We start from the raw sequence: 980,000 nt of genomic DNA, 5'->3' as shown, positions 1-980,000 counted from the left end.
TGCAGGACATGCAATAGAATTCTTTTAGAACCTTGAGAAAGTAGTTCCAGACCAACTATGGTGAGAGCAGTTATTTGACAATATCATGTTAACATAGTATGGCAGAATGTATATCGAGTTTAAGGTCAAAAATCCTGGTTTTCTTCCCAGTTGTAAAAATTACTATGACTATAGTAAAATCAATTAACTTGTTTTTACCTTCATTTCCTAGGGGAGAATTCAAATCATTCAAAGAGTCTTGATTAAGATTAAAGAGAGAGAATATTTGTGCAAACACATTATAAGCCATTAAATGTTTTATAAATGTCTGAATTTGTATTATACTTTTATTATTATTATTATTAATATTATTATTATTATTACATTTGCTTTTGAATGTAGAGGTTATTTTCTTAGTTTAATTTTGATTATTATTTTGAAATTAATTGCAAATTCATAAATGATTTATTTGAAGTAAATGACTTGTTCTGCTCAACATAATATCTTTCAAAAAGCATTTACAAAATGACAAACAGAAATCTAAATGATTGAAGTCAGAGGATAACATAGCTCACCACTGTAACTTCATAACCCTCCTAAAATGCATATAAATGTGAATTTTAAATAATTTTATGTATCTAAAATTAACATTATATTGACTTTATAAAGGAGGGCTATAGTTTGAAAGTAAAATACTACAGAAAAAATTGAATGCACTCCCCCTATTGGGGATTGAGCCCGCAACCCGGGCATGTGCCCTTGACTGGAATCGAACCTGGGACCCTTTAGTCCACAGGCTGACACTCTATCCACTGAGCCAAACCAGCTAGGGTGAGAATAAATGCTGTTAGCTAAATGCAGATGAATGAAAAATCGTGAATACCAAGGTATTGAATGTGTACAAATTCTAATGCCTTGAAGAATGATTTAGATTATATTAGTATGGGATAGAAATATTGATAATACAGATAATTTCAGCTTAAAGAGGAAACTTTCCTGCTGGTTTTTGAAGCTACTTATCCTGGAAATATATATGATTTTTAAAAAAGTTATTCAAATTACACATTTTCTGTATAACATTTTCTGTACATGTTTACACATTACGTAGGCTCTAGAATCTAGCAAGATAGACTCCACCACATCATTATTTTACACAGGCCAGTGCTTCTCAAAATAAGACCCTCAGACCACCAGCAATAATATCACCTACACCGAATTTGTATTATAATTTTATTATTATTATTATTATTATTATTATTATTATTATTATTACATTTGCTTTTGAATGTAGAGGTTATTCAAAATAACCTAATGAACATCCTAATGAAGATGCATTTTCTTGTAAAGCCCACTGCTTCACAGGTGATGAATTCTCATTTTATGTGTAATCTATGAATTTGTTATTGGTGCAAGATGTCCCCACCTTCCTCAGAAGGAAGACTTTAGTGGTTCACATAACATTCCTATTGTTTAAAGTATGACATATAGTATTACGCATGTCTCCCTTTTTCTCCATTGGTGACTCCCAATCCCCAACATATGCCCTCACCCCCCTAGTGTCTGTGTTCATTGGTTAAGCTTTATATGCTTGCATACAAGTTTTTTGGTTGATCTCTTACCCTCCCCTGCCTTCCCTCTGAGGATTGATGGACTGTTCAATAATTCTATGTCTCTGGATCTATTTTTGTTCATCAGTTTATGTTGTTCATGATATTCCACAATTGAGTGAGGTCATGTGATATTTTTCTTCACTGCCTAATTTGGGGATGCTGTGAGCAGCATGGGGCTCCCACCTCCTCAATTTTCTCCATTAATTGCTGGTAGTTGAATATAAAGCTTCTACAAACGATTGAAATACAAATTCCCTGTTTTCCATGACTTGTGATTCTCCTACCCTGATTCTACCCCTGAGCGAAGTGATTATAGAGTTGTCTTATTGCAACAATCAATTTAGGGATGATGAAATGTAGGGGATAATTATAAGAAGGATTCATTAAACAAAATTAAAGCAGGGTCTATAATAAATCTCATAATTTGCACAGCACTTGACTTTCTAGACTACTTATATGGATCTTTAATGGCCATATATTTTACTCCAAATGCTTAATTGGATAATAGGACTTTCTAGTGATGGTTACAAGGAAGATCATTTAAAAGTAAACTGATAAACCTTCAGTAGATTAGGAAGATTATCAAAGATAAGATGAATCTGAGTCTGTTTTGTTAATGTCTCTAATCATCTGACCTGCATTCTTTTTCAAGGAAAACATCTCTCTCTCTCTCTCTCTCTCTCTCTCTCTCTCTCTCTCTCTCTCTCTCTCTCTCTCACACACACACACACACACACACACACACAATGCCAAATCCGAGTGAAATGTACCAAAATGAAACTCAATATATAGTAGTGTTCAAATTTAAAATGTAACCTAATGTCAGTACAGAAGTTAAGAGCTCAGTTTATTTAAAAAATGGGGAAAGAGCCCTAACCGGTTTGGCTCAGTGGATAGAGCGTCGGCCTGCAGAGGCAAGGGTCCCAGGTTCGATTCCAGTCAAGGGCATGTATGTACCTTGGTTGCTGGCACATACCCAGTGGGGCATGTGCGAGGAGGCAGCTGATCCATGTCTCTCTCTCATTGATGTTTCTGGCTCTCTGTCCATTTCCCTTCCTCTCTGTAAAAAATCAATAAAATACATTTTTTTAAAAAAAAATGGGGAAAGAAATACTGTGCAAACAGGTAGGGTAAGATGCTAAATAGGGTTAGTTTTAACTTTACACTCATAGCGATTCATACCACTTCATTCTTCATGTATTGGAGAACTATCTAAATGCCTTAATCTCCCCAAAGGGGACAATTTGTTTTATAATAACAATTGGCAGGCTTTTCTGCACTTCTAAACTTATTGAATCACGTGTGATGGCTTTTGTAATCAGCAATTCTCCTTTTATTGATAATATAGAAAAGTCCCTTTATAGAAGTCAACTTTTAAAAAAATATTATTTTAATGAAAGATTTTAAAAATCAAGATTAATGCAAAAGGTGCACAATAAGAAAAAAATTAAAGCTTTAATAAAGAGAGAACTGTATTACTTTATTATTATTTAGCAAGAACTTGATTCTTTATTAATAATTGTTTTATATAAATTGTTTTGGTCACTCTGCAAGTTAAATATTTTTTAATTGAATTTCCACATGAAGTCTAGCTCCAGACAATAATTCTATTTCACTTTAGTATCTTTTCTTCTTTGAATGAATGCCTATTCATTTCTTATAAACAATCCAATTAAAAAAATGGGCATAGGACCTGAATAGACACTTCTTCAAAGAAGACATACAAATGGCCAATAGGCATATGAAAAAATGCTCATCGTCATTAACCATAAGAAAAATGCAAATGAAAACCAAAATGAGATAGCTCCTCACACCTGTCAAAATGGCAATCATTAATAAATCAACAAACAAAAAGTGGTGGTAAGGATGTAGAGAAAAGGGAACCCCTTGTGCACTGGTTGGGAATGAAGATTGGTGCAGCCACTACGAAAAGCACTATGGAGTTTCCTCAAAAAATTAAACATGGGCCCTGGCCAGGTGGCTCATTTGGCTGGAGCATTGTCCCATACACCAAAAGGTGATGGATTTGATTCCCACTCAGGCACATATCTAGGTTGTGGGTTGGATCTCCGGTCAGGGTGCATACAGGGGACAACTGTTCGATCTCTCTCTCTCTCTCTCTCTCTCTCTCTCTCTCTCTCTCTCTCTCTCTATCTTTGGGTGAGGATTTTAAAATGAGTGGGTTAAAAACACTGTGGCATACTTACATGATGGGATACTACTCAGCCATAAAAAAAAAGAAAATTTTACCCTTTGCAACAGCATGGATGGACGAGAACCATATTACTTATTTGTTCTTTTGTGTCAAGCTCCAATATTGACAAAGCACTATTTTTTTGTTTTCCTGGATTTGAAAGATTATCCGATATCCAATTTATTTATCTTGTTATTTTTCCCCAGCTTTGGGATAAGTTGACATATAATATTCTATAAATTTAAGATATACAGTATAACTTTTCATATTGTTGGTAAATACATATTTTAATTAATAGAACGCTTCTGTTATAATGTTTAAACATATTAAAAATTTAGTTCTATGCAATGGCATTCACTATATTATAATAGACAAAACAGGAAATCAACAGGTTCTGGACAAAAGTTAAAAGAAATTAATGATATTAAAACTTAGGGTTAGCACATTATGTATGTACTCTACCTACATCCTACATGAGAGATTTTTAACCTTTTTAATCTCATGGCATACATAAACTAATTACTAAAAGTCTGCATCACAGGGGAAACATGTTTTGCTGTTGCGACAAAAATAGGTATAATTTTGATTTATTCACACTGAACAGTTATTTTTGTGTTGGCTCTTGTCACTTATTTTTTTGACAATGTAAGGGAAGAGAGGTCGGTGCCCCTGACTAAATTGTCAGGTATTGCATGTTTTAAAAATTCTTGCAGCATACTGGTATGCCTCTTGCTGCACACAGGTTGAAAATCACTGTTCTAATAAAATCGATAATCACTTTATAAAAATAGTTTGCTAAAGTTAAAGACCAATAGATTACTGACAGAGTAAAATATGGTCAAATTTTGCCAAAATTTTATAATTTGTTTTAATTAAAATGTTATCATTTTCTTAAAATATTAGAATGTTTAAGAAATTAGAAAATTTCACTCTCTCTAGCTACTCTGCAGTCACTTTCCATTCTTTGCTATACTTGAATTATGTTCTTTATACTCACTGTACATATTTATCTTTTCTAGTTTGTTGCTTGTATATATTTTTTTACTCAAGACACTTCCCCTATTTGTTTTTGAAACCTGGCATACTAATTATACTGAACACTTCTTTTGGCTGTGGCTGCTGGAATATAGTCTTGCCTTATGTTATTTCTCTCTGGCCATTCTTTAGAGAGTGTCTCCTTTTATCTGACTCAAAAATCTGTCAGTTTCCTCCTGTTCCACCTTTGTTTGCTTATGTTTATGTTTCCATTCCTATGATATTGTGGACTGGCTTATTTTTGTACTATGGCCATCCCCTTTCCCCCAAGATAATACATGGAGTCAAGTACAGAACAATTGGGAGGTGAAATTGTAAGAAATCATAAGAGGAGGGAATCAGGCTGGTGTCTGATGGATAATATTTCTTTTATAGTGGGGGAACATCATGACAGAAGGAAGTGTTCCCAGGGGAACTTAACAATAAACAGTAGCAGCCAAAACAATGGAGAGGGTTCATGTGGACCAAAAGGCAGAGACCAATAGACCAGATAGTCTTTGATAATTATATTCTATTTTCCACAGAGAAAAATATGCACTTGAATTACAATTGGGTAGCCAGTGGTAAACCAATGTATACTCAGAAAGGGATCATCTCTTTTCTTTTCTCTGTGACTTTTGCCCTGAAAAGAGAATGCAGAATCATGATTTATTTACAAAAAGGAGAACTTAACAGACTAAAAGGCTGCGTGATCCCCTGTGGATCCCTTAGGTTTGTGGCCTGTATATATTGCAGTTGAACTCACATCTATTAGATCAGTGGTTCTCAACCTTCCTAATGCCGCGACCCTTTAATACAGTTCATCATGTTGTGGTGACCCCCAATTTCATTGTTACAAATTGAACATAATTAAAGCATAGTGATTAATCACAAAAACAATATGTAATTATATATGTGTTTTCCGATGGTCTTAGGCGACCCCTGTGAAAGGGTTGTTCAACCCCCAAAGGGGTCGCGACCCACAGGTTGAGAACCGCTGTGTTAGATACTTGCCACTTTCCAAGTAATATGTGAGGTTCTGAGGAGACAATGATTTTAGGGCATGCTCTCTGCACCTTAGAACATAAGAGTCCTATGAGGAAACAGACATTTCTATAACGTACTGCCTGCTTTACTGGCAGTCTGCTAGAGTATGTGTTGCTTCCAAGATGGAGAGATTAATATTGTCTTTTTGAACACTTTTAAGCAAAAAAACACACAAAAAAAGCAAAAAAAAAAAAAGCATTTTTCCTATGCATATAACAGGAAGTGAATGTTTATATGACCGAAGAAAAAATATCAAATAAGATAAGGTTCTATGTATAGTTATCAGTAACTACATACTTGCTGTGTAGTAGTTTATTATACCAGAGTGTACTTTTACTGATCATTTCCCCTTCCCTTTTGTATTCCCCCAAATTGAAATATTTTATTGCTGTCATATACATATATACTACAGGCCCAGTGCACAAAATAGGTGCACTGTTAGGATCCCTAGCAGATGTTGGCTGCTGGCCAGGGCCTCCCTTCCCTCCCCAGGCCAGCCCGCCCCCTGGTTGAACTCCCAGAAAAACTCCGGTTGAGGGGACAATTTGCATACTATGCTTTTATTATATAGGATGAATATATATGACATATATACATATATATATACATATATATGTATATGCATTTATATAGTCATGTCTTTATTTAATTTAACTTGAGCTTGGTAAAATAAGTAGCTGTTTTGGAATTGAAGTATATTTTAATTGTTGCAGTCGAAATTGAAATGAAATTAAAATGATCTGATGAATTTCTACTCCCTTTAGACAGGATTGTGTTTTATTTATTTTAACATATTTTTATTGATTTCAGAGAGAGGAAGGGAGAGGGAGAGAGAGAGAGAGAAACCTCAATGATGAGAGAGAATCACTGATCCACTGTCTCCTGCACTCCCCTGACTGGGGATGGAGCCCGAAACCAGGGCATGTGCCCTGACCAGGAATCAAATTGTGACCTCCTACTTCATAGTTCGATGTCCAACCACTGAGTCACGCCAGTAGGGCAAGGGCTGTATTTTAAAGAGCACTTCCAGAGAAGATAAACCTAGATCCTGTACTATTGGTAATCCTGATGCAGACATTCAAGGACATTGACAGTATTCTGCCACAGTTTAATTACATATGGGGCACAGGGTTCTCTTTGCTATGTGGGAAATTCTTGAAGTATCCACTGTTGATTTCTCTCCCCTGTTGCTTAGGGAATATCATGTTGTCAGTTTAATGCTGGTAGGAATCTTACTTTGACTTTAGGGTGAAGGAAATTATTTCTCCGCTTATGCACATTGTTACCACATGTGAAGCTAAATGGGATTAAACATATTAGCTTAATCTGAATATATTTAGAAAGTAAATCTGAGTGTATTTAGAAAGCAGATCTGTTCATCTGCTGCATTAAACATGGTTTATGTTAAAATGAAATGTCAAGGGGGAGAAATTCTGGATTCAGGATACAAATGCTACATAGTTTTGCCAGAACATCTTTGCATGAGCCAAAGCTCTTCACCCCTGTTTATTCCCACAGGAGAGAATTACCTCATGCTCATATCGGAAAGGAAACTGTCCAGCTTCCTAAGGATTACTAGTACAGCAGTACTCTCTTTCACATCATGACCTAGTTTCCTTGAAAAGCTTTGCCTTTCCGCACTTCCTGTAACTGCCCTAGGACTGGCACTTCCTGTGTTTGCAGGTAATCTGACATTGTCTGAACTTTTGCAAAGCTGCAGAAATGGATCCCAAAATCAGCCAGTTAACTTGTTGCATTAGACATAAAGGTTGATAGTGGACAATTTTATAAACGCCTGTTTTTGTTTCTTCCATATCATGCTTGGAAACTGCACTAGCTGTGTTCATCGCACAATTTCTCAACTGAATTCATTTGATAAGCCAGGATTTTATGTGTTTTGGTGAAAAGAATTCAACATTGTGTACATGGATCTATGATGATAAAATAATAGCTAAAAGGACTTAAGTGATTCAAGCCTGGGTTCAGCTCTGGACAGTAACTTTTTGTTAATTCTTTGCTTGAGGGAAAGGAAAAAGAAATGTTTTTGATATTGTTCTTTCTATTTCAGTGTGTCAATCTTTATAAGATGGCAATGTACAAGTGAGAAAGTAACTTGGGCTTGGAGGCCAAATCTTGGCCTTGTCATTTATTTATTAACTGTGGAATCCAGGACAACTTCTCTGAGTTTGAAAGGGTGATAATTTCTGTTTCTTCCTGTAGTTGTGGCACTGAAACCAGAATAGATAATTACTAAGTGCTTAATATGCAATATCTATAATAATAAAAGTGTAATATGCTAATTAGACCATATGTCCTTCTGGATGTCCTTCCTTCTAGATAAAGCCGCAGTGGGTGGGGCCGCAGCAGAGGCAGCAGAGGCCTCTGGCTGCGGTGGGTGGAGCCAGGGCCAGGCCAAGGCCCTTGTATAAATTTCATGCATTGGGTCTCTAGTATGTTCAATAAGCATTTATTTCCCCTGTATTTTATCATAATTATTTTATATTTTTAAATTTATACTCACCCTCTTGTCTTATATTAATACTTTAACTCTTTCCCTTCTAATGAGCCACGATACCCAAAATGTCTCATAGAAATATGATATCAAAGCTAAGAAAGCAGAGTGTGGCTGTAATGGTGCAACATAATTTGAGGATTGTTAGAAAATCATTTAGGTTTTTTTTTGTTTGTTTACTTGCCTAAATAGTATTTATTTTCAGTTTTTTTTTTTCCTTATTTTAAGGGACCAGAGTGCTTTGGTCCACTTTGATGACAGGATGAGATAAAACTATGTCTTTATGTTTTATCCATTTTGCAGTTATATAGATATATTATTGTAAATATTGCTTAATAGAAGTTATAGTAAGAATAGTTATTAAACTATTTTGCTACATTATTATGTAGATTTTGCTTCAGCCTCAGATTTTTAAAGATACATTGTATTCTTAAACCTAAACCAAGTTAATTTAGAAGGATGGAATATTTAGAATATATATATTCTAAATATATATATTCTGGCTGCAACAATCAAAGATACAAGTTGTAATTAAGTATCATCTTTGCTGCTTAGATTTGAATAGAATATAAAATTCTATGAGATGCATTATCTAAACTACAGCCTCACATAAATGAACAGAAGTCAATTATTTTAGAGTTCTTTTCTACTTTAAGATTTAATCTTGAGGTGTAATTTAAATAGAATAATACTAATAAAATAACATTAAGTATATTTTTACTGCAGTTCATTTAATAATTTCACAAAGCTCAAGTTAAAAAGAAGCAAAATGGACTCATAGGGCAAGGATTTCCAGTTTTGCTTTGCTTTTATATATTTTGTTAATTTTAGAGCATGAGATTACTTTCCAGACATATATCAAATTCAATAAACGCAATAAACTGAGGCATCAATATCTTGTTGAAAACAATACAATAATATCATAATTAAAACCAGGCAAAACATATTTTCCAAAAAGGGTAATTATGTTTTATTTTTAGTTTTTTTTCCTTATTTTAAGGGGCCATCTAATCTGTTTGATGGGCTAGATGGCACTGGGAATAAATGGTGTTGCCAATTATACACCCTCTAATTATATGTAATTTACTTGTTTGATGCTTATTGTCTATTGTTTATTTTCTGTCTATTGCAATATTGTAATTGCTATTTTAGAAGGCTTTTTAAAAATGTTTATTAATATATTTCAGGTGCCTAGAAAAATGCCAATGACACAAGCTACAGTGATCAATAAATATATATTAAATGAACAAATAAAATATTTAAACAATTAGCAGCAATGATACAAGTGTTAAGAAACTTTGAATTTTTTTCAAGTTCAATAGGAATCATTTTTGAAAAATGTCATGTTTGATAAGTTACAAGAATACAAATAGATATTAATTTGTCTTTAATATGAAGTGGAAGTAAAAAAACATCCAGTGTTATATTTAAAAACATTTAAATCTGTTTTGCTCACTCTTCAACTGAAAAACAAAGATGAAGCTCTTGAATCAGTAATAAACTTTTATTTTTGTATCCTTGTGATGAATAATAAAATTAAAAAATATTAAGCTAAGACATTAACGATTTTAAAAACATGTTAAGGAAAAGCAATTTCAGCATCAGACCTTTGCATCAACTTAACAGTAGGACATAACTTAGATTCACTTTATATTCATCTGATTCCCTCAGGTAGATATTCTAAGTCCAGCAAGTGAATTATTTACAGGAACTTCATGCAGTTGAATGTCTTTTCATGGAATTTCATATAAACCACACCATGCAGAGCTCATGTCATTTTTTAAAATGTGACAGTAGTTCCTTTATGATGGGTATTAATTTCAGTCCTGTTACAAATGTGCTACATAACCTTAAACAGTCTTTTAAGGCATTGTTTTATACCCCCATAAATATGGTTTCAATTTCTATAACTGCTGAGTTTCTATTTGCTTCTAAGATTGTGTACCTATGTGTTTTCAAATTCTACAAATATGTATCTTTTCTTATTTCACTATATTTAATCTTGTTTTTATGTTAAAACATAATATTAACAAATATGTCTATTTTTTATTTACTATTTCTACATTTTAAAGAAGTGAACACGTTATATTGAAGCAATGGTTAGTTTTAGAATTAGACAATCTTGTATTATTTAGTATCTTTGTATAGACTATATTATAAAGATAGTTTTGTAAAATATATATATATATATATATGAGATAAAACATCTGTATGTTTGTCCTGGGGCTATAATTGAAAATGGAATGCACTATACTATTTATCAGGTGCTTGCCTTATTCTAAGTATTGAATTAGGTATTTTAACTTCCACTTTTTCATTTACTGAGAGAAGTTAGAATTTTCAAGAAAACCTGACAAATTTAAAGATAATATATTGCTAATGTGATCTTATATTAACTTAGCTCTCTTGTCCCAAGTCAAACAATGAATTTTACTTTTTTCAAGATGTGAAATATAATGCTAAATAAATTATTGTTTTAATCATATTGCCCCAAACTTCATTTCAATATTTTCCAAAATACCAAATTATTGCAATGTGAACTGTATTACCCTTGCATTTTTTACTCAATAAACGTATTGAGTACATGTATAGAAAGGAGGAATTTTTTCTATAAACTATTTTATTCTTCAGGTGCGCATTTAGTGCATATATATATATATATATATATATATATATATATATATTTATTATCCAGTTTAGTTAAACCATCTCTTGTATCAAATTTAAAAACAGTATTCCTTATGCATTATATCCACATTCATTGTGAAATTTGAAGAATTAGCTTCCAAAATGATCCAATATCTGGACCTGAAAGTTTTGTTAACATAAAGTTTAATCAGAAACAATTCTTTTTTAATGGTATAAACAAGCATTGCATTAGTTTCTGCCTGTAGTAACATATAGATCACTTCTAAAACTTAAATCAGTAGCAGATTTTATAAGGAAATAATTGATATGTAACAATAGTTTTCCCTTAATTACAAAACTTTGCTCAGATTCAAATCTGAAAATGCATTTGCCTCATCAGTTTTTTTCTATTTACAGGAATTTGCAGTGTCATGTTTCTGAATACGATGCACAAGAGCTACAAATAAGGTACAGTGCATAGTATTTTATATTGAATTTCATATTTAAAGCATCATGTCAATACTTTAGTAACTAAGAGTTGTATCTCATAAAAAATCTTAAATAACTTGTAGGTTTGGGAACCCAAGTTACAACCATCATCTCCTTAGGGGCAATTATTTTCTGATTATTGTTTGTTCTATTGAAACCCATTTGTATGGATATGTCTACTATGCTGCTTTTCTCAAGTACCAGTTATTAGCGGGGGCAAAAAGAAGTCAACTTAATTCTCTAGGTAACTGTGATGAAGCAATTGATCTACTGAAAGGACGTCATATAGAAACATGTGTTCTAGTCCAACAGCCACAAGGACAAAACCATGGGAAACTTGAATTTCTCAATGTCAAGAAAAACATAAAATCTAAAATCTGAGTGTGGAGCGGTGTTAAGAGACTGAAAGAGTTCATTATTTTTTAGTACACAACTCTTCATTCTTAATATACAATGATTTATGTGAGTCATTCAAAGTGAATAATGTCAAACAGAGTTCATGTACTAAGACTATAAATTAATGCTAGAAATATATTGTTTATTTCTTGATATATTCTGGAAAATTTTGTCTTTGACATCAAAAGCATTTTGATATGCAAATTCATTTACTTGCAACTCTGTTTCTCTCTGAAGAGACTCTTGTTTTTGGGTACTTCTGCCTGAGTGCTTGTTAAAAGGAAGGAAGGAAGGAAGGAGGCCAGGGAAGGAAGGACAGAGATGTTGAAATCTGAAAAGTAAATGCCAATCCTCGAGGCCCTGGCTTTTAGGAAAGTTGATTGACAGGACATGTATTTTTTTTAAAGGTCTTATTGGAGTGACTTGGGGTTCAAATTGCAAATAAAAATCCAGTTCAAGGAGATGAGCTACTTTATTTGCTAGGAAAGCGAATTATTTCTTAGTGTAGGAAATAAATCTAGCAACAGCATTAAGGTTCATTATTTTAGTCATGATTTCATTCTTAGATTCTCACTAGAACTTTCATAAGAATCAACAGCTGGGTAGAAGAATTTGGAATCTGTTCAAGGCTCATACTTTTCAGCTGTTTATCCTCATTTTAGAAAGAGGCAAAATTACTCATGCATGCTTTATGAGTGTGGCTCTAAATACATATTTCTAATTGAATATAGTAAAATAAACTTGAAGGTTAAATGACAAATAACTCATTTGCATTTACATGCAATTATTTTTGCTTTAAAAAAAAATCTTTGGTAACCTTAGATATTTTTTTTAAATTAATCTTGCTCATGATAATATAAATTTTAAAATAACAGTAATGTGTGTGACTAAAAAAAAAAAATCTTAGACATATTCAGGATGTCTTTTTCTGGTGAACATGTTACAGGAGAAGAATTGCGCAATGCTTTAGAGAGCTGGAGGTCCACTTTGTTATATGCTAGCGAACTCAGAGAAAAATGTCTTTTACAAATTCTGAGCACAACATGGAGGAAGTTGTCCCTTTTTATATATTTTTCAGTCCTTTGTCTTCCAAATATGGGGTTTTCCAGTCCCCTTTGCAAGTTCTTAAAGAGCCCTATGTGCTGGGGCTTTGAGACCTCAACCAAAGGAGTAGCCTTGTGCCAGCACTGATAACTCCATCTGGGGAAGGTTTATGGCCTCTCTAAAGTGGGAGTAAACAGGTCTTGCAGGACCAGACAATTAAAGGGGCAGTGACTAGATTCAGATTGCTAGCTCCCAAAATGTTTCTTTTCCCCCCAAAACACACCTTAAAATAACAATTAATTATTCCTTCAATCCGTGACATAATTAATGACAGAAAGTAAAAACAAACAAACAAACAAACAAAAACCCCATCTTGGAATAAAACAATCCAAGGTTAACCAGAAAAAGGTTGTACAGAAGAAATTTTTTATCTTCTTTAGGAATTCTATCAGATGGCATCATATAGTTATATTTTTAAGGGAAGTCTCTGATAAATGAAGTACACCAAGGAATGCAAAGTGGCAAAACCCTCTTTTCTAAGATGTTCAGAGAAAAGTAGTTGTAAAAGTTCAGTCGTGTTATAAGAATCAACTCTAATATAGACATAACTCGTTCCCTGTCTTTGAGGTCTCTCTGAGTGTACAGTGAAGGCTCATGCAGACAGTCAGTTCAAGCATTGCGCTGACTTCAAAAGTGTTTCTCTGTGTTTGGACCAATCTTCCTATTGCCACATTCCACTGGCAGTGGGGTAGGAATAATTTATAGAAGTGTAATTTCCTAGGCAGTAAATCTAGGAATTTTATAGATGGGTGCTTTTGTTATTGGCTTTTAGGAGATGAAAGAGAAATAAAAAATATCCACCACTCAAATGATCAGTGAGTGCCTTTGCTCTATGCTTATGGGGATAAACCTGAAGATACACTGCGTGCGCTTATTTTTATTGTTACTTCTAAGAAGCTGTCTTTGTATGTCTATTTTTATGTATGTCCCATATTTTAAAAGATAAAGCAATGCACAGCATGTTTTCTTATCTGAATTCTTATACCTGATTCTGCTGTCAGAGTGATGAATATGTATAGATAGGCACATAGCAAGAGAACTTCTGAAAGTGATGGAGATAAGAAAATACTTAGTATTCAAAGAAGCAGATAAATGATAATGAAGTTTGGTGGTTACATTTGGTATTCAGTTCTTTTAATCAGCGATGGAACTTACAGTAGGCTTACAGAGTTTTTTAGAATATAGTATTAGACATTCACTACTTCTTACATGCAAGCCCAAAAGACATTAACTAAGCAGAATATGACTGCTTTGGCTAATTCCATCTATTCAATTTTTGTAATGCTTCATTATAAAAAGGCTCCCTTCATTAGGTGTCATGATTTAGTTCTTCTTGGGCCTTTGTTCCTAGTTGATCTTTGAGATAACTGTATTTTAACACTGAAATAACAATCATCTTCATCTCATGCTAGTTATAGCTTGCAGTACAATCATATAGTAGACATTTGAATTCCAGAATGTTTTTACTTTAAAGATTAACCTTCAGGTCAGCCTGAATTACCTTTTGATTCTGTCTCATTTTTCCTGTGTTATATCCCTCATCCCTTAGTCTGGCTAGCCCACATTACCTGTGCTTTTTTCGCTTATGTTGTTTATAAAGTGATTTCTAGATTCTCCTATACCTACACTGCCCATCTCTTAAGGCCTCATTACAGTGCTTCTTAGTGAAAGCAAAATGTGGGGTGTTTGAGTCCAAGTTCATTGTCTTGCAAAACTGAAGAATGGATTCACAAACAAAAAATGGTTAGTGGAAGCAAAGATTATTGAGAGAAGTCAGTCCTGGAAAAGGTGCAGGCGGGGTTCTAAAAGCAGGCCAGTGTCCAGAGCTTCCTTTCCGTGTTGCACCTGGGTGTAGTTCAGCATCCAAGTGCATTAAAGTCCATTAATCCTTGTATAGAGTTCCACATGGCCATAAGCCATGTAGACACAGGGAAATAGATATCCTGAGATAGGAGAGCCCAGTGTGCTGGAGAGGGGGGACAAAAGGGGAGAGAGAGGGGAGAAAGAGAGAGAGAGAGAGGGAGAGAGAGAGAGAGAGAGAGAGAGAGAGAGAGAGAGAGAGAGAGAGAGAGAGAGAGAGAGAGAGAATGCACTTTTAAGTCTAGGGAGTAGATACATGACCTGCTAGCTCCCTTAGTAACATCTGCCTTAGTAACATCTTGGGACTGGTTATATGCCTCACTGCCTTGGACTGGGTATCTGCAAGCTGCCTGTCTTAGCAACATTCATACATTTTAAAGCTCATGTCTCCCACATGCCCTTCTTTCCCTGCCTAGCTGGGTTGCCTTAGTAACTCCACCTAGTTGGATTCCCCTGTTCTACTTCCTCCTCCTATGGCCCCGCCCCTGTCTGCCTAGCTTCCTTCTCTCTGCTCACTAGTAATTCTTCCCTATACACTACAGCCTTGGTAACCCAAAGTAATTATTATCATTATCATGTATACTCTATAAATAAACACACATTATAAAGCCTTTGTCATTTAATAGCACTGAGTAATGTATTTCTTTATTAATACATTTATTGTATTATTGTTGTCTACCCAACTAGATGAGAAGTTTCTGTCAGGATTGGCAATGTTTTTATGAGAAGAGTTAGATGAGACAAAAATGCTTCGAAATCCAAATAATTAAAATGGCCATGCTTTATAAAAGTAAAAGGAGACATATGTAAAAAATTAAAAAATAAAATAAAATAAATAAAATAAAAATAAAGTTGAAAAAAATAAAAGTAGTAGTTAAGAAATTAATTAAAAAATAAGTTAAAGGATTATCTTCTTATGAGAAGCATACAGAGAGGTTCTTATAAATGTTGCTTTTGCAGTGATTAGTCATGCAATGCCACAGTGAGAAGAGAAATGTTTGATAAATCATAGCAAAATTACATATCTAGAATTTTTAAATTGGTTTTCTTCTCCACATAGTTACATTCTAAGCTTCTGTCATGAACCAGATTTGATTTGATGGCTTGTTTAAAACGTATCCATATTCAGAATTATACATATTTTGATAGTTAAAATGTTATGAATTTTTTCACACAAATAATTTGTAGATTGACTCTGTTAGAGAGCTTAACAAAATGTCTGATACTTAGTAAATGATTAATCAATAGTATATTCAATTAATAGCAATCACAGAAACATTTGTTAACTTGATTTTTAATTATCTTTCTTGGTGTTCAAGTGGATTATTTAGAAAGAATGCCTTATTCTTTTATTGGGTGTTTGATTATCTCAAAATGTCTGTCTTTTATGAGCATAACAACACATTTGCTAGAATAAAATTTTAAGCTGAAATGTCTTTCCTTATGAATTCTGTAGATGTTTGTATTTTGGTGTTTAATGATCTAGTTTGGGAGCCGATCTAATTATTATATGTCTGGCTGTTTTTTCTCTCTCAAGTTTCTATCTTTCTTTGTCATTAACATTTGCAAATTCCAGGAGGATGTGTCTTGTGTAACACTTAAGTTGTCTGGAAACTCATTTTTTAAAATGTGATCTTTAAATGTGATCTTTTAATTAATTTTCCATGTTCTTTCTGTCCACCCTTTTCCTTTACTTTCTTTAAATCATGGACTGAATCTCCCATATAAATCTTCTATCTCATTATTTTTCTTTTTTGATTTATTTTCCTTTTCTTTAAATTTTGGGGAAATTTTATGCATTATCTTCTACCTAGTAGATACTTATATTCCTTCTTCCAACTGCTTTATATTGCTTTTGTCATGATTTTTAATTTGACAATCTTGTTTTCCCTTATCACATTAGTTTTCATTAGTTCACATTATTCTTATAATTAGATCGCATGATTTTACCAACAAAATTAAACTTGAATCTTCCAAGAAACTAAAATTTATTTCCTTTACACTGTAAGTAATCTGACCTACATCTTAAGCCTCCATGTTTTTCTTAGCTAAAGGAAATAAATAAGTACAATTTAAAAAGCAATCAAAATTTAATTAACCTACCTGTTCAGTCTCTCTTGGATAAAAATTGCTCAGTGTTTTGGTGATGCCAATTCCTCCTTTTACTTTTCTCCCTTAGTGTCTGGGTGTGCTCTATGTTTGTGCGGTGGTATATGGGACAGCCTCTCCTATCATCTGGTTTTTCTTCTATCAAATATCCTAAATAGAAAAGGGGAAGGCCAACCTTTTATTTCCCATTTTCTCTCTATCAGTCAGATGGGAGATTAATAAATTTGAACCCTATAGGTTAGTAGCTCGTATGCTAAATTGAGTGGGAAGACTAGAAAATTCTCCTCCAATACAGAAACCTAACTCGAAGGCAGCCAACTCACTTATCAAATTGATTGGTATGTTAGAAGCTAGAATTCTCTGTGTTCCTTCTCGCAGCATCCTCTCTAAAATACAGCCTACATTTTCTGAGATATACTGATGTCTTAGATTGACTAGAGGTGATAGTCTAGTATCCAGAAGACATGAGAGAAGCCCCAAGCAATTTTCAATTAATGCTTGAATTTTGCTAAGAGTGTTAATAAATTATTTTTTAATTGCCTGCTTTATGTCTGGAGTGAATCTACATCAAAAGGACTACTCATTTCTAATCTGAGATGTTATACATTCTGATAGCATTTTTTCTAATCAATCCCTTTTCTTTATTTGACTTGTTTATCCTTTTGATTTTGAGAAAATATTTTAATATTATCTATTTATAATTAATAATAGCGAAGGTATGCTTTATCTAAAGTTGGATTTCTTGCAGCTGTAATCTTTCAGAGAGAGAGACTTTTAGGCCCAGATGAGTTGCAATAAAATGTCTCTGGAATTGAGCTAAGTAAAATATATCATTTAAATAAAATAAAATATTTCTGGAATAGTTGCAAGCACCAAAGGCAAAAATACAATTAGTTTTGATGGTCACCTATGACAGCCCAACCACTGTGTGTTATGTACAATGCTGGGAGATTATGAATATTGTTGATGGATAAAGAAAAATGCTATCTCATGTAGTATGCTACCTCTTTCCATCATGGTCTCTTGGAGTGTTCTGTTCTGTAATCATTAACTTCAGAAAGATCTGTTCTGATCAGCCATGTAGCATGAGAGAAATGTTTTTCAATAAGCTGTATAGTACATAGGGCTTAGAGCAGGGGTGGGCAAACTTTTTGACTCGAGGGCCACAATGGGTTCTTAAACTGGACCGGAGGGCCGGAACAAAAGCATGGATGGAGTGTTTGTGTGAACTAATATAAATTCAAAGTAAACATCATTACATATAAGGGTACTGTCTTTTATTTCAATAGTTTTATTCATTTCAAATGGGCCGGATCTGGCCCGCGGGCCGTAGTTTGCCCACGGCTAGCTTAGAGCCTTCCTCTAATATTTTTCCCACCCTCATTGTACATATACAAAGATGTAATATACAGTCCATGTACCCATGGTTATATAATTCTAGAAATCACCAACTAACCTACAGTAACAGAAAGGAGATCAGTGACTGGGAATGGAGAGAGCAGGGAGGAGTTTGAGGAGAGAGTGGTTTTCCATGGGCATAAGGAAACTTCTAGAGATGATGTTCTTTATCTTGCTTTTGATGATAATTTCATGGTGATTACATATGTTAAACTTGTCAAACTATATAATTTCTGTATATGGAATACGTTTGTATATCAATTAAAACTCCACAATGCTGTTTAATCAGTATTTATTGCGGACAGTTATCCTATATAATAAAAGACTAATATGCTAAGTGTCTGGTCGATCGGTTGTCCATTGAACCAATCAAAGCGTAATATGCTAATGATATGCTAAGGCAGCTCAACTGCTTGCTATGACATGCACTGTCCACTAGGGAGCAGATAGTCAACCAGTCGACCAGTCGCTATGATGTGCACTGACCACCAGGGAGCAGACGCTCTGACAGGTAGGTTAGCTTGCTGCTGGGGTCTGGCAGATAAGAACTGAGGGAGATGGCCAGACTTGCCCTGGAGCCCTCCCGCAGTCCCTCCCCTGCTGGCCAACCTCCCAATTCCCTCCCCGGCCCCAATTGTGCACTGGTGGGGTCCCTCGGCCTGGCCTGCGCCCTCTTGAAATCCAGGACCTCTCAGGGGATGTCAGAGAGCTGGTTTTGGCCCAATCCCACAGACCAGGCAGAGGAACCCAACTGGTGCATGAATCATGCACTGGGCTTCTAGTTATATAATAAGTGGCATGGACAAAAATTCAAAAATGGAATTCTTGAATACCAAATCTTGATTGTGGGACCCAGACTATGACTTCTAGTTGCAATTTTTTTATATATACAAGATAAAGTAAAAATTAATTGTTTTCTATTGTTGAATGGAAGTAACTTTTCTTTTCACCTGGAGTATGACAGCTTTATATTCTTTTTCCAAAATTCACTGAAGGAAAAACTAAGACTGAAACCAAAACAGAAAAAGGCTATTTTTTAATTCTTATATATGAACTCCATCAGTTTTAAATAACTTTGCAATAATACACTTTGTAAATATTAAAATGGAACTTGTATTACTGTCTCCCAAATTAATGTATTCTTGGTATATTTAATATTTAGATAGTATTACGTAATTTGTTTCATATAATTAAAATTATGTTGCATTTTTGACCCATATTTTCTTTTTTAACACATATATATATATATATTAATTTTTTATTGATTAAGGTATTATAAATGTGTCTTTATCCCTCCATTGTACCCTCTTCCCCCCAGTCTTGCCCTCACCCTCATCCCTGTTGTCTGCGTCCATGGCTTATGTTTATATGCATGCATACAAGTACTTTCGTTGATCTCTCCTCCTTACCTCCACCCTCCCCTACCTTCCCTCTGTGGTTTGAGCATCTGATCGATGCTTCTCTATCTCTAGATCTGTTTTTGTTCATTGGTTTATGTTATTCATTATATTCCACAAATGAGTGAGATCATGTGATATTTATCTTTCTCTGACTGACTTATTTCACATAGCATAATGCTCTCCAGCTCCATCCATGCTGTTGCAAATGGTAGGAGTTCCTTCCTTTTTACTGCAGTATAGTATTCCATTGCATAGATGTGCTGAAGTTTTAAACTTTATATGCTGTTTGATCAGACTGGATATTCAATAGGAATCAATTAATTGACTTGAAAGAGGGATATATTTAGAATTTTAATTTATGAGCTTAAACACTTTATCTGTATCAAGTTGTTTTATATAAATCTACATGTAATAATAACTATAAACATGTATTTTTTATAAAGGTATGTCTTGCCCGGCTGCCCATTCTACTTCCTGGTATAGTCCTTCTTGGGAAATCTGTTAGCAATTTGACATATCATAAAATAAGTGCTGTATAAAGTACATATGAAATCTTTAATGTAATGTAATGCAGAATTCTAAAAATAGGAATTTGATATTTGTCTTAAGTCAGATATTAGTTAATGATAAATGCCAAGTCTTATAGTTCTGAAAGCTTAGACATTAATTTAAGGAAATATTTTTATGGATGATGAAAAATGTCCTTAGTACTAAAAAGTAAAATAAAATACAGAAGGCATATTTCCCATTATTATCTATATATGGGTTGCTGTATTTCTGTAGATCTCTTAATATACTGGCATCCATGTGAATTTCATTTAATGTACAGTATAACAACCTGGCTCTATATTTGTAATATATAGAAATAATACCAGATAATGTAACTTACTGAATTATTTATTCTGATAACTTCTCACTAAATTAAACAACTGGTAGAGAGAGAGAGAGAGAGAGAGAGAGAGAGAGAGAGAGAGAGAGAGAGAGAGAGAGTTTGATTGTGTAGATGTATGTGTTCTTTGTTTGGGCATGTTTAGGTGAAGTTAGCCAACTCTCCCAAACACTCTAAATTGACGAAAAATTCTGTGTGACTTTTCTTTTTACTATTTATAAGATAAGCATAGAGAAAAATAGAGCATTCACATTTTCCTTTAACACCTGAACTATGTATTATGTCCTTGACACTAGTTCTCCCTTTATGTGGGAACTTAGTTTCCACTGGGGTTGCTTTCTAAGTTCGTCTTAGGGAATCCTACTGTCAAGAATCAAAATGTATGGAATAGTGAGAAGCAAAACCCACTACCAAAAAGAACACTATCTCTGCCTTACATTTTGCTAAATATGAACATATTAGTGTCTGGATAAGTATTTAATTATTTTAATTTTTTATTATTTATATATTAATTATTATATATGTATTTTTTAGACTTTATATAATACCATGGTCTTTATTATTACTTTTTCCACTTTTCTCCTTTTATTTCCTTCCTACTGGGTTCTGTTTTCATCCTGCCTATCTCCTTATTACCAAACCTATCAAAAATCAATATATTCTAAATCATGACTTTCTTCCCACTGTAGTAGTAGTTACAAAACAAGTGTGTGTGTGTGTGTGTGTGTGTGTGTGTGTGTGTGTGTGTGTGTGTGCTACATTGATAGCTTCATATAACATGAATAACTGGGTGTGGCATTATTACATTGTAGTGCAATTCAAAAGTTTTCCAAGTAGCTCATCCAGATTTCAGTGACCTTAGTGCTGTATGAGAGTCAAGCATTCTAACTCAGGTTTGTTTTCCCTCCCTGTGGGGACCTTATTCAGAGTAAACCAGTTGCTCAAGGCCAATTAGAATGTAGAGGCCCTCTTCAGAGTACACCGGATGTTTAACGCCACTCTGAGCATGGGAATCTTAATCAGGCTGTCCAAGGAGTATACACAGGTACAAGAGCAAGGCCACACTAACCTGTATGTGCAGTGTACAAGCATGCTCTTCTATAACTCACAAGACTGCAGTCACTATTTGGCAAGAAGCCTCTTTTGTCTAAATACGGTGCCGGCTGCATTATGGGGAAGATGTATGACTGACCAGCAGCAGGCTGCTGCTGTGGGTACAGAGGCTGCTATTGCTGTGCGGGAAAGAGGTATTGTTACCTAACTGGTGTGCGACTACCATATGGTACTTTGCTTTGAATAACTGTTTTGTCTCATGGTTCCTTGTTAGTGAAACATTCTTTATCCCTTACATGAGATGAAGGAGAAAACTCTCCAAATTTTATTAAATTAGATTCTATGGTATTTACACTAAAATCGAAGAATATATATATATATATATATTTAGAATATTCATCCTGTTAATCCAGAAGAAATTTATTTTTCTTTAAGATAGCAATGACTGTGTGTGATAGAAATTTTGATCGATCTTACTTCTATTTGTGTTACCAATGGCAAGACCTTGGTTCTCATCTTCTTGAAGGATGATGGGCTAGGTACAGAAACTCACCAGGTCAGAAAGCCCTGGGATGCCTAGCAAGGTGCAAAACTGGGAAAACAAGAACTTTGCCCCCAAGGTAACCTATCCTCCCCTAGCATATCATGAGCCATGCAGTTTGCACCCCTCATCTTTCATATCACTGGTCATGCGGTTGGGACCCCTGATCTTTTATATCGCTGGTCAGGTGATTTAGAACGCCTGACCTTTTCCTCCCTAAAGATAACATCGAGGCCTGTAGGACTTGTATTTCAGCTCCAAGTACAGAAAAGCAGCAAAACCAAACAAGTTACACCTTGGCTGCCTCAGGACCAACTGTATTGACTAATAACCCTGATCTGGCGCTGGCCAATCAGTGGAGACCACGATCCTGAAAGAGCACACCTGGAAAGCTGATGCACATTCTTTTGAAACCCTCCCCTGTGATTTCCACCTTCAAGAGAGAGACAGATACCTGCAATGCAAATGGGGTCTAAGGAACCTCAAGAGACTTGCAACCCTGGGAGCAAAGGGCAGCAGCAGCTCCTCCTGGGCTAACCCACTGAACCTGTCTCCAAGCCCCCCTCTTCTCTGACTTCTCAGTCAGAGCCAAAGCAACCCAGCCTAGGCTCTCCTGTTACTTCTTTGATGCCCTTCCTTGCTTCACTGTCCGAAATATATTTTTGCTGAGGCCAATAATTTCTTATTTTGCTGCACTTTATCTCATGATTGAAACCTTTCCTTCAAAAAGATAAGAGGTGAGGTCTGGTTGTCTCGTCGGTAACATTTGGAAATAAGAATTTGAAATATTATTTATCTAGTGTGTTCCAAAGTTTTTCATCAAATGAAGCTTAAGAACTTTTTTAGGGCTATGGTTTAGTTTTGGAATATATGCAAGAACAAATTCAAGAGGATTGCTATTATTTTCAGTCTTCCCTGGGTGATTATTTGACAGTAAGATAATGTTGGGTCTAGAAAAAAACAACAACACTTCCTCTATGGTCTTAAATTCCAATTTGGGAAGTCAGAATATATCACAGAAGTTCCCCCTGGCAGCAGTATTTGCAGCTGGTTTTCAATGGGTTCCCTTGCATCTCATTGAACTAGATTATAAACAAAATCAATTTGGCATGAACTACATTCACTCTGAGGACAGTAGTGCTCCCAAGTGCATACTTCGATTAAATGTTTAAATTGACTGCTCATGGCTATGGTGACAATGCATCCTACTAATTCACTTTCAGTTCCATTGTCCTCTCATGGAACTTCCTGCCAAGACTGCAACAAGGGAGCTTTGGGTTGCTATATTTTAATTAGTTAGAAGAAAATATCACTACTCTGAATAGGGTTGCCTTTTGAGGACTTTGCTCTACATTTTGACTGTAAAGCAATAAAGTAGAAAATTTAGTGTAATTACTGAACAACAGATTCTTTTAAAAAAATTATTTGTTGCCCTAACCGGTTTGGCTCAGTGGATAGAGCGTAGGCCTGCGAACTGAAAGGTCCCAGGTTCGATTCCGGTCAAGGGCATGTACCTTGGTTGTGGGCACATCCACAGTAGGAGGTGTGCAGGAGGCAGCTGATCGATGTTTCTCTCTCATGGATGTTTCTAACTCTCTATCCCTCTCCGTTCCTCCCTGTAAAAAGTCAATAAAATATATTTAAAAAATTATTTGTTTATTTGAGGGAGGAGGGAAGAGAAAAACATCAATTTGTTGTTCCAGTTACTTATGCATTCATTGGTTGATTCTGTATGTGCTCTGACCAGCGGTTGAACCCACAGTCATGGCATAATCTGGATAGTCAGCTGAACTATCCAGCCATGGTGAACAACAGATTCCTAAACCCATGTTACATCCACTTTTTCATAAAAAAATATTTCTAAAAGAAAAGTATTTGATATACACCTATAGATACTAAATAACTGGAAAGAATATGATTCCTAATACTAGATTGCTTATGTGAAAATCCAATCATTTGGGGGCAGGTGGTGATGAAATTTTCTTTTATTTATTGCCCTCTTGAAGAATTAGAAGTTTAGTTAAGTTTTGCAGGTTTTTATTTATTTTTTTTTTAAAAAAGAGTATTCGGTCCTTTGCTGGCTCTTTAAAACATCAGTCAGAACATAACTGTGGGGAAGTAGATATTTTCTGAGTTTATGAGACTATGGGGAAAATTCAACAATTGAGACATGGCTCCTATGATATTACTTTTAAATATAAAAATGAGATACTATAACAAGCTCTATGAAATAAATTTTAATTAATTTGGCTGAAAAGATAAAAATAATTATTTAGTGTATTATAACACTAAGAAAAGCGATATTGTTGAAAGTTTGTTTCTCACTAGTATATATATATATATTACTAGTAAAGTATGGACCTTTTCTGTAATGATTTTTTAATTCTTATTTAATGCTAAACTAAAATAAAATTTTGTCTTAAAGATTTAATATCCAATAATGCAGATTCAATTATTCAACAAGTGACCAAAACTAGGAGCCAACCACTGTTCTAAACTCTGATGATATAGTCATGACAAAACAAAAATACCTGCTCTGATAGCCTTTACGTTTAAGTGATACTAATATTTCCCAACTTGTGTTACTAATGCATTCTAACTCAAAAATTTAACTGGAATATTCCTGTCTATTACTTCAACACACCATTGAGAAAACATTTAACAGTAAAAAATGATACATTCTTTTAAAACTTTGCTTTAAGACAGATATGTGAAAAAGAACCACCAGTTAATTGACTTAGATTTTAAATTGTTCTAATAAGTCAAGTTATTCTTGACAAATGGAGGTGCCCCCTACTTCATTTTGGTTATTGGTTAATAGGTTCTAGTGCCAGCCGTGGGCAAACTACGGCCTGCAGGCCGGATCCGGCCCGTTCTGCTGTTCTATCCGGCCTGTGTAGCCAAAAGAGCGGAGGGTTCTCTTGCTCTCCCCTCTGCTTCTTCATCAGCAGCAGTGTTAACATGGCAACGTCGGGAAACACGGCCACAGCTCCTTCTTCTGAGTCCAGTTTAAGAACCCATTGTGGCCCTTGAGTCAAAAAGTTTGCCCACCCCTGTTAGTCACAGTGGCTATTGAGGTAAAAACTATCATCTCTGTATAACTATCCTGGTGTTAATTATGGTGCCCATTTACTACTGAATTAATTTTGAAGTCACCAGGAATCCAAATCTAGGGGGTGAGAGACAAGAAAAAAATTTTAAAAATGTTTTTTTGCTGAACAGTGGTTGAAACACTTTATGCTATTTCTATACCCTAATATGAAATTCCCAAATTATTTTAGTAATAAAACAAAAGCACACCCTTTTAACTGTTAACTAAAATCCCATATCTCTGAGCTCAAATAGAAAGGAAATTAAATATTGCTTCTGAAAAACTCTGTGGAGACCATTGTCATATGCCCTCAGGCATCGAATAGGCAAAAGCACATTCTTACTTCCATTCTCTCAGAGGGCAGTACAGATCTATTTGTCACTCCCCTTTAATTCCTCCAGACCCCACTGAGCTAGTCCTCAAAGGGCCCCTGCCAGGAAGCTGCTGGGGCCACCTGGAAATTAAACTATGTTCTCCTTTTACCCTGGAGAGACACCACAAGTATCAAAGACATTTAAAATCATCATAAATCACAGAGAGCTTCTTTCCTCTTTTCTAAAACGTGCCCTTTAAAAGTCAGAAAACATGCTGGAAGTCAATGCTGTATTTAAATTCAATTCTGCCGATGTGTTTTCATCTAAAATCTCAGTGGTATTTTTATTGCAAATATAAAATATTCTCTGTGAGAACCTAGAAAATTATTCTTTTTTTTTTCTTGTACATAATTTACCTTTAAATTATATACAGAAAAATTTCATTTGTACAGCATCAACAGGAAGTCAACCACGTGTTACATAAATTTTTTTTTATCTTGTATTTGATCCCATTAAATACTGAAAGTTTTCCTTCACATGTCATTTAAATTTAACATATATATACTTATATGTGTGTGTATATAAAATCTAGTATGTGTCTCTAATTTCTTATATGGAAACATAATATAACATGTTTTTTCTTCTGATTAAGGGCCATCATTAAAAATTTGATTAAAATTTACCCATTTTTATCTATACGAAAAGATAAAACAATCTACTTAAGTAGCCATGTAAATAGAAGTTTGAGGAACTTCACAATGCACATTCTGTTTTAGCTGTTGTTGGTTGATGGAAATGAGAGGGGTGGTATCTGAGATATTTAGTATGGAATATGATTCTAACAATATTTAATCAGGATTTGGGACTTAAACATACATGGACCTACTTCATACATCTGACCTTAGGAAAGGGGTAACCATTGAAGATGTGGGGAAGAAGCAGTACTTTAGCTGAATCTTTACTGTTTTCTTTGTTGTTTTTCTTTTAATTTTTAATGAAATCTGGAGCCAATTTGGAAAATGTTAATAGTTTTTAAAATCATGGTGGTTATAGTATTGATCTGAAAACTTTTTTCTCAAAGAGCTATTGAACCTGTATAGTTATAAATATAAAATCAATGTATTAATATTCATTAATTGTTTTATACAAACACATTAGTTATGTTATTGGTGGAAGTGGAGTTCTTGGGGTGCTGTAGGAAATGAATTTCCTGAGGCCCCCATGGGAGGATGGGGTTTTGTGGGAAGCTTTATTGATGATGTAAAATTAAGGGGGTTCCCTTCCAAGGTCCCATCTCTGTCCATCTTCCCATGGAGGACGCCCATTTTTGTCAGAATAAAAGCCTCTGCTCAGAGTTTCTGGGACGTATTAAAGTCCAGTCCAGTCCAGGATCCGGCATGGCCAGGCTCCTAAGGCCATCTGGCTTTGGAACAAGAACAGGCAGGCGCATGGGCCAGTGCAGCCACAGAGCAAGAGACAGAGAACAAGAGCACAGAATCTAGCAAGAGAGAGGGCACTGTTTGACTGGGATTTTCATCAGGAGCTTCTTCAAACTGACCAATTCACAACTTTCCAAGATTTTGTGCACTTCTGATGGGGTCTGCCCCCTAGTTAATCCTTGTTCCACAGGCTGACAGGCAGGAACATTCCCTATGTCATCCTGACTTCTACTGCACATGTGCCCATCCCCCGCTTTGTTCAATCCCTTCCCCCAGTGATCTGCAGGGAATGGATCTGTGGTTCCCTGGGAAGTATGGAGATGTAGCTTCCTGGTGAAGCCGCCCTTTGCTTGCTTCCTATGTTAATATCAACTAGCTAATTATGACCATAGTAATTATGTTGGTTATATATATATTAAAGTATAACTTCACTTCTTCATAAATCATATTTTAATTTAAAAACAAACAAGTTAAAGAATATACTTAATTAAATTAAGTCTTTTATATTTAAAAGAAAAACAACACTTAGTGTTTTTTCAAACAGCGGCTTATAAGAATCATGACTTTCTCTGCATTTCAATAGCATTTCTCTGTTATAGCTTATTTCACTAAATACTGTACTATTTCTGTCTTCATATTTTATTGAATAACATATATTTTCTAGTACCAAAATAGCTCTTAGTTTGAACCTAATCTTTATGAAGTTCTAAGTAAGCATCTTTGAAAAAGTCAGTTTAATGCGGTGCGCTTCAGTTCCTTCAGGTTAGATGGGATGTAGTAACATCTACCAGGACTTTTCGTTGAACAGATTTCAAGATAGTTTCAGTGAAAGGTCAGGAGTGCATAAATATCTTGAAAAGTGAGGAGTTATTAATACCACGGCTGATGAATGTTCTCATTATACCTGAAGGCAAATGAAGCAAATTCACACACATATATGGTCTCTTTACTTTGCACCCTAATACACATAAATTTGTTTGAAGTAAATACATTTGAATCCAAAGTTTTTAGAGACCCATTGCAATTGTTAAATATCCATTTATTGCAATTGTTAAATATCCATGTGATGTTATAATCTGTTTGCTCATTCTCATCATTACCTGTCATTTTGATGCTAGAATGTAGTTTGAAAATAAAAATAATATTGATTTACAGAACAAAATTATATATACACATCTAGATCAATGAATATGTGTGATGCTCAAGAATTATAATATTATTTTACCTGTAGCTCTCATCTCTATGATATAGGTGCTATTATTATACACATTTTTAAAAAGAGAGATCTGAGAAAGGCAGAGTTTGAGTAATTTTCCTAAAGTCATAACAGTGGTTTTAAAGACTTAAGAGTTTTTTAATCCCCCAAAGCAGAAGCAATACAATGAGCTCTTCGAAGATAAATAAAAATGGAGAATGATTCTGGTTTGATCAAGTAAAGAATGTTCTGACTCTATCCCTACAAAATATCTTTGTGCTTGTAAATGCCAATAGGGCCCTCACTGGTTTGGTTCAGCGGATAGAGCATCAGCCCATAGACTGACTGGTTGCAGGTTTGATTCTGGTCCAGGGCACCTACCTTGGTTGCAGGCTCGATCCCTGTCCCCTGGATGAAGGAAACAACCAAATTAACCTTGACTATTTGGCTCAGTGGATAGAGCGTCCGTCAGTGGACTGAAGGGCCCTGGATTTGATTCTGGTCAAGGACAGTTGCAGGCTCAATCCCTGGTCCTGGGTAGAGTGCATATTGTAGACAACCGATCGATATGTATCTCTCACAATGATGTTTCTCTCTCTCTCTTTCCCTCTCCCTTTTACTCTCTCTAAATATCAATGGAAAATATCCTTGGGTGAGGATTACAAAAAAAAAAAAAAGCACATATTTCATGCAAACTGGTTTGTTTATGTATATATGCTCATACCATTATTAAGTAGTAATACATTATTTGTTTTTCTGAGATGCTCAATGCTTAACAGTGCATATTATGTTATTAAAAATTTCAATCATGTTGACCTCAGGGATATCATTCATCAGGCATAGTTTCTTTAGTAACAACAAAATTGGTTAAAAATAACATGCATCATAAACATGAGCCAGTATCATAGAGCTTGTAATTTTAATTTGTGTTATGGAAGTTAGATAATTGTAAGTTTAATCTGTCAGTTGGTATTTTCATTAGATGCTAGATTTGAAAATGTGTTGATTGTAAATAAATTAGCTAGTTGCAAATCTGCGTACAGTATTACATTGACAACATAATCAGAAAGCTCCAACTATCTTTCCATAAACAATGAGATTTCTAACAGCCATGGCTTTACTAGGAGAAAAAACATAAATCACATAAATAAATTATAACTGTAGAACATGAATTGAAAATTGGCCAACGTTGTGAAGAGTTGTTTAAGTAAAACAATACTTTGGAAATTTAGGATATTCATTATTTTTATTGGATAATAATTTATTATCGAAGATACTTTACATTCTAAATGGGAAACAAAAATTCCTGTGACATTTCCCCCCATAGTATTTTATCGTTTAGATATTGTAGTTAAAGGGAACTGAGCACAATGAGGTTATAATTTATTAATTAGCATGAAGTTTTCATATCTGTTTATTGTCTGAAATGTACAGATGATCACTTGACTTATATGTAGAGTTTCACTCCATTAACAATTGTTTTGTTACTTGTAACAGTAGAGCCAGCTTAGATAAGAAAAAAATAAGAGGAGTTTCTTTATATTTGAGTCACAAAACTATGACCTCAAGGTAAGTTTTTTGGAATATATTAGAAGATTATAATTAATTTGAAGCTACTTAACCCAAATTACATTTAGTCCTTTTAACAACTTACCAAACTACATTTCACAAGATGATCTTTGCTTAGGTATATTACATCACTTGGTTATCCTCATTAAAAGTTTGTAAATATTCCTAACCTTGGTATGTGATCCTATATAATAAAAGCTTTATATGCTGAGTGTCTGGTCGGCTGGCGGCCGTTCAGCCAATCAAAGCGTAATATGCTAATGATATGCTAAGGCCGCTCAACTACTTGCTATATTGTACAGTGACCACCAGGGGGCAGACAGTTGACTGGTTGGCCAGCCGCTTTGACATGCACTGACCACCAGGGAGCAGATACTCTGACCAGTAGGTGAGCTTGCTGGTGGGGTGCGGCCAATCGGGACCCATTGAGATGGGCTGGACATGCCCTGGAGCCCTCTCTGGGTCCTTCCCTGGCTGGCCAACCTCCTGCGTCCCTCTGTGGCCTTGATAGTTCAGCAGTTGGGTCCCTCACCCTGGCTTGCACCCTCTTGCAATCCAGGACCACTTGGGGGATGACAGAGAGCTGGTTTTGGCCCAATGGCAGAATGACCGGTCACTATGACTCACACTGACCACGAGGGGGCAGATGATAAGTGCATGGAAGCTGCCCTTGGTGGTCAGTGTGCTCCCACAGGGGGAGTGCCGCTCAGCTAGAAGCTGCGCCCACAGCTGGCGAGTGCAGCAGCAGTGGCGGGAGCCTCTCCCACCTCTGGGGCAGTGCTAAGAATGTCCACCAGAGCGGGCCTAAGCCGTGAGTTAGACATCCCCCGAGGGCTCCCAGACTGCGAGAGGGCACAGGTCAGCCTGAGGGACCCCTGCCACACACATTTTGTGCACCAGGCCTCTAATAATATAAATATACAGTGTTGTTAGACATTACTAAAATATCTGAATATGTTATAAATATCAACAGATTCATTTTTTTAAATTTATAACTTTAATAAAAGTATTTCCATTTATTTTATATTTTGTAGCATTTATAATATATTCGACAAGGTCAAATTTATCACTTGTTGAACACAAAGATGCCCAGAAAATTAGGGTAACTTCTGGAATTTCTCACCTTTAGAAATGGTTCAATTTTTTCTTTAATGGTTGGTAGCTTTTAGAATCTGTAGAGTACTCCTTGAACATTTCCAATGTGACAGGTTTGTCCTCTGAGACCTTGGTTTGTTGCCTCAACACCGTGAGCTTCACTTGCCTAGGAATGAATTCTAAAGTGTTTCTCTCCCATGGATTTCTTAGAAATGAGATGTCAAAGATTACATTTTATAAGCTCTACTAGAGGCCCGTTGCAGGAAGATTCCTACAAGAATAGGGCTTCCTGCGTCTGGAGCGAAGCAGAGAAGGGAGCAAAACCCACTGAGGCGGGTTGCACATTGCAGGCCCAGATGGCGGCCAGGCGGGCCAGTGGATCGCTGCTGTCCCGCCCGGCCGCCCCGGGTCACACGTGGGATCGCCGGATGGCGGCCGGGCAGGTGGCGGATGGCGCTGTCCCGCCTGGCCACCCTGGGTTACAGATGGCAGGCCCAGATGGTGCTGTTTCGCCCTGCCTGCAGTGTGCAAATTTAATGGCCATCTTTGTTGGGTTAATTTGCATACTCTTCTGATTGGCTGATGGGCGTAGTGAAGGTATGGTCAATTAGCATCTTAGTCTTTTATTGGTGTAAATGTGTTTTGCTAATCTGGCCTATTGGAGATTGATAACTTGATCAAGTGATTGTTTTCTAATCTCAAGTGTTGCAAGATACTCTGTGACTTCAAGAAATAGTTCACTAATAACACAATCTCATAATCTGACCATACCTACCATGATACAAGGATATTTGTTGGTGAGGGAATCACAGTTTTTATCATTTTCATCAAAAGTGAAGACGGGGACTGTAAAACCTATTCAGGAAGCTTTTAGGAGTACTCTGTAAAGTATCATTTGATGAGACAAAGTATCACTATCTCTTAATGAGATAAAAATAATCTAAAGAAAATTAGTAGTTATATTAAACATATGAACTTTTATTATGTCAAATAATCCATATAGAAATATAAATCCATATTTATAAAAATCTATAAATATCCCCCAATACATACTCACTAATAGGATTATGATTGATAAAGTAGATATAAGTTGATTTAAAGTACATAGAGTAGACATAGATTTTCTTTAAAAATTTCACTTGTGACCTATGCTTTCAGAATGTTATTATGCAATCATCCAGGTCAACTTTATCTAAGATCAAGTGAGTCCCTTTCCTTGCAACTAGGAGAAACTGATAAAAACATCAAGCAATTGCTTTCTCACCATATCTGAGAAGCATTTATAATTTTTTCTCCTCTCAGCCCCGCTGGAGTCCCCCAGTCCTGGTGTGTGTGTGTGGGAGGGGAGTGGGGGGTTGCTGAGAGAGGACAGCGTGATCAGCCTGGTGGATGAGGCAAGCATTCTGTGCCTGGCCACGGATGGGCCTCTGGCCATGCCGGGGCATAGAACACTTGCATAAGAAGAGAAGGAACCAGCGAGCTGAGCAGAGTTCAGTGGCCCGCGACTCCTGTGCAAGGTCAAGTCTGGGTGGCCAGAGGGTGGAGGGTGTGGAGGATAGTGTGACAGGAGGGTCTGGTGGCGGAGGCACAGGGGTGAAAGCTGGCCGAGAAAGAGGAACGAAGCCCTTTATTGGAGTTCCTGAGAACAGGAAGGTAAGTTGTTTGCATTTCCTGGACACTGATAGGCCTCTGGGCCATGGAGAGCCTCTGGGGAGGGGGCGCGGGGCGGCCAGGCCCCGCAGAGAGCTACTGGTGCACGGATTCGTGCACAGGGCTACTAGTATAATAAATAAAGAGTGTAAGACAATATATTTTAAGCCTTTTTAAACATTACCACTTGTTTATATTAGATTTCACTAGATTGAGTAGATTGGGATTCTAATTGTTCTTCCTGATACATAGCCATGCCCAAAGTTTGCCTGCCCCAATTTGTTGGAGCAAAATCCATTCTTTCCTTACCCATCTTACCTTGATAGTGTTACATTTAGAGTAGTTTATTTAATGCTACCTTATTTTCTATCCAGATACTTTCTTGGGAAGATATGCAAGGATGTATGTGTATTTATGCAGAGGCCACTGGGGTAGCTCTTCAATCATGATAGCCTTAAGTGTTTAATCTTTCTGAGGATGAAAATATGTTGTTAAACTTGGGAATAAAAATAATTTATAAGTTTGCTTATTAATAGTATAAAGTAATATTGCTTCATTTAATAAGAACAGTTTAGTCTAAGCCAAATCATATTCAGTGTCTAAACCTAAGCATATAGAATATGACTTTTTAAAAGAATGTTCCCATTTATTAACTTTATTATTTGAGAACAGGTATACTAGAATTCTCAAGTTTCTTTTTATTTCATCTAAGCTTTTATTCTTGGTATGTTAAGCTAATTATAAGAGGGTTGTAATGTTTTTTTCCTCTTAGATTTTATAGTAGGCCATTTTTTTCTAATCCTTTGTTTCTAAAATTTGGAATACATTGGAGTTGCTCATCTCACTGTGTACAGGTCCATGCTTACACAGTAATTCTGTGAAGAATCCTGAGGTAATGGGAGTTCCAGGCAACCAGAGGAGTTTTCTTCTTATTGTCACACAGAGGCCTTGTTCATTTAACCTACGATACATCTATTCAGTTCAAGCCGTGCTTTTCAACCCAGCTTGAGAATTAACTTAGGGATCCCTATGTCTCAGGACTGAACCAGAAGTTTTATTTTAATTGGTTTGAGGTGCGGATATGTTAAAACTCTATGCACAATTCTAATGTGCTGCTGTGGTTAAGAGCCACCCTTAAAACAGAGCAGGTCCTAAGACTGCCATGGAGCTACTTTGCAAAGGTGTGCTTTTTGCCCAGTAACCATGTAGGTAGAAGCTTGAGGATTTTTATTTTTATTTTTTAATTTTTTCCTTTTAAATCTAGTTGAATAGGGGATAGGATTGAAAGAGTGCTATGGGAAATATATCCATGTGGAGATTTGATCTAAGAGCTTGCAACCCATTTAGGTGATTTTAGAGGTTTATAACTTTAGATACGTTTCAAAAATATTCTTAAAGCAAAACTGTTAGGCTTTAGTAAATCACCGTTTTATACATGACAATCTTTCTAAAGATGTGACTCCCAGACCTCCTGCAACAATATCACCCAGGGAACCAGTTGAAATCTTAAATTTCTCGGCTCCAATTTTGACTTTGTCAATCGTGATCTCTTGGGGACAGTAACTGAGTTTTCCAGGTGATGGCTAGACACACTTAGCTTAAGAACCACTGATGTCCACTCAAGCTCTGAGGGCCGCTCCTCATATCATAACATCTCTGGGTAAAGTTCGCTTGTAGATCCTAATGTTATGTAGATTTTGTTTCCAGTTCAGCAAATTCTTAATATTCAGCCATCTGCAATGCCATATGCTCACCAGGAAGATATACAGGGCAAGAAAATACAGAGATGATGTGAATATAATGATGGTGTTACTGGAAATGGAAAATGAAAGGGTAAAAATGTCAATTTCCCTCCAAGCCCATTCATGTATGAGGTATTATATAACTCCTCCTTTTCAAGAGGATGGGTGTTTCTAGAGAAAGTTACCTGCATCTGGCACTACTGAAAGTGTGGCTGTTGGGTGACTTGATGGGAAAATGTGCCAGTGTGTGGAGCAGGATGCACCTATGGAGCTGCTAGCTAGTCTGTGGGAGAAAACCAAGAGATTTATTGGTTATGTTTTACATCCTTCAGGCCATCTCACTGGGCATGCTTCTGATCTTTCGGACCTCTCTTCTGGGTCACTATAACTAAATACATAGGGAGATAACAGTTATAGAGCTCTTACTGTATACCAGGCAATGTGACATGTGTTTTAAGTATGTGTTTGTGTTTTCTTTCATGCTACAAATGAAGACAATTTTTAATTCCATTTTCTACATGAGGAAATTGAGATTTGAAAAGGACTTAGTAGTAGAATTGAGATATAAGCCCATATTTTGATTTAGAATATGAACCCCCATCTTTCAGATATAATGCATACTCTCCAGTGTAGAATGACTCACAACACTTGGATGAGTTTCCTGGGCGACTGTAATAAAATAGGTGGCTTTAACACTAGAAAGACTGGAAACTTAGTATATACCTATATTGCCCAAAAGCAGTCAAAATGACTGCATTGTGAAAGAATAATATCGGAGCACTCTTCACTTATGTTCCTTAGCTTTTCCAATAACTCACTTCTGTTCGACATTTCTTTCATGAATTTAAGGCGCAGAAGAAATAAAATAAACAACTTATTAGAACAAGTATCACTGCATAAAGATTCGAATAACAAGTACTAGTTTAGCTTATTGAGCACCTGCAACTTATCAAGTATCGACAATTTATCATGTACTTGTATGTTATCATGTGACGGTAATCGAAAAAAAAAATGAAAACTGTTATTTCAATACAGAGCCGAACTGGTCATATAAGAAATTTACTCAATTCAATAATAAGAGTCCAAAATTTCCCAAGCAGTCAAAATGACTGCTTTTGGGCAATATAGGTATAACACACATATATATATATATACCGGAAATGAAGGAAGGGGAGGTAACTACAATTATTAATAAACGCATTTATATGTTGTACAAAAAGTCACAAAATTCTAAGACATTGTGTCCTTATATACATAATTGTTTTTCTAATTGAAATTAAAAAGCAGTCAAAATGACTTCCTTGGGCAATCTAGTGTTAAACTAAAGAAATCTGTTCTCTGGTAGATCTCTGTATGCTAGGACTTTGCAATCAAGATGTTGCTAAGAGGTTTGGAGAAACAGCCTGATTTACTGTATTGTGGATGAAGAATATAAAGATGATGAGGTAAAGTGGGAGGGAAGGGAATCAAAATGATTCATAGTTGGTCTAGAACAGTGGTTGGCAAACCGCTGCTTCCGAGCCACATGTGGCTCTTTGGCCCCTTGAGTGTGGCTCTCCCACAAAATACCACATGCGGACGCACGCATAAGGTGCTATTGAAACTTCGTGGCCCATGCGCAGAAGTTGGTTTTCGGCCTGAGCAAGTCTATTTTGAAGAAATACTGTTGATATTTGGCTCTGTTGACTAATGAGTTTGCCGACCACTGGTCTAGAATGTCGAATGTAGTCTGATGCAAAACCTAGAATTTTAACATCCTAACATGGAAAGAAGTGGAGAGGTTAAATCTTATCTGTAGGACCAGGTACCAGAGGAAAGGGAAAGAATTCAAGGAAAATTAAATTAAGCCATTTATCCAAAGATGTTAATTATCCAAGAAAAGGAGACCAGGTGCTTTAGAGAAAAAGGTGCCTGTGCATAGTTCTCAACAATCGAGGACTGCAGTGGTGCTAGGTTGACAAGCACATGGTACAATGTTACAGTAACCTACATCTGCAAGTTGGGAATTATGAGCTTTGGGGAGCATAGATGAAGATACCATTTGCAATGTATATCATACTCTTGAGGTCGAGGATGAGTGTGTTGGTCTAACCCAGTGATGGCGAACCTATGACACGCGTGTCAGAGGTGACACGTGAACTCATTTTTTTTGTTTGATTTTTCTTTGTTAAATGGCATTTAAATATATAAAATAAATATCAAAAATATAAATCTTTGTTTTACTATGTTTGCAAATATCAAAAAATTTCTATATGTGACACGGCACCAGAGTTAAGTTAGGGTTTTTCAAAATGCTGACATGCCGAGCTCAAAAGGTTCGCCATCACTGGTCTAGCCAGTAATACAGCTACAAGGATGCAAACTACAGAAACAATAGCTTATTTTGTTTGTTTGTTTGTTTGTTTGTTTGTTTTGTACCTTAACTTTTCCCCAGTAAGCATGGTCAAAAATAAGTAGGAAAAGGGAATTAATTATAATATGTTAAAATATCTGGTATAGTTTTATCAGTAACCATTACATTTATTCCTATTTGTTATGGAGTATGTGCTATTTAGAGTTCACATGTTCTCATAAATAGGGATTTAAAGTTAAATTCTAGCTCTCTTTGCCATCCTCTGTTTAGATTATTGTCATTAATGAGTTTGTCTATTAGATAACATCAAATATGATGAGGGTGCACTATAAAACAGCAAAATGTGAAGTGCCTATAATGAGGATACATCTATTGCAGTAATTTGCACATAATAGACATAAAATAACTATTTGCCAAATGATTGAAAGTAATCCGAAGTCAAACATTCACCAACAGAACAGCAAACAGAAGGGCCACACAGTGATAGTGTTTGGAGAGATGACAGCTCAGAGTCCCCAGAGGTGGAATCCAGTGAACAGTGCTATACCGTGAAAGCTCTGAGAACTGCTACAGAAAGCACACTGTTTATTTTCATTCCTGTATCGCCATCAACGTCAGCTGCCCGATACTTTTCCAGCTCAGTAATGCAAAGGCATTAGTGGTTGGTAGCTGCATGGGTCATGTGATCCTATATCACAATTTATTTATTTATTTTTTTGGGGGGGGGTGGTGGGCAACGGAATTTAGGACTTTTAATTTGTCCCATAGCTGCTGAAGCAAAATTATGATAAGACATTCTGCTTTCCTTTATACCCCAACGCACACACACAAAAACTATTTGTAGGAAAAAAATGGTTTTGTACACGGGAAGAAACAATATAAATTCAAAACTTACAGATGAGGGTTAATTCTATCACTCATCTCTTTTAAAAGTTTACACAAATATCCAATCAGAGCCAACAGGGTATCTCCTTTGAAATGTTATCTAAATGGATTTACAAGTAGAACACAGGACTGTATACTGTCTTGGAATGTCCTTAGAAGGCTCTGTCATTGATCAGGTAACAGAGTAAAAACACCAGAGTCCTTTCTTTCAAATGGAAGAGGGAAAGACAGGGATAGAAGGAACTCTTCAAACTTCATCTTCTTTCCTTGTGGCTTATGGTCTCCTCCTCCCCAGAAGCCTCCTCGACCTCCAAAACCTCCCCTGCCTCTGCCACAAAATCCACCTCGGCCTCCCCTGCCACCACCTCTTCTTCCAAAGCCACCTCTGCCTCCACCAAGACCCCCAAGCCACCTTCACCCTTAGGCTCGTCCCCGTCCATAGTAGCTTTGTTTCCATCAATTTCACCATCTCCCATGGCCTCCTTGGCGGCTTTGGCGTCTCCCTCAATGTTGAAGTCTGCAAATCCTCTGGAAGAGCCCAGTCAGTGACTGTCCTTGCCCGGACAGAGCCATCAAGTGACTCCTTCAATGTCTCTTCTGTAGTCTCCTCAGACGACCCTCGGCAAACAGAAATTTTGCATGGCTGGCTTCTTACATTAGATGATCCTCTAGATCCTTGAAATTCCAGCCTGATTGCTCTGTCCTCGGTTTCTCTTTTATTTCAGGAATTTAAAGCTTCTTTAGCATCTTCAAATGAAGCAAATCCTATAAATGCATACCCTTTAGATTTGCCATTTTTGGGGGGCACTTTGATAAAAGTTGCCTTCTTAAATACTTGGTGCAGAGTTGCTTCTGTTGCACTGTAGGAAAGGTTGCTTAAAACCAGAGTTGTTTGATTCACCACTCCAAGTGCTATTCTTTCCACGTCTATCATCTTGATTTTGACCTTTCTCTCCGGTATAGTACAGGAAAATGGATCGCCCATCTATTTCTGTTCCCTGCCTTTCTTCCAAAATTTTCTCTGCATCAGCTTCTGTCTTAAATTCAATATAAGCAATCCCTTTACTCTTCCCATCCTTGCTGACTAATCTGATCTCCATAGTATCTTCAAAAGTTTCTTTTAATTCATCCTGAGTAACTTTTTTTTAAATTTTTTTATTGCTTAAAGTATTACAAAGGGTATTACATATGTGTCCTTTTTTTCCCCCCGCCCTTGACAGTCCCTTGGCCTCCCCCTGAGTAACTTTATAAGGCAGTTTTTTTCAGCCCAAAGTGTTCTTGCATCTCAATCTTTTTTTATTATCTTTTCCCTTTGTTTTTTTCTAGTTTAATTTCATAGCCAAAGACTTTTAAACCATTGAGTTCTAAGGCTTTTTCTGGGTCCTCAGCAGATTCAAAATCCACATAGGCAAACTTCCTAGACACACCAATTCTGACATCCACAACAGTAAGATCATTTTTAGCAAAAACATTACTGAAACTCGTTTTTAATTCAGGAGCAGATTTGCTGAAGTTCAGGTTTCCAACAAAGAGATTGAAATCCATGGTTGGTTCTCTGGCTTCCACTTTCTATTTCTTAGTCTCAGGAGCAGCATTCTGTTTGGCCATTTCCTTCTTTCCTTTCCCAGTTGCTTCTTTGACAGGCTCTTCCTCCTCCTCCTCCTCCTTTTCCTTCTCCTCCTCCTCGTCATATTCCTCATCATCATTCTCTTATCATCACCTTCTTCATCCTCATCCTCAGCTGTGCTCTTGGCCTTCACAGGAACAGCTTTTATGGGAGCTTTCTTGCCTTTGGCTGGTGTAATCTCTATAGGTTCTTTTTCAGAATCATCTTCTTCATCATCATACTCATCATCATCATCTTCTTCTTCATCATCATCATCATCATCATCATCATCATCATCATCATCATCTGAGGCAGGAGCAGCTGCAGCAAGAGTTTTCATCATTGCTGGCTCAAATGCATCCTCATCTTCATCCTCCTCATCATCATTATCTTCTTCACTGTCATCATCATCTTCCTCATCACTGTCTTCCTTCTTGGCATTCTTGCCATTCTTTGCTCTCTTGACTGGGATGGCTCCCTTTTTACCAGGGGTTGCTACTAATGCTTTTCCTGTTGTGCCTCCCTTCTTGCCAAGTGTGGCTAATGCTTTAGCTGATATAACTGTTGCCTTTTGACAGTGGTCAGCAGAGCCACTGCCTTTTTGCCAGGAGTGGCAACTGCTTTCTTGCCTGGTGTGGCAACTGCAGTCTGTTTTGTTGGGGAAAACATCACCTTCTTTCCTGGAGTTGTGACAGCCTTCTTGCCTTTTTTGGAGGAATGATAACCTCTTCTCCACAGCTTTCATCTTCTTCATCTGACATTTCCTCATCTTCACTATCTTCTTCTAACTTCTTTGGAGGAGAAGCCATTTTCTTGGAATCACCTTGATTTTTACTATCCTTTGCAAGCTTCACCATGCAGGTGGCTTATGATGGTGGAGTGTGTGGCCATTGAGTGGTGCAGATGTGCCCAGAGGAACCAAATGGCATCGAAGGCGGTCACTGGTACTCTTAGCAATTTAGTTTTGATAGGAAGTATGTCCAAACCTTGAAGATATGACAATTACCAAAATAAGTGTTTATTTTTCTTCCACAAACAAGAAAGCAAAAAGATACTGTGTTCATTTCTTGTCAAAAAAATAAATATTCCTAAGAGAACATTTTTCTTGTTCAGTACAAGCACTAATAAAATTTGTAAACAAAAAAGTGTTTTTCTTTCAGTAAATATTTGGCAGTAAGTAGATATCTGTTGCAGATGCCAGGTTGTTAATTTCATACCACCAATCTACTGTCTTTCTATGTTTGCATTTCTTTTTCTATTTAGAGGTTAAAGTGATATAAAATATTTTTTCTGTCTTGCAAAAAAAGATGAATAACTTGTAATATATCTTGGATTTTTATTTAGTATTCTTCTCTCTAGAATTAGTGGGAGGAAAAGAAAAGAAAGTAACTTTTAAATAAAAATGCTGGGTTTTGGAAAAATTGAAATTCATGGTATGTTTTTATCTTAGAATAATTTATTCTGAAAGTACTACTATAGCATTAATAATTAGAAACATTGCCATCTTTTTTGTTGAGTTCATTCTTTGGCTAATAATGAGAAACAGCTTCTCTAAAGCATTCATTATATGCAAACTTGACAAAGTCCCGAAGAAGAACAGACATCTAGTATCCTACCAATGCTCTCTTAAGAAAACGTCTTTTCCAGATGACTAAAGTATACTTCCCTGAGATCATTTTCCAAAAAGGGATATAACCCACCCCTGAACTAATTGGCAGCAAAGGGATCGGACTTAGGATAAATGACTTAAACTACTGGAATAATAATAGGTGTTAGGAAGTTGGACAGAATGCCTTCTATAATTCCTAACACTTTTTGAAGTAATGTTCTAATTAAATAAGAAAACTAAAATATTCAAAACTATGTCTGAAACATCACAAGGGCTAAATGCATGGCTGGTGTTCTTAAAATGCACAGTTCTCAAAACACAGATCCAATTGACTGCTAAATTCTGTTTTATTGACTCACATTTTGGAGAGAATTTTCTTATTTTCAGAAAATTTATAAACATCTTGATCTTATCCAATTTGTACTACTGTAGTTTTTTATTCACTGTCTTTCTGAATCCAGTTTCAAGCCTTGTTTCATTTAAACAGAAGTATTACTGTCCTGCCAAATTTATTTTTCTTGGCTCTCTGAAGGATACACTGACATTACCCTTCATCGGTTCCTTTATAATAGCTCTAAATTTTCTATTCTCCTTATCCCAGGTGCCCAAACCATTACGTTATTGGATTGAATCTATTTCCTTTTCTGTTTATTTTTGAAATTAAAAGATATTGTTCTCTTATGTGCTAACCATATTACTATTTCTTTCCTCTAGCTTTGTTTTTTCCTTTTCACTTGAGTGATTAGATTGCCTATAGCACAATTCATAGTATTCACTCATGTCTATCATGGAAAAGAACCTCTGCGATAGCCCCCTATGCTCCTTGGCTCCTGGAACTTACACCAACCAAGGTTAATTTTCTCATCTTGGTTGTAGGCTGGACATACGGAATTGATTATAATGAACATATTGTCACTGATGTGATGGACTGTCCCTTCTGAGATTAGTTTGTCAAAAGACCATCATGGCATCTGTCGTGGGTGCTGGCGTATGTGTGCTCTCTTTCTCTCACTGGCTCTTGCTCTCGCTCTCACTCTCCCTCTTTCTCAAAATGCTCACTCTGGGAGAAGCTAGCTGACAGGTTGTGAAGCAGCACAGTGGAGAAGCATACATAGCAAGAGACGGAGGACATTAGTGTACATTTAGAAGCATCCTTCCCGCTGCCACACCATTTGAACTCTTGGATTAGACTGTAGCAGTCAACAGCTTGACTGCAACCTGCTGAGAAACCTTAATGTAAATTAACTCAACTAAGAACCTGTAGAAACTGAGATATAATAAAAGCTTGTCATTAAGTCTCTAAATTTTATGGTCATTTGTTACATAGTAATAGACAATTAATAGATCTATTTCTTATATAGATTTTCTCCATATTTTGCCATAGCATTTCCATATTTTAACCTATTTCTTCTATTCATACTTATGTAAATCTTAAAGTTGAATAATACATTGTAGTTTCCTTCAGCAATTTTATATATGACATTTCCTATATGAAAACTGTCTTTCTATTAGGAACAAAAATGATTTAGGCTTTCTCTCTTTATGGTTCTTGATCTACTTTCTCCTAATTTCCACTTCAAGCCCTGCAGCCACCAGTATCTTCTTTTTGCAAGACCTCTAATTTTGTGGGCTATTAGTGCTTTGTATTGTTTTTCTGATATGTTTACCTCTTGTATGCAAAAACTGATATGTGTATCACTGTATCATGGCACGGCATTTCTCTCTATTTCTAAATAGCTTTAGATATATTAGTGAAAATAGTTTATTTGTTAGACTTAATTGGAGCTACCTGTCCTCTGAAAATTCTTTGGATTTGTACTGATATACATGGCATGATGGATTTTTAAAGAGACTTCATTAATGAGAGCTTTAAATATGATCACTTATTTAACTGATGAAGTCTAATTAGGCAACAATTCAAACATAACTGCTATATTTTTGACAGTGTTAGAATTTATTACAGTGGCGGAACTATCACTCGAAATTTTGTTATATCCTTCATACAGCCTCCTAAACAACGTCATGGCTTTCCTTCTGACTGGAGGTTTGATTTGAGGGTCAGATCTAATACTGACTCTAACATAGCCCATCAAATATATGAAGCTTCACAGATACAGCTTTAAATCTCTTCTTCTTCTACAGTATTTGTACCCCCAATGCTTTAGTTCCCTTGTATTCTCTATTCTGGCTCTGATTTTCTGAATAAGAAAAAAGTTGGCTCACTTATATATCTTATATAACAATAGTCAATGAAATATATTTTTATAAAAATGCATCTTAAAAATAGGGTCCCTCTTTCAAAGCCAGCTGTCGATCATTTATTTAAAAAGTAATATCATCATAATGAAAGAAATGTTATTTTAACTTTGATCATTTATAAATGCATAAAACAGGATAAAAATTCCATGAGCTATATGGCTTACACATGTCTTCATAATGTTAATGATAAGAATATGGGAAACTAGAAAATAAAAAGTGAAATACTTTAGTTCTTTCCATTACAATATGTGTATAATTAATGCAATTGAGAAATGTTTATTTCTTTCATTTTCAAAACTGGCTATTTTTATATATATATAAAAATTATATAAAAATTATACCTCTTCACCTAAAAGAAATTAGTTTTTTCTCTAAGTTCCCCCTCCTTCTATAGACAAGTTATTTGACTGAGCCTGACTTTTTTATTGTTGTACTTTATGTTATTTTCAGCCTTTTATCAACATACTGTAAACTTGCAAATTATTTTAAATCTTTGCAATTTTATTTATTCAAGACCAAAAAGAACAAACTGAGTCAAACATTTTCTGGAAACAGTAATGATGCTGATCCCAATATTTGCATTTTCACTGAATTTGTTTGCAATTTTCTGTAGAGTCGTTGTTAAAATCTAATTTTCACACAAAGATGAATGTATTGTGTAAATGCTTAACACTAGTACAGAATTTTATATATTATTTATATCTGATGATTTTTTAAAAGTTGTTATATATTTAGTACTTGGGCAAATTGACTCTTTAAGCTACTTGACATTCTACTTAATGTCACTGTAGCCTGTCCTATCAGGATTACTGCTAAAAGAACATTTAACTAGAAACTTCACATAATGTCCTAAAAAGTCACACTAAATCTTATTTCCTGAAAGGAGTAGCTATAAAGCATGTTTGAATCTGCATTTTTAATTCCATAAGTCTGTTACTCCAGAAGAACAGAGATGAAAGTTATAGGGAAGGAAGAATTTCAAATCCTTCAAGAAAAATTGAAACTAAAATTACATTATTTTCTAGATTAAGGATAATATATACAGAACTCTCAATAAATATCATAAAATAAATAAATCAGACCTATTGAACAAATTTGATTAAAATGTTAGGATATATAGAATATAGTGTTACATTCTATATAATAATTTCATTAATTAGAAGATTTTCTACTTGGTTTCTAATAAATCAATTCTGTATGGAAAGCACTAGGGAGAATTGCCTTAATAATCAGGCATATGGTACAAGTAGCCAGAAAATTAAATTACTCGTAAAGTTAATTTAAGGAAATAATTTTCTGAGTCTGAAAATAAGCAACATATTAGACAAATATCCAAATAGTGACAAAGTAATCATTATATTAGACAGTGTTAAAATCTGTTTTAAATTTTGAGTGGGAAAAGGTAAGAAAAAATAATGGCAAATGTAAATAAATGTATATTGTTCAAAACTATAGAAGAAATAAAGTATTTCTTCCCCTATCAGATCATAGCAAGAGCCATGTGTTATGTCTGAGGTGTTATAGTTTATAAAATACCTCAACTAATGGTGCATGATGAAGATTGTGACCAATGTAGTAAAAGGCTAGAAAATCATATTATTTGGAACTAAGACTTTTACATAAAAAGAGAGAACGAGATAAACATGAATAACATTACAGGTTTATTTTACTATATTCAGCATTAGATATTTGTTGATATTGTGAAATTGAACAAATTACTTCATCATTTGGAGTTTTCAAGTTACCTAACTGTTCTTTGTAAAATGATGCCTACATCAGAGGCACACAAAGAACACAGTTGTCACTCAAGAAATCTTACCTTCTTCATATTTGACTGAAATATGAAACCTACCTGATTGAGAACTAGAAAAGATAGATTTGGGCATGAGCTGCAATGATGTACTGTAGAACTTGGCAATTATTTCTCAGTTAAGTACATATAGAAAATGATGACTTAATAAAATAGTTTTAGGGGTAAAAGGAGAAACTTTACAGTAAGGGGTTTAATTTTTTTCTTTTCAGAAAGAAAATGGAAGTCTTAGAAAAAACTTAAATTACTTTCTAGGGACAAGTATACAGAGAGAATTGGAAGGAGAAAGAAGATATAAAAAGTGTGGTTGAGAAGGGCAAATATGAAAGGATTATGTTCATTGTAGTGGAAATTCACTATTACTAGTTTGATTTGGGATTTATGAATATTAATTTGGAGGGAATTAAAATACATAAAGGAGTGATATTAAGTTGTCTTTTCAAATAGAAGCAGCTTCATATTTCTTCCCATGTAGGAAAAACAAAAGGGTAAGGGAGCCTGGCTGATGTGGCTCACTGGTTGAGCATTGATCCAAGAACCAAGAGGTCACTGGTTTGGTTCCTGGTCAGGGCACATGCCCAGGTTGAAGGCTCGATCCCCAGTAGGGGGGTGTGCAGGAGGCAGCCAAATCAGTGATGTTTCCCTCTCATTTTTCTATCTCTCTTTCCCTTTCCCTTCCTCTCTCTTTCAAAATTAATAAAATATATATATTTTTAAAAGGTAAGGGAGACCCATAAAGAAAAGATGTGGTGGGATGAATTCAGTTGAGACATAGCTAGAAGAAGATAATAAATGGAGGGCTTTACCTTTAGGGGTAATGGTACACTCCTAAACTGTGGCCATGCTGATTTAACTACCATATTAAAATCACACAATATACAAGGCTATATGTATATATCTCCTTCAAAACTAAGAGGAAAAGCCTGAAAGAGGAATTATCCCATCATGGTTCTATCATTTTGTTTTATTATTCAGTGTATGTACAATCATCCAGTAATTTTTGATTTTAAGTAAGCTGTTCTATTTTGAAACTATAAGGAATAATGTCATCACCACAAAAGACGATTTTTATTGCAAATTATGTATTTAAACATGCACATATCTACATTTACACAATTATTTTATCAAAAAGACTTGGAAGTCTAAACTAGGTATAATAAAATATTTATTACTTAGATACAGAGATTTGTATCCTATATAATAAAAGCCTAACATGCTAAGTGTCCAGCTGTTTGTTCTATCATTCAACCAGTTGCTATGACGTGCACTGACCACCAGGGTGCAGACACTCCGACCGGTAGGTTAGCTTGTTGCTCTGGTCCAGCTGATCTGGACTAGGAGAGATGGGCTGGACATGCCCTGGAGCCCAGTCCCTCCCCACCCTGATTGTGCACCAGTGGGGTCCCTTGGCCTGGCCTGGGCCCTGTCGCAATACAGGACCCCTTAGGGGATGTTGTAGAGCTGATTTTGGTCTTATCTCTGCGGGCCAGGCCAAGGGACCCCACTGGTGCACAAATCTGTGCACCTGGCCTCTAGTAGTTTATCAAAAGAATAACAATATGAAGATTGCAAATCTTCATATCTGGTAGTTTTAGTAACTGTTGGCATTACATTTCCATGCTGGTGTTCAGAGAGGGCTTCCAACCAATCACGAAAAATATAATCATATAGAACATCAAAAAGTAAGTTGGAAAAATAGACTGAAGCTTAGAAAAATGATTCCAATTTGACGGGCGCCCTCATTACCTACTTCCCAAACCCAGATCTGAAACTAGGACACTAAAGATAGGGACAGAAAATGAATTTTAAAGAGTTTCATGACAATACAAATAAGTAAAAGCAAGGATATTCTAAGAGTGGAAGACTTGCTTGTAAAATAGAACTTTACAATATATTTAAATCAAATAAAATAATCAACATTTTATGGGGAATTATTAGATTTAAGATTTAGGAACTTTAGATTATAACTTTGATTCAGCTGTTATTAAATGGGGGACCTACTGAAAATCCTTAAAGGTGTCATAATTTTTATTCTCTATACAAAGCAGGGATTGGATTAGTTTATATCTAGGATTTCATTTGACTTTGGTAGTATATCATTCTAAAGAGTATTTTATGACTTCTTTTTTATCTAGCAAATATGACGTTATTTTTTTTTTGACAGTTGCTAATGTGATAGAGATTCAGAGGGAAACTCATTGTCCACTAAACCCCCAGTGCAGAGGCGATGAGTGAGTGACAATCTCTGTACAGAAATCTCTGCACACCACAGATCTGTAGGTTAGTTCTGACATCCCTCCCCTAGTAAAATCCTCAGAGGGTTACATCGGCACTTTTATTTAGTTTCAAGGATGGGAAGGCAACATTCAGCACGAGGAAAAGACGCCTTAAGAGATGTCATTCGAACTTGTTAGAATAAAGTCCAGGGTCTGCCACAGGAGTTTTTAATCATTGGATTTCATGTGATTTTGATTTTTTTACATGATGGGATTGTGATACATCACAGAGGACCAAAACTACCACTTTCAGACATGGCAGTATTTATGAAAGTGTACATAGGATCAGTAGGAGGGCATTTGATTAAGCTGGTATCAGGCGTAGAGCTAGGAATCAGAATTCTGAAATCAGGATCAGATAGATTTTTTATGGATTAATGTGATGAACAAGCAGGGGTGGATGGTCAAGGATGAATGCATAGAGATCAGTAAGGATCATGGAATAAACTATGAGACAAATTATGTTGCAGGTCTGAATTGCACAAGCTTTTTTTTTTTTTTTTTTTTTTTTTTAATAATGTATTTCCAGGGAAAACAGGGCATGCTGTGAAGAAAGCTTCCAGTTCCACAGGGTTGAAGATAAGGGAAACTAAGAACTAAGGGCAATTTTTTTTATAATTGCCACTGTGACTATGTTATTTTTTAAAAATATACTTTGAAGCTATGTGAAACCCCTTGGGGTCTATATTTTTTGGGTATTTTCTATCAGTTTTACAGTGATGAAGTCTTTTGATTAGGTCTTAAGCAAATTATATTTTACTAGAGGCTGGGTGCACGAAATTCATGCACTGGGGGGGGGGGGTTGTCCCTCAGCCCAGCCTGCACCCTCTGCAATCTGGGACCCCTCGGGGGATGTCCGACTGCTGGTTTAGGCCTGATCCACAGCAGTCGGACATCCCGGGACTGCTGGCTCCCAACTGCTCTCCTGCGTGACAGCCTGATCACCCCCTAACTACTCCCCTGCTGGCCTGATTGACACTTAACTGCTCCCCTGACGGCCTGGTCCCCCATAACTGCCCTCCCCTGCTGGCCAGGTCACCCCTAACTGCTCTCCCTTTGCCAGCCTGTTCGCCCCCAACTGCCTTCCCCTGCTCACCTGGTCACCCCCAAATGCCCTGCCTTGCTGGCCCAATTGCCCCCAACTGCCCTCCCCCGCTGGCCATCTTGTGGCAGCCATCTTGTGATGTCATGGGCACGGCCATCTTGTGACCACATGGGGCGGCCATCTTGTGAACACATGGGGATGGCCATTTTGTGCGAGGGCATGATGGTCAATTTGCATATTACTTTTTTATTATATAGGATGGTATTCTACATAGGTGCCTGCCCTGTACTGCTTCCTGAGTTAGAGGTAAGATGACTTGTCCCTTTTCCACTGAAATGGCTGTTGTTGAAGATCTCTCTGCTCCCAATCTTCATACAACAAAGTTTCTAAATCATTGTGTATGAATCTCAATTACTCCATACTGAAAAGAGAAGAGAGGATTTCTAGGCGATTCATGAGCAGTTTATTTGCTTGGGCAGCATGCCAGTTTTACAGGGGAACTTTTTTTTTTTTCTCCAGAAAATAATTAATAGTTAATTTCAATGTATGTACACCCAGTATATCTCAGATCCACATCTTCTGGTTTCAAGAGCCACATCTTAATTCAGACATTGAAAAGCATGTAAAATAATGTAACCTGTGCTATCCTGTGCACAGAAACAAAGGGGAAAAAAGACCAAAGGACTTGATTAAATTTTCATAATAATGCCCTGGACCTTCTTCATTAAGAATATTTCTCAGAGTGGAAGATATAGTCTTAAACAAAGTTTTAAATTCTTGTTTATGTCTCTTACTGCAATAGTCACATCTCATGGCTAATGATTTACAATTAAAAGATCCTCAGATAGTAATACTTATGATATATCATTTGAATTAGTCTCAGAGTAATTTAGGAATTCCATGGACTGGTAACTTTGTTGACTCCATTATGCACAGTTGGGAAAATGTTTTAATATAAGCTAAAGATGACAAAGATTGCTTAGAAGAGAATGCTGTGGGATCAATCAAGTCCACAATCTCTTTTCTTAAACATTTGCTGCCAAAGCTTATATTAAAAAAAAAGTTATAAAGGAAATATGATGCATATCCAGTAAATTATTTGATACCCCTGGTGGATTCTAGACAAATATGCCATCATCACACACATTAATATTTTTCCAATGAATGTGTCTGCTTAGTTCAGATTTTGCTGCCAAATGCCTTTACACCAATCTTAAATAAAACAGCTTTTTCTCTTTTTAGAGCTTTTTAGATTGGAGGAATTCAAATAAGGTATGATTGTTATAGTAGCATCTTACTATTTTTATTTATCTATCTCTATACTAAGTTACCTAAAATTCAATAAACTAAAAAGAACTTATTTTGAATACATTATCACAGTATTTTTTTTTTCATATATCTTATAGGAGTTAAAATAGAAAGCTCAGGCATCATTTTCTCTGCAAAGGTTTTCTATAATATCAGTGTGTGGCCTGGGCAATTTTACCACCTCCATATTCTCATGGCCTCTCACTGAGCACTTTCTACCTACTATCATAGCCGTCTCTTTATGTTTGTGGCTCTCCATGTCAATCAGTTGATAGGAGTTTTCTTATGAGAACCATTCAGCAAAAGCAGAACCACTGGAAACAATTTACTTCATTTACACATGTTATGCTTTTCATTCATAACTTGTAAACTCACTAGAAACCAAAAACAGTTCAGCAAACATTTCTCTTTGTCATTTGTGACTGCTGAGCTACAGTGCTTGTTTTTCTATTTATGCTAATCTAACAAAGACTTTATAAAGAGTAAAAAATATACTACCACTTGGGTTAGCAGCAATGTGTGTGTTGCATTTAAACTCTTGTTATAAAGATTTGATCAGTATAAGAGTAAACCAGTTCACAAAGTGAGCAATATACCAGTTTTAAATGAAAATGTGTTACTTTCAAATACTCATTTTGATTACCGCCATTTATGTTAAATATGTACAATACTCAGACATATGTATTTAGTAATCTAATAAATTCAGAATGTCTTATGGGACTATGTTAGTTTACATTAATTATTGTTAAGTAATCTCTACAGACACATGTTCTATTATCTCATCTTTGTGCTTTCTAAAAATTATCCCAAGGATTCTTTTGCCAATGTTTCAAACAGCATATCAACTTTAATTTGTCATTTATAATAATAGAAGTTCAGATTTACTATGATAGTCTTCTTGTCATTTACTAATTTATCATACTTGTCTAGTTTTTACTTTTCTTCAGCATATTTATCCTACTTAATGTGTTATCCTTTCATCATAGGCTATTTATGGATGATATATAATTTAAGATATTCATGTTCATTATATAATACTGCCTTTTACTGCTTTGATCATCTTACCCCTTCATGCTAAAGTTGTCTGTAGTCAGCTACCAAGGAAATATATTCCACTGTTCCTTGTTAGAAATCAATATTTTAACATTTTATCTGACATAGGGTTGTTTCAGTGACTTCTTTTTTCAGATGTTTTGAGTATCACTTTTTTGGAATCTCAAGTCAACCACTTATAATGTAATTTGCCAAAACCACAGTAGTACATGTGATTTAATTCTATATTCTATGGTGATTAATCAAAACTTTGGCATTTTAATTTGATGTGGTGTTAGAGCCCTATTGTTTGATTTTATATGTATGTTTTCTTACAATTTTTATATCTTTGTTGAAATTCTCACTTTGATTATGCATTGTTCTCCTTACCTGAGTAAACATCTTTATGGCCATTACTTTGAACACTTTATCAGGTAAATCTCTTATCTCCATTTTATTAAGTACTGTTTCTGGAGTTGTATCTTTGTTTTATTTTGTTTGAAACATAGACCTCTACTTCTTCCTTTTTCTTGATTATGTGTTGGTTTTTCTGCATTAAGAAAATACAGCCACCTCTGCCAGTCTTCACAGTGTGGTCTCAGAATGTGAAGCTTATCATTCAGACTGGCCCTAACTCTTTGTTGTTTCTCAAACCTTTGCCATGGTCCACGCTGGCTTCTTTGTTGTTAGTGGCTCCCAGTAGGAAAGGGTATGCCAGGACCTGTCCGAGTCCCACAGGGAAGGCTCTCAGTAAGCACCGTTACTTGTCCGAAGTCCTTGTGCCCAGTGCTTTTAAAGGCCAAAACTCAAACATCAGAATTTGGAATTAACAAAGGTTTATTGATTGAGAAAGTTCCAACAGAGAAGGCGGGTGCCCTAGTAGTATCTCAAATTTATCTTACCAAAGTATAGAGCTCAGGCTTCTTTTATGTCAAGGGAAGAGAAAATGGGAGGGGCAATGAGTAATCTATAAGTACAGACAGCTGAGCACCAGCAGGGTCCTAGAAGACCATGAAACCTCTTATTCCCAGTTTGTTGACCTCAGTTGATTTGCGTTCGGTCACCAGGCACCTGCAGATTTTGATAAGCAATTATTATTTTAGTACTTGTTTCCCCCATCTCCTCAGGAGAGGCATCTTCCAGCAAGGGACTGTTTTTGTGCAATCAGGCCTCAAACAGTATTCCTCTAATGATTAGCCTGCCTATATGCAAAACTAAGCAGAATCTTAAAGGCCCTGTGAACAAAGCAGGCATGAGCAACATGCAGTCAGAGAGACCTAGCCTTTCATTTGGTTACATACCTGTTGTAGGCTGATTGGAAGCCAGATCCTCAGGGTTTCTTCCATGCTGAATTCTAATAAAGTAGCCTATTAAGAACTAGAGGCCCAGTGCAGGGATTCTTGCATGGGTGGGGTCTGACAGGCCCACCCAGATCTGGGCTGATGGGGCCAGGCCAGCCAGGTGGAGGGGCCACGGGTGGTTGGCCGGCCCTGCCTCCTGGTCGAACTCCAGGTGGAACTCCAGGTAGAGGTGACAACTTGCATATTAGCCTTTTATTATATAGGATTGTTTCTTTGTTTCGTACACTCCTGTGGGCCTGTGAGCACAAGCCCTGCTGGCCACCAGCACGAGATTAATAAGGGGTGCCTCCTCTGGGTGACAGCCTTAAAAGCCCAGGTGCCAACTGTGAGCATAGACTCCTTCCCAGGAGATACTGGTGACTTGATGTGGGCTACAGGGAGAATATGGAGATAGTATCTGCTAGGAGGATCTCAATTTGTCCTTAGATGAGGGATAAATTACAAGCCCCTCAGGTTACAGCTTTTAAGATATGTCCTTTCAGAAAAGACTGGGAGAAGGCATTTCTGTCTGCTCCCTCTGTGCTGGACCTGGGCAGGTAGGAAAGTGGGTCTTTGATATTCAGCCAAGAACCCTTTCTTTTCTATAGTCTTTGGGTCTTCTCAATGCAAACTCTGTTGGCTTTCAGAGTTAGGTGTTTAGTATGTGGATGTCTTTAATGGGATAGATATTGGGTCCAAACCCTTCCCTATACAGGGTTGGAGGAATTAGAGTTTCCTTTCACTTATATGTTTCTCCCCATTTTGACATGGGAATTTTCTCATTCACCAGGCATGTAAGAATTGCTCAGCTACTTCATGGATTTCTTCCAGAGGGAATTGTTCCATGTGTAGCTGTAGATCTGGTGTGTCCCTGGGAAGAGGTGAGTTAAGGAACCCCCCATGTTGCCATCTTAGACCAGAATATGTCTCTTCAATTTAAACCATCATTCCTTACAAAGTCTTGACTCAAGCATTTCAGATCCCAGAGCTCAAAAGTAAGCAGAAGACATAGAAAGGTCTTTGGATGGATTTAACCACTTGCTAAAGACCAAGATGTGCAGATATTCTACAAGTATAGGGTGTTTTTTTTTTTCATTAAAACTGTTAAAATTTACTAAGCTTAACTACACATTTCACTGAGCATCATATTGAAAACAATAAAGAATATTCTCTAATGTACAGGCTGACAAATAAAGAAAAAAATGTAATTTAGCAAAATTAATTACCCAACATAATTTGGCTTTTTAAATTTTTTTGAAGATAAGAGCAAATTAAGATATGTAGGCGCTAAAACTGGTTTGGCTCAGTGGATAAGGCGTCGGCCTGCGGACTGAAACGTCCCGGGTTCTATTCTGGTCAAGGGCATGTACCAGGGTTGCGGGCACATCCCCAGTGGGAGATGTGCAGGAGGCAGCTGATCGATGTTTCTCTCTCATCGATGTTTCTAACTCTCTATCTCTCTCCCTTCCTCTCTGTAAAAAATCAATAAAATATATTTAAAAAAAAAAGATATGTAGGACAATAAAAAGAGTTTATGTTCTGGCCATATCAATGTCCTCTGGATCATTAAATAGTTTTACACGGCATTTTCTCACTGGAATATATTTCCATTTTCTGCAATCTTCACTTGGCTAAATCCTAATAATGCTTTAGGACCCAGCTTAAATATACCTTTTCATCAGACTCTCCTCTAACCTCCCTTTCTAAATTAGTAAGATGCTTCCATTTTAAAACAGATTTCTTAAGAGTGAGATACATGTAATGAGCCCTAAAACATCTTATTAGGCCTGGACAGTGTTGCTCAGTGATTGATCATTTGACCCATGAACCAAGAGGTTGCCAGTTTGATTCCCTGTCAGGGCACATGCTGCATTGCAGGCTCAATCCCCAGTAGGGGCGTGCAGGAGGCAGCCAATCCATGTTTCTATCTCTCTATTCCTCTCCCTCTAAAAACACCCATAAAAATGAAACAAAACAAAACACCATTTTATTAGTAGTAATGTTATTATCAGGATCAATATTGTATCATATAAAGTATATGGGTTTGGAGATCAGATAGTAGCATATTCAAATCCTGACCGACATGGCTTAGCAGTCTGCTCCTTGAATAATTTTCTTAAAATTTCTGAACATCACTTTTTTCATCTGTAAATGAGTCAGCGGAGTTATACCTAATTCTGAAAGGCTTAACGTGGAAGACATTTATGTGATGTTCAATAAATATTTATTCACACACACCCATTCTGCTGGCCCTCTCTACTATTTGCTTCAATTATTTAATTTGGTGCAGGAAAGTAAAAATTTGAACAATTTCAGTTTGCTGCCCACTGAGGAGTGGAAATAAGTATGTGCTTGAGGATACTTTATGATGTGAATGTTATAAATGCTACAAGTAATCAATTTAATTCCAGGTAAATTGTAATCTTTTCTTCATAATCTGCAGAATATGAACTTATAGAACAAGGTAACCCTGACTGTAGTTAAAGAGTAAAACTAAACTACAAAAGGAAGTTTAGTCTTAATGGGAAAGACATGATAAAATATCCATAAAAGAGCTCAATATAATTCTAGAAAACAAATGAAAATATAAGACAATTAAAATACATATTAAGACTATAATGTACATGGGCAATAACACATCAAAGTAATGCACTGTTGCAAGACTCTTTGTAAGACTACAGTTAGAGACTTTGAAGTTTGGTTCCTGTCTTTTAGCACAGGCATTATGTAAATTAAATGGTATAGCAGAAGGAAAACAATTTGCTTTAGTAGTCATGATTATGAATCATGAAGATTAGACAGCATCTTTGCATCTTTAACAGATTCAAGAAGAATTAAGAGTAGAGAACAGTGAGGAAAATCCTGAAAGGGTAAGTCAATGACAAAACTAAAGATATTTACTAATTTGAAGTTGATATCATAAATTTTAAGCAATAAGCTTTGTGCAAATTGTCTTTTAAACAGTAAAGTTTAATGTTTAAATAGGATAAATAATATAGGTGATAAAAGAAATAAAAAATAATACAAATGTAGCATTACCTTAAATATTATATCATGCCTGAATGCTATGCTATATAACATCTATTCTGATAGCTTTCAACAACTCACTCTCTCTCTCTCTCTCTCTCTCTCTCTCTCTCTCTCTCTCTCTCTCTCTCTCTCTCTCTCTTTCTTCCTTTTTTCCTGAAGAAGTAGTCAGGTTGGGCAGGGATCACTTAACAAACTTGTCACCTAAAGCAGTTAGTGTATTGACAGGGAAGAATTTTGGCTTAATAATTGGATACAGGTGAAAGAGAACTAATGTCAAGGTTGATTCATTAGCACTGATTATATGTCACTCCACAGCCCTTGTTTCCTCTTTCCTTGCAACATCTACCTAAAAAAAAAAAAAAAAAAAGTAAAGAGCTATTTTGTTAGGAACCAAATGATAAGCAAAAGCAAATTTTTCATATTTTGAGAGGAAGTTGAGCATGGCTAGTATCAGATTGCTGGAGATGACTATGTTGATAATCTTTTTTCTTTCCCACCTCTGTGACCCTCCTACCCACCTAAAAAGCTTCCAAAATATAGATCCTGATATAGGTGAGGTACACAGTTATCTTCAATTTGGAACAGAAATGTTCTTTCATTCATCATTCATTCATTCATTCATTCATTCATTCATTCATTCATCAAGGATAAAGCAAATCCATTCCCTACTGGAGTGACTCAATTTGTTGATCATATTGTGCACTGAAAGGTTGCTGGTTCCATCCAGTCAGGACACATACAGAAGGCAACAGATCAATGTTTCTCTATCACATAGATGTTTCACTCTCACGTGATGTTTCAGTCCTGTACTTCACAAAGTCTTCTCTCTCCCATCCTCTCTCTAAGCATGTCCTCAGGTGAGGATTAAAAAAACAAGAAAAGTTTAACAAACCCTGAGGGATCTGGAATTGAATAGGCCATAGACACACAAATTTGCATATTTTAAATCAATGACCTTGCAACCTTTTTCTATTTGACTATCCATTCCTCTGATTGATGAATAGATTTGGTTATATTGAAGCTTTATGTCCAGTATATCAGGTTGAGGTGGTGGTATTAATGAGGTGGTTAATAGTAGAACATTAATAATCAAGTTAGAGAAAAGAGCATTTTCAGCCATTACTGGATTTTCTCTGGTGTTAACACTTAATATGAGGTAAAAATAAATAATTTGTATAAAAATACAAAACTGCATGGAATGATTTAAAAAAAATAAATGATGTGCTTGATTGTTTATATGAATATATAGTTTTCCACAGTTTGGGAAAGTTCCTGTGTTTCAAGTTGCTTACCTGGTACTTGAGCACTGGAATTGGTTAAAATATATTGAGGAAGTTATAATTATTTCAAAACAATTTCCAGTCATTTTCACTTCCAAAAATTCTGTGTATAAGGACAAGAACATTACCCTTTACTCTTACAGCCCATGCCTCATTTTCCTCTAACACTGAATTCTGGGCAGCCACAGTAGAAATCTACTGAGACTTCATTAAGAATATTAGCATAATAGATGATAAGGCCTTCTAAGGCCTTGGCTATATTTTCACTGCTTATATGCAGAATCTTGACTACATTATTCATTATAGCAGTTAGCACCAATAGAATTTTGACTAACTTTCAAAAAGGCAATCTTTTGGGTGGGCTAGAATTGAAAAAATGCTCCATTCCATAATTTGTCTCAGCTTGATTCAGGAATCAGACACTAGGGAGTGAATCTCCATGTAGATTTCAGTTCCACTTGCTGTCTCACCCGCCTTTTGTGTGGTGCACACACTGACCCACCCTGCCAAGGGATCCTTGGTTTTCTCAAAGGTGCTGTGTGGAAATTTGGAAATAGCAACTCCATTTGCATATGCTATTTTCTTGCCAAAATGAGTTAAACCTCATTTAAAGTGTTAATAACAAAATATGCATTCCAGGAGGTAATTGAGCACATTGCAAAAATTTACTAAAAATTTTTTAAAAATCCTTTTAAAAATCCTTATTCAATGTGACTTTAAATTAAATATATAAATCTTTTCAAGCATTTTTTAAGTAGAATATTATACACAAGCAGAATAAAAGTAAAAGAGAACAACAGTAATTTAAAGTGTACTTTTATTCCTGCTCTGGAGGCTAAAAATAAAATAATTGCTCTGATACATTTAAGTTCAGGTACGTTTTAAAAACACTATTGTATCACAATTTTCTGGAACACATCAAGTGCATAAAACAATAGTCATTAGGTTCACAGTAAAAATCTATTCAAAAGTTTCCACAAAATTTACAAAGATATTAGATATTTGAATAACTAACTGATGCAATAAGTTTGAACTTTATTTCTAAATTTCCTATCAATGATTTTTGAATGTGGATATGTATTTCAACAGATGTTATAATACCCCTCGAAAAAAATTTAAGAAAAACCTTTCTCTAGCCATAGATGCTTCCACCAGAGTGGGAGTCAGGAAAGCAAAGGTGTGGGGCATTATGAAGGCGCATGTCGAAATTTATGTTAAAAAAAAAATAAGGAGGGTATTTTGTACATGACAGGGCTCCAGTTCACAGGAGATGATGTCTTGAGTTCAGTTATTTCCCTGAACTGTATCTTAACATCTTGACTTGAACACAGTTTCTCTCACCGTCCTTGCTCCCCTCCCCCTTCTCTAGACACACACACACATAAACACACATTTTATAAATTAAGATTTCTGACAGTATTATTGTAGCTTTCTACATCATCTAAATAATATAATACCTCTTTTCTAACCTATGTTCATTATGTGTGCATGCCATATGGAACTGGCTCTTTACGTAACATTAGGATTCATAATATTTCAGCTCTGCTTAGTGATGAGCAGTTGGATATATACACTTATTTTTACTTATTTTAAATTCCATCTTTCTAATCTCAGTGGAGTAACACTGAAGTATGTATGAAAGTTTACCCCAGCCAGACTCTGTATTATATTATGAAATAAGCATACTCAATTCTGTATTGAAAATATTTTCTTGTTTTCACAAACAGTCATAGATTTTTTTTTTTACCCGTTTTCACTTTACAGGTATTTTTAAATTGGGGACACATAACCCTGATCCCAATGTTTTGAGTCTGAGATGCATCAGGGACTGTTTCTGAAATTTTCATTGCTCATCTGGAAATTTGACTCCATTTGTGGAAGGAAACGTGTTTAATAAGCTATATCACTGAACAACTCTCAAAATATTTTAATGGAATTCACTCTTTGTTACACAAATGCTAAAACATAAAGTGAGTAAAAGTAAGGTATGCAATATAGAGAAAATCTTAGTAACTATTAAAGTATAAAGTTGAGAAACAAAACCTCTCATTTGAGGAGGTTTTACATCCTTTGTATCTCTCAGGACATACAAAGAACATTTAGCCAGTAAGAGTAAGGACAAGTGTCAGCCTGTCAGACATCTATAAATCACAGTTAAGTTGGTTTCTAGTTATAAATGCCTTCCCTGGCATTCAATTCCAGCTCTAAGCATGTCAGGAAGAAATATTAGTGTTCTGACCCAGAGGTCTGGCACGTTAGACTTGCCTGATTGTTAAGCTTACATAATAATATAGGATGTACCTTTGTTTGGCTCAAATCCGTCTCCCTTGAAGCACAATGCAATTATTTTCCTTGCCAGTGTTTCAACTGGAAGGGCACACTCTACTTGTTCAATTCCCCCTGAAGTTCATGAAGGCAAATGATGCAAAAATAATGAAAGGAATGCATTAGGTAGTCTTTTTATTTATTTTTTTTATGGGCTCTCTGGATACTGCTGAGGAGATGGGCTCCAATATTACAATTCAAAACCTGTATGTTAAATGTCCCTGACTTTGTTAGAATTGTAAAATCTGGTAATGAGCTCTTTCAACTGTGCTACCTGTGTTCCACTTTACAGGCATGAAGTTTCATTACATTTACATGTCTTGACACCTCCCCACCCTACCTCCCAGTGATGTCAACCTGCCTTCCTCTTTCTTTGGCTTCAAATGTTATTTACTCTGGAATGTCTGGATGATAACTACATGCTATTGAATAGTTAAAGTACCCCTGGTCAAGGTGCTCAGTTGGTTGATATCTCTCGCTCTCTCTCTCCCTCTCCCTCTCCCCCCTCACCTTCCTCTTCCAGTGTAAATATCAATAAATCAAATATATTTTTTTTAATTGTAGAAATAATTTACATTCTTTGGTATCATTCTGTACTATGGAAAGTGAGAGTTTAATTTATCCAAAACTCCAGTCTGTTTCAAAGAGATGTGTTTAGATGAGATACTACATAAAAAATAAAGTTTCAATTTACTGATTGTATACCAAAATAAGTAAGATATTCTTTGATATAGTTATAGAATTGGGTCGGAGATTTTAGGCAGGCTCACAACTGCAAAGTCCATGCCTATACTAAGACCAGTTTTCTTGCAGGTAGAAATCATGTTCTTTGATGAAGTTGCATAGGAAATTGTGGCTTGGTAAGATTTATTTTGGGTGGAAATAGAAGGCTGCCCCCAGGTTCCCAATGTCTCAGAAAAAGCCCAGCCTTGCCTTCATCAAGCCCAGAACAAAGACCAGTGTCCAGATATTCGGTGCCAAATGAAAGCTTAGTCCTATGTCTGCTGTTGACCCAGGTGGCTACTAGACCCATGTGGCTGCTACAAAACATGTGAACGAACAGAGAGAGTGGTGTATATTACCAGGAGAGAGAGAGAGATCTTTGTTAGACCGATTATATTATTTCAAGTTTGGGAAGAACAAGGTGCTTTTTTCAAAATAACCAATCCACTTCTCAATCTTTCACAGGCTTCTGTTGGATCCACCCCCTCACCAATCTATTCCCTAGAACTTCTGAGGTTCTGTGTCCTGATTCAAACTGATCCTGTTCTCAGGCTAGACTGACAGGCCTCTATGGCTCCTGCTGTGCATGCCTGAACACGGAGTACCTTCCCCTGTGCCTTCTTGACTTCTATTGGGCATGTGCCCAGCTGTGGAGTGTCCTCTGCTGTTTTTATTCCTCCCTGGTATGCCAGCTTCTGGGGATTAGGTCCTTAGGGCAGGGGTGCCCTGGAGAGTATGTGAAGCTGTAACTTTCTATGGAAGCAAGCAGCCATAAGCTCCATACTTTATTAGGCTTAATAATGACTGATTTTTTTTGCTCATTTCCTTTATTAATATCTAGCTACCTATGCTAACAGTTTGACATTGTATATAGTTATAGCTCTTCACATTATTCTTAATCTAATAAGCCAGTCAATGAAGGAAAAATACCACATGATCTCACTCATTCATGGATAATAAAGACCATTATAAACTTATGAACAATAATAGATACAGAGGCAGAGCTGCCTCAAACAGATTGTCAAACTGCAGCGGGAAGGCCAGGGAGGGTTGGGGGGCAGGAGGGAGGTGGGTAAGAGATCAACCGAAGGACTTGTATGCATGCATATAAGCATAACCAATGGACATAAGACACTGGGGGGTAGGGGAGGCCAGGGGATTGTCAAGGGTTGGGGAGAAAAAAGGACACATATGTAATACCCTTTGTAATACTTTAAGCAAAAATAAATAAATAAATAAATAAATAAATAAATAAATAAATAAAATAAAATAAAATCTTAGTAAAATTCCATAACATATATTTTAAAACTAGAAATGTAGATGAGTCCTTGTAGGACTTAATGACAAATTTTCTCCTGATGTTTGAACCTAAATGCATTAGCAAAAATACATTGCTATAAGACAGCAATTTTCAACCTTTTCCATCTCTTGGCACATATAAACTAGTTACTAAAATTCTGAGGTACATGCAAAATATATTTTTGCCAATCTAACAAGAAATAGGTATAATTTTGAATCATTCGCATCTGATAGCTATTGCTGTGTTGGCTTTTGTAATTTTTTAAAATTTCACAATCTGAGAGAAAAAAGATCAGTGCCCTTGACTAAATAGTCAGGTATTGCATGTTTTAAAAACTCCTGGGGCACACGGTGTGCCTGCAGCAGCACACAGGTTGATAATTGCTGCTATAAGAAATGGAAATAAACAGCAGGTCACAGATTACTAAGCACAAGTTCCTAGAATCAGAAAAAAATGTTCAGAGTGGCAGAGAAGATACCTGAAGAAAAGATACCTTGCAGAAGGAGAAGATGCTAATAGTTTTAAGAATAAGCCTGAATGGAGGGAAACTATAAAATTACAAGGATTCTGCTATTAAATTATTCTCATTTGTTCATTCCCTCCTCTACCTCTCTTTGTGTCTCTGTTTCTTTTTGTCCCTGCCTCTGTTTCCTTCTCTCTCTCTTGCTCTCTCTCTCTCTCTCTCTCTCAATAAACAGTAAACACACACACACACACACACACACACACACACACACACACACAATACAGAGTACACACACACACAATTCCCCTTTCCCTTATCTGCCACCTTGAAATTATTGAGGAATTTTATGAATCTTATAGTAACATAAAGAGACTAAGTTCAAGTTCTTTGATATAAATAAAGCTTTTCACCTGTGACATGATTTATTCTCTTAATTCAGATCATCTCCCTTTGGTAAAAATTACATATAATTATTAAAATAAATTTAAACGATGCAGAATATACTGTCATATCAAAATAAACATGGTTTACATATGATCTGTCTAGACTTCTCTGTAAGCATGTATGTAGGTAGAAAAAGAAATAGCTACAAATGTAGGTGGTTAAGTAAAATAAAAAAAATATGTTTATTAAAATGGAATATAATATGTATGCTACATTTAAATAAAATATTAAATTTAATTCCATTTTTATTTATAAAAATGTTAAACAGAAATTAAAACAATTGATTAACTTCAGATAATAATATTGAAACATTCATTTAAGATTAAGGTGATGATTGCAAGTGTATTACTAAGCTAAAGCAATTATGTTTTAAACTACGTTTTAAAAGTACATAGTATACTGCCGAAACCGGTTTGGCACAGTGGATGGAGTGTCAGCTGCGGACTGGGAGGTCCTGGGTTCGATTCCGGTCAAGGGCATGTACCTGGGTTGCAGGCACATCCCGGTGGGGGATGTGCAGGAGGCAGCTGATCGATGTTTCTGTCTCATTGATGTTTCTAACTCTATCTCTCTCCCTTCCTCTCTGTGAAAAATCAATAAAATATATACTTTTTTTTAAAAAAAGGTACATAGTATAAATTGACTCCTTGATATTAAAAACTGAGGAGATAGTAAATTACCATTCTTTTCAATTTTACCCATCACATTATTTAAAAAATGTTTTAATAGTTTGCCTGAGCCAGTTTCGCTCAGTGGATAGAGCATTGGCCTGCAGATGAAAAGGTCCTGGGTTTGATTCTGGTCAAGGCCCAGTACCTCCGTTGTAGGCTCCTCCCCTGCCTGGCCCTGGTCAAGGCTCCTGCAGGAGATAACCAATGGATGTGTTTCTCTCACATCAAAGTTTCTCTCTGTCTTTCCCTCTCTCTTCCACTCTCTCTTAAAAAATCAATGGAATAAGTTAAATAAGCCAGTCAGAGAAAGATAAGTATTACATGATCTCACTCATTTATGGAATATAATGAAAAACATAAACTGATGGACAAAAACAGATCCAGAGACAGGGAAGCATTGATCAGACCATCAAACCTTAGAGGGAAGGTGGGGGAGGGTGGGGGTAAGGGGGGGAGATCATCTAAAGGACTTGTATTCATGCATATAAGCCTTACCAATGGACACAGACAACAGGGGGGTGAGGGTATGGGTGGGGGGTTGGGGGGTAATGGGGGGATAAGGACACATATGTAATATCTTAATAAAGAAATAAAAATAACTTTAAAAAATCAATGGAAAAGTATCCTAAGGTGAGAATTAAAAAATAAATTTATAACAGTTTGTAATAATTACATTCAGCTTTTCAATCTTATTTTTAGTTTTTATTTTTATTTAATAGTATTCAATTCTCAATACTTACTTTTTAAACACAGTTCTTCCAATACTGCCTGAGTTCATTATTTTTCTTAATTTTTAATTGGTTTAATCTCTGTGTGTGTGTACTAGACTCATGATAATTATATTAACTAGTTTTTCACATCTAAGAATGCTTTCATTGTGTTTGTTTTATTTATGCATAAACATTATCTTGTCTGGGTGTATCTTTAGGGCATATTTGTAAACATTGTCTGGTAATTTCTAGTTCTGATTGTTATTTTGAATAACTCTCAAGCTGGTTAAATTTCTCATGTTTTTTTTTTAAAGGGAATTTAATTTTTTGGCCTGTATGACAAAAGAAAATTTAGTCTATATTCTTTTTTTTTAAATATATTTTTATTGATTTTCTACAGAGAGGAAGGGAGAAGGATAGAGAGTTAGAAACACCGATGAGAGAGAAACATCGATCAGCTGCCTCCTGCACACCTCCTACTGGGGATGTGCCCGCAACCAAGGTACATGCCCTTGACCGGAATCGAACCTGGGACCCTTCAGTCCACAGGCTAATGCTCTATCCACCAAGCCAAACCGGTTTTGGCTATTCTATATTCTTAATTTTTAATATCTTAATGTGGATATGTTATTGTATTGGTCATCTTCATCTACTTTCCTAGAATGCATATTTTTATCAATTTTTAACAGTTTTATACCTCAGTGATAACAGTTACTCTTATGTTGCCCTGTTATTGCCCTATATGTGTTATCTTCTAATTTTTTGATGTTTTCTGCTGTACGTTCACTTTTATTACCTAAAACTTTTCCAGTGTCATTATTTTTTCATGTTTATTAATTATTAGTTTTGCAATGCTATGCCTTTTATATCAATTAGTAGTTTTGCCATTTTTTCTTTATCAATCTATCATTATTCTTTTTTTGAGTTGACATATTCAATTTCTGATATTATTGAAGTAGTCAGTAATGTGAAAAGTACTGGTGAGATAAATTATTTTGTTTCCAGGACAATGGCATACTTTGTATTAGATACCTAATATATAAATTTCATGTCATAGATGTTGAATTTCTAGGTTTGTAGATAAATATTGACACTTTTATCAAAGCTGGTATTAACTCTAGAGGTAATTAATTAGAACCATGACGATGTTCTTATCTTCCTCCTGCAGTATAGATCTACTCTTTGAAAATCTTAATCATGCTATTGTTTTTATTCATAACATCATACCATACTATTATAATATTGCATATAACATAGAATAATATTTTAATTCAGTAGTCAACTAAGTTGTCATATTTTTTGCTCTTTAGACTTTAATAGCACTGAACTTCCCCAAGACAGTTATGCACTTCCAGTTATATCTTTGCATTCTTCAGTAAGACACCACTGGGCATGAACAACACAGTCCATGGACATTTAACTATAGTTTTCTACCCTGCATTAAATAAAAGTCCTGGGTCAAGGAGGTAAGGAGGGAGAGAGAGAGGAGAAAGAGATTGACTCTACGTGATTGGGGTTAGAGGTGCCAAGTACCAAAGTTATAGGTCAGGTTCATAAATTGGAAATTCTAGTAACAGTCTTGAGTCTGATAACCACAGTGCAGGACAACAGGTAGAAACTCAGGTAGGATTTATCTGTCTTAGTCTTGGATAGAATTTCTTCTATTCAGGAAACCTCAGTCTGTGTTCTTAAGATCCTCAAATGATTGGATAATGCCACTCGCATTGTGGAAAGTAGTCTGCTTTACTCAAAGTATACTGATTATAAGTGTGGCTCACATTTAAAAAATTTCTTCACAGCAACATCTAGAACAGCCGTGGGCAAACTACAGCCCGTGGGCCGGATCCGGCTGTTTGAAATGAATAAAACTATTGAAAAAAAAGACCATACCCTTTTATGTAATGATGTTTACTTTGAATTTATATTAGTTCACATAAACACTCCATCCATGCTTTTGTTCCAGCCCTCCGGTCCAGTTTAAGAACCCATTGTGGCCCTCGAGTCAAAAAGTTTGCCCACCCCTGGTATAGAACAACCTCTGACCAAACAACAAAGCAGCATCCCCTAGCCAAATTGACACAGAAAATGAACAGTGATACTTTCAATATCTGCATCTTAATAATGGTGCAATCTTGAGATAGTTATCTTCTCTGAGACTGTTTCCTACCACTAACATGTAGCTAATGACACATATATCACAGCATATATTAGCTACTAGAGGCCCAGTGCATGAAATTCATGCACTGGGGAGGGGGGGTGTCCCTCAGCCCAGGCTGCACCCTCTCCAATCTGGGACCCCTCAAGGGATGTCCTACTGCCCATTTAAGCCCGATCCCATAGGCAGTCGGACATCCCTCTCACAATCTAGGACTGCTGACTCCCAACCACTTGCCTGCCAGCCTGCCTGATTGCCCCCTAACCACTCCCCTGCAAGCCTGATTGATGCTTAACTGCTCCCCTGCAGGCTTAGTCGCCCCCAACAGCCCTCCCCTGCCGGCTTGGTTGCCCCCAATTGCCCTCCCCTGCAGACCTGATCGCCCCTAACTGTCCTCCCCTGCAGACCATCTTGTGGCCACATGGGGGTGGCCATCTTTGACCACATGGGGGTAGCCATCTTGTGTGTTGGAGTGGTGGTCAATTTGCATATTGGTCATGACTAATTAGCATATCCGGTTGTGACTGTGAGGGTGTCGTGACCAATTTGCATATTACCCTTTTATTAGTATAGATCAGCCGTGGGCAAACTATGACCCGCGGGCCGGATCCGGCCCATTTGAAATGAATAAAACTAAAAAAAAAAAAAGACCGTACCCTTTTATGTAATGATGTTTACTTTGAATTTATATTAATTCACACAAACACGCCATCCATGCTTTTGTTCCGGCCCTCCGGTCCAGTTTAAGAACCCATTGTGGCCCTCGAGTCAAAAAGTTTGCCCACCCCTGGTATAGATGATATATATATATATATGTACTATGCATATGTTGAATATATACACATATAGTTTATAGATACCAAATCTATATATATAAAAGCCTAATATGCAAATTGCCCCCTCGAGAATTCGACCAGGAGACTGGGAGTTCGATCACCCACTGTGACGTGGGCTGACCATCAGGGGGCAGCGTGGAATGAAGGAAGGCCCCAGCCAGCAGCCAGAATGCCCCAATTGTTCCTGATCGCCAGCCAGACCTACCGACCCTACTCGTGTATGAATTTAATGCAGCAGGCCTCTAGTGTATATATAATTGGTTTCTTATTACCTTCTTCTTACATTTACATTGAACTGCTACTCATTAGCTGTGCAGTCCTACTAACTTCTCCCTCATTACTCTTCAGCTTTCTCACCTGTGAAATGTAGCATTTTGGAATAGAAGTCATTGAATTCTGTTTTAGCTGTAAAGTTTAATCAGCCTACGAGGTCACCACTTCAGTGACATTTGTGTATTTCATCATTCACAAAACTCCTAACTGATCTCTCTATTCATCTGTTGACAGAAGGAATGTTGCCACCATGTGGCATTCATGATCAGGCCAAAGAAGGTCCTTGTTTTTCTGTTAGTGGGAATAGTTTAAAGCCTGACCATCCACATTTTCTTGTCTGGTTGCCCTGGAGACTCAAGTCATACATTTCTGGGAAATAAGGTCAGTGCTCCAGAGAAAACATTTTTTTTTTTTAATTTCAGTACAAATGTACTAGCCAGGATTAGGACTGAGTGGCATATTAGTTCTTTAGGATGCACATGGGAATGTATGAATGTCAGGAAAATAATCTAAACTTTTCATAAAAGGGTTATACTGCAAATGCAATTGTTTACCACTTCTAATGTTTTCATTTATCTGATTAAAACATATCCACATAATCTCTCTACATTTATGCATCTAAATGAAATTGGAATTTTAAATAGACATGTTTAAAAAATTGAAGACTGGTGCCTACTTTATGTATTCCATTGTTTGTTTGTTTTTTGTTCTGAGTTAATTTAGGTCTGACTAGACTACTGTGCTGATTTGGATGGTCAGTGATGGAATATCATTCATTGCCAGTGCTTCTCCTAGGATTCCTCAGCCTGTTCCAAATCAGTATCTTTGTGTTAACAGCCAAGAGGGACATCAGCTTTATGAAGAGGTTTTTCATGAGCCCACTTTGGCATCAAGTTAGAGAATGCAAACATAAAGGAAGCTTTAGATGTGTAGATACTTCAAAGGTATTAAAAATCTGTAAACAAGTTTTTATTTCCTGAATTAAGAGTATTTACACCCAGAGGAAAACACACCTAAGTGAACATACAAATACGCACTTTTCACTTTGTGCATTAGGTAACTTTTTTTTGCTGCTATTTTCCCTAAACCAATATAAGTGAATGTATCTGTCTTAGATGTGAAGCACTCTAGAAAAGTTCTTATGTCTTTTCTATGTTAATGGGGTCTAGTGAAGTATTATTCCAAGATGACCACTTAATGAAATAAATGTTTTGTGATGATAGAACCCCTAAATTCTTCCAACTAAACAACATTGAATTCCACTCTTTCAAAGGCAATTTGTGCCCAGAGTGAAAACATATCTATAATCATGTAGAGTTCAAGATTATTTTCTTCTTGTGTGAATTAGCTTTTGTTTGTGATGCCGTGTGCTTACATAATGCCAGGTTTTAGAAAAAATCTGTATTGTTGAAAGTATCACATGTCTCCTTTTTCACCCCCATTGACCCTTTCTATCACACCCCACCCCAGTTTTCACCACCCTATTGTCTGTGTCCATGGGTTATGCATATATGCATACTAATTCTTTGATTGATCTCTTCACACCCACCCACCCACCTGGCCTTCCTTCTGAGATTCCACATTCTGTTCGGTGCTTCTATGTCTCTGGATCTATGTCTCTTAATATGTTTATTTTGTCCATTAGATTCCACATATAAGTGAGATCATGTGAAAGTTGTCTCCCTCTGATTTGCTTATTTCACTTAGCATGATACTCTCCAAGTCCCTCCATGCTATCTCAAAGGCTATGAGATCCTTCTTTTTTATGGCTGCATAGTATTCCATTGTGTAAATGTGCTACAGCTTTTTTATACACTCATCTACTAATGGGTACTTCGGCTGTTTCTAGATCTTAGCTATTGTAAATGATAGTGCTGTGAACATAGGGGTACATACATTCTTTCTGATAGGTGTTTCTGGTTTCCTAGGATGAATTCCTAGAAGTGGGATCACTTGGTCAAATGGCAGTTTCATATGTAATTGTTTTAGGGAACTCAATACTGTTTTCCATAGCGGCTTCACCAGTCTGCATTCCCACCAGCAGTGTACTAAGGTTCCCTTTTTTCCACATCTTCGCCAGCACTTGTCGTTTGCTGATTTGCCATTGGTAGCCATTCTGACAGGTGTGAGGTAATGCCTCATTGTCGTTTTAATTTGCATCGCTCTGTCAATCAGTGACTTAGAGCATTTTTTTATGTCTCTTGGCCATCTGCACAAGCACTTTGGAAAAGGCTAGTTTGTTTCTTAATCAGCAATTCTGTTGCTAATGCTACAGTTTGCACAAGTGTTGAAAAGTTGAGTTGTGAGTAAACCAAATCTTCACTCCTAACAAATTGTTAATGAACTTCCACAAAGTAGTAAGCATTAATCACATTGTGAAAAACTGGTAAAATGGAAGAAAAGTGGCTGTAAAAATATCCGAGGTAATTGTTTATTGAAATTAACAAGGTACAATGGTGCTTCTTTTGTAATGTATTTGATATTTGAACTGCATGAGATATTTCAAGTGTTGAAAATATTTTTTGTAATTCTCATTCCAATAATCTGTTCTTTTATTCCCATAAGTCTCATGAAAAATAAATTCTGAAGAACATGGAAAAAGTCAACACAAATAATTTTTTGTTAGCTCAGGAATGAAAAAAAATACATTATAGTTATCTTTTATTCCAAATCTCTGTTTTCAGGAATTCAAATAGCAGTGCTTCTGTGAGTGATTATATTTATCAGAATTTATTGAATTAAGCAGTGGCTACATATGCTTAGTGATAACCTACTTGTTCCAAGAATAAATTAACTTTCCATAAGAACAATCACCCTCTGCTAAGGAATACAGATTATTTCATATCTGTGCATAATTTTATTGATTCTGTTGGTAGGGACTCCATTACTCAGCCCTTACCTGTTCATTTTGTGAGGCATTAGAAGTTGAGGAAAAGCAACAATTTATTTGCTGTATTCTCTCCCCATTACAAAAGAATATTTTTATATGTGAGTTGCTAAGTTGGGCAGAGCTTGCTGTTTTCTTTGAACATTTTTTTCTGAGGTAAAACCATCAGTATAATTTAGGAGGAAAATAGATTTCAGTGTCTCAATTTAGAAATAACAGAATTGGATGACCTGAATGAAATGGAAGCCCCATCTATGAGGCTCTAAATATGCTGGAGCAAAGGAACAAATTAATGTTTGCAGATAAATGAGGGGCTTTCTCCACATATCAATAGGTGTACTCCATCTTTTGTTGGGACAATGTACAACCAAGAAAAAAAAAAAAAAGGTCCTGGGAGCTTTGGATACAGTGGCCATATAATCTAGGATTAAGCTGGAAAGGAGAGCTTTATTAAGACATAGAAATAAGCCAGAACTGCCAACTGGTCCATGAAGTCTTTCCTGTAGGCAACTAAGAGACTCAGGGACATTTAGAAGCCTGGCAATGAGATGCACAAATGCCATTTGTACCACAGACTAGGCACTCAGTACCTGCCTTTTCGGTTAAGCATGAGGATTTAATTTGGGTTGACTACAGTTAATTCTGGGCTTCACCACTTCCTAGGTGTTCAACTTTGGTCAAGTTATTTAACCTCTTTCTACTTCAAACTTCTTACTGAATCATGGGGATAAGGATAGGACCCATCTCCTGGTATCATGTGGTAATTTTATAAGATTGTTTACATGAAGCACGTAGAACAGTGCAAAACATCCATTAGTGAATCCACAATAGTTACCTCTACCAGAATACTTTTTGTTGGTGCTTGTGTTATTATTGGTTACACATCTGCAATGAGAGGTTTAGAATGAGAATCTAGGATCTAAACTGACCTCATAATGAATCTCTCTGCTTTCACTTTTACCACTGTCACTGTTCCACTATTATTTACTAGGTCTTTCTCTTCACTGAAAAACAGCCAGAGTAAATCCTTTAAAACCTTCCAATGCCTATCCATCCTACCTGAAGCAAAATCCAAGTCTTGACCTACAAGATGTGTGTATACAAACTAGACCTAGATATCTATTTTCTTATTCCTCTTTTCCTGGCTCATCCCTGCACATCACACCATGTCTTAGAGCTTTATAAAACTTGCTAAGTTCACAGACCTACTGGGCCTTTACACTTGAAGTTCTCTCAGACTGGGACTCTCTTCATCAGATCCGCAATATAATCACTACATTCAGGTCTCTGATTTAATTCCCATCTGAAAAAGGACTTCCCTGAGCTCCTTTTTGACTACGGTTTCTTTTTCTGCTTTATTTTTCTTTGGGTCATGTGCCACACTATCCAATATTATGTATCTGTGTATTTTCTGTCTCTAGTGATAGAATGTAAGTTAGTTTTCCAAATAAACTATGCAGTTTTTCAAGTGTGCTAGAAAAAGTTGTTTATTCGAGGAAAGTATAAGTAACTTATATGGGAGATTTTTTCCATCACATGCAGCAAAGCTGTTTGAACCCTCATCCCAAATCACCCGTATTGCAAATCTGCTTCCTCATACATTGTTGAGCATCATGTTCAGAGAACTTGGAACATGGTCGATGCAATAGATATTTGTTGTCTCTGCCAGCTAAATGAAAATGACAATTAGCGCCGTAATAATTTTAAAGGTTTCAATAAGCCCAACAGGCATTTTAATAAGATGCAATTGTTTTCCACCAGGTCTTCCATGTTGAAAATCAGGACTTGGCTCCCAAAGGAGAGAAAAGCAATGAAATGTAGTTGATTTCAATGACTCTCTACTGAAAATTGCTTTTCCTCTCACTGTCTATCTTGCACACTTTAGGGAAAAAATAAGTAAAACTAAAAAGTACAATATTGCAAATTTAGCAGAACAAAGACACTTTGAAGGTTGAGACTCAGGAGGCTAATAATTTTTTTTTTTCAATGGACCATCTTCTGGTTATTGGTTCTATTATTGCCCAGTTTAGGGTTATTGGATATTACCATCTGTTGTTTGTTTGACAGTTTGTGGGAGAAAAACAAAACATTCACTCCAGTGTTTCTTGAGTACACATTTGGAAACCATTATAAATATTTGTGTTCTGGCTAGTGAGCTCAAGAGAGACAGCAGCATTTTCATACTGAGTGGCTGTCTTTCAGAGAGCACATGTCAATGACAGTGCTAATGCAGACATCACTCTCCTGTTAGAGAAGACACTGTCATCCAGAGGTGAACTGGCTCTCTGGCCATCTGCTGCCACAAGGCATTTCCTGGCATCCATTCCCTACAACACATGTATTCCCATATGTGCACTTGGAACCCCACTCCTGGCATGTCTAAAAGTCCAACCAGAGTCTTCTTAGTGTGTTTTTAGTAGGGAAAGCAAGTAGCTTTTGTCTCAAGAAACAAATTCTGGTGACTACTTGTGTTTGTAAATCCTGAGTCTGCGTTCGGGGTCAGTAGAAAGGAATGCTACCATTAGTTAGTTACACCCTCTACAGAAGGAAGGGTGGTCATATACTTACTTTGTATCTGCTTTCTATGGTACAAATTAGCCTATATTTTATAATTTACCAAATGGGAAAAATGAGGACACTTCCATGTCTTTCTCTTATATTTTTACTATGGATTTTAAGATTGTGTCCTGACATGCTTAAAATCTTGTGGGCTACTTGTAAAATACCATTGAAAATTATGGCTCATACTTGACTTTTTTAACCCAACATTGCCATTTTATTTTTAAATGTAAACCAAATTGGATTTTATAAAACCCTTTATTCCATATTTCATATACATGCCTGTGATTTTGCATAATGCTTCAATAGATCCAAAATTGCTTGTTTGGGGAGGCTAATGTCCTTTCAGTGTTTTGTTTGTTTCTGTTGTGTCTTGCCATTTTATATTCTATTCATACATCTACCATTTTAAATTTGGGTTGAATATGTTAACTTTGACTAACTTTGATGTGATTAGTCATATTTTTAATTAAGTATCTATACAAATAAAAGGGTAATATGCTAATTAGACTGGATGTCTTCTGGACGACCATCTGGACGTCCTTCTGACAAAGCTGGGCCTGGGCGAAGCCGCCTGCCCACAGTCCCCTGCGGCTGCGGCCAGCCGGAAATTAGGCTCTCTGCTGTCTCTCTTCTAGGCTCCTGTGATACAAATATAAGGAGATAAAGTCTCTACAATTAGGGGGTAAACATTTTAAACACTAACGTAAGGGTATACAGAAAGAAAAACTAACTCTATAAAGACATCAGGCAATGTTTTACTAGAGAGGGATACTCTGTCATGGAATTTGATTCTTAATTGAAAGCTGTATGTGCTCACTGAAAATTTAAAACTGATATTATGGTGGACTTAGATGTTCAAGAAACCACTGAAGATAACAGGCTATAACAGTAGGGTCTAATATATTATAGAGAATACTAGAGGCCTGTTGCATGGAGAGATTATTGCAATAGGCCTTCCCTTCCCTTGGCTGCTGGCACCAGTTTTTCTCTGGCACCCGGGAGCCAGGCCTTCACTCTGGCTGGGCTCCAGCCAGAGCGCCCCCCCCCCCCCCCCCGCCAGCCGTAAGGCTTCGCTGCTCCACTGATTCCGGGGCTGTGAGGCCTCGCTGCTCGGTTGGCTTTGAGGCCATTTGGATTGGCTCCACTGCTTGGAGCCTACGTATGCAAATTTACCACCATTTTTGTTGGCGGTTAATTTGCATATCACCCTGATTAGCCAGTGGGAAGCATAGTGAAGGTACGGTCAATTACCCTTTTCCTCTTTTATTAGATAGGATTGTGCTTCCTCATGTTTTATGTGGCTAGTGCACTATGTAACATTTCTATAATATCATTATCAGTTTTATATTGTGACACAAAAAAGAACATATTAAATTATATGTGATGATTAGCCAAGATGATTGGGTTTAGGATTTACCAGACACAAAGGATATTTAAATCGTGTAAATAGGGCATTTTCAAAACAGAATGTTTTCATGTGTTGAGGGGAAAAATGGGTGATATTATTTCCACCCATACTCCTGTGTATTTTCTGTGAGATTTTGGGTTCAATGAATATCTATTTTTTGTTTATTTATTTTCCATGGGAACCAATAAGAGTATATCTGAGCTGCTGAACCATGCTCAGTCATGGGCACAAAGCTAGGTAAATAAGGCAAGACAATATCTACTGCCTTCTTGCTTTCTGTATCTTCTCTTTCCCATTTCTTCATAGTCTAAGAACTGTCTATTGACATACATGATAAGAAATAGTGGAGGCATTTGGGTACTTCTTCTTTAGACCAGAGACCACAGCAATGGGCAGAGAGTGCCTCCTGATGCACTTGTGAGGTCAGTTTGTTTTTGCTCTTTCTTCAAAGTAACAGGTGGGGAAAAGCCCCAATTAACCTAGGCATCTAGCTGCCTGCCATCTTTTTCACAGTTGTTGCCTTTGTTCTATTTTGTTTTGTGTTGGGCCTTGAGAAATGACAACTTGGGATTTTTACTTCTGGTTTCTGGCTCATTATATCAATTATAATTTAGCAATCTCTGCAGAAGTGGACTTTAATATATGGTAAACATCAATATACATACATTTAAGTCCTGTCACAGCACTTTGGGATCCATAGACAAGTGATAAATTTACCCATGGACTGAGAGAACTGGAAAAAGGAAATAAAACCTCTAGAATTTGATGATAGCACCCCTGTGGAAATTCTTCCACAGGCATTTACACAGAAGATGTAAGACTTTCCTTGGAAGCCTGGGAACAATAAAGAGACAGTACTAATACACTTTAATAGTGGGAATATGGCAGTGTGGGATGGTATGTGAGACAAGGTGTAGATTTATAAGCATTGAAAGTAAATTTTTTGGGTCTTTTCTGTTATATCCCTGGGCATGCAGGTAAGAAAAATTGCAGACTGTTCAAAGAAGAGTCTTCAAAACTCTAAATCCAGTCTCATTTATCAGGTTGCACAAAGCTTTTCAAGAACAAGTATTTTTAACCTGTGTGTTTCTAAGACACAAACACTTCTGTTAGGTTTTCCTAATTTTAAAATTCTACGCAGGAGCAAGCTACCATTTCATAAAATGAGGTAGAATAGTATAATTTGGTACAGGATTTGTTATCAGGTGGTTCATTTTTCACCGACAAAGATACCAACAGGATAGGAAAGCCATCAGTAGCTCTGAGTCTAAGATCAGAGAAAACTGGATTCAAGTCTGATATCTCCTGCCTCTGATTAATCAGTCTCTTTTATGCTTCATTTAATGTAACATGAAAAAAAAAAGAGTGAAGATAGAAGGCACTTACTTCACAGGACTGTTGTAGGAAGTAGGTGTGAAACGTCTATGAAGTGCTTAGAACAGTGCGGGAATGTTACCAATGTCCTTAGCTTTTGCTGTGAACTACTCTATTTCCTCAGTTATAAAATAATCACAGTATCATTCTCTCTTCAAAGGTAACTTTAACACAGAGCTCCTCAAGTGGAAGTGTCAGAACATTTTATTCTCATTTGAGGCCATGCCAAACCAAATTAGGTTCTGAGGGAAAATGTACACCTGTGTGCGTGCGTGTGTGTGTGCGCAGATGTGTGTGTGTGTGTGTGTGTGTGTGTGTTTGTTTTTTTTCTTTTAATACTGTATCAAAATATTATTTATCGTATTACTTGTCTTGATTAGTGAGAGATTGGTGGATCTGAAATTTTGTGATCAAGGTGAGTGCCTCACTCATTTTGCCTAATTCTGGCCCTAATCTCAACGACCCATCCAAGGACTTGGGGATAGTGGTTGATGAATGTCAATAAGGCAAAGAATATTTATGATTACTCATCAGGGCAAAAACAAAACAAATCACACACACACACACACACACACACACACACACACACAAACACACAAACCTACTTTAATTTTCCTAAAACCTTACAGTTCCTACAAAGAAGAAACTTGATAGAAAATTTACCAATTTTTATAATAATAAACACAATTTATAGTGGCGAAGCCATGGAAACTTCTGAACGATCAACAACAACAATAAAAAGATTAATCATAGTAACTAGAAGACTTAATTATCTTCCAATTATCACTAGAGATATTAATTATATAAAGCTGATCTCCTATTAAGAAGCAATCAAAGATGATGAAGCCTAAATATGTAAGAAAAATAAATATTATAGGTCTGTATCATGTGTGCTTATCTACTTTGAAAATACAGTTCTGGATACAGTGATGCTAGTGGCATAGATCAACTATTGAAAAGTGTAATTAGTCATAATTTGTTTTCTCATGGCAGATACATATCCACATATTTTAAAGCAGAATATACATTAGTTAATTAATTTTTCAATTAAAATTGACATTAAATATGATCTAAGCTTCAGGTGTACAGCATAGTAGTTAGACATTTCTATAACTTACAAAGGGACCCCCCCCCCACGAAGTCTAGTGCCCATTGGTACCATACATAGTCATTACAATATTATTGGCTATATTCTTTATGCTGCACTTGGCTTGCCTGTGACTGTTTTGTAACTGCCAGTTTGTGCTTCTTGATATTTTTACCTTTTTCACCCAGTCCTCCCATCTGTTACTTTTGCTCCTGATTTCTCATTTGTAAAGTTTTACTTAAATGGAGTCAGAAAATGTATATGTTTTAGGCCCTACAAAAATGGAACTGCCTCTATACCTCCTACATTGAGCTACTAATGTATATAGGTCAGCGACAAAGGTTGTGATAAAAACTAACACATTGTGATATGTTGAGCTTTGGTGCTTACCTACACTATTGTAAATATGCAGGGAAGCAAAGAACTTGAAAATATTGATATAATTTATCAATCATAGGTTGTATGCTTATGAAAAAGGCACATGTACCCTCTCTCTTCATTGGAAAGCATAATATAATTACATTGTATTTTGTTGTCAATATTTTTCTGGAATGAATTAAGATTGGCTAAGTAGAAGTGGAAAGAAATGATATTAGCTTCATGAGAAAGGTTGGGTATTTGTCAGATATATTTTACGTCATATGTAGTATTTTCCATAAAAATACTTAGCTATTTATTTAAAAATGTCCAAGAAACATTGAGCAAATACTTTTTTAAAGCCCTTTTACATAAAATGCTTACATTATTCTCTCTTTTCTGAGAAAATTTTACCATTTGTATATATATGAAATTAATAGATCTCATTAATTGGGCGGGAGTTGAATTGATGACATGGAGCTTTAACAGCAAATGCAGATTTGTCTATTTGAACACCATGATACAATCAATGATCCTCAAACTTCAGATTCAACAAACTTTCCTTTCCTAAACTATATATAGCCTATCTTACAAAAACTAAAAATAAATTTTTAAAGAAACAGGAGCAGGATCTTTCAGTTATATTTGTAATAAAATGGATAGTTTCTCTTAAAAGCTATATAATAAAAATATAGCTTATAAAGCCAACAAAGCAGAACATGAAAATCTATTTATTGTCTTGAAAGAAAAACTTAATGATTCAACCAGGGAAGACTAATTTTAGCATGATTACTTTCAAATTTAAGAACACTTTTTATAATAAAGGAATCAAAGCAAAGGATGAGAGAATGTCACACTCTTCTAAAAACACTGAGCAAGAATGTGGTAAGGAGTAGAGTTGGCAACAAAAGGAATGTCAGTGCACTCTAAGGAACAAACAGTTCATGCTAATGAGCAAATCCATTCATGTGGAACATGGTGATTGGAGAAAGTAACGTTAGGAAAGCCATGAGATTCAGAATGTGAATGCATATTTGGGTACATGTCTCCATGGGATTTGTCATTCCTCTCATTGCACCAGATGGATATATTCAGTAAGTTCTTCTTTCATGAGTATATTCAGTAAGTTCTTCTTGATTCAGTAAGACTACCTTCCTTATCATAGGTAGAATGATTTCTGTGGGGGAAAATAGTAAACCTTTTCACACAATTAGCATACTCATGGACCTTGATAATGATTTCTTGGCCATCACTTGAATTTGTTTTAGAAAACTTATTTTGGTAGCAGCTGATACTACCACAAAGTATGCTTTCTTAGGAGGTTAGAGGACATTCACTTGCATTAGCAAGGCATAGGGAAAGGGGAATAGAAAAAGTACTCTAGAGAAATGTATAGTTTTTCTTTCCCTGTGGAGGAAAAGAAACTAATTGATCTTAGTCACATGGCATGTGTTTGACATTTAAATGTATTAAATTTATCACTTCCCAAAAGCACTCATAAGTCACACAATAAAGGGGGATGATCCCTCTGTCATGAAGTGATATCTTGCTATAATTTTCCTATGGTATATAGTCTCCTTTATATCTATGCCTTTATTTCATAGTGAAACTAAGAAATGTTAAAAAAAAAATGAAACACTTTACCTAAAAAAAAATCAAACCCACACATATAAAACACTTTACTTAAAGAACTCTGTGTTATTACTGAAACTTAAGAAAACAGCCTTCAAAATCATGGGCATTGTAATATCTAGAATTCTTTTAAAACAAGAGAAAAATGTAACAGCTTTGTTTTTTTTTTAACTCTACTATCACTTCTAAGAATGAGACAAAGAATTTCAATTTATTTTTAATTTAAACTAGTAGGAAATTATGTGTTAAACAAAACACAACAACAAAAACTAAACAAAATCTTTTTTAGAAGAAGTGGTTTATTAGGCCATTGCTAGAAGAAAAAATCAGGTCTTGGGCATGCGGTTTTGTTACTGAACGCCAATATTTGAGTCTGTCTGCTGCACTGGCTGAAAGATGCATGAGCAGGAGTTTGCAGTATAGAATGGAGGTCTATTAGGGAACTGGCAAATCCAGAGTGTGGGCAAACTCATGTTCTAAGACCCATCTCCCTAATGGCATGTAGGTACAGGTTATATAGGGCAGAATCACACACAAGAAACAACAAGCAAATTTAGGGTTTAGGGTAGTGCTGGGGTCTGATTGGTTGGAGGTGAGGTAAGGGTAATAAATCGCTTCTTCAGGTCATGAAGACAGCTCTATGGTATGCTCTGGTGTCTCTCTGGTCTCATGGAAAAGTAGTCAGGAGTCCTTCCACCTTAGGGCTCAGGCCTGAAACCTATCTGAAGTCAATAGGTGTTCTGCAGCTTGCCAGAGGTCCAGACCTTGTGACCAGGTCCCCACTATTATCTTCTGCCTCCAGGCGTGGGGTGGAGGAGAGGACTTCTAAAGCTAGGATTCACATGTAAATTTAATCAAAGTCTTAAGGACCCTTAGTTTCACTATGAACCGACACAAGCAGGGGTAGATAGAAAAGACAGTCATGTTCAGTGCCCTGCAGTTGAGATCTTTCATGGAAGCAGTTGGGGAAGAAAGATATAAGTTGTTTTGAAAGAATTTACATTGGCTATAGATAAAGGGGGTGGAGGAAGATGAAGCGGGGCTAATTTAGGGGTAGGTGCACAGTCCTAATGAAGAAATGTCCGCTCCCATGGATTGGTTGTAGGTAACAGATTAGAAAGTCCACGTGTAAGCAAGAAGTGGGGGCTCCCACGGTGGGGTGGCACCTGGCTATTCTCTTTTAGATAATTGCGGAAATAGTCACTTGGAAGTTAATTTAAAGTCCAAGCATACTTTCAGAAATGCCAGCTGTCTTTTGTTGGCTTTGCCCTGCAGTTGTTAACTGATTAACTTCTCTTGTATCTTTCTACCCTCTGGCTCACTGTAATTTAATTTAGTTCATCTCAGAATTTTCTCATTGTCAGTGGAATATGAGTTAAAGACCCAAAATATGAACAAGAAAGATAAGGTGCACTAATTGAATTTATTTTTTTTTCATGTAAGATTTTTGAGAGTGGTATTTCCTTAGTTTAGTAGTATTCGTTATCATGAATTTTTAAACTGTAATATGAAGGACCTTGCATGTCCTAAATGCATTGGACCCGATCAAACCATTAAACACTATTTTTTAAAAAAAATTAGTGCTTGCAGATACTTAATTGTGTCCTTGATGCTGTCCTAAAATAATTTATGTTCTCAGAAAAGCCTGCGTTTTAGTTACTCTGGTTGTGTAACAACCTAAAAACATAATGACTTAAAGCACAGATAAAAAAATGATCTCTCAGGAATTTTGAAAGTTTCAGCTGTCAGTTCTGTCACAGTGTGTCCAATACAGTTGTAGTGAGTGAGACAGTAGGTGGAGCTAAATACTGGGGGGATGCAGCAACTGAGAGAGGTGTCCAGGTGTATCTTTTTATGTAAGTAATCTCACAGATTCTTCATCTAGTCCAGTGGTTCTCAACCTTCTGGCCCTTTAAATACAGTTCCTCATGTTGTGACTCAACCATAAAATTATTTTCGTTGCTACTTCATAACTGTAATGTTGCTACTGTTATGAATCATAATGTAAATATCTGATATGCAGGATGGTCTTAGGTGACCCCTGTGAAAGGGTCCTTCGACCACCAAAGGGGTCACGACCCACAGGTTGAGAATCGCTGGTCCAGTCTATCTGGGAGGCCTAATTTGGACTTCCTGATAGCATGGCCTTAGTCAGACTGCTTACATGGCAGTTTAAGATTTGGGTGAGGATTTCAAGAGAACTGGATGGGACATATATAGCCTTTTATCAACTAGTTTCATAAGTCACACAGTATCTCTTCCACTGGAGTCAGAGTAACAAACCAACATAGATTCAAGGAGAAGGATCCTACACTCTTAATAGGAAGAGTGCCAAAGAGATATTATAAGAGGAACATGTGTGATAAAAGATACTGATGCGGCTATCTCTGGAAAGCACAATTTGCCACCATGAGTAATCACTACATAATTTTAATGAACAGACCCCCTTATAATTCTTCAATTTCATTCTCATGCTGAATGGAGACTTGTCATAATACATTTTGAGCTAGATATTAATAAATGCATTATGATGGGTAGGTAGATTAATCTAAACAAAAACAACCTAGACTACATGGATAGATGGATGAATTAAAAAAAGAAAAATGGGATGTGAATTATACCTAACTTTGGAGTAACAACTCTGTACTAAGTTGTATGCTAGAAACTAGGCAGATATAAATAAGAATGAAACATTGTCCCTTCCTTGATATAGTTTACCATCTTCTGAGGTATTTAAGCACATCATTATAATTAAAGACAATAAAATATATGATTTTAACATATGAATATAAGGTGAATTATAATATTAGTAACAGATAAAGATAAAACTAATAAAATGGAAAGATCTTCCAGGTGTTCGTGTCACTGTGTGAATGTTTTCACTCTCTCGGTAACTTTAGCATTTCAGGTATGGAAATGGGATGATGAACATGCTTTCTTCTTTTAAAATATATTTTATTGATTTTTTTTACAGAGAGGGAGGGAGAGGGATAGAGGGTTAGAAACATCGATGAGAGAGAAACATCGATCAGCTGCCTCCCGCACACTCCCTACTGGGGATGTGCCCACAATCAAGGTACGTGCCCTTGACCGGAATCGAACCTGGGACCCTTCAGTCCTCAGGCCGACGCTCACTGAGCCAAACCGGTTAGTGCTGAACATGCTTTCTAAGAATACCTCATGTTAGTGAAATATGTGGGTCTCATAGTAACCTCAAAGGCATAGTATATAATTCATGTGAGAAGCATTTAATGCAAATGAATTGATTGGAATTACCATAAGTTTCTCATCTTAGTACCATTTCACTTATAATTTTAGCAACAGAATTGTCTCAGTGGTGGAGATCCAGGGCCATGATGTTAAGTGATGTGCTGGGCCGAGGATTTATCTTTCCCTTTTTGACAAATGAATACTCATTTTGGATTTAACATTCAGGCAATTAATAGAGATGATTAAGAATGTGGATTTTAGAGGCAGGCAGATTGATCACCTTTCTCTACCTTTTAGTGGTTATATGATCCCAGGTACTTAATATAGCATTATTAAGTCTCGATTTCCTCATTCTTAGAATGGAGATGATAATATTTACTTTAAAAGATTTATGATAATTATCTTATGAAAGATAGCTCTGCTATTATTATCATTATAGCTTCTAAAACTATTTTTATATGTAGGGTACTATGAACACTTTGACACAGATATAAGGTTTTATTACATTAGGTTCTCAGATTGATATTTCTGGAAATTTCTTTTAACCTACTTTAATATATTTAATATTAGGACTTTAATGATTTCTTTGGATATTAAATAGTATTTTAATGATGTAGATTACAGCTAAGGCTAGTCGCCTACAAAGACTGGCATGAATGATAGCTAAAGTTTAGGTCGCTTTTGCTTCAGTTTAAGTACAGAGGAACCTACACATTAATTCAAAGAATAGTGAGAAGGATTCACCTAATTTTATAAAGATAAAGTAAGTATATGAACTTCTCTTAAGTAGCACTGCAGCCCATGAAGTATGAGGAAGAACCTGTGAGGCCATTATAGCTCAGAACTGTCAAATTACTACATTTCATACCATCAGATAGTAAAGCCATGTAGGGACAGGGCCATCATTACTTAAGAATTCATCCTGTAACCAAATTAGAAACATTAGGTTTAGGTGAGTTCATGAGTGTAGATTCCCCATGTTGGGATTGGTAGCCCTATGCATGGATGAAGAGAACAAAGCTCTTTCTCTCTCTTTATCATGTAAGTATGCAGAAAGAAAGTAGACATCTGTAAACCACAGAAGGAAGTTGACCAAAAACCTGAACAATTAGGACCCTGATCTCAGACTTCCAGCCTCTAGTCTGGAAATATGAGAAACAAACGGTTTTTATTTAAGCCACTCAGCCTATGGTGTTTTTGTTGTAGCAGCCCAGACTGATTCATACAACCTCATTGAAAGATTACCGTGAGGCCCAGCTGGCGTGACTCAGTGGTGTCTTCCCTTGACCAGGAAGCAAACTGGTGACTGACACTCTAACCACTTAGCAACACTAGCCAGGGCTAAAATCAGTTATTTATACCAGAAATAATATCATGTGAGTAGGACATGAGTCTTGAGGACAGATGCCATGCTTTACTAAGTAAATAGAACTCAGATTTGCTAACATGTAGATGGTCACGAGGGGAGTGAAATGAAATAAAATTAAAAGAGAAGAATAAGGCCAGGTTTTCAAATATTTCAGCAAACATTAATGGTGTCTACATGGGTGAGATCTAGAAAGTTGTGTCAAATATCACTTTGATTGTGATATGCAGAGTAGATTGAAGGAAGAATGGAAATGATGCGTTAAAAGACTCTTGCTCTTGTCTTAAAGAGAAATGATGCAGTACAGATAGTCTAGAGCAGTGGTCGGCAAACTCATTAGTCAACAGAGCCAAATATCAACAGTACAACGACTGAAACTTCTTTTGAGAGCCAAATTTTTTAAACTTAAACTATATAGGTAGGTACATTGTTATAAACTTAATTAAGGTACTCCTAAGCTGGCCTTTGCTATAAACGTCCTCAATCTGATTGAGGTATGTTTTCTGAGGTCGATCCCTTCCAACTCTCCCATCCACACTCATCTTGTACACTTGTTTCGTCTATCTCATTTCATTCATCCTCTCTATATGTCCAAACCATCTCAACATACCATTCTCAATCCTCAACACTACATCCTCTTTCACTCCACAACATTTCCTAAAATTAACTTAATAAGCTTTACTTAAAGTTTTAAGTCTTAGTTAAACTATAGGTACATTGAATAAAATTTGATATCATACTTAATAACAATATTATTTATTGATAAAATTAAATTCTTTACAATTTACCTTATAATATCCATAAATTAAATCATGACAATGACTGACAAATACTAATGTGAACAATGGCCTTGCATCTCCTTGGAAAGTTTGGGTAAGGCAGGTTTGTATGTTGTTGTTTTTAATTTTAGGCACGATTCCAGGTTCTCATCAATAAGACGACTTCTCAATTTACTCTTGATAAGGTTCATGCTTGAAAATGATTGTTCGCATAAATATGTAGACCCGAATTAGGAAAGAACAGCAAATGCTAGGTTTTTTTCAGTTGATTATATGAGTCAGGAATACTATTCCAGGTGTTAAAAATCAAAATATCTTCCTTTTCCAGGTCTTTCAAAGCAGACCACTTGTGCTGTGAACTAAGTTCACATTTGTTATTCTCCAATATTTCTATATCAGCACAAAGACGTTCAAATTTCGAGCTCCACAGTTCTTTGTTTTTTAAATCCAGCTATTGCATTTCAAAGTTGCCAATGTCAATATTAAAGGGAGAAAAAATTAAATTCTGTTACAGTAGCATTGAGAGGTTTTTTAAACAAAGGGCCAATGTCGCTTTGCTGTTTCTGAATTCCTTAAACCTGTTGAGAAAAGCTTCCCTCATATTTAAAAGTGTTGTTTTGAAATAGCAAATGTCAATATCAGAATTATTTTCTTGGCAATGCTTCAACAGGCTTGGAAAGTGAATCAAAGTTTCTCTTTCAGAATCTTGAGCAAAAAGAGATAATTTGCTTTCGAATGAAATAACTTCTTCTAACATTGAAAAAACTGTGTTTCCTTTCCCCTGTAGTTTACGATTAAGCTGATTTAGATGAGACGTAACGTCTACCATGAAATAAAATTTTTGGATCCACTGATCATTCGTTAGTTCTGGATAGTGAACACCCTTCTCAAGGAGAAATATTTTAATTTCTGTTAATAAGGAAGCAAAACATTTCAAAACATTTCCTCTTGATAACCAATGTACCTTGTTATGCAGCAGAAGATCTGCATACTTGTTCTCCATTTCAACTAAAAATTCTTTAAATTGGCGATGATTAAAAGCTTTAGCTATAATGGAGTTGATAATCTTAATCACCAATTCCATAACTTTGCGAATTTCTTCTGGAAATGTCTGCGCACAAAGTGCTTCTTGATGAATGATGCAATGGTAAGTAAGTATCTCGTGATTAATTTTTTTCTTTCAAAATAGCAATAAACCCGTTTCTTATGCTGGTCATACTTTTCGACCCATCTGTTGAAATTGAGACAATTTTATCAAGTGGAATATGATGTTTTTCAATGCACTCAATTGCAGCATTTGCTATATCCTCTCCATGTGTTTGACCTTTGAATGGCAATAATCCTAAAAGTTCTTCTTTAGGACCTGTAGATGAAATAAATCATACAAAAAGTGAAACTTGTGGTGTATCATTTATGTCACAAGACTTGTCAACTGCTATTGATAAAGCTGAAACCAATTTAAGATCTTCGACTTGCTGGTTGGTTATATTCGAAGACATTTTGACTGTTCTATCTTTCACTGTTTTAGCAGACAATGGTAACCATTTATTTATTTATTTATTTTTTTAGAATATCTGCTTTGTTCTTAAAATCCTGAAATAGCTCTTTGGATGCATTTATAAAACAACTTTGTATGTATTTGCCGTCTGTATATGGTTTTCCTCTCTTAGCAATCTCTTGACTAACCACAAAACTTGCACTATTAACATTGTTGGAAGATTGCATCCAGTATTTAAATACAGAACTTGATTTTTCTTGACTCTTCTGAAGTTCCTCAACTGCTTTCTTCCTTGCATCACCAATAGGATATTTAGTACTAAATGACACCTGTTTAGTTGTAAAGTGTCTCTCCAAATTTGATTTCTTGTTATGTGCCAATTTTTCCTGACAAATAAGACAGGTCGGAAGGCCATTTAAGTTATGAATAAACACGAAATTCTTGGTCCATTCAACTTTAAATTCATGGTTTTCGTCTTCCCTTTTTCTTTGCTTCTTCTTTGTAGCCATGTCAAACAGGGCACCTAAAAAATGTTTCATTTGATAATAATAAAGCCACCAACACAAAATAATTACAATTCTTAAATTGATGACAAAAATACCTGTAGGATTTGCAGCTGGTTGGAAAAATACAGGTAACTTTATGCTTCGAGTAGATACTTTGGTAACCCGTGCGCGATTTGCGGACGCAACTAGCACTAACCACTGCACAATGAGACTGCTGACTGACTGGCTCACTCAACTCGTGCATGAATCGCGTGCGCCTCCCCTGCGCTGCGCTCTGAGTATCCTGCGGGCCCGCCTGTGTCGCATCTCTGGTCGCCTGACCGACCGACTGACACTCCCCACTTCTTCTAATGCCACTTCTTCAAAATAGACTCGCCCAGGACAAAAACCAACTTCTGCGCATGGGCCATGAAGTTTCCATCACACTGTACGTGCGCGCCCGCACATGGTATTTTGTGGAAGAGCCACACTCAGGGGGCCAAAGAGCCTCATGTGGCTCGTGAGCCGCGGTTTGCCGACCACTGGGCTAGAGAATGAAGAATAGATCTGAGGTATGTTTAGGAGTTATAACTAACTAGTGAGCCAGTGCATGGATTCATGAATATTGAAAGGAAATTAATTTGGCTTGCGGGGCAGGGCTGGGCAAGATGCTCTGGAGTCAACCTCCTGTGGTCCCTCCTCAGTGTCTACAGAGTCAACGGGGGTCCCTCCAGCAGCTGAGGTCCCTCGGCCTGGCCTGTGGGGATTGGGCTAATACTGGCTCTCTGACATCCCCTGAGAGGTCCTGGAGTGTGAGAGGAGTCAGGCTCCCTCTTTTCTGGTTGCAGGGTGTGTCACCAGAGAACCACCACTGCCAAGTCACTGCAGCTCAGCAGCTCCTACATTGACCCCTGGTGGTCAGTGTGCATCATAGCTACCAGCAGGGGGGGACACTCATCACAGGAGAAACCAGGAGAGTGTGTTTTCTAGTGATAGAAGAGAACAGACTCTAATAGGAAAAATTGTCAGAGGTTCTGAAAGTATTGTAAAGGCAAGGAAAGAAAATACTGAAAATTAAGACATCTATCAGAAGTGAGATGTTTGATAGGTGGTAGAACCCACATTAATGTGTTTGAGCAGTAAGTGGTAGAAAAGGATAATCTTCTTGAAAAGAGTTTTCTATTTAAGGAGGAGAGAGTGATAGCTAGAAACAACCAATTAGTATTACTTTTTCCTTTATTTTTTGTTTTTGAGCTGGGATTGGGAGAGAATGTGAAGAACAGAGAAAGATACCTTATTCTTGATTGGGTATAATTTTTGATATTTGGGCTTGTGGTAGAAAACATTTTATAACTGATGCTCTTATAATATTTTCATTATTTCTGTTAGTTACCTATCTTAATTAATTAAGCATTATGAAGATACCTTTAGCCTTTGGTGAAGAACACATAGTTAAGTTTCCTTAGCAATTTGAGATCTATTCAAGTATGTTTATAAATGCTCCAGAAGATTACAAGTTAAATATTTAAAAAAAAAAACAACCTACTCTAAGCATGGTATTTAAAACTACCATTTTGAGAACAAGTGATTGCATCCGTGTCTTTCAACTCATAGGACTATCAACTTTAGTTACTTTTTTTCTGAAATAACTTTAAGGGTACCAATAAATTTTTAAAATGTTAATCATGTAGCTATCCGTGAGTTATTGCTAACTGCATTATTTTATAAAAATGCAATATAGTTAATGTAAAAATAGAACTGTAAAAGTAAAGGAACCCAGAGTTTGGGTGTCCCATGAAATCCAATAAATCAAACACTCCATCAATGCTTGGATCCCTATACAATTTATATGTGTGTGTTTTTCCTCAGAAGTTATCCTAAGATAAAATAAATATCTCTTTTTATTTAATTATGTAAAAACGCTGTTAGAAACAAGTGCCTAAAGAAAATGTTCAGATTAGTTTATGTTGCCAAGACTATGTTTTACTTATTCTTTATATATTTTATGTAGTTCCAATATATTTCAGACACTCATTAAAAACATAGAACAACTATGAGAAAAATTTTATAGAAAAATAATCTTTAAACTTACAATTATAAATGCATAATTGCATAATTTGCATAACACATAATCGTACTTATGTGTTAATACAGATCCTTTTTGTTATTCTATTTTTTATTAACGTGCTACAAAATTGTAAGCTTATTAAGAATGGCCAAGCTGCCCTGACCGGTTTGGCTCAGTGGATTGAGCGTTGGCCTGCGGACTCAAGGGTCCCAGGTTCGATTCCTGTCAAGGGCATGTACCTTGGTTGTGGGCACATCCCCAGTAGGGGGTGTGCAGGAGGCAGCTGATCGATGTTTCTCTCTCATAGATGTTTCTAACTCCCTATCCGTCTCCCTTCCTCTCTGTAAAAAATCAATAAAATCTATTTTTTAAAAAAAGAATGGCCAAGCTGTTTTTATATTTCCCTTAGATTTGAAAGAATTACAATAGAAGATCATCCTCGAGGTACTTTAATCAGCTCTGTTTTCCCAGTCATTGGCCTGAGTTTTCAGAAAGGCTAGCCAGTGCAGGATTCAGTTAGGTTGCCAGTTCAAATTCTCGTTCTACTAGTAAAATTCTGTTACCAGTGCAAAAGGAAATCAGCTCCCAGGCGTATGTTCACATTAACAACCCTCATTAATATAGGTAAGCAGAATATACTCACTGTCATTCTGGAGGTTGATCTTTGGTTGTTTTCCTTTATATTGGTTTACTTATTTTAGGGTGAAGTCTAGAGTAGAAAATTTTAAGATCATCTAAAGAGATTTAGGTACCAACAAAGTTAATAAAATTATAATTCTGATGATATATTTTAATATATGAATCATATAATATAAATGCGTATGTGTTCCTTCAGAAGGGGGGATTATTTGAATGTGCATCATGAATCTCTTCTAATAATGACAAGTTCTGATCAAATATTTTTAAAAAATATATGAATTGAAAGTCTGTACAATGTTATGTCTAGAAATATGTATATTGTCCATGTCTGATAGATGGGCAATCAAACCACCAAAACAATGATGCCAGAGGCACACACTCCTTAATAGAAATCTAGGATTGTACAGTAATAACATCTCACACCTTGGATAAGAAAAAAAAATTATGTGTCAGAGCTGTGATAATAGATGGAAGTGTTCTCTGGCATATGATGGGATATTTTTATATTAATCTTTAATTAAAAAATATTTAAATTTTTACATATATTACAATAGTGCTTCTGTGATGTAGAATGAGAGCCTGAGATTTATTATGCCTCAGGATTGCACATAGATGATCTTGTCACAAGAGGTCCGAAGTTGACAATGAAGAGAATCCAGAACTGTTTTCATCATTGATTTTTGAAAATTGAATAAAGTTCCTGATTGTTCATGTTTGGGGGAACCATTTGGGGACTATTTAAAAGCTCACATTGTTTGAGAAAAATTCAACAAATTATTAATTTTCATTAGAAAGTATATTAAATGTTTGATCATATTGAAACTGAGAAATATTATCTGCTTTGAATATGACTTCTCTTCCTGAAACTGTATTTTCAACTCTTACAACCATTAATGGTGAGAGTTAACCATTTCTAATAGCAGAGGTAACTGATTAAGAAATTATTCCAACTTATTCTATTCAAAGGGAGAATTCTGGCTTGAGCAAACTGACAATAGCAATGACTTCCTTTTCTACCACACACACTCCCTATCTTCCTTTTCCTATGATCCAGCCTCATTTTTAGGAATATCTGCTCTTTTACATGCTTTGTTTACTGGTTATTTTCTTTATTTTCATCTATAAATGTAATTAGTGACAATCTAGGAAGATGTTACTGACAGAGAATGTTGATGGGAGCTTGAATAATATTTTATCAACCTCTGACAATTCTAGAATCTAACAGCTTTCCCAACATGCTTGACCAAGAGGCTCTGTTGTTAAATAACTTACATATAATATTCATACCTTAACAATGGGCAAGGGCTATTCTCCAGTGTGATCTATACTCTCCTACTATTGCCGTACTTATATCCATTTTATCATCTAGTCTAGGAATAAAAATACTGTTTTTCAGGCTGTCAGGATAATTTTTAATGCAAGTTGATTTGTTGTTTGTTTTTTTGTTTTTGTTTTTCAATTGTTTAATTTTTCTTTAGAGCTAAATCAACATAAAATGAACATGAGTATAGTTAAAGGTATACGTGTCTCAGAAGATATTCCTGGTTCTATATTTTTACATGTTTCTATTCACTGGCAGTATTATTGTCATATCACGTTGAGTCTAAAGTGGAACTTGAACTTGTTCCAAAATATATGACATGGTAATCAGTTGCTATGGAAATTATGAAGCTCTAATAAATGAAGCTATAAAGCAGTTAGAAATTCCTTCACTCCAGCAGGATATAGATTTGAAGGAAGAATACACATTTTGGACATATGAATGATGGCCAAGAAGTAAATCAACTGTCCATAACCTTTAAGATCCAGGTGCTGGGGGGGCTCTAAAGGTGGCAGTCAGAGCTAAAAGATGGGCTGCCTGGCTTATTGACTTCCCTGATTCGGTGCCAGTGAACAGAATGGCTGCATCCCTTCCACACTTATTAGCTCATTTCAGTCTGCTCTGTCTGTGAAGAAGAATCTTTCTGGGCTCAGAAATAACTCTGACTCCACATTTCCTCTGCCTGCGAGTTTGTTTGTTTGAAAACTTGTGTTCTCTGCGTTGAATGAATGGCAGTTTTCTGCCAACACATTTGTCTATGACTGCTTTTGAAGAACAGGCAAGAGGCAGAGAAGGACAGAAAGACAGAATAAATTTGTTTGCACAGTGAGGAAAAATTTTGTCTTCCCAAATTTTGCTCTTTGAAATGGGGTAAAATACTAGCGATTATTGGGTGAAAAATAAATCAGTATAAATCACAAAATAAAGGTTTCAGTTATTGTAAACCTTAATGATTTGTCTTACTCCATCTAAAAATAATATTCATTTATACAAATGTATCTAATGTTGGGTCTGGTATAGAAAGTACCAACAAATATTTACTGAAACTTGAACTCCTGAAGGACAATAAAATGTGTATAAAATTTAAATATATTATTTTACAATTATAGATAACTGAGACCATTTGAAAATCAGCAAAATATATTGAGGATTACTTATAAGTTCCAAGGTAGCAGAGTGAGGAAGGTGATTCATAAAACTTTTTCCCTATCACCTAAAGTCTAGTGATGAAAGCTTTAAGTGGCTAAAATAATTTCATCATTACTTGTTGAATAGCTTTATGTGTGTGTGTGTGTGTGTGTGTGTGTGTGTGTGTGTGTGTGTGTGTTTTGCAGTGTGAGCAATTATTTTACTCATGCACATTTCCCTATGAGAAATGACAGTGAACATGATGGTGGTCCTTGTGTGGCTTTTAAAAAATCCCCTTCTTCTATCCGAGCCTTTCCCCAGGTGGGTTCCCTCATAAGTGAAAAAGTGTTTTGTTTGGAAGGGTACGTGGAGCTGGTCCATATTCAAAGGAGTGGGAAATAGGATTTTAAAAAAACCCAAAAAACTAAGCAGGGGTCTTGATGAGAGGACTTTGATGCTTATTACTTTATGCTTCAATGCTTATGACATGTACACACACACACACACACACACACACACAGGATATCTATATTACATCCTGTGTTTAGTATAGGCTTAGGCTCAAGAAATCTAAGAAGACATCTTGGTAAACTTCCCTCAGATTTACTATTATAGGCAGAAGACAACACAAAGCTGATTTGTTTCATTTTACTATTGAAAGAAGTTCCCTAGTCATTAGCAATTATAAGAAAGTACAATGCATGGCAAGTACTACCTATCCTACAATATTCCTGAAGTTCCTCTGCACATGTAGCTTAAGATTATGTTGAGATTCTTTTACTTTTTTTATTTTGGAAAATCTTTTTCTAAACTACTCTGGTTATAAATATTTCAATTACTTAAGTTATCAAATGCTTGTATTTATTGGAGTTATGTTTTTCCTCTGATAAAATCCTATCTAATAAAAGAGAAACATGGTAATTAGCATACGACCGCTACCCTTCCCATTGGCTATTCAGGGCGATATGCAAATTAACTGCCAGCCAAGATGGCGGATGGCAGCCAGGCAGCTGGAAGCAAACATGAGGCTTGCTTGCTTCAGTGACAGAGGACTCCAATGTTCCCCGCCTGCCTTGCCGGCCTCTGAGCCTGCAGTTTGAAACATTGTAACAAATATAGAAGCTAAACAAAACCCCAGAAACCTGCTTTCAGTGAGCTGGGATCTCAGAGCTGGAGTTATACATTCTTTTGATTATAGAACCCAAACAAACCAGATACCTGCTTTCAGCAGCAGAGGCCTCAGAGCTGGAGCCAGAGCTAAAGCTGGCCCAGAATAAAAAGAAAAAAAGGAGCAGTTGGGAGCTTCAGTCACCTGCCAGCCTGAAAACACCCCTCAGCCCCTCACCCAGACTGGCCAGGCACCCCAGTTGGGACCCCCACTCTGAAGGGTGTGTGACCAGCTGCAAACAGCCATCATCCACTCATCCAGGATGGCCAGGCACCCCAGTGGGGACCTCCACCCTGCTTGTGCGTGACAGGGGGCAGTGCCCCAACCCCCTGATCGACCCTGCTCTGTGCATGACAGGGGGCAGTGCCCCAACCCCCTGATTGGCCCTGCTCTGTGCGTGACAGAGGGTGGTGCCTCAACCTCCCCATGGACCCTGCCTTGAGTGTGACAGGGGGCGGTGCCCCAACCCCCCAATCAGTCCTACCCTGAGCATGACTGAGGGTGGCATCACAACCTCCCAATCTGCCCTGCTCTGTGCATGACAGGGGGCAGCGCTCCAACTCCGCAATGGGCCCTGCTCTGAACCCGACCAGGGGCTGCACCTAGGGATTGGGCCTGCCCTCTGCCACCCGGGAGCGGGCCTAAGCCAGCAGGGCGTTATCTCCCGAGGGGTCCCAGACTATGAGAGGGCACAGGCCGGGCTTAGGGACCCTCCCCACCGCTCCCCCCCACCCGAGTGCACAAGTTTTTGTGCACCGGGCCTCTAGTAATATATAATTTTCCATTTTGAAAAGTCTTATAAGGTTTTCAAAAGTATTGAAAATAAGCTTTGATAGTCCAGAATCTTCAAATACTTTATTTTATTAAATTATTTCTGCAGAGATAAATATAATTTGGTGTCTAGCTGAATATAGTAAATAGATTACAAGTTAATTCAGTTTCGTTGGCAGAACTCGAAGATGTCCCCTTGATCACCACCTGGAGATATTTGCTATATCAGCCTCTCCCATTGAATGTGGGAGGAACCTGTAACTTGCTTATAACCAATAGCATGTGATAGAGTTTAGGGGATATCAATCTTGTGATGATGTAAAGCTGTGTCACAAGAGAGATGTAAGGTTTCATCTTGCCAGCACACATCAAGAGCTTCTCAAAGAAGCGAACAGTGTGTTATAAATTGTTTAAGAAGAAAGTCATCTGGCAGAGGGTACAATGGGCCATCTAGAATCTGAAGGCATCCGCCAATCAATAGTGAGTAAGAAGTCAAGGCAGGACCCTCAGTCACACAGTCACAACCAAATAGAGTCTGCCAAGGAAGCTGAAGGAGTTTATACACAGATTCTTTCCTACCTGAGCCTCCAGAAGATAGCAGCCCAGCCAACACCTGATCATAGCTTTGTAGAACCTGACCTGGACCTGTAGGTCATAAAAGTATGAGATAATAACTACATACTATTATAAGCTGCTAGTTTTGTGGTGATTTGTTATACAACATGCAATACAAATATATCCAGAATATAAGAATTGGAATTGAGAGGTAGCATAAATAGTTATTTTTTCTATTTATACCAATTAAACTACTTTGTAATGTCTCAACTCTCTCTTTAGAAACATAAAATATCTCAAGACAAGTGTGAAATAGTTAAAAAATAAGCATGGGATTTAAAAAAATATTTCATAACAATTATTATCTACACTTTTTTGCTTTATTTTTCCTGGTTTCAAAAGTTTTTGGAATATATGAACTAGTCAAATCATTTGACCTTATAATGTCTATTCTCACCCAAGCTTAAAAATTGTTCCTATATTTTCAAGTCCATCAGATGTACGTGGAGATAAATGTCTCATCCTAAATCCAATACTCTTTAAATATTAAGTTTTAAAAATGGTATAAACAGTTCAGCATCTTCTTCACATAGTTTACCTAGTAACATTGCATATGTGCATGCACAACTAACTATATGTTTATGAAATTAGTTATTCCTTTCAGCATTGTCATAGAACTACTGTATTATATCCCCAAGCTGCTCTTTTAAAATAATAGCCTGCCTGTTTGAAATCTCAGCACAGCTAAGTATTAAATACAAATTGTACTGTTTCTTATTTCTCAAGCTCACGCTGTAAAACAGGCAAGTGCTGGGTTAAAAAATAAATAAAATAAGGAAAGATACTGATGGCAAAAAAAAAATTAATTCTAGATACTTTGAATCCTGATGATAAAGGGGTGTCCAAATAAAAAATAAAGCTGAAAAAAAAGAGCTGTGCAATATGAAATTTAACAGACTTATTGGTGAGACAAATCACTCCTCAGACCCCAGGTGCCTGGTTGAGGTTTTACCCAACAGCTTTGATTTTCAACTCGAAATGACAAGCCTAGAATGGCTTGATCCCAGGCAACTTGGTGAGACACTGCGTGCAATGAGCAAGGCTTTTTTGATAATACTGCAGAGGCTTTTGTTCGCTAAAGCTTTAATGTGGGTTAAAAAAAAAACACAAAAACAAACAAACAAACAAAAAAAAAAACAAAGCCGCCTCTACTTCTCTTTACTTTGCAGTTCCTATTGACTCAAGGACTCAGTCCTCATTCTGGAAGGATAGATGAAATCCTCTTCTGCCTTACTTTCTTAATGAGATACATTTGAGAATAGTATAGGAGTAATGGTTTATTTAACTTTACTTTGATATTCTGAAATGCTCCCTAACATCAGCCTGCTGTCTAAGGCTATAAGAATTATTCTATTCAGTTAATATGTTAATTTGCCAGAGCTATTGAATGGAGTAAGAAGTGTTATCAGAGAAGTAGCTTTGCATTATAATTAATATAATATAATATAATATAATATAATATAATATAATATAATATAATATAAGCCTTCTATTTGTAAGTATAATATAAACCTCCTGTTAAAACAAGTCAAGATTCAAAAAAATTAAATACAGAAAATAAAATTTCTATCGTTGACCAGCTATTTGCTTTTTATTGCTCATTAAGTACCAGTGCACAGATGAACTGGCATGAATACAAAAGTTGATGGCAGTCTTCACAGCTGTATGTAGGATGTAACTGATTTTTGGCATGCAGCTAGAACATTATGTGTTTTGTTCCATTGCTCTGTAAAATGTGTAAAATCCGTGTTTATGAAAACTTCTCACAGGGTACAAATACAATTAGTTTTATGAAATATTACAATAACACACAAAATATTCATTTTGTACAAACACCAACAAAACTACTGAAGTAAACATGTTCAATGTTTATCTCTGAAAGGAAATGGGGAATGAGAATAAGATGTGCTAAAAAGGAATTTCAGAAGTATAATTTCATTCAAGAGACAATATGGAGAAAATTTACCAGTTTTTCTGCAATGATAATCATCAACTTTATATTCATGTGATATTGCCAGTCAGTACACACGTATCTACACAAACTGGAATGCATTTTTTAAGAGAGAGTGAATACTACCTTTTTTCACTTAAAAAATTAGACAATTTTTTTTATTTTTCCACATTTTTATAGATTTCATAATTAATAGTTTAAAGGCTACATAACTACTCTTAAAGTTATGTAATATAATTTACATGTCCACTTCTCCATTTTGATTGACTTTGTATTTAATGATTCATTTTAACTGTATATATGACACTTTTCATTTTCTAGAATAGATGAAGTCATAATCTTCAATGTTAAAACCAAACCTAATTTCACATGTGTGATTGACTGCTATGCTTTGAAGAAACTCCTCCCCCTCAGCCTTTGTGTTATGCGGTTGAAGTATGTTACCTCATATAACAGACTGCCCTATTGCAGGCAACAAATCTAGCCCATTTACACTTTCATGAGATGTAGAAAAGGACATCTTTGTGTAGATGTAGACTGTGGATGGCACAGCATTGCCTTTGTGGGAAGAAAGGGTACGTCTTTCTCCGGATGAACACTGGACCAAGCCAGAGCACAAAGACTCACAAGGTGAGCATATTGGACTTTAGCTGCAACTGCCTCCTCCCCAGGCACCGTCACCCATGACCGTGGCTAAAAGCAGCAGAATGGAAGTTCAGGAAGTTAAAGTGTCTCCAACCAGTATTCAAACCCAAGTCTTAACTTTTAAGGCCCTTCCTTCTCTTCTCTTCCCGTTTCCATGAAAGATGGTCATCACTATCTGATTAACTTATTCGGCACTTCCTATATGCCTTACATGCATGCAGTATGTCAAACATCCTGATATATATTGCCTCATAGGCACCTTCTATTTACTCTTAAAATACTAGTTGATCCTATTTTACATATGAGAAACCTGAAGCTTCAAAAGGAAGCAGCATGGTGAAGGTCAGCTGGCTGGTAGATTTCAGGATGAAGTTTCCAGTTCCCACAGTTGACTGCAAACCACAAGTGCTTAACCATGGTAGTGTGTGGTATCACTGTGAACCTCATGAGCTGGGACTGTGGCTTAGGATCGCGCTGTGCTTCTGTGTACAGTGAATGGACATAGAGGTAGCTTCAGTTTCATACTCCTAGGCCACTCCAGAGCCTTTGATTCAGAATCTCCACAGCAATCTACATTTTAACAATCACCCTATGACCCTTAGACAAATAAAAACTTAGAACACCTAACTTACCATAGGACATGCTTGCCTGAAATTCTATGGTGACTTTCTTCTGCCTGTATCATAAAAAACTAAACTTGAAAGCATTGCATTGCAAAAGTTTGCTTTATCTGAAGCTTGGTCTCTCATGTTTGTACCTATTACCTAATCATACCAAACTTTGTGTTAAAATGATAGTACTAATACCTAAAATTTCCAAGTAGATACCATATTCCATTTACTATTATGAGTATTAGCAAAATATATCACATTTAAGTATCTTCATATGCCTATGGGGTTAGGTATCATTACTATTCTAATATCCAGATTAAAATTCAATTAATTAAATATTTACTTTATATATAAGACTCTTGGCTAGAAGCAGTAAGGTATGCAAAGATAAATTAAACAAGGTCCTTTATGAAACTTAAGTTATTAAAGGTGCTAAGATTCACTAAAAAATCATCATGTTACCTACAAGAGTTCACTTGATAATAATGACTGGCCAGCTCCCGTAGACCAATATTTCCCATTCCTGGAAGTTATGCAAATGACCACCAGATAGAATAAAATATATTTCTCTAAATACATTGAAATTAGAAACTACCCAAAAGTCAAAACTTAAGTGTTACATAAATTATATGTATGCACATGTAATGAAACATCATTAATACTTATTATTTAAAAAAAGATTTATTGTCAAAAGGAATGCCCATGATATTTTGTAAAAGAGAAAAAGGAGGTGAAAATGTGATGCTTACAGCAGGATTTAATTTGGTTTTAAAAAATATATGAGAGAAGAGAAATATACAGAGAGAGAGAGAGAGAGAGAGAGAGAGAGAGAGAGAGAGAAAGAGAGAAAGAGAGAGGGAAATTTTGAGACATCTAGAGAATTATACACCATATTTTTAAGAGAAATTATCTCAGGTTATTGAATTTTTCAGTCACCTTTTTCCTTTTCCTTATTGTCTTTTTAAATTGCTTCCCTAAAATCTACCTATATTTATCCTAGACTATAGTGCATTTTTTATTTCTTATTATAGTTTCCCTAAATCCAAATTTGGTGATATAAAAACTCAGCTATTGTAATCCATAGAGATCAACTGTTAATGATCTAATTCCTCACAGGAGGAGAGAAGAGATGTTTTTTTCCACATATGTGATATTTCAGTGAAGTGAAAAAGTCTTCCCAAACAAAATGTGCATGACTTTGTTTAAACACTTATTGATAAAGATATCTTTATTAAAACATAATTTCTGAGCTTTTAAAGCTTCAATTTCTACAACTGTAAAATATCTCTGTCTCTTACATTCCTCACCACGGCTTCCTCCCCTCCTCCTTCCCCTCATCGTCTGGGTTTTGAAGAAAGCAAATTATTCAGTTTCTTTGAGTCATCTATAAAACTAGAGCAAGTAGGATCTGTTGAAGGGCTCTAGGACTTCACCTATCATTTATCTATGATTAGCTCATACACATCTTACTGCTTGACATTTGTGACACATTTGGCCGACCTCAGATTATTTCTACATTCTTCAGAATTTTCCCTTTCCTCTGGAAAACTGAGCTTGCAAGATAAATTAATTTTGTATAAGTGAGATGTTACTTTCTGGGAATGTATGTGTATAAATATGGCAACACTCCAGAGGCATTCTGTGCTATTTTTTTCTTGAATGAGATGAGTGTATCATCATGATAAATAACCCACTTTGTCCATGAAGAAAACATGTGCTATGGGGGCTTTGTCTGTGTATTCTTCACCTTGTCATTTCTAAATAACCTCAGGATATCTGCTCTGTCACAAACACTATGATAATAACATTCTGAAATTTTTCAGATTCTTATATCTCAGATGCTCAGATGAATGTGTGGACAAAATCTGATAAGGACCTGAATAAATCCTAGGCATGGGAGATTCCTTAGACAATGTGTACCTGATTTAGACATCAGAAAGCCTTTTTTTTCACCAGTTTACCTGGCCATTTTCAGAACTTTATTGGGAGGATCCTATGTATCACAATATTTAAAAACTACAGTATAACTTTTTTTATAGTATGTTTTTCCATTATGCCCTAAGTCATATGTGCCCATAAAGGCCTAAAAGCCTTGGCCAGCATTGGCCCATGGACTGAATGGTCTTGGGTTTGATTCCCAGTCAAGGACATGTACCTGAATTGCATATTCAATCCCTGGTCCCATGGTTGGGTCGTGTGCAGGAAGCAACCAATTGATGTGTCTCTCTCACACTGGTGTTTCTCTATCTCCCTTTTTTCTCTCTCAACCCCTCCCTTCCACTCTTTCTAAATAAAAGCAATGGGGGAAAAATATCCTCAGTAAGGACTAATAATAAAAAAGGACCTACAAAGTCTATTTTTTAACTCCTGTAGAATGTATGCAGTTTCCTCATGCTCCAAAAATTTGGGGATATATAGGGCTTGATATAAGAGGGTGGACTGAGAGGGAGAGAAAGAAAGAGGGCTGCATAGAGGGAGCATGATGGGAGGAGCTTAAGGGATTATTTTGACTTGTCACTAATATTGTCCTTGACTGTAAACCGCTAAACTTCTTAGAACTGATGAAGTAAAACGGTCAAAACAACCACACAAAAGAGAGCAAAGGATCACCAGACAGGCTGACAGGACACCGTACCCATAAGGCAGCCAAGGGCAGTGATCAGTGGGCATCAGTTTGTCTTTGGGGCTGAAGCACCTGCTACTAATTGCTGCAAAGAGCTCAGCCATCACTGTGTGGTTTAGCACACTCAGCTCTCTCCTGTATGTGCTGTGAGAAGCAGGACAGCTAATTGCTGTTGCTTCAGCGCCAGTGAATCGACATGCTGAGCTAATAGCGACAGATAGAGGGCAGACAGATTCCTGCTAGCAGCTTCCAGTTAGTTGCTTGTGATAACTAAGGCAGTTGGCATACCTCTCAGAACGGGGAGAAAGAAAGATAGTATGCCTCCTGGGTTGGTTATGTTGAGGTGATTTTTTTTTCTCCTCTAACATTTTCCTGATGATACAAGACTGGATATTAATGCCTCACAGAATCAAGAAGTGTAACGTGTGAAGGAATAGCCTTGGACCTAGGTGATGAACACGGGTTGTTTCGGAAGGGATGTGCAGGAGGCAGCCTTGGCAAGAAAACTTGCTGCATAATCTCAAATGGGCTAAAGATGAAACTTTAAACTGGCAAGTAAGTTCTTTCTCCCCCTCCCTTCTGCTTTATTTTCTTACTCTTTCACATGCAAGGCAGCAGCAAAGTACAGAGAAAGTTAAGAGCTTGTTTCAGGGCAATTGGTCTCTGTCATGATATCACTTTCTGTCATGCTCATTCAAAGAACAGAGTGGTGATGATGTGTGAGTAATTATCTTCTGGAAGAACCAGCACCACTCCTTGTCCTCTCAGTTTTCTAATTACTGTGTGGTCTTGTAATTTTTTTGAGGTGTCAGTGTAATACTTAGACACACACTTTTAAATGATAACTCTGTGGTGTTTTTTTTTTTTTAATATCACTCTTCAACCACTTTCTTTGCTTCTCTCTCTCTTCTCTCTTCTCTCTCTCTCTCTCTCTCTCTCTCTCTCTCTCTCGACAAAATATGGAAAAAAGGGCAGAGGTATTGGCATTTTATGTTATTTTTTGTGTGTGCAAATGTGTGTGTGTGCGTGATGTTTTGTGCATGGTAGTTGCTGGAGGGTATAGTCAGTGGATAAGTTAAGGTGGCTAACTCTGCCTCACAATGAACAACATTATCTGTTGGGTTTTGTTATAATATAGAGTATCCTGAGGTTTTCACAACAGATGTTTTAGTGTATTAGAAAATCTGCTCCTTTATGAAAGTGTCTGGGAGCAGTTAGAAAGCAAATCCAGATGGATTTATCCTGATAATACAAAGTTAATACCATCTAGAACTAGCAACTTTCCCACTTTGTGGTGTAGCCTTCACTTTAAAAACACACTTCACTTTGTTATAGGGAAGGAGGGCCCTGAGTAACAAGTTTCAGGCCCCATCTGCTGCTACTCTAATGCATATCTCTCATACGCACAGGTGGCCACCGATGCCATGGACTAGTAGTTGTCTGTCCAGAACTGCCATGGACAATGTATGCAGACAGCCATTGTTAACTAGAGGATAGTATGACGGCCTCATGTAAGGTTAACTCCAAGTCCTTACTCATTGGCTTTCACAAATAGAGCTAATTGTCAAACGTAGTAACCAAATACTTAAGGGGTAGAGTCATTGGGTTGCTTAACATCAGAGAAGCAAATAATTTGTGGAAGAAGCATAAAATGCTTGCTGTAGCTTTTACTGCACATTTGAATCTTTTTATACAGGTTCTTGTGAACTTATTTTTTACTGCAACTTGACTCTTCTGTAAGTTTCTTTAGTTTTCTGTAGTTGTTGGTGTGTGTGCATTTATCTGTACATGTGAGTCTTCAAATTTCAGCAACTTAATCCCCATGACTGTGGGCTCACTTTCCTATGAAATAAAAGAGCAATTTAATGTGTACCCAGTTGCGCAGACTGGGGAGATCCTCACCTCTCAGCTGATGCAATAACAACTGAACATGGAATGTGAATCCCCTCACTTTGCCACAAAAATGGCCCTTAGGCATTAACCATTCATTAACAGACCTGAATTGACCAGGGTGTGTACTAAATTACTGATAGTTGTTCTAGTTTTGCATCCCTGGTGTTTTTGAGCTACTTGTCTAAAATATTATGAAGTAAAGTTTTGAGTATTTTTCATAAAAAGGTTTAAATAAAATCATTTTCTAAGAAAGGTTTTGGAATAATAATATTAGTGATATTATTTGATTAGCTTAGTGAGTCTCTGAACTATAAGAGCAGTCCCCAAAAACACTAATAATTATAATTCTAAGAAGAAAAGAACTTAGAGTTCCAGTTAAGTGCCCATTATCTACTTTCTTAGTGTTTCCACATTTAAATTTTGTGTAGTAGGCATTTTGCCTTTTTATCACCCAACTTTCTAGGCAGAAGGAGACATACGCTGAAGTCATTTGTAAAAATTCTCCAGTATTTTGGTACATAGCCTAAGTTTGAAGTTAAATACAAAAGGTAATTATTATTTTCTTGTCAAAGGAAATAGCTATTTTTCTTTGATCACAAAATGTGTGCCAGGCAAATATATGTTGACCAATTAATTGCACCTTTCTAGAATCATTTTATCATGGGGGCTTTTTACCTCCTGAATAAATTATTAGCCTTTATAGCAAAAGTAAAAAAATAAAATAAACAAAATAATAATAAAGTAATCCCCTAAATGTGAATGTCTTCAAGGATAGAAGAGCATACTATCCCTTGTAAATGCGCAGGTGTAATTACAGACAATAAGAACTTTTGTTTCTATTTACAGGGTTTAAAATAATATAAAACTTCTCTCATCAACCAGCTGTTATCTTAACTGTTTTAGCATGGAAGCCCCTGTATAGATTTACATTTTACTGTAGCCTTAACAGTGGGGATAAATATATGGTTTTAAGTTTTACCAAGGATTCCAACCTATGAATAGATTCAAGTTGGCAGAAAAATGATCCCCAGCAAGAAATTGCTTCTAAATCAACTGGGTGTATTTATCATCTAAAAGTTTAATTTTGCTTTGGACTCCATGTTAAGAGTAGGTTTTGGTAACAGTCATTTTTATTTCTTGTCTACTATTTTTTAAAGAGTTGTTCTTACTTCAGCGTCCCTCATGTTTTTGAACTATTTTGTCACCCTATGTCTCTCTCATATATATGGAAGGCTTACAATTATAATATTTATTATAAATAACAGTTTTACTTGATGGGGTCAGCTTTCTACAAAGGTTTCGGTTACTCTCAACTAAAGGTTTAGTTTGGATATAGATATGTTTGTTTTGTGATGGGATTTTTATTTATTACTTTACAATATAGTAGATGGTAGATTCAAAGTGATGATGACATAGGGGGCTTTACATAATAGTTTTATGCTCAAATATCATTGGATCGCATGAGGAGATATTGGAAGGAATTATAGGTATTCATTAAGGCTCACAGTCAATTTTGAGTGAAAGAAATAACTACTATGCACAATGTATGGCAAGATTACGTCCTCTAGTCTCTGTACAAATTTCAAACACTCAGAAACTAATATGTAACTTCCAGTTAACTTGAATATTAGAGTCACTTAGATTGAAATAGTGACAGGACCATGGAATATGCCCAGAAATTCCAAATGCAAGCATACTTTCTTGCACATAAGAATGAGGGGGAGGGAGGTAAGAAGGTCATTTTGAACATGGCTATGAATAGCATGACCTAGCACTGGAATAGCATGACCTACCAACAGTAATGAATAAATCAAAGTGCCAGATTTACAGGACTATGAAGATGAGTATGACTTGGTCTCAGTCTGCAAATAAGTCACACATTATCGCATAAGATACGCACACACACACTTTATTCATTGAAGTAAGGAGCAAAGAAACCTGAAATTCTGGTATAGACAACAATTATTTACCTTGGGAAATTTGGCACATTCCCTAAGCATTTTTGCCTCAGTGCCCTCAACCTACCAGAGTTTTTGTAAGGATCAGCCAAGATAATGAATAAGAAACCTGTAAATTGCTAAATAATCTAATGTACAATTAATCATTCTGGTATTCTAGCAGTTAATTCTCAAGATGATTTCTATGTGTGTGTGTTTTCTATCTGCAAACAGTAACAACAAGAAGATGATTTCCAATCTAAAGAGTAAAAGTTTCTACCTGAGCAGGGTCATGGACCAATTTCCTTTTATCTCACAAGTTGTTTAAAGGTTGCACTCAACCTTAAATATCAGATCATGGCTATTGAAGCCATAAATGTAAAAGGCAAAAGCAGTCATTACTTCAAGAAGCTAAAGCATATAAAGCACTTCTTCCCTTTGACCTGGTAAATGGAAAAATTCAAAACTTGTTTATTGTGTTCCTTGATGGATATGAAATTGACAGGAGGTGTAACTTCTCTGTGGCTTTTAGAGTGTAAACATTCTCAGGCCATGGCAGATGTGTAGTTCCCATTACTTTGAAAAGTCATTCATTCTAATGCTCAGTGAAAGGACGGGTTTCAGACAGAATTAGGCACCGTTTCCTGAACGGGGGGAAGACAGTGTGTGCAATGAAGTGCATCATTCAAACGCGAACCTAGCTAATGAATGCTCTCCCTGTGGTTTTCATGGAGGTGTCAGAATGAGCCTTTTCTGATTCTGCATCACTGGATCCTTATGGAAATGCAAATTGTTTACCCAAGGACAGTGACTTTCCTTTTTGCTTTATCATTTAAGGGACTGATTTCTTCAACTTTGCAGCACACCACTGGAATCCAGAGAAGGTTCATTAAAATGGGATCAGCGGTTGTTATTTCTTTAGAACCTTCAGTCACTGAGAGGCAGAGACACAGAGAAGTGAAAGAGATAGATAGAGAGACACAGACTAGGTGAAGAATGGGAGAATCAGAGACTCACAAAAAGAGAGAAGAAATAAAGTTAGAGACAGAGTAAAAGATGAGCTAAAAAAGGAACGAGGGCTGAGAGAGAAACTGACATACACACACAGAGAAAGAAGAGTCAAGTCAGAGTCAGACAGACAGAAATGAACAAAAAACCCCCCCAAACTGGCAGAAAGACAAATGGTTGAACAAGATATATAGATGGGGAAAGGGGAACAGAGACAAAAAGACTAAAGACAGTGATCAGAAAGGGTGGTTGAGAAAGACAGACAGACTAGACAGACAGCCAGAAAGAGAATCAGGTAATCAGGTACAAAGACAGAGGAGGAGAGATCCTGTGACCCAGAGGAGAAATGAGATACAGAGTGTGAGAGAAGATGAGAGGAGAGCAGAGGGCACTGAGCTTCAGTTCTGCTCTAGTCCCTTACTAGTGATGAACTTGTTATCTAGCATCTCAGCCCAGTTTCTGTCTGTAACGGTTTAACAATGGATTAATTCCCATCTACACAGCTCTCTAGCACAGGGCCCAGAACCAAGAAATGTCTCAGTAAACAGGGACCAATATTTATCATTTTCATCATCACTTAGGTGGAATTCCAGCAGCAGAAGTTTCTGAGGTCAAATCCTTGTCTCAGCCCTTATTCCACATAGAATATAGTAAATGATTGAGCATTCATAAACTGTAGTTGTTTCACCTATAAAACCCAGGTATTATTTTCTACCTCACAGCCATACTCTCTGAATTAAATGAAAGAGTATATTTCATTTGGGGCTTTGCACAGCATATTTTAGTAGTTTCACTAGCTCTCTCAGTGTCCAGAATTTTGTAAGTGCTCAATAAATATTTAATCAATGAATGTATATTTGCTCTGAATATTAGTTTCTGTGAAGTAAGGAAAAGCTGAAATGATTTTATGGCATTTTTATATGAAATATTAAATAAAACAGTCAGTTTTCTCCTGTCTGCTCTGGAGAGAACGGTGGTATTGATTTGCAGAAGTCTTCCTGCTATCCATCCCCTTTCTTAAGAACAATTAAAGCAATAGTTGTGATCAGGAAAATTTGTCTTTCCTGTTGGTGACTTTTAGTCATATTTACTTACTTGCTTACTTACTTACTTACTTACTTACTTACTTACTTACTTACTACAGGGACTATTTGTAGAAGAGAGAGGTGGTCAGGATGTGGAAAAAGTGAATGACTATAAGAAGAGGAGCTGACCTAGGAGAAGTTAGAACAATTAAGTTAGAAAAAGGTGTGAGATAAAGGATTTGGAAAAGTGAGATAAACATGAGCTTACTATTATGAATTTCAAAAGGAGATGGCTTAAAAGAGCATAAGAAAGAATATGTAGCCCTAGCCAGTTTGGCTCAGTGGATAGAGTGTCAGCCTGAGGACTGACAAGTACAGGTTTCATTCCAGTCAAGGGCACATGCCTGGGTTGTGGGCTTAATCCTCAGTTGGGGGCATGCAGGAGACAGCCCATCAGTGATTATCTCTCATCATTGATGTTTCTATCTCTCTCTCCCTCTACCTCCCTCTCTGAAATCAATAAGAAAATATTAAAAGAAAAAGAATATGTATGGTTCATAAATGAAAATCCTACATAATAAAAGCCTAATATGCTAAGTGTCCAGTCATCTGGTCAGCCTTTCAACCAACCAAAGTGTAATATGCTAATGATATGCTAAGGCCACTCAACCGCTTGCTATGATGTGGACTGACCACCAGGGGACCGACAATCAACTGGTCAACCAGTCGCTATGATGTGCACTGATCACCAGGGGCCAGACGCTCTGACTGGTAGGTTAGCTTGCTGCTGGGGTCCAGCGGATTGGGACTGCTGAGCAAGATGGGCCAGACACTCCCTGGAGTCCTCACGTGCCCCTCCCTGGCTGGCCAACCTCCTGCGTCCCTTCTCAACTCCTCAACCCCGATCATGCACTGGTGAGGTCCCTTGGCCTTGCTTGTGCCTTCTCACAATCCAGGACCCCTTGGGGGATGTTGGAGAGCCAATTTTGGCCCGATCCCACAGACCAGGCCAAGGGACCCCACTGGTGCACAAATTCATGAACCAGGCCTCTAGTGTAGATTATAAAAGCACTAAAGCTATTTGTAGCTATAAGGTAGAGTATGGGAAAGTAAAGTACATTGTCAAAAAAATAATTGAAGTGTTCAAAATTATATATATACATATATATGTATATATATATTATTTCTTTTTTTAATTTTTAAATACTAAGTTCTCTTCACTAAATATATTCCTTACACATGGCTATATTTAGAGGAAAGCAGTCTAAAAATGTATGCAAGAGTTTGATTCAAATGCTCTTTTTCTTCTGTCTTTGATGTGTTGTTAAATTCGTTTGATAAATGAATAAAGAAAAGAATAAATATTGAGCATCTACTTTGTGCCAGAAATGTTTCATGGTACTTTTCTTTTTAATATATATTTACTGATTTCAAAGAAGAAGGGAGAGGGAGAGAGATAGAAACATCAATGATGAGAGCTAATCATTGATTGGCTGCCTCCTGTACGCCCCACACTGGGGATCAAGCTCACAGCCTGGGCATGTGCCCTGACTGGGAATCAAATCATGACTTCCTGGTTCATAGGTTGACACTCAACCACTGAGCCATGCCAGCTGAGCATAGTACTTTTCAATATGTCAGTCATTTAACCTGTTCAAAATAGATGATGTAGAGCAGTTTTCCCCTACCTCATTAATTTTATTTCTGAATATCTTTGCATGAGTCCCTTCATCTAATAGGTGTTGACAGTCTGTTAAAAAAACCTTACTTTTTACCTCATGCTATTAGCATGGGATAGAATGCTCTGTTTTGGAGCTAGTGTTACATAGATTTGCTAATATTTTGCAGAAAAGGGCAGCAAGAATTTTAGGGATCTTTACAAGGATTATTGAAAAATTTTTACTCAAGATATACTGAGTTCTGAATAGCATACATTATATGAATTTCTATTTACATTCATATATCAAGGTTAAGAATAGAATAAAATTCAGCAGAGCTTTAGATAACAAGGCTACACTTTAACATGGTGGCAGATAATTTTTTCCAATGATGGTAACATCAGTGGAAAATGTGTGAATGATAAAATGCTAAAGCAGAGAAGATTTCTAGCTTTTATGTGTCACAGATGACGAGGCCCTGAAATGCTCTTTGGTAGTCGTTTGTGTAGGTGGGCTTTACTGCGCTGTATTCAAACTGTGCCAGAAGTGGCCTTGTATTCAATGACCCAAAATCTGGGGGAATCTGTGAAAATGGCTAAGCTCTGGAGCAGGAGAAAGTTTAAGGGAAGGTTTCTCAGCACTGGGAGAGGGGATCCTGATAATTAAATCAATACCCTGGTTTAAGGGATCTCAGCTAACATCACGTCCCTCCCCTGCTTCTCATGGTACTTAATTCGATTTGCTAAGCTTTTCACATATTCTGCTGAGTCCATAGGCTTTATATTACCACTGTCTCCCCACTTTTGCCATTTGCTATGTAGTTTTCTGTAGTCAGCTATATACGTTACTGGTCTTCCACTTTCAAACATCGACAAACTTGTTGAAATTAACACATTTTCTTTTGCCACTACTTTATCCACGTGGCTTAATATTTCTTCTGCTTCTTATACTGAGCTGAGTTTCTGGAAGATAACAGCTAGTACTTTTGATCATCCTATATCTTAATGTCACAAATTTATACTTCAAAATAAAGGTAAGCAAACTTGGTTTTTGGAATAATAGGTTTGTAAACTAGTTATATTTAAACATGCACTAAAATTAAAACATTCATTGCACATCGTCATAATGGCAGTGTATCAGAAATATAGCAACTGCTCTCTGTAAAATGGTGATTATAATCATTGCTCCTTTGGAAAGATTTGATTTTTAACGTATTAAGTATATGCTTGTTTCTTGTCACTGAATTATATTTGCAGCAATTAAATCACCTCAAGCCTTTATCTTTTGCTTAAAGCAAGCAAGCACGTGTGTGCACACACACACAGGCACACACACACACCTCAAGCTAGGTTTACTATCACACTCACTTCTGCTGCAGTGCAATTTAATGACACATATGAATGTTGGAGACATAGCAGGAAGGAGGAATAAGCTGTTACATAGCTCATCAGGAAATTCTATATCCTGCAGTTTTTCAGCAAATCAAAGGGTAGGGATTTAACAAGGGACAAAATAGAAACAAGATTTTGCGATAAAGTACTACATTCACACAAAAAGTATATCTTAGGGTGTTTTGTTTTGGGGGCGATCATATCAAAGAGATTCTTGTAAATATTATGAAATATCTTGATTGTGAATTTAATTTTAGGTTAAGAATATTTTTGAAGCCACCCACTATGTTAGAGGTGCTTATTTATCATATAGGAAGAGTCAGCCACAGTGCTCACTGTCGCCTCCTTTCCTGAGTAGTTAGGATCTTTCTTTTATGGAAAGTGATATTCTTTTTTGTGCATCTCATATAGGGAATGACCTGGTTTCCAGTGGTCCTTGATTCTACAAAGAATTAGATTAGTAATTTTGTATTCAAATTCAATGACCCATTAAGTGATTTATTAAAGCAGTTTCACTGTTTCCATTGCAATCCAGCTCCCACCCCTACTTCTTATCTGAAATACCAAATACCAATATTACCAACTACTTACCTGAAATGCCAAATACCAATATCACTACTGACCTCCTTCCTGCTGAATTCAATAGAAGATTTCAGGCCTTGTCTTACTTTCTGCTTTATTCAATATTGCTGACTATGCCTTAATCTTTGAACCTCTCTCTTCTCTTAATTTTTATGGCATAGATTTCTCTTTTGTTTTATTGTTATCTTTGCTTTTTACATCTTATTTCTCAAGACAAATTTCAGGTTCATTTTCAGGCTGATCTTCCTCTGTGTATGTCATACATGTTAATGTGCTCAGTTATACCCACCTCCTTCCTTCTCTTCTTTCATTTTATATTACTTCTGATTTATTTCATTTACAGTTAAATTAATAACCAATTTATTTCTGCAGATGACAGCTAAAATGATATCTCTGACATCTACACATTTCATTCCAAAGCTCAGATCTGCAAAACCACCTGCCCCCCTGGAACTTTCATTTGGATATCTTATGGGTATTTCAAATCCATTAATCCTATGACTGAGTTCATGATTTTTTCCCCACCCCTTCTTCCCAGCCTCTCCTTCTTTCCTGTAATGTACTCTTATTTCAGGGACTAATGACAACTAACATCAAATTGCTCAAGCTTAAAACCAATTTATCAGACTTCTAGTTCTCTCTCACCCTTTATGCTCATGTCGTATCAAATACCACAATGTTTCTGTCAATTCTACCATGTTAGTAAAATTAGAATCTAATCCTTCTTCCATCCTTTCCTTTATGTTATCATCATTTCCCACCTAATACCCAACTCATCTGTTTTCCATTTCATCACTTGCTGTCCCTCTGTTTCCCTTTATACCACCTCCATCTTTTCTCTATAATGTTATCCATTTCATCATGTCACTGTCTTGCTAAAATATTCCAAACTTTTCTCATTCTATTTATTCAGGTTCTCCCTTGGATCAACTCTCTCTCTCTGCCTAATCAAGTTTATTGAAAGGGAAAAAGAAAGAAACATATCATTCTATGTAACTGAAAACCCAAAAATGTAGATATGGTTTACTGCAAGGATTTAAGGCTCACATATAACTTTCAGATGCATGTCTTCACTTGCTTTCTCTACTAGTTGGATCTCTTCTCAAAATCTTTATATATCTTCTATTAGTAGCTTTGAGCTCACACCATTACAGCACCTAGTATAAGAGAAAATAAGAAAGTTCATAATCTGATAATTCAACCAAATATATCTATGTTAAGTCTGCTTGGCTGTGATTTACCTGAATGGCTCATCCACTCCATGAGGGGAAAATGAAAATTGTAGATTGGCTCATTTTAAATTATATGCTATACTGTTGGTTCCTGCATAAGGGTCAGGTCTAGCAAGTAAAGACATGGTATGACTCAGCTCGCAAAAAAAGAATACTTGAATGTAACTAAAGTGGGAAAATTTTAATTGCCTCTTACCTAGAACCACATTGTTTAGTCTTTTGGACACTAATGTTGATTATCACACAATGACTGTGAAATCCTTAGACATATTCCCTAAAAAGTTAAATGTAAATATTCAAAAAATACATCCTTGTAAAGTGAAGGACTGTACCACGCATCATATATAGTTATCTATGTAACAGTCACAAAGAGACTATCTTAAGAGATATAGTATAGATTTTCATGTTTGATCATTTCAATTCTTGTGTAATGGATTTTTAAATATATTTTTACTAGAGGCTCAGTGCGCAATTGAAATCGTGCAAGGAGGTGCCCTGCCTCCCGTCTCCCGCTGCTGCAAGGAGGTTCTCCACCTCCTGCCTCCCGCCTCCTCTCCTGGCCACTGTGGGCCTCGCTGCGCATGCAGCCTCCTGCTGATCGGTCATTATGGCATGAAGGTGTGATGACTGTTAACATATTAGCTCTTTATTATATAGGATTCATTTCAGAGAATAAAGGAGAAGGAGAGAGAGATAGAAACATCAATGATGAGAGAGAATCATTGATTAGCTGCCTCCTGCATGCGCCTCACTGGGGATCGAGCCCTCAACCCTGGCATGTGCCCTTGACCAGAATCAAAACCAGGACCCTTCAGTCTGCAGGCCAACGCTCTATCCACTGAGCCAAATTAGCTAGAGCTGTATTTTTCCTCTTTCCATCTTTATGTTGGATAGATTTTGAAATTTATCTTTATTGTTGAAAATATTATAGATGTCCCCTGTGTGTTTTTGCCCCATTGACCTCCTTCTACCATCCATCTGCCCCACCGAGGCCTTCACCACACTGTTGTCTGTGTCCATGGGCTAAGCACATGTGCATATAAATTCCCCAGTTAATCTTCCCCCGCCCCCGACTTGCTCTGAAAGTAGGATATTTTTGAAACCCTTTAAACTTTTGTATATAATTTATAAACTGCTTTTAGCATGCATTTGTCATCCATTTCTTAGACACTTCATTCTCATTTAAAAAATGAACAGTGTAATCAAATAATTAATATTATGCAATTCACTTATAAAAAGGAGATTAAATATTAATTTTTACATCAAAATTGACATTATATCTGAAGGTAAGATCTACAAACACAGATAGTTTAACGACCAAGTTTTTGATGTTACATTTCTAAGTTAGATGAGCAAAATGCATATCAAACAACCCCAATTATGGTACATAGAAATATGAATATCTTTACATAGTTAACCTTGGGAGAGTTTGCAAACATAATTGCAGTGGTTATAAACTGTAAAAGTGCTGTTGTAGCGGTAAAATAATATCAGGGACTGCCATTCCACATTTTATTTTATTCTCATTGTTTTAAAGTAATAAGAATTGTTGACTTAGTAATAGACATGCTGAAGGGAAGAAAACTCTAAAGTCACATAGTAAAGAATAAATCATAAGAAATTGTGGTTTGTCATTTCATCATATTAACATAGATTTAGGAATCCATAATGCATTATATTCCAGAAAGCATCTCCTTTATTAGAAATTCTGCTACTATACTTATATTTTTCATATTTACATTCCCAACTCAGCAGTGACCTGTTCAGTGCCAACAATTGCTTCTTAAATGAATAAATCAGATTTATTTTTCAAGACAGCTGTTATGACTAATCTATGCTTCATATCTTTGATTTATGTAACAGAGTAATATTAGATATTTGTAGTCTGACTTGTGTGAATTCTTAGAAACTGTTGTTGAGAATATTTTTTCCGTGTTTTATCTGGTCTTTTAATTAATAGAGTGTTTTATTATGGAATATATTTTGAGAAGCCTTTATTTATAATTGGTAGTATATAATGAAGCAATATCATATTCAAGTGCCTATGCTTGGTGATTATACATCGTATATGATTCATTCAAAGTTACATTAGAGGGTTTAACTATGGATTTCCCTAATGATGTGATTCCTAAGATCTAATACTGATATACTGATGGGAACATAGAAATCATGTTCTCCTCTAGTTGTCAATTTTGCTTCATACATTTTTAACTCACAGAATGATGACTGATGGCCATGATGTACTATATGTAAACATATAAAGTATGATGTCCTTATTGTGCAGTGGCAGTAAAAATGAGGTCCTCATTTAAAAGACTTACTATGATGTTATATATATATATATATATATATATATATATATATATATATATATATATATATTCTTTCCTGAGCCTCCCAAGGATTCTAGTTTAATAAGTATAATCTTCTTTAACCCACAAAAAAATGGATAATAGATTTGAATGAGATTAATATTACCTATTTTCCCCCTATTTTGCTCATTTACTTATAGTTAATTTCCCCAAGCACAGATTAGACTTGGCTGGTAAGAATTCTGAAAGGAAAAACTGGCTTTTTTGTGTATACCTTACTAATGATTCTTTTATGTATATGATGTAAATAAGTATGAATTAAATACCTCACTGCAAATGAAGCTGTTTATAATAATTGCAGTCACTTATCATTTTATAATTTTATTGGCATTTTGATTAGCATTTTTATATGAATATTTTGAAGAGCAAAAGTAAAGAAACTTTGCCATACATTGCTTCTAATTTGATTTGTTTACCCTGAATAGTGTATACAGTAATACCTACAAACTTTATAAGTAATGTTTTGAGTTATAATTACTTTGATCATTTTTATCATTTTCCTATTTTTTTTCTGTTTCTACCTATTAATATAATTACATAGCTATATACCCAATAGTTGATTCATTATTTTTCAACTAATTTTTGAAAATTCTGACTTGACATGGTAAATAATAAATTGCCCTTTTAAGGAATGTGGACATAGAAGTGTGATGGGTGATCAGATATTAAAAATCAGTGTATAGGTCATGTATTAATCACCTACTCCCGAAATAATGCTTTGTAACAAGTAACCTCAACACCTCAGTGACATGAAAGAACAAGCAATTATTGCTTATGCATCTAAGATAGTCACTTGAGATGGAGATGAAGAAATATAAGTTAGGTGGATATTTAATCTTTTCTAAGATTTCTGTCCCTGAAGAGATAGATGGCAGGATTTAAGATTTCTCCAGAGTACAATATACTTCTAATTTTTTTTTTGCCTTAACCTTAGTTTACAGAGGACTGGAATAGATAGTCTTGTAAGATGAGCAGCCATTTAGATTTATGTTTATTTTTAATTTTTTATTACTTTTATTTTTTAATCCTCACCGAAGATATATTTTCATTGATTTTTAGAGAGTGGAAGAGAGAGGGAAAGACAGAGAAAAATATTGATGTGAGAGAAACACATTGGTTGGTTGCCTCCTGCAGGAGCCCTGACCAGGGCCCAGGGCCCAGGGCTGGGGAGGAGCCTACAACCAAGGTACATGCCCTTGATCAGAATCCAACACAGAACCCTTCAGTCTGCAGGCCGATGCTCTATCCACTGAGCCAAACCAGCTAGGGCCATTTACATTTATGTTTATATGCAAGCTGATTACACAGAGGAATTTTGAAATTCTTCCTTGAGGGTTAAAGAATGTTGGGGAACCAGTACTCCCTTATGAATATTTATTCAGACCAAAAGGGGACCTAATTACACTTATCCCAGGTGTGCAGGGAGTAACCTTGCCAGTTGCTTCTTGAATAGGCTCTCATGTAGTATATAAGGTGCTTATTAGACATTACCATAACTGGGAGCTTTAATTAAAGGGCAAGAAAAGGAAGGAAGAAAAGGGGGAGGAGATTGGGGGTCAAAAATGAAGCACCTTTTATTCAGGTATTAATTTTGAGGTATAGAGCCAGATAGAACAACAAAGAGGGAAAGGTTGATGCAGAATCCTGTGGATCAGAAAGGATTAAACACTTATTTCTCTGAGCACCTAAGATCCTAGAATAGGTGGTTATTTTGCAAGGGGAATAAAAAGGGAAAGACATTTTTATACACTAGAGCTAGCTTTATGCTGTCTTTGATTATTGTTTCTCCTTCTCTTTGTTTCCTGTGACCTGATTTTGAGTCACCTTTGGATACCTGAAGGTTAGTTTTGTTCTGAAATGCAGACATACTTTTCTTCTTGGTCAGAGTTGTTCTGGGTTAAAGAAGGATGAAGACTGGAGTGACAGGTGGGAGGCAATGGGGGGCGGGGGGATGAGCTGAGTGAATCAGAGGTGGAAAAATTAAAATCATATCTTATGTAAAATAACTTATTAACCTAAATTCAGCTTCTAATTACTCAGGGCCAAAACTTGTATGGTATAAGGATATGAGGAAATTAAAAAGTATTAACATCCTGTAATATATATTTGTATATGTTTATACATACAAACATGTGTCGCTTTTTGCTTTGTATCTGTTTTCTTGTCTTAAAATACTACACCACTTTTCCTTTGGGACAACCCTCTCCCGTCATTGATTCAAATTCATGTCATTTGATTTGTGATATCCCACCCAGCTGTTCCATTAGTTCTCACAAGAAGAGGCATGAATAACCAGAAGCACATTGTTTGCGTCCTAATCCAGACTGATTAGACCGGAAAGGTTTTTTTAAAAAAAACAAAATGCAGTCTTTTTGTGTCACACCTGGGAATTTTGCTGTAATTCCAAGGAGAATGTTTGTCTATTTATACTAGAATATATGCACACAGATACATGCATATGCCATGTTTTAAAAAATAATGAGTACATTCTTTGTGCATAGTTATTTACTTAAAAATGTGCCAGAGCTGGGTCAAATTTGTTGGTAGGTACAGTGCAACCCAGATCAATGTTGTAAATTCAGAATGGACCCCCATATCTGCACATTAACTTTATTTTTTGTCTTTGTATAACCCCATGAGTCTGAGTTTGTAAAGTTAGGACTGGATTTATTCCAGATCTCCTGAGGCTGGCTGTGTCCTTAGGGATGGTTTAGTGCGGTTCTGAGGAGAAGCACTAAGAATTATAACTGTGGAGTCCAACATGGGACACTCTAGGAAGAAACTGGAATTGAGAGAATGAGTTCTTTGTCCTCAGAGAAAACTGGAGATCCTTCCAGGAAAATGGGGAACTGAAGCATCTTCCTAGAATATGTACTCCAACATCATCTTTTCAGACTGTAGTGCTCTCCCTGCCTGGTTGTGGGAGTTAGATTAATTTTCCTTTGGACTATCAGAGCCTTCAGGAGACTGGAAAAGTTCAGCAAGAAGGGAGAGACTAAGTGAGAGATACCAGACCTCTTTGCTACTCACATTGGTGAATTTTTCTGTAACTAATTAGAATAAAAGAGCTTTGATGATTTAGTACTTTTTCGTTTTACTTTGACATATATTAATTGAACAGCGCTTTTTTTTTTTTTTTTTGCTAGAAGATGGGAAAATACTGGTGTCCATTTGGAGCTAACATTTCTGTGCATTTAAGAAAATGCCTACATAGGCATTATTAGCCTAATTTTAAAGATATGGAAACTGAGACTCACAGTGCTTAAGGAAGTGAAATACGCTAATACTAAACTGTGGAGTCAGGATTAGAACTCAGGTAGGTCTGGCTTCAAAGTCTATGTTGTTTTCAGTGTCATATAATTAAATCAGGAATTCATATGGCACCCTCAAAATGTACCTTTCCACTGGATGTATCATCACTTCTATTGAATGATAACCAATAGTTCTTTCCATCTGTCCTATCCATAAGGCTTCCGAAGGCTGGTCAATTCTGGTTGAGAGGTTTGTTTCATACATCAATGATTAAATATCACACTTTGTTTTCTAAAAGCTCCTTATCTCTGAGAGTTACAAGTTTATTTGAATCATTTCCCGGTGAACTTTCCCTGTACTTTGACAAATCTAAATTACTCGAAGTTGTACAACATGTCTTTGTAAGGTTTCTTTAGTCTCAATGTAAACACATAATGCCATCTGTTGAGATAATTGAAAGAAGGAAAATTATGTTACAATTTCTTCATGTGGATAATATTCTTTCAAAAACACTACCTTCCTTCCTAAAAGCCGTGTTTGGAGGAAGCAGATGGTGAGTGAGCTATCATACTTTAACCCAGTAGTAAGTACACAAATTAGAGAACTGGTATTTAATAGTTCAAATGTTAAAAATAATAAAGTTCAAATATAATAATAGTTCAAATAGAATAATAGTTCAAATATAAAAATAAAAAGGAAAACTGATATTTTTGTTTAAAATATTTTTTCATGGGATCAATAATTCATGTATATTTATTAGAAAACTATGTTAGTGTGGTTGCTCCTTAAGGATTACCACATTTCAATGAATAACTGTGCTTTAGTTGTCAAATAAAGTATCATTCTAGTAATTACATTATATGGAAAGATAATATGGGTTTTGTGGGGGATGGGGTAGAGGTAGAAGAGGGTATGAGGGGTTAAATGGTGATGGAAAAAATTAAATAAATAAAAAATTAAATGTATTTTGATAATAGCTACATTATCACAAAGGCATTAAAATATGAAATGGGCACATTATATTCAAAGAAATATGGTAACTTTCTTCCTATAGTTGACAAGTATTTACATAGATGTGTTAATTTTTGTGAGTGATGTGCAAGTCATGTAACCTATGTTTGATATTTTCCATATGGCCTAGATTTCAAATGTCTGATGTTGTAAAACTAATGATGGCATTTATTTAAAAGGAGGTTCAGCTAGAAATGAGGAGGAAAGTAGGCTCTGAGTTGACTTTTCCATATCACAGCTGTCATTATCCTTTACTAGAGATAACATGTCAAGTTATCTCCGCCTGTCTTTATATATTTGGGGAATTATGGCAATGCTGTTTTTCTAAAGAGCTTTCTGTTTTGCTGGAGCATGTTAGGTTTTTTCTCTGATTTTGATCTTTGTTGCCAATCAAATGTCTATATTTTTCAGTGTTATTGTGTGATCAGCTAGCAAATGTCTCCCAAATAGTGGGTTCCCATTTGTTAAAAGAGAATTTACATTCCAGAATTTTCTTTTGCAATTGCCCTAACAACTTATGAATACAAAAGTGGCCAATTTTTATACAGCTTTATTGAGATACTAGAGGCCCGGTGCACAAAAATTTGTGCACTTGGGGGGGAAAGGGGAGTCCCTCAGCCCTGCCTGTGCCCTCTCGCAGTCTGGGACCCCTCAGAACATAACGACCTGCTGGCTTAGGCCAGCTCCCAGGTAGCAGAGGCAGGCCCAATCCCTAGATGCAGCCCCTGGTCGGGCTCAGAGCAGTGCCGATTGGGGAGTTGGGGCGCCGCCCCCTGTCATGCACAAAGCAGGGCAGATTGGAAGGTTGTGATGCCACCCTCAGTCATGCTCAGGGTAGGGCCGATTGGGGGGGTAGGGGCAGCGCCCCCTGTCACACTCAAGGCAGGGTCAATGGGGAGGTTGCGGCGCCACCCCCTGTCATGCAGAGAGCAGGGTCAATCAGGGGGTTGGGGAGCTCCCCCTGTCACTCACAGAGTAGGGCCGATAGGGGAGTTGGGGCACCGCCCCCTGTCACACACAGAGCAGGATGGATCAGTGGGTTGGGGCACTGCCCTCTATCACCCACAGAGCAGGGCCGATCAGGGGGTTGGGGCACCGCCACTGTCGCACTCAGGGCAGGGCCGATGGGAGGTTATGGCTCTACCCCGTCACACACAGAGCAGGGTCCGTGGGGTGGGGAGGTTGGGGTGCCTCACCCTGTCACACACAGAGCAGGGCTGATCAGGGGGTTGTGGCCCCACCCCTGTAACACACAGAGCCGCAGGGCGATCAGGGGGTTGGGGAGCTCCCCTGTATCAGGCACAGAGCAGGGCCTATCAGGGGGTTGGGGCTACTTCCCCTGTCAGGAACAGAGCAGGGTGGATAGGGAGGTTATGGCCCCGCCCCCTGTCACACACAGAGCCGCAGGGCAATCAGGGGGTTTGAGCGCTGCCCCCTGTCACGCTGATCCCAGTGCCAGGAGGCCTCGTGGCTCCGCTGATCCTGGTGCTGGGAGTCATATTACCCTTTTACTATATAGGATAGAGGCCTGGTGCATGGGTGGGGGCCAGCTAGTTTGCCCTAAAGGGTGTCCTGGATCAGGGTGGAGGTCCCCACTGGGGTGCCTGGCCAGCCTGGGTGAGGGGATGATGGCTGTTTGCAGCTGGTCACACACCCTTCAGGGTGGGGGTCCCCACTGGGGTGCCTGGCCAGCCTGGATGAGGGGATGATGGCTGTTTTCAGGCTGGCGGGTTACTGAAGTTCCCAACTGCTCCTTTTTTTCTTTTTCTTTTTTATTCTGGCCCAGCTTTAGCTCTGACTCCAGCTCTTAGGCCTCTGCTGCTGAAAGCAGGTATCTGTTTTGTTTCGGTTCTATAATCGAAACTCTGTATCAATTCCAGCTCTGAGATCCTGACTCGCTGAAAGCTGGTTTCTGGGGTTTTGTTTAGCTTCTATATTTGTTACAATGTTTTTTAAATTGCAGGCTCAGAGGCCGGCAAGGCAGGAGGGGAAGGTTGGTTTCCTCCATCACTGAAGCAAGCAAGCCTCATGTTAGTTTCAAGCTGCCTGGCTGCCGGCCGCCATCTTGGCAGGCAGTTAATTTGCATATCTCGCTGATTAGCCAATGGGAAGGGTAGTGGTCGTACGCCAATTACCATGTTTCTCTTTTATTAGATAGGATAATTGGCACATAGCATTGTATAAGTTTAATAAGTAAAATGTGTTGATTTGATACATTTATATATTGCAAAATGATTATCACCATAGCATTACCTAATGCCTCCACCCTATCACTGACTCTCTTCCACTCTTTCAAGCATGATTGAAATGCACATCAAGAGTCCTGCTCTCACCAGCCCAAAAGGTATGCTGGTAAAAGCAAGGGAGTCCGTCAGTAAATTACCCTAAGATCAAATCCCCACATTGAATTTACCAAATTGAATACCTGGCATTTGTTTTAGCAACAGTTTCCTTTGCCCTGCCTATTGTCAGTAGCTCACTGCGAGATCTGGTGAAGGGCACCTACTGTTTGCGTGTGGGAATTGAGATGTTTCTAATAACTCTTTCCTGTGTCAGTGTCCTGGCTAGTATCTTCTCATCCTGTCTGCACACAGTACGCACACGATTAATAACTCTTTCAGGGTTATCATTCTTTTGCTAACTCAACTCTAATGATTTCATTCTTTCCAGCAGGATTGATTATAATAAAGAAAATATTTAAAACTCCTTGGTTCTAACTGACATACTTTCGAAAACTCTTAACCGGTCCTCATTTTGAGCTTTTCTATAAATTACCTATATTGTCTATTGCCAAAAATAAATCCATTTTAATTTTCTCACTTTTTTATTTTCTGTTATTCTTCAAATAAGTGCAAAATAGAGTTACATAAATTATTTAAAATGAGAAACTGAATGAAAGTTTGTGTGAAAATGAGCAATGACAGAGGAAAAAGGGCACCTTGAAACTGCAAAATGTTAATACACTTCAATTGGATGGATTATTGAACTGACGCAATTTAAGGTTCATTTAAGTCCCTATTACCTTCTTTACCTCTCCTTTATTGTGAGGAGAGCTCACCATATCTAAACAAAGTGACTGACTCTCTTGTAGACAGACTTAGCTCTGGCTTCAACCCCCTCATTGAAGTATTTCTTCACTTTTTTCTTAATGGATACCTCAAAGATTGCTTTCTTTTTTTCAATTGCAGGATATTTGACATATAACATTGTGTAACTTTAAGGTGTACAACATGTTGATATGATATATTTATATATTGCATTCTAATCTATAATACGGGGATTGTTGTTGTAGCATCAGCTAGCTCTTCTATAGTCCAGCAGAATAATTATCATTTGTGTGGTAGAAATAATTAAGACATAGTGTCTTAATAAGTTTGATGTTGATGATAGTATGGTATTATTTTCTATAATCCCTATATTGAGCATTGGATCTCCACGACTTATGTATCTACCAGTTGCAAGTTTGAACCCTTAAACATTTCTCCTCTCCCCAACCCCTCAGCCCCTTTATTATCACCATTCTACATGTTCATTTTTTAATATTCCACATATAAGTGTTATACAATACAGTTGGGCCTTGACTTATGAGTTTAATTTGTTCCACGAAGGAGCTCGTAACTCAAATTACTCGTATGTGAAATCAACAGTGATCGAGTGAAACATGTGATGCTGGGCTGATGTTGTGGCATTCACTGTGACGTTCGCTGCGCCAACTAGCAGTGGGTATCTGAAGCTGGCTCGTAACCCGAATTTTAGCTCATAACTCAAAGCAAAGAATCAGCTGAGAGACGGCTTGTATCTCGAAAAACTCGTTAGTCAGGACACTTGTAAGTCAAGGCCCCACTGTATTTGTCTTTCTCTCTCTTACTTATATCACTTAGCGTAATGTCCTAAAGGTCTATCCATATTGTCACAAATCACAGAATTTCCTAATTTCTCATGGCTGAATAATATCTCATTGTAATGTATATATATATATATCACATTTTTAACCTATTCATCTGTTGATGAACATTTGGGTGTTTAATAGACCAATGGAACAGAAGAAAGCCAAGAATTGAACCACTGTATACACAGTCAACTAGTATTTTCCAAGGGAGACAAGAACACAAATGGGGAAAGGATAGTTTCTTAGGTAAGTTTTTTGGGAAAACTGGATAATGACATGCAGGAAAATGAAATTGTACCCCCGTCTTACACTAATCACAAAAATTGACTCGAAATGGATCCTAATGTAAATATAAGACACAATACCTTAAAACTCCTAGAAGAAAACAAAGGAAAGAAGATTCTTGATATTAGTCTTGGCAGTGATTTTTTTTTCCTATAATATCAAAAGATCAAAGAACAAGAGCAAAATTCAACAAGTAGGACTACAGCAACATAAAAGCTTCTGCACCACAGAAGAAACGATCACCACAACTGACATTTCATTCCCCATAATTGTAAGCAGTGATGACTGCTGACAGCCTCCACTAGTTCTAGTTTCGAAACTGGCTTCAGGTGAAGGGAGCCACTGTGACCAAAATCCCACTCACCCCCTGCCAGGTGGCCAGCACTTCATGACTGGTCTCAGGGTGGTGTTGGTTGATAGAGGAGCTAGCTGATGGTAGAGGGTGTTATATAAAGATCCTTAACAATTTCCTCAAGGTGAGACTGCTCATAGGTGTTCACTCTGAAATAACTGCATCCAAATAGCTATCTTAAAGTCTGTTTCCAGAGCAATCAACCTATATCACCCTTCATATTCCCCCCCACAAAAATAAAACATCAACCAGAATTTGATTATTTTAATAAAGTTTGAACAAAAGATTGAGATTTATGTTGTACTCTACACAACATAATCTTAATTTTTTTTCTCTTAAAAATGTATTTCTTCTTCTCAGGCTCTCATTCTTTCTCCCTGTAGACCTCCTTTTGACATGTTTCTCTCTCACATTGCCTCCAATCTCCTGTTGTTATACCTGAACTGTCTCCTGTTCCTCAAAATACAATGGTAGCCTCACCTATCCCCACCTGCAAGAGACATATGAAACAAACAACCAAACCTAATAAATCAAGCCTAGCTATCACCTGACAAAATGAAACCTTTTAGGGAAAATTATTCTTGTCAGACTATTTCAGTTATTGAGCTTGTGTGTGTGTGTGTGTGTGTGTGTGTGTGTGTGTGTGTGTGTTTGCATTCCCTTTAATCTGAACCAAAACTAAAGCTTTCCATGAGGTATCCTCTCATGCAGGAATCCTCTCTACCAGAAGTTACTCTTATTCCTCTTGTACACCAGTATTTACCTCCATGCAAAAACTTTATAAAATATTGTTATAAAACCATTGCCCTAATACTTAATTAGAGGCTAAGCTAAAGTCTAAGGTCTACAGGCATAAGCTTCTATTGATTTTTTTGTTTGTATTTGATAGGAAGGTTGCAATTTGCATTCTACACTAATAAAAGACAAAGATGCTAATTGACCGTACCTTCGCTATACTCATCAGCCAATCAGAAGAGTATGCAAATAACCCAACAAAGATGGCCGTTATATTTGCATACTGCAGGCAGATCCCACTGCGCTGCCCCAGGGCAGGCAGTAGTGAGATCCCAAGCCGCTGCCGGCCCCAGCGCGGGATCCGGGCCTGCCATCTGTGACCGGGGGAGATGGGGCAGGCACCGCTGGATCAGGCATGCCATCTGCCACCAGGGGAGCGGGCCTAAGCCAGCAGGTGGTTATCTCCCGAGGGGTCCCAGGTTGGGCTGAGGCACCCCCGCCCCCGACCAGTGCACAAATTTTTGTTCACTGGGCTTCTAGTAGTATATAAATAAATTGTGCTTCTAGATCCCAGATAACTTAGCTTGAATCACTCAATTTTAGCAGCTAGTTTGATGAATCATTCCCTTGAATTAAAATGTTAGTTGATAAAGTAATTTCACTGGTTTGAGATCCTATAAATGGAAATTGCAATAAAACCTCAGTGTTGTTGGGATAAAATATAATAATGGCAGTAAATAAAATTATTTCTGTAATTACTCTTCTGCCCAAAATTTTGCCATTTATTTATTATCAAGTCTTTGAGACATTTATCTCCCTTGAATTCTCAGTAGGTTAAATGATGTATTTATTTAATAGGTAGGAACAACATCTATAGATTTCCCACATACTTAGATTATACTTTGTCCTAAGTTGCATTCAGAGTTAATAATACATTGTTAATAATAATTGGATATAATACAGTCCAATAGCCTTAGAGGACATATTACAAAGGTAATTCTTGTGTATAAGAAAACCTCTATGAGAAAAGCACATTTAAAAATATATATTAAATAGAGGAAACCAAGATGGCGGCATAGGTTAACACCGGAGATTGCTGCCTTGAACAACCACTTCAGAGATATAACTAAAGGACAGAACGGACATCATCCAGAACCACAGGAAGGCTGGCTGAGTGGAAATTCTACAACTAGGAGGAAAGAGAATATCATACCCAGACTCAGAGGAGGCACAGTGCTGAAGAGAAATACTCAGGTGCGGAGTGCGCGTGCAGAGCGGGCTGGTGGCGTAGGGCAAGGTTGTTGTTTTCAATCGGGAGGGAGTTTCAGACTCTGAGCTCCAGATTCGGGCGAGTCTTTAGGGACCCAGACTCAAACGGGAGAAGCGGGACTGTCTGGCTTCGGTCAGAACTCGAAGGCAGCTTTCTCTCCGAGGTTTGCAGGGGTTGCTGGGACTCTGACAGGCAGGGCCTCTGCGGACTGGACTGAGAGCAGCCATAACTGCTTGTTCCGCCTGCCTTGTAGATCCCCAGGGACCCGCCCCACTCAAGCCCTGCACAGAGCCATTTGCCAGATAGCCTCAGGCAAAGGCTAGATTAGCACCGCCCTAGAGATCCAGCACAGAAGCTCTCCCACTGCAGAAACAGCTGACTCTCATAACCAGTTAGCCTGGAGGTCAAATCACCCCTGGTATTGCCGACAATCAAGGCTTAACTACAACAAGACTGCCCACAAAGACCACTAGGGGGTGCACCAAGAAAAGATAAAAAAAATGCGGAGACAAAGAAACAGGATGCAAATGTCAGAAATGGAAGATATAGAGCTCAAAACCACACTTTTAAGGTCTCTCAAGAACTGTCTAGAAGCTGCCAATAAAATTAGCAAGGCCCTCGAAAAGACTGGTGAGACCGCCTATAAATGTAGTGAGATCCTCAAGAAATCTAATGAGACCCTCGATGTTGTTATAAAGAACCAACTAGAAATTAAGCATACACTGACTGAAATAAAGACTATTATATAGACACCCAACAGCAGACCAGAGGAGCGCAAGAATCAAGTCAAAGATTTGAAATGCGAAGAAGCAAAAAACACCCAACTGGAAAAGCAAAATGAAAAAAGAATCCGAAAATACGAAGATAGTGTAAGGAGCCTCTGGGACAGCTTCAAGCGTACCAACATCAGAATTATAGGGGTGCCAGAAGAAGAGAGAGAGCAAGATATTGAAAACCTATTTGAAGAAATAATGACAGAAAACTTCCCCCACCTGGTGAAAGAAATAGACTTACAGGTCCAGGAAGCGCAGAGAACCCCAAACAAAAGGAATCCAAAGAGGACCACACCAAGACACATCATCATTAAAATGCCAAGAGCAAAAGACAAAGAGAGAATCTTAAAAGCAGCAAGAGAAAGAAACCCAGTTACCTACAAGGGAATACCCATATGACTGTCAGCTGATTTCTCAACAGAAACTTTGCAGGCCAGAAGGGAATGGCAAGAAATATTCAAAGTGATGAATACCAAGAACCTACAACCAAGATTACTTTATCCAGCAAAGCTATCATTCAGAATTGAAGGTCAGATAAAGAGCTTCACAGATAAGGAAAAGCTAAAGGAGTTCATCACCACCAAACCAGTATTATATGAAATGCTGAAAGGTATCCTTTAAGAAGAGGAAGAAGAAGAAAAGGGTAAAGATACATATTATGAACAACAAATATGCATCTATCAACAAGTGAATCTAAGAATCAATTGAATAAATAATCTGGTGATCATAATAGAATCAGGGACATAGAAAGGGAATGGACTGACTATTCTTGGGGGGGAAAGGGGTGTGGGAGATGCAGGAAGAGACTGGACAAAAATCGTGCACCTATGGATGAGGACAGTGGGTGGGGAGTGAGTGCGGAGGGTGGGGCGGGAACTGGGAGGAAGGGAGTTATGGGGGGAAAAAAGAGGAACAAATGTAATAATCTGAACAATAAATATATATATATATATATATATATATATATATATATATATATATATATATTAAATAGATTATCTTCAAAGCAGAAGGTAATTAATACAAAATAAAACTAGTATGAAAAAAATGAGTAAATGTCATATACTAAAACTAATAAACCCCTAATAATGATTAACCTAAGATTTCAAGAGCAGTGGTTTCTAATATATATTAACTTATTAAACATTGTGCTAAATTTTGACATTTGGATTTTGCCTACTAGTGGAACTGAAATGAAAATAATGGTCTCTGAGGCCTAGTGGGTAGGTAATACTATTGGAATAATTAATCATTGGTGACTTTAAGTATGTAGGGTTTGCTACTAATATTAATTTATATGTGTGTGTGATTTTTTAAAAAATATATTTTATTGATTTTTTTACAAAGAGGAAGGGAGAGGGAGAGATAGTTAGAAACATCAATGCGAAAGAAACATTGATCAGCTGCCTCTGTACACCCCCTACTGGGGTTGTGCCCGCAACCAAGATACATGGCCTTGACCGAAATTGAACCTGGGACCCTTGAGTCCACAGGTCAACACTCGATCCACTGAGCCAAACCAGTTAGGGCTGTGTTGTAATTATAGTATAGATATGCCTCTGTGTGGGGGGATTTATTTTTGGAGAAATATATATTTAAAATTTGTGAGACTTGTTTCTTCTTGGTCTTTAGTTTCATAATATATATATATGAGAGAGAGAGAGAGAGAGAATATGCAAATTTGTCCCGGAAGCCATAACAGTCACGACTGGACAAATTTGCATATTACCTCTTTATAGGCTGTGTGCGCAGATGGTGGGGAGGGGACTGCTGCTTGGTGAGGAAGGCAATGAGCAGGGCACAGAGAGCAGGGTGGAGCAGGCCCACAGAGAACAGGAAGCAGGGCATGCCAGTCACTGCAGCAAAGATCGGGTCTGCAGAGAGCAGGGCGGAACAGGCCCACAGAGGGAGCAGGAGCCAGGAGGCTGGGGGCGTGCCCAGGCTGCTACCTCCACTGGGAGACAGCGAGGGCCCCAGCAGCCCCACCTCTGCACGTGAGCTGCAGAGGAAACACCTTTTCTTACAGCTCATTGGCTAAGCTCTCTGTATGGCATTGGCAGCATTCTTAATAACTTTGGTAATAAGAATCCAAGAAGGTGCTCTAGGGTTTTCCACCTCACTCCTGGAGGGAAAAACGAAGGTCTGCTGCTGGAGGGGCTAAGAAATGTCATAGCCTGCCCTAGCCGGTTTGGCTCAGTGGATAGAGCCCGGCCTGTGAACCACAGGTTCTGGGTTTGATTTTGATCAAGAGCATGTACCTAGGTTGCAGGCTCCTCCCTGGCCAGGGCACATGTCAGGGCTCATGCAGAAGGCAGCCAATCAAAGTATCCCTCTCACGTTGATGCTTCTCTCTGTCTTTCCCTCTCTCTTCCATGCTCTCTAAAAATCAATGGGAAAATATCCTCAGGTGAAGATAAAAAAAATAAAGAAATAAATGTCATATCCTATGAAAGACATATCTTGAAAATGCCTAAAGAATGTTGTCATTTTTTCATGGTGAAGGGACTGGAATCCATGTTGATGAAAACACCTTGGCGGCCGGCAGTGGCAGCAGCAGTGGGGGGGTGGGGGTGGTGCCTTCCCCTGGTCTGACCACAGAGGGAGGCCAGACTGTAAGGAGAGGGCCTAAGCCATCAGTAGGACATCCCCTGAGGGCTCAGAGACTGTGAGAGGGGGAAGGCTGGGCTGAGAGACCACCCCCCTCCCCCAGTGCACGAATTCCATGCACTGGGCTTCAGTACATTTATGTGATCTCATTCATTCCAGATGCCAATGTCAGTTTATAGTAAACTGATTTTTTTTTTTTGCTCTTTAATGATTATGACAGTAATGTATTAGTAAGAATATGAAGAATGCCAGCTCATCTGGACTTGACTTTATTGAAGTGTTAAGCATCAGGTATTAAGCAATAGATTGCAGGGTTAGAATTGGCTCTTACACAATTACAACACTGGCTACATAAGAAATCAGCTTATTCTTATTGTATGTTATAGCTGGGGTTGTTTTTCTTCCATAGATTATATTGGCAACAGCATTAAATGATATTTTCTTGTTATTTTTGAAAGTTATAAAAATAAAAACAGCTAGAAACACTCAATAAGGAACTTTGAAAAAAGTGTTTTTAATCATAGGTGAGAAGGGCAAGTTATTGACCTACTCGTAATGATCTAACATATTTATAGAAGAATCAAGAAGTGCTAGAAGCAACATGTCTCCATGTGACAACATGACAATCATCTCTGCCACCTCCAAAGCACTCAGAGTTAAAAGGTTCTCAACCTTCCTAATGCTGTGACCCTTTAATACAGTTTCCTCATGTTGTGGTGACCCCCAACCATGAAATTATTTTCGTTGCTACTTCATAACTGTAATTTTGCTACTGTTATGAATTGTAATGTAAATAAATATCTGATATGCAGGATGTATTTTCATTGTTCGCGACCCACAGGTTGAGAACCGCGGGTACATCTCTCCTAATGTGATACTGAAAATCATTGGGGATTGCGACCGCATCCACAGATGTGGGTGATTGATGACAAAAGCTAGTGGCTAATTGTCAGGGGCATAGATGCTAGCTATACCCACTTTGTGAAGATGAAAAATTAAGACCTCTCATTTACATGGTTTGATGGCCCACTAGTGCTGATGAACACAGTCCTAATTTATAGGAAAAACCTACAGAGTAGGACAAGTGAACGCCTGTGCACATTTGTATTTCATTTGTAATGCATGGATCATTTAGATCTCATTTCTCCTTCTAACACAATATTTCTAAGCTTAACTGTATTGTACATTATGAACGTGGTAAACATACCAGGGCTAGTTTATTTCTTTGGAGAAGTAAATATTTAATTATTGAAAAATGCTTGAATATGGATAGTACAGATGATAAAGTTTGCTTGGGGATGTGCATTTAAAATTTCTTCCAAATAAACATGCTTAAGCTTTGAATGTGGCTGATAAATTAAAAATAACTTCTTAAATTTATATAGTATGTAGCTATAAAAACATGTGGGATACTTCATTGATTTCAGATGCTTAAACTTCTTTTTCTTTCAAATATTCCTAAAATATCTCTTATCAAACAGGGAAGAGGAGAACACACCTTGTGAATAGATTAATGAGAGGCTTTTCCTGTTAGCTGTTTTCTATTTAACGGCTGACATTCATAGCATGTGTTTTACCCTGACACTTCTGCCAAATACTTAATATGCAGAATTCAAATCCTCTTTCTTTTGCAAGGTGGTGTGATAGCAGAGATTTTTAGATGTGACTTTGCTGGAATTTACATACACAGATGCTTTCCACTTATTAATTTTTATTCAAATATTGAAGCAGACCAGTGTGCATGTATGAATAAATAGAAGGTGCACTTTGTAAACCTTTTAGGATGGATGTGTGAATTTAAATCAAACTTTAACCTAACCTGTCTTCTGTATCCTGAGGTTAAATCTCAGTATAACAAATATTTGTATTTATCAAAATAAATGTCTATTTGCTTGGTATTACTTCACATTGGCAATTTTTAAAGCTCTGAGCCCTTTAAATTTTGGAATTATTAGCTTTCCAAGTTTTTCATAATGTCATTTTACATATTTTAAAAATGATTGAGACACACTGGTTGAAAATTGCTGGTTTAAACCAATAGTTTTTAGAGTAATTTATATCTTATATAATAATGATCTTAAGATGGTTCAGGAAAATATATTATCAAATATCTAACTTAATGCTATTGGACCATATGTTAACACAGAAAATAAGAGTTAAATATATGTTTTTGCCAAACGGATCACTTTGACAATATGGTTTTTAAAAATTTACAATGAATTTGACAAGTTTAAATTTTTCTAAAATAAAAGTTCTTTCATTTCCCTTCTATTTGCCAACATCTCTCATAGCACAAACAGGTGGGCATTTAACTTCAAATAGAGTTAACATTTGTGGGGAGGATTAAAGCAGTATTCTGGCAGAAGGAGGCTTTGTTGTGGTTAAATCATTCCTGGGAGCTGAATTCAAAACCCATGGGGATTATGATGGGTGTGAAGCTACCCATCAACAGTCTGAGAAGTTACCATGGCAGAGGGCAAGGAGGCACAAATGGCTTTTCAGAATATCAAGTAGACATCCCAAGAAAATCCCACTATGGATTTTCATCAATATTTAGGACTCCCTCCTGTCTTAAATGCTTTCCCCAAAACTAACTGGCTATCTTGAAAACAAAGGTAAACAAATGATTACAAGCTAGAAGGAAGATACACATTCAAAGAAAAATAAAAGGTTAAACAATTAAATTTCAGGAAGTACAAAATTAGGACAGCTCTAGGGGTCTAGAAAAGAGGAACCCATGAGGATTTGTTTAGGTAACTGCTGTTGGGATGTATTCCTTCCATTTAATTTTGCTCTTTGTACTATGTTCTGCAGCATGAAGCAATTGGTTACCTGTTTCCAAACCCAAGCTCTAGGCCAGGGGAAGGAGGGTGGGTGGATCACCTTGATTTACAGAAGCACCAAGGTTGTATATGACAGGGCATATTTGAAAAACTATAGGACCCTTAGCAAAAGGAGGAGATGGGTTTGCTATTCAGGCAAATACGCTAAATGCCCACCTCCCATGTTGCATTTCAGGCATCAGTGAACCAAAATGAACACTCAGACATAAGCCAAATGTATTTTGATAAAAGATCGAGTCTGTTAGTGTCAGCCTTTAGATTGTACTAATAGAGTTTAATATCATTCATGAGGCGGTAGCAGGGAGGAAGCCTTCAATGTTTAGTATAATGAGCGCTAATGAAATTTGGTTTCTGTTAGTCTAAAATGAAGTGAGCTCTGTTTCTAATTTGATCCTTTGTAACCTTAATAGCAAAATCAAATAAAATAATGGAGCGAGGGATGACTATAATATCACAGAGTATCAAGGTCATAACTTGAAACTGTTAATAGAATCAATCAATCCATTAAGAAAGGCTTCTCTAATCTGAAGGCAGTCACGCATGTCTGAGGTAAGTTGTCTATGTCTCAAGTAGCACTATCAACAGAACTCTCTTCATTGATGGAAGTGTTCTATAACTGCATTGTGAAACACTATAGCTGCTAGCCACATGTGACTAATAAGCTCTTAAAGTGTGTCTGATATGACCACAGAAACTAATTTTTAAGTTTATTTCATAGCTAATTTAAATAGCAACAACCAGTACGGACCACAGTTTTAGAGAGCAGATACTTTGAGTATGTACTTTCATCTGGTAATCCAACCAAAAGTAGAGACCCGTATAAGAAACTGTATTTGGTAAGCAATTCAAGAAATATATTAATGGAATAAGAGAAGGATTCTTTCTTTTTTTTTCATAGCCCCACAATCACAATATAGACCAGGCAAAGGACCCAGGTTGGGGTGTATATGCGGTAGGTTTACTCCCCCTCTTTCGGTACAATCAATGTGAAAACACAGCCTTGGTAAGCACCAGGGTGCTAGGAAGGATTATTTATGTCGCTGCTGTGAGGTGCAAACAGATAGATTATACGCAAATAGATTGTGTATACAAATAGATTATACACTAACATGTTTATACAAAAGAATATATTATTGAGGGATACCAATGCTACATCTTGCCTGCTGATTCTTTGGCACTGGATTCTAGAAACTTTTTCACAACTGCTTCCAAAGGCAGGGTGCTTCTGCTCACCTTCACCAGAACAGATTTGACACGTGTTGTATTGTTGTCTCCTGTGAATATGCCACATTTGTGAAACCATGTTGCCTGCCAGACTTGTAGCCATAAGAAAATCTAGGGTGTTGAGTTTCTACATTTTATTGGGACATACAGAATCATAGGTAAATTTACAAGGGAGCTAAGTTCTCCTCAAATCACTAATGTTTACAAACATCAGAATGAGTAAAACTTCATCTCAGTATCAGTCATCATATCCTGAGAAACATTCCTGCAGAATGCCCCTTTTATGTAACCAAAGTTCAATTATATGTGCTTGGTAAAAAGTAAAAGTAGTGGGAGATGAAAAAAACACATAATTGGTTGACAACTGTGCCTGCCATTCTAGTCAATAAGTGTATGGCCTGGAGTGATTCGTGATATAAATCCACTATTATCTTCTTCGATGCCTGTTTCCCATAGCTCTCAATGTGAAATATCTTGCAACTTTAATTAGGAGTAGGGTTTACAGATATATATTCTACTTAGTTCCTATAGAAGAGATAAATACTCACAGAAATTTGATTTCTTATATACAGAAATTTCATTTATCTTCAAATTATTTGGTTGATTGAGAGAAATGATGAATTTGTCATTTCTGCAGGCTCAAATGATCCAGATAATCTGAGGAATTAAAATTAATGAGTATTTCCACACAAGTCTTAAAAGTTTTCATCTTTTCCCAGCCAGACTCTTGTCCTTGGTATAGCTGTCTCGCTAGGTTTCAAATGTAAACTTCTTTGGTTTTCTAGAGTTTTGAGATTAAATCTTAGTTCTGATTTTTAACTTTCTCTGCTTTGTGGCTGCAGGAGATGAGCTCTTCTTCATATGCTATCAGGAGACTATCACACATAGTCCTTAGGCTAAATCATCCTCAGCCCATCATGGTGTGTCTCAAAGCATGGATTGCCCTGAGCAAGAACTATCTCATTTTCCTTGGTCTTTTAATTTCTATGCTCATATAATTCCCAAACACTTGATACAATCCACCTTATAGAGCATTTTCTTCCATTACTGCCCTATCTCAGTTCACTGCCACTGAGAAAAATGTTATACTCATCAACCACCGTGTTTCACAGGTTCCGGTGATGGCTTCGTCATTGCCTGCAAGGCAGCACACATTCCAGCGACAGAATCTCATCTTCATGTCAGTTTTCTCTGGTCATTTGTGGAACTATTAATTGTGACTGGGTTCCCCATAAAGCAGACTGTAATGGAGACTAACTTAGAGTGTATGAGGAAGTTCTTGCAGGACCAATACTCATTAGTCTATATCTGACTGTCTTGTTTATTTTTGTTATGTTGTCTTTTCTCCTCATGTACCTGGTGTGTGTGTGTGTGTGTGTGTGTGTGTGTGTGTGTGTGTGTGTGTGTGTGAAAGAGAGAGAAGTAAAACTATTGCAGAGAGAATTTGAGACTTTGGGCGATGCTGTTTTTCTACACAGGAATTTTACATTTGCTTCTGCTAGGAAAATAAGGATAGTAACCACTAGGATCACAACAATCCAATTTCTGGAATTGACAGAATTAGGAGCTGAGCTGCAAATTGTTTGCAGGGCTGTATACCTACGCTTCATTCTACCTTGTGGGTGAAAACTTTCAGATTCACAGCCGAAAGTAAAGAGTTCGTCATTTCCTGTTTATCAGGCCATGGGCTGCAATTTTTCTCCCTAGATCCACAAATATGGTAAATATTTCACTTTACCCTTTTAACCTCTCAGTGGCCCACTGTGGAATCTGGAAATGTCCGCGGGATGGAGTCATACCCAAATGCTCAGCTCACCTCCCAGGACTGCTGGCCTACCTGTCACTCCCCAAATCCAGGTCTTATAATTTTTTCACTAGTTTGTTACTCTGCGATGCCTTCAGGCAGACTTTTTAAATATCTTATCCAGCTTCCCTAATAATTCTCAGAAGATAGGTTTATGCAAATTACTTACTTCACCATTAACCAAAGTCCAAGTTGGTATCTTTCAAAGTACATTTACATAGTAATTGACCTTCAGGGCACTAATCTTAAGAATTTTTGGCTGGGAATGTGCTGTACTTATTATCATACAGCTTATAATGCCATAATGCAGATGTGAAGAAATGCAAATTCCAAAGATAACAATCTACACTACTAGTATACATACTAAAATTTATCTGGGTATGTGGGTATTTGTTTAAAAGCCATCAAACCAGAAAAGAAATATTTTGTGAATCGCACATCTTACATGTATGAAAGGTAACTGTGATATAGCTATAAGTTGCTTTAGAAAAGTAAATTGTATTTGAGTAGTTGAAATTTTGAAGAAGTCCAAAGCAAATTAAAAAAAAGAGATGAGCCGAAACCGGTTTGGCTCAGTGGATAGAGCGTCAGCCTGCGGACTGAGAGGTCCCGGGTTCGATTCCGGTCAAGGGCATGTACCTGGGTTGCGGGCACATCCCCGGTGGGGAGTGTGCAAGAGGCGGCTGATCGATGTTTCTCTCTCATCGATGTTTCTAACTCTCTCTATCTCTCTCCTTTCCTCTCTGTGAAAAATCAATAAAATATATATTTAAAAAAAAAAAAAGAGATGATAGGGAACTATCACTCTAATGTCATGTTTTTTCTCTGTAAGAAAGAGATATGGTTCTCCCTCTAGATTATGCTGAAGAGTATTGTCCCTGGGAATCAAATAGAGAAAATATTATCAGTGGCATTTCTGTATTTCTTTTGTGAATAGAATAAAAAAAAAAAGTACTTTTCTGACTTAAGGACACATGTTTGCTTTCAACTTGTCCCTCTTACCTAACTCCTCAAGTACCGCCATTAAAAAGAAAATTAAGATACAAATCAAGAAAGATGCATTTCAGTTGTATGTCATAGGAAAGAAAAGATCAATGAAAGTATGATCTTTGAGGGAGAACAATACAAGGAGGAAAATATACAAGCTGTTCATTTAACTTCCTTGGTATTTGCTGATTCCTGTTTGGTGTAGTTCCAGAGAGGTTGAATAATATAAATACTAGAAAGATGCAAAGATTTAGAAAATAATATCATAAATGTATCATAGCATGGAGAGGTGGAATCTTCATACTTATCTAAGGCAGTGGTCAGCAAACTGTGGCTCACGAGCCACATGCGGCTCTTTGGCCTCTTGAGTGTGGCTCTTCCACAAAATACCGACTACTGCGCATGGGCCACAAAGTTTCAATTGCGCTGTACGTGCGCGCCCGCATGTGGTATTTTTTGGAAGAGCCACACTCAAGGGGCCAAAGAGCCGCATGTGGCTCACGAGCCGCAGTTTGCTGACTAAGGATCTAAGGCATTTACCCATTAGTCCATATGCATTTATCTATATGATTAACAAACATATGCTATTCATGTGACCTTTTCTTTGTGATTCCTAGATGTCCATTACCTTTTTTCATTTAAGTAAGATTTTATAGAATTAACTTCCTCAGCTCAACTTTAACAAATATTTATTAGGCATGTATATCTGTTCAACAGACAAGTTTTATAAAATAAACAGGGTCATAAAACTTGGTTTTAATTCAAAATGCAGTTCATGGCACAAAACCAGCCAATCAATAACAGAAGTCATTCAGTCTTCACAACAGCCGTCAACATCATCATCATCATCATCATTACTTGCTGGGTAGTGATTTTAGTGTAATGAGTCATATGACATGACCTCTTTCATTGAATGGAAGAGGGAAGTGTGCCCATGTTTGCAATATTTAGGGCAGGGATAGATGCAGTCTGACCAATGTGAGAAGCTAAATGAGGGTATTCAGTGGTCTTGATGGAGGGAAACTCTAGAGCAGTGGTTCTCAACCTTGGCTGCACATTAGAATCACCTGGCAATCTTTTTAAAATCCTGATTTCTGGGCCTCATCCTCCGGACATTCTGTTTCTTTGTTACTAATGTTGTGGCCCCACCCCATAACATGGCTTTCGAATGACCCTTTCACAGGGGTTGCCTAAGACCATGCTGCATATCAGATATTTACATTACGATTCATAACAGTAGCAACATTACAGTTATGAAGTAGCAATGAAAATAATTTTATGGTTGGGTCACAACATGAGGAACTGCATTTAAAGGGCCAGAAGGTTGAGAACCACTGGTAGAGGAGGGAAAGAGCTTTTCAAAATTACAAGGTTATTTGCCAGTATACCTTGAGCAGGAAACTTCAAGCAGTTTAGAGCTGCATGGGTATTAATCACTTCCAGACTTACGTGACATGTGTTTGGATTGTTGACAAGGGCAAGATCAGGAAAGGTTGGATATGCCATGAAAGGCCCCCTGGCTTGCTGTTATAGGGAATGATGAGGAATCAGGAGATTTTGAAGGAATGGTTTATCTCTGCCAAAACTGGAAGAGGAAGAAAATGAGAAATTAATCTGAGTTAGATTCCAATTATTTGAGATATAGGGTACTCTTCATTCATCCATATTCATTCATTTTTCAGAGTGGTCCTTCAGGCTCATCCACTTCTTCATTGTTTCACAAAGCTGCTCAGGCCCTCTGGAGCCCCCTACTGTAAACACACAGAATATGACCTCAGCCTGTAGCTCCATTCCTAAATTTGTTGTTTCATTTAGTTTCCATGTTGGCAAGTATAGTTTTCTCGCATAGATTATAATATCTCTGAGGGTTACATCTTTAATAAATAAAGTAATAGAATAATAGAGGTAGGTAAGGCCTTAGAACTCTCATAGTTCTTTTTATTCATTTAATAGTGAGCTGGTTCTTTAGGAGTGTCCACATACTTATGTGTAATTCTTTATTGGAAATTTGTATCTTCTCTGCCATTGTTAATTCACTCAATCAGTTATTTATGTTGGTGTAAACTGATATAAATAGATACTTGTTTTATACTTTGGATAATCATCTGATATTTATAGATTTCATGCTTTATTATTAGAGTTAAGCATTTTCCCTAGTCCTTTTAAATATTTATGATAATTCTTTTCAATTTTCTAAATTTTTATTCAATATTTTAAAATATTTTAGCATTTTAATACATTTTAGCCAATTAATTATGATTTTTTAAAAGCCTAAAACGATGTCTGCAGCCCTGACTGGATGGCCCAGGTGGTTGGAGCATCATCTGGTACACCTAAAGGTGGCGGGTTTTATTCTCAGTCAAGGCACATATCTAGGTTGTAGGTTCCATCCCCAGTCGGGATGTATACAGAAGGCACCATATGGATATTTCTCTCTCACATTGTTGCTTCTGTTTCTCTCTCTCCATTCCTCTTTCTCTAAAAAAAAATAAATAGAAAAATATTCTCAAGTGAGGATTAAAATAATAGTAAAAATATATTGTCTGCAAATTAGAAAACATAAAGGTGTTATCATGTATCCTGTTTAACTAGAAATGCTATTGAATCCTCAGTGTTAAAATATAGCATTTATAATTGCAACAGTTAGCAAATATAATTTCATGTTGAATAGGAAGTTTATATTAAAAGCAAAATAATTGTGTAATTGATATATTTTTATATACATTTTATACCTTTAAAATTAACTGATTTTTATCATTTTAATTCATATTATTGATCCAGGAAATATTCATTAAATACTCAGTATGGTCCCTTCCCTTGAAGAGCTCATACTAGAGAGAGATAAAATATATAACCCTTTTTATAGTGTGATAAATGCAATAATAGAAAGATATTTAAAATCCCTGCTAACAATCTTATAGACTTTTTAAAGCTGGGTACAGGTTAAGTATTAATGAGATAAAATGTTAGAAATGATTGATGATTCTGATCAAAGTGGAAATATTTGCTGTTGCTACTGTTGTGATTTTTTTCTCCTAACTAGAACAGACCTTGTTTTACATACTTGATAATTGTGCAATAAATGAATGAGCGGACAGGTGAGTCTTCATGCAGTTAAAAGTCACATTTCAGATATAATTAAAAATTTCAGGTCAGATATAAAAGAAAATTGACCAAAGTGCTCACTTAGTCCTTATGTAATAGTTTTATGAATCTTAAAAAATACTTATTTCAGTTGTTTTGCTATTTTAAAACATTTTCCCCAAGACCACTTAATTAAAGCACTCTTCATTAATCCTTCAAACTCACACACCCAAGAGGATTTAATCTTTGTAGTTCTCATTAAAATAAAATAAAATTACAAGGGGATATCACACTGTGCCATAATTTTTAAGTTTAATTACAACCAAATATATAGATGACAGCATATAGGATAAGTTGAGAGAAAGCAGGCGCTTAAAGGAATTTATAATGATGTCTTGTATCACAGATCAGCTAACAGCTGAGCAGGGCTCCTATTTCACAAAGTGTACTGTTTCAGATAATAAGGCCTGGCCATTTATTACATACATATGATTTGAAACCTTAAAAATACCTTTTTACATTTTTAACCAAAATAATAAAAAGTATAAATATTTTATAATGATTGATTTTCATACATATTTAACAAATGTGCATATATAATGTTCTAAGCAAAGTATAAAGTAATGCATTTCCCCATGCCTAATTCAAGCATTGTTTTTGAAACACAATGGAGGAATTCTTGTTATTCATACTTTCTGAAGCGTCCTGGCCGATCACATAGAGGCTTATGCGATTTGTGAAATCTCTTTTAAAAATAGCAAGGTGATGTCATTCTAATTACTTTCAGACTTGGCTTTATGGATTATGTCCCTGTGTGATTATGGGCTTAACTTCAGTTTGAAGTTCACATAAGATTTTTGAAATCTCAATAATATCAGTAGGTTCCTGATTTCTATTGAGGGTTTTTTTTATTATTATTATTTATCTGTGCTATAATGTTGAGATTATTCTCATGAAGGCCAAATTAATTTCCATTTTTTTCTACTAAACGATAAATATTTTCCTACTTAATAGAAATATTTATCCAAGTTCTGTCTCTCATATGTAGTGCAGAATTACAATAGGCACTGGAATAGCTGTTCAGATCTGAGGGAGGGAACACAAAAAATGAAACTTGACCAGAACATCCAAAGATGCCAGATTTGCAGTGTAAGTTCTCATAATGGAGGTAAAATCACGTTGCTGTTGTTATATTAATAGTGTACATCATAAATTAATGACACTAGTTAATATATACTATGAAATCTGTACCAGGTACTTTTTTTTATTGAGAATTTTTAAGGTAATGTAGTGAGAGGTATCTCATGCACACTATCTCAACTGCAAACCACCCTGATAAATATGATGTATTACCACAAACAATGATATAGTTAAATAATTGAATTCTGTTTGGTGGTTCATAACTGGCTTTAAATTCTCTCAGCTCCCTGAACTTTAAAATGGGGAGATTTATGGATTAAAATACATTAATGATAATTAGCTCAATAAATACTAACAGATTTTATTATTTTATAGATGACAAAACTAAGTATCAGATGAGATAGGCAACTTGCCTAAGATTTCATAGCGATTAAATGTCACAGTTGAGATCTGAACATATATCTTGACTAGATCCAAAGTGAAATCTAAATGACAAAAATGCAAAGAAAGTTTAAAATAAAAATGTCATAAACAGAAGTTGGAGTCAAGGGTAAGAATTTCCTAAGGAACTCAATTGCATGGGACCATATAAAAAAGAAGCAAAGATTGTTCTTTATCTTCAGTACATTTTATTTTGAAATTTGGAGCTTATTTGTGTGAGTGTATCAGATTGATTTAAAAGTCAAGTATGGCAAAAATCTAACTTTGTTTATATTTGTTAACTAACATACTGTTTGGTAGCTATGATCACTCACTTCTCTACATAGGTTTTGAGATGGTGAATACTTTGGTTGTTTGCCTCCAGTAGTTCAAAAACCATTCTTGGAATAGAGGAATTGTAAAGGTACAGTGTTGTCTTTTCATAGCAGTTATTAAGGATTGACACACTTCAATCTAATTTTTAGATCTAGACTGCCATGTCTACTCTTATTGACTCTATCCTATATAATAAAATCCTGATATGCAAATTTTCTCCTCGATGGACAGTTTGACCAGGAGTTCGACCCAGAGTTCGAACAGAGGGCAGGACTGGCCACCCAACTGTGGGAAGGGAGGCCCTGGCTGGTGGCAGTGGCAGGCAACCTGGGGAAGGGAGGCCCCGGCCAGCTGCGGGCAGCTGCTAGGGACACTACTCATGCATGAATTTCATGCACCGGGCCTCTAGTTTCTCTATAATTCCCTGACACTAACACTTCTGCATGCTGAAGGAGTCATTCCATGTTCACTATTAAATAAATATATTTTATATGGCATCTGACTAAATCCAATCCATTCTTATTTGTTTAAAAACACATTTGCCAATTTTGAAATATACTATTACAATTTTATAAATATACACATTTCCTTATGTAATAAATAAATAAAATACTCATTTTTATCATGATGGGACTCAGACACTTGGATCAAATGATTTCAATGGTATGAATTTTACTAGATAGCCTCTGAGATTCTATTAAAATCAGGATTCTTTGAATTTAAAATTCCATACTTTGATATCATATAATATGTGCAAGTTGGTGTTTTTCATTTTTCTTTAATTTGTATAATTTTTCTTCTTGGATCTGAAATATAGTCATAGTGATCTAAGACTAGGTTTCAATGTTCAATTTTAAAAATAGAAACAGCAAAAAAAAAAAAATGCTAAAATATTTTCAATTTGACCTGCCACAAAATATTCACAAGGTCTACCAGAGGAAAGGTGATATTTAAGGTTTTAAAACTCTCATATGCATGCATGATTTTTTTCATCTTCTGATATCCAATTTAATTTGAATATATTAATTTTTTGGATCAAGTGCAATAAAACATAAATGTACTAAAAAGTCAGAGAGGCATTTATGAAGGAATTCTAACCAAATCAATCGCGATTCTATTGAGTAAAATGGTGTTCTCTTTGAGTCCAGTTGAGTTGTGATTATTATCGCCAAACCTTTTGTGTTTTTATCTTTAAAATTTATTTTTTTGCTAAACATGTTTGACAGCAGCTCATAGAAGTCATTGTCACTCTGAGGTGTATAACAAATCTGAAAGGAAATAGGTGAACAAGCTTTTCCTACACTTCTCTCCCAAAGCAGGTTATAAAAATATATACTTTCCTTTACCTTGTTCTCTACTCCAGTTTGCCACAATCATAATGGTTGAACTCAGGACAAGGGAATCTTGGAAAAGGTTCTCTCTCTTCTTCAGGGTGATTGATAATGTCTCTTTTCACTTTTAAAACTGGTCCTAATAGATCACATGTGCATGTTAATAAGCCAATATCCATTTTTCCCTCAAGGAAATATAAACATTTCTCTTAAAACTTAGAAAAAGGCTAAATAGCCTATATTAACATTTTAATGTAAGTACCACCCATTCCAATAATTACTTCCAAGATCTCTTCTTTTGCAGTTAGCGATGTAAGTACAGGCACTTTGAGAAAGGGAGGATTTCATGATAGTATTAGATTCGGCCCAATTTGAACTTTGAAACATCCTAACATCTGTGTTTTCAGTGCCTCACAGAATTGAGCTGCAATTTGTGAATCATATTCAGACTTTGTAAACATATATGACATAGAGATCGCACTGTTTGCCACCTGTTGTGGTGTACAGACATCCTGCAAGGGTTTGCTGGCAAAGTCCTAGTTGTTTTTTTTTTCCTCCAGTATCATTCTTTGTGTTTATCTGTACCAACCACCTGGCACTCTCCTGTTTTCACAGAAAGCCAGGGTGGGCCCATCCTCAAAATGAGCCTCCTTATTCCCTGAGCAACAGATGAAATAATGTCCTCTCACAGATGGTCTGCGGTGTATACCTAGGTAGAATATCTAATCATGACAAGCAGTCAAGGATTAACTGCAAGTTGCAAGACTCAACTTTAATTGTGACACAAATCTATTCTCTAAAAGCATAGAGCAAAAAGAATATTTCAAGATGACAATATTGGCACTATCCTCTATTTGAAATGTGTGTTTGGCAGTTGCATTTCATTTCATTGCAATATGTCTAAACAGCTCAAATGTGTGACTGCAGTTTAGAAATATGCCTGTTCCATGATAAAAACATTAGTTTGCATAATTGTATATTTTTAATGCTATTTACGATGGTAAACACTTTTTTATATTTATAAGACTTTCATAAATGCTTACTCTAAGAATAATGTATTAATTATTAGGATGGTCAAATAATATACATATATAATGAATTTTTCAAAATTATTTTTAAATTAGACAAACTTATAGCTAACCTCTCAACAGTATGGAATTTATATTGAGAGATTCAAGAATGTTTTCGTTTGTGTTTACTGAATGATTCATCTACCATTATATAATAACTAGTAGCCTGGTGCACAAAAATTTGTGCACTCGGGGTGGGGGGGTGTCTCTCAGTTATTAAACATTTATTGGCACAACACTGACCACATTGGTGGTGGTGGTGGTCTTGTCAGAATGCGTTATATTATGCAGATGAAAATCTATTTAAACAGATTTGATGTAGATATTTTCAAAGATGGAAGAATTGTCCCTGTCAACTATTTTAGTTGATTCATATCTTCACTAATTGTCATCATTGCAAAGTTTTCAGTCCCCATATGGATTGCTGGATATAATAGGTCATGCGCTGTCCCTGTCCTTTGTAGCCTTTGTTACCTTAAGGACTCTAGTTTTCCATTTATATGTTTAAGTACCAACCTTACTGGCTTAAAAATGTAAGCTTTTAACACTGCTCTCTCTGTTCTGTATCCTTCCGATGAAAAGTGGAGTTGGGTTGCAGCACAGGAGAGAAATTCAGAAGGGGAATATTGAAGTAATGACTGCAGTAGGAGAAGAGGGGATCTATTTCCCTGGCCACAGGCACTGGCGCTCTGGACCACTGAGCTGGCAGCTTCTCTGGGTGGCTGCAGCCTGGGACCTTGGGTGGGTGGCTTTCCGTCTCCTGGGCTGCAGCTAGCTGCAGGCACTGGAGCCTGGACCAAAGGTGGTTGGCTTCTTCTGGCAGCTTCTTCTTCTTCTGTGTTTCCAGGGAGGGCAGTCAGTTATGTGTATATGTGTGTGCATGCAAACATAGGCGTGTGCATGTGTGTATGTGGAAATCTGCTGGGCAAGTCAAAACCATAGAAGAGTTGCCTCCTATCTCTTGAATCTTCCAGAGATATCCCCCACTTTTTTATTCTATCACTACTGGAGAGTCAGTATTTGCAGCCAGCCAGCCAATGACTCTCTCAGTGTCTATTTCTGACTTCTTCTTCCTCTATCTTCCAACCCCTAATCATATTTCCACCTGGATGCATCATTTTTACTCCCAATTTGCTGTATAGAGAAGGAGTCAGGATGCTGTCTTCCCATGAATAGTACTCAGTAACAAACCAATTGCATTTTAGTTGGGCAATGACCCTACCCACCCTTCAAATTCCTTCCACCATGAATTTCTGTTTCCCTTTTTGTTTGTTGGATTGTTCTGCTGCTCCTTCTCCTCACCCCACCAGCCTTGGATTGTAATGTACAATTCTTTTACCATGTCAAGAAATTATTAAAAATACAGGTACTTTGAAAAAAAAAATACAGGTACTTCTCCGAACACTGGCTGGTGGGGGGCAGGGAAGAGGCGGCTGCTGGCAGCCGCCTCTTCCCTGCCCCACCCAGCTTCTCCAATCACCATCCGGGGGGCGGTTCTCCGAAGGCCCCTTTGCCCTGTAACCCGGCTCTTGCCTGCTGCCTGGGTTTCCGATCACCTTCAGCGGCAGGCGGCTTCTTCCGTCCTTCCCCTTTCGCCTCCCAGCATTGTGCCTAGGTATGCAAATTAACCGCCATCTTTGTTGGCAGTTAATTTGCCTTTTGTTCTGATTAGCCAACGGGAAGTATAGCAAAGGTACGGTCAAATACCATGTTTGTCTATTATTAGATAAGATTAGAAGCATCAGGTCTTGGATTTGTGATATAGGATAGGAAAAGATTTTTCTTGCCCTTGGGGTCCTGATTACTCTGAATATTAAACTGACAAAAAAGCATGCAAATGTATTTAATGTAAATTTTCTGTGATATGAGAGTCTTTATGGGAAATGAAGACCAGAAGAAACAGACCTACATATTTTATACTAAGTTTGATGAAAAGTAGACAGTCATGGAGAAATATAATACATGTCAAGGACTAGGAGGTGAATGTAGTAAACTGGGAGAAACTTAATAAGACCTGTTTGCTAAGATACTTTTCATTGTCCCTTTGTCTTTAGAAATAAGGAATCTCTGAGTGCAGAGAGGGTACCTCTCATCGGCAGGTTTTCTGACCTGTTTTAGGAGAGAAGGGTAGGGGAAGAATGGAGTAACTTTTTGCTTCTGCTTTTTTCTCAGATTCTTTTCTTTTAAAATACTCAATATGCCAAGGTGCCATATTTGGGGGTAGTGTGTTCTAAACCCCATCAGTGAGAACATTTTAATGTCTTCATTGTCATCAGATATTACTGCAGAGATTTTAACCTCATGTTTTCTACCAAGGACTATCTTACTCATAACAATATTCAAACCAGTTTAGACCAAATTCATGTTGTTGTTTTTTTGAATTTGCAACATGCTAATATCTCCAGCAGTAATTTTTCTTGAAGTTATTTACATGTAAAGATGTTGAACATTAATTTTCACTCTAATTACCATTTTTTAAAACTAAAAATAATGAACTATGAAAATTTCACTGTGACATTCTTTCTAATACTTTTGATTATATGTGATTCTGACATTATGCTGTAACTCACAAGTAGGTAAAATGTGAATTAACCTTAAATTAGTTGGACCGTTGGTCTGAGTCCTCACTTTCCTAGAAAGAAGATTGGTCTTCTAATCATTGTTAAGGCCTGATGTCAGTGGTGTGAACACTTTGTTTGGACTAATATTGGGATATACATATTTTGTTATCACTATCTAGCCTTTTATACCCTGAACTTTTACTGCTGTCTAGTCCCTGGGAAGAATGTTTCATTTCTTTATTAAACATTTCTCAGTAAGACCTACATTTTGATTATAGAAACCAGTTGTTTTTGACTGACCAGAATCCATTCTTCATTATTGGGGAAAAAATGCTTGTTTTTCTTTGGTGAATTACCTCTCACCTGTTCTAAACCCATTGCTTTCAAAGCGTTACTTCACAGATCCAGAGAGGGTATTACCTTGGTCATTCTGTTCCCTGATAAATATACCTATTTTATGTGTCATCCAAGATAGGCAAAACAAGAGTGAAAATGAAGATTTTTGTCATAAATGCTTGGAAAGAATTTCTTTTGTGGTAGGGCCATAGGGAGGAGGGCAGGGAGTGCAAGATGTGAGAGTTTGTGATGAGCATCTTTGCTACCATTAGGGGATTGCCAACCTGTAAATAAAGCTCGCATGGAGGGAGCCAGAGAAATAGAGAGGTGAGTCTCTAATGACATTGAGGCTCTGAACACAGTTTTTCTTCATTTGAACTACCAGTAACTTGAACCACCAGTTATATGAGTCAATATGTTCACTGTATCTTATGAACTATCAGATATCTACATGCAAAAGTAAGAGATATGTTTACTTTTCTATTTTAGCATTGATAAATTTGAACTCAAATAGTTCCTCACCTTCTCCCACCACTTCCATTCATCTGGGAAAGAACATATCTATTAACAAAGAGATCATGAAAGTTATACTAATACATGTTACCCAAGTTTGCATTTCTCTGCATTTAAACTCAACATTTAATTCTAAACATTTTAAATTCTTTATGAGGTTCACAGTCCTATTAAATAAAAATAATGGATGGATCATTGAATTCAGTAACTTTAAAGACAGAAAATGATCAAGAGTGCCCAAATCATCAAGCACGGCTATTGTAATAAAACATGGGCTGGGGCAGCAGTTAGTGAATGGCACGGATACTTCCCCATTTGCACTGGGATTTGAGTTGACTTAAATAAGATATTTAGTAGCCACTTCTGCTCTTCTCATTATCTAAAGTGTTAACAAATTACATTAGGCACTGGATGGTCTGCGGGAAAGGAGACATTCCTCACTTCAGCCAGTATGTGTGTGTGTGTGTGTGTGTGTGTGTGTGTGTGTGTGCATGCACGCACATGTTGGATTATCCAGATGCTATCCTGTACACCTGAAACTAATACTAATATTGAATGTAAATTGTAATTAAAAAAATAAATTAAAAAGCAGCTTTTCAAAGAGGCATTGGTAAATAGAACTTTAAAGAACTAGCAAGAAAAGCATAGAGAGAAGTGGGCTCAATGATTTACTTGATAAATTGTAAAAGATGTTCAGGGAAAACAGATCAAGGTATTGTTCCCTTGATAACTTGTGTATCTATGCTTACCACTTCAGAAATTATTATCACGGTTTTCCAAACCCTGTAGCACGTACTCATGAAAAGTCCTGAAAGTAAATAGAGGTGAAATTTTACCTCGTTTTTTGTGGGGGGAACATGTTTTGGTCTTAAATATAAGTTATGTGACCTGAAAACCAAGTATCAATTTCTCTTGCTAACTACTGAGCTGTGTGAACATACTACCCTTCCTTTCCCCATACATGTGAGGAGATCATGACATGAAGAGTATCTCCTTCTAAAGCAGAAGCAGAAAAGAAGGCATTTGTCCATTTCTGTACCTCAAGGCTCTCTTTCCTTGGGAATAGCAGTGAACGGATTGTTCTGGCATGTAGCTCAATGGAGACACTCACAGCCCCAACAAATTCACCTGCAACATGAGATAAGTATAGGACATATGAAAGAACCTAAGCCCAAATCTATTCGATGAAGGAAACTTTAGAATTTCTCAAAACATTGGGGAAGAGATTATATCTCGGTGGTTTGTATTATTGCTAAAGGTGAGTGCACATCTTAATAGGCTGTTGTCTGTTTCTTCATTCATGCAAATTAACAACATACACTAAGAACCACATGATGTCCTAATTCTGCGCCAAAGCATAACCTTGATATTTTCTAAATTAGGCCAGGATGAGAATGAGGTCATATGTGGTTGAGAAATTTAACTATTTTTTATGAAAATTAGTTCTATACTAGAAGAGAGAAAACAGCAATATCAAAGGAACTATAGAAATGGAAATTTACCTACAATTTATATGTTGTATGGAAAGCTTAGATCTTTGTTCTTTAACATATCATTTTAATGAAAGTAATTCCTATTAAATTTTTATACATATCTTAAAAACTGGGTTCTGCACTAGTGCTAAATTCACAGCAAATTTTATACTTATGTTTTGCAACCTGAACAATAGAAAATTCAGAAAACTACAAGACGTTGAATAAAGACATAGAGGAAGACATAAACAGATGGAAGAACATACCATGTTCTTGGATTGGTAGAATCATCATAATTAAAATGCCCATACTACCCAAAGCAATCTATATATTCAATGCACTCCCCATTAAAATACCAACGGCATATTTCACAGACCTAGAACAAACTCTCCAAAAATTCATCTGGAATAAAAAAAAGACCCAGAATAGCTGCAGCAAACCTGAGACGGAAGAACAAGGTAGGTGGGATCTCAACACCAGATATCAAGCTGTATTACAAAGCCACTGTTCTCAAAACTGCCAGGTACTGGCACAAGAACAGCCATAGATCAATGGAATAGAATAGAGAGCCCAGAAATCGACCCGAACCAATACGCTCAATTAATATTTGACAAAGGAGGCAAGAATATACAATGGAGTCAAGACAGTCTCTTCAATAAATGGTGTTGGGAAAATTGGACAGATACATGCAAGAAAATGAAACTAGACCACCAACTTACACCATACACCAAAATAAACTCAAAATGGATAAAGGACTTCAATGTAAGATGGGAAACCATAAAAATACTAGAGGAATCCACAGGCAACAAAATCTCAGACATATGCCGTAGCAATTTCTTTACCAATACAGCTCCTAGAGCATTGGAAACTAAAGAGAAAATAAACAAATGGGACTACATCAAAATAAAAAGCTTCTGCTCAGCAAAAGAAACCATCAACAGAACAACAAGAAAGCCCACTGCATGGGAGAACATATTTGCCAATGTTATTTCCAATAAGGGTTTAATCTCCAAAATTTATAGGGAACTCATACAACTTAACAAAAGGAAGATAAACAATCCAATAAAAAAATGGGCAAAGGACCTAAATAGACACTTTTCAAAAGAGGACATACAGAAAGCCAAGAGACATATGAAAACATGATCAAAGTCACTAATCATCTGAGAAATGCAAATCAAAACAATAATGAGGTACCATCTCACACCTGTCAGACTGGCTATTATCAACAAATCAACAAACCACAAGTGCTGGAGAGGATGTGGAGAAAAAGGAACACTCGTGCACTTTTGGTAGGAATGCAGACTGGTGCAGATACTATTGAAGACAGTATGGAGTTTCCTCAAAAAGTTAAAAATGGAACTCCCATTTGACCCAGTGATGCCATTTCTAGGAATATATCCCAAGAAAATAGAAACACCAATCAGAAAGGATATATGCACCCTTATGTTCATAGCAGCACAATTCACCATAGCTAAGATCTGGAAACATCCTAAGTGCCCATCAGCAGATGAATGGATTAGAAAACCGTGGTACATCTACACAATGGAATACTATGCTGCTGTAAAAAAGAAGGAATTCTTACCATTTGCAACAACATGGATGGAACTGAAGAGCATTACGCTAAGTGAAATAAGCCAGTCAATGAAAGAAAAATACCACATGATCTCACTCATTTATGGATAATTAAGACCATTATAAACTGATGAGCAAAAATTGATACAGAGGCAGAGCAACATTGAATAGACTATCAAACTACAGCGGGAAGGCTGGGGAAGGTTGGGGGCATTGGTAAGAGATCAACCGAAGGACTTGTATGCATGCATATAAGCATAACCAATGGACACAAGACACTGGGCGGTATGGGAGGTTAGGGGAAGTTCAATGGGAGAAAAAAAAAAGGAGACATATATAATATTCTTTGTAATACTTTAAGCAATAAAACAAAACAAAACAGCAAAAAAAAGAAAATTCAGGTATCTGCCTGGTTGGTAGTGGTTGAGTGGAATTAAACACTTTTAGAAATAATTTGCTTTAAAAATATTGATTTCGGGGGGATGACATTGGTTAATAAAATTATGTAGGTTTTAAGTGTACAATTCTATAATACATCATCTGTATATTGTATTGTGTGTTCACCACCAAATTCAAGTCTCCTTCCATCACCATATCCCTCCTTTACCCTCTTCTACCTCCCTCTAACTGCATTTCCCTCTGGTAATCACCATACTGTTGCCTGTATCTCAACCTCTAAAAAGGTTTTCTTCTTCTTCTTCTTCTTCTTCTTTTTTCTGGAGGGGTGGGGTGCTTAATCCCTTCACCTTTTCACCCATCCCTCCCACCCTCCTCACCTCTGACAGCTGTCAGTCTGTTCTCATGAGTCTGTTTTTAATTTTTGGCAGTTGATTAGAAATAACTTTCTTTTAATATCACACATCACAGTCTGCTTGTAAACACGGATATAGTAATATCTTTTGAATGCCTTTTTAAAATCTAATTTATTATATAAAAATATTTTTTCTGTTTTTAAGTGTGCTGATGAGAAGTAAGATAGACGGAGGGAGAAGAAAGAAAGAGTTAGAAACAGAAGTGAAAGCAACATGGTAGTCAGTGAAAGAGATGCCTCCAGAAGAAGCCAGACCTAGGAGACAAGGGGAAGAGCAAAAATCCAGCACAACGACAGAACCTTGGAAGGATAAAACCATGCAGAGAAATAATATAACTAGGAAAGCCTCTGCTGAATAGAAGGCTGACAGAATATAGTCTAATATTTATCAGATTAAAAAAAATTATAAAAATGCATTACTTTAGTAAGAAGAGTTCAAAACTCAAGCCAAAAGTTTAAAGCGTAGATTTGTATTTGAATTTTTACTTGTAATACTACCATGCAAGCTTCTCTACGGTCTAAATCAATTGAGTATTCTCATTGATCTGGTTCTCCTTCCTTTAGATGAAGGAGAAAAGCACCCACGATTTAAGTATAAAAGAAAGGTTTGCATTAATATTTGAAGATGCTGAAAACTGAGTGATTTTTGTATATTTACAAATGAAGAAATTTTAATTTGATGAACTACTCATTACATTCAGTGAACTACATAGTATATAGCTTATAATTTAAAGTTTTCAAATAATTTTATTTATGTCAAAAACATTCATGTTTCAGAAATGTTCTCATCAACATTCTACTCACCTAGAATTTGTTAGGGTTTATTTAGTTGTAAGGGAAAGAAAACCAGCTCAAATAAGCTCAAGGAATGAAAAGCGTTATGAGGACTTACTGAGGCTTAGCTACATCCAGTGACTCAAACAGATTTCTCTTTTGACATGGCTATTATAAATCATGCAGAGAAATAATATAACTAGGAACATCTGCACTGAAGAGAAGGCTGAAATAATATAGCCTGATATTTGTCAGATTAAAAATTATATAAAAATGCATTACTTTATTAAAAAGAGTTCAAAACTCAAGCCAAAAGTTTAAAGCTTAGATTTTTAAAATTTTATCCTTTCAAGTTACCTTTGTTGTGCTGGATTATTTCTTTTATTCTTGCCTCCTGAGTCTGGCTTCTTCTATAGGCAAAAAGCTTGAGGGAATAACCTAATTCGTCCTGTATAGGTCCTGTTATTGTCAGCGGTGGTAGGCATGACACTTGGACAACTGTAAGGACAACAAAGGAAGTGGTTCCCAAAGAAATATCAATTAAAAAATAAAAGAAGGGATACTACACAGAGAAAAGCGAAAGGAACTATATACATCTCAATTATTGACAACTGAAAAAAAAAATATATGTGTGTGTGTGTCTGTGTGTGTGTTTCTAATAGGGACCATTTCAAATCGCCCCCCACATAATATGATAAAACTATCTCAGCTACAACTGAAATTACCCCTGCCCAGGAGAACATTCAATTTTGTGTTTTATATTTCTTATGTATTTTTTCTTCTATCTAAAAGACATTTATTATCAACATGTATTGAAAGTTATGGTAATTCTATTAAATGAGAGTTGCTTACTAAAGCTCAAACTTACCAAAGCCTTCTCTATCATCAAACAAAATAAAACAAAGTTCAAATAGTAAATGAATGTCCTATTTATGAATTTTATTTTTATTAATATAAATTTTACAGTGCAAATAACAAAGAGACTATTAGTTAAACTGCTGAATATTAACTTACATACACATAGGAAAACTGACTGTGAAGTCATTGGCCCTGACCCAAGGCAAAGCCAGGACTTTGAAAAACAAAATACAAAAAGTTTTACGCACGAAAGAAGTGATGGGTTTGTTTAAGGAATCATGGATTTGTCAGATGGGTTGCACTGTATCTCTCTATAAGTCTTTGACAATTTCACCAAGCCCATTGAATTGATCCGTGTGAACCCATCTGGCCCATTAGGCTGCGGGTTTTTTTTTTGTTTGTTTGTTTGTTTGGTTTGTTTTTGTTTTTTTTAGAAACCATGCCCATGTATGGCTTGTTCTCACCTCATGGCAAAAAAGTGAAACTGGAGAGTGAGCCAAACATATATGGAGTCTAGCACTGCAATCAGGAACTTTCTATTTACGTTTTCAAAAAATCCCTGTTGCTGGTTTCTTATTGTGTACCTGACACTATGGAAGGAATAGTACTCGTAAAGTAGATTTGTTCTTTCACTCATGTAGTTTACATAATAGGAAGAGAGCAAGTAACATTTACTTAGAATCCACTATGCTCTATGCTCTGACATCCTCACAAGATGGCCACCACAAGATGGCCAGCAGAGGAGGGCAGTTGTGATCGATCAGGCTGGGAGGGGAGGGCAGTTGGGGGAAAACAGGCCAGCAGGGGAGGGCAGTTGGGTGCTATCAGGCTGGCAGGGGAAGGAAGTTGGGGACAAAATCAGGCCAGCAGGGGAGGGCAGTTGGGAGCAACCAGGCCTGCAGGGGTGGTTAGTGAGGGGCAACCAGGCCTGCAAGGAAGGGCAGCTGGGGGCGATCAGGCCAGCAGGGGAGCAATTAGGCATCGATCAGGCCAGCAGGGGAACGGTTAGGGGGCAATCAGGCTGACAGGTAGAAGCAGTTAGGGCAGCAGTTCTCAACCTGTGGGTCGCAACTCCTTTGGGGGTCGAAAGACCCTTTCACAAGGGTCGCCTAACACCATTGGAAAACACACATATAATTACATACTGTTTTTGCGATTAATCACTATGCTTTAATTATTTTGAATTTGTAACAATGAAAATATATCCTGCATATCAGATATTTACATTACTATTCATAACAGTAGCAAAATTACAGTTATGAAATATCAACGAAACTATTTTTATGGTTGGGGGTCACCACAACATGAGGAACTGTATTAAAGGGTCGCGGCATTAGGAAGGTTGAGAACCACTGAGTTAGGGGCAATCAGGCAGGCAAGAGGACGAGCGGTTAGGAGCCAGCAGTCCCAGATTGTGAGAGGGATATCCACAGGGATTGGGCCTAAACCGGCAGTCGAAACTTCCCCAAGGGTTCCCAGATTTGAGAGGGTGCAGGCCAGGCTGAGGTACACCCCCACACCCCCCATGCACAAATTTCATGCACCAGACCTCTAGTAATATTCATAATAACCCAATGAGGAGATCACTGCTTTATCCTGATGACCCAGCCAATACCTTTAGTTCATTATTACTAATCCTAAGTAGTAGATTATAGAGCTAATTTAACTTTTTTTAAATGGAAAATACCAGCTAGATCTTTATATATGGGGCTCTGTTTAGATTCATTCATATTTCATACATATGTTTAATAAGGTGCCAATAAGACCTGTAAACATAACATATACCTTATTTATAATTTACGACGATATATTTTTCTCTTCCCTGCTTTCTCTATTCATACTTCTTTTTCTAAAACATGTCTTTGATTTTAAGTAATTTTATTCTTCAATTATTATCCTTTGCACTGAGGCATGACTAAATAATGGATCTGACTGGAGCTGAAGCCTTAAGCATTTAAAGAATGAGCATATTAACTCAAGAAAATTTATGCGGTATTTTAGCTAGAGTAAATTTAATAAATTTTATTCTCTAGACAAATCAATATAATATTAAGATATGTTTTTAAGAAAAAAATGTATTAATAATTTCCTGAGCTTGGTACTTCATGAAAAAATTAAACTGACATTGACAATGCTTTCTAAGTAAAATAAAATATAAGGATGAACAAACATGACAAATAATTTTACCTTAATCTACTTAAAATATTTCTCAGATTTTAGTTTGAATCTTGGAAGAACATACATATGTGAAATGGCTGGGTAATATTTTCCTGGCATATTTTCAGTAATCTGATAATTGTGTAAACAGCAATACACTATAAATGACTATATAAACTATTTTGAAAAGAACTAAAATAGACATGTCATGCTATCTTTACAATGGAATATAAGTTAATAAAATCTGATAAAGTATAATTTTAAAAAAATTATAAACTAGTAATAAATTATAAACAATATATAACTTTCAAAATTTCTTGATTAGAATTTGCTTCCAGTTAAAATCTCTTTCCTCATTATCAAGAAAAATAAAAATAAAAATATATTTATATGAAATACAGTTGATCCTTGAAAAACAGAGGAAGTGAGGAGCCCCTACCTAACTTGTGCAGTCAAAGATATGGTTGACTGGAAGCCTTATTGATGCCATAAACAGTTGGCTTACCCATATTTTGTACATTATATGTATTATATGTTGTATTTTATAATATAGTAAACCAAGGAAAATAAAATATTATTAAGAAAATCATAAGGAAGAGGTTGGCAGTATTTACTGAAAAACAATCTGCATATAAGCAGACATGTGTAATTCAATCCCATGTTGGTCAAAGGACAACTGTAACTTGATATGTATCATATTAATGGTACATATTGCTGTTAGTCTACCAAGGCTTAATAGTGATTTTATTTTGAGTATCCTAGGGTCAAATTATATTTAGTTTGATGTGATATTGTATATTTTTAATATGAATTTCAAGCCTTATGAAAAAAAAAGTAGTAGATCCATTATTTGCTAAAGAGTATCTACCAAGAATAACAATAATGCATCCTTGGCTCAAGGTTGATTGCACTATCTCAATCCACTAGAAAGAATATCACTTCCAAACTAGAATTTTATAAAGAATTATTGCCATTTGCAACAACATGGGTGGGGATCTTAAGAATAGCATGCCAAGTGAAATACATAGGACAGAAAATATCAAGAACAATATGATTTTACTTATATGTGAGTTATAAAACTGAAAGCAACAAATGAACAAACAAGACAAGCAAACAAAATTACATGGACACAGACAAAACATTATGGTCGTTATCAGAGAGAAAGGTGGCTGGGGAAGGGGGCGGTAGTAAAGGGTAAAGGGTGTCAAATATATGGTGATGCAAGGATGTTGGACTCTAGGTAGTAAACAAAAACACACTTGAGAGTTTCATAATTTTGTTATTTAATGCCATCCCAATAAATTTAATTGAAAAAAATTAAAAGCAATTTTCTGGTGTTTTTAGTCTGAAGAATCTAATCTAAAGATTCTATATTAAAGAATATAGGATATATTTGGACATGACCAGTCTTGTCCGAAACCCTAGTGTATCACTCAGTCTGCCACTTTGTTTGACAGTAAAGTTCTGGGTACAGAGCAGATTAGGAAAATGAGCCAGTACCCTAATGCTGAGGTCACCTTTTCTGCACAGGGACAAGCTATCAAGGGAGACCATTTTTGCCATTTTTTAGTATGAATGTATTAGCATATTGCTTCTTGCTATTCAGAGAGTTTTTATATGTATATCATCCTTAAAATAGTACAGTGGCAAGAAAGACAAATGTTCTTAAATTCTATTAAAAACATGAAAACAGAAATTATGTGACTTGTAAAGATCAAATAAATAGTTGGGGTGAAAATATAATTCAAATGCCATTTTAATTCATGCCTCCCTTTTATTAATCAATACCAACCAACATCCTCTGATACTAAATGTATCTAAATAATGTGAGTTCCATATATTTAACATACATGGATGAGATATTATGTGGATAACACTTCACTTCAGTATATCACTACTATGTGATAAATATTAGGCAGTCAATATATGGCTGCTGGATTCAAAACTAACCTTTGAAATAGAATTATAATATGAGTGTATTTATGGGATGGATTTTTAAAGACCTTTTTTGTTTTTCTCTATTCAGGTGTCTCTGTTGCTAATTTATTTGAACGCAAATAGTGGGTTTACTTGTATATGAATTACTGGTATACACCTATTTTACATATTCAGACTACGCACTATCCCTCATATTTTTCAACCATGTATGTCATTGATTATAAGGGATGACAGATGAGAAGGTTTGGATGAAATGTAAATCTCTCATGACTACTGAAGAAACAGCAGAATACCAATGCTTTTCTGTCAGTTGACTATAACATTTTTATTGTTTACAAATTCTAAAGATGCATCGGCAGCATTTTGTTTGAAGCAGAGAAGACATCAAAGAATGTAATAGAATCAGGCAGTTCAATGTATTCCTTGAGGGATTTGTATACCAGGTAAAGACTGTAAAGCAAGAAAGATTTGTATGACACAAAGGAAAGATTGTATTATTCTTCAGGGTGTTTAAAGAAGAATGAGTTTTATACAACTTTTGCAACAATTGCTAGTGCTTATACATAGTCTTGGTAATACAGATGTATCTTCAAAGCAAACTAACAGTACTAGAAATCTTTGATTTCCATTTATCTGGATAAAACATTTTAAATAATAGTTTTATAATGAAACAAGCCTTTTCTAGTCATTTTATTAATTATAGGCTTTGAAAGAAGACCATGAGACTTAGCAGTATTATGTATGATTTTCTTAATTGTACTAAGAACATGATTGATATTCTTCATAAAATATATGCACAAAGTTTTATAACTAATGTAATCACTTATTCAATATATATCTCCTTCCATCACTCTTTATCCCTGCTTTACATTCCTCCATCTGCCCCACCCCTTCTCCCTCTGGTAATCTCCATACTGCTGTCTGTGTCTATGAGATTTTTTTTTTTCACTTAATCCCTTCACCTATTTCACCCAGATCCCCAACCCCTCTCCCCTCTGACAGCTATTACCACCTTTTAAAAAGCTCCCTATTTAATTTCATTAACCAATGAAACGCAATAAATTCAATAAAAAAGCTTTTTCTAATATAATGGGAGGTGATAAAAATATTCAGTAGTTCTGAATATTTTCTTTATGTTGATTATGGAGAATTAGCATTTTTGCCTTCTAGATGGGGAAAGAAAACACTGTAAACATTATAACTAATTTTGTCTCCTTGATATAATATGGAAAGCTCTAGAAAGGAATTTAAGAAACATGTCAATTCTTGACTTTGAAATTTTCTAGATAGCAAATTGGCTAATTTTTTCTAACATAGAGTGATGAAGAAGACTGTTTTATAAGGTCCTTACTAGGTACAAATATTACATTTCAAATTTCTCAGCTCTTTCTCTGTGCTAGATACATTTGAGTGTTTGAAAATATCAGAATATTATTGTCAGTTATATGCTCACAGGTGCCATCTGTTTGTGCATAGTTCATAAGCAATTTTAAAAGCACACCTGTTTGCACAACAGCAAGATATAGTAGAATAATAATGGACTTAGAGTTGAACAAGCCTAATTATGAATTCTGGAACTCCTACCAAGTAGTTGAATTTATCATGGAAATTTTTAACCACCTCGAGCCTCAGTTTTAATTCTTAGCATAGTAGAGATAATAATTCTTATCTGGCAAGAGTGTAAAGAATAAATGAGCTAGTGTGCTTATTCATGGAATGCTCCTTACTGTTTCTGAATGATACTTTCAAGCCCATCTATGTAATTTAAATAACATTTATGGGAACTCATACAACTTAACAAAAAGAAGATAAACAACCCAATCAAAAAATGGGCAATGGACCTAAATAGATACTTTTCGAAAGAAGACATAAGGAAGGCAAAGAGACATATGAAAACATGCTCAAAGTCACTAATCTTCTGAGAGATGAAAATCAAAACAACAATGAGGTACCATCTCACACCTGTCAGAATGGCTATCATCAACAAATCAACAAATGACAAGTGCTGGCGAGGATGCAGAGAAAAAGGAACCCTCGTGCACTGCTGGTGGGAATGTAGACTGCTGCAGCCACTGTGAACAGTATGGAGTTTTCTCAAAAAAACTAAAAATGGAACTCCCATTTGACCCAGTGATCCCATTTCTAGGAATATATCCCAAGAAACCAGAAACACCAATCAGAAAGGATATATGCATCCCTATGTTCATAGCAGCACAATTCACCATCGCTAAGATCTGGAAACAGCCTAAGTGCCCATGAGCAGGTGAGTGGATTAGAAAACTGTGGTACATCTACACAATGGAATACGATGCTGCGGTAAAAAAGAAGGAATTCTTACCATTTGCAACAGAATGAGTGGAACTGGAGAGCACTATGCTAAGTGAAATAAGCCAGTCAGAGAAAGATAAATATCACATGATCTCACTCATTTATTGAATATAATGAACAACATAAACTGATGAACAAAAACAGATCCAGAGACAGAGAAGTATCAATCAGACCGTTAAACCTCAGAGGGAAGGTAGAGGAGTGTGGGACTACAGGGGAGAGATCAACCAAAGGACTTGTATACATGCATATAAGCCTAACCAATGGACACAGACACCAGGGGGGTGAGGACATGTGTAGGGGGGGTAGGGGCATGGGGCGATAAGGGCACATATGTAATACCTTAATTAACAAAGAAAAAAATTAGAAAATTATTAATATTCAAAAATAGTGTAGTATTTAATAGAGACTATATGTCCCTAAGTGCTATTAACTCTCTTGCTATTTCTCTTTAATATCCTTTTAACCCACTTGTTTATTATAAAGATGTCAAGTTTTTATCACTGTTGCCATTGAATGTAGACCTGATATTTTTAAGCAAGTATAAACTAGATATAACCGCCATAAATAAAATTGTGAAATTACTAAATTTTTACTCCTGGTAATGATGATTGACTTGGGAAAAGCATTTTAAATTTTAATTATCATTGAATTTGCTGCTGGCAAGTCTCAATCTTTTGTTATGTAAATTAACAAAAATTTAGATATTATTGGATGTGAAACAAATATAAGACTATGACACTATTTTTACCAGTTTTTTTATTCTAAATAAAATAGCATTCAATTTGAATTTAGTGCCAGCAATATTTACTAGTATATTGATTTAAAGTAACATAAAAAGATAGTAATTCATAACAAATATTGTTTGAATTGTCTCCAAAATTGTTGACTTTTTAAAATTGAAGTTAAAATAAGAATAGCTAAAATTAGAAAAAAATATCCAGTATGAATAACACAGTGAAGTAAATTCTTTATAACTTAATTCATCACAGTGGAATTGTAAACGCTCACTGCCAAATCTTTGCCTAATTGATCTGTATTCATTGAGGAGACTGTTTTCTTTAGCTGGTTGACTAGCTTGATTAAAGAGGACAAACTATTGTGGTGGTGATTAGTTATTTAGCCTATCTTTAACTTGTATTTATCCTGTGAATAAGCTACGAATGTCACATTAAAAACATGAGCTATTGCTTTCACATTACCAATATAATAAAATAGTTTTTAAAAGTTAAAATATATAAAATGTAAAAAGATATAATGAAATTTTCTTGAGAGAATGGTAGTTGAGAAATTAATTTCTCCAATCATATTTTCAATTACCCTGAAATAAAGACAGAAAATAAAAGAGGAAGGAGGGAAAGAGAGAGGAAGAAAGGAAAGGGAGAGCAATGAAAGAGATAGCACATTGCATTTATCTGGGTAGTGGTAACTTTGATAATATGATGATGACATTAATATTTGTTACTAATGAGCGTACTGATATCCCTTCCATCCAACACACACACACACACACACACACACACACACACACACACACACAGCTTTCTTTAAGCAATGGGGTGATAAGGACAGATATGTAATACCTTAATAAATAAAGAAAAAATAAGATATGAATAAACTGAGATCAGAAAAGTTAAAAATAGGTTGGGATTAACCAAATAACATATATTCATATATCATAACTCATGGACACAGACAGTTGTGCCCTGAAGGCATGAGGAGGGTGTGGGTGCAACATGGACACGGCCAATGGGGGAAAAGGGGAACATCTGTAACACTTCCAACAATAAAGATATATATTTTAAAAATAGATGTTCAAAGTCACTAATGTAGGTAGTGGTAAAACTAGGTTCATACTCAGATCTGTGTTACTCCAGAGACCTGTGATTTTAACTGTACAGTGCAGGCTTGGTAGTAATCATTTACTCAAGAAAAAACAAACACCTAGGTTTTTAAACCTCAGACTCTGCTACCACGTATTTATTGTGTCACTTGCATTGACCTTTCTGACCTTTGCTTAAAGGTGCAATGAAATTGAATAATAAGCAAAAATACTTGGAAAGAAGTACCTGGCTGATTAAATATTCTGTGTATATCTAAGAAGAATGTATAGAGCCAATTTGAAGAGCTTCCAAGAAAGGATAGCCATTAAAATGAGTAAGTGGAGCTCTGGATTTTATAAAAGGAACCGGAGATGCTATAATATTAAAATATTTCAAATATAAATTACCTTCTTGTAATCAGGCCAAAGAATGGCTAGAGTTTTGGATTCTTCTAATATGCTCCTTAGTGTTAATGAGGTGAACTTCTACTATAATTTAGCATCCAGGAAATAGTTTACTTAAAACCATCTACTTTAAAATGTATGACTTCTTAGTTTTGAAAATAAGTTTCTGAAAATTATTATTCATTATTATCATCAAATCATTGCATTTTATTTATATTTATTAAATAAAAAGTTATTTGTGTAGTTACTAAAGCACCAATGTAAATGGTGGGGAAACGTTGGTCTGAGGATTAGAAGGTTGTTTATTTGTTTGTTTTTATATAGTGTACTAGAGGCCTGATGCGTGAAATTCATACATGGGGGGCGGGCGGTGTGTGTGTGGGGGAGGTGTCCCTCAGCTTGGCCTGTGCCCTCTTGCAATCCAGGTAGGGTCCCTAGGCCTGGATGGCAATCAAGGCCTATATGGGCTTTCCTTCCCCCAGCTGTCAGCAGCTGGCCCTGCCCCCACTGCTGCCACTGTTTGCCATCTGTAGGATGCTGCCCCCCTCCCACTGCCACCAGTCACCTCCCTATGTGGGCAACAGGTGTGGGGTGCCATCGGTTGGCTGGCCTGGGCTTCCTTCCGTGGGGCTATCACTGGCCAGCCCTGCACACCAACCACAGCATCGTTGGCCGGTGGCCTGGGCCTCTTTCTGTGTGGCCATCATAGCAGGGCCCCAGATCGATCACCGCACAGAGGGAGGCTCCACCCACCAGCTGCAGTGCCGCCGGCCAGGTAGCCTGGGCCTCCCTCTTCCTAGCGATCGATCATGGGGCTCTGTGATCAATAACCCCGGAGAGGGAGGCCCCGCCCACCCCACCTGTGATTGATTGCTGCACAGAGGGTGGCCTGGCCTCCCTCTCTGGGGCAGTGGGGTGATGGCAGGGTCCCCTGACCAATCACATGGTACCCGCCTTGACTGGCCTGGCACCAGTGCATGTCATAGCGTGGCCATCCAGAAGGTCATTTGGATGGTTATTCTGCTGTTTGGTTGTTCAGTCGATTTGCATATTACACTTTTATTATTATAGATTTTCACTTATTTCAAAGAGGAAGGGAGAGGGAGAGAGAGAGAGAAACATCAGTGATGAGAGAGAATTATCTATCTGCTGCCTCCTGCACATTCCCTACTGGGGATCCACAACCCAGGCACGTTCCCTGAGCAGAAATCAAACCAGCAACCTCTTGGTTCCTGGGTCCATGCACAACCATTGAACCACACCAACCAGGCTAGAAGGTTGGTTTTTATTGGCACATCTAACTAGTTCTTACTTCCTGAAGCACTATGTTAATTTTGTGATTTTGGTCAAGGTATCCTTACAGACATTAATGTTTACTGATTTCTTTTCAGCTTCTGGAAAATAATGCGGACAGAATAGTTCCCTAAAGGTACAATTTTTCACAAAGAAACAAAATAACTAGCTCAACACCCACACACACATATTGAAAGAGGGAGAGAGAGAGAAAGAGAAACAGAAGAATTAATACACAAACTCATGGTCAAGGGCATGGAACCAATGCATCTTATCTGTCTAACCAGGAATAATGATACATTAAAAGGTGTGATGTTGAAATTTAAAAGTTAAATGCTCCAGTTTAGGAATGCTTTCCAAACCTGTACTTAAACATTACAAACGCAGAAGACGATACTTGCAGGGCATCCTATGGAAAATGTCTGCGCCTGTTTATATCAGCAGTATCTGGTACAGATAAGGCCTTGCTGAGCCCTGATTAAAATCTTCTGAATGGCATTAAGGTTCACAAGAAACCCACTGTTCGCATGTCTTAGTATCAAGGAAACAAATCTGATAATTCATTGTTTTGTCTTTATTATAGCTTTTTAAAAATATTCTGGCCCTAACTGTTTTGGCTCAGTGGATAGAGCGTCGGCCTGCGGACTGAAGGGTCCCAGGTTCAATTCCGGTCAAGGGCATGTAACTTGGTTGTGGGCACATCCCCAGTGGGGGGTGTGCAGGAGGCAGCTGATCAATGTTTCTTCTGTTTCTCTATCCCTCTCCCTTCCTCTCTGTGATAAATCAATAAAATATATTTAAAAAAATTATTCTGTTTACCTTTAATTAAGGACCTAAAACACCCTGAGATCCCATGCACTCTGGAGTGTGATCCCTTTAAGTCCTTATTTTTAAATTTTATTTCCATAAATAGTTGTTAAGTATTATTTGTCACATACTGTGCAAGGTGCTCGCAAGACCAATGTGTGTGTGGGGGGGGAAGAACAAGGACACTCTTCTCACTAAAGCTTACATTCAGGATAGAGGAGGGGTGAGGACCAGACAATAGTCCAAAAATGCAACCTAAACGAACTCTTCGGACAAGTGTTATAAAGGAGGGTCGCATAATGGTGGGAAAGTTTTTGGACTGAGGAACACTAGACACTCAATTATTTCAAAAAATAGAATGTAACTAATGATTGATTTTACTTTTAGAAACGACATGGTCTTTTTGGCAGAAGGGTGGTTCATATGCTTTTAGAGTCTATGCTAACTCCTCATTCTCTTAGTGGTTGCATTTTGAAATGATATGACCAGACATTATCATATGCCATTTCACTGAAAATGGACTCCTCCATGGCCTAGTGAGTTGTTTGAAGATTTTATGGAAATGCTTTTCAAGGCTGGCACAATTTAATTAACTCATAGCTTCTAAATGTTAATTCTAAAATGTGTGATAATACTTCATTGCTTGGAACATTTTCTTTTATTTTGGGCTAAGAATTTCCAAGTAGACTGTTTAATGGATTCTTACAGAGAACACGACAGATTGAGTCCTTTGTTCACTCAACTATTATTCTTTAAGTCTTCGGATGACTTAAATGTGGTTGATACTTCAGGAAAACTGTGTAGGGAAACACGCAAGAAGAGGAATCCTAGGACCACTGTTCACCTGCTTGCAAGGTTTTCTTGACAATTTTCATGATAACTAACTACAAAGTGTGGCTCATAGTTACATAAATTGTACAAACAATGTGAATTTGACTAAACACCTGTTTGCCTTCTCAGAGTCTGGGGTTTTTTATGTGCTAGGATGTGAGCATTAAGTCTCTAATGAGCTTCTCTGATGAACTAAATTTCACACCTGTTGTTACAACTCATTGCTGAAGGAATTACCTACATCTGTGGGGCTCCAAAGGGAAAGGGTTCTTGGAAGCTTGCACCTGGTTTCTTCTAAACCAGTGGTTCTCAACCTTGGCTGCACATTAGAATCAACTGGGAATCTTTTTAAAATCCTGATTTTTGGGCCTCATCCTCTGGAAATTCTATTTCTTTGTTACTAATGTTGTGGCCCCACCCCATAATGAAGAAATAGAATTTCCAGAGGATGAGGCCCAGAAATCAGGATTTTAAAAAGATTCCCAGGTGATTCTAATGTGCAGCCAAGGTTGAGAACCACTGCTCTAAACTTTGCCTATGTGCCTTGTCCCTTTGCTGATTTTGCTTTGCATCCTTTCACTGCAACCAATCATAGCTATGCATATGCTGAGTTTTGTGAGTTTCAGTGAATCATTGAATCTGAGAAAGGCCTTGGGATCCTCTAACACACACAGGAAAGATACATATTTCTATATATACTAGTTGTGATCTCAAAGATGATATAGTCTTATTTGTGCATGAGACTCAGAAGCAAAACCTTGAAGATCAGTGGTTCTCAACCAACAGCAATTTTTCCCAAAGGGGGCATTTGGCAATAGTATCTGGAGAAATTTTCAGTCATCACAACTGGGAAGGGGGAGTCATTCAGTGGACAGAGAGAGGCCAGGGATGCTGTTGAACATTCTACAATGCGTAGGACATCCTCTACTACAAAGAATTATGTGGCCAAAAATGTCCATGGTTCTTTGCTTGAGAAACCTCATATAAGAATGCAAGATAATAGTCAATTAAATATCAAAACTAAAAATGTGGAAAATAAGTACAAAGGCAGAATGCACAAAGGAAAAATAATTTAACCTGAATTGAAGTTGCTACCAAGCCTAAAAACTCTTCAGAATGCTTATGAAACTACTGGAGACCTGAATATGAATAGCCCTCTCAAATGTATAACTACATTACCCCCAGTGTTTAAAGAATGGATTGTTTGAAATAGAGAATGTCATTTTCAATAGGAATAGGACCAAATTTTCCCTCTTGCAAGATGTGTACAACTCCACTACTACTTTCAATTATAGTATGTAAATATTACACGAATGTCTTACTGTTGCTAGCAAGAAATGCATTTGGAACACATAGTTTCAGATACCTATTATCTCTGCTGCAATTCTGGTAGTGGTTCTGAAAATTACACTCTTCATATCAACAAGAAGTGGACAATAAAGAGATTACCTTACATTACTCCTTCACATCTTAAATTCTTACATTCTGGAGAAATAATATTATAAATGACAATGGTAGGGCTCTGGGGACAAAACAAATGCATAAGAGTCACTCAGACTTCAACTGTGCCCCAAACCAGGTTATTCTCAGGATGTTAATATGATAGGTTTAGAGGGATAGAAAATAAGATAAGGCTTCCTGTGCTTCTAGATCAATAAAAAGTTGGTCTCAATTTTAAATTAGACAGGAGTATGACAGACAAATCTTAAGAAAATAGGAGGGGTCCAGGTGGTATTGCTTGTGGTTGAGCATTGAACTATCAACCAGGAGGTCATGGTTTGATTCCTAGTCAGGACACATGTCTGGGTTTCGGGCTCGATCCCTAGGGGGGCCGTGCAGAAGGCAGCTAATCAATGATTATCTCTCATCATTAATCATTCTGTCTCTCTCTCCTTTCTCTTCCTCTTTGAAATCAATGAAAATATATTTTAAAAGTAGGAGGGAATAGGAATTCTTAGGGTCTACTACATTTATTTAAAAAAAAAACTGTTGCAATATATAATATATATGGGCATTTTGAGAGAGAGTAAGTCAGAAATTCACTATAGTGTGTGTGTGTGTGTGTGTGTGTGTGTGTGTGTGTGTGTGTGTGTTTTCTCTTGGCAATGAAATTGTACCACATGAACCTTGGAATCCATCCATGGCATGGGAGAGCAATATCCTTTATATGTTGTTTGCTGATGGTTTGAGCAAATTAAGCATTTTGAAGTCAAATCTGGAGTTAAATTCCAGTGTTTCTACTTACCCTGTGGCTTGAGATATGTTGATTGAATCTTAATAATTTGTAAAATTGTGTAATTATTAGGGGAACGTATGGAAGCTTGATGTGGAATTCAAAGTAACTGCTGAATATCATATTTAGCTCCTGTTTTGGTGACATTTTTTTCCACTCAAATGATGCACTGGAATGAAAAGAGAAGTATGGAATACATTCAGCACTTCCTGGCAAACTGAGTTATGTCATTTATCTTTGTGGATACATGGGAAGGAGAGCACATTGAATTCAATGACTTAAGGATAACCGAAGCTGACAGATGACAGAAAGAGACTTAGTTCACCCCAATCACTCTGGGAAGCGGGCTCCTCACTTAGAATAAGTGATATTTTGAAATCGTCAAAAAATGGATGAGAGTGAACACATAGCAGAGGGTCAAGAAAGTGGCATAGGGAAACAAAGTAATTGCCTCTTCGTACAACCCCATCAAAATTACAATTAAACCATAGGACAACCATTATTTAGAACCATCTGAAATCTGGCTGAATGGAAGACCTACAACTAGAGAATTAAAGAAGAAGCCACATTGAGACTGTAAGGAGGCCATAGGCATAGAACAGGCTAATTTAAAACCCTTGTGTGGCTTTTTTTTAATTGGGAGGAATATCTTGGCTGCAGAAGCCCCCATGAGGAGCAGGTCTACTAGACCCCTCAGCCCAGGATTCTAGTGCCTGGAAGAGAAGTCCCTGTAACTTTGGGCTATAAAAACCAGCTGAGATTGTGGCTGAGAAAGACGAAGGCTGCTAGAGTCCGAGTCAGCTCCTCCTAAAGGGCTGGTGCAGGGACTTACTTGGACTCATTCCCTCTGCACTTCAGTGCTGGGGCAGCAATTTGAAAGGATTTAGGAGCATATGGGAAGGAACAAAATTGTCTGGCATCAGAGCAAGAACTGGGGGGCAGCTTTCTCCCTGATGAAAGTGCTGGCAGAGATCATTGTTCCTTTGCTGAGGCCTCCCCCACCACAGCGCTGAAAGGCAGTCACCATATCTGAGTCGCCATCAGCCTGGCCCACACTGTTCACCTTTTCCTGGTAACTCCCTGAGACCCCACCCCACCCTACCCAATTTTCAGCCCACGCAAGCTGCTTGCAGTCACTTTTCCATATAAATAGCTGTCTTGACTCAGGCCTCAGACTTCCATAAAATCTCTCAAACAAGCAGCATCTGGCCTCAGCATGTCCCATTCCTCTTGATAAATTGCTCCAGGCCCAATACTAGCAGCAGCCTACCTGGGTTCACAGATTGGTCTCTCCTAGACACTTACAGGCCCAACACAAGTAGCAGCCATATGGGTGGTCACTGGTGGGGCACAGTCAGAAGATGGTTTTGCACTACCCTGGCGGTCAGCTTCAGACCACACCAAAATACAACCCTACCAAATCCATGAATGGCACACTCAAGGGGAAGACTTGGTAAACACCAAATCCCCATTGAAGCAAGTCCTGCTCCACAGTGGTGCTCCTGCACAGCAGCTCGTCCACTGTAGTTGCAACTTGCCTGGGGCCGATCTATTCCAGTGATGCCAATAGCAGTCAAGGTTCAACTACAGCAGGACACTGCACACAGCTCTTACAAGGGGACATATAGAATCCCCAGCTCAAGTGACTGGGGAGGCTGAGCCACTGGACCCTATAGGACACCTACTACACAATGCCACTTTACCAATTCCAGAGACATAGCAGCTCTACCTAATAATATAAATAAACATAGTGAAGCATTCAAATGCAGGGATGAATAAACATGTTGCAAATGAAAGAACAGAAGAAATCTTCAGAAAAAACTGAATAAAATGGAAGCAAGCACACTACCAGATACAGAGTTTAAAACAATGGTTATAAGGATGCTCAAGGAACTTAACAAGGACTTCAAGGAACATAGTGAGAACATCAAAGACACAAAAAAGGACCAGTTAATAATGAATGATACACTAATTGAAGTGAAGAATAATTTACAGGGAATCAACAAATAGGATGGAGGACACTGAGAATCAAATCAGTAATTTGGTATATGAGGGAGCAAAAAATACCCAATCAGAAGAGCATAAAGAAAAAAAGAACAAAAAATAGTGTAAGGTGCATCTGGGACAATTTTAAGTGTACCAACATTTGCATCAAAGGGGTATCGGAAAAAGAAGAGAGGGTGCAAGAAATTGAAAACCTATTGGAAAAAATGACAGGAAACTTTCCCTACCTGGTAGAAGAAATAGACATTCAAGTTCAGGAAACATAGAGTACCAAAGAAGATGAAATCAAAGAGACACACACCAAGACACATCATAATTAAAATGCCAAAGGTTATAGACAAAGAGAGAATCTGAAAAGCAGCAAGTTACCTACAAGGGAGCGCCCATATGACTGTCAGCTGATTTCTCAACAGAAACTTTACAGGCCAGGAGAGAGTGCCAAGAAATATTCAAAATAATGAAAAGCAAGGCACTACCATCAAAATTATGCCACCCAGCAAAGCTATCATTTAGAATTGTAAAACATTAAAGAGCTTTACCGACAAGAAAAAGTTAAAGGAGTCCATCACCACCAAACCAGTATTACATGAAATCTTTATTTTTAAAATATATTTTATTGATTTTTTTTACAGAGAGGAAGGGAGAGGGAGAGGGATAGCGAGTTAGAAACATCGATGAGAGAGAAACCAATTCAGCTGCCTCTTGTACGCCCCCTACTGGAGATGTGCCCACAACCCAGGTACATGCCCTTGACCGGAATAGAACCTGGGACCCTTGAGTCTCCAGGCTGATGCTCTATCCACTTAGCCAAACCAGCTAGGGCTACATGAAATCTTAAAGGGTCTTCTTTAAGGAGAAGAGAAGAAAATAAAGATTAAAAATATGAAAAATAAAATGGTAATAAATACATATCTATCAATAATTGAATCTAAAATCAAAATAAATGAACAAAATAAACTGATGAATAAAATAGAGGCATGGAAACATGGAACAGACTGATGAATCTCAGCGGGAAGGGGCGTTGGGGTGGGAAAAGATTAACCAAAGATCATATATGCATATATGCATTACCTATGGACACAAACAATAGGGTGGCGAAGGCCTTGTGTGGTGTGGGAACCAGGTTGAGGAGGTAATAGGGGGAAAGCGAGGAGTATCTGTAATACTCGTAATAATAAAGAGTTAAAAATAATGGGTGAGAGACCCTGCTCAAAAATAACTATTTTCAGTGAATAAAAAGCAGCACAGACTTCTCCATAGCTGGAAATTAAGGACTCCACAAAATAGTCCTAGAATTAACTATTTTTTATGTGCTATAGAGCTATGTGGTTTATGGTTTGAACTTAAGGTATTGAAAAAACAATTTAAAGGCAAATATGTAAAAAAATCTGAAACTTGCAGTTGGGGCATGTTTTGAAAATTTTAAAAAGTAATAGTGAAGATTTTTAAAAAGAAGATTTAGTGAATTTGGAGAAATTTATCTCACTTTACAGAGAAGACGTTTTTCTACTATTCCTATTAATAAAAATAATTTCTTGCTAAATGACCACAACTACAAGAAAATATTACATAAAAATATCTTATTTTCTATCATTTTTGTCTCACTCAACAATATTGTAACTAGTGATTAAGTATCCCAGACATTTAAAAACTATTAAAGAAATGTGCTGGCCAATATTTGAAAACACTTTGGCCTTCACTTCAGATTAGTTCTACATTCTGCTTTTATTTATTGTCAGTTTCTGAATAAGTTCTGTATTATACCAGAGCAATCTTGCATTAACTGATCAAAAGTGAGTTTCTAAACCTGTCTAAAACTTGGAAATCCCATGAAGTATTAGCATTATGTGGAATCCAGGCAGAAACCACCTGTCAATCTTACTAATTGAGTTCAAGTTCAGTGCCACATTTAGTATGTTGTGATACACATTCAGCCAGCATACATCAGTAGACTAATGCCTACCACAAGAGCAAACTTGTTTACCCTTTTAAGACATATTATATATTTGTCGATTATTTTTGTTTGTTTTGTGCAATGTTGATTAGATCACTCTCCTTTTTGTGTTTTTTTCACCATTTATGTAAAAGGATTTAGTTGTTTTGTTTTTTTTTCATCTTTCTTTGAATAGTGTTTCCTTGGCTAAAGGTAATTAGCAATCTAGCTTTCAACTGAGCTCCAATCACATGCAATTTATAAAATCTTAAAAGAACACAGGTAGGTACGAACTAGTAATCAACTTAGCTTTGGAGAAAAAGTTTAATTTTTTAGTATCTGCCACAATCATAAGCCCCTTGAGTTGATTGAAATCGTTGAGGTATGATTGCTGTCAAAAGATTTTTTTCCCCTTCTCATGATGTGCTTATAAACAAAAAGAAAAAAATATTCAAAAATTAACATAATTTATGGCACGATAGAAACTTTCCTTATATAATTTAATTAGTGATCAAATTAAAAAATAAACTGGTAAGAATAGGGACCTTGTGCAGCTGTGTGACTCAGTGGCTGAACATCAACCTATGAACCAGGAGTTCATGCTCCAATTTTGAGCTCAGTCCCCAGTAGGGGGTGTGTAGCAGGTAGCCAATCAATGATTCTCTATCATCATTGACATTTCTATTTCTCTTTCCCTTCATCTCTCTGATGTCAGTTTTTAAAAATCATAAAAAAAAGTTTAGGGGCCTTTGTAATTTCTTGGAAATATTTAAAGAAGAAACCTTTGTAACCAAATATATCATTTTAAAAATTAAATCCATTGGGCAAAAGTGATTAGTGAAATTATCTAAGTTTCATAGTTCAACTATATAATAAATCATCTGTAAATTACATCTTGTGCTCACCACCCATAGTCTAGTATTCTTCTGTCACCACATATTTGACTCCCTTTACCCTTTATACCTCCCTCTGCTCCTTTCCCCTCACAACATCACCATGGTGATATTGATATCTGTGAGTTTATTTGTTGGTTGCTTTCTGTTTTAAATCCCACCCCATACTAGAGGCCTGGTGCATGAAATTTTTGCACTGGGGGGGGGGTGTCCCTCAGCCCAGCCTGCACCCTCTCCAATCTGGGACCCCTTGGGGGATGTCCGACTGCCAGTTTAAGCCCAATCCCTGCAGGATCCGGCCTAAACCAGCAGTCGGGCATCCCTCTCACTATTCAGGACTGCTGGCTCCCAACCACTCACTTGCCTGCCTGCCTCATTGCCCCTAACCGCTTCTGCCTGCCAGCCTGATCGCCCCCTAACCAATCCCCTGCCAGCCTGGTCACCCCTAACTGCCCTCCCCTGTTGGCTCGGTCACCCCCAACTGCCCTCCTCTGCTGGCCCAATTGCCCTCCCCTCCTGGCCTGTTTGCTCTTCGGTGTGTCCATATTGTGACCACATGGGGGCGGCCATCTTGTGTGAGAGCATGATGGTCAATTTGCATATATTCTCTTTATTATGTAGGATATGCATGAAATCACATGGTTGTTTTCCTTTTCCATCTGACTTATTACACTCAGTATGATACTCTCAGGATCCATCCACATTGTCAAAAATGGCAGTATTGCATCTTTTGTGATGGCGAAGTTGTATTCCATGGTACATAGGTATCACATCTTCTTTATCCAATCATCTATTTAAATACACTTCCTTTGTTTCCATGTCTGGGCCACTGTGAATAATACTGCACTGAATATAAGAGTGCATATAACTTTGTGAACCAATGTTTTCAATTTTTTTAGGTGGATGCCCCCCCCCAAAAAAAAGGGTCACTGGGTCATATGGTAACTCTTTTCTTAATTTTTTGAGCATCCTCCATAATGCTTTCCTTAGTGGCTGCATTTGTTTACATTCCCACCTGCAGTGAATGAGAGTTTTTTTCCTTCACAACCTCTTTCTCCAACAATTGTTAATACGTGTCTTGTTATGAACAGCCTTTCTAACAGGTGTGAGGTGGTATCTCATTGTCGTTTTGGTTTACATCTCCCTAACACACAAGGATAAAAATATATTTTAGCATCTACCATGTCACCCTTAATATTTAGGAGCAATATTTAGGGATACAGCATAGCATATGTTATGGTAAGGATTCCACTTTTGCCTGTATATTATATTGTAAAAGATATATACATCTCTTCCTCTTTTTTTCCTCTCTCTCTCTGAAGTGGTGGCAATTTATAATAACTGGATTAAAGTATACTTAGAAACCAAATTAAGAAGTATGCTTTGGGTTATTAGTATAAGCTTGTTAAAGTATGACTAAGTGGTCCTGTGAGAATTTTTATAATCTACAAATGTTTGCTTTCCCTATTTTGTCAAGGCTTTATATTTGCATGAACTAAATATGACTACTGAAATAGGCACTTTTGGATAAAATACAAATCAATAGTAACATGCCACTTCAAAGGACTTATGTAGTCTGCATGTGTCGCAAATTCCACTAGTCTGAAAAGCCCGAGACCAATTTTACTTGATTATATGTAATGACTTAATTATTTACTCGGCACCCAGCGATTTCCAGGGTCATGTGTCTATTCCAAAATCTTTCCTGGTTTTCACTTCCCACCTCTATTCACCATCTTTTTCTGGATTCAAATCTATAACCAACTGTATGCAAGTTATTCACGTCTAGCTTTCTTCATGCTTATGTAGCTCTTTTCTAAATGTTTCAACTGAACTGTGGACACCTATCCATTCTTTCCGCAAATATAGTAAGAGGAGAGGCAAATTTGTAAGCTTTAACAAAATTATCTTGAAGATTTTTAAATAGTGATGAAAATTTCACCAAGAGGACAGTTAAAATCCAGTATACAATATGGCTGTTCTCAAAGAACATAAACCCATTAATTTCTATAGTCATCTACTACTGGGTAATACATTACCAGTTTAGTTCTCTGTTGTGGTTTTTTCTTCTTATGGCATTACTTATCTGTGACAGTGACATTTTCACTATGGATCCCTGGAGAAAGTAATGTGGGCTTTTTATTTTTTATTGTTTAAAGTATTACATACGTCTCCCTTTTCCTTGATTGACCCCCCTCCAGCCAACCCCCAGGACAAGCCCCCACCACCCTAGAGTCCATGTCCATTGGTTATGCTGATATGCATGCATACAAGTCCTTTGGTTGATCTCTTACCCCCCACCTTCTCTCAGAGGTTGGATGGTGTGTTCAGTGTTTCTTTGTCTTTGGATCTATTTTTGTTCATCAGTATGTGTTGTTGATTATATCCCACATATGAGTGAGATCATGTGATATTTATCTTTCTCCAACTGGCTTATTTCCCTTAGCATAATGCTCTCCAGGCCCATCCATGCTGTAGCAAATAGTAAGAGTTCTTTTATACAGCAGTTTAGTATACCATTGTATAGATGTACCACAGTTTTCTAATCCACTCATCTGCTATGGGCTCTTAGGCTGATTCAAAATCTTAGCTAATGTAAATTGTGCTGATAGGGGTGCATATATCCTTTCTGATTGGTGTTTCTAGTTTCTTGAGATATATTCCTAGAAGTGGAATTACTGGGTCAAATGGGAGTTCCATTTTTAATTTTTTGAGGAACCCAGTACTGTTCTCCACAATGGCTGCATCAGTCTGCATTCCCACCAGCAGTGAAGAAGGGTTGCTTTTTCTCCGCATCCTCTCCAGCACTTGTCGTTTGTTGATTTGTTGATGATAGCCATTCTCACAGGTGTGAGATGATACCTCATTGTCCTTTTGATTTGCATCCCTTGGATGATTAGTGACCTTGAGCATGTTTTCATATGTCTCTTGGCCTTCTGTATGTCTTCTGTTGAAAAGTGTCTATCTAGGTCCTTTGCCCATTTTTTTATTGGATTGTTTATCTTCCTTTTGTTAAATTATATGAGTTCCCTGTAAATTTTGTAGATTAAACCCTTATCTGAGATAGCATTGGCAAATATGTTCTCCCATGCAGTGGGCTTTCTTATTGTTTTACTGATGGTTTCTTTTGCTGTGCAGAAGTTTTTATTTTGATGTAGTCCCATTTGTTTATTTTCTCCTTAGTTTCCATTGCTCTAGGAGCTGTATTGGTAAAGATATTGCTACAAAAAATGCCTGCTACTTTGCTGCTTATGGAGTCTTCTAAGATATTTAAGTATTTTTGTGTATGGTATAAGTTGGTGGTCTAGTTTCATTTTTTTTACATGTATGTGACCAAATTTCTCAGCACCATTTATTGGAGAGACCTGACTCCATTGTATGCTCTTGCCTCCTTTGCCAAATATTAATTTTGCATAATGGCTTGGGTCTATTTCTGGGCCTGTTTCATTGGCCTATATGTCTGTTCTTGTACCAGTATCATGCACTTTGAGAACAGTGGCTTTGTAATATAGCTTGATATCTGGTATTTTGATCCCTTCAACTTTGTTCATCTTTCTCAGGATTGCTGTGGCTAATCGGGGTCTTTTTTTATTCCATATGAATTTTTGGAGAATTTGTTTTAGGTCTGTGGAATATGCCGTTAGTATTTTAATGGGTGTTGCATTGAATCTATAAATTGCTTTTGGTAGTATGGACATTTTAATGATGTTGATTCTACCAATCCATGTATCATATGTTCTTCCATTTGTTTATGTCTTCCTCTACCTCTTTTTTCAATATCCTGTAGTTTTTCAAGTACAGGTCTTTTACCTCCGTAATTAAGTTTATTTCTAGGTATCTTAATTTTTTTGTGTGTGCAATGGTAAATGGGATTGTTTTTTTAGTTCCTCTTTCTGTGAGTTCATTATTGGTGTATTAAATAAATTGATTTCTGGGTGTTGATTTATTAAGTCTAGTAGTTTTTTAATGTAGTCTTTAGGGTTTTCTATGTACAATATCATATCATTTGCTAATAATGACAGTTTTACTTCTTTTCCAATTTGAATGCCTTTTATATCTTCTTTCTGTCTGATCATTATGGCTAACACTTCCAGTGCTATGTCAAACAGGAGTGGTGAAAGTGAGCATCCCTGCCTTGTTCCTATTTTTAGGGGAAATGGTTTTATTTTTTGCCCATTGAATATGATGTTGGCTGTAGGGTTGTCATATAAGGCTTTTATTATGTTGTGGTATGATCCCTCTATTGTGGGCTCTTTATTTTTTAAAGGAAAGTAGTCAACTTTAGGATAAATAGAACTTTTAAGCCACTCTGCTGGTCACAGCATTAAAAAAAGACTAAGTTAAAACATGCGGAGTCATCATCATCATTTTAACCAGGTGATTAATTTTAAAGGCATTATTGTGAGATGTATCTTTTATAAACTATTTATTTTCATCTCCCTGTTTACGTCCTTGCCACATTGTAATCTCCTCTAACACAATGACTGAAGAGATGCTTTTAAAAATCTATGTCATACCACATCGTTTCTCTGCTCCGAATTCTCAATGCCTCTTTACCTTATTCTGAATAAATGACAAATTTTTTAGATGTCCTACAGGTGCTACATGGTCTAACCTCCCCCTTCACTCTCTGAAATCATTCACATAATAGTCTCCACTTCCATCACTTGGCTCAAGTCACAGAGTTCTTTGTCAGTTTTCTGGAACCTGTGAGGCCCACTCCCTTCTCTGGATACTTGCAGTGTCCTCTCTGCCTTGCATTCTCTTCACCATTATCCATTTGGCTGGATTCCTCGCCTCAGCTTTTCAGTGAGGCCTGCGCTGGACACCCTATTTAATACTATAACCCACATCCCTGGCCTCCTTTTGTACCTTCCCTTCTCTTTCTCTGTAACTGATCACCTTCTAGTAGACTGTACACTTATTTATTTTGCCTTGTGACTCATTACACTACAATTTAGACTCCAATGGGACAGGATATAAGTATCTTTTGTTCATTACTATGTCCTGAATTGCCTATTTTAGATTTTGTCAAATTCATATAAATAGATTTTTAATATTTCTAATACTTTTTAATATTTGCTGATTCCATCATGATTTTCTTTCTTTAATCATAATATTGATAGTTTGGCTTTCTCTCTCTTTTGTCTGTCTGGCTGGGAGTTCATGTTTTTATTGATTTACTGTGTCCTGGGTCATTTACCTAGATATCAGCTGATAGAAAGAATTTTAACTTAAGTTTGTCATCCTCTCTGTAGTACACTGTGCTGCTCTGATCACTTTAAATATAAAATTTCCTACCCATACCCTCTCATCATTATTTTTCTGAAGCATTCTCATCTACTTTTCTATCACTTTCTTTCTATAGCTAATCACATTCTCTCTACACACACACACACACACTCACACACACACACACACACACTCACACACACACACACACACACCTAATAATATTATAACAATAATGAGATTGATTTTGAGGTGTGATATGTAGATTCAAGCTCAAGATCATTAGTTAATAAACATATCAAATGCTTACCTCTCTTCTAATAAGTGCTTATCTATAATGATACTTATTTTCTTGGGAGATTAAACTAAGTCAAATAGTGGAATTTGGTCTCTTATTAAATATTTCTGAGCCTGTAGTCATTAAAATATGTAAAATACTTTTAATACTGCCATTTTCCTCAACCCTAAGAAAGGAAAAAAATAATTAAAATGTATTAATAGACACAATAAAAAGTTCTTACTCTTTAGCTTGATCTCGAGTAAGTCCTCGTTAAAAAGGGAATCTATGCCCTGAGGTTTCCACACATATTTGTTACTGTGGCCTCCATGAATTCAGATGGATTTCCATTTAAATCTCTCTAGTTCACACGCTGACCTCTGACAACCAAGTCGGTGCATATCATCAGTTTTTGTAACCAGAAGTGAAGTCTGACGTGCAACTGGCCAGCATTCTTAGCCCAACCTCGTATGCTTGTCTTTACTGTCAAGTATTATTAAGCTCAGCCATTCACATGGATGCTATTATTACCTCTTTCTCAGTTTTAACTGGAGACTGCCCTTTGTTCTTAAAAAAAAGATAAAGCTGCAAAAATAGAATTTTCTAGTTTTGAAATAACATCTGAACTGTCTTAGAGTGAAATGCAAGCTGCAGACTACTTATTTATGAATAGCACATATTTCTGCTCATATCAGAAAAGGAGCTGCTAAGTTGTAAATTTGTATCAAGCAAACTTAAGTCAATTGCTTTCTCATAGTGCATTTAACTCTTCACTTTACAATTTAAACCTTTATTCATCGTCTAAGAACAAAGACATTCTCCTAGAAATGGCGAGAGTGGTAGTATCCATTATAGTTATCATCTATTTTTTAATATGACTCATACATCTCTACAGTTGAATCGTACAGTTTTTATACATAATCATTCAGTGAAGGTATACTACTCTACAGCTAATAGTGATTTATTAATGGATAGGAAAGTCAAATCTATTCAAATAGTTCACATAGTGACCTTTGGAAAAGATAACTATTTTATATTCAAATTCATTTTAAGCATTGTATTGGGAATAAAGTTGTGAATTAAAACAGACATATATCCTGTCCTCCTGAGATTCACTATATATATATATATATATATTCCTGGTATATATTTAACTTGAGGACAGGCAGAGGAAAAATAAATTGTAGAAATTACCAATCTCAACGTCTTTCTTAACAAACATGTGTTTAGTAATTTCTATTAGGTTAATCATGAAAACATATTTTTTTTCTAACTTAAAAAAATGACTTCTCACCCCAAACTGAATATAATAGAATGCGACACTACATAAGATGTTAACATGGACTTGGGTATATTTGCATGCATCCCAAGTATGGAAATTACAAAAATATTACAGTAAGTGAACAGAAAATATGAATACATAAAAGGCTTTGTGTGTGACCTGGAAAGGTTATGGTTTGGGAATGATAGGAGGACTTTTTTAAACTTTGAAGAAGTGTCAAAGGACACTCTTGAAAGTTACCCCTCTTAGACAAGGACTGAAAGAATTTGACTTCCCATTAATATGGCCAGTTAATGGAGCAAAGTCACTGTGAAATGACGTGCTGGTCTTAATGAATCACCTAACTTATTTAAGAAGCCGCCAAGATTCTTTTATTTTGTGTTTGGGAAAAGTTATTCTGTCCAATGATTCCTAAACTGGAATATGATCCTAATGCTATGAAATTTAGTGATGAAGGGTTTTTAGAAACAACTTTGTTGAGTCTTACTGAGGATAAAGATTGGCTGTTTTACGGGACATCTGTGTACACCACTGATCTTGTTTATAGCACATTGGACACAGACACAGTCTGCATGTGTGCAGTAGGCTCTATTATTTTATGTCCCTGTTTCTCTGCTCACCTCTACACCACTGAAAAGGGCTGCTGCTTTGGTGTTTGTGACCAACGGAGCTATTTACAGAACCATGATGTTTGCGATAGACCATGCACCTCACAGGATACCTGACACCTTTCTCGAAAAGAGATCTCCTTCTCTGATTACAGTACTGTGTCCCACTTTAGTCTGCCTCGAATTGTTCTTTCTAACTGGTGTACAGCTGTGAAGTTGTGAAAGAAAATATAACTGAAAAATAAAAGGGCTGCTTAGTGGACACATTTGCTGATGAAGCTTAAAAATTGAAGCTCATGAAGGTTAAATAACTTCAGCCGGAGACACTGTCAGCTTCACAGGCCCTGTTGTTTACCACACTCTAGTGCTTCGGGGGCAAGCCTCAGACATGAGATGAAATGAGCTGCTTGATTCTTCTGGGAAACCAAAGTACAAAATATAATTCTAAGCTTGCTCAAGTCAAAGTCAAAATGGAGTTGGTAGGCTAAAGGTTCATTCTTTGTGATAAACTTAATGTGTTTTGCTTCTTTGACTCAGTCTAAGCAATAAAACTGGTTTGGTAAATTGTTTTTAGTTAATTTCTCAAGCTAAATAAATAAGATGCTTGTAGACTAAAATAAAACCAAATTGATATAGGGCCTAATAAATTCTAATGTTCTTAGACATTTATCAAGAAATAATTAAGTATTTCATAATAGCTATATATATATACTTTACACAGACATTGATTATATCCCACATATGTATGAAATCACATGGTTCTTGTTCTTTTCTCTCTTAGCATGATACTCTGAAAGTCCATCCACGTTGCTGCAAATGGCAGTATTTCATCCTTTCTTATGGCTGAATAGAATTCCTTGTATATATGTACCACATCTTCTTTATTCAATCATCTATTGGAGGTTACTTCTATCATTTCCATGTCTTGGCCACCGTGACTAATATTGCAACAAAAACAGAGGTGCAAAAATCTTTGCAAATAAATGTTTTCAATTTTTTTTTTGGATAGAAACCCAGAAGAGAGGTTGCTGGGTTTAATGGTTACTCTATTCTTAATTTTTTGAGGACTCTCCATACTATTTTCCATAGTGGCTGTACCAGCAGTGAATGATGGTACCTTTTTCTCTACAAATTCTTCAACCCTTTTATTAGTAGTCTTATTATTAATAGACATTCTAACAGGTGTGAGGTGGTATCTCATTGTAGTTTTGATTTGCATTTCCCTGATTGCTAAAGAAGTTGAACATCTTTTCATATATCTGTTGGCTATTTGTTTTTCTTCTTGGAAGCAGTATCTGCTCATGGTCTCTGCCCATTTTTAACTGGATTGATTGTTTGATTTTGAGTTGTATGAGTTCTTTATATATTTTGAATTTTAACCCCTTGTCACAACTCTTGTTTACCAATATCATCTCCCATTCACTTGGTTGCCTTTTCGTTTTGTTGGTGCTTTCTTTCTTTTTTTTTTTTTAAATATATTTTATTGATTTTTTACAGAGAGGAAGGAAGAGAGATAGAGAGTTAGAAACATCGATGAGAGAGAAACATCGATGAGCTGCCTCCTGCACATCTCCTACTGGGGATATGCCCGCAACCCAGGTACATGCCCTTGACCGGAATCCAACCTCGGACCTTTCAGTCTGCAGGCCGACGCTCTATCCACTGAGCCAACCCGGTTATGGCTGTTGGTGGTTTCTTTTGCTTTGCAGAAACTTTTTAGTTTAATATAATACCATTCATTTATTTTTGCCTTTACTTCCCTTTCCTTTGGGGTCAAATTCATAAAATCTTCGCTAAGATCAAGGTCCACAAGTTTGGTATCTGTGTTTCCTCTATGTAATGTATTGTTTCAGGTCTTATATTTAATTCTTTGATTAATTTTAGTTAATTTTTGTACTGTAGTTTCCTTCCTTTGCATGTGTTTTTTCAATTTTTCCCAGCACCATTTATTGAAGAGATTTTATTTTCTCCATTTTATGGTTCTGGCTCCTTTGTTAAAACTTATCTGCCTGTGTGCATGCGGGTTTATTTCTGAGTTCTCAATTCTGTTCCATACCATTCAGTTTCGATTATATGACTTTGTAATATAATTTGAAGTCAGGGAATGTGATATCTCTAGCTTCATTTTGTTATTGTTGTTATTTGTTTGTTTACTTGCTTTTCCCTCTTTCTCAGGATTGCTTTGACTATTCATGTTTCTTTGTGATTCCATACAAATATGATTTTTTTTCTGTTTCTTTAAAAAATTCCATTGGGATTTTATGGAGAATGCATCTCTATGTTGCTTTGGGTAATATGAACATTTTTACTATGTTGATTCTTGCAATCCATGAACACAGAATGCCTTTCCATTTCACTGTGTCTTTTCCAATCTCTTTTAATAATGCTCTGTAGTTTTCAGTGTATTGGTCCTTCACATTTTTAAAGTTTATTCCTAGGTATTTTATTCTTTTTGTTGTAATTGCACAAGGAAATGTTTTCCTTCATTTCTTTTTCTAAGGTTTCATTGTTAGTATATAGGAAATCAGTGGGTTTTTGTACATTGATTTTGTATCTTGCAACTTTATTTGTTTCTTGTTTCCAGTAGTTTTTTGGTGGTTAGTAGGGTGTTCTATATAAAGAATCATGTCATCTGCAAAAAGTAATGCTTTTACTTTTTCATTCCCAATTTAGATGCTTTTTATTTCTTTCTCTTGCCTGATTGCTCTGGGTAGGGTATCCAGGACTATATTGAATAAGAGTAGTGAGAGAATTTATATGTATATATGCATAACCCATGGACACAGATAGTAGTGGTGAAGGCAGGGCAGGGAGTGGGGTAGAGTGTATCAATGGGGGACACAAAGGAGTACATCAGTAATACTTTCCACAATAAAGAAAATTAAAAAGAGAGAGAGAGAATTAAAATCATACACCTGTCCTTTTTTCTGATCTTAGAAGAAAAACTTTCAGTTTTCACCATTAAGTATGATGTTAGCTGAGGGTTTGTCACATAGGGCCTTTATTATGTTGGGGTACTTTCCTGTTATACCCATTTTATTGAGTGTTTTAATCTCAGATGAATGTTGCATTGTATCAAATGTTTTCTGTGTCTATTGATAAGATCATATGATTATTTTCTCTTAGTATGTTAATGTGGTGTATTACATTAATCAATGCACATATGTTGAACCATCCTTGTGACCCTGGAATGAACCCCACTTGGTCATGAGGTATTATGTTTTTAATTTATTGTTGTATTAGATTTTCTAGCATTGAAAGCTATGTTTGTAAATCTCATCCATGCCACCTTCTTTTATCAGATGTCTATGATATGTCTATTTTAATCATGGGCTGCTACAATCTCTTTTACCACATAGTGAGATTCAAAGTTCACCTAAACTACCCATCTATTTGATGATTATTATAACAAGTAAAATTAAGAAGGTGAATATTGATTGATACACTATAACTCATAATGTGAATAATTCTATACAGTTTAATAGCTTACACATGTTAATTCCTAAACTAATTGGTTAACTGTTTACCTCTGTTTTCACAATTTTGGAAATTAGAGCCTCCAATTCTAGTTCAGAATATTTATTCTTCACAGAGTAGTACTTCATGTAAAGTCTTACTGCATCGCTAAAGACAACAGAACTGAGGCTGAAAAAAATAACATACTAATATATTTGGGTTTTAAGTTAAGGCTAAATTATAAAAGTAATAAATGTGTATATTTTAACACTGCTTTCTTTTGAGGAGGTAATCTGATATTTCTGGACATTTATAAACAGAAAACGGCTTACTAGAAATAATGTATGTTGCAAAAGTGGTTGTTCTTTTAGCGTAACATTGGATTATATAATAGACTCTAAGCTCTATTCTTTGTTCTTTGGTTCAAATCAATTTCAAAGTATTTGGTTATTTAGTTTTCATCTATGTACTAGCCAAGACCTTTGATTTGTTTTGTTTTCCTTGTTGTATTGTCCTGGGAATGGACATCTATGGCTTGTAGAGTCCATATGAGTTTCAGAAACTCATGGTGATGATTTGTTCCATGTCAATAATGAAGTTCACTTGTCTCCTAGTGTTAAAGGTGCAAGGTTGTCAGATTAAATGTCTGAAAGGAAGGACAATAGACCTAGTCAAACTATCATTATTAGAAAGAAATGGCGTCAGGCCCTCCTTAAAACTGTTTCAATAACATGTTGCATTGACCTGAAGTATCAAAGGGAAGGCATTTTCTTCCTTTAGAATGATAAGTAATTGCATGGGTCATAGAAGTAAACTTTAAAAGAATCCTAAGGTACTTGTAAGTATAGTGTTTGTAAACTATCGACACTGGAAAGTAGTTTCTCATAACAGGTGACCAAATATCCTGGTTTTCCCAAAGCAGTCCTGGTGTACGTCTGCGGTGCAATTATCAGCAGCACCCCCTTTCACTCTCAAAAGTATTCTGCTTTGGAACATAAATGACACAGTCATCTTACTGCTAATTATAACACTTGAAATGAAAATAATTAGGTAGGTGGTAGATTAAGAAAAGTATTGAAAAACCAGGCCAGTAAGTGAATAAGAGAAATAATATTATTTTTTTTTGCTTTGTGTTTTTATTTATTTTTTTCTGCTTACATAAACGAAAGTTTCATTTTGTTCTTGACTGAGTATTTATTGCAACACCAATTACAGAAAACTTCTTTCTCATCCACTTTATGGCAACAAGTTATGGTGTTGCAGAAGACCAGAGAAAAACCAAGCAATGCTTAGAGAAATGGAGCTACACTTTATTATTATTACACGCGAGCCCAGAAATAAATATCTTTTAAATTCTGGGCAACAACATGGAGGAAGTTGTCCCTTTTTATATCTTTTTCAGTCTTTGTCTCCTAAACATGGGGTAATCCGGTCCCCTTTGCAAGTTCTTAAAGAGCCCTATGTGCTGGGGCTTTGAGACCTCAACCAAAGGCCTGACCTGGCGCCAGCACTGATAACTTCATCTAGGGACGGTTTATAAACAGGTCTTGGGGGACCAGACAATTAAAGGGACAGTGGCTAGATTCAGATTAGTAGCCCTTTCCCGCCCCCCCACCCCCCCAAAAAAAAGTCTCATTTTCCCCATCCATGGCAGGGTGTGAGCAGGGGCTAGAAAGGAAGTGTAATCAAAATCCTTTTGACACAAACAGGTTGAACTCTCATCTGTGGCCAATAATAAATGAGCTAATAATAGCACAGTATATTGATATTCTGAAGCTCTGAATGGGGAGTCATATAGTCTAGAGAGGCATGTTTCACTCAGAAGTTTCACCAACAGTGAGAATCATATCATGTGTTATTAAATAGCATTAAACTAAACATGATTAATTTTAAAACTAGCAATATCCATCACAATATTTCTCTAGTGCTATTTATTGCTTTCCCAGTGTTTGTAACGCTCAGAGGAAAGCTTCTCACTAGGTAACTGATGTTCTGTTTACTGGTTTTAGAAAGAATCATCTCATGAGTCTCCTCTGGAGAGCAGACTGACAGCACCGATTGGAGTTAGTGGAGTCAGGGAAAGAAGGATTACGCAGGCTCTTGCTTGTTGGGATTATGTCAATTTCTTTGCGAATTGCTGTTTTAGGCAAGATATAATATACAAGTAAGGGTTCTTATTAATTGTTCAGACTTCTTGAACATTTCCTCTTAGCCATATCCCTAAGGGCTGTTTCTCAGGAAATCCTTACAAAAACCAAAGAAGGGAAAAACTATTATTTTTTATCATAAATTTTTAAATTGATTTTAGAGAGGGGGGAGGAAAGACAGTGGACCACCTATTTGTTGTTTCATTAGTTTTGCATTCATGGTTGAGTCTTGTAGGTGCCCTGGCTGTGAATAGAACTCACAGCCTTAGAGTTATCTGGATGACATTCTAACCAGCTGAGCTGCCCTTCCAGGGCTGTCATAATAACTTTTAATATTATTATCTTCATATTTGTTTTACAGAAAATAAAACTGAGGCTTAAGGAGATTAAGCAATGTATCTTTTGAAGGAAATGTATAGTTTTGTACAAATATACAGGATAGGGCAAAGGTAGGTTCACAGTTGTAGGTGAGTTTATTATTTATTAATTATTGCATTTTTTCTATTTGAACAGTTGTAAGCCTAACCCTGTATGATAATGATTAAAGTAGATTTATTTCCTACTCTCTTCAAGCCATCCAAGGATAAGTGCAAAACATCAGAACCAAGCATAATATTCTTATTTACTAAAAATGGATCAAGAGGTAAATCAGCTGTTTCCATAGCATATGATTCAGAGCCTATGAGAAATATATTTGCAAATATTGTGTTCACTGGTTAAGCAACTGCTTTCTAATTATAACCAAGGGTAACATTCATATAATGCATTGTTTGCCTTTCTTTTTCCTCAGATTGAAATAAGATACTCAATGATCATGAAAATATAAAGCAAAAAATTCAGTTATGTTTTCTAGTCAATCCATAATTATTCTGCAGGGCACTTCACAACATGATGCCTTGCTAAAGAGGTGAAAATGTAAAGCCCTCTGAGGAAATGGTAAAAGCAAGTGTATGCTTCAGCGGTTTTGTTTCTATTTTGTCAGTGATCTTTAGAATTATTACAGCTCACTATCTGAGAGGACAGTTATGAAATTCTATTCAAGTACACCAGGAATAAGTAAGATGACTACACACACACACACACACACACACACACACACACCACTTTATTCTGGCCTGATGCTACTTACCTGAAGTTAAGGGTATATGATTAGGAGGAAAATATTGAAAGTCGTTCAATTTAAAGCCAAGAAGAAAGCCAATAATGTGGGATTAATAAAATAAGAGGTCAGACACGCTGGATACACAGGTAAAATCCTGATTATGGAAAAAGAAAAAAGAAAAGAGATTTATTACTAATGGCAATAAAATTTATAGGTCTCACAAAGGAATAGGAATGGGCAGTAAATGGATTAATAGTGGGAAATAAAATTCATTTTACATCTGAAACCTTCGTCAAAATAATTTAGATTTGTATTGTTTTTAAATGTATTTTTATTGATTTCAGAGAGGAAGGGAAAGGGCGAGAGATACAGAAACATCCATGATGAGAGAGAATCACTGATAGGCTGCCTCCTGCACACCCTGAACGAGAGATTGAGCCCACAATCCAGGCATGTGCCCTGACCTGGAATCGAACTGTGATGCTCAACCACTGAGCCACTCTGGCCAAACAAAAATGCTAACTTTAATAAGTTTGGAAAAGTAGCAGGATACAAAATTATGCATATTTTTTGTATGAGAGCCACGTTTTTGTCATACTTTTTTTTTTATTTTCTATTTTACAACGTAAGCTAGGCTTGTGTTAAACAAAGAAAGATGTCCAATTTCCTAATAATAGGGTAGTTTTATTTAATTCCTAGCAATACATAACCAATATCTTCATTATAAGATGGGCTAGATTTGTCTAGTGATCATAATTCCATACCCTCTCCTTCTTACTACTTTAAGAGAATTCATTCATTTGTTCATGTATTCATTGTCTTCATCTGTTATTTATGTAACTGTTGAGCAGGGAGTCTTAGTCTTTGAAATTGTTTCTAACTGTAACTGGTTTCTAAACCAGCAACTCAATTCTAATAAGGAACTGTACCGGGAGGTGCTTTATTTAGACCTCTTTCTTTCTGATGTCCGTGTGGGCATGGGTGAGAACTGTGGAATCTTAGTATTAAGATATTGCTGCTGATGCACTATTTATTTCTCCTATGAGATGCTACTTTCTCTGAGTTTGAGACACATTTCATTAATTGTCCTACTTAACAAGTTCTCTGTTCCTCCTTTGGGTCTGATCAGGCCTGCCTGTCAATTCACATAGCTGTTAGGTCAAGGCCAGGGTAGACAGCTTAAGGCCTTAAGGCCCAATTCCTTTCATCACCTAGAGAGATCAGCAATTAGGAGTGCACCAAGTTCAAGTGCTCCATGTCTCTTATAAACATGTTGAAACCCTTTTAGAATTGCATTAGGAAAGCAGATCTGTATAACATAGTGAGGTTTGGTTCTGTCTTATGAGCAAGATTGTATGCTCCCTTTTATCTAAGTTCTAGCATATATTCTCTGATTTTGTATTTCATGAGAGGCCTCAAATATCTGCATGCTCCCCAGGGAAGGTGGTTGAAAACAAGAATTAAGAACTATGACAGTAATTCCAAATTTTATATAATCTTCTCCTAACCATTTAAGCTTTTGCCTCAAGATTCCAATGCAATTTAAATTCTGACAATGACTCTGGGTAAAGTTTAATCATTAAACCAATTTTTAGCATTATACATAGAGATCTTCCTTTTTTCAAATAGACGAGGAGTTCCTTGAGCACAGGAAGTAAGTTTGATAATAGTATATGTCCTTCACCGAAACTAGTGGAGATTCCTCACTACTACATATTTAGCAATTTGGTTCTTTCAAAAAGATAAACTCATATTGTATAGAATGGCTAAAAACTGGGAGAATGGTTTATTGGATTCCTATATTTGTTTCTAGTAGTATCTAATAATTTACCTTAATAATCTCAAATATATTTGGGGATAAATTTATGAAGTGATGTGACTACAGATAGCTTTGCATCTTTGTATAATTTGAACGTGTTTTTAATCCTTTTTCTCCTTTTAACGTTATTAGCAAATGGGGATGAGTTGAACATTGTTATAATTAACTATAAGTGACACATTATAATTCAGTAGCACTGTATTTTAAAATAATTTTTATGACACTTAATCCCATTAGTTTTTGTAGAAGTAGTAGTTATTATTCTATTAGAGCTCCAAAAAATGGTGAAAAATAAATTTTTAATGATTTTTTTATTTATAAAATTTCTCTGGAGGTCAAAAAGTTAACGGGCTTCTGGCACACCCCTTTTGTGTAGTCATCTTCATATCACTCTAATAACAGATTAAGAAATTGCTCACATTACATGATATTTTTAAAAATAAAATTTAAAAATCTTCAAGTATCAACACTTGGTGTCTAGTCAATTTAGTATTACAATTATTGATAAAGCATTGCCATTTAGAATTAATTTTTACAAACCTGTGGAATTTTACTTTAAAAGACCTGCATTTTAAACAAGAATTCAGTGTAATTCACTCTGACTCATTACTCCTTTACTTATTACTAGCTCAGAGAACAATCAATCTTCAATTATCCTCAAAAGCAGTACCTCTAAGTCATATAATTTATTACATTACAAAGTTATTATTAAGTCTCATGTAGTCATCACTATCTCTTCAGCTTAATCTGTCTACACTACTGCTCCAAACTGTTTCAGCCATAACTCATTTTATTTCAGTTTCTGTATAAATTATTTCTCCATACCCCTGGGCTTTAACATCAGCTATTTCATATTTGCATGGAAACTCACTTATGATATAGAGTATTTTTTGCCTTCAGCACCTCCCTTCCTTACACTGCAGGTGGTTTGTAGACTTACTGCGGATTCTGGAAGATTCCATCGGAGCACATCCTCATAAGCATGATTTCTTATATGGGAAACAAAATACTTAACCATGATGAAAAGGTAGATACATTGTTCTAAGTGAAAATTAAAAATGCTCATCAAAATATATAAGTAAGGTGGTGAGGAGGCAATTCATACAGTTAAAGGATATATTTGTAACACATGTAACCAGAAAAGAGCTATTATAGATAATGTAGAGGAAACCCCAACCAATCAGTAAGAAAATAATATGAACCCCTGGGGGGAAAATGGGCAAGAGGCTTCAACTACAACCTCACACAGAGTCTATCCCAGTAGGCAGTAAACTTATGAGGAGTCCAACTTTATGAGGGAAATGCAAATCAAAACTACAGCTAGGTATCACTGCACACCCATGAGAAGGGCTAAAATTGAAAGAAAACTAACGCAAAGTAGTTTAAAGGAGGCAAATCATTCAGAATTATCAGACTGCTTCTAGTATAAATGTGTGTAATCACTTTAAAACATGGTTTGACATTGGCATCTAAATTGAAATGGATGCATATATTATGACCTCAAAATTTTCCTCGTAGGAAGGTAGCCATCAGAATTGATCCAAAATACCAGCATGTTCTCAGCAGCATGTACACAGCCACAAACTGGAAACAACTTAGATGACGATCAACAATAGAATAAGTGAATAAACTGTGGTAAATGAATTATATATGGTCACAGATTATGTTACAACTAAGTTAATGTTCTACATCCTTCTTCAAGAATATTGATTGATCTTACTAACAAATGTTCAGCAACATTAGCCACATACACCAAATACCATTTTATACCATTTCCGTAATATAAAAAAGTAGACAAACTATTTTATGCAATTAGAAGCCAAATGAGAGGAGATATGACAAATATTTTTGGTGGACTATAATATCATTGTTCTTTACCAACATAGTGTTTTCAGGCTGTACTAATTTACTGATCGGCACTCTTCATTTTCTACATTTTTGTAAAGTATGCTGTATTAGAACAAAATCAATGGGATAGATAGAAATACAGATAGAGATGATAGAGGTAGAGGTAGAGGTAGAGATAGAGATAGAGATAGAGATAGAGATAGAGATAGAGATAGAGATAGAGATAGAGATAGATAGAGATGGTGATAGAAACAGATATGTATAAGAGGAGATTTATTATAGAAATTGGCTCACGTGGTTATAAAGGCTGAGAAATTCCATGATCTGCTATCTGCAAGCTAGGGAACCAGGAGAGTTGATGGTCTAATTCAGTTCAAGTTCAAAGGTCTAAAAATTGAGAAGCAAATGGTGTAATTCCAAGTCCGAAGTAGAATTTAAAGTAGAAATTTAGCATAGAAATTAAAATGCTAAGAATTATTTATCATAATAAATACCACTTATTTATCAGGTTAGATTAGAGGTGATTAATAGAAAGGTTTTAGCCTTCAGCTGCCCAGGTGTTTTTTTGTTTTTATTTTTTTAAATATATTTTATTGATTTTTTACAGAGAGGAAGGGAGAGAGATAGGGAGTTAGAAACATCGATGAGAGAGAAACATCGATCAGCTGCCTCCTGCACATCTCCTACTGGGGATATGCCCGCAACCCAGGTACATGCCCTTGACCGGAATTGAACCTGGGACCTTTCAGTCCGCAGGCCGACGCTCTATCCACTGAGCCAAACCGGTTTTGGCTGTTTGTTTGCTTTTGTTTTACTTTTTTTCTGACACCAATAGCAGGATGAAAAATGTTTTAGAATGAAATTTTTATGGCTAATTAATAAAAAAGGAAATGTCTTGTGAGTTACTTTACCTTAAAAATAATTTATAGCGAAGTATTATTAATGTAATTTATTTGGCAATTATAGTGTTCTTACTGACTCTTGTTTTATTATTTTGAACTATTTGATTCACTTATTTTTCATTAGATATATTTAAACACATTTTCCCCAGTTATGTCCCTTTAAAATGCTTAGCTCATGTAATATTGGATTATTAATTTATTTTGATAATTTATTTAAAGCTCTCCCTGGTTTAAAAAGAGAGATATAAAGGGAAATGCCATGATAAGAGTGGCTCTCATTTACTTGAGTAGGTATTTTGTGCCTGTGTTTATGTTAAGCATGTGGCATCATTATCCCATTTAATCTTTACTATACCATTTTCATTTTGGTGGTGCTGCACCTGAGATTCAAGTTCTTTCCTGATTGATGAGCTTATTATTTTGAGTTCTTCATCAGAGATGTTTGGAATTATTCCCTTTTGGAAATTAAGAGAATCTTAGGTATATGACTTAGTTTAGAAATTATGGAACTGATATTACTAGATCTTACATACTGAAATCACAAGCCTTAACCATTTCTTATTCGTAGCTATTTTTTATGCAAGAGCTGGTTCGGGAAAGTCTAAATCAGAGAACAAAAAGAATATTTAACCAAATTATATTTCATATACAAAGCATCTGACTTGAGAGAAAACAAAAACTTAAATGCCTGAGAAATCTTTTTGATTTTTAGAGTTTAAGTAGTATGCCATAATTTGAATCTCTAAATTTTAGTAGAATTAAAATCCTGCTGGAATCAAGTGTATACTAATTTGAGAGTTAAAAAGCAGTTATGATTTCTATAGATAGACTGAATTATTATTTTGTATCTCATATATATAGGCAAGGAGCAGAGAACAGTATAGATATGATCTTGCCTTTGAGGTGTTCTTCACTTGTCTGTCTGCCAGTCTGTATATATGTATGTACTGATATATTTAAATGTGCAAGGATGCACAGTAAGAATTGAAAATACTGAAAGTACATGTAACAAGTGGCATATCTTGTGAGCTTGATCTACACCAAGAAAATAGTCTATAATTTTAGTTCAGTGTATGCAGATAAATAAATAAAGCTAACAGCACTATCTATGAACAATGTTTTAAAATTATATGTATATTGCTATTTCTTTCATGGCAGCAAGTAATTTGGGAACAAATAAAATTATGGGAGACAAAGTTATTTTTTTGAAATATAGTAATTATTAAATATTACCTTGCATTTCATATAAATTTTAAAATATATCCCTAATTTGGTGATTTTCCTGCCTCCCCCATAAAAAAAGATTATAAAGTCAATAAAGCTAAATTTCTGGGTGATTTATAATTTCTAAGTAGAAAGCCTCAGAAGGCATAGGATAGTCTCTTGAAATCTTTCAAATGCTGTCTCTGCATCTTATGTACAAATCACAGCTAGAGTGTAAAAAAAATGTATTAAACAGAAATTAAATTTTCTTGAGGGGTGATGTTCATATCTATAGTGTCTGTAAAGTACAAACAAATTTAGAGAGTAGTGTTGTTGAAAAGTTTTGCATTGTCATTTGTTGGCATTTTAATGTTCTCACTTTCATACCTAGAAGAGTCTTTCCCAGCTCCTATAGCAGAAACCTTTCATGATTAATTGATGCAAAAGGTCATTCTTAACTCCCAATTTATCACTCATGAGGTTCAGAAGAGTTTAATCTGGGGCTGTGGTATTGAAGCAGAATTATAGGAACACTAGAGGCCCAGTGCACAAAATCCGTGCATGGGGGCGGGGGTCCCCTCAGCCCAGCCTGCACCCTCTCCAATCTGGGACCCCGGGGATTGGGCCTAAACTGGCAGTCAGACATCCCTCTCAAAATCCGGGACCACTGGCTCCTAACTGCCCCCCTGCCAACCTGATCACCCCTAACCCCTTCACAGCCCCCCCCCCCACTGGCCTGGTTGCCCCAGGCAGCCTGCTTGTTCAGTCGTTTGCTCATCCCTTACTAATCCCCCTGCCGGCCTGGTTGTAGGCAGCCACCGTGTGAGGGTGTGAGGGATAATTTGCATATTACCTCTTTGTTATATAGGATATTCCCTTTTGATTTTATATACCTGGTTATTTTGTATGTGTGTTGTGTTGTTGTTTTTGTCTCAGTAGAGGTGAAGAACACACCAAAAGCAATACAGTGGGGCCTTGACTTACGAGTTTAATTCTTTCTGAGACCAAGGTTGTTAAGGAGCTCATTAAGGAGCTCGTTAACTCAAATTACTCTGTCAACTCAATGCAAAAAATCGACCGAGAGACAGCTGGTATCTCAAAAAACTCGTTAGTCCGGACACTCATAAGTCAAGGCCCCACTGTATTAGAGCCTCACTGCTATCTGCTCTATAACTTACATAGTCATGCCACTAGAATTTGATAATTGCATTTTTGCAATGGCCATCATGATTTTAATATTGTTATTTAATTAATGAATGAACAATGATAAAAATATAACAGATATATCCAATATGATATATTTATCTCATCAATATATTCTTTGTCCCCTAATTACTCATGTAAATTGCTTTCCATGCCTGATAAGTTAACATGGAAATGATTAGAAGCAAGATGTAGATTTTAATCTAGAATGTTTATCCTAATTGTGAATTGATGATAAGTTATTGGTTTAGAGACCAGTGCTTTCTATGAACACTGCATAATAATTAAACTCGTTGCTTCTGGGGATTTTGTAGTTACCACATCTAAAGAAGTATACTTTGTATTTGAATGTTTTAACTAAAGAACACATTTTCTATGTATTTGTAGAATGGCTTATATTACCAACATGTAGCTCAAATACTTGTATACCCATTTGAATTTATTACTTATGTAGATAAAGAAATATAAATATTAACAGTAGGGATTCTTCTTGTAAGGTTTTGGTAATTTCGTTTACACCGTTATCAAAAACAACAACAACTGTGATTAGAAGATATTTTGGAAATGTTATTGATAAACAAGAACTCAATCTAGTAAATATAAAAATATTGAATTACTATTTGAGCACCAGAGCTTCTATTTTTAGATACCTTTGTCAAGTCATCTAATTTTTTAATTATTAATTTTCTTGTGACTTTATAAATGCTCTTAATATAAGCATTGCCAGAACTGGTTCACATTTGTTTAACAATGGTAAAGTATAAATGTTAGCCTGGTTCTTTCTTCTGTGGAGACACAGCATTCTACGACTATTTTCCTCATGAATTTTTCTTATTGAAAAGGTAATTGCCTTTCATAGTTGATTTAGAGATGCTGCTTTTGGAGTTTAACTCCTGTGCAGATCTTGAGTTGTAATAAAAATTTTAATAAGGGTTAGCTTATCTCTGCATCATCACTAACTAGCAACTCTAATTTCACATGCTTAGTTTTTCTAAACTAAAATATAAGGAAAAATCAATGTAAGCATACTTATCTAAGCATATTCTGAAACATCTAATAAGATGTCTATTTTTTGAAAAGTGTATACTCATCAGGCAATGCATCTTTAACATCTAGATCTATTAAACTTTGGATTCAGGGAAGTAAAGTCTGTGCTGTAATTCTACTTATATGAAAATTTAGTAGCTATTTTATTCAGTCTGTACCCAGAATTAACTGCCCTTTGTTAGTGACTATGTTTTAACATCATAGTAATTCTCTTGGTTTATTATGATTAGCACAACTCTAAAGGAGTAAAATGGAGGCTTAGATGAGTACATAATTTACCCAGACTACCAAACTAATAGATACAGCTGTAAGGCTCAAACATAAGTTTTATAATTTCAAATTCTATCTTTTTCATTCTACTCTTTCCACATGTATCCTCATTTTAAAAATCATGCTTTCATTGGGCTGACATTTTTTTCCAATTTAATGAACACCTCAGAAATAGATTTAAAAATAGTAAGTTTTAATACAATGAAAACTTCATTTTGCTAAACAAAGTAGTTGAAAATAACTCAGTAAATATTGCCTATTAGTATTTCCTTAAAAATAATAATATAAAGCCAAACTCATTAAATTCAAATTTTCAATAAAGCCTTCCAAATACCTACCAAAATAATAAAGAGACTTTCAGCTTTTTTTCTAGGAAAACAAACTCCATACATTTGTAATAATAGTTCAATTAAGAGTAGACAATTTTAATTTTCTAAAACATATCAGACCTAGGTCATTATTTAAACAGGATCGACCGTTCTCTGGGACTTGGATTTTCATATAAGATTTGGAACAGAAAGGATCTTAACTTGAAATATATGTAATTACTGAATCATTACATATTACATATCATATAACTGATGCATATGAAAGATAAGAATGCACATATGTATGTATATATACATATACATATGCATGTGTGCATGTATACATACATGGTGGTTTATTTGGAAATTGAGTGAATTGGATGAGATTAGGGTCTACTTGGAAAGTAGAAAGCATATAACTTCATGAATATATGGAGTAGGGCAAAATATGATAGACTTATAAGGGGGATAGATGGATACAGCGAGATAGGGAGACAAAGGACCAAAGAGTGAGAATGAGTACATATCCCAGCATGATGAGCAATGCAAAACGTTATGGATAACAGAAATTGTAATTAGCTTTTATTGTCTATACTGTTGTTCATGTTGAACAATTTAACACTTTCAATTTAAACTATTATATAAATGTAAGTGTAAAACATAAAGGAATTGCTGAATTATTTATTCTGATACTTCTGTTAGTTTTTTTTTTTCTATTTCTCTTTTTAATGTATATTGACATACTGTTCTCATACATTTATTCTCTGAGGTAGCACACTGTGAAAATTATTTGATTTGGGGATAAGGTGTAAATTATTGTTGCTGCTAGATCTTCTACAAAGGAAATGAAAACTTTGAAGATATAATTTAAATATCCAGCTGGCATTGACCTAAATGATTTGTCCACCCTCTTGAGTATTTCTTAAGTATAGAAAATGAAATTTGAAACATCTCTATTACAATTTTATTTTAATAAGTTTGACAAGTTCAAAGCTACTTTTCTTATTATATATCCTAATGCATACAGATTAAATGGGGAAAAAAGCTTCTTTTATTATCATGGTGTTATATTAAATGGCTTCTGTTCAGAGAATATACACATGAACTTGACATTGGAGTGTAAAAGAATTTTTTCTTTAACTGATCAATACCTGGCTTTGTAATAGTTTCAGCTTATGCCATTAAAAGATAAATACAAATAAATTACTTTGGTGATTTCAGTAGTATATGCCTTAGATGTACTTATGTGAAATAAAAATATATATCTACATATATTTAATGAGATGGGACATATAACTGTTGTTAGATTTTCCTGTAAGGTCATGTAAGACTTTGAAGATTCAATATAAACATTAAAGTTGTATTAAAACAAAAGATTTATCTCATTAACAATATAACTTTTAAAATATATTTCATTATATAAATATGGTTCTTTTAAAAATAGATACATATAGTATATTACATATGTAGTATAAAATTTCACCTATTTATCCATCTATCATCTATTTCTATTGCTAATTGGAAGACATTGTGATCACTTCCAGTGTTTTGTTATCACAACTGATACATCATACCTCATATACAGTTATTTGAAGACATATGTGAATACACACATAGGATAATTTTTAAATATTGAATTGCTATTTATTATAACACATGTATTTTAATATTTGTTAGATATTACCAAATTATTTTCACTACAAATTATAGCATTTATGTTCATTAGCAAGGTATGAGAGAGTGCCTGTTTTCCCACAGTTTCTTCTTCCCCGTAAATAACCAAATTTTACCTTTGACAATGGTACATAGAAAATGGTATCTTCTGGTTTTGTTATATACTTTTCTCATTACTGTTATATCAGTTTGTGTGTGTGTATCTTGATAGATAAGCATAATTCATAAATATATTAATATGAAACAATGAAATATATAAATGAGTGAAGGCTCTGTGGGAAAACCCATCTTTGTGTCTTCTAGCTTCTGATAATTCTAGGCATTTTTTGATTTGTGGCAGCATTACTCCAATCTCTGCTTCCATGTTCACATGACATTCTCCTGTGTCTCTATCTGTGTGTCTTCCTCTTGTGTTTCTTATAAGAACACTTATCATTGGATTTAGGGCCTACCCAGTTAATGCAGTGTAATTTCATCTCAATATCTTTAATTCAATTATATCTACAAAGACAAAAATTATAGTTCTGTTTTGCCCAAATAAAGGTCATGCTCACATCTTCTAATTGTTAGGATCTAGACATATTTTTTGGGGGGTCCCTATTCAAAAACTATAAACATTTAAAAATTTTTGATCTTGATGTAGAAGAAAAGCATATTGCCTAACATGAGAGTAATTAAAATTTAATCAGGATGCTATGCTTATATCACTCACAGTTTCTGCTTTTGTAAATATCTGCCCTTATATGTGCCAATACTACCTACATTTGTATATTTTCTCTTTTCTCACAAAAATATGAGCTCCATAAAGGGTTTGTTAGACAATACTTTTCAAACAAAGTAAGAAGAAGTTCAAAGGAGACAAAGATGCCTGACCATTGTGTTTTAAGTATCAGTATTGAATACAAGGAGAAATGCATCTCAGCATGAGATGGCAAGTATACACGTCCGGTTTGTTTTCATAAGTTTTAGAATTTCACTGTACGAAGGAGGAAAAATAACCTCAGAGCTGACCCTGAAGAGTATTTCTATAGACATAGTGCTGAATTATTGATCTTTTAGTTCTACTTATTTTTCATTCATCTCCAATCATTATATTTACCATGCTATGCAGGAGAAATAGGTAACTCATCACTATTATCCTGAGAGAGAAAACCTAACTTGCTTTTATAATTGAAAGAAATCTGTAAAACAGTGAATATATTTGATCAGAGTTTAATTACATAGGTTTTGATTAAATATTATCTTGGAAATTTAACAGACATATGCAAATATGTCAAGTGCACAAGTAAATACACATGGAGATATCTTAGAGAAATGTTCTTAATCAATCACATATGTGATATTCCCAATAATTACAGTTATATTTAAGTTTAGAAGTTACTGGAAAATGATTGTCTATTTTATTTGGTTTTAAGGAACTAAGTAACAATAATATTTTCTTGTTGTTGTTGTTTTTGATCCCCATTGGAAGATATCTTTTCCACTGATTTTTAGAGAAAGTAGAAAGGATGGGGAGAGACAGAGAAACAGTGTGAGAGAGACACATTGATTGGTTGCTTCCAGCTCTCGCCCAGACCTGGCCAGGGATTGAGCCTGCAACCTAGAAGTGTGCCCTGACTGGAATTGAACCTATGGCCAATGCTCTAACCACTGAGAAAACCAGCTTGGGCAATATTTTTTTAATTAATAGAGTTTAATTTCAATTTGCCAGAAGTGTTTTACTTCTATACAGAAGTTTAAACAAAACTTTCCTTATCGGACTGAGTTATGTTCTTTCTCTTATTAGTTTTTTTCTTTGTTCTATAAACAAGTAACGATTGCCAGACTCTTACCTCTTCTGTAATTACTGTTGCTTACGAAAGCTCCATTCAGAATGAGATTACAAGAAAAATTAGAGACTTCAGCCACACTTAACGTTTTTAATATGACAGTTAAAATAGCTTTCACTCTGCATGTATTATTTGGCAAGTGGAAGATAATGCATGATACAATTTTAGTTCTCAGGTGTTTTCAAGAGAAGTGATTTTTAGAGGCTAATCTCTGTGCACAGTATTTCCCACTTTAATTAGCAATCCCTCATAAAACGGTACTTTTTGCTAGTGCTTCTGTTTGGATAAAGCCTCTTTTGGTAAGCGTTATGGCATAATTTGTTTTTCTGTTTGATACAGCAATATTCACAAAATAATTTTTAGTCTATACCAGTGGTCGGCAAACTGCGGCTCGGCAAATCGCGGATCGCGAGCCACATGCGGCTCTTTGGCCCCTTGAGGGTGGCTCTTCCACAAAATACCGGCTCTTCCACAAAATACCGACTTCTGCGCATGGGCCATGAAGTTTCAATGGTACTGTATGTGCGTGTCCGCACATGGTATTTTGTGGAAGAGACACAGTCAAGGGGCCAAAGAGCTGCATGTGGCTCGCTTGCCGCGGTTTGCCGACCACGGGTCTATACTAACAAATTCCACTTATTCTATATTTTATTATCTATCATACTAGAGGCCCAGTGCACGAAATCGTGCAAGGTTAGGGTCCCTAGGCCTAGTCTGCAATCAGGGCCATTTTCCGCCTGCTTGCCAGTCTCTGGCTGCTACTGCCACTGCCAGCCACCCGGTTCCCCTCGCAGGTCCATGTTCCGCTCCGCCACCACTACCACAAGCCATCTGGTTTTCCTCACCGGCCTGGGTACTGCCCCGCCGCTACTGCCATCCAGCTGGTTCCCCTCGCAGGCCCTCATATCGCCCCACCGTCTCCTCCAGCCAGCCGGTTCCCCTTGCCGGCCCCTACCTCATAGCGACTGGTCAAGCGGTTGTTCCAGTAGTTAGGCTTATGGTCTGGTCTCTTATTATATAGGATGTTTTGAAATTCACATTGATGGCAAAAGTAGTAAGCAGAAGTTTCTAGAATTCCAACTATATCATCAGTGCTTTATTCAATTCAGTTTTATATTAATACTAGAGGCCCAGTGCACGAAATTCTGCAATAGTAGGCCTTCCTTCCCCTGGCTGCTTGCACCGGCTACCCTTTGGCACCTGGGACCCAGTCTTCCCTCTAGCCGCTGGCACCCAGGACCCTGGGCCTCTTTCTTTGGGGTGATCGTGGAGCCCCACGATTGATCGCTCAGCTGGTGGATGGCCTGGGCCGCCCTCTGCAGGGCGATCATGGGGCAATGGCCAGACCCCCAACCAATTTCATCTCACCTGCCTTGGCTGGCCTGGCGCCAGTGGGTGTCCTAGCATGGTCCTGCAGGGTCATCTGGATGGTTGTTCTGCTGTTCTGCCGTTCAGTCAATTTGTATATTTTGCTTTTATTATTTAGGATTATTTCCAGCCACATTTAGATATTATTTCACTATTAAAAATTTATATTTTCTCCAAGTATAATATCCACCATTATGGTCACATACAAAATTTTGGTATCAGTCTGAAACTGATTTAGGAAGGCTTAATTGTAATCCAATTTATTAAAAATTAGAAACAAGTTTTATGATTGCAATTATTTCTTGCAAGTCTTTCTTTTTCTCTTTCTTCCTTTTATATGTTTTAGCAAGGAAAAAACTTGCATAACCTTACATCCAAAATAAGGCTTTCATTAGAAGTTTAAATGCAAATGTTGACAATGCTTACAAAAAGATAAGTAGCAAATACCAAAAACTGATTTAAAATATTGTTGCAAACCATCTTTAAATCCTAAAAGTAATAGAACAAAGCATATGGGAATGTCATACATATGAATTTAACCTGGAATTTTGTATGACCCTTAAAATTTCTCACATGATTAGAAAATTTAGTACATAAATCAATACTTGAGGCAAGAATGAAATTTGAAATGATGATGACTGTGTCTTAAATGCATACTTCCCTGGTTAGGTAGATGTTCATTTAAGAAAACTTTAGTGGATATATATTCATACATACTTTGTATTACTTTTTTCTAGTAACTACCTGGCATTTCTGCATATTCTTTTTGAGAAAATCCTGACAATTGAAGTACTAAAATGTTCATGATGGGCATCCCAACATTGTAGATATTGCATATATTACTTAGCTCGATTTCTCCCAGGCAGAAAGGCACTCCAAGCTATTAAAATGTTCAAAGAATGTGACTATGAAAACAGGTACTGTGAAATGCGGTGTTAGTATTGTGGTCCTAAATACATAGAGAGCTATGATTATGTAACTGGCAGTTCATTATATACTCATTTTGGAGGTTTCAAATTGTTGTACCATGAACTAGACAGCACAAGCAGTTATATTTTTTGATCAATACCATATGTTAAAAATGTTTAACTAAAACAATTTACTTTTCATAATTCTTATTAAAATCTAATAAGAAAATATTTTAAAAGATCAAAACTGGGAGATTATATTTGCACAAAGAAGTTAATATCAGTTTAATTTCAGCAAAGTCTTTAGCTACCCCCCCCCATTATTTTCTTGCCCAGCTTCACTTATTTACAGTATCTTCTTAAATCTTATAGTCTTACTCATTTTTGATGCCTTCTTTAAACAACTGTGGCTACTTACAATACATACAACCTAACACACACACACACACACACACACACACACACACACACACAAACTACTTTTTCCAATTTCTCTTTTCTGTACCTTAACAATCATTTTATCCCACCCACCACAATTGTATCTGATTATTTTTTAATCCTTATAAACCCTTTGTATATCAGCTTTTAGCAAAATATGCTTTTGAAATTTATGACAGATTGGTGCATATGGACGTAGGGATGGAATTTACTTTTTCTTCAGTTTTTCCTTTCACTATACACTAATCATTATTAAAATTCAACTTCAAAATCATCCATAAGATCTGATTTCATCTTTGCCTATGGGCATCATATTAATAAGTAGAATCTTAAGACTTCTACTTCCTTTCATCCACAAAAGATTCCTGATTCTGATTTATTCATCCAAGTCCCAGACTATAAAGTGTGTGTGTGTGGGGGTGGGAGGGGTGGGGGGGTAGTTCCTAGCCATTAATTTGCATGAAAGTTAATACTTTTCAATGATATATTTTCTAAGAGAAATATCCTGCTGAATCATGTAAAATTGGAGACTTTTCCAAGTTTTAAAAGTCACATTTTATGCTTTATGAGTAGTAATTAAAACCTTGAACCTATGAACTTTAGCAATAATTCTAAGTAGAAACTTTATGGTGACTACTGCTTAAGTAAACAAGAATGCTAATTAAGTAGAAACAAAACTATAATTCATGTTTCTCTCATGATTTGTTTTAGACTTTGTTTTGTTTTTCAAAAAAATCATTTTAAAGAAGGTACTTATTTAACACTTTCCATTAATTTTGCCAGTCCAACAAAATATTAAAATAGTATTATGTGGCTTAAGTTCATTTCTTTTATAGTGATTTTTCTATGAAGACCCATATTAAAAATAGACATTATATATTACAAAGGGCTTTACTAATGGCAGTGCACTCAGACACAGAGGTGAAATTTGCTTATTTTAGTACTCATAAAGCATAACCTGTTTGAGAAAGAAAAAATATATTTTAATTGTATTTGCTCCTAAAACATACAGAATCCAATACAGTAAATCATATTGAGTTATCATTCACTGATAGGAAATAATTTTTTAATCATAACACTGCATATATATATATATATATATATATATATATATATATATATTCCCCCCCCACACACACACACACACATATATTGAGTGTTCAGATTATTATGACCACCTGACGTTTGTAGGCAAATTAGCTATAATTTTGTGCTGAAGTTGCTAGAGGGCCAGACCATTATAATAGGGAAGCAGGTTGTTTACCACAACGGTAGAAGTGATTTTTTCTGAAGATATGGGTAAACAATGCTATTTAACAGCCTTTGAACGTGGGAGATATATATATATGTATTGATTTTCAGAGAGGAAGGGAGAGGGCGAGGGGTGAGGTAGAAACAAACATCAACATCAACAATGAGAATCATTGATCAGCTTCCTCCTGCATACCCTCTACTGAGGATGAAGTCTGCAACCTGGGCATGTGCCCTGACTGACAGGAATGGAACTGTGACTTCTGGGTTCATAGGTCGATGTTTTTTAACCTATTTCTTACATTTGAGTGATTTTCCCCCTTCCTTTTTTTTCCATGTAGATCTTATTCAGATATCAATTCTCTGTAGAAGTTTTTATTATATTCATGAAAAATGACATTCCCGTTTTCAGTGACACTCCCATCCATATCTCCATTGAAGAAACATCTTTATTTCTTTTCTCTACTGCATTCTATTGTTTATCATGTTTTGACATATATATATATATATATATATATATATATATATATTTCTCCAACTTAGTAATTCTTAAACTAAGTCATCATTTTTTAATAATTTGCCACAGTACCTGTGTGACCATTAAAAAATTTACCAAGTATTGATTGATTGAAAATGCATCATTTCTTTTTTTACAAAGTTTTTTCATAGCCTTAATTTAATTTCTACTTATTTTATTTTTAATGCTATAGGTAAATATCCAAAACTTTACATTATCAACTTATTGCTGTTATTTATAAATATCCAAATGTTCAAGGCATTTTAAAACTTATATCTCTTTTCAGCTGTTTCAGCCACATATAAATTGGATCTATTTTGAAATAAATTCTATTATGGTTATTTTTCTAGTCTCTAAAGAAATTATTGCTTACCAGACTTCTGTATGATCAAATAAAACTCAGTATTACATTAAATATAGTCAGTTTAGGAAAGATCATAATTGCCTTGATGGATTTGAAGAACCTAAATGAAGAGCTTACATAGCTCTTAGATAATGTTATTTTTCTAAATCGAATTATTAACCTCCACATGTTTGGCAGTTGAGAAGATTAAATACTTCCTTAATCATATAGATTTATAAGATAAAATGTAAAAGCATAAATAATTGCATCAAAAATGTATAAATATTTCTAGAAAACACTGCCTTATCTGTATGTTTTTCACTATTAAACTATTATTTAAGATGATATTTCTGCAACTAACTCATATTACAGATTTCACACATAATTTCTTAATATAATAAAAAAGCACAAACTGAAATTGTAAAGAACAGTCTACCATCTGTTTGTAAAAATTAGTTAAATATTTCAAATTATTTTAATAACAGTAATATATGTCATACTCAAAATAGTCATCTTTAACAATATTTATTTTTTATCATCATCAATCATACAGATTTAGTCTTTAACATATTTTAAATTTTTAAATAATTATAACTGAACTTTTCCAATTCAGATTGCTGAGGACTTTACTTAAAAAGTCCTGCAATGACAATACAAATCTGTAGAGTATGTAGTTTCTGTACCTACATAGATATAGTATTCACCTTTGTGATCCCTGGTTAGCATGCATATAATGTGACTTATAAATGAATCTTAGAAAAGGTGCAACCCTAAGTTCATGGTAAGAAGAGGGGCAATGGTTAATTTACTTGTTTTTAAATAAACTTCTTATGAAAATGTAATTCAAAACCTCCCAAATAGAATACCGTAGTTAGAATCGACTATCTTTTACTTTTTATCCTTTATTCTTATCTTACAACTTGAGGAAAACAGCTTTTGTACTTGAGATTTTTGTGAATATCTGACCAAAGGAATGTGTTACAGAAATGCTTACTTGTTGTACCACAATGCTGAAGACTATGTTCCATCTATATTTCAAGTCATTAAAAATATAACTGTTGTTCTGCGCAAGACCACTCTCTTTTTTGTTTAATGTGTATTTTCTAATTTATGTTCAGCACTTCCATTCTCATCCTCAATTCCATAAGAAGCCGTCATCCAAAGATTTAGAGCAAACACTAAACTGTTTGCATGCATAATTTTTTTTATCAGATCCTTCCACATATTAATGTGTTGTTGCTGGATCCAAAGTACCAGAAACCTGGTGGCTTAAAAAAACATTAATATTTTCACAGTCTCTGTGGCTCAGGAATCTGGCCACAACTGAGCTGCATCTTTTGCTCAGTGTCTTACAAGGCTGCAATCAAAGTGCCTGCAGATCACCATGTTCCCGGGGATTGACTGGAATCCCCTGCAAAGCTAATCAGGTTATTGGCAGAATTACTTCATTTTTGATTGTGTGACTGAGGGCTGTTGGCAGAGGTCACCCTCAGGTGCAAGAGGTTACCTGTAGTTCCCTGGCACCGGTCCTTCTCCATAGGCTGTCTGCACCGAAAACATTCCCATCTTCAGGCTCAGACAGAAAAATATCTCTCGTTCCAATGTGCTAAGGCTGAGTTTTACATCACCTCACTGAATCAAGGGCATGGCATCTTGTTACCTTTACCATATTCTATTAGAAACAAATCACAGATTCCACCTTCACTCTGTAGGAAGGGATCACACAAATGCATGATTCATTCTGGGGCACTTTAGTGTGTTATTCTCACACCCTGTTAACTGAAAACTTTGCTTGGACCTTTATCATTCCCTCTCTTCTTCCTCCCTCTCTTCCTTTATTTCTCACTTCCTTCTTTCCTTCCCTTTTTTTCTCGCACTGCTCTAGCCTCTCCACCTTATAAAGTGCCTGCCCAGAATCAGCACTCAGAATTTACTATGTAGTAAATTTCTAAAATTAATGTTCTTTAGTGCTCCTATTATTTTTTATTGTTCAAGTTTTTATCTATCAACTGCAGCAGAATAAAATGGATTTTATTAACCTGATTTTAAACCGAGTCTCAGAACTTTTCACTAGTTTTCTATTCATACGGCAAAGAAGAGGCAAAACTAGGAATGCACCAGGAGTCTCGCCCATCCCAAAGCCTGGACTTTCTATTCTAATCCAGAAAGTCACTGGCATTATCACAATTTCAACTCTAATCACTCCTGACTGACTTAATACTTTGGCTTTTGTTAATGGATTTTCTCTAAGAGAAGAATAATTTATTCATCAATTTATTTGTGTTTCTTGGGAAATTCAAACTTCACCAAACAGGATTAGTCATAATCTGTTTCCTATGCCAGAGAATGATATTATACAGGACTCTCCTTCAAGCTTCCTTTTAAAAGCATGCATGTACTTGCCTGAGCTTTAAAACTCATTTTAAATTTACTTGGTTATACTTTTAAGTTTCCGCATAGATGAAATAAGACTTGGTCTTGGCCCTGGCAGCGTGGCTCAATTGGTGAGAGCATTATCCTGATACACCAAGGTTGTGTGTCTAATCCCCGGTCAGGGCACAGACAAGAATCAACTAATGAGTGTGTAAATAAGATGATGTCTCTCTCTCTCTCTCTTTCTTTCTCTCTCTCAGGCAAATAAATATAATAATAGTACTACAATACTTGGTCCTTTCTCATTTCAGAGTGCTCACCGCTTTCAAACTAAACATTTACCTGTCATTTTCTAAAACAATATGGGAAATATATTTACGTCTAAGACTAGTATTGAGATGATAGTTCAGAAAATATAGATTTAATAGAAATTCATTATAATTTGAAATTAAATTTTAATACTCCCCTAATTTGAAATCACATTACTAAAGTACTTTGAAATGACATATTAAGCAATAAATATGAAATATGGTATTTGCTTAATAATAAAGTCACAAGGAAATGGAATTGATTTATTTCTTCAGAAGCAGCAGTTTCTGATGTGCACTAAATATATAATAAATTCTTAAATGCATGTATAATCATTCAAACAAATATCCAGTATGTATAGCAATAGTAAACATAGGTTTTTAAATCCAATCTCTTTCTAAAACTTTGACTTATTTATTTTATTAAACTAACTAGTATGGCTAGGTTATTATAACATGTGGTTTATACCTATCATTGATTAAATTGAATGTTTTATTAGGATACACTTTTTTAATGTAAATTTAATATGCTAATTATATTTGTCAGTAATTTGTTTTCTTGGTGAGGAGTATTACCTAGAAAGAAAACCAATGTCCCACTTTCCTTTATTTAGAATTTTGTGATTAAACTATCATTAAAAGAAAAGAAGAGTCTGGCTGATGTGGTTCAGTGGTTGAATGTTGACCTATGAACCAGGAGGTCACAGTTCAATTCCTGGTCAGGGTACATGCCCAGGTTGCGGGCTTGATCTCCAGTGTAGGGTCTGCAGGAGGCAGTTGATCAATAATTTTCTCTCATCATTGATGTTTCAGTATCTCTCTCCCTTCCTCTCTGAAATCAATAATAAGAAGGAGACACTCACTATAGACATGTTAAGGTACTGGGTGAATTTTGTAAAGTCCACCAAAGTTTGTAGAAGAAGAATTTCTGAACTTGTACTCTCTTTATGAGTATCATGTGGTTTCAGAAAATGTGTTTTAACTTAAATCAGTCTCATTTAATGTTTACAAATGTTTAGTATATATTTAAAATGCACAAAGCTGAAATGCAACACATTGTCTATAAACAGTATATCTACACTAATAAAAGAAAAAGATGCTAATTGACTGTACCTTCACTATGCCCATCAGCCAATCAGAAGAGTATGCAAATTAACCCAACGGAGATGGCCATTAAATTTCCGTACTGCAGGCAGGGCAGGGCAGCGCCATCCGCCGCCCATCCCGCTGCCATCCAGGCCTGCAGTGTGTGACCCGGGGCTGCAAGTCGGGCAGCTCCATCCGCTGTCCACCCCACCGAGGGATCCGCCCCACCGCGGGATTGGGCCTGCCGTGGGCAACCCTGGGTGCCCAGCTCGGCAGGGCAGCAACATCCGCCACCCGCCCCACTGTGGGATAGGGCGTGCCATTTGCCACCCGGGGAGTGGGCCTAAGCCAGCAGGTGATTATCTCCCGAGGGGTCCCAGACTGTGAGAGGAGAGAGGGCACAGGTCGGGCCGAGCGTCACCCGCCCACCCCCAGTGCACAAATTTTTGTGCACTGGGCCTCTAGTATATATATATATATATATATATATATATATAGAGAGAGAGAGAGAGAGAGAGAGAGAGAGAGAGAGAGAGAGAGAGAGAGAGAGGACTACAAATAATTATACATTTCAAAGTGGACATCAACCATGCCGAAACCGGTTTGGCTCAGTGGATAGAGCGTCAGCCTGCGGACTGAAAGGTCCCAGGTTCGATTCCGGTCAAGGGCATGTACCTGGGTTGCGGGCACATCCCCAATAGGAGATGTGCAGGAGGCAGCTGATCGATGTTTCTCTCTCATCGATGTTTCTAACTCTCTCTATCTCTCTCCCTTCCTCTCTGTAAAAAATCAATAAAATATATTAAAAAAAACAAACAAAAAAAAAAACAAAGTGGACATCAACCAAGGCTCACTCAAACATTATGGCATATCAGAAAACTCTAGCCTGGATAGTCTGGGACACATTGGAGAGGTATGTTCTCACAGTGCCAAGTGAAAACATATGTTATTTTTCTGCCTTTACATAAAATTATCTACAATTTAACCATTTCTGTCTTTAAAGTATAATTCTGCTCATGACTAAAATAAATATATGACTAGGAATAACATGAATATTTATATGTGTAGTATAAATAAAACCTAAATGCATCTCTTTACATGTAGATTTTATGTCTAAGTATGTAATAAAAAATATATAAATATATTTTTATTGTACTTTATTTTTATGCAAATATATTTCATCATATTTCTACATTACACAAATACAATGTACTTTATAAATACAATATATTTCATATTATAATAAACTAGTGCCCCAGTGCACAGACTCATGCACATTGACCAGAAATTAATTAGAGGGTGGCCGGCGGGCCGGGACTGGGTTAGATGGGCCAGGCACACCCTCCCGTGGTCCCTTCCTGGCCTGCAGCACCTGGGGTGGCACTGGGGCTCCAAAGGTGTCTGCAGAGTGAGCAAAGTCCCTCCAGCAGGTGGGGTCTCTCAGCCTGCCCTGTGGGGATCAGGCTGAATCTGGCTCTCTGACATCCCCTGAGCGGTCCTGGATTGCAAGAGGGCGGTTCTCAGGTGATGCAACCCAGAATCAGGCTCCCTTCTCTCTGGTTCTGGGATGTTTCACCTGAGAACCGCCACTACCAAGTCATCACAGCTAAGCAGCTCCTGCATTGAGCGTCTGCCCCCTGGTGGTCAGTGTATGTCATACATACCAGCCTGTCAGAAAGTCGGAAAGTTGCTTAGCCTTTTATATATAGACTAGAGGCCCGGTGCACAAAAATTTGTGCACTGGGGGGGGGTGGTCCCTCAGCCCGGCCTGTGCCCTCTCGCAGTCTGGGCCCCCTCGGGAGATAACGACCTGCTGGCTTAGGCCTGCTCCCGGGTGGCAGAGGGCAGGCCCAATCCCTAGGTGCAGCCCCTGGTTGGGCTCAAAGCAGGGCCAAATGGGGAGTTGGGCGCTGCCCCGTCATGCACAGAGCAGGGCAGATTGGGAGGTTGTGATGCCACCCTCAGTCACGCTCAGGGTAGGGCCAATCGGGGGGTTGGGGCACCGTCCCCTGTCACACTCAAGACAGGGTCGAAGGGGAGGTTGCAGTGCCACCCCCTGTCACGCACAGAGCAGGGCCTATCAGGGGGTTGGGGCACTGCCCTCTGTCACCCACAGAGCAGGGCTGATCAGGGAGTTGGGGTGCCGCCACTCTCACACTCAGGGCAGGGCCAATGGGGAGGTTATGGCTCTACCCCATCACACACAGAGCAGGGCCCGTCGGGGGGGGGGGGGGTTGGGGAGCTCCCCCCTATCAGGCACAGAGCAGGGCTGTTCAGGGTGTTGGGGCCCTGCCCCTGTCACACACAGAGCCGCAGGGCGATCAGGGGGTTTGGGCGCTGCCCCCTGTCATGCTGATCCCGATGCCGGGAGGCATATTACCCTTTTACTATATAGGGTAGAGGCCTGGTGCATGGGTCTGGCCCGCTGGTTTGCCCTGAAGGGTGTCCTGGATCAGGGTGGAGGTCCCCACTGGGGTGCCTGGCCAGCCTGGATGAGGCGCTGAGGGCTGTTTTCAGGCTGGGACTGACTGAAGTTCCCAACCGCTCCTTTTTTCTTTTTTTTTTCTTTTTTTATTCTGGGCCAGCTTTACCTTGAGGCTTGGCTCCAGCTCTTAGGCCTCCGCTGCTGAAAGTAGGATTCTGGCCTTTGGTTACAATGTTGCGAATCTGCTGCTGAGCAGTATTTGTTACAATGTTTCTTAAACTGCCCGCTCAGAGGCCTGCAGCGCCCTGCGGGGAACGTTGGTTTCCTCCGTCACTGAGGCAACAAAGCCTCATGTTAGTTTCAAGCTGTCTGGCTGCAGGCTGCCATCTTGGCTGACAGTTAATTTGCATATCTGGCTGATTAGCCAATGAAAAGGGTAGTGGTCATACGCCAATTACCATGTTTCTCTTTTATTAGTGTAGATAGATATGTAATATATTATTTATAAACAAATATTTTCTTAATAGAGATATTTAATATAAATGTATATATATATAAACTATAATAAGAAAATATAAAGTGATCTAGAAAGACAGAATATATCTGAAAGAATCTTTGAAATTTTATTTTCTTGAAGTTTATATTACAAAGGTAAAAAAGAAACAGAAGATGATTCATCAGGTCATTCTTATGCATGATAACTATTCTCTGTAGCAATGAAACATTCTTGAAGTTTCCCACTGTGGTCAGATAAAGGAAAGGTTACCCACCAGTCAGTTATGAACGTTCATATTTGGTGTGGTGAGAAGTGATGACTTTGCAAAGCCTTGTGTCTTCTACTTGATAATTGAGGCTGCTTTGAAAGGAGGTTTGCTTTTTTCTAGTTGATAGTATACATTTCTACCAAGAAATGCAGAGCAGTCAGAAGTTACATTTATATATATATCTACACACACGCACATACACACACACACACACACACACACACTAGCGGCCCAGTGCACAAAAATTTGTGCACTCAGGCGGTGGGGGGCTCACCCTGGCCTGTGCCCTCTTGTAGTCTCGGACCCCTCAGGGGATCACTACCTGCTGGCTTAGGCCCGCTCCCGGGGGATCAGGCCTAAGCTGGCAGTCAGACATCCCTCTGGCAGCCCAGGAACCCTCGGGGGATGTCCACTTGCCAGCAGGGAGCAGAACTAAGCTGCAGTCAGACATCCTTAGCGCTGCTGAGGAGGCGGGAGAGGCTCCCACCACCACCGCTGTACTGGCAGCCATCAGCCTGCCTTGTGGCTGAGCAGAGCTCCCCCTATGGGAGCGCACTGACCACCAGGGGGCAATTCCTGCATTGAGCATCTGCCCTCTGGTGGTCATTGTGTGTCATAGTGACCAGTCATTCCCAGTCATTCTTCTGTTAGGGTCAATTTGCATATTATCATTGTATTATATAGGATAGAGGCCTGGTGCACGGATGGGGGCCGACTGGTTTGCCCTGAAGGATGTCCCGGATCAGGGTGGGGGTCCTGCTGGGGTGCCTGACCAGCCTGGGTGAGGGGCTGATGGGTGTTTGCAGGCTGGCCACGCCCCTTTCAGAATAGGCGTCCCCACTGGAGTGCCTGTACAGCCTGGGTGAGGAGCTGATGGGTGTTTGCAGGCTGGCCACACCCCTTTCAGGGTGGAGATCCCTGCTGGGGTGCCTGGCCAGCCTGGGTGAGGGGCTGAGGGCCGTTTTCAGAATGGCCAGACCCCCTTCATAGTGGGGGGCCCTGCTGGGGTGCCTGGCCAGTCTGGGTGAGGGGCTGATGGCTGTTTGCAGGCTGGCCAAGCCCCCCAGCAGGGTCCCTCACCTCATGAAGGTGTGACCATCCTGAGTAATAGGCTGATGGCTGTTTGCAGGCTGGCCAAGTTCCCCAGTGGGGATCCTCACCTCATGAAGGTGTGACCATCCTGGGTGAGTAGCAGATGTCTGTTTGCAGGCTGGCCAAGCCCCCCAGCGGGGACCGTCACCCCATGAGTGTGTGGCCATCCTGGGTGAGGGGCTTATGGCTGTTTTCAGGCTGGCCATGGCTCCCAGCCACCCAAGCTCCCAGTGTAGGCTGGCTGGAAGCAGGTATCTGGGATTTATTTATCTTCTATAATTGAAACTTTGTTGCCTTGAGCGGAGGCCACAGCCCACCAGGGCAGATGGGAAGCTTGGCTTCCTCCATTGCTTACTCTAGCTCTGTGCCTGCTGGCCGCCATCTTTGTTGGGTTAATTTGCATATAGTCGCTCTGATTGGCTGGTGGGCATGGCTTGGGGCATAGCATAGGTGTGGTCAATTTGCATGTTTCTCTTTTATTAGAATGCAAGTATATATTATTTCAGAGATAAAGAGAGATAGAAACATCAATGTTGAGAGAGAATCACTAATCAGCTGCCTCCTGCATGCCTCACACTGGAGCCCTGAACCCAGGCATGTGCTGTGACCAGGAATTGAACCATGACCTCCTGGTTCAACCACTGAGCCACACCACCCAGGCACAATTTTTTATAGCTCTGTCTAGATGTTAGAAATGAGAAGTACCAAAGTTTGAGTGAACACATTGTTGAAGGGCAGATGCATGTGTATAGCTCTCACTTCCCTGAGAGATTCCAGCTTGCTTCCTGACATGGCATTGATTTGGGATTTCTCTTCACAGTATTGGCAGTGGGTTCCAAACTTTGATATATCAAAGAAGTTAGTGGTTAGTCACATAGCAGTCAGAGACATTCTTTAAAAAAAAATTAAAAAATGATGACATTGTCAAAAATGTGCCAGAGGAAAAACTGCCATGATGTCAACCTTGGCTGCCTTTGCCATGTGTCACTGCAACCAATCCAGATGCAGGGAGCATGGATAACCAAGTCAAGGGCAGAACATTGTGTGTTCCTCGTCTCCTTCCAAGGGGTGGAAGAGCAATCTGTATTCTGGCAGTGGATGTCTTTGAAGGTGCTTTCAGCTAGAGTTGCAGGAATAAATACATTCTTCTTGTGAAAAAATTTTAATTAGGTTATGAGAAAGCATTCTGGTTTGGTTATAATCTTAATTTCTGAATGATAATTAAGTGTGAAGTGGCAGTATAAAGTTTAAAGAATGCAAGCAGCTATTTTCATGGCACTTATTATTTAACAGGTTATATAGCTTGTTTGTTTATTGTTTATCTCTCTTCATGTTGCTAGTATATAAGATTCATGAGAAAGGAGATATGAGTGGGCTTATTTTATTGATATTTTTCAATGACCAAGAAGAGTGAGTGGTGCCTCAGAGACTCTCCATAAATGCTTATTGAATAAATGAATTTCTGGGAACACAGAATATCAGAGAAATGAACCTCAGCTTTATCTAGTAAGGAACATAAATGGTGTGAAGTTCAAAATTGATAAGTTAGGAAATCAAGTTGATCGTCTAAGGACCCACAGAGTAACATACTTTGTTCTCTTATCATTTGGTAAGATATTGCTTTTCCTTTAATTTTTTTAGAATAATTGTTCTTTGAGTGTTTTCTCTTTGTTTTTAAACACTATAGTGTGTTTATTCATATTCTCATTTTTAAAAAAGGAGTTGAATTCATTATTTGCATAAATTTAGTATACTCTTGGCTTTGGAAAGAGGAATGCAATATCCCTCCCTAAGGTACAGGGAAGCAATACAGCAGACTTTACAAGACTTCCTTAACCCCTGAAGCCTTCTGAGTCACGTATTCTCTTAGTTTTCTATCCTTTTCTTTAATGAACTGAACAGAGGTATCAGCCTTGTAAACTGCACCCCTTCTTTAGTCACACACCAGTTTGTAATCTTGAGCCAGGGAATGTGATGTTTCCACCACAGAATGGAGTTATAATACCAACCTCAGAGGCTATGCTACACACAGATTAGAAAATATATGTTAAAGCACTTTCAAGAGTTCATAGATGCTGAGTCAAAAATCCTCATAGTAAGCCTATGGAGTGCTCACTTTGTTTGAGTCACTCTTCTGAACATGTAGTTACAGCCATTTACTTATTTAATCCTCAAAACAAACTTATGAGGTAGGGACTATGTTATCTCCATCGGAATAATGAGGAAAATGAGACATAAATGCTATTTAATTTGCTCAAAGTCATATAATAGTTAAGCTGAAGAACTTGAATTTAAAAAGAAGCTTTACTCGAATTCACTGACTCCAACAACTAGTAACATTGATCTACTTTATTTTTATTTTACTTTCAAGTAAGCTTGGATTGCTATATTCTTTTAATATCTAAATATGGGCTCTTTGTGCTAACTGTGTCTAGAAGTTATAAAAGCAGAGGCTCAGCCTTTTACCAGTTAGAGTGAAAACCAGTGTGAGGGTCAGGTAAAACGAAGGTGTTATTTTTTTTTTTTTTTAATTTTGTTAATCCTCACCTGAGTATATTTTTCCATTGACTCATTGACTTTTAGATAGAGTGGAAGGGGGAGAGAGACAGAGAGACAGAGACGAGAGAGAGAGAGAGAGAGAGAGAGAAAGAGAGAGAGAGAGAGAGAGAGAGAGAGAGAGAGAGAGCCTTTGACCAGAATTGAACCTGGGACCCTTCAGTCAGTGGGACAATGCTCTATCCACTGAGCCAAACCAGCTAGGACTTAAAACCCCAATGCTGAATGAAATAAAATGCATGTAAAAGCAGAATGAAAATATTTTCTCTGTGCATTCTAATAAACATTTTCTCTGTCCATTCTAATGAACATTATCCACAACTAGTATAGTAGAGCGAATCCTGGACAGGAGTCGTAAACTGATGGGACTCAGAGAACAATATGGCCTGCCAGAAACATTTAGTTTATAAAGAGGATTGGACAACCATCTAAACACTGAGCAACCTCACATTTAGATTTGGATTTCTACCATCTTCTGGAAAATCAGAAGACCTGGCAACACTGGTGTTCATTCCCACATGAAAAGCATTGACAGAGGCTGAGCACCAGCTGGTCATTCACACAAACCCTGTGGTCTGCAGTTTCTCACAGCCTTCACCATTCTGTCGTCCCCTTAGGCTCATTCACTCTTCTCTTTTGTCTTCCTGTTCCCTGTAGACATTGGAGTTTGGAACTGCTGAGGTAGAGGAACAGATTTCCTACCCCTCTTCTATCTCCTTATTAACAAGGCCATTTCGAGCAATTTTGTGTGAACAAATTCTTCAATTTACCAAAAAACTGAGCACATCATTCTCTCAATAAGACTTACTATTCTGCTCACTGGCCACTGATATCCCATTCGGTTTCTTTATTTACTGAGAGGTTGCAAAGGAGAACAAAGGAAGTAAAACGAAATTCACCCAAGTACTTCAAAAGACAGATGTGGTAAAAATTGATGGTTTATTCTTAGTCTTACTTGACATAGTTAAGTCAATCTCCTAGCATGTTAATTATACTAAAAAGGATTAGCATTTTAATAATGGGTTTTTCTACTTTAATTGTGTAACACATATGCCCAATAAAATGTTCATGTACAATACTAACAACTGGTTTACCATCTTAAATGGTTGCAGAACAACTTACACTGTATGACTGAATTATGCTATAGACAAGTTTAATAACTTAAACTGATTAACCATTTGATTCAATTTTAAAGAAAGTGTGGTTCTGATATTATCAATGTGTTAAATTCTCAACTGACTTGCTTACAAAGTAAGAAACAGAGGAGATGGCTTTCCTTAGAGATTACTTGTCTGCAAATTCATGTGGATAAAGAGTTCCGGCACATTAAACAAGTGTGTTACTTGGTTAATGGATAGTGTGGCACAGGTAATTAACTATGAAGTCATTAAGACTCTTCTGTGCCCTGATAGTCGTGTTTACCTATAACAGATTGATGAACTTGTCAAATGTTTTTTTCTTCCCTTTTGTTATTTCAGATCAGCCTTGAGTGGAACTTGACAGAAGATGTTACAACAGTTTTATCTCTGGAAATGGTTAGCTTCGGGGATCATCCTTGGTTCTTTCTTCGGAATCTGCTTTGGCCAGTATGAAGATGGTAAGTAAAGCTGCTTTTAGTCTGACCTTTATAGCTAGTCAGGGTTTCTGTGGTTAAACGGTAAATGAAACACACCACAGAAATGAAGAATGTTAATTTGTAGTTCATTTTCAAAGGTTAGTAGCTCTGTATAATAATTTGCCTTAATTAATATAATCCTACAGAAGTGGCTTCCAATGCACTTTGTTTATTAATAAGGATTGCAGTATGATACAAAATCCAATGCAAGGCCTCTATTTGAACAGTTACTAATTGTCACTGAGCAAATTCTTAGTGGCTATCAAAGAAAACGAAAAATAAATAAATAAATAAATCCTACTTAACAACCCTTGAACTAGCACAAGTATAGTGGCCTTAGAGAAAACGTAACAACAGAAAAGATACTAGCCCTACCTGGTTTTGTTCAGTGGATAGAGCATCGGCCTACAGACTGAAGGGTCCCGGGTTTGATTACAGTCAAGGGCACATGCCCAGGTTTCAGGCTTTATCCCAAGTAGGGGGCATGTAGGAGGCAAGCAATCAGTTATGCTATCTTATCATTGATGTTTCTGTCTCTCTCCCTCTCCCTTCCCTTTTGAAATCAATAAAAATATATATATTTTTAAAAAGATACCAGAATTTCCTATAATAAAAGATCCCCAATAGGGTCAAAAGTAGATGTTATTAGTGATTTTAGTGTTAGCACTTTAACTGTTTTGTATTAGTTCATTCCCCACTCTTTTATTTGGAAAGAGTAAAAATATAAAAGACTTGACATTAGGCTTTGTAAGTCATTTCCTAATAGTAAGTTAGTTACTTTAGAAAGGTATATTTATCATCAAACTCCTTAGGAACTATTTAACATATTATGTCTACAGTGGCCCAAATATGCCTATCTTAGATATTTCAATATTGAAGGAATATGTCTTAGAATACTATATAATGAGAGTTAGGATATATATAATGTTAAGTTTAATAGAGAAAAAAAAAGAAAACAAAATGGGGAGGGGGAGCTCCTCACTCTAGAATTTGCTATTTAAGAAAAAAAAAAAGAGTTTTGTCCTTTTATTATTTTTTTTTATTGTTTTTTCCCAACATTTGTTTAGCATTCAGAGTACACAGGTAAATAACTGTTACCAATTGGGGTTACTGACTGGGATCTTGGCAACTGGGATCTCGGTTCTTTTTATCAATGCAGAAAAGATTTTAAGGCCAATGAAAATGAAATATAACTGAGGCCTAGATGTTATCTTTATGGAGAAAAAGGTCGGGGTAGGGGTGGGGAGGTCCTAAACCACCTGACTAGTGATATGCTCTGGGAGGAAAGGTTACCCTGGGGGTGAGGTTCTTGTTTTCCCAGTTTTGCCCCTTGCTAGGCTTCCTGCCCTGGTGAGTTTCTGTACCTGGCCCATGGCACTTGCTCTGCTCATGTCTAACATAAGCATCTCCTCATCTTTATTGCCCCTTGAACTAATTGCTCTTAGTGGCATCAGAGATTGTGAATTGTGTTTATGCTTTGCTTGGTTATATTGAATGATCTATTGGTCAATGAATTACTTTTGCTTTATCCCAAACAGTGTTCAAATGTGCACATATTAGGATATTCTCAGCCCTCCCTATTTAGAAAAAAATATGCCTCTTTGGGGATTCGCAGAACAGTTCACAATAGCAACTATTTTCATAAAGTCAACAGCCTGTTCCCCTGAAAAGTTCGCTAATTAGCACAGTGTTTACTTCAAGTGCATCTGAATTTAAAATTCACGCCAATGCTATTTATGGAGATTGTGAATCTCCAGCCTAACCACACATCTAAAAATGTACTAATAAAATAAATAATGTAACCACTACTTTTAAACAAAAATAAAAATCAGTGCAACTTAAAAGAGCATGCCTTTATATTTAAATAATGCATTTGAAATTGTGCCCAGGAATATATGACACATTAGTGTGTTGATATTTCCTTATCTTATCAGACATTCTATTTTCTATTTATATTTCGTGCTCACGTGGAGCAAGCAGGGGAGAATTCAGTGTCGTTGCTAACATTAGACCTTATAAGCCCTGTACTTCTTAGAAATGTAATTTAGGCTATCAGAGGAAATCACTACCAGTTGAGCCTGTAATGCTATAGATTGGGTTTCTTAATAATCCCATCAAAGCCCGTGGTCTTTCTAAATGTGCTTGCGTAGCTTCCCAAACAAGATTCTCAGGGCACTGTTGGCCATCACATAATCTACTCTCTGAGCAGAGTGGAACTTCACACCTGCTAATTGGTAGTTTATAGGACTGCTGCCCCATAAAGCACTGCCCTCATGGATGACTTCTTTATAGCCATGGCTAGAAAGCCTTCCCAGGTCTCTCCTGGGGGCAAGTGACTCAATACTTAGAAAGACTGAAGGGAGCCCTAACCTGTTTGGCTCAATGGATAGAGCGTCGGCCTGGGGACTGAAGGGTCAAGGGCATGTACCTTGGTTGCGGGCACATTCCCAGTGGGGAGTGTGCAGGAGGCAGCTGATCAATGTTTCTCTCTCATCGATGTTTCTAACTCTCTATCCCTCTCCCTTCCTCCCTGTAAACAATCAATAAAATATATAAAAATAAAAATAAAATAAAATTTTGAGTCCATACTATGCAGGAATGAAATCGGTACTAGGCAAAGTATGGCTAACACAAAAAATAATAACACTTGACTGGAATATGTGATCTGAATTTCTTGAACAGTTGTTTTTTGTTTTTGTTTTTTGTTTGTTTGTTTGTTTGTCTTTTGTCCAAGTGCTTGGGTATGCAAGTACATGGATAGATTGAAGGAAGATAATGGTAATAGTCAAAATCAAGATAGATACAAGGAAATTAAAAATAAAAACACCTTGCCATAGATAATCCACTGGTTGGGTTAGCCCATTTTGATAATTTGCAACTGATTTATATAGAGTTAAGAGCTTTACATAGAAAAACATGAAAGAGAAAATGTTAAAATACACTAAGGCTATTAGTATAACAATCTTGGGTCTTCTTAAATTAAATGATGGGATTCTTCTGGATTTTTAATTAAGAACAGCATCCTTATGCTTTCCTATTTATATTCTCAAGCATAGAAGCGTTGGAAGGACAAACAAATATAAAGTTTTATTTCATAAATACTTTTACTGAAATGGAATATTCTAGTTTTAGACAAATATGTGAAACTGTTTCAAAGAAAAACATATTATATAATTATTTTAATGTTTTGTAACAAAAACTTTACATGAAAACTTTGGCTAGGTTTTAAATCATTTTATATTTCTCATTCTAATTGCTGGGATAAGCTTTTAGATTCGGTAATAAAATTTGTAGCATTATATTAAATTAAATTAAAATGTAATAATTTAGCTAATTGACAGAAACTTAGAGAACCTAATAGATTTGTAGTTTATGGTCTCCCTCCCCTTAACAGAGCATTAGGATTGATGTTTTATCTATACTTCAATGCATTACCAATAATGACAATTTTGCTTGAATGGAAATATGTTTCTTGATCCCAAATTGAGTGAGGAGAGCCTTAAAAGGAGGTGACATGGGGAACAGAGGAAGCAGGACCATCTGCTGAATTTTGTGTTGTGTGGGCAAAACATCTATAAAATACTAGAGGCCCCGTGCAGGACACTCATGCACCGGGGTGGAGGGGCCCTCAGAGGGGCCCCCTGCGACCTCTCGCAGTCCAGGACACCTCAAGGGATGTCCACCTGCTGGCTTAGGCCCGATCCTCCTGGGGATCTGGCCTAAGCCAGCAGGTGAACATCCCTCTCACAGTCCTGGGCTCTCGCAGTCTGGAACCACTCGCTCCTTACTGCCCACCCGCAGTGGAGGCGGGAGAGGCTCCCGCCACCACCACTGCGCTTGCCAGCTGTGAGCCCGGCTTCTGGCTGAGCAGCACTCTCCCTGTGGGAGTGCACTGACCACTAGGGGGCAGCTCCTGCATTGAGCGTCTGCCCCTTAGTGGTCAGTGTGTGTCATAGCGGCTGGTTGTTCTGCTGTTTGGTCAATTTGCATATTAGGGTTTTATTATATAAAATATTATTTGTTCTTACAAATACTATGATTCACAATGAGGTAAATTAACTAAGTTGTGCACAGAGTTTGTGTTTTTGTTTATTTTGTTTTGATTTTGAGTTCATAATAAATGATGAAAAGGAAAGAGAGAGGGGAAAAAGGGAAAATGATTATGGGTAATGGGTATGTGTTATTATTTCTTCTGCATTTTAAATTGTTCATATTAAATCCTTTTAAAACATGTACCATAATCATATAGGAAATGTGTTATTTAAAAATAATTGTATGTCACAATAGTATGACTAAATTTGAGCCAAATGTTAGCAAGGTGTATGCACAATGAGTGTGTATGTGTATGTGTTGGGGGGTGGTGGTGGGGTTTTTCCTAAGTGTATACAAATCATGCACGCCACATGACCTTTTAAGGAAATGGTTCTCCCTGGCTGATTGAGTGTTTAGTCTTCTGTCCTTCCAAAAATCTTCTGTCCTTCCCTTGAGCTGTTGAATAAATCAGTATATATCTCTGGTGTGACTGGAATCCTTATGTAGTGTACAAGCAGAACAACTACATGAAGAGACCCAATTTATAATCTGATAGAGTCCCAACATTTCCTGAGGCTCAGTGCCCTATAAACTAGTAACTCTGAAACTCAATTTTATACAGTTTAGCACAGCACCTGACATATATGGCCAATGTTTACTCAAACCTATTTTATTGCTACTATGACCCTCATTACTTATAAATAATTATACTTCTTTTTCATAAATTTATACATTGATTTATAAATGGGTATTTTGTATTCCTGAAAAGTATATGCTTATTCTTTCTTTATATCTCTCCAAATTTACCAAGCAATTTGAAGACTTAACTTTGTTAAATTAAATTTTATACCTACAACTGTAAATGACTTTTCCTTTTCTTGGAAAGCTTACTGATTCAAATGAAACATACAGTGAACTTTGGGGAACATTTTCAGGTTCATTTTCATGCTTATTGTTACATAATCCACGGAAGGTCAGTACTGAGATTGACATGTCAATCAATCAAGGCTATAACCAAGTTCTAAAGTCTGATGCTAAGTTTCTGACACTAAAAACGGCGAACTTCATTTTTATCAACGCATCCCATGGTCATGATGTAGAGTACCAGTGGCTTGTACTAATTAGCCTGGAATTAGAAGAGAATGGCATATAAAGTATAGTGTAGATAACAGAATTATAAGAAAAATGTAGCTGAAGTACTTGTGTGTCTGAGCAAGATGTTTCCCCCTTTAGATGCTTTAATAAGAGGTGGTTAGGTAAACTGAATAGCTCTGCAAGAATAATTAAATGATCACCATGACTCATGTTGCTCTTCTATTATAGAATCTTACACGGGGCTCTGCTACAGCAGCATCTCTCCCCCATGGACTGTATATTCTAATCGTGGGATACTCATTGACTCACCCAGATCATCTTTTAAAATTTTCTTCTTCTTTGAGTTTGTTATTTCTAAACTTAATTCTGTATCTTCCTCCTCTTAACATGACCTTTCTCTGAACATAGTACAATGCAATCATTTCTTTATACTATTTCAATTATAATTAAATTAAAGATAATTATTGGAGACTATACCTAAGTAATTTTCAGCAAATATGGTTGTCTTTGAAGCTTAATTCCTCATTTAAATATGATCTTATGGCAACATGCATATAGGAAGAAATATAGCAAATATACATGAACTCAGGCAGATACACATATATAGTACATAGATATTACGCATTTTAGACAAAAGTAAAACCATGCATAGCATATATTGTTATTCAAAATTTGTATATAATTATAGACATCTGTCCTTGTTTACACCTTTCACTTATTCTTATAGCGTGTATTTACTGTGTTTTTATTCTGATAAGTTAAATTCAAGTTTTGAGAGTACCTTTGTTGCCCTAACCAGTTTGGCTCAGTGGATAGAGCATCGGCCTGCGGACTCAAGGGTCCCAGGTTCGATTCCGGTCAAGGGCATGTACCTTGGTTGTGGGCACATCCCCAGTGGGGGGGCGTGCAGGAGGCAGCTGATCAATGTTTCTCTCTCATTGATGTTTCTGGCTCTCTATCCCTCTCCCTTCCTCTCTGTAAAAAATCAATAAAATATATTTTTAAAAAAATCAATAAAATATATATATTTTTAAAAAGAGTACCTTTGTTGTTTTTCCTATAAGCAGCCTTAAAATCCTAAAAATTTGTCTTTTATTAAGCTTTATAAACTATTAAATTCATATACATTAAGTAGATTACATTATTATGTGACAGCTATAGTGGGATGATACAAACAGGGCATTGTTATTCTCAATACTTCAATACAACTTTTGTAAACTAAATTTCATCTTTAGATGATATGTTGAATGAATACTCTATATAAGGCTTCCCCACACTTGCATTTTTTGTCTCCTCTTTTGAAGGTGAGTGATCTTGTGGATCCTTCTACCCCTAATATGAATTTAGTTTTAGAGCGAAGGTTGGAAAGCATGTCTTTCTTCCTTCAGCAACAATTTCCCACTAAGCAAGTTTAAAAACATGAACTCTATGACTTGTCTAAGGTCTGACCTTGTACCTATAATGATTACCTCAATAGTTTTTTTATACTCTAGTTAGGCTCAATTAAAACCTATCTATATATCGTGCAAGGACAGAGAGCTAAAGGGCCAGAAAAAAAACAAACAAACAAACAAACAAAAAAAACACAACAACAACACTCTGATAATCAGAATATCAATTATTGTACTTAGAGGATTCTCTCTCTCTGCGAACACACACACACACACACACACACTTTTTCTTCCCCCTCAGTGTAACAGAATAGCATAATATTGAGACTTTGGATACTCTCATGTGTCCTATTAAGGCAGGGAAAAGAAGTAAAAGGTCTAATTCAGTGCCCAAGCGATTCAGATAAAATTAATGATACGTGGCAATGTGGGCGACTCCCTTCGTGGTTTTGACAAACTGGAAAATTTGAACCCACTATAAAATAAATGGCTCACACCCTAACCGTGTTGAAAGACAGAACTGATTTTAACTGTTTTTTAATAGAAATTGAATTTGGGCAAAATGTAATTGTAATCTAGCTTGGTCTGAGTCTTTATTGACTCAGACAACTCAAAATAGAGCGGCTTTCCTTTGTTGGGTCCTTTCTTGTCAAATCTCTATATCTGTTAACACCACTTTTTCTTCAATTTCCTTAAGCTCTGCAATTTTGTGTTGTTTTTTTTCACACCTCCACTAAAACTGCACTCTCTAAGGCCTCCAATGACTACTTTCTTGGGCAAATCCTATAATTTTCTACCATTTGAGCAAACAGCATTATTGATCTATCTTTCTGCAAGTTTTTCTCAGAGACTGACTTTTTCTGATTATGTTTATGTCAGACTTCTCCATCTTTCTGGTGGATAGTCTACCTTTTGCTATTCTGTGAGTTCAAAAGTGCCCCACTTTTGTTTATATTTCCAAAAAGAGCTATATTTTATAATAAAGAAATATGGATATTTTCCATTATTAAGCCCTGGTCTTGGTCATTTTCTGTTCCTTCTGAATTTCCTTACACAGTCCATTCATCTAACTATATATCCACTGCATATATCACTATTTTTTCTCCAGCCATTTTTATTTTTTTATAGAAGATTTATTTAGTTAACACTTTATTGAATACCAACTCTGGGAAAAACATCAGAGAAACAAAATTGAGGCCATCCCTTAATTCATGTATAATAATGAAAGAGGTAATCAATACAGTGTGATCTATGGAATAATCAAATTAGGTATAATGTTTGTGCTTTGGGACAATACACATGGAAAATCTGACAAAGAATTTGAGGTAAAGATATTCAAAAATGCTTTTAGGATGAATTTTGATTTTTCAAGTTAAGAAACTTAAAAACATGTGGAAATTTCAAAATCACTGAAGAATACTGAATTGTTGTTCTATGCAGCTTTGAGGATTGTACATGATGTTTTATTATTCATCTAGGGAATGTTCAATATTAAATACCAAAGATAACAAAACAAGTACTTGATTGGGATCATCATCTGGCTGAAACTTACTTATAAGCTTATTTCTTTCACAGAACTCCAGCTAACAGCAATCATATCTCTTTCTCTGTCTCCATCTCTCTGTCCCTGTCTCTCTGACTTTGTCCCTGTCTCTGTTTCTATCTGTCTCTCTCTTTGCATCACACCATTAGAAGCTATTGTTTTATTGTTTGTGGTCCTCAGTTTTTGCAATTGATTGCATTTAATGCCTTATTACATACTATTATTATTTATTTGTATATATAGTATATTGCATATGCTTTATTCTGACATGTTCTAAAAGTTTCTTAAAATGATGAATAATACCACTGTTCATTTTATGTGTAAACAGTATCTTACCTAATAATAGACAAACATGAAAATTGATCATACCTTCGCTATACTAACCAGCCAATCAGGAGAGTATGCAAATTAACCTAACAAAGATGGCGGTTAATTTGCATACATAGGCTCCAAGTGGTGGAGCGAAACCTCATGGCCCCGGGGCTGGTGCAGCGAAGCCTCATGGCCCAAGGGCCAGCTCCGGCTGGAGCCTGGCCAGAGCGAAGGCCTGGGTTGCTGGATGCTGGAGGAAAACCGGTGCCAGCAGCCAGGGGAAAGGAAGGCCTATTGCACGAATCTCTTCATGCAACAGGCATCTAGTCTCTTTATAATAACCACTAATGTCTATTTAGCACTTATTAAATAATTCTTTCACATATATTATCTATATATATAAAAGCCTAAGCGGCTGTCACTACTGAACAACCAGTTGACTGGTCACTATGACACACACTGACCACCAGGGGGAAGACGCTCAATGCAGGAGCTGCCCCCTGGTGGTCAGTGGACTCCTGTCGTGGGAGTGCTCAGCTGACTGACATGTCCCTGTGACCCACCATCCCGGTGGCACCCACCCATTCCCTTAGCTCCACACGCAATAACCAATAACAGCAAAATCTTAACCTTTCTTTCCAGATGTCCCTCAATTCTACTTACTCTTTGATATTAACTAATTCATTATCTTTTGATATTCTTGCTATTGGCACCCAATCAAAATTAAATGAGTATTTTGCTAAGCGAAATAAGCCAGTCAGAGAAAGATAAATATCACATGCTCTTACTCATTTGTGGATTATAATGAACAACATAAACTGATGAATAAAAACAGATCCAGAGACAGAGAAGCATCAATCAGAACATCAAACCTCAGAGGGAAGGTGGGGGAGGGTGGGGTAAGGGGGAAAGATCAACCAAAGGACTTATATGCATGCATATAAGTCTAACCAATGAACACAGACACCAGGGGGTGAGGGCATGAGTGAGGGGATAATGGGGGGATAAGGACACATGTAATACCTTAATAAAGAGAGAAAAAAAATTAAATGAGAAGTGGTTGGCAAAGAATACAAATTTATTTTCACTTATAAGGTGAATACATTAACACATCCTTCTCCTCACATGGTTACCATTCTTTAGTGTGGCGAGCACACGTAAGATCCAATCTCTTAGCAAATTTCAAGTTTACAATACAGTATTACTAACTATACTCAGGTAAAAGGTAGAAGCAATACATAGGAAAATATAATTATAAAGGATAATGTGGGAAGGACATGCTTAGAAGATACTCTTTGCGTAAAGTTTTGAAAACAATGAGGGACAAAGCCATGGAGACTCCTATGGATGAGCTTCAAAGACAGAGCACACAGTGACTAAAAAATCCTTGAGATGAGGACATGACTGGTGGTTTTCCTTATTTTGTTTTGTTTTAATTTTGTAAACTTTTAATATTATTTTGTATTGGTTTTAGGTGTGAATCATAGTGGTTAGAAATCATATACCTTACCTAGTGTTCCCCCTGATATTTTCAGGACCCAACTGGCATCATACATAGTTATCGCTGAGTCTGTTTCAATTTTGTTTGTATATATTGTTCTTTAGATTCCACCTAAAAGTGAAATCATATGGCGTTTGTATTCTCGGACTGATATTTCACTGAACATAATACCCTCTAGGTTCATCCATGCTGTTGCAAACGGTAAAATTTCATTCCTTTCTATGGCCCAGAAATATTCCATGGTATATATAGTGTGTTCGAAGAACACAATCAGAAGCAAATGTTGAAATGTTGAGCTGATTGAGGGAGAGAGGGAGAAGAGATAGAATCAGAGAGGTTATGGGGGAAGTTGATTAACAAGGCATTGTAGGCAACTCTAAGGACATAGAAAGCTACCAGTGCTTCAAGCAGAGGAGTTAAAGGATTTTAGTCAATTTTTAATAAAATTGCTTTGGCCCTTGTGTTGAGGATCAGCGGTCAAGGTCAGGGTGACCAATGAGAAATTTACTAACAGTATTCCAGGCAGAAAATGAAGATAGCTTAGACTAGGTCTTCATGACACCAGTGGTAAAATTGGTTGCCATGGATGTATTTTGAAGGTGTAGACAAAAGAGTTTGCTGGTGTTCGATATAGAGAAGACAAAAATATAGGATTTAAGGTTTGCTATTAATATATTTGGTATGACCATCCGGAGAGACTGGGCAACTGCATCCATCAAAGGAATAAATGTAGCTAGAATAATCCTGGCTCAGGCAGCCTAGTTCAAGCTGCCACACTCTCAAACACTGTATTTTATAGCCTTAATACAGAGTGTTATAGGGCTTATGAAGTACAATAGTATAAACACTGATCCATGAAACCTTAGGAGAATGAGGCAAGCTATGCTCATTTCTGATTATATGACCATTTCTTTAATATATAATTATTAACATCTACTACATCCCATTTTTATGCTAAGTTCTGGGGATGAAAACATAAAAGATATATTTTTCAACCTCATGAATGTTATTGCCTACTTCATATGAAATATCAGCAAAAGGGACAAAAATGCATGGCAAGTATAAATCAATCTACTGTACATTTTGAGAAGCTGAATTTAAATGGATGGCATTTATGCTGCCAAATTAGAAGGGTGGTAAAGCCCAAGTCAGTTGTGCTTTAGTCATAAACATATTTTAATTTAATTTATTGGGGTGGCATTGGTTAATGCAACCATACATGATTTGAGTATACAACTCTATACCACATCATCTGCATACTGCCTCATTCCCTCACCACCTAAAGTCAAGTCTCTGTCTACCACTTTACCTTCTTCCACCTACACTCACCCACCTTTTCCTCTGGCAAGAACGATTTTTTAAATCAAACAGGTTTGAGTGACTTAGAAAATGCATGAGGCACTACATTAGATTTAAATGGGACACATATAAATTTCATGTGTATGCCAAAGCAAAAGAAACATAAGAGGATTAATAGGTGATAAAGCACTGGTATTCTTGGATATGGGAGATTATCTATGGGATGAGCTTTAGAATCAGATAGAACTTTTTCAAATCCTGGCAAAATCAATATATAATTTTTGATGAGCTATATAACCTAAGACTTAGATCTCCATCAGTTAAACAAGGATAATAGCAACTTTTTATTAGATTGCTGTTAGGATTAACTGATGTTATGCATGTAGATAGCTTAGCATGCTTTCTGGTATATAGAAAAGGATAAGTACATATTTTACCTATTATAGTAGTTATGTTTTCAAATTGAAGGTAGACTTAATGTTTGCTCATCATTAATCAATATTTTTCTTTAATTTTCTTAGAACAATCAAACAATCACTATAACTTCCACACACTCCTTTCTGTGTACTATAATTCTTTTTATGATTTTCTGTTCATCTAGCCTGTGAATTTCTCAGCTGCATTTATTTATTTATTTATTTATTTATTTATTTATTTATTTATATTTTTTTAAAATAGATTTTATTGATTTTTTACAGAGTGGAAGGGAGAGAGATAGAGAGTTAGAAACATCGATGAGAGAGAAACATCGATCAGCTGCCTCCTGCACATCTCCCACTGGTGATATGCCCGCAACCCAGGTACATGCCCTTGACCAGAATCGAACCCGGGACCCTTCAGTCCGCAGGCTGATGCTCTATCCACTGAGCCAAACCAGTTTCGGCGAGCTGCATTTATTAAGGTTTCTGGCATAGCATACAAACTCAGTAGCCATTGGTATCTATATCTCTTTCTTCTTCTTTTTTTTATTTTACCTTCTTCAACTTTAGGTCAATTTTCATTAGTTTTTCTTTACACAGAGGAACTTTTATTAGTTCCTTCTTATTAATCTTTATTTACTAACTAGAGGCCCGGTGCACCAAAGTTTGTGCACTCAGGGGGGGGTCCCTCAGCCCGGCCTGTGCCCTCTCACAGTCTGGGACCCCTCAGGGAATGTCCACCTGCAGTCTTAGTCCCGCTTCCCTGGGGATCGGGCCTAAACTGGCAGTCAGACATCCCTCTGGCAGCCCGGGAGCCCTCAGAGGATGTCCACTTGCCAGCGGGGAATAGGCCTAAGCTGCAGTCAGGTATCCTTAGCACTGCTGAAGAGGCGGGTGAGGCTCCCACCACCACTGCTGTGCTGGCAGTTGTCAGTCTGGCTTGTGGCTGAGCAGAGCTCCCCCTGTGTGAGCACACTGACCACCAGGGGGCAGCTCCTACATTGAGCGTCTGGCCCCTGGTGGTCAGTGTGTGTCATAGTGACCAGTCATTTCCAGTGGTTCTGCTGTTAGGGTCAGTTTGCATATTACCCTTTTATTTTATAGGATAGAGACCTGGTGCATGGGTAGGGGCCAGCTGGTTTGCCCTGAAGGATGTCCCAGATCAGGGTGTGGGTCCCTCTGGGGTGCCTGGCCAGCCTGGGTGAGTAGCTGATGGCTGTTTGCAGGCTGGCCAAGCCCCCCATCGGGGACCCTCACCCCATGAGGGTGTGGCCAGCCTGGGTGAGGGGCTGATGGCCATTTTTAGGCTGGCCATACACTCCGGTGACCCAGCTCCCAGCCTCTCCTTTTATTCTTTTTTTTTTCTCTGAGATTTATTTAACTTCTATAATTGAAACTTTGTAACCTTGAGTGGAGCCCATGTCCAGCCAGGACAGGCATGAAGCTTGGCTTCCTCCATCGCCAGGGGAAACCCAAGCCTCCTGCTCGCTCTAGCTCTGTGGCCACCGCCATCTTAGTTGGGTTAATTTGCATACTTGCTCCTGATTGGCTGGTGGGCATGGCTTGTGGGTGTGGCTTGAGTGTAGTGGAGGGATGGTTAATTTGTATGTTTCTCTTTTATTATATAGGATATGCAGATGTTTCTTCTCTTTCTCTCTCCCTTGCTTAACTCTTGTTATTTATAAAATGAGTATTTTTTTTCATAACAGATTTCTAACTCATGCATCTACTTTAAAAAGATAATCTTAACCAGATTTCCCAGAACGCATTCTTATAAAAATTTCCAGAGTGATCATGTACCTATTTTAATGCCTCCAAAGCTTTCTTCTGTTATCATATGGGAACATTTTAAAGATATGCCATTCAGTTATCTTCCCAATGAGAGTGAAGTTTAAAAATATTTTCAATTCTTGAAATTACTAAGACTTAAATTTGATGTAGGACCTTTGTCAAATAGTATTTATTAAATTTTATTTCCGTTGGAGTTCATTTGAATATATAAAGTGAGATATAGTCCCAGAAAAAGAAAACAAGAAAGAATATTGTCCAGTGAACTGCTGATACTGGCACTGAGCCAGTTCATGCAACATGTATTTATTACTGAGAGCTTCTTAGATACATTAAACCTGAGAGGAGCAGCCCTTTCCATCCTCTTTAAGGATGCTTTTTGACACTCTAGGTTCCCAAACAATGACATTTGAAAACATCATGATGTATTTCTGTTCATTGTATAATATTAATGCTTCATTCCAAAACAGAAACAAAAATACACTTAAAGACTAATTTACATATTAAAGACTAAAAAAATCAGCTTCTATTTACTGAAAATTCTTTAAGATTTTTTGAAGTACAATGCCCATGCTAATGTTAAAAGATATATTATGCAAATATACTTGCAGAGAAACTCTGTAATTTTAAATTTTCTACCAGCCCTATCTCATAAGTAGAAAAAAATGAATGGACATAACAACTGGCCAAATGATGGAGTTGCTAATAAGGGTAACTAGAATCTTATGAGAAAGAACTTTGAAAACAGAGGAGGTTCAACCTCGTTCCCTAAGAATGGAAAATGTCAATAGTATTACATCTTGTTGACTTTGGACACATGTATTATGATATGAAATGCAACAATTTAAGATTGCTGACTTATTTTGTTAGAGTAAAAGTAAAGAATATTTTTTTAAATCAATGACTTAGAATATTAAAAACATATTAAGTGAACTTTGACCTCATTTAGAATTCTATGCTTATGTGATTCCTGTACCCAGATTTCAAATGGACATTTTTTGGATCTATACCAAATTATAAAACATATTTCTCTAACAGAGAAAAAAGTCTGCATTTAAAAAATATGTGACATACTCTTTTAAAATTAAAGATGCAGAGAAATAAGTGAATTTAAAAGCATATACAGAGGCAAAAATGATATTCTAACCTCGGAGAATTTCAAAATAGAATTTTCTCATAATGCTGGATATATTCCAAGTTTTTCAACACATGCATTGAATCTATTAGCAAATTATATTAACCAATCAAATCTGTTGCAGAACTTAATAATATGAGCTAGAAAAAGTAAAAATATTCTTTCTGGAAATTCTGCAACGTTTTCATTATTATTATTATTTTTTATTTTTTTAGCTTTGTAGACACTATTACAGATATACCCAGTTTCCTGCCTGCCTTAACTCACCTTCACCCAGCCCCTACACCCTTCTTCCCTCTGGCCATCCACCGCACTGCTGTCTGTGACTGTGTGTCATATATATAGTTCCTTCACCTTCTTTCATCCAGTATCCCCTCTCTATGCTGCTCTGATAGCTGTCAGTCTGTTTCATGTATCCATGCCTCTGTTTTTGTTTTGTTCATCGGTTTATTTTGTTCATTAGATTCCACATATGAGTGAGTTCTTATGGTATTTGTTTTTCCCCAACTGGCTTGTTTCACTTAGCAGTGTATTTTTCTAAGTATTTGGAGAACATCCTTTCAGATTTGAGCTTTGGAAATCATTTTGAAAATGTTTAATATAAGGAATTATTGGAAGATATGATTCTAAAATAAATAAAAGGACTTATGTTAGAATAAGTTTACCAAGCTTTATCATAAATCCTCTCCTTCAGGTTGTGAGGTTACAACAGACATTTATAAGGAATAAACTTGGGTAAAAATAAAAACTGATACTTTTTATATAAAATATATTTTTTGTCATTTAGTGCCGAATATATACTTTTGACTTTTTATTTTTCAATGGATTTTGCTTTAAAATGTAAGGACATAAGAACAACGTAAAATGAATTGCCACTGCTATCCTGATCCGAGTCCATTATGACTATTCTGGTTTATGACATAATCATAATTGCTTCAGGCATTGAAATGGATTTTCATATAAATCACAGCATCGTTGCTAGCGGATATTTTTCCTATTCCATTAGATCTCTGTTAATACACATGTAATATGTCTAATGCATTAATTGCTTTATACACTATTTATTCACTTAATTATTTATTCACTCAACAAATTTTAATTGGGTCGATTTTATATGCCAGGTACTATGAAAAGGGTTGGGCAAGGAGTTCCATCTGAGGATGGAAGAAGTAATATGTAAGGCTTCATGACCAGAAGTTAGGATGGTGTGATCAAGGGTCTGAATGAAGGCAATTTAAATCAAGTGCTGATGCTACTGAGGAAACCTATAGGGACCAACCTTTGTTGGCCAATGACAGTCATTTTAGTCTTAATTTTAAGTGAAAATATTGGAGTTTTAAAAGAAGGAGCAGAAGTAGGGGAAAAGGTGTGACAATATGATTCAATTTATTCTAAACTAGATCACTACCTATAGTGAGAAGCAAGGCTTTGTGTGAAGACTGATGGGAAAAAAATAGCAACTTAAGATAAACACCTATGGCATAGCCCTGCTGGCATGGCTCAGTGGCTGAGCACTGACCTTTGAATCAGGAGATCATGGTTCAATTCCTGATCAGGGCACACGCCTGGGTTGTGGACTTGTTCCCCAGTGTGGGGTGTGCAGGAGGCAGCCTATCATTGATTCTCTCTCATCATTGATGTTTCTGTCTCTCCCTTCCTCTCTGAAATTGATAAAAATATATTTAAACACACACACACACACACACACACACACACACACACACACACACACACACACCCCTATGGCATAATCCAAGCAAGAGATGATGGTAGTTTAAACTCTGAGGGTGTTGAGGGTGTGTGGGGAATGAAACTGGATCTAGAGACTAGTTGAGAGATTTAAAAAGATGAAATTACACACAGAAAGACACATACACACATGTGATGTGTTATTTATTGGAATCCCGGAAGGAGTAGAATAATGGGAGGCATAGGTGGGTGTAAGTAGTTATAGAGTAGGATCATTCACTGATAGAGAAATTTTAAAAGGACCACAATTAGAGGGGACATCATGAATTTAGTTGTGGGCTTATTGTGTTTGGAATTGCAAGCAGTTAATTCAAAATGATATTGAATTTTTACAATATTAATAGTAAATAGTTCTAAATGTTTGCCCTGATTTCCTAAAAAATCATCAATGTTAAAATGTTGTCAGTTTTTTACTTTATTCTAACTTTAATTTTTATTGAAAGATAAATTATATTTAATTATGATTACTCTCTGGATCCTTTACTCAATGTTGCATATAATTAAATGAATCACATCCAAAATATAATTGGTAAGATAATTATATATTGGGCATTCCTATAAAGAATAATAATTAAACCTAATTTTTTCAACAAAAATGACATTGATATTTTGTATTTAGTTAACTTGTATAAAAAAATCATAAAGCCAAAATGATACAGAAATAAAAGAATGTCAGTCTAGCATTCTAGAACAGATAAGTTTTCTCTAAAAAAATCGTTTCTAGGCCTTTTTTCCCCCTTTCGATATTATAAGGAAAACATTTAGACTCTGCTTCAAAAAACACCTTTTCAGTTTCAGTCCTTTGACTAAATAATATTTTAAGAATCTAAAGCCAAATAATATATGTTCCTCCTCGTAGACCTCTTCTTCTGAGGTTGTATTTCTATGACCCTCTATACATCAAGTTACAAACTATGGAAATTGCAAGTAATTTCAAAATTATTGATGGCTCCATTATACAGTACAACAAATTTGAATTTTTAATTTATTCATAAGCATATGTATGCAAACTTTTGAAAAGAAGTTTAAGGAAAATTATTATTCATTATTTATCCACATCCATGTGTAGGTCAATATGAAAACACAAAACACAGCTATTAGTTTTGGACTGTTTAGAGTAATATTCACCTGAGAGTTGTTCTCCTCCTCAAGGGACACAGGAGATAAAGGGACAGTAGGCTCTTTATTATAGGGTAGGGTACAAGTGTGAAGGAGGGAAACTAGGCACTATCCGGATCCCATTAGCTGTCTCAGTTTTTTTTTCTTCTTCATTGTTTCTGTCTGGGTAAATTTTTGCCTAAAAAATATAGAATCTTTATTATTAAATACTTTAACTGTACCATATATCCTCTAGACACATTAACACTGTAGGGAGACATTACTTGTTGTCATTAAGTTTGTTATTATTTATTGTTATTAGCTTTCCATGACAAAAGCTTCCTCTTTGACAAAAGTTTAGTCATGCTCTTCTGAGCCTTCTTCTCAACTGGGCCTCACACTTGGCCCATGAGAACTACTAACTCGCAACTCGAACTGTTTCATATACCTCACATACTAAGAGACTTGAACACACACTGGTGTAGTTCCGAAGAGCTCAGCTCTGCATCCCTAGGTTGACTCCCACAGCCTGCGTGAGGAAGCTCCTGTACTGCCAAAGAATTGGCTGTTTTTTCCAGGCAGAACCTGACTAAAGGCTTCTGACTTACCTTTTCTTAGAGCATTTCCTTTAGAAAACTTGCAGTTGTAAATCCATCTCTTTTCCTCTGTAATGCATCTGTCACAACCCAGAAATATCTTTCTCAAGGACCTGGGAGCCATCGTTTTGAAATGTAATCAAGAAAAATAGGCCCCTGGCTCCCAGGCTCTGAGGGGGAGTAGGAACCTGACTTCGATAAGCACCCCTTACCAAACAGGTGGCCCAGTCACACTGACCACCCCCTTAGAGTCCTCCAGCACTTGTACTTTTGCACACCTCAGCATTTAAAAAGAATCCTTCCTTTTGTTTTAGCAAGGTTGAGCCCAATTTACAGTAAAGTCAGTCTCTCACACTGTGGTAGTCTGAATAAAATGTCTTGCCATTTCTAATGTGTTCAGCTTTATTTCTCACTGGCATTGGGATATTTGTAATTTGTCATCAGGTGACAAATGTAAGGCCCTCAGCAGTTTTATGTTTGCACTATTTTTAATAATTAATATTTTAAATAACAAGCTCTATCCAAATTTTTCATCATACGTCTCTTTCTTGTTCCTCCACTATGAACCCCAAGAGTGAAAGGTGGCATATGCCAAATTACATTTAGAGAATTATAATTAATTTGTTTACCCTGTTTTAAGTAGCCAAACTTATATACAAATCTCTCATAGAAAAATAGTATTATACACTTAATTGACATATTTTTAGCATGAATAAAAAATGGCTTGTTACTTTATGGCTCTTCATAATATAAATATTTTAATGTAATAAATGTAATATTTTTAGGCTTGTAAAAAAATGTTAAATTTTCAAACATGTAACCACCTTTTTTTTTTTTTTTGTAATCACTGTGCAGATCCTGGCAAATTAACTTCAAGTTATTTAATTTTAAGCAGTACTACTTTGTATAGTCGATGTATAAATCATCAGTAGTTTCAGGATTTTCCTGTTTCTGACAGCAACTATTAGAGCAAGTTGCTAATGGGGTCCAATGTATAACAATGAATCAAATATACTAGCAATACATGCTCTTGTGGAGAAATGTTTATGAACATTTTAATGGATTTAGAACCTCACATACCTAAGCTTTATTATGATTAAAAAGATGGATTTATAATATCATTCACATTGTTACTGAGGGTCAGCTCATGCAGTTTAGTGTTATTGAGAATAGAGACTTGATTTTAAGAGCTCCAAATATGGCATTACTTATTTCTAACTAAAAAATAAGTCAACATTGTCCCCACTAATTTTATATAAAATTAAAAATGATGAGATTACACATTATGGTCTAAGGCTGTGTTATACATCAAATTTTAGCAAATAAGTGAGGGGGGAAATGGAAATTCTGATTTTATTTTTAACCTGCTTCCTTGAGGTAGCTAAGAAAAAAATGAATAATGAGAGAGAGATTGGATATGTCAAATAAATTGATGTGTGAATAAGAAGAAAATATATTTGAATATTCAAAAGAAACTTCCAGTTACTATTTTCTCTGTATTACTTAAATATGAATACTTTAATTAAGCTCTATTTTGAAGGGTTAGTGTGACCAGTACTTAATTATTGAGATCATACGTAGTCATTTCCCATTGTCCATAGCTCATTTAAAACACTGGGATAAAACAATAATAATCACATGATAGCTTCTTGCAAACCACTAACAAAAATAGATGTAATTTTATGCCCTTAACAGCTTGAATGTTTCAATAATATCATAAGTGTGCCATTTGTAATATTTTAAGATGTTAAAATTCAGCTATATTGAGTGGCATTCCAGTGATTATCGACCATATAATTTGCCTTTGATTGAATATACATGTAAATAATTGATAAAGTAATGTGGTACATTATATTTTTAGTTGTTTTTTTAAGAACAGGTGATATGAAAGTATTTATCCACTCTAGAGATAGTTTCAAATCCTTTAAATCAAAATAAATTATGGAAGATGACAAAAAATTGAAGTAAAATGAAAATTGAAGGAATACAATCAAAATTGATAGACAGTTCACTGAAAGGTTTTGTGATTTGAGTGGATGTTTTAAGTAAAATTATTTCAGTCTGTTTTTGGTTATTTGAAATTATCCCATAGGTCCTTAATCTAATCTCTAAAATTAAAAGATAATTATCCCATCCACTCTTCTCTGTTCATTTTCTACCTAATTGCTCAAACCAAATTTTGAGATGCAACCTGGATTCCCTTTCTTTATCACATTTTTTATATTTATACCCATTCAATAGGTCAGTTCTATCTATGCTACTTGTTAGTTATACTAGCATGTTGTGTCAGTCCCTTTCTCTATACTAGTGCCTTACTGTTTCATCAGTTAAGGCTCTCATGTTCTAATATTTTGACAATTATAGTGGCCTCTTAAGTGGTCTCACTTCCTCCCTGAACTTGCATTTTTCCCCAAGAGTACTCTTTCTGAAAAATAAACGATAGAAACAAGTAATTCTAAAGTGATCAAATGTTTTAGCCTGGCCTGAAAGTGCTCCTTAATTCACCCAGCTTTCCTATGCAAACTCACCTACTAAACTTTTACCCGATTAACAAACATGGCAACTTTAAAAGCTACTCAAACAAAACATGCATTTTAAGCTTTGTCCTGGTGTTTGTCCAGTGTGTCACCTGAAGAAGTTGTGCTCGTTAATGCAGAGCCAACTTGGGCATCCTTCCCAGTAGCTTCCCTTGATCTTCATCTCCTGTAGAGTTCTTCCCTCTCCGCTGTCTGTGCCTGGTATGCCTTGCATGTCATGTTTCATTCATCACCCTAAATTAATTGCTCATCTCTGTGTTTTTTTTCTACCTAGACTACCAAGAACTGGGTCATATTTTATATCTCTCTATATGGGAATTTTGAATGTGTTTTACTATCCAACTTGGTAGGTTATCTTTAAGGACTACTTATTTTGCCTGTGGGCTTGGCTGTTAGCCCTCTATTTAAGATAGATCCCTCCCATCTGTTTCAGCCAACTTCTCCATGGTTGGAATCATGAAATCATTTGCTTTTTGTGCCTTTTCTTTACAGGAGACCCTTAAACTTGGTTTTGAAATTTTTTTATTGCATAAAGTATTACAAAGAATATTACAGACGAAACTGGTTTGGCTCAGTGGATATAGCGTCGGCCTGTGGACTGAGGGGTCCCAGGTTTGATTCCGGTCAAGGGCATGTACCTGGGTTGCGGGCACATCCCCAGTAGATGTGCAGGAGGCAGCTGATCGATGTTTCTCTCTCATTGATGTTTCTGACTCTCTATCTCTCTCCTTTCCTCTCTGTAAAAAATCAATAAAATATATATTTTTTAAAAAAAGAGTATTATATATGTTTCCTCCTCACCCCCCTTTGACATTTCCCCGGCCTCCCTTACCCCCGCGTGTCTTGTGTCCATTGGTTATGCTTATATGCATGCATACAAGTCCTTCGGTTGATCTCTTACCCCCACTCCCACCCCCCAACCCTCCCCGGCCTTCCCACTGTAGTTTGACAGTCTCTTCGATGTTGCTCTGTGTCTGTATCTATTTTTGTTCATCAGTTTATAATGGTCTTTATTATCCATAAATGAGTGAGATCATGTGGTTCAACTTGGTTTTAATTCTTGTTTCTGGTATGCCTTCTTGGACATGGCTATTTAGACTGTCCCTTTTTCTTGAGCCTTCCAGTGTTCAACCTTGCCAACATAGCCATGTACATCCATTTTTACTCTTAGGTGACATTCAACCCTAGTCTCATATTGCTAGGTGGATAAAATACACATTCACAACTATACCAATAAATGTGTTAAATAAGTTAATAGTTAGATGAAAGATAGTATGTGTTTATAAATAACTTAATTCCTGAATATTTTCCCTAATTCCAGAAGCAATTTTATTTTCTATCACTCAAAACATTCTTCTTATTACAGTACATGAATGGGTAGTAAAAATCATTTAAATTCTGAATTTATATTTTCTCTCATTCCTTTGAGAGATAACTGCACAGTTATCAAATCCCTAGTTTTATTTTTTAGACATGCTTTATGACATTTCAAACATTGAGTACAGATAACAAACAATAATAGTTAATCAAAGTTGATTTTCGTTGCCTGAAGCATTATCTGTGAAGAATATGGCATAGCAAACGTTCTTATAAAATGTGTTGATAATGCGCTACTGAAATACAATAATAAAACAAAAGATTAAAGTTTTCTTCTTTATCTTTTATTTCAACCTTTTATATTGGTTGGTTTCTTTGCCGGATTTTGACAGTTCTTTTTAACATAAATGATAGTTTTTATAAAATTCTGGGACTCAATTATAATAAAGACAAATAATTTGATAAATAGGATGCATAGATAGGGTAGTTAGTAATTTTAATCTATATTTTGCAATTCATTTCTTTTGCTATGAAAAAATTAATTTAAAATCTTCTAAGATGTGTTTTAGAATAGTTACTTGTGAACTGACTGAGAGTTTCCACTCAAAGTCAAGTTAAATGGTTAGTAATGTTTACATGTAAAATTTAATAAATATTAAGAAATGTTTAACCAGTTTAAAATAAATTATACACATATATTATTTTCCAAATGTAGGAAAGACAACAAAAATTGAGAATAAAATTGTTATTATCTAACCCAGCCAGCTTGGCTCAGTGATTGAGTGTTGACCTATGAACCAGGAGGTCACAATTAGATTCCAGGTCAGGGCACATGCCTAGGTTGCGGTTGTGGGCTTGATCCCCAGTAGGGGACAAGCAGGAGGAAGCCTATCAGTGATTCTCTCTCATCACTGATGTTTCTGTCTCTCTCTCCATCTCCTTTCTTCTCTGAAATACATAAAAAATATATTAAAAATTGTTATTATCTACAAATAAACACATCATATGGTTTATTTTATTTTCAACAACATTAAACACTTAATAAAGTCAATGTTTTAAAATATTACCAAAATCATTTAGGAAACATGGAGTCTTAACAAACTTTCAATTTTAGTATTTCAGTAGACAGTTATATTTTAGTAATTATTCATTAGTTTATCAATTCATTTAGTCAACAGGCACTCATTCCCTATATTCTAACAGACACTCTACCAAGTACAAATGTGATAGTAATAGGACTTTTGAATGATCAAAGGTTACTGTTTTTCAATGATCAAAGGTTACTGCTTTTTTACTAGAGTCTTTACATTTGTTAACTTTAATCCTAATTAAAATCATGGAAGTACCTGAGGTTTATAGAGACTAAACTATCCTGTTATTAGATGAGACACCCCTGATGCAAGTACAGGAACGTCTTATTCTGAAACTCCTGATACTCTACTGCACACCACGCAAGCTCAGCTCTCCATTTGCAAATGAGTTCCACTCATCTGCCTCGCTTTCTTCCTCCCTCCCTTCCTTCCTCTCTCTTTGTTTTATCTTTCAATTTTTTCTTTACATTTTTATTTCTTTCTTTCATAACTCTTAGCAATAAAACAACCAAAATACAAAAAGTACATTCGTGATCACATAATGAGGTTTTCTGTGGATACATTTTAGCCCCATCTATTAAATATAGCAAATGCTACATAATATTAAATTTCTATTTTCACTCTGAATTATCTTCTTTTATATCAATTCATTATAATTTGGAATCCAAAGTTTTCCAAGTAAATTTCAGTAATGAATGTTTTGTTTTACTTATTTTTTATTATTAATTTCTAAATATCACTTTCTTTAGTAAAATATTGTGAATATATATGGTGTTCTTAATTCTGATAAAACATTAGTTTAAGCTAAATGTGTCTTTATTTCCAAGACTGTAAAATATAGTTAAAAATTAAAAATTGAAATATTTCAATAAATTTATGCATGAGATAAGATATATAATCTGAGGCATGATCAAAATATGCAGTGCTCCTGCCATCAACTCACCTGAAGGGTCAAAGAAGGCCAATGGACAACCTGAGACTTGAGTTTTACTGGAGTAGTTTATGTCATTTGCTTAGATGGCAATTTCAGAGAAGTCAACACCAGGAAACTAGTCTACTTTCAAAAGCATAATAGAAAGTCAGGCAAAGAAAGTAAAATAAATTGAAGTAAACTGAATAATTAGGCTCGGAAGATTGGACTTTATTCTAAGTTAATGGGAGTCTAATAGGCATTCAATCAAGAACTAACCAGAAAGGAATTGTGATGTTAAAGAAAACGTATCTGATAGTAGTCAGCAAGATGCATCAGGTCTTGAAACAGAAAATAAATGACTGAAAGAAAGCACAAGTTAAGGGGAGGTTATAGGAGACACTGGTGGAAATGGGAATAGAAAGGAACAGACATGCAAGGCAGTATAGAGGAAAAATCGACTGCATTTACTCATGCATTTTCAATGAGTAAAGAAAAAAGATACACAGATTACACTGAGACTTGACAGTGGGATTTGGGATAATGAAAAAGAACATTTAATTGAAGTCTTGCAGAACAGGTTAAAAGCATTAGGATAAATGACACCAAACCAACTGAAATTCCCATTGCTCAGGACCTGTGAAAAATGGAAATTAAAGTCTTGTCACTGATTATTGTATTTTTTCAAAATCCAGAGCATCAGTAAATTCTTTCAAGCACTGAGTTTCCGTGGGGATACAGTGTCTCTCTTCAGAGATAGTGAAAGCCAAGGACATCTGATATCTCACTGTCCCCCCTCCCTCAGCTAACTTTCTCTCTCCTCTCTAGTCCTCTCTCTCTCTCTCTCCATCTCCCACCCCTGGTAGAAACAGGCAGCTTCGGCCATGACTCTCACCACCCCCCCACACTTACAAATGTAAAAAGTAATCTATCTCTTTTTACATCAGGGAGATGACTCCATAATGCCCTCTTTTTTCATCTATACTTCCCTTAGAGCATCAACATTGTCAACCAATCCCTTTCTCTAATTTCACTTCTGTGGGTATGCACCCTTGTTAGTGTCCTGTTTTCTTCCTTTTTCTGTGGAGCCATACCCCACAGCACCACCTTTTAACATTCATTAAGTTTTCTATGTGACTTTATTTATTGAATCACTATTATTACTTATAAGGATGAGATTACACAGAGATTGGGACTTGAGAAGAAAAGATAAGGGGTTTGAAAGTCAAGATAAAGCTGAAGGACTGTACTTTTAAAACTATTTTCTTTTCTTTTTAGATTTAAAATAAGAAAAATGGGTAGAGGTTGAGTAGTCATAGGCAGAGAATATAAAATATATTGAGTATTTTCCATTTCTGAAAGAGGTAGATGGAAACATCTGCTTAAGATATCTGATTAGGTAGATAAGAGAAATCATAAAAACAATCCTCATATTTTGTGAATTCCTTGTAAACAGTGTTTGCATATATCATCTTGGTATTGTCACACATAATAAACTTTTCTTATGAAATAATCTTGGAGAGGTATGCAGAGGCCAACATATTTAATAAATATAATATGCATTCACAGCTATATTTTATTAATACTAGTAATTATTGCTGCTAGCAGAAGGTTTGGAAGGTCACTCATCCACAGATTTTTATTTACTTGAAATAAAATAATCCTAGCATTAATCCATTTTAAGATGTTTTGTTATGTAAATAATTAAACCAAATTTAGCTTTTATGAGTGACTCTTACTCTTCAACTTATATTAAGCACTCTACTTGGATTTTCTTGTTTTGTGCTCACAACAATCTTGTTAAAACATAACTTCATAATCATTATTTCATTGCTATTAAGAATGAGTTTAGTGTAGCCACTGTGGAAAGCAGTATAAGGTTACCTCAAAAAAAATAAAAACAGAACTGCCTTGTGAGCCAGTGATTCCACTTATGAAAATGTATCCAAAGAAATCCAAAATACTGATTCAAAAGAATATATGCACCCCTATGTTCATTGCAGCATTATTTATAGTAGCCAAGATCTGCAAGCAGCCCAAGTGCCCATCACTAGATGAGTAGATAAAAAAGCTGTGGTACATTTATACCATGGCACACCACTCAGCTGTAAAAGAAGGAAATCTGACCCTTTGTGATAGCATGGATGAATGTGGGGAATATTATGCAAGTGAAGTAAGCAGGTCAGAGAAAAACAAGTACCATGTGATTTCACTCAGATGCGGAATCTAATGAACAAGATAAACATAAAAGCCGAATAGTGACAGTTTCATAAACAGCAGGCTGACAGCTGTGGGGGGAGTGGGGGGAGGTGTGGAGGGATTGAGCAAAAAAGGAAAAAAGCAAAAACTCCTGGACACAAACAATAGTGTGGTATTTCCTGGGGGAGGAGCCAGTGGAGGGAGGTGGAGGAGGATATAGGTGGGATAAATGGTGATTGTCAGAGACTTGACTTAGGGTGGTGAACACACAAAACAGTGTGATATGTTGTGGAATTGTGCACCAGAAACCTGCATGGTTTTATTAACCAGTGTCACCCTAATAAGTTCAGAAAGAGGGAAAATGGGGGTTTACTTGAAATAATTCCGGGGCTCTTCCTCACGATGTATGTCCTAGGCCTAGGGTGAGCCTAGCTGGCCATGAATATCTGCATTTGGGAAATGTACCAAGTGAGGAAAGAGCTGAACACAATAGGGCTATTGTTGTAGCCCAAATATTACTGCAGGAAGGATGTGCATGTTTCTTTGCTCCAGCTAAACAGATACTTATGCTGTGTTTTGATAAATACATTGCAACCTCTAATACTCATGTATTTTGTTAATAGACATAGTTTGTCTCTAGCAAAACTAGAGATATCAAAATGTCACTTCTCATATCATGCTAAAATGACAGGAGTTTAAAGCACATTTAATTGGGAAATAGCTTATATAGCTTATATTATTCTTTTCCTGAAAACAAAAAGTTAGAATGGGCTGAAAACTGTCATTTTAGCTACTTATTTGGATCATCCATAGCCCTCTTCTAGTTCCTAATACTCTTCTTTCTCCTCCTACTCTCCCAAATTCTCTCTTACTTCTGCTTTATTATATAGTAGAGTCCCAGTGGACGAATTTGTGCACGGGTGGGGTCCAGCCAGCCTGGCCCCAATCAGGGCTGATAAGGGCTGGGCCAGCTTGGGGGAGGGGCCATGGGTGATTGTCTGGAAGGCCCCCTCCCGATTGGGGGGGGGGACTGATTGGGGGCGAGAATGGCTGTTGGGAGGTGCTGTGGGTGATGGGCCAGCCAGCCCCACCCTCAAATGAGGTAGGGGGGCTGATCAGGGGTCAGCAGCAGGGGGAGGGCTGTGGGAGATTGACTGGCCAGCTCCACCCCAATTTGTGTCGGGGGGACGGATGGGGGAATGGAACTGGTGGGGGGAGAGGCCGTGGGTCAATAGGGGTGGTGGGGCCTGATTGGGGGTGCGGCTGGCCATGGGGAGGGGCTGTGGGCAGTGGGCCAGGCGGTCTCCCCCAGATTGGGTTGGGGTGGCCGATCGGGGACCAGAGGCCTGGGGGAGGGGCCATGGGTGGTTGGCCAGCCAGCCCTGCCCCTGATCGGAGTGCTGGGGCCAATCGGGAGCAGAGCAGGCTGGGGGAAGGGGCCACAGGCCAATCTGGGTGATAGGGGCCAATCTGGGGTGGGGCCAGGCAGGGGGAGGGGCTGCAGGAGGTTGACCGGCTGGCCATACCCCCTATTGGGGTGAGGGGGAAGGGCCGCGGGTGGGTTTGCCACTGGCCCCACCCCCAGATCGGGTCAGTTCACTGGCCACAGTGGGCATCATAGCGACTGGTCGTTCTGGTCATTATGGTGTTCCGGTGGCTGGCTTTTTATATATATATATAGATAGTAATGAAAGTTACATTGCATAATGCATTGCTTATCACTGACATGGGATTATAATCTCATTTGGATGAGATCCAGGTACTAGGTCACAAAGTTGTAGCTATATGGGCCTATGATATAGTTATTTTCCACATATGTAGTAAAATGTAGGTTTTCTTTATTTTATTTTAATAAGATATATTTCTGAGAAAGATTGTTCTAACATACATATTTACTCTTGCTCTAAGACAAGTTCACATATAAGTTAGGCAATTAATTGCTAAATATATTATCTTGAGGATATAAAATTTCATCCATGAGTCGCTCAGTGGCTACCATGCCAACATAAATAATCCTGGTGATATTCTTAGGCCATTCATAACTTTTATCAAATATTTATGTTTCCAAAAAAAACCCATTTTTGTTTCTAAAGTTGCAATCTATACTAATAAATGGGTAATATGCTAATTAGACCAGATAGACCGGATGTCTTCCGGACATCCTTCCGGTCATCCTTCCGGACAAAGCCACAGAGGCTGCGATGACCGAGGAGGGCCAGTGGCTGGCAGTGGCAGCAGGAGCAGGGTGATGGGGCGGCACCTTCTCCAGATCGGCCTGGTCGCCTCCCACAGTAGGACATCCCCTGAGGGCTCCCAAACTGTGAGAGGGGGCAGGCTGGGCTGAGAGACACCCCCGGGCCTCTAGTTAAATTATATTTGCAATAATGATGCATTGCTTATAAAATAGGTTTTCTTTGTTTTATGCTTCATGTAAATAAACTCTGTGTATAGAAATGTTTCAAATAAATGATATACTTTCAAATTACCAAAATTTCTAGAGCATACTTCCACGTGGAACAAATTACAGAATCATCCCCATGTCCCACATACTGTACAGCCTTAGTGTCACCACTAGAAATCATCCACCTCCCATTTTCTACTTTATGTGTTCAATTCGTTTTACTTTACCACATACCTGCTGCACTTAATAATAAACATTGAAGTGTTTATTCTCAGTTAATTAAGATTATCTGATCACTCACCTCATGTGTGCTTATTCTTTTAAGTAATAATCACCTCCCATTGTGCTTTTACCCATACTTTTAGCAAGCATGATGAACGGTTAAAAAATGTGTGAAGGAATACAATAAAAAATAAATTAAAATCCAAACCCAAGTGAGCCATGGTGAAAACTATCACCGTTTGCTGAGTACTTATATGTTAGGCAGTAGACTAAGAAATCCCTGCACTCTATCTAATTTGATCCAATTACAAGCCTTCAACATGAGAATTTCTCGTGCACGCAGGAGAAAGTATAGGTTCGAGGAAGAAGTAGTAATTGTCAGAGCTCAGGATGGAATGCTTGATTCCAAACCTTTGTTCTGTCCATACTGTTCTGTAGAGGGATTTGGCCTCCTGCTGGCAATTTCTTTGGAAAAGTGCAGAGGAATTCAGGAAGGTCCAAGGAGAAGGCTGAGGAAGGTCAGCCTGACAAGACATCCGTGGTGACAGAGCACTTTATCAGTGCTAATTTAGTTTAAAGCTTTAATATTTAGGTCAGATAGTACAAGTAAACATGTAATGTGAAATCATTGTCTTGTGGTTATTTTGATCATGAAAAATTTTCAAGTTTCAATTGCTTACAATGTCCTAAAGGAAAAAGTTCTGACTTTCAAAAAGAATTAAAATTTAAATCATTAATATTCCTTTAAAGAGCAATATTGCCTTAATAATAACCCTTAGAGATGGATAAAACTTCCAACATTTCCAACAGTTTTTACATTTATTTTTTTTTAATTCTTGGAGGAAGCAACACAGCATAGATTTGCTACTGGCAGGGAGTTGTAAAATGCTTGAATGCTCAAACAGATGGTAAAACTTAAAGTCTCTTCTGACTTCACAGCCCTTGTAGAGCTGTGATGGCTCAGCATTTGTGTTGTTACATTTGAAATATTTCAAGAATTATTTTCTGTTATACTACATCTATCTATCTATATAAAATCCTAATATGGAAATAGACTGAATGGTGGAACAACCGAACAATTGGTTGCTATGACGTGTGCTGACCACCAGGGGGTGCACGTGGGACATGGCAGGCATCGTTAGCAGGTGGCAGAGTGTGGATCATGGTGGGCATCAGCCATGGGAGGATGGTGAAGGAGGTGAGTGGGGGCACCAGACGAAGGTGGGCCTCTGGTCACTGTCATTGGGGCAAGCCTCTGCTGTTTACTAAAAATGCTTTGTTCCTGCATGCCATGGTCCCACCCAGCACTCACACTTGCTGCAGGCACCAGCCCTAATCAGGCCCTGATTGCTGGGCACCATCAGCAGGTGCAAGCAGTGGCCACCGGACCCGATCACCTCTGAGGGCTTCTCCACCTTCCCCTGCTCCTGAGGGGCGATCGGGGCAGTAGCTGCCACTCACACCTACTGAAGGCGTTGGTCCCGCTTTCACCCACTGCTGGCAACAGCCACAATCTCTCCTCGCCATCAGCAGGTGCAAACAGGGCTGGCACCATCAGCATGTGGGAGCGGCAGCGGCAGAGAGGGGGCCGGTGGCCATGGCAGGAGGGGGCGGGTGGGGTTGCAGAGGATGGGCTGAGACCCATCCCTGTGCCCACTGCAGTCTTGTGGCCCACAGTTCCTTTCAAGGTGCGCAAATTCGTGCACTGGGCCCCTAGTATAGTTATAATATATAGTTGTAACATATATGTATTTACATGTATGAATGAATATATGTGAATTTATGTATATATGTGTATGTATGCGACTATGTATTGGTTAATAATTCTTTTGCAAATGGTTCTTATTGATTTTTCATATATATATGTAACTAGAGGCCCGGTGCACAAAATTCATGCACTGGGGGCTGTTCTTCAGGCCAGCCTGCACCCTCTCCAATCTGTTACCCCTCGGGGGATGTCTGAGTGCCAGTTTAGGCCCGATCCCACAGGGACTGGGCCTAAACTGGCAGCCAGACATTCCTCTCACAATCCGGGACTGCTGGCTCCCAACCACTCACCTGCCTGCCTGTCTGATTGCCCCTAACTGCTTCTGTCTGCCAGCCTGATCACCCCCTAACCACTCCACTGCCAGCCTGATTGATATGATTAATACCTAACTGCTCCCCTGCGGCCCAAATGCCCCCAACTTCCCTCCCCTGCCAGCCAGACCTCCCCCAATTGCCCTCCCCTGAAAGCCCAGTCATACCCAACTGCCCTCTCCTGCAGACCTGGCCCCCCCCAACTGCCCTCCCTTGCAGGCCTGGTCACCCCCAACTACCCTTCACTGTAGGCCTGGTCATCCCTAACTGCCCTCCCCTGCAGGCCTGGTCGCCTCCAACTGCCCTCCCTCCCCTGCAAGCCTGGTCACCCCAACTGCCCTCCCCTGCTGGCCTGATTGCCCACAACTTCCCTCCCCTCCTGGCCATCTTGTGGCGGCCATCTTCTGCCCACATGGTGGTGGCCATCTTGTGCGAGGGCATGATGGTCAATTTGCGTATTACCTCTTTATTATATAGGAAGTAGTTGTCTTTTAAATAAGTAGCAATATCTTATGAAAAATAATAAAGCTGATAACTCTGGTGAAAAATTATATAATTTTAAAGTTAAAGTGGTCTTAGATTTCTTATCTGCCTCCATTGCAGGACTCATCTAAGCAAACCCAAAGTTGAGGACCTCACACACTCACTTGTATCTCTGAATCATGGACTTTTTCTGCACACAGTTCCCAATAATTAATCAGCCCTTTTCCTCTTCTGTTTGGGGGAATGCATTAAAATCTTTTTCTTCTCCCCTTATGATCCTAGTCAAACTCTGTTAATCTGCTAAAATATTTAAATGATCACATATTTGTATAATCATCTTCACAGATTATTCCAGAAAATATCAAACACACAGAGCCTCTCAACCATAGTATTCCACATTTCTCCCTACCTAGCCTCAATTATCATGTCTGTGGTGTGTGTGTGTGTGTGTGTGTGTGTGTGTGTGTGTGTGAGAGAGAGAGAGAGAGAGAGAGAGAGAGAGAGAGAGAGAGAGAGAGAGAGGAGACGCTATTTCATCTGGAAATTGTGATGGCATATGCATCCTTTTTATTTATGCCACAAAATTAATGGCATTTGCTGTAAAATTATTATTATTCCACAAAAGTAGGTTCTCCAGGATGATAGTCTTTCTTTTTTTCTTTTTCTTTGTTCGCAATATCCATATATTTTAAAACTTGCCTTTCGGGGATGGGAACATTTTTTCTCCCTTTTGAACTGAATGGGCTTTATGAAATAGTGTTGCCTTCTTTATCTGAAACAAGCAATAAAAAATATATACATATATTGCTTCTAGCCCTAAATCCATATTTTGTATAATCATCTGTATTTCCTTCCTTTTTCAAATAGTATTGCTGTTTTAAATTGAAATATAAAATTATACTGTACCTCTTATATGTTAAAAGTATAATTAAGTGAAACACATTCTTTTTTGTCTAACAGTAGTATTTTTATGTAATGAAGAAACATAAAAATTATAACATATTTAAATACATTTATTTGATTTTTAAGTATCTGCTGCCATTTTAAAGGAAGCAATTAATAGTAAGTAAATAAATATTATTTCTAGGAGACTTTGTTAGTAGCTAAGTTTGGTTAAATCTCTAACATAGAAATTTGATCATTAACAAGTATTCTAGTTAAAGAATAAATAGATCTTCCTCATTGATTTAATTCATGTTTATGGCCAGCATTATTCTTAGTAATAGCTCAATGAATCAGTCAAAATCCCCTGCCCTCTCTTGGCTTACAAATGATGGAGTTTCATTTATTATTTTACAACTAGAGGCCCGGTGCATGAATTCATGCGCTGGTGGGGTCCCTAGGCCTGGCCTGCGGAAGCAGGCTGAAACCAGCTCTCCAACATCCCCTGAGGGGTCCCAGATTGTGAGAGGGCACAAGGCCAGGCCGAGGGACCCCACCAGTGCACGATCAGTGCTGGGGAGGAACACGGGAGGTTGGCAGCTGGGGAGGGACTGCGGGAGTGTTCCAGGGTGTGTCTGGCCCGTCTTGCTCACTCTCAATTGGCTGGACCCCAGCAGCAAGCTAACTTACCGGTTGGAGCATCTGCCCCCAGGTGGTCAATGCACGTCATAGAGAGCGGTTGAGCAGTCTTAGCATATCAATAGCATATTACAGTTTGATTGGTTGAATGGATGATAGAACAACTGGACACTTAGCATATTAGATTTTTATTACATAGGACTAGAGGCCTGGTGCACAAAAATTTGTGCACTCAGGGGAAAGGGGGGTTCCCTCAGACCGGCCTGTGCCTTCTTGCAGTCTGGGACCCCTAGGGAGATAACGACCTGCTGGCTTAGGTCTGCTCCCGGGTGGCAGAGGGCAGGCCCAATCTGTAGGTGCAGCCCCTGGTTGGGCTCAGAGCAGGGCCGATTGGGGAGTTGGGGCGCCTTCCCCTGTCATGCACAGAGCAGGGCGATCGGGAGGTTGTGATGCCACCCTCAGCCACACTCAGGGTAGGGCCGATTGGGGGCGTTGGGGCACTGCCCCCTGTCACACTCAAGGCAGGGTCGATGGGGAGGTTGCGGCGCCACCCCCTGTCATGCACAGAGCAGGGCCAATCAGGGGGTTGAGGAGCTCCCCCCTGTCACTCACAGAGTAGGTCCGATAGGGGAGTTGGGGCACCGCCCCCTGTCACACTCAGGGCAGGGCGGATCAGGGGGTTGGGGCGCCACCCTCTATCACCCACAGAGCAGGGCTGATCAGGGTGTTGGGGCTCCGCCACTGTCAAACTCAGGGCAGGGCAGATGGGGAGGTTATGACTCTACCCCATCACACACAGAGCAGGGCCCGTGGGGGGGGAGGGGAGTTGTGGCCCTGCCTCCTGTAACACACAGAGCCGCAGGGAGATCAGGGGGTTTGGGTGCTGCCCTCTGTCACGCTGATCCCGGTGCTGGGAGGCATATTACCCTTTTACTATATAGAATAGAGGCCTGGTGCATGGGTGGGGCTGGCTGGTTTGCCCTGAAGGGTGTCCTGGATCAGGGTGGGGGTCCCCACTGGGGTGCCTGGCCAGTCTGGGTGAGGGGATGATGGCTGTTTGCAGCTGGCCACACACCCTTCAGGGTGGGGGTCCCCACTGGGGTGCCTGGCCAGTCTGGCTGAGGGGCTGAGGGCTGTTTTCAGGCTGGGACTGAAGCTCCCAACCGCTCCTTTTTTTTTTTTTTTTTTTTTTTTTTATTCTGGGCCAGCTTTAGCTCTGAGGCCTTGGCTGCTGAAAACAGTTTTTTGGCCTTTGTTTACTGTCTGTATTTGATACAATGTTGCGATCCGGCTGGCTGAAGCTCCGCTGAGTAAAGCAGGTTTCTGGGTTTTTTTTAGCTTCTATATTTGCAACATAGTTGCTGAGAGTTGCAGCTGAGAGGCCGGCAAGTCAGGCTCCTCCATCACTGAAGCAAGCAAGCCTCCCTGTTCGCATCAGCTGCCTGGCTGACGGCCGCCATCGTGGCTGCCAGTTAATTTGCATATCTTGGCCCTACTCTGTGAGTGACAGGGGGATTAGCCAATGGGAAGGGTAGCGGTCGTACGCCAATTACCATGTTTCTCTTTTATTAGTGTAGATGTGTTTGTTCATTCATGGTATTGCCTTCAAGGGCCAGAAAAGTAATGTTCAATATAAATATTAAAAATTTCAATATCAAGATGGACTTTACAAAGTAAATCTAATTAATAGTAGTAAGAAACTTGCTTAAAACACTGAATATATTTAAATAGTTTTGTGGGCTTTTTGCTTGTAAGTTACTTTATATTCCACCTCAGTACAACCTTTGTCCCACTGTTAGGTCACACACAATATTAAAATACAATATTAAGGTCTAGTTTTATAACCAGGCTTATTTATCTCATAGAAATAAGTCAAAGTCAAAATTTCCATCTCATAATTTAGAACATAAAGAGAACCACACACTATATATCGTTCTCTTTGTTTTCTAAATGTTTAAATTATGATTTTCTCTAAACTTTGAAACTTTACTTTGAGGGTCTATCAATAAAGACAATATCATTTATCCTCTGAACCGAACTTAATCCAAAATTATTCTAGGTAAATAATAATTAGTCATTTTCTTTTAAGAAAGTATAAGTATTATACATTTAACAGTGCAAACAGTAGTTTTTTGTTGATAATGCAGTTTTGTATTAGTTAATAGGTGAGTATAAGTGCTTCATTTTCCCATGTCACTCTCTGTAATACCAATTTAATTTAATAAATATATTTTATAGAGCTTTCAAAATATGTCCCTTATTTCATTATGCAAAAGGATCTCATAAGATAGGTGCTTTTTTTTTGGTTTGTTTGTTTGTTAACTGAGGATTTCTGATTTTACCTTATGTATTCATTTTATCTCATATTTTTGCCTCTTCTAATTTTAGGATTAAGGCTTCTGTTTCAAAAGTGAGTTGTTGTGTTCCCACTCTTCCAAATTACTAGAGTCACTGTATAGAAACAGCAAAAGGGTTTTAAGACAAATGTACCTAAAGAAAAAAAAATAATAAAGGAAATGAAATTCATTTCTATTGATTTTATTTTTTGAGTTCATTTTTATGGTCGTTTTCATCTTTAGAAGAGTAGAATACTACGGAAAAGGGACAACTAAGAAAAGGAATTATGAATCATATCATTGCTTTTTCAGTCACTTTTCTTCTTGTCCTTTTCCTAGTTAGAGAAAGTTTTAAGTACAAAAGTTGTAGGAATATTGATAAACTAGGGAGGTTGATGACAAATACAGGAAGCAAAGAAGGTGATTTACTAGGTTATTTTCAAATCTGCTTTGAGTATAAATTCTCGACTGCCCTTTAAGTGCTTGGATTAAATGCAGAGTAATGAAAGCCTGATTGGGTTGCACTTACTTTTATCTCATTGTTTCTTCAGATACTCAGCTGCCTCCTGTGTTCTATGACTGAGCCAAAGAACTAGACCCTTTAAATTCTCCTATTCACACATGTGTTCCTTACTGGCTAGTGTGCTGTCATCTCAGCTTTCAGAGTTAGTTATTGACAAAATTCGTTGGGCAAAATAGTTCTCCCAAGGTATGAATATGTTTAAATGTCTAATGAGAATTTTTATTTTCAGTAGGATTTTTAAAGTACATGCTAACAGAATTCTGAAGGAATTACTCTTTTGGGGATAAGTGCATTTGTGCCCTTTGTTCCTAGTTCAGTCATTCTCATTGCTTTCACTTAAATTACTCAGAAGTTAAAAACACACACACATAAAAACATTGCTATTTCTGGTGTATACGTACCATCACTTCCTTGTGCTGCAAAAAGACAGCATAGTATCTGAGGACACAAGACTTGGGGAAGATATGGTAGTTGCCAAGAGACTTATAGACATTCAAAGTGGGAATCACAAATATTCAGCATCAAAGTTTCACCTCTGGAATTGTAAGAAAACATGCTATTGTGTTTGTTTTCTGGCTTTTGTGCACTGGGATTTACTATGGTCACCTATATTTTACATCTGTGGTCACTTAATCCAATTAGATATTTTTATTAAAAAATAGTTACAAAATCTATAAGGCATGCACCCATAATGTTTTATCCTGGAGTAGTGTTGCTATTTTAAAAAGCAAACAGCCATGACATAAAACAGAAACAAACTTAAGCAAATAATATCATGTGTTTTACATGTATTTTTCAAATGCAACCAGCAGCATACATTCTCCTAGAATATACACTTTTCATTTCTTTGCCCTTTCCTGGCTGCTTCTTTAACCCATTCTCTTCAATTCAAGTCATCTTCAGGAAGTCTTCTCCCGGGCCTCAGGCCTCACCGCCTCTCATTCTTTTTGTATAGTTATTATTTCTTACCATATTTATTATTACAAAATCCCCAAAGAAGTGGAATAGCAAATCATAACTCTAATTGAAGGGCACAATAGTGGAAAGATTAAGCATGCTAAGCCAGAATGTTTTACAGAGAGAAGTGAATGATAGCTTGGGAGTGCTCTTGGCTGAAGAGACCGAAACATGAGGGTAGGACAAGTATACAGTTTACAATATAAATTTTGGAATCATAAATCTGGATTTGAATCGTACTCTGCAACATACCGGCTATGTGACCTTGAAACAGTTAGTTAACCTCTTGAATCCCATTTTTTAAAATTGTAAAATGTCCGAAAGGTACTATCTCATGGGCTTGGTGTGCAGATGGAATGAGATAATGTGAGTAAAATGCTTCCTACTAGATGGTCAGTGTAAGAAGAGAATTTTGAGTTACCAAGTTTTTATAAGCAAGCTCAAGAGTTAAAACCATTGGAAAAATACAAAGCCAGTCATTTCCAAGGCCTAGGAGCTAATACACAGTGTTTGTGAAGAGATCCTTTGAAAGAATTAGGATCTTAGTGGACAAAGGTCTTTCAATTCTAAGGCTCTGATTTGAGCAGGCTCTATATACATTCCCTAAAAGGAATACTGACACTGATGTTTATCAGGACAGCTAAATTCGTGGAATAAGGTAAATAAAGTGTTTAAAGTTATTACTTTCATGTAATAAAAGTAAATAAAGATAAAGTAAAGATTTTTCCTATGACATACCCACAGTATCACTGATGGAACTATTAATACACAAGGAAATAGAGTTTTTAAAAGAACAGAGACATTATTTTAATGACAAATATGTTTTAAAAATTGAATTACAAAACAGATTCAGAGACAGAGAAGCATCTATCAGACAGTCAAACCTCAGAGGGAAGGCAGGGGAGGGTGGGGGTAAGGGGAAGAGACCAACCAAAGGACTTGTATGCACGCATACAAGCCCAACCAATGGACACAGACACTAGGGGGGTGAGGGCATGAGTGAGGGGGTGGGGAGGCAATGAGGGGATAAAGACACATATGTAATACCTTAATTAATAATGAAAAAAATTAAAAGAAACTTTTGGTTAAACACTATTAAGAAGGTTACTTTAATGTAGAACATCATATAAACTTAAATATGCTAATAGGCATTGTGAATATTCAAGCCAACAATAAAGTTTGTATTATTTCTCAAAAAAAAAGTTACATAAGTAAAGTTAAACAAATATTTAGCTATCTAATACAGGGTGTGGCAAAAGTAGGTTTACAGTTGTTTGTATGGAAAAGAATACAATAATTAATAAGTAATAATACAATAATAAACTCTGTGTTGTGTATACTCAAAACTGTAAACCTACTTTCATCCAACTCTGTATACTATAAGCAGCTCTGCCTTTATACACATTTTCTCTAGAGGGCAAGTTGAATTTTTTACTTTCTATAGATATTCAGTGTTCTTCAAAATGTCTTTCTTGTGAAAATGTTAAATTAATTGTGGGGGTGGTGGTTGGGTGTGTTTAAGAAAACACAGTGCTTATATCAACATGTATAACTGTTTGATTTATGTAACAAACACAACTGCAGCAGCAGTATATTTTCTGGATGTTAATACTCTGAAGATCCTTTTAGAAGTAGCATTAATCAGTCAAGGATGGCTTATTTTATGATCTTTAATGGCCTTTCTTGATAGATGGAGATTTTGTTTACAGATTATTCTTCATTGAACTGCCATCTATTGCAAGCTATGATTCTTTTTTTTTTTTCTGAAAGATATGATTCTTAAGAGATGCTCTCAAAATAAAATTGTGCTGCTGAGAAATCTGTTCACAGCAAATTAAATTAGATAGCTGCATTCTTTATGAAGCATAGGTAATGGAGCAGTATGCTAAAATGCCTTTCTGAGACATTAGTGAGGAATGTCTTAAAAATACAATTTTTCCCTAAGAAATATTTCTTTGCTTTCGTGCAAGTTTATGAGCCTACTTGTTGTTGCTCCACAGTAATTTATGTAGAATACATAACATTTGAAATTTACTTTAAGATGTTTGGCTATTATAATGAATATCTGCCTTCAGGTCAGACATTACCAACAATTTTCATTTTTTTAACAAATGAGCAAAAAGAACAGTGCTCATTTATATTTTCTAAAGGTTTTAATAATGTTGAATATATTGAGAGTGCAGTGGCAACAATTTTTATAATTGTCACAGTTAATGTTTTGTTTCACAGAAAATAATTGTTTATTGTACCTTTGAGGGCACCATTATTCACATGCTTTTAATACATTGATTATATTTCATCTTGTTGCTAATATTTTGCTCACAGAAGTCTTGTAAATTGAGTGTATAGTATAAAAGTTTGGGTATATTATTTTGCTTCAGAGTACATTTTTATTTCTCAAGCATTCCTGACTTTTAAAATCTCTACCTAGGGATTTAATGTGTTACATGCTATTGTTTTTCTTATTTATTTATTTATTTATTTATTTATTTATTTATTTATAGCAATAGCTGTAAAAACAAAATGTTGTATCTGACTGAACTAAACTAAATAAGTCATCCCTCAATGTGGAAATTGGGCTTCTAAGATCATTTAAATGCTTGGCTTTCTAAAGCATATCATCTGGCTAGACATCATTTTATTTGATGATTTTATTTTATTTTGAGTGAGGTATTTATAGAGAGACCCTATACTGATCTTCATAAATCGTTCTCTTTAACTCACGTTGGTATATCTCTTTTAAAAAATATATATTTTTATTGATTTCAGAGAAGAAGAGAAAGGTGGAGAGAGATAGAAACATCAATGATGAGAATCATGGATTGGCTGCCTCCTGCATGCCCCCTACTGGGGATGGAGCCCACAATCAGGGCATGTGCCCTTGACCAGAATGGAACCTGGAACCCTTCATTCTCAGGCCAACACTCTATCCACTGAGCCACCAGCTAGGGCTATCTCTTTTTGTTTTTCGTTTTGTTTATATCAGTCTTGTTATAGGTATTTGCAACCATCCACCATTTTCCCTTAAAGTGACAACAGCTGGGAATTGGGAATTGAAAGATGTAAACCAGAAGACAGAGTAGGGTTTTCTTGCTTATGTCTGTTCATTCTCTCATCCTTCCCTTAGAAACTCTGCTGTATCTTGGTTTCTCATTGAGTTTGATATGACTTTGCCTTGACTTTTTACTGTCCTTTCAACAACCTACCTGTATTCCCTTTTGCATGTGCTTTCTGAACAGCAAGAAGTCTAACATGACTTCTTTGCTTGCCTGATTTCTAATGTCTTCATTCTAATTAGGCTCTTGATTGCTGATTTTATTCAAGGGCATTTCTGCTTTTCCTCTCTCAGGTCTAAAGTCTGACCTTTCCCCTATAATCTTGATCCTGATCTATTGCTTTCATATTTAAGACAGCATAGAGTATAACAATGTTTATTCACTTTCCTTCTGTTTTTCTGATAGCAAGAGAGACACCGGCTAGAGAAGCATCTACAGCTAGTATGAGAGTTGAAATTATTCTCATGTATCTCACAATTAAGATGGTTTTTATCCTCTGTGAAAGGTTGCTGGTAGTTCTTAGAATTCTTAGTTTGTCTTCTTCTGTCTTCCCACCCAAAGCAGGCATACTCTTACAGCAGGCTCCACCTGTCAGAATTAGTTGTCACACCTATGACCAACTCCTGCAGACAAGTTTAGGTTCATCAAGCATAAATCCCAAAGAAACACAAACTGTAATATAAAGTAAATACTTATTTTCTATGCTTTAGTGCATTTAATTTTGAAACTTAATCTTTCTAAGTCATAGTTTCCACACTTTTAACATGGAAAAAAAACTGGCCTATATTATAAGTTGTTAAAAAGATTAAGATAATGCATGTAGAATAAGCACTTGATAGGCACAGAGTAAATACACTATATATGATATTTATTTGGATTATTATTTTTACTTCATCAGACTGTGAGCCCAAGGATTAATCCTCAATACCTGGCACAAGGCCTGGAACATAGTTGGCACTAGATCAAACTAGTTTAAATGAATAAAAGCTACTTTCTCTATTCTCAGGACAACATCATAAATAAATAAAACTGCATGACACTTTTTTTTCTTACTCTCTCCAAATTTATTTTCAGGAAAATTTCAAGATTTATTCTACAACCACACACATGCATCCATTAAGTAAAGAAACTGCAATAACTGTTCTCTTTAGAGTGAACGTATAATAAATACTTCGAAACTGGGTTGAATTTTCCAGAAAATTAATCTGAAAGGAAAACTGGGAGTCATTTTGTGTCTGACTTGATTTACCAATCAGTTTTATTTTATCTTGTTCTCCCTTCTTGGTACAAGACAGTCTTAGCACAAAGCTTTGCCAGATTGGGCTTTTCCAGATACCATCAGACTAACTCACCTGTGGCTTTGAGGCAGAGGGAAATGGCAGTTTTTGAAATTTCACAGGAAAGCAGTGTCATTTTTCTACTTAATGAGCCTCCGCACATGAACAATTAAGCACACCCAATTGAATGGAGCTAATTATCCAATGCAAGTGGAAGTTGATTGCAGCTCTTATCTGCGGTGTCATCTGTTAAACTGATAGCATTAATGAGGAGAAAAGTAGAGACTGGGAATTGTACAGCTTTGGTACCCCCATGCTATGAAATTACTTATTAAAATAAATATTTCTAGGAAGACTAATGATGCTGATAATAAGAGAATGAGACTATTGGTTGACCTACAACTGTGAGATTGCTATTTAAGAAGGAAAGTCAAAAATATATTTTCTTTATCTGGTTATGAGTGACTATTCTGAGATTTAGCTTTAATTACTGTAAGAAAACTTTTCTTGTTCTAAGGTAGGGAGTCAGCCATTTAGTAAAGTATAGATGGATTAGAAATGTTGTTCAATGCTTTAATAAGGGCTGATTTTTAAAATATTCAGCTCCCTTAAGAAACTGGGAGTGTCTGCCTATCTTAGCTGGGAAATGGGAATTTATAGGAAATTGCTATATCGGGATTACCAAAATCAAGAGCTGAAAAACCTCACAGGATTGATGTTTCAATTAAAGCAGTTTAGCTCACAGTTGGGGTATATACTGGTTTAAACTAAACCTTTAGTGCAGCCAACTTCATTGAGTCATTTATAGCTTTTAAGTGCCTTAGTGAACCTATGTAGAGTTTCTAAAAGTGGATTTCTTAAAAGAGGCCTTACATTAAAGTGTATTTATAAATTGTTCTTGTGATATTTTTAGGTGTACAATTTAGCGTATTTTATATTTTGATACTATAAAAACATGCTAATTAGCTTTTCATATAATGGGAAGACACCTTCTATTGCTCAATACATTTTCATATTTTTAACTGCTCCTGACATTTCCTTTTTTAAATCTTTCAATAATAGAATAAATGTTACTATACTTTTCTTCCTATATATCTAAAATAAATATCTTATACTGTAAGAGATGATAGAAATAATATTTTAAATGGCATAAAGTTTTCTTCTTCCCAGTAAAGTCCCATCTATTTAACTCCAAAATACAAACACTATATCTCACAATACTGTCCTGGAATACAGTTTTTATAAGGGGATGATGTTTTCTTATAACCTCCTTGCGACTTTATGGATGTAAGTAGGCATTGACATGATTTCTGGAGAGATTTCTATTGTAGTTTCAGTTGTGGTTGTTTAATCAGACAACGCCAGACAGAAAGCTTTTTAATGAATCTTTTGATAGCATCTTTTCAGTTGCATTATTCCCATCTAAGATAACTTATGTTCACAACCTGGGGACGGTTGTCTTTTGGAGTTTACCTTACTTACTTGTTCATTTTATTAATTCTAATTCTCAGAACAAAGAAGAGAATGGGGGGAAAAAATATATATATATATATCTCCTATCTAATAATAGATAAACACGGTAATTGACCGTACCTTCGCTATGCCTCCCATTGGCTAATCAGCAAGATATGCAAATTAACCGCCAACAAAGATGGAGGTTAATTTGCATGCGTAGGCGCAAAGCAGCGGAGCAGACTGAAGGCGGCTCCGGCCAGAGCGAAGGCCTGGGTCCTGGGTGCCAGAGGAAAACCGGTGCCGGCAGCCAGGGGAAGGGAAGCCCTTTGCACGAATCTTTTTGTGCAATAGGCCATATATATATATATAGATACATATAGATATATATACATCTATATATCTACATATATATATATATATATGTATCTATATATATATATATATATATATATATATATATATATATATATATGTATATATGCATGCCAAATTATGGCAGTAGAGGTGACTCCAAAATTGTTTAAGTCTCAAGATAAAAAAAAGAATATATACTGTATAAAGGCAGGAATTTCCCCACCACCACCAGCACAACTATATCCATAAGGGCTAGAATAGAAGGCACTAATAAATGTATATTGAGTGCATGAATGAATTTATAAACTAGATTAAATTAACCCTGAAAATGTGATTTCTAAGAATTTGTGAAACTTAATCATAAAGACTTTTTTAACAGTCATTCCTCAGGTGATATTTTGTATGCACTCTCCTGACTCTGACATCAAAAACTGAAATAAAATTGTACAGAGAAATGAGGCCAGTTGGAAGAACTTGGGAACTGAAATAGATCAGTGCACTTCCCACATTTCACAATGTGTCTTCAGCTATTAGAACCATTGTTTGTCTTCAGAGTCCCCAACCAAAATGGGAAACATTTAATCAGGTTGCTTTAAACAGATGGTTCAAAAATTACTCTTTAACAACGTTTTTTGTGAAGAGGGGGAAGCTAAAAATTAAATATGATTTTAAAAATTACATCTGTTTATTTTTAAAAAATATTTTATTGATTTCAGAGAGCAAGGGAGAAGGAGATAGAAACATCAATGATGATAGAGAATCATTGATCAGCTGCCTCTTACACAAGTCCTACTGGGGATCGAGCATGCAATCCAGGCTTTTTCCTTTGACCAGAATCGAACCCAGGACCCTTCAGTCTGCAGGCAGATGCTCTAGCCCATGGTGGTGAACCTTTTGAGCTCGACATGTCAGCATTTTGAAAAACCCTAACTTAACTCTGGTGCCATGGCACATATAGAAATTTTTGATATTTTTGCAACCATAGTAAAACAAAGGCTTATATTTTTGATATTTATTTTATATATTTAAATGTCATTTAACAAAGAAAAATCAACCAAAAAAAATGAGTTCGTGTGTCACCTCTGACACGCGTGTCATAGGTTCGTCATCACTGCTCTAGCCATTGAGTCAAACCAGCTAGGGCTACATCTGTTTTTTAAATATGTTGTTTTCTGTATCAAAATCAATGTTCTATAAATGTCACTTTCCCTTATTTCTTTATATTTTATTTCTTCATGACAACCTATAAGAAAATATAATAAAATACATCTGTATATCATGCAGGAGAGAGATCTTGGGTGATTACACTTTGGTGTTATTTTTAAAAAGTACAAAGCAGCTAATAAAGTGTTAAGTGCATTTTACTCCATAAATACTGCTTAGTATTTTTATATTACCAAAACAAGTTTGTGTAAAAGTGAGAGTATGATGCAGACCAGAAGTCCCTGGCACCTATGCTAAATGGGTTAGAGTGGGCACTTAGGAAGTTTTTTTTAATTTCTGTATTTTTCAAGAAGATCAGCAAACTTATGATAGTTGTCATGATTATACTGTAAGAGCAAGTCAATATTTCTTAAAAGTGATAAATAGTGTTCAGTTTACTTTGTAAAATGCACTGTTATCAGCAGCAAGTCTGCCTTTAGGAGTAGGCTGAGGAAACGTGGTGAGATGTGGGAGCATGTGCACAGCCTCCCAGTTTCTGCTCTTTCTCCCTTTGGCATGCTGCCTATTGCTCAATATTAACGTTTTATTTCTTAAGGTCTCATTGTTTAAGCAGGTTTTCCTGATAAAAATACAAATTTTATGAAACCTTGTAACTGAAATTTTATTTTTTATTTAATTTATTGGGATGACATTGGTTAATAAAACCATACAAGTTTCAAGTGTACAACTCAATGAAACGTCATCTGCACACTACATTGTGGATTCATTGCCCAAAGTAAAGTTCCTTTTGGTCCCCACTTATCTCTCCGTTGCCCACTTTAACCTCTCCCCACCCTCCTTTCCCTCTGGCTTTTACCATACTGTTGTCCATTTCTATGTATTTTTTTTTTTTTGCTTAATCCCTTCACCTTTTTTCACCAAGCCCCCAAACCCCCCTCCCCTCTGAGAGCTGTCAGTCTATTCTATGTATCCATGTGTCCATTTCTAGTTTGTTTGTTATTTTGTTCATTGGATTCCACATATAAGTGAGATCATATGGTATTTTTCTTTCTCTGACTTGCTTATTTCACTTAACATAATAATTTCTAGGTTCATCTATAGCTGTTGCAAAAGGTAATTGAGAGTACTTTGTCATTCATCCATTCCTTCCTTCATTTATCCATCATTTGTATTTGAAAAATGCTGGTCTGATGGTGAGGGGTGAATTTGATTCATGTATCAAATCTCAGTTGAGTCAATGCTATTGTGAAACCTTCCACAGGTAGCACTTTTCAGTCTCAACCTCCCTTTATTAGTCAATCACTTCCTGATCATGAGTTGAGTTTATATTAAGTTTTCCTATGATTCATGCTGTATGACATTATTTGGTAAACTAATTACTTGTCTTTATCCTAAAATTGAATTGAAGCTCTTCATGGGCTGTGCTGGTGTCCATTTGGATACATCTATTATCTAACTAATATAGTGCATAACACCTAGTGTTAACTGTTAAGTTTTTGTAGATTAATTAAACAAATGCATGAATAATTAATAATAGATGAGTGATTGGGTGTCTGCTTTAAAAGCACTGCCTTTGGGGACAGATATATAGCATAAACATGTATAACTATTGCATAGAAAGACATTAATGCCACAAGAAAGAGCTCAGAGGAAGGCATTATTGACTACTTCCAATCCAAGCAATAATTCAGAGTCAGGTCTTCTCCATTCTCATAATTATGACGTGTACAACTTTCATACGTACAACAAATGAACAATGCAACTCCTTAAGATAAAAGAATTAGAATGTTATTATATATGAAATAAATATATATATATATATATATATATATATATATATATATATATAGAGAGAGAGAGAGAGAGAGAGAGAGAGAGAGAGAGAGAGAGAGATTTAGTTTGTTGGCTACTTGTCTGGAAAGGTTGAACTTACACAGTTGCAAAGCAAAGTAAAAATAGTTAAAATTTCAAATAATTATAAAGACTTATTTTACCTTTGATTTATATCTTTGTTCAACAGAAAGTGAGTCACGTCGTTTAATGATATTTTCTAAAATAGGAATGGAATTTGCTATACAAATGGATTTATTACAGCCATTGTGCTTTTGACATCAATTGAAGTTCTCATTTAAATATTTCCAAATCATTTATCCCATTCTAATTTTGTAGAGAATAGGGAATGATAAATAGGATTTTAGAAATGGTTTGTATTACACTTTTATGAAGAGTTTAACTGCTTCCTTTTAGCCTTTAACAGTTAAAGAGCTGAATAATCCCATTTAATACTTTCATGTTTCTGACCAAGAAACTGACACCAACTGATAATTTGGAAGAACAAAATTAAGTAGTTTCAATGTTTGAACACACTAAGTTCTCTATTATTATTTTTAACTGTGCTGGTTATTTCTTAAACCTCAAAATACTGACTATTCACTAAAGAGTTCTGATAAAATAATTTCCTTTAGCATTTCCTATAAGGTTAATTGTTCTGGGAAAGTTTCTTTAAATTAAAATACAGCATCTTAATCGGATTTTCCAAATATCAGAATGTTATAAAGAGCAGTTTCTTTACCAATCAAGGGTTTTATATTCACATTTATATAAATGATTGATGGCAATATAGTTATCAGAGTAAAGGCTAATTTGTATACCCAAGATCAATGGCTTTCAAGTTTTTGGAAAGCATAAAAATTGTCTGCAGAAATTTTTTCAAGAAACACATGCCCAAGTTTACTTAAGGGATTTAGAAATTACTTTAGAACAGGTGTCCTCAAACTATGGCCGGCGGGTCACATGCGGCCCACCGAAAACATTTATCTGGCCCGCCAGGTGTTTTTGCCACTGCTGCCTGTTGCTTAGCAGCCGGCTAGTTTTGTTCTAAACTATAGTCCGGCCCTCCAACGTCTGAGGGACAGTGAACTGGCCCCCTGTTTAAAAAGTTTGAGGACCCCTGCTTTAGAAAGTACAAGGAATAGATGAGTAAATATTTTTAAAAGGTTCTACAGATAATTCTAAAAATACACTAAGATTAAAATCCACTGTGATCAAGTAAAAAGTTTTCAAAATGTCCATAAATCAGGCACGTCAATGCATTAATCCATGTTATAAATTTGAGTTTATATTAATTTTATGTAGATCTATTTAATTTAATTATGAAATACTCTTCAGAAAGACTCATCAAGGCTGTGGATAAACTGCCAAAAGACTCTTAGAAAGAGTATTGAGGCCAGAAGCCAATGAATTTCTTTACCCAATGGAGCTCTTCTGAGTTAAGGAACCCTGCCTGGAGGTGAGGAACTTGTGCAAAGACATTATCAGCATGCATATGAGCTAAGTAATCTAATCTGTTTATTGGTTTCTGTAAGGGTTATAACCAGCAACTTAATTATGCTGAGATATCATAATAGGAATGGCTGGCCTTGAACTTCATCTTTATAATTTGAGAGTTCTTGGTTTTCCTGGAGAAATTATATGTGATAGGTTAATCTAGACATTATTTTCTCTTTTATATTCTCTTCAATATACCATTTCATCATGAGAGAGTTTCTCAGCGCACTTTTTGAGCCCTGACTTTTTGACAAGAGAACTACTGACATTGAATAATAACTTCCCACCACATTAATCTTGGAAGCATTGGAATGCTTAGAGCAGGGTGAACCAAAGAACAGGAGTCAAGAAATTATTTTTTTTTTCTTCAGATTTTCCCAGTTTCCTTTCTTTGCCTCCTATCTTGGCTGCATCTCAGTCTTTCAGGTTTCCAGGATTCAGTCCAGACATTTTTATTCATCTTTATATCAAAATTTCCAGGAGGAAAATAATTAATTCTCCCAGAGTTCAAACTCCCTGCAAGGACAGGACTACTAATATAACTTTGGTAAGTGCTTGACATACAATAGATATTTAACAATATTAACTCGAAATAATAGATGAGCTCTTTATGCTAAAGTGTAACGTATGTGATTGTGCTACATTTTTATGTGTACACATTAGTTGAAAGAGATATAACTTAGGGTTTTGATTCAAGTGGATGAAGTGTGGAAAGAAAGAGGTTTAAAGACAGATCATATTGATTATTAAAAGGACTGAAAGTCTTATAAAACATCCTCATATGTTACCAACCCCAAATTTTTAGTGATGTGTACAATAATGCATTGATAAGTTTTCTCAAATTTGGATGGCAATCTCCCAAGACTTGGCATCTTTTAACACTGACTGAGTTTGACTGAATTCCCTATACTTTAAAAATCATAGAAAAAGCACATATAACCTAGAGATCACTTTATGATTTTTCTCTATGATGACCTCATGGTATTAACAGAGAGAATTTCCCCAAACAGATGCAAGATGAAATATAGTCCAAGAAAGCCTTACCCTGAAGTATGGCAATAGATGGCTTCCCTCATCTTCTTTTTCATTTTCAATAAGTTCTCTTTAAATATGTCACTAGTCCAGTGTTTTCATCCTAGCTAAGTATTTGTTTCTTCAAGTTCTGGTCCTAACTGTAATCCTTAACCAAAGCAGTAATCTAAATATTCAATGCTGATTTATATAAGGAGTGGGCCATTATTTTTTACCCAAGCCATGTTTTAGTAGTTCTAACTCATGCAAAGATAACAGAAAGACTTATATTTAAAAATGCATACCAAAAAACTATCAGCAAGGCATATTTCACCCTAGTGTATTATGGCTACAACAGTGTTTATGCAGTATTTTATTTTATTTTTGACAGTACTACAGATGTCCTCCAATTTCATCCCCTTTATACCCTTCTTCCCAGCACCTGCCCCATCCAAGGCTTTCACCACACGATTGTCTATATATGTAGGCTGTTTGATTAATCTGTTCCTGTCTCTCCCTGCCTTCCCCCAAGATATGTTAGTTTTTCCCATGCCTCCGTGTCTCTGGACCTAATTTGTTAGTCAGTTTATTAAGTTCATTAGATTTCACTTATAAGTGAGATCATGTGATATTTGTCTTTCTCTGACTTGACTTATTTCACTCAGCATAATAATCTCCAAATCTATCCATGCTGTCACAAAGGGTAAGAAATCCTTGTTTTTTACAGCTGCATAGTATTCCATGGTGTAAATGTACCACAGTTTTTTTACACACTTATCTACTGATGGGCACTTGGGCTGTTTCCAGATCTTAGCTATTGTAAATAATGCTGAACATTGGGTGCATATATTCTTTCTGACTGATGTTTCGGGCTTCTTAGGATATATTTCTAGAAGTGGGATTGCAGCAGAATCTCAGACATCTCGCATAGCATAATTTTCACTGATACATCTCTTAGGGCAAGAGAAACAAAGAAAAAAATAAACTAATGGGACTGCATCAAAATAAAAAGCTTCTGCACAGCAAAACAAACCATCATCAAAATGACAAGGGAACCTAGTATATGGGAAGATATATTTGGCAATGACACATGTGATAAGATATTAATTTCCAAAATATTTAAAGAATTCATACAGCTCAACAAAAGGAAGACAAATAACCCAATTAAAAATGGGCACAGGCCCTACCTGAATAGGCACTTCTCCAAAGTGTGCATACAGATGACCAAGAGACATAGGAAAAAATGCTCAATGTCACTAATTGCTAGAGAGTTGCAAATTAAAACTACAATGAGATATCACCTCAAATCTGCCATAATGGCTACCATCAATAATCAACAAACAACAAGTGTTGGTGAGGATGTGAAGAAAAGGGAACCCTAGTACACTGTTGGTGAGAATGTAGATTGGTGCAGCCACTATGGAAAACTGTATGAATTTTACTAAAAATGTTAAAAGTGTAACTATGCTATGGCCCAATGACCCTACTTCTAGGAATATATGCCTAAGAATTCTGAAACACCAATCAGGGGAACATATGTACCCATATGTTCATAGCAGCATTGTTTATTCAGTGTTTTAAATTTGTACACCTAAAACTTTTATACCTAAAAACTAATAAAAAGGACTAATTGCATTAACATACAATTTTATTAGGATTAAAATGGAAAAGCAATCCTAATTAAAATAAGATTAGTAAAATAAATAAATTTAAGTCACTAAGAATTTCAGGGATTTTAAAAAAAATTTCTTAGGTAAGAGTTTTGTGTTTTTTAATCCCTTCCAATAGAGGAGACAGCAATACAATAATAATTATAAAGGACATAAGTACCCCACTTTCAACAATAGATATATCATCGATACAGAAAATCAATAAATATTGGACCTAAATTACATGTTAGACCAGATGGTCTTACAGGACAATCCATCTAAAAGTAGCAGAATACACATTCTTAAGTTCACATGGAACATTCTCCAGGACTGATTGTCTGATAGGCCACAAAACAAGTCTTAATAAATTTAGGAGGATTGATATCCTATCACGCATGTTTTCTGACCATAATGGTATGAAGCAACACATTAATTATAAGAGAAAAACAGAAATTCACAAATGTGTAGAGATTTACCAACATGCTCCTGTACAACTAATGCAGCTGTTCTCAACCTGTGGGTCGCGACCCCTTTGGGGGTCAAACATCCCTTTCACAGGGGTCGCCTAAGACCATCAGAAAACACATATATAATTACATATTGTTTTTGTGATTAATCACAATGCTTTAATTATGTTCAATTTGTAACAATGAAATCAGGGGTCACCACAACAGGAGGAACTGTATTAAAGGGTTGCAGCATTAGGAAGGTTGAGAACCACTGAACTACTACATGTGATAAGATATTAATTTCCAAAATATTTAAAGAATTCATACAGCTCAACAAAAGGAAGAGTCAAAGAAGAAATCAGAAGAGAAAGAAAAGTATATTGAGATAAATGAAAATGGAAACATAACACACCAATACTTATGGGATGCAGCGAAAGCAGTTCTAAGGGGGAAGTTAAGAGTGATTATACACCTACATTAAAAAATAAAAAAAGACCATAAGTACACAGCATAACATTGTACTTCAAGGAACTAGAAAAAGAAGAAACTGAAGGAAGTTGAGGGAAGGAAAAATATCAGAGCAGAAATAAATAAAATGAAAAAAAAAAGGCAATAGAAAGATCAATGAAAGTAAAAGCTTTAAGTCATTTTGCGAAAAATATACAATATTGACAAACTTTTAGCTATATTTGGATATTTCGGGGGGAAAGGCCCTGGCCAGTTTTCTCAATGGTTAGAGCATTAGCCTGCAGACCCAAGGGTCTTGGGTTTGATTCCTGGTCCAGGGTATGTACCTTGGTTGCACGTTCCCCAGCCTGGTAGTGGCATGGGGGAAAAGCAACCATTCAATGTGTGTGTGTGTGTGTGTGTGTGTGTGTGTGTGTGTGTGTCCCTCCCCTTTCTCCCTTCAACTCTGTCTCTAGAAATCAATGGAAAAAATATCCTTGGGTGAGGATTAAAAAAAGACAGCACTCTCAAGTAAATAAAATCAGAAATGAAAGAAGAGACTTTGCAACTGATAACACAGAAGAATCTACTATGAACAATTACAACTTAACAAATTAGATAACCTAGTAGAAATAGATAAATTCCTAGAAACATAGAATCTAATAAAATTAAATTATAGACAACTGAATTAAGCAATAGAAAAGCTGAGCAGACAAATAACAAGTAGAATATGGAATCAGCAATCAAAAACTTCCCAACAAAGAAAACTTGAGGACCAAATGGCATCACTGATAATTTCTACAAAACATTTAAAGAATTAATCACATTATTCGCAAAACTCTTTCAAGAAATAGAAGAGAAAGGAACACTTCCAAACGCATTTTAGAGAGCCAATATTACCCTGATAGCATAGGACATATAACAAAAGAAAAGTACAGATCAATATCCCTGTGTATGCAAAAATCCTCCACAAAATATTGTCCAACTGAATTCAGTAGTACATTAAACGAATCACAGGCTATGTTCAAGTGGAATTTACTTCTGAGATGCAAGAATGGTTCAACATGCACAACTCAAAATAATGTGGTACATCACATTCACAAAATCAAGGATAAACATCAGATGATCATTTCAATAGATGCCAAAAAAAGCATTTGACAAAATTTAACATCCTTTCATGATCAAAATTCTCAACAAATTTATAAACCCACAGCTAACATCTTACACAATGATGAAAAGCTGAAACCTCTTCTAAGATCAAGCACAAGACAAGCATTCCCAATCTCACCACTTGTATTCAATATGTTACCAGAGAGTCTAGTGAGAGCAATTAGGGAAGGAAGACATTCAAATCAGAAGGGAAGAATTAAACTTATTGCTGTTGGCAATTAATATAGTATAATATATAGAGAATCTCAAGATTCCACCAAAAACAAATAACAACAACAAAACAAAACACAAAACTAAGCAGCACATTCACTCAAGTTTCTGGAACAAATCAATATACAAAAATGCATTGTGTTTATGTATACTAACAGTAAGCTATCAGAAAGATAAGTCAAGAAAGCAATCCTATTTACAATTGCATCAAAAAGAATAAAATACTTAGGAATAATTTAAATAACAAGGTGAAAAATCTATACAGTAAAAAGTATAAAAATGAATGAAAGAAATAGAAGACACAAATGTATTGAAATATTCTGTGCATATAGAGTGAAAGAATTAATACTGTTAAAATGTCCACACTACTCAAAGCAATATATAAATTCAATGTAATCCCTATAGAGATTCCAATGGCATTTCTCACAGACCTAGAAGAAAACAATTCTAAAATTTGTATTGAACCACAAGGGACCTCAAATAGCCAAAACAATCTTGAGAAAGAGAATAAAGATGGAGAAATTGCACTCTTAATTTCAAACTATATGAGAAAGTTATAATTATCAACACACTGTAGTACTGGCATAAAATCAGACAAAATAATCAGTAGAATAGGACAGAGAGCCTAGAAATAAGTCCAGGCAATTTTCCATTTAATGATTAATTAATTACCACTTAATTGCATTTAATATTATCCTTAAGAGGAAGGAAATCCTGTCATTTGCCAGTATGAATGAAACTAGAAGGCATTATGCTAACTGAAAAAATCCAGAGGGAGAAAGACAAATACTTCTTGGTCTCAATTATATGTAGAATCAGGGGCTGGGAGGTGGAGGAATGGGGAGAGGCTATTAAAAACATATAAACTTACAGTTGTATATGAATAAGGTCTGAATGTCTAATGTAAAACATAGTAATTATAGTTGATAATTATAACATCTATTTGAAATTTGCCAGGAGAGTAGAATTTGTGTTCTCACCATAAATTTTTAAAAAGGTAAATGTGTGAGGTGATGGTTGTGTTAAGTAATTTGATGATGAGAATCATTTCACAATAGATACATTTATGGGATCATCACCTCGTACACTTTAAACATATAATAATTTTAGTAGCCAATTATATTTCAATAAAGTTGAAAAAATAGGTAAAGGATATTTATGTAACTGGAAATTGGCCATTGGCCAGGACAATTAATTGACTCTTGCTCCTGCAGAAACGCTGTTGTGACTTTGATGACTATGGGCAAAACTTGTCACCCACTAGCAAGCCCCATTAAAATCAATGTTGTATAGAATTAAAGGTGGCACAGAAATGTGTACTGTTGCTCCAGGGCCAGCCTTCTGTTAATATCGGCTAGTCCCCATGTGAAAGCGCCTGAGAATTTCTTTAGAACTCTGTAAGCAAGCAGCTGACTTGTTTCTTACTACACACACGGTCTTCTGTTCAGCTTTTTATCTCTTTATTACATTTTCCTTTTCTACTCAGTGATTATCAATAGACCAAAAGACACTTGAGAGTAAATAATACACAGGGAGGCATTTAAGATAACCCTTTAAAAATTAGGGGAAATAGAAGCATCTAGATATTGTTCTGATATACTACATGGAAAAGGTTTTACTTTCCAAGATATACTGTTAAATTTTATTGTCACTCATGTAAAATATATTTTTTTCATAACTTGTATTTTAAAATTATGGCCAAATAATGTGCCATAAGTTTAGGCTATAACATTTCTTTGTAAATAATAACTTGGTTAATACTTAGGAATTTGTTTTAATGAGATCAGATTTAGGGTATTATATCAGACAATGATTAGACAAAAAAGATGAAATAATCAGATAGGGCAATTTAGGATAGGTTAATAAAGGGATATTTTATCTATTTTTTATAAGAATACAGTTTGGGGACCACTACAAAGGATGATGTCATCAGTGCATGAGGCTACTCTTAGGAGGGTACCCATTCCATCCTGTAATCCAGAATCTGGAGGCAGAGAAAGCTGTTAAAGATGAGGCCACCTAGTAGGTGCTGTGATCTCGAGATTGACCTATACATTAATGAAGTCTGTATAATTATTTACAGTGTTTCTAAAAGCCTTTAAAATTCAGAGAAATTCACCTTAAAGCAGTGACAAAAACTTTAAAAAATCAAAATTCACCTTTACAGAACATGAACCAGTAGAAATGATCCAAATGATATGCTTTGCTAGAAAAAGAAAACATTAATATAGAATACTGCATGATTGTGAACACCCAGTTGTGTTACCTAACTTTATTTCCTAAATTTGTTTGTGTGTGCTTATTGATAGTGCAGAAATAGAAGAAAAATAGCTGATTGTAGAATAAGCCTCAGCACTCATATTTAATGTGTTTCATTAAAAATCATTAAAATTTTTAAGAAAAATAAAGGAAAGACAGGCCATATTTATTTTTACTAAACTAATTCTATGATTTCTTCAATTTGGAATATGTGGTACAGTACTTCTTTGGGGAAGAGATTTGGCAATATTATGGCTCAGGGTCCTCATTTATCCACTCTTCCTAAAATTAGATGGATCACCGAGCCCCAGCCGGGTGGGTGGGGCCTCCCTCTGCTGGGTGATCCAGTGTGGAGCCCCAGGATTGATCGCCCAGTAGAGGGAGGCCCAGGCTACCTGGCCAGTGGTGCTGTGACAGGTGGGCAGGGCCTCCCTCTGAAAGGTGATCGATCATGGAGCCCTGCAATTGATCGTCCCAAAGAGGAAGGCCCAGGCTAACCAGCTGGTGGTGCTGGGGTGGGTGAGTGAGGCCGGCCAGTGATCGCCCCATAGCTGGAGGCCCAGGCCGGTCAAGTGATCACACCTTATGCCTGTAGCCTGTAGAGGGAGGTGACCAGTGGCGAGGGAGGGGGTGGTAGCACAGCACAGATGGAAAGCAGTGGCAGTGGCTGGGGCGGTGCCAGCTGCTGGCAGCTGGTGGAAGGAAAGCCCCGATAGGCCCTGATTGCTGGCCAGGCCTAGGGACCCTACCCGAGGGGTCCACATTGGGAGAGGGTACAGGTCAGGCTGAAGGACACTCTCCACCCCGTGCATGAATTTTGTGCACCGGGCCTTTAACACACACACACACACACACACACACACACACACACACACACACACACACACACACACTAGTGGCCCATTGCATGGAATTCATGCACATTAAAAGTTAATTAATTAGAGGAAATATTTTAATATTGCTATTTGCCCTTTCTCTATAATAGAAGTGTCAGTGATGAAAGAAAATTAGTACAATGTATATGAAAATCTCCCTCCTGTCAGAGTCTGGGGTGTGCCGCGGGAACCAGAGTCAAGTCCCCACCCACCCATGTGCACCTCGAAATTGCGTGAGACCCAGACCAGGCCAGCACCATCCCCATCAAGCCCCACTGGGCAGGGACCATAGCCTAAGGGCCCGGTCAAGCCCTGCTGGGCAGAAGGCATAGCCTCAGTTCCCCCGTCAAGCCCCGCTGGGCAGGTGGTGCAGCCTCAGGTCCCCAGGTCTGGCTCTGGGCAGGAGGCACAGCCTCAGGTCCCCTGGCCCAGCCTCAGGTCCCCCGGCCATGGCGCCGAGGTGGGGGGGCACGGCCTCAGGTCCCCTGGCCCGGCGCTGGGCGTGAGCGCACCAGGGTGGGACAATCATTTGCATATTAGCTCTTTATTATATAGGATATATATATCCAAGTAGAAAGTGAGGCTATAATTATAATCTTTGATTTGCAGATGAAGAATTAAATGTAAAATTAAAACTTGAAAAAGTTTGTCATTTCATCAAGGATACAAAATTTGCACCAGAGTTGAGCTTTTACTTGCCTTTCCCAGCTTTGCTGGATCTAATCCCATATAGAGGAAATAGAGGAATTACATTAGAGACGAGAATAATTCTCTCTTTTTCTTGTCTGGGTATCAGTTTGAACTCATCACTTTTTCATTGTGAATTTTTAGAATGTTTCACACAGGCCAGCAAGTAAAACATTGATTTATTAAGTAGTAAAAAACTAGAATTCATTGTAATAATACTTGAAGCAGCAGTATAATTGATTCAATTTGGAAGGGCCTACTATGATTATTGTAATTATCATCAAAACATATTTAATATGTTTCCATAGGTAGAGCACTTGACATCCAGGAGTGTACCTCTACTTATATTTAAAGAGAACTTCACAGGATCAAGTATGTGCACAGGGAGTGACCTCCATTTTAAATTTTCTTCTTTTTACTGCCCTTTCAAATTGTTATTTCATTTGGAAATTTCTAAAACTCACAAATTGAATCTTTTCATTTACTCTATAGAGATTAGTATTAATGATGGTATTCTGCTCCTAGAAGGTGAACTAAGAGATAGCTTTGTGATTCTCCTAGTGTTTGCTGTTATTAACAGTACTACTAAATACAACTAATGCCCACAGGTATATAAGTGCTAAAAAATGCAGGAGTTTTGGCCTGGCTTCTTAACTACTTTATCCTAACATATAACAGGTAGTCTTTTTAATTACCAACAAATCAATAAATCTATTACTCCTTCCTATTTTGAAGACATGCATTTTGACGTTTAATTCTTATAATAAACCTGAATAGCATTACTAGTCCACATTTATTGATGAACGAACTAGGTTTCAGTAGTGGAAGAAACTTGTCCAAATTTTCTAAATAATAAGTTTCAGGAACTATTTGAAACTAGCTGTGTATTATTCCTAAAACTTATGTCCTTAACCAGTGTTCTTCAGCTCAGCTCTTACCCTGTTTTTTATAGGCAGAGAAATCATGCCTTCATTTACTCTGGACATTTCCAGATCATTTATACTCAAAATTGATATATTGGTCCAGAGCCTAAGACTTTCTACCTGAGCTAATACAATAGCAACTTTTGAGTCCAGACCTAGTCAAATATGAAAAAAAGATGAAGCATGTATTTAGTAAAATAGTAGCTTCTCATTCGGTACCAAGCTTACCCCCATCTCCTTGTACCTGGCTATTCATGAATGCCACTTATTTCTCAGCCTCTGAAAACTGATTTTGTAGAGCTTATAATATTTCCCATTTCATCATTTTTTGTAGCTCAGTCTAGCTTACTAAACCATGAGTTAAAGAAGTGCTAATGAGTTAGTATGTTGCCTTTCCAGGTGTTATAATTGTATTTTAATGAGGGCATTATGGAGGTAATTTATTAATCCTTTGCACTGCTTTTAATGATGAGATTTATCAGACACTGAAATATTTAACAGAAAACCCATTATATTTACTCTAATCATACTCCCCCCTCCAAAAAAAAATCGTTGCAGCTTTTTCAAATTGTGGTTATTCTCTCATAGTCGCTGCATCAGAGACCAGTGATAAAATTGGTATTGTTCTTTTCTACCCACTTGCTAATGTCCTAGCTTTTTTAAGCCCCGTATTTCCCCTCCCTTATTATTGCCTACACCTACCAACTTCCTAGCAGTCCCTCCTTATTCAAAGTTCTATCTCAAACGTAATCCTCCCAACTTCAAATTCTCCCATAATCCTAGTGCCTTTCCTATCCACATGGGTTATCTGAGGCATTGGACTCTCAGATCCGTCATCTTGGTCTGATGGCCTTCATGCCATCTTGGGCACCAACAATTCAATGTCAAGCCTTAGAACTGTTGTTGGACTGGCAAAGGGATTCTGTTGTGTATGAAAGATTAGCCTGACTGGGCCCACATTTCCATTTCATAGTCAGAGTTACTGATCTTGAACTCCCAGATCTTTTCTAAAAGCCTGAGGATTAGAACTAGCATACTCTCTGACTCTCTGACTCTCCCTGTGTACTGAGGTCACCAACTACCAAGAGATCTTAAAGAAACATGTTTGTGTATTTCAACATCTTGTCCAAGAAACTCTGAAAGGATCTTGTGTGTGAAAAATTATTTTATGGAAAAATTCTCATTTCCCAACATATTGGTGGTTACCAAGAAATATATAGTATTCCAATCAGACCTATTGCTCAAGCCTTTGGCTTCTAACCAGATCTGGAAATCCCCCTAAACCCAACTTTTGACTTAAATATGCACTATGTTTCCTTTTGTTAAAACTCTTATTAAAAACTTATTTTGACACAGTCTCAACTTTCCCAACATTTGTTTAGTGCAATAGAACACTTAAAATAATAATCATTCTCTGTGCTATTGACTTTAATGTTTTGGGAAAATAAATATCTAGTTTGTGTGTTTTTCTTATATATTTTTTTACAAAAATGCAAGAAATGTTGATTTTAGGGAGTTTTGTGCCACATACTAAAATTCCATGTTTTCTACAATCATAATTATTGTAACATAAAAAGCGATTTAAAATTACCTTAAAGCAATCTCTTTCAAAGAAACTGATTTTGAATTTAAGTCCCACAGAAAGGAAAACAAAATTATGTATTACAAAATATAAAATAACAATAGCAATTTTTTTTAAAGAATAGTTTCCTGATTTTTTAGAGAGAAACATCGATATGAGAGCTCAAGAGTGATCTGTCTGCATCCTGGGCAGGTGCTCTGAATGGGAATCAAACTCGCAACCTTTAGGTGCACAGGATGACGCCCAACCAGCTGACCTACACTGGCCAGGGCAACAATAGCAAATTTTAAGAAATGGTTTATGAAGTTTAGTAATTTATTAACTTTCACCAATGGTTGAGTTCTATAGTTTAATAATGGTAAGTTTAAAAATATTCTCATATTTGTTTCTCTAGATCTTTTAATTAAAATTGAGAATAGGGGATTATATTTAGCATAAACTTACACTGAGAAAATGGTAAAATTTCATTTATATGAATTTTGACAAAATGAAAAGACTCTATAGTAAAATAAATCATCCTTGTGGGTAGGGGTTGTATTGCCTGTGGAGGAGCATGAGTTGACCTTCTGGGAAGATGAATGTGCTCTGTATCTTCCTGGTGGAGTGAGCTCAATAGGTGTACACATTTGTCAAACTATTCAACTGTAATACTTAAAATCTGTGTGCCTTTACTGTATAATTAATATCTCTCTATATAAAAGGCTAATATGCAAAGTGTCCCTTTGGGAGTTCGTATGGAAGAATGGGAGTTCCATCGCTCACTATGCCATGCACCGACCACTAAGGGGTGGTGCAGAACATGGTGGGTGACCAGCAGCAGTGGCGGGATGCTGAGGGAGTGAGGGAAGGAGGAGGCAGGGAGGGTGGGAGGCAGGGGGAATCACGCAGTGGCGGCACACAGCAATGAGGGAAGGAGGACGTAGGGAGGCAGGGAACTTGATCAGCCCTGATCACCAGCCAGGCCTAGGGACCCTACCCGTGCATGAATTTTGTGCACTGGGCCTCTAGTATAATAATAAAAATTAAAAAAAAAAATCATACTCTCAGTTGAAGAAGATATTTTACTGATATTTCTTAGTCTACCAACTTCACTTTTTGAATGAACACATAACTACATAATATCTCAGATTGTGATATGTAGTATTAAATAGAAGAAGATTCATACAGGCAGTCCTCAGGTTACTCTGAACTCAACATATGTCTTTTCATGGTTACGTCTCCATCTCCCATTTACAGTATTTATAAAAAAAATGTTCCATCATTTTGACACCTGTACATATGTGCTTTATGTTTTTTATTATTTATTTACCACAAGTAAAGGTCAGGAATTGTTATCTTTCTTTTATTTTATTTTATTTTTTACTGTTTCACTTCATTACTGCTGTGTACGTGGTCCATGTGAGTGACATAGGTACTTATGTAGGTGGATTCCAACTTACGGCAAAAATCGTGTTAAGTCGCACCTTAGGAATGGATCTCTGAGGTAACCTGAGGACCTACTGTATTTGGGTGGTGGGCACACAATGCAATTAACAAATGATGTGTCATAGAATTGTATACTTGAAACCTATATAATTTTACTAGCCAATGTCACCTCGATAAATTTAATTTAGGAAAATTAAAATAAGAGAAGGGTAAGACTGAGAGAATGCGTGGTAGGCTATTTAAGACCAGGTGGCAAAATAGGCTTCTTTGAGAAAGTGATACTTGAGTAGAGACATGAAGTGTGGCCCTGAGGCATGCAGGCATCTGGAAGAAAAGCATTTTAGGCAAAGGGAAATCCAAAGGCTTTGCTAAGGTTGGAAAATGATTATCATATTTAAATTGCCGGGAAAATGGCTGAAGCCAAGGAAGTGAAAGAAGGAAAAAAAGCTAACATTTGAAAATATGTTTTTAAATGTAACATTATCTTATGAGCTAAAGAGTACAAATTAGCCCTAGCTGGTTTGGCTCAATGGATAGAGTGTCAGTCCTCGGACTAAAGAGTCCCAGGCTTGATTCCGGTCAAGGGCATGTACTTTGGTTACAGGTTCCTGGCCCTGGTCCAGTTGCATGTGGATGGTAACTAATTGATGTATCTCTCTCACATTGATGTTTCTCTCTGTTTCTCCCTCTCCCTTCCACTCTTTCTAAATATCAATGGAAAAATATTCTCGGGTGAGGATTAACAAAATAAAAGAAGAACAACAACAACAAAAGAAGAAGAAAGAGTACAAATAAATTATCTCTATATATAATTTAGCTTTCTAAGTGGGCACCAGGCTCTATTTCTTATAAGTTTGCTTATGTGTTCAAATAAGTGTGAAACATACTTTTAACAATGAAAGTCACTCACAGTCGTTTCAGCAGATTCAGAAAACCATGTAGGATGAGGCTTATCTTTCTGTAGAAGGAAAGAGCACAGCAGGAGTGCCTTCCATGACATGACTACAATTTATCTGTCTTCTGCTGGTTGCCTCTTGACATCTTAATAACATTACTTATATGTTCTGACCCTTGGCTTCTTATCATTGCTTCTATAAATATATTTATAGGTAAGATATAAAAAATGTTTTTGGAATAATAAAAAATTCTGCAAATAGTGAAATAAGTTTGACATTATAAGGCTTGATTATAGAACTTAGAGTCCTTGAACTACTAAAATTGATACAAAAGGTTATGCTAAGACTTAGTAGAAATTTCTTTAGCCTTGCCATATCAAAAGCTAAGTCATCATTTGATTTTATAACACAATGGAATTATGACCACTTCACAATGGTTTGTAAGAATTAAATGCATTGATAGAAAATGAGAAATATATTTTCAGTGCATTTATTTTTAAAAGCATTTCTTATTAAAAATAATTATGCTACATAGTCCATAGTCTTTATCTGAATCTTCATAAACCATTTTATTTGTACATTAGTTTCCCAGTGCACAAAATTTATGCACGGGGTGGGGGAGGGGGTCCCTCAGCCCAGCCTGCACTCTTTCCAATCTGGGACCCCTCCAGGGCAGTCGAACATCCCTCTCACAATTCAGGACTGCTGGTTCCTAACCGCTCACATACCTGCCTGCCTGATCTCCCCTAACCACTCTGCCTGCTGGCCTGATCGCCCCCAAATGCTCCCCCTCGCCAGCCTGATTGTCCCCAACCCCCTTCTCACCAGCCTACTCACCCCCAACTGCCCCAAGCTGGCCTGCTCACCCCGAACGGCCCCCGCCACCAGACTGCTTGCCCACAACTGCCCTCCCTGCTAGCTTGCTTGCCCACAACTGCACCCCTTTCTGGCCTGCTCACCCCAGCTGCCCCCCCTGCCAGCCTGATCAACCCTAACCACCTCTGCCTCAGCCCCTCCACCATGGCTTTGTCCGGAAGGACATCCGGAAGGTCTCCTTGTCTAATTAACATGTTACCCTTTTATTAGTATAGACAAGGTAAGTTATAGATATTTCTTCTGAATGAGCCCATTGAGACATAATTTACATGAAATAACATGCAAGAAACTAAGTTTTCAATTTCATGAGCTTTGAAATTACATACTCCCGTGTAAATACTACCCTCAAGTGAAGAATAAAACATTTTTATCATTCCAGTAAATCCATGCCTCTTTCCAGTGAATTTTCTCTTCTGCTCTACCATCATTATCATCTTCATCATCATCCTAATCATTCAGAAATTTCCTGGATAGTCATATTGATACTCAGTTTCTGTTTCACAATTTTCCCAACCTGCACACATAGCTCTGCAAATAGAGAAAGACTGGCTATCCCCAATGTTTAGAGAAACCGATTGACAGTTCCATTCAGGCGTCCGTGAAGGGAAATCAAGGGCCAGAGGCTGACCCACATCTAGAAATGCAATTTTTGTCCATATACTAGACATTGGACTCAAGAGAAGAGGTCGCACTAGCCAAACCAATTGTAGACTGATCCATGTGACAAAAAGCCAATTTGTTCATTAAAGTAAGAATATAACTGACGTGGAGCTACGATGTTTGAATGTCAGGCAATAGAGTCCCTGCTGTAGGGACATAGAAATGGGAAGCCAAATTTCAACTCAAGAACTGCGATTAGAATCAGATTAAATGAAATGAGTTTGATGCTTATAATGGTTTGGGTTCATGAAATTTTGGTAGCCCAATGCATCCACTGCGTTATAGAAATAGATGTCTTAAGGTTTTTACTTGTTATTGTTGTTGAAATTATTCTTTCTCTTAATAGTGCTGTAGAGGGAGTGACACATTATTTTTCTTCAATTTGTGTACTTTTGTTAAAGTATGTGGCATTTTTGTTAATATAAAATATTAATATTTAAAAATATATAGTATAGAAGGTAAGTATATTCCAATTTTATATATATATTTTATATAGATAGATAGATAGATAGATAGATAGATAGATAGATATAGATAAAGCAGGCTATATCTGTTACACTAAAGATAAATCTGAAAAGAGCTTTCAAAAGACTGTCTTCTGCTATTTTTTAAATATGGATCAATTTTAATACAATTCTGTTAAAGTAAAGATTATGCCAACTTTAACCTAATTCCTATTGACTCATACTTCTTATTTTTTTTTTAAATTTATTTTATTGATTTTTTACAGAGAGGAAGGGAGAGAGATAGAGAGTTAGAAACATCGATGAGAGAGAAACATCGATCAGCTGCCTCCTGCACATCTCCTACTGGGAATATGCCCGCAACCCAGATACATGCCCTTGACCGGAATCGAACCTGGGACCTTTCAGTCCGCAGGCCGACGCTCTATCCACTGAGCCAAACCGGTTTCGGCCATACTTCTTATTTTTTAATTCTCACCTGACAATATTTTTTTCCATTAATATTTAGACAGAGTGGAAGGGAGAGGGAGAAACAGAGAGTGAGAAACATTGATGTGAGAGAGACACCTCAATTGGTTGCCTCCAGAACATACCCTGACCAGAGACTGGGATTGAGCCTGCAACTGACTTATGTGCCCTTGACTAAAATCGAACCCGGGTTCCTTCAGTCTTCCAGTCAATGCTCTATCCTCTGAGCCCAACCAGCTAGGCTAGCTATACTTCTGGATACTCTCAAGATGATACAGCATTCTACTTTGCCTTAAAGTGGATATTCTAATTCTTTCACATATAAATGTATAACAATTTAATATTGGTTAGAAACATTTTCTAATATATAATTATTTGGAATGAATAGATTAAACAAATAGCAATCTCTAAGATTTTGGTGGATTCACTAGAGTGTGGATAAAATCATCTATAGACATTACTGTGGACTAGTGTTTTATTGTAGGTGACTCTGCAGTAATTAATGAATTTGGAATTAGGCGACAGCACTATTGTCCTCTCCACCATTTACTTTCTGTGTTCTTGAGAAAGAGCCAATTAGCCTCTGGGTTTTTTTCCTTTGCTTTTGTGTTTATTTTTTTCTGTAAAAACCAGCTGAATATTTGTTCTCTCTCAACATTGACCATAGCAACAAGACCTGTTAAATATTTAATTTAATAGGGTGATGGTTACATTTTTTAAAGTATTTTGCTTTGGTAGGGTTGTGCCGCTTTTATTGCTGCACTACACACAAGAACAGGAGGTGGTCCTGTCACTGACACATTGTCAGGTCTGAAGCTGAAACCCCAATTTGATAGATGCTCTCTCTTGCTGCAGTGAGCCAAAGCTTTGTCTTTTCAAAGGTATCGCTGATTAAGCTACATCCCACTGACATAATGACACCTTCCTACCTTATTTCTAGAGAGTTTTTGTTGAAGACTCTGTCTGCACTGTTCAATTACTCTGTTTCTCTATTGCCAATAGAGCAGATCTCTTGGCCTCTAGCAGGCACACTGATATCTCATTGGCCTAAGTATTGTCTTTGGCTGAAAAAGTAATACTATAATTTGAGTGGGTTTGCATTTGGAGCTGTTGGCAGTAATACCTGGCAAATCCAGATGCTAATACAATTGCACATTTAAATCCATAGTGCTGTTCAATTGCTAGTACAAACCCACCAGGATAAAAATGTTGCAAAAGCAGAGCGATCTCTGGCCAGAGGAATGAGGGTCTGCAATGTTACATTCACAATGCACCCAGATTATAGCTGGTGCCATTAGCAATAACTGGCTTTACTTCCAAACCTAGTAAATAATATAGAATTAAAAATATTTTTAAAGAAATGTACCAATAATAAAAGAAGGATCAGAATGGTAACTAAAATGTAAATTGCTTTAAAATACATCTTGGTAGTACCTTCCCCCCTCCACCATAATATTTGTCAATTTTGGTTAATACCTGAAAGTTCAAAAGTGAGTTTATTAGCTGACTGAGACATGCTTCATTAATCTTTTTTCTCTAATACAGGAGTAAATAAATACATAAAAATTCTGTATTGTTTCTTAAAAGCCGGGATCCAACAAACTTTAGGGTTCTATATATTACTCTTCAGCAATTCGCATATATAAGTTCATACAGACAAATTTAATAAACTACTGAGTCTAATATTGGCCTATCTGAGCTAAAAAAAGGTCCTATATTGTTCTGGACTTGAAATTATTTAATTATTTAGCTTCTTACTCTCTCTCCCTCTCACACACACACACACACACACACACACACACACACAAATTACATATATATATATATATATATATATATATAGAGAGAGAGAGAGAGAGAGAGAGAGAGAGAGAGAGAGAGCGCTATATAATTTATTGTGTGTATGTATGTGTTGGTATGCATATATGTGTACATATAATGTATACACACATTTATACATCCTTATTGTTTTTAAACTTTCCTAGATATTTGATATGTCAGACATAGGCTACGCTGTATAGCATGAACTTGTACACCATGAGATCTTTTTTAAAATATATATTTTGTTGCCTTTTAGAGACAGAGCAGAGAACTATCAATTGGCTGTCTCCTGCACTCCCCCTACTGGGGATCCAGCCCTCAAACCAGGCATGTGCCCTGACCAGGAATCAAACCAGTGACCTCTTGGTACATGGGTTGACACTCAACCACTGAGCTACACCAGCTGGCCCACCATGAGAGATTTTTGTAAAGCAACTTATTGGCTTCATTATACATAATGATGCATTTTGTTTTCTCATTTCTTGACATACAATATGGAATTTCTGGATTCAATTCTAATATACCTCATTGAATCATTACATTTCTTACAAGATTCAATGAGATGATACAATCCTGAAATGATACAATAAGACATTACCATACAATATTAAATCAATGCATTAATGTTTTTTTGTTGGAAAAATGATCCCCTGACCAAAAATTGACAAAAAACACCTACAAAGTACTGTACTTATGTATTTTATTTTATTGCATAAAATAAAGTGTCTTTTTCCATTTAAATTTACAGTTTTATAGAGCTGATGAAACCTAGGAAGGGGAATAATATCAGTTTTGCAGAGACGTCTTCCACCCATCCTTTTTCTAAAATTATCACAGTGATCACTGCGCATTGGCGTGTCTGCCTGGAAGCAGAAAACAAAACCAAACACACTGTTAGATCTTCATGACCTGATTCACTCTGACCAGCTGCTGAGATAAGCCAGGTGCCCCTGCTTCGCTAACGTAGTGTTTCCCACAGCATGCTTTAGTTTAATTGAAGATGACATATACTGCTTGTTTCAGGTCTTACTTGCTTTGACGCTTGCTCACTTTTACTTGCATTTCTACGGTTAGCATTTTATAGTATATACATATTTTCAAGTTGTAATCCCTCACTTGGAAGATTCATGGTATTCTCTTTCCAGAAGATGCCATTAAAAGTTCATTAGATCCTATGTAAATAAACTTCCAGGTCACTTGATATTATGAGTGTCCTTACTTATTATTTTCTAGATTGTTTCTGTATTGACACATGATGAGCAGCTAAAACATGCTTGTTGGAATTTTAGTTGCGTTTTTTGAGCATCATTACATTTTTTTTTTTCATAAAACTGAGCTTGTCAATCTATTTTCATAGATTATTTACTTTTATCTTTTTACCTTTGCCTATTTCTTCAGGTTGATTTACTATGCTTATGTTGTCAGGGTTTCTTAACCAGTAACGAGAAAAATTATTTCAATAGTAGCTTATTCAAAATCATAGTGCAGAAAGTAAAGAAGTTAGAGATTTTCCAATGTATTTACTAGTTGGCAGGAACACATAGGTAAGCCATTTGATGTCTTTAGAGGAAACACATGTGAATCAATTTTTTAAAATATAGCATTCCTTGCTTATTTATTGGATAAAAGAGAAAGGGGTGTTTTTTATTATCAATTTTATTATTATCAATTTTATAAAATTTTAAATTAAGTATATAAGGCATATTATTTATAGCAATAATTTAGAGCAAAATTTATAGAATAAAAGTCAAAATTATAAAGCAAGGTTGTTTTCACTTAAACTGTTATGAAAATACATGTGACATGTCACATATGATTAATGAAAAATTAAATATGTACATCTCTTTAAGAGGACAGTTTGAAAGATTCTAATGAAATTTTATACCTACATATTATTTGATATAAAGAGCAGCCCTAATATAGGCATATTTATAACAGAAATGCTTTCATATGAGCACAAAGCATTATATATTAAAGATATTCCTTGCAGCATTGTTTTAGTAAATATTGGAAACAACCTAAATATCCATCAGTGGGAAAATAGTTCAATACTTGGCAGTGATTTTAAAGAATTAGCTTCATATCCGTGTACTTTGCTAAGTATCATCCAAAACATTCTCAAGAACACTCACTTTTAGAAATCCCCATCTAAGCCAAGAAATAGAAACAACATTAATCATACTTGAGAATTTGGAGAGGAAATTATTATGATAATTCAAGTGTTTTCTGATGTAGATTAATCCTCAGGTCATTATGTGCCTAAAATACTTTATGAGGACACATGAGGACTGTTCACTGAGAAGCTAGAGCAGAAGCTTAGATAAGGTCACTTCTATAACAGGGTTACTTGATGAGTCAGCTAGAATACTAAAAGCTCAAGGCTACCAATTTCTAGCTTGAATACAGTAACACACTCCTCAAAAGGCAAGAACTTGGGTCACATAATTGGTTTTCTTCTTTCATTCAACAAGGTGATGTAAATAATGACATATAGGCAATATTATATAGAGTGACAAAACTTTATGTATAGGATTAATTTAAAATGCCCTAACAACTATCTTTCACTATAAGACAATTAGGATGTTGAGGAAACTTATTGCCCCAGGAACATAATTCTCATTTAAGTCAACCATGTCTAAAGTCAGACACTAGTTTTATCTTTAAAAAACAACAACAACAAAAGAACATGCATATTTTGTTTTGTTTACAAGAAGAGGTCACCATCAAACTATGCATATATAAAGTGGCATTTTCTCATTGGTGATCTTAGAGGACATTCATGTTGTACCAAATCCACCTTTGGTTAGTCACCAAGGGCTTTTGCTTGAAAAGTATTCAACCTTACATTTCATTCCTGAAGGGGACTCAGAAAATATGGCCTTGGTGATTTATCTTCAGAGTAATAATCAGATCACAGAACAAACACATACTTAATACCTTGTACTTGGCATTTTATGAGCTATGACTTATTTTGCTGAAAGTGAATCATTGAATTTTTGTAAACTATTTTGAAAAACTCAGCAGGTGATTTCATTCATACAGAGGTTATTGAACCACATGGGGTTCTGGATGTATTAACAGCAATAACAAGATTAATAGATGTTAAAAAGAGGGTGCCCCTGCTCGGTGCGGCTTAGTTGGTTGAGTGTCGTCCCATTCACTGAAAGGTTGTGGGTGGTTCAATTCCTGGTCAGGGCACATGTCCAGGTTGTGGGATAGATCTCTGCGAGGGGGTGTGCAGAAGACAGCCTATTGATGTTCCACTCTCACATTGATGTTTCTCTCCCTGTCCCTTCCTCTCTCAAAAAATAAATTTAAAATCTTTTAACAAATAAATAAAATAAAAGAGGGAACCTACATGGAGCTTTAAGTACATTATCTTTTGGGCTCACAGGTGCATTACAGAGTAATGAGACCCATTATTGAGTAGATAGGATGTGGCAGGACCTGTGCTAAACTCTATCTTCATTACATATTTTAATTCTCAAATATAACCTGCATAGTAGATAGTAAAATTTAAAAGAAAAAAACAGAAGCAGACTAAATTAGGAGGTGAAAACAGAAGAGTTGATGTCGAATAGCGTGTGAACAATAATCTCTATATATAAAAGCCTAAGCAACTGTTTGCTCAACTGTTTGACTGAAAGCTATGATGCACACTGACCACTAGGGGGCAGAGGCTCAACACACAGGCATGGAAACATGGAACAGACTGATGAATCTCTTAGGGAAAGGAGCAGGGGCAGGAAGAGATTAAGCAAAGATTTTACATGTATACTAGAGGTCTGGTGGGGTCCCTCTGCCTGGCCTGTGCCCTCTCGCAATCGGGGACCCCTTGGGGGATGTCAGACTGCTGGTTTTGGACTGATCCCTGCAGGCCGGGTCAAGGCACCAGGCTTCTAGTCAGAAAATAAGTGTAAATGAAGTGAGTCTTTGGGAGTACATAGGCAAGAGATAAATACTAGTTTTAGTGAATGAAATATATACAGATTTTTTCCCCTCACAATTTCTATAATCACAAATGACAGAGAATTACCATAAATCTAGTAATAAAAATCATAGAAATAATAACAGCTATTAGAGTTTACTCTGAAGCAGATACACTGCTGAGAAAAATCTAAGTTTATTGGACATTACTGCTGTAGGGATGTCAGAAGTGAGATATTTATGGGCTTTGAGGATTAGGCTAAAGTGATTTAAGCTTGTCAGTTGAAGCAGAGAGCTAACTTAGATTGGACTAAGTTCATGACAAAGTGGTTGAAGATTGGTGGGCACAGAAGATTGGTGGATATGGTAAGATGAGGGCCTTGGTAAGTCAACTGTTGTTTGATAATGAAGTGGTTTATTCAGATGAACAAAGCGTTGTCTCCAAAAAAATGAACTAAGGGAATTTCCTGGAGCAAATAGTAATTTATTAGACTACTAGAGGCCCAGGGCATGGATTCATGCAACTGTGGGGTCCCTTGGTGTGGCCTGTGGGGATTGAGCTGAAACCGGCAGTCCAACACCACCTGCTGCTTTTGCCTGATGCTCCCACTCATCCCTGCCCCTCTGTGCCTGCCACAGGCTCATGCCCAGTCAGTTCCTGATTGGGAGAGGCTCGCGCCACTGCAGCAGTGCTCTACAGCTATGAGCCCTACCTCTGGTGCCCGTCGGTCAGCTGAGTGGTGCTCCTGCTGTGGGAGCTCACTGACTATCTGGGCGCAGCTCCTGCACTAAGTGTCTCCCCCTGGTGGTCAGTATGCATCATAGCCACTGGTCAACAGGTTGTTTGGTCGCTTAAGCATTTATATGTATACTAGAGGCCCAGTGCACGAAATTCATACATGGATAGGGTCCTTAACGGCTGCTGGCTGCTAGCTGCTGGCCAGGGCCTTCCTTCATTCTGCACAGCCCCCTGGTGGTCAATACACATCATAGAGAGTGATCGAACTCCCGGTCAGTAGAACTCCCAAGGGGACACTTTGTAGATAGATAGATAGATAGATAGATAGATAGATAGATAGTCTTATCTTTCCATGGAAAAGATTTTCTGAAACAAAGAAAACAAGGAAACAAAAAAGTTGTGCTAACATGGATGGTCTGTTATTTCTCAGAATTACCTTCAGGTCCACCCTAACCTGGAGGATAAACAAATACCATCTGGATAAATGATCCCTTGATATCCACACCACTGTTTGAAGGATTATGATTGCGCAGCAGGTTCTTGGTGGGGAACATTTCAACTATCATATACATCAGATTTGTCTGTTCTTTTGCTGGAGGATTATTTGTTGAATCTTTTATGGCACAGTAGTTACATAGAAATATTGAAGCCTAAGAGATCACACATGTGAATGTTGGATTACAGACAGAGGCCAACAGAGGGATTATGCCCAGAGTATTTTTCATTTATAAGCCAGGAGACAAGAGTACCAACATTAAAACAAGATATGTGAAGATATTACCCACATTATCTCATTTTATTATTATTTTTGTTTCCTTTATCTTAGTTACATAAAAGATGCCTGAAAGATCTGTAGGGGTAGGAGAAGACATTCTCCTCCTAAAATGCATCATGCTTCACCCTGGGAGACTGATATTATTTATGGGACTGCTCTGTCTTAAAGCACCACCTGCCCAATATTGCGAAATTCTCAGATGATGAATTTTATGGCCTCGCTGTCATTGCCCAGTGCCTCCTGACAGTGTCTGAACCACAGCATGGTTTAAAGACAGAAGAAAACTTCTCAGAATCATACATACATTTTTCATATGAGATCTATCTTTACAGCACCCACCACCTCACGAAGTTAAATAAGCTGTTAATTACTTTCAGTTGAGATTTTTTGCTGAGGTCAAAAGCCCCCTTGTTCCCAGTGGATTCCATAATCATGAACTAGTCCAAAAGGTATAGGTGCACTCTCCTTTAGCACTTGCTCACTGACAAGCTCAGGTTAGTGTAAGAAGTTCTGTCACCTGGGGTGATGTTATCCCTCATATTCAAGACAAAGTCAGATTTGGGGCAGACACGTACTCGTGGAATTTCCCTACTTAATGGAGAATACAGTGATAGGATTTTCAATATTGCAGTGGTGGCTAGCAAGGGAAAAAAATTGTAAAACTGTATAGGAGGTAAGCCTGCATGCTGAGAAATGTATATTTTCGGCAAAAACAAACAAAAATAACCAAGTATTATACAGCAAAAGGAATCAAGTCAGTATAAGTCTCTATTAGAATGTTAGCTGAAATTGTTGCACTTAGACAAGGTGAGGAGTCTTTTGCCAAAAAAAATCTAAGAAAATATTGTAGTAAACAACAGTTCCTTAAATATTATGGTAAGGCTAAATATCAACCAGTAGCTTGCCCAGATTGCTTACATACAAACTGGTAAAAAGATTCAAGATAATTAGGCCAAAGAGCTTATTTTATTTTATTTTCTTATTTTGTTATCTTTGTTGACAATATTACAGATGTTCTCCCCCTCTTCCCTCCTGTTGCTCCCCTCCACCAGGTTCCCATCCAGTCCTAGGCCTCTACCACTTATTGTCTGTGCCCATGGGCAATGCATATAGGATATATGTTCCAAGAGCTAATTTTAAATCATGGGTGCACGCATATGCGCGCACGCGTGAGCACACACACACACACACACACACACACACACACACACACACACACACACACACTGATCATGTTAGAAATCCAGGGAAGAAATTCAGTTACTAAACACTAAGTTAAATCTTATAGGTGTGGAAAATGCAGACACATTGGGAATCTGTTGTATGCAATAACCTGAGATTAAAAAGAACAACTCTCTTTAAAAAAAAAAAAATGTTTTCTCAACAATCCTAAGAAATTTTTAAATGGTTTGAAAGATCTCAAAACTGATGTAATTTTTCCTCTAGGATAAATTATTTCCTAGACAGCACATTTTGTCTGGACAAAATTGTAAGTCTTCTTTGGAAACTTTTCTGTGCTCTCTGAGCTATTAACTAAGAGTTGGAGTCAGTCTCAAAGCTCATTCCATTGTTAGAATGTAGCAAATATTTGCCTGTCTTTTGGATAAGGGTAGATTTACAGGGAGATTTTATGTCCTTCAGATTCTGGTTGAAAACTCGTGAAAAGTAGAAGGGTGCCCTAGTGTACCCTTGGGGATAAAATCTCCAGGTATATTGATTTTTCCAGGAGAATGGTGAACAAGTATTTACTATATTGATCTAAGAGGGACAGTAGGGAAAACAGAATGTGAAATTAGAATCATAAAATATATAGCTTGAGGTGGCCTGAAAATCAAAATAACATAAGGTGTGTTCACCACAGAGAAGTGAATGAACATTTTATTCATGGCCCTGAGGTCCTAAACAAAATTTTATTTCTTGAGTAGGAGAAGGGGATTGTGGCACAGACTGGTGCTAAGTGTATTTAATTATTTCTCAGATTTTTAGCTGCTGGTTTTTGTGTTTCTTTTGCTCCTGGCTTACCAGTAGATTTGTCTCTAAATCAAGCCCAAATTGAATTTCTCCAGAAGGTTTCAACTATTTGGGGACAAAAAAAAATGACCTGATATTGGCAGAATAATGAAAGAATTCATCACATTCTGATTGATCCATCTAATCCTACAAAATTTTAGCTCCTTTCTAATCTAAGACAACTCTCAAATCAACAATATTGTTCATATTAAAATTTTGGAGAGTGGCCTATATAATTTTAAATTGTTCTTGGTGAAACTGACTCCTGAAAGAGAGTCACATGAAATAGATCATCGTGTAAATACATGTAAGAAACAAGGGTCTAACCTACAGAAGGCAAAAATTTAGATTCCGAATGAGACAAAGCCAGGGAACTATGGCAACAGTTCCTTGTAAATTCGGATTTTACACATTGTTTCTCAGGTCCCAAAGTTGATGTTTGTTAGCTTTTTAAAAATCCCAGACCCAGTAATCCAGTATTCTTCATGGAAAGAAACTTTTTAAAGGAGATTTTTAGACAGAACCATATTTTCACAGATGAAACAAGATAGGACTCAAGAATATTCACTTAAGGTTTTGTAAAGTTAGCCCAGGCAAAGTTTGTCCAAAGGCAAATGAACCTTCTGAACTTGTCTGCCGTGGGACTATAAGCATCAGTTTATCAGATGCAACATCCGTTTTTCCCCCCTAGAAACTTTCTCTTACAGACCCATGAAAATAATAAGGGCAGAAGCAGACAATGAGTCATATTGGTAATAAGGCATATTACCCTTAAGATTTTCAAACCTGATTAGATTACACAAGATGTCCTAAAATATATCCTATTTCCTAGCAGACAAAATAAAATCAGCACTTGGGAATTAGATGAGAGCAAATCAAAATTTAAACTTGATGTTGATCGTTATTCCCGCCCATCACAGTTGAAGACTCCTCCGAGGGTTCTCCAGTGACTCACGATATTTCCAAGTCAAAGGCCTTGGACTGCAGAACAGAGGGTATCTCAAGGGGATGACAGTTCTGATTCCAGGTCATTGATCTCAAAATATCACCAAATATTCTGTTAATAATCTATACTTTAGAATGTTTAGTAGTCAGATCACCCTGAAAGAACCTTAGCAATGTCTCAAAAGGGTAAGTCAGAGCTGGCTTTTTATAGAGCTTTAGGTTCTGGGCTGAAATGATTTAATGCAGGTCTCTCCAGTGAAGGAACTAATTGGAATTGGAAAAGTTGATATGATAGTTTAGGATTGCTGTTCATGCTGAAGTCAATATCTTGAAGCAGTAAACTGCACTTTGATAAGTGAACTTTTGGCTCAAATGAGCAGTCGATTATCTCCAGTAAATTGATCTGTAGGAATTTCATGGAAAAAACAAACAAACAACAGTGAAGTTATTTAATGGTTCACAATAAATTGGCGGGCAATAGTTTCCTAACAACAGCTAAGTCATTGGCATGCACTCTTCCGTGAGTAGTTTTGACATAACTGATCCGGTGATTTCAGTACTAACAATCTGACATAATAGGCTTGAACACTGAACACTTACATGGCACTACTGTGTGCCAGATATCCTTCTACCTGCTTTACAGCTACACAATTCAATCCTTGCGGTGAGAGTATGAAATGGCTGAAACCCAGAGGTATACATTACTTGCCCAAAATAAATCAGGAATGAGCTGTCAGTTGGGATTCAAACCCAAGAAAACTAGTGCTAGAGGCTATGTTCTTAATTACCACATTTTAATGCCTCTACTATCTTAATAATGCCAATTATGTATTACAGACAATAGATAACTCAATATCATTAAAGGTTTTCATGTAAGAGAGAGCATGGACCTATATGTCAGATAGAAGCTTGACTTCTCACTGCCATTTGCCATCAGTCTAACAGTGGAAATTTTGCTTCATTTGTATGAGCTGTCTTTTCTTGAACTATTAACTGAGGGTAATATTGTTTACTTTTCTGGAATTCTGGAAGGTTTCATAATGGAGCTGGCAAATGAAGAAAAGAGAAGATGTAGTCCAAAATTGTATATAAGCCAAAATCTTCAGAAGAATTATTTCTAACTTGAGCAAAATACTCATACTGAAGAACACAAAAGAGTAATAGGTGCCAAAGTAGTCCAGTTACATGTGTCTTGAAGTGCTTTAGCAGCAGCTCTAATTAATGGGCTAAAAGGGAAAGTCCAAATCATATTTCTATTACTTCTTCTTTTTGCAAATTATATTAGCATTCCTTATATTTATTTTATCTTTAATTGTCTGCTGTGCAAGATTTAAGAATAAATTACAGACATTAATATAAATGAGTTTATGATTTCTTTGTGAGCTGTAGGTCAGATCAGATTCTTTTTGAGATACAGCAGGTGCTTGAATAACATCTTTTTGTTCAGAGTCATTTAGTCCTATGCCTTTTGTTAGTATGTTCATGAGGTGCATTAATAATTTACTTGTTGTTTATATTAATTAACCTGTGGTAAAACAGATTTCCTTATGTGCCATTTTGCTTAAAGTCACAGAATCATTATCTATGAATTTTAGGACATATTGGTGATCTTAATATTTTTCTGTACAGTTACTTACATTTTTTCATAAAGAATATGCAAGCTTTCACAATTATAAAAAGAGTTTGTAGTCATTTTTATTATTTATTTTTTTAAATATATTTTTATTGATTTCAGAGAGGAAGGGAGAGGGAGAGAGAGAGAGAAAGATCAATGATGAGAGGGAATCATTGATCAGCTGCCTCCTGCACGCCCCCTACAGGGGATTGAGCCTGCAACCCAGGAATGTGCCCTGACTGGAATCAAACCCGGAAACCTTCAGTCTGCAGGCCGACACTCTATCTACTGAGCCAAACTAGCTAGAGCTTTTTATTTTTTACTTTTTAAAACTTTTCAATTCCAGCTGACATTCAATATTTTTTTATATTAGTTTCAGGTGTCATAGTGGTTAGACATTTATATAATTTATATGTGAATTTAGTTGTATCATCAAATGCAAATAGATGCCTCATGTAGATTTGCATTAGTATTGAGATCCTAAACAGCAATATCACTCCACAAAATGTCATACTTGAAAAATGCTGGGTTTTTTTCCTAAAATCTTAGGATAAGTTAGCTAAAATTTTAGAGGCCTTTCTGTTTCTAGGATTTTGGTTGACTGGAATTTCAGAAAACTCCCTAAAAATGCTGATTTAAAAAAAAAGGAAGAAAAATATATCTTTTGAAAAATATGGTGACAGCATGGAGAAGTAAAGGAGAAGGAAATAAAATTACCCTGAGGCCTGATCAGAGAACAAACCATGAGTCTACTGATGTAACCAAGCTTTGAAGTCCACATTTGTTTTGGAGCATCTGTAAATCACTTAGGGTTGAGATTCTCAGTTTAAAGATTTTAAGAATTTTGAGTGTTTACAGGAGTCAGAATATAAAATCTGATGTCTGAGTAGGTCATGAAGCATTAAGGCAAAACTGTATTAGCCATAAAGATGGCTAATAATTTCACAATATATAGTATATTAAATCATCACGTTGTATATCCTAAATATATATCATTTTAATTTGTCAGCCATTCCTCAGTAAAGCTGGGTGGGTAGCCGGAAGGTCACAATGATCATTTATTAGCTTTTAATATTGAATGGTTTCATATATACTGACTTAAAATATCAGAAATTACACAGAGCTCTAAAACCAGCTTTAAAAAACAAAACAAAAGACTTTTCATGATTGTTGGTCATTGCATTAGAATTTCTTAAACACGATGGATGTATTTTTGGATGGCTGATTTCAAATTGTCAGATTTTATAGTAGAGACAATAGAACCCAAATAGAATCCATTCTTTTTATCTGGAATGTATTTATTAACTTAAACTAGGTGATTTAGAGGGATCAGAAAACTATTCTACAGAGGTAAGATCCAGAGAGCCAGAGAAACACCTACCTACAACTCTGAACTCTCTAGTTTAAAACTTCATGGTGTACCATCCTCCATGGCACCTAGGAATCCCTGGGCCCGAAACTATTTTATCGACCACAGTTACTTCCAAAGAACCACGCTTCTTTCATTGTTACTAGAGTTCCCTTTGGCTCAGACAGTCCTTTTCTTCCAAGTGTCGTGAGAGGGTGTTCTATTTGTCAGGGTATGAGGCAAAGTTCACCTGCAAATGAATGTGGAAGTGCCATTTTAAGATCTCCAGCCACTATGGTACAGAAGTGTTATGCTAGAAAAGTGGTTGGAGTGGGTGGACCAGTCTACAATATCCACCACATCTGTGAAGTATGTTCAGGTCATGATTTAACAATCTTCTCTATTGGTTTACCGTTATATGTACTTTTCACAACACTGGTTACTTGTCTGATTATTTCTATATTAGAATATCCTCCAAAGTAAAATTTCCCCGTCAAGGGAACATTCTTTTAAAATTCTTGCCAAAGTGCCTTTCAATTTTTCTTTTTTTTAAGGTATAGCTCCACCAAAATTACCTAATAATTTGTATTTCCTTTCTCTCTAACCAACTCTGGCTATTGTTCTTTTAATAAATTTTTAAACAATTTGACAGGACAAAGCATCACTTTATTTTAGTTAACAAAATGTATATTGTAAGTCTCGTGCATATAAATGTTTCTAAAATGTATGCTTTTCATTATTTAAAGAGTTTGCATAAGTTAAAAACTATGGTTATTAGTTAAAGTCATTAACATAATTATTAAATAGCACTGTGTGCCTTAAAGCAGTACTTGAGCTTTTAGTATAGAAGGACATTATTTGCTCCAAACTCCTATGCTTTGTGAGTTCTTGATCTACTATTAACAAATTTTACTTTCTCTGCCCTTGCTTTCAAATAGAAATTGTGTCTTTCCCCAGGCATATCTCCTTTCCCCCCATAATTCTCTACTTTTACTAATGTTGTATAATCCATTTTATGTTAGGAAAGAAGAAAATAAATTTTATTACACAAGGATGGGAAAGAAAGTGAGTTGGAAGATGTAGGGCTTTCTCTAAGTGTCAGGTTCATGAGCTTTAGTGTATAGATATTTGGAGTCTCAGGGACTGTTTATTTTATTTATTGGTTCTTTTTTTCTAATCATTATTGTCCAAAGTATTACATATGCCCCCTTTTACCCCATTGATCTCTCCCACTCACCCCCGACCCTCACCACAGGCCTTCACCACCTTATTGTCTGTGTCCATGGGTTATGCACGTATGCATATGAGTTCATTGGTTGATCTCTTCCCACCCTCTCACTCTCCCCTGCCTTCCCTCTGAGGTTTGACAGTCTGCTCAATGGTTCTGCGCCTCTGGGTCTATTTTTATTCATCAGTTTATGTTGTTTATTAGATTTCACAAATGAGTGAGATTATGTGATACTTACCTTTCTCTGACTGGCTTATTTTGCTTAGCATAATGCTCTCCAGGTCCATCCATGCTGTTGCAAATGGTAAGAGTTCTTTCATTTTTACAGCTGCATAGTATTTTACTGGTTCTTGACTCTGACTAAGATAATAGAAAATTTTCAAAAAAATAACAATCTCCTGATGATAAATATTACCAAAGTTTATGGAGGTAAATATAACAATAGAATAATAAGTTCCTCATATATTCAAGTAAACTCATTTGAAGAGAGGTATAATAAAATGCTCTTGATATAATGGAAATTCTGAAAAAGATTGTTTCCCACTATTTGCAGCATTGCTCTCTTTGTGAATACCATATAGAAAGCTGCTATGTGTATACTGTTAGACACACAATACTGAGAATGGAAAGCTGATTGTAAAATAAAAAAAATCTTGTAGCTTAGAAAGCAACAAGGGAAGTAGTTATAACTATAAAGTGTTTTGGGGCTCACTGTTGGCAAAATGTGTGATATGAACAAATATAAAGAAAAAAATATGGAGTCCTACCCTTGAGAAGTTCTCTTAAATAGCAGCAGATCTTCAAAACCACAGGTATCTGTGGAGAGAACTGTCAAAAAATGAACCTATGAGTGGTAAACTGCAGAGCATAAAGCTTTATTCATCACATGTTGTACACGAGGATAGCAAACTGTCAAAAATATCATGTCTAAAGTGCCTGGGTGGTAAAATTCTTGTCTTCTGTGCTTTATTCATTTCATTTTTTTAAAAATGTGAAAGAAAACTTGCAATCCCAAAAAATCAGTTTGTCAATAATATGCTTTCATTCTTATGGCCATGGTCAAACTGTAGTCCAAGCTCATTTTTCTTAAAAGAATTAATTTGTAGATATACATGTTTCAACCTGGAGCCAGCATGCCTTCGGCCAAACTTGGCAACAAATGTCTTCTCTCTGCCCAGTGTATGTCAGATCATATTACTATCCTGACTTGGCTTCGATATCACTCTCTGCAAGGATTACAATGCAGTAAGGGAATATTTTTTAAATAAAAAAAATAGAATTTTAAAAATAGTCGGCACATGCAGACATTCCCCCTATTATACTTCATATTCACTGTGAAACAAATCACATAAGTTCATTTGGAGCTTGTGTTTCTATGTTCAGCTTTCCTCTCGTTTGACTTCTGATGTGTGATCCAAAGGAAATTATGTTTATAAGTGGAATTGTATCCGAAGAAGCACTGGGAAAGCAAGATGAGACAAATGGAAAAGTCGGAAATAGATGTGTTTTGTTTCATTGTTGTTATTTTTAGGTGCTTATTTTTTCATAACTGTCAGTTCCATCTCCCTACCCGTTTCACTGTTAGACTTACCCCTTTGATAATAAAACTGCAGACCAACATTTTCCATGGAATTGAGAAAATAAGGCAATGGGAAAATGTTGCTGAATTTTCCATTATCTTTGTAAATTTAAATAAGCTTTCTGTGCCAGACAGTGAAACTTTTCCCTGCTTCCTCTAGCAGTTCTTCTGCTTCACTTTGAAGTATGTTACCCTTGAAAAACATGCGAGGGTCCCTGCTCTCCCAGGTGCTGGCTGGCTCCCATAGCCCCAGGATTCACGTGGGCATGCAGGGACTCCTGCAGACCCAGACTTTTGGCTTATCGCAGTTCCAGCAGGATACTGCTGCTCTAGTCAGCTCCTGTGACCCTAGGCTCCCAATTAACCCAGTGAACTCAGGCACTAGATGGGCACCTGCACACCCAGATTCCTGGCTAGATCCCACTGTAGGCCAACTACCACAGACTGAAACTCTCAACCCACCGGTGTGCCAGACCAGCCCCTGTGGGCTTGGCCTCCCAGCCCATTCCACCACCACACAGGCCTCCATGGAACCAACCTTCAGGCTGGCCACCACAGCCCCAGGTTCCAGGCTCACTCTAGCACAAGGCCTACCCTCATTCCCCCAGCTCCCAGGACATATCTCATTTCAGTCCATTTTACTTTACAAAAAAACCTTTGGTAATATTTATCATCAGGAGATTGTTATTTTTTGAATCCTACTAAACTGAAGCCTGGGGACCCAGATGCTGTACATACCTCACTGGCAACTGCTATCTGGTTGGTCCCTGTGGATCCAGAATTGAGGTCCTCTCACACATACCTAGACCCAGGGTATCATTGTAGGCTCCAGTTTCAGGCCCATCACAATGAACGAGGCTTCCACTTGCCCTAATAGGCCCAACCACCAGGCTGGTCCCCATGTACCAAGCACCAGACCTGTCCTCCTTCTGACCCAGGCACCAGACCTGCCTAATCAAGGACTTCAACAACAAACCTGTATATAGATGCCACCAGGCAGTTCAACCAGAATCTCTAGGTGGGCTGACTGATGAAGGACTTTCCTGTCAAAGCTCATATGTAAAGACTTGAAGAGGTTCTTACTTCCTCAAATGCACAGGCACCAATTTAAGGCCACAAGGATCATGAAGGTACAGTGAAACATGACACCACCAAAGGAAACAAATAAAAATCTAATGACTTACCCTAAAGAAATGAAGATCTATGAACTTCTGCCAAAGAATCTACACTAATAAAAGAGAAACATGGTAATTGACGTACGACTGCCCATTGGCTAATCAGGGCAATATGCAAATTAACTGTCAGCCAAGATGGCGGCCGGCAGCCAGGCAGCTTGAAACTAACATGAGGCTTGCTTGCTTCAGTGACGGAGGCCTCCAGCGTTCCCCGCCTGCCGCTGCAGGCCTCTGAGCCTGCAGTTTCAAACATTGCAACAAATACAGATGCTAAACAAAACTCCAGAAACCAGCTTTCAGCCAGCTGGGATCTCAGAGCTGGAGTTCATACAGAGTTTCGAGAACCGAAACAAACCAGATACCTGCTTTCAGGAGCGGAGGCCTAAGAGCTGGAGCCTCAGAGCTAAAGCTGGCCCAGAATAAAAAAGAAAAAAGAAAAAAAGGAGCAGTTGGGAGCTTCAGTCCCAGCCTGCAAACAGCCCTCTGCCCCTCACGCAGACTGGCCAGGCACCCCAGTGGGGACCCCCACCCTGAAGGGTGTGTGACCAGCAGCAAACAGCCATCATCCCCTCACCCAGGCTGGCCAGGCACCCCAGTGGGGACCCCCACCCTGATCCAGGACACCCTTCAGGGCAAACCAGCCGGCCCCCACCCATACACCAGGCCTCTATTCTATATAGTAAAAGGGTAATATGCCTCCCAGCACCAGGATCAGCGTGACAGGGGGCAGCGCCAAAACACCCTGATCACCCTGCGGTTCTGTGTGTGACAGGGGGCGGGACCACAACCTCCCTATCCGCCCTGCTCTGTTCGTGACAGGGGAAGACGCCCCAACCCCCTGATCGGCCCTGCTCTGTGGGTGATAGAGGGCAGCGCCCCAACCCCCTGATCCGCCCTGCTCTGTGTGTGACAGGGGGCAGTGTGCCAACTCCCCTATCGGCCCTACTCTGTGAGTGATGGGGGGAGCTCCTCAACCCCCTGATGGGCCCTGCTCTGTGCATGACAGGGGGGAGCTCCCCAACCCCCTGATTGGCCCTGCTCTGTGTGTGACAAGGGGTGGTGCCACAACCTCCCCATCGACCCTGCCTTGAATGTGACAGGGGGCGGTGCCCCAACCCCCAATTGGCCCTACCCTGACCGTGACTGAGGGTGGCATTGCAACCTCCCAATCCGCCCTGCTCTGTGCATGACACGGGGCGGCGCCCCAACTCTCCAATTGGCCCTGCTCTGAGCCCAACCAGGGGCTGCACCTAGGGATTGGGCCTGCCCTCTGCCACCCGGGAGCAGGCCTAAGCCAGCAGGTCGTTATCTCCCAAAAGGTCCCAGACTGCGAGAGGGCATAGGCCGGGCTGAGGGACCCCCCTCCCCTCCCCGAGTGCACAAATTTTTGTGCACCAGGCCTCTAGTCCTATATAATAAAACCCTAGTATGCAAATTGACTGAACAGCGGAATGAATGGATGCTATGACATGCACTGACCACCAGGGGGAAGATGCTCAAGGCAGGAAGCCTGGCTCATGTCTGGCGAGCTCAGTGGTGGTGGCAGGAGCCTCTCCCGCCTCCATGGCAGTAGGACATCCCCTGAGGGGTCCTGGACTATGAGAGGGCATAGGCCAGGCTGAGGGACACCCCCCCCTCCAGTGCACGAATGTAGTGCACCGGGCCTCTAGTATATTATAATCCTCTGAAAGAAATTTAGTGGACTACAAGAACATACATCTTTCTAATATTTCTTTTTGGTTTTAACTTTGACCTGTTGCATGAGGTTATTTAAAAATGTATGGCTTATTTTTAGCTGATGACAAATTAGAAGAAATAACTCACACTGAACATTCAGACATTTGTAATCATATCTTGCACTTTAAAACAAATTGGATGTGGGGATCAGGTAGGGACCTGAGGACTTAGAAATTTGAGTCATGAAGACAATGAATCTGTGATTGAACCAAATCAGTCAAGGGTGAAATTAAATAGATTAAGGAAATCAGTTTCTAAGGTACAGGTGTCATCAGCTAACATGTTTGTTTTCCTGTGGCAGATTACCCATAGTCCATAGAGAACAGGATCACCAGTCCCCAAATTGCCTTTTAGTCTTCACTTTGATCTCCATTTGGATATTTTGCATACATAATGGTCCCTGGCTATTCCACCCCATATTTACTTTTATCAAGACAATTCTGAATATACTGGTTATTAACATTTTTTGTACATGTCAAAACTAATTATACTTTCATGAATGCATTATTTCAAAACAAACACTCTGGCTCTTGTGAACGATGTTATTAATAGATTAATTTTATGTATCTGACTAATCTCTCTTCATTATGTTGTGAGTCTTTAAAAATTAACTATACTTGGTTTGATCCAGAATAGATAAAATAATTTTTGTACATAAAAGCATATTACGGGAGGAATGTGGAACCTACTGGATCAATAAAGCTTAGTAGGAGGCATTTGAAAGGGACTGATTGAAAGGAAATGGCCTTTACTCTTGGGCTGTTTTTTTATCTGGTGAATACATAATGAAAACCGACTTCTGAGAAGCTCTCATGGAAGGATGCTCATGGGAGTTTGTAGTTGGGTAGATTGTAGCTCAGAAAATGTTCAACAAACCTTCTTTCAGGACCAACTTCTTGCTAGGTTCTGAGGTTACTGAGATGAATGTGACACAGACTTGGTCTATGGGAGTTCTGAGAAAGATTCACTATTTTCCAGTGGAATACATTAGAATACAAAGAAGGGACATTTAATCTAGACTGAGAAGAAGGAAGGTTTGTTAGAAGAGGTGATGCTTTGCCAGATTCTTAAGAGAAATAGAAGTTCACCAGGAAAATCAGAAGAGGAAGAAAGTTTCAGCAATGGCACAGCAAACATAAACTTAGTTTGTTATGGTAGACAATAAACTATAAGAGTGGAAAGGACAGGGGAATTAGACAGGGATGAGGTATCAGGAGTTTAACTTGGATTAGTTATATAAAGAAAGTATATCCATCAATTTAATAATAACCAACTGGAAAAAGTTTAAATATTTATATCAAACTCCCACCTTCTTTTCTTTTCTTTTCTTTTCTTTTACCTTTCCTGCCCCTCAAACTTATTGATTATATACCTGTACCTCTACCAATACTCACACTCAAATACATGGTTTTTGTCTACTCTATCTAGCAATGATGGACTTAATTAAGGCAGTGGCCATATATATAAGAAGAGGGAATAGTCCAAAAAAGTTACTTCTCTCTGAAATATGAATGGAAGCGATGTTTGATAATTCAAGAATTGCTTCTAGTAAGAACTGGCCAGGTTTTCTTTATGAAGACATGGGAGGAAGAAAAAATTCTGATTACAGTTTGGGTGAGTTTTCATGGTTACAGGTGAATTATGGTTTTACCAAGAGAAGCATAGATTTGCCAGGCAGAAGTAGAAGCTGAAATTAATCTAGGTAATAAAACTTCCCCCAAAATACAAGGTACATTTCAGCAAGAATAAGGTTTCTGATGTAACAGGAGGGCATAGTGCTTCATTCTAAAGGATGTAGATACCATAACATCCTTGGGAATGTTTTCATTACCATTTAGTTCAGAAAAGCTATGTATTGGGAAACATGTAATGCTTTTATGCCAAGAAGTACCATTACTTTACCTTTGATTTGGGTGCATGAAAATAATTCTCATGGAATGAACAGATGAATGCAAGATGGAAATAGGTGAGGAAACCATTGTAAGAGTAAGAGTGACATATAGTGAGCAGCTGTGCTATATGGGGAGGGGAGAGAGGAGGTGGAGGAAGGGGTGTTAGCAACAGGGCATATTTTCGATCTAAAAATGCTGTGGCTTGAAACTCCTTGCACAGTGACAAGGACAGAAAACTGTAGATCTGTGCGATTTTAAGCTTCATTTGAGAGAGCACATGCCTTACAGTATAGAATAGTGCTTGCCAAAGGCTTTGTTATTCATGCCCATCTGCATAATAGATAGAATTTTCACAAATAAATAAGTAATAAGCCTTGAAGTCATCTCCCAAGAAACACCCATACTTGGATGGCTTTAAGCAGTTTTGATTTATGCCTCCGTCTCAGGAGTGCGCCTCGTGCATTTACCTGCACAGCACAGCTATCCCAGGGACTGCCTGGAGAGTGCTTTCTGCCTCAGATATGTGCGGTGGACATCTCGCATGCGGCACCTTCACATTTTAATTATCGTGGATATTACAGCTCATGATGCTACTTATATGTTCATTATCATGAGATTCTTGGCAGGGTATTAGTATTGTTTAACATCACGAATTAGTCACCAGTGATTGACAGGCGTTATGCTTAAGGTGTGTTCAACATGGAATAATAGTTCATAAGTAATTTGTATTTACTTTTTTCAGGAAACATATAAACGTACTTTATATCAGTTTCAAGTGGCATGTAATATTGCGTTAATGTGTTAATATTATATTATCATTTCAAAAATTTTTGTAAGGATTTTACACATTTCTTTTTCCACAAACCATTTGGTGATGTATCTGTTATTATATAATGCTACGTATATCTGTAAATCTTCGCTAAATATATACATATATTCTTTCTTCCTTTCTTTCTTCCATTTTTCTGATCTGCTTCCCTTGATGACTCTATACTTTTGACTCCAGACTGGCAATATGAGGGTAAGATGACAAAAATTAAAATTCCAAACAGCCTCATGAGCATTGCTTGTCTGTCTTTGTTTCATTCTCTTTAGAACATCGTTAAAATTTTATCCACTTCCTTTAATTAGACTCTTTATCACAATTAAAGTCTAATTATGTTTGTTTCTGTTGTGAAGCTTTAATTACAACTCATCCTTGTTGATCATTCCTTTATGTTATTTCTTTGGGTTATATTACCATCCCATTATCTCTGTCCTGAAAGACTTTTGCTCCCCTGTGGTCTCTGTGGGTGTTTTCTCATTCAGATTTGAATAGCTTCACAATATACAAAGTAACTATGTTATGATGTGGTAAAGTAATCTATGTGGTTCATATGGATTTATTTTTTAATAATTAAAAGCTGTTAAAAGTAATGACCCGTATTAGTTTGACTGTAGGATTTTCCTTTTTAACTGTCACTGCCCATCTCAGTGAATTTGATCTCAGGGTGAGTGCTCCCATAGTTGTAACTTATTACCTTTGGTTGTTTTCTCTCTTTAGATTGCAAACTAGCTAGGGGAGGACCACCAGCCACCATAGTCGCTATTGATGAAGAGAGTCGGAATGGTGAGTGAGCCTTCTGTTTGCAAGTGACGTATCGAAGAGGGATTTCTCCCCATTTTAATGCTATGTTTGTTATGTGTGGAAGTACTAAATAAAAGCTTCAACCCAAATTCACAAACAACTCTCCTTTAGCTTTTCCCAGGTAAGAGTTTAAATATAGACATTCCCTGGTAATGCTTTACTTGGATTATACTATGACAAATTCTAGATAGTTGCTTAGTTTTTATTGTGAAGGATTTATTTGATTTAGGAGCAGTCCAGGAATGCATTCAGGTACTGGCTGGAATTGTTCTTTGTCAATAGATAGAGTTGATTATTATTTCATCTAACTGAAATATATTACATTCCTCCAAAAGAAGGGTATCACAAGGTAAGTCTTACACTGCTAACTTAAATTGGCTGGAATCTGGTAAGGATTAGGATCCATCGTTTATTAGACATGGCTATTAAGAAATGGTTAATGGGAAAACTGAAAGTGTATGGGAACAGAAAAACTGACAGAAAGTCTAGGGCAGACAAATAAGTATGAATTTTCATGCAGGTTGTCTGCCATATTGAATAACTAATTCCTAATTCATATTAAGTACTTTGAAACGATGTTTTCTTATCAGAACCAAAAATAGATATAATTAGCACTTTTTTTCACACCTCTTTTAGCATCTCAAAACGTTAATGTACAAATATTTAAAGACTAGAGGCTCGATGCACGAAATTCGTGCAAGAGTAGGCCTTCCTTCCCCTGGCTGCCAGCACTGGCTTCCCTCTGGCACCCGGGACCCAGGCTTCCCTCCAGCCACCGGTGGGCACCCAGGACCCAGGCTTTCCTCTCAACCCCAGCTTCGTCTTTAAGGTCGTCCGGAAGGACATCTGTTCTAATTAGCATATTGCGCTTTTATTATTATAGATTCTGCTCTATTAGGTAGGAGTGAAATAATCTATTGAGTGCTGGTTTCTATTTCAAACTAAGTGTGGGAATGTGCTTTGTGGCTTGTTTTGTCTACTGATTCTATAATGGAGCTTCCATTACTCTTCTTTGACTTGTACTTTCTATTTATTCTAAGCGTTGCATTTTCCAAATTTATATTTTTTAAAGAAAGAATTGTCAATTATTTAAAAAATGAGTTTTTAATAGAATTCAACCAACATAAATTTTGAAAACTTCTATAATATACATAATACCTACATTATTCTATTTACTTCATCATGGATTTATTGTGCAGCATTAGAAATATTCATTTTACTCCTTTGAAGAGTTGACATAAACTTTTTGTGTGTGTGTACATCCTTTAAAATAAGCCCAAAATGTCTGCAGATTTGCTGGCCTCTGTTTAAACAAACTTAGGTATCTATTAGCAACACTTAAGAAATCACAAAAAGTTGAGGTTCTTTTTTTAAGTCAATCCCTAGTAAGCATGAAAGCATATTAAGTTAATTATAGTTATTATGATTCATTTAAATAAATTGAAAGTAAACCCTACATGTGTCCACAGAAAAGGAAACATATACCAAAATACTATACCAGGAAAATGTTCTACCTCACGTGTAGAATTATGGTTTATTTGTGGTTAACTATTTTTCTGTGAATAAGTCTGTATTTTCTAAGTGTTTTGCAATGAAAACAGTTTGCTTTTTAAAACAGAGATAAAAAAATAAATAAAAAGACAGAAGTCCAATCTATATTTTTTTTCATATTGTTCACCAATTCCCTTGAACATATAAGCTGAGCTGAAGTAAAATATTTGGTTTAATAAATATTTGTGTTTTAATGTGTGAGTCTATACAGAGCTTATTCTGCCAAGTGGATAATTATAGCTATAGCTTTTATGATATTTTATCTCCTGTCATGTATATTATCCCACTTTTCAAAGAACTTAGGAACTCTGCAAAGATGTTGCTATAGTATATTGCAAAGATGCTGCTGTTTGGTGGCATATTGTGAAAGATTAATATTTTAGTTTTAGAAGAATGTGACTTGATATAGTGCAGTAATGTTGTACTCTTTAATTGGCTTATTTTGAAGAGACTGCCAACTACTCAGAATGCTGCCAAAGTTATTTGCGTGTCATCACCGTGTATCAATAAACAACCCAGAGACTAAATGCTTTACATTTTTCTTTTACATTTAATTTCTAAAATATGGTGATTAAATGAACATCTGCCAGATATTATAATGTACTGTGCAATCGTCCTTATCTTAAAAGTCTAAAGGAAACAATCCATGCAAATGTTTTCTCTAATTTTTTAGGCAATCTAAGGAACTTCCCAATAAGACCATTAATTCTAGTCTTGCTCTTAAAATACCTTAATTTCTCTTTTCTTGCATTTTAAATGGTAGTAATAAAACATGTGGGTGTCATATCCTACCGGTATAATAAGCATTCATTTTTAAAGGTTCCAGGGCTTCTGTTTAAAATATATTTTTATTGACTTCAGAGAGGAAGTGAGAGAGAGATAGAAACATCGATGCTGAGAGAGAATCGTTGGTTGGCTGCCTCCTGCACACACTCCACTGGGGATCCAGCCCACAAACCTGGGCCTGTGCCCTGACCAGGAATTGAACCATGACTTCCTGGTTCATAGGTCGATGCTCAACCACTGAGCCAAGTTGGCCGGGGCGTCCCAGGGCTTCTTCAAAGTATTAAGCCACACTAGTAAGTTTATTGTGTGTCTACTTGCCTTTGGCTTAATTTATTGATGGGTACTGCTAAACAGTCTCAATTGCTAAACACATCCTCTACTAAAGTAGAGCTTTTAAATAACTCAGTTTTTAAAAAATCCATACTTAATTTTCTTTTAGAAATCATTGGGGTACATTTACAAAATGTTCATAATTTATCATATGCATCAGCATATTTCAACATTTTTATACTCTGTTAGATGGGAATAGCTCCTTTATTGTGACTATGTATGCTATATGCATTTGGAGATGTGTTTATGTTTGAAAGAACTTAAAATTAGCACGTGGAGATTCACAAACTTCTTCATCACTCTGTATCCTACTAGATTTTTTTTCTCCTTGGTCATTTTCCTCAGCAACATATTGATAACAGATTCATTATATCACCCTCAGTCTCAGCCAGGAGTTTGTTTTCATCACAGCTACCAGAAAGCAAGCTTATGTGGTAAGGACACAAATTCAACACATAAAAAGACAAACATCCGTTCCCAGCAACTACCAGCAAGCTCTTAAGCTAATATGTACAACATGGTTAGTGTGTAATTACATGTAGAGGGGAGAATGTATACAGAGAAAATAATTTAGAACATATTATCTTATTTAATGAAATAATAATTTCTGAAAATTCTTTCTAGTAAACATGTAAATCCAAAATCCTGCACAGGGATATTTATAGCAACCTTATGAAAACTGCCCCAAATTTGAAACAAACAAGATGTTCTTCATTAAGTGAATGAGTAAATAAATGATGGTGCATTCAGACAAATTCAGTGCTAAAAAGAAATGAGCTATCCACCAATGAGAAGACAGAGGAATCTTGAATGTCTAATTACTAAGTGAAAGAAGCCAATCTGAAAAGGCTACATACTGCTATGTACTGTATAGTTTCACTTTATGATACTTTGGAAAAAAGAAAAACTACAGGTAAAATAAAAAGATCAGCAGTCATTAGGGTGGGCAAGGAAAAGATGAATAGACAGAGCTCAGAGGATTTTTAGAGCAGTGAAAATAGTCTGTATTTTACTGATGGATATGTCCTTATTCATATGTGAAACACAAAGAATGTGTAACAGCAAGAGTGAAATCTAAGGTAAACTGTAGATGTTGGGTGATTATGACATGTCAATGTAGGTTTAACCTTGGTAATAAATAAACAAATAAATATGCCATTCTAGTGAGTGATTTTGATAATTGGGGAGGTTATAATATGTGAGTGGCAAGGGATATATAAGAAATCTCTGTATATTTCTCTCATTTTTGTTTTGAACCTAACTCTGCTCTAAAAATGAAGTCTTAAAAAAATAATCTTTCTGGAAACATATGCCCCAGTTTCACTGGTCTCTGGGTGACTTATGCCAGTGAGTCCTTCCTGGAAGGAGAGAGCCAGGCGCAGTTACACGGAAACTAGGTAAACACTGCCTCTCAGGGCCTGCCAAGTCAGAGTCGGGGCTGCTGTACAACAGCCATGGAATGGCATTCAGATGGGCCCTGGGATAACTGGTTCAGGCTCCTTCTCAGGAGCTGGGTGGATACATAGGCAGTGTTGAGTCAAGGGAGCCAGACAGTTTTTAACTTGCGGTTTGAACATAACACTACAGTCATATGAAAATGGACAGATCCAGAGGCAAAAGGATATCACTATCTATGGGAGAGAGTAGAAGGTCCTTGCTAAATGTCCTTTATGGATGTAAAGTTAAAAAGATATTGTGAGCTCCCAGCCAATTTGAGAAATGAAAGGTGATGCGGAGTGTCTTCACAATCTGAAAGCAACCGCTAACAAATGATGCCACAGCACATTCCGTGAGAATGTTTCCCCGTCCTTGTCAGAGCCAGAGCGGGAGCTGAGTTCAGAATTACAGACCCGCACATGCTTCCAGGGAGGGAGAGGGCACCACGGAGAGAAACGATGAGTTCATATGGTCACTCCTCCCCTGCAGTTTCTCTGGTGGAAGCATGCGGCTAGGAGAGGGAGGGGAGGGAGGGAGAGGTTGGCTATTCATTTGAAGCAGTTATCTTGTCTGCCATTGTCAAAATCACTAGGCTTGGCCAAGTGGAGGATTACATTTTTATTTTGCTGTTTTTCATTCTTTATAGTTTGGAAGTACCTATCTCTCGGATTTATAGTAAGGAGTTAGCCCAACTCTACCCTGCAGACCTCCAAAGCGACCCTGGTAGAGGCACACAGTGCTGGTAAAAAGAGCCTTGTACTCATTGAAAGAGAAACCTTAAACAAACAACACGCCTTTAGGAATATTCCCAAGGTTCAAACAGAGTGTCATGTGACAACATTTTTTGACATTAAAGTGTTCACAACACTCCCCTTTTTGTCTATCTTCATTCTTCTTCATTCTAGATAGGGAGCAAGGTTGAAACTGGTAGAGCATTTTTGCTAGAAGGGCTATCAGAGTAGTTGTAGAGTAGACTGCAGAACACCTCAGAGTAGACCAGCGGTTCTCAACCTGTGGCTCACGACCCCTTTGGGGGTCGCACGACCCTTTCACAGGGGTCGCCTAAGACAGTGGTCAGCAAACTCATTTGTCAACAGAGCCAAATATCAACAGTACAACGATTGAAATTTCTTTTGAGAGCCAATTTTTTTAAACTTAAACTATATAGGAAGGTATATTGTTATTAACTTAATTAAGGTACTCCTAAGCTGGCCTTGGCTAAAAACGTCCTCAATATGATTGAGGTACGTTCGCTGAGGTCGATCCCTTCCAACTCTCCCATCCACACTCATCTTGTACACTTGTTTCAGATAGAAGAGTGTGGATGGGAGAGTCGGAAGGGTCGACCTCAGCGAACGTACCTCAAAACAATGTACCTCCCCTGTGCTGCGTATCCCCCGGCCCATCTCCCATTGCCCGACTGACCAACACCCCTCCACTTCTCCTAACGCCACTTCTTCAAAATAGACTCGCCCAGGCCAAACACCGACTTCTGTGCATGGGCCACGAAGTTTCAATCGCATTGTACGTGCGCACCCGCACGTGGTATTTTGTGGAAGAGCCACACTCAAGGGGCCAAAGAGCCGCATGTGGCTCGCGAGCCGAGGTTTGCCGACCACTGGCCTAAGACCATCCTGCATATCAGATATTTACATTATGATTCATAACAGTAGCAAAGTTACAGTTATGAAGTAGAAACGAAAATAATTTTATGGTTGGGGGTCACAACATGAGGAACTGTATTTAAAGGGCCAGAAGGTTGAGAACCACTGGAGTAGACGATGACTAGAACCCCAGATGTGAGACTGAATCAGATGTTGAGAAGAGTGGGAACCGAGGAACCAAGATGGCAACTATCAGGCAGCCCGGATGATAGTATCCCTCTGGGATACCATGAAAAGGTTGAGGGTGTTGCCAAGAGGTTAAAGGTGCTATGAATATATACAGCATGTCCTCCCAAAATGTTTGCACACTTTAATAGCTGATAACTCAATTATGAAAATGAAATATATTTTAATAAACACGGCCTTTATAATTATTCAAAGTGTGTGCATACATTTTGGGGGACACCCTATAGTAGATAGAAAATGATTCAATAAAAGATGCTGTAGAGTCCCAGGCTTATGTAAATGTTTGAGAGAAATGTTATTGAAGGTTGAAATGCTTATCTGGGCTTGCCTCAGGCCATGCTTCTTGTTTCTTTCAATGTGACTAAACTAGAATACCTGTTTAAGATCTCTTGTATTTCATTCTCAAGCTCTCTCTCTCTCTCTCTCTCTCTCTCTCTCTCTCTCTCTCTCTCTCTCTCTCTCTCTCATTCTTTGATAGTATTTTGATTGTTTCAAACAAGGCACAAAACACAGTAATAAAGTGTGTCCCACATAATTTATATATTAAATAAAATACAAAATACAGGATATGCTCTTAGCTATTAAGCTTTGAAAAAGTGTACAGCACTTTACTCAAACATTAAAGGGATGGGGAGATCTGGTAAATATTTCTTATGGGAGGGATAGTTCTAAGTATTTGGTTATTTATTTTTTAAATTGGGGGACAGTATATAGGTTTCAGGTATACATTCTACAATACATCACCTGTACATTGTATTGTGTGTTTACCACCCAAAGTTAAGTCTCTTTTCTGTAAGTCTTACCTCTATTCTGAGTTACTGTCTTATTGCTAAGGTAAATAGTGTTTGTCACTTCCTTAGACAGATCTTATCAACAAATCCCAGAATTCTGTATCTGAAATATGAATAAATTAAAGGGCAAATTTACTACAAATAAAATAAATTATAGTTTTATGCAGCAGGCTATACACTTAGGGACACAACAACTCTAACAATAAGAGTTTTATATAGGGTAAGGTAAATTTATAGATGATTGTACAAGGTTATAAAATATTAAAGCTTATTTTAATGGAAGTCTTACTATTTTATATTAATCTTAACTAATGCTTTGTATAGGACTATATCAGATCATCAGTGCTGACACCAAGTAAATGACTTTTAGCTCCATACGGCAGTTTCATTTTTCTGAATAAAAAAAAAGTACATACCTTTAGTTCTATAATTTTATAACATCCTAACTTGATTTTTAACTGCCAAAATATTAAATCTTTTTTAAGCTTGGCTGGCATTGATCAGTGGTTTCAAGGAGCGTCAACCTATGAACCAGGAGGTCTGGGTTCAATTCCCGGTTAGGGCGCATGCCTGGGTTGCGGGCTCGATCCCCAGTATGGGGGCGTGCAGGAGGCAGCTGATCCATGATTCTTTCTCATTATTGATGTTTCTATCTCTCTCTGAAATCAATAAAATTATATTTAATAAATAAATAAATAAATAAATAAATAAATAAATAAATAAATAAAATCTTTTAAAGACATTAGTGTCCTTCTGGCTAGACTGCTTGTGGATGTTGCATGGCACTGAAATCATGATTCCAAATTTCTTTGTCATCCTATTGTTTACTGTTCCCAGTCATTATCAAATCATTGTGAGTTATTTTTGATGGAAGGTATACACCTTGATGAGGAAATAGAATTTTTTTCATAACTTATGAAGGAGTTAAATGATACTATCCAACATACATTTGCCAATGCCTAGTTTATGTAAAAAAAATCATGTCTATTCTTCACATATTTTAAAATCTTACTATTGTGACTGTAAGACAAGTTTTATGGTAGCAAACAATTTGGCTCTGCTCATTACTGTTGAAGCTGTATGTGCAACAATGCATTCTGCTTCGCTTATGCCAAAGAATCATTTTCTAAAAGGTCAGCAGCTGCAAACCTTCTGAATATATAACTTCAAAGGGATAAGTAAATAGAAAAGTTTCTAAGCATTAGCAAAATAGTTTGTTACTTAACTCCTTAAGCTACCTAGATTTTTTTTGGCATTTAATCACATATTTAATTTATGATCTTCCTTTCCTCATTTGTTTACTAAATAGTGCCCGACATGGAAAGCGACTACTGGAGTGAACGGAATGATCATAAAACAAGGGGCAGGAGAAGTTCACAAAGCAGAGGGAAGGCAGAAAAAGCCAGCAAGCTAGGGCATTTTATACAGGAAAACAATTCTAAAAGTTAGTGACTCCCCATTTTAAATTTCAGAATGCCAATGTTATTAACAATAACGAAAAGATTCAATCATGCAAAATAACCTCTGGTTTCCAAAGAAATGAAAAACACATTTAAGAAAATACATCCTAGTTCTAGCCATTTTGCTCATTGGATAGAGCATCAGCCTGCAGACTGAAGGATCCTGTTTTTGATTCTAGTCAAGGGCATATGCCCAGGTTGAGGGATCAATCCCTGGTGGGATGCGCGTAGGAGGCAGCTGATCAATGGTTCTCTCTCATCGTTGATGTTTCTATCTCCCACTTTCTTCCTCTCTGAAATCAATAGAAAAATTTTTTAAATAAAAAGAGAAAGAAAGAAAGAAATAAGAAAAGACATTGTACTCTAATTGTACCTTTTCTTTTTGTTTAAATCCTATATTGTAATCTTATGTCTAATAGGAATAAATCTGAATTTTATAGAATTAAATTACATCACACACACATTTAATCCTAAATGAACCATTTTTCTATAGAAAAAAACTTAATTATACCTTATTAAGGCAAACAACTGAAGCTATATTAATTTCATTTGCATAGACTGTTGGAACATAGGCCATGGGCCTTGAAGGGCAGTAAGAATGGCCCTCTGTAGTAGAGGTGAGAAGGCCTATAAGGTGCTATCCATTTGTGAACATGAAGAAAATAAGATCCTACAATTTTTTTTCAGAATAATAGGAAATCCTACATATTAAAGATAAGTCATTTTAAGTTAAATGTTGATACCTTTCATGAGCCAAACAAGACATAACTGTGTGTCTCATCTGTCCCACCAGTGTTTTGACTTCTAATCCAGGCAACAAGGATGATAGAAATGAATTAGGATGATGAAAAAGACAAAGATTATACTACAAGGTGGACAGAGCATCTGTAGGGAGATACTCTTTAAAAGGGAGTGAGAGGTCTTGGCTTTGAGTCTTTTTTGCATATCCAACACACTCTTGTGTAATTTTTAGTTTAGTTGGGGAGTGAGGCCCCGGTGGAAATTATTTAGGAAATTATGGGTGGACGATGCACTAAAGTTCAATTACTGGTTTTAGAATAAAGCTCCTGGGTTTTTCTCTATCCAGGACCTTTCCTAAGCAATGTCTGCATCTGCTCTTCCCCTGCGTGTTCTCTGAGGTTTTAGAGCCCAGCATTCCTTGTCCCCCAGAAACTTTCTCTCCAAAATGCCCCTTTAGCACGAATGGTCCTATCACTTCTTCTGTTCCTCATGATGGAATATTGACTGGTAGATCATTGATCATTCTTCTTGAAGCTATAGTGCTAAGAACTTTCTTCTCTGTTAGGACCCTGGAAATCTGAAATAGGTCACTATTACTACTTTTGAATAAAGTAATCAGCAGTGTAAAGGTTCTTAGCAATACTGGATGAAAACAGTAATCCCTAGATGATTTGAAACTTTCTTGAACTTAAAATCCCTCCTACAGAAGTTTTCAAAACAAATGGTCAAATGCCACATATTTCTAACTGGAATTGTTCATGTAATTTAATTAAATATGCTTTAACTGTGCTATGTTGATTCATAAATATGAAAGTAGTTGTTATCACCCCATCTATAGCTACTTCCTAAACTGTGAAGCATACACTAAGGCTAGTATGATTTATATTCATATCAGGTGGAGCAATTTAAGCAAATAATACATGTTTATTCCTTAGAACAAATGAAAGTGGATTTTTTTTTTAAATATATTTTTATTGATTTCAGAAAGGACGTGAGAGGGAGAAAGAGATAGAAACATCAATGATGAGAGAGAATCATTGGTCAGCTGCTTCCTATATGCCCCCTACTGGAGATTGAGCCCCAAACTTGGCAATATGCTCTGACTAGGCATCAAACCATGTCTTCCTGGTTCATAGGTCAATGCCTAACCAAGCAGTTAGCTAGAAAATGTCCATTACAGACAGAAGAAAAAAGAAATTCAAAGGCTCCAAGAATGAATATTGCTGGTAAGTTTAAGATATGGAAAAAAGTCAACAGAAGAAAATGAGTGATAGCAAATATGGTTGAAGAAGATGAGAAGATGAATGTTGGCTGAATATATGTATATCAGAAATGTTTTTTATTGATTTGCTATCAAATTAGTTGATAGTGACTTCATCTAGTAACCTATAGTTTAAGAATAATTTTCCTTCCCATCCCTAGTTTGCATAATTCAAAATTTGAATAGACAACTGTGAATGTAGCATGTATGTTTATAACCTAAGATCATTTTATCATTTTAAAAATGTGCTCCACTAAAAAAAAAAAAAAAAAAAAAATCAGAAAATACATTAACTCATGCAGTTTGCTTGGTGGTATCACTGCCTCATCTTACCTAATAATAGACAAACATGTAAATTGACCATCCCTCCCCTATGCTCACCAGCCACTCAGGAGAGTATGCAAATTAACCCAACAAGGATGGCGGTTAATTTGCATATGTAGGCATGAAGCAGCGGAGTGAATACTGAAGGCTCCGGCCAGAGCAGCGAAGACTGAGGTCTCTAGCCGGAGCGAAGGCCTAGGTCCCGGGTGCCGGAGAAAAACCAGAGCCAGCAGCCAGGGGAAGGGAAGGCGTATTGCACGAATCTCTTTATGCAATGGGCCTCTAGTCTATAATAATAAGAGTGTAATACGCTAATTAGATTGGACAGCCAAACGACCTTCTGGACGTTGGGCGGGGGGAGGGGGGCGAGGCAGTAAATATCAATAAAAATCCTATATAATAAAAGTCTAATATGCTAAGTGTCCAGTCTTCTGGTTGGCCGTTTAACCAATCAAAGCATAATATGCTAATGATATGCTAAGGCTGCTTAACTACTCGCTATGATGTCCACTGACCACCAGGGGGCAGACAGTCACCTGGTTGACCAGTTGCTATGACGTGCACTGACCACCAGGGGCAGACACTCCAACCAGTAGGTTAGCTTGCTGCTGGGGTCCAGTCAATCAGGACTAAGCGAGATGGGCCAGACATGCCCTGGAGCCCTTCCGCGGTCCCTCCCTGGCTAGCCAACCTCACGCGTCCTTCCCTGGCCATGATCATGCACCAGGGGGGTCCCTCCGCCTGGCCTGCACTGTCTCACAATCCAGGCTGAAGGACCTGGCAGAGGACCTCCCCCCACCCCCAAATGAACAAATTTCATGCACCAGGCTTCTAGTAAATAAAAAAATGAATTATACTACAGGCCCGGTGCATGCAATTCTGCAATTCATGCACTGAAGGATTGGAGGGGGGGGGGGCTCAGGCCGGCCTGTGACCTCTCACAGTCCAGAACTCCCTGGGGATTGGGTCTAAGCTGGAACTCAGACATCCCTCTTGCAGTCTGCAGCTCTCTCAGTCCAGGCACCCTTGCTCCTTACCGCCTGCCTGCTGTGGAGGTGGGAGAGGCTCACATGACCTCCACTGTACTTGCCAGCCATGAGCGCAACTTCTGGCTGAGCAGGGGCGGGGGGAGTGCAGTTTTGATCCCTGGCCCCAATCCAGAGGGTGCAGGAAGCAACCAATCAATGTCTCTCTCTCACATTGATGTTTCTCTCTCTTTCCCTCCTTCCCTTCCACTATATCTAAAATGTAAAAATAATAATAATAAATAAAATAAATGCAAAAATATCCTTGGGTGAGAATTAACAACAACAACAACAAAAATGCTTCTGATAATACCATGAGATATTCTCATAAGGAAGAACTTGATATATTTCTTTATATATGCATGAGAAAAGCAGTAGTTTATTATCCATGTAATTATTAAAGGGGTCCTAAAGGCATGCATTAGAATTATGCTCTTGATAAGAAAAAGCCTATGCATGTTCAGAAAGAACCATTGCTTTGCTTTTTTAATTTTAAAAATTATTTTAAATATTGTTTAATAGAGAACATCTTTTGGACTACTGAATTTATGTCTACATATTTATTTGTTTCCAAATAAGTACCAGTACCTATACACAATCATTAAAATAAAAGTAGGAACTTCTGTGTACTTACTTTATTATTTCTTTTTTTAATTTTCTCCTACACTTGGGAAGTATTGCTGAAGAATACTGATGAGTTGATAATTGGCTATATTGTTTATATTCACTTTGCTCACACACGAAAATTTTTTTTCTAATTCAGCTTTTTAAGGCAATTCAATATAAATTCACAGTTTAGTCAACTGAAGAATATTTTAAGAGTGTTTCTACTACGTTATTCAACTAAGCTGAAAGGTACCAACCTTTAAACTTTAAGGGCTGAGCAATGACCATTTATTATAGGATTGCAGCTCTATTTTAGAAATTACTAAATTTAGGTATAAGGTTGTGTTCTTTACATTTGCGGATATATTGCTCTAATTTAAAAATTCCAAACATTAATACTTTCTCACATAAAGTTTCATGTAGCATGGATATTATTTGATTTCCATTTAATATGTCAAACAGCTCATCTAAAAATTTTGAACATGAGATAACCAATGTGGTAGTAATCATATTTTCTTCCTTAGTCTATAATATTCATATTGTATAAGGTGCAGTCCCCTTAATTACCTGCCAACACACTAAATTATTTTAAACAAGTTTGCATATTTTCAATATGCTTTATTTGGGCTAAAGAAAAATAATGTTCTATTTCTTCACTAGTCTCTCAAATGTCCAGTGGCTCAAAGTTAATTCTCCAATTTGAAGGTTTTAGGCTAATAAATACTGAATATTTAATCACTATGGAATATTTAAAAAAGCTGATTTGAATCATGCGCTGTGCATTTGACATAGTAAAGAGTGTGATGGACAGTGTAAGATGAAAAATGTCCAAAGATAAAAGCTACACATTGGTATTTAGTGTCAATAAAATTTTTCCAAATGGTAGTTCAAATATGTTTTGTTAACTGATTTCTTATATCATAAACAATGATCATGTTAAATAATAGGTACTATAGAAGGAAGACCTTGCAAATTAATGAGAAGTTTATTTTTGTTACACTTTAGTAGGCCAACTTTGCCAATTTAATTTTGTACCTCCTTAAAAATTATTTAAATCCTCAAAGTGTCATTCCTCATTTTAGTTTGCATAAAAACTGTATTAAATTATTTAAGTTATATTTTTATGATAAAACTAGAGAGAACTTGAGGGGAAAATGTATTGGCATATGATGAAAAGCTGTCTGGGAAGTATGTAAATGTTTGCATATTTTACATGGACAAATAGATTTTATAATAAGGACTGAGGGAAATATATGTTTCCTTCCTTTCACTTTATCCTAAATATGCATATAGATAGAGAAAGAGATAGATGTATAATAGAGATATAAAGTAGAATATATGAAGAACTGAAGGGGACTTTGGAATACTGTACTTAATTAGTTTCCTTGATAAAGGGCAGTTGGCCTTGGGTAAGAGAGCGAGATACAAATTTTCTTAAAGCAGCTCATTTTAGGATGTAGCTAAACTTCTCAATTCGAAGGTACTGTGTTATCCTTGATAACTCCATGGTTTTGAAACAATGGCTTCAGGAGTTGTAGAGATTTAGGAAAAGCAGCAAGGTATTTTATTTTAAAGACATCTTCATTTCTGTGATTCCCAGGACTTCGCCAAGCAATCCCCACCCCCGTTTCTCTTTAATAAGTATTCACAATTTCAGAATGCCAATGTTATTAACAATAATGAAAAGTTTCAATCATGCAAAATAACCTCTGGTTTCCAAAGAAATGAAAAACACATTTAAGAAAATACAGTCTAGTTCTAGCCAGTTTTCTCAGTGGATAGAGCCTCGGCCTGCAGACTGAAGGGTCCTGTTTTCGATTATTGACAGTTCTGCATGTTCATAAATTGCCAAAAATTTATTTTACATTATAAATTAGTTGAACATAGGGATTTTTTTCAGCTTGATTTATTTACTGATGGTGAGTTCTAGGCTTATATTTTTCTTGATTAAAAATCATGGAGTACAGCCCAGCCTGTGTGACTCAGTGGACTGAGCACCTTCCCATGCACCAGGAGGCTGCTGGTTCAATTCCTAGTCAGGGCACATGCCTGAGTTGCGGGCTCAATCCCAGCAGGGGGTGTCAGGAAGTAGTTGATCAATGTTTTTCTCTCTTCAGTGTTTCTATCTCTTTCTCCCTCTCCTGTCCTCTCTCTGAAATCAACAAAACTTATATATTAAAAAAATATATCATGGAGTACATAAAATAATGGCAACTCTACCTTTCCAACCATCCAAGCCTCTCTCCTCCCTATTAATTAACACTTGGACTAGGAGAACCGTATGTAGAAATTGATATATGTGCCAGAGATGAAAATAAAAATGTTATAGAACCAAGACACGCACTTTACTCTTAGGGTCAGCATAAGAAATGCTGAAGTTAGCCCCAGCTGGTTTTTGCTCAGGGGATACAGCGTTGGCCCATGGACTGAAGGGTCCCAGGTTCACTTCTGGTCAAGGGCAGGCAACCAATTGATGTATCTTTCTCACATTGATGTTTCTCTCTTTCTCTCTCTCCCTCCCCCCCTTCTCTCTCTCTAAAAGCCAATGGAAAAATATCCTTGAGTGAGGATTAACAGCACAACAACAAAATTCGGAGGTTAAATAATCATTTATTATTCAATTTATTTAACATGTGCCAGGCACTGTGACTACAAACAGTCATTAAGACATCGTGTCAAACCTTCTAGAGCACTTTAGTTGTAAAGATAACAATTAGGACAGTAAAATAATTATCTACAAGGCACAGATTTACTACAGAGGAGAAATTATTCAACCATCTGGTAGAGAGAAGGAGTACAGGAAAGCTTGATGAAAAGAGCAATTCCTGAGCAGGATTGAAAAATGTATGGGTTTTTGTTGTTTCCAAAGTAAAAAGGATGAAGGGGGAAGGCAACAATTCTAGGTAAATAGTCATGAAATATGTGGTGTATAGAGAACCTAGTAGTTCTCACATGGTGTTTTATCTCACACCCTGGGGCATGTGTTAAAAATTAAATTGCTAAGTTCCACTCCAGAAATATGAAATTCTAATCTTGGACTTTGAGATTCACAGTTCTGCATGTTTATAAGCTTCCTGACTTAGTAGAGGGACTTCTCACCGGCAACAGAGAGGTGTTACCGGACAGCCCCCTGAGTTCGTGGCAGAGGCTGTCCCCAGCCTCGATCCTTGTCTTCTCATATAAATGAATTTTTATGAGAGACCTTGACTGCATTGTGAAAAGCCTATTTATTAAAGCAATTAAAGCACGTGCCTTTATTGAAAAAGCAGAGGCAAACCTATACATCTGGCTTATGAAGCGCAGACAGGCTCAGCTAATCTGAAGAGAAAGATGGGTCTGTTCCATGCTTCTGTGTCTCTGAATCAGTTTTGTTCATCCGTTTATTTTGTTCGTTAGATTCCACATATGAATAAGATCACGTGATCCTTGTCTTTCTCTGACTGGCTTCTCTCTCAGTGTCAAATAGGACACAAACCGTAGCTTTGTCAACCTGATGATCTGAAAGAGGGCTGGGGATATTCTTGTTTGTCTTGGAAGAAAAGTTTCTGCGATCTCTTGGTGTATTTTTACCTCAGTACAGCTCTGTGAGTCAAGCTTGTTCCAAGCACTAGTTTTCTAGATGTATATATATTTTTTACTAGCATTACTCTACTCTTTTTCTATCCTTGTCTATTTTTGGCTGTCTATCTCTTACCTATTTCCTTCTACTCTGTTTCTATCCTTGTCTATTTCTGGCTGAACTATTCTACCTGAACTCCCTTGGCCATCATAGACCCAGCACAGCACCTGTCCTAGTTTCCCTTACCTCGCACACAGGGACTGTCCCCTGCTCCTGAAGTGCTGTAGTGTTAACTATATGTTCTTCCCATTGACTTCTGTCTCTCATTTCCTTGCCTGTGATTCACTGTTGATCTGTTATAAAGATTGATGTTCAGAACAATCAATGTTTACTAAGAGTGCCATCAATATTCCTGCATAACTGTTGCCAAATTAAATGTAACCACAAGCACCCACACAGACAAGTAAGCTTAGAAAAAGTCATTTTAATAGACACAGGAGACAATAGCATAAACCCCTGAAAGAGAGACAATCATCACCAGCACCAAATGCTCATTGTGTACTTACTGTGAGCTAAGTATTGTTACATAAACTAAAAACAGTAAAATGCATGAATTGAGGAGGTTTACAATCTCACTGAAGAGGCTGGATGTGAATATGTTAGTATAAATAACATTTAAGAAACAGTGGAAAGAACATGACATTCAGAAAAGAAAATTGGATTCAAGCTGAATTCAACAGCTTAAATTTTAACTTTCAAAAAAAGCATCTAGCCTTATTATCATTAGTTATGGAATCAAGGAACTAATACCTATTTTTATGGCTTATACTCTCAGACTAAATAGAAAATGAAAAAAATGCATTTATTCAACAAGTACATGTTAATTGAGCAACTCTGTCTCATGTATGATATTAAGGAATAGAGACGTAATACAGAACAAGAAGACCTAGCTTCCCACTTGCTTCAGGCTTACATTTCAGTGGGCAAGATGAGAAAGATGCATAAATAAGTATATACAGAAAGATGGAGGAGTGAGACAACCAGTGCTAAAGCTTTGCGGAAAAGCTTCGTCTGTTTAAGAAACAGAGAGAAGGCCAGTGTGGCTGGAATACTGTGATCCAGGTGGAAAATGTAACAACAACAACAGCTGGAAAGGTAAGTAGGGGACAGTCAATAACAGCTCATCTTGTTTGATTTCTTTTTCCCAGACAATGTATTAAACATCTTTTGTATATAAATAGTCCTAATACAATAACCCTAGTGTAGGGGCTGCTGTTATCCTCATTTTACAAATGAGGGGGATGATATCGTACTTTAGGCTATATATCTAGTGGACCCAAGATTAGAATTTAAGCATTCTGTTTCCAAACTTGATGTTGGTTACTGGAGGGAGGAGTAGTTCAACTAAAGCTGAAAGCTAAGAAGATAGAGGAGGAGGAAGCAGAGAAGAAAGGAGAGGAGGAGCGTGAGAAGAAGGAGGGAAAGAAAAAAAAAACACCTAAAAGATTACAATAAGAAAACCAATCTAGTATCCGTTATTTATTACAATTAGTGCAAAACTATATATGGATATGTGTATGCAGAAACTGGAAAATACAAATGTTTGCTTACCTTGCAATGACCATAACATATTTTTTAATAAGCTATTCATAGACTAATATATATAGAATGGTTTCATTTTAGTTACCCAAAATCAAACAGAACAAATTATATATAGGTTTGTGCTTAAATATTGAATACATATGATCATGGAGAAACATACAAATTTAATAATACTGGATATCTCTAGAGAAGGAATTGAAAACATCCCATTAAGAAATAAAATAAAAACAGAAAAATAAAAGTGGAAGGGAGAATGTAAAACACAAACAACCTTTCTTCTCATCTGTCATTTGGGTGTGTTTGAAAAATATACGTGCATCAAAAAAAAAATAGAAAGAAGCACAAGGATTTTGGCATTAGATTGGACTATGAGACTATTTTCAAAAGTGTGGAATAAACATTGCAAAGTAGTTATCATTTTAGATGCAATGAGGTGGCATTTACCTTATTAGTTGTGAATTGTTAACAAAGCACTACTATTGGTTTGCAAAATTGTCTGCCGCAGGCAAATGAGGGAGATATTTTTCATCTGTTCTGAACATCATTTCTTTTTAATTTCCCACTGTTCTCAAGTTTTTTTTCCCATCTCTAAACCCTTCAATAGCCAGTCTACAATCCTTCCATTATAGCCATCTTGCTTTGGTTTTTGCCTATACCATGTGGAAGCTTCCCTGGAGGGGTCATCTCATCCTAGAGTACTGATTTTTCCTAAGTGACAGAAAATGACTTTTGGGTTGATTGATTTAAATGTTTATCACTAATGCAAACATATCTCTATTTAAGTAAAATAATACTTTATTCCAATTTGTACTTGTAAGATAAATCATTTTGATACCTGGTTATTATTTAACAGGAAAGGAGTACAGGGAAGGCCAGATAATACAGGCATGCCACTTGTGCCAGAAAGCTGTAGTTTAACATTCTCCAGGCCTGCTCCCCACAGATCACTGAGGAAAGGAAATGGTGAATAGACACATGCCCATAAGGTCTGGGTGATGTGGGAAGGTGCTTGCCTGTCAGTCATACCTGGGAACAGGGCATTGGCCAGAGTAGACATGTAGGTGTAGCCACTGCAAGCATGGGAAGAACTGATCATTAAACTCCTAAACAAAGGCAGTTCTTCTCTTAGCTCTCTTGGGACTCTGGAAGGGGGAGCATTCTCTTGTATTTGCTCTCATGGCCCACAGTTATGGGGAGCCCACATGATGGGCTACGATTAGCTTGGTGCTTTGCTGGACTCAGTTCCACCATGGAATGGAAACTCTGGGCACTGGCATTGCTTTTAGTTCTGCTGAAACCCCAGCTGCATATTTTCCAGGACTGGACTAAGGGAAATGGGACTTTGGAAACCAAGGGATATCATTTCATGCAAATAAACCTTTCTAGCTCATCTCAGTCTCTCATGCTAGTCTTAGAAAATTCTTTTTCTCAAGATATTGCAAGAACCCGACCCCCAGCTCCCAGTGGGGAAAGGGATACCCCACTCCCACTAAGACCAGAGAAGTTCCACCTGTGAAATCCCCTGAGACAATTTCTGATATGCTTAAAAAACACAGCAAGTGTTGGGAGTGGGAGCAGAGTTGGTGAATTGTGGGTAAAATGAGAGTGGACATGGTTTGATCATCTTGAAACTGGGTAATGTATAAATGGAGCGTAGTACAGTATTTGCTGCTTTTGTGTACGTTTGATTTTTTTCCTCTTAAAAATGTTAAAAAGAGAAAGCAAGAGAGAGAAGTCTTGAGAGACTGATACAAACCCTTATAAGGTTTAAATTTCTATCATTATAGGGTTCAGGGCTGAGCTTAGTGGAATTGTTGGAGAAAAGCTGAAAATATTGATGAGAATTATTAGGGTATCCCTGGGTGTTTTGGAAAAAAAAATGAATGAACAGAGCACCTCAGAAACAGTGACTTAATTGAGTAAAGTATTCTCTTTTGACAGGTGAGAAAAGCCTGGAGGTGGGCAGCTGAGGGCTAGTGCAGCAGCCCCATGCTATCACACATGTCTTATTATCTTTCTCTCTTTCTACTCTTCTCTCCTTAATGTGTGGCCTTTGTACTTATGGTCACAAATAGTTTCTATATCTCAAAGCACAACTACATTTCAGGGTTTAAAAGGAAGAACAGCCGGAGCCGGTTTGGCTCAGTGGATAGAGCGTCGGCCTGCGGACTCAAGGGTCCCAGGTTCGATTCCGGTCAAGGGCATGTACCTGGGTTGCGGGCACATCCCTAGTGCGAGATGTGCAGGAGGCAGCTGATCGATGTTTCTCTCTCATCAATGTTTCTGGCTCTCTGTCTCTCTCCCTTCCTCTCTGTAGAAAATCAGTAAAATATATTTAAAAAAAAAAAGGAAGAAGAAAGTAACAGAAGGAAAGTGTAGTGCTACATGAGGAAAACAAAACTCATTGCAGGCTTTCTCTTCATGCCCATTGTCCAGAAGTGTGTCACGTGGAAACTTAGTTCCAAGGCAATCTAGGAAATTTCATCTCATGTTGAAAACTTTGCCAATACCCAGTGAAATGGCAGTAATACTAGTGACTAGGAAAAGGATAATGTACCTCGAGTAGGCAGCAATTAGTACTTGCCAGAATCTACCTCTTTGGCTAGATAGATTACATCCTTCGGCAAGCTTCTTTCTAAACACAGAGCATAATCCTCCTCTCTCATCTCCCTTGTGAGAGACAATGGCCTGAAATCCAATCTGGTTTTTATATCTCACCCAAAGTCCAGAAGTTTACCCTTTTCTGAAACAAAAACCTATTGTTAAGATTCCGGCAATAATTTTTTTTTTAAGTAATAGGGAGATGCTCATAGATTGCTTATTGGGAGGAGAGCACATTCAGAGGAGTGTGTGGAAGAAAATGACCAAGGAGCAAGTTACTGAAAAACCCAGAGAGACAGTTAGATAATGTGAGACCGAACCCTATGACTATATTTACAGATCAGGCAATGTGTAGTATAAGGTTGGATTATATTATGCACTTTTACGTATAAACAGCCTTTTTCAAACATGTAATTAGATTGTCAGTTGGTTACATGTAATTTCTCAATACGATTTTTCATTTTTCATTTTGCAAAGGAATTATAATGAACCAATAGGGAGACTTTAAAAATATATCTCTAGCCCGGCTAGTGTTGCTCAGTGGTTGAGCGTCGACCCATGAACCAGCAGGGCATGGTTTGATTCAGGGTTAGGGCACATGCCCAGGTTGCAGACTCAATCCCCAATAGGGTGCAGAAGGCAGGCAATCAATGATTTCTCTCACACTGGTGTTTCTATCTCTTTTTCCCCTCTCCCTTCCTCTCTCTAAAATCAATAAAAGCATATTTAAAAACAAAAGAGAACAACAAAAAACATCTTTAAACCTGAAAGCAAAATTCAGAATTTTGGCTTTCCAGAAAACATAAAAATTATGCCAGGGTCACTTTGATTTTTATAGGAGAACTTAATCACTTTTACTGAATGAATTTTGAGGTTTCAAATACTTAGAGACTTGAAGTGTTTAAGAAAAGGCCTTTTTATTTTTTTTTTATTTTATTATTATTTTTTAAAAATATATTTTATTGATTTTTTACAGAGAGGAAGGGAGAGGGATAGAGAGTCAGAAACATTGATGAGAGAGAAACATCGATCAGCTGCCTCCTGCACACTCCCCACCGGGGATGTGCCCGCAACCAGGGTACATGCCCTTGACTGGAATCCAACCTGGGACCCTTGAGTCCGCAGGCCGATGCTCTATCCACTGAGCCAAACCAGTCAGGGCGAAAAGGCCTTTTTAAATCATTTTTTTTCAAGTGTACAATGTCCACAAAAAATTATTTTAGCAAAATGTGTTCTAAAGTAGTAAAAAACAATGACTAAGAGAACACTCCTATTGAATCTTCTTTGCATTGCTCTTGAGGCTGAAAAAATAAAAATGTTATGTCTGTTTCCAACTACACTGCTTTCCATATTTTTCCCTAGCAATATTAAAGGAATTTGATCACTTTCTTTTCTTAACTTCTTAAAATGTATTACTTTGTAAGCATCTACTCTATAAATATGACACATGGGAGGATTACTAGGTAGTAGTTTAGATTTTTAAAACTATGTGGATTACTGAAGAAAGAACTCAGAACTTGAAAGCACTAAGTTTAAATCATTAATGTACCACTTGCTGGCTGTGTGAACTTACAAAAAATTTCTTAGGTTATTTTGTTTTACTTATTTGTGGAGGGAGGTTAATATTTGTCCAGGGGCTTTTGGTAAGAATTTAAAAATATACAAAGACCCTGGCAGAGTAGATTAATAGTTACATAGGAACTATTAAAATTCAATCTTCAGTTTTGAACTTGTCCTACAAATTGCCCATTTACTGATGACTTTCACACTTCATGAAAAAAGAATCTGGGGGACCATGGATTTGAGTTTTTGGTGGAGTGGTAGGCTTTACTGAGGCTGGAGCAAACACAGAGGGCTACCCAGTTCAGCTCTATCCCACTGTGGAAAAGTTCAGCCATGTTTTTATCAGGCCCAGGAGCAGAGCCAGTGTCCAGAAACTCTGTGCCACGCTAAAGCTTAGTCCAGTGTAGTCTTTGTCCCCATCTGGCTAGCTTAGTCTGTTCCCAGCTGTGCTCTGGCTGGCACTATACCCAGGCCTGTGCCTGGAGCCCCTGCTTGGACTTCACTAGGGAGAAAGAACTTGCAAACAAAAGGGGCAAGTGTGGAGAGAGAGAGACTTGGTTCGTTTGCCTCCCCTATGCACCCCCACCAAGGTTCAAACCGACAACCCGGGTATGTGCCCTGACTGGGAATCAAACTTACAACCTTTCAGTGTATGGGATGATGTTCCAACCAGCTGAACCACATGAGCCAGAGCAAAATTTATAATTACTTTAAAAATATAATATTTTCTTAAATATTAGAAGATAGCAAATATCCACAGAATCCACACATTAATACTGTAGTGTGGATTGCTTCAATATCTGTACATATAGCTCTAAATCTTTCCAGGGTAAAAAAGGAATACCCATTCATGACCACCCTTTTGTATCTTGTGAACTGTTTTGGAGGACTTTCTTAGGCTATGCTTGCAGTTTCCTTCTCAGCATAATGAGGTTTTCTAATGACCAGCCAGTTCCAGACAAGGCTGCTGACTGTATTGTTCTCTGTGATGTGACTCACTGAGACCCATTTAATGTTCTGATATTGGTGTGGCTCCACATTCTGTATTGCCTAGATACAAATGATTAACTACCTGATTGGTCTGACCACTCCTGGAAGACGAAGGTCCGCAAATTCCACCCACGGTGCTACATCATTAACACGACTGTACAATTGTCTTCCCATTAATCATTAAAGATTTCTCACATGGCTTTGTCTTTGTTTCAAACTTAATGCCATTTTACTATCAGAGAACTTTAAAGGATTACTTCAGGCTTTTTTTTTTTTGGTTGCCAAGGCATACTTCAAGAATATGCTTTTACCTGGCCGGTATGGCTCACTGTTCAATTCCCAGTCAAGGCACATCCCTGGGTTGCAGGCTCAATTACCAGTAGAGGGTATGCAGGAGGCAGCTGATCAATGATTCACTCCCATCATTGATGTTTCTATCTCTCCCTCTCCCTTCTTTTCTAAAATCAATTTTAAAAATAAACTTAAAAAACAATACACTTTTGCCAGATTTATCAACAATCTTGTTTAAGAATTGAATGTGAATTGCAAACACTCATATGGAAGCTTTCAACTGGGAACTAAACTTTTGAAAAGTAAATGGTTAAAAAACTCATGGTCTTTAAAAAGGTAAAAAACAACTCCATCTGTTCTGTTTAATCCAGGCTGAAATTCCCCAGCTTGTCTCTTCCTGTGAATATATCACAGTTGAAGTCCAGCAACTGGCTAATATCAAGGTTTATGAAAAATACAACTAAATAGTCTATTGTTTTTATTTTCCAATAGACAGAGACCTAGGTCCTCCTAGAAAGTGACTAACATAAAATGTAGCAATCAGTATACAGTTTTACATTTTTTTTCCTAAACATCTATATATATAAAAGGCGAATATGCTAAGTGTCCATCTGGGTAATGATGTCACATAACAACTCCCGGCTTCCTCTCCCTAACGACTAGCCTCCTTGGAGTTTCTTTAGCCCAGGAACACAACTTGCTTTATAGCCAGGTGGAAACATTTTACACTGTAACCAAATGTCTGTGAAGCATTTTCCTATGCCTCATCTCATTTGATCCTCACAGAAGGCCTGAAGTAGGTAGATAGGTGACTCGGTAGAATCCTATTTTCTTTTCATTATCTGGAAAACAGAGATTTAGAAAGCTTAGAGACTTGACCTGATTGAAAAGAAGAAATGGTGGACCTTGAAAATGACTTCATGTTTTCTCACTGTGCACAATATACTCAAATACTGCTACAGTTAAATATTTTATCCTTTGTTCTCCCTTCATGATCTACAATAATAATTTGCTTCATGTTGATATTTACTGCTGTGTTGCTGACAGTTACCTGAAAGAGAAGTTGGGGTGCTTCACTGGGCTGGAAAAAGTTTAGCTAAATCAGAAAGCATGTTGCCCTGACTGGTTTGGCTCAGTGGATAGAGCGTCGGCCTGCAGACTGAAGGGTCCCAGGTTCGATTCCAGTCAAGGGCATGTACCTTGGTTGCGGGCATGTCCCCGGTGGGGGGTGTGCAGGAGGCAGCTGGTCGATGTTTCTCTCTCATCGATGTTTCTAACTCTCTATCCCTCTCCCTTCCTCTCTGCAAAGAAATCAATAAAATATATTTAAAAAAGAAAAAAGAAAGCATGTCTAATTAAGCAAGTTTATTCTATATCTATAAAAGGCTAAGTTGACTCATGCATCGGCGATACATATAAAACTCTCACTGACGCCAATCGCATGCGTTTCCATCTGTCATTGTAGACTGAATTTGGTTGACATTTCTATGATAGAAAGAGGGCGAATAGTGATATTAAAATATTTGTTCTAATTAATTTCCTTTCAATGTGGACAAATTTATGCACCAGGCTACTAATTACATATAAGTGACTTCACTCACTTCTTTCTCAGTAGCAAACTTTGGGTCTTCAGTACACTCCTAATAAAAGTCAAAGAGGTTCCTTTGCTTGGCTGAGGAGCTAGCTAGACTCTCACATAAGATATTTTGGAAACCTTTTCTAGGAGCCCATTTTCAAGGGACCCCTTGATTTACTAAGGTAACAAGGAATATGAAAAGTTTGGGCATACAGAAACTTAGAATAATTTTATTACTCAAAATTTCTGACTATCAAGAGCACTATTGGCAGGCCTTACTGTGCTTGATTCAAAAAATGGCTATACTGAACAAAATTTATGAGCGGTGGTGGGGCGGAAAATTGTCTTTTTCTGTTGTGGAATCTCAAAGTCCCATTCCAGTTTCATTCCCATCGGCTCACTATTACAAGTAGGTGTTTCCTCGGAGAGGAATCCGGCTTTCCCTATGGCCTGGACTCTCTATGTTTGGACTGAGAGATTACTATTTATGCATTCTTCTTTACTTCCACCAAAATGGCCACATACAACTATGCATTCCTGATGTGATATTTGAAAAAGCTTTATGGACATGTTCATTCTGGATGAAGTTCACACCATCAACTGAGACTTTTTGGAGCTTAGAGACTTGAAGTACAGAGGTATATATACATTTTCTCTTTCCTTTAAACTTTTTTCTAATTCTCTACATTGTCATGCATTTTTAAATTATGAATCTGTTATACTTTTTATTGATTTTAAATTCATCCCCAAATTTAAAGAAACCTTCTCATTTTTCTCTGGGAACTGGAATTGATTTTATTTCACACATCTTATCTCCATGCATTAATGAGATCTGCCTCTGACTAGGGCGAAGGTTCCTTCTTCTGCACAGTGCCTTCCTGACTGCTGCGACTTGTGAATTTCCCATTTAAGATATTCCAGCTTTCCTTTGAAGATTCTTCCAATTCATGTGAACCATATTAGAATGTTTTTGTAGAGGCTGCAGCTGGAGCCTCTACCCAGGCAAATGAAAGCACTCTAACTGGGAATTCCATTAGGAATGCATTAAAGGCAGAAAAGTGCTATTAGGTGTTTGAATGAGTCCCTTGAGAGCATGAGAAGGAAAAAGCAATCTCCTTGCTTCATGCTCTGCAAAGGCCACTTCAGTGCCTCTCTACACAGGGACTGTCTAGCAGCCAATTTGCAAAAATGCCACTTATTATGCTGTGTTCACATGCTAGAGATGTTTCTCTCTCTCTCTCAACAAATCATTATTGCCTTTCTGCTAAATGCAAAGGTTTAGCATAACTTATTTGGTACTATCGCAACAGAAAGTCACAACTTTGGACTGCATAAGCTACTTTTTCTATTTAAAGGAGCGAAGAAACTTTTCTAAAATCATGAAGAAGATAAAAAACAAAAACAAAAAAAACACTGGATGGTTTGGACATTCTAAAACCTAGCAAGTAAAGACTAGTACCTTTATTTTTCAAAAGAGGTTCATAATATTTATTTGATAGGGCAGATGGTAGAAGTAAACTGGAAATAGTTTTAGAGTACTTGGCATAAAAGAAAGACTAAAATAGTTTATTCCTTACCCACATTTTTCTTTTTAGTTAGAAGGGTAACTTTCAAAAGTAAAGGTGAGAAAAAGAATGAAAAACCTGGAGGGAACCAAAGTGCAGCATTCATTTCTTTTGGTTTCGATTGTTTGTGAGCTTCCCAGCAGCCCTATCCTCTCCCTTTGGTAGATACTACCATTTGCTTGTGAAGAGCATCCTTCTCCCCCACAGTGTGACCCGAGTGGGACTCTGAATTGCATGTCATCTTGGAATTTAATTAAGAAACAGTCACAAAAGGATGGAAAAAATTAGGAGCTGACACAACCTGATGGAAGCTTCCAAAAAAAAAAATTCCATGAAATGCTGAAAATGGAAAGGCAACTAATTTTTTTTTTTATCGGTTCTTTCTTTTATATATAAAAAAAAGTTGTTCAAAATTCCACCACTTCTTTGGAACTTATACTTTTAAAATAAATAATTTTTTATTGTTGAAAGTATTAAACCTTTACCAGATGTATCATTGCCAAATATGTTTTCCCATACAGTGGACTACCTTTTCGTTTTGTTTATGGTTTCTTTTGCTAGTCAGAAGCCTTTTATTTTGATGTAGTCCTATTTGTTTATATTCTCCTTATTTTTCTTTGCCCTAGGAGATGTATCTGTAAACATATGTCTGAGATTTTTCTGCCTATGGTTTCTTCTAGGATTGTTATGGTTTCACAACTTACATTTAAGTCTTTTATCCATTTTGAGTTTACTTGTATTCTTGTGTATGGTGAAGTTGGTAGTCTAGTTTCTTTTTTTTTTTTTTTTTTTTTTTGCATGTATCATGTATCCCAACACTATTTATTGAAGAGACTGTCTTGACTCCATTGTATGCTCTTGTATCCTTTATCAAATATTAATTGAGCTTGATGGCTTGATTCATTTTGTGGGGTCTCTGTTCTGTTCATTGATCTATATGCCTGTTCTTGTGTTAGTACCAGGCTTTTTTTTTAATTGCTTAAAATATTACAACGAGCAGTACATTTGTCTCCTTTTTTCCCCCCTGACCCTCCCCCAGCCTCCCCTACCCCCCAGTGTCTTGTTTCCATTGGTTATGCGTATATGCATCCTACTGTAGTTTGACAGTCTGTTTAATGCTGCTTTGCCTCTGTATCTATTTTTTTTCATCAGTTTATAATGGCCTTTATTATCCATAAATGAGTGAGATCATATGGTATTTTTCTTTCACTGACTGGCTTATTTCACTTAGCATAATGCTCTCAGGCCTTTTTTTTTATTATTATTATTACAGTGGCTTTGTAGTATAACTTGAAATCTGGTATTGTGATTCCTCCAACTTTATTCTTCTTTCTCAAGATTGCTGCAGCTATCTGGGTCTTTCTGGGTTCCAAATAAATTTTTGGAGTATCTTGGAATTTATTCTTTATGTTCAGCAATATCTTTAAGCATTTGACTCTCCCACACTCCAGAATTCAATCAATCCAAGATAGATCCTGTAAATAGGAACCTCTAGTGCTGCTTCCTCCCATATATCCCTATTCTTCTTGACCACCACTTTTCAGAGTCAAGAACCATAATTGTATAGTCCTCATATTAATGTTTTTTTTTCCCCCATTGGACTTTCTCTAGTATATAGGAATCTGGAAAATGATGCCTAGTAGCATTGTTTCTTATTGTTTGATTCTTTTTATGATATTTGATTGCTGATTCTTTGGCCTGCTTTTCCACCTGCAATCTATGTGCATATCTCTGATAGCTGGTAAACATATAACTGCTTATTATTTTTTTGATCTGGCACCTGTCTAGAAATTCATATTTTACTTCTGTACACAGTCCCCCTGCCAGCCAGTACCCAAGCTTTATTCTTAGCTCCATTTCCTCCATCTTGGAGCCTGGGCCACAAATGTTTGGAGAACCAGGTGAATCCATGTGACCTTCTATCACAAACACATGCTGCTCCACACAACCCAGCTCTTCTGCTCCAGATACTCATTCTGTCCATTTCTTTTCCATGTCCCAATTAACTCACTGTTTTGTTTCTGCTTTGTTGAGAAATGTTAGGCCATGTCCCAAAGCATGTGCATGGGGGGGCATATCAGAAAATAATGTAATTTTGCAGAACAAGCAGGTTTGGGTCTCCTACACACTAGGTATGGAATCTCAGACAAGTTACTTAACCTCCTTGAGCTTTTGTTTTCTCATCTGTGAATAATAAATTACCATAAAGCATTCTTGTTATAACCTCCTTACATACCGTGGCTGTTTAACACATTTTTGTCCCCAAATTTTTGTCCTGTGGGAAAGGAAAAATATTTCTTCCTCTACTGCTTCCAAATATTCATTTGAGGTTTTATCTGCAGTCCCTGTAATTAAAGACAGATTAGTAAGATAATATAATCAGAAGTTGTTAAGATGTATACCTCATGTATACATGGGAGATAGAGGAAAATGAGGAACTCTCCAAGTTCACTTAGAATTCAGGTTTAAATATCATCTTAATAGGGAAAGGAGGAGAGATATGGGCCTATTAGGGGAGAGTAAATGTTTTGAGGAAAGACAAGTGGACCCTTAGAAGAATAGTTAGGAGGTATTATTATTTGTGATAAAGTGTGGTATCCACTTCTTGTGTCCTCTCCTGCGATGAGTGAATCGTTTCCTTGTTGACACAATTCTCTGGAAGGGGGCTATGACAATTGAGTTCCTTTTGAAGGATCTATCTTTAGGCAGATAATCCCAGTTCAGAGAAACACTCTGCCTGCATTGGCTGTTTGTGTGTTTGTTTAAGTGAATACAGCTCATAATAATCAATATACCAAATTGGCATATTTTGGGGTGGTATATTCTGCTACCCTTCACTACCTTCACCTCACATCCTCACGACTTTATTCCTTTTCCTTCCAACATATATAGTTGTTTGTAATCTCTGTGTGTTGCGGGTACATGAAGGGAAATCTGAAGTCAGTTGACTCAGTTAGGGAAAACAAGTTGGTATCTAAATCTCCTTACAAGTGTTTTAGTTAATCCTTTTAAAAAAAAATCCTAACCTCACCCACATCACCTCCTGAAGAACTCAATGCGTTCTGTTCCTGAGACCTTCCTGGGAGATTGGGGTGCATGTACTGTTGCTTGTTGTGGACTCTACCCAGTAGTTACTTTGGTTTCAGTTCTTTCAGCTCTGCTAACTATTTTAAACACTAGTTATTATTATCTCCCAGTCCTCCTTAATTTTGTTGACATCTTTCAATCTCAGATATCCCTTTCCGAATCCCTTTGTTCTTTTAAGTTATATATTTTTGTTCCTTGATATAAGGCATCTGGAAGAAGTTCTGGTAAGTTCATGTCTCATCTGGAATTCCAAGGAGAGAATACTTTAACAATTCTACATCTGAATCTATCATAAATTATATTCAGTAATTTTACCATACCTATAGTTTGATGCCTTTATTTTCATGCCCTTATTACACATTTAACTCATTTATTAAATATTAAGTATATGATATAACACATACATATTAAAATGTGTTATTGCTTTGGGAATTCAATAGAAAGTGCTTTCTTCCATTATTTTATCATGTATTTAATTTTCATAAAATAATGATGTTATAAATTTGGTTAACACTTTTTTTGTTATATAAGCATAGAAAAATTTGAGAGGAAAGGTAGAGTTCAATTACACTGTGTTTATTTCATTGTGCTTTGTGCTCCAGAATATATGCAGACTCTAAACACTGGTTATTAGAATAGTATAATGCTGAACTCTTTTCGTAGAATGTGGTTCATATTCTTATTATAATTTTAGAGTTATAGCGAATATTAAATGGCATGCATTACTACAGAGATGCCAGTAGGGTGCACCTGAAGAAATATACTCTGCTTGTCTACTCATAATAATTTGGGGAAAATAGCCTTTTTTTTTCCGGATATTGTTTTTAGGGCAACATTATAATTTAATTGGTATATCAATCTTTATTGCTTGAACCTGTATTCATATGTCTGGAATTTAACATCTGTTCATATAATGTACTTGACATTGCACTTGTCCCACATTTTCAACATTATTTTGTTACTAAAGATAGTACTCAACTTTGAGTTTTCCTGATAACTTATCAAAAAAACATGTTAGGATTCCATCCAAAATGTTATAAGTAACTTTATTAATTAATAACTATTCAAAGTACAATTGATTGCACTTTCTTTTGTTTTTAAGAAACTCAAATGTAGATAACTGTATTGCCCAAAATAAGTTTATTCCCAATGAATCATACTCTGGAAAATCGCTGTGCTGCTTAAGAAGACTTTGCTTTTGCAATGCAGTGGTGATCTTTGTGATACTATATGATTCTTGGAGTCTGGTCCCAAATAGGATGTTTCATTTTTCATCTATATTAACATTTGCCTCTGCATTAATGTTAAATTCCAATTGATAGAATTTTCAGATATGTGATATGGACTAACTCACTTTGGGCACTGAAATCTAAAGACTCTGTTGGAAGCACCATTACTCACCAAAGCTTATATGAAAACTAGTGCCCGGGTGCATGGATTCATGCACATTGAAAGGAAATTAATTAGAAGGTCGCTGGTGGGGCAGGACTGGGCGAGACAGGCCAAATACACCCTGGAACCAATCTCCCGTGGTCTCTCCCCTGCCAACCACACCTGGGTATCGCCACAGCTCAAAGGGCATATGTGGAGTGAACAGGGTCCCTCCGACAGTTGGGATCCCTCGGCCTGGCCTACAGGGATCAGGCTGAAACCGGCTCTCCAATCTCCCCCAAGGGGTCCCAGATTGTGAGAGGGCAGTTGTCAGGTGACGCACCCCAGAATCAGGCTCCCTCCTCTCTGGTTCTGGGCTGCGTCACCTAAGAACCGCTGCTACCAAATCACCGCAGCTCTGCAGCTCCTGCATTGAGTGTCTGTCCCTGGTGGTCATTGTGCATCATAGCTATTGGTCAGATGGTCTCTTAGCCTTTTATATATACAAACAACTATTAAACAATAAAAGCACAAGAGAAATGAGATACTTTATTTTATAACATCTTAAAATCTTTATACTTGTTTACTGTAGAAAAATCAGGAAAAACAAAATTAAATCAAATGCAGTCCCATGATCCAGAAATTTCCAATGTTAACCTGTGAATGTATATCTTTCCAGATAAAACATTCATTCAATATATTGGAAGTTATTAGAGTAAGCTCTTCCCATTAAAAGTAGCTATTATTACACATTGCCATTTTTGGTACAAAAATATACAAAATCATAACATTGTAAAAATTCATAATTAATTGTATTTCATTTCTTAACATACTTTTGGTATTTTTTTAAATAAAATTGTGTGATATACTTATATATGAGTAATATTTATTTCTTTGAAAATTATGGTTAGCTCAAGCAAATCACTATTATTGAATGTTAATTTTCAAATAATTGAAATGAAGAAATTTCAAGTAGAGCCACACAGAGTAAAAATTAAGAGGTTTTGTTTTGTTTTATATTGTTTGTTTGTTTTTCAAATTCTTCTTTCTGATGGGGGAGAGATTTTTTGTTGTTGTTCATTGAGAGTTAGAAATTTCAGTAATAAAATTGCAAAGTTGCATGTCAAAGGGCATGAGCAGTGGGAAGGTGGATAGACAGAGCCAGTAATTTTACCAAAAATACATAAAAATAATCTTACCAAAAAAATTTATATACTAGAAGCCCCCTGTGCACGAATTCATGCACCTGTGGGGTCCCTTGGCCTGGCCTGCAGGATCAGGCCAAAACCATCTCTTGAGGGGTCCCAGATTGTGAGAGGGCACAGGCCAGGCTAAGGGACCCCACTGGTGCACAATCGGGGCCAGGGAGGGATGTGGGAGGTTGGCCAGCCAGGAAGGTACTGCAGGAGGGCTCCAGGGCATGTCCGGCCCATTTAGCCTAGTCATGATCGGCCAGACCCCAGCAGTAAGCTAACCTACCATCGGAGCGTCTGTCCCCTGGTGGTCAGTACACATCATAGTGAGCGGTTGGGCGGCCTTAGCATATCATTAGCATATTATGCTTTGATTGGTTGAACAGACAACCAGACACTTAGCATATTAGGCTTTCATTATATAGGATATATTTTCTTTTACATTTTCTGTTTATCTTCTGTGGAACAAGGGGGTTCTTCTAATTTCTCGTGTGAAAAATAAGATTTATTATTATAGATATAATTTCTTCTGGATTACAATCAACACAAAACTCAGGTACATAGTGGATTACATATTACACACAGATTAGGTGAATAATAAAATATATCATTAGAAACATTACATTGAATTATTTATTTAATAAATTATACATGCACTTAATTTTCAAATATAATGTATTTGACTTAGTTTGTTTCCAAAACCAGACCTGAATACCACTAAGGTGTGAATAACACAAGAATGCTCCTCTATGAATACCTTTAGGATAGAATTTAATTAGGTTCATTCAAACAAGCATCACTAAATTAAAATGGAGTTCGAAAAGTCTCACAATACAAAAAACATTTTACAGGACCATATTGATATAGAAGTAATTTTTCTTTATTTAAAATTTTAATAAGAAATCCAATTAGTATACAATGTTTTCCCAAAATTTATTACCAAATCATGATTAAAATATTGTTCTCCATTTATATTGTTGGTTCAACACCCCCTCTCCTCCTCTTTCTTTCCTAGTCGTTTTTTAGGTAGAGCATATTTTGCTAATTTTGTGAGACTGAATTTTAGTATCACACACATTAACTCTGAATTTTTATTTCATCTATTATTACTATTTTGCCTCTAGACTTCACTGTGATTCCAAGCAACACAATATGTTACATTCAATTTTATAATATGCCATTTGCATTGCTCTTTTTTAAATTTGTAACAGCTATATTAATGGAACTGCTAGAATAAGTATTTTCAAGACAGGCAAAAGGAAAATGATGTTACCAATGAGGATTTAATTCTTCAATTATTTTACAATTGTTTGTTGGGTTTGCGCTTAGATGGAAATGATGAAAAGATAGTGTGGAGAGAAACACCACTTATACTGATGACTGAATAAACTCTCCTGAAATTAGGCAAATGCTCATTTTTATGTTAAATATGGGCTTCTGTCATTTCTTTTTGAAGCTGAAACTTTTGTGTGGGAAGATTTGGCTTAAACAAATGAGATATATGTCTACATTTCAAATTTGGCAATATATGCTTCTTTCTGGAAAAAAATAAAATATTAATAACAGATGGGATTTTGGTGTTACTAGGCATCATTACAACTTCTGGGCATTTAACTTTTGGGGTTTACTAACTTACTGGTTTCCAAGCTTTGCTCCTTAGGACATGTTTTAATTATTTTTTTTCTCTGTGGACTTACACTTTAAAATATTTATTCAAAAATTTTTAAATCTACATATGCCTGCCCATCAGATTTTCTCATCAGAATGAGATTAGTGACGTTACTATAAGAAAAGAAGCTGAATAATTATTTATTATTATTATTATTATTATTATTATTTTGTCTATTTAGCTCTCAGTGAGTGGTGGGGAGTGATTAGTAAATAAATGGTCAATATCTTGAGGATTTTGTAAAAATACTGAAAACATTATTTGGGTGACTAGATATTTGGCCTCTTTAAACTTGACTACCTCTAAGGTCCTATACAGAAATCTATGAAAATGAATTTTGACATCCACAATTAGCCTCAGGTTTTAAGGAAGACGTAATTGTGTAACAGTAGGTGGTCTCTGCCAAGTGAGCATCTCATTTTTGTCTGTATTCTATTTGTTCATTCAACACAAATAGTTGCACCAGGCCCTATGCTATCCTCTATGAGCAAAGCACACAGTCACTGTTCTAAAAGAGCTTATGTTTATTGGTGGACACAGATGCATAGAGAGGCAAATATAATACATTATAATGAGTGCTATAACAGGAACAGTAATATTAAAATGAAAGGAACACCTAAGAGTGGCAACCAACACAGAGTTGAAGGATCAAGGAGAGAAGTAATTTCTCAACTGAGGGCATACAGGACTTTGTCAAAGAGGAGAGATATTTGCGAGGGAGGTGAAAAGGGAGACAATTTTCAGAAAATTGAAACAGGAACTACCTGATGAAAACTGAAGATTGTTCAGTGGGCTGTAATATATTTAAGTATACAAACTGTGAGAGACAAGACTAAAGTGATAAATTAGAATTGAACCATGAAGGACCTCACCTTATTGAGAAAGTGGCCATGCAAAAGGTTTAGCAGGTGCTGTGTCTTGACTCCCTTTGTGAAACTGAAAGCTTACCCAGCACTAAGGATTCAATGAGATAGGCTACAGGCAAGGAAACGAGTCAGAGCCTATTGTAGAAACAAGATCAAGAGAAACAGAGTCTGAAAGAAATTAAAGAGTGTTTGGGAATGGAAAGAAGTATACAAATTTAATATATATTTAGATATTGAAGGTAGATTGAAGGTAAAAGGGGAGCGTGATAATGTAGGTGATATTATAACTTTAGCACCATTATGGCCCTTTACGCTTGTTCATTCATAGATGTCCACAGACCAATAGACAAGTACAAATGACCTCAACAAGAACTTGGATTGTGAAAAAATACTGGAGTCTACACCAGCGAAGAAATTTTGCTCTCTAGATCCCTGAGATCTTCTGTTGGTTTAAGAATGCAAAGATAGAAGAACTAGGGACTCAATCAAATATGGTGGATTCTTATTTACCTGTGTTCTTTCTATGCAGCCCCTTGAGGCGGCCTGAGGGACCTTCCAGGAATAGGTGGAAGAATTAGACCACCTCGTTTAAAATCTGGTTCTCCTACTTGTTAGCTTAGACCAGGAACTTAAGTACTTCATTTAATAAGTAAGTAAGAATAATAGCCTCCTCAGAGTGTTATGAAAAGAACATACTGCACATTATGAAAGTGTTAAAGCACTTAACACGGGTCCTGGAACTACCCTAGACATTTTATCACCAAGCATATTTATACATTGCTAAGGCCAGGCCTTGAGGGAATTTGGTGACAGTTTGCATACAGATGGACCAATGTAAGTTTATTACCACTTTTGAAATAATTCCCATGACATGTCCTGCAGTAATAAAGAATCATCTTTTCTATCTGCTGCTATGTACACAAATTATAGGCATCAGTTGTTCCTTAGAAGTTTCTTCTAAAGCAATGCAGATAATAAGTTATACTGATTTTTGTTTTTGCTACTTGACTTACATTTTGCTTATCCAAGTAAGTATGTGTAAAGAATATACATTTTAGAAAAAAAATTATATATCTATAGTGATGTTTAAATATCTTTGTAGGTCCACAAAAATAGAATGCAAGTAAATTAAGATTTATTAAGTATCTACTATGTGCCAGACCCCTTGCTAGTTGTTATAAATGTATTATCTATGTGTAAAGATATTGGAGATAGGAATTATCAGAATTTTAAAGATAAAGATATTGGGCTTCAAAGATATTAAATAAATTATCCAAACATATACTCTTAAGACAATGATGACATTAGGAGGAGGCAAACTGGCCAGTTGGGCCTTTAGATAGTTTAGGTTCCAATGAAAATAAATGATGAATATTGTAATAATTTAATTTTTAATTTCCATACAGTAATCATTGACATTAACTATTTTTGAAATATTAAGTAGAATCAATAGTTCAGAACTACCATAATTGCTGCAATGTAGCTTATATCTGCCTAATAAAATTTTAACAAATACTTGAAACATAAATTATGATAAAGTATGTATCATGTTCCTTGTGTGAATGCCCCAACCTAAAACGTAATTTATCTATATTTAAAAAAAAATTGCAGCCCTAGATGGTTTGCAACAGTGGATAGAGCACTGGCCTGGGGACCAAAGGGTCCTGGGTTTGATTCTGGTCAAGGGCATGTACTTCAGTTGCAGGCTCCTCCCTGGCCTGGGCCCTAGTCAGGATCTGTGCAGGAGGCAACCAATCAATGTGTTTGTCTCATATCCATGTTTCTCTCTGTCTTTCCCTCTCTTATCCACTGTCTCTGAAAATCAATGGGAAAATATCCTCGGGTGAGGATTTAAATAAATCAATAATTAATTATTAAAAAAATAAAAACATTGAAGAAGAATAATTTCTAGGTTATTTAAAGTTGTAAAAAGTCACCAGTCAGTATCATCTTTATTTTGTATTACATTCCATGTAAAAGATTGGGCTTATTTATAAAAAGTAATTAAATTTCATTTTTAGACATGTGCATAATTTATTTTACTGATGAAGGAATTGGGCACTTTCTATCAAAATCAGTGTTCTGCAGTTTTTCAAATAAACTGTGTCAGAGTTTCAGTCAGATACCATTTGCGGCTTGAGAAGTATTTACACTGTGTTTTTTTTTTTATTGTTGTTCTTTTTTGCTAATAAATGATATATTTCCTGAGTATGGAAGAAATATATGTGGAGAATACTTGGTTTATTAGCTAACTCAGTCTTGGAATGTTCCTTCTTCTGGCCTACCATTAGACTTTATCTATTCCTCAGCAGCCAGCCTATCTATCCTGAGAAGCTGTTATATGTGCCACCCTGTCCCTAGGGGATATTATGTTAGTTGATTTAATTTAAAAACCTTGATGATCATAAAAATAACTAAGCTAAATACTTTCATATGGAGGATCCAATTACCTGAGAGAAGTTACTCTAAGGTATGTAGGGGAGGAAAAATAATTTGTTCTCTTATCCTTTTAGGTATTTCTGGCTGGATTAAGAATCAAGTTAACATGGGACAGATTAACAGGAGAAAATGACCAGATTTATTATGTATGTACATATGGTGGCTCCATACAAATATGAGATCTGAGTTCAGTTCAGTTAGTTAAGGCTTATATGCCATCTTGAGTTAAAGAGAAAGGGTGGAGATGTGATTTGGGACTTCACGGTGCAAGAAGGCAATTCACATAAGGATAGAAAAGCCAAAGTTTGGTAAATACATGTTTGTTGGGCCATCTTTAACAGTGGGACACAGAGGACTTTGATCAAACAGGCCTTGACAGGTTCTTCCCTATCTATCACACCTAGTTCATGTTAAGCTACAGTTATCTGTGATGAAAGCTCCCTTCCTGGAATGGTTTTCTATCTAAATTCTTTTAGGAAGGTAGGGGGAAGGTCAAAGGTTTTCCTTGAGTATTTTGTTCCTTGAAAATAACCAGCTTAAATAATCAGTATCCCAAAACTCATATTTTGGGGTAGCAAACCCTGCTCCCCCTCAGATTCGATACAAGAAGTCCTGGATCTTACTGACCCTGAAATTTATACCTGGGAGGGAGAGTGCCAGAATTTAAGTTTTGATCTGCCTCTAACTTTTCATTTTTATGCCTAAGATTTCTTCTATTTCAAAATCAAGATACTATTGTAAGTGATATATTCAGCAGATATCCTGGGTGAGTTTGGGAAAATCGCTTAATATTTCTGGATCCATTTTTTTCTTCATCTGTTAAACAGAGTTATTTTGAGACTATTTTTTCTTCATGTCTAAGAATCTAATTTTTTTCTTTTACTTTTTTTGAAAAGTAAGCAATAATTTATTGACCACAACAAAAATATACTTAGTCTGGGTGGGCTGCTTTGACTCACTGGGAAGTCAGAGAAAAGGGGGCCTTGGAGACAGGTTCAGGGGATTAGCATGGGGCGACCTGTAGAGGTTAAGGAATACATGCCTGTGGGGAAAGGGAAGGGAAGGGAAGAATGGCATGGGCATGCTCCCAGGGGGGAGAGTGCCAGAATCTAAGTTTTGATCTGCCTCTAAACTTTCATTTTTATGCCTAAGATTTCTTCTATTTGAAATCAGGATACCATTGTAAGTGATATATTCAGCAGATATCCTTGTGCATATTTCATAAGCAATATAAACAGTATATTTGCTATTGCCAAATTTCTTGCAGTTTGAACATAGCAATGAAAGTTTCATTTCCTTGTATTTCTGTTTGAGTTTACTTTAGGTTTTAATTATTTGAGAGCTTATGTAGTTAATTTAAGGTATTGCCTTGCTAGCTTATAAATTATTAGGGCTACTTAACCAATTTTATAATTATGTTTATAGATACCTTTAAAATAACTAAATACATATGTTGCAAAATCTAATAGCATTTGAGATAATTATATTATACTTTGATATACAGAAAAATGATTAATTAGAATTCTACATTTATAAATATTCTGTAAATTTAGAGACACATTTTATATGCTCCAAGATTTATATACTCATTTATTCTTTATTTGGAGGTGATAAAACAATGCACTGAGACAAGATACAGTGGGGCCTTGACTTACGAGTGTCCCGAATAATGAGTTTTTTGAGATACCAGCTGTCTCTCGGCCGATTGTTTGCATTGAGTTGATAGAGTAAATTGAGTAAATGAGCTCCTTAACAAGCTCGGTCTCGGAATGAATTAAACTCGTAAGTCAAGGCCCCACTGTATTTAAAGATACCATTTCAATGGTCTATTATTTTCTATAGATTTTGATAATCCAAAGAGGGTGTTATTTGAATATTACATGTGCCAACAAGTAATTAAAGCAGTTATCTTGCCAAGCACATGAGTCAGTGCTAAAGTGTTAACAATAAAATAGATAAAATAATAAAACTTCAATCCAAGTAATATTGTTCTCAGTAGAAAAAGAGAAGAGAGAGATATGCATCCTTATTTCAAATGCCCATGTGTGAAGAAACTAAATTTCAAACACATGAAGGCACAAATAAGACTTAGGGTTATGCCAGTTCTTGGAGCACTTCCCAAAATGTCACCTGTGCTCTCAACTGACCTAGGGCACCAGGGCAAGTGCTGGTGGAGCCCTGATCTTAGCATAAAGGCCATCCTTCCTAAACCACCAAGACTGCCTGTCCAGAATCTTCTCTCACCCTCCCTCTGGCTTCCCCTACATCCAAAAGCACATTTGCCCTGAATTTGTTACTTGACTACCTTTATTTATTTTTTAAGACAGTGTTCAAATATCACTTCATATACAAAGTCTTCTTTCTCTAACGCTCTCAGTGTTTTGTCGGCACTTTGCCATAAAAACAACAAACATTTAATGAGGCCCTCTATGGGGTAGGGATGTGAGGCATAGCCAAGTAAACCGTAATCCTTGCCTGTGAGGATGTTACAACATAGTGAAAAGCTTATTGCCTGGTGGATGTGTTTATCAGTCTCATACAATACTTAGTTTTATTTAAAAGCGTATGTTTACTTGGCTTCCCACTAGAAGTTACTGAGTTCTACCTAGCAAGGATTTGGCATATTGTTAGAAAATAGTTTCTGGACAGATAAAACAAAGATTGGGAAGTCAGACCACCTGGGTTCAACTCCTGGCTCTGATAAACTAAATATAAGGCCTTAGTTAAATTACTTACCTTCACTAGGTCTCAGTTTTCTCATCGGTAGCAGTGGCTTTCTTCTTATTCTTACTATTTGTATGATAGTTGTTGCAAAAATATTATTATTAATTGTCTGGTTCAGATTGAAAATGATATTTAAAGTTACATTATATATTTTAAATTTTATCTTATAAACTATTTCTAAAATAAATATGAGTAAGATCAAAACAACATTTTAAAGACATTTCTACATTAATATTTACTGACTACTTCTATTAAAGTTTTAGCTTTTCTCTATAAGACACCTTTTATTATTTGGAATATATTGTGTATAAGCTTCTTTAGTGGATGAGCAAGTTGGGCATGAGTCTCTACTCCTCTGAGAGTTTTGTTGTGGCTAGGGTGACCATTTAACAAATTTGTTTTCCTTAACATCTGATGTGTGTAGAAACTACTGTTAAATTACTTAGAATGTTGTTTTATGTTTAATGTAAGTTTTAAATCCCTCTAATAAATCAGCACAATGTAAGCTGAAGGATAAGAATGTGAAAAATGTGTCAGCCCACACAGATGGGATGTAACAACATCCAGGTGTACAGATAGGGGCTGAAGAAACTGAGGAAAAGGAGTCTTAGGAAAGGTTTACATTCAGATGGAAGAGAACTGGCATTACACAAAGAAAACACCAACAGATAGGTCCAATGTGAAGTTTTGGTTTGGATAAAATAGGACCTCATGAAAGATGTACATTTCTTCCAGAAGTTGGGATGTATATGTTACATAGAGTAGTTGAGCTCATTAAAAAACAACTTCACGAAACTCCTAAAGCTTTCCAACATTGCCAAGAATTATAACATATTTGGAGGAGATTTCTCAGATTCTGAAAGTTGAATACTAGCTACATTTTCTTTGAGACACTATAAGAAATAGAGACCCTAAAACAGAAAGAACACCCAGTTAAGTTTATTTATTTTAATTTTTTTAAAAAAATGTTTATATGCATTTTTAGAGAGAGGAAGGGGAGAGGGAGAAAAAGATAGAAACATCTGTGATCATTGATTGGCTGCCTCCTGCACACCTCTACTGATCGAGCCTGAAACCCAGGCATGTGCTCTGACCGGGAATTGAACCCTTGACCTCTTGGTGCATGGTACATGCTCAACCACTGAACCACACTGGCCAGGCAAGTTTTTTCTTTTCATTAACAAGTACTTCAACTCATATAACATGTTTATATATTGAGCAAATTACTGCATGATGTAAATAGCTCAACTTTACTAAGTTTCATCACATGCTAATCAGTATTGTAAGACTATTCCTGTGCTACCTTATTTAATTTTCACAGTAGCCCCATGAGGAAGGTTCTGTGTTATCATTGGTTTAATTTTACACATAAGTTATAAGATACAGGCAGTTGAAAAAGATTGTTCCAGGTAAATTAGTATTTAAGATTTACATATAGTTCATCCAATTCCAGAACTCTTGACCTATATGACATGTAAAGGCATGTTGTTGTTAACATGGGTTTCTGTATATACATGTGAAAATCTCAGATAGCTTTGATATTCTAGGCATAGAGTCATAAACCTAAGACATAGTCTAATCTTAAGTTATGAGGACTAGGCAGTTAAAGCCAAACATGGAGAAACTCATATTATTGTGATTAGTGGCTGTGCTAAGAATGTTTTTTTCTATTTCTGCTAATTCATATAAAAAAGTCTGCAAAAGGTAAAGAAAGTCTATGGAGTCTGCTATACATGAAACAAATTATTGCACATAAATTATTTTCTAAATTCAACTATGTTATATCTAGCGCTGAAATAACCCAAATGTGTACCCTTTTTTGTAGAAGAGTAGTTGTCAGAAGAAGCCACCAGGCATTGCATTTATTTATTTATTTATTTATTTATTTATTTATTTATTTATTTTAGGACAGACTTTATGAACACATGCAAAAAAATCCTTCAGTATTTCTACTGAAAGGCATAGATTAGTATAAATGCCAGTGACTATTATTTTATCACTCTTAGGTGACATTAAGTAGCAATTCTATGTTATAACATTTAAATAATGAATAACTAAAGTACAAAAAAATAATCATTTAGGCACCTGGTATAACTGGTATTGATTCAAAATAATGTTTCTTCTATGACTAAACATTACTCTTCTTCCTATAAATATGTTTTCCAGTGAATACTGCTAATTACATTTGATTAGAAGTGTGTATAAAACTATTTTAACAACCCCCTTGGATTTCTCAAGTGCACTTCCAACTAATTTGTTGAAAACACATAATTTTTAATATCCTCAACTCCCCCCAACACACACAGAGATTTTCTTCCATTTTCCTTATTTTATTGTCACCATCTTTTACCAAGTTCTTCAAGCAAAACAGATGAAAGTTATTTCTGAAGTTTCCCATTCCCTCATCTCCCTTCTAAAATGCATTAGGACATCTTGTCTATGATATCTGCCCTGTGTCACTCAATGTTTCTTACTTTCTAATCTAGCACAACCAAGATTCTGTTGAATGTTTTCTGTTCTGATTCATGTTTTCTTATTTGTTTTTTGTTTTGCTTTGTTTTTATATATGTTTTTTATTGATTTATGAGAGGAAGGGAGAGGGAGAGATAGAAACATCAATGATGAGAGAGAATCATTGATCAGCTGCCTCCTACATGCCCCACATTGGGGACTGAGCCCGCAACCCAGGCATGTGCCCTGACCAGGAATCCAACCATGACTTCAGTGATCGATGCTCAACCACTGAGCCATGTTTTGACCAAGATCAGATCAGACATGTAGGAGGTGTTTAGTAAGTTTATTAAACAAATGAATGGATGAATCTTGTCAGGAAATCACAATTTTCTAACAGTTTAGTATAGAATTATGAATGTCTTAATAGGCTTCCTCAGACCCCATTGAATTCCTCTGTTTTAGTGAAACTGATGTCTCCTTCAATATTGAGACTAGATTGTATTATTCCACCTTTGTTATTCGCCAAACTTTCTGAAAAACTAGTACTTGAATGTTTTTATTTTTATTTTATTTTATTTTCAATGCAAGGTTATAATATACATGTGAAATGGAAATAGCTAAACCAAGTGGCTAACACAGGGTCATAAAATGCCCCAAAATATTAATAGCAAGATTTGTCATGAATAAAATGTATTGCATATTTTAATCAAGGACAATACGGAAGTCTGGGTGAAGAGACCACTGACATAGGAACTTAGTCTTAAATCTACTTCTAAACATCATATATGACATGATATTATAGATATTCTGTTTCCTCATCTGGAGATTGGAGAAGATTTAGTATGAAAACCCTCCAATACTATAATTCTATGACTACTTATAAAAGAATTATTCTGTTATAGGAATAATGTTTGTTATATTTATTTCCTTTATTTCAATTCAGTTCCTCACTCCTGATTCCCAGTAATAATATTCATGAATCACTGACTACACACCAATCTCAGTTCTAATATCTTTACATATATTAAGTCATTTGTTCCTCAGAATAACCTAATAAGTATCTATTATTATGAGTATATCATTGACTAAAATAAGACACTAAAAGCTTCAGTCACTTGCCCAAGGTCAGTGTAGCTAGTTCATGGCCCTGAGATTCAAAGGCAAGAATCTTTGCTCCAGAACTTCTTGTCTTAATGACTAGTCAACACACCGTGCTGAGTTCAGAAACTGAGGTATGCCTTGGAGGCAGTCAGAAAGAGGCCGTCAGGAGGGTGCCTGTCATCATAGTGTAAGTTCTGCATGCATATAAATACTTAAAACATGAGAGAACCTACAATAAAATATGTTTACTTAAGGTCTTAGAGGTAACAAGAAGATACTTTTCTCTCTACAAGTGTCACAGAGTATGTTGTGAAAGAGATGGCACTGGAACCATCTAGCTAATGTGAAGCACAAGTTAGAAACAGCCTAAAGGGGCAAAGTCATGGGAAGGCAAGGAACAGTGAATGGATATAAAATGTTATGTTTTGAGGTTGAGTGAATAGTTAGAGTGTGAAAGGCTTTATATAGACGTGTTGTCAAAAGTAGGTTTACAGTTGTACAAATAAATAATATAATAATCAATAAATAATTATACAAGAATAAACGATGTTTTACATACATCTATAAACTTACTTTTTCCCACCCCCTTACCTCAGGCCAGGTATTTAATCTCAATGCCAAAGGTAATGTCAAATTATTAAAATTTTCTAAGCACTACACTCACACACTTGGAATTTTTGAAGACAGTAATTTTTATGGTAGTGTGGAAGAAAGTAATTGTCCCTGGATTAAGGGCTGCTATTGGACCTGCCTTTTATATATAACAGTGATGGGTAAGAAGCAGATGGGAAGAGTCTATAGCATAAATCATAAAATGTAGTTGCCCAAAGGTAAGGAGAACAGAATCTACAGCTCTAATAAGAGACAAGCAGATGGGAAAACACATCTTTTAAATAATAGAGGTACATAAAACACACATAAGAAGCACACATACTATCGTCAAACTGAAGTCTCACTCTGCAGTAGTGATTCCAAGAATGCCTTCATGAAAACCGAATGTGAGTTTCATTGTTTTTCAGTAGTCATTGATGTATGGTAACAGCATTCAGGACACAGCCCGACTACTTGCCCTGAGACAGGGATATTGCTTTATGCTTGTGCATAAAACAGGGCTGAATGAATATAGAAACTAGATGCATAGGTTTAATAGACTTTGTAGAGTGTTGGGGAACTTATACATTACATTTGCCCTGTAGCATATATTTTTGTGTTTATAATTATCATTTTGATGCCTTTTCATTTTATGTGCTTACAACTATGATTTATCATTAAGTTTTAAGTACATTTTTAAATGTTTAGCAACTTTAAATGTGGTTGTATAATTTTTATGCCTAGAATTTTTCCTAGAAACACATTGTAAATTAGTTTTTACTTACCAGAAGGAAAAAATAAAAATTTAGATAAACCAGTTTTCTCTAAATATGAGCTGAGAACAACAGCAAGTGGTCCACACACTGGGGAACATCTGATAATATTCCAGCTGCGGGAGAGGAAATTCTGAAATGGTGCAATATAGGAATGAGGCATAAAGGCTGATGAGAAGTTAGTGGGTTCAACAGTCAAGTTCATCTCCTTTTGAAAAGAAGAGACATAAAAGTTAGCTGAAAAATAAAGTATCAATAGATAATAGAAAGGAGAGGACAATGTAAGTCCTTGCCTGTCACCCATTACATTACATTATGTGTTTCAGCCTCCCTAACGTTACTCAGTGTGTGTTTGTTACTGTTTGTCAGCCACATATTGCACACCTATGTGAAGAAGGCTAACTTGATAGCTCATTTTATTGTCACGTTGACAGTCGAAGTTGAAATAAGTCATCTGCTATATATGGTTTTGTTCCATGCACAATATTATGATCTGAATTAGCTGTTGAATTCATGGTTTATATAAGTCTCTACAAGGCTGATTTATACTTCATTATTCTTGCCTTGAATTGTGTCCCTAATAAAAGCTAAGAAAGATATGAACAAAAATTGTCAAATATATTACATATTTTAAAATTAATGTAATGTAGTCAAGATAACCTTGTAAGGTATTGCTTAGAATAGTTAGAAGCCAGATGAAAGTAAATGTATTGTAATAGCTCTCTTGCACTTTACAGATGTGTTTGTTTGGTTTAATTTTTAGAAAACAAGAGAATTTTATTTCAACATAAATAAGCACTCTTTTTACCTGGAAATGATAGACTAAGAAAAGAGCACCACATTGATCCACATATGTACATGTATGTCTGTGCATGTGAATAATTTAACAAAAATATTTCAGAAGAATAATCTATTCAAATTTTTCTTAAACCTTGATTGGATTACATTCTAAGAGTATCATATTAAACTAGAGGCCTAGTGCACAGATTCATGCACTGGTGGGGGTCCCTCGGCCTGGCCTGTGGGGATCGGGCCAAAACCTGTTCTCTGACATCCCCCAAAGGGTCCCGGATTGCAAGAGGGTGGTTCTCGGATGATGCACCCCGGAATTGGACTCACTCCTCTCTGGTTCTGGGTGCATTATCTGAGAATCATAGCTGCCAAGTCACCGCAACTCAGCAGCTCCTGCGTTGAGCATCTTCCCCCTGGTGTCATAGCTACCAATTGGACAGTCGGACAGTCACTTAGGCATATATATATAGTCCCTTACCTCTATAAATTATTCTTAATGTTACCATGTACTACTTTCTCTTTTGCAATTTATACTTTAGTATTTGAGAATTCTATTTTTTAAATATAAATTTATAATTTTATACACTGAAAAAAGTACCTGATTAAAATAAAAGCCTAGATTTTAAAAAAGTTGAGTACAGAAGTAAACAGTAAATATATTAAAGGATGACAATAAAATCCTACATTTTATATAATTGTAATAGAATAAATAAGTTCAAACAAGAAATATCCCATTATATTATTTTAATGCTATTTTTACTGTATGCTATTTTTTGAAAAGGTTTTTATCTAACTGCCCATTTATAATCTATAAATGAAAAGTAGTATTATATAACAAAGAATTAATATTATTCTGTTTGGTAATTGTGTTTCACCCTATTAATTGGGATTCTACTTGAAATATTTTAATAATTCAAAAATTAAATTTATATTTGAAAAAATGTTAATTATACTTATATTTACATATATGTTCACCTTTTAATAGATATATATGATCTTAAGATCAATAGTTTGTAAAAAAAATACCATCTGTATGACTTTTCTAGGACTGCCATAAGAAATTACCACAAAATTGGTGGCTTAAAACAACAGAAATGTATCCTCTCACAGTTCTGTAGGCTTGAAGTGTTGCAGGGCCATGCTCCCTCTGAGGATTCTAGGAGAGGGAACTTCCTTGATTCTTCTGAGCTTCTGGTGGCTCCTTGGAATCCTTGGCATTGCTTAGTTTGTAGTTGTAACACTCCACTCTGCCTCTCTCTTCCCAGGTCCTTCTTCTCTTATATGTTTATGTCTCTGTGTCTGAATTCCTCTCTCCTTTGTTTTATAAAGACAAAGTTATTGGAATCAGGGCCCATCCTAATTCCAAATAAGGTCACATTTTGAAGTTCTGGGTGGACATGAATTTGAGGAGTGGGGGTTGGAACTACCTAACCTGGTACCCCATCTAAATGTGTATGTGTCATTATTTAATCATGACTCAAAAAAATCTAGTCCTAAACTCCAGCCTAATCTCATTCCTTATTTCTACTTTGAGTTCCATGAAAAAAATTGACCCTCTGAAAAATTCTAGTCTTTTCTTACCTGTGGTATTTCCATTAAGAATAACTTTTTGGAGAATTTAAGGAAAATCTATTTCACTGTTTAAAGGATCCCTCTGCATCAGCCCTAGAATAGAAGATAAAAAGTGAGGGGAAAGATAGGAAGGAAAGAAATCTGGACAACAACTTTATTCCTAGGAATTTATTGAGCAAGTGGTCTTAGGAGTATGTATAAATTCTTTAAAATGTTGCTGGTTAATTCATTTATTATGATAAATTATACATTAAATTCCATCAGTCATCACAAGACTAAGATAAATGTGAAATTCTGCATATAAATGCAAAATGTTGATTATTCAAGTATAGGATGAAGGAAAATCATTTTATATGCACACAAGTAGAAATGACTTAGGTGTGTTCTTTGGCTGAAAGATAAACAAGTCAACAGTGTATGTATATGTTTATTTTCTTACAATCACAAAAATGTTTCAGCTATTTCAGTTAAGGAAGAGTGTTTAACTTGACTCTGTCTCTCTGTGAAGTCAGAATATGCTTAAAAACTGGGTTCCAAATTGGAACTGTTACATATTCAGGAAAAAAAAAATGGTATGTATGTGTTCTGTATTATGATGGGCATTCGTAAAATGATTTACACACAATTTAGAGCTCTCAACATTAAGAAATCTAACAATCATTTGATGAAAGTGTGGACCTCTAGCCTGGATAATTTAAATTAAATTTGTTGGAATGACATTAATTAATAAAATTATATAGGTTTCAAGTCTAAAATTCTATGATATTTCATCTGTATATTGCATTGTGTGCCCACCACATAAAGTCAGATTTTCTTCTGTCACTGTATATTTGACTCCCTTTACCCTTTACTACATCCCCCCACACTCCTTCCCTCTGATAACCACCATGCTATTATCTGTGTCTTTGAGTTTTTGTTTGTTCATTTGTTGCTTTCAGTTTTATATCCACATATGAGTGAAATCATATGGTTCTTGACTTTTTCTGACTTATTCTGCTTAGCATGAGGCAAATTCTTACAGCCATATTTTATAGTTATTCTTAAATATCAAAGACTGTCATGAATGACATTAATTTGTCTTACTCTGGGCCTATGACTGCATTGCAGAATCAGTTTTCAACTAGATGTAATGTGATGGGGAACACTCCTATTGGAATTACTCCAAAGTCTGGTGGATATTTTGAAACAAAATAAATGTGATGGTCACATCTAAGTAACATATTTCTATTTGTATTATATGATTTTAGAGTAGGACTAACTTTATATTTTCTATTAATTCTTCTTAGCCATTAAACATTGATGAAGATAGGTTAAAAATCTACACATGGAAGTGCTATCAAAACTTATTTTGAACAACTCTAGTATTCCAGTCAGTTTGTTTAAGGTCAATTATAGTTACCTAGTTCCCAACCTATTTGGGAAAGTGACAAAATAATTTCTGGCTTAACTTTCCAAAACACAAATGTTAATTGTATAAATAAAACTTTATCCAAATCATGTGACCAAAATCCATAAAACAGAAATATCTATTGTTCATATTCTTCCAAGCTGTACCTCATTCTCTGTTCTGTATTTGTAAACCACAAAAGATAATGCACACTAGCTGTTGAAGTCTATAGACTTTCATGCATTATTTATAAAGTCAGTAAAAATTTCAAGTATTTACATAATAATTGGTGTTAGCAATAAGAGTTTGAGGTTATAAACAGTTCCCAAGTGCCAATAAATGCCTATAGTGGAGATAAGTATAAAAAGGTTCTTTTTATCATATTTGATTTAATGCCGTGTTTTATATATGCACATGTATTTCTACAAAGCCAACAGGATCTTGGAAATGAAAAGAAAGATAAATAGGAGCACATTTTACATCATTAGAAATAACATTTAAGTTTTACTTGTGTATGTGAGCAATGTACAGATAATGAATGTAAATATTCTAAGTTTTGAGGCTTTAAGTAAATTTAGGTATCTTTTGAATAATTTAAGTTTATTGACAAGATTTCACTCAAGTTAAATTTAACATTGGATTGCTCATCTCTTTTTTTCATTAGTTAGTAAATCTGATTGACAATTTAGGGATATACCCTGCAGCAGACCTGTGTTGCTATTATTTAATTGTATTGTATTGAACAGGTCCAAGAGGCATTTTGTGTACAGATAATTAAAATAAAACATGATCAGATTTATGGATGATTTGAGTTTATTTTGTTTGCCTTTGAATGTGGAGAAGATGAAAGTAAATATAGACTCCATAAGATTTATTTTTCATTGAAGCTTGTAATATCCCCATTGTTATGACTATCTCTGTAAATCTGAGCAAAGTTATTCTTTGTTAACTTTATTCATAACTTTGTAAGTTGATTATGAGTACCTGTAAGTGTCTTTAGTAGCTAATTGTCTAATCATAAACAGACTCATGCTCCCCAGTTGATTATGCTCAATCCCTTTGCTTTCTTTCTTTTATTAATATCTAGCTCTCTACACTAACTGAAGGACCTTGATAGGTGCAAAGGAAAATGTGTAGAGAAAATGAATAAATCTGTTTTTATAAATATTGATCTGGAGACACAACAGAAAGAGTTAAGGATATACCTAAATGTAAAAACATGTAGCTCAATATTCATTTCCAAACTGGAATTGGAAAGTATTGACATGTAGGAAAGAATCAAGCCTTTAATAACAGACATTTTCTATAGAAAAATATAGATTAAAAAGTAGCTGAAAACTGATAGTCATACTTGTGAAGAATCATCATATCTAATGTTTGTGTACTAGTTTATTTATGGAAATATTGGGCCTAAAAGAATCTGAAAAAAAAAAACAAATGAAGGCTCCTCATTTACTTCAGGTGAGACGATGCTGTCTTTGTCATGGGTCACAAGGAAACAAAGAACTTCAAAAGAGGAAGAAGGGTCTGTGACCAATGTATTATATCCCATATGAAGGAATAAGTAGTAAAATATATTGTCTAAAAGAGCACTGAACAAATTGGAATACAACTTCCTGCTAATGGAGGTATATATAGAGAAGAGATAAGAAATAAGTCAAATGGAGAGGAAAAACACAATAAAAGTATTTTGGAGGAAAACCTAAGAAATAAAATAAGGTTAGATAAAAATCTTGGACACCAGCTGCATGTTTTTTAAGACTTGGTGCAGGAGAATTACAAGGAAGTAATTAGGAACAAGAGCCTAGAAAAATAACAAGTATACAAACATTAAGTAATAGTTTATAGTTTAATTTCAACAAAAAATTTAGGCATTCATTAGTGAATACACTTATAAGGCAAATCAGAGAATGCAATCATTAGCTTTACTTAACTTTAAAAATTATTATACATTGGAATGTGAATGAGATTTTTATTTTTTAATCCCCAACCCAGGATATGTTTTTGTTTGTTAGTTCATTTGTTTTATTTTTAGAGAGCGAAAGAAAGAAACATTGATGTGAGAGAGAAAAACCAATCAGTTGCCTCTCCTATGAGCACCTTTAGGTGTACCAGATGGCGCTCCAATCAACTGAGCCACCTGGCAAGGGCATAAATGAGATGTTCTGATGGCAGAATTAGTGATGATATTTTTCTAAGAGCAATCTAGCCTACACTATATCATCCTCCATTCTTTCTTATATTCTTTTTAAGATCCTCAATTATATACAGTCACAAGCTTATAAATAAAAACTTATGATTTGGGAATTCTGCAGCATGTTAGTTCTATCAGGCTCATGATGAGATTTCCTTCTTTGAACCTAAACTAAATTTCACACTTTCCTATTACAGTGAGAAATTGCTTATATTCATTTTTTTGCATGGTTTAGTATATGAATAAAAGCTGAGAGCAAACATAAGATAAAAGGAGGGCAAATTTGTACTTGGACTCATAGCATCTATGAAGTTAGAAAAATAAAGAAAAGCAAGAACAAAACAAAAAGCACAAACAAAACAATTGACACATGCAAGTCCAAGGTACTTGACTCAGAGAAGATGAATACAGGACTGAAAATCCTCAAGAGATATAAAAGGATGGAACCCAGGCCACAGAATAGACAATTGATAGTTGAGAAAAGAAGAAATATCCCCATGGAAACAACAGGAAATGATTCTTTCCTTGATACAAGAATAAAGAAAGCTGTATACATTTTGGCAGATTAAATATGGGTTTCTGTAGCCATGTGAAGACATAATGCAGTATGGGAAGCTATACTTCTACTAGAGGCCCAGTGCACGAATTCATGCATGGGCGGGGTCCCTCTGGGTGGCCTGTAGGGATTGGCTGAAACCCACAGTCCAACAAGGCCTGCATCTCCTACCTGCCACTCCCACTCATCCCTGCCCCACTGTGCCTGCTGTAGGCTCGTGCCCAATTAGTCCCAATTAGGAGAGGCTCGCACTGCCACATCAGCACTTGCCAGCTATGAGCCCTGCATCTGGTGCCCTCCCAAGGGGAGTGGCCTGTGGGATTGGGCTGAAACCAGCTCTCTGACATCCTCTGAGAGGTCTCAGATTGTGAGAGGGTGCAGGCCAGGCTGAGGGTCCCCACTGGTGCACAATCGGGCTGGGGAGGGACCATGGAGGGATCCAGGGCTTGTCCGGCCCATCTCGCTCAGTCCTGGTCAGCTGGAGCCCAGGAGCAAGTTAACCTACTGGTTGGAGCATCTGCTTCCTGGTGGTCAGTGCATGTCACAGCAAGCAGTTCAGCAGCCTTAGCATATCATTAGCATAGTACACTTTGATTGGCTGTTCAGTTGTTGTGCCATTCGGTCTATTTGCATATTACCCTTTTATTATATAGAATGTGGTTGAACATGGAAGACTTTGCTGATGAAAAATATGCCAAGAGCTAAACATACTACTAAGCTTCAGAAAATCAGTAGAATGGTCCTTTTAAATGCTAGCTGCTATGATTAAACCAAGGCCTTCATGTCATCACTGGCACGTAGTAAGCCCGCCGTCATCTCAAATAAATAAACACCAATAACTGTTTAAGGAAAGAGTGGATGCATTACTTAGATAAAAAGCTAAACATTTAACAATTAACAAGCTTCTATGCCTAATTTACAGTCCCTTATCTTAGACAAAGTTAGGACAGTCTGTCAGGTACTTCCCAGAGCAGAAAATGTAAGAAATTAAAATAATCAGATTTCAGAAAAAATGTGCAGTGTGATACCAGTTACAGAACAAAATTCTTATATCCGAAGGAACATAAAATTGATATGCCTGGATAATGGTCTGTAAAGAAAAATCAATACTACTTGTTATTTGGTTACTGATAGGGGAGCAGGAATCATCTTTGTGTTTATCTGCAAAGAAGGAAAAGGAAATAGAATTGCTTTTGCCATTTATGTTTTAGCCTATGTGAAGAGCGCTCTCTGTAACTATACAATGCACAGTCTGCATTTGTGTAAAGGGAGTGAGTAGTGGTTATGATCTGAAGGCAGCCATTTTCATTGTACCTTCTGTAGTTGATATTTTTAAAATTTTTACATCAAGGATTTCTGCAGGTATATCTTTTATGAGTGAAAATTGTATTGAAATAATTATCAGATATTTCCCTACTTCCTGCTTGTTCCAGAAGGTTAATGTTATCTATACAGTTTGAATTAATTATGAAAAAATGTAAAGGTTTTCTTCTTAGAATGCTATTATTTTGAGGAGGAAGACACACGGGGACTTTGTGGATAGGATCAATGACAAGGTCCCCAACATGAGCATGTGTACTTGGCAGACACGAGCCCCTTGAATCTGGAGCGGTGGGTAGCACACAGTAGTAACGTAACAGAGTTTACAGCTCTGTAAAAGAGAATACCAAGCTGGGGCAAGAGACTATGGTGATCTGGGGGAGATCAGAGCAGCCAAAATAATTAGGATTCTCAATAAACACGTGAACAAAAATAGATGATAAGGTAATCCAGGGTTTTATTAAAATAGTTGTAAAGGAGTCATTACTGAGACGCAGCCCCATTTAACAAAATCAACACATTTTATATGAAAGTCAGAAGCAGGAGAGAAAGTAGCATCTTAGGGAAAGAGAAGGAGTTTGTGGTCAAGTAGAAGGAAGTTTATTCTTCAGTTCTCTGTTTACCAGGGCTAGCTTACGTCTCCAAATTTCAGCTTCCTCTTCCATCAAATGGGTGTTTAAAGAAAAAAATAATTATTATTTCATATGGAGTTTTTGCTGTGTTGTTAATACACCTGGGTTGGTTACATGAATAATGTACTCAAGTACCCTGTACATTTCCAAGTACATAGATGTTCATTAAATAATAGTTTTCTGTTTGCTCCACCATCAAATCTGGAAAAAAAAAATCTCATTTCTTAAGGACTTCGGAAGATGAGTATGAAGTCACCTTAGAGTTAGGAGAATAGTGTGTATCAGTTGGGCAAGTTTCCATTAGGAAAATACAACGCTGTGCATTTCAAATTTAGAAAAGCATTGCATACAAGGGTTTAGAGACAATGCTTTGATGGTCTGTGTGGGTGAAGAAAGGAAATAGTGCTGCTATTTTCATAAAAGCTGGAAATGACAGCATTACAGGGAAGTTGCCACCAATGATCTCAGGTGCCTGTCAAACCTGAACAGATCACACACACACACACACACACACTTATCCTTTTCTCTGTGCCTTGCACATCTCATATTAGAAGTTTTATTTGGTTACTAGTAATCAAATCATTTGCATAGTAGTAATCAAATCGTAAGCAAATAAGAGAGGGGGGGGTGAGGGCATGTGTGGTGGGGGGGGAGGGGGAGGGTAAGGGAAGCTGGGGGAAGGTCAATGGGGAAAAAAAGGAGACTTATGTACTATTATTTGTAATACTTTAAACAATAAAATAAAATTTTAAGACTGAGAAACAGCAATCGGGCTATCAATCCCCAGAAGGAAAGTAAGGGAGGGCGGGGGTAAGGGGAAGAGATCAACCGAAGGACTTGTATACATGTATATAAGCCAAACCAATGGACATGGACAACAGGGGGATGGGAGCATGAGTTTGTGTGTGGGGGGGAGGTTGGGGGTTAATGGGGGGGATGAGGACACATTTGTAATACCTTAACTAATAAAAAAAAAATTAAAAAAAGATTATTAGCATAATCTCACCTGGAATCTTCTGCCAATAGATACTAGAAAATATAGTTGTCTGCTGTCTCCCTTGCAATTCAAGAGGTATTTTAGAAGTTGGAAGAGATTTGGTGATATGCAATCTGGTGCCAACAACTAAATGTCTTTCCTTAGTATTTACCATAGTAACAGTTGAGCAATTAATGGTGTAATTCTTTGCTTAATGCCTGAATCTTTACTACACATTTAAACTTGAGGACAGAGACTAGGTCTGTGTTTTTCATTACTGTTTAGGCCTCCAACACTTTAGTTAATAACAAAAGCCATGATTTTGTTTCTCTAAAATGACATTCTGCAGGTAAAACTCCATTCTGAAGGAAGGCAACTGTTTACATAATTATGCAGCAATGTTCTAGTCCAGAATTGGGTTTTTGCTATTTCTTTTCATAAATTATCTTTAATGTTTTTTAATAAAAAAATAATAGAATACTATCCCTCCAAAACGTGATTTGTAGCTTCTACGTATTATATAACCAAGACTTTCTGAAATGCTGAATGCCTTGTTTTTCCTCAAGATTTTGAATATTTCAAGTCCAATATAGTCAAAGTTCATGATCAACCCTCTCCCCCTAACTCTTGACTTCCACACCTCATCAAATACCACACCAAGAAGTTTCACTAGACAATTTACCTAAGTACATGGCCATGAAGTAGGATAGAGTTCTAAGACAAACTGGAGGAAAAATATAATACCCTAATCCAGGACAGGTATTTTAAATTAAATGTCCAATGCTATTTTAAGAATTTGATTTTCCAAATTAAAGAATGTGGATAAAATTTGATAGCACATTACTGAAAGAGATGCTGAAGAAATAGATCTAGACTTATATAAAATTTCCTAAATTATTGAACAAATCAAAAGGAGAAAAATTTTCATAGCAACTGCAATATTAAAGGATAAGTGACTTAGTATTCAGTACACTCAGGAAACAGCATACTAATCTGTAAGAAGTTTTCCTGAAGCTGTTAATTTTTAAGCACAGAAAAACTTGACCCAGTTTTTAAAAATATTTCACCTTCTGTCTAAAACCACCTGCAAATAGCTTATTTGCATGGGGATAAAACACAAGGACCTTCATCTTCCTTTTCCTCATTACTGGGATAACAAACCTGTGTTTATGAAGTACAGCATCGTTTTTGTTGCCATTGAAGAATCAGCCAACTTTCTGCCACATCTGGCTGCTGAACTATAAGCTATGAATAAACAGTAGACATTCAATTGCCAGCAACCGCTCTTTAAAAATGGAGAGCTTCTCCCCCACCCCCGGTCAGGTTTCCCTTTACTGTAAGTGCATTTCATCTTTGAGAACAACCAAGACTTTAAAGAGAGATCAGGTTTTGTGGTGCAGGCAGGAAAACATTTATTAGATAATATAAGGAAGCACAAATCTATATGTAGTTTATATACAAAATCTTTTCCCAATGTTCAATTACCTATAAATGTTAAAATCGTTACTACAGGAAGAACATTTTCACAGTGTCAAATTTAACATTTTCAATGTAAGTTAATTTCTATTCCTTTTCGAGAAACTTAAAATAAAGTGATTAATTTTATGAAGAATCTGGAATCAGCCTGAATGAAATCTTAATGACTCTCCCCTGGGCAAAGAGGACGATGACAGTTTAAACACAACAATTAAAAGTATGGCATTTAAAAATATATTTAACTGAAAAATAAAGAATAACTAAAACATCTATAAAATTCAAAGCCCCATATGAACATTTTTTTCCTATAACTTCCAAATGGACCTCATTCTCCTAACCGTAAACTTTCAAAAGAGTTGCCTATCTATATACATATATAAAACCCTAATATGTAAGTAGACAGAACAGTGGAACAACCAAACAACTGAACAACCTATTTCTATGACGTGCGTTGACCACGAGGGGGCATGCATGGAACATGGTGGGCATCAGCAGCAGGCGACAAATTGTGGAACATAGTGGGCGTTGGCCGCGACGGGATGGTGGAGCAAGTGAGCGGGGGCACCAGATCAAGGTGGGGCACAGGTCACTGTCATCAAGCCAGCCTCTGGTGGATACTGAAAATTCTTTGCTCTTGCATGCTGCAGTCCCACCCGGTGCTTGCACCTGCTGCTGGCACCGGCCCCGATCACTCGGCGTCGTCATTGGGTGCAAGCAGCAGTTGTGGCCCTGATTGCCCCTCAGGGCTCTTCTACCTCCCCCTGCTCCTAAGGGGCAATCAGGGCAGCAGCCACGACTTGCACCCGCTGCTGGCGCCATCCCTGATTGCTCTGCACCATCAGCAGGTGCAAGCAGGACTGGTGCTGTCAGCAAGTGGGAGCAGTGGCAGTGGAAGCAGGCCTGCCAGCAGAGAAGTCACCAAGGGCTGCGACCAGAGGGGCTGTGCAGGGGCATGGAGGATGGGCTGAGACCGGACCCTGTACCCACCACAGCCTTGTGGCCCACAGTTCCTTTCAAGGTGCATGGATTCGTGCATGGGGCCCCTAGTATATAAATATAATTATTAGTCACAGATATATGAAAATGTCTATCATTGTGGCTACATAAAAATTTACTACAGCCGGGAGTAGCACATTCTTCTTATAATAGAATAGATAGTAATGCCTATTGAAATATGTCAGCAGATTGTATGTAACCATAAAATATAATGAGACTGTTCTTATGATTTTTGTTTTGCTTTTATTAGTAGATTCTCATAATGTTAGCCTTTTATTTCTTAGCAGCCATAATAAAACTGCTGACCCTTATTGCACTTGTAACTTAAATATATATATATATATATATATATATATATATATATATATATATATATATATATACTTTTGTTCCTAGTCATCTACGTAGATGAGTTCTTCCCATAGCATTCTTTTTTTTTTCCTTTATTGATTAAGGTATTAGATATGTGTCCTTAACTCCCCAATGCCCCCCCCCCCACTGGTGCCCTCATCCTCCTAGTGTCAGTGTCCATTGGTTAGGCTTATATGCATGCAAACAAGTCCTTTAGTTGATCTCCCCACCTTACCCCCTCTCTCCCCTGCCTTCCCTCTGAGGTTTGATGGTCCATTTGTTGCTTCTCTGTCCCTGGATCTGTTTTTGTTCATCAGTTTTTGTTGTTCATTATATTCCACAAATGAGTGATGTCATGTGATATTTATCTTTCTCTGACTGACTTATTTCACTTAGCATAATGCTCTCCAGGTCCATCCATGCTGTTGTAATTGGTAGGAGTTCCTTCCTTTTTACAGCAGCATAGTATTCCATTGTGCAGATGTACCACAGTTTTCTAATCCACTCATTTGCTGATGGGTACTTAGGGTGTTTCCAATTCTTAGGTATTGTAAATTGTGCTGCTATGAACATAGGGGTGCATAATATCCTTTCTCATTGGTGTTTCTAGTTTCTTGGGATATATTCCTAGAAGTGGGATCACTGGGTCAAATGGGAGTTCCATTTTTGCAGACTGGTATAGCCACTGTGGAGAAGAGTATGGAGTTTTCTCATTCTTTTTTTTAAATATATTTTTATTGATTACAGAAAAGAAGGGAGTAGGAGAGAGAAATAGAAACATCAATAATGAGTTAGAATTATTGATCGGCTGCCTCCTGTATGCCCCTTACTGAGGGTCGAACGTACAACCCAAGCATATACCCTGTCCGGGAATCAAACCCGTGACCTCCTGGTTCATAGGTTGGTATTCAACCACTGAGCAACACTGGCCAAGGTTCAGTATCATTCTTTTATAAAAAATATTTTAATTGATTTCAGAGAGGAAAGGAGAGGGAGAGAGATAGAAACATCAATAATTGATAAGCTGCCTCCTGCACGCCCTCTACCAGGATTGAGCCCGCAACTCAGACATATGTCCTTGACTGGAATCGAACCTGGAACCCTTCAGTCAGTAGGCTGATGCTCTATCCACTGAGCCAAACCAGCTAGGGCTCCAGTAACATTCTTCAAGTTCAGGTCTCTGTTTCAAACTGTTGAATTCATATGCATATTTATATTCTTGTCTATCACTCCCAGTTTAAGATCTTCTGAAAATTGATATTAACTCCTTTTATCATTGATCTTTCTATCTATAATTTATAATTTTTATAGAAAATATACAAAATGTTTTCTAATGTCTCAGAATTTTTGTTTAAACCCAAATAAATGATGGCTACTCATAAATTCTAAAGAAGAATGAACAGTCTTTGCAGATATAAAAAATAATAGTAGCCAGATGAATTCTGTTACTCCTAAACCTTCACTTACCTCAATCAATTGGACCTTTATGTAAAGAGAAGACTAGACATTTAAAGACCAATCATACAGAAATTGAATTGTCTGCCTAAATGAGAGTGATTTTAATCATTTCCTTTGGGGGTGTGGGGTGGAGGAGGTGAAATTAAGCTTTGTTTCTCTCCTACCACTGAGTAAGAAGAGAGTTCAAAGACACTGGAGTAGTTTCAAGGAGGAGAACATGGAGAAGAACCAAGATGGCGGCATAGGTTAACACCGGAGATTGCTGCCTTGAACAACCAAATCAAAACACACCTAAAAGACGGAATGGACATCATCCAGAACCACAGGAAGGCTGGCTGAGTGGAAATTCTACAACTAGGAGGAAAGAGAATATCATACCCAGACTCAGAGGAGGCACAGTGCTGAAGTGAAATACTCAGGTACGGAGTGCGAGCGGAGCGGGCTGGCGGCGAAGGGCGCAGTTGGTGCTTTCAATCGGGAGGCAGTCTCAGATTCTGAGCTCCAGATCCGGGCGAGTCTCTAGGGACCCAGACTCAAACGGGAGAAGCAGGACTGTCTGGCTTCAGTTGGAACTCAAAGGCAGCTTTCTCTCCGAGGTTTGCAGCGGTTGCTGGGACTCTGTGAGTCAGAGCCCCTAGGGACGGAACTGAGAGCCGCCATAACTGCTCTCTCCGGCCCACCCTGTTGATCCTGAGCCCGAGCAACCCACCCGCCCTGCCCAAGCCCTGCACAGAGCTATTTGCCAGATAGCCTCAGGCAAAGGCTAGATTAGCACCTCCCTAGAGGACAGAAGTTTTCCCACTGCAGACACAGCTGATTCTCACAGCCAGCTGGCCTGGAGGTCAAATCCCCCCAGTATTAACTACAACAATCAAGGCTTAACTACAGGAGGACTGCACACAATGACCACTAGGGGGTGCACCAAGAAAGCATAAAAAATGCGGAGACAAAGAAACAGGACAAAACTGTCAATGGAGGATATTGAGTTCAGAACCACACTTTTAAGGTCTCTCAAGAACTGTCTAGAAGCCGCTGATAAACTTAATGAGATCCTCAACAAATCTAATGAGACCCTCGATGTTATGATAAAGAACCAACTAGAAATTAAACATACACAGACTGAAATAACGAATACTATACAGACTCCCAACAGCAGACCAGAGGAGCGCAAGAATCAAGGCAAAGATTTGAAATGCGAAGAAGCTAAAAACACCCAACCAGAAAAGCAAAACGAAAAAAGAATCCGAAAATACGAAGATAGTGTAAGGAGCCTCTGGGACAGCTTCAAACGTACCAACATCAGAATTATAGGGGTGCCAGAAGATGAGAGAGAGCAAGATATTGAAAACCTATTTGAAGAAATAATGACAGAAAACCTCCCCTACCTGGTCAAAGAAATAGACTTACAAGTCCAGGAAGCACGGAGAACCCCAAACAAAAGGAATCCAAAGAGGACCACACCAAGACACATCATAATTAAAATTACAAGAGCAAAAGACAAAGAGAGACTCTTAAGAGCAGCAAGAGAAAGAAACTCAGTTACCTACAAGGGAGTACCCATACGACTGTCAGCTGATTTCTCAACAGAAACTTTGCAGGCCAGAAGGGAATGGCAAGAAATATTCAAAGTGATGAATACCAAGAACCTACAACCAAGATTACTTTATCCAGCAAAGCTATCATTCAGAACTGAAGGTCAGATAAAGAGCTTCACAGATAAGGAAAAGCTAAAGGAGTTCATCACCACCAAACCAGGATTATATGAAATGCTGAAAGGTATCCTTTAAGAAGAAGAAGAAAAAGGTAAAGATACAAATTATGAACAACAAACATGCATCTATCAACAAGTGCATCAAGTGAATAAATAATCTGGTGATCATAATAGAATCAGGGACATAGAAAGGGAACAGACTGACTATTCTTGGGGGGGGGGAGGGGTGTGGGAGATGCGGGAAGAGACTGGACAAAAATCATGCACCTATGGATGAGGACAGTGGGTGGGGAGTGAGTGCGGATGGTGGGGCGGGAACTGGGAGGAGGGGAGTTATGGGGGAAAAAAGAGGAACAAATGTAATAATCTAAACAATAGAGATTTAATTAAGAAAAAAAAAAAGGAAGAGAACATGGACTATCACTCTCCTGTTGAATTGCAGGCACTTACAGGTTCCTTGTCGTGCAGTGGAACCATGCATGATGGCATAGTCTTATGAAAGTTTTCTGTATGTCCTCAAGGGTGTGAGAATGAAGGCAAACATGGACAGATCAGACATGGTGCATGCTTCGTGCTTTCAAAATTTTAAAGGCTAAATGTCTATAAATTCAATAAAGAAATAAAAATAAATGCCTGTTGAGGAATTGTGATGACAGTAAGAGGAAAAAGAAAATCTATCAGAATACACTTCCACATTTTGGATGAGCGACTACCCTATGGGCCAAGTAAATGCCATACAAGATATAAAACCCTTGTACCCTCACCTTGAATCCACTGGCAGACTGTTGCAATCAGTCAGTAGGAGAACAAATTGTCCAGATTGGAGAAAAAGTTGAGGCCGAGTTCCAAAGAACTCGCAAATGCACTCTATATCAGAGCCAGCATTTGGGTGCCTGCCTCTCAAGAGAAACAATGGTCATATTATTTAAAATGCTCTCTGCTCTTTTCCTGAAATTTTTCCTGCTATAATCTTCCTGCTTTTCCTACTGTTACCAGAGAATAAACTCCCTTGTGGCTTGTGGGAGGGAGGTAAATGGTGGAGGTTCTTGTGGAAAATTATATTGACGTGGAGTTCTCAGGTTGTCATGCCCCATTTCCCCCAAGTCAGTCCTAAAAGATGGGCAGCTGGGAGTTCAGCAGAGCCAGAAGGAGGGCCAGTGTCCAGAGTTTTCGGTCCATGTTGCAGCCAGGTGTGGTTCAGCTAATAAAGTCTTAGTCCATATGTGAGTTACAACAGGGGAGCCCATCCCTCTGCCATGGGAGAGGCAGGAACTCCAGGAACTCAGAGGGTGAGAGGGGGGGAAGAGAGAGAGAGAGAGAGAGGGAGAAAGAGAGAGAGAGAGAGAGAGAGAGGGAGAGAGAGAGAGAGAGAGAGAGAGAGAGAGAGAGAGAGAGAGAGAGAGAGAGAGAGAGAACTTTCTTTTTCTTTATTTGGAAGCTTTTGCGTGGCCACATTCTGGCCACTGACTGGCTCTCAGGTGTGATGATGAGCAAACAGGTAGGCACCTTCCTACCTTATTGAGACCTTTCTTGGGCATGAGTCTAAATTGCCTTTGTCCAGACCTTTCCCCCATGGATCTGCATGGAGTGGGCTTGGAAAGTTGCTAAAGGCAGCTTTTTGGCAAAGCTGTATAAATGACATGCCTATATTATCTGGTCTCCCCTTTCACTCCTTTCCTGTTATGTAATAGTCAGGTTATTGCAACAGCGTCACTACTGCAGTCCCGAGAGAGCCAGAACAACTAAAGTAGGCCTGGATAAGCAAGGAGAAGTGGGAGAGCTGACCATGCCACTTCCTGTTGCATAACAAGTCTAGGTTAGGGGTTGAAGAGCAGGAGGGAGGATGTTTGGATTTGGTTTAAGATTGTAGTTTTGATTTACATTTAACTAGACCTTTTAAAACATGAAAATAAGTCAAATTTACCAAAATTAAATATGTTTGTATACATTAAAATGTTGTTGAAAATTACTAGAAAGCAAGAGATTAGTTGTAGTTATTTTTAAGGAGTAAGGTAAAGCAATTTTGATGAGTATATTTGAAGGTAGCAATGAGAGGTGGAAACATTATTTCTCCCTTAACATCAGTAATCTCAGACTGCCTGATGAACCTGCTATATAAGAATTATGAAATTTTAACCAGTACCCATTTGCTTCTTTAGTCATGTTTCCTTCTCTAACCTATTAAAGCTGACAACATGATTTGACAGTTGGTTATAGCTTCTTTCTCATATAGTATAGATAATCTTTGTATTTCTTTTCCTTTTTTGCTTGTTTGCCCCATATGTTTAAAAAAAAATACATCCTGAGTTTCCTTCTTATCGATGGCAAAAAGTTAGGTTCTAAATCTACAAGATAATCTACTTTCTGAGGAAAGTCTTAAGCTAGTTAAAGGCTAATGAGAAAAGAAATAGAATGGAACACCCTCAACCATGGATCTGGATATGACTTTTATTCTATTCATCCATGCAGGCTAAAATATCTCCATTTTTATCAAACATACTGTTTATTTTTTTATTTTTTAAAAATATATTTTATTGATTTTTACAGAGAGGAAGGGAGAGAGATAGTTAGAAACATCGATGAGAGAGAAACATCAATTAGCTGCCTCTTGCACATCTCCTACTGGGGATGTGCCCGCAACCCAGGTACATGCCCTTGACCGGAATTGAAACTGGGACCTCCGCAGGCCGACGCTCTATCCACTGAGCCAAACTGGTTTCGGCTATTTTTAAGGTGGGATGATGCTATATTTGTCTCACATTCGTGTGCCTGTGTGTGTATATATATGGATTTGTGTTTTATTGTCATTACAGTATTTATGGTTTGTAGAAAACTATGCTTTGGGTAATAAGTTTTACCAAAAGAATGGTACAAAATCTATTTCTTCTATTGAATTAAAGAACTAGAGAGCATGCTGATTGTTGTTTCCACAATGATTATAGAGAGAACACAGCCATTTAAGAAATAAAATAAATTAAAATTTGCTTCTATTTTAGTTATGACTATATGTGGCTTACAAGGAAATCCAAATTATATTAATGAAGGAGATGCCCTAATTCTCTGTAGCTTTATGTGTTTCTCTTCCCTCTGTTGCCTCTTCATCAATTAAGTATCCTAGGAATTGCCTTGAAAGGATTATGAAATAGATAAATAGAAGAAATGCAAGGAAACTTTGGGTCCCTAGAGCAGAAGACCAATCAGCTGAAAAATGAAAGTTGACCCTGAGTAAGGGTTGGGTTGTTTGGAGAAACAAGACAGGACACGAGACAACATAGAACTATTCCCTTTTCCTTATCTCCTAAGAGATAATTATTAATTTTAATTCTTAACAGACAAATTAAAAATACAGATTTAATGGATCAAAGACATAGAATTATTAGAATTATAGGAGCAAATACATGTAGTCTAGTGGAATATATTTCCCAATTTATTCTTGTATTTTTCTAAAAACTGGAGGGCATTTCAGAACCAAAATGAGATTAGTATTCTAGTTCTTAGTTTACAGGGAGCAAGTAGAAACTACCATGGCATAAAAAACAGGAGAAAAACCTAACATTAAGAAACATAATTATATTAATTATGTATATAAAAAAGTTTCTCTTGATTTTGATAACTATTTTGATTTCCCAAACACCATCTTATGGTAGCCTCTATTTTAGATACATAATTTCTGAATTTCTAAAGTCTCCTTGACACCACAGAATTCAAACTGTTCTCATTGGTTAAGTTCAGGATGAACTTCAAAGATTCAGTTTTTCAGATAGTATTAGGACATTGATTATGAAGTCCATTTAAAAATGAATATATAATTAAAACAATCTTGTTAAATAGATTATACCCCATTAACTACTCTTATTGATAGAGACTTACTTGAATCTCTATATTGAAAAGGATTCTGGGAGTGGGAAGAGAGTAACCAAAAAACTTATATTCATCTATGCATAACCCATGGGCACAGAAAATAGTGTAGTGAAGGCCTGGGGGGTGCATCAAGGCGGGGTGGAGGGGGTCAGTGGAGAAAAAATGGGACATCTGTAGTTCTTTCAATAGTAAAGATAAATTTTTAAAAGAATTTTAAAAAAGACAAAGATTCTGATGTCTTATCAAGACTCAAGCTGTCACTGGCAAGAGAAGGGAAAGGGATGTCACATATCTATTCCATTCTAGACAAAGTTAACCAGAATATGTTAGATAAATACTTTCTTGAAATTGTCTTTGTTTACCTAGTTTGGCTCTATGTGTCTTAATTTACTCATCCAAAAAAGAGTGACTAATAGATCATTCTTTGAGTATTAACTGAGTGAATATATGTAAGGTTGTTTAGAAGTATGTCCGTGCATAGTAAGTACTCAATAAATGGCATCTGGTGGTGGTGGTAATAGAAGTAGTAGTAGTAGTAGTAGTTTCCTCTTCTTGTTTTGGACAATAAAGCATATATATACATATATATATATGAATTGATCTTTCCGTTAGTTTTGACCATTCTGTCTCTCCAAGTTCATGATATCTTCTAACCAGAAGTGCCTCTAATGCCAAATGAGATATAATTTTAATCTGACCTGTAATTAAATCTAATAAACTCTAAGACATTATATGATTTAAATAAAAGACCACATAAAGGCCGAAACCAGTTTGGCTCGGTGGATGGAGCGTCGGCTTGCGGACTGAAGGGTCCCAGGTTCGATTCCGGTCAAGGGCATGTGCCTGGATTGCGGGCACATCCCCAGTGGGAGATGTGCAGGAGGCAGCTGATCGATGTTTCTCTCTCATCGATATTTCTGGCTCTCTATCTCTCTCCCTTCCTCTCTGTGAAAAATCAATAAAATATATTAAAAAAAAAACACATAAAGATGTCAAATGAGGTACTCATAATATGGGGAAATATTGCATATTTAGCAAATAATGGATTTTTATTAATGCCTAAAATGCTACTTAGAGCAGTGTTTTTCTCCTCTGTCAAATGCAGAAGTGATTTGTTAGTGATTTGTGAAGTTAGTTAGTGATTTGTGATGTTGAAGTAGCTAATAATAAAAATAGTTGCCAGGGATATTGACAAAATTTAGAGTTTATTGGTTTATTGTTTTGGTGATGGTGGTGTGTGTGTGTGTGTGTGTGTGTGCGCGCGTCAATGTCAGGCAATTTTTAAATTTGTTTTTTGTTCAAGACAAAAGACAGGAAGCTTGTTTTATGGACCAGTGAACAATGTTCAGAAAGCAAACAACTAAATTTATTAAAGTGATTGGATTAAGACATTGCACATTAAAGCAATGGTTCATATCTGTAGCATTTCCCTCTCCATCTGGTCTGAAAGATAATATGTGCATCAACAACATAACTTACAGATGATTTTGTTCATCATCTTGGCTGAATGTTCTTGGTCTGATATTTAATGATTTGTGCCTATCTTCTCATTGAGCAATTCCTACGTTTTTTTGCTTTGGATGCTTGTCAACTGTGCAGGGTATGTGTAGCAATCTTTACTTCCAGTGAAAGAGATGGGATCTTATTCCAAATAAAGATTATGTTCTGTTTCTTGATTGCTGGTAAAGGACATTAATTTTTATAGAAACAACAAAATTCCTTTTTAGGGCTTTCCTCCTCAATTTGGTATCCATGTTATCTAGCCCAGAGAGAAAAGAGAGATCTCATTCAGGTCTCTCATGTCTTCAACCAGGAAGTTATGGGTTTTGACATAATTGTTTTCTGGTCCACTTTTAATAACCATTCTCTGTGGATCAAGTGGTTTGATGTTGGCAGGTTTACTGAAGAATACTATGTCCCACTGAAATATAAATGAGCAGTGTTCATTTTCAATATTTATGTTTATATATGTATTAACAAAAGACTGCTTTTTCACCTATGCTGAGAATTTTAGCAAATCCAACTATTCTCACGACTTCTTCCTTTCTCCATCTGCTGCTACAAGGACAACATTGTTTCTTGCTTATAGTAGTAATAGTCTCTATCTCTTCCCATTTCTGCTTCTCTGCACTCTGTTCTCCATAGCGCAAAGAAAACTATGAAGAACATAAGTCAAATCATACCACTCCTCAGCCTAAAACTATCCCATGCTACTCATTCACTTAGAATAGCACCCAAACTATCTATTGTGACTTGCCCCATGAAATTAAACTTCTCTGGATTGCTTTTCTCCAGCAAAGTGGTCCGTTTGTTCCTCAAACATCTTGGGCTCATTCTTGCCTTATAACAAGTACTCCAGCTCTTTCCTCTCCCAGAAATATCCTTTCCCCAAATGTTCTGGCTGACTCCCCTTGAGGTTTCAGCTTAAACAAAATCTCCTTGGCATCTCTCATAAAGTATAACAGAAACGCCATTATAGTAGGCTTTAGGGAGACCTCCCAAGAACCCATTTTATGTGTCGTGTGTGTGTGTGTGTGTGTGTGTGTGTGTGTGTGTGTGTGTGCTATTTTCTAAAATAAAGCATAATGGCCAACATACTAAGTAACTAAAATGTGGAAGTAACATTATTCATGTCTTAATTCCACACCTTATTTCAATTATTTTCTCTGTACTTATCCCCTGTTGTTTGCTTAGAGGTTTGTCAGGATTTCCGTGTAGGCAACATGCATATTGAGTTTAATTCTTCTGATCAGATTCAATTTAATAGTTTTATTTTATAACTCAGAGTGGTTGGTTTGTACCTCTCATTCCCTTAGGATTCTGGAGAAATAGCTACAGAGTCATACCTCCTAAGCACACCTCTGCTCTCTCCTTCCTCAGAGCCACAGGGGGCCTGTTAAACATTTGCTCTACCACAAATTTCTTATTTTCTTTCAAGGCTTGGTGATAAAAATCTGCACTCCTGTTCTGCCATCTGCTTTTACTCTTTCTTTCTTCATCCCCCAATTGCCACTTGTACTGATTATCCCCAGCAGGATAAAGCTGTTTTTAGTAAAATTCTGCTTAAGGGAAATTGACGGTTAGGGAGAAATAACTGTACAGTGTTGATAGTATTCATCAGAAGGCAATTTTTTACATTAGAGGACAGAAACCATTTCTGAGTTCCCCAGTCTCTCTCTGATCACATGCCTTTAATCCCCAAGGCACACTCTTCTGTTTTTCAACTTACAGCTTTTCTCTTCAGTCACTTCAATCATATCCCAGGTAGCTATTAGAAAATAATAAACACAAGCTTTGGCATCAAAGAGCTGGATGGTCAATGAATATACTCCCTCTACTGCTATTAGCTGAAGTAGAAGGAATGGGCAATAAAAGACATGAGATAAATAATCTAGTCCAAGTAATGTGGGTAACCTGAGGATATGTCCATGGTGGACTCAATATTGGTCTCTCTGATGAGTCATATCAATTCAATAAAGCTTTGTGTGTCACTGCTGTGTAACAGGCATTTTTTTTATACCGGGGACCCAGAAACGAGTAAGACAAAGTTATTCTAATCAAGGAATTTACTTACCATCAAGTCTTACATGAAATGTATGGGTAGCTATTCACAAATATACTGATTTTTATGATAGTAACAGCCAACACTTATTAAGTTCCAGTTATACTGCCATGAGATATACATGTATGTGTGATTATTTTATTTTTAGTGTATAAATCTATACACCATGGGTAAAGAGATTAAGTAACCTTTTCAGTATCACATTGCTAGTGAATAATAGGGTTATGATTCTAACCCAGCAGTCTGATTATAAATCCTAAAGTATTAAACAATATTTTCTAACCTATGCATTGTAGTTATACTGGTCTTTTTTATTGTATTAGAAAAATACAATGAAACTCTAACATCATTTATAATTCTTTCAATTTGATTTTTTGTCTAAAAATATTCTGGAATATATATTGCAAACTGGTGTTTAAATCTGTCTAAAAAAGGAGTCTAGTACCTCGATTCAGAAGTGTGGTAGGACCTATAGAATTGAAATAAAATCATTTTTATTGTTAAATATTCTATTATTAGAACCCTGTTACTCATACAAACAGCATAGATCAGCCTATATCATGAACTTCATGATAATTCCAAAAGTTTTCCTTTGAATAACTTTCAAAGCTTTCCATAGTATATGTGCACATGCACACACAAACACACACACACATACAACACACACTTAGACTCTTTATATTTTCTTTGCAAGTTTTACTCGTTATACTGTAGAGCAGTATTACTCCAGCTTTTCCTGTAACTGAAGCCTGAGGAGCCAACTGTTGAGCAGCAAATCAGAGCCCTGTTCCGACACTGCCAGCTCAGCCCGACTCATTCATTTGTCTTCTTTGCTCACAGTGTGTCTGCCATTTGTGAATGTGACTGTTGCCTTTGCATTTCTAATAGAATCCTCACTAAAATTTACATTTAGCCTAACATGCAGGAGCCTACCTTCAGGGTTTGAAATGAAAGGTAATCATGTTATATTGTATCTTCAGGAGGCCTCCTGTTTCCATTTTCCTTAGAAATTTTATATATTGTGACTTTCATCAAAAAGTGAATGAGACTATTTGGACATAGATAAAATGGGATTTTGAGTAACTTATTCAAAAAGAAGGGCATTTCTGTGCAATTATTTACATAAATGGTAGCATTTCAAAAGCTTTTATAATACCTACAGGAATTATTATAAACCCATTGTTCTCTGCTAGAATATTCCCAGATAAGTATTTTTTTAAACACACAATTGCATTTGAACTCTAGCTCTCAGAGCTTCACAGTCAAGCAAAGGCTAAAACAAATAAACGAAGTTGTGGCCAAATTCAAAGTCAAGATAATTCTGCATCCTGACTTGTTTTGTTAAGGAAGATAAGTCAGAGGCTGTGATGGGCTTTTAAGCCATCAAATAAATAAATAAATAAATAAATAAATAAATAGCTCATTTCCCCCCTTTAACTTTGTGTATAAATTAAGCCAGAGCTAGATAGGTAGGCAGAAAACTCTTCTTCAAACCCATGCCTTCCCTGATTCTGAGAGGCAGCAAGATTAACGAATGAACATATTATAAGTAATTGTAGCAGTAAATACCATTATAACGTGTTTTTTTTAAAACATATTTTTATCGATTTCAAAGAGGAATGGAGAGGGAGAGAGAGATAGAAATATCAATGGTGAAAGTCATTGTTAGGCTGCCTCCCTTATACTCGAGACTGGGGATCAAGTTTGAAACCCCAACCAGGAATTGGACCGTGAACTTCTGGTTTATAGGTTGAAGCTCAACCACTGAACTACCATTATAATGTTTTGAGTATGTTATTGGTAATGCATACAGCAGCAGGTAATTAATTCCTGGAAATCAAAATCTTGGCCAGATTGCTGACTCTGTTTCATATCATATGTTCCTAGGAAAAAAGTCTTCTACTTCTAGTTACTCATCTTCAAACGAATGATTGTATGTGAAGTCTATTGATAAGCCACGGCCCTTGTGGCCTCGGGTTCAAAGACTTGGAGAAAGGGCTGATGCACAAATTAATTACACAAGACAAGAAATATAAATTTGGAAGTTATGGGGGAAACCAGTTGTGATCTTGGTGCAAGGGACCAAGTTCCACTGAGTCTCTGTTCTCATCTGCGTTTATTTACTAGAATACACAATTGCCTTTCAGAAATGCAAACAGACATATGGAAGGTGATGTTTGGTAAACAGTAAGACTACCAGGTTGGGGGAGTTTGTTTTAGGCCATTGAGTCAGCAGTAGGTAATAAAATGCAGATATTCATCCCTGTGAATATCAAAAAGCCCCATTCAGCCTTCATACAGGACTTCTTGCATTTATATTAATTGCTGTTGCTATTGGTTCCCAGCAGTCTATAATATTGGTCAGTGATCATGGCTATAAAAAACAAGAGTGCACTCTAGCTTCTTTAAGCAGAAGGGGCTTATTAAGTGGCATAAAAAGCTCACATAGTGTTGAAAGGGCAGAACAGGTGGACTGTTTTGGAGGCTGCACACCTACTGCATAACTGGCCTGCCATGGGAAATTCTGACTTTACGCTGATCCAGAGGAGTGGAGACAGAGAGCTTCTGCCACAGCTGCTGACTCCAGAACCATACACTTCTGCTATGATCCACGTCTGCAGAAATGGATGTGTAACATCAGCTTTTCCTCATATAAGTCATTCTGAACAATGTCTTATGCAAAGAGCATCTTGTCAGGGTAACTTAAATCATACATAGATCTTGGCTGCAGTTGAATCTTTTAAGTATAGTTTCTAATTTCCCAGCTTTTGCATGTCAGGAACATATGCAATGAGGGTGTTTGGAATAAATATTGTATGAGCTTATCCACAGCATCAGCTGCATCTGTCACAAGCTGACATTTGGCCATTTGTCTCATAGATAGTGGTATAAGTAGTCTAAGTAACCTGCAACATTGTGTTAAAAGCACTGGGAATAACAGATTTCCTTTTCAAAATCACTTTGGACTATAAAATATGTTAGAAAAAATATTAGCATTGAATTGGCAACATTTATTTTTACAACAAATGATACCAGTGCATATTTTACAGAAATGGGATAATCATCCTTACTGTTTGTAATGGAATGACATATGTAATCACTGTATATTTAGACATACAATAGCCATCTCTAGTACTTTGAAGAGAGGAAATTGTTTATTATAAAAAAAAATCTTCATCTTGCAAACATCAGGAAAACCTCTGCATAATGTATCTTCCTATACAGAGAAGATAAGCATGGGTGAGTTTTTTTGTGTTTGTTTTTAATTGAACTTATTGAGGTGACATTGGTTCACAAACCCATGCAGGTTTCAAGTGTACAGCTCAACAAGACATCATCTGCACCCTGCATGTGACTTATTTTTAAACACAGTGAAGGAAAATATTTAGCGTTATCCTCTAGAAAGCGAGTTTTCTATTTGTTCCTTCACAAAAGACATTGGAAGATAATTTAAGGCTCAGGGGGAAAAAATAATCCTAGATGACTGTTTTCCATAGTGACACATTAGATAATTGCAGTCCCATTTTTCTGGAAGTAAGCGAAGTCACCTTTATAAGTCTTCTTTAAATATTAAAGAGCAAGAGGATCCAGTATTGTAACTAAATTATACAACAAAGACTTTTCCCTTGAGGAGTCTTAACATTTTAAATATATACAATGTAAATCGAATGTCATGTTGAACCCGCATTTCCCCATTACTTGGCTTCCCCAGTGGCTTTGAACAGTGGTCAACGCAACTGTTTTTACGTTTTACCTTCACCTATTCCCCATCTCCCGTGTGGCTATTATTTTTATGGCTATTTGAGGATACGTTTACTATATTGAAAGACACGAACATTAACTATACATTTTTGACAAATTGTTTTCCTCTAAATCAGTGGTTCTCAACCTTCCTAATGCCATGACCCTTTAATACAGTTCCTCATGTTGCGGTGACCCCCAACCATAAAATTATTTTCATTGCTACTTCATAACTGTAATTTTGCTGTCGTTATGAATCGTCATGTAAATATCTGATGTGCAGGATGTATTTTCATTGTTACAAATTGAACATAATTAAAGCAGAGTGATTAATCACAAAAACAATATGTAATTATATATGTGTTTTCCGATGGTCTTAGGCGACCCCTGTGAAAGGATCATTCGACCCCCCAAGGGGTCGCGACCCACAGGTTGAGAACCGCTGCCCTTGGTCTTAGTTTATGAGTCTCCCAAATCTGGGGTGATACACAAAGATGCCTGCCCGAAGATTCAAGTCCCAGTCTAACCACTTCAGTTGACGCCTCTTGCTGGTGTCTCCATAGTACACTCAGGTAGAACTTCTCAGTCCAGTGTCCCCCCGCAAAGCCTACCCCACAATAATTCAAACTTATGTGTCCTTCTCTACCTTTGTCTGAGTGTGTTGATCTTTCCACTCTTCAAAATTTCTTCCCTTTCCAACCACACTCTTTTGTTTATACTGGTATCCGCGTCTAGCATTATTTTAAGTTCTTCTTTGAGTGCCTATTAACTTGACCAGCTTTCCAAATGTTTTCTTTTGGAAAAGAAGCTTAATCTTTTAAAATATATTTGATTGATTTCAGAGAGGAAGGGAGAGGAAGAGGGAGAGATAGAAACATCAATGATGAGAGAGAATCATTGATTGGCTGCCTCTGAAATGCCCCACACTGGGGAACTGGCCTGCAACTGTAGCATGTGCCTGACTTTGATTTTGGGGAATCAAACCTGTGACCTCCTGGCTCATAGGTCAACACTCAACCACTGATCCACTTGGGCTGGGTGAAGCTTAATCTTTACCATGACAGCGTGCAAGAATTGTTAGAAACATTGGTGAACGTATCCGATTGTGAAATAGAGCAATTTTAAATTAAGAATCTATTCTTTTACTTTCTGGTTTTTATCAACCTGAGGGTGTTGTTTGTTTCCTTGTTTGTTTAACTGGAGGCAGAAAAGACTATTAGTTTCTTGGGTATTCGTATTAAGTTATTAAGAGTTATAATAGCAAAATCATAGTTTTCTTATGGTCTTATTCAACTTATACAACTTTTAACTTATTTATAGTGCCAGGAAGCTAAATATAAAAATTAGACAATGACTTTCAATTGGATTTATGATTAGTAGTGGATCAATTCAAGTTGAACAACCCAACCAGCCTCTACCTTAAATAAGAAAGTGCCATGTAACGACAGATTATGCAAATGCAGTTTCGGGGGTTTAAAATAGCTTCTATAACACATACAGCATTTCTCTCTGACTTTCATCGTGGACACTAAGCAGACAGGTCTCTTTGGGGTTAACACGTGTTGATTAATTTATCCATTTATTTCCATGAAATATTTCTTGTTATGAATAATATTCCTTGTTCTGATTTACTCTGTCTTCTAAGTGCTGCATAGTGTGTCCTATCCTTTTATTTTTAACCTATCTGTGTCTTTATATTTAAAATGGAAACAAAAGGTCTTATGGACAAAAAGGGAAGCTTTCAAAATAGAGAGGAGGCAAGGGGGCCACATTCTTTCTCTGTGCCCAGATATTCTGCTGGACAACTACTTACCAGCATTGTCTCAGACATCGTCTACCAAATCTGGAAATCCTTGGACCTGTGGGAAGTTACAGTCCCCTCTGTTGGGGTGGAAATAGAGTTTTGGAAAAGCCCATGGCTTAAAGTGAACTTTAGCTTGGTGGTCCCGACTGTTCTGAGAGGAGAATGAGGACAGGGTTGTTCAGGCAAGCCAGAGTCAACACCCATGTTCATTTTAAAAAAATTATTGCCTTCAGCATCATGTAGGCCTTAGCTGTGCTCTCTTCTATCTCTTACCCAAACTTTTAGTCTGGAGAAACATGACATATGAAAATCTGGAAAGATCTTTGACAATGTGAATAGAGTATTTTACTGAAAGAAAAACAGAGATATTACTTTTCCAACACACTGGTGCTAGAAACATTTACAGTTGAGTTTCAGTCATTGAAGAACACAGGGTTAAAGGCAAGAGCAAGAAAAAATATTTAGATCATTTCTATGAAACTAAAAATATCATTAAATAATATATAAGTCAAGATACAGTGTTTTAGTTTCAATGATTTAATAGTGATTAAAATAGCTATTACAGACCTCTCTGGTTGTAATGTGTCTGTATTATAAAGGAGAGCTCATTAGCCCCTTTTCTTCATGTGCCTGTGGGGTGTGTAGACTGTAAAAAGTTCTGCTGTTATGTACTGTTGAATCAAGACATAAATATTAATGTTAGTTGACTTAACTGTTGTAGATTTCTTTGTGTGCTTTTTATCAGAAAAGAATCCCATTTAATTTTAAATTAGATATTGAAATACAGGCAAAATAATTTTTCAAAGGTTAATGTGTGAAGTATTTGTAGACGAGTGTGTATCAGGCCTTAAAATATTTGTAGATCAGAAAATGCCATCATTAGCTAATCTGTACTAGTGTATGTATTATCTGTAGGTTATCTGTTTGCCATTTCAGTCAGAAAAATAGAAGGATAAGTTTCACTTTACATATACATATGTGTGTGTCTATGTACTAGTATGTGTAAAAGTAGAAAAAATAATCTGCCATTTAGAAAAGTATGTGTTCATGACAGTATGCATATTTAAACATTATTTAGATCAGCAATTTTCAACCTTTAAAATGTCATGGCACACATGAACTAATTACTTAAATTCTGTGGCACACCAAAAAATATTATAATTTGCCGATCTGACCAAAAAAATTGGTATAATTTTGATTCATTCACATCAGACAACTATTGTTGTGTAGACTATTGTCATTTTTTTATTTGATAATCTAAGGGGAAAAAGGTCAGTGCCCTTGACTAAATAGTCAGCTAATGCATGTTTTAAAATTTTTTACAGCACAGTGGCTGAAAATCCTCGCCTTAGATTATTAATATAAGAGACCAATGGTTGCTTCAGCATTTCCTAGGTATATGTAGCTCATTAGAAATAATATGAGAAAGAAATATTATAGATTTATAGATTATTATTATTATTTATTTGCTGAGAAAATCTTGTAAAGGGGCCACCCTTTTATTTGCAATTATGCAATGATATAAAATTTAGGCCAATTTTTTATTGTAAGAAAATGCAACATATACACTTCGCATGATTATTTTTCAATTTAGATTCAACATTATGGATTATCTATATATTCTTGTATGCTATCCCAGGGCATGAGTTCTCTAGATATATGCCATTTATCTTAATGTCTTTAGGAGGACACATTTTTATTTGCATAGGCACATCTCTTCTCTATGCCATAAGTTTAGTAAAAATGGATGAGCTGAAATTGGCTTCCCTAAGCAATATTGCTTTTTGTTTAGAAAAGAGACTATTGCTGAATGGGGAGGAAAATGAGACCTGATTTGCATCAGTGCTGTTTGTGTTCAAATTGTAAAATTCATGGACTCTTTAACAGAATAGGGAAGATTAGAGATGTACTCTATTTCAGCTCTCATTCAACGAATGTCTACAATTCAGCCCACTAAAGAATTATGAGAAAGCAAGCATTGAAATGTTACATTGGAAGAGTGTGTGCTCCAGTCAGGTTCCCTAGACAAGTCTTAAAGAAGAATGGCTTCTATTGTGTGTCTGTATGTTAATTTTGTCTTTCACATTAAGATTTATATTTTATAGATTTGCTTTAAGATAAAAGAAAAAATAAGCAGTTCTCACCATGGGATACTCGGTAACTGCTTTTTCTCTTCCATTCTCTTATTTTGGGGATTTCTCTTTCTTAACAACAGTCTTACTGAGTGAACTGAAGTACCAGCCTCTGTTATTATAGGCATTTCGTTTTGTTCAGGATAAAATTCAGTGATAAATCCTGTGGGAAGTGATGGACAGGGAGGGCAACCGATTGCTGTTGTTAAAGGTAAATTAGAAATAGATGATAAAACTCACTAAGTGTTTGAATCTCCGCCTCCCAACTTCATCTCCCCAAATAACAGTTATTAGTATAATAAAAGTTTTATGTTTTTGTCTTTTTGAAACAGGACATTTTCCATATCTTGCCAGATATACAGTTAATTTTTTTTATTTAAAAAATAAATTTGCAAATCAGCTCGCATATTGTCTTTGTTAAAGAATGCATACAAGGAGAATATGTATTCAAATAACTTTCCTTGGTTCCCAGGTACCATTATAGTGGATAACATGCTGATCAAGGGGACTGCTGGGGGACCAGACCCCACCATCGAGCTCTCTTTAAAGGACAACGTGGACTACTGGGTGCTGCTGGATCCCATTAAGCAGATGCTGTTCCTGAACAGCACGGGCAGAGTTCTGGATAGAGATGTCAGTGATTCCTTTCTTTATTAGACTTTACGTATCTGCATGTGTTTGTTGATATGTTATCAAATTTTCTTTATATAATTTGAGTTTACTTTTCGTGTCCATCAACAACAAAAATTTTTTTTAGCTCCTTGAAAAATAGGAAAGTGAGGGGCCTTCCATGTCTGAGAGAACCATTATATCTTTTATCTGTCATCCTGGAAGCTTGTCATATTTCTGAACAAGAGGCTAGAGCAGGGGCGGGCAACCTTTTTGTGAGTGCATGCCAAAACCAGCAAAAGCTCTGACTCAAAATTCTTCTGCGTGCCAACCCTAATTTTTTGAGAACATGTTACACCTACTTGATTTCTCTTAAGGTGTACATTTGTGAAGAGCCTTGAAGAAATAATAAAATTCATTTGAGCGACAAAAACACAGTATATGATGATGAAAAATACATTTATTTTTTAATGATACATGTACACCAATAGTCCGACAGAAAACTTTATGACTCTGTTTGATATTATCAGTGGGACTTTTGCTGCTGCATCACTGATGACAGATTTTACATCAGGTTTATATTTCGTGACCTTCAGAGATATGCACGAGCTCCTACTTTCATCTGTCAGGCTACTCCTATTATGAGGCTTAACAAAATTCATCACTGAGAACAAAGATTCACAATTGTAAATGGAAGATTATAAGAGAGGGTTTTGTGTGCCAGCAAAAGTTACTGGCGTGTCATGTTTGGCACGCGTGCCAGGGGTTGCCCACCCCTGGGCTAGAGTGTTCAGAATAAAGGAGTGGTAACCTTGGAAAAGTAGGATAAACACAGTGATGATCCAGGGCGAGGGCTGGACATGCAGCTAAGTGTTGACCTGAGGACAGAGAGTTTGGTGGGAACACTAATGGGCGGCTGCTCTTAGCAGCAATAAGCATTGGTTGAGAGAGGAGCTTGTGGCGACGTGCCTGTAAACCTGTAAAAGAACTAAAAGAAGGTGGGCACAGGTCTCCCGGCAATGTTCCTGTCGAATCCTTCCAGTCCAGTCATTCTCAGGCAGCACGACCTAAGTAGCACTATGTTAAGAACAGCTCAGTTACCAAAGTCATTGAATGTCTCATCCCTGAAACAGTTTAAAAACCTGAGTGTATTTATTTTAATGTAACTTTATTCTCATGTATTTGCAGTTCAGTCTTGTGAGCAGGGAAGAGTATGTGGGGAGTAGGGGTTTCAATACTAGTAGTAATGTGCAGGACCTACATGCCTACTCCAAACTTTCTAGTTTATGAAATTCAAACATTAGATATTCAGTGAACCTGAATGATCTCACCACCTCATTCAGGATTTATGATCCACTTTACAATATGGTATAGAGTAGATGATCCCTAACCTATTTCACATCTAAAATTCAGAGTGTTTAAAACTTTGTGGTGAGGTGGGCAATACGTAGGATTCTCCCATCAGGATTGTTTGTCTTCATATACTTGCACATTTTGTATACGTGGGTATCTTTGTATACTTGGGGAGATCCATAATTTAGCTATAATTGAGCAGTGGTGGCAGATTTGAAATGTGGGTAGCAGTAGAGAATAGGAATAGAACTGTTGGGCTCAACTTAGGGACAATAAGTCATCCTTAATGCTGTCCCCATCCCCCCGCCCCTTCACAGCTCCCCACTATGTCCTTTGATCACAGCAACATGCATTATATACCACAGTGTACAATTTTGGCTGGGTGGCTAAGAAGTTGTAAATGGAATAAAGACATCTACTGTCCTCAATTGTATCTTCTTAATTTACCTTATCATAAATCCTACTTTTATAAAACCAATCTGGACAATGGCACAGATTGGCAGACTGCAAGATTCCCCCACCCCCCAGCTGCATTACTCACAGGCATCCTTTACTGGCCCTATTTAGGGACATCCATATCCACGTCATATGAATTTTATAACATGTTAGAGGAATTATAGAATATTTATCCATTTGAGACCACTGTCATTTTATATTTTGAATCCTTTAGAAAATCACCTTATAACCCAGCCAGTGTGGCTCAGTGGTTGATCATCAACCCATTAATCAGGAAGTCATGATTCTCTTCCCAGTCAGGGCCCTTAACCCTGGTGTGGGCTCCATCCCCAATAGGGGGCGTGCAGTAGGCAGCCAGTCAATGATTCTTTCCTCTCCCTTCCTTCCTCTGGAATCAATAAAAACATATATATTTTAAAACACCTTACAGCTGATTATGATAATTACTGGTTCACTACTAAATCACTTTCTTTTGGGAACCTATTTTTTATATTAAAATAACACTAATAGGTCTGGATTATGAGTAGAGAGAAAGGATATCCTTCTGTATAAATAGTCTTCCATCTCTCCAGCCTATAAAACTGTTTAAATATTAATTATTTACCAAAAAATATATTATTTTTTAAGATAAATATCTATTTTCTTAGTATTATTTTTGTTATTTCTAATATGGGCATTGTTTATTGAACATTGGCTAAACTGAATGTACACCATGGGAATACACTTAAAATTGATTTGGCCTGAAAGTAACAATGCAAAAATATGCACATGCATCATTTAAAGAAAAATCCAGACTGATTCATTAACATAATAATGAACATTAAGTTCCTTTCCATTTAAAATGTTATTTTGAATTAGGAAAGCTATGGCCAAGTTAAACTTGCAAAGATAGTTTGCAAATTGAAGTGCTGTCAGTGGACAGTTCATTAAAATTAGCTAAAGATGATGGAGACCAGGTCATCTAAGAATATGAAATGTAAAATGAATATTGCAGAGGAAAATCTGTGCATTTGAAAAAAAAAGACCTGCTCACATTCTTGCAATGTATTTAGCACTTAGCAAATGCACTTACTGAAATAATGGCAAGACATTGAGTAGAAGATGCTCTAAACCTTAGTAATATGAAAATTTAAGCCTGTATAGTTAAATAAAGCCACGCCAAAGATTTAACATCACCATCTTGCACAGGTACTGTCTTTTGATGGTTGGACTTACAAAACCTGAATTAGAATAGACACAGGGCTTGAGGCTTCCTATGGGTACGGACATGGTAGCCCTCCAATGGCTTTGTTTGTTTTTTGTTGTACTTTGTTGCTATTGCTGTTTGCATTGTTATTGTAACATATTTCACTGGTCCACTGTTCTGGTGTACATGGTGTTTACATGAGGACAGTTTAATCTAGATAATATAAATGAAGCCATGTCACCAATTAATAAGGAACCAGGTTGCCGAAAACTTGTTATTTAATATCAGAGAATTCTTCTTGAATAAATGTGTGAATTGAATTAAGTTAAGAGTTAGAAGTGTAAGTGTAAAAACAGTATGAAGAGTCATGTAGAAGAAATAGAAGTATAGATGTAATGTAGAATAAATTGACTAGACGTAGTAGCAAGTGTCAGAAGAATAAGAAGAGTGTAAAATAGTGTCAAGTTTAGACCTGCTAGCTGGTAATGGAGGCCATCAAGTTAAAGAGCAACCCTAAAAGGGGGAAAAGACAACCTGAGGTATAGAAACTGTTAAATGTTTATAGCATGAATATAATGGATCATTAAGAAATATTTCACCAGCATTAGATTTCCAAGAGTCAAGGAAAGAAAGGTAACAGGCTGAATGCACTTTTTGACGTATAGATTTGTCAGTAAGACTTCATCTTTGGGAGGTGGAGCACTTAGTCAGTATTCTGATCAAATCTATGAACTCATTTCTCAGGGAAAAGTTTATTTGCACATCAAGAAATTATTTGCAATTTCAAGAGTTTCACTAACTACTAAGATTGCACAGAGCTCAGGTTACAGAACTTGCCTTGGGTAAATAATCTTCTTTTTTTAATTATGAAATTGTTAGAGAATCTTATATCTTTAAATTATTATTTCCAAACAGAACTAAGAGAAGGAATGATTATGTACCATATATGAATTTTTATATCATATCATACTGGAGTAACTTTATATATATATATATATATATATATATATATATATATATATATATATATATATATATATAAATTTTTTTTTCAGAGAGGAAGGGAGAGGGAGAGAAAGATAGAAACATCAGCTATGAGAGAATCATTGATCAGCTGCTTCCTGCATGCCCACAACCTGGGCATGTGCCCTGACGTGAATCTAACCATGACCTCCTGGTTCATAGGTAGACGCTCAACTACTGAACCATATCAGCCATGACTTGCTGCAGTCTTAATGATTTCTTTATATTTTAGATACCTGCCATCTTTTTCATAACAGGAAGTAATATTCATGTGAATTTGGGGAAAATAAATCTTAATTTAACCTCTTATTTCAATACATTTCACTTTGTCCTGTATTACCTTTTTTTTTTTTTTTTTGAATTGTGAATTTATCTTTCTGCTGCTTTCAGGGCTTTTATTTTTCTTTTAAATCAAAATGTAAATGCTTTTTTCTAAAAATTCTCAACCCAGTGTCCATCTGGTATGTGTGTAGTATAGATTATTGCTGCTGGAAAAGTTGTATCTAATCACAACTGGAAATTAGTTTCATTTAATTGTAAAATAATATAAACCTGGTGGTAAACATATCAAAAAGAAAGCTCAAGTCAATAGAGGCTTTAAAATAGTGAGTAATTTAAAATTTCAATAAGATTTTTCATTTTGTGAAGATAGTAAATACATAGAAAGAAAAATCTTGACAAAAACCTTTTATTCCTGTGAGAATTGAATACATTTTGCCTTTGCCTTATGAGAAATAAAATCAATTCTTATACAGGTTTGCTAAAAACTTATTTCCCTCTAAATTATTTAGCCCATCAAATAACATCATTTCTAGAAAAACTCAATTCCCCTTAGATTGAAGATGTATGCTATAATCAATACCATAATATCAATAAATTCACTATAATAAACTTCACTGTACATGTTGAATCCTAAGTGGTTTTCTGAAAAACTCCAAACACCATTTTCTATTTTTGTCTTTTTACAAATTACAAAGTTCATACATATCTGTTAGAAAGTTTTATTCCTTTACTTTCTACTTCAACTGTACTTTTCAAAAATAACCCCCATCAACTGTCATTACCTATTATCCCTGTACTTTATGTGTATCAAAACCTATACACAAAGATATAAATATGCAAATATACATTCAAAGTATTATGTTAAACATTCATTTTTAAACTGGGAGAATAGTTGGCATGTCTATGAATGTATAAATTTTAGTTGTTTTAAATAATTACCCCCTAAATTTATACACACTCTTTTCTTTTTTGTTTAATGAATGAAGCAACTTAAGAGAATTAGAGAAAATAAAATTGCCATGACTTATTTTTTCCCACCAGTTAGGAAAGATAAACCACCATTTCCCTAACTCATTCCTAAGGAGTTTGGATTCCCTAAACTCTCACTAATGGACTTAGTAGAACTACACTTGATACATTTATGACCTTCTTAAATAGCAGAATAGAATCTATTCCAATGTGAGATTACAATGTGTGTTATATATTAGCTGCAGGGAATTCTTGGCTTCAACATGATCCATTATGGTTGAAATTTATTGTACGCTAAGTTCCATCCATACTACTAACAGTTGCATAGGGAGCTGAAATTGAGAGTGACAAGAGTTCCAGATGACCTGGGTATGTCTAATTTATGGGCACTTATAGGACTAAGTGGGCTCAGTGCAGCATGCACATGATCCTCTACTTGCAGAGATTGTGACCTTTCTGTCCTAGTGTTTCTACTCATAGAATTAGAGGTTGAGATGAAATGTTTTTATAGGTCTCTCTTGCAATATTTAGAAGACAAATAACCTTAGAAGAACATGATTCAACTGATTGTCTTCCAAAAGGTGTGCCAAAGGCTAATAGTACAGGTATTTATTGTTTTTTACTTTACGATTGAAATATGCAGGCCAATAAAGCAAACACTTTAAAATCGGTAGTAAAGAGGTCGTCTAATTCAAATTATTTCCTGAAAACTTCGAAGACCTAGTCTTATCAAAAAATCTTTTTGTTCTCCTCAAGCTTGCAAATTTTAATGATGGAGCTTGTTTTATAGGATAGTCTATTCTATTCTGCACCATTATGGATTACTAGAAAACCACTACTTACATTGAAAACATATACTTTGTAAAACTTTTTATTCATCATTCTTATTTCAGCTCTCTAGGACTGCAATGAATAAACTAAAAGATCCTAGTTCATTTCACAACAACCATTCAGATGTCTAGCAAATACTGTATTTCTTAGCTTAAACATCCTCAAATTTTAACACATACTTGAAAGTGTTCAGATTTCACATTTTATTCACCCAGAATATGGTGCTTATTATAATCCACCTATCTCTGCATCTGATATGATTAATGAATATGAAGTATTATTTTTCCAGCAGCCCACTCACAGTGTCGACATATAAACTTGATGTTCATTTTGCATCTAGATCATACAGTTATAGAACTAAGTTTGAAAACCAAGTAGACTAAGGTATACAGTCATCTGTCCTAGGCACAGTGCTGGTGCTTGTGTAGAGAGATGTAGCCAGGATTGAAACAGCACTCCAGGTTTTATAGAACTTTTAGTTTAGGGTAGGGAGATCAACTAAAACAAATATGTAAAATATGTACTATGTCAAGTGGTGGATGAAAAATGCAACAAAGAAAAATAAATGCCAAAACCGGTTTGGCTCGGTGGATGGAGCGTCGGCCTGCGGACTGAAGGGTCCCAGGTTCGGTTCCGGTCAAGGGCATGTACCTGGGTTGCGGGCATATCCCCAGTGGGAGATGTGCAGGAGGCAGCTGATCGATGTTTCTCTCTCATCGATGTTTCTAACTCTCTATCTCTCTCCCTTCCTCTCTGTAAAAAATCAATAAAATATATTTAAAAAAAAAAGAAAAATAAATAATGAAGGGACAAGGAGAAAAGAGTGATCATGCTGGAGACATGGTACTTTAGATGGTATAAGAACAGGTCATTCTGAAAATGATATATTTAGGGAGGTAATTTTATGAGCTTGGAAAAGATTTTTAAAATCACAAAGGTACATGTTTTAGTGTTAAACCTTTGACTCTAGAATCAAAGAGCTGCAGGTGTGCAACCCAATTCTGCAAGCCCTAAGCTCTGGGACCCGAGTAAGTGGGTTCCCCTTTGAGGACACTTTTCTCCTTCAACAAATTTATCATAGAAATAATTAATTAATTTAGTACATATTTAGGTATAGAATGTTTATTGAAGTATCATTTATAATGATAAAAACTGACAACATAAAACATCTCATTATAAGTTTTTAATTAGACAAATTACGCTATAGACTTAAAGTGGAGTGAGTACTCTTAAATTACATAATGTAGTTTCATAGTAGTATACACCAAGATGTTATAGTAAATCTATATTTATAAATATGGTATGATATTCATTCTGTGTATGGTTATGTGTATAATATATATATTTAGAGAGGTGGAAAGATTAGAAAAATAATCATTTAAAGGTACAAAATGAGTACGTTTGATTGAATTGTGAATGGATTCTCTTGCTTATCTACATTTTGATTTTTATCAGATATCAACATATAATATTTTAGCAAAAATATAGACACAAATGTTAAATATTCCTTCCCCAAGAATTTTATCGTTAACATATCGTTTTTATAAATTAGAAGTTCATATCAAAATTTGATTTATCCCATCCAATCTCAGCATTAATTTTGTGGTTGTATTTATCACCATTCGTCTAATTGTGAGCACAATGCTATTTAAGACACTATGTTTTGAGGCACAAAATTGAACATGAAGTAATCTTAACCATTTTCTTTTGTTCTTAAAATAGTACAAATTGGATCAATTTGTGTAGATTATTATCATGTAAAAATGAACAAGCATAGAAAATTTTATTAAATAAGTGCTTTGACAGCAATAATAATAGGTGTTTTTTTTTTTAAATGTACAATTTCTGCATTGCAGCCACCAATGAACATACACTCCATCGTGGTGCAAGTCCAGTGTGTCAACAAAAAAGTGGGCACCGTTATCTACCATGAAGTTCGAATCGTGGTGAGAGACAGGAATGACAACTCACCCACATTCAAACATGAAAGCTACTATGCCACTGTGAATGAGGTCAGTTTCTAAATGTTCTCTTTTTGTGTCCTTTTTTATACAAATAACTAAATATGCTATAAATGTTTTGAAATGAGTCTTCTTATAATAATAGGCTTACCTGTTTAGAAATATCAAGAAAATATTTCAAGGAAGAGGGCTTTAGAAGGAATAAGGTCTGGACAACTTCTGACATGCTTTTAGGAATTTTCTTTGCTACAGGAAAATTTTTATTTATTTATAGTAATGACCAAAGTATTAATGCTCATGATCATTATGCACAATTTTATACCTGAATTCACCTGTATGCCTACTGATGCTCAAGATAAGCTATTTATTTTCATTGCAAGGAGAAGAACTAATTTATTTTCATATCTCTGAAGTGCTAGCAGTAATTAAATACTGGAAGAAAATGTCTGTTTAGGATTCTATCAATTTAAACTCTTTCCTCAATTTTAAAATCATTTTGGTGTATTCAAAATACTTAAATACTAGAAGCCCAGCACGTGAAATTTCTCAGCCCCGCCCACCTGTGCCAGTCTTTGGTCTTTAGGGTGTTAGGGCTACAGGCCTTTTATAATATAGATAAATCACAACTAAATTCTTATAAGAAAATGCTGAAAAAATTATTAAAAATATTCAAAAAGTAATATTATTGCTCTAATATCATCTATTATGTGTACTTTAACAACAACAGAAAAAGGAGCCACATTTTAGCAGTTCTTCTTTACCTCCAAGATGCTCATTAAACCTTAAAAATATGTATCTACTTTATAGGACGAAATCAGTGTAATTAGGGTATTAGTTACACAGCACTGGATCTTTAACCTCTGCAAGCTTTCTGAAATTGTTAGCATGTATCCTATTTATCTCAGCATTCTTCTATTCATAAGAAAATTAAGAAATGATGTTTTTCACAATCAGACTGTATAGTTCGTATTACTTTAAAATAAACACAGTGTAAACTCCTCTTTTAAGTTTTAACAAGACAAGTTACTGGTTAGTCAAGGCTTAATCTTTCTGAGTTACCTTGATTTAACAGCTTTCTACTAAAAGAGACAGATGCTAATTAATGTAATTAATCAGGTTACATTATTAATTATTATAGCATCTGAAGTATACTATTTCAATGAAATTTTGCTTTCTTTATTTCAGTGTTAATTTCATTTGGGCATAAACTTATTTTCAGGTGAATTACGTTAGGCACAGATCTAAATGTAATATCTACTTTTGTACCATATTTAAACTATTTCTGGATCCACATATTTAATTTTTGTAAATAAATATATAATATTTAAATTGAAGTTCAAAGTATTAAATATGAAAATGTGATTTAACTACTTCCACTTACCCCACCCAAACTTTTCAGCACCTTGCTGAAAAATAACCTTCTCAAATACTATTTTAATCATGTCATTCTCCTATTCAAAAATTGTATAATTTCAAATTATTGTCAGGGGAAAGGCCATCTATCTCCGTTGACTGACTAAAGGCCTTCCATAATACAACATTTGTCAATGTATTCTTAACTTCAGATTCTCTCTGATAAAGCCTCACTTCTTTCAGAATAATTTCCGCATCTCACAAATATTTCCACTTCTTGGGCTTTGCTCAAGAAAAAAAAAGTCTTCTTATAATAATAGGCTTACCTGTTTAGAAATATCAAGAAAATATTTCAAGGAAGAGGGCTTTAGAAGGAATAAGGTCTGGACAATAAGGTCTGACATGCTTTTAGGAATTTTCTTTGCTACAGGAAAATTTTTATTTATTTATAGTAATGACCAAAGTATTAATGCTAATTAATGTTAAATTAACATTAAATACTGGAAGAAAATTTTTTCAGCATTAGCATTAATTAACATTAATGCTAATTAACATTAAATTAATGTTAATTTTACTTAGAATGGCATCCGCCTTACCTTGCAAGTCTACAAGTTTTATTCATCTTTTAAAGATTAACTCAGACTTATTTCTATTTCCTATTTCTAAAGTTGTCCCCAAATATTCACATTCATTTATCTTCAGTTTTTCCAAACTCTAAAATCCTGCAGCACATGGATAAATGTCAATTACAGTGACAAAACTTATAGAAAAGTCAAACATTTTATCTGCATAGGTTCAGGGTTCTTTACAAAGCTGTCCATTATATGGTTTTCTCTCAATGCATTTCCCTATAGCCAACTAGACAATCCTATTTCACTGGTACTGTGGTCATATTTTCCATAGTTTGATAATTATATCCCCATTGGATTTTGCTCATAATCTTATATCTATTTTCTTGAAAAAAAAAAAGTTTATTTAAACCTAAAAACATAACTGCAAGGAAATAAACAAATTTAACTGTTCTTCTGATCTTTTATTTATTTGAGTATTTCTTCCATAGTAGTACTTCTCTTAGTTTCATTGGCTGGAATGCATATGTATTTCCATTGGAAAAATACATTGACATTATATATACTTATATGTATATACGTGTACGTTTATGTGTGTATACTCCAACTACAATGCTGCCTTTAAAATAAATTTAAATGAAATACATTTTACTCTTCTGTGAAACATTGCAAATTATTTTCTATGCTATCTCTTTTTATTTTGTTTTATTTTAAAAATATATTTGTATTGATTTCAGAGAGGAAGGGAGAGGGAGAGAAGGGCAGAAACATCAATGATGAGAGAGAATCACCAATTGGCTGCCTCCTGAATGCCCCGCACTGGGAATCGAGCCCACAACCTGGGCATGTGTCCTGACCAGGAATCAAACTGTGACCTCTTGATTCATAGGTGGATGCTCAACCACTGAGCCTGTCACCTTTTACTATAGGCATGCAGTTAATGCAGAATGATCTCAATGGTGTGTATATTTTTTTGATCACTCAGGGTTTAATAGATTGGTGTTGTCAAAATATTTTACACTTCATTAAAATCCATAAGACAGGTATAAAGTCATTATAACAGATGTATAAAAGAAGTTTCCAAAATTAAAGTCCCGATTAGTCACTTTCCTTGTTCACTATGAGAACACTGAGCCCTGATCGGCTACATTACACATTAAACTGGTCACAACGTTGAGAGTAAAACCTACATTTTTGGTTCAATCATCCCTTCATTGCTTATTGATAGACATCTTATTAACTAAATTACAACCATTTTCATGTAACTGATTTAAAAATAAATATCAGGGTTTATACTTATAATATTGTATCATAATATTATAATTACAATCAGTGCTTTTATGAATGCATGAAATATTAGTCTTTTACAGCCTTTGTAAGCATGTTCTTCTATTAGTATGTCAAAAATTCTAATGCCTATATCTAAATGCTGAGCAAGGACTATAATGAGGTTTATATTTCCTTGTTTGTGAACAAGACATAAGATATCACAAGTATTTTTCTCTGGGTAATTTAAGACTCTCTCTCAAAATGAACGTCTTGCTCAACTACATGTGTAATAGTTGTAATAGCCAGCATAACATAGAAGGTATTTAATATTAGCTGATATATTAGCTGATATCATATGCATGTTTAATGAACATATTTATTTTACCCGACTTCAAGTGCTGTTATACTTAGTTCTCTTAACATGGCATGATAATGTCCTTCAACAATACTCATTAGATTAATGTGCTCATTAATTTTTAAAAATTGGATTATAAAATATTTTAGTTTTTTTAAGGTTTAACGGAGTGATTTAAAACATTTTAATGATGCTCTCAATAAGCAGGAACCAAAAGCTGAATTTCATTCAAATTAAACCATAGAAATGTATGAGAATCTCTCTCTTGTTTTCTCTCTCTCTTTCTTCCCTCATACACACACACACACACACACACACACACACACACACACACACGTGCATGCACATGCACACACACATGCAAACTCTAAGTCGACCTTATTTGATTTTTTGACTAAGTGTTAGTTCAAATGTTTATATATTTGTAAAAACTAAATGTAATATAAGTGGATAAATATTTGTCTTTAGAAATATGCTTCTTATAATAAATAATATGTTCAAAGCTTAGACTTTGTTATAATGAAAGTGATTCATGAAATGGAATGATTATATTTTTATTATTTATTTAAACTATATCAGAGCTATTTGTATATAAATAATATTTAATAAAAGTAATGGAATACCCATATAGCCCTCATCCAATTTCCCCTGCTGTTAATATCTTTCATTAGTATGATACATTGTTTTGTAATAACTAATGAACCAACAGTGAAACATTATTTACTTGAATCAATATTTTATTCAGATTTTCTTTTTTTATCTAATATTTTAGTTCCTTAATATTTTCTTGACTTTAATGACCTTAATAATTTCCAGGAGTAGGACGGTTTATAGATTATTTCTTATTTTGGGTTTACCTGATATTTCCACATGATGATAGATTTTGTTCAGGAATACCACAAGATTGATGCTGTATTCTTCCCAGTACGTAGCAAGAGAGACATACAATGTCAATGTGTTCCATTACTAGTAATGTTAGCTTTTTATTGCTTTAATAAGTTAATGTCTGCCTATTCTTTTCTACTGTACTTACTAATTATTTTTAATTTATAATTAATAAGTAATTAAAACTATTTGGTGAGGAATGACTTTAAGACTTGATAAATATCTTGTTTCTCATCATAGCTTCACTCACACTTTTTTTTAGTGATTTATGAAACAATGATTTGTTGCAAAACCATTGATGACAATGCAAATTATTGCGGTGTATATATTTTCTTCATTTTATTTTATTGCCCCTTGCTCATTTAGTGGGTGTTTTTTCAGGCATTATGAAATGCACTGGCAATAAATGTTTGGCTACTAATGAGAAGGTTAGCATACTGAAATCATAGTGAGTATGGGAATTTATGAAATAATTTGCTTGCTGAAAACCAACCTGTTTGCAATAGCAGTTATTATTCAATATGAGTTTTCTAAAATGCAGGCAAGAACTAAGTTGAATTTATTTGTTTTTCTGTAAAATATCTCAAAAGCATTTTTCCTTAGGGCTAAACATAATTTATCTTTGATGGAATACATCATCCAAATTGCATAATTTCATATTATCTGTATATCTTGGGTTCCCTTATGTGTCAAGTTCTATTTATTTCCTCTTGTTTCCCCTCTTCTCAAACGTTTGTTATTAGTAAATTATGAAATTTCTGAAATAATATATTTCATAGTACTTGAGACAATCTGTGTTGCAGTCTTTATCTACCAAATATTAGAATCATGACATCAAGCAGAAGCTCTCTTAGCCTAAAGTTGCTTGACTATAAAGTAAGTATAATAACAAAAAATAATGTTACATGGTTATATTAAGAATTAAAAATGATAATGCTTTTTTAAAATACTTAGTACAGGTTTTGGCCTTATACTTTATAACTAGTGATGTATTTAAAAATCAAGGGGATCTTCACAAATGAAATGCAAGAAAAAATACATTTGTATGCAGGCAATAATTAGTGGCATATCATTAAGAACTTCACCTTTCCTCAGTGGTGAAAAGACATTATCTTTGAATCTATCCAATTTGAGCTTTAAACTTTCCTGATCAAACTTTTTCAGCTTTGTGCTATTCTTTCACAATGTATAATGACTGTATCATCTTCTTCCATTTAAAATATGCAGTTTTGAAATCCGTTCTTATCAAAGTAATTCTGGTAGATTGAAGAGCACAGATGGTCTTCATGATGAAGTATTACAATGAAATTCCATATATAGCTAAGTATTTGAAAAACATTTTATTTGTATTATATATTTCATATATAATTTAGATGACTTTTTATTCAAGTTAAATATTATCTTTTAGAAATATAGTCCATGGCATTAAAAACTTGATGAATATCTCCAACTATTCATGGAATAAACATCAATGGACCTTCAGAGTTTCTTTGAATAGACACTACTAGCATTTACTCTAACATCAAAAGCTTCTGAGGGAAGAAATAAGACTAAGCCCTAGTTCCTTTTACTTGTCCCAGTTCTTCTCCTCCAAGGGATTTGCACATTCTTTCTAGAAAGCAAGATATATACAGTAAGGGAAGAAAAAAGAGACGAAGAATAAAGTAATGGAAAGAATCACATAAAATATTTTTTCTAATTTAAACATGTAAATATAATCAATGTTTCAGCTGACCTAAAGAATTTAAGTATTTAATTATTTAACCTTTTATTTTTTTAATACTCCCACCCAAGGATACTTTTTTCATTGATCTTTAGAGAGATTGTGGAAGAGAGGGAGAAGGGGAGGAGAGGGAGAAGAGAGAGAGAGAGAGAGAAAGAAAGAGAGAGGTGTGAGAGAGACACATTGACTGGATGGCTCCTGCATGCACCCCTGCTGATCAAACCTGCAACTGAGGTACTTTCTCTTGGCTGGGAATTGAAACCTTGATCCTTCCATTCTTGGCCCTACACTCCAACACTCTGACCACTGAGCAACTGGCCAGGGCTAAACTTTTCAAATTTAATGGGTTATTGCATATATTATATATTCAATCTAAAGCTAATTGTTCTGTAGCTTTTACTAATGATGAGTAGAGTTATTTGTCACCCTCTCTAATAAGCTATTCTCTTATTTTGAAGATACTTATGAGTTTGCCTTTAATACTTTCTTCAGAGGAAGTGATTTTCAATATTAATTATATAACTTCCATAATAGACATGGAGTGAAGATTTTAATCACAGATGCAAAACTATTTGTAGTAAAGGCACATGAAGAACATGTAATTTTCTATTTTTTCTCTTTGATTTTAATAACTCACTGCATGATAGCATCCACTGAATGTGAATTCAAAAATGTGTATTATTTGCTATCAATGATAGAAAGATTTAAGATAAACTTCAAAGATACATTTGATTTGGATAAATGTTTGAATAAAATAAATATTATATTAGTGAGTTAATATATATCCAATATAATGACCACAGAAATAATGATTTGACCAATAATATGTTACCAATAAATAATTATAGATTCAGAGATAATGTAATTTCATCATTGTGAGAAAAAGCTTAAGTTCTCAACAAAATTCCACTAACCATTATCTGTTTACAAATTTATCACTCCATTTTATTTGTGGGGAACCCTTGTCTTTCAAACATATCAAATATATGAGTATTTCTAAAGCATATTAGAAACAATAGGGTTGACTTTTGAGAAGAGGAGGTTAAACCTGAATCATAGTCATAGGATGAATGGCTTATAATTTGGAAAAATTATTATCATATGGAAGCTGATCTTTAGACCATACAGTATAATTGAGAAGACCCTGAAAATAAGTACAGGGGTAAGAAGAAGAGAATAGCTAATTATTTTTAAATACGGCTATTTTGCAGCACTACATAAATTAGAGTTCAGGAATTGGCAATGCCAGGCATAGATTACTAAGAAAGCACTGTGGGTAATCATCAAAGGATCACAGAGGGTGATCGAAGTACTAACAGATTGTATAGCCACTGTTTTGGTGATAGTAGCAATTGTTCCATAGAGTGCCATATAGTATGTATATAGGCATTGATAAATGATAACATGGAAATCTAATCCTACCTCTGCAGAAGCAAATACTCAATTTTATTTGTTTGCTGGAGAAATGGGATCAGGGGTGTATTATTCAGTTCTTCAGAGAAACAGAATTGATACATAGATATAGATGATAGATAAATGATAGATAGATAGATAGATAATAGATAATAGATAGATAGATAAATAGATAGATAGAGCAAGGAATATATATTATAAGGAATTGGCTTATGTAATTATGGAAGCTGAGAGATCCCAAGATCTCCAGTGGGCAAGCTGGAAACTCAGGCATGCTGATGGGGTAGCCCCAGTCCAAAGTCTGAGAACTAGAAAAATGGATGGTATAAGTTCTCACCTGAGTTTAAGTCTGAAGTCAAGAAATGACAGATACCCCAGCTCAAAAACAGACAGTGAGAGTGAATTCATTCCTTACTCAGCCTTTTTGTTCTATCCAGCCCTTCAACAGATTGACGAGGCCTTCTCATATTTGGGAGGGCACTCTGCTCTACTCAAGCTCCTGATTAAATGTTAATCTTGTCCAGAAACACCTTTACAGACACATCCAGAACAATGTTTAGTCAAATATCTGGGCATCCCTTGGCCCAGTCAAGTTGACACTTAATATTAACACCCACAAGAGATATGGATTCATGCTACGCAAATGTGAGAGAAGATCATAACATTGATGTCTCATTGCTCATTAAACTTGGGGGCGTGACACCAGTTGATAACAGAATGTTATCTTTTATTGGGTGTCCTTTTCTTAAGAGTGTAATTGGTATGAAATGTCTTCTGGCATACACTAAATCAGACAAAGATATTGGCGATTGAAAAATAAACGTGTGCCAATCTAATGTAGACTGATATTGCATTTGATCCTCTAAAGATAATGTGTCTTTTTTAATAATATCTATTACTAAAATAGAAATAGGGCACCTGCTACCATTGATAGCATTGTCATGAAATCATTAATATATGAAAAGTTTCATGTAGTGAATTCTAGTTCAACTTATATATGTCTGTGACTCTTTAGAGATTCTATCATTTTTTAGAAGATAGAGAAGAGAAACAAAACCCTTGTATTATGATGAAATTTGTAAGAAAGTAAAATCTCATCCAATGCATTTTAAATCATTCCTTAGGGTAGCTTTGTCTTGGAAAGGTTTTTTTTACTCTTTTGTATCAATTATTTCCCAGTGAATTGGTTCTATATTAGTTGTACTTTTATTTAAAAAAATGCTCTTTTCTTCTGGACTCTAGTACAATTTCTCTTTAAAGCCATTAAACTTATCTGAAGGAATTGTTTTCAAATATATGGAAAAGATTATTTTGGATATTCATAAATTATATAGTTTACCAAATTATTTCTATCAATGTGTTTTTATGAAAATATAGTACATGTGACTCTAGGAAATATTCAATATATATATATATATGTCATAAAATACAAGGTCATTAATGCTAGTGGCATGCATATATATATATATATATATATATATATATATATATATATATATTTAACACAATATTGTGTTTCATGGAGTGCTTTCCAACATTCATCCTTCTCAATATCTTCTTCAAAGTGAACAACATACCATTTACTTTCTGAATATTAAGTTGGTCTACAATGACATTAGCATCATGATTGTGTAAGATATCCTTCCTTTAAATCCTCCCTTTTAGCAAATAAAAATAAGCATCCAGCCCTTCCACTTTCAAAAAAAAAAAAAAAATTATGGAAAAAATATCCTCCATGGAGGATTAAAATAATAAAAGGTCACAAAGTACCTCTGTGGTGATTGTGGGAGCCAGCATACACCAAGAGACCTGGAAGTAGTCCCAACCACCTATGCATCAGGTAATCAGGCCAATCTCATTGGGGCTATGGAACCAACAGAAGCCAGCAAACTGGTCCCAAATCTTCTGGGAAATGGTCTGGGCAGCCTGGGAAACCTTGGGCAGATAGCCATGGATGATAAAGACTTTGTTAAAGTCCAGCCTGCCTGAAGAGAGACTCCAGCACTCCGTTTGCAACAACAGCAACAACAAAATAATACAAGTTTGGAGTTTGGATGCATTAAAGAAGAGGGTAAGACAAACTTTGTCAGTGCCCATCCTCCTTCCAAGGCTGTATGTACAGTGCCTCTCAAGCTAGCAGGACCTCTCCTGCAGGGGAACAGAACAGTCAGCAGCTGCCTCGTTTACCCCAGCTGTGTGACATGCTGCTGAGTTGTATCCGATGGGGAGAAACAAATTTCCTCCACCTCCATGACTCAGGAGAGGGAGGCGATTGGAAAAGAGGCAGATAAGAATTCAAAGGACACTACATGGATGAGGTTCCTGCTGACTTTGTTTAGAACTCCAGTAGGAAGCCGGCCCACAGGCTACTTGGAGGACACCATACAAGGATCCCCCAACCTGATCTGTGGACACTGTAACACTCCAAGTGCTAAACCCACGCCACCCCCCCATTTTGTGACCAACTTCTTGTGTGCACTCACCAGTGTAATGGTGAGAGAGACCTCTTTGGTAAACAGGGAATATGCTCAGAAAATCAGGCCAAGGGCTGTGAGCAAGGGCAAAACCACAAACTTGACGGCAGCACCATCTACTGGAAAATCAAGTTTCCAGCAGCCAAGCTGGCGAGTTATATAAGAACCAGAGAAGATACACAAGCTTAAGAATTAGACGCAGAAGTAACCAAAAGTCTGAAGCAGGTATATTAAACAAGGTTGCAGAAAATTCCAGATGTAAGCTGTACCAACAAAAATTATCTCCAACTCAGTGACAATTAGGAAAATATTGAGATGTCTGATACTTCAAAATGCAAAAGCAGCAACACAAAATTTCAAGGAACATGAAGAACCAAAGAAAAGTCATCACCAAAAGAAACAATCTACAATAATCGAACTAAAAAATATGGGTATTGGTGATTTACCTGATAAAAAATTCAGAATAGCTGTTTCTAGGAATCTAAATGGGCAACAAGAAAGCATAGAAAGACAATTCAATGAAATCAGAAAACGATACATAAACAAAATGAAAAATTTAACAACTAGAAATCATCAAAATGAAACAGACAGAAGTTTTGGAGCTGAATAATTCAATGAACAAAATGAAAACTACAACAGGAAGTATCTGCAATAGAATAGAACAAACATCTTACCTAATAATAGACAAACATGTAAATTAACCGCCCCACTGCTATGCTCACCAGCCAATCAGGAGAGTATGCAAATTAATCCAACAAAGATGGTGATTAATTTGCATATGTAGGGGCGAAGTGGCGGAGCCAAGACTGAAGGCTCCATCTGGAGCCAAGAGGACTGAAGGGTCCATCCAGAGCAAAGGCCTGGGCCCTGGGTGCCGGAGGAAAACTGGTGCCGGCAGCCAAGGGAAGGGAAGGCCTATTGCACGAATCTTTTCATACAATGGGCCTCTAGTATTAAATAAGGTGTCTTTAAACAAAAACATACATAAAATAAGGTTAGGTATTGATCAATTCATAAAAACTTTATAACTGGAGGCTTACAAGAACTTAACCCTGTATTCTCCTAGCAATGCAATAACCTTGTATTCCCCTAGGAGCAATGATTTAGTCTTTGTTCATTCAGTGTTTGTGGTAACTTTATAGAAAATAACTACCTAGTGTAATGAAAATCAACAGTATTTATATGAAAATGTGAATACAATGCTTCTGTGGGGAAATATTGCCAGTTGAGATTATTAAGGACAAATGTTTGCTTTTGGGAGCATAGTTCATAATTTTCAGGTTGGCTTGAGTAGCTATGGGTCATAAGATATCTAGACAGTTAACTGAGAACTGCTCACTTTTTACATTCACATTCTAATTTCTCTCATGCATCTTTTTGAAATATTGAATTTTCTTGCATTGGTTTTCTTTAATGTTTACATATTTTGCATTTATTTATACATTTTTTTTGTATCTCCCAATAGCTGTATAAAATTGTTTGTGAAAGAACACATGAACTAAATAAGTTATACCCTCAGGCAGCTACCCAAGCTAATAATCATCCCATACATAAAATGCCCTTCAGAAAAACAAATTTATTTTTCTGAGACTTGTTGACATGTTAAAGGCCATAGACCATGGCTATTTGCATGGTGGATGTGCCCTGAAACTGTGAATAATAAAGTATAGGGCAATACATTATAATAAACTACCTGACTGTCATGTGAAGAATTAAACTTCCACTTACTATTTAAAAATTCACAAAGCACCAGTGTGCAATGTCGCCTGTGTTGAGAATAAGTTAGGGTAATGTGTGTGTATTTATATTCATCTAATATGTGTGTGCTCATAGATATGTATATATTTCTATTGGTTGTACATAAAGAAAATTAATGAAGCAGGATTCTGAAATCTACTATTTTTAAAAACCATTTTGTGTATTCAACTCTCTATTGTTTATGTGCATCTAGTATAGATTATTTTATTGGAGCCCTTTTTGTCTTGCCAGACTTTCCATATTAGCACAACATATTTTATCTTCTTTTTTCCTTAGCTATTTCTGTTATACTAGTTTCAAATATTCCACACGGTAGTGCATATCTGAACAGGCTAACTACCTGAGTCGTAGATTGTGTTTATAATGTGTAGATCCATTTTAGTTCTGATGTTTTAATTCAACCCATGACAGTGATTTTCTTTGCCAACAAAGATGTTTGAATAAAAAATTTTAAGTTTTGTTTTATCAGATATCTGGAAATAAATTGTTGTCATTCAATTTTAAAATTTACATAATTAAAAAATCAAATCATAGCTATATAAGAATGATAGAAGTTTCATGAGAGAGAACAATGTCCTTTGGGACAAAAATTACACTAAAAATATATAAATTTTACTTGGAAGCCTTTTAGTTAACTAACATTTCCACTAAACCCATCCCCCAATGGTCTTTTAGTGCTACATGTGCTATTTTTTTCATTGGGGTAACTTTGGTTAATAGGATCATATAGGTTTCATTTATAGATTCCTATGATACAAGATCTGTATATTGTACTGTGTGCCCTCCACCCAAAGTCAAATCATTGGTCACCATACATTAGGCCGAGTTCATCCCCCACCTTCCCCACCCCGTTCCCTCTGGCAACTACCACATTGCTGTTTGTGTCCATGAGCTTCAGCTTTATATCCACATATGAGTGAAATCATATGGTTCTTATCTTTTTATGACTGGCTTATTTCACTTAGTATCATATTCTAAAGGTCCATCCATGTTGTCGCAAATGGCATTATTTCATCTTTTCTTATGGCTAAATAGTATTCCATTGTGTATAAGAACCACATCTTCTTTATCCAGTCCTCTATTGCAGGACACTTTGGTTGTCTCTAGGTCTTGGCCAACGTGAATAATGCTGTAATGAACATAGGGTGCATATATCTTTGTGAATACATGATTTCCAGTTTTGGGGGATATACCTGGTATACCCAGGAGAGGGATTGCTTGGTCAGATGGTAACTCTACCAAGTAAAGGCTACATATGCTATTTAAGCTGTATCCTCTCACTTCATTCTCAGGTCTCTTTGACCTGCAGAAAGTAAAAAAATGTGCCTTTTAAAGCTGCCTGCCTGGAGGATTGATTTTATAAATACCCACTGAATGAAATGGGATGCTGAAATCTACCACTGTTGTACTTTGCACTTTTGGTATATTTTTAAAATCATAATTGTATTGTATTTTTCTAAATCGGAGGCTATAAACTGCAGGAGTTACTGTGCCACTGGATGTATTTTGTTTCTTCATTAAATGTGCCGGGGTTTAGCCCCAGCTGGTCCAGGGTTCCCAAAGGTGTGGACGGAGACGGCGAAGAATGAAGGACATGAAGACTGCTGATCAGCATAGCCAGATTCTCTCTTTATTGTCCTGTTACATCTGTATTTATACCATTTGATCCTATAAGCATGACTCTATAATCACATCATGGTATGTTTTGAGTCCTCCCTTGACCTACAGTTCCTTGTTTCATGTCCATAGTTTCTTATCTGACCTTTGCCAAAAACCCCATCTCCATCTAGTTCTGTTGAGTTTAATCCAATCCATTCTATTCCAAAGGTTTAGGGCGTTTGTTATCTCCATTTGAAGGTCACTACTCTACTGTTCTGTTAAACTATGAGGAAGTAACTGAAGGAGATTATCCTAAGTAAAGATTATGTAGTTTAAGCGTGATTGTTCGTAGTTAAGGTGATTAACTACTCGCCTGGCACTTAGTTAAGGGGTTTTACTGATTTATTCCCTTCCTTAGTCCTGTTAATCCCTAACTCCAGGGAAAAACCCCTACCTAGGGAAACAACCTTTCTATCTAGCTAGAGGTGGCCTTGGTTAAAACACATAGCACTAAGAGGGGGAGTAAACATATTAAGAACAGTATGCAATATACGTCAGGTCCCTTGAAACATATGCTGTGTAGATGTTTCTTCCCTGCAGCGACTGTGTCAAGCAGCAAGGGTGGACCGGCTTCCGGCATAAATGTATAATTTATTTCTCTAAAATCTGTTGCCAACCTTAAAATGAAAAGGTTACTTATAAAATTAGACTATTAGAAGACCCAGTAACAATGACTCCTTATTCCACTATGCCAAGAATTTGCTGGGGCTGAGGAGCAAATACCACCTCAGAGAGGGTCCATGCTCCCCAGATGGTATCATTCCCATCAGGCTGTTGAAGGTGATCTATAAATAAGTTGGACTATAACTAATGGGAAGGGATACTCAGGTAAAGCTTGAGGAATGGAGACTCTGGATGCAGGGTCTCATTGTGCAAAGACCTACAGGTAAGACAAAATCACAGTGATTCTGTGGTGGAGATGAATCTATAACAATAAAAGCATAATATGCTAATTAGACTCTACGTCCTTCTGGATGACCCTCAGGACAACCTTCCGGATGAAGCCTGGGCTGCCAGGGGGGGAAGCAAGCTTCTGCAGCTGTGAGGGCCGAGCCCCTGGCACGAATCTCGTGCATCGGGCCTCTAGTAAGAAGTAAAGCCAAACAACAAATCCTGGTTGTATTTGCCTCATTAAGTTTTGTGGTGGTTGTTTTAATCCAAATGAAAATATATGACCAACTCCTGTCACATAACAGCTTTCTACTCAAACAATCTCGTGAGCACGAAGAAATGCCCAGCTTTCTTTCTCCTTTGCTAGCTGGGGCATCTGTTGTCTTCGACATTCTTGCTTAAACTTACCACTTGCATGCAATTACCAACCTGAACTTTATTGAGCTCTCTGAAACGCTTTTTGTTTTTAAATAGAGTAACTCACTTGCACATACAATTTAAATCCTAGCTTGTAGATAACTTAATGCATTAAGGCGTTTTTAAGGAGGAACAACAGATGCATTTTCTCCACAGGGGCTAAGACGCTAATAGTCATAAATTGGCCCAAATGTGCTGCAGACTGAATCTGGGTCTTCTATTTCTTTATCCCAATGCAAGGACCCTGATGTTGGTAATTGTGGACTTTATACGTTTTTATGTAAGGCTTGCAAGGGTTCTTTTGAGTCACTTTGGGTCTGTGATTGTGGGCAGCTGTCCACTCTCCTTTGTGTAATAAAGGACTGTGTTTTGCTCTGGCACAGTTCTGGTGTGCTACTGATGAAGTGAGAATCGACAGATTTCCTCTTCTTTTATTTTCAGCTCACCCCAGTTGGCACCACGATATTTACAGGATTTGCAGGAGACAATGGAGCTACAGACATCGATGACGGCCCAAACGGACAGATAGAATATGTGATTCAGTATAATCCAGATGATCCGGTATGTAAATAGCTACTTGCAGGGTGACTTCACTCTGAGTTAATAACATCGATGCTTACTTCTCGTGATATTTATTATTTATTCTATTAGAACCACATAAGTAATAATAGTATAATCAACTACTGTCTCAAAATGGCATTCTTTTAAATGTGGGCTATGCTTTGAAAAACTAATTTTTGGTGGTATTTGGAGGTAATAATTTAAAATGTGTTTTAGGCTTAATATGGCATTTTTACTAAATCGCCATGATGTTTGTGGATTTCTAAGCATTCTAAAGAAACCATTGGATGTGGTACAACCAGTGTGATTCACACGCTCTATGGAACTTACGAATGAATGCCACCGCTGCCACTTCCCTGCTAAGGAAACCTGAGGTGGAGAGGAGGACAGAGCCTCTGGCTATGGGTGTTTTAGGCTGTGAACTTATTTCTTCAAATCAGCTATTTAACACAGATGAAATCAGAATTGCTTTGCTGAAGCTAAAGCTGCTGTTGTGCCTGCCATCTTGTCTTCCTCTTTTCCCAAGACAACTCCTCACATCATGGGCTTCCCAAAGCATAGTTTTAAACTCACTTCTTAAATGAGATTTCTAAAGGAATGCTTCTCCTTTACGTTAATATTAGGGATATAAAAAGTGGTGAAGATAATATTATATCTTTATTTTTATATCATATATTTCTTACGTAAGCTTATACAAACAACAGAAATGCCTGTGCTTGTTCAGGCTAAAAATTCACAAAAGATCTCCATCACAAGTTTATTGTGAGAATTAAGTGAATTGTGAATGAATTTTCTCCTTTTATTCTCACAAATCAATCAGTTAATTCTCTTGCAAAGAAGAGAGAACAGGCTCATAGGTGAAGTGATGTACCTGGTATCACGCAGCCACTTCTCAGCTATAGAGTCAGGACTCTGATTTCAGAGTAGTATGTGCTCTCTTTCTCTGTTGTGTTCTAATAAAATTTTCCAAAAAATTGGAGAATGAAAAATGAAAGAAAAAAAAAAAAGCCCATGGGCATAGTAGGGTCAAGGGAAGTCGGGGAGGGCGTGGAGTGGTTTGTTTTTCCCCTAAGAAGTATGTCTCCACGTGAAACCAAGAGATGGGGAAGTAATGAAAAAGTGACAGCGAAGGACAGTAAGGATGAAAGGTTACACAAGAAATGGAGTGGAAAAGATCAAAGAAATAGAGGAGAAAAGGGCAAGAGAAACAGGTTTTCCTTAAAAGTACAAACAGACAGCTGACTGCACATTTTATTTCTAATCCATTTATTTTCTTTACTGTTTAGGTTTTTAAAAGAATTAATTATATGTGCGTGCCATGTTCCTAGCCTACAATTTATGAAGGTCATTTCCTAATCTTTACTCCTCAAGTTGTATAAATGAAATCTCCCAGCCAAGTATGGAATGGCCAAACCAGGAAAACATTTCTTACATTGCTTTAGAAAAAACTATTCAAGGTTTGGATATAGTGGGAGATAAAATGTATTGCTTAGAAGCCATCTTTTTGAAGTTTTGTGAGGCTGAAATTCCTTGTTAGCTGTGCAGTAATTCCTTCTGAATGCTTTTCCCTTTCAGGGAACTGTAGGCTTGGAATAAAATACAATATATACATTTTACTGCCTATAGATTGGATAAGCCAATCAGCCACATGCAGTTTCCAAATTACAAAAAAAGGAAAAAAAGAAAGAAAAATGTCTTTCAGCAAGCTGGTAGTACAGTGGAATAAAGACATTCTCTGTGCACGGTTCTAATTCAATGAGGCAGAATAAGACATCATGACAGCACTTAACTTAGGATCTATTGGGGGAGAAAACATTAACCCAGTCATATCCTTGCAGAGAGAATCTATCTTTAGCATTATAGAAACTTGGTGTAAACCTCAGAACCAGATTTTTCTCTTGTAAGATCTCTGAGAGAGAAATGCCTGGTGGTATTAATAATCAGCCACTCTTCTTTTTTATATAGTAATTCTCCTCAACTAGAGGCCCAGTGCACGAATTCGTGCATGGGTGGGGTCTGGCCCACCCGGCCCCAATCGGGGCCGGGCCTGTCGGGAGGAGGAGACGGTGGGAGGTTGGCCGGACAGCCCATCCCGATCAGGGCCCGATCAGGGCCAGGCTGGCCTCAGGGAGGAGCTATGGGCAATTGGCCAGTGGGCCCTCCCCCCGATTGGGGTGGGAGGGCCCATTGGGGGCCAGCGGCCAAGGGGAGGGGCCACAGGCAGTTGGCTGGCTGGCCCTGCCCTGATCTGGTGGGGGGGCAATCAGGGGCAGGCTGGCTGAGGGGAGGGGCCATGGGAGGTTGGCCAGTTTTCTGGCCACAGTGGGCGTCACAGTGACTGATCGTTCTGGTCATTATGGCGTTACAGTCGCTGGCTTTTTATATAGATAGGTGGCATAATAGTCACCTACTAACTTCTTAATTTCAAAAAATTGTATATACTACCAACATATTTAACCTAAAAATGTGGCTACCTCTGGTTTTTGCAACCACAATTGTAATTTCTTTTAGATTAATATTACACTGTAGGATGAACCGTGAAAAGAGTAGATTGCTCTATTCTACTTAAAAATCTTAGAGTTTTATTTGTTGTTGTTGTTGTTGTTGTTGTTGTTGTTGTTTTAATATGATACTACATTAATCGTTAACAGAAATTACAAATTAGTGACCTAGATTTCAACATTTGGTTGGCCACAAATCATTTTAAATAATTTTTGAGCCAATCATGAAATTTCACATTCAAAACATGATTTCTCTTCTCTCTTAAGAAATAGAAATAATTCCAAAAAGATGATCAAATAGAGTTGCTTTGCTGTGTTCTCATGAGGAATGAATTTCCACCACTCAGAAAATATATGTATAGCTGCTTATACTCCGAGGGGTTTCATTCACTTACAGAATCTGCTTTATCCTTATAGAAATTTGCAAAAGTCACTTCTGCCTTACAGTAATACAAATTATTTAAATCAGTTCTTCCCATTATTTCAAACAATAGCCTTCAGAGTTTCTGATAAGAGAAGTCAATAGAAATTTGAATCATATTTCTCAGTATGTTTTCAAGATTCTTTTTTAATCTTGAGTGTTTGGCAACTTAACTATGGCCTGCCAAATTGTAGTTTTGTTTGTGTGTGTGTTGTTTTGTTTGTTTATTTGTTTGTTTTTTATAATTATCTATTTTGAAATAGGTTACTGAAATTCTTTTTTTTTCTTTATTGATAAAGGTATTACATATGTGTCCTTATCCCCCCATTATCCCCCACCCTCCAACTCATGCCCTCACCCCCCTGGTGTCTGTGTCCATTGGTTAGGCTTATATGCATGCATACAAGTCCTTTGGTTGATCTCTCCCCCTTACCCCTGCCCTCCCCTACCTTCCCTCTGAGGTTTGATGGTCTAATTGATGTTTCTCTGTCTCTGGATCTGTTTTTGTTCATCAGTTTATGTTGTTCATTATATTCCACAAATGAGTGAGATCATATGATATTTATCTTTCTCTGACTGGCTGATTTCTCTTAGCATAATGCTCTCCAGTTCCATCCATGCTATTAAATCTCTGCATTTTTATTTCACCAGTTAAAGAAATTATCAGTCATTATTTGTTTATATTTTCAAGCCTATTTCCCTGACACTTCATCCTCTGAGATGGAAATTACAGGAATTTCAGGCATTTAAATATTTCTCCATAGGTACAGGCTCTGCTCAAATATTTGTAATAGATTTTAATCACTTATCTGCAACTGTCAATTTTCTGTTGATCTATAGTTAAGGTTACTGTCTTCTCTGTCATCCCCATTCTGTTATTAAACATATTCAGTGTGTGTGTGTGTGTGTGTGTGTGTGTGTGTGTGTGTGTGTGTTTTAATTTCAGATAGTATAATATTCAGGTCTTGATTTTCTACATTTTTATAGTTTGTTTTTCTTGGTTGTGCTTTTCTCAGCTCTTCACCTACAGTGAGAATATTATTTTTACATCTCTTAATATAGACATAATTATGAATAGTTGATTTAAAAGTCTTTGTCTACTTCTTCAAACATTGGTCTTCCTTGATACTTTCTCCTCTTGAAAAGAGATCACATTCCTGGTTCATCGTATATCAACTTGTTTTAGACTCTATCCTGGACATTGGAAATGTTACATTGTGGAGAGACTCTTGGTTTCATTATATTCCTCCAAGAAAAAATTTGTTTTGATTGTTTGTTTGTTTATTTTAGCAGAGAACTTGGTTGGACCATTTAATCAATCTTCTAAATGGCATTAAAACACAGAGTGAGTGATGTAAGGACTTTTTTTATGGATAAGAGATTGATTTTATAAGTTATATTCTTTTGAGTTATGAATACACTGCCTTACACTGAGGGAAAGAATGTTGGAAATTGCCCTTATGATATGCATGTTACCAGGAAAAAACTCAATCCCTAACAGGGCAGGAGATTTAACTAATGAGCAGCAGTTCCCAGGTATGATTAAAAAGTAAAGTATAACACATGATTTTTCACAACAACAGTGTTTCAATTTAAAAGCTGGATTTAATACTTGAAAAAGCTTAGAATACAGAGTGGACACCAACGTTGAAAAGGGATATTATGTAGAATGATTGGGATGTTTGAGCGATGATAAAAACAAGTGCTGAAAAGGTAATATAATAACAGGGAAATTTTTCAGATACCTAGACTTTGATTTAGAAATAACCTAAGACTATTTTTTAAACAATCACAAGGAACAGGATTCCTGGTTACCATTATCAAAAGATTGATAAAACCCATTAATCAAAATGAAAAGTTTTCAGAAATAAGAATAGTAAGTCTGAAGTGTACACTCACATTCTATTTTCAGGTAAGAAGCATGCTCTCTGTAACTTTCAAGGGGACTAAACTACACTATCAAAATCCCTAATGCATTTTGAATCTTTGTCTTTACATATTTTCAGACATCCAATGACACCTTTGAAATCCCCCTCATGTTGACTGGAAATGTAGTGTTAAGGAAAAGGCTCAACTATGAAGATAAAACACGCTACTACGTCATCATTCAAGCCAATGTGAGTATTCAGTTCCTCTCACTGTTCTCCTAGGAACTTATGAAGTCAATAAGTTGCTTAAAATGTGTAAGTTCTCTGACAGTGCTCAGTATAGTTTGCACTTCCTCCTTTGGGAAATGACGTAGCCCTGGCCTCAGTGTAATTTGTATAAATATTCTTCTACCTGGCAAACGGGATGGAATAGGGGAGAAGATTGTTTCCACTCACTGTAAACTTCACTCTCTCAACCACTTGCACCCTCTGCTCTTCAATGATTGGTTCTTACCTCATACGAAGTATCTCTCAAAGCAGGATCCACCAAACAATTTATGCCAAATCACCATGAGAGCACAGTAAAAATGCAGATTCCTTGACCCAACCTCAGGTTCTCTGAATGAAAATTTCAGAGGGTAGAAGTGCATTTTTATTAGTTCCCCAGGACACTCCATAGTGCACTAAAAGGAGAGAACTACTGAATTGGTAATCTTCTCCCTCATGGCTATCATTTATTGTATAAATATTCACTAAATATTAGCTACAATGACCATAACCATGGTATGTGGACAGTAGTAACAGAAAGCCTAAAAAACAGTTGCTTATATAACTTTAACATTTATTATTAATATTATTATTATTTAATAAAAGCCTTAGATTGATGTGTCTCAAGACTTGGTATGACAGATTAAGTATATAAACATAACCTGAAATTTGATTATGTTTCCCATGCCTTGTCTGTTGGCTGCTTGTGAATATTATACGCATTAGCAAAACTGAGTGTAAGCAAGTAGAAAGAGTGCTAAAGACTTTTTTTTTTTAGAGGTTGATTCTGTCTCCTTTTATTTGAGTGAGCGCTGTCCCAGTGTCCTTTCCCACCCAACTTCTCCTTATAGACCTTTATCACATGAGCCGGCACAGCAGAAAGGAAAGTTGAAGAAGTCTATCTGTGGTTAAGGGGGAGGAGATAATCATCTCTGGATGACAGCAACTATGGTTCATCTCCTGGGGCTGGGCACATTGATGCCCTGAAAAAATAATATTGGTACTAAGAATACATTTTAGGAATAAAAACTAACAAGGCTGACCAGAGATAGCTTTAAACATTAAAAAGAAAAGAACCATAACAAGTGACAGGGATATTCTGAAAAGATAGTGAGACTCCGAAGCCATCTTGTGTCTTTAAGGACCCCTATGCATTGTAATCTTATTCATATAGCAGAACAAAAAGACAGGAGGGAGTGGAAAAAAGGGAAGTATCCTCCATTAGCTACTCTGACAAGGTTATAGTGGTCTCCCCTTATCTGTAGTTTCCCTCTATGCCATATGCCATATGTATATATAAATATATACACATATATATTTTAGAGAGGAAGGGAGAGAGAGAGAGAGAGAGGGAGAGAGAGATAGAAACATCAATGATGAGAGAGAATCATTGATTGGCTGCCTCTGCACACCCCCTAGTAGGGATGAGCCCACAACCGGGTCATGTGCCTTTGACCAGAATCAAACCAGGTACCCTTCAGTCTGCAGTCCAATGCTCTATCCACTAAGCCAAACCAGCTAGGCCCTTTTTCTGTGGTTTTGATGCCAAAACTTCTGGTCTGAATGGTCCAAAACTTTCTCCCAAAACTAAAGAATTGGTTTTACAGGCAAAGATGGTAAAAAGAAGCAAAGTTTATTGAAAGATGGATGGACTCCCTGCTGCAGGGAGCAGCAGGAAGGGGGCCCATGTGGGTTGCTGGTTAAGATTCTTTGTCTGAGGGGAGATATACATATATTTTCTGGCTTCTGATTGGTTCTTTCAAAGAATTCTGCCTTAGCAACATCCCTACATTTTATGAATGAATGGAATAGATGGACAGGATGGACCTGAGGACTTGATTGAGGACTGCCACTTCAGGTCCCAGGTGATGTCACTGTTCCTGCCTAGCTGGGTTGCCCTAGCAACTCCCTCCTAGCTGGGTTCAACTCTAGGTCATTTTGTTTGTCCGTGTGTGTGTGTGTGTGTGTGTGTGTGTGTGTGTGTTTTCTTAGAGCAAGGTACAGTCAGCAGGCTGCAGCCTATCCATGTCTGCAAGGTCCAGTTATTCTAGGTTTTCCCTATTCTCCCTCTCTCAAGGTCCAATCCCTGACTGCCTAGCCCTCTTCTATCGCCTTATTTTCAGTTACTCTTGGTCAACCACAGTCAGAAAATATTAAATAGAAAATCAAAATAAACAATTTAATAAGCACTACATAAGTTTTAAATTGTTTGCCATTTTGAGTAGTGTGATGTCATGCTTTCCCACTTTGTCCTACCCAGGAAGTAAATCATCCCTTTATCCAGTGTATCCTTGCTGTGTATTCTACCTTTTAATTAGTCAATAGTAGCCATTTCATTTTCACAGCATCACAGTGATTATGATCAAGTAATCTTTATTTTAGTTAATAATGACCCCAAAGTCATTCACACAACTTTTATAGTAATTTCTAGTTTATTATTATTGTTGTTAATCTCATAATGTGGCTAATTTATAAATTAAGCATTGCCATTGATATGTATGTAGAGGAAGAGGCATACCATATGCAGGATTTGGTATTATCTGCAGCTTCAGGCATCCACTGGGGGAGGTGCAATGTATCCTATGTCAAAACCCAAAATTCAGTCAAGTTCATTTCATGATCTAATTAGCTTTATTAAGCAATTTATGAATCTGGCAACATCCCATCCAGCAAGTAGAAGGGTGCTTGGAGGAGTTGTCTAAAATGGATGATTTTATAGGAAGAAAGGTGGGGCAAATAAGCTATTAGCAAAAGAAAAGAAATAATTATTTTTAGAGCAGAACATCATCTTTTTAGAGGCAACAAAAAAGCTAGGGCTTGTTCATGCAGATTGCTTCTTCCTCCTTTGGAAAATGAAGAGAGTCCTTGTGATGGATTACTTTACCAAAATTCAAAAATCCCGGACTGATTAAGATTAGATATCTGGTGAAGGTCAGAACTGCAATTAGGTCAGGTTATAAAACTAGATTTGATATCATGGGCTTTAGCACAAGTGATGCCATTCTGGATCTGTGCTATTTTTTATTTGTTTTTAATAGGAGCAAATTGTCTATGTAACAAGGCATCACTAAATGGCCATTTCTCTCTTTCTTAGAGTATTCCATCAGAAAGGGGAGAATATATATATATTTACATGTGTTTGAGTAGATATAAATAGAACTCAAAATTTTAAAGCCAAGCTTTTAGACGATCATTGAAAATTTTTAAGGTTTGTTTTGAATTCATTGTGTGTTGTCTTGATGTCCAGTGGAAGAAACAAGAGTGAAAACTATGGACACAGGAAAAAGGAACATCTATAAGATCTCAATACTGCTCCCATAATACTGAATTTTTAAAAAAGAATTTCTATGCAAATAGATATATGAACAAAAGATACAATCTCCCTTTCAGACTCAAAATCTCTAATATAATTCACAAAAAAAGTCAGAGTGCTACGGCATGTATCTGAACGCTAGTTTGTATTGTGCTCTTTAAAATGAGCTAATTTTTTAAAAAAGAAATGCAAGCTAACAAAAACCTTAATCGCTGTCTAAACTTAAATATTTATAAAGACATCTGGAACAATTTGTATTCAATTTGCTAGACTACTCATAACTAGGGAGAGAGTGATACGTTTTTAATGTGTCAGGGATAAAATTATGAAATAGAAGTATATACATGAATCATTGAAAGAAAGGAATGGAATAGATGAGAGGTTGAAAGATTTTAATTGATCTGAAAAAGAAATTTTATATAAATTTAGAGCATACAGTATTAAATGTGAACAGTAGCTATAGAAGATAATAACTTTGGGGTATTTTAAAAATTTTTCAGAAATATATATATGAATCTATATATATATATTTCTGAAATATATATATTTCTGAAAAAATTTTAATATATATATATATATATATATATATATGTATATATATATATATATATATATATATATGATGTTAGAGAGAGGGAGAGATAGAAACATCAATGATGAGAGAGAAGCATTGGTCAGCTGCGTCCTGCACACCCCCTATCCAGCAAGATGCTCAGGCATCTGCATTGACTTCAGATCTAACCGCGACTTCCAGGTTCATGGGTTGATGCTCCACCACTGAGCCACACAGGCCTGGCAGAATATATTGTTTAAAGTTGTAGAACATACTGAAGTTAGTATCTATCACAATTTATTCAACTATACTTAGATTCTGTTTGTTTGTTTTTGCATTTGGGTATGGAATTGAGAGTTCCCCTCATGACTATCATGAAAGGCACTGAGTGAAGTTTAGTGGTAAAAACATGAACTCTAGAACCACATTGGTTGGATTAAAATCCCAGCTCTGCCATTTACTAGTTGTCTGACTTTGGGGATACTCTGTCAGTTTCCTAACTAAAATGAAGATATTAATGAAACATGCCACATAGGGTTCTTGTCAGAATTATCACGTTAGCAAACAAAAATGAACTTAGATTAATGCTTGGAATATATTTTGAGATCATTACAGTATAACATAAGCCACTAAAGTACTTCTAATTTGTTTAAAATGGGTAATTTAGAAATAGAATGACTATGAATATATATGTATATATATATATATATATGCATATATATACATATATATTCATTTACTTTTAATGTTAGTAGATAATATATTATTTTCCAGTGTTGCAATATATAACAGTCCCACAAATTATAAAGAAGACTGTCTACAGTCTCTACTTTTTTGATATGTAATTTACTGAAGACACTGGTTTATTAGAGCTGAAAAGCTGACTCAAACTTGTTTGAGGGTCAATTGTGAGTACTTCTTCCCAACTCTGAGTTCACTGACCTCACATTTGTGGCCATAGTGGAAGAATTTACAATATTGCAAGTGGCAGATATTACAAATCAGTGTTTCTTACCTCAGAGAGCTGGTTGTTAAACATTTTCTAGTTTGTATATACCAATATCTATATAGTTTAATTGTTGTGTTTATATAGGATAATGATATCATATATAAAAATTATCTTTCTTATTCTTTTATATTTTTATTACTTTATTGATAGTATGTAAATAAATGTAGAAACTAAACTATGAACATTAAAAACTTCTGCAAGTTGCCTGGTTGGTGTGGCTCAGTGCTTGAGCGTTGACCCATGAACCGAGAGGTCACAGGTTGGATTCCGAGTCAGGGCACATGCCCAAGTTCTAGGCTCCATTTCCAGTGTGGGATGTGCAGGAGGCAGCCAATCCAAGTGTTTCTCTTATCAATGTTTCTATCTACCCCTCTCTCTTTCTCTCTCTCTCAAATCAGTATGAATATTTTCTTAAATATATTTTTATTGATTTCAGAGAGGAAGGGAGAGGGAGAGAGAGACAGAAACATCAATGATGAGCGAGAATCATTGATCATCTGCCTCCTGCACACCCCACACAAGAAGATCGAGTCTGCAACCAGGCATTTGTCCTGACTGGTAATTGAACCACAACTTCCTGGTTCATAGGTCAATGCTCAACCACTAAGCCACACTGGCTGGGCAAGAACATATTTAAAAAATAAAAATAAATAAAGCCTCTTCAAGTTATAAGGAGAGTTTAAATATGAACTATACATTTTGACTTTAAAGTATATGGTATCTAAGAGGCTAGAAGTCTGGTGAGAAATACTGAAAGTTACTCAGCTTTGGCCTGGCTTTGTTCATGGTACAAATATTTGATTGCTTTGCAAAAAGAACCACTCAAATTTTGAGGGAAGTTATTTTTATCCATGTGAACATGTTATATTCTTGAGTAAGTTAGAAGAGTTTTGGTTGGCCCACATTAAAAAAATATCACTTGTTTTCTTTTTATTTTATTTTATTTTATTTCATTTTATTTTATTGTCTAAGGTATTACAAATAATAGTACATATGTTTTCTTGATAGTATTTAAAACATTATCACCCACACTTTTTTATTTTCCATATGAATATCAAATGAAGAAATGATTAGTTATAGAGAAAAGAAGAAAAAATCTCAGAAAGGAATTTCAGAGAAATATAAAAATCAATGGGGTTTTCTTTTATTGAAGTTTCCAATACATTCTATTATCACAGATTCTAATTTTGATGTTATCCTAAGTCACAAAGGAATCAAATTCATCTCTATACATAGATTTTCTTCCAAGCTACTGTCTTTTGTATTACTTTAATCCTGAGGAAAGGAAAATACTAAGGGCTATTTACTCAAAAGCACTTAAATAATTGTCAGAATAAAAGTTTACAGTATTTTCTCCTAATGGCTAAGCATATTTTTTAAAAAGTGTGTGAACTGTAGGCGCAGAAACGTTTTACCTCATTCCCTTCTAGTTTTTTTGGGCTAGTGTAATAAGACATATTAAGAGGAAAACAAATTTAATTTTATATGTACATGAGCCCCATAAAAACTATAAGACTAAAAAATCAAACAACTTCTATAACTTTAGACAAGGAAACAGTAAATTTGTAAAGAATTGGGAAAACAAATGCATTAGGATTTAGGGTAATAAATTAGTGAGGATTAAGAAGGCCTGTTTAGAGCCATCTGGGTCCTAAAATCCCTATTTCTGGTGATAAGGATACTTTCTATGATCCTAGGATGGATAGGTTACTTTTCATTTGAAAGTTTATTTTCTGCTTTCCGGAGTTCAAAGGAGGGTCAAAGTGTTGTTCTTGTACCAGCTGTTTCATATGTAATGTTAATTCAAAATAAATAGTATGCCAAAATGGCATATGCCAGCTCTCCTTCAACACATTGCAATTATATGGGCTTGGATATAAAAATGATTTCTGTAGTTTTAGATTCAAACTATGTAAACAACTTTTCAGAAGTAACCCCCACCCTGACCTATCGACTGCCTACTGATTATATGTGGAATAAGTGCTCATTTTACACCCATTTTTTGGAGCTCTGCCCATTTCTTGGTCATATTCTTGTGAGGGGAGCTGAAATGGGAAGATGGCAGGTTAATGGTTTAGCATTTATAAAATGTTCAAGTAATGAAGATAGGAAAGCATCTGGACTTATAAACTATGATACTATTCTGCCTACTAGAATGTATAATTTTTTAAAATAGGTAAATATTTCAAATAAAAATACTATTTCAAGAAGAGAAGAAAAAGAAAAAGGAATACTTTTTAAAGTGATTTAGACCAAGGCAATCTTGTTACAGCTGTTTTTCTTTCTAAATATAGAAATTTAACAGAATCTTGTTGCTAAGATAGGTTTTAAATTTTCAGTCAGTGATAGTCCATCTATTATTGGTGAGCAGAAGAAAGAAAACCCCTCTGAGGTCTTGGTTAACTGAGTTAGGGTCAAAAGACTCAGGGCAACTCTAAATATGTTGCAATTTTTTTTTCTTTCTCTACTGCTAATACCTGATAAGGAAATAAAAGAGTCTTTAAAATATGTATCTATGAGTGAGTTTGGTAAGCGCTTCTAGACATTTTATTAAATTATAAACTAATTGAATACTGAATATGTAAATGTTAAATGGCTGACTCTTTATTCCAAGTTTCCTATGACATTGCCTCAAAACTAAATCCAAACTTTGACATGTTTGCCTCACACTCATTTTAAAAGCAGGTCACACATAATTTCATAGTATTTGTTAGAATCCACATCTTTCTGGCCCCACTCAATACAATCAATATTACACTTAATATACTTCTAAATATAGAGCAGGACATGATTGAGTTAGAAACAAGTATTTGTCTCTAGTTTGATCATAGAATAGTGGGCGCTTAAACTATTTTACACAAATCCTTTCCCTTGAGATGAAGGAATTGACATATACTCATCTGACGGTTAGATGTCTTATCGCCTTTATATGATCACAGTTGAAATATTTTTAGTTTTATAAAAATGTGCTTTGTAAAAAAGAATGGATTGTGACAATGATTTAGTTCTCTCTGAGCTATTTTTTATACATATTTTTATTGATTGTAGAGAGGAAGGAGAGAGAGGTAGAAACATCAATGATGAGAATCATCATCGGCTGTCTCTTGCACGTCCCCTACTGGGAATTGAGCTCACAGTAGATTCTCTGGCCTTTTCTTTTTTTTCCCTCCTACTTAAAAACTCACATTTTATAGATCAACACTTTGTAAGAAATATATTTTTCCAGTATGAGATAAAAACCTACATTATGTATGTCGGTAAATGCACACCCTCTGTTATGCACTTGTATTTGTTTTATGGAATAGTGACAATGACCCCACGAGTAGAGAACAGTGAGAGATTTGTAGCTAACAGAGTAAAAGTAACTAAATAAAAACACCTTAAGATAGGAAACACTCCACTTTGTTGATTACAGTGACTTAGCGGTGACACATAAGGTATAAGGTGCAAGGCTGAGTAGCATGCAAATGTAGAAACACTGCTTCTGGGATATTAAAACAGTCTTTCCACATTCAAGGTCATATTTAATGTTACTTGTTCAATACTTTTTTATTAAATTGAGATTGATTCAGTCTTTTGTAAAAGTTCATCCTTAGCAATCATAATTTTAAAATGGGACATTTGATGAAACAGCTGTGTTTGCCAAAATGTAAAAGAAGCCCATGGATTTATGTTCAATAATATTTTTCTCTATATACTCAAACATTTAAACTCATACATTTAAAGTATAATTTTAAGAAATAAAGAAAAATTAAACACATAGGACTACATCAAGCTAAAATGTTTTTGCACAGAGAAGGAAACCATCAACAAAATAATAAGACAACCCACTGAATGGGAGAAGATATTTGCAAACCATACTTGCAAGATATATAAGGATCATACAACTTAACACACACACACACACACACACACACACACACACACACACACACACGATCCAATATTAAAATGGGCAGTTAGACATTTCTCCAAAGAGGACATACCAATGGCCCCAAAACATATGACCAGGTGCTCAGCATCACTAATCATCAGGGAAATGCATATCAACAGAAAGGAGACCAGAATGCAGTCAACTCTAATGAAAGGAATGGCTAGGGAGTTTTTAAGAGCCGGAATGGGAGTTCTCATGACAAGGATACAAAACTTGCAAAAAACTTTTTTAGTATCTATATGACATCATGTATATTAACTAAACTTACTGCAATAATCATTTAGTAGTACATGTAAGTTAAGTCATTATGTTATATTCCTTAAACTTAAACATTGCTGTATGTTAGTTATATTTCAACTAAAAAAAAAAACAGCAACAAAAAATAACTGTTCTCTTGGCAATATATGTCAAATGAAAAAGAGAAAAAGTTGAAACATAACTCCCATTACTTTTACAAGTTCACTCTTCTTAGCAATTGTAACTTTATAGAGTCCCAAATAATGGAGAAATAAAATAAAACAGGTTTCACTTAGAAATTTGGAACAATAGATTATTATTTTGTTGTTGTTGTTGTTGATCCTCACCAGAGGATATTTTTTTTTCTATTGGCTTTTAGAGAGAGTGGAAGGAGGGATTGAGGGAGGGAAGAGAGGGGGGAGAGAGAAAACCATCTACGTGAGAGAGATCCATGGATTGGTTGCCCCCTGCACATGCCCCCACCAGGGCCAGAGATGAAATCTGCAACCCAGGTACTTGCCTTTGACAGGGAATCGAACTCAGGGCCCTTTGGTGCTAGGGCCAATGCTCTATCCACTGAGCCACATCAACCAGGCACACGATTATTTTAATGATGTCACGAGACTACACGGAGATAAGTAATGCTTTCAAAATAGAATAAATTATGAGAGACATGCAAAACTATTTCTTTAATAAGAGTATGGCAGACCTAGCAGGTTTTATTTTCTTTTCTTCCCTTTATTTTCCTCTTCATTTTTCTTTAATGAGGTATGTTCTTAAAATAACCCAATTTTATCTAAAAAACCTAAATCGCTTAAAGCATAATAAAAGTTAGATTGGAGAATCAAAGATCATCTTTATTTGCTAATTGGTCTTCTCAATGGAGAAGAAAACTTTTTTGTATCTTCGTAATGGGAGGTAGTTCCGCAATTTGGAGCAAGCCTCCTCTGGAAGTTATGGTCCTATCCTCCCAGAGTGACTCGGATATAGAAGCTCTATCTTCCTTGATGATTATATTTCAAAGGGATGATTCTTAGGTCATTGAGAAGAGTCTCGGATCATAAAACTGGAAAAAGTGTGAGCTGGGATGAACCATGGGGGTGAATATAGCTTTTTGAATTAATGTTTTAATTTTCTTTAGATAAATAGCCAGAAGCAGAACTAATTGTTCAGTTCTGTTGTAGTTCTGTATTTATTTTCATTTTTGAATCTTTATAGTAATATTATAATAACTATACTGTGAAAGATGGTTGCTAGACTTATTATCACGGTGATTATAAAATGTGGAATCATGTTGTACACTGAAGTTGAAATAAAATTGTATGTCAACTATACTTCAAGAAAAATTGAATTGGGAGAAGATTCACATTTCAAAAGGGCAGAGAAAATTTCTCAATTGCAAGTTTTCTAAAGTAAATGCTCTGGAGAAGTAGAGGTCAGGTGGCTGTCATCAGCAGCACCTGTCCAGAGCTTAGCCAAAGTGAGGGAAACATTAGTCCATTGTGTTGGTCGTTTGTGTTTCTTGTTTTTCTCTCTCTCACAGGACCGTGCACAAAATCTGAATGAACGGCGAACCACCACCACCACCCTCACGGTGGATGTTCTGGATGGAGATGACTTGGGCCCAATGTTTCTTCCCTGTGTCCTGGTGCCAAACACTCGTGACTGTCGTCCTCTCACCTATCAAGCTGCCATACCCGAGCTGAGAACTCCGGTAAATAGACCATGTTCTTTTCAGCTTCACTTTCACCTACTTAACTGCAGTGACATTCTGATCAAGTATTTTGCAGACATTAAGTGAGAATAGCAAACTTCATTCACTCTATGGGTGTTGAAAATACTGAGGCCCAAAGCCTGTTTTGGGGACTATGTGCAAACTTTTGGTCACAGTGCATAATTATGTTATTTACAAAGTAGAAAGTATGTTATGAAGCAACAGATCAGTTTACACTGAGTTCAGTTCCCAATATGGTCTGTGAAACTCGGAAAACTAACTCCAGCATTTCCTTAAATTCATATGTAAAAATGCAGTCCAAAATCAGAGGACACACAGGTCAAAAAGATTCTTTAGCCTCTTTAATTGTTACTGGAGGTTATGCGTGGCTATTTGGAGATGGAAGCTAATGAATCCTGAATGCAAATATTTATTCCTTAAATATATTTTAAAGAATTAGGAAGGTAAGGTATGAATACATGTTTCCTACACTTGAGTCTGCATCTGACTTATAAAATTCTAAAGGAGCTATATCATTGATGGAGAACATTAAACTTTTATTTGAAAGGCTTAGTTGAAATAATGAGAAAAAAGTAATACGTTCAGTATTATTTTATTTTTCTGAGTTAATGTGTATAGCTGGTGTACCAGTGAGATCCCAAGAGAAGGACGCACTGTTATAATAATGACTAAAACCAATGATCTGTCTGACTGTCTAACAGTGCTTGATGTATTGAAAGAAGTAACAGAAGACAGAGGATGCGTTGGGAAGCATTGGATTGATTTCATAAAGGATTTTTGAGCCTCCCCTCCTCTTTCTTCCAGATTACAGATTAAGCATCTTTCATAGTTATATAGCTTCATGCTAAAGACAAGGCTATGCTCCAGATTTGGGGTAAAAATATAAATTATAATAATGACTAATGGTTCAGTTCATCATACACTGTGCTCAACTCTACAAAAATATTAACTGCAATCCATTTGCATAGTAACCATTGTTGTGGTATGTTACAGATGAGCTTTCTGAGGTACAAAGTTTAAGTAACTTTCTGTGGCCTTACAACTAACAAGTAAGAAGTGTTTTCCTTTAAAATCATGCATCTGGAATTAAATGTTATGCTATAAATTCCAAAATGGTCAAATTTTATGCTTCATCATAATTTTAGCAGATTGACCCATTCTTTGACATTCTGTGAAACAAAGAGGATTTTAATTTTACATACTTAAATAATTATGGCAAATGTTTATCCATTCAAGGTATGTTTTTATTGCCAAAAAATGTAAATATGCATACTTGGAAAATTAGGCAATTGTTCTGATTATTTGTGGCTGCATAACAATTCGCCTAACGTTAATAGGTTCAACAAGAATTTCCAAATTTACTCATAAAGTTGCAATTTTGGCAGACTTGAAGGAACGCCTTGATTCTGCTCCACATAGCATCGCCCAGGGCACCTTGACTGAGAGCTGGGTCCCACTTTCAGAGTGCTAACTCAGCAAGTTGATTCTGGCTGTTGTCACAAGCTCAAGCATGGAGTGAGCTCCAGGCTTTTTTCCACTCAGTGTGGGCCTCTCCCAGGCTCTCTGAGTTCCTTCCCAGCCAGGCGCTGGGTTCCAAGAACACGCTCCCTGAGAGAATTAGGCAGCACTTTTATGAACTAGCCTTGACATTTACTTTGCTCTTCTGCTGTTGTCAAACCTCTGCCAGATTCAAGAAATAGAATGATATGCCATCCCATAATGGGACATGTGCCTCAATCACACACAAGAAGATTACATGGGGAAAGAAATTTTACTGTGGCAATCTTTGGAAAATAAAATCAGTCATTGCCCCGCCGGTGTGGCTCAGTGATTGAGCATCGGCCTATGAACCAGGAGGTCAGGGTTCGATTCCCGGTCAGGGCACATGCCCCGGTTACAGGCTCAATCCCAGTGTGGGGTGTGCAGGAGGCAGCTGATCAATGATTCTCATCATTGATGTTTCTATTTCTCTCTCCCTCTCCTTCTTCTCTGAAATAAAATGTGTTTGGTTTTTTTAATCAGTCATAGTGCTGGTAATGAGTTTCCCTGTGCTCTTCCACATGCTATCTTGAAACCCCTCTGATTACTTATCGTTTAAGAACTGGAGCCAGTTTTTGAGTTTTATTTTCAGATTGCTGTGTTTATCTCAGTCCTTTCATTCTTTTCTTTTCCATTACATATTTTGCTAAAATTGCTGGAAATTTCCATAACTAAGATCTTGCTATTTAGAGCGAGAGGACTAACCATTTATGTCAGCTTAACAGGACATGATGACTCTAATTACATACTTGCTGATCCTTTCCTGAATTAATTCTTTAAATTTTGAAGCTTTGACACCTGCTCACCTTCTTTGTAAAATTTTTCACCAATTACCTCAGTGGTATTATTGACTTGAGAAACCATTCTAAGTTTCACTACAATGCTTGTAGAATTTATGAGTTCAGAAAAACTTTGAAAGGTAGACTAATACAGTTTTCCATTCACGAAGCAGGACATACTAAAAATTAAAATCTACTGTTTATTAAAATGCAAATAATCATGTGTTTAGAGATAAACTTATCTAATAAGTGTTTTATATGTTTTTCTACTCCTGTAAGTATCTTCAGAAAAATTAATGTCTTCACAAACACTAAGATTAATATTGTATGAATATGTAAGTATATAAATCTGGTGTCTCAAGGGTTCTAAAGTGAATTTTAGTCTTATGCTAATTATTTCTTTACTAGAGGCCCAGTGTACAAATTTGTGCATCAGTGGGGTCCCTCGGCCTAGCCTGCGGGATCGGGCCGAAACCGGCTGTCTGACATCTTCCGAGGGCTCCCAGATTGAGAGAGGGTGCAGCCAGGCCGATGGACCCCATGGTGCACAAATGGGGGTTGGCCAGCCGGGGACGGACCATGGGAGGGCTCCAGAGCATGTCTGACCCATGCACTAGTATCTCAGTCTTGATCAGCCAGACCCCAGCAGGAAGCTAACCTACCAGTTGGAGTGTCTGCCCCGTGGTGGTCAATGCACATCATAGCGACTGGTCAACTGGTCGACTCTCTGCCCACTGGTGGTCAGTGCACGTCATAGCGACTGGTCAACTGGTTAACTGTCTGCCCCTTGGTGGCCAGTGCACATCATAGCAAGTGGTTAAGTGGCCTTAACATTTCATTAGCATATTATACTTTGATTGGTTGAACAACTGACCAGACACTTAGCATATTAGGCTTTTGTTACTAGTATATAGGATTATTTTGATAAGTATCTATTTGACCCTAATGGATGTTGTATTGTATGCTACTTGAGGAGACTTGACAACTAGGATGAGATAAAATGCTTCTCATACTGGTATATTGTTTGTATTCTCACTTTCTGACTCTTTTAAAGTTATTATCCCTAAGTAGTTGAATTTTTCTCATACTGTGAGAAAATTCTGCAGAATTTGGAGATTATAGAATCCATCCCTCTATGTTCTCCATTTTCTATTGAAGCACAGAGACATAGTAAACCCTTACACATTTTTTTTTTTTTTCAGAATTGAACACATGTATACTGGTTGGTTGGTTGGTTGTTGGTTTGTTTGTTTGTTTTTTCTGAGTAATTTGTTCCTGAAGAGAAACAAAACAGTATGAATATGAAAATATTGGCATACTATCTGTGTTTACTGTGCATACCTTCCTTTATTTTGCCTGCATTACTTGCCTCCCAGACAAGTCAATTAGCAGATAGAAAACACACTCTGAGTTTCTCTCCATCCCTGTTTTAAAGCCTGGGGTTGGATACCAGGATCGTTTAGCTACAAATACCCACACTGTACTCTTTGCCATAAAGAACTCCGGTTTTCATGTAACTGTCGAACCTACCTCCTCTGCCTTATTTATGGTGCTCTATCCTTCCAGGGAAGCTTTCTCAGTGATTACAAGAGGGGCGGTGATTTGCAGTGATGTACAACATAATTACCTCTTGGCTCTTGCTCATTAAATGTGTTCCAACCCGGGAACTCCCTCCTCTCTTCTGTTTTATTAAACTACTGGTTCTTTTCCTCCCCAGGATGGCCCCGGGTTTCTCCTCTTAAATCATCAATGCCTTTTTTTTAAACTGAATTTCTCTTGGATTGATTGATTCATTCATTCATTATTAAGTCTTAGGGATGCATTTAGATTTCTATCCTTTACAACTCTTTTGTAAACTAAATCTGTATCAGTGAGTGTTATTTTTCTCCCTATAGGGATGATTTAGATGGTCTAGATATGTTTTCTGACTTGGAATTTCGCATGAATTCCAACCTTATCTTTACTACTTTTTCTATATGCTTTTAACTATATTTCCCAGAAATGCTGCATCATCTTCTCTAATGCATTCTGATGAATGCATGCTTATTCTTATGTTGTTACTGCTTTGGGGGTCGTTGTTGATTTGGACCTAGACTTCCATGACCCCCTAACCCAAACTCAATCAACCTCCAAAGATACTCTCTGCACTGCCTCTAAAATGTCACTCAAATAGTTACACAGCCAAAATACCCACTTACGGATACGCTCTCAACTCCGGACCCCCGGCCTCTGGTGTCTCCCACCTTCCAATATCATCTCACTGAAGGCAGTTCTTTGTTTAAAATACAATTGTGATCTGAGTGCTCACTGATTAAAATTTTAAAACTTCATTTTTTTTATTATACATCAAGTAAGTCCCAAGCTTTTAGCATATTTTTCAAAGTAATTTTATGTCTGACCACTTTATAATCTCATCTCTAATTTGCATGATGCAACTTGTCTTGAAACACAGAGCTTTGTATGTAGATACTTAACTTCTATAAGAATTACCCTCCCTTTTCTTCACTTTCTTTCACATATTGATATTTGTTATTCAAGTTGCTGAAATAATAGGTTTCAAAATTAAGCTTTTCTCTGTGTCCTCATGTATTCCTGCTATAAGTATTGAAATTCTCCTTGTGTTACAGTTGTTTACTTGTTTCTCTTTCACTAGACCATATGTTTTTGAATTTTGTATTTGTCATTATATCCTGAGAACCCAGTCAGGTCACATAGTAAATGTTCAATGTATGTTGAACTGAATTAAATCATTGATTAAAAGTTCAAGAAATATATATTGTGCACTTAGCTACTGCATATAAATAAGCTTGGCTTTTGATTGCTCATTCAGAGTAGAGTGTATTTATCATAAATATGCAGATATAAAGATCACATACATATTTATTATATGTAACAAATAATATACTTATATATTATTTATATTTATTTTATTACCTATACATGGTAAAATATGTTTATTAAAATTATATAACCTTCAAATAATATATAAGATATATATATATATGCATATACATAGATACTTATATTTATACTTAATTTTAATATACTTTTAGTGTTTTCAAATAAGAATAGAGTAGCAAGCATTACCATACTTGGCCATTGTCTAGTCAAGGATATCCTTCAAATAGGAGTCTAATAGGTGGTTTAGATGAAGTAAACATATTTCCCAGTTGCCATATAGAGTCCCAGTTTAAAATTATTGTACTAGCATATTACCTTCATAATACCTTCTTTTCCATAATGTTACAAATATTAAATTGCATCCCCCCCTCAGACATTAATCCATTTAGTTTCAAAATGTGTATTATGGAGCTCTCTTTGGGCCAGCAATGTGATGGATGGAGAACAAAACAATTGACAATTTTCAAATTGCCCATAACTTTTTTAAAGAGAATATTTTTCTCAAAGTAGATTGAAAAGAAAAATAACATATAACTATAGTCAAAAATGCATTATCTGTCATTTTTCATCTCATCAACAATCATGCCCACATACTACCAGCAGTAAATGATCACAGAAATTTTACATCCAAGTTGGGAAAATAATGGCTAAACACCAAGAAAAGATATAAAAACTAGAACCCAGCAAACATTGTTTAGAGTTTGAAATTATAATAATAGTAATTCTGAAAATGGTGTATGACATCATAGTAGAACCAACAGGTCATTTATTCCTTTTATCTCTAGTCAAAATTTACATTGAATAGGCTCAACTAATATAAAAATGTCCATCAATAGACAATATGAAGATATTTTCATTTTTTTGTGGAACAATTAAAGTATGAAAAACAAAAGGAGGAATTGAATTTGTTGATATTAAATGAGCAAAGTCACTATTCTGCTCAGTAATAAGATGGAAATCCAACTCTTTTTACAAAATATTAGTCTTTCAAAATAATTATTTTTCAAAATATTTACTAATTTTCTTTATTTTTAGAGAGAGTGAAAGGGAGGGAGAGAGAGGAAGGGAGAGACAAACATCGATGTGTCTTGGTTGTCTCCTGCATGTGCCCTGCCCAGGGTAGGAACCCACAACCCAGGTAAGTGCCTTGACTGGGAAACGAACCCGTGACTCTGGTGCTTGGGTTGATGCTCTATCCACTGAGCACACCGGCCAGTGCTCAAAATATCATTTAAAATTAACTTTAGACATGTGTTTTTCTAGGAAACACACATTAAGAGAAAAGGCAGTCACTCAATTTGGACTTAATATTTATAACTTAACATAACCATGTCTTCTGCAACTCCCTGATGGCTTACTAAACTGTGTAGAAAAAAATTTCAAAGGTGTTTACTACCATAATATAGGATAATATGTAAAAAAAATCAAGTCCAAGTTGAAATCTGTGTGATGTTGTGAACATTTTTTAATGTCTCTAAACTTCCATTTGGATTATTATCTATAAAATGGGAAGAAAATATCTAATATATGGGATTTTTAGTACTAGAAAAGTTTCATGTAGCACATTTAACTTGTTTTTAGCAAATACTGAGAATCTAATAATATTAGATATGCTATTATTATAATTAATGTAATTTCTTCTCTGGCTGGGTTTTTACCCTGAGACTCATGGGAGGTAGTAGCTAATTCAAATTAGTTATTGAATAGCTATGTTTAATTGAGATCTATTTTGTGATAGCCTAATTTATTCTGATTATGCTATTCCTAATTAATTCAGTATGACTTTGGTCCTGTAACAGAGTGCAATACCTTTATTGAGAAGAACAGTAGAAGCCCTATCTTTTAATAAACAGATTTGGCATAGTCACTGCTTGTGCTGAATTAATTATGCAATATATTATCGCTTTGGGAAGAGGCAGCAGCTGATGTAAAATGCCACAAGGTAATACTGTGAGCCAAAAATATATCAATGAATCAAATTTTAAATGTCCTCCGGGGAAGCAAGTACCCTGCTCCCTTTCTTTTTGTTTTATGAATTCAAAAACAATGACTATCAATACAGGTTTCAAACTGTCACACAAAACTTGCAGTTCTCCAGAGGCACCCCGAGGCTTCTACTGCTAATAAAGATAGGACTTCCACTCCCAATAATATTTAAAATTCTGCTTTTGTCCCACTTGCTAATTTAGAAAGTTTTTCATTATTCACTTTAATTAAAATAAGTATTGGCTGCTAATTGTAAATTATACAGAAAATATTTTTAAAAATTATATACACTGAAAATTGCAACCCTCAATCCTCTAGGAGGGCCATTATTAATTTGATGCTTGTCTTTCCAAGTATCTAAAGCCCGTTTGAAACCATTATAGTTTATTGCATTTCAAACAAACCAATGAGTTTGACCTACATACTAGTGAACTATTAGATGTTCACGAGGCTAATAGTAATTTGTGTAAAGGGATAGATGGGAGAAGTGTGTATTTTGTGTGGAGGGGCAGGATCTTGTGGTCTGGATGGGACAAAAAGGACAGGATATACTTCTGCCCTCTACTAAATGCATACTAGCATTCGAGGTAGAAAATATCTAATTGATTTAGTTTGAATAGAGGAAATAAGGAGTCTGTGATGGTTAATTTTATATATCAACTTAGCTAGTTCATGGTACCCAAATAGTTGATCCAACACATTTGGATGTTACTGTGAAGGCATACTGAAGATGAAAATACAATTTTAATTAGTAGACTGAGTAAAGCAAATTATCCTCCATAATGTTGGTGGGCCTCATCCAATCAGTTGAAGGCCTTAAGAGAAAAGACTGACCTCCCCCAAAAGAGAGAATTCTGCCAGGAGAGTGCCTTCAGACTTGAACTGTAATGGGAGTTTTTCCCTGGGTCTCCAGCCTGCCAACTTACCTTGCAGACATTGAGCTTGCCATCTTCCATAATGACAGCATGAGCCAATTCTTTAATATGAATCTATTTCAACCTCTCCATATAGATAGATAGATTGATAGATAGATAGATAGATGATAGATAGATAGAGTAGATTGGTAGATAGATAGATAGATAGATAGATAGATAGATAGATAGATAGATAATAGATAGATGATAGATAGATAGATAGATAGATATAGATAGACACATAAATACACATACACATGCACATTCTATTGGTTTTGTTTTTTTGGACCACTCTAATACAGATTCCCTGATGAAATTGTGTTCAATGGGCAAAGGTAATTTTTCTAAGAAAACCAAGAAACTGTAAGGAATGGCAAGTGGATTCTGAAACCTAAAATATTAAGGCAAATATATAAATACTAGAGGCCCGGTGAACAAAAATTTGTGCACTCGAGGAGGAGGGGGTCCCTCAGCCTGGCCTGTGCCCTCTCGCAGTCTGGGACCCCTCGGGAGATAACAACCTGCTGGCTTAAGCCTGCTCCTGGGTGGCAGAGGGCAGGCCCAATCCCTAGGTGCAGCTCCTGGTCGGGCTTAGAGCAGGGCCGATTGGGGGGTTGGGGCACCGCCCCTGTCACACTCAAGGCAGGGTCGATGGGGAGGTTGTGGTGCCACCCCCTGTCACGCACAGAGCAGGGCCAATCAGGGGGTTGGGGAACTCCCCTGTCACGCACAGAGCAGGGCCCATCAGGGGGTTGGGGAGCTCCCCCCTGTCACTCACAGAGTAGGGCCGATAGGGGAGTTGGGGCACCGCCCCCTGTCACACACAGAGCAGGGCCCATCAGGGGGTTGGGGAACTCCCCTGTCACGCACAGAGCAGGGCCCATCAGGGGGTTGGGGAGCTCCCCCCTGTCACTCACAGAGTAGGGCCGATAGGGGAGTTGGGGCACCGCCCCCTGTCACACACAGAGCAGGGCGGATCAGGGGGTTGGGGTGCCGCCACTGTCACACTCAGGGCAGGGCCGATGGGAGGTTATGGCTCTACCCCATCACACACAGAGCAGGGCCCATGGGGGGGGGGTGCACTGCCCTCTATCACCCACAGAGCAGGGCCGAACAGGGGTTGGGGCGCTGCCACTCTCACACTCAGGGCAGGGCCGATGGGGAGATTATGGCTCTACCCTGTCACACACAGAGCAGGGCCCATGGGGGGGCGGGGGTTGGGGCCCCGAACCTTGTCACACACAGAGCAGGGCTGATCAGGGGGTTGGGGCGCCTTCCCCTGTCACGAACAGAGCAGGGCAGATAGGGAGGTTGTGGCCTCACCCCCTGTTACACACAGAGCCGAAGGGAGATCAGGGGGTTTGGGCGCTGCCCCCTGTCACGCTGATCCCGGTGCTGGGAGGCATATTACCCTTTTACTATATAGGATAGAGGCCTGGTGCACGTGTGGGGGCCGGCTGGTTTGCCCTGAAGGGTGTCCTGGATCAGGGTGGGGGGTCCCCACTGGGGAGCCTGGCCAGCCTGGATAAGGGGATGATAGCTGTTTGTAGCTGGTCACACACCCTTCAGGGTGGGGGTCCCCACTGGGGTGCCTGGCCAGTCTGGGTGAGCGGCTGGGGGCTTTTTTCAGGCTGGCGGGTGACTGAAGCTCCCAACTGATCCTTTTTTTCTTTTCTTTTTTTTATTCTGGGCCAGCTTTAGCTCTGAGGCTTGGCTCCAGCTCTGAGGCCTCGGCTGCTGAAAGCAGGTATCTGGTTTGTTTGGGTTCTATAATCGAAACACTGTATCAACTCCAGCTCTGAGATCCCGGCATGCTGAAAGCAGGTTTCTGTCATTTTGTTTAGCTTCTATATTTGTAACAATGTTTCAAACTGCAAGCTCAGAGGCAGGCACGGCAAGCGGGGAACACTGGAGTCCTCCCTCACTGAAGCAAGCAAGCCTATGTTAGCTTCAAGCTGCCTGGCTGCTGGCCACCATCTTGGCTGGCAGTTAATTTGCATATCTCGCTGATTAGCCAATTGTAAGGGTAGCAGACGTATGGCTAATTACCATGTTTCTCTTTTATTAGATAGGATATAATCAAATCATCACAAATTCTTGCTTGGATTCCTGCAATAGCTGTGTGTAATTCTGCTTGAAATCTTATCAGAATGTTATTAACAAATTGACATCAGATCCTGTTACTTCCCTGCTTCAAGTTTAGCTTCTTCTTCTTCTTTTTTTTGTGTGTGTAATAACAAGTTATTGATTTTATTTTATTTGTTTTTTTTCTCCCTTTTTTATTGATTAAGGTATTACATGTGTGTCCTTATCCCTCCATTGCCCCTCATCCCCTGGTGTCTGTGTCCATTGGTTATGCTTATATGCATGCATACAAGTCCTGTGGTTGATCTTTTACCCTTACTCTCACCCTCCCCTACCTTCCCTCTGAGGTTTGAGCATCTGACTGATGCTTCTCTGAATCTGGATCTGTTTTTGTTCATCAGTTTATGTTGTTTATTATATTCCACAAATGAGTGAGATCATGTGATATTTAACTTTCTCGGACTGACTTATTTTGCTTAGCATAATGCTCTCCAGGTCCATCCATGCTGTTGTAAATGATAGGAGTTCCTTTCTTTTTACAGCAGCATAGTATTCCATTGTTTTTTCACCCACTCATCTGCTGATGTATCTTCCTATAACATCCTATATGGCCCCCTGCACAGTCCTTTATCCTTGACTGCTATAGATGAAATGCTTGTGTCACCCCCAAATTCATTTGATGAAATGTAACCCCAAGGTAATAGGTATTTGGAAGTTGGGCCCTTGGGAAGTGATTAGGTAATGAGAGTAGACCCCTCATAAAAGGGACTCCAGAGAGACCCTCTTCTCTTGCATCATGTGAGGACACAGTGAGATTGCCATCTATGAACCAGGAAGTGGGCCCTCACCAGACACTGATTCTGCCATTACCTTGATCTTGGAATTCCCAGCCTCCAGAACTGTGAGAAATAAATTTGTTTTGTTTATAATCCTTCCCGTTTATGGTATTCTATTACAGCAGCTCAAATAGATTGACACTAACCCCATCCCTACTCTCTCTCACCTGCTCCCTGACCTTCTTCCTGTCATTTAACATGTCAGGCTCTTTCAGCTGAAGACATAAGCCTTCATGTGCTACTTTCTGGAATATTCTCACATATTCCTTTCTTTGGTTCTTCTTGATTGAAATGAATACTGAAGGACATGATCTTGATTTTTATTAGTTTAAACTATGTTGATTCTTATATGTGGCCAAAAGATGAAAATGAAATGTATAGTTCAACTCAGGCAGGTCACCACAAAAATAATTAAGTAAATAATACTAGGAAAAATGATAACTACAGTTTGTAAGTTTATTTACATACATCTTCAATTTTTAGAAACTATAGTAAACAGAGTTGGCTTTTAGGTAAATCTTGGTTTTTGATAAAGCTTTTTCTAAAAATCTATTATTTTCTACTGTGATAGCTCCAAACCAATTTGATTTGTTTACTAACGTCGTCCGCAAAGACACTCTCAGAGAAGGGGAATAAATAGACCATGGGCCAAGCAACTGATTTATTTACTTCCCAAATAATGTTAGCTCATGATGCCTTCAAGACCTTTACAGGAAATCTTATATGAGCCTCTGTCACCTTTTGCCCCTACTTCTACTTTTGGTTCCTTCAAGCCATTATTCACACAGCAGAGTAACTTTTAAAAGCATACAAGCTACTTCCTGCTTAAAATATTCCAGTGGCTTCTGATCAAGGTGAAAATAAAATCCCAAACAGCACAAGGGATTTACAAGGCCACACAAGATTTAACTCCTGGCTATTACTATTATCTCCTTCCCTGCAGGACTTTTTCCTTATTGCTTGGAACTTCTGAGTCTCAGTCCCTCTCTCTCTTTCTCTCTCTCTCTCTTGTTTTTAAATTTTCCTTATTGATCTGTTTTTATCAGCTTATGTTGTTCATTATATTCCACAAATGATTGAGACCATGTGATATTTATCTTTCTCTGACTGACTTATTTCGTTTAGCATAATGCTCTCCAGGTCCATTTGTGCTGTTACAAATGGTAGGAGTTCCTTCCTTTTTATAGCAGCATAGTATTCCATTGTTTAGATGTACCACAGTTTTTTAATCCACTAATCTGCTGATGGGCACGTAGGCTGTCTCCCTCTTCATGTGAAGATTTTGCTGCTTTCTGTGTTGTAAGACACTTTTGTCAGACCTTCCAATGGTTGACACATTCTCATCGATCAAATGCAGGTTTCATAAAAAATATCACATCTTCAAAGAGACATTTCTCTACAACCCTCCCTCATGTTGAATTTCTTCAAAGAACAACAAATGCATACAGGTTAATAGAGTGGTTTTATTTGTTTTCAATTGCTGCAGAAAGGCAAATACAATTTATAATAGCTCTGTTTTATTTTCAGTGAGATTTCCTTGAAGCTCATAGCTATTTTGTGGCAACCTTGATGACTTTAGTTGAGACAATGGCATACGCTAGTAAATAATGCACAAGGTAAATGTTTTTATTTTAGGGAAATTGAAAAATTTTTTTTAATGTCAAGATAATCAAAGAATAATTATTATAGGTACTATAAACACATATATTGATAATGTCAAAGCATTGTAATAAATACCTAAAGAATTCTAAACCCCCAGTTAATAAGACCTTGGCAGACAACTTATCTGAAGACATACACAATGAAGAAAACACTAATTCCTAAAAATATATATTTTAAGGTGACATTTTTACATTAAAGGAAATGGGGGAACTGTGGAATGACTTAAATATGTCTCTGCCAGCTAGCATCTCTTTCATATGATTTGGAGGTCTTATGAAGAGTTCACATTTATCAGCATGGCATACATGCAATGGGCTCAAGAGTTATTTTAAACTTTACTTCCGACTCTGAATGCTTATTTCTCAGTGTGATTGCTTTGTAATGGATTATCAGAAATAAGGAATTTTTTGGGTTATATTCTTAGGTTATAAATATATTCTGTGTTCATAAGCAATTTTAAACCACATACTGTCCAAAGACAGTATATATCAGATTGATGACTCACATTAGATCCTTATAAATTATGTTTTGTTGTATACATTGAAAAATATCCTACTATAAAGAATGTGTAATATGCCTTTCACTTATGTGCCTGTGTGCCTTTAGATTGTTGAGTCCTAATTATTTTTACTATAAAATAGCAATACGTTTCCGCATGTTGAAAACTTTAGAGCAGTGGTTCTCAACCTGTGGGTCACAACCTCTTTGGCGGTCAAACGACCCTTTCACAGGGGTTGCCTAAGACCATCTTGCATATCAGATATTTACATTATGATTCATAATAGTAGCAACATTACAGTTATGAAGTAGCAACGAAAATAATTTTATGGTTGGGTCACAACATGAGGAACTGTATTTAAAGGGCCAGAAGGTTGAGAACCACTGCTTTAGAGGAATTTAGGCACACGTGCACAAAAGAGAGTAAGTGAGCATCTGCTTTCAAAATAATTGTGCCCCAAACATTGGTTTGTAATTAGTTGTTTAGATCATGGATTTTTTTTTCTAAACACTATGTTATTAATGATAATTAGGGAAACATTCTAGAACATATAAGTTGATTTATCTTCAGGGTTTTGTCTAGGTCTGTAGAAATATAGAGGCATTTTTTCTTGGGGAAAGAAAATACACATAGAGATTCATTCACCTTGGAGAGACAGCAGTAAATTTATCTCAGCAACTCTGAGTAGTAATTGGCCTTGTATTGTACTGGTTTGTATTGTACTGGCGGGTGGTGGGAGCAGCTCTGAGCCAAATATAACCATCTCTTAAAGCAGCCTCCCTCTGGAAACTTGATACTTGCCATGGGAACTACATATAAAAGCTAACTCTAATGTATTATTCTATTTTTTTTTCTTTTTCTTATTACCTGTGTGGAATTGAACTAAATTTAAACAGGAGGAAATGATTTTGCTTTGCTTTTTTTAAAAAGTGGAAAAGCATTTGAAATAACATAGTAAATTTTTCCTAAAGGGTTGTCTGGGATCACTAGTTGAAAGCCTACTATGTGTTTGGTATGTTATATAAACTATCTGATCACAACAAAGGAATTGTTAGAACTTAGAGTCTAGGGCAGTGGTTCTCAACCTTGGCTGCACATTAGAATCACCTGGGAATCTTTTCAAAATCCTGATTTCTGGGCCTCATCCTCCAGAAATTCTGTTTATTTGTTATGGGGTGGGACCACAACATTAGTAACAAAGAAACAGAATTTCCGGAGGATGAGGCCCAGAAATCAGGATTTTGAAAAGATTCCAGATGATTCTAATGTGCAGCCCATGTTGAGAACCACTGGTCTAGAGTAACATAACTAAAGTGTGTATCACACATGCTTTATATATGCTACATTTTGTCTGTATTTGACATTTAATGGCCAAGGATCCAACATAAGTTATTGACCTGGCATTTACTCTCTTGAAGTAACATGATTGATACCACCTTTCTAGGAAGCAGATGAATAGGGATTAGGTTAAATGTAGCTAAACCAGTAAAAATTATCATGAAATAAATCATAGAGAGAATTCTTTGGGAATTCAGACTGCTACTTGTCATTATCTGTGCACTTATAGGTACTCCTATTGCTATGACAAAGAGTATGTTGCATTGATTTTGAAGAAAATTTTAAAAAGTGTTGGTTTTATGTTATTCCTGAGAGTGATATTTAAGTTAGGCACATCATAAAGAATCAGACACTACAACGTGGTTGTTGTAATAGCCATTGCAACATTTCTGTATTGATTTGAAAGGGTGTGTCAAGAAAAATGAGAAAAGATCAGAAAGAATTTCTGTAAAAATAGTTCAGCCCTTTTATATATGTTGGGTGCTATGAAACATCATCTAAGAGAACCCCTTCAGGATTGAGGCACTTAATCTTCAGTTCACAACTACCTCCTTCCCCAGGTGCTAAAACTGTCAGTGACTAACAGAAATCCCTGAATCCCTCTCATTACCCTTTGTTTAAAGAGAACAACTTCACCCAACCAAACCTGATGCCCGGGGCAGCAGTCACATCCAATGGCTTGTCAATGGGACTGGGGCAAATGTACAAAAGCCCAGTCATCTGGCCTGAATTCAAGAAAACTCTCAGAGTTGCCACCTTGATATCCTCTCTCTTTATATTGTATTTACCTGGACAGTGTTGTTTTTCAACATTTTCCTCTGCCTAATCCTACTTTCCATATACATTTACATGGTTATTCCTCTTTTTAAGAGTCTGTTACCCAGGAGACCACACAAAGACAGTGACTATATTTATGTTGGTCCCTAAAAAAATAACTAACTCTAGAGAGTTAGTTTATTTTATATAAAAGAATGATGGAAGACATATTCTGGACACAATTAGCATTTTAACTGCTTCATAAGACTTATGGAATGAGCTTATTAATATGCATCTAGGACTCTCAAACTCTGATTTCAAATGTTTTGGATGAGACCTGAGAATTTAAGGTTTCAACCCTAGGGAATTTTGATTCAATGTCCAAGATGGGGCATAAGACTTTGTAATTATTACTTTTTAGTGCAGAAAGTTTTAGATATATACAAAAACAGAGAAGAGTGTCATAAACTCACTATTCAATTAAAAATGCATGAGTATTCTTGGTTCACCTATAATATTTCCTTAGCCTTCTCTCCCTGATTATTTGAAGAACATCTCAGGTATCACATCATTTTATCTGAATATGTTTCAGTGTGCAATTTGAAATGATTCCATACCACAATTCCGCTATCACAGAAAAAATAAGTTAAAGTTAGGAATTTTTACTTTAAAAAAAATCTTTATTGTTTAAAGTATTATATATAGTATTACATATGTCTCCTTTTTCCCCCATTGACCAACTCTCCCAGGCCAGCCCCATCCCCCGGCACAAGCCCTCACCCCCCTAGTGTCTGTGTACATTGGTTATGCTTATATGCATGCATACAAGTCATTTGGTTGATCTCTTACCCATTCCCTCCCCTGCCTTCCCTCTGAAGTTTGACAGTCTATTCGATACTTCTCTGTCTCTGGCTCTATTTTTGTTCATCAGTTTATATTGTTCATTATATTTCACAAATGAGTGAGTTCATGTGATATTTATCTTTCTCTGACTGGCTTATTTCGCTTAGCATAATTCTCTCCAGTTCCATCCATGCTGTTGAGAATGGTAAGAGTTCCTTCTTTTTTACTGCAGCATAGTATTCCACTGTGTAGATGTTCCACCGTTTTCTAATCCACTAATCTGCTGATGGGCACTTAGGCTGTTTCCAAATCTTAGCTATGGTAAATTGTGCTGCTATGAACATAGGGGTGCATATATCTTTTCTGATTGGTTTTTGTGATTTCTTGGGATATATTCCTAGAAGTGGGATTACTGGGTGAAATGGGAGTTCCATTTTTAATTTTTTGAGGAAACTCCATACTGTTTTCCAGGAATTTGTACTTTTAATGTGTCAAAATAATTTCAATGATCCAGAAATACTGAAACACAAGAACTAATAAAAGATTTGGTGTGCATTTCTTGCATGATAAGAGAGAGAGAGAGAGAGAGAGGAGAGAGAGAGAGAGAGAGAGAGAGAGAGAGAGAGAGAGAGAGAGAGAGAGAGAGAGAGAGAGAGATATTACTCTTACTTTCAGGTGAGCATATTGGAATTATGGCAAGTTTCTACTTAGTCATGTCCTAAAACATCAATTATTCAGATTGCCTTCTGATTATACCTTTTAATTAGTGGATTTAAATATTTTGCCATTTTGATGAGTTCTGATTTAATAAATTTAATATACATAAGGTCTCTTTGAGATATAATAACAATATTCAAATTATACCAGAAAAGTTTAGGATAGGTCAGTTTATCAGTTTCAACCCTTTCATTTGTTATTATTCTGTCAATATTCCTTACCTTTTAATATCATAGCAGTATCCTTCAACTTCTATTGATTTGAGAAGTTATTTTTATCTGTTACTCTGTCTCTCTGTCTCTCATTAGAATCATCATCACAAATAATTAAAATATTCTTATCATGAACAATAGTTCAGTTCCCAGTTCTCCCCTTTTTTGAACCATCTAGGAAGATGAACTCTAAGGACAGTTTTAAATGTTATACATTTTTTGCAGTGTCTAGAATTCATCTGTAGCCAGAATTGATAGTATGTATGTCATTCCTGCTCTAATTGTGGAAATACCTCAATTATCTTAAATAAATTTAAATCCCCAAGTTTTTATTAATTTAGCATTTAGATTAAAGTAGAATAATATCTGTTAATGAAATGAATGGCATGGAAATTAGTGATATCAATCTTATCTGAATTGCATGAATACAAAAACAACAGGAAGTGCCTAGAAACATCCTTTTTCATCCTCAGTTCCTAAAAAATCATGTCCTGCCCAGCTGGTGTAGCTCAGCAGTTGAGCATGGAGCCAGGAACCAAGAGGCCACTGGTTCGACTCCTGGTCAGGCCACATGCCTGGGTTGTGGGCTCGATCCCCTGTGGGGGGCGTGCAGGAGGCAGCTGATTGATGATCTTTCTCTCTCATAATTGATGTTTCTATGTCTCCCTCTGCCTTTCTCTCTCTCAAAAAACAATAAATAAAAATAAAATAAAATCAATAAAATATATTTTTTAAAAAGCATGTCCTGACTAGCCTCAGAACAAGTAAAATAAGCAAGTTTAATTTGTTTAAAAATAGATAATAGATTCCCATCGGTTAAATTGGATTCCTGAGATTATAAAAGACACCCTAATGAGGAAGAACATCAGTATTCACCTAAAAAGAATTCCAGGCCCATGAAATTAGCAAACAGAGAAATTAATTATTGGGAGTTAACTCTGCAGAAAAATGACCTTTTAAAACACATTTTTTAAAAACATGCCCTTCACCAGGCATAACTTTAATATTCCTATATATCCTCATGTACAACAAAGCAAGCGAATAGGCAAAATAGTAGAATTGTTCTGTAACAAAAAATCCTGATGAAGAGTTAAAGAGAAGCCTAATTATTTTCAGATGCTAAGTGCATGCTAAGGTGACAATATTCTAAAATATTTTTTTCTACTCAATGCATAGATGGGTGTGTAGCTCATTAAAACTTGAAAAAAGGCTTTGAGAAGTCAGTAAATGTAATGAAAAATATAATAAATGTTTGAAAATGAGCAATTCCTAATAATGGCAAAAGCTTTAGGAGTATTAGATATCTTGAGTACAAATAAAATAAAATATTTAATGTATACCATATTGATCTGGGTCAGACTTTATACCGGTAGTGATCGTTTGTTTTTCATGTTATCTTTATTCTAAAAGGAGATATAAGGAAAACTAACTCTTTACTAAGCACATCAAAAGAGAATGAAAAAATATAATGATAGAAAAATTTTAATAAGCAGCATAAAACTATTTTATTTGTGTTGCTTTGTTGGGTACTATGGATCAATCGCTGTTTTCAGTCTTTAAATTTGGGGGGTAGATAAAAAATGCAGGCATGGTGAAGACGCTTGTTACCCCATGAAGCAGGGACTGGATCCTTTGGAGACCTTACTCCTGAATGATTGTCTAGTTCCCTTTCAAGGCCAAGGTTTTAGGTAATGTTTGCATTATGAATGCTTAAGTTGGAATGAGGAAGACCTAGTGTGAATGCTGATGGTGGTGTAGCTATGAATCCGCTTCTAACTGTGGCCAACCTGACCGGGATGGGTAGCTTTGTGAGACTGGAAAAGCCGGCCAATGCAGCAGAGGCTGAACCGCATCTGAAAAATCACAGTATTACTTTTCCGGTGAAGCATTCAGCCTTTGATTTATGTCAGACCTTTATGAAAACTGAATGACTTGGGCGTCAAAAGTGATCTGTGGGATAGGGTAATTAATCACTCAGGTAATTCTTGTCAGTTCTGCTCAGAACCTTAGAATACCACTTTGTTAATATGTTTACAACATACTGCAGGTGAATCTTAAAATGTGCCACAAAGTACCTACTGGTAAGAATAATGACGAGTATGTTTCCATGTTCGTCTCTGATTAAAAAACAAAAGAGATTTAACAAGCATCCACACACAGACACATACTTATAACTACTCAAAGCTCTGACGGTACTGCCTTCTCTGGTTCATTTCCATCCATTTTATTATTTTTTATTTTTTTTAAATATATTTTATTGATTTTTTACAGAGAAGAAGGGAGAGAGATAGAGAGTTAGAAACATCGATGAGAGAGAAACATCGATCAGCTGCCTCCTGCACACTCCCTACTGGGGATGTGCCTGCAACCCAGGTACATGTCCTTGACCGGAATCGAACCTGGGACCTTTCAGTCCGCAGGCTGACGCTCTATCCACTGAGCCAAACCGGTTTCGGCCATTTCCATCCATTTTATTGAAATTCTTTTCAAATTCCTTTTTTAAAGTATGATTTTATTGATTTTAGAAAGAGAGGAGGGGAGAGGGATAGAGAGAAACATTGATGAAAGAGAAACATCAATCAGCTGCCTCACACATGCCCTGCACCCGGGATTGAGTCTGCAACTAGGGCATGTGTTGTCTCTTAACCACTGAGCCACACAGGCTGGGCTAAATTCTTTACTATGGTTTTAATTTTGACATCTTACCTATGCGTTCTCCCATTTCCCCTGGAGTCTGAAGAATTGGGCATGAAGTATCATACGTTTCTCAGATGATAATCTTTAGATCTCATTGCTCTAGTGAGACTTGACCTCTGAGCCACCTATTACCTACACTAATCTCATTTTCATAAAACCATCAGTACCAATAGTTTTTACACAGCCTGACAGGTAGCTTTCTGATTTATTTAGCAGGTATGGTTAAATGACTCATGAGCAGGACTGGATGTTTCTGTTGGTCATTTCCTGAGAATTATAAAAGGAGTAAAAAGGGAGACATTCAAGATGAAATAGGAATAAGAAATCCTCCTCTTATTCCTCCTCCTCAAAAAAAAAAAAAATGATGATACTGCAGAGAGCCCAGCTTTACTGAAATAGCAGCTGATAGTGATGCAATGAAATTACAGCCTTCTAAAATACTGCATGAATGTTGTGCTAGTTTTTCTACTTCATCAGCCTCTGTTGGTTACCTATAGCCTTCAATATGTTGGGCCACTTCACACAGGTTCAGTTAGTAAAGACTACACTTTCTGTCCTTTGCAACATTTTTCTCTTAGTGAAGTCTGCTTCTTCTAACTGTATCCAATGAATCTATATTTTCATTCATCTTTCAACTTATTTATCATAATTTATTATAATTATTTTAAAACCTCACTCAAGGATATTTTTAGAGAGAAGTCCGGAGAGAGAGAGAGCATTGATCCATTGTCTCCCTTATGTGCCCCGATCAGGGACCAAACTCGCAACCAAGGCATGTGCCCTGATGGGAACCGAACCCACAACCTTTTGGTAGAAGGAACGACACTTCAGCCAACTGAGCCGCCCAGCCAGGGTTATGAATCATTTTTTTTTTTCACAATCTCATATAGTTTTTCTTTTGCATTCTACCCCCAAATGCACTGACCATTGGTTACCCACAAAAAATATGAACTGCAGCATAATATAATTTGATAAACTTTCTAAATTCTCTCTGAATACTTTCATGTACAATATAGGCACTTGTATTTAACTTTGGTATTCATTAATGCTTCTAACATCATATTTAGCAGGATTCAAAAAATCCAGAATTTATCATAAGTATAATAAGAATATTTATTTTCACCAGAGCTGTCACAGTGACTTTCAGTTTAGTGTGCATCAGAATCACTTGGAGAGCTGAATAAAACAGTGATTGTGAGACCTTAACCCTAAGTTTCTGAATTCAGTAGGACTGACGTAAAACCCAAGGTTTCTAGGTTTCTAGGTGATGCTGAGACCAAACTGAGAACCACTGCTCTAGTCATAAATAACTACCAAAATAATTTACATCACTGATAAAAAGAGCAGATACAAGAGTCTTATTGAAGTCTGAACTTAAAGGTTTTCAGTAGTAAATATGAATAGCACCAAGCCTGCCCACAAATTTAAATGTGGTGGTTGCCTCCAGAAATTAAAATGTTATTTAAGACTTTGATTTTAACACCTTTAGAAAACTGAATTACTCTCTTTTGACTAACATGGGCAGGTGGTATTGTTTTTATTACCTTGATAAAAGTATATTCTGATGAGTTACTAGATACCTTAATTCTTTAATATTTGCAATATTACTTTAAATTAAGGGCCTGATAGTTACCTGAAATTATATAACAGTTATGTTGTATTGGCATGGGCAAGAGTTACAGTTTAATTATAGAGTGCCTTCCTTCCAGATTTATTAATCTCTTTTATAGATGGTAGTACTAAAATTATCCTTGCTGGTGTACAGTTATCTTGGAACCTATTATAGCTAAATATGATTTAAAATATTACACTGTAGAATAGTATAAAATAAATTGAGAACAAAAGGTCAGTTTCTCCTAGAGACAGATTCTGCTTTCATTGTGCACCCTGAGTACATTTAGTTATGACTTATATTGTTATTGACCACATGAAGTTCTTTCCTGGAGAATATTCCAAAGATAATTTTACTTTAAATATTTTTAAGAGAAGATATTAATAGAATCAGTGCATCTGTTTTCATTTAGTTAAGTTTTACCCCAAAAAATATGAGCATAAATTAAGTTTTGGAAGCAAATAGAATCATGGCCTTATCTATTTTGCCTTTTTACAGTTTTAGTCATGATTCCAGGTGGTGGTCTTTCTGAAATTGTTATTTTCTTTCCTCCGCCCCCACCCCCCAATGTGGAACATATGAACATTGATGTTATAGTTTATTTCACTAAAAATATTGCAAACTTGTTGCTAATGTAAGAAACTAGAGGCCCGATGCACAAAATTCATGCAAGATCAGGCCTTCCTTCCCCCGGCTGCCAGCACCACCTTCCCTCTGGCACCCAGGACCCAGGCTTACCTCCAGCCACCAGCAGGCACCCAGGACGCGGGCTTCTCTCCAAGCCCCGGCTTCGTTTGGAAGGTCGTCTGGAAGGATGTCCAGAAGGACATCCAATCTAATTAGCATATTACACTTTTATTATTATAGATTTAACCACCACTCCCCACGTGTGTGTGTGTGGGGAGGGGGGGTATGTTTTTAAGTTAGAAAGTCAACAACCCTTGTTTTAAATAAAGGCATTTGTAATATTTTTAATATTTCACATAACTTTAGAGATTTATTTAGGCAAACATTGTGAGGTTATAGACAAAGATTTTACTATACCTTCCATGGTTACTTTTATATTTGCTCTTTCTATAGGCAAGCAGAAATTGAGAACCTGGACAATTCATTATTTTAAGGTGCCAATATGCAAGACCCCCTTTTAGCAGGATCATCAACAAAAACAGATGATGACAATTCCTTGATGGGGATCAGTAGATCTGGGAACATTATAAAAGTCAACTACAAATGAAATTTAAAAGGAATGTAAAAATGCAAAAGTATATAATCTATATGAAGATAATATATGGTCATTAAAAGTAAACTTTAAAAGCAAACCTATCAGATTTAGAGCTCGAGAACAAGTGGAAGGAATAAAAGTATTATCATAGACCACTCAGTCCCATCTTCAGTAGTTAAAGAAAAAGATTGAAAGTTAAGGTCAAGAGTTGAGATCACGTGTCAGAAATCGGGGATTGGTGAAAACAAGTAGGGATGGCACAGAGAGAGACATGAGGAGTAGAGACTTGAAACTATCTTTTAAGATAGAGACGCCCAGCCCTAGCTGGTTTGGCTCAGTGGATAGAGTGTCAGCCTGTGGACTAAAGGGTCCCGGCTTTGATTCTGGTCAAAGGCACATGCCCGGGTTGCGGGCTCGATCCCCAGTGGGGGGTGTGCAGGAGGCAGCCAATCAATGATTCTCTCTCATCATTGATGTTTCTATCTCCTTCTCTGTTCCTCTCTGAAATCAATAAAAATATATATTTTTTAAAAAGATAGAGATGCCCAGTTGTGGTTAGAGGCATAGCTTAGAAAAGGTCTTTCATTCCACTACACTTCTGGAGAGTAATGCTAGAAATGTTGCTAATTAATTTATAACAAAAATATAACATCTACAGGATAGTCATCTTAATTTCCTTCCTAAAATGCAAAGGTATTTAGAAGGAAATAAGGTAGACAGTTAAATTCTGTGACCTGTAAGTGACCTTGATTTTATTTTGAATTAGTTGACCATAATTTGCAAGGCTTTTTATCATAATTAGAAGTTAGGTGAATGGGAGCTTCCAACACATTTTCACCATAAATGTGTAATAAGTATGTGATGGCTTAATAACAACGGTGATCTTGCATTAGTATCATTTTAATAGGATGTGTCCTGGAGTTTTGTCAAAACCAGCTTGATGATCTAATAATTCCTAGGAAAGTCTCAAAACACCATAGAAAGCTTGATGTCCTTTATTGTTTTTTTCTGCTTCCCTTCTTTGATAAATCAGTCACCTGGCAACTGTTTTAAATAAGTGTCATTGTAAACAAGTGAAGCATTAAAAGTTTAAAGTTATGAAGATGTGCATTATAGGTAATTAATTTTATGTATATCTGAGACTATTCTCAGAAGGGCAGAGATAATTAAAAGAAACTACTGCTAATTATATTGGGAAATAAGTAAGATTTGAAATGGCAATTAATAACATCTTCTTTAAGAAATGTGTTATATCTGGAAATCTTTATTAGAAATAAGAGCTATCTCCTATCGTATTAGAACAAGTAAGTAGCATGTTGACTTAAAATGGTAAAATAGCTTTCTTGTTATCTAAAACTGGTATCATTTAATGCCCTTCACCACCGTAGAGCTTTAACCACAACTAGAACCAAATTTTGTAGTGTGTTTCCAAAGTTTTTCAATTATTAACATAACACTATATGTTTTGCGCTTTATTTGGAGAGATGAGAAGAAATTTAAAATATATATTTTTCCCCAACCAGGGCACATACAAGTACCAGTCAATGAATGCCTAAATATGTAAAATAAATATTTTTATAAAACATATATAGGACAGACTGAATCTCAGAGGCAAGTGGGGCTGGAAGAGATTAACCAAAGAATTTACATGCAGATACGCATAACCCATGGACACAGACAATAGTGTGGTGAAGGCCTGGGGTATGAGAAAGAAGCAGGGTGGAAGGGTTCAATGGGGGGAAAGGGGAATGTCTGTAATAATTTCAAAATTAGTAATACATTAAAAAAAATAGAGAGAGTTGCCAGGTTAAATATGGGACTCCCAGTTAAATTTGAATTTCAGATAAACTACATTTCTTCGTTAGTATAAGTACAGCTATTTAACATAATACTACATGGGGCATCCACTAAACACATGATTTGTTGTTTATCTGAAATTCAGATTTAACTGGGTGCCTTTCATTATTAGCTGAATATGGCAGTTCTATTCCTAAACTACAGCTTTATTTAGGGTGTTATCGATATTCTTTCAAATGAAGGTCTTATAAAATATTTTGCCACCAGAGAACATGGACCATCCTGCTTCCAGCCTCAATAATAGCTTTAGGATTTGTGGTAGGAATTTTAATATCAGTCAGGATATGCTACGTTATGTTATGACAATGAAACCTCCTAAAGCTCAGCGGCTTAATACAACTCAAGGTTATTCTGACTCATGCTATATTCTACCGCCAGGTCAGGGAGGGGACATTTCTCGATGTTGTGCTTCCTCAGAACCCGTGAGGAGGAGACAGCACCTCTGTGCCCCCATGCTTGCTGAAGCAAGAAAAAGATGTGCTTAATTTCAACCAGCTCTTAAACTTTAAATCAGCCCTGACCGGCTTGGCTCAGTGGATAGAGCGTCGGCCTGCGGACTCAAGGGTCCCAGGTTCAATTCCGGTCAAGGGTGTGTGCCTTGGTTGCAGGCACATCCCCAGTGGGGGGTGTGCAGGAGGCAGCTGATCGATGTTTCTTGCTCTCTGTCCCTCTCCCTTCCTCTCTGTGAAAAGTCAATAAAATATATTTTAAAAAAATCTTTAAATCAGATCGTTTTAATGTTTAAGAGAATAATTACAGAGATACGTGTGGCCATCACCCTCTCTTCCTAATCTTGTTTTCTCCTTTCAGATATAACAGACAACAACTGTCTGGAAATTTGTATTTTTTCTTCGTATGTTAACACTTCTACAGTCCATTCAAATATATAAAAAATGGTAATATTTATTTTGTTGATTTGCATAAATGATCATCTGAATGTGTCTATTGCATCTTGCTTTCTTGACTCAACATTATTTTGGGGGTTTTATCAGCTTATTGATTTTCATCATATGAATATATTTACAATCTCTCTATTTTCTTATTATGTAGCATTTAAAATGTTTAAATCTCTTTATTGACTAAAAAATGCTGCAAAATATATTCTTATGTAGATTCAATTTGCACATGTGCACAGGGTTTTCTAGGATAAACAGTTGTGGAATTAGTTGTGGAGCATGTACAATCAGTATATATAATGCTGCCAGTGTACTGTTTAAATTGCTACCTACTTATTTACTCACACTCTCAAAATCACCACGTATTCAGAATTTTAATTGTTGCCAATATGCTGGTAATGAAATATTTTTCATCTTAATTAGCATTGCTCTTATAAGTTGTTAGCTGAACGCCTTTAGTACTTCTTTTATGTATTCTGGACACAGAGTCTTTGCTATTTTCTACTACCACTCTGTAGCTTCCTTTTCACTTTGCTTTTGATATTTTTTGTGAAGAAGTTTTAAATTTGAACATCATCTAAAGTATCAGTTTGTGTTTTTATGGCTTTCACTCTTTTGTGTCTTGTTTAAGAAGAATTCTTTATTGAGATATGAAAAGATAGTTTCCTATATTTTCTTATAAATAATTCAGTTTTATTTCTTATATTATGGTTCTAAGTCCACATGGAATTGATTTTTGTGTACTGTATGTGGTAATAACCCAACTATTTTTTTTTTCACATAAATAATAGGTTGACCCAACTATTTTATATTTCCTAATTTCTCCTCTAATTTTTTAGGCCACTTCTGCCTATGTGGGGCTGTTTGTTTCTGAGATTTTTGTTGTTGTTGTTCTGTCCTATTTCTCAGTACTTGATGCAATCTAGCATTTCAGTAAGATTAGGTGTTAAGAAGGAAGATACACTGCTCTCTATTCTTCAAAATATTATTGTATTTTCTTCCACATTAATTTTATAATCAGCCTTCAAAATTCTGGGGAAATTGGGTTATAATGACCACATTTTAACATTAACTTCTGGAGAAAATTACTCTTTATATCCTTGACATATCTCCAGTATGCATTAATTCAAATGTGTATTTCTGAAATTCTTACACAACATTTAAATATTGATGGTATCTAGAGACAGAGTATATTGCCATGTATATGAGCAGATACAGTATATGAGCATCTACTCTTGATCTAGAGTCTTATTTTTTAATCCCACCTGCACACTTGCTAACTTTTGTCTTATACAAGTTAATTAATTACTCTCTGATCTTCAGTTCCTACTCTATTAAAAGAAAATAAATGTGACATTTACCTCATGGAGTCACTGCAATTGGCATTAATCTAAAATGAGTAAACAGCCGAAACCGGTTTGGCTCAGTGGATAGAGCGTCGGCCTGCGGACTGAAAGGTCCCAGGTTCGATTCCGGTCAAGGGCATGTACCTGGGTTGCGGGCACATCCCCAGTAGGAGATGTGCAGGAGGCAACTGATCGATGTTTCTCTCTCATCGATGTTTCTAACTCTCTGTCTCTCTCCCTTCCTCTCTGTAAAAAATCAATAAAATATATTTAAAAAAAATAAATAAATAAAAAAAAATAAAATGAGTAAACATTTTCACTTTAAATAAGTAAAACACGTCAGCAGGAGTCTGGCACAATAAGCACTATATATGTGAATTGTTATTTAGACACACTTGGCAAATAAAATGGTATATATTTACAGTGTACAACATGATTTTATATACATATACATTGTGAACTGATTGCCACAATCAAGTTAATTACTATAATCATCACCTCAGGTAGTTACCCTTTTTGAGGGAGGTGTTGGTTAAAGACACTTAAGAATTCTCTCCACAGATTTCAAGTATACAATGCAGTATTATTAACTATAGTCATTATGCTGTACATTAGATACTCAGGATATATTTAATTTGTAATGGAAAGTTTGTACCCTAGGACCAACATCTCCCCATGTTCCTCACCTCCAGCTCCTGGTAACCACCATTCTGCTGTCTAATTGTAGGACGGTTTGTTTTTGGTTTGTTTTTAGATTCCACAAATAAGTGATTCCATATAGGGTTGTCTTTCTCTATCTGGCTTATTTTAATTGGTATACTTTCTCATGGCTCTTCCATGTGAGTCTAGAGAATGTCCCATTACTGCTTGAGAAGGATGTGCATTCTGTTACTGTTGAATGGAATGTTCTATTTTATAAAATTGTCGTTTATCTATATGTTCAAAAGTAGGTGGATGATTGATTGTGTTCATGCCTGTGATTATTTTTCAAATCTCTGCTATATGTATAGTTATGGACCTCTTTTTATTCATCATTTGATATCTTGCTGTCTATTTCTCCTTTTTCTTTTTAAAATAATTTGGCTAAAAGCTTATTTATTTAGTTTATATTTTTAAAGAATCATCATGGTTTTCTTTTGTTTTTTGTTTTTACTGTTCAATTTCCTTTTTTCCTCTTTTACTTATTTCTGCTTTTACATTGTTATTTCTGTTTACTTTTTGTGTTTATACTTTCTGTATAATTGGCGGTTTTGCTGTATTTGCAACTTTTGCTCTTTGCTGTGTTCAATAGGGTGTTTTGTTTGTTTTTAACACTTTCAGCTTTTGCTGTAGCAATATGCTTTTCCTTCTTTATGTTGCATTTTCACTGTTATTCAGTTTAAATATAGCATGGTTTCCATTGCAATTTTTCTTTTGCTACAATTATATGCAAGTGTCTATTGAAGTTTACAAACATAATACTATCTGATTTTCTTTTCTTAATGCTTTGTAACCATCTTGCACTTATACCAGATAGGTTTAGGATTACATGATAGAATATACCATGATTATCTATATGCCCCACTTTATAAAACCTATCTTAGATTTTAAGGCTGGCTTTATTTACTGCACTATCAAATTATTTTAATTTCAAATCTATATTCTATAAGGATCTACATTGTGTTTACTTAATAATATTCTTTGAGTGACCATTAAATTATCAAAAAATGGTCCCCTCTTCCTCAAAATATTTCTTCTCTCTCAAGTCTATCTATTGTCAGTAAAAATCATTCCAAGTTTATAGTGCATACTCAAAAATATTTTTCAATAATATCCAAGAAAAATATTCTGCATTTTTAGTTGATTTTGTAATTTTCTGTAGGGATCAGTAATATAATTGTATGGGTATGAGGACTTGTCGTAAAATATTCAAAAATTCTATTCACCTCTTTCATCTATGTATAATATTTTAAGAATAAAAAAGTTATATTTTAAAATATTTTTCCAGTAACTACTTATCCATTAATTTTACTTTAGGAATGTATTATTCACTTCAAATTACTGTAGCTGATAAAAATAATTTTAATTTCAATATCATATGCCACAATATTAATTTAGACCAAAAATAGCTGTATATATACAGTTATTAAAAACTATTTTCCCACTGTTGTTGAAAGAGTGAGGGCCCTGAATGATTTGATAACTATATAATTAATCAAATAATAGGCTACTTAACTGCATCTGAGTGAGCTATAAATAGAAAATATATCTGCAGATAGCTATAAACAAAATTAATGCTATAAAGACCAGCAGGCATTATTTTAAATGATAATCCACATTTCTTTGCTACTTGGTAGGAGAACTGCTTGCAGGTTTTCTTTTTTACATGGGAATAAGAATGGTACAATCTGGCTGGAAGGATGATCATCAGTTACAGGGTGGGCAATAGAAGAGCAAAGGATTCTGTTCTCTTTGGCTGTGCCCCCAGAATATTCTAAAACAAAGATTAAGTTTTCTAAATAAATAAAAATAACCCACAACTATGTACATATGATGTAAGAGCCCATAGTTAGGAGGATAATCTTTTCATTTTATTTATTTTTTATATACTTCCTCTATGGTTAAGTGGGTTAAGAAAAGGAATAGATAAATAATAATTGCTAAGTCCAATACTTGACTAAAAATAAAATATTGCATCCATGAAGAAACATACAATGCTTGTGATGCAGAGAAGGGAATGTGATGATACCTGATATGAATATGTAAGAATATTGTGTGTTAATATGAATGAAAAATAAATCATTTAAAATTTTATGGTAACTACAATGGCATATCATACCTGTACTTCTAAGAGTGTGGTTCGAATTCAAATAAGTTATCTGTCTATTCTATTCTCAGTTCCCAACTTTTTTTTTAAAAAAAACTAGGTGTTTGCATAGAATTTATAAATCATTTCAACCATTTATTTTCTCTATAATGTGATGGAGATTATATATATATATATATATATATATATATATATATATATATATATATGTAATAATTTAGAACCAAATATAAAAACCAGCCAATTCATCTACTATTGAGATTGTGAATATTTGGAACCAAAAAATACGTAATAGAATATCCATGTAAAGAAGATAGGTTTAAAGTAGGTTACATTTTCATTAGTAACTAATGTCTAATTGGTGTTCCTTTTAGGATAATCTGGTAAATTTTAAGGATCAGTGGAAAAGTATGTATATACAACTTGACTATTCTGGTGTTTTGAAAAGACTGAAGACTATGACATTAAATGCTAGGCAAGGACATTTATGCATCCAAAGGCAATGCTAAAGAAAAAGAAAGTTTTCCAGGATGCCCTTTACCTCTTCACTTCTTTTTCCATAACATACTAATGTATATTTATATTTTGTTTGTCATTTTCTTACTTCAACCATAATTTTTAAAAATATATTTGTATTGATTATTAGAGAGAGAGGAAGGGAAAAGTACCGAGAGATAGAAACATCGATGAGAAACACCCCTGTTGGAGTTCTAGCCCACAACCCAGGCATGTGCCCTGACCAGGAATCGAACTGGGGACTTCCTGGTTCCTGGGTCCAAGTTCAATGCTGAGCCACACCAGACAGGGCATAATTTTTTTTTTTTTTTAAATAACTTTTTCTTTTTTTTTAATGCAGGGCCTACTTTGTTTATTACTATTGTAGCTCAAATATCTAAAAAGGATTTTGGCACTAAGTAGTCACTAGGTAATTCTTTATTGAGTTAATAATTATTAGGGGGAAAGAAGAGGCCAAAGTCAAATCCTTTACAATATTTGTTTTTCTTTCAAAGTGATAGAATGTGATTGATGATGATGATGATGATGAGGTATCACATAAATTAGAATCATTGTGAAGGAATCAAATTGCTACAATTCTTATTATACTATATAGTGAGAGGTCCTTTAAATATCAAACCAACAACAATGAAGATATTCTGATTGAAGTTTTGGGAGCTTCACTCCCACCCCCACATGGATCCCCACCCTTTTCTAAAGAATTCCTAAGACTAGTCAAAAAATATTCACACAATTCCCAAAGCGTTTTGTTTGTTTGTTTGTTTGTTTTGGCTTCATGTTATTTTTTATTAAGATATCAAGAATAAGGACTCTCAAAATTCTGAATATGTTCATTTATTCAGTAGACAATCACCAGACACCTACTATGTTTTAAACAATGTGCGATTGCTGTAGGTGGCACAAATATAGAAATAAGACTAACTCCCCTCCTTTAAAGGAATAGCTATCTAGGAAGGAATGTAAGACCAAAGATAAATGACTATCTAATAAGCCAGGTTTCTTTATTACCACACACTACCATGTGCTAAAAGAAACCAGAGATAGAAATTACTTTTCTAAGATAAGACATGTAATAATTTATGTCAACTGTCATATTTTAAAAGTACAGGTTAATCATGGGCATAATAATAAGAATGCTTATTTATATATTTATTATGTATATGATTTAAAATATCTATAGTACATTTTGAATTTTTAAAATATTTCTGGACTTTTGTCAATAAGACCCAGAAATAGTTGATTGTAGGTTTCTTATTTCTAAAAGAGAGAAATTCAACATCGATACAGAACACCACCGTTAAGAGGAAAGAATATTGGAGAAATTGCAGTAGACTGCTCTTGTATAGGAAACATGAAATGTCAAAGAGGAAATTTTTATAGTTCTTAATCACAATTATCAAATTGTAACAAATGGAAGTTTCTATTGAATTTTACTTTTGCCTGAATTGCACATGAGATTATACCTACATACTAAGTGAAAAACCTTATTTCATAATGTGTTTCATTTGGCTTTCATAAGAGCTATTCTATTGGAGAAGTTGTCAGATATAGAAAAACCAATTTAATGAACATCACAATCAGATGCCTATGCAATTCTTTTCAGCCTTTTGAAAATATTTCAGTGCCTAGAATATCATTGCTAAAATAAAGTGTTCTGCTTCCCTTTTCACTCTGATTCATTAAATTATATTTATTGTTCTTTACAAAGTTGTTTTGACACACCTCACTAACTATCAATTTGAGGAAAAGGTCAGTTGCTTTGTTCAGTAGAAAACACTTGCTTTTTAATAATAGTGTTTCTTAAAAACACATACTGGCTTGTTTTCTTTCAGGTTCTCATTTATCTTCATTTGTTCACCTTCACAGAAAGCTGAACATATGCTACCTAACAACAACTTGAACTAATTAAATATGCTTCTTTTACATACTTCAAATTAAGTTTTCAGTTGCTCACTTTACTATGATTATGATATTGAGAAATATGGCTATACTGGCTAGTGTAAGAACAATTGCTGAGTTATTCAGATTTAATGCAAGGTATGTTATAAGAATCTATGGAAATGAAGTGTCAGGTCCTAGATTGGATCAAAGCAAATAGGAGATGAAAGTGTCAGCTTCAAGCCAAGTAAGATATGCTCTTAAAGTAAGTTATAGACATTTTTCAACTGATACTTTTTGGAAAATCTTATTAATCAAAGAATAGCTTAAGTCAGTGATGATTTCCTTGACCACACGACAAAATTAGTGGTGTTTTTAACTCTTTCAGTCAACATACATTTGTGATGGGAAGTTTAGACATGTGTGAAATATTTCTCTTGTGTCCTAGATCCATCCCAGTGATTAGTATGCTAGGCTCCAAAAAATAATTATTCAGTTAGTAAATCAGTAACTAAGTTAGTAGACTGAAATATCTCTCTTGAATACAAACTCCTATAGAGATATACACTCTCTCTGTAGTGCAACCTGGGAAGCCATGGGAGGGCCTCCATCAGCTAAATCACTATGTGATATCTTGAACTTTCGGTGAGAAATGAGCATTTATTATAATGGGCCACAAAAATTAGGTATTTATCTTTTAAGCAGAGAACATCACTTTGACTAACACAGGATGTCTATCTATCTATCTATCTATCTATCTATCTATCTATCTATCTATCTATCTATCTATCTATCTAGTGGCCACTCAATCATTCAACCATTCGACTGGTAGCTATGATGTGCACTGACCACCAGGGGGCAGACACTCAAAGCACAGGAATGGAAACATGGAACTGATGAATCTCAGAAGGAAGAGGAGAGCAGGGATGGTGGGAAGAGATTAACCAAAGATCTTATATGCATACTAGAGGCCAGGTGCACCGATTCTTGCACCGGTGGCATCCCTTGGCCTGGCCTGAGCCCTCTCACAATCCAGGACCCATCGGGAGATGTTGGACTGCCAGTTTCATCCTGATCCCCACAGGCAAGGCCGAGGAACCCCACTAGTGCAAGAATCCATGCACCAGGCCTCTAGTTAGATTTATAAGCAAGAAAGAAGAAATTATAGCAGTGATGCTTAATTCCCATACCTCATCTACCTCCTTTGATTTTCACTGGACTGTCAGCATTGAAAGACATAAATCAGTGGTCATCCTGGCTTGTGACTCAGATGAGTAGAATTTGTTCTGAACATCTAGCATCCTGTAATGATTAATATAGAAACTGTTCTCTGACTAGCATCCAACATTCTGAGAGGATGAGTGTCATGCTAAAGACAACAATAAAAAATGCATAAAGCCATAGCTGGTTTTGCTCAGTGGATAGAGCATCAGCCTGTGGACTAAGGGGTCCTGGGTTGGATTCTGGTCACAGGCACAGGCCTGGGGTTGTGGGCTCAACCCCCAGTAAGGAGTGTTCAGGTGACAACCAATCAATGATCCTCTCTCATCACTGATGTTTCTGTCTCTCTCTCCCTCCCTTCCTCTCTGAAATCAATAAAAATATGTAAAAAAACAAAAATGCATAAAGATGCCAATCTGTTTCTAGGGCCTACTATGCAAAATAAATACCACCTTTTTGGCTAATCTCTTCACCTTCTTTGTAATAGACATTTGCTATTGATTTTTATTCATTGGGTATAGATAAGCTTTCACAGATATGTAGTGATTTACATTTCATTCTAATGTTTTTCTTTATAATTTTACTTAAATGGTTTCCAAATATTTTGTAGATTTTTTGTATCTAAAAGTCTAAGGCCATTAACATAGTCAAAATTCAAATAGAAAGAATGCTCATAAAGTAACTGCTTACATATTACAAAGGTTAACTGTCAAAACCAATAAAAGTCATCATTATAAACAATGAAAACAAAAGCCATTGAAAGCATAGAGCATAAAAATCAACACAGAAATACACATTAAAACCATATTAAGACAGTTTTGAAAGTTCAAATATATTTAATAAATTTTAAGAAAGTAAACATAGAATAAAGAGGCAAATTTTGGCAATGATATGACGGTATATCTGAATATCCAAAAATCTTATTAAATTAATAAAAAGAATACATTTAATAAGAATAACCTTGCATTAGTAACCCTCAGCTACATACAAATCAAACATTTTAAAGAATAGTTAATGGGTTTCCTAGGAATGGACATGTATATAAATCATAATGGTGACAAACCTATAATAACTTTTTTAATTTAAATTTATTTCATTACTAAGAAAATTGAACATTTTTTATCTTTCTTAAAATTTCTTTATTGATTAATTGATTAAGGTATTATTATGTGTCTTTATCCCCCCATAACCCCCCAACCCTATAATATTTTTAACAGGGAAAATTAATCTGATATATGGTAATCTGGTATTTATTGTATTATGAAATATTATTTATCCTTCAGTATTTGTTTAAAAGCTTATTGTGAATTTATTTTACCTGCAAATATCATTGCTGTCATGTAAGTAATGATCCTTCAAATAAATCGAAGTACCTGGTTCCTGTGTTTCCCACGGCTGTCCTTGCTTCTTTTGGCATAAATTTAGCAGCCATGCTCCTGACACTATCACGGAAATGCAATCTTCAGCTTTACAATTCTGAGGAAAAAATTTATTTTAGTCTAGATTAGGTTGTATTTATATTTCCTACAGAATAATCATCATTTTCATTTCTTTGATCTCTTTCTAGAAAGGACCAAACATTACAGTGATTGCTTCTTGCCCCTTGACCCAGGGATTTCTGAAAGTGCTACAAGAATGGAACAGAGGATAAGTTTCTATGTCCTACAGCTTCCTCTAGGTCTCAGGAAACACCAGAGAGGAATCAATCTATAGCAATGTCCTTGTCCATTCCACCTTGGCTCATTTCAGTGGCCCACCATATTAATGGAAAGTTGTAAGAATTATAATTAAAAATTGCTGAACTTTACTCAAATTACTCCATGTTACTCTCCCTCTAGTTGCTTCTTATCTCTTTTATTATCCCCTCTCTGTCTCCATCTCAGTTAGCGCGATGTAACTACTTTCCTGATCTGCACAGTTGGAATTGGTTACATTCACTTCGCCCTTACGTTGATGTGACTTTCCTGTACTATCCATGATAATTCCTTCCCATCTTTATGCTGCCACCACAAACAAAATGCATTCTGATTTGGAACACATTCAGAGCCCTCAGGACACAGCTCTAGCTAAAGTGGAGGTGACTTCTGACAGGGGCAAGGAGAGGAACACAGTACATTGGCAAGAGGACCAGTGTTGAAAGTAATATTCTTTCCAAAGCTGTGGCCTGTGTAGTCAGGCCTATTATATGAAGTGCAATTTGTCATGTTTTAAAAGTGAATCTTTTAGCCTCCCTGCAACATTCCATATGGCGAAGGTTACTTTTAATGTGATTCTAGGTCACTGTCTTCTCAAATGCAGAAGTTCTATCATTATTCAAGAAGCTTTCTATAATGTAAACATTATGTAAGATTTAAAGTGAACAAGAAAATTTTAAAGGATATATGACAAAAAAGCAAAGTGTTATTTTAATTTGCTCATATTAGAGAGCACGCTTTTTTATTTCAAGTAAAATTAAGGAACACAAATGCTAAATGGAAAATAAAGAGGTTCTTAAATGTTTTATATCAGGATTTTGTCATGCGAGCTATAGCGTTAAAATAGAGTTTCGTGGTATTATTTTCCAGGTATGATGTTTGGGTAAATATGGCTATAAAATTATTGAAAAATGTTTTCCCTTTTGTATTGTGGGACTTTAGCCAGATGATGTGTTATTATTCTATTGTTTATTTATTTTATCAAATTATTCTAGTTTTATTAGAAAATACTAAGAAACAAATGTTCAAAATATAAATTTAAGGAGTTATCTGTGTTGTTCACTTTATACGTAAAGGTTGTTTGTAAAGAGAGCTCAGAACTTAGCTTCATTGTACTTCTGGCTCTGCAGCAAAACCAGTATTATGATGTAATTCTGCTTAAGCAGTAGCAGTCACTTATACTTAAGGTTAGTTTGGGATTTTTTTCTCAACTGAAATTCTCAATCTACTTGGGTAGAAGAAACAGTACAGTTTCTTCTAGTTTAGTTTCACAGTCCCTCTCTTCTAAGTGTATTGTTATTATAATAATAGTCACTGTGCGTCTTATAGCTGTGATTTCTTAGTGAATTTCATTCTATAGCCAACATAATGTCTTCCCTTCCTTGGCTGTCCATATTTTCCTACGCTGTCAGCAAAACAAATAAATTCTATTTTCAAACAAGAGCAAGACATCAATCTAATTCACTCTTTGACCTTCAGCTTCCCCTTGGCTATCCAGGATTTGCTGTATCTAAGCAACCTTGTTTCTAGTTTTTCATCGCTGACAGAAGTGGCTCTGGAACACTGGGTAAAAATCAGAGCACAGACAGATGTCCCAAAAAAGGAAAAGAATCACCAAGGGACTTTGAATTTACTAATTGACCAATTATCTTTTACATGTAAACCCTCTGAGATTGGTTTTGTTGTTGTTTTTTTGTTTGTTTGTTTGTTTTATCTCTGGGCTCTTTTAATACTACACAGATGCCATCTAATAGGTCAGTTCTGGCCCGGGCCCCAGGCACAAGACTATGCATACAAAGTTATCCCTCAACACATTCAAATCGAATAGTTGCTCATACAAGCAGGCAAAAATTGTTTTCTTCCATTTGATGTCAGTTTGGCCAGTATGCTGTTTGAAAACAAATGTTCCTGTCATATGATTTATTTTAAATCCGTGGCTAAATATATTTTATGACATCTCACTGTAGCTCCATTGATTTACAAGATTATCCTGAAAGCATATGTATAGACCCTCCACCCATTTACATGCAAACCAATAAATGTTCTCATTTTAGGAAATAGTCTCTGATGCTTTCAGCAAGCTAAATACCAACCAATATAATGCATGTTGTAACAGTGGCATGCTCTTTTATTTTTGTCTCTTCATGTGGCCTACTTTTTCACAATTAAAAGTTGTTCGCATTTCTAAAAAATAAACAAAAGATAGTAGTATTTTCACAAGTTCTATCTTCTTTAGGGAGCTTTATCTCACTGCTGGATTTATGCTTTTGATGTAATTTAACCTCTCTCTATAAAATAAAAAGGATAATTCTCTTCACATTATATGGTTCCCGTGAGGCTCATTTGAAATAAAATACACTATGGGCTGTAAAACTTTGCAGAAATGTGAAGTAGTATTCGCATTATTCAGGTCCACAGTTATCACCCAATCCCCTGCCTTCCGTATAACTCTAGTAGGAAGTTAGTGCTACCTAGGATGCACTGTTTTTAATTATTAGCTATCACACATATTAGTTGATCTTGTCTTATAATATATTTTAATCTCCCTGGCAAGGGAAAGCTTGTCTTTTACTGTCCAGAGAGAAATCAGTCCATCAGATATATGTTATATCACTGTCTATCTACCAGAATGAGAGAGAGAAAGACTTTTATTACAAGACAATTTAAGACTTTTATTGCAAGACATTTTTTTTGTGTGTGTGGAGCTAGTGAAATAGAGATTGCCATCATATACCTCCTGGAAACTTACATTTTAGTTTACAGAGACCAAAACTTACACTTTATCTGTCTTGTTTAAGAAGGTGGAGAAAGAAAGAAAGGTCCGAAGTAGGAAGGGTTGTCAGAAAGTATAGATTAGAAGGTATGAGAGCCGCATAAATCATTATTGTATATAAATTATCAATGAGATAATTTCAGACATCAGACGTTTTCTAAAGAGCATGACATGTAGTGAATAATATGAACTCATGAATGTGAATAAATGAAGGAGTTTTCTTAGGTCGAGGAGTCAGGGAAGGCTTCTCTGAGGAAGCGGCTTTTGAGTTGGGATCTGCATTATGAGATAGAAGGCTAAAGAAATAACAAATGCAAAAACCCCAGAAATAGAAACGTTTGCCATATTTTATTAAGAAAAAAATATCGTGTAGAAAACTCCTATTTAACGTACTGCTTTAGGGACTTGTTAGTCTCAGTGCCCTACTTCCTTGTAATTTAATGGATGATTGAGTGGCAGTAATTCTCCCGGTTTTATATGCAGTGAAGTGAAAATAATCTAGCACAGGGAGCTAGCTTAGCTACAAGCGGCTTGGGAGTGGGAGAGAGGATGAGGGAACAACATCCGGAAGCCTCGAATGTGAATCATTCCCCCTCCGTGTTCAGTCATGAGCTATCCGTTGCATATCTGTCCGTGCTAATATACTGAGGCAGTCACAGAAATGAACAAGGCACAGTTCTTGTGCTCAAGGACCTCAGGGTCTAGTATCAGAAATAAAGCATGAATGGCTGACTGGAAATAGGCAATACCGGTTCTCCGTGTATTCAGAGGAAGAAAGGATCCATTCTAGATGCAGATTCAGGGGGGAAATCTCAAAAAGGAGGTGGCATTTGGGCAGATCCTTGAACTATTTGATGGGAGGTGAACAAAGGAGCAGACTGGGGACTGCAGGTGATTAATAGAGAGGATGAATACCTTAGTTTGGGTAAAGCAGCATATGAATGGAATTAGTGAGAAATGTGGATGAAAAGCTGTAGCCACATCTTGGAAACACTCTCAATACCAACCTTCAGGATATAGACTTCAGGAATTGGGCCATGTGTTAGCAAACTACAGCCCATTGGCCAAGTCTGGACTGATGCCTGTTTTTGGTAGGCCCATGGAAAAAAAAATATATATATATATATTACAGATAAACATTTGCAATCTATCCTATGATAAAGAACACTAAGGTTGAACTCAAATTAAATGAAATCTTACCTTCACGAAAATAATTCCATTCAGCTGATTGGCAGACCTATGTTACAAAAAAAAAGGTTCTCTTATTATTATTATTTAATTTGCCACTAAAATATTTTGAAAAACAGAGAAAAAGAAATCCAGAGATGCTAGTGGTCTGTGAATGAGAGACACAGAAGTGGGAGGTACAGTCAGGCAGGAAAACAAGGACCAGAAATAGTGGCCTCACCCACATAAGGGTGGAAAGTCAAAGGGTTTCAAAAACCAGCCTTTAAAGTCAGATACTGACCTAAACTATACCACTCTGGAGATTTTTGAGAGGTTTTGTAACAATGCCTTTATGAAAATTCAATATATAGAGTCAGGCACAATAAGTGTTATTCTACTTTCCATCTTTTTCCTTCTTTGAATAAGTAGCTGTGTTAAATTGATTATGACAAGCTATCTCCAGTATTTTCTAAGTAAAGCTGATCATCTGATTCCTTTTTCACATAAATTTAATTGTTTTTAATTCCCTGTTTGTTTTTTTTTAAATTAGGTCATTATGAAATAGTTTAAATTTTTTTCCATTTTAAACTTAATTTTTCACTGTACTTAATTACTCATCTACTTGTTACTGAATTTGTTCACCACTTAACTGAATTCAGTTGAAAAACAACATATACATTCAGTTCAGTTGTGGGTCTGTGGATGCCTTTTGAAACCTTTCTACTAGTTTGAATACTTTATTTTGGAAAGGTATTTTTGCATATGAACTTAGCAATAGGATTCTGAAAGTGTGCTGCCCAATTATTCATATTTTGAGATTTGGAAATATTTCACCACAAGTGTTGCAATCATGGTTTGCAACCATAAGAATAAAAGGAACACCTAAGGAAGTCCTAAGTTGTGAAAGTTGGCCAGTACAAGTTTAAATGTAATGTGAAAAGTCATAAAAGAGTTAAGGTTATAAAAGAGGTAATTTGCATATACTTTTTCCTGTAAGACATTTCCCATCATCTCTGTCTTATTTAAGAAGGTGGAGAAAGAAATAAAGGTCCAAAGAAGAAAGGGTTGTAAGAAATAATTAGAAGGGTATGTGATTCACATAAATCGTTATTTATACTAATAATAGAGGGATATGCAAATTGTCCAGGACGCCATCACGTTACAACGGTTCAGCAGGCAGTGTCCCCACCCCCTGCCCAGGCCGCTGTGAGGCCCAGGGTAGGTAGGATAGGATGTGATAGGACGGGATAAGAAAGGAGAGGGAGAGGAAAGCAGGCCTGCATGCAGACAGGCCGAGAGGAGAAACAGAAATACAGAAAGGGAACAAGAAAAAGATGCAGGAATGGAAAAGGGAAGGAAATGCGGGGCTGCACACAGGAAGGGGTGGCAACCATGGGGGAGGAGTGGAGAAGCTGCGCCCAGTGAGGGGCAGGGCGCAGGTGGCACAGAGTGGTGAGCCTAGCCCAGATGCAGGAGGAGGGTGGTCACCCCGGCGTGGGCCACTGGGACGGAGGGGTGGATGGTCAGTGGCCTTCTGGGCGGAGGCACTCCTGCTCCACGGCAGCAGTGCCCGGGCCATGCAGGCCTCGGCCACCCTCACTGGGCTGAGCGCCCTGCACTGGGAGGGGAGGCACAGCTTAGCTGGGGTAGAGTTGGACACTAAGGAGGATACTGCTTTCGCCCCCAAGAGCTGAACCCCAAAAACACTGTCCAGGGTTAGGATGGTGGTGTGTTAAGTGTACTTTGTTGACTAGAAGTTGGGGCATCCTGGACAGGGAATGGGAGGAGGATGACAGCAGGGAGGCTGGGGAAGGGGGGTTGGTGAAGGCCTGCTGGGGCTGGGCCCTGGAGTGGGGGTTAACACCTCCCAAATGGAAGCTTTAATATCAAAGTGCACTCAGGCAGGGCTGGAAGCAGGTCCCAGAGAGGAAAGGGGAAGGTTTAAAAGAGAAATCAGTGAACATGGCGAGGGGCAGGGGGTAATAATAGGGAAGGAGGGAGGGAGGCAGGGTTCAGGCTCACAAGGGAAAGACGAATAGGGGGAGGAGTAAGAAGGAGACAGACACAGGGAATGAAGGGAGAGAAGGGAGGAGGGAGGGAGGGAGAGGGGCCATGGAGGTTCAAAGGGAGAGAGGGAAAGAAAGCAGGAAGGAGAAGGATGCTAAAATGGAGTGAGGCCGGGAAAATCTAATCTAATAAAAGAGAAACATGCAAATTGACCACACCTCTGCCAAGCCCCAAGCCATGCCCACCAGCCAGTCAGAGCGACTATATGCAAATAAACCCAACCAAGATGGCGGCCGGCAGCCATGGAGCTGGAGTAAGCAGGAGGCTTGGTTTCCCTGGTGATGGAGGAAGCCAAGCTTCCCGCCTGCCCTGGCCTGCTATGGGCTCTGCTCAAGGCAATGAAGTTTCAATTATAGAAGATAAATAAATCCCAGATACCTGCTTCCAGCCAGCCTTGCTGGGTGCTTGGGTGGCTGGGGCTGTGGCCAGCCTGCAAACAGCCATCAGCCCCTCACTCAGGATGGCCACACCCTCATGAGGTGAGGGTCCCCGTTGCAGGGCTTGGCTAGCCTGCAAACAGCCATCAACCCCTCAACCAGGCTGGCCAGGCACCCCAGCGGGGATCCCCACCCTGAAGGGGCTGTGGCCAGTCTGCAAACAGCCATCAGCCCCTCACCTAGACTGGCCAGCAACCCCAGCAGGACCCCCCAGCCTGAAAGGGGTGTGGCCAGCCTGAAAATGGCCCTCAGTCCCTCACCCAGGCTGGCCAAGCACCCCAGCGGGTACCCCCACCCTGAAGGGGCTGTGGCCAGCCTGCAAATAGCCATCAGCCCTTCACCCAGGCTGGTCAGGCACGTCAGTGGGGACCCCCACCCTGATCTGAGACACCCTTCAGGGCAAACCAGCCGGCCCCTACCCATGCACCAGGCCTATATCCTATATAGTAAAAGGGTAATATGCAAACTGACCCTAACAGCAGAATGACTGGGAATGACTGGTCACTATGACACACACTGACCACCAGGGGGCAGACGCTCAATGCAGGAGCTTCCCCCTGGTTGTCAGTGCACTCCCACAGAGGGAGCTCTGCTCAGCCACAAGGCAAGCTGACGGCTGCCAGTACAGCGGTGGTGGTGGGAGCCTCTCCCGCCTCCTCAGCAGTGCTAATGATATCCGACTGCAGCTTAGGCCTGCTCCCTGCTGGCAAGTGGACATCCTCTGAGGGCTCCCAGGCTGCCAGAGGGATATCTGACTGCCAGCTTAGGCCCAATCCCCCGGGGAGCGGGCCTAAGCCAGCTGGTGGTCATCCCCTGATGGGTCCCAGACTGTGAGAGGGCACAGGCCTGGCTGAGGGGACCCCCCCACCCCAAGTGCACAAATTTTTGTGCACCGGGCCTCTAGTAGTTAAGTAAAAAGAAGAAACAGAATGTGAGACTGAGGGGTTTTTAAAAGGAGGAGTTAGTAAGAAAATTAAGTACAGGGTGATTTTTTTTAAATGTAGTCAGACATTTCCTGAGGGCTCCTGGACTGTGAAAGGGTGCAGGCTTGGCTGAAACCCCCATTCCCCTGCATGAATTTTGTGCACCGGGCCTCTAGTTGTACATAAAATTTTCCTGAGGTATTTTTTCAAAATTCAGATTATTTAGAGCTATCCAAATGCATTATGATTATATTCGCTTTCTGAGATCTAGCCCAACAACTGCATTTTTGTTTTTACTTTTTAATTTTAAACAAATGCTTCCAATGCAAGTGTTATGGTCAATACAGCGGGAAATAAATGCATTCTATGTGAAAGGCAAACTTACTGCTAGCAACAGGGGAGAAAAACTATTACATTGAACTTCTGGAGAAAAATTGAAAAGTTTAGCAGATGTTTCCAAGAGACCCTGGGGGCACGTATCAAGAATGCCACTTGAAAAAAAGATTTATGAAGCATCTATCAGTACCCTGCAGGCATCAGCATCCAGAGTTATCAAAGGCTCCCCTGTAGTGGTTTAAGGTAGTAGTCCTACTTCAAGGACAAATAGAAGTCTGAATACAAGCCTGGGTCATACTCCTTTCAAACATGGAAAACAAGTGTTTCAGTTTGTGGTTCCACTAAATGAACCAAGTCTTCCTGGGTCCTTCAGAATGCTAGAGGAATTAAGTGTTGCTAATGGTTTCGTTTTGGGAAATTTTATATTCTGTTTGTGATTCAGAAGCTAGCTGTGGGAGTTCAGTACTAAAGTGTGCATGGGAAATAAGGCTATAGGCTGGTATTAAACGTGTTCTGGCAAGTGTTTTTACTGTTCAGTGAGGTAGATACAATCCCGCCAAGTCTATCTATCACAAAAGAGAACCTTTATTTTTTGCTCACCTTATATTTTTAAGAAATTCAGGTGATACAGTACTATAAAGCATTAGAACCTTATTGTACTGGTGTATCCTGCTGTGAATTTCCATTTGAGTGTTGTTCTGTAAATTTTCTGTGTGTTAAAAGAAGGCTTGCATAATCTTTACACTTCTTCTCCTCACTGTTTAGGTCATGCAGAATAACTTTGGGGTGAGGCCTAGGTCCTATTGGTTACAAAAGGATGCTTCTTTTTCTTCACCCAACATTCAATAACATGAAAGGAATCAAAAGTTTAAAGTATTTTATGTTCCAAATCAGCATCCAATAGGATAAGTTTAGTCTTTTCAATACCTGGGATATAATATGCATGGTGATACTGTTCTTCAAAAATTACTTATAAATAGTCCCCATTTTATTAATTTCATAAGAATACTGGGAGTGTGAGTATAATTACTGCTAGTCTACTTTTCCTAAAGCTGATCCACAAGTGGATTCTATGTTTAAGAATTTCAACATATCAGACTAAATATAATGGGAAAATGCCATTAACATCTTTTTATCTAGCTAGTATTATATGGCTATAGGGTCTGCTAAATTAAAAATACATTATTTGATATCTATGAGCCAGGTTAAAAAGTAATGCACTAATAGTTTCTTAAAAAGTCATGAAAAATTCCTTATGCCATTTAATTATTAGCAAAATTTAATGTATACCTATAAATATTTTAATATAAATAAAGATGACAAAATTAGTTAATACATATTTCTAAAAGTTAAATTGTGCATATAAAAATCAAGCTACTAATCACTAATGTTTCTTCATTAGTCGAGATTTATAAGACAACAAAAACAATTTATATTTTTGTTTTTAAATAATAAAATAGTTTATCAATGTTCTTGCCAAGTCTCCATTTGACAATAACTTGCAGATAGGGATACATAGGGCTCAAATATCAAAATAATACTATGAATTATTATTTGCAATAAACATTTCATAGTGAACATATCCACCTTCTTAGAAGCATCTGAAAATGAAATTCTTTTTCATTGAAATTTGTATTTCCATTCAATTCACAATAACATTGTAAGAGCAGAATTTGGAAACGAGGGGAACAAACACAGAAGCTAAATGCTGCTGCTAGCTAACATAGTTCACCCTGTGGCAAAGTTCAGGAATGATTCCGTAAGTGACACTGTAAACCATGTCATTACTTCAAATAGCTAGAGTGCATTTTGTGGATCAATTATTATATGGTCTATACTATGCATTATATAGAACTATAAATGAATAAAAGATATGATTCACTGCTGTCACCAAATTGCCAAGATCCTTAATGTTCATGAAGCATCTACAAGGTGCCAGGCATTGTGCTTTGTCAAAGATATTATCATTATTACTACTATTAACAGTAGTTTTTTAATCTGCTGACCGTAAAGTCTACTTTGTCAAGACACACCCAAAAATATGTAGGAAAAATGTCATAACTTTGATATTCTCATATGGAATAAATGTCTAATCAATGAGATTCCAAGTAAGTCGCTACAATGCGAGAGATAATAATGGTCCTGTTTAATGTATTTATATAGCCTATTTCAGAACACATAAGTAGAATAATTAGACCTTTAACAACTGATATTTATTGAATGTTAATCTGGGACAGTTACTGCAAGGGAGCCTAAAAAGTTACTTTATTTTAAGTTGAGAAGAGTTCTGTGATTAAATGAGTATGACATTAATTCATATAATTTGATATAAATTAATGTTACTATTATGCACTTAGAATACTGAATTTCAAAAAGATTAAGTATTCATATACTTAATAAGCTTAGAACATAATTTCAGACTTTGGTCTTTCTCGCTCTGAGGGCAGCCTGCTTTCCTCTGGACTGCACTGCTCTATAATATACTGTGATAAACTGAGAATGTGCAAGTTCTGAGCAACAGTCTAATGCAAGTGAAAGAATAATGCGAGAATAGTGAGAAATGAGCAATTATCCTTCTATTGGGAAAAGTTGGAGTAGAAATATTTACCTCAAAGTGTCAATCTCATTCACAGATAAAAATGTAGCTTTATCTAACACCTCTTTTACCTTGTCATTTTCCTGCTCATAAACCGAGAGTAAAAAGGTCTTGATTGATATGGCAGATAGCTTTGGGTATCTGCTTTATCTTTATTCATGGCTTTACTAAAATACTTGTCGGGGTATAAAAAAAGATGAAAAGTTGCATCAATACTAAAAACAAGGAATCTATGTCCGTAGTAGTATAAGATTGCTGCAGTCTTGAAAGAGAGGGTGGGAAAAAAAGTTCAGACAGTGATAAAGGTTGATTTTCAGGTCACTCCCACAGAAATATGGGAGCTTTCCAATTGCACAGGCATCAGTCATCTGTCTCAGACACTATTCAAACATACTTGAAGGACATGAAAGATTCTGTAGCATTTGAGGAGAACATTTTTAAAAAAATATGTTATTATTGATTTTAGAGATAGAGAAAGGAAGGGAGAGGGAGAGAGAGAGAAAGACTGATCAGCTAACTCCTACATACTCCCAACTGGGAATCCAGCCCTCAATTCAGGTATGCGCCCTGACCAGGAATTGAACCAGTGACTTTGGTGCATGGGAGGATGATCAAACAACTGGGCCACACCAACCAGGGCTTGAGGAGAGCATTTTATATTAACGATAAAAAGAGAAAAAAGTCTTTTAGAAGATTTATTGGAAAAAATACAAGTTATTTATTTTTAAAAAGTATGAGTTGCAAGTAAAACTCAATAAAGAAGAAATAAATATACTGATAGAGAAGGAAAAACATAAATGAAATAATAAAATTAAAGAGATTAAAGATAGAAAACATAAAACCAAAAATTGCAATATTGTTAGTAACTAATAATAACTAATACAGTTTTTAACTTGCTAGGAGTTTTCAGTAGGTTTTTACAAGCATTTCTTTAGTTAGTTACCAAACCTCTTAGTAAAGAAGGTAATAGTACTTTCTTTATTTTATAGATCAGAAAGGGGGAAGCTCACTCACTAAAGCTAGCTCACTTGAAAGGCAAGACTCAGACTGTATTAACCTGCTTAAGGCTCCGGTAGCTCGCCGTGATCGTATAGTGGTTAGTACTCTGCGTTGTTTATTAACCTGGTTAACAAAAGAATATTCTTACCATATTGAAGTACACCATTATATGTTTGAGAATTCTACTACACTACAGAATAATTGACAGGGGGAATGGAACAATTAATATCAGATGGAAAGATAAAAGTATAATCAATTTGTGTTAATAAAGAAAACAGGCAGTGTGAGCTACTGCAATAACAAAGATATAGTAGAAAGAAAAAAATCCATTGGAATTTTACAAAGCCCTTATGCATGCATATTGAAAGTGTTCAAAGCATGAAACAAAGTTAAGGTAAAGAGACTAATACTTTAGGAAATTACAATATCCTATGTTTATTTCAAGACAAAAGCAAATTTTTACCAAATAAAAAAAAGTTAAAGGAACCAAATATTAGGTAGAACTTTGATTTATTATCCCTAGTAATTGAAGATAGAAGACAATAGAGGAAGGTTTGCAAATGGAGGAAATGTTTATGATTAGAGAACCTGAAATTTAGTCAAATTTTCAGTTATGAAGTAATTAATATTCTTACATAAAAGAACTCACATACTTTACTGAAAAAAACTTCAAAGACATGTCACTTGACTGTTGAGTAAAAATGAACTACTTTAAAAATAACTAAATAATGATATATATTTAGATATGACCTTTAAAACCAATAAATCAAAATAAAATCTAAACATAAACCAATAAAACTTTACTATCTATATCTAAGCCTATAGCTATATATGTAATTGAATACAGGAATCTAAAATAATTCTTAAAGAAAATATAATATAAAAAAATAGTAGCATGATTCTGAATTCTCAAATGTTATTTATAAGGGTGGTCGTTTTGTGGTGCGTGCGTGTGTGTGTGTGTGTGTGTGTGTGTGTGTGTGTGTTCATGTTCATTAGAAACATTAACAAATGCAGTTAGATAGTATTTCCTTGTTTGGCATTGTATCATCTTCATCTCCCTTCCCTTAATTTTGTGCTTAATTTTCCATAAATCCAAAATTTTAGAGATCTAATTTCTTTTTTTAAGTCAATGCATGTCTTTCAAATATCTAGTTTTCACCTACACACATACAATCCTAAACTTCACAGGTCAAAAAAGAACTAACACCTAACCTCAAACTATTCCAAAAATTCAAGAGGAAGAAAGACTCCCAAGCTCATTTTTGAGCCCAGCATTATTCTAATTCCAGAACCAGATCAGGACACTACAAATAAAGAAAATTATAGGCCAACATCCCTGATGAATGTAGACACTAAAATCCTCAATAAAATATTAGCAAACCAGATCCATCAATACATTAAAAAGATCACACACCATGGTAAAGTGCAATTTATTCCTGGGATTCAATAGTGCAAGTCAATTAACATGGTACATCACATAAACAAAATTTAGAATAAAAATCATAATCATATCAATCTAATCTAATAAAAGAGAAATATGCAAATTGACCATACCTTTTTTACACTCCAAGCCATGCCCACCAGCCAAACAGAGCGAGTATGTGCAAATTAACCCAACCATGATGGTGGCCGGCATCCACGGAGTTGGAACAAGGAGGAGGCTTGGTTGCCCCAGCGATGGAAGAAGCCAAGCTTCCGGCCTGCCCTGAGCTGGCTGTGGCCTCCGCTCAAGGCAACAAAGTTTCAATTATAGAAGATAAATAAATCCCAGATACCTGCTTCCAGCCAGCCTTCACTGGGAGCTTGGGTGGCTGGGGGCTTAGCCAGCCTTCAAACAGCCATTAGCCCCTCACCCAGACTGGCCAGGCACCCCAGCAGGTCCTCCCACTCTGATCTGGGACACCCTTCAGGGAAAACCAGCCGGCCCCCACCCATGCATCAGGCCTCTATCCTATATAATGAAAGGGTAATATGCAAATTGACCCTAACAGCAGAAAGACTGGGAATGACTGGTCACTATGACACACACTGACTACCAGGGGACAGACACTCAATGCAGGAGATGCCCCCTGGTGGTCAGTGCGCTCCACAGGGGGATCTCTGCTCAGCCACAAGCCAGGCTGATGGCTGCCAGTACAGTGGTGGTGGTGGGAGCCTCTCCCCCCTCCTCAGCAGCACTAAGGATGTCCGACTGCAGCTTAGGCCTGCTTCCTGCTGGCAAGTGGACATCCCCCAAGGGCTCCTGGGCTACCAGAGGATGTCTGACTGCCCTGGGGAGCAGGCCTAAGCCAGCAGGTGGTCATCCCCCAAGGGGTCCCAGACTGTGAGAGGGCACAGGCCGGGCTGAGGGACCCCTTCTAGTGCACAAATTTTTGTGCACCAGACCTCTAGTATATACATAAAAAGCATTTAGCAAAATCCAGCACCCATCTATGATAAAAACTCTCAGCAAAGTGGGAAAAGAAGGAACATATCTATAAATATAAAATCCTAATATGCAAATAGACTGAACAGCAGAACAACTGAACAAGAAAATGACCGGTCGCTATGACGTGCACTGACCAGCAGGGGGCACATGCAGAACATGGCAGGCATTGGCAGCAGGCGGCAGAGCGCAGAACATGGTGGGTGTTGGCTGCAGTGGGATGGTGGAGCAGGTGAGCAGGGGAGCAGTGGTGATGGGTACAGGGCTGCTGGCAGACAGGACTGGGGGGCCACAGCAGGAGGGGCCAGGCAGGGGCACGGAGGATGGGCTAAGACCCGCCCCTGTGCCCACTGTAGACTCATGGCCCACAGTTCCTTTCAAGGTGCATGAATTTGTGCACTGGACCCCTAGCCTCACCATAATGAAGACCATACATCACAAAACCACAGATAACATCATACTCAATGGGGAAAATTAAAACATTTCCTTTAAAATCAGGGACAAGACAGGGATGTCCATTTTCACCACTCTTATGCAACTGAAAGAATATATGCACCCCTATGTTTATAGCAGCATTAATTATAATAGCTAAGATCTGGAAGCAGTCCAAGTGCCCTCAGTAGATAAGTGGATTAAAAAAAAGCTTTGGTACATTTATACAATGGAATACTATGCAATTATAAAAAAAGGAGCTCTTACCCTTTGAGACAGCATAGAGAGACCTGGAGATTATTATGCTAAGTGAAATAAGCCAGTCAGAGAAAGACAAATATCACATGCTCTCACGTATATGTAGAATCTAAGTAACAAAATAACCTGACCAATAATATAGATCCAGAGACATGGAAGCGTACAACAGACTTATGGTTTTCAGAGAGTAGGGGAGTGAGGGGAGGGCGGGAAGAGATTAACCACAGAACTTATATGCATATATGCATAGCCCATGGACATAGACAATAGTGCAGTGAAGGCTTGGGGAGGGGGACGAGGGGAGGAGAGAGTTAATGGAGGGGGAGGGGACATCTGTAATACTTTCAACAATAAAGATAAATAAGTAAAAGTAAAATAAAAAGTTATATGCAAATATATATATATATATATATATATATATATATATATGTATAAAAGAGACTACAAAGAAAGCATGTTTGCTTTTGAGGCAAGGTACAATAGAATTCTAATATCTGGATGGCTTTTTTATGGATCTTCTGGAATTCAACTTGATTAAGAAAATATGCTGAAAATTCTCAGGCTCTAGGTTGTGGGTTATAAAGACAGTTAAGATATTTTCTGCCCACAAGCCAATAAAGCTTTAGGTAAAAAGGTAATTATGACAATTATACCAGGATGGAGGAACATTGTGATTTATTCCTTAAGGATACCCAAGCAAATATGAGCCATGGGTAAGTTTCTAATTTCTTCAGTGTATTGTTCCTCTGTAATCCAAACAGTAAAATTTGAAGCTAAGTGAAATGAGGGGGATAGGAGAAGAATAAGGAACAGTCATTGCTATCCACATGCAGATAACCTGCTCTTCAAAAGAAATACATTTCTGAATTACTTTCATTTTCACAAGAATTGAGGATGTTGTTCTTTTAGTAATACCACTGTACTATTTTCTTAGTAGTAGGTAGAATCAAGTCTACTTGAGAGTAGTGATCTCTTACCAGGTTGGATATTTCACTAAGAATACAAATTGATAAAAGTGTATTAAGTATGGACTATTTGGTAAACATTGCAAATAATTACAATGACATTGGTTTTGAAAGGAACTATGTCATGATCTTACTCTAATGTGAAATCTAATGGGATACAAACAAACAAACAAAACAAAACAAAACAAAAACAACTGATGAACAAAATAGATCCAGCAACATAGAAACATGGAACAAACAGGAATTTCAGAGGGAAGACAGGGGTGGGGGATTAGGAAGGCAGGGGTGGGGGATTAGGCATAGGGAGGGCAGTTGATTAACAGAGAACTTATATGCATATATACATATATGCATAGCCCAGGGATGCACACAATAGAGTGGTAAAGTCCTGGGAGGGGTAGGTGCCGGGTGGAGGGGGTCAATGGGAAAGCAAACAAAGGAGACATCTGTAATACTTTCAACAATAAAGATAAATTTAAGAAAAAAGACAGGCTATGTCTGTGGGCAGCTCTATGGGTCCAGATGAGTGCCCTCAGGCATTTACAGCCCTATTACTATTATAGACTGAGAAGGCACAAATTAGAAATACTTGCACTATGATGTTATGGTGGGCTACTACATCACTAGGCTATAGGAATTGTTCAGCCCCACTATATTCTTTTGGGACCACTAACTTATATGAAGTCCAGTGTTGATTATAATGTCATCCTATCTAATAAAGACAAAATATGCAAATTGACCGTCACTTCACAACAAAGATGGCAGTGCCCATAGTCAACAAGGAGGGAATATGCAAATTGATGCAACAAAAAACGACAGCGGCCGGACGAGGGCACTTGCCTTGTTGCGACACAGGCGTGCTGCCCCATCCCGGCCGCTCCGGGCCTCTGGTCATCGCACGTGCACACGCGTGGAGCAGCTGGGTAGGGGCAGGACACCCGCTATGAGAGGGCCGGCGGGGGGTGGAGGGAGCTACAGGATGGCGGCAGGGCCAGAATGAAGGCAGATGGTGGTGGCGAGAGTGAAGGCCCAGATCCTGGGTGCCGGAGGGAAGCCAGTGCCAGCACCTAGGGGAAGGAAGGCCTATTGTTGAACGAATCTTTGTGCATCAGGCCTCTAATTATATAATATATGACTGTATTACTAGTGTCAAAAATTCTCAAGATTCAAATATCACAATTGCCTTGGGAAATAATCTTCAAAATCATATTTGAGAATGTATTATTTTTATCTTTAACTCTGGTTTTTCTGAAAAACTCATAAATAGTAGCATAAGAAAAAACCTTTTTTGTTTTTTAGATTAGCTGTTAGTATTATAGGACAAAATTTCAGTTCTAATAAGTTATTTAAGACAATTATAGTTAGTTTTCCAAACTAACTCTCCTGAGATGTTTACAGTTTTCTATTTCCATTTTTAATTTTTCTGATGATTATCAACACAGTTCTAAATAGCACACATATTTCTTTTATTTCTTCAGTTTTCACTATATGACATATGAAAAAAAATGAGGAATTTAATTAGCACTTTTTCCTCCCTCTTGGTTGTTTGCTATGTTATTTGTACTTTGTATTGTTTATGTAACTCTAAAGAATATGATTAAAACTCCATTATTTATTCCAACAATTTTATATCGTATAGAAAGAGGATTTTTAAACTACATGACTGCCAAAACTCTAATACCTCTTATGTCTTGGCTACTTAACAGTGCCACAGCAATAAGCACAGTGAAGGGCATTAGCAGGGACAGCCTAACATCATGATCTGTTCACATTTAGCTCTAACAGACCAGCTCAGAGTCAATCTAAAAAATATAGGTAAGTAATTAAGTTATTTCAGAAAGTTGGAGTTTAATTAGGAACCCTTGGTATAGTGCCCTGACCCATGGGAAGTAAGATGGGATTTCAGAAACTCCTGAGATTTGTAATGTCTCTCAAGATCTGAGAAGATTCACACTTTTGGAAAAGTTACCGCAGAGTTAACTAGTTGAACCAGGAGTAATGTAGCTCAGCTATAAGCTGACATTGGCTGACACCATCCGATTCCTTTGAGAAATGGCTAGGAAGAGTTGATCAACCCGCAACTCCTACATTCAAACATATGTACTTTGAACAGCATTGGATTTTTTTTTTTTTCATTTTATAGAGAAATACAGGTACTATAAAGAAAGTCAACAGATAATTGGAAAGGTACATGTGTGGCGGGGTGGAAAAGCGTGTAGAGAAGTGAAGGGGTAGGGAGAAAGTAAAATGGAGAGGAAGAGGCACAGAAACAGGTAGTGAGGGAAAGAGTTTAGGAAGAGTGTTGTGTGAGAACAGTAGTTATCTGGATTTAATTGAGCAAATTTGATATTGATTGGCATTTCATAGTTCCAAATCCACAGTTAGGGAAGTGAATGGAACATTGGTAAGTTATCCCTACCTAGAGCTCTATATTTTTAGTAAAATATTGATAGCATGTAAACCACTGAGAACCCATTAGCAATTATGATCTCAACAGAGCTACTAAGATATATAAGAGCTCCAAATTATTGGTCAATGATTATCTTTAATTATTCCAACTTCAATAACTTAATGCAGTGGTTCTCAAACTTCTAGCCCTTTAAATACAGTTCCTCATGTTGTGACCAAACCATAAAATTATTTTTGTTGCTACTTCATAACTGTAATTTTGCTACTGTTATGAATCATAATGTTAATATCTGTTAGGCAGGATGGTCTTAGGCGACCCCCGTGAAAGGGTCGTTCGACCCTCAAAGGGGTCGTGACCCACAGGTTGAGAACCACTGACTTAATATAACTTAGTTGTATACTTATACTTAATATATATGTATAACAATAATAATGTAACAATAAAATTTAATTTTGTAAATAATGGTTTAATATCATTACTCTTTCTTAGCACACGAGAATTGTATGTTTCTGCTGGGATTGTAAATTACTGATTTTGTATAAGAGTACATATGTTTCAAGGTCTATTACTTGCGAAGCACTAATAGAAAAGAACAGTATACTAATTTGTTAGAACGTGAAACTGTCAGATATTGAGATGCAGTTTATTTTCCTTTATAATTACCACTTACGTATTTGGACTAAAGGTTTCAAAGACTTAAATCCAAACTGTATACTAAGGGTATTAGTTCAAAGAGATGTTAATGTGTGGTTCTAGAAAATGTGCTAATAATACCTTCTTCTTAGGTAATCATTATGCAAATTAACACACTTAAGCCTCTGAAAAGACCTGTAGTAGATTAACTTTTTCAAATTATATTTTATAAAATATTTCCCAAGCTTATCTCTGCAGAGTGCACATTTGTTTTTTCAGCATACCCATTATAATCTAGTACCAGTGTTAACAACCTATGTCCTATTCACCACTGTTTTTATAATTAAAGTTTTATTGCAACACAGTCATGTCCACTTGTTGCTCTTCTGTTACAATGGCAAAGTTGAGAAGCTGCAACTGAGACTGTATGCTGGACAAAGCCTACACATTATTATTATCTGGTCCTTCATAGAAAAATGCTTGCCAATCTTAAATAAAAGATAATAGCAATACTTGGTAGTTTTATATTTCTTTTGATAAGATGATCTAGAGAAAATTCAAAATTTATTGATATCTCTCTCCCTTGCTTTCCTTTTAGGAGAAATTCCTAGTATAAAGTTCTATGCATGTAATTACTATGTCTTTTTATTTTGACTTGGATGACACCTTGCTCTTTCAGATTCAAAATTAACCAGCCTAAGGTGTTATATTACCAATATTAAAACCTGAGTTAAACTACTGGCTCAGTGCTCATTTACCTGTCCACACTCTAATACCTGAATGTCAATTTTTCATAAGGTATTAGGAATGAAGCTGAACTAAGCTCTCTGACTTTATCTTTTTCAGGAAGAACTGAACCCCATCATCGTTACCCCACCCATCCAAGCCATTGATCAGGACCGGAATATTCAGCCGCCATCAGATAGGCCGGGCATCCTCTATTCCATCCTTGTTGGTTTGTATCTGCTAACATTTTATACTTTCAGTTATCACTCTGGAATCATGTAGGAAAAAAAAACTTGTCTCAAATCAGAGTAAACAACTTTAATAAGAAATATTTTCTTTTTGGAAATTATTTTTATTATTAAGTACAAATAAATGTACAGATATTTTTCTCTCTCAGAATTAGTTTCAGTGAAATGTGTAGAACAAAGAGAAAAACTTTTACTGAAGCAGTAAAACAACTTTAAAAAAATAAGAGATTAATCTACATATTGGTGTTTTCTTCAATATCACCTCCTAAAAAATTCTCTGAGAAAAAGAAAATGAAAAACTTACACTGTTTGCTCTACCAGTATTTTATCATTGGTGGGTGCAGATACATAATTCTGAAAATATATGGCTGATTAAATAAGGGTATTTGGAGCCATATGGGAGAAAGAGAAGGATTCTACTTAGCCCAAGGGTACATAATAGATTATTCCCTTGGCTAATTTTTTCTTGAAAAATTTCACAGAAGCTGTCTTAATCCATCCTTGTGCAGATACTGCTAATTATACAAAAGAAAAAATGATGAGAACTTGATTATGTTACCCACAATTGCTTTTTTCCCCACACGAAGTGCTTTTGCTAAAATATGGATGCTGCTGCTTTCAGGGTTTTTAGTCTCTGGATAGACAGATGTGTCTGAGACAGACCATACATCTCTTTACAAAGGAAGAGTTGCTTTTGAAGTATGCTTGAAAATAACTATTCAATGGAATTCAAATTACCCTCAACCTCTTTCTATTCCCAGGCCCCAGCTACATGTATGCACACATACATAAGAACACAGCAACCTGCAGACCTTAGATTTCAAAATATGATGCTACAGTCTACTTAAAAATGCTATCGGTAAAGAAAACTCAAGTGATTTTGTCCCAGGTCTTTGTTCTCTAGAATATATCATACACCAGTGGCTGAGATTAGACTATTAAATCTTTAAAAAGCTCTTCTGAGCATAGGCATAAGCCTGCTTTAAGTCTATAGGACTCTTGTCATAGGTAAACAGAAACAGGCATTTTTCATGTAATTAACTGAAGGCTTGAGAGTATGTCAACCATGGCACTAGATGCTATAGATAGGACTGTGAGAGTTAACTGTTCTAAGCTAAGGTGCGATAGAGCATATGACTGAAAACAGGTCAAAGGGTAAAATAATGCGCATAGCTTTAAGCACTATCAATAAAGTATGAGACATATCATGTGGGCTTATGGGAGGAGAGTGCTAAGGTTTTCTAAGAGAATTACTCAGGAAGAGTTATTTCAGTAGAAAGACGGATTTCTGGGCAGAAAATGGCAGACAAATGATCTAGATAGATAATGCAGTATGTGTGAAGTCCATGTGTGAAGTCCAAAGGATGAAATTTAAAGATAGTCTTGGGAGGCATGTTACTCAGAATGGGCTGGTATCCACCGGCATTTGTAAGGTTTTTCACATTTAATAATCACATATATTGCCCTAGCCAGTTTGGCTCAGTGGCTAGAATGTTGACCTGTGGACTGAAGGATCTCGATTTTGATTCCAGTCAAGGGTGTGTACCTCAGCTGCAAGCTACATCCCTGGCCCCAGTCAGGGAGTGTGCGGGAGGCAACCAATCTATGTATATCTCTCACATTGGTGTAACTCTCTGTCTCTCCCCCTCCCTTTCACACTCTCTCTAAAATAAATGGAAAAAATATCCTTAGGTGAGGATTAACAAAAATCAAATTCAATGTATTCTTTCTTTAAATAAAATAGCAACTACTCTATAGAGCAAGACACATTCCTTATGTTGTAAAGTTGGTTTTCTGGCAGCAGAGACAGGCAATGAATAATTCATATAATAAACAAATGAATAAATTACATGTATTTATAAAAGATATATGGTGGTCAGAGCTATGGAAAATATAAGAGCTGGGTGAACAGGATTGGAAGTACAGAAGAAGTGTTGCAAAATAAATTGCAGTATTAAATAAGATGATCAGGATATGCTTCATTAAAGAGGTGAGATTTGAGCACAGTCTTATAGAAGTTGAAGGAGTTAGGGATGTTGATATGTGGGAAGGCAGAGATGAAAGCTGGAGTTTGCCTGGTTTGTTTCAGAAACATCAAGGAGGCCAGGAGCACTGAAGAGTAGTGAGTGAAGAAGAAATATAAAACGGGGGTGAGCAATTAGAGGAAGTCAGAAAATATGGAGTTTTGAATATTAATGATCTCTGTATTTTGCTCTGAGTGCAATGAGGAACCAATGTAGAAATCAGAGCATAAAAATGACATAATGATAAGTTCCATCAATCTCTAATTATAGGATGCTGGATAGTCCTAAAGAATGAACATAATCTCTAACACAGCGGTTCTCAACCTGTGGGTCGCGACCCTTTTGGCGGTCGGACGACCCTTCCACAGGGATCACCTAAGACCATCCTGCATATCAGATATTTACAATATGATTCATAAGAGTAGCAACATTACAGTTATGAAGTAGCAACGAAAATAATTTTATGGTTGGGTCACAGCATGAGGAACTGTATTTAAAAGGCCAGAAGGTTGAGAACCACTGCTCTAACAGTAAATTTGCTTTCACAGCTATGTTAAGTAAAATGATATCCTTTCATAGTACTTACATTTCTAGACGGCAGGCATAATAGGTGTAGAGAATGCAGCTTCTGTATTTTTACTGCCTATGTTCAAATTCTGACTTTAATGCTTGCCAACATGTAATATTAGTTAAATTACTAACCACTCTGCTTCAGATTGTTCCTCTTTAAAATGGGGTTGATCAAAATTTCTATAAAAAGGTTTGGAGGATTTGATCTAATTATACAAATATGCTAGTATTTGGAAAAAGTTAGTGCTCAAATAATGTCAGTTGATGTTGTTATTACCATTAGGAAAAAAATAAAGCATGTTTCCTAAGTCATAAAAGAATGGTAAGAGAAGCAGCACACACACACACACACACACACACACACACACACACACACAGATTGTATCAATATACTTTTCCACATTCTGGCCTTTTAAACATTAAGTAACCTTGCACATAGCCTAATGGTGCATTTCTTCATGACTTCTATTCTCTATAATTTTACTCTAATTTTAAATAAACTCCACCAATTTAGCAACTGCTTTCTTCTTTTTCTTTTTGGAATTCTGGCTTATTTTTCTCTTTTACCTGGAACTCATTACTAGCAAATAAGATGGAGTATTGTGGATTATTTTTATTATTATTATCCTTTAAGTGAGAAAAAAAGTTTGATTTTATGGCACACATTATTGGGAGATGTTTCTTCAACTCTACATGTAATATTTACTGAGATCAATGCCAGTCATATTTTTTATAGCTTCCTCTGAAAATTCTTGTAGAAAACTATTAATTTCTGAACACTTTTTAAACTTCTTGTACTTTTGCACAGAAGGGTCACATAGTACAGAATAATAAGCCACAAAAACTGGAACTCATAAAAATAGATTCCCAAAAATTAGAGAATAGAATGAATTCATAGGTGAACATATTATTGACAGTAATGAGATAGGTAGGACATATATTAGTAAAGGACAAAGTTGAAATGCTTTTATAAAGAGCCTCCAAAACTCAGTGACTTAAATCAAATATGTACAGTAAGAAGTTATTTTTTTCCCATGTAGTGGCACAGATGTTTATGGGCAGGGTTTATAAGAAAGATTTATCCTCCTCAATACTTGGTTTGTTATTCCAGTCATTTACATATGACAGCCAATGGGAAAAATGGTAAGTCCAGGATAAGTAACTGGAAGTGAACCAAAATTTGTCAAAATATGAAAACAATGCAAGTTGGAGAATTATAGGGGAAGCTGAAGAGACAGTGGGTGGTGTATTAGTGATCTGTTACTGTACAATAAACCACTCCAAAGATTAGTGACCTGACATGACAAAGATTCATTATTTCTCCTGTTCTTGTAGGTTGATTGGAATCAACTGAGTAGTTCTGCTTTATTTACATGGTGTAGTTGAGGCTACTCTAATGTTTGCGTTCAGCTGGAACTGAACATCCAAGGTGGTTACTAGCCCCTTCTCTCCATTTGGCCTCCCTCATTCAGTAGTCTTCTTTACAGCATTGGTTGTTGGCTTCTAAGAGAGTAAAAGTGAAAACTGCGGGTTCCAGCTTAGTCCAGGAACTCGAACAGAATCATTTCCACTACCATCTAGTGCCCAAAGCAAGTGAGGTCATCTCAGATTCAAGGAGATGGATAATAGATTGCTCCTTGATGGGAAGCAAAAAAAACTGCAGCCATTTCTGATCTGCTTCAAGTAATTTCTTTTTGCGAGTATGTTGTTTTTTCATAGACAAGAACCCTCTTGTTTATTTTATTAAATAATTTGTTTTGATCCTTCATCCCAAGCGTTAAAAATAAGTTTGAGTAAGCCCTCTAATATTTAAAACTATACATGCATTACTATCATTAGTTAATATTTTAATGCTTAATAATTGCATAGAGCACTGATTATTATTTATCACATTAGATATAAACCCACATTTCCAATAATTCTATTAATAGGTTAAAAATTGTCAGTCTAACATTATTTCAGGACTGCTTGAATCTTTATGATTTGATTTAATAACTTGATGATTAAGCCCTTACACTAGGAGATGGGAAGTAAGTCTCCCACCACTTTCTTGGTATTTACTTTTAGTGTTATATTTAATCTCAGGTTCATTGAAGAAATTTCCCAACAACTTATTCATTTTGTGCGTATTAGCTTCGTGGAAAATGGATACTACAAAACACAGATCACTTAAACTTGCCAAATGTAAACCCAAACCCACAGCAATGTGCTGCAAGCAAACAGATGGGAGAGAGCATCTGTCAACCCTTCCACGCTGTATAATTGCCTCACCTCCCTCAAGACTTCTTGCCTGTGTCCCTACAAACATACCACAAACAGTCATTCTGCATATTAATTATTTAAGCTGATTTTGTGGTATTTTGGGATAAGATAAAATTAAAGTTTTAATAAGGGTGGTAGTTACATCGGTCCATACAATTGCTCAAAAACATTGAAGCTAGCATGCATTTTATTGTATGTAAATTGCATCACTAAATAAAAAATAGTAATTTGATGTTTTGTTTTAATTGCACTCAATTACACTTTGGGGATGACCACAGTAAACAATGAGTAACTTTTATCTTAATAATTGAGAGATTAAACTGGATTTTTGACATTTATTTCAGTGATTATAACTGAATGGAATATTAGAAGATTTAGGAGGTTATAATAGTGATACAAGTATGAAAGGACAAGACTGAGTAAGGAACTAATGACATAGGCAAGGTAGAATCACATGGACGATATATGGAAAAATGTAGGGGAGAGATTTGGTGATTTGAACCCATCTAGTCAGCAAAATGATAGTATGATTTACAAAAATTCAGTTCATGGTTTTGTATTTGTTATTATTTGTAAGTCACAGATGTGAATATTTCATCTACCCTAACATGGTGGTTCTCAAACTTTAGAGGGCATGAGATTCGCCTGAGGTTATTCAAAGTGTACATTCTTGACCTTCCTTTTCAGAGATTCTGAGATAGGATCTTGGTCTTTCTGATGCATGCAGTACTCTTTGAAGTCCTGCCATTCAAATGCATGAGAAAAACAACCCAGGCAAATCTTTGTAGAATTCACCTAAGTTGAGAATTGGCAACTTATATAGTAATTTAGTTTTCTTAAGAGACAAGTAAAAGAGAATTTGAGATTTTTTTGAGAGAGGATTATAGAATTGTTGGCAATATTTTGCATAAGAAAATGGAGTTTGTTATTTGTCAAGAATAGCTTAAAAGTAAGTTTGCAAAGGGAATGGACTTTTACCTAAGGTGATATGAAAAACATGGAATTATGAGAAATGGAGTTTATTGTTTTCCATTAGAATTATCAAAAATGCACAAAGAAAATTGAATAGCTTAAAGAATAAACAATAAACCTAAAACTAATGGGAGAAAATAACAAGAAATTAGAGGTAATATCTATCATAGGAATAATATAATACAAAAATGTGCTTTTAAAGCATAGAGGAAGCCATGATTAAAATTATTGACATAAGTTCTGTTATATGAAAGGGGTAGCCAAGGAGTTGACTATCAGGGGAATGGAATACTTTTAACCCAAAAATCAAAATCAAGATGAGAACTAGATGAAGAAAACCCAAAGCTTTGGAGGTGTTCTGGAAGAAGCAACATTTTAGATGAATTATGTGTTGATTATAGAGTTTGATTCATTTACATTTAAAATAATTACTGAAAAAAGGGACCTTTGCCATTTTGCTCTTTGTTTTTAATGTCTTATAGCTTTTTCATCCTTCATTTCCTGTGTAACTTCTGTTTTGTTGATTTTTTGTAGTGCAATGTTTAAATTCATTTCTTATTTCATTTTGCATATATCCTATAACTATTTTCTTTGTCTTTTCTATAGGGATTGCAATAACATCCTAAAGTTATAACACTCTAACTTGAATTTATACCAGTTTAATCTTAGTAATATACCAAAAAAAAAAAAAAAAAAAAAACAACTTTTGTCCTTTAAATTCAATCTCTACTCTTTTCAGTTGATGTAACAAACTTACACTGAGTGGCCAGATTATTAAAACCAGCCAGATTATTATGACCACCCCATCAGTACTTCATTGACACTTCCAAAAATACTGAGTATTGAAAACTTCCTAAGCAAATACTCTCATGGTTTTATTATTATTATTATTTGCATAACTAATTGCTTCATTGTACTGATGGGGTGGTCATAATAATCTGGCCACTCAGTGTATATATTTATAGATTGTGTGCCTGAAAACATACATTAATAATTATTTTCAATGCATTAGTTCTTAAATTATGTAAAAAACACAAAGCGACATGACAAAGCATTGTTACTATAATACTGGCTTTTATAATTGCCCATGTATCTACCTTTACCATGTTCTTTATTTCTTCCTATGCTTCAAGTTCCTTTCATTTCAACCTGCAAGAATCCTTTGAGCATTTCTTGAAGGGTAGGCCTAGTCCTTATGAACGTCCTTTAGTTTATCTAGGAGTCTCTTAATTTCTCTGATATTTTTGAAGGACAGTTTTGCTAGATATAGGATTATTTTTGAAAGATTTTTTTTAGCACTTTGAATATATTGACTCACTGCCTTAGGGCCTCCAAATTTTCTGATAAGAAATTATGCTGATAATCTTATTGGGGATAGTTTGTATGTGATGAGTCACTTCTCTGTAGTTGCTTTCAGGATTCTCTTTTTGTCTCTCTTTTGAGTTTGATTATAAAGTTTTGGTGTGAGTCTCTTTGAAGTCATTTTACATGGATTTCATTGAGCTTCTTAGATATTTATATTTATGTCTTTCATCAAACCTGTGAAAATTTCAGCCATTATTTCTTCAAATAGTCTCTCTGCCCCTTTCTTTCTTCTCCTCCTAGGATTCCAACAGGTATATGTTGGTTTACTTGATAATGTTCTACAGGCCTATTTGAAACCTGACACAATGGGTCTGAGGCCACCTGTCACTACTTGAGCCAATTTAAGCAGATACAGGGTTGAATCATATATGAGTGTTTAATCCAGTGATGCTGGCAATGTGGGGAGGGCAGACATTTACCCTAGAAAATCTGCTGTGACCTCCTATTGAGGTACCTTATCTATTTACAGTCTTGTTTCATCCTCCAGTTTCCCAGGGTCTGTAAAAATACTTATCTATACTTAGTAAGGTGAATAATTATTAAACAACAGTGGCTCTATTCTTATCTCATGCTCTTCCCCACTTTTATATTGGGCACTGTTGACTTTTGTTCAAACTTTTTTTTTCTTTATTTCTATTGCTCAGACACAATAATTGCCAATGCCCTATCTTTATTCTTTTTTTTTTTTTTACCTGCTCAAATCTATCTTTGAACCTCTCTGATTAATTTTTATTTTAATTATTATACTTTTCAATTCCAGAATTTCTTTATAAGTTTTTGTAGGCTTTCTTTCTAGTGATATTTCCATTGTTTTCACACATCATTTTCTTGACTTTCTCTACATTTCCTTTAGTTCTTTGAGTAACTTTAAGACAGTTTATTTAAAGTATTTCTCTAGTAGGTCATTTTTTCAGGTGTTTTTTAGGAGCAGTTTCTGTTAATTTATTTGTTTCTTGAATGGGCCATCCTGTTTCTTTGTGCATCTTGTATTTTTCATTATTGTTATTGAAAACTGCACATTTGAACCTGATAATGTGATAACTCTAAAAAATCAGGTTCTCTAATTTCCCCAAGTTTTGCTGTTTAATGTCACTTTTGTTTATTTATTTTTTATTGTAACTATTTTGGAACTCTGAAGTCTATTGAAGTCTTAAAACTTCCTGGGGAAGGATTGAACAGTAAATTGTAATTAATTTCTGTCAATTACAGATCTGAGCACAGTAACAGTTAGCCAACCCCCATCCCTCAGCCTCTTGGCAGGAAACTGTACACATGTTCCTGAAGCAGCTTGCACCATGCTTGTGGGAGCCAGGCCCTGGAAAAAGGACCCAGCCCTCCACATAGCAGAGAACTATACCATGATGAGTATTTGCTGCTTCTGCTCACAGAAGTGCAGGACTTCAATAGACTTCAGAGTTCCAAAATAGTTACATCAGACAGATTCTACCAATGTAATTGTTGTCTAAGTAAAGAGATGAATTCCTAGTCTTTCTTTCACTGCCATTTTCCCAGCATCCTTCAGTACTATTGTGATTTGGGTAGATTATGCCAAATTCTCCATCACAGGTTTTGTCATACCCTTTTACCAACACCAGAAATGTCTAAAAGTTCATGTTTTCTCAAAGACTCACCAATAGAATGTGGTATCCATCATGGAACATTGCTAATCTAACAGTAAAAAAGGAATTTCAGTGTGGCTTTAATTTCATTTTTTTATTCTTATGTATAAAAATGAACATCTTGGTTTATGGTCAAGAGTCATTTGCCTTAATCTATCTGCTCGTTGTCTATCCCAAACCTGTTTTAAATTTATTATTGATATTTTTCTTTACTAATTTGTGAATGTTAATACATTAGGGATATAAACCTTTTGCCTCTGATGTAAATTACAATAATCTCCCCTACTTTGTCACCTGTGGTTTTACTTTGTTTATTTTGTCTTACCATGTAATTTGGTAATGTTATCAAAATTATCTCTTTTCACTTACTGCTTTTGTATTTTGAGTCATAGAAAAGATAAGCCCACTCTCATTTGAGAATAGAGTTCATGTTTTTATCTATTACTAGCACTTGTATTGTTTCATTGTTCATTATGCATGAATGCCTTCTCCATCTAGAGTTTACTCTAGTATTGTGTATGAAGAATGAGGCGATTTTTGTCATTTTCTGTATGGCGCTCCTATTAGATGAAAGCTTTCATTAAATTGTTCCTACTGTTTTAAGTGACTCTATTATCACATGCTAAATTTTCATGCACAATTTTGACTTATTCTAAATTTTCAAGTCTATTTTACTGGTATAATTTTTTTCTTCTATTTTTGTTTGCGTGTTTCAGAATTTCTTTTCTTATCTCATAGTTGAAGCAAAGGAAAATTTCTTATCTCAGAGTTGAAGCAAAGGAGAATTTCTTTTCTTATCTCAGAGTTGAAGCAAAGGACTGGTAGCAATTAACTCATTTTTGCATATGTTTGGATTCTGGCAAACTGGATTGATGCAAGTTCTATATTACATTGTCTCTGTGACTTTGGACAAGTTATTTAATATCTCAAAGCTCCCTAGTCCTCCACTGCGAATGAAAATGATTTACAGAGTTATTAGTGATTACTTCCATAAAGCATATACCACAGAGTATGCTTCAATAATTGGAAGCCATGTTATTTTATTCTTATGATTATTGTTTGGCCAAATTCATATACTCTACAGTTCTATGATTTAATGTTTACTTTTTCTTCAAGTTGGGAAAAATATTATAATAATGTTGCAGTATACAAAGGTAGATAATACAATTGAAGGACATTTCTGTAAGAAGAAATGTATTTCAACTCATTAAAATATCTACATTGAAGAAATATCATCTCTAGACATTAAAAGTATCATGAACATATTTTATGTAGTATTTAAAATATTTTTAAAATATATTTTTATTGATTTCAGAGAGGAAGGGAGAGGAAGAGAGAGATAGAAACATCAATGATGAGAGAGAGTCATTGATTGGCTGCCTCCTGCATGCCTTCCCCAACTGGGGATCCACCCCTCCCCGCACTCTGAAATGTGCCCTGGCCTGGAATCTGTGACCTCCTGGTTCATAGGTCAATGCTTAATCACTAAGCCATGCCAGCTGGGCTAAAATATTTTGTATATAATTGATGTAGTTAGCTTGATTCTTATCTTTAAAAAAATTTGGCCAGCTGGAACAGAATATGCTGATTTTAATTTCCATGCATCTTGCTATTTGGTAGAAATTACCAGTCATTTTTTGTTACAAGATAAGTTGAAAGACCCATGCAAGCTATAATTAAGATTTATGCACCATTAAAATACAATTTTAGAATTCAAAATTTGCTCTCTATACACTTAATATCTCTTTTTATGTGATGAAGTTTCAAATAATTAAAGAGCCCTCTTAATAAAGGATATTTGGAAAATCAGCCAAACATAACATATTTTTCATCCTCTTGCTCATAAACTAATTAATTATATACCACATTTGCATCTGCTTTCCCTAGACTGCATAATTTTGAAACTTAATTTACTAATGAAATTATGATTTTGTTCCTCAGTTAATGAAGGGAAATAGATATAGCAGATAAACATATTACTGATTGTTCTCCATTATGTGCTGAAACCTCAATGTCTTTCAGGGACTCCTGAGGATTACCCGCGATTTTTCCATATGCATCCCAGGACTGCAGAACTTAGTCTCCTGGAGCCAGTAAACAGAGACTTTTACCAGAAATTCGATTTGGTTATTAAGGTAAATTAATTTCTTATTTCCTTGTGTTTATAAATTGCTAATAAAAAAAACCTGTAGAGGCTACTGCAGGCACTTTAATGTTATAAAAATTAAAATGAATTTGGACAGCAGTTAACCAATTTTTTATTTAAACAGTAAAGTACAGCAGTTTTAATCCATTGTTGCTTTTCTTTAACTTTTTATATTACAGTGCGATTCAAATACTGAATATTTTTATATGTAATAAATGCTTTGGCCAAATGTATATAATTCTACATGCTGCCCTTTATTACATCTTTAACTTTTTTTTACTAAAAGGAGTTGATTTTTATTCATGAAACTTAACCAATGAATATATTTAAAATGTGCATGGATTTATATTTTATTGTATTAAAATATTATTATTATTATTTTATATATATATTTTATTGATTTCAGAGAGGAAGGGAGAGGGAGAGAGAAATAGAAACATCTATGATGAGAGAGAATCATTAACTGTCTGCCTCCTGCACACTCCACACTGGGGATTGAGCCCATAACCCAGGCATGTGCCCTGACCAGGAATCGAACTGTGACCTTCTGGTTCATAGGTCGATGCTCAACCACTGAGCCACACCAGCTGGGCAAAAATATTATTTTTATATGACATTTTTTCTAGCATTAAAAAAAAAGGATCTCATGCCCTAACCGGTTTGGCCTGCAGATTAAGGGTCCTAGGTTCAATCCCGGTCAAGGGCATGTCCCTTGGTTACAGGCACATCCCCAGCAGGGGTTGTGCAGGAATCAGCTGATCAATGTTTCTCACTCATCGATTTTTCTAACTATTCCTCTCCCTTCCTCTCTGTACAAAATCAATAAAATATATTTTTTTAAAAATCTCAGTTGTCTAGGAATTCTTTTAATATATTTCACTATTTAAAATTTTGATAGATGATCCTAGACTGAAAAAAAATTTCAATGAGGGAAATCCATTTGGCATTATAATTTTGACATAATAACATTTCATTTTTCATGATAAAATCATTTGAAGGTACTGTGAACATGCTGATGATCTGTCAATTAATTCTGATAGGCTTTGTTAATGTAACATTTGAGCGGGTCAGTGAAGGAAGATATTTACCAAGTAGAAATGGGCTGAGAGAAGGGCATTCTAAGTAATAGAACAGACATAAGAAATGAAATAGAGGAAGTCTACTGTGTGTTATATAGCTTTTTCTTATCTATACATATAAAACATGATAGACTGCCCTAACCGGTTTGGCTCAGTGGATAGAGCCTCAGCCTGCTGTCTTAAGCGTCCCAGGACCGATTCCGGCCAAGGGCATGTACCTTGGTTGCAGGCATATACCCAGCAGGGAGTGTGCAGGAGTCAGCTGATCGATGTTTCTCTCTCATCGATGTTGCTAACTCTCTATCCCTCTCCCTTCCTCTCTGTAAAAAATCAATAAAATGTATTTTTTAAAAAAAAACATGATAGATATGCAGCCTTATGGAATTTTTAAAATTTAAAATTGGTAAAGGAAAAGGAAGTACTATAAGGAAGCTTACTGAGCATTTATGTACGATTTTCATTGAATTGTAGTCACAACCTTAGTAGTATGCTAATCAGTGCAAATGTGGAAACTAAAGATCAGAGAGAGGAAGTGATTGGCTCAGAGTACATCACTAAGAAGCAGCAGAATTGAGATTCAAATTTAGGTTTATCTAAGCTAAAGGTGTACCTTTTTTGCTTTATCAAGATGCAGTTGCTAGGAAATGGTTGTCTGGCTTAACTATCTGTCAGTGAAACGACAACAAGTATATGTAGACACACAATTTTATATCTAATTTGAACATGTTTTGTTAGGACCTCATTATCTTTTACATACCAGATCTTTTGTTTACTTAGTGGTCCTTTGTCCTTAAAAAAAATATATTATTGTCTCGAATGGAAAGTGTCATATAACCCAATAAATCAAATATAGCAAACATATCAACTGCTAACAGAAAGACACCTAAGGGCTGATGAAGCAGAGAATAGGCACATTTAAATGAATCTGCGGACAGACTTGGGGAAGATTTTTCTAGTAATTACCCCAAGCTAAATTTTGCTGTATTGCAAGTGTTTGGCCAATGAATAGAAGGTAGGAAATATGTTTGAACATAAGGAAGAGCAGAAGTAAAAGCTTGGAGGCATGATGTAGCTGGCTACAAGCAGTTAACAGGGAAATGAGGGATAGCGCCAGACCACAGGGAGGGCCTTATGTGCCACTGCAATTTCCTTGGATTTAATTCAGTAGGGGTTTAGGAGCCATTTAATAAAGAAAGACTCCTCTTACCTCTTATGTATAATGGTCATGCATGAGATAGTTCATCTCCTTGCATTGACCACATTTTTTAAAATCATAGGACTGTAGAAAACTAAAAAATGTGTATCCATTGTCTACTGTCTACCTACCCTCAGACCTGCGGTGCAGCTTTCTGTGGGAACTAAGAAACTTGACAAAGCATTGTTTCCAAATCCCTCATTTGAAACCTGAAATCCATTATTTTTCTTTATTCTCAAAGTCAGTTGCCCTAGTGTGTTGTTTACAGTGAAACCCATCAATTATTAGAAACAAAAAACAATTAGAATAAAATACAGGATTTTTTTATTATTTTGTAAATAATACTTTATATTTTTAGTGGAAGTTTTTCCAGACATTATTAGGTTAAATTTATTGTTTTTTTGTGTGCAGTCAAGAGGATAATGAGCAAAGGTATCAATCTGTAAGAATCACAGTGTGGTACCTGTGTGAATAATAGCTGAATACTGTGGCTTTGGGTAGAGGTCCATTGACCTGTTACAATCCGGGAGCTCTCTTCCATAGCAAGGCTATCACCTCCTTCCGTTGTCCTTATTTTCATAATGCTTCATTTTTTTACTGGCTATCAAAGTTTTTATTGGATTTGATCCCAATTTCTGTATTGGAAGCTAAAGTAAAATGAAATATCTTCTCCTGGACTTTGAAGAATAATTCTTCTTTGAAAAGCTATATGTTCATTTAACTCCTGGTGAATGTCATGAATTAGAGATTTATCATCTTCATTTTATCTCTTTCTTCAAGTGATTTATTCAGTATTCTGACGAATAAAGTGTAAAGGTGAAACTAAAAGGACAAAATGGAGTCATTCTCCAACTTTAGATTATTAGAGGATTAACACATACCAGTTAAAAGAGGAAAAAATGTTCCAGATCAAATCTATTCCAAATTTTAAATAATAATAATCACTTAACCATACTTTTAAATTAAATACGTATATTAAATAAGAATTTTACATTTGGTTTGCCCAGTACAATTCATATTTATTCCTTTTGTTCTTGTATAATTATTCAGAATACCTCTTTCACTCTCAAAAATGCCCCAGTTTGGATGAAATGTGATGTGATCATCATAGTTATTTAAAAAAGCATCTATGATATAGAAATATGAAATCCCATTTTAGATTCTAGTTATAGTGAATTAGTTCATGCATGAAGTGTTGACAACAAAGTCCAGAAAACTCACCTCCATTATCATAAATGCACCATTTCTTTAAAAAATTTGATTAGTTAATACTCTAGGCATCTAATACAAAGATTAAATGGATAAATTATTAATAATTCACTGCCTTTTAGTTGCTCAAACATAATTGTGTTTTTAATCTATATCACTCTGATAAACAACTAACAGTAAGGGCCACAATGATATCACAACCATCATTGTATCATGGTCTCTCTGATTTACATGTTGTGACTCAGTGTCCTACTCTATCAGGCTAACCTTAAACTTCTTTTCCTTCCACGTCATGGGCACGTAAAGCATCAGCTACCACTTGCTGTTCCAGCCATACGAGACCACTTGCAGTGCCCTAAACTCACCATGCTCTTTCCAAGCTCCACGTATTTACAGATGCTGTCTCTCTTCCTGAATTAGTCCTCCCTTCCTTCATCAACAGTCTCATTCACACTGACGCTTCATTGAAGCTTTAGATGCTGAGATGACACTTCTCGAAAGGCAGGGCCCCTGGTTGGAAGCCCCTCCTTGCATTCTGCATGTCCCTATTAGCCTGTTTATTTTAGCCTGACTTTTATAAGAGGGAAGATTGTAATATTTTTCTTCACATTGTGGCTCAAGCTCCTACCTTTATGCATGAACAGTATATGTTGTAATGGTTTCCTCTATGGTAAGTAAAGCTTTTAAAGCTGCTGGAATCGGGTACCTATGCCTACATTATATTTCAATACATACATTTGAAAGTATATGTATTTGATACAGTTTCATCTGTGTCTCTATTCCCAATAAATATGCATTGAACTTCACAAATTCAATCTCTGGAAAAAGTGCCAAACCTTTATCAAAGCACAGTTTAAAGCTATGTATGAGTGTATGTTAATACAGTATCCTTTCTTCTAAAGAAAAGATATATTTTTGACACACAATTGAAACTGAGCCACAGAACTGAAACTGGTGAGCTTATATATTAGTGGTGATGTGCAGGTTTTTCTGCATGTGACTTTGCTTTAGTAATTTGGGAGTCAAAGGACAGCAGCATCTGAGAATGATTGAGGCCTAAGAGAACAGCTACTGCAACCCCTGACCACATACGTGAATCTCTGGTGCCACTAGAAAGCATTTAGCTTCCATTTGAATAATGATCTCAATTATACATTACCTCACAAGGACACAGTGGAAACAATTTTAAAGCATTTGGCATTTGCTAGTTTCAGTTTGCCAAATCCTTTCTTATTGCTTATTAGGTGCCTGACATTTTCCTTGGTGTTGAGGAGACATAGATGTATGAAAGCTCTATTCTCAAGGAAACCTCAGATATGGAAATTATAGTTTCAGGCCTACTTCCCTTCTGAATTCTGCATTCATATTTCCTATTACTGGCTGTATAACTTCTCCTAGTGTTATACAATTGTGTCAAATTAAGAATGTAGTAAACTACATACATCCTTTTAAAACGTTAAGCTTCCTTCTTTCCATTAATAATATTATAATCAGCCACTCACTCACCAAGCTTGGAGCTCCCAGTGTCTCTTAGGTATTTGCTTCCATATGTCCCCATCCAGTCAGTTTTCAAATACTGTCTGGAAGCCTCTGGAATTCATTCTCAAAGGTCTTCCCAACTCTCCATGCTCACAGCAGTTCTCTAGTTCTCGTCCTCATGGCCATCATCTCACACACATCTCACAAACATAAGTCCCCTTTCCTTGCACCCTGCCCTCTCCCCACATTGCCTACTAAGTATTGCTAAAACAAGTAAACCAAAACAGATCATGCAGCTGCATATTGTCTTCAAGTCACTTGACAATGTGTCCCCTATGTGAATTTCCAACAGAGAACTTGATCAATTGACCGAACATGGTTGTCAGGGACAGACAGACAGAGTGACAGGTCACAGATCATCCGTCATTCCTTCTAAAATAAAAAGGATGACATCTCCCATGAAAATGAAAGTCCTATCAACACTCATTGACTCTGTTAAGAAGATTGTGAAGTGTAAGTTATGATTCTTTCTGCTGTAGTGTGAGTATTGACAGTGTATCTAAAAGGAGAGAAATAAAGGGGAGAAAAGAAAGGGATGGACTCCCTTGGGGAAAGATTGAATAGGAGCCTTCAGTGAGCCAGGATTAGGAGAAGCAAAAACTATCAGAGCTGATGTTGTCCAGGCACAGGAAGCAAGGCAAATGCAGTGGATGATACACTTTCATAATCCTGGAACTCCTCTAGTCATGCCCTCTCCCAGTCCCTGAGGATTCCTGTTGAAAGAATGAAGCACACATATACCATACATCTTAGTTCAGCAGGACAGTAAAGAATAAGCTCACTTCCTTTGCCCAATAACAAGGTCTCTAAGGTGAGGAAAAGAGAAAGTCCTCTACATTTTAGAGAAAATTACCCCACAGAAATGTCAGGCATTAGTTCTTATCTACACTAATAAAAGACAAACATGCAAATTGACTGTACCTTTGCTACGCCTTAAGCCACGCCCACCAGCCAATCAGAGCGACTATATGCAAATTAACCCAACCAAGATGGCGACCGGCAGCTACAGAGCTGGAGCAAGCAGGAGGCTTGGTTGCCCCAATGATGGAGGAAGCCAACTTCCCGTGGCTGGCTCTGAGCTCCACTCAAAGCAACAAAGTTTCAATTATAGAAGGTAAATAAACCCCAGATACCTGCTTTAAGCCAGCCATGGCCATGGAGCTGGAATAACCAGGAGGCTTTCCTCCCGCGCGCCCCCCCCCACCCCCCAGCCGGCTCTGAGCTCCACTCAAAGCAACAAAGTTCCAATTATAGAAGGTAAATAAACCCCAGATACCTGCATTCAGCTGGCCTTGGCCAAGGAGCTGGAACGAGCAGGAGTCTTTCCCTCCTGCCTGCTCTGGCTGGCTCTGAGCTCCTCTCAAGGCTACAAAGTTTCAATTATAAAAGGTAAATAAATCCCAGAATAAAAAAAAAGGAAAAAGAAAGAAAGAAAGGAGAGCTGGGAGCTTCTGTTGTCTGGGTGGCTTGGCCAGCCTGAAAATGGCCCTCAGCCCCTCACCCAGACTGGCCAGGCACCCCAGTGGGGACCCCCCCCCCACCCTAAAGGGTGTGTAGCCAGCCTGAAAACAGCCATCAGCCCCTCACCCAGGCTGGCCAAACTTCCATGGGGTAAGGGTCTCCACTGGGGGGGGGGCTTTACCAGCCTGCAAACAGCCATAAGCCCCTCACCCAGGCTGGCCAGGCACCCCAGCGGGACCCCCACCCTGATCCGGGACACCCTTCAGGGCAAACCAGCTGGCCCCCACCCATGCACCAGGCCTATATCCTATATAGTAAAAGGGTAATATGCAAACTGACCCTAACAGCAGAAAGACTGGGAATGACTGGTCACTATGACACACACTGACCACCAGGGGGCAGATGCTCAATGTAGGAGCTTCCCCCTGGTGGTCAGTGAGCTCCCACAGGGGGAGCTCTGCTCAGCCACAAGGCAGGCTGACAGCTGCCAGTACAGCGGTGGTGGTGGGAGCCTCTCCTGCCTCCTCAGCAGCGCTAAGAATGTCCGACTGCAGCTTAGGCATGCTCCCTGCTGACAAGTGGACATACCCCAAGGGCTCCCGGGCTGCCAGAGGGATGTCTGATTGCCAGCTTAGGTCCAATCCCCTGGGGAGCGGGCCTAAGCCAGCAGGTGGTCATCCCCTGAGGGGTCCCAGACTGCGAGAGGGCACAGGCCGGGCTGAGGGACCTCCCCCCTCCCCCCACTGAGTGCACAAATTTTTGTGCACCAGGCCTCCAGTTAGTAATGAAACAGCAACCCTCCCATGGATCTCTGAATGAATCACTCTTTTGGATATCCATTGAAAGATTTGATACATTTGCTAAATGTTCATCTTTTATTTTAATTTTATGTTCTATTTGTTTAAAATGTGTTAGATTGCCACACAAAACATTATTTTTGTTTCCTCAAAAAGAACACTGTATTCTTTTATTTCATTCTGGTTGTCTACTACAAATTTTAAGTACTAGGTTGAATTCAATGTCTGTTAGGCCACTTATGGAAATTAGTAAAAAGAAGGTTTGGTGTCCTCTTGTCTTATGCTGTTACTTACCCAGCTAGGTTAGTCAGAACAGAAAGAGAACACAGCCAATGAATACAGTGACTGTCCAAAATGCAAGCTGACAAAAGACACACAGAGGTAATATTTTACTTACACTCTTTCCTTCCTCACAAGGTGACCTGCAACTGCTTGGCAGAAGAATAGCAATATATTCATTCTCGTCACAGTACTTTGATTTTGCCAAAGCCTTCTTGTCTGCAAAGGTCATTGTAAGAGTGCAACATCAAGTCCAACTACCAGTATTGTACAATGTTCAATGAACAGTTCAGGGCAGTCCTTACCCTATCTCCCCACAGCACACCCCTTCATACACATACACTATCTCAGCCCTCCTACATGAGTCTTGCCAAGTAATCTTTCTTCATAAGCTTCTTCTTGTTGCATAGAATACTAAAATTAGAAGGGAATATCTAAAAGCTTTCAAGCTAAATAGGGCTAATCACTATGATTTTTCTCAAGAACAGCCTGGTACAAGGAGAAACATTAAACTCTATCTTCCAGGCTCTGAAAAGTAACCTGCGTAAAGATCTATTTTTTGATATGATGATTTATTGATATTACAATATTCCAGGATGGACTATTCCAGCTGGCCAATTCACATAAGATGCTTGAGTGTGTTTCCCCTCAGTTGAGAAAACTCTGGGATTGGGATCAACCCAGCATAGGCCTTTGCTAGATGGGGAGGCATAAGGCAGGGCAAAATAAGGGGAATAAAACATGACCGGAAGCATTCCAGAAAAAAAGTTACTATTTTGACATTCCCATAATTTTGTCTCCGGCCTGCCTTGCCATCTATAGCCAAGTTGATTCTCATGTTCAAAACATTAGCCAAATAGTCGGATGTATGTGTGAAAAGACAGTTTTTTGAATTTGTGGTTTTCCCTGAATTGCTTGAGTTTTTATTTTTTAAATCATTCAAAATTGTGTTAATCATTTTAGTGCCAGTTACTGCTCTAAGAAAAGAAAAAAATATTTTTATTATTTAAAGGTATATTGGAGCTTCGAGGATTCATGTTTTTATTGCAATGAATTATAAACAGAATGGGCATATTCTTACAAGTGAAAGTAAAATATACTTCACTTTATTAAAATATTCTCTAGGGAAGTATGTCGATATTATTTTGTTATCATAAATCCTTTTTGGGAGTGTGTTGTCTATATTTTGAGTAGGGACAATATTTTTTCTCTTTTGTCAACCAGAAAGTGTATTTCTTTCCAACTAAGAGTATACTTTGTTGCTACATTTGTGGCATTATAAACAAGTCAGTTATATGATACACATAAAAATTTGTTCTATTTTATCTGATAAATTATTGTGTAGTTTACAAGTTCTCATATTTTTGGTAACTATCATAAATAGGCTAGCTGTCAAACTCTGTACATTCTTTAATTTTTAGAGTATTCAAGTTTAAATAAATAAAGTCCATATAGGTTTTAAGGAAGTATAACTTTATTAAGAAAGGTCAAGAAATAATGAAAGCACTTATTTATAATTATTAATTAATTAGTAATATTAATATGATCTTTGATCCAGCAAATGCATACTTCTCACAGCCATCTCTCCCCAAAACCTCCCTAAAGAAAAATGGAGGGGTACGCTCTCTGCACATTTTGGGGGAGCAAGTATATAGCAATGTTTGGTAACATTTTTATTGAAGTGCTACTTATATACAGAAAAGTATACATCTAGATAAGTAAAACACCCAGATATAGGGAAAAAAATATCTATTACAAATATCCCTGATGTACCATCACTCTCTCCTAGTCAAAATTGCTCACACACACCTAAGAACTCCACTACAAGATTCTAACATTATAGATTATTCTTGTCTGTTTTGAAAATATTTTAAGTAACTGAATTAAAGTATCATGTTTTAAATCAGAATCTTAAGAGTTTTATGCACTCTCCACTGTTTTTTTTAAAATATATATATATTTTATTGATTTTTTACAGAGAGGAAGGGAGATGGATAGAGAGTTAGAAACATCGATGAGAGAGAAACATCGATCAGCTGCCTCCTGCACACTCCCCACTGGGGATGTGCCCGCAACCAAGGTACATGCCCTCGACCAGAATCGAACCTGGGACCCTTGAGTTCACAGGCTGATGCTCTATCCACTGAGCCAAACCGGTTAGAGCATCTCCACTGTTTTTGTTTGTTTATTTGTGTTTTTATTGAAAATAACTTAGGAGGTTATATGTTCCACAGCCACGTATTTTCTGCTAGTGAAAGAACTCAATAACAATGTATTGTCTTTGTTCAAGGAAATGTTTTGACTTTTATGAACATTGGCTTTTAAGTAAAAGTCCAAGTAATTCACATTTGAATCCAAGGCAAACGTCTGAATGCCTGGCTGTTTGAAATTTGTGAACTAATCATAATGTCAGTGCAGTATACTAAATAAGTTGGTAGAAAGCTTAACTAAATATGTTGTAAAAATCTAAAGTGATTAGGGAAGAATGTTAAGGGAATGTAATTTCTAATCAAAAAGTCAAAATGGCCCTGGCCAGTTTGGCTCAGTGGATAGAGCGTTGGTCTGCAGACTAAAGGGTCCCTGGTTTGATTCTGGTCAGGGGCACATGCGTGGGTTGCAGGCTCGATTCCCAGTAGGGAACGTGCAGGAGGCAGCCGACCAATGATTCTTTCATCATTGATGTTTCTACCTCTCTCTCCCTCTTCCTTTCTCTGAAATCAATTTAAAAAAAAAAAAAAAAAAGACAAAATGGAATTGTAAATTTAGTCACCCAGTCAAATTCTCCAAACCAAATATTTTATTTCTACTTGAGAGTTAAATTTTGAATTACAAATAAAGGGTTAAGAGATCTCCATGAACCCTGGGTAGCTGGGTAGACTTGCCCCTATTTCAGTCAGATAAGCAGCCTGCTATTAGCTAGGAAAGGCAACCTTGAGACATTTCATTCTTTGTGTGTGAAAAGCTTTACTGACAGCAAGGGATGTGGCGTCCAGGAAAAGAACAGAGAATATTGACTGTGAAGAGGCATATGATAAAAGAAGTAATAGATCAGAGCCCTAGGGCCTGAGACAAGTTGAAAATTATTGAAGGGTTTTAATGAAATAACTGAAATCACCTGGTTATTATGTAACCAAAACACTAAATTGCAATCAGGGAACAGGATACAGGCACGGTTGGAAGCTGACAGAGCAATTCAAGTGATCCAGGTGAACATGATAACAGGTGAGATCAAGATGGTGACGGTGGAAGGGGTGAGCAGTGAGATCCTGCATATATTTCAAAGTTATCGTCAATAAGAAGTCTTTCTTGATTACATGTGAGTTATGAAAAGAAGCAAGGGGTGCAGGTGACCTCCAGGTTCTTGGCTTGAGCAAGTGTGAAAGAATAGAGCTGCTACCAAGTGGGAAGACTGTGGAGCAGGTTTGTGATGGGGAAGATGAGAAGTTCATTATCACAGAGGTTCCATTTGAAATGTTTATTAGCTATCTAGGCAGAGTTGCTATGTACTCAGTGGGATATAGACTCTGGAGTTTCCAGGAGAGGTTCAGGCTGGAGATGTATATTGGGAGTCGTGTTACTAACATTTTTAAGGCCATGAGAAGACTACCCAGACCCGACTTTAAGAATTTGGAAAGAAAGCGTAGAATCCAGCACTTGAAAATGAAAAGAAATACATAATAATGTAGAAAGAAAAGCAAGAGAAAAAGTTGTCGTGAAAGCCTAGTGAATCAAGTGTTATGTGCAGGCCAAGTAAGATAAAGTTTGAAAGTAAATATTACTTTAGCAATGTAGGAATCACTGGTGATTTTGACAAGAAAAGCCGTGTTTGAGTGGTGCGGGCGAAAGCCTGACTGAAGTTGACTTGGAAAAAATTGTGAAGCATGAGTATAGACAAAATGAGATGAAAAAAGCGGGCACTATAGGTGCACAATAAATAAAACCCCTGACTTTCTAGGAGAAAGGGATTCCTTTATTTTTTTCCTAGAATTTACTTAAATATCTTGATCTGTCTCATTTCCTCTTTCCTTCCTCCCCCCAAATTTATATCTACTCGACAGACCTCATATTAGAGATTGTGGAATTTAAGTTGCTCGCCAAGCCAGCAGGAAAAAAGTTATTCTGTATTCTGTCCTCTTGAGCTAAGAGATTATTATTACTTGTTGTTTTAAATTGAAAATGGAATGGTTTGTCTCTTTCAATGTTTTCCCTCCAAAGTAACTAGGTAATGTGATTTTTATTCTTCTGCTTGTTTGGCTTAAGTTTCACTTTGGTCTTATTTTACTGAAAATGGGACTCATGCCCAGAAATTCTCCAAACAAAAGCTGGCTTTTAAATATATTTAACTTGTAACTGCAGACTTTATAGATATAAATAACATTATAGGATGAAATTATTTTTTAAAATACCACCTTGTTTCACTTGACCTGCTTTTTTATACTTATCTCACACACTCGTGGTTACAGTAGAACAAATTAAGTTAGATTTTTATGAATTCCTATTTATATTACATCAAAGAAGAGTATTGGCTGAAAGATTTGATGCATGGGGCCATTAAAGAGCAAAGTATAATAATATTAACTTGTTTTAAGTGCCATATTTAAACTCTAATTCTATCTGAAGTATCTATGTTATTAATATTTTTCCTACCACTAATCTCTCCCATCATCTTACATTTGGATATTCATTTATATTCTCTGAATTAGAGAAACATGTGGTGAATTTCCCTGTATAGGTGTCATGAATCAGGACACCTGTGTCTGGGCCCTCGTCTTTCATTTACTTACAGACAGTGGGGCCTTGAACATTAAACCAACTGTTTGCTTCTCCATCATAACAAAAGTATGTTTTCACATTTAGAGGCAAAATAGCATAGAGGTTAATTAAGACTGTGGACTTTGGCGACAGATATCTGACAAGCACCTCTGAAACACCTAACACAGGACAAACCATGTGTAGCAAACCAAAAATATTAGTCATATTAACAACAAACTGATGTTAGAGCAGTAACAGGCAGAGCTTTCATATGGTGTTTTTAAAGATAAGGGGGATTAGATTCTTTTCGTCTAATTTGACTTTTATTTCTGTTTTATTGACTCACTTGTTTTCATGATGAAAACAATACGTTTGTGTGTTTTGTTTTGTTTTTGGCTTCCCAGCTGGTAGTAAAAATTAACAACGTATGTGCTGACTGTAAAAACTAAACAAAAAACCATACTAGTATGAGCTGACTGTAACAATATCAGCCTCTTTCATGTTTTAGAATGTTTTCTGCTTTCCCCTCACCATTCATACATTGTGTTTGTGTGTGTTTATTGAGGAAAGGGGACAAGTGATCAATTCTGTTACTTTCCATAGCATTATTCGTATGTCCAGGATATGAGATAATGGCTTGTGGACTAGAGACAAAATAAAGGGATAGAGGGAAAAAAATGTCCTGTGCAGAAGGATCTGCATATGAACTGATCCTGCTTTAATCAGATCAAGGTCATTGGGTTGGGACCTCATATGGACTAAGTAATTTCATTTACTGTAAAAGTGATGTTTTCTAAGCATGGACCATCTCTTGTCCTGGTTAACTGTGTTCAAAAGCCTGTTGTATGTCACAGAGGTCACTCCCAGAAGAGCTCCCATGCACACATTAATCACGGCCACTGGTTGTAGAATGAACGTATCCATATGTATGTTGTCAGGAGCAATATGGTTATGTGTGAAGAATGCATGATTCTAGAAATGGCTACACATTACTTCAGTATGGTTGACCTTAGTGCCGAACTCATAAACCTTTTGTGCACTGGATCACTTTGGCAATCTGCTGCCAAGTGAAAATTTAAATGAATAAAGTAAACTATATAACCTTAAAATGGAAATCTAATATATTGAAATAGAGTTATCAAAGATTCATTTTTTCACAATGCTTTATAGAACATTATTTCACAATGGGTTTAATAATTACCATAATTTTAAAATATTATATGCATAAATTTATATTTCAGAGTATAGCTTCAATAGTAACAATAATGTGACGTGATAATGTAATTTTTCTTGATGCAAAGTCGCCAGTGCTTTCAAACACCACTGTGATTGTTACCTACCCTCTTAAGTGATGAAAATGCTAAATTGCAGTGAGAATTATCTTCTGGAGACCTTGCTATAGGCTCTGGATTAAATAATCTATTTAACCTAGAAAAGCACTCCAGGGTTTAATATAAAGGATTTAACTTTTACATTGAGTCGATTTCAAAATACAACTATTGCAACAACTGGGAAAACATCAATAAAAGTTTATGAAAAATACTTTGAATCTATTTCAGTAAATTTGCATACTATTGACTTATGTCAATGATTTCTCCTAAAGTTTGAAGTAAAATGTGATGAAATCTTCCCTTAAAAAAAAAAAAAGTTGGAATGCATGATTCTAGAAAAGGCTATACATTACTTCAGTATGGTTGTATAGTAATATACATTTTTTTAAAAAAAGAATAGCAAAGGTTGGTGTTTCCCACCCACAACATGATCATATGGAGATTTTCTAGGAAAATTTCTTAGAAATATAAATTGTCATCATTTAAAAAACTAAACAGAAAAAATACAAGAAAACATATTTCTAATACATAAATATTAATTTTACTTGAATAACATTGCTAGCTAAATATATTTGAAATTCTACAAGTATTAAAATATTTTATTGAAATTATCTCTGTTCCTTATGAGAGCTCAAATAAGGCCTAAATATATTAATTTTATATAGAATTATGAATTATTTGGGGACTTAATCATTAGTGTGGAATGAGAAGACATGGAAGAGATAAAAATAAGTATCATACTTTGACTAATGAATCTTTTTTGTCTTTTATTTAAATATTTCATCAGCAATTTACTGAAACATCTTCACTTCTCAATTTTATGTCTAAGTGCATGTAAGCAGTTATCTCCTAACACTATGTACTAACAGCTGCAATAATTTATTGCAATTATTATTATTATTATTATTTAAAAGAATACAGTGATTTTGATGACAAAAGACCAAAAAATTGATGAAACCATTTTCTCATTGGTTTTCTAAGTCCCTCTTACTTTCAAAGCATTTTTTCTTTCTGTAATGATACCAGTTCAAAAGCGATTCCCCATTCAGCGGTTCTCAACCTGTGGGTCGCGATCCCTTTGGCGGTCAAGCGACCCTTTCACAGGGGTCGCCTAAGACCATCCTGCATATCAGATATTTACATTACGATTCATAACAGTAGCAACATTACAATTATGAAGTAGCAATGAAAATAATTTTATGGTTGGGTCACATGAAGAACTATATTTAAAAGGCCAGAAGGCTGAGAACCACTGCAAAAGTGACACTCAGAAAGATCCCATCATTTAGAATTTTTAAACCTGTTTTTATTCTTTTCTAGGCTGAACAGGACAATGGTCATCCTCTCCCTGCCTTTGCCAGTCTACATATTGAAATACTGGATGAGAACAATCAGAGCCCGTATTTCACGATGCCCAGTTATCAAGGCTACATCCTAGAATCTGCCCCAGTGGGATCAACTATTTCCGACAGTGTAAATTTGACCACCCCTCTAAGAATTGTGGTTCTAGACAAGGACATAGAAGATGTAAGTTAAATGTAAAACTTTCTCATTTTGTTAACATGTCTCTTGTTATACTTATGTCAATAAGGAATGTTATAAAAACCTGGTTACATGAGCTATAGAATAGAGAAAAAATATACATGAGAGTCTTATTATTGTCATTTAATTCTATATCAAAGATAAGATTTAACAGGTATGTTTAATTCAGCTGCTGTTTTTTCTCAGTTTACAGATATTCAGTATAAGGAAGAAAATGAATGTTTCTTCAGTAGTTTGTTAAATTATCAGGACACATTTGTTTATTCATATGGGTTAAAACAGTTTACATAATTGTTAATAGGGAAAAATTATGGCATTATGTAATAAGTACAAAAAAAAATCATGCTGGCAGTCCTGGGATGGGATTTGGGGGACTTTTCTGGTAGTACGTTATTACAAAAAAAAAAAAAAAGCATTTGAGGCAGCTGACTTGCTTACACTTCTGTCTGTAACTGTGATGCTAACTCCACTCCACTCATCATTGCCCTCTGTTTTTCTGGCACTGATACTGGCACTGATACTAGCCACATAAATGGGGAATGGTCCTGACTGGGTAGATCATAGTATTTTGCCTTTTTAGCCAGAGTAATTGCTTTGAATGGTGGGCAGAAAATCTATACCACGCCAGTCAGAGTCCTCCCAAGAAATGAAAAACTGCAAAAAAAAAAAAAAAAAAAAAAAGAAAAAGAATCTGGAAGACTTTAGCATTAAAGAAGTGCGAATGAACCTGAAGCCATTGGAGCCATGGTTGCTGACATCATAGAGAAAATCTGTTATCGCTGAGAAAGAATGAAGCCTGACAGACAGAATTCTATGGGGTTTCTGTGTTTTTCTGTTTTGTTTTGCTTTTAGGTTATGATTTCCCCAAAGCTATACTAATCCTAAAGATATTCCTTTGATTCTGTGACTACGACAATATTTTCCAGTGTATCTTTTTTTTTTTTTAGACATGCTGGACATTTGATTTGTCACTTACAACTCAAAAAGTCCTGGTCGGCACTGTATCCCTCTCCAGTTGTGTTGTCCAGTAGAACTTTTGTGATGATGAAAATGTTCTGTGGCTACGCTATTGGACAGGACAGGTCTTGATTGTCCCTGAAATCTCATCACGTGGAGCTTTTTTTTATCAGTTTAGTAAAAAAGAGGACACTTTCAGATTTGTTTTCTCCTGGGGGAAACTCCTGGGTCTAAAACCTTTAGAAAACAGCACCTAGAATTCTACTGCTGGATTTAATGCCAGTCAAGTTCTTAACTCCCCTGAGCTGTTTCCAAGGGTGGGACAGCAAGGGGTGGTCCTTAGGTGTTTGTATTCTGGAGTGAGTCAGCCCTGGGTCTGATTTCTGGTTTTATCACAATAGATGTATAATACTGTGACCACCAATTGCCCCCATTTTATCCAATCACCTGTGATCCAAAAGGTATATGGTGGTAACCACTGCTTCCTTGACCTGTTCCTTCATTTGGGGATAGAGGGGTTGGGCTTGGAGAGTAACTTTTCCTTATGTGCTGCCATGTACAGGGACAGAAGCATGATTAATATGTTGTGTAAAAGAGTCAAGTAATTAAATAATGTGTGTCTGGCCACTTATTTATTATTTAAGCCCATCTTTTATCTAAAATTACCTACAGTGAATACTTGTCATTAGGTGCCCAGAAAGTAAGCAAATATATCTAATCCCAAAGTGACAAAGATTTTTTTAAATATCCTATATAGTTTCTTTATATTTATAATTTAAATAAGCGTATAGAATGAGTATATCTAACATATATATCAAAATTTCTAATTATATAGAATTAACTTTCACAATATGGCCCATCCCTTGGTTGGGCAACTAATTCTTAGAAAGCTCTTTATATAGAGTTTAAAACAGCCTTTTTGTAACTCATCCATTATTCCTTATCTCTTCCATTTGTCAGCACACAGAATAAATCTACAAAATGGTCATTAGTGTGTTTGAAGATGGGTTTATGCTCTTCTGAATCATTTCTTTTTCCAGGTCAAACAGTCTGTAAATCTTAAAATAAAATATGGTCAGTATGAGGTTAAAGATCTCAATTAACAACATAAAACTTCAAGGCCTTTTTCACTCACGGGCAAGAATTTTACTCTATGGTAAAATCTTGCTGATTTTGAGTCAGAGTTAGTAAAATTAATCAAAATAGGGATAGCAGGTTAAGGATATAGACAGAGACAGTTCCCCTCATAGAGGTGTCAGCAATGGAAATGGAGAATAAGCATCAGGCCGGAAAAGAGAAGTCCTCACAGCAGGAGTTGGCTCTCCAGAGTTCCTCCAGAGCAGCCACGCGTAAAGACAAATGCCAAGCACAGGTCAGACTTGGATTTATTTGTCCAAAAATTAAGTGGAATTCCTTTCTTCAAATGTGTGTAAAGTTAAGACAAGGTTTTAAGAAATAGTAACAGAGATTGATGAATTGTGGTGTTATTCACAATATATTTTGAGTCAGAAGGGTCACTGTGAAACTGAAAAAAAGTAAACAAAATGTTTTTACTAATGTTTCTTTTCTACAGACATTAGAGATATAAACATACAGATAGGAGAATCATAATTAAATATTTTAAGTACTCTTCACAGTTTTAAAATAGTTTAGAATATAGGTATAACAGTAATGCACAAGATTTTTTAAGTCATGTCTGAGACCAAGTTTCCAGTGGCAGAACCATTGAAAGTTGATTATTTAATCTTGGTTATAAAAAGATAACAGGGAATAGTAATAAAAAGAGGTTACACTTGAAGATTCACTTATAATTTCATGTCAATTCACATTCCTACATATTGTGTTATTTCAAAATAAAAATATCTTTGAAATTTAATACAATACAATGTCAAAAATATATGTTTTATAAATATTACTATACTATCATGTATGTTATGTTTCTTTTTCAGAATATTAAGGAATGACTATTCCTTGGAAAAAGTTGTTACTTTAAATGTACTAACTAGAAAAGGTGTTTTATTTATTTTTATTTTATTTTTGTGTTTGCTTGTTTGTTTTATTAGTGTATACCTGTATGCCTTATCTCCATTTGTGGTTATTTACATTTACGTTTTTTATTTCATATTTAATTTGCACATAGGTTCCACCTGGTGGAGTTCCTGTAGGTACTAGGTGTTGATTTTGTGTTTGTTCTTTTGTTAATTGCTGTGGTTCGATTTCTTGTTCTTTTCCTGTTCAATTAAACAAGTAGGCAATTACTTGTTATCACCTACAAAAATTTCTATAACTACTTTAAATATATATGCATATAGATTTAAACTAAGTATATTTACATTATATTATAGTTTTAGTACTATGAAATTGTGTAGAATCCAAGTTGCAAGTGACTTAAAGATTATTTAATTATTAAATGATCTTTTAGTCCATGACAAACCTTGATAATTCATCACTGCATCCTTTCTCAAAGCTTGCAAGGTTGGGGTCAAACCCTTTTCAACAAGGAACCTCAGAAAATTACTATCAACTGATTCGAATTGGCAGATGAGATAAAATTTTTTGTCATTTTTGTATTATGGTTTTTAACTTATGTGTGTACATAAGTATGCACGTATATATGTGTACATATATATGTTTCTGTGTTGCATGTGCATATATATGAGAATGCATATAATCTTGTGTGTGTATGTGATATATTTTGGTGCCCATTGATTTCAAATGCAATGGTCTTTCCATATTTAAACATACTTCTACTCTATATGACTAAATTTAAAAATTTTTACAAGTCATATCTTTGTTTATATTTGCAATGTAGATATGTTTACTTTTTCATTTATATTTTTGTGCTGTGAGAGAATATAAGCTTTTTCACCCTCCAGAAAAGAATACACAAACCATTGCAGTAATATGTCATACTTTTAGTGTATATTAAATGTATACTTTAGAGTAAAATAGTATTACCTTATGTTAGGGGGAAAAAAGAACATTTATTAATCAGCCTTCTGTGCAAATATTGATTTAGAGGACTAATATTTACTTTAAATAAATTAATAGACACAGGACTGCATAAAATTTACTGTCCCCATAAGATATTAAGCCAAAGCATTATCTGCTTATGGGTGTCTATTTATACTCATAACATGCCATAAATTAAACTAGCATTATCTTTAGAAATATATCTAAAATATTAAATGAGTGAATAATTGGCTGAACATTTCCCAATCTGCCTTAAGTTTTGTACTTAAAGAAATGCACAGATATTCACCAATGACATCTATGTATGCAATACATAGATACAAAAAAATTACTATTTTAAATATTCATAAATATCAAAAGCTATATTTTAATCAGAGATGCACTATGCAAAATAGATTACTGTGTATTAAATATACCTTGTACAATACTTCTCTACATAAAACAAGTAAGCTGCAGTTCTGGGAAATGCTATTTTAGTCTCTAGCTAGTTATTATAAAAGGATCCAAGAAATGGAGGTAATTAAATTATCAAAAGTCTTTAATGTTTCTGGTTATCAATTATGAGAGAGTCTGTTTATGGAGTCCGGGTGTTTATTTCATCTTCAAATGGGAAGTATTTGACAAAGAAAGTCTGTGGCTTTCATAAAATCAGTACAATGAGTGGTCTTATTTTGACACACCATATTACACTAGCCTTGTACATATGTGCTGCTTCACAACTCAACATTCATTGCAATATTGTCTTATCATAATATCTGACATTAAAAAATGCTTAAAACATAAGGTGAGTATTTAAATTAATATCTAACAAAATTATCTAACAAAAGTAGAGAGTGACTGAAGGATTTTAATAAAGGGAAAGGAGAGGAGTGAATATTTGGTAAGCATGTCACATAGTAATACTTGCTCAGCTTGGATGAATAGTGTACAGGTGAATAAAGGAAGCTGTCCTAACTGTGTTCATTGGCACAGTTGTTGCAACATGCAGACAATAGAAAAAAAACAAAAACAAAAAACACTGTTAATTTGAAAACCTTGTAATTACATAAAATCAAGAATAAACACTAAAGAATGGCACTCATACTTATTTAGTTTTATTAATTGAAACTGCATGCTAATAGTTTTGATTTTTAAAATATAATTGAATTTTATGATTGATTAAAGTATAAAAAAAAGAATCCTCAAAATGTAATTCAAATATGTTTATGTGGAAATAATTTGTAATTTCATTTTCTAAATAAATTAACTTTTTATTAACTGACATATTTGATTAATTAAAATACCCCATTTTCTACCCATGCTGTGCTATTTGAGTCATGACATTGAAATAAAAACAATGAAGTGCCCATTTGAAAGGATCAGTGTAAATCTTCTTGACCTATTACATCTGTTAACAACTTATTATTTTATAACTAGACCAATGGAAATTTTCTGTAGTATTAATTTATTTTATTCTAGAATAAATGTAGCACACTGACCTTATATCAAAATCATGAACAGAGAAGCTACCATGATATATCTAAGTAACAGCTTGTTATGAGATATTATGATTATACAATTTGTGTCAGTTTCAAATAAAACCATTCATTTCAAAGTTATTTGAAATAAATACATAATGAAATTTAAGATATATAAAATATATTGTGGATTAAATTATGCACACTTTTTAATGTGCATTGTGCATTTCAACTTCTCATTTTTACATAGAATTTTCTTAAATGTGTTCTATTTTTCTCAAATTAGCATGTGTTTAATGATTCTAAGCTCTCTACTGTGCCCTCAGGCCTTGATACCAGATTTAGAAAAGCAATCTATGATATTAAATTAGATTTCACATTATACTATGCATAATATTTTAAAAGTTGCCATAATCTATGAAAACACCTTACCTTCCTGCATACCTTCTTGCTGTTTTTATAGCCTTCCTGATAATCCCACCTCACAGTATTCCCCTTTTACTTGCCCACCTGCCCTCCTATCCCACTATGCAGACACCAATCCAAACCTCCTACTTCACCTCTCTGTTCTCGCTCTGCACAGCAGACCTTAAAGCCTTCCATTTCAGGGATGGCAGTCAGATTGTGAAGGGCTTCCAATTCTTAGTTAACAATCTCCCTTTTGAACTTTTGCAATCACTTCGTCTTTATGTAGTTATTTTTTCCTAGACTCTTTTATGAGACACATGCAGTGAATTCATATATTTTCAATCTAATAATCTGAAATAAGTTAATTAAAATAAGCATGCTTAGGAACAGTATAATATGCATATGTGCAGATTACATATCATATGTGCATACGTACAGCTAAAACTGCTCCATTTTCATTTTTTTTTTGCATTTCTTATTTTTTGAGCCCAGTGAAGTTCTGAAAAATATTTACATTAAATAAACAATAAGACTATATTTAATTGGATTGTTTTCTATGTTATCCTTCTTTTTACAATTTTCCTTTTTATTCACATTAATTTTACTAGTATTTATTTTATTACTTTGTTTTCCATAAAATTAACCATTGTCTTTGGACTTTTTAGCTTAATGATGAGTAAATATTTAGTGAAATCTTATTTTTTTCTTTAGAAATCCTCAAGATGGTTATGCTTATTTTGTAATAAATTTGAAAAATTGTATTTCAGGTAACGAATTCATAGCTGTATCAATTAGTCAAAAATTTAAATAACAGCCTTTTTTCCCCCCCAAAGACGAAAGACCCAGAGCTTCACCTTTTCCTGAATGACTACACCTCCGTGTTCACCATCACACCAACTGGAATCACCCGCTTCCTCACCTTACTGCAGCCAGTGGACAGGGAGGAACAGGACACTTACATCTTCTCGGTAAAGAGACTTTTGTGTAGATACATATGTAGCAGGACATGATGTCTGTTTAAAGCTGAAAGATCAGTTATCTGAGAGAAAAATCTATAATGATTTTAAGTAATGCCATAGGGACTATCATACTTCAAGTGGACATTTCTTCTTTCTGTTTATACGTTTATTTAGCTTATATGACCATTCTTTCCAAACATTTTTAATTTTCGAGATGAAGACAAAAATATGGGCATTTCCTTCATCATACCCTCAGGATTGACTTCAGTTGAGATACTATAAACCAGAATCCACAAAGGAATTATTTCCTAAACCTTTTTTACTACTGTTATTTTTTTGCTCTTGCGTTTTTAATTTTGTCATAGGGTTAGGCTAGTCAATGGATCTCAACTGGAGATAACCCTTGCACCTCCCTTCCCATCCCATTGCCTCCCTTCCTTCCGGGAACATTTAGACATGCCTGGAGACATTTCTGGCAGCTACTATTGTGAGTGGGTGCTGTTGGCATCTGGTGGGTAAGAAAGCATGCTGCAGATCTTATCATGATCTTACAAGACACATGACAGCGTCTCCAACGTCCCACAAAGAATTATCTGATTCAAAATAACAGTACTACTGAGATGGAGAAATCGTGGGTTAGGTTAATGAAGAAAAGGAAAGCTTATTGAAGCCGTGAATCCAAATTTCTTAACTAGATTTAGTTAAGATGTCAGAGGTAAATGATCTGATAGAAAAGTACTGGTTTTAGGACTTTTAGCATTCTTTCTGGAGAAGTCTGCACAGCAGAAGACCTTAAACCAGAGCTTCCAGAAAACCCAAACTGACAGTTAAAACTTTGATAGAGAGTGGATATCAGAAGTCATTCAGAATTAGGAGCATAGTGTTACAACACTATTTTTTTTTATCAAACCTTCTTAAAGTGTTAATATTTTAATTAAGATATTACTATTAACTAATGTCAATGTGTCCTTCAAAAATTGTCATTTTGTGAAGAGATTCTGCAAATCTAGGGCACTTACTTCTTGACTTATAGTCAGAATTTTGGCTTTAAAAGCAACTATTGAATTATATACAAAATATGTAAAACTGGAGAAAATTTTCTGATCAGTTTTATAAAAATTAAATAGTAGTTAACTCCTAAGAATCAGCAATGTTATTGGCCCACTTCAAGACTCTACAACATTTTACATATCGGCTTATTTAAAAGGTGTTTGGCATTGAATACATTGAAATTAAAACAGAATCTTCTATAATTGCTTCTGAGCACATTAAAACATTCTAATTATATAAACTATTATAGCTTTATTTCTTTTATTGACAAAACATTAGCACCCTTTTAAATGTGTAAATTACATATAGAAAACTTAAAATATAAGAATGAATTCTGAACTGCTTATGTTTGCCTGACATCTCTATTAACTGTATTTTTCTACCCCCAAAGATGACGGCCTTTGATGGTGTGCAAGAAAGCCAGCCAGTTGTTGTCAATATTCGGGTGATGGATGCAAATGATAACACTCCAACATTCCCTGAAATATCCTATAATGTCTACGTTTATACAGACATGAGCCCTGGGGATAGTGTCATACAGGTAACTACCCATATAATTTGAGGATATATGTCAAGTAGTTATGTTCATGGGCATATTAACCAAAGTAACCCAATAACTTCACTAAAAAAAAGGGTAATTTGAATATGCCAATGAGATATCGTACAGTGCTGCTTTTCCAGAAAAGGTGAAAGTTCTTGACTTAGTAAGGGAAGAAAAAAAAAATTGCAGACAGATTGCTAAAGCCTAGATAGGAATGAATCTTCTAGCTGTGAAATTGTGAAGAAAGAAAAAGAAATTCTCACTAGTTTTATTGACACACCTCAAACTTCAAAAGTTATGGACACAGTGTATGATAAGTACTCAGTGAGGATGAAAAAAAGCATAAAATTGTGGCTGGTAGACATGAAAAGAAAACATTTTTTCGATTAATGGCAACATGCTGTGCCAGAAAGCCTTGAGCCTATCCAAGGACTTCAGCAAGAAATGATACATTTCCTGCCAGTAAGTGATGGTTACATAGAATGACTTTGGACTGAAAAAAATATAAAACTTACTGGGAGGCTGTGTCTGAAGATGAAGAAGCTGCTGCCACATTTCCAGTAGAGTTGAAGTTGATTAGAGTTTCATATTCTCTGAGGTTTCAGGCATCCGCTGAGGTTCTTATAACATATCCATCACAGATAGAGGGGGACTACAGTATTTCTAGTCATTGATTGACTCAAAGAAATACATTTCTCTTTACTAAGGCACTCTTTCATAGGAAACAAAATTATAGTTTGCACAGATAAAGAAATGCCAATTATTGTCATGTTCTTAATTTAGACCTGATTCTCATTCTATATAAATAAAACCCTAATATGCAAATCAACTGAACTGAGGAATGCCAGGTGGACCAACCTGTCCCTATGATGCACACTGACCACCAGGGGGCAGACGCTCAACGCAGAAGCTGCCTCCTGGTGATCAGTGTGCTCCCACAGGGGGAGCACCACTCAGCCAGAGGCCAGGCTCACAGCTGGCAAGCGCAGTGGCAGTGGTAGGAACCTCTCCCGCCTCTGCTGCAGGCAGATGGTAAGGAACAAGGGGTCCCAGACTGCAAGAGCCCTACACTGTGAGAGGTATGTCTGACTGCTGGCTTAGGCCTGATCCCCTGACTTAGGCTGGGGGGATCGGATGTAAACCAGCAGGCGGACATCCCTCAAGGGGCCCCAGACTGAGAGAGGGTGCGGGCCGGGCTGAGGGACCTCCTCCAGTGAACGAATTTTGTGCATTGGGCCTCTAGTCTCTATCTATACTTATAAAAGGGGAATATGCTAATTAGACCAGATCGACTGGACATCTTCCGGATGTCCTTCATCCTTCCAGATAAAGCTGGAGCCTGGCCCTGGAGAAGCCACCCCGGGCCGGAGGCAGGGAAGCTGCCCACGGTCGCAGTCCCAGGTGCCTATGGCTGGCGAGAGGGAGGGAAGCCCAGGTCCCTGGTGCGGGGGCCAAGGCAGAGGTGGTTAGGGGCGATCAGGCGGACAGGCAAGTGGTTAGGGGCAATCAGGCAGGCAGGCAGAATGGTTAGGGGCATTCAGGAAGGCAGTCAGGAGAACGGTTAGGAGCCAGTGGTCCCAGGTTGTGAGAGGAATGTCCCAGGGGTCCCAGATTGCAAGAGGGTGCAGGCCGGGCTGAGGAACCACCCCCCCCCCCCGCACAAATTTCATGCACTGGGCCTCTAGTAAAAACATAATTAGAAATAAGATGGAGTCCTAGATTAAGCTGATTATCACCTTACCCCTTTCCATTCTTTTACTCTTCAATTTTTATTTTCTTCTCTCATGCTTCAGACTCCTATTTATTGCTTTACACATCTTCCCCTCACATTCACCCCATACTCTACTAATTATTCCATTTATTTCCTTTTTTTTCCCACTACAATAAGCTTCTGTCTATTGATTCTTTCCCCTTTGGCCTATAAACATCCTTAAATCTTCCCAGGCCCTGGTTGAAGCACTCCTCTCATATAACACTTCTTGCTGCTATTCCACTCTGATAATCCACTGTGATGTTTTCAGGCTCTTGGGCTGATTGATCAATTTATAAAAATGTATTAATTTATTGTTATTTATTAATTTATTACATATTTATATACAGGTCTATAATCTCTCCTTTACTAACATCATACCATTAAAATCATATAAAATCATAGATCGAATTAAGTCTATCTCTAATAGTCAAATACACAAGCATTTCCCAGTCCCTAATCTATGTAAAACTCAACTTTACCCTTTTATGGAAAACTTTCTGGTGACTGAGGGACTTTGTTGCTGGTTCTTCATTCAGTTATCACTCTTTAAATATTAACATTCTCCAAAAATCAATATGGGGTTCCTCTTCATTTTATCTGTTCCCAAATTTTTAATCATCACCTCTATGTATTCTTGTATCTCCCAAAGTTGAATGCCCTGTGATGATCTGAGGGCCATGCTGACATTACGGTATCTATTGGACATGGCAATGTGGATTTTTGACAGGTGCTTTAAATTGTATATATTCCAAGATAAATTAATTATTCCATTCATTATCTTTCTTCTAACACAGAAACACACAGATAAAGACACACACACAGACTCAAATGTGCATGTCCTGTTTTCTTTTGAGGCACCTGTATTGTGAAGGGCCCAATTAATCTTAGGCTACACAGGCTTTAGGCTAGCAACCTCAGAACCATGTTTCTTATTTTCCTCCTTCATTTGCATACATCCAGATGATAGTGCAGTTTCTGAAACTGCTATTTCAAAATGTATCTGTCATTTCCTTTACCATGCCTTGCACTGCTATAAATTAGGCTACTACAGTAGACTGATTGACAACATTACTTCTGCATATTCAGTACCACACTGCTACAAATTATTATTCTGAAACACGAGTCAAAACAGCTCCGCATTTTTTCTGGAAAACCCACCCAAGAAAGTATACCCATACAGGTGCATGCAGTTAAGACTATCTGGGTAATAGTTCAAATATGGGTGTCTTACCTCCTGCTACATACCTCTAGGTGATTGACTTTGAGATCACATTTTTGTTTTAGCATGGGATATCCTTTCTATCCTTACTTATTTTCACCTCACAATCTGTTCGAAAGTCTTACCAATTTTCCTCATATACTTTTATTTATTTATTTTTAATTTTATTTTCTTGTTTAAAGTATTACAAATAGCAGTCCATATGTCTCATTTTTTTCTTCATATACTTATTGTATAAATGTACTTGGTGTTCTTCCCAATGCCACTATCCTAGTGAGAGCCACTGTCAGCTTTTACTTGGATCAGTGTAATGCCCTTCTTTGGGCTTCATTTACATTTCCTCTCTCCTCCTTCTCCATTCAGCAGCCACAGGATTATTTAAAGTTTGAAAGAAAATCAATAATTCACCTGCTTGATCCCTTCAATGATTTTCCAGTAATATAAGAATAAAGTCCATAGTCAGAAACCTGCATAACCAATCTCCTGGTTACTCTCCAATTTCATTACTTACTATTCACCTTTCTCTTTTTAATTTTTTCTTTCTTTTTCAATTGAAATTTACATTCAGTATTATTTCATTTTTGTTTCAGGTGTACAACATAGTAGATAGACAGTCATATACTTTTTATTAAATTAAATTTATTAGGGTGACATTGGTTAATAAGATTTATAGGTTGGAGTATACAATTCTATGGTACATCATCTGTATATTGCATTGTGTGCCTACCACCCAAAGTCAAGTCTTCTTCTTTACAAAGTGAATCCTGCCAATGTTTCAAGTAAACACTTGACACCATATGTAGTTTTTACAATATGACTATATTCTCTGCTGGACTTTACATCCCGGTGACTATTTTGTAACTACTAATTTGTTCACCAATCCCTCAATAATGCTCCCACTCTAACTAGAGGACTCCTACTCAGATGCTTTTCATCACTGGATCTCAATTTAAATGCCACTTCGAAGGATTCTATAACTCCTTTGATGAGTTTTGCTCTTTATTATCCCAAAGCATCCTCGTGGGCACATTTAAAATTTCTAATTTTAACTAACTTTGTCAGTTTCTCTCCTTAACTCCTTTCCTTTTTCACTACTATTGTGTACTCAACACCTTGCATAGCACTTTAATAAATTTTTGTTAAATTAATGAATAGATAAAATGATAGATGTAGGTTAAGGAAGTGTTAATGTAACTTCTGAATGAGTGTTGGGAAATAATCTATATATCAAGTTAATGCATTTTTAAAAATTAATCTACTGGACTGCAGGTGTATATTGATATCCTTAGAACAGCACTTCCAACCTTGATTATCTGGGAGAATCTTTCCAATGAAGGCCTTGAGAGGCTCAATAGTCTCACTGAAAACACATCTGAGAAATTAATTATATATGCTTTGGAGAGGCAAAGTTGAACAATTAGCACATTTATTTGAAGATGATATTGTGTCAAGTGTCAAAACTTTTGGGCACTGTGCCAAATCATAGGTATTCAAGTAACTACTAACATTTATTTCTGCTCTTAATAACTACTATTGTAATAGGGAAGAAAGTTATATTAATTTAGTTCTATCATACATGAAAAATATGACTCACCTCCTCAAATTAAACATTATGAAAAATTTTAACATCTAAGGATCTCTCAAAAATCTAAAGAGATATGGTCTGTAGATTAAGCTTTTCCATTAGATAAACTTAGAAATAATATTAATGATATTAATACAGTAATCACACACACCTGCATTTTCAGTATGTATAAGTAAAAAAAGAATTTTCATATCTGGCTTTTATATTATTTTTCAGCCATCATCCCCTTTCTCTGATATATTTAGAAGCACAGCTTTTCAGAGGACATGCATTTGTAAATGCAATTAAAAATTATTTTATATTTATATAGCATGCTTTCAGGTTATCATAGTGAAAACTATTTATGGTACAATTTTAATAATGAATGCCTGCACTTGTTATGAAGTTTCTATTTAATTGTATGTGGTTATATGTTTTTAAAATCATATAAGTTGTGCATTTTTAATGTCAAAAATTATTTTCTCATTATTATAGTTCTAGATATTGCTGGCTTACTGGAAGTTGACTTGAAATTTGATAATACACTAGAATATACAAAATGTACAATATATTTTATACATTTTTTCTTTATTGTATATAACCAAAGTATTTTAGGTTTTGTCAGCTATTGTTTCAAAAAAGTTCTCTTTCCCTCTCAACTCCCTTTTATACTAAAGTATGTTCAATGTCAAAGCATAGTCATCTGTATAAAAAATACTTACATATTGAAATGTTTCAAATACAGGTTATCTTAGAAAAAATCAGTATAATAAATAGAGCAGTAGGGAATTCTTTAAAACCTAGTAAACTTCCTTATTAAGGTTGGCAAAGGACACAAACAAAAACATTTGGCAAGTCCTAATACATATAGTAGGTCCATATATACAGGGTATCACAAAAAATTTTATTTACACTTTAAATAATTATTAATTCCAATGGGTTAAATCTGAAAAGAAAGAAACATCAACTGAGCAATCAGAAAAAAAAAGTGTGTATACATTTTTAGGAGACACATATTTATACACACACACATACACACACATATATATTTTTTCTTGGACAAATTATAATTTAATGTATAGATTTTAATGTGCTTAGTACTATACTAGATCAGAAAAATGCATAGGATGAATTAGACATAGTCAAAATTCTTACAGAGTTTCACATATTTTGTAAGAGATAAGTATTATTCACAGTGAAATAATCAGTAAATACCACAAACATTGTTGAGTTGTTAAATTAGATGGAACACACTAAAATGTTATGATAGTTCATTAAAAGTGAGTCAGGAGGAATATGTGTTAGAACTAGTATTTTGGGGAAGGCTTCATTGTTGATTACAACTACATGAATCTGTATGGATGTTTTAGACAGCAAGAGAAGGTTATATGATGTTGCTGGATGAAATGATGTAATGGAACCAAAGGCATTATAATTCTGTGAGGCACTAAGGCTTTACAGAATTACAGGCTTTTCTGTCCTTTGTAATTTCTTATCCTTCTCTATTAGCACATCTGTTACAGATGTGTCTCCTCTTCCAGACTACAAGCTGTTGGACAGAAATTATTCTGTCTCTATTTTCTGCACACTCTGCATTTTTCAAAGCCCAGTGTCTGGCACAAATTAAGGTCTGAATTATGTATCAGTTTATGTATAAAATAATTAAAGAAGAAATATCCTGCATAGCAGAATAACTTAAATTTGGCATTATATTCAATAGAAGTAATTCCTCCTAGATCCTTAAATCGATGTGTTAAAGCCTTTGATATGGGAATTGATGGAAACCGACTTTGAGAAAATCTTTGTTTGAGGTAATGAGGGTAGACGTTGAGCAGGAGCGAATGCAATAGCATTAAAGCAATTAAGGTTCCAGTTTCCAGTGTCAGAGTTTGAGTAATGAGATTCAATGAACCTCTACAAAAGGATCATGAAGTTGCCACAGAAAAGAAACAAACACTTCAAATTCTCAAGCACTGTAAAGAAATACTTTAAAAAGTCCTGTTGTTAATATTTTATTCTTTGACTTTTTATAAGGAAGTGGAACTCCTAGATAAAAGAGATTCATCTCCAGTAAAAACAACAACAAAAACTTTTAATGGTCCATAAAAAATTGATGATGGTAGTGTTAACAGTGTTGATACCATTTTCTGAAATATACACAACTTACCAACCATTTATTCTACTGAGGTGCTCACCATCTTAGATTAATCTAGGATATGTTGAACAGAAGGAGGTAACCATTAGCCTAATATGGTTTTTAGCTTCAAAAGATTACAGACTTACATCAAAGCTCCAGAGAGCATAAATCTGGAGATGACTAAATTATTCATTACCCTATTTGCCTAACCAGCAAGAGTGGTCTTGGGTTCAGTCTCTAGATATAACTTCTTAATCATCGGCACTCGATGCATTGCTCCCTTGCTACATATTTCTGAGGCATTTTCTTTAAAGTTTTGCTATAGCAACTTCTATAATATCTAGTGCAAAATAGTGAACTTAACTAAAACTCTGGTAATGACCAGAATATATTTTATATGGTAAGGAGTTGTAATTCCCTCTGCAAAATATATTAACAGCCATACCTTTACCTAAGTTGTCTGATTATTCTTTAATATTTGAAGGATTATTTCATTCCTTCACCCTCTTATAACCTATTATAAGTGTTGATAGAGACATTCAACTGTGCATGTTAAGTTTTCCAAATGAAATTCTTCCCCTGGCAAATCTGTCTCCATAGTTATTACCTAGTTTGTGAGTTTTAGGTTGCCTTCCCAAATACTCTTTCTGTCCTAGAGATTAGTGCCTACTTGTTTCATTTTTATTTAACAGTAAAAGTGAGTCCAAAATTCTTTTTTATATCAGAGAGCTGAGACAGAGATGTTAAATGTTTAGTACAACACACTTCAATTAATATCACTGTGTTAATTTTTAACTTTCCCAAGAAAGACAGATCTTTCTCACATATCATGCATTTCTACTCCTAGAGTAGGCATTAGGGACTCAGGGTTTGGTCTGGCTTTATAACAATACACTACCCCCTACGTATAAATTTTTACTGATACAAACTTCCTGGGTATCATTGCATTGCATCAGCCATCTATCTCACATTTTCCTAATGACTAATGATTTTACAATTTTTTAATATTCTTATTAACCCTTTCTCCATTTTTGGTGAAATATCTGTCCCAATTCCTGCCCACTTTTATCTGTATTGTTTGTCTTCTTAGTATTGACTTGTCATTGTTTTTCTTCAATAAATTATGAATTCAAGTCTCTTATCAGATATACTAGATGCCCAGTGCACGAAATTCAGGGTTTCCCTCAGCCCAGCCTGCATCCTCTCCAATCTGGGACCTCTCGGGGGATGTCCACAGAGACCAGGCCTAAACAGGCAGTTGGATATCCCTCTCACAATCCAGGACTGCTGGTTCCAAACCACTCGCCTGCCTGCCTGCCTGATTGCCCATTACCACTTCAGCCTGCCAGCCTGATCACCCCTAACCACTCCCCTGCCAGCCTGATCAACGCCTAAATGCTCCCCTGCCAGCCCAATCACCCCTAACTGCCCTCCCCTGCTGGCCTGGTCACCCCCAATTGCCCTCCCCTGCTGGCCTTATCGCTCACAATTGCCCGCCCCTGATGGCCATCTTATGGCAGCCATCTTGTGACCACATGGGGGCGCTATCTTGTGAGAGGGCATGATGGTCAATTTGCATATCACCTCTATTATATAGGATGATTTGCAGATATTTTCTCACAGGGTATGTGTTTTGTTTCTCATATTCTTAGTAGTGTTTTTTTGAAAAGCATAAGCTTTTAATTTAAGAAAGTTTAATTTATTATTTTCTTTCTTTTCATATATTACTAGAGGCCTGGTGCACAATATTTATGCACTGGGGGAAGGGGGGTCCCTCAGCCCCGCCTGCGCCCTCTCACAATCCGGGACCCCTCAGGGGATGTCAGTCTGCCTGCGGGGAGCAGGCCTAAGCTGGCAGATGGACATCCCCCGAGGGGTCCTTAACCCTGCTGCTGCTGCCGCTGCACTCATCAGCCATGAGCCCGGGTTCTTCCACCAGGGGGAAGCTCCTGAGTTGAGTGTCTGCTCCCTGGTGGTCAGTGCATGTCATAGCAACTGGTCAGTCTGCTGTTCAGTCGATTTGCATGTTAGCCTTTTATTATATAAGATTATACTTTTGGTGTCATATCTAAAACTTTTGTGAACCTATATTCTGCTCCTGATAGAATTTTGATAGTGATTACATTGAATTTACAAATCAAATAAATATGGAGAATTTCCACCTTAAAATATTGAGTCCATCCATGAATATGTATTCTTTCAACATATCCTTAAATTTCTTTCAACAATGTTACAGATTTTGCAATTATTTTTATTAAATTTATTCCTGGTTTATCATTTTTGATGCTACTGTGAATGGGATTGATTTTATTTTTGGGTTGTTCATTTTTAATACGAGCATATGAAAAGACAATAGATTTTGTTAACCTTGTTATTTGTTAGTTCTCATAGATTCTTGTAGATTCCTTAATATTTTCTTTTTTCTATCACCATTTATCCCCTCTATGCCCTCTTTCACCTCCCCTGCAATAACCGCACTTAGTATTTTTTACATAGATGATTATTTCTTCTGCAAGTGTAGTTTTACATCTGCTTTTCCAATCTAATGGCTTTTGTTGTTGTTCCTTTATGTGTATTATTGCACTGACTAGAACATCAAGTACAAGGTTGAATAGAAGCGGTGAGATCATCCTTTTCTTGTTCCTGATCTTAGGGAAAATCATTCAGTCTCTCATAATTACATATAATGCTAGCTGTAGGTTTTATTGTAGATACTTTGTATCAAGTTGAAGATATTCCCTTGTATTGCTAGTTCACTGAGAATTTTTTTCATAAATGGATATTTGGTTTTATCAATTGCTTTACCTGTATTTTTTTAGATTATTATGTGCAATCTGAAAATCCTCCTACCCATGATGTCACCTATTAAGTAATTTTCTATCCTCAGACCTCCTAACTCTGCTCTTGACTATCAATCCTGTGTTAACTGGATTTGGAGTTGAATTGAGTCTGATCTCTCTCCCCTATTGTAATAGTCTTGACATCTGTTGCAAGGGTCCTGAATAAAGTCTTCCTTACCATTTTTTAAATATGTTTTTATTAATTTTTAGAGACAGAGGAAAGGAGGGGGATAGAGTAGAAACATTGATGAGAGAGAAACATCATCTATCAGCTGCCTCCTGCATACCCTCTCACGTTATGTGGCTTGACTGGGAATCGAACTGGTGATCTCTTGGTTCCTGGGGTGACGCTCAACCGCTGAACCACACCAGCTGGGATTCCTTACCATTTTTACAAATATCAGAATAGTTACTTATATAACAATCTCTAGATTTATTTATATTTTAATTACCAGGGTTTTTGTTTTGTTGTTTTGTTTTGTTTCAACTGGATATCATAGTACCTCGGGATTTTGAATGTTGGCCTTGAGGATTTATTTTATAATTACATGTCTGGAATTTACTTGCTGTATCTGCTTCTCTTAAGTGTGCAGCTCCTAACGTCACTGTATGATTTTTGCTTTGATTCGTATTTTTAACGTTTACCTGGCTCTTTATAAGTTGTTTCTATTTCTGCATCGCTTGATGTCAGCTAGTCACTTAGACCAAGATTTGCACAAGCACCTCAAGACCATGAGGCGTCCACCTCGGCGAGTGGGTCTGGGTTTAGTCTGGGGAGAGCACTGACAGCCCAGGCGCTGCTCAGGACCTCTGCCTGGCATTGACCTTTCCCCAGGCCTTGTCATGTGTCCCCTCTGCACGTGTGTGGTTCCAGAGAGGAGCAGGAAGCTTATTCTGCCCTTCTGCGGAGCTCTTATTAGCTGGTTCTTTCTGCTAAACTTCTGGCTTGTTCACTGCTTCTCCCCACGGGGACCACAACCTGTATTGGCAGAGGTGAGGTTGCTCTCCGTTCAGTCCCCACTGTGCCTGACTCCTGTATTAACTCCACATTAAATTCAGTCTATTTTCTCTTAAGGCAAACCTGTTGCTGTCCACGGCCAGTCCTCCCCTTATAAGTAAACCTTACATGGTATCTGCACTTGGGGGGGAGGGGAGGGGGGGTGGCAGTGCTGGGGAAGTAGGAGATAGGATGACACTCAAACATGGCCCCTGACCCCTGCTTTTTCAATCTAAAGTGACAACAATCTTCATGAGTAATTTCTTTCAATATGGGCACTTCACTTAATCTTTATAGTCCCAAATAGTGGGCTTTGACTGTTTTGCTTGGATTTTTACTTACTTTTTGGAAAAAGAATTGTCTGACCTCTTCATCCCACCAGAACCAGGGGTCCTACTTCCTAGCTACCCCTTGTTACCATTTTTAAAGAGCACCTTCACTCATCTGCTAGTGAGGGGACCAGATATGGTGTACAATGAAGGGGACAGAGTATTGAAAATAAGGATTCCTGTGATTAAAGTGGAGGGAAGCAAATAAAATAATGACACTGTATTGATAGGGTAAAATGCCTCTTCTTTTTACTGAAATAAGTAAAATGAATATTTCCAGGCATCAATTATAGTTTGTAGTTTGTTTTTATAAAAAGAGAAAATTTCCTATGGTTTTACATCATTATCATGTAAGTGTATTCATTTTATAAGACCTAAAATTTTATATTGCGTATCAAAAATTATAAGATAATAGATATGTCGGTGTACTGAATTCTTGCTTTTTCAAATGAAAATAAAGGAAATACTGTCTGAAGGAACTGGAATATCACAAATTGTTTAATGTGACAGTCATTCTGAAAACTATTCCACAGGTCTTTAACTGTGCTTCTTATATTTTCACAAATAGACAAAACAAGAAAGAGGACAATTCTACCTTATTAAATGCAAAATACAAAATTAAAGATGGCAGCATGACATACTTGGAGATAACTGTGAATGTCTTAAATTACAGTATGTTCTTTTTTTCTACCAAAGCTAAAAATCAAAATAATACAAACCCTAGACACTATCTGAGTTTCTGGAAAGTGCAGAGAATGTCTCCTTAATGAGTATTTTTTAAGCAAGTCCTCTGCACAGTACTGTCTCTCACCTTTTATGCTAAGTGAAATTAATTCAAAGTTAGAATAGACTCCTGCTTTTTAAATCTAAAGTTACAGAAATCTTCAAGAAATCCCTACTAATAGACAATCTCCCTTAATAGTAAAAAGCACTAGATTGAAACAAATATGTAGATGATGAGGTTTCCAACATAGTTTGTATCATTAAGTGTGCCCCATTTGTGTCTGTATAAATCAGAACCTTTCATAATAGCAGAAGTATCCTGTGTGTATCATAGAAATCAATATTGCTTTGTTCTTTATTGTGTGACTGGTATTTGTGCTGTTTATCAAAACTTTTTTTTCTTCAACTTTATTTTTTTTTACCCATATTAGGGGGGAAAAAATATTTCAGTCCATTTTTTTGAAGACCAGCACAGTTCTATCATGATTTTTATTATAAACTAGAGGCCTGGTGCACAAAATTCATGCATGGGTAGGGTCCCTAGGCCTGGCCAGTGATCAGGGCTAATCTGTAGGCCAACCAGTGGTGCTTGTGGGCTGGGGGCAGCTCCTGAATTGAGCATATGCCCCCTGGTGGTCAGTGCGTGTCATAGTGACAGGTCGTTCTGCCAGTCATTCTGCAGTTTGGTCTATTTGCATATTAGGCTTTTATTATATAGGATAAGAACCATTAAAATAATTTACTGCCATTCTCTTGTAGCCTTCTTATCTAAAATCATGTCACTCTCCCTAGATTTTCTGCCCTCAAAACCAAGAGAGAATAAAGGATGCAGAGACTACTTTACATATTAAATATATCAGCTATAAGTGAATCCTTTCATTATTTATTTGCCTCACACTGATTCTCAAACTTTCTCACAGCCTATAAAACCCTCTACCATGTCTCTGCAACTTCATCACATGTTAGCCTTTCTCTAATTTATCATAGTCAGCTTTTCTCAGAGCCTTATTCATTCCCTTTCCCTCAGGGTTCTCACAAGGCCCTTTCCTGTTCCATGAACTGCTCTTAATCCATACTCTTCCATCATGTTCTCATCTGTGAGACCCAATTTAAATCTAATCTACGCCAAAAGACTTTGATATCTACTCTGCATCACACTCATTGTTTTTTATAATTATTTTTCGAATACCACTTGTTAAAACGTGTCAGTATGGATTCCCTTTCTAACCAATATTTTTTTCATATATAGTGAATTTTAAAAAAATAAGCAGGACCTAATTTTATTTACCAACTTTAGTCTACAGCCAGCTCCCAGCACAGTGCCTGAGGTCACGTAGGTTCTCATTATATTATCTTGAAATGAATGTTTTCCTCCAGATTATTATTTTCCCTAAATTAAGTTTGGAAAATAATTTTGGTATTATGATTACCACCAAATAGATGGAGCTAGCATACTTCCATAACTCCCTCTTTACAGAAAGGATACAATATTTTCCATACTTTTCTAAACTCAGGTGTACATGCCAGAGTCCATTTTACAAATTTAACTTCATTTAAAAGAGCAAACCTGAATATTCATGACCTTATTGTGTACTAAAAATGATGAGATTTTACTTGTGACTCCTTTGACTACCTAGTTTTAGTTAGCCTGAATAATAAGAGACTAAAAAAGCATTCTAATTAACATGTATTTTAAAAAGTGCTAATATTTACAATTTAGGTAATTACTTTGTTTAAAACTCCAGCTGTTATTACATGAAAAATATTTGTTATTTTTTTGTATGCATATCATTTTACTACTTGTTACATAACTTCATCATGATTTCTACACAAGGACAACTCTACCACTTTCATAGCATTATATTTGCTCATACATTGAATCAAAGATGATTTGATGTATTAACGACTCTGTGGAACTATATAGGCAAAACTCAAAATGCAATAATCCTTGATGAATAGTCATAAAGCAAGTAAGAAGAATCATTAATTATAAAACTCTTTTTCTGTAATATTTAAGATTCTTACAGTTGAAGTGAAATAATTGCAAAATAAATTAGCTTGGTTTATTTTTTAAGTTTACATTTGTTTCATGTATCAGAAAAGATCAGTTGTGAATTTGGGACTCAGGCATACCCGGAAACAGTAATGTCAGTGATATTTTTTCTCTTATCCCTGGCATTGTCTTCTTTTGGGCCTTAGTCTTAGGTGGACCCAATGCAGACAAGAAGATCTTCAAAAACAACAGATGTATTTTTTTTAGTCTAAACCTAGAGAAAATAACCGCCACTCTTTTCTAGTAGTTCCTAGAGTCATCATGATTATAGCAACTTAGGTAACTGCCATTTCTTAAACCAAACAAGTCCAGGCCTAAGTCTCACTGCCATGGATGGTGTTAGGTGTCAGCCCTACCCAAACAAGGACTATGAAGGGGATGAATTACTCCCCAGAGGAAAATGAGGGGCTCTTCCTAGAAACAAGGACCCAGGATGCCCAGGAGGCAAAAATGCCAAATGATTAACACACTCGTGGTCAATTCAATCATAACTCATTTCTAGTGAAAATAAACTTATTCATATAAGAAGACTACATTTACACTTTTATTTTATAGTTTAGGTCTGTGATTATTTCTATGTTAACTATGACTTTTATTCTATCCCTACTTTATTTTTGAGACTCCAATTTGTTTTTGGCTTATTTATTACACTACTCCTTGCTAGTGGTTTCTAGCACTAGAAAAAAATTACCTTATCAGTGGTTTGCTGGCCATGCAGTTTCAAGGTGTTTTTGTCACGTGTGTTTTGTGGTTTGTTTTGTTTTGTTTTTTGGTATTTATGGCACCTCCCAGATGAGTGCCGCCTTCACTTCAATTACAATCCAGCTTATCCTTCCTTCCAACATCATTTATGAAAATGTTAAATAAGACCAGCCATAATACCTACATCCCTGAAGCATGCTCCTCTATCCTTTTTAACTTGATGCATTGCCATTTATCATTAAATTCCTTTAGCCAATTTAAGTCCCAGAAAGAATGTTAATATTGAGTGCAATTTGAGCTAAATTTTAATTAAGATTCCCTGAGACACGTGTTAAGTGATTTACTATAATCAAAATTGATATCTCCTTTGCTACCCATGTCTTCCAATTTTCTAATTTTATCCACACACAAAAGGGAATGAGTTTGTCTGGCTTGAATAGTTCTCCATAAATATACATCATTCATTTTGACAGGTTCTGGAAATAGTTTCCTTCTCCTTTGCCTTTAGGACTATGTCTGTCATTCTCACATAAGCCTTTCCTCTGGCAACCACATCTATCTAGCACCAAATACCTAAGCTTAGATTTAGCTGAATTAATGCCAGCCTCCCAAATTCTCAAATTTTTTCTCTCTCTCAAATTCTCAAATTTCTCCTCTCTCTCTCTCTCTCTCTCTCTCTCTCTCTCTCTCTCTCTCTCTCTCTCTCTCTCTCTCTCTCTCCTGCTATTTCTATACATATTATCACTCTAAATGCAGTGGGTAATAAAACTAGAAATAGAATATGCACAATATTTTCCGTAGATGGCATGATGGGGTGTGTAAAGCACTTTGCACTTCATCAGGACAATAAATATAAACATTTGGAAGGGTCATTAGTGCCCTAACCAGTTTGGCTCAGTAAATAGAGCATCGGCCTGCAGACTCAAGGGTCCCAGGTTCAATTCGGTCAAGGGCATGTACCTTGGTTACGGGCAGAGAGTGTGCAGAAGGCAGCTAATCGATGTTTCTAACTCTCTGTTCTTCTCCCTTCATAATATATATCTAAAAAAACCAAAAAATAACAACAACAACAAAAAAAAACTTGCTATGCAAGATTGAGTTGGTTTTTTTTGTTTTGTTTTTAAAAAAAGAAAGGGCCATTAGTTAAAATCAGGTTCCTGAATTTGAATTCAGCTTCAGCTTTCAAGGTGAATGTGCACATTCACATTTTATCTGAGTGTCCAGCAGTCCCCCCCAAAGGAGTCTGTTAATGATAAAGAACCACAGTTTTCTAGAAGTGGCATTCATGGATGAAAATATGTAAGAAAATGTCAGTAAATGAAAACATTTTTCTGCAAGTTTATTTATTAAAATCATGTGTGTTTTTTTTTTCTTTAGTCAATAGAACACTTTTAATTGCATTTTTCTTATGTGTAAAATGGGGCTACCTTTCTTTTCTCATCCATCACTTTTGGTAAAAACAGAAATTTTTGTGAATGTTTATAAAACATTTATATGATTTTCCACTAGAATTTATTTCCCCTCCTTGAGTAAATGTATTTTTATCAGGAGCCTTATTTGACGTTAAGTTATTATCTTAATTATGCCATGTGAAACTAATAATGGTTACTCTGTTTACACACAAAAAATGACCCAAATATAGCATTTAACTGATAGATATCATTTTCTCTAAAGTAATTATAAATATGTGCAAATTTGCCTTATAGATGCTTATGAAGTATCATTTCAGGTACTCTGAATTGAATCCCTTTCCTAAAAAAGAAGAAAGTTTCTTGTGCTTCTTATTCTAATTTTTTAGTTATTCTACACTTACAGATGCATTTGTTTGATTTTAAAAAGCTAATACTCTAGGCCTAGTTAATGATTTATAAGTCAGTGTGAACAGATTATAAGAATCTTTCCTAAATCCAATGTACATAAAGGGACTTGAGAATAAAAGAATCTCTGGGAGACAAAAGGGAAAACATTAAGAATGGGCGGGCGGGGGGAGGTGAGAAATGAGAGCAAAAGGAAGAATGAGAGTAATAAAAGCCAACCCCACCCGCTTCCATTTCTCCAGGCCTCGGTCTGTGTAATATGTGTGTATGTGTCAAGAACAGGAGGTAAAATAGAGAAAAAACATTACATTTTCTATAGGGATATTAGATTTACTTCGGAGCTTTCCTCTTTCTGCCTTTATTAAGTTAAAATAAAGGCAGTCTTCAAGATCCAAAAACTTTTTCTTCAATCACCCTTACAAGAAAAATAAAAGAGAGAGAAATCCTTCCTGCTGCGATTGCTGCAGCAGCATAACCAAACCTGGTCGCCTCGATTCAAGAAAACAAGAGAATATACGCCAAGAAAACTTCCCTCTCTTATTTTCTGTCTTTGAAAGCAAGCTGCTTTTGCTGGGGGGGAAATAACACAGTAGTGAAAAGTTAAGTCCCAGAGGATTGATGTTGTGATTTTCAATTCCAGCTCACTGCAGTCGACGCAGACGAAGGGTCAAATGGGGAGATCTCCTATGAAATCCTGATTGGGGATCAGGGAGACTTCATCATCAATAAAGAAACAGGGCTTATCACCATCGCTCCGGGGGTGGAACTGATAGTTGGGCGGACCTACGCGCTCACCGTCCAGGCCGCGGATAATGCTCCCCCTGCAGAGAGAAGGTAATTCACCTGAGAACCAAAGCAGTCTTTTCATCGCTCCCATTTAACCCCGTAATTAAATTTATGAAGCACAGCAAGCATCCTTTCATCCTATGAACATCTAAATTAGATCAGAAAATCAGAGAGGCCGGATTCTTAGGAATTGCATATCCTTATTCGGTTCAGTTGTGGGAAGAGGAAAGTAAAGAGATTAAACCACAAAATAATTAACTATAATTTCACAGATATGAAGATGCAGGTCTCTGTTCAGGGGCAGGGGGAGTGCAGAGCGGAAACTGGAAAATATCAGAGACATTTATCTAATTTACTACTGAAAAGCAAGGTTGGTGATAGTGAAACCTCAGCAGCAATATGGAATGTCTCAGATTTGAAGCCATGTCTCAGTGTCTGGGTAATTATTTTATATATATATATATATATATATATATATATATATATATATATATATATATATATTCTACCTATATACAAATAAATACACAAAGACATATATAGATTCTACCTATAGAATTTATCATTTATCTATAGAGTATATCAATACACACTGAGTGGCCAGATTATTACTACCGGCCAGATTATTATAACCACCCCATCAGTACAATGAAGTGAATTAGTTATGCAAATAATAATAATAATAAAACCTCGAGAGTATGTGCTTAGGAAGTTTCCAATATTCAGTATTTTTGGAAGTGCCAATGAAGTACTGATGGGATGATCATAATAATCTGGCCGGTCATAATAATCTGGCCGGTCATAATAGCCTGGCCACTCGGTGTATGTTCTCTGTGTACATACTCAGCTACATATTGTGAGAGGGTAAAAAGCAAAACTTCTCACTGCAGTGGGGCCTTGACTTAGGAGTTTAATTTGTTCAGAGACCGAGCTCCTTAAGGAGCTCGTTAACTCAAATTACTCTGTCAACTCAATGCAAAAAATCGGCGAGAGACAGCTGGTATCTCAAAAAACTCGTTCGTTGGGACACTCGTAAGTCAAGACCCCACTGTATTACAATTGCATTTATCTAGTCATCCACCTGAGCTATCCCTTTTATTAATGTCTTGCTTATTTCCAGATTGTCCGTATGCATTTCAAGAAAATGTGAATGAATATAAATGCATTTCTGCACCTTGCTGAGTATTTTTCTCCCTCACAATATATCCTGGATTATCTTTCCTTATGAATACTGAATACTTCCCTTAAAACTTTTTCACAGCTACATAATATTCCTTTATATGTAGATAATACTCTTTAAAAAAATTCACTGCAGATGTGTTTTTACATTTCAGTTGCTCTTTTACTGACAATAAAGAAATAAATAGCATTGAAAATGCATCATCTTCTATGTGGGCACGTATATCAATAGAGTAAATTCCCAGAAGCGAAGCCAAAGGGTATATGCACTTGTAGGTTTTAGCAATAACTGCCAAATTGTATTTTGTAGGTCTTAAAACAATTTACAATTCCAGTTGCCAAGTTGAGAATGATTAATTTTACACAGTCTACTAGATGTGTGTCACATCAAATATTTGGGTTTTTGCAAATCAGATCTGTAAACAATAGCACATTTCATATCCATTTGTTTATGAGTTTGAGTACAATTCTTATGTTTAAGAGCCAGTTCTATTACTTTTTCTGTAAAATCTGTGTTCCTAGTCATTACCCATCTTACTATTGATATGTAAGCCCAGGTAACAATTATTGTAGGTGTTCTCCTAGTGATTTATTAGCTTCATGCCGTATGTTTAAATCTTTGTTGTATTAGGGATTTATCCTACTGTACAGTAAGAGGTATTGATCCAGCAAGATTTTTTGGGGAAATTTTGCCATTTTCTCCACTCAGTACTGGGTGTAGCTAGAGTAGGTTTACAGGTGTGAGTACATGAAATAGCTTATTTTTGTATTATTATTAATTATTGTATTATTTTACATATGAACAAATGTAAACCTACTCTTGTCCCACCCTGTATATTAGATAGTTCATCTTTTTCTCACTGATTATAAATGTTACAGCTATTTATATCATGTATTTTCTTATGTATATGACTTTGGCTCTAGACTTGTTCTTCTATTCGATTAGCTGACCTATTTTTTCATGAGTAATTGTCACACAATTTTAATTGTTCTGGTTTTTAACTATGCTTTATGATATGGTGGTGCTACCTTACCTGAATGCTGGTTTTCCTCAAAAATTTCCTGGTTAATCTTTCTGTTATTTTCCTTTCCTTTAAGCTTACACAAGGTAGTTCAGTGTTGTTGTTTTTTAACTATCTATGTATGTGTATATGTGTGTGTGTGTGTGTGTGTGTGTGTGTGTGTGTGTGTATTTAAATATAGGTATTTTTGAATACATTTTTATTGATTTCAGAGAAGGAGAGAGATATAGGAACATAAATGATGAACAAGAATCATTGATTGGCTGTCTCCTCCATACCTCACAATGAGGACTGAGCCTGCACCCTGGGCATTTGCCCTGACCAAGAATCGAACGCCGACCTCCAGGTTCATAGGTCAACGCTCAACCACTGAGCCATGCTGGCCGGGCTTACCTATATTTTTATTGAGAACATATCAAATTTATAAATTAATTACTTAGGGTTAAATTATAGCATTTTGATAATGAATCTTTCTAACCAAGAACTTTCTGTCTCTTTATTTGTATGCTTTATTTATGTCCTTTAGTAGTTTTTATTTTTTTAAATGTTTTCTTTATACAAGTCCTATACTTTTTTTTGTTGGTCTGTTTCTGTATCTTGTTATTGTAAATAGAGTTCTTTGTTCTTATTCTTTTTTTCTGGTTGATGTTTGTATATATGGAAGCTATTAGTCTCTTTATATGTTTTTTTAATCTACTTTCTCATTTAATTATCTTATTTTTGTAATTTCCAGTTGATTTCTTTATATTATCCAGGATTGTATTTTATAGTGATACTTTTATATCATTCTATCCATTATTTTTCTTTTAATTTCACTTGCTAGTTCTTTTAATAAACATGCTTTTTCTTTTTTTTAATGAGTGGGAATGTTTCCCATGCTCCCTCATTTTATTAGAGTCTTGGTTTAAAAAAATATATTTTATTAGCTTAAACTATTTTGCTATTTCTATTTTATTAACTTTTTGAAAATAAGAATGGTAGCCCTGGCCAGTGTCCCAACGGTTAGAGTGCCCCCCTGCACATGGAAGGGTCATGGGTTTGATTCCCCATCAAGGGCATGTAACTGGGTTGGGTGCATGCAGTAGGCAACCAATATATCTCTCTCTTCCCTTTCCTCCTTCCCTCCCTTCCACTCTGTCTTAAAAAATAAAATAAAAGTAAGGATGATGGTTAATTCAGGTCAAATAAATATCTACCATCTATGCAGACAGTAATGACTTTTCTTCTTGAGCTAATGGTATGATGGTTGACCTTAATATATGTTGTTTCTAAATAAATCTATTTTACATTTTTGGTATGAATTCCACTAGGTCATGAAATTTTAATTTTAAAATTTAGTTGCTGGATTATGTTTGTTATTTTGTTTACTGAAAGTAGTGTGTGTTTTTCTTTTTGAGAATTTTGAGAAGATTTTCTATACTTGTTATGATATATCATAAAATAAATAAACAAAACCCACAAATAAATACAAGTCTTAACTAGTGTAACAGCAAGTATAAATGAATTATAAGAATATTAATAAATAAATCCAAATTTGGTTCTCTGAAAAAAAAAGAAACAGCAACAAAAATGAAAACATAATAAAATGAATGAACCCAGCTAATCTACTAAAAAAGGAAGAAAGTACAAATTTACATAATAAATTCTAAGATGGAAATAATACAGAAACAAAATAAATTAAATTTATTACAAGAGACAGTTCTGTTTTAATCATGTAAAATTTGAAAACATGAATGAAGGGAATAATTTTTAAAGAAGATAATAATTTACCTAAATTGATCCCCCAAATTAAGAGAATAATCTTATAGACGAAATAGCTAAAGTGCTCAAAGAGCTACTACCTAAAATTACACCAGAGCCAGGCAAATTGGCAGAACTGTAACAAAACCAAAACCAAAAACAAAACAAAAAAAAACAAAACATTGGGAGTGAGTCTTTTCTCTCCTTTTTGCTCTGTTCCAGAGCAGATAAAAAGTCAATGTTTTCCCTGCAGCACAAAGGGCAGATTTTTCTCTTCACACCCCTCATATCTTTGATCATGGAGATTTGGGAGGTGGACCCCTAGTTTCTCATTGGTATTTCCAGACTCTTCTTTCTAATTCTCCTTATCATCCTCCCTTTTAATCTCCCAAGAATGTACCATCCTTTACCCTTCCTTGATACTATCAGCTACAGATGACAGGTTCCTCTTCCATTACCTCTTCTTCCTAACCTCACCTCCCACTGTTGTCTGCAGATTTTCAGGTCACTCTTACAGAGTTTAATTTCTGTCTTACTGGCATTTACTTCCACAGTAGTTGGGTCAAAATTCTTGGTGACTTCAATATTCAGTATGTGCTTTAAAGTATCTGCAAACTTGTAGTCACCCTAGTCAAATATCCTTGTAGACATGCTTAGTGCCTGCCTTCTTTCAAACTCCAAACATGATCTTGAGCAACAGCTCTAAGCTCGAACTTGAAAACATGCTCAGAAGGCAATGATTCCCACCACTTTCATTTTGAACATCCCAATCCAAGCTACTGTTCTCTCTACTTCAAGGCTCTGAAAACCTTCTCTAATTAGAACTCTAATTAGACTTTTGCCTGAGCCGCCTTCAGTGGACTGCATGATTCTGGTAACAATGTCATCTTTCCCTTTGCCTAAAATTTTTAGTGGTTTTACATTTCATTTTGAAGTAAAAGGCAAAATCATTAAAAGGCCAATGGGGCCCAGCACAATTTGTCATCTGCCACCAGCCGCAGGACACTCCCTCTTGTCATATCTTGTTACCTGGTCTTCAGCTTAGTCCACTCCAGTTAGCTCCCTGGTCGCCTCTCTGTCCTTGAGGCTTGCAGCTACGTTCAAACCTTTGAACTTCACTTTCATCTCCTCTCGGACTATACCAGCTACTCCCTCGGCTTTCTCCATGGCCTCATTTCCTCCAGGTTTTTACCCCATTTTTCACTTTCTCTGTGAAGCCTTTTCTAACACCTATTTACAGTTGCAAGAGCCTCCCAATACTGTAAGATCCCTTTCCTGTCATTTTTATCTTCTGCACTGATCACTATGCAAGTGCTATATGTGTTTTTATTTAGAGTATGACGTGCATTGTCTGCCTCGCCTCCTCCCCTCTAGAGTGCTAGTTACCAAGGACAAGAATCATTGTGGTTTGGTTGTCTCATATGTGCAGAGGCCAAAGCAATTCCTGGAATATCCTATATTCTTAACAAACATGCTTTTGTTTTGTTTTCCTAGGTTCTTAATGAATGTCATTTTTAGTTTTCAAATAAATAAATTGGAATAAGGGACAGTATAATACAAAACTCACATCTAGTTTGGGGTTCCCAAAATGTGCAGGCAGCTTTGAAATTGTTCTCCTTTCCCTTATGGTAAACACTAATTCTATCTAATTTTGTTTCTAATAAGTGGGGGGAAAAAATAGCTGTCGGTGAGAATAAGATTTTCAATGCAGCCCAACAAACCAATGATTTATTATGTAACTTCCATTTACTATGCTATGGGAATACAAAGATAAAAAATAGTAACATTTGCAGGTTAAAAAAGTATGGAAATAGAAGTATAAAACAATTGCATTTATTTAACATGATAAATTTGATATTGAGATAAATACTTGGTTTTTGGGCCTTTGAGGAGGACAGTTGTCCTAATGACGGAGTACTTCGCAGGCTTCCTATACAAAATTAGTTTAGGAATATGAGTAGCGGTTAACCAGGTGAAAAGAGTATGTCACATTTTTACCAGCCTTCGAGGTCTGAAATAGCTGGTACTTATGGATAATCACAAGTCAGTCAGTGTTACCTACCAGTGCATACTAGTAAACTGTGATTAAAGGAGAATTACAGTCCAACTCATGAAAAATTTAATTTGCCTTGTTAAGAAGCTTAGATTTATCTAGTCAATGGAAGGAATCCTTGGAAGAACTTTACATTAGAAAGTCATGTGGAATTATTTTAGTCTTAGGAAAATCACTCTGTTGACCCTATAGAAGACACGTTTCTGGGGGACAAAATTGTAGTCAGAGAAATTAGAAAGAACACCACCAGAGGAATCAAGGAAAAACGTTGCTACTGATGGCTTGACAGAGAGCATGTTGGGAAGAACGGAGAAATGGAATTGTCAAAGTAAGAACAAAATTCCAAGGTTTTTTCTACATGCCTGGGTGGTGGTGATGTTAAACAGTGTACATGGTTTGGGTGAAGGGGATGAGTTCTGTTTTGAACATATTTAGTTGGACATGGCCATAGTTCATATATCCAAATAGCAAGTGGATGTATATTCCTGAAGGTACTGTTTCTTGTGAAGAAGCATATTGAATATTTTTATGTAGTGAGTAATTGCAGGATCTAAACTAAGAGTCAAAGTTTGAACAAATTTTAAATAATAGCTTCATTCATGCTGAGCTTGCCTGAAGAGGAATTAAACATGATTGATGCTATTTAATTACCATGCACTAGGGCCAGAAACCATGCAAGCTACTTTATATACAACATTTCTAATTTTAACAACATTATGATTCCTGTATAATTATATTTTTGCAGACCAAAAATTTGAATTTGAAAGAGAATAATTGACTTAGCCAAGTGACCCCTTGCTTACCCTCCCTCCCACCAAGTAAACAAGTACTAGAATCATAATTTGAACTCAAGACAATTCGATTCTAAACCTTCTCCTCCACTCTATTTCATATCCATAACCTTATGTAATAATTATTTTGGAGAAAGACATACTACAATTGCTTAATAACAGTGGTAATAATGCTAATTATAAGAATAACGGCACCTGCTGTGTTATCACTTAAACTTTTATTAAAGTCCTTTAATAGTCATTATTTTATTTTGTAACTTTTTCATTAAAGACAGTACTATCCCAGTCTAAACTATATGTGCTTATATATTATGATGAATGTGTTTTTAACCACTTTATTATTTAATGAATGAAAATTTATAATCCACTCTTATTCAGTTCCTATTTGCAAGTTACATCTCTGATTTGCCTATATAAGCCTACGATAATCAGTACAATACAGTTGATTGTTTAACAATGTGGGCTTTAGGGGAGCTGACCTCCAACATAGTGGAAAATCTGCATATAATTAATCTGTTCTCTTCATATATGGATTCCCAACCACAGAGTTAACCCTGGATCAACTCAGGCATGAACTGTGTGGGTGAATTTAACTGTTGGCAAATTGAAAAGAAAAAAAAAAAAGCATATAAATGGATTCACACAGTTTAAACATGAGTCCTTCAAGGTCAACTGTAATAGGTTTTTACTTGCATGAAATTGTACTCCACTCCAGGAACCAAAGTGCCACCTTCAGAATCTGAATATACAGGACTCGTTGATGACACTAGGAATTTAGTTGACCTAGTGTCATTGTTTTCTTTATGGACAATGATTGATCACTAAAAGCTCACTAATAATGTTTGGTCAAATATCAAATGGGACCTGCAGAGAATATACCTCCATTCTACCAGCTTGGATAGTGTCAAATTCCTTGTAGGATAATGGCATATGCTATTTTCTAGAGGAAGATTAAGCCTTCAAATTGAGCTGATGAATGAACTGAAGAGTGAGGTTTTGCTTCCAGTATTTCCTTACAGAAGGCAGATGCTATTGAAAAAGTATTAACACAAAAGTATAGATTGTGATATCATGTACAAATGCCAGCAACCGTGGCATGTAAACCTAATTAAATAGTAACATTAAAAAACAATCATTTATCTTAATTTTTTATATTGGTGACCTCCATTCATAAGTTTAAATAAAACTCTCAGAATAAGAATTTTGTTGTTGTTGTTATGCCGTTTGAGTAGACTAGCTAAATAGTAAGAGTAAAAGGAGCAATAGTCTATAGTGTTTTTACTTTTTTAAAAGCTTAAAAACAAAATATTAAAAAATAATTAAATGCTAAGATATAGCATTTTTTGTTATATGTAGGTCTCATGTGCTTGAATTAATTTACATAAATATGTTTTTGCTCTTAATATGAATAAAGTACTACTATTAAGTATTTATGAAGACATAAAGAATATAAGACAGTCTCCCCCAAATATCTTATAATGGAAGTATTATAAAACCATTGATGCATGGCATGGCATACTTTTTTGAGTCCCGATTTTTCTCATGGAATCTAAGGCTATATCTAATTAATGCAAGATTAAATCATCCATTTGCAAATAAAGTATTTTTCTATTCTAAATATATATTCTTTAAAATAACTTCACACAATAAATATATTTAATATTAATAACAAATGAAGATGGTATTCGTTTTAGCAAAAAATTCCTGAGGTTCCACAATCCCTAGTCTCTTGTGGAGGCACTGAAAATATAAGATTTCTGCCCTTGTAGCATTCACATAGAGGCACAGGTAAATCTGGACATGTAGATGATTATAAGTGTAGGATAACTTGGATAGGAATGATAATGGTATTGCCAAGCAGAGGGAACACTAAAAGCAAAGACACAGAGACATGATAAACCATGCTGTGTTGTGGGTGCTATGTATTACTTGGCACATCTGAGCATATTATTAAACTTCTGAAAATCTTTCAACCAGTTTCCATTGTTGTTAAAATGAAGTATAAGTATAGTACATGAGTACCTGTCCCTTACCCATCTCTCTTTGCCCAATTTAGATCCCTTTCTTAGTCATACAAATTTTATAGTTTTTTATTGCTCTGTAAATTTGCACATTTCCCCCTCTCTGTAATGCCCTATGCATTTTATATCTAAGTTCATCTTGCATCTTAAGACTCTGTCTTTGTAGAAGTCCCTGAGAAGTCTCTCTGAATCTCTTATATTCATTTTATTATGAAATCTTTGCTTCCTATAGAATCCACTCTGAACTTCCAAAATAGTAAAATAGAACCCATTAGCATTGAACTAAAAATATAGCTTTTCTAACACAATATTGCTGGGAGACAAAGTAAAAAAGAAGGTAATTTCTCTGTTTTTGATCTAACAAAGAAAGCAAAATAAACACTATAACCTTCACTTTAGAAACAAGGTAGAAGTGTAGAGTTACAACTAAACACCTTGTAGGATATGTTGACACATACGATAGAAAATTACAATCTTCTGCGTGCATTTTATTACTGAGTATTATTGTCATATCAGAAAATGACTTTTTATCATTTTTTTAAAATATATTTTTAATATATTTTGTTTATTTCTTACAGAGAGGAAGGGAGAGGGACAGAGAGTTAGAAACATCGATGAGAGAGAAACACCGATCAGCTGCCTCCAGCACATCCCCCACTGGGGATGTGCCTGCAACCCAGGTACATGCCCTTGACCGGAATCGAACCTGGGACCTTTCAGTCCGCAGGCCGACGCTCTATCCACTGAGCCAAACCGGTTTTGGCTATCATTTTAAAGTATACCATTTGCAGGCTTAAACATCTTAAGTCTATCCTCCCAACTGCTTCTTTATTCATATTTTATTTGGTCTTAGAAAAAAATAGTGCTATGGATGATGCTTCATTCATGATATAAATAATTATCAAGACTTGAAATAACATGATTTCCTACAAGATAACATCCATCATTACAAACTAAGGATGTTTTATACTCACACAGAAACACACATCAGATAAGTAAAAATTCTCCAATTTACTCCCCAAATTTGTTCTTGTGAAACATGGGGAGAAAAGACAGGCAGATTTTGAATTCAGGAGCCTTGCCTTTTCGTTTATCTAATTAACTTTATAATTAACTTTATAACCTGAATTCAGTCACTTAATCTTTTTTTACTTTCTAATCCTCTTTCATAAAATGAGAGAGTTAAATTAATGGGTTTCAAGGGTCTTTCAAAAATCTTAAGATTATTTAAGAAAGTAGATTACATGTCTTGTTCTACTCTGACCTTCATTGCCATATGAGAAAGAGAAAGGCGTTACAATTTTCATTTTTAGAAATATTCATCCACATTTTATGGGCTACATTATAAAAATAAAATTTGTATTATACAGGTGCTCAGCTTTATGCATTGAATACTAGCTATAAAAAATACATATAAAATGTTCACATAAAACATTATCTAGTGACTGTCCTGTTTTAATATGTACTTACCTGATGCTGTTGAGTTACTACAGCATATTAACACATTATTGATACCATGTTATTGTAAATCCTATTATCTAGTTTTAGGAAAGCTAACTCTGACACTATGCTGACATTAGGGATAAAAAGGAGATAGCATCTTACAAAGCAAGAACTCTCAAATAGGTCAATGCTTATTTAAACACATTGTAGGGAAGTGCCAGTATTTCCCAGATGAAAAATGCAAGACCTTGAAAAATGCAAGACTTGGAAATATGATCTTCCTCAAATAACCCTAAGATCACAATCTAAGGGGGTAAAAACATAATGAGTTCTTCTAGTATTTGAGTTATTGTGGAAAGGAGGAGCGGAAGCAAAGGAGTGAAGGCAGATGAAGGTGACAGTCCTATTGGACCACAGAGGCTCTCTGTTCCAGGGTCTAAGGTCTTTGCATTTTGCGTTTTTTTAGTTTCTTCTCTATGACAGGTACACATGCCTCATCTGAGTTGGAGGTCCTTGCTGTAGTATTGGGGATGTAAAGAATTTCGCCTTCCAATGGGAAAGTTGTCAAAGGGGGAGGAATAAGGAAATACACAAAGTATAGTAAGTTTAGTGTAAAAGATACTTTCACTAAGTGGAAAGAGATTCATATTCTGGTAAGTATATTTGTAAAGTATTCCAGATCAGTGAGCTGAACCTTTCAGCAGGAAGGATCTCACTTTTTGAAAGTCAGCTTTGAATTTGGAGTACAGTGAGTTCTAAGTTATTTTTTTCTTTTCTTTTTAAAAGGGAATCTTTCACCTATAGGGTTATTGAGGAGAGCTTTAGGTCAGTGTGTAGAGAAAACCTTGGGCTACTAATTTAGAAAGAAGTTGAGCCTGCTTAGTTTTACTTGCCAAGAGCTTCTGGAACAGTGGTCTCCAAAACTGAGTGTGTGTGTGTAGAGCCTTGTATATCTATGGAAAATGTAGATTCTTATGCCCCACACCAAGGGATTTTCATTCCAAAGGTCCAATCCCTAAGACTCATCACACTGTATTCTGGGGAGTGCGGAGGGGATACCAGGCCTGTAGGTATTTAATCTAGAAAAGTGAAAGAATGCAATTAAAACCTCTAAAATATGATGACTAAGGTAAGTACAAGCTTATTTACCCCATTACATAAAGTACAGTTTAAAAGCTTGTTTTGAAAATTTATCCATAATAACTGATAAATATATTTTTACAGGTATTACATATCCTATATAATAAAGAGCTAATATGCAAATGGATACCACACCTTTGTGCCCTCCCACTGGGGACAGGGGAACTGAGGCCACGCCCCCCGCCCAGTGGGGCTTGTTGGGGGAACTAAGGCTGCCCCCCCCCCCACCCAGCACCAAGCTGGGGGACCTGAGGTTGTGCCCCCTGCCCTGCAGGGCTTGACGGGGATGGGGCTGGCTGTGTCTGGGTCTCATGCAATTTCGAGGCACACGTGGGTGGGTGGGGATTTGACTCTGGGTCCCGCGGCACACCCCAGACTCTGACAGGAGGGAGATTTTCTTATACATTTTACTAATTTTCTTTCATTTCTGACATTTCTATTATAGAGAAAGGGCAAATAGCAATATTAAAATATTTTCTCTAATGAATTCCCTTTTAATATGCACAAATTTTGTACACCAGGCCACTAGTACATATATAAACATATGCATGCATGCACCACACAAGTGAACACGCCAATATAAATGTGTAATATTATATAATCCTTATGCTAACTTTAGATATTATTATTCTCATTTCACAGGCTTGGTTAAAATATTTTGAAGTGAAATGAAATTAGAATTTGATTAAAGTGATAAAATCAGAGGCAAAAATTAATACAGATAGTTTAATTATAAAAACCTAAAAGATTTTAGTTTTAATTTAAAATGTGATTGATTTATATTGCAGTAAACATAAGTATATTTTTTTAAAGTCACTACAGTTTTTCAAAAGTTCTTAATGTTCTATAGGTATGTAGAAACTATTTAGATTTAGGCATAATACACTTCGACAAGCTATAAAAAACATATTTAGTGCCCATGGTCTGTATTTATCTTAAAAGCTTTTCAAAAAGTAGACTATCTATATATATATAAAAGCCTAAGTGAACGTTAAGGTGGAATGATTGGAACAACTAGAATGACCGATCACTATGATGCACACTGAACAGGCAGGCAGGTGAGTGGTTAGGTGTGAGCAGGCAGGCAGGAGAGCATTTAGGGACAAACAGTCCTGGATTGTGAGAGGAATGTCCAACTGCCGGATGTCCAACTGCAGGGATCAGGCCTAAACTGGTAGTTGGACATCCCCCTAGGGATCCTGAATTGCGAGAGGGCAAAGGCTGTGCTGAGGGACACTCCCCCCACCCCTGCCACGCACAAATTTTGTGCACCGGGCCTCTAGTTTTATTATAATAATCTTGGAAAAAAATGTTCTGGTGATCATGTCTTTTAATTGAAGCATTTAATAAAAAGAGCTTTGATCTGATTTAAAAAAAATTCTAGCCCCCAAAATAAAAATGATATGTGTTTTGAACAATAATTCATGATATTGTTACAATAAGGTTAAATCATACAACTCAAGCAGTACTAGAGTCCTTCAACATTGAAGAATAGTTTTGTAAATTCCCAGGTCTCATTAATACACTTTAGCCAGTATTTCATCTGAACAGACCTTGAACAACTTGCTTCTTTAGCTTTTGCTGTGTAAAGAAATTTCAGTGTTGTCAAAAGTATTGATTCTGTCAATTTAATATTTTTGTTCTTGTAATAATAGATTACCTTCTTATCCTCCAAAAATTCCCCCATCAATGGAAGGTTTTAATGAAATTTAATTTTAACTGTTTGCATTATACTCCTTAAAGATTTAAAAATGTTATTGTGTTTGCAACTATTTTCTGCAATGATCACTGTATGATCCTGAATCTTGACGTGCATTTACATTAAGTCATTGATGTGAGCACCCAAACTAATAAAACACAGCCCCTATTTTGTTTTGTGTGTTATTTTAATCAATACATCCTCTCCTGGTTTAATAGGAAGTGAGCCCCAAGGACTGCTCATATTAGCAGATATTTACAGAATGGGTTTTTTTTTTTGCTATTAAAGAGGCATTACAAAATAATGTCAGAGGTTAAAGCAATATAATTTATTCACATTCTTTGGATCACTATTTCATTTTAATTCACACTATCAATATAAGTGGGTGGGTGGGGGGAACAGTACCTGAGGCATTTCCTTTCATCTTAATAAGATAATTTCATAAAAACTTTACATTTTGATCATAGCTGTTATTATCCTGCCCTTTGATTCTGAATTATATCATTATTTTCTACAAAAATTTCTAATTTTCTCTCTTGTAAACCCCACAACAGAATACCAGATGTAGTCTGTCATTAAGTGTGTAGAATTTTACCCATCTTGCTGGCTTCTCTTTCTCTGCAGGCACTCCATCTGCACTGTGTACATTGAAGTGCTTCCTCCAAACAATCAAAGCCCTCCCCGCTTCCCACAGATGATGTACAGCCTAGAAGTCAGTGAGGCCATGAGGATTGGTGCTGTTTTATTAAATCTACAGGTATGTTCTTAATATATATATACATATATACAAGTATATATGTGTATATATTTCCACAGCGACAACCTTGAAGACTAATGGGCTTATATTTGTGCCTGGCAAAGGGGGGGGGGGGAGCAGTGCGGTAGGAGCTCACATGTATGCATACACTTGAGTCAATGAAAATTCCATCTGGAAAGGAAAGCAGGGGTACTATGGTTGGAGGGTTTCCACAGCTAATCTACTCTATTGATTGCCACAATTGAAGAAATAATGTGAGCTGGCAGGGATTAGCTGCAATCATTACAAGAGAGAATGAAGGGAGTGGAAACAGGCACTTGAATATATTTTACGTTGCAACCAAAGAGCCTGCAGCTGACTGTTATTTTCTGTCTTGGCTTTCTTTGCCCTAGCAGGATTTATTTTTGCTGCAGAGTTCTATGGAGAGAATAACTTTAGGTGCACAGACTGATGGTAGGCAGTCTAATTCTGAGGCACACTTCTTCTATGCCATAGAATCTATGGCCATGGGCAAATCATGTAATTGCTGTGCCTTGGTTTATTTATTTAGATGAAAGGGGTAGGTTTAGCTAATATTTTCATTTGCAGCTTCTGATTCATATGGATTACTTGCAGGATGATATTTTGGTTTTCACTTTGTATATATTCCTAACTAAAGCATATTTTCCCAGAGAAGGCTGTGTCTTCAAATGATTTGATAGCTTCAAGTTGGACTACATATGGTGTTGGTAACTGTCACTTGCTGTAAAAGTTATAAGGTCCATGACATGACTTATTGCTTTACCTATGGATATTCATAGGACAGAGAATTTATCTTCCTCTGGAGTTACGTGGGAATGACAGGAGTTGCTGACATGAGAATTCAGGAAGCTGACCTTGAAGGTTAGGAGAGCTTTCAATAGGATGATTTCGGAAAATCCCAGGATCAACGTTTACCATCAAAAGAGTTGACATAAGGCATAGCTATAAATTGTTCAAATTCCATTTGAATATTGACATCATTTCCCTGATGATAGAAAAGTGAAGGTTCTAAAGGATGTTTGTATTGGAAAGAACATAAAAATAATGAAACACAGCAACCTCATTATCCAGATGTGGAAAGTGAACCCCATAGAGAGTAAAAGACACCTAAGAAGAGTTGATTGAATTCTCATTTCCAAAATACGGCTCATTCCATTATATCCCACTTATTTTTGAGGCTGCTAAAAATTTGGTTGGCATTATCAGATACTTTTCTGTGCCTCTGTTCTAGGCCCTATTGTGTCTCTTTTCTCTAGTAACTAGAAAGGGTTTGCTTTTGGTATTCATTTACCATTAAAACATGTGGAAAACAAAATTATATGAAAGTAGACTTATTAGTAATATAGAAATTTGGAGGATTTTAATGGATAAAATAAAAGTAAGAAAAAAAATTGCAGTTTCTTTAGGGAGGGGAAAACAGCTAGTTAAATCATTAAAATGTTGCCCTAACCAGTTTGGCTAAGTGGATAGAGCATTGGCCTGTGGACTGAAGGGTCTCAGGTTCGATTCCGGTCAAGGGCATGTACCTTGGTTGCGGGCACATCCCCAGTAGCGGGTGTGTAGGAGGCAGCTGATCGATGTTTCTTACTCTTTATCCTTCTCCCTTCCATTCTGTAAAAAATAAAATATATATATATATTTTAAAAATCATTGAAATGTTGAAATATCCAAAACCAAATATTAAGACAAGTGCATTTAATGAAATTCTTTTATTTGCATATATGAAGATTTATTTATTTAAACAAGAAGAAAAGAATAATAAATATTAGATTTGTTAGAATCAGGCCAAGAAACTTTAAATGTTTTACATTTAAATATGCCTGAAGAATGTGCCTATATGTTATTTAACTTTCTATAAGGTAAGACATAATTTTAGTTGTGAGGTAGCTCAGATTTCATTACAATATATCCCAGAGAGATTTTGGAATCATATTATAGGAGAATAATTCCACTGGAGAGTTAAAGATGAAAGGAGCTGGCCTTTTTCATATTTCAGATTTCTCTAGTACAAAAGCTGAGAAAATGGTTGAAATGACATTTCTATTCACCCTTTGTGCTTCTGATAGAAGCAAAAGAAAGGGTGCCAATCGCAGTGGCATCTCTATAGAAAGAACTGGGGTGACACAATCAAGGTGTCTTTCATAGGCCACTAGCCATCCACTTCTGCTCATGATCAACTGAGATTGAATTTAAACCAGAGACCTAAAAACCCAAAAGCTTCCATCAGATTACTCTTCCAAAGACTTCTAACAACAGAAGCATTAGAGGTCTTCCTAGCTGCATCCCAATTTTTTTTTTTTTTCCACACATAGGTCCACTACCCAGTGCTGACTCACTGCTCAATTTAGGAAAACAGAATTTGTGGGGAAATATTTTCAAAGATAAGAGCAGACTGACTTCAAAATAATCTGTTTTGACTGAGATCAAAGTGGTTTCTTTCAAGATAACAATCTTTGTGTCTCCCCTCCCCCTTTTAAGTGTTTTCTTTGCATTTTATATAAAAGTTGTTTGGGAGGCTGCAATTTTTCTCAGTGAATTAATGCTGTTTTGCCTGGCTGCTTGATTGATGGTGTTCTGTAAAGGAAAGTGCTACCCAGAGCTCTTCTCTTTCAAATGCCTTATGCTGACTGGGGTTAGCAATAGGTGAGATTTTTTTTGTTTGTTTCCCAGCATGTTTCTATATCTTTCTGATCTGTTGCCAGTGAGACCAGTTAGAATGGTGCGCTGGAGCCACATTGTGCACTTGAGATCACAAGAGCCCGTTGTGTGCATCGCTCTCCAACGGCACGTTCAGTTATGTGTCATTGTTAGCTTGCAGTCGGCCATGGCGGGTGGATTTATGTCATAGAGATGGACAAATGCAACAAATCATGCATTCCTACTCCAGAGCTGGCTGTTAAACTTTTACCAGCACACCCATGGATATGTTGCCAATTTCCCCAATATTGAAATGCTTAACATGAGTTAAGTCCAACAGCGTTTTCCATCTTTGTCCCTCTGAAATGGTAATCTACTTGCATCACTCTAAAAATGAGCCAGTCCTTCCAAATGGACTATGTGTTTTACTCCAATATAAGGTCTCAGCTGTCTTCTCTCCTCACAAGAGCATTATTTCCTTCCAAATCACCCTTTTATCTGACTCATATTCCACCATTAGCATAATCCTCCTTTCTTACATAATCCTCCTCTCTTGTATCATCACCATCCTCCTCATCCTCATATAATAATAATAATATCTAATACTTGAGTGGCAAATTGCAGGTTGTACAGAGCCAGGCACTGTTCAAGTTCTTTACTTATTTAATCAGTAAAGATAGCTAGATTATATTTGCACACATGCTCAATTTCAGAATTCAGTGATCTATAACTAAAAGGTTTACATCTTACCCTGTGTCTATTGTTGACCATTTCCAACTCTTTTCTTCATCATTGTCACTCCACTCAGAAGGATGGAGCAGGCTCTATCTGTGACAGTGTTGTTCTCTGACAGAGTGAAAAGCAAGGCACAATAAACCATAAACCGGCTCTTACTGCTTCTTCCAGAAGTGACACACAGCCCTTCTGCCTCCATTTCATTTGCCAAACCAAGTCATAAGATTGCTCCTGGGCTAATCAGAGTAGGGATCTATAAGCCTTCACACTAATCACATAGCTAAGTCTGATGCCAAGATCTATGAGGTCCTTTGGTACATAGTTTTTGTTTTAAGTCATTGCACACACAGTTTTGCTAAATGATTCATCCCTGCCTATCATGGCTTTCCATCCTTATAGCATTCAATGGCTGTTTCCTCGCCGTCCTCTACACTCTTGAAGCTCATGCTATTTATATTCTGGGTGTTTGTTGGGGCACACTCACTTTTAAGTACCAAATTATAGAATAGGCTAGCTAGGTTTTTGTTGCCAAATTTCACATTCAAAAAGTTGGCACTCTTTGCTCCACAACCAAGGCCAATGAAGCAGCCTCTGTCTAGAGTGCTTTACTGATCTCTTGACTGCAGGCAATGTTTTCTGTGAGCAAGAAAACAAAATAAAACCTAATTCATTGCTGTTACCTAGAAGTAATGCATATAACATCTACCCCCACTTTTATTTCCATTAGCCAAAGCAATTCATTTGGCTACTCCTCAGTTAATAAGTCAAGAACATTCAATCTCCCAGCAGTTCTCAACCTGTGGGTCGTGACCCCTTTGGGGGTCGAATGACCCTTTCACAGGGGTCGCCTAAATACATCCTGCATATCAGATATTTACATTACGATTCATAACAGTAGCAAAATTACAGTTATGAAGTAGCAATGAAAATAATTTTATGGTTGGGGGTCACCACAACATAAGGAACTATATTAAAGGGTCGCGGCATTAGGAAAGTTGAGAACCACTGATAGACAAATGGTTCCACAAGTCACATAGCAAAACCTGATGTCGGTAGGGCAGGGAAAAGGGGGGGGGGGAGATTTGTATTTGGGGTAGGGAAGCAGATATTAAATGAGATAGCATGTAAGATGTACAGCTCAGTGGCTGAAATGAAAAAGAAGGTGCTTAAATTATGGTAGCTATTTTTAATTTTGGTCTCTTGCAAACAGCAAGAAAATGTAAAGCAGCTAGACACAAATAGCAGGAGAAAAGGGAAAATGCTGAGAAACAGACTAAAAAGTTGTATGTTGCTATCTCTGGTTACCTGAGAAAAAAATCATAAATATTACTAATAAAGCTACTTGAGTATAAACATAAGACTGCTTTAGTCAGCTTGCAACGTGCATTTTATTTTTATCTTTATCTATTCTTCTCATTATTTATAGTTTCAAGAGCTATAGATTTTAAACTGTATGCCTCACGGAATTATTATTTTTAGTCCTGAAGAAAAAATTCTGCTGCCTTGATCTTAACTACATAATTGATCCATTTCCATAACAGTTTGAGTGAAATGCAAGCTTTCCTATAATAGCCTGCCATTCTGCATCACCAGGTCTTGTCTTAGGTGCTAATTTGTTTCTCTTGCATCCTTCAGATGTTCTAAATATTCCTCCCTCCCTCCCTCCCTCCCTCCTCCTTCCTCCTTCTTCCTTCCTTCCTTCCTTCCTTCCTTCCTTCCTTCCTTCCTCCCTCCCTCCCTCCCTCCTCCCTCCCTCCCTCCTCCCTTCCTTCCTTCCTTTCTCCTTGTAAAATAGTATATATTTTCCCCTGAAGATGATAATAGAATTTTGTGATTCAAGAAAGGTTTGTAGCTGGAGCAGTACAAATTGGCCCTGCACTATAGAATTTGCTGTGTCATTTATATTATGGGGATCACTTTGAATATATTACTTGAAGATTTTCCCTTTTGCCACTGAAGAAGCACTTTTTTTAAGCATTCTGGTTCTTTAATGTGTTACTGAATAGATTAACACTGCAGTACCAAAAAAATGACAATTTCCCCTTTAATTTCATAATATGTTACTTACTCTATTTAGTAGGTTACCCCAGTTTTGATAAATGTGAGAAATGACAGTCATTTATTCCCCTCTTCATTTTCAGTTCATGAAGTGGAAAGTACACTTTCTCATCTTTCTTTGCACTAGACTTCAGGTGGTTCTTTCATCATTAGCATTATATCAAAAGAATAATGTCACTGTGAGTATACATAAGAAAGTTGACATACATTGAACACTGATTAGTTACCTAGTGCCAAAGTATAATTTCTATTTTGTATGTAGGATAGATAGACAGATAGATAATTTGAGAGAAGGAGAGATATATGTGTCTTACAGTTCCAAGCATCTGCTTATTGCAAAAATTAAATCAAATTTGTAGTAAACATTTTCTCCTTTATAGCAGATGTGCTATTATGTCTAAGTTTCCAAACACAATTTTGGTGCCCTTGACACTAAGGGATACACATTATCTAGGGATGATTTTTCATCTCTAGGAATATAAAGCTGTCCAACATGAGGACAACATATATTTTATGTATTTTCTATTCATATGTGTACCTTCCTCTTCCCAACGTATAACAGAGCCCCATGTAAATCTTTCATAGACTACAGTGTGTTTATAGGAATAAAGGCAGGGAAATAACAGGGAGGTTAGGGAAAGCAGAACCCTAGGTCTGAAACATTTAAAACAGTTATCTCTTAAATTATCTTTTCTTTGACCCTTGCTTTCTTAAGAAGAAAGTAAACATGATTTTAAAAATGCGCAATTTTGCCCTAGAACAGCTGTACGCTATAACTCAAATGCATGTTTTAATAGAGTTAGACTTCACTTCTGTCTCTGATTTACACTTTAACAAGAAGTAGGACACCTAAGAAATGGGTGAAAATAATCTTATTTTTCCCTCAGAGGGGGCTAGTAGCTTAGAAAACTTGATATGGTGCCAGAAATACAGCCATATTCTCAAGTTCTTTTGAACTTCAAAATAAATTAAGATGCAATAGCCTCTTCTGATAGTACAGAGCGTAAAGCAGATGTGCTGTACCTGGTGGGACAGGTGGACACAAGTAACAATTTGTGGTTTGTATTCAGCCTGGAGGTAGAGGTTCACTCACAAGGAGAATAGCTCTCGTGGGCACATCCTGCTCCCAGTTGTCATCAACACTTGGATGAAGATGTTTACAGCCTTCCATCACCACATGTACCAAGCCTCTTTGCACCTGTATTCATGTTTTGTTTTTAATTCTCTAAAAGTTCAGCCCAGCCAGTGTGGCTCTGTGGTTGAGCATCAACCTGTGAACCAGGAGGTCACAGTTCCATTGCTGGTCAGGGCACATGCATGGGTTGCGGGCTCAATCCCCAATGGGGGGCATACAGGAGCCAGCCAATCATTGATTCCCTCTCAAGGATGTTTATATCTCTCTCTCACTCTCCCATCCTCTCTATTCTTATCTAAACTGTTTCCTCCATTTGCATACTAGATCAATGCTTCTCAAGCCCCTGTAATGAAGGATGCACTTAAATGAATTACTAGAAAAATAAGAGACAAAAGACAAGGAATAAAAGCCCAATTTTCACCATTAGATTCAACAGATATAAAATCATCCTGTCAAATTATTTTAAAGTTTTCTGATCTACTCTAAATTTTACTCTAGATAAATTGAGTCTAAATTTTTTATATCATTACTAGGGGAACAGTGCAGGAATTTGTGAACCTTGAAAGGAACTGTGGGCTGTGAGGCTGCAGTGGGCACGGAGGCGGATCCTGGCTCATCCTCTGCACCCCTGCCCAGCCCCTCCTGCTGTGGCCTTCCAGTCCCGTCTGCCAGCAGCCCCGCTCCGGCCACTGCCGCTCCCATGCACTGATGGTGCTGGCCTGCTCACATCCGCTGACTGCACGGAGCAATTGGGGCCAGCGCCAGCAGTGGGTGTGAGTGGCGGCTGCTGCCCTGATCGCCCCTCAGGAGCAGGGAGAGGTGGAGAAGCCCTCAGGAGCAATCAGGGCCGGCAGCTGCCGCTCACTCCATGTAATCAGAACCAGCGCCAGGCACTGGCAGCAGGTGTGAGCTGTGGCTCCAGCATTGGCAGAGGGTACAAGCAGTGACTCCAGTGCTGGAAGCAAGTGTGAGCGGAGCCAGCACCAGTGCGGGAAGCAGATGTGAGCACTGGGTGGGACCGCGGCGGTGCAGGAGTAAATAATTTTAAGTAACCACCAGAGGTTTGCCCTGATGACAGCAACCAGCGCCTCCACTCACCTACTCCATCATCCCGCTGCAGCCAATACCGCCATGTTCTGCACACATGTCCCCTGGTTGTCAGCGCACATCATAGCGACTGGTTGTTCGGTAGTTCCACCGTTTGGTCTATTTTCATATTAGCCTTTTATTATATAGGACTAAAGGCCCAGTGTGCAAAAATTGTGCACTCGGGGGAGGGGGTAGCTCAGCCCGGCCTGTGCCCTCTTGCGGTCTGGAACCCCTCAGGGGATGACCGCCTGCTGGCTTAGGCCCGCTCTCCAGGGGATTGGGCCGAAACTGGCAATCAGACATCCCTCTGGCAGCCCGGCAGCCCTCGGGGGATGTCCACTTGCCAGCGGGGAGCAGGCCTAAACTGCAGTCGGACATCCTTAGTGCTGGTGAGGAGGCAGGAGAGGCTCCCACCACCACCGCTGTACTAGCAGCCATCAGCCTGGCTTGTGGTTGAGCAGAGTTCCCCCTGTGGAAGGGCACTGACCACCACAGGGAAGCTCCTGCATTGAGCGTCTGCCCCCTGGTGGTCAGTGTATGTCATAGTGACCAGTCATTACTAGTCGTTCTGCTGTTAGTGTCAGTTTGCATAGTACCCTTTTATTATATAGGATAGAGGCCTGGTGCACACGTGGGGGCCGGCTTGTTTGCCCTGAAGGGTGTCCCGGATCAGGGTGGGGGTCCTGCTGGGGGCCTGGCCAGCCTGGGTGAGGGACTGATGGCTGTTTGCAGGCTGGTCAAGCCCCCCCCAGTGGGGATCCTCACCCCATGGAGGTTTGGCCAGCCTGAGTGAGGGGCTGATGGCTGTTTTCAGGCTGGCCACACCCCCTTTAGGGTGGGAGGTCCACTGGGGTGCGTGGCCAGTCTGGGTGAGGGGCTTAGGGCCATTTTTAGGCTGGCCAAGCCCCCCGGTGATGGAAGCTCCCCGCCTCTCCTTTTTTTTCTCCTTCTTTTTTTTTTATTTTGGGATTTATTTACCTTCTATAATTGAAACTTTGTAGCCTTGAGAGGAGCTCAGAGCTGGCCAGGGCAGGCGGGAGGGGAGCCTCCTGCTTGTTCCAGCTCCATGGCCATCGCCGGCTGAAAGCAGGTATCTGGGGTTTATTTACCTTCTATAATTGAAACTTTGTTGCTTTGAGTGGAGCTCAGAGCTGGCCATGGCAGGCAGGAAGTTTGCTTCCTCCATCATTGGGGCAACCAAGCCTCCTGCTCTCTCCAGCTCCTTGGCTTCCGGCCGCCATCTTGGTTGGGTTAATTTGCATATAGTTTCTCTGATTGGCTGGTGGGCGTGGCTTAAGGCATGGTGAAGGTATGGTCAATTTGCATGTTTGTCTTTTATTCATGTAGATGATTGATAATGCCCACTTTGCAGAGTGGACCTCACTGCCCCATGGGCCACACTTTGAATAGCACTCAGGATTCCTAGATAGTATGCAAGGCCCAGTGCAAAATGAAAACACAGCACCTTTTAAGTGTGGGTCCTTTCCACCAATTCTAGGTTCTGCCCACTCTGGCCTGCTCAAGAACATTGCTCCAGAATCACCAATTTACTTTTTCTGTATCATGAGCTTTCTTGCTGAGTGATCATTTCCATTAGCATGAAAATCTTCGTGGTATCTCCCAATTAAAATACAAAACAAGAACAATGAAAATAAAAAATGGCCCTTCATTCCATAAACCACTCTTGCAACTTACCCATTTCTCTGCTTTCCTTCATTGTGGAAACCATTCAGATATGTTACCCATATTTTCCTGAAGGAAGTTTTGCTGATTTCTTTCTCCTATTGTCCATTGACCTTACTATAATCATGATTACAATCACATCAAACAATTGACATGGTTCTTTTTGTGGTCCCAATTCCTATTCCATTGTCAAATCAATTCTTACTCTATTCATCAGTAAGACTTGAAAATTCATTCCTTATTAAAAACTTATTTTGTCAACTAGCAGAACACCACAGTGTCCTGGTATTTTTCTCCACCCTCTCTGTCTATCCTATCTCTTAAAAGTTGAAATGTCCTAAGGCTTAAGTTTCTAATCTTCAATACCTATTTACAATCATTCCTAAGATTATTTCATCTTGTTTAATAGGTTCAAATTGTTATGTGCTCACAAGTTCTAATTCACATATCCAGTTTAGCTCAATGCCCTAACACTCCAGACCCACCTCCAAGGGTAATATCAATATTTACTTTGGGATATGAAGTAACCACTGTCTTAGGTTAAGTTTCCAAAGAAGAAGACTTTGAGATAAAAATTCAGTTGCAGGGTGTTTATTAGAGAGTCTTTTTGGAATCAAGTTCTGTGGAAAGGAGAGGAAGGAAGCAGGATTAGGTTTAGGGAGAGGTTGAGCTTCAGAGCAATCCAAGTAAAGGCTTCAATTGAGTCCCTAGAAAGCTCTAGGGCTGCGATAGCCCTTTAGAGTCAGAAGGTTGGTAGAAGGAGGTAGGCCCTTTATATACCTGTACCCATGAGTCAGATGCAGGTTGTCCCAGAAAGCAGTTTGAATTTTTCAAGGTAGGCATTCTCTGAATAAGACAAGCAGCTGAAACCCCTCAGCAGTCAACATTTTCAACATATATGGGAATAATTTATTTATCCCTTGAAGGGAGGATTGGCAGCCAAATCATAGTATTATCACGGCATCTCAAAATTAATGTGTCTCATACTCAACTCCTAATACTTACTTCTCCAATCCCCTAGAAAAACAATGGCCCTCCTTCATTTTCATATATTCAGTAAGTTATGACTTCATTTTTCCAAATTCTCAGTCCAAAGCCCTTCAAATCATCTCTGACTTTTCTCTTTCTTCATTGCCCCCTTCTCATTTCCTATCAATTAACAAAGCTTCTTGGTCCCAAAATATATCCAAAAGTTCACCATTTCTTACCACTCACACTTCTTTTATCGTGATCCTAGCCACCATCAGTGTGTGCCTGCATTACTGGACTTTACTCTCATCGCACCATGACACAACATCCTTTCATTGGCACAACAGACAGATATTTAAAAACTAACTAAGATCACTTCTTTCTGAAAATCTTCCAGCGGCTTCCCCAGAACACACAGAATAAAAGAAAATGTCTGATACCCACCTGACTTCACCTCCCACTTCTCATCCTATATCCTCTCAGGCTTTCTGTTCTAGTTGCATTGGACAGCGGTCGGCAAACTCATTAGTCAACGGAGCCAAATATCAACAGTACAACGATTGAAATTTCTTTTGAGAGCCAAATTTTTAAACTTAAATTATATAGGTAGGTACATTGTTATTAACTTAATTAAGGTACTCCTAAGGCTTAGGAAGAGCCACACTCAAGGGGCCAAAGAGCCACATGTGGCTCGCGAGCCGCAGTTTGCTGACCACAGGCATAGGACATTGCTTTGCACATGGGGCCATGCCGGCCTTGGGACCATTCCACTTGCTGTTTTCACTGCCTGAAATGCTCCTTTCCAAGACATTCACATGGCTTATGTCTTGTCTTCCCTTCCCATAGGTTGCTCCTTAGCAAAATGGTCCTTCCTCATTACCTTATATATTAAAAAATAACAATAAAATGTCTCAGAATACATACCTACTTTACTTTTACCCTATGTGCACTCTATTTATTTTGTGTTATCTTACCTATCAGTATGCCAAACATATTAGTTTCACAATGACAGATACTTTGTTTTATTCACTATTGTATCTTCAGCAACAAAAATTATACTTGGAATATACCATGCAATCAATAAAGATTTATTGAAAATCCGATGGATCTGATTTCAAGAAAGGCTAGAACTAAGGTTTCAAACAGGGTCATCAGTCTCAGGCATGTTCCCCCTCTCTCTATTGATTAGCTCTGTGTGGACTTTTTCTGTCACACAGCCTCTGTAATTAGGACATAGCGATGATAAGAACCATCTTGTTCTTGATTAAATCTGAAATGAAGACTTGAGGTCATGCAGCCTCAAGATGAGGTAAAAAGGAATGGATGTGTGGGAAGTTTTCTGCAAGACAATCTACTCAAGTGATGAACTGTAATAAATACCCCTAGGTATTGTAATGAAATTAAAGCATAACTTATTTTTAAAAAACTGCTTGCATATATTTAGAAGTAGAAAGACACATTTAAAGATGTATTTTAGCATTTTCTTCAGATATGTTTTGCTGTTCCAAGAATTGTATGCTTTTACAAAGCATTTATTGATTTGTATTTCTAAACTGATATGTAGGGGTAGAGGTGGGGGATAGAGTAATGCAGAATTACCTAGCTAAGATGTTGGTGGTGCTGAAACTGAGAAACCCTGTCTTAGCAGAACATAGTCACCAGAACAATAAGGTAAATTATAAGATATATATTTTTAATGAACTTTTTATGAGGGATTGTAGGAATAACAAAGAGATATTTTGGAGATAATGGCAAAAGACAACTCAAAATGATCTTCATTACCTAGTTGGTGCTGTTTCTAATCTTTCCTTTCCTTATTTCTATCTTTCCTTAAAGCCTTAGAGAATTCTTTCTAATTTTCTAGATGATAGTTAACTAATATACCTGTGCAGGTGGGGTTTTTGTTATCAAATTTTGTGGAAGTGGTAGAGACGACCTTTTAACAAACTCCTTCTTGTAACAGATCTTGAAACAAAAATGTATAGCCATAGCAGAAAATAAAATTCTGTATTAACTTCAATGTCAGAAGACTACGTATGACCCAAAGAGAAGTTTACAATTTCTAAACCTGCTTGGTAAAAAGTTTTTGTTGTTTCTTGTTTATTTTTATTGACCTAAATTAAGCCATTCTGCTCTTCCTAAAAGGTAAATAAAAGAGGACTAATCTGAAATATGGGCTTGAATGTGGAGTACATGTTTGGGCAATTTTTTGATAGCTACTAGAATTTTAATAACAGTAATCAGTATTACCTTTAGTAATTTGGCAATAAACCTGTGTTTACTGCATTCCTTAGAGCTATTTATTGCTTCACATACTGGCAGCTAGTGTTGTTTAAAGCTTAACTATGCAAATGCAGTTATTTCTGTGAGATTTTGATAAGTAGAAAGAAACAAAAACAGTGTTACTGAAGTGTACTCAACAAACTAATGGGTGTCATTTGTCTAAGGAAAACAATAGGATTGCAGTTGATGTTGAGAAGTGCCTGTGGTGATTCTACACTTACCTACCAAGAAATGGTTGATTTGGAGCTAAGAAAAAAAATTAGTTTAGATTTAAACATAAGCAAAAAAATATATGCATTGAAATAATTACTGAAAAACTCTGAAGAATTCAATGTCCTGTATTTCAGTTTTGAATACATATTATTTTACTTGGGTTCCCCAAATCCCATAACAGTTTTAAAAAGAAAAGAAAGGTGAGTCAGCTGGTTTTTCCTGAGCAGGATGCAGGGATGATTTCTTTCCTGGGTTCTTGTCTGCTTGAGAGTCCGGTTCATGTGCTCTACGTACTTTCCCTGAACTCTGAGGCCTGTAAGCTGTATGTAGGTTCCATTTAATTCCTAAAGCCTTGGCTACCTGTTGTACTATTTCCGCTACAAAGGCTGGGCCATTATCGGACCCTATGGTCAGAGGCATTCCATACCACGGAATTATGTCCTTCAGCAATAGTGACTTCTCTCGCCTTTTCTGTGCGAGTGGGATATACCTCGACCTAGCCTGAGAAGGTGCAAACAAAGACTAGCAGGTATTTATTTCCTTTGATAGGCCCTATTTCTGTAAAATCTACTTCTAAGTCCTCAAAGGGAGCTTGCCCACAGTGCTGAACTCCTATCAGTTCTATAGGACCCTGTTTGGCATTGTTCTGCGCACAGAGGAGGCAACGCTGAGAGACTGAGGCACATAAGGAGGGAAGATGGGCAGTTAGGTAGTATCTGCCTAACAAAGCTTCTAGGGCAATCTTCCCTAAATGAGTGAGTTCATGCTGCTGGAGGACTATCTTATGGGCTAACTGTTCTGGGACATAGACCCTATGATCTGGGAGTATCCACCAGCCTTCCTTCGTTCTCTTGCCCCCTAGCTTCCATTAGGGTAACAACAGAATGAGGTACTCTTACATTTAAGTTTTGTCCCAGGGTTAGCTTATCCGCTTCTTTGACTAATAATACCATGGCTGCAAGGGCCCTGAGACATGGGGGCCACCCAGAGGCAACTGGGTCAATCTGCTTGGAGAGATAGGCTACTGGTCTTTGCCAGGGTCCAAACTCCTGGGTTAGAACTCCTAGGGCTACCCCGCTGTTCTCGAGAGCAAAAAGATTAAAGTCTCATGTCACTTCTGGTAGCCCTAGTGCTGGGGCCTCAGTAAGTTTTGCCTTTCTGGTGATGAAGGCTTTCTCCTGCTTGGCACCCCATTCAATTGGTGCCTTCTCTTCTCCTCTTAAAGCTTCATAGAGAGGCTTAGCCAGCTCTCAAAACCCTGGGATCCAAATTCGACAGAACCCTGCTGCTCCTAGGAATTTCCGAATCTGCCGCTGGGTGCTAGGGACTGGGATGGCGCATACTGCTTTCTTTCAGTCCCTAGCCTTCATTTCCTTTGGGTGATATGGAAGCCTAGATACTTGACTTCTTTCTGATAGATTTGTGCCTTTTTCTTGTACACCTAGTAACCTGTTTTAGTTAAGAGTCTCAGAAGGGCTCACGTTCCTTCCCAGCACTAAGTTTGCATGGAGCTAGCCAGTAGGAGGTTGTCTACATATTGAAGTAGAACACATCCCAAGTCCTGTCCTGGGAACTTAGACAGATCAGATGCTAGTGCTCCACTAAAGAGAGTAGGGGGGTTCTTGGATCCTTGTGGCAGTCTGGTCCAGGTGAACTGCTCCTTGGCCCCATAGTTGGGGTCCCCACTCAAAGGCGAACAGCGGTATCTTTTTTCTCTCAACATTAGAACTAATTGAGAGAGATACACATGGAGTATATAAGAGGAAGACCAAATCAAATCCTATATAATAAAGAGCTAATGTGCTAATGGTTCGTGACGTCCTCACGCCGTAACAACCAATCAGCAGGAGGCTGCGTGCGTGGTGAGCCGCGTGCACAGGGACATGACACTGTGTCCCCCACCAGCGGGGCTTGAAAGGGGTGGGGCTGGCCAGGGCTGGGTCTTGCCCAATGGGGGTAGGGCCAGCTGGGTCTGGTTCTCTTCTCTTTTAATGTGCATGAATTTCATACACCGGGCCACTAATTTAAATATAATTAATTAAAACACAAGACAAACCTGGTTCACTGTTTTTCCTTCCTTACAGTGAATTTACCCTCTTGGTTGTAGGAAGTGCAAAGGCAGGCCCTAAGTATAAGTACTAAGGCATATCAGTAGCAAAAATGGACAATAGGTTTGCCACATGGAGCGTGCATGCTAGTAGGAGGAGGAGAATTATAACTGAATATATCAGTGAGTTATACAGAATTTGGAAGATGATGGATTCTATGTGGAAAACGTGCAGGAAGGAAAATGGAGAGCATAGGTAGGAATTGCAGTTTGATCAGTGACAGTTTCACTGGGCTGACATTAGCAAAGAGTTGAAGAAGGGGAGAGGATGAGCCATGTGGGTATCTGGGGAAGAGTCTATCAGGTGCAAGTACAGTGGCCCTGAGGTTCAGGCCTGCCTAGTGTATTTGAGGGAGAATAAAAAATACTCATGCAGTAAAGAAAGAGAGGAGGAAAATCATAGAAATGATATCAGTAATGCTGGAGGTGTGAAGATAACTTCTCTAAGTGAAATTAAGTACTAATGGAAGAATTTGAGTAGAGCAGTAAAAGAGTTAAAATTTAAGAGACAATAGGGTGGTGAAGGCTGGGGTCAGGACCAGGGGCGCGCTAGAAGGTATTAATAGGGGGACATAATGTAATATTTTCAACAATAAAGATTTAAATAAATACATATCATTCCCAGCCTTAAAAAAAAAAAGAATCATTATGAATTCTTTTGAAAAATCTTCTGTAGTGGAGATATATAAAAAATTATGGGAATTAGTTATGGAGCTATTTTAGTAAACAAGACAAAGCCTAGAGTGATATTCTGGAGATGGTGAGAAGTGGTTCCAATCTTGTTATATTTTTACTAGGGGCCTGATGCATGAAATTTGTGCAGAGTAGACCTTGGCAGCTGTGGCTGCCTGGATCCTTACCTCACAGCCAGCAGCTGCCTCAAGTCTACAGCCGCAGCCCAGCTTTGTCCTGGAAGGATGTCCAGAAGGACATCTGGTCTAATCAGCACATTACTCTTTTATTATTATAGAAAGGTAGAAACTAAGGATTTGTTGATGATGGGATATGGGGAAGAAGATAGAAGTTGAAAATGCCTAGTAAAATATAGCCTGAGTGACTGGAAGGATTGAATTTCCATTAACCTGAATGAAAAGGTTGAAGGAGGAGGAAGTCAATTTTTTAAATATTTAATTGGAAATATCTTTTAACATCTAATAAAGGCTGTAAAGTAGACATTTGGGTATGAGTTGGGGAAGCAGTATGGGCTAGAAATATGCATTTGCAGTTTTGAGCATTTAAGTCATGTTTAAATCTTTGAGATTTGATGACATTCTTAAGCAAATGAATGTGGAAGATAATCAAAGATTGATTGTAAGGTGCTGAGGAGAAAGAAGAACCAGGAATGAAGACCCAGGAGTACATATATCCTGAAAGCTAAGGAAAGCTTTTGGAAAATTGCTTCCATTTTCTGAGTTAAACAGAAATTAGGGTCACTAGCTGAGGATAAAGATGGGGTAGGATACATTGGAATCCTGAGGAGAAAGTGTTAAATAACCACACAGGGAAGAGGGAGAAGGAATAAAGTAGCAACATGAATCATAACAGAGGGATGGAATTTAAGGATTTAGGGTATTCTCATGCATTACAGTGCCATTCTAGATTAGCTGCATTTCCAAGTTTCAGCTCTGTTATATTTGCATGTTATTTTTCATAATACTTGACATATTTTATAAAATTAAATAAACTGACATTTTTCCATAAATAAACTGATTTCAAAAAGGGAATTTTATATCAGAATCATAAATGACAAAAACAATACTACTTGCCATAAAACATACACAGTAATTAATATTAAAATATATTATTAAACATTAACATTTTGTTAAAGGGCCAACAACTTATTACCAGGGATACCCATCCACACTTTGGGAAACTCTGCTATACAGAACTTCAGTACTTACTCTCAGGTAGTTTAATAACATAAATCAGAACTTGTTTGCCTAAGTGAGAAGAGAAAAGATTATCTAAACCTATTGATTTTGATCTATGTTAGAATCCCTAAGGGCAGGTACTTTGTCTTAATGTCCTGTGAAATGTGTAGAATCATTCTGTGTATAGAGTGCATGCTACCTAGTGGTATTTGATGGCTGCATTTGTCTTTAACATGAGCAGAATATTAGATTAGTGAAGATTTGTTTCTTGAGCAAAATTCCTACTTAACAGTGTCTAAACACACTGCTTAATACTTTTATGTCCGTATTGGTGGTTCTGAAAAATGGGTGGCTTCAATTTAGATGCAGTGATTAATTTGGTGGAGCAGGCTAGAAAGAATAGTTGCTTTGATCTTTAAAGATAGTTTTTGTCCTTCAAGCAAAAAGAAAGGGAAAACCAGCTTTGTCTTAATTTATCATGCTGCTAAACGTGTGTCAGCACACCAATGACTAAATTCCATTACTGCTAGCTATTCAAAGTGAGCCTCATTCAATCATGACCTCGGGTTGTTTATCTGAGGCTAAATACAACAGGAGCTTCTTGTTCCTGCTCTTCAATTCACTGGACATGTTCCTACCACATGGCCTTTTCACTTGCCAGGCCCTCTGCCTAGAAAGCCCTTCCCCATGTGTCTTGCTCTCTCACCTTTTATAAGTGTTTACTACATTTTCCTGATAGTCTATAAATAAGTGAAAATCCGTACTCTGTCCTCCCTATCTGTCCTTCCTGAATCATTTTATATTTTAATAACACTTATTTGGATCTGAAACTATAAACTTTAATTAATTGCTTTTTTCTTTCTCCAAGTTTCAATATAAACTGCACAAAGGAAGAATTCTTTTTTCTTCTGTTGTTCACTGGTTTCTGTTGTTCTGGTGTTTAAAACAGTAAAGATGTTCAATAAATGTTTATTGAATTAATGAGTGAAAACTATTGGTGTTATTGTTATTATCTTCCTTTTGTAGGTAGGTATCTATCCTGAGAGGAGATAGAATAGCCAGGACTGGAACCAGGTGGCTGGCTCCAGAGCCTACCCAGTAAAATGTAGGGAAGATGAGTGCTCCCATACTTCTCTCAGACATTTAGTGAAGGGCTCAGATTTGACCTGACTGATGAAAATAAAAATATAGGAATGTTTTTGTACTAAGGATAAGTGATTCTTTAAAAATTAAACAGTTACTATTATCTCTAAATTAAAAAAATATGTATTTTCCAATTAAGAAAATTATAAAGAACTCTAATTGGAATGGTGTCAGAATAGTAATATAATTGAAATACTGTGTATTTTGCATTCACCTATTAGGTTATTATGAGACTTAAATGAGAAAAGGCATGCAAATATAGTTTCTAATTTTAACTTGAAGATTCACTATTCAATAACATATATAAATTTCTGTCGATCATTTAGAGAAGGCTGGCTAGAATCATAATTAAAAAATTTTTTTTAACGATTTTACAAATGTGTTTTAGGACACATATATGCACATGATCAAATCTTAATACTTTAAGAATCCTTGCTTCTGCTGAGTTCTCCAATTACTTGTTCTCTGTGTTATTTCTCCCTTTAGATATTGGCAAGTAGATATATATGGTATTTATACTAGAACTAACACTTGTAATGGATAGATTTAAGAACTCTGAGCCAGATGACATCATTTCCCCTTGTTTAGTTGACTGAGACATTATGAATCTTCTCTAATTACTACACCATTTGCCACAGATCCTGAAATAACAACAAAGAATTTCCTAAGAGGATAAAAGAAAGAAAACAATCAAATGAGGATTTCCTTCTAAATCCTGGGTCTTCAAAGCTTCCAATATGGGCATAACCTCATATGAGAATCAAGTAGGAAAATTATTGGCTCCCACAATCCTTAAAAGCCTGACATTTAAACCATCAAATAAAACTAAAGAAATACTTTAAAGTATCTCAGGGGTGGAAGTAATTAATTTAGCAGGAGGAAAAATTAAGAATCCTCTAAGAATTATTCTCTATTATCATTTTAGTAACATAACAAAATAAGGATGTATATACATAAAATGACACCACAACCAAAGTGACCTCATCCCACAAAAGGAATAAATATTAGAGTAGACCTATTAAGAAAGAATCAACCTTAATCTGGACTTAAAAGTATTTGCGCAAAGCTATCATGCTTCAGAATCTATTTCTTCTGGCATTCATGAAAACACAAAACAATAAATTGTCTCTCTCAAAAAAACCCACATACCAATGAGCAAGCAAACAAAAATGACAGTATTGATAGCAATTTGACAGGTAAAAATGACTGAAAGAGAAAAACAGAAAAATTTAATGTGAGCTTTTTAATGATAAAACACAGTCTCCAGATATGGCATAAATAATCTAGCAAAGCTTCTCTCATAGAACCTGGCACCTTCTAAATATTATCTGTTCTTATTCAATTGTTTCAGGACTCAGGTTGTGGTAGTCTGGGAGAGATTTCTGTCCATCCATTCATTGTGGTAGCTGATAGAGTTGTTTATGACCAGGGCTATATAATAATGCATGGCAAAGCCATCTGATCTACCAGTGGAAACAGCACCCGCTGTTCTGGACATGGGAGTTCACAAGCGTCTGCTGGGCCAGTAACCTGTAAATAAAATTATTTTAGCCATTTCTCAGATACATCCTCTCTCCTGGGTCATACTTAGGTAGATCCTTCTTATATCCCTTTTATATCATCTACTAGAGGCCCAGTGCATGAAATTCGTGCAAGGGGTTCGCCCTCACAGCCCCAGCTGCCTCAGCCAGCCCTCACAGCCCTGGTTTCATCTGGAAGGTTGTCCGGAAGGTCGTCTGGACAGTTGTTCTGCTGTTCGGTCTAATTAGCATATTAGCTCTTTATTACATAGGATATTTATATTGTTTTTACTCATCTCTTCTGTAATGGGTGTAAGGACTCATTGGAAAAGGAAATTATTGAATGCTTTACATTTTTTTAAAATTTTTTTATCCCTCCCCAACCCATCTCAAATGCTTTACTTTTTAGATCAAATTCCCTTCTCCAGCGCCACAGAGTAGAGTGTGTGTCTTTATTTTGGGTAAGAGAAACCCAGAACTCAAAGTCAGAAGCTATAGGTTTTAATGTTCCCTGACTGGAGTGACAGGAGGAGGGGGTAGGCAGGATAATATTTATTGGAAACTTAGAATGTGGCAGATGCCAGCCTGTGTGCCTTGGCATAGATTGTTTCAGTTAAACCTTCTAATATCTGTTAACTTTTATATTATTATGCATTTCATTTTGTCAGTGAAGAAATTGAGAAATAATCACACAATAAGTGGAGCCTGGTTTTAAATTCAAGCTGTCTGGCTCTATTATGCTTTCCTGACTTGATATATTCTGAGTAGAAAAAAGAAAAAAGTGTATTAAATAATCTCTGTACATGTAAACATTTATGTAGAGTTTAATACATTCGTTTAAATTATAGATTCGGGCAAAATTAAATACATAAACCTTAGGAAAATTTCTACTGTGTTTCCCCACCAGGTAAGATTATATATGAGTTTAGAATTTATTTTTCTTATTCACAATTATGACTTTCAGATAAGATAAAATGACAGAAATTCTGGAATCATATATGAATTTTTTTTTATTTTATATCTTGCCATTAGCTCATGTTTAATATTTATGCTATTAGTCATGGGTATTCTGTGCTGTTAGTTTCAAGTTTCTATATTACACTGTACTGAATAGGAGCCATATCCATTAGTTGTTAATTGAATTATGTTTTCTCTCTGAAGGCAACTGATCGAGAGGGAGACCCAATAACATATGCCATTGAGAATGGAGATCCTCAGCGAGTTTTCAATCTTTCAGAAACGTAAGTTGAAAGTGATTTCTGAATTTATTTTTTTTTCTTTTTAAAATGTTAAACAATGTACTAGTAGTAAGAGAACAGACTTCTAATTAAAGGCTTTCAGCAGTTTGTAGTTTACTTTAGATTTTTCTATGGATATTAAGAAGAAGCTGGGGAGGGGGTGGCAATTCTGAATCCAGAAATTTTACCCAGGAGACTATTTATTTTAAACATTTTCACTAGGTAAAATCCATTGAGGTGAAAACATTTTATTTGCAGGAATAACTTGGCATTAATTAGATCCCTTTAACGTTGTCAGCTACTCATAACAATGACATTTCTATAAAGAGTAAATTGTTCATTCAAAGGGAATTTTGTAAAACAAAGTACTTTAAATTCAAAAAAATTTAAGGTACCAGCAAAGTCCATCATTCAATTTGTGGATAATGTAGGTATATACAAAAAATGTTAACGCAAAAATATTGCTTGTCTGTATGTTCCTTTGGGGTCTATATAAGTGTCATTCTACTCACCTCTCTGAACATATCAAAGATAATGTTAACTAAAACCATTGAGAAAACTGGTAGCAGGCGTTAAGAAAGGATTGAGGTTTGTGGAGAGATCAATCGCTGTCTTCTGTAATTGCAAAGTAGCTGTTCTGTTGTCACATGTGGCTGGTTGTTCAAGAGCTGTACTTGCTGCCTGTCTGGTGTTTTCTGTGTGGTTGTGAGTGGTTTTACACCCTGAAAGAATGTAAACCTAAACTTATCCCATGATTATAAAATGAACAATTTGACAAATGGGCCACACATTGCTTCAGTCTCAGAGACATTGGTACATGATGTCAAACCAAGAAAACATATGTGGTCACTTAGTCTTGTGAGGAATAGTTGCAATTTCACATTGAATAGGATGTTACAACCATGAGCCAATATGCCCAGAAACTGGATTTTCCAGACTTCAGATTTTACAGGTAAAAAAGCTTCCATTTAAAAATGGAAAGACTTAACTATTTTGAATTTTGCCCTATAAGTACATACAACTCAAAAATTAGCTATAACTTAAAATCATCATTAAATAAAGAAAAAAGTCTATAGAGGCACTTTAACAGTAATCAAGCCGATGTGGTACTGATTTAAGAATAGATGTACGAGTATAAATTATTAAGGATGAAGCTTAAGGGTCCAGAAATAACTCCTAACATTTATGGCCAATTGATTTCCAGAAACAAAGGGCCCAGGCAATCCAATCAGGACAGAATGATCTTCTCAACTAATGACGCTGGCACAGCATGCAAAAGAATTAAGTTGAATCTGTACCTCAGACTATTCACAAAAATTAACTCGAAGTGGATAGACCTAAATATGAGATAAAAATATATAACTCTTAGAAGAAAATACAGAAGTAAATCTATATGGTTTGGACTAGGCAATGCTTTCTTAGATATGCCACAAAAGCACAGGTGATTAAATGAGAAGACTGATAAATTGGACTTCATCAAAATTTGAAAAGAAAAAAAAAAAGTGCTTCAAAGTATGCCATTAAGAAAGTGAAAGCCCACAGGTTGAGAGAAATTATTTTCAAATAATGTGCATGATAGGGACATATATCAAGAATATATTAAAAACAATTAAAACTCAAAAATAAACAGAATTAATCCAAATAAAAACGGACAAGAACCTGAATAAACACTTCTCCAAAGAAGATATATCAATGACCAATAAGCAGATGAATATGCTTCTAATCACTAGTCATTAGGGAACTGTAAATTAAAATCACAAGATACCACTTCACACCCACTTAGAATGGCTATAATGAAAAGGAAAGGAAATAACAAGTAAGGGTGAGGATGTGGAGCTGTCAGAATCTTCACACTGTTTCTGGTGGAATGTAAAATGTGCACTCTGCAAAACAATTTGTCAGTTCTCTAAATGGTAAACAGAGTTACCATATAACCCAGCAATTTCACTCATATCTACTCAAGAGAAATAAAAACATTCATTCACATAAAAAGTTGCACAAACAATGTTCATGACAGAATTAGAATTATTTACAACTAGAGGCCTGGTGCACAAAAATTTGTGCACTCGCGGGGGGAGGAGGGGAGTCCCTCAGCCCGGCCTGTGCCCTTTCGCAGTCTCGGACCCCTCGGGAGATAACGACCTGCTGGCTTAGGCCTGCTCCTGGGTGGCAGAGGGCAGGCCCAATCCCTAAGTTCAGCCCCTGGTCGGGCTCAGAGCAGGGCTGATTGGGGAGTTGGGGCGCCGTCCCCTGTCATGCACAGAGCAGGGTGGATCGGGAGGTTGCGATGCCACCCTCAGTCATGCTCAGGGTAGGGCCGATTGGGGGGTTGGGGCACTGCCCCCTGTCACACTCAAGGCAGGGTGGATGGGGAGGTTGCGGCACCACCCCCTGTCACGCACAGAGCAGGGCCAATCAGGGGGTTGGGGCGCTGCCCCCTGTCACTCACAGAGCAGGGCACATCAGGGGGGCTGGGGCTCCGTACCCTGTCACGCACAGAGCAGGATCGATCAGGGGGTTGGGGAGCTCCCCCGTGTCACACACAGAGCAGGGCCGATCAGGGGTTGAGGAGCTCCCCCCTGTCACTCACAGAGTAGGGCCAATAGGGGAGTTGGGGCACCGCCCCCTGTCACACACAGAGCAGGGCCGATCAGGGGGTTGGGGCACTGCCACTGTCACACTCAGGGCAGGGCCAATGGGGAGGTTATGGCTCTACCCCGTCACACACAGAGCAGGGCCCATTGGGGGGGGGAGGGTTGGGGCGCCGCACCCTGTCACACACTTAGCTGCAGGGCGATCAGGGTGTTGGGGAGCTCCCCCATATCAGGCACAGAGCAGGGCTGATCAGGGGGTTGGGGCGCCTTCCCCTGTCACAAACAGAGCAGGGCGGATAGGGAGGTTGTGGCCCCGCCCCCGGTCACACACAGAGCCTCAGGGCGATCAGGGGGTTTGGGCCTGCCCCCTGTCACGCTGCTCCAGGGGCCAGGAGGCCTCATGGCTCCGCTGATCCCGGTGCTGGAAGGCCTCACTGCTCCGTTGATCCCGGTGCTGGGAGGCATATTGCCCTTTTACTATATAGGATAGAGGCGTGGTGCATGGGTTGGGGCCAGCTGGTTTGCCCTGAAGGGTGTCCTGCATCAGGGTGGGGGTCCCGCTTGGGTGCCTGGCCAGCCTGGGTGAGGGGATGATGGCTGTTTGAAGCTGGTCACACCCCCTTCAGGGTGGGGGTCCCCACTGGGGTGCCTGACCAGTCTGTGTGAGGGGCTGAGGGCTGTTTTCAGCCTGGCGGGTGACTGAAGCTCCCAAGTGCTCCTTTTTTTCCTTTTATTTTTATTCTGGGCCATCTTTAATGCTGAGGCTTGGCTCCAGCTCTGAGGCCTCGGCTGCTGAAAGCAGGTATCTGGTTTGTTTGGGTTCTATAATCTAAACACTGTTTCAACTCCAGCTCTGAGATCCCAGCTGGCTGAAAGCAGGTTTCTGAGGTTTTGTTTAGCTTCTATATTTGTAACAATGTTTCAAACTGCAAGCTCATAGGCCGGCAGCGGCAGGCGGGGAACGTTGGCTTCCTCCGTCACTGAAGCAAGCAAGCCTCATGTTCGCTTCAAGCTGCCTGGCTGCTGGCTCTATCTTGGCTGGCAGTTAATTTGCATATTGCCCGGATTAGCCAATGGGAAGGGTAGCAGAGGTATGGCTAATTACCATGTTTCTCTTTTATTAGATAGGATAGCAAAATATGGAAACAACCCAAATGACTGTCTACAGATGGACGGATTCACAAAATGTATATCCACACCATGTAATATTATTTGTTAATAAAGGAGAATGAAGCTCTGAAACATTCTGAAGCATAGATGAAATTTAAGAACTTTATGCTCAGTGAGAGAAAACATTCACAAGACCACATATGATAGGATTTCATTAGTATGAAATGTCCAGAAGAGGCAAATCTGTAGAGATGAAAAGTAGACGAATATTTGCCTGAAGCTAGGAATCGGGGAGAGAGGAGAGTGACTGCTAATGGATACAGTGATGAAGATTTTTTTAAATTGATTGTGGTGATGGTTTAGTAACTGCAAGAATACTAAAATATATTGAATACCATACTTTAGGTGAATTCTATGATATGTGAATTTTACATTAATAAAACTATTTCAAAGAGAGACAACCGTGAATAGTTCACCTACCCTGGTAAGCAGGAAGCCCAGATCTTTCTTTCTTACACTCTCTCTTAAAAATTTATATTTCTGTGTTTTTCCTTTGATGCTGAAGGATTTTATAGCTCCTGGTTGGGAAATCTGATGAGCCATCCATTTTATAAAAGAAATTCTCCACTTGTTCTGGTACCCTGGAAACCATTTCTCTACTGTTTCTCATTTCTGCTTTTGAAATCAGAGACACATAGGTGGGGTCACAGAAATTCTTTAAGGTGTGGAAGATGTCAATACAGCATCCTCTTCGACTAAACTGACCACAATTCTTAATGCTACAGCTCTTAGGTCAATTCAAACAGTCATCTCCTTAAATACAAACTGATTCTAGGAAGTGATAGGGAATAGAACATTCCCCCCTTTCCCTTCTTAGTTCTTCTGGCTGGTCTAAGAATTAAATTGCCATGAGACAAATGAGAATATAACCAAATTTAAATTTAATTATGTATGTACATAGAGAGATTCCGTAAGAATATAGGGCCTGATGACCTGTTAGGCAGTTGAGATTTGTATGCCACCTTAAGCAATGGGGAAGAGGGTGGGGATAGTTGTTTGGGACTTTAAGTGGTGGAAGGTAGTTCACATGGAAATGGGAAGGCAAATGTTTAGTAAACAAATATAAGCTCTAACCTAATAATAGGGCACAAGGAGGACTTTGAGCAAATGGACCTTGCTAGGTTCCTGTGTCTATCACACACTAATTCATATTAAACTATAGTTACTTGTGATGATATCTCCCTTCCTGGAGCAGGTCATCTATCTAAATTCTTTGAGGAAGCTAGAAGGAAGGTCAGAGTTTCTTCCTGAGTCATTTGTTTCTAAAAAATAAACAGCTTAAAATAATCAATACCCAACGAGGCATATTTTGGGGCAACAAACTTTGCTCCTCTTCAACAGTGAGTAGAGGGCAGATCCCTGTGATGATTGCATCCTTTTTTTCCCCCTTTGGCTGTTCATGCCTTTGATGTCATATTTACACATCCGTTGTCAAATCCAGAATCATTAAGATTCTCCCCTATGTTTTTGTCTAAGTGTTTTATGGTTTGAGTACTTATATTTAGATTATTGTTTCATTTTTACTTAATTTTCACATATGGTGTAAAATAGTGCAATTTCATAGTTTTACAATTTCCCATTGCCTCAGCACCATTTTCCCAGTTGAATGATCCTGGCATCTTTGTTGAAAACCAATTGATCACAGATGTATGGGTTTATTTCTGGACAATTCTGTTCTATTCCCTAGGATACATGAGCTGTTTCTAATGCCCTAATTTCCCATGAAACCCTTTACCCCCTGGCTTTTGGAGCTCTTTCTATGCCTCAACTGTATCTTTTGCCTCAGGTGGTGTCAGGCTACTCCTTTCCTTATATAATGTTTTCCAAAAATTTCCCCTGCTTTTCTGCCTTGAGTGAGTTCTGAGTTACACAAAACAAAGAAAGCCGTATTATATCTTAGGACAGCCTCCAGATCAGTTGGATAGACAAACACAATCCTTTGGGAACTAGGATAGCTCTGCTCCCTCCAGAAACAGGGACCAGAGTGTCATACTGGGAATGGTGACTCCCATCTTCAGGACTACTCCAGGACAGGGCGTGGAGACAAGGACAAGTGTAAATGCCACAAAGCTTTCCCATCATTTTTAAGTTGCCTTTTTCTTGACTCTGCCTTTATGAGGTCGCTGTCCACCTTTGACTGTTCTCCAGAGTTCTATCAAAGTTGGCTCTGACCCTTTCTGCTTCATTTTTTCAAGGCTTTTGTGGAGAGATCATCTATCTCTTAGAGCTTAACCATTTTCACCGACATCCCTCTTCTGCAATACATTTTCAATCCTGTAAATTTTAAGTGGCACTATTATTGATGTTTCGAGGTGATTCTTACATATATTTTATATATATACATACACATACATACACAAGATTTCCTGAATCTAATAAATGTAGCCCAATGTATCCTGTTCTACAACTTTGATCTAACTGGTAGAAAGACTATACAGACCATGCTGGTCTGCCTCTCCCATGTCAGAGACCCCGTGACACTCCAGAAAGGGAGTTAAGCCAGTTTCGGAGCAAACTGGATGCAGCTTCATTCAACATTCCTACCAGTCATTTGATTACAACAAAGCCTTGACACATCATGCCTTACATGGGAAGGATAGCAATTCCAGGGGAATACTGTCATTGTGGAGGAGATGTCTAGCCTTTTGTTCCAGAAAATCCAGCAGAACAGCATGGTGCAGGACCCTCAGCCTACACCAGATAGCTGCATCCTCAGCATGGTTGTGGGCCAGCTTGTGGCTGATGAAGACCATCATGTGTTCCACCAGATGTTCCTATTAAAGAACATCTGTAATGCTTGGGTTTGCACCAAAGACATGTTCAGGCTTGCCCTTCGTTGATCACCTCCCATCCAGGCACTCATTGTGTTTCCTCTTCCCCATACTATTCACACTCCTCCAGATACTCCAAACATCACACGAAAGAGCGGAGCCAGGGTGGGAATGGCCACAGTGCACTGTGTGATGGTGCTTGGATGCTAGTCTACTTCCATCTGACATGAGAAACCTGTGTTGTTCCAGCACACGCTTTAGAAAGACTTGAGTAATGTAAAAGGTTGTCTTTTTTTTAACCCACTGACAAGTTGCTCTAGTAGCCCAAAGTGGTAAAGGAGAAAGCAGCTGCGTCACTGCCCAGATAATGATTTGTTCAGATCTCTCAATGGCTCATGATACAATGAAACCACAAAAATTCTCTTTAAAAAAACAAAAAGAAGACTCTTCCCTACTAGTTGTTTATGGACTTCATGAAAGGATGCTTTTGTAAACACCTAAATAGTCTTTCAGCAATGAATACCAAAAGACACTAGCTATTCCTTCTTTCTCTTCAAAATAGCCTGCCACTGCCTACTACAATGGGAAACAGGCACATGTTGTCTTAAACAGAGAACTATCTCCATGATATTCACCAACCCATGAAAAAATTGCTATTTATGTATAACATGGCTTTACATGGAAATATTATATAAATTTCTAGTGGTTTTTCTGGTTCATTGTGTAAGAAAGAGTATAGAGAGCCTTGATCGTTAAACTGAGGGGGAAATGAAAAACAATGTCTCAGTTTTCTTTATTTTATTATACTGCGGCTAGGTTTTCAGATTTCCTATTTCTTTAATTACTTGCAAATAAGTCTCAGAAGCAATAAATGTCGTACTTTTCTCTGAATGTCATTTTAGAATGAGATTATCTGAACCATGTGTGTTGTGGAAAGTTGATCCAAACCTGTTATGAACTACTCTAGTAATTGGTTTACAGTTATTTCGATTAAACCTTTAAAAATGTACAAGAGGCAGAGGCAGTGTTTTCATAACCATACCATATGTTCAGAGCATTTATTACATCTATGTCAACAACAGTAACAGAGACTCTGATTTTGATTCATTGGTGTTGACTTTCTATACCCCACTACCATATGTGGTGTTAATTGCTTGAATTCCACTATCACAGTAAAAGTAGCTGCATTAAAATTATGTTATTTGGTTAGGTAATTTTTCATTCTTGCTAAGGAACTCGACAACCTTAAAAGACTTATGATTTTCAGCATGAATCTTAGAATCATACATCTTATATACTTAAGATGTGTTTGATGAAGGGGAAATGCATAGCAGAAGTAGTTCAGGATAGCGGGGAGACTCCCCTGTGGTAACATTCCTCTCTGTCTTACCTGTTTGTTTGTTTTCTCTGTCACTAGAACTGGGATTCTAACCTTAGGGAAAGCCCTGGACAGGGAGAGCACTGATCGCTACATTCTAATCGTCACTGCACACGATGGGAGGCCAGATGGGGTGAGTACTCTCCCTGGGAAAGGGTTTAAAAATAGTATTAAAGAAACCGAGAGAACCTTGTAGTTTTACACTTTAAAAAATGTATCACTCTCATGAATTCATGAATTTCTCTCTCTCTCTCTCTCTCTCTCTCTCTCTCTCTCTCTCTCTCTCTCAACTATTATAATTATTCACAGTGCTCTTTTATGGTGTTAAACAACTTTTGACCTGACAGAATAGATACTTGTGTTTGATATTCTTACCCAATTTCTGGGGAACATGAAATCTAACATAGTCTGGGAAGTATTCAGTTATCTCCATCAGCAACAGAGCACTCTGGGAATTTCACTATGTTGGAACCTGTTTCCTTTAATGTCACTTTGTGGGGTGGAGAAGTATTAAAAGGGAATTTGTGGATACATGCCTTGAAGCACTTAGGAAAACAAATTGATTCCACAGTGGATTTGTAAGCAGCACTCAGAATCTGTACTAATCCTTGATGATTGAAGTGGTTTAAAGGGACCCTTAAATCTAGAGAAGATAAATTTTATTTTCTCTGCACTCAAATTAGTTTTAAGAATAAGTAGTTGAGTCATTCTGAATTGTTTTAAGAGAATTCAACTGTATTCTTTAAACAATGCCAGGCACAACCACCACTATTCTGATTTTTAAGCATGGTAACATTTCAGTTTTTGGCAACATATCATTAGACTATTTTTTCACCATTTCTATTCCATAGCTTTTTGTCTTTGGGCGTCCTTTTGGGGGGTAGGGAAAGTGTTTGTGTGTGTGTGTGTGTGTGTGTGTGTGTGTGTGTTTCTTTTTTAAAAGTATATATATATTTTATTTATTTCAGAGAGGAAGGGAGAGGGAGAGAAAGATAGAAACATCAATGATGAGAGACAATCATTGATCGGCTACCTCCTGCACGCCCCACACTGGGGATCGAGCTCACAACCCAGACATGTGCCCTGAACAGGAATCGAACTGTGACCTCCTAGTTCATAGGTCGATGCTCAACTGCTGAGCCACACTAGCCAGCTGTGTGTTTCTTTTCTCAAGTGCATCTAGACTCACTCAGCACTGTCCTCTGGGAATAATTTCAAACTCTGTATAGGTATATAGGCAAGAATTATCCAATTCAAATGGTAAAAAAAAATCTACCATTTTCTTGAAATGTCTTATTTGATCAATATGATAAAATGTTTGGGACCATATAATGATCTTCTCACACTTACTTGAGGCTGATAGCTGAGAGAATTTCACCGTGATAAAAACATAATCAAATTTACACCTGGAATGTGTTATCACCTTAGTTAAAAATCAGAAAAATAGATAGAGATAATTAATTAAATTTGGTTATTATAATTTGCCATTTATAAGCTATTTGTCATTTTTTCAAACATTAGATAAACAGCTAATATAGAAAATAAAATTTACAGAACAGTTTTAGTAAATAGTGGGGTCAATAGAAGATACTTAAATATTAGATGTGAAGAAAAGTGAAATCTAAGAATTATTTATATTTATGCAATACCCTTGATTAACATAGTGTGCCTGTGATAAACATGTATAACAAAGTTAGTGAGAAACTCGAGAAGAAAATAATTGAAGAACTTGACTTATGGTGAAAGTTTAATGGGTAACTTGGCTAGGAAATAACAGAGGGAAAAATTCTAAAGAGGAGGAGGAATTATTTATTCAGCATAGAATAAGGGGTATAATTAGAGTGAAGTAAAATTAATAAGGAGCATACAGGTCAACCATTAGGATAGGAAAAAAAGATTATAATACCAGCTTTGAGATATTAGCTGGGACTTTTAAGCCTGATCTTAAAAGTAAAATTTCTTAGACAAGAGAACAGCTTAAAAATGGTGTATTAGAATATCAGGCTTAGTCTCAATGTACTAATTTTGGTTTTGTCCACATAAAAAAACTAAAAGTAAGTTCTGGATTAAAATTAGTACTTTAGTTCCTTCTAGAACATTTTTTTTGCAGTTAGTTGTGTATTTCAGTTCCCCTTGGCTAGGTTAGTTAGCATTTCTAGTTCCTAATTTTTAGATTCTTATAATCATTAAGGTCTCATTCACTTTTAAAATTCTGATTCTTTTAAGCAAGTTTATTTATTTTCAAAAGTTTATAGTGAGAGAGTATCAATAGAGAAAGAAACATTTTGATTTCAAACAAAATCTTATTCAGTAAATTTTATTATTCATATCATTTTATGCATGGATTTACATGTGGGCACATAGAGTGGGTTCCTCAAGAAAAAAGTGATTACAGAATGATAATATTCTCACATTGTCATAACATTTTTTCTTATATAAACATTTAAACATATCCTTTGCAAAATTATAGTGAAATGAACCCATTAACCTTAAAAATCATGGGTCTCAAGAAAGATATGAGCACAGACACCAGATGGAGGACTGTTCTTAAATCAAAATGATTGCTAGCAATATGTGTGAAACAAATTGTAAAGATATAATTTGAAATGTTATCATGAGAAACCCCATCCCTTACCAACCCCCAAAAGAGTTTAGGGAAGAAGAGAGCTAATATTCAGTTGGTCATTGCCAATTTTTTGTAGACAATGTTGAAGAAATTTTATATGACATTCCTATATTTTTTAGCTTTTTCCTAAATTTAGTTTGTCAATAATAGTTTTAAAAATCTATACATGTTAATTAAATATCTCATGTAATACATAACTGTAAATATTTAGATTTCTTCAGTTATTATGATTAAAATAAAATAATATTTTGTAGATTTAATAATTATTTACATTTATTTATTTGAAATTACTTGCAAATTTATGAAGTTGCAAATTTCTTAACAAAGCTGCTACTATTCTTTATTCCAACATTTTCACATTTTAGCTGAAATAGACTTTGATTGAAAATTTTATGTGTTATATGCAAGTTTTTTAAGCAGTTATATTTTACCAAATTTATTTGTAATAATATATAGAATAACTCCCAAATGCATTTTGCGGGAATATACATTTCACTTCCTTTTTTTTAGAAGCTTTTGTACATAATTTACTCTTAAGCTAAACTAAGTTCATAAATATGAGCTAAAAAGACATTTTATTAGAAAATCTGGGCAAACATTATTATATTTATGGTTATAATTGATTAACACTTGAGGAGGAAAAAAATTTCTCAACCCTCTCAAGGTCTTTGGCTGGGTCTGAAAATTAAACTGACAAAGATTAACAAGTGAAAGCACACAAATGTACTTAATATGTTTTATATGATGTGGTAGCCTCCATAAGGAAATGAAGATGCAAAGAACTGGTGAAACCTACCTGCTTTTATAAGAGAAGCATTTGTGCAAAAGTGACTAACTTATGTAGGGAGGCTAAAGGATGATTAAGATTATCTTAGCATGATCTGCTAGTACCGAATTCTCTTGCTCTCAACTTCTCACTGTTGATAAGAATGTTTCTTTCTGGTACAGGGAGGGCATCTTTCACATAGGAGTTTCATATCTTGCTTTTAAGGCAGGGAGTTGGGGGGGGGGGGGGAGGGAGGTCCCAATGTTTCTTCTGTATTTGGTGCTTTCCAAGTGCCTTCAATTCAGAATAGTCAATATGACCAAGTGGCATATTTTGGGGTGACATGCTCTGAACAACATCAGGAACCTCTGGCATCATTAGCATTTAGGAATGTGGCAAAAAAAAACAAAACAAAAAACAAACAAACAGGAAATCCAAACCACAGTCGCTTAAGCAAAACAGGTTTGTTTCAAGTAAAAAGAAAGCTACAGGTGGATAGGACTGGGATTGTGCAAGGCCTCAGTACCATCAGGGATGCCTGCTCCCTATTCCCTGCTCTGTCATTTATCATGTTTACTTTGTTATTCATTCTTATTACCCAATGTTCTGAAGGTGGCTATTGCACTCTAGGCATCCACTCTTCGTTGCAGAAGAGCAAAAGGTAAAGATGAATGCCAGATGAGTCTACTGTTCTTCTTCAGAGAACAAAAGCTTTTTCAGAAACCATACCTGGAATATTTTCTCTTACATCTTATTATCCTAAGTAGCCACAGCAAGCTGAAAGATAACTAGTAAGTAGGGCTTGTGGATTGTGGTTATATCAATCAACCAACAGCAGCAAAACATAGATATATGCAAATTATAGTTTACAATATTTTTGTTACAAAAGCAACATGGTCTTCTTGGAGAAAATATGAAAAATACACATAAGATAAAAGGAGAAAATTAAATTGTATTTTTATCTGTTAGATAACATCTGAATTTATACATTTCCACATATGTCTACACACAAGAGTGTGTTCATGTTCTTGCATATTTTAAATTACATGGAGTCACATGTGAATATGTTCTGGATTGTGCAAAAGATACTGACCTACATACTCTTCTCTGGTTGCAGCAGACAAAGGGATTTACCTTTTAGGCCAGTGATAGCAAACCTATGACACGCGTGTCAGAGGTGACAAGCGAACTCATTTTTTTCATTGATTTTTATTTGTTAAATGGCATTTAAATACATAAAATAAATATCAAAAATATAAGTCTTTGTTTTACTATGGTTGCAAATATCAAAAAATTTCTATATGTGACACGGCACCAGAGTTAAGTTAGGGTTTTTCAAAATGCTGACACGCCGAGCTCAAAAGGTTTGCCATCACTGTTTTAGGCAGGTAACATATATTACTATTAGGTTTACCTGCTTACCATTTCCTTAGGCTGTATAGGGTAATTATAAGGTAATTTCTTAATTAGTGGTATACATGGTCCTCAAATTCTTGGTTTAGATGTAAACTCAGAAAATTACTAATGTAACATTTTCTGGTAGCATTTGCTTACTTGAAAATACCTAGTTGACATATAGTGTGATTTTATAATGCACTAATTTTTTTTTTTTGCTAGAGAGTGATAAAAATCTACAGGAATGTTACATTTCAGAGCAAAAGGGGTGCATGTACAAACAAAAGCTTGCCACCCATAAGATTTGATCAAGATAAAGGCAAAATCACTTCCTCAAAGTTAGCCTTTAGTCAATACTTGGCATTTTCAAGATGCTTTTCCTTTGATAGCATCATTTGCTTTTTCTGTTTTTGAGCTTCCTCTTCTTCTTTCTTTTGTTTTGTTTTTGGAAAACTAAGAAATAGGAATAGGAACAGAGATGCTTTTCAGAAAGACAAATGCCACAATTAACAAGTAACTGACAATACAATAAAAATAGCTCCTCTCACATTTAATCTTTTTCTTTTCAATTTAAGACCTCAACGGCCACAGTAAACATAGTGGTGTCAGATGTCAATGACAATGACCCAGTGTTTGATCCCTATCTGCCTAGAAATCTGTCTGTGGTGGAAGAAGAAGCCAATGCCTTTGTGGGTCAAGTCAGGGTAAGTGGAATATGTGTTAGGCGATGGGGCACCAGAATTATTTGAAAGCCATCAGTGAGAGTACTTGGTATAATGTAAGGTGGGGATAAAGTGCATGCATTCGCAACCACTGTGCCAGACATCTTTCAAGATATTTTTTTTAATAAAATCATTTCCATTTGGTGTTTAACTTTTAAGATTTAGTTAATTTACAATTTATAACCATAGTATAATTTAACAGTGATTCATTTAAGAGTATTCTATTTTAATTTAATTTATTTTCTGGAATTATGATAAAGTGTTTTAAAATAAATATGTAGCTATATTATAAAGTATAAATTTGAAAATACATACCTCAAAATACAAATGCTTAGATGTAAGTTATTTTGGTGTCTGGACATGTCTTTAGCATCTACTCTGTACCTTAGGTAATAACACACAACCTTTGTCCAGCATACTCAACACTCATTTCTGGGCATGTTCTCCTAATTTCTAACTGGACATATAAGTCCATTTCTGTAGTTGTTTTGTTGAAAATCCAGTTTAAATAAAAATCAGAAACAGTACAGTATTTCTCAGTTAGGCCATGATTGGTTTTGAACACAGTTAATGGTTTAGAAGCCACAAATGAGGGCCAGTTTTGAGGAAGGTATACATATTTTGAGGCATCTAGCTCAGCTGAGGCATTGATATGGTCTCCAGGCAAGGAAGATACCTCCTCTGGAAGGAGAGAGTCACTCAGGCATCCTGAACCTATGTTTCAGGGTCCCACCTCTTCCCTGGTAAGGCCCTGGGTTTTGAATAAGAGGTTTGCTGGTGCTTGGAAGTAAGACTTCTTTACGATTCAGCTACCCGTACAATCAGGCAAAGGGTCTGGTTTTCATTCAATATTCTCTCTGGCTGCAAAAAAAAAAAAAAAAGGATTTCTTTAAATGCTGTATTAGAGTCCTTCTGACTTTCATACCATGTCCTGACATTTTGAAAGGTTAGGTTGAGCCCCTCAGTTTTTCTCTCAGAGCATACGGATAATATAAAAGCCACCAACTCCACAGTTAGTACTGCTCTCATCTTCACTGTCTCTCTCAAATCCTTGGAGACACTGCATCAGGCGCACATCTCCTTATGCCTTTATGTCATCCCACTTCACGACAGGAAAGAGTCTTAGTAACTGAGCTGTTAACATCATGCCCACAGGTCTTGATGCCATGTGAACAGCAAGCCACTCAAGTCCAGAACCCTATGCAATACCTCTGGGTTAACTTTTCTGTCGATTCTACAAGAAGAAACCTAGATGCAAAGGTTCTGGTCTAACTAGTTATTTGAGAAGTTCACATTAACACTAATAGGGAAGTAAGGAAGTAATGCAGAGAAGCCATGGCAGCCCATAAAGGGATTGCTATTAACCATCTGTCATACAAGGGCCGGAGATTAATTTCAAGGACAGTGGGCAATGGTATAAAACACCTACTCCAGAAGTATCGATCCCAAGAAGGGATAGCTCTTCCAAATCCTTACACTAGATCCTGAGAGTTCTTGGTCACCCATGCTGTGGAAGGGGGCATATTTTCAGCACTTCCTGTTCCCATGCAAGCGAGCAGCCAACTGCCTGTGATTCTGATATAAAGGCATCAGTGAGACTATAGATGCTAGCAGATGGAAGTTAACCAGTGTTAACTTGAGGGACATGCATGGGGCACTGACACCTTCTTTAAACCAAGCAAACAAGGTGACAAGAGGGGCATGTGCAGAAGACATAGGAAGGAGGCAATACTGAGTGCACTTGTGAAAGATGAATACTGGTGAAAAGAATTAGGGAAGGATTGGAAACTGTCTTGACTAGAGAAAGGTAATTGTATGAATAAAAGCGTAGACAAATGAGAGTATGTGACCTGTCCTAATTACAGTCAATAAGATGTATCATATCCAAACATTTCTCTACACCATGTTGTAGAAGGTGATGGGGACCCCTGGAGATTCGGAGGTGTGACATCATGAGATTTTTATTATATAAACACTGGAGGCCAGGTGCATGAAATTCGTGCATGGGTAGGGTCACTAGGCCTGGCCAGCAATCAGGGCCGATCTGTGGGGCATTGACAGGGCGATCGGGGGGGCCCCACTGGCACCTGCCTTGGCCACCCTGGCAGGTCATCTCCCTGTGTGGGGAGACTGGCGGGGTGACTGGGGGGCCCCCTCTAGCACCCACCTTGGCTGGCCTGGGACCACAGTCCAGAACTCCTCTAAACATAAATTCCATTACTGTCAGATTATCGACTGGTTCTCAAATGGCCTCTTCAGCTCAATTCTGTCTGGTATCACATCTGCCTGGTATTTTTTTTAAATCTATAATCTCACTCATTTGTCAAGGTTCTGGAAATCACACATTTTCCTGTCAACCCTTCATGGCCACCTTAGTCCTTTGTGGTGTTTCTCCTTCCTTTTAGTAAATAGTTGATATAACACATTTGCCACTTGACATATTAAAAAAATACTATTTTTAGAGGAGTTCTGGAAACTTGACTTAAAAACGTTGAGTTTAGTTGGGGAAGTAGAAAGTCCTAATGAAATGGCCATTGTTATAAAGACTTTACTTGTCAGTGTAATGCTTTCTTTAGAACACTTCACAGTATTTCACAGGAAACTCTAAAGGGTCTTTATGCATGTTCTGATTCTAAACTGCGTGCCAATAGTTCATCATTAAAATGAGTTTCAGGTATTAGGCCTCATACCAACTCCTACAAAAGTCTAGGTTGATCCCAAGTGCCTGAGTGTGTAGAAAATAAAAGAGAAGATATTTTTAAATGTGTGTGTGTGTTTGTTTTGACTTCTTATTATTAAACTAGAGTTCCAGTGCACAAAATTAATGTACTCAGGGGGGTCCCTCAGCCCGGCCTGCACCCTCTCACAGTCCTGGAGCCCTCCGGGGATGTCCGACTGCTGTGAGCCTGGCTTCTGGCTGAGTAGTGCTCCCTCTGTGGGAACGCACTGACCAACAGGGGGCAGCTCCTGTGTTGAGCGGGATTGGGCCGAAACCACTCTCATCAGCTGTCCAACATCCTCTGAGGGGTCTCAGATTGTGAGAGGGCACAGGCCAGGCCAAGGGAGCCCACTGATGCATGATCAGGGGCAGAGAGGGACGCGGGAGATTGGCCAGCCAGGGAGGGATTGTGGGAGGGCTCCAGGGTATGTTGGCCCCTCTTGCTCAGTTCCAATCGGCTGGGCCCCAGCAGCAAGCTAACCTACCAGTCAGAGCGTCTGCCTCCTGGTGGTCAGTGCACATCATAGCGAGTGGTTGAACAGCCTTAGCATATCATTACACTTAGATTGGTTGAACACACGACTGGACACTTAGCATATAGGATAAGATAAATAGTTGAAGGTTCAGCTGGGTCTATTGTTGGGATTATGTATGCCATTTTAAACACATTTGGTAAATTGCTTAGATGTGTTTCCCAGATTCTATTTATTCCTAAAGCCGAAGGACCTGCTAGGAGTAAATCATTCTAATGTGTAAGAGCCAGGCAGATGACTTTGAACCGTAGTTCTTCAGAAGTGGGGTATAGAATGTGTCATTTTCCTTTATTTCTCAACTAATGTCTGGTAGATTCAATCTTGACTCCAAGTTGGGGACTAAGGAGAAGATAAAGCAAGATCTATCTCAGCAAACACTGGTGTGAGATGCAGGGTCCCAAAGAGAATTTCTTTGTGATGTGGAACAGCATTTAGCATCAAGAATGAGATAGTGTTCTTACTTCGGCATGCTTGCCACAACGGGTGTTTCGGTGCATGACTGTGTGTGCATACTTGGGGTGAGAGGAGGATTAGGGGAGAGCAGTGCAGGGAGGAAGCCTTGAAGCTCATGTCAGAGGCTTTAACCTGTGTGATGGCATCTTCTTGAAGAGTTTCTTGGGGGCCTGAATTCTCCTGAAATTTTGTGTCTTTGTGTTTCAGCATAGCCCTGGGTATGAATGCATGCACAGATGCATCAGAGGGGGCGTGCTTGGAGGCAACACTGCCTGTTAAGATGAAACAAGTTCTAAGCATTGTACACAATATTGAGTGAGCTACCTCCCAGCAAACCTCCAGTAAATACCTTGCAGAAATTCTCATGCTTAACTGACTTCTTTTAACGCTAAGTAACAACAATAGAGCCCTGAGTCGACAAAAATGTTCTTCCAGTTCTAAAACAAAAGAGGCTGAGTGTATTGAACCTGAAACACTAATGTATTCCCAGTGTGAGATCTGCATGCGAAATCTCAGCAGCGATGAAGTGATAGAGATTTTATTTGAAACCCTAAGCAATTTTAAAATCATTAGTAAACTGCAGTGTTTAGAAAGGTAGTAATGGTGTCATTTCTGAAAGAAAAAAAAAAAAAAAAAAAATATATATATATATATATATATATATATATATCCTTCAACTAAACAATTTAATATTAAGCAAAATAAATCTGGCCTTCAGTGGTCTGTCTGATTAATGTTGTGATCCCCCTGTGTGGGGTTCTAAAAATGAAATGAAGGTGGGAAGCTTTATGGTCTTGTATTTATTTGTTGTAGCTCAGCATGACATTCAACAGTGCCTGAAACTATAATACTTCTTTGTTAAGTGGGTGACAACTGGGGAATTGTATGGCTTCTCTTGTCAAGTCAAACTATATAATGCAAACACTGTTCTCAGTCCAGTAAAGAAAAATCACCCCCAATTTGAAAAATTAGTGGCATACATTTAATGCTGCTGCCTACAAATGGAAATGTATCTATTTCTGGCGAATATTTTTGAAACGTGGTGATCTTTCAGATATTCAACTATCAGTTCATAAATGGATTAGAAAGTTGTATGCATTTATTGATACAATATATACTTGGGACCTACCCTTTTAGTAGTTTTTAATCTTATTATCAGCTATTACAATGAGTGCATGTACATGTGTATGCATTTGTGTGTGTGTGTAAATATTCATAGCTGTATAACCCCAGCTGTACAATGAATGATTTTCCCCACCATCCTCATGGTAACCAATGATCTCTTTATTGCTAAATATAGTTTTTATCTGAATAACTTTACTACTGCATTTGAAATGAACCCTTTATTCTTGAGACTCTACTATGTTTGCTCCTGGTTTTTATGTTTAAGAATGTTTAATTCTTTTTGCCTTCCGTTTATCTGATTCCTTCATAAATCTTTTCTTTACCACAGCAAAAGATAATATTTTTATTTGAGAAAAATGCACACTATGTCAGTATACTATACATATACCATGAAAGTTATTCATTTTTGTTAACATCATCAGAATCAACATCATAGACATATCCCAAACCTCCAAAACAAACTCTGAATTTTGGAAGTATCTTCTCAGTGGTTATTCTGATTCTACACATACCTTTTGGGAAATCCAACTCATGTGGAAGCCCACATTTTTAATTGCACTTGGATGTTGATGTCTCCCACAGATGTATCTTGAGCCCCTTCTGCTCCTTCAATCTATACCCTCAAATAGATACTTACCTATAAAACAAACCTACTTGTATGTCCTATAGTCATCTCAAATTCAACATGTTTAAGATTGAACCCTGATTTTCATCTTCCCCAGAAAGGGCTCCTTCTCCAGAATCATGCATCTTGATTACCCATGCCCCAAGCTAAAGGTTGAGGAGGCACCTCTTACTCCCCCACTGCCCATATCCAGTCAGTCACCAATCTTGGTAGTTTACATCTTTCAAATTATTCTCAAATTTTTCCTCTCTCCAAACAACCATAGTCCAGACACTCATTATTTCTCACCTGAGCTATTATTATACCCTCTTAATTGCTTATCCTGACACTGGTTTTGACACCTCATAATTGTCCTCACTGTAACTGCTAGAACGCTATCTCTAACAAACCAGCTGCACTGCAGGAGGTATTCTTACAATGCAACAAACAAGACACACCTCCCACTGCAACTTTACCTCCAGGAATAATAACCTGCTTGCAGTCACTAATATTTGCTCTCAGAACTCTCCTTTGTCTCTTTCTTTGCCTCTGCTCCTGCCCGCTGCCTTGATGTCTCCTTTCTCCCTTCTTCATTTAGATAACTCATCCTTGAAAATTCTAGTCACACATAATCTCTTTCAGAAAATCTTTTCTGGGTCCTAAGAGTCTCCTACTCATGGCTCCAAATTATACTGTGCACAGCTTTTTTATAGTACTTACTAAAGTACATGTAAGTTCCCTAAATATACAAATTACTTGAAAGCAGAGACTGTGTCCTATTGATCTTTGAACCCTCACTACCCAGCCCAATAGTTGGCATTAGAACACGCTAAATTAAATTAGACCTAATGTATTAAAATGATCAAGAAATGCATTTTTTACAAGTGATTCATAAGCATTATAAAAAAAGAAGAGATGTAATAAACTTCAAAATCTACACATATATATTTGGCTTATTCGCATACCTACAGGTAAATAAGTTTTCTTGATACATAGACAAAAAGTTTTTATATTGAATATCTATCAACTTTTACAATTTTAGCATGTAGAATAGCACGCATAGAGTTGATTTAAAAAGCAGTGTTAATGCAAAGAACAATTGAAATTTATGTTGGTACAGGGCAAAATATTTACCACCCAGGAAACAAGGCAATAATAATGAAGGATGTTCCCAGGTAGAAGAAGATTGCAAGGAGGAAAACTGTAACCAGCCTGCTTGGTTACATTTTAGAATTGTGTTTTCATTCACCCTTTTAAAATATATACCCTATTTAAATTATTTACATTTATATAAAAAGAAATGCCAACTATTTTTGCCTCACAAATCCCAGATCCATTCATCTAGCTGTGCCTTTTAATGCTGCATTAGTTATTTATGAGATCCAACTTGGTACAAATTGCACTTCTGTTTTATAGACTGAGGAGAATTCATGGCTTGTTCACATTAGTTGGATTCAGTTCTTCTCTACAAATGTTATAGCTCACTACCATTACTTACACTGAGTTTACTGCCTAACTAAGGAAGAAGCTTGACAATCAACTTAAGGTTTATAGGAGGCATTCCAACTGTTTCTGAAGCCTTTACTAAGACAATATCTTGTCCTTTAAACTTTATGAAAAGTGTATAATTTAGAGAAAGTGATTTAAACATAACTGCACAATTTAATGTTATAAAGTAAACAGAAATATAAGTACAACCCAGATATATAGTGTATCCCTAGGAAAGTACCTGCATGATTCTTCCTAGTTACAACTATAATTAATGACTACAATAGATTCTTGCTTTCTATTATAGATTTACAAACTAAATCAGCATCCATAAATAATATAATTTAGCTTTGACTTTTGTAATGAGTATAAACAGAATTGCATAGTATGTATGCTTTAGTATCTGCCTTCTTTCATGCATCATTATCTTTGTAAGATTTAACCACATTTCTGCCTCTGCCTGTCTATGTATTTTCTGTGCTGTATGTGACTAAGTCACAATTATTTTTCAAATTATATTTTTGATGAGTATTTGAGTGGTTTCCAATATGAGGTATCATAATCAATGATGTGAATACTGGAATATAATTTCATCTGGTGCACATGCACCTGAGTTTTTCTGTGTTATGAGTATGAGAATATTTGATCAATTGAAAATGTCAAAAATTTTTCATGGTGACTGTACCAAGAAATCTGTCAGTTAGTAATGGTCCCCATCTGCATGTTTAATATGTGTCAATATTTCTGATTTGGACCAATATGGTGTGATTTCAGTGTTATCACATTGTGGTCATGATCAGCATTTCCCTACTAAGATTGAACATCTTTTCATATATATGTTTAATAGCTACTTTGCTTTTTTCACAAAGTGCCTACTTAAGTCTTGTATTTATTTATCTAATGGGTTGATATTAATTATGCTTCTTGCAAGTTCTTTTTCGTCTATGGGAGTTCTTCACTAGATCTTAGCCAAAAGACTGAGAAGCGAAGTGGTAATTCTTTGTATATTCAAGACATGACTCCCTTCTTGTTACATGTCTTTAAAATGTCTTCTCCAGCTCTGGGACTTGCATTTAACTTTCTTAAAGGTGTCTTTTGATACACTGAGTTTTTACTTTTAAGATTGCTAACTATATCCATCATTTTTTCAGTTGTTACTTGCTATCCTCAGATTATGAAGATATTCTCTTACATTATTTTAAGAAGCATTATTGTTTTGTTAATATTATTCATATTCAATATAAATACTTATAGGCAAACTTTAAAAATATATTTTCTTCTAGGAGTGTCACAGTTTTAGGTCTTGTAAGTCATTAATACCTTTTGAGTTTATCTTTGTCCATGGTGTAAGATTAGAGTCCAATTTCATTCATTTTTATGTGCCTGTCTAGTTTCCCAGCACCATTTGTTGAAGGTACTATCCATTCCCATTGTGATTCTTGGATCCCTTGTCAAAGATGGGTTAACTGAATAGGCACTGGCTTATTTATGGGATTTTGATTCTGTGTATTTGGTCTGTTTGCCTTTTTTACACAATATCCTCAGATTATGAATTACTGTAGCTTTGTAATATATTTTGAAATCAGGAAATATGATGCTGCCTCCAGTTTTGTTCTTTCTCAAGATTTCATTGGCTATTCGGTGTCTTTTGTAGTTCCATTTAATTTTATGATTTTTTTTTTATTTTTCATTAAAAATGCCATTAGGTTTTGTTAGAGATTTAATTGAATCTGTAATCAATTCGGGCAGTATGCAAATTTTTAAAATATTGTATTTTAATTCATGAACATGGGATTCTTTCTACTTATGTCTTAATTTATTTTGTATCAATGTTCACTTGGTTAATCAATGTTTGTCTTTTTTTATCAATGTTTTATCTATAGCAAGAGAAGGTCATCATATGATAAAAGGATAAATTCATTAGGAAGATACTAGTATAAGAATAATAAATTTATATCATTCAGTATCAAAGCACCTAAACAGATAAGCAAACATTGACATATCCAATGTGAGATTAATACAACAAATTAATAATAGGAGACTTTAATGTCCCACTTTTAATTATAGATAGAACATCTAGACAGAAAATGAATACAAAAACAACAGATTTAAAAAACATTATAGACCAGCTGACCCTAACATATATATAGACTATTCCACCCAGGGACAACATATTATGCATACTTCTTAAGAGAACATGGAACGTTTTCCAGGATAGATCATTTTTTGGGGTCATAAAACAAGTCTTATAAAATTTAAGAAGATTGAAATTACACAAAGTACCTTTTCAATCATAGTAGAATAAAACTAGAAATCAATAACAGAAAAAAAAGGAAATTCATGAATATGTGGAAATTAAGCAAAATATTCTTGAACAACCTATGGCTTAACCGCAATATTAAAAGGGAAATTAGAAAAGATTTCAAATCAAAATGCAAAGAAAATCACAACATATCAAACTTATGAGACATAGCAAAAGCAGTATTAAGAGGAAAGTTAATAGCAATGAATTTATCAATACCAGATACGATTTCATTGTAGATAAATAAACTTAGAATAGTAAAATGAAATTACCACAAAATTGGTTGTTTATGAATTGCTTCACTTTAATTAAGCTCTTCATCAAACTTCATGATTTTGAATAATTTCTGCTTCACAGGACTTTTCTCTTGAGCAGTGGAAAGTTTAATGCTAATAGGATCAATGGAGGAGGCACCAAGTGAAGACTTGGGAGAGTAGGGATAGAAAAAAAGAGGTAAAATAGAAGTAATAAAAAAAAATGAGAAGAACCTAATGATCAGACTCTCCTCCGTCATTTCAAATAAGGAATATTTTTAATAATTACCTCCCCAAAAATAAGTATACCTACTTTTTCCTTTGAAATTCTGGATTATTTAATCATGCCCATTACTAATTAGTGAGACATAAATTTCAGTAGAAATATTCATACTTAGAAAAATTGACACTCAATTATGGTCTCACTAAATATTGTAGGTAGTCTTAGTCCTGAAAAAAACAAAAAGTCAATATTAATGCATTGAAATAATGTCATTCACTGAAAGAACTTAATGAATTCAGCGTTCAATGAAGATTCATCAGTTATGTAAATTTAGTTGACTTCTCTAAGCAAAGTTTGCTTTTATGATTTTTCTCTTTGATTGCCACTCAATTATAAATCACAATTCCCATGAGCCTCAGAATAATTCACAATTGCATAAAATCTTCTACAGACTTAATGTGCAGCACTTGCTACTTTCCATTTTTATTTTAAAGAGATTCTGTAGAGAAAACATTTTACAACACTAACAGCACATCCATCACAATTTTATTTTCTTCCTGTATTTGGCTTACTCTCAACTTTTTGAAATAAGAGTGGGTGAGAAGAATGTATGAGACATTGTTAGGATTTATTGAAAATAAACAGATGACAATGAATGAGAGCTATATAAATTTTTGAGAGATTATCTAGATTCCATGCTGATCTTGGGGCAGTTAGCTATGGTTTTGAATGTAGGAAGACACAGTAAAACTCTTAAATAATATTAGTATTATTTACTCACATATATTGGTTGTTGGCTACATGCTAAATACTATTGCAAGTTATTTATGTGTATTAGCTTATTCAATACTCACAAAATCTGATGGGGTAGGTACAAATATTATTTCTATACTAGATGCCCAATGCACAAAATTCATGCAAGAGTAGGCCTTCACAGCCGTGGCTGCCTGGATCCCTCTCTTGCAGCTGTCACGTCTGCCTCGATCCCACAGCTGCAGCCCCGGCTTGGTCCCAGAAGGATGTCCAGAAGGATGTCTGGTCCAATTAGCATATTACGCTTTTATTATTATAAACTAGAGGTCTGGTGCACAAAAATTTGTGCACTAAGGGGGGTCCCTCATCCCGGCCTACTCCCTCTCACAGTCCGGGAGCCCTCAGAGGATGTCCTACTGACAGCTTAGGCCCACTCCCCACGCAGTCTGGCTTCCCCCTACGAGAGGCGACCGGGCTCATCAGGGGAAGGCGCTGCCCCCATCACCCCACTGCAGCCACTGCTGGCTGCGGCAGCTGTGAGGCCTGAGCTCTGGGTCTCGCAGCCACCTGGGCTTTGTCCAGATGGACGTCCAGAAGACGTCCGCCCTAATTAGCCTATTACCCTTTTTTTTAGTATAGATGTGCAAACTCTAAGAGGTGAATTATTTACCAAAATTATGTAACTGGCAAATCAGTATCAGCTGTGTCAAGCTGTGAAACTCTAAAGAACCTGTATTTACAATAGGAGGTGGTCTAAAATTCTGGAGAAGAGCACTCACCATAGCATTGGATAGTCTGAGGTTCAAATTCTAGCTATGTTCTAGCAACTCGATGACTTTGGGCAAAGTATATAATCTACCTGATACTCTCTTTTCTTGTCTAAAATAGGAGAGTCTATATCTAGATCATAAAGTCCCCTAAGGCTTAAAGAAGAGAATTCACAATCCCCGAAGCATAATAGTGGTGGTGGCAGCAGTAACATTTTGCACGCTTGAATTTTGAGACTTAAATTGAGGTTGATTTAGTCACCCATGATATGAAACTCGCCTTTGTGTTATGTTTTATGCCTTTGTAAAGATGGCTGACAATGTTGCGCCAGTCACTAAATATGTACAGAAGCTTGCTGCTTGTCGTCGGGGTCTTGGTCAGTTTGACTTTCAACTTGGGATGATTCTTCAGTCAGCTCTGAATCTAAATCATTATGCCATCATCTAGAAAAAAAAAATTTTTTTCTATCTTAACCACAAAAAAGTAATGAAAAAATCAAGCATTTTACTAAAATCAAGACGTACTATATCTATTGTCATTTTTTTCTAAGGTAAAAAAAAAAAAATAAAGTTATTTGTCATGACTTGTACTTAGTACAATTTAAGTGAAAGTCACCATACTTCCTGATCTTATTAGAGCTGCAGTTTAGGAATGAGGGATGTGAGCTGGACTTCCTTTCTTGATGCCACAGGATTACATTAAGAGCCTCTATTTATATGCACTCATACTTCACTGTGCTTTTTTCATAATACTTATTAAAATTCAAAATTGTTTACTTGTGTGACTTTATTTAACCTTTATCTCCCTCATTAGAATGTAATTTCCAGGAAGGCTGGTTAGAAACCTGACTATATGCCATAATTGTGCAATGCATCTTTACCTTATTACTGGATATTATTACTCTAGTAATTTTTAAAAGGCAATTATTGTATAATATCTGCTTTTTCCTGTAGTTCAAGTGACACTAGAACAAAGAGCACTTTGCTCTTGACCTTGTTCACTTCCCCAGTCCCTAAGATGCTGTCCCGTGCAAATTTGTTTGTAAACGTGTGAACAAATTAATGAATACAAGCATGTATGATGGCATCAAATCAATTTTGAATTTAATCATTTTGCATTTTTATGCATTGATATATTCTTTCTAATATAGGAGTTGAGGAAAATAAAACTGTTAAAAGCCCTAGTTAATTTTTACTGAGATGAAAACTCAGTTCTTCACTAAAGCATTACTGTGAGCAAGGCACATTCCCTGCTCTTTTAGAATTGGCATTAGGTAGCAAACACCTAAATACAAATAATCATATTTAAGACAATGTGAGAAGTGCTGAGGCTGGCAGGTGCAGAGCACTATAAGATCATAGAAATGTGGAAGCTAATGTAACTCTCAAGATTAAATTATTATTAAATATTTTTATTTTTATTTGTTCCTTTGGTGTTATTTGATGAAAATAACATTGGTTCTGTGTCTATACAAACATGTTTTAGAAAAGTGCTCCATTGAAACATGTTCTTTGTTCTTAACCTGCCTTCTTAAACAGCAAAAAGAGTATACCTTTTTTATGTTTATATCAGTTTTTAATGAAGTTAATTTTAGGTAATCTGAGAAGATGAAGGGTAAGACTTAAGGCATGTGTGATATGGTATTATACATTCCTTAGTATATTACCATGTAGATTAACATATGCAATATAATAAAAGCCTAATATGCTAAGTGTCCGGTCATCCAGTTTGTTCAACCAGTCAAAGCATAATATGCTAATAATATGCTAAGGTCGCTCAACTGCTAGCTATGACGTGCACTGACCAGCAGGGTGCAGACAACCGGTCAACCAGTCGCTATGACATGCATTGACCACCAAAGGACAGATGCTCTGACTGGTATGTTAGCTTGCTGCTAGGGTCCAGTTGATCAGACTGAACGAGGCTGGCCAGACACGCTCTGGAGCCCTCCCGCGGTCCCTCCCCAGCCTCAGTCATGCACCAGTGGGGTTCTTCGGCCTGGCCTGCACCCTCTTGCAATCTGGTACCCCTCGGAGTATGTCAGAGAGCCAGTTTTGGCCTGATCCCGCAGGCCAGGCCAAGGGACCCCACTGGTGCACGAATTCGTGCATCAGGCCTCTAGTATCATTATAATACAAACTCTTTCTTTATCCCTTCAGTATTTTCCCCTCCTTTCTACACACTCGAGCAAAGGCTTTCTAATTCTAAACACTATTTTAGTAATAAGTGTGTACCTCTGCTTCATGGCTTCTTTAAATAGATTTTTTTGCCTGTCTCAAAATCCCAAAAGGCCTAGTTAAAAGGTACTTGCAACAACAGAATATTGCTTAAGTTTTAGAGCATGTAATTACATCCAAATCTTTATATATTGACACACAGCTTGTATGATGCCTGCCATTATACTAGTAAGTGGGCAAATGTGCAAGCTTATGTGGATTATTGACAATTTTATATAGAATTCAAAATTCAGATTTGAAATGTGACTGTTAGTTTAATGGTCATGTTTTCCATCATCTCTGTGAACTGTGCTGTATACCCCTGATAGGCCGTGCTTTTATAAAGTATCTACTTCCATAAAATCAATTAGGTCAAGGAAGATAAGGTTATTTTGGTTTACTGAAGGTACAGAGTATTCTTTTGAGACAAATGAAATATAATATTCCTTTATGTCTGAGACTAATATTCATTATCTCAGTTGAGCAAAGCTTGTAATTTTTTTTTATATTTATATAAGTTTTTAATGAAGTTACTTTTAGGTATTCTGAGAAGATTCGCATGAAGGATAAGACTTAAGGCATGTGTGATATGATATCATACATTCATTAGTATTTTATCACGTAGATTAGCATGAATCACTATAATAACAGAGACAGCAAGAGGCAAAGTGAGGGGGAGGAAAGTTGATGTAGTAGGAAAAGCAAAAGTTCTATACTAAAAAAATCTGGATTGGAATTTTAGTTCTATTTAGTGTACAAATTGGTCTATTTATTTAAGTTCTTATAACATCAGTTTTCTCATTAGTAAAATGAAGGTGATCATAAGAACTTTCTTACATTTGTGGGTGTGATTAGAAGGGATAAGGTACATAAAAACAGCTTTTAATTTAGAAGGTACTAAACGAATGTCAGGTATATGTTTATATATATATATATACATATACATAATTATGTCTAATTGGAATGTAGCACCTCATTTGCACCCGCACTCAACATCCAACTTTAGTCACAGAATACATTTAGTAACTGAATATAGTAAAAACTTGACTTAATCCTTTGTATTTTAGTTTTGTTTTTGGAAAGTAATTGCAATATATTTAAGAGCAATTAAGAAGCAACATATATAATGTTTTTGTTTATCTTCCTCCAAGCATGGTACCTGACAAATATTACATGGTTAATCCATGCCAGTAAAATGAATGATTAAAGTAACAGTTCTAATAGTAGGACTAAAGAGCAATGTAACAATTTTAATTTCCATTAATTATATTAAGGTTGCCCTTTTTAAATATGTAGATTAATTGAAAACAATGAGTGTTAGCACTTAAGTGTTTGTAAAGCACTTTAAGCCCTAAATTATTTTCCCATTTTACTGGCATGGCATCTCAGATAGAATACCTGAGTGGTAACATAAAAATAAATCAATTGTAACATAGCTAATAAGTACGTAAAAGAACTGGAAATAAAAAAAAAAACATTTTTTTTCAAGCCAAAAGTTTAGTATTTTTTTAACTGCACTGTAATAAGATAAAAAATTATGCAAGAATATTATGATCAGAATATTGTTTTTGACCAACACAAAGACTGCCATTTACAAAAATTTCTTCTGATTTTTGAATAAATAGAATCTTGCTCTGCTTTCCTTTGAAAAGTTAGATTCTCTCTCAGTTATAAAGGAGGAAATGCTAGCATCTTGTCAATATGCTTTTCTATTTAATATAAATTACACCAATATGTTTTCTACTTTAGCTGGATGGTTATGATCTTTCTATCTTTCACTGACCATTTCTTGAATGCACATTTATAAAGTCTCTATTATGTGTGAAGCACTAGACTCAGTGTTGTAACTAACAGAAGTGTCTGCTCTCATGAACCTCACTGACCAGCAAAGTGTTGGACATTAAATAAATAAGTGCCGCATTAGATCCAAAAGTAAAAATCATCATAAGTAATGTGAGGAAAGATAGAGAGTTCTCTGAGAGTGTATAGTAAGTATCTTCCTATATTTTAAGAGGCCCCGGGAGACTCCCCTGTGAACGAGAGCTATGTAAGCTGAGAACTAAAAATTATAGATTTCTGTGAAGACTACTCCAGAAAGAAGAAAATGCAAAGGCTAAAACAGAAGGAATAAAAAATGTTCAGCATGACAGTAAATCCTATATAATAGAAGCCTAACATGCAAATAGACCAAATGGCCGGCAGAACCACCAGTCACTATGACGCGCACTGACCACCAGGGGGCAGACGCTCAACTCAGAAGCTGCCCACAGGCCCCATCTGGTGGCAGGGGGCGGGGCTGGCAAGCGGGTGGTGCCAGGCCAGCCAAGGAGGATGCCAGCAGGGAGCCCCCCAATCTCTCCACCAGTCGCCCCACAGATAGGCCCTGATCACTGGCCAGGCCTAGGGACCCTACCCGTGCATGAAATTCATGCACCAGGCCTCTAATAACTAAATAAATAACTCAGTGAGGAATGGCTGCAGCAATGGAGATAATGTTTATTGATGATTTTTTCCCTCCTAGATTGAGATGTGAAAGGATTATAGCAATATAGCAGACATAGTAGGAAGTTACCTCTTTCCCCTCCTCGTGCTCCTCATCCTCTTCCTCCTCCACTTCCTTCTCCCCCTCCTTCTTCTTTTATAATACTAATTTCTTCAGCAGATTTGAAGGCTGATGGAAATTCAGTAAAAATGGATGTGGAAGATGTTCTTGGGGCATAGCCCCTGGGACTGTAAGAGGGAATTAAATGCATTAATAGAGCCTCTCCTCAAGTTCAGTACCAAGAGAATGGAGAAGGCAGGAATAGATGTTGAATGTTTTATAGGTTCATTTTAAAATGATTACCTCCTTGTGTCAAAACAATAAGTGGAATTCATAGGCCTGGGTAAATTGCATATTGTAATTCCCAGGATTTCATGTTGTGACTTCCATTGACTTCACTGAGGTATTTCTCCCACTGGTATCACTTTAGACCAGCTTGCAACAGAGCAAAGAATAATGTGAGGGGAAGCAGTGAAATTTCCTGTAACTAAGTTTTTTTATTTGTTTTAATTTACTACATGTAAATTTTTATTTGCTATGCAATAATAATCTTCAAAGTGAGGAGTTCTGTGATAATGGCTCTTAATTTTCATACTCAAAATAAGTAAACTATTTTAGAATGAATTCTGAATTGTTTTCATGTCATCTTCCTGTTTACGTCTGGGCTCCAATCTATCATGCAGTCAGAATAATGTGTAATGCTGCACCAATTACAACAGCCCCCTCCCTTAACAAAGATCACAAATGGATGAATATCAATACCCTAAAAGCCAATCCAAGTTCTCTTATTTGGTAATGGCAGGAACCTGAACAACTTTCTTAACTATCCTGCAATATTCTTTTTTTTTTTTAATATATATTTTATTGTTGATAGTATTACAGAAACCTCCCATTTTCTCCCCTTTTCCGCCCCTCCCCCTGTCTTCTTATCTTTAAAATGTGGACAATAACAACTGGATAGCTGTAAGTTTATAAGAACGAAATGATAGAAAAGATGTAAAAAGCATTGTTTGCTCTTACATGAGAATTACATTCAGTAGAAACTTTGAGCCACATCTCTGAGTGTAGGGGTAGAAACAGATCATTATTAGCTCAGATCAAAAACCATCCAACCCCAGATTTATTTTGAGGCCATACTATAGCTCTGTAGCTGATTATTTTTTTTTGTAAACAATGAAAAATTGAAATTGTAATGATTCTAGGTATGCCTATGTGTGTGTATGTGTGTGATTCATTATGTTCTTTTTTTAAAGTTTGTAATCAAATGAAAAGGCAATGCAGATAGAGGCTTATACTGGAGACTGAGAGGTGCCACCCAGATCTCCTTTCAAGGAGGGACATGCTGGTCTAGCCTCTGGGAGTGCTGCAGAAAGACACCCTACAGCTGTTTGCTGCTGAAGTGGTAACCTCAGCTTGCAAAGAACCCCTTTACCCACAGTCACACCCATTTCAGTCTCACCCACATTCTGACTGATGTCCCAGGGTAAAGGGCTAGCCATTTTGGCCCAATTCAGAATAACTCTAACGTGCAATCCTAATTCCAGACACCTTCCAGAGTTAGCCAAGGCGATCGTTGACCCTGAGTAGTGGTGGGATTTCTCCCTCAATCCAATCCTGCTTCCTTCTGCTTCCCACAGGCATGGATCCCAAAGGTGCACACCCATTAATTACCTGCAACTGCTTTCTCTCGCATTGTCTGTCGTATAGGGAACTCATCTTGCAAACGAAGACCCATATGTAGTACAGTGGTTTTCCTCTAGTCACACAAGAATCAAAGATGGGAGTTTTTCCTTTCAATCTTAATTTCAGCCTACAAAATAAATAAATAAGGACAGGTGATATCTCTTTGGCTTGTTTCCTCACTGTTTAGTTTGACATATCTCAGAAAGATTGGGTCATTGGGATACTGAAACCCAGGACTGGAGATATTCCTGTAGGTGTCATAATTCATGTCGTGGGGATAGAGCAACTATAGCCTCTTCTTCACTGTCTTTTTCCTTCTGTTGAAACAGTTTTATGAGGAGCTGCTCTTCTGAGCCTACAGTGTTTTCTAATGGCTTTATGAGTGCTCGGTATCATACTCGTCCACGTCAACACAGACAGATTTCTGTCCAAAGTGATAAGTCTTCACAAACGTAGCAAGAGTAATGCCTCCTCTAGGCAAACCAAATCAAAGTGGTTCAAACATGTCAAGTTGGACGGTAGCTTCAGCCTCCATTTAGATGCTTCAGACTTTAAGTTTGAAATAAATCAATAACTTTCTTCTTTATTATTTTCAAAGCTACTTGGTAGACAGATTATAGAGCTTCAGTTTCTTGGAGTAATGCACACTATTTTAACTTCCAGGTTGTTTTTCTAATTTTTTATCCCAGACTCCAGTTCTTTAACCACTTCATTAGATTGACTAGATTGTTTCTAACCATCCCCATAATTCCATAGGCCAAATGCCTTTATTCTCAAGGAAAATTTCAACATGACCAATTGACATTAAAATGTTCTTTTTTCTTGAGAATATGTTAACAATAACAGAATGTATGTCCAAAAGTTTTCTTTCACTTTTAGAAATCTCCAATTGAGTCTAATTTCTCTCATTTAGCAACAACTAAAAATCAAAACCTTGAGTGTTGATAAAATATATGTCTCTTATAAAATCTGTATCTGTTAAACATCTGTGTTTATTTCTAATATTACGGTGAGCAGCAGTAGCACTTCACACCAAAGTAAAAGGAAACAAACAGCATTTTGCACAATGCCTACTGCATGGTAATCATTTCCAAAATTGACACCTTTTATGCAGTCAGTGTCACATAGGGATGTATTCTGACAGCATCTTGCAAGGACAGCAGCTGGGAAAGGAAGAACACACAGAGTCTAAATCCAACATTTGATTCAAGAAGTAGTTCTGCATTTGCACACATTCTTTCCTGTACACATGAATGCAGTCCTAGGGAGTAAATAGAGATAAGTTATTCCATCCAATTAATTCTGTTCTCCTAATTTAAACAAATGTGGTAGATCTGATAGGTGATGATGCAACCTCGTTACTCCAGTGTATTGTTGGCAGAGGAACTAATGTAAAACGTATATTTCTCAACCAATTTGGCAACATCCCAGATTGGGGGAATGGAACATAATTAACAATTGCTAAATTTTAGGCCTAGCTCAAGGAATGACAGAAGATAAAATAAACCCAAGCAATCAAAATCTGTATCCTGTTCTACTCTAGTGATATCATCAGGGTAGGTAACTATAATAATACTAGTGGCCTGGTGCACAGATTCATGTACACTGAAATAATATTAATTAGAAGAAAAATTTGTGCGGTAATTACATCACTGCAAAAAATTACATGTCAAAATAGTATATATACTATAGTACTATAAAATTAAAACATGCATGCAATTGGTGCCAGCAAGAGCTTTATATGTATCACACATGCACGAGTCATCATTTATTTTTAAATTGCCAGTGCATGTCATATGTACCAGCCAGTCAGTCAGAGGTTGGACGGACAGACAGTTGGTCATTTAGCCTTTTAGATATATAGATTATAATAATGTATGTAAAATGGAGAAAGCCCTTTTAATTCTGTTCTTGTATTTGGGAACAATGAATACTTATATCTAGTAAAAGGCATTATTCATAGTATTTGGGAATTAGAAGGTATTTTCTCTCATTAAGTGAATATCATATTGGCAAAATGCATTTTTTTGCCTTAGATATGCATGATAATGTTAACACTTGAATAATTTCCAGAAAATGCAATTATGGAGAATTTCATAGAGAATCTAATCTGGCTTTCAAATTTTTCTAGTTCCCATATGATTTTTTTTCCTAGCATTGAGGTAAGCAAATCATTTGTGAGAAAGCATGACATAACAAAAGAAAGCTCTGCGACAGATGGAAGGACAATACTCTGTGCACAGTCTTGGCTCTTTAGGGAAATATGTGGGCATCTTTATATTTAAGTAAAAAGTACTGGATAAAAACTAAAATTTGAGAATTAGTAGCTATTATCATAAAAACATCTGATAAGGAAAATATCATATCCTTAATGAACTTAGAGGAAATGAAAATACTTTGAAAATAGAAAGAGAACAGTACATCAGACCTTGACAGACTGCTGAGCACAAACAGAAAGATGCCTGAGCCAACCTGATGGTTGCAGCAAATGCAGGCCCTGGTGATGGTACTTTCTTTTACTTAATTACTTAAAAAGTGATGACTATTGACTGCCACTCCACACATACTTTAAAAGAGTTACCTAACAAAATAATTTGGTAAATATTTTAGGAAGTTATGTCATTGTAATGACTAATTGAAGGAACAATGCTTTTGTTAAGATGTTTATCTATTGTTATTGGGAAGTTCTTTCTATCTTTTGACCAAATCCATGGTCAGCAAATCGCGGCTCACGAGCCACATGCAGCTCGTTGGCCCCTTCAGTGTGGCTATTCCACAAAATACCACGTGCGGGCGCGCACGTACAGTGCAATTGAAACTTCATGGCCCATGCGCAGAAGTCGGTATTTTGTGGAAGAGCCACATTGAAGGGGCCAAAGAGCTGCATATGGCTCGCAAGCCACAGTTTGCCGACCACTGGACTAAAGCATTCATTTCAACAAGGGCATATCACTCCAAAAGTGGAAGAAAATGGTTCTTGAAAGGAAAAAAACAAAACAAAAAACAACAAAAACCTTTACATTTTCATGTATATAGTACAGTTAAACATACTAGTATATATATAAACAGATATACAATATATCAATATATCTATCTATGATAATACAACTTCATGGAGTTGTAGTTCAGAAGAAAAAATATCTAAAGAGTCTGTTTAGGGGGTCATATTGAAAAGGATTTGAATTCACACTGTAATGCAGTGTTGCAAAATAAAACTATTGTATTTAATCCCATAAGACAGATATATGTACAACACTGATTTTCAAACTGAACTATAAGTAGATTTCCTTAAGACATTCTAAATGATGTAAAATGAAAATAAAAGAACACAGTAGAACAATAACCTGACAAAATCTAGGAATAAGCAATTGTTGATATGATTGTTCACTTAATTTTCATCTAAAGAGGAAAACTTGTTACTACAAATTCTAAATGGCATTTCTAATTTCTTCACGTGATTATGTGATTGGGGTAGGAATTTTAGGTATACGCATAATGGAAATAGCTTCAAATGAAAGTTTTGCAGAAAATATTTATTGAATATCTACAACCTGTCAATCCAAAGAACAGGCATGGAACAGAAATGAGAGCACCAGCCTGTCCTTAATGAACTGTTAATGTCACGGGGCTATAGAAAGAAAGTACTAAAGCCTTTGGTAAATGAATGTGCAGTGAGCTTAAGGAGCATAAAGATGATGCTTCTCATGTAATGAAATGCTCCTGAGAGAGGTGACCTGTGGACTGGAAAACATGCAGGTTGGGAAGTTAGGGGAGGATTTCATGATAGAATAAAGCAGACATAAGACAGCAATGGTTACTTTAGCAAATGCACTTAGATTTAGGTCCTTGTATATGTTTGTCTATAGAAAAAAAGAGAGACTGGAGATGTTGGAGAAGTAAAAGTAACAAGTGAGATAACAAAATGTAATTCCAGTACATGACTTTCCACCATCACACAAAATGGTGTAATACTCACTAAACCCACAGTAAAGAATTATAAAATGCAAAGCAATACGGAGAAAAAATGAAAATCATGGAATGAGTTCTTCCAGATTTTTCTCTCACCTTCCATGAATACAGGGAGTATTTGAGAAAGAAAGGGCAATCTCACTATATGAAGACACTAATGAACATAAAACATTATTTGTTTTTTGTGTGACTATGAACCTGACAACTCTTTTCCTGAAGCATCAAAGTCTTATACTCTGAGTGTTGTTCATCATTATATGATGAATGGATATTTAACAAATTTGGTACAGGGCTACACGGCCTCTTCCTCAGGCTTACTATTTAATCACTTGGTGTTAATTTGTATTCTATCATTAAGAGAACTCTAGGCTATGTTTAACCACTTAAACTGGCTTGCTTAATTTGACACTCTCAGTTCATTTGAATTAAATATCACCCAACTCTAGGAAAATACTTTATTTCCATTTTCTTGCTGTCTATTTTTATAAATAATCTTTCTTATTTCCCTCTCTGCCTGAACTTCCCTCTTTTTATACATTTTACTTTCTTTGGCCAAGCAATTCACAGATTCTTTTTCCTGTTGGTGCTTCCCGTTATATAATAAGTGGATGAGCTGTAACTTTAAGGCCTAATATTTAATTGCACGACATACATAAATAACAATAGAAAGTTTGTGCCTAGGTCAAGAGGGGTCAGGGATTAGATGAAAAGGAGATATTTCTCAGAAAGCAGATGAGCAAAGTTAGAGGTGGGTTTTAAAGAATGAGATAGGGTTCAAAAACCGAAGACTGTGAAGAAGGGGGGGAGAAAACACAGTGCATTTCAAGAACAGTAAGAGTGGTAGACTGTCTTATTGTTTCCAATTTTTATTTTTCTGTCCCCCACCTCGTGACATCAGCCTTGGTCATATAAGATTTATCTTAACCAATGAAGTGGGAGTGTAGGTGACATGTTCCATTTCCAAGCAGGAACATCAAGGGCTTTGGCTTGGTCATATCTTTTCCCCCTAAATTACATGAACAGCCTGTGTCAATAGAGGCTGGTTCTTCAGCCTCTTTCCTGGAGTAAAGATGATACAGATTAGAGCAGCAAGGAATTCACAAGGGATGAGGCATGGGAGAGAAATAAACGCCAGTGATGGCAAACCACTGAGATTTTGCAGTTGTTTGAAAGCTGACTGATATGTTAAATAAACTATTCTGATTAAAATGTAGACTTTGTGTCTGAGTTTGTTGTGGGAGATTGGTGCATAAAAATAGGTTAGAACAAGATCACAGGAGCCTTGAATGTTAGGATAAAATGTAATTTATTGTGTAACTACAAGTAATTGTTTTGGCTATTGGTTATTGAACAAAACAGTCAAAACAGTCAAGGCACCTACTACTTGATAAAAGAAAATCTTTATTTGAACATTAACTTGGAAAACATTCATTGTACACCTATGAAGAATAGGCATTAAAATCAGCTGTGAGCAGTGTATATTTATTGTCCTCCAATTGTGTGAAATACAGTGTAGATGACAAGCAGGTAAACAGGCAATTGCATTATGATTGTAATGATCTCAGTAACTACAGAATGATGGAGTCTCAGTGGATGGACATCTGTCTTGACTTGGGGGAGCCAGGGAAGGCAACCCCCAGAAATACCTAAGCCCTTAGGTACAGTTTACTTGAGGTTTGCTGTATCCTAGAGTGGAAAGACTTCAAAAACACTAAAAAAAGACATAGCTTTTAAGAAAATATGGGAAGCTGTCAAACATTTTTTTGTGGGAAAATACTACGTACAGATTTCTTTTCCTAGAATTTATCCTTTTTGATTTTGAAGGATGGCTTGCTGTCATTATGACAAGTAAGGACATGTTTAGTGTGAAATCACTCTCATGCCCCTTTCATCTCTCACTACAATTATTTTAAGAGCCTCACAATTTATAATCAGGTCATGGTCACTCACATTTTCTTCCTAATCCCTGATGAAATGACTTTAAACATAACTGGAAGTTATCATCTCTTCTCTTTGACTTTCAAATGGAATATTTTTTTTTTCCAAAAATGTAACTGATGTTTTTAGACCAGACATTGGAAACATTTCTCAGTATGGCAATATCCATAAAATCTCTATCATGTGTCTAATACTATCTTAATCTATGTATTAGTGGCCTTAAATATTCATCATTATTTCTTACTAGTGGCCCGGTGCACAGATTCATGCACAATGAAAGGAAATTAATTAGAAGAAATATTTTATATTGCTATTCACCCTTTCTCTATAATAGAAGTGTCAGAGATGAAAGAAAATTAGTAAAATGTATGTAAAATTAATATATAAATTGATTAATAATAACAACATGATTTAACAACAACAAAGACATGATATAAAAACAACAAAAAATGATATAAAAACAACTAAAACATGATATCACACTGGCTTCTTTCAGCTTCAGAGGTACATTGTCCAATAGTTGGTCTTCAGACTTATTATGTTGACAACCCCACTTTCTTTCAGCTTCAGAATGTCAACAAGAACAACCAAATTCATGATTGACAATAACAGATCAAAAAACACACATGTGTGATTGGCGCCAGTGAGAACTTTATATGTATCGTACATGCGGGAGTCAACGTTTATTTTTAACTTTCCAGTGTGTGTCATATGTACCTGCTGGTCGGTCAGTTGGACAGATGTCGGTCACTTGGCCTTTTATATATATAGATAGTAACTAAAGTGACATTTCCTTTTTGTTATGTGTTCTCTGAGCATGTAAATTTTTCTGTATGTGTACTTGTTACACTAAAAGCACTGTGCACAGGTTTGATGATCTTTCATAAATGAATTATATAATAAACACAGAAACCAAAATTCTCAGGAAAGCTTGACAACAACAAAGTTAATAGAAACTAATAGATTCAGTATGCCAGGTTAATCATGATCATAAGAAAAATGAAATGTATAAATATGCCAAACAAAAATAGGTTGATTTGTTCTATCAAAAAATATTTTTAAAATAAGTTTATGACAGAATAGAGCTTTTAAAACAGTTTCTAAGTAGATATTGAAAACCTTAAAAACAATAAACATATATATTTTAATACTGATTATTTCAAATGACCAGGCATGCTAAGTGTGTTCAATTGTCATTGGGGTGGTGAAATAAATACTCATTAGCATCAACATTTTACAGATGAAATGAAAGATGGAAGCTTAGAGTGATTGATTCACCAAAGGCAGTAAAGTTAGTAAGGGAAAGATCTGGGCTTTTAACCTGAAGCTAGTTTATGTATATAGTAGAGGCCTTCCCTTCCCCTGGCTGCCAGCACTGGTTTTTCTCCAGGACCCGGGACCCAGGCCTTTGCTGCTCTGGTTGGAGCCTTCAAGTCTTCGCCCCGTCGCTTTGCGCCTATGTATGCAAATTAACTGCAATCTTTGTTGGGTTAATTTGCATACTCTCCTGATTGGCTGGTGAGCCTAGCGGAGGGACGGTCAACTTGCATGTTTGTCTATTAGGTACAATTCTAGATTCCTATGTATTAAATATGATGAAAAACTATTCAATCTGGTTTTGTTTTTAGTGAGTTGATCTCAAGTACACTTACTACCATCTAACCTGTAATTCTATTTGCCATTGTTAAAAAATGAATTTGAGGCATTTGTGTGGTGAGAGAAAAACATTTACCAGCATCTTGTGATACTAAGATGCTTAACCTCTTTAGAACTGATAATCACAGCCCTTGAAATAGCTCAGCCTCTGTAAAGAAATAAAGACAACTATTTTATACCTTTTCCAAGTTGTTAGATGAAGGAAAAAATATTTCCATTCGTAATGTCATTAACAATGCATTGCCCAACTTCTCCTTCTGACCTTTCTGCTCAATACCTTTCATGGTTTCCACTTCAAGGTGAGAAAAGAATGTGCGGCCTCTCAAATGTCTATAAACAGGATGAGCAACAAGTACAGTGAAGCTCCTTCTCAGCTTCCCTCTGGGCTAATAGGCGCGATCTGGCAGCTCACACCTTTTCTAATAGCTGTATTTTCTTTTTGTTCTCAGAGTACTTTGTGTGTCCCTGATTGTTGTCAGAATAAACAGAGAGGATTTATATCTAAACAATCTGAATGGGTATATACAACATATTTTAAATTGGAATTAATCATTGATAAAAGGTCCAAGTAATCTACCCAGAGACTTCTTGATAAAGGAGATACATATTTGAGGTTTTATCCCAATACATTCTACCCATGCAGGCAATGTGTAGGTCTCTATAGAATTCATAGCCCCCTATAGGCATACCAGGAATAGGCTTCCACTTTTATTGATGGGAAAGAGTGTATAATAAAGACCCATTGGGGAAAAAAATGAAGAAAAATAGGGATGAATAAAATGTATAAGAAAAATATTTCCCTTTTAAATGATATGGTATAAAAGCATGCTCTAAATTTAAACTCTGATTGAAATAAATAAAAATCATTAAAAATAAAAAATAAAAGATGGGAAAGTTTTGAGAAAAAAACGGTGTTCAACACATAGTCACTACATCATGTTCAATAAATGCCCTGGTACATGATCTGACTTTTTCTTAAGTAATTATTTAGTTGTCTCTAATACACTCTAACTTTGATTTTAATGATTAAGGTTTTCCAGAAGCTTTTTAAAGCAAATATTCAGCTTTGTCCAGTGGGTCTTTATTTGACTACAGACTAGCAACCAGTTCCCAGCAAAATGCATTCACAGATAAGTAGCTGCAAATCAGGCCCCACAGTAAGGTGTATATTACAAAATGTGTTAACCATGGACAGATGATTATAAAGTTGAAGCTATTACTGTTTATTGCTTTGATGTAGTACAAGGGAAGAAGAGATGTGTGATTTTTCTTATTAACAGTCTTAATTAACTTTTAATTGATTTCTAGAAAGATAAATGGTTTCACACATTGAGCTCCTTGGCTAGATACTAAACATCAATGCAAACGTCTTGACAGTACTGCTGATGACAAGGGATTTTATGTTTGATTATCTTGCCTAATATATACATACTCATCTGTAATAGGAAAGAAATGAAATTAGCTTGCTTAGCCGGTTCATGTCCCCTAACTTACATGACCCTGTTTATGCTCCTTAGTGAAGAGAAAAGGAAGGAAGTAGCCCTGCTTTTCGCAAACATTCTGGTTTCATTGTCTCTACTAGATGTATGTCTGCGTTTCCTTGAAATTTTAGAGTATTTTTCAACAAAATATTACTGTTATTTATTCCATGAGGACTAAATATAGTTCTATTTGTGGAAACGTGGCATTCAGTGAATTAAGTTGTGGGAAATCAGATCAAAATATATGTGTGTAGTTGTGTGTTAGTGCACTTGACTTTGAACATGTTATGCCATTTCAGCTGACTTAAAATTCTGAAACCCTATTGATGAGGATGCCCCATCTAACATTTATTTCCAATCCATCTTTTAAAATGTGTTTGGATATTTTATCTCAACAAATCACCCCATTGTAAAATAGAGATACCTATATCTTTGATCAAATTCTTGATCAAAATCGCACAGAATGATAAAGCAAGAAATGTAAACTAAAATAAAACCAAACAGCAGGTATATAGTGAATAAAATAATTTTAATATATGAAAAGTTTTGAAATGTTATTCTAAAAAGACATATGGTAGACTAAAACAAATACAAGAAAACATTTGTCAAGTGTACAATTCTGATTAATAAAATGATCTCTAATTGCTAGAAATTTTTCTAGAAGTGAAATTGGGATTTGAAGAATTGATGCATGATTAGAATTTCATAGGTGAGTAAGGAATCATCATAGCGAGGTCTGAAAAAAAATGTCAAGCAGTATATGCTGAGTCCTAGGGAAATGTGGAAAACTGATTAGACTTGAGCAGAGGCAGAGAGTTTATACAGCAGAGTGAATAGTAAGAAATGCTGAAAGTGTAGGTTGGAATTAAATCATATATAAAAGTTTAGATTTGGGTTTCTTCCTGTAGGTTGATCAACATGTGGAAAGGAGTCTATATTTCTATAACTGGAATTTCTAAATCTGGTGCATATGGTATTCCCCTTGAGAACATTGCCTTGTTCATTAAAATATTGATGGCACTTGAGAAGTTCTGAAGTAATGAGACATTTTAAATTCCCTTTATTCTTAATTTCTAAAATTTATGTATTTGAGCATTCACCATCTTAACCTGCATAGTCCCTAGTTGTCATTCTATAAAATATTGAAAATACACAGATATTTCCTTGTTTTGATTACACCCTTGTTTTGATCATGACAAAATATCACTATGTTAATAATGCTATTTTTCAATTTAGATCAGTAATCAGTAGTAATGCTAAGATTATCAGAGTCCCAGAGGCAATTCTAATAATTCCAGTGTTTGCTCTGAAATTCTTGATCAAAATCGCACAGAATGATAAAGCAAGAAATGTAAACTAAAATAAAACCAAACAGCAGGTATATAGTGAATAAAATAATTTTAAGTGTTCTATAGCAGTGTTAATACATTCATTTATATGCTAATATGTATAATTCATTTGTGCACTTAAACATTAAATGTGTGCCTACTATGTGTCAGAAACTATAGTAGGCACTGAGCATTCAGTGAAAAAAAGAAAAGCAGATATCCCAGACCATACGGCTTACATTGTGAAAAGGTTGACAAATAACAACTAATCACACTGATAAATAAAAGTGGCATAGATGACAGGCATATAAAGCTACTGACACGTGTAGCAGGAGGTTCTAATTTCCACTTCAGAAGTCAGAAAAAACTGCTTTGAGGAAGTGATGTTAGATTGACACTTGAAAGATGAGTGGGTGTTAGCCTGGTGAATAATAGGCAGGGGCTTCTGGAGAAGTTTTGAGGTTAGAGAGGTTTGCAGTATTCTGGAACATAGTGAAATCAGCATGTAATAAGGAACCTCCTGGCTATATTAAAGGTTTAAATATTTCCCAAGGCAATGGAAATCATTGAAGGAAGTTAAGCAGAGAACTGGTATCATTACTTTTATCTTTTATTAAAAAATATATATCTGAAGAGAAATAATGGAAAGAAAATAATTAAGAAGTAATTTACCAATCTAAGCCACAGTGGATGGTGGCTGGGCCCAGTATGATGAGGCTTGAGATATTTTACACTGGAAGAAGCATATTATGGGTAGATAGGGATTTTTCTGTAAATGCCATTACAGCTTGAACCTTGTTATTTAATACACCACATATCTCACAGCCTGTAGCTGAGCTTCATATACTGTATGAGATAGAACGAAAGAAGAAAGAGGAGAGATTCAAAAGTGTGAGAGGGACTTGACTCACCATTGTTGGTTTTGAAGATGGAGGGAATGTGCCATGAGCCAAGGACAAGGGGTGGCCTCTGGAAGCTGGGAATGTCCTACATGGTAGCCAAAATAGAGATGGGGATATCAATCTGACCATCCCAAGGACCTTCATTATGTCAACAATTTGAGTGAGCAAGGAAGGTGATCTTTCTCTAAAGCCTCCAGAGTGAAGCATAGCCCTACCTATACCTTGAGTGGTGAGACCCATGTTGAACTTCAGATCTACAGAACTATAAGATAATAGACTTGTAGAAGCCGCTAAATTTGGAATGACAGTGATAAAAAAAATAATACAGACATATTTGAGGTATCTTTATTGGAGATATAAATTAAGCAGCTGGACATATATAGGACTATGTTATTTGCATACACAACACTCCTCCCAACACACACACACACACACACACACACACACACACACACACATAGCATGTTAGTCAAATTAAATCATTCTGTCATAACACATTTTCCGATGTGTGGCTGAATAAAACCATAACTTGAACAAGAATCATTTAAATTGCTGATTACATAAGTGATTGATTTGGTAATCTTAAGAATTCCCACAGACAGTAAAAGTCACTGAAATTTTCAAGGGTATTGGTATTATGAAATAAGACCTATTTATATCACTAGATTATATTTTTCTAGTTTCTTAAGCAGTGATTTTAGATAAAAAGATAAAGTTTTGTGGGAGGTTTCTTTGGTGGAGGGAGGTATTGTGGATATTAAGTGATTATTGTGTCCCTGGCTTATAATGAAGCCATTTGTATAATTTTCCTTAGCAACAGTTTGAGGCACAACTGTATAACATTATATGGCTTCTAAGATTTTCTTCAATTTCTCTGAAGAAAAATGATGTAGAACTATTTAACACAAACGACACAGTATTTGATAGTGAGAGATCATAATTTATATTTACTCAAAATTTCCACATTTTATTTGATATGAAGTGATTCTATATGACTTGGAATTTTCAGTTAATATGTTATTATAACATCACCAATTCTCAATTATCATTTGGAGATTGCATCGAAATATTAAAGAAAAACCCTTTGTAGGTGCTTAATAGTCGCTATACTTTTACTCTCATTTGGATTTTGAAGAGGATTTAGTTTTATATCTCATTTTTATACATTTATTTATTCAAATACTAATTTCACAAATATTTAAAGAGTTTTATATGTGAGGCATTGTATTAAACATGGGGCACTGAGATACTTATTTCTTGTGTAATGCTAAGCAAGATAATTAAATTCCATAAACACAGTTTTCTCATTTGTAAATTGGGACCAATTATATTTATCAATAAGACCATTGTGAGAATTAAATGAGGTAATATATATTTGTGTACATTTATGTGAAATTTCATATACAGATGAAAGTAAGTGTATAAAGTACTCAAAACTGTAGAATTTTAAGTTGTCAGTAGCTTATGTTAAAGCAATTATGAACTAAATGTGATTTTCTTATTTTAGAATTCAAAATGTATTAAATAAATGATAGAGGAAAATTCACTATTTTTGGAGTGAGAATTTTCTGAAATAATATTGTTATTGCAAATGACATTAATTTATAAGTTATGCTCATTTTAAATGAAGACTATTCATTAAACTATATTATATTTCTTTTCATGTTCTAGAGTCTTGAATTACATTCTCATTATCTTTTAAATATTCTCCCTAGAGAAAAAAGAATATTTGGTTAGAAATATTCCATGATCCATTAACTATTCTCTTCTAGCAGGAAGACATAACAAAATGCAATGTTAAAAAAGCTTAACAAAATGTGCTATGTGAATTTCTTTGTTTTTTTATTTCAATTAGGCAACTGACCCTGATGCTGGAATAAATGGCCAAGTGTACTACAGTTTGGGTAACTTCAATCATCTTTTTCGTATCACATCCAATGGGAGCATTTACACAACAGTGAAGCTTAACAGGGAAGTCAGGGACTACTATGAACTTCTTGTTGTGGCAACCGATGGAGCGGTACACCCTCGTCATTCAACTCTAACACTGGCCATCAAGGTGTTGGATATTGATGATAACAGTCCCGTGTTCACCAATTCAACATATACTGTTGTTGTTGAAGAGAATCTGCCAGCTGGGACCATCTTCCTTCAAGTAGAGGTAGGTGTGTGGGAGGAGCATTCGTTTCATAAGTTCCACATTATAGGATTAGCTATTAGGGTAGGGTGTACAGATCTAGCAAATCAAAAAATAACACATCCAGTTAAATTTTTTATTTTATTTTTAAAAATTTTTATGGCAGGTAAACAATGAATACATTTTAATATAAGTCTCTCTAAAGCACTACATTTTTTAGAAAAATCTAACAACTCCTAGGGATACAACAAAAAATAAGGGGAGAAAATGTGCCTTTGTAAGAAATTAAATAAAAAATCTAAATAGATTTTTTAATTAAAATATTAATGTTATATATTTATTGTAATATTGAACAATGCAGTAGTCTATAAAAAGTCAATAATCTCCCAACTTGTACCTCCAAAGTACTCCATATTAATATTTATGTTTACTCTCACATTTATCTTTGTGATCACACAAATATCAAAGATATATATGTAAAAATAAATATGCATGTATTTTTTGCATAAATGCATATATGTACATATGTATATACACATGTAAAGAGTTACCTATATTTTACAGACATAGGGTATTGCTATACTTATTATTTTCTAATTTTTAATTTTATTTTCAGTAAACAACTGACATTCTTCCACAAGTCTTAACTCTCCTATTTAATAGTGTCTCCATCTCCAAGCCTCCGTTTTCATATCTCAACTGCACTATTACCAGAAACTCTGGACATTCTGATTCAGTAGGTTAAATTGGCTCAGAAATCTGCATTTTAAGCAACTACCCGTCTAATTCTGACACAGGTGGTATATGAAGTATATTTGGGGGGAAAAAATTAGACCTTCCTTGACTGCAATACACATGAATTTTGTTGGCATGGATTAAAAGACCTTGTATTTCTTTCATAATTCAACTAAATAAATATTTAGACAATAAACATTAATAACTGACAAGAGACACATGCTGGTCACGGAGAGGGCCATTATTTCTTCCTGTATTCTTCTATTAATCTCATTCATTCATTCATTCATTCCAGAAGTATAATTTCAACATTTATTTTATATACACTCCTGTGCTAGACTTTGAGGATTCAAACATGAACCAGACGATTATCTGCGTTCATTGAGTTTTTGGTCTCATGTAGCAAGTAGACAAGTAGACTGTTCATTAAAATAGAGGTCCTCAAAGTGAGGGGCTTAGGGGATCACAGATCATAGCCTAATCTTTAGGTCAAAGAGAATGTTTCCTGGAGAAAGTTGCTTTCTAAATGGCAAACTGAAGAGTGAGAGTTATTTAAGCAAAGAAGAAGAATGGCTATTCAAGGCAGTGGAAATAATCTTCTCAGAATCCTGGAGGAGAGAAGAGAATTAGGGGCTAAATGGCTGGAAAATGTGTATGTCCTTCTCACCATGTTAAGGAGTTGGGAGATGATCCAAAATGGAATGAAAAGCAAGAAGGATTTTAGGCAGGGAAATAAAATCTTTCTTTGATTAAAGGGAGCCAAAACTGGAAGTTCACATAAGAGGTTTTGCATTACTGCATGCAGAGCCTAACCAACCCTCACCTTCCCAGTGCCATTTTTGCTCCATTCCATGTCCCCTACCAGAGTGGCCTTTGCAAACCTGTACTACTGAGTAAAAGAATCATCCTGCAATCCTGCATAAAAGCATCCTTCAGCTAAAAGATATCACTCCCAATTCTGAACACCTTTAAGTGACATATCATTTTTTCCCTTCGATTTTGGTATTTGTGTCTTATTTCTTTGTACAGTAACCTGGAGGGCAGAAACTGCCTTGATTCGTCTTGTACATCTCTATAGTAACTTGCACATAATAACAACTCAATAAATATTAGTTAAATGAAGGGGGTTATAATCGAGTGATCTCTAGAAATGTATTATAGGATACTTATCAGATGAAATGAAATTATTTATCAGTTTTCTTTTAGTGTTTTAATAATCCATTGTGTTTATGGAAATCACTCAATAAATTTATTTATTTATTTATTTGGTTAATCCTCATGCAAGGATATTTTTTCCATTGATTTTCAGAGAAAATGGAAAGGAGAAAGAGAGGAGGGAGAGTGGGGGGGGGAGAAAAAACGAGAGAGAGAGAGAGAGAGAGAGAGAGAGAGAGAGAGAGAGAGAGAGAAAGAAAGAGAGAGAAAGAAAGAAAGAAAGAGAGAGGTGGGTGTTAGAGATACACATTGAATGGTTGTCTCCTGCAAGTGCTCTGACTAGGGCAGGGATCAAACCTGCAACCCAGTCACATGTCCTTGACCAGGAATAGAACATGTGACCGCTCAGTCCATGGGCCAACACTCCAACCACTGAGCCACACTGATTAAGGCTCAATACATTTATTTTTATTTAAAATATTTCTTTTCAAGGCTATATGGTCAGCAAGAAATAATCATCTGTGACAATACGTATTTCTTTACTGTGGTATGGTTCTTTTAATAGTGATTTCTTTCAGGTAAAATAAATTTAGTAATAAATTCCACAAGGACAAAAATCTCATGTCGCTGTCTCTATTTCTCTCTCTTTCTCTCCTCCTTCCTCTTTCTGGTAAATTACTTAACAAACGTGCTTTTCTCTGAAACATGACTTTTGGTCAGCATTAAACTTATGCTGCCCTAAGCACTGACACATGACTTTATCAGTATTTCATTTTTCTAGGTTGGCACTGCCACTGATATAACCATTCTTCTTGTTACAGGCCACGGATGTTGACCTTGGAGCAAATGTGTCTTATCGGATAAGAAGCCCAGAAGTGAAGCACCTTTTTGCAATGCACCCATTTACAGGAGAACTCTCCCTTTTAAGGAGTTTGGACTATGAGTCATTTCCAGACCAGGAAGCAAGTATCACTTTCCTAGTGGAGGCCTTTGATATTTACGGCACAATGCCACCTGGGATTGCTACTGTCACAGTGATAGTAAAGGTAAGGAATACAGGTGACTTCTGGTTGCCTACTTTGCACTCTCTATGTGTAGCTTCTGTTTTTTACACAATAAGTCTAATATTTAGTGCAACAATTCATAATAACATAGTGGTACCAGACCCAGAACATAGATTTTTTAATTGATAAATATTTATGAAGACTTGAGAAACAACTATATTGTTTAAGAGATAAATTCGAAGGAAACACTAAAAAATTAATTCAAACATGTGGCTGCCTTAGTCTGCTGTTAGCTCTGTGACTTCAATCAAGCCATAATTTCTCCAGCCTACACTTTAGTGCAAATTTCACAGCAGTAGAGATAATAACTTTATCCAAATCCTTCAGTTTTAAAAATAAAATCTTTAATAAGATGACTCTGAATGATTAAGTGTGCTAAGCCTCCAGAACTAATTAGTTTACTTTAGTTTAGAACCCAAGATTCTGGAATGAAATAAGCTTTGGGATCAAGATCAAATTGGAATTAAGTTCTGGTTCAACCATTTCAAGTTCTATGATTTACGGGACTTTCTTGACCTCTCTAGGTTTGTTATCTCATCCATTGTAATACCCTGTGCCAAATGATTGCCTGAAAAAGCATGGTGTTTTCAACCTTTTGGATTTCCAGCGACAGTTCTCAAGTGGATATAACAGTCGCCTGAGCTGCGAACTAAATTTTCAGATTTCTCTGCTCTTTCCCAAAGGAGCACCTTCCCTATGGGGAAAGCATTGCAAATGCATTTCTACTGTTGCATTTCTGCCTAGAATAAGAGAAAGTCAGGTTCTGGGGATGACGTCAAGTCTTGAAAGGTGCTTTCAGTCAAGGACTCTGTACACAAGGTTATAAGGTACACAAGGTAATAGGCAACTTCTCCACAATGCTCATTTTCATAGTGTAAATGATGGAATTAAAAACGCATGGCTTTCCTAGAGTTTTTATTTGATGGTTAACGAATAAATAACTAAAAATCCTATTGGTTTTGTTAGAAAATACCAATATGAGAACATAAAAGATTGATAAGGACTTAACCAATCTATAATTAGCATAACTATCATGTAGGTTAATGCTTTAATACTTGACTGCAAGGTCTTTGGGTCTGTTTTTTTGTGTGTTTGTTTGTTTGGTTTGGATTTATTTGTGATAATCCTGCAATCGGAGTGGGACACAGGGAGTATTCCACTGCCTTTTCTGACTGAGGTTTATCTGCCAGTACCCACCTGAGGCTATTTCTTCCATCATGGCCTGCTGTCTCCTCTAAACTACCCTGGAAAGGGGAGCATGAGTCCCTTCCATTCTCAGATGCCTTAGAGCAGTCTGGAGAGTCCTGTTAGGGTCTGAGTTCCTTTTTCCTCAGGGATCCACAATGACTCTGTACCTATATCCATAGTGTGTCTCTCTATCCTAAGAAATGCATCTATTTCAGGGCGTTAAAATTTTATTCAGCATTAAGTTCTCTTTGGGAAGCAGTATTTGAACTATCAGAGTCTTTTCTTAGTCACCTCCTTTTCTGTTTGTGTATCCCACCCTCCCCTGAAACAATGCTCTGGTAGCCTCGGGGAGGTTCAAGGGACAGCACAAAACCACCAATGACCTGAGGGACTTCAATTCATATTTTGAAATATTATGTTGCCACACTATTGTGGTATGACACTTAGAAATTTAGAAATCTTTTTCCAAGAACATATTAGGAGCATGATACTATTAGTGGTTAGGAAGATGTTGGATAGGCAAAGAAATGAAAAAGACTGAGGCCAAAACCGGTTTGGCTCGGTGGATAGAGCGTCGGCCTGCGGACTGAAAGGTCCCAGGTTCGATTCCGGTCAAGGGCATGTACGTTGGTTGCGGGCACATCCCTAGTGGGGGATGTGCAGGAGGCAGCTGATCGATGTTTCTCTCTCATCGATGTTTCTAACTCTCTATCTCTCTCCCTTCCTCTCTGTAAAAAATCAATAAAATATATTTAAAAAAAAAAAAAAAGAAAAAGACTGAGATAGGTTTGACCTGCATAAACTAACTAGAACAAAATGGCTTCCAGAGCAGGAGAAATTGTTAAACCATCTTACCCTGGTCTTCTCTTGTCTACCCATGTGGCTCGGTGGAATTTAGCATTAAAAACATTTAAAATAGAATAAAAAGGTCCTTGTCGGACAATTTTGGACAATAAGGGAAGAAAAAGCTTGTTTCTGATAACCTTCCTTCTATTCTTCCCAGATCCAAAAAGATAGTGTAGCCGTCTCTCTAGGATGAATGTGGTGGGTTGTAGAAAATCATGACCTTCATAGACTCTGACATGGCTGCTTGAATTTTTTCTCTCTTTGTCTTGGACTTTTTTTTTCTAGAATTCATTGGAGTCAAATTGAATCAAAACATATGAAGTAAATAAGCAAGCTTGTTCTAAATAAGCCTCATTTTTTAATCTGAGCTCAAGACTTAAATTTCATTGCCTGTTGCTTGAGCACCCTTTATTGCAATAGAGGGGTGTCACTCAATGTTTCTTATCATTTACCTTACTTAGAGAAGTAAAACCAATGTACTGGTTAAGTCTTCTTGACCTATACACATTTATTTCTGATTTATTGTACATTTAAAGCAAATCTTATTCAAGATTTAATTCTAGATATTTTCAATGCCATTTTTTTTTCTTTTTCAAGTGATATAAGCATAAAATATTTGCAGAATATTTTCCCAAAAACAGACTGACACTTGCTTTCTTTTCTCCTTATCACTCAGGGTGAAAGAGAACTTTCAAAGTCTCTTGTCTACTATCAGACTCGTTTGTTTGGAAAAGAAAATGGAATAGAATTCTCTCCACACATGTAGATTTTTTCTAAGCTTGCAAATTTCCTGCTATTGGTTTGTTTACTTGCAGTACTGACAAGCTGCTTTGCTGATAACATAATTGCATGGTATTTGCTAAGAGATATTTCTACTGGAAACAGACACCACAGGGAAAGCATCTTGAAGATCTCTCTTTGAAAATAAGCAGAAATATAATTTCTTTTATAAAAAAGAAATATCTTGTGTTTATAACTAGTCCATCAAATTTATTTAAAACTGGAGTGAGAATAGGGAAATTAAAGTAATATTCAGAAGGAAAAATATTTCTACACCAGCGGTTCACAACCTGTGGGTCGCGACCCCCGGTCGAACGACCCTTTCACAGGGTCGCCTAAATACATCCTGCATATCAGATATTTACATTATGATTCATAACAGTAGAAAAATTACAGTTATGATGTAGCAACGAAAATAATTTTATGGTTGAGAGTCACCACAACATGAGGAATTGTAGTAAAGTGTCACGGCATTAGGAAGGTTGAGAACCACTGTTCTACACTAATAAGAAAATATAATTATATGACAGACACCTGCAAAGAGCTCTCTTGGTCACACATTTTAAGGACCCATAACAAAACCAATTATCATAAAAAATAATATGGATTTTTATTGCAAAGTTTTTGTAGAACATTGATAAAACAAGGCCTATTTCATTGCACATTTATTGATAGACAATTAGATGATATGGATGAATCTCTGGAAAATAAAAATAACATTCTAAACAGTTTAAAACATAAAATTCAGAGAAAAATCTTACCTTATACACTGAATTCTAATATACAACAGAAAATACACAGAAAGAAAAGCTCTGTTCTCTATGGAAAGCCAAAAGCTGAATACAGGACACGGCAGTTGAAATATATTAATGGATATACAATACTTGGCAGCATTGAAAGGGCTGTGAAAGACTTGTCCAAGATAAAAAGATGATTTCAGTCATTTTGCTGATGGTCATTTTAGATAGAATGGCTGCACAGGAGTAGGGGAGTGAGGGAGACGGGGTTAGTAGGAGCAGGTATAGGAGGGGGCAGGAATAGGTGGAAGGATCAGAAATGAATGACTATCCATTAGGGCCAAGGTTGATGGAAATACAATGTATCTTGGAAGATGACGTTAGCATTTTCATCTTTCAAAGGGGTTTCCTCCTCCAGGTGGAAAATAAATGTTTCTATGCCCCCAAACATATAGAAAATAGGCTTTTCTAGCTTTTCTATAGAAACTCAGTGTCCAGCATCAAACCCTGGATGCCCGACAGGCATTGATGAGCTGCTGATGCTCCATGGTGACAGTATTGGTAGTGTCCTAGTTTGGATTCAGTCAGAGGAGTTATGTTGTGAGAGACCAGGAGGAGGTAGTCCAGTACTCAAACAAATACTGTAAGAAATTTTGGACATTTCAAGATTTACAGCATATTTCCTTCCCTTCCTTTGGAAGGGGGAAATTGAATTAAAGATGATTTCAATGAACCAGCTAATGGGAGTATGTTTGAACAGAGTAATCATTATTTTTTTACAGCTTGGAGTTGATTTTTCCTTTGGAGTTGGTTGATGTTTTTTCCCTTGGAGTTCGTTGACCTGGAGATATCCTTGTTTGGGACTATAGTCATCAAATGTTCCCCTCTAGTATATTTTTCACTATTATATTCTTGTTTAGTATATTTTTTTTCTAATATATTAACCAGGAAGTTTAAAGAATGTGAATACATCAGGGAGGGCATGTCATAGGCTGAGTAAGATAGTTTCATAAAGTATCTGCATACTCTGCTACTCTAGAATTTTACAACTAAGATGTGACATGTTACCTCTAAAGAATCAAATAAGGGGGAACATATAAAAATGCCTATGCCCAGAGATTTTACCCTTCAAGGATTATCATATTTCCCCTGCCTGAGACATGCTTGGTACTGCCACAAGTCTCCAAAATTGAATGTCCTCCTAATGGGGACAATAGATGCTGATAAGCCTTACTGGTTACTGCTAGGCATGGCCATTATTTCCCAATCCCATCATTCCTGTGGCTGCTATCTTCATCCTGATGAAGTGGCCACCACATTTGGGGAGCATGCTTGATATGTTGGAATCTTCCATATATTCTCTAAAAACTTTAATTCACCAAAGTCATAAGATATCCCAAACACTATTACTTTGTGTCTCTAATATCGCAATATCTTCCGGGTCTCTGAGGATATATTTCAGAGTATTAGCTCCTCAAGATAGACTTGGAAAACACTGGGCTATGCAAAAGTAAACAGATCTCTCTCTGCATTGGCGTATACATTCATATAGGAGCCTTCAGTGTACTGATATACCTTGAGAATCTCAAGAAAAAAAAAGTGATTTCCCATATTTGATCATGGGATTCTTTTTGGTTGTAAAGTTTCTGATTGGACTCATTTTTCAAGGAATGCAACTTAGGGAAAAAAACACACAACATTATTAGGTTTTAGTGAAAATAACTATTTCCAGATTTAAATATTGAATAAACTGTTTTAAAAATATAACTATAACTGCAACAACTCTCTTTTTACCAAAGAAAGCTTTATGAATAATTATAACAATTATCTTCAGGGAAATAAATTAGCATTATGCAATGTTTAGACCAGGGGTGGTCAAACTTTTTGACTCGAGGGCCACAATGGGTTTTTAAACTGGACCAGAGGGCCGGAACAAAAGCATGGATGGAGTGTTTGTGTGAACTAATATAAATACAAAGTAAACATCATTACATAAAAGCGTACGGTCTTTTTTTTTTAGTTTTATTCATTTCAAACGGGCCGGATCTGGCCCGTGGGCCGTAGTTTGCCCACGGCTGGTTTAGACGCTCACCAGATTGCCAAGATAAAAGTGTAGTAAGTAGTTGAAAGAATTTTTTAATCTAAAATATTATTGGAAAGAGATATCTTAAAAGTTACATGTGCTTTTTTAAGTGAAAATCACACTTAAGTCATCTTACATATAATCTTCTGAAGACTTTGCCATTTCTCTTTCTCCTTGCATCCACATATCAGAATGAGGCTTTTAGGATCTGATATAACAGAATTAAATCATAGCTGTATCCTTTGTTGCAGGATAACAATGAGCAATTTAATCTCTGTAAGCTTCAGTTTTCTTATATATAAAACAGGAATAATAGTAATAATAATAACTACTATATTTTGTGAAAGTTAATGGAAATGATACATTTGATACACTCAGCATTTTCCTGATATACAGTAAAAATGAACCATACAGACACACGCACACACGCATGTAACTATTATGCACTTTTGAGAAAGTCTAAAATGGGGTGATATTGTTAGAATTTGTTCATAGACCTGAGCTCAGAATATGCACTCATTGTCTTAATTTACCATAATGTCATGGTTTAGAAAAATTCCAAAAATGTATCACCTCCTTTCCCCCCTACATACCATTGCAACAGAGGGAACGAGAAAGCAATAGAATGATGTATTAAATCACTGGGTGTGTCACCATTGCACAGTGTTATCCTCCTCTAATTTAGCTATTGATTTGGAAAAGCTATTTCAGCTGCCAGAATGCATGAGTGATGGGGACGTTGTTCAGATAACAGAAATGCATCCTATGGTAATGTAGCTAATTAAACTCCGTGCTATACACTCTCATCATAGCCTTGTACTGTCTCTTTCATGACATGCATCACACTTGACATTATGCATTTAGTTTTTGCTTTCCACACTGAACTCTAACCCCAGTACCAGCAGGCACTATGCCTTTCTTGGTGGTAACAATACCCAACACCCAAAGTACTGTCTAATGCCCAGTGGGATTTCCATCAATATTTGTGATACTGAGAGCCATGCTGTACATAAAACTCATATGTTTCCTCCTAGCCAACTGTACCTTCAGGTGAGTTTTTATGTGATTGATACATGGGGCCAAATTGCAAGTTTACTAGTCAACATTTTTAAGAGCAGGGTGGTGTTCCAGTTGAGAACCATGATGATATTTGGAACAGACTTTAGAAACATGAAAACTAGTTATTGGTCAGATCAAAAATATAACCACAGAAAGCAAATTATTGAGGGTCTTGGTGATAAAATTGACAAAAGGACAGAAAAGGAAATCTTTCTTTTTGCCACTACTACCCTCTAGTGGAGTAATGGCTAACAGAAAGGGGCTTGTTTTTGGAGAGTGAAGCTTATCCTTAATTTGAGGCATAATAGAGCATTTGTACAGAAGCAAGTCATGTGTACATTTTTCTTCAATATCCCTGGAGCATAAATATACCCAACTAACGATTATGCCCAATGGCATTACATTTCAATAAATGTTATCATTTGAAGTAATGCATGGTGCAAGAACTCTGGGCAACTGGCTATACATTTTAACCACAATAAAAGATTATTATCCCCAAATGTGTGCAATGTACCATAAGAAGAAGTACTGCTATAATAATTATATTGATTCTTCATCCTGTCAATGGCAAGCAACATAAAATTAGGGACATTAATGTTTCAGTGGTCTTCAGTTATTACAGCCTTTGGTTTGCATCAAATCAGTTGGCCAGATTAAAACATGACCACTGTGCATTCAGTTAGAAGGCGAATCTAGTGAATACTTTCTCAGCAAAAAATAGGCCTGTATTCAACACCTTTAGCAGCTGTGTGGACATAATTGGAAAAATATCATATCTTCTTTTTATTTTCTGAAGAATCCAGTTATCCAAAAATTACCTTGTAACATTAAGGTTCCAGATGTCCCTCCCCTGGGGAAGGAGGAGAAGAAACTTCATAAGAGCATATTGAGTTTATATGACTTTGGGTGCAGAACAATTAAAATGCTGGGCTTCTTCTTTTCCAACCTTTAGAAGTTACAGTTTAGAAGTGCAAGAAGATCTCCATCCTTTAAAAGACAGGATTCACTCATTAGAAGTAACTGGTACTCTTGAAAACAGCAAGAGACAGTGTGTATGCAACTTACTCCAGACCCTGCCACCTCAAGATCAACACCTTACACTGCCCTCAGTGTAGAGAACCAGCTCCCTGGGTTCATTTACTTGTTCAGATTCCAAAGCTCATAATTTACAAAAGAACTCTTTCATTTTATGGAAGAGGGTGTGAATACTATATGTCAAACAGAGAAAACGATTTTCCTTCCAGTTTTACGCATAGTTCAAGACCTCCTATTTCTTATTGGAGTCTACAGGTTTCTTTATATTCACAACTTAGAAGTCAACTCTATGGTGAACATAGAACAAGCTCTACTTGATTGTAATAGATAATTATCCTGACCTCTTTGAAAAGAGGTGTTTATAATCAGTTAATTAGGGTGCTCGCAATTTACATTGTACATGAAAACTGTTGTCACAGAGAAAATATCAAAGACTATGTAGAATAATTTTCTTCTTATATTTCTAATAACAAGTGAGAAAAAGATGACCTGGAGAGTAAGGTAATTAACTGATGTAGCTTCGGGCTCAAATGTGTTTGACCCAAATTACCCAAAACAATGCAGGGCATAATGATTATTTTAAAATAAATAAGTTTGCAAAATTTAAATCAGCCAATTTAATAAGCATTGCTTTTGAGAAAAATAATAAAATGCAATTCTCCATAAAGGATAAAATGCTTAAGAGTAAAAAATGGTCTTGCTCTCAGGGGACCAGGTTTATCAGGTTAGCTCTGCCAACTAAGTCAAGTCACTAGTTTAGTAAACTATCTGGTAGGATCAATATCTTTACCTGTCAAATGGCAGTAAAGTGACATGAAGACAGGGGCACCTTTCGCTTGAGTCACCACAGTGTCCACAGTGCTTATACTTGGTCATAAAATGGTAGGAACTTGATAAATACTTGTGTAATGGGTGACACTACATAAATAAAAAGCCACTTATATCACTGAATTATGAAAGTAAAAATGATGCATATCAAATACTTAGAAAAAATACTTAATTATCATTGTTTTTCATGTATAAGAACATCTAATCCTGTTTGTCCTTATCGTAGTGTGCTATAGGAAAAACATTCTTTAATCAGTTTACAGTTATACTAGTAAATATGTAGGGTGGCGTCAAAGGATGTTTCATACTCTGCATTTGAAATGTTCTAATCATGCCATTATGCGAAGTATATAAAGAATTTGAAGTTGCAACAGAAACATTGGAGTGCTTTTGAAAATAGTAACAACAAAACAAACATAAAAACACCATCTTCTATACTTGTCTCATTGGCTGGCACTTTTTATATAATTTGTTTTTTCATTATTTCCAACGTTCAGTAAGACATCATTTCAATAAGAGTATCTTTAGAGAACATTTCAAACATTACTTCAGTCTCTAAAAGACTGTATTTGGTTTGCAGGTGGGCGCGGGGGTGATGGAACGTTTACTCCAGCAGAATGGCCTTCTGTTGATACCATACATGTAATAATGTACAGGCACGCTGGCAGTCTCCTCTGGGGCCCCATTCTGAAGTGAGAGTAATGGAATAGAGAGGATTGAGGCTGACAGTGGCAAATGGGTTGTATGATATGGAGAGATGGAGCCGGTCAAGTAACTGGGTACCTAACCCAGTTTCAGTCCAAGCACTAACCTTTTAATTGTGTTTTCCAGGATATGAATGATTACCCTCCAGTGTTTAGTAAACGCATCTACAAAGGGATCGTGGCTCCAGATGCTGTCAAGGGTACACCGATCACAAGTGTTTATGCTGAAGATGCAGACCCTCCTGTAAGTAAAGGACGTTGATCAATATTCTGTAGTAAGGAAACCGTTAACGCTCGTGAGTGAATGACCCAGTTCACTCTGTGTATTTCACTTTGTGTATTTCATTCTGTTCACTCACCCATTTTAGGTTCTCTCACCTGTTGCAGCTACAGGTACAGACTATATTTCAAATGATTATTGTTGAAGTTAAACAATTAAGGATAAGCTTTTTGTCTCACTATAATTCAAAATTTACTATTCACCAATGTATCTAGCACTAATGATAAATATATAGAGACATAATTGTCTACATGTGGAGCCAGTATAATTTGTATTCTTTATTTAGAAAAGTTAAAGTTGAGTAAAGGTAGGTTTTATCCTTATATGATTTCCATTATATTCATGTATAATTATTTTATTATCAAACTCTAAATCAACATATGATATAATACTCATATTGAATGTGTTAATTTGGGTAAACTAATATCTTAACATCACTTTTAGATGACACTACATATGGGTGACACTACATAAATAAAAAGCCACTTATATCACTGATTTATGAAAGTAAAAATGATGCATATCAAATACTTAGAAAAAATACTTAATTGTCATTAAAAAAATAAATTATTTTTCATCCAGGATTTTACCTTATTAAGATATCCCAAATTGCCTTTCAAGATTTAGGGGTTTTAATTAAAACAGTATTATAGCAGAAATGAGGCAAATTTTTCTAATGCATTAAAAATAGAATATAGAAGTAATAGTATCTATATAAAATGGTTTCTAAAAATAATTTGAGTACTTTATAAATGCTAGTTATTCTCATAATGACCAAATGATGACGATGTATTTATTTATTTTTTTTACTGGAGTGAACTCACACTCTTAAGTCAGTGGCTGATATTTTATAAAAATATCACAGGTGTTGAATAACATATTTTAGAAAAGTGGAAAAATATATAAAACACCTGAATTTTATAAGAGCTTTTAAAGTTCTGTTTCATATTCCTAATATAAATAGTACTTATGTACTGCTATTTATCTAATAAAGGTGAACAGCAGTCGTAACAGTTTTTAGTTCAATTGTGACATCATATAAAGTCTTTTTGACTAAGAAGACTTGGAAATAGTCATGTGAAGATGAAAGCAGTGAACTTTCACTCAAAAGCTCCTTTCTTTGAGTATGCTATGATGTCTTTGAAACATTACATCTCGGGAAGTATGATAGGCAAAATGTCATAGTCTTTTATTTTTAATTGAATTTACTGGGGTGACATTGTTATATTATATATGCGTCAGGCATACAATTATGCAATATATCATCTGTATATTGTATTGTGTGTTTACCACCCCAAGTCAAGTCTCTTTCCATCACCATTTATCCCCCCTTGACTCTCTTCTACCTCCCCCGACCCCCCTTTCCATCTGGTCATCACCATACTATTGCCTGTGTCCATGGGTCTTTCATTTTTTTCTTTGTTTAATCCTTTCACTTTCTCATCCAGCCCCCAACCCCTTTCCCTTTGACAGCTGTCAGTCTGTCCCCTGTATCAATGAGTCTGTCTCCACTTTGTTAGTTTATGTTGTTCATTGGATTCCACATATAAATGAAGTCATAGTCGAACACACTAATAGAGATGGTAAATGTGAAATAGGTGGTTTGTCTGCCTTTTAAGTAAACTCTCAGAGATACAGAATAGTTTCAAATTAGGAATATACATTCAGTTCAAGACATGCTTTGGACACCAATTCCATAATGGTCATTGTGCAAACCAGGTTTTGCTCCCCAGAAACTGATTCAGCATCTTAGCAGATTCAGATTTCAGAGAAATTTTCATCAGTGCAGAATTTAAGATAATATTAAGGTTAATGGCATAAATGATGAAAGAATAAAAGTAAGCCTGCTGGTCACCAATGTGGGGCAGATCTCAAAGATGGCAAAATCCTCACTTTACTTTTGGCACCTGTGACCTTGTTACCTGGTTTGACATTCAGGTCACTGTACTGATGTGAGAGAAGCTGTCTTTAGTCCATTGTCCATTTTATAAAGCTATATTACTTAATTAGAGAGCAGACCCTGTTTTTATACCCTGCCTCTCTCATGGAAATTTACCAGGCTCAAATTCCGCATTTCTTTGAAAATTCTTAGGTTGGCATTCCCAGTACTTTTTAACATTTAATATATGATCCCGACTTTTTATTAGATAGAAGGTGATTGCCAGTCATTCAGTTGGAATGCTGAGCATACCTTATTTCGGTTAGTGAATATGTATGATATCAGACTCAGTGTTAATCCTTGAAACACTAGCAACCTTTTGGTATAAGCCATATTCAGCCTGTTCTCCAATTATTGCTGCAAATGGGGCCCCTTAAATAAGCATAGTTTCAATTTGGCTGCACCTACACCAATTTGAAATAAAAGCTCAATTCCATGAAAATTTTCAGAAAGAAATATTACAGTACACAGTTTTCAAAAATATTATGATCACATTTTACTTCCATTATTTTATGTTGGAGTCTTAAATACAGACTAAGTATTTGTTGGATGAACTTGTCAAGTGTTTTCTACTTGTTCCTATTATAAACATGTATTAATTACAAGATAGTTTCAGATAGTTTCAATTTCATACCCTTCACATCTCCTCTGTCAGTTCTATAAGTTGGGGCTACAAGTATCTATGGGGACACTATGTTTACATAAAGGTCTCCTTTCCAAACTAGAAAGTAATGACCTTTAGGGCAGGAATCACAACGTACTCGAGTTTGTATTCCCACATCTAACTCTATGCTTGGTACTTAACAGCCTGTTAGAAAAATTGGTTGGATAATTCAAATAAATGATTAAATTAATGTTTATATCTATGCTCTTCAGAATTGACAAATTGAGAGTTCTTTAGAAATTTAGTTATTTGTGACCCTGAGAAAATGTCATAGTGTGTAAGCCTCAGTTTGGCTATTTGAGGGCTGTAGAATTAAGGGAGGTGGTGCATATGCTTAGCACAGTTTCTGCACCCTTCTATAGCAGGTGTTGTTAGAATTCTGCAATAATAATTTCATTTCTAGAGGTTGGCTACATTTTTTTAAGGCATCTCGTTTCTTTTGAATGAAGTGAGACCACGCATTTTAAAGTAGAAAATAGCAACAACAAAATCTTTTGAAGTATCAGATGGAGAAACTGGGTAAGGTCTTAGAGCCACAGCGAGCATTGTTGCTGAATATAAATTAAAAATTATAAAATGCATGTTGTGCAAAACGAAAGTGCTCTCGAGGGAGGGGAAAAATCTTCAAGGGACTTTTTTTTTTCCTTCCCATTGAATTAAAGCTGTTAGGACTTTGATTTTCTGCCTTGATTTTGTGACAGCATAAATGTGAACAGTGAATGACTAATCATTTTGGATATTTAAAATTGCTAACTTTTTCTTTCTGCTCAGCAGAGACGTCTCACTCCAAATGTTCACAAAACATAAAACTGCAAGTGTAATTTCCATTTGCATATACTTATTCTTTCTGAAGCTACCTCTCACTCCCCATGATACAAAAGTTCTCTTTGTGGGCCCAGTAAATGCCTGACACAATAGTGTCCTCTGTGAGCACATGGGAAGGAAAAATTGGGATAAATGAATGAAATTTACATTTTGCTCATCTCCAAGAAAATCTGAGGGACCTAGAAGTATTACCTTTTCATTTTCATATCATTCTTTTTACTTCACGCATTTTAGGAATTCATGTTTCTTGTTTAAAGTAAAGCAGTACTTGAAACATGTTTAATATTAGCAATTTAAACAAACTCTCTTATTTGCCTGTATTGGTGTAAGAATTATTTAGACATTGAAGACTACTTTTTTTCATTTCTTATATTGATTTATGAATTAAATGTATTTCATAAAAAAGATCTTCTATGTTCTCGCTCAATAGCAATTGGTTTAAAAATCAATAAGTATTCTCACTACACTTTTTTTTCCAAGGCTTTCTCTAAAAGGAAAATAATTGCGGTGTGTGGGGCATTTTCCCAGCTCTTTGGAGATTTTGAGAGCTATACTAATCCTCGTAGTTCAGACAAGCTACCTGAAGAAGTATTGCTAAAGTGTTTTCACAGGTGGCTTTCACACTCTCCTCACTCACTCAAGGGCACTTTTGTTGATCTCTAGACAGTGAAAAAAAGATGGTCAGGTTTTTCTTTTATGACTCATACCTTGTATTTTATTAAAATGTCATGTCATCACCAAGTAATGGCAGATAATTATGGTGCTCAAAATGCTTAACCTTTAAGTAGTTATTCTGATGCAGTCTGTTAGTAGAGGGCATAACAGTAAAATGAAAGCAACAGCAAAGTGTCTTTATCCATGATTTACTGCTTGCTTTTTGTGCAATAGTTAAAACTCTACAGAGCCAGGAGTGTTATAAGATTGTATTTTTATCTCCAGATAATATAAGCGGTCCTTTATCATTTCCGAATGACATCTCCACAGTTCTGTTTTTCATCACTTGCCACATACTGACTTGTGTTGTTATGCTGTATTGATTTAGGTTATTGCTAGCAATGTTGCGAAAACTTTGGTTTTAAACATCATTGCCTACAAACCAAATTGTTGACCCAGGAGCATTTGGGGTGGGGGGGGGTGTACTCAGCACAGTGGGTTTTTTGTTTGTTTGTTTGTTTGTTTCCCTCACATCAAAGGTGTTAAGGAAATAATCAAGAACTATTTTCATAATGCATGTCAGCTTGTGCAAATTGAGAAGCTATAACCCCAGCCTTAGTCCCTTTGGTCTTAAATACTTCATTTGAAAGCTCACCATGAAACAGTTGGGACTTGATCTTTACAATGACAATGAGTTATAATTAGCTCTGAAAGTGTAAATGAGTACAAAAGGGAGGGCTTTATGAGAAAGTTAATACATGGTTAATGTCAAGAAAAGGCAATGGGAAGTATTCTAAGAATCTGTGTTATTTTCTTTCCTTTTTATAGGATATAGATTTCTTTCAAGAATAATTATAATGTTAAAATTACTTGAAATCAATATTAAATTTTAACTGTTAGTGATGTAAATGTTGCTCTTCTAATTAGGAAACTGCCATGCTTATCAGCTAAAATGATGGCTTATGGCTTAAATAATATCCTTTATTTTGAACTTCTTGTCAGAGAAAATGGGAACAGAGCCTTTGAAAGGGTAGCTTGGCCTGGCCAGTATGCTTCAGTGGTTGAACACCGACCTGTAAACCAGGAGGTCATGGTTCAATTCTTGGTCAGGGCACATGCTGGGTTAAAGTCTCAATCTCCATTGTAGGGTGCATGCAGGAGGCAGCCAATCAATGATTTTCTCTCATTGATGTTTCTGTCTCTCTCCCCCTCTCCCTTCCCCTTTGAAATCAATTAAAAAAGAAAAAAAATAAAGAGTAGCTTTGGCTTCTCAGGAGTTGGGTTCTTGGCCTTAACACCCTCAAAGCCAGGCCATGGTAACTCTTGGTCTCATTGATATCCCATTTCCTTAAATGATAGCTATTCTTAGGTGGTAGACCACAGCAAACATGTGCCTGCCACAATATAAACACTTTTTAATACTTACTGAATGAATAAACCGATCAGAAAACATTTAGTGTGGACTTCACAAATAAGACTATGGCAAGAGAGAAACAGAGATGAAGCCATGAGAGTGTGTATGAAAGGTGCCAAGGAATGGAGGTGCCCTGGTATGGTCTCAGCTGCTCTGGGTCAGAATTCAATTTTTAAAAATGTAGGGGATTAGTTTAAATGAGGGTAGAAGAAATCAGCATAGAAAAACTATCCAAAAATTTCAGTCAAAACGTTCATCAGTTGTTCCTGAATTTGTGTGTTGTGATTGGAACTGACTCAATGAATGTTAGCTATTAAAAGAATGCATTAAGGCTGTTTTTAGCCACTCATCTGGGGACAGGAAATATGGAAGATATGTTTTATGGAATACATTTTATTATATAGGAAGAAGAAGCTTACTAATGACTTGCAAACAGGGCAGAGGCAAAATTAAAGCTATATATTAGAATAATTAATTTCCTGTGATACATTTTTATCATTGAATGAGATAAATGAAACCAGGAGGTGAGTTAGCAGCTATTGCTTTCATTTCAGCATGAGAACGAAAAGATTGATAATGAAAATGGGGGAAATATAAATACTTAAAAGCCATTGAAATATAAGAATTAACAGTGATTGGGCCTGGAGTTGAATACCACAGACAGAATAAAAGCACAATCAGAAGTGAATCAAGAGTTTCTAGCTAGAGTGAAAAAAAAAATTTGCTTTGTTGCATCTCTTGGTTTACTCAAATATGTCTTAAATTTTTTACAATATACACCTTGCAAGTTCTTTCTTTTAAAAAAATATCTTTTTATTGATTTCAGAGAGAGAGAGAGAGAGAAACATCAATGATGAGAATCACTGATGGGCTGCCTCCTGCCACTGGGGACCGAGCCGGCAACCTGGGCATGTGCCCTGACCAGGAATAGAACTGTGACCTCCTGGTTCATGGTGTTTTGCTCAACCACTGAGCCACACTCACCAGGCTATACCACATATTCTTTATTCACTCCTCCACTTACAGATATTTAGGTTATGTCCTCAATTTGGCTGTTGTGAATAATGCTTCCATGAACATGGGAGTGAAAATATTTCTTTGGGATCCAGATTTCAAAGCATTCAAGAAAATTTCAGGAGGTGACAGGAGCATTAACAGTTATGTTATGGACTCTGACATCAAAAGGATTCCCATGTAGCTGTGATCTTTATTAACAGTGAAGTAACCTATGCATTTCTAGTACAGCAAGATGTTATGAACATATAGCAACAAGACTGCAATGTAATAACAGAATAGGAAGAAAAAAATACCATTACATAAAGTTAGAAAAAAGCAAAAATGCACACAGTAGTACCAGTTAGATTTACTTACCCAAATGCTGCAGAGTAAACAATACCAAAATATCACTAGTTCATTATTTTAAAAAATTATATTTTGTGAGGCAGCTGGGTTGGCTGGTCTTGGATTAAGGCTGAAGGTTGAGTTCATGTCCAGTTCACATGCTTCTTTCCTCTGGAACCCTTTCCTGAGCCAACTGCTGTTCACATAGTGAAGGACAGAATCACAAAAGAACTTGCTTAACTGCATGATCACATGTAAGACTTTTGGTTGTGTGTCACAGTCCCTCAGCTGCCATCCACCAAAGCCAGTCACAGGGCCAAGCCCAAAATCAGTGGGGCAAGAAGTAGAGCTAAAAAAAAAAGGAATATTTGCTGAACAATCGTGCAGTGCACCACAACAGGGTAGTTAAAAGCTATTCCTTAAGTGCATTAAAATGGTTGCCCTTTTTGACAAAAAGGAGGAGGTTATAATCAGTAGGAACAAGATGTGAGGATAAATTGACATAAAGAAATGCAAAATAAATATGCCTGGCAGATCCATTGATGAAAATGTTCCATAAATTATTGGTTATATTTTACTTAAATCTCTGTACGTGTGGTCCAAACAAAATAAAAATCCCTCAGTATTTAAGGCACTGCATTAAGTGTTAAGGATTAAAATTTTCACGTTTTCTAACCTTAGAATTTCAAATATAAAGACATAGAAATTAATCACAAATCAATCAAGTAAATATAAATGACAACTGTGAAACCTTTAAGGAATAAATGTTTAGGGTGCTGTAAAACCAGGCACGAGGAGTCTGATTTTGTGTAGTGACTCAAGGATGGTTCTGGACAGAAGAATCAGACTCAAAAGTAGGAGGGGGAAAAATAAGTTTTAAAAAACAAAGGAGGCAATTTTGTAAGGTGGTAGAGAGACACACCTGAGTCAGATTGTATTCAGCCTGGTGACCACAAAGACAGTGTCAAGATGTTTTGTTTCATCCGAAGAAAAATGGGAGGATTTTAAGACAGAAAGGATAAGGTTGCTAATTACTAGCTCTAGTTCAAGTTCATCTTTATTTTTAAGTTCCCTTGGCTTTGGAAGTTGGTCTTTGTGATGGAAGTTTTATTTTGTTTGGACCACAGGTACAGAGATTTTAGTAAAATATAATTTAAAGGAAGTTAAATATGCCCCCATGGTTACCTTTTACATTTAAAAAAATGTATCCAAATGAAGAAATGTTAAAAGAAATATATGATTTGATGTCTCTAGAGGATGGACTTATGTTTGCCTTTGAAAAACATTTCCCAAAAGAGTTAGTGGTAAATAATCTTGAAGCAAATATTTCTTAAAATCTTTAGTAGCTATGTGAATACAATATCTGTAGAAACTGAACTATATGCAGACATTATGTTAAGTTAATAATATATGGCATAAGGACCTTGCCTTTAAGAGCTTCAACTCACTGTGTTGTCAAAGCATAGTGGTCACTTCAGGTGTTTAAAAGCAGGGTTGGGCCCTAACCGGTGGATAGAGCATCAGCCTGTGGACTCAAGGGTCCCGGGTTCGATTCCGGTCAAGGGCATGTGCCTTGGTTGGGGGCACATCTCCAGTAGGGGGTGTGCAAGAGGCAGCTGATCTAAGTTTCTCTCTCACCTATGTTTCTAACTCTCTATCCCTCTCCCTTCCTCTCTGTAGAAAATCAATAAAATATATTTTAAAAAAACAACATGTAGAATTTAAAAGCAGTGTTGGGGGGAGGAAGAAAGAAAAGCACATGATCCTCTCAGTGGTTACATGGAGAGTTTGACTGCAGTTTTTTCTGCTCTCTTTTAAGTAGACCTTAACATCTAGTTAAATGCACTAAAATTTTTTAAGTGAATGTCATTATAAGTGAACAACAACAACCACAAATCAAACCACTTTATAGTACTCCCTGATGCTAAGTCATATTTGAGAAATTTTGTGAATTACACTCTTACAGAATACATCAGATTAGCTGATTTCAAAGACATTGAGGAAAAACAATTTGGGAAACCATGTCAGAGAGAAAACTCTTTGTGTGCTTGAAAACAAATTACCTAATGTTTGTGTGTAATGATAATAATAGGGTTAGTATTTCCTGACAAAATGTGATTGCCATTATTATGAAGAAAATTACATGGGTCTAAGCAATTTCTTGGTAATTATGTATTTAAGAAAAATGACTAAATCCAGATATCCCCTGATAGTAAGCATTTATTATTTTGTCCATTATAGTCTCATTGAAATTCCTTATGTTTGCAGGCTTAGAACATCTTTCATACAGATCTGCAATTACCTTCTGTAGTAATTAACTACATTCTCACCATCATTAAGTCAAAACATACTGTGTTTGACACTAACTATAAGAATGGAAATTAGAAGTAAAAATGTACTAAGTAATAAAGAAAATAGTTGGAATCTCAAGGTTACGTTTTCTTTATATAAATTTACATTTATTCAGCTACATATGCCTTGTTATTGTATAGAAATATGTTACTTTTAGTTTTAAAAAAAAAACTAACATAAGCAGAATTGTGACGGGATTGTTTTTTGGTCTGTCATATTCCCATTATCTAGAAAAACTGCCAGACTCAGAGTATCATCTCAGTATATCACCAAATTACTACATATGTACTAAATAAATTACTATTCCAGTAGTTTTGTCTCATATTAATATTTATTGAGTTTTACATATGTCAAATTTAATAGATAAAAGGACATCACAGTGTTGAAATCATGCCTTTCACATTTTGGAAACCGCACAATATTTAAATAAGTCACATACTATTCCAAATTGTATTTGGAAAGAAGCCTAATACATAAACAAACAAATTAATTAATTCATTTAATAGATGTCATAAATCATGTCGTTCTTTGGGGCTATTAGGGTTGGCAAACATCCCCAGAGTCCCATTAAGTTATTGACTAATGTTACTAGTGTTGGTGTTTGTGTTTAACTAGGAAAAATTATATTGTATACATAATCCTTTAAGACTTAAGTTACATAAAGAAGTTACTTAACTTCTTTGAACCTCATTTCCATATAAGAATAATAAGATCATTTCAGTGGACTGACGCTTGTATTTAATGAAAAATGAAAACACTTAATGAATGCCAGGCACATAGATTTTGGTTACTATTTCCTCCTCAGTCTTACTTTCATGGCAAAAATGCCTCACTTTTCCTCTGGTCTGGGACAGTGCTTGTATCCTCATCATTTGTGAACTTTAGGATACCAATGCCTGGACTCAGGAAGAAACTCTGGTGTCATCCATGACATTGTCTAATTAGAAAATCAAGTTTTCATAAAACTACTATGCTAATAGGGTCTTTACAATATCCCCAAATAAGTACAGGGGTGGGCAAAAGTATGTTTACAGTTGTTTCTATAGAAAATAATAGAGCAATTAATAAATAATAATACAGGAATAAACTCCGTGTTTCACATACTGAAACCTATTTCAAAACAATAAACCTATTTTTGCAAATCCCTGTATGTACAAATTTTAATTAAATTTTTACAGGATATTTTGTTTTAAAAGACATTTTCAACTTATTCCACTTAATAATGATACATACCTACTTTTATCCCTTTGAGTTTAAAATTTCCCAAATCTTGACACATAAATTGTTTTAGTCTGTCACTCTAATACTCAAATAATATAACAGATCAGATTCCACATATAACACAACCACTGTAATATCTACAAATCAAACTATTTTTAGGCATATTACATTTTCTTATTTAAGTGTCTATGTAGAGAGGTATAAAATCCACTTGACTATAACTCTGAAAATCTGTGCTCTAGTTCTAGCACCTTCATTTGGTACATCCATGCTTCTGATAGCTTTATCAGAAATATGAGATCATTGTGTTTTTCTGTGCACCTTTTGTCCTCCCCACTTGACCAATAATGAGGCCCATAGTACATAAGTATGTATTTCTCACCATTGCCTATCATCTTGAGAGATGAATGTGAATAGCTATGGATGAGTATCTATGACCAGATATTGATGGGTTTAAAATTCAAAACTTGTCAACAATTTAACCACATAATGAGTTAAGTAGGTTCTTAGAGATCCTCTATACCGTATAGAAAATTATCTTTGTATCTATGATTTTTGCAATCACTAAAAATTTTACTAAAAATATCTGTTTTATTCAATGATGTATAACTCAGATTTATTACATCATGCAGAACACATCATCAATAACCTATTACTGTAGATCATATGAGGATTTATTTATTAGAAAAATTCAGAGGATTCAATAATTATTTTAAAGGAGAGCTTCATAGCAGAATGTATTAACTATAATAGGAATTAACATGGACTATAAGCACGAAGCTGAGAAGTAGGGAAGAGATAATGTTTTACATTCACCCAATCCAGAAAAAAAGGGGTGGAGGAGAATTTTCCTTATGATAGATGGTTTCATTTTTCTACTACTGTACTCGAATCTTTTTGAAGGAATATTAGCAGATATGGTGTTTAGGGAGTAAGTTGAGATTCATAAAATTAAAGACAAATGGAAGAGAGGATAGTAAAGTCAACCATTAATTTATTATTTTGCATAATTTTGAATGACATGTAGTAAAAACTCTTCACTAATTTAGATTGAGTTATTGGAATGAAATGAAGATTATGCTACATCTGCACCTGGAATTATGGAAAATTGAAATATGATTTTTCACTTTTAAAAGCCATGCTTTTTAAAAATCATTTTAACATTATCACTACACTTTGTGTTTGTTGTGTGACTGTAAATTAATAACATATGATATAATATATATTATATATATAATTTTATTGTAGGGATTACCTGCAAGTCGTGTGAGATATAGAGTAGATGGTGTCCAGTCTCCTTATCCTGCCAGTATTTTTGATGTAGAAGAAGATTCTGGAACAGTAATAACTCGAGTCAATCTTAATGAAGAACCTACGACTATTTTTAAGGTTAGTTTTCCTTACTTGTCTATTAGATGCTTAATTTTTATTGAAAGTTTGGTTAACAGGTGGCCATACTTCTTTCTCTTTTTCTTCTTTTTAATATTTTAAAATTACTAACAATACATTTTAACTGCATTGACACTTTGATAATACAGTTCGATAAAAAGAAAAAATCACTTGATATTTCACACCTTGGAGATAACTAGAATTTACCATTTTACCCTCTATCCTTATGATATATTTCTATTTAAGTACAAATACATGTTTTAAGTAACATGGTAATATTATTCATACTGCTTTTTTAACTTATACATACCAATGAATACTATTAAAGCTATTATTTTCATGGTAGCATGATATTCTATTGTATGAATACACTATCCTTTTTGTTTGTTTGTTTATATCTTGTTGGATAACTAGGCTGTTTCTAATTTTTTGTTATACTAATCTTTGCTTTCATGAAACTCCTTTTGCAATTATCATTTGCCACTTGCCTTTTTTTTTTTCCTTAAATAACTGCAGGCAGAAATGTTGGATCAAGTTTATGTGCTCATGATTTGTTATACTTCCAGAAAATGTGAAATAATATTATCCCTCACTGTTCTCATAAGTAATCTATTTTGTTGAATGTGTCCATTTTCTATAGTTACTTAGAATAAAATTTTTCACTGTGAATAAAGCCTTTGGCTCTACAAAGAGTTTAGTGGTGTAATAAAGCGTATGTTTCTGTGTGAAACCAAACAGCTCTGTGCCTGCGTTGTTTGCTTGCCTTAAAAGATTTACAACCCTTACGCACAGAAAACATAATGCCCACCCCAGTATTACCTGATATAATTCAAAATAAAACTAATCTAAACCCTAAGATAAGTAAAGGCATCCAACACATTTTGATTGTTTTCATAATAGTCTCCATTTTTTTCAATCAAATACTCATCAGTTAACATTGCAACTATCAATAAATACTATGTCTCACATAATTTTATCAGTATTTGGAATAATTATTTTCTTTGTAAGATTGAAATCTAAAGGTAAATATGGCTCTCAGATGATCTTTGGTTATGGTTTCATGATCTAGTTTGAATAAATTTAGATTAGTAATCTGTAGCTTTCAAAATTATACTCTGAAGAAACACATAATTTTGAATATATTTGTCATTTCTTATCATAAACACTAAAATTCTTCTAGATATAAAGTAGGTTATCAAAGAAAATGATAAATCATAAAAGTTATTTTAATAATAAATCTTATACAGCTATTACACTTAAGACTAAAGCTTTTTTAGTTTGCATTATTTGAACACTTCCGGCTGTAAACTTGGTTTTATATGTTGTAATTGTTTTTAAGTGAGTGTATTTCAAAGTGTGTTAAAGTCTAAACATGTCCAATTTTATCCTCCAGAGTAAGTATTTCTAGCCTATAATCTTGCAGACAATTAATTCACTTTGGAAAAATTAATTTCCTTATATATGCAAGCTAATTAGCTTTTTGCTATTGATGTGACTGAATTTAACACATTTTAAATGTGTCCGTGCCTAGAAAAACATGTTTTCACTGTAGGCACTAGTGAAATTATGGGAGTTTATCATCGGGAGATATAACATAACTGTTTCACTGGTAGTTTTATTCATCATAGAGTTACTAACTCAATTTATTAGAGTTATATCATCTCACAAATTAAAGTAATAACATTTACCTGGCAGGGTTTTGTGCAGATTAAATAATACATGTAGCATACATTAGTACATTGCCTACTGTCTGATGTTCAGTGTTCCACCTCCTAGAATCAGGCAGTCAAGTGATTAAAAGCACATATGGAAAAATGAGAAAGTGTTTTGTTGTAAATAATTTTAACGTGAATTTTTATTACTTTTTAAGTTAGTGGTTATTGCGTTTGATGATGGTGAGCCTGTGATGTCCAGCAGTGCTGTGGTGAAAATCCTTGTCTTACATCCCGGAGAAATCCCACGTTTCACACAAGAGGAATACAGGTATTGATTCCTATTGGGTTTTGTAATTAATAAAGGGCTTAGCTTTGTTTTGGCTTCTAAACATTGATGTGATATATGAAGTTATCAATGAAGTGATCTCCCAATTCTAGTTTAAGCTTCTCTAAATTAGCATAACATTATATTTATTTTAAAAGTTAATATAGATAAAATAACACTTTACTGAAATAATATTAGTTTTACTAATGCTTTGATGAAGAATGGATCCTTTACAAGTAACTAAAGCAAGCTTTGAAAAATACAGCATTGTGTTTGGAGGTTTAAAATATAACTAATGGTCTCAATGGTAAGAAGCAGCCATTTAGTTTCTTACTATTGACAGACACACTATATTACCCTATTTGGGCATGTTTCAGAAATGATATTTCCCAAAAAATCAGTGAAAGAGAAAAAGAGACACACAGAGAGAGTATTGTGTGTGTGTGTGTGTATATAATGTTTGTTACATATTGATAGCTAAAGAGTTAGTGTGTACACTATGTTAGGTCAGGCTGCCATGATAAAAATATTAGGAACTGGGTGTTTTAACAGTAGACATGTATTTTCTCACAGTTTTGGAGACTGGAAGTCTGAGCTCAGGGTGCCAGCATGGTCAGATTCTTGTGAGGTCTCTCTTCCTGGCTTATAGATGGCTGCCTTCTCACTTGGGCTCACTAGTGGGGGAAGTGCTCTGCTGTCTCTTCTTGTCAGGACACTAATCCCAAAATAAAGACCTCATTCTCAGGGCCTGATCTAAATCAAATTACCTCCTGATGGCCCCTTCTCCATTGTTTTATTTTTATCTCCAAGTTAAAACATTAACCTACATTTTTCAGTATGTTAGAACACACAGGAGATAGTTTTCTCACAGACATTTGCAGGAGACCCACTGTATACTGCATATTTACTACTTACTTATTCTGGCCATAGCATTGGAAGGCAGCCAGTCATTACATCCCAGAGGTTTTCAACCATGTGTGGAAATAAAGAACTCTATGAAAAATACAATACAGTATGAAAATACAATAATAGAAGCTCACAATACTAAGGAAGCATGTTGGAGACACACTTACTAGTAACTGTGAGTGAACATGATCAACATAGTGTTGAGCTGTATCTTGAAGGAAAGTAGAGATAAGTTACTGAATAAAAATGTGGAAAGATGTTGCACTCCAAAGACTCAGCATATACAAAATTATAAATGAGGAATACGGGAGATGTATTGAATTCCAGAACATTTTAGTAAGTTATTCTATCTAGAGACCAATTAGAAGAAAATATCATATAAGAGAACACTTTATCATATTCTAGAATTTAGACTTTATTGCTCTGATAATTTCTAAGAACTACTTAAAAATATTAAGCTAGTTCAGGGGCTACGATACTGAAGGAGGAGGTAAGTGATCCATCTGGGAATATTTACCACACTCAACCAAGGAGTTTTCTCCTTTAGTTAAACGCTGTCCATGCAATATTCAAGTACTAAATTAAATTGTATAATTACCAGAAAAATTGTACATAACACATATGTAAACCATTGAGATGTAAAGCATATTTAAAATAATATTAATTTTTTATCAATCTATGTTTAAGGTCATTTTCTCCATTGTGTCTATCATTACCAAATCCCTTCCTTTTGTGCTGACATGGTAACCTCCAATATTTTGATGTGGAACATACAGTTGTCTGCTCTTGGAGAATTTACTTGAATGTGTACACTTTGTTCTTCTCAAGAACCTAAATGCATGTAAACTCTTATTTCTCACTAAATTATGTAGTAGATGCTCACACACACAAATGTTCTTACTGTTTGAGGTGGGTTCAAAAACCCCTCCCAGTTTCAGCCCAATAAAAGTTTCTCTTGGCTCTCCAAAACTTCTCACCCCAAATCTATTCATTCCTTGGAAGCCCCAAGAGAAGAGAAAAGTGGTGTAGTGCGTAACAGTTTCCCTTTAAATAAAATCAAAACATGGTGTCCACTATTGCCAGGCTTTCATTTGGAGCTCATGTCCTTATTAATAGAAATATGCCTTGCTCCTTAACTTCTCTAGCTAAAACGTTGTGGTATTATGGCCAAAGTAATAGATCTCATTAAGGCATTGCTCACTTAGCTTTCTTTTTCAAATCGTCTTCATTTAACTCCACCATTTAAAAAGAACTTTTCAATGAATAATTTACCATTCCTTACCTTCTTTGCAAATAGATTCTATTAATAAAGTTGTTAACTTATAGAAGAAGCAGCTGGCCAATTATTGGTGCTAAAATTAAGAGGAGTCACATGATCACATGTGGAAGAATTTTTTACCTTCCAGAAGAACATATCTAATAATTACAGATAGTGCCCTGGCTGTCCTGGTTCATTTGTCATTCTGATACATAGAAGTGATTTGGCAGTCTTAGTGCATCCTGCAGTTTATGAAGGAATCCTGCAAACGTATCAATATAATTGCTGTAAATGATTCAGTAGTCCTTAGGTACGTGTTTTGTTTTCTATCAGACACCCAGAAATTGGGATAATAAAACGTCATATTAAATATCGGCAGCCCTAGCCAGTTTGGCTCAGCGGGTAGACCATCAGCCTGCAGACTGAAGGGTCCCGGTTGCAATTCCGGTCAAGGTCACAGGCCAGGTAATGGGTTTGATCCCCAGTAGGAAGCGTGCAGGAGGCAGCCAATCAATCATTTTCTTGCATCATTGATGTTTCTATCTCTTTCCTTCTCCCTTCCTTTCTGAAATCAATAAATACATATGTATCGAAAAGTCTATGAAAAAATATAAAAATAAATACATATTGGCAGAGTATACTACTTTTTGAATAAATGCAAAGAATTGAATTTAAATGTTTATGTAGGCCTAATTTTATCTAAAACACGGAATGAACTATTAAGAAACATAAGGTTGATGATTATTTTTCTTTGTCAATCATGTCTTTATCATTTACTAATTATGGTGTTTTTAAAGATTTTTGGAGAAGTACAGTGCAAAGAGTTACTGGATACCTCCGAATCTTTTCTTATTCCTCCTAGGCATACAGCTAGACCGTATTTCCTAGCTTCACTGGCTATGTGGAGCCAGGTGACTTTGACTCTTGGCCAATAAAATGAGGAACATTAGGGACTTACAATTTCTTGGCCTGATTTAACCTTTTCCCCTGTTGGATGGATGAAATGGAAAAATCCCCAGGAAACCTTGGGAGACATATGTTGGCAGTATTGGAAATATGATGTAAAAGGAGCTAGGCCTCTGAATCACAGCTTGGAGGAGAGCTACCCAAGTAGGGATGCCCTCAATGAGTTATGTTATGCAAGAAACACGAGGGCTTACCTATCTACATTAGCTGGTCAACTAGGATAGTTGGTCAATATTTTATTTGTATGAAACAACTAATTGAATCATTGATATCGTTTTAGAAACTTTTCTCATTTATATTGCAGTAATTGCCAGTTTGTCATTTTAAAACAGTATTCATGGTAGAATATTGTTATTCTTGTTTGATATTTTCTTTTTATCTGTTCAACTACTAGCTTTGGCAAAATATATACACCATTTCAGACTGCTGTGATGGCCAACACAGTCTCCTTTCTAAATGGGAAAAAATATAGAACGGTTGCTGGAAATTCCATATGTATCCTTCCCTCTCTGATTGCTTTCAAATCCATTTAGTGCTTGAGCTGGATGCACATAACTTCCAGAGATGCCAGTGTTATTAATACCTGATTATCAGGATGATCCCTTGTGTAGGAATTGATGGATGGCAGACTGTGCCACCCCTAATTGTGCCATTTTGGCATAAGGATTATTTTGAGCTAAAAGCACTTAAAAAATCACAGATGCAAGCAGGGCATTCTAATCTCCTTTTTTCACTTTGAAAACAGAAGATTTACAACTCCCATGTGAAAGATGCCCTTCCTACACCAGGAGAAAAAAAGCATTATCTAATGGGGAGTCGAAGCCAAGAGAATTCTATATAAACAGGCCTTGTTCAAATCACTCTTATCTCCCTGTAGCCTCTCTGCAGAGTTTCCTTTGCCACAATAGCCTCTCTTTGTTCACCTTAATATAAAAGCATGTAGGTTCTGTCCTTTCTTTGGGTTTTCATTTCATTATGGGGACTCCCATGTCATATAAAATTCACATAAATATATCTGCTTTCTCCTGTTAATTGGTCTTATGTCAGTTTAATACTTAGGTCTAGCCAAAAAATCCTGAAGATAGAGGTAAAATTTTACCTCCCCTCTAGAATTGCTTCTGGTGGAAAAACTTCTGCTTTATGTGATCAAATTTGGCAAGACACAAAATTTTAATGCAAGGTGTCTGTCCTTTGTAGGGTTTGTGGGGGAGGGTGCTCCTGGGTTAAGCAGGGAAAGCAGTAATCCACGTTGCATAGCATTGTGAGATGGGGTTTGGTTTTGCATCTCAGGAATGTCTGCGTTTCAATATTGACTTTTTCAATGCCCCGGTAAAAACTAGTTTTCACCAAATGAGTTGGTGTTAAAGAGAGGCTCTAAAGATACAATATTCACTTATTTTAGAACTTTGAACTGAATTCTTAACCTGCCCTTCTCCCTTGACCCAATTATCTTATTTTTGGATTAGCCAGTCATTAAATCTTTAAACCTCTGCATAAAATGGTGAGGGAAGGTTAGGCTGCTGTAAAAATAGATTCTCCATTTTAATGGTTTAGAGAACAAAACAAACTTTTGGCTCACATGACAGCCTTAAATGGGTTTCAGGTTGGTGATAGTCTTCCCTGCGATCCTTCAGGCACCCAGGCAAATCTAGGCTCTGCCACCTTTAGCATGTTTCAGAATACCTCTGACCATTGTCATTTCAGTCCCCAAGGAGGGAAAGAGGCAGAAGTCCACAGCCAGAGATTTTCTGAATCAAGTGAGGTGGGAGTTGCAAATTGTACACCAGCTCACTTTTTATCCCGAAAATTCGGGCACTTTATGAAACAGCAGAGGAGCGCTGTTCCTTGCGAGGTAGCTCTGTCCAATTCTACCTCTATTACTGAGGGAAAGAGAAAGTGATGTTGGTGGAGAACTGGCATTAAGTGTGTAATTTTAGACACGTTCTAGATTTTAGTTGCTGCAGTCATTCTAAAATGCGTCTGTTTTTATTAAGAATAGACAACATCAGACCCAAGAACTAATGGTGTAATAGTAAAGAAACTTTTTTTTTCCTTTTTAAAATATGTTAGGGAAAGAGAACACAATCTTTTTTAAAATAATAAGAGAATTAATACTTCTTTCCTTTGAATAGGGAGCAAATCTCAAATGGACATTTTGGTATGTTTTAAATTATGTAGAGTGATTTTTATGTGTCAAGTATTAATATTACATATTCCAAACTAAACCTTTCTGGACTTTAAGCTAACGTTTGGTTATTTGATTACAATTAATTACTTTCTTCATTTTCCAGAGCCGTTAATTGTCTTCATCATAAAAGAAAAAGAAAAGGAAACAGTAGCAGAGTTTAAATGAGAGTTTTGAGCTGTAAAGTAGCTTTGTGGAAACCATCAAAAAGATCTGAGAGGTGGCATTTACTATTTGGAAAACATTTCCCAATGTACCAGTTTCACCTAGACATAAAAACAAAATCCATTATTCTTTTTATAAAATGAAAAACAGTTAATGTTGAGCTCCTGATAATTGCTTGGTTGCTGGAATATAGCAATAGACCTGTCATTATCTTTTCTAAAATGATCAAAGAACAGTAGCAACCAACAAATAATAAACCTCATGGCAAATATACTTTAATATTTGCTGGAGAAAGAATGTATTAGCTTGCCAGCTCAGTTTTTTGGTGACAGATAATTAGGTTAGCTGAGCAATGTAAAAGTAGCAATACTACAGAACACCAAACCCTCACTTCACATACTTAATCGTTATGTCTTTGTTTTCTTTTCATATTTAAAAAGCCCCTTACTCTCTGCTAGTGGTTATTGAAAAAAGAAGAAATGAAGTTTGTAAAATTATTCACGGATTTTTCAAAGACAACCCTATATTAAGTGAAAAAATTTGGCTTGTCAAGAGTAGAAATTTCTCACATTATTTATCGTGTTTGTAATTTATAATATTGGAATATTTTATACATGTTGGGAAAAGATTTGATTCTCTTTCATCAAATCCTGTGAACTGGAGTTGTTTGCTGATGGGCTGGCTTTATGCAATTTTTCAGAGTAGGAGGACACTCAAATGGGAAAGCAATTTGCCCTTACTGACTTACTTTTATCATGGCCCAATCCTATATAATAAAGAGCTAATATGCAAATGGTCATCACGCCCTCATGCCCTCACGCCAGAGGACCTGAGGCCGGGGCCAGGGGACCAGAGGCCACGCTCCCCACCGGGCAGGGCTTGATGGGGGACCTGAGACTGCATCCCCACCTGGTGCCAGGCTGGGGGACCTGAGGCTGCACCCCCACCTGGTGCCTGGCTAGGGAACCTGAGGCTGCGCCCCCTGCCCTGCAGAGCTTGACAGGGTTGGGGCCAGCCAGGTCTGGGTCTTGCGTGATTTTGAGGTGCATGCGGGTGGGCAGGGACTTGACTCTGGGTCCCATGGTGTGCCCCAGACTCTGACAGGAGGGAGATTTTCATATACATTTTACTAATTTTCTTTTGTCTTTGACACTTCTATTACAGAGAAAGGGCAAATAGCAATATTAAAATATTTCCTCTAATTAATTTCATTAGAGGAATTAATTTCATTAATTTCATTTTGTGCACAGGGCCACTAGTTTACAATAATTCCTCAGATAAGTATGCACTTGGTTCTCTTTGGTCCCTATAGCAGTTGTAATAGTTGAAACAGACTCATTTTATTAATTTCATGACCTCTTCAAACCAGTCTTTACTTGAGTTATTTAATTGGGTTAAATGGAAGCTAACCAGGGGAACTTATATGCATATATGGACACAATAAAGTGGTGAAGGCCCAGGGATGTGTGTGTGGGGGATGTCAATGGGGAAAAAAACAAAGAAAGGGGACATCTGTCATACTTTCAACAATAAAGAAAGAAAAAAGACATCATCTGCTTCATCAATTTGTTATTAGATGAACAAGGAAACACTGAGTTCTTAAAACTTTTGAAAATTATGACTCTTCAGATTGTATATTTATTTATACAATTGTAAACAATATTCCTATTATTTAGAAACATGCACACAACCCAAAATTTCAAACTTGTAAACATTTTTATTTGAATTCATACATCATTCCTGTTTTATTTGGTAAAGTTTCTATTTTTGACAAACAAAGAAATATCAGTAATTTCAGTGTCTTAGAGTTTACATGCCCAAATCATCATTTATTTTTACTCTTCTCCTTTCATTGAAACAAATTTCTTAAAGATTAATGGCATTTCTTTATCCCTTATTGTTAAAACACCCCTGCCTTCTCAAAATTATCTCCAAGAGACTTTATTATTTTATTTTTACAATGAATTAAGCCCCTTCCTCACATAAATAATCACATATTTTGAGTTATTACCACTTTGGCAATTGAGAAGTTTCTCTATATCCATATGCAATCTCATAACTTAATTTAAACCATTTTCCTTAATTTGATTTTCATTGGAAGCAGAGTAAAATAGGTTAATCTTACTCATAAAAATTAGATTCCCAAAGTCATATGATATAATGAATGATATAGACCATACAGATCATTTACTCAACATAATTTAATACTTGATTTCTCTAATATCCTTGTCACAAAGTTTACTAAGCTCTTTTTACAAACTTACAGTTGTGTGATTGTGTGAAATGTGCTACTTCATCTTTGGATAGCTGTGAATGCTGGAAAATTCTTATGTTGAGATTATACTTATATTTAACTAGAGGCCCGGTGATGAAATTCCTGCACTTGCGGGGGGGTTGGAGGTGTTCCCTCAGCCCAGGTTGCAAGAGGGCTCAGGCCAGGGCGAGGGACCCCACAGGTGCACAATTGGGGTCAGGGTGGGACCACGGGAGGGCTCCAGTGCGTGTTTAGCCCGTCTCGCTCAGTCCCGATCGGCTGGACCCCAGCAGCAAGCTAACCTACCGGATCAGAGGATCTGCCCCCTGGTGGTCAGTGCACGTCATAGTGACTGGTTGACCGGTTGACTGCCTGCCCCCTGGTGGTCAGTGCACATCATAACGAGCGTTTGAGCGGCCTTAGCATATCATTTGCATATTACATTTTGATTGGTTGAATGGGCTACAGGACAACTGGACACTTAACATATTAGGCTTTTATTATATAGGATCTTTTAAATTATTTTTATGCGTTTTTCTCAGAGTCCTCATCAGTTTTAGCATTAATTGCTTTTTTAAGTAGCATGCCTGTATAGGGAAGGAAAAATAATTGTCCCTGTACTCTTGAGTTCTTAGCTGAGACCCCTTTGATATATATTAAAAAAATTAATTAACAAGAGAAAAAAAAACAAACAAGTTTATTAGCATGTATACCTTATGCATACATGGGAGATTCCTAGGGGGGGAAAAATGAGTAATTCATAGAGGTAGCTTTAGAATTCAGGACTGAATAACATCTTAATGAGGAAAGAGAAGGAGGGATATGATTCTCTTAGTGAATAATAGTTTTCTGGAAAGATGAATGGGTCCTTAGAAGAATAGACGGGAGGTGTGATAAAGTTTGTGACAAAGTTTGTCTGAGTATGATGTCTACTTTTAGCTCATCTCCTGATAAGAGCTAATCTTTTCTACTTGATGAAAACTCTTAGGGAGAGGATGTATATCAGTTGGCTTACTTTTGGAGGATCTGTCTTTAGGTAGAGAAGGGTAGCTCAGAGAGAATTTTCTGGTTTTAGAGTGCCTACAGCTCAAAATAATTAATGTACAAACTGGCATATTTTGGGCTGGCATGTACTAATTTACAGTCATATTTTAGGGTTATATATTCTGCTACCCTTCAATTGAAACTGAGCTAAACTCTTTGGTTAAGACAGATGTGACAAATAATGTTTTCCTATTAATCATTAAAATGTATCTTGACAAGGATTGGGCTTATTGGTAAAGAGTTTCTACCATTATTGTGGAACAAAAGAGGGATGGTAACCATGTAGTAGCTTATATCTAAAATAAATGTTAATTACAGTTTCTCATATTAGTTTAAAATATCCCAGAACACATGGCAAACTCTTCTACATTGTTATAATATTTAAATAACGGTTTACTATAATTCTCAAGATTTTCTTTTTTATCTCCATATAAATTGATATATATTAAATCTATTCAGTGTATTTATCTTCATTTTGATATATTAATATACATTCAGATTTATTTTAATATATATTAAAGTTCTAGATTAATATTTTTAAATTTTTATTCATCTTTTTATAAATGTTTATGAATATTTTTAATTTAAATATTTCAAAGTACTAATATTATTTTTTAACTGTTACCCCATTAAGGTCTTTTGTTAGTTCAGTTCTGCCCGCTAACAATTAGACATCATGATGAGATTTAACAAGCAAATATTTTATTTGGTGAAATACTGCTGTGAGAGAAATGAGGGGGGAGCAGGATAAGGCTAAGAGAGCCTTCAAACCACATGCATTCTGACACCGAGTGACAAAGAGGGTGGGAAGGTTGTATAGAAACATTCTAGTGCCCATGGTCGGCAAAGTGAGGCTCGAGAGCTACATGTGGCTCTTTGGCCCCTGAGTGTGGCTCTTTCTAAGCTTTAGGAGTACCCTAATTAAGTTAATAACAATGTACCTACCTATATAGTTTAAGTTTAAACAATTTGGCTCTCAAAAGAAATTTCAATCCTTGTACTGTTGATATTTGGCTCTGTTGACTAATGAGTTTGCCAACCACTGTCCTAGCCTACTGTGTCTTGAAGTGACTCCTGTCATTCAAGTAAGGTTCTGCACAGTGATCAGGCAATCCTCATTGCATAGTGAGATGTCAGAGAAGTGCTGTGTCTCCGAGGAAGGACCTGTCTTAGCAGTTCTTTTCTCAGTCATTATCTGTAAACAGCCCCTAAGTAGCATGACCTTTATAGAAACACAGCAATATAGTCTTTAGGGCACAGCACCTTGGACCTCGGTCCACGTGCTTCCAATTGCTGGAGGCTATGAGACACACACTCAATTGCCACCACCTGTTCATATCTGAAATGAGGTTTCCAATCAATTACCTACTTGGATCTTTTGGAAAATAGTTATATTGTCATAGTCAGAAATTACATTTTATGTGTTTTTTTATTTAATCCAGACAGAAATATCAAAATTCTAACAGTAATTCAAACACTTAATATTACCTTAGAATAAAGTAACTCTCATAGTCGAGTTATCATTTGGAAGAATGACATTTGCCCTTCATCTCAGGATGATGGACTAAGACTTATACACACTGAGACTCACTTGTCATCAGTTTTAAAGGTAAATATCATGGAAAGGTCAATACGTCTGAAATAGATCATAGAGTCTAAATGTGAATATTGATTTTGAATGGGAAATGCAGTATCTGACACAGTTTATAAAATTTTTATTAAAGACAGTTACTTAACTACTTTTCTGAATAAATATGCAAAAACAGAGAAAAAGCATAATTTAAAATCCAGAAATCTATTTTTATATACTTTGCAAAATGAAAACAATTTTATAAAAATGGCCAAAGGAATGGTGAATGAGCAATTCCAGTTTGCATCTCATTATACAAGAGAATTAAAATTACCCTACACTGAAGAATGTTGCCATCATAAACTACATACAAGTTTGAACTTCAGGATTTTCAGAAAAGAACTAGTGGTCTTTATTTCAAAGAATTTTTTTTAAAGCTATATGTAAACTATTACTATAATATAGAATAAACCCACATGCAGAGACTATCACTTGTTTGCTAAGGTTGTTTTCTATTTTAATTTAGATTTATTGTCTACTATGAGGAATGACTTTACCTGAAATTAAACTCTCCTGCCATTTTATGGCACTATTCAAATCTTGCCTTAAAGATAATAGATTCTGCCTCTTTAACGATTGAAAGAGTGACATTTTACAAATGATATTCCTCACTCTGACCCCGTGGACCTACCATGTCAGAATCTTATAAGCATTATCCAAAAGAAATCTGAAATTTTAGATAAGTTCCTCAACTAATTCTATGGTTTTAAAGTTTGAAAGCCAATGAATAAGATAGATTGGATAAACTCTATTAAGAACAATAAGTGAAACAAACTAACATACACACCCAAGATTACAGATTTAGCTGTCAAATAGTATTTTGAACTGGAGAGGTGTGTGACTAAGGGCTACAGATTTCTTGTATTCAAGATGAGGACACTTCATGGATCTGAATAGAAGCAAAACTAACAGTAAGCACGCTTTTAAAAAGTTGTACAAAACAGTGTGTAACCATTTGCTCCTTTATCAATTTAAAATTCTTATCCACAATCTATCTGAAGATTTCTGGGAGAGCTGGTGTCTCTCTCCTGATCTATGTCTTTTTAAAACTGTTTTTCTTGGTTAAATATGAAAATTATATCACCCTGATGAAATTATTTCAAAGCTACAAAGAATAGGAGTTCCAGTGGGTGTGTTTTTTTCCTTCCCATTTTCATTAAATTCCCCCATAGTAGATATAAAAACAGTTTCTTAATTGGCACTGATTTGCAAATATACAAAAATCAAGCATGTCAATATAAATTAGATTTGTTACTCAGTAGAAAGAAAGCAATAGAGCCAGATTGAATCCCAGTGTAATTTTATAGCATCTATTTACAAACACTTTTGTATCCTAAACTGCATGGCATTTAAAATAATTAGGAGTTTTATGTGATACATAGAACATTTACTATTATTGTTACTTCTTAAACCCAACAATGAAAGTCGATTTTAAATTGTAGAATAATTGTATCATCTATATCTATACTGTAAAAACTGGATCTAACCATTTGGAAACTAAAATTCTGTTATTTTAGTATAGTCATTCAAATGGCAAAGATGTTAAAAAGTATTTAATTGAGAGAGATTTATTATAGTCTACATTTTCAAAAGAGACTCAATTTGAAATGTTAAACAGTTATCCATGAATTAGTTTATACATCCCTAAGAAAATTATGTTCTAAGTATTTTGCATATAAATTCTGTATCAGTTAACTTTACTGGGATGCACTTTTATCTGCAAAGATTTATTTCTAAACAAGAGATTTGGAGTCATTTTGATCAATTTTCTTCTGACTAAATGCAGCTGTTTATGGTAGATCCTTACAATGTTATATGATTCAGCAATAAAAGTTCTAATCTATAAAAGACATGGAGGGAGTTAAATATATATTGCAAAGAACCCAGTCCAAAAAGTCTACAGATTGTATGATTTAAATTATATTATATTCTGGAAAAGACAAAAGTATACAGACAGTAAAAAGATCAGTGGTGGCAGGTTCAGGGGGAGGGAAAAAATGAATATGTGAAGAACAGGAGATGCTTTTGGCCATTAAAACTACTCTGTATGATACTGTGATGGTGGATATATGACATATGCATGTGTCCAAGCTGTAGTCCTGTGTAACAGAAAAAAAAATGACGCCTGATGTAAACTGTGCTTTAATAATGTGCTGATATTGGTCCATCAATGGTAACAAATGGACCACACTAATGCAGACATTAATAATAGGGAAAACCGGGGATACATATGGAACTCTACACTTTCTGCTCGATTTTTCTGAAAACCTATAACTACTCTAAAAAACAAAGTTTATTAATTTAAAAACATATGCATCTGTTTTACATATAAAATATAGGGGGGTGAAGATAATGCAAATAGTAAAATAATAAGCTAATAAAATTTAATTTGATATTAATCATAACTAAGGTTCTTTAATTGAATTATTATTTAGTCTCTATTTGAAAATTCATTTAGGTGATTTTAAGATTTCAGTCAAAAATCTGTGAATTTTGTTTAAAATGGCCAATAAAGCCCAAATGTTGTCCTTGGAGAGATAATGGGAGCTAGTGATATCACCCACTATGTCAGGAACATGGGCATGAAACCCAGCTCAGGTCAAACCTTGCGAAAGAACCTCTGCTGAAGGCCCTTCCTGATGGCATTTATAAAACAACTGAGGTATCCTTCAGTAGATGATTGGATAAAGAAGGTATGATACTTATATACAGTGGAATACTACTCAGCCATTAAAAAAAAAAAAGATGAAATACTGCCATTTGCGACATGGATGAATCTTGAGGATATCATGCTAAGTGAAATAAGTCAAATGGAAAAAGTCAAGAACCATATGATTTCGCGCATATGTGGTATATAAAACTGGAAGCAATAAATGAATAAACAAGACAACCAAAAAAAACCTCATAGATATGGACAACGGCATTGTGATTAACAAAGGAAAGGGGGTAGGGAGATAGTAAAGGGTAAAGGGTGCCAAAAATATGGTGATGGAAGGAGATTTGACTTTGTGTAGTAAACACACAATGCAATATGCAGATGATGTATCATAGAATTGTACACTTGAAACCTATGTAATTTTAACCAGTGTCAGCCTAATAAATTTAAAAAATTAAAATAAATAAAATAAGAAACCATCTGTCTTTCCAGTGTTCAAAGGAAATTCCTCTGTTAAGGAATATTAGTTTCCTTGAGCACGCTCTTAGCAGTCTTTTTCTAGACTGTGGGATTCCAGGTGATCTCTTGGCTCTAACTTCATCAGTGAAGCAGTGCCTAATTGTGTTAAGTGCCTCTCTTATTGTAAAAGTGATTTTTCTTAGTTATATCAGCAGTAAATCTAGCTTCAAAAAGTAAAATTCTTGAATTTCAGACTCTCATCAACTACTTGTTTTGAATTTGGAGGTAAAAAGTTAATTGGAAGAGGGTAATTGGTGTATGGTTTATATAAAATAGATGAATTTCAACTATATCAATTAATAGCAGGAGAAATTTTGTTTTGAAAAACTATCTTTGAGGAATTCTTTATTTGGCTATTTTTCTTGCTTCTGGAATTAATCAACAGGTTGCTATTATACTCAACAGAAATAAAAGAGGGAATGAGAAATCAGATTATATCAGACTCAGAATGACAGAACCAGAAACCGCCCTTCAGATAGTTTATTCTAAAAATCATAAACTATCAGCCCATAGATCAGACCAAGTCAGATGTTGCTTTAAAAAATAAACTTCCATTGGTTGCCAAAATGTAAAAGTTTATAGAATTCACATAAAATTTTGAATTTACTTTTCCAGTTTAAAATCACAGTGAACTTGCACCATTGCATAGTAGTTACCCTTATTAAATAGAGCATGCAATGGGACCAATTCTTTACTTTTAACCCCTTTCCTATTAATTTATGCTCAGCTCATTTTTTTTCCTTCTTTTTTTTATTGCTTAAAATATTACATAGGGTATTACATATGTGTCCTTTTTTTAATTTTATTCAATTTTGTTATCTTTCTATTCTCTCTGTCATCTGATTTTAAGAGTCTTGATTTACACCAATTGCTTCATTTTGTATTCAAATTATATCTGACTCCAAAAGAAAGATGTAATTTATCCCAATCAAGTAACTTGTACTTTCCAGAGCATAAAATAAAATGTGTCCTGCCTGGCAATAAATAGAAATTTTGTAATTTAGTGCCCATTATCATAGAGTTTCATTTAATTCGAGCCTGGAGAAAATTGCATTTTTATGGTATGTTTTGATTCTGGTAGAAAGAAGTGTATTGGAACAATTAAGACAAAGGTTAATAAGGAGATATTTTGTCTAGAAGTAAATCTGTTTTAAACATTAGTAACAAATAGAATATTAAATGCTTTTACTAGTATGCATTGCATTTAAAATCCTTCTTAAATTATACAAGTTAATTTGTCCAGTATTAATCATTTCTATCCATATTGTATAAAAATACAAAAAAAATATTATTTTTAAATTTGAAGTAAAAGATGGCATTTCTCTAATGTTAGAGCTTAAGGTACATTAGCTGCTGACTTTATATTTCTGTACTTTATAAGGATCAATAAATTATTTGTGGAAAGTACAAAATTTAGCTTATATCATGCAGTAAACAAGACAGACAAGTAAATAATTGAAGCAATGCTTAATTCCACAAGAAGTAATTCATTTAGTTTATGAAAATTATTGCAATATATGACTAACATTATTTCTTATGTAAACTTAAGTTGTATGTAACTTGATCTGTCATAAGTTAACAATTCATTGCTCTTCATAGTAAAGCCATGTATATCAGCTATATAATTGCATCATAACAATATTAACACAAACTTAATAAGTTAAAACAATACATATATCATCTTGAAGTTTTTGTAGCTCAACAGTTGTTCACCTCCTATACTCTTTGTTCCATAGACTCACATAGTTTTGAATCAAGATTAGGGCCAGGGCCGGGGTCTCAGCTCTGGCTTGACTAGGGAGGGGTCCATGTCCAAGCTCATGTGTTTTTTGATTGGATTCCGTTACTTGTGGGATGTAGGACTCAGGGCCTCAGTTCCTCACTGACGGTTGATCAGACATCATCTTCAGTATGTTGTCAGGCAGACAATTCCATATGTTCACTTATTTCATAAATCCAACCAAGGAGATGGAGTCTACTAACAAAAATGAAGTTGCACATTAAAATCTTATGTAATCACTGAGGTGAGGTCACATCTACTTCACCGATTTCTATCCTTAAGAAACAAGTCACTCTCTGCCCCTTCTGAAAGGGGAGAGGAATACTCAAGGGTAGGAATACTGAAAGTTGGAGATTATTGACAGCCTTTTTAAAGACTACTGTGTTTCTGTAGATCTCTGATTTTAACCTTTTTCATGTTTTTATTTAATAATTACCATGATCAACCACTAAGCAATGTGACAAACAGAAAATTGTCTTGATGTCTCTTTATAATATAAAGTAGCACACAGTTTATTCATAATCAAAGGAGTCCATCAAAACCAACCTAGTGTCACTTTTGTAAATGCCTTCTTTTTTTGTAGTAGACTACTATCAGTTTTAATTCAAAGTCACCAAAGGCATCCTTATTTTACTGAACTGAAACTACAATAATGACTAAATACATTTCTTATGGAACATAATTATGTTTCTTAGGTATCTTACTTAAGAAGTGTCTACCTAGGCAAATGTATCTTTTTCTAATTTAGTTGGGACTATTTGATTGGAAGTGATAGGAATCTTAGATAAATGAGAAATAAAAGAAAAAAATAATTTTTCCATGACTGAAATAATGAGCTTACCTAGCTTTAAGTATAGCAGCGTTTAAAATATAGTCCAAGTGAAGGGATTCTATTTTAATCCCAATTTATTTCATTTGTCTTGGCATCATGCTCAACAAGAACATTCCTATAGACTACAAGCATTAAAATTCTACAAAAATTACAAAATAAACACCGTATTTTCTAATAAGTAACAGTAACATTTCTGGGCACAGCTTTCATTAGCTTTGAGAGACATTTACCATGCATAAACACAGAGCAAAGATGATAAAGTGTCCTCATTGGCCAGAGAGAGCTAATGTGTTTATCCATATATCTCAAGGAATTGGTTGGCCTTACCCAAACCACTTAGAATGAGAATGGAGGAGGAAGAGTTATCCAAGGCAAATTCTGGATGCTGTTAACAAAAGAAGGCAGAAAGGATGCAGGAGAGTAAAATAAATAGTTATTGACCATGTAATAAATATATGGACCACCATTAGGAGCTGCAGCATCTGTAAGATATAGCACTTTATATTTAGGTAACCGAGTGAAACAATTATGTAGACTACAGTGCCAAAGAACATAGCAATTTGGACAAGATGTTTATGAAAGGTTATGTGTAATTACATTTTCAAACTATATTTGTGTCTCAGTATCTATATATATATATAAAAGCCTAAGCGACCGAACGACCAGTAGACTGGTTCCTATGACATGCACTGACCACCGGGGGGAAGACACTCAAGGCAGGAGCTGCTCCATGGTGGTCAGTGTGCTCCCACAGCCAACTCCACAGCCAGTCAGCTCCAATTAGCACCAATTGCCGGCCAGGCCAAGGGACCCCACCTGTGCACGAATTTGTGCACTGGGCCTCTAGTTTGTTATAAAAGGCTTCAATAAAGAAACAATATATATGATTGCACTAGATTAGAAGAACTGAGAAAATGGGGATTAAAATGAGGGGTAACATTAAAAGTGTAAGTATTGAAAGAAAAATACCATATGCAAGAAATGGCAATGGGATTTATGTTAGCAAAGAAACTAAAGCTTATTAGGAATCAGATGAGTTAGACAGATTGACTAGACTACAAAAAGACTCAGATATTAAAAATTGTATTTAATAATTTTCTAAATTTATTGGAGCTGGATGATACAAATACCTGTGACTTATAAAAGTGAGATTATTTGCATTAATTTATGCAAAAAAGTTATGATAGCTTAGTTAGAGTGACCAATATTGCATAATGAAATTGAGATTTTGAGAATTATATAATGAGTTGTTGAAAATATATTTTTGATTTAAAAATGTACAATAGTGTGGCTACAGCTAAGCAAAATAAGTATGTAATTTCAAAAGAAGTGTGAATTTTTTGATGCCATCTCTTCAAGTACTTTTAGTAAAGTTAGAGCTTTGCAATTGAGCAAGAAAAAAGATGAAAAAGAGACATTTGGAAGCCATGTGCTTAAATATGATAGCATCAAACAAACAATAGCAACATTTTACTTTAGCAGTTGAGATAGCAAATTGTACCTCTCTGTTGTTTTCAGTCTGGAAGGTGCTTTAGAGACAAGTGAAAAGAATTTTTAATGATATTTGGCAAATAATAAAGTAGTAGTATGTTCCATCTTAAATTGAAAACAATGCAAGCAACAAGACATTATTAAAAGAGCATTTGCATAATTTTAGACAATTTTTAAGGTTGGAGTCAATATACTTTCTGAAAACCTTCAGAAAATATTATTATTCACATAAACACATACACATAAACTAACATTCTATTATGAAATTCAAAACTCCATCCTGGCAAAATGGGCAATAAAAAATTAATTATTTTCTCTAAACCTGCAGGCCTCCTCCCGTAAGTGAACTCGCAGCCAGAGGGACTGCAGTGGGTGTAATTTCTGCTGCGGCCATCAATCAGAGCATTGTCTACTCCATTGTTTCAGGAAATGAGGAGGGTGAGTAGATGTTTAGTCTGAGTTTTTACCATAAACTAATCAACTTGGATTTGGAATTATTTCAGATTGAATTATTGTTTACTCTATATTTAAAAAACAAAAACATTTCTGGCTTCAATGTAATTGGTAATTATGTGCTGAATCTGATTAAAAATCCAGTTACAGTAATGAGAGTGCGTCCCCTCCCCCCAACCAGGAAATACTAAATATCTAATTCTGGCAGTCTTCTCCTGCTTTTCAATTAAGGATATTTTAATGGCATTTCTTCAAATTTAATGTAAGCTATAGTTATTGCTTTCCAGGACTCTCTTCCCACTATTCTGTACCATCTACCACCTGTACTCCATGTCATATACTAGTAGTAGCTAATTCTGAAGAAATTTTAGAACCATAAATGTTTGTGAATGCCCAAAGAGGCACATGTATGACAAAAGCCATGTATATTGTATAATAATATTCCTCAAACAGTTAAATTAGACATACAATTAACAGTTACATTTTGTCTACCCATCACGTTTCACTCAGAAGAGGATGGTTTCTGAGTCTCTAGGAATAAGTCCATAGCTCAGTCTTTATCGCCCGTTCTTTGTGTCACTGTTATCCACAAGTTAGTTGTCCTCTGCTTTTCCCTTTTGATGAACTGTATGGCCTGGCATATTATAGGTAGCCCAAGTGGTTAATATATATTTAATAAATGCATGAAGAATAAGTATGAAATTAATGAATTAATGTTAATGAATTTTGCACAAAAATTGTAAAGGCCTTTTTCAAGTGTTCCAACAACCAACCATTACAAGAAATCGCTGCCCCTAAAGCAGTGCTCAACATCATACTTTTCTTATTGTTTCCTTCTTTGTTTCTACCACTATGCCTCCTCTCTAAACCTTACTAAATTTCCTTTTCCCTTGCATTCCCAGCATCTGACTGAAGCTGTGATTTCTCAATTTGTTCTGATACTTCTTTCTGTGATTCTATCAGTTCTCTTCCTTGGAAAAAGCAGAGGGATTCTACTTATTACCCTTCTTATGCCACAGTGACTATTGTTAATGTATTATATTTATATATATATATATATATATATATATATATATATATATATATATATATATATATAAAACAAGTATTTATTGAGCACCTATTAGATACTAAGTGATCTTCCAGCCACAAGGGATAGACCAGTGAATAAAGAAGGCAGATCCTTGCCCTCGTACAAATTACTAAACTGATAAGTATAAGTATTTAGGCAGTAATAAATACTATGGAGAAAACTAAAGAGAAAAATATAACATGAGTGCAAGAGGTGAGATAGTTTACAATTTACCAAAGTGCCCTGCTCTTCCTTCAAATATATATTAAATGGGAAAATTCACTGAACAAATCGACATCAGAGCGTAATATTTGAAGCTATTTAAAATAAGAAACCATATTTTCTAAATAATCACCATGTTTTTCCCTAAAGTGTCCTTAGCAGGACACAATCTATAGGATAATAAGATGCATTAAATCATAAAAAGTATAATAATTTAATAAGATAATAAAATAGTTGGCTAAACAAAATGAAATGGGTTTCTTCAAAACAGAATTTCTGTCTTAAGTATGGTAGAAGACCATCTGAATCTAGGGTGAGGGGTATATTATGCATTGCTCCCAAATGCAAATGATCACAGAAACATTGATTTCAAGGAGAATCTCAGAAAAAAATAGAATTTCAAGGCCTATGATTAGGGTAACACTGATGTTTATAATTTCTGGAATATAAGTTTCCAAAGAGCTGAAACATAGTTTCCAAAAGCCAGCTTCTTATCCCTATATGCACTACTGCTAAAAACGTGTTTTGAACTCACAATGCCTTTTAAGAATTGTTTTTACTTGAAGTTTGAGGAAAATGACCAAGCAATTACATTTTAATTCTAGGTAAGTTTGGAATTAATAACATCACGGGTGTTATCTATGTGAACGACCTTCTGGACTATGAAACAAGGACAAGCTATGTACTTCGAGTCCAAGCTGATTCCCTGGAAGTGGTCCTCGCCAATCTCCGAGTTCCTTCAAAAAGTAAGTTATGTTATTTAAAGATTTTAAAATAAATGTATGGTGTTTCTGCTCATCTTACTTTAATTTTAAAAAAAATATATTACAATTGACATACAATATTATATTAGTTTCAGGTGTATAACCCTGTGATTCTACATTTATATAGCTTATGAAGTGATCACTGTGATAAATCAAATGCTCATCTGACACCATATGTACTAGTAGTTATTGCAATATTACTATGTTCCCTATACTGTACTATACATTCTTGTAAGTATTCTTTAACTACCGATTTATACTTCTAAATTCCTTCACCTTTTTCACCCATCCCCCCAACCCCTCTTCCACCTGGCAACCGTCAGAATGTCCTTTGTATCTATGAGTCCGCTTCTATTCTCTTGTTTGATTATTTTGTTTTTAGATTCCACATGTGATTGAAATCATCTGACATTTGTCTTTCTCTGACTTATTGCATTCAGCACAATACCCTCTAGGTCCCTTGTTGCACATAGCAATATTTCTTTTTTTTTTAATATATTTTTATTGTTTTTTTACAGAGAGGAAGGGAGAAGGATAGAGAGTTAGAAACATCAATAAGTGAGAAACATCGATCAGCTGCCTCCTGCACACCTCCTACTGGGGATGTGCCCGCAACCAAGGTACAGGCCCTTGACTGGAATTGAACCTGGGACCCTTGAGTCCGCAGGCTGATGCTCTACCCACTGAGCCAAACCGGTTAGGGCAATAGCAATATTTCAGTATTTTTTAGGGCTGAATCATAATCCATTGAGTGTATGTACCACTTCCTTATCCATTCATGTAATGATGGACACTTAGGTCCCTTCCATATCTTGGCCATTGTAAATAATGCTGCAATCAACATTCTGATGTATATGTCTTTTTGTTTCTATGTTTTGGGTTTCTTTAAATCAATACCCAGAAGTGGAGTTTCTGGGTAATCCTCCTTTGTCTCTGGTTATAACCGTGGTAAAACTTATTGTGTCTGGTACAAGTATTGTCACCCAGCTTTTTGTTTACATTTTCATGAAATATCCTTTTCCATCCCTTTATATTTAGACTGTGTGTATCTTTCAATCTGAAGTGTATCTCTATAAGGGTCTTACTTTGTTATCCATTAAGCTACCATAATATGTCTTTTAATTGGAGCATTTAATATATTCACATTTTAAGTAGTTTTGATAAGACATGAGTTTATTGACATTTTATTATTTATATTTTTTAGGTTTTTTTTTCCCCTTTTCTTCTTAAAGAAGACCCTTTAACATTTCTTATAATACTGGTTTGATAGTGATGAACTCCTTTAGCTTTTCTTGTCTGGAAAGCTCTTTATCTGTCCCTCAATTATAAATGACAGTTTTTCTACGGAGAGTAATCGTGCTTATAGGTACTTGCTTTTCATCACTTTGACCATTTTAAGCCAATCCCTTCTGGCCTGCATAGTTTCTTTGGAAAAATCAGCTGACAGTCTTATGGGAGCTCCCTATAGGTAACTAACTGCTTTTCTATCATTGCTTTTAAGATTTTCTCTTTCTCTTTAACCTTTGGCATTTTAATTATGTGTCTTGGTGTGGGCCTCTTTGGGTGTATATTTTATGGTACTCTCTACTCTCTGTGCTGCCTGGTCTTGTATGTCTATTTCTTTCACCAAGTTAGGAAAGTTTTCTGTCATTTTTTTTTTTCAGATAAGTTTTCAATTTCTTGCTCTCTCTCTCTCTACTCATTCTGGCATCCCAATGCTATAAATGTTGGTAATGCTTGAAGTTGTCCAAGAGGCTTCTTACGCTATTCTCATTTTTTTGGATTCTTTTTTCTTTTTGCTGTTCTGATTGTTTTCTGCTTCCTTATATTCCAAATCACTAATTTGGTTCTCTGCTTTATCTGCTTTTCTGTTAAATACCAGTAATTTAGTCTTCATTTTCTTGTCCCTTTTTTAAGCTGTTGAAGTTCTCATAAAGTTTCTTAAGCATTCTTATATCCATTGTTTTTAACTTCGTATCTGGTGGTTTGCTTGCCTCCATTTTATTTAATTCTTATCCTGGAGGTTTCTCCTGTTCTTTTATTTGGAATATGTTTCTTTGTCTACTCATTTCACTGTTTCCTTGTATTTGTTTCTATATATTAAGTGGATCTGCTACATCTCCTGGACTTGGTACAGTGGTCTTAAGTAGTAGGTGTCATGTAGGGCTCAGTGATGCAGCCTCCCCAGTCACTGATCTGGGTACTTTGGGTGTGCACCATCCTGTTGTAGTTAAGCCTTGATTGCTGTTTGCATGTTCCTGGGAGCAATTGAACCCCCAGGCTGATTGGCAGCAGGGACTAGCTATAACTGCAGCAAAGGGACTGCTGTGCAGAGTCTGACCCCATGGAGCAGGACTTGCTTCAATGGGGCTTTGGTGCCTACCAAATCTGCCCCTTTAGGTGTGGCTTGTGGAGGCGGTTAGGTTGTAATTTGGCATGGTCTGAAGCTGTCCACCAGATGCACTGGCTCTGGGGCCTCCCCAGGGGGTGCACAGGCAGCCACCACTTGTGTTCAGCCCAGGGCCACCCAGCATGAGCTACAGAGAAATATGAAGATGGCTGCTATTTGTGCTGGGCTTGAAGGTACCCAGGAGAGGTCAAGCTGTGGGAAAAGACTAGCTGCCACTAGTGCCAGACCTGAGGCCACTGAGCAAGACATATGGGGTACACAGAGGTCAGATGCTGGTTTTTGCTTGTGTTTTTTGTTTGTTTGTTTGTTTGTTGTAAGAGATTTTAGGAAAATCCAAAGCATGAGCCAAGAGAGGTAATTTGTATGGAAAAGCCACTGGAAATGGCTTGGGTGAGCCTGCAAGTTGCATGGGGTGGGGTCTCAGAGAATCACCAGAGCTGGGTGAACAGTGTTAGCTAGAGTGATGGAAACTCAGATTTCATGCCCATCTACCTGCTTAGTGAGGATAGGGCTCAGCAAGGGAACAATGCCCTCTGCCAGCATTTCTGTATGGAAGAAAGCTGCCCCTTCAGCTCTTGCCCTGATGCCAGCCAGACAATTCGGTTTCCCCCTATACGTCTCTGGTGCTTTTCCAGCTGTTGCCCCAGTGCTGGAACTTAGAGCAAGTGAGTCCAAGTAAGTACATATGTGGCCCCTTCTAGAGGAACTCCTGTGACTCCAGTATTCTTCAGTCTCACTCAGCCACAATCCCTGCTGCTTCTCACAACCAGAAGGTTTAGGGACTTCTCTTCCCAGCACTGGAGCCCTGGGCTGGGGGTTCTGATGTAGGGCCAGGACCTCTCGCTCCTTAGGGGAGACCTCTGCTGCTGAGATATCCCTCCTGATTTTTAACCACCACAGCCCTTTTCATGTCTGTCTTCCTCCTACCAGTCTCAGTGTGGCTTCTTCTTTATATCCTTAGTAATAGGACTTCTGTTCAGCTAGCTTTCAGGCCGTTCTGAATGATGGTTGCTCTGTAATTTAGTTGTAATTTTGATGTGGTTGTGGGAGGTTTTGAGTAACAAGTTTACTTGCACTGCCGTCTTGACTGAACTTGGCTCATTTTCTAATGAAATTGATTTCTAAAAGTTCTCAGTGGAGAATAAACTAAGACCATTAATATTCAGAGATGTTTGTCCTTTTAATTTCTAAAATATGACAATGCTGAGAGTGATTTCATGCTCCTGAACTGTCAAGGCAATAGCATACTATTTCTGAACTTTGTGTACAATATTATAGAATACCATCATTATCTGTGTATGTGAGATTATAAACATTATTTCATCCCACTGTGAGGTTCTGGCTAGCCCTCTGGAATGTAGTATATTTTTAATGAGTGCATAACCACTAGATATTCTGTGAATTGTGTGGCTTCTGGTACTTATATATTTTCTTATAATAGAGGAAAACACATCTTAAAATTAATGACTAACATTTATTATAATTTATTTGCTGCATTATATGTAATTCACACACATTTCTAGGAGATAAGAAATATTAATTTCACTACAAGGATATGATAAGGAAAGTTTAAGTGATTTTCTAAACATAATACTTGTCAGTAAATGAAAAGTTGAAGGTTTAGGCTCACATTTTTTGACTCCAAAATCTTTCTCCAACATTCCAGTATCATATAGTTCATGCACACAGAGGAACAAGTAAAAACCAGTTTGTGAAGGGGGCCAGCACAGATTCTGAGAGCTGTTACTAGCAAGGGGTGAATTCTATTCTCTTCCATTCACAGCCATAATACTCCTTTGCATTTAAGTAATCCATCTCTCTTTATTTTTTATAGTTACAACAGAAATTTTAGAATCTAGGAAACCCAAGAAAACCAAATTTAATGTATCCATTAGAATAGAGTCTCAGAAAGAGTCTAAAAAGTGAAACAGGATCTGAAACACTTATTTTTTACGCTGGGGCCATTCCTAGACATCCTATCACTCCATCAATCAACATTTTGAGAAGGGGAAAGAGGAAAAGAGGAGAGAGCATGAGAGCTAGAGCACACATATGGATGTCAGAAGGAGAGAGCTCAGGCCTTCTAAGAGAAAGGAGAGCAATATGGGAGTAAAAGGCTGAAGATGCATTATAGAATTTTCTGTCTCAGTTCAGCTCCTGGCGATCATAAATAATAAAGCACTCCTTTGCATTTACTTCAAATCTCACTGATCTAGTGTCAAGGGCTGCACAGGTACAACCAAATCATTTTAAAGAAATATTTTTCAAGAAATATCTCTGATTTCTAGGAATAGAAATATCTTTAGTTCTTGCATGTGAATATAATACAACTACCCTCATTACTGTAATTTGAATGTAAATCTAAGGCTAATAATGATTTACCCAATGCACATATGAATGCTTGTATGTGCCCTATTATGCATGTAGAGGTAAGACCAAATAGCCAATTCATGAATTATATTCTTGGAAATGCATAAAGCTTAAAAGCTAAATGTTTGTTTAATGCCCGATTCTTGGCTATTCTTATTAACATTTCAAGACTAACCTTTGCTTCTTGAGTGTGAAGTACAAACATGTATTTTTAACACATTTCATTTATTAATGTCTGTTAATGACTTATAATCAATTCTTAGCCATTAGCTATGCAAATAAGATCATTATGTAAATTAAGGTTAATTAATTAATTGTCTAAAGGTTCATCCCTTCTTCAGAATTAGCTGCCCTGTGCTCTTTAGCTCTACCACATATCATAGGGATACGATAATAAACAGAATGAATTTAACTCATTAAATAAATATTTTATTGTGATTTCTTTACCAAAAAGTTACTAATGAAGCTATTTTTAAAGTAAGTTTTACAACTATGCTGTTACTAGATTTACTATTTAAATGCAAATTAATAATTAAAATAGGAAAATTTTGGAATTTATTTCCAAAATTTGATAGCAGCAGTATTTAAAAGATTTTAATCCTTTAGTATGGAACATTCCAAACATTAATAAAAATATAGAAACTATTATTATGAACCTCACTGTATCAGCTTTCGAGATTCAATATTAGTAAGGCCTGGGCACTCTTTCATCTCTACTTCCATTTGCTTCCGCACTCTATTATTTGAAGCAGAGCAGAAACATAATATTTCATCTGTAAATATTTCTGAAGTCTGAGTTTTGATGACTGTTTTCAGTGGGCCATTTCATATTTTTCTCTGTCTCCTTTATTTCCTAAAAATTGGCAATTAGATCTGGAGTCCTGATTACATTACTAAAGGTTTGTGAATGTTGATAAAACACAAACAATTACTGGGTCTGAAAAGAAAAACATTATTACTTATGAAAGTATTATCACGAATATCAGCATAGCAATGAGTATATAATGCACAACCCCCTAAATTTCACAGGCAAAGTGTAGGGCCAGATAACAGCTGCACATGACTGGCACGCACCACAGAAGAACTCTGAACTTACTAGTAGAGACTGTGCCACTTTAGAGAAAGCAATCACAATCACAAGTCTTTGTCAAAAGAGAGGTAGGCTACCCTAACTGGTTTGGCTCAGTGGAGAGAGCACTGGCCTGAGGATTAGGGGGTCCTGAGTTCGAGTCTTTCTGGTCAAGGGCACATTCCTGGGTTGTGGGCTCAATCCCCAGTACGGGGTATCCAGGAGGCAGCCGATCAGTGATTCTCTCTCATCATTGATGTTTCTCTCTCTCCCTCTCCCTCTTTTCTGAAATAAATAAAAATATATTTTTTAAAAAAGAGGAGAGGTAGGCTAACTCTCTATCCCTCTCCCTTCCTCTCTGTAAAAAATCAATAAAATATATTTAATAAAAACAAATAAATTGCTGGACTACATGAGGCATCCCTGCAAACTTTATCTCACTTTTCAAATTGCCAGCTGCATAAACAGCCCTACATCCCAGATAAGAAAATGGTCAGGGCATTGTGCAACTTCGGCATGCTCAGAAAGATGTATAGAAGCACCAGCTGCCTGAGGTATAATGCCTCCCAATGCCTGGCTATCCAAATCTGCCTCTCTGTTATGAGAGAGGATTCCACAAGATTCAAACATTACATTGTCACCTTCATCAATTTCCTCAAATATTTAAATACATTTTTGAATCCAAGGGTATTTGAAATATTTGTTGAACCAGTGGAATTTTTTCACAGTTGATGAATTTGAGAGTTTTATAGTCTCTTAACTTTCACATTATGTTAGCTGTCACCAAGTTAATAGGTTTTCACTTCAGTGCTTTAGATCTTTTTATCCAGATCGTCTAGATACCTTTTTCCCTTTCCTAACTACTGGCTTTTATCTGTTAAACTGAACTAGTCAATTTTAGAAGTAGTGGTAATCTAATAAATATATGATCAAATGAATGAATTATGAATAAAATAATCCAAAGTAACAGAAAACATTTTTAAAGAGTACATTTTCCCAAGAATTGATTTTAAAAAATTACATAGATAAAGTTTAAGTAATTTTGGTCTGCTACTTCATTAGATTAGTGCTAAAATAAAAGTAGTAGAGATAAAATGTATCCCAATAAATCACAAATATAATGTATCTCTAAAGTTGTTTTCTATTCAACAATCTCTAGGCTTAACACATCACTGACTATTGGTTTTGGACCCACAGAGATGGCTGGTGGCAGTACACAATGCAGCTTAGTACAGAAGAGGGAACAACCAACATACTAGTGATCAGAGAAGACTTTTCAAATGGGTTGCCCTTTGAGCTGTATTCATAAGAATGAGTAGATAAGGTTTGAAAGGACAGTTCCAAAGACAAAGCATATATTCGAATTGATGAAAAAATAAATATTAAACTGGAACTTTAAACAAAAGTACCATGAAACAATAGATGTAAAATTACCAAGAAATGTGCAAAAAATAGATAACAGACTATCAAAGATATTTAACATAAGAGCAAAGAGCACAGCAATTAACCGCCCTAAACACTCTTACTCCCAAAGAGAATAAAAAAGGTCAAGCAAATAGCTTTAGAAATTATTCTGTGTGAAATATTCCTGTGGGGGGAAAATCGTAAAGATGTATTTGCATTCTCTTTCACAACATGCTCATTCCCGGAAATGGGGGATTGTGGTAATATATATTCTTCCATCTCACCTTTAATGTTGTCAACTAGAGTAAGACCACTATGTATTACTGTGTGTTAGGGGAGCACACACAGTCTTTTACAACCTCTTCTCCAAACATAATATTAAAGTGGTTATGGAATTTTATTTATACATTTCTAAAACCAAACACATGGAAGCAATGTTCTTCCATTGGCCCCAAAATTGATTTTTTTGAACTGATGACAATGATATGCTATCAGTCATTCTTAATTAGAGTATAGATTATAATATATGCACGCATATGTAATATGATGGAAAAATCATCTTTCATTAGGAAAACATTTTTATTGCTTCCATGTGCAATTATGGATTCATGTCTGAGACCTCTTAGGTAATCCAGGCGGTAAACTACTGCTATAGAGTTGAAAAGCTATGATGATGGCTAGAGCAGAAGGGCAATTACAGCTATGTTAAGATAAGCCTATACTCATAGAATTATGCCAGCACAGTGCCTGTGCAAGTTACCCAAGGTCCAGATTTGGGACCCATGTCGATGCTAGTTTTTGTAGATCCTGTTTAGTAGGGTCACCTGGAGGAGTGATGAGAACGCAAAAAGCAAAAGCTGGGTATGGACTCCTGAATTTCTACTGACATGACGAGTAGGATTCATTGAAATGCACTGTCAAAATCAAGTCACAGCAGGAGAGCATGCAGGAGAACATTGGAAAATATTTGTCTTATTGACACTGTTTTAATCATAGGTCTGACCCAAAAATGTTCAGCCATTTCACAATAGTAATATTTAAGTTGAAACTTTCCTTCTTACTGTACTAATCTTTCTTCCTCAATCACCAATGCCAGATGATGGCAGCCTCAGTGTTGAAAAGAAAACAGCTGCCAGGCTGGGCTGGTGTGGCTCAGTAGTTGAACGTCAACCAGTGAACCAAGAGGTCACTAAGCAATTCATGGTCAGGGCACATGGCCAGACTGTGGGCTCAATCCCCAGTAGGGGGAGTTCAAGAGGCAGCCAATCAATGATTCTTTCCAGACCAACTCAATCTCTACTGGGTTTAGAATAGAATGCAATTTTTTATGTAGAATAATATGCATCTTTATAGATCAATTTGATATATGGATTGCTACAATTGAAGTGCAATTTGTCTTTTATGCTAAAGTTATAATTACCTTTAAAAGTGAAAGAAAACATTCATAGCTTTCTATAAATAATGTCCTTGTATTTTGACTCTGTAAGTGGCCTTTCAATCAGGAATAAAAGGATAATTAAGATAAACCTTAAACTGGTGATAAAGCAAATCAGATGCTATTGATTTCATTTTATGGTTTTGCTTTAGGGTTCAGCTTGTAATACATCTCATTTTCTTGACTTTTCTAATTCCAAACAAAAGGTCTGTGACAAATAATGTTGATGAGTCTTCAATCGTGATTGACTGACTTACAAAAGTATTCCTCATAGAATTTGGGTAACAACATTGGAGTATGTCACATGTCATTTTTTCAGTTCTAAAATCCCACGTATTTTCAAAACCTTGTATTTCTGCTATAAATACAGCAATGGGCAAATGTAGATTTACAATTAAGATGCAAATAAATAATATACTAATTAATAAATAAGAATACACTCTATTTTGCATACTCACAACTATAAACCTACTTTTGCCCACACCTGTACAAGGCCACCATTTTAAAAACTATTCACGCTGGAACCGGTTTGGCTCAGTGGATAGAGCGTCAGCCTGCGGACTGAAAGGTCCCAGGTTCGATTCCGGTCAAGAGCATGTACCTGGGTTGCAGGCACATCCCCAGTAGGAGATGTGCAGGAGGCAGCTGATGGATGTTTCTCTCTCATCGATGTTTCTAACTCTCTATCTCTCTCCCTTCCTCTCTGTAAAAAATCAATAAAATATATTCAAAAAAAAAAACTATTCACACTTTATTAACCTAAAAATAAGAGACTATTTTAAGAAAACAAATAACATAATTTCCGTTATGACTTTTTTTTTTTTGTCTCAAGTAGCCTAGGCATATTATTTAAAGACACAGTTTGAAACAATTACATTTTTAATAAATATTTATCTGTCTAAGAAGATAATTCAGTTGTGAAAAATAGCTTTACTGGAAAAGTAATATTAAAATGGCTATGGAATTTTACTTATACATTTCTAAAACCAAACACATGGAGGCAACTTTCTTCCATTGGCCCCAAATTTGGTGTTTTTGAACTGATGACAATGATGTGCTATCAGCCATTCTTAATTAGAGTATAGGTTATAATATACTAGAGGCCTGGTGCACGAAAATCATGCACTGGATGGGGGGAGTCCCTCAGCCCGGCCTGTGCCCTCTCACAGTCCAGGAGCCCTCGGGGATGTCTGACTGACAGTTTAGTGCTGCCGCAGAGGCGAGAGTGGCTGCCCTACAGCTGTGCTCACCAGCCATGAGCCTGGCTTCTGGCTGAGTGGTGCTCCCCTTGTGGGAGCACACTGACCACCAGGGGCCAGCTCTTGCATTGCGTGTCTGTCCCTTGGTGGTCAGTGCGCATCATAGCAACCTGTCGTTCAGCCATTTGGTCAATTTGCATATTACTCTTTTATTTTATAGGGTATTTCTGCATATGTAATATGATGAAAAACTCATGTTTCATGAGGAAAACATGTTTATTGCTTCCATGTGCAATTAAAATATTTCAAAGTCAAGCAATTCATGAAATGGATCTCCTTAACTTATACCTAAATCTAAACCCTGGGTCCTAAATCAAAGAAATAGAATTTTTTTCATTCTTAGAAACTTCTGTTTAACTAACAGGGTTAGCAGTTTAATTTTTCTTAGGTATTTCAGTCTGAATTTCCAGAAATGAAAAGCTAAAGTCACTACCTTGATAACATAAGCATATAATTCATTTTAGCTGTTAAAAATGTGGAGGAAAATTATCAGAATTTTTTCTAAATACATTACTTCTTCAAATTGTTTATGAGTGTACCATTGGCCCTCTGCAGTCTGTTGTCATATAATCAAGTATATAAAGTAAGGAAGCTCTAGTCTTTTTAATATTGTGATAAAGATTTAGTTTTTAGATTGGTTTTATTTCTTTTTACCTCATATAACAAATGAAAAGTGAACATTCTTTTCTCTTAGTGACATATGCTATTTTGACTAGCCTTAACAAGCAACTGAGCTTTCCTGGTTGATTATGATAAAGGAAAAAAATCCCATTAACTAGACAGAAAATACATTTCAACATTGTATTTAAATAACAGAAAGAAGTATAGGGAAAACTACCACACAGAAGTAATGATGGGAAGAACCTTCAGAAAGTTTTCATTTTCTTAACTTTAGTGGCGTTTTTGATCCTGCTTGGTATTTTCTCAGTTTCTATGTTGATTGAGTTATTTTTCCATTAATCATAAGGAATAGCTACACCTTGCTGTTTTTGCTTGAGAATATTTCTTCTAAAATGCCCTTCATTGTTTTCCAGATAACAAGGCTCCTATTTTACAAGGCTCAGTGTAAAAGTCACCTCATTTTTGAAACTTTCCTAAATCACCCATTATCCCTGTAATAGGGGAACATATACCCCTGGCTTGCGAGTTCTCAAAGGCAAGGATCCAGTATCATCCAACTTTGTCCTGCCTGAATTCCATCTCAGGAACACAAGCACTATGTGGGTGATTGCAGAGAAGATAAACTTAGAAATGAGAGACTAGTATAGATACGTGACAGTCTGGATGGAGTGGAGACAATCTATTTCAGGGGAAAATAGTGGACACTCTTTTGCTTGTACAGTAGAGAATTAGCCTAATAAATTATGTTTGATGCTGAGGGCAATAATAGTTTGGCATCCAAAAATATGCCTTTTGGGATATTATTTTAAAAAGGGGGAACTCCTACCATTTGCAACAGCATGGATGGAGCTGGAGAGTATTATGCTAAGTGAAATAAGCCAGTCAGAGAAAGATAAATATCACATGATCTCACTCATTTGTGGATTATAACGAACAATATAAACCGATGAACAAAAACAGATCCAGAGATAGAGAAGCATCGATCAGATCAGATGCTCAAACCTCAGAGGGAAGATAGGGGAGGGTGGGGGTAAGGGGGAAAGATCAACCAAAGGATTTGTATGCATGCATATAAGCATAACCAAGGACGCAGACAACAGGGGGTGAGGGTGAGGGCAGGATTGCCGGGGGGGGGGGGGGGGGGGGGGGGGCAATGGGGAGACAAGGACACATTTGTAATACTTTAATAAAGGGGAGTAAGCTCGTCATTTTAAAGACGGGAACAATTCTGGAAAAATTGTTGACCTTCTCCCCCTAACTACATAAATAAATGTAAATAAAGTACCTGCTCCAGAAAGGGTGCTATTAGCATAGCTACCCAGAGTCTAAGATGAACTAGGTGTGATAGGGCGGGACCAAGCTAGGTCCATTTGATCAGTCCTCTCAGTGTCCCATTGCTAAAGATGGCCCAGCAAACATTTGTTTCCTTTTCCAGCTCCCTATGAATTGTCTTCTTCCCTTTGAAGCCCCAATCCACAAAACCCCCTTTTCCTGAGCTCAGGATGGCATGTAAGCCTTAATTGCCCAATCTGTTCTCAGATCTCATTTTCTTATGGAACCCCTAAATGTACATACACAAGAAATTAGGTAGTTTTTCTCCTGTGAACTGTCTCAGGTTAATTTAATTATTAGTCCAAACAGAAGAATTTATAAGGTAGAAGGAAAATTAATTTTCCCACTGCACAATGCCATGCTCTGATCAGTTATCTATTAGAAATGCTATCATGTTATCTATTGCTCTACTGAACTTTACATTCTTGACATTTATTATTTACATTAAAAATCATATTGCTCCTCCCCTTAGATCTTCTGATTGACTTTGGCCAACATTTATGTAATTCTGAATTGGACTAATTAATAGAGGTATAATTTTATAATTCTTCTCAGTGATTGTGAATTGCATTGTATTTATAAAACATTTTATGAGACAAATATATGAAGTGCCAGACATACAGCCAAATAACAGAACCTACTGTGTTCTAAAATAAAATATACATAAACAGCAGAGGATACTGGGAATGTGCTATTTTGATCCTCAAATCAGTTATCATTTTATTATCTTTGATTACATTACATGGATTAGTAAAGGCTTTGTGGGTTTTCTCCTAACTGTTATTACTCTTAATGCTAGTGTTCTTAATTATAATAATGTAGAGTCAAGATAATTTATATAACAGACATAAATATGGGAAGATGTAGGATACAAAAGAAAAGTGGATAGGACTTGATTACTGACCTTGAAGAGAAAGGAATAAAACAATGAATTTATACTTTGGATCCTGGGTAACATAAATTAAATCTAGAATGTAGTTAGAAATAAGGAACTGAACATTTAAAGATAATCAAGGTTTGGGCACATAGATTTAGGAAGCAATCATATGGAATGATGACTCAGACCAAGGTATTATTATGCAAAGGCTCACTAGCATCACATGGTATAAATGTAAAGTGAGATTTACTGGCAATTAGGAAAATCAGGCAGAAAGACATCAAATAAAAAAGTAAAACAAAGCATCTCTACCTGCCATAACCCACAGAGAGCAGAACCTAAATTGTACATATCTGAACACAACATAAAAGGAGCTAAAAGCAACAGACTTAAAATAGTACTACTCTCTACGTTTAAAGGGACTTTTGAAATGAGGTAAGATTCATTGGCCTTGTAACAATGGGAACTTCCTGGTCAAGGAAACATGTCCAAAAGCAGAGGAGCTGATGAAGCTAAGCAGCTGGTATCAGGGAGACGCAGTGTAGATGCATTGAGCTAACCCAGATCCAATGACCTACTTACTTGTTTACCTGTCAAAAAAAGGAAAATTAATGGGCCTCCCAGGCCATCTGGCCCCGTCACCCTGAGAGACTTACAAGAAAAAAGAGCAAAGGACTGAATTTGAAGAAGCCCTTCATTTAATGAGTGAGAGAAAGAAACAGCCACCGAAATGGCCATGGAAAAAGAAGCAAACTGTGTAATGTAGGCCCGTTAGCCAAAAAGGAGAGAAGTTTCAAGAGAGAGAGAGGATAGTGAAAACATCAAATGTTACTGATGTTCAAGAAAACATACAACTAAAGAAAGTATGTTCAATGACACTTAGTTGGGCCATACAGTAACTACAGTTAATGTCAAATAAAGAGAGAAGACTTGTACTGTCTGTGGAAGAAACAGGGAAATTATAGTATGTAAAGGATTTCTTGGTTTTACCTGCACCATAGACAATTTATTATTTGGTGTGTTCTTAAATATTACTTGATTTTTAAATTTTTATATTTAAAACATAAATTCAGTTTAATTTATATATGAAATGAGCATAAACACACAAACAGAATTTTATGTTTCAGAAATAAGAAACATAAATTTAGTTTGCCATTCTTTTTAATCATTATTCAAAACACAAGTCTAGTAGTCAATTCTTCTTACAAAGTTAATTCATTTTTTGTCCCCAGGAACTTTTATAAGTTCAGTTAATCAATCTTGTTCCTGTTTTTCTCCCTCTTGATGTCTTGTACCTAATTAATCCCCTACGTAATATCTTGAAAATAATTGCAGACAAACAACTTAAAGAAAAATTATTTTAAATATTGCCACTTTCAATTTTCAAAGTCTATTTTCATTTATTTATTTACCGCATATGATTTCTATCAAGATTTCTTGATAGTGATTGCTGTGTTTATGCTTTATTAAAATGGATAAGGCAGTTGGATACTCTAGCCAGTCCAGCAGTTCAATTTAATTAATAAAAGATTTCTATTATATGATATTCCATAAATGCTAAGATATTGTGAGATTCAAGGACAAGAGGTAAAGCAAATTTTGTAAAACATATATACTAAGAAAAACGTTATAACTCAGATTATTTACCAATGACACAGCTCAAATTTAAAATTACTTTAATAGAATAGCAGATACCTAAAAATTTAACATAATAAATTAAGATCCTGACTTAGGTTATAGACCAGGGGTGGGCAAACTTTTTGACTCGAGGGCCACAATGGGTTCTTAAACTGGACCGGAGGGCCAGAGCAAAAGCATGGATGGAGTGTTTGGGTGAACTAATATAAATTCAAAGTAAACATCATTACATAAAAGGGTACGGTCTTTTTTTTTTTCAATAGTTTTATTCATTTCAAACGGGCCGGATCTGGCCCGCGGGCATTAGTTTGCCCATGGCTGTTATAGACAGATCTTGGTCCCCTATACGTATTTGATCTTTACTAACCTCTCTAAGCTCTAGAATTTTCAACATTATATCAGGGTATATACAACATCTAATTAAAAAGCTGTAATAATTATTTTTATTTTTATTAGTTGTGATATATTTGAGTGATACTTAAAGCAATTACATACTAAAAATGCTTCATCTATTCCTCTAAATTATTATATATAGGACTAGTGGCCTGGTGCATGAAATTCGTGCACAGGGGAGGGGGTGTTCCTCAGCCTGGCCTACACTCTCTCCAATCTGGGACCCCTCGAAGGATGTCCTACTGCCGGTTTACAGGGATTAGGCCTAAACCAGCAGTCAGACATCCCTCTTGCAATTTGCTGGCTCCTAACCGCTCACCTGCCTGCCTGCCTGCCTGATTGCCCCTAATCACTCTGCCTGCTGGCCTGCTCACCCCCAACTGTCCCCCTGCTAGCCTGCTCACTCCAAAATGCCCCCACACCCGCCGCTCTCCTGATCACCTCCAACTGACCCCCACTGATGGCCTGCTTGCCCCCAACTGGCCTCCATGCTGGTCTGCTTACCCCCAACAGCCCTGCCCCCCACCAGCCTAGTCACCCACAACTTCCCTCCCCTGTTGGCCTCTAACCGCCTCTACCTTGGCCCCGCCACCATGGCTTTGTCCAGAAGAATGTCCGGAAGGTCTCCTGGAAGGTCTCCTAGTCTAATTAGCATATTACCCTTTTATTAGTATAGATCAGCCATGGGCAAACTACGGCCCGCGGGCTGAATCTGGCCCGTTTGAAATGAATAAAACTAAAAAAAAAAAGACCGTGCCCTTTTATGTAATGATGTTTACTTTGAATTTATATTAGTTCACCCAAACACTCCATCCATGCTTTTGTTCTGGCCCTCCGGTCCAGTTTAAGAACCCATTGTGGCCCTGGAGTCAAAAAGTTTGCCCACCCCTGGTATAGATAGAGGCCTGGTGCATGGGTGGGGACCAGCTGGTTTTCTCTAAAGGGTGTCCTGAATCAGGGTGGTGGTTCCCTTGGGGCATGGCACGGCCTGGGCGAGGGGCCTGTGGTGGTTTGCAGGCCAGCCACAACCCAATGGGGTGAGGATCCCCACTGGAGGAGTCTTGGCCAGCCTGGGTGAGGGGCTGAGGGCTGTTTTCAAGCTGGCCACACTCCCTTCAGGGTGGGGGTCCTCACTGGGGTGCCTGGCCAGCCTAGGTGAGGGACTGATAGCTGTTTGCCGGCTGGCCACGGCCCCAGGCAACTCAGGCTCCCAGACCCTCTTTGAGCGGAGGCCACAGAGGCTGGAAGCAGGTATCTGGGATTTATTTATCTTCTATAATTAAAACTTTATAGCCTTGAGTGGAGCCCACAGCCGGCCAGGGCAGGCAGGAAGCTTGGCTTCCTCCATTGCTAGAGGCAATGCAAGCCTCCTGTTCACTCCAGCTCCATGGCCGCCACCATCTTTGTTGGGTTTATTTGCATATTCGCTCCTGATTGCCTGGTGGACGTGGCTTGTGGGTGCAACAGAGGTATGGTCAATTTGCATGTTTCTCTTTTATTAAATAAGATTCCTCATGTTTCTCTTTAAGTTCTTTGCATAATCAATGGTTGTATATTGGGACATGTTAGAAAAGCAAACCATAGGTTCCCATTGATAACAAGAACAGTGAGCAGAGGTGTTTTTCCCTCTGCTCCGCAGACCAGAAGATTTAAGCAAAAGTGTGGAAAATTTATTACAAGCAAATTCAGACTCCGCTCATGGGGAGGGGGGGCAAGAATGTGCTGCCCATTAAAGCCTTGTAGTCCATGGGGTATATATTTGCCACAAGCCTGCTCTGTGTCTACCTTTTGTCGTCACCGGATTGATTCCCTCATTGTTCTTGCCCAGCAACGGACCTGAACTTCCCCTGTTTCTGTGTGCTCTTTCTCTGTCCTATGCTGAACTTTTCCTGTTTCTATGCCTTTTTACACCTTGTTGCTGCAGGCCCTCCCTTGTTTTCCCATGCCTCCCGCTTTGAGTCCAGAAACATTTTATTATTTCTGCTTGGTTGGATTCTGTAATTAATTGTAATTGCTCAAACTGCCATGTCTGCCCCTGCCTATGTTCCACCTGCCTTTGTTTTCCACTGGACCCCTGCCCTATCTGTCTGCATTTCAAGTTAACCCTCTCACCATGACCCCTCTTCTTGGATTCAGTCAGGCTAGAATGGCTCATGGAATTTAGGAGAACACTTACATTTACCAGTTTATTATACAATAAAGATTATGATGAAGGATACAGATAAACAGACAGATGAAGAGGTACAGAGGACTAGACTTGGAGAGTCCTAGTTCAGGAGCTCTGTCCCATGGAGTTCAGGTGCAATACCCTCCTGGTAGGTGGACGTTTTCACCAACCTTGAAGTTCTTCAAACTTCTTATTGTAAGGGTTTTTATTAAGGCTTTACCACATAGGCATGATGGATTATGAACTCCATTTCTGGGTCTTTCCCCCACTTCAGAGAATGGGGTGTAGATCTGAGGATTCCAAGCTTCTATTCATGGCCTGTTCTTTCTGGTGACCAGCACTCATCCTGAAGCCCACAAAGAGCCACTTCATTAGAAAAAAGGACATCTCTATGACCCAGGAAATTCCCAGGAATTTAGGAGCTCAATACCAGATGTTCCTAACACCCAGGAGTTGATAAAGGTCTTAGAAGCTATGTATTAGAAACTGGGGTTACATACTAAATGTTAGAGCTGTTCTCCTAACACCCCTGTTTATAAGGGGTTTTAGGAGCTCTGTATCAGGAAATTATTATAGCATATGTACTTTTCTATATATATAAAACCCTAATATGCAAATAGACCGAACAGTGGAACAACCAAATAACTGGTCGCTATGACATGCCCTGACAACCAGGGGTGCGTGCGGAACATGGCGGGCATCGGCCATGGTGGGATGGTGGAGCAGGTGAGCGGGGGCACTAGACCAAAGCGGGGCGGGGCGCCAGTCGCTGTCATTGGGGCGAGCTTCTGGTGATTACTGAAAATTCTTTGCTCCCACACACCGTGGTGCCACTGGGAGCTCACCTGGATCACACCTGCTGTTGGCACCCGGCGCCAACCCCAATTGCTTGGTGCCATCAGTGGGTGTGAGCAGCAGCTGTTGGACCTGATTGCCCCTTAGGGCTTCTCCACCTCTCCCTGCCCATGAGGGGCAATTGGGGCTGGCAGCCACCGCCTGCACCCGCTGCTGGTTACAGCCCCACTTGCACCCGCTGCCAGCACAGGAGCCGCTGATCGCACCCACTGCCAGTGCCAGCCCCACTCGCACTCGCATCCGCTGCTGGTGCCTGGTACTGGTCCCGATCACTCAGCACCATAATGGTGCGAGCGGTGGCTGCCAGCCCCTGTCACCCCTGAGGGTTTCTCCACCTCTCCCTGCTCCTGAGGGGCGATCAGGGCAGCAGCCTCCACTTGCACCTGCTGCTGGCGCCAGCCCTAATTGCTCTGTGCCATCAGCGGGTGCAAGCGGGGCCAGCGCCGTCAGCATGTGGGAGCAGCAGCAACAGGAGCGGGACTGCCAGAAGACTGGACCAGAGCCACAGCAGGAGGGGCTAGGCAGGGGCGAGGAGGATGGGCCAAGACCCGCCCTTGTGTCCACCGCAGCCTCGCGGCCCACAGTTCCTTTCAAGATGCACGAATTTGTGCACTGGGTCCCTAGTTTTATATATTTATCTAAATATATACTTAGAGTACTTATGTATATAAGTAATATATGTAAATACTCTAAAAATTACTTTTACATAGTTTGCTCACTACATAAATGTTTTGAAATAACATGTATGCCAATACAATTTTTAATTTTTGTGGATAACAACTATAATGCTTTAATTTGTATGGTGATAATAAGCACATACCTGTTTATTACAACATTTAGCCACCAAAATAATCTTATTGTTTTCAACAGGTTATAGATGACAAAGCAGGCCTTTGTTCTTATCCAAAAATCACTCAAAATATACCAAATGGATTTCTCATTTTGAATCCATGATGTTTCTACTTTGCCTCAAGTTCTCATGAAGGAGGAATCAAGGATGTTTTCAACAAGGGATATAGAGTATCACTTCTTTTGAGGAGTTTAAATTTTAAAACAGATTATCTACATAGTCTTTCAACCATTTTTCTCATGCAGTTGAGAAGTAGGCTTGCTTTCCCTGGCATTATTCTGTCGTCATTCAATATTCTCATACCCTAGAGCAGTGGTCGGCAAACTGCGGCTCGGCAAACCGCGGCTCGCGAGCCACATGTGTCTCTTTGGCCCCTTGAGTGTGGCTATTCCACAAAATATCGGCTCTTCCACAAAATACTGACTTCTGCGCATGGGCCACAAAGTTTCAATCACACTGTACGTGCACACTCGTACGTGGTATTTTGTGGAAGAGCCACACTCAAGGGGCCAAAGAGCCGCATGTGGCTCGCGAGCCGCGGTTTGCCGAACACGGCCCTAGAGCATTTATAAAATTTATAAAACCTTAGAAATTCCCCAGTGAAATGATAGTTGTTCTAGTGTTTTTAGGCACAGAAGTATACCTAAACACCTAATACCTAAGTGTAAATAAAATGTAAATGAAACTTTTATGCTGGTTGACACAAACTGTCCTGGAACCCCCCATAAATCACAAACTTTAGAGAGGCATATAGGTTACATTGGATTTTTTAAATTACCCAAATTGAATAGAGGCCATAAAGTAAAATAATTAGGAGTATATGCTGCTAGATGTTTGGGTCTGAATCTTCTTAGTTGTATAATCTTAGACACATTGTTTAATCTCTCTAAGCTCCATTATGTGCATGAATAAAATGTGGGTAATCAATAACATGGTATATTTTATGAGGATAATTGAAATAAGGCACAGAAAGCAATTAGCTCAGGAACTTTTCAGTTATTAATTAATTAGTAGTATCATTGTATTAATCTTCCCAGTCTGCCATAACAAATATCATAGACTAGGTGGTTTAAACAGCAAAAATTTATTTTTTCACAGTTCTGGAGGTTAAAAGTCCAATATCTAGGTAATATCAGGATTCATATTTGGTGATTCCTCTCCTTTTGGATGGAAGATGGCTGCCTTCTCACTGTGTCCTCACCCGGGGGAATGGGGAGAGATTGAGAGAGAGGCTGAGAGAAACAGAGAGTGGGAGGGAGACAAAGAGTACTAGCTATCTGGTTTATCTCCTTTTAAGGACACTAATCCTTTTGGATCAGGGCCCCACCCTTATGAACTCATTTAACCTTAATTAAATGTTATAGTTTCAAAAAAGAAAAACATAAGGTTTCTTTCTGACTGTGTGTGTGTGTGTGTGTGTGTGTGTGTGTGTGTGTGTGTTTACAGATATGTATGATAGTCAATATTGCCTGCCTACAGGCAATGTACCATTCCAAGGGGTAAGTTGCATTACCAAGACACAATCTTTTTGTTGTTGTTGGCTTGTTGCTGCATGAGATTTTTTTTTTTTTTTGGTTGTTGTTATTTATATATTTTACCAAATTTGTCAATCATTACTTCTATTTAAATAAAATAACTTTAGAGAAAAATATACTTCTGGTTTTAACAACATGTCAAAAACACAGTGTATTTAATGGTCTATTCAAACATTTTTTTTTTTCTCGGCTACAGTTCATTTTACAGTAAAATGATTCTTCTTAGGCTTGTAATGTCAGTGGAATAAATTTACATCAAATAGTATATAGTGCATGTCTGTTTTCCTCAAAGACTGTTGACTTTTTAAATTGAGTTCTATAAATTTGTAATCTTGCCATCTAAACAAAAGTGTGGATATTTAAAAGGCACTTTTAATATTTTTCCAACAGTATTTCATCACTATTTAAATTCTTTTATTTGTAGTAAAAATATACGTGTTTTCTGCTGCATTACTTGATATTACCTATATAATATCCTATATGAAAACAACTGTCTTTGGTAAATCAGTGTTAGGAAATATTTTTTTAACATTACATAGCATTGCTATTTTTTCTCCTTCTGATAATGATAAAAATAAAGATAATAATAATTATAATAATAATATTACTAATATTTTCTCTTATCTTGAGAGTCCGTCAGTAAGCTCTGAGTCACATTTGAAATGGTGAAGCCACCATGTATTTAATGCTTTCCATGTATTTGCTCATTTAATTTACTGTGTGATCACTAATTTATTGAGAAGAAACCTTATAGCTCAGAATGGGTAAGTAACCTGTATGAGGTCACTCAGTGTACACGGGGAATTCCTCGTCTTTGACCTAGGCCAGTGATGGCGAACCTATGACACGCATGTCAGAGGTGACACGCAAACTCATTTTTTTTGGTTGATTTTTCTTTGTTAAATGGCATTTAAATATATAAAATAAATATCAAAAAATAGTTAAGTAACTAACTATAAATCCTATAGCAAGGTCATGCTTATCTCACATGATACTTTCATTCTTAATCATTACTTTACAGAATCAGTCATTTATGTGGCATATACACTAGTGAAGAGGAAATTAACAATAGTAGAAATACCAAGAATATTCAAGGTGATTCCAAATAGTTCATAGATATGACATGGTTTCAGATTTAAATTTTCTTAATATTAACTTTTCTAAAAATCTGTTATCTTTAAGAGAGGTACTCTTGATCTGAACAACAACATATACTTGTTTGGATACTCTGATTTGTAAGTTATAAATATATGATCTCAATTTATGGGGATAAAATAGAATGATTCATTTTTAAGTAGAGACTGGGTGGCAGAATGGTGATGATTTCAGCCTAATTCAACATGTATTAAACACTAGGAGGAAATCACAGTGCTTCTAAAGAATGAATTTGTCAGTAAAGCATATAATAAAATAGTATAAAGGAAAAGCAGCATAAAAAGATGTGTGTGTGTTGGGGGGGGGGTGATTTAATGAGGAACTAACATCAACTCTTGACAACAGCAGAGTACAAATGTAAGTTTGGTATACCAAGCTTTTTGAAAGTTCTCTGCAGTAGAATCATTGGAGAATGTATAGAACATTTACCATAATTATAATTCAAATATCTATTTAACAATAGGGCAAATAAGAATATAAAACAATAAGAAAAGCATAACCCTAACATTCAAGGTTTTATAATCTTGTCTAGTGTATGCATTATAACCAGACTAAGCTCCTGTATTCCTAAGTATAACAGCAAATACATATATGACGTATATATGCTAATAATAATTAGAGATGTAGTTGAAGTTCAAAACATTCAGATGGAGGGAATGTCCAGAGGAGAGGCCAGCAATCAGTGACAAGAGTGGAGGTAAACAGAATTGAGCCTCTGGCTTTAAATAATTTAAATCGTGATAACCAATATAGAATAACATAATTTTAGCTAATTTTAATTGATTCTCACATTGAAGTCATGTGCATGCAGATGGCCTCAGGAGAGAATGTTATTACTAGTATATATTATACAATCTTTACATTTAATTCCTCCAATCTCTCTCTCTCTCTCTCTCTCTCTCTCTCTCTCTTTCTCTCTCTTATATTAACTTGGGGGTTTTCAAGGTTCTCAACCTCATCATTACTGACAGTCTGGGTCTGGGTAATTTTTTGGAGCTTGTATAGTTCATTATGGGATGTTTCTCAGCATTCCTGGCCTCTACCTACTAATTTGCAATAGCCCTTCTCCTCACCTTCCCACCCTTTGCTGTTATTACTATGAAAAATATCTCCAATTGGACAAAATCAGTCATGGTTGAGAGCCACTCCTTGAATATTATTCAGAAAGTCTTTATTGAGAAGCTAATGCAATGTAGTCAGTAGGTTTGTCAAGTGAATAGAAGAAACTGATTCATCTAGAGCAGTGGTTCTCAACCTTCCTAATGCCACGGCCCTTTAATACAGTTCCTCATGTTGTGGTGACCCCCAGTTTCATTGTTACAAATTGAACATAATCAAAGCATAGTGATTAATCACAAAAACAATATGTAATTATAAGTGTGTTTTCCGATGGTCTTAGGCGACCCCTGTGAAAGGGTCGTTCGACCCCCAAAGGGGTCGCGACCCACAGGTTGAGAACCGCTGAAGAGTAATAGGGCTTTTGTAGGAAGAGAAAACTAACAGCAAAGAATTAATTATTAAAAGCAAAGGAGAGAAAAATATCAAAACTAAAGTTGGTCTTGAAAAACATAGAATCAAGTTAAATTAATACAATTTTTTACATCACTTACTCTTTTGAAGTGGGGCACCTTGTTTAGGTTGTCTAAATAGTGTGGTGAAGGCCTGAGGTGGTGTGGGGGTAGAGAGAGTTAATGGGGAGACATCTATAAAGATGTCTTTATCAATAAAGATAAATTTAAAGTAATAATGATACAATTAAACAGAAGGGCTGTCATTAGAAGATTTCTAATCGGACTGGTACTTCCTTTCCTGAGCCATACAGCTCAGCAGTTCTATTTTCTCTTCCTTTGAACTAATACATCCCTAGAAGGTATTTTATATTCCCTCACCTCAGGTTTACTTCTGGGACTTCTTGGCTCACTGGTGTTGCCCAAAGAAAATCTTCTCTCACAAAATTAAGGAAAACGAATGTCAACAGAGGAAGGGAACTGGGGTACAGTGCCCCAAAAGGCATAGAAAGATGCATTTGTCTTTTAATCAAAATACTTGCTGAATAAATCTTTCTCGCAGCGTGTAATTTTCTTTACCCTCCGTGGTTTCCCTTCCGATGTTTGCATTGTCTCACCCAACCGGAAGGGAGACAGTCAGGACATCGGGCTCTTTTGTTGTTCCTCCCACAATTTTCTTACACATTTTATCACCATCGTTTTCCTTCCCCCTTTCATCTTTCTTTTCTGTGTGTGCTTCGTAACTGCCTAAAGTAATGGATATGACATCGCCAAAAAAGAATCTGCAAATACTCAAGGAGATAGAAAAGTTGATTCCCTTGCAGTGGTCGGCAAACTGCGGCTCACGAGCCACATGCGGCTCTTTGGCCCCTTGAGTGTGGCTCTTCCACAAAATACTGACTTCTGTGCATGAGCCACAAAGTTTCCATCGCACTGTACACGCGCGCCCGCACGTGGTATTTTGTGGAAGAGCCACACTCAGGGGGCCAAAGAGCCGCATGTGGCTCGCCAGCTGCAGTTTGCCAACCACTGCCTTAAAGGAATTTCAATTAGAGTTTCTTCCAAATTTTTGCCTCTGAAATAATTCAAGCTCAAACTTAGTGAAAGATCACGAAAAAGTTCTTAGTACTTACACACCCTTAGTGAAAGTGGTTGAGCCAAGGAAATCTATAGTGCCATGTGCACTGTATAATAATGAATAGAATATCTAAGTGAATGTGTTCTGGTGATTAAACTATAGGGGTATATTAAATTTTTTTTTTTTGGCTGGCCAACATTTATTTTATATTTTCAATTAGTAACATCCAAATTATCCCTAGCTATAGATGGTAAATTTGACAAAATTGTATATGTTTAAGATGTCCAATATGATGATTTGGTATACACACACACACACACACACACACACACACACACAATTACCACAATCAAATTAGTTAACACGTCTATCAATTCACATGGTTATTGCAGTGTGTGTGTGTGTGTGTGTGTGTGTGTGTGTGTGTAGAACATTTAAGATTTATTTTCTTAGCAGATTTCAAGTACACAATGCAGTATTATTAACTATAGTTACCATGGTATACATTAGATTCTCAGAATTTATTCATCTTATAACTGGAAGTTTGTACCTTTGACCAGCATCTCCTCCTTTCCCATACTCCCAGCATCTGAGAGCCACCATTCTACTCTGTTTCTAGGAGTTCTACTTCTTAATATTCTTCATATAAATAAGATCATACAGTACTTGTCTTTGTCTGGCTTATTTCTCTTAGCAGAATGCCCCCAGGTTCATTGGATAGCTATAGTGTAAATACATATTTATCTAGGTGTTTCTATAATTGATGACTTTAGAAATTTTTAATAACTGCTAAAATAATATTAAAATATTTTACTGCATTCTTCTGGAGTTTATAAAATGTATACATATAATATTTTATATAGCTTATAAGTATGGCTATAAATTACATCACTGATTCTTACATTAGTTTTCCCAATACATAAGGAAATAATAGCTTTTTAAAAGATTTCCAAAAGCACAAATTGTTCCTAATGGTGTAATACTTTTATGCTGGGGCCTAACCTTCTTGGATCATTTTCTAAAGTGCCAGGAGAAAAGTAGGCAAGCTACAGAACATAAATCTCTTCCTTTACAGTGAGTTGAAAATAACCTTTACCTGTTCAGTACTGCAAGTAGGGATCGTAGCTAATGTGGTCATTTATTAACAACATGAAAACAGCTACCGGAAAGGTGATATCGTTTAAGATTACTTTCCTTTAAAAATATTAAATTTAGAGCTGTTAGCTCCTCTGATTCTAGAGATGAACTCTGATTGTTGGTGGCTCACCAGGGTGTAATTCCGAGCCCTGGCACTGGAGGATAGAGAAGCATAATCTGCCATTAGCCCTGTTCCCTGTTGGCCTAGCACATTTTTTTTTCCTCTTGATTCTAGCTCTCCCAGTTCAGGAATGGTGGGAAAGAGACTAGTAGGAGAGAAAGTAAATGAGTAGCAGCAGGATAGGGGTAAAACCTTGGGGCTAACTCTCTTGTCTCTCTGATCACAGGGCAAGCAATAAGCAGCCTGTTTTAAATTCTCACTAAGATAATGCAGATTACTCATTCATTTACTCAACCAACACAGATATATTGTGCATTGGTGATGCACCCCCTGTGCTAGTAGATTGGTGTTAATTAGTTATAATTAGGGATAGTACAAAGCAGCAATATTAGAGTGTCCCTGATAAATAGCTTGTAGATCAGTTGTCATATATTTGATCCTAATTGGAATGCATGAGAGAAGTTCACTTAAGTAATACATCAGAATACATATGTAATTTGAATCTATTTTTTTTTTTTTTTTGCAGAATGACTAGCCACTTATTCCTCGTTACACCTAGTTTGCAAAGGGTCATTCTTGAAATAGTGACAAGTGTTATACTTCTCATTAAAGGTGTGATGCTTGCCCAGCCAGCGTGGCTCAGTTGGTTGAGTGTTGATCTACGAACCAGGAGGTCAAGGTTCAATTCCAGTCAGGGCACATGCCCGGGTTGCCAGCTTGATCCCCAGTTGGGGGCATGCAGGCAGCAGCTGATCAATGATTCTCTCTCATCATTGATGTTTCTATCTCTCTCCCTCTCCCCTCTTCTCTAAAATCAATACAAATATATTTTTTTAGAAATAATAATAAGGTGTGATGATTGAGGGGGTAAGATTCTAATATTTGATAATGAAATGTATTAAATATTTACTACTGCTTACGTTACAAAACCTATCAGCTATGAGTTATATGGCAGTCATCTCTCCAACTGCATCTTTTGCAGTGAATGCTAGATAGCCTCTAATGCATGATAAAACTTGTTTTCCTTTTGCAGAAATAAGCACCATTGCTTACATTAAATCTAAAATAAAAATATTTATTTAATGCAAGTTAGAGTAATATCATTGACAGTTTTATACTTAAGAATAAAAAATGTATATTTTGTTTATGGCAGTTTCTATTATTTCACAAGGTGTTTATATATTTGTTCACTTTTGTGAAATTGATAATGTGTGTGAAGTCTTTGTAAACATGAACAGGTCAGTTGTTCCAATAAAATTAGCAGACTGCAATACTTTAGTGTCTATTAAATCAAATAAAATGAATTATCAGACCATACTAATTAAAAGAAATAACAATAACTTAACATTATGTCTGAAGCATCATTATGGATTTTGTGGTATCAGGCATGTCACTTAGGAATTACTTTTTGATTTAAGTTGTTTCCATTGAGTCATAAAAAAAAAATAAAGTACAATAAGTATTTACTCCAGTGCATTTTTTCTAATAAGTAACCACTAATAAAAATGTATTATTTCTTATAGGCAATACAGCTAAGGTATATATTGAGATTCAGGATGAAAATGATCATCCCCCAGTGTTTCAGAAAAAATTCTACATTGGAGGTGTGTCTGAAGATGCAAGGATGTTTGATTCTGTGCTCAGAGTTAAGGTATGAACAAATTTATTAAGATACAGAACTAAAGTAAAAGCAAAGACCTTAAATTTCGCAAATAAATTAGAACCAATTTTTCATAGAAACTAAAACCATGTATGCATTAACTGAGTACTTATTCTGGTTTAAACAAAGTCTTTAACTTGGAGATATATTAGTTTAATTAGCCAAACTAAATACAGATTAATTAGGAGGCAAATACTAAGCACAATTTTGCATTTTATTTTTACTACCAAAAAAAAATATATACAATATTTATGATGTTTTACATTGAATAAGATATTAAAATGCATGTTTTTTCTTCATAGATTTTTAATTGTCATTTTCTAATAGAAGAAATAATGTAATAAATTCTGAAATTATATTTCTGCAATAATTTTTAAATTCCACAATGCTACTTATATAAATGTAAAATAACACTGCTAATTTTAGTACTTTACTAAAAGTTTAAAACACTTGGGTATGTCAGGAAAAATTATTTAGAATTTAAAAAATACAATGTCTAAAACTAAAGTTGATAATTTTCCATTTTTCCTAATTATCAACTATGTTTAAAAAATTTTTAATGGCTGGCAGTACATGAACTCACAGTAGTTTAATTACTAAGAAATAAATTTATAAATATTACCTTGCACGGGGGAAAGTGTTTAGAAACAAAAACATTTTAGATTCTCCATTTCAGGTTTTTTATTTTTTTCTGGAAGTTCTTAGTAAACCAATTTTTAAAAATAGCCATTAACATACACACATTAAAATTAAAATTCCCTGAACAAATCCAGCTGATTGCCTGTAGTTTTACACATGAATACTTTGCCTTTATTCCCCTATTACCAGGAGGACCACAGCTGCTTCAGGGCCAGAGAGGGAGGCAGGGCCGGACTGGCAGCGGCCTCAGCTGCTGTGGGGCCCGGGGAGCAAGGCAGGGCCTGACCTGCTACTCAGGGGTGGGCGGCCCTGCGCGATTTTGAATCATGCGATGGCGTTCTAGTCCAATATAAAGGGATTAATCTGCATGTGTACAGGGTTGGGAGTGGAAACTGGTAGCAGTGTTAGCAGACACAAGTAGAAACCACCTAATGCATTACTTTCCAGGCAAGATTTGATAATGGCTTGAAACATGATAGTAGGCAGAGGAAATAGTGAGAAGGGAGTCAAATGGTAGCCAAAAATATTTGCCGATGGATTCTATGTGAGACACTAGAGAAAAGAAAAGAAAAAAGAATGACAGGCTTTTGTTCTGAATAGGTCCCCATTGCTCCCCCATGACTAGGGTGGCAGAAATCAAGAGTGCATTTTTGGATATTATATGTTGGTGAGGTTTACTCATTATGCAAGCATAGTTCTTAACTAGGCAGTTGGAGAAATCATTGGCCAGGATGAAATTACCTAGAAAATGGGTGTAGATGGAAAAATCCAAAGACTATTTCCTGGGTACTCAGCACTTAGAGATCAGGTAGAGACCCATCAAAGGATACTGAGAATTCATTAGGAAAATGCAGAACCCATTCATCATGTAAAGAACAAGTGTGTTAAGAGAGGGAGTGGTTACCTGTCACATGCTCCTGTGACTAGAATGTCCCCATGGATTTTTACATGACCACATATGATATTAATAATATATTGTAGTGGAGAAAAAAACAATAAGCCAAATGCTAAAATATTCCATTGATAAAGGGGATCATTAAAGAGGTCTGTGGCTGGCTGTAGAAGATAATTTAGTGGGATATAATCTGATGATGGCATTTGCTTCAGAGGAATTGGTAGACGTGGCAAAGGGAATGGAGTAATATTCTAGAAGAAGCAATTGAGAGACTGAAAGATACCATCTATCTACTGCTAAGCTCTGTATTATGTAAAACATGTGAGCCACTGTTTGAGAAGCTGTAGAAAGCAGTGCCTTCTATGGGAGAGAGATGCTGGGTGAGAGGAATCAGAAAGCAACAGTAGTGCTTAGGGGATGTTGATGATGATGGTCTATGAATTCCAGAGGATCCTAGAGAAGGGAAGTTTGGCGGTAGAGGTAAGGTGAGGTGGGAAACTGAGTCATATAAGGATGTGTAAAGGGCTACATAAGAAGAAATATTTGGGTGATGAGCGATGTCTTTGAGTGGACACATGGATTTCTGAATGAAGAGTTATGAGGAAACAGTATGGGATAGAATGTTTCTCTAGTATTAGTGAACCTCTGCAGACCTTCTTCCCTTCAATTGATCTGTGGGTTTTTCAGGCTGGAAAAGGGGTGTTTCCCAGGAAAGCAATTTCATGCAAAAAAATATTCTATTTAAGTTGGAAGAGAGATAAAATTTTAGCAATGTATTGATGCAAGTATATGCTATAATAATTCAATTAGGAAACCACAAATCGCCATGTGAATTCTAAGGAAGGAGACATTTCAATTGGTAAAAAAAAAAAAAAAAAAAAAAAAAAAAAAGAAAAAAAAATGAAAGGTTTCCTAGAGGGAAAAGAATTTGCAAGGCCCAGGAGGGTAGTTAGATTTTCACAGTGAATGTTAAATGAGGAGGATAGTCTAAGCAGAGGAAAACACAGGAGCCAAACAGGCAAGAAACAATGTGCAGTGTGTTTGTGGAACAGTGATAAGAGGCAGGTACCTTAGGAGGTGATGAGAGTAATCAATCTTTGAATGGTGAACATTTTTAAGTTCTGTCTTTAGCCTTGAAGCCTGTGTTCTTCCCCTTTCCAAATTGAATCAGAGTGAAAGTGAGTTAAGCAGACCTCAGTTCATACTTAGAGCGGCAAAAATCTTATTGGAAACAGCACTGAATCAGGGCCAGCCAAGCTCTGGTGTTTGATGGAAAGATGATTTAAAAAATAGGGAAGCAGCCCAGGATTATAAAAGAGGTTTTTGTACCACTTACTATATCATATTGGGGTAAGGTAATATTTCATCTACCATACATGCAAGTTAATTTTTTCTTTTTTTTAGCTTAGCTTGAAATGCATAATGGTAAATTTTAAATTTGTATTATATGTAGGAAGGGGAAGAGGAGACATATTATAGAATTGACTAAAAGATGAGACTGACATATCAATGAATAAAACTATTTTTATTAGCTTAAAATATGGATAGTGATTAAGGGCATTATTAAGAATATGTTTGGGGAAAAGGCAGTGCAAGGAGAGCATTATTAAAATGAATTATTCATTAAGTGAGAGTAAAAGATAGTTATTTATGTATGCTCTGAGGTGGCACATCTAATATGCTTAGAGACTTGAAAGTGTGAGAAATAGCTCACCTGCCCGAATTTCCAATGACGGACTGGGAAACAGAAGCACGGTGAAAATGAGACTTTTGATAACACCCTCAAGAGTGGGCACCCATTGTACAGGAACACACGTGGGGCAGGGAACATAGCCTATTTATTGAGTCCCTCCTCTGGCTCCTCCTTGGCTGAGTACTATTTGATCACCTATTTCCTAATAGGTTGCCTAGATTGTGCTGTCTCCCATTGGGTTACTTAAAAAAAAAAAGGGCTTGGGCCTTTTCTAGTTGCCTCCACCTCCCTTTGTCTCTAGGGGAATCATCTTTGGACATGAGCTATCAGCCACGTGTATACAGCTCCCACCCTCTCCCCACCCCCACATCCTGTTTGCTCTGAGGAAATTCAGTAACCACCTGGCCACATGCTCTTTGTTTTCTATGAAGATGAATCACAGAGGCATGCTTCCTACAAAAGTTCATTTGGAAAATATTGTATTCCCAGTGTGTGCTGAAAATACAGAGGCAGACAAAACAGGCTGTGACTGTGCCCTTATGGAGTTAACATTCTAGTAAACTAGACTGAAAAGAGTAAATAAGTAAGGCTTTTATTTATGAAGATCTGTAGACATCTGGTTTCAGGCTCAAAAATTTGAATGTTCATGTCATGATAGAGTAAGTCTTGATGTCTAAAGGACATAGAACAACTTGGAAATATCCTCTATATTTACTATTGTTTTATGTTGATATCTCACAACTGGACCCACCAATTTTCATTGTGGGAAGGAGAAAAATCTCAAATGTACAATTTATCTGTCTATTAACAGATGAAAGGATGAACAAAACAATGGAATATTATTTAGTCTTTAAAAAAATTTTACATGCTACAACATGGATAAAACTTGAAGGCATTATGCTAAGTGAAATAAGTCAGACACAGACATACAAATACTATATGATGCCACTTGTATGAGGTTCCTAAACTAGTCAAATTCATAGAGACAGAAAATAGAATCATGGTTGCCAGGGACTATGGGATGGGAGAATTGAGGAGTTACTGTTTAATGGGTATGAAATTTCAATTTGGGAAGATGAAAAGATTTAAACATGAGTGATGATGATGATTATAGCACAATGTGAATGTGCTTAATGTAATTGTATTGTGCACTTCAAAATGGTCAAAATGGTAAATATTATGTAATGTATATTTTAGCACCTTAAAAGAAAACTACCAAAGGTGTGGGGTGGGCATCACTAATATTGATTGAACATGAAAACTATTCTTTTCAAAGCTATTATTCTTCAATAGTATTTATTCTTCTTACGTTGGTTTGAATGTGAATCTCACATTCAGATTCAGAAGGATTTGTGTTACTCTATTTATATTTCCTGATTGTGTAACTGTGGTCTTTAACACTTATTCCCCAACACATCATGAGTGATATCAGTATCAGTTGCAACAGTTTGGCAGTGATGCTCACTGTGGGCCATACCGCTCCTTCTCAGCCTACAAAGTGTACATGTCAGAATCCCCAGAAAATTCTGATCTACCCTTCTTTGGGGGCAGGCCACTAGTTGAATATCACTATGCTGATGAAAAAAATGGCAGATGAATTTTATTTTATCAGAAAAATAAATACACTATTATGACAAAGATGCTATAAATGATTAAAAGACAAGCAATAAGCACAAAGGAAATATTTACAACATATATTTTATTTATATTTTTACAACATATATTTTTTAAAGTCCAATAAATGGTATCCAGAGTAGAGAAAGAACTTTTTAAAAAGCAACCACTTGTCCAATAAAAACTAAGTTGAAAAGTAATGTATGTTTGTCACATTACTCATAATTTTCTGTGTGAGATAAGAAAAGTAAGCTAATCCTTTGAACATTAACTTTTTTGTTCCTTGTGGGCCTTTGAAAACTATTAATGAATATACCTTACTAGTGATAATAGCTGCCATTTATTTGTCAATATTATTTCTCTGAGAACTATGAAAAACCCTTACTTATTTTAGCTTACAGAATTTGTTTAAATAAACAAGTAAGCAAACAAGTAAATAAAACACCTATTTACAATTGTTCCTTATTGTATTCTTGTAAAAATGAAGATTTGTAAGGTTGAGTAACTTTCCAAGTATCACTCAGCCAGCAAAGACAGAACTCAAAGTTAGGTTTATCTTTATTCAAGGCCTATGCTTGTAATCTCTAGATTATGTTGCTTCCCAGGGAGAGTGAGGAGGAGAATCTTGGCAGAAGTAGAATGTTGGCAAAAAATAACAGAACTTATTAAATTTGTATGAAAAAATTAGGACATAATTAACAAGGCAACGAACTGATTTTTAAAATGAAATGTGCTCCGTGAATTATGATCTCCTCTATTAAGATAGCAAGTCAGATCTGGTTTTAGAAACACCTTTCAATTTATTATCCAACTTTTCCAGTTTATTGCATGTCAATATTTATTACTAAAACTAATAGCCGAATTTAATGAAAATATAGGGAGATGTAAAATAAGAACAAGATTAATTTTGAAAACTTCTGAATTATGAAGATAAGTTTCCAGAAATTAATGCAATAAAGATTAATCTCTTCTTCTACAAATTGTAAAAATGAAAAACTTGGTGTCAGAAAAGTTGAACTAAAATATTGACTGATGTCTACAAAAAGTCAAAAAAACTATGAACATTGCATTCTTGAGTTATTAAAGAAGCCAGATTTAAATTTATGGACTAAAAGAAAATAATATTTTGGAAAATATCAAGAAATGGGTGGAGAGTTCTCACTCACAGATTTTAATATTTTACTACATTTTTAAAACAAGAATGAAATGATGACAAGAGGTTTTAGATGATAATGTTGAGAGAAAAAGCCAAAGTCACAGAGGATGCAATTTTCTCTCATGGCAAAAAGTATAGAAACATGCAAGGTTAACAATGCAGAGAGCAATATAATTTGCTCCTATGCCTGCTGATATGAGCCTGATGGAAAACAATTTCAGCACATTCATGGGGATGTAGTATTGTGTCCCCAGTGTAGCATCTTTTATTATGCCCGGCTCATGTCTGGCTCATGTCCAAATGGTACTAACAGCAAACTCTTACCTTGTGTTTACTCTATCGGGGAGGAAGAGATTTTTCTCCTCCTTTTTAGGTTCTTCCGGCTGGTATAAAATTTAAATTGACATGGGGCAGATTAACAGGAGAAAGTTAAATTTAATTACATACAAATGTAAGGAGGTCTCATAGAAATGAAATCTAAAAAGCAGTTTTTATGTTATTTATTTATTTTAAATATATCATATTGATTTTTTACAGAGAGGAAGAGAGAGGGATGGAGAGTTAGAAACATCGATGAGAGAGAAACATGGATCAGCTGCCTCCTCACACCCCCTACTGGGGATGTGCCCACAACCAAGGTAACATGCCCTTGACTGGAATCGAACCTGGGACCTTTCAGTCTGCAGGCCAACGCTCTATCCACTGAGCCAAACTAGTTAGGGCTTTATATTATTTAGACAAAGAGGATTTAACAGAAAAAAAAAGAAATAGGTTTGGGCGCTTACTGAGTAAGGAATAAGTAGAGTTAGTGTTTGGGAGAGTAAATTAGTAAAAAGTAACAGGGTTTGTTTGTTTATACGGGCTTCCCAGTCCTGAATTCTCTCTCTACTGATAGGGGTGTGTCTCTTTCCTCAGGGTGCAGGGAGGGTACCTTTCACATGGAAGATTTATTTCCGCTTTCAGAGGGATGGAGGACAATCAGGATGACCTTTTTAAGTAACTTTAATTCAGTATAATCAATATGCCACTTTGGCATATTTTGGAGGTGGCCTGCCCTGAGCTGTAACAACATGCTAGACTAGATAGTCTTAAACACTTCTCAGGAATTAATTTATTTTTTCCCCTCAGAAATCCTATGAGGTAATTATTAGTTTTCTGTTTATGCATGAGTCACAGAAATAATACACCTTATGTCTAATTTGGCACTTAAACACATTATACTGTTATCATATATCTATGTGCCCATTTTTTTTCTGCTAGAATTCAAATTTCATCTAAGCAGGCACAGTGGTTCCCCACATTTAATGACATTACGAATATATTGTGCTGAACATTGGTGTTCATTTAAAATTTTATTTGTTCATTTATTTTTTACATAACGCCATGTCTTTTAACCTGTTTAATCAATAATTTCCATGTAATATTTGAATTAATTACTGATTTTCAGATAAGTAAAATACTCTCTTGATTAAACTCCCTTGGGCCTGATTACAACATTAAGCGTAACATGACTCATCATTTCTCTGGAAATTTCCCTTCTTGTCAATATTTGGAGCTTACATTGGATGATATCTTTATTAATGTTACGTATCTATTACAGTTTTCCATACATTTAGTCCCACTGGAGAAAAGCTATGTCAAGAAACTTGTTGTTTTCTGACAACTGGTATATTTTTGTTTTATGGTTACAGACTATGTTAAAGTTACTAATATTTTCCTTTTGGTCTACTGGAGCTCAAAATCAAATATCTGACTCATCTTTCACAATTTTAGAAGTTGAATGAAATACACATGTAATATGATAACTTTCTCTCTGGTTTCTGCTTTAGTCTCTGCCTTCTTTCCCTTTAACTATTTTTATATTATTGTATCTGATGTATTTTTAGAAAAGATTTCATATCTACTCTGTGATATATATGCAAACAAATGACTGTGCGTTTTAAGCCTACATTTTCTCCCTGTACAAGTTGAGAGCTGTGAAGTATCATCACCAGTTTCTAACACGTAACATTTGTCTTTCTTGGTCTAAAGAAGTACAAAATTATGTTTGTTTCTTAGTTTGATTTTGCTATTAGTATGAATAGACAATCTCCAAGTCTATCTTTATAGGCACAAATGAAATGTTCAGATAAAATAATTCTGCATATTTATTTTACTCCATTTCTTTAACTCTTCCCCTTCTCTACACAAATGAGTCTTTTTATTGTCACAGAGAAAAAGCTAAAAGCATCTTATTCACATATTAGTAATTCAGTTTATATTTATTGGTTTGGATGTAATTTAATTAAGAATGCCTTAAATTTTATTGCTTAAAATAGACATGGGACTACTTTTTTCCAGTCTAAATATGTCTGGAAAATGAGGAAAGTTTAGGTCCTTAAAAACAAATGAGAAGTGGCTCGCATAAGTAGAAATTTTCTTAAAAATATAAATTATGAGGACTTTTTAATGGGTTTTAAGCCATTGAACATGATAAATTAAGAAAAATAGTTTATTTTGGTGAATGGCTTAGTAATTTGGCCTTTCCTAAATCTATTGGTGACTCATATATTTCAAAGTCTGGTCATATTCTAGTGCAGTGGTCGGCAAACTGCAGCTCGAGAGCCACATGCGGCTCTTTGGCCCCTTGAGTGTGGCTCTTCCACAAAATACAGACTTCTGCGCATGGGCCATGAAGTTTCAATCGCACTGTATGTGCATGCCCGCACGTGGTATTTTGTGGAAGAGCCACACTCAAGGGGCCAAAAAGCCGCATGTGGCTTGCGAGCCGCAGTTTGCCGACCACAGCTCTAGTGGGATTAGAAATGTACTTAATGTTTGCGTGTCTTTTAGATGACTAAATGTCTAACATTCCAGAGTATGAACGTGAAATATCTCCTTTTCAGTCAAACCTGCAATACTTTGTAGGAGATTTTATATGTTGTAGAGCAGTGATGATGGTGTGTACTCTCCTATGTTTCAAGGACTGTATCTTCCATCATCTGGTAGAGATCTGCCTGGAATAGTAACATTCAGTTTAAAAATCTCAAAACTTTTCTGAAATTAAGGACTGTGTTGCAAGACACAATCCCAAAGATAATTCAGTCAAATAAGAATTACATTTGTCTGAAAATGTCCTGTAATTTCTTAAACGTCCATTTAGCTTTGCTTTGAATTGGCCCAACACAGGAGACATACAACACCAATCTTAAAAAAAAATGATTTAAATGAGCTTTTCCAAAAGGTTTTTATTCCTATTTCTCTAAGTATATTTTAATATTGAACTGCCTGTTAATGTTGCCAATACAAAGAATAAAGTGCTAGGTTGCTTTAAAATACCCTGTATATTATGAAGAAAATTTAATTCCAAATAAATCATAAGAATGGATTACTCCCCCTACTAGTTCTAATTAATGAAAACCAATAAGCCTGGAACAAGATTATGTACATAATAAAAATATAATTTATATTGTTTAGTTCATAAGTCTCTGTACATCTGAAAATTGCAAAGAGACTTTTTCTTTTCAAAAATAGATACAGAAATTTCTGGATTCACAAAAAAATAACAGTAAATAAACACGTGCTAATGAATAGAAATAATAAAATTCTAAACTATAGATCTCTCTACATCCAGTAGATCCTAAAACTTGATGTGGTAGCTATACGAGTTTTTGTAGACCTGTATCTCTTGTATATTTTTCATTTTATTTGTTCCCAGAATTTTTTTCCCTAGATAGTCATGGCCCTTTATTGTCCCAGCAATCTATAAAAAGACCAGCTCATTGAGGTTCATAGTAATGTGAAATATTTTATTATCACCTGAAGCCAATAGACCCTAACATATGCCATAACCAAACATCAAAGATCTTCCCAGTATACAATGAACTCTAATAAATTGATGAGTGAAAAAAAAAGTCCAAATAAAGATAGCAATAAGACTGGAAGAGGCACTTCATAAAGAGGATATAAAAATTGGCCATTCAATTTTATTAAAACTAGGGAATTCTAAAACATAATAAATCATCAGAAGGGCTAAAAATTTAAAATACAGATAAGAAAAATTTCAAACCAATTAGAGGTCTCAGATATTGCTGATGGGGTGTAAATTAGTACATTTTGGAGATCAGTTTGAGATCATCTATTAAGTGTGAACATAGGCATATCCCCTTACTCAGAACTTTTACTCTTAAGTATTTACCCAACAGAATGCACTCACATGCTCACAAAAACATGTACAAAACATCCACTATTTGTAGACATGTACACTATTTGTAATATAAAAAGCTAAAAACAACCTAAATGTGTATCACCAGTACATGGAATACTGTACTGATGTATATTTGTACAGTGGAATTCTACAGAACAATGAAAAGTAATGTTATTGCTACCTGCAATGACATAGATGGAACTCAGAAGTATGATGTGAGCCCTAACCGGTTTGGCTCAGTGGATAGATAGAGCATCGGCCTGTGGACTGAAAGGTCCCATGTTTGATTCAGGTCACAGGCATGTACCTTGATTCTGGGCACATCCCCAGTGGGAGGTGCAGGAGGCAGCTAGTCGATGTTTCTCTCTCATCAATGTTTCTAACTCTCTATCCCTCTCCCTTCCTCTCTGTAAAAAATCAATAAAATATATTTTTTTTAAAAAAAGAAAAGAATTATAATGTGAACAAATGAATTCAGGAAAAAAATAAAAATTTCCTAAGTCCATTTATGTAATGTTCCAAAATAGGAAACCTAATCTAATCAATTAGAATAGTTCTTATTTGGGAGAGAAGACTAAAACTGCTCTAATCCTTGATCTAGTTACTTCCAGAGATATAATTTGAAAGATAAAAAAAAAAGTCTTAAAAATGTTTCTAAAACTCTAAATACATAGAAACAAAGGGAATTTTCAAATTTTGGTGATTTTAAATATTCTTGGAAGATATAATAAAATAATTCTGACAGAAATGGAGGAGTTCATATTTTTCTTTTAATCCTCTCTTTAGTCAATATTAAGGAATTATCTCTTTCTGATGCTTAGTGAAACCGTGTCGCATTGTTCTCTTATGATTTCTAGCAGGAAAGCATGTTTTGGGGAAACGGGGCACTCTACTACTGGTGGCAGTGACTGAGAGAGGACAGTAAGATGGGGTTGGTATAAGGAATACACCTTAGGATGAACAAGCACATGCATTTATCTGGTTCTGACTTTCAAAATCCAGAGTTGTAAGCCAGAATGATGAGGTTTTGAGCTAAAAAGACTGTAATCACGTTCACAGGTCAGAAACAGATTGGAAAATGCTATCGGGGCACATGAGCACAGGGCTTTCTGCTGTTTCATGCTGTAGAGCAATCACAAGGAGCAGTAAGTGAAAGGGAACGGATTGAAGTCTTAGAAGAGCCAAGTGGAAGAAGGAATTGGGCCCTCTGCAGAGAACAGGCATCACAGAGCAATGTGCCTTTCAGACACAGAGAGCACACCCACTGCAGGACTGAGCGACATCTGCCCCGGGCAAGGCAGTCCCCTTTGAGGAAGAGGCTCTTTGTGGGTTGACTATTTGGGTTAGAGCAACAATCTGACTGTGAGATGAGGCTGAGACCAAATGTGCAAACAAATAAGAAGAGCACATCTGTAGGCAGGCAATGAAAGGCGGCTCCTGCTCCTTCTGTCATGATGGAAATTACTAAGGGAAGTAAGGAGCTTTTCATTTAAGTCGATATTGATTAAAGCTTAATCAAATGTTAAGAATATGCTAAATCCCAAGATCATGATAAATAAAGTCAATGAACACAAAGCATAAAGGCCCTAAAAACAATGGTGTGATATTGAAATCTATATCTGTCTCCTTTCCAAAAGCATCATGATGAAGACAAACCTAGATTTTAACTTTTCACCACGGATGGGCCGGGTAACTTTAGACAAGTTTCTTAAATTCTATAAGCATCAGGCCTAGAAGTGATGACAATACTGTCTCATGAAGTTCTTATGAACAGAAATGAAAAACAATTCCTATGAAGCACTGAGCACAGTGCCTGGCTCCCTGAAATCATTTAATAAATTTTCAGTCATTGTTAGTTATTTTATCTGAATAATTCTTTTTAAATATAATAGTAATCTCAGACTCAAAATGTTCTTAACTCAGCATGCGTAGTGCATGTAAAGTATTAAAAAGACAATTTTATTGGATATTCAGAAAATTTTTCATTGCCTTTGAAACCAAATAGTGGGCCTATCTTTTTAGAACTAACCTTTGTATCAACATAGAATACTAATTTTTATTCTTAATGGAAAAATAAAAGTTAGTTTATAAGAAAAGTTAAGAAACTTTTTGCCCTAGCTAGTTTGGCTCAATGGATAGAGCGTCGGCCTGCGGACTGAAGGGTCTCAGGTTCAATTCTGGTCAAGGGCACATGCCTGAGTTGCGGGCTCAATCCCCAGTGGGGGGGTGGGGGGGCATGCAGGAGGCAGCCAATCAATGATTCTCTCTCATCATTGATCTTTCTATCTCTCTCTCCCTCTCCCTTCCTCTCTGAAATCAATAAAAATATATTTAAGAAAAAAAGAAACTTTTAATAAGAATGTTGATATAAGAAAAAATAATAATAAAGTATACACCCCCATAAAAAGAAGTTTCCTCCATTATGTAATGACTAGGCAAATTCTCCTTGAAATACTTTTGAGTGTACTATTTCCACTAAATATTGTTCCATTGAGAAATAATCAATATAACTATTTCAACTTGCCTATTTTAAAATGATATAGTTCTCTTAAAGCAGCAATGATCCAAATGATATGTATGAAACATATTTATATGTTTTAAGTGAATGGTATTATCTTAACACTGTTATGAGTATTTTTGTCCATATTCTCTTTGTAAATAATTATTAATGCTTGGTATTTCCCTTTCGGGAAGCTGTAAGAAATTTAAGAAAAATATAGTCTCTATATATACAGGTGTGAGGTTCTGAGAAAGAAACCCTAAAAGCACAGCTAGGAGAAATCTCCTCTTTCAGGTAGTACCAGCATCAATTTATCCAAAGAGGATTTTTTAAAAGACTATTTTTTAAAAATGATATATTGGGGCTTGAGGCCCTTATCATGCTGTACCATAGCAAACCATAAAATTAAATAAGGCTATCCTTTAGTAATTAATTTATGTCTGAGGGAAAATATCTTGAGGTTCTCTTAAATAAAAAAAAAATCAACAAGCCAGTAAAATTTCTTAAATAGGTTTCTTCAGAACAAATTCTACTAAAGGTATATATAAAAAGGCCAGCAATTTAAGAATGTAAACAAGATTCCGTAATTCTCCTATTACAAATAAATATGGTAAGAAAAATGCTATTTTTCAAAGAAAAATTATTACTAGAAAGTTCTGAACAGTAGAAAAATGTGTCAAGATTATAAAAGAAATTATCCGTAAAAACAGTGAAAAATGAAGCAGTTCTTTCTCTGGCTTTAATGTATCACAGCATGACACATAATCTTTTCTGGCACCTCCTGAGAATATTAATGTTATGTTAATAATCATAATGAAAATTAGGGATAACTAATGAGAAAAGGAAAAGAACACAATGAAGATGTGTAATCTCACCTACATTTATAAGGATTTGATTAGCATGAAATCCAATTAAAACATGGAATTCTCTTTCAACATGTCATTTAATGGAGCAGCACCACTAGGAGGGATATAAACAATTCTGTTTCCCGCCACTGTTTGTTTTCTGCTTTGTCCAAATGAGAGATGTAGCGATGATGCTACGTGACTTAATTTTAATTCCTACTGGACTCTGATAGTATCTGCAAAAACTGAGAAAAAAATGAGAAATATTAAATTGCAGTTTTTAATGAAATCTATCAGTTCAATGCAGGCATCATCTCACTGTGAACCAACCAACCTAGGAAAAATCTTTAGCCTACCACATACTTCTTGGTACAGTTTATTGGAAAATCTGACATGGGCCTTGAATTCAGAATTGAGGGTCTGCTCTCTGTGTGATATGAGGTCATTTACCAAATCATCTGCGTTACAGAAATGACATCTACAGGATGGCTTTTGTTCTTTCTACCTAGCAGAGTTAAGAAAAGTAAATGATACTCAATTCATAAGGTGTTTAACACAATGCAGGACACAGAATACACACTCACATTACCTCTTATCTTTTCCCAGATTTGTCATGAACATAATCTTCTATTCATTATCTTCTATCTACTTGTAAGTGCTGACACCCAACCTGCATTTAATCATCATGATCACTGTCAATGCCAGTTCTTCATTGGCTAAATAACTGTAGATCAGAGCAGGTTGGCCAACGAAAGGCAATTAGGTCAAAGAAGGTTGGCCAACACTTTTATTTTTTCCAAAACAAGCAAACATTTGCAACTTTATTAAATATAAATGTTATCAAGCTTTGGTAATTTTTGCATCCTGTGGGGTGGTTTGATTATTATAGTTTTAAAGTTCTATTCTTACTATTGTGCGTTGTTTGAAATAGAAATATACTCTTCTGTTTGAAATAAACAAAAAGCTCAATGCCTACTCCATAGCTGAAAATAGTATGGAGCCATAAAGATTGTATAATCCTGGATACAAAAAAATGTGTTATGTGTGTGTGTCTGTATGTATGTGTGTGTGTATGTATATACACTTTGTATGTACATTATAAATGTAAAAGGATATATTATATACAATATATAATGTAAATATATTAATAATGACTATAAATTGATATAATTATAGTTTGTTAATTTGTATTTTCTGATATTTCTCTAATAAGCAGGATGTAATGAAATCATTATACAAGACTATTGGCTGAACCTATTTTGGTAATCATTTCACAATATTTATAAATCAAACCATCTACAGTAAGCTTCAAACTTGTACAGTGATAGATGTCAATTATTTCTCAATAAAACTAGAAACAAGAGTATTGGTCATTTAAATTGTTACCACTTTTCATCTTTATAATACCACAGAGCAAGAATAATTGGAAACTATTAAGATATTTTAAAAGAAAAAAATATTTTAATATTTTTCAAATATAGATTAATACATTTTTATGATTCCTCCTTGTCTCTCAAAAATAAAAAATTTGGAATATGAATATTTTTCATATTATCTCAAGATGGGATTGTAATAATGGCCACTCTGCTTTAATATTTTTAGAATTTTTATCCAACAAAATATTATTTCATAAGATTTTTAGTTTAGCATTAAACTATGTCTTCTCAGCAAACTTGTTAGATGATGTGTTTAGACATAAAATACATTGTTATAAAATAGAAAAATATAAATGTATACACACACACACACACACACAGAAAGAGAGAGTACTAAAACACCACCAATTTAAATGAAGGACATTGTGAAGAACAACTTTTTCAATTTATGTATGTTCAAGGAGACAGATTTTATTGTCCCATGTGCAAATAGCACCATTCCAATCGGTAAACACAGCCTTCCTTACAATTAGTGTCACATTAACAATGGAAGGCTTCTCTGTTGTGATCATAAGTTCTATTGTAGCACTTAATTTTCAATACAGTTTTGAAAGTTCTCAATTTATTTTCCAAAGTGAAAGGTTTGTAAATTGAATTTTATTTTCCTTCGACATAATATACTTTTATAAAGCTATGATAAAAGTGTAATTTTTCATTTGTTTGATTGTTCTGCAGTGAAGCTTTTTTGTTTGTACTTTTTAAGCTCCTATTAGATACAAAATAAAGCTTTGTTAGAGAGACTGCATAGAAAATTAAACATTCAGCTTTAATTTTCAAGTGCATTGCTATCCCATTTCCCTTGACTTCCTATTAAACTTAGAAACTGAAGGATAAGCAGGCTTCTTATACATTATTCATATTCTAGACCTTTTCGCAATAGCAAAAAAAATGCCATTATCTTTTAACATTACATGTACTTTAAAATTGTAAAAGTAGATGTAATGTTAAAAGATATTAAATCTGTTTATGAAGCAAGGTGGTACAAATTTATCAACAAATGAAGGATGCACTGTGTTAAATAATCCAATAATGGGGAACAAAAGTAAGCTTTAAAATGTTTATGTTCAAGGGGATTAAAAAAAAAACATGTTATATATTCCACTGAAGTTTATTTTTATTATTTTTCAATCCTCACTCCAGGGTATGTTCTTATTGATTTGAGGGAGAGGGAAAAGGAAAGGGAGAGGGAGGGAGGGAAAGAGAGAGAGAGAGAGAGAGAGAGAGAGAGAGAGAGAGAGAGAGAGAGAGAGAGAGAGATTAACATAGATCAGTTGCCTCCCATATCCCCTGACCTGGGATTAAACCTGAAATCTTTTTGGTGCATGGGATGATGGTCTGACCACCAGGCCATCCTAAATTTAATTTTTTTAAAATAGATTTTACTAGTCACTCTGGAAACCAAGGGACAATAAATATAAAAGATGAGACAATTAAGAATAATTAAAATTTAAAATGAATACAAGCTTAATTTTGCTTTATAAATGTTGTATTCTTAAAAATATTAAATCAGTTTATCCCAGGTTAAATAACCTGTTCAGTTCAATAAATTAAAATACAATTGTCTTCTCTATTTTAAGTTTTGGGATTCTAAAATACATGTAAGCTGTGCAGCTTTTGTCATATGTTGTATACATAATAGCTATTTGATTTGTATTCTCAGATATTTCAGCACTTTCTTGATAAAACATTTCAAGAATGATATTTAAACCTCTGATAAGCATTTTATTTAGTAATACTAGAGGTCTGGTGCATGAAATTCTTGCATGGCAGGGGGTGGTCCCTCAGCCCTGCCTGCACCCTCTCGCAATCTGGAACCCTTCCGGTAGGGTCCCTAGGCAAGGCCAGCAATCAGGACCTATTGGGGCTTTCCTTCTCCTGGCTGCCGGCAGCTGGTCCCACCCCCGCCACTGCCACTGCTTGCCATCTGTGTGGCTACCCCTCCTCCCCCACCACCAGTCGCCTCCCTCTGCGGGAGACAGGCGTGGGGTGCGATCATTTGTCTGGCCTGGGCCTCCCTCTGCAGAGCGATCGCTGGCCGGCCCCGCACACCCGCCAAAGCACCGCTGACCTGGTAGCCTTGGCGCCCTCTTTGGGGCAATTGATTACGGGGCTCTGCAATCAATCGCCCAGCAGAGGGAGGCCCTGCCCACCTGGCTGGGGCTCCGGGATCAGTCACCGCACAGATAGTGTCCTGAGCCTCCCTCTTTGAGGCAATCGTGGGGCGATGGTGGGGCCCCCCGACCAATTGCATTGCACCCGCCTTGGCTGGCCTGGCGCCAGTGTGTGTCATAGCGTGGTCGTTTGGAAGGTCGCCCAGAGGGTCTTTCTGCTGTTGGGTCGTTCAGTCAATTTGCATATTATGCTTTTATTATTATAGATAAGAACAAAAATTCCCTAGTAGATACTTTTGCTTTGCTATCAGTAAAAAAATATATATATAGCATTCATTAGAAACACATTAATAAATATACTTTCTCAGTGACAGGTTGATGTTTTCAATAAAGATTTGTTAGCTACATTTCATGTGCAAGCAGTGGCCACTGAGGATGATGAAACACAAAGATGGATTAGAAATAGTCCTGCTCCCAATGAGTTTACAGTGAAGTACAAAAGGTAGCAAGTGATAAGTGTCTTTAAATGGACCACATGTGATAAGAAATGGAAGCGATTAGACAGCTACAAAGTACTCAAAGAGAAGATGGCAGCAACATAGTCACAGCAATAATTGATTATTTTGTGCCAAGCACTGCATTTCACACATCAGTGAATATTCCCAGCCACCCTATTCAGCATGTCCTGTTTTTCTCATTTTATAGATGAGGAACGAAGCCCTAGAGAATTATTTGCCCAAGCTCGTATAGCTAATAAGTCGTAGAATTGATCTCACATCTGTCACTTATAAATATTGGTCTCTAATATTTCTTCTACTGGCATTTAAGCCATACATTATTTGACCACTTACTGGGCATGATACTATAGTCAAAAACATGAAAAATAAAAAAATTGTGTGGCGACACATAAATATTATATGCCAAGGTAAATGGTATAGCAAAATATATATCTGTATACATCTATATCTATCTATCTATCTATCTATCTATCTATCTATCTATCTATATATATATATATATATATATCTGTATATATATGTTTAAAAATACATATATATGTATATATCTCTATATATCTATCTATATCTATATCTATCTATCTATCTATCTATCTATCTATCTATCTATCTATATCTGTACAATATGATACTGAAAACATGCCATGGAAACAGCACTCATTAGGAGTGCCAGGAGAGCCTTCAGAATAGTAGTCATTGAAACTAAGGATTGATTGCTTTAGTCAATATTATAAATATTCAGAGAGTGTGTGAGTATGTGTGTGTCTGTGTGTGTGTGTGTGTCTGTGTGTGTGTCTGTGTGTGTCTGTGTATGTGAGTATGTGTGTGTCTGTGTGTGCACACATGCCACAGTACAATTTAGATGAACATCATTTGACCAGCAGACAAGGAACATTTTAAGGTAGAAGAATCCAAGTGTGCAATGGATGGGAATTACTAAAGAACATAGATTGTTCAGAGAAAAAGACACTAGCTCATGTGTTTTGGGGGCACAGAAATAAATGTCAGGCAAGAAGTTGGAATATTAAAACTGGGATCGCATTGATAATACTTAATGGACTTGTCTTAACATTAATCTCTGGCAAGAGGGAGCTATCAGTCGTTTTTAAGAATTGCTGGAGTAAAACAATGAGACAGGAGAGCCTGAAGTTGGGTAGCATCAGCTTGATCGTCACTGAACTAATTAATAGTGCAAAGGTAGAATACAGAAGGCTTGCTGATGGACTGCTAGTAGGGAACGAGGATGGCGATAAAACAGTTGAAGAGGATACTGAGAAACTTAGCTCAGTTCAGTCCATATGTGATGACACCCTTAGCAGACAGAAAGAATACAGAAGATGGGCAAGGGTGTTGTGATCATAAGTTTGAAAATTAATGTTGATTAACACATAAACCAGGAGATCAGGATTGGATACCCTGTCAGGGCACATTCCTGGGTTGTGGGCTGGATCCCCAGTGTGGAGGGTGCAGGAGGCAGCCGATCAATGATTCTCTCATCATTGATGTTCCTGTCTCTCTCTCCCTCTCCCTTTCTTCTCTGATATCAAGAAAAATATATTTTAGAAAATACTTTCACTATATGTATTTCAAAGTGAGCCCTCGGTGCTGTTAAATGTTAAAATGGGATCTAAATGAGAAGCTAAAGTTAAAGTTGCTATTATTGGACTTTAGTGGGCTTTGGAAATTCCTAGGACATCACTAATTATTCCATTGAGAAGAAAAAAATGAAATTTTTTTGGCTTGATTGAATGTAATGTAACTAAGTAAGAACAAGAGAGTTAAAAATAATGAATATGTCACTTAATTTTCTTTAAATGCTGAAGGATTTAGGATTTATAACTATAAAATTATGGCAACATATAAATTCCTTAAACATTTTAATAATTAAGCCTGTAGTAAAAATCCCTAACAGTTTTATTCAAAATCAACATTGAAAATTAATTTACTCTTCATATAGAGGGCTCAAATTGTACATGAGTTTTCCTTTGTTACTATGTCTATTGAATAGAGCACAGTTTTCATATTTTCCACATGAAGGAAAACTTAGAACAAATAATTTCTTAGTTCATTTTAAAGCATCAATGAGGAAATATATGATTAGTCATTATATTAGCAATAATAAGGGGGAAGCACCTATTTTTGAGGTAAGAATATTTTTCCAAAATACTTTGCAAGGGAAAAAAATAAACTAAAAATTTCTTCATAAATGCACGCTTTTTTTAAATTTTGAATTCTCATGCCTCTGTAACACAGTATTTCAGTGTATAGCTTTAAAAATAATAAAAGATTATTCTTCAGATCAGTTTCTTTCTTTAATTTTCAAATACATATTACTTCATGATATTTGACACCACACTATATTAAGGATAAACTTAATTTTAATTAATTCTTAATGCTGGATAATTCTAGCTATAATTAAATAATAATAAACCTCCTGTAAAAGTCTATAATTCAAACTATGTCGCATGTCTCTACTTACCATTACTAAATTGTTTCTACACCCAGTTATATTTTACTCATTAGAATATTTCTAAATTAAATGAGATTTTAACTATACAAATACTAAAGAACATATTGAAATGCAGAATTATTACTACTTTACAATATTTTTTAATATTCTTATGAAAATATCAAACACTAAACTTTCTTATTTAAATTGTTTCCTTTCTCTCATTGTTTCTGCTGTCTTGAATTGTCTTATAAATAGATCAATCTATCTAAAATTTTCCTTATTTATATGTTATAGTATTTTGGACATATTGTCTTTTAGGGTTTTAAAATGAAGGTTTCTTTGTAGTTACTAAAGACATAAGGACCAGTTAAAGTAATTTAGGAAGCAAAAGCTCTGTTCTTATTGCTTCTTGCAAGTACAGCTTCACATACCGACATTCATGAGTCAGTCAAAATGTGAGATTTGAATATTTTCACCCCAACATTCTAAAATACTTTCACTAGCACAGCCGGCATGGCTCAGTGGGTGAGCATGGACGCATAAACCAGGAGATCAGGGTTCGATACCCTGTCAGGGCAACATGCCTGGGTTGTGGACTGGATCCCCAGTGTGGAGTGTGCAGGAGGCAGCCGATCAATGATTCTCTCATCATTGATGTTCCTGTCTCTCTCTCCCTCTCCCTTTATTCTCTGATATCAAGAAAAATATATTTAAAAAAATACTTTCACTATATGTATTTCAAAGTGAGCCCTCGGTGCTGTTAAATGTTAAAATGGGATCTAATTGAGAAGCTAAAGTTAAAGTTGCCATTATTGGACTTTAATGGGCTTTGGAAATTCCAAGGACATCACTAATTATTCCACTAATATTTCTGCATCCATAGCATTCATTTATGCAACAGAGGGGAACAGTTATTTAGACTGTTAGAAATTTAATGGGCTCACCTACTCCCCTGTATGATCGAGGCAATTATTTGGTGATTTTCTCTTAATGTTGGGCACCTGTGTGCATTAAAATTTTCCGATGAAGTCTTAGAAATGTTTAAGTGGCTTCCTATGTCTTAGCTTTCATTTTAAAATATAATTACAGCAAGTATAATTATAATATTCATTTCTAACTTTCCTTCTTTTAAAATAACAGTAGACATACTTTCCTGATTATTCTCACCAAGGAAACCTCACAAAAGGCAATGAATCAAATATTTCAGGGTCAGCTCTTCCAGATAATATTGAGTATCAGGAACCCATTATAAATTTTTCATTATAAAGAAGGTAATGGAATAAGGAAAAAGACATTGGTTCTTTATCCCAAATTTGACTCACGTTTTCATTATGGGTCCGTTTTAATTTTTAGGCATTCATTTAACTAAGCTTGTTAGATGTCCCCTTATTACTATATAAAAAGTGATGGAATATATTTCTAATTTTTATTAGTTTTCCCATTTCATAGAATGAAATGAATTTTCTTCAGTTTTTAAGGAATCAGTGTAGATTATATGCATAATAATTTATGTTTTTAAATACCATATGTTTGTTTTGCTTTATTCATGCATAAGTTAACTAATGATATTTTAGGCAAATAGTTTCCTTTCAGGTTGGTTCTTCTTAGACACACAGAATAGAATGGGTCTAACTTCTAATATTGTAAACATTTTTAAATATTAGTTCTTTCCCTACTTCACCCCATTAAAATAAAAACAGAGTAAGACAAACGTTTATCTTGGAATAATGAGTTCTAAATGAAAGCATAAATGAATTTGACTTCCATTTTCAATTACGTTATTTTAGTAATGATATATTATACAATAAACTAGATGCCTGGTGCACGGATTCATGCACTGATGGGGTCCCTCGGCCTGGCCTGCGCCCTCTCGCAATCCGAGACCCCTTGGGAGATGTCAGATAGCCGGTTTCAGCCCAACTCCCTCAGGCCCGATCCAGACATGAGCGAGCCTGATCCTGTGCATTGAGCGTCTGTCCCCTGATGGTCAGTGCATGTCATAGCGACCATTCAGTCACTTAGACTTTTAAACATATAGATTAGGTTTTATTCTATCCAGTTTGATTAACCTTGTTTGGAAGATTGAATTACATGTGTTGTAATTACAGATATAATGGATTTCAACCCCTATCATTTCATTTGGTTTTTCTTTGTCCTTTTCTTACTACATTTCTTTTTCTCTTCTTTTAAAATTATTTTGTTGTTGTTGTTTTGTGTGTGTGTTTTTTTTTTTTTTTAAGGGGGCAGGGTAATAGATTTTTCAACCCTATGTGTCCCTAATATATGTGATAGTTACACATTTGGTTTTATTAGGTACAGGTTATCTTAGAAATTTTAACCTAACATGTACCTAAAAATATCAGTCTCTTCCATCCCGAACATTATATAGAGTATTAGAACATTAAACTCCAGTCATTCTCAATTCAATTTACATATTACTGTGGTTGGTATTTTACTTTATTTTTAACCACACATAATGATATAATTATTGTATTGTAAAATTCATGCTTGTAGAAAGTTAGTTGTACATTTAATGTTTTCTATTCTTCTTCATTTTTTTCCTAATCTTAGCTCTTCCACCTGGAATCATATCCCTTTCACTTAAAATACACAATTTAGAACTTTCCATATATAGGGTGTCAAATGTATACACACTTTAACAGCTGATAGCTCAATTTTGAAAATTAATTTTAATAAACACTGTCTTTGTAATTATTCTGTGTGTATACATTTTGGTGGGGCACCCTATATGATAACTCAGTGATTATCTGAAAAAGTGTTCATTTCACTTTTGTTTTTGAAAGATATTTTCATTAGTTCTAGAATTCTAATGAGCAGTTATTTTTCTCTTTGCACTTTGAAAATCTAGTTCTGTCATTTAATGTTGCTGTTAAAAGGAAATTGTCCGTCTACTACTTCTAAGACTCCACTTTGGGGCTGGGCATAGGGGAATGTTCTGCAGTCTCTACATCAGTGGTTCTCAACCTTCCTAATGCCGTGACCCTTTAGTACAGTTCCTCATGTTGTGGTGACCCCCAATTTCATTGTTACAAATTGAACATAAGTAAAGCATAGTGATTAATCACAAAAACAATATGTAATTATATATGTGTTTTCCGATGGTCTTAGGAGACCCCTGTGAAAGGGTTCTTCGACCCCCAAAGGGGTCACGAACCAAAGGTTGAGAACCACTGCTCTACATGATAGAGCAGTGGTTCTAGGTGTGGGATACTTGTTATTTATTCTGTTTATAGTTGATTGTGTGGCTCCCTTTTATCAGTTTTGGAAAATTCTGTTCCATTCTCTCTTCTCTCTTTTTGAAACTCTAATTAGACACATACTAAAATTCTGTCTAAAATTGCTTTTGAACTTATTATCTTTGTCCTTTCTTTTGCCCTATCATTCAGTTCACTAATTACCTCATCAGCTATGCCTAATCTGCTAACAACTTCATATCTGAGTTTTAAACTTTAGTAATTATGTCTTTCATTTCTAGGAGATTTATTTATGTTCAGCTATTTTCATTCTTTATTCATAGTTTTTGAGATCACTATTACTTATGAAAACATGTTGAACATATTTATACTCCGTGTCCACTCCTTTGTGGATATGACTTTGCTTCTATTATCTCAACAGACTGTTTTCATATTTTTGTTTCTTGTTCATTTGGAGAATTACTTTATTCTGACTTGTTATCTTGTGGGGGACTTATTTGTTAAAATTATTTATCATAGATTGGAGATAGCATTTTTGAAAAAAGTACTTGTTTCTGTGAGAAGGTTTGGCTGTTATCAGTCAAAGGTCACTTTTTTCACACTCACAATTGTGGTTTTTCTGTTCATTTGGGCAGAACTTAGGACCACTGGGTCAACAAATTCAGAATATTATGGTTTCTCCTTGAGTTGAGTAAATTGGTGTTGTGTGCATAAAGGATAAACACTACAATGAGGACTTGTGTTTGGTTATGGATTCTCAAGGAAGCTGTTTTCCCCACTGCATTAATTATCTAGTGTTAAGTGAGGCAATTTTCTTTGCAGTTTTGGGGTGGTTTTGGCAGTGGCAGCTAGAAGAGAGAGATGCATTTCTCATCCACCCTCATAATAAGAATTTAGCATTCTGGGCAGGGAAGTTTTATTGGACTCACTTCCAAAGTGGGCCCTTGTCTTCTATTCTCTGAGCCACTCGGTACCTAATAAATTAAATTTTAAATTCACCTACCCCAGAAAAAAAGCCTCTAGATCAGTGCAAAGATTTTTTTTTGCCTTCACTTAGTTTGTGATCTGAACATTTATTATATCACTAGAGGCCCAGTGCATGGATTCATGCACTGGCGGGGTCCCTCGGCCTAACCTGTGCGGATCAGGCAGAAACTGACAGTCCAACATCCCCCGAGGGGTCCCAGAGTGCAAGAGGGCGCAGACCAGGCCAAGGGAGCCCACCAGTGCATGAATCCATGCACCAGGCCTCTAGTGTGCATATAAGATCTTTGGTTAATCTCTTCCTGCCCTCCCCCCTTCCCTCTGAGATCCATCAGTCTGCTCCATGTTTCCATGCCTGTGGTTTCCACTCCTGTGTTGGGCATCTGCCCCCTGGTGGTTAGTGCGCGTCATAGCTACCGGATGGTCAGATGGTCAGATGGTTAGACGGTTGCTTAGGCTTTTATTTATTTTTATTTTTTTTATTAAATCTTTATTGTTCAGATTATTACATTAGTTACTCTTTTTTCCCACCATAACTCCCCTCCACCCAGTTCCCACCCCACCCTCCGCCCTCACTCCCCATTAACTGTCCTCATCCATAGGTGCACGATTATTGTCCAATCTCCTCCCTCACCCCACACCCCTTCCCCCCCCAAGAATAGTCAGTCCATTCCCTTTCTATGTCCCTGATTCTATTACAATCACCAGTTCATAATGTTCATCAGATTATTTATTCACTTGATTTTTAGATTCACTTGTTGATAGATGTGTATTTGTTGTTCATAATTTGTATCTTTACCTTTTTCTTCTTCTTCCTCTTCTTAAAGGATACCTTTCAGCATTTCATATAATACTGGTGTGGTGGTGATGAACTCCTTTAGCTTTTTCTTATCTGTGAAGCTCTTTATCTGGCCTTCACTTCTGAATGATAGCTTTGCTGGATAAAGTAGTCTTGGTTGTAGGTTCTTGGTATTCATCACTTTGAATATTTCTTGCCATTCCCTTCTGGCCTGCAAAGTTTCTGTTGAGAAATCAGCTGACAGTCGTATGGGTACTCCCTTGTAGGTAACTGATTTTCTTTCTCTTGCTGCTTTTAGGATTCTCTCTTTGTCTTTTGCCCTTGGCATTTTAATTATGATGTGTCTTGGTGTGGTCCTCTTTTGATTCCTTTTGTTTGGGGTTCTCTGTGCTTCCTGGACTTGTAAGTCTATTTCTTTCACCAGGTAGGGGAAGTTTTCTATCATTATTTCTTCAAAGAGGTTTTCAATATCTTGGTCTCTCTCTTCTTCTGGCACCCCTATAATTTGGATGTTGGTACGCTTGAAGCTGTCCCAGAGGCTCCTTACACTATCTTCGTATTTTCGGATTCTTTTTTCATTTTGCTTTTCTGGTTGGGTGTTTTTTGCTTCTTCATATTTCAAATCTTTGACTTGATTCTTGCGATCCTCTGGTCTGCTGTTGGGAGTCTGTATAATGTTCTTTATTTCAGTCAGTGTATGCTTAATTTCTAATTGGTCCTTTATCACAACATCAAGGGTCTCATTAGATTTCTTGAGGATCTCACTACATTTATCGGCGGTCTCACCAGTCTTCTTGAAGATCTCACTACATTTATCGGCGGTCTCACCAGTCTTCTTGAAGATCTCACTACATTTATCGGCGGTCTCACCAGTCTTTTCGAGGGCCTTATTAAATTTATCGGCGGCTTCTAGAAAGTTCTTTAAAGACCTTAAAAGTGTGGTTTTGAACTCTATATCCAGCAGTTTGCTTTCCTCCAATTCTGTCGTTTGTGTCCTGTTTCTTTGTCTCGCCATTTTTTACGCTTCGCTGTGTCGATAGAGTGCCTTTCTGTGCTAAGTGTCCCAGTTACCTGAGGTAGACACTCTTGGTGCACCCCCTTGTGGCTTTGTGCACAGTCTTGTTGTAATTAAGCCTTGATTGTTGTAGTTATCACTGTGAGGAATTGACCTCCAGGCCAATTGGCTGTGAGAATCAGCTGTGTGCAGTGGTAGAACTTCTGTGCTGGAGACACCCCTCTGGGGCTAGACTTGCTTCATTGGGGCTTTGGTGCTCACTGAGTCTGCCCCCTGAGTGTGTCTTTTATGGTTCCACGGAGCTGCAAACTAGATGGCCCCACTCTGACCACTGGGCTTCTTGGCTCCTGGATCTCTAGGGAGGTGCTAATCTAGCCTTTGCCTGAGGCTATCCAGCAAAAGTCTCCCTGCAGGGCTTGGGCAGGGTGGGTCCCACGGGATCAACAGGGTGGGGTTAGCAATTATGGCTGCTCTCAGTCTTGCCCTCAGAGGCTCTGCTTCTCAGTGTCCCAGTAATGGCTGCAAGCCCCCACGGAGAGAAAGCTGCCCTTGGGTTCTGAGCAATGCCAGACAGTCCCGCTTCTCCTGTATGAGTCTGGGTCCCTAGAGACTCGCCCGGAACTGGAGCTCAGAGCCTGAGACTCTCTCCCGATTGAAAACAACAACCACGCCCTTAGCCGCCAGCCCACTCCGCACCTTAGTATTTTACTTCAGCACTGCGCCTCCTCTGATTCTCGGTATGGTTTTCTCTTTCCTCCTAGTTGTAGAACTTCCACTCAGCCAGCCTTCCTGTGGTTCTGGATAATGTCCGTTCCATCTTTTAGTTGTAGTTTTGAAGTGGTTGTTCGAGGCAGCAAATATTGTTATATTGCCACTTAACAATAAATTATGAACATTTTCCATGTCATTAAGAATGGTCTTGCCCTAACCGGTTTGGCTCAGTGGATAGAGCGTCGGCCTGCGGACTGAAGGGTCCCAGGTTTGATTCCGGTCAAGGGCATGTACATTTGTTGCGGGCACATCCCCAGTAGGAGGTGTGCAGGAGATAGCTGATCAATGTTTCTCTCTCATCGATGTTTCTAACTCTCTATCCCTCTCCCTTCCTCTCTGTAAAAAATTAATAAAATATATTTAAAAAAAAAAAAAAGAATGGTCTGGGAGAGACCCCTCCCATGTGTGAAGGCCCTCATTTCATTAGCCAAGAACACATCATGTTAACAGAAACAGAGGTGGGACACCAAGCAAGAGCAAGTCTAGTGTGGTTGAGTATATTTTTATCCTGGACCCTACCTTATAACTGGCTGTGCAGCTATTAGAGAGATGTCTACACAGAATGTGAGGATACTTATTGTGGGCTTCCTTTCACATAAAAATTGTCAGCAACCTACATGTCAATCAACTGGAGATGGAATGTTTTATAGTAGATAAACAAACTAGTTATACAGATCAATATGTATAAATGTGTGTACCCATTATATTACATTCAACAGTACACACACTTGTACAATGAATGCATATGTATTCAGAATAAGGATGAAAAAGTCCAAAGCAACAATATGTACTGAAATCATGAAAGTGGTTACTATTGGGAAGAAGAGGAATAAAATACAGAAGTGATCTTAACGAGCTTCAATCTATAATATGTAAATTATACTTCCATAAAGCCATTTTAAAAGAAGACCGAAAGTAAATATGGTATAATGTACAGACTTGATATGCCTGGGTTAGGTAAACAAATGTTTATTATATTATTCTCTTTTATACACTCTTATGTTTGAGATATTTTATAAGAAATAAACATTTTTTAATTATGTATTTTTTTGTTTTTTTTTTATTTGAGACAGAGAGAGAAACATTGGTTAATTATTCCAATTATTTATGCATTCATTGGTTGCTTCTTGTATATGCCCTGACCAGAGATTGAATGTGCAACCTTAGTGTACCCACAACCTTGGGGTATCTGGACAATACAATGCTCTAAACAACAGAGCTATCCTGCCAGTGCCAAGAAACTCTAAGTGATCTATTTTTTTTGAAAATCACATCTGTCTATTGAGTCTACCTCTTTATATAACAGAATGCAAATAAAAAAAACCCAAAAATTTAAATTTATTAAAAGTAGGAAACAAAGAGATATAATACACTGTGCTGAAACTCACTTTTTTCACATCTTCAACCAGATTTAAAATTGTGCTCTTAATTTTATAATCAATATTTTTGTGATTCATTTTATATTTAAATATATCATATCTTGCAATTTATTTCATAAAAATAACATTTGCTTATTAACTGTATGATTGTAACCTATATAACCAACATTAATCAGTCACATATTATACCTAGGTTTTAGTATTAAATTCATTTGTGGTTGAAAATTGAGTAGACTCAACATTAAGCTTAAAAATCCTTTAACTTGCTCATAAATATAGTACCTATTGAAATTTTTATTATTTGCTGTTTAACTTACTTGTATTTCACTATTGGGATACTTGGGAGAGAACAGGGAGATTTGAAATAATGATAATAATCCTGACAATTTTTCTAAAATGAGATCTTGAGATTGCAAAGAGGATCAAGCTGATTCAAACAAATGGAAATTTAAAGTGGAATCATTACTAACAACATACTGACAGTAGTTTTATATATTTTTAAAAATGGTCTAGTAAGCATAATTTTTAAAAATGTATCTCATTTTTGACAAATTGCTTCAAATGTACTGTGAAAAATAATAAAATAAAATAGTTATTTCTAAGTTATAATTATTAATTCCATAACCAAACTTTGCATTAAGTAATTATTTGTTTTAGGAAAAGTATGCTTTAAAAAGGCATCTTAATCCATAAGACAAAATATGGTGACTTGTTGTAATTATAATTAAATAAATTAACAATGCTGTCAGTTAAAATTATTTTTTTATTAAAATTGGAAGTTAATCAGTAAAACCTATGCAAAGAAGCTTAATGTACCCACTATCACAATGATAATATTGTGACTACGTTTTCTTTTCTAAATGTGATTGTTGTGTTACAGGTCTATTTTTAAATATAAAGGTTTAGAATATCACAATACAAAATTGAGTAAAGGAAGTCAGACAGAAACTTTATTATGATCCTATCAATATAAAGTTTAAAATTAGGCATAACTAATCAGTGGTATTAGAAATCAAGATAGTGGTTTCCCTGGAGAGTTGGGTATAACTAGAAGGTCATGAAGGGATGCTGATAATATAATATCTCATGGATGTGTATATATTGCAAAATTTTATGTAGCTATATACTTAATATTTGTCCATTATAGCATGTCTGTTATACCTCAGTAAAGTTTGCATTAGCAGTAAAAAGTTTATTCCTCAGGAAATATCAGTGTTAATAAGTTAAAGGATATTATCCAACCAAATGCTTCATTGAGTTGGCATTAGTCTGAAATTTTCTCACAGTATGTAAAAGAACTGTCTTTGATTAGTTGATTCAAACTCTGATTTTAACTTTTGTGGGGAATGTGCTTTTTTTTTTTTCTATGCTGTGCTTTGTCAAATGAATAAAATCTCTGGGGTTCAAAGCTTAAAAAGAAAAACTTTGATAACTATTCTTTTCTTTGTTCTTTTTTTTCCCTTTAAGTAATATTGTTGAAATATAATTACCATTCCTCTAATGCCAAAATTAAGCTCTACCATTAGGCAATCCATACCAATCATAAAGAGATGAGCTGGTAGTTAGAGCTTATTCTATTCTAAAGTTGAGAATTTTAACTTCTTAGAAAATTAAAGAAATATCTTATCCTGAAGTGAAATATGTGGGCTAAGTTACCTTATCTACCAGCTGGGTAGAGTTATCCTGAAATATTTTAATAGTTAAGCACATACATCAATTTTGAAGACAGAGAGTCAAGTTCATGCTATACCTTAATACACATTTATATAATTTATAGTATTGTCATTATTTATATACTAACTTTACCACTTACTATGCAGGTTTTGAAAAATTAAACCAAATAAAATGTCAGTTCTTTAGTCACAATAGCCACACTTCAAGTGTTTAATAGTCAAATGTACCTAGTGGCTACTGTATTAGAGCATATTTAAAGAATTTCCAGCCGAAACCGGTTTGGCTCAGTGGACAGAGCGTCGGCTTGCGGACTGAAAGGTCCCAGGTTCGATTCCGGTCAAGGGCATGTACCTGGGTTGCAGGCACATCCCCAGTAGGAGATGTGCAGGAGGCAGCTGATCGATGTTTCTCTCTCATCGATGTTTCTAACTCTCTATCTCTCTCCCTTCCTCTCTGTAAAAAATCAATAAAATATATTTTAAAAAAAAAAGAATTTCCAGAAAGTTTTACTGGACAACTAATATATATAAATGGAATAATACATTCCTCAGAGAGTTTACTAAATATTTCTGTTGAATTCTTAGCATTATGAAGGTAAATCATAAATGCTTGATCATGATATTTAATAGTCATATAATTGGTTAAAATAAGAATAAGCAGATAAAATAATAATAAAAACATAAAACTTACATATCTAGTATCATGACTAGCATATATGTAGGTTTTTATAAATTCACTAAGACTATGTTAATCATTCTGCTTCCAAATATTTTACTATGAAATAATTCTCAAATTGGCATTCTGAAAAATGTCCCTGAAGTAGAATCCATAGACCAGCCCAGTATGTAATGCTCATACTTTATTAAACACACACACACACGAATCATATTCTAAGCAACGATTTACCTTATTACAATTCTCAATGCTAAGAAACCTTAATTTGTAGATTGTAAGTACCTACAATCCAGAAAAAAATCTGGATAATCAGGGTATGGGATAATGTAAAAACTAAGTTGGATTAGTATTCTAACCCTCTGTAATTATGCTATAACATTAACTAATTAGAATCTCTTTAAGCAACTCTGAGCTTACTGGTTAGCAGCTCTGAACTTTGATTTGTCTTATTGTCATTGGATGTATTTTAGTGCCTTTATTTTTCCCCCCTTTTTAAAATATGTTTTATTGATTTTTTACAGAGATGAAGGGAGAGAGATAGAGAGTTAGAAACATCGATGAGAGAGAAACATCCATCTGCTGCCTCCTGCACATCTCCTACTGGGGCTGTGCCTGTAACCCAGGTACATGCCTTTGACCGGAATCGAACCTGGGACCTTTCAGTCCACAGGCCAACGCTCTAGCCACTGAGCCAAACCAGTTTGGCTATTTTTTTCCCCTTTTAAAAAATAGGTTAAATAAAAGACACAAACCCATGCTATGTCTATATGCAAGACAATGGTTAGGTAAACAGTGAGTCCCACCCTTAAACCAATTTGAATCTCAGGCCAGAGCTGAACCCATCTGGCATACCAATCAAAAAACCTGATTCATCAACTGGTCTCTGTTAGTGTCTATGTCCTTTTATTCACAGTTCAGTAGGTATTATTCTAATGACAATCCTTGAGCCCTGTGGACACAAAGTTTGTAAATCTATCTAATAGCATCCAGAAAAGTAGACGTTTAGGAGGACTTTTTTGCATTTTTATTACACAAGAAACATCAATCTTACAAGCAGAAATAAGCCCTTTAATAAGGGTCATTTTTTTGCCTGATTATTTATAACTTGTGTTTTTTCCCCTCCTAGGCTACTGATAAAGATACTGGCAATTACAGTGCCATAGCATACAGACTCATAATCCCACCAATCAAAGAAGGAAAAGAAGGATTCGTGGTGGAAACATATACAGGGCTTATCAAAACGGCCATGCTCTTCCATAACATGAGGAGGTCCTACTTCATGTTTCAAGTCATCGCAACTGACGACTATGGGAAGGGACTAAGTGGCAAAGCAGACGTACTTGTAAGTAGATGAATCTTCAGATGCCTTACTAGTCTGGGGTCAATGTTTTCAACTGATAGAACTTTTAAATTTATTTGAAATAGGCTTTCTAAAATATAAATGTGATTAATTTTATCCAGGTTGTTGATAGCTACAGCTTAGTATATAAAAAAATATAGCTTTAACGTTGTTGGGTTGTTTTTTTTTTTTTTACATTTGGGAAATACATCATATGTTTTTATATATGCTTTTGACAGCAGTGTCATAAGCATTGGATTTCTATTTGGTCTGCAGATCTCATTTTTAATACATATCAGGTTGGAGCTACTTAAATTTTTAAAATGCTTTGCAGAGTTGTGTTGTAGAAATTAAAATAATTTGTATTATTGTTTAAATTACTTTTAGGCCTTTTGTAATTAAAAAAACAAAGGGAATGTTCATGTTTCAATGGATTTTTTTATTGTTGTTTAAAAGTCCCATTGATGACATTGATGATCCTTGACTAAGTTACCTTTGGTTTCAGTCAATAATATCACTTTATTCTGACTTTTTCTTTAGAATTTTGGTGGTAGATTGTTCTCAAGGGTGGTTTGCTATTAGCATTTATTCAAAATATTTAACACCAATGCATCCATTCCATGGAATCTCTATCATTATTTGGACTTTTCTCTGATAAATCTAGTATAAATTATAATTATTAGAAATGTTTGTCCCTTAAAGATAGAATCAAGTATAATTTTTTTTTTTTTTTTTGCTTCTTACATTTTATTACATCTTCTTTTTTATAGCTTTCCTCATTTAATTCTCTGGACAGGTTTAACCTTCATATTATGCAGACATCAGTGATCAAATATTTTTCTTTTTAGATGAAGATCAATCACCATGATTGTGGTGGGTGTGAAGGCCACAACATTCTCATTTTTAACAGTAAAGCTACATAAAAAAACAAGGGCCAATCTAAGCCAAGAAGCTTTTGACATAGAAGATATTAAGGTTGATATAGATTTTCAATCAAATTAATATCTGTAAACATTAGGTAAAATAATGCTATTTCTCTTCCTGTTAAAATATGCACACTGTGGTGCTTTAAGGTTAAGTGATAATTTAGTATATTAAACATAATTAAAATATTATAAAAATCATAAAAATGTAACTATATAGATTATATATATGATATGTACATAAGCAGAAGGAAGTTTATGGGATTTTTATTTGGATTCTATAAATTATTACGTGGAAATTATGAAGTATACCTTTAAAATTATTCAAACTATATTGAGAAAAATTAAATTAAAATAAATGATAATGTTCTATATTTATAATGTGAGATATATATATATATATGCCTTCCTAGCAAATAATATTTGTAAGATCTAAAATTCTCTATGAAAAGAAATAAATATTTTATGAAGAGAGAACAACAATGTACCAAAACCAAGAAGAAAGAGATGTGATGGTAGGTCTGAATAACTGATAGATATTCACTCAGTCTGAAGAATGAGACTCGGAAAGTGACTAAGAGAAAGGGCTGAAGGTGGAAGTAGTTGGTTCATCTAAAAGCTGAAAGCAATAGTAAAATTATTGGAACTCTTTCCTAAAAGCAATAAGAAACCATTTTTTTAAAATTTAGTAAGGGTGAATGAAGATAAGATTTTAATTTAGATAAAACCTTGCTTAATGCAAATGTGGTTCTCCCCTGAGGATACTTCTGCTGACTTCCACAATAATGGCTTTTGTATTCTGTTCTATATATGTTTGCCACAGTCTTCATACTACCTACTGGCAAAGTAGAATTCTCAGTGCACCACATGGCTGCTTCTAGATCTTTCCTTCTTCCCAAGAATCCAGCCTTGATTCTCATCATGTGTGTCTCTGTCACTTACTCACTGCCTCACATTATTGCTGTGATCACCCAAATCGTTGCTCAATCCCCAACATATTTCAATGAGTTTAGCTCCGGAGTTATCTCCAAAAATTCTTCTCTCTTAATTTTTGGCAATTTTGTTATACACATAGATGAATCTTCCAGTATCCTGAACTTAAAATTTCCCTGAATGGCTTTCCTCCAATGGCTTTACCATCTACCCTATTAAAATAACAACCAGAGTAATTTTAGCCATTACCAATTACTGCAACCCCTCTGTAACCTCCTCCATTTCAAACTTCCCACTCTCTGACAATAATACTGAATGTGTTCAGCTAGCCCCAGCACTCTGTGTCCTCACCAGGACCTTTAATGCATTTAGCCTGCTATATTTTTACCCTTCCTCTCATCCCCCTGTGCTCTCTTTCCTGCTTACCAGTTTTGTAGTGCATTATCAATTATTAAAAGCACTCCATCACATAAAAATTCAACTTCCTTGCCTTCTCTTCCTAAATCACATATACTTAGCAAAACCATAACTGTACTTAATTGCAACGTTCTTCTTTCTCTCATGCTGAGTATGACTGCAAAAACATGTACACTTATATAATTAGTCTTTCTTTAAATTAATGATGAAATCCCCCAAGCGAGCTCTTATTTATTCAATAACCACACTCTATATTTCCTGGTTCATTCATACTCCTCTTCTTCTAGAAGAACTTGTTTCTTACAATCCTAATTAATTGGCAACTTATTTCCCTGAAAGATAACATTAAAGCATTTAGAAAGATACTTTGACAACTCCCATCACTAAATCCTTCTACCTACCAGGATTTATACTGACATTCTTTGTATTATTATTATTATTATTATTATTATTATTATTTTTATTGATTCTCTATGCATTTATCAGGAACCATTACCTTGACCTGTGCAACAGATTCAAATCCCACTCACGAACTCTACGACATTGTTTCAACAGCTCTCTCATTTTCTATATTCATCATTAATATCAATCCCCCCTTTATTTGATTATTCCCATAACCATGCTTTTTTTCTTTTTATGTTCAACATAAAACCCTCTTACTCTACATTTCCTTCAAGCTACCACTCATTTCTATTACTCTTTCCAGAAACATTCTTTGTTAGAGTTAACTAATTTCTCACCATCTAATCTCTTTCAAACTCTCTCTAATCATAATGTCAGTGCCAGTATTCATCCAAACTCATTATGTCAACATCATCAATGGCTTCTTGCTACTAAATGGACTGGTAATTTCAGTCTTCATCTTATTTGAACCATCAGCAGCACTTGGATGATTATTACCTTTACTAGGCTTTTGGGCCACCATTCTCTCTTTTACTTCTTACCTTACTGTTTACTAATATTCCTTCTTGGTTCCTTTGCTGGTTCAATTTCTTCTCCTCACCCTTTAGTACTGAGATTTCCTAGAGCTCAGACATTAATTAATTCTCTTTTCTACTTATATTCATGACTCAGTAAAATCATCCAGACTCATAACTTTAAAATATCATCTATATACTAAAACATATTAAAGTTATATCTTCACCCCAAAGCTCATTTCTAAAGAGTGGACTCATCTATCTATTTGTACTTGCAACAATTACACATTAATATCTAATAAAGATACCTGTGTAATGTTTCCTAAACTGAACTTCACTTCCTCATCACATTTCTTTCATTTATTGTCTTCCCAACTTCACTTGATGCCCAAATTATCTTTGAGTTCCTTCAGCTAAAATTTCTTGATTCAATCCCTTAGCAAATAGTGTTATTACTATACATTATTAACTGCACATTTTCAACATTTCTACTCTTTAAACTTGGTTGAAACCACTATCACATTTCACCTATATCATTGCAGAAACTCATTACTTGCCCTCATGTTTCTATTCTTCATACACTACAGTCCAGTTTAATTATAACAGCCAGTGATTCAAATGTAATTCAGCTCCTGTTATTTCCTAGTTCAAAATCTTTTAATATAAGGCCAATTTACCCAGAGAAATGTTCAAGTCATATATGAGAGCCTTGATTCTGGCCTCCAGTAATCTCATTTTCTACTCTTCTCTCTCTTACTCATTCAAACCCAATAATATTGGCCAAGTTGCTTTTATTCAAACAGTCAGACATGCTCTTACTTAGAGCTTTGGCAGTGGCTCTGCTTAGAATGCTTCTTCTCCAGATGTAGCATCATGATATAGTATCAAAGAACACACACATACCTCAAAAGGCTATTCAAACATCTCATATTTTTTCAAGAAAAGTGAGATTATGCTAGAAACATGTGAGAGAGACAGTGACCACTCCAAGCAAGAAATGGTGGGCCTCTAAAGGTCCAATATGTTAGCTATTTGCCATGTGTGGCTTCTCAGCACTTGAAATGTAACTAGGTCACATTAAGATGTACTGTAAGTATGTAATACACACTGAATTTCAAAGTCCTAGCATGAAAAAATGTCTCCTTAGTAAGTTGTTTTATGTTGATTTCATATTGGAATGATAATATATTAAATACATTGTGTTAAATGTACTATTGAATTAATTTCACTATTTTTCCTCTTTGAGTGCCAGAAAATTTAAAATTACATATCTGATATGTATTTGAGACTCAGATTCTATTTCTATTGAACAGTACTGTCTAAAATGAAGTATATGGGAAAAATGGGTGAGGGCAAGGGAAGATAAGAGGTTTGTGACGAAGAATTAAAAGGACTTAGGAAATAATGTAACTTGGCAATCTCTTGTTTTAGAATTCAAAGCTTCATAAATGTACTTTCTCTTTCCTTTTTTTTTTTTTTACCATACCTAGCAACAAATCAATTTTCACAATAATAGGTATATTTTCTTTAAAATCTTTCATTAGTAGTCAACACACAAGAATAAAATTAAGAAATTTAATAAGCAGAATTTTATGGTTTTGTATAACAAACTAACATGTATTTCTGATACTATTTACATAGAAGCTATACTGGAAAAAGTAACAAATAATATCCAGTAATGGTAAAGATTCAACTATCTCTTCTATAGATGATGGAAGAAACCAAAGATTCAGGGATATAGGATTTTTTGAAAATCAGAATTTAAACTATAATAGCTTATTCTTCATTTTCATAGTCCAACATATACACATTCTATATAAATCATATATTAGTACTTTTTAAATATTTAAAATTTTAAATGTGACTTTTAACAGGTAAGTCTGAAACAACTACTTTTGGAGTTAAACACAGTAAGACATTTTATCTGAATTATAAATTTTCTGTCTTAAAAATAACAAAAGTATGTTTTCAAAGATTATTAAGGTCAGAAAATCTTTTAGCTAAATTGTAAGCTTAATATACATATATTCCAGAGGATCTGAAATCTTAATTTATTCTGTTGATTCAGTCAGAATGTAGTCCTTAAGCTCATTAACAAATTGAAAATTCCCTTTGAGTCAGTAATTTATCTTTCTGAGAAATTACTATTTTTAAAAGGCAAATAATAGAGTTACTTATACCTGCTAGGTGAAATTTTGCTTCCAAATAGGGTCCCAGCACATGAGTTGATTGCATTTCAAAAGTTTTCTTGTAAAAAAACTTCAAAAGGTTAGAACATATATAAGAGGAAATTCTAAAAACCTGACAGCCACATGTAATAGATGCCTATGTATTTGTCATGGTAGATTTACTGCATATTAAAAAACTCCAAAATTTCAAAAATTTAAACAAACAAATGTGATTTTTCTCTCATATGACTGCAATGAGAGTGTATGTGGTTGAGTGATGTTCTCCATGGCTTTCCTACAAAAGGAAACACAGGGACTCGGTTTCCTTCAACTTACGATTTTGCCCTTTCTACGACTTCTTTATTAGGATAGAAATTGAAAAAGAAGAAAAGGTTCACACAGAAAATACTCAAGCAATTTCTTTCTTTTCACTAACTTTATATCTGTCAGAACATCATGTGGTTCCACCAAACCACAAAGGAGGTTGAGGAATCTATTCTTGTTGAGATAACACTCTATGGCTACTATTTGTTCCAGGCCGCTTGCTTCTTGTCAGAATTTCTTTTCCCTTTTTTTGACATTGTCTGATCCAGTGTTGAAAGAAAGGGTTGGGGGAGATAAGGAAGGGGAGAAGATAAAGAAGAAAGAGAGGGAGAGGAGAATGGACAGACTAAGGAAGGGAGAAAAGAAAGGAGAAAATAATTTTACACGTATCATATACATTTTTTTAGAGATTTTTGCCATGTATACTACCAAAAACAAAAATAAGCAAATAAATAAACAAACAAAACTAAAATACTTCTAGATAATTTCTGTCTCTTTTTTCACTCAAGACCAATAAGAAAAGAAAAATGTTGCACAAAAACTGTGATAATCTATTTCTAATAAAATTAGATGAGTGTGTGTGTGTGTGTGTGTGTGTGTGTGTGTGTGTGTGTGAATTCATAAACAGGAAAATGTAAACATTTGGTCCCAGACACCTATAATGAGTTAGGGATGCAAGGTTGTAACTGCCAATGTTCACTATTTGCTCATAGGTGCCTGGCTTAATATACACTGCAGAAGCCGAATTACTGGGCTCAAACAATGGTTTGAAAGATTGCTAATTAGTTGCATTATTTCACATAGTAGTTTGGATTTCTTCTCCCAAAACACTGAATCTTCCAGCCAATCTGGACCTGTTTTCCCATATGGCCATATCATTAGAGATGAGTTAGTAGTTGACCTCTTCAGATGAGTCGTAGACTCTGATTTGTCACATTTCCACTTCTCCCTATAATTTCATGCTTTTGGCTACTTCACTCATTTACATTACCTGTCTGGTCTTTGAAGACACTAATTTTGTGGCTCCTGATAGGGCATCTATACGTAGACAACTTGGAGCATGTATCGAAAATACTTGCAGCATAAAATTATTCCCTAGTATAAATTATGATCAGATATATGATGCTAAATATGCCTAATCCAGTATATTCAGTTTATGGTCCTGGTGCATATACATACACATAATTCTAATAGTGTCTAACTTACATGCAAGACAATATGTGATTTGACTTTACATTTTTTATATTCATATTGGGTAATAGTAAAGAGCACATGTTCTGGAGTCAGCTTGCACTAATAGGTCCCAAGTTATTAAATGTTTCTTTATTTATTAGTTTTCTTATTTATAACTGAATAATAGTCATAACTACCTGATATGGTGATAGAATTAAATGAGTTAAAGCCTGTAGTGTATTGAGGAAAAAGTAATTTGTATGTTGTAAGCAGGTAATAAATGCTTCTATTTTTATTCCATTATTCTAAATAAGAACAGGAAAAATGTTATTAATGTCAAATGAGTAGGATGAACTTATCAACAGCTGTTAAAATTAATTTTAGCCCCATATGTAAGTTTACATGTATATTCGTCTTTACACATAAAGTTGGCTAAAGCAGACATAAAGACTATCTATGATGCTGCCCTAGTCAGTTTGGCTCAGTGGATAGAGCATCATCCTGAGGACTGAAGGGTCCCAGGTTCAATTCCGGTCAAGGGCACCCACCTCAGTTGCAGGCTCAATACCTGACCCTAGTCAGGGCTGTGTGGGAGGCAACCAGTCCATTGTCTCTCTCACATTGATGTTTCTCTATATATATCTCTCCCCCTCCTTTCCACTCTCTCTAAAAATCAATGGGAAAATATCCTTGGGTGAGGATTAACAACAACAGCAAGACTGTATATGATGGTTTTATTAAATGAATTATTCTAACTAGTCATATCACAGATTCTTAGTCACAATGACTAAATAATCTCTTGAGATTTATAAAATAAAGGCTGTGTTTTTTTGTTTTCCTGAGTGTTCTTAACCTACCTAATTAAAAAACAAACAAAAACATCTTTCACAATGAAGAAAGCAAACAAACACAAAATCAACAACGGTGGAAGTCACTTAAGTTTCTGTAACTTCTAAGTAAACAACAAATGCTCTGTCATTCTGAACATGCCCCGACATCTAATGAAAATTACATGACTAAAAATCATTTATTCCTGAATTTAAAAATGAAAACCACTGTGTTTAATGCATAGCAGAGAAGAAATAAAAAATGATCTAATTATAGAAATGTTAATGAGTAAAAGCCAAACAAATTCTGTTTTTTTCTTCTTTCAGGTCTCTGTTGTCAATCAGCTGGACATGCAAGTCATTGTTTCTAATGTGCCCCCCACTCTAGTGGAAAAAAAGATAGAAGAACTTACAGAGTAATGAATTTTTGCTTACTTATATATTTATTTTCATACAGCTATAATTTTTATTGGATTAGGTAATTTTAATCATTATAATGTTCAGTTTAAACATATATTTTAACACACTGTCTTAATAATTTAGCTTGCTGTTTTCCTGAAGTAAGTAGTTTTATTTGAAATATGTGGAGGTTCTTAGAGGACTTTCAAATAGCACTGGAAATTAGATGTGAAAAAATATTAATTTGTAATGCCTTGATTGATGCACCAACATAACTTCAAATGCAGCATATAAGAAATAAATCATAACATTAATTATGTGAGCATATAGGATGTCCCAAAAAGTGTATACACACACTTTGAATAATTATAAAGCAGTGTTTATTGAAATACACTTCATTTTCAAAATTGAGCTGTCAGCTGTTAAAGTGTATATACAATTTTTTGGTCCCAAATTACTCAAATAGCCCCATATCTAATAAGCAATCCAGCTAGTCCAGGGAATGCTATTTCTCAGAGTGATATACCTAGATGGCTAAAGCATATTTTTTTAAAAAAAATAATTTTAAATGATATATATTTAATTATTCTAAAATATATGACATGCCCATCTGTCTTTGAACAGAGTACACTGAATATGTTATTGTTTACTCTAAGTTGTGATTATTTACTCAACAGCTGGCCTTTAATATTCTGAGTGCTCTCAAGGATTATTAAAATGTCTTTACTCTTTTACCCTTAACTACCCTGACCTAACCTGCCACCATTTCATAATTTGTAAATTGGTATTTATTTATTATTATGTCTTCTATTGAATTTTGGTTGATACATGCCAATTGTCACTGTTAATCTGCCTCTCTCTAGAAGAATATCTCCTACTTATAAATTCCCAGAAGGAGCTTCAGATAGGTAACTAAACTATTAGTAATTATGTGTCAAATAAAATACAATAGGCATTGATTAAGGCATGAGTGATCCCCTTATAATGAGGCATAGGTGTTTTGCAACAATTATTTGTTGATCTTTTATAAAACGGAACCATTGGATGTCATATAAATTTTCCTACAAATGAGGTGACTATCAACATGTATGCATGGAATATTGATAATACAGTGTCTTGTTTACCTGTGAAAGTGTTATATATGCTTAACTTTTATCAAAATAATAGCTGATTACACCTGAAAATTTTAGAACTATACCTGTCTTTTAGCTGCTTTAATGTCATCTATTGGGGTAGGCTTTCCCTGATTACACTGTCCAGAAGAGATGACATTCTCTTCAACCTTTAACCCAGTGATTTTCAACTGGTGTGCCACAAAAATTTTAAAAACATGCAGTACCTGACTACATAGTCAGGGCATTGACCTCTTTTCCCAAATAAAAAAATGACAACAGCCAACGCAACAGTAGCCATCTGATGTGAATGAATCAAAATTATACCTATTATTTTTGATCACATAGGCAAAAAATATAACATATTTTTTGGAGTGCCACAGAATTTTAATAATTAGTTTATGTGTGCCATGAGATGAATAAGGTTCAAAATTGCTTCTCTAACCCTTTTTTCTTTCTTTTTCTTCAGAGTATTATCTAATATTTTTATTATATGTCAATTTCCCACTGGGATATAAGTTCCATGAGAATAGAAAAATCTATTTTCACTGCTATAATTTCAGTTATATAACAAGTACTCAATGCATTTTACAGTTATAAATTTTGTAAAACCAAAATCATAATGCCCCTTTTGTCATATTGAGACAATTTATGAAAATTGAAGAAAATGGCAGATAAAAGTATAATTTCCTAGCGATTTATATGATTTATTCCTTTTAAGTGGATATGAAGATATGAATGAGAAAAATCAGGCAACTTTCAAGTCTTGAGAGAACTGTATCACGATGAAAGGAGCTGGAACTTTGTATAACATAGGTTCTGAAATTCAAGATTGGGCATATAATTTAATCTTTCCCAGACTCAGTTTCACCAGCCCATATTATAAAGAGCTAATATGCTAATTAGACCGAACAGCAGAACAACTGTCCAGACGACCTTCTGGATGAAGCCGGGGCTGCGAGGGCCCGCTGAGGCAGCCGGGGCTGCAAAGCCCAGCTGCAGCTGCGAGGAGCTGAGAGGGGCGAGTCCTTTGCATGATTTTTGTGCATCGGACCTCTAGTTGGTTGGAAAGAGCTAATAAAACTTATATCTAAAAACTAAATGATATAAGCCATCTCAGACAATGGAAATCATGAACATTTAATGAATAACAGATATACAGAAATGAGGTTAGTAGCCCAAAGTCTGTAGGTTAAGACAGAGGCCACAGTTTTGTACTTTCTATTCAAAGAGCAGATAGTGTAGTAATGGAGCTCAGGTTACAGACTCAGACAAGTTTGAATCCTCCTATAGTTGTGTAATTTCTGAGCAAGATATTTAACACATAAGACCACGCTTCCTCATCTTGAATATTGAAATAAGGATGTCAATTTTGTGTTACATTTGATAAAATTTAATGTAAATTTCTGGTGCAGTAAGTTATAGCAGGCACATGACTGATTTCTTGCGATACATTTTTCAAAGCCTATATTACATTAGAGATTCTTAAGCTCAAAAATTTCTCATCTCTTTAAAAAAAAATGTACTTTTTAAAAATATATATATATTATTGATTTTTTTTTTACAGAGAGGAAGGGAGAGGGATAGAGAGTTAGAAACATCAATGAGAGAGAAACATCGATCAGCTGCCTCCTGCACGCCCCCTACTGGGGATTGTGCCCGCAACCAAGGTACATGCCCTTGACCAGAATCGAACCTGGGACCATTCAGTCCGCAGGCCGACACTCTATCTACTGAACCAAACCGGTTAGGGCAAAATGTACTTTTTTTAAGAGCAGTTTTACATTGGCAATAAAATTGAGCAGAGGATTCAAAGAATTCCTATATGCTCTCTTTCCTCATGGATTCCTATAGATTCCCTCACTATCTACATCAGCAGTTCTCAACCTGTGGGTCGCGACCCCTTCAGCGGTCGAAAGACCCTTTCACAGGGATCGCCTAAGACCATCCAGCATATCAGATATTTGCATTATGATTCATAACAGTAGCAATATTACACTTATGAAGTAGCAACGAAAATAATATTATGGTTGGGTCACAACATGAGGAACTGTATTTAAAGGACCAGAAGGGATCTCCATGTACCCATAATCTATAATAATAAAAGCATAATATGCTAATTAGACCAGACAGCTGAACAACCTTCCAGACATCACTCCGGGCGAAGCCACTATGGAGGGGGCCGAGGCAGAGGTGGTTAGGGGCATCAGGCAGGCAGGCAAGTGAGAGGTTAGGAGCCAGTGTTTCACTGCCCTAAAAATCCTCTTTGCTCCACCTGGTCACCTCTCTCCTCCCCAGTAACCTCTGGTCTTTTTACTGTCTTCACAATGTTACCTTTTCCAGACTGTTATATAGTTGGAATCATGAATTGTGTGTAGCCTTTCTGGTCTCATTTTGTGAGCTACTTTAGTGGGTGAAAGTGATAGTGACAGGGACTGTTCAACCTGACTCAGCACCAGGAAGCCCCAAACACTCACTCTTAATGTCCAGGGGTGAATAATGAAAATGCACACATATCCGAGATAGACAGCAGAGTGCCTATTTGTTCATTAAAAATAAGAATTTACTGTTCCAGTGATAGGACTAACCAGCACATTCATTTCCTGTAGACATTCTTAGATGACAAGTCACAACATCATCAAAGCCATTTTCTATATTTCCCATGAGATATCCCTATCCTAGGGAGTGGAAAACTAGAATTCCATTTGGTCATCACTTGTATATTTTTTTCTTAGAAAGACCTTTATTTGAGGCCAGATCATAAGCCAAAATTTCCTTGATAAGCATGAAGCCAGTACAAACTGAGAGAGTTGATGAAAGGAACACATAATAACCTAATATATCCATTTGATGGTGGAAAATTATTTGCAAAGGGAGTCAATATCCTTTGATGGCTAAGAGCTCAATGCCTGGAAAGCAGGATGCGCACAGTAAATGTTAGCTGCTAAGTGATGCTAATGATTACTCTCCACTCCCCTAGAATTGGGTTAAAGGGCTCTACTGAATTTTTTTTATTGCTTTTGTTATTTTATGCTTATAGAGGTAACCAACACCCCTTTGTAATGAAACTCACCCCTTTTTAATCTTATTAACATATTCCAGCTAATCCGATGCCCCCTACAGGTGGCCTATGTTCTGAAGTATTTTAGTTTTACTTTAGGATTTATCTCTTTGTGAGTCTTTTGTCTCTTGTACAAAGTCTTGAGATTAAGGATGAGGAGAAATAGTTGTAAGGACAAGATCAGTGACACCTTGTAACCAACAAATGATTGGCAATAGTGTCTAAAGAAGAAACTAAGAAATATTTGCCTTTTGTCTTCTTCCTTTCTCCTTCCACTTCACCATGAAGTCCCGATGAGTAAAAGAAGTTTGGGATGCTAAAATTTAAATTCTTAAGAAAATTCAGAAATGGCATTTTCAAAATGTATAAATTAAAGATTTTAGGAATATTGTGTTACTATAGGAATTGGAATTGACAATTTAGGTCTCAGAGTTGCTCACTTCTTTTACTTTCTAAATACATTATGAAAAATCGATGATAGAAAACTTTGTTGCAGTAGTTAATGCTTTGATGTGGATGAATCAATCTTAATGAAATATTTATATTACATCTGAAATGTGTCTGTAAATTATAGCTCCTAGTATATCAAATCATACTTTAGAAATCTCGTTGAAATATGTATTTCTAGGATGAGAATTAGAAAGTCTCTTAGAAAAGGAACCAATGAAATAGTAAACAATAGATGCTAGCACTTATATTCTTTATTAACAATGTTGTCTTAGACATTTTGCACATAGAGATAATGTTCTGGCTTACATTTTAAAAGGTTGTTGAGTTGGACATTAGGTGACCGCTTATAAGTATATAGCAATAGTCCAGGAGAGAGATCACTGTGGCTTGGACTGGTGGTAGGGATGGAGATAAGGAAAAGTGATTACAATCCTATATAATAAAACCCTAATATGCAAATCGACCAAATGGTGGAACGACCAGTACTAAGATGTTCACTGACCAATAGGGGGCAGACACTCAATGCAGGAGCTGCCCCCTGGTGTTCAGTGCACTGCCACAGGGGGAGCGCCACTCAGCCAGAAGCTGGGCTCATGGCTGGTGAGCGCAGCAGCGGTGGTGGGAGCCTCTCCTGCCTCCACTGTAGGCAGGCGATAAGGAGCAAGGGATCCCAGACTGTGAGAGCCCTGGACTTTGAGAGGAATGTCTGACTGCAAGCTTAGGCCTGATCCCCCCCGGGGGAAACCCTCGAGGGGTCCCAGACTGCAAGAGGGCACAGGCCAGGCTGAGGGAACCCCCCCCCCCCCAAATGCACGAATTTTGTGCACCGGGCCTCTAGTATGGGTATATTTTTGAGGCTACAATCCTACAAAATTTATTATGGATTGGATGTATGAGAAAAGGCATGAAACATGATGATTCCTAGGTTTGGGTCTGAGCAAAGGACAAAGTAAAAGTTGTTTCGTTAACCACTGAAGAATTTTATAAAATTATACATGTGATAGTAATAGTATTCTGTAATCAATTTTGGTGGAAAGAAAGAACTAATTCTCAGTTAAATGCCAGACTGTAGGAAAGTGCTTTTATCCTGTGGAACATCATAGAGAGGGTATTTCCTAAGGCCATGAAAAGAAAGTTTCATGGTACCGAGAGCATTACTTAGCATATGTTCTGTGTCGAGTCTCTCCGGGTCTATACTAACAGAGGAAATAAGTTCAGAATATCTGGAGAGCCTGTATTATATATCCCTCTGGCCATCTGCAAAGCCTATTGATTTGTTTAGCCAGGCTTTTGAAGAAATATTGACAAGTACCTAAGATGGAGCTCCCTATGTTACTAGCTAACTATAAACCAATTTCCTGAACAAAAGGCTAAGTAAAGTTTGTAATCATGAAATCTGAGGAGTTTCTTTAACTGTAGCAACAAATATCTAACATCTATGGCACCTTTTTTACTTGCTGGGTTTTGTGCAATTAATTAGTGTTATTCAATTAACTTCTCACAGGGACCCTTGGAAGTAGGTTTGAGTATTTTCTTCTTTGTACAGATGAGTTCTCTGAAACTCTGAGAAGTTGAGTGTTTTCCGTAAAGACAGAGTAGCGGTGTAGGTTTAATTTGGACTTACATCTGTGGGCCAACAGCAGGCTGGGGTCCTAAATATTCCCTCTGTTAATGTTTTAGGAGGCAAACTTAATTAAAAATCCAACATCTTTTCTTGGGAGTGAGCTGAGCACACAGTGCCAGAAACTCTTATATAGTAATTTTAGTTTGGCTCATTCACACAGTGATGTAATTGAGAAGATGGTTGCTGTAATATTTTAGTGTGAAAAATAGCTATGAGACTATTTCAGTTAAGACTACATTTAATGTTTTATAAGGCAATTTCTGATTGCAAGTAATTGCAGATACATGTATGGGTAACTAGATAAAGTGATGTTGTAAATTAAAATTTAGGGGCATCTTCTAAAAATAACTTGGTTTGAGAATAAATCAATTAACTGAGCCAGTTATATATTAGGATTCTTAGTTTAGATAAAAAAAAAAAAAAAAAAAGGTTTTGCACAGGAAAAATGTTTCAGTTAAATTTTCCCTTCAATATTTATCTAAGAAAATTGTTTAAATAATTTTTATATTGGACATTAATTATGTGGTAGCACAGTAAAACATGTTATATATATTTATATATAAACATATATAACAAACATATGTAACATGTAAACATTAATATATTTACATAAAATGTATACATGTATTTATATTTATATGCATATAAAATATACACTATGTTAATTACATTAACATATTTTCTTGGAAGTTTAGTTATTAAAACTTTGTTTAAAGATAATGTAGTAACATACTACTACTAAGTATTGTAATTTTCAGATATTTTTTTTTAAATATATTTTATTGATTTTTTTACAGAGAGGAAGGGAGAGAGATAGAGAGTCAGAAACATCAATTAGAGAGAAACATCGATCAGCCGCCTCCTGCACACCCCCTACTGGGGATATGCACGCAACCCAGGTACATGCCCCTGACCAGAATCGAACCTGTGACCTTTCAGTCCGCAGGCCGACGCTCTATCCACTGAGCCAAACCGGTTTCGGCATAAGTTTCAGATCTTATAAAATAAAACAATAACCCCTAAGTGAAAATTTAATTTTTTTATATTTTATTGATTTTTTACAGAGAGGAAGGGAGAGGGTTAGAGACTTAGAAACATCAATGAGAGAGAAACATCGATCAGCTGCCTTCTGCACACCTGCTACTGGGGATATGCCCGCAACCAAGGTACATGCCCTTGACCAGAATCGAACCTGGGACCCTTGAGTCTGCAGGCCGATGCTCTATCCACTGAGCCAAACCGGTTAGGGCTAATTTTCATTTTTTATAATTATTATACTAATTCATTTGCACTGCATTTGCTTCTCAATCAATCAAATGCAGTTATTTGTTTTGAAACAGTTTGTCATAATCAAATATTAATCTGCTATGCATTTGATTGAAGTGCTTGTATTTTATATTGATATATTGCTTCCAAGAATTTAGGTTCAAGGCAAATTTAAATGACTGGATTTTTCTATAATACAAAGTTTTATCAAACTCTATCATGAGCAACCCTGCAACTTCAAACAGAATGCAAAATTCATGATCAACACAATTTCAGAGTCTAGTAGGACCAATTAGAGTAGGACTAGCAGTGATGGCGAACCTTTTGAGCTCGGCGTGTCAGCATTTTGAAAAACCCTAACTTAACTCTGGTGCCGTGTCACATATAGAAATTTTTTGATATTTGCAACTGTATTAAAACAAAGACTTATATTTTTGATATTTATTTTATATATTTAAATGCCATTTAACTAAGAAAAATCAACCAAAAAAATGAGTTTGTGTGTCACCTCTGACACGCATGTCATAGGTTCTCCATCACTGGTAGGGAAATTGGACAAATGTTGCTACCATGAGAGAATTAGAAACATGACCCAGGCTTTGGTACACCTGGACCTTAAAATGAAATATGCATACTAGTTCTAATGCGATGGAAATAGACGCAGGCAAACTTCAGCAAGTGGAACTTTATTGGAAGGCTGTTGAGTGCAGACAATATCAATAAAGGGATGGAAAACAGGCTGGGAGATAGTCAAGAACAAGGGCAGCTGCAGAGGCCTGTGAAGCAGCAGCAGGTATAGGTGGGTATGCCGTTTCTGTCCGGTGTACCTCCAGTGCATGACTTCCCACCCTTTAAAAATTGTGAGTCTTTTCCCTGGCTGATGTGGCTCCGGTGGTTGGTCCACTACACCAAAAGGTGGCGGATTCAGTTCCTGATCAGGGCACATACCCAGGTTGCGGGTTCAATCCCTGGGAAGCAACTGATCAATGTTTCTCTCTCACATGGATGTTTCTCTCTTTCTTCTCTGTAAATCAAAAACCAACAAAAAAAATTTAAAAAGAAAAATATTCTTTGACTCAAGAACCAAATTTCAGAGAAAATGAAAGGGCCTGCTCTGAGTCACATGCAGCCTTTGATGGCATAGGATGATGGCAGGAGGGGACCACTGATTAAAATCCTACTAGATGTGACTGTTGGAGACAAAGCTAATGCTTCAAATTAGGGAAAGAGTATAAATGCTTCGCAGCTAAAAAGCTACAAAGTCCACTTGGGAAATGGAGGCATCAGTGCCTTTTTTATCTATGCCTTCTTTTCGTGGATCTTATAAGAATTAAGTACAATTTTGTGGTACAGAGAGCACAGTCCCAACCAGGTAACTATCCATGAAGGAAACAGCACCGTGTTTCCCATTTGCTAACCAGTAGTTCACAGGATGACATTTTGTTAACAGAACGGATGGTGAGGAATTGATGATGACTTCCTTGTTATTATTGTCTCCATTGGGGAAAAAAAATAGAACTTATTTTATAGCGTGTTTGAACAATTTTGAATTAAGCAGTTCTGACCAGAATTCACACAGATTGATGAAGAGAAAAGCAGCTTATGCAATCGGAAACTCTGCAACTCCACGGTTGTTTCACTGTGGGAATAGGAAATCAAGGAAAGGGAATAGTGAATAATCTTTTGTTTTATATGTACAGTTTGCTCAAAATCTTTGTATATTACCTGCTGTGACTGGTAATATGCAGACTCATTTAATAAGACTAAGTAGTGTTTCTGAAGCCCAATTATTAAGTTCATCTGCGTGTGCACTCTGGCCAAAAATTGCACAAGCAGGGGTTTGCGGTAAAGAAAGGAGTTAGTTTATTAGAATTGGCCAAACTGGATCTGGGCTAGCTCATGCATTGAAAGACACAACTTCCCAATGACACAGAGGTTATAGGTAATATAGGGAAAAATCAGGAGAAGTGGATTAGGGGTTTAGGGTACTGTTAGGAGCTGATTGGTCAGAGGTCAGATAAGGGTAATACATAATTTATTCAGGTGTTAAGAACAACTCCAAGATCAGCTTCTGTGTCCAAAACCAATTTCAAGGAGAGCTTGCTAAAGGGGCCATTCCACGTTAGTGCTAGGGAGCTGAAACATAACTTAGATCAAGATGTTATCTTTAGTACCGCAGATGGGATTCAGTGGTTGAGGGTCAACAGATGAACCAGGAGGTCACAGTTCTATTCCCAGTCAAGGCATACTGGTATGTCCAGGTTGTGGGCTTGGTTCCCAGTAGGGGGCATGTAGGAGGCAGCTGATCACTGATTCATTGATGTTTCTATCTCTCTCTCCCTCCCTCTGTCATAAATCAATAAAAAACATTTTTAAAAAGATGTCATCTTTAGCCTGCCAAGGGCTAATACCTGTGACCATTAGTCAGAATGGGGCTATCTGCTGCCAAAGGGGTCAGAGAGGGTGAGTGACTAAGGTCAGATCAGTGAAGTGTGCTGAGAGAGAAAGAAAAAAAATTATAGTTTCAAAACTACAGTTTAAATAAACTCAGAATTATGAGGACCCTCGGGTTCCCTGGGAGCATGAGAAACAATTTCCTTTAGCTATCTGCTTGTACCATGGGTCAAATAAAAACAAATCTGGATTTTTTAGAAGAAAAGAAGCTTTATTTAAAAGATTAATCGGGGAACCTGGGGGAGGGAGACTATTGTAATAGGGAGAGCTCCTGCCAGCACTTAAAGGTTAGGCAGAAAAGGGCTTTTCTTTTATAGGGAGGAGTAAACAAGGCTCGAGAAAACCTGTATGGGCAAGCAGGAGGATCACGCAGATCAGAGAATGTTTTACCTTGACCTCACTGCTATGGGAGGGGCCTTTGAGGGGGGTGGGGGGCGTGGAATGCTGCCTCAGGCTAAGGGTGGGTCATTGTTTAGTCAGGAAGCAGAGAGACTTAACCAGGGTTAGGCTAACAAGAATTTGTTCTGATTGATCTGTGAGGACAAAAAATTCAACTAATCACTTCTGAAGTAAAGAATGGGTTTTGCAGGATCTGTGCCTGGCTTTGTCCTGGGTAAACAAAGGGGCCTCCAGGAGTCTTTATGAGCCTTATATAAGCCAGGGAGGGAAAGGCTCTTCTTCACAGTAACACTTTCCTGGAGCATAAGGTGTGTGGGGGGAGATACTTCTTAACCCTTGCTATTTTTGAGGAGCACAGTAATTAGTAAAATTCAATACTGACGAGAATAAAAGGGAGTATTGTGTGAACATGTATTTTATATTTCCAGGAAGGTAATTAGAGTATTACTCTATTAGAGGTCTTCAAATATTATGTTTTTTATGGCAGGTATTAAACTAGCGGTTCTCAACCTGTGGGTCGCGACCCCTTTGGGGGTTGAATGACCCTTTCACAGGGGTCGCCTAAGACCATCGGAAAACACATATATAATTACATATTGTTTTTGTGATTAATCACGATGCTTATTTATGTTCAATTTTTAACAATGAAAATACATCCTGCATATCAGATATTTACATTATGATTCATAACAGTAGCAAAATTACAGTTATGAAGTAGCAACGACAATAATTTTATGGTTGGGGGTCAGCACAACATGAGGAACTGTATTAAAGGGTCGCGGCATTAGGAAGGTTGAGAACCACTGTATTAAACCATAGAGCAATAATGATAGTATAAAATATAGACCCCCATGTCCATCCTAATCTAAAACAGAGCCCTACATTATTCTTAATTTTTTTTAAATTATGTTAGGGCCCTAGCCAGTTTTGCTTAGTGGATAGAGCATCGGCCTGCTGACTGAAGGGTTCCAGGTTCAATTCCGGTCAAGGGCACATGCCTGGGTTGTGGGCTCGATCCCCAGTAGGGGGCGTGCAGGAGGCAGCCAATCAATGATTCTCTGTCATCATTGATGTTTTTATTTCTCTCTCTCTCCTTCTCCTTTCCTCTCTGAAATCAATAAAAATATATTTTAAAAAAATTATGTTAGGTACATCTCCAAAAACAGTTATTCTATAAATACAATGTGAGGGGGAGAGAAGGTGACTTAAAGATTGTAGAAGAGAATCACTCAGAGCTCTATTAGCAGAAGTTTGTATTTGAAAATGCCAGGCTTGGGGAGTTTCCCAAGGCCCGTGGGAAAAGAGGGCAGAATGTTTTATGGGACTTTAGCAGAAGATTGGCTGAAGTTGAACTAGTTTTGAGAATTTATGGATTAGCAGCCACTGGCTAGTCTGGGAAATCAATGTGGTGCAGGGGAGCAGGTAGAGGTCAAGGTCATGTGCAAGTAGGGTCTAGAATATGTGTGGGCCACAGTGGAAAATTTTTGATTTTTTAGGAACTTTGGCAGAATATTGTATTTAATAAACATGTCTCTGTTGTTACTATTGCTACTTTTGCATTGTAATGGAATGCATTTTTCTCCACATTAAAGACCTAAAATTTTATCAGTGTTTACGGAAGCCAGTGGTGATGCATAACCGCTACTCTTTTGAGATGTTAGCCAGCTGTAACACCATATTATCTAAAACTTGATACCACTGCCACCATAAAACTTCCCCTCAAGTGCAAAACACTGGGCTTCACAAAAAAACAATTCAGGTAGTTCAAGGTAACTGAGATGAAGCAGAGAGGGAATTTGTCCTCCATATTCAATACAACAGATGATAGGAAGAAGCAGCCTGAATTCTGTAAAGACCTTACCCTCTTTTAAGAACATCTATGCTCAGATACACATTTCAAGAAAGATAATAAAGCATCATATATTAATCTCTATGCTTTCGTTTCTCCTTTATGTTTTCCTTTAAACAAAGAATGATCTTTAAAAGTTGAATGAATTAGAAATGGGAGAAATATATAAATGCAAAAATTAGGCTAAATTAATAATTATTATTATATTGTATGGAACAATTACTGTGTGCTAAAAACTCTGCATAAATTTCAGAGTAAAAGGTTTCACTTATTTAATGCACACAATGATGCCATGCAGTTGATGATTTCTTCATTTTTTACTTAAGGAAACAGAGTTTAAGAGCTGAAAATTACTTGCCTAAGGTTATGCTGTTGATAAGTAAAGGAGCTGAAAATTTAAGCCAGGCCTCTGCACTCTTTATCACTATGTTATTGCTATCTGTGCCTATAAAATGTCAGGAGTATAGTGTAGTTTGACTTCAAGCCCTCTCTTATTTTTAAGTGAGCATAAGTCTTCAAGAAAAGAACCCTGAAGCCCTAACCAGTTTGGCTCAGTGGATAGAGCATCGGCCTGTGGACCAAGGGGTCCCAGGTTCGATTCCGATCAAGGGCATGTACCTTGGTTGCGGGCACATCCCCAGTGGGAGGTGTGCAGGAGGCAGCTGATCGATGTTTCTAACTCTATCCCTCTCACTTCCTCTCTGTAAAAAAAACAAAACAAACAAAAAAGAACCCTGAAACAGGCCGGATGATGTTAGATTAGTCCAGGTCTTGCAGTCATTCCTTTCTGGCTCAACTCCTAAGTAGTATTTGATGAATGGATTTACTCCTCCTACTTATTCCCACGTATTCTTTTGCTTATTCTTCAGTAAGAGTCTCATCACAAAGATACGGTGAGGCAGAGACCCCAGGTATGAGGTGGTGAGACAAAAGGAAAAGAATGATTGGTACTTCACCAAGAGAGACTTCAACCATGCTGTTTTATACAATTTTAAGACCAACAAACAAAGCATTTTGCTATTATTGGCAATAACCCACAATGTGCACATCATAGGCTTGTGTACAATGGTGCAGCCATTTCTTCCGAAGTTTAATATCTTGTTGTTCTTTTAATAGGGCAAATCAAGCACACACCAGATTCTAGGCAACATTATTTTATTTTATTTTTTTTGTAATGGAGCAGAAAGCAGGTCAATTTTGGCATCTGAAATAAAGATTATTTTTTGATATATCAGAGGAATTCAAAATTTTCCCCTCCCTACCCCAAAATGCCTTAGACTAGAGCATGAACTCCAAAAGGAGTGTTGAATCTATAGATAGTGTTTAAAAATATTTGTCATGTATGGTTGTTAAATTAATTCACATTTATGTGTATTAATATTTAAAATATGCATGCTAGTATTAACCTATAAGGATTAGTAATATAAAGTTTTTAATAAGGGAAAGATCATTAAGGAAATTGTGGTAACGTAAAAACAAATGCTCATATGGCAATAATTTTTACTTTCAATTAACATCAAGTTATGTAATTTTAAAATGTATTTTCTAAAAAAATTGCCTATAGCTTAACATTTTTTGTCATTTCTATTGAATATTACTGATTTCATACCCAATGATATATCTTTTAGTTGTTTGTATTCACCTAAACAGCTTCTGATACTGCCATACAATATTTTTATCTTAACCTGGTGAACTTGCCTTAGCAACATAACTCTACATTCTCCCATTCCTATAATCCCCTAAGGATCTTCATACCCTTAGGGAAAAAAGGTATCCTAGTCCTGCACCATATCATATAGCTATGTGCTGTACATCAGAAAACCTTATGGGAAGTGTAGTTTACCACATTAGCCATATGACCTCGGGAGTTCTAAGACCCCATGGCTCTTATAAAGCACAGACGGCTTTATTTGTACAACACAGGTGGCATTTCCCATGAGCTAAGTAAAAGCTCAAATGCTATCATAAATTCAAAAAGCCAAGACTTAAATAGGACATGGTTGGTGACCTCTTTCTATCTTACTCAGCTTCCAGCATCATTGTGAATTAAATGCTGAAAAAAATATAGAGAATTTTTTTTCAAGGGTTCATATTCAGTAAACATTAGCAAAAACGAGGCTGTCATCATTTTTCATTTACTAAATGTCATTTCAAGTTGAGAGTGATGTTTCCCCCCAGAAAGCTTGTCAGAATGTCATGTGCGGACTTGGTTTGATGTATAGGATTTTGGATCGCTATGTTCAGGAGCAAATTCCCGGTGCCAAAGTGGTGGTGGAGTCCATCGGTGCTCGCCGGCACGGAGATGCCTTTTCTCTGGAAGATTACAGCAAGTGCGACTTGACCGTCTATGCAATCGACCCTCAGACCAATAGAGCCATCGACAGAAAAGAGCTTTTTAAGTAAGTAATTTTATTGTCAGTAATAGTTGTCTGGTTACAATAGCACCCATAGATAATCCTGATTTAAAGCTATGAGTGTAAGTACTTGAAGTTTAAAATCCACCAAACTGTTGTTGAAAGTGAAGTCTAAGCAAAACTATTCCAAGACATACTACCTAGGGTCCTCACACCTGGAAGTGCTGAGGTCCAAGCATGGGACAGAGTGACCTCAGAGGGTCTTTTTTCCTTTTGGCATCAGAAGATCCCTTATACTTATGAACAAGTAGCCATTTACTGAGATCGGCTCACCTCAGCTCCCACTCTTGCTCCAGGGCCCCGGATGTTTAGGAAGCAAGTACAGATTCTTTCTTAAAGAGGCAGTTTGCCTTCAACATTATCAGTAGGTTTACATTTTAAGAACAAATCTTGCTTTCTTCAAGGTCTTACTGAACCAGCAAAAATTAGTATCTGACTTTTCCCTTGACTTGAGGTGGGGGGTTAATTACTTCCATCTAAGGCCATACTCTATGTTATATTTTATCCTGATGTGAATTTGAATATTTGAGTCATAAATCCTAAAAACAAAGAAAATATGGAATCTGAAACAAAATGCTACTTCATATTCTCCCATGGAAGTTATTACAGAACAGTTTAATGTTAACTTCTTCTTTAATCTAGTGACACCTAGTGTCCAACAGATTCTTAAAATGTAGTTCTTACCTAAATTAAAACACATTTTTAGTTGAAAAATATATATTGATATATGATATACATATATTCACATATTTTAGGTCTGTGTGTTCATAAATACACACACATTTCAATATTCATAATTTCAGAAATTATTTTTCTTTATATACACTAACCATATACAGAAATAATCTGCTTATACAAATTTGCAAATATATTCATATGTGGGTAAATTTATTTAGTAAATGTCTATCCATTTGTTTATTAAAACACATAAATTTAAAAATTAAGATGGTATTAAATACTATTTCATTGTTTCTAAAATAGGAGCAATGAAACTTTGTTGATGAAGAGATTTAAAATAAACTACATTCAGAACAGATTATATTAGTTTTAAAATAAAACTTACTAATTTTTTTTGAAAGAGCACATACAGTTTTAGCTTTCTTATATGCACCTTTCTTATATGTCCAGCCTGTTTAACACTAATCTCTCCAGTGGGTAAATGAGAGATGAAGAAGATGAGAAAGCTTGTCTATTCTACAAACCATGTTTAAAATATAGTATTTAACCATACTTTTACTTTAAAATAGAATCTGACTATCAAACTCTGATAAAGCTTCTTTCAGCTTCCTAAGCCCAGAAAAAATACTTAAATTTAGAATACTGAAAATTCAATTAGATGAACTAATTATTAGAATCTAGTTAAAATAATTATGTATTGTACAGATAAAACAGTGGTCTACCTGACTTGCTTTATTAAGCAAATCAACCTTATCCAAATGGATTGTGTGTGGGCAGAAGTGTTAACCATTGTCCATTCTATGAACCTGGTTTGGAGGCCCAGATTGTGTACCTACTAGGGAAATAGGCAGCTGCCCTCTCCTGTTTTGGTGTGAGTTTCTGTGAAGCACAGAGTACCTTCTCCTGCTCACCTTCCCTTTTATTTCTATAACAACATGTACATTACAACACCAGCAGCATCATGGTAAAATGCAGGGTAGACTGCTGGTGAACACATGGTGCTTTGAAAGCTGTCTCCCACACAAGTAAATGGAGAAGGAATACATGTTGGTACATGATCCATCTGTTGACTGAATCAGAAGACATGCAATTTGGTTTAGGAATTTATCTCATCGTAGGAACAGAGCAGTGATCAGTTAATATTGGCAAGATCCTGGGATGAGATGTGTTTGCCTCACCCGTTTAAGCAGCAACTAAGTAAACTGGATGAGAATAAAGAGAATGTCACATATCTTCATGATGTTGAATTTGACAGATCTATTTACTGTCTAGGATGAGTAAGCAGAGGGGAAAATGGGATCAGTAATAAATGCTGAAAAACAAAGAAAAGCAAATAATATACTGATGACTCGGAGACTATATATCTCTAGAAATATTCTCCTACTGGAACCATTGGAAATAATTTAACATTTTTTAGTGGAAAGCAAGATGGTAGGAGATTGTGAAATGATGTATGTATTTTACATGCCCCGAACCCTTCCCCTCTTTCTGCTAAAAGAACTGCAGGAGAGGATGGAGAGAATCACCCCTCTCCAACAACAGGCCAAGTGGAGTATGCCATTCCTCCCCTCACACTGACTGGGTTTGGGTTAGCACACATTCCAGGGAGAACCAATTCAATTATTTATTCAGAGATGAATGTAGTTTAAGGAGATAGTGGAATTCTTAGTCCTGAAATCAGAAAAAGTATAAAACAAAAGCCTGAAGTTTCTTGGGGCCAATTTTTTCACTTCAGGGAGAAAATCTAAAATCCACTGAGAGTCTGGATTCAACATTGCTGGAAAAGAGAAATCATCTGGAAAATAATTTGGCAACATGAAGTATATACATGAGAAGTTCATAGCATATTAACAAAAATGATAAAAATAATAAAGAGATCAAAATCTATTTAGAGGTCAATTAAGATACAACCTGATAATTCCAGGTTCCCTTGATATAAAAATTACAGTAGTTATTACAGAATTAAAAACTGAAAATATCGCCGAAACCGGTTTGGCTCAGTGGATGGAGCGTCGGCCTGCGGACTGAAAGGTCCCGGGTTCGATTCCGGGCAAGGGCATGTACCTGGGTTGCGGGCACATCCCCAGTAGGAGATGTGCAAGAGGCAGCTGATCGATGTTTCTCTCTCATCGATGTTTCTAACTCTCTATCTCTCTCCCTTCCTCTCTGTAAAAAATCAATAAAATATATTAAAAAAAAAAACCTGAAAATATAACTAAGAGATTTTATTCTATTACAGGAAAAATCAATGAAAAGGCTCTCAAGTGTCCTTCAAAAGTATCTAAATGTGCTTTAAAACCATTGAAACAGAAATAAAAATTACTGATTATAAAGGAATAAAATTAGATAAGTCTTACACATTCCACCTGCATGTAAAATATCAAAGACAAATCAAATTTATAAAATTTTCAGGGAAAATATTGATTCAAGAATAGTTTACCTAGGCAAGTTGTTTTGCACATATAAATCAAAAAGAAAAATATTGTAAATCAGATATGGGTTCAACAACAATCAACTCTTCTGGTAAAAAAATTAAAAATTTACCTAAATTGGTAAATAAACATCTTAAAAAATTAGCTGTTTTAGTGTAAAAAGACTGAGATCTTCCTTTAGGTGATTTGATATAAATGCAGGAATCCAAAAGAATTGTGATTTCTCAATGGATTCTGCACAATAGGGGTACAATTTTCTTTGCAGTTAATGGTCTTACTCTCCTTCTGACCTTTCTGTTTCTAATAAATAAAGTATTTCCTTTGAAATTACTTTAGATCTATACTTCATTTGGAATTTATTACTTTCTCTGATAAATGGTTGAAACAAAAAGTTTTAGCATTACATCCTATTCTAGTACTTGGAGCAATAGTTAAACCTTTATTACATTATTTTAGCATGTATAAAAATAACCTAGGTAAATTGCTATAGAGTATATTGTTTACCTACAAAAGCATATTTATAAAAAAATCCTAGTTGCTTTACATTATAGTAAGGAAATAAGTAAAAATAGGTGTAGCTTAAAACTAAAATTAAATTTTCTAATCCATTCGATTTATTAAATAGGGAAGACTAAGAAGCTACCCTGTGTAATTCATATGTGATGGCAGCCATCCCTCTATTTTTTTTCTATATGGAATCATTATGAGCAATGTATTAACTAGATTTAAAACCAGCATAATCACATTGTATTCAGAAAATTAGAATACAATGTGTCAAAAATATAAAATGTACAAGTTTGACATCTTTGATTACCACTTAATGGTGAAATGTGAACCCCTTTTCATTTATTTTTTCATATTTCTTTGTATTTTTTCACATTTTAAACCAAAGTATGCTATTTTGATATTAAGAAATATATTTCTAAATTACTATTTTTGCTTTGTATATTCTATATAAAATCACAATTATATAAAAATGTTTATTAATACTTTTTAAAAAAGGTTAGGTTTGAGTATACCAAAATGTTGGCTGTGGTTGTCTTTGCATTGTGAGCCTATGAACAATGTTGCTTTTTGAAATATTTTGTGTTTACCAATGTTCTATAGTAAGATATTTGACCTTTATTAATAAAAATAAAAAGTAAAATGCCTAAGACATGTTGTAGTTTTATGGCATTAAGGATACAAATGTTGCATTAATATTTTAAGATTTCTAAGAGACTTTTTTAATGTTCCCCAGGAATTTTGGGGGAGCAAAAGACACATAAAACAGCCTATTACAATACTAGAGGCCCAATGCACAAAATTCATGCAAGAGTAGGCTTTCCTTCCCCCGGCTGCTGGCACTGGCTTACCTCTGGCACCCAGGACCCGGGCTTCCCTTGCAGCCCCAGCTTCGTACTGAAGGTCATCCGGTCTAATTAGCATATTACACTTTTATTATTATAGATAAAATATGTAACAGAATTGTTCAACCTAATAAAATTAAGTAGCAATTATTCCTTGAGTCCTCTCCCAATACAATGCCCATAGTTGGAATTGCATTACTTAGAGGACCTGTTTGCCAGAACTAGTGGATTAAATTGACCACCGATTCTCGTCATTCTGATTACACTGATTACTACCTGTATTACTTATTGTCTTTCCTTTCTAAACAGAAAATACCTTTTAATTTGTTCACCTTTAGCCTTTGTTTTAGTTTGATATTTGAGTGTTGATATTTAAGATGGTGTGTGGAATACAAGTATATTTTAGTCTGAAGGCTTGAATTGGTGGTCTGATTTGTTTTGATAACTGTATAGCTTTGTGGTCTGCAGTAAATCAATAATGTGATGTTCAGTTTTACAGGATTATTCTAAGGACCCAAGGAAATAAAATGCTGGAATGTAATTTTAAGCTCTGCTATAAAATTTAGAATATTATGTTTTACTTGAGACCTGATGCATGAAATTCGTGCAAGAGTAGGCTTTCCTTCCCCCAGCTGCTGGCACTGGCTTCCCTCTGGTACCCAGGACCCGGGCTTCCCTCATAGACCCTGCTTCATCCAGAAGGACGTCTGGTCTAACAAGCATATTATGCTTTTATTATTATAGATTCCACCAGAATAACATAATAATGTTCATAATCTCAACATAGTGATATTAAGTTCAGTGATATTGATAATGACTTTTCCCAAGCCTGTAAGCATATTAAGCGTCATTATTATTAATAATGTTGATGTGTACATAGATATGTAATTACTCTTTTTTATTTCTCTTGCTTTTTATGTGTGTTTTTAATTCATAAGACTCTGAGTTTATGTTTCTTTTAAAAATATTAGATTTGCAAAAGATTTTATTTTAATATTATTTATTTTACTCTTTATTTAACAATAAAGATTCTTGGATGGCAAACTGCTCGATATCAATAAAGACTTTCAACCGCATTATGGGGAAGGAGGACGCATTCTGGAGATCCGGACTCCAGAGGCAGTGACCAGCATCAAGAAGCGAGGAGAAAGTCTAGGCTACACAGAAGGGGCCTTGCTGGCTCTGGCCTTCATCATTATCCTCTGCTGTATTCCTGCCGTCCTGGTGGTTTTGGTCAGCTACAGACAGTAAGTATTCATGGATGCTCAGTGTTCGGTGAGAATATTGGGAAATGGGTTAAGAAGAGAGATAGCCCTGTGGGTGCCACAAAATAAAACTAAATAAAAAAGAATAATACATCATATAAATTGTTGTTATAACAAACACTAAGAAATAATGGTAGAACTGCTATTCATCACTTAAAATACCTACAGGGAAAGTTCTTACATATTATTTTACCATTGTCTTTGTTCTTGAACACTGAGAATTTTCTTTTGAGTTAAATAAGAAAAGATCATCCCAATCTTCAAATTAAAAAGTATGCTCTACATCAAGCTGCTATAGGACTATTTTCAATCACAAAAGTAATGTGAAGAGCAAATATAACACTTAGGTTGATATATTGCAGTTCCATGCATCCTTAACAAATCAATTATTATGCCATATTTAAAGCCAATGAAAACACTTAATACTGGATAAATTGTTTTAAATTATTAAGCTATTAACCAAATGTTAATATTCATGTTAAATAAAGTTTACGTTGTAGCTACCGTGTTTTATTCAACTATTTCCAAAAGAACTTTGTTATATCTTACTAGCAATATTATCATTGAGAAAATTTTAATTTTTTTAAAATATATTTTATTGATTTTTTTACAGAGAGAAAGGAGGGGGGATAGAGAGTTAGAAACATCGATGAGGGAGAAACATCGATCATCTGCCTCCTGCATACCCCCTATTGGGGATGTGCCCACAACCAAGGTACATGCCCTTGACCAGAATCGAACCTGGGACCCTTGAGTCTGCAGGCCGATGCTCTATCCACTGAGCCAAACCGGTTAGGGCGAGAAAATTTTATTTGACACACAGTGCAATGATCATAAACTGGATATTAAACTCAGTGTCTGAAATTTTTTTAAAAATTAACATGCCTAATATTTGAACACTTGTAGATGCATTGTTTAATTATTTTTAGTTCAGTAATCAACTCAAAACTATGAATTAATTTTAGTTACTGCTTTTTTATAGATTAGCATAACAAAACAAAATGAGTTTGCACTGCTCATGTTTCAAAGTAAAATTCTATTTTTAAAAGTCTAACTTTTGGCCCTTCATATTCTGCTTATAGATAAGATTGGAATGAATGGGGTTTTTTTAATATCAAAATGTGTCTTTTAAATTCTCAATGCGTGAAAAATGAAGGAGCAAATATTTAAAAAGTGCCATGAATTCATGGCCCAGGAGTAGCAACTTTCAGGTTCTAAGTGAGGCCAAGAGTATAATCAGAGCTTGCTGACTAATTCTAGTCCTTTATTTTTTAATTAAATTTATTGGGTGACATCAGTTAATAAGATGATATAAGTTGCACGTGTATATTTCTATGATAGATGATCTGTATAATGTATTAAGTGCCCAGTACTCACAATCATCTTCTAACACTTATATTTAAACTCCTTTACCCTTTATTACTCCCAATCCCCTCCCTCTGCTGCTGTATCTGAGTTTCCATCTTATATCACACATGAGTGAAATCATATGGTTCTTAGCTTTTTATGACTTACTTATTTCACTTAGCATAATGTTCTCAAACTCCATGTTGTCACAAATGGCATCATTTCAACTTTTTCATGGATGAGTAGTATTCCATTGCAAATATGTACCACATCTTCTTGATTCAATCATTTATCAAAGGTTTCCATGTCTAGGCCACTGTGAATAACACTGCAGTGAATATAGGGGTGCATATATCTTCGTGAATAAATGTTTTCAAATTTTTCAGATACAAACCAGAAGAGGGTTTGCTGGGTCATATGGTACCTCTATTCTTAATTTTTTCAGGAACCTCTATAGTGGTTGTACCAGTTTACATTCCCACCAGGGTTCCTTTTTCTCCACACCCCCTCCAACACTTATTATTATTGTCTTATTGAATAGCCATTCTAAGAGGTGTGAGATGGTATCTCGTTGTAGTTTTGATTTGCATTTCCCTAATAGTGAAGTTGACCATCTTTTTTTATGTATCTGTTGGCTATTTGTATAGATTTTGGGGAAAAGTGTCTGTTCAAGTCCTCTGCCCATTTTTTAATTAGATTTAATGTTTGTTTGCTGTTGAGTTGTATGAGTTCTTTTATATATTCTGGATATCAGCCCCTTTTTGGGGTTGTTGGTTGCCTTTTGGTTTTCTTGGAAGTTTCTTTTGCTTTGCAGAAGCTTTTTAGTTTGATATAATCCCATTCATTTATTTTTGTTTTTACTTCCCTTGCCTTTTGGGTCAAATTCATAAAGTCTTTCTAAGATCAAGATTTATAAGTTTAGCACCCCATTTTTCCTTCTAATAACTTATTCAGATCTTATATAAAGTTCTTTGATATATTTTGGATTAACTTTTGTACATGGGGACAAACTGTAGACCAGTTTCATTTTTTTTGCATGTGGCTTTCCGATTTTCCCAGTACCATTTACTGAAGAGGCTTTCTTTTCTCCATTTTATTTTTGGCTTCTTTGTCAAAAATTATTTGCCCATATACATAGGTGCTTTATTTCTGGCTTATTATTGATAAAATGTTTTGTTCATTGATTTTGCGTCTGAGTTCATTAAACTGCCCATCTGTGTGGGGTTGGTATTTTTTGTTTGCTTTTTGTATCTTGTTTAGTTTTTTTTCTGGAACTCAATATTAAGTTATCTGTCATTTGAAGCACATATTTCCATGTCTTTAAATTTATTTTCTGGAGATTTTTCATTTTCTTAATGAGTTGCCTCATTACTTTGGTTATGCATGGTATTTGATGGGTTCCTTCTCTATCTAGACACCTATGTATGAGTGGCATTTCTCTAGTAGACTGATAAGAAGTCTTTCTATTGTTTTTCAGTAGATGATGTTGAACCACATGTTTTTGCACTTCTCTGCCTGTTCAGATCTCTGTCAAATGGTGGAAAATGACATGTGTTCCCTGGGGAGATGGGCGCTCTCCTGAGATACAGTCACCCAGGTCTTAGGGAACCAGCCTCACAGGGCATGCAATGGGCTATGAGGGTCCAAATCTGTAAAATCCCAGTGCTGTCCCTTGCAGCCATTATGTGTGGGTATGGACGGGGTGGGATGGGGGAACCCAGCACCTCTTTTGTTGCTTTTTCTTCCTAGCGGTGGCAATGAACAGACATCTGTGTCATCCCCTCTGTGCCTCCACCCGATTCTGGAATTAGCTGTAGGTTGTGCCCTTCGTTCAGGGAAAAGGTGTTGCTGTAGTACCAGTTCTTGTGTTTGGCAGATAATGTGCTCTGCAACCTGACACAGAGGGTGAAGGGAGCAAAGCTCTGGCAGGTTCATGGGAGGTGGCCAGGCTCCATAGCTTTTTCTGTCTGGAATGCCACTTTCAGACAACAGTGGTCACCCTTTGTGCTTCCTCTCTGCCTGGGTCACTGGGCTCAGCTGCAGCTAGGACTGCCCACTCCTGCAGGAATGCTCACTAAATCTCATCGTTCTTCCCAGCTGAAGGGGAGGGTCAACACAACCTGATTCCTCCCCTCTCCAGGCGGAGCCCGCAGTGAGCTCCACGCTGCAGGGCTGCATCCATGGCTCCTTGAGCCCCTCTCCCTTGCTGCCTCTCCAGTTGACTCCCACTTGCCCACCTTTATGTTTCAATGTGCAGATCTCTCAAGTGTTTGTGTGCTGAGCAGGGAATTCTTTGTTGAAACTTAAAGGGGAGAGACGAAGGGGATCTCTCACACCATTATTCCTCCGACTTCACTCCTCAACTGTCTCTATTCCTTTAGCAGTCTTCAAGCACAGTCCTAGTAAACCAAGGAGCTGATTATAAAGATCAGATCATTTTTAATATTTCCCTATCAAAGTTGAAATTCGCAAACCCATATTTTAATACAATTTTTCTTATTCAATTTAGTTCATTTCTTTGTTTTGTGTAATAAATATTTTAACAGTTTATATGACTATGACAGTAATATTAAAGTGCTCACCATTTTCACTTTCTGAATTGAAAGTTTCTGTACTATGTCATTAAATCTGTGTCAGAGTCTGACCAGTAAATTATTCATAATTTAGAATAAATCAAATATTAGAATATTATGAATGTAGTAGTTTTAATGTAACTTTCTCTCTTTTTCTTTTTACTCATTGCTTTCCCAAACAGGTTTAAAGTGTAAGTATGATGACTAATATATTGCTCATAATTTTATGTAATATGGAAAGAGAAACCCCAGAGAATACTTTAAAAGTAGTCAACCTACCCCAAACCATATTATATTTGTCTGCTTTGTATTTGTAGTAGGTATATGATTTTTAGTTCAAATTTCCTTGTGGTTTGTATACATAGAATTGAGCTGATTTTACACAATTAGATGTATCTGGAGGAAAGGTGAAAAAGTTTGCTCTGATAGCTTCTACCCTTGATATCTTGGTTTTGAGGAAGGAATTAGGAGTCAGTGTGCAGGAAGGTAAAAAAGAACAACTTTGCTCTAATGCAAGAATGACAGGCTTTCCTAGGTAGCTAAGGAATAAGAGCCAACCAAATCTCCCTCCTCTGTAAATGAATGTCAAAGATATTTCAAGTAATTTTAAATAAAATTATTCTTACTTAAATAGATGAAAGATAAAATCATATATCTTCTATCTGCATTATGAAAGAGATCCATTAAACAACTACCAATTAGCAATCACATTCTTATGTTTTGCTCTCTCCCTTTAATATTATCATTTAACTTTACAGATATTCCAAATGAATTCTACCCGTTATCGAGGGGTAAATATTTTCAAGAACTCTGAGGGAGTATTTGTGAATATCCTGCAATATTTGTAATTATATCAGTTTATAAGTTCAAATACTTGTACAAACAAAAGTTTTCTTTTGTTTTACTGGGTAGTTTCTCTGATAACTGTACATTATTATTAAAAGGTAGCCTATTGCTAAGCATATGATTTCTAAAATAGTTTTACAAAACCATGCTTACTTTACTAAAGACGCCAAGCCGAGTGCACCAAGACAGCACGCCTCCAAGCTGCGGCTGCTGCGATGCCCCCGCCCAAGCCCGCAGCTCCTGCCCCGGCCCCAGTGGCCGCACCCCCGGCACCACCACCTCCGGGTGCGCATCTCTATGAAGAAGTTGGGGACAGCACAATGTAAGTAGAACTCTCAGGGCCTTTTAGAAGTAAATGCGTTCTGACTGATGCTCTGTGGTGAGTATTTAGTTTCAATTTGATGTGAAAAAATGCAATTTGCAGTCTACTTTCTTAGATTTTTTAGAATGAAAAGTAATAACCAATGAATATTTTCAATATGAGGAGGCATTTGCAGATGAAAAGCTTAAACATTGTATTTAGGCTCAGATTCTGAAAGAAGTGTTTGTCATAGGAAATGAGAATACAGCACTATCATAATATAGTGTTTCCTGATTTGGTATCAAAAGCCAACTCCTGCTTGGTGACATAAAACAATTCTATTGTCTAAAGTCATAGACTTTTCTAACATACTATTTTACAATGTGATAGAATAGTTGAAATCTGAATTAAAGTAATTAAATATTAAATACCCAAATCACTTTAAGATTTTATCATATTCTTCTCAAAAGAGACTGTGATAGGTTAATATTTCCTCTACACTATTTGGAAACGCTAAGCAATATTAAATCATTATCTTTGAAAGAGACTTTTACGTTCTTTTTAAAAGACTACACAGGTCTTCCTATAAGGTTGCACACTCAAAACCTGATCCCATTGGAGATTTTTAATTTGACTATATTTTTTAAATTCAAGGGTAACTGTTTCTGGACACAAAGTGCAAAATAACCAAGGATATTATAAAATGTTGAGTATGATAAAATTAAATCCAGAAAACCTTTTATTAACTGGAATTGGTTCAAGTTGAGGTTCTTAAACACATTCTACTGTTACAATTTTAGCATTTACTAGTAGGAATAAAGCAAGCTTCAAATATTGTAAAATTTACCTTTTAATGGGAAAACCACTTTTAAACATTTACATCAATATTATTTGCCATATTAATACAATTACACAAGGTTATATTAAGAATAGTTTTTTAAATGTTAACTGTATTAATGTATGTATTTAATGCTAAAATTAAATTTAAAACATTTTAATGCTTGTCATTCTATTTCTAAAATAATAATAGAGGACTTATGCCTTAAATATAATTTTTTAATCATTTTTTTCATAAGTTGAAAATAATGGTCTCATTGGTGAATGTAGGAATTGAGCCAATATGATTTGATTAACCATCTTTCTCTAGCAAAAATGTTTAGAAACTAAAAAAAGATTTAGGTATAAATTTAAGTGTGTTTTATATGAAATTAGTAAGGGATATATATCCATTTTTATTTAACGAAAGCAGGTATACAATAACATCATCTGAAATCAATATAGTTTAATGGTAATAATTTTCAAATAGCAACACGTAAAGGCTGTTTTTATTTGAAAAATTATTGACATAGAGGATTTTACTATTCTAATATATATTTATTGAAGTATTTTAAGTTCTACAATTTAATTATCTTTAACCAATTTTTAAATTATCTATTCTAAACTTTGTACAGGGATTCTAATCATGTTACTAGAAAATGAATTATAGACAAATGTTTTTAAAACTATCAAAGGTCATTTCCTAGAAAAACTTCACAAAGTAATAACTTCATGCAGATTCAATAATTACTCTGTAATAGTCATTAACGGTACAGTGTTTGTATACTTTCTTTCTTCCAAAAAATACTGTGTCTTCTTTATAAATCAGGGGGGACCTATTTTTTAGGTAGAACATAGATGCAATTCTTAGAATCTCATTTAAATTTTCTGTTTTAGGAGTGAAATCATTCATGTTTAATAGAAGTGAATTTTACCTATGTTTACAAGATAGCTAGATATAATTTTATGTGATAAGACAACCAAGTAAATGCCATATGATTTTAATCTAAAACATTACATATTATTCTATTGAATAAATACAAAGAAAATAGAAAAACATGCATTTTCTTTTTTTGGATATACTTATTAAGTGCTTAAGTCTAGTTCCTGTTAGTATTTTCATAATCATTTCCAATTAACTATAGTTAAAACTTCTTTTTTTCTGTCACATGTTTTCTCTTTCTTACCTGTGGATACATAGGCATAAGTAAGTAAATAATATTATTCTAATTCAAAGGCATTAAAAAAGGATGCAAATAGATCAAGTACTGTTTTATTCTATTAACAGTAATCTTCATCTTTTATTGTGGAGCCATTTTCTTTAAATAGAAGTCATATCTTCCACACCTCATTCACTTTTGATATCTTGAAATCGCATGAGTTATCAAAGTAGTGTTTCCACTGATAGTACCTGTGTCTACTAAGAGGAGTTTCAAAGCTCTCCTTGCTTTTAATTTGTGATATATGTATTTTATCTTTCAATCAAGTGATATCATTATAAAGATAGTTTCTAAGAAAAATTAAATCAAGAACAGATCTACACAAAAACATCTGCTATATAATGTCAAACCCATTTTTTAAAAAGGACTTTTTAAAATTAAGTGTTTCCTGTCTGTTTAATTTGTTTAATCTATGTTGTCTGCACTTTCTAAATTATTCAGGTGGTCCTGGTACCCTAAGTCCACCTGTGAGAATCCTTCCTTGCAGTTTGTATCTTTATAAAGAGTCACAGTAACAACTTTGGCTTTATATATCATTGTATTGATTCACCCGTCATCTTAAGTTTTCAGTGTGGCTATTTTATTCAAAATATTTCCCTTTTAACTTCTTCTGTGTGGGGAAATAGTAAGCAATCACAAAAATAAATCTGTCACTCTGAACTTTTGAGCAAAGGGTCCCAATGTTTGACATCTGAGTGCCCTTTGACTTATTCAATTTCATTTATGATGAATAGCCACTATGACTCAGTTCCATATATGAGAAAATCTCCCAGTGATATCAAAACCATATTTTATTAACATAATTTTTTTCAGTAAAATGAGTCTTGACTAAAATTTGACCCAGGTCATGTTCAAAAGAAATATCAACAGCCCCTCTCTTATCTCTAAAATATATGTTTTTAAACTGATTAAGCAAAACTTAAGTAGAAGAAAATAATCTCTGTCAAGATTCTGATGTAAATTCAATTTCTCAATTGTGATTTTGAAATCTGCTGCAAGAGAAATTCTCTCATTTGTGCTTGGGGATTTTAATTCTCTTAATTGGGAGAATAGGAAAAACATTTCTGTATTCTCTTGCAGGGATTTTTCTCAGTAAAGGAAGTACTCTTAGCTCCAGGACAGAATTACTGAGATGAGAGATAATGGACAGTTATGAATCAGATACAGCCAGGGATCCTTTCCCCAAAACAGTTGGCTCTCAGCACCCTCGACCAAGGCAAAGGATATGCAACCATTAACCAAAATGCTAGTCTGCAATTTGGGGGAATTATGATTTATACATGAGAAAATGTTATGTGTGGTCATGGATACTTGGCTGTATCAAAATAATTGGGGGAAAAATCAGTCTACAGATTGATACATTTGGGAAAAAATGAATATTTCTTATGCTACTCACAGCTCTCAAGCTTTTCTGTCCTGTCTTTTTGAGAACAGGGACATGAAAGCAATGTTTTGCTTCAATAGATTAGTGTTATCTGGCATTTTATATTTTGAGGTAGTAATGAGAACCATAAAAACATCTTTCTCATGAAAGCTATGGCACAACCTGTTTCCTTACATTTCATTATCTTCTTTTCTTTCAAGTCTTTACCTTCTCTACCATTTCCAACAAAGCAGGGGAAATAAGTCAGTCTCAGAAGACAAGAAACATCAGCATGTGGCGATGCCTTTTTCTTCCAACACTGTTGAGGCTCACGAGCAGGCTTATGTAGAAGGATCACTAAAGAACAGCCAGCCCACACCTGCAAGAAAACTCACATTGATATCTGATGAGGATGCCTTAAATACCCACAGTACCCTTTATAAGGAAAATGTAGATCAAAGATCAACAAATTCAGACTTTTCACTAAGAACAGATTCTATAGGCTCTATTTTATCAAGAACTCAAGCCAAGAATGAGTCTCTGAGGGGCACACGAAAAAAGATTCAAAGGATATGGAATCAGACGTTCTGTTTACCTAAGAGACCAAAGTGGGAACTTCCCCATAGACCGGAAACCATAGCTCTGGATCAGTGGCCAAGCAACAGGCAGAAAGCGGGAAATGAAAGCACTGAAACGTATCCACACAAAAGAAGTAGCAGTAATCCCTTTCTTATAGCTGAAGATACAAGTGTAACAGAAAAAGAGGCAAGGCAAGGTGGATCACTGATCATGCAAGGAACAGAACAGTTGAAAGCTCTACCTTCAGACTCTTCATTTTCTTCTCCTTGGTCTCATTCCACATTCTCTACTCTGCCAACTGTCTCCAGAGCTGTGGAACTTAGATCAGAACCTAATGTCATCATTTCTCCTGCTGACTGTTCCTTGGAACTTTCTCCTTCGATGTCACGCGTTTTAAATGCTCCGCTCTTTAGGAGAGAGACACCCAGCTGTATGCTGACTATTGAAACCAAGAGGAACATTTTCGAAAATCCTCCCCATCCACCAAACATCTCTCCTCCTCCCTTTCCTCCACCCCTTCCTCCCCTCCCTCCTTCTCTTATTCTTACTCCTTTTCCTCTTTCCTGCCCTTCTTCTCCTCCTTCTAGTTCTCCTCCTATTCCTCCACTTCTTCCACTTTCTGTTCCCCCTTCTCCTTTCTCTAGTTCTTCTCCCCCTCCATCTCTTCTCCCTTCACATCCTTCTCTTCCTCCACCACCTCCCCCTTTTCCTTCTCCACTCCCTCCTTCAACTTCAAGTTTGTCCACTAAGTGTGTGTCTATACCAGCTGTTAAAAGCACTGTCAGTGTGACACCAGCCAAGGAAATACAGTCCTCTGGGGGACAGCTATCAACAACAACAGTGTGCAATGCAGATCCTCAAAGAGAACCAAAAGGAATCCTCAAACATGTGAAAAACTTAGCAGAACTTGAAAAGTCAGTCGCTAATATGTACAGTCATATAGAAAAAAACTACCCCCCAGCACACATTCCAAAACTTGAAATTAATTACCCTTCAGAGGTGACAAAAATGGAAATGACATCTGGACAAAACCAGGAGAATTTGCACAATATTGTCGAGGAATTTGAAAAACAATCTCACACTCAATCTACTTCACTGTAATGTTGCTTTTCCTGTTTTAACTGAACAACTCTTTTGAACATAGTCTTCGAGTGGAGGCAAATTTGAACATTAAAGAAGATTCCATTCTTTTCCCTAAACTCAATGCAATACTGTTTTTTCCTCACTTTTAATTTAAAATATTATTAACCTCATCATTACTAACTCATAGATTTACCTTAATTTTCTTAACTACGAAGTAGCATTATTTGTCTACATTTATTTAAAAAGTAAGTAATTTCAATCTATTTTTTTAATGGGACTGTATGGGCATGAAAGTTAGATATCCAGTTTAAAACAATGACTTGTTTATCATGTTAATGCAGTAACTTTTACTTTTCACCATAGTTTTATATGAGTGCTCCAAGAAAAAAGCAGATTGTTACAAAGAAGCTAAAAAATATCATAGGTTCTGTAATTTTCTTGAAACTTTTGCATTTGGTAAGAAGAAATACTACCAAATTAAATGTTATTTATCTTAAAACATAGGAGATGACAGACATTAAGGTATTCCAAAATAAAACCCAGGTGCTATAAGATGTAGTCATCTATTTTCTTATGAGAACATCCTTTACTCTGACTTGCTTTTATCTTACTAGTATGCTTATACATTTGATAAACCTTTTACTTTTTTTCAATTGCTGTCTTAGCTATTTATTTCTCATTGTGCTTTCTTTTTCCTTCTTTATAATGAAATAAATCTTGAGTTCTTGACTTTTGTAAGACATTTCATTGTTTCCACAGATGTTTAAAGTGCTCTTTAGTTTCGCTTGTCCACATTACATCATCTCTTTAATTATAATTTTATTATGAGGCTCCTTCAAAGAAAATATTTATCTCCTGTTTAATAAAGAAATTTGAATCAGATTCATCAAAAGAAGGTTAAGTAAATGTCTACGAATGAGTATTTAGAATGATTTTTGTATTTCACTGGTTAAAATTATATTTTTATTAATTTATCAATAATATAAAACCTGCTTATCTATTAAAATTTTAGAAGAGGGTATTATGGCATTATTCCTAACTACTATTGAGTCTATAGTATATAAAAAGTTTAAATAGAAATATATCTGGTGGACTATTATCAGTTTTATATAGACCTTAACTGTTTTAGGCGAAGAAGACAAAAATTTGTACTCTAGACAAAAATTTCTCTAGTTGTAGTGGTTGTTTATGTTACAGTTCAATTTGTTAAACTCTTAAAGGCATCTGCTAAGCTAAGTACTACCTTCCTATCTTCTTAACGGAAGCTACACTTAACCATCAAGTAATCACTTTGTTTTTCCTATTGAATACATGGATTAATTTTGTTTACTGGAAATCCCCACTTTGAATACAAGTATAATCATTTGTTTTACTCTGTAATTTTTATATTTTAGGAAGTATAAGTTTGCACAGATGAAAACACAATTCCAACATTTAAGCACGAGTCTTGCTTGATAATTAACATTATCAAATAAGTATATTTAGGTTCAGGGACCAACAATGCATCATTTCAAAGGTTTTGTTCAGTGCTTATTTTATGTGATATTTCTTCAAGAATTTAGTCTGACCTCCCTAATGAATAATACCAGATCAAAAAGAATTTGTAAGTTTAATTATTTTTATTAGTTCCTCTGCTTCAGATTCCTTTCATCCAAATCAAGAGTAATTTCTTTCTTGGGGTTCTTGCATATGATTTTTTTCTCTCTTTCACTGAAAAACTTCAGTTGGAGTTTTTGTTGGCAGCTGGTCTTATGCATGAGAACTTGTACTTTTTGGCGGAGTCTGACAAGGTATTATTCTCAATTGTGTATGCCTTTAATGTGAGTGTGTGTGTTTTTAAGCTATTTTATATCAACTTCTAATTAAATCTCTAAATAATTACCAAAGAAATATTCTAAGGAATCTAAATAACAATTTTACCTATAGCCTTACCAAAATGTTACATTGTTCTTTTCTATATAATATTTATATAATCTTAAAATGTATTAGTATTTTATACTTTTCAAATGAAACACCCATACCCGTGTCTTATATTTAGTCCTGTTTTTGACATTGTATTTAGATATTCTCTTCTTCATCTTAAAAGCCAATTAGAAAATCTTCTACATGACACCTATTATCCTAATATTCTTTGAACATGACAGAATATTTTTTTCTCTCCTCAATCCTTAAGCCTCCACAAACTGACAACCAGACTCTAATAAAAGCACCTTTTTCCCTGCTGACTTATTATGCTTTAATTAGTGCATAAAGAATTATATTAGATACCTTATTAAAGTACACAGATTACTATACAGCTTCCTTAATTTAAAAAGTAAGCTACAATACACAGAAATATATATCCATATTGTATGACTGGTTTTATAGAAATTGACAGGGTGTCATGTTAATTGAAAGCACACAGATAATTATATATACTGATTCTCTTGTGTACCTCTTCTAAATTTTTTGCCTTTGAACTAAAACAATACAAATAACTAAATTAAATGCAACAAAAAAATCAATGGAAGAGTAGTGTAAAATATCAGTATCATCTATTGATATTTTATTTGGCATATTTATAGAAACTACTGCTAAAGAAAAGAGGCAGTTTAAATATCTTAGAAAATAAAATCCAGCTTTGGTTGGGCATTTTAGGCATTGATAGTAAACATCTAAATATGAGCTTTCTATATCTCTGAAAGATACAAATTTAGTAAAAGTTGAAAATGTCTAAACTTCTAAATGTTCTAGGAGAATTATCATTACCATAACTACTGGCAGAACCACATACGCACCCTGTAAATCTCACCACAGAACTATTACAAATAGTAAGTTGCTGATTGGATTAAGTAACTATTATTATATCACCACCATTTCAATCAGCAATGCCTTAACCACTAAAGATGCTTGCAGATAAGTAGATTTATTTTGTGAAGGCCTTGTAATTTAAAAAGTTTTCGTTGGGCTTTAGAAAGTTATGTACTTAACCTCCTCATAACAAATCTTCATTGAAGCTCATTGTTTAATTCCATATTGGCATGGTCAACAGCACCAGTTTAATGCTTTAGGTCAACTCTTTAATAAATAATATGTTTAAAATATTCATAATTAGTGACATTAAATATTGAAAGCATTCTATACCTTTTCCCTCTCAAGTAAAAATGTTTCACCAACTTATGGTCCATTAACTTTATAAATTTTTATGTAAAATTGAACATTTGGCTCTTACATCTCAAAACTTTTTGGCTTCATGTCTAATAATATAATTAACTCTCAAAAGTAATATTTTGCATTCTCTATTTTTAGAATAAACTGACAAACACTTGAGAGAATATATTCTAGCCATAGAGATGTATATATTTTTTATTCTGAACCAATATATATGTATATAACACATTATCCCCAAGTGAGTATTTTGTATGTATCAAGATGATAATGTAAAATATTTTTTATTCCAATAGATCACAACAGAATCAAAGTGTGTTATTGTACACCACTGTGATAAAATTGATTGTGTATGTTTTGGTGTTCACATGGTTAGGCTGATAATTATTTTTAATAATTCAGGTAGGAAACTTTTGATCCTCCTGTTTGATGCTGCCACAAAATATATTTCTTACTGAGATAATTTTTAGTAAAAATTGCCTTCTCAGTTTTTCTCATATTTTTTAAACACCATTACCTATAATTTTATTTAACCTAAGAAGGCAAGATGTTTAATGTTGATTTCTTCGTTTCTGCCTTGCAGGAGAGGTTATTCATCGGAGGTAAGGGCATTATGGTGTTATATTATATCAAGGACTGATTTATATATTTTTTCAAAAAAAGGATAATTTTTTAAACAAAACTTTTAACTATGGTATACTATTTCCTTTCTTTTATATGTTTTACTTCTTTGTTTGGGGATTTTAAGTCTGTTATTCAATGGTGAACAAAAATCAATTGCTTACCTTTTCAGGGACACATTCGTTTTTCCTGCATTCCTTTTACTCAATATTGTGAGATTTCCCCAGAATTATTTGTCTATAAATCTAATTTGGAAACTGTAGCATGACTTGACTTTTATTCTTTCTACCAGTCCCAGGCTCCATTCTATCACAGTAGAGCTTGAGATCTCAGAGATTTTTTTTTTTTCTTTTTTAAGACTGTAAGAAAACTGTGGCTTTCCTATTGTGCTAATTTGATTCTCAGTCTACCACGAAGAGCTGGGCATTCTGGTCAGAAATATTTAGGCTGGCCTCACTATAAGTGGTACTCTCAATGAAGTCACTGAGAACCCAGTATGTACAGTTTCTCTTTTAAGAGAATAAAATAAGCATATGACCTGATGGGCTAATGTTTTAGAATATGTAAGTTCTAAATTGTTTGAAAATTAAGATGAATGACTTTAAGAATAACTGGTTTGGGGGGATAATTATAATAAATAACAAGTTGAATCAGAAAACCTCTAACTTAAACTTCCCACCCTTTATAGTGAATACCTTCAGAAGACTAACTCTATCATGGAAAGTCTATCTGTTTAATCAAATAGTCATTCTATTGGCCATTTCAAACAGTTGGTTCATTGGTGGAAGTGGAAGTATCTCAGAACTTCTCTGCCCATTTTCCCACTGCTTATTTAAGATTTGTGTTGTATAACTATTTCCCCAACATTTGAATTGTTAACGCTGCTCCCATCTGATTAAAGTATAAATTATCCTGAAACTGACCAATAGTGACTGTGTTTTCTTTAAATTAATATGGGTGAAATGGGCAGATACAAGTGATTCCTGTCAAATCTGTGAAGGACAATATCCCTAATCTAATCACAAGAGCATTTCTGAAGACACGCTTAATGCTTGAGTGCAGGCAATCCACATTTTGGTAAAAAGAAAAATGGAAAGCATGTCTTAAATATGATGATGAATATATCATTACTATATCATTATTTTGTGATCTCTACCCTTCTTCCTAATGAGCCTGATTGTTTTTAATGTGGGGAGAAAAATAGATGGGCAATTTAAAAATGAGTTTCAATTTGTTAGGAAGACTTGTTTGACATTTAAAGTTCTTTTAGAACCCCAAATGACACCATACTGTGAAGCTCAAGCCAAGAAAATATTTATTAAGTTTAACTTTGATGTTTTAATTTCACCATTATTTTAATTAACAAGTTAATTTATTACGTTGTCTTCCAATGTAAGTAGTCAAAATATTATTTAATGCTGTTGGTAGCTATCACATGAATAATGAATTATAACCCCAAGGTAACCAGTTTAAAACTGTCACCTTTTTTTCTCTTTTCAGTTATAATCTACCTTTTCCATCTGAATTCTTTTCTAAACTTTTTTCTATTTTAATTTCCTTTGGCAGCAACAACAACTGCTGAGGCCTTCTCTTCTTAACCCAGAGGTATCAATTTTCTTTCTCCTTTCAACCTCACTGTCCTCATGCTACTTTGTGACATTAATGTCCACCATATAGGTAGGCAGAGTGGGTAGCTGCCAATGTGGCATAATTTCACAAGAAAAAGATGGTTTTAAATTAAAATAAATAAACTAGTGAGCAAATCACCTCCTTACTGCTTGCTGGTGGCTAAAATTCTTTTTTTTTTCTTTTGCTTTATTCTTTGGGAATTAGACAAAAATTTTAGTCCTAATAAAAGCAAGATATCATTGAATGAAATAATTCACAAACCTGATCAGTCACTTGTCATAGAATTGTTCTTTAGATCAGATTTAGATTAGGCAAAGTTTGAAGAATGCAGACATCTGTACTGAAATAAGAAAAGGTAAAAAAATTGGTTATAATTCACAATTTTTAATCATTTAAATGTGACTCAAAATACTGCCATTGGGTATCTATTTCAAAATGCCTATGTCATTTCCTTCTACAATGAGAAAAAGATATTCATAGTCGGAGAAAAATATATATTATCTACATTTATTTAGCGCTTACACTGCTAAATATTTTTAGAAAAAAAGCAATATTATATAAACACATCTTTAGCAAATTTAGTATTTTATAAGCTCTACTTTAAAAAAATTATTCAATTTCCTTAATAAAAGAATCTTCATTTTGCTAAAGAGATTTCATGGTTAAAATTTACTTTCCACAATTCGGAAGTTGTATGTCAGGAATATACAACTTACATAAATTCTTAGCAAAAATTTCCATGGAGACATCTTCATATGATAGCTCAGTGTTAAAATCCAAATACCAATTACTGGATACAAGACTTTAATCAAGATATGCAACCCTCCTGAGCATCAATTTCATCTTCTATAAAATGTAGGCAGTAAAAATTTAACATATTAACTCCCAGCCCAGCAACTTGAACACAGCAGAAAGAAAATCAGTAAATGGTAGTTTTTTGTGTTTTTTTTTTTTGTTTGTTTGTTTGTTTAGTCAAGAAGTTAATTTCCTATGTCTTCTCTATATAAAATTTTCTTCTCTTAGCAAAAATAAATTTTAAAAATAACATTTAGTGTTTTATCTGCCCATAAAATCACTTTTTAATATGCTACTGAGCATGATATCCTAAATTTGGGATTCACCTGCTAAGGGTAACAAGGGCTGCATGGAGCATTTCAGTCTCTCTTCCAGCCACTCGGGAATCTGGATGGTCACCAGGTCTTTTTTTTTTTCTTTTTCTTTTTTCTGAAGAGGTGATGCTCTGCCCTTCAGTAATGTGTGGCCTAAGACTCCAAGAGGGACCCTTCAGGTTATTCTCTTCTACTGGCTCCTATTCCTCCTTTCCAACTCAGATTACAGAAGACTAATAGTATCAAGGGCTAAGTTTCCTGGTTCTTTCCCAGTTGCTTCTATTTATTTTTTTAAAGGCACCTGATGCCAGGTATATGGTGTACCTAGCAAGCGTTGAGTTTTATTCTTCCTTTAGGAAAAAGAAGTACATGTCTAAAAAATTTATTTTATTCTAACCTTAAAATCTGAGATATACTCAGTTGCATTATTTACATAAATATTTATTTTTAATTATTGCTAAGTTATTAAAATTCAACTTCAAAATAATTGTAAGAACTCCTAACTTGAGATCTCCTCCCTTACATTTTTAAGTGTATAATAATATTGTCAGCTATAAGCAAAATGTAGATCTCTAGAACTTAATTGAAACTTTATACCACTTTTGTCCCCCTCCCCACCCCCTGACAATGATCATTCTGTCTGCTTCTGAGTTTGACTATTTTACATACCTCATAAAAGTGAAATCATTCGGCTTGTGTCTTTCTATGATTGGCTTTTTTCATTTAACAGATGTTCCCAGGGGTCATCCATGGTGTTGCATATGGTAGGAGTTCTGTCTTTTTAAGGCTGAATGGCATTCCACTGTATATACCACATTTTCTTTATCCATTCTTCCATTGCTGGACATTTAGGTTTCGACGTTAAAATCATTTGGTGGTCTTTTCTCAGTCTCTGTATGTATTAGATCAAACGTATATTGGACAATTAGTTGAACAGTATTATTTCTGAGACCTATTCACTTTATTGAAACCAGTATTATTATGTTGGGTATTAAATGCCTCCAAAGTCTATGCCTACCAATATGATATATATATTTTACCTTTTCCTAGTTTCTTATTGGTCTTTCTCTATCTCATTTCCGACTCTCCCACTGTGTACACTTTTTGTTGGAATAAAACTGCAGCCTAAAAGGATACAAATCACACGGTATAATAGATGAGTATTCACAGAGTGCATACACCCTACCATCTCTCCAGAAAACCTGTCAACTTCAACACTCAGATTATTTCCCCTTTCCCTGACTAGTCACCTGGTCTCTTTGCTTTTCCAAGATAAATATTTTAATGCTATACATATGTATTTCATTTCAGCTTCATTGAATTATAATTGACAAAATTATAAAATATTTAATGTGTAAATTGTGGTGATTTGATACATGTATACATTGTGAAAAGAGACCCCTCTCTAGTTAATTAACACAACTATCACCTCACTTATTTCTCTTTTATTATGTGTAAGAACATATAAATTCTGTCCTCTAAGCTAATTTCAATTATAGAATACAATTATCAAATATAGTCACCATGTTTTACATTAGAAACTCAGACCCCATTCATCTGATAGTTTTTAACCTTTTTACCAACCTCTCCCTATTTCCCACACCCCAGCCATGGACAACCACTTTTCTACTCTGTTTCTATGAGTGTGACTTTTTATTTAAATATGTTTTAGATTCCACATATAAATAAGGTGATACCATACCGTGCAGTATGTGTCTCTGTCTGGCTTGTCCATCTTAGCATAATGCCCTGAAGGTCCATCCATGTTGTCATAAATTATAGGATTTCCTTTTTTTCTAAATGTAGGCATTCATTGTGCAGTGGCAGCATCGTAGACGTGAGGGTTATCTGAGTTGTGATTAATGCTAATTGAAAACTTTTCACCTGGCTCCTAATATACATATTAGCTTTCTGTTTTATTTTTTAATTTCCCTGAGTAGAATAGTATAGAATAGGCTTCATTTGTACCTGGCTTCTTTTGCTCATCATTCTGTGTGGGAGAGTCACCTCTGTTGTGTGATGTTTTAGTGTGTTTACCTCGTGGACTTGTTCATTGGTTCCAGTCATTGGCTGTTGTGAATACTGTATTTTGGTGTACAATTGTACGAAATTGTGTTGGGTATATAAATTGAACTACATTGAATTTCTGTGAAACAGGATATGCATTTATTTGACTTTAGTAGTATTGTCAAACATTTCCCCAAGGGTTTTACTAATTGATAATCTCTCTAAAAGGATATGAAAGTTCCAGTGCTCCATGTCCCTGCCAAAACATGGTATTGGTGATTTTTTTTCTTTTTATTCTTAGCTATTCTGGTGGGTAAACTGCAGCAGTTTTAACAGCAAAAACGGATCCTGTTACATTTGTTTCACAAAACATTTGTAAACTGCAGTCATCAAATTGTATATTAGTAAAGCTGAGGGACTGCAAACTAAAATAAACATCTATGGAAGGAATGTAAAGTGAATGGAATTTATTAGATGTAAAAACAGAAGAGCAGATGGAGGATCCTATTGTGACTCTGGGTACAGAAGTAACACTGTATGGTTGAGAACACAGCAGTGACTAGTAGAGACCATGCTTGCTATAAGGAATAGTACCACTAACAAAATTCATGACATGTGAAAATATGAGACCAGTGTTGCCGTTTTATTTTTCAACAGAAATTTAACTCCAGATTTTTTATAGCAATTTCTGATTAGAATTATGACAACAAATTCAATTTAAAAAAAAAAAAAAATTGTTTGTTGGCCCTGGCCAGTGCTCCTTAATGGTTAGAGCATCAGCCTCCGCCAAAAAAAAAAAAAAGTTTCAGGTTTGATTCCTGGTCAGGGGCATGTATCTGGGTTGCAGGCTTGATCTCTGGCCCCACTTAGGGCTAATTCAAAAGGCAACCAGCCGATGTGTGTCTCTCACAGTGATCTCTCCCCCCCACCCCCCATACACACAAACACACTTCCACTCTCTCTATAAAGCAATGGAAAAAATATCCTCAAGTGAAGATTAAAAAAAAAAAAGATTGTTTGCCAAACAGAGCACAACTGACGATTATTCAGGCTGTGAATTTCATTTTTTTTCTAATGATATATTTGTGGTCTCAGAGAACTTTCATCTCCTGAACCAACAGAATTAATTCTATAAAAAATAGATGACTTTAAAAATAAAGTACCAACCTATTTTCCTGTGGATACCTTTACTTTTTCCTCCTTCCCTTTTCTCACTTCATGGCAAAGTTAATTTAACTTGTTCAACCTAATTAAACGTTAAAATAGAATTTAGAAGGGAAATGTAATAAAATTGAATTTAGTTATTTAAAACTAGCTTCATATGTGTATCTCAGGAAAAAACACCTTTCTTTAAGAGTTGGACAAAAAAAAATGATTGTCTAGAATTTAGAAATAGAAGCCTTGAAAGGGCTTTTATTGGTTTAATTACATTTAATTAAATCTAGTATGTTTTAAAATATAAACATCCTTGGGAAATATCACATGTTAATGTAATTATCAGATCTTTTCTTAAGAATAGCTTTTGAAAAGTAGAAGTCTTCAGGGTACTAGACGACAGTTAGCAGGAAACTGAAACAATGATAAAGATAACGCTATAATTTTTCTCAAGGCTAAAGTCTGTTAATAATATGTTAAAATAGAGTAAAATATTAATTGCCTTTGATAGTTTTAAAACAACTGATAGGCTCCTCTGTAACCTGTTTACCTTTATAAAAAATTCCATATTTACCCTCTCAGTTCTAAAAACAACCTTATTTTATGTAAAACAATCATAGCCAGAAAAAAAAAACCATTTAGATATGTTTGACTAACATTTGTAATTAAAGTTATCTTGACAGGAGTATTTTGAGAGTCATTGAATTCTAGGTCTGGAAATCTGACTTTGAGCTGAAATGTAATAAGAATTTGTTTTCAAAATACAATTTCTCTTTTTGAAAAATAGGAGTTATCCATGGAGTCTGGAATTGATCCTGGCCAGGAATATGGACAAGATTATTACAGTTATGAGCATGGGTACATTTTCAGATTTTTTAAATGCAGTATCTTAATATTTTTATGAATAACAATGATTAGTAAATGATTATTGCTACCATTCATGTTATATGTCATTTTATTTGTTGCATATTTGAAAATAAGTAACATATCTAGTTTTAGATTCAGTAAGGTTTTAACCATTTTTCTATATTGAATTCCGTTTTGATGTTCTATGTTAATATTGACTACAACTCTAAGAATGCAGTAAAAATTATTCAAAATTATGTAAATGGGGGAAAATAGACATCATATTTGCTCAATTCCTGAATTCATCATTGTTTATATGATATGTTTAACATTTCATCTAACCAGTCACCCTCAAGATTTGCCCAAAAAACATACTTCAGAATTTAGTAATAAGCATTTCTACACACATAAGTTTCTTTCTAAAAATACAGTAGAGAAATGTAATGACCATTACAGATCATGTTTGAAGCAAAGCTTTACTGTGAAGGTAGACTTTGTGTTATGAATAAGCCATTATACTTTTAGAAAGAACCTATTTTGTGTCCTAAATTTTTCAATTAGTTAAGGAACAATATGCCTAAAGACTTACCCAAAACTTACTTTGAAATAACTTGACTCTTTTTATTGTTATTCCAGGATACCATTATGGCAAAAATCATTGGTCATCAGGTTGTAGTACCTGCCTTTTGGTTTTGTAATTAGTTTACCAGGTGCTTAATAAGTTAGGTGTAAGTATCTGTTGATTGAATGATGAAGAAAAAGAACAGTCATGGTAAAACCTACCTAGATCACATAAAAAAAAAAAAAGGTTTAAAGTTGTAAGTTTCTATTACAGGTATGAAATGCCTCAATATGGAAGTCGCCGTCGCTTGTTACCACCGGCTGAACAAGAAGAATATGGTGAGGTGGTTGGTGAAGCTGAGGAGGAAGAAGAGGTAATTACTGTCATTTTCTTCTGTGAGGTTAATAATCCAAGAACAATTTGTTAACCATACTTGCATAGCGGGCTACAAAATTTTCCAAAAATCAGAAATTCTGTTCACTTAATACATGTTTTCCATAGTAATTTAATAACGCTGACCATTGTCTTGTCTGTAGAAGGAAATTAATTTTATATAAGTTTAATTTCTATCCTTCTATAAAATGTTAGACACGAGGTATAAAGCTGCAATAAAATTATATTTTCTAACATCTTAAATGTTCCCCCATAAATAATATTAAAATATATCAAAGACTGCACAAAACAATGTTTACTTTTGTTTCTACATTGTCCAGCATACCTAAAAACTTGTGAAAAGTACAGTCTCCCATTTTTTTTAGGTGTGCTGGACAATGTAGAGAGTATAGTCTCCATCTTTCAGTTATGAGAAAAGTAAAATATTGTCACCAATATTTAATGAAATGTTTATGTTTAAAGTAGCGTGAGTTGTGCATAGTTAATTCTTATATTCATAGTTTATTCTTATATTCTGAAATATTTACTTGAACATTTATTTTAAAAAACATGCACACAACAAAGAAATACCATAGTGCTATCCTGTTCAAAGTTAAGAAAATAGTAAAATTTCCTGCTTATTTAAAATATTAGTAAAGGAAATACATAAAAGTATTAAAGTCTACAAATGAGAGAGGGCAGGCATTATGATTATTTCTCTCTCCTTCGATATGAGATGCAAAATAAATTTTGTATAAGAAAAAAAATGAGAAAGCAGTAAATTTGCTGTCATTAATACAAGCCAACATAAAATAATTCACTTTTGTAAGGTCACTTTCTGTGTACATACAGTGGGAAAAACAGTAGGTAGTGACGTGGTTGTTTACTTAAGAGCAATTATATAACTTGCATGAAGTTGTCACCTGCAGATTCATTCCTGCTTAACTTATGTGGGACAAGGTCACATCATAACCATCCCCCAGCTGACACTTCACTTGCATTTTTGTGATTTTCAGGAAGAGAAAGTTAAACCCACAGTTGAAATTAGAGAGCCTAGTGAGGAGGAAGTAGTTGTCACTATTGAAAAGCCACCAGCAGCTGAGCCTACACACACAACATGGAAGAGAGCCAGGATATTCCCAATGATTTTTAAGAAAGTTAAAGGGCTAGCAGAGAGAAGAGGCATCGTTGTCCTTGAGGGTGAAGAGTGGCAGAGACGCTTTGAGGAAGAAGACAAAGATTATTTGAAACTCACTCTGGACCGAGATGAAGAAGCTACAGAGAGCACAGTGGAATCAGAGGAGGAAACCTCAAGCGACTATACCGAATACACGGAAACAGAATCCGAGTTCAGTTATTCTGAGACGACAGAAGAGGAGTCGGAGTCAGAGACACCTGAGGAGGAGGAGGAAAGTTCTACCCCTGAATCAGAAGGGTCGTCCACAGAGTCAGAAGGAGAAAAGGCGAGGAAAAACATATTTCTTGCAAGAAGAAGGCCTGTTGTTGAAGAAGTCGTGGAAGTCAAAGGTAAAAAACAGCAGCCACCTGAAGAGCCAGAAGAACTGCAGGTAGAAGAAGAAGAACCCCCAGCAGAAGGAGAGGAAAGTGAGCCGGCCGCCATAGAAGAACCAACTGACCTTGAACCTCAAGACGTGACTGAGGAGGGGAGCATGGAATCGGCTTCGGTGGAAGGAGGTGTGGAGAGTGAGGAGGAGTCGGAATCGTCCAGTAGCACCAGTAGTAGCGAAAGTCAGTCTGGAGGCCCCTGGGGCTTTCAGGTGCCAGAGTATGACCAAAGCAGGAGTGCGAGCCAAAGGAAGCCTCCGGGAGCAAGCGCTGAGGGTTACAACACAGCCCTTTAGAAGAGCTCACAGTAGGTGGCAGTTTTGCAGTGATGAGTGCTCTTGTGTGCAGTGCCCTCTGTGTGCTCTCTGAAATGACACTGGAAGGGGAGGAACTTGATCACGATTTTGATCTGACTTAAGATTAGAAACATGCCAGAAACGTGAACATATATGCTACCCACATAGATGTGTATAGTACAGTATAGGTTTAAACAGACTCATCTATCCTATATTAGTAATTTAGAAGACATGACATGCAATCAGTTAATCAATATTTTCTAGTGGGATTTCTGTTAATGCAATGTGGCATTATATATTACAAGGATGCCCTTTCTATCAAAATGTATTATATGAATACATATGGTGGGTTTTATATCATCTTTTAAAAATAACTCCTGCCCTGACCGGTTTGGCTCAGTGGATAGAGCATCGGCCTGCGGACTCAAGGGTCCCGGGTTCGATTCCGGTCAAGGGCATGTACCTTGGTTGCGGGTACGTCCCCAGTGGGGAGTGTGCAGGAGGCAGCTGGTCGATGTTTCTCTCTCATCGATGTTTCTAACTCTCTATCTCTCTCCCTTCCTCTCTGTAAAGAAACAATAAAATATATTTTAAAAAAAATAAATAACTCCTCAGGACAAGCTGCAACAAATGAAATCTCTAAAAGTCGTCTTTTGCATGTTTGCATATATGTACATTTCACCTGGCAAAGATATTATCATAAATATCATGAACAGGTTCAAACTGATTTGTAGTTGGCACTTTCAAATATTAGAAGTTAAATAAAATACATTTTTTTAAAAAATTCAACTTCCTACAATTCTGTTGTGGATATGAATTAAAGTGAATTTAGAAAAATTAAATTGTAATAACATTTATGCAATTTTTATAGGTAAGTAAACATAACAATTTTAAGATATATATCTGAAAATCAAAAAGCATAGCTTCCTTAGGGCAATGAGCTGGGAATTTACATATCCTGAAACTGTAAAACCGTTTTGAGAATAACCTAGTATTGTTTGACCTTTGCTCCAGGCCGTTTCCAATGTGGAATGATAAGAGAAAAGTAAATTTGTGAAAATGCCCATTGTGTTTCAGCTGCTTACAAAAGGAACGTTTATAATAATTAGTTTTCAGGATGGGAAAATAGTTTCTTTTAAGTTAACGTGAATTTCAATGTGATGACCCAGAAAACCAGGACACTTCAATGGAATAAAAGCACTAAATTATACAAAATACATGAAACAACAATGAAGGGTTAATTAGGAATTAGAACAATGTGGGTTTAAAAATATCTTTACACTACTGGGCATGGAAATATTATATTTAGTATATTCTGGACAGAATATACTAATGCTATGCGTTCCTTTCAATTTTGCTTTCCTGAATAGTATAGCAACTGTCAAACAATGGATATAAATAATATGAGCAGCATATTATCTTGTAGAGCAGCAATTTTATCTAAAAGAATACATGTGCTTCCTAAAATAAGTGTCTACTTCCCAACTCTGCAACACTTTCTTCAGAAGTTATTAAACTGTAAGCTCCATGAAGAATTGGTGGGAAAGAAACTGGTATAAATAAAGAGTTGCTTCCCTCTACTTCTTTCGATTTATATACCTTTGATAGCTTTTTTGCAAAGGTTGGAACTGGACAGGCATTGTCATTTTTGCCCTTTTCATTCCTTTGATCCGATCTCATTATTTTTTTCTATTTTGACAGTGGGCAAGAAAAAGAATGATCAAGTTAGTTGTTGATCGAGATTATGAAACTAGCTCAACTGGAGAAGACAGCGCTCCTGAGTGCCAGAGAACCCGTCTTCACCATCCGAATATCCACAGTAACATCAACGGCAACATATACATCGCACAGAACGGCTCTGTGGTGAGAACCCGCCGTGCCTGCCTCATGGATAACTTTCAAGTTGCTTCCCCTGTGCGACTGGGGAGGCATTGTAAGAAACTGGACAAGTTGGCAGTGACACATGAGGAGAACATCCCCCTGAACACGTTGTCAAAGGGGCCATTTCCTACTGAGAGAATGAACACAAGACCAGCTCTGGTTACATTTGCCCCTTGCCCACTGGGGACTGGCAGTACAGCGGTGAAGCCACTGGGGAACAGGGTGAAAAGCACAGGCGAAGAGGAGTCGATGACTGACAGTAAGAGCATCAAGGAAGCTTTGGAGTTCCATAGTGACCACACGCAGTCAGAGGAGGAGGAGCTTTGGATGGGCCCTTGGAACAACCTCCACATACCAATGACAAAACTGTGACCGATTTTTACAGAAAATTATTTTCATTTTTACTTCCGTTTTTAATAAACTGTGCTTTTTATTGTCACTGAGAAAATAATGTATGGGATTTGTATCAGGCACACAAGCTAAAACTTTGAACAATATGCTTTAAAATTAAAAAATTGACAGATTTGCACTGACATTTGTATCAATTAATTGTTCTTCCCAGAAAATCTTTTGGGACAGATTCTCAATTCACAAGATAATATATCATTTAAATATTTAGTTGTCTTAGTGGGGCTTGCATTTTTTCTCATTTTAATAAACAAGAAATAATTTACTAAGTAATTATATATATTTTTTGGTTGGCATAACTTCTCATCTCTAGCGTCCTAGAATTTTTTTTAGTACATTTTACTTTTCATTAAAAGAAAATGGGGAAAATTTTGTATTAGACTAGGATTTTACAGAAAGTGGGTTTATACAACTGCTGTCTATACCTGCTGATTTTTTAACTGGAAGATAGAATGACAAAGTGATAGTAAGTGTGGGAATCTTCTGTAAGTGATTTAGAATCACGAGTCTATTTCCCTTATTGTCTAGTATAAAGATTAAGTTTTTACATGTGTATATGTTGACTTTTTAAGGAACACTTGAGGTCATATCTCTTTTATAAATATCATTTACAATTTTCCCTGGTGTCCCACTCACTACACATAAATACACATGACAAATACTCTTCGTACCAAACATAATTGGCAATTTTGTTTAGCCATCTGAAGTTAAATAATTATTTGGAGCATCACAGAAATCTCAGTAAAATGATACTGAGATAGGAAAGGGTCAAATTGGCCATAATGCATCTAGAACCACAATTTTGGTAAGAGAGATGTAGTAAGATCAGAGAAGTTTCACACTAACATCACTAGACATGAATATTTTATCAACTCAGTATAAAGGAATTTGGTAGGATCAAAAATTTACATAATATGTGAAATGCCTATAAAGGCTATAAATCCATAGCTTCAAATATATCATAGCATATCACTTCTTCCAGATCCAGTTTATAGAATATTTTAATACAAATAATATTTACGTGCATAAGACACAGAACCAGAAAATGCTCACCCGGCATTTTTTTTTTTTAATCAAAGGTAAACCTTGGAACAAAGCACAGTGTTTCACCATTAACATAAATGAAAACAAAGTATCCTTTTAAAATTTCCCTTGTGTGTTGCATACTTTTCAGATATAAAAATGATGAAACAATATAGTTTAAGAGAATTCAAAATTCTATTGAATATGATTCAGTATGCTATACATACAACTCACCTCAAATTTTGCACAGCACTGACCAAGTTTAGATTTAAGTAAAATTCTCTCATGCATGTTTATTATATGGTTGAAAGACTGAATAGTGCTCTATCATTTACTTTGCTATCACGTTTCATATTTTTAAAATAGTTTAATATAGTGCTATTTCCTTATTTCTAAAGTGAATGGATTGTATGTAACAAACTTGCCAACTTACATGAGTAGTATGTTTTAATTTAAGGTTTCAAAAGTATTTGAGATCAAATACAGTAACATCTCATTTATCTGACATTATTGAAAATTAATACATTACATACATAACTTGCTAGAAAAACTATCAGAATTAACTGGGAGCTTGTTAGAAAGATAGACTCTTGCCCACACTCTCAGGTCTACTCAACAAGAATCCATGTTCTTACAAGATCCCAAGGGTGTTTATATGCATATTAAATTTTGAAAATTAATTATACCATTGAAACCCAGGGCTTTCTTGAAGCACCAAAGTGATTGCTTTTAGTATAAAATATTTTAGATAGGAATTAGATTAAGCATATTATATTTTCTTACTTGCTCAATTAGAGATCACTAAATATAATTTAATGTTTTCCTGATGTTCTGGGGTCATCTCAACTAGTGTCCCATGAGATTCTCTTTGCATACAGCTTTATGAATCTTTTTTGCTTTGTCCAAATTCAGGCTATGATATTTAGCTAATTCTGTCACTGTGCCTCTCTCTAAAATGCATCTCCCCATTTACTTCTAATCTCCTGGTGAGAAAGTTTGTGTCTTTGTTTGTTTTGTTTGTTATTAAACCTGAGAAAGGGATCAGATGTGTGGATTCAAAAATCAAAGTTTTGTGACTCTCAGAAGCTTTTTGGGGTCACTATTGATGTCTAAGCACTGTTCTAGAAACCTGAATTTGTCAGAAGACTAATGCCCTAAGATATGAGATGTCACTGTATTTTAAAGTTCAATTTTACAATGAAATATGCAAAATAGTATAAGCTACTCAGCGGACATATTTCAGCAATTTCAAGATGATCATTTTAGCAAAAACAATCATAAAGTTAACCTACCCTAAGTTAGTAGAGATAGTAGGAAAATAAACAGTATTTACACAGAGAAAAAAATCAAATATTTGGTCAGTATATTTTGAGGTAAAGTATACTCAGCAGCAAAAGCATTACCAACTAATTACATAAATCTAGACATAAATTTAAGTAGTTACTTTGAAAGGACTTTCACTCTTTTATGAAACTGACTCAGGATTAAAGTTGTGGAACCCAGGGGAGATATCCAAGTATGTTTAAACTTTTCAGAATACTTCATATATGATATTTCTATGTAAATGTTTATAAAGAAGTTGGCAGTTATTTTTCCTAGATAGGAATAGCAATTTTTTGTTGTTGCCGTTCTTAATCAGTACCAGCTTTTAATCAGGCAGAAAAATAGCAAATCTTGGCTGGTTACGCTGAGAATGGACTAATACGACTATAATATTTATAAACCTGTTGTTTTTAAGAGACAGTGTTGTAAGCATGAAGGGAAAGGGGAGGAAGACTGAAAAAACAAAATCAAGCTGACATATAGGACATTTGTGACTCAATGACCATCAAATCACAATATAATCTCTCTGTCTAGACTTCTCTTTTTCATTGATTACAGACTCTGAGAGTCATCATAGAATTATAACTGTAGGTTGGCCAAAACATCTTTTTAATCCCGAAAAAAAAATGTTTGCCTTGAATTTTATATGTGGTATGTCATCCATGATGTTAGACCACATTGGTAACAGGGATGTTGAAACATATTATTTATCCTAAGTGATTCTTCCAAATGGGATCTGATAGCAACTATTAAAATACTGTTAATTGCATTTATGTATCATAGAGCCAGAAAAAAAATGAATATTGATTCTTGAGGGAAGACATTTTCTTTTTTTATTTTATTTTGTGAGCCTTGCATTTTCTCTTGTTCTGCTTCACTTTCTGCACTTTGTACCATAAGTGGGGCTTATCTACCACTTCACTCAATTAGTAAAATATGCAGAAAGAGCTAACAATCTATTCTCAGGGCAGATGCCCATTGGTGCCTGCAAATAACACAGCGATATGGCTAAGGGATAGGTTCAAAAATAATACTGAGGACCTCTATTTTTTTTTTTTTTTTGGTAATTTCTCCTCAAATGATAACATGGAATTCTTTGCTTTTTCATTTGATTTTGCATTTATTGACCTTTATAATAACAATATTTACTTTCTAGATTCTTTTCTTTATTGCAATCTACTTTAAACGGATGGTAAGTTAAGCACATATATGGAAGACTTGAACATTGTCTATAGTTTGGAAATTATCAACACATTCACTGCTTTCCCAATTTCTTTATCCAAATACCTGTTTTTCTTTAACAAATATTATGTTGCTGTATGATGAATTAGTACTTTTAAGTTAAAATGCATTGTTATCCACTACACAATGTTTCAAAAATAAATTTCCATTGAAAAAATGATTTCTCATTCTGTTGGGTGGGGATAAAAATCAGTAACTATTTTTGCCATTTACATGTTTATTTAATTTAGTTTGATAATAAAAGAAGAGCCTTCTTTGCAAACTCTTGTCTTGAACAATGTGAAGAAAGAGTGTATTTTAAAATTCTCGTTATTTTTGTGCATTTCAGTCACGTACACTTATGTACACATTACAAAGTTTAAAAAGAGTGAACAATGTGTTTCCTAACATACTGCCTATCCATTCATTTTAAAAAAAGATAATCACATAAACACAAAGAATATGTTATGTTAAGAATGCTAAATGATATCAAAGCACAAATAATATCAAGAAGCATAGTCAACATGAAGTTGAACATGACTGATGTTTCAGAGATTCATATTAGATTCATAATTAATAACTACCTATCCATGCATCCATTTATTTATCTATATGAAATATGCTCCTATTTCCATGGCCACAGGCAACTTAACTTTTTAATGCTACTGATAACATAGTAATTTTAATTGGTGTTTTTTGTTTTTATCTCAAACAGGGTTGGGAAAAACAAATTTTCTGAAACAACCAACTTGAATACAAAGAGAATTCTTAACCATTTGCTCTTTATATTGTAGAACAGAACTTTACTTATCTCTATCTTTCCAGTGTCCACATACCTCCTTACTGTTGAGAAAAATATTGCATTCAGTGGAATGAGTTAATTCTTGCCCTGTCACTGTGTAAACTTGGGCATGTCATTGTATAATTTATTTCTTTGGAGAATGGCAATAACATTCACCTCAATTACGAGATAAAATAAGATATTTAATCTGTACATATTGTGCCATATATTAATACTATATGTACAGAGTAAAAGATTGGAATGTTCTCTTCATATTTTTCCTCACAGATACGACCAGATTCTACTATGTTCCCACTTAATGCCAGTGCAATTTTTATTGACCTATTTTACAGAGTAAACATTCTGTTATTAGAAAATGCATTTCTCCCCTATGGTCCTGAAAGAGGTATATGATTTTATAGAGAAATAAAAGAAACCCATGGAATTTTTTTCTCCTCTGAGAGAAAAAAAAAAAAAAAAATATATATATATATATATATATATATATATATATATATATATATATATATGGAGAGAGAGGGAGAGAGAGAGATTTCAGAGAGAAAGGGAGAGGGAGAGAGAAACAGAAACATCAATAATGAGAGAGAATCATCAATGGGCTGCCTCCTTCATGCCCCACACTGGGGATCTAGCCCGCAACCTGGCTAATATCAAGAAGCATAGTCAACATGAAGTTACACTAGGTCTTTGAACTGTAACTTCCTTGTTCATAGGTTGACACTCAATCACTGAGCCATGCCAGCCAGGCTTCTGTAGATATTATATATATAAAATCATTGCTCAAGAACAGGATGCAATGTGCAATGCCTGGCCTGCATCAGGACGGTTCAGTGGTTTCACAGGTATGATGTGAGAGAATACAGAGAAATGTCCTCCAACATATGTCCCATTGTAATCTAAATACCTACCCAAAATGCGCCTTTCATGTACAGTAATTACTGAATTAGTAATGGCTCTTTTAGATTTGCTGTGAATGAGTCATGGTTTTTATCCAAAATCTAGCCTTAAATTAGTTCAGAAAACTTAAAATCTTTCTTCTAATTGTCAATAACCTGATTTTAAAAAGCATACCGACAAAATTTGGTTTGGAAACATCAGTATCTGTGGCTCTATGCACTTACTCCCATTACTATTCCCCAGCGGGTTTCTCTATCATTGCCTAGTCTTATAAAGGTTACTGAATTATCTGACCCTATAAAAATATCTGTCACAGTACAATGGGAGGAAAAGTGAAATTTTAGCCAGCTCTAATTAGATAGATAGATAGATAGATAGATAGATAGATAGATAGATAGATAGATAGATAGATAGATGATATAGATAGATGATATAGATAGATGATAGATAGATAGATAGATAGATAGATAGATAGATAGATAGATAGATAGATAGATAGAGTTTCTGTAACTACAAAATGGCATGAACCCTAGGGCCATTTTGAGTAGAAGCAGAAATAATGGGCTCAATATCAGCTTGAAATAAGTTGCAAGTCTTACAAAATGCCACTGTGCTTTAAAGAATCAGCCACTGTGCCCATCTCCAGCCTGTGTTATTTATTTATATCCCATTTCAGAACCAAAAGGCCTATGATGACTTATAAAAATGCATAGACTATAAATGGTGAAATAAGATTGAAAGAATGAAACCAAGGGAAATAAAGATAAGGGAAGAATAAATACTGTGTTTAGATTTGCACCCAGACTTAGGTGCCCCATGGTTCTATGCATTGGTTATTTAGGCCACAAATTTAGCTCTAATCTCCCTCAGCAATCAATTCAAAAAGTAGAATTAGTTATGAGAATTATAGGCTGCATAAAGTTAAAAAACTATTGAAGTGAAGTCAGCTTTGCTCGTTACCGAGACTTGAGAGACATTTTTCCTAAGGGTCTTTATACGAAGTACACTGTATGATATATCGGCTTAGTTGCCGTTACTTAAATTTTATTTCTTTGCTTCTCAATTTTGGATAGCATAGCTTGCAAACATCAGCCTTTCTTCCAGATCTTCCAGTGTCCAAGTCGCTGACTCTGTCACCTGGCTATCAATGTTTCTTACAATGAGTGGTAGAGGGGAGAGTGCCAGAATATTTTCTACTTTAACTAGCATCACCACCAGAGTTATATTAATCCCACTTTAATTAAGTCATTAATCAAAGGCTGGGTTGTAAAGGTCTGCAATTTTCTCAGCTCTATAGCTGCTCTGTTCGCTGACAATGGCATATGTAAATGCAGACCTATTTCTCTATTTCTTTAGAATATAGGTTTTTATCTCCCCCTTGAAGCTTGAGCTTGAATTTAGGGAACCTTTTTCAGATCAATGAACCAGGCTTTTATAAGGTAGATAGAAATGTGAAGAATATGCTATCACCTGAACAGCTTGACAATTTCACCTAATTATGTCTACTTTATTAGCACTTCATATTCATACATTTGGACAAGGATGGGCATAATTAGTGTTATTTTAAGTGATATCCTGGTGAACCAGCTTTCTAGAAAAAAATAAAAATATCGTGTTGTGTTTTCAGATTTTTATACATATGTAATCCCACCATAGTCATCTACTGATGGCTAAATAACCAGCTTGCCAAATTTCTGAAAATTTTATAATTGGCTCTCACAAGCCATTATGGACTTGGTTTACATATTTTGTAATAGAGCAATTATTAAGAACACTCAGTTACTTTCACTCTCAATAAAAAGAGGGGTGACAGCAGAAACTCTAAAATCAAGAAGGGCATTGTAGAAGAACATCCCTGAAGGACATGGAAAGGTCAAATATACAAGTCTGCATACAATGTGGGGAAAAGAAGAGGCCAAGAGAATACAGGAGGATGACAGTCAAGCAAAAAGACCATTTGTGCAAAAGCCAGAAATGTAAGAGAAATTATATTTTCAAAAAGTGACCCTATAATTCAATTTTACATTTTAGTGAAATGCAAGTGGGATGGGGTCAGTAAATGGAAAGATAAGTCCAGATGTTAGGCTAGACCTAGACCATTAAAGAGCCAATTTCCACCTCACTACATAGACTTTTAAAAAAATCCAAACAAGAGAGATCATTTTAATACGTTAAAACCTATGTCAGTCACCAGTGACTGACACTATACTTTCCATCCAGAAGACAAAACAGGCTGGGAGCTTAACGTGTTAAGAAGCTTTGTATATAAGATGAAAGACAGGATTAATAAGGAAAAGGTTATGAGTAATAGAAAGAGCAGAAAATTTCATCACAGAAGGCCTCTGTTCAAACCTTATTTTACCCATGAATACCAATGGGCCTTTCTATTGTTAAACCCAAGGACCACTAACAATGCAATTACTTCCACACCCTTCCTTTTCTAATCTCCCAACATCTTTAGGATTTATACAGTCTTCCCAGATCCTCTCATTCATTTTCCTACCTCAAGACAAAAGTGGCATGAATAAACTTTTGAAAATATTAAATGACCTTTTTATTCATCTGTAATTCGTGTTTCTCAGTCAGTCCACCTAACCACCTAATAAGACGCATATCCTAAATTTGAGCTAGGCTAGGTACATTAGTCCAAATCCTGGCTGTGCCACTACCATAGCTAAATCCTTTATCTGCAAAGTGGAAGTAATAATGGTACTTATCTTGTGTATTGCTAAAAGAATTAAATGAGCAATTTTTTTTGTAAAGCTTTTCAAACAATACTACTGTTGGGGAAAGGGTGAGAATTCCCCCATCCTACTCTCCTTTAGTTCTGGTTGGACTGGTTGCAAAATAATAACATTGCCACAAGATTAGATTAATAGGAGGAAAAAAAATTAGTAGGCACACTTGGGGGAATCACAATATGATGCTCAGGTAAAAAAATGAGGCTCAAAAAGTTATGGAACAAGGCACCTTTTATACTTTAGACAAAGAAACAATGCATTTATGAGGAACTGACATAAAGTAAGTAAGTGCTCGTTAGAAAGAAATCTAAGCAGGTTTGGGTACTCATTAGTGAGGAACCTAAACAGTGTCTGGGCTTGGGTAGTAAATCAGTCAAGGTGTTGCAGGTTTGTTTTCACACGCTTTCGGACTCTGGATTTTATAAATTGTGATAAGGTTGTCTCTCAGTCCTTCAGGGGTGGAGAGGGCACTTCTCCTGGAGATTTAGTTCCTGCTTTTAGGGGAACAGGAGAGTCACAGAGCTCTTCCTGGTCTGGCTGCTTCTGTGATTGTAGTTCAGGATAATCAATGTGCCATTGTCTGGGGCAGCCTCCGGGGGGGCTCAGATACTACAGAAGTGAAACAAAGGAAAGTGTGGAGGGGGGAAATCACTTCAAGAAAAAAGTGGACAGACACAGGATAAATCTCATCTAGACAGAAAGAGGAAATAAAAAACCTGCTGACTCCATCCCCAGGTAGATTGTGAGAAGGCAGTGGAATGTGTATGCTGTGCTTCCCACTGTCCTTCTCTGCTCTTGTCCCCAGTCACTGAATGGTAAAGCCAGTCAAAAGACAGGAGTTTTTGATTTGGGTTCTTATCTGAGAACTAGAGGCCCGGTGCACGAATTCATGCATGGGTGGGGTCCCTCGGCCTGGCCGGCAATCGGGGCTGGCTGGCCAAGGGGAGGGATCGTGGGAGGGAGGCTGGGGGGAGGGACTGTGGGAGGTTGGCAGGCTGCAGGAGGTTGGCTGTGGGAGCGCACTGACCACCAGGGGGCAGTTCCTGAATTGAGTTTCTGCCCTCTGCTGATCAGGGCGTGTCATAGCAACCAGTCGACTGGTCGTTCGGTCACTTAGGATTTTATATATATAGATTGGGGATGTTTTCCTAGGGAGCTCCATACCAACATGAGCAAGTTTATCAGAGTAAAGACAGTGGTGGTGTTGCAGGATTCCAGGGCAGGAGGAATAAGGAAACAGACAGGAAAGTTAAAACAAGGCCAAACAGTGTAAGCAATTTGCAGCCAGCTTGTAACTAACACACCATTATCTTCCTCAGCCAAGGACATGAGAGCAAATGGTTAAGAAAAAACCTCCCTAATGAGACAATGCAGAAAGGGGGGGGGGGGGTAGTTTTACTCCCTAAGCAAAGAAGCCAGCAGTCTCAAGGCTTGGCAAGATAAAGTTGCCAGATGAGTCTCATGGTTTCTGGGAAGATCACAATAAAGTTAAAACACACACACACACACACACACACACACACACACACACAGTGGGGTGGGGGGGCCGGGGGGGAGGAGGGAACTTTTTGTACCAAAATAGTCAGCAGAGGAATTTTGACTCCTATAGTCAGGAGGGTATATAATACCTCAGAACCCCCACGCAATTGGCTCTTCAGATTATCTGAGAGCCCATCTGCACTTCATAAGCCAGATGTATAGGTTTGCTTGTTTTGCTTTTTCAATAAAGGTGCATGCTTTAATCAATTAGCATTTTTGCTCTAATTGCTTTGGCTCAGTGGATAGAGCTTCAGCCTGTGGACTGAAGGGTCCCAGGTTCGATTCTAGTTAAGGGCACATGCCCAGGTTGCAGGCTTGATCCCCAGGAGGAGGCGTGCAGAAGGCAGCCCATCAATGATTCTCTCTGATCATTAATGTTTCTAGCTCTTTCTCTCTCTCCCTTCCTTTCTGAAATCAATAAAATTATATTTAATAAAAAAATAAAAATAAATTAGCTTTTCACAACACAGTAAAAGCCTCTCATATAAATTCATTTATATGAGAAGACAAAGATTGAAGCTGGGGACAGCCCTCTCCACTGTCACAGGGGGCTGTCCTGTCTGGTAACACCTCTCTGGTGCCTGTAATACTTGGTGCCGCATGTGATCGTGATTGGGATCTGAGGGGGATTGCTACCAGTTAACACTTGGCTGCACAATTGTCCTTTGTTCCCTGTGATGGGTTGCAGTGAGGCCAGTCCCTCTGGGTATTTCTTTTTTTGTGTTGTCACTGAGGTATTATTACAGCATAAAAAAAAAAAAAAATTAGCAAAACATACTAGGCCTGTCCTCTGGGGCAGAAAATTGCTAATAAAACCAAATGAGTGCTTGGGTCCCTGCCCAAGCTTCAAAGATCAAAGAGGCAAATTCCTTTCTCGAATTCGAGAATCTCCAATGTCCTTATGTGAGAAAGGCTATGTGGAGGTGTCTGAGGTTGAACCCTAAGACGTGCAGGGGCCTCACGGGGACTCCAGAATACAACTGTAATTAAGCATTGACCCATCCAGAGAGTGCGCATAAGGGCTGGTCCCCTAGCACTCTGGTCCTCACGGTGATCTAGACGGCCGGGGAGAGAAACTGAGGCACATAAAAGGAGCAGAGATGACCCGCGGTTTCACCACCTCTGAGAGCTCCCTCCACAAGCAGCGCACTTTGAACCGTTACATAAAATCCTTAGCTTTTCTGCCTCTGGAGCATGGCCGGAAGGAGAATGAATGTGTCATCCATCAGTTGTCAGCATGCTGCAGCTCTCTGCCTGCCCCTCTCCGCCCTGGCTTCTGGGGAAGAACCAACTGGGGACCCCTCAAGTTTCAGAGATATTATCTAAAAAAAACCCTGAGAAAGTTCCTCCTTTGGTTGCCTTTACAGACACGGTCAGCAAAGGGCCCTGGCCGAAGGCTGCTAAAGGGCAGACTGCCGACATATAACAAAGGCTTCCCAGCGGCGCTCTAGTTAAACAAATTGAGGCCAAGACCTTAAAACTGTTTGCCAGGCTGATTCGGGCCCTTTACTAATTAGGGACTCGTTCCGTGCCAGTTGTAGAATGGGCGAAATAAAGGGACTTCTTCATGCCTGTACTCTGGGCTCTGATACCTAACTTTGAGACATGAAACAAAAAAATGTGTCAAGTATCTTGAAAAAGCTGGCAGGCACAGCAGGGAGTTTTGGCTTTGTCCTACGGAGCCCTACCGAAAGGGGGCATCAACGAGTTACCTGTTTGGATACAAAGGAAGGACTGCCCATACTACTCGTTAGGCTGTGCTACCCCTGGCCTCTCCTGTTTGGACATGTTTTCTGAAATGCATGGTTATAAGTTTTTTCCCATGGCTTGAAGGCAATGGCCTGCACCCGCAGAAGATAAGGTACACTCCCCAGCCGACTCGGGTGCTCCCGTCGGCCTGAGCTGTGCGCCCAGCAGACATCCTGCTACCTTCCAAGGACGCCCTGCTGTTCAGGCAGCTCCCCGCGAAGGCTGGTGCAACCCCGACCCAGTCCCTATGGAAGGAGTTTAGACATGGAAAGGCAGTTTTGGGGGGAGGGGGTTCCTGGGGGAGGAAGACATATTCACAGAGGATGGAGGGATGTTACAAAATAAGGGGAAGAGGAAGAGGGGGGCCCTGGGTGAGCTTTGAGCTTTGTAACTGACACCCTGTAGGGAAGTAGCCAATGAAGAGAGCATGGGGGGCATGAATTAAGGAAGAGTTCCATCAGAAAGGATCATGCTCAGACAAGAAAGCTCTCAGCATATATAAACCGGGAGACAAAGAGACTCAGAGGACTAGATTGCTTTCCCATGAGAGAGAGAGAGAGGGGGGTTTTTTCCCATCTGGGAACCCCTCCCTAGGGAGAGTTTGTGTATGCTTGTAATGAACTTCCATACTTTGGCTTAGAGTCTTTTAGTCTGTGAGTTTTATTCTTCAAACTTTGTAGAACAAGAACCCACAAGGAGAGTCTGCTGGCCCCAGTTCCACATAACACCTATATTAGAAAACAAATACTCCCTCGGTGCCCACATCCACACGCTGGTCTCAGCCCGCTGTGAGAGAATGTGGTACAATTTCTTAAACTCTCACAATGTCTCTTGGCCTGATCCTGTTGGCGCAGACCTAACATTTTGGTGCTGAAACCCGGGGATTCGCTTAGGGAGCTCACAGGGACCCCCACTCCCGGCTACAGGCTTCTCCAGACCACACCAGCCACTGGAATTCCCGGTGAGTAAGAGTCCTTCCCTTGACCCTCTGATTTGCTGGCTTTTGCCTCACCAAAGCCCTTGCATGCAGGGCTGGAGCGTCCCTTCTTCCAGGCCCAGGTCCCTAGCTGCCCTGTTAGTGGGACGGCCTAAGCTAGTGGTCAGCCTTCCTCTTCTCCAGGATAGACTTCTTACTACTCACCTTTCCCCCTTTCCACCACACCAACCAATCTACTCCCCCTAAGAGCACCTCTTGCTCACAGCCAGCAGGCCCAAATGGCTCAGTTTCTACTGCACCAGGGCCTGGCCCCGATATGATAATCAGCCCATCTGGCCTGAGAATGGCACTTTCCATTTCAATACCCTCGCTGACTTAGACAACTATTGTGACCGCCTGCCCGGGGAAATGGTCAGAGCTTCCCCCACCCCAGGCCTTCTTCCTTCCCCGCAGTCGCCCTTCTCTCTGTGGGGACTGGACCATTACCAAATTCTTCTTCTTCATTCTAAACCTTCCCCTGCATCTTCCCTTCCTGACAAACCTCACTGAGACCCAGCTAATGATTCAGCCCCAACCTGGGAACAGGGAATTCTGGCCTATAAATAAACCTCTCAGTAGTAGCACTGTTCTCCTATTAAGTTTGTTTTGCTAATACTTATAGCCTTTTACCAAGGTAGGGATTTAAGGAAAGCTTATGAAGTGTGCATTGTCACAATTGCAAATGAATGAAGGGAAACTTTCCTCACAGTCCCTGAAAACTGCCTGCCTCTCACAAAAGCAGAAAAGCCTGCTTTCTCACCCCCACCCTTACCCCCCTTCCATAGACCAGTTGCCTATGTAACCCTTTCTTTGCTACTAGACTGCAGGCACTTGTTTGCAAAATCGCAAACAGCTACTTAACCAGTGGTTGTCAACCTTGGCTGCACATTAGAATCACCTTGGAATCTTTTTAAAATCCTGATTTCTGGGCCTCATCCTCTGGAAATTCTGTTTCTTTGTTATGGTGTGGGGCCACAACATGAGTAATAAAGAAACAGAATTTCAGGAGGATGAGGCACAGAAATCAGGATTTTAAAAAGATTCCCAGGTGATTCTAATGTGCAGCCAAGGTTGACAACCACTGTACTTAACAGTTCTGCCACTACCAGAGCAGTGCTCACTATCACCCAAACCTTAGCATGTTCTAAGGAAAGTAATAAACTGAAAGCCTATTAAAGGAATTGTTCAGGTCTGTTAATGGCCAAGCACTTTGGAGATCCAGTAGGTCCTTAGGTTACATCTGAGATCCCTTCCTACAGCACCACATAACACGATTTTCGCCATAATTCGGAACCCACCCACATAAGCACCTCCCTCACTCACAAGGAGCACAGGCACAGCAATAATGAAGGGAAACAGTGAAAAAATTTAAAAGAAAGATAACAACTCCTGATCTTGTGGTAAATAAATAAAAAACATTAAGCACATATGTACATATGTCAAAATGATGGAACTTTTTTTTTTATATATATAAATAAACTAGAGGCCTGATGCACAAAGATTCGTACAAGAATAGGCCTTCTTTCCCCTGGCTGCCAGCACCGGCTTCCCTCTGGCACCCTGAACCCAGACCTTCACTCTGGCCACTGCCTTCCGCCTTCACTCTGGCCAGAGCTGCCTTCACTCCGGCCCTGCCACCCTCCTGTAGCTCCCTCCACCCACTGTCTGCCCCTCATAGCAAGCGTCCTGCCCTGCCCCGGTAGCTCCATGCCTGCACATGTGCTGCCCAGAGGCCCGGAGTGGCCAGGGCAGGGCAGAACATCTGTGTCATCACCATGGTGATGACGCAAGCATGCCGACGATTGCCATCTTTGTCGTGTCAATTTGCATATTCCCTCCTTATTAGCTGTGAGCGCCCCATCTTTGTCGTGGAGTGACAGTCAATTTGCATATCTGTCTTTATTAGATAGGATGGGAGATGGCGACATAACCATGAAATGACATATGTTGAGTCCAACATAACCTGAGGACTCCCTGTACATTTTATCCAACAGTCTCAGGTAGTAGGAAAAAGTTACCAAAATCTAGTCTTAGGACCCCAGACCCACCCACTGGGCAACTGGTAGAAGTAATTTTCAATGTTTTAACAACCAAGACAGGGCAGAGGAAGAGCAAGAAAGCCATCCCTTAGAAACAAAAGGCTCAGGTTTTAAGTCATGTCACCTCAGGGGCCATGTTCTCTCTGTTGGAAATTTGGCCACTGGAAGAGGAACTGTCCTGGGGGCTGGAAGGTCCCTGGGACCAGAACCTACCCACATGATGGTCTTGAACTGAGGGGGCCCAACATTCCAGTTGGCCCCACTAAGAGCATCACCAATGAATGGCTGGAGCCAAGGCTGGCCCTCGAAGTGACAGGTAAGATAATTAAATTTTCTTAGACACGGGGGCTGCTTACTTTCTCACCAAGGCCTCTTACATACAGGCATCCTCAATGCTAACCTTCCATGCTAGCCCAGTGGTTCCCTACCTCTTCTTGGCCATGCCCCACCTAAGCATCTCTAAAATCCTGATGCTCCCCTCCCCCTGTGATAAATAATTCTTATTATTCAAAAAGTGAACTCCTATTCACATGGAGGAAGCTTAAAAGGCCATTAACTTGGTCTAAACAAACTTCCAAAGAACATGGCATCCATGAAAGAGAAAAATAAAACAAAAGGACAGCTGAAGTATGGAGAAAGAAATCACTAAGAAATTGGTAAAAAATAATAATAATATGAAAAAATAGCAAATAAGTTTCAAAATATATAATACAGAACTGAAATGCATAAATATGTGACAACATATATTTATATACTGCGTATGAGGCCCCTAGAACCATAAGAAATGCAAAATATTCACTGTTAACTCATTCTCGAATTGCCCCCCTTAAAAATCAAATTGGCCCCCCGTGGGGCATGTGCCTCACTTTGGGACCCACTGCTTTAGCCCTTCAACTGTAGTCTGGAGAATCTCACTTGTAGTCCTGCTTTTCAGAAGCTACAGGGAGGAATACAGCCCCTCCCGTTGGATTCAAAAGCTCCACATTCTTTCCTTACAAGTGGCTGTCAAGCCTGTAGGGCCTACTCCCTCCTACTACCCCTGACTTTCGAATGGACCCCTTCTCTCTCCTAGTATTTCTAACAGCCCCACTCTTGTCCTGTTACATTTTAGGTCACTGGAGTTTCTGACTTTTCAGTGAGCCAAAGCCCCTGCCTAGGCTCTCTCTTGTTGCTTATTAGATCGGAGCCTGGACTTTCTTTATTTCCTCAGCTCATTCACAGCCCTCAACACTTTCATTGAAAATCTCAACAGAACTTCCTGCTTGGTATTTGGGAACTTCTCTCACCTTTTCTAGCCTTCTTAAAAGTCATCAGAAGCAAATAAAAAATCTTATGTCTCCCCACAAAAATTACTAATTTGAATCATGTATATGGTTTTTATGTATTTGTCTATATATTATATGTGGTGTGTTTTCTGCCTCTGGATGGTACTAATAGGGTACAATATCTTGTTGGCCTATAGAGAATTAAACAAGATCCTATGGTCTAGACCAGCGGTTCTCAACCTGTGGGTCGCGACACCTTTGGGGGTCGAACGACCCTTTCACAGGGGTCGCCTAAGACCATCGGAAAACACATATATATAATTACATATTGTTTTTGTGATTAATCACTATGCTTTAATTATGTCCAATTTGTAACAATGAAATTGGGGGTCACCACAACATGAGGAACTGTATTAAAAGGTCATGGCATTAGGAAGGTTGAGAACCACTGGTCTAGACTAAACATTTAATATCAAAACCAGTTTAAGTTTAATATCTTTTAAAGTTATTACCATAAAACTGTATGTTTGTTTTACCTAGATTTACAAAATATTTCTAATGTAATCTTTTGGTTAAGTATATTTGACAACCTTCCCAAAGTTTACATTTCAAACGACTTTTTTTTATAGGGAAATGACTTTGAGTTATTATACCGGGCCTTGAAATACCTTAAGGATTTATTTTCTCTCCTAAGTTTTCAAACTAATTAGGCCTATTCAGTTTGAAACATTACATGGGAAGCTTACCAAATAAAAATTAATAATAACTATGTTTAATTACATACATATATTAATATAAAATAAATGTACTGGAAATTTCAGTCAGTTCAAGGAAGAAATTTGCAAAGATTCAGAGCTGAGCTCAAACAGGAGATTCTCAAGAGTAACAGGTATCTTGTCCATGACACCAGACAAGCCTAGAGTAATAGTTCCCTCGGGAAGCATCTGGAAGTACTACAGATGTTTGAGATCCGCACATTGGGATATTTATAAATTGTTTCCAGTACTCAACAAACACTTTCAATAATCTATGTGCAGCATTTTTAAATCTTGCATATTATTTGTTCTTTATATATTAAAACTCTACATTGACTCTAAGAATATAAACTTTATGTCATTTTATAATACTTGTTATTTCCCAACAAGTTGTTACCTTGGAATATTATATCTTAGGGAAGAGCAAGGTTCTTTGTCAATTGTTTTATGGTCAAGTTTAAAAGCATGTCATTTTAAGTTTGTCATTTTTTTTTTCAGATATAAGAAAGCTTGTTTCTATTTCCCCGGAACAATTTGGTAAAATATATTCCATAAGCAATACTGAGGCATTTATATTTTTCTCCCTACCTTATCTGTGCAGAATTGGACAACTCTCACTGAGTATTATTGTTCTCATGGCAATGTGTTTGTTTTCATAAATCCAATAAGAATCTATTCTCTTTCTATAACCAGGTTCCAATTATGGTTTTATTAACCAAGACTTTGACAGGAATGCCATATCTGAGAGAGACATAGCAGGACTCTGGATGCCAACAGCTTTCAGGAATAAAAGATTAACTCTAAAGCCAAAGAAAGCGCCTTGGAGAAATGGCCTGGTACCTTGCTTATTCACTTGGTTCACAGCAATCTTTCCTGGTAAGGGATGAAGGTGGCTTTCCTGAGAGATAGCAGAAAGAACCTCAAGACATCTTGGGGACCTCTAGAACTTGAGAAACCTACACAGACCCTTGCAGGCAAAGCAGATGGCAACTGTGTGGCTTGGCTTCTGTGCCCTGAAGGGTTGACTGAAGCTCAATCTGAATATTCCTCATAAGTGAAATTCCAGCAAAGTTCATCTAAAAAGCCTGTATAACCGATTACTATTCTTACTGTGTTTATACAAATAATCAGGCCACATTAAAACCTAATACAGTCTCTTTAATAAAAATAAGGATGATTTTAGGGAGAGAAATTCTGTTTCAGTGAAAATCACAATGCCCAATTAGAGGTAATAAACTCTAGAACAATTAACTGCCTTCAAATTTTTGTTTTAAGACTGTGTTTACATATACTATACAGATCTCAATACCTGGTAACATCACCAGAAATGTTCTAAATACAGACAATTTATCAAATTATCACCACCTGCTTTTTTCCAGCAAAAGCTTTGCATTTAGAAATCTTCTCAATTGGTTTATAACTTACTATATTGGTTAACCTGTGTGTTCTTCTTTCTATCTTCATGTAAGATGCCTATGATCTTATTAAATACAGACTTACTTGTTTACCTTGAATTAAACCTAATTTTTTATAAGTCCCCACAGGAACCTCAACCTGTGACCTACTCTTGGGAGCCCATTGAGGACCTCCAGCTCCTTTTCAAGAAACAAGAACTTATTACAGATAAATAATGTAATAAATATGCATTCATATAAATGTCCTCCATCCCTTACAGCATAGCCACCCTCCTGTTACAGCGCTAGCCTTGAGGACTGTCCACTACAAACCCCTCTCCCTGGGTGACTCTCGTTCAGACTTTCAGAGTCTCAGTCAGGGTCGTCGCCCCTTAACAGCATGGAAGTCACTATAGAAGATGGACTTTTGCCCATGTTTCCCAGTTCTGAGTCCATTATTAACATTAATATCACTAAAACAAAGAGGGAGGAATATTAGGCAATACTATCCCTGGCCTCTCCTGTTTGGATATGTTTTCTGAAATATATTAAGTTTTTTCCATAGCTTGAAGGAAACTGCCTGCCCCTGCAGCAGATAAGCTATCTCCCTAGCCAACTTGGGTGCTCCCCTCTGCCTGAGTTGTGTGCTATCTTCCAAGGATGCCCTGTTGTTCAGGCAGCTCCCCCAGCAGCCCTGACCCAGTCCCTAAATGAGAAAACAAACATTCCCTCAGTGCCGACACCAACACACTGGTCTCAGCCCACTGTGAGAGAATGTAATAGTTTCTTAAACTCTCACAATGTCTCTTAGCCTGGCTCCTGTTGGCGTGGACCTAACTCTATTCAGGCATCTGTTATGCATGGCTCCACAGGACCCAGAGGACAGCAGAAATAGACAGGAATGACAGATTTTCAGACACTCCAGTCGACATATGTATTGGATAGCAATTTTTTTTTGAGGGAATGAAAATAGTACAAGAATTTGGAGGAGTCCCATCTTTACAACGGATGGTGAGGCTAGAATTACAATTCTTACTCCAACAGGGCCTCTGGCAGGAAAGAAGGGTCAGTAGCTGGCGGCATTGCCACCTAATTAGGATAGGAGTACACCCAGAAGGTATGAGCCCTCCCCCTGCAGCACAGGGAAGGAGGGGTCGGAGGCAGAGTTTTAAATCAATTGAGAGTAGAAATGCAAGGGGGGTACACAGTAAGCACTAGTTAAGCCTGGAAACCCAGGGGTTACAGAGTAAGGACTAGTTAAGCCTGGAAACCCAGGGGTTACACAGTAAGGACTAGTTAAGCCTGGAAGCCAAGGGGCTTATACAGTAAGGACTATGAAGCCTGGAATCCTGCACCTGAGAAGGGATGCCTTCTCCAGGGGTAACATAGGAGACAACGGGGACGCCCATTCTCCCCTATGATCTCCTCTATTTTCTTTCAGATGGGAAACCAAAATTCAGTACCACAAGATTCTCCAAGGGGAGGCATTTTAAAGAACTGGGACAACTTTGACCCTCAGACCCTAAAGAGAAAATGATTCCTTTTCTTTTGTAATACAGCTTGGCCCCAATATAAATTAGGAGATGGGGAAGTCTGGCCTGGAAATGGGAGCCTAAATTATAATATAATTTTGCAATTAGTCTCCTTCTGCTGAAGGCAGGGCAAGTAGACTGAAATACCTTATGTCCACATCTTTCTAGCCCTGAGAAATGACTCTAAATTAAACCAGAGCTGTAAGATCGATCATGCATTCTTAGCAGCCACTGCAAAGAAGGAACTAAATCTTGTGAGTGAATGCCCTAGTCCATCCATAGTGCCCCAACAACCAGCTGCTCCAAAATTCGCACCACCCTATACTAAATCAACTAATTGGGGGGAGGGTAAAGCAGTAGATTCAAAAGGAAAACAAAAAATACCACCTTGACTTTTCCCTTTGAGGGAAGCCCAGCACAGGGGGGAATAATGAGATTTCAGGTTCCATATAGCATACAAGACTTAATAGGCATCAAGGACAGGTTGGCGGGTTTTACAGATGACTCTGGCAAGTTTATCAAGAATGACGGAAGCTCACCTTAATGTATGATTTATCTTGGAGGGATATGAATCTAATCCTCCAAGAAGCCCTGACCACATCAGAAAGCGATAGTATTAAAGGAAAGGCATTAGCCTATGCAAATGAAATGCACAGGCAGAATAATCACCCACCAGGAGTGGAGGCCATCCCCCCTTCTAGTCCTAATTGGCACTATGATTTAAAGGGTGGGAGATGGCCTAGAGAGCACATGCTTTTGTGCCTCCTGCAGGGAATGAAAGCCTCCCAAAGGAAACCTGTTGATTGCAATAGGCCAGCAGCCATTGACTAAGGTTCCCAAGAAAATCCCAGCTTCTTCATGGAGAGGCTAAGGAAAGCTTTGATCAAATACACCCATCTAGATCCTGATGACCCAGCTGGAGCAATTATCCTAAACAATAATCCAGTCAGCCCCAGATATTAGGAGGAAGCTATAGAAATTATGAATGGAACCAACTACCCACATGGAAAAGATGTTAAGAGTAGCATCTTCAGAAAGAATATATGCACAGAATATATGCATATGTGCCTATGTTCACAGCAGCACAATTTACAATAGCTAAGATGTGAAATCAGACTAAGTGTCCATCAGCAGATGAGTAGATTAAAAAACTATGGTACATCTACACAATGGAATACTACACCGATATAAAAAAAGAAAACTCTTACCATTTGCAACAGCATGGATGGACCTGGAGAGCATTATGCTGAGCAAAATAACCAAGTCGGAGAAGGATAAGTATCACGTGATCTCACTCATTTGTGGAATATAATGAACAATGTAAACTGATGAACAAAAATAGATCCAGGCCCCCGGAACAGACAAAGCGCACTCTGATGCCAGCTTAGACAGAGCCCTTGCCAGGCAAGCACCCCACTCCGACACAGACAGACCCTTTGCTGGTGCGCACCCCACCCCCAGCACAGACAGAGCCGTAGCCCAGTGTGTGCTATGCCCCTGGCAGAGACGGAGAGCCTTGGGCCGGTGGGTACTCTGACACCAGCACAGACAGAGTCTTTGGCTGGTGCACACCCCTTCCCCAGCACACAGAGCTGCCACCCGGCGCATTCCCTACCCTCAGCCCAAGTCAGAGCTGCTGGTGCAACTTGGCGTGCCCAACCACAGGTCACAGGACCACGCTGCAAGTGCACTGCTAGAGGGACTTAGGGCACCATCCCACCTTAGGGGCTGTGGCCACACAGTGAACTGCTTGCCAGAGGGCTCTGGGCCCTCAGAAAGTGGCACACTAGAGGAACTGTGCACCCGCCCCACCAACCCCAAGAAATGGATAACGGAGGGACCAGAACCATGGGAGAAGGGGGTACAACTAAGAGCAAAGACAATAAAGGTGTGAAACTCAAGGCAGACCCAGCCCCCGGGGCTAGGGAGCCCAGGACCATTGGACTGCAAGGGGCTTCAGCCCCTCAGAACCCCTACCATGTGCAACAGCATGGATGAACCTGGGGAGCATTATGCTAAGCAAAATAAGCCAGTTGGAGAAAGATAAATATCACGTGATCTCACTCGCTTGTGGAATTTAATGAACAACATAAACCGATGAACAAAAATAGAGCCAGAAACATAGAAGCACTGATCAGACCGTCAAACTTCAGAGGGAAGACAGGGGAGGACTTGTATGCATGCATATAAGCATAACCAATGAACACAGACAGTGGGGGGAATGGGGGAGTGGGGGCATGTGCTGGGGGATGGGAGTGGCTGAGGAGAGGTCAATGGGGGAAAAAAGAAGACATATGTGATGCTTTCAACAATAAAGAATTTAAATTTTTTAAAAAGCAGAAACCTCAGTAACTTACAACAGGGATCAAGAGGAGGAACAAAGGGCTTTAGAAAAGGAGAAACACAAGGAGAAAAGGCAGGCCCAGCTTATTGCTGCTTGCGGGGCCACAGGCAAGGAAACCTGAAAGTACTCCTCCCAGCACTTGCTATAAATGCGGGCAGCCTGGACCCTGGAAAAAGGACTGCCCTAGAAGGGTGCTGCTTTGAAAACAGTGTCCCTTCTGCAACAAGCCTGGCCACTGGGAGAAGGACTGTCCCAAGGCCAGGGGGCTCCTGGACCAGAATTGGCTCACACAGTGGCCTTAAACTGAAGGGGCCCCAAGCTCCAGTCGGCTCCCACTAAGAATATCATCACTGGGGGAACAAAGGGAAGGGTAACCCTTGAAGTAGCAGGAAGGCCTGTTAACTTTCTTTTAGACAAGGGAGCCGCCTTCTCGTGCTAACCCTGTACTGAGATCTCTCTCCCGTCAGTAGCATTATACAAGGGGTGGATGAAAAATCCAAGACAAAGTACTTTACCCCACCTTTACGTTGCCTGTGGGGAGCAATGGGTTTTGTACACCAATTCCTGGTTATGACAGAGTGTCCCACCCCATTGTTAGGGAGAGAGATTCTACGCAAAGTCAAAACCTTTGTGATTTTTTCAACAGACACCCAGAGTCTCATTCCAAGTATGACTTTACTTGTACAAAGAGGGGTAGCTGAAATAGATGTATATACAAACCAGGAACCTAACCCCCAGTCTGGGCCATGGGAACTCCAGGATGAGCTCATAAAGCAGTGGTTCTCAACCTGTAGGTCGCGACCCCCTTTGGGGGTCGAACAACCCTTTCACAGGGGTCACCTAAATACATCCTGCATATCAGATATTTACATTACGATTCATAACAATAGCAAAATTACAGTTATGAAGTAGCAACGAAAATAATTTTATGGTTGGGGGTCACCACAACATGAGGAACTGAATTAAAGGGTCGCGGCATTAGGAAGGTTGAGAACCACTGCCATAAAGCAAAACCAGCTATGATCAGGTTAAAGGAATCAAATTTCCAAACAAGCAATAATATCCTATAAATCTAGAAGCAGGGAAGGCCTAGAAAAGATTATTAAAACATTCCTTAATCACCAGCTGCTGTTTTCTTATAATTCCCCCTGTAACAATCCTATCTTACTCATCAAAAAAAAAAGGATGAACATATAAATTAGTACAAGATCAATGAGGCTGTAATTCCTATACATCCTGTTGCACCAAATCCATATACAATTTTAGGGGAAACTCACTCTCAAACTCAATGGTTTTCAGTATTAGGCTTGAAAGATGCTTTTCTTTTGTATCCCATTAGACCCTAACTGTCAATTCTTGTTTGCCTTTAGTGGGTAGACTCCTACAGCGATGACATGCCTAACAGAGTGCTAGGTTTTCAGAGGCACAAACCTGAATTAGATTGCATGGCTACACTCAGAGAATGCAACGCGCTACTGCCAGGAAACGAACTCAGCCAAGTGAGTAGTTCTGGTTCCCATTAAGATGAAAAAAGGACACAACACCTTATCTGTGTAACTATTTTAAAATTCTGAAAAAGTATAAAGAAATAAAAACAAAAAGTAAAACCAACATGGCCATTCTTTTATTTTGTTTTCTCCCATATAACTAGTTTTAGACTCAGTTTAGTTTTTTTTTAATATATATATTTTTATTGATTTCAGAGAGGAAGGAAGAGAGAGAGAGAGAGATAGAAACATTAATGATGAGAGAGAATCATTGACCAGCTGCCTCCTGCAAGCCCCCTACTGGCGATTGAGCCCACAGCCTGGGCATGTTCCCTTGACCAGAATGGAACCTGGGACTTTTCAGTTCGCAGGCCGACACTATCCACTGTGCCAAACCAGCTAGGGCTCAGTTTAGTCTTAATTCCAGAACTTCCCAGCAGGTGTGACCAAGAGAAACTCTATATCTCTAAGATAAATCTGTATCTCAATTGTTAGTCGTAGGTCACCTCAACGGCACCCAACTCCCGGAATACAAGGAACATAAAAGGGCCAATGTTATTTGTATGAACAAGAGGGACACTAAAAAAGACAGTGCCTGGGGAAGGGGCTTCCTTAAGGGTCGTGCCTCCTCTGTCAAAAGTTTGGCCACTGGAAGAGGGACTGTCTGGGGGGTTGGAGGGTTCCCGGACCAGAACCTACCCACACGATGGCCTTGAATTGACAGGGCCCAGTGCTCTAACAGGCCCGCACTAAGAGCACATCATCTATAAAGGGATGGAGCCAAGGGTGTTCCTTGATGTGACAGGTAAACCCATGGCACGGGGAACAGCTTGCTCTATTTAGACTCACTCACCAGGGCCTTTTTCTTCCCTTCCCCCCAAAACAATTTGATCACTGGGGTGAATGGGCACCCTCAATGCTATAATTTTGCCCTACCCCTCAGTTACAGCCTTGGGAATCTCTTTTAGTCATGCCTTTCTTATAGATTCAAGGTGCCCCATTCCCTTATTAGGGAAGGACACCTTGCCTAGTCTAAATGGGGATGGGGGACACTTCTTCCCTTGCAAAAGGAAAAAAAAATAAAAGAGAGAGAGAAGGTACTTCTAAACTAAAGCCTCTAGTGCCCAAGCCAAGTGTTTTAAAAAGAAACAAACTAAGAGTTGCAAATGGTTTGTATAAGTAACAGAAAGTTCATGTAAGTCACAGAAGGTCTGTACAAGTTAAAAAGAAGAAATAAATGAAAAGGCCAAAATGCTCTCTAATTTTTTTCTTTCCAAAACCAATTGTTATTTTGCCTCAAAAGACCCAGGTATTATGGCCCTTTACAAAGGAAAACTTGGTTGGTATTCTGAGGACTCTAACAAATTCACACAGGGTTTTAGTCACTTGACATTGACTTAGAGTATTTACAAATTGTTCTCTTCCACTACATCTGATGATCAACACATAATAGAAGTTATAAGGACTTATGCTAATAAAATAACTGGTCATCACAGTCAACATCACATATACAGACCAGGGGCAAATATAATCCCAAATCAAAAGCCTAATTAAATATATCAAACTAAAACAAATAAAGGAAAGAAGAAAAGCAACCGACTGCTGGACCCAATAGCTAAGGAAAAAGAACTCTAGCCAAGTTATACCAATACCCTCTAAGTCCTAGGTGTCTATATTACCCATCAGTCCCATGAAAATAAAAACTACACCTACAGGAAAAACTTACAAGGTTACTCCTCTCAAACCCATTTCTTGTAAGTCCCCACAGGAACCTCAACCTGAGACCTACTCTTGTAAACCCACGAGGACCTCAAGCTCCTCTTCAAGAAACAAAAACCTATTACAGATAAATAATGTAATGACTGGGCATTAATATAATTGTCCACTAACCTTGTCAAATGTGTCACTTCTAGGAAAGAACAACTTCATGTCAAGGTAATGATGGTCCAGGGACTCCAGCCCATCCCTACTTTAGAAAAGTCTACAAATGGCCTCTCTGTTATAATTTCAAATCCCATCCCTTTGTCTTCTTTAGATCAGACAGGAAGAGGCTTCTGTACCCTAACACAGGCAGGGTCTACACCCCTTCACAGCATGGAGTCATTATGGAATACGGACCTACTTCCCTCATCAACCCTGAAAGATTTTAGGGACAGAAGACTCTGAGGGGGAAAATATGTTACAGGATTCCAGGGCAGGAGGAATAGGGAAACTGAGACAGGAAAGTTAAAACAAGGCCAAACAGTGTGGGCAGTTTGCAGCCAGCTTGTAACATTATCTTCCTCAGCCAAGGACACCAGAGCCAATGGTTAAAAAACCTCCCTCCTGAGAGAACGCAGAAAGAGAGGGAGGAAGGAGAAAGGAAAAAAGGGCCGTTTTACTCCCTAAGCAGGGAAGCCAGCAATCTCGAGGTTTGCAAGATAAAGTTGCCAGGTGCTTCTCGTGAATTCTGGGAAGGCCATGACAAAGGAAAAAAAAAAGAGGGGAGCCAGGGCGGGGGAGGGCTTGAGAATTAATCAGTGCCAAAATAGTCAGCAGAGGAATTTTGAAACGTACAGACTGGAGGGTATATAATGCCTCAGACCCCTAGCCAACTTGTTCTTCAGATTAGCTGAGCCCAGCTGCGCTTCATAAGCCAGATGTATAGGTTTGCTTGCTTTGCTTTTCCAATAAGGGTGCATGCTTTAATTGCTTTAATCAATTGGCTTTTCACAACACGGTCAAGGTCTCTCATATAAATTCATTCATATGAGAAGACAAGGGTCAAGGTTGAGGACAGCCTCTCCCACTGATCCAGGGGGCTGCCCAATAACATCTCTCTGGTATCGATGAGAGGTGCTTCTAACAGTGGCAGACAGAGGCCTGAGTTTAGCTCCCAGGAATCCACTCTGAATCCCACAAACATGGAAGATGTGCAGATGTCTCCACAAGTTCTGTGCAAGGATGTGGAAGGGATGAGATGGTGCAGGCATAACCTCAGTGGACCTTACTGTAGGTCAGCAGGCAGGACTCTCTTGTTACATGGAGGAAGGGGGAGAAAACACATGTTGCAGAGGCTTCCGGGGATATGTAGTGCTGAGCTGAACCTGAATCAGCAGGAATGCTCAGAGCATCTGGACCAAAAAGCAAAGAGGTCATAAGTTTACTATCTGCAGACTTTAGCAGATGTCAGCAGGCAGAACAGTGATTAGAGGACACAGAAAGCATCACCAGCAGCCAGCAAGGACCCATAGAACTGTGATACCTACACTTGCATCTAAGATTCTGTGTCCATGTTTTCATGAAGCAAAGTGGGCAGATCTGCAGTATACCCAGGCACCACCTGGGACTAGAAGAGAAGAGGAGGTTGCTGAACCTCTGAGCACTTACTAAAAAGCAGACTGTTTAAACCAAAAAATATTGAGACATTAACTGGAAAGCTTAAATCTTTCTTTTGAGCATCTGTGTAGTGGATTTAGAAAAAAAAGGGGGGGGGCTATAAAAAATAAAGACACTTTCCATATCCGTGCTATAGCAATTGTGCTATAAAAATTCATGCCATAAACGATCTTAATTACTCCATTTGTTTCTGAAAAGTAGACTTAACAACTTTATAAAGACTAGATTACTATCTTAAAATTTTCTTATACATGTTTGAAGTTTCTAATTCCATTTCTAGTTTCCCATACAAGAGCCACAAAGTTCTTCAAAGTGCCACTTGAGAGAGGTGCCATGCTGGGACCTACTTGTTAAGAAATATGAATATCGCAGTGTGTTGTGTGTGTGAGAGAGAGAGGGGTGGGGGTCTGAGAGACAGAGGAGAGAAAGAAACAGGAAAGGGAGGAAGGGGAGAAGAGGAGGAGGAGGAGAGGTTGGGAGAAAAACAGTAGTGAACTCAGTTGAGTTGCTGGTTACCCTGCTTAGCTGGCTCCCACCCCCCTGCCCAGTTTTCTTAGTCTGCTCTCTGAGTGCAGAAAGACACAAGTGGGATCCAGAGGGTTCTTATAAAGAAAAGATGGAGTGGTGGGTGGGGTGGGCAGGTGAGGGCAGCAGATGAGGCCAGAACACTCCAGGGGTGCTCAGACCTGCGGCTGAGGGAGTGTTGGCATCAGAAGCAAAAAATGTTCTATTTGGTGCCGTGGGTGCCCTTTTTGCACCCACTTCACCAGCCGTATTTGATTTACTTCCCACAACAACTCTCAAGGTTTGGTATTACTTTACCTCCATTTCTGAGATAAGAAAGCTGAGGCTTGAAGATATAATGACTCTTGCCCCTGCGAATGTGGGATTTGAACCCAGGTTTGTCTGGCCCGGAAGCCCATGCTGGGAGGAAGGTTCTACCAGATTCCACCTGGGCGGGGCCTCTGCAGGCTCTAGGCTGGGTTCCATGAGCAGCAGCTCTGCCCTTCTGCTGGGTGGGGACGGGGCTGGTGAGGCTGCCAGGTCAGCTCCCCTGAAGAGCTGGCCTTAGGCCCTGAGAAGGTTGCCACTGTGGAGGAAAAGGAGCCACATGCTGATCTGACTAGCTCAGGGAGGCCTGCAGGGTGGCCTCACACACACAAGAGACCCAGAGTAACCACAAACGATGGTCTGAGAGTAAAACCTTTTTAAATAAGGAGCAGTTGATAGCGGGTAGTCATGTCCTAGGCCAGTATCTTTCCTGACGAAGATCAATCTTTACCTTAACTGAGCCTGTCTTTTTTGCATCTAAGATAACATACCAGTGGAATGTCAGGGTAACTTGTAACTTCCCTTTTTTCACACTCCTCGGGGCAAATGGCGCCAGGGCCATTGTCATTGTTATCTGTTAATTGTTGGCTAAACTGTACCCACCTGTGTAAAAGAGGTACGTGTCTATCATTTTACTTTTTATCCAATCCCAGAGATTTCCACTTTGCTTTCTCCCACCTCCCTAATCTATCACCACTGGAGATCATGTAACCCACTTGTGTCTCCTCTTTTGATTGTAATGTATAAAACAAGGTGAAAAATCACCATTCTCTGACATTGAGATTCTGCCTCCTGGCAACTGTCAACAGTTTGGCTCAAAATGTTAGGTCTGATCAAATAATGGAATCGAATCAGTAACCCTAACCCCTCCCCTGGGAACCCACCTTTAGGCCACTTGACAATGGACCTTCCATTTCACTTAGACCACATTCCCTTTCGCTGAGACCACATTACACTTGCTAAGACCATTATCCTTCCCCTCTGGACCTTCCTAGGATCCAGACCTGCCCAGACAAGTCTCTGCCCAGAAAAAGCCCGCACAGAGTCATTTAAAATCTCCGACTCCCTGTCTCTGGGTGCTGGCTCCATTTCGGGGGCTCAGCCCATCGGGTATCCAGATAAACTAATAAACATATAATCCCTTACCACGTTGGCCTCTTGTGTTCCTCCTTCAGCGACCCTAACACAAGGAAACTCACAAAAATTCTTTACACGTTTGGATGTTTCTCACATTAACATCACCAATAGCACAGTCGCAAGGGTTCTCTGAGATCTTCTTTGCACCAGTCACTTCACTCGCTCAGCGGGCCTTGAGCACCTACCTCTCTGTCGTCCTGTGAGGCTCTCGAGCACGGCTGCTGTAGCACCCTGCACCGGGCAGACACTTCCGCTGTGGTTTGCATGAAAAAACCCAGCAGCAAGCATGTTTGCTGACACCCCGCTCCGCTCCTGGACACAGAGGAAATGGGTCCTGGATGACGGAACCCACTTGCACCTCTCACCACCTCTTCTGGGAGCAGCTACCTGGACTTCCCGGCAGGGAGCAGGGGATAGGGAATGCTTGCCTGTGGGCAGCCTCAACTAGGGATCCTTTGCAGTCCAGGGCCAAGGGGAAGGGCAGGCAGAGAGCAGAAAACGGCATGGACAAGGGCAGTGCTCCTCTGAGAGAGAGCATGCTGAGTCGTCTGTCCTAAGGGTTTTAAGGTGGAGATTTTAGGGGCGGTCTCAGGGGTTGATCTCAATAGAATATGCAGCAGCTCTCCAGGTGTGTCCCTTCAGCGTCCAGGTCTCCACGTGTTGACTGGTCAGCACCAGGGCAGGTGGTCATTATCCAATGCAGCTGGTCCTGAGGTCAGCATCGCTTGTCTGGTTTTGCTGCTTTTCTGGGCCTAGAGTCCTAGACCTAAAATACAGCTGAGGCCTACATGTTATTTCTAGGGAGGAAAGGTCAGGGGGTCCAAACTGCTAGGGGAGGAAAGGTCCCACCCTACAGTTGTCTGTTGCTAGGCACCAGGGGCTTTCCATCCTCCTGACCTTCAGTCCCTGGCCCATTGTCTTTGCTCTGCTGCTGTCTGTCTAACTGCCTACCACACAAGTAGTAATCATTTGTTTGTAGGAATTTAATAGCTTTGTACTTAGGTTTGTAAGACTTGTTTATTGGTTTTGTTTCATTTGCTATTTCTCTATTTCTTGCCTTTAAAAATTTCTAAACTAGAACTTCTAGTCCAGATGTCAGAGTAGCTAAATGCTGTGCTTACATCAAAATTACAACTAAATTATAACTACTCTTGAGAACCATCGGAACATGAGATGAACAGAACTCCTATAACTAAGGATAGGAAGCAAAAGCCAAGTTGAGACTGGTATGAGGGATAGACATGTGAAACTGGCTGGTCCCATGTCCACGTGTGGTAGTTAAGAATCAGGAGAGGTATTTCAGCTGCGGAGATCTGCACTGAGAACGAGGTGTCTCAGCCCCACAATGGGCTCCCTAGCCTGGAGCACCAGTGTGTGTGTGTGTGTGGGGGGGGGGGGGGCGCGGAGAGGGGTTGTGAAAGTCAGCAGCTGACTCAGTTGGGTGAGATGGAGGGCTGCTACCGACCAGGCATCCTCTTAAAGGGCCCAGGCAGAGACTCACTTGCTCACAAACACTTCCTCTAAACTCCAGAGCAGTGGTTCTCAACCTTCCTAATGCCACGACCCTTTAATACAGTTCCTCATGTTGTGGTGACCCCCAATTTCATTGTTACAAATTGAACATAATTAAAGCATAGTGATTAATCACAAAAACAATATGTAATTACATATGTTTTCCGATGGTCTTAGGTGACCCCTGTGAAGGGGTCGTGACCCACAGGTTGAGAACCGATGCTCCAGAGACAGGACAGAAGTTTGTAAAGCACCAGGAGCATTCCAGAGGAACTGAATTGTCTAGCTTCAGGGTGAGTGTGAAAGGCAGCTTTCTCTAGAAGTAATGTGCCCACAGGCACCATTGTTCCTTTCTTGAGCCCTCCCCCAACACAGCCTGTAGGCACACATGGGCACCAAATCTGAATCTCCAGAAACCTGGCTAACCAGGTTCTGGCCCCACCCCAGTGATTCTGAGACCAGGGCCTACCCAATACTGTTTACAAGCCTGGCTCTAACCCAGTGGTTCTCAATCTTTCTAATGCCACGACCCTTTAATACACCGGGTACTTGTATGGGCGTATCTGCATGTGGGCGGACCTGCCTGGAGACAGATAGAGGAGGGGTGTCTCGGTTCCTAAGACCATCAAAAAGATGTGTTTTCCGATGGTCTTAGGCAACCCCTGTGAAAGGGGTCGCGACCCACAGGTTGAGAACTGCTGCAAACGGTTTCTTTCACAGGCTAATCCACAGAAGCAGCAGTCTGGGTCCACACTTCAAGCTTTTCCTAAAAACATTTAAAACCTCACAAACCCCAAACAAGCAGCGTTTGGCTCTGGCATGTCTTGTGCCTCTTGCTAGGCAGCCCCAAGCCGAGGGTTAGTGGCCGTGGACCTTGAGTCACAGCCTCCGAGCCCCAACTGCACATCGCTTGGTAGCTCCTCCCAGATGGCCCTGGGAAGGAAGAGGCATGATAGCACTCAAATGAGGACACAATGCACATGATGGTATTACGTCATTTAAATGCTTCTTCTTGATTCAAATGCCAGAGATAACTTGTTTGAGCACGCACACACGTGCAATTTTTTTTGCATTGAACATCTTCAAAAATGCCACATATTCTGCTTATTTAACGGGGGATCAGCAGAGAAGCTTTTTCAGAGAGCCCAGAAAATGTAAATACTGTTACTGTTGTCTTATTTAATGACCGAAAAAGCCACTAATTATCCCTTGAAAGTGGCGCCTAACTTAACTGAATATTTATTTATTCTGACAAATGTATAATAGTTTTTTAACTTCTCTTAACTAGCATGACTAGTAGGTTGTATTAATGGAAAAAAGAAGAGATCTTTGCTTTAATGGTGCTCTGGTTAGTCGCTCAAGATAAGTCATTATCAGGCAGAAGATAATCAAAATGCTCACCAGAGGACATGCTTAGAGAGAGGAAGGGAGAGAGCAACAGAGAGAAACACTGATCGGTTGCTCCAACCAGGGATCCAACCTGCAACCCAGGAATATGCCCTGACCAGGAATAGAACCGGCTACCTTTCAGTGCACAGAATGACACTCATCCAAGCAAGCCACACCGGCTGGGCTGCACTGTAAATTTGAAATAATTATCACACATATAATAAATTATTATCATCGTGGTACTTCATCATTTTACCAGTGTCATACACAGGGTATATCACAGAGTAAGTTGTACTTCAATGTTCTTTTAAATAAGAATAGCAACTGCCATTAGTTGATTCCTTAATATGTTTCAGGCACTGTCTCAGTTCCCTACATGCAATAATTATCCTCTTAAAGTAGAAGAAAGAACATGGCTTTTGTCGTGCATCTAGTTCAAGGATCTGTCATGACTAGCCAGGTAACTTTAACCAAATTACCTAACCACATGAAATGGAGATAATAATCTTTATGTTATAAATTGTGAGTAGTAAATATGGTAATATATTAAAGACTAAGTACAGTGCCTAGCACAAGATGAAGCACATCTTTTTCATGTAACCTTAAAAGATGCAGAATACATTCTATACCAGGGGTGGGCAAACTTTTTGACTCGAGGGCCACAATGGGTTCTTAAACTGGACCGGAGGGCTGGAACAAAAGCATGGATGGAGTGTTTGTGTGAACTAATATAAATTCAAAGTAAACATCATTACATAAAAGGGTACGGTCTTTTTTTCTTTTTAGTTTTATTCATTTCAAACGGATCCGGCCCGCGGGCCGTAGTTTGCCCACGGCTGTTCTATACAGAGAACTGGGAATCAGTGGCTACATAAAGTAGTGAAAACAGAGCATTATGCATATTGTTAGGGTTCAGTGGGTCATTTCTGGTGTGGGTGGAAGGAAAAGCAACCTCAGAGAGATTGCTTCCATGGGTTTGGTGGCTGCGGCTGCAGGACAACTGGAGGGCTGCTCAGTGCTGCCAGTACTGGGCCCTTGTGACAGGGACTCAGAATAAAATCACAGAGGACCAAGTGGAGGATTTGCACCAGAAAATGTTGGTGGTGCTTATGAGTCCATGGATTACTTACTTTATATACCTTGGAGGAGTTCTGAAAACTAATCACTGAGGAGAGGTACAGGGAAAGATGAAGTCAAAAGGCTTTTCTAACTTGACTTAGATATTCAAATGGAGGCCTGTTTGAGGGGCCTCCCAATATGATCAACTGCCTGAGGTTTGCTAGGTTTGTTTTTTGCATTCTATTCTGTTTCCAGTTAAATGATTTGATCTTACATAGTTAGTCGTCCCCTTGGACTCATATAATAAATTACTATCATTGTGATTCAACATTTAAATGCAAATGTTTCTGATAACCCCAGTAATTGCCTCCTCATAAAACATTTTTGTACAATTTATACTTCAAAAAATGTAACATTTTAGATATTTATTTGGTGTGACTAAGAGTCTTTTCTATAAAACTTCGGCCTTTTTTTTTTTTTTTCTACCCACCTATTGTTTCATTTTCAGAAGCTGAAATTCTATTCATGTCCCTTTCATATATATTTTTTAATCAGAATACTTTTCACCTTCACCAATCACACTCCAAAATCCACTCAACTTGAATAACACGCTTATTTATCAGCTGGAATCCATCACTTAGGTTGTGCGGATGGATAGATTTATAAGTAAAGTATTAAAAATATTCTGGGTGCTTGATGGAATGCCAGCCTTTCTTGGCTGAGAACAATTCAATTGAACTTATATTTTATTAAAAATAAACAATTGACTTTTGAATGATTCATCTCTCACACAGAGAATCATACTAAACTCTAAGCTATATGCTTTGTTGTCATGGCAAGAATAAATTCAGAGTTGATGGTGAACTCACTTATAATAGGAAATACTACAGCTTTAAACCCTTCTGATTTCCTTGAAAATATTCACAGAAGTATTTGGTGGGAGAAAGCTGGCCTCTGAAAGTGGTACTTGTCAGGATGACTATTCAGGCAGTTTCCTGGATACTTCTTTGAATAGAATACAAGGGTTGCTGGAAGCCGGTCCATCCTTGCTGCTTGACACAGTCGCTGCAGGGAAGAAACATCTGCACAGCATATGTTTCAAGGGACCTGGCGTATATGGCATACTGGTTCTTAATATGTTTGTTCCCCTTCTTGGCACTATGTGTTTTAACCAAGGTCACCTCTCCGAGAAAGGTTGTTTCCCCAGGTGGGGATTTTCCCCTGAAGTTAGGGAGGGAATAAAACCCCTTAACTAAGTGCCAGGCGGGTAGTTAATCACTTTAACTACAAACAATCACGCTTAAGCTACATAATCTTTACTCCCTGGAATAGAAATTGATAGGATTAAAATCAACTGGTATAAATACAGATGCAACAAGACAATAAAAGACAGAACTTGGCTAGAGATCCTGGCTAGAGATCCTGGCTAGGCTGCTGATCAACTGAACGCTGTCTCCCTGTCATTCCTTCTTCGCCGACTCTGTCCACACTTTTGGGGATCCCTGGACCTGCTGGGGTTGGACCCCAACAAAGGGTAAACATTCTAGAAAATTCCTGAAGTACTGTAGATTCATTTCTTTCAAGAAATTGTTAAGGGATTAAAAAGTACAGATTGGTAGTTACAAAAGAGTCACAGGGTTGTACGTTATAGTACAGAGGATACAGTCAATAATATTGTAATACCTATGTATGGTGGCAAGTGGATACTAGGCGTATCCAGGAGATCACTTCATAAGTTATATAAATATCTAACACTGTGCTATATACCTGAAACTAATACAATATTGAATGTGACTTGTAATTGAAAAGTAAAAAAATAAAAAAATATTTACCTACAAATATCTATTATATTCCTTTATTCCATGATTCCCCTCTTCTGATAGCTCCTCCCACTTATTCCCTCTCTACTCAGGAGTCCTTTGCTCCCATAATTAAGAGTGTATTTACAGAATGCCCAAGATTTGGGGGCATGCTAGAATAGGACCTGCCTTTATTGGTCCATTTTGTTAGTCTTCAGTAAGTCTTCCTGGTCCCTGCCTTTCTCTTCCTTTTTTGATCCCCAGTTTCTACTGCTTCAAAATTAATTGGGGTTGTGGATGTTCAGTAAGTTAAGTTATCAATTATAACAATAGCTTTCACTTATTTTCTTTTAATATGTTTTTATTTATTTTAGAGAGAGAGGGAGAGAGAGAGAACCATCGATGTGAGAGAGAAACATTAACCAGTTGCCTCCTGGACATACCGGAACTGGGATGGAACCTACAACCTGGGCACATGCCCGGATTCAGAATCAAGCAGCAACCTTTCAGTGCATGGGACAATGCTCAACCAACTGAACCACACCGGCTAGGAATGTAGCTATCACTTATTGAACATATAACGAACTTCTAGCTACTGTGCATTAAAGTACAGAATCTTTACAATAACTACAAAAGCACTATTTTTATTATTTCTATTTTACAAATGCGATTTAAAAGAGGAATGCAGGGTTATATTTTTTACTTAATAGTATGTATCTACTATGTAGTGAAGCAGATTTGGAAGTAGGTGGACAGACTATAGAATCTGAGTTGAACCACATAGATAATACAGAAAATGGCCGTGTGCGAATACAGGGAAAGACCTTTGAGAACTTAAAGGTGTATGACGTTAGTTCAGAGAAGTTGTGTTTTGGGCCCTCTCTTCTAACAGGGGTCCTTAATCAGGTAAACCCAGTGCTATATACCTTGTCATGGGTAAGTGCCAGATTTGTGTGCTGAGTAGATACTCCATGCCAAATCCATTTTAGATTTATAATCATATGCAAAAATATAGTTTACATAGAAAGTTTTATTGTACCACTTCAAAAATTTCTGAGTCTTCATTGATATTAATCGATAAGTCTATTGATTCTTCCATTAGTTATGACTAACATTTTAAATTGCTATGACTATTTCAAAACGAATAATATTGGTCTATGTGTTAAACATTTAGATGAAGAACAGTTTGGACCAATTTGTTGTCTTCTTTATACTATTGTTAACATTTTTTCCCACTCTGATGTTTTGTGGTGTTTTTTTTTTTGTTTTTTTTTTTTTTTTGGTAAAATTTTGGGAATTAAAATCTCATGAAAGCTATACTCTTCCAAATAACGGTGCAGTGACATCAATGCTTTTTAACTAAAACATATGGCAGACCTGAACTCACTAGTGGACTTCCCTGTCTAACTTCACGTAGGTTGGCTAGAAAAGGACCATATACTTTAAAGAGACTAGTTATGCCCAGGTGACCCTGTGAAATGTAAATAAAGAAACTATTTGCTTTTGTCTTCTATCCCTTTTGCATCTGGACGCTTACATCCTATTAGGAGACTTGTAGGTATATCTTTTCACACACTGTCAAGCAGGATTGTGGCAATCGACATACAGAGCTTAGATGAAACAGTTTTGCAAATTGTTTTGTGACAACTGGGATTCACAGTGTTAGATTATGCATTCACACATAAACTGTCTGGAATAAAAGCCAGGGAAGGAAAAACAGTAACTATTAGGCCCTTTGATAAGCTTAGAGTTTATATGTCTCTTGTTGGCTGAATGGCAAGCTACACTGGATCTTTTTGGTTTTGAAACAGGAACATTAGGGAATATAGGCACGTTTAGGGAATTTTTAGAATTGGGGTCCCTGGAAAGACACAGGGCTACAAACTGGGAGAAGGAAGCCAGGTGCAGTTATATTTCCATAAGGAACTGGAAGTAGCCAAGAAAGGTTTATATTTACAAAATAAAGAAGGTGGAAGAAAGCCCAGAAGGAATAGGAGGACAATGAGGAGAAGGATCTCAGGAGTCACTATAGCAACCAGTCTAAGGGAATAGTGACCAATCAGAGGGGATATCAAGGCACCAGGATCTGCAGCCTTTATAAGTCATAGGGAAAAGGAACTCAGTGGGACCCTTTCCCTCTCCCCACATAGGAGTCCATTCTGTGGGACTCTTTTCCTCTCCCCACATGGGAGTCTGTTCTTGGTCTTCAATAAATCTCCACCTTTGCTATATTACTCTCTGTCTGTGGATTCATTCTTCGACTCCGGTGGACAAAGAATCTGGGTTCTAGTCCAAAAATTCCATATCAGTTTCAAGCTGGATCGTGAGGCTAACATCATAAGCCAATCAAAGACTCGCCCTAACCGGTTTGGCTCCGTGGATAGAGCGTCGGCCTGTGGACTGAAAGGTCCCAGGTTCAATTCCGGTCAAGGGCATGTACCTTGGTTGTGGGCACATCCCCAGTAGGGGGTGTGCAGGAGGCAGCTGATCGATGTTTCTCTCTCATAGATGTTTCTAACTCTCTATCCCTCTCTCTTCCTCTCTGTAAAAAGTCAATAAAATATATATATTTTTAAAAAAGACTCATAATAAATAATTATTGGTTTGTTATACACGTAAGACTTGTCATTAGCAATTGTTGTAGTGTACCCCGCGAATTACACAAGGACGCCCCAAGAAGTCAAATTAAGGAGTCATTTATTCGAAAGCCAGTGGCTACGAGGGGGCAAAGGCTCTCCAAATCTCATAGTCCCGAATAGCAAGAGTATGAGGCTTATAAAGGCAAAACTCACAAAGGTAGCAATTACGTCCCTAGTGTTGGAATGAGGAACTGTTTTGCAAAAGCGGTTTTGTACAGAAGCTAAATTGAGCAAGTTTGTATCTCTAAAGATTAAGTATAGTTTTAGTTCTTGGAGCCACTGAGTCAACAGAAAACATTCCCGGAGCTACTTAGTCAATGGAAAAGCAATTAAAGCGATTTTCTATTCTGGTTCCCAGGTGCAGAGAATGTCCTTTTTAAAGACCACAACCAGCGGGGTATACAACCAAATGGGGTGATTTATATAAGTTCAGGAGATCAAAATAATTTCTCTATTATTTTAGCAAGCAAACGATTACAGAAGCCAGAATAGTAGGGTTAAGTTTAAACAGCAGTTTTTACCGGAGATGAATGTTACTATGCTTCACAATGACAGTTTTAAAAATACAATCATTATAAGTTCCTACTTTTACTTTACCTCAGAATGTCTTTAGCTACCCATGGTTATAGTGAAAAGAAGGTAGCAAACACAACCTTATCATCCCTGCAGCTGGGGGCATGTAAGTTGAGTATTTTTTTGCCATTTACAGTAGATACTTCTCAATTAATTTCCTGTAGGCCACCCTGAGACATTTTTCCTACTCTATGCCATAGGGAAGTTGGGCCATATTTCCTGGAGAATGCTATTTTCCTGACTTCCCAATGTTATGCAAACTTCATTCCTCTCACTCCCCTCATCTGCATTTTTATAGTAAGCTGTTATTTCACAAGGACGTGAAAATATACGGGAGGTTTGATGCATGTGCTTGCTTGTATTTCTATCTTACAGGAAAGTGCCCTTTTCTCCTCCCTCCTACTAGTTCCTCAAAGTGTCAACTCTGCTAGGAAGCTTTCTTTGAATCAAAGAAACAGAGACTTGTACTTTCTTATGTGTCAATCAGACTATGTATTATCTTATTTTATAATTATTCATTTATGTATTTTATCCTTCCAACAAACTGAGAGCTATTTCAGGGACTGAATCATGTCACATTCAGCTTGCATATATAATGGGATCAGAAAATATTTCACAAAATAAATGACCTAATGAGAAAGTCAATGCAAATTTAGGATAGTGTTTCAACAGAAACTTTTGTATTCTTCATATAACATTTCTAGTCACTTGCAAAGAGTGTTTATAATTCAACTATATAATTTGTAGGTGAAATAAAATCATATAAACTTCTTCATTTAAGATGTGATTTAGTGGTTATTATTCCATCTATTTATTTTTAAATATATTTCACTTAGAAGAGAGACTATTTCTAAAATATCTGGGCAAGAAACACACTCCCACCACTTATAAACATTTTATATCTTTAATAAAAACTGTGTGAGTGGAGTTATTCAATGTGCAATGGAAGTGAACGTCTGCCCTTCTCCAATATTAAATGCCAACTCAGTGGCACAAGATAAAGCACTAAGCACTCAGCACATGATGTGAAGCTGACGATGAAACCAGCCTTTTTTGTATGCGCTCCCTGTGGCCCACTTCTACAGGATTTCATGTTTCTTCTCACAATCCATTTAAGAGGATTGGAGAGGGTTTAGCATAGGAAGAAGAACCTGAGACTCCTATTTTCCCCTTGGAGAAAAAAACCTGCATGAACTAAAACTAGGAGAGGCAGCAAACCTCACAGTTAGTCAAGATCAAACCAATTTAAAGGCTCTGAGGAAAGACGTGTCCTTCTACTTCTCAAACGGTTTTCTCTGCCTGAAGATTTTTATATCTATGGCTACATAATTCCAAACCCCATTTGGGTTATCTGTTATTCATGTTAGATTTGAGCATTGGTGGGGTAAGCCGGAGCTTCCAGTAACTCAGCGCTCATATTATCAAATTAATTTCCTTCTAATGGCTGATAGTATGGTAGGGATTTCAATAAGGGTAACAGAATATGAAATGAAGTATAAAAGCATGCCAGCTGAGAACAGAAGTGAGGTTTACTTGGGTAAAATAGAGAAAATATACCCCCCAATGGAAGAGAAGACAAAGAAAGAAGTTGGTGGAATGCCAAAAACCAGTTTTGATTAATCCGGTTATGGATCCTGAGATATGATGGTAAATAAACTGAATATTAAATGCAACATTCGGAGTTTCTCAAATAATGGTCACAAAACTATCTCTACCTGAAACATTAATTCATACATAACCTCAGACTCTGTGAGATATCTTACTGACACTAAAGTAAATAGGATGCAGAATTTGTCCTTACATGAAAGAGCCAACCAACATTTACAATAATATAAATGCAGTTTGGTTTTTGAATTATGACTGTTTTCCTTTATTTTATTACATTTGTCCCCAATTCTAATAATCACACAAAATGAATTAAACACATTGTAATGAAAGTGCAGATTCTGTTGATTAAAGAGACCCAGCATACAGAGATTTAAGGTTATGTAGAGAATAAACATGTTTAAATCACATTGGCATCACTAGTGTAATTTAATTCAAATTTTTACAAAAAATGTAAATACTTAATAGCTCCAATTCCCATTACCAACTTCATTAGATGAAATTCCATTCTGGAGAACAAATATCTTCAAATTTGCATCCCAGAAAGAATAACTCTAAATATATTCAAGAGACAAATCCCTTTCACAAGAGGTAAATAGCAGGCTTCATGCTGGTGAATGATTATCTTAATTTGTTATGATGCCCAACTGTTAAATTAAGAAAATGATGAGATTATAGCTCACATTTGAAGAGTATAGGGAAAAGCACCACAGTTATTGCTAAAATACACCATCCATTGTAGTCAGAAATTACAATGATGCCAGATTTTTGTTGATAAAACAAGCTGGCAGCTTATTATATGCGGGTGCACATTTTTCACTTCAGGAACTTCTTAACTCTTCTGGCATAGGAAAGCTGAAGAAAAATAGAACTAGCCCTGGCCGGTTTGTCTCAGTGGATAGAGCCTCGGCCTTCGGACTGAAGGGTCTCAGGTTCGATTCAGGTCAAGGGCACATGCCTGGGTTGTAGGCTCAATCCCCAGTAGGGGGGAGTGCAGGAGGCAGCTATCAATGATTCTCTTTTATCAATGATGTTTCTATCTCTCTCTCTTCCTCTCTGAAATCAATAAAAAATTTTAAAAAATTATTAAAAAGAAAAAATAGAACTAGAATGAACTATTATAAATTAAATTAAAATTGTATTCTTCAAACATAGTTTTATGTAACATAAATGATTCAGTTAATATCCATATACCCACTTATAGATGTGTATCACATATCTTTATAGCTGCATGCATATACGACATGTAACATGCCTTACTCTTTATCTTTTCCTGTTTCCCTATTCTTGCAGAGTTTAAGCAGTTTTATTGCCCTTTCTTATTTTCACTATCTGCCAATTTCATAATGTTTTAAGTTCTAGTATAAACATAATTTCCTCTGTCAAAAGTTTTACACTAACTTTATCTTGTTATTATTCTTCCATTCAGCCATTACCACGTATATTGTTGAATAATATGTGCTCGGCACTGGGAAGTGGGTACACAGCAATGGATAAGATAGTATATTTTCTAACAAATCTAATATTCTATAGAGAATATGGCAATATAAAATGATAGCCAACGTGTCCAGAAAACCAATTACTCTCTGGCAATGTAGTAACAGATAGTTAATTAGTAAAATGTAAGTGACACAGACTTTAGTATGGACGCCCTGGGAATTGTTTAAATGCTTCTCTGAAATGTCATTGGACAGCAATGCAGACATAGTCCATGTGAATAGTTACCACATTCACTTGCAGCCTGTGATCTGCTCTTGGTGATTAATTTTGCATCTTCATATTCACTCAGCTTAGAGCCAGGCATCTCCGTGGGGGCTAAAGAACTTATGGTTGTTGAATTGAATCAAAAGAGAACGTTACTCAAAAGACGGTATCTTCTAGTGGGGAAGTAGACATAGTTATGTACCCCAGAGAGTATAAATAAGAGCATAAGTGTTGGTGGAAAAAAATGAAAGCGGTAAGTAACGGTAAGAGGAACTTCAGAAGTCTCATAAAAAGGGTGGATTTTCATCTGAGTCCAAAAGAAAACCTTAGGTAGAAAATGGGTGTGTGTAGGAAGAATATCCTAGGGTTAGGTTTCAGAGAAGATAGGCTCTATAGATGTAATCTATTAATGTGCATAAGACAAAAATAAATATTACATTTAAAAATAAATTAAATGTAATACTAATTAATAATTTGGAAAGCACAGTGATAGAAAATTAGAATGTATTCTGAGTTGATGTTTCACACTGATGGTACAAAATCTGATACGTTTTTCTGATGGTGAGACAACAAAAGGGAAATTGTCACTAAAGTCCAAATTATTATAGCTATAAAATAAAATTTAAAAAAGCATTTTAACAGCAATAAGGTATGGATAAGGTACCTCAATGTTCAACTTACTATTAAATATTCAACAGGTACTTACTGAGCATTTACTGTATATCAAGCACCATGTTAAGGGGCAAATATCCATGAATAGAGATCAATACAAAAACATTTTATAATTAAAAAAAAAAACTACCTACATGGGCATAAATTCACTGTAATGTGTTTAAAATCTGCTCTTTCCTTAATTCTTTTAAAAAACATATATTTTTATTGATTTTTAGAGAGTGAGAAAGGGAGAAGGAGAGAGATAGAAACATTGATGGGAGAGAAACGTAGATTGGCTGCTTCCTGCATGCCCCCTACTGAGGATCGAGCACAAAACCCAGTAATGTGCCCTGACTGGGAATCAAACCCATGACCTCTAGGTGCATGGGAGGAGGCTCAACCAACTGGGCCATACCAGCCAGGCTGTTCTTCTTCTTGTCATTAAAATAGATTTCATATTTTCCTAATTGCACATCCTTTTTTTTTTTTAATCTTTTTTTTACCTCCCCCCTCCCCCCTTTGGAAAACCATTTACTTCATATTCAAGTGGTCTAAGGGGTTATTTATTGGCTTAGATTTGGCCAATTTATCTGGGCAATTGGGATCTTTAATCTCTCTCTCTCTCTCTCTCTCTCTCTCTCTCTCTCTCTCTCTCTCTCCCCTCCCCCTTATCTTTTCCTTCTTAGCTTTCTCTTTGCCAATGGCAATTTTGAAAAAAAAAGAATTGGTGAGAATTCTGTGTTCAGTCTCAATATTTTCTTAAAATTATTCATGCCTGTAGTTAGCAACTCAGATGGGTAAATTATTTATGTTTAATTTGTCAAGTGGCACACTTTTGCTTTTCTTTTCTTTATAGTTACTATTTTTCATTTACTGCATTTTTGTTCTCAGAATGAAATTTTTTATGAAATTGAAAGGTGGTTCATAACTAAAAACTGTATCTCTGATAATTTTTAGTTGGCAAATGATACTTTCGCTGATACCCTCATAAAGAAATAAGCCTGAGCCCTAATTGGGCTTATTTGGCTCAGTGGATAGAGCATCAGCCTGCGGACTGAAGGGTCCCAGGTTCGATTCCGATCAAGGGCATGTACCTTGGTTGTGGGCACATCCCCAGAAGGGAGTGTGCAGGAGGCAGCTGATCGATGTTTCTCTCTCATCGATGTTTCTAACTCTATCCCTCTCTCTTCCTCTTTTTAAAAAATCAATAAAATATATATTTAAAAAAAGAAAAAAATAAGCCTGAAATCACTTCATAAAGCTTACAACCAATAAATGCTTATATCCACCTGATTTAGTGGTACCGTTATTAATTTAAAATGTAGGTGGTTGTGTACAGTTAGAAAATTATAGCCATCAAGATCTAATTGTCTACATCTCCATTGCCACATAGTTGAGAGGTTTTTAGGAAAATCAGGAGTACACGAACCAACCACCCAATCAACCAACCAAAAGATAAAATAATTTTTCCCATATATAAAACTTTAGGTAATGTATTAGGGCAGTGGTTCTCATCCTTCTGGCCTTTTAAATATAGTTGGTCATGTTGTGACCCAACCATAAAATTTTTTTCGTTGCTAGTTCATAACTGTAATGTTGCTACTGTTATGAATCGTAATGTAAATATCTGATATGCAGGATGGTCTTAATTGGAACTAAAAGAGGGGGAAGATTTTTATTGTTTCCACGTGCACCTGAAAACCAGTTGCTTGGGGCAGCCTGAATTCCCTTAATTCATGGGGCTCCTTAAATTGGTGTTGGCCTCACAAAAAGAGGTTAGGACAGAAAATGATGGAGCTGATTTTGTTAGGGGCAAAAATAGAATGTTGGGGACTAGCCATGGTTCTGGGAAATATTAACCATGCTCTATTAACCATGATTGCCTTGTGTTGGTTAAAGAAAGGACACTCTAACCTAGCTAGGAGTTGTACACCCCCGGGATCTGGGAGTCAATATTGTACCTGGGAGTCAACCTTGGACCTGGGAGTCAACCTTGGAATATGGTCCATTCTCATTCAAGAACTGCCTGTTATCATGGACAGATTAACCACCTTGTTGCCTCAACAACTGAGTCCTATCCCAGCCCGCATTGCCTGCTCTCCCATGCCTGTAATCCCTACTTTCCATGTTATTTTTGTCCTACCCTATAAAAGCAGCTGGTTTATGGGGGGGCTACACAGCAGATTTTTGTGGATGACCTGCTGCTCTCCCATACTGCTGACAGTATTGGAATAAGTGCTCATATATGATTCAACCCTGTCTCTGCTTACTTGACTCAAGTAGTGACAGGCAGCCCGACCCATTGTCCAGTTTCGATTTCTTGAAAGATTTCATTGAATCAGAGAACAAGAAGCAGTAATTTAAGGACAGGAGAACAAAGCAGGACACAAACTTGGGATAGAGCCATCTCCCCATAGCTCTGACCCTCTTGATGGGCACTGGGAGTATCAGCAGCAGCACTGGCGAGAATACTGTTCATGCCTGAGAGGCCATCAACCAGCTGGTTTTGGTGAGACTGGCTTGAGCAGTGCTGCCTTGGGGAGTTTACAAGAAGGAAGTAAGCCAGAAGAGAAAAACAAAACCAGAAATGAGGAAGATACTGTATGATAATGAAGAACAGCACACAGGCGGTGTGCCTGGGGAACTGTGCTCAATAATGGAGCTTCGGAGGGAGAGCATCCTGCTGAAGGGCTACAAGTTCCTGGAACCTCATTTGAATGTACAGGCTGATGAGGCTGAATATATTCTGGAAATAAAATAGTTGCCTGATGGCTGTTTATGGCTCCGAAGCAGTTCAAAATGTGAAAGTAGATGCTGTGACGACATTTAGCAACAACAGAGTATAAATTCCCTTGCAGAAGCTGGAGTTATCAAATCCTATTTGCTGACTAACGAGGTTTCAATAGTAAAGCATGGCTGCTTTTATCACACGGTGGCCATAAATTGTGAATTGGAGAATCCTGATAGAGAATCCAGCACTGAATGATAATAATTATTCTTACTAAAATATATATTTCTTGCATGTTAAATAGAAATTGAGTCAGAATATAAAAGTATATTTATCTTAAGGAAAAAAAAATATATATATAAATGTAGTCATACCAATTAGTGAAAGGGGGGAAGGAAACCACACATTTTTCTTTATATATTTTGTTTTGTTTTACTAATTGGTATGATATAGCAAGTCCATTTCCAAAAACATATGCTAGAAAAGCCTCTAGTATCTTTGCTAAGATGTTTATTACAGCACTAATTTTATTGTCTCTCTTTTGAAAAAGAGACAGAGAGAAGAGGAAAGAAAAGGAAAGGAAAGAAATAGAAAGAAAATATACGGTTTCAATAGCCACAAGTGGGGAAAGAAAAACTGACTCCCTCTTGATATAACCATACTATGAATTACTACAGAGACAGCAAAAAAAGATGTGGAATATATAACTGCTAACTTTTAGGGTATCTGTAATTTGATTCCAAGGAAAATCACAGGAACATAATACCCTTTTATAAATGATAATAAAGAAAAACCATCTCTTTTCTATAGAGGCATTTTGAGCTCAGAGAACGATGTAGAATATATAGTTCAAGCTAACATTTATTACACTGGCAAATGACAGAAAGAAACAGACTTGTTACATCAAATTTAAAACTTAATTGCTATTTCTTATTTTCTTAATGAATTGCTTGTCTCTTTTAAGATTCATTGTTCATTATGTGTATTTTGTTCATAAGGATTCGTAATATTAAACAATGCAAGAAGACTCAGGCGGAGCTAAGTAAAAAAGACATTTATAAAAAATATTGGGTAGTTCACTGGATTATTGAGAGAGCTGAAGACCACATCTGAAAAAGAATATTTCTCTACAACATGGTGTGGAATTGTTGCTGGTAAGTGAAGTTTAGCTACCATAGAGTAAGAGAACCAGCTGTTTTGTTTATTTTCCAAATTTTAATTACTGAGACTTTTAAATAGGCACAGCTTGTTAGGGTGGATCCCATTTTGCTCTATTTCCTCAGAATGTACTTGTACTCTGTACACATGTATTGTTTAAATAAAAATGTAAATTAATCCCCCTCCCTCCAAATAGGATAACATTCCTCTGGGGAGAGTTAATACCTTTGTATTCTTAAGTTTTCCTCTTCCTTAATTGAGCATATCTCTCCATTTATTGAGATTATTTTCACACAATTATAGCTTACTTCATGTACTCACATGTACTTACATGTACACACGTATCTATAATACGTGTATAATTATATATACGTTTAAAGTACACACTTAGAGTTGGTTAACCATGGTTTTATTTAGAAGTTTTGCCTCTATATTTAGAAATAAAAATAACATGTGAATGTGTTTACCTGTCTGATACTGGGCACAAGGGTTCCAAGGCCACCTGTCACTATTTGAGCCAAATTAAGCAGAGACAGGGTTGAATCACGTATGAGCCGTTTATTCCAATAATGCTGGCAGTAAGGGGAGAGCAGTCAGTCACCCTGGACATTCTGCTCTGACTCCCTTCACTACTTGGATGATTATATACGTGTTAGGGAGAAGATAACTACTGGCAGCTCTGAGCTGCAAGTGTAACAGGGAAAGGAGAGAGGAGGGTAGCAGTCCGGCCTTCAGGAGCTCAAAGTCCGATAAGAAGGTGGCTACCCTTCTATGGTGTTACAAACAGCTCTGCCCCGTTCCTGGGACCACAGAATGAGCTCTCTTCCTGAGGCAAACTCCTGGAGGGGGGTCTGGGTCCGGGCACAGCAACCAAATCAAAGAGTGTCCTGTGCTTGTCTGTTCTCAAAATGTATTGCTTTTCTGAGTAATGGACCCATCGAGGCATCTTATCTTTTTACAGCCTTGTTTCATCCTTCGTTTCCCAGGGTCTGTAAGAAAACTTGTTACCTATAGTCAGTGAGGTGAATAATTATTAAACAACTGTGTCTCTATTCTTATTGTGGCCCTCCCCTCCTGTCATTTCTACCTTTATCTACTTTGTTATCAAAGCTATACTAACCTCAAGAAATATATAATATATATATATAATTAATATATATATAATTATATATAATTATATAATTATATATTTAATAATAAATATATAATTATATATTATAATATATAATGGTCATTTAAATATTATCAGATTTTTGCAGGTATTATTTTCTCAATGACTTTAAGGTTCTGTCTTTACACGTATCTGTAATGCTTTGCAAGTTAGGCCAAGAATGTTAAGTTAAAGTAAATAAGAAAGCTTGGTTCTTTATTTAATAGGCTAGAGGCCCGATGCATGAAATTCGTGCATGGGGCTCTGCCCCCACCGCAGTGGCAGCCTGGGGCCTCTGCCTCGGCCCCCACCACCTCAGCTTCGTCCAGAAGGACATCCGGTCTAATATGCTTTTATTATTATAGATAAAATGTAATTTTAACTTAGGACAGGGAATAAGAAGGTCTTCGATAAATGCAACATAGACTGTGGCAAAGAGAAGCATCTGTCCTCCAAAATGTGATAGAAATTTTAGGCTACTTGTTCCAATGTTGTATATTTGAAATTTGCAAGCCAGACCTATTGAAATAAATTTATTTCAGTATAAAGAATCCTTAAAAGGCACTTCATGGTGTTTAGTAGTGTTTGTCCCGCTCTAGGCAAAAATTTAACTTTGCCCTCATCCAGCAAAGTTTCATCCACTGCAGTGTCTATACAGGTAGATGTAAGTATCACCATGAATTTCTGTAATACAGTCTTTTTTTTTCATATTTCATTTTTTTATTACCAATCAAAACTAAATTCCATATATTGTTTAGCAAATATTACCATTGTTTTGTGACAAAAGACACAAGAGTCATAACAACAAAACTCCCCAAGAGTCAAACTCATAACAATGCCAAAATAAATCACAAATATATACAAATAAAATCTTATTCAAAATAAATATGTTTCTTGGTATGGTGGCTGTGACTTGCCTACCCATTTGGAGGCCATCCCTCACACAGGAAGACAGGTAGGGATGGGCCAATTCCAGGGTAGAGCTCAGCCCAGGAACCAGAAGTTGGAATAGGAAGTGAAAAATTGCACTGGGAGGAGGAAGTCATCGGACCAGTAATATTTGGAAATAATTACGACCCTTTGCAAGAAGTGATTATAAATGGGGAAGGGAAGGGAAGAACGGGGGAGGAGGGAACTGTTGGTAGTAACTGTGTGTGCAAAGAGGTAGCGTGGAAGTGTGCGTACTCGCTTTTACTTCACACACACTCACTTGGTTCAGGCCAATGTGCTTGGCCCTGCCTGGCACCCAGGTCTCAAAAACACAGCTTTGCAAGCTTCCATGTGGACTCAGAAAACAAGCTGTGCGTGTAGAAAACTAATGGGTTTCCCCACAGGGAACAAAAAGGTCCAGTGTCTTTTTTTCCTTCTGGCTGAGAACCCATGGGTATCACCACCTTCTCTCCAAACTTTTAGGAATAGATTCTGTGACTGGTCAGGGGTAGGTATACTTGGTGCAAGACATTTCCTGGTCTCAAGACTTAGGGCTCTCCAGGCACCTGAAGAGCAGAGCCCTTTAGGAAAGGAGCGAATAGACAATACTCAGGGGGAGGCCTGCAGAGTCTCCCCCACCTGATCTTGGGCAACTGTTCCACCCGACAAAAGGGCCAACACGGACCTTGGTCCCGCAGCCTCCCCAGGAGTGGGAAGCCTGGAGCTGTGCAGCAGGGCCTGGCTCAGCCCCAGGGAAAGGTGCTGGGGAGGACTTCCTGTGGGCGTGGAGCTCTGTACCACCAGCTTCAGCACAGGACAAGCTGACGTCCCACACTAGGATCACGGACCTGGGGGAACGTGGCCACCAGTTGTGTGCCCTGGAGGCTGAAACCTTTCCTGGGTATGAAAGTGTATAAATAGGCAGGTCAGCCTCAGCCACGGAGAGAGGGCATGGAGAACCTGCTTAGGCTGCTTCCTCCACATCCTCTGTTCTTAATCCCCAAGAGACCTCGGGGTTTAGATTGGAAGTAGGGAGCCTGGAAAGCAGAGTTCAAGGGTCAGACTGGACTTTGGTTGTGGGGTGGGAAGGGGATGGTATTACTTGCTAACAATACAAATACTTGTGACTAGATTCCCTCCTAGAACCAAGAGGAGTATTGCAGACAAGTCACCTCTAATGTAGATGCTGTCCCAACCCACGGAAAAGCCTTTGGTAAAGAGAGGGCAGCCTGGGGAGCAGGGGGAGCAATCTGAAAGGTGGGAGACACTGCCTAACACGTCAAGTCAGCCCCAAGTAATACAGTCTTTTTATTAGCCAACTGTGCAAAGACAGAAAGGTGGAAGTGAAAGGAATGAATCTGTAAGTTAATCACTGAGCATCAGGTGAGAGAAGAGCTGGATTGATCGTTTGCTGATATAAAAACAATTGGGTAATTGAAAAGAAGCTTTGGGGGCTGCATTTCTAGAAGTAGAAGCTAAAAATATAGTGTTCTTGCTTCTGATTATAGCAGCTCTCCTCTTCCCCATATTGACATCTTGGAACCATTTTGTTCTAATTATTTTATCCACAAGTAACTAAGTAGGATGGAGATAATCATGAAAGCATCGGTACTGCTAGGGTCTGGAAAGGCAAAAATGATCAAACAACAAGCCTCAGTTTAAACTGAGGTTTGTAACCATTTGAATACAATGGGGCGCTTCCTTCCTTCCTCTCTCTCTCTCTCTCTGTATCTCTCTCTCTCTCTCTCTCTCTGTATCTCTCTCTCTCTCTCTCTCTCTCAGAGAACTAAATCTAATATTCAGAGAGTTTTTTGATTCAGGTTACACTGCTGAGATCAATGTTAGACAATGTTAAAGAAACAGATAAAAAATGGACAGCTGAAGGTTTTCAGCATTAGTGATTTTTATGGAACAAAAAAGAGAATCTCAAAGGTAATAATTCTCAAACTTTTATAATGGATCCAAACTATGTATGATAATTTTCTGCCATACTAAAATAACCTCGCAGGACTCCATGGGTTTAGAAAATGTCAAAGTAATGAGAATTTAAATAAGATGGCCTAGTTATTTGCAATTAAATTACACAACAGTTATAATTGTAAGACTATAAGCTCGAGAATGCTATCCAGAAGCTTTATGAATTATAGAAGATGAAAGAGGATAAAACACTACATAGGAGCTGAAACTGATTATTCTTATCTTACTCTATTTGCTAGACACAGAGAGCATATGCCTGTTATAGTATTTAATGATTAATGCTGAGCTGTCACAATCCCAGCTTCTACCTTTTCACAAAGCTGTTTATCTCATTATAAATCTAAACTCTAGTTCTACTGTGGGACTTAGGGTGAAGGAATCAGTCTTGTGTGTATTAATTGAAGCTTATGGTGAGAGATTTAGCCTGTAGAGTAAGTGATGTTGCAAGGAAAATATCTATTAGGAAAAGAGACTTTTTAGTTTTACAGCATACATTAGCACATCTTGGATGTCAACATGATTTAAGAGCAGTGATATTTTAGTTTTTAGTTTTTTACATTAACCTATCTGATTGAAGATTCAAGGACTTATTTTTCCTTTCATGGGAAATCTAAATATGCCATAGGAAAAAGAATATGGACTTTATATTCAAAGGACCCTGGTTTTCTTGTTCCATTTTTCTCTTTTGCATTCATAATTTTTACTCAGAATTTAAGAAATACTGTATTTGTTGAGCATGCCCTGTGTGCCAGGACTTAAGGAGACATTTGTCCTAACACATGGTTGCTGACCCTCTATGAAGAGTTTACAGAACTTCTCTGAGCCTCAGGCTCTTCCTTCTCATTTATTTATTATTTATTTATTTATTTTTGTTGTTGTTGTTGTTAGTCCTCACCCGAGGATATTTTTCCATTGATTTTTAGAGAGAGTGGAAAGGAGAGGGAGAGACAGAGAGAGTGAGACATTAATGTGAGAGAGACACATTGATTAGTTGCCTCTAGCAAGTGCCCACAACCGAGGTACATGCCCTTGACTGGAATTGAGCCCAGGACCCTTCAGTCCGTGGGCCAATGCTCTATCCACTGAGCCAAGCCAGTGAGGGCACCTTCCTTTTTTTTTTTTTTTTTTTTAAAGAAAAACCTGTGATAATGTCCTAATCCACTCAGGCTGCTATAACAGAATACCATAGACTAGGTGGCTTATAACCAACCCCTTTTAGAGACAAAGTCCAAGATCAAGGCACCAGCAGAATCCTTGTCTGGTGAGAGCCTACTTCCTGGTTCATAGATGGCTGTCTTTTCCCTGTGTCCTCACTTGGCAGAAATGATGAGGGGTCTCGTTGGTTTGCTTTTCCCATTCATGAGGACTACACACTCATGACCAAACCATCTCCCAAATGTCATCCCATTTGGTATTAGAATTTCTTTCAATATTGAATTTTGGGAACACAAATATTTCTTCTATAGCAGATAATATCATCATCTTTATTCTCTTTTGCAAAGAGAAACATGGTAGCCACTAAATAGTAATAGCTATTACTCTTTTACAACTTTACCTTTAAAACATTTCATTGTACTACCTCCACAGTGCTTGCTTCCAGTGACTTTATTAATGTATTCCACTCTTCATAGGCAAGGTTCTTGAAAGTAGTTTTGGCTCCCAGTAACTAACTGTTCATTTTCTACTCACGTTTTATACCACAAACTCTCACTTCACTAAGAAACCCTATTTTTTTTTTTTTTTTTGCAATACCCTTTCTGTAAAATCTAGTTGTTGTTTCCTAGTCCTAATAGTCTCTGTGGTAAATGACATCCATTTATCCACTCAGTCCTTAAACAAATGTTTACCTAGTGTATGCTTGTTGTCATTATTAAGCCAAGCCCGAGAAATACTCTGGTGATTCCTTGGATGTTGCACTGTTGTGCATGGACTTGAGTTGGAGCAATTCATCATGGCCTGCTTCCTAGAACTCTTCCTTCTTTGGACCTTGGGAACTTCTACTTCCTCTGAATTCAATATCTACTTTTTGGTATTTTTCAAACCAAACTTTTAAAAAAATAATAACATGCAACCAGAGAAGTTAGAGAGATCATTAGCATATAGCTAGATGAAGTTCCAAAGTGAATACACTAATGTATCCACATCTAGAAAAAAGAGTATTACAATGATCTCAGAATTTATTCTTGGCCCACTTCCCATTGCTACCCCTTTTCCCCTAAAGGTAACTAGTATCATGACTTCTAACATGTTGTATTAATTTTGCCTCTTTTATATTTATATCAATGGGGCCATAGAGTATTTCATCTCTTGTATTTATAGGCAAAGGGGAAAGAAGAAGAATATAAAGGTTTTCTCAGTTACCTGAGGTGATATTTACATCATTTTTTTTCTATCTTTTGCCTTCACCCCCCTTTCTATTATGAGTTGGTTGCATGGATAATCTTTATTGGAATTCTATAAGGACTTTGTCTTTTAATGTTATTTGAGCTTTTGTATATAATGTTTTCTTTTCTGCAAAAAGAGGACTAAAACCTTGGGATCATAAAAACTTTTTTAAAAAATTGATTTCAATGAAAGGAAGGAAGGAGAGGGAGAAACATAAATGATGAGAATCAATGATTGGCTGCCTCTTGCAGGCCCCCTACTGGGGATCAAGCCCACAACCCAACCTGGGCATGTGCTTGACTTGGATTCGAACCGTGACCTTCTATTTCATGGGTTGATGCTTAACCACTGAACTATACCAGCCGGGCCAAAACATTTTTTTTTTTTTTAACCTTTTCTAAACAGTGGGGTTGAGGATGGGTTCAATTTTTCCCTCTTTTTTTTTCTTTAAGATAGAAGAGAATTGTTTTCAATAAATAATATTTCTTACTTGTCTCATATTAATCTCATTTAGATAAATCTAAGTATGTCCATTTTAATAAAAAAGAAATCAGATATATTTATTAACAATCTATAATGAGTAATATCCTTGTCTATTTGAGTAAATAGCAGAGGCAGGTATACTGACGTTAGTATTCTTGAGTAATTAAGAACTTGAATTATAACCTCAAAGCTAGAGATTTCTAATTAATAGGATATATACTTAAAAGGTTTATATATTGCCCGTAAGGATTGAAGTTATCTTTCAACTTCAAGAAGTAAAATTTAAACTTTTACCCCCCAGAGAGACTTAAAAGAAAATTCAAATAGATAACAGTGGAGGATACTCTGAAGCTGAGAGCTGAGTGTCCTAGAGCTCAGCTGGTTTTCATGACATCATTTTATTCGGGCCACTGACTGCTACCCATACCCCCACAATTTGTAAATGACTCTCTTGGATAACTAAGGCAGTCGTGGCCATTTGGAAAGGAATCTGCACATTTTCATTACTTTCTCTGAAATATGTCTGCATTGTGTGATCCAGACACATTCACCAACAGCTGAAGACTGTGAGAGGGTATCTACCTCAACTGGATGCAATTCATTCTCTGGTCAGCAAACCACGAACTTCCCTCCCATGGGAGTTGTAAGAGGAAACCTGTGCTGAAGATGGACACTGGACCAGTAGACTCATTTAATGTTAGTGCTGGTAACAAACATTATTGGGCCATGTCCAAGCAGAGGTTGCTGGAATAGAGCAGATTTAAACAAGAGAGGAAAGAAACAACACTGCTCTAGAATGAGACAAAAGAAGAAAGCAGTTGTGTGTGTAAGATAAAGTGTTTTTATAGGTGGACATAATAGCTCTATATCTGTCTCTGGGTGAGGCTGAAAGAGTAGTGTTCACCAGTGGCCAAAACAAGAGCAAGAAGTACTAAGTCATGATCTTTATTGTGCTACTTAAAGTTCAAAAATCTCCTAGAGATGCTCAGAACTACCTGTCTATGTTATTTAGCAATGTGTTGATCCATGGCCTAAATGTCATATAAGTGGTTACAAAACCAAACTTGGATATATGACCAGTGGGGTGTAAAACTTCCTCAACTGGAGGAACTTCCGCCTGATGTCTTCTGACACCAAAATTCCTTGTGCATAACATACTGTTTCATAATCCAGAGACAAAGTACATCTTTTGCAACTAAAACCCTAGGAATGTCCTTGGCCTCTGATGCTTGCCTGTCTTTTTTTCGTCCTGCTTTCACATCCTTTACCTTGATTCAAGTCTTACATGAATATTTTCTGTGGAGTTTGTGCCTCGTTTTAATCATCTCAGCCTTCTTGAGCATGAGATGCTGCCTTGGATCACAACAGCTTCCTGGTTCTCAGGACCAGTTTTATTGCCTGCCCTTGTCATCCATTTCCAGACAACACATTCAGCCTTTACATAATTTGTATAGATTTCTATCATTGCAGCCAGAGACTTTCCTAAAACAAAAACAATAAAAATGTGCTGTTGAGCAAGGTCACAGTATATGTTGTCCAGGAGAGTTGCAAGGATAAAAATATTGCTGTTTACTCTCTGGGTGATTTTAAGATCTACAAAAGGCACCTGTAGGGGAAATGGAGCTGTGATCATGGCATTGGAAAGCAACTTGGTGTCAGGACTACACAGGTAAAAGAAGTGTAAATTAGAGTTGAGGGATGAACTACAGAGTCTTTGATCATAAAGCTGGAGACAGAAATATTGTTCAAGTTCACCTTAGCACAGATTCTTTTCTTTCCTTAGGTAAGACTCTGACCTTGCTGCTAGTGAGCACGATAGTAAAAAAAAAAAAAAAAAATCAGGAGATGCTGTTATGTGCAAATCATTGCATTACATGAAAGAGCACTATTGTTTATGGAAGATCTTGGATGATAATGAAAGCTTTGAATGAGAAAAGCAGTGCAGAAGCAAGAGCTGTTTCCACAGCTGGTGAGAGGGTCCCCGGCCGAGACAATGGCAGCAGCAGAAGTGTGACCCCCTGTATGGTCTCTTGGAAAGTTATGCCTATGTGTTTGCTTTCCATGTCCACGTATTTTCTGAAAATATTTTGTACTTTTGACAAATTAAATAACATGCGGACAGCTTATCGGAATGTTTATGTGTGACCAGGAACTGATTTTAAATTCACGGAATTGTTGCAACGGGACAAATACTCCAGGGAGAAGGGTTTAAAAGCCTTCTGCCTCTCCTCAGACACGCTACCTCTTCTCTTCTCTTTCCACCTTTCTCTGTGCCAGCCTTTACTCCCTGAACTGATGACAGTACGAGAGGGAACAGAAAAGCAAAAGCAAACAGGAAGTTGCTTTAATCAAGGACATATTTGTAAACCTGTGTGTATTTTGTTTTAAGGTTAAATGTTTCTGGGTTGAACTGAGATGTCTAAGAGATTGCTTTGGCAACAAGCAAGTAACATTTTGAGACAGACAATAACCGTCCTCAGCATGCTCTCCATGCCGTCACTGTAATCCCTGCGGCTCCCTTGGCATCCAGCCCCCTTGCCAATCTCTATCAAAGCACCTGTGCCCCTGCACGCATACAATAAATATGGGGTGGGCAAAAGTAGGTTTACAGTTGTTCCTCTGGAAAAAGGCATGCAGGGTATGATTATAATAATATAAGAATAATCTCTGGCCCTGGCTGGGTGGCTCGGTTAGTTGGAGCATCATCTGGAATACCAAAACAGTGGTGGGTTTGATTTCTGGTCAGGGCACATACCTAAGTTTCAGGTTCAGTACCCAGTCTGGGCGCATATGGGAGACAACCGATTGATCTTTCTCTCTGTCTCTCTCTCTCTCAGCAATAAGCCTTTCCTCAGGTGAGATTAAAAAAAAAAAAAAAAGAATAAACTCTGTGTTTCACATACTCACAGCTGTAAACCTACTTTTCCCTACCACTGTATGCAAAGCAGTTTGGGGGTGAGGTTCCCTCTGCTAGAATACTCTTAGTGACATGTCCAGCTCTACCAATCCACGCTTGTCACCAAAAGATTAACTGTTTGGACTCAAGGAATCCTTTACTTTCAGTTAGATCCCTGCCCATATGTTGTTTTAGTAAAATTTATGTCAATAATGTTCCTTAAACCACACACATTGCACAGCATTATATCTGAATTATATTTTATAAAAATCTGCTTTTAATGAATAATGTTCAGACATATTCATACTATGAGAAGTTTTTGTTTTCATATAATAAAATATAAATAACTATGTGAAATAGTCTTGTGGTCAAATGAAATATTTTCTTTTGTAATTTAGATTATATTTATTAAAAGCATAACTGGAATATGCCCCCCCCCCCCAGCTGACGCTAGCCTTTATGTCAGTGGGTCTCAAATAGATTGTTATATGTATCATGTTGACTATTAAAACAAGTCATTTCCTCTTATGACTTATAGATATAAATTTAGTTATATCATTTTTGCATCTGGGAAATCTTTATTTAGTTCAGGAAGGAAAGTCACTCAAGTGAATTGAATCTGAAATGAAAATAATTCACAATGTTGTCTTCTGGAATATTTATAATGTCTGATATCTAATGAATAATAAATGGCAATGGAAGCATCTATTTGGAAATCCCTGAAAAATTTGGCAATAGAATACAAACCCTGGCTTCAATTCTTGATCTTCCACTTTCTATCTATATGATTTTGGGCAAGTCACAAAGTAACTTTCAGAACTTACAGCTTTAAAACAAAGTTAAATGTGTGTAGGTAAGGTCTACCCCATGAGTGATTGTATGAAGTATATAAAATCATACCAGGGAAAGTGGCTGAATGTAACAAGAAAAATACCCTTCGCCAAATTTTTAGATCACACAGTATTTTCCCTTCCCCCTACTTTAAAAAATATTGTAATTGAATAATTAAATAGCGATTTGTATATTTTTCCTTACTTGTGTGAAGACTTTTGTAAGCTCTTTAGGTCCCCTTGCAAGGTGCAGTGTGTCCGTATTCAGACATATTCTTTGAAGTATTTGCCCTCCCATCTATTTTTTGAATCATGAACTATGTATCTAGACAGACCTCATAACTCAAAGTTAGTGATCACAGAATACCACATGGATTAGATCTGAAGATCCCCAAAAGCTTTGTATTAAGAATATGGGTTTTTTAAAATGTAAAAATCCACTTGTTATAAGCACTGTATAACTTTATAGAAGGCCAAGGGATATGGTCCTGGATACTGAATCTGGAACTGGCTTCATGTCTGTAAAGTTTCAGAAAAAGCTAAAATTCAAAAATATCTTTCAAACTCTGTAAAAAACAAGGCTCTCTTACCCTTTGAGACAACATGGTGGGACCTGGAGAGCATTCTGCTAAGTGCAATAACCCTGTCAGAGAAAGACAAGTATCACATGATCACATTCATATGTGGAATCTAATGAACAAAATTAACTGACGAGCAAAATAGATCCAGAGACATAGAAGCATGCAACGGATTGATGTATTTCAGAGGTGAGGGGTGGAGGGTGGGGGGAGGGAGATTAACCAAAGAATTTATATGCATAAATGCATAACTCAGTGAAGGCCTGGAGAGGGTGGAAGCAGGGTGGAGGGGGTCATTTGTAATATTTTCAACAATAAAGATATATTTAAAAAAAAAAAAAAGAAGTTATGTGTGAGACATCAGCAGAAATGTTGGAACAAGAACTTCCAAAATATTGCTTCTCCAGAAAGACAATAAGGACACTGGAAAAAAGCAAAGGTCACCATCAACCTCTTCTAAACTATAGAAATAACCCATTATCAATCAGAGAGATGTTTCATCAAGAAATCCATTGAATCTTGGTAAGAACACTATAACTTGCCCTACCCCCCCCAACTCCCCCCACTCCCACCCCCATCCTATCTCTGCAGTAAGTTGAAAACCAATGGTTCCTCAATCATGGTGAAAAACAGCAGCCTAGCAGCCACTTTAGGTGGCAGAAAAGGTTTGAAGTTCTCAGAAAGCTTCATTTTCAGAGAAGTGTCATTATTTGCCCAACCTGGAAGTTCCCTGGAAATCCTCTCCATATGGCTCGACTTATTTGAATTGATTCAGAGTTCAGTCAGTGCAAACAGCCTTTTCTCTGAGGGTATGGTGGGAGGAGGGTGTGATATCATTAAATCCAATGTTCTATAATATTAAAATATATAATTTTAGTAGAGTAAATGAATTTACAAATTTCTAATTCTGTGTTTAATGATTGATGGGTCTATTTCATAGACCTCAATAACTAATAACTGGTTTTATGCATTTCTTGAAGAATCACCTGTTTTTCTAGAAGGCTGTAATTTTCAGTCATCAAATTAAATAGAATATTATACATTCGAATCATTATTACAGCAGTGAATGAGAATACCTGTCTTCCATAGCAGGGATAATGATTGTGTGCTAGGTAAGTTTAAAATTTATTTCTTCTGCTAATATTGGCACTCTTTATAATGATTTTATAAAGTAGTTCTGTATTTTTCTAAGTGCTCAGAGTTTCGTGCTTATGGTACTTCAACTCACATAGATCGTTGTTCAAGTTCAAGAGCCACAGGCACGCATATACATATTTTTATACTTAAATCATCCATTTCAATATAAAAAGCTGTTTATATTCTTTTTATATGTGTTATCATGGAAGTGGAAGCCTCTTCATCTTTTCTTATGGCATTAGCCCTAAGGAGGCCCTTGTCCTTCAAATAGGAAAATTAACATGGACTACTTCTTGTCATTTACCTAGAAATGAGGATTTTCAGTACTATGTTGAATAAGAGTGGTAAAAGCGAATATCTCTGTCTTGTTCTTGATCTTAAGGGAAATGCTTTTAGTTTTTTCCCACTGAGTATGATGTTGGCTGTAGGTTTGTCATATGTGGCCTTTATTACATTGAGGTAGGTTTCCTCTATTCCCACTTTGCTGAGAGTTTTTATGATAAATGGGCGCTGAATTTTATCAATGTTTTTTCTGCATCTATTGCTATGATCATGTAGTTTTTATCTTTCATTTTGTTTGTGTGGTGTATCAAGTTTATTGATTTGCAGATATTGTACCAACCTTGAATCCCAGGAATAAATACTTGATCATGGTGTATGATCTTTTTAACATATTGCTGGATCCAGTTTGCTAATATTTTGTTGAGGATTTTAGCTTCTATGTTCATCAGGGATATTGGCCTATAATTTCATTTCTTTGTAGTGTCTTTATGTGGTTTTGGAATTAGGATAATGCTGGTCTTCTTTTACATAGTTTTATTGGACTCTAATATAGGACCCTATATCATTTATTATAATAATTAAGTACTTATGCCTTATTTATCTTTACTTTGCATCTCCAATAGTCTGCAAACACCATGAGAACAATATGAACTTCACAGGTACTTATTGAATTAATATAAGTGGATAATTGATAAATTGAAGGTGCTATCATATATTGATCCAAATCTGTGGTGTGAAATTCTTGGTATATTCAATTTGAATAATAGAATTTCATTTTATATTTACTGTCAACTTGAAGATTATCTTATTTCTTCATCAGATTAGATGCAAAAATTGTCAAACTGAAAGAAACTGCCATAAAATACTTTAGTGATTTTGATGAAAAAATAGGAAATGCTGATCAAGGAGACAGAGCATAGTAGAAGAGTAATAAGAAACTTATAGCCAGCCAAGGTTTCTGAGGTATAGAACACCAGTGTTCCTCAAATGTATAGAAATAAGTAATGTGATTTTTATACAATAAGACAGGCAAAAGTATAAAGGAAAAATTAAAAGACATTTTTCTATGACATTTAAAAAACTTTTTAGACAGAAAATATTTGAAAAGTTTGCTTTTTAACACAGCTCTTCATTTAACCTTTTTAGAAGATTTGAATGTCCTCTAAAGAAAAACAAAAAAATGGGAGACTTTTAGGCACTAAAAATGTACTAAAGATTTTGGAGGGTGGGAAGTTGATTATTGAGAATGTTGAATTATTCCTGAGTTTGCAAATGTTTTTTTTTTTTTTTTTCTTCTGTGATTAGGCCCTTTGTGCTTGTTAATTGATACTTATCAAATTTAGGGTCCTACCCTCCCACAGAGACTGGAAGATTGGGGTACTAGATTCTTCAATACTTACATTTCAAAGAAGCAGTCCCAGGTCCTTGAGAAATACATTTCCTGGACTGTGAAACTGGCAAGGGTTTAGGAGAAGATTTAAATATGTTCCAAAAGATTTAAATATGCTCAGAGAAAGAATTTACAACTCCAAGTTTTCTATAAGGGATGTCAGGGTCTTATTGTCAGAAACAAACGTGTCTAAAATGTAGGCACGCTAAGAGGAATGTTAAGGCCATCCAGGTAAATGTCTGCCCACTGAAGCCATTTTGTTAACCACATTAGTGTATTACCACTGTCAAGGGTTCTGTTTTGTTGGAGAAAAACAAATCTTTGCTGTTGGCTGAAAGTGAGTTAGAAGAAGCCGTGTCCTCAGGACATGTGGGAGGTAAGCCAGGTAGCTTTGCTTCTTAAAGGTATAAACATTTTTGTCTCAGATTGATAGATGACCTCTATTTACTCTTTTTCTCTAGGAGAAAGAGTAGTTTACATTTATTTTTAAAGGCTTTCCCATATATGTGTAACATGTTTGCTTGCTATTTTAAGAATAAGATGCAAATCAATATAATATATGTATGATATCCTATCTTTTTAAAAACCTTATGCAGATAGTGTTGAAAACTCTTCTTCTAAATAACTGTTAAATGAGGAAACGCGCATATTCACAAAGGACTAGTTTGCAAATGTGTGTGCACATTCGACTCTTCAGGGAGCTTTAAAAAGTATTGGTGCTTTGGTCCCATACACAGAGATGATGATTTAATTGGTGGTGTAGTGTGGGTACTCAATTTGCAATCTCTCCATGTGATTCTAATGTGCAGCCAAAGTTGGGAATGACTATCTGAAGGGATAACCTTCAGAGTCCTAGAAACATTTTACTTAGTAAGAGAAATAATGAGGAACATTCACTCGTGCATGAAAACATTTGGCAAAGCCAATTTATTCCTGAAAAGTATAGTAAGTTGTACTCTTTTTTCTATTCCTCTGTGCCTTCAAGCACTCTTCTAATGAAGAAACTTGACCAACCGGCAAGCAGTGTGTTTGGCTCAACCTTGTATTAATTCACGTGAGGCTCATACAACCTACTTTCAGTGAGTACATACTGTCTCATAACTCACAGGTAGTAGAACTATTTTCTACTACTTGATTCATGATGATTACTATTTTTTTAAAATATATTTTATTGATTTTTTACAGAGAGGAAGGGAGAGAGATAGAGAGTTAGAAACATCGATGAGAGAGAAACATCCATCAGCTGCCTCCTGCACATCTCCTACTGGGGATGTGCCCGCAACCCAGGTACATGCCCTTGACTGGAATCGAACCTGGGACCTTTCAGTTTGCAGGCCGACGCTCTATCCACTGAGCCAAACCGGTTTTGGCAATGATGATTGCTATTATGAGATGAAGGAAATATTTATTTTTTCAATATAATTAACTGATCTGTTAGAGACAGACATATATCATGCAATAATTCAGAAAATTAGGTTGCAAATTTTATATCTGCTTTTCACTGAAGAAAATTTTACATAATGATATTTCCTCATTTTTAAATTTCTTAGAAATATCATAGCAGAATGAATGTTCTCCAAGACCACTCTGCATGGTATTACATTTCCAAGAGAAACTAATTTTTAACTAGTTCATGATTAATTAATGACAGTTATTTGAAGACTTATGAAGACTTATGATGCATGCAAATATAGAGGAATAGATTTCATAACATTAACCTAAGGATTTTTCCCAAGGAGTCAAATATCAGGCAATGAAAAAAGTTAGTGGTATTTCATGTATTTCTTTTGTGATCATATCTTATATACTTATTATTTAAAAATCAAACTTTCTGCCAAAACCGGTTTGGCTCAGTGGATAGAGCGTCAGCCTGCGGACTGAGAGGTCCCGGGTTTGATTCCGGTCAAGGGCATGTACCTGGGTTGCGGGCACACACCCAGTGGGGGATGTGCAGGAGGCAGCTGATCGATGTTTCTCTCTCATTGATGTTTCTAACTCTCTCTATCTCTCTCCCTTCCTCTGTGAAAAATCAATAAAATATATTTAAAAAAAAAAATCAAACTTTCTTATTTTTAAAATTTTTTTGTTAATCCTCACCCAAGAATATTTTTCCATTGATTTTCTTTTTCTTTTAGAGAAAGTGGAAAGGAGGGGGAGAGACAGAGAGAAACGTCGGTGTGAGAGATACACATTTATTGCTTGCCTCCGCATGCGCCCTGATCAGGACCTGGGCTCAGGCTGCAAGGTACAAGGTGTCCTTGATTGGAACTGAACCCGGGACCCTTCAGTTTGCAGGCTGATGCTTTATCCACTGAGCCAATCAGTTAGGGCAATCAAACTTTCCTTTGAAGGAGACATTTTGCATTTCAAATGAAAGTCAAGCCTCTTTCCTCAACCTGATTGTCCACTTACTTTTTCAGTACTTTTTTTTTTCAAGGCTCAGCAGAAATCTCTCTTTGATGAGGAACCCCCTTAACTGTATCTCAGCATCAACTTGTTTGTGCTTTAGCTATCCCACAGGTATATGCCTTGCCTTTTTAAATAAGGTTATTAACCTCAGCTTCCTGATTACTTTCTGACAGTTTTACTGCACTATGCATAGCATAGGGTTAGGCACAAAGGACTCATTCAAATATTTTTTTGATTAACTGTGTAGGTCTCCTTTCCAAAATTAATGAGTCTACTTCTTTGATCATACTGCATTAGATATTAAGGGCCCGAGTCTTGCTCATCCTCCCCTCCAAGAGTTCTTTCAAAGTATATATTCAAAAACTGAAATTGCACACGATACAAAGCTACTCAATATGTCTGAATGCAGATTTTTCCTGGAAATAAAAACAAAACAAATACACAGACTAGTAGAATATGGCTTAGGCCTGAGGACAAACTTGGGATTTTTACTTTTTCTGACTTTAACAGAATAACTTGTGGCAAAGGTTACCTTGATTTCTTGCTTTTGGGCAAAGAAACTTGGAGGGAGTAAGGAAGGGAGGGAGTGTTATTACTATTTTTATACTCAGGATGAAAATTAAGCTAGAATATAACTTCATCTAATTCTGCCTGCATACATTTCTGAAGAAACAATTTTTAAATTTAGGATTTATTTTAGTATATAGCCAGGTGTTTTTAAAATAATGGCAATTAATTTCATAAACCAGATAGTCTCTAAGCCCTGGTTTTCCTGAAAGCTACACCTGAGACAAAAGTTTATTCTTGAGAAATTTATGTTGGAATTTGATGCCAGGAAGGAAGAATGAGACCAGGGCAGTGCAACAGCCAATACAAGAATGTATTTTTAAGTTGGCCACAGCTACACACGATCTGTTGCTTGATCTTGGAGGATCTTTCAAAATGTCTTATAAAACGTATCTCAGAAGTATGTGCTCAAGGAAGAAAGGGGCATGGCTTTATCAACTGATTGTGGTTCCCCATTGGTCAAGCATTGTCCCCTGGGGCACTGTCTACCAGTTCCAGCTTGCTCATGAGTGATTGCTGAGTGCATTCCCAGAGGACACACCAGCGGGAACATCAAGAAGTCTCTGGGCAGCAAGCAAGCTTGTACCTGCTCCAAACTAGTCTAAGCCTATCTGAGCTATTTGCCAGGGCAAGGGGTGGAATCAGGTGAGGCTGCGAGAGTTTAAAGTGACACAAAGGCAAAAGCCAATGCAAGCAGCTTCTAAAGTTGTTTTTGTTTCCTTTTTATCCCCCTCATTACTGGAAACCATTACTTCCCTTTATATTCCTTGCTTGCCTCTCATACCAAATTATCTTTCCTATCTTTCTTCTTTGATGAGTTGTATGCTTTTATTGTCGCCATGACTATGGCTGTATTGTTATTTCCTGTTCATGCCTCTCCTTTCTTAAAAAAAAAAAAATTCTGATTGATTAAAGGCCTCATGAGAGATGCTTTTGCACAATTAAATTATGCTAGTCGATTTAAAGACATACATACCCAGAACTATATAACGTAATGGAATATAACAGAACTATTTCTTCAAGAACATTTCTAAAGAAATTTGACATTACTTGAAAAGTGCTTTCATTCCAGTGTAAAAGTCACTATTTTAAATTCTATCTAGTCATTGGTTTTCATACTTATTTGACTGTGACTCAGAATAAGAAACACATTTTACATTATGATCCATTGCACATGTAGCTATGAATTCATAACTGTAAAAAAAATTCACAAATAAAAACTACTCTTTTTATGTGATACAATATTAAATTTTCTATTTTATTATATTTAATTAATTTTACAAACCCCGATCACATTCCATTAAATTTACCTCACTTGGCTTAATTATCTATAATATGCATTAGTCTATCTCCACTTAAATGAATTATATTTACCTGACATGTAACATGTAACAAATCAAACTGACTATACCTGTCCACTGCCTTCCCCCTCATACTCATTCATTTTCTTCACCAAACGTTCTCAGCCTAGTTATTGTCATCATCATTCTCCCAGAAACTCTGACCCCCCAAAAAGGTGGTGTCATCCTTTCCTTGGGCCGTTCCGACCCTACATTACATTGGCCTACTTCTCAGTCTCCACAGCTTCTATCCTAATCCAAGTCAAATTATCAACTTCGGTTTTAGCTACTATCATAGCTTCCTAAAAAGTCTTTCTACTTTTATTAGCAGGCTTCTTAGAATCTACTTATTCTCTTTTACACAAAAAATATTCATGTCAAGGGGACACGGTGTCTATTTTAACCCTAGTGGAAATCAATTCCTCTTACAGATGAGAAATACACTGGGGAGTTGAGATTGTATCCCAAAAGTCAAGAGAATCATACCTCTCTTCCCTTTCCCATTGCATTGAGAATGGAATCTATCTAGGTCTTTGTCTTAATATAGTAATATTTTATTACTTTATTAATATACCAACACGTTCCTTCTGGTTTTCTCTTGAACAAGCTAAAAATTCCTGCTTTGCCGTTGCTGACATGTTTTATCAGATCTCTAACGTGAGGCACTGCAAAACTGACGTTTTCTCTTTTTCACATTAAAAGTCCCTTCTTCAAAAGGATCTGCCTTGAATAGCCAAAGCCCATCATCTTTATTCTATCGTACATTTCTATTACCTCTATGTGTTTTATCAATATTTGAAATGATATTATTTAGTCATTTTTTTTTATTTTTATGTACTTTTTTCAGCACTGGAATTTAAGTTCTGAAGGGACAAAATATGTATGTCTTATTCACAGCTATGTTCTTATCTTCTAGAAAGATAATAGGAAATAAAAACTGTGTTCAGTGATTAAGTGAATATTATCTTTAGGCACAATATACAAAAAAAGTATTTTTCAAGTATCTAAATTATATCTATATAAAATGCAGATTTATCATATTCTTCAAAAAATGCCAGGGAATGGTCATTCATATGTTTCTATAAATGGTCTCGAAAGCCTAGATATAATTTGGAAATAATATCAAAACTTTACATTTAAGATTAGCGTGGAAGTGAGCTCAAGGTCAAAAAGCTCTCCTGGGTAGCATGCAAATGAGTCATTATGGAAATAAATAATTTGAAGCAATTGCTGTTACTAAAGGGGAGAACTAAGACACATTTTTTTCTCTCAACAATAGTAAAAATCTCCCCAGACATTAGAACTGTCCAAAGAAAGATTTGCCTTATGAAGAATTAATTTCCAGATTTCTAAGGCATCTAAGCCAGATTCAACAACTATTTTCTACAGATGTAACGGTAGGCATAAAAGTATAAGGTGAGTACTTGACTAAGATGGCTTTTAAATTTATTTCCTGTACTGATAGTCTATGAATATAAACTTGGCTTACATCTTGAACAAATACCAATTTATGAGATAATTTTAATGTGTTAACATTTGCTTAATGTCAAACTTACTATATAGAAGGCCCCTTACTTCTATTGGGTACTCATTTCAAATTTTGTGCTTGCTATTTCTAAAATTAGTATACTTCTGAGACTTTATTACTTAACTAGAGGCCCAGAGCACAAAATTCATGCACGGGTATGGTCCCTAGGCCTGCCCTGCGATCCAGGCCATCTTCACCCACTGCCCAAAGCCGACTCTGCCCCCTGACACCACCCATCCTGGTTCCCCATTCACCATCAGGTGATTGGAGCATGATGGCTGGGGGAGGGGACTGAGAAGTCTGCCATTTCCACCCGCTTGCCAGCCCTGCCCTCACCGCAGGTTGCCCTCTGTGTGTGGGGCGACTGGTGCGGCAGGGGCTTTGGCCGGGCGCCACCCACATACTCCACCACCAACCTCTGGTTCCCTGTTTTCCATCAGGCAATTGGAGCCTGCCTTCCAGGGGAAGGGACTGAGAGGTGGTCAGTGCACCTCATAGTGACTGGTCAAGGGGTTGTTCTGGTTGTTCCCCCGTTAGGGTCAATTTGCATATTGCCCTTTTATTTTATAGGATAGAGGCCAGGTGCACAGGTGAGCCAGCCAGTCTGCCCTGATGGGGGCCCCACTGGGGGCAGGGATGGCTGGGGCGAGGGGCTGTGGGTAATTTGCAAGCTGGCCACACCCCCGATCGGGATGGGGGTCCCCAGTGGGGCACGGGGCTGGCTTGGGCGAGGGGCCCCTGTCGGTCTGGTCTCTGGTCATTCTGGTCGTTCTGCCATTTCAGTCACTGGGCTTTTATTATATAGGATATTTAAAAAGTAGCTTATTTAATATTTACAGTTTATCTCCATAATAACAATTTACTCATTTTCAATTGTTCTATTTTTGGTTTCTACTCTTAACCTACAAATTTGGAAATATTAAAAAAAAATAAACACCTTTTTTTTAGAGCAGTTTGAAGTTCACAGAAAAATTGAAGGGAAGGTACAGAGATATTTCATATACCCTCTGCTCCCACACATCCATAGCTTCCTACACTGTCAATATACCTCATCAGAGCAGTACGTTTGTTGCAATGAATAAGCTTCATTTACAGATTATAATCACCCCAAAGCCAGAGTCCCATCATAGTTCATTATTGGTGTTGCGCATTCTTTGGACATATATAACCATCATTATGAAATAGAGTACTTTTGCTGCTCGAAAATCCTCTGTGTTCTACCTATTCATCTGCCCCAAACCCTGGCAATCACTAATCTTACTCTCTCTGAGTTTTATCTTTTCCAGAATGTCATATATTTGGAATCATACAGTATACAGTCTTTTTAAACAGGCTTCTTTCACTTAGTAATCAGCATTTACGTTTTTTTGGCATATATTTCCCTGGGTTGATAGTTCATTTCTTTTTAGGGTTGAATAGCATTTTATTGTCTCTCTGTAGCACAGTTTATCTATTCACCTACTGAAAAATATCTTGATTGCTTCCCAGGTTTGGCAATTATGAGTAAAGCTGCTATAGACATTTGCTTGCAGGTTTTTGTGTAGACATAAGTTTTCAATTCCTTTTGATAAATGCCAAGAAGTGTAATTGCTTTCTTATATAAACAGTGTATGTTTAGTTTTGTAAGAAATCAGCCAATTGTCTTTCAAAGTGGGCATGCAATTCCACGTTCCCATCATCAAGAAATGAGAGTTTCTGTTGCTCCACATCCTCACCAGCATTTGGTATTGTCAGCTTTTGGAATTTCACTAGTCTTATTTATCTATTTATAAAAACCAAGAACTATTTGGGATGTATTTTTGTAACTGTATCCAATTTAGTCTTAATAATTTTCATAATATTAATTATTCTATGCCAAGGTAGGCAAACTTTTTTTAAAATTTCAGATACTAAATATTTTTGGCTTTGTGGCCCATTTGGTCTCTGTTGCTACTCTGCCATTTTAGATTGCAGGCAGCCATGGAGGCCATGTAAACAGATGAGCATGCTTGTAGTCCAATAAAATTTGCTTGACAAAAACTGGCAGAACACTGCTGACCTCTGCTCTGTATGCTACCATTGTAATGGTGCATATTCCATTGATACAGATAAAGACTAATTCATTTAGTCTTTGATGAGACATTTAAATTGTTCTCTTTTTTTATTTTAGAAAACAGTTCTTTTATTAAGATAGTTTTGTTTGTGAAATATTATGCTTCTGAAATGTAATCAGATTCTTGAGTGTAGTTGTAATTCAATGTGAAATGATCAGCCCTATCCTCTCTCGCCTCCGTGACAGCGCTAAGGATGTCCAACTAAGCCATCAGTTGGACATCGCCCGAGGGCTCCTGGACTGTGAGAGGGTGCAGGCCAGGCTGAAGTACCCCCTCCCCCCCCCCCAGTGCACAAATTACGTGCACCAGGCCTCTAGTAGAATAATAAAATCATTACTTGTAACAAAAAGATCATCAATGCTACCTTATTAATTTAAAACTAGAGCTATAATAGAGCATCTTACAATGTATTGACCTGCAGAGCATAATGTCAGACATAAAAATTACTGATTTGATCAAACATCCTTAACGCTGCCGTGGAGGCAAGAGAGGTTCCTGCCACTGCTGCTGCATTCACCAGCCGTGACCCCGGCTTCTGGCTGAGTGGCACTCCCCCTGTGGGAGCGCGCTGAAATCCCTCAGTGTTTATATTTATGTTTGAGTATATTCTATACAAAAACATATATTTGTTGACTATCTACCAGCTCTCAAGTATTGAACAAGGTAATTGAGAAACAAGTGGAAGTAGTATGACTTCAAAGTTCTAGTCTATGAGGGAGATAGAGACAATTAATATTAAAAAAGTCATGATACTGATTAAAGCAAGACACTTTGAGAGCATAGTGGACAAACATTTAGCCCAGCTTTGAAAGTTCAGTTTCCAAAATCTGCAGAAAAAATTTGTTCTATTAACCAGAGACCATGATTTGCCATTTCTATTACCAAATTGGTGCTCCAATTCATCATTTGTCTATAGTGACAAGAAACTAGTTGAAGGTTTGCTAAATGATGTTGAATTACTTCTCTGTGACAGAGGACAGGGCCCAGCCCTACCTCATACACTTCTGTTGCCATGGAGTCCAAATTAAATGTTTCCTGATCAAATCAAAGCATACACAGCCTCCCTCGTCTATTCATCCTCATTTTACCACACAAGCTACAGCTCATATCTCTGATCCCTCTCGCTCATGACAACAGATGAACTGAACATAAATGATTTGAAAATACCACCTGCTCAAAGCCTAATACAAAGGAAAAAAATGTGGTGGTGCTGTTTGAAATGGAAATTAATTAGCTTAAGCCCAGCATGTCACATATTACCAATCATGAAAACTGTAAGTTACTGAGTACATCGGATGCGATTCTGTGTGACGGATACCTGTTTTGTTTGTTTTTTTTCTTTAGGAATTTCCCTCTGAAGACTGTCAAGGACAGAGTGTGACTGATGAGACCACTGTCGGCCTCTTTCTACATCACAAGTGTTTGAGGCGCAAAAATAATAGCAGTTGTTTTGAAAGTAACAGTTTATCAATAAAATGAATCACAGGGCCCAAAAGGTGGCCTGCCAAGCATTCAGTTGTGACCTACAGCTGTCCTGATGTAAATAATGAGAGAAAAGATGGTTTTACAGCTCAAAACCCAAATTTTTTTCATGTGCTTTATACCTAGAAGTGAGGAGCACAAATCATCTGGATTTGCCTTAATATTTGAGCAAAAACAATTCAAGGGAGCCATTAGCTACCAATAAATAAAAGAAGCTCTCAGAGTAATCACTAGCAAATCAGTTTTATCTGCCTCTTTCTTGCTTCTCCCATCTTCTAGCTTGCCTCACTCCTCCTCACTTAAAATTCCATACTCTTAAGCAGTGTACAGTCTCTTTTCCAGATTTTCAGTTCAGTTGCTCAAGTGGTACTTAATGCTGCAAAGTTGTATTTGACTAGCAGTTTATTGCTTCATTTGAACATGTGACAGAAATTTGGTCTTACTCAAATTTCGAGAGTATATATAAGTTTTTAAGGAAACAGTCAGATGCTACCAAAATCCAGACATTAAAACTGAAAGAGTATTAATCTACTTACCAGTCTTACAAGGTAGGACAGGGGTTCTGAGTTGGAAAAATGGGTTGGGTACTATTCTCCCACAGGTTATAGTGGAAGAACTCAGGAAGGATGCTGATTAGCTGATAGTAACATCATAAGTCAGCAAGATGCAAACATTGTTAAGCACCTACTATGAGTCAGAAACAATGTCAAGTATAATACATGCATTATAGGTTAGCCCTCATAGTGATTTTATGAATCAAGTATCCACAGTAGGCAGAATTTCAAGATGTCCCCAAGATTCCCTCCCCTGGTATCCATAAATAATCTCTTTCATTAGGTGTGAGCAGGACTCTTAAATATGATGCAATATTACACTGATGATTCTATTACTTTATATAGCAGAGAGGATTTTGTAGGCATATTCATATTTCCAATTTTTTGGCTTTGTGTTGATTAAAAGAAAGATTATCCAGAATGGACATGAACCAATGAGGTGAGCTTCTCAAAGAGACCAGCAAAACTGAAAGTATGAGAGAGTCTTCTGCTGAAGGAGCAAAGTACCATGTTGTAGAGGGAATAGTGGGTGGCATCTGTTAGCCGAAATAGGTGCCTGATTGACAGCAAGCAACCAGAAAGCAAGGATCTCAGTCTTACTGACACAAATAACTGAACTTGTGATCCTGGGCGAGGACTCCAAGCCTTAGGTAAAATTGTAGCTCTGATTGACTCTGATTTTAGCCTGGTGAGCCTTTGAATAGAGGACCCAGTTAACCTTTGACCATACTTCTGCAAACAAAAACTGTGAGATGATAGGTCTGTGTTATCTTAAATGGATAATTTTGTGAAAATTTGCTACACAGCAATAGAAAACAAATGAAAGGCCTTTGTATATTACGTTTCTTTAAATTTTTCAAACAAGAAAACTAAGACTTAGGGATATTAAATAACTCTTCCAAAGTCACATGGGCTTGCCAGTCAAGGCTCTTTGCCCCTAGAAACCATATCGTGTACGCTCCACTTTATTAAGCAGCACTATCCATAATAGTCACTAGCCATGTAGGAAGCATATATCTTAAGGGCTGGTAAGATAGATAGATACCAATAATAGGCAAAAAGACAATAGTAGAGGTACTAGAACCCTGCATTCAAAATGGAGAGTAAGGGGGTAACTTCAGAATGAAGCCCCAGGAAAGAACTAAGGTGACCATGTACTTGGAGGAGTATACAGAGAAACTGTACAGCCCATCCAGCAAGTTCAGTGTATTGTTAACCCTTCTTTATAATACCTAAGTTGTAGGCAAAGAAAAGGCTTTCCACAGATCTTTTTTTCTTATAAAAGCATGTTTTATTCTATTCAAGTGAACAGAGAAGAATTGTAGCTCAAAATGAACTTTAAAACAATAATAAGAAAATTGAAGTAAGCTTTCGAAAAAGAGCTAAGGGTTTAGAAATTTTAGAGCAATGACAAAGACTGGAACCAGCAGTTCTGGGTAAACAAAAATAACTTATATAGCTACAGACTGAAAAATGTGTGTGTGTGTGTGTGTGTGTGTGTGTGTGTGTGTGTGTGTGTTGCAAATGCTTAAGATCTACTCAGCAAATTTCAAGTATGCAACACAGTATTACTAATGATAGTCACCATTTCTACGTTAGAACCTCATAACTTATAACTGAAAGCTCATACCCTTTGACTAGCATTTCCCCATTTCCCCCATGTACTGAAATAAACCAGTCAGCAAAATATGCAACTTTCTTCTGAAAGGTTTGGTAGGGCAGACGTTAAAGTAGAAAAGGGGTAAAAATGTTCACTCAGAGCTGTGATTTGGCAGGAAGGTCGTGGTAGAAAGAAATTAAGGTGAGATATTTGGATTCCGAATGATTAGAACAATATGGATGTCCTGAGGATCTGGATTTCAGAATCAGTTCCAGTGGAATTTTGGTAACAAAGAAGAAAACACCTAGAGCAGTGGTCAGCAAACTGCGGCTTGGCAAACAGCGGCTCGCGAGCCACATGCGGCTCTTTGGCCCCTTCAGTGTGGCTCTTCCACAAAATACCAACTTCTGCGCATGGGCCACGAAGTTTCAATTGCGCTGTACGTGCGCGCCCGCATGTGGTATTTTGTGGAAGAACCACACTGAAGGGGCCAAAGAACCGCATATGGTTTACCAACCACGGCCCTAGAAAGTTTAGGTACCCATTCACTGAACTTTTGACTTAAAAACTACTCCCGCCCTGACCAGTTTGGCTCAGTGGATAGAGCGTAGGCCTGAGGACTGAAAGGTCCCAGATTCAATTCCGGTCAAGGGCATGTACCTTGGTTGTGGGGACATCCCCAGGAGGAGGTGTGCAGGAGGCAGCTGATTGATGTTTCTCTCTCATTGATGTTTCTAACTCTCTATCCCTCTCCCTTCCTCTTTGTAAAAAATCAATAAAATATATTTAAAAAAATAAAAATAAAAACAGCACTCCCACCACAAATGTGTTTTTGTGTATTGCAGGAGAAAGTTTAGTACTCCTTATTCTTTTACAAATTTAAACACCTAGGAAACTGGGGAGGGGACCTTAAATTCATGTCTCTCACTGCCCCCCTTCCATTATAATCGGATTCATCTAAATATATTAAAAATACATGAAAAGTCAGCATACTATATATTTCCCCCAGAAACATTCAAGGGAACTTCTATGCGAAGTTAGTGATCAATCATCTCAAATTGTGGCTCAACTGCAAGCCCTGGAATAACCTCATTAGGCCCTTAACACAGAGATGTAGGGAAGATGTGGATGATGCATTGCCAAGGGCTGAAAATGCCACATTATATGAGTCACTCAGGGCAACATTACCTCACCACCTTACAATTAATAAGGACCTGATGTCCTTGGCAGGGTGATAGCCTCTTACACAATGACTTATTAGTAAATCCAAAAATGAAACCTATACCTATTCTTAGAGATACAAAGAATGTTTCCCTCAAAGAAAGAATATCCAGAGTATAAAAAGGAAAAATAAAGAAAATTATAATAAAATGGAAATCTAATGGGAAATAAGTATTTAGCCTAGACAATGATGTAATTGACTATCAAATTGGTCACCAAAGCCTTTTCTCAAACATACACTGGTATAAATTTCAAGTACAGAGAGAACTTGACTTTGACATGCTATTCAATATTATCCCAAATTCCATACTTGGAATCTCACAAACTCTATGCTTCTTCTTAACATAGATGTAAGCTACATCAAATGCCCAACAAGCTAAGAAAATATTTGTCAGTGTAGACCTTCTATTTGTAGTAAATAATTTTGATGTTTATAGTAAATGACAAAATAATCTTGTAATAAATGTTTTTCCTTTTAAAATAATCTTATAGATTATAGTTCAAATCTATGACCCAAAACACTAATTAAATGTACAAAACATAAACATGTAAACAACAATGTGAAAAACTGTCCAACCTTGCAGAAGTATGGTATTATTTGAGCCTAGGTCTTGACAATTTTTATTGGATGTAGGAATCTGAGGATATCTCATTGTTGGGCCATTGTTTGAAGAAAATTTTGGAAACAAAAAAGACAGTGATGTTAATATGACAGTTGCAATAATTAATTTAAGTAGCAAAGTATTTCCAATAAATATGTCTTACAGTGGTATATTAAAAAGGTGGCCCTTTAGCACAGTACTGATGGGTTGGTTACAACTAGACTGCAGTAGAGTTAGCTCTGTCCAGAACACTTCTATGAGACTGTCAATTTAGCAGTTTCAGCTAGAAAGGTGAAGAAACTCCAACTTTATGTGAAATAATGGAAATAAGAAAAAACTTAGGCATTATTGTGGGAGTAGGAATGTGATAATTTTCTTCAATAGATAAAAGAATAAGCATATTAGATTCCTATCATGGGTTTAAGAAAAGCAATATATTATGTATCATTTAATTATATAAAATATATATTTACATTATATATAATTATACATATTTATATTTATATTATGACTATATATAAATATAAATATATTATATATGTGTGCATATACGTATGTATATATATGACTATTATTTAGCCAAAACAACTTCTCTCATAATTGCCCAAACATCGAAACAATTGATAAAGATACCAAGTTGATTATATAGGTATAACATTAGTGATCACTTTTTAGGGGTGTTTAGGGATGTGTAGCATCAAATGGAAAACTATATTTGAGCAGATGGCAACTTGGTCGTTCTTGGGCTAAATGCAGCCCAAATGATCCGTTTGTTTAACTATATAATTTCATTCAATATTAATATTACTATACATTGGCCCCACCCTGTGGTGGCATTTCAAAATTATTTGGACATTATATGATCTTGTGATATTCTGACAAGAATTACCTAGTATGGTATTTTGAAACTCACTAAAAATCTGTCAGAAACATTTTCCCATTGCCTGGGATATGTGCAGAAAGAATTTGGAGAGTACTTATGCTTTTAGCTATGATGGAGTACTGAGAGACAATTCTATTTTGCCCTAGAGGTTTATAGGTTAATGAGAGGAACCCATATTATAATGATAAAAGTAAGAAATGAATCAGGGTGAATTAAAAAAAAACATTTACTGCCATGTAAACCACTCAGTTCTGGACTTGGTTGGTTTATTTGCACTAAAATAAATGACTTATGGGTGGATAAACTAAAGCAATAAAAAAGAAAACTAATTACAGAAAAAGACACTGAATAAGCTTATGCAAAAAATTAAAGGTTTGAACAAGAAAAGACTCTGTATGTGTGAGTGTGTGTGTGAGTGTGTGTGTGTGTTTGTGTGTGTATACTTGTGCATGTGGTGGGGTGTTGGGAGTGTTAATTGGCTAAAAGAAAACATATTAAAATAAACCACACAATTATGCTGTCACCAAGAGGCAAAATTATTTCATAAAGAAAAGAAAAAAAGGATTTAAATAAGCCTTGACAGAAATGCTGAAAGCATGTTCACGTAATGTGTCAATACCTTTGTGCCTTTACTTCTGGAAAAGTAATTATTGGGAAATTATTTTAGGGGTTGGGAAGTATTTAAGGCAGCGGTTCTCAACCTGTGGGTCGCGACTGCTTTGGGGGTCGAACGACCCTTTCACAGGGGTCACCTAAGACCATAGGAAAACACATATATAATTACATATTGTTTTTGTGATTAATCACTATGCTTTAATTATGTTCAATTTGTAACAATGAAAATACATCCTGCATACCAGATATTTACATTACATTTCATAACAGTAGCAACATTACAGTTATGAAGTAGCAATGAAAATAATTCTATGGTTGGGGGTCACCACAACATGAGGAACTGTATTAAAGGGTTGCGGCATTAGGAAGGTTGAGAACCACTGATTTAAGGCATCATCATTAAGGCTGAGTTGGGCATTGCTCAAGGACTCTGCTTCCATTGTGGGCATTAACACTTTCTCCATTAACATCATTTCCAAACTCTTCTGGATGTCGGTTCAAATCACAGCTCTACTTTGCCCAAATTAGAAAACCACACTTAGCAAATAGAGAAAGTCCTCTTAGATTATAGATAATGCTTGTTACATGACAAAACCTGCATTAAAGAAAAAAAGAAACAAAAGACATTAAGTACAGACAGGAAAGAAAGAAGGAAAGGAGGGAGAAAAGGAGAGAGAGAGGGGGTGAGAGAGAGAGGAAAATTCCAAGTATGAAGAGTTGATTGAATTGCAGTTGTATTCGTATCAAGGTTTTGAGTTTATTTATTTGTTTGGTTCCTTCATTTGATTTGAATGAATACAAAATGAAAGGAAGAACTCTATATTTCCTTACATGTCCTTATACAGATTTGTTAGTATTAAACCTCCTGAAGCCAATGATAGACCCAACATGGACTTTCTCTACTGAGATCTCTGACCCCATGAAGTGTTACTGGCATAGAGTGGTGTTTTACAAACAGACCTTGGGGCCAGAATTTGAACCAGTACTTGACTTTTTGGATACTTGGCCTTTTATTACTATAGTTTCCTCATCTAAATATGGTTAAAAAAATGAGACTTCTCTTTACATGGGTTAATATGCATTAAGTCTTAACCAAGGAGATAAAAAAGAGAAGTGTGTCCTGTTAAAGTAAATTCAGGAACATCAGCTTGGCCTTGGAGAAGGAGGCTAGTTGACAGTTAATGCAGATATCCTCTGACTTCCAGAAAGATCCTGTCAAGTCAGCAGCAGGCAGAATGCTAATCAGTTTAATAGCTCCATTAATTACATGTGGCACTTTCAACACTGAGATGTAAGTGACATTTATTGTTTTATCCCTTGTCTCAGAAACAAGATGCCTGACCTGAGACCACTCAGGTTTTTCAATTACATTGAGTTACTTCTCAGACTCACTAGCCATGGCCTATTTTCCATTCCCCAGTCACAAAACACATGTTTCCACATCATCCATCATCCTTTTACACACACATCACAAAAATGCATCTTTTTGGTTAAGCAATGTAACATTTCAATGTCAATTTTGCTATTTTCTTTCTTAGATATGCTAAAAGATAAATTGTCAGGGCCTTTTTGCCAGTGAATAATTAAACTTTGTCGTTTTCATGCTGTGACTTTTGTTTCTTAAAGGAATAAGATGTTCTTTCTGTTACAGAAGTGATTATGAAACACTTTGAGTTATAAAATTTCACTTCAGTGGTCTATAAATTAGCTCCCTTGCGGAATGGAGGGACAGCTCTTGTGTTTCATATTCAATTTCATTGAGACTGTCCAGCCCTTCTGATTTTGGCTTTGGAAGGAACAGATTTTCAAAATCAAACAACTATACTTATTCTGATATTACACTTTTCTAAGTCTGGCTGATGTAACGAAGTGACCCTTTCAGTTTATTCATTTAAAAAGCTGCATCCCAGAGGGCACTCCTTTTAATGTTGAGAAAATACCTTGGTCAACTAAATTCTGATCTGTGGTTTCCTTTTATTGGGTAAAATAGGATTATGGCTATATTTAGAAACCTGAATCTCCTTGCCTTATTGGCTCCTTTGATTCTACTTTCAGTTTTTAACATCAGGGTGGGCAGTGAGAGGCAATCATGAGACACTAGCTAGCAAATGTCTAGTAAAATGATCCCTGTAATTTACACTCAGTATCAGTGAGGTCATCTCTGCCCTGTTCATTTTAAACAACAACCCTTTTCACTTGGTTACTTAGAACTTGAGTTCCTTAACAGTTGCTGACAGTTTGCCAAATGTATATTTATCAGAATTGGAAGAGGTAAACAAGTGTTCATCTTTTCATTTATAAACGATTGCAGAGCTGGTGCCAGGTATGAAATGTGAAGCCAATTGAATTAAATAGTGCTTTAGACACATCTTGCCTTAAAGAATGAAGCATCTGGTAGGTAACACAGACAGGAGAATAGGCCATTATAATCCAGTGTGGCATGTTTAACTATTAAGTTTAAGTATAGTATGTATACAAAAGAAGCCACAGCAAGTTAGGAGCATTTTGCAATTCAGGAGAGTCAGTACAATAACTGGGGAAACAATGAAAATAAAATGAATATTGAGCCAAAACCGGTTTGGCTCAGTGGATAGAGCGTTGGCCTGTGGACTGAAGGGTCCCAGGTTCGATTCCGGTCAAGGGCATGTACCTGGGTTTCGGGCACATCCCCAGTGGGGGATGTGCAGGAGGCGGTTGATCGATGTTTCTCTCTCATCGATGTTTCTGACTCTCTATCTCTCTCCCTTCCTCTCTGTCAAAAATCAATAAAATATATTTAAAAAAAATAAAATAAAATAAAATAAAATGAATATTGAGTTAAAAGAAAGTCATTTTCTTATTCACCACTTCATAAATTAGGTATTTGATTCCTTCATTAGCCATTGCTTACCCAAGATTACCAGTAGAGCAGAGAATAAATCTAGGATTGCTGAGCTGCCTCTGTAGATACCTCCTCTTTGGACAAGTAAAAATTAGTGGATGTACAAAACATTAATAAAACTTCTGACTCACTTTATTTTATATTTATCTACCCGATAGACATATAGAAAATTCTCAAAATTTCTACAAAAACTATCCAATAAATATTTAAAGATAGATATGGGAAATGAATCAAATGGATATCTTACAATAAAAAAACTATTTCCCTTGAGTCATTATAAAATTCCCTGATATCCTGGAGGTTACAAACATTTTAATAGAAGTTATATGGAGTCCTTGTTGACATTTCACTCTATCTTTGGTAAGAGAAGAGGAAGAAATGTAGTTCCATAGCTAGGTAAGTACTATGGAATTTTATGGTGTTATAAGATTTATTATAACCTGAGATGATATATTGTACATCCTCTAAAAATTGTTTCCCTAGAGATTTAGTGGAAAAACACTTTGTCCCTAAACTGTAATACTATAAGAAAGTGACTCATTATTTTGACAAGTAGATCTATCAGAGCTACCTGCAGGCCCAGGCTGCCCAGATTAGTAATGACCTGGGAAGTAAATTGGCCATTCCAGAACTCTCTACTCAGTTTGAAGAGAGGCGGTGACATCACAGCTCACTAGACTCTAGTAGATCCTCAAAGGAACAAGCTTGAATCCCAAGGACTTATGGAGCCATGTTGGCATAATGTCCTTACCTCTAAGACTAATTTGCAGGTCAAGTACAAGCCTAGGTTAAGGGTGTCTGAATATTACGAGCTCAGCGTCCTTCTTTTATAGGGTAAGATTCATTTATCAGAATATGATTAAAATGATTAGAGATTGGCTCTAGAGTGTGACAGATCTGTGTCTGCATCATAGCATTGTCATTCGCTAGATTTATAACCTTCAGAAATTTTCTGTAATGTTCGAAGGTTTGATTTTCTTAGACCCAGAATGAAGTTATAATAACTTACATCTAAGTTATGAGTAGTTGTGAGTTTCCATGTACTCACTTATTGAACAGCTATTAAAACCTGACCTATGTTAGACATGTTTGCAGCAATGATCTTTCCTTCTTACAGCATGCATTTCAGTTTTTGGTGATAGCCAATAAACCAATTAATAAACAATGCATGCACCTATATTTTTATATAGACAATCTGCATTGTAAGTACCATAATTTTACAGCGTGTAAAGGAAGTGGATCATTTTAGATGAGATCACCAGGAAAGGCCCTCTGAGGATTGAAAATGCCTTCTTGTGAATAGCTTAGGGAAAAAGATTTCCAAATAAAAAAACAAAACAAAAAAAACAGCCAATAAAAATTCCCTAGGCTGAGAAAAATCTTAGAATATGCAAGAAACTGAAAGATGGATATTATGGGTGGAGGAAAATGAGCAAGGGCAACAAGTTATGAAAAATAAGATTGAAGTATTAATCAGGGGCTTTGGTGAAGGCTGTGGGATTCAATTTAAGATAAATAGAAAAACATTCAAGCAAGAAATGGATATGATCTGCTGGATATTTTCAAAAGATCATTCATACTACCTTGAGATGAAGGAGTCAAGATGGAGACAGAGAGATTTGTAAGGATGAAAGTGGTAGATATCTGTATTAAGGTGATAGTTATAAAGATGGAGAGAAGTACTTGGATTTAAGATACATTTTAAAGATTTAAATTGACAGGACTTAACAGTAAATTGGATGCAGGAGACAGGAAAGGAACACACTCAAAGATGATTTTTAGGATATTGGCCTGAGTAATTCGGCAATATTGGTGCCCAGTTTAAGATTGAGAAGAGCAGAAAAAAACAGATTGTCAGAGAAGAGGGATATGCACAGTGAGGAATGATATTGTCAAGCATGCAACTAAATGTATATACCTGGAATATTGAGCGTGATCAAGGCTAAATGACACACATCACTTTAAAATTTTATATATTTTTTAATTGATTTCAGAGAGGAAGGAAGAGTTAGGAACATCAATTAATGGTGAGAGAGAATGCTTGATCAGCTGCCTCCTGAACGTCCCACACTGGGGATCGAGGCCGCAACCCAGCATGTGCCATGACCAGAAATCGAATCATGACCAGGTTAATAGGTCAATGCTCAACCACTGAGCAATATCGGCCACGTTGATACACATCAGTTCTAATGCATAGCTCAGTTTGTGCTATGTCTGTACTATAAACTCAATAACTATAAGCTTTTATAAAATGGGTAATATTTTAAAACTGCAATGGACAGAAAAATTTACATTTGGTAATTTTCTAAATCTGGTCTTAAAATTATGAACACCATGCAGAGAATACCATTTCTACCTTTTAAATGCATCTTAACTTCTGTAGGGGCAACAAGGAGAGTGATGCTTACTTTTTTTTTTTTGTTTTTTTTTTTACCCAATATTATGCTATTATGCTATCGCAATTTGGCTTAGTTTAAAAAAAAAAACCTCATTGCAAGTTCAACATCATTATCAAAAGGATGGTAAGAGACAAATCCACATAGATATAAAGCGTGGGCAGTATTGTCATATGGGAACTCTAGTTCTACCACCATTGACTCTGTCATGAGGTAGCTACTGAATATCTCTGAGCCTCAATTTCCATATCTACAAAATATAAATTATAATGGCAACTACGTCTGGGATTTAAAGAGAATTAATTAAATAAAGCCGGGTAATATATGCTGAGTACCTAATGCATGTTTATAAATGTAGAAGTATGGAGCAAGCAATAGTGCTTGCAATATGTTATTATGAGAGTGTCAAAAAATTATAGACTAGAAGAGTATTTTAACAAATTTAAATGTTTAAATATGGTTTCACAACACATATCTTGGTTTTAAAAAGGAGAAACCATATGAAGAAATGGTGCAAGGATTGAGAAATACTTCTTAGCAACATATAGTTGCCAAAATAAACAACAACCACACTGTGGTGTTACCATACTGGAGGGAGCATTCGAGTTTATACATTATTCACACTTTCTGAATCTGGAACTAAGCAATGAAAAGTGATGAAAGGGAGAAGCATGTAATGGATTTTTAAAAGCCGGGTACAGGTTTATATTGAAATGATACACCATTCCCAAATGAGAGCTCATGTAAACATTACAATAATGTCCAATTATCTTGACGATGAAGTAACAGAATTCTCCACTTTTAAGACCTTTTCTTTTCATACTGCTCTAATTATTTTCTTTAAGAAAAAATAGGCACAAAATTTACTCAAATCAACTCAACTTTTATACTTTTTGCCAAATTAATAGGCAGAAATTTACATAAGCTGCTATTGCTTCAATTTCTGCAAAGCATTTAAGTTCAGTATGGGATTTTGTGTAGGGTATTTTGTGTCTGTAAATGTACTGCTGATGTTACTTAAAAAGGCACTAGTAGGACTGAAGATGGTAATTTCTCCATCTCCCTTGCTTTTTTATTTCTGCTCACAGTGGTTCTCAACCTTCTGGCCCTTTAAATACAATTCCTCATGTTGTGACCCAACAATAAATTATTTTCTTTGCTACTTCATAACTGTAATGTTGCTACTGTTATGAATCGTAATGTAAATATCTGATATGCAGGATGGTCTTAGGCGACCCCTGTGAAAGGGTCGTTCGACCGCCAAAGGGAACCACTGGCTTAGAGGTTGTTTGTAGCCTCTCTTGCAATTGGTAGTTGAGCCCAGTCACCTCAAGAGCTTTGATCTGTTTCTATGATACCCATGACCGATTTCTATTTTAGAACTTCTCTTACAAACCAATTCTCCTTTCCAGAATTTTAGGCAAGGTAAACCCCAAACAGCCAGGTTTCTGCTATCAGAGAATTATAGCTATGGAAAGGAGAAGGAAGGAGGGAAGGAAGGAAGGAAGGAAGGAAGGAAGGAAGGAAGGAAGGAAGGAAGGAAGGAAGGAAGGAAGGAAGGTCCTCCCCATGGAACTGAAGGTGTCAGTGTAAACTCATGGGGATATATTTGTAATATATAAATAAATATAGATGTGTTTGGATATGTATCTATTTATGTGTGTGTGTATACATATGTATGTATCTATTCTATTTCCCTGCCCTGCCCACTGAAAAAACTAGAAGTAATGAAAACCTAGCAGCAATGGCAATACCAGATTACATATCTTGATTGCTAAATACCACTCTCTTTTAAAAGGAACAAAGGCTTCTTTAGAGAAATTACTGATTCCAAGTCTGGGGCACATGGGGATAAAATGATTTACTTGTCCTATAAGTGACATTTTCTTATAAGTGGTAATCTGCAGACAATTAGGACTGTATATTAGATTAGAGACCAGACTATGACCCATGAGCAAAGCCACCTGCTTTTAGCATATTTGATTTTGAAGATGAATTTATATTTAACACAGCCATGTCCTTTCATTTATGTATTTCCTCTGGTTGCTTCTGAACTACAACAGCAGAGTTGAATAGCTTTGACACAGTTGGTTACATATGTGACCATTACAGCAATTTTATAATAAAAAACCTGGATACAAACAAATAAGTAACTATTTAACTAAATAATACTCCAAGAAAATTATACTTATGAATCATATAAATGACATAGATTTTTTATTTGTCGATTTGTAAAGTGATGAGGACATATATAAACACATATAGTATTTATATATATATATATATATATATATATATATATATATATACACACACATATATATATATTCAGTTATTTAATATGTATTTATGTACAGGATGTGTCAAAGTAGGTTTATCATTTGAGTATGCAAAACAGAATTCTTATATTATTTATTAATTATTGTAATATTTTCCATCCAAACAACTGTATATATAATGCAGGAAGAATCACCAAATATTTGATTACTTAACATTAAGACTGGGAAAAGAGTCAGCCACTTTTTCATTTTGTACTTTTTTATGCACAATATGGTATTATTGGTTAAGAAAGTAAAGAATATATAGGCAGTGAAATTATGGATAGTTTTTATTTTCTTTGTAGTTTGCTATATAGTCAAAAATCCAATATGTGTTCTAGTTATAGCGTGTCCCAAAAATGTATACACAGACTTTAAATAATTATAAAGGCAGTGTCTATTAAAATTCATTTCATTTTCAGAATTGAGCTATCAGCTGTTATAGTATGTATACATTTTTGGGGGACACCTTGCATATTATGAAAGGGATAATATTATTAATAGCACTGATGCTAGAGATTGGCTATAAATTGAAAAATGTTCTTGTGAGTTTTTGACATTTATATAAATAAGTGAAAATAAATAAGATTACATTGAAAAAAACAAACAAAAATTAGGAAATGCATATGCATGCAAACAACAAATTATCTTGCATAGTTCTTGGTATAGAATAAGCATTCTTTTTTAAATATATTTTATTGATTTTCTACAGAGAGGAAGGGAGAGGGACAGAGAGTCAGAAACATCGATGAGAGAGAAACATCGATCAGCTGCCTCCTGCACATCTCCTACTGGGGATATGACTGCAACCCAGGTACATGCCCTTGACCGGAATCGAACCTGGGACCTTTCAGTCCACAGGCCGATGCTCTATCCACTGAGCCAAACCGGTTTTGGCTAGAATAAGCATTCTTATGTTTTAACTCTTTTGCTATTTTTGTTGCTATTGTCATTGTTCATATTAAGCTATAGCATACATCAATTTTTTAAACAATATTTGGAAAATGTAAGAAAATAACCTCATTTAACATGGTAATGATTTCAAAAAAGAACTGATCTTTAAGATATTTTTTAAACTACAATGCCAGAAGACTATTGCTCAAGATGAAAAGAAAGGCATGTTTGATTTCTCCTCCTTTGTCAATTAAAATATCAAGTCTCTGTTTTGAGATCTTTAAGAAAATTCTGTGACCTGAGAACAGAGATAACTGAATCTGAATACTTTGAGAGGAGACTGATTTTTATTTCTCTTCCACCCAGGATATAAATCTGCAGAGACAACTATCCCGATAAACCCATGCTTTCCCTTTGGTACCATGCCATGGGTACGGTGAGAGAAATCAGCAATCAACATAGGTAAAACTCAGATGGGATTGTAGAGTGGGCATTCCTTCAGGAGCTGAACTGGGAGTTTAGCTCTGTTCCAGAATTAAGTTCTTCCCTAAGAAGTGGACTGTTTGTGCAGTAGCAGGTGTGTATACTAATAGAATAATTCTGGTTTTAATTCGCAATATTTCCCTGCAAAATAATTATGTATGTTGTTTACTCAACTTTTTAAAAGGGGCATTAATGTTTTTGTAATCTCCTTTCTTCCCAGATTATACTTTAAGGTATTCAAAACATTTGTTTTTATTATGAAGGGAATACAAAATAGGTATGTCATTTATTATGGCAAATTTATTTCCTACAAAATATTCCAATCAGATATTCAAATAAATAAGCTCACAGTCTTATATGCAGCGTTCATTTAAGGTTTACAAATTTTATTGGAGTTTTTAATTATAAAGAACTGAGCTTTAAATCTATGGCAGAAAAAAATGTTTGAGATATCCATAAATGAATAGTTCCCAAAGGAAACTTCTACAGCTGCCAGAGCTCTCATAGGGCTGCATGGAAGTGTGAGGAGGGGCAGTGTGTATCTAGCATACACTGAAAGCTGGACTGAGTAATTGCTTTTTGAACTAAATAATAGTTCATTGAATTCAAACTTTTCACACAGTAAATCCAGAATGGAAATGCTTTTGGAAAAGTTTCTTGAGAATTTAGTATAGGGTTATCCTTTGAACTCAAGATCTTCTATGTGTTTGTTGAAGTTTGTTAAGTTCATAGAGACTATTGGTATAGGGCAGAATCAACTTGATTTCCTTGTTTGAAAGTTGGACTGTCTGTTGGCAATTTGTGGAATTTTGGGAAAAGGTGAAATGGGTTTGTGTTTCTCAGAGAGGCTACATGTCAGAAAATTAACTGTATTCTTCTCAAGACAGTCTAAAAAGGTCTGGATTACAAGCCTACAATACCTTACTTTAACATGCTCAACTTAACTTCTGAGGATTGTGCAGCTAATGGCTTCTGATAAATTTTTTTCATGATGGGATTCACAGAAGCAGCCTTAATACACTCATGTTACAACCAAGCAGTCATTATGCAAAGAAGGGAAATGTTTAATTAGATTTATTAGGAGTTTCAATAGAGAGATTATCTATATCCTACGTTTCTATTAATTATATAATGTATTATTAGAAATATGTAGTTATTGAGGAATATTGTTGTAACAATATGCCACTGATTATTGTTTGATAAAAATAGTCCTGGTAAATGCTGCCAGACTGTATGGAGAGGCAGAAAGTGTGACTGACTGTTGAGAGGCAGTGTCATAGTTGGTTAGATCAGTGTCTTTTTTTTGAAAGGCTATTAATCTGTAAAAACCAGATATTCAAAAGCCATAGTCTCACAACCATCAAATAAATATTGAGTACACACACAGTTTTAATGTATGTACTAACCGCAGCAATCAGCAGTGACCACATTCTAAGGAAGAGGCTACTCACTCTTGCCTTCTCAAGACATGAATTAAAAGCATATTTTAAGCCCTAATTGGTTTGGCTCAGTGGATAGAGCGTCAGCCTGCGGACTGAAGGGTCCCGGGTTCAATTCCAGTCAAGGGCAAATGCCTGGGTTACGGACTCAATCCCTAGTAGGGGGCATGCAGGAGTCAACCAATCAATGATTCTCTCTCATCATTGATGTTTCTATCTCTCCCTCTCCCTTCCTTTCTGAAATTAATAAAAATATATATTTTTAAAAAGCATATTTTAAAAGAGAATTGTCCTGCATAGACAAGCCATGAGAAGAGATTTTACAACTGTAACTGGTTTTTGTCAGTTGGTTTTCCTGTATTGCACAGTCACACAATTTCTTTATGATCGAGCATAAAATTAGTTTTAACAGTTTGGAATCATTGTAATTGAAGCAAAAGCATAGCATAAAATTTTGTAAGGGTTTTTGGCAGCTGCTTTTTTTTCCTTGTATGAAAGAGATGATATACTCATTAGATTAAAAAACTACTACTGTAACTACTATTACTAAACTAGATTGAAACATGGCAATGTCTTCCATTACATAGATTCCTTTTGATTTTCATAAGGAAGTCTTTTATTTTGCCACTGATATAAGGTTGCTGAGTAAATGTATCTAACATATTTAATATGTGAAACTCAAGATATGCCCGCAAATTGACACCAGATTTTAAAACTATGTAAATGGTCTTCAATGCATACAAGTAATTACCTAGTACAGCTTCTCACTTATAACAATCCTCTGAGGTTTTTAAGTAGCATACTTTTTTAAAGAAAGATAATGAATAGAATGAACACTAAAGTGAGATGTTCTAGATTCAATTAATTGAAAAAAATCTTTGAAAATATCAGCAATTTGATTGAATAAGACATTTGATAAAGAGACCACTCTGTTTTCTGAACATAATGATCAAGGAGGATCAGGGGACCTGAGCTCCAGTTTTAGTGTGATCTTGGTAAAATGTGCGGCTCTCCATTTAATGGCCTACATCAATAAGGAGGAAAAGGAAGAAGAAAAAAATAGAAAGAACACTTGTTTATAATTATGGTCTTTAATATTTGTGAACTGCATGCAGAGATCGGGATTATCCAAGGTTTTGCTATCTCTTTTTATAGAAACCCTTTGCCCAAGGGGAGTAAGGATGGAATTAAGCCACTATTTAACTAGAAGAGCCAGCTTTGCTTGTGTCTTCAAAATTTTATTAGATGGAGGCATGGAATAGACTGACATACCTTGATGTGGGGTTGGGAAGATGAGAAGAGATAAACCCAAGAACTTATATACTTATATGCATAGCCATGGACATGGGCAATAAGGTAGTGAAGACCTGGGGGAGGGGGGAGTGAAAAGTAGGGACTTGGAGGAGGGAGGGAAAGGTGGGAAAAATGGGAGATACCTGTAATACTATCAACAACAAAACATTTTCTGTAACTTATGTGAAAACCTCAGTTAAATTGATAATATATTTTTCAATAGAAAGAGAAATATACTCTTACTTTTAACTATCACAGTAAAATATAGATAACATGATATTTTTATAATTCTGGAAAGAAGAAATAACATTGAATTGAGACCTCATAAAAATAATAAATTGAGAATGTGATAATTACCTAGTGAATCCAGACTGTAGGTAGCCAACCTTGATAATTAAAGCTGAAATTTCAGCTTAATATGTGCTTTTTCCTTAGACATGCTGCAACATATCCAGAAACTGTGCTTTATCTTGTCAATAATGAAGTGTCAAGACTGCAATGTTTTCTGGTATGAAATAGATACTGAATACATTTTGATACATAACCAAAATCTTAGCATTAAAACAAGTTTATATAATATTGAGTCATATTTGATTCAGTTAATGCATATATAACCCACTGGGTTTTACTAGATTTTATTCTAATTAAATATAGTCTTGCTGTGCCTCATTCTCAAAAGAAATCATGAGAAAGAATTAATATAGTTACGTATGGTCATATAATTTATCCATTTATATTCCATTTTATCAGAAATCATTTCTATTGTTGTTTTAGCTGCAAAAACTAATCTGGATTGCCTTAAGTAGGGCAGTTAATTGGTTTCAGACTCCCTGGTCAGTATATTTATTATAGCTGTGAACAGTTTCTTTACAAGTAAAAAGGAAAAAGAAAAATAAGACTTTTGAGAGAAGCTGTAATTAAAACAGATAACCAGGTAAGGAAGGTAAGCAAAATATAAATTGCACATCTATTTCACAACTAAATATAATTGATACGATTTTTGTTTTAAAATAGAAATTTTCTTTTCTTACATAAGAATCTCTAGAAATTTCCAGAAATTTTTTTAAGAAAGGCACATTGAATGGAATAATAAAATTGTTTTGTCTCTAGAGGATTTATCATTCTGTTTCTAAAGTAACAAAATCAAATACTTTTCTACTTTTTAGAGTAGCCAAAACAAACAAGCAAACTTAATCTGAATTGTTTATTAAACTTTGGGTCTCTGAAACACATAAAACATGTCTCAGAAGATGAACAACTTAGCATTAGGAAAATACAGGCTAGTATATGTATTAGAAAAATCAAAATATATTAGAAAATGAGTACTATAAAACCCCAATAATTACTATATGCTGGCTATATATTATGTACAAGTATTATTTGATTGAACGACTTTTGGCACACGTGATAAACTTCTCCTTCAAAGTTAGAAATGCACACCAATATGCAAATGTTTATATACCTCCCCTGCACCTGGAGTACTGATGGGTATCATATTTTACATCAATATTTTCCAGCCTACTCTCTTTATACTGGGGTTTAGATGAGAAATTAGAAGAGAAGTGGAGAGAATCTTTCTTTTTTTATCTAGCAGGAAAGGAAAAGTTCTGAGAAGTTTGGTATTGTCTCATTTTTCCAGAAGAGGAGGAATACAAGTATCAGTTTCCTATATTTACCCTTTCTTGGTAATCATTTTAGCACAGTGAAGGAAAGAGAATGAAGAGACTAATGAAGATATATAAAAAGATAATACATACTATAAATAATAAATTAGCGTTTGTAGAGTCATTTTCTTTTCTTTTTTTTTTTAAAAAAATATATTTTACCTATTTTTTACAGAGAGGAAGGGAGAAGGAGATTCAGCTGCTTCCTGCACACTCCCTACTGGGGATGTGCCCGCAACCAAGGTACATGCCCTTGACCGGAATCCAACCTGGGACCTATCAGTCTGCAGACCGACGCTCTATCCACTGAGCCAAACTGGTCAGGGTGAGCCATTTTCTTGATATCCATTGTTTCATGTAATCCTCAAAGTATCTTGAGTTGAGATTGGGTCAGATAGTACTGGTTTAATTTTACTAATGAAATCAAAATGCTCACATGGCTTGCTGAAAGGCACATTAGACATTTGTAGAGAGCAGGGCCCCTAAATTCATGTCAGTTTTGTCATTCATTCCAGCACGCAATGAGAATGAAAACAGGTGAAAAAGCAATGCAGTTATTAGTAACAAATAGTTATCATGGAGAAGTCAAACTTATAGCCCCTTCTCCAGCATTTATTTTCAAAATGGAGACTTGGGGAAATCCAGCTAACACAATTTTTCCTTTTTCCATATTTATACAATTGAGTTCCTACAACATATGCAGTAACTTTCCTTTTGTTAGACATAATAGAATTCTACACCATTAAATGTAGATAAATAGAAGAATAGCTATATATTTTAAAATGTTATTCTTCATGTTTGCATACTATTCCCCTGGATAAATTATAGATTTTAATTATGTAAACATTGTTTTAAAATGTTTCTCTATTATAAATTGGCTATTGTGTTCAATCTTGCGAAATAAATATCTGAGTGCCTCTATTTCTTAAGATTATTTCCTGAGAATAAAATGACCAGGTCAAAGAGACTGATCATACAAAGACTGGTGATGCATAGTGCAAAAAATTAGCATTTAAAGCCTTACTAATTTTTATTTCCCCAGCAATCTTATTGTATAAATTATTTAATAAAGTTTCACTATCACTGGATTTTATTTGTCACATTTTTGTTTTATGTATTCTTTATTTTGTGAATTACTTGTTCACATCATGATCCAATGTTCTATTATAAATTGTTAAATTTCATTTTTATCATATTTATTTTCCTTTAATAATTTTCTGCTTAGCTGTTAAAAATATAACCAGTTTGTAAAGATATTACTCCTCTGCCTGATTTAACTAATATTGTGAACAAAACAAATTATACAAAGGTATTTGGAAAGTGTCTTTCAAATGGCAATGCATGTGCTTAAAGGAGGAAGGTCATAAGCATACAACATCATATCCCTCATTCATAATTCATTGTCTCATTTAATATAAGAGGTAGGAAGGTACTACAAGTAGGGGAGTTTAGAGTAGGGCATACCATTCTATGAACTATTTTCTTTATTGATAAAAGTAATGCAGTGTTTGTCCTTTTATTACACTGAGAAGTGTGACTTCTGCTTTACAATTTGCATATACAATTTGTCATTTACATTTTACAACTTAGAGTTCTTATATTATCTGTCATCTTTTCTATAGCTACGTATTTTTTCATACTTGTGAAGTGTTGAGACATAATAAGATCTGTATATATAGAAAGGGTGAATGATAAATTCACAAGAGGGCATTAGAAAAAACTTCTTCCTGTGCACCAGAAAGAGCATAAATGTAAAGTCTTATTTCATAATGTAATCAAATGAACTAATTTTAGTAAGAACATCTTTGAACTCTTTTGTGGGCACCAAAATTGGTTTTGTACATATTCAGAGTAATGCAGGTGCAAATCTAGGCTTCATTACCATATGATTAAAATGAAAACTTAAATTAAATCTTAAGAAAACAGAACTTAGGCTTTTAACTTACTCATCAAACAAGTTATGTCCACTCAATACCCAAATAAAAAATTGCTTCACAGATATTTATCATTAATATTGTCAAAAGAAGACATTTTGTTTAAGACATTCACTATTTTGTTTGGTATATATATATATATTTGTGTGTGAGTGTGTGTGTGTGTGTGTGCATGAACATGGACATGTACCTTTGTTCTCCTTCACTGGAATTTTGAGATTCTTTTCAGACTACCACTTTCTATGTGAGCAGGCATGATATGGATCGGTCAACTGTATTGAGAATCATGGTACTGCGTGGAGAGAGTAGCTGAGAAGAGTGTATGTATTTCGAGTAGAATGTTGGCTTGGATCTATAATGTTTCAACTGGTTGGTTCAAAACCCAGATCAATAGCGGGAAACAAACCCTCTAAAGATGTTTTTGGACCTAAATGCCACTGAATTTAACTGGAAAAGCCTTGGCTTTGGGATCAATGTTCCAGAAAATGCCAAATTAAATGGACAATTACCCTGGATAGCTTGGGGGATGATTTCACAATATAGGCAAAAAGACTGAAGAAGCAACTGCTCTTTAAAGAGAGAGAGCATCTCATGTGTCTTTGATGCTTACATGAATGCCACTGTAACCCCAGGAAAACATATTTAAAAAACTGACTTGAATTGTTGGCCTTCAGAATTGACCCCACCTACTAGGTTTTGTATTTTAATACAAAAAAGCCCCCAGAAAGTTGTATATTCATCATTCTTCATGTTTTAAAAACAATACATCTTGGCTCTCTTTCTTCTTTAAATATGTATTTTTTTATTTGAGAGAGGAAAGGAGGGGAAGAGAGAGATAGAAACATCAATGATGAGAGAGAATCATTGATCTGCTGCCTCCTGCATGGACCCCACTGGAATCAAGGCCACAACCTGGGCATGTCCCCTTGACCAGAATGGAACCTGGGACCCTTCAGTACACAGGCCTATGCTCTATCCACTGGGCCAAACCGGCTCGGACCATCTTGGCTTTCTATGAAACTTGATGTGTAATCTCTACTTCCCTTTACATGTTATTGTTTTTATTTTTTTTAAATATATTTTATTGATTTTTTTACAGAAAGGAAGGGAGAGGGATAGAGAGTTAGAAACACTGATGAGAGAGAAACATCGATCAGCTGCCTCCTGCACACCCTCCAATGGGGATGTGCCTGCAACCAAGGTACATGCCCTTGACCAGGATCGAACTTGGGACCCACAGGCCGACGCTCTATCCACTGAGCCAAACCGGTTAGGGCTTTATTTTAATATTAAAAATGAAATAGGACTTTTAACATATTTCTATGCAAAATAGGATTATACCATATTTTTAGTTTGTTACTCTGTGCTTCTGACTGTGATAATTTATAAGTGACTAGATTTGCAAAAGGAAAAGTCTAAGCTAAGAGCAGAAGAAAAGTGATAGCCCAGCCAGTGAAGCTCATTGGTTGAGCATTGACCAATAAATCAAGAGGTTACTGGTTTGAGCCCTGGTCAGGGCACATGCCTTGGTTTTGGCCTGACCCACAGTAGGGGGCGTGCAGGAGGCAGCTGTTAGATGATGTTTCTCTCTCCTTGAGGTTTTTATCTCTCTATCCTCCTCCCTTTCTCTCCCTCTAAAAAATCAATAATATATATATATATATATATATATATTAAAAAGAACAGTGATAAATTGGAGGGGGATAGGCAGGAATTTTGCATATCAGAGGAAACTTAGGGAGTGGAAGTGTTAATGAAATGGTAAAATATTTTGAAAAATTTCTGCTGTGTTGTGTGTTACAATTTATGCCTTGCAGCCTCTTCAAAATTTTAATAGGCAGCGGAAGAAGTAGCTGACATGGTTCTGACTGAGGAGATAATTGAGAAGGCTGCACTGTTACATACCCACAAATTTAATAGTTGAAATGTTGCATAAAAGTCAGTCATGTTAATATACTATTCTCTTATCATTAGACATTCATTTATTTTCTCATTGTAAATATAAGGGCAATAAATATTTTTCTGAGTAGTTTTCTCTTATTTAGGATTTCCCCCTTAGGATAAATGTTCACATCTATAACCACATAGTCAAAAGAATAATACTTTTTCAAATTCTTATTGCATATTTCCAAACTACTCCCCAAAAGAATAATTGGTATTTACAATGCCAATAACTATATATAAATATGAATCTCAATATAATATTGTAAGCAGATAGTATTGTTATTACTTTAGATTTTTATTTGTTTAATGGATATTTTTCTTTTATCTAGTGTTTTCTTAATTTAAATCTGGTTGTTAAATATACTTTGCTGTTTTAATACTAGTTGTATCTCTTCTTGTATGTTGTAGTTTGGGGAAAACCACACCCAATAATAACTCAGGCTTTTCTCAGCTCATATAGCTTACCCACCTAGAGGGAAATAAAGAAATGGAGATGATGGTCAGAAATTTATTGCATATGTTAGAAATCGTATGAGGAAGGATAATTATAGCTTCTTAAAGAGTGAAACAGGAAAGTGGCAAGTACTTCTAAAGTATACCTTGAGTTTTATGTATTTGTTTTTTGCATAGCATCAGTCCTTCCAGAACAATACAGTTGTCTAAATGTGTGTGTGTGGGTTTTGCACTAACTTTGTTTATCTCTCACAACACATCAGAGGTCTCTTCCATCTCAGAGGGAATCCCAAGATGACGCATAGCAAATACTGGGTTCAGAAGCTTCAAACTGTATATTTGTATTAAGAATGTGTTGTTTGCAGGCTTGCTTGCTTTTGTCACTGTCTATATCTATTTTATATTTAGCAGCATATCAATTCTTACATGAGCACCTTAATGCCTCTTTACTGGTGCCCTGTGGTAACTCCCCCTCTCCCCCTTCCACCCCCCCAGGTGCACTGAAGGGACCTGCACCGTCATTCAGGTAATAGCTTTATGAAGATTTAATGTTATCAAAATTTCATATTGTAACTGAGTCTATGAACTATCTTACAAACAATTAGAGTCTTAGTTCCTGTTTTCTTCATTATTTTTTTTTGCCAGAAGCCAGTTTTCAGCTCATATTTCACCTCATTTTGTTTTGTATAAGTAATTTGCATATTTATCAACATCTTTGGTAAAGGTTGATAGAATTTTTCTGATACAGACTTACAAGAGCACAAAAGATGCATCTAATTTTTTTATGATTATCTCTATGGCTAAAGAAGTCTGCATGCCTAGAAAGCATATCAACCAGGTTATAATCTATAATAAGCTTTCTTACTTTTTCAATTTTTCAAACATAAATCCATAGACTGATGGATGTGTAGCAATTTCACACCACCCAAACTTTAATCAATCCATTCCAAGGGTGGTGATGAATGGATGGCAAAGTTTAATGGTACCCTTTATTTCCCCCAATAAGTGGTAGAGGAAATAATGACTATTCTCAGAGATAGAAAGCATTGATATGGTTCCAATCTCCTAAACTATTCCATGCACAGGGCTCAAATTTATTCTCTTTGGGGAGATTTTCTTATTCTATTCAGATTAATAAACTGGGTTTCAAATAAAAATACGTGATCCCATTAAAATATTGCACACACACGGATGCACACAAACACATACACACACATTTGAAATTTTTATCTTGACACTAATGTTTCAAGTTATCTGCAGGGTCATTTAAAAAAATTCTTTATTGATTGAAGTATTACATAGGGTGGGTTATTTTTAAATAGATATGCCTATCTACCTAATTATTCCTTCCCACTGTTGAAATGGTTTATTATTATGCAAATAGTTTCAGATCACTGATTCTTGGCTCTGTACATTCAACCCAGAGTCAAAGCCCAAAATTCTAATCCTGCCTATAAACCACCTGTTTAGTGATGTGACAAGTCATTGAATGTCTTCATATTACTTTAAAATATGTAAATTTTCAGTGTAACAAATAATGACTCTACCATTTATTAGTTAGGTTACTTAGAGGTATCAAATGTCTCTGAACTTCAACATCTCCCGATTTCTGTTACATGGAGATAAGGATAATGTTAAATTAATTAAACAAGGAAAACATTTGACTGAGGTGGCTCTAATGCCATGGCAGCCTCCGTAAGCAAACCCAAACCCAGCCTGTAAATGCTTCAAGGTTACGAAATTGAAATCTAAGGGACAATCAATCCCAAACAACCAACTTGGCTTTAATCTATTGCCAATCAATATACTTCTTACTTTGTTTCTGCCCTTTATCTATAAAAGTTTCTCCCAAAGCTCCTTTTCATGGAGCATTCCTAACTACTTCCAGTTTCCTGCTGCACAATGCTAACCAATTTTTGCTCAAATAAACCCTTGAAAATATTTACTTTTCCTCAGTTTACCTTTTAATAGTTCATATCCTGAACATTTGTCAGATAGTGTGGCACGTGAATATAAGACACTGACACAACATGGACATTTAGTAAATGGAAATTTCTATAACACACATATATATATATATATCACATACAAACACACTTTAGAGCACAACATATCCCATTAGCAAAGGTGAATCAGTGCATGGGGCAAAATGTAGTGGTGATGTTTTCAAAACCATCTTAGAAATGCTTAAACTCATATCTATTTGATTATAAGTCCATGTCCATTCATCTATACATTCCATTCTTCATCTTTATATTTACGTGCAGCTTTCAACCCCTCTACTATCTTCTCATGATATTTCAGGTCAAGGCTCCATGATCACCTCACCATTATCTAGTCCCATGGTCAGCAAACTGCGGCTCACGAGCCACATGCGGCTCTTTGGCCCCTTGAGTGTGGCTCTTCCTAAGCCTTCGGAGTACCCTAATTAAGTTAATAACAATGTACCTACCTATGTAGTTTAAGTTTAAAAAATTTGGCTCTCAAAAGAAATTTCAATCGTTGTACTGTTGATATTTGGCTCTGTTGACTAATGAGTTTGCCGACCACTGTTAAGCCTGCTCTGGGATAGGGGTCTTACCCTAATGTCCATAGACCTGATGGCAAATACCAAATGGGATTCAAGGAACCTAAGTATTATCTAAAATTTCATAACCTTTTATATACCTCTGTGTTAATTTGACCAAGAGAAAAACAGCCACAAATGGTTCTATCAAAATTCAAAAGGAGATTATATTGTTCTATCCTATGGTTTAAATATATTGTCCTACTAAAAGCACAGAAATTATAGTAATAACATTAGTGGCAACATAATATACTAATAATCATTATCATTTACTGAGGTAGTGTTCTGAAGGCTTTATATAAAATCTCAATTTATTCTTATATCAAACCAGAAAGTATCATCAATGATCCTCACTTTAATGATGAAAAAATAAATAAATCTGAGAAAGATTAATAAAGTGTTACATTAAATAGAGGTGGTGCCAAGATTACACCAAGAATGTTTTTTTTTTCCAGTGTCCATATTTAACACACTACCTACATTGATGTCATGGACAAAATGACTTGCAAAGAAGAATGTATAGTCAGTCTTTCAGGACAGGTAATGGTAGCCAGTGTAGCACAAGCATCCTATATAATAAAGAGGTAATATGCAAATTGACCATCATACCCTCACACAAGATGGCCACCACAAGATGGCTGGCAGGGAAGGGCAGTTAGGGGTGACCAGGCTGGCAGGGGAGGGCAGTTAGGGATGACCAGGCCAGCAGAGGAGGGCAGTTAGGGGCAACCAAGCCGGCAGGGGAACAGCTGGGCATCGATCAGGCTGGCAGGGGAGGGCAGTTAGGGGCAATCGGGTCAGCAGAGGAGCAGTTAGGCATCAATCAGGCTGGCAGGGGAGTGGTTAGGGGGTGATCAGGCTGGCAAGCAGGTGAGCAGTTGGGAGTCAGAAGTCCCAGATTGTGAGAGGGATATCCGACTGCCAGTTTATGCCTGATCCCAGCAGTCGGATATCTCCCAAGTGGTCCCAGATTGAAGAGGGTGCAGGATGGGCTGAGGGACACCCCCTCCAGTGCACAAATTTTGTGCACTGGGCCTCTAGTATATTATGCCAAGGAAAACATTTCTAATTGAGCATAATAATGAATGGGGAGATAATTTCTTCTAAGATTTGGAAACTATTTCATGTCCCTTTTATTCTATTGCAAAGAGCAGTGGCCCAATGTCAGTGTGATTCCAGGTTTTGTTCATTTTATAATTGAAAAAATATATAATTTTTTTAAAACAGAATCTTTGATTAAAAAGCAGTGAAAATGTATATACTAAAGTCTGAGTGTTTGATTATCTTGTATCCTAAAGTTCATGCAAGAAGGTTGGCATTATTGAACACAATTTTCACACTTTACTGGTATGTAAAGACTTCAGTGGACCAAGAGTCACAAGAATCAGACTCTATTTCAGGGTCTGCAGCATGCTGTATGATATTGCATATGTCAACACAACTTTAGGCCTCATCAACCTCCAGCATAAGGAATGATAGCATTGCTTTTGACTCTATTCTCTCCAATATGAGGTAATTTGATTCAGTTTTATGTTCCTTGTTGTCAAAGTCTCATGAAATGAAGGATGTTATTTTATTCTATGCTATGCACACGTCTAAATGATCATTCAATGCAGCATCAGGCTTGCAAAGAACTCGGTTTTTGCTATTTCTTGTGTTGACAGAAGCCTCCATTAAATGTGTATAATTTTCCTCTTAAGTTTTCTTAATTTCCTTATCAACTATAATAATACTAGTATTCATGCAGAAGCACGTCTAATTTTTAGCCTGATAAATGCCTTCCAGAATTAAAACTGGCTGCCCTTCAGATTTTTCTCTCTAGGATCAGCTTATTATGCAATAGATTTATTAAATAATTAAAATTTTAACATGATTTCCTAGATAAATTGTGAAAGTATATTAATCTTTTTATAGTAAAAAATATATATAAAACTAGCTCAGTATTTCCTTAATTGTATACTATGGGTGCAAAATGTTACATATAAATTTGGTCACTTTGCCCCAACCGGTTTGGCTCAGTGGATGGAGCGTCGGCCTGTGGACTGAAGGGTCCCAGGTTCGATTCCAGTCAAGGGCGTGTACCTTGGTTGCAGGCACATCCCCGGTAGGGGGTGTGCAGGAGGCAGCTGATCGATGTTTCTCTCTCATCAGTGTTTCTAACTCTCTATCCCTCTCCCTTCCTCTCTATAACAAAAATCAATTATTTATATATATATATATATATATATATATATATATATATCTCCTATCTAATAAAAGAGAAACAAGGTAATTAGTGTACGGCTGCTACCCTTCCCATTGGCTAATCAGCGAGATATGCAAATTAACTGCCAGCCAAGATGGCGGCCGGCAGCCAGGCAGCTTGAAACTAACATGAGGCTTGCTTGCTTCAGTGACGGAGGACTCCGACGTTCCCCGCCTGCCTTGCCAGCCTCTGAGCTTGCAGTTTAAGAAACATTGTAACAAATATAGAAGCTAAACAAAACCACAGAAACCTGTTTTAAGCGAGCCAGGATCTCAGAGCTGGAGTTATACATTGTTTCGATTATAAAACCAAAACAAACCAGATACCTGCTTTCAGCAGTGGAGGCCTCAGAGCTGGAGCCAGAGCTAAAGCTGGCCCAGAATAAAAAAGAAAAAGAAAAAAAGGAGCAGTTGGGAGCTTCAGTTGGCCTGAAAACAGCCCTCAGCCCCTCACCTAGACTGGCCAGGCACCCCAGTGGGGACCCCCACCCTGATCCAGGACACCCTTCAGGGCAAACCAGCCAGCCCCACCCAAGCACCAGGCCTCTATCCTGTATAGTAAAAGGGTAATATGCCTCCCAGCACTGGGATCAGCAGAGCCGCAAGGCCTCCCGGCACCGGGATCAGCTTGACAGGGGGCAGCGCCCAAACCCCCTGATCGCCCTGTGGCTCTGTGTGTGATAGGGGCTGGGGCCACAACCTCCCTATCCGTCCTGCTCTGTTCCTGACAGGGGAAGGCGCCCCAACCCCCTGATCAGCCCTGCTCTGTGCCTGATAGGGGGGAGCTCCCCTACCCCCTGATCGCCCTGCGGCTCTGTGTGTGACAGGGTGCGGCACCCCAACCCCCTGATTGGCCCTGCTCTGTGCATGACAGGGTACGGAGCCCTAACCCCCCTGATGGGCCCTGCTCTGTGTGTGACAGGGGGTGGCAGCGCAACCTCCCCATCGACCCTGCCTTGAGTGTGACAGGGGGTGGTGCCCCAACCCCCCAATCAGTCCTACCCTGAGCGTGACCGAGGGTGGCATCGCAACCTCCCAATCTGCCCTGCTCTGTGCATGACAGGGGCCAGCGCCCCAACTCCCCAATCTGCCCTGCTCTGAGCCTGACCAGGGGCTGCACCTAGGGATTGGGCCTTCCCTCTGCCACCCAGAGCAGGCCTAAGCCAGCAGGTCGTTATCTCCTGAGGGGTCCCAGACTGTGAGAGGGCACAGGCTGGGCTGAGGGACCCCCCGTACCCCCCCGAGTGCACAAATTTTTGTGCACCGGGCCTCTAGTATATATATAAAAATTTGGTCACTTTAACAGAGAAATCATTCCATCAAAGGCAAAATAAAATACTACACTATTTTAGTTCAGTGCCTAAATTTGGAAATAGTTGATCAATTATTACTAACAACAACTTATAACAGAATATTATAACCTTATTTTCAAACAGGAGAAATAAATTTATGGATATTTAGAACTATAGTAATATGTTCAGCAATCCTTTAGAGGCCGCATATTAATCTGATGGAAAATAGTAGGACCTCAAAACCTAGCCTCTTACTTTCATTTGTAAGCTTGGTTCTGTGGTTGATAAACCAGGAGTTTTTTGAACCTGTATATGCATAAGTGGACAGTTTTTTATGTTTCTACTGACTCTACAAAACAATTGGATTATATAGTACATACTGTGCTATGGTAGACACTGAATTGATTAAGAAACTAATGGCTTTTAATATCATAAAATAGAAGGGAAAAAGGAAATAAAAAAAAATACTATTAATTCAATAAATGACAAGAATGTGTTGACAATTTCTGTAGGTAAATATATGGCTTTTTAAGCTTTTAAAAGCTAGTCATTCATTGATTATAGGAAACAAACACAGAAGTAAACAGTAAGAGCAAATTCCCTACATAAGAAGCATTTGATAAGGACCTCTTGTCCAACTTTGTGCAAGAAATCCTTTAACTAAAGAATCAACAACTTAAGCATAATGATCTGTCTCCCACAGTAAGAAAGGAACCTCTATTTCTGACATGATTTTACAAATTTCACAGATATTCTGTTCTATCTACTTAAAACACTGTACTGTACTTTTATATATCCTTTATTTGAAATATCTCACATCATCTTTATAAAGAGTAAGATTAACCAGCTTAGTAAAGGTGGGGCATGAGATGGCATTGGGAAAAGGAGTATATCATTTAGCATGCAGGTCAGGGCAAGATTGGGTTAAGGACAACTAAATTATAAAAGGAAGTATGATCATAAAGATTAATGAGGTGTCTTTGACTAGAGCGTCTAATCAACTTGAGATTTGGGGCCATTAATATATCATTTATATCAATCACAAAGGGGAGAAAATTGGTAGAGAAAAGGGATATTGAAATATTCATGGCCAAATTTCCAGTGAATCTTTATCAAATAACTCATTTTGGATGAGAGTTCACTTTATGTATGAGACATTAGTTAGCATTTAAATCCATTCAACTAGGAATAAAGACTACCATAAAACAATTTATCCCTCTAAAATATAAGTACATTAATATCATTTGATTTGTACCTTTCTTAAAACAGATATTGCTCTACCTAGAAGGATATACTCCAAATACTATATATAATCTTGGTTTGGAAATTGAAGAAAAATTAAAATCTGAATTATGTGAAGGAGATATGTAATAAATCAATTAAAAATAAACAAATCATTGATGTGTTTGATAGAAAAATTCCACCAATGCATGCAAATAAACATTATATTTTTATTATTTTTATGTTTTAAACATTCTATATTACATATATGTTTTAATAACAGTGCATCATATACAAAGTGAATTATTTTAAATAAAATATCAATTGTTCCTTCAGGGCTAATATTTTCAGAGAGAATTTCTCTCATGAACTTGTTAACTTTTTCTTAAGGGAACAATTTTAGTTCTAGATTACTGAATGATTACATAGAGGTGAACATTTAGATCAATGATTCTTGGCAAGAGGTGATTTAGCCCCCCAGGAGATATTTGGTAGAGTCTGGAGATATTTTTGATTGCCACAACTCAGAGGGGAAGGCTACTGGCATCTATTGAATAGAAAACAATAATTCAATATTTACATTTATCCTAGAATGCATTGAATAGGCCTCCATAAAAAATTTATTTAGCCCCAAGTGCCAATAGTATCAGTGTTGAGAAACCCTAGATTGAGATGGATCCTTGAAATTCCCATTTGGTTTCCAAAACTTCTCTACAAGTCCTAGATAATCGTTTCATTGAAATATTGTGAAATAATTAAAATGTGCTATAAAGTTATTTGGTATGTGTGTTTCTAAGTAAAATATCCTCTATTACCTGGCTCTAAATGAGAAATGTCTTCCTATTAGGAAGATCTAGAAAGAATATTAAAATAGGTGAATGTAAGTTACTCTGGTGTTTGCAAAATATCCAGGGTATAGAAATTTTCACTTTTAAGTCCCAGTTTTATATAACCCCGTTCCAGATCCAACACTCCTCAAGAAGCCTCAACAGACCCTAACAGGGCATTTAGATATTAATGTCCATGATCCTTGGCAGGTCTGAGCAAAAAGAACTCTATGAGTTAAAGCTAAAAAGTTTTTGATAATGTTGCTATATGGAACAAATTTATGTAAATATAAAGTCACTCTAATTCTTATCCTTAGTATTTGCTAAAGCCAATGTTTAAACTTTTAAGCCAGTGGTTCTCAACCATCCTAATTCCATGACCCTTTAATACAGTTCCTCATGTTGTGGTGACCCCCAACCATAAAATTATTTTCGTTGCTACTTCATAACTGTAATTGTGCTACTGTTATGAATCATAATGTAAATATCTGATATGCAGGATGTATTTTCATTGTTATAAATTGAACATAATTAAAGCATAATGATTAATAACCAAAAAAATATGTAATTATATATGTGTTTTCCAATGGTTTTACGCGACCCCTGTGAAGGGGTCGTTCAACCCTCAAAAGGGTCGCGACCCACAGGTTGAGAACCGCTGTTTTAAGCCAACTACATTGTCCCTGGTTTCAATCTGCGATGAAACCTTATTACAGAATACAATCCAATCAATTGGTATGTATGTATACTTGTTAAGTTTCACTCGCTGCAGGACTTCCAATATTCCATCCATGCAGAATAGCAGAGTTGGCAAGAGAGAAAGATTTAGAATTACTCTGCCTGAATTCAAACCCTGGCTCAATCACTCAGAAGGTGTGTATACTTGGTAACATATTTACACCAGAAAAGGAATAGTTATCTTATCCTAAATGTTAATGCAGTGTGTTCACTTAGCACACTGTTTGGCACAGAGCAATTCGGAAATGAGGGAAAGCTCTAAGTTGCTGTCTCTGATGAAACTGCATAGTTTAGGGACCCCAGTCTGCTCTGGGGACCCAGACTGTCCCCGAAAAGTTGCTGTGTGGCACAGTGCCAATTCTCTCTCTGAGGATTTACATGAGTTGTTTTAAAACATGTTTTGGAAATCCATGGGTCCAATTACTTTTATAGTCTCATCCATGTCCTGTTTGTAACTAAGCTCCAAAGGAAGCCATAAAAAAATAAGGGGCACTTAAACGGCCTTCAGAGACACTGCCATCACCGTCATGTACATGATTGAGTCTAGACTTTAAGCATTAGTTCTTACAGATGGACACTGAGTTCCCATTCAGCCTCCTTTAAATCTGTTGCTCCCTTCCTACACCCATGTCAATCCTAGGCGCACATGAGTTGTCCTCTGTATAAATAAGTCCATAGGACAGTAAGTGGCAGAGGGGCTCTTCCCAAGGCTCGGTTCCCCACTTTTTTGTGCTTTCCTCAAATGCCAGCAGAGCTAATAAACAGGCTAATAAATTAATAAACTCTTCTTCTCTTAAATTTCTTTATGTAGATCTTATTTGAGTGATTTTGCTCTTCCTCTGCAAATTAGTCTGAGAAAAAGGAACTCATCACTCATGCTTTCTTTTTTTTTTTAAAAAAAAAATGTTTTTGTTGATTTTTAGAGAGAGAGAAGGAAAGAGAGAAACATCAATGAGAAGAAGAAACATTGATCAGCTGCCTCCTGCACACTCCCTTGAGCCCGCAACCAGCGGCCTCTTGGTGCAATGGGACAATGCTCAACCAACTGAGCCACACCAGCCAGGGCATACATGCTCATTATTTTTCTTTTGCATGCTCATCTCCAACCTCCTTGTTCCTCAGGACATCCTTTTCCCTTTTGTAGCCTCGGGAATGAGAACTGCTCATCCTGTCAGCATTCGCCCCCCACCCCCTCCAAATCTATTGTCTTTGGTCTGAATATTTATATTCCCCAGGAGGGCCTAGATTTACAAACAAAAAGACCCTGTAGACAACATTTGGGGAGAGGTAACCCAGAGGTGCCTTTACACATCCCTCTCTAGAGATAAAATACTTGGTTTAGCAGGTCTGACACCTAATTTGGTGTTAGTAAAAAGGTGTGGAATTAAGAACCAAGGATCTAAAGTCACATACAATGCAAGAATAAAAGTAGGTACGCATTCAAAAAATGTATTTATCTCACCAAGCAATAGTACCAATAATATGGCAATATAAAATACTAGAGTAGGATGTACGTGGAAAATATTTGTTTTAAAAGCTGATCATTTGCAAAGAATTAAAGTACTTTTATATGCCCTTTAAAACCATGATAAACTTCACCACAAAATACAGCAAACATAGAAGTATTTTTTATACACAGAAAATTTAAATGATAAAGAAAGACCAATACTGAAATGCATTAAGTTCTCAGGAGAAAGAATAAGCAAAGATAATTATGAAATTAAATAAAATTGAAAATAAAAATTGTATTGTAAATAATACTGCAGTGAACATAGGGATGCATATATATCTGTCAAAACAGTGTTTTCATAATTTTTAAATAAATACTCAGAAGTGATATAACTGGATCACATCGTAGCTATATTGTTATTTTTTTTTTTGGCATCTCCATTTAGTTTTTCATAGTGGCTGCACCAATTTACAATCCCAATTAACAGTTACATAGTTTCCTTTTTCTCACAGAGGAATACTACTCAGACATAAAATATTGCCACTTATGACAATATGGGTCAGATCTTGAGGGCCTTAGTGAAATACATCAGATGGAAAATGATAACGATTATATGATTTTACTCATATGAAGAATATAAAACAACAGCAAAAACAAAAGAAATGAGCAAAAAAAACCAAAAACAAACTCATACATACAGACAACAGATTGGTGGTTTCCAAAAAGGAAGACAGGAGTACAGCAAAACAGGGAAAGGAAGTCAAATTTATGGTGACAGATAGGAACTAGACTTTTGGTGGTGAGCAACCAAGTATCGATTCATAATGCTGTACCCCTGAAACCACATAATGTTATGAACTATTTTTGTTACTATTATAAATAAATTATTTATAGCAAGGTATAAGAAAAAATCCTTATTTTCCTTGCTTGCCACTTATTGCAGTGTAATATATTACACTGAAAGAAATCTTATTAAAGATAATTTTAATTCAATTCACCTCCAGTGCAGCAATATTTTGAGAAAAAAGCTAGGTATAAATTTATTGGAACAGAATTTTACTTTTATATTTAGGAGGTTGTATATTTTGTTGACTTATTTTTCAAGAATATGTGACTATAAAGATTCCTAGTTAGAGGAGAATGTTCCCATTTGATCTTTCACTTTCCATTAGCTTATGCTTCAAAACAAACCAGTATTGAGAGTATTTTGTATACAATCTAGTTAGATGTGTGTTTTTAGTTTTATAATAACATTTAAAATGAGCAAAGAAGCAAATTAAAGAAATATATAAAGGAAAGATCTGAAGTTTCCTGTTAAGTATAATTAATATCACAAATATAATTTGAAAGGTCAATGACTACTTTAAAACTCTTAAATCAAGTACAGAGCAATTGATTTCATATAATGATATGTATTTAGCAAATGACATTCCTTTTATCATTACATTAAAATCCATATTTCATTATGCAAAACTCTCTCTACCATCTTGCAAATTTTCTGCAGATCTAAAATTTCTTTAAACATTAAAGTCTATTAAATTACTAAAATATCCTTTCTTACTTGATATTCAGATTCCTTCATACATAACTCTAATCCTTAAAGGAAACACAGGACATGCATCTGTTAAGGAACTGAACTGAAGATATCACACCAAATCGTAAAAATGTCTCTTCTTCACAACTTGATCTATATAGTCAATACAATTCCTATCAAAACCCAGGCATGTACATTTTGTGACTATCAACAAACTGATTCTAAAGCTTAAATGAAAATGCAAAATATCCAGAATAGCCAACATGACCCTGAAGGTGCAGAACAAAGTTGAAGGACTGACTTAACAATTTAGTATAAAGCTACAAAAATCAAGACAGTGTGATATTGGTGAAAGAATAGATAAATAAATCAATGGAACACAATAAAAAGCCAGAAATAGACTCACACAAAAATAGTCATTATCAAGGGAATAAAGGCAATTCAATGGAGAAAGGATCACCTTAAAAAAAAAAAAGAAAAGAAAAAGAAAGGTGTTGAAACAGCTGGACATACCCATACCAAAAAAAAAAGGAATCTAGATACAGATCATGATCATTCACAAAAATAAAACAAAATAGATAATAGGCCTAAATGTAAAATTCAAAACTATAAAACTCCTAGAAGATAACATAGGAAATAATGTAGATAACCTTGGTTTGACAAGGACTTTTTAGACATGACACCAAAGTTATGATCCATGAAAGAAAAAAAGACTAAGACTTCATTACAATGAAACACTTCTTCTCTGTAAAAGATACTGTTAAAATAATAATAACACAAGCCAAAGATTGGGATAAAATATTTTTGCAAAACATGTGTCTGGTAAAGGACTTGTATTCAAAATATACAAAGAACTCTAAAACTCAACAATATGGAATCAATATGATTAAAATGGGCAAAAGATCTGAACAGACACCTCACCAAAGAAGATATAAAGATGGAAAATAAGCATATAAAAAGATGCTTAACATCATTTGTCATTAAGAAATGGAAAATTAAAACAATAATGAGATACTACTGCATACCTGTTAAAATGACTAAAATCCAAAATACTGACAACAACAAATGCTTATGAGGATGTGGAGCAACAGGAACTCTCATCTACTACTGGCGGGAATACAAAACGGTACAGCCACTTTTTAAGACAATTTGTCAGTTTCTCGCAAAGATAAATAAATGTATTCTTACCATAGATCCAGCAATCAAACTCCTTGTTATTAGTTGAGTAAGTTGAAAACTTATGTGCACACAAGAACTGGCATACAGTTTATAGCAGTGTTATTCACAGTTTCCAAAATCTGGAAGCAACCAAGATATCCAATATATTGAATGAGCCCTAGCCAGTTTGGCTCAGTGGATAGAGCATCAGCCTGCGGACTGAAGGGTCCCAGGTTCGATTCCGGTCAAGGGCACGTACCTTGGTTACAGGTACATCCCCAGTAGGGAGTGTGCAGGAGGCAGCTGAATCGACGTTTCACTCTCATTGATGTTTCTAACTCTCTATCCCTTTTTCTCTCTGTAAAAAAAAAAAAAAAAAAAAAAAAAATCAATAAAATATGTTAATATATATATATATATATATGAATGAATAAACAAGCTAATGTATATCTATTCACTGGAGCATTATTCAGCTACTAAAAACAGTAAGTACAATGCCTTAAAAAACCATAAATAAATCTTAAGTGCATATTGCTAAGGAAAACAGCCATCCTGAAAAGACTATGTACTATATTATTTCAATTATGTTAAATCCTATAAAAGGTAAAATTGTAAAAGCAATAAAAAGGCTAGTGGTTGCATGGGGCTCGAAGAGAGGGAGGGAAAAATGAACAAATGAAGCACAGGGGATTTTCAGGGCAGTGAAACTGTTCTGTATGGTAACACAATGGTAGCTAGCATTGTAAGCACAAAACATAAACTATTGACTTTAGTTAACAAAAATGTTTGTTTCCCAATGATAATAAGTGGACCATGCTAATGCAATCCTAATATATAAAAGGCCAGGGTGGTAATGACACATCACCACCGAAGGCTGACCAACCCAGAAGTCCTTCAGTCAGCGCTGGGTTGCTGTGGCGACCCAGCACTGACTGCCCCGCTGAAGCCTGGCGACCCAGCACTGACTGCCCTGGGGGCTGAGACCCAGAGAGAAAGGCAGGGTCTGATCTGCAGCCTCAGTGGCAGCTGTTGATCAGTATTTGCCTCTCTCGTTCTCTCCCTCTTTCTTTCCTGGCTTTGCCAGCAGCCAGGCTTTTCTTTCTCTCCCCAGCCTCTGGGGGCTGCTGTTCAGCCCTGCCTCTCTGATCAGGCCCGATATAGGCCCGGAGATGCTGACTGGCATAGGAACCAACCAATCAGAACCAAATGTGGGTGCTGTGAAGAACCAATGGCTGCCTAGGAGGCAGAGCTTCTGATGCTGACTAGATAGAAACTGACCAATCAGAACCAAATCTGGGTGCTGTGGGGAGCCAATTGCTGCCTAGGAGGCAGAGCTTTTGATGCTGGCATAGAAACTGACCAATCAGAACCAAATTGGCCAGCAGAGGAGGGCAGTTGGGGGCAAGATCAGACTGGCTGGGGAGGGCTGTTGGGAGTGAGATCAGGCCAGCGGGGAGGGCAGTTGGGGCAACCAGGCCAGGAGGGGAGGTTCAGTTGGAGGCGAGATCAGGCTGGCAGTGAAGGGCCAATGGGGGCAAGATCAGGCTGGCAGGGGAGGGCAGTTGGGGGCAACCAGGCCGGCAGGGGAGGGCAGTTAGGGGTGATCAGGCTGGCAGGCAGAGGCAGTTAGGGGTGATCAGGCAGGCAGGCTGGTGAGCAGTTAGGAGACAGCAGTCCCAGATTGTGAAAGGGATGTCCGACTGCCGGTTTAGGCCCAATACCACAGGGATCGGGTCTAAACCAGCAGTCGGACATCCCTCAAGGGGTCCCCAATTGGAGAGGGAGCAGGCTGGGCTGAGGGAACCCCTCTCTCCATGCATGAATTTTGTGCATCGGGCCTCTAGTATGTTAACAATAGGGGAAACTGTGTGAGGAGGTGGAGGAGGTATATGGAAACTCTGTGTACTTTGTAGTCACTTTTTCTGTAAACCTAAAACTGCTCTAAAAATAAGTCTAGTAATTTAAAAAGTATATAAGACTGCTGTTAGGCTAAGAAAGAAATTTGGATGTTGCCTTGATTTAAAGGTGGTGTGGATTTTTAGTGGATAAGTATTTGACAATAGCTATCTAAGAGAAACAAACCAATTTTCTGTCTTTTAAAAACAAAAACAGACCAGTAACAGAAGAAGCAGAAGAAGAAGAAGAAGAAGAAGAAGAAGAAGAAGAGAGAAGAAGGAGAAGAAGAGAAGAAGAAGAAGAAGAAGAAGAAGAAGAAGAAGAAGAAGAAGAAGAAGAAGAAGAAGAAGAAGAAAACCAAATGACTAATGAAGTTAATGACTCATATCCTTAGAGATTTAATTAAAAAGAGAGATTCCATGTCTAAAAATTAAAGACAAAATCATTTTATCCTGTAGTGAAACCAAATGTCATTTTGAATGTAACTATTTTTCATCCATCCACTAATTTATTCATTCTAATGGTATTTACTGAGTACCCACTAAGTGCTATAGAATGTATTAGATTTTGTGTTAGTCACTGAATATGTTATGATAAAGTAAATAGATATAATTTCTATCTTCAAGAGGGTTACTTTACAGAACTCAGACAATCACACAAAAAAATAGATTTTGCTAAATATCATGGCGGGGAAATAATAAGGCACTAAAAAGGTGCAAGGAGATAAATAATGGAGGGGTACCAGCCCAGAATTAGGAGAGGGGACACGCTATGGAGAAAGAAATAGTAGGTGGAATTAGCAAAGAGGAGAATAGGAGCAGGGAGAAAAAGTTTGAAGCATAAGGAACAGCTATATGCCCAGCATTTTCTAGAGGGAAGAGAGAGGAAATTTAAAAAAAAATAGTTTTGTTGAAGCAGATTTGGTAGTGAGAGAGTGAGAGGGATGGCAAATGTTGATGGGTTGAGCAGGATCAGATTTCAATTAAGAACCCTCCCTAGCTGGTTTGGCTAAGTGGATAGAGCATCCCCTACAGACTGAAGGGTCCTGGGTTTGATTCTGGTTAAGGGCACATGCCCGGGTTGCAGGCTCCATCCCCAGTAGGTGGCTCATCATTGCTGTCTCTCTCTCTCTCTCCCTTTCCCTTCCTCTCTGAAATCAATAAAAAAAATTTTAAAATAAATTAATTAAGAACCCTACTATTCAGCATGAAAAGAAACTGGACTGTAAGGGAAGATCAATTAAGAGGCTATTGAAGTAAATTCTGCATGAGCTAATAACAGTGTAAAGTAATTTTGATTTCATTGATTTCTTCTAATAAACCAGTAAGTGCAAAGTTGATCTTGAATTCCTTGGCTAAAACTGTATAGATGAAATAAATCAGAACAACACCTCTGGTTAAAATGTTTCAAAGATGAACAGAAATCTTTAATATTTAGTCTTTGTTATTGCCTAATCAGAAAGAAGAAAAAGAATTATAAAGCCAGATGAATAAATTATGGAAGACTTTAAATAAAATTTCATATCCCCTTCTTCATCTGACATCAAAATGCAAAATGTATCTCAGTGTTCCTTGGGTTGCTTTATCTTATAAACTAAATTCATGAAATCTTCACATTTCAGGTGTTACTTTGGTATGTTTGTTAACACGTTCTAACTAGGTCTTTAAATTAATAGGCAAAGAAAACAAGTAAACTTTACTCAAAAAACTACTCAAAGTCATTTGACTGTTTTTTTGTTTTTTTTTTAATAAACAGTTTTTCTCTTTTCCTCCAGCCCTGTCATTTTTTTTCAAAGTTCCCAGCTTAAAATTCATTAGGAAAGAGAACTCCTTGACTCACTCTGATGTCTAAGAGATCTATTTCTTTTATTGTACTGTTTTCTATTGTATCTTCCATAATTGATGTTTACCAGACTTTCATTTCCCCCTCAAGTTATAATCACATCCAATGGTTTATTAATTAGTAAATAAGGCTCATCTCTCTCTCAATAAATGGAAAGACAAAGTAGATAAAAAGATAGAGATAATATTATTTTTCCAGTTATTAAGCAACTATCTTTAAATCCCATACTCTTACATTATTACTTAAAGATATTACCCAAGCGTTGTATTTTTCTTATAATTATTATAGAAAGATAATTAAATCTATTTTGCTGAATACAAAATAAAAATGGGATAAACATAAATTTGTCAAATAATAAATATATGAATACATTTATGTTCCCTTACACTGGAGTATTATTTTCTTTCTTCATTTTGCACTGCCCCTTGCTTCAACACCCTTCAGGTATAAACTGAAATATTACTTTGCTTGTATAGTATTCCTCATTTCTAGATACTAGTTAGCTGATCTAGTAAAATATCCGAATAACACAAGCTAATATTTCCCTTATGGCACTTATTATAGCTGATTGTCCTTGCTTGTTTAATCATTTCTTTAGCAATAGGCTGAGCAAAGGAAGGGAGTCTGACCTATGTATGTTTATGCCTTGTTCAATACTTAATACTTTTCCTTATAAAATAAACAAATGAATAAACATGAAGACTACTGTCAGTCTAACAAAACAATCAGAATTTTTGTTATACTAGGAAAACAATATCTGGTTATTTAACTAAGTGACAAATTTAATAAAACATTTAAAAGATGAACTGTCATATAAGGAGCCATTTAGTAAAGTGAGGACAATCAACAAAGGCCATTTTAAACTTTAATTATAGAACCAAACACTTTAGCTCTATACCTTGACCCTATTAGAACAATCCCTGGTGAGGGCTCTTAATTAAGTTATTTTCTGTTTATTATAACAGAAAATAATGTGGTTTACCAGCAAGACCCAATTAATTGGCACAAGACAAACCACTACACTTAATGGTTGATTTACACTGAATTTCAGACTGTAAACCATTGGCAAAAGAAGTATATCTATATTCAGAGCAAACTTCTCTAAATCCTCAAGACTTTTTATTTTTGTGTTTCCCAGAATTTCTTCTCTGATAGAAATATGCTCTTGAAAGAGAATGTTTATATGCTTCAAATTGAGAAATTACTAATGGTCCTTAATTGTCCCCAATATATTTGGATACTCGTGAGTTTAACTTGTTGTGATACATGTCTGTCCATGTGGACTTTTTAGCTACATGTGGGCAATGAATTATATAATTTTCCTGCAGTGGTACAGTGTCATTCAACTCCTTAAATGTATTATTTCTCTCCTTAGATTTATTATTTCTAATTTCAAGTTTTGTCCCATGGTTTAGCATGCTGTGATTCTGTAAATTAGCAAAGTGAGTAAGCAATTATAAAGTCATCCAGATAGAAAGGAACTTAGTTTTGTCAGCTCCTTTATTGAGTGCCTCTAAGGACAAAGGAAAATAAATTAGTATCCTGAGTCCCTAAAGACAGAGACTAAAAGTGGGATAAATCTCTTTGAATATGTATACTTTATCTTAAAAAAATTTACCTTTTATTGTATGAATCTATTGAGCTTTCAGACTAATCAAGACAGATGAAAGTTCTAGTAAACTGAAAATCTATTACATTGAGCACATGAATAATTCTTTATAACTTTAAACCAATATGTACCAATCACATTCAACATATATTTAGAGGAGAAGCTGAGTTCAGCTTGGGGCAAAAGTAGACACGAGGGACCCTTGTCGTACCACTCAAGGTAAGGGTTACTTTCTTGTAGCCAGAGGGTTTAGGTCTATCCAAACGTTTGCTTTCCCAATAGGCAGTACAAAAACTGTGTATGATCAACAAATGAAGACTAATCATACTAGAAGACAATTTAGCTTCTATCTCTTCTTATGCAACCATGCCCTTTGGTATTCTTTTAACACTTCCTGAATAACTTTATTTTATTCTATTATATTTCCTGTAATACTTCAACATCACTGTAAATTGGCATACCAGGAAACTGTGCAACTGTCCATTAATCATTCTGTGTTTTAACAAGGTATTTGTTCTATGGCTTTTGGATTACCTTCAAAGGGTATCTCACATCCCCATGGGCACTTAAGCTTCATTGAAGGAATACAGAATAAACTGGGTTCCAGTTATTTTACAGAGCACTGGAGTGAGCCAATGCCACATGAACAGAACTTATCTGGACAGTACACCGTCTAAATAGAAACAGAGCTCATGAGCTATTACTAGTAAGTGATTAGTTTTTCATAGGAATGAAATAAAAGAGTATCAGCATCTTTCAGTCTCATAATATGAAATATTTAGAAAATAGAGAGTGACCACAAAGAACTAGAATTTGTAAGAAAGAGCTAATCCTACATAATAAAAAGCTAATATGCTAATTAGACCAAACAGCCAAACAACCTTCCGGACATCATTCTGGACAACTTTCCAGACAAAGCTGGGGCTGGGAGGGCTAGCCGAGGCTGCAAGGGGCTGTGAGGGCCGGCCTAGGCTGTGCAGGGCTGTGAGGGGTTAGGGCTGCAAAGGCTGAGCCCCTTGCACAAATTTTGTGCATCGAGACTCTAGTTTATTATAAGTCAATCAAAATATGTGAAAACCTGTGTTGGCTATATCTCCTGCTATATCAGAACACTGCCAATAGATGTCATATATTGTTATCTGTTGTCATATATTTTAGAATGACATAGCCATTTTTGGCTGCTTTGTGAGTTTTATTACTTAATAATGCTCTCTTCTAAATTCTAAAGACCTTTCATTCTTTATTATGTGATTTATGCTTGGTGGTAATCTCATCAATGTTTAAAATATTAATAGTTAATACTATTTGGAAGCGTTTTTTTCTTCCTTCTATCCTATTTCATATCAATAGTTGCATTTTTGTGTATAGAGTTTTTCATACTGCTGCTTTTCATCCTCTTGGTGGATGGAGGATCCTTAGTGATAGTTTGGTTTCATTCCTGATATTGGCAACTTTTGTCTCCTCTCCTTTTATCTTTGTTAATTTTACAAGTGTAACAAAAAAAATACCTAGAAGTAAATTTAACTAATATGGTGAAAGACCTGTACACTGAAAACTGTAAGACACTGTTAAAAGATATTAAAGAAAAAACAAATAGAAAAATACTCTGTCATCATGAATTAGAAAAATTAAAATTTTCATATTTACTAAAACAACTACAAGTTTAATGTAATGCCTATCAAAATCCCAATGGCACTTTCCAGAGAAACAGGAACTAAAAAAAAAAAATCCTAAAATTTGTATGGAATTACAAAGACCCTGAAAAAATAGCTAAAGTTATCCTGAGAAAAAAGAGCAACATGAGAGGTTTCACATTCTCTGATTTTAAACTATATTTCAGGTCAGTAATGAAAACTGTGTGATATCGACAGGAAAAAAGACACATGGATAAACTGAATGGAATTTAGAGCCCAGGAATAAACAAATACATACATGGACAAGTAATACTACAATGAAGTTAAGAATATACAATTTTTAAAAAAGGGAAGTCTTTTCAATAAATGGTGTTGGGAAAACCAGGCAGCCACACACAGAAAAATGAAAGTAGACTACTATCTTATACCATACACAGAAATTTAAAAAAAAAATGGATTAAAGTCTTGAATATAGTGCCTGAAATCATAAAATACATAGAAAAAAACATCGGTGGTAAACTCCCTGACATCAGTCTTAGTGACATTTTTGAGGAAGGCTTCAAGGGTAAGGAAAACATGAGCAAAAATAAACAAATGGGACTACATCAAACTAAAAAGCTTCAGTACAGCAAAGGAAACCATCAAGAAAATAACAAGGCAACCTACTGAATGGGAAAAGATATTTGAAAATAATTAATTTGATAAGGGGCTAATATGCAAAATATACAAAGAACTCATACATATCAACAATAAAAAACAAGCAACCCAATTGAAAAAATAGGCAGAGGATTTGAACAGACATTTTTCTTAAGAAGACACACAGATGGCCAATAGGTATATGAGAAGATGGTTAGCATCATTAATTATTAGGGAATAGAAATAAAAATCACAATGACAAATTGCCTCATACCTGCCAGAATGGCTATCGATAAAGAAAAGACAAGAATCAAGTGTTGGAGAAGATAGGGAGAAAAGGAAATACACATACACTATTGGTGGCAATGTAAATTAGTACAGCCACAGTGGAAAACAGTATGGAGATTCCTCAAACAATTAAGAATAGAACCACCATATGATCCAGTTATCCCACTATTGGGTAATTTTCCACAGACTATGAAAACACTAATTTAAAAAGATATATACACCTTTCTGCTCATTGCAGGGTTATTGATAATAGCCAACATATGCAAACAACAGTGGAATGCTACTCAGCCATAAAAAGCTGTAATCCTGCTATTTGTGACAACATGGATGGACCTAGAGGATGTTATGCTAAATGAAATAAATCAGTTGGTAAAAGACAAATATTGAATCATTTTACTCATATGTGGAATAAAAAAAAAAAACAAAACAAATAAACTCATAGAGGCAGACAACAGATAGGTGGTTACCAGAAGGGAAGGGGGTGACAGAGGGTGAGATGAATAAATGAGGTCAACTGCATGGTAACAGATAGGAACTAGAGTTTAATAAGTGAGAATATGTAATATATACAAATGTCAAATTATAATGTTACACACCTGAAGTTTACATAATGTAAACTAATGTTACTTCGATAAAGAAAATAAATGAGTAAAATTTTAAAAATTTACTCTAAGGAAGTGTCTTGCTTAAGCAAACATTAACAATACTTGAATGAAAAGTTCTATTAGAAAATTTCCAAGTCAATTTGGGAACAAATAAAAGAATATAAAAATAATTGAAAGGTGCAATTCAATGTAAATATTACAAGTTTTATGGAGACTATTACTAAACTGCAGACAGAAAAATGTCCACACAAAGCTAACTAAAGGATAGAAAAACTCAAGTATGTCATCCACTCAACATTGCAGCCCAAGAAGAAGGCTTAACCTCTACCACCTTCAGAAAACTGCAGCTGTTCTACAGAAACAGATTCTAGAATAGAATTTAGAGAGAAAGAGCAGAAAATATCAGAAGTTAAAATATAGTAGTACAGAATTCAAGACTAGAGAAAAATTAAAAAAATAATTAAAGCTTCTGAAAACTTATATTTCAAAAAGATTGCTCATAGCTACTTAATTACTTCTTGTGCTTCAGCTACATATTAAGACAAGTAAACCAAAATATGGTTCTGTTTCAAAGGCAAGCACTTGAAAGATATGTTTATCAAATATTTTCAGAAAAATGAAAAGGGATCTTCGCTTTTTACCACCCATCAATGATGTACCACCTGCATTTTTTTCTCTCTTCTGAATGAAAAACATATATCTGTACTTAAAAATAATGGCCTCCATCTGGTCTGATAGAATATCTACCTTGGATTTGGAACCTGGGGCAGCTATAACCTCTTTTATTCTGAAGAGTGGTTTGTGTTACATTTATGCCCCAAATCTCAGACCTTGGCCACACATGCCCATTATTAATTTTCTATCGGAGAATTTGGACTACCTCCTCAACTACTGAGGTCTTATAGACCTACACCCCTTCCTCTACCACTGATTCCAACTGAGCATTATCATTCAGAGAGTTCACTTAGGCTTTTGTCTTGAGGGACTTGCTTTCTAATCTTTGAGTGTATATATACATAGACACATACCTTAGAAGTTCATCTCTGAATTTTGCTGTTTCAGAGAAAACACAAAGTATACATCACACATGAAGACCACTTTAAGCTTTGGAATCCCATATATTCAGCTACCTCTGATAATTTACACCCTATTTTCATATACATAGAGACTTATTCAGAAATTACAATAAATATACATAAATACACGATTGTTTTGTTATATATTTAAATTTTCTATTATCTTAAAAATGATTACAAACCATTCATGTAACTCAGAAATTGACATTATTTTTATGAACATTAAATCAAGTTACATACATAGTTTCTAATATATCTGGTATATGATCCTTTGCATTCAGGTTGCAGGTTTTGGTTTGCTATGCATACCTCAGATAAGTGACTAATCTGATTTTTCAGTTATTAAAATATCTGAACTATTGCATTTACCATAGATACATTGCCTTCTGCTCTATGCTTAAAAATGCATTACAATAAATAAAAGGTAGTTGTCTTCCAAGCCATAACAACATGCTGCTAAAAGTTAGCGTACACAGGCTCAAATGGTGGAATGGTAGACATAAAGAGCAAATGATCTGTAATCACCTCCTTGTAAATGTTTATGAGAAAGAGCATTGCATGTCTAATGTGTGAACTCTTTGTTCCCTTTACTGCAATCTCTGGCAAAATTATTGTTAAATGTTTTCGCTAAACTGCCCCATTTACAGCACATGTTCTCATATTACTGCCATTTCTTAGTTTGATGGAACTATACATTCCTGGATATGTGCTGAAATGGAGCCTATCCCTGTAACTACAGCTATATGACCAAATTGTCAGATAATTTGTATCCTAACCATTACAACATCCAAGGGAATGTGTTTCTTTGAGCTTTTCTGAGACACGCCACAGAATAAGAAAATGGAAACCTTACAAATAATCTCTGAGCTCCTTGTACAATAGATTATATTGTTATTCTAACACTTAGGTTAGAATAAATAAAAGCAAGATCACCCAAAGAACATTGTAGGCATTAAAGTTTAACTCACATATCTGTCAAATATAAAACCAAATTCTGCTCAAGGATGCATGCATGTGCTACAATCTATGACTCTCTTCTATCATGTTTACACAGGTATAATTTACACTAATATCATTGGAACATTTTGTTGGCAGAACACTTCAAAAGGACCTATGGACATAATATCTAAAAGCCAGTAAATCCTACACACTTACTATCGAGAGGAATTGTTTTCACTTCACCAGGATGTACAATCTATTTACCTTATTATCTTTAGAAGTACTTTCTTTCAAGCTTTCTAAATTTTCTGTAAACTGTTCAAACTGGCTATATTGTTATCTAATGTAAAGGTGACAAATGGAATACCATTCTTTATTCTGACTTAGTGAATTTTTCAGAGCATTTTATCTATATAAAGTTCCACTTGATGTCAATTATTTCATACTGGCCTGCCAAAATTTAAGTATATATTTATTATATTTTATTTGGGCTACAGATAACCCTGATGTTGTGGATTCTTTACAAAATAAGAAATAAAAATCTATTTGATTAAATCTGACCATGGCCTAAATATAGCTAATCTCACTGAGGACAAAATATTGTTTATAAGAATCAGTGTCAGGGTAGGATCTTAAAAACATAAATCTTCCAGGATTCATGAAGGAAGGAATTTGGCGCAATGAATTCAGTACTTACAAACTGTTGTAGGGGATGGAGGAGCAAAATTCCGGGAAGGTCATCTCAGGTTTGCCGCTAGGCCAGTGGTCGGCAAACTCATTAGTCAACAGAGCCAAATATCAACAGTACAATGATTGAAATTTCTTTTGAGAGCCAAATTTTTTAAACTTAAACTATATAGGTAGGTACATTGTTATTAACTTAATTGGGTACTCCTAAGGCTTAGGAAGAGCCACACTCAAGGGGCCAAAGAGCCGCATGTGGCTCGCAAGCCAGTTTGCCGACCACAGCTCTAGGCCTTCCTGAGGAGGAAGTAACAATGGTCAAGAGTGCCTGCAGCCCCAAGAGGAGTAACATCCACCAAAAGTACTTTCCCATTGGAGCAATTTGGTTCCCAGACATTCAGCCCTTTTATTTTTTTGAATATATTTTATTGATTTTTTACAGAGAGGAAGGGAGAGAGAGAGTTAGAAACATCGATGAGAGAGAAACATCGATCAGCTGCCTACTGCACATCTCCTACTGGGGATATGCCCGCAACCCAGGTACATGCCCTTGACCGGAATCGAACCTGGGACATTTCAGTCCACAGGCTGACGCTCTATCCACTGAGCCAAACCGGTTTGGGCAATTCAGCCCTTTTAAAACAGGGCAAATGTTAAAGGGAATGTGGACCACATAATTAGAAATGGTAACACTAACATGTATTAAGTTCTTAACACAAAACTTGACAAATAGCAGAAAAGAGTAGTATAATGGGCTCTTTATGTCCTCAGATGTCTGATTGGTTAACAAAAACCACCTGCTTTTTATGGTCTTCCCAGTTTATTTTTATTACTAGAGGCCCGGTGCATGAGATTCGTGCACTTGTGAGGGGTGGGGCCTGTGCGGATCCACCCGCTGTGGGAGCAGCTGCTCAACTCTGTCAACTGAGCAGCACTCCCACTGTGGGAGTGCACTGACCACCAGGGGGCAGTTCCTGCTTTGAGCATCTGTCCCCTGGTGGTCAGTGAGCATCATAGCGACTGATCAACCAGTCATTCTGGTTGTTCCGCCAACCAGTAGCTTGGCTTTTATTATACAGGATAAAGATGGGAACTATGTACTCTTGAAATTATGTATAATTATAATTATCTGTGTGGCACTAACAGTCTATAAAATCATTTTAAATTTCCAATTCTTTCACTTAGTTTGATAAAATCTTTTACTGCAGAGCCTTTTCTTTTACCTGCATTCTCATTCTTCCTTGTCAGCATCAAGCATGTATTTTCTGCCTGTTATGTGTGGAATAAATGCTTATAGATAAATTCCAAATTAATGTGCCCTTTGACAAAGGGATAGCAAAGCCTAACCTAATGTGAAACCCCAGGATGACTTAGATGAGGCCACATCTAAACACAGAGATAAGTGGGATATTTCTGAGATAATATGAACAATTTATAATAATATTTTGGTTAAAAAATGCCTTTTACTGTTTTTGGTTTAAGAGGCAATTACTTTAATTTTTCCTTTTCCTCTATAGACATGTCTTCATGTCCTCAGCCAGAATGCAATTTTAATGCAATTTTTAGGAATAAGCCCTTTGCTTCTTCTAAACTTCATAAATTTAATAGCGCTCATGCTTTCAAGAAGCTTTATTAAAGAATAGTCAAGAAGTTAATAGGAAGTTTGATATAAAAATGGAAAGTGGTCTGGCCCAAACCTTACTTCTAACATCCTAATTTACTGTTTTATGTTATGTTATTCATTGTATAATTGTAGCTCAATTTTTTTTTGTACAGATGAATGAATTTTAGGCAAGTATATTGATTTTGTGTGTGCCAAAAATGAGAAATTGTATTTTTCAACAGAAAGATTCATCTGCAACTTGCTGTCAAGATTTGTTACAATAATTACTGCTGCAAATAAAAGGGAATTTAGCCTAAAAAAAACAAGAACATAATAAGTTTGTAAACAGTAACATAAATTGAGATGAGAGTCTGAATTAGTAATGTAGCTAAAGCAGTCTTGACAGGAATGTGCTGAGATTGTACTAATGGTTGGAATTCTCTGGAAAATTAATGCCTGTATTTAAATTACCATGTCCAAATGATGATATTTGGGGCTAATTACAAGGTTTACTCCTAAAAGTAAAACTTAAATTTTACTTATAGACAAGAATCAACCAAGACAGAAAACTTTCTAGCGGGACTAAAAGTTCCTTTGTTAATTATCACATTGTCATTTAACATAAATCAATATGAGGGATCAATAAATGCACCAGAAAACAAAGACGTAATTTGTTTGTTACTATTTCAATTTGCCCATGTAAAACAAACTACAAGTACATTACATTTTTACTAGTTAAAAATTGATAGAAATGTTTATCACTTAGAAGCAGAGAATACTTTATCACTTTGTGGGCAGCCCAGAGTATTTCTCAAACTGTTATCAGATGACCACCTGTATCCAAATCACCTGGATTGGTTGTTTATTGTGTTGACTGATGGACCCCTTTCAAGACTTATTGAAGTCTGAATGATTTGAATGGAAATTCTTCATTTTAACAGATGCCTCTGTTTTTTCTCTGACACTAAGGTTTGAGGATTACTGTTCCATAGGATAGAAGATTGCATGTTCAATTTTTGTCTATCAAGTTCAGGCATATTTATGGATTCATTATAAAAGTGATAATAAAAGACAAATGAAAGAAAAACACTCAACAAATTATAAATACCCTGTCTATATTGCTTTAGACATAACAGGATATAATAGTAAAGGGAGAAGAACAAAGAGAAGTAGTACTTTTCATTCATTTGCCCAAGAGATATTAATTAACACCTATTGAGTGGCAAAGTTCTAGAAACTGGTGTTTCCCATTCTTTTTAAAACAATAATCTATGCCCTTATGAAGCTTACAAGAAAAAGTCAGACAATGAAACAGTGAACTAGAAAGTGTTAGAAAGTATGTCAGAAGGCGGTAAATACAGAAAATACAATAAAGTAGAACTGGCTAGGGAACCAAGATTGCTGGGGAACATTGATAGCAGGAGAATTAAATAGGGTGATTAGAGTTGACCATATTGAGAAAATGGCCTTTGAACAAAGAGTTGAAAGAAGTGAGGGAATTAGTGAACATTCCATGTAAACAACCCATGCTAAGACCTATGGATTATGCATCTTTCCAGACAATCACTATTTTCTTGAATATCACTCATTTTACTAAAGAAAATTAAATTCTGACATTATGACGTTTGCTGTAGTAATTACTTTAGTTTGTTTTTCTTCCTAGAAGATTTCTAATATTATCTAAATGTTAATTATTTTCCCCTAGGGATAGACTAAGTAAAGTTAATGTATATATTCTGGTTATAGTAAAATATTAAGTACATTACAGATGATAAAGTAGATGACAAGTTAGGGTCTCAGTGATGGGAAGAGCAGGCATAATTATCCATACAATGTAAAGTCTTTATTTTCTATTTCTTTCTCTTTTATACTTTAACTAGAGGCCCGGTGCACAAAAATTTGTGCAATTGGGGAGGAGGGGGATCCCTCTGCCCGGCCTGTGCCCTCTCGCAGTCTGGGACCCCTCAGGGGATGACCACCTGCTGGCTTAGGCCTGCTCCCTGGGGGATTGGGCCTAAGATGGCAATCAGACATTTCTCTGGCAGCCCAGCAGCCCTTGGGGGATGTCCACTTGCCAGCAGGGAGCAGGCCTAAACTGCAGTTGGACAGCCTTAGCACTGCTGAGGCAGGAGAGGCTCCCACCACCACCGCTGTACTGGCAGCCATCAGCCTGGCTTGTGGCTGAGCAGAGCTCCTCCCATGTGAGAGCGCCCTGACCACCAGAGGGCAGCTCCTGCATTAAGCGTCTGCCCCCTGGTGGTCAGTGTTTGTCATAGTGACAGTCATTCCTAGTCTTTCTGCTGTTAGGGTCAGTTTGCATATTACCCTTTTACTATATAGGATAGAGGCCTGGTGCACGAGTGGGGGCTGGCTTGTTTGCCCTGAAGGGTGTCCTGGATCATGGTGGGGGTCCCACTTGGGTGCCTTGCCAGCCTGGATGAGGCGATGATGGCTGTTTGCAGCTGGTCACACCCCCTTCAGAGTGGGGGTCCCCACTGGGGTGCCTGGCCAGTCTGGGTGAGGGGCTGAGGGCCGTTTCCAGGCTTGTAGGTGACTGAAGCTCCCAACCTCTCCTTTTTTTCTTTTTTATTCAAGGATTTATTTACCTTCTATGGCTGTCACTGGAGCTGAGAGCCAGCTTTAGCTCTGAGGCTCGGCTCCAGCTCTGAGACCTCGGCTGCTGATCTGGGTTTGTTTGGGTTCTATAACTGAAACACTGTTTCAGCTCCAGCTCCGAGGCCGGCCTGCTGAAAGCAGGTTTCTGGGGTTTGTTTAGCTTCTATAATTGCAACATTGTTTCTTAGAGTTGCAGCTCAGAGGCTGGCAGCGGCAGGCGGGGAACCTTGGCTTCCTCCATCACTGGAGCCAGCAAGCCTCCTGTTCGCTTCAGCTGCCTGGCTGCCAGCCGCCATCATGGTTGGCAGTTAATTTGCATATCTCGCTGATTAGCCAATGGGAAAGGTAGCAAAGTTACGGTTAATTACCATGTTTCTCTATTATTAGATAGGACATTACTTCTTGCTACAGATATAAATACATTTTAGTAAATTAAATGATTATGTGCTAATACACCATTTTATCAATGGCCTGGGAAAAATTAAATAGTTTTTGTACCTATGGCTGTTACTGCTTTAATCAGAACTCATGCAAAGTATAAATTCAAGTTCTGTAACACCTTTTTATCTGGGACATAAAGTCAGATGTATAAAAAATATGAGAAATCCAGTAGAATCAAGAAGAAGAGAATGAAATATGGATTTTGGAAAACAGCATTCATTTTCACATCATTAATCTTTAAAATTAGAAATGTTCTAGGTTTTATTGAATCTTCATTGCAATAATAAACCCAGCATGTGTCCTTCAGGATGGTTTTACTTAAAGTTTTACATAAGGATTAATAGTACTTACTAATAAAAATGTAGAGACTATGAAGGAACACGCTAATTTTATACTCTGTGACAAAACATTTTTAATGTCTTCATAATAGTGCCATCACTAACTCAAAAAAAGAAAGACACATATTTTTATTCCCATTTTTTAGATCAGAATGAAACTAAAAAAATTAAGTTATTTACACATGATATGAGTTGATTTTTAAATGGAATACTTTTGATGCTAAAAGCTGCATAGTTTGTTTCTCAAACTTATTTTGATTGGGACTTAAATATTTTATGTTATAATCATTTGTGGGAGGCAGCCTCCAAAGCACTCAATGATCCCTACTTCCTGGTGTTTTCACCATACCATAGTCTTTTCCCAAATTAAACTAGGATGACCTTTGTAACCAAGAGGAAATGGTGTAATTGATGGAGTGTGCCATCCAAAGTGGAGTCATAAAAGACATCAAGGCTTCCATCTGGCAGTTTCTTTTGATGATTTTGCTCCAGGAGAAGCCACTTGAGTGAGCCATCTTGGAAGCAAATCACCCACTCCTCGTCAAGCCATTGGATGACTCTAGGCCTAGACAACATCTTGATTGTAACCTAATGAGAGACTCTGAGAAAGCATCACCCACCTAATCTATTCCCAAATTCCTGACTGAATGACTCATTAGGAGTTCATAAATGTTCATTGTTTTAAGCCACTATTTTGGAGGATAATTAGTCATGAAGAAATAGATAACTATTTTAGCCAATATATGACTAGTTTACATTTTAGCCATATGTAAAAATGTAAATGAAGTAACTATTTCCTCCTCAAAATACTACTTGCCCTTAAAATGTGTGATATATTTATTCCTCAAATCTATTCTTTTTTGTTGCAATTATTCCGTTCATGATTCCTAAAAATTCATTACTCTGTGGGTTGATATTATTTCACAAAGACAATTGGGTGAATGCAGGTCCAAGTCTTGTTCCAACTCATTTGGTGCTCTTGAGCCATTTCTATGGAGAAATTCTGGATATTCACTGCTTGTCATTTGTATATGAAATGATAACATCATATGAAATTTCCAATGAAGTCTAAAACTATAAGAGAAAACCTTTTCCTTCCTGTAGGATGGAAAATGTCTCTGCTTGAGTCAATTTATTTCATGATAAGTTTTAAAATAGCTTTAAGTTTCTTAGGCATCTAGGATTTAATGTGACAAAATTGTTGCCTAACATGTGATATTGGAAATATCTAATCATGTAATTAAATACTGCATAGAGGAAGTAATTCAGTAGAGTCAAACTGACTGATACAGTTCCATCTACATACTAGTCTGAAGAAATAATTTTAGTTTCTATAAATTTTTGAATAAATGTCCACTTCAAATGGTTGTTAGGAATAACAACTATTAGGAATTGTTGCTGGTGTTAACTATTTATATGGCATGCTTGAAATACAGACTTAACTTATTTTTCCTTCTTGTGCTTCCACCTTTCTCTTTTCCAACATTCAAACATTGTCTCAAGGGAAGACTTTGATGGGGAAGAACAGAGAACATCTGAATGTTTTTGCACAATTTGCTTTCTAAATGCCTATGCTCTTGGGAAAACGGAAATTCATTGTATTAAATACAATTTTGTGAGAAATTATAGGCAAATATGATTCATTTCAAGACTATAGAAAAAGATTGTCAGAATTGAATAAAAGGAAATGAAGAGACACTAAAAGACTAATGAAACCAGGAGACAAATTCCTGTATGCTTCCCTGGCTGATGCTGAGGTGGTAGAAGGCCCCTGATATAGATGTAATGACCTGAGAATGGCTGCATGCTGCACCTGCTTACCCTGGAAGACAGCATAAACTGATGGTGTTGGGAAATGAGGCATTTGCAGTTGGTTGAGGGCCTTTCTTGTGGATGGAACTGAATGGACATTAGCAGGAATATAAATTATGTCTGATACATTGCATCGTTAAAAAATAAAGTATATTTCTTGAACACCCAAGTGTATTGTCAGCTAAAATTATATTTTTTATAATAATGGCAATAAAGAGAACAATATTATTTATCGAATGCTTCCTAACCACCAATCTGAAGCTGTGTGCATTACTAATACTTCCTTTTTTTACCAATAAAGAATAGTTTAGAGAGATTATTAGTTCAAGAGTACAGTTAATAAATGCCAAAGCAAAGCAAAAAGGTGTTCACTAGCACATTTCCTGGCACGTGCGCACATGAGCGCGTACACACACACACACACACCCACACACAATTTCTTTATTCTTATAGTTATCTTAGAAATCAGTATTACTCAATCTAAGTCAGCGTAATTTATAAATTGTCCAGTTTAGCCAGAAGATCTGGTACTGATGATCTGAGCCTCAGTTTGGGGCTGGTTGAGAGTTATCCCAGGACTACTGGGAAAGCCAGAAGGGCCTATTCTAGTTCATGCTATGGACCTTCCAACCTTGGTCTGGAACCCCAGGTTATGAAAATTCCTTATTCTAAGCTGGTAAAATACTGGTAATCTCTTTTCTATTGATCTTCAATAATCTCTCCTCAAAATGCTGGGGTGAGAAAGCAGAATGCATTTTGAAAAAAATAATAAAAAGAAATCATGATTGGAAATACAGGTCTTAATTATACATCAATGAGAAACTTTGATAATAAAATGTTACTGAATTTTATATCCCAAAGATGGACTACTGTCATTGCTTACTATTTGAGCATGCCATTAGCTTTTTATATAGAGAGCCCCTGTCTGCCAATCAAATTAAAAGAAATGAAGAGACACTAATAAGAGATTAATGGAACCAGGAGAAAAATTCTGGTCATCCCCTTTTGGAATTTGCCTGAAGTCATTTATCCTGCATTCAATCACTGACCCACGGGGGAACACAAATGCTTGACTCTCTTCCCAGTCTGGGACAGCTTTGAAGGGCTATCCTGTCTTAATGATTGATTATCTGTAGGATTGGCTGAGACTTCCAAAGACATGTAATGTGTTTCACTTCATCCTCTGCCCAATCCCTCCTTTCTTTCCTTTCCACAGAAGTTGCTTTTAAGAACATTTCCAATAGATCTTGTGCATACTAATCTTCATCTCAGAGTTCACTTCCCAGCGATCCCAAAAGACTAGAACAAGCATACTAGATTATATTTCCTCTCTAAATAAAATTTTCACCAAACAAGCTGTATTATCAGGTGTTTTTGTTTGTTTGTTTGTTTGTTTGTTTTTGGGACACCAGAGGAGTGGTATAGATTTGGAGTAGGACTTTATTGAAATACAGTTTTTTGTTCCATTCTGATTTTCAATGTATGCTTTTAAAAAAATGTTAAAATGGCTTAATTAGGCTGTCTAATACTCCGTTAGCTTTTAGTATGCTCAAGGGTGTTTTTGCTCCTAATTTTGATGGCAGATGATCTGACTTTCTTCATAAATTATCTTCTTTTTTTATATATATTTTATTGATTTTTTACAGAGATGAAGGGAGAGAGATAGAGAGTTAGAAACATCGATGAGAGAGAAACATCGATCAGCTGCCTCCAGCACATCTCCCACTGGGGATGTGCCCGCAACCCAGGTACATGCCCTTGACTGGAATCGAACTTGGAACCTTTCAGTCCGCAGGCCGACACTCTATCCACTGAGCCGAACCGGTTTTGGCCATAAATTATCTTCTTGATGATTTCTAACCTTAGATCTCAGCCATCCATGAACAAAGAGAGTTTTAAAATAAATTTTTCCTGGTTGCATGGTAGAGAGATTTTGGAAATGGCAATATCCATATCTCCTATTTCCTGTGGTAATATTTAGATACCTCAAATCCAATTTATTTTTATTTGGAATTAGATTTATATAAATCTAAACCTTTTGGCAAAGGTGGAATTTATTTCTTGCTTTTGTATATACGTTTAACTATTTTAAAAAATCCCTTGTGGTCTGATCTTTCCTAATTCTACTAGTATACAATTTATTCCCATTATTACATATATCAAACCACCATAAAAGAAGAATTTGTTCTTATCCACTTTTAAAAATTTGTGGTAAGACTACATAAAATTGAATTTTAATGGCTCAGCACAAGCAGAAGGCAACGATACAATAGTCTAATATTCTGATATAAAGGCTAAATGTGTGGAAGCTGCTGGCCAGATGTCCTCTCTTCCCTGTAGGCAAAGAACAAAGATAAGTAGGTTTAAGCTCAACATGAGGATTCAGAAAATCACACACAGAAAGTCATCAAGAAGTCGGGCTATTCTCAGAGATGACTGCATTTAAACTTCACAAAAAGAGAACAACCAATCTTTGCTGCTAACCCTGATTTAAAGGAGATTCTACATTCAACATGAGACAAAATAAAATGAGTTGATTTTTAGGAAAATGTGTGTGATTGTTGAGTTAAAAGGGTTACTGGAAATTTCTAAACATAGTTCATGATACATTAGACTGGTTTCAAATTTTAATGACTCAGGTATTTATTGAGTTACTATTTATTTAATTTTATGTTAGGAAAAAGAGTAGGAGCAATATTGCCTTTAAGATTTCTTTTATACCATAATGCTCAATTTCAGGGCTCATTTAAAAATAAAATAATGGAACCTAAATTATCTTTCTCTTCGGCATAAAACCAAAGAAATTGTTGTCAAAAACCCATGTGGGAAATATTGCCAAATCTGACTACATGCTTATTTTAAAAAGTGATGATGAAAATAAATATATAACACCTGAAGAGCTAGAATCAGTAAGATATAATAAGCTTAAAAAATCAATACAAAATACCCAATAGAAAAATTGGCAAAAAATAAAAATGAAACCCAAACATGCAAATTATCTGACAAATTGGTAAACTTCTAGGTAATATAAAAATATCTTATTCTATATAATAAAACCTTAATATGCAAATTGACCAAAAGGCAGAAGGACTGGTTGCTATGATGTGCACTGACCACCAGGGGACTGGCAGTCGGACATCCCCTGAGGGCTCAGGCCAGGCAAGGCCCGCCATGCCCCCTCCTGTGCACGAATTTTGTGCACCAGACCTCTAGTAATTATTATAAACAAAATATGTCCTAATGAAAAAACATTACTGTTTTGTAGTTATCAATCTGGTAAAGTTTAGAAATTGTTAAGATAAACCAAATGCGGTATATACATACAATAGAATTCAGACCTGAAAAAGGAGTAAATCCTGTCACATGCCACAATATCTATGAACCTAGAGGACACTAACCTAAGAAAAATAAGCCACTCACAAAAAGACAAATACTGTCTAAATCCACTTACTTGAGCTAGCTAAAGCAGTCAAATTCACAAGCATGGAAAGTAGATGGTGCTTTCCAGGGGCTAGGAAGAGGTGGTAATGGGTAGTTATTTCATGGGTACAGAGTTCCAGTTTTACAAAATAAACAAAGTTCTGGCATCTGTTGTTCAATAATGTGAATATATTTAACACTGCTGAACTGTACACTTAAAAATAGTTAAGATGGTAAATTTTGGTTTGCATTTATCATAATTAAAAAATTTAAAAGCGCACACACAAAAATTATTAAATTCCCTAATGGAAGTGAAGATTTTGAAAAATAGATAGCTTCTTTCTTTTTAGGTACATAATTACATAATATTTTAAAATGTCAATTTGGCCATAGCCGGTTTGTCTCAGTGGATAGAGTGTCAGCCTGTGGACTGAAGGGTCCCAGGTTCAATTCCGGCCAAGGGCACATGCCCTGGTTGCAGGATTCATCCCCTGTAGGGGCGTGCAGGAGGCAGCCAATCAATGATTCCCTCTCATCATTGATGTTTCTATCTCTCTCTCCCTCTTCTTTCCTCTCTGAAATCAATAAAATTTTATTAAAAAATAAAATTTTAATTTGGCAATATTTATTATTTAAAATTTGAATAGGAATTCTATTTTTAGAATTTATCATCTATCCTTCCTTACAAAAGCAAAAGAGTATCAGCTATTATTTGTATACAATTATATAAAAATTGTCTCAATATACATTTACTAGTGAAATAGTGTTAGCTGATGTAACAGATAAGCCCAAAATTTCAGAGGTTTAGTCCAAGAAAAGTTTAATTTTCAATCACGTAAATCCAATTGGTTATTCCCAATCAGCATTAGAGAACTTCCCCACTCAGGCAAACAGAGACCCAAGCTGCTGAAAACTCCATCATCTTAAACATATAATTCTATGGTCATTTTCAGTTGACAGTAAAGTAAGGAGTACAGTGGAGATTTGGGTCAGGGGATTTATATGTTCCATGCCTAGTGTACCTCTTGCTACATCAAAGCATAGGCCCGCAGCGGCTCCGGGAGGGTATTTATAAATCCAACTGTACAAACCTCATTCAGACTCACTGAACCAGAATCTATATTTTAATATGATTCCCCCAAGGGAATGATATTCATATTAACATATGAGAAGCAATAGTTCAGACAGGCGTTAGGCAAAGTTATTGACCAAATAAGGCCTGCTGCACGGTGAAAAAAAAATTATCTTTAGGGATTCATATGAAGGGAAGGATATGAAGAACTTCACAAATTAGTTTCTATACTTCTGTTTCAATAGACATGTCTTATTTTTTCACCTACGGTGTATTTTAAATATATTTTTATTGATCTCAGAGAGGAAGGGAGAGGGAGAGAGATAGAATCATCAATAATGAGAGAGAATCACCAACTGGCTGCCTCCCACATGTCCCACACCAGGGATAGAGCCGGCAACCCAGGTAGGTGCCTGGGAATGGAACCATGACCCCCTGGTTCAGAGGTCAGCATTCAACCACTGAGCCATGCCAGCTGGGCAGTTTTTGTTTTAAGAGTACAAAAAATCATTCTCTTGCCATCTTAGTGTTTATCTTGATCACTGATAATGAATTAACCTGCAGTATACCTGGATATGTAAGATTTTAACACATGGACATAATCTCTCTGCCTTCACAATTAGTTAACACTCTCCTGGAAAAACGCAACATTCCCACTTTAATTATACTGAACAAATTCTATATGGAATCAGACTCAGCTATATTGAAAAGTATTTTGGGGAAAAATAGAAAAACATTACAACTAGAGGAAGTAAATTTGCTTTTGTTACCACTTTAAAGAATTATGAAAAGTTGGCAATTCAATTTCTTCATCTTTAAATTGAAAATACACACACACACACACACACACACACACCCCTAGTATTCATATAGTTCGTGAAGATTTTACATGATCATGAACATACTTTTTTCAAAGCTGAATTTTGTGAAGATGGTTGATAAGTTTCACTCTCCGTTTAAGTGTTTTATGGCTTTTTTACTAACCGTGTTCATTTTGGTGGCATTATCTTATTTTGAGGTTTATTACATTTAAATATTAATTTTCACAACCAAATTAAAAATGAGTGCCTTTCCAAAATCCATAGTGAACAAACATAAAACAAAACAGTATTAGAGCTCCCCCAACTGTCACATGGCAACTGCTGCTAATATTCAAATGCTAATACCATTTTACATAGCAAAGCTGTTGAATTTCAAAAATTAATACATTAAATCATTAGAAGAAATCTTAATTTTTTAAATCCTCTTTTTTAGTCTGAGATATATAGTTGGTTAATTTTTTAAAACATTAAATAGAGAGCCCTTCTCTAGAAGCTGTTTTTAAAATGTTGGGCAGCTACTTGAATTTTTTTAAGGTGGCATTTCCCCCTCCCTTCCCCCCGGGGTGGCGAAAGGGACTAGAAAATAATTATCATCAAGCAGAATCCTAGAATTTTATATATTTTTTAAATATATTTTTTATTGATTGCATAGAGTAAGGGAGACTGGGAGAGAGATAAGAACATCAGTGATGAAAGAGAATCATTGATCAGCTGCCTCCTGCACTGGGGATCCAGCCCACAACCCTGTGTCCTAACTGGAAACAAACCGTGACCTCCTGGCTCATAGGTAGACATTCAATCACTGGGCCACGCCAGCTGGGCTAGAATTTTATATCTTAAAGAGATCTGAGAATTCAACTCTTTTAAATTATCATTCCCCAATGAAAAATCTGAGAGAAGAAAGCATTTGCTAAAGTTCATACATCCAGATTATCCCAGAATTGAAGTCTAGGCCATTGATTGTTCCAGTGTTCAAAACTCTCTCTCCATTATTTATTAGAGTGCTTAGTTGAGTTTGTTAGATGAAAGTTTGTTTTGCAACCTTTAAAAAAAGTTAAAAAGCAGAGGAAAATTGGAATCAAGCCAATCTTAGAACCTGGCAACAAATACACCTCACTCATTAATCTTAAATGTTGTATTTTTACTTAAAAAATATGATAATTCTAATTTTGAATATAATGACCATTAGCAGTAGTTTACATAATAAAAATTAGTGCATTGATTTTTGGTCTCTCAAATATTTTATGTAACTTTCTGGTTACTTTGGTCAGTAGTTTCTCTTCCTAATAATGTGGAAGAAGAACCAATAGACAACTATATTTAAAAAATTCAAACAATAAAGTCCACTCTATTTCAGGTTTCCACTTCTCCAACCATTTTCTAAGGAATTCAGTTTCAAATGGGAATTGCCATGATTTTTTTTATGGTAATTTTAGTTGTATATGTTGACTTCTGAAAATTATCAATAGAAGAATAAGTAAAAATGATTCATGATAAGACATAGGACCAATTCAATTTTTTCCTGATACATTTTTGAATGTCAATTCTAGGCAGTAATCAGCTAGTAAAGCTTTATTATCAGAAGAGAGTAAAGAATATTATTTCAAAGACTTTCCAAATCTTTTGTATTCAAATAATTATTTTAGGATCACCAGGAAAGATTCATTTTAGAATAAAGGGCATAATGAGTCTATCATTGTAAATAAACTTTTCTTATCCCAGACTCTATGACAACGTAAGACAGTAGTCTTATAAACATCAACATAAATATCATTTTTAGGACTACAGGGCAATATAATCCTTAATCGCCATTTGTAAGCTTCCTGCCACAGGAGAACAAAGACCAGGAAAATCTTGCTGGCCACCACCATTCAAGATGGCTATTTAGCCTGCCTGAGTACCATCATGTTAACCTTTCAATCATTATATCTGGGTCTGTGAAAGGCTTTCTTTATAACGGTAAGTCTATTTTTAGTACTGTAAGACTGTACATTTATAAAGCATTTAACTGACAATGTCAAGGAAATGAGGTAGAAGATTTCTAGATGAACCCAGCATGTTCTGAGAGTGATTGTATTTAAGAATATGAAGCTGGTTGTGTATAGAAAGAAGTTATTCACGAACTGTGGAATTACTTTATAGCATCTATCAGCAAAGAAGAGAAACTTAATGGGAAAAGAATCGATCTATAATGCTTGCTTGGAAATCACCAGTTACTTGGGAAAATACAGTAATCATATCTCCAATTCAATATTAAGTAAAGGAGTGAAAACTTGTGAAAGAAACTGGCTTTTTTGTTCATCAGAATCAGTTCTGCTAAAGCAGTTTGATACACAAAGAGAATTGAGGAGGCTACTTCTTTTTTAAAAAAGAGCAAGAAGCTGTTGAAAGCATGCAGAAAGCAACACTAACCAAACCTGTCAATTATTGGTATAGAGAAAACCGACATAGAGGAATTATGGGTTATGTTCTATGGGGAAAATCATTTAAAATAAAGCCAAGAAAATGTTTAAAGCTTAAAGTCAATTTGAAACACAAACCACACACACATCTCTTGGGTGGCTTTTTCAGGGCTAAACACTAGTCCAGTGGTTGGCAAACTCATTAAGTCAACAGAGCCAAATATCAACAGTACAACGATTGAAATTTCTTTTGAGAGCCAGATTTTTTAAACTTAAACTATATAGGTAAGTACATTGTTATTAACTTAATTAGGGTACTCCTAAGCTGGCCTTTGCTAAAAACGTTCTCAATCTGATTGAGGTACGTTCACTGAGGTCGACCCCTTCCAACTCTCCCATCCACACTGGTCTTGTATACTTGTTTCGTCTATCTCCTTTCCGAAAACCGACTTTTGCGCATGGGCCACGAAGTTTCAATCGCGCTGTACATGCGCTCCCGCACGTGGTCATTTGTGGAAGAGCCACACTCAAGGGGCCAAAGAGCCGCATGTGGCCCGAGAGCCTTGGTTTGCCGACTACCGGGCTAGATGATCTCATCTTTAGATGATACCCCACAGGATTTTCACATGCTGGCTCCTGAGCTGTGGTTTGCCAACCACTGCACTAGTCTATCCATGAACTTATGACAATGTAGGCAAAAGAGACTCAAGCACCTGAGCTTCTTGTCTTAAGCTTCAGTTGTAAATGAGGGTCTCTCTTTTTTTAAATTAATCCACATGGTAGGATATTTTTTCCTTTGATTTTTTGGGGGATAATAGAAGCGAGGGGGAGAGAGCGAGAAACATTGATGTGAGAGAGACACATCAACTGGTTGCTTCACATACATGCCCTGGGGATGGCAATAAAGGCAGCAATTGAGGTATATGCCCTTGACAGGAATCAAACCTAGAACCTTCAAGCCACAGGTTGGTGCTCTAACCACTGAGAAAAACAGCTAGGGCTAAATGAGGGTCTCTTGAGCCAGGACAAGACTTGGTTAATTTCTTTGAACAGTGCCTTTGTTTTAATATGCTGATTAGAAGGTGAGCTAGGGAAAGAAAACTTTCAGAAAAGGTTGTTTTGCTAATGTTCCCATAGTAATAAAGAGATCAAAGTGCTACAAATCTCATTGGGAATTCTATTCACTTACAGCTGCTGTTTAATTTAATCACCTTGTTTTCAAGAGAAGGGTCAAGTGAGTTTTTGAAGATTTGGTACTTAGCTAAAGGTGTAAACTCATGCTTTTTTTCCCCCCTTTAAATAATTAAATCTCCTGGTACTTTCAATACCAGGAGGCCCTTATCTCTGATAAAATCAGGCCAGTAATTCTTCAGTTAATTAAAAGGCAAGTTAATCTAGAAAATCACAACTCTCAATGCATAACTACTTTAAATGTCTTATTTAAAAGGCACACACACACACACACACACACACACACACACACACACACACACACACCATTTGATGTACAGTCAAGGCCATTGTAGGATTTAAGTCCCCAGCTGGAGGGCTACATGATTTCATATTAACTAGAGTCACTCATCATTCATAATTAGCCTTTTTTTTAAATGAAATGAGAAGTTAAAGATCTTTGCAAAGCAATCTGAGAGCAGACTCATCTAAGTCCTTATCTCTCCCTGACCTTACTCCCAAATATTTTACAACAAAGTCATCTCCACCCAATTCAACAAAATTTATTTATTTTTGGCTATATGCCTTCATTGAGTCACCTGAAAGTAATGGATAAAGCTTTTATAAAACAACTCTTTTTTGAGGGTTATATGTGCTTGGTTTACACAACACTTAATTAAATTATCCAAATACAAATAGCTTGATATAGCTGGCTTTGGGACTATGATAGTTTGAATATTTATTAATAAATAGTGCATACCTCTCCCTTGTACTGTGGGCAGAGAATGCTTTAATGTTCCATTGATGTTGGGTTTGGTTATGTAACTTGATTTGGTCAGTAGAAATTTAGTGGGTATGATTTCAGGGGAAATTCCCCCTCTTTCCCTCTCAGTTCTTCTGACTGGCCTAAGAATTAAATTGGCATGAGAAAGATTAAGAGGAAAAATAACCAAAGTTATGTATGTACATATGGGAGTCCCATAAGAATATAGGAATCAATGGCAAATTGGGCAGTTGAGTCTTAGAGGCCAGGAGGAGCTAAAGAGAAAGAATGTGGGGGTTGTGGTTTGGGATTTCAGAGTGAAGGAAGGCATTCACATGGAGATGGAAAAGCAAATGTTTGGTAGATAAATGTTTGGTGGGTCATGGAACACAGAGAGATCTTTGATCAGATGGGCCTTTCTAGGTTTATTCCTGCCTATCACACACTAGCTCATATTAAACTATAGTTATCTGTGGTGATACCTCCTTCCCTGCAGCAGGTTCTCTATCTAAATTATTTGGGGCAGTTAGGAGGTAGGTCAAAGATTTTTTACTAAGTCTTTTGTTTCTTGAAAAGACCAGCATAAAAATTATCAATATACCAAAGAGGCATATTTGGGGGTGAAAAATTCTGTTTGCATTTACTTGAAATATACTTGTTCTCTTGCCCTTCTGTCATCAAAATTAGAATAACATGCCCTGTGTTGCTGCTCCTGCAAGAAGAATGAGAAATGCATTGTGAAGAGCCACCCCAGCAGACCCAGAGATGCATAAACAATATAAGAAATGATACTGCCGTATGCCACTGAATTTTGAGGTATCTTCATGTCTCAGTAGGTGAACATTAGAGAAATTAACTCAAATGACTTTAAGAAAGCACCCAATTCAGTTTGTTGAAGCATATACATGTGGACTAATATAATGATAATAGCTGTAAGCATAAGCATGCAATAAAATCAAAAAATAAAAACTGCCCTGACCAGTTTGGCTCAGTGGATAGAGCACTAGTCTCCGGACTGAAAGGTCCTGAGTTTGATTCTGGTCAAGGGCATGTACCTTGCTTGCGGGCACATCCCCAGTGGGAGGTGTGCAGGAGGCAGCTCATAGATGTTTCTAACTCTCTATCCCATTCCCTTCCTCGCTGTAAAAAATCAATAAAATATATTTTAAAAAAATAAAAACTGGGAAGAATCATATTTCCATTTGTCACAGGTCTTTGTATCCTCTCTTTGTATGGTTTTCCTTTCTAATAAAAATTAATTTGCTTACCATCATAGTGTTGAACCTAAGGATACTGCTACATGACTCAATGTTATTACAAAGTTAATGAAGAAAGATCATTCTTTCATTGTTTGTTTAAAGCCATTATTGGCAAAGCCTGTCAATAAAGTTGCCTTCCTAAAATCCCAGTGTGCTCCTTTGAATTAACTACATAAAGAAAAAAGAGACTTAACATCTAAAGATAATGATTTTGGGTAAATAAATTCCATAATATTCTTAAAATGGCAAAATATGAAGTTGTTAACATTATAAATTTATAAATATATAGAAACCTTTGTATATTGTTAAGAAATTAATTATACATGTGGGAATGTGTTGTCTCATCTTTGGATTCTTACAACTAAGACCAGAAATCTGTATCTTCAGGTGAAATTTCCTATTCTTTAAAGCACTCTATAAGCCAAAACTATATGAAAAAAATAGAAAGTTAAGATAACTTGTCTCCAACTGGCAAGCTTGAGGATCTTGTAATTCTGTATACCACAGGAATATTCCCAATTAAATTATGTTATCATATAGTGATGCATAAATCTTATTAATTTTATTTCATAAGTGAAACACAAGGGTGTTCCTAAATGTAATTCATTCATTTCTTCCCAGTTTTTTCAATAAGCTCACTTTTTACCATTTTCACTACATAGAGTAGTTTTGTTGCATTTTTTTCAAAATTCTGATTCTAATCTGCCTTAAAATGGGATAAATCAGATCATGAAGAAGGATAAAATCATATGTCAAGTAAGAGTGCAAGAGTCTTTTGGTACATTGGAGATTCCTTCAATATGTACAATTAATGGATTTTTAGTATGTCCTGATAGACCAAATTTTGTTTATTTTAAGGTGTTTTGGTTGTCAATAGTTACTTGTTTTGTTCCATCATGTAATGTAGCAGAATTTCTAGATATGTGATGTACTACCATTGTATTATATTTTTTAAATTTTGTATGGTTTTGAGAATGCAGTATGATTTCTGATTCTCTTTGTGTATTAAATTTAGCCTATCAAGTTTGAGAATGTAGAGAATATAAAAATATTGAGTGCTTGGGAAATTTTGACAATAATTTAATAGATGTCTGATATTCCCATAGAAAGGTAAAATGGTAGTGTGGAAAAAAACTACACCAATCTTTCTCCAGACCTGACCTTATGTGTTAGGCTCACCACTTACTGAGACACTGAGGAAGATATTTGAGGTCTTTGAATCTTGACTTCCTTTGTATGAAATGGCAATGGAAACAACTCACTGCCTTGTTATGACAGATACTTAATAAAAATAGTCAGTGTAAACAACTGTGCTTTCTAGGAGAAACCAAGATGGCGGCATAGGTTAACACAGGAGATTGCTGCCTCGAACAACCAATCAAAAATACATCTAAACGACGGAATGGACATTATCCAGAACCACAGGAAGGCTGGCTGAGTGGAAATTCTACAACTAGGAGGAAAGAGAATATCATACCCAGTCTCAGAGGAGGCGCAGTGCTGAAGTGAAAAGCTAAGGTGCGGAGTGCGTGGTTGTTGTTTTCAATCCGGAGGGAGTTTCAGACTCTGAGCTCCAGATCCGGGTGAGTCTCTAGGGACCCAGATTCAAACGGGAGAAGCGGGACTGTCTGGCTTCGGTTGGAACTTGAAGGCAGCTTTCTCTCCGAGGTTTGCAGTGGTTGCTGGGACTCTGTGAGGCAGAGCACCTAGGGACGGAACTGAGAGCAGCCATAACTGCTCGCTCCGGCCCGCCCTGTAGATCCCCGGGGACCTGCCCCGCCCAAGCCCTGCGCAGAGCCATTTGCAGGATAGCCTCAGGCAAATGCTAGATTAGCACCACCCTAGAGATCCAGCACAGAAGTTCTCCCACTGCAGACACAGCTGACTCTCATAGCCAGTTGGCCTGGAGATCAAATCACCCCCAGTTTTGCCGACAACAATCAAGGCTTAACTACAACAAGACTGTGCACAAAGACCACAAGGGGGTGCACCAAGAAAGCATAAAAAATGCGGAGACAAAGAAACATGACAGAAATGGAGGATATAGAGCTAAAAACCGCAATTTTAAGGTCTTTCAATAATTTTCTAGAAACTGCCGATAAATGTAGTGAGATCCTCAAGAAATCTAATGAGACCCTCCATGTTGTGATAAAGAACCAACTAGAAATTAAGCATACACTGACTGAAATAAAGAATATTATACAGACACCCAACAGTAGACCAGAGGAGCGCAATAATCAAGTCAAAGATTTGAAATGTGAAGAAGCAAAAAACACCCAACTGGAAAAACAAAATGAAAAAAGAATCCGAAAATACGAAGATAGTGTAAGGAGCCTCTGGGACAGCTTCAAGCGTACCAACATCAGAATTATAGGAGTGCCAGAAGATGAGAGAGAGCAAGATATTGAAAACCTATTTGAAGAAATAATGACAGAAAACTTCCCCCACCTGGTGAGAGAAATAGACTTACAAGTCCAGGAAGCGCAGAGAACCCCAAACAAAAGGAATCAAAAGAGGACCACACCAAGACACATCATAATTAAAGTGCCAAGAGCAAAAGACAAAGAGAGAATCTTAAAAGCAGCAAGAGAAAGAAACTCAGTTACCTACAAGGGAATACCCATACGACTGTCAGCTGATTTCTCAACAGAAACTTTGCAGGCCAGAAGGGAATGGCAAGAAATATTCAAAGTGATGAATACCAAGAACCTACAACCAAGATTACTTTATCCAGCAAAGCTATCATTCAGAACTGAAGGTCAGATAAAGAGCTTCACAGATAAGGAAAAGCTAAAGGAGTTCATCACCACCAAACTAGTATTATATGAAATGCTGAAAGGTATCCTTTAAGAAGTGGAAGAAGAAGAAAAAGGTAAAGATACAAATTATGAACAACAAACATGCATCTATCAACAAGTGAATCTAAGAATCAAGTGAACAAATAATCTGGTGATCATAATAGAATCAGGGACATAGAAAGGGAATGGACTGACTATTCTTGGGGGGGAAAGGGGTGTGGGAGATGCGGGAAGAGACTGGACAAAAATCATGCACCTATGGATGAGGACAGTGGGTGGGGAGTGAGGGCGGAGGGTGGGGCAGGAACTGGGAGGAGGGGAGTTATGGGGGGGAAAAAGAGAAACAAATGTAATAATCTGAACAATAAAGATTTAATTAAAAAAAAAGAAAAAAAAAACACCTGTGATTTCTAAAGACACTTTTTTGTTAAATGATTTGTTAAACATTCTACAAAACATTTCTCAAAATAAACTTCGACACTTACTACTGTATCTTTGAAAAGATATTTCATTGCGTATCTATTATCTCTTCTGTGAAATGTTTGATTTCTCAAGGTTTGTTTTTGAATGTGAATCACAGACTGGTGGCTGGCACTTACTGAGGGCACTGCATTCCTCGATGAGAAAGAGCACTGGACAGTGACAAGCAGAGGAAAGCTATTTCTTATGCTGGCTTCAAGTTCTGGCAATTTGGGGGCACCAATGGATGATCCTAGTGCTCCTCAGAAAGGACCATTCATAATCCTTATCTGTTGAAGTGTTACAAGGATTAGCATTTGTAAAACATTTTGTAAGTCCCAGTTTAAAGCTATTTTATAAGTATCAGAAAATCACTGCTTAAGCTTAATTTCCAGTTCCACAGGAAAGGATATACATGGGCTCTTTATTATTAAATAAATGTGCTGGATTATCCAGCTTAGCGTGATTGTAACAGCTTACTGGTTAATGTAAATTTCATTCTTATACTGCTTCTTGATGGAGACTTTTATACTGCAAACTGCACAAACAGAACTGAGATACTAAAGCTGGGATTTGAACCAGAGTGCTCAAGGCAGTGATCTGAAAACTAATCTAAAAGAATTTCCATGAGAAATGACAAGCAGAATTCTCTTTTTGCTAAACCTTTAAAAGTGAAGTTACACCATATCACAAGTCTCTCTAGTATTGAGACTTGAATAAAATTTCAAATGTATATACACTTCCAACACTCCATTCCCTGCCATTCACACACACTAGTTTCCTGTTTCTGTATGATAAGTAAATATGAATCGTTCCAAGTGGAAAACAGAATTCAAAAGGAGTATGTAGACTGAGAAGGCAGATAATACTCTAGACACACTAAAAGGAGTGAGTTTTATTCATAAAAACCAGGACTGATTTAAAATAAATTATAAAGATAAAAACTGTAGAAACATTAGTCTAGAAAAAAATTCATTATGAAGCACTGCAAACTGTTTTTAACCATCTCTTACAGCTGGAGATTAGAAATAAAAACTAAATTCTATGTTAGGATATGATGGAAGTAAGAGAGAGCAAACTTTATGGGAAATACATTCAATTTTATATTGTAAAGAAAGAATGAAAATAAAAATGTACTGAAAGGCATAAAGTAGAATACTGTAAAGGCAAAAATATCACACCCCATCCCATTGTCCTTCAACTTCATTAAATATTTTACTTGATTTTCACTGCATCAGTGGTGATTCAAAATAATTACGTAAAATTTAAAGAGTCCTTTACTATAATTGGATCATGAATTTAATTTTAAAGATGACCCCATCAAAAAGGATACATTCTCAGACAGGACCAAAGGTGAAACAACACTTTAGCTAAGGTGAGGTGAATATAACGAATGAATAATGAACAGAAAATTATATCACAGGTCTTGGCTTAGATTCATATCTACTCATACATTAGAAATATTAGACCATCCCCTTAATTCCTCTGCTTCATATTCTTCATAGGTAAAGTCTAAATAATATTTTCTGTATCATCAAATTGGCAGGATTACTGTAATAAGGCAATAAAATAATAGGGGAGAAATTACTTTAAAAAAGATATATATATATATATATATATATATATATATAGAGAGAGAGAGAGAGAGAGAGAGAGAGAGAGAGAGAGAGAGAGAGATATATTAGGCTGTGTGTTAAGTAATGCTGACAGCTCCTGAAAGAGACTTTGATGAAAAGAGAGCCCCATGTTTCTTTCTTTTATTTTGTGGTAACAGCATTTGACTAATATCCACCCTTTTAGCAAATTTTGCAGCATACGTTACAGTACTTACCACAAAAAAATTTTTAAAAAGAATAAATTAAAGGAGGTAGAAGGAAACTTTTGGGGGTGATAAGTTATGCCCTTGATGTGATTTCATGGGTATACACTTATCTTTAAACTCATCAACTTGTATACATTACATATGTGCATCTTTTTGTATATCAATCATACCTTCGATAAAGTGGTTTAAAGGGAAGAAAAAAGAGCCCTATAGAGACATGTATTGCCAACTGTCCCTGCCTGAAATTAGGGCACATGATTGGGATTATTATGGACAATGGCATGAAGGAAGCCAAGCCATGGGTTGTGCTATATGATGATCTATGTGAATGAATACATTTCAACCCAATGTGTCATAAGAAATGTAAGAAGTACAGAGTCCCCATATAACCCTTGCTCCTACACAAGCACAGCCTTCCCCACTATCAACATTCTATACTAGAGTTGCATATATGTTGCATTTGCTGAACCTACATTGACCCAAAGTCCATAGTTTACATTAAGGTTTACTCTAGATGTTGTACATTTTATGGATTTTGACAAAGTATAACGTGTCCACCATTTTAATTTCATACAGAATTGTTTTGCTGCTCTAAATATTATCCCTGCTCTCCTATTTAACCCTTCTTCCCCACTAATCCCTGGTAAATTTTCATCTTTTTACAATATCCATTATTTTGTCTCTCCAAGAATGTCATATAATTTGAATCATACAAATGTAGTCATTTCATATTGGCTTCAACACTTATTAAGTTATATGTACTTAAGGCTCTTCCATGTCTTTTCAAGGCATGACAACTCATTTCTTTTTAGCATTGAATTATATAGGGACTAGAGGCCCGGTGCACAAAATTTTGTGCACTTGGGGGGGTCCCTCAGCCTGGCCTGTGCCCTCTCGCAGTCTGGGACCCCTTGGGGGATGTCCACCTGCTGGCTTGGGCCCACTCCCCGGGGGATTGGGCCTAAGCTGGCAGTCAGACATCCCTCTGGCAGCTTGGGAGCCCTCAGGGAATGCTCACTTGCCAGCAGGGAGCAGGCCTAAGCTGCAGTCGGATATCCTTAGCGCTGCTGAGGAGGCGGGAGAGGCTCCCACCACTGCCGCTGTACTGGCAGCTGTCAGCCCGGCTTGTGGCTGAGCAGAGCTCCCCCTGTGTGAGTGCACTGACCACCAGGGGGCAGCTCCTGCATTGAGCGTCTGCCCCCTGGTGGTCAGTGTGTGTCATAGTGACCAGTCATTCCCAGTCATTCTGCTATTAGGGTCAATTTGCATATTACCTTTTTATTATATAGGATGTACCACAGTTTACTTATTCATTCACCTATTGAAGGAGAGCTTGGTTATTTCCAAGTTTTGACAATTCTGAAGAAAGCTACTATACATATCCACGTGGCATGTTTTTGTGTGAATGTAAGTTGTCAACTCACTTGGATGAATTCCAAAGAGTGTGACTGCCAAATTGTTTGGTAGAAGTATGTTTAATTTTGTAAGAAGTTTCCAAACTGTCTCCCAAAGGTGCTGTGCTACTTTGCAGTTCCACCAGCAATGAATGACTGTTTCTGTTATTCTACATCCTCACCAGTATTTGTTGTCAGTATTTTATATTTTGACCATCCTAATAGATATGTAGTGCTATCTCATTGTTTTAATATGTAATCCTTTAATAACATATTATGTTGATCACTTTCTCATATTTTTTTTCTCTCCATGAATCTTTTGGTGAGGTTTCCATTCAGATAGTGTTCCCATTCTTAAATTGGGTTGTTCATTTTCTTTTTGTGGGATTTTAAGACTTATTTGAATATTTTGGATAAAACTCATTTATATCAGATATGTTTCTGCAAATATTCTTTCCCACTCTGTGGTTTATCTTCTTTTTCTCTTAACAACATCTGTTGCAGAGATTTTAAGTTATGCAGTTAAGTTCAAATTTTCTATTATTTTTCATGTTCTTTGCTTGTAAACCACAAATTCATTGCTCAACATAAGTTAGATTTTTCTCTTATATTATCTTCTATGAATTTTATAGGTTTAGATTTCATATTGGGTCTGTCATTCCTTTTGAGTTAATTTTGTGTTAAGGTGTCATGTCTGTAGGTCTGTATAGAGACTCACTGTTTTGCATCATTTGTTGAATATCCTTTCTCTATTGTATTGTCTTTCCTCCTTTGACAAAGATTAGTTGATTACATTTGTGTGGTCTCTTTATGAGCTCTTTATCCTGTTCCATTGATCTATTCATCTCTTCTCTTGCCAACACTACACTATCTTGATTACTGTAACTTGATTGTATGTCTTGAAGTCAATAGTGTCAGTCCTGGACTTTGTTCTCCTTCAAAATTGAGTTGGCTATTCTGTTTTTTTTTTCTTCTCTGTATAACCTTTGAATTAATTTATGAATATATAGAAAAATGACCTGTGGGGTTTTTATTGCATTGCACTTAATCTGTAGATCATATTGAGAAAAACTGGCATCTGACAATATGAAGTCGTCCTATTCTTATTTTTCCATCAGAAGGCACGAGATCTGGAGTATATAAGGCAAAAGCTCATCTTTCTAATCATTTGCTTCACAAAAAGCAATGAAAATAACTGTTTCTGAGTTTTATTATTTAAAATCCCTTTCTGATATTTATCTCTAGCTGTAAAACACAGCAACATAAACTTTGTTCATTTAGGTCACCTGTATTAGTTTGGTAGGGCTTCCAGAACAAAGTACTACAGATTTACTGGTTTAAACAACAGAAATTTATTGTATCACAATTCCAAAGCCTAGAAGCCTGAAATCAAGTTTTTGGCAGAGGTACTTCCTTCTGAAGGCCTCTCTCCAAGTTTCAGGTGCTTTGCTGGCAATCTTTGGCACCCCTTCACTTATAGAAGCATTATTTCATGTGTCTGCATCTTTACATAATGTTCTACCTGTGGGTATATGTCCATTTCGGCATATCTCCTTTTTTAAGGACACTAGCCATATTGGTTAAGAGTCCAAATGACTTCATTGTAGCTTAATTACATCTGCTGTGATCCAGTTTCCAAATACGTTCACATTCAAAGGTGATAGGGTTTAGGACTTCAACATGTGAATTTGTGAGAAACAGTTCAGTCTGTAACAGTAGCTATAACATACTCCCCAATAAACTGATAATATGAATAAGGGCTGCTGCTTTAACCTGATTTCTTGTATATTACAGCTCATTCCTATCCTAGCAGATTGAATTTAGATTTCCTTATTTTCTCATCACAAATAGAATAACCTAAAACCATGGTATTTTCTATTTACAAGTACTTTCATGATATTCCTACAAACTTGTTTTACTAATGGTTTTGGTATATGGAAATTTTAATTCAGTAGTTCAAACTCCATCTCCTTTTCACATGTTGAACTGTTGGATTTTCTAAAGAAAATCATTTACTATCAGAGTTGGAGAGACCTTAAAAATCAGGTACTTCTATTCCTTAATCTTAAAGATGATAAAAAGGAGAATCATCTTACTAAAGACTTGCTAAGGTCACACAAGGAACTATTTCCAATCAGGACTAGAATTCAGATGCGTGGCACTAGGTTGGCAAAGTCTCCATTGGTACTCTTCCAACCGTTGTAACCCAAAGTTGATGTGCTGGATCCAGACTGTAGTGGATTATGAGAGTTGAATGTTAGTGCTCTAACCAACTCCATATTCAGTGACAGCACATTAACAGTTACCATGGAAATCAACAAAAACCACGAACCAGGGCTCTCCCCTCCTCAGAGATGATTCTTAAATATGTATCAGTATTCCAGTGTCAAAAGCTTCCCAGGGAATTACAGGGGCTTGCAATCTTTTAAAGGAATATGCGCTATGAATATCTGAAAGTGCAACAACATATTCTGGGAAACAGGGGTCACAGATTAGCAATTCTTAAACCACTGTGTGCGAACACTGGACTAGAACAATTATACAAAATGGTAGTGGAGAGTGGGAACCAGGTTTGTCACTGTTGGAATAATCCATGTGTTTTGAGATTAGAGTTGAATATATCAGTATGAACTCATATTTACTTTAATGCAGATAACAGATTACTATACACATATATGTCCTTGCTCTGCCAGGTGAAAAGTATATTGTAGTGTCAGAGAATAAGGAAATGCAGGGGGAAAATAGAATGACGAAGGCATGAAAGAAAGCACATAACTGTGATCGGACAGAGTATCCAAGGCCACAGTTGTGTTTAGGCAGGAATTCATTTGAGGACATATGTTTGCCACATCTTGCGTGCAGGCAAAAATTGGACTGCTATTTCCAAGCCATTTTCTTGGAAACTTTGATATCCATCTTTTCTCTTCCTTCTGAGTGCAGGGAACTTTATAATTTTGTGCTATTTGTATGTTTGGTTATCTCTTTTGACTTTTTTATTAAGGACAAATAGAGGCAGAAACTGTTTCTCTACATTTATTCGTGGATATGTTTCTATTTTCTTTCAGTGTCTCTTTTGACTGTTTCAGCTACTTTGTTTTTCATCTTTTAATAAGGGATGCCTGCATATTCTGAGTGATGGTTCTTTCCTATATGTCTTTTCTTTATAAACTCATTTGCACTATAGCAAGGGCACCCCTTGCAAGGCATATGAGAGATTTTTTTCAGAATAAAATTTTTAAATGTGGCTTTCTCCAGAGGCCAAGTAGGTTATAAATGAATGAAACAGTCTTAGTTTAAGATAAATAGCATATTTTTGTTTTGCATATTAAATTTTTAAAAAGTCTTCACTTGTAACCACAAAAAGAGAGTGGACTCACCAATCCTCCTAGAAATATGCAGCCTCTAAATCTAAATTTTATCATTCTGTTTGCGATAGGGATTTTGTTATAGAGAAATAATTTTCTATTATACAAATAGTTGTTCAAGAAAAGTGAAAAATGACAACTGATTTGGCATTACTGCTGGGAGTTCATAAGGAATATTGAAGAATGTTCTGAACTGAGATGCACTTTCTCAAGAGGGCACTCTTGACTCATTTAAGCATCTTTTTGCTTCTTGGGAACATAGGCCCAGTGATTACAAGCTGTCTGCTATTTCAAGCAAGATAAGAAGTAATAATTTTTAAAACAAATGTGAATTATCTAGATATTAACAATCTGTCCTCCACTTAGAAGGCCAAGCAAAATATGTACTTGCCCCATATATTGGTGCCATGATTTTTAGCCTTTGGAATTGTAAATAAATTATATGAAACAAATAATCATACCATAACTTACAACAGGCAGTTCACTGTGTTCAACAAAGAAGTGTATAATATAGTGCAAAAACTCACCAATTTTCACAATTCACCAACCCAAAAACTCATCAGTACTCAAGTCTCTATGATGAAATAATGTGAAGTGACTAAGGGGAGACTATATCTCACATCAAAGTTATAATTGAAAACAGTGAGTTCTTTGCAACCTGTTGTGTTGCCTCTTGTTTAAGCTGTACTGCCATTTACAAGGTGTTTTCTTGGCATGAACACAGAAGATAATGTGCAAAATCATGATGTTTACAAATTCATTTCGAGTTAAACTCTAATATGAAATTAGTAAATGTAATCAGATAACATGATTGATTTGTTGCTTCAATTTTTTGTGCAAAACATATTCTACTGAGAATAAAACTGTCTCCATACAAAAGTAAATTAGTTTAATTTTTGCCCAATGCTTACTTATTTTAGATAAGTTATTGACTATATATATATATATATATATATATATATATCAAAACGAGAAACAGTTGTAATTGTACAACTTGATTGTACACCCATGTAATCAATAGCCAGATTACCAGCAGCACAAAACCCTTTAGTCACTTTCCCTTTGCCAAGGGTCACCACTCGACATTTTAGTATAAATGCTGCCTTTGAATGCTACACAAATGGGGTCATACTATTATCACTTTGAATCATTTGAATGATATAAGTCAAACTGTTACTTATATGTGTATACTCCAATCAACATTAGGCTGTGTGTGTGTGTGTGTGTGTGTGTGTGTGTGTGTGTGTGTGTTAATTGTTTCATTTTGTTCTTTTTCCTCTTCCGGTAGAGTAAACACCTTTTATTAAATCTCTACCACTGTCACTACCTCCCACCTCTGTCACAGTTTAAGTTCTTTGTGAAGAGACAACCTAGAAGTTAGTAGGTGAAGAGGCTGGGGAACAGCTAGATGGTTTCCGGTTCTTATGTAAATTTGAGTCTCATCGATTAATAAAGGTGTAAAACAAATAGGGGTTTTGGAATCATCACTTATTTTTGTATTGCTCCATTCATTCAACATTATGCTTGTGTGTTTTATCCATATTGGCGGTTATAGTTGTTCCTTGCTCATCCTTATTGTTTTAGTAGTACTCCATTGTGTAAACATGGAACAGTCTACAGGCATAGGTTCAGTTACAGCTTCATGCAGCTTACAAATGGCATTGCTGTGAACATAATTTTCATGTCTTTGGGTGAACATACACATGCATTTTTCTTGGATATAAACCTAGGAGTAGAATTGCATTAATTAGTGATGTGTAGACTGTTCATATCTGATAGAACTGCCAGATCTGGTGTTGAGTTATGGTTGTACCAATTTATACTTCTCATCAGCAATTTATGAGAATTCCAGTTGCCCCACATACTATCAATATCTGGGGTATTTTCTGTCTTTTCCATGTGAGCCCTTCTGCTGGGTTTGTAGTCATATCAAATTATAGTTGTAACTGGCATTTTCCTGATCTCTAATGAAATTGGACACCTTTCCATATGTTTATTGGCTCTTTGGATAGTTTTTGTAAAGTATCTTTTCAAGTTTTTTAATATCTTCTATTGAGTATGTACACTTTTTAAAAAGATAGATTTTTATTGATTTAAGAGAGGAAGGGAGAAGGAAAGAGCGATAGCAACATGAATGCTGAGAGAGAATCATTGATGGGCTGCCTCCTGCATGACCTCTGCTAGGGATTGAGCCCGCAAACCAGGCACATGCCCTGACCAGGAATCGAACAGTGACCTCTTGGTTTATAGGTCGATGCTCAACCACTGAGCCATGCAGGCCAGGTGAGTGTGCATACTTTTAATTGCATGCATTGGTACCTATTTCTGTATAATTAAAGTAATATTATTTAATTAACTTAAAACATAAGAACTAAAAAAACAACAACTAAAAAAACACATAAGAACTATTAGACTAGTAGTAGTGATCTACTCTTTTCCTGCCATAAAATTAAGTAGAAAAAACTTGGAGTTTATCTTTTCTTTAAAAACTCCAATTCTCAGAATGTATTTATCTGTGACTGGACTTTCTAGAAGCAAAGTAACAAAAATAGAAAACTAAAGCTTGGATAAAATAAAATTTAATTTATAGTTTCACTTGTTATTTATAAAAAATATTTGAATGACAGTTTATGAGACTTTTTCTAGGGATTGGGGGTATGTAATCCACAAAATCTTGTCTGTGTTATAAGCAGAACACTTAAGCCAATTCAATTATCATAAGAGTTAATATTTTATTGAAACATAAAAGAACAATTATCTCACACTCCTCAATCCTGGCCACTAACAGTATTAAGCAAACAGAATCCAGAATTACATGAACTAGTGTCTTCTCCAGTGTGAAGTTTATTTTTATCATTTGGGCTTCCTATAGTTCCAAGTAATTAGTTTCCTGGCTGAGATAGAGATAAGGTTAGGGATGTATTGGCTGGAGGGCTGCATTGATCTATGAACAAATTGTTTGTGATGGCTTGTGATTATGAATTATGTTCTGTGCAGACAAGAAGGTCTCTGTTCCTGCTTTTTCTTGAACTGGTTGATAAGTCTCCATTGCTTCAGAGTCCCTGCGTTGATTACTAATGTCTTTCGATCTTTCTCTGGCTCAAAACTCAAGGTGTATATGAAAAAAGACAATGCATTCTGAGTGAACAAAATAAGCAAGGAGTGAATTTAAAATTAACGCTGCTCCTTTTTTATGGTCACACTTCAGAGCAAGGCTAGTCATAGGTTTTCTGAGTCATTAAAAGTAATTATTTCTGCCTGGCCGAAACAGGTTTGGCTCAATGGATAGAACCTTGGCCTGCGGACTGAAAGGTCCCAGGTTTGATTCTGGTCAAGGGGATGTACCTTGGTTGTGGGCACATTCCCGGTGGGAGGTGTGCAGGAGGCAGCTGATCGATGTTTCTCACTCATCGATGTTTCTAACTCTCCATCTCTCTCCCTACCTCTCTGTAAAAAATCAATAAAATATATTTTAAAAAAGTAATTATTTCTGCCATAGCAACCAGCTACTTTTAGGCCTGTCTTTAAAGGCAAATGAAAGGAAAACCATAGAAAAAAATTAAAAAGGGAATCATGATGTTAGCTGTAGTTTATTGAGAATTTTTTTGTGATGAATGGGTGTTGGATTTTGCAAAATTAATCTTCTGCATACTTTGCTCTTCTTCTTTTCAAACAAAAAAGTTGTGTGAAGAGACAGAAAAACCCAATAGAACTTGAGCATATAGATTAGCTCTTTGTTCTGGGTCTTTGCCCAGATCTACACAAAGAAAAGGAATTCATGTAAAAGCACCATATAATTGCTACAGTCTGTAGTCGGAATGGTTTGGTCATGGCTTATCCAGAAAGAGGAAAGGGACATGATATATTCACATAAGCAGAGTATATTTTGATAATTCAATTGTTCATATTCTCAGAGTGTAGTGATTGGCTAAAAATATACACACTAGATATCAGAATGTGTCTTCACACAGCGATACCTTTGTTCTGTGTGTTCCATTTTCACAAAGGTAAGTCATCAAGGCAAAATATGTTATACAGCATCAACAGTCAAGTACTCTGTGTTAACTTGAGGCTAGAGATCCATGAGAACATACATGTTAAGTTTATATAACATAGACACAACAAAACTTACCTGCATCAAATGATCTAACTTGCTTTATTTATTCAAAGCCTTAGGACTCCCTTCATATGTAATTTCTATTGGTGCTTTGAACTTTTAAATGATTTTCCAAATACTATAACAAGCTACTAGGATAGAAAGCCCTAGAAACATTCTTTCCTTCTCAAGTTATTTGTTTACATCTGCTCATCTTCCCACACTGTACTTATGGGCCAATACTCATTCAGGATGAAAACACTGTGTGTTTCAAAATTGTGGCAATTATTAATTGGGTGTGTCAATAGAAAATAATAAGTTACTAATATGCATTCTAGTACCCTTTCATTTTGAACAAAAAGTTTTGAATTAAGATAATTCCTATATAATTGTCAAAGTGTTTGGAAGAAAATAAATATGCTTTGCAAAGGAATACAAGCATTATTATTGACAATTCATTCTCCTTTCTCTCTTTGATGGAGGTGAAATAAACAATTATTCCAAAAGATGTCTCCAATTCCCATTAGAGAATTTAATTCCATTTCCATTTTAATAAATTGGCAAACTGAAATGGTGTCAATCCCGGATTTCTGTTAGCATCTCTTAACTACAAATTCTCTGCTGCTTAATACTGATCAAAATCCAAGATCATAGATAACTGTAAGGATTAACTGTGTGATATGAAATCCATTGGTCTCTGTAAGTAGCTTGCCCTGTATTCTTGCATTATGCCAGATCAGGATTCTGGTGTTCAGAAGGAATTATTTAGCTTTCCTGTTCACTGAATTTATGAAGTTGTGCTTTGTTGTTATATAAAAGACATGCATTTCAGAGTGTAATGGCAACTAGCCTTTTGATTTAAGTTTATGTATTTATGGTAAAAATGCCATTGTCTTATTTCCCAATCACACAGCACCTGCCCCCAAATATAAACATTTTCTTTTAGTTCTTAATAAAAGTAAGTTTTTTTCTTCTGAACAAGTTTTATGGTTACCTATTTATTTTAGTTTTTGTTTTCACACTGTGGATCTTGTGAACCCATGCGCTTTTCTTTGTTCTAGGGCAGCAAGGAAATACAAAGCCCAATTTTGACCTAGAGTTGACGTGTTATAGGATTTCTTGACATATGCCTTGAGGGCTAAGTTTTATTACTAGCTTCATCTGATATTCCCATCAATCTTTTCTTTGTGTCTCTCACACCAACATCCCACCTACAAATAAATGTTTTATATTTTCTCTTTTTAAAAACTCACAAATAATTTTTATAACTTTTTTCATTTTTTTGTTTGTTTTTGTTTTAGAGAGAAGAAGGGAGAGAGAGAGAGAGAGAGACATTGACGTGAAAGAGAAACTTCCATCAGTTGCCTTCTGCACGTGCCCTAACTGGGGATCAAACTGCCACAGGATGACGCTCCAACCAACAGAGCCACACCAGCCAGGGCACAAAATAATTTTAAAATAAGGGAGAAGTTAAACATTAAATATACAAACTTATTGTAGTCTTCTACCTTTAAAAAATCAAGTGATTGATAAAAATATGCAATCCAACTCATATCAAATCTAGTCTGTAAGCCCTAACTGGTTTGGCTCAGTGGATAGAGCATCGGCCTGCAGACTCAAGGGTCCCAGGTTCGATTCCTGTCAAGGGCATGTACATTGGTTGTTGGCACATACCCAGTGGGGAGTGTGCAGGAGGCAGCTGATCGATGTTTCTCTCTCATCGATGTTTCTAACTCTCTATCCCTCTCCCTTCCTCTCTGTAAAAAAATCAATAAAGTATATTTAAAAAAATACTGGCCAGTATTTTAAAAATAAAGAATAAAAAATAAAAAATAAAAAAATCTAGTCTGTAAGACTTTTAAAGATCCTTTTATTGTCACATAAACTTTATTTATACAAAAACATAAAGAACTATGGCAAGCATGGAAGTGATTTGATAGACCATCAATGTAACCCAGGAAAAGCAGTTTTCCCAATTTTTGAATTATGGACTCGTGAAGTATAGATTGAATCACAGCATAAGGCAGTGAGTACCAAGTGAAGAGACTACCCCAGAATTATATTATTGTTCACATGTTCCAAACATACTGTAATGTACCACTATTTATTCAATATTTTCCCTTTTCTGCCCCCTTCATTTTTTTGTGTAGACCCTCTATTTCATTTATTTCTACTATGACCTTTGGTATGCCTTCTACTAACTTTAACTGATTTTGGTCTCCTTTTACTAGTTGCTTGAGGTGCAAAGTTAGATTGTTTATTTGAGACCTTATTTATTATTATTAATAGACACATTCCTTAGAAACATGTCTTTCAGAACTGCTTTTGCTGTATTCTATAGGTTTTGGCATATTGTTTTACATTTTCATTTGTCTCAATTTTTTTTTCTTAGTTCTTCTTTGATATCTTCTTTAACTCATTGGTTGTTTAGGAGCATTATGTTGAATCCCCACATCGTTGTGAATTTTTACCGTTCTCCTTGTAATTCATTTCTAATTTCATACAATTGTGGCTGGAAAAGTTTCTTGATATGACTTTAATCTTAAATTTATTAAGACCTCTTTTGTATCCTATCATATGATATATCCTGGAGAATGTTTCATAGGCACTTGAGAAGAATGTTTGAATGCTTATGTTTTGGGATAGAATGTTTTATAATTGTCCTTATACCCATGTGATCTAATGCGTAGTTTAATTCCAGTGCTTCCTAATTGGTTTTCTGTCCAGATAATCTATCCATTGTTGAAAGTGAGGTCTGAAGTCCCCTTCTATATATATTGCTATTTCTCCCTCATGTCTATTAATGTTGCTTTATATATTTAGGTGCTCTTATATTGGGTGCATAGATGTTTGCTAATGTCACAGCCTCTTAATGAATTGACTTCCTTTTCATTATATAATGACCTTCCATGTCTCTTGCTGCAGTCTTTGCCTTAACATCTATGTTTTTCTAATATAAGTACAGCAACCCATGCTGTCTTTTCATTTCCACTTGCATGGAATTTCTTTTTCCATCCCTTCACTTTCAATCTATGTGTGGCCTTAAACCTAAAGTGAGTCACTTGTTGGCAACATATAGTTGGTTCTTATTTTTCTATGCATTCAGCCACACCACTCTGTCTTTTGATAGGGTAGTCTAGTTCATTAACATTTAATGTAATTATTGATAGGCATGGTTTACTATGGCACCTTGCATATTGTTTTATGATTGTTTTATCATTTCTTTGTTTCTTTGTTCTTCTGTTGCTCTCTTCCTTGTGATTGGATGACTTTTATCTGTTTTGATTCTGTTGTCTAATCTCTTGTGTATCTACTATAAGGTTTTGGTTTGTAGTTATATGAATAAAAGCATCATTTTTAAAATTAGCTTGTATTAAAATCTTGATTTACCAAATTCTTAACTCTGTCACTTTATCTAATCTCCTATAAACTTATTTTATCTTTCTTCAAAAGAAGGATGAGAGAGTACCATTGATTGGCTGCCTCCTGCATGTTCCCTAATGAGGATGGAGCCTGCAACTGAGCATGTGCCCTAACAGGGAATTGAATCATGACCTCATGGTTCTTAGGTCGATGCTCAACCCATGCTGGCCAGGCTATTCTTCACTTCTAATAATTTTTAACATTGTGGTTTTTACTTGTATGATTTTTAAATATTCACAAATCTTATTGTCCACTATGTGTGCTAAGAAGTATACACAAAATAAAATAAAAAATCAGGTAGGCAAAATATTTAGAAGCAATGTTAAAAACTTTGTTTTGGGGTATAAGTGGGCTTGAATAGCTTCTATAATAAGAATATATATAATACTGGAGAAAGTTTTCTATTACTTGCAACACACCAGGAGGCAGCTAACCACAGAGTGTTACAACAAACCATAATCAATAAACATTCTCCCAAGTTGTTTATTTTCACTTACAAAATTATCTGGGCTGCCCTGGCTGGTTTGGCTCAGTGGACGGAGCATCGGTCTGTGGACCCAGGAGGTCCCGGGTTCGATTCTGGTCGGGAGCACATGCCTGGGTTGCGGGCTCGGTCCAACGTGCGGGAGGCAGCCAATCGATGGTTCTCTCTCATCATTGATATTTCTATCTCTTCGTTCCTCTTTGAAATAAACAAAAAAAAATATATTTAAAAAAATTATCTGGGCTGTTTCTTTGTTCTCTAATAAAAATATGTTGTAATTTTAAAACTATGAGAGATTTAAAATAAAAATACAAGAGGAGTAAGAGGCAATAAACTTAGTTTTTCAGAATGAATTCATTTTTTCATACAATATAAAAGAAGAAATCAGCATAATCTTTTATTGTGTGATTTTGTTTTATTTTAGATGGTTTAATAAAAATAAGATCCTGACAGAGGACACTACCTATTTTGTTAATTTGTTTTAAAGTGTTGACAAATAATTAATTTAAGTAAGCATTTATAACACATCTATAAATCTTTATTTTCTATTTCATAAGAGGAATTTTTATAGCACTAGTCAATGATACATTCAAAATGCTTTACTTGGATGCGTTGGGTAATCAGCCCCACAACATGCTTTCCACATCCAATATATCACCATTCTAATCAAATGCACTTGTTAATTATATTATCTTTAATATAGTTTGTGTCTAACAGGCATGTTTGGAGTGATTTCCACAGAAAAAAATTAATCATATATATTTGTAAAAACAATAATAAAAATTCAATTCTTCCCCTTTTCCATAAAAAAATCAGGGCTTGGTATTGTAAAAAAAAATGTGTATTTTGAGTCAGATAGGCCTAGATAATGATCACAGCTATAGAGTAATTAGCCTGGGGCATTACAAGTACACATGTTTTCCAACTTCTTTCATGAACTTGGGGAAATAATATCCACTTTGAAGAATGGTTCCCAGAGTGACGTCAGAGGAATGGCAAAAGGAGGTCCCCTAGGCCTCTCCCCTTGATGTTATGAAAATTTGAACAGCTATATTCAACAAAGAAGACAATAGCTACTGCGATTCAGAAAGAACTCGCAGCATAAATAGGGATAGTTTGTCACACACAAAAAAACAAAAAACAGAAAATGGGTGTCGGTAAAGGTAAAGGTGTGATTTTGGAAAGGAGAATGGAGATCAGATGCATTCAGAAGAAAAAGGACAACTATATAGACAAAACTTTCTATTGCATAAACCTAATGGTAAACACACACACACACACACAACAACAACAACAACAACAACAACAACAATAACAAAACATCTCTTTTCCAGGTAATACAAATAATGGGATATGTCAGTATAATCTCTGCTTAATTGGAGAATTTCATCACTTTTCAGTTCATTAACTAAAACTATCAGCTAGATAGTGAAGTCTAGTTTCAAGGATATCTAACTTCAAAAGAAGCTTTAATAGTACAGGTAAAGAAAGGGACATGTAGGTTAGAAAATGGTGTCAGCTGGCTAGTTGTTTCTTTCTATGTCATATTACTATGATATGCTTAGATAGCAACAGGTTACTGTCTTTGTTAGCATGTGATACACTGTAAATTGACTTTACATAATATTTTATTAATATCTATTTCCCATTAAACCGTAGTCTAAGAAGGACAGGAATATAGGATTTTTTTCTCTTCCTATTTTAATCTCAGCTTTTTTATATTAATAACTTTATTTAATTAGTTAATTAATGCACAGTATGTGCTTAAAACAACTTACTGATTTAAGAAATTACTTTAGTTAATTTCTGTTTCTCTTCCTCATACTTAAAAATTATAATTCATTATCATCACACAATATATTGTTTCATATTGTCCATTGTGCTACTTAAATTAGTCTTGTGTATTTAATTTACTTTAAAACACTTAAAAATAAAGCTTTTGTAATATTTCCTTGGCTTTCCCACAGGACTTCTTGGCTTGCTTAGAGCATATTAATTAAATTGTATGAAAAATCAATATTTTATTTAAAATAATTGTTTTTGGTAGATATTAAATGAGTTTGAACCTTAAATTTGAAATGCTTAGAATAATAAGAAAAACTATATTAAAACAGTACAAAAGTTATGGTGAATGCACTATATGGCAAGCATGCACATGGTTCTACCTGTTACTACATGTGGTTTGGATTATGTTTGCTGCATGTAAGTTTTGATAAATGATCACCTTATTCAATCATACAAGAACAGCTATAATGATGGAAAATATAAATCACTAGTGTGATTGTATATGTTGAATGATCAGCAACAATCGATGATTAACTATAGATTTTTAGTTTCAACTAGAATCTAAGTAGTAGAAGAAAATCAAACTACTGCTGAGGTAATCATCCTCCACATTTAGAGGTGAATGGACTAGTTAAAGGAGAGTAAGACAAAATTCTGTCTGCTCGCCAATCTAACTGGAAGCCTGCCACATGCTTCCTGGATCCCATCTATTACATGAAATTAAAGAACAAACTGGAGTAGCACAGAATCCAAACTCAACATTTGTGTATTGATCAGACCAGGTATAATAAATACGATCAAAGAAAGAGGAACAGTAGAACTTAAATTCATAATGAAGGTGGGTAAGGGTAATTTATTTAGTCATTCAATAATGGTTTATTGATTACGTACCACCATATTTGGTCTTAGTCATACAAAAGAAAATTAGAATACCTACCATCCAGCCATAATAAAAAGCTCTCATTTTGGAAGAAGAGATTTCAAAAATGTTCCAAAAGCAGTCATGATTTATGTGGAGAAAAATATAGTTACAAACACTCTGTATTTCTTTCCCTCTTCCTTGTTTTTCTATTTTGTTGTTGTTATTATTTATTTTTTGCTAACCATGAGTAGACATTGATAAGGGTAGCCCAGATTTCTTGGGTATGATATTATTTTGATTCAATGCTATATTTAATTTATTATATACATAAAGATATGTAAATATAATTATATAGTTATATGTCATATGTAGCGCATATAACACCATTCTGTGTTATTTATAATATATTATTTTGTAATGTATGATTTTACATATTTCCAACTTTATATAAACTATGTTCGAAGAGGAAAATATTTTAAATTGTTTGAATTCTCCATAAGAAAAATAAAATAATTATCTCTACAAATTATATGTTCAGTAATTTTCTGATAATTTGACTGTACATACGTCATTAGTCTTCGAAAGGGAATTACATAAGTTTAAGATAATTTCTTCATAATATTTATGTGAAAGTGAAGAATTTTTGCAATTCTTTATGTGTAAACACACCTAATCTTTTCCCCCTTGAAATTCAAAACAAATTATTTTAGTGATGAAGTTGACTCTTTTTTATTAAAAATATATATAGTTTGTAAATTTCACTAATTCGATATTAGTAAGAATCCTGTGACACATTAAACCAATGATTTAGGCATCTGAGGATCTGAAATCTGAAATGGAGGTTTCTCTGAGCTAGATATGATCTTGTCATTGTCTTACTGCTCATTTTTTAGGTAAAATTCAGATATCTACATTTTATAATAATTTTCCCTATAAAATTAAAGAGTTTTCTACTTTTATTCCAAGTGCCACAGTATTGGTTTAACTGATATCTCATTAATAGGAAAAGCGACTATTGTGAGAGAAACATCTATTGACTAAGGTGAATGTGAGAGATGTGAATTCAAACTTAGGGAATAAAATGTATTGTTCACAGTTCGCATAGCAAGTGGTCAATTAGACACATTACCTATAAACATTTTTAAAAACTCTCTTTTTAAATTAAAGCTTAAATATCTTATGATTAGGTATTCCAGAATAATAGTGACCAGGACTCCTCTCCGTTAAAATTGAAAGTGTATCTTGGCAATCTTCTCAATGACCCGTGGGCAGAGGTGCTATGGGTAGGATTAGTATTCTGCTTGAACAGGGAAGGAGCTGCTAATCAATTTGAGTTGCACAGAATTCACTAATGTATAATTACATCTCAGATTATCCCTTTCATATGAATAAGTATTTTAAATTGTCAGCACGATATAATGTGAATTAGCATTTTATTTGAAATGATGAACTATTTTAGCAAACTTTTGTTGTTGTTGGAATGCCTACTATGTGCAAAGTAGCATGCTTAGTATTAAAATGTCTCATAAATGGAGCCATTTCAAAACGGAGTTGGAGTTGGCATCCTAGAGGATCTGCCTTGCATGTCTGGTTCTCAAACCTTTGGAATATTTGATTTGGGCAAAAACCTTTGGACTAAGCCAAGTCAACAATATTTTCCAAACAACTATTTGTACATCTACCAGGAAAGCAGACATCCTGGCCATAAGGACTGATTAACTATGGGCAGCCTTTGGCATCAGTAACAGCTAAATAATAACTTAGCTTTTTTTGTACTGATATAAATTCTCTCCCTCTCATGTAGTTCTTTCCCTTCGCCTTTTCATAAAACTCTCTTGCCTTCACCCCATAATCTAAACACTATTTAGGTTTCTACCTGATAGTGCTTTCCAGGACTGAAATTCTGTGCTCGCTAATAAACACTTGCTGTCTATCACTTTGGCCTTTTACTATTAAGGTTAACACTAGGATTCAGAATTGATATAAGAAAATAAAATAGATATTGTCTCTAACGTTAATGGTTTATAATCAAATGGAGCATTTAGGCTGAAACGTACCAAATTTGCTTATAGAGAACAAATATTTGGTGCTGTAATAAGATTTGTAGGCACAGTATTGAGGAAACAGCAAGTTTTTTGCCTCAGGTAGTCAAGGTGACTTATATGGAGAAGGTGACCTCTGAGGTGGATTCACAAAGGTTAGCAGGCTATTTCCAGGTGGAGAAAATTAAGATGCCTAGTTTTGAGTAGTAAGACACTGTGTGGTAAATTGCAGAGTTTTAAAATTAGATGGTGTGTTAGAAAAATTATGGAACTGTATAATATGTAAGAAATGGGATGGGAGATGAGGAAAGAAGAATGGTAGGTTGGGTATGGGCAGATGGTGAAGGACAGTGCATGCCAGCCTAAGTCCTGTTCATTTTATTTCAGGACATTTTAAAGCAGTTTGAACAAGAGAATGCCTTTGTCTGAACTGAGCTGTATAAACGTATCTGATTATAGTGGTGAGACTGCTAGATGAGAGCTACTGAGAGCAAAACTAAGAAGTTAGATATGAGGAGGAATTTTATTTGAAAATGAATACATACCCAAGGTGATCTTGACCTATAATGAAATGAATTGGCAGAACCTTTTCTGTTAAATCAGAGTAACATTAAAGTTAAGTGACTATTCTGCCCTCACATAATCTATCTCGCCTAAAAGGCACATTTTGTATCCTTCTCTTTCAATCATATGCACACTGAAAACAAAATTGGCCCCTCAATATGTAGTAGAGAACCAAGCTGCATTATTATTTGATCCTGCTGCCTGGTTTCTGTCAATTCCCTGAGAGCAGGGAACACAATACATGCAACCTTTGTCCTGGGGAGGTTGTTCTTATAGTGAGCAGAGTGGGTGACTAATATGAATTCTGGGCTACTTAAGTTCATGATTATCCCTGGTCAAATCCAACTCAATGTACCTGCATCTGTAATTTTGTGAACTGCTTCAACATGTAAACTCATATTTAATTCAATGTGATTGATGTCTAAAGTGTTTATAACTTTTTAAAAAAGCAACATGAAAAGAATACAAATTATTGAAAGAAATTTGCAGGAAGGGGGCCAATCTTTTAAGTATTAGAATAGTGGGGCAGTATTATTGGATGCCATATGAAAATAACATTATTGAAAATATTTTTAGAAGTTTAATTGACTCCTCTATTCACTTGAGTATTTAAAAGCAGGGAGGAAATGGTAATTAACATTTATTTACAACTAAAGATGGTTCATGCACTATGTGAAATGCTGTGCATCAATGAAAACTTTCAACCCTCATAACTATTTCATAAGCTAGATATAATTAATGTACCTGCTTTACAGTTAAAGAAATTGAAGCAGATAGAGGCTTTATTATTGTTAAAAATCACAAAGTTGATAAATGGAGACTCAGATAAAACAAAATCTCTCTTCTGTTGAACACTGCATTCTTTTTTTATGTGCTTTTATTTTATTTTAATTTTTTAGAGAGAGAGAAAGGGAGAGGGATAGCAACACTGATGAGAAAGAAACATTGATAGGCTGCCTCCTACATGCTCAATGCCCCCCACCCCCTTGGGTATGAGCCCACAACTCAGGCAGGAGATCTGGAGATCTACTGGTTCATTGGTTGATGCTCAACCACCAAGCCACACTGGCCAGGCGAACACTGGATTCTTAACCATTGTCTTACAGAGCATTTCCTAGTTTTCAACTCTTCTTAGAAAACTATAAGCCTTCTAAGACTATGCTTTACATTGTGTTCATTTCACATAGTCCCTGCCAATCTCTAGGACTACTGGTTCTCACCTGGGATTATTTAAGGTACACAAGATATAGATGATGATGATGATGATGATGATGATATAATAAAATTAATCTACACTAATAAAAGACAAAGATGCTAATTGACCATACCTTCGCTATGCCCACCAGCCAATGAGAAGAGTATGCAAATTAGCCCAACAAAGATGGCAGTTAATTTGCACACATAGGCACCCAGCAAAGAATGAAGACAGTGTAGAAGGAAGCCAAGCACTGCAGAAGGGAGCCAAGCGGCAGAGAAGGGAATGGATCAGAGGTAGCAGAGATGGGAGCAGAGCTAAGGCAGTGGACATGGGAGGGAGTGAAGTGGCGGAGAAGGGAGGGAGCCGAGGCTGCGGAGAAGGGAGTGAAACCCGCCTCAGTGGGCTTTGCTCCCTTCTCTGCTTCGCTCCGGTCTCAGGAAGCCCTATTCTTGCAGGAATCTTCCTGCAATGGGCCTCTAGTATATAATGAACATTTAATGCATATTGGACCTTTGGTAAATAGCTCCCAGGTCATTTCAGAACTGCATACAAAATATAGAAGCAGTCCTATAAATGGCCTTTTAGTGATGAAGTTGACTATTATTTATTAGAAATGAGAAAGTTTTAATCTTTCCTAACTAGAAAGTATTCTATATTTTTATCACCTATGTAATTCCAACTGAACATTGTTTCATCGTTTCAGCACCTACCAATCCTACCTCTGTTACATTTATACCCTATTAGTTCCATACTATCACATTTTCCCACTGTGACTGAATTGACTTCATCCTTGTCCCTTGTGACCATTACACTATGAACACCAAGAAAATAGGGGCTTGCCCATCTTGTACTATTTCCAAACAATAATGCCTTGTAGATAATAGGTAGTTGATAACCTATATTGGTAAATATAGATTAAATAAATAAATAAATAGGGCTACATTTCTAGTATCTCATGATCCTTTGGCATTCAAATTACAGACAATTCCTAATGCAGGGAAGCTCAGCACAGCTGGAGTCACCTCCTCTTGACTCCTCTCTTTATCCGGCTACAGTTGTGATGAAGACTCTGAGTCCTACTCACAGTGACCCACTCCATTCTGGTTTTGCACCTGATGTTTCTATTTTTCTGCCACAGAGTTGTTTTCCTGAAGCCAGGAAGATGCTCCATCACAAGTTGCTTGAACATATGCAAAATCACAAGTTGAAAATTGGGAGTAGTTAACCAGGGTAACTCTCAATTTCCAGTCAACTCGATGGATCATTCAGGGAGATATTTTGCAAATATCTTAGAGGTCTTGGCATGATTTTTATGAGTTGCCTACCATGGTATTTTTGCATCCTCCTTTTCTCTCTAACCTCTCAACTCTCTTTTTACTGCTTTTTTAGATGAAGTCCAAAATTAATTACATGAACCCAAACCCTTCAACCCTTGACTCAGGCTCTGCTCAAGACGGTAGTCAAACTAAGACAAGCCAGGAAATAGAAAATGTATTTTTATCGAGAGAGAATTTAAACTTCCAAACCTCTTGTTCTCGCTGCTCTCTGGACTTTAACCTGCTGGCCACTTTGCTTGACATTAAACTACTGTACCATGACAACTACAGTGGCAGGATGGTGATAATGAAGCAAAGATAGAGTATATTCCTGAACCACGTCTCTAACCTATCTTCATGATGTTTACATCCATATAGCCAGTCCATTTCCACAGCCTCAGGACCACGCAGCTTATCACACCACAAATCTGCCTCTAGACCAGTGGTTCTCAACCTTCCTAATGCCACAGCCCTTTAATACAGTTCCTCATGTTGTGGTGACCCCCAACCATAAAATTACTTTCGTTGCTACTTCATAACTGTAATTTTGCTACTGTTATGAATTGTAATGTAAATATCTGATATGCAGGATGTATTTTCATTGTTACAAATTGAACATAATTAAAGCATAGTGATTAATCACAAAAACAATATGTAATTATATATGTGTTTTCCGATGATCTTAGGCGACCCCTGTGAAAGGGTTGTTCAACCCCCAAAGGGTCGTGACCCACAGGTTGAGAACCACTGCCTAGCCTCTGGAATGAAATAGCTAGGACAACTAGAATATAGTTTCCATAAAACTAGTTTCACTTGCAACTGAATCTTAATTTAGACATCTATTATTATTATTTAATAACTCCTCTCACTCATTAGCATATTTGGGTGATCCTTGACTTCTGAGTCTCCTAAGAAATTATATATCTTAGGCTAATTGTACAATTATAATTGTAATTGTACATTGTTGTGATTAAGAGAAAAAATACAGTCATAATAAAGTTCCAAATGACTCCTTGCTTCCATTAGGAATGAAAAAGTTAAGGAAAATATTACATTATTTTATTTAACGAAACAGTGAAATATAAACCTATGTGGGAGTACTAGGTATTCGCCAAGGAAGAAAGACTGGGAATCCAGTCCCTGAGGTAGAGGGGGAAAGACAGGAAATAAGTGAAAGGTCAGTTAAGATGAAAATATCTGCTTAGGACTTACATGTTGTAGGACATAACTAAAGCATGCTCATCCAATGTTATTAGATTCATTCTCCATTTACCCTTGATACCACTTTTTTCTGGTTCTTATTGTCTCTTGGACTCAACATTGCCTTTCATTACTGAAGTGGTCCAGTCCTTTTAGACTTACTCATTCCCATTTATCACTGTCCCATTTTACTCAAAGTCCTACTCTGGGGTTTAGGACTTGATGGTGGGAAAATTCTTCACTGTTACTTTTAGCTAGTGGAGTTGCTTGGGAAAGGGAGATATTCTTTCATCCCAAACTGGAAAAAGAATGTAAACTCAACATTAAAAGCTAGGTGTATTAAATTGCTATCATATATTTGAGGACAATGCAAAAAAAGTGGTCCCTCACAAAGTAAATTTTGACAACACAGATTTGTAAGGTACTATTTTCTCAGTGGAAAGGTAATCTATAAATTTATATATATATATATATATATATATATATATATATATATATATAGTGTATATTTATTGAATAAATGTTTAAATTATATGTGTGTACATTATACATATTTTTGAATCTTCTTTTAATCAGTTTCACCAAATTTAAATAATTTGTGCATCATTTTAACAATGTATAATTACATTGTTTCCTTAATAGTGATTTAAATTATGTTTCCTGTTAATGTCTTATGTATAAATTAAGTTTCAACACTTTTTATATAGTGTTTATTCAGCTATAAGACCAAGATAAATTTACAAATTAATCACAAACATAGTTACCGAAGCATGTAAAATTCTAATTAACAACAGTATTTTAGCATGATAGATGATAATTTTAATTGGAAATAAATCACCAATATTGGACATAAATTAGAAGAAATCTTGCATCATGACTTGTCTTATGTTTAATCTTTTTTTTTCTGTCTGACTTCAATAATATTACTCTTTATCTTTTTTTTACACATTTCTATAATACAACATGAAGTTAAAAATGTAAAATCTTTGTTTGCTAGGTAAAAATATAATCTAAATTTGTGACTTGTGTTTTCCTCTTTACAGTGTATCATTTTGAGAACTTTTTTTTTTTTAGTTTTAATTAAGTGCAGTGTATAGACATTTTTTTGCCGATTTTTTTTTCATACTGTACCCTAAGAAAACTTGTCCTACCCTAATTAGGAAAAACATCCTTTCCCTTTTTAAAAAAACAGTGTTATATTATTAGCTCCTTACATTTAGATATATGATCCATTTTTAATTAGGTTTTTCATGGAATTAAATAAAGTTTCAATGTTTATCAATGATCCACCACCATTTATTGTTCATTTGTTTTTCACTGAATTATCTTGGACATATGTAGAAAAAGTATCACATGACAATATATACTTGGAGCTATTTCCGGACGCTCTTTTCTGTTCCACTGATCTGTACATTTAAATGTATGCCAAAAACAAACTGGATGACTGTACCTGTTTTGAAAGTCTTGATATTAGGCTACACTTGGCTATACTATTTCAAAATTGTTTTGGCTAATTTAGTTCATTGGGATATATGAAAACTTTAGATTTATCTTGTAAATGTCTACAATACAAGCTTGATTTAACAGTTTCTGGGATTTATATTGGGATTGGCTTGAATTTACACACCATTTTGATATCTTAATGTCAAAATGACATCTTAACATTAAGTCATTACATCCATGAATGTAGTATATCTTTGTATGCAGATCTTGTAAGATTTCACTCAGAAATGTTTTTTGGTGTTAGTTGTTGTTATTGTTGTTGTTGTTAATCCTCATCATTGAATTTTAGAGAGAGTGGAGCGGGGAGGAGAGACAGAGAGAGAGAAACGTTGATGTGTGAGAGACACATCAATTGGTTGCCACTGAGCCAAACCAGCTAGGGCCACACAAAAATGTTTTATATATTTTTTGTTTGCCATGAGTCCATGCATTTTGTAAAATTTGTTCTGAAATATATGTTTGCTATTTGAAAAGATATTTTAGGAGAGTCAGGTCCAAGATGGCAGCATGGGAAGACCCTGAACTCACTTCCTCCCATGAAAACACTGAATATACACCTACAAATAAAACAATTCCACCCTGAAAAAAAACGGAGGCTTGATTTACAGTAACAGTTTCTGCACAAGAAACAATAGAGGGACCACACAGAGAAAGGTAGGGGAGACTGACACACGTAACCATGAGAATCCCACACTGATGTGGCAACCTGTAGTAGGGAGGGAAATCACGGAGTTCAGAAATGCCTGTCCTGGAGCCAGAAAACAAACAAACAAACAAACAAAAATCCAGCAGTTTAAAGGGCACCTAGACTATAAATGAAGGAAATCCATTTACTAATCCTCAAGTGTCTGCCAAATGGGTGGGGAACTGCTGGAACTCTCTTGTGAGTGCATTTGTTTACATTCCCTCTTTACCAGGCTAGAATGGTTAAGAGCTCATATAAGTTACCCACCTGCAAGGCCACCTGAATGTGTCCTGGCCCCTTGGCCCACACCAGCTCTAGCTCCAGTGTGGCCCCTGGACTCACGTGCAGACACCTTGGCAACAAAAATGTAAAATATATTATCGTTGGAAGATTGGAATATGGTAGTATTTTCTTTACTCTATAAGGCGAGTTTTCATTTTATAGAAGCACATAAAATGAAAACTAGTCATTTTGAAAGAATGCTATAGAAATAATGTAAATAGAGAATGATAGGACAAATTATATAAATCAATTAAATGATTTTTCCCAAGGACAATTTACTTCACAAGCTTTGTATTTTCAAACTTCAGAGAAAAGATATATAATATTTTGAGGTAGGAGAGAGAGGTGTAGCAATTTAATAAAAACACATTTATAGAGCATAACAATTTTTCTCAAAGAAATAAGCATATCAACTAAAATCATTAAGAAATAAGCTAGTCATATTTCATAAACAAATATACTACAAAAAGTCTAATCATAATTACAATGTGTGAATAGGGTTATAAATAACAGCCAAGTATTTAAAAAATAAAATTTATATTAAAATTCCTACTTGGCATTTGATGACATAAATAACATTTGCCCAACCCCCCATCCCCCGGCCCCATCAAAATCATCACAATCACTCTTTGAGGATCCTCAAGGCAAGCTGAGTTATACTGAATTTGGCATTGAAGTTACTGCTTATCATAATGGCAATAATGGAGAATCTCCTACCGGGGTGCATGACCCTGAACATCAGCAGGTGACTCTGCAATGATACAGAGCTCTAATAAATAAAGCAACTTCTCTGCTCCACAGTGTTCTCTTGATATGTAACCCTTGGCAATATATTATTAAAGGGTCATCGTCCCAATGATATATTGACGTAGAACACCAGAGGTTTATTATTTGCTTGGTAAAACATTGCACTTTCACAGGGTTTTGGAGATCTAAGAATACATTTCCAAAGCCAGGCCATGGGCCTATTTGAAGTATAAGATCAATTTTTCCCTTATAATTTTAAAATTGCAATGACCGCTTATGACAGCTGTAATCTTAAGCAATCCAAGCTCATACATATTTCATTTTGCTGGTAGTGTGTGTGTGTGTGTGTGTGTAAACTTAGTTAACTATTGCAGGAGAAACACTTACAATAAAGGGCAGACACAGTGAACAAGATGAAGTGTGATTACGGTCCAGGAGATTAATGAAAGCAGCATATATGAGCATAGAGAAACAGTCTCCAAAAGAGTACAGAACAGCCATGAGGGAGAAATGATATAGTGGAAGGGTTTCAACTTTAAAATAAGTTTTGAAACCTCTTTGCCCACAGTTTTCAACTTTAAAACAAGTTTGAAACCTCTTTGACCAAAGCCTATAGATTTAATCTCACAAATTTATCTTAAGGGTGAAACTAAGAACAGCACAAAACAAAGGAGTACAAGATGAGTAATTTTGTGTGCTCAGCAAAATATGAGACATGTATAGGTTGTGAATTCTGCCCTGGCTTCTCTGTAGTTGCTCAGATGTAACTTTTTCACACAGGCTGGATGATTCTAAGCCAAGATAACTAATTAATGTGATCAACTCAGCCAAACATTGAATAATGTGGATAAACAGAAGGTTGTCAGTGTCCCTGTATATAAAGGTACAGGTTGTGGCTTGAATGGAAATACCCTGACAAGGTCTTTTAAAAAATATATATATTTTATAGATTTTTTACAGAGAGGAAGGGGGAAGGATAGAAAGTTAGAAACATCGATGAGAGAGAAACATCGATCAGCTGCCTCCTGCACACCACCCACTGGGGATGTGCCCACAACCAAGGTACATGTCCTTGACTGGAATCGAACCTGGGACCTTTCAATCTGCAGGCTGACACTCTATCCACTGAGCCAAACTGGTCAGGGCCCTAGACAAGGTCTTGATGGTGGTGGTGACAATGGTGGCACACAGACCTCGGAGTCCAAACTATACAGTTTTAAAAGTCCTTGGCTTTGGAGTCCAAGTGAGAGGAAGGGGGCTGTTTCTCTTCGTTTTCTAGATGAGAATGATTTGGGGGTTTTGTTTCCTACGGGAGTGTTTTTTGTAATTTTAACAAAAGTATCGTATCTGCCTGTGGGGGCCCTGAAGTTTGTGGAGAAGTGGAGAACATATTGGTTATTTGATACTCTACAGGTAAAAAGCATTTAGATCTCAGCCGATTCAATAGATCTGGTTTAACTTCCCTTTCCTCAGGTGTCACATTGATCTGTAACCCCACCAGTGTCAGAAAATCATTGGTGATCCCAGGCCATCACCATAACACTTGCCTATATCTTCCCACAGATGCATTACACGGCTTCTCATCTGGCTTTCCTCTAATCCTTATGATGCAGCCTTTCTGGTCATTATCTAATCTGGCTTATTTTTCTGAATTCAGCTTTACACTTGGCATGTGCTTTCTGAGTCACTGTCCCCAGGTGAGCCAGTTAATGAACCTGAGTCCCAGCCACATTTAAACTTTGCATCATTGCTTCTTGCCTTGGTGGAATGAGGGATGGTGTTGAGAATATCCAAAATTTCAATGGACCATATGGATCTGTCAATATGGCACAGAACTGAGAACTGTAGCTTGAGGCCTAAAGGGTCCATTGTTTCCCAGAAAGCCTTGAATCCTTGAACTGATGGATCATGTAGTCAGAAGGTTACCACAGAGGATGCAGAGAAGTTTTAGCAACAAAGGGACCTTGGTGAACTGGGAGAAGCATCATTATTATGTATTTTTTATTTTTTTACTAAGTGTATGAAAACATTTAAATATTTTGCTAATTACTACAGCTGTTCCAGTGTATATGGGCAGGATATCAGCAAATTTGGAGGTCTTTTATTCTTCTATTCCAGATCCTTGTTCCATTTATAATGTAGTTCCATTTCTTTGCTGATATTTCTGATTCTTTATTAGTATCATTCTTCCATTTTCTTAATTGGCAAAACAGCAATTCCTTTTATACTTATAAGTTGTGAGTAAAAATATTTCATGTATATACTAGTTTTGGCTTGCATGAATTTAATTTTTATTTCTTCTTATATAATACTAGAGGGCCGGTACACAAAAATGTGTGCACTCGGGGGCAGGGGGGAGTCCCTCAGCCCAGCCTGTGCCCTCTCGCAGTCTGGGACCCCTCTGAAGATAACGACCTGCTGGCTTAGGCCTGCTCCCGGGCGGCAGAGGGCAGGCCCAATCCCTAGGTGCAGCCCCTGGTCAGGCTCAGAGCAGGGCCCATTGGGGAGTTGGCACGCCGCCCCTTGTCATGCACAGAGCAGGGCGGATTGGGAGGTTGCGATGCCACCCTCAGTCATGCTCAGGGTAGGCCGATTGGGGGGGCGGGAGGGTTGGGGCACCGTCCCCTGTCACACTCAAGGCAGGGTCGATGGGGAGGTTGCGGCGCCACCCTCTGTCACGCACAGAGCAGGGCTAATCAGGGGGTTGGGGCGCTGCCCCTGTCATGCACAGAGCAGGGCCCTTCAGGGGGGTTGGGGCTCTATACCCTGTCACGCACAGAGCAGGGCCCATCAGGGGGTTGGGGAGCTCCCCCTTGTCACACACAGAGCAGGGCTGATCAGGGGGTTGGGGCACCGCCACTGTCACACTCAGGGCAGAGCCAATGGGGAGGTTATGGCTCTACCCCATCACACACAGAGCAGGGCCCGTGGGGTGGGGGTTGGGGCACCGCCACTCTCACACTCAGGGCAGGGCCGATGGGGAGGTTATGGCTCTACCCGGTCACACAGAGCAGGGCCGATCAGGGGGTTGGGGCGCCGCACCCTGTCACACACAGAGCCGCAGGGCAATCAGGGGGTTGGGGAGCTCCCCCTATCAGGCACAAAGCAGGGCTGATCAGGGGATTGGGGTGTCTTCCCCTGTCATGAACAGAGCAGGGCCAATAGGGAGGTTGTGGCCCTGCCCCCTGTCACACACAGAACCGCTGGGCGATCAGGGGTTTGGGCGCTGCCCCCTGTCATGCTGATCCCGGTGCCGGGAGGCCTCTCGGCTCCGCTGATCCCGGTGCTGGGAGGCATATTACCCTTTTACTATATAGAGGCCTGGTGCATGGGTGGGGGCCGGCTGGTTTGCCCTGAAGGGTGTCCTGGATCAGGGTGGGGGTCCCCACTGGGGTGCCTGGCCAGCCTGGGTGAGGGGATGATGGCTGTTTGCAGCTGGTCACACACCCTTCAGGGTGGGGGTCCCCACTGGGGTGCCTGGCCAGTCTGGGTGAGGGGCTGAGGGCTGTTTTCAGGTTGGCGGGTGACTGAAGCTCCCAACCGCTCTTTTTTTTCTTTTTTTTAATTTATTCTGGGCCAGCTTTAGCTCTGAGGCTTGGCTCCAGGTCTTAGGCCTCCGCTGCTGAAAGCAGGTTTCTGGCCTTTGTTTACCTTCTGTATTTGAAACAATGTTGCGATCCTGCTGGCTGAAGCCTGGCGACTAAAGCAGGTTTTTGGGGTTTTGTTTAGCTTCTATATTTGTAACATATTGCTTAGAGTTGCAGCTCAGAGGCCGGCAGCGACAGGTGGGGAACGTTGGTGTCCTCCGTCACTGAAGCAAGCAAGCCTCATGTTCGCTTCCAGCTGCCTGGCTGCCGGCCACCATCTTGGCTGGCAGTTAATTTGCATATCACCCTGATTAGCCAATGGGAAGGGTAGCAGTCGTACCCTAATTACCATGTTTCTCTTTTATTAGATAGGATAGAGCTTCCTGACTAATATGTCTTCCTAGCACCCTAGGAGCTTGCTCTAGCAATTATATGTAACTTATTTTATATTTCTAATCTTTCCCTCTACATTTATTATTCTCTTCCGTCTGAAAACAAAATCAAATTTCCCTCATCCTAAAATTTCTCTTTACCCCTGTCAAGATGCAGAGAGGTGCTGAGCAGATTTGGAGCATGAACTATCATTTGCTGAACATGTAGGGCAATTGTAGAGACATGTGGACACGTTAGAAAACTAGAATAATAGTCCATGTAACAAGAAATAAGAGTGAATCATTACCTTTACTAAGACAGATTTGCCTAAACCAGGTATCAGCAAACTATGACTTATGGGCCAAGTTGGTCCTCTGACTGTTTTTATTAATAAAATTTCATTGGAGCACAGCCATGAACACTAATTTATGAGTCATATGTGGCTGTTATTAGGTTGTAAGTGCCAAGTTGAGGAGTTATGGCACAGAGCTTAAGGAGTTCAAGTCCTAAAAGATTTACAACCTGGCCTTGTACAGGAAGTTTTCCAACCATGTATCTAAACTCTCTCCCTTAGACTTTTGATACTATCTGCATCTACTAATGTTGTACATCCAGCGTGAACTCTACTCTGAGTTGCAACCTTAACATAAAACTGCTTATTTTATGATTCTCTTAAGTATCATGTAAGCATTTCAAACCCAATTTATCCAAATGAAAATCTCCATCCTAATAACGTCCACTTCCATCTAAAGCCTGTTTGCACCATAATTGTCTTTCACATCTTAAAAAAAAATGTCATGTAAAGGCATTGCACTCTGCTGAGGAGAACATGTTCGGGACTCAGCTCAAATATCACTTTCATTACCAGCCTACCCTAACCTCTGCATTAGCATTAAGGACGTTTCCTTTTGGACTATCTTGTTGCTTATTTAAGTCTTCATTATTATGTATTTTATATTACCATTTTTACTCTTCTACTTCATTTGTCCTTGCCTCTTTTGTAAACTGCTTTATAGATACATCCATCCTAATATAAGATGTGATACTCACTAATATATTTAAGTATTATTCAGAAATATGCCATTCTTTAAAATATGCATTATGTAATGAACATTTGCATCCCTCAAAAATTCCTATGATGAAGCCCTAACACCCAATGCATTTGGGGGTAGAGCCCTTGAGAGGTATTTGGTTTAGATTCAGCCATGAGAGGATGGTATACCCCTGATAGGATTACTGCCCTTGTAAGAAGAGAGATCTCTCCTTCACTACGTGACTGCACTGAGGAAAGGCCATGTGAGCAAGCAGAAAGAAGGCATTCACCTGCAAGCCAGTAAGAGGCCTTCACCAGAACTCAACCATGGGGCACCCTGATCTCCAACTTCTAGTCTCCAGGAATGTGAGAAAATAAATACCTGTTGTCTAAAACACCTAGTCTATGGTATTTTGTTATAAGCAGTCCAAGCAGACTAAGACAGTATATAATCTACTTACCAGTTGGTCTGGTTCATTTTTTCCTTCACTATAATATGTAAAGAGTTATATTTCTATTAAACAAACTCATTTTAAGTGAAACTGATGATCACTTATGTTTACAATTAAATACATTCTTGGAAAGTACAAGTATTAGTGACATGAATACATAGGCAATTTGTTTGTGGGTTTTTTTTTTGGTGATAAATTATCTATATTGAAGCAAATTATCTAGGAGGAAATTATACAGTTCCTTAAATGATACCCATACCAATTTAAGCAGTTAAAACAAGTGTTCTGCTTTAAATTTTATTTTTCAATTACAGTTTACATTGAATATTATTCTGTATTAGTTTCAGATATACAGCATAGTGGTTAGACAATCATATACTTTACAAAGTTTTCCCCTAAATATTTCCAGTACTCACCTGACACCATATATCATTATTACAATATTATTGACTATATTCCCGATGTACTTTATATTCCATGTCTATTTTATAACTAACAATTTGTACTTTTTAATCCCTTCATTTTTTTCATCCAGTTCTCCAAATCACCTTCCCTCTGGCAACCATCAGTCTGTTCTCTATAACTACGAATCTGTTTTAATTTTGTTTGTTTGTTTATTTTGTTCTTCAGCTTCCACATATAAGTAAGATGGGATGGTATTTGTCTTTCTCTGACTGACTTATTTTACTCAGCATAATACCCTCTAGGTCTATTCATTCTGTTCCAAATGGTAAGAATCCATTCCTTTTTATGGTCAATTAATATTCCATTGAATATAAAAAGTGGTCTTGTTAAATAATAGCTTAAGAATATGATTACATATATGTTTGCTTTTTGACCTTTGAATATTAGAATAACTTATAATAAAATATGTGAAAAACACTTTGAAAGAATATCACAAAACCATATCTGTTAAAATATAGGCTGTCTCCAAAAAATGTTTACACACTTTAACAGCTGATAGCTCAGTTGATGTTTCTTTTTTTTTTTTCAGATTTAACCCAATGGAATTGATAATGCATAATAGTTGTGTATATATTTTTGGGGTACACCTTATATTTGAATGGCCTAAAATTTATATCTTATACATTTACATGACAATAATTTATTGCATAATAATTATATTCTAAGAAATAATTGTGAATAAAATGACTGCTATATATCTAATTGAAATTATTAATTTATATGCATATTTACAACAAATAGAATATTTACATATTTGGATTGCTTGCTTATATTGTGCCAATGGACATAAATGAAGAAAAGAAATGGAAAATATAAATATTTTAGTATTTATTTTCCTTCATAGTTAACAAAAAGCTATCATTACCCTCTTAGACTATAAAACTAAAAACTCAGGTAGAATATTTTATTATAAACATAGTTTTTAATAACATATAAATATTTTAAAATCATATTTATAACTAAGGAGATTATTAACCATATAATGCATAGCCATAAAAATTTCAAAGTGGAAAAACAGGTATTTGAATAAATGACCGGACAAAGCCACGGTGATGAGGCAGAGGCAGTTAGGGGTGATCAGGCAGGCAGGCAGAGTGGTGAGGGGCGATCAGGCTGGCAGGGGAGAGCAGTTAGGGGCAATCAGGCCATCACGGGAGAGTGGTTAGGGGCTTCAGCCTGGCAGGCAGAGGAGTTGGGGTGATCAGGCCAGCAGCAGAGGCGTTAGGGATGATCAGGCAGGCAGGCAGGTGAGGGGTTAGCAGCCAGTGGTCTCAGATTGCAAGAGGGATGTTCCGGATTGGAGAGGGTGCAGGCCAGGCTGAGGGTCCCGTCCGGGGATGAATTTCATGCACCGGGCCTCTAGTATATACATAAAAGCCTAAGCCACCAGCTGACCGGCCAGTAACTATGACACGCACGGCACGCACTGACCATCAGGGGGCAGACACTCACCACCGGTGCTGCGATAACTTGGCAGTGGCAGATCTCAGGTGACACACCCAGAACCAGAGAGGAGGGACCCCGATTCTGTGGTGTGTCACACGAGAACCACCCTCACGCAATCCGGGACACCTTGGGGGATGTCAGAGAGCCAGTTTCAGTCTAATCCCTGCAGGCCAGGCCGAGGGATCCCACGGGTGCACCAGGCCTCTACTTCCTGTATAATGTTCTTAGGTATATTGGGTATATTTTATTTTTGACATAATAATAGTGAAAGCTTTAAGCTCAAATATTTGCAATTGAGATTTTGGAAGGCTCTTTTTGGACTCTACCAGACTTATTGAAGTGAAAATTAATTATTATGGAAATTGAATCATGTTTATGCCAAAATACTGACAATAATTTTTAAGTCTTTCCCATCAATGCTAAGCCAAAAAATAAAAGTGATATCAACACCTAAACCCATAAATGATATGCATATTAGTTTCACTTGGTAGTCACTTCTAGTTATGTTAGTAATATATTTCAAATCTAGCACAACCATTTTATTTTTCAGACCTTACTATAGTTGCAAATAATTAATATTTTATTAGTTGATCTTAATACATTCAGCTTTGATATTTTATCCATCAGCAATTAAATACCTGTGCTATGCAACTTTGTGCTGATTCATTGTGAAAATTCCAAAAAGATACATTAATGGATTATGGATTATCCACACTGCTTCCATTAAAATTAACGGAGATTACATGGCTAATTCCCTAAATGCCAGATTGAAAACTGCCCCGTAGTGTTCAAAAAGGCTTCAAAAGTTTTCATTTCTTACCTGGTGTGCCAAATGCTGATAAGTAGGTTTGTGCCACCTGCTTTGATTACACATTCATCTAAGTAGGAAAGAAAAAGAAAAGATACAGTAAAATTCCAGTTGTTATATAGGGACTAAAACTATTTTATAGGTTGGAAACATATTAGTAATAGTAAAAAATTACTGACCAGATAGATAAAACCAGTATTTTTAAATTAATTTTAGAATGTAAAAATTCCTAAAGAAAATGTAATTGTAAGCAGCACATAATTCATACAACTGTTAGATATGATGCTTCATGAATATGGGGAAGATATAAACCTTACTGTGAAATAAATGTTTGACTTCGTTACCAGCAATGACAGCCAAACATCTGCTGTATTGATAATTGAGACCCATTTTCTCATCTTCTTTTTTTTTTTTAATATATTTTTAGTGACTTCAGAGAGGGAGAGAGAGATAGAAACATCAATGATGAGAAGGAACCATAGGTCAGCTGCCTCGTCCACGCCCCCTACCAGGGATTGAGCCAGCAACCGAGGCATGTGTCCTAAACCGGCAGTCGGACATCCCTCTCACAATCCAGGACTGCTGGCTCCCAACTGCTCTCCTGCCTGCCTGCCTGATTGCCCCTAACTGCTTCTTCCTGCCAGCCTGATCACCCCCTAACCACTACCCTACCAGCCTGATCAATGCCTAACTGCTCCCCTGCCAGCCCAATTGCCCCCAACTGCCATCTCCTGTCAGTCTGATCGCCCCTAACTGCCCTTCCTGCCAGCCCGGTCAACCTTAACTGCCCTCCCCTGTCAGCCTGGTCACCCCAACTGCCCTCCCCTACAGGCCTGGTCCCCTCCAACTGCCCTCCCCTTCAGGCATGGTCATCCCCAACTGCCATCCCCTGCAGGTCTGGTCGCTCCCAACTGCCCTCCCCTGCCAGCCTAGTCCCCACCAACTGCCCTTCCCTTCAGGCCTGGTCATCCCCAACTGCCCTCTCCTGCATGTCTGGTCACCACCAACTGCCCTCCCCTGTAGGCCTGCCCCCACCCACAACTTCCCTCCCTTGCTGGCCTGATCGCCCACAACTGCTCTCCCCTGCCGACCATCTTGTGCCCACATGGGGGTGGCCATATTGTGCGAGGGTATGACAGTCAATTTGCATATTACATCTTTATTATAAAGAATAATAAAGAGATATTAAATGTACAGTTTTACAATTGTGTATATGGGGTATACTGTCATGTACCCCATATCTTTTTTTAAAAATAATATTTTATTGATTTTTTACAGAGAGGAAGGGAAAGGGAGAGGGATAGAGAGTTAGAAACATCGATGAGACAGAAACATCGATCAGCTGCCTCCTGCACACCCCCTACTGGGGATGTGCCTGCAGCCAAGGTACATGCCCTTGACCAGAACCAAACCTGGGACTGACGCTCTATCCACTGAGCCAAACTGGTTAGGGCTACCCCATATCTTTTCAAGAAAAAATATTTTTACCAACTCTGAAATTCTTTTCTTGTCCCTTCTCAATATATGCGTGCCCTCCATCCAATATTCCTATTTCTTTAAACATAGATTCCAGGTACATGGCATGGTGCACTGTGTTTTACTTTATATAATTTCAGTATAATATTTTTGAGACTTATTTAGGCTATTTGTATCAGTACTCTATTACTATTATTAAGTAGTATTAGAGAAATAAATATATTAAAACTAAAAGCCTGGTGTACAAATTTATGCACCAGTGGGGTCCCTCTGGGTGGCCTACAGGGATAGGGCTGAAACCCGCAGTCCAACACCGCCTGCAGCTCCTACCTGCTGCTCCCGCTCATCTCGCGCCCAATCAGTCCCGATCAGGAGAGGCTCACGGAGCCACAGCAGCGCTCGCCAGCCATGAGCCCTGCGTCTGGCGCCCTCCCAAAGGGAGTGGCCTGTGGGATCAGGCTGAAACTGGCTCTCTGACATCCCCCGAGGGGTCCTGGATTGTGAGAGGGCCCAGGCCAGGCAAGGAGACCCCACTGGTGCATGATCGGGCCGGGGAGGGACCATAGGAAGGCTCCAGGGCATGTTTGGCCCATCTTGTTCATTCCTGATTGGCCGGACCCCAGCAGCAAGTTAAGCTACTGGTCAGAGCATCTGCCCCTGGTGGTCAATGCACATCATAGCAACTGGTCAACTGGCTGACTGTCTGCCCCCTGGTGGTCAGTGCACGTCATAGTGAGCAGTTGAGCAGCCTTAGCATATAATTAGCATATTACACTCTGATTAGTTGTTTGGTCTATTTGCATATCACCCTTTTATTATATAGGACTAGAGGCCCAGTGCACGAAATTCATGCATGGGGGTGGAGGGAGTCCCTCAGCCCGGCCTGCACCCTCTCCAATCCGGGACCCCTTGGGAAATGTCTGAATGCTGATCGCCCCTAATCATTCTGCATGCCTGTCTGATTGCCTCTAACCACCTCTGCCTGCCTGCCTGATCACCCCTAACCGCCTCTGCCTGCCTGCCTGAAGCCCGTAACTACTCTCTTCTTCCAGCTTGATTGCCTCTAACTCAGGGGTGGGCAAACTTTTTGACTCGAGGGCCACAATGGATTCTTAAACTGGACCGGAGGGCCGGAACAAAAGCATGGATGGAGTGTTTGTGTGAACTAATATAAATTCAAAGTAAACATCATTACATAAAAGGGTACGGTCTTTTTTTTTTTAGTTTTATTCATTTCAAACGGGCCGGATCCGGCCCGCGGACCATAGTTTGCCCACGGCTGCAGTCTAACTGTTCTCCCCTGCTGGCTTCATTGCCCCTAACCACTCTCCCCTACTGGTCTTATCGCCCCTAACCACTCTCCCCTGCTGGCCAGAAGCCCCTAACTGCTCTGCCTGCCTGCCTGATCACCCCTAACCGCCTCTGCCTCACCCCCGCCACTATGACTTTGACTGGAAGAATGTCAGGAAGATGTCTAGTCTATCCGGTCTAATTAGCATATTACCCTTTTATTAGTATAGATATTTATCAATCTTATTGATATCTTATTTTAAGTTCTTGACTACTATGAATAAAACTGCTTTACATATTATTTTGAAAATCTTTGTATGGGCCCATGTAATCATTTATAAGGTGTAAATAACTAGGAGTAGAATTATTGGGTCACAAGGAAGGTACATGGTTAGTTTTATAAGGCCTGATCATTTTCCAAAGTGGTGTTACCACTTCAAACTCTCAGCAGAAAGTTAAAACCAGTTTTAGTCAATAGAAATTGATTCCTATTCTAATCATTTGAGGTTTGTAAGCTTTTTAATTATAGTGATTCTAGTCGGTGGGAGGTCATATCACTTTTTTTTGTTCCTTTTTATTGAATTTACTGGGGTTAACACTGGTTAAAAAAATTATACAGTTTTCAGGTGCACAATTCTACAACATGTCATCTGTATACTATATTGTATGTTCACTACCCCAAGTCAAGATTCCTTTCATCACTTTATTTATTTTGTACCTCCAGGTGTTTAATTAAAGTAAGTACATTTTCATATGCTTATAGGCCATTTGATGTCTTTTTTTTTTCAATAGTTGAAGTCCCCTAACTTCCATGTAAGAATTTGCCCAGTTTTACATTAGAATATAATTTTAAAATATTTTGGTTAATAGGTCATATGTAATTGAGAAGAATATTTTTTTGTGTATTGTTGTTTTATTTTCCATTTATTTTATATTTTGTTGTTGGAGGAATGTCTATACATGTGAATTAGGTTATTTGGTAGAGTCTTCTCTATACTTCCTAATCTTTGTCTAATTGTTCCAACAAATATTGAATATAGGTATTTACACCCATATTGGAGATCAGGATGACCAAAATATATTAAAAATTAAAAATACCACACATTTTCATTTGGGATCACATAAGATAACACTTAACAGTGAGATTCCTGGGAGGGTGGTGGAGCAGTGGTGAAATTGTTTTTTTTTTCTGATAGGAATAATATATAGTCATGGGCAAATTTTAGAATTGTCATCTGGTGGCAATTTTAAAAAAGCCGGCTTTCTACATGGAAGTTATTGAAATTCTACTTATGACCCAGTGAATAGGCAAATCAGTACATAAAATTTGCTGTGTGGCTTATAATTTCTGAAAATGAAACAAAATTTACATAGAAGTCAAAATTAGCATTAGAATATTGATGTTGAATCACATATCAGTTGATTTCTAGAAAGCTATTTAATGAAACATTCTAATTTATTAAAGATAAATTTATCAGAATCACACATTACTATTTAAAATTAATTTTCTCTCTCTTAAGTGCTAGCTTATTTTATAATTTTAAATTCCCCCTAGTTTCAATGATGGTGTAAGCATGTTAAAAAGCTGTTTATTATTGTTATTTAAGAAAATGAGTTGTATTCAAGTGTCAGTGTAATTATTTTCTGCAGCATTATTGATTTTATAAAGTTTCTGGATATATTTATGTTTGGGTGTATTCTGATATCCTTTTTTGAACAAAAAGACTTAAACAAAGCGAGTATAAAGTGTAATACTCAATGTTGGTGTAGCATATGATTTATATGGTAACAGTCTTTTTATCAAATTTACACTGAACAAGACACTGTAGGCTTATGCATTGCAAGTACTTTTTTGTAGCACTTATTAAGCTTGCTACATAGAATTCAGGAGGAGAATTTTAAAGTACCTCTGTACTCTATTTTAGTAGTATAAGGTTAGATTCCTTTTTTATACATAGCTAAGGTCTCCTGTAATGCAGAATAATGATGTTTCCTGCTGGTCTAAAACCCATATGGATAACTGCCTGCTGAGCAAATTGAGTCTAAGATGCAGAATGAAAAAAGCTAGTATTAGTAAATGCTAGCCTTGAAAGTGGAGGCTTCTCTTAAACTAAACTAACTCAAAAGATGGGTAAGATCTGTTAAATAATAAAGTAGCTTTTGCTTCCTAGGGCCCTAACCAGTAGCAGAAAATATCTAGAATGTTAAAAATTGTGTAATTGTATTATCTATACTAATAAAAGGGTAATATGCTAATTAGACCAGATATCTTCCAGACGTCCTTCTGGACAAAGCCACAGTGGCGGGGCCTAAGGCAGATGCGGTTAGGGGCGATCAGGCAGGCAGGCAAGTGAGCGGTTAGGAGCCAGCGGTCCCAGATTGCGAGAGGAATGTTTGATGGGATTGGGTCTAAACTGGCAGTCAGACAACCCCCAAGGGATCCCAGATTGGAGAGGGTGCAGGCCGGGCTGAGGGACCCTCCCACCCCCATGCACAAATTTCATGCACCGGGACTCTAGCTAGTAATTGTATATGTCTCAATATTCCTATTTCTTCAACCATTCACTATTTTTAAATAGACAGCCAAAGATAGCCCTGCCTGCTTTAATAAAGTGTAATGTAAAATTAAAGAGCATGGCACATGATGGCAAAAACTGAGACGTTACATTCAAGCCCAAAGTTATTTTTTAATAAACCACCTTATTTTAGGGTATGGAAACACAAAATTGCTGGAAAGGACAAGAGTGTATTAGTGCATATTTTTCCGTATAATAATATCCCCTACTGAGAGTAGCGATACGCTTAGGCAGAGGTTCGATAAAATTGGCATCTTGCAACAGAGGTTGGTTCTGAGTTGATGAAATTAAGGAGATTAAATAAGAGGAAAGGAGGAAGAAATATTCCAAGACTTAGGAGTAGCACAAGTTAAAGCCTTCACTAGATTATTTGACTTGTGTCCATGGGGCTAGCACTGCTGTTAGTTGGCAAAGCCAGAGTTAGAAAGATAAGCTGGAGTGAAAGGAATCCCTTCTATACCTGTCCACCACCTACTTGATCACAGAAATATTCTTTATTGTAGGAGTAAAGATCTCAGATTTTGTTCCAACAACCGAATCTTGCATAATTTCCTTTTTTAGTTAACAAGTAAAGGATTCTAGAAAATGATTCCCAATTTAACCAAGGTGAGGATAACATAATTTCACACAAAGGTTAGATCTTTAGATTTGAAAGTTGTCATAGTTAATTGCTTAAATTAAGAGTTGAGATTTTTGAAACTGATAACATTTAAAGAATAAGCTATGGTCAATGAATAAGAAAATATTCACTTATAGGTGTTACACTGTTATCTGAAATTCAGAAGGTCCTTTATACTAAGACACCAATGACATCACCCACACTATAATAATATGATTCTATTATTGAGACCATTTTTTATTAATTTAATTCAATAAAGATAACATTGTCCAACACAGTTTCAACAACATTTTTCAAAGAAAGTTTCTAAAAAATTATTTCTATGGATAAAAAATTATAAAAAATAAGATTAGGTAATAAAAATCATTATGATTTATTATAGATATGTAATTCTCTGAATTTAAGACTGCACAATATATTTTTCATAGTCATTTTCATAATTACTTACTTAGAAAGATATGCCTATTTCCTGACTTGAAATTTTGTACTGTTTACTAAAACAGCTATATGATGGAAACTTCTCATTCAATTTAAAAGAAGAATCCTATACTACAAATGATAATACTTAGATATATTGCATTTCTTTTTTGAAATGTTAATTTCAAAATAAGCACAGACCATCTTCAAATGAAGAAACTAATTTCATGTTTCCTACTGCCAGATGAGTTAGGATCTGTACATGGGTTAGTGGATCTTCTAATGTATCTATTACATGTAGTAAAAGTAGATATTTTCAAGCAAATCCCACTAAATAAATAGATAAAAATAGACTTGAGTTTTACAAACTTAGCTTCAGTTGTTAGGAAAAAAAACCCCATCCCCCACCAAATAAATTAAACAATTACAATGAAAAATTAATTCCAACCTTTAGGAAGTATCAATCTCTTTCAAAATTGATGCATTATATTTATAAGAAGGAAAGTTTTATAGTAGCTATTAGTTATGAAGAACAAAAACTCACATAGAGAGAAAAATCAATATAGAATTTTAGCATTTAGAAAAATCTTAGTTAGAAATGACTCATTTAAACAAAAATTCTTAAACAATAATGTAGCATAGTGAATTGGCCTAATAATACAAGTATTGAGTATATGTAAGTATAACATATGTGAGAGTATCATGACTTTTCTAATAATTTTGAAAATTATAACTGCCATTTTGAAAAACTTGACTATACTCACTAATCAGAAATAATTAGAATTGCAATATCTGTCATATTAACTGAACTACTAAAGTTTCAATATTGTCAAGTTTCATTAAGTGTGGTTTTTCATGGTTGAAAATTAAAGACAAATGATAAGAAACAATAAGCCTGAAATAATTTTACCAAGATTTAAATAAACAATTATTTTCTTATATTAATAAGCCACCAATCTAAATATAATCTACTTTGCATACATTAACAAGGTTTTAGAGAACAAATAAACAGGCTTAAAGCTTTCTATATTTATTAGTCATTATATATACCATTAAACATATCAGCCCAAGACAAAACTGTCATTTCACTTTATTAGATTTAGCCTGTAGTAAATTCCTATGTTTACCATAGAGTGCAGTGGCCTTAAGAATATATAACAATTAGTTGTCCTTTTTGAATGCTCCGGAAGGGTGCTAAACATTTATGTATAAAAATAGCTACTCAGTTTCACCATTACTAACTCATTTAGGCCTGGAAAATTGGATAATTTAGCCAGCTCTATTACATTATAACAAGAAAATACTTTATGCCTTGAGCATATAATACCAAATTTATAAACATACTTTATAACAACACAATTTTATTTTATTGTTATAGGTGTCAAATTGTCTGACTTCTGGCATAATTTTACAGTAAAAAATATTTTATTTGCCTACAATAGTAATCTGTAGAAAACTAAATCACCATTTAATAACCAGGAGATTTTACACTAAGATTTTACCAATCTTAGTGTCTTTTGACAAGTATAATATATGGTAACATATTGTCCACAATAAAATATGAAGATATCTTGGGAATGGTTTCCTGAATCAAATGGTATAAGCATTGATGTTTTTAAAATTTTATTTTATCAAAATTTCATAAATCATAAAGCACACAAGCAAATATGTATACATTCTAGCTATTTTTTTATTATTATGTGCTTGGATTTTGTAGACATTGAGCTTGTGACTCCTACAACACGGCTAGACACACACACACACACACACACACACACACACACACACTCACACATACATTGTTATTGCTGGAATCACAATCTAAGTGTAATTATCACAGACACATATCCATATATATATATATGTATTTCTGATGGTTTATATAATGAAAATAAATTCTCTAAAGGGACAAGAATGAGGGCTCTAGGAAAAAAAGGGAGGATTTGTTTGTGTTTACAATTATTTAAGTCCTTCTTTCAATTATTTTCAGGAAATAGCAGTATGAGGCTTGCCAATTCCAGAGAACTAACACTGTTTCTCTTAAATAGGTGTAGAGACATCCTGTCAACAATGAGTTGGAACATCCTTTTTTTGTTTGATCTAAAGTTGACATTTCTTTCAGGCTTTGTCCTTTCAATTAACCAAATGGGTCAGCACAAGATCAGATATTGAGACTTTTTATAGTATTTTAAGTAAAGTAATGAAATGGTCATTCACAAAGCAGAGCATTAAACCAGTTTGGCAACCATGTTATGGGCTTTCACAGTTTTGTTTGCATTAAAATACAGAAAATGATACCATCTTCTATTAACATATAGATAGCCAAAAAAAGGTAAACATGTGACAGATATCCCTTATCTAAGAACAAAAATTCACAATCTTTTTACAAGTTTTAATATTGAAAGTTACTATTATAAATGAAGACATGGATGACATTTGCTTTGTATTAGAATGAGGAGGCTGCCTCAGAGTCTGAAAGGCCTCAGCTGTACTAATTCATGTAGTGATCAGATCAATAAAGGGCAAAAAATACAAGGTAGTTTGTTTCCAATGAGAATTCTTTTCATTTACAAACCGAAACACAAAATCTGACATCTGTTGTATAGTTTACAGTTTATACAATACTTTCATTTAAAAATTCCATTTGATTAAATCTTCACAATGCTCACAGATAGGGCAAAATTAAGAAAAATGGAATTGTCAAGTACAGAATAATTGAATTGCCAATTAGCTACTGTTCTTCTCAATGGGGATGGCATCACTAGACATTCTAAATGTTCAGAACACTGATTACTTAATTTATTATGACCTTTTGTAGCTTTTAATAAATTAACTTACATCTCTAAATTTCAGCTTTCTCAATGACAAAATGAAAAATTTGAATTAAGTAGGTTGCACATTTCTTCTACTCTAAATCTCTATGCTTTAATTAATACAAGGTAGTTATTTGAATGGTCTAATGCAATTTATTTGAATCATGAAAAGTGAAAGATTAGCAATCATTAATATGGCAATGTTTTCTCTTCAGGCCTCATTACTCATATCAACCTTAGAGCTAAGGTTTAATCAGAGTAAATCATAAATATCGCAGATGTATTGTTTCGATTGCTTTTGTAACACATTAAGACAAATTCTGTGACTTAAACCCACCCAAGTGTATTATCTTATAGTTCAGTATGTGTAAAATTCAAAATTAGTCTTATTAGAAGTCAAGGAATTGGCTGAGTTGGTTCCTTTTGTTGCCTTTTTCAGCTTTTGCAAGGTTACCTGCATTCCTTGGTTCATATGGATTTCCTCACATCACCTCAACCTCTTGCTGCCAATGTCATTTCTCCTACTTCTAACTGATCTTCTTGCCTTCTGTTTATAAGGATCTTTATCATTCCATAGAGCCTACCTATGTAATCCAGGCTAATCTCATTACCTCAAAATCTGTATCTTAATCACATCTGTGAAGTTCCTTTTGCTGTGTAATGTAACATATCCACAGACAGACTGGGACATGGACATCCTTGAGAAGCCATTACTGTCCATCATACCCGGTAATAAAACAGGTCATTGAAGTGTTCAAATTATTCAAATTCTCTTTAAGGGAAAGACACAGTCTTCTGGCTTCTTTTATACACTGTCATTGCCCATTGGGATTTCCATAAATTTGAAAATATATACACGAAACCATTAATTAATATAAGAAATAATATTTGGGTTAAAAAGAAAATGATGGAAAAAGAGCCACCAAGCAAGTACCAAAAAAAAATGGAATATGTTATGTTAATATCAGATGAAGTTTACTTTAGAATAGGAAGTATTAATATAGGAATAGAAACATTACACAAGAATAAACTAATATCAGATATAGTAGACTTAAAGAAAAACAAAATTACTAAAGACAAAGAGTTACATACTATTCCAAGAAAAAAGTCAATCCACCAAGAAAAAATAACAATCTAAATAAAGAACTTCAAAATATTTGAGGCAAATATAGGTACGATTGAAAGGATATATAGGCAAATCTACAATTAAAGTTGGACCCTCAAACCCTATTTTCAGTGAAGAATACAAGTGCCAGACAGAATATCAATGAAGATATAGAATTGAAAAACACTAGCAACAAATGAGATCTGACATATAGGGAACTCTCAAACCAACCAAAAGAGCAAACACATTTTTTAAAAGCATACACGGAAAAATCACCAAGATAGACATATCTTGGGCCATAAATCATACTTTAACAAAATTCACAAATTTTAATTTAGACATAGAATGAAACTAGAAATCAAAAATAGAAAGAATCCGAAAATATACCAACAGTTGAAAACTAAACAACACATTTGTAAATAATCCCTGGTTCAAAGGCAAAGTCTTATGGGACCTAAAAAATTACATAGAATACGTGAATATAGAAATCCAACATATCAGAATGTGTGGGCTGCAGAAGAAGTATGTTTATAAGGCTTGAATGGCCCAGGTTCCTTCAGTTCCTCAGGACCACGGCACCCGCTAACATTTCCTCCTCAGTGCTATTTGTCGGGCTACGCTAGCACAACCTGGAATGTTTTGATACAATAGAAATGTGTTTGCCCAGAGGTGTTTACTGAGCCATCACTAGGCTACAAAATGTTTTCTAAAGGTTTTAAAAGCCGGAGGAAAACCAGTTTCAGATGCAGGCCAGGATTTTCTATAAAACCTGTTTTTTCACATTTTGTTTTGTTTTATTTTGATAAGCATCTCAATGAATTAAGCTGAGCCAATTTGCCTCAGATGAGGCAAACTTCTCATATTAAAATGCTTATTTTCATTGACAGCATGCTCATGTTTTAATTTTAAAAAAGCACATATTTTGCTAATGACATGCCAACAGATTCCATTCTTATATTTTGTTATAGAAACTCCCCTTCCAGTTATCTTGGGTATTGAATGTGAGAGCTGACTGGCAAATGTGGAAACGCTAGCATTTTCAAGAGAGCAATGGTTAGTATGTAATTGCAGGCTTCTGACAGATAATGGTGGGGTTTTAGTTTCTATCCTGGAAGTTGTTTTGTGTTATCTCACTCTGTCCTGCCTCAAAGCAGACAAAAAAAAATAATGCAGAATTGATCAGCTAAAACATGCTTCTAGCTAGATGCACGTCAGACCTCCTTCCTGTGATCTATGTCAAGTTTTCCTCACTGTTGCTTTATATTGCTTTCTGTGAAAGGCTTAAAAATAAGTTGAGAGAGAGAGAGAGAGAGAGAGAGAGAGAGAGAGAGAGAGAGAGAGAGAGAGAGAGAATGATAGATACATATGCTGGCAGCTAAAGCTGACAAGACAAAGGCAAATGGTTTAGTCCCCTAGGATGGGCTTGTATTCTGGCTCCCCCTTCCCCAGTGTGAACACATTATGCTGATTGGTCAGAGCATTTTACCAGTTTAATCCAACCATTCTCTAACCAGCATTTCTGAGATACCAACCTAAGGCTTCAAAATGAGTTCATAGTTCAGATATAAATAGGGCAAGGGACACACTTTTTTCCCTATGAAAATAGATCAGGTCTCAATTACATAACCTGTACAACAAGAGGTTTGTATTGAATTTCACTAAATACACATAATTTCCATCCTTTTCATATATTTATTTTCCCCCACTTCCTGACTGGCATGGTTTTGAGAGTCTTTCCAGCTAGATCAGCCCCTTCTGAAATCATTCCAGCTTGCTCCAGCCTGCTTAATAAAGCAGAATTATGATTGCCCTTGTACTTAAGTTCTTTTAATACAGACTCACTTTGCATAAGCTTTATTGATAAAGAGGCAGGAAGTCAGATATTTTTGAATAGCTACTCTATGCCAGTAGCTTTACACATTTATAATATTATCTCTTCTTGTGAAATTGCTATAGTTATATCTATTATGCAGATAATGAAATGGGAATTCAGAAATATCAAGTGAAACAGTCCAGGTCTCCTACTCTGAATGAATATATCTTTGTTGACTCAAGAGCCCATATTCTCCCAGGGCTGATGCACACTGAGGAGTGTGTGTGTGTGTGTGTGTGTGTGTGATTTAAACTTTAATAAAAAGTACAAGAAAAAGCCCACATGAGCCAACTTTAAATGGCTCTCACTAGTTATATGTAGTATACTGAATACACATAGAATTTTATATCCTATAAAATGTCTAAGTTTTGCTCTGGCTGGTGTGGTCCAGTTGGTTGGAGCATCATTCTGTAGACTGAATAATGGAGGGGTTGATTCTGGTGGGACGCATACCCAGGTTGTAGGTTTGATCCCCGGTCAGGCAAGGTGCGTATGGGAGGCAACTGATCTATGTTTCTCTTTCACATCAACTTACTTTGTGGTCTTTGCCAATAGATACAATGTAATTATTTCTGTTTGTTAGCATTCCTGACACTAATATTACAATTCCACATGTCTTCAATATTTTTCCAGTTCCTTGAGTCCCAATGCATATTTTGTGCATATTCTCACTTATCTTTGAGTTCATTAGATAACTCTCTGTGTAGCCTCACCACTTCCTGGAATATGTTCTAGGATGACCAAGGGCAATAGGAAACTTTTGAAATTCTTAAAGAATGATTGAGAAAATTCCTCTACCTTATTTATGAAAAATATAAATTCATCTTCCATTCATCTGTCCTTTCTAAGCAGTCAACTGAATATGTCCCAATAGTTTGTCCCCCTTTCTAGAATATGACAGACATTCAAATTAATTTCTCCCTTCAGAGTATTAATGGCTTGTGAAATTAGACTCAGTGAGATAGTCTGGCCATCCATATAAAATGTTCCCTCCCATATTGACTTTGTGAATGATAGACAGGTTTCCCTCTGCTCAAAACATGTGATATATATCTATCAGGATCTGAGGGCTATATAGAGGTAAAAAACTAAAAGCCAAGTACAACTATTAATCTTTAAATGGGGAAGTTAAATTAGAACATTGAGCCAAATGAAGAACAAAAAGATCTAAATTATGATAACCTTAAAGCATGCACAGAGTTAATGCTGAAAATCCCCAACAACAGAATCGAGGCTTCTGAGTATGTCTTCTCCCCATGAAATAGAAAATAAAGAAACCATTCAGATATTTCTTAGTTTTTTTATTCAATATCAATATGAATTTGGAAGTTGGATGTAAAAGCATTTCCATTTTATAGAAAAAGAAGGAGGTACAAGGAAATGTTCTCAGGGGAAAAATGACTTATCAGCCTGCAACTTCCACATTAAATTGCTCTGTGCTGGAAGGAAGTTTCCTAATTTGCCCAACATCATGCAAAGCAAATGACTATGGAGCAAAGAAGCTGAGATTTGCAAGTTTTCATACTAATAGCTGCAACACTGAGAAGCTGAGATATGATTTTATCTGAATTAATATTTTATATAAAAACCAAATTGCTTTTTAGAAAGTATCTCACGAGCTACCAGCCAACAAAGACCTTTTCATAAGTGAGCAGTATCTCTCAAACCAGCAATTGCCCCTAGTTATAAATAATACAGGTAAATACAGGAATCAACCAAATCTCATTTTTCTAGGAAAAACATTTACCCCATCAATCAAGCTGAAGGAGGAAGGCAGACTGATATGTGGCTCTCTTAACAGGAGTCTTCTATCTAACACATTCCAGGTAGAAAATAGTGGGAATAAAATAATTACGTTATCTTAGTTATCATGAGCATTGTATGGTCTCTGTCTAGCACTTGATCTATTTCAGGTTGGGCAAATTTGAATGAGTTAGAAAATAATTGAATAACAATATGAAAATTATTCCCTAAACCACTCCCTTATAGGGCTGTGTCTGGTCTCCTGAATTCAGTACAGCCTGTCCATACAACAGAAGACAACAGAAGACATAGGGCTCATAATTGAAACCCTTCTGAGTCTGACAGATACTTTTTAAGATCCCACCAGTGTGGAGTCCACCACGACTGATGACCATGTCGTGAACCCTGGCAGAAAATTAATAGCAGCACTCATAGCCTGAGATCTGCAAACCTCTAGATATCAATTAATAGCCTGGAATCTGCAAACCTCTAGGTATTATTAGCAGGAGTATGCAAGATGAAGAGACTCAACTATGAGGCAACTGGCAATCTTGTGGATGATGTGAGCCCACTAGTGTATCACTGTTGTTATTTGTTGTGGACTATTCAAATCAGAGAAAAATTAATAAAATTAGCTTGCCTCCTCAAATTTGATTGATTGTGTGTGGTAATTCAGGATATAGATGGGGATATGAACAGGAACAGAAAAAGAGAGGAATAGGAAATGAGAGGAAAGGGAAGTGAACATGAAAGAAACTTGCCATAATTTGATTATTAGGTTGTCGCAGTGGTCGGCAAACTCATTCGTCAACAGAGCCAAATATCAACAGTACAACGATTGAAATTTCTTTTGAGAGCCAAATTTTTTGAACTTAAACTATATAGGTAGGTACATTGTTATGAACTTAATTAGGGTACTCCTAAGGCTTAGGAAGAGCCACGCTCCAGGGGCCAAAGAGCCACTTGTGGCTCGCGAGCCGCAGTTTGCCGACCACCAGGTGAGTGTGTTCCCTTTAGTGACGTGGTTGCATCTGGTGGTGCTTGAAATAATTTTAACACGTTTGCTTCAATCGAGGCACTCAACCCTCCTCTGTAATCATACACACATACACCCCTGTGACTCTTCATCAGGACGCATTTGGTGAACACCTTATGCGAATATTTCAGACACATTCTTAGGCTCTATTGTGGGAAATAAATGAGTAAGAAAAGATCATTGTTCTTGGGATGTCACAGTTATGTACCTATTACTTTTTTTCCACTGGTTAATTAATTAAAACTATCAGAATTCACCCATGTTAGGGATACATTCCACAGTAATTTCTTCCTCTAGGAACTTACTTTAAATTTATGGGATCACACTTTTCATCCTCATTTAAATCACTATTCTACAGGATTTCCACTATTAAAAAGGTTGCCTCACAGGTCAGGCAGCTGATGTTAGCTGAGGTCAGGAGTCCCCAGTTTCTCTACCCATTTCCCTCTTTTATATCAAGTATAAAAGCCATTGGCTTCTTAAACGTCTCCAAACGACAGCCTCTCATGTGTTGTGCAACCTGAAGGAAAGCATGACCCAAAGCATGTAGGGAATACATGAATAACTAAGTAGTTTAATGTGAATGATATCATTGGACCTATCAATGATAGTGTTTATCAAATACACACTCACACATACACACACTCACAAAGTTATCAACATGATGGTGAAAGACTACCTTCTGCTGCTCTCAAATGAGAAATACTGTGGAAGTATATTTTCCTACTTTATACCTTTTCCCATTCCCCAACTTTGTGACATTATTAGCTATTATTAGGGTATCTCTTTGAAAGTCAGGGTATCTCCCACCATACTTCTGCCCTTCCTGGCTGTACTTCATATAATAATAGTTTCCGTTTGTACTCTTCTCTATATACAGATATGTTCCAATTACAATAGGCACCTTCTCAAAAAAATGGAAAGCTTAATAAATTAATGGAGGGCAATTTATATCAAATCTTCCAAGGAAGATGAATAAAATAACTCTCAAGGCGGGAGCCTACCCTAGAAAATCCATTAATTTAAAAGAATTACCTTGAAAGTGGGCATATTATAAACCAGAGAAATTTCATAAAATAAAATCTCAGAGAAGTGCCCTTGGTACTCATCAGTGCAGGCTGTCTAATCAGTTGTCTGTGTAGTCAAAAGTAATGGTGCTCCCCAGGCTCCTTTTATCTAAATTTATTATTATTATCATTTTCCATGTAACATTTCAAGGTTGGAACTGTAAATGTTAATGCATTACCTTGGAATAGAGTCATTTTTTTGAATCCTCATCAATGAGAGGTAGTTTTATTTCATGACCCTATATATTTTTTCTAGATATTACAATTTATCACTATATTTTTAAAATTTCCATTCCAATAATTCTAGTTTTTAACCGTCAGGAACCAATCAAATTCTCCAAAGTACTGAAAAACAAGTATTGTAAGTTTAGTAATCATCTTCAGTAAAAAATTGATGAGAAGACAAGGAAGTCACTCCTGTATGTGAATATGCCGCTTGTGATTACTATTCTATATGTAAAAATTCTGTAAATTCTCATTGTTTCAATAACAAAAATTGAGTGCCAACAGCCTTTATCTACTTCCTCCCCAAATTTCCTCCACTCTAATCTTTAGGAATAAGTTAGTACTATTACACATTTTCTCATATAGAGAAATGTTTGGAAAAAAAAATAGAAAACCCTACCAGTACTGAAAATTCAACTTAGAAATTAAAAATCAATTAATTTATTTCATACTAAAAGTATACCATGAGACCTCTAAAAATACATTAATAATATACAAAAAATTCTATCACCAAAACATAAAAATGTTACTATGATACCAATTGAAAAATGGAATCAATGCTTTTGAAGAAAATGTACTGCTCTTCTACCATTGGGAAAGCACAATTTGCAAGCTGTAGACTTGATTTTATAAGATACTGAATGTTTGAAAATATATAAAATCATAAGAAATGCTCATATCCTCAGCTGTGCATTTTTTCCTGAATTGCAAGTAGATTATTCCACATTCTCTAGTCAGTAGTTCACATGTATCCCACACAAAGCACATGAAATTTGGAAACATCTCTATGGCCAAGTCCTGATAGGCACAGACACAAACATAGAGGCTACATATAAACATCTCAGTTCCTCACTTTCAATCTTCTTAGAGTTTCAAGCAATACTGCAATCCTGTACATTTCAATATCTCCATCTAAAATATGTAAAAGCAATTCAAACTATATTTTGTAAGAGTAAGAAAAATTTTAAGGACATTTTTAAAAAGTAAAATGTAATGAACATGCTAAAACAGTATTTTATGCAAATGAACATAAATGAAGGGAAAATAAGTTATCTACAGACATGACTAGGAAGAGGGAGACAGAGCAATAAAGGAGACAAAATATCAATCTGCACCCAGCTTCAGACCTAAACAGCTAAAAACACTGGCTGATTTCTGATAGTCAGAATTAAACAGTTATGGTTATATATGATCGTGCCTCCCTGGAATCACTTCTTAAAAAAAATGCCCGTATAACATTTAGATGTGGTACAATGAAAGGATAGGGGTCAAGACCCATGTTTATTAAAGCATTCATTTATTCCTCCAAATACCACGTGTTTCTGCATCCATCCTTCATCTTCCTACTGGCCAACTTCCCTTATCCCGAAATGTTTCCAGAGTTGATAATAATAATATGCTTTATCCAACAAGAGCAATAATGACACACTCCTTTTTTGTTTTGTGTGTTCACTTGTTTGTTTCTTGGACATTTGCTGAATATTTGAATCAGTGGCGGTCTTTGTGCTAAATGGTGGAGCAGGACTTAAACATAGGTCTTCATGGCTCTAAGTCCTATGTTCATAGTCACCATGTTAAAATGTCTTTCTGAAGAATAAAAAGGATGAGAGTTGCACCACTGAACTGTGTGACATAGAACTTTAATTTTATCTCATGTGAACCAGCATTATTAATACAGCTTCCCTAAGAGGGTTGTGCTATGGATTCAATGAGCTGGCATATGTCAAGTTCCTGGAACAGGGCGTGGCAAATTCTAAGTGCTCAGTACCTTTTAAGGTTCATTTTTATCACTTTATTTTCATCCTTTAATATTCTGCAGTGAAATCAGTCCTGCTGAAAACACATAAATAGTGGGAAAAATTACAGTGCAACATTTCACAGGTATTTCTCACCTGGAATAGAAGCATTGCTGAAATAAAAGAAAGGCAGATTTGGCAAATTGAGTAACAACTCTGTGCTCTGATAGCCCTCAGTCTGGAGAATCATTCCCATGAACCAGGTGAGAAATAACTAGAACAGGTTCTAGGGTGTTGGAGTGGAAAAGGAGAGACGTGGGAAATTTCTCTCTTTTCTAGAGATTTATCTAGAAAGTTGAAACAATAGGATTGAGTGACTGCCGGGAAGCTAGAAGGTAAAAAAAAAAACACAAAAAAACAAAAACAAAAACAGATCCATTACATTAGACAGAAAGCTACTCAGTGTATAACTGAAATGCTAATATTAAACCAAGTAGAAAATTTAAGTGGTGACATGGAAAACTCCATACTCCATTAAACACATCTGATATTTCTAGAACACATGTATTAGAATATAGCATCATTTTAAAGTATGAAGAACATTTAAGTAAAACAAAAATAATAGTTATGCTTTGGACCATTTGGTTTAATATTTATATTTACTTTATTAACTTTGGATTTTTACAGTTATTTTTTTTTAAGTTTGGTGCAATGGTTTGAGTTATATTTTATTCAACATTTGTGAAACTCATTTAATCATTTTTGGAGTAGAGAATTTCAAGAATTTATGGCTCTTATTCATGTAAAAGCCATTTCTCTTCACTGAGTAGCTTCTTTGCCACTACCTCATTCCTAATGTCTGTACATTAATGCACAGGAGAACACTTTTAAATGATGCTCACATCTGACCTGCATTTCAGAACATTCTCATATGTATAGTGCAGCGGTAAATCAAAGGTTTCCTGTTGTAAGCACTAAGGAAAGCTATAAAAGAGAATGAAATGATGCTTTACAAAGAATTCTAATAAAAGACAGATAAAACCTAGACACTAATTATATAATGGCTGCATATGATCAGCTAGTCATACTAGCTGAAGAATTTTATTTGTGTAGAGCACATAGGAAGACTGCCCCCGGGGTGAGGGAAAGAGGTTGTGCGTATGAGAAAGAATTCCTGTTTCTCCTCTACTCCCACACTACTACCACATTCACTTCACTTCTGGCACCACACATCAAAAAATTCTGCAACCCCAGCTGAGTGTCCTATAACTCATTCAGTTCTGAGATGATCTACCTGCAGTAAGCACCAGATCTCACAAATTCAGGGCCCAGTCCCACAGGACTGCCTCTACTTCAGCCAATCACAAGTCCAGGTTGTCACCTGTGCTTATGACAGACAGACTACAAATCATGTTTCCCATGATCCCCTCCTTGGGTTTGATAACCTGTTAGAATGGCTCACAAAACTCAGGGATAACCTTAATTTAATGTTTATCTGTTCATTATAAAGGATATAATAAAGGATACAGATGAACACCGGAAGAAGAGATATATAGAGCGAGGCCTGGAAGGGTCCCAAGCTCAAGAGTTTCTGTCCCCGTTGAGTTGGCTTGTGCTACCCTCAGGCCATGTGGATGTGTTCACCAACCTGGAAGCTCTCTCAACCCCATACTTTAGGGATTTTTATAGATGTTTTATCACAAAGGCTCGATGGATCATTAAGACTTACTCCACCACCTCTCCCTTCTCTGCAGAATGGGAGGGGTTGAAAGTTCAGAGCTTCTAATGATGGCTTAATCTTTCCGTGATCAGCCCACATCTAAGAACCCACTGAGAGTCAGTTCATTAGAACAAAAGATGTTTCTATCACCCAGGAAACGGATTTAGGGGCTCTGTTAAGACACTCCTATCACTCATGAAATTATAAAGTAGGAACCGGGGGCAGAGACCTATATATTTTTTTCTATTATTGTATATGGAAACAGTAACGACTATGGTAGTGAGGCTCATAATTGAGATAATCATTCAAGGAAAGGACTGCAAACTATAAAAGTGAAAAGAAAAAAATCTGTTCTATTAAAGAGTCAAATATGCTAGAAAAAAATGACAGCTATAGGCTGCTCATCACTCATTCCAGTGCACCCAGGAAAACTAAAAATATGATCATTCATGGACGGCCCAGTCCTGATGCATATGTGCATCTCTTCATACCTGTTTCCCCAGGAGGTCTCCTTTGACCCCTGACAGTGAGGTAAAAAAAACAAAACTCCTGTCATGTGATCTTACAGCACCGCACTAAATATACTTTCTGTGTTGTCACCCAATAAAAGTACGGATTAGTTGATATTATAATTTCCAATTTTTTTCCTCACTTTCACTAAAGTGAAATCCCTTAAGGCACAGGATTTTACCCCCACTACTTTACCTCCAGCATGTAGCATATCATCTAACATTTATTGACCATTCAGTAAGTATTTGTTAATTTGAGGTAAAGACAGGTTTCTACCCTCCTCACAAGATATTCCCATTCCTTCTCACTGGCAGTCTAAATTCTCTAAATTCCTCTCCCTGCGCCCAGCACCAGGTAGATGTTTATAGAAGCTCACCAGGCTCCCAGAGATTTGGCTTTCCTGTTTCCTACAGTTGGATATACAAATCATGAGTAACAAATTTTCCAGACAGACACCAGTTCAAGTAAGTTCATTACTTCTATAAATCAAATTTCAGTCTGTCTATCTGTCTGTCTGTCAGCTACAGTAGATTTCAAAAGTGAGTGAAGGCATTTTCACCAAATTTGGTATCGGTTACATGGCACATGTGCAAACACACACGCGCGCGCACACACACACAGCCTTCAGTTTGAAAGACTTGGAGGGATTTCAAGGAATTATTAACACACCAAAAAATCTGTAGACATTAATTTGTTAGAATATTGACCTGAAGGCATGTTGCTCCTTTAAACAATAAAAATGGGTTTGTGGATTAAATCAAATAAATGTATATATTCTAGAAAAGTTTGCTTTTCAACCACATTACTATTAAATTAACTTGAATGATCTTCCTAAATAGAGAGATAAATGTAAACTGGGTGGGTAAACAATTCACAGAACTATAGATGATTAGTAATCATGGAATGATTAATGGGTGAATGCTGGAAGATTACAAGAAAAATACACATAAATTTGTAATTTTGCAAATGTGAAAAAAATCCTAAATTAAAGGTATAAACCACAGGTAATAGTAGATGCCACATAAGACCTCAGTTCAAAGATTTTGGTGCAATACTATTTAGAGCAGTGGGTAAGTGATGATTAGCCTGGGCATTATGTGTGCCCTAATATGGAGTGATCTTCATGCTTGATTCTTAAATAAATGTTAATGCAGTTTTTTTTTCAGTTGGAGATAGGAATGTTACCTAGTTATTTTTAAAATTGCAACAGAAACATACTTTTAAATGTATTACCAACATTTAAAAAATACTCTCTAATTTATTTCTCAGAGAAAAACAACATATTTTTTACTGTACCACAGTTCTGCCTTCTGTGGTGTAAAAATCAAAACTCAGTAAAAAAAAAAAAAATCAAAACTCAGGAGAGTAAGTCAATCCACAAAAATAAATTTATTTTTATCTCAGGCAAAGATGAGTTAAAAAATAATAATTAAGATCTTCAGTGTGTCAAGATAGGGTTTCTCTGAAATTGTTGGGTACTTCCTAATGATGTTGGAAAATCCATGGCAAGTCACATTTAAAATGAGAGATCAGAAAGGAGAAAAATAATCCTATACACACACAGGTGTGAGTCATCAATGTTTTATTTATTCATGCAAAGAGCACACTTCCAAGTAAATCAAAGAAACTTGGTAGGCATTGATCAAGGTGTTTTTCTCTAGTGAAAGGAGTTAACAAGGAAGTGTTTATTTCAGACGAATGATTCAATGTACGAAGATGAAAGCTTTTTATGCCTGTGAGAGTGTCCTCTGAAAATTACACGACTAAGGTGAAAAATGAAGAGATATAACTAAATACATGTGCTTTTACTTGTTTTTATAAATTGAAATTAAGAAAAGAGCCAACCTGGCTGGTGTTGTTCAGTGGTTGAGCACTGACCTATGAACTGGGAGGTCGTTTTGATTCCAGTTTGGGGCATATGCCTGGGTTGTGGGCTCGATCCCCAGTGTGGGGCATGCAGGAGGTAGCCAATCAATGATTCTCTCCCATCATTGATGTTTCTATCTCTCTCTCCCTCTCCCTTCCTCTCTGAAATCAATAAAAATATATTTTTTAAAAAGCCAGATAGTCTAGGTGGTTTCCCTTAACCATGATAAATTATACTTCAAAGATTGATTAATGTGTTTTTCCAAATGAACTAAATCCAAAGTTACATTGCCAGGAAGTTTCTTTCTTGATTTTTTCCCCCCTAATTTAGACAATTATTTGGACTGAGGATCAATTTCAGTTGAAACAGTAAAAACTTATTGGAAATGACATGTATATAACTTATTTCTTGAAAAAAATAAGACTGATAACTTCGTATGTTTTACAGAAATTAAGTACTAGTTTAGGGAAATTTCAGTTTAGGAAACACCCATAAAAACTGGTATAACTAGAAAAGACATATTTAAGGAGGAATTGTAAGCATAGGCATGTAGGTTATTAGTAACAATTAAGAATGCTACTATCTGTAAAATAAACCAATAAAGCAATATTATCCCATGAACTCCTGACTCCCACATTATAATATTCGCTTTGCACAGATGGTGAGTTTAGGATGACTGCCAAGGATGGAACTAAGGTTAGCTCACCTAGCAGATGAAAACGAATCATGCTTTGGCTCCATTTGCTATTGTCCTATTCTCTCCTCGGCCAGGGGAGTCCAACAGAACTGATGACTTTGGTCAGGTCACTATGTTGCTACATAATTGATCATTAAAACACAACCAGTTCCTTCCCTCTCACTTGCCTTATTTCAATAACAACTGCAAGCTACAACTTTATTGTCCCTCACAATCTAGAAAAAATTGATGAAAACTTCTCCCATGGTCTGAGAAAATCCAAAAACCTCCACATTTTTTTTTTGAAAACTCCTTGTGGATTTCAATCCTCAAATGATAGACTCTTGTTTCTTTTTATTATTTAAAAAATTTGAATTTTCTCAAATGCTTTTCCTTTGCCTATAATCCATAAAATAAAATGATGGCAATACTTTCCTTTTAACACGCCTTTTTAAATAAAAGCCCAAATAAAATTGGGATTTTAACATAAAAATATGAACAATAACATTTGCCATTTATTTTTTTAAAGGGTTTCCTAAGTGTCAACTAATAAAAATAAATACATGAAAATGCAGAAGAGGAAGGAGTGCCCCAAGTGACTGTGATTACTCAGCATTGTGAAGTGCGTATTCAGTAGCTTCTCTTTTTCCCCATTAAGAAAAAAATAAGTTGTTGAATTCTTTAGTCATTTAACATTGCTTTCCTAAGTCTTTCCCACACTCGGTTACAACTAAAAAATTTGAAGTCGCCGAAACCGGTTTGGCTCAGCGGATAGAGCATCGGCCTGCGGACTGAGAGGTCCCAGGTTCGATTCTGGCCAAGGGCATGTACCTGGGTTGCGGACACATCCCCAGTGGGAGATGTGCAGGAGGCAGCTGATGGATGTTTCTCTCTCATCGATGTTTCTAACTCTCTATCTCTCTCCCTTCCTCTCTACAAAAAATCAATAAAATATATTAAAAAAAAAATTGAAGTCACTATTTTTCTAAGTCAATTTTAGAGCATGTTTATTTTCTTTGGGCTCGCTTCCACTTACTAAAGTTAATGATTCAATAGTCTTGTCAAGGAAGCTGTGTTTTTATTAAAGTAACTTGCTATGTCTCAAAACACTTTTATGTTTGCTTTAATTCTAGCCCACTATCTTTCCAGGATATAGGCTTCTGTCATTTGCTTTTTGGATTTTTTTTTTTTTTTCTGGATTCTAATGAGAAGTCTGCTATTACTCACATTGTTTTCATATCTTCATCACTGTGATAATATTTATGATGCTGTCCTACGGTTTCATTCATTGTATTGGGTCGATCTTTTATGCTTTATTTATATTGGCTAGAAATTGACAGTTTTTATTGTAATGGTTATATTTTTCATTTTGAGATTTGCAATTAGTTGTTTCTCATATCCATCTAATCTCATTTTCTTTCTTTATTCCTTTCAATCATATTTTTTGTATTTTATTGCTAATTTTCACTTGGCTTTCTTTTATTTATTTCAGAGGTTATAAATGCTAATTTAAAGTTCATTTTCAAATTCCACTATTATTTTTACATTGTCTAGAGATTCAACTTTCAGAATATTATTTTATACAAATTTATTATTCATTTCCTCAAACATTTTGTATGTTTTCCCCTCTTGATATCTACAATTACCCTTTCTTATCCAGTATGAATTTTGCTGCTTCATCCCTTCTGCCCCAAGACTCCTATGTGACACTGGGTCAAAGTCAGATACAGAACCTGAGGTAATAATCATTTGGCCCAAGTCTGGACTGCTAATCAATGTCAGCTTTCTGATGCTGTGTCAGGTAGGAGGCTTTGTATAGACTAGGCTTTTCAGTTGTGAATCTGAACCTTATTTAAAAAGTGAGCCTGGCTTTATGTTTGCTGCTTCAAATGGGCCATTTTCTTTTAAGCAGGGCCCTGTATCTGCTCTTTGGATTCAAAGTACCAAAAAGCTTGTTGATGATTCTCATCTTTGGTGACAGATACCCTTTTCTTGTTTATATCTATCTGTTTATTTTTCTCTGATCATATACTTTCTATCACTGCTATGCATTTGGACAAATGCAGTGGGTAATTTTTTAAACAATAACCTTAATTTACCAAATTAAGGAACACTGTTTTTGATAAATGCAGTTAATGAATCATAGATTGGGCATCATCTCTCCCATATTTCACATTTCCATTCTAAAATATGCAATTTTTACAAAAGGGGGAAATTGCCAATTCAAGTTTACAAAGTTTGAACTGCCTCAACTTGTCTCACTCAGTGATGTTTAAATAACTGAAGAGAACCCTCTGCTATCACTTATATCCAGATGAAAAACCCTTCAAGTCAGAGCTTCACCAACAGTAAAAGACTGCTTTCATTACTTGCCAGGTCTGTTTGATTTAAATTTATGCTGCAGGAAAACATTATTTGGTTTGACTAAGGAATTCCTTTCTATTTATTTCTCTTGTCAGCAAAAAGATGACCTTGCATGTTAGCAGGAGATGCTCACCTTATGAATACTGAGGGGTTAGCAATATTGTACAACTGGACACAAAGCAGGCAAAATGGGTGAAAGCCATCCAGAAGACTATCAACTATCACCTCTTATTATTCTATTCAAGCTTAATCAATTCAATAGCCACCAGGCCCCGATAGCTACAGTGTTCTGTGATTACTCTTTATCTCTGAACTAGCCACAGTTCCATACACAAAAGACTTCATACCCTAACTCAACCTTTTTCCAGCAAAGGGCTATTGTTGACAAATTACCTTCATTCCACACCTCCCAGCAGATTGTCTCAGAAGCGCACATTGAGCCTGTAATTTTATAGACTTTAGTAAATGCCCCTATGTTTCGAACTGATGTCTCACTTATCCTTTCATCATTTAAATTGCCTGGAAAGCCTCATCTCTAATATGGCCACTTGCCCAGTGTTTATCACTACAGATCAGAAATGGCAGTGTCTTTTAGTTTTCTAGCCAAGAGATGAAATTGCAACTCTAGCTGCCATAGTCCTGGGTATTCTATCACATCAAGTCAAAGAAGTATGCATTGCCTCCTACACTGCTTTGTTTCTGTGCTTGAGGTCTGGCTTCATGACCTTACTCCAATTCTTTCCATGCTCATGACAGGCCTTCCTTCCCAACATGACGTTTCCAGGTTGGTGCAAGTAGAGAAATTATCCATATGTGAGGACAAGCTCTTGCTTTCCCTCAGTAAATACAAGAAGAAAAGTGTGCCCTAATCAGAGAAAAAAGTGCAGTATCTCTTGTACATCTCCAATTTAAGCAATACTTTTTTTCTAGAACATTATATTACATATTGTTAGTTCAATAAAAGTATTAGGATTTAACCTACAGTATAGGACAAAATATAGGCATAGAAAGTCAAACAAATAAACATAAACAAAAAATTTAAGAATTTAAGTCTTAGACTTAAAATATATATATTTTATTGATTTCAGAGAGGAAGGAAGTGGGAGGAGAGAGAGAGAAACATCCATGATGAGAGAGAATCATTGATTGACTACCTCCTACACACCCCACATGGGGGATTGCGCCCGAAACCTGGGCAAGTGCCCTGACCGGGAATCAAACCATGACCTCCTACTTCATAGGTCAATGCTCAACCACTGAGCCACATCAGCTCGGCAAGTATTAGCCTTTTTAATTTATGGTTTTTATTTTTGTATTCCAATAACTAAATATATTTGTATTTACCATTTGAGTTTAAAGCTACAATATTTCTTCATAGGTGTCCTCACGTATAAAATAATATTTCATCCAAAATTTATAGGGAACTCATACATCTTAACAAAAGCAAGATAAACAATTCAATCAAAAAATGGGCAAAGGATTTAAATAGACACTTTTTATAAGTGGACATACAGAAAAACAAGAGACATATGAAAACATGTTCAAAGTCACTAATCATCTGAGAGATGCAAATCAAAACGACAATGAGATACCATCTCATACCTGATAGAAGGCTATCCTCAACAAATGGACAAATGATAAGTGTTGGTGAGGATGTGGAGAAAAAGGAACCCTAGTGCACTGCTGGTGGGAATGCAGACTGGTACAGCCACTGTGGGAAACAGAATGGAGTTTCCTCAAAAAATTAAAAATGGAACTCCCATTTGACCCAGTGATCCCACTTCTAGGAATATTTGACAAGAAGTCAGAAACACCAATCAGAAAGGATATATGCACCCTTATGTTCATAGCAGCACAATTTACAATAGCTAAGATTTTGAAACAGCCTAAGTGCTCATCAGTAGATGAGTGGATTGAAAAACTGTGGTACATCTACACAATGGAATACTATGCTGCTGTAAAAAAAGAAAGAACTCTTACCATTCACAACAGCATGGATGGACATGGAGAGCATTTGGCTAAGCAAAATAAGCCAGTCGGAGACATATAAATATCACATGATCTCACTCATTTGTGGAATATAATGAACAACATAAACTGATGAACAAAAATAGATCCAGAGAAAAAGAAACATCCGACAGACCATCAAACTTCAGAGGGAAAGAAGGAGAGGGTGGGGCAGAGGGGCGGGGAGTTTAAGAGATCAACTGAAGGACTTGTATGCATGCATATAAGCATAACCAATGAATACAGATAGTAGGGGGATGAGGGCATGGGCTGGGGGTGAGGGTGGCAGGGAGAGGTATATGGGGGGAAAAGGAGAATATGTAATAATTTTAAAGAATAAATAATTAAAAATAAAATAAAATATTTCATTTTTTGATGTAATAATTTAATAATATAATGTACCAAAGTTTCTCAAACTTTAGTTTGCACAAGAATCACCTGATAATTCATGTTAAAATGCAGAACTAGTATTGAACCCATTTAGTATCATATGGCATCTCTGTGAAACCAATAAGAAAATTAATTTTTAGCAAGAGCCACAATAATTTTGATGTAAGTAGCCAGTGGGCATTTTAAGAATAACTGATAAATTCAAATTATTTAACACAATGGCTATCCCATACTTAGGATTCTATAGATGCTCATTAATGTTATTTTAAATAAATGATATGGAATTGGAACGATAACATAATACTGCTGGTACCTACAAGTCCTCCATCACTAGACAACAGATAAAGCTATTAGTCAAGAGTGGTGACCTCTGCCTGGGTTCTGTTCTGGTCCAGGTCCATTTATGAGTATCCCTGTGCTAAGTATCTGAACATGGTCTTGGATTCTGAATATCACATTCCTCTGGTTGTGTTGATGTGCCCAATGCAAAAACCTTACTCTATTTGTAGTTGCTCAAAATTATGTCCTTAAATATTCAATAAGATTTGTACAAACAGAATTCAGCAATTGCATGTGCACTTCTCTGCTATTTGTGTTTCTAAATGTTTGGAGACAGTCTGAGTGGTTTTGAAAGTGAATCAAGCTCTACTCTCTTGATTGTTTTATTTTGATCTTTCAAATGTCAGAGAATGATCTCTACTTTTTGCCTCATCACTCTGTTTTTCCCCTCTCTATAGCCCCATTTGTAAAGAAAATCCTTGCACTGGGAATAAAATCAATTTAACTTGCTAATCTAGGAAGTTGCCTGAAACCTGCTCAGTTTTCACTGAAAATAGTTTCAACAGAATAAATAACTAGAAAAGCACAATTCTTGGTAGCAACAAATTAACTGTTTATTAGACAACATGGTATACAACAGACTTGATTCCCTATGAACTAGAATGATAATTAGTAGAACTTGATTTGATTTCAGAAAACTTTCATAGAAACACTCAAAAGCATAAGTAGAATATGCTACAGTTAAAATTATGTGATTTGTGGGAATCACCCACAGGTTATTCGGTGTGTGATACTAAGAGCTTAGGTATAAAAATTCTGTTTCTTTGAAAGCATAGTGATTTGATGAATCCCTTATTCAGATATAGATATAGATATAGATATAGATATAGATATAGATATAGATATAGATATAGATATAGATATATAGATATATAGATATATAGATATATAGATATATAGATATATAGATATATAGATATATAGATATATAGATATATAGATATATATATCTGAGAACAAGTTGTCCTCTTAGAAAATATATCTGAAAATTTGTCTTAAGACAATTATTATTCATTGGAAAAGAGGAAAGAAAGGTATGTTTCACAACCATTGGCTAAATTTTAGTCTTAGAGAGGCAGGGATGGAGTTGTTAAAGTAACATATGCCTGGAAGGAGAGAATAATGAACCAGAAGTAGGGAGATGGATATTGAATGAAAAGTTGGTTAAGATTGGAGGGAAGCTTCAGTTACTTTATAGTTGTACCCCGGATTGTTCTTCACCTCAGTAATCTTAAAGTGACAGATGTGACTCAGGGCTGTTCCCAGGAGGTGATTAGTAGAATTACACTGTTCTCTGGTTCCATCCATTGAGTAGAAAATATTAGAAGAATTACAAATGAGATCAACCTGCCTTAATATTAATTCTTAGAAGAAAGAGGAATTTAAATTATTTGCTAATACTAAATTTTAAAAATGTCTTTTATCTTTGAACTTTTAAGTTGAACGGGCAACAGAATTTTTTAGGAATTGGGAATTTAAACCAGATAAGGTAAATTTAAACACCTAGTTATATCTTTTCTATTATCTCCTGTTATATGATATTGATAAATGGCCTCTATTTATTCAACATCTACACAATTTTACAGAAAAAAATGATGAAAATTAGATATCTAAAACACATATTCATGTAATCTGTAAGTATTGACTGTAATGAATTGAAACAACAGGGGGAAAATTGGAATTTAACAAGATCAGGAATTGAGCCAGACCAATTACAGAGTTAGAGGAACTAATGGGATAATAGCACTGCCTTATACAAATTCTGACTTGATTTTCAAAAGCATTGTAAAATGGGGTATGTTTTCATCTAATCTGAGCTGGTATATATATTAAAAGGATCCCATCTGGAAGCTCAGTACACCACACCACACTGTACCAATATTTGTAATCAGGATAGTGGCCCAGTCCCGTTTCCTCAAATGTGAACCCAATTTTTGCTTTAACTTATTTTAGCTTGTGCCATCCAAACCCCTACAAAATATAATCATATTCCAGTGGTAAGGGAATCAAAGTCTGTCTACCTCAACTAAATTTAGCCAGCAGGAGTGTCCAAACTTTAACTAAAGCCTTTATGGAGCAAACCACCTTCTCCCTTCAATTATGAAGAAAGAGCTCAGTATAGGTAAACTTCATTTCCCTTATGGAGGAAAAAAGACATTGTATATTTTAGAAGAAATCTAAGAGGGATATAGGAAGTCAGGTTATTCTTGCCATCACAATAATAATGTTGCACCTGGATCCCAGATCTGCTAAAATAGACTTCAGATTTTACATAAGCCTCAGTAAACATTTCACTCTATTAGATCTCCCTTTCTCACATTTATAAATATAGCTTTTATTCTAATTTCTTTTCATGTTGTAATCTTGAGGAGGGATAAATGAGTTACCTTGATGGGGGACAATCTGTTGATGTGCATAAAAGGGATACTGCTTTGACCAAATTATTGTTAGTGCCCAGAGATCACACATCAGGCTAATCTATAGTTATATTAGCAGCTGCTTGAAGGATAGTGTACCAAACTTTTCCTTAATAGGAGTATGTTTTTATGAATAGTCCTTTAAAAACATGACAGAAAAGAAAGTTTGAATTAGTAAAAAGTCATCAATTTGTGTGTCAAGGCAACTGGTTCAAATAGAAACAAGACTAGATAACATACTGGGTAAGAGAGAAATGGGTTGGGATACAGGAAAGCCTTTAAGGAACTCTGAAAAGTACAATATGACAAAATGAAAGCAGGTCTGGAGATGTTTCCATGAATATTGAAGTTTCTCCAAAATATTTTACATAGAGGCTGAAGCACTTCCCTCCATTCAGGTGAGAAGGGCTAGGCAGACAGCATCTCAGGGCCCTCGTAACATGCCACAATGAGTGATCCAGTATCTTTTTTTTTTTTTTAATATATTTTTATTGATTTTTTACAGAGAGGAAGGGAGAGAGATAGAGAGTTAGAAACATCGATGAGAGAGAAACATCAATCAGCTGCCTCCAGCACATCTCCTACTGGGGATGTGCCCGCAACCCAGGTACATGCCCTTGACTGGAATCGAACCTGGGACCTTTCAGTCTGCAGGCCGACGCTCTATCCACTGAGCCAAACCGGTTTTGGCAGTGATCCAGTATCTTTCTGACATGGAGGACTATCTATGCAAGAGGGAAGGCTGTTGGCCCCACAGGAAACCTTTAGTTTCAGTTTACTTGCTGAGAGAAGACAACTGCCTGCCATAAGCAAACTACAGAAATGCTTTTGGGAGAGAATTCCTTATTGGAATTTGCTATGAACATGTCTATTTGGAAAACAATTTCCCTCCAATATTTTGCAAGTTGTTTTACAATTGGCTATTATAACTCAATCAAACAATCCCAACTTTTTAAATAGTTATGTTTGTAGTCTAACTAAATGCACCCTTGGGAACTATATATCAATTTAAAAAATAATTACAGTATAGGAATAGCACTATACTAAAGTGCTATACTAATTTAGAAATCCTGGTCTTCTGTTCTGGGCAAATTTTGTATGCATGAATGTCTAGAAAAAAATTGTAAACATTATAATGATAATGCTTCTGATGAAGTTATTAGCATGTACTTATACATTTATAGATGCCAGACACTCTATATATGTTATCTAATATAATTTGTCAAATATCTCTATGAAAATGCAGTATAATTTTAATCTTACAATTGCAAAAAAGGGAGAAACACATTAACTTTGGAAGCTGTAATTTTGGTAAAGGGTGGAATGGTCTTAATAAAGATAAATTATCATGTAACAATAATCAAATACCTATGGAAAAAGAATGGCCTAAAGTTATATTGTCAAACTGTTATTAAGGAGCATTGAGCACAGAACTATTCATTAAGTGCTTATAATTTTTGAACTCCGAATTTAAAAAATAAATAGAAATTAGTTTAATATTTCAATAAGAAAAATGTGGTATCTGTTTAAAGGTAATGGTAGAAACACATTATTTTATTAATATTATGGTCAGACAAGGTAAGAGTTAGATAATTGCTTAGTCAAATATTATGGTACTATTACCACTGTTAATACATATTGATAAAATAGATAGTTTAAACATTTTAATTCAAGATAATTAAATTTCATAAAGGGATGCTGGATTTCAGCAATAGAAGGCACTGACTTCCATAGTTCATACCTAATAATTCTTTTCAGTGAGCATGAAAAGATGGATGTCTTATTTTCATTTTAACTGAAAGAATGTTTCAATTGCTTAACCTCCACAAAGAGCATTTGTTTGTAATTTGAATAGTCTGTAATTGGAAAAGGTTTAAGAGGACTATAAATTGAAATATAATGGGCTTTTTGTTATTTAATCAATACTAGTGGAGTTCTGCAAAATATCAGATTTATAGCCAGCAAGCAACCTGCAGCTTTTGAGATTTTTACTTGAGGACTATGCATGTGGAACTCACCAAGCTTACTACTAACAGTTACTCATCATGTCCAGCACTGCTTGACTATCTATTGCAGCTATTACTGCTACACAACAAATGAACCCACATGTTGGTGGCTGACATGTTCCTTGAATCATGAATTTAGACAGGTCCCCACAGCAATAGCTGCTCTCTTTGCTCCATGATGTTTGGATGCCATGTCAACTGTTCAGGGTGACTCAGTAGCTGGGAAGTAGTGCGATTTGAAGGCTTCCTTACTCACATGTCTAATGGTTAATGGTGGTTATCCTCTGTAATATATGCGATAGCTCCATGTGGCCTGGGCTTCTTCATAGAATGGTGTCCTCAGTTAGTCACACTACTTAAAAGGATAACACAAGTTTCAAAAATGAGTGTTCCAGCAAGTAAGGCAAATTATTTTTCTGTGCCAAATCAGACATACATCTAAATCAACACACATAGAGATGTGTACACACACACACACACACCACATATGGTATACTTAGAAATGTATTTTATTTCATAAGCTGATTTTCTCTTCCAATCAGGAGTCGTAAGAGGAAAGAAATATTTTGAAGAAAATTGTCTTTCTCATTTTCGAACTATCCCAAGGCCTCCCACCCTCAACAATCGGCTGGACATCGTTTATCAGCCCACCCTTGAGGAGCATAAAGGATACTATAATAAGGCTACCGATATACTCCAGTGACACCATGGTTCTCTTACAATCCTCTATAAGTAAAACTCAAACAAGTTATTTTCATCTCTGAGGTTTAGCCAATAGAGTTCTCGATCAGCAAGCGCATGGCTGTGGTGGCCATGGTATGTACCAAGGCTGTTTGGAAGTGTAAATGCTTGAAGTTAATCAAAGGCTGTATCAAAAAGTTAACTGGATTGTGAGTTGAAGTAGGGTTGATTCATGTCTCATTTTTCCCATTCAAGTTGCTCTGCCTACACTGCTATCCCACATTTCTGTATGTAAACAACATGAAATTGTGTATAAAGTAATATAAAAGAAGGAAAAGGATAATAAAAGTCCTTATGGTTTTAAGCATGTACATTGTACTAAGGTTTAATACTATAGTGATTAAGAGACACACTCTTCTGGGGAAAAGAAACAACTAGTTATATGACATGAAGCAAATTATTTAAATTTCCAGGGCCTCAGTTTCCTCATCTGTAAAATAGAAAATAAATAATAGTATTTTTATGGCATACCTTATTAAAAGTATGAGATGAGATAATGCACATAAATTGCTTAAAAGCATAACATCAGTAATTGTTGAGGAAATGTTAGGTATTAAATTTTATGAATGATGGAACTAGGGTGCAATGAGTTTAAGGTACACAGTTAAAAACAGTGAAGGCAAGATGTAGACTTAGGTTTTCTTAGCAATAAAATCATGCTCTTTATTTTGTTCTACCTCTTTATTGTCAATGACTTTACTGTCTTATAATTTTCAGAAAAAGAGTCTTAGACTAGACTGATGGGATTTGAATCTCAGCCTGCTGTCTCCTAGTTGTGCAATCTTGAGAAATTTAACCTCTTGTAGCTCATCTCTAACTACGGATACTAATATCACTTAGACTTGTGATCATCTATAAAATATTATAATTGAAGTGCTAAACATAGTGACTCATAAATAGTAAGTGATATAGAACATGGTTACTATCATCATTATCATTTGTTTTTACGTATTGTTTTAGGTATTGTTTTTAGTCCAATCTTAAGAATTATTAAGAATAGTTAATTGGATTGTGAGTTGAGAGCAGAGACTATCTCACATAATTTATAAACTACTCATTATTCCCACCAGCAGATATTTACTAAGTATTTATCAAGTAATATTAACTTTCTGATGCCACATAAGTTCTAAAAATATTACTTTTTATTTCTTGACAATAAAATGATTACAATGTGTTTTTTTAAATCATTTGATAGATCTATACTTGTAGTACTTTGGGTCTTAAAATGATTACAACTTCTTGAGGCCTAGTATCAAATGCCTTATCATCTTACCCTAATCATCATAGTTTAATCCCTATGTACCCTATAATGCAACTTTAAAAAAAATTACTTAACTTGAATGGGGGAGGGAATCTTTTCACAATGTAAACATATATCAAATTATATGTTGTACAAGTAAATGCCTTACAATTTTATTTTTTAATTATATAACTCATTAAAGCTGAAAAAATAATGAATATGCATTATGAAAAATTTTCTGCTTTTAACTGGGGAATTGCTTAGACACAATAAGAATATGGTTTAATGAAAACTTAGAGAAATATTAGTTAATGTTTTCTAAAATAGATTTTTATTGATTCCAGAGAGGGAGAGAGAGAAAGAGAGAGAGAGAGAAATGTCACTGATGAGACAGACTCATTGATCAGCTGCCTCCTTCAAGTTCCACACTGGGGATCGAGCCCACAACTTGGGCATGTGCCCTGACTGGGAATTGAACCCATGACCTTCTGGTTCATAGATCTACTCTCAAGCGAGCCATACCAGCTGGAGATAATAGCTAAGTTTGAACTATATGTGTCCTTTCCTACTTACACAAAAAATCAGAAAAGAATCATTTTTCAAGGATGCAATTATAGTTAGTTTTGTCAAGAGCTCTTCAGAGTGTAACTCTTCAGAAGCTCTTAGTAGTATAACTGATGAATAACAGGAACTAAAAGCAAGTTTCATAACAGAAACTAGTTAGGATGTCAATGTCAAGCATATAATCTTCGCTTCCAGTGCAAATTTTTACAGGTGTAATCAGAGCCTCTTAAAGGGTTAACAAGGATCTGACTTAGATTGGAGAATTTGGGCAAGTTTATATAGTAGGGCTCCAGAGAAAATATAGAGAAACTAAAATTGCCTTAAGCTGTAAAATCAGCTTCTGCCTGAGTGGTATTGCTGCTCTTTTTATTTCAGAGGGAATAGCATAATGAGCTCATTTCTTTTCCGGTTTATTTATATTCGCTAGGAGAAAGAATAGGAGCTTAGAGACTCTGAGTATAGGTCTAGTTAAAACCCATTTAAAGTTAGAGAACAAGCCTTCAGCACGCATTGTAGCTACCACATCCAAGAAACACATGGCTCTCCATTTCACTTGGGGAAGAACAACAGATGCCATGAAATGATCGTTTGTCAATAGTTGGGCAACTTAGGCTATAAGATGAGAGATTATGAATTTCCTTATAACTTCCAAAAGCTTTCAGGCTATTTTACTCACTCTAAGGCATATATAAAGATAAGACATCTGAATGATGTAGGCAATGTTAGTCAACCATTGACAAAGGCATCCACAAAGTAAATTGAGTAAGGGAGACTACTAGGGGGTATCTCTGTTTAGATTTAAAGACTTATTTTTTCCCCCAGAGAGGCTTTCCACCACTTTTCCAGTTGTAATTTTATTTTTGTTATCCTTTCTTTATAAATATCTAAGATAATTTCCTACTTCTCTCATCCTCCTTACTGAAATATACATATATAGATGATAGATAGATAGATAGATAGATAGATAGATAGATAGATAGATGATAGATATAGCTATATATAGATATAAATATATGCCTAAGCAACCATTCGACCATTCAACTGGTAGCTATGATGCACACTGACCACCAGGGGGCAGACACTTCCAAAGGCATGGAAAGATGGAACAGACTGATGAATCTTAAAGTGAAGGGGGGAGGGCAGGAAGTGATTAACCAAAGATCTTATATGCACACTAGAAGCCGGGTGCATGGATTCATGCACCGATGGGATCCCTTGGCCTGACCTGTGGGGATCAGACTGAAACTGGCAGTCTAACATCCTCCTAAGATTGCAAGGCCAAGGACCCCACTGGTGCAAGAATCTGTGCACCAGGCCGGTTTCGGACCAAATAAATGTACATTAAATATATATATCTACACTAATAAAAGACAAAGATGCTAATTGACTGTACCTTTGCCACGCCCAAGCCATGTCCATTAGTCAATCAGAGCGACTATATGCAAATTAACCCAACCAAGATGGCAGCCGGCAGCCACGGAGTTGGAGCAAACAGGAGGCTTGGTAGCCCCAGCGATGGAGGAAGCCAAGCTTCCCGCCTGCTTTGGTGGGCTGTAGCCCCTGCAAAAGGCAACAAAGTTTCAATTATAGAAGCTAAATAAATCCCAGATACCTGCTTCCAGCCAGCCTCCACTGGGAGTTTGGGTGGCTGAGGGCTGTGGCCAGCCTGCAAACAGCCATCAGCCCCTCACCCAGGATGGCCACACACTCATGGTGTGAGGGTCCCCACTAGGGGGCTTGGCCAGCCTTCAAACAGCAGTTAGCCACTCACCCAGGCTGGCCAGGCACCCTAGCGGGGACCTCCACCCTGAAGGGGCTGTGGCCAGGCTGCAAACGGCCTTCAGCCCCTCACCCAGGCTGGCCACATCTTCATGGGGTAAGTGTCCCTGCTGGGGGGCTTGGCCAGCCTGCAAATGGCCATCAGTCCCTCACCCAGGCTGGCAACACCCTCATGGGGTAAGGGTCCCTGCTGGGGGGCTTGGCCAGCCTGAAAACAGCCATCAGCCACTCACCCAGGCTGGCCAGGCACCCCAGCAGGACTCCCACCCTGATCCGGGCCACACTTCATGGCAAACCAGCCAGCCCCCACCCATGCGCCAGGCCTCTATCCTATATAATAAAAGGGTAATATGCAAATTGACCCTAACAGCAGAGCGACTGGGAATGACTGGTCACTATGACACACACTGAACACTAGGGGGCAGACGCTCAATGAAGGAGCTGTTCCCTGGTGGTCAGTGTGCTCCCACAGGGGGAGCTCTGCTCAGCCACAAGCCAGGCTGATGGCTGCCAGTACAGCGGTGGTGGTGGGAGCCTCTTCCGACTCCTCAGCAGCGCTAAGGATGTCAAGCTACAGCTAGGCCTGCTCCCCGCTGGCAAGTGGACATCCCCCGAGGGCTCCCAGGCTGCAGAGGGATGTCTGACTGCCAGCTTAGGCCCAATATCCTGGGGAGTGGGCCTAAGCCAGCATTTGGTCATCCCCCAAGGGGACCCAGACTGCAAGAGGGCACAGGCCAGGCTGAGAGACCCTCCCGAGTGCACAAATTTTTGTGCACCGGGCCTCTAGTGTGTGTGTGTGCATGTGTGTGTGTGTGTGTGTGTGTGTGTGTGTGTGTGTGTGTATGTATATATATTTCTATTAAAGACTCTTTCCTGGCTGATAAACTATGATTGTAACTTTCTGAAACCTGGAATATATAAGTATTTTTGTGCTTTGTCTTAATGTCCCTGGGTCGCTGGATCAGCTCTTCTTGGGAGCACATGCCATCATGTTTCTAATTCATGCTTTCCAACAGGATATTTTAAATTCAAATAATTTATTTCTTCTTTCTGGGTGCTAAATAAAACATTCCTTCTTGAGAAATTTCAGTTCCTAAACTACATATTTACTGAATACTTTTTTGTTCTAATCTAGTAAAACAACTAATCATCCTCTTTAGTCTCTCTGTTCTGTTCAACTTCAATCCTCAGCAGGCAACATATTTCTTAGACAATTACTGAATGTGATATCTACATATGTTGGTCCTTTAAGTATGTTTTCAAATCAGTATGGGCCATAGGTCAGGAAAACAACAAATCAGTGAGCTAAAACTTGTCAACAAATATTCTTTTAAAGAGAGGAGTACAATAATAAAGTAAAATATGAAATTGACTATTACAAGGAGTTAGCCAAAAGTAAAGTTAAAGGGCACAGTCCACACAAGACTACCTTTATTTATGACACCAATTGCAAATTTGGGGGTGTTCCCCAAATCACCCTCAGGTTCAATTCACTAGAAGGACATACTGAACTCACTGAAAGCTGTTATAATCTCAGGCATGGTTTATTGTAACAGTTTAATCAGTCAAGAGATCCATAGGAAGATTCCAAAAGGGACAGAGTCTAGTCCTGTTGCCCTCTCCCTGTGGAGTTGAGTCAGTGTTATTCTAGACCTGGCATCGATGTGTGATAATACACATAGAGTATGGTTAACCAGAGAGGCTCACCTGAGCCTCTAGAATTTTTATAGAGTTTCCACCACAAAACTATGGTTGACTTCTTATGTGACTGATCTTACTTGGTCTCAATTCCCTTAAGAAATGAAACTTAAGTTTAATGTAACCCTGACTACATCCCCCCATCCCCACCCCCTATATCAGCTCAACTTTTACTTGGGGAAACAGAAATGCGAACATCTTCAGAGTAGAGGATTAAATGCATGAGGAATCTACAGGAAATATTTTATTGTACTTTTGTGTGCTTGTGATGGGTTGGCAAGATTTCTAGAAGTAAAAAGAAATGTGAAAGCAACAGTACTAGAAAAATACTTTTTGGTGGAGAGCCTAGAAAACACCCAGATGTCTCAGATTCCGGAAAAGAGACACTAACCCCGGTAATGTGCATGGATCATTGGTAAGAGGATCATAATTAATAGAGTTACAAGAATTTCAAATAGTAAGTTATTTTATGGACATTGAGCTGTCTTGTGAAACTAGCATAGTTCACATAAAAAGGATCATACAAGTGATTTAATAATTTCTATTAGGCATTTATATGAAGTTTTCAGGAGCTATTGTTTGCTAGGTGATTAATGATGGCCCTGTAATTAAAAGATGACTTTCACAAAATATTGTAATTTATCTTTTGGGGAGTGTTTGAATCCAGAGAGTAGACCACTTACTACTATTCCCATTATACACAGATGGCTTTTAGAGGCAGCCATTTTCAGACTGCTTTAATTACATTTTAGGGTAATTTTAATTTGATTAAGATTCATGGACTCTAATTCACCAACTTTCAAAGAAAATTAAAGACTCAATAGAGTTGTAATGAAATGTAAAGTCAGAGAGAAGGAAGAAGCAATGTGCAGGCAAGGCAAATCCTTTTATTTGTTACAAGACCCACACCCATTTTGTTAACTTGCGAATGCATTATTAGAAGTACAGGAATAAATATTTTCTATGACTATTAACTGCAGGATTATTTATCAAAAGAGTATTTGCTCTCATATTTATAAGGAAGAACAAAAGTGGGGGAAGCAGGTTTATTTCTCTTATATAACACAGGCATGTTCCAATACCATGCCATATAAGGAAGCGTTCATATTAATTTTAAAAAAGGAGATATATATATCAAGGTTCAGAGAAATGGGAAAGAGTTAATACTGAAAATTGGGATCTACTTGCAATGCCCCCCCCCCCCCGAAGACTAAACAGCATGGTTCTGGGGCATCCTCTGCTATAGTCAAGCATAGTTGGTTTTGATTTTAGAAAAGTTAAATAAAATAGTGGTTTAGGGAAAGTTGATTCATTTTCTGTTAAGCAAGGACTATGTTTTTAGAAATAATAGTATAATATCACCAGAATAGGTCTCCTATGTGTTTTAATAATCCTTAACTTCATCCTCACAACAAGAAAGATTTTGGTCAGCAATTAAGATTCAGTCCTAGGATGGAAAATATTAATGTAGGAGCAGAGTTGCCATCTATCTCAGTCTGTGCCTAATTTTCTCTGCTGTAAGTTATGCATAAGTGAAAACTATAAACCTAGAGGACATTGCATAGCTCCTAGATGGACAGAGAGTATCAGGGTGCATGTTCTGTAAATCTATATAATGATAGAGCTGAAAGGGACCATGGTGATAAATATCCTAGTCTAGATGAATATACTATTATCCTTTATTTATTCTTTACCTGGTACTCTATTACCTTTTATTTCCCAACCTTTCAACTGAGTGATTTCATTTTTGTATATGTTTGAAGGGATATTATTAATATATGTTAGTGCCAAATATGAAAATTGCTCTTCAAAAGTTAAAATTTAGGCTCCTTTAGAAGTTTTTTTTCCTAAATGTAAATGTACAATTCCTGATTTTCCCTTTCTTCTGTTTTACTCTAATTGAGTAAAAATGTATCCTCTTGAATGTTTTTCAGGAAGAAGCTAGAAATCATAGAAGTCAACAGAAACTTTGCCTTTTGCTCTTCTGATTTAGCTGTTCTTTTCTTCCTCATATTCCAATCCTATCTATTTCCTATTTTTCCTAGCAAAATTAAAAAAAACAAAAAACAAAAGCAAAACTAAAACCAGTTAAACCTGAAACCACTGTATGCCTGTGATATAGTGTCTCCAAACAAATTCTCACCCCTGAATTTCTTACTTCGGTTATTTTTTAAAAATCTTTATTGTTGAAAATATTACAGATGCCCCCGTCCATCCAGTTCCCACCTCACACCAGGCCTTCACTGCCTTTGTCTGTGTCCATAGGTAGTTCATACATGCATATAAGATCTTTGGTTAATCTCTTCTCATCCCCCCGCCCCACGCCCTTCCCTCTAAGATTTGTCAGTCTGTTCCATGCCTCTGATTTATTCATTAATGTATTTTATTCATTAGTTTATTTTTTTCATTAGATTTCTTATTAGATTATTTTGATTTTTAGGTTCAATTGTTGATATATATGTATTTATTGTCATTTTATTGTTCATATTTTTATTTTTATTTTTCTTCTTCTTCTTTCTCTTCTTAAAAATACCCTTCAAATTTCATGTAATACTGATTTGATGGTGATGAACTCCTTTTCTTTTCTGTGAAGCTCTTTATCTTACCTTCAATTCTAAATGATAGCTTTGCTGGGCAGAGTGATCTTGTAGGTCCTTGCTATTCATCACTTTGAATATTTCTTGCCACTTCCTTCTGGCCTGAAAAGTTTCTGTTACGAAATCAGCTGAAAGTCCTATGGGTGCTCCCTTGTAGGTAACTAACTGCTTTTCTCTTGCTGCTTTTAAGATTTTGCCTTTGTCTTTAACCCTTGGCATTTTAATTATGATGTGTCTTGGTGTAGGCCTCTTTGGGTTCCTTTTGTTTGGGTCTTCCAGGACTTGTAAGTCTGTTTCTTTCACCAGGTAGGGGAAGTTTTTGACATTATTTTTTAATATAAGTTTTCAATATATTGCTTTCTCTCTTCTCCTTCTGGCACCCCCATAATGCAAATGTTGGTACGCTTGAAGTTGTCCCAGAGGCTAGTTACACTATCTTCATAGTTTTGGATTCTTTTTTCCTTTTGCTCTTCTGATTAGGTGTTTTTTCTTCCTCATATTCCAAATCGTTGATTTGATTCTCGGAATCCTCTACTCTACTGTTGAATCCCTATAAATTATATTTTGTTTCAGTTACTGTCCTTTTTCATGTCTTTGAAATTCTCACTAAGATCCCTTTTAGCTCTCATTAGGTCCCTTGAAGCTCTCATTAAGACCCTTAAAGCTCTCACTAAGTCTCTTGAAGCTCTCATTATGATCCTTGAGCATGAATTTCTGATTTTAAAGCCAACTGCAAACACATAACTTTATTTTGATGTCTAATAATCATGTCCAAAGATGAAAAATTGATGTCCTCCTCTCCCTGCAAAATTCCATTCTCTCAGCCTTCCCCTTTTCAGTAAACTGAGTTTTCTCTTTTTCAGTTTTATCTAATTAGCAAAATTAGAAGCTTCTTTATGTGATTTAGGTTTCAAAAGGTTAAAGGTTTTCTGTTTTCTAGATTAAATGCGCATATTTAATTTACCTTGCAATTAATTAAGCTACCACATATGGTACACGTCTGTAAGTATCTACTGCTTTATTGTTCTTAAACAGTTTTTAGAATTTAATTCAGGTTTTGTGCTGCTGTTTTCTCTACTTATTTATGATTTTTAGTAACCTTTTCATTTCCAGAGTTTTGTTATATTTTTGTAACTTTGCTTACATTATTGGTATACCACTCATTGGTTCTCATAACATCAAGCAGCCATAAGGAAAAACAACAACACATACACCACAAATTACTTTAAATAGCATTATATTAGCAAGACTTTCAGAATTAATTTTTACAGTATCTTTTAAAAGTATGGCACTTTTTTTATTCTTTGTGATAGTGTGAAAAAAAGAACTCTACCATATTTAGTTAAGTGCCAATTAGTCACATTTGGTTTATTTTCATATGATTACAGTATATGGAAAGGAACTCCTTGGTTGTGTTGGGCCCCAGAGCAGGCTGTCTCCAAATAACTCACAATAGCATATTCAATATTTTGAATTAAAGTTATTTGACAAGCAGCCAGCACAATAAGGACACGCTGACCCTCTCTTGTCTCCTTGAATGCAGGAAATAAATCTCCCCGGTGAAAAGCACCCTCCTTGCAACAGAATGGGAAGGTTGAGAGATGTCCTTGTCACTAGTTAAGGAAACTCAAAGCCAGGGTGTGTATAAACAAACCTTATTGCCTCTTTACTAATTTACTACCCAGACTCAGACTTTGTTTATATTCCTCACTAGTTAGCACCCAAATCTAGGCTTCTTTGTCCTGTCAATTCTTCACAAATTTATTCTTTGTCTAAAAAGTATAAAAAGCTGACTGGTTCATCATTTGGGAGAGTATCATTTAATTGATGATCTCCCATGCACATGTATTAAACTGGTTTTTCTCCTATTATTCTGATCTTATGTCAATTTTATTATTAGTGTAGCTGTAAGAATTCTAGTGTTCCTTTAGTTAAAGATCCAGTATAATCATGTGCTGATTATTGAGATTTCCCTTTTCTTATATCCCCATTATTTTCTTCATTTAAAAAAATTACATTTTATTGTTACATGTTATTTTAGCATATCTTGTGTTCTTTTTTAAGACCTACTTAATGACAGTCAAATAAAACTAATTTGTTGAGATGGAAATGTTTTTTCAGACTGATGTTCCTTATCCTAGTTGTTATGTTTCAGTTCTTAAATTGACAGCCGCCAGCCTCGTTAATCTATGTTTATCCAGAGATATTATTTCTAATAGACTAAAATTTTATTTAGTAATTAGGCTTTTAATGTATATATTAAATAGATTTATTTACATTATAGTTTAGCATTCTCCCCTTAACCAGTAAAAAGCTATTATAAGGACAAAAGTGTTGTTAACTTCACATAATAAAAGTTAAGCTAAAGAGAAAAACAATTTAGTTCATTATTTTACATTTTTTAGAAAACTTGAAATTTACGAAAAAAAATTAAATATTTGAGACATTTCCTTTACTCCTGTTTTTGTACCAAAACAAAGAGGTGCAGTTATTTTTTCCTTTGTAAATTTCCAAAAAAAAAAATTCTAAGTGACTCTTCCCAAATATTATTCAAATACTCATTAAAAATAATAAAGTAAAAAAAGTAAGGTCTTTGAGACTATACAGAAAACTTGTATTATCTATAATAATAAAAGTGCAACTTTTGCTAATCAGACCCAACTTCCTTCCAGATGACCTCCTGGACGGAGCGGGGGCTGCAAGGGAAGCCCAGATCCCAGGTGCCAGAGGGAAGCTAGTACCGGCAGCCGGGGGAAGGAAGGCCTACTCTTGCACGAATTTCATGCATCGGGCCTCTAGTTAATTTATAATCTTACACTACCATATATTCTTATATATAGTGCAAGTAGAAACTTGGTACATGTGATTAATAGCTTATTTGGAAATGGGTCTGCACATATGGAAATTATAGCCACCAACCCACTGCATCTCCTGTATATTTATGGATTTTACCAACTGCATTTTATTTCACCTTGTGCTCAAATACCAACAATAACACACTATGTAGTATTTATGCTGTATCCCAAGTGGTTGATTAGAGCTAATTATAAGAGGTCTAAAATAGTCATTACACCTGGGCTCCTAGCCATGCAATCTGTACTGTGGCTTGTCCAGAGTATTGGCTCATGGACAAGGTCTCCTTCACTGCCAGTTCCATCCTAATGATTCCTTATTTACTCCCCCAATGCTAATTTTTTCATTGGCTTTGTTCCCCAGTCTGCTGCTTCTTACTTGGTTTAACTCCCTGGTTGAAATTGCCATCTCACTCTCCCTCAACCCAGCACCAAACTGGTCACTCAGAGGCAAGACTGGGCCCCACCCTCTTCAGCGACCTAAACCATGGACTCTAGAGAGAGTGGGTATGTCCTAATACTTTAGAAATTACCTGAAGGGTAGTCATGGTTTGCCTGACTCTAAGCCTCAAATCTGCTTCTTCCTTTGAATGCTATTGACTTAGAAAAAATTGAAACTGAAATTTCAATAAAAATAAGACAAATTACCACAGGATATAAGAAGAATCTAACAGGTATGGCAATAATTTGGTCAGACCCCCCTAACTCTTTCTCTTTGAATTCTCTCTTCAAGCATTGCTGTTCTCTGATTTCTGATACCTCTGGCATTTTCACTCAAGTTGCTCCTGTTAAATTTTCTTCTTAAAACTCAGGTGAGAGAAAATATTTTTACCCTAATTTTTGTTTAACTTCTATTAACAAGAGCCACAACATACATTCAATTCAACTAGAAAGGTTTTGGGCGACTTTATTGTCTTTGAAAAGGTTTTAGGTTTTATTTCTTCCAGCCACTTTTGACTAGAAGACTATTTTCCATATTAATGTCGTTACCTGGAAAATATTGTAAGGAATCTTTACATAGTTTTCAGTTACCAATGACTCCATAAACTGATGTTCTGCTATGCTGGCCTGAGCTAAAATCACTCTAGTATACACTGCCAGGACCTTTTAGGAAGGTCACCAGGCATCCATTCATTTATCAAACAGATAATGTGAACATGACCATGTGACAGGTACCGTTCAAGGTGTGGAAAGGATCATTTCCCTCATGGAGTTTGTGTTGTAGAGAGACACCGATAATTTAAACATGATACTCAGTATAATGCCAGTTAAATATTAAGAACTGTGAAGAAATATAGGATGAATGAAGAAGATGAATGAAAGAAAAACCCAAGCAGATAGATACAGAGAACAGATTGGTGCTTGTCAGAAGTGGGAAGCAGGGTTTGGACAAAATGGGTGAAGGTGGGTCAAAGGATACAGACTTCCAGGTATAAAATAAATAAGTAATGGGGATATAATGTACAGCATGGTGATTATGGTTAATAGTAGTGCACTGCATATTTGAAAGTTGTTGAGAGGGTGTATCTTGAGAATCCTCATCATAAGAAAAAAGAATTAGAACTATGTATGGTGATGAGTGTTGATTAGATTTATTGTGGTTATCATTTTACAATGTATACAAATTTCAATTCATTATGTTATACATTTGAAATTGATATAATGTGATATGTAAATTATCCCTCAAAAGCATAATTATGAATAAATAAGCAATATAAAAAGAGTTAAATATAAGAATGATATATCCTATCTAATAATAGACAAACATGGTAATTAACCGTACCTCCGACACGCTCCCCATTGGCTAATCAGGGCGATATGCAAATTAACTGCCAACCAAGATGGCAGCCAGCAGCCAGGCAGCTGAAGCAAACAGGAGGCTTGCTTGCTCCAGTGATGGAGGAAGCCAAAGTTCCCCGCCTGCCGCTGCCAGCCTATGAGCTGCACTCTAAGAAACAATGTTGCAATTATAGAAGCTAAACAAATCCCAGAAACCTGCTTTCAGCCAGCTGGGCCTCAGAGCTGGAGCTGCAACAGTGTTTCAATTATAGAAGCCAAACAAACCCAGATACTGGCTTTCAGCAGCCGAGGTCTCAGAGCTGGAGCCAGGACTCAGAGCTAAAGCTGGCTCTCACTTCCCGTGACAGCCATAGAAGGTAAATAAATCCCAGAATAAAAAAAGAAAAAAAAGAAAAAAAGGAGAGGTTGGAGCTTCAGTCACCCACCAGCCTGAAAACGGCCCTCAGCCCCTCACCCAGACTGGCCAGGCACCCCAGTGGATAACCCCACCCTGAAGGGGGTGTGACCAGCTACAAACAGCCATTATCCCCTTATCCAGGCTAGCCAGGCACCCAGTGGGGATCCCCACCCTGAAGAGGGTGTGACCAGCTGCAAATAGCCATCATCCCCTCATCCAGGCTGGCCAGGCACCCCAGTGGGGACCCCCACCCTGAAGGGGGTGTGACCAGCTGCAAACAGCCATCATCCCCTTATCCAGGCTGGCCAGGCACCCAAGCAGGACCCCCACCCTAATCTGGGACAGCCTTCAGGGCAAACTAGCTGGCCCTCACCTGTGCACCAGGCCTCTATCCTATATAATAAAAGGGTAATATGCAAACTGACCCTAACATCAGAAAGACTGGGAATGACTGGTCACTATAACACACAATGACCACCAGGGGGCAGATACTCAATGCAGGAACTGCCCTCTGGTGGCCAGAGGGTTCTCACATGGGAGGAGCTCTGCTCAGCCACAAGCCATGCTGATGGCTTCCAGTACAGCGGTGGTGGTGGCAGCCTCTCCTGCCTCCTCAGCAGCGCTAAGGATGTCTGACTGTAGTTTAGGCCTGCTCCCTGCTGGCAAGTGGACATTCCCCAAGGGCTGCCAGGCTGCCAGAGGGATGTCTGATTGCCATCTTAGGCCCAGTCCCCCAGGGAGCGGGCCTGAGCCAGCAGGTGGTCATCCCCTGAGGGGTCCCAGACAGAGAGGGCACAGGCCGGGCTGAGGGACCCCCCTCCCCCCAGGGGGTGCACAAATTTTTTTGCACCGGGCCTCTAGTATAGTTATATCTGTGTGTGTGTGTATGTGTGTGTGTGTGTATATATATATATATATATATATATATGAAAAGAATGAATGGAAGGTCCTACTTAGATGACATAGACATGAATATTTAAGTAAATACATGAAAGAATTGCGAAAGTAAGCCATAAGAATATTTGAAGAAAAAAAAAAACAGTTACCATGAATGGCAGTGCAAACAAAGGCTTGGAGGTGGGTACTTTCTTGGAATCCTTAAAAATTAGTATGGAGGCTTGTGTGACTGGCACTAGATGAGACAGAGCAAAATACATGGGGGAGGAGGGGATGAGATAAGAGGAATAGGCAGGGACAGGTCCCACACAGTATTGTAGATTAAATCAGAGATTTTGGATTTCAATCTAAGAGAAGCTGGCTGCCGTTTTAGAGGAATAAAACCATTTCTGTAACTAGTTTTGAACATAGAAGTATATACGTGTCTCCTCTTTGACATCTAGCAGAGTCTTTGCATTTTTCATACTTGAAAAGTCAGTATTAGCTTAAAGAGGGCTCTATTGTACATGCTGCTGTACTACTGATAAATATGATCAGAACAGACAAGTGATTGATGGGTACTTTCACTCTCTGAACAGCAAAGATTTTGAAAGGGCAGCACTTTCTGCTTTACTTTTTTCTTAATATCATTGAAATGGAAAATATTTTTCTTTGGTTCTTTCACTTCTGTGAGGAACTATTTTCTGCAATTAGTAGCATAATATTATTTTAAAATACTATCTTTGGAATTAGGAGATGGAAATGATAACTTGTATATAGATTTTACTCTGAAAGACCGTGGTGTAGTAGGTAGCACAAAACACACACAAGCAACTACTTTATATGGCAAGATATAAACTACTGCCATAAGACAAGTCCAGATAACAAAGACCCGGGGGACTTACAGGACAGATAGATAAAAATATAGATAGATTCATACATACATACATACATACATGTATACATACATACATACATAGACATTCCAGTCAAATCAATCTTGAAGTTTTTCAGAGATAAGGTAAGGTCTCACCTGGGCAGGAGATTATAGGAAAGAGAAGGATAATAAAAAATAGTGAATCATAACAGAAAGTAATCCATGTAATGAAAAAATCCAAGTTGTAGTGATAGATCAGTAAAACTATCTGAAAAATGGGGAGATATTCAGCTTAGTTATAGCACAGGAGAGAGAAGACGGATAAGTAACTTGACATTAGAAAAATAAGAGTACAGTAGTAAAACATTAAAGAGTTTTAAGCTGAGAATGTGAATAGTGGTTACCAGTAAAAGAAATAAGTTAATTCAGCAAAATCAGAATCATTTCAGTGGTTAATGGAAGAACTGTTGGGGTTCTGAGTTGAAGAATAGCATAAATTCAAAGAACCCAAGAGTTCCTGTGCTATTTTGTAAATAGATTCCATATAATTTGGCAATGAACTGAATTAGAAGAATGAGAAAAAAAGACTATCACCATTCCATCATGTAATCAGAGAGAATGAGGGTGGTGATATACTTAACAAAAAAGATGGACATTCAAGGAAAATATTATTGGAGGGCAATATAGATTTGTTGATTTTGATATTACAGATACTGACTTCAAGATCTGGTGAAATTGTAATCCTCTAAATTGGAAAGGTGAGAAAATTTTAAATTTAATATTGGACCCCTACTTCACAGAATACAAAAAAATAAGGTTAAAATGAATCATACACTGAAATATAAGACCTAGAAATATAAAGCTTTTCGAGGACACATAGGATGGATCTTCATTTTAACGACTTTTGTGAAAGCTTAGGGTCTGCTCCATAATTTTCTGGCCATCTGTTACACCTGGGGCAATGTGTGCGGCTTTAAAAATTCCTCAGTATATACAGGTGCTTTGTAATACCTTACTTGCCCAAAGGAACTCTCTCCCTACCTTTTTCTTCCATGCTTGAGGCTCCTATTACAGTGCTCCCTTGTAGGCTTTTCCCCCAGGTAGCTGCGGGTTTTTCATTTGCCTTCCAATGCTTTCCAGCAACACTCACTGCTCATCAGCTGCCCAGTGAGTTCCAAGATCAGCAAAACAGAGACAAGCATCTCTGTCAGTTCTTAGGCAATCAGGTTAGAAGAGAATAGAACAAGCATCGCAGTCACAAATAAGGTCTGCTCTGCTGCCTCCAGAACCAGGGGCGAGGGTCTACCCTGGGAACAGAAGCTGCCATCTTCAAGACCACCACTGGGGCAGGGAGGGCGGGAGGCAGAGCAAGCAAAAATGCCCCAAAGCTTTCCAACAATTTTTCAGTTGCATTTTTCTTAATTTAATGCTCACTTGTTTGTTGTAAACTTTTGTCTATTCTGACAGATTGGTTCTGACAGTTTATGCTTACTTGATAATTCTGTGCAGGGTTGGAAGTTGGGAGCTGCCTATGCCACCATTTTTTTTTCTAGACTATATTTTTGTGAAGAAAAAAATTTTTTTTTTACTTTACTAAAGTATTATATGCAATACAGGAGTGAAAACACCACCTGCATACTGTTTTCTGAGCGCATTTGCTAACCTGCTGTTCAATAGTTAGTTTACTTCCAGCAAAAAATGTCAATCTTTACTAATACAAATATGTTGATCCTCTCTCTTCTCAAGGATTAGAGACTGTGTATATTGGGGTGGTAGAGGTCTGGGTGGCATGGAGTTTATGAGCAACATATATCCCTTTCTTTGGGAATTTACAAACTTCAGGGATGGTTATATGGCAATAATAACCAACTTGGATACATGCAGCTAAGCCATCATGATTCACTGATAGGGTTTCTGGCTAAAAACCCCAGTGCTAAACTTGGTGTCATTGTGTGATTAAGATTGACGAGGCACCTGACATTAAAATCTGTAAAAACAAAACAAGTGTTCCAATTATCATCTATTTTTAAAAATCAAGGTTTAAATTTTTCACAGAGATGTCATATTGTTTGTTTCTATTTTGCATTGAATATTTAAGTCTATATAGGTATATACTTTATGCATATACTTAGTGTATGAAGCCAAGATAATTTAGAATTTGTTAAAGGCCATCACTAATTCTGTAAAACGTTTTGTGCTTAGGTGATTCATAAAACAAATAGATTCTTATAACTTCAATGAATTCACTTCTACTTAAATTATTCCATAAATGCTTTTGTTAAGAACTTAAAAAAAGTGATTTTTCATATACCAGGTTATAGAGGGGGGGGGGAATCTCTTTATAAACAAATTGAATTACAAAATTCAGATAGGTGAATTATAATCACATAGGTAGGTGATTATAATTACACAAACTTAAATGTAATTACACTGAAATTATTTATTTTGAAATCAGAATCTATAGTAATTGACAGTAGAAATTCAGGTTGCCTTTGGAAGTTAAATTGCAAGATATGTAAATGCAAAAGTATATCTTTCTCTTGACTCATAGATGACTTTGCATCAATATCTTTAGATCCCAATGGATAAAGATGTTCTCCAGGTGACACTACTAGTTCATGGGTGAACTTGAATCTATAATCCATATCTCCCCAAGAATTAGTTTCCAAATCTTGAGAATGAAGCTATTTCCAAACTCACTTCAACTCTTAGAAAATTCTAACCCTCAATTTATGTTTACACACTTTCACTTACTTATCTGTGTCTGTATGCATCTCTCTGAGCACTTACTATGTACCAAGCAATGTGGTGCTTTGGGAAATGCAGATCTTAACAATCTAGATGGGTTCAGCAGGGCCAGGCCATATAAATCAGTGATTCTCAACCTTCTGGCCTTTAAATACAGTTCCTCATGTTGTGACCCAACCATAAAATTATTTTCATTGCTACTTCATAACTGTAATGTTGCTACTGTTATGAATCGTAATGTAAATATCTGATATGCAGGATGGTCTTAGGCAACCCCTGTGAAAGGGTCGTTCGACCACCAAAGGGGTCTCGACCCACAGGTTGAGAACCGCTGATAAATCATCAGCTATCTCATCAGTCAAAGGGCTTAAACCCCTCAGATTCCTGCTTCTAACTATTTCACCTGATTTAATTCAGGGCAGGCTGCCCTAGAATGTGCCATTCCATCATGTTGATTATTTTGAATTAAAGTTGCTTAAGCAACAGCTTGCTTAAGCAACAGCTGGTTCAGGAAGGACACTCTGACACTCCTTTGCCGCTCGGTAAGCAGGAAGCAAACTTCCCAATTTGAAGGGTATCTTCCCAGCATCTGGAGAACAGAAGACATCCTTACCAACAGAGATAGAAACTTCCGGGCTGAGAAGGCCACATAAACAAATTTTGTTGCTGCTTCACGAATTTACAACCCCAAGCCTGAACCTCTTTGTCTTGTCAACTTTTCACAAATTTATTGTTTCTTTGTCTAAAAGCTGTCTGCTTTGGTAACATCTTTGAGTCTCATGTTTGTATGAGTTCCCATTCATACTAAATTAATTTGTTCTCCTCTTAATCTGTCTTGTCAATGTAATTATTAGGCCAGCCAAAGGATATAGTAAGGAAGACGGGAAAAGGTTTCCTCCCCTACCTTAAAAACGTTCACTGTTCATCTGGATCCCTATCAGCCTGTACACCAAGCATGTTAAACTCGCAGCCCCTAGGCTTCATGACTCATTTATTTGGCCTGTGTTAGCCTTTGAGTTTGACATGCTTGCGTAGGCAATCAGGGCTAACTCTTCACTCTATGCCTTCCACGTTTATGTTTCTTGGATACTTTTCTTTGCCTGTTACTGATGTCCTGCTTCCTTACCTCACATGCATTGGACTCTCTACCCCTGTGCCCCTGAATCCCAAGTGTCGTCTTATAAAGCTGTACTTAGGTGATCATTTCTGATGATCAACTTGCCAAGGGTGTGCTGAACAATCATGATCCCTGATTTAAATGCTCAGTAAAGCTGAAGCTTGTCAATTAATCTGAGCAATCAAGCTATGCAAAGTACTGCCAGAGGTACTTTTCTGACAGAATTGATGCTTAATCCCATTATTTCCTGCAATAGTGTCGCTTGGAGTAAAAATATAAAATGAAATTACTGGGCTAATTCACATATGGGTTAACATATTTTTTTGGTATAACTTTATGGGTCAGTAATAATAAATGGTAATATAAGTTATATTGTAAACAAATGAATATCCAGTTATATTTCATTTACCAAATAACCATCTAAATATACACTCCAATTACTCTTATCATTCTCTAGACTCTAGAGAATAATTTATTCCATTTGCATGAAATTTACTTTAAAAAATATTAACTATTTTATCAAGCTATTTTTCATGGAAATTACATTATAAGTAGATTCTTGATGTTCTCAGGGAATCCATACTAATAATGTTACTAATAATTATTTTATTCATCCCTGATAATAATTGCTGTCTTAAATAGAATAAATAATTTATATGGTATAACTTCTGTATAAAATATAGCTCAAGAAAAACATTCTGTGCTATCAATGTGGGCAGCAGCTGGACTCACTCACAAATCCTACCACTCCTATATGGTTACATTTTATGCTTCTGCCAGAGAACAGATAATTGCATACTGTTAATTCTCAGGCTCACTCTCAAAAATCAATGGTAGAAAAGTTAAAATAGTAAAAATTAGTTTAATTGCTCATAATCACTCTTCAGTGAGTGATGCCTTATTTTCAGAGGTCTGAACAAAGGTAAGCACTTATCACAATTACTGATCTGAGCTAAATGCATTATAACAATGCCTCAGATACCAGTGCATTGAATACTCATTTGAAGATAGTTGCTGTTAATACTAATATCATTCCTGTTATGATTACAATGTATATGTGAATAGTGTTCTTTTCCTATACCAAGCTCAGCTTCCACACTACATTTTTGAACTCTGAGAATGGGTTAAGGTAGCTTTCATTAAATGACCTAATCCCACATTTCAATATTTTCTTCAGCTTTTCTTTTACTTCGTGTCCATTCCTACCTCCTTCTGAGATATTGCTCAACTCAGCATGTACATTCTAATTAACCTGGATTTTAATAGTGTGGCTTGCACTTCTGGGCTTCTCTTAAAGTTGTCACAGCAATAATAACTTATAGCCTGATGCTCTAGTTCAGTGCAATTTGGCCCCACACTAGGCCAATCTGAAAGTTCTCTTAAGTCTTTGATCTGCATGTTTGCTTTAGTTTCTCCATTGCTAATCAACCTCCTTTTAAGTTTCAATTCCATAAAGAATTTGGAATATTTTATCCCTGCTAACGTTTTCACTTTTTTATACTTATAAACTTGCCAGTCTTGTGTATGAAATAGACTCCTGGGAAAAGCTCATCCCAATAAAGTTCAGTGAAAAAACAATATCGAACCTTGTGTGTCAGTTTTTGACTCTGGGATCACATTGGCAGATCTGGCCCCCTCTTAG

General features: G+C 36.5%; 1 protein-coding gene, 1 non-coding gene and 3 pseudogenes across 18 annotated transcripts; 3 read left to right on the top strand and 2 right to left on the bottom strand.

The window, feature by feature from the left end:
• Positions 1–37,721: 37,721 nt before the first annotated feature.
• Positions 37,722–40,019, bottom strand: LOC118670315 (annotated as a pseudogene).
• Positions 40,020–129,246: 89,227 nt separating this feature from the next.
• Positions 129,247–129,374, bottom strand: LOC118670372. The gene has a single exon (XR_004972282.1). It is a non-coding gene; the product is annotated as a small nucleolar RNA SNORA51 (small nucleolar RNA).
• An 81,059-nt stretch (positions 129,375–210,433) lies between these two features.
• PCDH15 (protocadherin related 15) lies at positions 210,434–754,991 on the top strand. 17 transcript variants are annotated; one of them, XM_036336777.1, is made up of 38 exons: positions 210,434–210,524; positions 296,095–296,160; positions 371,349–371,509; positions 379,442–379,597; positions 394,754–394,873; positions 399,802–399,912; positions 410,520–410,690; positions 464,794–464,902; positions 475,756–475,868; positions 490,842–491,048; positions 497,692–497,826; positions 499,259–499,408; positions 516,183–516,376; positions 530,041–530,173; positions 550,799–550,878; positions 558,828–558,921; positions 564,151–564,279; positions 595,090–595,395; positions 598,083–598,307; positions 607,713–607,829; positions 619,524–619,664; positions 621,535–621,647; positions 639,659–639,768; positions 641,683–641,823; positions 668,579–668,706; positions 700,399–700,614; positions 708,621–708,709; positions 723,130–723,306; positions 728,809–729,027; positions 733,148–733,156; positions 733,975–734,133; positions 740,898–740,963; positions 742,904–742,922; positions 744,508–744,546; positions 749,629–749,699; positions 750,523–750,622; positions 751,638–751,646; positions 754,185–754,991. In XM_036336777.1, the coding sequence occupies exons 1-38, from the start codon at positions 210,434–210,436 to the stop codon at positions 754,734–754,736; spliced, it is 5,226 nt and encodes a 1,741-aa protein (XP_036192670.1). In that variant the 3' UTR covers positions 754,737–754,991. The 17 variants fall into 17 exon arrangements, with proteins under 17 accessions (XP_036192670.1, XP_036192671.1, XP_036192672.1 ...); XM_036336778.1 differs by lacking the exon at positions 740,898–740,963; XM_036336779.1 differs by lacking the exons at positions 740,898–740,963; positions 742,904–742,922; positions 744,508–744,546; positions 749,629–749,699 and adding exons at positions 295,558–295,572; positions 736,130–736,135.
• On the top strand, positions 551,778–557,479 carry LOC118670280 (annotated as a pseudogene).
• Positions 747,489–747,620, top strand: LOC118670391 (annotated as a pseudogene).
• Positions 754,992–980,000: the final 225,009 nt, after the last annotated feature.

Source organism: Myotis myotis, unplaced genomic scaffold (genome assembly GCF_014108235.1).
Source record: "Myotis myotis isolate mMyoMyo1 unplaced genomic scaffold, mMyoMyo1.p scaffold_m19_p_15, whole genome shotgun sequence".
In the NCBI taxonomy this organism is placed as follows: Eukaryota; Metazoa; Chordata; class Mammalia; order Chiroptera; family Vespertilionidae; genus Myotis; species Myotis myotis.
The sequence above is the reverse complement of the archived record's forward strand: the minus strand, read 5'-3'. Positions and strand labels throughout refer to the sequence as shown.

What these genes read in the sequence shown, in the direction of transcription:
- PCDH15 (XM_036336765.1), top strand. Translation starts at nt 210,434, where the DNA reads ATGTTACAACAGTTTTATCTCTGGAAATGGTTAGCTTCGGGGATCATC. An exon ending in ACTATGCCACTGTGAATGAG is followed by an intron (nt 379,598 to 394,753) that starts GTCAGTTTCTAA and finishes TTTTATTTTCAG; the next exon opens with CTCACCCCAGTTGGCACCAC. An exon ending in GACAGAAAAGAGCTTTTTAA is followed by an intron (nt 723,307 to 728,808) that starts GTAAGTAATTTT and finishes TTAACAATAAAG; the next exon opens with ATTCTTGGATGGCAAACTGC.